The 1,097,912-nt window shown below is 39.7% G+C and overlaps 3 protein-coding genes and 3 pseudogenes across 6 annotated transcripts; 4 read left to right on the top strand and 2 right to left on the bottom strand.

The window, feature by feature from the left end:
- Positions 1 to 13,955: 13,955 nt before the first annotated feature.
- Positions 13,956 to 137,863, top strand: MTR (5-methyltetrahydrofolate-homocysteine methyltransferase). Of its 4 annotated transcripts, none has more exons than XR_005016783.1 (34): positions 13,956 to 14,089; positions 20,909 to 21,123; positions 29,598 to 29,687; positions 32,343 to 32,412; positions 34,179 to 34,271; positions 36,016 to 36,122; positions 37,565 to 37,624; positions 38,389 to 38,483; positions 41,653 to 41,753; positions 42,866 to 42,927; positions 44,041 to 44,108; positions 46,879 to 46,958; positions 49,993 to 50,105; positions 52,931 to 53,071; positions 54,225 to 54,410; positions 69,044 to 69,223; positions 71,776 to 71,892; positions 72,206 to 72,346; positions 79,440 to 79,529; positions 81,043 to 81,195; positions 84,419 to 84,526; positions 85,826 to 85,926; positions 94,327 to 94,394; positions 94,996 to 95,116; positions 102,847 to 102,928; positions 115,892 to 115,990; positions 117,256 to 117,331; positions 119,886 to 120,041; positions 121,542 to 121,738; positions 124,521 to 124,721; positions 125,432 to 125,624; positions 127,173 to 127,285; positions 127,740 to 128,437; positions 137,210 to 137,863. XR_005016783.1 is itself a non-coding variant. In XM_036828220.1 (33 exons), the coding sequence occupies exons 1-33, from the start codon at positions 14,056 to 14,058 to the stop codon at positions 127,824 to 127,826; spliced, it is 3,795 nt and encodes a 1,264-aa protein (XP_036684115.1). In that variant the 5' UTR covers positions 14,012 to 14,055; the 3' UTR covers positions 127,827 to 132,076. The 4 variants fall into 4 exon arrangements, 2 of the variants coding, with proteins under 2 accessions (XP_036684115.1, XP_036684116.1); XR_005016782.1 differs by having other exon boundaries at positions 127,740 to 129,507; XM_036828220.1 differs by lacking the exon at positions 137,210 to 137,863 and having other exon boundaries at positions 14,012 to 14,089; positions 20,912 to 21,123; positions 127,740 to 132,076.
- LOC118882488 lies at positions 131,594 to 132,076 on the top strand (annotated as a pseudogene).
- Positions 137,864 to 249,375: 111,512 nt separating the features above from the next.
- Positions 249,376 to 990,017, top strand: RYR2 (ryanodine receptor 2). The gene is given in 109 exon segments (XM_036828245.1): positions 249,376 to 249,747; positions 458,737 to 458,856; positions 513,620 to 513,728; positions 549,579 to 549,595; positions 557,309 to 557,323; positions 564,152 to 564,226; positions 567,303 to 567,381; positions 570,845 to 570,957; positions 578,518 to 578,617; positions 579,326 to 579,422; positions 600,858 to 600,932; positions 606,023 to 606,179; positions 618,938 to 619,102; positions 623,902 to 624,023; positions 633,037 to 633,220; positions 635,552 to 635,687; positions 646,903 to 646,998; positions 664,887 to 665,005; positions 665,353 to 665,486; positions 666,979 to 667,220; positions 671,150 to 671,342; positions 672,401 to 672,617; positions 676,176 to 676,280; positions 680,366 to 680,469; positions 687,854 to 687,937; positions 703,759 to 703,918; positions 707,471 to 707,618; positions 728,158 to 728,366; positions 736,353 to 736,527; positions 750,504 to 750,712; positions 751,341 to 751,693; positions 753,654 to 753,768; positions 755,306 to 755,466; positions 757,515 to 757,674; positions 758,054 to 758,140; positions 761,610 to 761,836; positions 767,407 to 768,217; positions 771,251 to 771,451; positions 776,593 to 776,698; positions 778,030 to 778,173; positions 779,878 to 780,151; positions 784,650 to 784,764; positions 786,451 to 786,583; positions 786,794 to 786,897; positions 789,999 to 790,134; positions 790,681 to 790,867; positions 792,633 to 792,738; positions 795,442 to 795,562; positions 800,885 to 801,054; positions 802,574 to 802,794; positions 804,134 to 804,224; positions 806,269 to 806,409; positions 808,027 to 808,190; positions 810,401 to 810,479; positions 812,312 to 812,401; positions 813,190 to 813,327; positions 821,573 to 821,650; positions 822,811 to 822,886; positions 833,654 to 833,777; positions 834,334 to 834,449; positions 837,749 to 837,813; positions 840,188 to 840,309; positions 846,918 to 846,967; positions 858,321 to 858,359; positions 858,362 to 858,383; positions 859,630 to 859,779; positions 859,781 to 859,829; positions 859,832 to 859,868; positions 861,364 to 861,445; positions 865,559 to 865,689; positions 868,549 to 868,869; positions 870,463 to 870,703; positions 871,108 to 871,195; positions 872,368 to 872,460; positions 878,595 to 878,765; positions 879,883 to 879,942; positions 882,541 to 882,675; positions 885,435 to 885,470; positions 886,222 to 886,334; positions 889,453 to 889,549; positions 891,186 to 891,289; positions 892,866 to 892,917; positions 901,806 to 901,859; positions 903,120 to 903,143; positions 911,669 to 911,768; positions 913,042 to 913,121; positions 917,342 to 917,418; positions 918,220 to 918,293; positions 928,445 to 928,525; positions 929,710 to 929,798; positions 931,197 to 931,325; positions 937,708 to 937,812; positions 940,291 to 940,372; positions 942,657 to 943,948; positions 944,766 to 944,833; positions 947,131 to 947,278; positions 950,234 to 950,320; positions 951,092 to 951,310; positions 952,814 to 952,944; positions 954,254 to 954,296; positions 956,962 to 957,095; positions 960,558 to 960,618; positions 962,222 to 962,368; positions 964,635 to 964,769; positions 974,187 to 974,343; positions 975,780 to 975,844; positions 977,936 to 978,036; positions 978,985 to 979,036; positions 988,558 to 990,017. Coding segments are annotated over 109 exon segments (14,925 nt in total). The 5' UTR covers positions 249,376 to 249,699; the 3' UTR covers positions 988,654 to 990,017.
- On the bottom strand, positions 421,063 to 427,751 carry LOC118882854 (annotated as a pseudogene).
- Positions 468,283 to 469,185, top strand: LOC118882497 (annotated as a pseudogene).
- A 66,224-nt stretch (positions 990,018 to 1,056,241) lies between the features above and the next one.
- ZP4 (zona pellucida glycoprotein 4) lies at positions 1,056,242 to 1,063,940 on the bottom strand. The gene is made up of 12 exons (XM_036829412.1): positions 1,063,763 to 1,063,940; positions 1,063,360 to 1,063,481; positions 1,063,178 to 1,063,280; positions 1,061,679 to 1,061,831; positions 1,060,726 to 1,060,913; positions 1,060,089 to 1,060,186; positions 1,058,648 to 1,058,778; positions 1,058,276 to 1,058,465; positions 1,058,052 to 1,058,199; positions 1,057,666 to 1,057,741; positions 1,056,573 to 1,056,677; positions 1,056,242 to 1,056,345 (listed from the first exon to the last, which is right to left on the bottom strand). Exons 1-12 carry the CDS (start codon positions 1,063,938 to 1,063,940, stop codon positions 1,056,242 to 1,056,244), a joined length of 1,596 nt encoding a protein of 531 aa, XP_036685307.1.
- Positions 1,063,941 to 1,097,912: the final 33,972 nt, after the last annotated feature.

Below are 1,097,912 nucleotides of genomic sequence, written 5' to 3'. Positions count from 1 at the left end.
ACATACAGATGGCCACCAGGCACATGAAAAGATGCTCAGCATTGCTAATTATTAGAGAAATGTGAATCAAAACTACAATGACGGGGCTTTCCTGGTGGCGCAGTGGTTAAGAATCCGCCTGCCAATGTAGGGGACACGGGTTCGAGCCCTGGTCGGGGAAGATCCCACATGCTGTGGAGCAACTAAGCCCGTGTGCCACAACTACTGAGCCTGCACTCTAGAGCCCGCGAGCCACAACTGCTGAGCTTAGAAGATTTTATTTGGATTTCCCCAGGCCCTGAGCACACACATTCCTTTCACGGTGAGTATCAGAGTGTTTTAAATGCCTGGCCATCAATAGGCACATGAAAAGATGCTCAACACTGTTAATTATTAGAGAAATGGAAATCAAAACTACAATGAGGTACCACCTCACACTGGTCAGAATGGCTATCGTTAAAAAGTCTACAATTAACAAATGCTAGAGAGGGTGTGGAGAAATGGGAACCCTCTGGAACCCTCCTACACTGTTGGTGGGAATGTAAATTGGTACAGCCACTATGGAGAACAGTATGGAGGTTCCTCAGAAAACTAAAAATAAGAGTTGCCACATGATCCTGCAATCCCACTCCTGGGCATATATCCAGAGAAAACTATAATTTGGAAAGATACACGCACTCCAATTGTTCATTGCAGCACTATTCACAATAGTCAAGACGTGGAAACAACCTAAATGTCCCTCGACAGATGAATGGATAAAGAAGATGTGGTACATATATACAATGGAATATTACTCAGCCATAAAAAAGAATGAAATAATGCCATTTGCAGCAACATGGATGGACCTAGAGATTATCATACTAAATGAAGTGAGTCAGAAAGAGAAAGACAAATGCCATATCATATCACTTATATGTGGAATCTAAAATAGGACACAAATGAATTTATCTACGAAACAGAAATAGACTCCCAGACACAGAGAACAGATTTGTGGTTGCCAAGGGTGGGGGAGGGGAGGGAAGGATTGGGAATTTGGGATTAGTAGGTGCAAACTAGTACGTACAGGATGGATAAGCAACAAGGTCCTACTGTACAAGGGAACTATATTCAATATCCTGTGATAAACCATAATGGAAAATATGAAAAAGAATGTATATATGTATAACTGAGTCACTTTGCTGTACAGTAGAAATTAACACAGCATTGTGAATCAACTATACTTCAATAAAATAAATTAAACAAAAAAAGAATAATCCTTAGAATGAGTTAGCCAATCAGAAAAGCACCACTGAATAAAGAAGGCAGCACAGGCCGGTAATAGGAATGCTTTCTGAGACAACCACAGTTTTCAAATTTCACTAGATAAAACCTGTGGTAATTGTTTACATGATTTCTTTTAGATTTGATGTGTATTATACAAAAAGGCACTTAAAACACAGTCATCCAAGCCTACAACATTTTCCTGTGACAATCTTGAACTTACTTCATCTTATAAAATATTCAGTATGTACTATTTCATGTTAGCCAAAAAATAAAATTCATGCTAGATACCAGAGTAATTAATTTTTGGCAGTTTATACTTTACTCTTTCATTAAATACTTTGAGTTTGATCGGAATGTCTAAGGAAATTAATGGAATTATTTCCTAATTTTATACGTGATTTTTATTTAATTATTCCCAAACACGACTTCAGTACACATAAACATAAGCACACACACTTATCAAAGGAGTGCCACTCCTTTTAGCATCTCCCTTGCTTCACGAATAACTTAAAAGTGTAGGTACGTATTACACTGCATAAATAAATGAGAAAAATTTACATAATGAAAATTTTAATTCTATTAGCACATGGCATTTTAACTGCCTTTACAAGGTTTGTTGCAATATTTATTTCTCTGGTTTTTATACTATTCCTCAAAATGTGTTAAGAGTTTATTTGAATTGAAAATGAAGTCAGATGATGATGATGATGATGATGATGATGATGATGATGATTATTATTATTATTATTTAACAACAGAAAGTAAGGCTGATTTAGTTAATCATTTAGCCTGACTTGGGTAATTAGGCTACATGGGGGACGTTTTCCATTTTTTCAATTATCTATTGTAAATCTGTGGCTCCAGTATTTTGATGAAAATATAATTAAAGCACATGATAATATAAAAACATTTTACTTAAAAAGGGAATTGTCAAAGGTGTGTTCAAATTAATTTCCCCTAACTCTTCCTGAGTATATTGGACTAAATAAGGAGTCTTTAAGGGAAAAATAGTAGGCATCATTCATAGTTGGTAAGTCGAAGGGATGGCACAGCTACAGCTTAGAAGAAATCTGGGTTCCTGTTTGACAGATGGCCCCAGTGACATGGGCTGCTCTCCTCAAAACTGCCATGTGGAGAAAGAAACTTGCGTACGTTTTAAGCTATTATATTTAGAATCTCTGTTACAACAGCTTAGCTTTACCCTAAATAATATGGTATTAACCTTGACAGCTTCCTGACCTGGTTGTATAGCTACATTTAGGATATTTTAGATTGTACTAAACATTTTCACTTACATTTATTTTTTAATCTCTCAACGTATTTTTTTTTTAAATTTTTATTTATTTACTTATTTATGGCTGTGTTGGGTCTTCATTTCTGTGCAAGGGCTTTCTCTAGTTGTGGCAAGCGGGGGCCACTCTTCATCGCGGTGCGCGGGCCTCTCACTATCGCGGCGCCTCTTGTTGCGGAGCACAGGCTCCAGACGCACAGGCTCAGTAGTTGTGGCTCATGGGCCCAGCTGCTTCACGGCATGTGGGATCTTCCCAGACCAGGGCTCGAACCCGTGTCCCCTGCATTGGCAGGCAGATTCTCAACCACTGTGCCACCAGGGAAGCCCCTCTCAATGTATCTTTGTATGAGTTTTGATAATGAGAGATAATGACATTTTGTACCAAATTCAACACAGTCATTCATTCATTCGTTTTACAACCACTGCATTTCTTTTCAGTGGGGAGCTGTGTGGACACCAAGCTGTTGCTATGGAATTATATGCTTATTGCCTCTTCTTCCAGCATCTGGCAGGCCCCAAATGGTTATCATAAACTAACTCTTCATTGCCCCACTTACTCTTGATAACTATGGAAGGCTCTGGGGTGGAGTCTTGGCAGGCAGCTGGGGTTTGTGAGGTCAAGCAAATCCGACACCAGACCTCAGGAGTGTAGCCTGGGCAGTGCTGGCCCTTGTCAACTCTTCCTTGTCTGTCCTATCTATCAAGAGAAGGAATGTTCTTTCACATACCTAAAATTCTCTTGTTAACCACGTTTTGGGACATATCAATTTAAAGATAGAAGATTTCAGGGGAATTCCCTGGCCATCCAGTGGTTAGGACTTGGCGCTTTCACTGCCAGGGGCCCAGGTTCGATCCCTGGTCGGGGAACTAAGATCTCACAAGCTGTGGTGCAGCCAAAAAAGAGAATTTCAGTAAATAAGAGGGACATCCAATGATAGTTAATATCAACTTTCAAAAGGAGTCTGTGTCAATCTAGTTCACGTTCAGGCACAGAAGATAAAACTAGGCAGGGACACTAAACTGAGTGGTTTCAACTTAGGGTCAGAAGACCCATCTGACGTGTCTCTGTTCTTCTGCCTCTGCCTTAGGCCAGGCCCTTATCTCCTATTTGGACTATTACAACAGCCTCCTCGAAATCATGTTTTCGCATTCTTCCGTGGATCTTGCAATGATTGTTATTGCCATGCATGAAAGAATATTCTGTCGTAAAACCGCCTCAGCTCTCTATGGGGGTGGAAGGTGGGTGTTGGTCTTTGACTCTCTCCCGGTCACTCCACCTGCACACCGCTCACTGTCAGACCAGTCCTCCTATCAAACATTTTCATCAAGCACCTCCTTCATGTACCAACCAGCCCTCCTCTTATCTGGCCGAGATCAACCTTGAGAAAGCTGGCAGCAAGCTCAGGAGTATCCATCATGTCTATTCTGCCAGTGAGCTGCCCTGCAGACAGCCCTCACCCAGGGACCACGGTCCCTGGGAAATTTCTGGGGACCTAAGCCCTAGGGTAGAAAGAGACAGACAAGCTTTGGCCAGTGGTGGGCACTAGAGTGAAGCAGGTGCAAGCACTGACTGAGGCCATATGTCCCTTGACAAAAAAAAAAAAAAAAAAAAGCTTAGGAGTTGAGACATTATCATTTATTCAACAAAGATTTACTGAGCTCCTGCTGTATGCAGGCACTGTGATAAAGAGTGGGGATCCAAGGATAAATAAGGCATGGTCCCTGTCTTTAAAGAACTTGAAGTCTGGGCTTCCCTGGTGGTGCAGTGGTTAAGAATCTGCCTGCCAATGCAGAGGACACGGGTTAGATCCCTGGGCCAGGAAGATCCCACATGCTGTGGAGCAACTAAGCCCGTGCGCCACAACTACTGAGCCAGTGCTCTAGAGCCCACGAGCCACAGCTACTTAGCCCACGTGCCACAACTACTGAAGCCCGCGTGCCTAGAGCCCGTGCTCTGCAACAAAAGAAGCCACCGCAAGGAGAAGCCTGTGAACCACAACGAAGAGTAGCCCCTGCTTGCCGCAGCTAGAGAAAGCCCGCACGCAGCAACAAAGACCCAACGCAGCCAAAAATAAATAAATTAAATAAATTAAAAAAAAAAAAGAACTTGCAGTCTACTGGGGATAAAGAACTTCAATTCCATAATCTCACTGGACACTGGACTTTTAAGGAAAGACTTCCCAGCAAGGAGGGGATTTAAAGAAACAGGATCTATTTTTCCCCTTGTGGGAGCCAGACATTTAAGGAAATCTTTGTAAGGTCAAAGACTGACCGCAGAGACAATGGAAGAGAAACTTCAGTGATCATACCTAATAAGGAATACAAACTTTGCAAAATTAGTTTGGAAAATTCACATGGCTGTAGACCTCAACAAGCAAAAACTAGCAATCCCTGTGGAGTTGGAGAATTAGATTTCCAGAATTACCAAAACATTATACTCAGAATGTTCAGTTCTCAACAAAAAAATTACAAAACATACTAAGAAACAGGAAAGTATGATCCATTCATTGGAAGTAAAGAATTGGACAGAAATCATCCCTGAGTAATTCATATATTAGAATTATTCATCAAAGACATTTAATCAACTATCTTAAATATGTTCAATGAGATAAAGGAAACCATGGACAGAGGAACTAAAGGAAATCAGGAAAATGGTGTATGAATAAAAGGAGGGTATCAGTAAAGATATAGAAATGATCAAAGAGAACCACACTGAAATTCTAGTGTTGAAAAGCACAATAAGTGAATTGAAAAACTCACTAGAGGGATTTAATAGAAGATTTGAGCCGACAGAGGAAAGGATCAGCAAACTTGAAGATAAGACATTTGAAATTACCCAGAAAAAGAATATGATAATATGCAACACCTTTGCATGATAAAAACATTCAATAAACTAGGAATAGAAGGAAACTTCCTTAATATGATAAAGGCCATATGAAATGAAAAACACATAGCTAATATCATACTCAACAATAAAGGACTGAAAGCTTTTCCTCTAAGATCAAGAACAAGACAAGGATGCCTTCTTTCACCACTTCTATTAAACAAAGAATTGGAAGTTGTAGCCACAACAATTAGTCAAGAAAAAGAAATAAAAGACATTCAAATTGGAAAGAAAGTGAAATTATCTCTGTTCTACAGATGATATGATTTTGGATGTAGAAAATCCTAATGAATCCACAAAAACATTGTTAGAGCAAATAAATGAATTCAGCAAGGTTGCAGATACAACTGATTTTGAGGTGTTGATGTTGTATTTCTACACACTTGCAATTAACAATCTGAAATGGAACTTATGAAGTAATTCCATTTACAACTTCATTAAAAAGAATAAAATACTTAGGAATAGATTTAACCAAGGAGGTGAAAGACTTGCACACTGAAAACTACAAAACATTGCTAAAAGAAATTAAGGAAGACCAAATAAATCTCATGTTCATGACCTGGAATATTGTGTGATGTCAATATTACCCAAGGCAATCTATAGATTCAATGCAATCCATATCAAAATTCGAATGGCTTTTTTTTTTTTTACAGAAACAGAAAGAGTCACCCTAAAATTCATATGAACTCTCAAAGAACCCCAAATAGCCAAAACTATCTTAAAAGAGAAAAAAAAGCACAAAGTTGAAGGACACACACTTCCTGATTTCAAAACTTACTACAAAGCTAAACAGTGTGGTACTGGCACAAGAACAGACATATAGGCCAATGGAATAGAGAAGTGAGGAATAATTCAATGTGGAAAGGACAGTCCTTTCAACAAATAGTGCTGGGAAAATTTGGATTCCACATGCAAAAGAATAAATTTGGACTTTTATGTTACACCCTGCACAAAAATTAACTAAAAATGGATCAAAGACCTAAACTTAATAGCTAAAACTCTAAAAATCTTAGAAGAAAACACAGGGGAAAACTTTCATCGCACTGGATTTAGCAATGACTTAGCTATGACACCAAAAGCACAAGTAATAAAAAAAATAAACTGGACTTCAACAAAATTAAAAGCTTTTATGCATTAAAGGACACTATCAAGACAGTGAGAAGACAACCCACAGAATGGGAGAAAATATTCACAAATCATGTATCTGATAAGGGATTAATATCCAGAATACACAAATAATTTCCACAATACAACAACAAAAAATAAACAACCCAATTCAAAAATGGGCAAAGAATTTAAGTAGATATTTTTCCAAAGAAGATATACAAATGGCCAATAAACACATGAAAAGTTGTTTAACATCACTAATCATTAGGGAAATGCAAATCAAAACCACTATGAGATACCATTTTACTCCTATTAGGATGGCTATTAACAATAAAATGAAAAATAACAAGTGTTGGCAAGGATACAGAGAAATTAGAACCCTTGTATGTTGCTGGTAGAAACGTAAAATGCTGCAGCCACTATGGAAAACAGTTTGAAGTTCCTCCAAAAGCTATACCAATACCACCAAAATCCACTTAATTATATGCCTTAAATAGGTGAACTGCATGATATGTGAATTCTATTTCAATAAAGCTGTTAAAAAAAAAAAGACAACGCAGCAATCAGCTTTGAGGGGAAAAGGTTGTGTATCAAGAATTTCATAGGCAGCCAGTTGTGCATGTAAATGAACAGTAGAAAGACATTTTACATATGGCAGAGTTTAGAACGTCTATTATCTATGTGCCCTTCTTCAAAAAATTACTTGCAGCCAAGTAATACCCTTTTCCTTCCTACCCATTTGTCTTAGTCCGTTTGGGCTGCTCTAACAAAATACCATGGGCTAGGTAGCTTATTAACAACAGATATTTCTTCTCACAGTTCTGGAGGCTGAGAAGTTCAAGATCATGGTGTCAGCATGGTCAGGTGAGAACCCTGTTCTTGGTTGCAGACTTCCCTTTATATCCTCACATGGCAGAAGGGACAAGGGAGCCCTGCTGGGCCTCTCCTATAAGACCCCAAATTCCATTCCTGAGGGTTCCATCCTCATGACCTAGCCACTTCCCAAAGCCCCATCTCCTAATACCATCACATTGGGCATTAGGATTTCAACATATGAATCTGACCACAAACATTCAGCCCATAGCACCATTTTTTGTAGTCCAAACTCACCTCCTTCCATGAATCTTTCTCAGTTCTTCATATTTTGAATGAACTTTACTTCCTTTTCCCTAGTCAGTAGCTTTTCACTTGTATTTCCGTTATTCCATTTATTATGATCTGCTTTGTCTTATTCATTCATAATTTGTCTTGAAGGGTCTTTGGGGAAGGAATCTTATTTTGAACATCTTTATATTCCCCAAAGCACCTGACATGGTGCTTATACACTTCAGGCATTTAATTGGCACTTGTTTTATTGGATTTTCTAAAGTTCTGCTGTCAATATTAATTATATATTTTGATAATCTGAACAAGGCTATAGGCTTCAGTTTCTTTGAAATTTATTTAATTCCTAATAACAAAAATTCCAAGATTGAACACACTGCAGAACTAATCCTGCAATGTATCTTAGTAATGTTTGACAAATAGAATAATTGGTGGTTAAATATTTACTTGAAGAAAAATACATTATTTAATTTTAACGTTTTCAGGCTATAGTTCATTTCTGTGCAACATCCAAATTGCTGGTTTTATAATAAGAACCCTTATATTAAGGTTCTTAATACCAACTGGCTAGCCAAGTGTAAAAGCTACCTCACATAGTTTTAGAAGTACATGATACTTACACGTGGCTATTCTTAATCATACACCAAGTATAGTATTTTTCCACTTTAAATGTGAAGAGCAATACCAACATGGTTGTCTGTCACCAGAGAAAGACTAGCTTTCTATAAAGACCCAGGCAATAGTTGAATGCCTTTGAAGACTAGTGCTATCAAACCAGGACAACCTGAGGTATGCAATCTCCATTATAGATACCAGCTGCACTTTCATCTCAGGAACAGGGTTAAAGATCCCAGCAACCAGGTGAACATTCCCGAGTTCCCTAGTCTATGCCTCCAATCCTAACCAGTACTCGGCCCCAAACCCCACATTTGCTGACAGACAGGTGTTTCTTCACCAGGATTAATGCCTTTAACCAAATTACACTTGGCCTGGGGATTATTTTGCTTTATTTAATGTTAACCTTAGTGAGATTTATCTTACCATTGGCTAATTAGGGAATCATATTTCCAATCTTAGAGAATGATTATAGCTTTCAAATTACATCCTGGTGAAGACAAAATAAAACAAAAATCTCTCTTTCTGCCAGTAAAGCATCTGCTATGAAAGCTGAGCTAGTGGTGATGTCCAGAGAACGATGACTGCAGTATTTCTCCAGTAATTTATTCTTGCAAACATTATTTCCTCACATGCCACCGTGTGCCAGGTATTAAATGTCGCTGTAGCTATGGCTAGGACCAAGCCAGAAAAAGTCTGTACTAAAATAAGACTTTAAAGACTTAAGTAAGCCAGGCAAAAGAGCAGGCAAGGCACCTGGCCTACCAGAGCTCAGGAAGGTCTTGTACTAACACTCTGGGGATGACGTTTGGTGACCTTTAAACATGAACCCTTTAAACATTAAAGGTTTATCTGTTCTCAAAAGCCAAGTAGGAATATCTCCCATTGAAAATGTAGTATACTTAAAATTCCATGGTTTCATGAAGATAGCAGTTGTTTAATTCTAATGACGTGGTAACATTTTATAAACTCGTGTTATTCTGTAAATTAAGGCCAGGGAATCTGAGTAACAACTGAAATTGCAGGCAATTCCGTGTGTCCATTTTTCTGCCGAGAGGGCTCTTTCATCAGCTATTCAAGGGGAAGTACTGGCTTACAGATAAAGAGGAGGAATGCTGAAACCAGTTTTCCCAGGATTGAGGCCCAGCTGTACCACCTCTTAGAAATGTGACCTTGGGCAAGTTGTTTAACTTCTCTCTTTCCTTTTTTTTCCCTTTTTCTTCTTGGTTAGTTAAGCGAAGCAGTGGAGGTGGAGAACGAACAAACAAATCTATACCTGTCTGTGATCAATGAATTGTAAACACTGTTGCACTCTTGCACTCTGACCAGCCAACCTCTCTTTGGTTTTGTCATCAGTAAACAAGGATGATAACAGAAACTAGCTTATAAAGAGCCTCCTCCGTGGCACTGATCTTGTTTTATAATGATATATTTGATTATCATTTGTCATACCCTCTAGGCTGCAGGACCTGGATCTGTTTTGTCTCATTATTTTAGCTTCAATGCCCGGCACATAACAGTGTCAATAAATATTTGTGAAATAAATAAATGCCCCAACAATTCATAGGATTTCAACAATTAGGTCTTTAAAAGCCAGTATAACAAGAACTCTTATCTTTTAATGAGTTTGATTATGTCCCCCAAACCATAGAATTTCTAGGTTTCAACTTGATTATCTTTTTTTTTTCTTTTTTTTTGCCACGCCACGCAACTTGCAGAACCTTAGTTCCCTGGTCAGGGACTGAACCCCAGCCAAGGCAGTGAAAGCACCAAGTCTTAACCACTGGACCGCCAGGGAATTCCCCAAAACTTGATTATCTTAATTGCACTTCACCTTCCAGTCTGAGCCAGAAAACAATACTGGCTAATTCACTTAATTCTTTTAAATCACTTGTATGTTGAAATTTTAAAAGAAAACCAAAGCAAAATACTAACTGGTTTAGGTTGCTGAACTTTAGATTAGTTTAGATCGCATTGAACTTTAACCAGTTTCCTTTTTGGTTATGAGAAAAGAATTCGTTCTTCATGTACTCTTTTCAATCTAAAAATTATTTATGGGACTTCCCTGGTGGTGCAGTGGTTAAGAATCCGTCTGCCAATGCAGGGGACACGGGTTCGAGCCCTGGTCTGGGAAGATCCCACATGCTGTGGAGCAACTAAACCTGGGCACCACAACTACTGAGCCCACACGCCACAATTACTGAAGCCCGCACTCCTAGAGCCCGTGCTCTGCAACAGGAGACGCCACCGCAGTGAGAAGCCTGTGCACCGCAATGAAGAGTACCCCCCCTCACCACAGCTAGAGAGAGCCCAAACACAGGAATGAAGACCAAATGCAGCAAAAATAAATAAATATTAAAAAAAAAAAATAGCACCCATATTAAATGAAGTGTAGGTTTAAAAAAATAAATAAATAAAATAAAATAAAAATGATTTCTGATTTCCCTCCATGTTTAGGACACAAATTTCCAGGATTCAAAGACAGAACTTTAAAAAGTGTTTGTCAGAGCACTTTTCCCCTCCTTATACCTCATTTATAAGTACGATAGATTAGCAATTATCAAGTTTAGCTCTCAATTCAACATCTTAAGTACCAGATTCCTGTCTATTAAAAATATTTGACTACTCATAGGCAAAACCAAAAGAAAAAAAAAATAGAAAAAAACCAAAACAAATTCAAAACAAAACCAACCCCCCCAAACAATAACAACTAACCCCCCCCCAGAAACCAAAAAATCCAAATCAAAGAAGAAAAAAACAAAAACCAAACTACAAAACCCTCCACACATTGCATTTTATGAGAAAGTTTTAAAATAATTCTTACAATTACCTACAGGGGAGAATCCTTCCTTGTCTCTTCCAGCTTCTGATGTTTGCCGGCAATCCTTGGCATTCCTTGGTTTTCTAGACAAAAAATTAATTAGTCGATCTAAGAAAGAAACAGAAAATTTTATTTGAGCCAAATTTGAGGATTATAACCGGGGAAAAGCATCTCAGAAAGCTCTGAGAACTGTTCCGCCGGTTAGAAAGGCACTGTTACCTATGTTTTTTGGGACAGAGTGCTGTACATCAAATGACCTATTATTGACAGTTTACATAATCCGGATCTGCAAGTACAAGGTGGTGGGTCATGTGACCCCTTACAAGCTCAAGAAGGAATGTTATCTTTTTTTTTTTTTTATACCTTATATTCTGAGATGATATTCTTCCTTTTTTTTAGTCCAGAACATTTCTTTATTATTTATTTATTTATTTATTTTTGGCTGTGTCGGGTCTTCGCTTCTGTGCGAGGGCTTTCTCCAGTTGCGGCAAGCGGGGGCCACTCTTCATCGCGGTGCGCGGGCCTCTCACTATCGCGGCCTCTCCCGTTGCGGAGCACAGGCTCCAGACGCGCAGGCTCAGTAGCTGTGGCTCACGGGCCCAGTTGTTCCGTGGCATGTGGGATCTTCCCAGATCAGGGCTCGAACCCGTGTCCCCTGCATTGGCAGGCAGACTCTCAACCACTGCGCCACCAGGGAAGCCCCGGAATGTTATCTTTTAAGGAGTTGTCTTGGTGCTGGGACAATGTTGCTCTTTATGGTGGAGCATCCTGCTGATGCAGAAGGTTTGGTCCATGCATAATGTAGATACACAACGCACAGTGGCGGGAGAGAGGAGGCCAAAGGGCAGAGAAGAATTTTTTGTGTTTACATTTTTCTTGTCTGGCCATAAACTATGAATTTTACTTCACAGTTTGTAGCTGCATCACACCAATCTCTGCCTTCACTGTCACATGACTGTTTTCTTCTTGTGCATCTCTCTCCTTTTCCTATAAGGAGGCCACTCTGCTCCTGTATGATTTCATGTTAATTACATCAACCACCACCCCATATCCAAATTTGTTCACATTCTCAAGTACGGGAGTCTAGGACTAACCTCAACATATCTTCCTGGGGGGGACACAATTCAACCCACACGAGTATTCTTGGAACTTTTAAGTTGTGTGAGTTTTTGTAGTAGGAATTCACTGCCGCTTTAGGCATTATGTATCCCTTAAATCTTGTTCCCCTTTTACAACTAAGAAAATGGTGAATTTGGTCAGTTTTATCTGAGAAAGTAAACTTCTGACGACTTGCTAACAACAGAGACTGATATACAATACCTGGAATTGTTACTAGGATAGGGGATAGTAAATGACTAGATGCCTTTAAGATCACTTTTCAAGAGAGACATCAACAAACTTGGAGAGATAGGTGAAAAATTTAAAACTAGCCCTTACAATCTTAACAAGACCTTCGCTATTCAGGGATATCCCCTCCCTCTCACACTCTTGTTTCATTCTCTCCCCACTCACTCCATTTTCCCCCCTCCAGGTATGACCGTCTGTGGTAAGGATGCTATACACATTACTATAATTTTGTAGATTTAAACAATTGAGGTACAATTACATACAGCAAAATGAGAAGGGCAAGCAAATTTGTGCTCTTTTTGAAAGTTAGTAGGCTTCATAATTTTGTCTCTTTTATTTTTTCTAGATTCATTTGCTTTTCCTCCTAGCATGCTTAGCCTTACACAGCTGTCTTTTATTTTCAAATTCTTTCAAGTGCTGTGTTCTAGCTGGGAGTTTCTCCCAACTGGAATGGTCTTAGCTGGCACACACCTTTCCTTCAGAACTCAGCGTCTTCTTCGAAACCTTCCCCCAACACCCTTGGGTTTCTGAGTTCCTTTGGCACACTGTATGTCATTCTTTTTATTTTATTTTTTCCCTGTTCAATTACTAGTCTTAACCAGACTGTGAGTTCTTCCTCTTAAGACAAAGGTGTGTGTGTGTGGGGGGGTGATGTACCTTGTCTGTCTTTGCATTCCAAGTGTGTACCCCAAAGCCTGACACATAGTGCGCGCTCAATAAACGTTTATTGTCAGTAAGTGACAATTAACACGCATATATGTACTTCATAGTTTTCCCAGCGCGTTCACACGATCTTATTTAATCCCTACTACAACCTTACAAAATAGTAATTATCACCACCCTATCATTTCCTATTTTATAAAGTGTAGAGTGGAGACGAAGAGGTTAAGTATCTTGCCCCGCGCCAGTCAAGAGTAAAGAGTGACTCGTACCTGGTCTTCCAAGACTCCCAAGTACCGGGCTCTTGACATCATACAACATGTTGAGGTCAGCGCCAACTTCACACCAGGATTTAAACTTGGGGAGACCCCCTGCGGCCGCACTTTCGGGCGCTGGGCTGAGATGCGCAAAGCCTCAGAGGGGCACCTGGGACCCTGGACTACATCTCCCAGAAACCCCTGGGGCAAAGCCTCAGGTGAGTGGTTGAGATCTAGCAGCCCATAGAGCCGCGACGAGCTCCTACAGACCAATCACGGGCCTGAAGGGCGGGACCTCCCACGCTAAGGCTGGAGTGCGCGCACAAACTAACAGTATTCTGAGTTGCCCCAAACCCCTAGGGGGCTGTGAGTCTCGGCCCGCGCCTCGGCCGCCACGTCGTCCTCCTCTTCGGGTCTATCCCGCGCCCTCCCGGCGACCCAGCCTCCGGTCGCGCGGGTCTAGCCGCCAGGCCCTTGCCAAGGACAGGCCAGGTGGCCGAGAAGAAAGCACGTGCTTGAGCAGTGGTCTGGGCCAGGGGTCCGCCTGTCGTCGCCGCGCCGCGCCCGGGTCCTGAGGGGAGGCCCCTCCCTCAGTGTCCCCCGGACTCCTGCCTTCTGTGAACCACTGGCCCCGCGCTGGCTGGCGTGGCTCTGGGCCGTCACGTGTGGAGGGAGGGTGCGTCTTCCCCGCCGCGTCCCCGGCCCGAGGAGGAGAGGACTCCGCAGCATGTCCCCCGCGCTCCACGACCTGACGCCATCCGGTAACGCTGCGACCCGCTCTCCGCGCTTCGGTGGTTTATTGCCTCCTAATCCCTGGGGTGATTCACTCACCACCCGGAGACACGTGGTTAGGTTTCCCCGTGGGCGGGCGGCGCCTTTGAACTTGCGGAGGAGCCGTGAGGTCCCACGTTTTCTTGCTGCGTTCCTTCTCTCCACCCACTTACCTCTTCCTCCCCAGGCAAACAAACCATCAAATCCGTAGAGCACACCCCCTCCCCGCAGTGCCCCGAAACACATTCTGAACGTCAAGTTAACTACACTTTGCACTTTGACGTAGCATATTCCTGCAGGGCCCTATGGAAGTTTTGCATGATTGAACGTTCTCATTCAGCATGTTTACTGAGCACCCGAACCAAAGAAGGTTCAGGCGCTGAGAGATAAAGAAGCCCAGAGAACTATTTAAAACTGCGTTGAAGTTTTATTTTCCACTTCGGGGTTAGAGCACTAGTTCTGCAAACTCCAGTGTGCATAGAATCACTATGTTAAGATAGATTAGCAGGTACACAGTAGGTCGGGATGTGGAGTAATAATCCTGAGTGATTTTGATGTTGGTGGCTCTGGCATCAACAATGAAGGGGAAAAAAAAAAACTAGCACAAGAACAGAATATATTTTCAGCTGTAAAATGAGCTCTGGGCCTTGAACGCCATCCCTGATTGTAATTTGTGGGCAGATACACCCATAAAAACATGTGAGGTATGAAGTAGAAAATGAAGAAACAAGAGAGTCGGTAATAAGGATGGAACAGTAGCAGTGCTATGACAGATGACGATGTTCAGCTCAGGGAGGAGCGTGAAGACTGAATTCATAACTCAGGGAAATTTTTCAGCGGTGAGCTAGTGACCCTGTAGATTGTAAGGTCCCGATAAATGGGACCGTTAGAATTGTTCATGAAACAAGTGGAACTGTGACTGAGAAACATTTGATCACTGTTGCTATAAAGTAAGACCTATATCTCTCACAGGGGTGTCATTTATTTATTTGACAAAATAAATTTATCTCTTACTGATGACTTCTGGCCTTCCCCTCCCCATTTAATTAAAAAAGGAGGTATGTGATTTCCCTTATCCAGCAGCAAAATGCCTCTAAAGATTTAGAATAGTTGGAATACTGAGTGATCTTTGTACAGCAGATGAAAGGAAAATTGTAGAGTATTTGAATCTAGCTCAGCTCCCTGACCCCAAGGCTCACTTCTACAGCTTCTCTCTGTGTGGGCAGCCTGTATGTTGGGGTGAGAATCAGGTTTTAACTTCCTAAAAACCCTTACTTAGTTACTTATTGGTGTCCAGTCTTAGTGAAGCTCTTTAATGAAGAACTGGGAATTCTTAATCTCGATGTCAGGCCTTAAACCTAAATGTCCATGACCTCAGACCATGGTTGTACCCCCTTAGGAAAGAGGCTGGTGAGCTAGCAAATACTTCTTGTGAGAAAAGTTTACAGCTTCTAAACATTGCTTAGTTTCATCCTTGCTATGTATGTTATCTGGAACTCAGTTTTTAAATGATTAATGAAAGAATGACTAAATGAGCCAGTGAATTGATATCAGCCAGTTACCTGACTCTCATTCTTCCCTGTCTTATTAAAATCAAAGCGGAAATAGTATATTTCAGAAATGGAACATTGCACAAGCAAAGAGATGTCTACAAAGTGTAGCAAGTTGGTGCAACCTAGAAGTTAGAGATTCAAAAATGAAGTATCTTGCAAGGGACTTACAGGGCAGCAGTAAGATAGTCTTTGATATAGTAAAGTTAGGAAACTGCTGAGAATGTGTTGGGATCATTTGTTTACAATGCAGAAAATGAAAACTTCTTTTCCTTGCTCTATGTGTTCCCCAGTTAGTGCCGTGGATATGGGAGTCCTAAATAAATCAGCTACATGGGATCATTCTGTCCCCAGAGGAAATGTGTTCCTGACACTAATTTATTACCGAAAATCCTGTGTATTAGGGGTTTATTGGTTTATGCCTTCATCTTGTCATTCTTCAGGATGGTTCTTAAAGGGGATACTATCTGACTTACCCACCTCAACATCTAATTGGTCTTTTAACCAGTTAACCCATGTTTGTTTATTCTTTGGAACACTTATTATGAATCACAGTATTATTACTGGGAAATAAAATGTTAATGGTAGAAAAAAAATCACCCAAATAAACAAAATACATTGGCTAGGTCCTCTCAAACTGGGAAAAACACTGTGATCTCTTAGGCTCGCTAGACAAGGACTCTCTCTTCTGGACTGCGTATCTATATAATACATACATATGTTAAACTTAAAAATATTTCTGAGACAGTGTTGTAACTAGTCAGTTAAATGAAGGACCTGCAAAACTTCTACTGTGAAAGATGTTAGGGAGAATCTGCTCTGTTTAGAACCTGACTAAAATGTACAGAATGTTCTAGACCTAATGAACTGAATACAGATAAATACCAGAGGTTTGTTTTGTTGTTTTTGTTGTTTATGGAAGAGCAGCATTTCAACAAATGCTCACCCTGCCAAGGGAAAGGAGAATTGTTAAAGCGACTTACTCTTATGAGAAGGTTCTGGAGGAGCAATGGTGATTAGAAGCCAGTGAAAGATAATCCCCTACTGGAAAGTCTTGGGGAACACATAAAGATTAGAACAGTGAACACTTATGCTAACAAATATGGGAGGAGGATCTTTTAGTTTCTCGTACCGTAAATCTTACGTTATCCCCCAAAGGATAAATAATCATGTGGAAAATGTAGATGCATTGGATTTTTAAGGACCTCAGTTGCAGAGGAGTTTTGTATTCAATCCTTACAATTCCCACTCATATTTGTTGTATTATGTGTTCCCTTTTGCCTCTATTTTCTGTTCACAATTCTCTTGCTCCTGTTTCACATATTTCCACGTATTTGTACATTTCCTTGTAGACTCTAGTCTGTGTATGTTTTTAATTCATATAAATATAAACCTGGTAGTTAGTCATTTCTAACTTTCTCCCTCAATATTCTGTCCGTACAGTAGAGCAACACAGAGGTAGATCCGGCTGCCACCCAGTAGTGTTCTGCATGAGCATGTTGCACATTTGACTTTGCCATTTTCCAAGGTTGTCTGCAGCTTGCCACTTCTATAAACATCCTCTGATATGTTCTCTATGGATCGATGGAGACTTTGTTTGGGAAGTACCAGGAGTGAGATTGTTGGGATTTCCTCATGCTTAATTTTACTGACTCCTGCTAGGCTGCTCTCCACAATGGCTGTATCTGTCTGTGTTCCAAAAAGCAAGAGTTCAGATTTTCTTTGGCATTATCCAGTCTTCTAATTATTGCCCATCCATTGTGTATATATTGGTTTTGTCTTGTTTTAATTCCTGTCTCTTTGATATCTAATGAGTTGGAGCATCTCTTCATATACTTGTTGATTATTCAGTTTTTCCTTCGCTTGGTTTGCTTATTCGCATCTTTTGCCCATTTTTCTATTTGATTTCTTATTGATTTGTAGGAGCTCCTGGTACATTATAGATGTTAGTCCCGTTCACTTACACTTTTTTTTTTTTTTTTTCTTTGGCCGTTCGGTGCTGCTTGTGGAATCTTAGTTCCCTGAGCAGGAATCGAACCTGGGCCCCCAGCAGTGGAAGTGCGGAGTCCTAACCACTGGACTGCCAGGGAATTCCCAGTCCCTTTCAGTTATACACCTTGCAGAATCTTCCTTCAATTCATAATCTGTTTATTTTGTCTGTGGTGACTTTCATGTAACAGAAATTCTTAGTTTTTATGTAATCAAATTCACCTTTTTTTTTTTAACATTATAGGTTGAGCTTTTTGAGTCTTTGGAAGTCTTTCCCTATGCTAAGTAATAAAGATATTCTATATTTTACTTTCTTTGTTTTATGATATTGTTTTGTAGTGTATCATAATATTTGGTACGCCAAATAATCTCTTCCTAATTTTTAAAAGTTAACTTAGCTCTTTCTGGACTTTTAGTCTTCCACATAAATTACAGAGTAAGTTTATCAAGTTTCTCATAAAAAATCACATGTTTTGTTTAGAGTTTACAAAAAACCTTTGATCTCTTACATATGTGATGCCTCTTAACAAGATATCACAATTTGTATGTGTGGGGATGGGATTGTTTTATGGTAAATAGTGAACTATCTTTTTTTTTTTTTCTGGCTTTGCCACGCGGCATGCAGGATCTTAGTTCCCTGACCAGGGATCGAATCTGTGTCCCCTGCAGTGGAAGCCCAGAGTCCTAACCACTGGACAGCCAGGGAAGTCCCTATAGTGAACTGTCTTACAGATTGAAAACAATCTATATTTCTGATTTGAGAAGTGAATACAGTAGAGGCCTTGTGGAAAAATGCTTAGACTTCTTATGAAAATGGGAGAAGTGGGGTGCACTCCATTGTCAGATTTGCAGTGAGTAGAGAAAAGCCAAACCAACACTGATGAGCGAGACCAGGGTGGGAGGAGATGGGGCATTTCTTATGTCGTTATGTTAATTTCTCCTTTCTTCTTGCTGTCCCCTTAAGCATGTGTGCACGTGGTCAGTGGAGGAGACAGAAGGACAAAGACATGTAAATAATATGATATTGATTGACCATTTTGCTGATGCCAAAGGCATATTTCATTGTGGAAAAGACTGGGGTTTTTTTCCTAGAAGGTTTGAATACTCTTTAAATTTCAGATGCATCACTTACTTCCCCCCCCACCCCGCCCGCCCCCCGCCACCATGTCCACACCCTGTGCGCCCACAGTCGGGTGATTCAGTCACACCTACTTAAGCTCACATGCTCTCATTTCAGGGTGGATTGCAGCTGCATTCTTTTAAGAAAAAAGGAACTCAGTTGAGCATATAGGTTAAAGTTTTTAACCTTCTCTCTTCTTATTCCCCATCTGAAAGGATCTCCATTTAAAAGTTTTCACTGAGTATTGTTTTCCCTCTGCCACATTCATGTTCATTTCCAAACCTGTAAACATGCCATCCCTGCTTCCTGCCCCAAGATGAACAGAGCTGAGAGCTTCAGGCTTATGTGATGCTTTTTCATGGTCCTCTGGACACTGTAGTATATAGAAAGCAACCTTTAGAGTTTGAAGCCCAGCTCCACTTTTTATCAGCTATGCAATAATAATGACATAGCAAGAGTCGTTAACATTTACGGGCTGTTTATGTGAAGGATATATGTCTCATTTCATGACTTGTGTGATTTGAGAGTCCCAGCTGTTAACATCTGAAATTTGCTTTCAAGCACATTGTTTCATTCTATTATCACACTTTCTGTGATAAAGGCAGGGAAGATATTTCCCCGTTTTTCAGAAACACAGTCTTGTCCAAAACCCCGTAGCTACTTATGAGAGCTAGGACTGAAACCCCGATTTCTTGGCTTTTTTTGTCGTCGCCATTAACTTAATCATGTCAAATTCTGGGTGCTTATTAGCTGATAGGACAACCACATCATGGTCAATCAATCTCAGGGAAGTCCGTGAATGGCACTTTGGATGCCAGATCTATAGGGCTTGAGATCTGAGTAGATGCTGGTTATCAGGGCGAGTAAGGAGTCAGATAACACTGAGGTTGTCAGGTCAGGCTTCTGGGAAAGGTGGTGCCATTCACAGAAACAGGGAGATCAGACAGGAAATTTGGCAGGTTTGGATTTGGATGATAGATTGAGGGGCAGGTGGGTATTCTAGGGGGCCATCACAGGTGGACATCTTGAAATCTGGGTCTAAGATTGGAGCCCAGTGTTTGAGAATTCGAAGGTCATGGGTGCCTTTGGAGAGTAATTGCGGTAGAGAGGCTAGGAGGAAGCCACAGCGAGAAGAGAGGTTGAGCTAGAGCTGCCCGGGGTCGGGGGTGGGGGTGGGGGCTGGAGGGAGGAGCAGTGGGAGGTGTGGGTAGAGCTGGTCATGTGCTCTTCCTTAGGTGCAGAGGGAGCCGAGCTGCAAGAGGATTTTGAGGTGGAGGGGGGTGAATTTGAGGAGCTCCCCAAAGAAGACTCTTTTGTACAGGATTAGGTGAAATCATCTGTGAGTGAAAAGGATGAGAAGGATTTGGTGCCAAAAGCAAGCAGAGGTTTGGGACAGCAGGTGTGGGAAGTGTAGAGAGAGCCGAGAAAAGGTGAACCAAACCAGAGGCTCGATGTTAGGAATTTTCAGTGACTCCGAACAGCATGGTTTTGTGGCTTTCCAGTAGTTCTTGGAGACCATAAAGTAGGATTGGAAGGAGTAGGCCTTGGGGCTTTTGAGGACTGGGAATTAGGAGAAGTCAAGGGCACGGGGAGAGTTGAGAAGCTCCAGGGTGTTAGGCAGTCATTGGTCCAGAGATGGAGCAGGGGTGAGGAAGACCCTGTGTGTAGGCTATGTGAGTTCTGGCAGTAGGTGGGAGAGACGGTCAAAGTTAACAGTCTAAATGGCAGTTTGGAATTATTGATGGCTTTCAATTATCAAGCTAAATCTCCTTATTGAGGGGACGCAAGCACAGAACCAACAGAGAGCCCTAAAGATGTTCTCCGGCAGGTGGCCTGGCCTTGTAACACTTGGCTCTTTGCTGCCTGTTTTGCTCATCTTTGAAACAGGAACAACTAGAGCCTACTTTAACCTTGGTATGGTGCTTTACCAGTGATTCTGTGCTGTGTACAGTGTCCTGTTTCATTAAGCATTGTTATTTAATGTAAACATTTTGGGGCAGCATTTTTCAAATGCCGCAAGGTTACAAGCACGTGTTTTATGAGCCCCATTTACTCCCTGTTGTGAATTAGTATAATTTAGTCTACACTCCCTCTCCACACACGTTTTCCCCCTTTCATTTTGTAAAGTCAGATTTTCACTTTCTTTAAAGCAGGAATGAAGAAGACCCTGCAGGATGAGATTGACGCCATCCTGCGGGAGAGGATTATGGTGCTTGACGGAGGGATGGGGACCATGATCCAGCGGCACAAGCTGAGTGAAGACGACTTCCGAGGACAAGAATTTAAAGATCACGCCAGGCCCCTGAAAGGCAACAATGACATTTTAAGTATAACTCAGCCCAATGTCATTTACCAAATCCATAAGGTAAAGCATCCCCAGGTTCTTATATTTTCATCCTGTCATTCCGAAAGGCCTTTGGTGTCCTGAGGGCAGACCACTGGGCCAAGTGCTCTGGGGGAGACAGAAGAAAGGGGTGATTTGTTCAGATAGAGGTGGCTTATTCAGAAAGCAGGTTTTGGGCACCATGTAAAAGTCGTGCACGGTATTGAGCATTCAAGATAAGGAAATGAGGAGGGCAGGTTTTCTGCCTTTTGAGGCATTTCAACGACAGTGAAAAACCGTAAAATTCTGGATGAATTAGGGTTTTTACCTACACTAACTTATTTAAGTCACCACAACAGCCCTGATGAAGTAAATCTGAAAGGTAGTTGTTATTCTCATTTTGTAGATTTGGAAACTGAGCACCTCAGAGTTTAAATAACTTGCCTGACGTTACAGAGGTTTACTGACTTGAAGTCCCGTGTTCTTTCATGCCGTTTTCCTGTCTTTAATAAAAATGACTAGCCTTGGTCAGGGAACTAAGATCCTGCAATCTGTGTGGCATGACCAAAAAACAAATTAAAAATATGGCTAGCCAACATAAAGAAATCAGAAGTAAGTAACTGGGTATTGCTAGACTTTTAAAATTTAAGAATAAGTGTAGGACTAAACTGTTTCATAGCTTATCATGGGAATTTCATAGGATTATGACTAGAAGAGATAATAAGGTGATTTAATCTGTTTTTCTGGTCTGGATTCAATTTGAAGGACAAACATATTTACCAGGGAAGTAAGAAAGTTTTATCTTTTGGAGAAGGACATTGTTATAGGTGTTTCAGACTTTTTTTAAAAAATTGAGGCATAATTGACAAAGAACATAACATTGGTTTCAGGTGTACAACGTCATGATTTGAAATTTGTATATATTGTGAAATGGTCACCATAGTAAGTCTAGCTAACATCTGTTACCCTACACAGTTGCAAATTTTTTTTCCTTGTGATGAGGATTTTTTTTTTTTTTTTTTTGCCTTTATTATGTTGAGGTAGGTTCCCTCTATGCCCACTTTCTGGAGAGTTTTTATCATAAATGGGTGTTGAATTTTGTCAAAAGCCTTTTCTGCATCTATTGAGATGATCATATGGTTTTTATTCTTCAATTTGTTAATATGGTGTATCACATTGATTGATTTGCGTATATTGAAGAATCCTTGCATCCCTGGGATAAATCCCACTTGATCGTGGTGTATGATCCTTTTAATGTGTTGTTGGATTCTGTTTGCTAGTATTTTGTTGAGGATTTTTGCATCTATATTCATCAGTGATATTGGTCTGTAATTTTCTTTTTTTGTAGTGTCTTTGTCTGGTTTTGGTATCAGGGTGATGGTGGCCTCATAGAATGAGTTTGGGAGTGTTCCTTCCTCTGCAATTTTTTGGAAGAGTTTGAGAAGGATGGGGATTAGCTCTTCTCTAAATGCTTGATAGAATTCACCTGTGAAGCCATCTGGTCCTGGACTTTTGTTTGTTGGAAGATTTTTAATCACAGTTTCAATTTCATTACTTGTGATTGGTCTGTTCATATTTTCTGTTTCTTCCTGGTTCAGTCTTGGAAGGTTATACCTTTCTAAGAATTTGTCCATTTCTTCCAGGTTGTCCATTTTATTGGCATAAAGTTGCTTGTAGTAGTCTCTTAGGATGCTTTGTATTTCTGCGGTGTCTGTTGTAACTTCTCCTTTTTCATTTCTGATTTTATTGATTTGAGTCCTCTCCCTCTTTTTCTTGATGAGTCTGGCTAATGGCTTATCAATTTTGTTTATCTTCTCAAAGAACCAACTTTTAGTTTTATTGATCTTTGCTATTGTTTTCTTTGTTTCTATTTCATTTATTTCTGCTCTGATCTTTATGATTTCTTTCCTTCTGCTAACTTTGGGTTTTGTTTGTTCTTCTTTCTCTAGTTTCTTTAGGTGTAAGGTTAGATTGTTTACTTGAGATTTTTCTTGTTTCTTGATGTAGGCTTGTATAGCTATAAACTTCCCTCTTAGAACTGCTTTTGCTGCATCCCATAGGTTTTGGGTCGTCGTGTTTTCATTGTCATTTGTCTCTAGGTATTTTTTTATTTCCTCTTTGATTTCTTCAGTGATCTCTTGGTTATTTAGTAACGTATTGTTTAACCTCCATGTGTTTGTCTTTTTTACGTTTGTTTCCCTGTAATTCATTTCTAATCTCATAGCGTTGTGGTCAGAAAAGATGCTTGATATGATTTCAATTTTCTTAAATTTACTGAGGCTTGATTTGTGACCCAAGATGTGATCTATCCTGGAGAATGTTCCGTGCGCACTTGAGAAGAACGTGTAATCTGCTGTTTTTGGATGGAATGTCCTATATATATCAATTAAATCTATCTGGTCTATTGTGTCATTTAAAGCTTCTGTTTCCTTATTTATTTTCACTTTGGATGATCTGTTCATTGGTGTAAGTGAGGTGTTAAAGTCCCCCACTATTATTGTGTTACTGTCGATTTCCTCTTTTATAGCCGTTAGCAGTTGCCTTATGTATTGAGGTGCTCCTATGTTGGGTGCATGTATATTTATAATTGTTATATCTTCTTCTTGGATTGATCCCTGGATCATTATGTATTGTCCTTCCTTGTCTCTTGTAACATTCTTTATTTTAAAGTCTATTTTATCTGATATGAGTATAGCTACTCCAGCTTTCTTTTGATTTCCATTTGCATGGAATATCTTTTTCCATCCCCTCACTTTCAGTCTGTATGTGTCCCTAGTTCTAAAGTGGGTCTCTTGTAGACAGCATATATATGGGTCTTGTTTTTGTATCCATTCAGCTAGTCTGTGTCTTTTGGTTGGGGCATTTAATCCATTCACGTTTAAGGTAATTATCGATATGTATGTTCCTATGACCATTTTCTTAATTGTTTTGGGTTTGTTTTTGTAGGTCCTTTTCTTCTCTTGTGTTTCCCACTTAGAGAAGTTCCTTTAGCATTTGTTGTAGAGCTGGTTTGGTGGTGCTGAATTCTCTTAGCTTTTGCTTGTCTGCAAAGCTTTTGATTTCTCCATCAAATCTAAATGAGATCCTTGCCGGGTAGAGTAATCTTGGTTGTAGGTTCTTCCCTTTCATCACTTTAAGTATATCATGCCACTCCCTTCTGGCTTGCAGAGTTTCTGCTGAGAAATCTGCTGTTAACCTTATGGGAGTTCCCTTGTATGTTATTTGTCGTTTTTCCCTTGCTGCTTTCAATAATTTTTCTTTGTCTTTAATTTTTGCCACTTTGATTACTATGTGTCTCGGCGTGTTTCTCCTTGGGTTTATTCTGTATGGGACTCTCTGCGCTTCCTGGACTTGGGTGGCTATTTCCTTTCCCATGTTAGGGAAGTTTTCGACTATAATCTCTTCAAATATTTTCTCTGGTCCTTTCTCTCTCTCTTCTCCTTCTGGGACCCCTATAATGCAAATGTTGTTGCGTTTAATGTTGTCCCAGAGGTCTCTTAGGCTGTCTTCATTTCTTTTCATTCTTTTTTCTTTAGTCTGTTCCGCAGCAGTGAATTCCACCATTCTGTCTTCCAGGTCACTTATCCGTTCTTCTGCCTCAGTTATTCTGCTATTGATTCCTTCTAGTGTAGTTTTCATTTCAGTTATTGTATTGGTCATCTCTGTTTGTTTGTTCTTTAATTCTTCTAGGTCTTTGTAAATCATTTCTTGCATCTTCTCAATCTTTGCCTCCATTCTTATTCCGAGGTCGTGGATCATCTTCACTATCATTATTCTGAATTCTTTTTCTGGAAGGTTGCCTATCTCCACTTCATTTAGTTGTTTTTCTGGGGTTTTTTCTTGTTCCTTCATCTGGTACATAGCCCTCTGCCTTTTCATCTTCTCTATCTTTCTGTAACTGTGGTTTTTGGTCAACAGGCTGCAGGATTGTAGTTTTTCTTGCTTCTGCTGTCTGCCCTCTGGTGGTTGAGGCTATCTCTGTGATGAGGATTTTTAAGATCTACTTTCTTAGCAACTTTCAAATATACAATGCAGTAGTATTAAACAATAGTCACCATGCTGTACATTACATCCCCATGACTTACTTATTTTATAACTGGAAGTTTGTACGTTTTGACCCTTTCATCCATTTCCCCTTCCCTCCACCCTCCACCTCTGGCAACCACCTTCCTTCTTTTTTATAGCTCAGTTATATTCCATTGCATATGCATATAACATTTCCTTTATTCAGCCATCAGTGGACACTTAGATTGTCTCCATATGTTGGCAGTAAATAATGCTGCAGTGAACATGGGGGTGCATCTGTCTTTTTGAGTTAGTGTTTTTGTTTTCTTTGGGTATTACCCAGAAATAGAATTGCTGGATCATATAGTAGTTCTATTTTTAATTTTTTGAGGAACCTGCATTCTGTTTTCCATAGTGGTTGCACAAATTTACATTCCTGCCAACCGTGCGAGAGGATTCCCTTTTCTCCACCTCCTCACCAACACTTGTTATTTCTTATCTTTTTGATAATAGGCATTCTGATAGGTGAGAGGTGATATCTTGTCATTTTAATTTGCATTTTCCCTGATGATTAGTGATGTTGAGCATCTTTTCATGTACCTGTTGGCCATCTGTATGTCTTCTTTGGAAAAATGTCTATTCAGATCTTCTGCCCATTTTTTTTTTTGGCCGTGCTGCGAGGCATGTAGGATCTTAGTTCCTCGAGCAGGGATCAAACCTGCACACCCCCTGCAGTGGAAGTGTGGTGTCTTAACCACTGGACTGCCAGGGAAGTCCTGTCTTCTGCCCATTTTTGAATTAGATTGTTTGGATTTTTTTTTGCTACTGTGTTGTATGAGTTCTTTGTCTATTTTGGATATCCTTATCAGACACATGATTTGCAAATATTTTCTCCCATTCAGTAGGTTGCCTTTTCATTTTGTTGATGGTTTCCTTTGCTGTGCAGATACTTTTTAGTTTGATATAGTCTCACTTGTTTATTTTTTGCTTTTGTTGCCTTTCAGACTCTTCTTAAAGAAAAAAAACTCAAACAAATCAGTGATTAAATGATTTATTGAGGGTGGAAGGGATCCTTCTCTTGGGTGATCAAGACTTTGTTCTAGATCAGATGCAGAATGGTTTTCATTTGAAGAAGAGCTAGGAATGCCTTTCCTTTGGTCATAATGGAAGTTGTAGTTACTGGAAGATTTTAAATTGGTCCTTGAAGAGTTTTGGTTCTACGAGTTTTTCTGTGAGGCCTGAGAGTACGTAGTCAAATAGCATTATAAAATTCCAGTATGTTGTGGATTGGGAATGCCATCATGGGTATGAATTGCTTGGCGTGGTTACAAACATCAGTTCTTATTATGCAGTTGGTGAAATCACCACCCTCCCCCAACCCCCGACACCCAGCCCAGCCCAGCCCATGACTTGTGGTTTTGTCCTTATTCAAGTGGATTATCACTAGAGTATGAGCTTCCTGAGGGCAGGAATTTGGGCCTGCTTTTCACTGCTGAATCCCTACTGCCTAAAACAGTATCTTGCACATAGTAAGTCAGTAAATTTTTTTTTTTAATAAATTTTATTTATGTATTTATTTTTAGCTGTGTTGAGTCTTTGTTGCTGTGCGTGGGCTTTCTCTAGTTGCGGCAAGCAGGAGCTACTCTTCGTTGCGGTGTGCAGGCTTCTCATTGCAGTGGCTTCTCTTGTTGTGGAGCATGGGCTCTAGGCGTGCGGGCTTCAATAGTTGCAGCATGCGGGCTCAGTAGTTGTGGCTCGCAGGCTCTAGAGCGCAGGCTCCGTAGCTGTGGCACACGGGCTTAGTTGCTCCGCGGCATGTGGGATCTTCCTGGACCAGGGCTCAAACCTTTGTCCCCTTCATTGGCAGGCGGATTCTTAACCACTGCGCCACCAGGGAAGTCCCAGTAAATGTTTTTTGAGGGAACGAATCTTTGTCCTGTGAGTTAGGTAGGCATGTAGATAGAACAGCAAGTTTCCCAAGATAGGGACGTGAAGCAAAAATGACTTTAAATACCATAAGGTGTAACCTAGCTGTCCCATCCGTGGGGGAATATTGACTAGCTGGAGTTCTCTGGATGTAGAGACCGTGTCGTGTTCATGGGTGAGGAAGGGAAAAAGACTGGGTTATTTGCACACTTAGTTATTTCTAGTGGAGTTACTGACCATAGAGCTGATCCCCTGATACTTAATTTTAATGGAATGGCCAGGTTCTATTTGAAGTGCAAGTGTCTGACACTAAGCTTTTTTGATTGTAATGTAAGCGCCTGACATTAAGCTTTTGGTTGCTGAGGCATTGTTTAAGAGGCATCTATGTCAATAAACACCCTGCCAGCTGTGTGACACATCTGCTAGCTAAACATCACAGTCATTCCTGCCGAACCCACGCCTTCCCCCAGCTACCTCACTGTATGGCCCGGGCATGCCTGTACTCTCCAGGACCCATGGGCAGTAAACCTTGTTTGTTTTCAGAAGTTCCCTGATGGTTGTTGCTGAGGTGAGTCTTGCAATCATAATAAGAACCAATAGCGCCAGTGTAGCTGTGGCATTGGCTTGGTCCTGGCTCAGCACAGGCGGTAAGGGCCCATGTGAGTGCATCAGGCATTCCTAGCTTATCACTGTTGATAGGCTGAGACCAACAGGAACCAATATTTAAAACACCTGTTGGTAGCCTGTGGCCTTGCTGTCATTAATGGCCTCCTTTAATCTTGACAGCTTTCTATTGATACATGCGAAAACTGAGGGGTAGAGAAATTAAGTAGCTTGCCCATATCACACATGTTTTCAATTGGTGAGAATAGGCTTGTAATCTCAGGGGTGTCATATCCGGAGCCCATGAGTGGGATATTGTTCCGGGAAAGAAGGTGGAGAGAAAGGGTGAAGAGCTAGAAGGAACACCTTTTAAACTTTATATTATTTAAAATTTTAAATCTACATACAATTGGAGAAAATAATAACTAGGAATTTAGAAATATTTTTTCCCTAATTATAAAGACAATATGTGTTCATTGTTACAAACATAAAATGTCTAGCTAGATGCTGTAGAAAGCATAAAGGAGAAAATTAAAACCACCTGTAATATCGATACCAAGACATAATTGCCATTCACATATTTTAATTTATATTTCAGTCTAGTTTTCTGTGTTTGGATTTTTAAAATTAAATTTGGATTATTATTACTTCATACTATTTTATAATTTGCATTTTTTACTTAATACCATGAGCATTAAATATCCTGAGACATGGTTTTAATAACTTCATAATAATCTATTCTACATATATGTCATCATTTACTTAACTAACCTTATTCTTGGACATTAAGGTTGTTTTCAGTTTTTCTTGCTCTTTGTTGAAAAACTAAATTTTAATTTGTTCTTATAAAACAGAACCCATAGATAAGAATAAATTCCCTTTTAACCACTATTCCAAATTTCTGTTTTTTCCCCAGAGATAACCACTTATACTAGTTGGTGTATGTCTTTCCAGATCATTTGTTATGCATTTATGTATATGTATATATTACGTATGTATGTGTATACATATAGATATCTGTAGAAAACTCAGTACTATTTGTGTGTATGTATGTTTTAAACTTAATGGTGTCATGGTTTACGTATCAGTCAATTTTGTTTTTCTACTCAATACTTTTGGAGATTTTCTGTGTTACTATATGTAGATATATGTGCACACTGTTTTTTAGCTGCCACATAGCATGTAATAAGATGGACATATTACAGTTTATTTAGCCATTTCCCTAGTGATAGATAGTTGGGATGTTTGTGACTTATTATAAATGTGTGAACCTTGGTTTTCATTTCCCAGCTCTTCTGCAAACAGTGTCCATCTGCTTAGGTGGGGTTGGGCTTACTCACTTTTGGAAGATCAAGAGATTCCAGAATTTTCATCGGATTGAGGTTGAGATGGTGTCCAAAGAGTGAAACAAGACAGAAAGGTTTCAAACAGGGAGAACCGGAGGCACCGAGGTCCTCAGGGTTTCGTAAGGGTGCAGGTGTGGCTCAGAGGGACCAGGAGCTGTGGACTGAAGCGACTGTGGTCAGAATCAAGATTGCAGAGATAGTGCCCTTCTCAGCGGGGCTCTGACCGCGCTGAAGCAGAGAGCTGGCAAAGGGACAGAAGGAATGTTTGTTGAGGGCCATCGTGTGCTAGAAGCTTGGCGTGTGGTCTGTACCATCATCTGGCCACCCGGTGAAGTAGGGTTAAACTACTTTCACATGAGGAAACTGAAACTCACAGAGTTTAAGGAACTTGACTCAATTCACTCCGCAAGTGAACTTTGTCTGAATTCAAGTTCTGTGTTTATTTATTCATACCACAGGCCTTTCTATGAAATCCGTAGGTCTTTTTGCATCCCCAGCCTCTATCTAGTACAGTGCCTTGCACTTAGTAAGTGGTCAAAAGATGTTTGGTGGCCTTGGTGAGGAAAAGACTAGTTTATTGTTGGGGGACAGGGATTCTAAAACTCATAGCATTGACATTGCTTTCTCTCGTGGCAGGATTACTTGCTGGCTGGGGCAGATATCATTGAAACAAATACTTTTAGCAGCACTGCTATTGCCCAAGCGGACTATGGCCTCGAACACTTGGTAAGGATTTCATTTTTCCTTGTATCTAAGATACTCATGAGCGTTTGCCGCATTGGTAATTGCTAGTGAGAAAACCAGCCAAAGCTGCAGAGTCAAGCTAATGCCTAGTTATGTATTATTTGTGGTCAGATGGGGAAAATGGTTAGAATCGCTTCTGCTTATAAACACAACAGCCCATTCATTTTCCAGCTGGTTTCTTTATGGGCAAGTAATAATCAAATAAAAACGATACTTATTATGCAGTGACTGTGAATGAAAGCATAATGATTGGCCATGTGCACAGTGCTGTGAAGCCTTTTTAAGTCGGGTGACAGATTTGGTTTCCTTTTTTAAAAAAATGGTGGAAAAATACAGGTAACATAAAATTTACCATTTTAACCAATTTTAAGTGTACAGTTCAGTGACATTAAGTACATTCACATTGTTGTGCTACCGTTACCACCATCTGTCCGTGGAACTCTTTTCACCTTGTAGAACTTAAACTCTGTACCCATTAAACAATAATTCCCAATTTTCCCTTCCACCTCAGCCGTTAGAAACCACCATTCTACTTTCTGTTTCTGTGAATTTAACTCCCCTAGCTACCTTATGTGAGTGGATCATACAGTTTTTGTCCTTTTGTGACTTATCTTGTTTCACTTAGTTTAATGTCCCCAAGGTTCACTGATGTTGTAGCATGTATCAGAATATCGTACTCTTTCGAGGTTGAATAATATTCCACCGTATGGATATGCCACATTTTGTTTATTCATTCATCTGTTGAGGGACATGGGCTGATTCCACCTTTTGGCTACTGTGAACAATGGTGCTATGAGCACGGTGTACAGGTAATCTGTTCTTCATCCCTGCTTTCATTTCCTTTGAGCATATATACATAACCAGAAGTAGAGTTGCCGAACTATACACTAATTCAATGTTTAATTTTTTGCGAAACCACCATACTGTTTTCCACAGTGGCTGCATCATTTTGTATAACCGCCAATAGTGTACAATGTTTCCAGCTTTTACACATCTTTGCCAGCATTTGTTCTGTTTCTCTTTTTGTTTTTTCCTGATAGTAGGCATCCTAGTGGGTGTGGGGTAAAGGATTTCATTTCTTTTTAGTCAACAAGATGCTTCCATATTCAAATTTTGTAAACTGATAATGATGAAAATATATGGTAGATGCTGAGGTCCCCATTTCTGGGTGGGATTTTTCCAGAACGTGCCTCTGTGTTCATGCACGTAGTCCTGAGTGCTCTGACACTGTTTTCCCTCCTGGTGATGGGGCTTTGTGAAATCACTTGCCTTGTGGGTTATCAGGGGAATTATTTGAGGGCAGGAGTTGGCAAACATTTTCCGTTAAGGGCCAGACAGTAAATATTTAAAGCTTTGTTGGCTACGTACAGTCTCTTTTGCAACTACTCAACGCTGGCATTATAGTGCAAAAGCAGCAACCAGGACATGGAAGCAACCTAAGTGTCCATCATCAGATGAATGGATAAAGAAGATGTGGCACATATATACAATGGAGTATTACTCAGCCATAAAAAGAAATGAAATGGAGGTATTTGTAGTGAGGTGGATGGAGTTAGAGTCTGTCATACAGAGTGAAGTAAGTCAGAAAGAGAAAAACAAATACAGTATGCTAACACATATATATGGAATCTAAGGGAAAATAAAGGTCATGAAGAACCTAGTGGCAAGATGGGAATAAAGACACAGACCTACTAGAGAATGGACTTGAGGATATGGGGAGGGGGAGGGGTAAGATGTGACAGGGTGAGAGAGTGGCATAGACATATATACACTACCAAATGTAAAACAGATAGCTAGTGGGAAGCAGCCGCATAGCACAGGGAGATCAGCTCGGTGCTTTGTGACCACCTAGAGGGGTGGGATAGGGAGGGTGGGAGGGAGGGAGATGCAAGAGGGAAGAGATATGGGAACATATGCATATGTATAACTGATTCACTTTGTTATAAAGCAGAAACTAACACACCATTGTAAAGCAATTATACTTCAATAAAGATGTTTAAAAAACAAAAAAAAGCAGCAACAGACAATACGTAAATGAATGGGCTTGAGTGTATCTCGGTAAAACCCGCAGGCGCTACTTTGTACGGTTCTGCATGCTTGCTTTATTTCCTAGTGAGAGGGTTCATGGCCCTTCTCCAAATTCTCAAGAGTTTCATAATCTACAAAAACTTAAGACCCACTGATGCCAACCATTGTACGGTGTAGGAAGCCAGGACCTGGAGGAGTTCCTAAGGGAACCACCCGGGCAGGTAGTGACAGAGCTGGTTTTAGAACCCAGGTCTCCTGTCTCTGAAGCCCCTGCTTTTTCCATTACTATGCTATTTTCTAACTCTCAGAATATTTCACTACATCAGCTTATTCTGACATGCCAGACGTCCAGAGATTGCCCTTTTTGCCAGATGGCTCATGGTTCTGTGGAAGACCGTAAAAGCAGTTCCCAAAGGCTCTTGCCTTTCCTGTCGCCCTCAAGGCTGGGGCCGCTGGTAGGCCTTTTTGACTAAGATTTCATTCAGACCTCAAACTAATTCACTCCACCTTTCCTTACTGAATAAAACTGTGTTTTAGAAGGTCATGAATTCCTTATTTATTTTATGGAGGGAAAGAAGGACAAACTAACATTTGCAGTTGGTGTGTTAGGCCTATAGGATGAACAAGTGCTCTGCGGGAGTGGCCAGAAAAGCAGCTGAGGAGATCACTCTCCAGACAGGTAAGGAACAGTTTTCTCTCTTTTTTTTTACAAAGATGTTTCCTTTGACATCCTCAGCTATAACATACTGTCCTTACTGCCCCTTTTCCTTTCGCGACAGTTGGCCTACAGCAGCACTGCAGACACCATCACGTACTTGTTTGTAGGTTACTTCTCTGCAGTTTCATAGTCAAGCATTCAGTGTCCCTCTGAATTGACTCTGTTTCCTTGGGCCTTGGGCTCAGGGTTTACGCTGTGTTTACTCTGCTGGGTGTTTTATCCTAACCTTGTAGCTAGAACCGTGACTTCCTTGTACATTTACAGCTAAAATGATTTGTCTCCCTTTGGAAGTATGTCTTTTGGTTATTGAGGCACAGCTGTTTTGGTTACATTGGTGATCATTAAGATATTTGATCTTCTCGCTTGAAAGCTACCCTCATCCCTGTGATTTTGCCTTATTTAGGTAAAGAGAGATCATCTTTTGAGCGTGTTCTACTTCATACCACTAGTGTCTTTGAAGGCGCTGTGTAGCACACAAAGAGGGTGGCATGAGAGTCAGTCTTGCTGGGATTTGAAAAGTGCCTCCCCGAAATAACTAGCCTCCTGGCTGGCTGCCATAAGAACACTTGGGCACCAGCTGGAGGGGAGGCTTTGAGGGCGGGAAAGGAATAGAAGAAATACATGGAGCCCCTGAAGATTTGGAAACGTGAAATTGTTGCCAACAGGGAAGACGTAAAGCAAAATTGTTGGGAAGTTAGACACAGCATACTAATGAAGACTGAAGCAATTTATAGGAGCTCCGTTTCTGAGAGATAATGTTGAAATCGGAAGGGCATAGACTGTTGCCCCAACAAAGTCACAGGTCAGAGGCTATCAAACCAGCTGAAGCAGGGAAAGACAAGGACGTTTTTCTTACACCCACGTTATTGTTCAGCTTTGGGGAAGATAAAGAATATCGGGGCTTGTAAGCTGTTCAAAGGCTGGGCTATCAGCTAGTGGGTAGTTGGCTCCAGTTAGATGGTAAAGAATAACCACCTGGTTAAAACCACCAAAGGTGATGAGCACTATGGCCCTGCCCTGTGTTCCGATATGTAAGGAACACAACATCTCCAGCTCCTTTAGAAGCACCTAGACTCTAGCCTAGAGGAAAGCTTATTAAAACATTCTTGAAAGAGTTTTAATGTGAGATTTGATCTGCTTCGTACTTGAATTTCAGGCTTTATAATTGTTCATCGTGATTTAATATTTTCCCCCAGCAAAGGCCCTGCAGTACAGCAGTGGAGAGCATTTCAAGATCAATGCTACTGTGAGGAACTTTTGCAAAACCTATGTTCACGACCTTCAGGGTTTCTTAACAGTAGGGAGAGAGAGCATTTGTCCAAGCATAGCTATGGTGATAGAAAAGGATTACTAACTGAAATTCTTTGAAGCCACATGTGTGAGAATTCAGAGTTTTTTGGGTTGGCTTGGCGGTAACATGTGCACATACTTTATATTTCATAATTTCCTCAGTGGGATCCAAGACAGCCTCAAAATCAAACATCTATTTGCAGTAAAATCTATGAATCGTCCACTAAGTGAGGTAAAGACTATAAATAGCCTCTTGTAGTTTAGGAGAGGTCAAGTTTTGTTGTCAAATGAATTAAGGAAAAAAGTGGGGCTTTTGCGCTTTTTGGATTTCAGAGTTACGGACAAAGGATTATATACCTGTGTTCTAGGGGAAATCTGATAGCGTATTAACTTATGAGCTGTTTAGAGATTTCACACTTGTTTTTCTTTTCCTAAAGGAATTAAGAGATATGTGGCAGGAGCTCTGGGTCCAACTAACAAGACACTCTCTGTGTCCCCATCTGTGGAAAGACCAGATTACAGGAACATCAGTGAGTATGAGATATAATCATTGACCTTGGGCAAGTACCTCTGTGTTTCAGTAATCTATAAATCTGTAAAATGGGGCCAATACCAACATCTACTTAAGGATTATTGTGACTTAAGGGCTTACAGCAGTCCCTGGAATGTAGTAAACATTAAAATAAAAAGTGAGCTGGGCTTCCCTGGTGGCGCAGTGGTTGAGAATCTGCCTGCTAATGCAGGGGACACGGGTTCGAGCCCTGGTCTGGGAAGATCCCACGTGCCACGGAGCAGCTGGGCCCGTGAGCCACAACTACTGAGCCTGCGCGTCTGGAGCCTGTGCCCCGCAACGGGAGGGGCCGCGATAGTGAGAGGCCCGCGCACCGTGATGAAGAGTGGCCCCCGCTTGCCGCAACTAGAGAAAGCCCTCGCACGAACCGAAGACCCAACACGGCCAAAAATAAATAATAAATAAATAAATAAAGTAGCTATAAAATTAAAAAAAAAAAAGAACTATGGTCTCTTGCAGCAAAATTTGGATTTAAAAAAAAAAAGTGAGCTATTATTAGTCATAGTATTGGTATTATGCATTTTGAGCCTGCTTTCAAAGGTGCATGTTGTTGTGTTTGGGCTTCTTTATCAGCTGCAGAAATGAAACCAATCAAAATAAAACTTTAGACTGAGAAGTTGAGCAAATATAGACACCAGGCCTTGGTCAGTTATAGAATAACCCACTAGACTCCCACTTTATTTATCAGAAAGCAGTCCAAGCTATATATGCATACTAGCATTGTAAACGGTGTAAACCACCATCTATAAGCATACTTGCATTGAGAGTGTATGAAAAGTCTAGAAATCTAGGTCAATTTCTTAAGCATCAGACTACAAAAAAACAAAAAGTATTAAATGATCAGAGCAGAATAGTAATGATACTACGTGTGGTAATGAATTCTGTGTAGAAGACAAGTTCAGGCAAGTGTGGATTGTAGGTTTTGGTGACATACCACACTTTTCCACTGGGGGTTGCTCATTCTGGGCTGACGTGTGGCCAGTCCTCCCTCTGGTCTAGGTGTGGCAGTGAGGAGCTAATGTTTCCTGTCTCTTGTGCTGAATAGGATGAAGTAGGCTTCTCTATTGAATATATGAGCATCTTTTCTTTCTTGGGTGAGAGATCAAATGGGGAGAGGGGTGACCTCTCAGATGGAAGTAGACAAGACATTTCTAACAAAAATTTTATCTAGGAGTGATTAGACTCTTTTGTGTTTGAGACTGAAATTGCCCCCCAGGCAGGTTTCTTCTCTGACAGAGTTGGTGTCAGAGGGCAGGAGCAAAATCTACAGCACTGCAGACTTTTACCCCAGAGGGTGTGAGAGAATGTGATGCAACCGGTGTTGTATCCAGATGAGTGTGACACGTTTCTCTAGTTGTTCCTCACACTCACCCCTGAATTGATTAACACCATCCCCAGAAAGATCTGTTTTAAAGATCTTAAAAGTAAGAGCCAGGGCTCAAGAAATCATACACCTTTCCACCCAGCCACTCATTCTCGGCTCACACATGGGAAGTGAGCCCGTGTGCTAAGTGTTTAGGAGCATCTGTGTTCAGTTTGCTGGTTTAACTTCCATCACTGCCATGTTTCTTTTGTTGCCCTGAAATTATGCATTAGAGACCAGCAGTGGTCAGTTCACCTGGCACCAGGCCTGAGCTCAGTGTGTCCTGGGCTTTCAGAGGATGTCCGTGACTAATGTCCTGGGTGTGGTTTGGTTTTTGCAGCATTTGATGAACTCGTTGAAGCATACAAAGAGCAGGCCAAAGGGCTTCTGGATGGTGGGGTTGATATCTTACTCATTGAAACTATTTTTGATACCGCCAATGCCAAGGTGAGTTAAAGGAGAAAAAAGCGGCTAGGCTGGGCTGGGGGCTGGGGTGCATCCCCTAGTGTAGTGAGGAGACTGTAATAGCCATTATTAAAGTTAAATCAAATTCCTTGATTCCATTTTATTCTTGAATATTTTTAACTGAGTCCAGTAGAATGAGGGAAACTTCAAAAGGTTATGTTTCTAACTTTTAAAAAATGTTTTTTTAATTATGAAAGTAAATATTTTCATATATAGCTACTATATGTACATAGATGCATAGGTAATAAATATATACGCATGGTTCTAAAATTCAGAAGACACATAAATGGGAATTCCTTGGCCGTCCAGTGGTTAGGACTTGGCGCTTTCACTGCCAAGGGCCTGGGTCCCATCCCTGGTTGGGGAACTAAGATCCCGCAAGCCGTGCTGCTCGGCCAGAAAAGAAAGAAAAAGACATATAAATGTATGGAGTAAAAAGTAAATATCCTCCTGTCTCCTATTCCCTGGGTATTCAGCCGTCTTCCCCAGGGACAACTGCTATTACTGGTGTGAGGGTCCTGACAGAGATTCCATGCAGATAAAAGCATGCGTGATGCGTGTGCGTATGTGTATGTGGTTATATTCTTTGTATATGTACAAAGGTACATAAGTGTGTGGAATAAAAAGTAGATATCCTCATACATACGTTTTTGCACAGTGTCTCTGAAGATAAATTTCTACAAGTGAAATTGCAAGATTTAAAGGGTCTGGGCACTGTTAATTTTGATTTTTAGTGTCAAATTCCCTCTAAGATTGTACTCATTTATCCTCCAATCAGCAAGCAGTGCACAGTAGTGCTGCTTTCACCACACCCTCTCTGTTGAACTTTTTGATCTTTTACAATCTGATAGCTGAAAAATACTACCTCACTATAGTTTTAATTTGTGCCGTCGGCCCTCCGTGTCAGTGGGTTCCGATGTGGAATGACCTTGAGCATTGGAGGACCTTGATGTCTGGTCCCGGAACTTAATAAAACATGGACGGTACAGATTAACATGGGATTTGTGCCTTTACAGCCCATTCTAGCTCATACTCTTTTTTGCAATGACATACACTGTTGGTTCATATACCTACCATGTATATATGAGGCTGTGGAAAGCAGAGGCTTCTTATTTATCTATTTTTAATTTTGACTGAGCGAAAGCAGAAAGAGGAGCTCTTCAGCCCTTCCTCAGAGGAAGTATTAGTTCGTGGAGGGACTTTCAGTCAGCATTTGTTTTGTTGTAACATGTACAGTGTTACCCCTGAGAAAGGGGCCCTGGGGTTGTGCGTTATCAGGAGGACGTGTTTCTCCTCCTCCTCCCCAGGGAAGGTGATTTGTATCTTATCTGAAGAGGTCTGGGTAAGGGAGCATTCTCATCAGCCAGTTAGGCTGCCCTGTGTCGCAGTCTCTCAGAAACAAAGGTGTCCTTTTTCTCCGACAGGCAGCCTTGTTTGCAGTCCACAGACTTTTTGAAGAGGAATATGCTCCCCGGCCTGTCCTTGTAAGTTCTCAAATATTGGCATGATGAATTTTGGTTTTTATTAATATTGTCATTTTGAGGGTGGGGTTTTTGTTTTCCTGCCATGGAACTGTTGACAGTATCTTTTAGGAACGAGCTACTTGCTTGGTTCACCTCCCTTCTTCCACCACCTCTAGACCCCTAGCAGTCTTATCCGTGGAAATGTACAGAAAATGAATGTAGCGGTGGTTTGTGGAAGGCGGGCTATTCCAAAGAAGCCTGGCTGAACCGGTCCCCCGAAGCCAAAGGCTCACTCTCGTTAGGGCCCGAGGGCGGACGGACTGGCGTGCTGACCGTGAAGCGTCCAGCACCAGAGACAGCGTGCTGCCGGTTCAGTAATGCAACAGGCAGGCCCCCATTGCTTGGTGAGAATAGAATAGAGTCAAACAAGGGGTGTCAGATGGATCAGATGTGGAACAGCAGGAGACCAGGATAACCTGAGGTATCTGTGGGGAAGTCTTCTCCAGTGGGACTGGAGGTGTGAATCCTAAAGCTTTTTTGGACACTGCTTTTGTCTCCGTGACTTTCCCTTTTCTCTGTTTCTGTGGCTTTCCAACCCCTCCCCTGGGCACTGTGCATTCATCTGTTCTGACCGTTAAAGAAAACAGTGCTGCCTTGGAGTTTGAGTGCCACAGTTCTCTTGTAAAAAAACAAAGAAAGTCAGCTTGCTCATTTTATTTTGTTTCTGTGACTGTATTCTTAACTCAGGTCTATGCTGTTGACGGAGTTTACTTTGTTCAATTCAGATTTCAGGGACAATTGTTGATAAAAGTGGGCGGACTCTCTCTGGTCAGACCGGGGAGGCGTTTGTCATCAGCGTGTCTCATGCAGACCCACTCTGGTGAGTGATCATTCTTTTCTGACTCCATTCCTTTTGCGGGGGTCTCTTCTAATTTTAGTACGTGTGCTGCCGAAGCGAGCACAACGGGGATCTCTTCTGAAGACTACAGGCTGTGACCCGGGAGGGGACTGCTTCTCTGTATGTCTGTGGTACCACTTGCATGAGATGTTGTCTTTCCTTGAAGTACATTCTGACTGCCCTGAGGACGTCAGAAGACGCTGCCTAAATGGGTCGATTTGAGGGAGGGGGAGAGTTCTCATACCCCCTGGGCCCACCAGAGAGTTGCCTTTTTGTCTGTAAGTGTCCCCCTTATAGTTTAAGACTGGCTTGGCCCACTAACAACACTTTAAATCTATTATCAGCACTTAAAAACTTTGCAAGGTTTTTTCACTCCCTGCATGCGGAGCAACCAGAAGTAGCGTAGTTTGAAATAAGGTGGGAATTCTAAAGCTCAGATTTTTATCTTTAAAATTAACATGGCTTTTACATTCTAGTTTGAAACATCTCTCTATTTTTCTGATGAAAATGGTTTAAATTCTGTACCGTGAGTGAGATGGAAGCTCCAAGAGTCTATACAGTTTCCTCCTGTGCCTTTTCCGTGCACGTTCTACTCCTGCCTGGAGGCCGTGCCTGTCCTGCAGGGTCACCCCGCCACATGAGCCTTTCAGACCCATCTCTAGGGTGCTCTCTGGGGACCCGTCCCTCTCTTACCAGCCCAGGTCGATGTTCTTCTCAGAGCACTCTATTCACTGTTATTATAGCCTTGGCCGTAAAAATAAGAGTCATAGACATTTACTGAGAGTTTGCTGTGTGCCAGGCTCGGTTCTAAGTGCTTTATGAGAGTTCTCTCTTTTAATTTTGGCAACAACACCTTGAGGTAGCTGCTCCTCTTCAGATCTTTTGCTTATTGTTTTAGTTGGGTGGTTTTCTTATTGTTGAGTTTTAAAAATTAAAGAAAATATTTTGGATACCATGTATGTGTTTTGCAAATATTTGGTCCTAGTCCGTGGCTTGTCTTCTCATGCTCCTAACCATATCTTTTGCGGGGCAGAAGTTTGTAATTTTAGTGAAGTCCAGCTTATCATTTTTTTTTTTTCTTTCTTTCATGGATCCTACTTCTGGTGTTGTATCTAAAAACTCATCTCCAAACCCATGGACACCTAGATTTTTCTCCTGTGTAATCGTTATATATATATTTATATCTTTAATAGTTTTGCAATTTGCAATTAGATCTGTGATCCATTTTGCATTAATTTTTATGAAAGATGTAAGATCTTTATCTAGATTAATGTATTCAGATGTGAATGTCCAGTTGTTCCAGTACTGTTTGTTGAAAATGCAATCCTTTCTCCATTGGCTTGCCTTTGCTCGTTTGTCAAAGATTAGTTGACTGTATTTGTGTGATTCTGTTCCTGGACTCTATTCAGCACCATTGATCTGTTTGTCTGTGCTCTCTCATCAATACCAGAGATTCCTTTAGCTTTTCAGTGAGTCTTGAAGTCGAGCAGTACCAGTCCTTTGACTTTGTTCTTCTCCTTCAAGAATTGTATTAGCTATTCTGGGTTGTTTGCTTCATCATGTAAAGTTTAGAATCAGTTTGTTGATATCCACAAAATAACTTGCTGGAATTTTGACTGGCGTTGTGTAAATGTATATAAAATTGGGAAGAACTGACATCTTAACTATATTAAGTCTTCCTGTTGATGAACATGGTATAGATCTCCATTTATTTAGATCTGCCTTGATTTCTTTCATCAGAGTTTTGTAGTTATACACAAGTATTTCATTTGTTTTGGTGCCATTGTAAATAATGTGTTTCGTATTTCAAATTTCAATTGCTCATTGCTGGTGTATAGGTAAACAGTTGACTTTTGTGCATGAAGCTTGTGCTTTACAACCTTGGTTCTAAGAATTTTTTAGATGATTCTTTGGAATAGATAGTCTTATCTGTGAACAAAGACAAATTTTTTTCTTCCTTTCCAAACTTTATACCTTTTATTTTCCATCTTCTCTTATTGCCTCACCTAGGACTCCCAGCATGATGTTTAGCAGGAGGTGAAAGCGGGCATCCTTGTCTTGTTCCCGATCTTGCGGGGAAAGCATCTAGTTCTGTATCATTAAGTATGATGTTAGCTATAGGTTTTTTATAGACGTTCTTTATCAAGTGGAGGAAGTTCCCCTCTATTCCTAGTTTACTAAGAGTTTTTATCAGGAATGGGAGTTGGGTATTTGTTTGTTAAATAAACTTTTTATTTTGGAATAATTTCAGATTTACAGAAAAGTCGCAAAGATAGTACAGAGAATTCCCATATGCTCTTCATCTAGTTTTTTCTAATGAGACATCTTGCATTAACTGTGGTACTTTTGTCAAAACTAAAAGTATATTACTATTAACTAAACTCCTGACTTTATTCTGGTTTCAGGTTTTTCCACTAATGTCCTTTTTCTGTTCCAGGATCTAATCTAGTATATCACATTGCACTTAGAAACCACAGTAAAAGAAAAAAAGTAAAATGTGAAAAAATAAAAGATGACATAGTCCTGTCACTTCATAGTTAATTCTTGAATCCCTGAAGACTTCGGCAGCTCGCACTGAGTGTGATTTTGGAGGGGTTTAGCAGCTCTGCTTTGATTTGTTTTATTTTAGTCTGCAGTAAGTTTCATTTGCAAAACAGAGAGCCCCTTGGTTACAAATTAATTTATAAGAGGACAAATTCTAAGTCCAAGGTCACGTTGCAATTCAGTTGGAGCAAGGACTGAGTCTTGGTCTTTAAGGCCCCTGAAGTGGCTTCCATGTGCCATTAATGTTCCTTCTATCTCCAAGATTTTCCTTTTTCTTTCTCTTAAGTATTGCTTTCCAGTGTTTATTAGCAGTGGTAGTTTGCAGACATTTCTGTTTCATGCTATACCATTAACTAAACGGTGAACTTATTTAAGGCGTCACATCCGTAGGCAGGAGCTAATGTTGGAGACATGGGCAGAAATATTTAGTGTTGCAGGGAACTTCAGTGAGGTGGCTTTGACTGGAGCTGAATAAACGTGATTTGAATCAGGAGACTTACTATCTGCTTGGTTTTAAATATACTCCTTTCTTTATCATAACTTTTTATATGTATAAATACTTAGAATAAAAGAGGGTACTTCTAATACCTTCTTTTTGTTTTTCCAGCATTGGATTAAATTGTGCTCTGGGTGCAGCTGAAATGAGACCTTTTATTGAAACAATTGGAAAATGTACAACAGCCTATGTCCTCTGTTATCCCAACGCAGGTGTGTGTTTCAAGGGAGTCACACATAGGAAAATGCAAATACACAAGACATGGGTAGATAGGGTAACAGATCTGGATTAAAAGAGTTTGTTTTGCAGGTCTTAGTATATAGTTGACTTTCAATAGGAATTTTCTGAATGAAGAGTATTTGGGTCTAGACCACTGTTTCCCTCTAGACTTGAAGGAACAGTTTGGCTCAGCCTGAAAGGGTCAGAAGTGGACAGAACTTGGGGGCATGAAGCCTAGTCATGACTTAACTGACCAGAGCCTTGGAATTGGTGACAGTGCTCGCCATGTGGGCGTGGCCAAAGAGACGAGTGCAAAGAACGTGAGAGAGAGAGCCCTCTTCTTTGTTCCACTGTATCGACAAAAGAGCCTGTTACTTTTCTCCTTTTTAAAAGTTAGGACTTAACGGTATATAAAAATTCCTAAGATAAATGTAGATGATTTTCAGACTATCCATTTAATATTGGTAATCCATTCTGGGTTAACCAGATTTCCTGGTGAATGTTTTTGAGCACCACTTAACTACTTGGGGCTAAAAATCATTTTCCAGCCTTCTTTCTCCAAATAAATACATTTTAATGCACAGTAAATTTTATTTCCCACCAGGAGTAAGATAACTGGAAGGGGATAATAAGTAAAACAGGAAATTGGATAATTAGATGCTAAAGTCTTACTTGGGAAAACTTACTTGAAAGGAGATGGGTTGTGTTTTGCTTGTTTTTAATTACATGTCCGGTGCTCATTAGTTCAAGCATGTGTGGTACTCCTCCAACCCCTACCCCTAGGTGTCTAGGAGACAAGAATGAATTTCCTTTACAGAAAAGGGAGGGATAGGGGTGGGGGAATTCTGTCTCATGTAGTAGTGATGCTTTTCTTTCAAATAGAAAAGAAATAATGGATGTTTATTTTCCTCTGTGATTTTATTGTTTTTGTCTGGTATGGCGTCTCTGTACTTATTATGTTTAATGTTAAGAATTCTTACCTGCTTTTGCAAGTAATCACGATTTAATTATAAATATTTTTCTCACCTTTTAACCTAAAGCCTTTATAAATACTATGTCATTTGTTAAAGTAGTTTCCAGTAATGGCTGAAATATACTTTCTTAGGTCTTCCCAATACCTTCGGTGAATATGATGAAACTCCGCACATGATGGCCATGCACTTAAAGGTCAAGAATCCTCTTTCACTTGGTTTTTAAGAGATAGAGAAATGGAATTTTTGATTTAGAATATCTAGAAGTAGACTTTTCCCCTAAAGAAATCCCAGTGTGTATATAAAAAATAAAAGCTTAAGATGAATTAAAATGATGGAGGCAGAGGGAGGGGGCTCGCTCTCAGCATCCTTCTCCACGGTGGGTACTAGTGGCTACTGGGAAATTCTCAGAGAGGTCCAGCCCAAACTAACTGAAACTCAGCTCTCCTCTGCAGCCCTCCCAAGTGGTCCCCTCCACCCCGCAGACTGCTGGGTGGAGTCTATGTCTCCTTGCTCCCCATTGTCACCTCCCCCATTCTCCTTCTCTCCCATACACCTCCCATCTTTGAATCCCAGGTCACGAAAGCATGCTACCCACCACCCCTCCTTAGGGTGTCCCTAAGACCTCTGGGTCTCTTTTCCCTCATTCCTTGAATTTTTAGCTTCTGGCTCACCGACATTCTCTCCTAAACTATTTCTCACTTAATTCTTATGTTTTCAGTACCTTATGTAGATGCTCTTTTCAATACTCTGACTTCTCACTTCCTTGACTTCCTCTCTCTAGGTTATCTTGTCCTTCTTTCAAACCAGCTGTGGTTAAACTCCAGCTTTCAAACCAACTGTGGTTAAACTCCAGACCTGCACTGTGCAATATGTGTACACATGTGTAGCCTCTACCACATGTGGTCATTGGAACACTTGAAATGTGGCTGTTGTGACTGAGGGACTGAATTTTTAATTCTTTAAACATTTGAATTTAAATTTAAAAACTGAATACGTATTATTGGAAAATGCATTACTTAGCTCACATTCATTCTGCTCAGCATATGGGTTAAAAAAAAACTTTATTGTGATCAGATAGGCAAATATCTCATTGCATTTCATAGCATTTCATAATATCTGAACTGGTCTCTGCTTTTAACCTTATGTCTAAGGCTTATGAAAGCTTGATATCTAGATTTAAGTATGTTTAGCTCTCTTTTAAATGGAAAATTAGTTATTCAGGAAATGCAGATTTTCTGCTGAATTGGTAGTGGTGAGCTTAGAATTCAGATGAACTCTCTGAAACTTTTTCTTTTCCTAAATACAGGATTTTGCTATGGACGGCTTGGTCAATATAGTTGGCGGGTGCTGTGGTACGACACCAGATCATATCAGGTGATAATCCCTTCTAAGTATTTTACCTTTTGTTATGGGATGAATTGTGTCCCCAGAATTCATAGGGTGAAGCCCTAATCCCCAATTCCTCTGAATGTGCCTGTATTTAGAGGTAGGGCCTTTAAGGAGGTAATTAAGGTAAAATGAGGTCATATGAATGGATCCTGATCCAATGTGACTGGTGAGGACACAGACACACACAGGAAGGGGCCATGTGAAGACCCAGGGAGAAGATAACCAGCTACAAACCAAAGAGAGGCCTAAGAGGAAACCGGTCCTACTGACACCTTGACCTGAGACTTCTAACCTCCAGAACTTGAAGAAATAAATTTTGCTGTTTAAACTACCTAGTCTGTGGTATTTCGTTATGGCAGCCCTAGCAAACTAAGATACTTTATATTATGAAAAATTCCAAAAATTAAAGTAGAAAAATAATAAAATGAACCCCCATGCACCTATCGCATAGTTTCCATAATTTTCAGCATTTTGCTATTCTTACTTTATTCTCCAACTTTTTTTCCCTTAGAGTATTGTAAAGCAAATCCTACATATCTTTTTTCTTTTTTTTTTTTTTAATTAATTTTTATTGGAGTGTAGTTGCTTTACAATGTTGTGTTAGTTTCTGCTGTACAGCAAAGTAAATCAGCTATATGTATATATATATCCCCTCTTTTTTGGATTTCTTTCCCATTTAGGTCACCACTGAGCATTGAGTAGAGTTCCTTGTGCTATATAATACGTTCACATCAGTTATCTATTTTACACATAGTATCAGTAGTGCATATATATGTCAATCCCAATCTCCCAATTCATCCCACCTCCCCTTCCCCCTTGGTATCCGTACATTTGTTCTCTATGTTTGTGTCTGTTTTTCTGCTTTGCAAATAAGATCATCTGTACCATTTTTCTAAATTCCACGTTTATGCATTAATATACGATATTTGTTTTTCTCTTTCTGACTTTCTTCACTCTGTATGACGGTCCCTAGGTCCATCCGTGTCTCTGCAAATGACCCAATTTCGTTCCTTTTTATGGCTGAGTAATATTCCATTGTATATATGTACCACATCTTCTTTATCCATTCTTCTGTTGTTGGACATTTAGGTTGCTTCCATGTCCTGACTATTGTAAATAGAGCTGCAATGAACATTGTGGTACATGACTCTTTTCGAATTATGGTTTTCTCAGGGTATATGCCCAGTAGTGGGATTGCTGGATCGTATGGTAATTCCATTTTTAGTTTTTTAAGGAGCTTCCATACTGTTTTCCATAGTGGCTGTATCAATTTACATTCCCACCAACAGTGTAAGAGGGTCCCCTTTTCTCCACACCCTCTCCAGCATTTGTTGTTTGTAGATTTTTTGGTGATGGCCATTCTGACTGGTGTGAGGTGATACCTCATTGTAGTTTTGAAGCAAATCCTCGATATCTTAACATTCTACCCTTAAATACCTGAATAATATTCCAGTGCTCAAGGAGGGACAGCTGATATTTTTTTGTGGGCGAATACCTGCCTCCACTAGATTCTCTCATGAAAGGAAAAGACAATAAGCAACAAGTACCTTGAGGTCAAGAGGAGCGTCTTCACCTCGCCTGACACAGTCACTGCTTAACCCACGTTGTAGAGTGAGGGCATGAAGGAAGGGGGTGGGAGACAAGGGCATGGCGAAGGGTGTGTTTAAGTCCCTGCAGTTTCATGGTTTATAAGAAGATTGGAGTTGAGTGGAATAAAACACAGTTGAGGACTGTTTGTATTTGTTTTTTTTCCCTAGAGTGACTGATGATCATATTTGGAGCCAGTCATCTTACTGTTCTTCGTCTGCTTGCATGCCTATAATATGTTCACTGTACTGAACTGCCTAATGTTGCACTGATTTTGTTGACTTCCATGATAGACTCTATGAAGAGTCTCTATAATTTTTTAAACATCTTTTAAATAATACCTGAAAGTGATCAGTAGTTGAGGATAGCTTATCTTTGGATCTCTTTTTGTTTTTAAGATTATCTCCTCCTTTATAGAGACAGTTGTTTTAAAAAGACCTGTGTCTGTGGGTTTGTGTGTGTATGTCTATCTCTGCATATATATTTGCTGCTTTTACTTTGCCATTCACATACTCATTTGGGGGGCAGTAGAGTGAGCAGTTCATACTGGTCCTGATAAATTTAGTAGAGCAGCTGGATTTTTCTAGGCTGATTAGAAGACATATTTCATCGAAGCTGATAAAGGTTCAAAAGAGTATGAATAATTAAAACAAATGTTTAGGAGTAATTATTTTGGAGTTTCAGTGATGTATTACTCTTTACCCTCTCCACCATATATGTGTGCTTGAAAAAAAACAGGCCTTAAGGGTTTAATTTCCTTCACTCCTGGCACCTCCTCTCCTATTTGCTCTTCCTTCTCAACAATGAAACCTGTTTTTCTTTTAAATTACCATGTGGATTTGATGGAGTTAAGGATATCTTCAGGTTTGGGAAGGAGTGGAGGAGATTTGCTGTTAGCATTTGTGCAAACCATCACGTCTGTAGGTTCACATCTGTGAGCACAGAACCTGGTACAATCAGTGCACAGCAACGGGGCAGATACAGAAATGTTAAAGATTGTAGATTCATTTTCTGCATTACTGAGAAAACTGAAAAGCACAGTTGCTGCTTCACATTTGGAACTAGGTATATAATTATATTAAACAGACTTAATTTCATAGGTGGAAATTAGTTTAATTGAATTTTGTTTGGATTTAATGGATATCGTGTTTTCTCTTTTTTAACTCAGAGAAATTGCTGAAGCTGTGAAAAACTATAAGCCTAGAGTTCCACCTGCCACTGTTTTTGAAGGGCATATGCTACTGTCTGGTAAGTCGTAAAGACATGATTTTTTATGATTTCAGAAATCGTTTGTAGATTGTTAGTATGTTTAGTCTACGTCGTAGTGATGTTTCTGCCAGATAACTTGTTTATTAGGTCAAAGAAGTGTACATATTTTTCTTGGTACTTAAATGAATTCTAGTAAAGGACGCTTTGGTTTTTTTTAGGGGTGAGAGTGGGAAGATACTGACTTCAGGGAAATGTGAATGAAAGCACAGGTAGTGGCCTTGGTCAGACTTATTGTGCACTGCTTTGAAAACGTACATAGGCCACAGCCTAACAATTTTAATCATCAGATTTGCTGCTAGTACGTAAAAAATCTAGCCCAGGCTCAAGGTTTTTTAATGATGGTAGCCTCTTCCTAGAAAATTTTGTTTGCTTCTATAACATTATTGTCATGCTCTTATGTTGGCTGTGTGGTTTAGGCTTTACAGAGAGTTGTGATATTTATTATTCTGTTTTGTGCTCAACAGCCCTGTGGAGTAGGGAGCTTCCCTTTTTCAGAATGAGTTCTGATATTCACAAAAGGAACATTAGTAAAATAGATTATCATGCCAACTATTAGAAAAATAACTTTACATTTTATATTTTTCCCATAATACTTTAACGATGTATTCTTAGGTAGTATCTTTAAGCAAAAAAAAAAAAAAAGTGTATACAGATTTTGAGAGAACCTGCAAATAGCACACATGAGGAATTATGCACCCTAATAATGGAGAATTTAACATTTCTCTAAATTGATGTATTTTTGTTCCATGTGTTCTCCTAAGAAAAATGAAATAAAATGACAGTGAAATAAAATAAAAGTGACAGCAAAAGTAATTCCCACTTTTCTCACTCAGAACATATTGTATAGAATTACTCCCAGTGAGTGAAAATAAAGTTGGGTTAGACATATGCCTCTTCAGGCTACCCTTTTTTTCCATTTGTACTCCAGAAGACGGGATGAGATTAGAGGAAGAGGGATTTGTGACTTATGACACACTCCCTACCCTGAAAAAGTGGCTTTTGTCAGAGAAAGGTGTGGTAGGATAGTTTCTTTCAACCTTAGATCTTAAAGCTATTAATTGACTCCAGCCAAGGACTAAGTTGAAATTGTTAGCCTTGGCCAAAATCGAAACATGAAAGAACTGCTTAGTTATGATTTTTAAAGAGTTTATGTGTAAGAATGAAAGAATTCTTTCTTCTGATTTGAATTTCATGTGCTATTTCTAAATTGTTTTAAAAATCACTTTTAATCAGATTTTAAAAGAATGACACCAAATACACTCTTTTTAATTGTTCTTTTATAAATTGCAGACTTGAGAACAATGTGATTTTTTTAAACTTATTTATTTATTTTAAAATTTTTGGCTGCACTGGGTCTTTGTTGCTGTGCGCAGGCTTTCTCTAGTTGCAGAGAGCGGGGACTACTCTTCGTTGCAGTGCAGTGGCTTATCTTGCTGTGGAGCACGGGCTCTAGGTGCACGGGCTTCAGTAGTCGCAGCACGTGGGCTCAGTAAGTTGTGGCTCGCGGGCTCCAGAGCGCAGGCTCAGTAGTTGTGGCGCACGGGCTTAATTGCTCCGCGGCATGTGGGACCTTCTCGGACCAGGGCTCGAACCCGTGCCCCCTGCATTGGCAGGCGGATTCTTAACCACTGCGCCACCAGGGAAGTCTGAGAACAATGCAGTTTTTATGTCAGATACTTCACATTCATAATAGATCAGAAGTGCTTTGTGTGAAATGCTTTTAGGGCAACACCACAGGGTCTCTTTGGCATTTAAATGCTGGCAGCCCTGCTTGTCTGCCCTGGGAACCCCAGGGTCTGACTAAGGGTCGACATGGAGGGGAGGGGCTGTGAGGATGTTACCAATGGGAAAGGAAATCAGCCCAAACTGAGAAGTGATAGTCTTCCCAGTCGGGGAACAGAAGACCTGGAATAGTTTTGTAATTACCTATCTTCATTATTTTCCTCTCCCTCGTGTCTGTTTCTTCCTCAACCAGTGCTTTGGGAAAGGACTCAAAAGCCATTTCCTTTTATTAACAAGAACAGCTGTGATTGCTGGTGCTAATTTTATAAGCTTGATAATGCTTATCAATGTTATCTGGTTTCATTTTTACAGTAACATTGTGAGGCAGATACTTCTGCTGTCTCTATTTTATAAGCCCAGAGACTCTGAGAGAAGTCCCCCAGAGTGTTCACTGAGTCGGCTGTGCAGGGCTCATACCCTAAGGCTGGCTTCCCGAGAGCCTGCTTGTCACCATCTAGCAAGATTCCTGCTCCTAATACTGTAAATAGAATGAGTAGAACAAAACCAGTTAAAGGCCTTTTCCTGTAGTGGTACTTTATGCTGCATGTTGCTTTTTACCTCAGTGTAATGTGTCCACGTTAGTTATCTGATAGTTGCCCCTAAATCAGCCTGTAACAGTGGAGATGATATTGTCCCTTTGCAAATAAGGAAGGAGGAGCAGAAAGCCCAAGTGGCTTGCCCAGAGTCAGCCATCTCCCAGGGCTCAGCCCAGGTCCTTCCTCGTGACCCTGTTAGGCCTTGCTGGTTACTGGTTCTTGGCCTCTGGATCAAAGAGACGAGATAAAGCTCTAAACACACTGTTGGTGGGATTAAGAACGCTTGCTCCATCAGGCTTCAAGCCGATGTCTGAATGGACGGCTGTGGAGCAGTACTTTAGATTCTAACTTCATGATTTTTGCCCCAGACTCTTGGTTACATAAGAGTATGATGATAATTTTTCCTTGTTTCTCAGAGCTGATATGATTCAGCTCTTGAGAGAAATTTGCAATTTAAAACCCTGAAATATTTCTTCTTTTGAGAGTTCTGGTTATAAACGTAGAGCCTTTTGTTGTGTTTAAGTATCTCTAGGGGGGTTGGCCATGACCCTTTTTCCACATTGGGTCTCCTTAGCTAGTCAGATGGGCTGTGGCACAGAAACTTCTTTCCTTTCTCATGAAAACATTTACTTTCTGTCTGTCTCATGTCGTTACATGCACTTTCAGAAAATTTTCAAAATGCTTCTCCTTTTAAGGTCTAGAGCCCTTCAGGATCGGCCCGTACACCAACTTTGTTAACATTGGAGAGCGCTGTAACGTTGCAGGATCCAGGAAGTTTGCTAAACTCATCATGACAGGAAATTATGAAGTGAGTATCTTAATAAGACCCTCGAGGCATCTGCCAGGTTTTTGGCTAAGACAGCACGCAAGTGAAACAGCTCTGCCTTTGATAATCATTAGCAGAGCTGCTGGGAAGTGTGAGAAGAACGGAAAAGTGTGTTTGTAGCTGGCAGCGCTGGTGGGAGGATGAGGCTTCGGAAAGTCATAGCTGCCCTTGTCAGTGTTTCTCAAAGAAATGGCATTGAGGGTATGAGGTGGGATGAGATGGGAGGGACCCAGGTTCTAGCTATTTCTGTTAATTGTGAAATACATTTAAAAATTTGAGGATACTCTTCATTTTGGCTTCTCAGAAATCTTTCCAAGAAAAGGGAAAGCCAGGACAATTCCTATTCATTTCCTCATGACCACATCAGACACTGACTAATGTGGTATTATTGATTCTGTTCACTGTAAAATAAGCTAAACAAACACAAAGCTTGCAAGGTAGTTTCACCATAGGATTTTTAAACTCGGTCACTCTAAGGATGAGCAAAATTTAATCCAAGAAGAGCCCACTCTAAAAACCTGGACAAATTTTTTTTTCTTACGCAAATACAAAGTTAAAAATGGAGGAACCTGATCTGGGCTTTAATGATAGCCTTTGCAGCCTTTAGGAAATAGATCTTCCAGCAACCGGTATGGAAGCAGACTTAGTTGTAATCACAAAGAAAGGGCTCATTTATCGTCCTTTATAGACTTGTTAATGACTGCTCCGCGACATCCCTCAGTGATCTCCTCTGCAGGTACGTCAGTAGGGCCTGCTTACCTGGTTCCTGACAGTTCCCGTTGGTCCTGTTCTCTTCGTTCCCGCTGCTGCCTAGCCAGCACGTGCTGAGCGCTATACAGCATTGCTCGTGTCATCTTTACAGACCTGTGAGATAGGTGCTGCTATTATCCCCATTTTACAGATGTGCAGCTGGAGGCTTGGGGGAGGTTAAACCACTCGCCTACTGTTTGACAGCAAGTGAATGATAGACCCTAAGTCCTCCAAGCCCATACCCTTCACCGCTCTGCTGTCTTGGCTTGGAGGACACGGGAAGGAGGCTGGGAAGTAGGAGGGGGTTGGGGAGGAATGGCTCCTCACTGGATTCCAGTTCCCCATAGTTAGTGACCCCTCAAGGCTCTGTGGTCAAGGGAATGACCTGAGAGAAGGTCCAGTCCTGTCTTTGTGCCCAACTTGTTCACCTTTAAACAAATCACTTCATCTCTCGGAGCCTGTTTGGGAAGGTTGGAGCGCCGAGCTGTGATTCTGTGGCTCTTCTGATGTAGAAAGGTCAGGCATTGGCATCTGTGTTGTGTGTCTTTTGACCTCTGGTCTGACCAGGTCGCTTGCCGTCTCCCCTGTCCTCCCTCCAGTCCATTTCCCAGGGGCAGCTGAAGCTGCTCCCTCTCAGGTAGCTTCCTCCACTTCAGTCCTCAGAGGTCTTGCCCTTCCTGGTGTTTAGGCAGGACATTTGACTCGTACGTTGTATGGCAGTGCCCGTAGCTTTTCATATGACTGCATCATATGCCCCCAACTAGGTGAAAGCCCTTCAAGAACAGGGACTGTGACTTGTACTTCCTTTTATTCTTTATGGTGTTAATATTTAACATACTGCTGATACCGAAACCATTTTTTGCTGAATTTTATTGCGATCCTTTTTCTCTGTGTAACCTTGTGTCATTACGAGTGGTCTTTCCTTGCGGCCTGTGCCAAAGGGTCTCATGCCTATTCTTTTGCAGTGATTGCTAAAAATTTCTATTTGGTTTCTTCGGCTAAGAAAAAATTAGGACAACATCAGAATCTACCGTTGATTTTATCCCTGCTTATTTTATGACACTATGAAGTGTGCAACAAAGACTTAAAGTCTCTGCTGTACCAGTCAGTTAGAAAGCCTTATTGAACACGTCTGTTTTGCCCAGTATTGTTCAAATGAGAGTGGGAGATACCTAAGACCTTTCTAGATTTCCAAACGCTTAAAATCTATTTCAGAGAATAAGCTAATACTCGTGAAATCGTAAGGAAATGATAATGTAATACACCATGTGATAATGTTTACAATAGTTACAGATGTTTAGAGGCAGCCGGTCATTGCGGAATAAGCAGTGTTTCCCAAAGTATGTTCTCTGGAACACTGATCCTACAAGATATTCCTTAAATGACCGTAAGTGGGAAATGCTGTGTATTGTATCTTGCCCTTGGAGATTTACGGTGTATAATAGTGTATCAAAGGATTTGAAAATCCTTTTAGCACAGAAGAAGTTTATTTAAACGCATATTTCACGTAACTTCTACCAACAGCCTACAATGACTGCTTTGCATGTTTCGGCAAACACTGAAGAGTTAGATAAGTTTCGGACTTTCTCTAAGGACTTTTCTTGGAGGAGATGGGACTTGAGGTGGATCTTAAACAGTACAGGAAGGAAGGGGATTGTGTTGGAAGCAGAGGGAACATCATGATGTGTGACACAGAGGTGGAAACAGATTTGGCTGGGTGGAGGGTGCCGGGAGTGGGCGATGGGGGAGAAGTTCAGTTGCATAAGAAGATGGGGCAGGTCCCAGAGGGCCCGGAACACCAGCCTGAGGGCTTGAGGCTCTTTACAGGAAGAGTGGAGCTTCGCTGGGTTCTGAGGAGTGACCCGCTGTGATGGAAGCGATGTGTAAGAAAGCTTCATCCGGGATGGTTGAGAGCAGGCTCAGGGTCGGGGGTGCTGCCCAGGCAGTCTAGTGGAATCTAAAAGGACTGCCTGCTGGGGGTGGTGAAGGACTACTTTTGTCAGCCTTCTCTTAGTCACCCTCTCCCAATGCTCGTTCCTCTTGAATTCCGTCCCCAGGAAGCTCTGAGCGTTGCCAAAATGCAGGTGGAAATGGGAGCGCAGGTGTTGGATATCAACATGGATGATGGCATGCTGGATGGACCAAGTGCAATGACCAAATTCTGCAACTTCATCGCTTCCGAGCCTGACATTGCCAAGGTCGTACAAAACCTTGATTCATCAAGGGAGTTTACATGTGCTGCTCTGTCTCTCATTTAACTTTGTCACTTTTCCCTTCATCTGTCATGTCATACACTGGTTTTCTGTTGTCCTGTGTTGAAAGCCCAGTGGTTTCTGATTGTCAGTTTTCTCACTTAATGGCAACCTTTCGATAGAAACCAGACTTTGGAGAGAGATGTGACTTCAGTGTGGCTGTTTCCAAGGCTTCTGGAGTTGGTCACAAGGATTGACTGAGTTTGCTCTGATGTCTGGCTAGGCTAGGAACCAACTTTTCATGTCTCTGAAGGATATACTTACCTGTTCCTACCGAATCATTAGTTCTCTTCCTATCGCAGACAGGGGAACTCAGTTAATCCTTCCTATTGCAGGAAGAAGAGACCTTTTTAGGTTTATCAGAGTGAGACAGACTTATAAAACAAGATTAAATCAAGGTATTAATGTCAGCTTTTACATTTCTTTAAAAGATGAAAGTTAATTTTTGTGTCCATCTTTTCAAAAATTTTAGATTGATTCTAAAAACTTTAAAAGTCTCACTTCACTTCTCTACCATTGAATTTGTGATGAGGAGTGATTTTTGAAGTTGGTTTTATTGTTGGTGTTGTTGTTTGAAAGACACCTCCTATAGTGCTTTAAAGAGATAGGGCTGTCGTTTTTTTTGTTAGGCTTCAGCAAGTGTGTAAGTTAGAAGTCTTGTGGTAAGCAGTGAATTACATTAACCTGTCCTTCATTTGAATTCAACTCCTCATTTAAAAGCCTCCACAGTCCTCTGGGAGTAAATATTTTGCGAATTTAAGGTGCAGAGAAGCTAAATGACTTGTTCAAAGTCTGAATCAGACGGGGAGCCCATGAAATGACTTCAGTGCTTTCATTCTGATGTTTAGCTGTGATCTTTTGAGTTATCAATTTCTGGCCCATGCATGGGGTCTCTTGTGAGACTGGAATTACTCCAACCAAGTCTTTTGGGCTTTAGGGACAAGGGCTTAAAATCAGATTAAAATTGTATCTCTATCACACTACTGTTATTTGTTTCTTGTTTCCCTAAGGAAGAAAGAGGGAATATCTGGGGGTCCTTGGAAGGGGATTTGTGGTGACTTACAGTCTTTCTGTGATCACCTTACCCTTCTGACCTCAGGTGCCCTTGTGCATCGACTCTTCCAATTTCGCTGTGATTGAAGCTGGGTTAAAGTGCTGCCAGGGGAAGTGCATTGTTAACAGCATCAGCCTGAAGGAGGGAGAGGATGACTTCTTGGAGAAGGCCAGAAAGATTAAAAAGTTTGGAGCTGCTGTGGTGGTTATGGCTTTTGATGAAGAAGGACAGGTGAGTGATTTATTTTGCTCTCGCTCCATTGTGTTACACAGGTTTAGAGCAGTGGAAGAGAACTGAGTCCAGAACAAATGTGTTTACCATATATACCATATGTGTGTGTACACACACACAGAGACATACCTCAGAGATACCACGGATTCCATTCCAGGCCACTGTAATAAAGCAGATATCACAGTAAAGTGAGTCGCATGAATTTTTTGGTTTTCCAGTGCATGTAAAAATTATGTTTACACTATACTGTAGTCCATTAAGTGTGCAATAGCATTATATCTAGGAAAACAATGTAGATACCTTAATTAAAAATACTTTATTGCTAAAAAATGCTGACCATCATCTGAGCCTTCAGGGAATTGTAGTAGTAACATCAAAGATCACTGACCACAGGTAACCATAACAAGTAGAACAATAATGAAAAGCTTGAAATATTGCGAGAATTACTAAAACGTGACAGAGACGTGAAGTGAGCAATGCTGTTGGAAAAATGGTGTCGATAGATTGCTTGAGGCAGGGTTGCCTCAAAGCTTCAATTTGTAAAAATGCAGTATCTGTGAAGTGCAATAAAGTAAAGGCCAGTAAAACGAGGTATGCCTGTAGATACACGTGTGTGTATGTGTGTATACACAAGTACATACACACATGTGCATACATATATATATATGTATACATATATATATGTATGTGTGTGTGTGTATATATATATATATATATGAAAATTACATAAGACACAATAAGGTTTTTACATCAGTTGAGAAAGGAATTATTCAGTAAATGCTGTTGGAATAACTTGACTATGCATTTGGAAGAAAAAGTTAGAGCCCCATTTCCCACCATATACCAATATAAAATATACATCAATTAAAGATCTAAATGTAAAAAAAATCTAAAGAATATATGAGAAAATATTCACTGAAACTTGGGAAGGCAGAAAGAAAACTGATAGAGTTATTTACCTAAAAATGTAAAACTTTGTATGACAAAAGATATGGTATTATTTGCAGCATGACTAATAGCAGTGGGTTAATATCCCTACTATGCAAAGAGTTTCTATAAATCAGAAAGTAAAATGCCCTAATCGAGTCAGTAGAAGAATGAACAAAGGAAAAGAACAAGCGATTTTTAGAAAAAGAAACACAAATAGCCAATAAACCTATGAGAAGTTATATACTTATTAATAATTATTGTATTTCTATAAATAAAAAATGAAACAATAATGAGATATTAGTTTCCTTTATCAAATAGAGAAAAAAAGGGGAAAAATTGAGAAATGGCAACTCCAATGTTGTCTGTGCCACAGAATCAGGGAGGGGCAATGGGAGGCTTCAAACACAATGATTGTTTAACCTGGGTGATGGGTGTGTGGTGATTACTGTATTGTTGTTTTATAATGTTATAAATACTTTCATATCTATTCCATATTTAATTTGATTAAATATTAATTTTAAAAAATCCATACCTTATAATTCAGCCTTCTTCTGGGAATCTTTATTAGGTTGAGTATGTGTTCATATTCATTGTAGCATTGTAGTAGCAAAAAATTGAGAAGGCTCTAAATGTCCATTAATAGGGGAATACTTAAATCTGCCTACATGTCATATAGAATACTGTGTAGCAGTTAGAAAGAATGAGGTGATGGAACCATGTCTAAAATATATATATGTATATATATATATATGTGTGTGTGTGTGTATATATATATATATATATATTTTGGCCACGCCATGTGGCATGCAGGATCTTAGTTCGCCAACCAGGGATCAAACCTGTGCCCCCTGCAGGGGAAGCACAGTGTCTTAACTACTGGACCACCAGGGAAGTCCCTAAAATATATTGAAAAGTAAAAAAAAAAAACAAAAACAAAAACACCAAGTGGCACGATCCTGGTTTTATTTAATAAAAAAGGATTTATATGAATATATGTGTGTCTGTAAACAGAGAAAAAAATATGGTTGTTGTTAACTGGAGGGTAGGGATGAATTGACTTCTTATTTATATAATTGATAAGTGGTGGGGTTATATGTTATTTTTCTTTCTTTTCTTTGTTTTCTCGTGTTTTTGAAGTAAAACTGTTTGTAACAGAAGTGTCTTGTTTTTGTGCAAAAGATATATTTTCTTCATGAAAAAAATTCACATTGGGGCTTCCCTGGTGGCACAGTGGTTGAGAGTCTGCCTGCTAATGCAGGGGACACGGGTTCGAGCCCTGGTCTGGGGGGATCGCACATGCCGCGGAGCAACTAAGCCGGTGAGCCATAACTGCTGAGCCTGCGCGTCTGGAGCCTGTGCTCCGCAACAAGAGAGGCCACGATAGTGAGAGGCCCGCGCACCGCGATGAAGAGGGGCCCCCACTTGCCGCAACTAGAGAAAGCCCTCGCACAGAAACGAAGATCCAACACAGCCAAAAATAAATAAATAAATAAATAAATAAAAGTACATACTTAAAAAAAAAAAAATTTCACATAGTCCAGAAGAGGACAAGAGAGAGTTAATTTTGATAACAAACATGTGTTGAACCTTTACTTGCACCAAGCAAGCACACGCACATGTTAAATCAGTTTTTCTTCCCAACATATAAATGTTGGGTATATATTATTATTTTTGTATTTCATGTGAGTAAACCAAAGCACAAAGACTTTACCTGACTGTCTGTTGTCACACAGGTAGCGAGCAGCCGTGCTCGGATTCAAACCCAGGAGATCTGGGTCTGTGCTAAATGGTTGGGTGAAAGAATCCAGGGTGAGGCTGTCAGGGAAGAGTTGGCTATTTTAGGGAAGGTGGTCTTGAAAAGCCCCTCTGAGGGGGAAATGTTTGAAAACCTGAATAAAATGAGAAAGCCACGTGGCCATTTAGGGGAAGAGAAGAGGTTCTAGAAAATTGAAGATTCTGTATGAACTACTGTTCTTTAACTCTTGCCCTGACTCAACAAAATGTTGACGTCTTCCCATCTTAGTAAATATGGATTATGACTCCATCTTTTATGGTTGCATTATATTCCAGTATGTATGTTTTACTTAGTCTATTATTGCATAAACTTGCGATTGTTTCTAAAATTTTAGTAGGATGAACAGTGGCCAGTGAATATACTAATTCGTGCAGCCGTTTTCCTCTCGTAGAGTGATTTTCTTAGTTCATAGAAGTGGTCAAAGGCTGGGTCAAAGGGTGTGCACATTTGACATTTTAATACACATCGTTAAATTGTCCTTCTGAAAAGTTGTATCTAGTCATCTTCCGCTACTAGTTCAGTGTGGTAAGACCATTTGACATAATTTTTATTTTTACCAATGGTATATATGCAGATAGTGAAAGAGACAAATAGTTCTTTTTATGAAAAACAGAAACCCTAAGCCTCCAGGTCCCCAGAGGCAACCACTTACAAGTTAGCTGATTCTTGTATCATTTACCTCCTTAACTTCAAATTACAGTTTTAGTTATTATTTGTTGCCTTTCTATAGTGGCTAAGGATTTGACTTTTTCTCCATCTTCTACTCCCCACTCCACACATCTTTACTTTTAATCCCCCCATCCTTCCAATATAGTTAATTTCAGTTGTAACTATTTTTGGCACTTATATTAAGCTGTGTAAAAGCTGAGCCATGTCGTATACCATGATTCCTTTTCCTTTCCTGCACCCTCTTTCTTTTCTATGAAGTTAATACCTATCTTTGCGTTTGCTTTGCTTCTTATGTATTTTCAAACTGTTCCCTAGTTGTGTAAATGTCCAATATCCAGTGTATCCAAAGACACTAAGTAGACTGTTGTTTTAATTTCTTGAAGAATTATCTCTCCAAGTCTTCTGACATAATCTGGAAAGGTTGCTCAGTAGCCCAACTGCACAGCTGTCACTGCAAGATGTCCCTCCCCATCATGTGGACGGTTCTTCTCACCTCTCTCTTAGGTGTTTAGATCTCATAATTTCCTCATTCTTGGTTTAATCTCTCATTTAGTGAACTGTGTCCTCTGGTTAGCTTCTTATGAAAGAAGACATGGCAGTAAATATTTTTGAAACCTTTCATGTCTGAAAACGGCTTTATTCTACTTTTATACTTAATTAACAATTGTGTGGGTATAGGAGTACAAGCTTGAAATTATTTTCTCTATGTTTTGAACTCATTGATCCATTGTCTTCTAGTTTCCATTGGTATTGGTGAGAAGTCCAGTGCTATTCTAACCCTTGATTCTTTTTGTGAAACCTATTTATTGTCTCATTTTCTGGATACTTCTTGGATCTTCTGTGTCCATGGTATTCTGAAATCTAGTGATTATGAGCCATTCCTTGTGCCGGGCACTCAGTAGGCGCTGTCAGTCAGGAAACTTATAGCCACAGTTGCAGGAAGTTTCCTTGAATTGTTTATCCTCTCTTGGCCTGTGTATTATTCAGAAACTGGATGTTTTAGAAAGATCGCCTAATTTTCTTATCTTTTCCCTCCTGTTTTTCAGTGCTGACATTTTGCTCTGCTCTGTGTGAGATTTCTACATCTGTATTTATGTCTTCTTTTTCCAGGAGCTCTTTTTTGTTACCTAAATGTTCTTTTTCAAATTTATATAGCAACCTGTTATTGTTTAATGGAGGCAGATATCTTCTCAAATTCCTTGAAATATATCTTGAGCACCTGGTATGTGCCAGGCCCTGAGGAGATAGCAGGGAACAAACCTAGTCCCTGCCCTTGTGCAGTTTATGTTCTTAGGGGGCAAGGGGAATAAGAAATGAAAAAACATAAAGATACACACACACACACACACACACACACACACACACACACACACACACACACACACACACACACACACACACACACCCCTGGATGGTACTGAATACAGTGAAGGGATATGGAAGGGATAAGGGTGGTAGGAGTACCAGGATGAGGGTGGAGGATGCTCTTTTATATAGGATGGTTTGGGACGGAACAGAGGGGAGAAGAGGAGATCGAGAGGTTCTGAGGTTAGAAAGGCAGCTGCGGGCTTCCCTGGTGGCGCAGTGGAAAAGAATCCGCCTGCCAATGCAGGGGACACGGGTTCGATCCCTGGTCCAGGAAGATCCCACATGCCGCGGAGCAACTTAGCCCGTGTACCACAACTACTGAGCCCGTGCTCTGGAGCCCGCGAGCCACAACTACTGAGCCCACATGCCACAACTACTGAAGCCCGTGCGCCTAGAGCCCGTGCTCTGCAACAAGAGAAGCCACCGCAGTGAGAAGCCCGCGCACCGCAACGAAGAGTAGCCCCTGCTCATCGCACCTAGAGAAAGCCCACGCGCAGCAACAAAGACCCAACGCAGCCAAAAAAAAACAAGGCAGCCACCAAATCGTGTAGGGCCTTGGAGACCACTGTTAACACTTTGGCTCTCCCTGTGAGTGATCTGGGAAGCCACTGAAGGGTTTTGAGCAGAGGAGCGAACATGGTCTGATTTATGTTTCAAAACCACTCGGATTCTTCGGGGAGAATGGTCTGCGGGGACCAAGCGGAGCCACTGGAGGTTGTTGCTGTAGCGCAGATGAGGGATGATGGTGGCTGGGACCAAGGCGGGAGCAACAGAAGGCGTGAGGAGTCATCCATTTCTAGATGTGTCTTTAAGGTAGAACCAGTAGGATTTGCCTTCGCATTGGTTGTGAGCCGTGAAAGAAGGAGGAGCCACAGGTAATATTCAGCTTTTTGGCCTGGGCAGTTGAGGTAGGAGGACGGCGAGCAGCCGATTTGGGCCGGGCTGAGGAGAGGTTCGGTCTGGCCGTATGTTTTCAGTGGTGTGCTCAGGATGTGGTTGTGTAGATGAGTCCGGGCTCCATGGGCAAAGTCTGGCTTGAAGATAGGATTGCCTTACTTGGGAATTATTTACTCCTAGATGATATTTAAAGCAGTGAGACTGACTTCACCAAAGGAATGACAGTAGAGAAGAGGCCCTAGGACTAAGCGAGTCTTGGAGCCGCAGTGCTTCGTGGTCAGGGAGAAGAGGAGACGCCATCAGAAGAACCTGGGAAGGAGCGGCCTGTTGGGTAGGAGAGGAACCAGAGGGGAGAGTTCACCTGGAAGCCAAGTGAAAAGGAAGCTTCTGGAAGGATGTGACAAGCTATTTTAAAGAGCTGTGGGTAGATCAGGGAGGAGGAGATCAAGAATTTACCCTTGGATTTAGAAATGGGGTAGTTTATGATCTTGCTGTGCTGTTTCCAAGGAGATGAAAGCTTAATCACAGTGGGTTCAAGAGAGAAGAGGAGAATTGGGGGCAGCAGGTATAAACCATTTTGGGGGGAGTTTTGCCATAAAGGGGAACAGAAATAGGGTGGAAACCAGAGATGGATATGAGGTTAAGAAAAGGTGTGTGTGTGTGTGTGAAGACAGGTGATGTGACAGTATGTGTTTGTAAGCTGGTGGGAGTGACCTGGTAGAGAGAAGGGGAGGAATTGGTGCGCAGGAGAAAGGGGGCACTTGCTCAGTCCATGACCTCGTGGGTGGAGGGGCTGTCAGCCAGTGTGCAGGGGGCGGGGCAGCGTGCTCACAGCGCAGCAGCAACAGGCAGAGCTGGGAGTGCTGGGGGGAGTTTGACTGCTTCTATTTTCTCAGTGAAGCAGGAGGCAAGGTCAGCCCTGAGAATGAGAATGGAATGTTGTTTGCTTTGTGTCCTGGGGCTTTACCAGAAGTGTGAAGCAGAAGCACTCCCATGAAGAAGGGTAGTCACTGCTTGTGCTGTTAAAACACATACACACCCCTGGGCTCCGCCCCCTGAGTTTCTGACTCATTTGGTCTGGGGTGAGACCTGGCTTCAGTAATTTTAAAGCCTTAGACGTGATTCTCCTGTATACTCTGTCTGAAAACCACCAGCAGAGTTCATCTCATTTAGTCCTCGTAGTAACCATGTGGGGTAGCTGTCGCCCCATTTTACAGTGAGCCAAGGTCAAATGGCTAGGATGTGTTGGAGCCCTGGTCTGCCTAGTTTGAAGACTGATGCATGCTTCCAAATCCTGTGTTATCTCCCTTGCAGAGTGCTTGATCTTGGCTGAGAACAAGCTTTCCCAATTTAGATTTGAATGAGTCCACAAATAAAAAGCCAATGTAGGGGAAATTTTTTAACTTGCTAGTTATGAGAGAAACACACATTAGAGCAATATTAAAGTGACGTTTTGTCCTTATTAAGTTAGCAAAAGTAAATTTTAAAATGATCAAGATCTGTGCTGGTACAGCAGTGGTAAACAGAAGGCCTCATTCATTGTCAAGTGTAGTAAAAACTGATACAGTTCTTTTGAAAGACCCCATAATGCCTATCGAGAGACATGAAAATGTTCATACCCTTTGAGGTAATTATCTCATTTCTGGGAAAGTATCCCAATAAAAGCATTCAGCAGCATAAGAATTCTATATATGCCAAGGTTTTTCACCAGCTTTTTTTTTTTTTTTAATTTTATTTATTTACTTATTTATTTTTGGCTGTGTTGGGTCTTCGTTGCTGCGCGCGGGCTTTCTCTACTTGCAACGAGCGGGGGCTATTCTTCGTTGCGGTGCGCGGGCTTCTCATTGCGGTGGCTTCTCTTGTTGCGGAGCACGGGCTCTAGGCGCGAGGGCTTCAGCGGTTCAGGCACGTGGGCTCAGTAGTTGTGGCTCGCGGGCTCTAGAGTGCAGGCTCACTAGTTGTGGCGCACAGTCTTAGTTGCTCCGTGGCATGTGGGATCTTCCTGGACCAGGGCTCGAACCCCTGTCCCCTGCATTGGCAGGCGGATTCCTAACCACTGCGCCACCAGGGAAGTCCCTTCACCAGCTTTTTATTGAAGATAAAACAACCTAAACGCCCAACTGGAGAGAAAGTGATAACTTAGGTTATCATTCTGTTGTAATATTATCCAGAGTATTTCAATATTAATTATGAAGATTATGGAGCAGCATGACAGTGCTTACAAGATATAAATAAAAACATTAAAAACCAATAGCTATATAGACACTGTATATGCAACTACATAAAAACCACATTTGATAAAGATTGGAGGAAAATGCTGTTAAGGAGAATAGCTATTAGAGTAAAGGTGGTGGGATTAAAGGTCCCTTTTCAAAAACTGCTTTTCCTGATTAAAAGTAATTTTTCTATATAATTATAGACGTACATATGCTCGTTGAAGGATTGTGATATTGAAAATTATAAAGAACAAAGTAAAAAACTCATATACTTGAATAGTTCAGAAATCAACAATACAGATATTTTGATGCAAAGGCATTTCTTCTATTAACTGAGTTCGCAACACCTTTGAGTGTAACAATCAGGTAAGAACCAAGATTTGCTTTGCTTGGATGACACCACTGGTTATAAGGAGAAAACAGCTCTCTTAAATGGAAGACCACTGTTGCAACTAAACAAAGCAGAGGAACATACAACGTGCTTATGTTCCAGAACATGGCGACTGTCTTTGCTTTATGTTTGTGATCCATAGTGCAATGAAAACTGCAAGGTCAAGGCCAGATATGACAGGGAGGACTGGCCCTGAGACTTCTGGATTAGAAGGCAAATAAGGAAGTACTTCTGTGTTTTTTGTTGATGTTAGTTGTTTTGATCGGCTGTTACTTTTAACTCTAAATAACAACAACAACAAAATACATATATAATATCTGTAATAATATATAAAATATGAAGAACACTTTCATTATTGAAATTTCTATGGGAAAAATTATTACTACTCACCTCTAGATTTAATTCTCCTTTTCTAATTGAAGTGATTATTTTTATGACAATTTTTGATAATGTAAGTTTTCTTAGAAATACAGTTATCACATAGTAGAATAGACTATATTATTCTTGTTTGCACTTGTGTAAACTATGTAAAAGAATAATCCATATCATCCTATAAAAGATCCATTATATTCAGCACATTTTCCTATATTAAAATGATTTGAACATAATTTTCTAATTTATGGAGAAATAAAACTCCATTAGGATATTGATTAAAATGTAATAAATCCTAACCTAGAAAATAATGAGGAATTGGTATCTGGGAGACATTCAGGAACATGATATATCTTTCTGGTTACTATTCAATCAAGTTTTATAGTTTTTCTTAAATAGGAAACCTCAAGAACATTCCTAGGTATTTGTGTTGTTTTGTTGTTGTGATTTTGGCTTATTTTTCCTTTCTTAAATATTTTTCCTTTGGTAGTAATATTTTAGATTTTTATTTCATAACAACTTCTTTTTAAAACTTAGATAAATTGACACTGTTTTCGAGTTGAATATCTTATATTTTCCAGTAGGTTATGCACCATAGTATGATAAACACATATTTGTAGGAAACCAAAATCAATAGTTGTTAGTTTGCCCTTTATTGTTTTCCTTGGTGAAGGTAGTTGACCCAAGCCTAGGAGTTGATTCTCAGAGTTTCTGCTCTGACGCTCTCCCAGCTTTGTTAAAATCCGACATATATTTCTGCATTTCAGGGGCCTCCTTTTTAGTGGCTATAGAGAGGTCACCCCTCTCCGGTTAAGATGCCATGATTGAGTATTTATCTCCTTGGACCTTTCCTTATAAGGTAGTTATATTTTAAATTCTCTGTTTGTAAGAAGGAGACTTGTCCAGATTGCCTTCAGAGGTAGGAGTTTGTGGTAGGGATATGAGGAACATAGGCCTCTGAGCCACGCCTGGTCTCAAGACCTCCATGCCTGAGGTGTTCAGTTGTCCTACAGGAATAACAGCACAGCATACAGTAGGCATACCTCCTACGCTGAGGGTCCCAGCTCCCCGGCATGTGCCTGGCACCCCTCGCTGTGAGAGAGAAGATTTGAGTGGGTTCATTTGCCCCTGCTGGGACGTAGCGTTGCTTCATCCAGGCCTTAGTATTTGGCTTTGCAGAGTAGGATTTTCCAGCAAACAGCCTCTCTCTGCAGGTTCTAGAGAAAAGGCACGAGCGCCCGTTGGCTCATGATCATGACCTTGCAGATGAGTCTGGTTTCTGGTCTCCTCACCTGCTATATCCCCTGTGGTTCCTCTAAACCAGTAGTTCTCAAGTGGGGGGGGGGGGTGATTTTGCCACTCCAGGGGACATTTGGCGATGTGTAGACAGATTTTTTACTGTCATGACTGGGTTGTTGGGAGGGGATGTGCTCCGTCACCTAGCGGGAGCAGGCAGCGACGCTGCTGAAAGCCCTCCAACGCGTAGGGCGGCCCCCGCAGCAAAGAGTGCTCTGGTCCAGGTTGTCAGCAGTGTCAAGGTGGAGTAGCCCAATTCTTAACCCAGGGCAGCTTCTTTTCTGCTCCCTGTTTTTCTCTCTGATGTTGTCTGGCTGATGGGGAAAGGACAAATACGGTTTTCGTATTTTAATCCTCTGTGCCAAGCCTTGGGCTCTGGGCACTGAGGATAAATAAGGGTAAGCAGAAGGCCCAGCTCCTTGCAAGATTCAGTGCCTTTCAGAGGTTTCGGTGAAAGTGGAAGAAAGACCTGATGAAGCAGTGAAAATCTAGCATGTTGGGATTCCAGAAGGATCTGAAGGGCAGGGAAAGAGTTCATATTTAAAGCTCGATTGTTAAAAGGAAGGCAAAACTAGATAGGTTATGGGTCTTATCTAAATATTTTTGGGTATTGGTTTTAAATACATCTCTGGATAGTAGGTCAGTCTTTTTCTTTGCTCTTCCTATGAGCTGTCTCTTTCTACTGTATCCCCTTCCTAGCTCTCCCTTTGAATGTACTAAAGCCGACCCATCCTCCACTCTATCCAGGGATCGATAAACATATTAAGAATTTCCTTCTCTTTCCTCCCTTTCACCCCGCACAGGATTTGCATCCTCTCCTAGAAGGTGACATTTAAAACAACTTGACTTCTTTAAAGAGTTCAGAGTTTTCAGTGTGGTGGCACCTGCAGTTTCTAGATTGCAACTGACACCACTTTTTCCTCACCAGATCACCTCTCGGTGTCGATTCCATGTCTGAAATCCTATCCATTTCCTCTATAATCCTGAGTTCCTGGCATCCACATTCTGCCTTAAGTGTGAGTTCTGCCAGGGGCACAGCCTCCGTTCTTTCAGGAGGAGAGTGAGCCAGGAGGCGTTCCAAGGTGACCTTGCGTCTCCTGCGACCCCAGCTCAGTGCTCTGCCCTGTCCTTCATCCCACGCCTCCACTTCTGCCCGCAGGCCTGCTGCTTCTGCCGGCCTCTGGGTGTCCTGACCTTCAGCTGCTTACGCCCATACATTTACCCCAGTAGGGAAGTCACTCCAAGGATTTCTGAACCGATCCCTTGCCCTGAGTGATTTTAGGCCAACGGGTGCCTTGTCCTGTATTTTCCCTTGGAAACTTCCCTTCTTCAGCTTTTTCCTTTCTGACTTGTCAGTGCCTTTCTGATGGTGGCACACACGTCCCTTTCCATCACTTCCGTTTTGAACTCTGCTGTGTTCCATGGCCCACGTTAAGCTGGTTCAGTCAAGTTTGAAACCTTTAACTTGCCTCTGAAGTTGGTCCCGTTCCTTCTCTGCTCCTTGTCAGGGTGCATTTTCACAGAACCTAGGTGTCTTTGATCCTTTTTCTTTCTTTCTCATAGTATCAGCATCGATGACTAAATCAAAAATTGTTTTACTCTTATCTCATTTTTCCCTAAGTGTCTGATAATCTAGCAAAGCCTGAGCAGTGGATTTCTTAACCGAAGCCTCCTACCTACTGATGGCTGCCTAGCTTTACTACAGCTTAAGAATAAACCTGATAAATCATAAAATCATAAAATATTTATTCCTCCTTCTTGGTCCTTAGATTTGCAGTATTGTCCCTGAGGTTTCTTCTAGCTCAGCCTGAGAAGGTGCCTCTCACTCTTCAGTGGTTCTCACCTGGGCTGTTATGTTAGTATCGCTAAGGGGCTCTTTAAAAATACTGTTGCTTAGGTCGTCTCAGGATTCTGATTGAACTGGTCTCGAGTGAGGTTCAGGTATTAGGATTAGAAAACGAAAATCCCTCTGGGTTATTAAAATGTGCCACCAGAGTTGAGAGCTTCTGGATCTTTGAAATCCTCAAGCCTTGAAGCTTATTCGTATGTTTATCTCACAACCCTGGCTGAGGAACAGGACAAAGAGAACCTTGGAGAATCTAACATGATATGCTCCTGGCAAAGGCCTGTCCATCGAAACTCTGTGCATTCTGAGATTTGCTTGTTTATTCAGCAGACAGTAGCTGTTTGTCTGTTAATGTGGCAGGTAGTGTACTAGGTGCTGGGAGAACAATTTGACAGGGGCCTCATCCTTGCAGAGCTGATAGTTGATGATTCAGTTCTGACCTAGAAATGAATTCCTGTCCTGTGAGATGTCATTCATGGCTCAGAGAAAGAAATGACCAGGACCTACCAACCAAACTAGGTGATGAAGAAATACTAACAGCACTGGTAGCCCCAAACCCCTGTGCCTTTTCTCTTAGTGAGCTTAGCTGGGCCATGAACCTAGAGCCTAGAACTCTGTTTGGCTCTCTGTGAAGGGGGAAATAAAAGTCCAAGACTAAAGGTGACCCTGGGTGACCTGCTCTTGGCCACTTTCTTCTGGGCCCACATCTTGATCTTAACCTTAACTTTATCACTAACTGAGGGAAGAAGTAAGAAGTTTGTTGAAGACATTCAGTTAAGGAAGATGAGAGCCTGCCACCTTCCCTGAAGCCTGGAGCAGTGGGGCTGCAGAGCCCACTCCTTGTGGTCCTTTCCCTGGGCCCCTTGGTCTGCTAAGTCGTGGGAGCACATCCCAGCAGGAGGTAAACTCTAACCCCAGCAGCTGCAGGAAGCAGGGATAGATTAGACATCACGGAGAACAGTTGAAAAAGAACACCAAAGTAGGCGAGCAATCAGAAACCTAGATCTGAGGGAGTTCTTTTTATAATTCCCCCGCCACGCCTTTCTCTGGAGGCTGGGGCCTCACTAAATGTCCTTGAACTACAGCAGAGTGTCCGCACCCCTCATCCCTGTGGTCGCCTGAGAGCTCCCTCTAGAGGTCAGGATGTGTGTGATCAGCAGCTTATTTACCATACTTCATGTTCACATCTGGTCAAGGGTATCCTCCCTCCAAGGGGTCAGCCTGGAAGACTCAACACTTAATTCAGTGGTGTTGGACACTTTTCAAGAACGTTTTGCACATTTATTCAGAACTGTATGTGACTTATTTTTTTGGAACCACTGTAGTGATTGCAAGTATTCATTTTTTCTTCAGAGCAGATTTGTTGTTTTTCTACAAACAGAAATCATTCAGCATGAAATTCGTTGAATAAGCCTCGCGTTGAGGTTGTAAATTTGACCTGAAGACAGTTTCCATGACCAAGTTCAGAAACGCCTTGAGTCGGGGCTTCCCTGGGGGCGCAGTGGATAAGAATCCATCTGCCGGTGCAGGGGACACGGGTTCCAACCCTGGTCCGGGAAGATCCCACATGCCACGGAGCAACTAAGCCCGTGTGCCACAACTACTGAGCCTGTGCTCTAGAGCCCACGAGCCACAACTACTGAGCCTGCATGCCACAACTACTGAAGCCCGCACACCGCAAGGAAGAGTAACCCCTACCCGCCACAACTAGAGAAAGCCTGTGCACAGCAACGAAGACCCAACGCAGCCATAAAGGAAGGAAGGGAGGGAGGGAGGGAGGGAAATGCCCTGAGTCAAAGCCTCATTCATTCATTCATTCAACAGTAATATTGAGCACATCCTCTGGCAGGCACTGCCCTAGGCTCTGGGGATACAGCAAGACTGATTCTAGCTCACGATGACAAATTAATAATAAATAAAACAAAAAAGAATAAACAAGTTGCCAAATAAATATATTTTCTGGAAGGAGAGATACCATGAAAAAGAGTGGAGGATGCAAGAGGGGCGGCAAGGGGCTGGTTTAGAGATGGTGATTAAGGAAGGCTTCTCTGAAAAGGGGACATTTGGGTGGAGACCTGAGTGATGCAAAGCACAAAGCCCTGTCACAGTGTGTTCCGGGCAGTGGCAGTAATGAATAGAAAGGTTCTGAGGGAGGACAAGCTTGGTGGGTTTCAGGAACATCAAGGGAGCAGTGTGGGGAGAGTGGAGTAGATGAGGGGGCAATGGTAGGAAACAGAATTGGAGGCATGGGACCTGATTCTGAGGATGATGGGAAGCAACAGGAGAACTGGGATTTGCTGGAGTCCGTGCTTGGCTTTCTAGGGTCACTGTTTTGAAAAGTAATATTTATATTTATGACTTAAGGCACAAGTTAGTTAGCTAATGTTATGGTGGGTGGGGTTGGAGGTGGGGAATAAATACACATCTATGAATCTGTGTAGACTGTTACTGCAGGAAGGTCCGAGAAAGCCTGGGTGATGGGTTAGGACACTGCAGGCAGGTCCAGAGAGAAAGGGCACGTATTTTTAAATTTATTCTTTAGTAGTAGTTGAATTTTTATCATATGTGTGTACTTTTAAGAAGCCTGTTTATTAATATACCATACGTGTGTGTAAGATTTGATCTTTACAGAGGTAGTGTAGCTGTTTGTGTTGATGAAAACACAAAGGGGCTTTAAACCAATTCCTCCTTGGAGATAATTTGATAAACATTTAGAGGTTGCTTGGCATTTGGATTTCTATGAAATCCAAGCACTGATACTTAGGCGCTTTCAACAAGTCAATTGTCCTTCTGTTTTCATAGATAACACCTCATTTTTCTATTTCAAATTACATCTTTTACTCCTTTGCCCAGGCAACAGAAACAGACACCAAAATCAGAGTGTGCACCCGGGCCTACCATCTCCTTTTGAAAAAACTGGGCTTCAATCCAAATGACATCATCTTTGACCCTAATATCCTCACCATTGGTACTGGGATGGAAGAACACAACTTGTATGCTGTTAATTTTATCAATGCAACAAAAGTCATTAAAGTGAGTATGAGTATTTTTCTCCTTTCTACCCAAGACATTGCTTAGATTTATCACATGGCTCCAGTGAATAGTTTGAGCTAACATATATATTTATTGGCAAGGAATATTGACATTCTTATTCTTAGGTAGTAAATTGGTTTTCTGAAATTTAGGGGCCTTTATTGTTTTTCTTTTATATGTTATTTTATACTGTGAAGTAAAGCACACATACCGGGAAATATAGAAAAAATAATAGAGTATGATAAATAATTAATTATGAAGCATGTAATAGCTTTCACTTGCACTTGCGTCCTGAAATGGAACATGGGTAGTGCCCCCATGGCTCTCCCTTTCTCATTACACCCTCATTCTGAATTTTATGCATGTTTCAACAGGCTGAGTTTTATGATTCTACTTTGTCGCTTTTCTTTAAAATTTTATCACTTCTGTATACACAGTCAATCTGAATTATCCATAGATTTTGTATCTGCAAATTCACCTACTCACTAAAATTTATTTGTGACCCCAAAATCAATACTGACGGTGCTTCTGCATCATTCACAGGCATATGCATGTGCAGAGTGGTGAGAGAGCTGAGTGCCTGACCCACGTGTTCCAGATGAGTCAACAGGGTTGAACCTCTTGGTTCAGCCCTCATTCCGTAAACAAGGGCCCTTTTCATGGTCCGTTTAGTGCCATGTTTTTCACATTTTTGAGCTTTTTCTTGGTGATTGATTTCTCTATTTAAATGGCCCCCATGCATCGTGCTGAAGTGTTGTCTAGTGTTCCTATGTGCAAGAAGGCTGTTATATGCCTTATGGAGAAAATATGTGTGTTAGATGAACTTTGTTTAGACACGAGTTGTGGTGCTGTTGGCTGTGAGCTCAGTGGTAGGCAATCAACAATATATACTAAACAATATGTCTTTAAATGGAAACACATATAAAACAGGGTTATGTGTTGATCAGTGATGATAATTTTGGGACCAGAGGTTCACGAACCTAACCCTGCATTTCCCATGGGAGCAGTGTTTTTTTTCCCCAATTTGCAGTGTTTGCAGTGACTTCATAGAACATAACTATCACAAATAATGAGAATTAACTGTATAAACAGTATAGTTTTGCCTATTTTTGAGCTTTAAGATTCTAATGCCTTTTTTCCTCACCCAGTCTCATTTTAACGATTCACCTGTGTTGTTGTAGCTGTACTTTGTTCATTTTAATTAATGTATAATATTCCATCATATACCTGTTTCATAATTAACTGTTCTGCTGTTGATAGACATTTGGTTTTTTGTGGGTTTTTGTTTTTTTTTTAAATGTTTTATTTTTGGCTGCGTTGGGTCTTCGTTGCTGCCTGCGGGTTTTTCTCTAGTTGCGGAGAGCAGGGGCTACTCTTCCTTGCAGTGTGCGGGCTTCTCATTGCGGTGGCTTCTCTTGTTGCGGAGCACGGGATCTAGGCACGCAGGCTTCAGTAGTTGCAGCGCATGGGCTCAGTAGTTGTGGCTCACGGGCTCTAGAGCGCAGGCTCAGTAGTTGTCGCGCACGGGCTTAGTTGCTCCGCGGCACGCGGGATCTTCCCGGACCAGGACTTGAACCCTTGCCCCCTGCATTGGCAGGTGGGTTCTTAACCACTTCCCCATCAGGGAAGTCCCTAGACATTTGGTTTGTTTACAATTTGGGTATGTTATGAGCAAGGCTGCCATGAGCGTTCTTGTATATATCTCTTGTATATATCTCTTGCATGAGCTTCCCTATAAAATATACCCAGAAGTGGAAGGGTTGGGTCACAGTAGCAGACAGTGACCAGCTGTCTCCCAAAATGCTTGAGCAAGTTTGTACTTTAACCAACAGTAAGTAAGAGTTCCTGTTGTTCCACATGCATACTAATGCTTGATATGTCATAAGGTGTGGTGGGAACCTCAATTTCCTTTTGCCCTTTTAAAATTAGTCAAGTTTATAGTGAACCTGGGAGTTTGTTCATTTAGGCAATGGAAGCCTTCTAGTAGCTTGTGCCTTCCGTGAATGACCAACTACTCTCTGTCTCTCTGTTTGTTCTCTCTGTCTGTCTCTCTCTCTCTGTTATCTGTCTCTGTTTCTTTCTTTTTCTGTTATTCAGCAAAGTTTTTTTTCTTTTTAGCTGCGCGGTGCGGCATGTGGGATCTTAGTTCCCTGACCAGGGATCGAACCCATGCCCCCTGCAGTGGAAGCGCAGAGTCTTAACCACTGGACCACCAGGGAAGTCCCTCTCCAGCAAATATTTTATGGCATACTCACCATGTATTGTGGCCCTATCATGGTCCCTGCAGAAGTATACAGAGATAAAGCAGAATTTTTTATTTTCCCTTAGGGAGATTAGAGTCTAGTAGGAAAAACTATGAAGCACTGCCTTTGTGATGTCCTGATATGCAAGTTGTGGTCTACGTCTAGCTAAAAGAAGCTCTGAAATACTTTGAACTCTATATGTTTGGTTTTTTTTTTTTACTTTCCACTGTTATAAATAAAGCTTAAGGGATGTGATTGCTGCTTTTGGCAAAGTAGGGAAATCTTTTCACATTTTAAAATTTTTTTCAGGAAACGTTACCTGGAGCCAAAGTAAGTGGAGGTCTTTCCAACTTGTCCTTTTCATTCCGAGGAATGGAAGCCATTCGAGAAGCAATGCATGGGGTTTTCCTTTACCATGCAATCAAGGTATAGTGGAACACCTGTTTACCCTTTGACACCAGCTTTTACTTAGGGCAGGGGTTTGCAGACTTCGGCCCACAAACTAACTCTGCTCTGCTTTATTCAGAGAGTTCTGTGAATACAGTTTTATTAGAACAGAGTCACACACTCTCACTCGTATCCTGTCTATGGATGCTTTTATGCTACAGCAGCAGAGCTGAGTGGTTGCGACAGAAGCTGTGGCCTACAGTATTTTCTATCTGGTTCTTCACAGAAAGAGTCGCTGACTCCGATTTAGAGTATCCCTAGAAATCCTCATTTTTCTTTTTATTGCCCTTAGTTTGGTATGGACATGGGGATAGTGAATGCTGGAAGCCTTCCTGTGTATGATGACATCCACAAGGAACTTCTCCAGCTCTGTGAGGACCTCATCTGGAACAGAGACCCTGAGGCCACTGAGAAGCTCTTACACTACGCCCAGGTAGGGAGAGGTGTTCCGATGGATGGCTTTTCCTATCTTTGAATCTTTCATTCACTTAGTGTTATTAGACCTTCATTGTAGAATAGAAGCAAGGATCCAGCCGTGTCTTTGAATCATTGAAGGTTTCTACAGAGAGTTCTAGAGAAGGTGTTTTCATTAGGGCAAGGAAGGAGAAGCAGGCCTTACCCATCTGCTTCAGTATTCTTAATTTATATTTCTTTAAGTTTATTTTAAAATGTAAAATTAATTTTTCTCATACCAAAGTAACACATATTAACTCTAGAAAATGTACAAAATACAGGTAAGCAAAAGAAGAAAATAAAAATTACTCATAATCCTACTACCCATTTTTAACCTCTGTTGAGATTTTGTTACAACCTTCTAGTCATGGTTTTGGTTTTTTTCAATACGAATATGTGCTAATAGGCGTGTCCACACACACACACACACACACACACACACACACACATTTTTTATAAAAATGTTAACTATATTCTCAATGCTTTTTTGATAACCTGTTTGTTTAGCAGTATACTGGGAACATCTTTCCATTTTATTGGATATTTTTCTACCTCATAATGTAAATTGGCTACTTTGGACATTTTGTTATAGCTTTATATTTGTATTTATACCTGTTTATATTAGGATCTAGTCCAGTTGTGGCACAGTTCTACAGTTCAGGGCTTGAGGTCTGTACACACTTGATCTATAGACATGAGAATAATTTTAGTTAATCCAAAAATCAGTTCCTTGTTTCCATTTATTATGTGTTCGGCAGTCCTAGGTGTATTAAGTATCTATTATGGGTGCTGCTTCCTAGAACTCAGTTTAAGGAAAGATGAGATCTTTACCTCAAGAAAACTTACTTTTTAATTTATTTCAGAAAGTGATAGCAAGGGAAGACATTTTTCTCACAAAGCACGTTGGGAAAGTGGTAGAATGCTTTTGTGTGTGTTGCCACCTGTGTTAATGTTTTCCATGTTAAAATCTGAATTCATCTCTGGCAGAACTCCTAACTTTTCCTCTTCCTTCAAAGAGTACTGAAATGTTCTAGAAGAAGGACAATTTAGGATTAACTGCATCCTTGATTTATTAGCCTCACGGGAGACAAGATTTAGATTTCTGAAACCGCTCATGTTAGCCTTAGGTTCATTCAGCAAAGCTGAGTGGAGTTCAGACTCAGTGCCAGTGAGCACATGACCCTCCTCTCAGTTCCTTGGGACATTTCTGATTTCTCATGTGGACCCAGGACGGAATGTCTTGACTGTTGCAAATATAATCAAGTTCTGCATCACAGCTCATTACATAAGAAACAGTGCCTAGCTTTCCTTCACTATTTCCATGATTGTTTCTACTCAGGTAGACAAAGTGCTTAGCCCAAGACGTGAGTGTGAAACACTATTCAGTTTTTGTCTTAGCCTGCCTTCCACTTAGCGGGGGATCCTGCATGAATCACTGACTAAAACAGGGTTCTGCTGAAGGCCAGAAGGGCATCATAGCTTCTATATCAGGAAGTTATACTAGAGCGTTCTTAATTAACCCATAAAGTGATGTGCTGTTTCATCTTCTTCACTGTTCAGATGAGACAGCTCTTGCTTAGGAAAGGTAGGGCTCCATAAGCCTATTCTCATGTACGGTTTTGCTGGTTTTGTATTTTATATCAGTCATTCTTTTCGGTCTTTGTTCACTTTCAGTATTTGCTTACAAGTTTTTGTTTCTCTATATCTTGCTGAGCTACCAAGAGGTTTTGCCCCTGGGGCACAGCTGAAGATTAAGGGGGAAATCTTCATCACAATTGCAAGGGTTCAGGCTTCCGTGGTGGCGCAGTGGTTAAGAATCCGCCTGCCAAGTCAGGGGACACGGGTTTGAGCCCTGGTCCGGGAAGATCCCACATGTCGCGGAGCAACTAAGCCTGTGTGCCACAGCTACTGAGCCTGCGCTCTAGAGCCTGCGAGCCACAACTACTGAGCCTGCTCACCTAGAGCCCATGCTCCACAACGAGAGAAGCCACTGCAATGAGAAGCCCATGCACCGCAACGAAGAGAGCCCCCGCCTGCCGTAACTAGAGAAAGCCCGCACGCAGCAACGAAGACCCAATGCAGCCAAAAATAAATTAATTAAGAAAAAAAAAATTGCAAGGGTTCAACAATCCATCGTATAAACAAGTGCCTCCCTCTTCATGTAAGCACAAGGACTTATCACAAGCCATTGACCCCTCTGTCAAGTAGGCTGTCTACATTCAAGGTGACTTCTGTTACCAGTAAGGAATTAATAACCAAAACAGGTATGCTTTCATCACTGCCAGGAGTCGTCAGCTCTGTAGCCATTCCTCAGGATACACCGAGTGCAAAGGGAGCGTGAAAAGCAGGAATATTATGAGACAAATAAGGGTTGAGGAATTATTTTCTATATAAGAGAATGATTATTTCTTTTTCTTATGAAACGATGAACTCCGCACCCAAGTTTCATCTGATAGATTATTCAATATTATTATTAAAAAGGGTGGAAAGAGTCCTGTCTCTGATCTTCCTAAACTCTCTAATGGGCTTTATTGAAAAATAATTCCCCTGATTTGGTGCAGGCTGACCTGTGGCGAGTAAGTTCCATGTGTCATGAGACCATGCAATTCCCGTGGAGTTTGTTTATTAGGCAGTACTCTTTGGGCATGAACGGGGAGGATCTCTGCTCTGGGTGAGATGGCTCTTGAATGGCCATCCATTGTGAGAATACACAGGTCCCCAACTTACGATGGTGCGAAAGCAGTAAGCACTCAGTAGAAACCATACTTTGAATTTTTGAATTTTGGTCTTTTCCCAGGCGAGCGATATGCAGTACCATCCTCTCTCCTGATGCTGGGCAGCGGCGGCAAATCACAGCTCCCCGTCAGCCCACCATCACGAGGGGAACAACCACTACACTTACAACCACTCTGGACCGACACAGCCGTTCTGTTTTTCACTTCCAGGACAGTATTCAATAAATTACATGAGCTATTCAACACTTTATTATAAAATAAGCTTTGTGTTAGATGATTTTGCCCATCTATAGTTTAATGTGAGTGTTCCTGAGCATGTTTAGGGTGGGCTAGGCTAAGCTATGATGTTCAAGGTTAGGTATGTAATTGTGTTTTCGACTTACTGTATTTTCAATTTATGATGGGTTTATCGGACGAAGTATTCTTGATACTTTTCTGGAAAAAGGGCCATCTGTTCCTTGATCCGGACTTGGTGCTTCTGAGTGCCAGTGGGCACTCACGCTCCCCTTTGGTTTCTTCTTGAGGAGTTTCCTCCTTTGATGCTGATCCAGTTTAATATCAAAACCAAAACACATGTCCCCACGAGGACCCTGTGAAGCGGGAGCTGCTCTCGAGCAGTAGATGCAGTTGAAGGAGTAGCCAATGGACCTGGCAGTTGAGTGGCCACTCTGCTTGGAAGCTTTCTGTTTTGATGAGCTTCCTCGGTGTGTCTGGTGCCTGGCTGACTTAGTGTGTGAAACTGCAGCAACTTGTGTTTAGATCATGGAGAGTGTCCTACCGAGTAACTAGTTGGAAAGCAGATGGGCACAGCCTGCCAGGTCGTACTTCTGAAATAGCTGCTCTTAAATGGTACCATTTAAAATATTGATTTTCTGAAGCATGTTTATCATTTATGAGGTGGGGTAGTGAAATCCCTGACACTGTAGTGAAATCCTCACTGGCCTTCACTGCATCCTCGTTTCCCGCTGTTCATAATCACACACGTATCGACCCTTCCCCGCCCCTTCTGTGCAGAGCACTGGTGTTTTTCTGTGAACACACCACGTCTTTTTTCCAAGAGTGTTTGGAACACTCTGCCCTGTTTTTACTTATCAGACTCCATCCCGCAGGCAGGAATTGCCTGATTGTGTGGCTAATAGAACAAATGGTGTTTACATGTATCAGGTGATGTGAATGTGAGCTTTAGAAGGACTCTTTCTTGTTTTTTCCTTTTCTTTTCTTTTCTTTTTTTTTTTTTTTTTTGTGGTGTCACACAGCTCTAGTTTCATATTTTCTCTTAAATAAAGGTCAGAGTACATAGTCCATGAATTTTGGAATTTTTAGTCTTTTTAATTGAGGTATAATTAACCTGTAACATTAGTTTCAGGTGTGCAGCGTAATGATTTGATATCAGCATCTACTGTGAAATGATCATCACAGTAAGTTTAGTTAACATTCATCACCACATTTTTTTTTTTTTTAGATTCCAAATATAAGTGAGATCATACAGTATTTGTCTTTCTCTGTCTGACTTATTTCACTTAGCATGATGCCCTCAAGGTCCATCCATGCTGTTTCAAATGGCAGGATTTCCTCTTTTTTATGTCCAAATAATATTCCATTGTATATATATACACCACACTTTCTATATCCACTCATTCACTGATGAACACTTAGGTGGTTTTCACATCTTGGCTATTGTAAATAATGCTGATACATATATATATATATTTTTTTCTTTTTCTTTTTTTTTTTTTTTAATGGCCATCTTTAAGGTTTTTCAGCATGCAAGAGAGGCATTGGTCTCTCGACATGTGACAAAGCCCTGCGTCATTCAGTTACCCCAGACCTCAACCCTGGAGCTCCCTCCAGGCCCTTCCTTCTTTCCTACCACACTGTCCATTACTTGATGCCTTTATGTTTGTCCTTTCCTCCTCTTCCTGTTCCTTCTGCTGTAGTTCAGGCCTTCATCATGGACTGTTAAAATATTCTCCCCCTTCTAGGTTTCTCTTAAAAATACTACTTTGATGGGAATTCCCTGGCGGTCCAGTTGTTAGGACTCGGTGCTTTCACTGCCAAGGGCCCAGGTTCAATCCCTGGGTGGGGAACTAAGATCCACAAGCCATGTGGCCAAAAGAAGAAAAATTACTACTTTGAATGTTACTCTGCAGCTTCAGAACTTTGTATTGTATCATTCCCCCACCTCCACCCCTACCACCACTGCCTGGAAGGTTAAGTCCAAACTCCAGAGCATGGATTTCTGGCACTCTGTGACTTGGCCTCTACTATCCTGCCCAAACATTGCTCTGGAAAATCCGTTCTTGTTCAGGATTAAATCATTCAGCTAATATTTACCCAACTCTTGTTTTGTGCTTTGTGCTTTCTGTACTTAGAGGATCTAAGCAGTAAGAGAGACGTGCCCCTACAGAGCCTGCAGCTCAGTGAGACATGCAGAAGTGTGTAGAGGCAGTTGTCATCGAGTGTGGTGGGTAGGTGCTGTGCCAGGGCACGTATAGGATGCTCTAGACTGCTTGGGAAGGACACTGAACCCAAAGGTAGAGGTGGTCAGGGAAAGCCTCCCAGAAATGCTGGGTCAGGTGAGACCTGAAAGCTCAATAGGAGTTAGCCAGGCTAAGGTTTGGGGTTGGACTGTACTGGTATTCCCTGCCAGAGGAGGAGTATTTGCATCTAGCTGGGGCCTGGCATCTGGTAGGTGCTGTATAAATGTCAGATGAACGGAAGTGAAGGCCGGGGGGCGGTGAAAGAGATGATGGAGAGTGTAAGGAATTGAAACGTCCAAGACAGCTGAGCTCCTCAGGAGTGGCAGAAGGTGAAGCTGGGAGGAAGTGAGGTCAGGGCATTGTATGGCGTGGAGAGGAGTCGGTACCGTATCTGGAGAGAAATAGGGAGCTTACAGTGAGTTTTTTCCCATGGGCGCAGTTTGATCAGGTTTGCATTTTGGAAAGGCCCCTCTGGCTACAGGGTGGAAGATGCATTGGAGACCAGGGTGATCCTGGCCTGTGGAGACCAGTTAGCTGCTTGCAGTATGAAAGTGGAAGCGGGGTAGAGAAAAATTGAGACGACGTAATCATTAGGACTAGGCGATTGATTGAATGTGAGGAATGGATGGAGAGTCAAGAGTGATACTTAGGTCTATGGTTTGGGCAACTAGTGCCATCAGTCGAGATGGAGGAAACAGCATGCCATTCACCTTCCATACCATGATCATTGTGCTTTTGTCCCTTTGCTGAATCTGTCAGCTTCTTCGAGGTCTCTCTTCACCACTCCAGTTTGCGATGATCCGCAAAATTTCTAGCCTCGTCTGTGTCATCTCCTCATTCAGCCCTTGGCACGTGCTTTCTCTTTAGCTTACCTCTCTTTGTGTATTTCCACCTCCCTTATGATACGGCACAGTCCCCGAGAGCACAGTCTGTGTCTTGTGTGCCCACCTCCGGGATGATTTCTGGCTTAGCTTCATTACAGCCTCTCTGCACATATCTGTGGGTAGTGATGGTCCTTGTTGAGAACTTTAAAAGCTCATCAGATATGAGGTTTAGCTAGCTTCTCTTACTGTCCTGGAAATCTTTGGTTCTAAGATGCTATCTTTTAGGAAAAAAGGAAAGAAAAAAAATGGAGCCTCTGTCTCTCTACTAAGCATTCAAATCCTAGTGGTGATCATTTTGTGATTATAGGAATATTGAAACACTATGCTGTGCGCCAGGAACTAACATAGTGTTGTAGGTCGATTATGCTTTAAAAACAAACAAACGCGTAGAAAAAGAGATCAGATTTGTGATTACTAGAGGCAGGGATGGTGGGAGGGAGAATAGGATAAAAGCAGTCAAAAGATACAGACTTCCTTGTAAGATAAGTAAGTACTAGGGGTGTAATGTACAACACGATAAATATAATTAATGCTGCTGTATACTATATATGAAAGTTGTTAAGAGAATAACTCCTGAGAGTTCTCATCACAAGAAAAAATGTCTTTTTCTTTTTCTTTTATTTTGTATCTATATGAGATGATGGATGGTCACTAAACTTACTGTGGTAAACATTTCATGATGTATGTAAGTCAACTCATTATGCTGTATACCTTAAACTTGCACAATGCTGTATGTCAATTCTATTTTAATAAAACTGGAAGGAAAACATTTTTTTAAAAATAAAAGTTCAAATCCTAAAAGACTTCTCTCTTTCCGTCTCTCCTTACCTCAAACATTTACCGAGATCTTAATTCACGCTGGATACTCTACTAGGGCCTTGAAATGTAAAAGAAGAATAAGGCATAGTTTTTTTCTGCCAATTAGCTGAGTAAGTGACCTGTTGTATCATCTCTCTGTCCAAATTTCAATCCAGACTCAGGGCAAGGGAGGGAAGAAAGTCATCCAGACCGATGAGTGGAGGAATGGCCCCATCGAAGAACGCCTTGCATACGCTCTTGTGAAGGTGAGTGTGGGCTGGAGGCTGGGGCTCGTCCTGGGGGCTGATGATGTGGCTGGAGGGGAGGTGCTGCAGCAGCTGACAAGGAAGTTTCCCTGGACCACCCTGGGTGGTTTTGCCCTCCACGCCCCGCCCCACCACCTCCAGCACCTTTGGTAGTATCTAGACATACTTTTGGTTGTCCCAACTGGGGGTGGAAGCTTTTACTGGCATCCAGTGGCCAGGGATGCTGCTGAACTGACCATCCTACAATGCACAGGATAGGCCTGCACCACAGAGAATTATTCAGTCCAAACTGTCAGAAATGCCGAGGTTGAGAAATGCTGTCCGAGACCAAGTTGCTGTCGTTTGGTCAACAAGCGAATCCTGGCTCTTCTGCTATAATTGGAATTTTAGGCCAGATAAATAATCTCTTGGCTTCAGTTTTCTCATTTCTGAGTCTGGAAAATTTCAGAGTTTTTTTTTTTTTTTAATTTATTTATTTGTTTTGGCTGTGTTGGGTCCTTTGTTGCTGCGTGCGGGCTTTCTGTAGTTGCGGCGAGCGGGGGCTACTCTTGGTTGCGGTGCGCGGGCTTCTCATTGCGGTGGCTTCTCGTTGCGTAGCACGGGCTCTAGGCGCGCGGGCTTCAGTAGTTGTGACACGCGGGCTTCAGTAGTTGTGGCATGCGGGCTTCAGTAGTGTGGCACGTGGGCTCAGTAGTTGTGGCTCACGGGCTCTAGAGCGCGGGCTCAGTAGTTACGGCGCATGGGCTTAGTTGCTTTGCGGCATGTGGGATCTTCCCGGACCAGGGCTTGAACCCATGTCCCCTGCATTGGCAGGCGGATTCTTAACCACTGCGCCACCAGGGAAGCCCCAGAGTTCTTTTTTTGCCTCTAGGATTTAACTTTTAATTTCTTGGACCTTTTGAGATTCACCTACTTCAGGTTGTGGAACTAGTCAGCCACCTCTAAGGATCCTTGAACTGGGGATGCTGGAGGATTAGGGCCTGAGCAGTGAAGGCAGGACAAGTCAGTAGAAGCTTCATGGACTGAACTTCGTCTAAGTGTCCTGCCCATTGTCATTCCTCCCCCCACCCAGCCCTGTAACATTACAGTGAGAAAACATACTGTTTTCACAGGAGATATTTGTTAATATATAACCTGTTAAACCACTAGGAAAAAAAGTGTATTTTATTATGAATTTGAAGTTCACTTATTAGTACTCCTTCTGTCACTAATTTTTCACTTTTACTCAATATTTACTTTATATCAATAAAGACAGCTAAGCACTTTACACTGGTTATCTCGTTTAATCCTCAGAATAACCACATGAGGTTGGTACTGTGTGATATATTAATCAAGGAAACTGAGGCTTAATGAATTATCTAAAGCAGTGATAGGAGCCAGGGTTTGAACCCATGCAGTCTGATTCCAAAACCCATAATCTTAAGTATTTCCATGATTTATTCTTTGTTGGCTATTTGAACTTAAGCCAATTTTTTCTGTGATATTTTTCCTATTTTTTTTTGTGTGTGTGTAGGGCATTGAAAAATACATTATTGAGGATACTGAGGAAGCCAGATTAAACCAGGAAAAATATCCCCGACCTCTGAATATCATTGAAGGGCCACTGATGAATGGCATGAAAATTGTTGGTGATCTTTTTGGAGCTGGAAAAATGTTTCTACCTCAGGTTGGCAAATGGCGGTGGGGGGGGGGGAAATTTTCCCAATTGAAAGAAAAAGCCTTTATCTTTTAATGCGTAGTAAGTTTGGGTATATTTCTCAGGTTTTAATTTTGACAAGAGCTCAGGGGCATTGAGATGTGATTCTGGTCATTCTTTCTCTAAATTCATTTTTAGGAGTAGTCTGGAAAAGTCCATCTAGGCTGGTGTGGAGGTTAGAGGTCATCTGGATATTCCCAGCATTCTAGTCTTCATGTTCTGGGCTTCTGTATCACTTCTTACCCTAACACCTGTCTCTCCTCCACCCCCAAATTAAAATAAAACCCAAGTTATACAGAGTGCATTAAGTCAGATAGAGAAAAACAAATACCGTATATTAATGCATGTATGTGGAACCTAGAAAAATGGTACAGATGAACCGGTTTGCAAGGCAGAAATAGAGATACAGATGTAGAGAACAAACGTGTGGACACCAAGGGGGGAAAGTGGCGGGTTGGTGGTGGTGGTGGTGTGATGAGTTGGGAGATTGGGATTGACATGTATACACTAATATGTATAAAATGGATAAGTAATGAGAACCTGCTGTATAAAAATTAATTAAATTAAAAAAAAAACCCCAAGATGAATGTAAAATTATCATATTAAGGTTTGATTTGACCAGCCAGTGCTCATCCTTAAGGATGAATATTTTGAAAAGGTCATTACCATTTTAAATAGTGATATACATTAATGATATATTTCAAGTAAACCCAGTACTCTTACTCTTATTTTGACTTACAGCAGCTACTGACCACATCAGTTAACAAGTCTTGTTGAACCTTCTGGGTTCAGGTCTGTGAGGCATACAAAAAATGAAAAGTCCCTGTTCTTTTTTTTTTTTTTTCTTACTTAACTTTTTAAAAAATTTAAAGTATAGTTGATTTTTTAAAAACTCATTCTACATTTAATTATTCATTGCCCATTTCCCCTGTCTCCTTCATAGCATTCAATAGCTTTATTGTTTTATAATTAATATACAATAAACTGCACGTATTTAAAGGATGCAGTTTGATAAGCTTTAACATGTCTGCACCTGTGAAACCATAACCACACTCAAAATAAGGAGCATTCAGTTGTCCTGTCTTAGTCTCCCCCCGTCTGGGGCAGTTCCGCAGTCTTTATTTTTCATGATGTTGACTTATTATTTCAACTTTTTATTTTCAAGTTAACTTTAGACTTACAGACAAGTTGCAGATGTAGTTTAAAGTGTCCATGTATCCCTCACTCAACTTCTTCCCCTAATGTTAACATTTTCACTTGATCATAGTACAGCTATCAGAACCAGGAAATTAACATTGGTATAGTACTGTTAACGAAAGACCTTATTCAAATTTCACCAGTGTTTCCGCTGCTGTTCTCTTTGTGTTCCACAACCCCACATTGCTTTTATCCTGCCTTTTCTAACAGTTCCTGAGTCTTTCCTTGTGACCTTGACTTTTGAAGAGTATAGTACAGTTTGATAATGGTAGCCTGTCCCTCAGTTTGAATTTGTCTGATGTTTTCTCATTTTTGGCAAGAATAACACAGTATAATGCTGTGCCCTTCTCGGTGGATCATATCAGGAGGCCCATCATGTTGCTGTGTCTCATTACTGGTGAGGTTAACTTTGATCATTTGGTTAATGGTGCCTGCTATGTTTCTCCACTGTAAATTGACTTGTGGGGAGAAACTTTGAGACTATGCAAATATCCTGTTTCTCATCCTACTTCTACTGATGAATTTTAGCATACGTTGATGAATTTTATAAAAGGCCCTGTTCTTTTTTGTCTATTTAATAAATTTGACATGTTTTGTAAATTTAAAGTACACAGTGATACATTTATATATTGTAATATAATTGCCATTGAAGTAATTTTTATCACACTGTATCATTATAGTACAATATTATTGTCTATATTCATTATACTGTGTTAGATCTCTATGACTTATTTACTTGTTACAAGTTTGTACCCTTAAATACCATCAGTCTTATCTTCCCATCCCCTATCCTTTGGTAACCACCATTTTACTCTCTGTTTTGTTTTGTGTTTTCTTTCCTGTTTGCCTTTTTCAGGTTCCACATGTAAGTGATATCATACAGTACTTATCTATCTCTATCTGATTTATCTTGCTTAGTATAATGTACTCGAGGTCCATCTATGTTTTTTGCACATGGCAGGATATCCTCTTTTATCATGGCTGAATAATATTCCATTGTATATATGTACCACATCTTTTTTATCCATTCATCTGTTGATGGGTGTTTGGGTTGTTTCCATATCTTGGCTACTATAAATCATGCTGTGATAAACATGGATGTGCAAATATCTTATCGAAATCCTGATTTCATATCCTTTGGGTTTACACCCAAAAGTGGAATTGCTGGATCGTGTGGTAGATCTATTTTTAATTTTTTAAAGAACCTCCATATTGTTTTCCATATAGTTGGACTAATTTACATTCCCACCAGCAGTGCATAAGAGTTCCCTTTTCACCACACCCTCACCAGCACCTGTTGTTTCTTATCTTGGTGATGGCCATTCTAACAGGTGTGAGGGGATAGCTCAGTGTGGTTTTGATTAGCATTTCCCTGATGATTAGTGGTGTTGAGCATCTTTTCATGTGCCTACTGGCCATTTTGATATCTTCTTTGGAAAAATGTCTTTTTAGTTCTTCTGCCCACTTTTTAATCGGAGTATTTGGTTTTTTGTTATGAAGTTGTGTTAGTTCTTTATATATTTTGGATATTAATCGCTTATCCAATATATGTTTGCAAAATTCTTCTCCAATTCTGTAAGCTTTAAAAGGTCCTTTTTTGCATAAGCCTTAATTGTAAGTGAATTGGAACACTGGGGATTGAGAAGAGAAGGCTGACAAGGGGCTCTGGGAGGAGAAGCTTGACACCTGAAGGATGTATAGAACATGGAGATGTGATGGAGGGCCTTCCAGGCAGAGAAAAAATAATGTGCAGAAGTTCAGAGGACAGAAACTGCAACATTTGGTTTCCAGCCTTGTTTTCCTTCTGCTCTACCTCATTCATTGACTTTCCTCACGGGGATCTCCTTCCTTACCCCACCCACTGTCATAAGTGGACTCCAGGGTGGCTGACCTGAGGACAAAGCATGCATAGTAATTTGTGCTAAAATTTCCCAAGTGGCCAGTAGCAATCATCCAGGTGTTCTGGTAAATATGCCTGACTGTGTATTTACCCCAGGTTATAAAGTCAGCTCGGGTCATGAAGAAGGCCGTGGGTCACCTTATTCCCTTCATGGAAAAAGAGAGAGAAGAAACCAAAGTGCTTACTGGCACGATAGAAGACAAGGTGAGTCATTTTGTCCGAGCCTGTGGGCCCTGTGGGGATCGGCTCTGCACACTCTTACTGGGGTGTGGGTAGGGACCTAAGCCATCAGGCTTGGCTGTGTTTGTCATTGAAGATGAAAGGGAGAAATGATCCAGCTCTTTTACCAAATACCAGAATACCCTGGGATTTTTCCCATAAATGTGGCTTCATGAAATTTTTAATAGGAACATAATTTTTCAAACAAAGCCCATGATTTCAAGACAAAAGCAGTTTGTTCATTCATCTACTGACTATTTACAAAGCTCCTACTACGTGCCTGGTACTGTGCTCGACACTGTAGCTAAAAAAGATTGGTCCCTACCCTTGAGATGCTGTTTAGTTTTGGAAAACCTCTTAACCTCTTAACTGAATATTTCCTGTGTGCTGGTCATGTTCTTGTCACCACTTCTGGATTCAGTTCCATTCTTGCTGGCTCTACCACCACAGTAAATCATTAAGCCTTTGACCTTGTTTAGCCCCGTGTGAAGCTCAGGCAGCTTTGGCCCCTAGGATTCTGAATTCTAAAATCGATCTGAGTTTGTGAATGGCTCTTGCATAGTGTTTATAAAAATCCTATTTGCCTTGTGTGCCTTTGTCTTTTCTTTTTCTCTTTTCTTCTTTTCTTCTTGTCTCCCTTCCTTCCTTCCTTCCTTCCTCCCTCCCTCCCTCCCTCCCTTCCTTTTTCTGAGGGAAGGAATGCTGACAGTATAGAGCAACAGTGTTGAAACCCCCCTGCACTGGGCTGTTGTGGTCCTTCCCATTCTGACAGGGCGGGTGCAATTCACCAGCTCCTTCCTCTCCCTTTACTGCTAACAGCAAACGTTTATCAGACAGGTTTTGGGGGTTAAGGATATGATCTTCAGCAATGGGACTGTTTTGTATTTGAACTTAAACTGTCCTTTGAGGTGATGGAATGCATGATCTTGGTTGAAGCCCCCTGAGCTAACCAGCTGGGCGGGCCTCCTCCGAGCTGCTGAGGCTTACAGCCTTCTTCTCACACAGCACGGGACTTGGCTTCTGGGTCCATCTTTTTTTTTTTGGCCATGCCACGCAGCATGTGGGATCCTAGTTCCCCGACCAGGGATCAAACCCACACCCACTGCATTGGAAGCCTGGAGTCCTAACCACTGGACCACCAGGGAAGTCCCCCGGGTCCATCTTTGAGGTTGCCTTGGTTGTATTGAATTGCTTTCTGTGCCGACACCTGTCTGGCTTTAGAGAACTGGGTGATCTGCTCTGAAGTGACCACAGCGATGCTTAGCTGCTTGGCTTCCTCTCCAGGACCCTTACCAAGGTACCATTGTGCTGGCTACCGTTAAAGGCGACGTGCACGACATTGGCAAGAACATAGTTGGAGTAGTCCTTGGCTGCAATAATTTCAGGTGAGTTAAGACCCGTCATTTTCACCCCCTTTCTTATTTAAAATAAAAGCATTAACAGGGTAATTCTTTACTGGGTGCGAAGGGCGTGGTAGGGCAGTAGATGTTAGAGGTTATTTTTAATTTCTTTTTCTTCACTGTGTTTTCAAATTTTCTACATTGAACATATCTTTTCAAATGAAGGAAGTTAGTAATTATTTAATGTTGTATGTTCAGTAAGGACAAAAAGAATGGAAAAAACTATTCAAGCAGGGTCAAAACAACAAGAGGCTTCTGGGGATTTGACCTCCAGCCAGAGGCTGGAACATCGGGTCCCACCCCATGGCCCATGACATTGAGCATATTTCCCTTTTCCTCTCAATGAACTGCCAGATTTTTAGAGCCAAGATCTTGTTAAGACCTTGGCTAAATGGAGTTTTATAAGAAGGCTTTGACTGTACCGTTCTTTTTGCTTTGCTTGGAACAGAACCAGGCATGCCTCCTGGTGTTGATGAAGCTAGTTTTTGAATGTTGTATACAAGTGAAATCCCTTTCTTATATCTTTCATTATAGTTGAATGGTTAGTCAGCGCAAATTTATTTCTATGTGAGAGCTCATGACCCACAGTAAGAGCATGTTTTGCTCAGATTTCAACATATTCTTTGTAATGAAAAGCCTAATATAACTAATGTCTTCTCTGGTCCATGTCCAACCAACAGTCTCTTTGAGTCATGGACTTCTTTCCAATGTGCGTTTTTCTCTATAGAGAAGAGAGACTTGACTGCAGCTACAGCCAGGCCCCCTTGGAGTTGTCTTTGCCCACTGTCAGATAATAATTACCCTCTAAGCCCCCTGCCTACTCTCAAAATGTTTATCCATGTCTGCGTTCATTCAAGGCTAATTAAATGCAGCTAAGGACCACTCAGAAAGGCTGGAGATGGAGGAGCAGTGTCAGGGCGGCACCTTCTTCCCTCTGACTGTCTTCACAGGCACTTCCCGTTTGGCTGCCTGTTCACTGTCAAAGACTTAGCATTCTCTCCTGGTCCTGGAAATGAGCAATATTGTTCTTGGAATATATTAATTTTTTTTAAGATAAAAATACTGGAGATACAGTGGAGGTTCTTATAATGAGATTTTACCTATAGGATAAGTATTTGGACGAGGAATAAGTATTTGGATGAGGTATTTGCTTCCTAAAATCTCTGACATTTCTTCTGTTGTCTCATCTTTTCAAACCCTATGTTGTTGGTTTCTATTTGCATTCATCATAATTAGTTCAAATTCAGTTACGCTGATAAATGTTTATAGATCTACTACATACCATGCATTGTATCAGAGACACCAAAGTGATTTAGTTGACTTTTCTCCATTCAAGAACTTTACTGTTTATCAGGCTAAAAAGCCAGGAACATATTCAGTGGTGATAGTGGGACAAGAACTATTGAAAAGGCAATTTGTAGGCAAACTCTCTACAGCAATTCTTGAGATATCATTGTCATGTGTTTATCATTTTTTATTACGAAAAATGGACAAGTAGCTGAGAGAATCATACCAGGAATGTTTTTTCCTCCCGTTAAAACATTTTAAGGGACTTCCCTGGTGGCGCAGTGGTTAAGAATCTGCCTGCCAATGCAGGGGACACGGGTTTGATCCCTGCTCCGGGAAGATCCCACATGCCGCGGAGCAACTAAGACCGTGCGCCACAACTACTGAACCTGTGCTCTAGAGCTGGCGAGCCACAACTGCTGAAACCCACACGCCTAGAGCCCGTGCTCCGCAACAAGAGAAGCCACCGCAATGAGAACCCTGCTCACCGCAACAAAGAGTAGCCCCCCGCTCACCGCACCTAGAGAAAGCCCGCGTGCAGCAACCAAGACCCAAAGGAGTCAAAAAAAAAAAGGCCAGGGAAAACTGTGGCATTTCTCCAGGGTGTTACTGGAGCCCATTGTCAACAGTGAAGGCGGCTTATTAAACCTGAGGCTTTCCTGCAGCATACCCAGTTCCTCTGGCTTGTGCACTGGGGGCCACTTATCTGGAGTAACTGGAGAAACATCTTCTGATGAAATTTTATTCTTTTTGCAAAAAAAAAAATAAGTTAATGTGCAAACTTTTTCTATCAGGTCAAACACCCCTTTGGGTCTTATGTCTTATAACACATAGACTCTTGGCACTGATGGGTTTAATGTTATGATGTCAGCTAGTAGACAGGTGCCCCTGATAGCTGCTTTATGTAGTTAAATGTATGCTTTTGCTCGGTATCCATGTTCCAGCTGATGCCTGGGTGAATCACCCAGCTAGTGAGTGAGTCTAGCAAACCATCCAGTACCAGATATTAATGCAACTTTCTCATTCCTGGTACTTTGTCGTTGATGCAGTAAATCTCATGAAAAGACGTGTTCTTTGTGGGGGAAAAAAGAAGTAAAGAGGACTGAAAGTGACAGTTCTGTCTAGACAGAAAACACATTTTTTATGGGGATGATGCAATAGAAATTGCACATTTGAGAATTTAAATAGATCTGGGGATGTGTCCACCAAGAGTTTACTAATACCTAACATTTGTTTTCTGCTTCACAATTTATATAGTGCTTTTATGTAACTGATTTTTCTTTTTCTTTTTTTTTTGGTATTCTTTTCCTGATTCCTTCCTTCCTTCCTCCCTCCCTCCCTCCTTCTCCTTCTTTCTTTTTGTTCATTCTTTCTTTTTATGGTTTTGATCCTGCTTTGCCTGCCTCAATTATTGTATTTCTCATTTTACACAGCTAGCAAGTGGCAGGCTGTACTCAGGGCTTCTGAATCCAAAAGTCGGGATTCTGTGTTATGTCAGTTTAGCTTCCAGTATTTATTCCAGTTATAAACAACTTTAACTGTAATGTATAATATTAATATTGTAGTTAAATTCCTCTGAAGAAATAATTTAGAATATTTAAAAACAATTTTGATCAGATATTTGATTACATGAAAGTTGATTTTAGATATACTCTTTAATAATAATTATATAAAAAGACAAATGTGGACTTTTCCCATTTAACAGATAATGCACACTGTTTAACTGGGTAAGAAAAAGTAGGATATAGTAACAGAAATGTTAAAATTAGATATACATCTAGCACTTTAAAAAATATGTATCTGATGAAACAGATAATGAGGCATATTTTCATTTTAACCAGTGGTTCTTAATATAATTGTCTAGTATGGGTAAATAATACGCAATATATGGCTAAGAAGGGGACACTTTGAAACTGTATAATGTTAGAGCTTTCAGCTGAGTGAGGAAAACGACTGTATCTAAGTCAAGGGCGCACTAGAGACTTCTCCTAGCACCTCAACATGCTCTCTTTATAATTATTTGGAGGCTTTCAACTGTGTGTGTGTGTGTCTGTCTGTGTCTGTCTGTCGTTTTCCAGCTTAATTGAGATATAATTGACATATAACATTGTTTAAGGTGTAAAACGTGTTGATTTGATACACTTATATATTGCAGTATGATCACCACCATAGTGTTAACTAACACCTCCATCACATCACATAATTAACATTTCTTGTTTGTGGTGAGCACATTAAGATCTATTTTCTAAACACTCTCAAGTATATCATACAGTATTGTTAACTCCATTCACAGTTCTGTGCATTATATCCCTAGAACTTATTCATCATCCAACTGGAAGTTTGTACCCTTGACCAGCATCTCCCCATTTCCCCACCCCTCAGCCCCTGGTAACACTGGTCCTACTCTCTGTTTCTATGAGTTCAGCTTTTATAGATTCCCCCTGTAAGCATATCATACAGTATTTGTCTCTCTCTGACTTATTTCACTTAGCATAATGCCCTCATGGTCCATCCATGTCATAATGGCAGGATTTCCTTCTTTCTTATGGCTTCTTATGGTTCCATCATATGCATGTATCACTCCTGCTTTATCCATTTATCTGTTCTTAACCACAGCTTGGAAACCTTAGTTGGGGCTGCAGACTGGTACGGTACTCCCATCTAGTGGCGGTACATGTGAATTGCAGGATCAGAAGAAGCTGCCACCTTTAACTTCATTTCACATGACAGCAAATATGAGGCACCCTAAGTGGATGCAGATGCAAAGCTAGCTTTATATTCCATTTTAATTCCTTCTGGAGATTAAAAGGGGCTTTATATATTACAATATTTATTTTCTAAATTGTATGAATTCTTAAATAGTATTGGATGCCTTTGCTAAGGCATTTAGTGCAGCTTACATTTTTTTCTGTATTAGAAACCCAGATTAAATGCTTGCATTTACAGCTCTGTTATAAGCACTTTAGAAAGATGATTATAAAATACAAAACTTTCCATAACATCATTTTTATTTTCTTTAATCTCTCATGTGGCAAAATATAAGAATGTGTATAAGAGGCCTACAGACACGGGGTATAGCTCAGAGTGCAGAAGGGAAACCAAGGGAAAGCCAAGGGAGGTGGAGAGCTATTTGGGGGACGCAGGGAGTTGTAGTAAAGGGGAGAGAAAATGGGAGGAGATGGTGGGAAGAATGGCAGCCGCCACGGAAGGCAGGGATGGGATTGACCCAGGCTTCAGATCCTTTCCTTCAGCCAGGGTTCCCCAGGGCCAGTTGTTTGTGATTCTGGACCTTCATAGTACTAGTTTCTGCCTGGGTGGCCCTCTGTTTTCCTTCATCCAGCTAATACCTACATATTTTTTCAAAATGCAGCTGGAATCACCCTCCTGGGGTGCTTCTAGTTGTTACCGAGATTAGATGGTCTCCCACAGCACACTGTAAATGCCTCCTCAGTGGCACTTGTCACACCATATTCTAATTCAGAATATGAATTAGAATTCATATTCTAATGAACTCACATGTGCTCAGAAACTGATTTCTCAACTCACACATGCTCAGAAACTGATCCCCTTCTTCTGGGGTGGGGCTGGGGACAACCCCAGGCCTAGATTAGCTGTCCCTGGTGGTGAGCAGCCTCCTTCCTGTATCCCAGTGCCATAAATACTACTTTCTATGCGTGGAAAACGTTGGGAAGTGCTCCTCTAAACAGTGATGTATTTGACTGTCTCCCAGCAAGACCTCTTAAGGCAGCCTAATATGTTGGAAGTTGAACTTGTACCCCAGACCCCTGGCTCACTGTTTCCAGACCTCTTATTAGCCGCCTGACTGCCGGTTGTCACTCTCTTGCTGATTTCTCCTTCTCTGTGCAACCCTTGAACAGGGGAGTGCTCTGAGGCTCAGCCCTGGGACCTCTTCTCTGTCTGTCCTCACTACCTAGGTTAGTGCTTCTCGGACTGTAATGTGCCTTCTGACCACCTGGGATCTTGATAAAAGTCAGATCGGGTTAAAGTGGGTCTGGTCAGAGAGTCTTAGATCATCTCATTCAGTCTCATGACTTTTTTTTTCTTGCTCCTCTCCCCTTTCATCTCCCCTCCCCTTCCCCTCCTCTCTCTCCGCCTTCCCTCCCCCCTTTCTCCCCACCCTCCACCCGCTTTTGGCAATTTATTTTTCTACATCTTTTACACACAGTCTGAGGACTTTTTAACACCATCTAGTATGCTGTCAAGTCCCAAGTTTTATCCCCAGCATGGATCTGTCACCTGGACTTCAGGCTTACCTATCCAGACGACTACCTAAGGGCTCCATTTGGATAGCTAAAGAAACAATATTTTGAAAATCGAACTAATCGCTGCCACTAAGATGCCCTCTACGGGGCTTCCCTGGTGGTGCAGTGGTTAAGAATCCGCCTGCCAGTGCAGGGGACACAGGTCCAGGAAGATCCCACATTCCGCGGAGCAACTAAGCCTGCGCTCTAGAGCCCGCGAACCACAACTACTGAGCCCGCTTGCCACAACTACTGAAGCCCGTGCGCCTAGAGCCCGTGCTCTGCAACAAGAGAAGCCACTGCAATGAGAAGCCCACGCACCACAACAAAGAGTAGCCCCCGCTCGCCGCACCTAGAGAAAGCCCAGACTCAACAACGAAGACCCAACGCGGCCAAAAATAAAAAATAAATAAATAATAAAAATTAAAAAGAGAAAAAAAGATGCCCTCTTCTCCCTCTCTGACCTTACTCCCTACAGCGTTCTCCTTCCTCCATTTCTTTCCGGCCACGAGGTCTCCTTACTTTTCCTCAAACAAAAGCAAGCATCACACGATGTTCCTGAACGATACAGTGCCTAAAACAAGAAAAAGAATTGAGAGGAAGATGATTCTTGCCATCATACTGATGATTTTTAATTGAATTTTTAAAATATATGCAATGCTGAAAGCAGTCAGCTTTGAAATACATGCCTCTTTGTCTTGATATAAAAGCAATATGCTATTTTACTTAGTTTTATAGGCTGTATTTAGTCACAGTTTAACAAATACAGTTGCCAGACTGAGTGCAATGTACTAAAAAAAAAAACAAAAAACGGTTCCACCTCACCCCTGTTATAACCTGCAGTGCCCCATCATCAACACCTACAGCATTTGTTCTCTACCGGCTTAGTGCTAACAGACCTGAATAGAGTTAGCATTGATTTGAAATTGTGTACTTACTGAGGATTCCATATGTGCTAGTTTATTATTTTTTTTAATTTAAGTAATATGGCAACAAGCTAAAAAATCTAACAGTATGAAAAGCTATATAGTGAGAAGCAGGGCTCCTTCCTGCCCCTGGTGTCCAACTACACCCACCTGTTAGCAGCTGACATGATGTCAGGTAGTAGTTCTTAAGCATTGATTTTTTTTTTTAATTTAAAATTATTTTGCCTATTTAGTTATAAGAATTGTTGACATTAGGAAGCAAGTGAAAACGCATACTGTAATTTTTTAAACATCTCTAAAACAAATACTTATGATCAAATTAAATTGTCAAAATGACTGACATTCTGTGTACTCTCTAAATCTAGAATAGAAGAGTAGTTTATAGAACATCTTCCAGGGCAGAAGTCCCATTTTCTCCGAGTTCCAGAAAGCGGTCTCCTCCCTCAGTTACAATTCCTTGGTGTTACTCTGTCCTCTGAGCGTAACAGGCTCCAGGCTTCCTCTGCCCAGTTGCGTCCCCCTTCTCGTGTGCCGGCCCAGGGTCAGCTCTTCCTTTGAGTCTCACTCCATCTCTCGTGGTTACCTGCTCTCTGATTCAGTCTCCCTCTCCCTCGACTTAAGTCACCAGATTCCTTCTCGTCATCTTTACATGTGCAGGAACTGACCTCTTCTTGCTTATCCTCCTTGTTGGCTTCCATGTAGGGTATACTGTTCAGTGGATATTTATTGAGTGAACTTACCCAGCATCTTTATTGGCCTACATGGCTAAGAAGATGGATTTTGGTGTCAGATCCTGGTTCAAACCTCAGCTCTGCTACTGACTAGTTGTTTGGACAAGATGCTTAACTTCTGGGCCCACACTTCTCTGGGCCCTTCTTCATTAAAATGTAAAAATCATGTTTTCAAGAATTTTAAAAAAAGAGAGAGAGTATTAATTGGTAAAACCTGCCTCAAAATCGAGTTTAAAATATGAATCAAGCAAGTATCGTAAAAATATTTATATTCTTTAACGCAATAATGCCATTTGTAATAATCCATCCAGTGTATATATTTGGATAAATGCATGAAGTAAAATATGAAACAAACCACAGAAAATGGGCCTTATGGTAGTGCTTCCATGTAGAGTTCCTGTGAGGGTTAAACAGGATTGTTTATACAGAAGGCTTAGCATAGTGGAAACAACCCAGGTGTCCGTTGACAGATGGATGAATAAACACCATGTGGCACATTCATACAATGGAATATTATTCAGCCTTAAAAAGGAATGAAGTTCTGACACAGGCTACAACGTGGAGCAACCTTGAAGTCATTATGCTAAGTGATATAAGCCAGACACAAAAGGACAAATAATGTATGATTCCACTTGTATAAATATCCAGACTAGGCAAATTCATAGAGACAGAAAGTAGAGTAGAGGTTACCAGGGGTTGGGGCGGGCCGGTCGGGGATTGTTGCTGAGGGATTACAGAGTTTCTTTTGGGGCGATGAAAGAGTTTTGAAAATAAATGCTGGTGATGATTGCTTAACATTGCGACTGACTGATTAGTGATGCTGAATTGTACTTAGGTTAAAATGGCAAATTATGTGTTATATATATTTTACCAGCGCTTAGGAAATAATAGTGTCCTCTACCAAAAATTATTGAATTGTCTACTTTAAATAGGTGGATTAGATGCTCTGTGGATTAAGTCGGCAAAGGTGTTTAAAAAAGCTCAGCATAGTCCCTGACCCATGGTCAGTTCCTAATAAATGGCAGTCGTCGTTGAGTTGGTGGTTGATATTTAGTGAGCTTTTCAGTGTGATTCCAGTTTACGTTAGAGCAGTATTTAATGGCTAAATAAAAATGTTCGTTTAGCTTTTTCGCCAGTGGGTTCTCATTAATTTTCTCACATCTCATTTCTGTGCCCTAGAGTTATTGACTTAGGAGTCATGACTCCATGTGACAAGATACTGAAAGCTGCTCTCGACCACAAAGCAGGTACTGTGCAGCCGTGTTCCTGGGCATTTCAGTAAATATCATTTCCTCCCAATGTCTGTCTATCGGTGAATAGTCATGTCCCAGCCCATGTGGGATGGTGGGACATTCAGACATTCAAGTGCCAGCTCTGCCTGGGGTGCTGTCATTGCCGTTTATAATGGAGGTCGAGGGGGTGACTAGGTAACCGTGAAACTCCTTTCTAGCTATGAGGAAGGGGAATGGGGACAGGCTTCTTAAAAGAGAACAGTTTTATTAGATTTTTTTCCTCTGTGTGTAGTTGCTTTTATGTTTCTTCTGACACTGTGACATGTTGAGTCTGGGAAATCATGAACTAACAATTGCGTGGCTTCCCGAAACTGTGGCAAGCATATTATCGCAACTTGAAGTTGCAAATCATATTTACTCCTGAAAGCAAACAATACATTGAAAACCCCCAGTCAGAAAAGAAGCCTCAGAATTAGAAATTAGGAATTTATCTTCTGTCTTGTGGTCTTTATTACAAAGTTTTGAAAATGAGTCTTCATACTTTTCCTCTCATCCTCCTTCTCACTGTCCTTTTTTCTTTTCTTTTTTTTTTTTTCTTTCTTTTTTTAAATAATAGATATAATTGGCCTGTCAGGACTAATCACTCCTTCCCTGGATGAAATGATTTTCGTTGCTAAGGAAATGGAGAGATTAGCTATAAAGATTCCATTGTTGATTGGAGGAGCTACCACTTCGAGGTAAGTCATGCTAATGAGCTTTGTGCTTCCCTTAAATTCTCTTAAATGCCAGTGTTTATAAACAGTGATAAAACCTGACTTTTTTTCTTATGCATAGTGCATTGGCTTCTTATCATATAAATACACGAACTTTCCAGCCTTCACACCACGAGAGCCAGAATCATTTGGGGGCCTGCTGCAGGAAACTCCTCTGTCATCTACCCGCCTCTCCCTGTTTTTGGATTCCTTTGGCCTGCAGTCCTCTTTTCCTTCATCTTCTCACCTCCCAGTCAGTTCCTGAGACTTCTAACGAACACTTACCCTCTTGAAATCAAACTGAGTGGAGAAGCTGTGTTTTTTGGCACAAAAACACTGCTTGAACTTTAGCCCACTCTCTGTCTTGAAGCAGGTGTCTGACTGAATAATTACAGGTTCTCTTGAGGAAACTCCGACCTTGTAATAGTTGAGATAGAAAGCTGACCTAGAGAGAATGAATCAGAGGATCACTTTGGGAAGTTGTTTCTGAAAGAGAGACCTTTGGGTCAAATAATTTAAAGAAGAGAAAGTTCAAATTTGGTCACATGATTATTATTCAGTTTGTCGGATTTCTCCTGGGGTCACGATCATAATGATATTTGGTAAGAGGTATGTTAATTATGGGTATTAGACTTTTTAAAAAATTTTTATTTTATATTGGAGTGTAGTTGATTAACAATATTGTGTTAGTTTCAGGTGTACAGCAGAGTGATTTAGTTGTACATACACGTAGATCCATTCTTTTTCAAATTATTTTCCCATTTAGGTTGTTACATAATGTTGAGCAGAGTTCCATGGATATTAGACTTCTTATGACATTCCTTATGCCCCATGTAGTTCACTTTGGCAGGGAGCAGTGCCCAGGAGGAGCACTGACCTTGATGGTCGCACAAGCATGCAGTTTACCTTTCTGATACAAAATACAGTAGATGCGGGACAAAGCTATTCCAGAGTTCCTTTCACTCTGGAAACAACTGTATGTTAAGCCATTTGTATTAGGGATCTCCACAGAAACAGGATCAGTAAGGGGTGTGTGTGTGCGTGCGTGTGTGTGTGTTTGTGTGTGTGTGTGTGTCCATACAGGGGGTGTGGGGGGAGGGAGGGAGAGTGATTGATTTTAAGGAACTGGCTTATGCGATATGGGGGCAGGTACGTCTGAAATCTGCAGGGAACGTGGGCAGACTGGAGGCCAGGCAAGAGTTGCTATTGCATCTTGAGTCCAAAGGCGGTCTGGAGTCAGAAGGCCTTCTTCCTCTGGGGACTGCAGTCTTTTCTCTTAAGGTCTTTAATTGATTGGATGAGGCTCACCCACACGGAGGACAATCTGCTTTACTCAGAGCCTACTGATTTAAATGTTAATCATATCTAAAAAATACCTTCACAGAAATATCTAGATTGTTGTTTGACCAAAAACTGGGTACCATGGCCTACCCAAATTGGCACATAAAATTGACCATCCTTCCATTTATAACCTGAATGGACCATGTTCATGAGTAGTCAGGGTTCTATGTCATGTATCCACTAATTGCTTTTCATACTTGAAGGACTCAGTAGTGTGGCTATTGTTGCTCACATTAGAAAACTAGGTTTGCTTCTCCACGAAGGACTTACCCACTAGGATACTGACAGATCGTTCTCCAGGGATTTGACCAACCATCGATAACTGAGGTTTCAGTGAGCGTGGTTGTGGGTAATTGATGATTATAGTGTGAATGTTCATTAGCTTAGCAAAGAGAATGGTAAGGGAATCTACAGATTATTGTCAAAATGAAAGACCTTTTAAAATCATGGTTGTAAAAGAGGGTAAATAAATATTTAAATGAAAAGATGTAATGAAATGCATTATGAGTTATGTAAATGTGATGCTGGTTTCCAAATAAGAACCACTTTATGTGGACACTGCACTCGGGAGTTCAATACCAGGAAACCACATATTGCTACTTGTGCAAGTTGGAATGTTACCAATAGTTAATTCTACTATATCTCTTACCAAGTAAGAGCCACCAGATTAAAGAGGTTTCTTAAAAAATAACCGGAAGTAACATGACTAGCATCTCGGGATACATCATTGGCAAACTTAGCCATAAAGGACTCTTATGGCTATGACTCTATACCAGTTATAACCTGGTATATCAAGTTAAAATTAATCAGATCAGAAATCACCCACAGTCTTAGTGCTATTGTAGAATATCTGTTCTCATCGTCTGGGAAACTGAATGTGTTCCTCCAAGGAGACAGAAATCTGGATCCCATGACCTCCCAAGGTGTCTTTAACTCTCTGATGTTTTGTTTCCCGTTGAGCTTTTCTGGTTCTATTCTCTTCCATGCCTGTTGCAGTTTCTGAAAAATTATTTAGAAAATAAAAGCCAGTAGTGGTGCTTCCAGGTAACCATCCCCTTCTCCATTGTAGTGCAAGAGCAGCCTTTGAAAAACAGATTCTCGTGCAGCCTCCAGGAATGTCAGTGTAAAATTCCCCCTTCTGCCTTCATTTTAAAGTGGTGACAGTGGGTGAGGTCTCAGACCTGGAGGCTTGCTTCGTCAAGCCCTCTTATTTAAGTAAGCACTTTTGCTAAGTATAGCGCTCACGTAGAAAAGTACACAAGTCACAGGTAAACAACTTGATGAATTTTTACAAAAATGAAACCACCCATGTAATAACCCCCAGATCAAGAAATAGAACATTAATGACACTCTGGGAACTTCACTGGATCCGCCGACCTAGTCATACTATCTTCTATCACCACAGTTTGGTTTTGTCTGCATTTCAACTTTGTGTAAGTGGAATCCTACTGTATATATTCATTCTTCTGTGTCCCTCTCAACATTATGTCTTTAAGGCCTAAACTCATTATTACAGTAGTGTTTTTGTTTTTGTTTTTTTTCCCATTGTGGTATAATATTGCATTGTATTGTGCCCTCTGGCTTATTTATCCATGCTAGTGTTGGTGGACATTTGGGTTTTTCCAGTTTGGGGCTATTACACGGAATGCTGCTATGTGTGTATTTCTGCCCTGAAGCAGACTTGCTGGGTCACAGAATATGCATATGGTCATTGGCATTAGATATTTATTCCAAAGTGATTGTATTAATTTATACTCCCACCGGCAATTATGAGATTTCCAGTTATTCCAGTTATTCCACACCCTTTTCAGTTTTATCCATTTTAGTGTGTGTGTAACAGTATCTTGCTAAGGTCTTCATTTGTATTTCTCTACTGACTAATGATGTTGAGTACCTTTTCATGTGTATATTGACCACTTGGATATGCTTTTTAAATTTTTTTTTTAATTAGGTATTCTGCCTTTTTTTTTCTTTTACTGATTTGTATGCATTCTTTATTTATATTAGAGACAAGACTCTTTGTCAGAAATATATATTGCAAATAGAGTCTTCCAATATGGCTTACCTATTGCTGTCTTAGTGGTATTTTGGGTAACAAAAGTTCTTCATTTTCATGAAGTCGGATTTATCGATCTCTTTATGGTTAGTGCTTTTCGCATCTGTATAAGAAGCCTTCTACCCTGGGAGAATCAGCTTTGCTAGAAAGCATTCGGGAGTTTGAATGTCTCAGAAGTCATCTGAGAATGCGTATCGTCACCTCCTACAGACCTATGGAGGGCTCAGCAGAGACCCAGTTCTTTCCTTTGCTGTTTTTGAGCAAATGGAGGCTCAGGACTTCCAAATTCTCATGAAAGCAGATCTGTGAGGGGAATAGCAGCATGGCTTTTCCAAACCTCAGGGGCCTGCGGTAGGTAGCATGAGAGAATTAGAACTGTACCCCCAAGACACGAAATGAGGCTTGAGGATGGATCCTTGGAGAGGCTGAAAGGGTTATACAGATTTGGGGTCATATGTGGATAGAAATCTGCTTGGAATGGCCCTTTTTAACCTGTAGCTATAAGAGACTAGAAAACTGAATATTCTCCTGTCTGTAATGCAGATGGTTCTGTATCACAAACGAGAAATGACTTTAATGGAAATCTGGCCCTTTTAGCTACAGAACTTCTCAAGGGCACAAGTCTGGCAGTTAGCTCTCAATTTTTAAGTGGTTTAAAGCCAGTAACTGCAAAATGTCTTTTTCAATTATGTTTTGTGTAGTTTAACTTGGAGAATTCAACAGGAAGTCACATTGCTCAAAGGTGGAGGTAATTTTCTGAGTTTTCTGTTTTTTTTTTTTAAACTGCTATGAAGTAAGGTGCTGAATTACATAACTGATAATATTTTCCTTTGTATAGGATTTCAAGGAATGAATTTTACATGCTAATCTCACTCCTGATTCCATCTTTCTTTTTTTTTTAATACATTTTTAAATTTAATTTATTATTTTTGGCTGCGTTGGGTCTTCGTTGCTGCGTGCGGGCTTTCTCTAGTTGCAGCGAGCGGGGGCTACTCTTCGTTGCGGTGCGTGGGCTTCTCATTGCAGTGGCTTCTCTTGTTGTGGAGCACAGGCTCTAGGCGTGTGGGCTTCAGTAGTTATGGCTCGCAGGCTTCAGTAGTTGTGGCTCGCGGGCTCTAGAGTGCAGGCTCAGTAGTTGTGGCACACGGGCTTAGTTGCTCTGTGGCATGTGGGATCTTCCCAGACCAGGACTCGAACCCGTGTCCCCTGCATTGGCAGGCGGATTCTTAACCACAGCGCCACCAGGGAAACCCTCCTGATTCCATCTTAATTTTCCCATCCTTATTTCCCATTTTCTCTCATTTTTTCTCATCAAATTTTAAGTTTTGGTTTTGCTGCATTTATGTAAAACACTAGTTCTGAGATAGGGTATGACATGAAATAAGTGCTTGGAGTGCTTGTTCTTTTTCAGAGTGTTAAAAAAGATCTTCTAAGGCTAACATGATCATGCCTATTTGGCAAGTGTGGGAGGTGACTAATTAAATCCTAAATGTTGACTAGTGACTTAGCAGAGATGGATTTGGGATTCAGCCTCAGCATTTAGCCCTTTGCCCTAGGTACATAGGAAGGGGAGGAGAGATTCCACTGTTTTGCATCTTTTCAGACTTCAGAAAGAAATCTTTCAGCTGGAGAAGTTCATGTAAATGGAAGCTTAGAAAAAAGTGGAATCAATGTCAAACTGGAAGCACTCTTTTTTTTTTTAAGTAATGATGAGGTATTTTGTTTGTTTATTTTGGCTGCACTGCGCAGCATGGGGGATCTTAGTTCCCCGACCAGGGATGGAACCCTCACCCTCTGCAGTGGAAGCGTGGAGTCTTAACCACTGGACTGCCAGGGAAGTCCCCGGAAGCACTCTTTGATAGTTGGGCAAGCTCAAATTTCATGCCTGTGCTCATCCAGCTTGGACAGTGTTTGCGTTGGAAAGGAGCACGTTGATTTGTTTTGTTTTGTCTTTTTCAATCATGAAATCCATCCATTTCTTCTCAGTTCCCTTTTCCAGAGGTTCATCGAAGAGAGAATGGCCAGAATTACACTGAGAACCCTTGGATACTTAATAAATACCAATTATATTGATTTAAACATTTTAAATTTTACTGGCTGTCTTTAAAAGAAATGTCACTGAAGTTACATCAGGCTTAAAACATTGTTTCCTGGGGGAACTTCATGCAGAAGAAAGACTGAGGTATATTTGTGTGTCTCAAGTTGCTAAGGAAGCATCTGAGGAAGAGGACGCATACAGAGTCTAACTTGTGTTTTGAAACTGGAAGCAACTTCTTCTTTATAACTTTTCCTACTGTTTGAAAATCTTCACCCCCTCATAGACTACCCAAGGTATCTTCAGAATCTTTGGTCCCCAAGCACACAGTAGGCACAAAACGGGTCCTGAGGAGGCAGTGGTGTCCGTTAGGCGGCTCCAGGGCCGAGATGCAGCTCCCCCTGCTGGTGGGCCTCCCAGTCCAGAAGGCATCTCCTGTGCTAACTGGCCTAGGCCTCAACTTCCATCTCACAGCCCAGTTCTGGTGGATTATGGCTTTAGTCCTTTGCTTCCTGTTTATGCAAAGAAATATGCTTAGAAAGGGGACAGGTGAAATGTTAGAGGTCTTGTCTGTCTCATTATGAATAAGTCTTTACAGCCTTCCCTTAGAGGCCTCTTATAAACACACTCACACAAATAATGCACCTTTAATATTCTCTTGGTTTTTAAAAATTACCTCAGTAATACACACTTATTAGAACATGTCAAACAATTCAGAGGAATGGAAAGTAAAATTTAGTCTCTCCCTTCCCACTTTCAGTCCCAGTTCTAACCTCCGTATAACCAGTGCTGACTCTTTGATGTCTGTCTCTCCGTGTTTTCTAAATATACAGACACTTATATGCAAGTTGGTTGGTTGGGGCAGGTTGAGGGTGGTAGTGTTTTGTTTTGTTTTTTATTTTTGGCTGCATTGGGTCTTCGTTGCTGCGTGCAGACTTACCCTACTTGTGGCGAGCGGGGGCTACTCTTCGTTGTGGTGCGCAGGCTTCTCACTGTGGTGGCTTCTCTTGTTGCGGAGCACAGGCTCTTGGTGTGCGGGCTTCAGTAGTTGTGGCACGTGGGCTCAGGTTTTGTGGCGCATGGGCTTGGTTGCTCCACAACATTTGGGATCTTCCCGGACCAGGGCTCGAATCCGTGTCCCCTGCATTGGCAGGCAGATTCTTAACCACTGTGCCACCAGGGAAGCCCTGTTTTGTTTCTTTTTTAAATAAAATTGTATTAAACATACTGTTTTGCTACTTTGGTTTTTCCTCATAAAGTAGCATATTCTGGACATCTTTCCAAATGAAAATACATTTTAGTTGAGGGGAAAGAATATGAAAGGATCTGACTTGGGGAAAGCTGCTGCTACTTTAAGGGGGAAGGAAAGAAGAGAAAAGACTGGAAACACTGCCCATACTGTGGAAACTACTGTTGTCACGCTTTTATGTGGAATTGTGGCAAAGTCCACACTTCTGTCCCAGCTTCAGGGTACTGGTTTAACTACAGTAGGGGAGGGTGTATACATTTTCAGTTCTCACTTTAATATGTTATGTTCCGTAATGAAATAGCAGATGTGTAGCCTATGCTATTGCTATAAACATTCAGCAGTCAGAGGGCAATTTTGCGGTAAAATTAGGTAATTTTAAGGATTAAAGGGTGTTTCTTCCTCAGAACTGACATTTTCAAGTTTGGCAAAAGGGATTTTGGGCTGAGCCAGTGTTAGGATAAGATATTGTTGCTTTGGCCTCTCTGTGTTACTTTGTGTTGAATTTATTTACGGTTCGAGGTTCCTTCCTACAAGTACCAGGTGGGCTTGGGGTGGAGAAGTGTTGGTGTCTTCCGGGGGCAGGGAGCAGCAGCTGGGGAGTGGCGCCCCGTGGCCCCTGTCAGTGTCTGGCACTTCAGGGGTCCTGGCTGGTGGCCCAGCTCCTCTGCAGGAAGAAACTCCCCTTGACCTTTATGACAACAAAGTGCTGTTGCCCGGGCCGGTTGGCTCCCTTAGTTCAGAAAGGCTGCTAGTACAGAGAGCTGAGGACACCATCCTTCTCATTTTCTCCTAGGCTTCTTTGTAGTCTGGGCCAAAAATCCATGCCTTTTCCCCTTGGCTTGCCCCTCTTAGGGTGGGGAGAAAGTCATTCTCATTTTCCAAGGGAAATTTGGAGTTCAATATTTATAAGTACCTTAAAATCTTTCTCTGAAAAGCACAGTAAGAGCACATTATCTCTAATGGTTCTGCACAAGACTTGTGGAGGAACTGTCAGGCCTGACGGATGTGTTTTTCTCCCTGACGCCTCTTTTCAGAACCCACACAGCAGTTAAAATAGCCCCAAGATACAGCGCGCCTGTGATCCACGTCCTGGACGCGTCTAAGAGCGTGGTGGTGGTAAGTGTGGGCCTCGCGTTGTTTCAGAGCTGCTGTGAAGGGGCAACAGAGAGCGCTGAGAGAGCTGCTGCGAAGGGGAAACAGAGAGCTCTGGGAGTTAGAGCTGCGTTGAAGGGGCAACAGAGAGCGCTGAGAGTTAGAGCTGCTGCGAAGGGGCAACACAGAGCGCAGAGAGCTAGACCTTCTGTGAAGGGGAAGCAGAGCAGTGAGAGAGCTGCTTCGAAGGGGCAACAGAGAGCGCTGAGAGTTAGAGCTGTTGCGAAAGGGCAACAGAGAGTGCTGAGAGTTAGAGCTGCTTTGAAGGGGCAACAGAGAGCTCTGAGAGTTAGAGCTACTGTGACGGGGCAACAGACAGCGCTGAGAGTTAGAGCTACTGTGACGGGGCAACAGAGAGCACTGAGAGTTAGTCCGAGTGCTGTGAAGGGGCAACATAAAGCGCAGGGTGTTAGAGCTGCTGTGAAGGAGCAACGCAAAGCGCTGAGAGTTAGAGCTTCTCTGGTCGGGCAACAGAGAGCGCTGAGAGTTAGGCAGAGCTGCTGTGATTGGGCAACTGAGAGCGCTGAGCGTTAGAGCTTCTGTTAAAGGGCAACAGGGAGCGCTGAGAGTTACAGCTGCAGTGAAGGGGCAACAGAGAGCGCTGAGAGTTTGTCGAAAATGCTGTGAAGGGGCAACAGAGAGCGCTGAGAGTTAGAGGTGCGTTGAAGGGGCAACAGAGAGCAGTGAGAGTTACTCACAGCTGCTTTGAAGGGGTAACAGAAAGCGCTGAGAGTTGATCGAAGGTACTGTGAAGTGGAAACAGAGCTCTTAGAGGTAGAGCTTCTGTGAAGGGGCAACAGAGGTCGCTGAGCGTTAGTCACAGCTGCTGTGAAGGGGCAACAGAGAGCGCTGAGTGTTAGAGCTACTGTGATTGGGCAACTGAGAGCGGTGAGCGTTAGAGATGTGGTGAAGGGGCAGCAGGGAGCGCTGAGAGTTAGAGCTGCTGTGGAGGGGCCACTGAAAGTGCGGAAAGTTAGAGCTGCGTTGAAGGGGCAACAGAGAGCTCTGGGAGTTAGTCAGAGCTGCTGTAAAGAGGCAACAGAGAGTGCTGAGAGCTACAGCTGCTGTGAACGGGCAACAGAGAGCACTGAGAGAGCTGCTGGGAAAGGGCAACAGAGAGCGCTGGGAGTTAGTCAGAGCTGCTGCGAAAGGGCAACAGAGACCGCAGAGAGCTAGAGCTGCTTTGAAGGGGCAACAGAGAGCGCTGAGAGTTAGAGCTGTTGCGAAGGGGCAACAGAGAGTGCTGAGAGTTAGTCACAGCTGCTGTGAAGGGGCAACAGAGAGCGCTGAGAGTTACAGCTGCTGTGAAGAGGCAACAGAGAGCGCTGAGAGTTAGAGCTGCTGTGATTGGGCAACTGAGAGTGCTGAGCGTTAGAGCTGTGGTGAAGGGGCAGCCGGGAGCGCTGAGAGTTAGAGCTGCGTTGAAGGGGCAACAGAGAGCGCTGGGATTTAGTCAGAGCTGCTGTGAAGGGGCAACAGCTAGCGCTGAGAGTTAATCAAAGATGCTCTGAAGGGGAAACAGAGAGCGCTTAGACTTAGAGCTGCTGGGAACGGGCAGCAAAGAGCGCTGAGAGTTAATCGAAGGTGCTTTGAAGGGGCAACAGAGCGCTGAGAGTTAGAGCTGCTGTGACGGGTCAACAAAGAGCGCTGACAGCTACAGCTCCTGTGAAGGGGCAACAGAGAGCGGTGAGAGTTAGTCAGAGCTGCTGTGAAGGGGCAACAGCTAGCGCTGAGTGTTAGTTGAAGATGCTCTGAAGGGGCAACAGAGAGTGCTTAGACTTAGAGCTGCTGGGAACGGGTAGCAAAGAGCGCTGAGAGTTAATCGAAGGTGCTATGAAGGGGTAACAGAGAGCGCTGAGAGTTAGAGCTTCCTTGAAGGGGCAACAGAGAGCGCTGAGAGCTAGAGCTGCTGCGAAGGGGAAACAGAGAGCAATGGGAGTTAATCGAAGGTGCTATGAAGGGGCAACAGAGATCGCTGAGAGTAATAGCTGCTGGGAAGGGGCAACAGAGAGTGCTGAGAGCTAGTGCTGCTGTGAAGGGGCAACACAGAGCGCTGAGAGTTACAGCTGTGTTGAAGCGGCAACAGAGAGCGCTGAGAGTTAGAGCTGCGTTGAAGGGGAAACAGAGAGCGCTGAGAGTTAGAGCTGCGTTGAAGGAGCAACAGAGGGCGCTTAGAGTTCATCGAAGATGCTGTGAAGGGGAAATAGAGAACGCTGAGAGTCAGAGCTGCTGTGAAGGGGCAACAGAGCGCTGAGAGTTAGAGCTGCGTTGAAGGGGCAACAGAGAGCGCTGAGAGAGCTGCTGTGAAGGGGAACAGAGAGCGCTGAGAGTTATATCTGCTGTGAAGGGGCAACAGAGAGTGCTGAGAGCTAGTGCTGCTGTGAAGGGGCAACAGAGAGCGCTGAGAGCTAGAGCTGCTTTGAAGGGGCAACAGAGAGCGCTGAGAGTAAGAGCTGCTGTGAAGAGGCAACAGAGAGCGCTGAGAGTTAGAGCTTCTGTGATTGGGCAACTGAGAGTGCTGAGCGTTAGAGCTGCTTTGAAGGGGCAACAGAGAGCGCTGAGAGTAAGAGCTGCTGTGAAGAGGCAACAGAGAGCGCTGAGAGTTAGAGCTGTTGCGAAGGGGCAACAGAGAGCGCTGAGAGTTAGTCGAAGATGCTGTGAAGGGGCCAAAGAGAGCTCTGAGAGTTAGAGCTGCGTTGAAGGGGCAACAAAGAGCGCTGAGAGTTAATCAGAGCCGCTGTTAAGGGGCAACAGAGAGCACTGAGTGTTAGAGCTGCTGTTAAGGGTCAACAGAGAGCGCTGAGAGTTAGAGCTGCGTTGAAGGGCAACAGAGAGCGCTGAGAGTTAGTCGAAGATGCTGTGAAGGGGCAACAGAGAGCGCAGAGAGCTAGAGCTGCTTTGAAGGGGCAACAGAGAGCGCTGAGAGTTAGAGCTGTTGCGAAGGGGCAACAGAGAGTGCTGAGAGTTAGAGCTGCTTTGAAGGGGCAACAGAGAGCGCTGAGAGTTAGCTGCTTTGAAGGGGCAACAGAGCGCTGAGAGCTAGAGCTGCTTTGAAGGGGCAACAGAGAGCGCTGAGAGTAAGAGCTGCTGTGAAGAGGCAACAGATAGCGCTGAGAGTTAGAGCTTCTCTGATCGGGAAACAGAGCGCTGAAAGTTAAGAGCTGCTGTGATTGGGCAACTGAGAGCACTGAGAGTTAGTCAGAGCTGCTGTGAAAGGGCAACAGCTAGCGCTGACAGTCGAAGATGCTCTGAAGGGGCAACAGAGAGCGCTAAGACTTAGAGCTGCTGGGAACGGGCAGCAAAGAGCGCTGAGAGTTAATCGAAGGGGCAACGGAGAGCGCTGAGAGTTATAGCTGCTGTGAAGGGGCAACAGAGTGCTGAGAGCTAGCGCTGCTGTGAAGGGGCAACAGAGAGCGTTGAGAGTTACAGCTGCGTTGAAGGGGAACAGAGAGCGCTGAGAGTTAGAGCTGCTGCGAAGGGGAAACAGAGAGCTCTGGGAGTTAGAGCTGCTGTGAAGGGGCAACAGAGAGCGCTGAGAGTTAGAGCTGCATTGAAGGGGCAACAGAGAGCGCTGAGAGAGCTGCTGTGAAGGGGAACAGAGAGCGCTGAGAGTTATATCTGCTGTGAAGTGGCAACAGAGAGTGCTGAGAGCTAGTGCTGCTGTGAAGGGGCAACAGAGAGCGCTGAGAGCTAGAGCTGCTGTGAAGGGGCAACAGAGAGCGCTGAGAGTTAGAGCTGCTGCGAAGGGGCAACAGAGAGCGAAGAGAGCTAGAGCTTCTGTGAAGGGGAAGCAGAGCGGTGAGAGAGCTGCTTCGAAGGGGCAACAGAGAGCGCTGAGAGTTAGAGCTGTTGCAAAGGGGCAACAGAGAGCGCTGAGAGTTAGTCGAAGATGCTGTGAAGGGGCCAAAGAGAGCTCTGAGAGTTAGAGCTGCTGTGCCGGGGCAACAGAGATCGCTGAGAGTTAGAGCTACTGTGACGGGGCAACAGAGATCACTGAGAGTTAGAGCTACTGTGAACTGGCAACAGAGCGCTGAGACTTAGTCAGAGCTGCTGTGAATGGGCAACATAAAGCGCTGGGTGTTAGAGCTGCTGTGAAGGAGCAACACAAAGCGCTGAGAGTTAGAGCTTCTCTAATCGGACAACAGAGAACGCAGAAAGTTAATCAGAGCTGCTGTGATTGGACAACTGAGAGCGCTGAGTGTTAGAGCTGCTGTGAAGGGGCAACAGAGAGAGCTGAGTGTTAGAGCTGCTGTGAAGGGGCAACAGAGAGCGCTGAGAGTTAGCTGCTGTGAAGGGGCAACAGAGAGTGCTGAGAGTTCATCGAAGGTGCTGTGAAGGGGCAAGAGAGAGCGCTGAGAGTTAGAGCTGCTGTGAAGGGGCAACACGGAGCGCTGAGAGTTAGAGCTGCAGTGAAGGGGCAAAGAGAGCGCTGAGAATTTGTCGAAAATGCTGTGAAGGGACAACAGAGAGCGCTGAGAGATACTCAGAGCTTCTGTGAAGGGGCAACAGAGAGCGCTGAGAGATAGACCTGGTGTGAAGGGGCAACAGAGAGCGCTGGGAGTTAGAACTGCTGCGAAACCTGGTGTGAAAGGGCAACAGAGAGCGCAGAGAGCTAGAGCTGCTTTGAAGGGGCAACAGAGAGCTCTGAGAGAGCTGTTGCGAAGGGGCAACAGAGAGTGCTGAGGGTTAGAGCTGCGTTCAAGGGGCAACACAGAGCGCTGAGAGTTAGTCGAAGATGCTGTGAAGGGGAAATAGAGAACGCTGAGAGTCAGAGCTGCTGTGAAGGGGCAACAGAGAGCGCTGAGAGTTAGAGCTGCTGCGAAGGGGCAACAGAGAGCGCAGAGAGCTAGAGCTTCTGTGAAGGGGAAGCAGAGCGGTGAGAGAGCTGCTTCGAAGGGGCAACAGGGAGCGCTGAGAGTTAGTCGAAGATGCTGTGAAGGGGCCAAAGAGAGCTGTGAGAGTTAGAGCTGCGTTGAAGGGGCAACAGAGAGCGCTGAGAGTTAGAGCTTCTCTGATCGGGAAACAGCGCTGAAAGTTAGAGCTGCTGTGGTTGGGCAACTGAGGGCGCTGAGCGTTAGAGGTCCTCTTAAGGGGCAACAGAGAGCGCTGAGAGTTAGTCAGCTGCTGTGAAAGGGCAACAGCTAGCGCTGACAGTTAGTCGAAGATGCTCTGAAGGGGCAACAGAGAGCGCTGAGACGTAGAGCTGCTGGGAACGGGCAGCAAAGAGCGCTGAGAGTTAATCAAAGGTGCTATGAAGGGGCAACAGAGAGCGCTGAGAGTTATAGCTGCTGTGAAGGGGCAACAGAGAGTGCTGAGAGCTAGCGCTGCTGTGAAGGGGCAACAGAGAGCGTTGAGAGTTAGAGCTGCTGCGAAGGGGAAACAGAGAGCTCTGGGAGTTAGAGCTGCTGTGAAGGGGCAAAAGAGAGCGCTGAGAGTTAGAGCTGCGTTGAAGGGGCAACAGAGCGCTGAGAGTTAGAGCTGCTGTGAAGGGGAACAGAGAGCGCTGAGAGTTACAGCTGTGTTGAAGGGGCAACACAGAGCGCTGAGAGTCAGAGCTGCTGTTAAGGGTCAACAGAGAGCGCTGAGAGTTAGTCGAAGATGCTGTGAAGGGGCAACAGAGAGCGCTGAGAGTTAGAGCTGCTGGGAACTGGCAGCAAAGAGTGCTGAGAGTTAATCGAAGGTGCTATGAAGGGGCAATAGAGAGCACTGAGAGTTAGAGCTGCAGTGAAGGGGCAACAGAGAGCGCTGAGAGTTAGATGTGCGTTGAAGGGGCAACAGAGCGCTGAGAGATAGTCAGAGGTGCTGTGAAGGGGCAACAGAGAGCGCTGAGAGTTAATCGAAGGTGCTGTGAAGTGGAAACAGAGAGCTCTTAGAGGTAGAGCTTCTGTGAAGGGGCAACAGAGAGAGCTGAGCGTTAGTCACAGCTGCTGTGAAGGGGCAACAGAGAGCGCTGAGAGTAAGAGCTGCTGTGAAGAGGCAATAGAGAGTGCTGAGAGATACACCTGGTGTGAAGGGGCAACAGAGCGCTGACAGTCAGAGGTGCTGTGAAGGGGCAACAGAGAGCGGTGAGCGTTAGAGCTGCTGTGATTGGGCAACTGAGAGCGCTGAGCGTTAGAGGTCCTCTTAAGGGGCAACAGAGAGCGCTGAGAGTTAGTCACAGCTGCTGTGAAAGGGCAACAGCTACCGCTGACAGTTAGTCGAAGATGCTCTGAAGGGGCAACAGAGAGCGCTAAGACTTAGAGCTGCTGGGAACGGGCAGCAAAGAGCGCTGAGAGTTAATCGAAGGTGCTATGAAGGAGCAACAGAGAGCGCTGAGAGTTACAGCTGCGTTGAAGGGGCAACAGACAGCGCTGAGAGTTAGAGCTGCTGCGAAGGGGAAACAGAGAGCTCTGGGAGTTAGAGCTGCTGTGAAGGGGCAACAGAGAGCGCTGAGAGTTAGAGCTGCCTTGAAGGGGCAACAGAGAGCGCTGAGAGTTAGAGCTGCTGTGAAGGGGAACAGAGAGCGCTGAGTTATAGCTGCTGTGAAGGGGCAACAGAGAGTGCTGAGAGCTAGTGCTGCTGTGAAGGGGCAACAGAGAGTGCTGAGAGTTACAGCTGCGTTGAAGGGGCAACACAGAGCGCTGAGAGTTAGAGCTGCTGCGAAGGGGCAACACAGAGCGCTGAGAGTTAGAGCTGCTATGAAGGGGCAACAGAGTGCTGAGAGTCAGAGCTGCTGTTAAGGGGCAACAGAGAGCGCTGAGAGTTAGAGCTGCTGTGAAGGGGCAACAGAGAGCACTGAGAGTTAGAGCTGCTGCGAAGGGGCAACACAGAGCGCAGAGAGCTAGACCTTCTGTGAAGGGGAAGCAGAGCGGTGAGAGAGCTGCTTCGAAGGGGCAACAGAGAGCGCTGAGAGTTAGTCAGAGTGCTGTGAAGGGGCAACATAAAGCGCAGGGTGTTAGAGCTGCTGTGAAGGAGCAACAAAAAGCGCTGAGAGTTAGAGCTTCTCTGATCGGGCAACAGAGAATGCAGAAAGTTAGTCAGAGCTGCTGTGAAGGGGCAGCTGAGAGCACTGAGTGTTAGAGCTGCTGTGAAGGGGCAACAGAGAGCGGTGAGAGTTAGTCACCTGCTGTGAAGGGGCAACAGAGAGCGCTGAGAATTAATCGAAGGTGCTGTGAAGGGGCAACAGAGAGCGGTGATAGTTAGAGCTGCTCTGATGGGGCAACAGAGAGCGCTGAGAGTTAGAGCTGCAGTGAAGGGGCAAAGAGAGGGCTGAGAATTTGTCGAAAATGCTGTGAAGAGGCAACAGAGCGCTGAGAGTTAGAGCTGCAGTGAAGGGGCAAAGAGAGCGCTGAGAATTTGTCGAAAATGCTGTGAAGGGGCAACAAAAAGCGCTGTGAGTTAGAGCTTCTCTGATCGGGCAACAGAGAATGCAGAAAGTTAGTCAGAGCTGCTGTGATTGGGCAACTGAGAGCGCTGAGTGTTAGAGCTGCTGTGAAGGGGCAACAGAGAGCGCTGAGAGTTAGTCACCTGCTGTGAAGGGGCAACAGAGCGCTGAGAGTTAATCGAAGGTGCTGTGAAGGGGCAACAGAGAGCTCTTAGAGGTAGAGCTTCTGTGAAGGGGCAACAGAGAGCGCTGAGCGTTAGTCACAGCTGCTGTGAAGGGGCAACAGAGAGCGCTGATAGTTAGAGCTACTGTGATGGGGCAACAGAGAACGCTGAGAGTTAGAGCTGCTGTGATTGGGCAACTGAGAGTGCTGAGCGTTAGAGCTGTGGTGAAGGGGCAGCCGGGAGCGCTGAGAGTTAGAGCTGCGTTGAAGGGGCAACAGAGAGCGCCTGGAGTTAGTCAGAGCTGCTGTGAATGGGCAACAGCTAGCGCTGAGTGTTAGTCGAAGATGCTCTGAAGGGGCAACAGAGAGCGCTTAGACTTAGAGCTGCTGGGAACGGGCAGCAAAGAGCGCTGAGAGTTAATCGAAGGTGCTATGAAGGGGCAACAGAGAGTGCTGAGAGTTACAGCTGCGTTGAAGGGGCAACAGAGAGCGCTGAGAGTTAGTCAGAGCTGCTGTGAAGGGGCAACACAGCGCTGAGAGTTAGAGCTGCTGCGAAGGGGCAACAGAGAGCGCTGAGAGTTAGAGTTGCTGTGAAAGGGCAACAGAGTGCTGAGAGTCAGAGCTGCTGTTAAGGGGCAACAGAGAGCGCTGAGAGTTAGAGCTGCTGTTAAGGGTCAACAGAGAGCGCTGAGAGTTATAGATGCTGTGAAGGGGCAACAGAGAGCGCTGTGAGTTAGAGCTGCTGTGAAGTGGCAAAAGAGAGCACTGAGATTTAGAGCTGATTTGAAGGGGAAACGGAGAGCGCTGAGCGTTAGAGCTGCTGTGAAGGGGCCACTGAGAGCGCGGAGAGTTAGTCGAAGATGCTCTGAAGGGGCAGCTGAGAGCGCTGAGAGTTATAGCTGCTGTGAAGGAGTAACAGAGAGCAGTGAGAGTCAGAGTTGCTGTGAAGGTGAAACACAGAGCGCTGAGAGTTGAGGGTATCGCCCAAGACTTTCTATTGGTTTTTGTTAAATTCTGCTTTTAAAATGTGGAAGAATATCCTAGGGCTCTTGTCGTGGTCACTGGGGGTGTCTGCATTGCTTGAAGGAGGACGGGTGAGTGTGTCCTCTGCCTTCCGGCACCCCTCCCCGAGCCAGCTGCAGCAGTGCTGGCCTGAGTAATAGGAATGGTCCCAGGACACTTGGACCTTGACACCAACCCAAAGAGAGATTTCAGCCATTTACAAATATTTACAAACATGAATGGGCACCTTCTTAACTCTGTGCCAGAGCTGAAAGGAATGCAGAATTTTTTAATCAATATATTTTTTAATTGAAGTATAGTTGATTTAGAAGGTTGTGTTAATTTCTGCTGTACAGCAAAGTGATTCAGTTATGCATATATATGCATTCTTTTTTTAATCTTTTGCATTATTGAATATAGGATATTGAATACAGTTCTCTGTGCTATACAGTAGGACTCTGTTGTCTATCCATTCTCTATATAAAAGCTTACATCTTCTAACCCCCTCCCCCTTGGCAACCACCAGTCTGTTCTGTATGTCCATGATTCTGTTTTTGTTTCATAGATATGTTCATTTGTTTCCTATTTTAGATTCCACATATAGGTGATATCATATGGTATTTGTCTTTCTCTTTCTGATTTACTTCGCTCAGTATGAAAATCTCTAGGTCCATCCATATTGCTGCAAATGGCATTATTTTGTTCTTTTTTATGGCTGAGTAGTAAGGAATGTAGAATTTTTTTAAATGACCCATTTCCAGGTAGAAAAACGTTTAATCTGGAATGGGCCAGTTGACCCTACCCAAGGGCAGAAAAGCATTCACAGGTATATGTTGAAAACACAGAATTCGGTAAATATAATAAACAACTTACCTAAGTGGTTTTTCCTGCTTTTCTCCATCAGTGAAGCCTAACATCATCTCTTGTTATGTGTTTCATTATTTTCATTGAATAATGGGATATAATAGGTTGTGGGAATCTGAGTGACCATGTGGTCCAGTGGTTTCCAAGTTTGTTTTAGCCACAGAAACCTTGTTTGCAAGTGATGTCTCCCCTGCACACTCAGTAGAATACAAATAAGAGCGGCCCCTTCCACCCCTCATCCCACTCCTGGTTCTCATTGAAAGAGCGCAATTTAAACACCACTAATCTAGTCCAACCTTCACATTTGCAGGCGAGGGGCCTGGTGACTTGTGACACTACCAGGCACTGTCACGCAGCCTGGACCAGGATGACACATTTCCTGAGCCATTTTCCAAAGGACTTCTTTCAGATCTGTGAATTTACTTATATGAAAATTATACAATAATCGCTAACATTATTAAATATTTATAGTGTACCCAGCACTGTGCTAAGTGCTTCACATGGATTTTTTATTTAATCCTCATGAGGTAGATACTTTCATTATCCCCATTTTAGAGGTGAGGAAACAGGAACGAAGAGATTAGTAACTCTTGAGGCCACACATCCCTGAAGCAGCAGGTGTGGATTTGAATGCAGATGCTCGTACTCTGTGCGGCGTTAGTTAAACTTGTTTCCATTAATATTTAATGAGTCTCCTTTATTAAGAAGGATAAAATTAAATCGGGCTGGAGTCATAAAATTGCAGTTATTTAAATTGCCATTGAGATAGACTAACGTGCAAATAAACTACATTTCTACAACTCAATTTAAAAACAATTTTTTGGATCTTATATTTGGATAGTGTTTCATAAAGAGGTTGTGTCAGGTCCACGGTTGAGTAACCAGTGAGCCTCTCTTTAAGGCTTATTCCTTAAAGCCTTGTTGAAAAGCATTGTTTTCAAATGCTAATGAATGACTGTGAACATTTCCCATTTGGAGACCAGGCCATTGGGCCCGTTTGCGTGCACAGTGGTAATACTGCCCCCACAGGTCGGGGAAGACTTTAGCTGGGAAGGACTTGGTCCCTTGATTCTCTTCCGAGGACACTCCTCCGCTGTCTGGAAGAGCTAAAGCACCGTGGGCCCAGCTGGAAGCCAGCAGAGGATGAGGCGTGGGTGTCTGTGCCTTTTACCGTTTGGTCCAGGCAGGCAGCTGGCAGTAGTTGGCTGGTCTCATATACAAAGAAACAGCCGCCTTTTGAAATTACTCAGACATAAGTCTGATGGTAAATCATTTGGGTAATTGCCAGTGACACATTTCGGGAGTCACTGGTACAGTTTGTTTAGGTTGATTGCTGGTTTAGAGTCTTGATCTCACTGCAGTGATCATGACGCAGGCTCACACTCTGGCTACTGTCTCATGTATTTATTTGAAAGGTTCCAAAACGTGGCAACTACATAGTAGTTGGAGATTTAGACCAGACAATGGATGCCCCCTTACTTTCTTCCCTTTTTTTTTTTTTTAAATAAAAAACAAGGTGCGAATATTCAGTCCTCTTTAAATTAGAAAATAAATTTTCACCATATTCCCGATGTAAATTGTGCTGCAATTTGCCGTGAGAAAGAAAAAAAGGAAAAGAAAAGCCCTACTATGTTTGATGGTTGTCAAGAAAACACAGGATGGACTCTGGTTTTGTGATGGAAGGACCACATAGGTTAGCCCATATAATTGGCCATGAACTTGTTTCCATTGAGCAAGTCAGCCTGGGCAGGGAGGGGCCTGTCACCGCAGCTCTGGCAGCAGGAGCTCCACGGGAGTTGTGGAAGGGAGCAGCCAACTGTAGCAACCCCTTCCATTTTCCAGGTAGTTCCTGTGTCGGATGCTGTCAAGTTCTGGAAATCGGGGGGTTACTTTCTCAGAGTTTAAATTCTAGCAGAATGCAACAGTGTCTTAAAACATTGATTGCATGTACTTTGGGGGAGCTCAGGAGTAGACCTCCCTTCTTGTTTTCATGAGCTCTGCTGGATTTCCTAAATGAGGACTCCATTGAGGTGAGGTTCACGTAAGACTGGGAATCACTCTGGTATGCATACCATTTGGGAGCCTGTTTTTAGGCTTATCACGATGGCCTTTACTGATTATATTTCTTAATAAAGTGATTTGGTTTTATACTAACTCACAGGTGATTGGATTGTTATTAGAGATACTTAGACAATTCACACAGAATTATAGACATTTAAAGCTGATGGGCACCTCAGCCATCATCCAGCCGAACTTCCTCCATTTCAGATAACGGTGTTGAACTTCCCTGCCTTTTTGTGTGTTAGAAAACCCCACTGGAGGGCAGGGTTGGGGCAGTGCTGTGGTTTCGGAGCTGAGGTCACCAGCAGCAGCCATTTCCTCTTCCTCTGTGATTTTATTTTGAGCTTTGGTGGCAGCTATTCTACCTATTTGATAATCATAGTCATAAATAGTACTTAGCTGATTCTAGTTTTACAGTTTACTGAGTAGCCTCACTTTTCTCAGATGATCAGTTTCCTTTCTTATTTTAGCACAAGCTCATGGTTGACTGTGAAGATCAGCCTCATTCCATCAGCAAACATTTTGTGAGGATGCACCTTCTATGTGCCAGGCCCCACGTTAGAAGCCAGGGGCACGAAGGTGGTTAAGGTGCAATCCTACCCTCACAGGGCCTGTCCTCTAGTCAGGGAGGTAGGTGCCTAGGCAGATGCTGGAAGCCTGTGGTAAATGCAGTGATGGAGAGATGAACAGAGTATCTCTGAAACCCTGAAGAGGGGGTACCTAACCAGTGTGTTTTGGGGCCCCAAGACCACCCCCAGTTTCAGTGATTTGCTAGGACTCACAGAACTCAGAAACACTGTTATACTCACAATCACGGTTTATAACCATGAAAGGATACAGATTAAAATTGAGTGGAATCTAGAAAAGGCCAGGCACCAGCATCCAGGTGTCTCTCCCCTCGGAGTCATACGGACAGAGCTTAATTCTTCCACTAATGATGTGTGACAGCATGTACGGAGTGTTGCCAACCAGGGACGCTCGCCTGAGCCCTAGTGTCTTGGGCTTTTATTGGAAGCCAGTCACATAGGCAGGGCATGCTCACCTGTCTGACCTGTCTGAGTACCTTATGGGGTACTCAGGCTTCAACCCCTCCAGAGGTTAGATAGCACATAAGCCAAGTTCCCCCATAATTCACATTGTAAGCATAAACTTTCTGGGATGGCCCGAGGCCCCAGGTAGACAAAGACATTCTTTATCAGGCAGGATATTCTGAGGGCTTAGAGTTTATCTCCCAGGAGCAGTCAAAGTCCAGTCTCTTCTTTGTAATGTACAACATTGGAGCATCCCAGGCCTGCTGAGTTAACCCTTTACAGTAAAGCCAGGCAGGCATTAGCACAACTGGTGAAGGGAGAGGAAATGATGTTAGTATGGGAAGGCTTCCTGAAGGAGGTGACCCTAGGACTGACCAGTATTACTCATGTTTTATCTTCTTTCGCTGCTCTATGGTTATTGAACTCTGATCTTGCATTTTCAGTGTTCTCAACTGTTAGATGAGAATCTAAAAGATGAGTACTTTGAGGAGATCATGGAAGAATATGAAGATATTAGACAAGACCATTATGAGTCTCTCAAGGTAAGTGACAAAAACAGGTCCCCGCTTGTTTGGGTAATAAAACGATCCTACAGTTTTTTGTTTTTTGGCTTTTTTGGCTGCGTCAGGTCTTAGTTGCGGCATGCAGGATCTTCGTTGCGGCACGCGGGCTCTCTAGTTGTGGCGCACAGGCTTAGTTGCCCCACAGCATGTGGGATCTTAGTTTCCTGACCAGGGATTGAACCCACATCCCCTGCATTGGAAGGCAGATTCTTAACCACTGGGCCACCAGGGAAGTCCGATCCTACAGTTTTTAATGTGACTTCGCTGTTTGGAGGAGGGGAAGGTTTGGGATCATTTTAGGGGAGTCCTACTTTCTAGTTCACATCAGCGTTCTTCAGTGTTCCCAGTAATTTTGGGTTATATTAAGGTTAATTTTATTTATTCCTCCAAACATGTACTGAGTAAGCAGTAGGTATTGGGTGCTGTGCTGGCTACCACTTATGAGAATGAATAAAACATGAGCTCATAGGCAGCAGGGAGACGGGGACTGAGTGTACTGAGGTGACTCCCACAGATCCTTATGCATGAGGAAATAATGGAAGAGAATGAAGACATTAGACAGGACCATTGTAAGTCTCTGCCTGATCGCCCGAAGCTCTCTGTGCAGAATAATGTTTCAAGAACTGTCCCTCTGTAGATTAGCTTCAGGAGATCCATGGAGACTAGGCATGATTACTCTTTAGAGGTCGTTGGGATATTTCTTCCTGGTTACCTGCTTGCTGGGCCTTGTGTATGGGGCGGCGGGGGGTGTATTTTAGGGGTGGCCAGGTAAGTGAAACAGGATAACAGACAGCGAGACGGGAACAAGTTTCTGAGGTGTCAGCTGGACCAGGGCACTGTGGTTGGCCTTTCCCTTCCTTAGTTTGCCCACTTTCGGCTGTTTCTTGGTCCTGCCTTCCGGGCCTCAGGGCGGTCAGTGGCCAGCAGTTAATCCCAGCCTCAGGTGAAGTACAGGCAGGAGGTCACCCCATCGCACGCTTACCTCTCGGTGAAGGCTGCAGATCCGCCTTGCATTTACGTATCCATGTGTAACGCATGCTCATTGCATCTTTACTCTCTATTGTTCTGGTGCTGATGTGAAGCCATATTAGGTGGAAAAGGAAGAGCTCTCTAGGATATGAATTTTCGTGAATAAAAGCATATGTTTTCTTGCAAAACTTATTTACTAGCTTCCTTGGGTATGCTTTCATAGTAGCAGCTGAAACGCTGAGTCTCTGACTGAATAACTTTTCCTTTTTTCATAGGAAAGAAGATACTTAACCTTAAGGCAAGCTAGAGAAAGCGGTTTCCATATCGACTGGCTGTCAGAGCCTCCCCCAGGTCTGTTTGGCTATTGGTTAGAGAAAAGTGCGTGTGATAACTTTGCGCTGAAGAGATGTTTGCATTTACTGAGCAGCAGAATCAAACAGGCAGCTAAAAACTATTAATTATGTTCAGTAGTGATGACGAAGGACAGTGATGATCAAAAATAAAAGTCAATAGGTGCCATTTATGGAGAACCAAACATTGTCCTGAGGTTGACCTGCAGCGGCTCTGAGTCCTTGGCACAGAGAGTGCTATTATCCCCACTTTTACTTGAAGAAAGTGAGTTTCGGGTAATAACTTGGGAGGTTACTAGCATTCTATCTCTGATCCAGTCTTCTAAACCCATACTCTTGCCTCTGTGCTTTGCTTGAGTGGGCCTCCTTCAGGTTGAAGCCAGTTCTAGAGACCTGCCTGGGTGGTGCTGTCACTGCCTTGGCCTGGGTCCCAGGCGGGCCCAAGTGCAGACGTGGAATGTCTGAAATTGAAAAGGCCTGCGCGTTGAACAGACCTTAAAACATTGCAGCGAAGCAGGCTCTCCTATTTTTGTTCACTCTCATTCTCTCTTGGATGCTTCCCTCTTTTGATTTCTTTCATTTGGTTTCTTCCGCTTCTGATTTCTAGCCACTTTTCTTGCCTTGCATAGGTGTTCACGAAGGAATATAATGTGTAAGACGTTTTGACAGGTTCAAAGAGGCATGTGATACGAATGCAAAATCGAGACAGGGTGAACAGGGGTTATATTAATTGAATCTGTATTTCCCAGGTAACATCTCAAATCCACTTTCATTGCTCATGACCCCCGTGTTCTGCACACGCTCAGCAGAGTGGATTAAATTGGAAACATAGGTGAGCTGGGTTCTAGATTCAGTCCTGCTGAGTTCAGTGCGGTTTAGTGAGAAGAAGGCAGATGGGGAGTTGGGAGGCTTGGGTTCTGATCCCAAGTGACCTTGAGCATATTGCTTCCATGTTTGACAGTTTCTAATATGTAAAAAAGGAGTTACTTTATGGAAATGTGAGGATAAGATAAGACATGTAAACCTTAGAAAAATATAAATCACTATATTGTCCAAACTACTATTTTCTCTTTTCCTTTCAGTATGAAATTGGAAAAATATCACAAGGGGGAGTCCATTTTAGCCAAGCCAAACGTCCAAAATACATCTCAGTGGCAATAGTCCACTGAAGGCTTGCAGCACCAGGTGGCAGTGGTGACACTTTTCAAGTGGCTGTTTAACCCCCTTGTAGGGCCCCTAAGGACAACCCAGCCTTAGCGTAGTTGCAAGAAGTCGATAAAGAGAGAAGGAAAGGTTCTTCTCTCTAGGTCTTTGGCGGTAAAGCCTCAAACACATCTCCAACTCTGGCCGACAAGCTCATTCAAGAATAACACCCTTGAGTGACCCGGAAGCAGAGCGTTTCCCTGACTTTCCAGGCAGGGGCACACTTCAGTCAGGAGAATAGCTGTAATTTCTTTTTAATTACCAAACAAACCAGCATAATAGAATATTTACAAAGAAAGGATTGTCCTGTATAATAAAAAGATGACCAGGAACACATGGGAAAAAGCTACCATGAACTATGTCAAAAGGTAGAGATTTCCAGGCAAAATTAAGAAGCTGCGCATACTTTTCTTTTTCCTATACTTTCACCTCTCACTGTTACTGTCTAACGAGGGAAAAACACTCTTGAGACTTCCGTGTTATCCCTGAGCACCTGAGCGTGGTGCTTTAGTTTAAGTTCTCTGATCCTTATTTGCAGATCAGGAAACTGAGGGCGTGAGGGCTGGGAAGCGGACAGCGGAGCGGTCACCTTGGACCCCAGCCTAACCAACAGGGGCTTGGTGGCGTGGGGCGGTACTGGTGCCCCAGGAAGCCCAGTGGCACCGTCTGCCTCTGAAGTCTTCACCAGTATTTCACTTAGGATCTTTTTTAGATTCACAAGGAGGTGTAAAGAAGACTGTATTGAACATTCGTGTACCTCCACCAGGCACTTACGGAATAAGCTACTGCCCACTTAAAAAAGACAAAACCATGCATGTGGGAATTCCTGTGAGCCCCTCCCTCCCCTGCAGGATCCTGAATTTGGTGCCTCATTGCCGTGCATTTCCTCAGACTTTGATTACGTGCATATGTTCAGTAGGCAATACATTGATCGATTATTGATTCATGTTTTTAAACTTTATGGAAGTGGCCTGTTACACGTGTCTTTCTCCAGCGCTCTTTCTTTTAGTATCATTTCGTCTTCATTTGTACAAGTGAGATCAACCCCAGTCTGTCTTATTTCTTGGGCAGGGGTGTTGGTGGGGAGGGTTGAGGGAAGAGTTTCCAAGGGCGGTGCAGTCAGTCAGCTGCAGGGGAAGAAGAGTTTTTTTTAAGATGTGCTGACGAATTACTCCTTCTCCACAGTAATTTCAAGTTCCCCCTCTTTGTAAAACAACTCCTCCGGGTGACAGGAGGGAGGCGGAGCGTGGGAGCCAACAGAGCGGGACGGCCTCCCGCAGGCGGCACCAGGCATGAGCGGCACTGAGCCCCAGGCCAGCGCCAGGGTTCACGCCTCTCACTCTGTCCTGTAGTGAAGCCCACGTTCCTTGGGACTCGGGTCTTTGAAGACTACGACCTGCAGAAGCTGGTGGACTACATTGACTGGAAGCCTTTCTTCGATGTCTGGCAGCTCCGGGGCAAATACCCGAACCGAGGCTTTCCCAAGATATTTGACGACAAAGCTGTAGGTTAGTTCAATAAGTCCTTCCATCCTGCTCTGGTATCCGAGACATGGTCTTGGGACTTTGAGGACAAGAATAGGTGGTGAGCAGCGGGGTGGATTATGCAGGATAGAGTTTATTGTTATGACATGATGTAGGATACTGTTTCATCCGCTCAGCTCTTTGACAGTTTTTAAACTGCTGGGTTGGTCCTTGTTTACGGACTACATTTCACATTTCATTTATCCATTCTTTACTAAATGTTTATTGACATCAGTTACATGCTAGGCACTGGGGATAAACAAAAGTAGACGTATCATCGCTGCCATCTGGTACCCGGCTGGCTGGTGCAGCACTGGAGGGTGATTCCCATACAGCAGGCCGAGCTCCTGCTGCGGGACCAAGGCCCGGCTTCTGTGGACACAGGGAAATGAGACAGACCTCAGAGTGGGACATCAGGAGAGGCTTCCTGGAGGAGGTGGTGTTTGAACTGCTTTTTGAAGATTAGTGGGAGCTACTGGGCCTGGGACTGGGAACGTGAGGTGGTGATGAAGAAAAGGACACTCCAGGCCGAGGAGACCCGAGTGGGAAGGCGCAGACACGTGGGCTGATTTGGGGACCGGCAAGGAGGCTTTTGTGCCTGCTGGGGCGGGGCTGGGGGTGACAAGCTAGTCGATAGATAAACTGCTAGCCCCGCGTCTCGCTGCCAGCCCTGCCCCCAGAGACATGGGACCGAAACACTAAGCCCTTCAAAGGGTCCGGTAGCAGCCAGCTCAGAGCGAGGTGGGGTTGGACTGGTGGACGTGGGGGGTTAGGGCTGAGGGGAGCCTGGGAGAGTGGCCCCTGCCCGCTTCCTGGGGGGACCCTGGGGCGTGTGCTAGGTGCTGTGACTCAGCGGCTCTCGGGCTAGCTGGGGTGCAGCAGTGGGCAAGGGGCTCTCATTCTGATCTGCTCCCGAGTGATCACAGATGAGCAGTTGAGTGGCTGAAGCAGGGCTGGCCAGGCCCGGACGGAAAGCCTAACCCTAACCCCGCCGGCTCCCGCCGTAGCCAGGTGAGGGCCTGACGGGCCCTGGGCTGGGCCGTGCAGGAGCAGCACCGAAGCCACACTCCACTCCTCAGGCTGTCCTGCACCCCCAGGGGTCACGGCGAGGTCAGGGGAGCTGTCTGTGCACGAGGAATGTGGTGGTGGAAGGGTCTGGCCTGCTTTGTCTCGCTCTCTGTCTGACACATTGCTGCGGGGAGCCGAGAGCTGGCTCTCTGCCTTTTGCTGAACGGAAAAATAAGTGGCTTGAGCTGGCGAAGCAGACTGTGTACGGGAGCTGCACGTAGCAGAACTGCCGAACCCTTAGCTCCTGCACCTGGGGTTGTGCTGATGGCAAACACTGGTTTTTAAAGTATTTGAGGGGAAAAGAGAGGGGTGAAGAGAGAAGATGACTGAGGAGAGGTAGTAGTTTTAAAAAGAAGCATTCTTTGCTGGTTATTATTGGCATCTCTAAGTGAATTCTTAACGATATTTTCCTAACAGGTGAAGAGGCCAAAAAAGTCTATGATGATGCCCAAAATATGCTGCAGGCACTGATTCGTCAGAAGCAGCTCCACGCCAGGGGCGTGGTTGGGTTCTGGCCAGCGCAGAGCAGCCAGGACGACATCCACCTGTATGCGGAGGGCGCGGCACCCCAGGCCGTGGAGCCCATCGCCACCTTCTACGGACTCAGGCAGCAGGTGCGGAGGCCGTGCGGCCGGCGGACACATCGCCCTACTCTTTGGTTTAAGCACTCAAAAAACATAAATAAGAATGGTGTAAGTTTCAACTTTGTGTAAGCGTAGCTCTGCCACACCTCACCCCAAATGACCAGTCACAGCCCCGAGCCCAAGGCATTTGTGGTGGAGAGAAGGGGCCAGTGTGGATTTAGAAGCTGGGCCTCTCGGGCACCAGCAGGAGGGAGGTGTTTCCTCTCGGGGTTGGATGGGTGAGGAGAAACACTGCTGCTGCCTCGGGGGGTCACGCGCAGGTGGACATTCACTTGCCCAAGAACATTGGTTTGCGTCCGGGCCTGCCATTAAAATAGGCTGGCGGCTCCTTTCTCAAGGCGAAGACAGCGGGGAGCAGACATTCGCTGGGTGTCTACCAGGGGCCAGCTGCTTAGCAGGGCACTTAATGGACCATCTTGTTTCATTTCCACACAACCTGTTGTCGGGCAGTTTATATGTTTCGGTTTTGCAGAGGTGAAAACGAAAGCTGATGGGGAGTGCGCTGAGCCGCGCAGCTTGGCGGGCAGAGCCCAGCCTGCCCACACCCCAGTGGCTGTTCTCTCATGCCACTGGCTTCTCCCGGCTCATAGAACACGCTCTCCTCCACACGGCTCCCTCTCCTCTGACCCCACCTTTAAACGTGCAAATCTGTAAGCATATCCCTTTAGCTGCTATAAAAAATGAGCTGCCCTGATCAGGAATCGGAGCCAGAATTCACCAGTCATTAACAAAGGACAGTAGCAAGTGATTCTCGCGTGGTCTTATTACCATTTTCAGTCATTCAGGAGTGGCAGTATTGCTTTTAATCATAATCACAATGTAATTCATGATGTCAGATATTTTAACTATAACAACGTCTGAGGGAATCCTTAAATTTGGGACATTAAACAGTATCATAACAAGTTAAACGGGGGCAGCTACACCATTACTGTGTGCACCCAGGCCCAGTCCGTCCTCACTCTCTGCACCCAGGCCTGGTGCATCCTCACTCCGTGCACTCAGGCTCAGACACCTCAGAACACAAGAGGATTCTCATGTTAAGTTCTAGCCCCTCCTCACTAGGGAACTGGTGACTTTTCTTTTAAAGAAGTAATTAAGGTCAGAAACCTCCACCCTGGCCTGAATTTCCATCCTTCAAGTCCTGTGTCCTCTGATCTCTTTTTACATCCAACACCATTCATGTCCAGGCAGTCTGTGAGGGACTGTATTAGGGCATTTAATATAATGACTTTTCAATGTACATGTATTACCTACCCAGATAGCTATTTCTAAGGATGTGCTTTTTTCTAGTACGCTGGAAAATTCTGGCTGCAGCGACTTACTGCTCCGGGAGTCTTCTGTTCTGAGTGGCTCTGATCGCTGTCTATTTTAAAGAGCTGTGTGGCTCTGTGACCTGTCTCTCCTTGTGGTGCTGGGAAACTTTGTATCTCCTTCTGGCTTTTGTTAGCAAAGAACAGTTGATGGGCAGAGTACAAGTGGAAGGCAGCTCCTCCCTGCATAGCTGGCCCTGGCTCTGTGACATTTCCAGAGTACAAGTGGAAGGCAGCTCCTCCCTGCATAGCTGGCCCTGGCTCTGTGACATTTCCAGAGTACAAGTGGAAGGCAGCTCCTCCCTGCATAGCTGGCCCTGGCTCTGTGACATTTCCACGTGCCTTTATCAAATACCTTCTCGTCTGCAGCCACTTAACTGTTTTCTGCCCAGTGTCCATTAGACTGTACTTGTTTCCAGAGCTGGCAAGCAAATAGCTGTGAAGCTTCTGGGTTGACTGCTCATTAATTGATCCGTCCTAAGCAGTGTTGTATAGCGGTCAAGAGCATTGGCTGTGGATCAGACCCATGGGCCTGCCACTGTCTGACCTTGAACTAGTTCTTCAAGCTCTCGCTGCCTCGGATTTCTTGTATAAAATGGAGCTGGTGGTATCACTTACTTCACAAGGTTGTTGAGAGTATTGGATTAGTTAATTCGTATAAAGCACCAAGGCCAGTGCCTGACACACAGTCAGCACTCAGTAAATATTAGTCATTTGTTATTTACCTTCTCAGCAAACATGTGTTGATTGTGAAGTATGTGTGAGACCTTATTTGTCAGCTCAGTAGCAGGGATAAGTCAGTCATCAGCTGAAGATGGAAAGCAGGCGAGGATGGCCACCTGGCCTGAGGAGAGAACCCCAGAAGCAGATTCTGCTCAATTTTTTGATTGGTTTCAGGCCAGCCCAGCAGTGTCCTTAGCCATCCCCTGACCCACCGCCCGTGGTGGACAGCACGTGGCCCTGTGTTGCTGACCTTAGCCGTTTGTTGAACTGCTTCTGTCGATGCAAAGTAGAGGCTTACACACTTAGTGGACCCCTTTTGAACATAACTTTAGGATTTAATGTGGGTCTTGAATTGAAAACACTTTTGGAGGAAAAGAAAACCTTTTTATATGAATATTTAGGGTTCCAGTTCCTGTAGGCATTCAGTAAATGTTTGGTCAGTGTGTGAATGAGCAAGTTAACTGGCTTCTCGACTGTGTATGTCATTTCATGTCATATCTTTCTAAAACTCTCGTTCCATTTATTTATTCAACACATGTTTATTGAACACTCACTACATATCAGGCACTCTTCTAAGTGCTGGGGATGTAACAGTGAACAAAACAGACAGGCAGCCCCATTTGAAGCTGTATTCACTGGAAGGCGCTCGATTGCTCTTCTCTGCGTGTTGGTGCCAATTCCATGCTAATGGCCACTCTGCCCACTCCTTGCGTTTCAAGGCCGAGAAGGACTCTGCCAGCGCGGACCCTTACCTCTGCCTCTCGGACTTCATCGCCCCTCTGCACTCGGGCGTCCCCGACTACCTGGGTCTGTTCGCCGTCGCCTGCTTCGGGGTGGAGGAGCTGAGCAAGGCCTACGAGGAAGAGTGTGACGACTACAGCAGCATCATGGTCAAGGCGCTGGGCGACCGGCTGGCCGAGGTAGAGCCGCGGTGCCCTGAGGCCAGAGTGCGTGCGCACGTGTGCGTGTGTGTGTGTGTGTGTGTGTGTGTGTTTGGCTCTAACAGCACACATACTCTTAAATCCTGTATTTTCGAGTCACTCTCACGCCTCATCTTTGGGCACAGAGTAGGCTTCAGCGACGCTGTAGTTGGAGTGGCCCGTGGAGCCTTGACTTCATTGTCTTGGTTCTGGTGTCGCCCTGTGCTTGTGATTTGATGTTTTCCAGAGGAGCCTGCAAAAAGCCAAACAGGTTCTGTTTCAGAGCTTCTCGTTCTGATGTTGGGCTCCCCTGTAGATCCCTCATCTTCCTCTGTGGGGTGGGGCAGCCTAAGCTGTGGGAGCCGCTCCCCTCTTCCCGAGGCTCACAGCAGAGCCGCTGGCTGCTGTCATGGTCCCCGCTCCTCCTTCTGGCCACCATAAGCTGTAGCCTGAGCGTCAGGGAAAGGGCTGAAGGGCCTTGGATCCTCGGGTCATTGAATATGATCCTTGAGAGCCCGGGCTGAGGCCAGAACCGAGCCGCAGAGCAGCTGATGACAGTACACATGAGTTGAGCCCCCGGCCCATCCCTCTCGCCGGTTCCCCCGCCTGCTGTCCGGTCAGGGAGGTGCTTTTGCGGGCGGGACGGAGGGCAGGAGGGGGGGGGGGGGAGAAGGGCTCCCGCCTCCATCTGACCGCGTGTTCCGCCCCAGGCCTTTGCCGAGGAGCTGCACGCACGGGTCCGCAGGGAGCTGTGGGGCTACTGCGGCGACGAGCAGCTGGCCGTGGCCGACCTGCGGAGGCTGCGCTACGAGGGCATCCGGCCAGCGCCCGGCTACCCCAGCCAGCCCGACCACACCGAGAAGCTGACCATGTGGAGGCTGGCGGACGTGGAGCGGCACACAGGTCAGCGCCGGGCAGGCGCGCATCCTGCCTCGTGTTACACGCACGGTAGCGAAGGGGAGGCGCGTGGGGGGAGCAGGTGGAAGCCGCGGAGAGGCTTACAGTGAGACCCCTGACCCCACCCTTCCTCACCTCCAGCAGTGTGCTCTAGTCCTTCACCTCCATGTTGTTATTATTTTCTTTTTCTTTTTTTTTTTTTTTAATTAATTTATTTATTTATGGCTGTGTTGGGTCCTCGCCTCTGCGCGAGGGCCCTCTCCAGCTGCGGCAAGGGGGGGGCCACTCCTCATCACGGTGCGCGGGCCTCCCACCACCGCGGCCTCTCTTGTTGCGGAGCACAGGCTCCAGACGCGCAGGCTCAGTTAATTGTGGCTCACGGGCCCAGTTGCTCCGCGGCACGTGGGATCCTCCCAGACCAGGGCTCGAACCCGTGTCCCCTGCATTGGCAGGCAGACTCTCAACCACTGCGCCACCAGGGAAGCCCCAATATTATTATTATTTTAACAGGAGGAAAAGAAACTCATTTTAGTTCGTGCACGTGGAGGCCCCGTAGCATTATTATTGAGTAGTGGTCTTTCATCACCATTTTCAGGTTTATCAGTTTTCATTATTTTCTCTTCACCTACAATAGATGGGAGCTTAGCTGACTCACACCAGCCGGTACATCCCCTGCCCCATTTTCCTGTTACACGTGTGTTACTGTTTTCAGTCTCTCCACTAGTGAGTGACCTTTGTAACCTTTAGTAACGTATTTCACGTGGCTCTCTCCTTCCACCACTTCTAGGAGTGTCTCTGGACCCTCGTCTCACAGAATTCCCACCCTTCCCTTCCGCTCCCTCTCTCTTTACTTCTACACCACTGCGAACACAGTGCACTGTTTCCAGTGGAGTTCGTCAAAAGCGTGCCATCCACGCCGAAGACGTTAAAGGAATGTAGATGGACATGAATTGCTGTGAGGCTCTTTGAATCTGGGCTGGCAGGGATGGCACCGGCTCCAGGAGACACGAGACGGGGCCTTGGGACCCGTTTCTGTTGTAAGCCTGCTGGGCGATCTTTGGCAAAGCACCGAGCCTTTACGTCGCTCCGTTGCCTTGTCCAGAAAGTGAATGGCGTAGACTAGATAGCCTCGGTGTGGGCTCATCCTCAATGGGGCCTGGCTGGCTGTCATTCCCCTAGTGGCCTTGACCTCACAGGTGCGCTTGGAGGTCCAGGTGGTGTCCCCATCTGCACGGTTGGAGTCCTTGTCGAGAAGGCCCTGGCGTAGCCTCCGTGGCTGATCTTGGAGGGCAGGGATAAGAATGTAGAGAGTCTTTTCCAGGCCTCTCCCCCCAGGTTAGAGGAGAGCTGCACATCCTGAATTTGTTCATCCCCTCGGCAGGAATTTGCTAGACGAGTCTGCTCACATCTTTCACTCTGTGTCATGTGTCCACCTGGAAGGCACACGCTCACTCTCATTCACTTGCAAACAAGAATTTACTGGGAGCCTACCACTTGGCAGGCCTGTCTCAGCACTGAATAAACGAGCGTTTCTCCCCATGCTGCTCTCCCCAGGCATTAGGTTAACGGAATCGCTGGCCATGGCACCTGCTTCAGCAGTATCCGGCCTTTACTTCTCCAATTTGAGGTCCAGATATTTTGCCGTGGGGAAAATTTCCAAGGATCAGGTAGGTTAGCTGTTTCATTGTGTGTGGCATCCCTAGATGCCTGTCTTGTTTCGAATGGAGCTGTTAAACCTGTTTTATTTTACATGTGAGTGAGAGTAAAATGAGAGGGAAAGGATGAAGAAATGTACTCCAGTTTATGTCTTGATTTGATTTCAGCCCGCTGCCCCATTTCTCGCCCTGCCGTTTACACAGAGACCAACCCTCCCACACCCCTGCCACACACACACCCCAGCCAGGCTCTCAGCCTGAGGTAGTTACGACATGTTGTTTTTCTGCCCAGAAAATAAGGCACCTCGATGAATAGATAAAATATCTGTCTCCATTTAACTCAGTGGATTACTATTAAGGCAAAAGACATAAAACGTACTTAATGTATCTTGGCAAATGCTGCGGAAACTTGAGTTCAAAAAGTCTTATCATTTTGGTTTAATAAACTGCTTTTAATCTTTTGCAGATTGAGGATTATGCTTTGAGGAAGAACATGTCTGTGCCCGAGGTTGAGAAATGGCTGGGACCCATTCTGGGATATGATACAGACTAACTTTTTTTTTTTTTTAAACCTTGTCTATACTGGTTTCCTCAAGGAAACACAGTCAAAAGTGCCTTAATAATAACAGCGCAGCGGCCGCGAGCCCATCTGCCTCTGGTTGACCTTTGTGCCGCTCCAGGTTGTGGACGTTTGGTGGGACCTTGTGGACGAACAGCGTGTTCCTACAGTTCTTGGAAAACAAGCGGCTGTTTTCCAGGGGACTTTGAATGAAGAGCAGTGAGCAAGACTCCGGGGGTGTCCCCGGTCCCTCGGGGACTAGGACAAGCCGGAGGTGGAGGTCTTTTGCAAGTCAACTTGCTTTTTTCATTTTTACCGCAGACCTAGGAGGCCATTTCTTTCTTTTTTTTTCTTTCTTTCTTTCTTATTTCTCAGAGAAAAGCCTGAAAGTCAGTTGAATAGGGGGATGTGACCCTGTGGCAGAGTGACGCTGTGAGCAACGGGGCATTTTAATCTGAGTGGTGAGAGCAGTTACTCCGACAGGGGAGAAGCTCTGCTCTCCCGAGACCTCTCTCTCCCGAGACCTCCTTTTCTGAAGCCTCGATTAGACGCCTGCAGAAGTCCCTGCGGCCGGAGGCACGCTCTCCCCCTCCGGCTTATCAGAGGTACTTAGGCTGCTGCCGGCCCTGGCAGGTCGGATACAGTCACGTTCTCCAAGCATTTTGTCCTCTCGTGATCTCATATTCCCGCACCCTGAGGGGGGAGAAAGGAGGTGGGCAGAGAGAGTGGCCGCTGAGGGTGGTTAACAGCCTCGGGTTGTTTTGCAGAACTGAGCAGGCCGTCGGCTCAGCCGCGGGTCCCTGCAGCGTGGATAGGTGAGCAGCACCACTCCACTCAGCGCTTCCTTTTCTGCGCTGCCCCAGCTCCAGGCTCGCACGATGTGGGAACAGCGCGTGGACTTGTTTGTGGTCATCGCGGGGAGATGGTTTAGAACCAGGGCTTTGAAGTCAGACACACCCAGATTCGCGTTTCGGGTTTGCCGCGTCCTTGCCGTGCGACTGAAGTATCAGCACGATTTTCTCATCTGTGAAATGGAGACAGCGAGACTAGCTCCTCTCTCACAGGCCTGAGGTGTGGGTTAAAGGAGACGATGCACGTAGGCAGGGACATGGGCTGCGGCACACAGTGAGAGCTTGATAGACGGCAGCTTCTGTAAAGCTCTCTAGGGGGTCCCCGAGCTCAGCACAGGGTAGGTGCTCATGGAAAGGGAATAAGAGATTAATGGAGGTGAAAAGATACTGGGGAAATGCATATGGGAACGACCGCGTTGAATATACTAGGTACCGTTTCTGGGATTAGAGCCCCATTGAACACAGTGACTGGAGAGAGAAGCTACTATCTATGTCATTGGCACCATCAGCCCTCATTTTCTGTGAGACAGTGCCCCCTCCCCTCGTGATGTAAGCTGGCCTTGCCCCAAAGTAGTTATATCAAATATGCACTCAGGTACATTCAGGTGAAAGAGGAAAAAAACCTTAGCAAACGATAATCCTGCATAACTGTAGCATATACATGTTTACCTGCAGAGTAACATGCCTTCTTAGGCATCACTTGCCCTTAAAGTGAAGAGAATTATATGCTTTCTTTAGGTCCATTTAATCTGTGCTAGATTGAGACTGGGACTCATTTTCCCCGAGATGCTCAGGTGGAGGACTTATTTTCTCTTCCATAGCAGGTATGTTATTCTAGGTGTTGGCACATCCTTCTTTAAGAAAGAATAACCCCCTCCAAATATTTTAATGTATTTTATCCGAATTACAGTTGCTAAGAGTCTCCCAGTTTCATTAAGTATGTACCATATCTTTTCTCAACTAGTTATGTGACGGAATGGCTTCCTTAAATGTATTGTTGATCTAATCCCATGATGGATGCCTTTTATCTAAAGAGAAAAACAATTTGTGCACGTGCGAGTGCCTATATGTTCATTAAAGAATATAGAATATAGCTTGAAAACCCCTACCTTAGTTTATGTCAGGTGACCTCAAAGGCAGGAAGGTGACCATTCTGCAGCCGGGGTCTTTTCTGTGTCTCTGCCGGTACGTCCAGAACCTCTCCTTGTCATCGACGTCCGTGGCTCTCACATCCACTCACTCACTCTCATCATTTCCATTAGGGATCCCATATTTATTTTTTCCCTCTAAAGAAGCACTTTAGAGGGACCTTCCGCACTCTGCTGCCCACTCTGCTGTCTGTACCTTGGAGGCTGGTGTATGGGATGGTGGTTGAGGTCAGATCCTACAGCGCCCTGTTTCTCATCTGAGATATTCTGCCATCAGCCTCCCTCTATTCACAGCTGAGCTCATTTAGAGAAGAGTCTGCCCTCTTTCCATTTCTCTCAGGCTTGTCCTCGACAAATATCCGAGTGTCTACTCTGTGCCAACCACCTTCTCCTCCCATTCTCTCTTTAACTCAGTGAAGTTAGTTTTTTTTGTTGTTGTTGTTTGTTTGTTTTACCCATCTCTTCTGTCATTAATGACCTCTTAATTGTTAGATACCGTGGCCTTTCCAGTGATCTTTCTTCTCTGGGTTTGGGCAATACTGACCACTTCTCCAAAAATCTCCTTTCCCTGGTTCCCCCTTGACTTCACTCTTCTGATTTACCTTCCATGTTTCTTGTAATTTCTTAGCTACTTTCATAGTTTTCTCTTCCTCTGCCCATTTAAAGCCTGGTCCTCATGAGCCTGTCACTAGTTACCTTCTTAGTCATACAGTTTCAGTGGGCAATCTATCCAGACTCCTCTGTGCTGAAGCGCACATAGCACACCAAAGACTCAATGTGTCTCAAACCAATATCATCTTACTCTTCTCGAATTCTCAGTGTACTCAGCGAGAAACCTCAAACCCACCCCATCTTTTTCTTGGACTCTTGCAGCTATCTAAAAACCTTGCACATGAAAGACACGCTTGTCCTCCTTTTAGTTGAGAAGGTAAAAGACATGTTTGAGGCAGGCAGTGTTTAGGTTAAGTCTTGATTGAGGATTTGAAGGATAAAGGTGAAGAAGTAAGGTAGAAACAAATGAAGAACTACAGTATCTTTGTTCATGAAGGTTGTAAGGGTATCAAACCTCCCAAAAATCATCTACAGATTCAATGCCATTTCCAGCAGAAATTCCAACAGAGGTTTTGTTGGACGTGACAGGCAGATATCTAAACGTCTGTGGAATAGCAAAGGACTAAGACGGCTGGATGCTTCTGACTATAATGAGGAGGTTGAGGGGACCTTTTACAAGACAGTAAGTTTTATTACAGAGTTTGTGTTGTATGTGGTGCAGAGGTAGGCGCTCTGAGCAGTGCAACGAGCTCAGGAGCCTGAGAAATAGCCCAGGCGTATGTGCTGCCCTTTGAGGTGTGATGAGGTGGCATGGCAGGTCAGTGGGGGCAGGAAGGGTGGCTCCATAAGTAGTGCTAGAACAACGGTTATCCTTGTGGAAAACCATGAAATGGATTTCTGCCTCACACCTCACCGAGCAGTCAATTCCAAATGCATTAAGGTCTTGATGACGAAAAGCAAGTACTTAAATGTTTGCATGGAAAAAAACCTTAGGGCCGCTCTTGAGACATATGCTAATCATAAAAGAAAAGATGATTCAATCAAATATATTAAAACTAGCACTTAAGTTAAGCTAACAAACAATTTAGTGTAGTGGAAAGACAAAGCAAGACTTGACATTTACGATACAGTTAACTGGCAAAGGAGTAGTAAGCAGAATATATAGAGAATTCCTATTTTTTAAAAAAACAGAAAAATAGCCTTCCTCTTCCAGGGACGGTATCTAGAGGCATTCAGGATGGTCCAGCGTTTGACATACCATCGTAGGCTGTCCTACAATAAGCCTCTAACAAAACCAGCCTGTCCCGAACCCCTGGTAATAGAATTATTTACCTTTATACCAAGAAGGTTAGGAAGGCACCAAAATCCGCCTGTGGCATGTGCTCAGGCTGACTTCTAGGAGTTCGCACTGTGAGACTTTAAGTTCTTGTGAGGTCGTCTAAAACAAAAAAACATGTCAGCCGGGCCTATGGTGGTTCCATGTGTGTTAAATGTGTCCGTGACAGGATCGAACACACTTTCCTTATTGAGGAGCAGAAAATTGTTGTGAAAGTGTTGAAAGTACAAGCACAGAGTCAGAAAGCTTTATTTAGCTTTTGTATTTAAAAGTGAACCCTTTTTGAGTAATAAGAAAAAATCAGACAGCACAAAAAAAAAAAGAAAAGAAAAATAGAAGAAACTTGAAAAGACATTTCACAAGAAGAGGAAATACATAGGGCTTATAAATGAGTAGAAACCTTGGAGATATGAATTAAGACCACAATGAGCTTGCAATTTATATAGATAAGATTTGTAAAATTAAGGAGTCTGACAGCACCAGGTGCTAAATGTGAGCTCATCATTGTGTGGATGTGTAGACAGGCACCTCTGCTTTAGGAAACAACTACACCTCACAGAGTTGAACATTTGCATACTTTAGGGTCTAGCTTATGACTCCACCTCCCAGTTGTGTATCCAGTAAACTCTTGCATTTGTGTACCAGCAGGTGTGTACAAAAATGTTTATAGTAACATCTTCATAATAGTTAATAACTGGAAAAACTGAAATGCCATTCTGTCTACAAGAGAATGTTTAAGTAAATTAGGTATATTCACACTAAGGGATATTATTCTGTAGTGACAAGAGGTGAACTACAGCTGTACCTGACAATAAGAATGAATCTCAGAAAATATTAAGGAAAAAAAGCAAGTCCCAGGGTATGGTTGAGACTATTTTTATTGAGCTCAAAACCAAGCAAAACCAAAGAGTACATTGTCTAAGCATAGATAAATGGAAAAACTATACTGTAAGAAACAAAACAAAACAATGATAAGCCAAAATTTAGCCTACTGCTTACCTCTGAGAGGGAAACAGAGGGAGCGGATAACAGAGGGACACATGGGTAGTTGCTAGTTATTAGTAATGTTCTCTCGTTCTTGGGTTGTATGGTAGGTTTATGGTTTATTATATTATGCTTTATAACTCATGTATATCGTAGAATTCTGTATGTATTAAATATGTTGTACGTAATGTATTAAACATAAAAATAATAAAGGAAAAAGGGAATAATAAGCCAAAATCTGGGATGGTGACTTTGTAGATAATGTTCTGTGTGTGTCAAATGTAGTTTTTAAAGAAAGGAAGGACAGAGTGCACAGCAATGCAGAGGTGGGGACTGAGAGTGGAGCATCTGTGCCGTGTCCAGCCAGAGCTAAGCGTGGCTCCAGATACCGGGCTTTGGAGGATGATGGCTGCTGGCACCGTTGGCGCAGGCAGGGAATGTAGGCGGGGAGGAGAAAGGAGCTCTGGACAAGTTTCCTGTGGCTGAATACCGGCAGTTGGACGCCTGCCTTTGGGATTTTGGAAGAATGGCGTTAGCACTGGGAGACTTCCACGTGGAGGTGGAGGTGCAGACGGGATCGCATCTGGAGAATCTGAAGAAAGGATGGAACTTGATTCTAGGACCAGGGACCGGGGAGGTGGGGAAGCCAAGGAAGGAGCTGCCGTGTGGGGTAAAGGAGACCGGTAGAGGGGGCCACGTCAGGCAAAGCAAAGGAAGAGAGAGTTGAAGGCCTGGCCATGGAGCCTGGTGCTGCCGAGAGCTCTGGGAACGGGACCCCTCTCACAGGTGACCCTCACTAGAGCAGTTTCAGGGGCGTTTTGGGGACTAGCTGTGCTGGGTTGAAGACAGGAGGAGGAGAGGCAGGTTACTTGGTTATCTTAAGAGGGTGGATGGGAAGGTAGAATTGAGTGGTTATTTATTTAGTTTTTATAAGTATTTATTTATTTATTTTTGGCTGCATTGGATCTTCGTTGCTTGGAGTGGGCTTTCCCTAGTTGCGGCGAACGGGCTACTCATTGCGGTGGCTTCTCCTGTTGCGGAGCATGGGTTCTAGGTGCACGGGCTTCAGTAATTGTGGCACGCGGGCTCAGTAGTTGTGGCTCGTGGACTCTAGAGCGCAGGCTCGGTAGTTGTGGCGCACGGGCTTAGTTGCTCCGCAGCATGTGGGATCTTCCCAGACCAGGGCTTGAACCCGTGTCCCCTGAACTGGCAGGTGGATTCTTAACCACTGCACCACCAGGGAAGTCCCAGTGTTTATTTTAAGATAAGAAAAAGGCTTTTATGCTGAGGGGTGAGTACCAGGTAAAATTTTTTTTTAATATCTTTTAATCTGACTTCCAGACAGACTAGACTTCCGTCAACCAATTACCAACATTTTAAACCTGGGAGTTGTCCCGAAACCTGACCTCTTTTTTTCTTAATAAATTTATTTTATTTTATTTATTTATTTTTGGCTGTGTTGAGTTTTCATTGCTCTGCATGGGCTTTCTCTAGTTGCGGCGAGCGGGGGCTACTCTTCGTTGCGGTGTGTGGGCTTCTCATTGCTGTGGCTTCTCTTGTTGCAGAGCACGGGCTCTAGGCGCGCGGGCTTCAGTAGTTGTGGCTCGTGGGCTCTAGAGCACAGGCTCAGTAGTTGTGGCACACAGGCTTAGTTGCTCCATGGCATGTGAGATCTTCCTGGACCAGGGCTCGAACCCATGTCCCCTGCATTGGCAAGCAGATTCTTAACCACTGCACCACCAGGGAAGTCCCTTTTTAAAAATTTATTTATTATATTTTATTTTTGGTTGTGTTGGGTCTTCGTTGCTGCACACAGGCTTTCACTAGTTGCAGCGAGCATGGGCTACTCTTGGTTGCGGTGCGCGGGCTTCTCATTGCGGTGGCTTCTCTTGTTGTGGAGCACGGGCTCTAGGCGCGCGGGCTTCAGTAGTTGTGGCTCACGGGCTCTAGAACACAGGCTCAGTAGTTGTGGCGCACGGGCTTTGTTGCTCTGCAGCATGTGGGATCTTCCTGGACCAGGGCTCGAACCCGTGTCCCCTGCATTGGCAGGCGGATTCTTAACCACAGCGCCACCAGGGAAGTCCCAGAAACCCACCCATTGTTTTCAAACTTCATATCCAATTTGTTCTCACACCCAGATAGTTTTACCCACTAAATACCCCTGCCTGGCTTAGGGTCTCATCATTTCTCCTCTGCCACAGTCTCTGGGTTAGTTTCCCAGCCTCCTACAGCTGTAAGAGTGAGCTCTCTGATCCTTTAAGCCCACTCCAATCCTTCTACCTAAACAGGCCCCCCGTCCCCCCATTGCCTCGCATATACCCGAAGTCCTCAGACGTGTGCAAAGCTCTCCACGTTCTGACCCTGCTCCACACGCTCCAGCAGCCCTAAAATGCTGCAGTTTCCCCACATGTCCTGACGGAGGTGTCTGCTTGCATTGTCCCCTCCACCTGAAATTACCTCACCCCAACTCCACCCTCGGGCTTCAGGAAAGATTCCCAATCCTCCCCTCCCCTCCCCTACCCCCCCTCAGGGCTAAGTGAAGTGACACCTCATCCTACCTCCTTAATAGCATCATGCATATTTCACAGTGCTCTGTGGTAGCAATAATCTATCTCCCCATTAGACTGTGATCCTGAAGGGTAGGTTTGGAACCTTGTTCATCTTTGTCGTGTCTAAAATAGCACTTGGTTCATGATAGGTGCTCAGTAAAGGTTGGCTTGAATGAGTTGATGAGCAGATGCTTTCCTGGGAACAGTGGTTTGTAAGGAGAGCAGACTGAGAGCTCCATGAGGGCAAGGGCCATGCCTCTCTGACTGGGCTCAGAGTCCCCAGAGCCCAACTCAGCCCCTGCCATGTAGTTCGGTACATGGGTTTTTAAGTGAGCAGAGGGGAAGCCATGATGTTTTTCTCTTGCTCAGAGAAAGAGACCGGGGCATCAAAGCCCTAGCACCCTCCACACCCATCTTCACAATTTTTTTTTTCCTGCCCATGAAGACAACGCACTGGCAGCCCTGCAGAAAAACCACCTCACTACAATAGCTTATCAATGGCTTACTTGGTATTGATCAGCTCTATGTATTGTCAGATTACAGAAGAGAGAGTATATCATGATTCTATGTGTGTGTGTGTGTGTGTGTGTGTTAAGGAAATACATGCAGTGAAAATGTCTACAAAGATACACAAAATATCTTTTTTTTTAAATTTAATTAATTAATTAATTAATTAATTAATTTTTGGCTGCGTTGGGTCTACTTTACGTTGCTGTGTGCTGGCTTTCTCTAGTTGCAGCGAGCAGGGGCTACTCTTCGTTGTGGTGCGCGGGTTTCTCATTGTGGTGGCCTCTCTTGTTGCAGAGCACGGGCTCTAGGCTTCAGTAGTTGTGGCACGTGGGCTCAGTAGCTGTGGCTCGTGGGCTCTAGAGCGCAGGCTCAGTAGTTGTGGCGCATGGGCTTAGTTGCTTCTTGGCATGTGGGATCTTCCCAGACCAGGGCTCGAACCAGTGTCCCCTGCATTGGCAGGCGGATTCTTAACCACTGCACCACCAGGGAAGCCCCACAAAATGTCTTAAGTGGTTCCCTCTGGGCAATAGGACTGGGGGACCAGGGGTGAGGGCCTCATGGTTTGGATATTTCTCACTCTTTCTGCACTGTTTTGAATTTTTACAACAAAGATATAAATATTACTGTACTTTAAAAAAGGTTAGCTTGGCAACAAATCCAACTTGAAATAGATGCTGTTTTGAATAATCTGAGTGAAAAGTTAGCACTTAAGTGAACTAACTCCTAAACTCGGTCATATTTCTCAACACTTGGAATAGCTAATTCCATTTACGTTCTCCCTTCTTCAAATATAATTTTCAAAGATATCTTTTGCCTCCTCCCTTGCTTTTAAGTATTATTATAGCCTTTTGGAGACTCATAAAACAAGCAATCTCTGGAATTGTTGTCTAGGAAAGGATCTTGGATTAAATGATTTTTGAGAACCTTGAGAGCAGATATGCCATGAAATGGAAGAAACAAAAACCAGACAGACTCATGAATGATGTTTATCACAGTCTTTGCCTTCCATAACGCAAATACATATGGCAACCTATAGAGTATGAAGCTTGCAGAAGCTGAGAAAAGAACTTTGAACTTTTCACAGTTCTGTTTGTTCTTTCACCCAGAGAGAAACCAGAATAGAGAAAAGTGACATTTCATTCCAGATTATCTGAAAGAATTTCAGTGGTTACCTGTCTTTAATCATGAGGCATAATCCTCTTTGAGGAAAGAAGAGGCATTTATTTTGTGCGTGTTTTCAGTGCAAATATATGAAATCCAGTTGTCTTGGTGAATAGTGTTAAATATCATTAATTAAAAATACTTTAGGTCTCGGGAGATACAGGGACCAAGTGGCAGCGACAAAGACATCTGAACTGCCCCTGCCGAAAATGGGCGCACGAGACAGATAATAAGTGTTTCCAAGGCTTTTGGCTACATTTGCATCTTCTTATCTCAGTTTATGCAGAATTTATGGATGATGGTGTTTGAGATGAAAGACTGAGGAAAATTCAGAAGAGACTGATGTTAACGAAGGTGAACTCTCCTCAGAGATTAAATATAAGACACCTCAACCTAGAGGAGAAGTATGTTTTACACAAACATTTGATGGTGGAAGATTGGCTGGGTGGATCTTAGCAAAAGCAAAGGAAGATGATACATATGCGAAGATTTCTCTATATGACAGCTTCTCCTGGAGTATGATGAAAGGTTTTCTTCCTCCCTCTAGTGTAAAGCTAGCCTCCTCAATTGTTATAACCAAGATCAGCTTCTTCTCAAGGAAGATGGCAAACAGAAGAATTGAAAGAAATCTAAGTACCTGGCAACAGAGGACCAGTATTGAAATCTAGACCAAAGCACTGTCTGCTGTATTTGCAAAACTCTTTATTTTCACTGATAAACCTTTAATAGTTCAGTAAGATACTTTTTCTGAAATTTGTATTAGTTTCATATAATTTGGCTTATTAATATAGGTTGTATTTGAATAATGAGTATAAAATCCAGATTTTCAGTTTCACTTACTTGAATGCACAATGCATGAATACACATAAACACCCTGAGGTTCTGAGTGAAAAGCAGGTTAATTTAAAAATCTTATAATACATACTGTAATATATAAAATTCAGCCACCATAAAATATATAGTACACACTAAAGTCATCATCTTTAACTGTTTCTTAGAATTACTTGCTATTAAGATACTAAACTCAGTATATTTAGAATGAAATTGTAGATATTGCTGTTAAACCAGTGATAAGATTCAAAAGCAGCAAATGTATTTTAAAAAGGAAATGCATATGTAGATCAGTGTCTTTCAAGCCTGGACCCCTTTAAAAGAGTACATGTTCTCACAGACAATCCCCCCTCCCCTGCAGCGTGACTTAAAACTAGTTTTATTATGACATTGCTTGCATGTGTACTGTCATAAAATCAGGGATAAATTCCTCAAGCTTATTTTACCTATACTGATATAAAACCAGAATAGAGTTATACAAATACAGTTACAAAACCAATACAATTTAAATTCAGTGATCAGTGATATTCATAACGATGAGCCGAAAGTATTCTAGTATTCCCACAAGAGGCTTCATCATCCAAGACCCATGAAAATTCGGTATAGCTTCAGTATTAGGTACATTTTACCGTGCGAATTACTGTATTTGAAGGCTGGCCACCTAAGGATGATAAGGGTGATTCCTTTCCTTTAACCAGAAAATAGATGAAGAGAAATTCTTCCCCGTTGTCAGATAACAGTGTCTTCTGCTCTCATCCGTGGCAAAAGAGCCAAGCCTCACATGGTTTAAACGAGGGGGGGGGGTGGTGCTGAAGTGAAGGAGGTTCACTGGGGTGAATGAAAAGATGTAGAAGAAATGTGATCACAAAATGAGGAAGTGTGTCATGACGGGGTGTCAGCACAGACCCTGGAAGCTGAAGGGGCTGGTGCCTGGCAGGGCTGAGTCACTTAGCACCCTTGGCATTGAGGGGGAAGGAAAATGCTAATTTTAGATGGTTTGTATCGGATTAGCAGGAGGATCTGACTTCAGAAAGCACAGTAATTATTGGGTTTTATTAAGTGAAAAGTGAGATTTGGCTTTGGATGCCACCTTTAAATTTTGACTCACAAAGTGTGTGGTGGGGAGGTTGAGATTTCTGGATGGTGGAGAGCAAAAACAAATTTTACAAAGGGTTTGGTAGTATAAGTAGCCAACATTTGTGGGCACATTTGAGGGTGGGGAGCAGGGGGGAAAATAGGAAAGAGTAACGGAGTCACGACTGCCTTAAAAATGGGGAGAGTGGAAAGGATTCTAGTGGGACCAAGCCTTCCTTCTGTAGGGAAAAGATGTGGGTGCTTACTCTAGTGGGATGGATGTGTTGCCATTCACTTTGATTTTATGAATACAGGCCACTTCGCTGACTCCTGAAAGGTAAAAATCTGAAAAACCTTGATTATTTTGTACTGCTAAAATTTGCTATAATAGGGGAAAAACCATTTACATCTACCTTTTAAACTTTTTTTTCCCATGAGCTCAAACAATGCTGATGATATTAGAGAGAGAAAATGCTGATTGCGCAAATGACCCCTCCTTTTGCTTTGGCTGAGATCCCCAAGAGGGGAAGAATTTGCTGTCATGTGGCATTTGTGCCTTCATTCATATTCATTCAATCCATTCATTTATATGTTCATTTATCAAACATTTATTGGGCCAGGTCCTGTTCTAAGGGCTGGGTATACAATGAGTCACATTCCCTGGCCTCATGGAGAGTAGTAGTGAACTGACTCCCTCCAGGACTTTGTATCATTCACGTCTTGAACATCCTTCACTGCAGATTGAAAAGCAGAGGAGGTGGGGCTTCGCTGGTGGCACAGTGGTTGGGAATCCACCTGCCAATGCAGGGGACACGGGTTCGAGCCCTGGTCCTGGAAGATCCCACATGCCGCAAAGCAGCTAAGCCCGTGCGCCACAACTACTGAGCCTGAACTCTAGAGCCTTCCAGTGCAGGGGGTGCGGGTTCGATCCCTGGTCCAGGAGCTAAGATCCCACATGCCTAAAGGCCAAAAAACCAAAACATAAAAACAAAAAAAAAAAAAAAGAAAGAAAAAAAGAAACAGAAGCAGTATTGTAACAAATTCAATAAAGGCTATAAAAAATAAAATAAACTTAAAAAATAAAAGGGCAAGAGCCATCTCTTCTGCTTTCTTTGCATGTTTTGAAACTTTGAAGAGATTGAAGAGAGCAGATGTTAGGTGTTTGTTAATTAACCGTCTGGCCTGAGATGAATGGTTTTGTCTTTCAGTGGACAAGTGTGTGATTAGTTGTAGCATAAGTTCTGTACTCTTCACCAATGCCTTCCCCCCACATCTCCAACAATTACTAGCTGGGTGACATTGGGCAACCTACATGGCCTCTGTAAGCTGCGGCTTCTCCCTCTCTAAGATGACAGTGATGCTGGCACTCACCTGGCAGGATAGAGCAGGAGCTGGGATGAAGTCCTCCACAGAAGGCATCCAGCATGTGCCTGGCTTAACATAAAAAATCTTCATTAACCGAAGAATGATAATGAAGACCCTTGGGAGATGTTTGATTTTCTCCATGCTTTACGGAAAAATGAATGCAACACCACATCAGACATACCACATTTATAGACAGTGTGTGTGACTCTAATTATGAATACCAGAGGCACAAGGGGAGTTCAGGGGCAAGCAACGTAATAGTGGTGATATGGGGAATTTTCCAGAGGGAGCTATAAATATCACGGATGAGCCAACTGGGTGCAAATCAAGGCCATTGCTAATTAAGAGAAGGTGATTTGGGTTTTGTCAAGTATCTTATCAAATGTAGCATCACATTTTTGTACATTAACCTTCTCTATAGAAATTTTATTTTAATTTTGACTGGATTCAGTCCTGAATAGACATAAGTGGGAAACTTGTTTTGGTTCTACAATTATAGACAATATTCCTGTTACAGGATTGACGTTTTACAAATGGATTATTCCAGTCATGAGAATTATCAGACATGATGAGTAGTTTAGTGAAATCCACAGCACACGTGGAAAAGCACCCCAAATACACTATGTTATATTTGCATTATTTTAAAAGTTCATATAACAATAGGTAGCATTTTTCATTATAAAACTTGTTCATTGCAAAAAGCTTGTAAACTCTATAAAAGTATGCAGAGGAGAACAATTCATGGTTCTATAATCCCCGTTTAGCTAGTATTAATGTTTTATTATATTTCTTTCCATAGTCTTTACTTCTTTCTTTCCTTCTGTCCATCCATGTGTGGGTAAGCTGAGTAGTGGCCCCCAAAGATATCCACATCCTAGTCCCCAGAACCTGTGAATATTACCTTATATGACAAAAGATGTGATTAAGAATCTTGAAATGGGGAGATTATTCTGGCTAATCCGGTGAGGCCTAAATGCAGTCACACCTGTCCTTAGAAGAGGGAAGCAGGGGGAGATTTGACACAGAAGAGGAAGGCAAAGTCACCACTGAAGCAAGACACTGTGCCACTGGCTTTGGAGATGGAGGAAAGCGCCATGAACCAAGGAAGTGAGGCAGCTCCCAGAAGCTGCAAAAGCAAGGAAATGGATTCTCTCCAGAGCCTCTGGAAAGAGGACAGTCCTGCTGACGCCTTGATTCTGGCCAGTGATACTGATTTCTGACCCACAGAACTGTAAGAGAATAAATGTATGTTGTCTAAGCCACCAAGTTCATGGTTATTTGTTATAGCAGTGACAGGAAATGAATATACCATGAATGTATCAATTTTTATACCTATCAACCTACTTAACCACATACCTTTTATAATATGACTTATATGTTACTGTATATATAAAGCTATACATACATATTATATATATTACACATACATATTATATATATAATATACATACACATATTGTATATATCCATGTACCAGTGTTATTTTTTATTTGGTTAAAATATACATAAAATTTACCATCTAAATCATTTTAAGTGTACAGTTCTGTGGCACTAAGTACCTTAACATTGTTATGCAACCATCACCACCATCCATCTTCAGAACTTTTTCATCTTCCCCAACTAACACTGTATATATATTAAACAGTCACTCCCCATTTCCTCTCCCCCTACTCCCAACCCTTGGCAACCACCATTCTACTCTCTGTTTCTATGAATTTGGCTCCTCTAGGTACCTCATATATTTGGAATCATACAGTATTTGTCCTTTTGTGACTATCTTGTTTCACTTAAGAATAATGTCTAAAATGTTCATCCATGTTGTAGCATATGTCAGAATTTCCTTCCCTTTTAAGGCTGAATTATATTGCATTGTATGAATACACCACATTTTGTATACCCATTCATTAATTGATAGAGACTTGGGTTGCTTCCAGCTTTTGGCTATTTTGAATAACGCTACTATGAACATTGGTGTACAAATATCTGATTGTGTCCCTGCTCTCATTTCCTTTAGGTATATAGCCAGAAGTGGAATTGCTGAATCATTTGGTAATTCTATGTTTAATTTTTTGAGGAACTGCCATACTGTTTTCCACAGCAGCTGTACCATTTTACATTATCACCTGTAGTGCACAAGGGCTCCCGTTTCTCGCCAACATTTGTTATTTTATTTTATTTTATTTTTGATAATAGCCATCCTAATGGGTGTAAAGTGGTGTCTCATTATGGTTTATACATATCTATTTTTTTTTTTTTTTTTTTTTTTTTTTGGCTACCATTTTTGGTTTTTATTGAGGTATAAATGACATACAACGCTATATTCGTTTCAGGTGTACAACATAATGATTCAATATTTGTGTGTATTGTAAATTATCACCACAATAAGTCTAGTTAACATCTGTCACTGTACATCCTTACAGACTTTATATACATATCTATTTTTATATTACTTTTTTTCCACCTTGTTTTAAATCAAATTCTTCAAAGATTTTTTTAAGCCTATGTAACAATCTATTCTAAATACATGCTATAACTTATATAACCATTCCTCCTTGTGGAACGTTTGGCTCTTTCTAACTTTTTATCATTGTAGGTTACAAAAGTGTGAGCATAAATGAACACTACACCTTTGTCCACATCTCTGAGAACGTCCTAAGAATGAATTACTCAAAGGAGCATTACATTGAAAACTGTTGGTGTGTTTAACCAAATTGCTTTCCAAAAGGCTGTTTCAATCTGCAGACTGTGAGAGTGCTTAGTAGCACATTTTTACACATATTTTTTTTTTTTCAGGTGCAGGGTATCTTTACAATACAGATGAGAATACCTGTGAACTTGAACATCCATAGAAGCAGAATCCACTTGCTTATTTGGGTACAAAAGGCTAATTTTTTTGTCAATGTTGGGTTGGATTGTTGGTTTTAAAGACAGTTAGATTTGATTTACCTTTAGATTCTCAAGAGACAAAACTTCCACATAAAAAAAAAGGCAGTTTTTTTTTTAATTTTTGAATTTTATTTTATTTTTTTTATACAGCAGGTCCTTATTAGTCATCAGTTTTATACACATCAGTGTATACATGTCAATCCCAATTGCCCAATTCATCACACCACCAACACCACCCTCTTGCCGCTTTCCCCGCTTGGTGTCCATACGTTTGTTTTCTACATCTGTGTCTCAATTTCTGCCCTGCAAACCGGTTCATCTCTACCATTTTTCTAGGTTCCACATATATGCGTTAATATACGATATTTGTTTTTCTCTTTCTGACTTACTTCACTCTGTATGACAGTCTCTAGATCCATCCACGTCTCTACAAATGACCCAATTTCGTTCCTTTTTATGGCTGAGTAATATTCCATTGTATATATGTACCACATCTTTATCGATTCGTCTGTTGATGGGCATTTAGGTTGCTTCCATGACCTGGCTATTGTAAATAGTGCTGCAATGAACATTGGGGTGCATGTGTCTCTTTGAATTATGGTTTTCTCTGGGTATATGCCCAGTAGTGGGATTGTGGGATCATATGGTAATTCTATCTTTAGTTTTTAAGGAACCTCCATACTGTTCTCCATAGTGGCTGTATCAATTTACATTCCCACCAACAGTGCAAGAGGGTTCCCTTTTCTCCACACCCTCTCCAGCATTTGTTGTTTGTAGATTTTCTGATGATGCCCATTCTAACTGGTGTAAGATGATACCTCATTGTAGTTTTGATTTGCATTTCTCTAATAATTAGTGATGTTGAGCAGCTTTTCATGTGCTTCTTGACCATCTGTATGTCTTCTTTGGAGAAATGTGTATTTAGGTTTTCTAACCATTTTTGGATTGGGTTGTTTGTTTTTTTAATATTGAGCTGCATGAGCTGTTTATATATTTTGGAGATTAATCCTTTGTCAGTTGCTTCATTTGCAAATATTTTCTCCCATTCTGAGGGTTGTGTTTTCGTCTTGTTTATGGTTTCCTTTGCTGTGCAAAAGCTTTGAAGTTTCATTAGGTCCCATTTGTTTATTTCTGTTTTTATTTCCATTACTCTAAGAGGTGGATCAAAAAAGATCTAGCTGTGATTTATGTAAAAGAGTGTTCTTCCTATGTTTTCCTCTAAGAGTTTTATAGTGTCCGGTCTTACATGTAGGGCTCTAATCCATTTTGAGTTTATTTTTGTGTATGGTGTTAGGGAGTGTTCTAATTTCATTCTTTTTTTTTTTTTAACATCTTTATTGAAGTATAATTGCTTCACAATGGTGTGTTAGTTTCTGCTTTATAACAAAGTGAATCAGCTACAGATATACACACGTTCCCATATCTCCTCCCTCCCGCATCTCCCTCCCTCCCACCCTCCCCATCCCACCCCCCCAGGCGGTCACAAAGCACCGTGCTGATCTCCCTGTGCCATGCGGCTGCTTCCCACTAGCTATCTATTTTACATTTGGTAGTGTATATATGTCCATGACACTCTCTCATCCTGTCACATCTCACCCCTCCCGCTCCCCATATCCTCAAGTCCATTCTTTAGTAGGTCTGTGTCTTTATTCCCATCTTGCCACTAGGTTCTTCATGGCCTTTTATTTTTTTTTCCTTAGATTCCATATATATGTGTTAGCATACTGTATTTGTTTTTCTCTTTCTGACTTACTTCACTCTGTATGACAGACTCTAACTCCATCCACCTCATTACAAATACCTCCATTTCATTTCTTTTTATGGCTGAGTAATATTCCATTGTATATATGTGCCACATCTTCTTTATCCATTCATCCGATGATGGACACTTAGGTTGCTTCCATGTCCTGGCTATTGTAAATAGAGCTGCAATGAACATTTTGGTACATGACTCTTTTTGAATTATGGTTTTCTCAGGGTATATGCCCAGTAGTGGGATGGCTGGGTCGTATGGTAGTTCTATTTTTAGTTTTTTAAGGAACCTCCATACTGTTCTCCATAGTGGCTGTATCAATTTACATTCCCACCAACAGTGCAAGAGGGTTCCCTTTTCTCCACACCCTCTCCAGCATTTATTGTTTGTAGATTTTTTGATGATGGCCATTCTGACCGGTGTGAGATGATACCTCATTGTAGTTTTGATTTGCATTTCTCTAATGATTAATGATGTTGAGCATTCTTTCATGTGTCTGTTGGCCATCTGTATATCTTCTTTGGAGAAATGTCTATTTAGGTCTTCTGCCCATTTTTGGATTGGGTTGTTTGTTTTTTTGTTATTGAGCTGCATGAGCTGCTTGTAAATCTTGGAGATTAATCCTTTGTCAGTTGCTTCATTTGCAAATATTTTCTCCCATTCTGAGGGTTGTCTTTTGGTCTTGTTTATGGTTTCCTTTGCTGTGCAAAAGCTTTTAAGTTTCATTAGGTCCCATTTGTTTATTTGTGTTCTTATTTCCATTTCTCTAGGAGCTGGGTCAAAAAGGATCTTGCTGTGATTTATGTCATAGAGTGTTCTGCCTATGTTTTCCTCTAAGAGTTTGATAGTGTCTGGCCTTACACTTAGGTCTTTAACCCATTTTGAGTTTATTTTTGTGTATGGTGTCAGGGAGTGTTCTAATTTCATTCTTTTCCATGTAGCTGTCCAGTTTTCCCAGCACCACTTATTGAAGAGACTGTCTTTTCTCAATTGTATATCCTTGCCTCCTTTGTCATAGATTAGTTGACCATAGGTGCATGGGTTTATCTCTGGGCTTTCTATCTTGTTCCGTTGATCTGTATTTCTGTTTTTGTGCTAGTACCATATTGTCTTGATTACTGTAGCTTTGTAGTATAGTCTGAAGTCAGGGAGTCTGATTCCTCCAGCTCTGTTTTTTTTCCCTCAAGACTGCTTTGGCTATTCGGGGTCTTTTGTGTCTCCACACAAATTTTAAGATTTTTTGTTCTAATTCTGTAAAAAATGCCATTGGTAGTTTGATAGGGATTGCATTGAATCTGTAGATTGCTTTGGGTAGTATAGTCATTTTCACAATATTGGTTCTTCCAATCCAATCCAAGAACATGGTATATCTCTCCATCTGTTGGTATCATCTTTAATTTCTTTCGTCAGTGTCTTATAGTTTTCTGCATACAGGTCTTTTGTCTCCCTAGGTAGGTTTATTCCTAGGTATTTTATTCTTTTTGTTGCAATGGTAAATGGGAGTGTTTCTTTAATTTCTCTTTCAGATTTTTCATCATTAGTGTATAGGAATGCAAGAGATTTCTGTGCATTAATTTTGTATCCTGCAACTTTGCCAAATTCATTGATTAGCTCTAGTAGTTTTCTGGTGGCATCTTTAGGATTCTCTATGTATAGTATCATGTCATCTGCAAACAGTGACAGTTTTACTTCTTCTTTTCCATTTTGGATTCCTTTTATTTCTTTTTCTTCTCTGATTGCCGTGGCTAGGACTTCCAAAACTATGTTGAATAATAGTGGTGAGAGTGGACATCCTTGTCTTAGAGGAAATGCTTCCAGTTTTTCACCATTGAGAATGATGTTTGCTGTGGTTTGTCATATATGGCCTTTATTATGTTGAGGTAGGTTCCCTCTATGCCCACTTTCTGGAGAGTTTTTATCATAAATGCATGCTGAATTTTGTCAGAAACTTTTTCTGCATCTATTGAGATGATAATATGGTTTTTATTCTTCAGTTTGTTAATATGGTTTATCACATTGATTGATTTACGTATACTTAAGAATCCTTGCATCCCTGGGATAAATCCCACTTGATCATGGTGTATGATCCTTTTAATGTGTTGTTGGATTCTGTTTGCTAGTATTTTGTTGAGGGGTTTTGCATCTATATTCATGAGTGATATTGGTCTGTAATTTTCTTTTTTTGTAGTATCTTTGTCTGGTTTTGGTATCAGGGTGATGATAGCCTCATAGAATGAGTATGGGAGTGTTCCTTGCTCTGCAATTTTTTGGAAGAGTTTGAGAAGGATGGGTGTTAGCTCTTCTCTAAATGTTTGATAGAATTCACTTGTGAAGCCATCTGGTCCTGGACTTTTGTTTGTTGGAAGATTTTTAATCACAGTTTCAATTTCATTACTTGTGATTGGTCTGTTCATATTTTCTATATCTTCCTGGTTCAGTCTTGGAAGGTTATACCTCTCTAAGAATTTGTCCATTTCTTCCAAGTTGTCCATTTTATTGGCATAGAGTTGGTTGTAGTAGTCTCTTAGGATGCTTTGTATTTCTGCGGTGTTTGTTGTAACTTCTCCTTTTTTATTTCTAATTTTATTGATTTGAGTCCTCTCCCTCTTTTTCTTGATGAGTCTGGCCAATGGTTTATCAATTTTGTTTATCTTCTCAAAGAACCAGCTTTTAGTTTTGTTGATCTTTGCTATTGTTTTCTTTGTTTCTATTTCATTTATTTCTGCTCTGATCTTTATGATTTCTTTCCTTCTGGTAACTTTGGGTTTTGTTCTTCTTTCTCTAGTTCCTTTAGGTGGAACGTTAGATTGTTTATTTGAGATTTTTCTTGTTTCTTGAGGTAGGCTTGTATTGCTATAAACTTCCCTCTTAGGTAGAACTACTTTTGCTGCATCCCATAGGTTTTGGATCGTTGTGTTTTCTTTTTTTTAGAATTTTTTTTAAAATTCGTTTATTTATTTATTTATTTTTGGCTGTGTTGGGTCTTCGTTTCTGTGCGAGGGCTTTCTCTAGTTGCGGAAAGCAGGGGCCACTCTTTCATCACGGTGCGCGGGCCTCTCACTATCGCGGCCTCTCTTGTTGCGGAGCACAGGCTCCAGACGCGCAGACTCAGTAGTTGCGGCTCACGGGCCTAGTTGCTCTGCGGCATGTGGGATCTTCCCAGACCAGGGCTCAAACCCATGTCCCCTGCATTAGCAGGCAGATTCTCAAGCACTGTGCCACCAGGGAAGCCTCCGTCATGTTTACATTGTCGTTTGTCTCTAGGTATTTTTTGATTTCTTCAGTGATCTCTTGGTTATTTAGTAACGTATTGTTTAGCCTCCATGTGTTTGTGTTTTTTACGTTTTTTTCCCTGTAACTCATTTCTAATCTCATAGGGTTGTTGTCAGAAAAGATGCTTGATAAGATTTCAGTTTTCTTAAATTTACTGAGGCTTGATTTGTGACCCAAGATGTGATCTATCCTGGAGAATGTTCCTTGCACACTTGAGAAGAAAGTGTAATCTGCTGTTTTTGGATGGACTGTCCTATAAATATCAATTAAATCTATCTGGTCTATTGTGTCATTTAAGGCTTCTGTTTCTTTATTTATTTTCATTTTGGATGATCTGTCCATTGGTGTAAGTGAGGTGTTAAAGTCCCACAGTATTATTGTGTTACTGTCGATTTCCTCTTTTATAGCTGTTAGCAGTTGCCTTATATATTGAGGTGCTCCTCTTTGGGTGGGTATATATTTATAATTGTTATATATTCTTGGATTGATCCCTTGATCATTATGTAATGTCCTTCCTTGTCTCTTGTAACATTCTTTATTTTAAAGTCTATTTTATCTGATATGAGTATAGCTACTCCAGCTTTCTTTTGATTTCCATTTGCATGGAATGTCTTTTTCCATCCCCTCATTTTCAGTCTGTATGTGTCCCTAGGTCTGACGTGGGTCTCTTGTAGACAGCATCTAGATGGGTCTTGTTTTTGTATCCATTCAGCAAGCCTGTGTCTTTTGGTTGGAGCATTTAATCCATTCACGTTTAAGGTAATTATCGATATGTATGTACTTATGGCCATTTTCTTAATTGTTTTGGGTTTGTTTTTGTAGGTCCTTTTCTTCTCTTGTGTTTCCCACTTAGAGAAGTTCCTTTAGCATTTGTTGTAGAGCTGGTTTGGTGGTGCTGAATTCTCTTAGCTTTTGCTATAACAAAATTGGTATAGAGGACACATATCTCAACATAAGAAAAGCCATTTATGACAAAGCCACAGCCAACATCATACTCAATGGTAAAAAACTGAAAGCTTTTCCTCTAAAACCAGGAACAAGCCAAGGATGACCACTCTTGCCGTTTCTATTTAACGTAGTAATGGAAGTCCTAGCCATAGCAATCAAACAAGAAAAAGAAAGAAAATGCATCCAAATAGGAAGAGAAGTAAAACCATCACTATTTGCAGATACTATATACAGAAAACCCTGAAGTTTCTACCAAAAAAACTATTAGAAATAATGAATTCAGTAAAGTTGCAGGATACAAGATCAGTGTACAGAAATCTGCTGCTTTTCTATACACTAATAATGAACTTATCAGAAAGAGAAAACAATCCCATTTATAACTGCATCAAAAAATAATAAAATACCTAGGAATAAAGTTAACCAAGGAAGTGAAAGACCAATATTCTGAAAACTATAAGATGCTGATGAAGGAAATTGAAGACAGTACAAATAAATGGAAAGATATCCCATGTTCACGGATTAGAGGAATTAATATTATTAAAATGTCCATACTTCCCAATGCAATCTACAGATTTAATGCAATTAGTATCAAAGTGCCCATGACATTTTTCACAGAACTTGAACAAATAATCCTAAAATTTGTACAGAACCACAGAAGACTTGAAATAGCCAGAGCAATCTTGAGAAAAAGGAAGAAAGCTGGAAGTATCATAATTCCTGATTTCAAACTATACTACAAAACTACAGTTACCAAAACAATATGGTACTGGCACAAAAACAAACACATAGATTAATGGAACCAAATTAATTAAAGAGCACCCAGAAATAAATTCATGTACATATGGTCATTTAATCTACAACAAAGGAGACAAAAATATACAATGGGGAAATGACAGTTTTTTCAATAAATGGTGTTGGGAGAGCTGGACAGCCACATGTAAAAGAACAAAATTTGAACATTTTCTCACATTATATACAAAAATAAATTCAAAATGGGCTAAAGACCAAATTGTAAACCAGAAAGCCTAAGACTCCTAGAAATAGACATAGGCAGTACAGTCTTTTACATAAGTTTTAGCAATTTTCTTTTGGCTCTGTCTCCTCAGGCAAGGGAAATGGAACCTGAAACTTAAAAGCTTTTGCACAGTGTAGGAAACCATCAATAAAATGAAAGACAGCATACTAAATGGGAGAAGATATTTGCAAATGATATGTCTGATAAGGGATTAATAATATCCAAAATATATAAACAGCTCAAACAACTCAATATCAAAAAACCAAATAAACCGATTAAAAAATAGGCAGAAGACCTGAATAGACATTTTCCAAAGAAGACATACAGATGGACAACAGGCACATAAAAAGGTGCTTAACATCATGAATCATCAGGGAAATGCAAATCAAAACCACAGTGAGATATCACTTCTACCTGTCAGAATGGCTATCATCAAAAAGACAATAAATGTTGGCAGGGATGTGGTGAAAAGGGAACCCTAGTAAACTACTGGAGGGAATGTAAATTGGTACAGCCACTGTGGAAAACAGTATGGAGGTTCCTCAAAAAGTGAAAAATAGATCTAATATATGATCCAACAATCTCATTTCTGGGTATTTAGCCAAAGGAAATAAAATCATTATCTTGAAGAAATATCTGTACCTCCAAGTCCTTATAGTCAATGTAGCATTATTTGCAATAGCTAAGGTATGGAAACAACATAAGTGTCTGTTGACAGAAGAATGAATAAAGAAAGTATGAGATACACACACACACACACACACACACACACACACGCACACACACACTGGAATTTTATTCAGTCATAAAAAAGGAAATCCTGACATTTGCAGCAACATAGGCAAAACTTGAGGGCTAAGTTAAATAAGCCAGACAGAAATAGACAAATACTGCATGGTATCACTTATTAGTGGAATCTTTAAAAAAAAGATCAAACTCATAGAAACAGAGAGTGGAATGCTGGTTGCCAAGGGCTCAGAAGTGGGTAAATGGGAATAAAGGGTACAAACTTTCAGTTATAAGATGAATAATGTGTGAGGATCTAATGTATCAAATGGTGACTATTGTTATAATACTATAGTGTACAATTGAAATTTGCTAAGAGAGTAGAACTTAAGTGTTCTCACACGCACACAAAAAGATAACTGTATGAGGTGATGGATGTGTTAGTTAACTTGATTGTGGGCATCGTTTCACAATGTATTGGTTTGGCCAAAAAGTTCGTTCGGGTTTTTCGGAACAAACTTTTTGGCCAACCTAGTATATGTACATCAAATTGTCACATGTACACTTTTCATATATTACAATTTTATATGTCAATTATACTGCAATAAAGCTGAAACAAGCACTACTTTTGTTAGTAAAACATGTTTTTCATTGTTGGAGAAAACAGTTACAGATATGGAAAGGAGACATGACTATTGCCAAAGCTGGCACTCTCTGGTATCTCTTTTTAATCTGAATTTTAAAAAATATCCAGGAATTTAGAAACATTTTGGATAAATAGGAATTTATTGTAAAATAAATCAGAATTTTGATAGTGACATCTTTTGACATATGTTGATTCTTGCTTAGGATTATTCTAAGACCATATCCCAGGTATTTAATAGATTTTGCTTTGCTTTGGAGTTTTCAAAGAAAATACACCTTAAAAATTCTTTCTTACAAAAAGGAAAAGTGATTTGCAAAATATATGCATGAAACAAGAGGAATTTTCTGTCAGAAATAAGTAGGCATAGCCCTCGGTGAAGGCTGAATTGTCTGGTGTTTCCACTTTAAGCCTCTTAGCTACATTTCTGTTTCTGTAGAGCAAGAGAAGATCCCAGAAAAATAATTTTTCTTCCTTTGTAGAAACTTCTTTAACTGGCAGAAAATGGTAACTCATCAAACCTGCAGCAGAAGGCAACTTTTCAACTCAGTCAATATGATCAACATTAAGCATCCATCAAATGAAGGATTGGGAGTGATAACCTTAAAAAATCCTGCTAGGCAACTAGTTATTGATTCTCTGTTCAGCCTGATGCATGAAGGTGCAAAGGCAACAAGTGATTGGAGAAAACACAAACCTGCCTGCCTGCCTGCCTGCCTTCATCGGGCTGGGTCAGGCAGGACTTCCGGCCAGAAAGCATCATTTTTGGTTTTACCCAACACATAGTTCTTTCATCCCAATCCATCAGAATTCGATTCTAGCAAGAGGTCTGCTCTTCCTTGCCTTTCCTTGGGATTCTCAGAAAAGCCCAAAGAACAATTTACAATAAAATTTAATTACTTTCAGCCTGGCCGTTCATATGCTTGGGACTATTTGGAGGCTGAAGTTTGTGACTTATACCAAGAAAAAAAATTGGCGTGTTTAATAGTATGAAGGAGCTTGTAGAAAGGGCTTAAATTATTTTGGAGATTAAATTCTTTTCAGGGGCTTTAGAAGCACTGATTCATATTAAAATAATAAATGTGCTAATTACATTTTAATCGTTTCACCTCATTAAGCCAATACCACAAGACCTCTCATTAGCCACACCACCTTCACAGGTGAGAATGATTATAGGTCTTGTGCAGAGACTCCTGGAGTCCATCAGCTGGCAACAGGCTGAGCTACCCTTGACCAGAATCAGAAAGGAAGAGATCTTTCTGGCAGCATCCTTCTCCCACCGCTACAGGTGTTCAGTGCCCTTAGGTTTTCTGCATTAACATTTCTGAAAGCTTTCCTTGCCCAGTTACCTTAAAAAGGGTCAAGTAAATAAGTGGTGCTTTATTATAGCCCTTGTAACTTCCTGTTACAATGACTTACTCATGTTTCTCTCCCTACTAGACTGTCACTTCTAGTCAATAAATTCTCATTGAATAAATTAGTGTGTGATTGATGAAAGTTATAAATGACCAATACTGCTTTGTCCATTTCAGAGTAATTAAAATGTAATGAACTAGACTATAAGCCCCTGGTGGACCAAGAATAGGTCTTACTGAAGTTGCATCCTGGAAGATAACACAATGGCTAGCACAAAATGTTTGCTCAATAAATAATAATGAAAAGATCGTGACAATCTCTTAACCTCAAAGGAGCAAGCTCTAATTGGAGAATTCTGACCTTGGACGAGAACAGACTTGGATGGGCGTCTTTCCAATTGCTCCTTGGAGTTACATGTCCCCACTGGGATCCCCAAAGGGGGAAATAACCTGTGTGAATAACTGCTTTTGACTCCAACCCAGCTGAACTACAGCAAACAGCTACTCGACAGTCGTGAATTGGCTCTCACTGGACGTGTCCAGGGAGAGTCAGGATGCGTTGAAGTCATTGGACCAGAGTCCCTCCATCCAGAGGATCACATGAGCACCGAGGCTCCGTGGGTCATGTTCTAATTTGCTCCATTATTCACAGAGTGACAACAGAGGACTGTCATCATCCAACGAGGGCTCAACATTACCAAAGAAGCAATGAGAATGTCTTCCACTGCAGAGCTTGAAATGGCTTGTCGCAGCTGGGTGGGATGCCCAAGCACATAAATCAATTCCTGTCTTAATTAGTCAGGGTCTGCTGAACACCTTGAAATTGGAAAGAGACATGTAACAAAAGTTACATAACAGACCTCCAGCTGCAGCCAGTCCCCTGCCAGCCCCTGAAAATCCTTTTAGTAACTTTGTTCTGATGAGCCACCTTTTCTGTCTCAGATGAAGGTAAACAATTCACAAGAAAACATCTCAAAACCTCTCCTCCTGCTAGCGGATGTGATTTGGCTGAGTGTTGTGTATTTACTTGAGTTGATTGAAAGAAGGGAAAAAACGCTCATCTGGTAGCAGGCAAATCTGCGAAGTGTTGAGAGGGTGTGATCATTTTACAAAACAGTCCAGCCGGTTTACACTCTTGGTTTAGAAAAAAAATATTCTTTCCTCTTCATTCCAAAGTTAAAGGTTTGTTTTGGAAATGGAAGGAAACTTCATGACTCACTCTTGTTCCTGTCGAATACTGACATAGAGATGAAGGAATAAAGAGAGAAACGAACGGGTGATGAAGGAAAATCAAAAGACTGGTGTCTTGTGGGTGGGGGAGGGAGTTAGTCCTCCCGTCTTCCCACCTTTGTAAACTTCATGCTTTGACAGTGGGCACCAAGTCTTCCTCAAAGCCTCGAGGCTTAGAAACTTGTCTGGAAGGTTTGGGGGAGGGGCTTGTGCCCAGGGAAGAGCAGTGTTCACATCAAGGACGTTTCAAGCTCGACCATTTGTATTTCACCAGAGAGAGGAAATTTGCTTTAAGCACCTGTGAAGACACCACAGAAAGCACCCTGCGGGGTGGGGTGGGGACACAGGTGTGTCCCTGGGGGAACTTGTGCCACAGAGAGATGGAGAAACGCGTGCGGGGGGCAAGAGAGCGAGGACAGCAAGAGCTAGTGAAGACCGATGAAGGATGAAGGAAGAGGAATTGGTGCAGAATGGGGAGAAGAGACGGGAGAGACACGGATATAATCCTCTCTCTCTGTCTCTCTCTCTGCCCTTGGATGCTCAGTGACCTTCGTTGGAGACACCACGGCCCCCCAGCCCATCCCCGCGTCAGCCAGGTACCCCTCCACGCTCAGGCCCCCAACCCTTGCCCTTCTCTTTCTCTCACACCCACACCCAATCCATCAGTATGTGCAGTTGCCTCTCTCAGCAAATGTACCCCGTCGAGAAGCCCAGCTCCTTCTCATGCCCCTCTGCCTCCCTGGACCCGTCTCCTGAGTCACGGCCACGGTCTCCTAATGGCACTTGTGCGCCCACTCTTGCCCCTGCATCCTGCGCTCTGCTTGGCGTTCACTACAAGCCTTGTGACTCAAAACCCTTCCATGACTTCTCTCTTCCAGAATCAGGTCTAAACCCTGTGGGACCCGGCCCCTGGGTCTGTCCTCATCTCCCAGCGTGCTCTCAGCCCCAGCCTCCCTGGTCCTGCTCTCTCCTGCTGGAATGTTCTCCGCACAGAGGGTCTCGTGGCTCACTTCCCAGAGAGATTCAGGTCCCTGCTCAAATATCACCCTTTGGAGAGATGTTACCGGCTGCCTCATAAAAGGGCAGCTCCTCTCTCCTCCACCCCATCACGGTCTAGCCTGCTGATTGGCTTGCTTCTAACACACATCGCTACTGGATATTCTAATCCATGTCTGCGACTGTCTGTCTCCTATATTAGAGCATCAGCTCCGCGAGGGTAAGGATGGTGCTTTGTCTGCTGCTGTACCTTCCATACCTCGATCGTGTCCAGCACACGACCAGTGTCCAGTCAATGCATGTCGAATGGACATAAGAATGAACCACTGCACCGTGCGCTTCTCTTTTCCTCGGGTTTTGGGTCTGAACATCTGCGTGTCACTCTCTTCCCTCCTGTGCCCCCGCACACTGCCTCCCTCTTGGGGAGACCCAAATGCCTGGAAGAAAAGCAACTGTTGTCTTGTGTGCTCCTTCTGCGTGCCAGCCACTGAGAGCTGCCTTTTGGCCTGTTAGTAGTTACTAGGTAACTACCTGGGCAATGACCATGTCTACTGGCTGCCTTTATTAATATGAAGTGGGACTGGGTGATGGGGGCCTGTTTAGGGCAAGGTCTCTGTTAAGAGCTGGGATTCCCAGGGCTCTTGAAGACAGGGACCCATCTGTCAGTCATGCTGTTCACTTTGGTGTCATATCTAAAAAACCGTTCTGTTTCTTTACAATGAACATTTCATCATCAAAGACTCAACTCCTCTACCTGAAAACGCCTTGGACTAGTGCACTTCCCTCTTGGGAGGGATTTCTTCATCCCAAGTAGGAAGTGCACCAGGGCTCCCGGGTATGCCCAGATGAAAAGGGCAGCCTCCACGTCCTGCACATCCCCAGTTCACGCTTCACTAGCCCTTCACAGCTCTGCCCACTTCAATTTCAGCCCTGACAGCTTTTCACTTACAGTTCAGTCTGCCACCTGAGCGTCCAATGTGGCTGACAGACCAGGGCGTGCCTTTGTTTATTGGGGGTGTGGTGGCAGGTTCACAGAGCTGATATTGACTTTAATTAGCACCCCTGCAGGCTGTGAAACTCCACGACTTGAAGCTAGTGACACCAAAACAGTTTGAGAATCTTCGGAATCCATCCAGCCCATTCTTGAAACCACAAGAGGAGCCACTATGACCATCCCCCGGAGGGGGTTTCTAAAGTTGTTTTGTTGAAATAGTGACCTTGGTGTTAAATGGTCCCACTTTACTTCTCCCACTGCCCCCAAGTCCTCTGATCATGAAGCATTTTGTGTATATGCTGTAGGATTTAAACTCAGAATACAACTTGGTAGGGTGGGACAAAAATAATTAAATGTCCATCCCAGCTTGAAGTTTAGTCTGATCTGATGATTTGGTTTTGCCCAGCGCCTCTTGACTAAAAATGCTCCGTCTCTCAGATGTGTTTTCTGTAAGATGGTATATGGAGCGGGTGAGGCTTAACGTGCATCTCGTGTGGCGGGGGGATCGGGGTGCTTAGCGGTGCTCTGGTCTTTGGGGGTGATGTTTCTTGTCCATCTGGGAGCCGCTCACTTTGCTAGCATTTGCAGCTGAAACCTACAGCTGCATAACTTGTGAATTGGTCTCTCTCTGCCTGGTGAGGGTCCAGCCAGGACGTAGCCCTTCTGAAGTGTATATATGAAAATATAGGCAGAACACTCTATGACATAAATCTCAGCAAGATCCTTTTTGACCCACCTCAAGTGAGAGAGTGGTAAATGGGAGTGTTTCTGTAATTTCTGTTTCAGATTTTTCATCATCACTATATAGGAATGCAAGAGATTTCTGTGCCTTAATTTTGTATCCTTCTCCTTTACCAAATTCATTGATTAGCTCTAGTAGTTTTCTGGTAGCAACTTTAGGATTCTCTATGTATAGTATCATGTCATCTGCAAACAGTGACAGTTTTACTTCTTCTTTTCCATTTTGGATTCCTTTTATTTCTTTTTCTTCTCTGATTGCTGTGGCTAAAACTTCCAAAACTATGTTGAATAATAGTGGTGAGAGTGGGCAACCTTGTCTTGTTCCTGATCTTAGTGGAAATGGTTTCAGTTTTTTACCATTGAGGACGATGTTGGCTGTGGGTTTGTCATATATGGCCTTTATTATGTTGAGGTGAGTTCCCTCTATGCCTACTTTCTGGAGAGTTTTTATCATAAATGGGTGTTGAATTTTGTCAAAAGCTTTTTCTGCATCTATTGAGATGATCATATAGTTTTTATCCTTTGATTTGTTAATATGGTGTATCACATTGATTGATTTGCATACATTGAAGAATCCTTGCATTCCTGGGATAAACCCCACTTGATCATGGTGTATGATCCTTTTAATGTGCTGTTGGATTCTGTTTGCTAGTATTTTGTTGAGGATTTTTGCATCTATGTTCATCAGTGATATTGGCCTGTAGTTTTCTTTCTTTGTGACATCTTTGTCTGGTTTTGGTATCAGGCTGATGGTGGCCTTGTAGAATGAGTTTGGGAGTGGTCCTCCCTCTGCTGTATTTGGAAGAGTTTGAGAAGGATAGGTGTTTGCTCTCCTCTAAATATTTGATAGAATTCACCTGTGAAGCCATCTGGTCCTGGACTTTTGTTTGTTGGAAGATTTTTAATCACAGTTTCAATTTCAGTGCTTGTGATTGGTCTGTTTATATTTTCTATTTCTTCCTGGTTCAGTCTCAGAAGGTTGTGTTTTTCTAAGAATTTGTCCATTTCTTCCAGGTTGTCCATTTTATTGGCATATAGTTGCTAGTAGTAAATTCTCATGATCCTTTGTATTTCTGCAGTGTCAGTGGTTACTTCTCCTTTTTCATTTCTAATTCTTTGATTTGAGTCTTCTCCCTTTTTCTCTTGATGAGTCTGGCTAATGGTTTATCAATTTTGTTTATCTTCTTAAAGAACCAGCTTTTAGTTTTATTGATCTTTGCTATTGTTTCCTTCATTTCTTTTTCATTTATTTCTGATCTGATCTTTATGATTTCTTTCCTTCTGCTAACTTTGGGGTTTTTTATCCTTCTTTCACTAATTGCTTTAAGTGTAAGGTTAGGTTGTTTATTTCAGATTTTTCTTGTTTCTTGAGGTAGGATTATATTGCTATAAACGTCCCTCTTAGGACTGCTTTTGGTGCATCCCATAGGTTTTGGGCCATCGTGTTTTCATTGTCATTTGTTTCTAGGTATTTTTTGATTTCCTCTTTGATTTCTTCAGTGATCTCTTGGTTACTTAATAGCATATTGTTTAGTCTCCATGTGTTTGTATTTTTTACAGTTTTTTTTTCCTGTAATTGAGATCTAGTCTCATAGCGTTGTAGTCAGAAAAGATACTTGATATGATTTCAATTTTCTTCAATTTACCAAGGCTTGATTTGTGACCCAAGATATGATCTATCTTGGAGAATGTTCCATGAGCACTTGAGAAGAAAGTGTTGTTTTTGGATGGAATGTCCTATAAATATCAATTAAGTCCATCTTGTCTAATGTGTCATTTAAAGCTTGTGTTTCCTTATTTATTTTCATTTTGGATGATCTGTCCATTGGTGAAAGTGCAGTGTTAAAGTCCCCCACTATTACTGTGTTACTGTCGATTTCCCTTTTTATGGATGTTAGCATTTACCTTATGTATTGAGGTGCTCCTATGCTGGGTGCATAAATATTTACAATTGTTATATCTTCTTCTTGGATTGATCCCTTGATCATTATGCAGTGCCTTCTTTGTCTCTTGTAATATAGTCTTTATTTTAAAGTCTATTTTGTCCGATATGAGAATTGCTACTCCAGCTTTCTTTTGATTTCCATTTGCATGGAATATCTTTTTCCATCCCCTCACTTTCAGTCTGTATGTGTCTGTAGGTCTGAAATGGGTCTCTTGTAGACAACATATATATGGGTCTTGTTTTTGTATCCATTCAGCCAGTCTGTGTCTTTTGGTTGGAGCATTTAATCCATTTATATTTAAGGTAATTATCGATATGCATGTTCCTATTTCCATTTTCTTAATTGTTTTGGGTTTGTTATTGTAGGTCTTTTCCTTCTTTTGTGTTTCCTGCCTAGAGAAGTTCCTTTAGCATTTGTTGTAAAGCTGGTTTGGTGGTGCTGAATTCTCTTAACTTTTGCTTGTCTGTAAAGGTTTAAATTTCTCCATCGAATTTGAATGAGATCCTCGCTGGGTAGACTAATCTTGGTTGTAGGTTTTTCTCTTTCATCACTTTAAATATGTCCTGCCACTCCCTTCTGGCTTGCAAAGTTTCTGCTGAAAGATCAGCTGTTAACCTTATGGGGATTCCCTTGTATGTTATTTGTTGTTTTTTCCTTGCTGCTTTTAATATTTTTTCTTTGTATTTAATTTTTGATAGTTTGATTAATATGTGTTTTGGCATGTTTCTCCTTGGATTTATCCTGTATGGGACTCTCTGTGCTTCCTGGACTTGACTGACTCTTTCCTTTCCCGTATTAGGGAGGTTTTCAACTATAATCTCTTCAAATACTTTCTCGGTCCCTTTTTTTTTCTCTTCTTCTTCTGGGACCCCTATAATTCGAACGTTGGTGTATTTAATGTTGTCCCAGAGGTCTCTGAGACTGTCCTAAATTCTTTTCATTCTTTTTTCTTTATCTGCTCTGCAGTAGTTATTTCCACTATTTTATCTTCCAGGTTATTTATCCATTCTTCTGCCTCAGTTATTCTGCTATTGATCCCTTCTAGAGAATTTTTAATTTTATTTACTGTGTTGTTCATCATTGTTTGTTTGCTCTTTAGTTCTTCTAGGTCCTTGTTAAACGTTTCTTGTATTGTCTCCGTTCTATTTCCAATATTTTGGATCATCTTTACTATCATTACTCTGAATTCTTTTTCAGGTAGACTGTCTATTTCCTGTTCATTTGTTTGGTCTGGTGGGTTTTTACCTTGCTCCTTCATCTGCTGCGTATTTCTCTGTCTTCTCATTTTGCTTAACTTACTGTGTTTGGGATCTCCTTTTCGCAGGCACTGTCTTTGGTGTCTGCCCCCAGTGGGTAAGGTTGGTTCAGTGGGTCATGTAGGCTTCCTGGTGGAGGGGACTGGCGCCTGTGTTCTGGTGGATGAGGCTGGATCTTGTCTTTCTGGTGGGCAGGGCCGCTTCCCGTGGTGTGTTTTGTGGTGTCTGTGAACTTATGATTTTAGTCAGCCTCTCTGCTAATGGATGGGGTTGTGTTCCTGTCTTGCTAGTTGTTTGGCATAGGGTGTCCAGCACTGTAGCTTGCTGGTCGTTGAGTGGAGCTGGGTCTTAGTGTTGAGACGGAGATCTCTGGGAGAGCCGTCACCAATTGATATTTCGTGGGGTCGGGACGTGTCTGGTGGTCCAATGTCCTGAACTCAGCTCTCTCACCTCAGAGGTTCAGGCCTGACACATGGCTGGAGCACCAAGACCCTGTCAGCCACGTGGGCAGGTATGTGGGGATTTTCTTGCCTTTTGGGAAGTCTGAGGTCTTCTACCAGCATTCAGTAGGTGTTCTGTAGGAATTCTTCTACATGTAGATGTATTTGTGATGTATTTGTGGAAGAAGGTGATCTCCACGTCTTACTCCTCCGCCATCTTGAAGGTCCTCCAGGATGTTTGTATTTACAAGGGAAATCTCCATTCGTAAGGTTGTACCAGGAAGAGGAGAATGACTCAATCATTGGAAACGCTTATCAATGGAGAAAACAGCAAGTTAAACCTGCATAACAACCACGCGCTTGTTTTCTGTGCTTTGCTTGATAACCTCCCATAACTGACCCCTCCCCAACCCCCCTACCAACATCTCCTTTTGTCTTTAGGTGGAGATGGTATTTAAGATGGTGGCTTGGGCCATTTCAGGGAGCTATTCAGTTACATGTTACTAAGCTTCTGTTTTTCTTCTGCTAATCTGTCTTTTATTATGGGGGCATCTCAGCCTAGAACCTAGAAGGTTAGAGGGAAAATTATTTTTCCTCCCCTACAATATACTTCACTTGAACTGAGGAAAGCCCAGCCAACATGTGCCCAAGGCCTGCTCACCTGACCATCCTGTGTGGCAGGTTTGCTTTGCTGTGGTGGCATCGAGGTTGGTCCAGGGAAGCCTCCTACTGGGCCTTCTTCCAGAGCCCCAAATGAGGAGAGGGGAAGAGCATCCTTTTGTTCTTCTTCCCATTGCCCCTCAGAGTGGAAAGCAGGGATTTTCTTTTTCTCTTCCTTTGCACACTGTATTAGTTTGCTAGGTGTGCTGTAATAAAGTACCACAAACCGAGTAGCCTAAAAACAGAATATTTATTGTCTCCCAGTTCTGGAGGCCAGAAGTCTGAGATCAAGTTGTTGGCAGAAGTGGTTCCTTCTGAGGGCTGTGAGGGAAGGGTCTGTCTCCAGCCTCTCTCTTGGCTTATAGATAACCATCTTCATGTTCATATGGCAGTCTCCCTGTATAGCTGTCTGTGTGCAAATTTCTCCCTATAAAAGGACACCAGTAGTGTTAGATTAGGGTCTACCCTATTAACTCATTTTAATTTGATTACTTCTGCAGTGTGTCAGTTTATGACATGTTCTGAGTCATAAACTGGGGTTTAAGGACTTTAAAATATACATTTGGAAGGGGGACACAGTTCAACTTCTAACTATTCGGCTTCTACCATAGAGGAACACAAGTTGTAGGGTTATCCCCACCCTCTAGTTGTTACAGACAAATAGATTTGCCTTTTCTTCATTCGATGGATGACTCCATGACCCGAGTCATCCAGGCTTGATGGTTAATATTCCAGTGGAGGAGAGAAAGATATCTTAAAAATCCTCTATTAAAGCTGTAGCCTGGTTGCAACACTATAGCCTTAGTAGTTAATCCTACTTTACATGTGAAAAGCTGAATATTAAACTAAGTCTTTCTCTCTGCACTTTTTCTGTGACATTTTTAATCTTCCCCCAAACATCCCCTTCTTCCAATTTGTGCCTGGATGCTCTGGACTGGCTGGGAGAAGGTCATGCAATTAGGAAGGTAAGAAATCAAGTATTACCAGGTTTTAAAATATTATCTCTATGGCAGTAAACTGTTGGGTGAAGGCAGTAGTCTTTGAAAAGAAGACAATCTTCTTGCTCTTTCATTTGCGAGGCTGATTTTTAACCAAGTAGTTATTAAAACCCATAGATCTTGGTTTACAATGATATTAATTGAAGAGAGAATCTGATATTCAGGTTGGAGAGAGATATGAAATCAGAAAAAAAATGTAATTTGGGGGAGGAATTGATTGAGGAAGTTAAAGAAATAAGTTCAGCTTAAGACAAAACTTTAAAAGCAAATAGAGACCAAAGATGAGGTGGTTGGACATCTTGACTTGCATTTTCTCCTCTGCCTCCCCTCCTTCCTCAGTTCTCTCTTCTTTCCCCACCCCTTCTCTCTCTTTAATTTTCCTTCTGCAGAGCCTGTCTTTAGGCCCTAGAACTGAGGATGGAAATGATTAGTACTTAGATGAACTACCTGTGAGTTAAAAGGGTTATTATGCATTGATGCAGAGAGCTAACTAAAATTTGCATTGCTTTTTGTTTCCATTTTTATTTAAAAAATACGGCACCATCAAAAGAAAACTTTTTTTTTTCTATTTTCTGTTTTGTTTTTTTTGGCCTAGAGGCATGTGGGAATCTTAGCTCCCCGACTAGGGATCGAACCTGCACCCCCTGCATTGGAAGGTAAAGTCTTAACCACTGGACCACCAGGGAAGTCCCCAAAGAAAACTTTTGCTCATATTCTTACTACTTTAAAACAACTAATTTCATTTTTCTGTGACACCCTCTTGGCAAGTCCATATACAGAAATATTGCTGTGAAATTGTGCGCTTGGGCCACATACCAGCTATATCTTCTGATTATTTCACTGAACATTATATCACAAATATTTCCCATGTGATATCATAATAATCACAATTGACATCCCATAACATCATAACAAATCATAATCATTTAAACTATTTACATGTCACAACACGCCGATTTCTTTTTTCCAAATTTTGAATTTTATTTTATTTATTTTTATACAGCAGATTCTTATTAGTTCTCTATTTTATGCATATTAGTGTATACATGTCAATCCCAATCTCCCAATTCATCCCACCACCACCACCACCCCCACCACCCCCCACGCTGATTTATCTTAACCATTTTTCTCTGTGGCAAATTCGACAGTATCTAGTTCTGCAGTTTAACAATAGGAACAATCATTGAGCATCTTGGCTCTTTTTTCCCATTGACTTGGTGGCCTTAGGGCACATTCCTTGCAGTGGAGTTTCAGGGTCAATGATTATAAACACTTCCTTGGCTTTTGATATGTATTTATAGCATGTATTTAATTGTAAGATGAATGCTGAATTTTCCAAACAAACTGCCACACAAATAAAATTGTATCACATTGCTGGTTTTCAAATATAAACTGGCTGTTTTGTATTACATTCATAATATGGAAATGTATACTTCTGTGTACAGATATGCCAAATTTATCAGTCTTCTTATGAAGAGTGTATTCTCAGCGTTGGGGAGCTATAACGTTAGGCATGAGGGCAGGATTTCTGTTCCCCCTCTGTCCCCTTGCAGCCTGCTGAGAACACTAGTAACTGCATCTAGCTGGGTTCTGGCTGCATGACATGGAGCAGGGGAGGAGAGGTGATGTCTCAAGTGCACTAATGTCTTTTTTCAGAATATTCCTGTAGGCGGAAGGAGTAGGAAGTGTTGTCAAGGCCTGAGAAACAGGACCCAGCTGCTTCTCAGAGCTCTGTAAGGAGTGGGGAGGTTGCCTTGTGGGCTGCTGTCTTTCCTCTTTCAGGTGAAGCCACAGTTTAAATATCTCGCTAATGGAGTTCTCTGGAGGAGCAGAGATTTGATTTCCTCACTGTAGTCCTCTGCCAACTCTCAAATACTTTTAACAGCTGGCAGGGCTGCCACCGAATATGTCCAGAGATGGATTTAAAGGAGAAGGAAAATGGAAATGGCTCTTCCTTGCCTGCCTTCTTTCCTTTCTTTTTTATCTTTCTCTTTCCTTTTTGAAGCATTAAAAAATTCAGAACATTTTCCTTTCAAGGAAAAGTCAACTTTAAGCAGCATGCTTCAGAACAAGACGTGTAGCTTTACAAGGAGCAACGGGAAAGGTCCAGGTTCCAGGCCCCTCCCCAGAGCTGCATGCTGGCAGCTACCCCCCATCCCCGTCCCCTAGCCTTTACCAGCTAAGATTCACTAACCTGGAAGCCGGCACAGGAGCCAGTGAGCCGTGGAGAGAGGGGCTTGGACTCACAAGACGACACCTGCTTTCTAACCAGCTGTGGAAGGAAAATACTATTGTTCATCTTGAAGTGGTAGGTGATGAGGCTGGGCTTGGCTCTGTTAAAGAAGTGACCATGTCTTTTTTTTTTTTTTTTCCATTATGGTTTATCACAGGATATTGAATATAATTCCCTATGCTCTACAGTAGGACATTGTTGTTTATCCATTCAATATATACTAGTTTGCATCTGCTAATCCCAAACTCCCAATCCATCCTTCCTTTTTCCCCGCTCCATCTTGGCAACCACAAATCTGTTCTCTATGTCTGTGGGTCTGTTTCTGTTTCATAGGTAAGTTCATTTGTGTCCTAATTTAGATTCCACATATAAGTGATAGCGTACGGTATTTGTCTTTCTCTTTCTGACTTACTTCACTTAGTATGATAATCTCTAGGTTCACCCATGTTGCTGTAAATGGCATTGTTTCATTCTTTTTTATGGCTGAGTAATATTCCATTGTGTATATATACCACATCTTCTTTATTCGTTCATCTGTCGATGGACATTTAAGTTGTTCCCATGTCTTGGCTATTGTAAATAGTGCAGCTATGAACATAGTGGTGCATGTATCTTTTTGAATTATAGTTTTATCCAGATATATGCCCAGAGGTGGCATTGCTAGATCATATGGCAACTCTATTTTTAGTTTTTTAAGGAACCTCTATACTGTTTTCCATAGTGGCTGCACCAACTTACATTACCACCAACAGTGTAGGAGGGTTCCCTTTTCTCCACATGCCCTCCAGCATTTGTTATTTGTAGACTTTTTAATGATGGCTATTCTGACCGGGGTGAGGTGGTACCTGATTGTAGTTTTGATTTGCATTTCTCTAATAATTAGTGATGATGAGCATCTTTTCATGTGCCTATTGGCCATCTGTATGTCTTCCTTGGAGAAATGGAAATGACCATGTCTTCCTCCAGAAATGGCTCCAGATTAGATGGGCATAGCTCTATCCCCCATGCAGACTATAAACCACGTTGAATGAGGCTTAGAACAGTGCACATAGGAAGCCCTGGATAAAAATGTAGCACAGCGGAATCCTATTCAACAGTATAAATAAAGAACTACTGATACATGCTTACATGGATAAACCTCCAAAACATTATGCTAAGAGGAAAAAAAGCCAGACACAAAAAACCATGTGTTATATGATACCATTTATATAAAATTTCCAAAAAAGGAAAAAAAAATACAGAGATAAGAAGTAGATCAGTGATTCCCTCAGGCTGGAGGCAATTGAAGATTGAACACAAACGCTATGGCAGAACTTGTTCAAGTGATGGGAAAGTTCTAGAACTCGACAGCAGTGATGTTGTACAACTCTGCACACTTATTAAAAATAACTGTATTGTGCACTTATAATGAATGTCTTTTTATGGAATGTAAACTATACTTCAGTAAAGCTATTACAAATGATACCTAAAAACAAATAAAATTCTCAAAGAAATAAAGGGAAGGTGTCACATCCCTAAAGCTGGTGATTATGAAATAAGAACATGTAGCTTTCAAAAAAAGACTATTTGGACATCTTGAAAACAGAAAATACAATTTTGCAAAAGCAACAGATTCTTCATTGGCAACGCTGGAAGTCAGGACATGAGGGAGGAATATCTTTAAGGTGTCATGGGAAAAAGTGTAAACTGTACTTCTATATCTAGCCAAATAATCATTCAAAAGTGGGAGCAAAATAAAGGCATTTTAAGTTACATGAAGTGTTTAAGGAGTTACCACCCATAGATTCCCCCGAAAAACTACAAGAGCTTGTGTTCCCGTTAGAAGATGCTAGAATGCAGTGGCAAGAAGGGTCATACAAGAGGTAACAATGAGAAAAAGTAAGTAAAATGTATCCTTGCTTCAAAAACAGCCATTTATTAGAAATATGGACCTAAATTTGCAGATAATATTGAGGCAGAAGACAGATGAGCCCCCAGGGCAAACGGTTTGAGATCGTTCCTTGTGGACCAATACTCCGAGACGAGAATAACAGGACAATTGAGAGAGGAGGCTGGGCCCTGCCCAGATAGAAGATAAGAGACCACATATTCCTCATTCTTGAAGTCAGGAGACCTCCCTGACCACGCATGCGCAGAAAGGCTCCTTGGAGGTCAAAAGGGGAGTGACGCTAAGTGGCTAAGTCTACCCATAGGCCTCTTCGGTAGAATCCACCTTGGCTAAGAGACGCGCGTGCACACATGGGAAAATCCTGAGATACACCAAATATGGACTCTGAATCAGACAAATCAAAATGATTGGTCAAAGGAAACATGGAAGAAATGCCCCATATAAGTGATTTAAACTGCCACGAGGGTGCGACCGTCTCTCTGAGCCCGCATGTGTGTCTATCCACACGTACTGTACTCTTTTTTTCTCCTAATAAATACTTTACTTGCTTCACTACTTTCCGTCTTTGTGGGATTTCTTTTTCTGCAATAGGGCCAGGGCCTTCTCACTGACCACTGGTCTAGTGGCCGGGATTCGGTGCTCTCACCGCCGCGACCCGACCTCGATCACTGGCCAGGAACCGAAACCCTGCTTCAAGCCACTGCAGGCCGAGGCCACCCGAGATCGGTATCAGTGTAAGATGTCGAGATGAAGGAAGTGGGGCTTGGAAGTCCCACTTTCAAGGGAGATAAAAAGTGTCTTATGAATCCTGGTGTATGCTGGGGGAACCTGTCGGACCACATGAAATTATATTTTTGTAAATAAAAAATGTCCCAATATTGGCAGTTTCACTTGGTTCAACTGAATCTATACTGCTTTACTCTATAGATGAGAAGAATAGAAATAGAATGGATGACTTTCAAATCAATAGAGGGCGAAATGGGGTATTTCACAGAGAAGGAAACAAAGATGTTTAAGTTGCTTTGGAAGGAGCCCTGGCCCAGCTGACTTCCAGGATTCACACTCTCGCTGGGACTCAGGCCTTTGGTGCCAAGAACCACCGCTCCCTGCCCCCATCACAGTGGTCCACACGGACGCTGCAAGCCCCTCCCTTGGCGACCAGACATGTATGAGTGGTACAGACTGAGAAGCTGGTCACACACCCTAACCCCTGGGGGACCTCCAGGTTCCCTCCCCTCTGCTCTCCATGGGGCAGAAGCTCAGGGAATTCCCTGGTGGTCCAGTGGTTAGGACTCTGTGCTTTCACTGCCGAGGGCCCGGCTTCCATCCCTGGTCTGGGAACTAAGATCCCACAGGCCACAGCGGCCAAGAAATAAAATAAAATAAAAATTAAAAAAAGGGGGGCAGAAGCTCAAATCTGCGAGAGGGGTAAAATGGAATCTTTGGTTACAAAGCACCCCCGCTCCCTTCCCCCCCCCCATGCAAAGGGGTGGAGCTTCTTGTGGCAGGAGCTGAGGGATGGTCAGCCTCGTCCTGTGCTCTCAGGTGCTCTGAACAGGCAGGGACAGGCTCTGGTTTGGAAGGAGGTGGTCCTCCAGCCCCCTACCTCTCACAGGGCAAATGGAGGTCAGGGTGTGGGCCCTGAGAGGAGGGGCCTGGGTGCGGGGTGCCGAGAAGGTTTCTGCTGGAGACCTAAAGGTGCCCAAGGGAGCCCGCCCCACGTGCATCAGCCAGGGTTCTGCAGAGGAACAGAACTGGTAGGACGGAGAGAGAGCTGACTTTAAGGAACCGGCCCACAAGATTATGGAGGCTGTCAAGTCTGAAATCTTCAGGGTGGGCTGGGAGGCTGTACCAAAGGAAAAGATAACGTATGGAATTGTTAACTCAGGTGATGCAAATACCGATCTTTGGGGTTGAATTAAATTTCTTTGGATATTTTCTTTCTAATGGTCTATCCCTCTTTCCATGGAAAATGTGTAACTCTGGAATGTGTATACTGGACAGCAGAAAGACTTAGAATGGAGATTCCCATTCTAAGTCTGGGAGAGCTTTGCCTGTAACCGGCAGTGTGGCCTCAGCTAAGCCCTTTCACCTTTTGGGGACATCTGTAAAGAGAGGGGCTTGGGCCATGGTCTTTAACTTCTTCTCCAGCTGTACTATCCCATGATTCTACATACAGGTGTTTGTGTACTAAGATATACAACAAAGCATGCCATTTGATAGTTGGCATCAAGCTGTATTTAGGTGAGAGCTACAGTGCAATGTAACTCAGCAATGGCACTGCACAGTCTGCAGCTGGAACATTAATCATTCCTGAGAGCAGATGCCTGGTTTTTAATGAATTTTGCCTCTTAGTGCTTTTTTGGGTGTATTGTTGTCCCCCTTCTCTCCCTACCTACTTTTAGTCTGTACATAAGCAGAGTCTAAATTCTATTGACATAAAATATGTATTTTGAATTCTCCAGAAATTTCAGCTTATTTGGAAGTTCTGAATTCTACAACTTTTTTTAAATTTAATTTAATTTTATTTGTTTATTATTTTTGGCTGCATTGTGTCTCGTTGCTGCGCGCGGGCTTTCTCTAGTTGCGGTGAGCGGGGGCTACTCTTCGTTACGGGGCATGGGCTTCTCATTTCAGTGGCTTCTTTTGTTGTGGAGCACGGGCTCTAGGCGCATGAACTTCAGTAGTTGTGGCGCACGGGCTTAGTTGCTCCGTGGCGTGTGGGATCTTCCCGGACCAGGGCTTGAACCTGTGTTCCCTGCATTGGCAGGCGGATTCTTAACCACTGTGCCACCAGGGAAGTCCCATCTACAACTTTTTTTGAATATTGCAGAATAATCCCCCTTCCCATCCACCAAGAATTTCTTTCAGTGTTTCCATTTCAAATTTGAAATCATAAATTCAATACTATAAAAAGAGGCTATTCCCCCAGGGGGCATACCATGCACCTAATCTTATTTTGTAAGAGTTTAAAATTCATGGGAATTTGTTTGAGATGTCTCTGCTTCTAAAGTAGCCCAGGACTCAGCCTCGCCATCCTGTGGTCCGGGCAGGCTCCATCTGGCAATTCCAGGTTGGGACAGATGGTCTGAGAGAAGGATGTGCCCATGGTTTGAAGGAGCAACTCCTCCCCTAGGTCATTGCTGCTCACATGCTGTTTTTCAGAGACACAGTCTCCAGGCCACAGAATGAGGAGCATGAGCAGTTAAATCCATGGGTAAATGGGCCATGGACTCACAACTGGATCTTTTTCTTCTCTTCCAAACTCTAGTCTCTCCAAAAAAAAAAAAAAAAAGAAAAAAGAAAACACTGAACTAGTTTCCAGAACATCTGACCTCCTCCAGTTTATACCCTGCTTCTAACTAACTCTCTGGCCTTGAGTATGTCACCCAGCTTCTCTGGACATTAGTTTTCTCATGTGTAAATGAGAGCAATGGACTAAATCGGGAAAGGTAAATACACTACATGCACATTACTAACTGCCCAACCTGCGCAAGGAGCAGACATCATTAATCTATTGTAGCACTGCCAGCACTCAAGAAAGCCATTATTAATTGATTGGAGTCAGCACATAAAAGGGCATCTATTTGTTATCCTTACATGAAATAATCTCTAAGGTCTCCTTTAGTTCATTTAAAGTAAAAGAAAGTGGAATAGGTTGCCAATGGGCCAGATTCTCATCTACCCAGAATTAGGAAAGTCCTACCTGAAGCAGGGGAATAGGTAAAATGACCTTAAAATTTCCCAGCATATCTATAATCATGTAGCAATCAAACTCAACTAAGCCAACATGTACTATGGTCAAAGCTCATTATTAGCTGACCCACTAGAATGCAAAGATAAATGACAGTCCCCACACCATTGTAAAGCAATTATACTCCAATAAAGATGTTAAAAAAATAAAGTAAAATAATTACTCTTTTCTCAGCCTCACAAAAAAAAAATTAAAAATGACAGTCCCTGGCCTCAAGAAACTAAAAATCAACTAGAGGAAGCAGATACAAAAGGAAGGCAGAATGATCTGAGGGTAAATAGCAATAAAAACAATGTTTGGGAGCCAAGATTCTAGAAATAATTTCTTACCCAGTTTTCAATGCTTTAAGAAAAAAATCTCATTTGTATTCATTTGTACTCACTGTGACATAGTCCTCTCAACATCTATGTGAGGAAGTATTTTTTATTATTGCAATTTTTCAGGATGAGGAAACTGAGACTCAGTGAGATTTTTAAAATTTCCCAGAGTCACACACCTAGTTAGTAGCAAATTAGGACTAAAACCCAGGTACTCAGGCTCCAGGAGGGAATTTCAAGGGGATTAGGGTCAATGTCACGGAGAGTAGACACCTGACTTGGAAGATGAGAATGATTTTAATAGGCAAGAAAGAGAACAGAGGGAACAGAGCCAGCATTGGACAGAGTCACAGGAGGGCACAGGGGCTGTGGGACCAGGACAGATCACAGGCTCACATCCCATTGCCAGCGTGCCCTACCAGGTGCAGAGTCCCTGGCTTTAGCAGAGGCTCAATAAATGTTGGTTCCCAACACGGTTGGTGGGATGAATTTTAAGGTGATAAGGTTGGGGGGTAAATCTGGAGACAGATTTTGCAGGACTCAGGATGCGACGCTACTGAGTGTTGACCAGGGAACCAGTCCTGTGGGATTCGGAGGCCTGTCACATGGCTGACCTTATTTCTGGGTGATGCTTCAGCATTAATATGATGAAGGCAGATAGGGCAGGAGACTGCTAGAGTTGTCTGGGGCCAGAGGAAAGGAGGAGACCCCAAAAAGGACACCTGGGGGACTGAGGGAAGGATGCAGGCTGTGTGTGTGTGTGTGCAGGCAAACTGAAGACAACCCCAGTTTGTAGTCTGGGTGACAGGGAAGATGGGGTGGGCAGGACACACACACATGCACACACACACACACACACACACACACACACACTCACTGGTCTGGCACTATTCTCAAAACCGTTTAATAGCCAAATGGAATACATTTTAAGGCAATGAGATCTGATTCCACAATATAGTGGCTTATCAGATTTACAAACTAGAAAGTAGATCTAGCTAAACATAACCCTCCAGAGTTTGAGTTATTGAAGCAGATACCATGTAACGGTGGGTAGGTCCAAGCACAGCCAGAGCCAGGGGATAATGACAACTGGACATTCCCTTCTAGAAGATGCAGACCATTGCCTCTGACTCAATGATCTCAAGCAGCACATTTCCAAAGGGGTCAGGGAAGTCTGCCTGAACACACAGCCAAGGCCAGGAAGCAGTGACACGGTGCAGAGAGAACGGTAATGTAATAAGCTGTCAGAATCCACGTCAGGAGCAGAGAAAACCTATGAGCTCAGCAGCTCCAGGCCCAGTTACCATGACTAGGTCTAAACGCTTGTCCTGGGAGAGCTACAACAGGGGCTTAGGAATGGGGCCTTCCTGGCACTGATTCCCTCTGAACCCGCATCCCGTTGAGATGCTCAGACAGGTGTGACTTGGGCCTCAAGTCCTGGCTCCCGCAGTAACTAGCTGTGTGAGTTTGACAAGTCCTTCAAGCTCTCAGAGCCTCGATTTCTTCATTCATAAAACAGGGATGTTAAGGAACATTCCTACCAGGTTGTTGTGAGGATAATGCGATTGTATAGTTGGCACGGTACCTGATACCCAGTTAGCGTTCAAAACACATGAGCCGTGGTCAGATTACGAGACTCAGTCATTCACAGTTCACATGTGTCTACATTGACTACATGCTTTAGATCTCAGACAATTTTCAGGGAGATTTTTATCAATCAGATTTTGGCTTACTTATAATAGATTCTGACAGGAATCTTAGAGATCATGTAGTTCAGCCTTCAGAAAAAATTCAGAATATAAGACACGTGTTTCCATTTGTATTTCTTATGCAAAGCCAAGCTGCTGCCTGAGGAGTGGATATATGACACATGTGGACGTGAAATGGTTAAATAGCAAGTCCCAATGAGGGTAAGAGGGTAAGACAGTTTTCAAGTCAGCTGCTAGAGCCATGGCCGGTGGTTGTGGGGAGCACAGGATACTCTGTGAACACAGGCCTTGTGAGTCAGGAGATTTTCCAGTAGCCTTCAGGCTGCTTTCATTACCAACAAGATCTGGGGCAGGGAGAGAAAGGGAGGTGGAGATAAAGAGGGAGAGAGAGGGGGAGAGAGAGAGGGGGAGAGAGAGAGAGAGATTGATTTTACTCCCCTAGGGAGAGAATTTTGCAGTACAAATGTTGAAGATGACCATACTTTCTTAAATTCTAGGATTTTGACCAACATTTGCAGCAAATAAGAGCAGATGCAGCCAAAGCTATGGAGATGCTGTTGATAGAAATTCGAGATTTAGCATAAAGACCTTCACCTGTTGGCTGGGCTCTATCACTGGGCTTTCCCTGCATGTTTCCACTGTTAACAGGTTTGGGTCCTTCCGCACTGGCCGCCAGAGGGAGCTAGTTAACTTGGGATGTTAGGTCCTCGCCCGGCAGATCCAAAGGGGCCCACGAGACCCTCCCTTCTCCCTTCCTGAGTTTCCAGCTACCAGTTTTCTTCCATTTCCCAGCTGGGAGGGAGTCGGGCCCCTAAACCCAACCCGGTTGTCCTGAACTCCTCGGGCAGTTTTGGGCGGCTCCTACTCCACAGGGTCTGCGCCCTCCTCCCAGGTGTCCTGCAGCAGTTTTGGTCCGAACTTCCTGGCTTCTGACCTTGGCCCTCCTGTGACGCTGAGAACCCCTGCGGCTGCCGGCCAGGTCTGTTCCCAGACCCTACTCGGGTCAGGTCTCGGTGTTGACCGTGGCCTTCAGTGTGATTCCAGATTAGCTACCGCGTTGGATGCAGCGATGGCGACTACGGGCCCTGCTTGACTAGGAGGCATCTGTGTTCAGGTTAGTGCCCCTCCCCGCCACCCCACCCCCCCGAGAAATCCCCATCTGCGCTTCTGAATTACAGACCCAGAACCTGAGAATTCTCTGCAATTTACATATTAGCTCTGACACAGAAAAGTGATGAGGCCTCTCTCAGAACCAGGGATGTAATTTGTGAGTCCCAGTGCAAAAGGAAAGGATGGAGTCTCTTGTTCAAAAATTATAAAACATTTCAAATGGAGAGAATAGGGCATTAAACCAAGCACGGGGCCTTGGGAGCCAGTCCTGGCCTTACTGAAGGGGAAAGACACAGCCACATACAGCGGCTGATTCAGACCTGGATCCAAAACCACCCTGTGGTCACCTGGTCTTTAGCGTTGCATGTTGTGTGTGTGACTCTACACTTACGATAACTTTATTAAACGGTATACTAAAGGACCCTGCCTTTAGTCGCTAGCTCTGTTGCTGTCACTAGAAGCCCCGTACTGAAGAACCTCTTCAGGTATTGTTACAGTGAAGGGCCTACGATGGGTGGCTCTGAACGCAGCTGTGGCTGAGTTTCTGTTGCAGACGGGCCGGCTTAGCAGCCACGCTAATTCTTGACTAACACAGAAGGAGACTGGCCAGCTGGGAGGCCAGGTCACTGATGATCTTCAGGCTGTCGTTTGAAGGATGTTTGGAATAAGTCCTTGAATGTGGTTTGGATTAATCCAGACCTCACTTTGGCAAGAAATAAAGCAGGGTCATATTGACTCAATCAGCAGATATTCTGCTCATCTGGGGAAGGCTCTATATCAGGTGTTAACAAGGACTAAAAAGAGTGTTACTGAATCGAACTTGGGTCCGCAGTAAAGACAATCTACTGACACCTGGTGGTGGTGAAGGGAAGTGCAGCGTTTATTGCAGGGCCGAGCAAGGAGTCCAGGTAATCTAGTGATCAAAAGGCCCCAGCTCCCTGATGGGTTTCAGGGAAGGGTTTTTAAAGGCAAGGTGAGGGAGAGGGTCTCAGGGTGTGTGACCAAGTCGTGCACAGTTCTCTGATTGGCTGATGGTGAGGTAGCAGGGCAGTGTCACAGGGGTTCACATCATCATCAATCCTCAGGCTCCAGGAGGCCTGGGGGCTACGTGCCCATGGTCATCATGTAGTTAACTTCTTCCATCTTATGGGGGTGTTAGTATCTGTAAAACAACTCAGGAATGTGCATCAGACACTTCTCTATGTCCTTCAGGGAGGAACGAAAGACCCTGTGACTCTACTATACGGCTGATCTATTGTTTTACTTGTTACCAGTTCCCCTGGCCCAATGCCATCTTTTGATACTACACATTCACATTCTTCCAATCATTAAGGCTTCTGTGGTTCAGGGGAGGCCTGGGAGACAAAAGCCTTTCTACAAACAAGAGGTGGGTGGAGGACATGGCGGGGGTGGGGGGGTGGGGGGGTGCGGTTCTGGCCCCAGAAGGACCCATAGGGTCCTGCTTGGTTACAGGAGGACTAAGACACAGCCCCGGCCCAGAGGGGGGCGCAGTTACGGCCAGTAGGCTGCGATGTAAACCTGACGGGTTGGAGGGTAGTTTGGCCCTTTGTTCCCGGGAAAGGGCAGATCACACAGGCCGGCGCAGGCTGCAGAGTGGGGAGCCATGGGGTTGGTCGCAGCAAACTTGGGAAGACAAAGACGTTTGTCTTCGGTGGGACTCGATGGTATTAGGTTTGAGTCCAGGCTCCGGGGGTGACGCTTTCCCTCCCTCTTCCTTCCAGCCCAGGACATCAGCCTCCCATGTGCTCAACTCCCTTACAATTCCTTGCGAATCTTCTCCAGACCTTCCCTTCTTGGGAAGAACCTATTTCCCATTTCTACTCCAAACCTTAATGAGTTAGCAAAGAGCAGAGGATTAAGGATTTTAAAAACAATGTATTATATATATATATATATATTTTAAAATTAATTAATTAATTAATTTATTTTTGGCTGTGTTGGGTCTTCGTTTCTGTGCGAGGGCTTTCTCTAGTTGCGGCAAGCGGGGGCCACTCTTCATCGCGGTGCACGGGCCTCTCACCATCGTGGCCTCTCTCGTTGTGGAGCACAGGCTCCAGATGCGCAGGCTCAGCAGTTGTGGCTCATGGGCTTAGCTGCTCCGCGGCACGCGGGATCTTCCCAGACCAGGGCTCGAACCCGTGTCCCCTGCATTGGCAGGTGGATTCTCAACCACTGCACCAGCAGGGAAGCCCAAAACAATGTATTATATTGAAGTATAGTTGATTTACAATGTTGTGTTAATTTCTGCTGTACAGCAAAGTGCTTCAGTTATACATATGTATATCCTTTTTCATATTCTTTTCCATTATGGTTTATCACGGGATATTGAATATAGTTCCCTGTGCTATACATCTACAGTAGGACCTTGTTGTTTATCCATCATGCATATAATAGTTTGCATCTGCTAACCCCAAACTCCCACTCCATCCCTCCCCTACCCCCTCTCCCCCTTGGCAACCACAAGTCTGTTCTCTATGCCTGTGAGTCTGTTTCTGTGGATAAACTAATTTACATTAAGGACTGTATTCGTTTGCTAGGGCTGCCGTAATAACATACGACAGACAGAGTGACTTAAACAACAGAAATTTGTTTTCTCATAGCTCTGGGGGCGGGAAGTCCAAGATCAAGGTGCTGACAGGGTAGGTTTCCTCTGAGGCCTCTCTCCTTGGCCTGCGGATGGCCGCCCACTTGCTGCTTCTTCACACGGTCTTTCCTCTGTGCACGCACATCCCTGGCATCTCTCTGTATGTCCAAATGTCCTCTTCTTATGAGGACACCAGTCAGAATGGATTAGGGCCCACCCACATGACCTCATTTAACCTTCATTACCTCTCTGAAAGCCCATTCTCGAAATAACCAGCACATTCTCAGATTCTGGGAGTTAGAGCTTCAATATAAGAATTTGGGGGTGGGAGGGGGACACAGTTCAGTCCAGTCCGTAACAGAGTTAATGATAAAGGATCATCTCCTTCCAAAATGCCTTGCATTTGTAAAGAGGATGCAGGAGGAGGGAACACTGTAAAGGAAGGGATTACTGGGTGAAGGATGGTAGATTTTAGCGTCTCAGGACCAGTTGGGTGCAGGGGGGTGGGGATTGTTGGCTGGGCATCTTCTTGGCATCCTTCACAGACCAACACATACGCAGCCACCTGTTTCTGCCCGCGAACACGGCTGGTGCTGGGTAGACAGACTGCGTTTCATTTTCTTCCTGGATCCCAAAGAAATCAGCCAGTCTCACCTCTCTGCCTCTAAGGAACACCAGTATTTTTTAAATAGTTCCTTGAGCGGCAGCTGTTTCAGTTCTGCCTGGAGAATTGAGCCATCGGTCTCGCCAACTGTTGAGTCCTACAGGGAGAGGCACGATGTGGCCCCGAGAAGATAAGGAGTCCAGGGTGTTCGCCAGAGCAGGGCACAGCCTGTAACAGGGGCCACTCCTCACAGCCAGAAGCCCATCCCTGCTCCAGCTGCGGCGAGTGTAGAGATAAATTGCTACTGCGTCTGTGTGGGCAAGAGAGACAGAAAAGGGCTTTTGAACTTTCTGTAAAAAGAGCGGGGTTCCTGCCGTGGGGCATTCAGAGACTCAGCGCTGGGATATGGAATATAGAACTGTTGGCAGAAAACAGAAAGCCGAGCCCAGTGGGGATCAGTTCCCTTCAAGGGAGGGTGTCAGGAGCTCCACCTGTCCCCTGAGGAGACTGGACTTCTTCAAACGATATCTGTGACTCATCCTTCTGTGCCTGGAAAGGACAGAAACCTCTCATTATCCCCTTGTTTGTGGAAAATAGGTTTGTGTGTGTACGCACCACGCAGATATTTTAGCAACTGTAAACATGTGAATTCAGAGACCCCGCTGGAACTTTTAAAAGCAAAATACTTGATAAATGCAATATAATCTTCTCTTGCAAACCAGAGGGGATTTCCTTGGCCCTTGCTGATCTGAGAGGAATGCCCTTTCAAGTCTAGATACACCTACCGGCAGCTAATTGGGGACGTTAAGAAAAAGAGATGAAACCTTTTGCTTCAGCCTCTGTCCTTGTTCACGGAACCTGATGCTCGTCACACAACCAGCCCATCATAAGAAGGATAGCTTTCTTCTTAGTTTTCATACAGCTCTCAAGCTATCACCCAGAGCCTGTGGTTTGTTTGTTTACATTTGCCACATGCCGACGGCCTGCTAGGTGGTGTCCCAGAGTCCGTAACTGACTGCAGCCTTCGCCAGTAGGATTCACCGGCTGACTTCCCCAGGGAGATGAAACCTGGAGAAGCTTCTCTCCATCTGCTGGCTGTGGCAATCAGAACTGTGCTGTGGAATGGTTCAAGTTCAGGGAAGGCTGGGCTTCAGACAGTCAGAGAGATGAGGGAGGTAGATTTTTCCCCGGGACATGATTTTTAGTCATTTGCGTAAGAAGCTTCCACTGCTGCGTAGAGCTGCAGCTGTCTGTAACAAAGGAAGTAGATAAAAGGTGCATTTGTGGGAATGAAAGCGATCTCCACCTTCAGCAAAGAGGAATAGGAAATAAGAATAGACATAGAAAAGATCCTAAGGGGAAAGCAAGATTCTGTGGTCCAAATTAAAGAAAGAAAAGGTCTCCTGGTGGCTTGGATTGAACGAGGAGGGAAATGGTGAGAACGGGATGGAAAAGGCAAGTAAAAGGGACCTGTGTCTGGATAGGCTGCGTTGTACTGTGGTAACAACCCCAATGTTTCAGTGGCTTCAAACAACACAGGTTCGTTTCTTACGTGCACTAATTGTCCCTCTCAGATCGACAGGAAGCGCTGCCTCTGTGATCATCAGGAACCTGGGCTGATGGAGGCTCCACCTTGACATTGAGGCAGGGAGACAATAACATACCTTAAACTGATATTGAGAACTGGCTCTTAAAGCTTCTATACAAAATGGACACATGCGGCTGTCATACGTCATTGCCAAGGCAAGGCACCTGCTCATACCTAACTTCCAGGGGATGGGGAAGTGCAATCCCACCGTGCTTAGAAAGAGAGCCAGAAATTCTGGTGAAGAGCACTAAGGACTCCCATAGCAAACACCACAGATTGAGAGAAGGATGGGAGGGACACAAGGGTGGGAGTGATGACCAGGGTAGAGTTGGGATAGGGCGCTAAAATCTTGAGGTCAGTCTAGCCTTGCTCCTGTAGGCTGTTGCATGGCCATAAGAATTCTCTCTCTCTCTCCCCCTCCTCCCATCCCTCACTCTCCCGTGCACACGCATATGCGCACACACACACACACAGTCATGGAGTCTCATCAGCTAAGTAATACCTCCTTAATTAATATCTCCTACTTTTGCCGCATTCCCTGTCTCTTTCCCATCTGGGACACCTGCTCAACTATGTTAGAACTTTTCACAATGTCCTGTTTGTTTTTTATTTTATGTATTCTCCATCTTTTTTGTCTCTTTCATTCTAGATGTATATTTTTCTGGCCTAGCTTTTACTTTATAAACTCTCTCTTTTGCTATGTCAAATCCAACATTAAACCCATATGGTCTTAATTTCAGTCATAGTAGTTTTCCATATTAGAATTTCCATTCGGTTCATCTTTTATGGTTTTGAACCATGATTTCCAGTTACTCATCAAAATTCTTAATCCTGTCTTTTATATTCTTAAACATATTTATCATGGTTATTTTAAAATTTGTGTCTGCTTTATTATCTGGACCTGTTGTGGGTCTGTTTCTATTGTCTATTTTTTCCTTTATTTTTGGTTATGCTTTATCTGCCTACATGCTTAATTATATATATGTATGTATGTAATTGAGGTAGCTTTGGTTTATAACATTATATAAGTTTCACATGCACAACATTATATTTCTACTTCTGTATGCACTATACAGTATGCTCACCACCAAAAATTTAGTTTCCATCCATCACCATACAGTCTAATTATGTTTTAATAAGTGCCAGATATTATACATGAAAATCTATAGTGTTAATTTGAGGCTTTTAATGCTGTTACAGTCTTCCAGAGAGGATGCATTTCTGCTTCTGGCAGCCATCTAAATTACAAACACTCATAATTCCAGATTGCATTAATTCAATCAAGTATTTAAATTATTTGAAGCTGAGCTTCAGACCCTGTGAAGGCTGGTCTCTTGGTTCACACTTATTCCCAAGGTAACTGATAGCTTTCCTGAACCCCTCCTCCTCAGCAGTCTCTGAAGCCGGTAGTTTTTCTTTCCTTAAAAAAAAAAACAAACTATTCATAAAGTAATAATGTATGTTCTTAAGGAAGAAGCATAAAAAGACTGATTTGTTGGTACATCCTGCTCATCACTGTGGATTGTTAGAAATTATTTTTTATTAAAAATTTTTTCTATTAAAATGTTTTATTTATTATTTTTTAGTTGAATGAAAGAAGCCCATAGTTTATTTTATTTTATTATTATTTTTTAATTTTTTAATTTTTTTTAACTTCAGGTTTATTTATTTATTTATTTATTTATTTATTTATTTATTTATGGCTGTGTTGGGTCTTCGTTTCTGTGCGAGGGCTTTCTCTAGTTGTGGCAAGTGGGGGCCACTCTTCATTGCGGTGCGTGGGCCTCTCATTATCGCGGCCTCTCTTGTTGCGGAGCACAGGCTCCAGACGCGCAGGCTCAGTAATTGTGGCTCACGGGCCTAGTTGCTCCACGGCATGTGGGATCTTCCCAAACGAGGGCTCGAACCCATGTCCCCTGCATTGGCAGGCAGATTCTCAACCACTGCGCCACCAGGGAAGCCCCTTTTTTAAATTTTTTAATTGACGTATAGTTGATTTACAATGTTGTGTTAGTTTCAGGTGTACAGCAAAGTGATTCAGTTATACATACATTTTATATATATATATGTGTATATATATATATTCTTTTTCAGATTCTTTTTCCTTATAGGTTATTACAAAATATTGAGTATAGTTCCCTGGGCTATAGAGTAGGTCCTTGTTGGTTATCTATTTTATATATAGTAGTCTGTATATGCTAATCCCAAACTCCCAATTTATCCCTCCTCCCCCTTTCCCCTTTGGTAACCATAAGTTTGTTTTCTGTCTGTGGGTCTACTTCTGTTTTGTAAATAAGTTCATTTGTATCATTTTTTTAGATTCCACATACAAGTGGTATCATATGATGTTTCTCTTTGTCTGGCTTACTTCACTTAGTGTGATAATCTCTAGGTGCATCCATGTTGCTGCAAATGGCATTATTTCATTCTTTTTTATGGCTGAGTAGTATTCCATTGTACATATATACCACATCTTCTTTATCCATTCATCTGTCGATGGACATTTAGGTTGCTTTCATGTCTTGGCTATTCAAATGGTGCTGCAGTGAACATTGGGGTGCATGTAGAAGAATACAGTCTTAAATGATCATTAGTTTCTCGATGTGTGGAGACCTCTGCTCAGCTCGTCAGGCTCTCAGCTTCCACCTTCAGAAATCGCCTGTGCCTCCGAGGAACAGTGGTCCCAGGTGCTAGGCTCATCTCTAGCCTGCTTTCCCTCTTAGACCTGCAGTTCTCACTGCCTTGGTAGCTGTCTGCTGCCTCCACAGAGATGCAGTTCTATCTTTACCAGTCTTCCCAGCTGCTCTCAGAGGAAGAACCATTTCCAGAAATGGGAATTCAGGAAGGGACATTGGGACTGAGACCCGAGTGGGGAAATTATCAAAATCTGGGGAAGAATGTCCACGGCAGGGGAAATAAAGTGTCTTGTGGTGAGTGAACATGTGGTGATGTTCAAGGAGCAGCCCGCCGTGGTGGGTGGAGATAAGTGGGCAAGGAGGAGAACGGTGGGACCAGAGGGCAGCAAGGGCTCAGGGCCAGACCTGGGAGCTACTGGAGGCTGTGGAAGGGAACGTGGATCTTGTCTTAAAGAAGATTCACAGGAAAGTAGACACAGTGCTCCATACGCATTTGTTGGACTGGTCCCTGCCTTCCTGGAGCTCTCATTGTAGAGTGGCTCATGGATTGTGTTCAGGTCATAGGAACTTAAATGATCCAAAGGATCATTTTCAGATCCTGCTTGTAGATCTGAAAATGAACCAAGAGTCCTAAGTTTTTGGTGTATCCATAAGCCAGGCAGCTTAGCTGCATCAGGGCCTATTGATATTGCAGAGCAGCTTCAGCAAATGGGAACAAACTCAGAAATGTCGTTCATCTGCACACGGCCGCTGCCGAGGCGCTAGGAAGATGGCCATTGATTGGGTGCTGCCCCGCTCTCCTCTTGTCTCCTACTCCTTCCTCCTTCGTCCTCTCCACTGCCTGTTGCTTTCATGCCATCCAGTGTGCCATCCAAACTCCCCACCATATCCAGGCCTTCCAGGAAGCCCAAGCCAAGCCTCCCAGTCCCTGAGCACTATGACCCGCATTTACCTATGGATCTCTGCCTTGGAAGGTGATAAATACACATTGAATAAATGAATGACTGAACGTCTATGCAAAGCAATTCACAAAAAGTCTACTAGACTCTACTCTCTGGAGAGAATGGTCTTGCCCCGATGAATTTATCATCCCTAGATGATATATGGGAGCTAATTTTGAGCAGGATTTTCAATCGTTTATCTTTTTCTCAAGAAGCCTTTCAGGGCATAGAAAGCCTGTTCTCAGCACAAAATCCCGAAGTTATTTTAACTGCCCCCTCACCTTTTGGAAGTGGCTCAATGGCTCCCAAAGCTCAGGAGACAGAGGTTACTGCTTCTGGGGAGAGGCTTCCATGTGGGAAGGTAGGAACTAAACATTCAGAATTGGAAATCATGTCTCCATGAACACAAGGGACTCACACATTGTATTCAGTTCATAGGAACTTGAAATCAGCAATCCAGAAGTCCTACTTGTAGAGTGAAGACCTTATTCATGATTCCTGAGTTTTTGGCTTATCCACAAACAAGGCAGCTTAAGTACATCTGAACATACTGATATTCAGAGCAGCAGAAGGCACACGTGTTAGGCCCGACATCAAAGAAAGAACCTGCTTGTAATCTTAAAGTTCCTGCTGATATTTATCAGGTGATGCTTAGCAGGGCTGATCTTCTTTTACATACTTGAGGATCTTCATTTCCTACAGTCAGAGCGATGGGTCTAAATACAGGAACAAATAGGTGCAGGATTATGCCACCAAGAGATGCCTCTGAAAGAAAGATAAAAAAATAAGGAAAAAATATTTTTATTAACATTTTCTCAAATGGACTTTTCTAACACTGGGTCCATTAGGCAAATCCCACCCATAGTGAAGATTTTCTGCGCTTGCAAATCCATTTTCTGCAGGAAATGTAACCCATCCATCTAAGGGGTCCAGCATGCCTTGTCACGCCAGCTGGGGGTTTCTCGCCTCTCCTTTCATGATGATGTGCCCTCGATATGACCATGTGTGCAATCCACTGTCCTTCCTCGAAGTACTAACTAGTTCTTGCCCCAGAGCCCTTCATCGAAGACACGCCCACCTATTTTGTTGTTTCCTATGATGTGTTTGATGAGCCATGCAGCATCCTGACCATGTCATTCCAAATTTACCAGGAACGTGTCTCAATACTGAGCTCTTTGACAAGGGAATTCAGCGGCAGAAATTTTCAAGGACAAACAGCTCTGGGCTCTAGAAATGGTGCCGTTTTCCTTCCCCGCAGCTCCAACTCAGGCAGTTAAGATCCCAGATGGCAGCAGAACACAGGGCCCTCCTGGGAGCATTCGTAAATCTAATTCTAGGTTCTAGAATAAATACAGTCATTGCACAAGAAGCGCCTGCAAACAAACGTCTTGTGTCCATGAGGCTGAGGCTCTGTTGACTGCCTGCCCTGCTCCATGAGCATGTAATCCATCCACCTGAGGATAGGTAGGTAAGAGACATCTCATGGGAAGCAAGTGGATGATGAGAGAGGTAAAGATGAGTGACTTACTCAAGATCACTTTACAAGTCAGTCCCAAATTTTTCTGGAAGAGCCTAACTTCCTATTCCCCAAGGTCAGGATACGGAAGCCTGCCGTCAGCCAGCACGAGGGGGCTGATTCATCGATTAATTCAACAATTTTTGTGTGCGGGGGGAGGGGAATTTCTCATGCCAGGCACTGAGCATACAGCTGTGAACAAGCTGATGTGGCGCCTGCTTTCACAGAACTTTCATTCTAGAGGGAGAGGCGGCCAATAAATAAGAAAATGAACATGCAGCATAGGGAACAATGCTATGAAGGCACCACGGAAGATCAGGTGCTGGAGCATTTTGGAGAGTGGTCAGAGGGGCGTCCCCGGGGAAGGGACATCCAGGACGCCAAGATGGAAGGAAGAATAGAGCCAGCAAAGCACAGGCTGGGCAGGAGTGCGGGAGTGAGAAGGGGAAGAACACTTGGCGTATTCTAGAAACGATCACAGTATCAGAGGCCTGGAGTGTGGTGAGCAACGGGCAGAGTGGCAAATATGAACTGGAGGCGACGGGGGCAGCCAGACAGGGCAGGACTCTGGAAAACAGGTTAGGGACTTTGCCCTTAGCACCGAGGGAAGGTGGTGAAGCTTTAGAAGCAGAGGTGGCCACAATTTGAGTTGCACTTTTTTTTTTTTTCCTAAAGTCACCTACTTTATTTATTTATTTATTTATTTTTGGCTGTGTTGGGTCTTCGGAGTTGCACTTTTATTTATTTATTTATTATTTTTTTAATTTTTAAAATAAATTTTAAATTTGTTTCTTTATTGAAGTATAGTTGATTTATAATGTGTTAATTTCTGCTGTACAGCGAAGTGATTCAGTTATACATATATATATATATATATATATATATATATATATATATATATATACACACACACACACATTATATTTTATATTCTTTTCCATTACGGTTTAACTCAGGATATTGAATATAATTCCCTGTGCTATACAGTAGGACCTTGGTGTTTATCCATTCTATATGTAATTGTATCTACTAACCCCAAACTCCCATTCCATCCCTCCTCCAACCCCCTCCCCCTTGGCAACCACAGGTCTGTTCTCTATGCCTGTGAGTCTGTTGCCGTTTCCTAGATAAGTTCATTTGTGTCCTATTTTAGATTCCACATATGAGTGATATTCTATGGTATTTATCTTTCTCTTTGTGACTTACTTCACTTATTATGATCATCTCTAGGTCCATCCATGTTGCTGCAAATGGCATTATTTCATTCTTTTTTATGGCTGAGTAGTATTCCATTGTATATATGTACCACATCTTCTTTATCCATTCATCTGTCGATGGACATTTAGGTTGTTTCCATGTCTCAGCTATTGTGAATAGTGCGAGTTGTACTCTTAAAAGATCATTTTGGATCTTATGTGGAAAACCTAGACTTTGAGGGATAGAGTGGTGACAGGAGCTATTGCATCATTGAGAGATGATGGAAGCATGGGCAAGAGTGGGCAGAACCTCATTATATTTTGGGTGTAGAATTGGCAGGACCTACAAATGGTAGGATACTGGGGTGGGCAGGATGAAAGCAGGGAGGAATCAAGGATGTAACTTGTAAGGTTCTTGGCTTTATCAACTAAGCTGAGAGAGGTATCTTGCTGAGATGGGGAAGGCAAGGGGAGGAACATGAAAAGATGCTGAACATCACTAATCATCAGGGAAATGCAAATCAAAACCACAATGGGATAGCACCTCTCACCTATTAGAATGGCTATCATTAAGGAGACAAGAGATGAGTGTTGGTGAGGATGTAGAGAAAAGGGAACCCCTGTGCACTCTTAGTGGGATTGTAAATGGGTGCATCCACTATGAAAAGCAGTATAGAAGTTCCTCAAAAAATTAAAAACAGAACTGTCATATGATCCAGCAAGCCCAGTTCTGGTGTATATCCAAAGGAAATGAAACCACAATGTCAAAGAATTATCTTCACTGCCATGTTTATTGTAGCATTACTCACAATAGCCAAGATACAGAAACAACCTAAGTGTCCATCAGTGGATGAATGGATAAAGAAAACACACACACACACACACACACACAATGGAATATTATTCAACCATTAGAAAGAAGGAAATCCCACTGTTCATGACAACATGGATGGGCCCTGAGGGCATTATGTTAAATGAAATAAACCAGACAAAGAAAGGCAAATACTGCATGGTAACATATAAGTGGAATCTAAAAAAAAAAAAAAAAAAAAATTGAGCTCATGGTGATCTTGATAAACAGCAATTCCAGTGGAGTAGTGGTGACGGAGCCAGATGAGAGTGAGCTGAAGAGTGAATGTAGACCCTTCTGGTCAAGTTGGTGGGATTTCACATGTTAAACCCCTCTCCTCTGCTCCAGCTCGCAGGCGTGATAGGTGGAAGTGGTAGGCAGATTCCCTCTCTTATTGCTGGGAGGCAGCTGCCCAGCCAGACTGCACTTCCCAGGCCCCTTGCTTCTAGATGGAGCCGTGTGGTTAGTTCTTGCCATTGGACTTGAGTAGGAGAGTCCATGTGCTGTAAATAGAGGAGACACAAGATGGAAGGAGCTTATATCTTCCCCAAATTACCACTAGGAGATAATTATCATTCAGGTGAGAAACGCATTTCCATTGTGTTTAAGCCTTTACATACTTATGCATTTGTTTGTTAATAAAGTTAACTAAGACACAAAACATAAAAACAATGTTAAAATGGTATAAGTGCAGCCCCAAGTTGGACAAATAAAAAATATCTTTGTGGTCTTTACACACAGACGTAGTGGGTCTAATGCTGCAGGCTCAGGGATCCAGGCTCTGAACCCATCACTTGGCCAAGGCAGCCTCAAGTTCAATTCTTTACAGAACCAGGAGCTGTGACTTCTCCAGAGTGACTTTTCCTGTGTCAAGCTGTGTTCTGGGGACAGCAGAGGGACTTGAGACAACCAGGAGTGAGCTCCTGGGCCAAGCCTCCTGCTATTGGATCAGCAGTATCACCAAAAAAAAGAGTATAGCTACCCATCTAAGCCTTGCTTTGAACTGGAGAGCCTGTTGGATTCGGTGGATGCAGTTAAAAATAACCAGGCAAGGGCTTCCCTGGTGGCACAGTGGTTAAGAACCCACCTGCCAATGCAGGGGACACGGGTTCAAGCCCTGGTCTGGGAAGATCCCACATGCCGTGGAGCAACTAAGCCCATGCGCCACAACTACTGAGCCCCTGTGCCACAACTACTGAAGCCCGCGCTCCTAGAGCCCGTGCTCTGCAACAAGAGAAGCCACGACAATGAGAAGCACGCACACCACAACGAAGAGTAGCCCCCGCTCGCCGCAACTAGAGAAAGCCTGCATACGGCAATGAAGACCCAGCACAGCCAAAACATAAATTAATTAAATAAATAAAAAAAATTTTTAAACCCTCATATTTAAAAAAAAAACAAAAACAGGCATGAGCACTCTATCATTCTATCTTTATCATCTCTATCTCTGTCTCTATCATCTCTCTCTTTATCTTTATCTCTATCTCCCTCTCTCTCTGTAGCTCTCTTTTTTTTCTGTAACTCTTTTTTGTTCTGGCTCTGTCTCTCTCACCCCTCCTACTGAAGATGAGTCTGTATATTAAAATTCCAGAGCACAGAAGTGAATAACATAATGAAAAAATAACAAACTGAACAAATAGGAAAATTAATTCCCGAAGCACTTCAAACAGTAAAGTAACTTAAGTATATTTGTTTCCCCAAAGAGATAAAGGAAAGAATAACACCCATAAAGCCAGCATAAGAAATTATGAATGCAAAACCAAGAGTTTAGAAGCCATCTCAGAATTCTGAGTGCTCTGCCTGACCTGAGAGCTCTCCAGGCCTGGCCCACTTGTCCCTGATTTCTTGCTTCCCTTGGCCTGTGCTTCTCCACCAGTGGAAGTGAGGAGAGAAACCCAGAGTTGTGTGCTCCTGGCAAGACCCCCATCTCTCCCTCCCAGCGTACCCCTCTAACACTCCTGTCTTTTTTAGCATTACTGAGGCTCATTATGCCTTGGAACCCTGTTGACCTCAATCCCATAATAATCCTGGGTTTCTCTTTCCCTTGATGAGTAAGGCAAACCCCTCACTCCCTAGCCCACTCCCCTGATTTATTTTTTCTTCATAGCACTTACCACCAACAGGTACAATCTATGTTTTACTTTGTTTTATTTACATATTTTACTCATTTACTCATTTTACTTCAGAGACACGTAAGCCTGTGTATTTTATTACTGCCGAGTCTCCAGAGCTCAGAATGGTGCTGGGCACACTGTAGATGCTTAAATAAATGTTCTTCAATGAATGAATTGAAAGCAGATGGAGATTTTAAAAACTAATTCAAAAGAAGCAATTATGAATTAAGGGAAGAAAAAATTGAGTCACTGAAATAATAATTAAAATGTAGAGTGGGTAAATGCAAGACTAGATCCAACAGAAGAGAGAATTTATGAGTTGGAAGATACTGTGAAGAAAGTGACCCAGAACATAGCTTAAAAATACAAAGATGTTGACATTATGAAAATAGATTGATAGGCCGAGACATGCCCAATAGGAGTCAGAGAAGTAGAGAATGGAAGAGACTCAGTATTCAGAGAGAATTTCCCTGATTTGCAGAAAGACATGAATCCTTAAATCTTCAGATTGAAAATGCACAGTAGATCTCTAGCAAGATAAATACAAATAAACCCATCCGTAGACACATTATAGTAGAATTGCAGAGTATCAAGGATAAAGGGAAAAATCTAAAAGGCTACCAGGGGGAAAAGAATGGCAGGCTGACAGCAGACTTCTGTGAGTAATAAAAGGTGCCAGGAATCAGGGCTGAGGTGAACTAACTCATCAAAGTGCTCAGGAAAAAGAACTGCAATCTAGCAATCTATTCACAATTAAACTTTCAAGAAAGGGAACTGTAACTAAGACATCTTCAGACATACACAGGCTAAGAGTTTATCACCCACAGAACTTTGCTGAAAGAATTGCTACTGAATCTACTTTAGTGAGACGAAAAGTGAACCCAGATTAAGAGTGGAGCATAACAAGAAGGGTAAGCACCAATGTCAGTAAAATGTGCTGGTAAATTAACTGTTGACCATTTCTAACAAGAATACCTAGTATTGGGGCTTCCCTGGTGGCGCAGTGGTTGAGAATCTGCCTGCCAGTGCAGGGGACACGGGTTCGAGCCCTGGTCTGGGAAGATCCCACATGCTGCGGAACAGCTGGGCCCGTGAGCCACAGCTACTGAGCCTGCGCGTCTGGAGCCGGTGCTCCGCAACAAGAGAGGCCGCGATAGTGAGAGGGCCGCGCACCGCGATGAAGAGTGGCCCCCACTTGCCACAACTAGAGAAAGCCCTCGCACAGAAACGAAGACCCAACACAGCCATAAATAAATAAATAAATAAATAAATAAATAAAAGTTAAAGGTGCTAATAATTTTTTAAAAATGTGAAAGAATACCTAGTATTTTGTGCGAAAACAGGAGTGAAGTGAGGAAGTGATGACAGCATGTCAAGATAATTCTTTGACGAATTCATGTTGCGAAGAACACCAGAAATGGGGTCACAGTAGGACTAGATGTGGGTCATTATCACATATTTATGCATTTCACATCCCCCATTCTTTTAGAATAATTTTGATTAGATTAATATTCAGTAGAACAATATTCTGAATGTGTATACTATTTAGAGCTGAAACATGTAGGAAATGTGACTGTTTTTCCTTTTCTACAAAACCTTTCCCTGCAGGTAATCATTCTGAGTGCTTTTTGTTCATTTGCTTATTTTTCTAAGTATTTTTAGTGATCCAACCTCACAGTCCATGAACAATTTTCTAAATCTCCTCTTAAAACATTTACCCACATCAAATAGTCTATCAATTTCTCCTCCTTGAAAAAGTCCCTCCTGTAGACTTCTTTCAATTTGGGTGGGCTGCGTAGCTGTCATGCTGGGATCTCCATTTACCATCATTCTGAGGATCCCTGTTGGCTTTCCTCGCCTTGGGTCTCCTGGTTCCTGTATCCCACGTTTGGTTTTCTCCATCCTCTTTCTTGGGCCATGCTCCTGTTTTCCTCTGTATTTCTTTGCTTTGTTTATTGCCTTGTTTTGATTGAAACTATCCTCTAAGAGTATCTGCCTGAGAAAAGCTGAATGGGAGTTTATGACATTATATTTTAAATCACTGTAGTGGTATAATGTCTGGATATCTTATAGGGCGAGTCTACCACCCCAGCCCAAATTTCCTCTTCCTCAAAGATACCATGGCCATTCCTGGCACTTCATTTTCCCATAAGTTTCCATTCTTTCATTTATTAGTCAACAAATATTTATGCAACAGCTGTTCTTCAGGGACTTTTCTAGGCTCTGGACACAGCAAAGAAGACAGACACATTTCCTTCTTTAATGGAGCTTAAGTCACATGGAGAAGACAGACAATGAACAAACAACAATATATAAAAATATACCATAATGTCGTTAAAAAATGAAGCAGAATTGAAGGATTCAGAGTGATAGGGATTGGAGGGGTGTTATTTACCTAGGGCAGGCCTTTCTGTGGGGGTGATGTTTGAACAGAAACCCAAAGGAAGCAATGAGACCAGCCATGTGAAGATTGTGAGTATACCAGGTGGAAGGAACCTACATGACAAGGACTCTGAGATTTGAGAAACAGTAAGAAGGCCAGTGAATGGAGGGAGTTAGTAAGAAGGAGAGAATTAGGAGATAAGATCAAAAAGAGAGGTAGGTCAGGTCATAGAGGACCATGTAAGTATGGTAAGGACTTTGGATTTTATTCAGGGTGCACTGTGCATCCAACTGGGGATCTTCCTGCAGCTCCAGGATGTCAAGGTTTCAGAAAAAGAAAAGTTCCTCATCACAAACCATCAGGATTTTCATAATTGTAAAACTATGTTATTTTACCCTGCAGTTTTTCTCTCCGGGCTCAATGCCTCCCTAGGATTCTGGACACCCTTCCTTCTTTCTTTCCTCCCTCCCTTCTCCTCTCCCCTCCCATCCTATCTTTCTCCCTCCCTCCTTCCCTTCCCCTTTCCCTTCCTTCCTTCCTGGGATTCACATGCTCAGTGATGGATTCTCTCTGCCATCTGCTGTTGTGGGTGAGAAGGTGGGAGGGCCCCACAAGTCACTTGCCAGACCAGCTGCCTCACCTCGCTGGCAAAGCGAGGTCCGTCTGTGGCGCCCTGGTGAGGAGTGTTCACGGTGATGATAGGAGAAATTTCACTTTCTAGTGTCACTCCACATCTCACAGCTCACATCAATTGAGTTCTTTGCTTTCCTGGCTTTTGTCAGTCACAAACTCTGAGGGTTCTCTTCTCCCTCGTTGTGGTAGAAGAGGGGTAGGCATCCAAAGCTGGGAGAAGGGAACTCTGTATTCCACAAATATAAAAACATAAAAAATGCCCCTCATCAAGATGAAGTGATGAGAAAATATGCAAAACCTGGGGGCAGAATCCCTTTTCGGGGAGGAAACATTGTTTAGCAAAACCGCCTGATAAACCATTTGACCTGTGAAATGATAGATCACAGAGTATGGCTTGAATAGTCTAAGAGAGAGATAAAGACACTTTGAAAGTCTCTGAATAACATACACACACTACTATATATAAAATAGATAAATGACAAGGACCTACTGTACAGCACAGGGAACTCTACTCAGTCTTTTGTAATAACCTATATGGGAAAAGAATCTGAAAAAGAATATCATATGTATATGGAACTGAATCACTCTGCTATATACCTGAAACTAACACAACATTGTAAATCAACTATACCCCAATAGGAAAAAAAGAGAAGTTAAAAAAAAGAAAAAAAAAAAAAGAATTTCAGAGAGCTAGTGGGAGGTATTTAAGAAGGAGATAGAGGAGGTCTGAAGAGAAAGAGGGGGCCCAGAAACATGGCAGAATGCTGGAGCCTGGGTAGAAGAGGTCACTAATGGGAAGAGCTGAAGAGCTCTGAAGAAAGGGGTCTAAAAATTCTACTCTAAATCATTTGCTAAACTGGATTACAGTGTAAACCCCTGTCCTAGCCCGCTGAATCCTCAACAAGATCTACTGTGCACCATTATCATGTATAAATGGTATTTGTTGCCAATCAAGAAAAGGAGCTGCTTTTGCTCTCTGCTTCCTTTGCAAAGGTCTCCACGTGCAAACTTCCTGGTCACGAGGAAGAGAGGGAACGGGAAGGGGCACATTGGTTTGTATCAAGCCCCATCTTCCCATCCCCATATTAATTTTTTCCATATTCATTTTAAGAGCTTTGCATTTAGAAGGAAAATCATATCAGCTCCAGCTGCCATTGTTTATACCATTGGGTGAGGAAGGAGTGAAAGCTCTATCACTCAGTATAAATTGGTAAACTTTCTGATCCCCTAGTAGGATCTAGCAAAAAGCTCCAAAGAGGAAGAAGGGCTTAGACTTTAATGATGATTTTCCCATCAGGAAAAAGCCAGTTAGATATGAGAAATGAGGGGGCAGTCACTGGGTGCAAGGAATGAAAATGAGAAATGGATTTTGAGCTGAGTTTTATGAGGCTGCTAGCTTAGGTCTAAGCTAACTTGGCATTTTAAGAAAAATATCTGGGAAGAGAATCAGCAGCAGAGTAGATGTAGGTGGTACTAAATTCAATGGAGCTCCCATCACCGGAGAGATCAAAGACAGACTACAAAAGATTAGGATGTTTGGTGGTCATTGGGCAGGAAATAACGAGAGAGGAGGAAACCATAAAAACTAATCTAATTATAAATTTTGTGCGGAATACATTAGTGCTTAAAAGATCTCGGGGTCGGGTTGTGGGCGGGATGGTGATAAATTAGTAAACAAGGAAGGTTTTGTGCAGACTTCGCATCATAGCACAAACACCTAAACTCCTGGATCTCTCCCTCGACCATATTGGATTGGAGAGGGAAGTGTTAGTGAGATTAATTTCTTGGAGAATTTAGAACCAAGATGAGATGAAGATACCTTCCTGACATGTACGCCTCCAGTGGCTCCATAGAAAAGCCTTACCCTTTGTGGGGAGGAGGAGCTATTCTTGACTTCCTGAGACATGGGGTCCCCTGGGAATGGGGTATGCTACCTTAAGGTTCCAGGGAAGGGACGGTTGCTTCTACTTCCATTCTCCCTGGAATTTCCTGCAGCCATAGAGGCAGGGACAATGACAGGAGGGGAGGAGAAGCCTAGTGACAGCAACTTGTTTGTAGTACCCCAAGATGCAGCAGGAAAGGATTTATTCCACAATAATTAGGTACAAGAAAAGGCACTTAGATTTACTTTTTTAAAAATTACATTTAGGTTTAGCTCCAACTCCTATTTATCAGGATTTTGAGTAATTCAATCTCAATCATGTATTTTGGGGACAGGGGAGGCTGGGGGAGGCTACCACTTCCTAAAGTCATTCAGGAGTTCTTGAGGGTTAAGGCATATGCTTCCCAGGACATTGGAAGGAAGGCTGTATCAGTTTCCTGTAGCTACTGTAACAAATTAACACAAACTTGGTGGCTTAAGGCAAAAGAACAGCTTTTCTCACAGCTCTTGTAGCCAGAAGTCCTAAAGCAAAGTTGTTAGCAGGGCCATGTTTCCTCTGAAGGCTGTAAGGGAGGATCCTTTCTCGCCTCTTCCAGCTTCTGGTGGCTGTTGACATTCCTTGACATTTGTTGGCTTGTAGCTACATCACTCCAGTATCTTCCTCCATCTTTCCATCACCTTCTCCTCTGTGTCTTCTCTTTTCTGTCTTCTCCCCTCTTTCTCTTATAAGCCTACCTGTGATGGCATTTAGGGCTCACCAAGATAATCTAGGGTCTCAAGATCCTTAACCACATCTACAAAGATCCTTTTTCCAATTAAGGTAACATTCACAGGCTCCAGGGACTTGACATGGATATCTTTTGGGGAGCCATTTTTAAGCCTACCACAAGGACCTTCTCGTTTTCAGTCTGCTTTTGCACTATTGAGATGCAACACTGTCCCAGAGCACATGGTCCTTTTCAAAGCTAGCACACAGAGATCTCCCAAGCCTTTGTGTTAATATCCTGTCATCCCAGGTCCCTGCTATTCAAGAAAACTCCACTCCCTCTCCCCTGTTCAGTCTCAGAGATCTTTCTCCAGGGCCTTGACGTCTCATTGCAAGCCCTGTCTCCATTCTCCACTGTTTACTCCTCCAAAAGAACTAAACTCCCAAGCAGACTGACCCTTGCTGGCTGCAGAGCACAACCTAGAGGGCTTGTGTGGGTTATTGGGGTCAGCCAAGAAAGATGTGAGCTGAGAAGTGATAGAAAAAGACTGAGCAATAGAAAGACTAAAAGACACAGCAGTAATGTGCTAGCCTATTTATCCTTGAAGGTGCTGGAAAACAAGCCAACATGGATGGCAGTTACTTAGGATGGAAGAATAGGAACAAAGACAGGAAGATGATAATAATAATAGTGATAATAATAATATAGTAATAATAACAGCATCTACCAGATATTGACCATTAATTATTACTATACACTATGTTAAATACTTCTGTAGGCATGACCTTAGTTCATCATCAGAACTTCCCATTTTACAGAAGAGAAAACTAAGACTCACAAAGATTGAGTAATTTAGTCAAGGTCGCCCAGTTAATAAGGCAGAACCAGGACTGATACTAAGATTTGTGTCTTTCCATAGACTGTACTTCTTGGCTAATTATGAAGACTACTGCTTTCCTATGAAAGCCATTGTTTTGTTTAGCACATGTAGCTAACCGATCCAGATATTTTCCTCACTGTCTTGTTGGGTTCCAGGAACGTAGGAAGCCCTTTAATAATGTGATATGGGTACAACTCATCCAATATTCCCATTGAAGCTCTGAACTTACTGCTTTTGCATCCTGAGAGTTTAAGCTCCTCTAGTCAAACAATGAAATTCCACAAATCACTGAGAAAAGTAGAAGCCCACATCTACAGAGCTTCTAGAAAACACTATTGGCTCTGCAAGCGTCATTTTTCCTTATCAGTAAGGGAGTATAAAATTCTTCATATGTAAGAATAAAATGATGTTGCTAAGACTAATACTAATAAAGAAATACATTTATTGGGAAATTACTCACCGGCATCCTATGGTTGAGGTTCTGGAATGTAACTTTGTGGTTTTGTTTCTAGCTCTGCCTCTGACCCGCTCATGCAAAAGGCCATATGACAGAGCTGAGCATTGGGCTCCTATTAGCTTTGGTTGTTAGAAAAGGCTTCTATTATGGAGTAAAGAGAGGAGATGAAGAACCCAAGTGACCTCAAGCCTAATTGCTGTGAGACTGGAGAAGTTAGGCTGTTAGGCTTTTACAGCTTCTCAGAATATTGTTTTTTAAAAAATCCTTCCTTTATTTCTCATTTTAAAGATAAGTGCTTTTTATGTGAGTTTGTGATTTAGAGAGAAATGGGAGAGGCCAAATTTGGGTCTGTTTTAAAACATGACTCTCGTGTCTGAAAATCACATAGTGGAAGAATCTGACCACCAAAGGCACTTTTGAGAGCCCTGGTCCAGTTCTCCCATCCGATGATTGAATGCCCTGCCTCCCTTTCAAGACTAAAGTGGAGAATAATGTTAATCTGTTAGATCAGTTTCATATTTTAGAGAGATCAGTGAGAGTGAAATAATCTCCTAATTCATATTTGTTTTAAAAATTGTAAGAATACTTTTGGGTAGGAGACAAGTTGAAGCAAAACTGCAAGGGATCGATGACAAAATAAAGATGATGTTGGGAATTTCCTGATGGTCCAGTGTTTAGGACTCCATGCTTCCACTGCCGGGGGCATGGGTTCAGTCCCTGGTCAGGGAACTAGGATCCCGAAAGCTGCGTGGCGTGGCCAAAAAAAAAAAAAAAAAAAAGAATCTAAATAAAGATGATGTCCCCTTGCTAAAAAGAAAAAAATTACAAAGGAGTATGATCCTGATATCATTTTTTTTTTAGATTATTTATTTATTTATTTATTTATTTATTTTTGGCTGTGTTGGGTCTTTGTTTCTGTGCGAGGGCCCTCCCTAATTGTGGCAAGCGGGGGCCACTCCTCATCGCAGTGCGCGGGCCTCTCACCATCGCGGCCCCTCTTGTTGCAGAGCACAGGCTCCAAACGCGCAGGCTCAGTAGTTGTGGCTCACGGGCCCAGCCGCTCCGCGGCATGTGGGATCCTCCCAGACCAGAGCCCGAACCCGCGTCCCCTGCTTTAGCAGGCAGACTCTCAACCACTGCGCCACCAGGGAAGCCCCTCATTTTTTTTTAATGTGGTCATATATGTGAGTACATATTTGCAAAGCCTGGAGGAACCTACATTGAATGTCATTATGGCTTTACACTTGCTCAGTGGTGGGAAGATGGTTGTTTTTATTTTTCTTCTTTCTTCTTTCTCTATTTTCCAAATTTTCTTAAACATAGGCACTTCTAAACGCTTCTGACATGGACATTGACAACAAGAAATACAGAAAATAAGTAAGTTGCTGTCTCCTCTGGGGTGCTTCCTGTTCCCGCTCAGATGCTCGGACCCCCTCTGGGACCTATAAAGGTGGAGTTGGTTTGGGGAAACCCACTTCCTGGCTTTAGGTGTTGACTGTTTAAGTTCCAGAGACCCCAGGGGTGACCCTGTCAGTTGTAAATGAATTTTCATCTCTCAAACCTTACATCCAACCCATTTGCAAATCCTGTGTCCTCTACATTGAAAAATATCCCCAGTCCTGTCTCTTCTCACCTCTCTCTACCTATAGCAATTCAGGCATCGCTTCCCTGGACTACACAACAGCCTCCTAACCAGTCTGCCTGCTCCTGCTTTTGCCCCCTCACTTCATTGACCACATGTGTAAAGGCAGGCAAAGTGAGCCTTTAAAGATGGAAATCAGATCACTTCACTCTCTTGCTCAGAACCCTCCAGGGGTCCTCGCCAAGCCCGACAAGACCCCAGCGTTCACTCCCTCTCCTCCTCATGCCTTCCCACAACTTCCACTTCCGGCCTCCTTGTTTTCTTCAGAGCCCCAGGGATGCTCCTATCTTTGTGCTTGTCTTTTTCTACCTCGAAATATTTTCCTCCAAATACCCACCTCTTTTATCCTTTAGGTCTACATGTGCTCCAATGTCACTTCTAAGAGAAGCAGTCCCTGACCACCCCATACCAAACAGGACCTCCATCCCTGTCTCCCTTTTTTTGCTCTATTTTCCTTCAGAACACGTCTTTCTTCTGTGCCCATCACAGTGCCTGGCACACAGCACTCAATACATCTTGTTGATTAAATAAATGAATGAATGAATAATTAATATATATTCACAATTAATGCTAAAATGGATCGAAGTTGTGCTTTTCGTTTCCTTCAGAGGAAAACTAGTATGTACTTATCTTCTATCATAGAAAACAGTGAAATGAAGTAATTACTGAGTCTTTCACTCCCAGGGACAACTTTTACCTAAATGACCTAGAAAATTGAGATCAAACTATATTTTGACCCAAATATAACAAGAACTGCTTCAATTTCCTTCCTCATTTTGTCCATGACAGCCACGTCCTAGTTTGCTAAGATAAATTAGATTTCAGTCATGAAATACAGTCATGGATCACCGGCCTAACTAATGATAAGTAAATGAAGTTTCCATTTTATCTCTTTTTTTTTTTTTAAAGTATTTGTTCATTTATTTATTTATGGCTGTGTTGGGTCTTCGTTTCTGTGCGAGGGCTTTCTCCAGTTGTGGCAAGCGGGGGCCACTCTTCATCGCGGTGCGCGGGCCTCTCACTATCGCGGCCTCTCTTGTTGCAGAGCACAGGCTCCAGACGCGCAGGCTCAGTAGTTGTGGTTCACGGGCCCAGTTGCTCCGCGGCATGTGGGATCTTCCCAGACCAGGGCTCGAACCCGGGTCCCCTACATTGGTAGGCAGATTCTCAACCACTGTGCCACCAGGGAAGCCCCTCCATTTTATCTCTTTTTAAAACGAAACCTTAGATTTATACTCATAGCTGTTTGTGTACTTGAGACAAATGTTTATACGCACCAAATTATTTAAACAGAGAGCTTTTAAGTCTTAAGTAATCCTATTTATATAGTAAATGCTTTGTCTAATTATCCAAAGAGCTCCTGGTTCTTTGTTTATTCATTGTGTACGTGACCGAGGTCTGCCTCTTCCCTACTTTGAGCGTATTTTTCTCAATTGTGCTTAAAAACATGGAATTTGTCTCATGTCCTCACCTGAGTCACACCCTTAGTGGCTATTGCTTTTCACCTCATGCTCTATTCCTTCAGTTCAAGACAAAAATAAAAAATAAAATATTAAATAATTAACTGGAGAGAAATTTCATGTTCATGAATCAGAAGAATCGATATTGTGAAGACCTCAGTTCTTCCACCTTGATCTATGGATTCCACTCAATCCTAATCTAGATCCCAGCCAGTTATTTTGTGGATATTGACAAATTGATTCTAAAGTTTACATTAAAAGGCAAAAGAACAGAATAACCAACACAATCCTGAAGAAGAAGGCAAGTTGAAAGGCTGACACTATTCAAGACTTACTATAAAGCTACAGTAATTAAGACAGTGTGGTACTGGTGAAAGAATAGACAACTAGATCAATGGAACAGGATGGAGAGCCCAGAAACAGACCCACACAAATATAGTCAACTGATCTTTGATATAGGAGCAAAGGCAATACAACAGAGAAGATTTTTTTTTCAACAAATGGTGTTGGAATAACGGCGTGTCCGTATGCAAATAACAACAACAACAACAGACCAACCTAGACACAGACCATACAACTATCACACAAATTAACTCAAAATACATCTTAAACCTATGTATAAAATGCAAAACTGAGTAAGTTCAAGAAGAAAACAGGAGAAAAGTCTAGTGACCTTGAATTTGGCATTGAGGTTTTTTTTGTTGTTTTTTTTTAACCACTGGACTCTGATCATTTATTGATCATCCAACTAATAATTAGTTGTACCAGGCCTGTATGGGAAGAATTGAGGACTCAGTGGAGATCCAGAGAGCCAAAGTCCCTGCCCTGGTGGATCTACAGTGCAGAGGACCATGTATTCTGGTGGATTTCTTCTTTAGAAGGTGCTTGTTAGGATTTTTAACCCCAAATCTCAAAGCTGGAAGAAACCTGAAGAACTCAAGATTAAATGACCCTCTATCTCATTTTCATCCCATTTAATGGGGGAATTCTCTCTGCAGCATCCCCTCCTCTTCCCTGGGGCCTTACAGCCTCTGTGTGGCATTGAGTTTTTAGATGCACAAAAGAAAAAACTTGATAAGTTGGACTTTATTAAAATTGAAAACTTCTGCTCTGTAAGAGATACTGCCAAGGGAATGAAAAGACAAACCACAGAGTGGGAGAAAATATTTGCAAAACTCATATCTGATAATGACTTGTACCCCAAATATGCAAAGAATTCTTAAAACTCATCAATAAGACAAAGGACCCATCTTTAAAAAATAGGCAAAATATCTGAATAGATGCCTCATCAAAGAAGATATACAGATGGCAAATAAGTATATGAAGTGATGCTCAACATTGTCATTAGGGAATTGCAAATTAAAACAATGATGAGATACTTATTAAAATGGCCAAAATCCAAAAAAGTGACGGTAAAAAAGTCTTTTTGTTTAATCAACAAGATGAAAGACTGTTGAAGTCTTTCTTAACGTGCACTTAGAATATAGTGCATGTATCATATATCCTTGTGAAAGCTGAGAAAGAGGATATTTGCACCACAAAAATAAGATTACTCAAGAATGATAAAGAATTTCTACATATCAACAGGAAAAAGAAAAATAACCCAATATAGAAAAATGAGCAAAAAGTATAAAAGTGTATTTCACCTAGTACAAACACAAATACATAAAAAGAGGTTAAGTGTTGGGAGATTGTATAGCATGTAAACAATTAGACACTATTTTATACCAATGTGATTATAAAAATTAAGAAGTCTGACAATGCCAAGTATTAGAGACAAAAATGTTCATTGGAATCTCCTGTATATTGCCACTGGGAAGTTAAAATAGCACAACAACTTGGAAAATAATTTGGCATTATCCTGTCCATTTGAACGTTTGCATATTTGCAATTCCATGTATAGGTAAATACCCAGGAGAATCCAGCACTCGTGCATCAAGACACATACACAAGACTGTTCATAGAATTCCTGTTATAGATAGTTAAAAAAAGAAAAGAAGAAAACAACCCAATGTCTTTTGACAGGGGAATAGATAAATAAATTGTGGCATAGCCACACAATGGAACATCATACCACAGAGAAAATAGCTGAACTCCAACCAAATGCCACAACTTGGGTGAATCTTAGATATGCAACGTTAAATAACCAACAAAATTAAACAATCTATTGGTTAGACATACATATATATGGGATAAAACAAAGTGAAAAAAGAAAAATGGGTAGGGGCTTCCCTGGCGGCACAGTGGTTAAGAATCCGCCTGCCAGTGCAGGGGACACGGGTTCGAGCCCTGGTCGGGGAAGATCCCACATGCCGTGGAGCAACTAAGCCCATGTACCACAACTACTGCGCCTGCACTCTACAGCCCGCAAGCCACAACTACCGAAGCCTGCGTGCCTAGAGCATGTGCTCCGCAACAAGAGAAGCCACCACAATGAGAAGCCCACGCACTGCAGCGAAGAGTAGCCCCCGCTCGCCGCAACTAGAGAAAGCCCACGCACAGCAACGAAGACCCAACACAGCCAAAAAAAAAAAAGAAAGAAAGAAAAAAAAAGAAAAAAGGATATGAATGATAAACACAAATTCACGGTATTAACTTCCTGTAGGAGGAAGCAGGGAAATGGGATAGTGGGTGAGCACACAGATAGGTATGTATCACTGGTAAATTTTTAACTCTTGGGTGAGATTAGCTTTGCAATGTTTGCTGTGTAATAAAAATAAATAATGCAAGTAAAGAGGGCTATGTAAGGACCAATGGTGATTACATGTTGCGAGCCAAGGAGTATACTTGGTACAGTTCCCTGCACTTAAGGTGCAACATTAAACAAAACAAAAGGTTACATTGAATTTTTTTATGATAATGGAGACAAGATATCTAGACTAGTCATGGGAATAAGGGTTGCATTTGGGGAAAGCACTGAGGCATTCGCCCAGCCAGAGGTGTGGGCGACAGCATTCCAGGTGGAAGCCTTTCTCTTCCTCAGAGTTGCTCCTCAAGCCCCAGGCTCCCCTTAACTCACCCCCCACACCCAGTGCTTTGCCCAGGCACCCAGTGCCTGTGGGGAAGACCTCCCGGCCCATTGCTTGTCCTCAGTGCCCATGGTTCATTCATTTCTCATATCACCATGTTATTTCCCTGTAGCCACTTACTTCTAAGTTCATATATGATTTTGGTGTTGCCTTAGAGCTTTATTAACTATTGTAATTTTCTGAGTGACCCACAATAAAGCAAAGTGGGTGAAGGCAAGAAGCCCAGGAAGCAAACTTGCTGGCCAAAATTCGCTCACCCTGACCATGTTTCTCACCATTGTGCCTTTCGGTAAGAGAATATCTGATTTTTTTTTTCAACAAATGGCACATAACAGGGAATCTGGAGGCTGGCATTTCCAGAGGTGGTGAATGCACTGGTTCAACCAAGTCAGGACCCTGGATCAGCCCCTCTGTGCTGCTCTTGGCTTTCCCTTTCGGGTGCCAGAAGGTGGCTGCAGTGCCCAGCACCAGGTCCTTGCTTGGCAACACCGGAGCAGGAAGAAGGAGGAGGGTTTTTCCTCCTAAGGCTCTCTCCTTACATCAGGGAGGAATATTCCATCAGAGAGGACGGCCACCATTCATGGCAGTGCTTCCCTTCAGGTGTCATAAGTGTGAATCAGTTCACATGCTTTTCTCAAAGCAGCAAAGAAGGGACAGGATTTCCACAACTCCTTTAGATCAGTCGTGATCACTCCTGGGTACCAGCCCAAGTCACCTGCTCCCTGAATACAACTGGGATTCAGTGAGCAAGGAAGGAGCAGGGCACGGTTGTGGGGAGGGCAAACAACAGCCTCTGACTCCCAAGGGCTCTCTTGTGTAGTTCAAGGTCGGCATCATAGTGGTAATAACAGTGCTGTGTATCTCATAGCAATTCACAGTTTGCAAAGCGTTCACATACATGGTTTCACGCGATTCTGGCCCAACCAGGAGAGATGCAAGATTGTCTCTGAAAGCGATGTGACAGAAAGGGAGGCTGAGGATGGTAGGTGGTGAGTGATTCAACCGTGGTCTTGCAGCCTCTCAGAGCTGGAAATAGAACAAGCGTTTCTCACACGAATGTCCACTCTCTTTCCCACTATTTCTTCCAATGGGCCCGTTGCAGAATAACTGGCCACTCATAGATGGAGCCGGACTGTAAGTTCTCTATGAATTTCCTCTACAAGCCGCTGCCCTGTGTGCTCCCAGCAAATGTAAGTGATGGGTGGTTTGACTGAGCATAGGCACAGCTGCAGGGAAGGAGAGGGTGGCGAAGCAAAATTTTTACACAGACACGTCTTGTGCACAGTAAGCGGTGCCCGCACAGAGGACGATATCCCGTAACAGCGGAGCAGATGGAGGTTGCAGGTGTGTGAAGGCTGAGTTCAGCCCACGTGGAATCCAAGAGCTCCAAAAGGCGTCTGGGCAGTCCAACTATCTGTCAGATTCGTCTTCTCGATGGGATCCAGCTTCTAACTTACTCTTTATGATTTAAACCAAATAAGATAGAGGTGATGGCTTGAAGGAAGCACTTGGGAACCCACAGAGAACAAGGTAAGTGTTTGATGACTTTTTAAAACAGAGGACTGAAGGCCACGAGAGCTCCCAGGATTTATAACCAGCAAATCTCTTGTCATCACTTCCCATCTGGTCCTCAGGTCTGGTCCTCACCCCTAGGGATCAGCTGGAAAACTATCTGATAACGCACCCAGGCACTGCTAGTGGCAGTCTACGCTGGAAAATTCTTTTTCATATCAAGAAGCATAAAAATGTTAAAGCCACTTCAACCATGGACCCCACTCTTGAGACTTCACATGAAGAAAATAACTAAAGTGGAAAGAAAAAGCTACAGGTCTGGTGATGGCTGGTGTTTTATTATTCATGTGGGAGTGAAGAGCTGGATGCCACCTGAACATTCGACAGCAGGAAGTAACCACGGGATCTGCTCAATGAGATCTAAGCAACTGTTAAAAAAGTATAATCGTAAAGATGATGATTCATTCAAAAAATATTTATTGAATGCCTACAATATGCCAAGCACAATTTTAGACACTGAAACAGTGAACAAAAAGACCCTGCTTTCTCTCAGTTTATTCTCTAGTGTGTATGCCAAAGGGGAGCTGATGCAACAAGAAAAAAAGTGATGATTCAGAAGGAAGTGAAAAATGCAGAAGAGAAAAATGGTATGTATAATATCATTCTTCCTACTGTATAGCACAGGGAACACTACTCAATACTCTGTAACGACCTATATGGGAAAAGAATCTAAAAAAGAGTGGATATATGTATACATATAACTGATTCACTTTGCTGTACACCTGAAACTAACACAACACTGTAAATCAACTATGCTCCAATTAAAAAAAAAATGATTCTAGCTATGCCATGCATTCAATTCTATGAACAACGATGGAAGGAAGGAATGAAAAATACTGATGGGATGATGCAATTATGAAGCATTTCTTTCCTTTATTGTTGTTCCAAGTGCAATTTTTAAAAAAAAAATCAAAGTGGGGACAAAAATCATCTGATTTTTTTTTAGCATTCACTCCTCTATTTCAAGAGGTGTGTCTAACTCTGTAGAAGTCAAAGAAAAAATATAACGAAAACATGCTTGAGGAAGGAAGAAAGGAAGGAAAAAGGGAGGGAACTGGAGGGAGGGAGAGGAGAAAGAGAGGGAGAGAAAAGAACAGATGCAGGTTTTATGCTTCTTTCTGACTTTCATCAGACCCCCTTTGGTTCACCCTGTCTCTCGAGGCTCCAGGTGAAAGAAGTCAAAGATCTAAAATGTCATTCTGACTTAAATTCTGATTTGTTTGGGTTAATACGAACCTTTATATTGTCACTACCATAGTGGACTAGTGCAATCCAGTAAAAGCAAGTTTTCCAAACAACCGCAAACTTAGCTAGCACTTGGTTATGACCTGCAACCAAATTCAGTCACAACCTTTATTTATTTTTAAAATTTCATTTATTTATTTATTTATTTTTGGCTGTGTTGGGTCTTCGTTGCTGTGCGCCGGCTTTCTCTAGTTGCGGCGAGTGGGGCTACTCTTCATTGTGGTGGCTTCTCTTGTTGCAGAGCACGGGCTCTAGGCACGCAGGCTTCAGTAGTTGTGGCACGCGGGCTCAGTAGTTGTGGCTCGCAGTCTCTAGAGCACAGGCTCTGTAGTTGTGGCGCATGGGCTTAGTTGCTCCGCGGCATGTGGGATCTTCCCGGACCAGGACTCGAACCCATGTCCCCTGCATTGGCATGTGGATTCTTAACCACTTCACCACCAGGGAAACTCAGTCACAACCTTTAAATTGCAAGTTTAACCGTAACTGTGGAAGCCGTGTTTGTTTTCACGAATGCCCATTGTCCAAGTCTCAACCCCCCAGCCACCTCGACACAGATGACCCTACGTAGATTTGACTGTTGGTGTTGGATGGCTGTGATGTGTGTTTCTTTAAAATATCTCTTTTTTAACTTTAAAATTTTTAAAATTTTTATTGAAATATAGTTGATTTACAATGTTGTGTTAGTTTCAGATGTACAGCCAAGTGATTATGTATATTCATATATATAATATTCTTTCTTATTTTCCATTATAGGTTATTACAAGATGTTGAGTATAGTTCCCTGTGCTATACAGTAGGTCCTTGTTGGTTATCTATTTTATATATAGAAGTGTATATATTTTAAGAATTTGGGATTCAAATATCTTTCTGCTTGTTTTCTATATCCAGCAGTCATCTGTTCCAGGTTTTAGGCATTTCAGGTCATGAAGGAATCCAGAGCTTTTTGGGTAAAGAGTTAAGACTCTGAAGCCCTTTTCCCACTGCTCATCTTCTGTCATCTGCTCCTTGTATTCCGGCTACTTAGAATTCCTCCTGCTGCTTCACCTGCTAGGTCATGTGTCTTCAGGTCCTGCCCGAGCTCCCCTGTGGCATCGCCCTGCTCTGCTGAACAGCTGCTGTTTCCGAGCTGGCTGCATTTCTGTGAGCTACAAGATGGTCCTTGCAGGTGGCTGGTGCAGGAATTTTCAGCTTGCCAAATGCTTTGAGATAGGAAGCTAAAAATACATGTGTGCGTGTGTGTGTATATGATTATTCTCTGTGATTATGAGCAGCAAGTAAAAAGTGACAAAGGAAATGTATGCTGTTGAGGGTTGCTGCATCATTATCATCGTCAAATAATATTTATTAAGCTGCTTCTCTGTGGCTGATGTTGAGGGCTTGCAGGTTCCCATGAGATGAAGGCTGGGCTTCCGTTTTCTTCCTCTCCTTGCATCCAGCCTCCCACAGTGCTTCCCCTTCCACCAGCTCTTAGCTTAGGCGTTTTGTCTTGGTTTCTGTCCTGGGACTTGAACAACCAATGTTTTGAAGGAGAAAAGGAGGGCTATGGTCAGAGAGGGGTGGCTTCCCATGCAAAAGCACCCATCCTCATGAAACTGCACTCCTCCTCGGATAGGACTCGAACCCAGCCGCACCTCAGTTTGGGACTTGAGCCTATGACCCCTGACTTAGGAGGGGACTCACACCCACTGTCTTTTAATTAAAACTGCTCACCTGGTCGCAGGACTTGCTGAAGCTCTGGTTCTTTGTCTCAATGCAGAAAGAATTCAGCAAGAGGCAAAGTGATAGGCAAAGAGTGAGTTTATTAGCATAGGACGCTTGGGAGAGATACAAGTGGGCAAGCACGGGCGCATCACCCTGAGAACAACGAGGGCTACATTTTTATAATCCAAGGAAAAGTGGGGAGGGGAGAAGACCACCTGCTTCCTCATTCTTCAGTAGACATCAAGGTTTACATCACTAGTTCCTCCTTTAACCCTATATGGTCTAACCGGAATTGTCACGGTGCTATTAAAATCATATGTATATTAGCAAAAGGGTGGTAACACATACTAACATATGGTAATTCATCTCAGGTTTCAGTATACTGTCCCCTTTCACCTCGTTTCTTTCCCTTTTCATCTATATTCCTGTCTTGGCTACATGCAGAAATGCTGTTCTTCAAGGGCTATTAACTCTCTGACTTCATGTAACAAGATTCAGACTCCATGTCTATTGTCTTGTGTTTTAACTATCAGGCCTTGTGGCTTGAGGGTGCCTGGCACTTGCTTTTACCTGGTCTTCCTGCAAGGTAGAATAGATTGTTGCTAGGTTACTGGATTCTTCTCTTATGGGATCATTAGATTACAGTAGTCTTCCAAACTCCCTTAAAATTCCCTTCTTTAATCTCCTAGTGGGCTTTTTAAAAATAAATTTATTTATATTATTTTATTTTTGGCTGCATTGGGTCTTCGTTGCTGCACGTGGGCTTTCTCTAGTCGCAGCGAGCGGGGGCTACTCTTCGTTGCGGTGCATGGGCTTCTCATTGCAGTGGCTTCTCTTGTTGTGGAGCACGGGCTCTAGGCACGCGGGCTTCAGTAGTTGCAGCATGTGGGCTCAGTAGTTGTGGCGCACAGGCTTAGTTGCTCCGCAGCATGTGGTATCTTCCCGGACCAGGGATCGAAGCCACATCCCCTGCATTGGCAGGTAGATTCTTAACCACTGTGCCACCAGGGAAGTCCTCCTAGTGGGCTTTTTAAACTAACTATTTAATTATCCTACTCTATCCCTATCACTCATGCCTTTTCAAAGAGCAGGAGAAGGTAGGTGCTGAGCCTAAAGAGGCCCTGAAATGAATATTGTCCTTTCCTATGGGGAGGAGATTAAATACAAGAGAGGGTTTCTGCTTCACGATCCTGGAAACTCCTTCCAATGAAACATTGTGATGGAGCGGGAGATGCACCACCAGAACCCCAGTTGAGGAAGGATTTTGGTTGTAGCCACTAGGAGTGTGTGGGCAGACAACCTGAGCTGGAAGAGAACTGCCTTGGCCAGGGTCACACCCTTCCTGTGTGGCCTACCTCCAGTGATTTGTCACAGTACAAATACAAAAGTGTGGCCAGTTTGGATCAACATGGGAAAAAGACCGTGTCCCAAAGAGGCTGCAAGATCTCCCCAGCATGTCCCGGCAGGAGCTTACTGAGTACACGTGGCACTGTGTTCTGAAAGTGTTTGATCAAGGAGACCTGAGCATATGATTGGATAAGGCAGGCTTTGGTGACTACTTTAAGTAGACTGTTAGAGACTGTTAAGTAGAGAGTTATGGAGGTGGTTACTGGAACATGGGACTTCAGAGGAAAAAGAGATGGGCAATCAACAAGGATACCACTCAGTTTATACCATCAGAAGAAAACATCCCAGTAAAAAATCACACTCCTTGCCAATTCCCAGACCTGACCAGATCTTGGATCTGAAACCCACTGGCTGAAAGAGAATCTTGTCTTCAAGAGGAAGGACCCTGTAACAGCATGACAAGTATATAGGGAAGGATCAAGGAAAGAATACCAAATATTTCAATAAATGACTATTGGACACAGATCCCCTACTTGACATTTGTTATGGATTAAATGTTTGTGCCCCTCTCCCCAGTCTGTATTTTGAAATCCTAACCCCAAATGTGATGGTATTTGGAGCCTTTGGGAGGTAATTCAGGTTATATGAGGTCATGAGGGAGGGGCCCTTGTGATGGGATTAGTGCCCTTATAAGAAGAGACACAGAGTGCTTGTCCTCTCTCTGCCATGTGAAGACATAGCCAGAAGATGGCTGTCTACAAGACAGGAAGGGAGCTCTCACCAGAACCCAACCATGCTGGCACCTTGATCTTGGACTTCCAGCCTCCAGAACTGAGAAAAAAATTTTCCATTGGTTAAGCCACCCAGTTTGTTACTTTGTGATGGCAGCCCAAGGAGACTAAGACAACACTGATATTCAAAAACCTAAGACATCATCATGGGCCCCCTATTAGTGTGGGCATATGGGAGTTAGGTAATAATATTACCTTGATTTGTAAGAACTCTGTCTTTTATTATAGATATCAACCCTCAGATTATTATATATAACAGAGGGATTTTCCTAGTTTGTTGTTTGTCTCCATTTTTAAAAATTTTATTTACTTGCTTTGCCAGTTAGTATTGTTTAATTTTTATATTGTCAAATTATGATTATTTTCCCCTTTCCGTATTTTCCCCTTGCTTTTTATACCAAGATTACCGAGGTTTTCCTACTTGGATGTGATAAAAATATTTATCCATAATTTTCTTTAATAGTTTACTTTTAGAGCTTGTTTGATGTTTTATAGGGTTTTCAATTTGGAGCATTTTTTAAAATTTATTTTTTATTATTATTTCAGCTTAGAGTTTTATTTTTTTCCACAATAGATAGCCTGTTGTCAAAGCATGTATATGAGAGAAAAAAAAAAACCCATACCTTTAAAAACAGTTTCTCCAGCTGCTTTGGAAAAAGTCTGGCAGTTCCTCAAATGATTAAACATAGAGTTACCTTATGACCCAGCAATTCCACTCCTAGGCATATACCCCAGAGAAATTAAAACATGTTCACAGAAAAACTTGTGCATAAATGTTCATAGCATCATTATTCATAATAACCAAAAGGTGTAAACAACCCAAATGTCCATTAGCAGACAGATGGATAAACAAAATGTGGCATAGCCATACAATGGAATATTATTTGGCCCTGGAATAGAAGTGAAGTCCCGATACATGCTACAACAGGGATGATCTTTGAAAAATAATGCTAAGTGAAATAAGCCAGCCACAGTCCACATGTTATATGATTCTATTCATATGAAAGTCCAGAATAGGGAAATCTATAGGGATGGAAAGTAGATTAACGGTTGCTCAGGACTAGGGTGGAGTACAGTAAGAGGGAAAGGAGAATGACAGCTAAAACGTACAGGGTTTAATTTTGAGGTGATTGTTGTACAACTCTGTGAATGTACTAAAAACCATTGAATTGTATTGATACACTTAACATGGATGAATTGTATGGTATGTGAATTCTATCTCAATAAAGATATTTTAAAAAATAAGGGCAAGAAAACCTAGGTACAGAGACCCTACAGAACTAAAAAAGAAAAAGACTTCTGCTAAAATTGAGACATAGATCTGATCTTCGGTGAAATAAGCAGATATAGGACAGTGAGACTTACTCCTCCTGGTGTTTAGGGCTATATAAAGATGATCTGACTGTATTGTTGGGTGAATGCTGTCATTCATTGGCATCCCAGGTGACACATTGCAGTAAGACTCATTGTGAGAGAGAAAGGGAATCTTCTACTAGATTCACCAAATCAATGACAAAAGAAAAAGTATATGCTTTCACAACTGGAAGACGTCTACAAAACAGGCTGAGCAAATTTCCAACAGACCAGCCTAAGAAGCAGATTTTTCCAGGCATTATGTGTCTCTACTGCTTTCCCTCTCACTTCTTAAAGGGCATTGGAGGTTATTTTACAGAAGTGAGTGTTACTTTTTTGGGAGACACAGTGATAGAGAAGGCAGAGATCCTTAGTTACAGAATTGGCTCTGCCACCAAAAGGCTGCAGATTCTTGGGAAAATTAACCACATGTGAAAAATTTAGGTTTTCCTCACCTAAAAATGGAGAGGGTTGGACCATGTGGTATGCTAGCCCCTTTTAACAATGATATTCTGTTCTGTTTTGCCAGAGAATATTTTGGTCTGATACTGGCTCTCAGGCTGAAATACTCGTGCATGGTGTCCTACCCTATAGTCAACCGTCATATTGTAAGACTATGTTGAGCATTATCTGCCAAAAGGGTTCTTCTGGCTTTGTTCTTATGGGAAGTCAAGAGCAGTGAGTTGTCATATTCTGTAGTCCCAGCACTTAGACTTTCATCTCAGGACTCTGGATCCCACTCCAACTTTTCCTAAAGAACTGTTCCTTCAGAATTACTGAAGCTCTCATAATTTTCAATAGCATTTTAGTAGTTACTATTGTCTCTTCAGCAACATTTTATGCTGTTACACTCCAGTTTTTCCATGAAGCTCTTCCTTTAAGGCCTTATGATGCTTTTTACCTCCTATGATCTTACTTATTCTGGGCCACTTCATGGGTCCCTCTGTGTTTTCCTCTCCACAAAAGTAGACATTCCTCAAACTTCTGCCCTTGGCCTATTTCCCTCCTTTCTCCATTGACTTCTTAAAGAGATGATTTACTCTTACTCTTAGTTTTGTGTATCTCTCTCCCAGAACCCATCTCTACCTCTGACCACTTTCTGGAATTCTAAATTTCTAGCTGCTTGCTAAACATCTTCACCTAATTGTCCTACCAATACATTGAATTCAACATATTCAAAATGGACTTCATCAGTGTCCCCCAAAGCAGTTCTGTTTTCTAATAAGTATCCTCCAGGTACTAAGTTTCAAAACTTTGAAGGCATCCATCAATTACCCTTGATAACTCCCTTCCCTTCAGGCCCCACATCCAATTTGGCCTCTACAGTGTCTTGGCAAACCTCTCAACTTCTGGACGTTCTTCAGACCCACTCAGGTGTATACCTGTAGCTCTCATCCTTTTTTTTCTCATGCTCATGGATAGGAAGCTTTATTCTTGCTGTGACTAGTTTCTCTAATGCTGCTCTAGATTCTGTCCCATCAGCCTCTTCAGGGACCCTTTTTCATCACTTCCTCCATCTGGGTCCTTCTTTCTTCCATCTTCCAACTTTGCCTTTCTATCAGTATTGTAACATTCTTCAAACCTATGGAGAAAGAGTTGCCTATGTTACCTTTATCAACATCTTCCACCCATTAATTAATTAATTTTTAAATAGATCTTTATTGGAATATAATTGCTTCACAATACTGTGTTAGTTTCTCTTGTACACCAAAGTGAATCAGCCATATGCATACATATGTCGGCATATCCCCTTCCTCTTGAGCCTCCCTCCCATCCTCCCTATCCCACCCCTCTAGGTCATCGAAAGGCACCGAGCTGATCTCCCTGTGCTATGCTGCTGCTTCCCACTAGCTAACTATTTTACATTTGGTAGTGTATATATGTCGATGCTACTCTCACTTCACCCCAGCTTCCCCCTCCCACCCCATGTGCTCAAGTCCATTCTCTATGTCTATATCTTTATTCCTTCCCTGCAACTAGGTTCATCAGTACCATTTTTTTTTCTTAGATTCCATATATACACGTTAGCATATGGTATTTGTTTTTCTCTTTCTGACTTACTTCACTCTGTATGACAGACTCTAGGTCCATCCACCTCACTACAAATAACTCAATTACGTTTCTTTTTATGGCTGAGTAATATTCCATTGTATATATGTGCCACATCTTCTTTATCCATTCATCTGTCGATGGACATTTAGGTTGGTTCCATGTCCTGGCTATTGTAAATAGTGCTGCAATGAACATTGTGGTATATGTCTATTGTTGACTTATGGTTTTCTCAGGGTATATGCCCAGTAGTGGGATTGCTGGGTCATATGGTAGTTCTATTTTTAGTTTTTTAAGGAACCTCAATACTGTTTTCCATAGTGGTTGTATCAATTTACATTCCCACCAACAGTGCAGAAGGGTTCCCTTTTCACCACACCCTTTCCAGCATTTATTGTTTCTAGGTTTTTTGATAATAGCCATTCTGACCAGCATGAGGTGATACCTCATTGTACTTTTGATTTGCATTTCTGTAATAATTAGTGATGTTGAGCATCTTTTCATGTGCCTCTTGGCCGTCTGTATGTCTTCCTTGGTGAAATGTCTACTTAGGTCTTCCACCCATTTCTTAATTGGATTGTTTGTTTTTTTGATATTGAGCTCCATGAGCTGTTTGTATATTTTGGAGATTAATCCTTTGTCTGTTGCTTCATTTGCAAATATTTTCTCCCATTCTGAGGGTTGTCTTTTCGTCTTGTTTATGGTTTCCTTTGCTGTACAAAAGCTTTGAAGTTTCATTAGGTCCAATTTGTTTATTTTTGTTTTTATTTCCATTTCTCTAGGAGCTAGGTCAAACAGGATCTTGCTGTAATTTATGTCAAAGAGTGTTCTTCCTAGGTTTTCCTCTAAGAGTTTTGTAGTGTCCGGTCTTACATTTAGGACTCTAATCCATTTTGAGTTTATTTTTGTGTATGGTGTTAGGGAGTGTTCTAATTTCATTCTTTTACATGTAGCTGTCCAGTTTTCCCAGCACCACTTATTGAAGAGGCTGTCTTTTCTCCATTGTATATTCTTGCCTCCTTTATCAAAGATAAGGTGACCATTTGTGCGTGGGTTTATCTCTGGGCTTTCTATCCTGTTCCATTGACCTATATTTCTGTTTTTGTGCCAGTACCATACTGTCTTTATGACTGTAGCTTTGTAGTATAGTCTGAAGTCAGGGAGCCTGATTCCTCCAGCTCCGTTGTTCTTTTTCAAGATTGCTTTGGCTATTCGGGGTCTTTTGTGTTTCCATACAAATTGTGAAATTTTTTGTTCTAGTTCTGTGAAAAATGCAAGTGGTAGTTTGATAGGAATTGCATTGAATCTGTAGATTGCTTTGGGTAGTAGAGTCATTTTCACAATGTTGATTCTTCCAGTCCAAGAACATGGTATATCTCTCCATCTATTTGTATCATCTTTAATTTCTTTCATCAGTGTCTTTTAATTTTCTGCATACAGGTCTTTTGTCTCCTTAGGTAGGTTTATTCCTAGATATTTTATTCTTTTTGTTGCAATGGTAAATGCGAGTGTTTTCTTAATTTCACTTTCAGATTTTTCATCATTAGTGTATAGGAATGAAAGAGATCTCTGTGCATTAATTTTGTAACCTGCTCCTTTGCCGAATTCATTGATTAGCTCTAGTAGTTTTCTGGTAGCATCTTTAGGATTCTCTATGTATAGTATCATGTCATCTGCAAACAGTGACAGCTTTACTTCTTTTCCGATTTGGATTCCTTTTATTTGTTTTTCTTCTCTGATTGCTGTGGCTAAAACTTCCAAAACTATGTTGAATAATAGTGGTGAGAGTGGGCAACCTTGTCTTGTTCCTGATCTTAGTGGAAATGCTTTCAGTTTTTCACCGTTGAGGGCGATGTTGGCTGTGGGTTTGTCATATATGGCCTTTATTATGTTGAGGAAAGTTCCCTCTATGCCTACTTTCTGGATGGTTTTTATCGGTGTTGAATTTTGTTGAAAGCTTTCTCTGCATCTATTGAGATGATCATATAGTTTTTATCCTTTGATTTGTTAATATGGTGTATCACATTGATTGATTTGCAAATATTGAAGAATCCTTGCATTCCTGGGATAAACACCACTAGATCATGGTGTATGATCCTTTAATGTGTTGTTGGATTCTGTTTGCTAGTATTTTGTTGAAGATTTTTGCATCTATGTTCATCAGTGATATTGGCCTGTAGTTTTCTTTCTTTGTGACATCTTTGTCTGGTTTTGGTATCAGGGTGATGGTGGCCTCGTAGAATGAGTTTGGGAGTGTTCCTTCCTCTGCTATATTTTGGAAGAGTTTGAGAAGGATAGGTGTTAGCTCTTCTCTAAATGTTTGATAGCATTCTCCTGTGAAGCCATCTGGTCCTGGGCTTCTGTTTGTTGGAAGACTTTTAATTACAGTTTCAATTTCAGTGCTTGTGATTGGTCTGTTCATATTTTCTGTTTCTTCCTGGTTCAGTCTCAGAAGGTTGTGTATTTCTAAGAATTTGTCCATTTCTTCCAGGTTGTCCATTTTATTGGCATATAGTTTGTTGTAGTAATCTCTCATGATCCTTTGTATTTCTGCAGTGTCAGTTGTTACCCCTCCTTTTTCATTTCTAATTCTATTGATTTGTGTCTTCTCCCTTTTTTTCTTGATGAGTCTGGCTAATGTTTTATCAATTTTGTTTATCTTGTCAAAGAACCAGCTTTTAGTTTTATTGATCTTTGCTATCAGTTCCTTCATTTCTTTTTCATTTATTTCTGATCTGATCTTTATGATTTCTTTCCTTCTGCTAACTTTGGGGGTTTTTTGTTCTTTTTTCTCTAATTGCTTTAGGTGTAAGTTTAGGTTGTTTATTTGAGATGTTTCTTGTTTCTTGAGGTAGGCTTGTATTGCTATAAACTTCCCTCTTAGGACTGCTTTTGCTGCATTCCATAGGTTTTGGGTCATCGTGTTTTGTCATTTGTTTCTAGGTATTTTTTGATTTCCTCTTTGATTTCTTCAGTGAGCTCTTGGTTATTAAGTAGTGTATTGTTTAGCCTCCATGTGTTTGTATTTTTTACAGATTTTTCCCTGTAATTGATATCTAGTCTCATACTGTTGTGGTCAGAAAAGATACTTGATACGATTTCAATTTTCTTAAATTTACCAAGGCTTGATTTGTGACCCAAGATATGGTCTATCATGGAGAATGTCCCATGAGCACTTGCAAAGAAAGTGTATTCTGTTGTTTTTGGATGGAATGTCCTATAAATATCAATTAAGTCCATCTTGTTTAATGTATCATTTAAAGCTCGTGTTTCCTTATTTATTTTCATTTTGGATGATCTGTCCATTGGTGAAAGTGAGGTGTTAAAGTCCTCTACTATGATTGTGTTACTGTCAATTTCCCCTTTTATGGCTGTTAGTATTTGCCTTATGTATTGAGGTATTCCTATATTGGGTGCATAAATATTTACAATTGTTGTATCTTCTTCTTGGATTGATCCCTTCATCATTATGTAGTGTCCTTCATTGTCTCTTGTAATAGTCTTTGTTTTAAAGTCTATTTTGTGTGACATGAGAATTGCTACTCCAGCTTCCTTTGGTTTCCATTTGCATGGAAAATCTTTTTCCTTCCCCTCACTTTCAGTCTGTATGTGTCCCTAGGTCTGAAGTGGGTCTCTTGTAGACAGCATATATACGAGTCTTGTTTTTGTATCCATTCAGCCGATCTATGTCTTTAGGTTGGAGCATTTAATCCATTTACATTTAAGGTAATAATCGATATGTATGTTCCTATTACCATTTTCTTAATTGTTTTGTGTTTGTTATTGTAGGTCTTTTCCTTCTCTTGTGTTTCCTGCCTAGAGAAGTTCCTTTAGCATTTGTTATAAAGCTGGTTTGGTTGTGCTGAATTCTCTTAGCTTTTGCTTGTCTGTAAAGGTTTTAATTTCTCCATCAAATCTGAATGAGATCCTTGCTGGATAGACTAATCTTGGTTGTAGGTTTTTCTCCTTCATCACTTTAAATATGTCCTGCTACTCCCTTCTGGCTTGCAGAGTTTCTGCTGTAAGATCAGCTGTTAACCTTATGGGGATTCCCTTGTGTGTTAGTTGTTGTTTTCCCTTGCTGCTTTTAATAGTTTTTCTTTGTATTTAATTTTTGATAGTTTGATTAATATGTGTCTTGGCATGCTTCTCCTTGGCTTTATCCTGTATGGGACTCTCTGTACTTCCTGGACTTGATTAACTATTTCCTTTCCCACATTAGGGAAGTTTTAAACTATAATCTATTGAAATATTTTCTCAGTCCCTCTCTTTTTCTCCTCTTCTTCTGGGACCCCTATAATTCGAATGTTGGTGCATTTAATGTTGTCCCAGACGTCTCTGAGACTGTCCTCAATTCTTTTCATTCTTTTTTCTTTATTCTGCTCTGCAGTAGTTATTTCCACTATTTTATCTTCCAGGTCACTTATCTGTTCTTCTGCCTCAGTTATTCTGCTATTGATCCCTTCTAGAGAATTTTTAATTTCATTTATTGTGTTGTTCATGATTGTTTGTTTGTTCTTTAGTTCTTCTAGGTCCTTGTTAAACGTTTCTTGTATTGTCTCCATTCTATTTCCAAGATTTTGGATCATCTTTACTATCATTATTCTGAATTGTTTTTCTGGTAGACTGCCTATTTCCTCTTCATTTGTTAGGTCTGGTGGGTTTTTACCTTGCTCCTTCATCTGCTGTGTGTTTCTCTGTCTTCTCATTTTGCTTAACTTACTGTGTTTGGGGTCTCCTTTTCGCAGGCTGCAGGTTCGTAGTTCCCATTGTTTTTGGTGTCTGTCCCCAGTGGCTAAGGTTGATTCATTGGGTTGTGTAGGCTTCCTGGTGGAGGGGACTAGTGCCTGTGTTCTGGTGGATGAGGCTGGATCTTGTCTTTCTGGTGGGCAGGTCCACGTCTGGTGGTGTGTTTTGGGGTGTCTGTGGCCTTATTATGATTTTAGGCAGCCTCTCTGCTAATGGATGGGGTTGTGTTCCTGTCTTGTTAGTTGTTTGGCATAGGGTGTCCAGCACTGTAGCTTGCTGGTCATTGAGTGGAGTTGGGTCTTGGCGTTGAGATGGAGATCTCTGGGAGATTTTCGCCATTTGATATTATGTGGCGCTTGGAGGTCTCTGGTGGACCAGTGTCCTGAACTTGGCTCTCCCACCTCAGAGGCACAGCCCTGACGCCTGGCTGGAGCACCAAGCGCCTGTCATCCACATGGCTCAGAATAAAAGGGAGAAAAAAAAGAAAGAAAGAAGAAGATAAAATAAAATAAAATAAAGTTAAATAAAATAAAATAAAGTTATTAAAATAAAAAATAATTAATAAAAAAAATTTTTAAGTAATAAAAAGAGAAAGAAGAGAGCAACCAAACCAAAAAAGAAATCCACCAATGATAACGAGTGCTAAAAACTATACGAAAAATACAAACAAACAGACAAAAGAATGGACAGACAGAACCCTAGGACAAATGGTAAAAGCAAAGCTATACAGACAAAATCACACACAGAAGCATACACATACACACTCACAAAAAGAGAAAAAGGGGAATATATATATATATATCATTGCTCCCAAAGTCCACCTCCTCAATTTGGCATGATTCGTTGTGTATTCAGGTATTCCACAGATGCAGGGCACATGAGGTTGATTGTGGAGATTTAATCCGCTGCTCCTCAGGCTGCTGGGAGAGATTTCCCTTCCCTTCTCTTCTTTGTTCGCACAGCTCCCGGGGTTCAGCTTTGGATCTGGCCCCGCCTCTGCGTGTAGGTCGCCTGAGGGCGTCTGTTCCCCGCCCAGACAGAACGGGGTTAAAGGAGCAGCTGCTTCGGGGGCTCTGGCTCACTCAGGCCGCGGGGAGGGAGGGGTACGGATGCGGGGCGAGCCTGCGGCAGCAGAGGCCAGTGTGACGTTGCAGCAGCCTGAGGCATGCCGTGCATTCTCCCGGGGAAGTTGTCCCTGGATCACGGGACCCTGGCAGTGGCAGGCTGCACAGGCTCCCGGGAGGGGTGGTGTGGAGAGTGACCTGTGCTCGCACACAGGCTTCTTGGTGGCGGCAGCAGCAGCCTTAGCGTCTCCTGCCTGTCTCTGGGGTCCGTGCTGATAACCGCAGCTCGCGCCCGCCTCTGGGGTCCACGCTGATAGCCGCGGCTCGCGCCCATCTCTGGAGCTCATTTAGGCGGCGCTCTGAATCCCCTCTCCTCGCGCACCAGGAAACAAAGAGGCAAGAAAAAGTCTCTTGCCTCTTCGGCAGGTCCAGACTTTTTCCCGGACTCCCTCCCGGCTAGCTGTGGTGCGCTAACCCCTTCAGGCTGTGTTCATGCCGCCAACCCCAGTCCTCTCCCTGTGATCCGACCGAAGCCTGAGCCTCAGCTCCCAGGCCCCGCCCGTCCCAGCGGGTGAGCAGACAAGCCTCTCGGGCTGGTGAGTGCTGGTCGGCACTGATCCTCTGTGTGGGAATCTCTCCGCTCTGCCCTCCGCACCCCTGTGGCTGCGCTCTCCTCCATGGCTCCGAAGCTCCCCCCTCCGCCACCCGCAGTCTCCGCCCGTGAAGGGGCTTCCTAGTGTGTGGAAACCTTTCCTCCTTCACGGCTCCCTCCCACTGGTGCAGGTCCCATCTCTATTCTTTGTCTCTGTTTTTTCTTTTTTCTTTTGCCCTACCCAGGTACGTGGGGGAGTTTCTTGCCTTTTCGGAAGTCTGAGGTCTTCTGCCAGCGTTCAGTAGGTGTTCTGTAGGAGTTGTTCCACATGTAGATGTATTTCTGATGTATTTGTGGGGAGGAAGGTGATCTCCGTGTCATACTCTTCCGCCATCTTGAAGCTCCTCTCTCTTCTACTTTCAAATATCTGGAATTGGGTTCAAAAATGCATCCTTTACTGTTTACAGTGGGTCCAGCTGACAGCAGAAAAATCTAGGCTGAGATCAAAGGGACACTGGTATTTTATGACCTTTACAAAGTTATGTTTATTTTTCATTAAGAAAGAAAAAACAATTTCTGTCACTTTAAGCACTTAAGTATCAAATAGGGAATGGAAAAAAAGACTCCTCTTTTTCTGCCTTCTCCTCTGCATCCTAAGCCCTTATACAAACAGAACATTCTAGGATGCTAAGGCCATGCCGTCCCATTCTCTCTGTTGAGAATGTCCTGCCCTAGCACTCTCTTTTACCTTTACTTTTGTTGTTATTTCATCAGATTATTTTACAACATAGTTTAAAAGCAAGTATTTTAAAAGGCTTGTTACTAGAGGCAGAGGTCCCCTGTTCCTTCTTTCTCAGAGGACGACACTTTCAACTCTTTTAGATGATTCTTTGGGTATACGCCTTCATATCTCTAAATAACATTTTTTAGACAGCGACTTCTTGATTTTTCAGTTTTAGATAATATCAGTTTATAGCCCACTGTGGAAGATAAGGACGTGTTTCCTCCACTGCAATCATCTGCCTATTTGGTCCCTCTACCCACACTTCCAAAAATATTTACTTATAACTTTGGTAAGGGTTTACCTTAACGTGACCTTTTAAATGCTATTCCAAGCTGAGCCATGGAGTAAACTGTAATTATTTAAACTTTCTTCCAAAGTATTTTGCTTTCCTTAGATTAAATAATTGTCTTGTTTGCTTAGTTTCTATCTCTAATCCAACACTAATCACTAATTCAACCAGAAACTCTGTGTCAAATTTCTCAAGTCTTTCCCAACACATTTATATTTTTATTTTATATAATTTTAATTTTATTTTTTATTTTGTTTTCTTTTCATGGCTTTATAGGTCATTTTCTTTTTTTAAAAAATTTTTATTGGAGTATAGTTGATTTACAGTGTTGTGTTAGTTTCAGGTATACCGCAAAGTGAATCATTTATACATATACATATATCCACTCTTTTTTAGATTCTTTTCCCATATAGGCCATTACAGAGTACTGAGTAGAGTTCCCTGTGCTACACAGTAGGTCCTTATTAGTTATCTATTTTATATGTAGTAGTGTGTATATGTCAATCCCAATCTCCCAATTTATCCCTCCCCCAACCCCCTTACCCCCTGGTAACCATGAGTTTGTTTTCTACATCTGTTACTCTGTTTCTGTTTACTCAACACATTTAGATGCAACAGGTATTCTATCAATTTCATCTTCTTTCTGAAGGTAACCAGTGACACTAGCTCCTGAGTCTTTGAAGATGCTCTGATGTAAACTGGACTGATTTTTTTACTTTCTCCAAAACTGGTTTAAGATTCAGCTTTCTCAGGTCTTCTGGGTAGTTATCACCCTTCCAACAGCTTTCCAGTTACCTCTTTTCTCTCACCTTCTTTTTTCATGGGAGTTTTTGTCTTCAACATTTTTTCCCCCTTTATTATCATTATAGATGGCAGCAAAAGTAAATGTATAGGTTCAAAGTGCCATCCTGATTTTTTAAACTGTTGTAGAGTTGATTTACAACATTGTGTTAGTATCTGCTGTACAGCAAAGTGATTCATATGTTATACATATGTATACATTCATTTTTATATTGTTTTCCATTATGGTTTATCTCAGGGTATTGAATATAGTTCCCTGTGCTATACAGTAGGACCTTGTTGTTTATCCATTCTATATATACTAGTTTGCATCTGCTAACCCCAAACTCCCAGTCCATCCCTCCCCGACTCACCTCCCCCTTGGCAACCACAAGTCTGTTCTCTATGTCTGTGAATCCATTTCTGTTTCACAGATAAGTTTATTTGTGTTCTGTTTTAGATTCCACATATAAGTAATATCATATGGCATTTGTCCTTCTCTGACTACTTTGCTTAGTATGATAATCTCTAGTTGCATCTATGTTGCTGCAAATGGCATTATTTCATTCTTTTTCGTGGCTGAGTAATATTCCATTGTTTATATGTATCACATCTTCTTTATCCATTCATCTGTCGATGGACACTTAGATTGTTTCCATGTCTTGGCTATTGTAAATAGTGCTGCTAGGAACATAGGGGTGCATGTATCTTTTTGAATTATAGTTTTCTCCAGATATGTGCCCAGGAGTGGGATTGCTGGATCATATGGCAACTCTAGTTTTAGTTTTTTGAGGAGCCTCCATCCTGTTTTCCATAGTGGCTGCACCAACTTACATTCCCACCAACAGTGTAGGAGGGTCCCTTTCCTCCACACCCTCTCCAGCCTTTGTTATCTGTAGATTTTTGAATCAAACTGCCATCTTGACAGAGTCTCCAGCCACCTGTCTTTACTGGGGTGCCTTCCACCAGCTCGTCCCTCGAGCCTCCTCTGATTCTTCTCCAGAACCCTTTTCTGCCATTCTGGGTTATGTGCTTCCATACGTCCTCCTGTGACGTCACTGTGAACTCTGAGGTGGGCGGGGCTGAGGGGCCTGGTGGGATAGTCCCGACAGCCTTTTTACGGGAAGGTGAGGCACATGTCCAGGCTGGAGCCCAGGGTGTTTGGCCATCATGGTGTCTCTGGTCTTGGTTCTCTCTTGCAGGATGAGCAAGGTCCCCAGAGCAGACACACAGGTGTTCTGGGGTCACCCGTCTCCTCTGGAGCTGCACCAGCTTCCTCAAGGTGCTCTGAGGAGAGAGTGTGCTGAAGGCACAGGACACGGGGGGTCACCATCACTCATTACGATTGGCAATGAGGGCTTTGCTAGGCAGAGGTTTGAGGGTAGAATATTATGAAAAGCCCAGCGGTGAGAAAGCCTCTGTGACCCACGGATGTCCTTCTGTCCTCGTGATTGTCTTTCTGGCTCATTCAGTCACGCCAGTTGGGTGACCCCATGCCCAGCTTCCCTGAATGGAAATGCAGAGCTGTCAGTGTCAGGAGCGCCCCGCCCCTCTCGTGGTTGTCACCTGCTCTACGTCCTTTGTCACCCTCCCCGCTGCTGACAGGAGTGTGCTCACGAGCTTTGGCAAAGCTAACGCGGAGAGAAGAGCTTCCTGTCACTCGGCCACCTCTGTGCGGTGGCCTCTGTCTCCTCCTTGGCTTCGGCCCTTATGATATGTCAGTGTCCTCATTTCTCCCGCGAACCTGAGGGTGACGGGTGTTCCGTGTCGCTCGGTGACCTCACACGGCGCCAGGAGGGGAACGGGGTCCGTCGTGCTGTGTTCTCTCTGACTTCGGGGCTGTCCTTTTGCCACCAGAACACTTTGGGGAAGAAAGTAGTTTTCCCCCAAACTCACAGTTAGGGAAGAAAACACTGCCAGTTCAATAAAAAGCCTCAAAAAACACCATCAATAGAGCACCAAGAGTGAACCCTAACGTAAGTAAACTCTGGACTCTGGGTGACGGTGACGTGTCAGTGCAGGTCCATCCGCTGAACAAATGTCCCACCTGGGGGTGGTTGTTGACAGTGGGGCGGGGACTGTGCACGGGCAGGGGCAGGGCGCGTATGGGAACCCTCTGTATCCTCCTCTCGATTTTGTTGTGAACCTAAAACTCTTCTAAAAAGTAAAATCTGAAGGAATTTTTAAAAGCACTGTCAATTCCCAAAACAGGATTTAAAAAAAAAACGGTTTAAATTATAGGACTAAATAAGGCTACCTGACTCCGTGCCTGGAAAACACAACTGGCTCAGAGGAGCTCTGTCATTATTACCTAATTTGTGAGCGAATTAGCCCAGACAGGCCGCGATGTGCCCTGCCGCCCGGAACGCTCACCGGGCTTAGGGCAGGCCCGGGGCGCCCTGGCTGTGCCTCGCAGGCTCTCCCGGCCACCGCCCCTGAGCAGGGTTCCAGGTCTGTTGTTTCTGTTTACTCCCGAGGTGCAGAGGACACCAGTGTGCCCAGGAGTCCAGGCAGGGTCAAGGCAGTGGTGAGCCTGGATTAGCTTCTTTTCTCTCTATTCCCACTTGGGGGTTTTCTTCGAGGGAAAAGGAGCTGAGGTTTCTCGGCCACCTGTCACCCCCTTGACCTGCCTCCCCATGGCTCTGTGAGGCCGGCGGGCTTCCTGATCCTGACGCTGTGTGGTCAGAGCCCATCCAGAGGGGTGGGTCTGAACCGAGAGTCTGCCGCTCACTCTGCGGTGCTGGAGGCTACGTCACCGAAACTCTGAGCATCCGTTTCCCTCTCTGCCCAATTGGGGGACCTTGAGGGGCCTTCCAGCTCCAAATATTCTGTAGTTCTAATGGCCCTCTGACCGTCCAGGGATGATGCACACTTCTATCCTGCCCTTTATTGGCAGGAGCGGAGACTTTTATTGATTTGGTTTGGTCTGAGGAGAAAGGAAGCCCAGGCACTCAGATTCTCCTCATTAATGTTTCATGTTCCTCAGGCAGCCGTCCCTCCCATGACGGGAGAGGCCGGGCAACTGACTCTCTGATGCTTTTGAGCGTCAGATATCAGCAGAGCTCCCCTACCTACTGGTCGCTGGGTCCCAGGGGGCATCTGGGGTGGGGACACAGTGGTCCCTCTGTCTTCCCAGAGACAGCGTGGCTGAGAGGAATTGGGGAGGGAGACGGGGTGTCGGGGGCTGGCGAGATGGGGAGAGAGAATGGCTGGAATAATTGAATTGCCATTGTCCTCCCTGAGGTGAAGCCCCACCTACCTCCCTAGGCCCAGAGCTTGATGATCCTTTCCCAGCAGAGAATTTCTGAAGCCCAAGGTGGCCCAAGGCTTCCTCCAGGTAACAAATGGCCCCTTTGCCACTTGGATTCCTATTGGTTCCCTTCACTGGGTGGAACTGCCTTCTGCCACGGGGGTAAGTTTTGACCTTTCCAAATCATCACTAGAGATAGGGACGTGCGTCACTGTTTGCTATAAGCGGACTGTTTTCCCTTATCAAGAAGTCCTGTGGGCCTTGTTCCCCGGGGCTGGGGTGCGAAGGGACACACTCGCAATGGTGACTGCAGCACCCTCTTCAGGCTTTGTCAAAGCACCTATCACCCTGTTGTGAAAGTGCTGGTGTTAAATTCCCTGCACTGGACTGTGAATGCTCTAAAGAGAGAAATCTGCCCCATTTGTTTGGTTCCCAGGATCATCCTCCAGAGCCTGGCACACAGGGAGTGCCCGTTAAATAGTTGTCCAAAGGGTGGGAAATGAAGGGAAATAAATGTGAGCTTTGCTGGTATCTTCCCTGGGGGTCCTGAGCTCCGGCATGTAGACTGAATTGTTACAGGTCATAGACATTGATCCTGTAGGACTGTGGCATCTGAGCACAGGGTAAAGGGGGGCAGGACGTCAGCCAAATGGTGGTCTTTCCATGTAGGAACTGCCCTGTGCTTCATTTCTGGCCTTTTGGATGTAGCTGGGAAAGGCCACAGTGAATTTCAAAATGATCTCCTTAGAGATCAGCTAGTACAGTTCCCTCATTTTCTCAAACAAGGAGGCCCAGAAAAATTATTTGTCAAGTTCCCCACTGGTAAGTGCCCCCAATAACTGCTTATGAGAAATCGTGCTTTGCAGTCCTATTCTCCTTTCACCATGTTACCCTGACTCCCTGTTTACTTGCTTCTTTTGAGAATAGAAATGGCATAGAATTTAAAGACTAGACATTGAAAAACAAGTACAGTGAGTGGGTAGTCAGGAGAATGTCTAAGGGACTTGCTTCAGAATGCGGGTACTCATCTTTGCCCCATCCACTGGCTATTCAGGTGATACCTACAGCTGAAATTTTTCTGGGTAGGACAAAGGAGACATAGGTCTATATTCCAGTATCTCCTCATTTCTTTCTCTTATGCTTCTGATTTCCTGGTGAGCTTTTGTTTGTTTGCTTTGTTAAGTTTGCTATGTCCATTTTTTTCCAGTTTTTTAAAATTTATTTTTTATTGAAGTATAGTTGACTTACAATGTTGTGTTAATCTCTGCTGTACAGCAAAGTGGCTCAGTTATACACATATATACATTCCTTTTCACATTCATCTCCATTATGGTTTATCACAGGATATTGAATCTAGTTCCCTGTGCTATACAGTAGGACCTTGTTGTTTATCCATTCTATATATACTAATTTGCGACTGCTAACCCCAAACTCCCGATCCTTTCCTCTCCCACCCCCCTCCCCCTTGGCAACCACAAATCTGTTCTCTAATGTTAGGTCCATTTTGAAACAAAGTAAACTAATCCTCTCTCTCTCTCTTCTCCATTCTTCCCCAGGCGGGGTCTCTGCTCCCAGGGGAAGTCTGGCCCTTGAGCTGCATCCTTCCCTTCTTCCTCTGATTGCCACTGAGGCCACTGAGGAAGGGGAGGAGAGGGAAGATGAGGAGGAGGAAAAGGAGGAGAAAGAGAAACAAACCAAGCACCATCCACAGTCACAAATGAGCGGGCCAGGCTGCCATGCTGCGCAGCTCCTGGGAGCGCCATTGTCATTGTGGTGAACATGGATGGAGCCCCCTGGAGGTGTGCAGTGACAGCCACGTGCTCTGGGCAGCCGTGAGGTTAATAACATTGGAACAAAGGGCATTCTTTCCTGGTAAAGGGCCACCTTCCACAGACACCCACCAAATTGCCTTGCTTTTCCTCCTTCCACGAAGACTAGTGGGGGCTTCATCATGGACCTACATCTGAAGACAGCATCCTCAGAAGCGACAGAGTTCCTTCCTGTTCAGACATTTAGGGTCTATGAGAACTTGAGAGATAAGCTCTCAAGGGAGTTTGGGGATCTGACTGCCTGATACTCAGGCCCCAGGAAGGGGCCGAGGCTCCTTGTGCTTCGTATAACAATTGCCTTGTGTGGCTCTCAGCCTACAGGCAGCAATGCTGTCAGCTGGGAATGCCTGAGGGACTCGCCTGGGACTGTGCGACCCACACTGAGCCCACAGGCATTTCCAGAGCCAAGGCTGTGGCTGGACTGGCCCTTGTGGTTCTTAGCATAATTGCACGACGTACCTCAGCAACCATCAGGGAACTTCGAGGATCAAGATCTATTATTCACAGGTCTTGGAAGGTACACAGCACACCCAGGACCAGTGAGGTCACGGGTAGAGAGAAAGAGTGTGGACCTGGGGCTCTGCCTTTGTTAGGATCCCAGGGTGGGGTGTGCAGGGTTAAAGGACTTCACTCTTTATTGGCTAACGTGAGGCCTAAGAGTGCAAATTAGGATGCAGGCAGGGAGCAGTGGTCCCTCTAATAGTTATCTGGGTAAAAACGTACCAGGGTCTGAGAGGTGGGGGAACTGGGGAGATGCTGGTCAAAGGGTACAAACTTTCAGTTATAAGGTAAGATGAATAAGCTCCAAGGATCTAATATTCAGCTTAGTGACTGCAGTTAATGATACTGTATTGTGTACTTGTGAAGCCATCTGATCTTAGACTTTTCTTTGTTGGGAGGTCTTTGGTTACTGATTAAATCCCTTCCTTGTTACTGGTCTGTCAAGACTTTCTATTTCTTCATGATTCAGATTTGGTAGGTTATATGTTTCTAGATATTTATCCATTTCTTCTAGGTTATCCAATTCGTTGGCATATAATTTTTCACGGTAGTCTCATAATCCTTTGTATTTCTATGGTTTCAGTTTTCATTTCTCCTCTTTCATTTATAATGGGGGGCTAGTTACAGGCGAGCCCAGTGGTGCAGGCCAATGACAGGAGGTGGGGTCGAATCCTGGCCCACACTTGCTTTCAATCGTCCTTAATGCAAGTTCTGGACTGTAGCTTCCTCTGCTTCATTTTTTTCTGTTCAAATATTCCACACATTTTCCACATTCCAGAATTCGTCAACAATACTGCTTCGCCGATAGCTAACTTTTCCCATTTGTTGTACTAGTTTGGGTTTGTTCCATTTGTGTCTCTTTCTTTGCTCTCACGTGAGTGGGATTCGGGGAGGGAAGGGCAGTATTCATTCCATTCCATTTATTCTCCATCTTGAACCTAAAGCCAGGAATTCACTTTTGAATGTTGTCTTGGTTTAACTCAAGGTCCAGCAATATTAGAGCTTTTTTTTTTCTGGGTTTTGATTAACCATTCAGCATTATTCAGGTACCCACCAAGGAGAGGTTGAAAAGGTTCGTTGAAGCAGAAAACAATTAGGAACATAGATTATAATTATTGTATTATTAAGCTCTTGCTGCAAATAGGAAGGAAATAAATATTTTAACAGAATCCATATGTCTATGTACACATATACCTTTGAGCCTATGTATAAATAATTAGGTGACTTGTACATTTGCATATGTATTATCGTCTAGCATATAAATAATATGAAGGCAGGGATTTTTGTCTGTTTTGTTCATTATTCTATCCCCAGTGCCTGTTATAAACTAGGTGGTCAATCAACATTAATTAAGTGAACGAATGAGTAAATTTTACACACACACACACACACATACACACACACACTCTCTCTCTCTCTCGCTCTCGCTCTCTTTCCATCTCTGCTCTGCTTCTGGCTTATTGCTAAAAAGTGTTCTATGCAGAGAAACTCAAACCCGTTAGGACATGTAGCTTTGGATAGGCTTTTCTTCTAGCCAAACCATAATTGTATTTGTTGTAAAAGGCATTTTCTCTCATTCTTTGGAAGGTTGTCTTCATTTTTAACAGTTTTATAGTCCAAGTTAATTCTCCCTTTCCATACCGCGTGTAGGTTTTCAATTTTATAAGCAGGTTGAAAGATGATTTTTAAGGATGTTAATAACTCTGTTTTGAGTAAATAAAGGAGGAAAGCACTAGAAATTTTCCTTGTACATTTCTTAATGCTTTAGAATCCTCCTGGCAATTTAACAACTGTTATTTAAGTAGGTATGAAAAGTTACGTAGATTTTTTTGGATGTATTTAAGACATATGTATCGCAATAATTACTGGTGTTAGTAACACCAGTTTGTACGCAGCACCCAGTATTTGTCAAGCATGATATAACATTTTGTTAGTTCACTTTAGGTCATTCCTCTCAGGAATACATGTGACCATGTATTGTTGATCCTCATAACATTCTTGGGCACGAAATATTGTAGCTTGAAGGTAATAAACGTCTCAGAGAGTAAATGATTTGCCATAAAAGAGAAGGACTACAAATTCAGGAAAATGGAAGATTACAGTGCAAATATTATGAATTGCTATGACAATCTTTGAATTTCCACCCCATGCATTTTGTCAAGTAACTATGCAGTATCTTTTCTACGATTTTAGCTCTTCTTTCAAGATGAGGTTGAACTGGATTTTTTTTACCCCTCAAGCAGTGACTCTCAGCCTCTTTAAGACCAGGGCACCCAAACTAGGTTTTAAACTCCACAGAGGTCTGGGGCTTCCTGAATGCCAAGAGAACAGAGGGAAGGGTGAAAGTGAGTTTAGTTTTTGAATTCCTGCTTGAACTCCACATCACCAGAGGGGTCAGAGAAATTGCCTTCTAAGGGCTTAAGCAACTGAGCAAAAGATAAAACTTAACTGGAAATGATATGGGGAGAGAGCAAAAGTGGGATGAGCAGGAAGGCGTTAGGGGGGTGCCACTGATCTCTTTGGTTTCCCTAAAACCTCTTTGCATGTTACCTTTCCATCTTCTCATTCCCTCTCTCCATCACCTCGCTCTTTCCAGGCTCCGTGTCAGTAACAGGAAAGGAAAGTTGGGGCGGGAGAGCTGCTGAAGGTTGAGATACCAAACTAGAGGCAGGAGGGGAAGGCTTGGTTCTTATTCAATCTATTCAGTACCGTCTCTCTTTCTCTGCTCTCTTTACTCGGCTTTTTTTTTCCCCCCGCATTGCCAGCCTTTGCAAGTACAACCACAGAGGCTCTTTAATATAACGTTAAAAATCCAATTACTGGAAGTCAGTTTGTCTACACAAAATAATTACTCGAGGTAAACAGGACATTCAGTCTCTAACCATCTGAGGACTATAGGCAGGGAAGGCAGAAATGCTACAGGGCTGCATTGACAACCAGCGTCCATCATGTGGCTGTCCTTGTCCCACAGGTAAGCAGTAGGCTTAGACTAAGCAACTTGACCTAGCTAATCGGGGCTAGAGAAGCCCTTGTTGAGATTAGGAACCCCCAAGGCAAAGTAATAAAGCTACGAATAGAAAGGGCTTCACACACAGTGACTGTGGCCACAGCTCAGAGGAGAGTCTCAGCACGTAAGCAGTAGGGCTATGGCTGAAGTGTCGGCATATATTGTTCATGTTCCTGAAAAGGATGTCATCTGGAGTCAGAAAACAACTATGTATGTCTGAAATGAATAATAGAGAAACGAAGTCACAACTAAAAGGACAGCAGTCCACTAATCAGCATACTAAGTAAAACGTTGTCTGATTCTATGTCAGATGTGTTTTTTTTTTAACATCTTTATTGGAGTATAATTGCTTTACAATGGTGTGTTAGTTTCTGCTGTATAACAAAGTGAATCAACTATACGTATACATATATCCCCATATCTCCTCCCTCTTGCGTCTCCCTCCCACCCTCCCTATGCCACCCCTCTAGGTGGTCACAAAGCACCGAGCTGATCTCCCTGTGCTATGAGGCTGCTTCCCACTAGCTATCTATTTTACATTTGGTAGTGTATATATGGCAATGCTACTCTCTCACTTTGTCCCAGCTTCCCCTTCCCCCCCACCCCGTGTCCTCAAGTCCATTCTCTACATCTGTGTCTTTATTCCTGTCCTGCCTCTAGGTTCATCAGAACCTTTTTTTTTTTTTTAAGATTCCATATATATGTGTTAGCATGTAGTATTTGTTTTTCTCTTTCTGACTTACTTCACTCTGTATGACAGACTCTCGGTCCATCCACCTCACTACAAAGGACTCAATTTCGTTTCTTTTTATGGCTGAGTAATATTCCATTGTATATATGTGCCACATCTTCTTTATCCATTCATGTCAGATGCGTTTTAAAAAATGTTTTAAACAATTTCTCACATCATCTCACAACACTCCTATAAAGTAGGAGGGAAATTATTCCCACCCTCATTTGTCCAGTGGATCCACTAAGGGCCCTGCCCAGGTCACCTGGCAACTGCCTCCATCTTTGGGACTAAGGACCACCTGCTCACCCAGGTTGGGAACCTGCTCATTCCTGAGTCATTTAAATGCTGTGCCTCCCATTTCTCCGAATCGTCTATCAACATGGAACCTCACCGCAAACTGTCTTACTGGGCACCCGTGGACCTTTGGTTTTAATTTTGTGACACCAACTAGATGCTAAATCACCTGAAGGAAAGGACCAACCTTCTCTTCTCCCAGACCCCTTATTTACTCGGAACTGTGCTCTGGTGAACGCTGAACACATTTTAAGTGACTTGTCCAGAGCAGGAGACTAGAATGCAGGTCTCCAATCCTCTCACCACAAAGCCACTGTTCTAGAAGTGACAGCACTTATGTCCTCATTCGACGATATTTTCTATGTTTAGCCAGACAACATGACAATTCTATTAGTCAAGGAAAGTCAGAATTATGTCTTCTCACTGGAAACTCAAGGAAACCAGTTTGACTTAGTTGTTCTTATAACCAATTTGACCACATTTGGAGAAAGGGATTATTTGTATTCAAAGTCACTTCTTATACTTACAAGGTATTTGAGGCTTTTTTTTAAAAAAAGAGATTGACAGGGACTTCCCTGGCAGTCCAGTGGTTACGACTTCGCCTTTCAATGCAGGGGGTGCGGGTTCAATCCCTGGTCAGGGAGCTAAGATCCCACATGCCTCCGGCCCCAAAACCCAAAACATAAAACAGAAGCAATATTGTAACCAATTCAATAAAGACTTTAAAAATGGTCCACATCAAAAAATCTTAAAAAAAAAAAAGAGATTGACAAATGGAAACATTTTTCTCTGGTTCTGACTGTGATTAAAAGCCATCTAAATGTTAATATTGTCTACTTTCTAGATACGATCATCTGAAAATTGATGTAACCTGGTCTGGCTTCATTTATCATTTATGTTTTCATTTTAATCTATGTGGAATAATTTTGAGTACTCGTGGAGTCACAGAGTTCCATACTTAGCTGTTTGGTATATAAATAGAACACTATCTTAAAAATAATTCGAACTGGGTGACTAACCCAACAGAGAGGTGAAACAACTTCTCATTAGCCCAAGTGGATTCTGCTGTGTTACTGAGATGGTGACAAGCTTCCTCACCTCATTGCTGGTCACCCCACTTTTCTTTTGCCCAGCTTCCTGCAGCTGGGCCCTGGACCATTCTCCTGAAGGCCCAACACAGCTTCTGTTTCTCAGCTAAGCCACACCCGAGGCAGGAAGGTGTGACTAGTTCTCCGCCTCTTCTAGCAGGCTTCAGAATGAAGACAGTGAGGTGGGGTCCTGAGTGACAGCAGGGTCCCCAGGGGAAACCAACCAGCTTCCTTGGGTAGTGACTCCTCCTTGGACTCACCAGTTTTCCTTGCAATGTTGGAAAATTCTCTGGAGTAGGTTTTGGCTAACCCTACCCAGGCCCGTTCTCTGCCCTCTGGATGAGGTATTTGGTACAGTACTTGGAACCTAGTAAATCCCAGATTAAGTGATTGGAGCCAGGCATCCCATCGAATGGTTTCCAACTGATGACTGAATGTTTCGGCTGTTCCTGCCCTTGATGCCAAGACCACTGTGCCTCCTCTGTCCCTAGGCTCCAGTGTCCCTTGGATGCTATACCTTGCCAGGAGGGCTGGACCTTAGAAGTCACCTTCCATAGCCCCTCCATGATCCTGGCTCCTGGTTATCCCTGCCAGCTCCATATTGCTGGAAGCAATTCACCATGCCTAGTGCCCATATACCAGTCATGACAAGGGTAAGACTGAATGTGTGAATGATAACAGCGGTGACAATTACCATTTATTGAGGACCAGTGGTATGCCAGACATTGTATTAGTGCTTGTCATACATCTTCTCACTTAATTCTCACAACAAACTCATGAGGTAAGAATTTCCCCTCCTTTTTACAATTGCAAAATCCAAGTCAGTAAGTATAGGTACCTGGCAAGGATCTATAACAAGTAAATAAAAGTTGGACTTCAAATCCAGGGCCACAGGGAGCCAAGCCAATACCCTTAACTATTAAGATGTGTTGACTTCCAACAGGATTTTTGGACTTTCTTTCCTTCCCACAACTACCTTTTTTTTTTTTTTTTAAGACTTAGGAGTTAAAATGTGTGGGTCACATAAGCATGAGTTTATTTGTCTCATTTGCTTATATCTTTGACAAGGGTAGGGTAGGTCTTTTTTTTTTTTTTTTTTTTTAAATATTTCCAAAGTCCTTGGTTCAGTGCTGTGCACAGTTGGTCCACAGTAGAGGCTGACTAAATAATGATGGAGCCATGTTTCATAAACATAGAGGTAGCAGAGATAGTAGGACCCAGCTCAGACTCTGCCCCAGAATCTGGTCCCACTGGCAAAATCAAGTCCTTGACAGCACATCAGTCTCTGTGGATGTGGCCCTGCCTGCACCTATTGTCTACAAATAGTGGTTCAACCAACAACTGCCCTTCCTAGGCTGACATCTAGCCCTATATAAACATTTCTTTTTTAGAACCAGTTCTTAATTCCTACACCCTCTTGGTTTATTGCTAGTTTCTTGAGAAAATAATCTGTCGACATTCTCCAGTCAAGGGATGATGACTCAGGCTAGGGATCTGGGCCGTTTTCTGGGCAGTAGCTGGACTTCTGGCCCTGTCCTGTTAGAGCCCAAGCCAGCATGCCACAGAGAGGTGCTCCTTCTACCTCCCCACCACTGATGCCAGCCCTTCTTCTCCTTTCCTCCTGCCCACTCTTGCCTCTGCGGTTGCCAGAGAAACCATAAAAATATTACTCCACAAGCTTTAGGAACAAAATGTCAGTGCACTGTACTATTGTTTTAATTTAAAAACTTAAGTGTTTAATATAACCCCAGCCTGGAAGAAATCCCCTTACTGGCAGACAACTCCCTTGAAAAAGGAGAGCTACAGAATCAGGAAGAACTCAGGAGTAGCAGTGAGACTTAGGCTTACTAAGAGCGCCTAAACTCCCATGTCTAGCAGTGAAATTGTCTCACTTCTCCCTTGATTTTTTTTTTTTTTTTTTTTTAGGAGTAAAAAAAATCTCAAGTTTATTTTGACCTGCAACTCTTTGAGGAACTACAAGGATGGTCATTTCATGGGTTCTCCTATTGTATGTAAAAGAAAATTCCAATTTTGGCTTAAGGCAAGTCTACATAGTTATAACTTAAAAGAATAAGGTGTTAGAATTTACCAGGTTTTGTTAAATATTTTAATAATTTAAAAAATTCCATAAGTTTAAGTGATAAGTTACACTATGCTAAAGTTTTCTCTTATCCTTCTCAGAATTCAAAGATATATTTATAGTTTTAATCAGTGTACCCATTGCTGTGTTCTTTGATCCCTTGATTATTGTATTGGTTTTTCTTTCTCTCTCTCTTTTTTTTTTTTTTTTTTTTTTTAGCTCTACCTCCATTTTATTAGTGTTACTTTTTGTGGTTGCTCTAGGATTGAAAAGATACATCTTTAACGTATCACAGTTCAAATCTTCAGAAAGAATCCTAGCATTTCATACTTGGAATAAGACCCTTGTAATGGTAACTTCCAACCCGCCTCCCCGCCATTCATAGTCTATTGTTGTCAAACATTTTATATAACATCGTAACAGGTTATAAACTCCACAATACCGTATTCTTAGTTTTGCTTTAAACAGTCAGCTAACACTTAAAGAAATTTAAAAATGAGAAAAATAAGAAAAAATGTTTCTTATTACTCAAAAAAATCAGATCACGACACTTCCTTGCTTGAAACCTTTCAACACATTCCTGTTGCCCTTGGAATTTAATCCAAATTCAACATGCCCCGCAACTGAAATCTAATCGGGGAGGGAACACGTTTCAGTATCTAGTTCCATGCCCATTTCATGCAAAGTTCTCAGGAAATGGTACCTAGTTTCATCATTAACTTAATCTTTCTCTGTGTAATTTACAAACCCTAAAGAGGAGTAATTAACCTAAATTGAGTGCCGCAAAAAACAAACAAAATCCCTTCCTTCCTTCTTTCCTTTTTTTCCTTTTCTGCTCCCCTCCCCCCACCTCTTTGCTGTAGTCTTCCAGAAAACAAAACAAAACACTCTGCCACATACTCGTGTAGGATTCTTGTTAGAGAATATGACCTTTTGGACTTGTGATGTACCTCATTTGTCTTGTTTTTAATAAGGTGTTTGGGAAAAGGTAGAGATTTTCTGCAAGTCGTTTTCTCTCTTTTTTTCAAGGCTGCTGTCTTCACTGTCAGGGCTCTGTTTTCTGGTGGGAGGGATTGGTTTGTTCCCTTCCTCAGAACACTGAATTTAATTGTCCTGTGATAGCTGTTGGGCAGAACTACTCAGCACCCGTTTCTCTTACCAGTTCAGTGAACAACCCAGTATCTTTCCTTTCCTTGTGGGCTCTGAAATGACTGCTTCTTATCCCAAACCTCATCTACCTCCGCCAATCCATGTGTGGGCTGTTGAAGTTCTCCCTCCCTCCGTACTCACTGACCTAGTTTGACGTTTCCCCGGGGCTGCTAGCTTTCCCTGCTCAGTCTGGAGACTGTGCTCCTGGGAGTGGCATTACCCCTTATGGTGCTCTGTCTCTGTCCCTGTCCTTGTTTCTCTGTCCAGCCTTTCCAACTATCCACTGAATTGTAAGAGCACAAATATCCTCAACCTTCATGACCTGATCTTCCTTCCAAACAGTCCCCCGTACTACCCATTCCAGGAGAGTTATTCATTTCCTTAGTTACTCATTCATTCTTTCATTCAATCAACGCCCATTGACTCCCTCCTACGTGTACCCAAAACTGGGATGCTTTGGGTACAAAGAAGTAGATCCCTCCCAACAACCTGTTGGCCTTTCAGGGGTTATCGTTGACATTCTAACTTGGTTCTGCCTGTTCTAATTATGAGAAGTGGATAAGAAAGTTTTGGCTAGGTCCTCTCCTCTCCCTGTATTGATGATACCACATGGTAAGGATGCCACTGCTCAATGGTTTTGCAACTCTCATATCAATCTGTAGACTGGTCCTGCTTGGTCTCCTTGGACCCCTGGTTTTCCCCAATACTCTCTGTCCCCTGGGACCTATGCTGCTTAATCAGCACATTTTATTAAACAGCAGACACTTCCTTCTCGCAGAAGCTCAACTAGAGTCTGAACACAGAGTGGAGCAAACATTCCTCATTACATCTCAGACTTTCTACTTAGAGGCTTCAACTCTGTATTATTGTTTGATAATTTGCCCCCTTTATCTTCTCTGTTCTCCCCTTTTAATCAATATTTTTTATTGAGGTATACAATGTTGTGTTTATTGAGGTTTACAATGTTGTGTTAATTTCCGCTGTACAGCAAAGTGATTCAGTTATACATATATATGTATATATATATATTCACTTTAATATTCTTTTCCATTATGGTTTATCATAGGCTATTGAATATAGTTCTCTGTGCTATATAGTAGGACCTTGTTGTTTATCTCTCTTTCTTGCCTAATCTCTTGGATTGAGCCCCCAGGTAGTTCATCTTTCTCTCCTATTTTCCATCTCTTTTTGTTCTACTTCTAGGAAATCTCTTCAATTTTTCACTTACAACATTTCTATTGAAATTTTTATTTTGGTTAACATTTTGAATTTCTAAGAACTCTTACTTGTTTTCTTGTTATTCCTTTTGCAGAGGTACCTGTTTTTGTTTTAGGGGTGCAACATCTTATCATTCATTGTTGCTGTTGTTGTCATTATTTAGCTTAATTCTGCACCCTGTATTTTCTCTCTTTCTTGAAGTCCTTTTTTTTTTTCCTGTTTATTCTGGTTTCTCTTTTTCATGGTCGTGGCTTTCCTAAAAATATCCGCTTATCCCTAGCTTTGAATTCTTATTTAGGAATAAGGTTAGGGTAATTTAGGGACCAAGCTCAAACTTCTGTGACACAGAGGCCCCCAAACTTCAACTGCCTGAATAAAATAGAAGTTGATTTATCTCTCTCCTAGGCAGACTGGAGGTGAACGGTTCCAGCTCTTCTCTGCAAGGGCATTAGATTCCAGCCACAGTTGATTGCGGCAATCAGTCAGTGTGAAGGGTTGGGGGCGGCTCAGTGGAGAGAGGAGATAGAGAATGGAGAGAGCCAACACACAACAAGAAGTTGCAACAGAGGAGAGAGGAGAAAATGAGTAGGATTGGTGGCAACTGGAAGCATAGGTAGGGAGACAGTCAGCCACACCCAGCCAACTGGAGGCTCGGGGCAGACCTCCAGTGTTGGGGTGGAGCCTGACAAAGGGGAGGTACAATATCAGTCTAGAAAGAGACAAAGGGTCAGAACAGGACTCAGGTGCAGAGCCCAAGGTGCCGAGCCCAGAATGACCTAGAACCTTAGTGACTGGAGGTTTGCTCTGTGAGGCCATAGCTGCTGAGTGCTTCTTGTCTCAGACTCTGTGATGGACTGAACGTTTTCCTCTCAAAGTTCATTTGCTGAAATCCTAACCACCAGTGTGATGGTATTAGGAGGAGGGTCCTTTGGGAGGTGATTAGGTCATGAGGGTGGAGCCCTCTTGGATGGGATTAGTGCCCTTTAATGAGACCCACCCAGAGAGCTCCCTCATTCTGTCTACCATGTGAGGACACAGTGAGAAGGCAGCTGTCTGCAAATGAGGAAGAGGGCACTCAGAGATATGGGATCTGTTGGTACCTTGGTCTTGGACTTCCAGCATCCAGAACTGTGAGAAGCAAATGTTTGTTGTTTAAGTCCTCCAGTCTATGGTATTTTTGTGATAGCAGCCTGAACGGACTAAGACAGGCTCAGATTGATTTAGGGAAGCAGGGAAGGGACCCAGCATCTGTGAGGTGTTTAAATGACTCCTACTATGGGGCTGTGGTTCCCTAAATAATAAGCTGTTGTTGTTGTTGTTGTTGCTGATTGTTGGAAACAAGGAGGGCTTTTTTTTTCTATCTAAAGGTATTTTATACTGAATAGATTAAGATTGATGAGCAAATAATTAAAATGCATTTTAAGGATATGCAAATTGGATTAGTATAAACTGAAAAAGGAATAAAAGATGGAGCTAGAGCAAGAAGACTGGACATTTTTACATATGCTTTATTAAGAACAAGAGGGTAATTTCCATACATGGAAATAGAAGAATGTAAAATGAAAAACTAATTGACTAAGCAAAACACTTTCTAGGACATGGAATGTAAATGAGAATCTTGCAGGAATGAAAGTGGGGCAATTTACCAGGAGAAACATGCAGAATGCTGAAAGTTAGTAGGTAAAATGAGAAAACTAAAGCAAAGTTCCTAAAGGAAAATTGAAAGACTAAATATCTTAGTAGTGACATATATAAAGGAAAGTATTTTTATGTATTAGGTAAATTTTAAATGATGCCTATGGGACGGAGACATTAAGAAACCAATCTAGTTATCTATCCATTCATCTATGTTCTGTATTGGAACAGAGCTATGTGGTTTTACTTTGTAGGTATAAATTGAATCTAAAATAAGGAAAAAAAAATCTGAGTCATATGTATCCACAATTTTGGTTATTTACAGTTTAAAGTACTGAGCAAGCATTGGTTCCATTTTAGAGAATCTGTGGAGGAGAAGTTTGGACATTACCAAAAATAATGTCACATATTTATGAAAAGAATAATCTAGATGTTTTTGGACTGATAAACACAACCTCCATATCTGGAAAGAGGCTGGCAGAAAATAATTGTGAAACTATTTTATAAATATTTTAATAAGAGCAGTAGTAAACAGCATGGCTTTGTAAAGAACAAATCTTGTCAGACTAAAATAATCTCCTCCTATGACAGAATGACAAGTCTGCTGGATTGAGGGGGAGGGAATAGATATTAACTATCATGACTTCAGCAAGGATTTTGATTTCTGTTTGGGAAGCAAATACATAAGATAATTTCAGGTAGTGATAACCAGTTACGAAGGAAATAAAGCAGAAGAATGAGGAGAGAAGTGATGGGTGAAGGCTAGTGCCTTAGAAGTGGTCATCAGGGAGGATCCTTGGAGAAGAAGCTTGAGCTGAGATCCAAATAGTGATAAGTAGCCAATCATGTATCAATCCAGGGGAGAGTGCCCCATGGATGGAGCAGCTAGTGGGTGACCTTGGCCTGTCTGATGGGTGGAGAGAAGGCCAGTGGAGTTGAAATGCAGTGAAAAAAGAGGGGGGTAAACATGACGAGAGAATGAGGGACCTTGAGGGTATGTGACAAAGGGTATGGATCTTCTTCAAGGTCAATGGGAAGAAGGCTGAGGGTTTTGGGCAGGGGAATGACGTGGTCCAATTTACGTTGTAAAAGGTTCCACGGCTGTGGTGCAGGGTGGCGTAGATTGAGCAAGAGGGGAAGCAGAGAGAGGATGTTGACGTGGTGGAGGCCTGGCCGAGGATGCTGCCAGTGGGCATTGTTAGGAGTGCTGGATCTGGAATATCTTTAGAGGTAGGACTTGGCATTGGATTAGATGTGGGGAATAAGGAAAGAGAGTTGATCCAAGGATGATGCCTGGGTCTTTGGTCTGATCAACTGTGCATCGTACACTGAGATGGGAGAAGACTCAAGAAGGAGGGGTTTGGGGAAGAAATTTGGGAGTCGCCATCTCTGTGTGAGATATGTAGAATTTGACTGCCTGCTCTCCATCTGTATGGAGGGATTGAGTAGGTAGTTGGATATAATTCCAGAGTTTAGGCGGAGAGATTGGCATTGGCGAGAAACCATTTAGAAGTCTCAGCATAGAGAAGATATTGAGACGACCTCATTGGGATCCTCACAATTTCTCTGTGAAGTAGTTATAAATATAACAATAGATGAGTGGTGGGTATGATGTGGTCCAGGTGTGACAGGCATGTGTGTAGAACCCAGCATCCAGGATGGGCAAGAGCAACAAGGAGAACAGGCTACATCAATAAGAGGGATCGGGCTTCCCTGGTGGTGCAGTGGTTGAGAATCTGCCTGCCAATGCAGGGGACACGGGTTCGAGCCCTGGTCTGGGAAGATCCCACATGCCGTGGAGCGACTGGGCCCGTGAGCCACAACTACTGAGCCTGCGCATCTGGAGCCTGTGCTCCGCAACGAGAGGCCGCGATAGTGAGAGGCCTGCGCACCGCGATGAAGAGTGGCCCCCGCTTGCCGCAACTAGAGAAAGCCCTTGCACAGAAACGAAGACACAACACAGCCAAAAATAAATTAAAAAAAAAAAAAAAGAGGTTTCTTTAAAAATTAAAAAAAATAAAATAAAATAAAAATGAAATAAAAAATAAAAAAAATAAGAGGGATCCCAGGGCCAATCTCTATCCCATGAGCATAGCCTTACCAGATTTAGCACATAAAAATATTGCATGGGACATAACTTATACTAAAAAAATTTTTTCATTGTTTATCTAAAATTCACATTTAACCAGAGGGCCTGTATTTTGTCTGACAACCCTACTCCAACATCTACAAAATATTGAAACCTTCCATATATCTTCCTTTTTTCTCCATTCCATATGCCCCACGATCGTAGCTCTAATTTTTAGCATGTTGGGTCATAATTGCTTTAAACCTCTTTTTCCTGTTGGACTTTGTGCGCTTCCTGAAGGCAAGGCTGTGAGTCATGCATCTTTGTGCAGCTGTTATGTTGAAAGGCCAGAGCTGGAAAGCAGCTTTATTCTTTTCTCTCACTATCTCTTTAAAACCATGTGAAGGCTTGCTTTGGGCCCAGTTCCCTGAATGGAATCTCAGATCCATAAGTTAGAAGACACTTCTGTCCCTTTCAGTTGCAGGATAGTCTTGGGTTAATACTAGAATGTTTAGTCCAGGGTGACAGTCATGACTTTCAACTTCATTAAAAAGTTTCCTCTCTCCTGGAGCTTGGGGGCATCCAGCTGAGAAGCCTAAGGGTGGCGGGCCATGAGCTTAGCTTCACACTTTCCTACTTGGTTCCTCTCCTCCTCCATCCTCCCCACAGGCAGCCTCTCCCCCTCCAGGTTGGAGGGGGTCGCTGAGAGTGAGGAAGAACAGAAGGAAGGATGGGGCTGAGTTACTCGCACTTGGCAAGTAACTTAATGGATGTCTCTCCTCCCCTGCCTGCTCTTCCCCCATCCCCAGCCTCTTTGTGCTGGGCAGGAAGCCCCTGTTGGGCAGGCTCCTTTATTTTATTTTATTTCACTTTTAATTTTTATTTGAAGTATAGTTAATTTACAATGTCATGTTAGTTTCAGGTGTATAGCACAGTGATTCAGTAACCTATATTATAATCTATTCTTTGTTCAGATTCTTTTCCCTTACAGGTTATTACAAAATACTGAGTATAGTTCCCTGTGCTACACAGTAGGTCCTTGTTGCTTATCTATTTTATATATACTAGTGTGTATATGTTAATCCCAAACTCCTAATTTATCCCTTTCCCTTTGGTAACCATAAGTTTGTTTTCTGTCTGTGAGTCTGTTTCTGTTTTGTAAATAAGTTCATTTGTACATTTTTTTTTTTTAGATTCCACATATAAGCGATATCATATGATAGCTTTCTCTGCCAGGCTTACTTCGTTTTGTGTGATAATCTCTAGGTCCATCCATGTTGCTGCATAATAGCATTATTTCATTCTTTTTTATGGCTGAGTAATATTCCACTGTATATATGTGTGTGTGTGTGTGTGTGTGTGTGTTTGTATATATATATATATATATACACACACCACATCTTCTTTATCCATTCCTCTGTTGATGGACATTTAGGTTGCTTCCATGTCTTGTCTATTGGAAATAGTGCTGCAATGAACATTTGGGTGCATGTATCTTTTCGAATTATAGTTTCCTCCAGATATATGCCCAGGAATGGGATTGCAGGATCATACGGTAGTTCTATTTTTATTTTTTTAAGGAACCTGCATACTGTTCTCCACAGTGGCTACACCAACTTACATTCCCACCAACAGCATAGAAGGGTTCCTTTTTCTCCACACCTTCTCCAACATTTATTATTTGTAGTCTTTTTGATGATGGCCATTCTGACCAGGGTGGGGTGATACTACCTCATTGTAGTGTTGATTTGCATTTCTCCAGGCTCCTTTTGTAAAGGATGCTAAGTTGCAGGAAAATAGACCTGTGGTCTGTGGACATGCAGTTAGCTCCTGGTGTGACTGTGTCTTCCCCGGGGAAAACCTCTCACTATTTGCCTTTCTCAGGCAGGAATCAGACAGGAATCTCCAGGGAACCTATTTCACACTTTCTGAGCAGTGTCCTCCAGCCACTCTCACTGACTTGAGGTGAGGGGGACACCCTTGTCTTTCCTCCCTGCCTCTCCTCCCCCAAGACTGTGTGGATTTCTGGTGGTTCAGAAATATGACAGTCCTCCAGTTTTCTCCAAAGAAATTGTCTCTCTCAGCCCCTTCAACCTCTACCCTTTTATATCCTCAAGGACTAAGGGCTTCAAAATCAGTTTCCAGGGGCTTCCCTGGCGCTCGAGTGGTTAAGACTTCGCCTTCCAATGCAGGGGGTGTGAGTTCCATCCCTGGTTGGGGAGCTAAGATCCCACATGCCTGGCAGCCAAAAAACCAAAACATAAAACAGAAGCAATATTGTAACAAATTCAATAAAGACTTTAAAATTGGTCTACATCGAAAACAAAATCTTAAAAAAAAATAAGTTTCCAGCACCTTCCTCTGCAATTCCTACGTAGGTGTTCTAGAATTTCTCTTCAGAGTATGGGAGTCTTTGTCACTTCTTTTGTTGATTTTGGCTTTGGTGCCTTAGCAGAAGCTGAGGCAAAAGAGTACCATCTTACCATCTTTTGTTATATTTGCATTTTTAGCACCTAGCTCAGTGCCTGGTGTATGGTAGACACTTGATAACTGTTTTTTGAGCAACTTAATTATTAACAAGAACATACAGTAAGGTCTTTCCTATGCCCCTTAATCACGAGGGTCACTGTTCTTCCTATGCTCACCCCGCCTACAAATCTGGATGACACCTCTTTATTATTCAGCTTACAAGTCTTTTCTTTTTTTTTTTTTAGGTTTATTTTAAGGTTTTTTATTTTTTTAACATCTTTATTGCAGTATAATTGCTTTACAATGGTGTGTTAGTTTCTGCTTTATAACAAAGTGAATCAGTTATACATATACATATATTCTCATATCTCTTCCCTCTCGCATCTCCCTCCCTCCCACCCTCCCTATCCCACCCCTCTAGGTGATCACAAAGCACCGAGCTGATATCCCTGTACTATGTGGTTGCTTCCCACTAGCTATCTATTTTACATTTGGTAGTGTATATATGTCCATGCCACTCTCTCACTCTGTCACAGCTTACCCTTCCCCCTCCCCATATCCTCAAGTCCATTCTCTAGTAGGTCTGTGTCTGTTTGCATCATAGCGCCATATTCAGTTTGTGTCCAGTTAAGTGCTGTAGAAGTCAGTGTTAAATTTCTCCTGAATTTTATACTCTTCCAAAAGTATTACAACGTTGGATGTGTGTGTAACCCACTCTTTTCTCCCCAGAACCTCTACCCCAGACAAGCGGATCTCTTATAGTCAAATCAGATTGAAGCTAGAGTGTGGTATGAACTTGTGGTACAAAAAACAAATCCAATACATTATACGTAAAAGAAGTTCAGTATGTGCAACAGGAAAATCTGAATAAACTGAAGATGAAAATAGGGAAAAGGCTATTTTAGTAAATTACATAACTTTTTAAAAGGCTTTTGAGAAACACTTAAAGTAATGTCTATTTGGGGATTTAAGCAAATGATGTCCTGATTTGATGACATAAAATATATTTCTTTTCTTAAGGGATTGTAGACATTCTTGAGACCACCCTCTTAACCAAAGAATTGTAAAATTATGTACATATATCATATTAAAAGGCAATTGTATGGAGGTTGAGGCCAAATCTGCTGGTTGCCTACCCAATGTTCACCTTCATTCTGTTTTTTTCCTTACCAAGGAGCCCTGATTTTCTTGAGGGCTGCAGTGTAACCAGCTCAAACCCGTGTTTCATAGCCTCTCATATAAAGAGAGGTGACTAAATTCTGGCTAATGAAATAGAAGTGAAAATTTTTGGTGGGGAATCCCAGGAAAGCTTCTTAAATGGTGGATTAACTCATATGGCTTTTGTCCTACTCTACACCCTCATTCCCATCTGGAACTTGGACCTGATGGCTGGTACTGAGCAGCCATTTTGCAACAATGAGACTTGATTTCATGAACTAAGGATAATGGAGCTGAAAGATAGAAGGAAGATGGCACATTAATAACATCATGGAGCCACTGTGCCAGTTTTGGACTGCCTAATTTTAGACAGTGTTACACAAGAGAAATGATCCCCTATGTTGTCTAAGCCCTTGCTTTTTAGGTCTTTATTACTTGTAACCAAAATAATTCTAAAAGATATTGGGATATTTGGGGGAAAGTTAGTGCATTTGTGTTCTAGATGAGAACTTCCCAAAGAAACTCTTCATATTAATAACCATCATGGGGTTGGGGCTTCCCTGGTGGCGCAGTGGTTAAGAATCTGCCTGCCAATGCAGGGCACACGGGTTCGAGTCCTGGTCTGGGAAGATCCCACATGCCGCGGAGCAACTAAGCCCGTGAGCCACAACTACTGAGCCTGCGCATCTGGAGCCTGTGCTCCACAACGGGAGAGGCTGCGACAGTGAGAGGCCTGCGCACCGCGATGAAGAGTGGCCCCCACTCGCCGCAACTGGAGAAAGCCCTCGCACAGAAACGAAGACCCAACACAGCCAAAAATTAAAAAAAAAAAAAAAAAAATAACCATCATGGAAAAATTAGAAAAACCCTTACCTCTGAAGTTTCTGCACTGAACATACCATCTGACTGATTTTATTTTAGAGAATATAAATAATTTCAGTTTTATTTATTTATTTTTAATTAACTAATTAATTAATTTTTGGCTGCATTGGGTCTTCGTTGCTGCATGTGGGCTTTCTCTAGTTGCAGCGAATGGGAGCTACTCTTCGTTGCAGCGCGCAGGCTTCTCATTGTGGTGGCTTCTCTTGTTGCAGAGCATGGGCTCTAGGCACGCAGGCTTCAGTAGTTGGGGCACACGGGCTTCAGTAGTTGTGGCTTGTGCGCTCTAGAGTGCAGGCTCAGTAGTTGTGGCTCACGGACTTAGTTGCTCCGCGGCATGTGGGATCTTCCCAGATCAGGGCTCAAACCCGTGTCCCCTGCATTGGCAGGCGGATTCTTAACCACTGTGCCACCAGGGAAATCCCTAATTTCAGTTTTAAATTTAGCAGTTTTAAATGTAAATTACATACACACATACTCACAGTTTAACAAGTGTGTCCATATTCCAGGCATTGTGCTCTGTAAGTTATATTCATTATCTCATTTAATGTTCATAGCAATCTTGTGAGGTATTGTTATTACCCTCATCTTATACATGGAGAAACAGAGGTTTAGACAATCAGGTAACTTCATAGTAAATGACAAAGAAGGGATTAGAAATGAGTTTGTTTAGCTCCAAAGCCCACATTTATGATGACTACCTTGTCCTGTTTCCTGGCAGAGGACCAGATAAGCATGGGTCTGTTTGCTTTAGCCATTGACCAAGGGTGGTATAACAAGAAATAAATATAATCCATCCAGTTGGACTTCCTAGAAAAACTCAACAGATAAAGAGAATTGATACTCATATGGAAGACTCCCAATAGCCAGGAATTTGAAATGTACAGAGCAGGGAGATTCAGGTTAGATGTTAAAATGGGTAGCCACCTGGCCTCGTTCAAACCAGATGAGTACACTAGATCCTTTTCCTGAAAAAAGTGATGGCTGTTCCCACTTGGAATGGGGCAGGATATGTACCGTGTTTACTGGCCCCCTGACCTCATTGCCCACCATCCTCTCACTCCCTTGCTCTGCTCATTACGCTGCCCCTTCAAACATGCCATTGACTTCACAGATCTTGCACATACCAGTCTCTCTGCGTGAAATGCTCTTCCTCTAGATCCTATGAGGTTCATTACCTCACTTGATTAAAGTCACTGTTGCCATGGGGCTTCATCAGAGATGCCTTCCTTCACCATTTTATCTACAAAACAGTCTCTTCTATTACTCTCAGTTCCCTTATCCTGCTTTATATTTCTTCATAGGACTGAATGCACCTGATGTATATATTTATCTGTATGTATCTACCTCCTGCCCTAGAATAAGCCCCATGGACATGGGGCCTGTGCTTTATTCACTAGGACAAGGTCTGGTACATAGTAGATGCTCAATAAATATTTGCTGAATGAATGAATGAATGAAGAGTGAGTTCAAAGAACCTGCTCATGTCCTATGTTATTGCATGAAAACCTGGAAGACACTAGATGGATTGGTTCTATTCTGGGACAGACTCTATATTCACAAAGTTTTTTGGGGTTACTTCTGCATTGTGAGCAACTAATGAATGATCTCCATGCAGGGGAAGTGACAGACAGAAGAAGAGTGTTTTAACATGGAATCTTCTTAAAAGGAAAATGAAACTGGAGAGTCATGTGCCAAGTGGTAGCAGTGACTAGCGGCCACTTTGCACCTAAGAAGAAATTGATTCTTAATTATTACCTGATTCTTAATTATTACCTATGAAGAATGAGCATGATAAAGGAGATACACTGTCTCTGACTCTTGGTGGATGTTAGTGCGTTTGTGGGGATACTATCCTTAGACACATAACTATAATCCTGGGCGATATAGGATGAAGAGTTGTGATTCCCAGGAGAGAGTTAGAATCTCTGGCGAGAGTAATCCAAATCCCAGAAGTAGGTTTTGAATTACTCCTTGGAGGATGGAACAGATTTTGACAGGATATTCTGGCCCTAGGTGGCAGAAGAAACAGCATAAGAAAAGGCATGGTCGATTAATGCATACATATTATCTGGGAAACAGTAATTTGGTTTGGAGCCAAAACAAGGGAGTCCTTGGAAATAAATGTTGAAAAGGTTTGCAGAAGGCTCTATCTCAGTGGGCCTCTAATGCCAGGCTGAGGGGTTTGAATGTAATATGGTAAGTGTCTGGGAACCATTCTTCAATGGCTCCAGTTCTTACTCAGCAGGGAAGTGACAAGATGGAAACATTGTTATATGAGGTTATTCTGGTGGGAGTCTGGAAGATGACTCACAGTGGTAAAGAACAAAACCCAGGAAGATTGGTTGCAAAGTTAGTGAAATAATTTGGGATGTAAAGAGAAGAATCAGGAAGGCATCTTATTACCCATAAAAAGACATATAAAAAGACATCACCCAAAAAGATGTTGGGGATGAAGGTAAGGGAATACCTTAGTCTGCTCGAGCTGCCTTAATAAAAATCCCATAGACTGGATAAACAATAGAAAATTATTTCTTGCAGTTCTGGAGACTGGGAAGTCCAGGATCAAGGTGCTTGAAAAGTAGTTTTCATTCTGAGTATACTCTTCTTTTGGCTTGTAGGCGGCTGCCATCTTACTGTGTAATTGCATGACCTTTTCTTTTTTCCCCTCTACCTTTTCTTTTTTCTTTTTTTAAAAAATAAATTTATTTATTTATTTTTGGCTGCGTTGGGTCTTCTTTGCTGTGCAAGGGCTTTCTCTAGTTGCAGCGAGCGAGGGCTACTCTTCGTTGTGGTGTGCAGGCCTCTCACCAAGGTGGCTTCTCTTGTTGCGGAGCACGGGCTCTAAGTGCGCGGCCTTCAGTAGTTGTGGCATGCGGGCTCAGTGTTCGTGGCTCGAGGGCTCTACAGTGCAGTCTCAGTAGTTGTGGCCCACGAGCTTAGTTGCTCCGCGGCATGTGGGATCTTCCCGGACCAGGGCTTGAACCCATGTCCCCTGCGTTGGCAGGTGGATTCTTAACCACTGCGCCACCAGGGAAGCCCGTCTTCCTTTTCTTATAAGAGCACTAATCTCATCATGGGGGCCCCACTGTCATGATCCATCTAAACTTAATTACTTCCCAAAGGCCCTACCTCCAGATATCATCATTTGGGGGTTAGGTGTCAATGTATGAATTTTGGGGACACACAAACATTCAGCCCATACTAGGGGGGAATCACAGAGGATGATTAGGTTTTGGATCTGAGCTGTGGTACAATATGAATAGTCACACCAGGAGGAAGATCTGCCTTAGGGGGTATGTGATAGTCACAGTGACCTACTTGTGAAGGCAGCGAGGTGATTTGGGTTAGGAATGTCTTTGGGGAGCCCACACCTCCTCAGTAACACTTCTTTCAGTAGAGAAGGTGATTAATTAGCAAACTTTTTGTTATGTAGGGTCAACCCTCTCTGTGAAGTCAAGGGCGCTGTTGACCCCAAAAGATAGATCACCTTCACTTTTGTCATCTATATTCACTTCAGTCCTGACCCTGGATATCAGAAGACTAATTATAGTTTGGGGCTTCATAATTTTTAGATTGTAATTTTAAGATCAATCTAGGGAATTGATGAGATAGTGATGAATAACTTTCAAGTCTGCAAAAATGGATTTCCCCTAAGAATCCAAACTATGGAGGAGGGCATGAGTTGGATTTTAATTTTTTAAAATTTTTAAAGTTTTTCAATTTTTTGGCCATGCCAGGCAACGTGTGGGAATCTTAGTTCGCCAACCAGGGATCAAACCCGTGCCCCCTGCATTGGAAGCGCACAGCCTTAACCACTGGCCTGCCAGGGAAGTCCCATGAGTTAGATTTTATTTCTGAGCTATAGTAATCCTTGTTTCCTTCTCCAGAACTCACTTGGCACTCCAAGAGCTAGCAGGACTCCTAAGGTTTGGCTTGAAACCAGCAATAAATCTCCTGGGGCTGCCAGAGCCTTGTTTTTAGTTCCTGCTAGTCTAGACTCTTCTTGTGTTTTTCATGCTGGGGTCTGGGAGGAGTAATAGCACAAAACAGTGATAAAAAGCTCAGGAGTCTTCAGACCCCTGCCTCACCACTCAGCAGCTGTGTAATCTTGCGTAAATCTTGGTCTCTTTATTTCTAAAATCGCATTTGCGGTGGAGATGAAAAGAAATAATAAAAATAAAGTGCCTGGAGCGCAATAAATAGTCAATGAGGCTTTATCATTATCATCATGACCCTTGATATTATTTCCAGCCCTGTTGTCCTGGGGGCCAGCTTGCGGTGAGTACCTGGGATCTACCGGTGTTTATTTTTAGTTCAGGTGCGCATCGTAACTACAGTATTTTAGGATTCATGCAATAAAAGATGTAAACAAAACGGCAATTTTCTGCAATTTTGGTCTGTTAAGTTCTGAAATGCGATAAGAAGAAATGCTATGAAACCTTCCGTGGAAATACTGAAACTGGAAATCTGAGTTAACGCGGAAAGGGCTTAATCTCTAGATGCGAGGGCTTCTCCAATAGTAATTTTATAATGACCCACTGACAATCCCAGAGGCTCTCACTTCCGCATTAAGGTCTTTAACTTATGTGATCTTAACGGAAAGAAGCTGAATTAAAGTAACACTGAGTATTTTAGCTGACTTTTATAGAAACCTTGAAGAAGAAGTTAATTTTCTAATGCTTGTGTACATCACCGGTGAACTTAGTTAAATTGGAAGGCAAAATGAAAAATTTTACATTTGTCTCAATTTTTTTCCATTAAGGATGTCTAAAGTTCTGCCAAGTGAACAGTGGGCTCTGCTGGCCCATTCTTGATTAGGTGACTGTAGAAAAAATATCTTAATTAAAAAAATAAAAAGAAATATGATTTTTTCCCCTCTCTTGCATGACATAAAATGGATCATAAAGAAAAACACTCCACAAACTTGGACTAAAAATGTGGAAATATCATCCTCTAAACTGTTTTATATTATGATTAATAAAGTCCTGAAATGGAGTGTTATGGGAAACACATCTATTCCAATAAAGCAATATTAAGATGATAAATTTCAGTAACAAAAAGCAAAATAGACTATTATATATAATATGCATTTAGAAAAAAGAAATATTTTGTGAAAATTACAAACCTCATAGATATCAAGTATTGGACGCTTATGAAAGTTCTAGATAAACAAAATATTTTTTCTATTTTATGAACTGGAGTTCTGTGTCTGTGAAAATGTGTACTTGCTAATCCCTTATAATTTAAGACTATAATAAGAATTAAAGACTTGGAACAGAAACTTTAAGCTGTATCCAAATTATATTTGTTTCTCTCAATTAAAATTATATTTAAAATTGAGATTAGTTCTCATTCTATCATTCTATGATCTTTTCAGTCAAAACCAATTTTTCTTGCTACAGTTGTTCATCAGAAGAAGAGACTAGGAAATCATACATAAATGACACCAGCCAGAACAAATCTTAAAAAATACTGTGAGTAAAAAATTTCCATAGTTTTTAAAAGCTTTAGTAGTTTCCTCATAAAAATTATTTCAGTTTTTATAATCATTAAATATATGAAAAAATCAGAGTACCCCCAATAATATTACACCCATATACTCACCACCAGTGTTAAACCACTTGCTATATTTGCTTTAGTTCTCCTTTTAAAAATAAATATGTATCATTCTCAAACATGTTTTTATATATTTAGTACAGATTGGAGGTCCATAAACCTCACAGTATTCTATTTTTGTGTTTTAAAGTCCATAAAAATGGTATGTTTTGTAACCATCCTCTTCTCTATTTGCTGTTGAAGACTCTATGTGGTGAATAATAATCATTGGGTACTTAGGCCATTTAGCATTATATATCACTTCTGTTAAGAGAATTAATAAAATACTAAATATAGCTCTTGTTAGAAAAGTTTACAGCCTAGTTAATATGCCAAAACGAAAACCTGGTGAGTTAGAGTTTTTATAATAGTTTACTTAACATATGTGTAGAAGGGAGTAATTGCACATACAGTATAGATGTTTGTTTTAATTAAGAATAAAATACTTGGAAAGGGGACAATTTGATATGTCATAAATTTGGAAGATCAAATTATTTAACATAAAATGAAGAATCAATTTCAGAATAAAGCCCTTCCTCATGGGGGACTTTATGAGATCCCTGATTGCTCATTTAGTGGTTCCTAGGAGTAAAAATTCACGTAAATTATGCCTTAAGAGTTGGTTAGTCATTATGGATCAATATACGAGAATGTGTCAAGTACTTTGGTAAGATGATTACTGTCATAAGATAGAGCAGAACATTACTAGTCTCACCAGGAGGGACAGTATTTATAGGCATATTCTTTATGTTATTCATTTTGCTGGAAATATGCAAAACTAGCTCGGTAAGTATAAAGTTCATGAAAGTTGAAAATAAGACGTAAGGTGCATAGAACTTACAGGCAGATTTTAATAACTAATTATATGCTGCAAAATGTGCAGTGTAGGTAAATTGATGAAAAACCTTCACTTCACAGTTGTCTGCATCTTCGGAGGATTGACATTTGCAACTTTTGTTTTGCATATCCTTATTTTTAAGTATCTTAAATGAACGAGTCGTGCACTAGGAGCAAGAGATAAGTGCTTTCTTATCCAAATTGTCTCAGACCCTGCATTTTCTTAGTCACAGCCGTTTGTTACGCGGAAATTTGGAGGGTAATTGCACGGAGGATTGCGGGAACTAGATATTGATACCTGTTGTGAAACGCTCGAGTTTCTTCAGAAATAAACGGCTTTATAGTGAGGACAGCAGGTGCCATAGTCCGAGTTTAGACCGCCTCAATGATTCATACTGATAGATATCATCCCATCCTTTATCGCAAGTCCTTGTTAAGGTTTGCATTTCTAATCTAGAGTATAAACTCCGGTCTGTTTATACTGCAGTGTCTGGTATAGGCATTCACCAAGTATTTGTTGCATGAATTTGTTAAAGTTCTGCGTACCATGCATTTTGCGTGGTTGATCTGTGAGAAGCATGGTGCAACGGCACTAGGTACTGAAGAATTCTCATGCTGCTCGGGAATAGAGGTAATCCAAGTTTAAAATACCATGTGTTGTGTCACCTTTATTTGGAGGTGACCCACTCCGGGCATCCGAGTGAAAGATGATTCTTGCCTGCGATCCGAAGTGCTGTGGAAGTTACCGCGGTAGCCCTTTCCAGGAGAAAGGAATGCCGAGCCCAGGTTTCGAAGGTCAGAAGGGGCAGGTGCAGGAGCCCAGGGGAACAGTAGGGCGCAGGTGGAAGGCTGCCCGCTCGTCGGGCGCGCTTCGGCCGCGATACCCGGCACGGCCAGTAAGCGGCGCTGGGCCTCGAGTTTGGCGGCCCCGAGGAGCGGGCTGCGGATTACCTGCAGCAGAGGGGAGCCGGCGAGCTCCTCCCCGCCCGCCCGCCCGCCCGCCCCCAGTCCCCGCCCCCACCGCGGCACTCAGCGCCGCTCCGCGGGCTCCACGCACTCGCTCGGAGGAGCCGGGGCGGAGCAGTCGGCCTGCCGCAGGCCGGACGCGCGAAGCAGGCGCGGCGGGGTTGCGGGGCCGCCTGCCCTCGTCCTCCGGGCCGGGTCGCCCTCCTCCCGCACAGTGCGGTGCAGGGAGGCTCCCGCCTCGGCCGCCCCCGCCCGCGCCTCCTCCTCCGCTCTGCAGGCGGGGACCGCCTGGCGCTCGGCGCCCAGCAGCCGCGGCTCCCTCCCGCCCCCGGCTCCGGGCGGCAGCAGCAGCAGAGACAGCGCGAGGGGCCGCCGCCGCCAGCGCCGCCGAGCTCCGCGGGGCTCGGGACCCTGCCCCGGCCAGAAGGCGCGGAGCCATGGCCGATGGGGGCGAGGGCGAGGATGAGATCCAGTTCCTGCGAACTGTAAGTGCCGCGCGGCTCGGCTTCCCCGGGGAGCAGGGGGAGCCGGGGCATCCACCGACCGGGTCCGGGCAGTGGGACACGCGGGCGGGCCGGCGGCTGCCCCCGGGGATGCGGGAGGAGCCGGGCATCCCCCGGGGGGCGCAGGTGTGCGTGCCGGGGCGAGGGAAGGGAGGGTGCGTGTCCGTGCGCGCGTGTGTAAAGCCCGGGGACCGAGCGCGTCCGGAGCGCGGCGAGCGGGCGGGCGGCGCACGGGCTGGGTCGCGGGGCGCCTCGGAGCTGCGGGAGTCGGGGGACCCGGGGGCGGCCGGTCGGGCCTGTCCGGTCGGTGGGGCTGGGATCTTCCGGGCAGCCGGGGGCAGGGTGCAGACCCGGTGGCGCGTGGGGCGCGGGGGCCGGCGGGGACGCGGGCAGTCGCCCGGAATTCCGCCGCGGCGCGTTTTCTCGGGCTTTCGGGCTGGACCCACGCGCCATCACGCAACCCAGGGATTTGCCTACTTGCCGTGGCCGGGGCCGGGGAGGCGGGGCAGAATGTGCCCCCAAGTCGAGGTGCTGCGCAGGGGAGGGAGAGTCGCCTCCGTGGACAGCGCGGTGCCTGGGGTTGGGGCCATTGGTGGTGCTGTGACTGCTCGCAGAACGTGGAAGGGATGGGAAGCGAGTGTGTGTGTGCGTGCACGCGCGCACGGGGGTGGCGGGGGACAACGCGAACGTGTCGTTCTGTAAATGTTGGCTTATTGAACGCTGAGTGCAGCAAAGTGTGCGTGCGTGTGTGTGTGTGTGTGTGTGTAAGGGCAGGGTGGCTGCCCGGAATTTCCACACTGGGTGGCAGCAGGGGAAGGTTGGCTGCACTCTCATACAATTTTTTCTCCTTAAGCACCTCCTGGCACTGCTCCTTCGTGTCGCTGATTTGTTCGAACGCTGCAGATACTTCTCAGGCTGAGGCTTTGCTCACCTCGAAGCGGGGACTGGAGAGCCCCTTGGCAAAAGAAAATGCCGTAACTTCTTGTCAAGAAGCACCTAGTGAGCGTTTGCAGCGTTTTGGTCTTTCCTTTCCCTGCACTTGTATCCTCGTCTCTGAAGGATATTCCCTTACAGGGTTCCCCGTCATCGTCCCCCCCACCCCCAGGACTGCAGCTTCTCCTGGCTCTTCTTTCCCCAGCGGCGAAAAAGCTGCCACTGCCCAGTTACAGTTACCTCCGCAATCACAGAAAATAAGAGAGAGATTTGCGTTTTGAGATATTAACCAGATAGCAACTTTTAGGTGTGAAAGTAGCCTAGATGACGCATTTGGGGGCTGAACAAGTGAAAACAGTACATTTGTCCAAGAACATTTTAAGTGGCCAGTTCTTCTATTTTGCTCTTCTAATTTTTTTTTTTTTGGCACTCAGTTTTGCTTTGCGGGGGTGGGGCGGGCAGCCTTTCGAAAGGATAAAAATCCAGGGTACACATCAGATGGCGACTGATTTGACCTAATAGCTGCACATCGTGCACCATTACATGTGCTGTTGGTGGTACTACTTACTGGTCCACCACCCAACTCTGAAGAGCCAGTTCACCAAAACCTTGCTCATGGGGAATATTGTAAGCCTACTAGGAATACAGTTTACTTTTGTTTTTTTAGTGGACAACTGTCTATATGGTTTTTAAATAACTAATAAAAAACCATATGAAAAGATGTTTCTCAGTACCATGACATTTTTTGTTTGGGTGGATAAAATATTTAGTTGCTGTGTAATTCTTAAATTCATTTTTTTTCAAATGCCATAGGGTTAAAATTAGCTAGAAAATTTTGGAAGGCTCTGTGCACTCAAGGGCTTCCTGCAGGCTTAAATGTTAAGCCGAGCACATGGAGGTGGTGTTATCAGAATACTTAACGGGGGCGGAGCTAATGTGCTTGCTGATGGGGTTCTGTACATATAAAGTAATGTTAAGTCTGTGCCCCTGGACAGCTGCCTGTCAGCCCCAGTGACACCTTTGATAAGTGGCTCCTGGGTAGAGATCTGGCAGTCCTGGGCTGGGATTTTTCTTTTAATAAAACATCCGTAGGTTGTTGTGCTGATGATAAATGACCTTGAAGGAAGTAGCATGGTGGAGCAGGGGAGTTTTTTTTTGGTGTGGCATGAACATCTAAAAGGAAAACATGCCTTCCCCTCTATATTTTACCGTTTCAGGACAGAAATTCTCAAACCCTTTACTATTCCTCTGTCTGCCTTTGCTCCTTTCCATTTTATTCTCTTAACTGTTCTCTTCTGTTGTTGGTTCAGAAATGTTAATGGAGTCAGGAATGGAGAGGATGTAGATTTTAGCGGTAAATTCATCTGGTTTTTTTTTTTCCTGGAGCATTTTTTTTTCTCTGTTGCGTGCAGTCTTGTCAATATGAGGTTCTTCTTCTTCTTCTTTTTTTTTTTTTTTTTTAAGCAGCCCAGGGAGTATTAACAACCTGTACATCTACATAAAACGGTTACAGATTATGGATAAAGCTGTTGTGCTTAAAAAAAGTGTTAGTCGTTAAGAGGCCATAATGGTGAATTTGACTGGACATTTCATATATTCTGAGTAGAGCACCTTAAGTAGTCTCTTGGATTTTTATTCAAGCATGGCAGCTCACTGAAGAATCTTTGGAATCTTTCTGTCCACAGAAAGTTTTCTTCTTCCTTCTTCTTCTGGAAGAGGTTTGTAATCACTGTCAAGGGAAGCAAAGGTGAAATCTTTAATGGACTGTGTCCGTGAGTTATGTCTGCTGCTGTGATTTGATTCTTCATTTGTGAATGAGGGTGTTTTCACTGTATTTAGCCGCTGCTGGTCCCTCTCCCAGCTCTTTTCAATTATGTAATTGTGAGTTTGCTAACATTCCTTTCAAATGGTTACATAGATGAAAGATCATCTTCCATTCAGTGGCTTTCCCACCAGCTAGAAGCAGGCCCACTCCGATGTGTTTATCTTTTTTTTTTTAAATCTATCTATCTATTTATTTATTTATTTTTGGCTGCGTTGGGTCTTCGTTGCTGCGCGCTGGCTTTCTTTAGTTGCGGTGAGCAGGGGCTACTCTTCGTTGCGGTGCGCAGGCTTCTCATTGCGGTGGCTTCTCGTTGTGGAGCACGGGCTCTAGGCGTGTGGGCTTCAGTAGTTGTGGCTCTTGGGCTCTAGAGCACAGACTCAGTAGTTGTGGTGCACGGGCTTAGTTGCTCCATGGCATGTGGGATCTTCCCGGACCAGGGCTCGAACCCATGTCCCCTGAATTGGCAGGTGGATTCTTAACCACTGCCCCACCAGGGAAGTCCCTGATGTGTTTGTCTTTGAGAGAAATTAAGAATACATATGTTTAAACTCTGGACGTGCTGGGACACTTAGAAGAATCCTATCATAAAATATGCCCTCAGCCCATGATGGATTTATTCACCGTCATTTCCAAACATATCCATGATTTGGAATGTGTTGTTTATTTTATTTTAAAAATGTCCTTAACTTACCAATATAGCAATGAACTGGAATTCCTTGACTTTAAGAAAACCATGATGTAAAATAACCTTTGTCTGGAGTTGATTTTTCTAAGTACTTTGCCTTTCTTTCATTTGTGTAAGCACAGTGAAGTTACTCTGGGGATATACTGTGTCATGTAGTTTTGCATTTGTGCATAGGTTGAGACTTCAAACTTAGTCCTGGCTGCAAAAATTATTCTGATAGGAATGCTTTGAGCTTTCCTCTGGCCTTCCTTTGCAGAATGAACTATTTCACCGTAGATTTCTTCCCACTGCTTCCACATCTTGCTTGCTATTGATAGGAAGCATCTTAGAAAGGATTTAGCAGTTAATGGTAATAATCATAAAGTATAAATGCCACTGCACAACACGGTGAAATAGATCAGGCTGGAATGTGTAGCCCCAGTTTGTAGAGGTCCAGGAAGGTTAATTGTATAAAGTCAGTTGCTCAGCAGTGCAGAACCAAGACTAAAACTCAGATCTTAGGCTGATGTCCTTTCCAGGAGAGAAAGGCTGCTTTATCAGCTGCTGAAGCATGTTTTTGGTTCACAGGAGACCAACAGGAGACACAGTCAGTTTTCTTAGCTGTAGGAATGTCACAGAGTACAAACGAAAAGATTCTGGGTGAGCCCTTTTTGCTCCCCTGATACTGAAGGCATGAGGATCTTTTGATAGATAGGCACTGTGGTATTTTTTCAAGGAACTGATGGAAAGCCCACCCAGGCTTATTTTTTCATGTATTTTTCTTAATCCAGAAATTAGTGTGTACACATTGGCAGGAAGGGCAGGATCTGAAACACTTAGGGCGCTAATTTATTTGACATTCCATCTTGTTTGTCCTTTGGCTTTAGATAAGTGTTTTTATCAAGGCTGAATTACCAGAGAAAGGATTACAACTTCTGGGTGACAGTGATTCTGTAAATAGCCCTTGGGGAAGAGGAAGATGTGATGAGGCACACATTTGCCTCCTGAAACTCTGACATTATGGAGATTTTTTGTTAATTTAGAAAAACATTTGTCAAACACTTTCTGTGTGCATGGCGTGATAGTAGGTGTTAGGGAAGCATTCGAAATAAGGAAAAAAGTGGTCTGCAATTATAATTGCAAAGAAAAGATTTAGAGCCTGGCGTGGAACAACTAGAAGGAGAAAGCACATGTAGAAACTATAGGATATTTGGATAGGAAGAGACCTTTGGAAAATGTTATCTTGTCTATCCCTGCGTCTCCCTCCCCTGTCATCTTGCAGATAAGGAAGAGCTCAGAGAGGTGAAATGATTTGGCCCAGTGTCACACTCCAGATTAGTGGCTGTCTTGGTTTGGGCCGCTATAACAGAATACCACTGACTGGGTAGCTTAAACAACAAACGTTTATTTCTCATGGTTCTGGAGGCTGGGGAGACCAAGATCAAGGTGTCAGCAGATCCAGTGTGTGATGAGGGCTCCTTCCTGGTTTGCAGATGGCTGTCTTCTTGTTGTATCCTCATATGGCCAACAGAGAAATCATCTCTCTTGTGTTTCTTCTTATAAGGGCACTAATCCCTTTCATGGGGGTCCCACCCTCATGACCTAATTACCTCCCCCACTTCCTGATACCACCCCTTGGGAGTTAGGATTTTAATATAGGAAACATGGGGGGACGCAAACATTCAGCCCATAATAGCAGCAGTAGAGTAATGCAAAGTGTGTGAAAAATCTCTGAAGAATTGCCAAAAAGCTAGTTCATCAGCACACCATTCTTCTTTGTAGAGTAGATCTAAACCCACCTGCCCCATTTTATGCTTATCGTCACCTTCACAGGGTTCACTGTCTAAATCTGCCCTCTTGTCCTTCTAGCTGCTGACAAGGATGTTTCGTTCCTCCTTTCTAAAGCTGCAATCCCTAGTGTGTCCTAGATCTCAGCACAGTACTTGCTCGCTGGTCCAGGACTGGAATCTTGCATGAATTCCATCCTTTCTCTGCCTCCTTCTCCACTTGTTCCTTCTGGTTGATCTTGAAGCATGCTAATTTCTCCCATCTTAAAATTTCTTTGTTTGACTCCGAGAGAGCCTTATTTAGCTGCTCAACTCCTCCAGATGTAGTCTCCACCCACTGCTTGTCTCCACCCCGCCTGGTAATTGTTACCTAGCTTCTCTTGTTAAAATCACTTTAGTAGGTGATATTACCAGTAATCGCCTCTGTGCCAAATCTAAACATTCCTCTCTACCCCTATTCCTTTAGCCCTCACAAACTCTACTAATCTTGCTCTCCTTTTTGAAGCTCCTCTGTTTGGCTTTGGAGCTAGGATACATTGAGTTATTTTTATACATTTACGATCATGCTTTTTTGGGGTTCTTTTCACTCCCTTTACTCTTAGTCTTTGGTTGTCCCAAAAGATACTGTCCTATTTCTAGTTCTCGCTCTTCTGCCTTCGTGAGCTTATCTGTGCCACAAAGTCTGGGATCCTTGGAATAACAGAGTTTGAAAAGCCTTAACAATCGCTTCATGCAGCTCTGGGAGCCAGAGGAATGCCAGGAACTTTCCCAAAGCCGTTCCTTCCTGTAGAAGAAAGCCACCCAGATCTGACAGCCTTTGGACCCTCATTTCCAGCTGCCCACAGCCTCTGTTTTAACTCCCCTCCTACTTCGGGACACACTGTCCTGAGCACACGTGTATTCTGTCCCCTGAGTGGCTCTTCCTCCCAGTGGCTCTGCGTTGGCCAGTGGCACTGGCTTAGAAACACCAGTGTGATCCAAACCTCCAGAAGACCTGGGTCTGAGGCCTGAATCCACCAGGACCTAGCTTATGGACTTGAGAAAATGTTAAAAAATTTCCTTAAAACCTGAAGATAATATTAGGCATCTCAGAGGGATTGTTTAAGCTCATATGATAGAATTTATGTGCAAAAACCTGTTACAGTGCCGGGCTCATGGTACGTGCTCAGCGCATTCGTTTAGTTCTTTCTGATCCCTTCGTATCTAATTTGTTATCATCTCCTATCGTGATTTCCCTGGCAACCTAGCTCAGGTTTAGATTTCTTTCGTACCCCAGTACTTGTTCTAGCCTTCATCCTTCCCCCTTCCTCCAGCCACTGAAGCCCCCCTTGAATTCTCCTGCCATTTGCATCCCCCTAATACCCTTGTGTTCTCGCCACCACTCCTTGGTTCCAGGTTCCTGTCACACCCAGTCTGACTTCTCTCCCAGGTTCAGGACCTTCTATAATCTGATTCTTGACACCTTACTTGGGTTCCTCATCCTGCAAAATCTCAGCCTTGTGAGGAGATACTGAGAGGAAGGTGACTGAGACAAGTGACTAAGGCGAGAAAGAGAATAAAGGAAGGATGAAGTGAGTCTGAGTGAGTCTGGGAGAGACCTGGGTTCCTGTCAGAATCTGTACTCTTCACGTGAGAAGCTTCTAGATGGTGAGGTGACTTCCAGGGCATCACAGGGGCATCCAGTGCAGCGGTTTTATCCCCTTACTTTCATCTTTATTTTTTAATTTAATTTAATTTTATTATTACTTTTTAAAAATTTTCATCTTTATTAATCATGGGAAGAACATTGGAACGGGAACTCTACCAGTCAGTGGTTGTGTGACCTCGGATTGGCAGGGTCCCATAAGAATCCTTTCACGAACCGTAAAATGGGGACTTAGTTACCTCTGAGGGGCTCTCTGCCATGTTAAGACTCCTGGGGTCAGCCAGACTCAAACTGTTTAGAAGAATGAGTGTAATAAAAACCTTGCCCTTGAACTGGACATGCGTACGTTGTGTGTTTTTTTTTTTTTTTTTTTACAGTATCATCCATTGTCATTTATTTATAATGAGCAATCAAACATGCAATTAGATTCAGAATCTAGAAGCTGAAGGTCAATTTATTTTACATATTATCTTTTTTCCCTTATTCTTTCAACAAATATATACTTTGTACCTATGATGTGCTGTGTGTAACAAGAGCCTAAGCTATTACTGTGGATTATAAAAATTACATGTAAGTAATTGGCTGCTTAGAAGTTCACAGACAAATAAATGGCCCTTAACACAAGTGTAGAACATCATGTAATACATTTTGTGAGCAAACATTGGACATGCACACTTTGAATGATGCTGGCGTCTCTGGATATTCTCGTCCTGGTGGATCACAGCATCAACAACTAACCTTGTGGTGACCGTTTTCCTCTCCATGGTCTCAGCTTTGAAGTGCTTCCCTGGCTTCCCGTTGTTACTTGGGCTGGTGAAGAATTGACCCATATTTCTGGGGTTTCCTAAAACGTAATAGATAGTTGGCCCAGATAAAAGGTGTTCTTCCTGCTTCCTGTGGCCCAGTAAAAGTCCTATAGTGATGTTTCTGCAGTGAAGCGGAAACCTGAAGCTTTCCCTGTTGCTGACCTGGAGCGTTCAGAGGAGCGGCACGTGGTTACCTCCACGCCCATTATCCAAACAGAGTTCTGTCCAGAGAGCGGGAGCCGCTGACACGTGTGCCCAGGTGAGACCTCCACTAGGTGGCTATGCCCAGGCACCTACTGTCACCAAGCGATCATCAGTATTTGCCAGTTTCCTGAAGAAAACCTCAAATCTCGCTGGGGAGCTAAGGCAGTTGCAGGGCAAGGTGAGTGGAACAGCAGAAAGTGCTGTAGGAGCTCAGAGGATGACGGAGCCTTGCTGGGTCTGGGGAGGGTGGAGGCAGGAGTTCCCTGAGCAGTGCTGTGAGCAACCCTTGTCCACGGGGATAAACACTTCTTAGTGTGATTGTTGAGCCAGGGATGTAGGCCCACCATCGCCATCAGCCTGGGAGGAAGGACAAGTCTATGTGGTCAATTTATTTTTTTCTACTACGGTAAGCACTTTTTTTTTTTTTTCCTTAAAGAAGTTTGTTATTTTAAAAGCTTTTTGGCACGCTGGTTCCACTTCTAATGAAATTTTTAATTGTCTTATTTCCCTCTGAATTTAGAACCAGACTCATAAAGTTCACATGAATCTGAATTTCACTCATATTTAATACATAACCAAAGACATAAAGTAAAAGATATATTTTGAGAGCACAAAGAAAAAGAGATAAGAAAAAAGAAAAATTCCAGGAAGTAAGTCAAATTCTTAGTGTTGAGTAAATTGGGCCCCTGTTAAAATAGGTACTGAATGTCACACTGAGCTTCTAGCTGTTAAAAGCTGTGCTCACTTATTTTCCACAGTGGCTTTATGGTGATCAAAATATGACTTCTTTTAAATTTCACTAGAGTCTGTATTTATTTCACACTCAAAGAAATTTTGGACGCACACAAAAACACACACACAAAAGAAAGATAGTAAGATAATACTCCATATTTCTCTTTACCAAATTTTGACTGTAAAGTACTTCAGGGGCACATACAATTTTGAACCCATTGGGTAGAGCCCAGTTTTTTCCCCTGCCTTTCAGAGAACAACAGCATATTGAAGGATGATTGGGGTACTTGAAACATTTAGCAGAGACACACGGTCGCCCACACTCACTGGATTGAATCCTTGGTGCTCTTTTACCTCTGGACACATCTGACATGATTTGTCTTTGAGAACCGTGCCCACGGTTGGGAGTTACGATCAGCTTACAAGTTCTGGCTTATAGGTTCAGTGACACATGAGGAGAACATTTCCTCTTGAGTTACAGACAAATGAAAAGCTGGGATGAATTGTTTCTGATTGATGGCTGTCAAAGAAATTTAAAGCATCCAGTTCCATTGCTGTCCTCTTTGTGACAGTAAGGGGGGCCATCATTTTCCTGAAGACGGGGTATTATTATTGAGTTTAAAGGTCTTGCTGCTGCTACAGAGAACAGCATCACTCAGAAAAGCCTGCAAAATCAGCCCAGCTTGAGTCCTACTCATGCAAAAGAGGACGCATGAACTAGGAAAGAAGAAGAGAGAATTGTGGTCTCACCCCTTCCTGCTTCAGCGCCCTGTCTTTTCTTTCTTTTTTCCCCATGGGACTGCTTTAGTACCTCTCTCTCTCTCTCTCTCTCTCTATCTGATTGAGGTACAATTCATATACACAGTTATGTTAGTTTCAGGTGTACAACATAATGATATATTTGTGTGTATTGCAAAATGATCACCACAATGTCTAGTTAACATTCATTACCACATGTAAAGATTTTTTTTCCTGTGATGCGACCTTTTAAGATCGTCTCTTTTAGCAACTTACAAATACACAATACAGTAGTATTAACTATAGTCACCATGCTGTAAGTTACGTCCCCAGGACTTAATTTAGTTTATAACTAGAGGTTCGTACCTTTTGACCCCCTTCACCCATTTCACCACACCCCCCCATCGCCCCTAGTAACCACCAGTCTTTTCTTTGTGAGTCTGGTTGTTTTGTTTTTGTTTTTAGATTCTCTATATAAGTGAGATCATACAGTATTTGTCTGACTTATTTCACTTAGCATAATACCCTCAAGGTCTGTCTATGTTGTTGCAAATGACAAGATTTGACTCTTTTTATGGCAGAGTAATATTCCATTGTGTGTGTGTGTGTGTATACATATGTATATATGTGTATATATATAATACCACATCTTCTTTATCCATTCATTCATCGGTGGACACTTAGGTTGTTTCCGTGTCTTGGGTATTGTAGATAATGCTACACTGAACATGGGGATGCATATAACTTTTTGAGTTAGTGCTGTTGTTCCATTCAGATAAATACCCAGAAGTGGGGTTTTTGGATCATATGGTATTTCTATTTTCATTTTTTGAGGAACCTCCATACGGTTTTCCATAGTGGCTGCATCAGTTTACATTCACACCAACAGTGCACAAATGTTTTCTTTTCTCTGCATCCTCACCAACACTTGTTATTTCTTGTCTTTTTTGATAATTGCCATTCTAACAGGTGTGACATGATATCTCAGTGTAGTTTTTGTGTGTGTGTGTGTAGTAATCTTGCTTTTATTTATTTTTTTTAAATGAATGGTTAATTTTATCTTTTCAAGTTTTATTGAAATATAGTTGACTTACAGTACTATGTAAGTTCAAAGTGTACAGCATAATGATTTCACTTACGTACATCATGAAATCATTATCACAATAAGTTTAGTGAATATCCATCATCTTATATGATAAAAAATCAAAGAAATAGAAACAAATTTTTTTGCCTTGGGATGAAAACTCAGGATTTACTCTTAACAACTTTCACATATAACATTACATCGCTGTAGTTTTGATCCATCGTTTCTTTGGGTTCATTTAGAAATATTTGTTGACTGCCTACTATGTGCCAAGCACCAGGCTGGGTGCTGGGACCCAAGTGTATCTGAGCTTGTTCCTGAGTTTCTTATGTCTCTGGTGGGTGGGATGGGGAATGTGGAGAGAGTGAACATGAGGTGGAGAACTGGTGTGGGAGAGGATGCTGAAGAGGGAGGGATCCATGCCTGGTAATTAGGATGGTCCAAGGCTTCGTGGAAGAGGGCAGCACTTACAGGCGCAGAATTTTCAGACTGTAAAGGGACTTCTGGTCTACCTCCATGATTTGTGGTGACGGAAAATGAAAGGGCCTCAAGTATGCTGGCTATCATTTATTTGGCTCAGGATAGCCACCATGCATCTGATTCTGGGAGCAATTCGTTTAGTCCATAAAGCAGTTGATTGCTGTTGTACAGACCAAGAAACTGAGCTACAGACAGTGAAATTACTTACTCAAGGGCAGTTCGTGAGTAAGTGATGTTGGCGGTGAGCTCAAGGTCTTTCTGACGCCAAAACCCTTTTCTTCCCTTCCCTCCTTCCCTCCTTCCTTGTTTCCTTCCAGTCGTCAGGGAAAATTATGAAAGACTGAATTTGGCCAGTAGAAAAAAAGAATTGAAGGTGCCCCGTCTACCTCACTCGTTCATTTGAGTTATCTCTGCCTTTCGTTTATCTTTGAGCCATTTTACAACTCTGTTGTAAGTTGTAGAAAACTGATGGTAATGGTTCCTGGATGTTGGATTCTTGATCAGAGAAAATGCAGATTGTATCTGGTGGAATGCAGGTGGGGATATTGAGCAGTTTTGCACTTAGCAAGCAAATTCGTTTCAGTTTTCCTGATGGGTGCATGTATTTGTATGTTCTTTGGATTTTCCTTTGAACGTGTGGTACCATCATACTGGTTCTTGCATTTAATGATGAATTCAGTAAAATCTTAGACACGTGTTCATTTTACATTCGTTATAGTGTTGCTTTTACCTGTAAAAAAAAATCTTTAATGCCACTCATATGCCCTTTAAAGATGGATAGGATTTTGATGAATTGGGCTGAGGAGGTGGGCAGACAGGATCCCAGGGGAGAAGGGGTGTGAGTAGAGGCATTGGGTTGGTACTCTCTGTGTTCTCATCCTTGATGCTTGTTTTCACTTGTCTCTGCCCTGCTCTGTGTCCAGCAGGCTCCTGTTTCCGCTGGGCGCTGGAAGATGTCCCCTCCCCTTGTCCCCTCAGATAGAGGGCTGGCACCAGCTTCCCACTGCGGCTGGTCACTAGGTGTCTCTCCGCCTCTGTTGGGCCCTGTCACCCTCCACGCCCACCCCTTGGTCCCTGCCTTAAATGCCTTTCAAAGAGGCCCTTTGAGATTTCTGTTTCTTTTCTTGGCAAGACTCTGATGGAAACATCCAGAAACACACGGAGCCATGTTTGGGAAAGAGACTCTGAGAGTGTGCGCTGGGGTAATCCCGGCAGGGTGGGAACCTTGAGACCACCAGGGACAGGGATTTATGCTTAATTCACAAGGTAGGAAGGGCCCTTGAAGTGATTTTTTTTTTTCCTCCTCTCTAGGGAGGGAAATGGGTCAGAGCTGTCTGTTAGGAAGATTGATGTGGCAGCAATTTATAAGATAAATTGAGATATAGAGAGATCAGAGAGAGACCGGAGCTGAGATGCCTGTTAGGGACAGTCACCGTGGAGTTGGCGCAAGATCATTCAGTCTGAGTTTGCATGGTGTTCGTGGGAATGAAAAGGAGGGGGAGGCTTAGAGATGCCGTGGAGGAAGGATGTACAGGACTGACTGGTATCTGATTCCATGTGAGGAGAAGAAAAAGACAAGCATGAGCTTAGGAGACTCGAAGAAACGTGGCCCAAGTGCAGGTTTTAAGGGAAGGCAGTGGGATTCGTTTGGGACATCCTGATTTTGAGGTACATTATGGACAGACGTGCATCCCTCTCCAAATGATACAGTAGGAGTCTTAACCCTCAGGACCTCAGAATGTGGTCTCCTGTGGAGACAGGGTCTTTACAGAGATAGTGAAGTTAAAATAAGGGCATACTGCACGTCTGGAGCCTGTGCTCCGCAACAAGAGGGGCCGCGACAGTGAGAGGCCCGCGCACCGCGATGAAGAGTGGCCCCCTCTCGATGCAACTGGAGAAAGCCCTCGCACAGAAACGAAGACCCAACACAGCCAAAAATAAATAAATAAATTAAAAACAAAATAAAATAAAATAACAAATGTTCAAGTACAATAGGTGCTTAAAAAAAAAAAAAATGAAGGCGTAAGGGTGGGCCCTGGGCATAAGGGTGGGCCCTAATCCAAGATGACCTGGTGTCTTTATAAAAAAGGGGAAAGTTGGACTCAGACACGTGCAGAGGGAAGCTAATGTGAAGACACACAGGGAGCAGGCCACGTGAAGACAGATGCATTGGAGCCGTGCATCTCCGAGCCAGGGGATGCCGACGGCCTCCAGAAGCCAGGAGGGAGGCCTGGAACAGATTCTCCCTCGCAGCTTCAGAAGGAACCAGCCCTGCTGACACCCCGATCTCAGACCTCTGGCCTCCAGAGCTGGGAGGCAATACATTTCTGTTAAGCTGTCCAGTTGTGGTGCTTTGTTAGAGCAGCCCTAGGAAACAATACAAAGGGCAAAGCTGCAAATGTAGATTTCGTGTTTGTAAGAGAGGATGGGCCTAGAGAGACCTAGGCCCATCCTCTTAGGTCGCCGTCGGTGTGATAGCAAAGCCACGAAAATGGATAGGATCTCAGACAAGGAGCACGTAGAAACAGAGGTGGATGATGCAGGAGACCTCTTTCCCCACCCATTGGTGAGGAGGAAGAAGAGCAGAGGTGGTAGCTTGAGGGGGGGAGCAAGGTTGACGGAAAGTTACTGATTATTTCCCTTTCTAAAAAAATTTTTTTAAAAAAATCTTTTTTTTTTTTTTATTGGAATACAGTTGCTTTACAATGTTGTGTTAGTTTCTGCTGTACAGCAAAGTGAATCAGTTATAGGTGTACATATATCCACTTTTTTGTTTCGCATGGGAGAGACCACAGTCTAGGTTATGGTGGAAAAGGTACAATTGTTGAAGCCAGAGCCTAGGTATAAGGCCAGGCTAGAGACCGCCCCGTCCTCCACCTGCCACCATAATTGGGCGCACAAATAAACAGATGCATCCCCTCTTTTAGCGGATAATTACTTACTGCTTTACCTAATCTGAGACCACACGCTATTTTTGTTTGGTTTTCAGTTAGCTTTGCAAAATTTCATTTTCTGCTGGGGACCTTGCAGTAAGCAATTAGTTAGAGCTTCGCTGGTTCGAAGCTGGGCTTGTTTTGTTTGGATGTTGCACGGTGTTGGTGATGAAATAATCCAGCTAGCATATCTCATTAGGACGAGTGGGAGAAGTTCATCTTGCTAGTGGTTTTATTTTTTTCCCGTAGCTACTGATTCAGAAAGATTGCGGGGTTTGTATACGTATTTACAAATAACTTTTAGCAAATGGAATATATTAGAACAATTTTCTGACAGCTCTGTCAGGGGAACATGTCAAAATATCTTAGGAAACAAAATGATTCTGCTGATAGCAGCTGCCCTTGGCTGTCCTGCTGTGATACATAGTTTAGCTGGCGAAGAAAATTTCTGTAATTTTTCAGAAAATTAAGCAATTTGCATTTTTCTGAGATATTTTAATTCCCATAAAACTTACATTTTAATGTAATCGGCAGTATACCACATATACAATTTATAGCTTGCAAAGCTCTGTTTTTTAAAAAACTTTGAACAGTAAAGGTACATAGCGTTTAAATGTGCAAATCCCAGTTGGTTTCATACTTAACACCAGTGATAGAAAAGTAAAAGCTTTCAACAGATATCTGTGCTTAACGACAAAGAATTATCTTAATCTCTTCGGTACCTCAGTCATTGCCCACTACACTTTCTTAAAAGGAAACTCCTTTTAAGATGATGGTTATGATAGGATCTTCTCAGCTAGCCAAACCACATGCTGACCATGCATCCGACAGAATTAAAAGTATGTCACCTTTTGCCCTGGTCAAATTAGATACATTTTACTTTCCCAAATGTATATAGATATGTAATGTATATATGTATATGACAAATGTCAATTAAATTTCTATAATCTGTAGCTTTTTAAGACCTTTCTTCAATCAGTAATGTACTAGGTGAAGTGTTCAGTCATGTTATTGGCTTCTCAGTCTTGCCCAACTGTGCCCAGGGCTGCCAGGATTTGCTGGGCATGAGAGGTCCTCATAGTTTGAAGGTCAAGGAGTCTACCTTTCTACTATTCCACGTGCCAGAATTAAATTTTAGAATGGGCCCTCACTCAGACTTACCCAGTCACACATATTCAGTTCTCGCCCCTTTCTTAGAGAACGAAATCACTCTTGTGCAAATGTAAAAGAGGATTTGGGAAACTAAGGAAGGGAAAAGAGGGGTCGGACCGAATAATCTGGAGGTTTCTTCCTCTCTAACCCCTGGGACTCTACCATCTTTCTGCCTGGTTATACTGCTTATGGATACTGGTCCAGAGAAGGGGAGATGAGGCAGTAACACTCAAGCACAAATTAGATGATGGGGAAATAGCTTCCCAACATTTTCATTATAGAAAGAAATGGCCCTATCTACTGTCGGTGGAACATCTTCTAGTTTTGGTCCTGCCAAGGACATTTTCTACAGAACAGAATTTTGAGAATTTCATATGATTGGCAGAACAAGAAATGGGGCATAAGTTCTAACAAACAGAGTTATTGCTCTGGAAAGGCCCCAAGCAAGGCCATGTATGTCAGTAGAAAATGGTGCCAGTGATTCCGTAATGATACCAGTTTCCTGCAGTCACGCAGTAGGGATGGAGCAGAGAGATCACTTCTCCATTCCTCTCTACATGTGGGCAGACTGAAGCCCAGAGTTTTGTAAGAGGGGGTGCTATGTATATAGATAACCCAGATGACTGAGGATAGACTAAAGATACAGAAATGGATTTTAAGATCTCAGCACTAGAGATGGTTTATGGTGTTGCCCTCTAATATGAATAATGGAGCAAACTAAAATCTGACCAAAAGAGCCTGTTAAATAAATCAAGGAGAAGGACTTGCATGTCTTTGCGGAAGGGAGAAAATGAGTAATGGCACTTTCTTCCGCTTGTTCAGACCATCAGGAGTCAAGAACTCTGCTTAATATAGCGGGACAGCTTCCAAGCAGGGGCCCAATACTGTGGATACATGGAGTCTTTTTTTTTTTTGACATGGTAAGTTTGTTTGTTTATTTATTTATTTATGGCTGCATTGGGTCTTCCTTGCTGCGTGCAGGGTTTCTCTAGATGCGGTGAGCGGGGGCTACTCTTCGTTGGAGTGCGTGGGCTTCTCGTTGCGGTGGCTTCTCTTGTTGTGGAGCATGGGCTCTAGGCACACGGGCTTCAGTAGTTGCAGCACGTGGGCTCAGTAGTTGTGGCTCGCGGGCTCTAGAGTGCAGTCTCAGTAGTTGTGGCGCACGGGCTTAGTTGCTCCGTGGCATGTGGGATCCTCCCAGACCAGGGCTCGAACCCATGTCCCCTGCATTGGCAGGTGAATTCTTAACCACTGCGCCACCAGGGAAACCCAGTGGAGTCTATTTTTAAGGTTAGATAAATTCAGCCAGTTTTTATGGGCAGGGGAAAATTATTGCTCAAGTGTTTTTGATAAGATTCTACTATGCCATGAACTGAAATACTGAGAGCAGAACAGTTTTTCATATGAGTGAGAAAGAGAGGAGAAAAACTACTATAAATTATAGGAGACGGAGGCTATATTTTTTGGGGTAGGTGATGAATTAATAAGTTTTCAGGCTTTCATTTTTATTCACCTCCACAGTTGGCTTGTGGTTTCTCCGGTTCATCATAAAGGCTATAAATATTGGATTGACCGTATGTTAGGCTGATGTTTTCATTGAATGGTGATATTATGAAGGTACTGGATGGGACCATGATTATCTATGTATGCATATTCCTGCATTCAACAAAGATGTATTCACTACCTCCTGTGTGTCAGGTGCTTGTGGGGTGCTGTGAGCTTGTCTTAGAAGTTTCTTCTTTTGTATTTTAAAATAATTTCCATAGAGTCACTAACAAGTCTGCTAGACTGGAAAGAGCTGAGGCTAGAACCCAAGGGCTAACCTAAGATTTCCATCTTAGTCTCTGTCAAATAAGTTCTATGTTGTCTGTAATCAGCCAGCCCACATTTTTCCATTTTATCCAAGGGGAAACTAATGAGGATGATCAAATGCTGGCTGAAAGCTCTCGTATTTGCATCTGTAGAAATAGAATTTGTATGTAAATTTATGTATTATTATTACCATGATGATGTTCTTAGCATTTCTAAATACATATTATATGTAAGGCGTTCTACTTGACTCCATGGAAATAATGAGATATATAAGACGTAGTCTTTGCCTGCAAGCAACTCTTCCTAAGATTCATTTATTTGCCTTTCGTAGGCTCTTCTCCTATTAATTTTTTAAGTAATTAAAAAAAAAACTTTTAAAATAAAAAATGTAGTATATAACATTCACATACAGTAAGGTACATGAATCTTAAGTATACAGCTTGGTGAACTTTTGCAACATGAACACACGTGTGTAACCATCACTCAGATCAGACCTAGAAGCCTCCCTCAGACCCACCCCCAGTAGTCACCTGTCTCTCCAGAGGTAGCTGGTATTCTGACTTCTAGCAAAATAGATTGGTTCTGTCTGTTTCTGCACTTTACGTAAATGGAATAGTGTGATATGTGCTCTTTTGTGGTTTCTTCTGCTTGATGTTGTATCTGTGAGATGCATCTGATGGTGCTCATTATTGCTCAGTGCCACACTTTGTGGATAGACGTTGAGTTGTTTCCAGTTTTCACGATTATGAATAAAGCTGGTATTGATATTCTCAAATATTAAATATTTAAGCGAATGCCTGAAATTCAGGTATGTGTACATTCTATTGGATATGTACCCGTGAGTGGAATTGCTGACTGGAGTGTACATAATGCTCAGTTTTTTTTTTTTTTAACCATTTTCTTAAGTTGAAGTATAGTTAATTTACAATGTTGTGTTAGTTTCAGGTGTACAGCAAGGTGATTCAGTTATATATATATATATATATATTCTTTTTCAGATTCTTTTCCATTATAGGTTATTACAAGATATTGAATATAGTTCCCTGTGCTATACAGTAGGTCCTTGTTGTTTATCTATTTTATGTATAGTAGAATGTATATGTTAATCCCAAATTGCTAATTTATCTCCCCTTCTCACACTATCCCCTTTGGTTACCATAAGTTTATTTTCTGTGTCTGTGAGTCTATTTCTATTTTGTAAATAAGTTCATTTGTATCATTTTTTAAGATTCTACATATAAGTGATATCATGTGATATTTGTCTTTCTCTCTCTGACTTATATCACTTAGTATGATAATCTCTATGTCCGTCCATATTGCTTCAAATGGCATTATTTCATTCTGTTTTATGGCTGAGTAATATTCCCTTGTATATATGTACCACATCTTCCTTATCCATTCATCTGTCAATGGACACCTAGGTTGCTTCCATGTCTTGGCTATTGTAAATAGTGCTGTTATGAACGTTGGGGTGCATGTACCTTTTCGAATTATAGTTTTCTCTGGATGTATGCCCAGGAATGGGATTGCAGGATCATATGGTAGGTCTATTTTTATTTTTTTAAGAAACCTCCATACTGTTCTCCATAGTGGCTGTATCAATTTACATTCCCACCAACAGTGTAGGAGGGTTCCTTTTTCTCCACACACTCCCCAGCGTTTATTATTTGTAGACTTTTTAATGACAGCTCAGCTTTCTAAACAGTTTTTTTTCCTACAAAGTGGTTGTACCAATTAATGCTCCCACCAGCAGTACTTAGTAAATGTTAGTTTCCAGAAAAATTAATCATTATGGTATATTTCATTGTGGTCTTAATTTGCATTTCATGATGACTCATGATATTGAAAACGTTTTCATCTCTGTCATGGACATTTGGATGTACTCTTGTGAAGCACGCGTTCAAGTGAGAGCCTATTTTAAAAATAAAGTTGTCTTTTATTAATTTCTTGAGAGCTTTTATATATTCTACATATGAGCCTCTGGTTATGTATGTCTCTTCAGATATCTTGTCTGATACTGTTGCTTTTTCACTCTTTTTAGTGTTGTTGAGCTTTTATTTTAGTGAATTTCAGTTTATCAATTTTTTGTTCATGGTTTGTGCTTTTTGTATCCTGTTTAAGAAACCTTGGCTTACCTACCCAAAGGCCATGAGGATGTTCTCCCATGTTATCTTCTAGAGCTTTTTATTATTTCAACTTTGACATTTAGGTCTATGACCCATATAGAATTGACATTTTTGTTTGTGATTTGCAGTAGAGATCCCCTCGGATGTCCAACTGATCCAGCACCAGTTACTAACAAAGACCACTGGCTTACCCACTGCATTGCAGTAGTATGTTTGTAGTAAATTAGGCAGGACTGTCTATTTCTGCACTATATTCTGCTTCACTGGTCTCTTTGGCTTTTCTTGCTCCAGTGTTATAAACTTTAAAGTGTTCCGGTTTTATATTGTCTTGTTATATGTTGGTGTTAGTCCTCTAACGTTAATCCTTCAAAATTTTCTTTGATCTTCTTGGGTCTTTCATTTCTGTTTAAATATTGGAATTATGTAGCTTGTACATTTCCACAAAATAAACTGCTGGAATTTTTAATGAGATAGCATTGAATCTATATATTGTTTTGGGAAGAATTGACATCTTCCCAATGTTATTTATGATTCACAGTCTATGAATATGAGTTAACCTTCTATTTATATTTATATAGTAAATTTCTCTCAGTAATTACACTTAGTTTTCTAGGAGAATTTTATACAGTTTTGGGATAAGTTTATTCCTAGGTGCATGATGTTTATTGATGGTAATGTAAATGGTATCATTTAATAATTGTTACCTAGAATGTAAAAATATAGTCGACTTTATGTATTGACCTTGTATCCAGCAACTTTGCTAAGTTTATTTATTAATTCTTATAGTTTATCTGTGGATTCTTTTAGATTTTCTGTGTATCCAATCATGTCATCTGTGCATAATGACCATTTTATTCTTTGCTTCCCAATTTTCATTTTTTATTCTTGACTCATTGCACCGACCAGGACCTTAATAAATTTGAACTAGAAGATATGACAGATCTTTGATCCTTTCCCTCAGATTAAGGGAAAGCTTAGAGAATTTCATCAAGTGTGATGTTTGCTGTGGTTTTCTAAGAGGTTTTGTTTTGCTGCTTTAAGCATCTGAACTCTGCTTGGTTTGGGAGTCTTACCCTGTGCACATACAGCTTAAAAATAATGTGGGTTTAAATCTGTCGTCGATTACTTTTGTTCCATTAGTTTTTTGTAGTTCTTTATTTTTTCATTTTTGAGTTCTTTTAGATTAATCATTTATTAATAAGCCTCTGTTAGCTTGTGAGTTATACATTCTTTTATTATTCTTTTAGTGTTTATACTAGAGATTATAACATATATCTTTTTTTTTTTTTGGCTCTGTTGGGTCTTCGTTGCTGTGCACAGGCTTTCTCCAGTTGCGGCGAGCGGGGGCCACTCTTTGTTGCGGTGCGCAGGCTTCCCGCTGCGGTGGCCTCTCTTGTTGCAGAGCACGGGCTCTCGGCAGGCGGGCTTCAGCAGTTGTGGCTCGCGGGCTCTAGAGCGCAGGCTCAGTAGTTGTGGCTCGCGGGCTCTAGAGCGCAGGTTCAGTAGTTGCGGTGCACGGGCTTAGTTGCTCCTCGGCGTGTGGGATCTTCCCGGATTAGGGCTCGAACCCCTGTCCTCTTCATTGGCAGGTGGACTCCCAACCACTGTGCCACCAGGGAAGCCCAATAACATGTATCCTTAATTCATTAGCATCCACTTTAAATGAGTACTTTTATAGTTTTCTGGACAATGCAAGGACCTCAAAGCAGTTTAATTTCATTTACCCACCTCCTGCTTTTTGTGACGTTGTGTTGGTGTATTTTATTTTAATTCTCTCTATATCTTTAAACTCCACAAGACATTATTATTGTTTTTAAAACAGTCAGTATTCATTTAGATTTACCAGTATGTTATACTGGCTTGTACCTTTCATTCCTTCCTGCATTACCATGCTTACATGTGAGATCATTTTTCTCCTGTCTGAAGAACTCCGTTAGGATTTCTTTTATCCTGGGTCTACTAACAATATATCTGCTCAGTTTTTGTTTGAAAACATCTCTATTTCTTCTCATCTGAGTATAGAATTGGCAGTTGCTGGTGGTTTTTCTTTCAGCCCTTCTGGCTTTCATTGTTTGTATTTGAAAGGTCAGCTGTAAGTCTTACTGTTTTTTTAATTTTTAAGGAGATATTTTCATTCTTTTTATTCTGTTTGGGATTTGTATTTGTGGCTTGATATTCTTCATCCATTTTGGAAAATTCTTGGCCAGTATTTCTTCAGACATTCCTTCTGTCTCATTCTCTCTCTCGTCCCTCTTTTTGGGACTCCAATTATACGTATTTTGCTCCTTTTCCCCATGTCTTTTTTTGCATTCTCATCTGTATTTTCACTCCTTTTTCTCTTTGTACTTCAGTCTGGATATTTCCTTCTCACCTTTCCACCAGTTCACAAATCTCTTCTGCTTTGTCCAGTCAGCTGGTGAACCGATCTACTGAATTCTTAAATTTTCAGTTATTTTATTTTTTAGTCATAAAATTTGCATTTGATTCATTTTCTAGATTTAAATTCTCTTGTGATATTCTTCCTGTTTTCACCTGTCTTTAAAGATATTTATTATAGCATTTTTGTAATACATAATTCCAATGTTTCTATCACATGTAGATTTGGTTCTATTGTCCTTTGTTTTTCCTCTTGGTTTTCAGACATTTGGTGTCATTTTCTGGAAGGCATGGTTTTTTTTTTTTATTGAAAGCTGGATATTATATAAGAAAACTTGTAGAATTCTGGAGGATATCTTCTCCCTCATGTATTATTCCACAGAATATTCCATATTCTTCCACAGATATATTAATATCTGGCAGGTAGGTAGAGTAGGGGCACATCAGATTGATCTAATTGAGGCTTTTTTGTTTCTGGATGCCCTTAACTTGTAGGTATAGCTCTTCCAGTCTCATCTGAATGCCTGGAGTTTTAGCAGGACTCCTTTGCCTGTGGATGCTGAAATCTCAATCTAGCTTTATTTATATTGCCCACATTTCTATATTCTACTTAGGGAAATTGTATGCAGTCTCCTCACAGCCCATGATTTGGTTGCTCTCTAATGCCTTCAAATAATTGTGTATTTCATCCACTTTTTATAGTTGTACTCAAGGGAAAGGTTAGTTTGATACCAGCTTCTCCATGATAACCAGAAACTGAAGTCTTCCACCGGAAACTGTCTTTCAGTAGTAAATAAAATCATACCATGTGTTTTTTATTTACCTTGTTTTTAAGAAACTTTTTAGGTTGAAGTAATTATATAAGTTGCAAAGGCAGTGCAGAGAAACCTTATATACACTCACCCAGTTTCCACATTGGTTACATCTTACTTAAGTATCATGTAATATCAAAAGCAGAAAATTGGCCTTGGTATAAAGCCTGTGTATAGTTTTATGTTATTTTATCACATGTAGATATATATGATCATGATCAAGACACAGAACTCTTCCATCCCCACAAAGATCTCCCTTGTGCTAACCCTGAGCATTCACACCTGTCATCCTCACTCCTACCATTCTTAACCCCTAGCAACCACTAATCTATTCTTTGTTTCTATAATTTTGTCACTGTGAGAATATTATGCAAATGCATGATATGGCAAGTGATCTTTGAGACTGGCATTTTTTCACTCAGCATAATGCCCTTTCCATGCTAGGAAGGTACCACTTTTTACTTAATCATTCACCTTATGGCAGGACATTTTGATTGTTTTCAGGTTTGTCTATTACAATTAAAGCTGCTATGAGTAATCTTATAGGTATTTATGTAGAAATAAGCTTTTATTTCTCTGTGATAAATACCCAAAACTGTGATTGGTGGGTTATGTGGTAAGTCTATGTTTAGTTTTTAAAGAAACTGCCAAACTATTTTTCAGAGTGGCTGCACTGTACCATTTTATATTTGCCACCAGTAGTATATGAGAGATCCAGTTTCTCCACATCCTCACCAACTTTTGATACTGTCACTGCTTTTTAATTTTAGCTAGGTGGTTGAATTTTGAGGGTTCTTTATAAATTTTGGATATGAGTCCTTTATCAGATATGTGGTTTGCAAATGTTTTCACCAGTCTGTAGCTCATTTCTTCTTCCTCTTAATGGAATCTCTTGAAAAACAAAAGATTTTAATTTCGATGAAGTGCAGCTTATCAGTATTTCCCTTTTGTGGATTGTAATTTAGTCTCATGTCTAAGAACTCTTCACCAAGCCCTTGGTCATGAATATTTTCTTTTATGATTTCTTCTAAAAGTTTTATAGTTTTATGTTTTACATTTAAATCTATGATCTATTTTGAGTCAATTTTGAATGAGGTGTGAGACTTAGGTAGAGTTTATTTTTTGCGTATTGATACCCAAGTACTCCAGCACCATTTGTTTAAAAGACTACCATTCTTTTTTTTTTAGAAGGATTTTTTTTATTGAAACATAGTTGATTTACAATATTATATTAGTTTCAGGTACACATAGTGATTTACAGCATTTACAGCATAGTGATTTAGTATTTTTATATATTCCATTTAAGGGTATTACAAAATAATGGTTATAATTCCCTGTGCTATGCAATATATCCTTGTTGCTTATCTGTTTTATACATAATAGTTTGTATCTCTTAATCCCATACCCCTATCTTGCCTCTCTCCTCTTCCCTATCCACATTGGTATCCCCTAGGTTGTTTTCTACATTGGTGAGTCTGTTTTACTAGATATATTTATTTGTTTTATTTTTTATATTCCACATATAAGTGATATAGCACAGTATTTGTCTTTTTCTGTCTGACTAATTTCACTAGCATAATATGCTCTAGGTCCATACACATCGTTGTAAATGGCAGAATTTAAAAGACTACCGTTCTTTTTTTTAAAAAATTTATTTATTTATTTATTTATTTATTTATTTATGGCTGTGTTGGGTCTTCGTTTATGCGCGAGGGCCTTCTCCAGTTGGGGCGAGCGGGGGCCACTCTTCATCCCCGTGCGCGGGCCTCTCACCATCGCGGCTTCTCCCGCTGCGGAGCACAGGCTCCAGACGCGCAGGCTCAGTAGTTGTGGCTCACGGGCCTAGTTGCTCCGTGGCATGTGGGATCCTCCCAGACCAGGGCCCGAACCCGTGTCCCTTGCATTGGCAGGCAGACTCTCAACCACTGCGCCACCAGGGAAGCCCAAGACTACTGTTCTTATACTGAATTGCTTTTGCGCTTTTGCAAAAAATTAGTTGGCCATACTTGCGTGGGACTGTTTCTGGGTTCTGTATTCTGCTCCATTCATCTATGTGTCTGTGTGTCCATCAGTACCACACAGTCTTGAATCCTGTAGCCACCTAGTAAGTATTGAAATCAGGTAAAATGTTTCCTTCCACTTTATTCCTGTTTTCCAACATTGCTTTACCATTGTAGTTCCTTTGCCGATCCATGTACATTTTAGAATAGTCTTGTCTATATCTACCAAAATATCTCACTGGGATTTTGATAAGAATTGCATTAAACCTGTATATGAATTTGGGGTGAATAGGCATCTTGACTATATTGGGTCTTCCAATCTGTGACCACTATACCAGGTGGTTTTTTAAAAAAAATTAATTAATTAATTTATTTTTGGCTGTGTTGGGTCTTTGCTGCTGCCTGCGGGCTTTCTCTAGTTGCGGTGAGTTGGGGCGGGGCTTCTCTTGTTGCGGAGCACAGACTCTGGGTGCGCGGGCTTCAGTGGTTGTGGCACGTGGGCTCAGCAGTTGTGGCTCAAGGGCTCTAGAGCACAGGCTCAGTAGTTGTAGAGCACGGGCTTAGTTCCTCCGCGGCATGTGGGACCTTGCCGGACCAGGGCTCGAACCCGTGTCTTCTGCATTGGCAGGAGGATTCTTAACCACTGTGCCACCAGGGAAGTCCAATACCAGGTGGTTTTGATTTGGCTTACTGTGCCATTTTGGAAGGTTCTTCCTGCCTGACTCTCTTCTGTTAACATTCCATGCTTTATTCAGTGCATTATATTTCTTTATTTCTTTTAGCTGAGGTTTTTTTTTTTTAATGTGCAAACATGTTAATTTCACATTCTTTCTCCTTGATGATGACAGTGGACCTCCATTGCCTTGTTCTACGTAGAGTTTGTGGTGTAATCAGTCACACCATACAACTAAGTCACTAACAAATTCAACATTCCATGCCTTAATTTATCCAAAACTTTGAATTTTTTGGTTAGGAATTATATATATATTTTAAAGACCTCTTCACAGCAATCTCAGTCAGTGGCACTAGTACTTGGCTTTCTTTCTGGGGCCATTTTCCTCAGAGGAGACAAAGTTTTCTCTTTTCTTTTTTTAATGTTTCTTGAAAATAAGCATATACTATACAGTATGGTGATTACAGCAAAGCCACACTGACACACAGAGGCTGGGTGACTCGCTGGGTCTCACTTATCAATCAGCAAAATTTGTGCCTTGGCAAAAATACTAGTTTTATAGGTCATGAACTGTTGACATGGCTTAAGAACAGTTGAAGTTGCTATTGTTCCATATGTGCTATTGAAACTTTTATTATGACAGATAAGATTTTGTTGGCTGTCTATTTGTCCCCTGCCAATGTGGATGTCTGTGTAAGTAGATTCTCTGTTTCAGTTTGCACTTCCATGTTTTTGCTGGTGGTTGGATGTCCTCTATTCTTAGGGATTAAAAAAAAGACTTCCCATTTGTTAGTTTTGTGTCATCTACCTTGTTTGCCTATCATGGTTACAATTGCCCTGACTTTTGCAAAAGTGGGTTTGGGTATGGGAATTTCTGTAGGAAAGTTCTTCCTCCGCCATTATGATTGAAGCCAGTATTTAAATGAATTCTTACTCACCAAAATCCATTTTTACTTTGAGCATAAGTGGTTTCCCTGACTGTTCTCTGCCTTTTGTTGTATAAAATGAACTTTCTGTTACTGTTATTAGAATCTCCTTGTACTGTGACCTTTAACTGACATTTTTCTTCTAACCTGCTCCTAGGTGAGCCAGTTGAGAAAAAATACATACAATGGAGACAAAATCTCTTGTGCCTCTTAAAGTTTAGCATTCCAGGAGAACTATCTTTTTCTGAGAAGAGCTTATTAAAGTAAGAAAAGTTTAATGATGGATGGGGAAAAATGGCTCCTTAGGACGTTATGATCTTGAGCTGCGATTTTTTTTTTTTAACGGAGTGTTGGTGAATGTATGCTAGGTCCTAGAAAAATCCATGTAATATATTGCAGCCTATCCCAGTTACGCATCTTTTCCTGATAATCTGGCTGTATTTTGTGATGATAAAGAGAAAGCGGGTGAAGAATAAAGAGAACCACTCAAATGTTTAGCCATAGAATTTAAAGGGCGTGATTTTATTAACAGGGCAATTTAAAAAATGTGTACTGATATATAAATTTACTTCTTTAGGAATTTAATAATTTAAGAAATTATTTGCATCTATATATGTAATACATTTCAAAATAGGCACAACAACTTGGACATTTATAGCTCGTACGATGGGTACAGAGTGCACTTTTGTACTGGACTTAATTATTATTAATGTCTGTCATCCAAATGGCTAAAAATAGTCCAAAAAAATCAGAAATGTTTATATAATACTTAAGAGTGAAATATTTCTCAAGGAAAATCCTTGATGATGCTTTTTATCAGTCAATACTTTTGCCTTTCACATTTTTTAAAAACCTAAGTGAAGTACTGATTTATCAGGACTGAATAATTTCATTTCCTTCAATGTTTTGGCAAAGCCCATTGTTTTCTTCTAACTATTGTCAGGCAAGATTTTAGACAATTTTTATGATGCTTTATTTTCAAAATTATTTATTTCAGTTTATTTTATTAGGCCATTGCTCCAGGAATATGTTTTACTTTATGATTTTTCACTTTAATACTGGTTTCCCCTAACTTTTATTAGGGGAAGTTTTGCTTTTATTAGGAAGTTTTCCTTAAAAACTTACATTCAACATTGAAACGAACATAGAGTATGACGTGATGTTAATAAACATTTTCCTTTGTTCGCCTCACCCTAAATTTTTAACTGTTTTCCATTGCTCATCATATTATTATAAACTTGTCACCCACAAATAAGAAAAACGTGTTTGCCCAATGAAGTCATTGGGGGAAGATTTTACATACTCAAGTTTGTGTTTAACTTTTCCATTTTTTTATGTTTTTCTCCTGCGTGCTGGGTGACCTGAAGCAGAATTGGCTGCACATTCTGTTCACCCATCAGTCAGCAGGAAATCACTCCAGGGAATTAGAATCTGTAGGAGATAGAGTCCCTGCTCTTAAGGATTCTCTGTTATAGGAGCAGCGAGAAAGCTGGCCACCTAACCATGTTAAGTGGGTATAATTTATGCCAGGAGAATTATACCACTTTTAAGGTCAGGTGCAGTTTAGGAAATTCTACTTCCCACCAGTCAGGGTGGTCTTCCCGGCATCTGAGATGGGAGAGAGGGAGCGGGAGAGACAGGTGAAGGGAGTCCTGATGGAGTAGAGATAAGCAGGCATGTGGTGTGACCAGATGGCACCGGGCAGCCAGAGCTTTTTGGGAGTATTTTCATCAGTGTGCCGACCAGCAAGAGGGGAGCAAAAGCCAATGGGAGTGGTTGGAGGTTTTCTGCAGCATCAGCTTTAAAGCTGCTTGCTGTATGCTCAGAATGTATTTGGAGACTTGTATTTAATCTTAACAGCTGATAGGGGTCCAGCCTTCCCGTTCAGGATGCATCAGAGCATTTTAACACAAAAGTATTTGAAAATCCTCGCCAGGTAGTATAATTGGTGCTCCAGAAGACACAGCCTGTTCACTTTCTACCTTCACTGGAATTTTGGAAATGGGTGGAGGGTTTACAAAGAGGAAGGAGGGAGAGTTAAAGGCTCAACCTGAATGGCATTTTAAGGAACGTGGGTTTCATCCTGGTGCATTTAATTGATCGACTATTTAACAAACATTTATTGAACGTCTAGTTTGTGGTAGGTTTTTTTTTTTTTTTTTATGAATTTATTTATTCATTGATTGATTTTTTTGGGTGTGTTGGGTCTTCGTTTCTGTGCGAGGGCTTTCTCCAGCTGCGGCGAGCGGGGGCCACTCTTCATCGCAGTGCACGGGCCTCTCACTATCACGGCCTCTTTTGTTGCGGAGCACAAGCTCCAGACGCGCAGGCTCAGTAGTTGTCGTGCACGGGCCCAGTTGCTCCGCGGCATGTGGGATCCTCCCAGACCAGGGCTCAAACCCGCATCTCCTGAATTGGCAGGCATACTCCCAACCACTGCGCCACCAGGGAAGCCCTGGTTTTTTTTTTTTTAATTTTTAAATTTTATTTTATTTTTGGCTGCGTTGGGTCTTCACTGCTGCGCACGGGCTTTCTCTAGTTGCGGCGAGCGGGGGCTACTCTTCATTGTGGTGCACGGGCTTCTCATTGCGGTGGCTTCTCTTGTTGCGGAGCACAGGCTATAGGCACGCGGGCTTCAGTAGTTGTGGCACGCAGGCTCAGTTCTTGTGGCTTGCGGGCTCTAGAGCACAGGCTCAGTAGTTGTGGTGTATGGGCTTAGTTGCTCCGCGGCATGTGGGATCTTCCCGGACCAGTGCTTGAACCCGTGTCCCCTGCATTAGCAGGCGGATTCTTGACCACTGTGCCACCAGGGAAGTCCCTGTGGTAGATGTTGACAATACAGATATGGCCCCTACTTTGGGCAAGCAAATCAGATTGTTTTGGGTAGATTAGTCCAGCTTCACTGTGGAACATGGGTGGGGAGAGAGGGCAAGGGCCAGAGGAGAACCTCAGAGACAGAAGGGGCAAATGTAGCAAGTTACTGCTGGGGCTGTATTTGAAGTAATCATTATTTAGAGGGATTTGTGTGGTAGCCACTTGCCACACCTGGCTCTTTGAACACCTGAAACACGGCTAGTGGGAAATGAGATGTGCTCTGAGTATAAAATACACAGCAGATCTCAAAGACTTTGTGTGGCCAAAAGAATGTAAACTATCTCATTAGTAGTTGTTTGATATTGATCACATGTTGAAATGATACTACTTTGGACATATTAGATGATGTCAAATATATGGTTAAAATTAATTTCCCCATTTTCCTTCTACCTTAAAAAATTTTTTTAAATTGAAATATAGTTGATTTACAATGTTGTGTTAGTTTCAGGCATACAGCAAAGTGATTCAGTTAGACATATATATATATATATTCTTTTTTAGATTCTTTTCCGTTATAGGTTATTTCGAGGTAATGAGTAGAGTTCCCTGTGCCATACAGTAGGTCCTTGTTGGTTATCTGTTTTATATATAGTAGTGTGTATATGTCAGTCCAAATTTCCCAATTGATCCTTCCCCCCCCCTCCCCTTTGGTAACGCGGGTACCAGAAGACTTAAAATTATACGTGTGGCTCGTGTTATATTTTATCAGATGGTGCTGCCCTAAACTCTGTGACGGCTGTGGGAACGGGAAGAACAGGGTGGGTCCTTGGGGAGGAAGATGTGGCCTTAGTGGGAGATGGGCAGAGGCTCCTGTAAACTATAGAGACCTCAGGCAGGATTCACCATGACGGCATTTGCATTCATCCAAAGTCACCTGCTTCTGTCTTTTTACATAACCAACCTGTTTACGTGGTCTGTCCTGGCCACAATCTCTTCCTGCTCAGACAGATTTACGGTGTTAGTTACGACTGGTTTTATGAAATAGCCATGAGTCCAGTGCATGTTCTAGTGCCATCTCAGCCATGACCATTGTTAACCCAAGGCAGCTGCCTTCTTTGCCCTTGTAGAGTCTGGTCCGTTCCTGCTCACTTGAGGGTCAGGGGAAAACAGTCCATCAGAGATGACTCAAGAGGTTTCACATTTGTGTGGCTGGAACTATGGTTGTATTATGTAACAGAGGGACGTCAGTAGGAGGAGGTGATTTGCAGGTCAGGATGATGTCGTTGATTTTGAGGCTGGTGTATGAGTAAGTAGAGATACTGAACATGCACCTGCAATTGCATGGCAGGCCCTAGACACGGGGTCAGGCCAGATGCTGCGCTGGGGAGCCGTGCTCGTAGAGTGGCATGTGGGAGTCTGCCCTCCCCCCTCCCCCGGCCCTGTCATCATGAGCCTAGAGACCTAGGAATCAAGCCTGCTCTGATTGAGATTTCATGCTTGGATGTCAGTGCTGTGATTTTAAAATCTGAGGCTCTAAGCAAAATTTTGGAAAGTTTGTTTTATAATTTTGCTTATTCAGGGTTTTCCACCCTTTCTGCCCCTGTATTTTTTTCTACCTTCAGAAGAGGGTCAAGTGTGGGAAGCGAGTCCGTGGGAAAGAATGTCAGCAGAGGCTCTGAGCCATAGACGTGATGTATCTACCTTTGCTTCAGTCCAGGATGCCCCACGTTTGTTGCTCCTCAGTTCCCTCGTGTGGACACCCAAGGCCCACACTTCAGGGAGGGACTGCAGATTACATGTAGACCTGTGAGAGATCCCTCCCTTTATATATATGCATATGCATATACATGTATACACACCTCCCCTACACATACATATATACACACACACAAATGCTTCAAGTTGGTTACTAAATAAAATTCCTCATGACAGTTTAAACATTTCGGAATTAATTTATGTGCAAGATGTCTGTTACACCCGTGTTGTGCACGTATTATGTATACGTCACACACATCTTGCATTATGGGACCCTGCCCCAATGACCCATCCAAACTGAAAGACGTTTTTACTGGCTCTTATCAGGAATCTTGTACTTCCCAGAGGCTTCTCTTATTTATGTTGCAGGAGATAGCTATCTAAGGGCTAAAGACATAAAACCTTTACTCCTGAAAACTTGTCAGCTTCTTTTCACAGAGCAGCTATTCCTCCCCTGGCTGCCATCACTGAGCTCTTCTTTCTTTTAAAGGTAAACGCCACCAGGCACTACTTAGACATAATCCCTGGAAGGCAGGCGTTATCAGGACCTTTGGCGGAGGGGGGGCGGGGGGAGGGAATTAACAGCTCTGAGATCACTGTGAATTTTTGATGAGGAGAGAGAAATGGGGGCAAAGACTTCTTTAGAGGTGAAACTTTCAGTCCTGGTCTGTGAAGTCACCACCTGGGATCTTGGTTTGCTATGATCAAGGTGCCGATAAGCATTAATTGATTAAAATAGTAGGTGACAATATTGAGCACTTTGTAGGGGTCAGGTGGTATTGTAAAGCAGTGTTTGAGTTCCGAGTCCAAGCTCGGACCGCTTGCCACACGACAGGCCAATAAATCGAGAGGTGTTGGGACAAGGAATAGCGACTCTATTCAGAAAGCCAGCAGACTGAGAAGAAGGGGGACTAGTGTCCCCAAGAACCGTCTTCCCTGAGTTAGGGTTCAGGCTTCTTTTATACCGAAAGGGGAGGGGGTGTGGTTGGTTGCTGCAAACTTGTTGGTGTCAGAATCCTTTGTTCTTGCAGCTGTTCCCGTAGGTCAGGTCACCATGTTCCCGTAAACCTCCAACCACACAAAGGTTATTCTCTCTTCTGCAACTTTTTAAAAAAAAATTTTATTTTATATTGGAGCATAGTTGATGAACAACGTTGTGATAGTTTCAGGTGTACAGCAAAGTGATTCAGTTATACATATACATATACATGTATCTATTCTTTTTCAAATTCTTTTCCCATTTAGGTTATTACAGAATATTGAGCAGCATTCCCTGTGCTCTACAGTAGGTCCTTGTTGGTTATCCATTTTATGTATAGCAGCGTGTCAATCCCAAGCTCTCAGTCTATGCCTGCAATGTTTAATCTCTATAAGAATGGAAAAATGTTATATCTTTAAAGGTCAGAGCCTTCAGAAATGGGCTTTCGTGTATCTTTCAGGCCATAGGCAACATTCTTAACTTGTAGGAAAAGCAATAGAATGCAAAGATTAAAGTAAAAGAAACAGATCTAATGTGGAGTCAGATTTGTTCTTCCCTATTACATGTGTGCATTAACTCATCTTCTCTTCACAGGACATGTGAAGTCTATGCTATTTTTATCTGCATTTTAACTGAGGCACTGGGAAGTTAAACCGCACAGCTCTTCTTTTGGATCCAGGACTCCAACCTGTGCCAGAGCCTGTCTGTTAACAGCTGCACTACTCTGCTTTAAAACAAAGGTCTTTGGTAGGAGCCATCAATGAACTATGATGCTGAATATTTCTTGTGGCCTGGAAATGAAATATTAACATTGTTATTGTCAGTGTACCTCTGTTTCAATTTGTTGGTGCTGCTTTCATGCACTGCCCCGTTATCTTGTGGAATTAAAACCCTGGTATTAAGTTCCTTCAATTAGGGGAAAAAATTGCACAGGTATAATACCAAAGAGAGAATTGCCACTTACAGCTGCCTCTCATGCAGGCTCGTAGAGTTTCCAAGTTCTTAGTACCATAAGGTCACCACCAAGTGCTTGGGTAAGCAGATGTGTGTCAACCGCGTGCTTGTTGGTTTCTCTGTAAATTTCTTCTATATGGAAAGAGTGTCAAATTGGACCCTGCTGTTTGTTTGTTTATTTATTTCTGCGTTGGGTCTTCGTTGCTGTGCGTGGGCTTTCTCTAGTTGCGGTGAGCCGGGACTACTTTTCGTTGCTGTGCATGGGCTTCTCATTGCAGTGGTTTCTCTTGTTGCAGAGCACGGGCTCTAGGCGTGTGGGCTTCAATAGTTGTGGCTTGCGGGCTCTAGAGCACAGGCTCAGTAGTTGTGGCGCACGGGCTTAGTCGCTCTGTGGCACGTGGGATCCTCCCGGACCAGGGCTCCAACCCGTGTCCCCTACCTTGGCAGGCGGATTCTTAACCACTGCACCACCAGGAAAGTCACCCCTGCTATTGTTATACTTCAGTATTTGAGGAATTTAATAGGTCAAGTTTGTGACACAATATGCATGTGAAATAAATGTTTCCATCCACACCTGCAGTGTCAGGTGACCTTAATTCTTACATCTCCTTGCAGCAGGAGAGAAGTCACAAAAGCTTGAATAACATCTAGTTGTTTATGAAACGAAGACTGGATGTTTCAACAATTTGCCAGAGGACTTACTTTCTGTAACTACTTGCATTTTTTTTTTTTGGCCGCATGGCACGTGGGATCTTAACCCGTGCCCGCCTGCAGTGGAAGCTCAGAGTCTTAACCACTGGACCGCCAGGGAAGTCCCCGCATCTTTTCTTTTTTTGTGAGTGTTTACAGTGACTTGTAGCCCATCCAGAATTATAGCCTGATGCTAGATCAAGCGTGCCGGCAGGGCCTCTTTTTTCCATTAGTCTCCATTCAGAAGTTACAGATAGCTATCAACAGTTACACTTTGCAAAGTTAATTTATTTAGGGGCTGGGGAATAAGAGGAAAAAGCAGCCTGAAGGCTCTGTGGCATTTAGGTACATGCTTGAAGTTAGGTAGTAATAAAATTTCTCACAACCGTGGAGAAATTTCTTGATGAATGTATGTGCAATTGTCGACTGAAAAAAAATGTACAACCTAAAAGTTGAGAGTTCAGCGGACAAAACTGAGGACTTAAGCCCGGGACACAGCATCTCAGATAACTCTGAGACGCTGCCCTGAAGAGGTGAGGGGGGAACCAGGATATAGAGGAGTTTTTGCAACAAAGACTAGGTAGTCAGAACATCAAATGATTACTGTTAATTAAAGAAAACCAGAAATCTCAGGTTAAGGTATTGAGAGCTTTTCTATGTATGAGAAGATGCAAGAGTCTGGGCTCACTGAAATCATTCCTTCGATCTGCACCTCAGCTTTCTGGGGCCAGCATCCTGTGCTTTCCCATCCTGAGTCTCCTCTGGGTGCACTGTTAGGGGTGGCTGTAGTATCTGATGGTTTTATGGGGGACATCCTGTTTCCATCCTGAGCTCCCGCAGGGCTCACGGTCAGGGTGGCTTTAATGTGACGGCTTGATGGCTGCAACGTCTTTTGTTTTCTGATGTGGCAGGCAGGATTTTTTATCCACACAGGCAGTGGCAGCTGCAAAGCCAACAGCCAGGTGACATGGCCTTGGAACACCAGGATTCAGAATGTGCTCAGTGGTGCCGCCCCATGCTGTCCTCAGGCCCAGCAGCTAACCCTCTGTCGGCCCTTTCAGCCTTGTTCGTGATCTCATCCAGGATTTAAAACAAAAACCCAAACACGGAAGGCCTGAGCTCCTTTCTAGATAAATCACAGCGTTCCTCCCCATCCCCCTCCCTTCCCCATCTCTGCTTGTACTGGTGTGTGTGCTCTTCCCAGATGGTTCCGTGGGGATGAGAATGTGAATTCGGGAGGCCGCGTGTCCCCGTGTTGCTGGAATAAAAAGGGGCTAGCACGCTGTTTACAGACGTTCACAAGTCTCCTCTTTCAGAATCAACAAAACAAAACGTCCCTTCATTCTACTGTGTCTCTGCTCAAAATGTGTAGACACAGCGATGGTTTACTTACTGTCATCCGGCTCACCGCTCTCCAACAGGGCTGTTGAGAGATCGCCAGTGGGCCGTCCGATACCTTCCCATGGCGTAAGTTCTCTGAACTTCCCTAGGAGACATGGGACTTTTGTCCATTTAGGCCTCAAAATCCAGTGTGTGTTTTACTTCTTTTATTAAAAAAATTAATTTTATTGAAGTATAGTTGATTTACAATGTTGTGTTAGTTTCTACTGTACAGCAAAGTGATTCTGTTATACATATATATATATATATACATTCTTTGTCATACTCTTTTCCATTGTGGTTTATCACAGGACATTGAATCTAGTTCCCTGTGCTCTACAGTAGGACCTTGCTGTTTATCCATCCTATATATACTAGTTTGCATCTGCTAGCCCCAAACTCCTAATGCATCCTTCCCCCACCCCCTCTCCTCCTTGGCGACCAGAAGTCTGTCCTCCATGTCTGTGAGTCTGCTTCTGTTGCATAGGTAAGTTCATCTGTGTCAAGTGTGTGTTTTATACTTCAAGCACATCTCAGTGTGGACGGGCCTCAAGCGCCCAGGAGGCACACAGAACGGGCCATATTGGATAGCAGGCACTAAGTGGTGGTTATTTCACCACGCTCCCTGGTTTCCCTCTGCTTCCCACGGTTCTCCCACTGCCTGTATGTGGGTGCCTGAGAGTCTGGTCCTTCATCCTCCTCATCTGCCCACACGTCCTCCCCTCTGAAGATCTCGTTCACAGCCAGCCACCAGCACACTGGGCTGAGGGCTCTACCCAGCGTCTCTTCACTGTTTTCACTAGATGCCCCGTTATTACCTCAGCCTCAGCTTGTCCCAAATCAGACTCATCTGCATGAAGCTGGCTTCTCTGCTTTCGTCTGTGCTCTTTTAGTTTCCCGGCTGCTGATGTTCCCATTAATCTTATAAATCAGTAACGGAACGATCGTGCTGTGTCAGCCGAAAGCTGTGACTACTAAGAACCCAAGAGCCGAGGGTGTGGTGGGAACTGAATGGCAGTCCCAGAGGAATGGCCAGCAGCTTTAATGATGTGCATAACTGTTCCAGGCAGCAAGGTGGCTGGGCCTATAGAGCTATTCATGAACGTGAAGGTGGTCGTTGCTTTTTATTCACGGCCAAGCCTTTCTGAGAGCAAAAGGAGAAGGGGGAGGGGGTCCTTCAAGGCCCCCATTCCTCTCCCTGAGGCCAGGAGGGGTGGTGCTCTGCGTTTATCACCTCTTGGGCCAGTTTTCTTCCCGGGAGCTGGTCTTGCAGTTTTGGGGGCCTTCCCTGTGCTCAGTTTTACTGCTTGGGGACTTCGCTTATAGTCAGGCATTCCCTGAAGGTACTCAGCCCTTTTCAGTTCTCAGGAAAGAAAATTAAATTAAGCTGATTTGGGCTTATTATCAGGGGAAGTTAACTGCTGATTTCACCTGCGGCAGCCAGGCAGGGAGCATGAAAAGCGCGTGCCTGGAGGGGCCGGGCTGGCTGCCTCGTGACACGTGGCCTCTGTGAGCTCGGAGCAGCCTTGTCCCCAGGGCCGTGCCCGCCAGATGCTGAAAAATGGTAGGAAAGCACAGAACTCACGTTGCCTTTTTATAGTCATTAAGCTGGATTTTAAAAGTAGGTATTTCGGGCTTCCCTGGTGGCGCAGTGGTTGAGAATCCGCCTGCCAATGCAGGGGACACGGGTTTGAGCCCTGGTCCGGGAAGATCCCCCATGCCGCGGAGCAACTAAGCCCACGCGCCACAACTACTGAGCCTGCGCTCTAGAGCCCGCGAGCCACAACTACTGAGCCCGTGTGCCACAACTACTGAAGCCCGCCTGCCTAGAGCCCATGCTTCGTAACAAGTGAAGCCACCGCAGTGAGAAGCCTGCACACCGCGATGAAGAGTAGCCCCCACTCGCCGCAACTAGAGAAAGCCCTCGCACACAGCAACAAAGACCCAACGCTGCCAAAAATAAATAAGTTAAAAAAGTTAAAAAAAAAAAAAAAGTAGGTATTTCATTGGTTTATCTTGCCGTAAAAACTGTTCAAGGTTGTTAATTGTCATTTATGTTCATCATGATTTGTGAAATTTCAAGAGAGATTTTAGTTGTTTCACAGGCTTCGATAGTAAGCAGCATCTAATTAATACCAATTTAAGATTAAATCTCTAGGGATATTAGGAGAGTGTTTACAGTGGCTTTTTTTCCCCAATAGAACTATTTTATAAAACATTTGGCCATCTTGGCTGCAGGAAAGAAACTGCCTTCGTGGGAAAAATAAGGGGTTTTTCTTTTTTCTTTTCTTTTGCCTAGCCACGTGGCATGTGGGATCTTAGTTCCCTGACCAGAGATCGAACTGGTGCTGCCTGTGTTAGGAGCACGGAGTCTTAACCACTGGACCACCAGGGAAGTCCCAAGGGCTTTTGATTCAGAAATACCTGGGTTCAGTTTCTGGTTCTACTCTTGGGAAAGTTACTTTAGCCTCTCTGAGTCCCTTCCCTTCTGCATAAAATAAAATCTACCCAGTAAGATAAAACTCTTAATGTCAGTAAATGTTAAATTTCTTCTCTGCTGTTCCTGGAAGCTGGAAGGGGGAGAAGGGAAGCAAAGGGAAAGAACAGTAGACTGAAGCCATAGGATATACAATAGCTGTATTCTTGGAGTAGTGTAATTGTGTGTGTGCATTTTTAATCAGATTGTGTTCCTAGTATCAGGAGCCAAGAGCATTTGCAGTGAAATGCTCCGTTACTTAATTTCAGTGACAGGTCAGTATGAGGATCCTGAGCTCCTGGGGGCTTGAGGAGAGAGATCCCCAGGGGGAAGACCGCTGTGTGGAAATGGATAGGAGGTGGCAACTTCTGACGTTTTACTCTTAAGGATGCTCTGTTCCTTCCTTTATTAGTTTGCTAGGGCTGCCATAACAGAATACCACAGGCTGGGTGTCTTAAGCAACAGAGGTTTACTTTCTCACAGTTCTGGAGGTTGGAAGTCCAAGATCAAGGTGTTGGGAAGTTTGGTTTCCCCAGAGGCCTCTCTCCTTGGCTCGTAGACGGCTGTCTACTCACTGCCTCTTGACATGGTCTTTCCTCTGTGTGTGTCTACGTCCTACTTTTCTCTTCTTGTAAGGACACAAGTCAGATTGGATTAAGGGCCCACCCTAATGACCTAATTTAATCTTAATTACTTCTTTAAAGGTCCTGTTTCCAAATAAGGTCACATTTTGAAGTACTGGGGGGTTAAGGCTTCGACATATGAGTTTTGGGGAGACAGTTCAGTCCATAACACTATCCCATCTCAGCGACCAAGCATTTTTAACTCGTTCATTCTGGATTCATCCTTTCCTCCATCCCCATCTGTTACCTTTATCTTACTAAGGTATCTTGGTGGGAAAGAAAGGAGGGGTGCTGACCTCAAGAGGGAGCTTAAGCATGTTGGTTAACTAATCCAAGCTAGGGCTTGCTTAGGGGAATTTTATCTCCTGCAAATCATTGGTACCCTGTGCAGGGCAGTGATGATTGTGGGGTGGCAAGAGGTACCAGGTAGGACCACATTGCTTCATCTTGTGATGCTGGGAGTGTTGGAGCTTTGGGAGGAGAGGTCTCGGGCAGTGTTATGGTTTGAGGGTGTAAAGATACAGGGCCTTCATTCTGCAGCTGCAGTGGAACCAGGTTGGCTGAAAGCAGTAAAAATTCTGCCGTTTTAATTAAGATAGGGTTGATAACAATGGACAAGTTAATTCTAAAGCTAGGAGAGTATGAATTGCCTGTATTTGTGTGTAAATATACCTAGAACACTCAAATTATAGTGTCTGTGGCTTGTTGTGGCATGTGAGTCCTTTTCTTACCAGGCTGCAGAGTGTATTTTCATGGCCACCGGCAATGAAAACACTTCTCACCTTGCACTTAAGAAAGATAGGAGGCCTGCTTTCACATTAAAGCTTGGATTCCCTGCAAGAGGAATGGCTTTAGGGAAAACTTTTTGCCAGATTTCTCTTCTTCCCTGACATGTTACTGTGGCTTCCCAAACAGCACCTGAACCAGCTGGGATAAGAGACTAATGCACTAACCAGTCTTCATTCTTTGGGCTTGATTTTTATTCAGTGTATTTATATAGTAGCATCTCTGTCACCTGCTATTCTGTTTGCAGGTTCAATCCCAGGTTTAAGATCTACTGCTCATTTGGCTTTCCTTTGCTGAGGCTGCTTCTTTGTGAACCTGGTTACCTACCTGTGGTGAATCATCTGATTTTATAGTCTAGCAATATCAGGATAAAAAATGTAAATGTTTTTGTTTAAATGAAGATGCACGATGTGAGACGTGTAATGAGTGATGATTCACTCTTCAAGTACCATTTGTGGATGTAGATTTATTCCTAATACCAGATGCACGAGGATGCATTTGTTCTTTTCAGCCCATGAAGATGTCAGTAAAGCAGAAAATGGCGTTCACGCATTTTGTCAGAAACCCAGCGCACAGAAGGGAAACTTACTGCATTTCCCACATTTCTCAGGTTTGAGATGTTGACAGGATTGATGCCCCTCTCTGCCTCTGGGTGGCCGTCTTGGGTTTCTTTTCTCACATTCCTCTTAACACAGTGGGCTTGGATGTGCTTTTAAAATGAGCCTCAGTGAAAATCTGAGGTTCCCATGTAGCTTTAGGGGGCTTTCATCTCAGAAATTCTTCTTCTTATTTTTTTTAAAATACATTTTATTTATTTATTTATTTATTTATTTATTTATTTATGGCTGTGTTGGGTCTTTGTTGATGTGCACGGGCTTTCTCTAGTTGTGGCAAGTGGGGGCCACTCTTCCTCGCGGTGCGCGGGCCTCTCACTGTCGCGGCCTCTCTTGTTGCGGAGCACAGGCTCCAGACGCGCAAGCTCAGTAGTTGTGGCTCACGGGCATAGTTGCTCCGCGGCATGTGGGATCTTCCTGGACCAGGGCTCGAACCCGTGTCCCCTGCATTGGCAGGCGGATTCTTAACCACTGCGCCACCAGGGAAGCCCCAGAAATTCTTCTTATTATTTAGAATAGAGAAAGCATTCTAGACCACTTAATTTTTTTTTTTAATTTTTATTGGAGTATAGTTGATTTACAATGCTGTGTTAGTTTCTGCTGTACAGCAAAGTGAATCAGTTATACGTATACATATATCCACTCTTTTTAAGGTTCTTTTCCCATATAGGTCGTAACAGAGTATTGAGTAGAGTTCCCTGTGCTATATAGTAGATCCTTATTAGTTATCTATTTTATATATAGTAGTATGTGTATGTTAGTCCCAGTCTCCTAACTTATCCCTCCCGCCCTTTCCCCCTTGGTAGCCATCAGTTTGTTTTCTACATCTATGACTCTATTTCTGTTTTGTAAATAAGTTCATTTGTACCATTTTTTTAGATTCCACATATAAGCGATATTATACGATATTTGTCCGTCTCTGTCTGACTTACTTCACTCAGTATGACAATTTTTAGGTCCATCCATGTTTAGACCACTTTAAGAAGAGTGTTCACCGCCGTTATTTCTCTGTGAATGCTGGCTGAAGTCATCTGTATATGTCCCACCCATTTGGTATCTGTTGGCACCAGCTGAGAAGTGTGCCCCTTCAAATTTAGAAATGGGACGATGGCTGCACTTGTTATTTCAGTCTTCCAGAGAGTGCTGGAAATTGATATACAGAGATGGGAGACATGCTTCTCACTGAATTTACTCCTCACAACCCCAAGGTGCTTGGGAGTGGCCACATCCAAAGCCATGCCTGGCATGTGTGCCTGGCGTGTACGCATTCATGAAATGGTGGCCTTTTATATTTGGGCAAAATGCACATGGTTAGTGAGGTCCTCCTGGCCATCGCCTCACCCTTTGTGACCATCGCTTCTAAGTCTCAGTGCCTGATCAGGAGAGATGGGGAGCAGGTACTTGTCCTGTCCCTTCCTTCTTGAACTTCCCTTGCAAGAGTGGACCCTATTCATAGGCTCCTTCAACAGATGTGTCAATGAGTATTGGATGGCTGCTGGAATAAATGCTTTTCACAACTTGTCACCCCAAGCTCCTGTGCCATAGGAGACAAAACCAAGCCAAAACCCAAACCAGGGGCATTGGTTGACTTTTCTGAGGTTGCTAATCAATGATTTCACATTCTTTCATGTTTTTGGGTTCCATTACTTGGCAAAAGATGACACTACGGCCTCACGAATTAGCCTGCATTGGTTTTATGTTGCTGTAGAAAATATTCAAGGGGTAAAGTAAGTTTCCTATCCTTCAAGTTAATTGTCTCCAGCCTTGATTGTGTGGTAGGTAGTACTTTTCCCATGGTACTTAGATGTGTTTAGATTAAGCTGTCATGTGATGGAAACAAGATACGGCTCGTAAAATCTTGCCTTTGAAAGAGGTAACAGGACAGTATTCTGAGAGACAGCTTTTCATTGAATTTCATATAAGTGTTTGTATTAGTTATAAAGCCAAAATAACCCTTTCTTGACTGAATTTATACTATAACAGGAAAAGCCTTTTTTGCTCCCACCTAGCAAACCAAACCTGTGTGGATCCCACGAAGCTGAACCACTCATCCTTCGGTTAACAATAGCCCCAAACGCATGGGGAGGCACCCTCTAGTTTTTTTGCCCTTTTCACCTGCTGAGTCTTCCTTATAAGTACTTAAGACCTCTCAGGAGATCGCTGCTTATTCTGTTCATTTCATCTGCCTCCAGCTTAACCTGTTCCTAATGGGGGAGCTCTATTCCATAAAGGATCTCAGACTAACTTTTCTTAGATATAAATGAAGAAAACTAACATCTTGGTAGGCGTGTTTGAGAATAAGCACAGCCTTTTCTTCCCATCCCTTTAATTGTCAGATTTTTAGATCCTTTTCCAAATAAGATAGCAGTGTGAAAAAGAATAACCATTTCTTTCCATATATGGTTTCATTCCCTTTGAATATATTTAAATTGGAAATAATTTATTTTTGTACAGTCTAATACTAGTTCAAATTTGTCACTAAGACAAGGATGTCCACTCTCACCGCTATTCTTCAACATAGTTTTGGAAGTCCTAGCCACGGCAATCAGAGAAGAAAAAGAAATAAAAGGAATACAAATTGGAAAAGAAGAAGTAAAACTGTCACTGTTTGCAGATGACATGATACTATACATAGAGAATCCTAAAGATGCCACCAAAAAACTGCTAGAGCTAATCAATAAATTTGGTAAAGTTGCAGGATACAAAATTAATGCACAGAAGTCTCTTGCATTCCTATACACTAATGATGGAAAATCTGAAATAGAAGTTAAGGAAACACTCCCATTTACCATTGCAACAAAAAGAATAAAATACCTAGGAATAAACCTACCTAAGGAGACAAAAGACCTGTATGCAGAAAACTATAAGACACTGATGAAAGAAATTAAAGATGATACCAACAGATGGAGAGATATACCATGTTCTTGGATTGGAAGAATCAATATTGTGAAAATGACTCCACTACCCAAAGCAATCTACAGATTCAATGCAATCTCTATCTAATTACCAATGGCATTTTTTACGGAACTAGAACAAAAAATCTTAAAATTTGTATGGAGACACAAAAGACCCCGAATAGCCAAAGCAGTCTTGAGGGAAAAAAACGCAGCTGGAGGAATCAGACTCCCTGACTTCAGACTATACTACAAAGCTACAGTCATCAAGACAATATGGTACTGGCACAAAAACAGAAACATAGCTCAATGGAACAAGATAGAAAGCCCAGAGATAAACCCACGCACCTATGGTCAGCTAATCTATGACAAAGGAGGCAAAGATATACAGTGGAGAAAAGACAGTCTCTTCAATAAGTGGTGCTGGGAAAACTGGACAGCTACATGTAAAAGAATGAAATTAGAACACTCCCTAACACCATACACAAAAATAAACTCAAAATGGATTAGAGACCTAAATGTAAGACCAGACACTATAAAACTCTTAGAGGAAAACATAGGAAGAACACTCTTTGACATAAATCACAGCAAGATCTTTTTTGATCCACCTCTTCGAGTAATGGAAATAAAAACAAAAATAAACAAATGGGACCTAATGAAACTTCAAAGCTTTTGCACAGCAAAGGAAACCATAAGCAAGACAAAGAGCCAGCCCTCAGAATGGGAGAAAATATTTGCAAACGAATCAATAGACAAAGGATTAATCTCCAAAATATATAAACAGCTCATGCAGCTCAATATTAAAAAACAAACTCAATCCAAAAATGGGCAGAAGACCTAAATAGACATTTCTCCAAAGAAGACATACAGATGGCCGAGAAGCACATGAAAAGCTGCTCAACATCACTAATTATTAGAGAAATGCAAATCAAAACTACAATGAGGTATCACCTCACACTAGTTAGAATGGGCATCATCAGAAAATCTACAAACAACAAATGCTGGAGAGGGTGTGGAGAAAAGGGAACCCTCTTGCAGTGTTGGTGGGAATGTAAATTGATACAGTCACTATGGAGAACAGTATGGAGGTTCCTTAAAAAACTAAAAATTAGGGCTTCCCTAGTGGCGCAGTGGTTGAGAGTCTGCCTGCCAGTGCAGGGGACACGGGTTCGAGCCCTGGTCTGGGAAGATCCCACATGCCACGGAGCAGCTGGGCCTGTGAGCCACAATTGCTGAGCCTGCGCGTCTGGAGCCTGAGGCCGCGATAGTGAGAGGCCCGCACAGCGCGATGAAGAGTGGCCCCTGCTTGCCACAACTAGAGAAAGCCCTCGCACAGAAATGAAGACCTAACACAGCCATAAATAAATAAATAAATAAATAAATAAATAAATAATAAAAAAAAAAAACCTAAAAATTGAACTACCATATGATCCAGCAATCCCAACACTGGGCATATACCCAGAGAAAACCGTAATTCAAAAAGACACATGCACCCCAATGTTCATTGCAGCACTATTTACAATAGCCAGGTCATGGAAGCAACCTAAATGCCCATCAACAGACGAATGGATAAAGAAGATGTGGTACATGTATACAATGGAATATTACTCAGCCATAAAAAGGAACGAAATTGGGTCATTTGTAGAGACGTGGATGGATCTAGAGACTGTCATGCAGAGTGAAGTAAGTCAGAAAGAGAATAACAAATATCGTATATTAGCGCATATATGTGGAACCTAGAAAAATGGTACACATGAACCGGTTTGCAGGGCAGAAATTGAGACACAGATGTAGAGAACAAACATATGGACACCAAGAGGGGAAAGCGGTGGGGGTTGGGGGTAGTTGTGGGATGAATTGGGAGATTGGGATTGACATGGATACACTGATGTGTATAAAATTGATGACTAATAAGGACCTGCTGTATAAAAAAATAAATAAAATTCAAAAATTCAAAAAAAAAAGATCCACATTGATCTCTAGCAGATGTGTGGTTATAAGTCCAGTGTGAAAAATAAAGATACCTTGAAAATGATGAATTAAATTAAAAAGTTATTTCATAAAAAAAAAGTTTGTCACTAAGACGTAGTGAATCAGTAAAAAGTAACAAAAAACCACATGATTTTAAAGGAATAAGCTACTGAGATTGAATTAAAATATCTCATGTCAAGTTTATATATGACCTCACTTTTTTATCACCAAAGTCCCTCAGGGGATACAGTGAAATCCACACTAGTTCTTGCAGATGATAATTGCATATTGTCTTATTAAGAAATATAAAAAGGTGACTAGTCAATAGTTTAGAAAAATAATTCACATTCCTTAACTATTCCCAGTGAATCCTACCTGATATTCAAGTACATAATGCAAATATAGGACTTCCCTGGTGGTCCAGTGGTTAAGACCCTGCACTTCCAATGCTGGGTGTGCGGGTTCAATCCCTGGTCAGGGAACTAAGATCCCACATGTTGTGTGGCACGGCCAAAAAAAAAAAAAACCAAATGCAAATATAAAACTTCAGTTGGTGAGACTATATATAATGAATTTTTAATTAATCCATGGTACTTTAGAAGGTCGCTTTTAATTAGGTAGCGTGTAGAAATGAGTTTATAAGGTTGGTATGTTAGACAGAATAATACTCTCCCCCCACATATCTATGTCCTAGTCTATGGAACCTGTGAATATTACCTTATCGGCCAAAGAGATTTTGCAGATGTGATTAAGTTAAGGATTTTACGATGGGAAGTTTATCCTGGATTATTTGGATGAGTTCAGTGTAATCACAAGATTCCTCATAAGAGGGAGGCAGGAGGGTCAGAGTTAGAGAAGAAGATGTGATGAGGTAGGCAGAAGTCGGAGAGAGAGATTTGAAGATGCCACACCGCTGGCTTTGGAGATGGAGGAACCAAAATCTGTTAGACCATGAGCCAACAGATTTTCCCTTGGAGTCTCGAGAAGGAATGCCGCCCTGCCAACCCATTTCAGACTTCCCACCTCCAGAATTGTAAGATAATAAATTTGCATTGTTTTAAGTGACGACGTTTGTGGTGATGTTACAGTGGCAATAGGAACCTACAGTTGGGTATAGAAGTAGGATACTGTGACAGGCACAGTCAGTACAACCTGCTTGAATGGCTGAGACTCTGTGTACCTTTGGTTACACTGTCCCCTCTGATCTCCAAGCGAAGTGCAGTCCGTGATTTGCTTTTTAAGTGTGAGACATTTTTAGTTGCAGAAAGCTTACTGAGAGAGCGTGTCACTTGGCTTAGTGTTCCTAGGGGAAAGTTCAGTTTTAAGAAGGGATTGGTGGAATTGCTAGGTCAAATGGTAGTTCTATTTTTAGTTTTTTGAGAAACCTCCACAACATACTGATTTGAAAAGATACATGCACCCCAGTGTTCATAGTAGGATTATTTACGATTGCCAAGACATGGAAGCAACCTAAATGTCCATCGACAAATGAATGGATAAAGACAATATTGTGTGTGTGTATATATATATATATGTACACACCATATATATATATAAATATATATATATATGTAATGTATATACAGTGGAATATTACTCAGCCACAACAACAAGAATGAAATTTTGCCATTTGCAGCAACCTGGATGGACTTGGAGGGCATTATGCTAAGTGAAATAAGTCAGACAGAGAAAGACAAATACTGCATGATATCACTTATATGTGGAATCTAAAAAATACAGCAATCTAGTAAATATAACAAAAAAGAAGCAGACTCACAGATACAAAGAACAACTAGTGGTGACCAATGGGGAGAGGGAAGAGGGAGGGGCAGTATAGGGGTAGGGGATTAAGAGGTACAAATTATTAGGTATAAAATAAGCTATTGATACAAGGATATATTGTACAACACGGGGAATATAGCCAATATTATATAATAACTATAAATGGAGTATAACCTTTAAAAATTGTGAATCACTATATTGTACACCTGTAACTTATATAATATTGTTTATCAACTATACTTCAATAAAATATAAGTAAAGCAGGGGTTGGTGATAAAACCTAAAGGGTCTAGAGCTGCGGTGTCACAGTGACAGCTGATTTGACTTGAGAGCACATGCTGAGTTACTAATTGAATGAAGGTTATGAACTCATGTTTGATTTCATACGTTTATTCTTAGAAAAATCTTCACATAATATTTTTTATAGAGAAAGAGTTTTGGTTGGTGAAGGAGTATTGTTCTGGAGGGAGATATTAATAGATACATATTGTATTAAATGGTTACCTTTGAGAATGTGGCATGGCAAACAGAATGGAAAGAAGTCTGGGATAAACCATCCCTGTTAACTGTTGGGGGCTCTGTGGACGTCTAGACGCACAATTGGCAGCTGCTGCAGTGTGAGCTTTGTCATCAGGCAGGTTGTTTTTGGGGGCTGATTGGAGGATAGAAATGTGCTTTTGTACTCTGTAGGGTGAGCTTGGGCTCCTGTAGGAAACAGCTCACCCTAAGAAGGGCACCCTTCCCAAATCCTCGGTGATATGGACTTGAAAATGTAGACACACCAAGGAGTGTTCTTCTAAGATCTGTTCTTCAAATCCTAAACCATGGCCAAACCTGAGTTCCTACTTTTCCTACCTCTGAGCCCCACCCTAGCCCTTTAAATTCCAGACTGTGCTGCCAGATATGTTAGCTGTGAGCCAGAGTGTTGCTAAATCAGACACCCTGCAAGCAGAAAGCATTGCTTTTGATGCCACGGTTCTTGGCTAAGAGGATGGGGATATAGAGAGAGGAGCAGAGTCAACAGGGGATGGGTTAAAAATGTAGGTGTGTTTTTGATATCCATATGTTCTTTTTTCCTTTTATTTTTGTCCTGTTCTTTCTCTCGCCCTCTGTGGTCTTGATTTGGCATATGAATACATCTAGAATGACAGCTGCATGATTAAAATGCACTGGAGCACCTTTATAATACTGATATCAGGGGAAGGGAGTCTTTATAGAAAAGATGGACCATCAGGACTTGTTGTGTGATATGGGGTCTGGTCTGTCCATGTCTGGGTTGGTAATGGGTTAGTGTTTCCTGGTAGCACCATAGAGTGTTGTTAAGGTCAAATTAAGGAATATAAAAGCAGGTTGAAATATCTGTAGACAGAATCTAATTGGCTTTTTTGAAACCTTAACAGCCCCTCAAATTAAAGAATGTTTGTTTTCTTGAGAGAGAAGGTCTGCTGACTTCTCAGGCTTTGCATTTTCTCTTGTGTGTCTTTGCATATGCGATTGTGCCATAGAAAATGTTACCCCATTTGAAATCATGTTTTTAAAAAATATATGTAAAAAATCCTTGTATATGCAAGTTACTATACAGATACAAGATAGTGTCATCATGATTTCAAAACCTAGTTCAAAACTCCCTTCATGACATTTTTTGGATAAATCCCACTGTAGCCAAATTGGACCCTGCCCTCCACGTGACTATGGCCAGAGCAGTGGTATATGGGTGTATTCCAGTGCTCTGTGACTCTGTGATGATGGGCATGTCCTTTATCTGCACCATCCAGTACTATAGCCACGAGCCTTCTATGGTATTAAGTCCTTGACATGTGGCAAATGCCACTGAGGAACTGAATTTTTAAATTTTATTTAATTTGAATCAGTTTAAATTTAAATAGCCGCATGAGGCTAGTGGCTACCATATTGGACTGTACCAGCTCTCTAAGATCATTTGAATAGAAAGAACAGCCAACAGCTGAGACTGGAGGCTCCTTAAGGAACATGTAGTGACTTTGGATTGCATGTTAGCGTTACTGAATGCAACTGCGTGTGCCCGACGCACAGTGAGGCCAAACAATACTGAAATGTCAAAGTTTGGAGCAGAGGAAGGTTTACTGCAGGGTCATACAAGGAGTATGGGTGGCTCATGCCCCCCCAAACTACCCAGAGGGTTTCAGCAGAGCAAAAAAGTCAACTTCTAAAGACAACATGAGGGAGAGGCGTGGTTGGTTGTTCAAACTTCTTGGTGGGGGAATCCTTTGTTCTTGCAGCTGTCCACATAGGTCAGGTCGTGATGTTCCTGTAAACCTCCAACAAGACGAATGTTATTCTCTGTTCTGCACCTTTTAATCTCTATAGAATGGAAAAGTGTTATATCTGTAAAGGTCAGAGCCTTGAGAATGGGCTATCCTGTATATTTCAGGCCATAGGCAACATTCTTAACTGGAAGCAAAAGCAATGGAATACAAAGGTTAGGGACTTCCCTGCTGGCGCAGTGATTAAGAATCCACCTGCCAGTGCGGGGGACACAGTTTCAAGCCCTGGTCCAGGAAGATCCCATATGCCGTGGAGCAACTAAGCCCGTGTGCCACAACTACTGAGCCTGCGCTCTAGAGCCCGCGAGCCACAACTACTGAAGCCCGCGTGCCTAGAGCCCGTGCTCCACAACAAGAGAAGCCACTGCAATGAGAAGCCCATGCACCGCAACGCAGGGTAGCCCCCGCTTGCTGCAACTAGAGAAAGCCTGCACACAGCAACGAAGACCCAACGCAGCCAAAAATAAATAATAAATAAATAAATAAATTGGGAAAAAAAAAGGTTAAAGTAAAAGAAACAGATCCAGTATGGAGTCACATTTGTTTTTCCCTATTACAGTTGGAGCCCATGATGATGGTGCCTTGGGGAGAGAGCTAAGAAGAAACTGAGACTTTTAGAAAGACTTCAGAACATAAAAAGAGGGCATATGATTCATTCATGACATGGAGCTGCCTGGGCAGTCAATCAGGAAAGAGATGAAGAATATGGGAGATCAAAAGCAGCTCAGAGAGAAGTGATGGAGTGGCGACCCCAGGGAGCTTCTGTAGGGAGTCTGGGCTGACACCTAGCTGGGCTCCGATGATCGGAGAGAGCAGTGTCAGCCCTGAGGACAGGGGCCATACAGAAACATCACCTTGCTTCACCAGGACCATGGGCTCTAGGGGAGGTGCTCAGTCTTGGACTGAGGGTGGAGGTGGAAATTAGTGTTGGGATTTGGGGCTTCAAGAGCAGCCAGAGTCTTGGCAGGCAGGGAATCCCAGTGGCCAAAGAGATGCTTCAGTTCTTTTTGTTGAGCAAAATTGATGGTGATGACTTCTCCGTAAGTGAGATAATTTGTGTGTGGCTTGTGTTTCCTGAGATTCTCCTCACACCACAGCAGAATAGTTCAGCTTAAACAGGTGACAAAGTGTGTTGTACCGAGTGGGGGCAGGGCAGGGTGTGGACATAGAAGCAGTGGGGGAAGCAGGAGTCCTGGATATTTGGAGGATGAATCTGTGAACTCCAGGCAGTGACAGTGGAAGAGTTTTGGTCAGTAGCAGGGAGGGCAGCTAGGGAGCCTGTGTCTGGAGGGGGTCGGTGGGGCAGGGGAGCTGGGCGACCCCCTTCTGTGATTCCTCTGCTTCCACCTCTGTGCCTTTGCAGGGATGTGGATACATCCAGCTTTACGGAGAGGGTGTTCCTGAAAGGGTGAATTGAATGAAAAAACAAAATCAACATACAGCTTAAATGCACTAAGGGGGAAGCTTGCGACATACAGGAACCCTGTGGAAAGTTCTTTTGTTATTGCAAGTAATCACCACCTAATATTGGTTCTGTGGGTGTTCAGTTGTACAGTATTTGTGCTTTAACTTCCTCTCTACGTATGACCTCTAAATGCTCTTGTGCACTTTTTAAAGTGTATTCTGTGTATCACTGACCTACTAGGTAATGGATTCCTTATGAGCAAGGAATATAGGTAAACTTTCCTTTTTTGAGGGCAGGTCAGGGGGTACTGTTTCTTGATACAATCCTTGAATGTAAAAGTCTGTCCATTCTGGCTACTATAACAGAATACCACTGACTGGGTGGATTATAAACAACAGAAATTTGTTTCTCACAGTTTTGGAGGCTGGGGAGTCCACGATCAAGGCTCCTGCAGATTTGGTGTCTGGTGTAGGACCTGCTTTCTAGTTCATAGATAGCACCTACTTGCTGTGTTGTCACAGGGGCGAGGGAGCTTCTGGGGTCTCTTTTATAAGGGCACTAATCCCATTCATAAGGGCTCCACCCTCATGACCTGATCACCTTCCAAAGGCTCCACCTCCTAATACCATCACTTTTGGGGGTTAGGATTTCAGCATATGAATTGAAGGGAACACAAACATCAGACCATAGCAGTGAAGGTGCCCAATAAATATTGATTAACAGAGTGATTTAATTTTTATCAAATGTTTTACAAATGCGTCATTTGTTTTGTCTTTCCAAACAACGGTAGCACATAATCTCAGCTACCATGTATTGAGGGCTTCCTGGGTGCCTTGCACTGTGCTAAGCACGTTGCAGGGTTTATGTCGCATAAACCTGGGACAACCTCATCAGGTTAAGTGTTATCCTAGTTTTAGAGGTGGGACTTCTGCTTGGGTTAAGTACCTTCTTCAGGCTCTAGTTGCAAATGAAAGTGTTGGAGATACTGCCAACATTTCTCCCTTTGCTAAATACTCCCCACCCCACATTCTAGAGAAAGGATGGGACAGGTGGAGAGTTGTAGGTTGTAAATTTCCCTTTAGGCTTGTCTCACTCCACAGCCCTTGTTTTTCCTCCCCACCTTGTGGATTCAGGGACTGGACAGGTGGTTTTAGTGGGCTGGCAGTGGAGAAAGGAAACAGGGTGATGGTCCAGCTCTCCTTAGGTTGGAGAGCAGCAGTGCAGAGTGGGTTAGGGGCTCACCTGATGGGGGCCATCCGAGGGCATTAGATAAAGGAGGATGTGGGGGAGTAGGAGAGACCCCACCATGAGGCTGGGGCTCAGAGAAGAAACAGAGAGGACCAGAAAGAGAACTATGTACACCAAGTCAAGATGGCGAGTTAGCTGGCGTTGCCACTAGACCATGCCTCTAGGACATTACAGTGTTAAAAATAACACCATACAGGTAGTGAGCTTTTTCTGCCAGTATTTTTTCCTTAATATTTTAGAGACAGTAAAGGGGGCAAGGGGGTATCAAGAGTATCTAAGATCAAGTTTATATAGTTAATCATTTTGTCTTGTTAAGGGAAGCCTTGGCTTCAACTACGAAACTCGGAATTATGTAAGCCAGAGTTGGACACTGCCTATTTCTCTAAGTATGTACCACATGCTTCCTTGGCAGCCTCCGTAGAGCCATGCAGCACTCTTCCAACAGAGATACCCTGGAAGTTATGGGTCGATCTTTCTCCCATACATGTAGGAAAAGTGTGACATTTTCCTGGGACCATGCTTGAAATCACTCTGTAGCCAAAAAGTGCTATCCAAAATAAAAGGGTTATTTATCATATTATATCTTTAGCCGACAGCAGGACCACTGAAATCTCTTTCTCACTAAAAGGAAATGCCCACTAGGCAAACTGTAGTGCATCCTGCTGGCCTGGTACCTGGAGATCAAGGAGCTAGCCTTTTGTGTTCCATCTGCGGACCGCAGTGTTAAGTGTTCCCAGCTGGGGAGAAGTTGCACATCAAGGAGACCAATCAGAAACAAGATGGGCATGTAATAGGCATGAAATAAGCTACTCATCGCATGGCTCAGCCTGGCTTAGGCAACAACTCAGGCAAAGAGGGACCAGCCACAAGAGATAAAGGTGTCAGCTAGATAGATACAGGGGAGCAGACCTGGGGCTGACCTTGAACCCTGAGCATTGCAGGCAGGAAGGACGGCGTGTGCCCTGAGAAAACTAGGTTTCACTTGAATTGTTCTACTAGAATAGTTTTCGTTTTTCATGTAGAGGTCTGAGTCTTCAAATAAATTATTGTGGAGAATGGGACTTATAAACTGTCACAGGAAAATGGTGAAGGTCATGGCTCCTGGGATCTTGAAAATTATTTTGTGTTTTCATAGACTTTCACAGTCCTGGATTTATGGGATGGAGGAATAAAGACCAGATTGACAGTCTCTTCCTTCAACAGAAGGGACATGCCTTTTGGTTTATGACATTAAGCAATGCCATGTTTAAATACTTTCCATTGAAGAAAGGGTGTTGTCCAATTGCCAGTCTGGGAAATCTCTTCCTGGACTTGTTTTGTTTGGGATTAAATCACATGGAACTCTTTTCTCCAGCTCTTGTCATTATACTTGAGATACTCCTGCTTCTTCCCTGTCATTTCTAAACTGTGAACCCTTTCTTCTGTTTTTTTTTTTTAAAAAAAAAAAAAAACAGAAACGACCACTTCAAGTTTATGGTTTCTATGGGAATGGATTTTTTTAAAAAATTTAATTAATTAATTAATTTATGGCTGTGTTGGGTCTTCGTTTCTGTGCGAGGGCTTTCTCTAGTTGCGGCAGGCGGGGGCCACTCTTCATTGCGGTGCGCGGGCCTCTCACTATCGCGGCCTCTCTTGTTGCGGAGCACAGGCTCCAGACGCGCAGGCTCAGTAATTGTGGCTCACGGGCCCAGTTGCTCCGCGGCATGTGGGATCTTCCCAGACCAGGGCTCGAACCCGTGTCCCCTGCATTGGCAGGCAGATTCTCAACCACTGCGCCACCAGGGAAACCCGGGAATGGATTTTTTACAACCCCTAAAACTGAAGTATTTGGGACTACATTGTTTTCAATTCTAATTTCCCTGAGCAGCTTTGCCTTTGGCAAGGGAAGGTAGATTGGCGTCTTATTTTTCTAACCCCAGTGATGGTGTCTGGGAGTAGTTTGACTTTTGTGCTAGTCGTTCTACCGTCTGTAACCTTCTTCAGAAAAAAAATCGAAGATACTCAACTGTAGAATAAAGGCTCTTCAAGAGTTCACCACTTGGACAGGAGATAGTAGTTCCAGAAGAGCACAAAATGAGCTCTCCTGCCTGTTTGGAACTTGTCTTCTGTGACCTAGCCGCTAGAGGGCAGTGTGTCATGCCCCCTTTAAATCTGTGGGGTGTGTTCCAGAAAGCTTTTCTCTTAAACTGTATTGAACCAGAAGTCTTCCACCCCGAAGGAGTTGGGATTGAAGTTCTGTCCTGCAGTCTGCTGTGGGGATAGAGTCCCAAGTGAAAGCTCTTCACTCGCCCTGTAATTTTATTCTATTTTAGTCCAGCCTGTTTGTTCAAAACTTTCCTAAAATTGGGGTTGACTAATGGCCTTCTTAAAACTGGATCAATTTTAGCTTGAATATATATTTTCTTTTCTTTCTCAACTTGTGGATGGCTCGTATTCCAGCTCGTATGATTCAAGTATTCCAGTGCATAAAGGATCCAAACTATGTCCCTTAGGTAGATAAATAAAGTGGAATTCTTTAGAGCTGCCAGACTGCCCTTTTCATCAGCGCTAAACTCTGAAAAATGGTACACGCCTTGAGTTAAATGGGGGAAGAGGCTGAGCTTTTTGAGTTAAGGAATCTGGCAGAATCTATCCTGTTTGGTTCTTCATTCTTGTGTATTAATTGTTAATAAGGAAATGAACCCCAGATGACAGAACTAATGTTCTCTGATTGGGTGACTGTTGAAATCTATTCCATTATTTAAATCAGGTTAAGTAAGAAGGAATTACGTTTTGGCCTCTGGATCTCTGGTATACTTACATAGATTTCTACTTAATACTTATTTCTGTTTCTCAGGGATCCTCATGACACTCTAGTATACAAGATCGCAAAGGATAAGACAAAAGGAAAATGTCTTTTATAATACAATTAAAGCAACTTTAATTTCTTTTGGCAGGGAGCATATGGGCTTAAGTAAAAGATTTCAGTTTACTCCTTCTGGGAATTGATTTTTTTATACCAAGTGTGATAATATTCCATGTACGTTTATGACCAGTAATGTTAGTAATCATTAGTTGGGCTGCAGACCTGGAGAGGGAGAAACCAAGATTTACATTCTGTGATCTCTTGGCTAGCAGATGCCCCAGTCCTGTTGGCCTTTATGTTGCATTGCTTTTGTTGATGCACATTTGTGTGTTAGAGAAATATCTTGGATCATGATTTGAATTTCCAATTGACTTTCCTTTACCATTTTCTTTATTCAAATGTATGCATTAAAATTTTTGTACTTGAAGATAAAAATCAAGATTGAGTTAAGGAATCCAGGAGAATTGATGGTCTCTTTTACTCCCAACTCATTTCCCATGCAATGGGAAACATTCAACTATTCGTGTACGAAAGGAGTATTTAAGACCTTCAAAATGTAGAAAATTTGGAAGGGAAAGTCACTTGTGCCATCAAATTCCTGAACACAGAAGAAGGGCCAGTGACTCAGTCTTGACTGAAAGGGAAGTTCATGAGGCTTAGAGCTGCAGACCCTGATAAATACTCAACTAGGACCCAAGGCAGTCTCTCCCTGAGGCAGTCTCTCCCCAAGACACATCTCAGCTATCTCAGCTCCCAAATATCAATAACGTGTGCCCCGTTACATCCTATGCAGAAGGAATCCAAAAACCACCTGAGTTCTTTGTCTGTGCAGACTCTGAGTCTCATAACCCCCCTGATAAATGAATGGTTCTTAACTATCATCTTTTAACAATGGGAAAATAGTGTGACCATGAAGGAAAAAGGCCCAGAAAATGCGATATGAATGTAAGTATAATATAAAACCAGAAAATGCAATATCAGTAAATGTACTATTTAGGTTCATTCAGCTGAGCTGGTCAGCAGAGGTGGTGGTTCTCTTCGTGTTTCAGGAACACAGGTGGCCAGCCAGCCTCAGTAATTAGTTATAAGATGAATCCAAGGACAGGGCACAGATATATAAGGATGAATTATAAACGAAAAATCCTACTCTGTACTAGGAAATTGTTTAGTACCACGTGCCCTAGGGTGGATCAATAGGACCTTCTTTTGAAAAACACTTAGGTATTTATTTGGGAGAAAAGAACAAGGAAGGAAGAGGTGGGTATTTAGTGCCAGTCCCTGTTCTAAGTACTTATTTAATTTTCCCCCGAATATTATAAAGTAAGCACTCTTGTTTTTTTCCATTTTACAAATATGGAAACTGAGGCAGAGAGGAATTTTGAAACCTCCCCAGGCTAAGCAGCCCATTACAAGAGGACCCGGGATGTGAACCCAGGCCCCCTGGCCTCAGAGCCATGCTCAGCTCTGGGGTGCACCCGCCCCAGTTCTGCCTGCTGTTGGCCCCATGTCTGGGGTGAAGGTCACTGTCACCTCCATACCTTCCTTCCTGGGCCCTTCTGCCTGCTCTTGCTCACGATTTAGGTTAAAAATGGGTTTGTTTCCATTCTTCTTGGGTCCCCATTGGGACTGGTTGGAGCTTTCAAAAGAATGCTTGCCAAAAAATAAGGGGTGGGAAGATAACATGAAAGTAGAAAAAAGAAAGTGGAAAAGCAGAGAAGGAAATAGATGAGGTAAAAGAGCATGAATTTCTTTCCTTCATCCTTGCATTATTCATTGAGCCTCTCCTGGCGTGTCTGGGCCTTTGAGGAGTTCCTGATCCAGAATTGAAATGGACAGTTGCTGAGTGAGCAGAAGCCGGGGCAAGAACGGCTCACGTACCTGGAATTCTTGGGGTTTTTGAGTCAGCCACTGATTCTTTTTTTTTTTTTTTTTGTATGGGATCCTTGGGGTCCCTCTGAGGTTATCCTGGCCCCTGAATACAGAGATGCACCCTCCTGCGGCCCCATCCCACCTCTTCCTTCCCTGCTGCGTGGCCCACTCAGTCCCCCCTTGCGTCCCATCTGTCCAGCCCCCAGAGTCCCCCCTCAGCCCGGTGTGATTCTGTCTGCCCTGCTTGGTCTGTCCAGAGGTGATCGTTCAGATGGCTTCTTGGCCCCCTCGCTTCCTAAGCTGACATTGGGGTCTCACAAGGGCTGCGTCACAGCCCTTCCTTTCAAGGTCCGGAAGCTTCCCTTTCGGTACCTGCCTATCTCCTAATGGCCCTGTTGCCTGCCTGAGGGACAGCCTTCCCTTTTAGCTGATTGGCAGAGCTGGCATGACTTGTAAGTCCCAGGCTTAATGAGTAAGCATGTTTAGACACTTGGCTCTGGCCATTTTTTAATTAATTAATTAATTATTTATTTTTAATTGGAGTATAATTGCTTTACAGTGGTGTGTTAGTTTCTGCTTTTAGTTTCTGCTTTATAACAAAGTGAATCAGCTATACATATACATATACCCCCATATCTCTTCCCTCTTGCGTCTCCCTCCCTCCCACCCTCCCTGTCCCACCCCTCTAGGTGGTCACAGAGCACCGAGCTGATCTCCCTGTGCTATGCGGCTGCTTCCCACTAGTTATCAGTTTTACGTTTGGTAGTGTATATATGTCCATGCCACTCTCTCACTTTGTCCCAGCTTACCCTTCCCCCTCCCTGTGTCCTGAAGTCCATTCGCTAGTAGGTCTGCGTCTTTATTCCCGCCCTGCCCCTAGGTTCTTCATGACCACTTTTTTTTTTAGATTCCATATATATGTGTTAGCATATGGTATTTGTTTTTTTCTTTCTGACTTACTTCACTCTGTATGACAGACTCTAGGTCCATCCAGCTCTGGCCACTTTTGTTCTCTTAGACTCATCCCTTTGTTGCCTCCAAGGAAATTACCTGTCAGAGTCCAGCCATTACCTTTTTTTTTTTTTTTTTAAAGAACTAACCATTTATTTATATATATTTTTTGGCCGCACTGCGCAGCATGCAGGATCTTCCCTGACCAGGGATAGAACCCGTGCCACCTGCAGTGGAAGTGGAGTTTTAACCACTGGACCGCCAGGGAAGTCCCCAGCCACTACTTTTTATAAGTTAAAAAAAAATTCACAAAATCTTTTTTTTTTGGTACAGATTCAGTAATATGTGGTCTAACCATTAGTAAGGGACGCTATCTCCTTAGAGCAGTGATAGATTTTTAAAAAATTATACAGGAAGCAAACTTCATCTGTATTTTATTTTTTAATCCTTTTAGTTAGTCAGATAATTTTTATTTTTATTATTTTTTAAAATTTATTTTATTGAAGTATAGTTGATTTACAATGTTGGGTTAATTTCTGCTGTACAGCAAAGTGATTCAGTAATACTTATATACACATTCTTTTGCATATTTTTTTCCATTATTGTTTATCACAGGATATTTTCCCTGTGCTGTACAGTAGGACCTTGTTGTTTATCCATTTTCATATAATAGTTTGCATCTGCTAACCCCAAACTCCCAATCCATCCCTCCCCGACTATCAGTCAAATAACATTGAGCTATAGAGGTCAAAAGCAAGCTCCCCTCCCACCCCCATACACAGAGTGAGAGTGAGAATTCCTACTCGTATAATGTTTTCAATCTTGTTTAAAATAAATATACACGGAAGTATATTAATTAGTATATTAATACTAATTAATAGTATAAGGCAATATCAGGTAAGTGCCAAATGGGTCTCCAGACAGGTTTGTAAATACCACAAACCTTTATTTGTACAAAAGGAAAAGCAGCGGGTACCTCATTGTTAATTGAGGAATTATTGCCCCTCTACCCAGGAAGCTCTTAAACAATTTATCAAAATGCGCTTTTCATCTGTGTTTCACTTTTTTCTGTGTTTCACTTTTGTAGTTTATCAGCCACTTAACATTTATTTGAATATGTCTTCTAAGCTAAGGGGGAGGAAGGCAAGAAAGATAATTTCTGCATTTATGATTTCAATCTTGTTTAAAGTCTGTGTATTCATCAAAGGTGAGTTACTGAAATAAGGTGGTATCAGATGAGTGCTTCCTGGGCCTCTCGACTGTGAGCGTTGCAGGATTTTCGAGGTCAGAGAGCTCTGGTCCTCGGCAGTGGGAGGGGCTGGGTAGACTGGGGCTCAGATGAGCCCATAGAGATGGACAGGATGTAGCAGGGCAGATGGGGGACAGGACAAACAGGTGGGAAAAATGCCCAGAAGGAACAAGGAATGGGAGATGGAGTAGATCAGTCTACCTGAGTCAAGGCTTTGGTTTAGGGGAGAGTGCTAGGTACTGTTTAGCCTGGAGAAGCACCTGGGAAGGTCGAAACCAGATTTCTGTCCTCACCTTCCACCTTGCACATATGCACACACACATGTACACACACCAGCAGTCCGGCCATGGTTAATGCCTCTTCTTTCCTTTTTTTTTGATTTATTTTTTTGAAGTATAGTTGATTTACAATGTTTTGGTAATTTCTGCTGTACAGCAAAGTGATTCAGTTATACATATATACATCCTTTTTCATATTCTTTTCCATTATATTATGGTTTATCACAGGATACTGAATATAGTTCCCTGTGCTATACAGTAGGACCTCGTTGTTTATCCATTCTTATATACTAGTTTGCATCTGCTAATCCCAAACTCCCAATCCATCCCTCCCCCAAGGTCGAGAGGCCCAGGAAGCACTCATCTGATACCACCTTATACCTCCCCCTTGGCAATCACAAGTTTGCTCTCTGTGTCTGCGAGTCTGTTTCTGTTTCATAGATATGTTCATTTGTGTCCTATTTTAGATTCCACATATAAGTGATATCATAAGGTATTTGTCTTTCTCTCTCTGACTTATTTCACTTAGTACGATAATCTCTAGGTCCATCCATGTTGCTGCGAATGACAGTATTTCTTTCTTTCGTATGGCTGAGTAATATTCCATTGTGTGTGTGGGGTGTGTATAACATCTTTTTTAAAAAAATATTTATTTATTTATTTATCTGGCTGCATTGGGTCTTAGTTGCGGCACACGGGATCTTTGTTGAGGCATGCGGTATCTTTCATTACGGCATGCAGGCTTCTCTCTAGTTGTGGCACATGGGCTTCTCTCTAGTTGTGGAGTGCGGGTTTTCTCTTGTCTAGTTGTGGCACTCAGGCTCCAGGGCGCGTGGGCTCTGTAGTTGTGGGGCGTGGGCTCCAGAGTGCATGGGTTCTGTAGTTTGCAGTGCGCACGTTCTCTAGTTGAGGCACGCGAGCTAAGTAGTTGTGGAGTGCGGGCTTACTTGGCCCGTGGCATGTGGGATCCTAGTTCCCCGACCAGGGATCGAACCTGTGTCCCCTGCATTAGAAGGCAGATTCTTTACCACTGGACCACCCTGTATATCACATCTTTATCCATTCACCTGCTGATGGACATTTAGGTTGTTTCCATGTGTGGCTATCGTTAATAGTAATGTGTCTTCTTTCTAAATGCAGATACATCCAGGAAGTTTACACTTACTGCTCATATAGGAAAGTAGTTAAATAACAGTGAGAGGCTGACTGCCCAGCCTCTCGCTGTTTTCAGACTGTGCTTGAGTACAACCAGTTAGACTCTGGCCAGGGGGTGGGTCAGAGCTAACTCAGGTATTGGTGCTGTGGTGTCCTAACTGCTCCTGTGTGGGCCTTGGCCACGGGCCTTGCTCTGGCTGCCAGCTTCTTTTGATTCCCGTCCACTTTTCAAGACAAATTCTCCCGTCTGCCTGTCGTTTCTGTGAGCGCCCATCAGCGTTCCAACTCAGTGGTTTTCCGTTATTTGCAAGCACGAACTTTGGCTCCCTTTGGTCTGGCTGTCCCTCTGTGGTCACCCAGGCGTTTCTTGGTTCCATCATTCTGGGCTGAAGTTCCTTGAGGGGCTCTTCATCTCCTGTGGTGTAACTGCAAACGCCTGAGGTCGGCCCCTCGGCCTGCCTCCCCTGGACTAGGAAGGGGGTCTCCTCTCTCCAGTCCATCTCCCACCCTTTTTGATTGTAGTACGACCTGGAGGGAACAGCCCATTATCCGTCATCCCTGGAAGGTGCCTGCTTGTGGCTCGGACCTGGGGGGGTCCGGCTGAGTCCTTGCATCGCGCTCGGTTATCAGACACAGCCTCCGCAGTCACCAGCTGTGCCGGCTCTCCTCGAGCTTTGCGCCACACTCCGGGCCGTTTTCTCCTCTTTCGGCAAACTGGACCTTTTCTCACTTCCCAGAGCCTTTTCATCAAGGCGTCTGGCAGTGAGGCCTCTTCCCTCCAGCACCTCTGCTACCTGCCCCAAGGGCTGTCTTCCTGGAAATCTGCCCTGTTCTCACTCCCTGCCGCCTCTCCCCACCTGTAAGACAAAACACCATCCCAGTGTGCCCCTTTCCCCCTCCGCCTCATCGTCTGCTCTTTGCCTGTGATATTCCAGCCCAGTGAGTTGTGCTGTGCCTTTTACAGTTTTGTGGCTTTGCAGGCGCTGTTCCCTCGTCCTCTCTTCTTTGCCAGGCCGTCTCTCCTCTCGGATTCTTCAGGGTGCCGTGCACACCTTCCCTGCAGCTTTGAGAACACGGCTGTCTGTGTACACACTTCTCTCCCTGCCGAGACCCCTGCGTCCTTGATGGTGGGGATGGGGCCTCCCTCTAACTTAGCCCTGAGTTTCTAAGCACAGCGCTTGGGCGTGGCAGGCCCCCTCTATATGTTTACTGTTGGGGGATGGCTATTTGAGTGGACTGATTCGTGCCCAGATGCTAATGGCTGTGAAGGTCTTACCATGTTCTCTCCTCCCTCGAGGCCCTCTCCTGAGGTCTGGGGATGATGCTGGGAATTTCAGGCACCCTGGCTGACTGTCTGGGGAGGCATTTCGGTGCAGAAGCTCCTTCTGGAACCTTTTAAATAAGATTTCAAATAAGGGTGGCTGCCGTCTGCTTACAAGTCATCCCTCCTCCCGACAGAAATCCTCTGTTCTGGCAAACACGGTTCAGGGGGGTGGAGCAGGATGCTAAGCTAGCCCAGCTGCCTTGTTCACTGTGTTCATTCATTCATTCATTCATTCATTCCCCCCCCCCCCCCCCCGAAAACAAAAAGACACATAAGACTGCATGGGAAAAATAAGGTTGGAGGATTGAAGTCAGGAGTGAACCAATGAGGTCTCATAAATGCTACCATGTTTGTTTGTTTTTTTTATAAAGTACATGCACAGACTCTAGACAATGCTATACTTCTTTTTTTTAAATTTTTTTAAATTTATTTATTTTTATTTTTGGCTGTGTTGGGTCTTCGTTTCTGTGCGAGGGCTTTCTCTAGTTGCGGTGAGCGGGGGCCACTCTTCATCGCGGTGCACGGGCCTCTCACTATCGCGGCCTCTCTTGTTGCGGAGCACAGGCTCCAGACGCGCAGGCTCAGTAGTTGTGGCTCACGGGCTTAGTTGCTCCACGGCATGTGGGATCTTCCCAGACCAGGGCTCAAACCCGTGTCCCCTGCATTGGCAGGCAGATTCTCAACCACTGCGCCACCAGGGAAGCCCAAAACGCTACCATGTTTACGAGACTAAAACAGACCAGCACCTCACATGATGACATCCAAATGTCAATGACAGTATATGCTTTCTGCTTCTTAACTTACAGGTCACGGGTGCTGTACTATGAATTCCAATTATGGTTCCTTGCTTATTAGGAAACGTTATAGGATCTCATGTCCCTGCAATTTGAGTTGTTCTGAGATGCTCATCAACATACGTTGCCCTGTCATGGGTAACAGATGCCAAGCCCTTCTGATGGCTGGGTCAGAGCAGGTGACTTCATCTCTGACGCCCGTAAGTATGCTCAGGCTCCGGTGTGGTCGCAGAGGTGGAGAGAAGTGGGGTACTTGCGGGGGAAGACAGTGTGGGCAGCACCCTTCCCCATGCACAGTGCCAAGCAGCCTTGGTTCTGCAGAGAAGCACTTCCCACAAAGCAGGGGAGGCCGCCCCTCCCTCACAGTGTCAGCCCCCTCCTTCCCCGCAGCCATTCCCCCCCCCACCCCCCCCCCACCCCCACCCCCGCCGTCCCTACTCTCAAGGCTTTGCTTTCCCTAATCTTCCCTTATTTTTCTGGAGGCATCGTTGGGAAGCCTCTACTCCTTTGCCGGGCTGCTTAACCTTCCGATAAAATGTTCCAGTCTCGAGTTCATGGTCTCTGTAATTTTCCCCCATGAGTGTGATTAGAGCGAAACTTCTAGACAGTGCTGCAAACCTCTGCAGAAACTGGCCCCCATATAGCTCAATTTCGCATAACAGGGAACTCAATTCTAGAAGTTCTTTCAGACAGTAGTATTTCCTTCCTTTTCCAGATAGCGAGCGTCTCCTGGGCTCCTCCTAGAAGCACCAGACTCTGATTTAGCCTTAAGGAGCCAGCACCCCCGGGCGTGGGCGGGGCTGGAATCTGCATCATTAAATACACCTGGGGCAGGTGCCCGAGGTGAGGGTCCCGGTGGATCCTAGTCCTCGTTCCCGCCCAGGTTCTGAGCAAACGGAGAAGAAAAGCAGTGACTAGGACAAAAAGGAGCTCGGAATGTCACTTATTCCCTAACAGAGGCTGGGCTGGAGGCTGTCAGGTCAGCCGGCCTGGGAGGCCTGCTCTGCATTCCTGGATGGCGGCTGATCTGCCCGAGTCCTGAGCAGGTCCCTCCCTCCGGGCCGAGTTCCCCAGGCGGCACCAGAGCCTGCAGCCTGCAGAGATGCTCACTTTCCAGAGTGAGAAGGGGGCTCAGCTGAGCCCAGCGGGGACCCCGTGATTCTCCCAGGTATGTCAGTCCGAGAAGCTGCTTCTCCCCCCAGAAGCAGAGGGAAGGGGGCAACTGGGGGAGGCCACCTCCTCCTGGTGAGCATTTTCCCTTCAGTGCTCCAGGTGATTTGCATGATCAGGAAGATCTGGGAAGCAGGTCTTAGGAGTCCTGCAGTGTTCTCTCTTGCCTTCTGGGTTTTTTCACTGGGAGGCCCCACTTCTACACTTTGAGCGCCTCTGAGCTAAGTCAGCTTCTGTGTTTTGGGGTGCTGGCTCCGGAGGGCGGCTGGAGTGTGTGCCTCGGTGGTGGTGACAAGGACCTGCTCACTAGTTTATCCCTGTGGTGGCCACACTGACGATGCCACTCTTCTACACAGGCCTGAGCAAGTGGGTTTAATTCTGAAAAATGACCCAAAATTTTAGCTCGTGATCTCTTGCCTTTGAGGCTGATCTGCCACAGGGTCCTGAGCTGAGCCCTCCCTCGGGGTCTGTGGCGTGTGTGTGTGTGTGTGTGTGTGTGTGTAACAAAATAACCAGGGGGAAAACCTAACTAGCTGTATTATTTTGGAATAATTATAGATTCTCAGATGTTGCAAAGAAATGTACAGGGGAGTGTCATGTGCACCTCTATATTTTTTAAAATTAAAAGCTATCTTTTTTTTTTTAAGCTGGCAAATTACATGCAGTTAAATTCAGGCATAGATTTGCTCGGAGAGAAAATTGCCTCGAAACGGGAGATTTTTTTGCATTGATTTTTGCCTGTGACGGTAGCTGTATGTTTTGGAAAATTGAAAAGCAGTATCTGATTATCTATGCTTTGAGACCCTAAAGCCAGCAACACGCCGAGACCATGGATCGCGCAGAAAGGCCTCTGTGTGGGCCTGTTGGTGGGAGCACTTGCAGCCCGCGGTGAGGCGGCATCTCTGCTCTGCAGCAGGCCTGCCGTTCGATTGATTTTGGAAATTTAAAAAATATGTGCTAAGGCAGGTGGGGCAAATAGAGTTAGATGATTGCTGATATTTTCCAGGGAAGATTACCTCTGTGGAGGCTTTTTGCTTTAAAAAGCAAGAAGCGTGTTCTCTATGCTGTGCAGTGATGTTTATTGAGCCCGTGACCCAGCTCTGAGCTCCGAGAGCATTGCGCCCTATAACAGGTTCCAGAGTTTGGTCACAAGACACACACAAGGCCGACTGCACCCCCTTGTGCTAAGCTTGGAAAGTCTAATCCCCTGGCTGTGCTTTCCAAGGGTAGAAATGTTGGAATGTGCTAGGTCTTATATTAATTTTCCTTCTAGAACTACAGAACCATAGAACTAAATGTTGTGTGCGCTTGGCTTTCTTTGCTAGTGGTTCTCAAATGTAAGCCTGCCTCAGAATCCCCTGGAAGGCTTGGGAAAACCCAGATTGCTGACCCCCTCCCCGCCAGCGTTTCTGATCAGGTGGGTCTGGGGCGGGGCCTGAGGGTTCCCTACAAGTTCCCAGGTGATGCTGATGGTACAGGTTGAAAACCGCTGCTCTCGGCAAAGCTGGCAGATTCAGTTCGTCTCAGGTTCACACCTCCACCTTCCCAGGTAAGCTCTGCTCCTTCGTCACTCCGTGTCATCACAACTTCGTTCCTCCTTCTGGGGGCCAGTGCTCTGGAACCTCCTCTCGGGGACTCCAACTTTGGGCTTCATCAGTTGGAACAAGGATGCTGAGTCAGCGTCCACTAACGCTTGCCTACTTTCTGCTGAGCCGTTGGCTCTGCTGCAGGGTGCTTCTGTTTGTTACCTGCTTTTCACCGTCCCCTGAGCTAACTTGTGTAGCCTCCCTTCATGGAGAGTAGGGAGTTAAATGACTGTATCAAGGTCCAACGTGATGACGGGTCTCAAACTCTCAGCCTCGGGTGCTGGGCCCACTGTTTTCCCCTTTGGCTGTGAAGTCCTTTGCAGGAGCACCTGCATCCTGGATGAGGACGCTTGGAGGGTGGAGTGTGAGATGAAATAGATGAATGTCTGCTTGGTGAGATTTCTGACACTGGTCAGGCTGCTAAGAGAGGGGAAAAATCTAGTTAGAAGGACGTTTGCAGCACTATCCTTGTTGAATCCGTTATAGGATGGCCCATTCCGACGGTTGTATTTTGCTTTCCTTTTTTGCTCTCGCAAGTCGCAGAGGATGGAGGAGAGGTCATTCTCTTTGTTTCTGCGAGGAAATGATGATAGTTCTCTCTTTTCCTCTCCCGACTTCCCATGGAGCCTTCCACGTGTGACAGAGGATTTGGCGTCCTAGGCAGTAGCCCTTGCTTTGAGGATGTGGCCTGCGGGGTGGGTCTTGAGGCAACGTGAAGGTTTGCAGTCCTGGGTGTGAAGTGTGCTTTAGGGTGGGAAATGGGGACACGTGGGAAGTGTCACATGAAGGACACTGCTGTCCTTGGGGTGCTCTTAAGTTTTTGCTCATTTTTGCCTGTCATGATTTTGAGGCCGGATAAACCTGCCTGTCTGCGTCCTGATTCCGCTCTATATGAGCTCTAGCATTGGCTCTTGGGGGAGCTGGAGTGTTGGGTGTCTCAGAGCCTGTAAAACTGAGATGACAAAATGTAACTCACTCCACAGTGAGCTCCATGAAAGCAGGCACTGTGTCAGGAACGCTTGTGGCACCCCCGTGTCCCACCCAGCCACTGTCAGACAGACACACAGTTGGTGATGCAGTTGGGGGTGGGGCTGACTCCCAGTGGATGCCCAGGAAGTGATACACAGGTGGAAGGCAGTAAGGGCCTCCCGTGGGTCAGTTCTTTCCAACCTTACCACCACCCTTATTTTTTTTTTTTTACACTTTAATGATTCTTTTTTAAATTTATTTACCTTTTTCCATTAATTTTTTTTTTTTTTTTTGCCCGGCCTGTGCCTTAGCCAGGGAGAACTCCAACCCACCTCTTCTTTTTTAAACTACAACATAAAAAAAAAAAACAAATTAGCTTGTGGCTCACCCCTTCCAGTCCAATTTAGAGGATTAAGTGACGTAACGTTTTCTTCCTTTGATGCCAAGGCTCACCTTTCCAACCTACATAGAGTAACAATTAGACTTTCACGTTTCTGGGGATCCACGTTCATTTGATTTATCTCCCTAGGAGAACGTAAGCCTCTTAGGAATGGGGGCCGTGATTCTTTCATGACGTGCAGCTGACCTTTAAAATAACAGCCGAGTTTCTGGCTCCTATTTCGTTTATGCTTCGTTGTGTAATTTGCTGTCATTCTTGTGTCTAGCTGGTTTTTCCTTAATTGCATGTCTTGATTGTTTGCTTTTTTACCCCTAAGTGCCCAACCTCGCAGAGCCTGGGTGTTATATCAATATTTATTAAATAAGCTTTGCAGAATCTTACTAAGGGCTCTATTCACATATCCCAGCAGTATGTGCTACCCCTTTCCTGGGTCCGAGACACAGTGCTCTACAGGAATCAAGAATAAACCCCCCGCTCTTTAGGTACTAACCATTTCTGAGGTTTGGTGTTCATAAGCTTGGAAGAGGACCGTTCCCCTCCCTCCTGACCGCAGGGCATTGCTGCCTGCTGCCCCCCCCCGGCGTATAGGACTCCGTCCCATGGTCATTTAAGGCTGTGCCCATCCCTGCAGGTCAGGAGTCATGCTGAACGAATGCATCACCCAGCACCTCACACGGTTCCTGGTTCAGAGGGCGCTCCTTAAATGTTTGTGGAACGAATTGAAACTGCCGTGAACTAGGGTAGAGGAGCCGTGTAGCACGCTTGTGAGAAAAACAGAAGAACCAGAATTTTTCGGGCAAAGGAATAGAGAGAGCTGGAAAGTGGAATTCAGTCGGCCAACGAACATCTCTGTTGGGTGGTAGAGATGAATTTCCATCAGTCGGTTTCAACGTCTTTGAGGGCATTATTTTTAAAGATCACGTGAGAGTTAATACTTCTTAAAGCTATAACGTTGATACGCTGGTTAAGTCTCCTTTATTCCAGTGAAGTCAAAACTCAGTGTGGGCCCTAAGCTCAGCCAGAACAGGTGGCCTGGGCATGATGCCCACTCGGGGTCTTTATTGATCCACGTATGCACACAGCTGGCATCTTCCTCTCTCAGCTATTTGCCCAACTTACACATGGTCAACCAGGCATTTCTTTAAAAGGGATTATTTTATTGTTCTAAATTGAAGTATAGTTGATTTACAATGTTATGTTAGTTTCTGATATACAGCAAAGTGATTCATTTATATATATATATATATATATATATATATATATAAAATATTCTTTCCCATTATGGATTCTTTTTTAACATCTTTATTGGAGTATAATTGCTTTACAATGGTGTATTAGTTTCTGCTTTATAACAAAGTGAATCAGCTATACACATAACCCCATATCTCCTGTTTATTACAAGATATTGAATATAGTTCCCTGTGCTATACAGTAGGTCCTTGTTGATTATCTATATGTGTAGTAGTGTGTATCTGCTAAGCCCATACTTCTTTTCCGCACCCCCCCCCGCCCCCTTTGGTAATCATAAGATTGTTTTCTATGTCTGTAAGTCTGTTTCTGTTTTGTAAATAAGTTCATTTGTATCATTTTTTAGATTCCACATATGAGTGATAGACAAGAGTGTAAGACACTTCAGCTCTGTCAGAAGTTTGTAAATATTTAGAGTTAAAAGGTGCTACTGTTCCATCTACATCACTCTGGAAAATCCTTTCAGAAATCATATCCTTGAGGGAAGAAGACCTAGGATGGATAGAACGTTACTCCACTGAGAAATGTTAATTTAGGAAAATATAACAATAGGGGCGAGGGTCAGTCTAGCCTAGAGGGTGAAAACCCAAGTCCTGAAGCCAGACTGCCTGGCTTCCCACCCAGCCCACCGCCTTCTAACCAGCACCATGACCTTGGGTGAGTTGCACAACCTCTCTGAGCCTTGGTAGCTTCTCACTCTGTAAAATGGGAATAGTAATAGTATTGGCTTTCCAGCGTTGTTGGGAGGATTACTTGCATTAATATAGGCAAAGGTGCTCGGTAAGGAGGATGTATCTGCAGCTTACTGTGGGCTCTGTTGTCCTAGAGGATCCAGGAAACTAAAAGAGTAAGGTCGTCACCACCAAGTGATGGGACGTGGAGATCCAAGTTCATAGCGGGGAGAGAGACAAGGGAGGGCCAGGCAGCGGTCAGGAGGGAAGTGAAATGAAGACTTTGTTCCCCTCTCCTCCTCAGGATGGGCACCAAGGCTGCCTGCTGAGGGGCTACAGCTGGCCCCGGGCAGGGTGGTGGGCCTCTGCTTCATTGCTGGCACCGTCCATTCTTCTTTTTTTTTTTTTTTTAATTTGTTTTATTGATGTATAGTTGATTTACAATGTTAATTTCTACTATACAAGCAAAGTGACTCAGTTATACGTATATATGTGTTCTCTTTCATATTCTTTTCCAGTATGGTTTATCACAGGATATTGAATATAGTTCCCTGTGCTGTACAGTAGGACCTTGTTGTTTATCCATTCTCTATATAATAGTTTGCATCTGCTAATCCCAGACTCCCAATCCATCCCTCCCCCACTCCCCTCCCATTTGGCAACCACAGGTCTGTTCTCTATGTCTGTGAGTCTGTTTCGTAGATAAGTCCATTTGTGTCCTATTTTAGATTCCACATATAAGTGATATCATATAGTATTTGTCTTTCTCTGTCTGACTTACTTCACTTAGTATGATAATCTCTAGGTCCCTCCATGTTGCTGCAAATGGCATTATTTCATTCTTTTTTATGCCTGAGTAGTAGTCTGTTGTGTGTGTGTATGTACACACACAGCACATCTTCTTTATCCATTCATCTGTTGATGGACATTTGGTTGTTTCCATGTCTTGGCTGTTGTGAATAGGCTGGCACTCTCTGTTCTGCGGGAGGCATGGTTCTTTGACAGACTTGGAGGAGAACCCCTCTTCCCTCCCCAGATGCCCAGGGAACAGCAGAGAGCAGCCCTTGCACCACAAGGCTATTTCTGGAAACCCTTAAGAGCCCCCAGCTCAGCTTGACTTCAACACAAAGAAGTACCCAACGTGGTTAAAAAAAAAAAAAAGTGTTGTGTTAATAAGCCCTTTTTATTTTTTCAAATTTTTTTTAAAGAAAGTGTGACAGAACTTTCTTGTGAGGAAGAAAGTGTTTTCCTTCTTGGAAATGAAATCAATTTTGTGGTAAATACCACCAAAAACAAATGTGCATTTTTAAAAAATTTGAAGTATAGTTGATTTACAATGTTGTGTTAGTCTGTGTAGCACAGTGATTCAGTTTTATATGTATATATGTATATAAATAAATCTGAAGAGTATATATATATATATATATATATATTCTTTTCAGATTTTTTTCCATTATGATTTTTTACAGGATATTGAATATAGTTCCCTGTACTATATACAGTAGGAGTTTGTTGGTTATCTATTTTATATACAGCAGTTTGTATCTGCTAATCCCAAACTCCTAATTTACCCCTCTCCTCCCCCTTTCCCCTTTGGTAGCCATGCATTTGTCATCTGTGTCTGTGTTCTCCCTTTGATAGCTCAGCTGGTAAAGTGGAGGACTGTAGTACATCCCTGTTTCAATCCATTTTCAACCTTAGTGGTTTTGCAACAAACACACAAATACCTTCTCACTTTTCAAAAGAACTTAGAGGAATATGCACGTATGTAGGTACATTTTAAATGGGAATTGATTTAAATTTATTTACTTTTTTTTTTGAGAATTAGATTTTCCCAGGTGCATCTGAAGCTAGGGCTGGGAATGACTGCCTCCCTCCCTCTCTCCCCCCCTCCCCCTCCCCCCTTCCCCCCTTCCGCCTTCCCCCCTTCCCCCCTTCCCCCCTTCCCCCCTTCCCCCCTCCCCCCTTCCCCCTTCCCCCTTCCCCTTCCCCCCTTCCCCCCTTCCCCCCTCCCCCCTCCCCCCTTCCCCCCTTCCCCCCTTTCCCCCTTCCCCCCTTCCCTCCTTCCTTCCTCCCTCCCTCCCTCCCTTCTTCCCTTCTTTTCTTTCCTTTCCGGCCACGAGGCATGCGGGATCTTAGTTCCCCGACCAGGGATCAAACCTGAACCCCCTGCAGTGGAAGTGCGGAGCTCCTAGTCAAAAATTCTTACTCCATAGTCAAATTTGTAGAGGCGGAAAGTAGAATGGTCATTGCCTGGGGGCTTGGGAAAGAGAGATTGGGGAGTTGTTGTTTAATGGGTAGAGTTTCAGTGTTGCAAGATGAAGAGTTCTTAGAGGTTGGTTGTGTAACAATGTGAATGTCCTTCACATGCTGAACTGTAAGCTTGGAAATGGTTAAGATGGCAGATTTTATATTATGTGGATTTTATCACGGTTAAAAAAAATACTTTGTGTGTGTGTCTATGTGTGCATGTAACTTAATTATTTTCAGAGTATGTTTTGAATACACTGTAAATACTTCAGAAGGCCTCACTATCTTTACCTTATAGATGAGGAAACTGAGGCTCAGAGACTTGGGATGCCAAGCGAAGAACACACAGCTTTTTCTCAAAGGAGGAAAGATTAAGATTTTTTTTCTCTTTATCAAAAAAATTTTTTAATGCTAATGCAAGCAATAAATATTTCCTAACCCTCCTTGAGATAAATTTGGCGTGTATCCCTATGCCTATGTATGAATATTCTTTATTTTAACAATTGACATCATTTTGAACATATGTTTGGGTTCATAACCCACATTTTTACTTAGTATTATGTAGTGAATGTTTTCTAAGACATAAACATTCCTCTACTGCATGATTTTTAATGGCTGTATAAGATGCCATAACATAATTTATTTAATCAGTTCTTTAAATGTGGGGCATTTAGGATGTTTCTCCATTTGCTAATATAAAGCATGATATGATGAACTTCCTTTTATATAAACATTCAGAGTAAATCTGTGTATATGAAAGTTGGGTCAAAGGGATTACATGTTTTTAAGGATTTTTCCTTTCTTCTTATTTTTTAAAAGTATTAATTCTCTGTTGGAGTCACTTCCACCAGATCTAAAGAGTTGCTGTATCTCTGTCACGCATCTCCATTAAGAGCTCTGTGCTGAAAAGGACATGATGCTTTTACTGAACTTTCTTACCCTAGCACATGCTTCAGTCGTTCAAGGAACTTGAAAGAATACTTTTCTCTTCTTCCTTTCCCTTACTCCACCCCATCTTTATTCCCCACACTTACTGTAAAATGTTAGTAAAATGAGAATTAAAAGTCACATAAATCCCACCAACAAAAAAAACAAAACAAAAAAGTATTTTATCGAAGTATATTTGATATACAATGTTGTGTTAATTACTGCTGTACAGCAAAGTGATGCAGATATACATATATATATTTTTTCATATTCTTTTTCATTATAGGTTATTAAAATATATTTAAAATAGTTCCTTGTGCTATACAGTAGGACCTTGTTGTTCATCCATCCTATATATAATAGTTTGTATCTGCTGACCTCAAACTCCCAATCCATCCCTTCCCCCCTCCCCCTTGGCAACCACAAGTCTGTTCTCTGTGTCTGTTTCTGTTTCATAGATAACTTCATTAGTGTCATATTTTAGATTCCACATATAAGTGATATGACATTTGTCTTTGTCTGGCTTTCTTCACTTAGTATGATAATCTCTAGGTCCATCCATGTTGCTGCAAGTGGCATTATTTCATTTTCTACTTATTAACAATATTATTCAATTGGTTACGGTTAAGTATTTAAAGGAGCCTAAGTTTACTGCATTTTTTGGACCTAATTCACGTGAAAAAGAAAAAAAAATTGTAAAAATGGATTTAGAATGAAATTGTTCTGACACGTTGAAAAGAAGTCTGTTTATAATGTGAGCGTTACAGGCTGAATTGTGTCCCCCCAAATTCCTATGTTGCAGTGCTAACCCCCAACACCTCAGAAAGGGACGTGTTTGGGGACTGGGTCTCTAAAAGAGGCAGTTAAGTTAAAATGAGGTCATTAGCGTTGGCTCTGCTCCAGCCTGGCTGGTGTCCATGTAAGAAGAGGCGACTAACATACAGACAGAGAGAAGACCGTGTGAAGACGCAGGGCGAAGGGGGCCGTTGACAAGCCAAGGAGAGAGGCCTCAGAAGCCTGTGACTCCTTCTAGCCTCCAGAACTTAAATAATTGCCGTTGTGTAAGCCAGCCAGTCTGTAGTCCTCTGTTCCGGCCACCCTGGCAAACCAAGATGGTGGGTACTTGTTAAAACCACGTGTGGGCCTGCACCCTCATCTTGAGTCTCATCCCGATGCCCCCCGTGGGCATCTGGACGCTGGTGCTGGTCGGGACAGACTGGATCCAGGTGTCCAGAGACAGACCTCCAGGTGCAGCGTCAGATGGGGGCCATCCCGGCTCCCGTGGGCCCCTCTCTCTCAGGGTGGTCGGTTTGGGTGACTCGCACACGTCTGATGAATGGAAGGGAAGGCTGGGTCGGCCTCTCTGGGCCTGGCGCTGTTCTGCTGTTTGTGTTTTATGGGTTGAAGTCAGGGCTGGAAAGAGAATGTTCCTGAAGTGAAGCACTGCCTTCCTCCGTCTGGTCACTGGGTCCCTAAGGTCTGTTTCTTGGAGCCACGTCTCCTCACTGGATCTCATCTGTGATCACTTTCATTCATATTTTGGGCTTAGTTGACACCACATATGCTAGCAGGTGATAAGCTACTTATTTATCATAACATGTTTTATTAAAGGACAGAGCATCACCTTCTGTCCGAGAGCACAAGTGGATGTGTTAGGCCAAACAACCAGGTACTTGTTCTTAAAAGCAGAGGCCGTGCAGTGTAGTGTTTATTTTTATGGTCTCTGAGTCCTGTCTCCCCAGTTTGCTTTATAGCCTTCAGCAAATGTATTAGCTTCTCTGACTCTCAAGTTTCCTCACCTATAAAATGGTTTAATAGTAGTTTTTTCATCACAGGGGCATTGGGAGGATTCATGAAGTAATTTCTTTATGGCCCTTGTCACATTGCCTGACACGTAGTAAGTCCTTTTATTATGTTATTTAAACATCGCATCCAAAAGTACCTGAGGAATTATGGTGGTTGGGAAATGCACTTTAAATTCCAACAACCCTGGACTATTTAGCGCCACTTAAGTTTGTGTCAGAAATAGCAGCTGACTCATCTTTGAAATGCAGAGTTGTTACGAGTCGGACAAGAGGCAATGCATGTGAAGAGTTTAACACGTGCATGGAATCTTGTAAGTGCTCCTGAATGGTGGCTCTAAATGTACAACGTCAAGGCGGGTCTGAGCTTGGTTTGGGTCCGGCTCCTCAAACTGAGTGGCTCTGTGACCTTAGGCGAGTCTCTGAAGCTCTTTAAGCCCCAGTTTCTTCATTGGTAAAAGGTAAACAATAGTAGAACTTACTTAGGTTTGTTGTGAAGCTAAGTGTGCTCATGGAGCTTTGTATTATTACTGTTGCCGTTGCTGTAGTTGTTGCTTTTCCCTGATTGGCTCTCTAAAATATATGGTGGCTAATGAGGGATGAGGGCTTTTCAGAATGGAGTTCTGAGTGGCTGTGAGAACGATCCTTGTGGTACATCTGTGGCCCCGCTGGTTGCCAGGCGACCTGGAGCTCTGTGTGGCTTTCTCTCCCCTCGCGCTATGCACATCCCTCCTGACGCTGTGGGCTACAGCCAAGCAGGTGACCTTCCTAGATAGAAGGCCAGTTCGGCAGGCAAAGAAAAAGGAGGAGCTTCCTTCTTCCGTTAGAACCTACAACTACAGATTTAAATTGTATGTGTGTGTGTGCACGCACGCGTGTGTGCGCGTGCATGTTTAGTTAGTAAGACCCCTGTAACATGTATAGGTGGTGTGTAGAAGACATGGTACTGACTTGTAAGGGTGGCAACAGAAAGGATGAGTAACCCAGAGAGGTGTGAGGCTCATGCAGTTTGCAAAACGCAGACAGAGCAACAAACAGCATCTTTTGGGGGGTGTATTTAGGTCAAGGAGAAAAATGAAAAGGGATTTTTCAGCTCCTGGTGAAATAGGAAAAGGAAGAAAGCAAATGTTTTTGAGTACCAGCTTAGAGCCAAGCACTGTGGCTGGCATTTTACAAAAATTCTCTCATTCAGAAATAACACCATTTGCAGCCCCATGGATGGACCTGGAGATTATCATGCTACGTGAAGTAAGTCAGGCAGAGAAAGACAAATACCATATGATATCACTTATACGTGGAATCTAAAAAAAAAAAATGATACAATTGAACTTATTTACACAACAGAAACAGACTCACAGACTTAGAGAACAACTTATGGTTACAGGGGAGAAGGCTGAGGGGGAAGGATAGGTTGGGAGTTTGGGATTGACATGTACACACTGTTGTATTTAAAATGGATAACCAACAAGGACCTACTGTATAGCACAGGGAACTCTGCTCAATAATCTGTAATAACCTAGATGGGAAAAGAATCTGAAAAAGAATAGATAAATGTGTATGATAACCGAATCACTTTGCTGTACACCTGAAACGAACCCGACGTTATAAATCAACTATACTCCACTATAAAATAAAAATTAAAAAAATTCTCTCATTCAGTTTAAGAGTCACTGAAGGTGGAAAGAGAAAACACTCCTGTTTTGCTCGTGTTTTCTCTTGGTCAGGAGAAGGCTGTAAAACTTACTTGTAAGAGAGTTGAAGCCCAGGAAAAGTAAGGAGAAAGTAAACTTTCCTGATGTGGACAAATTAATTCCTAAGATATTTTCAGAATTTGTAGTGGAGATTGCCAAACCATTGTCCTTAGTCATTGAGGAGCTACAGCAAAAGGAGAGGTAGCAGGGGACAGAGAACTGAATCCCACAAACTTTAGATTGGGGTTTTTGGTTTTAGTCTCAGATGAAATTCTGGATTTGATAATCAGATGTTTGTTCTGTGAGTAGGGGGAACAGTAATCACCAGAGTCCATCATGGGTTCACTGAAACAAGTGTGGCAGGAGACCTTGTTGGTTTTGTAAGCAACATCATTACACTGGGAAACAGCAGGATGTTGTAGCAATGGGATAGATGGATTCAGACGTGGTGTACTTGATAAAGTCTCTTGGTTTCCTTGTGGGAAAAAAGGAGCGAGGTATCGGAGAAAGTATAATGGATGATGGTTCATTAATGTGGAGACAGAACGAGTTCAGTGGCTGTTTCCTCAAAGCACTGGTTGGTGGGTCACCCTCCAGGGGGAAGCCTGCCTTAGCCCATTTGGTGGGGGGGGGGTCAGCATTTTCATCAGAGCCCTGAATGAGGCACTGAAAAGCTGATGAGATTTGTGGAGCATTTAGGGTTCATTCATGTTAGATGCCAGAAACGTGGGGTTGCAGTTGACCGTCAGGGATGCTGATGGCGATGATCTAGTCGGGAGGGAAGAAGGTGAGAGGTGAAGGTCACTTTAGCAGTGAAGTCCCTTCATGTAAACTCTTTGCTGATTTGCAGTGAACATTGGGTTTCTAAATAAGGAAGGAACAGGATTATGATCTTTCCTTCTCAAAAGATGAAAGCTAAAAGGGAACATGCACAAAAATGATGGCATATGTAGGATGAATAAAGACTTATTCAGCAAATTCTATGATCCTAATTAAACGATAGGAGAAGCAGTTAGCTAAGTTTCTTTTAGGGCTGCTGCCTGATTTTTGTTAGGGATTACAGAAGTACTGATTTCTGTGATTGCAAACAGGTTTAAGCTATTTGTAAATGTGCCATCACCTTCTCAAATAATTTTTATTGAAAGTTAACAGGTTTTCTCTTTAAATATTTTTTAAAGTGAAAATCTTATGTATATAAGGGCTAAACTAAAATTTCTAGACTCTGAGATGAAAAGACATTTGTATCTTCCTTGAAGTTTCTTAATGAACAAGTGTCAGTGTTATAGTAGTTGTATATAACACAGTTTGTGTGTGTGCCTTTTGTACTAAACAGTGTGCTTCTATCCGCTGTAGTTCAGTGACTTTCAAACTTTTGGGGCTGTGACCCAAAGTGAGAATGACATTTTGCATGGTGATTCAGTGCGCGAGTACACACACACACACACACACACACACTTCACACAGAACTGAAGCAAAAACTCGTGAAACAATTCTCATATTTTCTGCTGTATTTGATTCTATTCTGTTATTATTTATAAATACTGATGGAAGAAGGACCTCCTCTATTGATTTTTATCACTATTTTTAAAGCCCTGCTCTAGCAGAGCTTCAAAACATGTTTTAATGCTCTAGTTGTTCCTTTCTTCCAAGGAGAAACTGTTTTATGTTACCATCTCGTGCTGCATCATTATAAATCATGTCAAGTGAAATACTTCTAGAGAGCGAGGATTTTACAGATGGAGAGCAGTTACAGCGAGTGGTGATGCATGGCCGGGAAACAAGCTGGAGTCTGGCCAACTGGCTTATGGTCCATTTGTGATGACTTGCCCCAAACCTGTCAGGCACCTTATGTCCAGAAATTAGGAGAAAATATTTACTTACGGAGTGTTCGAGTTGGAAGGAGTTGTAGAGGTCACCTGTTACAACTTCTCTTTCAGTGCAGGGTTCACTTTTGTGGTATCCTCACAATTGACCAGTCAGCTTCTGCTTGATTACCTTCAAAAACAGGGAGCTCACTGCCTTAGGTTTCTATTGCTGCTACAATGGTTGACCACAAATTGAGTGGCTTAAAACAACACAGAGTTGTTACCTTACAGGTCTGTAATTCTGTAGTTTGAAATGTGTCTCACTGGGCTAAAATCAAGGTGATGGCAGGGCTGCATTCCTGAAGGCTCTAGGAGAGAATCTGTTTTCAAGCCTTGTCCAGCTTGTATAGGCTGCCTGTATTCCTTCGCCCTGGTCCATCTTCAAAGCCAGCAATGGCCGGTTGAGTCTTTTTCACATCCCGTTACTCTGACTCTTAAATCTTCAGCTTGCCTCTTCCTCTTCAGAAGGACCTTTGTGATTATATTTGGGTGCACTTAGATAATCCAGGATAATTTCTTTATTTTCAGGTCAGCTGATTAGCAACCTTAATTCCACCTGGAACCTTAATTCCCCCTTGCCAGGGAAAGTCACACATTCACAGCTTCTGAGGATCAGAACGTGGGCATTTTGGGGGCCATTGCTATGCCTACCACACTCACTATCTCCTGAGTCTAGTCCCTTCTGTTGTCTGACAGCTCTAATTTTGGGTAACACATGTCACTCAATGACTTCTATTCATGCAGCAGGTGAGTTTTAAAAAGTTGCATAAGGAAACCTGGAGATTTTTTAACTTTGCGAAAACCAGCAGTGTTGAATGCTGAGACTGAGAGAAAACTATGGTAGAAACTAATTCATAGGAAGTAAGGTCTCTCTCTACTGGCTGTGACTTTAACATTTGTAGACAGAAGTATTTGCCGGGAAGAGGAGAAGCTACGAATCTTGAATAAAGGGTCCAGAGAATCTGTAAGACATTGGGCTGGTTAACGTCCTGGTTGCGCTGTTTGACCTGGTTGATGTTGGGAAGGTATTTTAAAGGGGGCTGCCACCAGGCCCAGAGGTTTGGTTGGTTATGAGTACTTCGAGATTCTTGGACCGTTCTGGTTATATTAGAGATTCTGCTGCTAAGCCCTGTGAGCTCAGTCTGCTGTCTGTGACTCTCAGCCACAGAGGAGAAAAGTGATGACTTAATAAAGGCTGTTTAAAAAAACAGAAGACGTTGCAGGTTTTGGGATTTAACAGCTTTTCACTCTGTTAACATTGAAATTACAACAGCTGAGTAACCCTTTGAGATCATCTACTAGTATGGGAATGCCTTCATTTTGGAGAGATGAAAATTTAATTATAGACTGGAAACAGAGTGATATAAAAGTATTAGCAATACTGTCCCTATGCTAAATTCCTTAAGCAAATTTAGAAAAATTATCAAACTGAGTGAAAAGTCAGTTTAGACACAGGCTTTCAAATTAAGGTTTTTCACATTTGTGAAAAGGAAAATACACATATGAAAGGAATTTTACTTTTTGCTTTGCTGTCTATTTTGGTTTTAATTTAGCATGGGCAAGAAGAAACCTTTGTTACTTAATGAAAATAGTCCTTTTAAAAATGTCACTTTCTCTAATGTACAAAATAAAGTACATATTGCAAAAAACAAAAAAAAACAAACAAAAAAAACCCAAAAAACGTGGCAACCATGGAGGTGCCCCTCAGCTCTGCCTTCTGGAGAACCTGCTATGAGAGAGTAGTTGGTGAAAACTTCAGCTGTTGCACCTTCAGGTACACTGTAGGGTTCATGCCAGCCCACCTTGCCCTGGGCTGCTCCCATCCAGTGACTGTCTGGTGGAGGGATTGGAGCTGGGCTGTTCTAGCCCGTGCAGGACTCCTCTGATTGACAGCCTTTGCTTTCCCTTCCCCTCCCCCCATCGGCCTTGCCAAGACTTGCTCTGAGGCTCCTCCTCCCTGCATCCTCCTTCCTTCCCTCCCTCTTTCACAGGTGTCAGACCTGCATTTGGGTCTGCATGTTCTCCCTGCCTACTCCTGCTTCGTTTCCCCTTCATCCTTCATGGGTGTTTCCCCAGAAAACTGCTTGCATGTCTATTTCTGTCTTGGTGTCAGTTCCTTGGAGGACCTGAACTGGTATAGGTGTAAAGAATGATGGAATGAATTTTCACATCCCTCAGGAAGTTGTTCCATTTTCCCTTGTGCTATGGTTGACCAACTTACCTAGGTGTGCCTGAGACCTTCCAGGTTTTAGCACTGAATGTTCCATGTCCCAACACACTCAGTCCTGGGCAAACCAGGACAGTTGTCCACCCTAGTTGTGGTACGTCTATATGTATCTAGTAGTTGACATTTCCAATCTTTCTCCCAAAGAATTTGGAGTAGATCTCAACTGGGGACTAACATAAGTTAATGTCAATAAAATTGAATCAGAGTCAAGCAAAGGAGGAAGCAAATATGCTAACCATAAGCACTGATCTATTTGGGGGAAACACTGTTTTTCTTGGCTTTAAATTCTTAAAGGAATTTCTCATGGGACTTTGTATAAGGACGGTGAGTAATGTAAACAGTGTCCTTGGGAAGAGTTCTTCAGTTAATGCAAAAATGTTTTTCATGTGGCCCTTTCTTTTAGAGATCTTTGATAAAAACCAAGGGTATGATATTTAGGTGTGCCTTGGCGTTGTTGATTTTATGAGGTTCTCAGCGAATGAAATACAAATATATAGTGTTCTGCTCATCAAGAGTTACCCAAGGAAAATGCTTTGAGCATCAGGAGGAGTGGATGCATATATAGTCTTATCCCTTAGAAAAGTAGATCTCAGAGAAGAAGAAATAGGCTCAAAATTTGCTCCAATTAAAGCTATCTAATTACTTCATGCCCTTGCAATTTTCTATAAGCGACAAATGTAATAGCAGAATGGTGGAAAACATACAAATATCTGTTTATAGGTGTAAATTTTTTTGTTTTGTTTCTATCAAACCCCAAACTTTGAGAGGATGATTTATGGAATGCAAGAGAAAAGATATGGAAGTTTAAAGACCGCAGCATTCATTTATTCAACAAATACTGATTTGTTGGATTCTGGTCAGGGTGCTGGAGATAGAACAATGAATAAAATTTCTTCTCATATGGACCCTGTATCCTGGTGGGAGGAGCTAGGCATGAATAAATAAGTTAACTAGTAAAACAGATGTCTGATGGCAAAAAGTGCTGTGGAGAAAAATAAGGCGAGGAGGGAAATGTTTGATAGGATCCTTGGGGAAAGGCCTCCCTGAGAACGTACCTTGAACAGGTGAGGGAGTAGGCCAGGTGACCATATGGGAGAAAGGCTTTCCAGGTGGAGGAATTAACTAGAGTGAGGTTCTTGAGGCAGGTGCTGGCCTGGCATGTTGGAGTGATAACACAGAGGACAGTGAAGCTGGAACAGAGTGAATATAAGGGGATGGGGAGTAGGAGCTGAGATCAAAGAGGGGCAGCAGGGCAGACTACGTAGGACCTCCTAGGCCGTTATATGTGAATTTGAACTATTACTCTGAGTGAGATCGGAACCATCAGAAGTCTTGAGCAGAGGAGTGATTGATCTGACTTACATTTTAGCAAGATCACTGTGGCTGCCAGAAGGGACTGGATGAGAGGGGTTGAGGGTCAGAATGGGAAGGGCCCACGTAGAACCACAGAGAACAGTTGAGAGGCTATTGCAATAATCCAGGTGAGAATTGGTAGCGGCTTGCATCTGGGTGGTAGCAGAGGCAGTGGGAGAAGAGGTTGGATTTGGCATGTATCTTGAGTATAGCGATAACAGGACTGGATGTTAGGTACAAGTAAAAAGGTATTAAATATGACTTCAAGGTTCTTGGCCTAAGCAGTTTGAAGGATGGAGTTACCATTTTCTGGAGTGGAGAAGACTAAAGGAATAGTAGCTTTCAGTGGGAAAAGAAAGATTGCATTTGGACTTGTTAAGTTTGAAATACTGTTTAGACATCCAAGTGCAGATGTAGAACAGGTCATTGGATATCTGACTACTTCTCACCTCCATTGCAACCCTCTTGGTACAAGGCTCTGTCTTCTCTCATCTGAATTACTTTGGTAGCATCCTAGCTGGTCTTCTTGCTTTTGTCCTTTCCCTGCTTTTATCTTCCACGCAGAAGCCAGAGTTATTCCATTAAAACTTAAGTTAGAAAACTTTTGCTTCAGGTATTGGTAGACAAGGTAATTTGGGCCCTCTCTTCTGCTGACAACAACCAAGGAAATTGGATGAAGTATTTAGAAAACATACTTGAAGGCATGAAATAGCTAATAAGGTGGCAAAGAAGTACTGGCCATGATTTGGGAAATCTAGAGAGATGAGCCCGACATTTGGAGCTGTATCTTCTGGGGTTGTTCACTTAGTCTAGAAAATATTGCTGAGATACTAAGAAGCAGTTTTAAGTGATTTAACAGAGTATGAGAGAAAAGTTGGAATCCATAGCTTGCTAAAAGGATATCAGCTGTGCTTGAGGTTGGTTCCCTAGAGGACTAAACAGGGAAAAGAATGAACTGGAAATAGACCAAATAGACTGGCTGCCATAAGGTCTTAAGGGCTCACTAAAAATCACCTCTGTACCTGATATTAGATTAAGATGATCCTGGATTATGATCAAGTATCTGCAGAAGCAGATGTTAGTCTTCTCTGGAAAAAGATAACATCATAAGCCTCAAATTTTTTATGCAAATAAATTTTTGGATACAATTTTCCTGTCAGACAGAAATCTAAAATAGCCCAGCTTATCATTGGTAGATGGGGAAGGAAGTATTGAGAAAGCCCCACCCCTGAGACACATACTCAGGGAAAAGACTGAGGCTGGAGTAGAGAAATGAATAAGTCTCCTGTTTCCACTTTGAGCTTCTACCAAGTGAAAAGCCAGAGTATCATATCACTTGGGGAGAAGCAGAAGAATGGAGAAACGTGGCCTCTGGCACAGCCACAAGTGAAGGTGGAGAGGTAAAACTGAGAAAAGACACTCCAGGCCTCACACTAAGCACAAGGTACTAACAGCTCTCCACTGGAGGAATTTGAAGTCTGTGGAGCATTGAAGGTAACTACAGGAACAACAAAAGCCAAACCCAGTTTAACTATAGACTAGATTGACTCCCTACACTAACGGCCCTGATAGAAGAAAAGGTGTGTGCATTTCTGATGTAAATAGTATTCAGTTTGGTTCTTTTAAGCAGAGTGTTTGGCACTCAATAAAAAAAATTACAAGAGAAACAAAAGAGGCTGGGGGAGGGGAGAGGAGAAGACCCATTGTCAAGAAGTAAAACAGTCAATAGAAGCAGATAAAGAGATGGCCCAACTATAGGAACTATTGGACAGGGACTTTAAAAATAACTATGATTAATATGTTAAAGGATCTAAGTGGAAAAGGTAAATTATAGTGATGGGGAATTTCTTGAGAGAGATAGAAACCCTGAGAATGAATCAACTAGAAACGCTGAAAATGCAAACATAGTATCAGAAATGAAGAATTTTTTTTCACAGGATGGTAGGCAGCCTCCAAGGTGACCCCTAATCCCTGTTTCCTAGTGTTCATACCTTTGTGTATTGTCTTCACATACTGACCAGGGATAATCTGTTACCAATGGGATGTTGCAGAAATAAAAGTGTGTAACTTTTGAGGCGACATCAGAAAATATATTGTGGCTTCTGCCTTGCTCTCCGCTTGGTTCCATGTTCTGGGGGAAGCCATCCCACCTTGTGATGAAGACCTATTAAAGCAATCTGTAGAGGGGCCCATGTAAAGAGGAACTCTGGTCTTCTCCCAACAACTGGTACTATGTGAGTGAGTCATCTTGGAAGCATATCTTCCAGCTCTAGCCAATCCTTCAGATGATGACAGCCCTGGATGACATATTGATAGCAACCTCATGAGAGCTCTTGAGCCAGAACCATCAGCTGTGGTGTTTTTTGAATTCCTGATCCACAGAAACTGTGCATTAAGGCATTGAATTTTGGGTTGATTTATTATACAGCAATGGATAACTAATGCAGATGGGCTTATCAACAGACTGGACACTCCAGAGGGCAGAATCAGTGAACTTGAAGGTAGGTTTGATAAAAGTCAAACCAGAGCACAAAGAATGAAAAGTATGGAAAAACGAAACAAAAGAGAACAGCACATCTGAGACAGGTGGGACAGATATCAAACATATACAGTTGAACTCATAGAGGGAAAAGAGAGATAAAGGTGCAAAAAATATGTTTAAAAACCATGGGTAAGACCTTTCCAAAATTAATGAAAGACAGTAACCTACAGATCCAAGAAGTTTGGAGAACCCCAAGCAAGATAAATACATAAGAAAATACACCTAGGCCATAATAGTCAAACTGTTGGGAATCAAAGATGAAGAGAAAATCTTGAGAGCATACAGAAAAAAAAGAAAAACTATGACAAACAGAGGAATAAAGGTAATAACATCTGCCTTCTCATAAACTGTCCACACCAGAAGACAGTGGAGTGATAACTTTAAAGTAATGAAAGAAAAAAACCCTGTCAAGCCAGATGCTTTACCTAGATAAAATGTCTTTCAAAAATGAAGATGAAATGAAGACATTTTCAGGCAAACAAAAGCTGAGGAAACTCATTACTAACAGACCAGGAGTATAAGAAATTTTAAATGAAGCTCAACAGGCAGATGGAAAATGATTAACAGATGGAAGTTTGGATTTACACAGCAGAATGAAGAGTGCTGGAAATGGTAACAATGTGGGCAAATAAAAACAGACATTTCCCTCTAATTTTTGATCTCCTTGAAAAATAATTGGTTGTCTAAAGAAAAATAACAGTCTATTGTGGGGTTTATAGCATATGCAGAAGTAAAGTATGTGACAGCAATAGCACAAAGGGCATGAGGTTGCAAAGGGAAGTGTACTGTACCTTATGTGAAGCAGAATAATATCATCAGCATCCTCCTTTTCTAATCCATAATACGTTTTATCCATTTTGTTCACTGTCTGTCTCCCTAATTTATCCAATAACTCCATGAAGGCAGTTGTTTTTTTTTTTTTTTTTTTTTTTACTATTCTCTGCTGTCCCTTCAGTGCCTGTGCCTGGCCTAAAATACCCGCTTAAAAATATTATTGAATGAAAATATAGATTAATGAATCTGGAGATCAGAGGAGCAGTCTGAGCCAGAGGTGTATGGTAGGGCATTAGACTTGATGGAGAGCACTGAGGAAAAAATGATGATAGGATGAAGGGTGGAATCCTGGAGATGAAGAGGACCCAGCAGAGGACTGGAGGAAAAGCAGGAGATTGTGGTGATCTGAAAACCTACTGAAGAAAATCCTTCAAGGAAGATGTGACTGAAATTAGTCACATAGTTCCAGCCAGTTTTCCTAAGCCCTTTACATATAATAACTAATATCATCCTGACAACAATTTCTATGAGATAGTATTATTATCACCCTCATTTTACAGATGAGAGATTAACAGCTTCACCCAGGGTCACCCAAGATGTAAGTGGAAGAGCCAAGATTTGAACTCAGGTAGTGTGGCTCCAGAGTCTATACTCCTAACCACTTTGCCGTGCTACCTCACATCTAGGTTACGTGCTGCTGCTGAAGTAACATGGTGATTGAGAATTGGGTTTATCACCATGGAGCTTATTGGTGACCTTGACATAGGGTGATGGGGTGAACTTCTGATTACAGTGGTACAAAAGCAAATGGAAGGAGAAGAATTGAGTATGGACAGCTCTTAAAAAATTTGGCTTTAAAGGAAAGGAGAAACATGGGATGGTAACTGGATTGGGAAGCAGGGTCAAGAGAATTTTAAGATGGGAGGAATCCAAGCATACAGGTATGCTAATGTGAAGGTTCTAATTGATAGAGAACATTTGATGATGCAGGAGAGAGAGGGGAGTAATGTCCTTGAATAGGACAAAGAAGGCATAGCTGTTTCTAGCTGAGGGTTGGCCATAGCCAGGAGTGAGGACAGTCATCCATATAAAGGTAAGGCAGAGAATATGGGCACAGATGCAGTTAGGTGAGTGAGTGTGGTGAGAGCTTGTGCAATTTTTCTGATTGCTTCTATTTTCTTAATGAAATAGTAGGCCGTGTCTTCCATTGAGAGTAAGGATTGGGAAGATGTTGGAGTTCTAAGGAGAGAGGAAAAATGAAATAGCTTAGGATGGTGTGAGATTGAACAGGGAAAAATCCAAGGATTCCCTCTGGTCCCACTTAGTGTTCAGGTCCATTTGGACTGTTAGCAGGGATGGTTTTGTCAGGCAGGTAGAGGGAAGGTAGGGAGGACAGGGAACTGAGGGTATATACCAGGTCAGGATGTGATCATGGCTTATGGACTGAAGCCGGGGGATGAGGGGAGTGAGCATTTTGGAGGAGTGGGGATGGGCTTGGGACACAGTGGGCTGGTGGCAGGATCAGGGATTGTAGATTTCAGGGGTCAGACAAGTCCTGCAGACAAAGTACTAGCAGAGATGCCAGTGGGATGCTTGGAAGTGAGGTTCTGGAGGAGTTACACTTAGTAAGGTCTGAGGAGTGACCCTAGGTATGAGGGATGGAGATCTGGTGGAGAACAAGATCACTGGAAGAGAAGAAATCAAGAAAGTGATGGGCCATTTTCTCAGACGTGATAGTCTGTGATTTAGACCATTGGTTTAGAATGTGTTTTGCAGACCACTTTTCTTACTTGAGATTTGATAGGAGGTGGTAAATGATTCGTCTAATCTGATAAAGACTGGAGTATTTTGCTCACGACCAGTTGAAACAGGAGGTAGGTTGAACTCTCTTATGGAATGTGAGAAGTCTTCTATTCCCACCCGGAATGCCTTTATTTTAATTTAGGCGCAAGAAGAAAATGTGTAGAGCAGTGTGTATTTGAGCCTTTTAATACTGCCTGTTCAGGGTTGGATTACCTCCCACAGGGCAAGTAGGCATTCCCCCAGTTGTTTGTGGAATGAGTGGGGGGAGCACCTGTGTGGGTGGTGGTCATCCTTTAGTTAGGAAAGGTAAGAAAGCACATGCCCCATTGGTTGCCCACGTTTCTGTTTGCAGCTATTAAACATGTTTTCTTGGATTTGAAGCACCGAGCTCACTAGGATGACATCTGTGTGATTTTTTAACTGGTTTGTCTGAGGTTCTCTTTAATTATCGTATGTGTAAAGATGAGCAGGATAAAATAGAATTTAATACTTCCTTTCAAAGTAAGTGGTCAAAGGAACTCTCAAAAATTTTTTTAAAATAAATTTATTTATTTATTATTTTTGGCTGTGTTGGGTCTTCATTGCTGCACGGGGGCTACTCTTAGTTGTGGTGTGCGGGCTTCTCATTGCGGTGGCTTCTCTTGTTGCGGAGCACGGGCTCTAGGTGCATGTGCTCAGTAGTTGTGGCACGTGGGCTCAGTAGCTGTGGCATGCGGGCCCAGTAGTTGTGGTGCACGGGCTTAGTTGCTCCGTGGCGTGTGGGATCTTCCCGGACCAGGGCTCGAACCCGTGTCCCCTGCATTGGCAGGCAGATTCTTAACCACTGCACCACCAGGGAAGCCCAGAACTATCAAAGTTTTTGGTTCTATGATAATGATATGCTAATAAATAGCTGTAGAAAGTGCCAGGGACTGTCGTAAGTACTCCACATGCATTAACGTCGTCAGTCCTCAGGACACTTTGTGATGCTTTTATCATCCCTGTTCTACAGATGGGGAAACTGAGTCATAGGGCTGGAAAGAGGCAGGTCTGGGATTCAAACCCAGGTAGTTTGGCTCCAAACGCTTTGCCCTGCTCACTGTGCTACACTGTCTCACTGTGGCAGGAAAAATGGAAATAGTGGAGCAGAGCCTGGAAAAGTGGAGGCGGAGTCTGGAAAACAAACCTTAGCTCACTTTTCGTTGACAAGTAAGCTGTTTGCAGCATAGTTGGCGTGCACGCTCCCCGCGGTGGATGACTCATGAGCTCATTGCCTTATGTAAGGTTACTGAGTTACATGTAGTTTATTTTCAGGTATCTTCAAGAAATCTTAGCAACAGCAACCAAGGATGGCATAGCATCACTTCTCAATTATCTTTGTGATATAATACCACGAGGCAGCTAAGAAAAAAGTTCCTGTAATAGAATTTCATGGGGAACTGGGGTTTCCTGTTGTTCTTCTGGCTGACACATTCCAAAGTCACACTCTTGGCCTCTCCCAGGTTCATGTTGCTGCTTGTGTTTTACATCGAGTTTGGATTTATGGCTTATGGAGGGTCCTTAATTTTGATGGATCTGTTTTTTGTACAGCTTTTGTTTTCATACCCTAGACCTGTGTGGCTACGTCTAGAAGATCTTTCCTAAGCTGAATGCGCTCTTGCATTCAGTGTTGACAACATGAAGCAGACAGAGAGCAGAGCCTCTGCCCTGGAGGTGGGACCTGCAGGCGTATTGGCTTGTTACCGCCCCTCTGCTTGGTCATCGGGTCCTGTGGGAGCCAGGGAAGCTGCCCGGGCCGGAGGGTGGGCAGCAGAAGCCCCACTCAGTTCACGCCGCTGTGCTCCTCCTGGTTCTTAGGAAGGAGAGATGCCAACAAGTAACTTACTAACATAACTGGAGTGGCCATGACAGACCACCGTTCTACCCCGACCCAAACCACCAGCTTTGCCAAATGAATTTAATTAACGCTATTTGATGCAGTAATAAAGTAGAAGCAATACTCTGCTACATGCCTAGAGTGCAGTTGCCGTGTAAAAAAGTGATGTGGAGTGTGGTATCGCTATAACACCGAGAGGTTCTTGGAAAAATACCTAGTGCTGGGCAGAGTTGTGTAAGGTGCTCAATAACCTTGGATTATTCCTGCTGTCACCTGTTTCCTGCAGTTACGTGGGCTGTGTGACAAGGGACATGCTGGTCAGGTGGGCCTCTGTGAGCTCCAGGTGATAAAGGGCCAGATGAAACCTTTCCCTCTTTCCCCCTCTCTTGCCTTTCCCTACCATATGGCTTGTCAGACTCCCAAGTAGCTTATAACGAGCACACCCCGCTTCCTCCGGCAGGTCCCGGGCGGGCTTGGCATCTTGCAGAGTGATGGTTATTTAGGATGTGTGCTCAATGCATTGGATCTTTCTAGAGCAGACTGTATGTGGGTGGGAGAAGTCCTGTGGGGGGAGACAGAGGGTTTGCCTCTTCAAATATACTGCAATGTGAAAGCAAAGTTATGGTTCTCAGTGCATCAAAGGTTATAGATGGGTGGTTAAAAAAGGATGCTGAGTAGAATATTCTAGAACTCTCTAGAATATTTTAGATCCTGGTAGCAGCCAGTGGTCATAACCTTAATGCTTATGGTCTATACTAGGGACCTTGCAAATTTTTACTTTGCTTCGTGAATCACCAAGTAACATAATTTTGTGTGTGTGTGTGTGTGTGTGTGTGTGGTCTCTGTTGTAACCAGTAATTTCACTTTCCTTAAAGCACAATTCTTTGCCCATAAGAGGTAGTAGGCGTCTTGAGTCAGCGAGGCTGGGGAGGATTCTTTCTGCCTGCCGTTGTGTTTATTAGCACTTTGTTGCCTGTGTTTGTTTTGCTAGGCTGACCTTTAGTTAGGTTCCGACTCTAAAGTAATTGACTAGAGAACAGGCTCTGGGCTGCTAAGCAGTGTAAATAGTAAAGCTTTTAGTGGCTAATGTGAGATATCCTTTATGCTGCTGCTGATTTCTCGGTGAGGAGAAAGAACAGGTGTGACCCTGGGGTTGTGCTCAGTTTAGAGTTGACAAGGATGTCAAGGAATTTATGATCTTGCAATTCATGAAATTTTCAGTAAATTGGCAACAAATGATACCTACCAAAGGGGGGGGTTACTTGGAAAAACGGGTTATGTTCGAAAGCAATGATCTGTTTGTAAAGAATAAATTAAGATGTACAGTGTGGCCTCCATTCAAATAAGTATGAAGGATCAAAGGAAGATAGTTTTATGTCTTTAATTGTCAACTTTGAATGGATTTTAAGCGATTTCTAAAGCAAAATCTCTTACTTAATTACTGGTAAGTTTGCATGGGTAAAAATGTATTTTTAACTTTTTTTTATTGTGAAGTATAAAGTCTGTAAAACATCTGTAAACAGTTAAATAAATAAGTGATAAAAAATAATAAATAGTTAAGAACTGAACGCTTGTTTAATCACTACCCAAAATAGGACATTGTCAGCACCACAGAAACTCGTGTGTGATGCCCTTCCTGGATAAGCTCTATCCTGACGTTTGTGATAATCATTTATTTGCTTTACTTTCTAGTTTTACCACTTTTGTGCTGGGCATATTGTACAATGTACATATCCCTAAGGTGTTTTTTAATTAATTTTGTTGTTCTTATTCATCTAATTCTGCTAGAAAGGGTAGGTAGTCTGGGAGACAAGATACTATTATTATTATTATTTCTCCACCCCAATCTAGTTTTGTCATTTAGAGTCTCTGGGCTTCTTTTTCTTATATGTGGAAATAAACGATGAGAGTTTTGATTAGGTTAGTGTTTTCAAATTTTTTTAAAGTTAAAATGAAGTTGTTTATGAAACACATACAAAAAATAAATTAGTATTTATTTTGTAAGTTCAGATTTATAAAATTTACTTATTATAAAATCAAGAAATGAGAACACATTAGCACATTGGCAGTATTCGGTATGTTAAAATTCATAATCTGGAGGTTCCCTATTTTGAATGTAGTCTTATTTTAAAGGTGTATAAAAATGGAATGTGAAGTAGCCAGTGAGCAGATGAAAAGATACTCAACATCCTTAATTATTAAGGAAATGCACATCAAAGCCACAGTGAGATACTACTTCATACCCACTAGGATGACTGGAATAAAAAAGACACATGTTGGCAAGGATGGGAAGAAACTGGCACCCTTGTACACACTGGTGACAATGTAAGGTGATGAAGCTGCTTTGGAAACAGCCTGGCAGTTCCTAAAAGGTTAAACATAGACTTAACATATGACCCAGCAATTCCACTCCCAGTTATATACCCAAGGGAAATGAAAACATGTATCCACACACAAACTTGTACATAGATGTTCAGAGCAGCATTATTCATAATAGCCAAAAAGTAGAAGCAGCCCAAGTATTCATCAATTAATGGATAAACAAAATGTGGTATATCCACACAATGGAGTATTATTTGGTTGTAAAAAGGAATGAAGTACTGATCCATGCTACAGTGTGGACGAACCTTGAAAACACAGTACTCAGTGAAAGAAGCCAGACACACAAGACCCCGTATTGTATGATTTCATTTATATGAAATGTCTAGAATAGGCACATCTGTTGAGAGAGAAAAAGTAGATTGTGGCTGCCAGGGGCTGAGGGTGATGGGAAGATTGAAGGGTGGCAGCTAAGAGGTACAATATTTATTTTGGGGGTGGGAAAAATATTCCGAAATGGGAGAAAGGTGGTGGTTGCACAACTCTGTGAATGTGCTAAAAGCCAGTCACTTGTACGCTTTAAATGTGAATTGTATGGCATATGCCTGTTGCCTGATGACCTCCTCTGTCGCACGTATCACTAGCTGTTGTGTTTTCAAAATGTTTCTATGTATATTCATTTTTTATAAATGAGAGCAAAAGGCACTAACAGTTTCAAATAATTTCACAAATACTATCATACTTCGGTTGTAAGTAAGGAGGCCTTGACAAATGGACTTGCTGGCTGGCAGGGGGGTGCTTGGTGATATGATAGCTCAAAATGTATGTACAGAGATTAGCTCAAAATGTATGTACAGAGATGCACATGAGTTCAGACTCGGGGAGAAGAAGGTGACATTTGTGTTTTGTTAGGTTTGTTTGAAAGCTGGACATAAAAACGTTGATGACTGCTTGAGTACAACATATATTTGAATGTGTATGTTTCTTTAATAAGAGTTTAATAAGTTTGAAATTTACTGGAAAAAGAAAGCAGAACCAAATGTTCATGGAAGCCTGAAGCACTATTGTAGAATGTAATTTGTAAACACTAGATTAGATCATGTTTTTCATCTTTCATCTTTTATTATTTAGGTTAAAGCTACACACGAGTATGTATTTCTTTACCTCCATCCAGAAGACTTGATGGATTGATTTTTGTGCCAACTAAGTAGAGTAGCCATTTGTGCTTGATTATTTGCATGGGACAGTCTAAATTTATCTTTAGAGGTATTGCATAGCACAGACTTTTAAAATAAGCATGTGCAAATTTATTATTAAGCCAATTATCACAGATTAGGTTGTGATTAATTTTTCTCCACAGTGCTCTGTGAACCTGAATTTCCTCTCAAAAAATGTACAACACTGGTATTCCATCTGAGGGTGTCTGAAACACCCCACCACAGAATCCAGTCACACACAGGTTTAATTATATTCTTCTTGAGGAGACAGAGGAGGCTGCTAGAGATGGTCTTGTTCGAATTTCTTATTTCCAAATAAACAGTTTGAAATTAGGCCCTCGTAGTTGGAATTTCTTGGTGAAGTCTGTAGGATGATTTTATGGATTTGGATTTAAGGTATATATATATTATGCTTTATATATTTAATTTAAATAGAAAGGCTCTGGAAACCCATAGAATTTCTGAGTCTAGGCCATATTTGTTCCTATGGAAGTGGGTTAATTATTATAAGGTGGCTCTGGACCGTTAGAGCCGAGCTGGCTTACTTTGGCCCATAGAAGATCATCTCTATAAAATCATTTTTAATACCAGGACTTCACCTTTCCCAGCCTCTCAGTGTCCCCTGGATATGCAGAGCTAGGCTGAGTCTGTCTCTTCTTTAGATTAGCAGCTGCATGTTGAGTGCCTGTGCTACGTTCCACTCCCTTGTAGACATAGATTGCAAGTTTTAAATATCCTCCCGTTGATGGACGTTTAGATTGTTGCCTTTGAAAAAACTTCCCCTTACAAAACAGTTCTGCAGTGCCCACAGTCTTGTTCATGTCTCCTTGTGCACAGAGTGGGAACATCTTCCAGACAACGCTTAGGAATGGCTGAGTAATAAAGCTTGCACATATTTTATTTCTTGTTATTGTCTGACGGTACCTTCTAGAATTTCTAGTACCGTGGTGAATGAAACAGTGTTGCTGAGTACCATTATCTTATTTTTGACTTTAAAGGGTGGCAGTTTCTGATGTTTCACCATTAATTAAGATGTTTGTTGTTGGTTTTGGTAGAATTTTTTGCTCAGGTAAAGGAAATTCTCTTATTCCTTGTTTGGTAAGAATTTTTTAAAACTATGAATGGTGCTTGAATCTTGTCAAATGCTTTTTTAGCCAATTTTGTTTGTTTTAATCCAGTCCTCCGAGATGTTTAAAATGGAGGTATCCCCCCGAGTCCCTACCGCCTCATAGTTATGGGATAGCCTGGTGGCCTTCCAGTGACTTTATATCTTGGGGAGGAGTCATGTAACTTTTGGTTAACCACAGTCCCCCTGAGCACTTGTGGGATTTGCCATCAGGTCCCTCCTTAAAGGAGGCCGATCGGATATATTCTTACCTAAGAAGCTCCTCACTGGAGACACCTTCTGACCGCCCCGCCCCCGGCATCACACTCACTGATCCTCTGAGTCTTGTCCTTCGTCTCTGGGCATGCAGGATGACTCCAGCACCCTACAGGGGAGGTGTGCACACCTGAGGGCTCCAAACTCCCTGCTCTCTTCTGTTTCTTACACTCCTGTGTAGTCAGACAGTTATTCTGGCACTTGTATGAAACCCAAGTGTTGGACACTTATTCATGGACACAAAGTGGAATGCTGTATTTTTTGCACTGTTTCATGTCTCAGTGTCCTATTTGCTCCAAAAGAGAGCACACAAGGCGAAACAATGAATTAAGAAAATGGCCTCATGCTTCAGGTATCTCAGGTGAATTTAAATAGTGTTTCTGGGAGTGAACCCAGGGAAGGAACCGATGTGGTAGGATAAGAGAAATACTCAGTAACCTGGGGTATACCACAGAGGCATGGAGGAAAGGGGACCTTATCAGCCACACTGGTTAGGGTCCCTGCTGCCCTGTGATGAAGGTGGGTCAGCTGGGAGAAGCACGCTGATCTTTGGAGTAAAGAGGTTCCCCACGCTGGGGTCTTTGATCTCACCTGCTCTGTTGTTACAGAGTCCAGGCTTGTACTGCTTGCCACACGACAGGCCAGTAAATCGAGAGATGAGGGGTTGGGGTAAGGAACAGCGACTTGATTCAGAAAGCCGGTGGACAGAGAAGGTGGGGCACTCGTGTGCCAAAGAACCATCTTGCCTGAGTTAGCATTCAAGCCTCTTTTATAGTAAAAGGGGAGGGAGTAAAGTCAAACTAATTTCCTGGTTCTGATCAGCCTCTGGAGGGGAGGTGTTAATTTCTTCATTCCCTCAGTCATTCCCAGGTGGGCCTGGTCAGGATGTTTCCTGTGAGCTAAACAAAGGTATTTTAGCTTTACGCTCATTACCTGGGAGGCAGGGTTCCCAGAGATGGGCCATTATGTATAATTTAAGCTTATAGGCAATATCCCTTTAGTGATTAACTTGTAATAGAATACAAAGGCTCTTCCCTAATATACAACTGAGCTCAAGGTCAGACACACAGAACGGGCTCTGATCCCCAGAGCTCCTTACTGACAGTTTATTTTATTTTATGCTCTCCCTGTTTCACTGGAAGCTGTGAATGGGGAGAGGATGTCTCAGGCATTCTGCCTCTCAGTTATCTGCCACACAGATGAGGACCAGTGGTACCTTTGATTTCTGTCTGCCTCTCCCTCTCACCGGCTCCCTGCAGGTGAAGACACCTGCCAGCTCCAAGTAGATGGAGACTGTCTTCCGGATTCTTTCTTCCTTGAAGAGGGAAGGTTCTGTAGCTCCTTGGTGTGCTTAAATTGAACATTCATGGTCTGTCTTTGGTGAGTAACTCCTAGTTCTGTGACAAGACATTTGTAAATTTGCTGAGGCACAAAAGTACCCACATTTCCCTATCATTTTGTTGTTTTGATTTGATGGTTCAGAAATGGAAATCATTATGTAAAACATAAATCAACTCATTCCTTTCAGGGTTTCCAGTGGCTTCTCATTGCATTTAGGATAAAACCCAAGCTCCGTCACACGAGCTACCATAACCTGCCTGTGTCTGTGACCTCATTCGGTTGTGCCTCAGCTCACTACCTTTCTCTAAAGCTTACCCGTCCTCAGCTTTGGGGGGCTTTTGCTTCCCAGTGTGGACGCCTGCAGCTCTTCTTTGGAAGAGATTCCTTTAGCTACCATAGCTGCTTTGCCTACACAGCCAGTGCCTGCAAGTTTAGGTCCCTGTCTGCTGCCCACAACCCCGGTAACCTGTCCAGTATGTGGGCGTGAAAGACAGCGCCCTTCTGAGGCAGAACTTACTCTCCAGAGTTCCCCTGTGGAATCAGGGACGTTGACTGCCATGCCCCTTTGTTTGGCTTCCTCCACCCCACCCCCCATCCCTGTTTTGTTATCCACCACCTTACCTGCTTCCTGGGAGCATTTCCTTACTAATCCTCTTGCACGACGACTTCTCCTCCTAGGATCTGCTCCAGATTGGGTCTGCTCCAATCCGACCTAAGACCCAACTTCAATAGCCCCTTTCCAACCACTATCGGGGAAATAGAGCGAACTCAAATCTTCTTTCAACGCAGAAACCCTCCGCACAAAGGGAGTAGAGAAAACAGTTCTATTATTGAATAAGCATGAAACCAGAATGTGATGAGCTTCACAGGCAATCTGCTAAGAGATTGCAAAGACAAAGAAATCTCACCCTTTTATGTAGACAGGCAGACGCAGCCCATTGCAGACATGTGCTCAAGGCAGACAGTGACGCGTCCTCAGGTAAGAAGATTTGAGGGCACCATTTATTACACGTAGTTCATCCTAAGTTCACCTGGTTGTTGGGGGTGACCATCACTGTTAGTTAATTGGTTCATACACAGGAAAAATGAACTTTTTTCTGTCTTTATGGTAGGAGATAGTTTTGCAACTAGGAGCCCGGTGCACCCCGGCAAAGTGTGGCTCTTACCCTCCACAGAAACTGGGAGATGTTTCCATTACAAAGAGATGGTTCTTAGGTCCTTGAGAAAGACACTCCTGGGTCTTTGAAGCTGGCAGAAACCTTAGTTAGCTTTAAAATTATTTACGTATGTTTCGAAAGAGGCAAGAGAGAACCTACAATTTCAAATTTTCCAAAGTAAATACTCGAAGAAAAGGGAAAGAGGACATCACTTCCCTTATTTTTAACAGTGAGAATTAAACTTCTTATTCTTAATTTTTATTTGCCCTTAAACCACAGTTCAGTCCTAGCTGCCCTAGAGACGCCATCTTATCCCTTGTGTTATTTCCTTCATAGCTTTTTGAATGTAATATTTGATACATACACAGTAATGTATGTAACACATACCTAAGTTATAAAGTCTAGTAATAAAGTAAATACTTGTGAACCTAGAGTCCAGCTTGATAACTAAACCTTGGGTTTCCTCTGTTAAACCCCCTGACTCCACCCCAGAGGAATTTTCCCTTTCACCTGAATTTTCTATGTATTACTTCCTTGCATGTACCACATATGCATGTTTTCTTAATGAATAGTTCTAAACTAAACCAATAGTTTAGCTCTGCTTAGTTTTGGACTTAAAAAAAAAAAAAAAAAAAAAAAAAAAGAGGTGCACTCCAGTCCTTTGGGACTAGCCTTTTCCAATTAGCATTAATTTTCTTTTTTTTTTAATTTACATCATCATTTGTTTTGAATTTTTATTGAAGTATGGTTCATTTACAATGTTGTGTTAGTTTCAAGTATACAGCAAAGTGAATCAGTTATATATATATGTATATGTTTGTGTATATATATATATTCATTATTTTTCAGATTCTTTTTCCATGTAGGTTATTACAGAATATTGCATTCCCTGTGCTATACAGTAGGTCCTTGTTAGTTATCTATTTTATATATAGTAGTGTGTATATGTCAATCCCAATCTCCTGTTTTATCACTTGCCCTCACGTTTCCCCTTTGGTAACCATAAGTTTGATTTCAAGATCTGTGAGTCTGTTTCTGTTTTGTAAATAAGTTCATTTGTATCCTTTTTTTTTATTAGAGTGTTACATTTCTAAGACTAGCCTATTGTTGCCTGCAGCTGTACACATTGATTTTTGCCAGTAGCTAATACTCTGTTACCTGTACCTAGAAGCACGTATTTATCTACGCTCCTGCCTGTGGATATCCTGCTTTGTGATAATCTATGAATATTCTGGTTCTGTCTCCTGGCGCCAAATGCAGGCATCTCTCCAGTGTGTACCAGGAGTGGAATTGCTGGGCACCATGTTTTGAGATTTTCCTTATAGCACTTAAGTGTCTGACAATACCTTGTTCCTCTGTTTGTTGCCTTGCTGATTGTCGGCCTCCTACCCTCCTGCACAAGTGTGAGCTCTGCAAGCTCCGGCCCTTGGCTTCACCCCCTCTGTGTACACACTGGGTCTAGACCTGCTCCACATGTGACCATCAGTGACCCAGATCTTGATGACTGGTTTTTCTAAATAGACCAGAGAACACCAGCTTTCCATTCTAGGGAAGGGGGGGAGGGGAAGAAGAAGAACACTAGGAACTGATGGTTGCTAGGCTGAAAATAGAAGTTTTAAGGGAGAAATTCTATGCCTCGGCTGTAATTTTAAATGTAGAGGGTTTGACTGTTAAGATCTGTTATTAAAGTGGAAGGGGTTTTCTCTTCCAGCTGCCACTGTGTTTGGGTAAAAAAGATCCTGTTTAAGGCTTTGACGTCTCAGTGAACAGGGCATGTCAGCATGGATAAGAACGTGAGAGTGAAATTTGCCCAGATCGGTATGCTGATAATAGATCACGACTGAAGAGGGATCAAAGATTAGCATCCATTTGGATAACAAATTTGATATGTGGTGCTGTCTTTGGTCCAATGAAAATGCAATCAATTGTTGACTTTTTCTGAAAAAGCCATCTTTTTAGAAGGAGTGGAAAAGTATGTCAGGTGACAGGGTTTGGAAATTTTAGGGAGATGTCCAAGTATGATTTAAACTCTGACTTCATGGATTCCACTGTTTTTAATCTCATGTGTTGATTTGGTGTGTGGTATGTAGGCTATCAGTAATCTGTCTAAAGAACACACCAATATTGACTGGAAAGGGGTGCTGCTGTGATTTGTGTCCTCAAGAAGGTTGTTCAGTTGACCTGGAGAGGAATGCGTGGGAAAGTTCCAAGAATCACTGACATGGTTCTCCTGGGAACCCACTTCAAATATGTAGATAACGTAGCATTTGGCATTCCTGGAGCGAACAATTCCCACTGTTTATAAGATACGTTTCTTCTTACAGCAGTTTGCCGTATCGCCAGCTGTTTTCCTTGACTAGCTCAGTTGAGACAGTTTAAATCCTTTTAAAATGCATTTTTTACCCATTTCTGTCCACCAGTAAAAACACTTCTGAGTCCCGCTGGAGTTGGGCTTGTTTGAATTATCCCTGTGCCAATTTTTTCTTTCACTTGGAGAATATGTTAATCTATTTCCAGAATGCATCTTAAGTAGTACCTTCATCTATTCCAGTAGTTTAATTTCTGAGTTTTAAACGACAGATATATGATCTTGTTAAATCTTTGAAAAAAGAGACCATAGTTTGGAGACATACCTTCTTTTGGAGTTTTTTTCCCTCTTCAAATCTAGAATAATCACCCATATACAATTTGTTTAGCATCAAACCTAATACCTTTTAAAATCTAAATTTGCCCTTCATTTTTATACCAGCTTTAAATGGGGGGCTGTAAATGCCCTTTGTTCTAAGGTGGGGATGATTAATGCCTAAACAAAACTCATAGTAAGAAGTCTTTGGGGTCAACCAGATAACTTGAAAATATACATTTGCTGTTCAGGAAACGCTATTTACGTAAAAATATTATGTGCCAGAAAAGATCAAGGATGCCATACAGAATTATATATTTACATAAGGGGCCTGAGAAATGTTTCTTTTTGATAGATAAAAAGACTTCTAGAGCATTTTAAATTTAGTGTAATATTTGAACAAACAAGTGAGCACCTTGTTGGTCTTGCTAATTTTGATAAATTTCTCTGTTCCTGTTACTTTAAGCGGAAAAGGGTCTGCAGCTATTCTGGTAACATTAACAATAACCAACGAAATACAGCATTAATTACCAGGGCATGGGGGCAGGGGTGGGACAGACACACAAATCATCTGTTGTTCACGGTGTTCTTTCATCCATCTTTTCATTTAAATTTTAGCTCCTCATGAATCCATCTTCCTTCTGCTCAAAGGATGACCATCTTACACCTTCAACAACTTGGATTTGTCTGGGGGCAGTCATGCAATTTTGAGATTTCATTGGGGAATCACATTCTTACATTTCAGTGTGACTTTTCACTAAGAGGTTGTTGCCTCTCACATGATACATAGTGTAAAATAACTCCTAGATTAGAGGAGCCACTTTTTAATTACTTGGACATTGTTCTCAAGGCATATCTGGCATATAGTCCTTGTGTCCTGAATATTTGAACGTTTGGAATCCTGGAACCCTGTGGCTATCAGAGAATCAGTTTTAACTGAGTAGAGCAAAGACATGTAGGTAGCTCTTGCAAAGGCTTCTTCTGTTAGGATAATAACCAAGCAAGTGATGCTGGCCAATTTTAACGATGTTTTCTTAAAAACACTTCTACTCCTCACCTTGGCTTGACCTTGGCCTTCTTATGGCACCTCTATCTGGCTTTATTCAGGACAGACTTAATTATAGTGCGCAAGCCCTGTGGTTGGGTCATCTGAAAATTTGATGTAACAGGACGGTTCTCTTCTGAACTATGCTCTACCATGTGTTGGGTCACGCGTAGATTATAGTGGAGATGATGTGGGTGTGTACGTGTGATTTGACTGAAGTGTCTAGAGTCTAATAATAATCAGGCAGTGGGATAAGTAGATAGTTAATAAAAAAAAATGCTTCTCCTTTCTAATTTCCCTTTTTTTGGGAGATTGGTTTTCATCGAAATATGTATACGTGGATGACTGGTATGCTTATTGCAAATGGGATTTTATTGGAAAATGGATGGTCCATTTCTATCATGGAAGAGTGGAAAGAATATGGGTTTTGAAGCCAACTGGGCTTGTGTTTGAAACCTGGTTCTGGCTTTGTGATCTTCGACAAGTCATTCCGAATCTCCATTTCCTCATACAAACATGATCATTATACCTACTTTGTAGGATTGTTACAAAGATGGAAATGATGAATATAAACAACCCAGTACACAGTAAGTATTAAATGATAGAAGTTATTTTTATTGTTACTGGAATTGCCTTACTTTTTAAGATCTAGATAAGGTTGTCTTGGACTGCCGTTTTTCAGAATTTGGAGGAATCCAGTACCCTACCCAAAATGTTATAAATTCTTCGAGTTCTTCCATGTTTGTGTACAGTTCTGGCTCCAAGCTTTAGCTTCTTCTGGATTGGCTTTTCCTTTAGAGTGAGCAAATCAAGTAGGAAGCAGTGTTCAAAGCGTTGATGGGGTGTTCAGAGGGTCAAACCTACGGGGAGATAGAACCTCAAAAATTAAGACAATAATTGATACCAGATGTGGTAGAGGATACATTTTTAGATCTGGATAGTTTGTTTGAAACATGCCAATTACATTATTTTCTATGCCTGTCTGTGTTCTTGAAATACTTGAAAATTAAAAGCAAATTTTAAAGGAGCTAGAATAGGGGATGTGAGAAGTACTTGATACAGATAGTTTATGAGGATATTTTGGTGAGATTTAGCAGTTAGGTCCCCCAAACATACTTGCCAATGAAGTACCATAAACAAAATAATTAACGATTCACTTAAGATTAACCCTAGGCAGCTTTCTGACTGTGAGGGGAAGAGTACAAGACAGTAGCAGAATAATATTGTTAGATCTCATTACAAGGGAGATGAGGGACTTTTTGTTCTCCTGTGAAATGGAATGAAGGTTTTCCCCACCTCTGTTGTAGACCACCATCATATATTGAATTGGTTTAACTTTTACTTTGGCTTCTGCAGGAACTTAATTGGAAATTCAAGCTACTTCATAGCTGGCCTTTGGTTATCGTATTACCTTGTTTTCATGTAAAAGGAAGCCTGGGCTACCTCAATGGTATCTTGAAATGGTGCCCTTCAGGGAATTTTTAGGTGAGGAAGCCAGACACCGATATTTCCAGTACAAGAGATATTTGCCATTTTGATTCACACGTTGGCCTATTTTCCACCCAAGAAAGCTCATTCGTGGGACTTTGTGTTACGTAAAAATTTTGAAGGCTTGGTTTACAACAAGAACTACTACTGTTATTCTACTACCACATTCAGAAGTAACATCTACTGAGAACTTGCGAATGCTGGGTGTGGCTGGCCCCTCAAATTAGCAATGCTTTTGATGGAGCGAGGTCATAGGCTGGAAGGTTCTTGGAAAGTCAGCTTCTGCAAGGGGCTGGGACCAAGCCTTTCATTTTTGTATCCTCAGTACTTACCACAATATCAGCATGTGGAAAGCCCCTGAGTATAGGTAAGGCAGGTACTTTTCTTGGATTAACAGTTGGAAAGTTTTTTTGTTCTTTTTTTTAAACAGCATAGTTTACACAACCATCTCCTTTATTCTATGGAAGAAAAACATTACCGGTAGAAAATGGAAATATTGAACCTATTATACATTTTACATATTTTCAATAATAGATTTGGGCAATTTAAGAATGCAGGGATGAAACTCTTGAGTCTTTCAACTGGAGGATTCTGGAAATTCTCCTGGATTTCATGTCTGAAGGAATTAATACAAAATCCCATAGATCTTGGCTTCAAAGTCTTTAATTTTGCTTTTGATTGTCAGGGGTTTACTTAACTCCATATGCTGCTGGAAGAAGAGAATTCTAATTTGCTAACATGAGGGGCAAGGGTTTAGCTCAGTGGTTTTAGTATTACTTGATCACCTCTCTTCTTTTAGAGCCGAGGGTCATGGTTTTGAAGGTGAGGTTTAAAGAAATAAACAGGAATCCCAGGAGAAAATAGACTGGGTTGGTTAATTTTCATCTTGATTTTTATTTCTGATTAATTTTAGATCTAGGAATAATGTGCTGTCAGAAAAATAGTTTTCACGGCTATTGAAGTTTGCATTGGGATTGTACTCTGCCTGATTTTTAATTTTAAGCTTAGTATCAAGACATTAGTATTCACATGCAATGCTGCAGTTGCCAGAACTGTCCAGAGACCAAAGCGTGCTTCTTCTGAAAGACATTATTACTTACTTAAAAACTGGGCATATGACTGCTCCAATAATGGATATGACAGAGTGGAATAATTATCCTGAAAGAGACAGCCACCCAGACTTTGGTGTTTTGACTCTAATGAAAATGACTTTCAGTAATGCATAAGACACCTCTCAAAATCAGCTCTTTGATTATTTCTACATGTTATTTAGAAATAATAAATTAAATGGTTTTACTGTTATAACCAAGCTTTAAGCAGGATAACGATAGGATTTTAGAGTTCAGTTAGAAAGACCTAAATTCTAATTTCGTTACTTAGAGTCTCTCTGTCTTTCCTCATAAACCGCTGCTTTTCTCATCTGCTAAGTAAAGATACATCAATAAATACTTTAAAAAAATTTCAAGGTGTGTGATATTTTGTGCAACGTGTGTGATCACTATTACTATGGCTGTTGCTATTTTTGCGTGTAATAATGAGAATGACAAGGTGACTGGTGATGGAGCAGGGCAGTGCCCTTATAATCGATGCCCTTTAGGAAATGGAGGTGGGCAGGGGAGGAGGCAAAGGTTTGTAAGAAATAGGACATGACATGGCCATTGGCCCAGCAGATATTTACTAAGGACCTTTATAATGGTCATTGTGGTAGGTGCTGGATCACGTTTGCATTTCCAAAAGGTGATTTAGGGTGAATGTAGAGAGACTGGAAATAGGATGAACAATTAGGATGCTCTTGTAGGAGATGAAGGTCTGGACAAAGAGTAGACAGATGTGAGAGACTATTTGGAGCAAGAGTGGACAGAAGTTGGATGGTGAAGAATTGGATTGAAGAAATGTTGGGGGAGGGAAAAATGAATTATGAATGAGATAAAGGTTTCTAGCATTGGCAGTTGGGTAAATAATGACTTCGTAAGTGGAGACAGGACATATAGGAGGAAAGGAACAAGTTGGTAGGGGATAGGAAAAGGGGCAGTGTTTTTCCTAGGAATTCTTGAATTGGAAACTACATTGTTCTGTGTGTTTTTGTTTTTTATTTTTAAATAGCTATGGGCCTTTATTGCCCATCCTTATTCTAGTAGTTCAAATTAGGTGATAATATGTACGTGAAATAATTCTAGTGCGCCGATGCAATACATTTGAATAATGAATTAATGTTGAGTCAGCTGCCATGGAACCGTTATAGATGGTATGAGGGAGGGGTGTATGCAGAACCTTTTTTTATTTTTTTGATGGTGGTGGTTCTGGAAGGTTATAAACCACAACCTAATAAATATCTTTTAGTTTTTCCAATAAGTTTGCAGACAACCTGCAAAACCATTTTTTAGGCTGTGGGTAGAAAATGAGCATCATAAATTTAGATGATGCTTCTATGAGTTGTTACATATTTTTCATTTAATCAGCCCAAGGCTATGTTTGTACTGGAAATAAAGAAGTAGTCTTCTACTATAGAAATACTGTTTCACCACTGGGCAAAGAGTGTTTTTCTGAAAAAACAGATTAAAATAATGATGTCTTTAAAATTTTCTTGTTTGGTACTTATTGCTTTCAAAAATTTCCATTCTGCAGGACAGTGGATTTAATGCGCAGATGACTTTGGGGAGATAAACACCATTTAAAAAGAGGAGGAGTATAAAAACTGCAGCCTGAGAGAGGGTCTTTAGGCTGCCTTGCTGCTCCAAGAGAACATTGCTAACCTCCAATTATAGCCCTGAAAGGAAGCAGTCACAGGAATTGTAGATTGTGAATTCTGCAGTTTTGTATGCAAATAAGATTCTGACCTTCTCCTCAATTTAGCTTTGTATTTCTGAACACTCCTAGCTGGTTTGTTGCTTCATTGTTACTTTACAGTGATACAAATAAGAGAGCTCACCCTGTGGTAAGTGAGTGATTCATTGCTTTTGTGAAGATCCATGAGCAAAGTGTTGCTGGTGGGGCAGCCTGAGATCTACTGAGACCTGCAGTGATTCGATGATGAAGTTATCCAGCTATTCCAGGATGGATGACGTTATCCCCTGTGTGAGGTTGAAGATCTGTGGGCTAAGGAAAGTTAGTTGCAGCTTATTTTCCCTTTTTTTCCCTAGAGAAAAATAGGTAAGTTTCATTTTTGCAGAAGTTTTTAGAGTGTTTAATATGCACAGCATGAATCTACAACTGGGAAATATAGTGTATGACTTTCTGTGAAGTTATTTGACTTTTTATTCTTTTTTTGGATTTAGGATTTTATTTTAATTTTTTTGTTGAGGTATAATTGACATACATTATATTAGTTTCAGGTGTACAATATACATTATATAGTTTCAGGTGTCCAACATATGTAATTCAGTATTTATATATATTGCAAAATAATCACTACAAGTCTTGGTAGCATCCATCACCGCACATAGTTACAGGATTTTTTCCCCTATGCTGAGAACTTTTAAGATCTACTCTCTCAGCAACTTTCAGTTAGCAATACAGTGTTATTAACTATACTCACCATGCTGTACATTATAGCCTCCTGCCTCTGTTCTCTGTGTCTATGAGCTTATTTTTATTAAAAAATTTTTTTTATTAAACTTTTTTTAGATTCTACATTTATTTTCAGTTTTTGATTGGCCAGTGAAACACTCCAAAACTGCTTACCCAGTTTTCTGAAAACAATATAGAGTTCAGATGAAAGAATTTAGGAATGACCTGTGTGGATTTGGACCTTCTTTCTCTGTCAAGAGGTTTTATAGACTTCAGTGTACATAATGCACGTGGTTTAAAGTATATTATGCTTGTATACGTTTTCCCATACTTTCTTCCTGTTGGTTTTAAGAATGAATTTGGAGTTTTTCAACATTTTTGTAAGTCCCTTAATAGTAAGCTACCATTCTTGGCAGTCATAAAGATGAAGAATGCTCTGTTACCGAGAAGGAAAGAATACTTCATCACTGTTCAGACTTTTCCACTGCTTTTACGAAGTCTCAGGTGTCCTGGCGGGTTGGGGAGGCAGTTGCATTTCAAGTCTCAGGGTCTTTACATCTTTTGGGATTTACTTTGGCGACACTTGTCTCATTCTCTCAAATTAAGTTCCCCAAATAAAACAGGGGAAGTGAAAGAAATGAACACGTTAAAGAAACTAACAACCATTATTAGATGGTGGTATATTAAACTACAAAAAGGGACATTCGGTTTGATTTCAGAATTTTGTTTAAGGGAAAGAGTAAATGGCTTGATCTGAAACTGAAAGTAGATATTTCTAGTTTTGTATTGGAAGAAAGTTTATTAAATTTTTACTTATAATGTAAATGTTCACCTAAATGTTCCTGTAGTTCATTTCTAAATGCTTTGGTGATATATGCATGGCCAACTATTTAATGATCTTTCATGCAGTTATAGATCTGATTGGGATGAATGCAAATAGTTGGTACTGGGGCCTACTCCTTCCCCCTGAAAACAGACGTTGAATTCTGAGCCTCCAGAAGTTATAAAAGTTTACCATCACTGCAGCCTTGAGGAAAGTAACAGAGGCATAAAGTTGTCTTCTTCTTGGCCGATCTCCTTGTCTCCTTGACATTTAACCAGCCATTTGCTTATATGATGCTCCTCTTGTCTCTGAGGGCCCATGAGTAATTTTCATAGGCCTGAGGATGCAGTATCTCTTTCAAACTGGACCTTTACCCTGCTGCTCACGTCTGTCATTTCTGGCTCACTCTTGGCCTGCAGGTGTCTGGTTAGACATTTAGGCCTTTCTGTGTTGGAAAGACCTGCCCTTGGGTTCTGTGTTCTCACAGCATCCTGTGTATCCCCTGCCATAGCCCTGATACCATGTCACACAGTTCTTAAAAGGTATTCTTTGGGACCCCACACTGGTAGTAGTATTCTCCACAAAACCTATGGTCAGAAAGTTCTGGAATGGATAGTGGTGATGGTTGTACATTGTGAATGTACTTAAGGCCACTGAATTGTCCACTGACAAATGGTTAAAACAGTAAATTTTATGCTAAGTATATTTTAACTACAATAAAAAAACAAAAAAGAAGTCTGGGAAATACTCATATTCACCTCCTGGAGATTTTACATTAAAGAATCTGAGAAGTCTTAAAGACCTGTTTGACTTTATTGACTCAGAGTTCCCCATGCTGAGGCTTTAAAAAAAACACAATTTCCTATTAATGTTCAGCTAACTAATATTCTCTGGGATGTTAAATTGCAATTGCCTACTTACTTCCACACTAAATGGTGATCTTGAAGGCATGGAAAGGACCCCTCTGTAGTCCTAGAATAGAGGTCAGAGTAAGTCTTCAGTAAATATGCGTTGAGTGAAATACTTAAATCAATATATAATATAGTGATACAAGTATATAATATAATACTTAAATCAGTATAATAACATGGATGGCACAACGGAGTATTGTGAGAGGGACGTGGAGCCGTAGAGACCACAAAGGCTGACCTTTGATTTCTTCATGTATGAAATGGAAATAGAAAACACCCTGTGAGAATGAAAAGGGTTAATGCTTTTAAAGTATCTGTCATAGAAGGTCACAAATATATAAATGATAGTTCCTTTCTCTTCCCCTAAAAAATTCAATTATCATAAAATATTTATAAATGAAGTGATTTGGGTGTTTAGGATGAGATTACTTCCAGCCGTGGGGATCAGGGAAGGATTTGAAGTCATATGAGTTAAAAGATTGACAGGATTTGGACATGTGGGGATAAAAGAAAGGACATTAACGAGAGAGAAAGAGATGCATAAACATCTGGAGTCGAGAGAGTATTGTATACATACTCTTAAGAAAAATATCGTGTTCACTTCTACAGTTTATCCTTTCCACATACTCATTTCCCCTGACTTTGGAGGAGGAAATTGGCTCTGATTTTTTCTCTGTAGACCTCTGTCTATTAGGATCAGAGAATTTTGCCTTATTTTCCCCTCCCGTTTTCTTATCCTCCTATAAATACCTCAAATTTAGCTTTCTCACTTTCAGCTTGTAGCATTTTGATATGCTGTATCTTTTGTCCAAAACATTCTTATCCTCTTTTTTTTTTCTTAACATTTTTATTGGAGTATAATTGCTTTACAGTGGTGTGTTAGTTTCTGTTTTATAACAAAGTGAATCAGTTATACATATACATATATCCTCATATCTCTTCCCTCTTGCGTCTCCCTCCCTCCCACCCTCCCTATCCCACCCTTCTAGCTAGTCACAAAGCACCGAGCTTATCTCCCTGTGCTATGCAACTGCTTCCCACTAGCTGTCTATTTTACATTTAGTAGTATATATATATATATCCATATATATACTACCACTCTCTCACTTTGTCCCAGCTTACCCTTCCCCCTCCCTGTGTCCTCAAGTCCATTCTCTAGTAGGTCTGCATCTTTATTCCCGTCTTGCCCCTAGGTTCTTCATGACCATATGTGTTAACATACAGTATTTGTTTTTCTCTGTCTGACTTACTTCACTCTGTATGACAGTCTCTAGGTCCATCCACCTCACTACAAATAACTCAGTTTCGTTTCTTTTTATGGCTGAGTAACATTCCATTGTATATATGTGCCACATCTTCTTTATCCATTCATCTGTTGATGGACACATAGGTTGCTTTCATGTCGTGGCTATTGTAAATAGAGCTGCAATGAATATTTTGGTACATGACTCTTTTTGAATTATGGTTTTCTCAGGGTATATGCCCAGTAGTGGGATTGCTGGGTCATATGGTAGTTCTGTTTTTAGTTTTTTTAAGGAACCTCCATACTGTTCTCCATAGTGGCTGTATCAATTTACATTCCCACCAACAGTGTATGAGGGTTCCCTTTTCTCCACACCCTTTCCAGCATTTATTGTTTGTAAATTTTTTGATGATGGCCATTCTGGCTGGTGTGAGGTGATACCTCATTGTAGTTTTGATTTGCATTTCTCTAATGATTAATGATGTTGAGCATTCTTTCATGTGTTTGTTGGCAACCTGTATATCTTCTTTGGAGAAATGTCTGTTTAGGTCTTCTGCCCATTTTGGATTGGGTTGTTTGTTTTTTTGGTATTGAGCTGCATGAGCTGCTTGTACATTTTGGAGATTAATCCTTTGTCAGTTGCTTCATTTGCAAATATTTTCTCCCATTCTGCAGGTTGTCTTTTCGTCTTGCTTATGGTTTCCTTTGCTGTGCAAAAGCTTTGAAGTTTCATTAGGTCCCGTTTGTTTATTTTTGTTTTTATTTCCATTTCTCTAGGAGGTGGGTCAAAAAGGATCTTGCTGTGATTTATGTCATAGGGTGTTCTGCCTATGTTTTCCTCTAAGAGTTTGATAGTGTCTGGCCTTACACTTAGGTCTTTAATCCATTTTGAGTTTATTTTTGTGTATGGTTTTAGGGAGTGTTCTAATTTCATTCTTTCACATGTAGCTGTCCAGTTTTCCCAGCACCACTTATTGAAGAGGCTGTCTTTTCTCCACTGCATATTCTTGCCTCCTTTATCAAAGATAAGGTGACCGTATGTGCGTGGGTTTATCTCTGGGCTTTCTATCCTGTTCCATTGATCTCTATTTCTGTTTTTGTGCCAGTACCATACTGTCTTGATGACTGTAGCTTTGTAGTATAGTCTGAAGTCAGGGAGCCTGATTCCTCCAGCTGTTTTTCTTTCTCAAGATTGCTTTGGCTATTCGGGGTCTTTTGTGTTTCCATACAAATTGTGAACTTTTTTGTTCTAGTTCTGTGAAAAATGCCAGTGGTAGTTTGATAGGGATTGCATTGAATCCGTAGATTGCTTTGGGTAGTATAGTCATTTTCACGATGTTGATTCTTCCAGTCCAAGAACATGGTATATCTCTCCATCTAATTGTATCATCTTTAAGTTCTTTCAATAGTGTCTTATAATTTTCTGCATACAGGTCTTTTGTCTCCTTAGGTAGGTTTATTCCTAGGTATTTTATCCTTTTTGTTGCAGTGGTCAATGGGAGTGTTTTCTTAACTTCACTTTCAGATTTTTCATCATTAGTGCATAGGAATGCAAGAGATATCTGTGCATTAATTTTTTAACCTGCTCCTTTACCACATTCATTGATTAGCTCTAGTAGTTTTCTGGTAGCATCTTTAGGATTCTCTATGTATAGTATCATGTCATCTGCAAACAGTGACAGCTTTACTTCTTCTTTTCTGATTTGGATTCCTTTTATTTCTTTTTCTTCTCTGATTGCTGTGGCTAGCACTTGCAAAACTATGTTGAATAATAGTGGTGAGAGTGGGCAACCTTGTCTTGTTCCTGATCTTAGTGGAAATGGTTTCAGTTTTTCACCACTGAGGACAATGTTGGCTGTGGGTTTGTCATATATGGCCTTTATTATGTTGAGGAAAATTCCCTCTATGCTTACTTTCTGGAGGGTTTTTATGGTGTTGAATTTTGTCGAAAGCTTTTTCTGCATCGATTGAGATGATCATATGGTTTTTCTCCTTCAATTTGTTAATATGGTGTATCACATTGATTGATTTGCATATATTGAAGAATCCTTGCATTCCTGGGATAAACCTCACTTGATCATGGTGTATAATCCTTTTAATGTGCTGTTGGATTCTGTTTGCTAGTATTTTGTTGAGGATTTTTGCATCTATGTTCATCAGTGATATTGGTCTGTAGTTTTCTTTTTTTGTGACATGTTTGTCTGGTTTTGGTATCAGAGTGATGGTGGCCTCGTAGAATGAGTTTGGGAGTGTTCCTCTCTCTGCTATATTTTGGAAGAGTTTGAGAAGGATAGGTGTTAGCTCTTCTCTAAATGTTTGATAGCATTCGCCTGTGAAGCCATCTGGTCCTGGGCTTTTGTTTTTTGAAAGATTTTTAATCACAGTTTCAATTTCAGTGCTTGTGATTGGTCTGTTCATATTTTCTATTTCTTCCTGGTTCAGTCTCGTTAGGTTGTGCATTTCTAAGAATTTGTCCATTTCTTCCAGGTTGTCCATTTTATTGGCATATAGTTGCTTGTAGTAATCTCTCATGATCCTTTGTATTTCTGCAGTGTTCGTTGTTACTTCTCCTTATTCATTTCTAATTCTATTGATGTGAGTCTTTCCTTTTTTTTCTTGATGAGTCTGGCTAATGGTTTATCAATTTTGTTTATCTTGTCAAAGAACCAGCTTTTAGTGTTATTGATCTTTGCTATCATTTCCTTCATTTCTGATCTGATCTTTATGACTTCTTTCCTTCTGCTAACTTTGGGGTTTTTTTGTTCTTCTTTCTCTAATTGCTTTAGGTGTAAGTTTAGGTTGTTTATTTGAGATGTTTCTTGTTTCTTGAGGTAGGCTTGTATTACTATAAACTTCCCTCTTAGAACTGCTTTTGCTGCATCCCATAGGTTTTGGGTCGTCATGTTTTCATTGTCATTTGTTTCTAGGTATTTTTTGATTTCCTCTTTGATTTCTTCAGTGATCTCTTGGTTATTAAGTAGTATATTGCTTAGCCTCCATGTGTTTGTATTTTTTACAGATTTTTTCCTGTAATTGATATCTAGTCTCATAGCGTTGTGGTCAGAAAAGATACTTGATACGATTTCAATTTTCTTAATTTTACCAAGGCTTGATTTGTGACCCAAGATATGATCTATCCTGGAGAATGTTCCATGAGCACTTGAGAAGAAAGTGTATTCTGTTGTTTTTGGATGGAATGTCCTATAAATATTAGTTAAGTCCATCTTGTTTAATGTATCATTTAAAGCTTGTGTTTCCTTATTTATTTTCATTTTGGATGATCTGTCCATTGGTGAAAGTGGGGTGTTAAAGTCCCCTACTATGATTGTGTTACTGTCGATTTCCCCTTTTATGGCTGTTAGTATTTGCCTTATGTATTGAGGTATTCCTATATTGGGTGCATAAATATTTACAATTGTTATATCTTCTTCTTGGATTGATCCCTTGATCATTATGTAGTGTCCTTCATTGTCTCTTGTAATAGTCTTTGTTTTAAAGTCTATTTTGTTTGATATGAGAATTGCTACTCCAGCTTTCTTTTAATTTCCATTTGCATGGAATATCTTTTTCCATCCCCTCACTTTCAGTCTGTATGTGTCCCTAGGTCTGAAGTGGGTCTCTTGTAGGCAACATATATATGGGTCTTGTTTTTGTATCCATTCAGCCAGTCTGTGTCTTTTGGTTGGACCATTTAATCCATTTACATTTAAGGTAATTATCAATATGTATGTTCCTATTACCATTTTCTTAATTGTTTTGGGTATTTTATTGTAGGTCTTTTCCTTCTCTTGTTTTTCCTGCCTAGAGAAGTTCCTTTAGCATTTGTTGTAAAGCTGGTTTGGTTGTGCTGAATTCTCTTAACTTTTGCTTGTCTGTAAAGGTTTTAATTTCTCTGTCAAATCTGAATGAGATCCTTGCAGTGTAGAGTAATCTTGGTTGTAGGTTTTTCCCTTTCATCACTTTAAATATGTCCTGCCACTCCCTTCTGGCTTGCAGAGTCTCTGCTGAAAGATCAGCTGTTAACCTTATGGGGATTCCCTTGTATGTTATTTGTTGTTTTTCCTTTGCTGCTTTTAATATTTTTTTTGTGTATTTAATTTTTGATAGTTTGATTAGTATGTGTCTTGGTGTGTTTCTCCTTGGATTTATCCTATATGGGACTCTCTGCGTTTCCTGGACTTGATTAACTATTTCCTTTCCCACATTAGGGAAGTTTTCAACTATCATCTCTTCAAATATTTTCTCAGTCCCTTTCTTTTTCTCTTCTTCTTCTGAGACCCCTATAATTCGAATGTTGGTGCGTTTAATGTTGTCCCAGAGGTCTCTGAGACTGTCCTCAATTCTTTTCATTCTTTTTTCTTTATTCTGCTCTGCTGTAGTTATTTCCACTATTTTATCTTCCAGGTCACTTATCCGTTCTTCTGCTTCAGTTATTCTGCTATTGATCCCTTCTAGAGAATTTTTAATTGCATTTATTGTGTTGTTCATGATTGTTTGTGTGCTATTTAATTCTCCTAGGTCCTTGTTAAACGTTTCTTGTGTTTTCTCCATTCTATTTCCAAGATTTTGGATCATCTTTACTATCATTATTCTGAATTGTTTTTCAGGTAGACTGCCTATTTCCTCTTCATTTGTTAGGTCTGGTGGGTTTTTACCTTGCTCCTTCATCTGCTGTGTGTTTCTTTGTTTTCTCATTTTGCTTAATTTACTGTGTTTGGCGTCTGCCTTTCAGAGGCTGCAAGTTCATAGTTCCCGTTGTTTTTGGTGTCTGCCCCCAGTGGCTAAGGTTTGTTCAGTGGGTTGTGTAAGCTTCCTGGTGGAGGGGACTATTGCCTGTGTTCTGGTGGATGAGGCTGGATCTTGTCTTTCTGGTGGGCAGGTCCACGTCCACTGGTATGTTTTGGGGTGTCTGTGACCTTATTATTATTTTAGGCAGCCTCTGTGCTAATGGGTGCGGTTTTGTTCCTTTCTTGCTAGTTGTTTGATATAGGGTGTCCAGCACTGTAGCTTGCTGCTCATTGAGTGGAGCTGGGTCTTAGCATTGAGATGGAGATCTCTGGAAGATTTTCACCATTTGATATTACGTGGAGCTTGGAGGTGTGTGGTGGACCAATGTCCTGAACTTGGCTCTCCTACGTCAGAGGCACAGCCCTGATGCCTGGCTGGAGCACCAAGAGCCTGTCATCCACATGGCTCAGAATAAAAGGGAGAAAGAAAGAAAGAAAGAAAAAGGTAAACTAAACTAAAGTAAACTAATCTAAAATTAAAAAGTTATTAAAATAAAAAACAAAAAATAATTATTAAAAATTTTTTTAAAGTAATTAAAAAAAAAAAGAATGAAAGAAGAGAACAACCAAACCAAAAATCAAATCCACCAATGATAACAAGCGCTGAAAACTATACTTAAAAAAAAACAAAAACCAAAAAACGGACAGACAGAACACTAGGACAAATGGTAAAAGCAAAGCTATATAGACAAAATCACATAGAAGCATACATATACACACTCACTAAAAGAGAAAAAGGGTAAAAAATATATATGTATATCGTTGCTCCCAAGTCCACCTCCTCAATTTGGGATAATTCGTTGTCTATTCACGTATTCCAAAGATGCAGGGTACGTCAATTTGATTGTGGAGATTTAATCCGCTGCTCCTGAGGCTGCAGGGAGGGATTTCCCTTTCTCTTCTTTGTTCACACAGCTCCCGGGGTTCAGCTGTGGATTTGGACCCACCTTTGCGTGTAGGTCGCCTGAGGACGTCTGTTCCCGCTCAGACAGGACGGGGTTAAAGGAGCAGCTGCTTCGGGGGCTCTGGCTCACTTAGGCCGGGGGGAGGGAGGGGTACGGAGGAGGCGGGGCGAGCCTGCGTGGCAGAGGCCGGCGTGACGTTGCACCAGCCTGAGGTGCGCCGTGCGTTCTCCCGGGGAAGTTGTCCCTGGATCACGGGACCCTGGCAGTGGCGGGCTGCACAGGCTCCCGGGAGGGGAGGTGTGGATAGTGACCTGTGCTCGCACACAGGCTTCTTGGTGGCGGCAGCAGCAGCCTTAGCGTCTCTTGCCCGTCTCTGGGGTCCGCGCTGATAGCAGTGGCTCGTGCCCGTCTCTGGAGCTCCTTTAAGCGGCGCTCTTAATCCCCCCTCCTAGCGCACCAGGAAACAAAGAGGCAAGAAAAAGTCTCTCGCCTCTTCGGCAGCTGCAGACTTTTTCCCGGCCTCCCTCCCAGCTAGCTGTGGTGCACTAGCCCCTTCAGGCTGTGTTCACGCCGCCAACCCCAGTCCTCTCCCTGCGATCCGACCTCCGAAGCCCGACCCTCAGCTCCCAGCCCCGCCCGCCCCGGCGGGTGAGCAGACAAGCCTCTTGGGCTGGTGAGTGCTGCTCGGCGCCGATCCTCTGTGCGGGAATCTCTCCGCTGTGCCCCCCGCACCCCTGTGGCTGCGCTCTCCTCCGTGGCTCCGAAGCTTCCCCCTCCGCCACCCGCAGTCTCTGCCCGCGAAGGGACTTCCTAGTGCGTGGAAACCTTTCCTGCTTCACAACTCCCTCCCACTGGTGCAGGTCCCGTCCCTATTCTTTTGTCTCTGTTTTTTCTTTTTGCCCTACCCAGGTACGTGGGGAGTTTCTTGCCTTTTGGGAGGTCTGAGGTCTTCTGCCAGCGTTCAGTAGGTGTTCTGTAGGAGTTGTTCCGCATGTTGATGTATTTCTGATGTATTTGTGGGGAGGAAGGTGATCTCCACGTCTTACTCTTGCGCCATCTTGAAGCTCCTCTTGTTATCCTCTTTTGATGGACACTTGAACTAATAGGCCATGAGCCCTTGTGGGGCAAGAATCACATTCAGTTTTGTCCACTCAGTACTTAACATCGTGCTCAGCACAGGGGAGTGATGGACTAAGTGATTGCCAGCTGAATGAGGGAATAGATGGATGGATGAATGAATGAATAAAATAATAGATCTAGTCCTGTGTGTCTATGATTGAGGCCAAGGAGCTCTAATGAGTTTATGTGAAGTGCCAGGTGGTAGCCAATGTTAGGATACAAGTGCTTTCCCTCAGGCGTGGTATGATCTGGCGGAGAGTGGCATTCTCACTGTACATATGGTAATCCAGGTTATCCACTGGTGCTAGAAAGGGCTGAGAAAAAGCCAGGAAGAGAAGTGGGAAGTAAGTCGTAGATCATGTTTGGTCCAGGACAAAGTGTGGTCTGAGGGCAGTGTACCTAGGGAGAAAAAGGGGAGCCAGTGGTCAGGAGAGTTCTGTTAAATGTGTGAAGATAGAGGTTCCATATCATTGCTTTTTTGGGACGAGCAGTTATATTTTCATAGCAGTTGTGATTCAGTTCATTAAATACTTAATTTGATTCTGTACTCAGCAAGGGCAGGGAATTAGAGGGGTGCAAAGAGCTTATAGTGTCAACAGATTGATCCTTTGGGAAATTTTCAATCTTATAGAGAAATAAAACATAGAAATTCGAGCTATGTTTTAAGGCCCATATCAATCACTGTCTCCTCCATGAAATCCTCCCCAATGAAGACAGAATCCTATGAAATTATTTTTGTGCAGTTGGAAACTTAGTTTTGTTTCATCTTATAGTATTTACTGATTGCTTGCTACATGGGTATGAGTTTTATTTACCCCTCCAGATTAAATATTTGAGGTCAGGGACCATGCCTTACTTAATGGAATGATAAATATGCCGGGTTACTAGAATAATGTTACATGATTCCTGAAGTCTCTAAAAATCGGTATCTGACAAACACATATGATATAAACAGTGGAATCTTTGGATTACTTGTCCTAACACTGAAGAAGTATACCTTAATACTGGTTTAAAGCAGTCCAATTTATAAAACAAGTTTATATATATTATTCATATTAATTTCATGAGGATCTGGAGTGTACACATTAATAATATATTTTAGAAATAAAAGACTGTCCATTTTTAGAGAAATGTTTTTCAAAGGTGTCAGTCTATCTCAACAAGTTTTTTGTGGTCTTTAGTTATGTTTCCTCCTTATGTCTTTAATATTGTTTCTAAATTCTTAAGTTCTACTTGTCAATAATACCAAGTGATTCTCTCTTCTACTAGGTTATCCAGATTTTGCCATCCTGGAAGACATTGAAATTTAATTTCTTTTCTGTTGTCTGAGTGCTTGTTTTGGACTTGGAAGAAATGTCTGTGGATTTTTTTTTTTTTTTAAGCAGAAGGGATGTTTTGAGAGTGTAGTCCTGAGTATCTGGATATACATTCATTCTGCTGTTAATTGAGTTGCTGTTCTGCTAATGTCTACTGACAGCCTCTCACTGATATTTACATTTCTCATATAGGAAGATGAGATGTTACAAGCTTAAGGTGATGGGCTTAAACTTGGATTTCCTGCCCTCCTCCCCCCATAGATGGTAAAGAAAGCAAAACAAGAAACTAAGAGTTGATCCTGAAAATTGATAAAAGAAAGAATTATTCTTTGTAATTTAATTCTAAACCATTATATTATATTAAAGCATATTGTTTATACTTTATTATTAATTATTTGTACATGTAGAAACATGAGGTTCTGTAAGGGCTTATCACCTTCCTGGATGTTAGACCCATGGTGGGATTTTGTTTAGTTAGAGTTTTATTGCCCACAGCAGTTGTTTTCTTTATAGCCATTTAAGAAATCATATAATTTAAACTTGCTTACTAGGTGACTAAGTTATACATTGAATGGAGTGCTATATTAGGAGATTGTAATATTTATAGATTAGGAATCATTGTTTGAACTGTAAGCTATGCATGCAAATATTGTGGATAAAAAGAATCATTTAAGCATTTGAAAAATCAGGTGTGACCAGATGAAGTTGTGGTTATAAAGTGTATTTGACTAGGACTTGACTTTTCGTTAAAAACAAAATGAATTTGAAGCACATTTTTCTAACGATAATCCCAAATGATTTCACTTCCTTTTTAGATTTTTGTACCTTTCACAATGTGTAAGACATACCTGTCTTCACTGTTAGTCAGCAAATTTTTGAGGAAAAAAAATTAAAAGAAACATTGTATACAAAGTTGATAACTAGTTTAAATATAACTAAAGGAAGTACTTTATATCAGCTGGGAGTTTATTGATCAATGCAGTATTTTTAATTAAAAAAATCATGACCCCAGTAATGTTGTCTACTTGAATTGAATTTGAAGCAAAATGTATAATTTGTTAGATATCTTTTCCATGTAAATATCCACCGGAATATTTTAAATTGAGAAACTGCAAATAGATCTCTCTCTTTGCATACTAGAGAAGTAGTTGTTTTGGATGACACGAATACTCTTTGCATATGTTTATCCCTTCACTCATTCACAGATACATGTAAATACCCTTGTTAAAGAGATTCTTTTTTTTGGGGGGGGGCGGCTGTGCCAGGCAGCTTGTGGGATCTTAGTTCCCCAACCAGGGATCGAACCCAGGCCCTGGGCAGTGAGAGCACCGAGTCCTAACCACTGGACGCCAGGGAATTCCAGAGAGAGATTCTTTTTCTAATGTAAACATTGACACTAGGTGCTCTGATACAGTGATACCAAGTTTCAAATGAGAGTCTTTTGGTTCCAAAACCCACATCCTTTCACTGTAACAAGGATGGCAGATAGGTTTGTTCACTTGTGGAGCAAGTGAATACAAGACCTATTATGTACCAAGATCTGTTTTTCTGTAGTGTCCATAGGGTAATCCCCAGTATAATACTGAGTTTGGATTGTATTCTGAACTGGTACATAGCTTCCTCTGGGGAGAGGAGGTTTGGAAGCAGGTTACCAGCTTACTCTTTTGGTGGATCATGTGTGAGTCAGGCATTTGTAAGTTTATACAGTATGTTAATATAGAATAATCATGCCATCATGTAATCACATAATTCACCCATGAAATCTTTATTGGACTTTTGTGTGTCAGGTTAACCCTCCTTCCCCACCGCCCCTGCCCAATGATCTTAACCTCTATCATCAAGGAGCTTAAAAAGGCTAAATAGAGATAATTAGGGATGTGATGACCAAAAGCCACTTTAAAGTTAACAAACATAAATAGTTTATTTATTTATTTTTATACATCTTAATTGGAGTATAATTGCTTCACAATGTTGTTAGTTTCTGCCATACAATAAAGTGAATCAGCTGTATGCACACACATATCCCCATATCCCCTCCCTCTTTTTTTTCTTTAAATTTATTTTATTCTGTTTTTTTGGCTGTGTTGGGTCTTCGTTACCGTGCAGGGGCTTTCTCTAGTTGCAGCAAGTAGGAGCTACTCTTCGTCGCGGTGCAGAGTCTTCTCATTATGGTGGCTTCTCTCGTCGCGGAGCACAGGCTCTAGGCGCGCAGGCTTCAGTAGTTGTGGCACACATGGGCTCAGTAGTTGTGGCTCGTGGTCTCTAGAGCGCAGGCTCAGTAGTTGTGGCGCACAGGCTTAGTTGCTCCATGGCATGTGGGATCTTCCCAGACCAGGGCTTGAACCTGTGTCCCCTGCATTGGCAGGCAGATTCTTAACCACTGTGCCACCAGGGAAGTCCCTCCCCTCCCTCTTGAGCCTCCTTCCCACCCTCCCTATCCCACCCCTCTAGGTGGTCACAAAGCACCAAGCTGATCTCACAATGCTATGCAACAGCTTCCCACCAACCATCTATTTTACATTTCGTAGTGTATGTATGTTAATGCTACTCTCTCACTACGTCCCAGCCTCCCCTTACCCCCTGTGTCCTCCAGTCTGTTCTCAGCATCTGCGTCTTTATTCCTGCCCTACCACTAGGTTCTTCAGTACCATTTTTCTAGATTCCATATGTATGCATTAGCATACATATTTGTTTTTCTCCTTCTGACTTACTTCACTCTGTATGACAGATTCTAGGTCCATCCACCTCACTACAAATAACTCAATTTTGTTCCTTTTTATGGCTGAGTAATATCCCATTGTATATATGTGCCACATCTTCTTTATCCATTCGTCTGTCGATGGACACTTAGGTTGCTTCCATGTCCTGGCTATTGTAAATAGTGCTGCAGTGAACATTGTGGTACATGACTCTTTTTGAATTATGGTTTTCTCAGGGTCTATGCCCAGTAGTGAGATTGCTGGGTCATATGCTAGGTCTATTTTTAGTTTTTTAAGGAACTTCCATACTGTTCTCCATAGTGGCTGTATCAATTTACATTCCCACCAACAGTGCAGGAGGGTTCCCTTTTCTGCACACCCTCTCCAACATTTATTGTTTCTGGAGTTTTTGATGATGGCCATTCTGAAGCTTAACAAATATCTGATGACCAAAAGCATGTTTAAACTTAACAAACATTAGCCAGCAGTTTCTGATTATAAGTGGCTATTGTTTTCTTTTAGTGTTTGGATTGTATGAAAAAAACAATTTTGTGGAGTGGTAGAATTTTGATAGGAAATGAAATCACAGGTTGTAAGAACATGGCAAAATAACCATTCCCATACCCCACAGCCCTCCTCACAAATTTTGCCTGTAAAAACTCTTCCCTGAAAACCATCGGGGAGTTTGGGCTTTTTGAGCATGAGCTACCCATTCTTCTTGCTTGGCCCTTGCAATAAACATTTCTGTGCTCCAAACTCCTGTGTTTTGGTTTGTTTGGCCTCAATGTGTGTTGGACACATGAACTTGAGTGTGACCACAGGGGTTGGCAAATTGGTCTTTCCTTTTGAAAACTAGAGACAAAAGGCGGAAGCTGGAAGACACCTCTTTTTATTACCTCCAGGGTGTGTTAGCTTGCCACAAAGATTTGACTCGCCTCTGAGAGGTCTAGAATTTGGCATATGCTTCAGCCACTGGATGTAAAACACAGACAAAACGGAGGAGGGGAGCTAACGGGCAGAGGGACGGTCTCAGCCAATGTCCTGCCCGCCCATGTTGCTGATGGAGGGAGCCGGAGATGAAGTTGGCCTCTGTTTCTGCAGGACCTGAAAAGTAATTTCATTCATGTCCTGGAGTGAATCAGATTCCCTGCCTTGAATTCAGAAAGCTCACAAAACCAAGGAGTAACACCAGAGTGCTGATTTGTTAACTGACGCTGAAAAATGCTGGGTCAGCTGGGCTGGATTTTTGCAGTTGCCTGGCTGTAGTCTTGGTGAGCCACGTTACTTACTTGTTCATCAAGCAGTATTTCTAGGCTCTTGGGGTACAGTGTGAACAGGACAGGTGTTCTCGGGTGTTCTGAGAGGGAGGCAGGGTGAGGGAGTAGAGGCAGGCAGAAATAGAGAACGGGAAAACTATCAGATAACGGATGAGCGATGATGTACCGAAGGTGACAGTGGGAAGCTGTGACAGCGAGTGGCCGGCTTGCTGGCTTACATGGCCTGGCATCCCGAAACCTTGCTGACTGTTCAGCCAAAGGGCGCTTGATGAGCTTGGAATCAAGGACCCACCCCATGACTCCCTGCCTTTTTGACAGACATAAGCTTTTTGTAGTTATGCTTGTAAATGAGATCTAGTTCAGGCCAGAGCTCTCCAAGTTGATTTTGCTTATCTTTGTTTACAATTTTGTTTCTGCTACTTTCTTATTTATTTATTTTTGTTATTTTATTTTTTAATTAAAGTGTAGTTGATTTACAATATCATGTTTCAGGTGTATAGCACAGCGACTCAGTTATACGTATATATATATTTTATATCTCTGTATATCTCTGTATATCTATTCTTCTTCAGATTCTCTTCCCTTTTAGGTTATTACAAAACATTGAGTAGAGTTCCCTGTGCTATACAGTAAGTTCTTGTTGGTTATCTATTTTATATATAATAGTGTGTATATGTTATGCTAACTCTCAAAAGGCAATCCCTTTCCTTTTTTTCCAGAATCACTGGGGCTCTCTCTAGCTCCTGTCCATACCCCATGTGCCTGCTATGATGTATTTAAAATCATGAAATAAGCCGGCCCCATGTGGGAATATATTTCAGAGAAATATTTGCAATGTTCGTGCTTTTAGGCCTCATGTTATTTATTATTCATTTTGTTTTTTATGCCTGGAATGAGAGTGCTGATGGAGAAGTCAGAAGAGGCAGGTGAAGTGGTGGATGGTTGAAAAATCAGTAACAGGAAAGAAATGAAACTGATTTTCAGGAGAAAAGCTTAAGTATTTTTGACAAATTCATGTGCAAATTTCTGCTGAACTCATAAGGGATGAAATTTCTTAAAAAGGATCATAATCTCCTTGCTTTATCTGAAAGCACTAGAGAAACAGATGGGTGAATTACAAATTTTTGAGGCTGTCAAAAATTGGGCCCTGGCTTTCGTAAGGTTGGGGTAAATTATGAACTGCCTATCCCCAGATTACATAATGTTCTTGAATTTATTTTAAATAATATTTTTTCATCTATTATTAAAAGTTCAAAATAAATAGCGTGAGGATGATCTTAGTGCTGCACCCACCACGGTGCCATGGGCATTTGGCCAAATTGAACCTGGGAATGTTGCTTTTTTTAAAAAATAAATCTATTTTATTTATTTATTTATTTTATTTTTGGCTGTATTGGGTCTTCGTTGCTGCGTGCGGGCTTTCTCTAGTTCCCGTGAGCGGGGGCTACTCTTCGTTGCGGGGCGCGGGCTTCTCATTGCGGTGGCTTCTCTTGTTGCGGAGCACGGGCTCTAGGGCACGTGGGCTTCAGTAGTTGTGGCGCACAGGCTTAGCTGCTCTGCAGCATGTGAGATCTTCACGGACCAGGGCTCGAACCCGTGTCCCCTGCCTTGGCAGGCGTGTTCTCTACATCTGTGTCTCAATTTCTGTCCTGCAAACCGGTTCATCTGTACCATTTTTCTAACTTCTACATATATGTGTTAATATAGGATATTTGTTTTTCTCTTTCTGACTTACTTCACTCTGTATGACAGTCTCTAGATCCATCCATGTCTCTACAAATGACCCAATTTTGTTCCTTTATATGGCTGAGTAATATTCCATTGTATATATGTACCACAACTTCCTTATCCATTCTTCTGTCAATGGGCATTTAGGTTGCTTCCAGCCTGCCCCAGTAGTAGGGGCAGTAGTCCTGGGGGTTGGGGCAGGCGCCACCAGGGAAGTCCTGGAATTTTGCTTCTTAAGGATACTTTCCCATCATCTGACATAGAACACCTGGGGTTTTGCCAGCTTCCCCGCTTCTCTGATACTATTTGTGAGCAGTCTTCTGAACGTAATATTAGGCAACACCAGCAATAAAACAGATGCTTTCTGCATGAATGTTTTTGGAGGCAGAAAGATGAGCCAATTAAACATTTTGTTTCCTGCTGCATATGTAACATTTGTACACATGGGTGATCTTTTTGAAATTTGTGATTTGCTACTGTTGACAGTGATATTTAGACTGAAGTCTCTTGGGGCTGGAGCCCAGATTTTTAAATTATTTGGAAAAAGTTTTTTAGTAAGTGAAATTAGCCCTATATTTTAAAATGAATGAACGTAACAGTTCACTGTTGAAAAGCAGGTAAAATCTACTGCATATTTTATTTATTCTTTAGACATGTTACATGATTGAGTCATGTCATGAGTATTTAAGAAAACAAAATAATTCTCTGACACACCTAAATTTCATGTTGGCAATTGGACACCATAGAGCATTTGCAATTCTAGTTACAAATTGTACTGCCGTCCGGAAGGTCTCATTGAGCTCAGGGCATTTGCTGCCTCCTATACCAGTTTTGAGGAAATAAAAACATCTGGGTATACTTGTTAGGTTCTAGGGTTTCAGGTTCAACCTCTGTACAGCACGACCTAACAAGAAAATCAGTAGTCACCGGAGAGTATGCGTGGCATAAATTACATGAGATAAATGTTTTTGTTTGGGTTTGAACAAAAACTAAAGCAACAGATACACTAACCAACAGAACCCACGTCTTCACTGCGGATTGGCTGTTATCACTTAACATTCTAAGATCGTCTCCCACATGCTATCACCAAAGCTTCTTTATTTGATTTCCAAAGCTGTGCTGTGTTGAATATCTGATGAAACAGACTGCAGATGTCTGCAGTGGCGTTTTTGGTGAATCCCTGCTCACAGCTGAGAAGTCTCTCCTCTTGGAGATTTCCAGGGGTTGGTTCTCAATCTGGAGAACAGAGGAGAGAAGCATGATTATTCCTATCAGTGGGTAGGCACGAGAATGATACGTGAACGCTCAGAATTTCCTACCTTCCAATAAAAAATCCACATACACTTAGAGTAGTGGTCCTCACATCAAATGGTAGTGGTCCAGCTTTTCTTAGAGGAACAAAGACTGTTCAACAGTTTGTCTCCAGGGAGGGCAATTTTGCTGAGTAATTATCTGTGGCCATGATGGTGAGGACATTCTTTTGTTTGCTATAACTTTTTGCCTTGATGAATATGATAGTGTGAGCATTCCTGCTTATAAGGCAGAGAGTAAGCAATGCAGTCTGTCATTAGTAGTTTTCTCTAAATTAGGGAATCAGTGTGGTTCTCTGATGTCTGGTTGCATGTTAGGAGCCCATAGGTGAAAGCTGTGATTCTAAGTCTAGGCTGACTTTCTTTTTCTTAAAACAAAAAACCAAACAACAGTAACAACCCCTTCTTTTCCTGGATACCCACCCAGCCAAAGGGAAACGGATTTATTGGGGTACTGATGTCAGGAGACCAGTAGTCCTGGGGGTTGGGGCAGGCTGGAACCTACAGCTGTCATAGTGTGTCTTAGAAATGGCCTGGATCTCACTCCATTCGCCTATAAATGTTCTATGTAGATCCTACGTGGGCTTGGTAGGCTTGGCCAGCTTCCAGTAAAGAGACTGTTAGCCCCATTCTGTGCCAGTAATGGCCTTCTCTTCTTGTGCGTTACTTGTTAGAAGTTTTGTTAGGGACGAAGCTTTAAGAATAATGCGTTTGGGCTTCCCTGGTGGCACAGTGGTTAAGCATCCGCCTGCCAATGCAGGGGACACGGGTTTGAGCCCTGGTCCGGGAAGATCCCACATGCTGCGGAGCAACTAAGCCCGTGCGCCACAACTACTGAGCCTGCACTCTAGAGCCCGCGAGCCACAACTACTGAGCCCAGGCACCTAGAGCCTGTGCTCCGCAACAAAGAGAAACTGCTGCAACGAGAAGCCCGTGCACCGCAAGGAAGAGTAGCCCCCACTCGCCGCAACTAGAGAAAGCCTGCAGGCAGCAATGAAGACCCAACGCAGCCAAAGATAAATAAATAACATAAATTTATAAAAAGAAAGGAAAAGAATAATGGGTTTGCTCTGTGTGCAGAGGAGAGACTGGCTTAGGAACTTCATAGCTGCATTTTTGACATCCTGTTTTTCCTGGAGGTCAGTTATTTGAGGGTTAGGGACTTTGGTGTCATCTGTCTTCTGGAACCCCCCTGCCTGTTAAAGGTAGAGTCTGTTATTTCTTAAGAGACTGATGATCAAGTTGATAGATTGCCAAGCCTTCTGCTTATCTTTGCCATGTCTTCTCCAGCCCTCTGAGTGGATCGTCCGTGCCTTTGGAGAATGGAGGTGAAAAAATGTGTACCGCATGATACTTGAATTATAGTTTGGGGGGAAATTTAAGGATGGGGGTAATTAAAATGTTTTAGATTTCAACGATCTCTTTCTGCTAGTGTTTTATGCCACCGCGAAGAACAGAACTGTCTGCCATCAGATGTGCCCTACTTTCAGATGTTAAATGCTCTATACCAGCTATAGATTTAATTTAGTGGTCAGAAGCAGTTTTGGCTTTTGATCTTTTAGGATGTTGATCTAAATGTGCTAGGAATATTTAAGTCTATACTCTTAATTTCATCCGCATGGGGTGTATGGCATCGGAAACAATTTGGTTATTGATTTTCCTGTTTTTGTTTTATTCTTTGTAGCCAACCAAAAAGAACAGAATTAAATGTTTCATTTGAGATATCTTATCCTATGACTTTTTTCCTTCATCTTTGGGTTTTCCATAATAATAGGAAACCTGAGTACCTTTGATATGCCATGGTGATTTATTTTTTTCTTTTGATAGTGACCGAATGAGATGTGTGTGATTCCATCCAACATTAAATTGTTACTAAATTGTAGTTAGTGTGAACATACATTCATCATTTCTAAATGTCATCTAATTATTTAGAAATTACTTTCCCCCCTAAACACCAAAATATCATTTTGTTTTTGTCTTGGCTTATGGTATGAATGGGCTGCTGTGTGTAAACCTTTTTGCTACGTGAAATATGCTTCTAATTTCTTGCCCTGTTTTAAAAATAAATATGACTGGAATTTTACCTTCACATTTGTAAGTGTATAACATAATTGGAATATTTTAAGCAAAACATGATAAAGCAAGCAGATTTGCTTAGAGCCCTAGAAATAATTGTACCATTTGTACCTAAGTAGGTTTTTGTTGTATGGATAATTCATATACTGTAGGCATATGTTGTTCAGTGAAAATCCTAAGAATGAGAAACACTTAAAATCCTACCTTTTATGAACTGTTAGACAGCACATAAAAGTTCGTATCTAAAAATTCCTCTAAAATTAACTGTTTAATATTGATTTAGCTATAGTTTGGACATCTTCCCCCCCCCCCCACACCTTCATTTCATTTCTTGAGTGCTTATTGTGTAAAGTCATTATTCTAGGTGCTGGGGATTCAGTGGTGAACAAAATAAACATCCTCCTCTCGTGAAATGTGCCTTGGAAGGTGGAGAGATTCTGACAATAAGCAAAATAAGCGAGGTGATGGCAGACAGGGATATTGTTCTGAAGAAGAAAACAACCACACAGCAATGGGAAAGAGAGCAATATGGGGATTGAGAGTAAGAGGGAGGGCATTTTAGGCAGGTTCGGTCTGATTATTCTTCTGTGGATGTGCTGCTTGGGTCGAGTCATGAATGATGAAGAGGAGCCAGCTCTGGAAAGAGCTAGAGGAAGAGCTGTCCATGCAGAGAAGCAGCCAGTGCCAGGCTCTTAGGCAAGGGAAGCTGGGCAGGTTGGAGGGCATCGTGGCAGGAGTACAGCCAGCACGTAGAGCGGAGGGAGGTGCGAGACGCAGGGTTCAGATGAGGACTGGAACTCTCGTAACACCTGGAGCAGTGACTCTCTCCCGTCTCAGCCCGGTGGTCCAAGGGTGCCAGTGGCTCACAGAAGCTGGCGGACTAATTATAAAATGAGACTAAAGAGAAACAAGATGGTAGTTATTTGAAGTAAAGGTTTCCTTTCATTTCACGCTCATCACAGGCCTGTGTTTTAAATGTTTACAATAAATGTTTGTTAAAGTGCTTTGTAAGGATACAAGGAGTAATTAGCAAATAAAAGAGGTTGTTATCCTACAAGTATAGAAAATCTTTCAAAAAAGCATTGAGGAAGGTACCTGTGACTTATGGTCAGATGTTGAACTACTGTGTTATAGAGCTGGATGAAGATGCAGCTGATGCAAAACACAGAACCTGCCTTAAAAGTCATTCTAGGAACCAGAATAGGTGTAGGTATTACGTGTATGTGTAGGTGTAGCAGTAGGTGCAGGTGTACATGTAGAAGTAGGTTTAGGTATATTTATAGATACAGGAGCAGGTGTAGGTGTAGGAGGGTTAGGTGTAGGTGTAGGAGCAGTACAGGTGTACACGTAGAAGTAGGTATAGGTATATTTATAGATACACGATTAGGTGTAGGTGTAGGAGTATGTATAAGTGTAGGAGGAGCAGATGTAGGAGCAGGAGTAGGAACTGCTGTAGGAGGAGGTGCAGGTGTACAAGTAAAAGTAGGTATAGGTATATTTATAGCTACAGAAGCAGGTGTAGGTGTAGGCGTATGTGTAGGTATAGGAGGAGCAGATGTAGGAGCAGTACAGGTGTACACATAGAAGTAGGTATAGGTATATGTATAGGTACAGAAGCAGGTGTAGGTGTAGGCGTACGTATAGGTATAGGTGTAAGAGGATGGGTGTAGGAGCAGTACAGGTGTACATAGAAGTAGGTATAGGTATATTTATAGGTACAGGAGTAGGTGTAGGTGTACGTGTAGGTATAGGAGGAGCAGGTGTAGGAGCAGTACAGGTGTACACATAGAAGTAGGTATAGGTATATTTATAGGTACAGAAGCAGGTGTAGGTGTAGGCGTACGTGTAGGTATAGGAGGAGCAGGTGTAGGAGCAGTACAGGTGTACACGTAGAAGTAGGTATAGGTATACTTATAGGTACAGAAGCAGGTGTAGGTGTAGGCATACGTATAGGTAGAGGTGTAAGAGGATGGGTGTAGGAGCAGGAGTGGGATCTGGTGGAGGAGGAGGAGAAGTATGTGTATGCAAGACACCTGTGGTTGTAATCTGTGTTCTAAGTAGTTCTAGGATTTCTTAGAGGTTTCTGAAGGGTATTGGTTATGGTAAAGAGAGAGAGGCCAAATGGGTGGACTTTTCTTGAAAATAGGTCCTCCCATTAAAAACGTTTTAAAATATAGTGCTTTAAAATGTCAATTACAATGTATAATTGTATATATGGAATGAATATGTGGAATGAAGCACTTGCCAAACGAGTGAAACCCATCATCAAGTCTATGGGGGTAGAGGACTTTCTGGTTTTAACCCTTCTGGCCACACAGTTACAACCCCCTGAGTCTGCCCCGTTGGTGACTACCTGCAGAGAAAATACAGCAGTGATATTAATATCTGGATCAGAATGCCTGTGATTTATATTATCTCACTTCCATATACTCATTTTCTTACTAGGTTTTAGAAACCTTTGCAGCTCATTGCATTAGGTAATCTGCCTATTGATATATTGGCTATTAACTATTGCACTATCAAGATATTATCAGTAATTCTCAAGGGACAAGCAAAACTCTCCGAGACGCCTCTGGAAGTTGTTATTCAAAAACCTGGTTTCATCAGAGTTTCTCTAATTATGCAGAGCAGTGATTTAGAAAAAGGCTGCAATAGATTCATCTGCACTTGCCTCGTTGCTTCAGATTTCTGTGTTCACAATGAGTAATGTACTTATGCTTCCCAAACAGGTGGACAATCAGAGAGCTCTATGCAAACACAACTAGATTGTTAGCTGGAATATCAACGCTTTGACTCAGGAGTTTCTCTGCTTTGCACCCAAAAGGTTAAAAGCACTTTTCATTCTTGTCCCCATCGTGTTTCCTGAACCAGGCTCTCTTTGCCTTGACATCAGTGTCTGCTAAGCAGCAACTTGGCTTGGCTGTGCCCTTGAACGTGTGCAGACCTTTGAGAAGAGAGTAGCAAGTTCATCAGTCTGGCTTAAATGGTCTCCATTCTCACCACTGCTATTTGGGCATAATTAAATCACTATTTCATTCTTCCCATCACAGAGCTCTTATTACTCTTTAACCAAGTTCTTAATGTATGGTCATAAAAGATAAATTTCATCAGTAGGTCGTCTCCCTAGACTTTGAATTTTGTTTGCTCTTGGGTGGGTGAAGCTCCTTACGCTTCCCAGGTATGGATTCAGACAGACTAACTTTTTATGCATGATTTTTCATTTCCTGTGTAGGCATTAGAAAATTGGCCAGACGCATTAAAAGAGTTTGACCTTCCATGGTAAAAGATTAGTGTACTTAATTTTATTTAATTTAAAGGAGGTAATTCCAAGGGTACTTGATTGTGGTATATTCATCATCAGGAGAATTAAAAATGTTTCATTTTTCTTCATTCACTCTAGTTTAATATTTAAACAAAGTATTAAATGAGTTTAGAGAGCAGTGCATTTATAATAAATTCTGAGTGTGGCTCAGAGCTTTCCTGAAGGATTATGAGTTTTAATCTGTTCTCAGATTAGTGGCAATGTTTAAAAAAAAAAATTGTAAACAACCAGTGGGTTCTCGTTACTGTCCGCTTGGCCTCCCTTTTGTGATCTGGTTTCTTGCCCAGCTCCAAGGCACCATCTTTAGTTACTGTCTCCTAGTTTCCAGCAAGGGAACAATGTGCCAACTAGTTACTGCCTGTGAGGAGCATTATTAAGAGGTTAGAGGTGAGATCCGGAAAATTAACGTCACCTAGTTCATCGACCAGTGTGCAGAGGAAAAAAAAGAGATGATAATTTAAAAGATGTTCTTTCATCTTCAATACCTATTTTGTTTAAAGAGGAAAGCCGGTGCTCTAATGAGTACCACATCCTCATAAAGCCAGTAACAAAATAGAATACCTTCATTAGGAGATGTAAAAAGAGATGTGAAAGGCAAGAAAATATTTTGAGAAGTTTACCAGATTTTCTTTTGCCCTGGAATGCTTCTGGCAAAACCAGGTTTATTGCCTTATTTTCTTTAAGTTCACTGTGCGTACAGCGTTGGGATAGGAGGAGCTGCCGGCATCATCTGGGTATGGATGTGACTGGGGAGCCCCAAGGAGGTTCCTGAGGACCCCAGACTTTCCCCTTTCGGGGACAATGGTTTACCTATGCCATGCCATATCCACGGAATGATGGGTGTTAGATCCTCGGTAAGGTTGTTTGCTGTGTTTAAGTACTTGGGATATCAAATGCCAGAGGCTGCTAGTATGAGCTCTTGGCTGGTGTGCACCTGGGTAATCATATCGCCCGTTTCAGCTTCACAGTAACATGTTAAGGTTATTATTATTACTATTAAGGTATTATTTACCTGACTTTTCGGATGAGGAAAAAGAGATGCAGAAAGATTGGAAACTAGGTGCCTTGATGTAGCTGCTATAGATGCAACGAATGACCCTTTCACTTAGCTTCTCAGTGCACCCAGATAGCGTTAGAGGCAGCTCTGAGAATAAAAAAAAGGAAGCACCCACGTAATTTATGTGTGCATCTTGCTTTGTAGCTAACTGCTTCTACTGGACTTTGGGACTGAAGACAATTGGTTTGAGGCCTGGCACTGTTGCTTATTAGCTGTGTGCCTTGGGCACATTACTTAATCTGTCCAAACCGGAATCTCCTCATTTGTAAAACAGAGACAGTCATAAAATAGAACCCATCTCACTGGGTTGTGGGAGAGTTACAAGAGATATGTTAGTATCATACCTGTCAGTTCTCCGTGACTGTTAGCTAGTGATACTCTGATGGTTACTTCTTTGTAAAAAAATTTATTTTATTGAAGTACAGCTCATTTACAATGTTGTGTCAATTTCTGCTGTACAGCACAGTGATTCAGTCATTTATATATATATATATACACATACACATACACACACACATATATATATATATATATATATATATATACATTTTCATATTCTTTTCCATTATGGTTTATCACAGGATACTGAATATAGTTCCCTGTGCTATACAGTAGGACCTTGTTGTTTACACATTCTATATATAATAGTTTGCATCTGCTAATTGTGATGGTTACTTCTTTGAGAAGACGCACTGACCACCAGCTCAGAAGAGCTGCAGGAGAGAGTAGTGAGGTCACATGACAGTCTTTCACCTCAGGAGTGATTGGCCTCTTTTTCTGCATCTTAAATTTTCCACATAGATGGGCTGGGAAATCTACACACAGTCAATACCTGTCTGTATCCTGTGCAAAGGCAGTTTTTATGCATGATTTTTCATTTCCTGTGTAGGCATTAGAAAATTGGCCAAGACGCATTAAAAGAGTTTGACCTTCCATGGTAAAAGATTAGTGTACTTAATTTTATTTAATTTATAAGAGGTAATTCCAAGGGTACTTGATTATGGTTTTCAACAGTAAGAGAATTAAAAATGTTTCATTTTTCTTCATTCACTCTAGTTTAATATTTAAACAAGGTAGTAAATGAGTTTAGAGAGTGGCACATTTATAATAAATTCTGAGTGTGGCTCAGAGTTTTCCTCAAGGATTTTGAGTTTTAATCTGTCCTCAGATTAGTGGCAATGTTAAAAAAAAATTGTAAACAACCAGTGTGTTCTCGTTACTATCCGCTTGGCCTCCCTTTTGTGATCTGGTTTCTTGCCCAGCTCCAAGGCACCATCTTTAGTCACTGTCTCCTAAACTGGGCTCCCTTAGAACTGAACTTTGACTTCAGATACTCCTACTCTCTCTAGATGATCTTTCCCATTTATGAACCTTCCCTCCTCCAGTGCCCACCTGCTGCCCCCTACCCTTCACCTCAGCCTTCACTGACCCCAGTGTCCTGTTGGAGGTCCACCATCCTCCCCTGCGCTATGGCCCCTTCCTGTGGGTAGTGCCCAAGACAGTGACTTGCAGTTGTGTATTTAGTTCTTTATTTGCCCCTTCGACCTTATCTTAAAATTTCCCATCTCGTGTTCTTTCTAGCATACCTGTTGCCTTTTCAAATAACAGCGAAGTTGGGGGGGATACGTTTAAATCGTGCTAGGTATTTAGGAATAATTTCATAATGGGACTCTTTTGGACTCTGCTGTTATAAATACTCGAACAGTGACCCAGGATCAGGAGTCAGTCATATTTGTAAAGGATTTCAATTACTAGTGAGGGCAAGGTGATCGATGTCACAGACTCCACGTTTTAAAAAAACCAAGTCCCTGAGTTATGTAAATTGATCAACGAAGGTTAAAAAACACTCTGTGAATAAGGTTTTCTATTTGCAGCATTTCTTAACAAACATTTGTCTCCAGATTTTAAGTGTTACCATGAGTCAGCCTTTATGATTGCAAAGCCTTGGTCTTGTTAATAATGTATAACTTCCAAATGAGTCATGAGCTTATGCATAGCTTTTGAGTATGCAAATTTTATAATACTCATACTCTGAAGGCTTATATTTTTCTGTTTATTTAAAAGTGTTAGATCTCATTTGCATTGCATTTTACAGCTATATTATGTCTTATTTATTTATTTATGGCTGTGTTGGGTCTTCATTGCTGCGCGCGGGCTTTCTCTAGTTGTGGCGAGCGGGGGCTACTCTTCGTTGCGGAGCGCGGGCAGTAGGCGCGTGGGCTTCAGTAGTTGTGGCATGCGGGCTCAGTAGTTGTGGCTCACAGGCTCTAGAGCGCAGGCTCAGTAGTTGTGGCGCACGGGCTTAGTTTCTCCACAGCATGTGGGATCTTCCCGGACCAGGGCTCGAACCAGGGTCCCCTGAATTGGCAGGTGGATTCTTAACCACTGTGCCACTAGGGAAGCCCCTTATGTCCTATATAATCTCTACATGTCACATTCAATCTAGATAGTGTCCCCTGAGGGCTTTAATTATATGCTGTAGTTCTTGAATTCTTTTATGTACTTTTCAGAAATAATCTTTTTATTTTTATTATGGTGGATCTTAAAAATGGTTGCTCTGTAACCTGCTGTTATAGATGTCAGTCTTCTGGAAGAGTTTTCAGATTTATTTTCTTTTATGGCCTTTAGGACATTTTGTATTACTTTAGAGTCATGCCCATAACCCCGTGTGTGATTTTTTTTCTTTCAGTGTGTGTCTCTCTATATATACCTACATACTTATATACCCATGCTTTCATGTGCATGTGTGCATTTGTAATATATTTGAAAATCAGTTGTGTTGCGCTTGTTTTAGTAGAGATCATTGAACCATTGATGTGGTTTATATATACCATTCTTTTGGTATATAAAGCACCATTTTTTAATGCCTGTGGCCTATCTTGTATATAATTTTGAATGACTTTGAAACTACAAATATCTCTGATTGCAATCAGAGTGCCCTAAGACAGTCCCAGCTAGCACAGCCTCTGTTGGGTCCCAGGTTCATCCTGCATTCCTCATTTACAGAAGAAGGACCTGTAAGAAGGTCCTTCCCTATATTGACAGCCGTAATTTGGAAAACCCATAGCAGGCCTTCTGCTTTCCTACCCAGTAGCATTGGCACTGTCAGTGTTGGGCACATTGTAGATGTGATGGGTTAGAAAGTTAATTTTAAAACTATAATAATTTCCTATTAGCTCAGACAAATGGCCAGTGTTCTATTACTCACATTCACATTGTAAAATTTTCTCAGGTAATTTTTTCTAATTATAATTGACAATGATTCCTTCTTTACTTTAAAATACACTACCAAATATAAACATCCATGGTTATGAAATCACAAAAAATGGTCGAAAGATGATTTTATTGGGTTCTGACACTTAGTTGTATTGAGTATTGTTTGAAATAAGTACATCCTTGGTCTTGACTTGGAAATCTTGCTGATTAAAAAAAAACCCAAATGTTAGTATCACTGGTTTTGTTAGTACTACATGAGCTTTATTATTTTTATTGGCTTTCCTGAATTTGTGATCAATTTTTCAGTACTTTCTGTACCTTGGGAACTATGTGTTCTTAAAAAAATAAAAAATCTTTAACACGGCAGGTGTTAACATTTTGCTTGGGATCACAATGAAAATATTGACACTTTATTTGATAGAGTTGATAGAAAATCCTTCATTTGCATTTTACTACTGTGTGTCTGGTGAAGATGTTCTTTAACTTTGTATGAAAGCTTATTAGAAAGTTCAGGAATACACAGTATTTCCAGAAAACTGTGTAACTGAAACAAGTTAATATGGGGAACAGGTACATGTGTCAGATGTTTAATTAGGGGGGAGGAAATGGTATCTTGATAGTTACTGAGATTACCAGTGCTTTTGCAGATAGAATAACTAGATCTTTTTGTAAATAAAAAGATAGTCTTTAGTGTATGCTAGGTTGTCCTTCAAAATAGTACCTCCTTATCAATCTCACAAAGCATGGAGATTGGCTTTGGCTTTGACTGTATTTCTCTGCTCTCTTGCTGGCAGTATCTTTGCCCAGCTCCTTCTGAATTGGTTACTCCATGATAAAGTCAGCTGGCTGCTTTGGAATTGCTCTGTGATTTTAGGACATGATGCAGCATACATAGCAAATTTGATCTTAAAGTTCTTTTCAAAGTTATTAAACTTTAGATATTTAAAATCACGTTACAGTTATGTAAATTATGAAAGCTAGGAATAAACTGAAAATGTGTGAGTACACACCCCCCAGTGGAAGGAGCATTTTCAACTTCACTAGATCCCTGTGAGCGTTTTCTTGATTGGAATTCCTAGTGTTACTGAGTGAGTCCAGGGTTGTAGTGCCGCCACATGACAGGCCAATAAATTGAGAGACAGGTTGTTGGGACAAGGAACAGTGACTTTATTTGGAAAGCTAGAAGACCGAGAAGATGGTGGACTAGTGTCCCAAAGAACCATCTTCCCCGAGTTAGAATTCAGGCTTCTTTTATATGAAAAGGGGGAGGAGATATGGTTGGTTGTTGCACACTTCCTGGTGTCAGAATCCTTTGTTCTTGCATCTGTCCACGTAGGTCACGTCGTGATGTTCCTGTAAACCTCCAACAAGACAAATGTTATTCTCTGTTCTGCAACTTTTAATCTCTGTATGAACGGAAAAGTGTTATATCTGTAAAGGTCAGAGCCTTGAGAATAGGCTATCCTGTTTATTTCAGGCTATAGGCAACATTATTAACTTGTAGCAAAAGTAATAGAATACAAAGGTTAAAGTAAAAGAAACAGATCTAATATGGAGTCAGATTTGTTCTCCTTTATTACATTAGTTCACAGTCAGTAATCTCTATCTTGACTTTTGTTCTCGTTCTCTTGCTTTCCTGTTTTTAAAAGCCACATATGACTTACTTGCTTGTTTCTGAAATTTAAAAATGATTTCATATGCTATAAGTGTAATCTATTGCAACTTGCTGTTTTCACTTAACATTATGTTTCTGATTGATCCACATTGATGCTCGTAGCTACAGATCAGTTATTTTCACAAGTGTATAGTATTCCATTTTGTAAATATATATATATATATATATATATATATATATATATGTATCACGATTTATTTATACACACTACTTGCTGATGGTGATTGGATTGCTTCTTTTTTTTTTTATCTATAGCTGCTACAAACCATCCTGTATGTCTTCTGATGTACAGGTGCAAGAAGTTTTTAGGATTTACACCTAGAAGGGAAATTACTGGGTTGTAGGGTATGGGCATGTTTAAGTTAACAGTATAATGCCAAATTGTTTTCCAGAGTTTTCAAAGAAATATATATAATGTTTATACGTGGGAAAAATATGTTTTCCCGGGTAACAAATGTACATTATATTATATGACGGAGCCAGATTGTTTTCCAGAGTTTTACGACATGTAGTCGCACCAGAGAAATGTAAGAATTCTGCATGTTCAACATCCTTGCCGTACTTGATATTGTCAGACATTAATTTTTGCCAGTTAGGGTTATAAAATAAAATCTCATTGTGGTTTTAATTAGTATTTCTCTGATTCCTGATATGCTCATATATCTTTTCATATGGTTATTGGCTATTTATCTTTCTTCTTCTGGAAATACTTTGTCTATTCAGTTGTCATTTTTCTTATTTTCTTTGTATTTTCAAGATGCTGCTTCTTTGCCCGTGATGTGCTGCGAACATCTGTCTTCCTTCAATTATCGGCTTGTCTTTTCCACACTCTCTATAGAGCTCTATGGTGAACAGGCATTCTTAGTTCTTATAGTAGGAGAATTTGTGTATTATTTTTCTTTATAGTTAGGACTTCTTTGTGTTTGGTTTCAGAAATCCTTCTCTCCTCCAAGGTTATAGAGATTCCAAAAAAAATTTTCTTCTCAGAATTTCAAAGTTTTACTTTCAACCTTTAGGTCCTTAATAACCATCAGTTTTATTAGTGTGTACTCTATGGTGTGAGGTAGATATCTAATATTATTTTTCCATATGTATTATGCTATTGCCCTAGTGCTATTTATTGAATTAGACCATCTTTGCTCATTGCCACCTTTGTCCCCTGTGTGTTTCTGACCTCTCTGTTCTGTTAAGGTTTTCTTTCCCTGTGCTAACACTATCCTGCCTGAATTATAATAGCTATTGTGGTGTGTGATATCTTTTAGGGCAACCCTTGCTCTTCTTCAAGAGTGTCCTGATGAGCAAGTGTTATCTCTGCCATATGGCAGGTCACAGAGGAACAGAAATAGTACTGGGATTTCTGCATTGCTTTCACCCATCCTCTGAAGTATTTCAGGTAGTTAAGAGACATACTTTGGAGAGCTTGTTGGACAAAGATTCACTAAAACAGCTATCCGCTGATGAGGTTAATCACATTGCATTTAACCCAGTCTTTCTCATTGTATTTTTTATAGGCAAGTTGGAAGATTTAGCAATAAATTTAGATGCTGGTGTTAGAGTCTATTTGTAATCTTCCAGTAAATTCTCTAAATTTAGGAGGCTAGGAATGCCTTCAGAAGCCCTTGCAGTGGTCCTGCAGAAGAGGGGAGGAAGAAGAAGCAGAGAGGAAGAGCCAATATTTATCAGAACTTACAGATTCTAACTATTAAACCCTTTGTCGTGTGATTTCAGTTAACTTCTAACATCTCGGCGATAGGATTATTCCTCTTGTCCTCCAGCTGAGGAAACTGACTCGAGGGGGAGGTAACTCAGCGGAGGTCACATGGCTCCCAGGTGTCTGATCAGGGCTCCACGCCCATCTATGTCCAGAGCCCCCATGCTTCCCACTCACACCAGCTGCCCCAGCCACTGTGCCCTGCCAGCTGGGCTCTGGGGCTGGGCATAGAGGGAGGCACGCAGAGGTAGGGCAGCCCTTCCCATTCAGTCTGGGTCTCGTGCTTCCCATTATCCTCGCAGAGCTCCATCCTGGGACTGAGTTCTGCTTGACTGACGAAGAGGAAGCGAAGAGAGTCAAGAGGATGAGAGTGCCATTTGTGAGCAGGAGGGTAGGGCAAGGTGCCAGAGTGGCCCTGGCTTTCTGACCAGATTTCAGGTCTGTGACACTGTTAAGCGATAAAACTTTGATTCCAGCTGGTCTGTTGATTGGGGACCTAGCTTACTGAACTGCATCTTTGTCATCCACGATGGGCCACCGTGAGATGCTAAGGGCAGTTCAAGATCCCCAGTGGTGGAGGCTGGTTGGGAGATAGAGCCTTGGATGATGGCCTGATAAGTGAACGCTGCATTTCAGTCCCCTGGTCTGGAAAGCAAGACTCTTAGGGGGCTGAGAGGAGCGGGCAAGGGCGTGAGAACAGGACTGGTGATGACTGACGGTGGAGGATTCCAGGCTGCCCACCCCAAGTTCTTATAACCCTCGTCTGTTCTCCCTCCCTGAGCTGCTCTGTGTGGCCTGCGTTTCGCATTTTTCTCTCTTTTGGGCCTTGGTTTCTCTGTTGATTGCTCTCTGGTAACTGACCTTGTGGCCCCTTTGTTTCTAATACACAGCTCGACTTTATGTCTTCTGAGACTTACTTTCCCAACTTTTGGTCTTTTAGCATAACTCCTCTTTTTCTGCTTTGTCTTTCTGGTCAGCTCAGATCATCATCAGCATCTGTCATCTGTCATCTCAGATGATGATGATAATAATAAATACAACAACAACAGCAATAATAATAATTATTATTATTATTGCTGACCCTCACTGAGTAGACTGAGCCCCTGCTCTAGGTGCTTTCATGAATTATCTCATCTAACGCTCACAGTAGCGCAAGAGAGAGGGTCCAATGATTATTCCCATGTTAAGTCCTTTACTGAAGGTCAAGCTTGTTGGTGGGCGGTGGAGCCAAGCTTTGAACTCAGGCGGGGAGCTCCAGAGGACTCTTTCACATCCAAGCATCCCTCACCAGGGATGTCCGAGCTGCGCAGGATGTGTCAATGATTTGGTTTAGATGATGTGGCAGAGCTGGGCCTGCTGGGACTTGTGTTTGCATAGTTGGCTCTGGTATACCTCAACTAGAAACAATGTGGTACAAAGGGTATCAAACCAGCCAGCCCACCAGCCTCAGTGGCCTAGAAAAACCACCACTGCACGATGGCTGCTTAAGGTAATTCAGGTCTTGTATACATGCTGAATGGTTGCAAACTACCTTCTGTATGCAAAGGGTTAAGAAAGTGGATGATACGGTTTTCAAAAAGAGAAGGATTAGTGGTGACATAATTTTATTCAAATCTGTAATTCCTGTAACAGCTGACTTGTTACGTAGTGGTTGATTCAGAAGGACCAGAGTCAGGATCTTGCCGGCAAAGAGCAGTGGCTTGTTGTCACCAGACCTGGTTCATGGTAAATTGTAGTTCGGTTGCAGGCGGCTGTGGCGTGGAACTGCAAACTTGGTCTTCAATTTCTTTTTGAATTATGAAACATTTGGTACACGCAGAAGAATGCATGCTATATATATGCAGGTCATGTGGCTTAAACATAAAATGAAGCTCCCTGTTCTTCCTGATCCCATTCCAGGGCTCACCTCCCTTCCCTGGAAACTGCCACTAGCCTGGTCTTATTTTTTCATTCTCTTGCTTTCCTTTATTTTTACTGGAAGAATCACAAATATACTTCTAAACAATATATTTTTCACTTTTGAACTTTATAAAAATAATATCACCTACTATAATATGTATATATATATATAATTTGGTGATTTGATTATATTGTTAAGTGGTGTGAACATACAGAATTATAAAAAATCTATTTTTTTTGTTTTCAGAGTTTGGATTCAGGGCAGTATATTTGAGGGACCCACAAAGAAGGCCAGGAAGATTTTAAAAGTAGGAAGGAGCCGAACATTTAGGCATTCCAGAGCAGCATGTGGAGGGTAGATTTTATTCCAAATCCAGTAGTACTTCATCAAGGGATTCTAAATGGGGACCTGATACGGTGGAATTTATAAGGAATTACCTCATCTTTATCTTTTACAATACCCTGCTTATCTGAGGAAGCAACCATGAAAGCTGATAACTCTGGTATAGCATGATAAGTGAAAACATTAGTGGGTCAACCAGACTGCAGTTCAATTTAGTGTGCACTGATTCAGGCAATGGCAAGTGGCTGTTCTTTGATGGAAAAATCCTGACTTTGGTCCTGAAGCAATCAGCACATAACAAGTTGGCTATTACAGGAATTACAGATTTGAACAAGTTATAAATCACAAAAGCCTTCTCTTTTTCAAAAATATATCATCCCAGTTTCTTAACCCTTTGCATGCAGAATCTACTTTGCGTACATCTGCTCTATTTTATTTGTTAGTGAAATCCTAGACAAGCCGTAGTTAAAAGTTCGGTGGAGGAAGAGAACCTGTGAAAAAGGTCTGGAAAAGGTAAGTTAGAAGAAAAGCACTAGAACCAGGAAAGAAGAATTTAGAGGAAGGCATGTTTACACTCGGTTTATTGAAAAGGTGGCGACCAGCAGGTGCAAATGAAGCCTGCTGGGCTGAGAACTACAAATAGCCCTTTGGATTTGCCAGTTGGGAGGCCATTGATGACCTTTTGATGGCAGTTTTAGGAAAGACCGGGGGCGGGGGCGGGGGCAGGGGTGGGGGCGGGGGCGGGGGCAGGGGTGGGGGCGGGGCGGGGGCGGTGTGTGGAAACCACCCAGTACCTAATGAAGGAACACGTATTTAAATGTTAATATGACATATTCAGATGAGGAGAAAGAATTTCCAGAGAGTGCAGGTAAGGACTATGCATAGAAACGAGCTGAGGAGACACTGTTCAGGTAACCTTAGAAAGAACGTAAAATGTTACCGTTGAGATTAGGGCTGATGGACAGACGGGGGACGGATTGGGTGACCTTTCAGTGCCCTTCCCGAACTCAGATCCAGTATTATGTCTCATGCTTTGTTCCCTTTGCTAAAATACCAGTGACATGGGACAGGGGTGGGGGAGAAGGGGCGGCTTTTCTCTGTAAAAGAGGGCAGCTGGTACTGCGATTCCTTGGAGTTTATCTGACAACTGAAGGCAAAGCTTCACGCGGCACGTCAGTTTTCTGGGTGAGTCCGCGACTAGAACTGCGCAACCCCAGGTACTTAAGGGAAGGAGGTTCTAAACACTGTAAGACTGTGCCGTTAAATGGATCGGGGCTTACGACACAATTCTTTCCACGTAATTTGTTGCTTTAGGAAGCTGCCTGGGTCACTTTCCCTTTCTGGGAGTGCCTGTCCTAGTGACGATGTGGAACCTTGAAGGGGGTGTGCTGGGTGGGGCGTGGCGGGCCTTCAGGGAGGCGGCAGCAACCTGGCCTGGCACAGTGCGTGGGGCCTCTGGGGGCATCCTGCCTCCCCCGGAAAGCCTGTGTTCCAAGACTCCATGGCTGTAAAGAAGGGTATTGGGTGCAAAGGAGCAGGCGAGGCTGGAGTGAGGAGGCGACTGAAGGCTAATTCATCTTGCTGCAGTCTTGGGAGGGCATGAGGCTCCTGTTCTTTCTCTCAGTTATGAGATGGGAAGATGCCGACTCAGCTTTATCTACTCGAGATGATGCAAGTTTTCTCAAATTATGGAATACAATTTACAAGAAAAGAACAACTTTCCAGGAACCATTAATTTCATCAAGGATGTATTTTTTTTTTTTCCGGAGGCTTACATAATTTATTTTCTGTTAAATTATAGGCGTAATTGCAGAATAGTCTTTGACGAAAATACTTATGTCGTCCACTTTTATTTAAAAATTAGATAATGATTGACTTCAGCTATTACTGAAGTGCCATTGGGGTACGATGGTTGTCTATAAATGATCTCTGATGTTCACAGTCTTGTTTTTGTGCATTATTATTGTTTATCATATGGTACTGCTTCTATTTTTCCAGAATCATACATTTCTTTGTAGCTTTTTATTTTTTAAATTTTTTGATTAAAAGTATACAGAACCTACTGTATTCCCATCTGAAAAAGTCTTCATACAAAAAAGTCCTGACCATCACTATTTTACAGGTATAGTTGGCATAACATATTTCGATTTCAGTGTGTTTCTCCAAATTTACTTTAGTTAGGTTTTGTGCCCTGTTATGGACTGAATGTGTCCTCCTCAAAATTCACATGTTGAAACCTTATCCCTAAGGTGATGGTGTTAGGAGGTGATTAGGTCATGAGGGTGGAGCCCTCATGAATGGGATTAGTGCTCTTATAAAAGAGGCTCCAGGGAGCTCCCTCTACTGTCTGCCATGTGAGGGTACAGTGAGAAGTCAGCTGTCTGTGACCTGAAGAGGGTTCTCATCAGAACCCAACTATGCTGTCACCTGACCTTGGACTTGCAGCCTTTAGAACCATGAGAAATAAATGTCTGTTGTTTACAAGCCACTCAGTCTATGGTATTTAGTTATAGTGGCCTGAATGGACGAGGACATGCTCCTTCTATCTAAAGCAGAGCTTGTTATCTTTCCTTGGAGCACTCCTTTACTCCACAGATCCCCTATCACCAGCTCCTTCACCTGTAGTTCGTCTTTAGATTGGCACCCCTTGGATTCAAAAGAAGTGTCTCAGACTCTCTCTCAGTCCAGTAACAAACAAATAGCACACCCCTGAGTACTTACTGTGTGCATTGGGGATGCAGCCACGCAGAAGACACAGTTACCTGCCTCCATAACTCACGGTCCATTTGGGAAGGTGAATGATGGTCCGTGGCTGTGTATACTTAGGATGAAGTGAGTGGACATTCTCCGGCAGTGGTCACAAGCTTCGTCTTTCTGGAACAGTTAGACTTCTGTAGATAACACGTGACACCAAGGAGACTAAGGAAGCATCAGCATCTGGCTCTTCTTTTGCTGCTCTGTGCATCACAGTCAGTTGCAGCAGAGCTTCTGGCAGCTGTGTCATGCAGCCTTCAGTTCACCTGAAGTTGGAACAGCTTGGAAAACGACAGTGCCTGCTCCTTAGGTGCCTGGCCAAAAGGTTTCATTGCCAGGATTGTCCTGACACGAAAGGTTTCATTGCCAGGATTGTGCTGACACGAATCTATTTCTGGGTCTCCGGCCCTTGATTTCTTAGGTTTCAGGGGGTCTGAGGGCTGTTCTCCAGAACCTCACAGGTCTGTAACCTGGGAGCTGCTTTCCCCCTGGTAATCCAAAGCCCTCTTGTGGGTAAATGATGCATCCCGTGTCATGAGAGATGAGCTCTTGTCTTACAGGACTTTATCGTTGTGAATTAGAAAGATATTTTTCTGTCTATTACATTTCTCTGTATGTAGTTTCCAGACATAATTACGACCTGTGGCAAAGTCTCCCTATTAGCTCGGCTAGCACGTTTAGAACTATTTTAGTGCAAGCATTATGGTTATGGTTACGATTACGTATGTAAAAACAAATACGTGGTCCTGTGAGATCCTTAGTATATATATGAGGGGAAATCTGGATTCCACTGTCAGACTGTTGCAGTGGTATTGATTTCAGTTGAACTGGATCACATGAGGCACATGACTCTGAATATTGACGTTGTTTTGATTTTTTGACTTGTTAAGGTGTCAGTGATCCCCAGTGTTTGGTTAGATAGTTTGATTTACAGTTGTCTGATTTCAACTTTGATTACCAAATTGAAGGCTAAATTCTGGATGATTATTCCGGGCGTTCCCTCCAGTGGAACAACAGAAACAGAATAAGATCCACTTGCATCATAGACCTGCGGTCACTGTGTCCTTTCCCATATGTCCCCAGAAATCGCATCGTCTTGATTTGCTGTTGAAAACAGAGAGAAAAGCCTTTAAAAAAAAGTTAACTATTCACTTTTTCCTGTGGTTGTGAGTGTCACCGAAACCCGCAGTAAGTTTTCAGCCTCTGGACGTATTTGTGTCAAATGACTGCAGAGCTCATAGGCTGCAGAGGACGCAGCCAGCATCTCGAGGCCCCCAGAGAGCCCGGCTCTGATAGCTGCGTCTGTGCTACTGCAGCATTTTGGGTATCTCTGGGGCCTGCACCGACCAGTGAGGGTAAGCCGGGGAAAGGAGATCAGCTTTCCACCACCTCCAAAAGCCAGAGCCAGAGCTCACTGCAGCCTTGCGGAAGCCTGGCTCTGTGCTACGTTCACAAAGTCAATCGATGGGACCCTTCAGAGCCCCACCCCCAAATTCAGATTAGAGTTGTAATAGAAATGCAGTGATAAGAATGTCATAGAGACTTTCATTATGAAATTGCTCCCTTGGCACAAGGCAGACGGCAAAATTGCACAATCTCCTAGGACTGACAGATTTGGGGGATTATTTTAAGAACACAAGGTCCTCCCCAAACCATATCTGTGAAGGCTTGGATTTCTTAAATTTGAGTTTTCAGTTGCGATTTGCTTTTTAGTGGTTCTGTCCATGAAAAATCTTAAAGCTCTTTGCTGTCTGTCACGTTATGCATACTTCTAAAGGATCTTTTCTTTTCATACTTGGATTTAACTTCTTCTTCTCTTTGCCCAGATCGCTAAAGCCATGTGGCTGAGCCAGCAGCACCAGCCAGGTCTCAGGGTCCCCAGTCCTTAAGCAGCTAGTTTGAGTTGAGAGAGCTGAAATTGATCTGGGCCCACTGACTGCTGTTCTGGTGAAGGAATGTCATGATATATACCTGCTGTGATGTGTCTGTGCAAGGTTGCTGAATGAGTATGCTTCTGCTGTAAATATTTTTCCACAGAGGTGGTTTTCTGTCATTTACTTACAAGTTTAGGTCAACAATGATACAAATGAACTTATTTGCAAAACAGAAACAGGCTCAGACTTAGAGAAGGAACGGAGGTGGGAGGGGGAGGAAGGGTGGGAGAGAGGAATAGGTTGGGAGTTTGGGAGTGACATGTACACACTGCTGTATTTAAAGTAGATAACCAACAAAGACCTACTGTATAGCACAGGGAACTCTGCTCAATATTCTGTAATAACTTAAATGGGAAAAGAATTCGAAAAAGAATAGATACATGTATATAACTGAATCACTTTGCTGTACACCTGAAACTAACACAACATTGTTAATCAGCTATACTCCAGTATAAAATAAACATTTTAAAAAGAGAAGAAAAAGGAAGGATAAGAGTGAGGGACTCCTCATCTGGGTTAGGTATTGTAAGCTCTCTCTATAATAAAAATGGGAAATCCACAGGGGGCACCATGCTTCAGTTTTCTAAAGCTCAGCATTGCTTTTTTGTCTGTTCATTTCTGTTTAATTAGGAAAAAATGGCATCCTTCGTGGGTTTTATTCTCTGGTCTAGGTGAGTGTTCAGAGAAGGTATTAAGTCATGTGACATACAGCACAGCACTCAGCAGGACAGGCTGGGAGTCACGCGGCTCTTATCAGAATGTGACCTCTCTAAGCCTCAGTATTTTGTATGAAATGGAGACAGTAATTCTCATCTAACACTGTTGGGATTATTATATCAGAAAATACATGTAAAGCTCCTAGCCCGGCACCTGGTATATATGCTCACTAAGTGTTAGCACTTACCATTATGCCATTTAAAATTTATTCTTAGGTGACTTTATCTGTGGAGTCTAGTGTTGCCGTGTTATTTTGTAGTCTCAATATCAACTGCCTCAGATTTTTTAACAGAGTTTTTGTTTTGCATCTTGGTTTTTTTTTTCATTTTTTAATTATGGCAATAAACATATAACATTAAAATTCCATCTTCATCATTTTTAAGTATACAGTTCATTAGCGTTCAGTGTTATTACATTGTCATAACAAATCTCCAGGACTTTTTCATCTTGCAGAACTGAAACGCTATACCCATTAAAAATGAATTCCTTCACCTCCACCCTGCCTTGGCAACCACCTTTCAGCTTTCTATTTTTATGATTTTGATGACATTAGGTATATGATGGAATCACATAGTATTTGCCCTCTTGTGACTGGCTTATTTTGCTTAGCATAATGTCTTCCAGGCTTACCTATGTTGTATCATGTGACAGGATTTGCTTTTTTAAGGCTGCGTAATATTCCACTGTATGTATACGTCACATTTTCTTTATCTGTTCATCTTTTGGTGGACATTTGGGTTGCTGCCACCTCTTGTAGTGTGAATAGTGCTGCAATGAACGTAGGTGTGCAAGTATCTCTTCAAGATCCTGCTTTGAATTCTTTTGGATAAATGCCTAGAAGGGGGATTGCTAGATCATATAGTAATTCTATTTTTAAATGTCTGAGGAACTCACATATGGTTTTTTCCATAGTGGCTGCACCATTTCACATTCCCACCAACAGTGCACAAAGGTTCCAATTTCTCCGCATCCTCGCCAACATTTGTTATTTTATCTTCTTTTGTTAATGGCCATCCTAAGCAGTGTGATGTGGTATCTCGTCGTGGTTTTGATTTGTATTTATTTTGCAATTAGTGATGCCGAGCATCTTCTTATATGCCTGCTGACCATTTGTATATCTTCTTTGGAGAATTGTGTATTCAAGTCCTTTGCCTATTATAAATTTTTTTTCTGTTGTTGAGTTACATATTCTGGATATTACCCCCTTAACCAATATATTATTTACAAATATTTTATCCCATCATATAGGTTGCCTTTCCACTCTGTTGATTGTTTCCTTTGATGTACAGAAGCTTTTAAGTTTGATATAGTCCAATTTATTGTTATTTTTTCTCTCGTTGCCTGTGCTTTTGATGACATATCCAAGAACTCATTGCCAGATCCAGTGTGCTGAAACTTTCATCCTGTGTTTTCCTCTAGGATTTTTTTAGTTTTAGGTCTTAGGTCTTTAATCCATTTTAATTTATGTATTTATTAAAAAATTTTTTAATTGAAGTATATTTGATTTACAATATTGCACTAGTTTCAGGTGTATAGCATAGTGATTCAGTTTTTATTTTTGGCAAATTATATTCCATTATATGTTATTAAAAGATGTTGGATATAATTCCCTGTGGTATACAGTAAATCCTTGTTGCTTATCTTTTTTATGTAGAGTAGTTGTATCTCTTACTCCCATACTCCTAATTTGTCCCTCCCCCCTTCCTTTTCCCCTTTGGTAACCAGAAGATTGTTTTCTATGTCTGTGAGTCTGTTTCTGTCTTGTATGTAAATTCATTTGTATTATTTTTTAGCTATTTGTAGTTAATTTTGTATATGGTGTAAGGTAGAGGTCCAGCTTTGTTCTTCTGCATGTGAATATCCAGTTTTTCCAACACGATTTGTTGAAGAGACTGTCTTTTTCCCATTGTGTACTCTTTTTTTTTTTTTTTTATTAATTAATTTAATTTTTTTTGGCTGTGTTGGGTCTTCGTTTCTGTGCGAGGGCTTTCTCCAGCCGTGGCAAGTGGGGGCCACTCTTCATCGTGGTGCGCGGGCCTCTCACTATCGCGGCCTCTCTTGTTGCAGAGCACAGGCTCCAGACGCGCAGGCTCAGCAGTTGTGGCTCACGGGCCCAGCCGCTCCGCAGCACGTGGGATCCTCCCAGACCAGGGCTCGAACCCGTGTCCCCTGCATTGGCAGGCAGACTCCCAACCACTGCGCCACCAGGGAAGCCCCCATTGTGTACTCTTAACACTCTTGTTCAAAATCATTTGACCATATACCCAAAGGTTTTTTTCTGGACTCTGTTCTGTTTAATCAATCTGTGTATTTGTCTTTATGCCAGTATCACACAGTCTTTATGACTTTTGCATTGTAGTATGTTTTGAAATAAGGAAATGTAAGGCCTCCAACTTTGTTCTTCTTTTTCAGAATTGTTTTGGCTATTCAAGGTCCCTTGAGATTCTGTATGAATTTTAGGATTATTTTCTCTCTTTCTACAAAGGATACCATTGGGATTTTGATAGGGCTTGCATTGAATCTTGACTGCTTTAGATTTTATCAGACAAAACTGTTTGCCATTTTCAACAAGAAAAGTGAGCTGTTGGCTATAAAACAACATTTGTTTTGCTGCAGTGTCGCTCTTGTTGCCAAGTTTGTGTTCTGATCGAGGCCAGATAAAAGAGCAGCACAATCAAACCACGCAGTGCAGTCGGTAGGCAGGTAATCTCCAGCCCTATATGATGAAAAGACGATTTTAACCACTTTTGATCTGATTTAATGATAGAAACAGGGAGCATTTATTATTCTTGCTGACAAATATCAGTGTTATGTGAAAAACTCTCAAATGACTATTTAAAATATCAAATGACTGATAGAAATTTTTTCCAGAGGAAGAAGTGGGTGATAGGAGTTTTCTGTTGTTGCTGCCCTTGTGGTGATTACTTGCTGAGTAATATCTGCTCCATTTTTGGATCAGGTGCCTTCAGTGAGACTAAGTGGATTTGGCGTATGCAAGTCCCTGATTACCCATGACCATACCTTTTCGAATTTCTTCCAGGGCCTCATCCCAAAACCGCAGTGGCACAGTTGGGGTAGGAGTTTCTGTAGAATGTCCAGTTCCAGGAGACTAAACTCGCAGGGATGGGGTGACCTGTCCCAGGCCTGGCGGCTCTGGGGGACAGAGCCAAGACTCGGCTGAACAAAATCATTTCAGATGGCGTTTAATACATTGATAAGTCATTCTAAATTCTGTGAACTCAACTTATGTAACAGAAGCTGCACATTCAACTGCTCAGCCAATTAATTAGCCTTTGGACGGTGCTTTACACAGGAGTCAAAAGATCATGGGAGACACTAAGCATCTGAAAATTCAAGAAAGGGAAGAAGGCGGAGGGCAGTTATTTTCAGCTAGAACAGAGCAATGTAAAGTAAGTTAAGTATAACTTACTAAAAGCCAATTTTCTTGATTTTTTATTTTGCTCTACTTAAGTGTACTTTTTCAAGTTAAGAATAACTGTACAAAACAGAAGCAGACTCACAGATTTTGAAAACAAACTTATGGTTATCAAAGGGGAGGGATGGGGAGGAGGGATAAATTACGACGTTGGGATTAACATATACACACTACTGTATATAAAATAGATAATCAACAAGGACCTACTGTATAGCACAGGGAGCTCTATGCAGTACTCTGCAATAACCTTTATGGGAAAAGAATCTGAAAAAGAATAGATATATGTATATGTATAACTGAATCACTTTGCTGTGCACTTAAAACTAACACAACATTGAAAATCAACTATACTCCAATATAAAATGAAGAATAAAAAAGAAGAATAACTGAACAAATTGTCATCAAAAATACATAAGCTGTAATAGTAGTATAGATATTATATGTACAATACTTAAGTTATTTGGTGTTATTTAGAACCCAAACCTAATGACATAGATGAAGCAGACATTGTTCAGTATTCTCCCAAATCCAAAAATCTGTGGGTAAGATCATACCTGTTTGGAGTTTCTCTGATAATTTACCTTCCTCTGCCTTTGAAAAAGATCTTGCACATTTTTTTTTAAAATAAGTTTTATTTATTTATTTATTTATTTTTTGGGCTGTGTTGGGTCTTCGTTTCTGTGCGAGGGCTTTCTGTAGTTGCGGCGAGCGGGGACCACTCTTCATCGCGGTGCGCGGGCCTCTCACTATCGCAGCCTCTCTTGTTGCGGAGCACAGGCTCCAGACGCGCAGGCTCAGTAGTTGTGGCTCACGGGCCCAGTTGCTCCGCGGCATGTGGGATCCTCCCAGACCAGGACCCGAACCCATGTCCCCTGCATCGGCAGGCAGATTCTCAACCACTGCGCCGCCAGGGAAGCCCCTTGCACATTTTTGAATGACTTCTTGTAATTGGCACAGTGATGACGTCAATCGATTACAATGATTAATCCTGGGGGAATTCATCGCCCTCCACAGATCAGCAGCCTCACTTCCTTCAGCGCTAGATACTGAATATTGCTCTTCAGGGGCGAAGCTGTTGGAAATTGCTGATGTATTTGGTACTTATTTTTACGTAATTCAGATTTCTTATTTTCCAGAAACTCTGAAAACTTTGAGGAAATGAAATGCATGTTTTCTACTAATGTCAAAAGTGACAAGTACTTTTAAAAAGGCACAAATATAAAACACTGTAAAACAAAATCATAGACATTAAGACTTTGACCACATTCAAGAAGAATGTATTTATTACCTCTTGTCACTTTTTTTCCCCCACTGCATCTCTAGTAGTTTAATAAAAAAACTCTAACGAAGAGAAGACTGTCTTTCTCTTGAGCCAAACATTGTTTCATAGCTGTCGTTCCATCTTTAACTTCTCTTTTTTTCTCCAAAACTTTGAGCAAGCAGAATCCTTTTAATGTCTCTGAGCACTTGCCATGGATCGGAGCACTTGAAAAGAAATTTTGCCTGGAAGTGTCTTTCTTCTGCATTCTCAGATGTATCCTTTGCATAAGTGCATTTAGTTTCTTCTTCTCTTGTCCTTGATGGAGTTGCTGGCAGCGTACAGATATGACTTCATGGTTTCTTGCATCTGCTAATTTCCCTTTCTTATCCTGGACGCTGACAGGGCGGGCTGAGAGGGACCTGAAATAGAAATCTAGAGAAGAAGAAAGGTTTGGTGGCAATGACGGTTGTCAGGCACAAAGTCAAGATCGTTAATGAATTAATGATTCCTAAGCCCTTTGAACCTCACTATGTACTATACGTGAATGAGACATAGCCCTCAAGGTGCCAGTGGGCCAGTCCCTGAGATTACTGTGCAGGAGAGAGAAGTCTGGAAGCATCCAGAGCTGATGGCAAGTCCTGGAGAAGAAGGGATGGTTGGCTGAAACAGCAGGGTACCAGCGGGGCCCATGACATTGGGCAGACAGGTGCCGAGGTTGGAGAGTTAAGGAAATGAATACTGACCATTCATGTAGACTCTGACCCTGGCCCAGAGGCTGCCCACACTCATCTTGTATACAGAATTAGGGAGAGTGAGCAGGGCCCACAGAACTACGTTGTTGGAGAGAATGATGAGAGAGCATCTCTGCTGCTCCTTGAGCCTGAGTAGGAGAGCCAGGAGTTTGAAGCTGCTGGTTTCTAATCATCATGTTGTCCCCATTTGAAGCTTTCCTTGTTGTAATTGGAGGCAGCCGAGGAGCACAGGGCTGGAATCCTACTTCCTCTGAGAATCCTCTGAACCCCAGTTTCTTCATAGGTCCAGGTGTTTGCAAAGGTAGGTGCCTCACGCAGAGCCTGACACCTATCACGTTATCCCACACGTGTGAATTGAATCTGATCTGTGAATAGATATTTTAAAATTTCTCCAAACTCTTTGAACTCTTTTAACTTATTACTCAAGCTGTTAAGTTCATGCATATAAACATATTTTCTTGTTATTTTTCCGATACATTTACTATAAAAGTTGAACATGCTCCATTGTATAAATTTTGGAAAATACAGAAAACTAAATTTAAAACTTCAATGATTAAAATTAACTTAAAATAAAAATTAGATCACTCGACATTCTGATACTTAGAAAGAACCAGTATTAGAATTTGATGTCTCCTTCAATCTTGACATTAAGTGGGGAGTGCACTCTATTCTGCCTTTTTTACATTTGTATTTATATACTGAGGCACTGTGGAATAGTGGTTAAAAATACCAGATTTGGTTCCGGACGGACCTGTATTCTGGTTCCAAATTTACTATTAGTAATGATATAATCTTCAGTTAGCTATTTGACCTCTTTATGCCTGTTTCCTCACCTGTGAAAGGACATAATATTTCCCACTTCATTGTGTGGATGTGAGGAATATATGAGCTAATGCATGTGAAGGGCTTCGCATAATACCCCAAAAGTTGTGAACAGTCATCACATGTTAACTCTGCTTCTTATTATTGAATTGTGAATATTAATGAAGAAACGAAAACAATTCTTTGGGGAAAGTTCTTTATAATTTCAGTCTTCAAATAGCTAATTATCTACTAGTGCCTCTTGTCTGGCAGGTTGTTTAAAGCATGGGGTACCTAAAGGAATGTGTTCATTTCTTTTCCAATCCCAAGGCTAACTTTTCAAGGACATCAGAGCAGCGCTTTCCTTTCTCATAATGCAAAGGTCAGGATAAGCTAAGAAATCATCAATTACAAGTGTTAAATAAATGGCAGCTTAAGCAACAACTGAATATGTTATGATCTAAGAATACTTAGTGAAACGTACTTTTGGTAGGCTTTTAATGTTCTAATAACAAATTATTTTTGCTTGCATTTTAACTGTATTAAATATATTGATTGAGACAAGGAAAAATGAAAACAAATTTTTTTTTTTTTTAGTTGGATAACCTGGGTAGAATAGTAGCGCATGGAAACATACTTATCTGGCTTTATGATAGTAATAATATTGTCTCCTTATATTTTTAATGATATGCCTTATGCCTTTTAAAATGTTGTCATATACATTTTCTTATTAGATTTTCTACAAAATTCTACTAGCTAGGTAGTTTAGAACCAAAGTCTTCTCTTTCTAATCCAATAGTCTTTTAGTGAAACCATGATATGTGGTCATGCAGGATAGAATGTTTGTGATTTGGTGACTGGAACTTGTCTACATGGAGAAAAATCTTTCTCCTTGGCTTTAAAAATAAAGAAATTAGTATTTTTTGATTATTAAGTTAATAAAATTTAATAAATGTAAACCTACCAAGTTTAATTTATTAAAATTACTAATTTAAAATTTAATTTATTAAAATATTTCTAGACTTTAAAATAAACTCTTGGTTACTTTAAAAAATTATTCCAAAAAATTATTCATTGTTTTTATTATTTTAAAATATTTCACCCGTATTTAGCTTAGGCTCCATCTTTAGGAACATAGGTTGGAGCTGGGTTGAAAATATTTGGACCATGTTCTATACAATTCCTTAAACACAGGTTGTAACTTCTTTCCTTTTTTAAAAAAAACTTTATTGAGGTGTAATTTATATACAATTAAATGCATCCATTGTAAAGTACACACCTATGTCTTCTATCTTCAGATTTCTGCATCTTTTAAAAGATGAAATGTTTTAGGCATGTAAAAAAGAGTGAAGAATATTACAACAAGCACTCAAGTGCTCACTACCCAGATTAAGAAAAAAATGTACAGATGTTATTGAAACTTCCCATGTGCTCCTCCAGTGCCCCACTCCCTCCCTGCTTCCCAGAGAGAATCATTCTGTTAAATTTGATGTTTATCATTTTCATGCATGTTTCCCTTCCATCCATACATCCATACATAAGCAATATATGGCATTCTTTTATATGTTTTAAAACATGATAAAGTGATACTTTTTTGTATTCTTTATTTCTTCAGCATTGTTTTGAGATTTCTCTAGATTGATCACTGATTCACTGATATGTGTCACTGTATAACATTCCATTGTAAGCATATTGCATATACCACAGTTTATTAATTTGTTCTTGTCTTTAGGTATTTATATTGTTTTCAGGTGTTGTTTGTTTGTTTCCTATTTGAGACTGCTCTGGTGAACATTCTTGTTCATGTCTCGTTGAGTGCATGTACAGGATTCTCTAGCGCATGAACCTAGTGCAGGAATTGCTAAATCTGAGGGCTTGTGCTTTTTCAGCTTTTCCAACTATTGACAAATTGCAATTCTGAATGATTGTGCCATTTATTCTTCCATCTATAGTGAATGAGTTCCTGACTCTCCACAGTTGGGATTATCAGACTTTTAGTTAAAAAAAACTTGCGACTTCCCTGGTGGTCCAGTGGTTAAGACTCTGCGCTTGCTTCTGCTGCAGGGGGCGCGGGTTCCATCCCTGGTCGGGGAACTAAGATCCTACATGCTGTGCGGACAAACAAAACATTTTTTTTTTTTGCCAATCTGAAGGATGTAACAAAGTTTAAAAACTGCATTTTCCTGATGATTAGCAAGGTTGAACATCTTTTTATACATTTATTGGGCATTTGGGTTTCCTCTTCTGTGAATTACCTATTTAAATTCTCTGTCCATTTTATCACTGAGCTGTTTTCCTTGGTTCATTTTATACTATAGATATAAGTATTATTTTTCTGTATGGTAAATATTTTCTCCCAGTCTTGGTTTACCTTTTACCATTATGATGCCTTTTGATACACAGAATTTTAAGATTTTAATAAAGTCAGAATTTTCAGCCTTTTCTTTTTATGGATGGTGTTCTTTTTCTCTTATTTAAGAATTTTTTTTATCTTTAAGTCATAAAATTTTTCTCCTGCATCATCTTTTAAGAGTTTCTAGGTTTTGCTTTTCACAATTACTTACTGAGTTCACCTGGAATTTCTCTTGGAATTTTATATTTTCCAAATTAATACTGATTTATCATTGTTCATCTTTACCCCAATTATTTATATGTCAGCTCTGACATATTTCAAATTTCTAATATACTTGTGGGTCTCATTTGGTCCTTCCAAGTCTGTTCAAATTCTGTATCATTATCACATTGTCTTAACTATGGCTTTATAGTAAGTTTTGATAATAAGTCCTCTACCTTGGTCTTTATTTTAACATGTTCTTAGCTGTTTTAGGCACTTTGGATTTTGATGTAGATTTAAGAGTTAGCTCATCAAGGTATATGAAGTACACTGTTGGTATTTTAATTAGAATGATATTGAATTTATGAATCATTTTGGGGACAGTTGATATCTTTAAAATATTGAGCCCTCCCATCTATGAATATGGTATCTCTTTCCATCTATTTTCCTCCACATTAATGTATATATTTGAAGTTTTATAATTCTCTTCAGAAAAATGTAGGTCTCTTTTGTTACACTTATTGCTAGGTACTTCTTTTTTTTTTTTTCTTGTTGTAGTAAATGGAATCTTTTCAAAAATTACATGTTCTGTTTGTTCTTGGTGTATATGAAGTAAATTAATTTTTTGTATACTGATCTTATATTAGCCACTTTGCTGAACTCATTCACATAATTTGCCTGAAGATTCTATAGCCAATCATATTGTCTGTGAGTAATGTCTTTTGTAATCTTCGTGTCTTTTATTTCTTTTTCTTGTCCCATTGCAGAAGCTCAGATTTTTAGCATAAGGTTCAATAGAAGTGTTATAACTGGGCATTAACTATGATGTTTGATATACTTTCTCAAACTGAGGAAATTCTCATTCATCCTGATTTTGCTAAGAGTTGTTTTTTTTTTTAATTGGTCTTGAATTTTATTACTCTTCTGCTTTTATTGCTCAACCATAGTTTTCTGTCTCTGAATCTCTTTGTATATTCCTTAATTATATAACCACCTAACAGTATTGAGGCAAAGACTTTTTCAGTAAGGACTTGACTATTTTTATCCCAGTGAGGAAGATGAGCGAACATAATAAATCAAGCAAATTTCTGAAAGATACATTTGTGTAAACGTGGAAATGTGGGCGTATTGTGGAGTTGATGAGGAGATGGGAGGTAATGTCATCTTGTGGAAATGGCAATAGTTAAGGATTGAATAGAAGACTGGAAGAAGTGGTGAATTTCTAGAATTGTAGCTGGGGGAATAGGAAGAGAAATGAATAGTGATAGCGCTCAGCTAGGATTAAAATTAGATTTCTAGTGGTACTACATAGCTGAGTCTTGTGACTTTTATGTAGTAATGCTCTATAACTTGAGTTTGGGGGTAGAGTACAAGAATTCAAGTAGATGGATTGATCTAAGGATGTGAGTATGCAAGGTGGTTGTAGCATAAGGGTTAGGGAAGTGCAGAATTACTGGGGTAGTTGGTTTTAAGATGTAATTGTCTTGATCAGTCGTGGATGAGTGCGATTGCTGCTTACAGGAGGAAAAGAAGTCAGGAACAGGTCTGATACACCTGGACAAATTTTTGGTGAAGAGGCAATGGGAAAGAGAAGGAAGAAGGTTGTGATCCAATGCAGAAAGTAGAGTATACGATTTCAAAAGAGAATTGTCTTGAGGTAATGACAAAATCTAGGTTATGGCCATAAATTTCAGAGTTTTTGATAGAATGGTTTCCAGAAAGTACTGTAGATGAGTCATTTCTCGTCAAATTGCCTGCAAATGAAATGACCCAATTGTTCCCATCTGTAATGAATATGATTTTATTCTTACAGGACTATCTAGTTGATGTGTTGAGTCTACAAAAATGTTAATCTTTTTTCTGTCATTTTACAGATGTATTACCATCTGAAGTGCTGCATTTTCATGAAATGTGGTGTGTTTAATCCTTGCATTTTAAGCGAATTAGATTTTTTTAATACCTTTTTTTTTCTTTGGCCGCGCAATGAGGCGTGCGGGATCTTAGTTCCCTGACCAGGAATCGCGTTAATGTATATATTAATGCCCCCTGAAATGGAAGTGCGGAGTTCTATCCACTGGACCGCCAGGGAATTCCTGGGAATTAGATTTTTAATGGTATTTATTAAATATGTTTGAATATAGCGTTGACATTTTTTTTGAGGGTGGGATCTTTTTCTTAGTATTCTTTGTTCTGTGTTAGTTTCTGTCTCTTTAGCATTTATAAATAAGGAGCAGATCTGTTTTCTTAAATAGGCTTCCCTCTGAGAAGTATTGAAAAATGTGGAAAGAGTAGGTTTTCAACTTGGAGGATTGATTTGTTTGTTCCTGGTGTTTTGGAATGGACCAGTGTTCACAGTATATTTTGTAATCCACAATTTTTAGGACCTTGGAAAACTCGAAAAAGATTCAGAAAATCACTAGAAGAAATGATTTTTGGAAATATATTTGCTTTTTTCTTTCTTTCTGGAGAAATGGTAGTCCATGTATGACCTAAGAAAGTTTTCAACAACTTGAAGGATTATAGTATAACCAAATTGGCCAAGTTTTCTGTATTTACACTAAGAATTTAATAAACTTAATTAAATTCCACGTCCTTGCCATAAAAATTGTCAGATTAATCTAGTTAACTTCACGAGTGCAAACTTCATGTCTAGTAGTTTGCAGGGTCCTGCCGAGTATATAAAATGAAAATCTGATGTGGTCTTTGTCTTCAAGGAAATTTTACTTGCGTGATAGAGGCAAGACATTCTTGGACTGAGAAATAACAATACAGAACAGCATAGGGTTGCAACGATTCTGCGGATTCTCTCAACTCTGTAGATCATGAAAAATAATTTCATGTCTGCAGATATCTCCGATGCATGGGGAAAATGCAATATAAAATAGTTTTCTAACAAAAATTCAATGATATATCAATATCTACATTTATAATTAAATTTAAAATTATGCTAATTTGAATTTACTCCAGAAACTTTTGTTAATGAGCTGATTTTTGTTGACTGTAATAAATATTTCTATAGCACTTGCTCTATTTCTATATTAAGTATTTTGCAACTGATAACTCCTTTAACTGGTCTTAGGAACCCTATGAAATAGGCCTGTTATTATCACCTCTCTTTTAAAGATAAGGAAAACAGAGAGGTTAATTAATTTGCCCAAAGTCAAACAGCTCTTGAGTGGTTGAGGTAGGATTGAATCCTGGCAGTCCAGCTCCACTCTGCCTCTTTATTTTTGGTTTATTCTGTTTTATTCATTTTCACCTATTCTCAGTGTTCCTTTATGAATGAAGTAGAAATAGATTTTCATCAGAAAATAAGTGAAAACTTTGCACATTTTTAGGGTATTACTTTTGCCGCCGGTATTTACTTTGGGGCGTATTTTAAATATTTGTCAGTATGTTGATACTTTGGGTTTATAACTGCTCCCCCCGCCGCCCGCTTCTCTCCAAATGAAACCAGAAATAAACCATAGAAAACAGCAAGTCCATTTTGTTACATGTTAATATAGTTTTGAGTCCTTATTTCTCTGAATTTGGTTCAAAGGAACCTCAGTTTTCCCATCAACTGCTAAAGTTCTATGACTACCTCTTTTAATTTTGACTTCCTGAACTAATTGCAGTTTGGAATGTGGTGATGGGGCTGGGATATCAATCATTCAGGAATCTGGCTCTATTAGTGTGTCAATCATAAAAGAATAATCAATGTAGGGTTTCCAACTCTGATTCATTTTGTGCCTTTTGTCAGGCCTTCCCATGTAGATTTTAATGATACAGGATACCATTTATGGAAAGATGGTAATTTTAATGATAAGAAATATCAGAGTAGCATTTTCTTGAGTTGTGTTTTTAAAATAAGCCTCTTATAGCCAAGAATTGAAAACGACTGGACCAAGACATGTTTGACCTGTGTCTGTCATTGTCTTTGTCGCCAGGAACCAAATGAAAGAAATCAGCCTGACTGGATGCCTGTTTACTTTTGTAGTCTATTAGTGTCTCTTTGAGGTCCTGACACCGCCCTTGCTATTATTCAAGGTCTTGTTTTACTGGCAGAACTTGGTCTGGACAGCTGTTTTTTTCCCTAATAGCTCTGGACAGATACGTTGATTTGTAGCTTCAGATGAGGTGCACACTTGTCAGTTTGGACAAAAATAGCTTTGTGATTCTTGCTGTGAAAACTCATTTGTGTTTTTCTGGCTACTAGAGGGAAATTGCAAACAGACATAGGTAGGATGTCCTTTTCCTAGAAGCTGATGCACTATAAATGAAATGATTATTAGTCCATAGGTTCAATTTTTATAATAATTTAGGCAAGTCCCTTTCCACACACAGGTATTATCAATATCCTCCTGGTCCCTCCCTCCCCATCGTCATCCTCACTCCCCATCGTCATCCTCACTGAGGTTTACAGGAAGGTCAAACTTTCTTTCCACGTGGAATTCTCATTGAATGACAGGCTCCGGAGGCTCTGATGTCTAAATCCTCCCTTGGCTGCATGATGACTCTGGCATTGGACTGTGGGAAAGGTTTATGACAGGCCTGTTATGTGCTAACGTTCATTATCTGTCAGGTGCTGGACAGGAAGATAGATTATATTCAGAATTAGTGTGATAAACACCACTGGGTCTTCTGAGTTATTTCATCATTATCTATTGATTTGTTGCATGAACTGCCAGATGACTAAAAGATAGGTTATCACAGTTTGGCTGGATTTTCTCAAAGAAGGCAGCTCTGGATGAGCTTGAGTGCAAGATACACTGATAATAGAGAGGTTGGAGAGAGAAGGTTGGGGCAGACAAAAAACCTTAGTGTAAGACCTAGAAGATACTGCTGGCTATTGTGAATTTCATCTATGTAAGAAAAGATTTTGTCCTAACATCATCATCATCTTATATTTACTTATTAATTTTGAGCTAAAGTTTTTCTCAAGGTAGACCTGTGTGATCTGATGGATCTACTTTTTGTGTCTGATGATAGTGTGCTCTCGTATCTTTGTCACTCATTTCTATTTGCAAAACTTTCTGCCACCTGGTTTTGCTTATTGAAGACTTCAATATTGGGAACAGATTTGAGGATCTCTTTGTATAATCTAAATTTTCCCCTAGTCCATTTCCTTTACAAAATATACACAGAGTTTCCTTTAAAAATCTGTGTTCTTTAAAAAATAACTTGGTAACTGAAAACTTGTTCTGAACAGTACTCATTCAGAAATATTGAAGATGGCTTTCTACATCTTTTGAATGTCATTCCGACTGAAAGGTTTTCTCTCTGCTCTGATCTCTTAGCTCCTGTGATGGGGAAACATAGAGAAGGGAGCAGGCAGGTCGGATGGCAGGTGGGCGAGGAGGGCAATGTTGTGAGTGCGAAACTCTTCTAAATGAAATAGTTACTATGGGAACAACTTTATAAAGCAACATAATGAATATTTTCTTAAAAGATAAAGTTTTTCACAATCCTTTCACCCTAATAGATCAACTACATTTTGCATGTGTGTTTAATTATAACCCATGTAGATATAATAATAATACAGACGCTTGCATATGTTGACTTTACAGTTAACATTGTGTCATATTACATTTGTCCCATAATTTAAATCCTAAATAACACTGTGTCAAGTAAGGTACCTTATTTTATGAAATTATGCCCCTATTGTGAGTTATTTAGGTGGTGTCCATTCTTTTTCTGTTAGAAATAAGGCACATTAGTTTATTTAGAAAACCTTTGAGCACCCATCAAACCACTGTTGGATGCTTTCCTGGATATTGTGTTTTCATGGATGAAGTCAAACATTTGAAGGACCAGTGGTGATGAATTCTATGGGAATAGCTTTTATGGGAAAAGTAGTTTTTATAAAGTATTTTATGTTATTTTACCCCACTGCATGACTGTCTTTTCAAAATTTTTCTAGGATGAGCTATAGAAAAAAAAAAAATCCATTTATCCACTGGTAGGATCCCAGCACTCTAAAAGATTCCCATCCTTTTCAGCTTTGTACATAATTTCAAATCTATTGTAGCATATTAATTTTTTTCTTATTTTTCACCTTAGGGTCCTTGAAAATAGTTGAGGAGTATTAGGTTTTAGAAAGATACAAGGATTCCGATTTGCTCTGAGACCCATGTGGCCTTCGCCAACTGTACTGCCCAGGATGAACTGATGTTAGGTTGACTAGTGAACGTCATGGGCAGGAGCTCACACATTAGGGCACATATGCATTAGTGCAAGCAGCGCTAGTGCACAAAAATCATTGCATCTTTGCAATGATTTTTGTCTTGCTGTATTGCAGTATGTGTGAAGTAGCTAATGGTTTCAAAGTTTTCACTGGTAACCATTGAGCCAGTGACAAAAACAGGTGTCATCGTTATGGAGTTTGCTGACTCCACTGTTTGCTTACAATAGTGACAATTTTGAATGTCCAAGACTATGGTAACACGAGGAGCTGTGTGATTTCCTTCTGTATGGGTGTTTGTGTGTTTTGTTCAGTTGAAGCACACTCTATATTCTATTACATAAAATAAGTTGTGTTGAGATGCATACGTAATGTGATTTCTTTTGAAAAATGTTTGAATAATACAGTGGTTGGACTAGAAGTGCTGAGTAGTACTTGCTTTTTGAGGTGCTACACACACACACACACACACACAGAGACACACACACACAACATTTTGTTGGACATGATTTTGGAAATGCCATCATCTTAGATTTTTATATGACCAATGATCAAGTCTTTACAATTACATATACTATATGTATATATGTTTACATATATTAAAGCTTTGTTCTAATGCTTTAATTTTGCTACTTATATATTTTTTCCTTTGGGAAATATGAGTCCAAGTGAATTAAAAATGCCAGAGGGGGGAGTGTGATACACCTGAAATGTCCTTGGATTTTAGAAAGATTGTACTTCTCTTTTTCTTAATTTATAACATTTTTTATTAGAAATGTAATATATAGAAAACTTGTAGGAAAATATAAAGAAATAAAGAAATGTAAGGAAATAAAAACTACTTGTAATCCTGCTACCCAGAGCTAAGCTGCTGTTAATATTTAATATATTTTATTTTATTTTTTTCTATATATTTATGTGTATATTCTTCTTTCATGTTTAAAACTAAGTTTGGAATCATTCATATCATGCATGTCCTGTTTTTCTTCACTTTTTATATCATTAGCATTTCTGTGCCAATAAACTCTTTGTAAAAATGATTTTATAATACCATGACTGCCCCATATTCCAGTTATAGTATGTTTTCCTTCTGAAATGTTGGGGATTCTCTGTTGCATGTCACAGAGTCTTAGGTACTGTTTTTCCCTGTGTGCCCATCCTTGAATTAAAAGAGCCCATCTTTTACCAATATCCTCTTTGTTCTTAATTGCTCCTAAAACCTCCCCTCAGATCTGAAGGTCAAATTGACATGTGTAGGCCTGGCTGGTTTCTGACGTCCAGCATGAGTGGCTCTAGCAGGGGGTGTGGGAATTGGTGGGTGTTGACCTCGGGTGAGTCAGCATTTTCCCCTGCTCCTCTGGTGAAGGTCTTCTCCCTGGTTTTTTTCCTGTCTCTACCATACTGTGTCCTAAGGCACATCGACTCCCTCAGTCTCAGTTCCCCCTGACAGTTGGCATTCCTGGGTGCGATGGTCTTGTGAGAGTCTGTGCGGAGAGGTTCTGATGCCTGCCTGGGGCTGTCGGATGGAGGAAGCTTCTCCCACCATCTCCAAAAGCAGGCTCTGGGGTCAGCAGTCCAGCCTGAGTGAGGCAGGACTAGGACCACCTGGGCCAAAGTCTGGGATAATTCCTCAGAGACTGAAAACTACGTAATTGATTTTCTTAATTTCTGGTGCTGTTATTGTTGCAGCCTTCATGTGTTGTCATGGATATTTCTGTTGGAAAATTGTGGGAGAGCAAATGGAGTTGATTGAGTTGGTTTTCATCACACAGAGAAATCTACACGCTACTGAGGGAGTGGGTCTCATGCAGTGCCATGTTCGAGTTCAGCCTTGGCCTTGGATATTGCTGAGGTTATCGAATGGCATTCCTGGATGCGTTTGTGCAGTTCTTCCCTGTGGAAATAGGGCACAGAAACTTTAAACTTTATCTGGTGCAGAGATCACTGAGTTCTAGGCTCACCATGGCCCATTTCAAGTGCCGTGCGATCCCATGGCACGGACTCAGGGAGCTGGGGCCATGCTGGCACTCATATTTGACTGTATGTGTACAGCTACTTAGTTTACTCTGCAGTGACGCTAGAGAGGCTAGGAATTGGTTATGCTCTTTGAGGCAACCTTTTTAGCCTGATAATTTTGCATTCGTACCGTGAATAACCCTCTGACATTTTTTCAGAGTTAATTTTCAGGTAAGGAAATGAAACCTTTAGCTTAAACTTGCTAGAGTTTTCATAGCTAGTAAGTGGTACAGCTAGGATGAAAATCTGGTTTTCCCTCTACCAAGTCTAGGACTTTTTCTACCATTGTATCAGTTCTTAAGCCAAACTAACGAATCATTTATTTTCCAGGAGGCAATTTTATTGCAGTGGATTTATTTTTTGGTTTATTTATCCATTTGACAGGTCTCTGAACCATGATTTCCCCACTTTTAAGAAATATCAACAATGCCATGCTTGATTTACCTGAATGCCAAAGTGCTTTCCGTGTGTACTGAATAATTGCGGTGTGTGTTTAAGGACTATTCTTAGTGACTCACCCCACTTAATTTCACTCCAACTAGCATGATTTATTACTCCTGAGGATGGTTGATAAGTAGGGTATCCACTTGAGGAAAGTGTCACCTTTTATGTGGGACATACGAGAAAATTGATGATGGAAACAAATGAAGTTAATTAGATGAGGGAAATTAAATAGATAAATAAGATATTTGAAGTCAGATTTGCACAGAGCAACAAAGATACTTGGCAGTTTTATGACATTGCCATCTTAAATCTGTTTGGCAGATGACTAAGCATTAAAAAAAATTGCAGACATCTGTCCTGTTTTTGACTGTTTCTTGCAGTGTTTTTTGTTTGGTTTACAAAGGATGTTCTTTGGGGAAAAGTTCAGGAAATACTAATAACAATGCAGAAAAAAATTAAGTTCACTCTTAATCCTATAATCTAGAGATGAGTACCCCCATACTTCTTTTCTTATACTATAGATTTATAAAATGCTTTTTTAATACTATAGATGTATAAAAAAGCAAGCTTTCAACCTGGATGTAACAGGTTCATCACCTTCCTAAGGGGAGCGGGTGGGAGGTGTTGGGAGATGGCCAGGCTACCAAGACCTTGGGGCTGGAAAGAGGAAACATAAAGTGAGTCCTAAAATCTTTTAGTACTTTTACTCTGGGCCAAACAAAGCTGCCTTTGGTGTTTTTAATGTCCCCTTAAGTTCCATTCTGCTGATAAATATGATTTGTCAATGAACTTAAAAATTTATTAATGAACATCTAAGAGGTCCCGATTTTTCAACATAATGAAAAATGTTTTCTACAGGGAAAATCCTTTTACATGCACCTTTGTGAACATAATAAATTCTTTTCTTAAGAAACATCCCTAGAAACAGCATTGCTGGATCAAAGACATGCATCTTTTAAAGTCTTTTGAAACATGTATACCAAGGAGTTTGACATTAGAAATTTTACAAGGATTTGCAGTTCTTGAGCAGGAGAAAGAAAATGGTCCAAGCAGCATGTTCCACACATCAGATGCAGTCAACTCAGAGAAGGTGAGGGTATATATGGTTGAAGTTCATTCTGTTCTATAAACAAGACTGGCATCTTAGTTCTGGCACCCGTTATACTTTCATTGGGCCCAGGAATTGAGCCAGCAATCCCAGGGTAAAGCAACCTTGAAAAGAATTTTTTTTTTCTTCCCAGAATCATTTGAAAAACTTTCCAGGAGGAAAATCTGTAGCACTGGCAAGATTTGAGTGAAATACTGCTTTCTCCTTGTAAAGCACAGTGTCTCTTGTTCATCAACCTTCAGTGTCTGAAATCTGATTGGTTTCCTAGGCACCTATAACTCAGTGGTTAAAAAAGAACATCACTCTTAAAGTATGACATACTAACTAACTAAAATTAAACTAACGTCTCTAGTATGTTACCATCTTGCCAGCTCTTCCCACCGGCACTTTCTTTAACCTCATTTTAGGTCCTAGTGATTGTAAGTCATTATTAATACTATACTTATAAACACTTAACTGTTTTTCAGTTGCCCTCTCTGAGCGTATTTAACATTTTCAGTTTTAAAATATCCTCCAGGCTTTTTTTCATTTATTTTGTAAAAATTTAACTAGAAGTCAAGATTAGATGAAAAGATAGCGTTTCCCACTGACATTCTTTTTCCTTTAGGATTTCCATATTGTTGCCTTTTTAAATCCTTTTCGTGTGAAAATCAAAGGCTGATAGAGAAAATATACTAGATTTTAAATTCAGAAAATGAAATATCCAGGGCTTATCTCACCTCCAAACCCACAATCATTTTTGATAATTCATGAGCCTGCAAGTCAGAAGCATATTTTGTATGGAAAACCAGTATATGTTTTAGAATATTGCAGAATGCTGTATTTGTGAGTTCTAAGCCCCTTAAATATTGATTAGCACTGGTATGACTCTCTAGATAGTTGTCTCTGGTTTTCAGGGGCATATATTTATTATTCATCAGTCTTCTTTTCTAAAACAAATTAAGATGCTCTAAATGAGGATTCCTGTTCACTGGTACTCCTGAAATCATATGGAGTAGTTTTTATGTATTTATGTTGCCATATTTCCCTTCTGTATTGGCGGGTTCTGCATCTGCAGATTCAACCAACTCGGGGTGGATCTGTGGTTGTTTGGATCTGCGGATGCAGAACCTGCGGATACGGAGTGTGGGCTGTAAGGGACTTGAGCATCTGCAGATTTTGGTACCTGGGAGGGGGAGGGTTCTGGAACCAATCTCTCTCTGATACCAAGGGCCGACTGTATTTGCCTCCTAAGTGGGCGTTTTTGATCTATAGTAATCACTGTAAACAATACTACAATACTTTTTATTATATTCATACACAAATGAAGAGGGTGTTTTCCCTCTAGGTTTTGAAGACCAGAAGATACGGGTTTCCTAGTTTTGGAACCCTGGGAAATTACTATATCCTCATCTTTAAAATGGGGGTTATACAGGATATATATGAAAACTGTTTAGCTCAGTTCTTGGGATACTGCAGGTGCATTCCATGATAATTAAAGAGCTTCTCTGTTAATTCATAACAACAAATAGTTTGAGGGGTTAATACTGTTTACTTGCAGTCTCATGTTGCCAAAGTTTCATATTTTAATGGAGTAACATTTTATTTTATTTTTTAAAATTGAGGTATAGTTAATTTACAGTGTCGTGTTAGTTTCAAGTTACAGCAAAGTACACATTCAGTTACACATATATATTCTTTTTCAAATTCTTTTCCATTATAGGTTATTATAAGATATTGAGTATAGTTCCCTGTGCTACGCAGTAGGTCCTTGTTGTTTACCTATTTTATATATAGTAACATGTATATGTTAATCCCAACCTCCTAATTTATCCCCTCCCCTCTGTGCCCCCCCCCACTATCTCCTTTGGTAACCATAAATTTGTTTTCTATGTCTGTGGGTCTATTTCTGTTTTGTAAATAAGTTCATTTGTATCATTTTTAATATTCCACATATAAATGATATATGATATTTGTCTTTGACTTACTTCCCTTAGTATGATAATCTCTAACTGAGCTAAATAGTTTACATATACATCCTGTATAAGCCCCATTTTAAAGATGTGGATATAGCAATTTCCCAGGGTTACAAAACTAGGGAACCCATATTTGCTGGTCTTCAAAACCTAGTCTGTTTTCCATGTTGCTGCAAATGGCATTACTTCATTCTTTTTTTATGGCTGAGTAATATTCCATTGTATATATATACCACATCCTCTTTATCCATCCATCTGTCAGTGGACATTTAGGTTACTTCCATGTCTTGGCTATTGTAAATAGTGCTGCTATGAATATTGGGGTGCATGTATCTTTTTGAGTTAAAGTTTTGTCTGGATATATGCCCAGGAGTTGGATTGCAGGATCATATGGGAATTCTATTTTTAGTTTTTTAAGGAATCTCCAAATATGTTCCATTATATTCTAGCAATTATATTATGAAGATTGTGTTAGGTCACAAAATTTAGGGAATTAAAAATATGGAACTGTCAAAATGTTATCTCATGCCATAATAAGCCAATATTTCAAGTTTAGAAAGTATAAATTAAAAATATTTAAGGAAAGAACATGTTATATCATTCTCAATGTAAATCCTGTAACAACATATGGGATGAAAAATATTAGTCCAGTAAGATCATGTATATATGAGGACCTCTTTCAACTTAAATTCACTTTTGATTTTTGAAGACTTTTCTGGTTCATAGATGAAATTTAGGTTCCGTACAACATCTGAATCACTATGAATTTAGTCTTTTCCACCTATATACCTGTTTCAATAGGTATTGATACATAATAATGCAACACTTAGCCTTGAATATTGGGCTTTAAAGCAAAAATTTCTTTGCTTTTTTCAAAAAGTCAAAATGATAAAATATGTTGGGAACCTACGATAAAACCTAGAAAAATGACGATTCTAAGCCTTATGTTGGGGTTAAATTGATTGTATGTTTTAAAAGCTGTACTATATTCAATACATTATTTAAATATTGCAGTTAGAAGCATTTGCTATAGGGCCTGGTGTAGCCCATGCTCATTGAATGGTAGCACAGTGCCTTGTGCACAGTGGGTATTTAATTAATGTTTGTCAAAGTGGAAGACTGCACCCCACACCTCTCCTGCCCCTCCAGGGTACCTGAAATTCTAACTACTAAACGGTGTAGTATTTAGTCTCTAATAGGAAGTAGGGTTCTTACACGATGGGTGCAGGGCTGGTGGGATAAAGCCTTTTGGACCTCTGCCCAAGGAGACTGCCCACTCTGGGGGAGGCCTCCCCAATGGGCACCTTGACTGGCAGGTCACTGAGCATCCTGGGTGGAGAAGTGACCTTCAAAAGGGAAGTGATGTTGCCTCATCTTCAGTCACAGCTCTGACATGTCTTCTTTACTTGATTTTAGTTGGTTTTCCTTTCAAAGAAATCTTTTGTGATCTTTTGTTCTCTTTCTCTGCTCTGTGTGTTGCTAGTTCCTGGTGACATAATATTGATAATAAAACCTTTTTGATGCAAACTATAATATATAGGATGGATAAACAACAAGGTCCTACTGTATAGCATAGGAAACTATATTCAATATCCTGTGACAAACTATAATGGAAAAGAATATAAAAAAGAATGTATATGTATGTATAACTGAATCACTTTGCTCTGAAGCAGAAATTAACATAACATTGTAAATCACCTATACTTCAGTAAAAACAAAAACCCAAAAAATACCTTTTCCTTCTTGGCGACTCAGGCTTCAGGTGACTTGTTGAGCTACTTGTCTTCTTAATGTTGGAGTCTAAAAGATATATTTTTTAAGACAGTGGATGGAAAGTGAGATGTACCTAAAGTGACCATGGGAGTATTTGGGAAGGTTTAGTTTGGGATACCAACTAGTTCTTACCAAGGGCTTTAGGCAGTGGTTAAAAGAAGAGGCTTTGGTGACAGTTGGCCTGGCTTTGAATCCTGTCTGCACACTACATACTAACCACGCAACCCTGGGCTTGTTACTTCTCTGTGCCTCTGTCTTCTCCTCTGTCAAATGGGGATAATAATAGCACCTAGTTGAGAGGATTGCAAAGTACTTAAGCAATGTCTAGTGCATAGTAAAAACTAGCTCAGGAAATGTTAGTTGTGGTGATGAGAAAGTGCAAATTCCAAGGTACAGGCACGGGAGGATGGAATTGGGAGCTGTGATGATATGGGAACAGTGACTGCTGACTCCTGTTCCCCTCTGCCCACCAGAGGGGACCTCTGTTCTCTCCGAGGCACCTTGAGTACCCACTGAGAGAGAGCAGGGATTTGTACCTCGAGATTGTGGTCTGCATACAGAGGCTTTGCTCTGTTGGTTTGGCTCAGATTTATTACTGTGGCATTCAGAATGCGAAATAATAGTTAATGGGGACAAGGGAATTTATGGCAAAATTTAAAATCACTTAGTGACTAATAACTTAGTGGTCTATGAAATCTGTATCTTGATATGCAGGGTGGCTATGCTATTAACATTTCTGAGCTATTTAGAAGCTGGTTGGATGCTTTTTGTTACACATTCATTTTTCATCTTTGCTTTTCCATTGAGGAAACATCAGTAGGATTTAATAATTGCCTGTCATCTCTGGAAAGATAAGTAAGATTATAGATTATTAAGGGCTATTTTTCATTTTGATGGTGGATAAACATTAAGAGGAATCCTTGCTGAATGCAAACTGTGATTTATTGATTATGATTACAGGATTAATATGAAACCACTCAAATGTTTCCCTGCTCATAGATTCTTTTCCAGTGCTACTGTAGATAGATTCAGAAGGACTATTAGCTATGAGTATTTATTAAGTATTGGATACCTGCTGTCTCACAGGAGCTTCTCCGAGTAGGTGTTTTGTAATTGAGGAAATGCAGGCTAGGGGAGGTTGAACAACTACCCAAGATGTTACAGGTTTCACCTCCTAAGCACATTTTCTTTCTGCCATACTTTGCAAATCAAGGCTTTTGATACAACTGATTGCTTCTTAAGAAAAAATTTTTTTTCAGCTTTAGTAAAATCCAGCCTTCTTCAGGAGGCAGTTCACTATGGTGAATTTGGCATTTGAGTCCTAGGGTCAAAGGCTGGGTTATGGGGAAGAAATTACATAATGTATATGGAGTATCTAGAAGGGACCTGTCACACAGTCAGTGCTTTCTCTTCACGTGGTCTCTGGCTTTGGGTGGGGTGCCCACCATCCAGTGAAATGCAACAATCAAGAGAACAAGCCAGGGGACTTCCCCGGCAGTCCAGTGGTTAAGATTTTTCCTTCCAGTGCAGGGGGCACGGGTTCGATCCCTGGTCGGGGAACTAGGGTCACGTGTGCCATGGTGTGTGGCAAAAAAAAAAGAAAGAACAAGCTAGGGCATCAGATACATCTGAGTCTGAATAGGGCACTCTCTGACTTTGGGCAGGAGACCACTTGGGGTGCTTTTGGCTGCAAATAAGAGACTCTTATTTTCAAGTGCCTTATACCAAAGGGAATTGCTCAGTGAAGTCTAGAGGTCGAGCCCATTGAGAGTTGGCTGATGCAGGTGATCCATCCCTCTTCTCTGTTACACTTGATGTTAGTCTGTCTGTTAACTCACAGCAAGTTGGCTATGGGACTACCGGGCATCACATCTGGACGTGACCATGACTAGAGGAAGAAAAAAGACCATTTCTTCTCATGGTCCTTTCCTACTAGAAAGGAACATTTTCCCAGAATCCTTTTCCCCAAGAGACTTCTCTCCGGTCTCATTAACCAGAGAATGGTCAAATGCCCATTCCTGAAATAATTACTAACAAAGTGAGAATAACCTCTGCAGCTCAGAGTGGGGTGGCCCCTTGAGGCACACGGATACCTGCACAAAACTGAGGTCCTGTAGAGAGTCCAAAGGAGGGAAGGGATGTTACTCTCCTCTCTCAGCCTTTATTTCCTCAGGTATAAATGGGGGAGCACAGCACTTACCTCACATGACTGTCAAATGAGACAGGCACTAAAGGCCAGCAGCAGAACAAGGGCTCACGGTGAATTTGAAGGAGCATGAGACCAGGGCCACGAGTTCCGGCTTCTACTCCTGCTTAGTTATTTAAAGCTGTGCAATTTTAAACAATCTCGGAATCTCCTTTTTCCACTTACTCAACAGATATCTTTTGAGACCTGCCATGTGGCAGGCGTTGTGCTGAGCTGCAGATGCAGGACATACCTGCCCCATATGTATGTCTGTGCTAATAACTATGATCATAATGTTGCATAGCATGTATGATTGATTCTGTACTCACTATTGAACACCTATTGTGTCCCACAGTGTAGGGTTCACTCCATTTGCATTATCTTGGATGCTCACAATTGCTTCTTTGAGCAGGTATTTTGTAGTTGAGGAAATACATACAGGAATGTCAGGTGAATATTATCAAGAAGTAGTGGCTGGGGAAACCACCTCAGAGAACAGAACTCTCCTCAGCATTTGGAAGAAGCCCAGCAAGGCAAAGTCTGCTTGTCTCTTTCATTCATTAACATTGGAGATATGCCTCCTGGCCTTGGAAGTTGCTAGCTAAAGTATCTTACACATTTATATTCTTTAAATCCATTACTTTTCTGGAAAAATGTTCATTTATTATTATTTTGATTAGTGAAAGACTTGAATGAAAGTATTGATTTGACAAAACACCGAAACAGAAGCTCACTTCTGCTTATTTAGGACATTAAATTTAGTTGATGAAATGTGCAAGAGGAAGCATGATTTTTCTGAGTAAAATAGTCAGTAGTAGAAATAATAATTTGATTAACTTTGTTTTGGTCACAACCATGACCTTTTTGTGGTTTTTTTTGGTATATAGCTGTTTTTATTTAAAACTTATTTAATTTCTCTCATTATTATAATTTTTAGCATATAGATCTTGTATATATTTTATTAAATTTTCCTTAATGATTTCATATGATTGATATTTTTTTAAAGCATTTTATTTTAAATATAGGAGTGTGTACATGTCAATACTTTATAGGTATTACAGTGATAGGGAAAGATGTGATTTATTTATTTTTTTTAAATTTGTAATTTAATTTTTATTTTTGAGATAATTGTAGATTCACATGTAATGTTAAGAAATAATAGAGCTCTTCTGTACTGGAAAGATGTGATTCAAAAAGAGAAGGGCATGGAAATCCTGGAAAATTTCAGGCCATCTCAGACATTTTGTTGGTAACACCTATAGTGACTTAGACATGTATACTATCAATTGTTTAAAAAGAAAAATCTTTTAGTGTTTTAGTACTTAAATATTCTCAAGTAGAATTAGTAGCTGGTTTCTTACCTATTTCTTGATCTAAATGCATATAGAGCAACTGTGTGATTTAACAAGGAAGGAGATGCTTTTATGTCTTTTTCAAGTGGCTCATTGAAGTGACCTTTTCCGGGTGGTGGTCAAAGTCAGCGCAGACATGGCTAATCTTTTCCATGTCAGCAGGTCAGTGCCAGCCCTTTCAGCCTGGACCCTGGGGGAATGATGTGTTCCATTTTGTAAATGACATCGCAGTCTTTCAACTGAACAATTAGTCACCCTGCTCGTGTTTTGTTTTATTATGTTTTGTTTTTTGGTAAGACAAATATTTGAAATGTAAGCAACGGCTTGTTCCAGGGCAGACGGTGTGAGAGGTTTGGGAGTGACCGTTGGCAGGGACTATGGAAAGGAGAGGCTAGCGGTTACAGGAGGACCTGTGTGCCTGTTTTATCCTGGGACTGTTGCATTAGTGTAACATTTTGTATCATCTTTCGGAATGTATCAGAATGGGAGTTTAGGGCTTCCCTGGTGGCGTAGTGGTTGAGAATCTGCCTGCCAATGCAGGGGACACGGGTTCGAGCCCTGGTCTGGGAAGATCCCACATGCCGCGGGGCAACTGGGCCCGTGAGCCACAACTACTGAGCCTGCGCGTCTGGAGCCTGTGCTCTGCAACAAGAGAGGCTGCGATAGTGAGAGGCCCGCGCACCGCGATGAAGAGTGGCCCCCGCTCGCCGCAACTAGAGAAGGCCCTCGCACAGAAACGAAGACCCAACGCAGCCAAAAATAAATAAATTAAAAAAAAACAAATGGAAGTTTAGGGCCAGTGGATATGTTGGTTCAAAAATAAGCCAGAGAGAATCTCTGAATGTTACAGCTCTTCAAAGATACTCAAACCTCTTATTTTTGTTCACCCCGGAGTCCTGTCTTTTGCTGCGTCTGTCATCTTTTTCCTGAGATTTTTGGTAGTACTCTGGAAAGAAATGTCTTTCTTCTTCCTTGAGGTTTTCAGTCTACATTTAAGGTCTTGATGATACCTGTGAGGTAGATAGAGACGCACTCTGCTTTTAGCCTTGGGGAGATTTTTCCTAATAGTCCAGTAGTAACAGCATTTTCCAACCCCAAACTTAAGTTTCTTCCTCAAATTATTGTTTTCAGGATAAATATGAGGGAGGTTTGTCCTGCGTTACTTGGGGTCAGCATTTTACTTAAGATCTTCTTCCTTTTTAACATATACAAGTCGGTTTAAAATGATGCAAGTTTGGTGAGAACTAAGAAATCTATAGCCTGTAGTTGAATAATAGAAAAAAAGTTAAGACAATGAAAAGATCTACAGCATCCAGCGTTTTGCTTAATTCCCTGTTTATAGCACCTATTTCTCTAGGTTAGAAGATGAGAATTCTAGAACCTGTGGCACGTGCCTTGTCCCACCAAGACAGAGTGGACTTACTTTTCCAACAGTAACTTAAGGTACCCTGTGCTTTTCTAAAAACGAGGCATCTCTGTGCTGCCCGTCTGCAAGCTTCCATCTGCGCTGTGGTCCTGCGTGCTTGCTGTCAGAGCAAGTTGACCCCTTAAGAAAAGACGTGTCCTAAAGAGTAGTGCTGGTGATTCATCTGAGCCTGTTAACGGGACTCTGTATGTCTCTGTGATAGGCAAAGAGGCATGTGTGTTCCTGAACAATGCTAAGTTAAGGCATAAAGTCAATTTTGGTTCCTAATAAGAGGAAAGGTCTCTGATAACCTAACTTTATTCCCAGAGTTGGTATTTTAGCTGTAGGCATATTTGGTCAGTTAATATATACTCTGGTGAGTCAAATAACAGAACTTTCTTTTCTCCTCCTATTTTTTTAAGGTATGTAATACAGGGAGAGAAGTAACTCATCCTGGGTCATAGAAACCCTGAGCAAAGGACGCATGACTTTTCTTCTGTCATCCAGAAAAATATTTGTCCACACCACAGGTTTGCCCTGATCAGTCTATCATCAGGCAGATTCACACACATCACATATTTGGGGAGCAGCTGAAGAGCAATTATTGACATGAAAAACACGAGCTGAAACAAAAGAAAACAGAAACAGAAACACAAAGAATTTTTGTGTGTGTGCCGAATGGTGTACCCTTATATTTCCTCTTCTGTTGTAAGGTAAAACTGTCTTTTCAGGTGACATCACCCATAGTGGACCAATTTGATTCATTTACCTATAACTTTTCCATTATAGTTCATTTTTCTTGGAGTCCTACTATAGACATGAACTTATAAAATGTAATCTAACCTATCATGGACGAGTATTTCTTTTCAAGTCTTGTGATGCAAAATAGTAATAGTAATAACGATAAGAAAAAGAAATAAGAAAAATGGTAATATTAGTAATAGCTAACGTTTACTTAGCTTATTATGTCTAGGCATTGTTCTATATGTTTACATATATTAATAATCATAAGTTACTATTATTATCCCCATTTGACAGGTGAGGAAACAGAGGCTCAGAGAAATTAAGAAATTTGCCCCCAGTTTTTTTTTTTTTTAATTAATTAATTAATTTATTTATTTATTTTTGGCTGTGTTGGGTCTTCCTTTCTGTGCGAGGGTTTTCTCCAGTTGCGGCGAGCGGGGGCCACTCTTCATCGCGGTGCGCGGGCCTCTCACTATCGCGGGCTCTCTTGTTGCGGAGCACAAGCTCCAGATGCACTGGCTCAGTAGTTGTGGCTCACAGGCCTCGTTGCTCCGCGGCATGTGGGATCTTCCCAGACCAGGGCTCGAACCCGTGTCCCCTGCATTGGCAGGCAGATTCTCAACCACTGCGCCACCAGGGAAGCCCATGCCCCCAGTTTTATAGTTGGCAGAGAGGGGTTCAAATATTGCATTCCAGCTGTAGATATTTCACCATTAACCACTTTGCTGTGTTTCCAGAGGTCCTAATTATTTCAGAACATTTGTTTGTTCTCTGTTGCATCATCAGTGAGAGCTTTGGTTTTGTTTGCATCTTCTCAGGTGGTCTTGGTGTTTTGGTCTTTGAGTAGACCCAGTCAACAGCATCTAGTTTCTTGCCTGGGTTCTGAAGAATGTGGGAAGTATCAGTACAAGAGTAAAGCAGATGAAAGATTAGAACATCACGTTTATTACTGATAGGGGACCTATCCTTGTGTGCAGCATGTTCCCAAGAGGAGGAAAGGGCAGAGCTGAGCCAGGCGTGCCTACTTTTCCCCAAGTTTCCCAGTCAGCTGGTTCAGGTTGGCTCCTGGGGGTGGCGAGAGTGATGGGGCAGAGGGAGGCAGTGGGTGGTCAGGGAGAATCCTTCCCGACAGAAGCCAGGAATGGTGAGAAAGGGCCGTTCTTTAACGTTAGTGATGGGAGTTGATCAAGTCTGGGATCTAGCGAAAAGTTAACATTACTGTTAGAATTAGGAAATGGGACAGGTGGCTATGATGTTCGGGAATAGTTTTGTGGTTTGGTGGGAAAATTGCGTGTTGGTATAAATATAGTTGGAATCCTCAGTTTGTATTAAATTGCTGCATGTCTCACCTCTCACTGATTTCTAGGATTTAAAAGCGTATCCCTCTGGACCTAGGTCCTGTTGTTTCCTTTCTGTGTCTTTGAAGTGTTTTGTCTTTTCCCTTATGTTTTCAGTGGTGTTACGTATTTTGTTTATTACTGACAGTGTGACCTATTGTTGTGCTTTAGAAGTCATTGTTGTCTTAGACAATGTTATATGATACGAGTAGTTATTCTGTTTATTTAGAAAAACACCTCAGATCTCAAAGCAATTTAGAGAACTCAGAACACAGCCTCTGTATAGGCATTTTTGAGACAGAGCTTAGTAGATTTAGACTCCAACTTGTTCCCTATTGTAATCACCATTTAAGAGTGTTTGAAACAGGATTGCTACTTTTGGGGGATAGACGAGAAGTGATTATTGGTGAAATGCATGGTACTTAAAAGTGACAAGACAGTGTAGGAGGCCAGGTTTTAATTTCTAGAGGTGTCATCTAGAATAGAGTGTGGAGGGCATTTGTGTCGCATAGTGGTTGAGTAACAATTACGTGTAAACGGTGAGGACTCGTACTGTCTAAAGCTTCCGTAAAATGTTATCTAAAACATGTTGCCAAATTCTCTTCCTTTTTCATGGTTTTGGAATGCTATTTGGTGTATAGCTTGAACGAGAAGCCTTTGGTGACAAGAAGGCAATAGAAGAAAAATAGTGATAGCTAACGTCTATTTGCACTCAACAGTGTGCCCAGAACTGTGCCAACCACTCTAATTCTTGCTTCTTTCAGTTCTGTGAAGTATTCTGCAGATATGGAATCACAGGCTTTCAGGGGTGAAGTTACTTCCCCAGGGTCACGCAGCTCATTGGTGATAAAAAGCTATAAACCCAGCTCTGCTGACATGTTATAACATGTGTCCCTGAAAGGGAGAGGTGATGGGTGGTGCTTTATCTACCTGATTTTAATTTGGTTGAGAAAAAGAAAGCTGGCAAATCCTTAAATATCTGTATGTTAACTGAAAAATAATCTAATACTAGAAATGTAGTACTTTATGGACTTTTGTGCATGTTGGAGGTGGATGGTTTTTTGGTTTTTTTTTTTTACCCAAAGTGTGTTTATTGGAATGGTTTCCCATTCATCTTGATTCAGGGTGCGTTTAGTGCTGCTTCCATCTGAAGGAGCATTCTCTGTAAGCCTTGCTTTTCCTCCTGTAGGCTGGCAGAGGACAGTAGAGCAGCCAACACCCAAAACTACTGTTTGTGCATGGCTAAAGACGGTGGTGATCTTAGAGCATGCTGGGCATTTCACATCCACGCGATAGGAATTAGGGCTCTGCACCAGGCACTTCTTGTGTTTCCTCTTCTCTTCTGGAGAGGGATGAAGGAGATCCTTTGCGAGAGGCACGTTCTCCTGGGGAGGTCATCACCGCCGGAAAGGGACGTGGATGGTGTGATGTTAATGCTTTTGTTCCTTTTGAATTTCACTGTGTTTGCTGTAGTAAGATTTGTCTTTTAATATGTCCTGAATGATGGACTTTGGTTGAAGGCCTGTGTTCAAGGGCTCAGTGGGCAGAGGCATCCTAGATCTCTGTCAGGGAGTTGAAGTAGCTCCTATCCTGGTGGTCCAGCCGACTGGGTGGAAAGAAGCTGGGTTGGGGCCCGGAGGTGGCATTTAATGTCAGTTAGTGCAGAATTCTTAGGATTCATGTGCTGAGAGGTTCTTATTCTGTCTTGATCCACAAAACACAGTGAAATAAAAACCAGAGGGCTTTGGATTGAAGCTTTTTTTTTTCCCTCTCTCTATATATTGGTTTGGCCAAAAAGTTCGTTTGGGTTTTTCCATAAGATGTTACAAAAAACCCGAACGAACTTTATGGCCAAACCTATCTTTTTACTGAAGTATTGTTGATTTACAATGTTGGGTTCATTTCAGGTCTACAGCACAGTGATTCAGTTATATATTCTTTTTCAGATTCTTTTCCTTTTTTAGGTTATTATAAAATATTGAGTAGAGTTCCCTGTGCTATATGTAGGTCCTTGTTGGTTATCTGTTTTATATATAGTAGTGTGTATCTGTTAATCCCAAACCCCTAATTTATTCCGCCCCTTCCCCGCTTTCCCTTTTGGTAACCATAAGTTTGTTTTCTATGTCTGTGGGTCTATTTCTGTCTTGCAAATAAGTTCATTTTGTATCTTTTTTTAAAAGATTCCACATGTGAATGATACCATATGATATTTGTCTTTCTCTGTCTGGCTTCGTTCACTTAATATGATAATCTCTAGGTCCACCCATGTTGCTGCAAATATTTCATTCTTTTTTATGGCTGAAGCTTATCACGTAAACTGAAGTGCCTCAGTGAACCTCCATGGGCTTCAAATCTAATCACCATCCCTGCGTCCCACACACTGGGCAGGTGATGAACTTGCTGGGTGTCACAGAGCTTTTTCCCCAGCACCGTCCCTGTTTGCTCATGTATAAGAATTGTAGCCTAGCAAAATACCCTTCGTTTTTTTTAGAGCTCTGCCCTCTGCCTGGACAATGCAATCTAGATGCTTTCTTAGTGTCATAATATATGTTGTTAATTTTAAAGGTAAATAAAATGTTGAAATATTACATTGCTCTAAGAAAAATAACTGAAACTAATCATGAAAAGAGACTATCTTTTATTTCTGCTGGTTGACAAACTGAATTGGAAAACACCAAACTTAAATTGTGGCTAGCATAAACAGAGAGAGGGAAAATGTAACCTTAGTGATGGGTTCAAAACCTTTTAAAATAAATATTTCCAATATTATCCCTCATACAACTTGATTTATTTAAGAGGGAGTGTTGAATTTAACTTCTCCTCTACATATCACAATTATAGTAGTTTTAGACTTGTTATCCAATCATATAATGGCAAATAGCTTTAGAAAAATAACAGTAAACACCAAGGGGGGAAAGCGGGGGTTGGGAGGGGTGGTGGTGGGATGAATTGGGAGATTGGGATTAACATATATACATTAATATGTATAAAATAGCTAACTAATAAGAACCTGCTGTATAAAAAATAAACTGAAAGTCAAATAAAAAAAAGAAAAAATACAGTAAAAGCAACACCCAGCAATCACTTGAAGTGAATAAGTAAGCCTCTTAAAATTATACTTTTTCTTCCAAATGGAGATACTTTCAAGGACTTGTCTTTGAAAGTAGAGACATACTCAGTTTTTAAAAAACAAGCTTATCTCTTTACCAAATGTAGATTTAGTCCTACCCATGATAGTTGGCTTAATAGAAGTCAGTTGCATACTGGGGTGTTTTTATTTTTTAAATGATACTCTAAAAATTTGACTGCTTATAATTTGGAACATACTTGCTTTTCATTGCATACAAGTTAAATCTGTGGTAATTTTAAGATGAACGTGATTTTAGTGTGATGATTGGGGATTATGAGATTTGTTTATGTAGCTGATTGAATTGTTTTGCCTCTAAGCAGCTTTATACAAAAAAAATCAAAGAGCTGTATATTTTGGTCATTTTAAAAATCTGCTTTTCCCTGTTTATTTTTTAAGCCAGTTAAATGCCTTTCTGAACAAGAGTGGGTAAAGCAAGTGAATAAGTGCTTTTCAAAACTTCCTGAATAAATTTAATTCATGTTGATGAGATGTATGTGAATCCATGATGGAGAGCCCATCATTAGCTTTAGGGGGCGGGCATGGTTAATTAATTAATATCATACCTTTTTTGTTTTACCCACATAAATTCCCCCTGAAGCCAGAAGTTTGTTAATCTCCACAGAATGCAGTATATGGCGATAAATACAGAAAGTGCATTTCCATGTTACCCAGTGAAGGGGGATTTATGTGGCATTAGAAGAATCCACAGCCAGGCCGTATGGCCCAGAATGTCCTGTATGAGGCTTGTGTCCATAACATCGTAGTCATGGCCTAAGTAAGTAGTTACGTGTTGTCAAGGCTTTCTCCCTCCCCACGCCCTCCTACCAGTCTTGTTCCACTTGGCTTTTTCAAAGGAGACACCATGAATAGCTATTTCCTTTGCCATGGGTCAGGGTGGTGGTGGACCAATCTCTTAGCATCTCTGGGACTCCTGTGGGCTAATGCTGTGAGGTGATAGGAGGCCTGTTAACTCCAGGAGGTGTGAAACAAGAGGAGGTCTCTTCACTGCTGACCCAGGGTTCTGTAGCTTGTTTCTAACTAATTAATTTTAGGTAGCAACTTCTGTATTCCATCTGATGTCTTAGTCGTTTGGGCTGCCATAATGAAATAGCGCACATTGGGTAGCTTTGTAAGCATAGAAATTTATTTCTCACAGTTTTGGAGGCTGGAAGTCTGAGATCAGGGTGCCAGCATAGTTGGGTGAGGGCCCTCTTCTGGGTCACAGCTTCTCATTGTGTCCTCATATGGAAGGAGGAGCTGGCTCTGAGTTCCATGGGACCTTTTTTATAAGGGTGCTAATTCCATTCATGAGGGCTCCACCCTCATGACCTAATCACCTCCCAAAGGCCCCACCTCCTAACACCATCACATTGGGCATTAGGGTTCTAACATGTGAATTTGAGGGGGGGACAAACATTCAGACCATAGCATATGAAAAATTGTGAACAGAGGAGAGAAAGTTTTACATGCTAGAATGATACAAATTATGCTTGAATGTATTTCAGCACTGAAGGCATTTTTGTTTACTGCATCATCCATTGGGTGTTTGGGATAAGCCGTGCATCACTGTTATTTTTATTAGCTTTCACAGTAGGATAGGATATTGAAGGAGAAAGCAGGAAATCTACGGGAGAAGAGTGTGAAGAGTGAAGAAACACCATCTTGCAGTAGGGCAGGTGTATGTGTTAAGAAGAAATAGCCTGAGATAATTCCTATATTTCCATGAATACTGTAAATTACTGTTTGATGAGTGTCTGTGCTCCAATTCATTTTAATACCCAAAATGTATTTAACTATATTGTAAGAACACATTGCTAGATTGGAACTTAGACTTTTTTAGAGGTTCATAGATGACTTTATCCTTCTTGAAATTCCCCCTTGTGCGAGCATAACTCCATCGGTTGAACATAACTTTTTGTTATTTTGGGGAGAGAAGTTTATGACATAAATGATCATTTTAGGTATGTAAGTAGCTTTTACTTTTTCTCGTGATCTTATTCAGTAATTTTGTATTAGTTATTGATGGGTTCTTATTAGGTGACTTTCTATATACCCTCCTTCCATTGGGTGAATTTCTGATGAATGTTTACTGGATTTTTATTCATATTACATGGCTAGAACTTAGCATGTGTGTCGTGCATCAGTCAAGTGTGATGGCTTTTAGTCTCGCTATTCTTAGCTTGGTAGTCTTATACTTCTTTTTAAAAAAATTTCTATAGTAAAGATATATGTATATATTTTTATTGAGGTATAGTTAATTTACAATGTGTTAGTTTCAAGTGCACAGCAAAGTGATTCAGTTATATATATATTGTTTTTCAGATTCTTTTCCATTATAGGTTATTACAAGATACGGAGTATAGTTCTCTGTGCTATACAGTACGTCCTTGTTGTTTGCCTGTTTTATGTATAATAGTGCATATCTGTTAATCCCAAACTCCTAATTTATCCCCCATCCCACCCCGTCCGCTTTAGTAATCATAAGTTTGTTTTCTGTGTCTGTGAATCTATTTCTGTTTTGTAAATAAGTTCATTTGTATCATTTTTAAAATTCCACAAATAACTGATATTATATATTTGTCTTTTTTGTCTGACTTCACTTAGTATGATAATCTCTAGGTCTCTCCATGTTGCTGCAAATGGCATTACTTCATTCTTTTTTGTGGCAGAGTAGTAGTCCATTCTCCCTCTGTATACCACATCTTCTTATTTATATATATATTTTTTTGGAGTGTCCCTTGGAATGATATGCCCTTTTAGATATAACTTGTTTAGAAATTCTGCAAATCCAAACTTTAATTTAAATGTAACTCTCTCAACCATTAACAATACCAACTGTAGGTAGGTAGGTCGATAAGCACATGAACTGCCAATCAAACAAAGTTGGATTTTCAGCTCTGTCAGAGGTAACAGTATTACCCTAAAGGTTCAGTAGTCCCTTGCTTTAACCCCCTACCTGGAAACCTGGATCCTACATCCTACTTGACAGTTCTGTGTGATGTTTTGCCACTTAGATAATTACCAGCAAAGTACCAAAAAATGAGAAACATTTTGAAGTTCTAGGTAAGCTGTCTGAAATTTGCAGGGATAATAGCTTTCTGTTCCTACCCTCAAGATCCCCAGAGTCTTCCAGCTTCTAGGAGGAAGGTGCTCTCATATAGAGCCCACTGAATTTTGCAGTTCCTTCTTTTAACAAGAAAATCTACCTCCCACCCTTGATGGAAGGTGATTTTATAATCTCCTACATCTTCGCTTTCTTCAAGACAGTAAATAACCCAAGCCCTACCAGCTAGAGAAAAGAAAACACATAATTTAAATGGAAGAAAAAATGGTACCCAGTTTTTCTTGACTGATTGCGATGGATTCCACTTCAAGTCTGTGTCTTTGCCTCATTTTGTTTTTGTTCTTTTTTTTTTTTGTATGCGAAAGATTTGGTGTGAATTCTGCATTTAAATTATTTTATAAAGCATTTCATTTGCTGAGAATGACAGTGTCTTGAATTTAGTCAGTAAACGTTTATTGAGGACACATAATGGGCCTACTGGTCAGTGCTGGGCATAGGTACATGAAGTCCTAAGTAGCTGACCTTCAGGGACTCATGGGGAACGCACTGAGTATGCATTTTCCTTGATTATTAGAGCTGCCAACATTTAGTTTCTAGAATATTCTGAAGTAACCTTATCCTTAGAGAAAAACCTTTATTTTTCAGCAAAAGCAAGTCTCCTTTCTGCGTCTGTGACTCCCCTGACAGACACAGATTCTCAGATAGTAAAGTCATGGAATCATAAGAGCCAGATGGAACTTTCAAAATGGATCTTTGAATTTTCTTCTGTCACTCACCACACCTCCTTCATCAACCCTTTGACTCTATCTAGACAGAATTCACAGTACTTGCCAGAAAGCGGCTTTGGCTATTAGTAAATTATGGTATTTAATTCCTTCATGGATTCCTTTCCATGCAGAGCCTATGAAATACTCCAACATTTATATCTGAAATATCTGTTCAGTGGGAATTGGCTTGTCATTGAATCTTAGGTGTCAAAATAATTTTTTATGTACTCTCTATTGGCATGATCTCAAAGTTCTTAACTGAGAAAATGAATTGAAATATGTAAATTGAAATGTTAATGTAAACATACTCATAATTGTAAATTACTTTTCTTTTTGCTGTGAAAATTAAACAGGTGCTGGATTCAAGGGTAATATTCTAGAGACTGGAAAACATTTCTAGGTAGTCTGTAAATGCTGAAATTAAGAACACTTTTTATTCAATTACTTTTTCATTCAGTAACATTTAGTGATGGCTTCTCATCTCTAGACACTGCGGTGAATGTAGGGGAATCAAAGTTGATGTATGTGGCCACTGTCATGAAGAAGCTCACAGTTTTGTGATTTTTTTTTTTTTTTTTTTTTTGCTGCGCCATGTAGCTTGCGGGATCTTAGTTCCCCAGCCAGGGATCGAACACATGTTCTTGGCAGTCATAACCACTGGACCGCCAGGGAATTCCCTTGTGTTGTGTTTTTTAATGCCCAAGAGTCTAGTTAATTTTTAAAGTAGCTTATGGATGCTGTAAAAATGTATCCTGTCTACTCTAAATGATACAGGTGGTTGAAAGCTCTAACTTACCCTTTCTTGAGATTTGGGGTCCACTTGGTATCTTCTTTGAGGGGTCTTGATGCAGAAGCCCATGCATCCTCTCCACAATTCTGACTGGTTGGTAAAGGATTAGGTTTTACTGTTAGGTCTCTTTCTCTCCACCCCAGTCCATATGCATTGACTTTTCCTCTTTGTATGGTGTTTGCAAAAAAGCAGAATAAACAATTCTAGAGAGTTGTCATTTAAATAAGAGGAGCTTTCCTACTTTTAGCCAAAGGCCCTGCCCAGTGTACAGAGGTCACTGTCTAGGCCTTCCTGATTCACCTTCTCCTGGTCATTGATGCACAGTTGTTTTTGATCTGACATCCAACCTCCTGAGAGCAGCCCCCAAAAAGAAATTGCGGGGTAGTCTGATAAGATCATATGGGGGGGGGGTCCATGCAATTTCTGATCTTGGCGTTAGCAGTCAGATTCTTTGTCTTGCTTGGTTTTATGGTTTTATCCACTGTAGGGTTGCTTCTCAAAGTGGTTCCTGGATATTAACCCTGAATAATCTGAATTGGGGCACAGTTCCTTCCAAGTAGAGATTGCGGAGTGAACTACTTATTGTCTGGTTTTTCAAACAGTTGGAAAAGTTTGGGTTTGGCTACTGCAGTTGGAGCATTGATGCTCTCTAAGCAGATGTGAAGATAACAAAGTTATGATTATTGATATCATCGAAGTAACAGGGGGTCTAAGAGAATGATAGAGCATTGAGCTACTTCCCCATCATCCTTTAAGGCTGAGCACCAGGTTCATTAAAATAGTTTTTAGGGCAAAAGGTAAGGTATAGATGTGCCATCATTTAAACAGGCAAACGCTAACTTTTAGTGTGTCATGTGTATGTGTATTTGAGGTGGGAATGTGAAATAAGCCTTGATGTTCAACACATACTTACCTTTATCCCAGTGTTCTTCTGTATTCTATGACTAGAATTTTCTCAACCCTCCATTCATTCCAGCATATTCTGAGGGACTATGATGAGGCCATGTGCAAAAAGTTCTTCCTTCTTCACAGCATCCTATCCTACAACCATTTTCAAAAACAACAACAATAAAACACCTAAAACTTCATTTACGAAATGGACAGATTTTATTTCTAAAGACAAAGGGATGACTATTATTACCCCTGATACAAGCAGGAAAAGAAAGGATATACCTGCTGTGTTTCAGACACCTGCTAGTTGCTGTATTAGCTCACCTTACGTTTGCCAGCCGTGGTTACTGTGACAGAGTGGATCAGTGAATAGCATTGAAGTTTCCTCGTTTTGGTCTCTTTTTGCTTTATTATTATTTTTTTTCTTGGGACATGGCAAGAAAGGGCTAGGAGTTTAGGAAAAATGCAGATGGGGCATGTATTTAAGAGGTAGAACAGAGTCTAAGGAACAATAAGCAATCTAGAGTTACAAAATGAACTTCAACTTAGGAAAAGCCTTAGGAATCCACAGGTTTGTCCTTATATTTTATTTTGTAGAGGAGGAAATTTAGATGTAGGAAAATTCAGTGATTTATCCAAGGTTGCATGCGGAGTGATTGGTAGAGAAAGGAAGTCTGAGGTTCTTTTCAGTATAAAAGTAACAAACAATAATGAAGATGGCAGGCAGCAGATTCTTTATCCTTTGAGCAGTCAACAAGAGAGAAAGAACTTAGCTTGAGTTTAAGTAACTTAAGATAGTTTTGGTGGTAGAAACTCTTAATAATGGAATGGGATGCTTTGAGGTATTATCTTGAGGAGATCTGCAATCTAAGATGTTTTTGGTTTGGTCCTTTCCTGAAAAGTGGGAGGGGAGTGGTTGGAGGCCCTGTGAGTATCCTTTATTGACTACGGTGTTCTGTGATGGTCCCAGTTCAGAGAAGGGTAATATTGGTAATCAGATATTGATGATTTTAATCTCTCTCTTGACCCCCTGGTCTTTGACCTTCTCCAGTATGAGGAGCCATGATGAGGACTGTGGAACCACCAGCCAGATAGGTTGTACTGGAATTGTGTTCTTTTGATCTGTACGTGCCCAGGATGTGCAGGTTGATAACAGACCTGCGATTCACGTATTACTATAATTGTTAAAGACCTAATAAAGTCAGCAGTTTTGTGTTTCTTATTTATTGATGAAAACTTCTAATATAGAAATATTATAGGATCTGTAATAGATTTGCAGTTGACCTTTGTAGTTAATGTTCCACTTTGTTTTGAATTGGATAATGAGATATATTCTCTAGCATATTTACTAGCATCTGTAAGTCGACTTGGAAAAACAACAATGAAGGGATCTAAACCAATCAGGAAGTGGGGGGGGGATCCAGGAGAATGATCATTCTATGTGGGTCAACATCAGCCTAATAACACTTTTCCCAGTCAGACTTCTTCGTGCCTCCTCTTTCAAGTAGACATATATAAGTGCAAAAAAATTATGATGCAAAAGATGGGGGAACTCTTGCCCATATATGGAAATATGGATATGTTTGTTATTGTTATTCCTTTGAAAAATGTTTCTGAACATACCCAGTTGGGGGTGCCCAGCCTCCAGTGATCATGCAGCAGTGCACTTGAACAAGGCTCTTAATTTTTCTTTCTGAGCCGTTACTCCACGATGTAGTATATATACCAAGAGAACATCTCACTTTTTCATCAGCAGTATACTCTGCATGAGTGCAAGGACTCTGAAGAATAGTTAAGATTTCAGTATTCCCAGCAGGGAGGGAGGGAGTTTGGATAAAAGAATATCTTTCTGTTTCTCTCAAGATTTTATCATTAGAGAAGATCATTTGGCTTTCTCATTAAAGCTGCCGTTAGTGCTTAAGCACAGAAGGTCGCAAGTTTTTTGCCTCATAGAGTCTGTTGTTTTCACCTGATGTTTAATTCCCTGGTATCATAAAATGAATTTGAATCCTAGATTGTTTCAGAAGTTTAGGAGTTCTCCTGCTAGTGTGAGGGTCACCATTTGTCCTGTTACTATGAAGTAAGGGATTGAGAAGATAAATACCATGAATTCTTGCAGATGAGCAGTAACCTCTTGGAAATCACTTTAGCGCAAGGTCCCCGTGGAAATTTCCTACAGAAAATGACTTCCTTTCATTGAAAAGGCATTAGGTTTGAGGTTCTGTGAATTTCAAGTTCTAATGTTGCCAATGCTCTATTGATTTACTTAGGGTACTGGTAGAAATCTTTTGGATGTATGTGCAGAAATCCAACTCCAGCTGGTTCAAGCCAAAATAAAGGAGGGAGGTGTTGTTGTCTCATGTAATTGAAAGGTCCAGGGTAGGTTTAAATTCAATCATGGCTCTTTCCAAGGATCCAAATGATGCCATTTAGACTGATCCCATTGTTTCTTGGCTCTGTTTTCTTCTTGGTTGCCTACATATGCAGATAGGTTTTTTTCTGTGAGGTAACAAGATGGTCACCAGCAGCTCCAGGCCCACATTCTAATAGCTTTGAGACTGGCAGAAAGAGATTTCTCCTTCCTAAGAGTTCCACTGCTGGGATTGAGTCTCATTGCGCCAACGGGGGTCATGTCACTAGGAAGATGGAAGGTCCTGGTCATATGTGTGACCCCTGCCCCTGAGAGGGGAGGAAGGGCGGAATCACCTCTACCCAAATCACCTGGACTGAGAGACTGGGAGGAGAAAGTCCCTCCAAAGAGGAATATCAAGATGTCTCACCAGAAGGGGCAGTGATGATTGGGCTGTCCAAACAACAGATTGCCACCCCCTTCAGCTTAAATGTTACTATCCATTTACGTTCATGCACAAGGTGGTATTTAGAAATTTAGAAAAAATCATCTTTCCACATTTAGTGCTTCCAGTCTGATCCCACGAGTTCCAATGGAGACTCCCTTTTTCAAAGACTTTTATAGCAAAGGCTTTAAAGTATGTTTCTCTCATAAAAACCAATGGATTCATGGTTTTATTTAAAAGTTTTAAAATTTTATTTATTATTTTTATTATTTTATTTATTATTTTTATTTAAAAAGAAGTGATTTTTAATCATTTATTTTTAAAAAATTTATTGAAGTATAGTTGATTTACAGTGTGCCTATTTCTGTTGTACAGCTCAGTGATTCAGTTATACATATATATATATTCTTTTCCTATTATGGTTTATCACAGGATATTGAATATAGTTCCCTGTGCTGTACAGTAGGACCTTGTTGTTTATCCATTCTATATATATAGTAGTTTGTGTCTGCTAATCCCAAACTCCCAATCTTTCCCTTCCCCATGCCCCTCCTCCCAACCATAAGTCTGTTCTCTGTATCTGTGAATCTGTTGTGTAGATATGTTCATTTTTGTCGTATTTTAGATTCCACAGGTAAGTGATGTCGTATGGTGTTTGTCTTTCTTTTTCTGACTTCGCTTAGTATGATAATCTCTAGGTCCTTCCATGTTGCTGCAAACGGCATTATTTCATTCTTTTTAATGGCCGAGTAATATTCCATTGTATATGTGTACCACATCTACTTTATCCATTTATCTGTCGATGGTCATTTAGGTTGTTTCCATGTCTTGGCTATTGTAAATAGTGCTGCTGTGAACATTGGGGTGCGTGTATCTTTGGAGTATATGTATTGGGGTGCGAATTATAGTTTTGTCTGGGTATATGCCCAGGAGTGGGATTGCTGGATCATATAATCATTCATTGTTTCATGTTTTATCAGTTCTTGTGAAAGGTAACTTGTTTGTATTATAATTGGCCTCTTTAGAGGCCCCTCTGGTTCTGTTGGAATGCCGCTCTTTGGACTTTGGAGCTTTGTCAGGGCAGAGCTCACCACGCACTGAGCAGCTGCATGAGACAATTTCTACATAAGCTTCTACAGGCAAACATGTACCTGTTAATGTGGAAATAAAATTCAGCTCTATTTCCCTATTTGTCAGGGTCCTGGAGCAGTAAGGATGTAGGGTTAGCACGTGTACGGAAAAGTTCATTTCCATTCAAGCATAAAAATAGATGGAGATCACAGAGCTGTCAAAAACAAGGCTTCTACAAATTTAGACTCAAGTTTGATGTCAGTTGAGTTTTAAATAATATATCAAATTGGGAAGAGAAACTCAACAGAGATAATGTTGTGAAAGGGCAGCAGTGATCAGAGAAAATCTGTACATGAATTTTAATTTGGGAAATCTGTCTCTTCATAGACTCTAAACAGGTTTATCAATCAACAATTGTTGAACATTTCCTTTGACTGCAGAAGTGGCTTTAATCTGAAGTCACCCTGTGCCATGAGTGCTTTAATCTGTTTTCTTTCTTTGTCCTACTGCTTTTTCACTCTAGTGGACCCCCTCTATGCCAGCAGCATTATAGAATTGCCAGTCCTATTCATTTTTAGGCAAGCATATTTGCTTTTTGGACAACAGCATTGTTTCTGAAATATTTGAATCCTCAAGTAACATTGATAACTTCTTACTCATTTTGAAGGTAATTGAAACTTCAATTACTTTCATATTTTTTTGACTTAGTGGTTTGCAGCCTTTGTCTTCTTATTCTGTTTGATTTGGTTTTTGCTCAGAAATAGGAGTACACATGATGATTTTTTACTTTTTAAATACTGTTTGTTTTTAACAGTTTGATGGTGATTCAGTGACCGTTAGCTTAATTTATAAATTCAGCCAAGCAATGGGTAATTTAAAACATTTGGTTGTCAATTTTAATGGGAGGTGAATAAAAATTTTTGTCCTTGTTATTACCCTATTTCTTGCGGGCCTATATATTATTGTGCAAGTGACTATTGGTACTAATTGAAAGATATCTTTTCAAATTTTGTCTAGTACTGGCACTCGTTTAATTGTTGCTCTTACCTCTTTTTTATTTCAATTTGGACGAAAAGATCTTTCAATGATTCATAATTTATTATAAACAGTTCTACAACCATTGTCTCTCCTGATTTTTTCTGAGATTGTTTCAGAAGAAGGGAGGACAGAAAGCCCTCAAAATGATTAAATAGCCCAGGAAGAGTAAGTATCTGAGCTCCTGAAAAAAATAATTGTTTCTGTAAAATCATCTTTTGAGCTACAGCTCCACTTTTCTTGTCATTTCCTTTGGCTGTGGAGTTTGAAATTACACAGACTTCCATGTTCAGAGCGCCGCCCTCCCTCTCTGGCCCATTCATTGCGGAAGGGCTCCTGTCAGGGGTAATTTTTAATAAAGACATACTTATGGTAACTACAGGGTGAAGGAAACATTAGGAAAGGAGCCCACTCAGATGCCATGGAACCTTGGAGGTGCTTCTGGTAGCTTGGAAGTTTCTTTATGTTCAAGGGCACAAGATACTTCCTCTTTCTGGGGTTGATTCGAAAAGGAGCTCTGATCACAACTTAATAAGCTGGCTCTTGCTGGCCATTGTAGATGAGTCTGAAGTGCTCTGCACCCTGGGGGAAACACACAAAAGAGAGACATTCTACAGAACAATGACCCCTCCACAGGGTATTGCCATAACTGGACAAAGGTGGGTGGAACCTATGGCAGTTGTGGGGTGGGGGGAATGATTGTTTTAAAAGGGGAACCTACTGCTGGTTATGCTAAAAGCAAAGATAGAAAATAGAAAACCTCCAGGGTATCTTAGCTGAGTTTTAAAGTTGAAAAGTTACACTGTAAACTGACCTATGGAAAGGCTGAGCAAAGAATTCGGAGGTTTCCGTAATGTTCCCCAAATCTTGACTATAAATCATGATGCTTAATGGGTGTTTGCAGAATCTGATTAGAATCACATAAAGGTGATAAATAATTTGGGAAAGTCCATTTATTTTGAAAGAGAAATAACTGTTTGGGGTTGTGTTTCAGTCAGTATTTCACTAAATCATCTTTTGCCAAGATATCTTTAGTATGAACTGGGGTGATATTTTCTTGGTTTTTACTTCCCCTCATCAGTATTCATCCAGAGAATCCCAGGTAGGAAATTCCTTCTTTCTTTGTTCATAAGAAATCTAGGTTTTGCTCGTAATACAGTCTTTTTTTTTTTAACATCTTTATTGGAGTATAATTGCTTTACAATGGTGTGTCAGTTTCTGCTTTATAACAAAGTGAATCAGTTATACATATACACATGTCCCCATATCTCTTCCCTCTTGCATCTCCCTCCCTCCCACCCCTCTAGGTGGTCACAAAGCACCGCGCTGATCTCCCTGTGCTATGCGACTGCTTCCCACTAGCTATCTATTTTATGTTTGGTAGTGTATATATGTCCATGCCACTCTCTCTCACTTTGCCCCAGCGTACCCTTCCCCCTCCCCATATCCTCAAGTCCATTCTCTAGTAGGTCTGCATCTTTATTCCTGTCTTGCACGTAGGTTCTTCTGACCATTTTTATTCTTTGCTTTTTTTTTTTTTTTTACATTCCATATATATGTGTTAGCATATGGTATTTGTTTTTCTCTTTCTGACTTACTTCACTCTGTATGACAGACTCTAGGTCCATCCACCTCACTACAAATAACTCAGTTTTGTTCCTTTTTATGGCAGAGTAATATTCCATTGTATATATCTGCCACATCTTCTTTATCCATTCATCTGTTGATGGACACTTAGGTTGCTTCCATGTCCTGGCTATTGTAAATAGAGCTGCAGTGAACGTTTTGGTACATGACTCTTTTTGAATTATGGTTTTCTCAGGATATATGCCCAGTAGTGGGATTGCTGGGTCATATGGTAGTTCTATTTTTAGTTTTTTAAGGCACCTCCATACTGTTCTCCATAGTGACTGTATCAATTTACATTCCCACCAACAGTGCAAGAGGGTTCCCTTTTCTCCACATCTTCTCCAGCATTTATTGTTTGTAGATTTTTTGATGATCACCATTCTGACAGGTGTGAGGTGATACCTCATTGTACTTCTGATTTGCATTTCTCTAACGATTAGAGATGTTGAGCATCCTTTCATGTGTTTGTTGGCAATCTGTATATCTTCTTTGGAGAAATGTCTATTTAGGTCTTCTGCCCATTTTTGGATTGGGTTGTTTGTTTTTTTGATATTGAGCTGCATGAGTTGCTTGTATGTTTTGGAGATTAATCCTTTGTCAGTTGCTTCATTTGCAAATATTTTCTCCCATTCTGAGGGCTGTCTTTTTGTCTTGTTTGTGGTTTCCTTTGCTGTGCAAAAGCTTTGAAGTTTCATTAGGTCCCATTTGTTTGTTTTTATTTCCATTTCTCTAGGAGGTGGGTCAGAAAGGATCTTGCTGTGATTTATGTCGAAGAGTGTTCTTCCTATGTTTTCCTCTAAGAGTTTGATAGTGTCTGGCCTTACATTTAGGTCTTTAATCCATTTTGAGTTTATTTTTGTGTATGGTGTTAGGGAGTGTTCTAATTTCATACTTTTACATGTACCGGTCCAATTTTCCCAGCACCACTTATTGAAGAGGCTGTCTTTTCTCCACAGTATATTCTTGCCTCCTTTATCAAAGATAACGTGACCATATGTGCATGGGTTTATCTCTGGGCTTTCTATCCTGTTCCATTGATCTATATTTCTGTTTTTGTGCCAGTACCATACTGTCTTGATGACTGTAGCTTTGTAGTATAGTCTGAAGTCAGGGAGCCTGATTCCTCCAGCTCCGTTGTTGTTTCTCAAGATTGCTTTGACTATTCGGGTTCTCTTGTGTTTCCATACAAATTGTGAAATTTTTTGTTCTAGTTCTGTGAAAAATGCCATTGGTAGTTTGATAGGGATTGCATTGAATCTGTAGATTGCTTTGGGTAGTATAGTCATTTTCACATTGTGATTCTTCCAATCCAAGAACATGGTATATCTCTCCATCTATTTGTATCATCTTTAATTGCTTTCATCAGTGTCTTATAATTTTCTGCATACAGGTCTTTTGTCTCCTTAGGTAGGTTTATTCCTAGATATTTTATTCTTTTTGTTGCAGTGGTAAATGAGAGTGTTTCCTTAATTTCACTTTCATATTTTTTATCATTAGTGTATAAGAATGCAAGAGATTTCTGTGCATTAATTTTGTATCCTGCTACTTTACCAAATTCATTGATGAGCTCTAGTAGTTTTCTGGTAGCATCTTTAGGATTCTCTATGTATAGTATCATGTCATCTGCAAACAGTGACAGCTTTACTTCTTCTTTTCCAATTTGGATTCCTTTTATTTCTTTTTTCTTCTTTGATTGCTGTGGCTAAAACTTCCAAAACTATGTTGAATAATAGTGGTGAGAGTGGGCAAACTTGTCTTGTTCCTGATCTTAGTGGAAATGGTTTCAGTTTTTCACCATTGAGGATGATGTTGGCAGTGGGTTTGTCATATATGGCCTTTATTATGTTGAGGAAAGTTCCCTCTATGCCTACTTTCTGGAGGGTTTTTATCATAAATGGGTGTTGAATTTTGTCGAAAGCTTTCTCTGCATCTATTGAGATGATCATATGGTTTTTCTCTTTCAATTTGTTATTATGGTGTATCACGTTGCTTAATTTGCATATATTGAAGAATCCTTGCATTCCTGGAATAAACCCCACTTGACCATGGTATATGATCCTTTTAATGTGCTGTTGGATTCTGTTTGCTAGTATTTTGTTGAGGATTTTTGTATCTATGTTCATCAGTGATATTGGCTTGTAGTTTTCTTTCTTTGTGACATCTTTGTCTGGTTTTGGTATCAGGGTGATGGTGGCCTCGTAGAATGAGTTTGGGAGTGTTCCTCCCTCTGCTATATTTTGGAAGAGTTTGAGAAGGATTGGTGTTAGCTCTTCTCTAAATGTTTGATAGAATTCTCCTGTGAAGCCATCTGGTCCTGGGCTTTTGTTTGTTGGAAGATTTTTAAACACAGTTTCAATTTCAGTGCTTGTGATTGGTCTGTTCCTATTTTCTATTTCTTCCTGGTTCAGTCTCGGAAGGTTGTGCATTTCTGAGAATTTGTCCATTTTTTCCCGGTTGTCCATTTTATTGGCATAGAGTTGCTTGTAGTAATCTCTCATGATCCTTTGTATTTCTGCAGTGTCAGTTGTTACCCCTCCTGTTTCACTTCTAATTCTATTGATTTGAGTCTTCTCCCTTTTTTCTTGATGAGTCTGGCTAATGGTTTATCAATTTTGTTTATCTTCTCAAAGAACCAACTTTTAGTGTTATTGATCTTTGCTGTCGTTTCCTTCATTTCTTTCTGATCTGATCTTTATGATTTCTTTCCTTCTGCTAACTTTGGGTTTTTTTTGTTCTTCTTTCTGTAATTGCTTTAGGTGTAAGGTTAGGTTGTTTATTTGAGATATTTCTTGTTTCTTAAGGTAGGATTGTATTGCTATAATCTTCCCTCTTAGAACTGCTTTTGCTGCATCCCATAGGTTTTGGGTCGTTGTGTTTTCATTGTCATTTGTTTCTAGGTATTTTTTGATTTCCTCTTTGATTTCTTCAGTGATTTCTTGGTTATTAAGTAGTGTGTTGTTTAGCCTCCATGTGTTTGTATTTCTTACAGATTTTTTCCTGTAATTGAAATCTAGTCTCATAGTGTTGTGTTCAGAAAAGATACTTGATACGATTTCAATTTTCTTAAATTTACCAAGGCTTGACTTGTGACCCAAGATATGATCTGTCCTGGAAAATGTTCCATGAGCACTTGAGAAGAAAGTGTATTCTGTTGTTTTTGGATGGAATGTCCTACAAATATCAATTAAATACATCTTGTTTAATGTATCATTTAAAGCTTGTGTTTCCTTATTTATTTTCATTTTGGATGATCTGTCCATTGGTGAAAGTGGGATGTTAAAGTCCCCTACTATGATTGTGTTACTATTGATTTCCCCTTTTATGGCTGTTAGTATTTGCCTTATGTATTGAGGTGCTCCTATGTTGGATGCATAAATATTTACAATTGTTGTATCTTCTTCTTGGATTGATCCCTTGATCATTATATAGTGTCCTTCTTTGTCTCTTGTAATAGTCTTTGTTTTAAAGTCTATTTTGTCTGATATGAGAATTGCTACTCCAGCTTTCTTTTGATTTCCATTTGCATGGAATATCTTTTTCCATCCCCTCACTTTCAGTCTGTATGTATCCCTAGGTCTGAAGTGGGTCTCTTGTAGACAGCATATATACGGGTCTTGTTTTTATATCCATTCACCCAGTCTGTGTCTTTTGGTTGGAGCGTTTAATCCATTTACATTTAAGGTAATTATTGATATGTATGTTCCTATTACCATTTTTTAAATTGTTTTGGGTTTGTTATTGTAGGTGTTTTCCTTCTCTTGTGTTTCCTGCCTAGAGAAGTTCCTTCAGCATTTGTTGTAAAGCTGGTTTGGTGGTGCTGAATTCTGTTAGCTTTTGCTTGTCTGTAAAGCTTTTAATTTCTCTGTTAAATCTGAATGAGATCCTTGCTGGGTAGAGTAATCTTGGTTGTAGGCTTTTCTCCTTCATCACTTTAAATATGTCCTGCCACTCTCTTCTGGCTTGCAGAGTTTCTGCTGATAGATCAGCTGTTAACCTTATGGGGATTCCCTTATGTGTTATTTGTTGATTTTCCCTTGCTGCTTTTAATATTTGTTCTTTGTATTTAATTTTTGATAGTTTGATTAATATGTGTCTTGGCGTGTTTCTCCTTGGATTTATCCTGTATGGGACTCTCTGTGCTTCCTGGACTTAACTATTTCCTTTCCCATATTAGGGAAGTTTTCAACTATAATCTCTTCAAATATTTTCTCAGTCCCTTTCTTTTTCTCTTCTTCTTCTGGGACCACTATAATTCGAATGTTGGTGTGTTTAATGTTGTCTCAGAGGTCTCTGAGACTGTCCTCAATTCTTTTCATTGTTTTTTCTTTATTGTGCTCTGCAGTAGTTATTTCCACTATTTTATCTTCCAGGTCACTTATCCGTTCTTCTGCCTCAGTTATTCTGCTATTGATCCCTTCTAGAGAGTTTTTACTTTTATTTATTGTGTGTTTCATCATTTTTTGTTTGCTCTTTGGTTCTTCTAGGTCCTTGTTAAACGGTTCTTGTATTTTCTCCATTCTATTTCCAAGATTTTGGATCATCTTTACTATTATTATTCTGAATTCTGTTTCAGGTAGACTGCGTATTTCCTCTTCATTTGTTTGGTCTGGTGGGTTTTCACCTTGCTCCTTCATCTGCTGCGTATTTCTCTGGCTTCTCATTTTGCTTATCTTATTGTGTTTGGGGTCTCCTTTTCACAGGCTGCAGGTTCGTAGTTCCCGTTGTTTTTGGTGTCTGTCCCCAGTGGCTGAGGTTGGTTCAGTGGGTTGTGTAGGCTTCCTGGTGGAGGGCACTAGTGCCTGTGTTCTGGTGGATGAGGCTGGATCTTGTCTTTCTGGTGGGCAGGTCCACGTCTGGTGGTGTGTTTTGGGGTGTCTGTGACCTTATAATGATTTTAGGCAGCCTCTCTGCTAATGGATGGGGTTGTGTTCCTGTCTTGCTAGTTGTTTGGCATGGGGTGTCCAGCACTGTAGCTTGCTGGTTGTTGAGTGGAGCTGGGTCTTGGCATTGAGATGGAGCTCTCTGGGAGCTTTTCGCCGTTTGATATTACGTAAATCTGGGAGGTCTCTGGTGGACCAGTGTCCTGAAGTTGGCTCTCCCACCTCAGTGGCACAGCCCTGACGCCTGGCTGGAGCACCAAGAGCTTGTCCTCCAGACGTCTCAGAATAAAAGGGAGAAAAAAAGAAAGAAGAAGATAAAATAAAGTAAAAGAAAATAAAATAATTAAAATAAAAAATAATTGTTAAGAAAAAAATTAAAAACAAAAAAACAAAAAAACGGACAGACATAACCCTAGGACAAATGGTAAAAGCAAAGCTATACAGACAAAATCACACACAGAAGCATACACATACACACTCACAAAAAGAGAAACAGGGAAAAAAAAATGATTGCTCCGAAATCCACCTCCTCAATTTGGGGTGATTCGTTGTCTATTCAGGTATTCCACAGATGCAGGGCACATCAAGTTGATGGTGGAGCTTTAATCTGCTGCTTCTGAGGCTGCTGGGAGAAATTTCCCTTTCTCTTCGTTGTTCGCACAGCTCCTGGGGTTCAGCTTTGGAGTTGGACCCGCCTCTGCATGTAGGTCACCTGAGGGTGTCTGTTCTTCTCTCAGGACGGGGTTAAAGGAGCAGCTGCTTCGGGGGCTCTGGCTCACTCAGGCCGGGGGGAGTGAAGGGTACGGATGCGGGGCGAGCCTTCAGCGGCCTGCGTGACGTTGCAGCAGCCTGAGGCGCGCCGTGCGTTCTCCCGGGGAAGTTGTCCCCGGATCACGGGACCCTGGCGGTGGCGGGCTGCACAGGCTCCCGGGAGGGGCGGTGTGGAGAGTGACCTGTGCTCGCACACAGGCTTCTTGGTGGCGGCAGCAGCAGCCTTAGCGTCTCATGCCCGTCTCTGGGGTCCGCGCTGATAGCCGCGGCTCGCGCCCGCCTCTGGGGTCCACGCTGATAGCCGCGGCTCGCGCCCGTCTCTGGAGCTCCTTTAAGCGGCGCTCTGAATCCCCTCTCCTCGTGCACCAGGAAACAAAGAGGCAAGAAAAAGTCTCTTGCCTGTTCGGCAGCTGCAGACCTTTTCCCGGACTCCCTCCCGGCTAGCTGTGGTGTGCTAACCCCTTCAGGCTGTGTTCACGCCGCCAACCCCAGTCCTCTCCCTGCGATCCGACCAAAGCCTGAGCCTCAGCTCCCAGCCCCGCCTGCCCCGGCGGGTGAGCAGACAAGCCTCTCGGGCTGGTGAGCGCTGCTCGGCGCCGATTCTCCGTGCGGGAATCTCTCCGCTTTGCCCTCCGCACCCCTGTGGCTGCGCTCTCCTCTGTGGCTCTGAAGTTTCCCCCCTCTGCCACCCACAGTCTCCGCCCGCGAAGGGGCTTCCTAGTGTGTGGAAACCTTTCCTCCTTCACAGCTCCCTCCCACTGGTGCAGGTTCCTTCCCTATTCTTTGTCTCTGTTTTTTCTTTTTTCTTTTGCCCTACCCAGGTACGTGGGGAGATTCTTGCCTTTTGGGAGGTCTGAGGTCTTCTGCCAGCATTCAGTAGGTGTTCTGTAGGAGTTGTTTCACATGTTGATGTATTTCTGATATATTTGTGGGGAGGAAGGTGATCTTCACATCTTACTCTTTCGCCATCTTGAAGCTCCTTCTACTGTAATATAGTCTTTTTACCGTTTGATTGCTAAGAAAGGATAGAAAAGGATGTTTTTATGTGACTGTATATTTGCCCTGAGAGGCATGTAAAGCAATAAAGGAATGAATCCAATTTTCATGATAATAAGACTTAATAAGATTGAGTTGTGATACTATTTCAACATTGAGAGATTTCTAAAAAATCCCTTTTGGATTTTTAAAAGACATACAGAGATGGCTTGACATTGAATGTCCTCTTAGATACTTTTTTTTTAATGTGAAGATCTAAAACGTTTTTGAATTAAACATCCTTCATAGGATATCAGAAACCCGTGGAATTTAAAGTGCCAGTTTGTAGACAAAATTTTTGCTGAGTACGTTTGGAAGGTTAATACTTTCTTTGTCCAAATCAGATGTGGTTTATGTATTTCTCATAGTGAATACCTTTTTACAATTTGTTTTAGCCTTTGTGTTGCTTAATACCAGTGTCTGTCTTTTCTGGATAACATTGACCAGTGCAAAGTTCTTAATGGGCGATTAGGTCTTTAATTGGTTCTCCATGCTGCTGAAACTGGGTATGACCTTGTTCATGACCTCTGTTCCTAGTCCAAGTTACCAGTTACGTGGATGTTAGTAATAGCCAACTATTATATGGTACTTCACAGTTTGCAAAGGACTAGATTTATTTTATTTAATTAGTCTTTATAATAATTGTGTGATGTAGGTAAGGGTAATTTTTTGATGAATAAGATCATTGAGTCTTGTTGAAGTGGATTATTCCAAGGTTAACCAGCAAAAAGTGGGAAAATTGCTCTTTTAACTCATGTTGGCTGGAGTTTTGTTGTTCTTGTTGTTTTTAAATTTGTACCTTCTAATTCATCCATTCATCTATCAAACATTTATGGAGCATCTCTTATATTCTGGGTATGATGGCTGTCACAAGTGCAGCAAGAATGAGACATGGTCCTTGTCTTTGAAGATTGTAGTCTAGGAAAAGAAAGGTGTAAGCAGGAAGTGTGATGAATTTGTGAATCGTGGTCCCGATGAGGAATTCCATCCATCTACTTCAAGATTTGCAGAGTAATTTATACTTTGACCCTGTGGCAGTACATTTTTTTTAGGCCACTGTAACAGCCTTTCCTAATATGCCTCAAGTTGTACTGGGATGAATTGAACTGGATAGCAGACAGGGAACAGCTCTAGAGAAGTCTGTTACATTAAAAGGTAAATTTGACAGATATACACTATAATATATAAAATAGATAAACAACAAGAACCTACTGTATAGCACAGGGAACTATGTTCAGTATGTTGTGATAACCTATAATGGAAAAGAAATCTGAAAAAGAACATGTATCTATGTCTCTCTCTCTATATATATATAACTGAATCACTTTGCTGTACACCTGAAACATTGTAAATAACTATATTTCAATTAAAAATTTTTTTTTTAAAATAGAGAGACAAAGGCACAGCAGGAGGCCATGACAATACTCCCAGTGTGACTCATCCAGCCTTGTCTCTGCTCCTTTAGCATCCTGAGCTTTTTTCGGTCATGGTGCTGTAGTACACATTTACTCTAGGACAATCAGTTATCTACTTGTTCTCTCTTCCCGGTGGACTCTAAGTGCTTTGAGCGTACTTGTCCAAGCATTTTCATAATACTTGACTTGCAATGTCCAACCTGTGTCCATACTTGTAGTGTACTTTATCCTCTCTACTCAGCCATTATCTTTCTTCTCCCATTTTTTAAAAAAATAGTATCACATGATTCCATAGTATTTTAGAGTTTGTAGACATTCTCTCATTTAAATGTGTATCATCTAATGTTTAGGGCTCTAACCTCAAGTGGATCCTGGCAGTCCTCCTCTGTTTCCCCAGGCAGCTTTACTGTCCTGCATTCCTCAAACCCTGTCTTCCTTTCTCGCTCCCAGCTGCTACCTTACTTCTTATTCCACTGAGAAAACAGAAGCCCTTGGAAGAGAACTTCTGCCTCCTCCCACCACTGAATCAGTCACCTTCCAGGAACCCCACCCTTGCTCCTACCTGAGGCCACTGCCTCCACCTGTGCTCTCAACCCCCAGGCGGAGGTGCACTGACCCCATCTCTCCCTGAATTACAAGCCTTTTTTCTTTATTGGGTTTTTTTTCAGGATTATTCCTATCCGTATATAAACATATGATAATATATTTCCCAAGCACATCAAGAACATCTTCCTTAGATATCTTCATGGCTTGCTCTCTCACTTCATTCAGACAAATGGCATTTTGTCAGAGAGGTCTTCCCTGTATAGCCATTTAAAATATCAACTCCCATCCTTTCTTTGCCCTAGCCTGCTTTATTTTATTTATATAATTTCCCCAACCTATCTCTCTCTCTCTCTCTCTCTCTTTCTCTATCTCTATTTGTTTATTGTCTGTTTCGCCTATTATACTTCCCCAGGAGAGCAGGAGTTTTGTCTGTTTTGATCACCTCTCCCCATAGTGCCCAGAAGAATACCTGAAATATTACAGAAGCCCCCAGATATTTCCTTCCTTAACTCTATATCCCCCTCCAGCTACTGTACCATTTCTCTGCTCCTCTTTTTAGCAGAATTCAAGGGTTGTCTATTCCTGCTGGTCTACATCCTCTCCTCTCATTCTCTCCTAAATCCCCTCTGTTCTGGATCTGATCCCCATTACTCCACTGAAATGACCTTTGGCAAGACCCCCAATGAACACCACGTTGCCAGCCGTGATGGTAATTCTAAGCCTTCATCTCACTCAGCTTCTGCATAGCGCTCTGCTCAGAAAGCAGCTAGGACTGTTTTTTCCTTTGTAGCTCGTTTATCTGACTTGGCTCCTGGTTTTCCTTCTCCCTTACAGCCCGTTCACTATAATTCTCCTTTATTGAATTCTCTCATCTGAACCCTCTGATGTCGGTGTGCACTAGGTTTAGGGTTCACTTTTAGATTCTCTAGTTGTTGTTTACCCATTGATTCCCCTCGACTAGTATCCTGGTCTTTAAATACATTTTCATACTGTTGACTCCTAAGTATTTATCTTCAGCCATGGCATTTTCCCTCAATTCCAGAGTTATATCTCCAGCTGCCTACTTGAGACCTCATTTGGATGAAAGTCATCACAGACCTAATATGTCCAAACTTGCCTTCACAAGCCCCTCCCCTGCTGCAAACTGTTTTCCTCCAATGCTCCCCATTTCAGGACATGGTACCAGCATTTAACCAGGTGTTCAAGCCTGAAACCTTAACATATTCTTTTTCTTCTCTATCTCCATCCCGTATACTGTCAGCTCTACTTTTAAATTATACTCAAATTCTGACCACTTCCCAACACTTCCACAGGCAACACTCTAATACAAACCACCATCATCTTTTGCTTCGGCTACAGTGAGAACCTTTCAAATAGTATTTGTGTTCTCAACATGGCAGACAGTGTGATTCTTTTAACATGGAAATTAGTTACATCTCTCCTCTGCTCACAGCCCTCTATGGTTTTCATCTTTCTTACTTATTTACTTATTATTGAACTGTAGTTGATTTATAATATTGTATTAGTTTCATGTGTACAGCACAGTGATTCAGTTTTTGCTTATTCCATATTGGTTATTACAAGATATTGGGTATAATTTCCTGTTCTATACAGTAAATCCTTGTTGCTTATCTATTTTGTGTATAGTAGTTGGTATCTGTTAATCCCATACTCCTAATTTGTGCCTCCCCCACTCTCTGTCCCCTTTGGTAACCATAAGTTTGTTTTCTATGTCTGTGAGTCTGTTTCTGTATATAGATTTATTTGTATTATTTTTTAGATTCCACATATAAGTGATGTCATATAGTATTTGTCTTTCTCTGTCTGACTTATTTCACAAAGCATAATATTCTCTTGGTCCATCCATGTTGCTGCAAATGGCAATATTTCATTCTTTTTTAAAAAATTTATTTATTTATTTTTGGCTGCATTGGGTCTTCGTTGCTGTGCGTGGGCTTTCTCTATTTGCGGTGAGCGGGGGCTACTCTTTGTTGTGGTGTTCAGGCTTCTCATTGCGGTGGCTTCTCTCGTTGCGGAGCACGGCTCTAGGCACATGGGCTTCAGTAGTTGTGGGACACGGGCTCAGTAGTTGGGGCTCGCGGACTCTAGAGTGCAGGCTCAGTAGTTGTGGCGCACAGGCTTAGTTGGTCTGTGGCATGTGGGATCTTCCCGGACCAGGGCTCAAACCCATGTCCCTTGCATTGTCAGGCGGATGCTTAACCATTGCGCCACCAGGGAAGTCCTTCATTCTTTTTTATGGCTAATATTTCTGTGTGTGTGTGTGTGTGTGTGTGTGTATGTGTATATATATACATATTATATGTATACATATGTATATATGTGTATATATGCGTGTGTATATATACATACACATACAACACCTTCTTAAGCCAGTTGTCTGTTGATGGGCACTTGGGTTGTTTCCATGTCTTGGCTATTGTAAATACTGCTGCTGTGAACATTGGGGTGCAGATATCTTTTTGAATTAGAGTTTTCATTTCTTTCTTTATAGGTACCCAGGAGTGGAATTGCTGGATCATATAGTAGTTCTATTTTTAGTTTTTTAAGGAACCTCCACACTGTTCTCCATAGTGCCAGTATCAAGTTACATTCTCACGAACAGTGCAAGAGGGTTCCCTTTCCTCCACATCCTCTCCAGCATTTTATTTTTTGTAGACTTTTCGATGATAGCCATTCTGACTGGTGTGTGATGCTACCTCATTGTAGTTTTTATTTGCATTATTTTCTCTAATAATTAGTGATGTTGAGCACCTTTTCATATGCGTGTTAGCTATCTGTATGTCTTCTTTGGAAAAGTGTCTATTTAGGTCTTCTGCCCATTTATGATGGAATTGTTTGTTTCTTTGATATTGAGTTGTATAAGCTGTTTGTATATTTTGGGTAGTAACCCCTTGTAGGTCTCATCATTTGCAAATATTTTCTCCCATTCTGTAGATTGTCTTTTCATTTTGTTGATGGTTTCCTTTACTGTGGAAAAGCATTTAAGTTTGATTAGGTCCCATTTTTTATTTTTGCTTTTATTTCTTCAGATAGAGATCTAAGAAAATACTACTACGATCTATATCAAAGAATTTTTCACTTATGTTCTCTTCTAGGAGTTTTATGATGTCTTGTCTTACATTTAGATCATTAGGGGCTTCCCTGGTGGCGCAGTGGTTGAGAATCTGCCTGCTAATGCAGGGGACACGGGTTCGAGCCTTGGTCTGGGAAGATCCCACATGCCGCGGAGCAACTAGGCCCGTGAGCCACAACTACTGAGCCTGCGCGTCTGGAGCCTGTGCCCCGCAACAAGAGAGGCCGCAACAGTGAAAAGCCCGCGCACCGCGATGAAGAGTGGCCCCCGCTTGCCACAACTAGAGAAAGCCCTCGCATAGAAACGAAGACCCAACACAGACAAATAAATAAATAAATAAATAAATAAAATAAAAATCCAGCCATTCATATAAAAAAAAAAAAAAAAAAAAAAAAATAGATCATTAAACCATTTTGAGTTTATTTTTTATTTTTTATTTTTTTTAAATAATTATTTATTTATTTATTTATTTTTGCTGTGTTGGGTCTTCGTTGCTGTGCGAGGGCTTTCTCTAGTTGCGGCAAGTGGGGGCCACTCTTAATCGCGGTGCGCGGGCCTCTCACCATCGCGGCCTCTCTGGCTGCGGAGCACAGGCTCCAGATGCGCAGGCTCAGCAGTTGTGGCTCACGGGCCTAGCCGCTCCGCGGCATGTGGGATCTTCCCAGACCAGGGCTCGAACCCATGTCCCCTGCATTGGCAGGCAGATTCTCAACCACTGCGCCACCTGGGAAGCCCTGAGTTTATTTTTGTATATGGTGTTAGAGAATCTTCTAATTTCATCCTTTTACATGTAGTTGTTCAGCTTTTCCAGCACCACTTGTTGAAGACTGTATTTTCTCCATTGTATATTCTTGCCTCCTTTGTCTTTGAGGTTAATTGACCATAGGTGTGTGGATTTATTTCTGAGCTCTCTATTCTGTTCCATTGATCTGTTTGTCTGTTTTTGTGCCAGTACACGCTGTTTTGATTACTATAGCTTTGTATTGTAGTCTGAAGTCTGCAAGGGTTATACCTCCAGCTTTGTTTTTTTTCCCCCAGGATTGCTTTGGTAATTCTCAGTGTTTTGTGGTTCCACATAAATTCTAGGATTATTTGTTCTAGTTCGGTGAAAAATGTCATGGGTATTTTGATAGGGATTGCATTAAAGCTGTAGATTGCTAGTATCATACTTGGACCAAACTCCAGAGTCCTTCCCATGACCTACAATCCCCTCTGGATCCAGCCCTGCTAAGTTTCTGCCATTGTTTCTTCTACTCATCCCCCCAGCCCCTCGCTCACCAGACCCTTTCCTAGTGCAGGGTTGCTGTGTTTGCTGCCCTTCCCTGCCTGGAATATTCCACGTGCTCACTCCCAAGTTTATTCTGATCTTTGTTCATAGTCTTCTCATCAGAGAAACTGATTCTGACCAGCCTCTAATATAATAATCCCCTTCATTACTCTTGATATCTTTGACTTGTCCTTTTGTATTCTTGGCTCTTATCACTATCTGATGTTAAATTTTATAAACTATTCATTTACTTATTATTTATCTCTTCCTTGAGTATAAGCTCCATGGGTGCAAGAACTTGTTCTGCTATGTTGGTGGTCATGTCTTGAATAAGTGAATTTACTTCTTACAAAAATAGGAATGATGAAATAACAATTATTAATCATCTTTTATATTCTGGGCACCCTTTCCCGTGCACTTTGTAAATATTAGATTCTTGATTAATTTAATCCCTTGCATGCAACAACCGTGTAAGGTAGGTGTTCTCTCATTTCATAGATGAAACTACTGACAATCACAGTGACTAGAAAAAGGAGAGCTGGAGAGCTGGGATTTAAACTCTGAGTCTGGTCATATTATTTAGTATTACATATTATTAATTCATATTATTTAGTATTAATTCATATTATTTAGTATTACAAATGATTAAATAATAGTTATGTATAGTGGGCCAGTTATTATTATATAACTTACTATATTAATTCTTACTATGTAACTTATTATACTGTTATAAAACTTGTTATTACATAACATTATTATATAACTTCCACCTAATAGATAAAGACACTGAGTTTCTAATTGGGCTCTAGGGGGCTCTTTTTGCACACACACAAGATTTCTGTAACAGATACTTTGTGTGTCTCACTTTATCTGGGTAACTTTTGTATTTTCCATCCATTATATTTGACCCCTTGTAAACTGGCACTTGTGAGTTCAGCACCAAGCTTTTCAAAAGCTGGTCCTAATATTTGTATCATGATTTTGCTTCAAGTACAAAGTAACCTTTTGCTGATGTTTATAATACTTGGGTTAAGCTGAGTGAAAACAACAGAAAGGCTGAAAATTGCTATTTTGCTTGTACTCACTTTCTAGAGTGCATATGTACAACCTGGCTCTTATCAGAAATAGCTTAATGCTCAGGTATAGTTTGGTGGTTCGTGATTTGTTCCCAAGTCAGAGAAAACCCTTCAGCTGAAATATTCACGGATTGCAAGAAAAGTGAGGAAATTTATTGAAAGCCTATAAAAATATGGAGGTTTTGGTGCACTGCATGGCAATCTCCATTTTAATTAAAGAATTACATTTATAATTAGCAAGAACAGAATTAAATATTTATAATTAGCAAGAACAGAATTTAATAAGTTTGCCAATTACAGAAGTAAATTGGAGGCCGAAATTGCAGACTCATATTTCCCTGTTTTTCAAAAGCAAGCCTATGAATCCATAGATAAATGTTATGTCCCTACACTTTGAGCTATGAAAGCCTTGCATAAAAATGCAGGTGGGGAGGTACATATCAAAACATATCCCAGAAACAAGAGTAAAATAGTTCCTATGAATAATATTATTTCATGCTCCGTGTTTTTGCTAAAAACCCTTTGGTGTTTATTCTCCAGTGGGTGGTATAATATGTATATGTCCAGATGGCTGTTATTTATTTATTTTTTTGATCAGTCTTAAAAATTTGTCCTTGTGTTCTGCGGTAACAAGAGAATTGCACTTACTGGAGGTCATAGACTTGTATATATGAGAGAGAGAGAGGGAGAGAGTCTGTGTATATGTAATACAAGAAAGCATAGTGTCCTCAGGAGTCAGAAATTGCCTGTCTTGAAATAAAGAGTTATTGATATATAGATTCAGATCTTGAAAATTGCCTCTAAAATTATTTCTCCATCTTTTTTTGTCTTTTCAGCATTCTTCCTTTACATAAAATCTTTTCGTTATCCTTCCTTAAAATGTTGCAATAATTTGTACACAGTTGTCTGCTCTTCAGGACTTTAATGTGGTTTATGCATTCAAGTCTGGTGTGGATCTTTGAGAAGCTCTACAGCTTTCTCCCCGGGTCTCTGCCATTCTGCAGAGAGGAGGAGCAGAACTTTGAATATTCTAAAATATGCATGCAAAATCTCAAGCAATATATTATGTATAACATACACATATTTTTATAGTTAAATATGGGTCTCATCTGTTCTGCATAGCTACTAAGTATTTCAGAGTCATATGAATAAATACACTTAATTTTTCATAGAAGCATCATATCTAAGTGATACTTTGTACAATAGGTACACTCTCTGGTGTAGTTGCAGAATGACTCCTAAGGGGCCAGCCCATCCGGCACTCTCTTTGGTCTCTTAATACTTTATGCTTGAGCATCAACCAGGTGACAGGGAGACATTATTGAGTGCTCAGTTACTCTGCTTGTCTCCATGTGTGATGTCAATGCTTTATGTGCAAGTAAGAGCACTGATTTTCTTTACTAGCTGTTTCTGTGGGTGTATTCCATGTATAGATGTGAGAAAGTCAGGATAACAGTCTCATACTCAGCACACATATTAAGATGAATTTCATCTTTACATGTGAGGCAATCTTCAATGCCAAGTAGGAAATTCAGATCATTTCAGAGCTAGGAACACAGATTTTATGCATGCTATTTTCCAAGTGGAAAAGGGGAAAAGGTACATTTCTGTTGATGTTATTGTTGGTGACTGTATCTGTCAACTTTAATCTCTATCTCACATGAAACAGATACTGAGTTAGAATGTCTGAAATATGTTCAGTCTTTCTAGATCTGATTTTTCACTTGCATGTCAATTCTCTTATGACAAAGGTCAAATTAAATGCTTAATTTTTGTAACTGCTTCTATTTTTATGATTATGACCTCATATGTTATCCAAGCTATTATAGGCTCTTCATTTTCCTGTATCTTTTAAAATTCTAATTTAAAAATTATTTAAAATATTTCAGAAATGTACTTATTTTCAAGGATTTAAAACCTAAGAGCAGGGACTTCCCTGGTGGTCCAATGGTTAAGACTTCGCCTTCCAGTGTAGGGGGGGTGCGGGTTCATTCCCTGATAGGGGAGCTAAGATCCCACATGTCTCGAAGCCAGAAAAACCAAAACATAAAACAGAAGCAATATTGTAACAAGTTCAATAAAGACTTTAAAAATAGTCCACATCAAAAAAATCTTTAAAAGAGAAACTAAAAAATAAAACCTAAGAACAAAGAAATTTCCTTTACCTAGTGGTCTCTGGGAAACTTTTTTACTTCTTCCTTACTTTCTACTAAGAAATATAGTTTGCCATCACTGTCTTGGGTGATATTCATGAGGGCAGTTTCAAAGTGTTTTCACACATTTTGAAATAAAATTTCACAGGAGAGTAGATGGGATACAACATGTCGTGATGCTGAAATGGTTTCCTCATGTGGTCTTAGGGGTACATCAGTCCTGATCTACGTCCGTTCTTCTGTAGTTGGGATCAGATTACAGGATTGTACCTTCATCTATAAATTATTTGTGCTGTTTAATATACCAGTTGCTGTATGTGTGCGTGTGTGTGTGCGCGCGCGTGCGCGTAGCTTTCTGCTGGTGCTTTAGCAGCTCGGACATGTGGTCCACAGGAAGAGGCAGCAGGCAGCCAGGTGGGTAGAACTGTATTCTCTGACAGAGTTTAGAATTGCCTGTACATGGTGATACTAAAAATCAGGCCAGCTTTTTGTGGGCTTCATTTCAGTTTGGAAGCTCCCTGCAGAGTGCCACCTCCTTTGCCTGCCCTGGGGACATCCTCTGCCATCTTGGTTCACCACCGCTCCTGTTTCCTAGGTTTTAGGGTAATAAGAAAAGTGGAAAAGCAGTTAATTGAAGAGGAAGATGCTCTGCTGAGTTCAGAGCCAACAACTTAATTTTATCAAGTATTTTAAAGAGTTCTGAAGGATATGGCAGATGTTAATACGTTCATTCTTTCTACAGTAGCCCAGAAAAATAGGTATTTTTCCATCTCTGAAATGGAAGTTAAAAAGATCCCTTCCTCCTCTTCTGTCTGTATTGATCTCTGTCTTCTGCTTTGCCTTTCTCTCTCCTTTCCTAAAAATCCATTAAGTAGCACTACTTTGGACAGCCGTTTCTCAGTCGAAAATTTAACCATTGACTAAATTTTAATTACCTACTAATGATACTACTAATGATACAGACAACCTTCTTTTTCTCACCTCACCATTGCCTGCTACTCCTCCATTCAAAGAAATTTTCTTGTTATGTAAGTTTGTTTTTCATGTGATTTTGTTTTTCATTTGGTTTTGTTTTTAACACAGTTAAATCTGCATATAGTAACTTTATTCACTTTACCTATAGCCACATCGCTAAAACATTTTTGATGAATGGAAACCAGGGGCTTATACTAGGGTTAGTTTCTGGGTAGATTCCTAGCCAGACTGTTAGTGCAGTGATTTTATATCATAGGAGGTAGTACAGCACAGAGGTTAGGAGTCTAGGTTATAGAGTCAGGTGGACTCAGGTTTGAATCCTGTTCAACCACTTTGCTGGATAACGGGGATTTACTCTCACAATGCCTCTTCTTCTCATCTGTTAATACTCAAAAGCATAACAATCGTACTTAACTCTTCATTTATTTATGGCACAGACTCCCTGTTCCTCAGTAAAAGCCAAAGGCTTTTGGCTTTTAGGCTGGGGTCAGGGCCTGTCTTGATCTGGCTCTGCTGTCTCCGACCTCATCTCCCACCATCCTCTTCCCCCTGGCTTAATCCACTCCAGCTTCATTGACATCCTCCCTGTTTCTTGAACATGCCAGATACTCTTCTGCCTGAGAGGCTTTCACTGGCCTTGCTTCTGCCTGGACTGCCCATTCTGCAGATACTCACATAGCTAACGCCCCTTCCCTGCTTCAAGTCTTTGTCTCAATGAAACCCATTAATTTTATTCATAATTTCAATCTTCCCCACCACCGCAGCACTATGAGCCCCTTACCCTGTTCCAATTTTATTTTTTTAACATAGACTTTTCACCTTTAACATAATTTACGAACTTACTGTCTTTTTGTTTATTGTCTGTATTCCCTGCTAGAATGTAAGCCTAATAAGTTCAGGGATCTTTGATTTATTTCGTAAATCATCTCAAGGGCTTAGAACATTTCCTAGCACATATTATGTCCTCAGAAAATATTTCAGTGATAAATGAATGTTTGAAAGGAGCTGTTGGTGGTGTTATTTGATAATTATTTTCCATCTTGTACTGTTACAGCAGACGTGGAAGCATTTGTTAGAGAAATCATGTCTTATTTACTCCTCACAAAATTGCCTGGAATGCAGTATTGTAGTGCTGGCTTTCCCCCCATAAATAATTGATCTCTGTGCTGAAGAGCTGTAAGGTCATAGGAAAAATACAGGAGCGTTTAATAAAAGGAATTCAATCCAACGTATATTTATGGAGCAGTGGTCTAAATTGAACAGTGGTATGATTCCCTTGGGTTTTAAGTAAAACGTTTATTTTTATTGGACACCCGGTTTCCATGGAGTTTAATCTGACCTGCTTGGCAGATAGCATTGGATACAATACAGATGGTGAACTTTTTGAGTTGGAGCTAACTGGGGGAAAATTATCAGGATGGAACTGAGGGAGAGGGCTACTTACAGAAAGTCTAAACCTGGATAAACATTTTGAAAGACAAGCCTAGTAAGAGTCTAAGGGAGGTACCTGGTGTGATATGAGGCACTTTTTAATGACCAGAGATATTAAGAGCATTTTTTGACTTTTCAAGAGTACAATATGCTTGATAGCTTAGATTGTATATGGAAAGAGTTGTAATCCAAGTTTTATGATGTTTATGTGGAAATAAGGGGGAAATGAAGGACTAGATTGCTTTTTCCCCAGGGATCCAATGGATACTTATGATACATTAAAATTTTTCATGGATGTGATAGGATTGGTGATTTTCCCCCAGTACTGCCCTATTTCCTGGTGCATGTAACCATGAAATCACTTAATGAGATCATACAATACTCACTTTAATTGGAAATTAAATAGGATCTTACCTTGGCAATTCTAAAAAGCAACTCCGTTTGTCAACGTGGCAGCACATGTTTATGAGTAATCATAAAGTAGATTACGAAAAATAATCATTTGTGTATATTTGCCAGGCACTGTGTTAGATACTGTATACTCTCATAACTACATAAATGGATGGATAGTGACAATTGAGGAAACTGAAGGAAGGAAAATAGTGACACAAAACAAAGGAACTGCCTTAGCCTGGTGGTAGGGAAGGCTACCGTCTGGAAAGGATGCTTGAATTGAGATTTGAAAGATGATAATATCTTAGCTAGAGGATGGAGAACAGGTTTAATGACATGTGCAAAAGTCCTATAGCAGCATAGGAATGAAGGAAGATTGGTAGGAGGAAATGTTGGGCTGGCACAGACCATGCAATGCAGGGTCTTGTAGGCTAGAGGATGTTTTCGGTCTTTTTACTTACAGCAGTGGGAAGCCACTTTTTACAAAGTTTTAAGCCAGGAAGCAGTATAGTCAGGGTGATGGTGTGACCTCAAGGTGAAGCACTGTTGGAAGGGGGTTTTCAGTATGGAAAACTATTCCACGGGTTTTGAAGATGTCCAAACAAGAGATGATGGTAGTTAGGGTGGTGAGAAATTGATGGAGTTGAAAGATATTGATGGAGTAGACGTCATAGGACTTGATGACTGTAAGCTGGGTATCACTTTTAGTTAAGCACTGCCATTTATCTAATTGTTCATGAAGTTTCTTCTAAAAGATTAAAAAAATTTTTTTTTCAGAATTTTATAAAGAAAGATTAGTAATTTTGTTTCTTTGTTTTATACAATAGGATTGGTGTAGGTTCAGGCATTTCCAGAAACAGCAAGATATTATCTCATCATGCTAGTCATTCATGGTTAACTAATTAACAGACTTTGAAATTTTAAATGAACTAAAAACATAAACACAATTTATTTTTGTAGAATTTTGTTTATGGAATGTGATTTCTTGTGAGTTGAAAAATTTGTTGCCCTAGGTACTAGGTATATGACATGGGAACTCAAAAAACAAAGTATACCAAAAGGTGGTGAATATTGAAGGGTGATTTTAGTTTTTATGGATTAAGGTACACCAATGGCACATACAACCAAAATATGAACGCAAGAAATGAGAGTTAAGTTAGGAGTCTGGACTTCGGGGCCTGGGTAGCAAAGACTAATTCAGAAGATGCCTTATTACCCCAGAAGTCATATTTTAATGTATCCTTATTGTTCTGTTACCTGAGCAGTGTTAACTCTTTGGATCCCATCAGTATTAGGCAGTGTTTAGTCTTTCTTTTTGGAATAGAAAATAGATTTCGTGTGTGTGAATGTGTATACTGATATCTTATGCCCACATGTATATGTTGACAATAACCAGATTTATTGCACATGGGTTATAATAATTAAAAATAAAGCTCTTTATCAGAGCTTTTAAAATGCATAGTCAGTAGGCTCTCCAACCACAGTGGTTCTGGAGGAAAAATTGTGCTTTGAGATGAATGATGGGTTAATTAATAGGCGGGTGTTTGCGAATTGGTGTTTGGTTCATCAGTGCTCAGTATATTTCACTTTCAGTCAAAAAGGAACTCTTCATTTACTGGAATGTAAAATAGAAACAGCTCCCAGATAAACTGGAAAAAGTCTTATAAGTGTGTCAGGCTAGGATCCATCAAAGTTGGATCATAGTTGAAAGCTGTAGTCACGGCTCTCTTGTTAGTGGCGTGGCAGAGCTCCCTGAACTCGGTGTTGCTTGGTGGCCAAGCGCTTCATCACACAGTGTCGAGGCACTAAATTGTAAGGAAACTGCACAAGTGAGTTGGTTTTATTAATTTAATAGAGTACATTTCAGTACATTGTTGGTTCCTTTCCCTTATATAGTTGGTTTGTATCACATATTAATGAGCATCTCGAGAAATGTGCTCTCATTTCTGGTTCTGTCCAAAGTCCACAGACTTATTTTAATATTCAGCTGTTACTGACTGCCTCCAAACTCTTATAAAAGACTTCTCACATCTTTTCTGGGATCCATATCCTTTCTGGGACCCATTCTGAATCCCCCTCATACTTGAGCACTTGTTAGAAATGCAGAATCTACCCAAGACCTTGTATTTTAGCAAGACCTACAGGTGAAAGGATGCATGTTAAAGACTGAGAAGTACTTCTGTAGATAACAAGTGTCTTAAAAAATCAACTGAGCCTCTGGAAGCAGTGTGGGGTTGAGGACTTTTACATTCAGATAAATTAGGTTTAATGACCAGTTCTTGGAAATAAGTATGATCAGCCTTCTGTGAGTAACAAGTTACTTTGAGCCTCATTTTCCTGATCTGTGTATCTGTGGATAATCTGTATATTACTGGGATATTGTGAGGATTAAATAAATTAATGCCAGGTCTGGCATACACTATATTTTTGGTAAATATGGTACACCTTCTCTTCTTTCAGGCTTACTGGGTAGCACTCTTATTCTCACCTGCCTTATACCTTGCTGTATCTTCTCATTCTCATTCCTAAAACGTCTTTAATTAGTACATTACAGTAATTATTTACTAACTGTGTTTAGATAGCCTCCAGTATCCAAATGAGCCTATCTTACCCAAGAGTGTAGTTTACTCGCTAGAGTTAGTTCCAGAGGGTGAGACAAGATAGCAAAAGACTGTGGCGGTTTGGGAAGGCATTGAGCACATCAGCACAATTCAGTTCTTTGTTACTATACCACCTATTTGGAAAACATGATGTATCTTTGATCTTGCAGATTATATAAACAACAAAGATATTTCATTATTTTTTATTATAGCCATGCTGAACATGAGTTAATATTCAGATGTACTCATTATATGAAAATAGTGCTGTTTTTTTTTAGCAGTTGACTTGTAAAATGTAACAATTGAATGCTCACTGGAAATCAGTGAGCTCTGTGGGGATAGTTGGGAGCTAATTATTAAGAGATTGGACTTGGCTGTGACCGGTGCTATGAGCCAGCTATTAGGTATTGCTGCTACCACACAGGAAATAAAGCAAATATATAGCATGATAAGCGTTTGTATTAAATTACAGCTGTACTTTTCCAGTTGATAAAGCATATTCTTCACGTTAACCAAAAAGACTTGTTTTCTGCTTTTGAATATTCGCCATATCTTATCACCTCCACTCTACCATTCTACCATGGTGAGCATCTTCTAGCATGTACTCATATTCCTTTTTCGCTTTGATTCTAATTAAAAGGGTCGATGAGTATATTTGTTGTTTTTTTCCTCTGTTAAGTATCCTGTTTCTTTGAGGTTGAAATGTCAAAATATAAATGGCTAGACTTTTTAGGCACTTGCCACTTAGAACCTGTTAAAAAATGATAATGATATCTTGCATTTCTTGTTGATTTAGGGCCTTTTGTATGTCAGTCACTGTGTAAGTTACTAGATCTCACTTCCCTCCTCATTTTGTAGACGGCAGAACTGGGGTAAGAACCCAGCTATTGCTAATTCTAAAGCCCGCGCATCTTGTCGTGCTCGTGCTGCCTGTACTGAGTCATCCCGTGGATCCTCTTTCCCTTGTACAGTTTTTCCTGTAACCCTGCTTAGTTAATTGATTGGAAACCAAGTGTTGGATTGCAGAGGACTGAACTAACAAATCACCTCTCTGTACATTTTTAAGCAATCCAGGATCATTTCAAAGATGATCAAGTCGCCAACGTGTGGTTGAACTAAGATGACTTTTCAGGTTGATTTGAACCCAGAAGCTCTGTTATTGACCTGTTTTCCTGTGCCAGTTTTGGAACGATGTGTGTGTGCCTGCTAGTAGAATCTGTTCCATTCTTGATAATACTTGATGTCCCAGGAATATGTCAGGCCATTTTTTGATAGTTTTGATGATTTAAAGCAGTGTGTAGGAGCGCTAACATGGAAATCCTGTATTTTGCTTTTCTCCATGCAGGTTGCCTTTGGGGATCAGTAATGGCAGTAAAAAAAAAAAAAAAAGCTGTTGATTGCCTGGAATAGCAATAACTTCTCCCGCCTCCCCCTACCCAGTTATCTTTTTTTGCAAATCAAAATACACTAGGAATTGATCCTCTGGCTTTTTCGGGGACAGTTGTTCTTATATTTATTTTTCTCTGATTTTATTTTTTTTAATTTTTCACAAATTTATTTATTTATTTTTGGCTGCATTGGGGTCTTCGTTGCTGCGTGCAGGCTTTCTCTAGTTGCGGCGAGCGGGGGCTACCCTTCCTTGCGGTGCGTGGGCTTCTCATTGTGGTGGCTTCTCTTGTTGTGGAGCACGGCCTCTAGGCGTGCTGGGTTTGGTAGTTGCGGCACGTGAGCTCAGTAGTTGTGGCTCACGGACTCTAGAGTGCAGGCTCAGTAGTTGTGGCTCACCGGCTTAGTTGCTTCATGGCATGTGGGATCTTCCTGGACCAGGGATCGAACCCGTGTCCCCTGCATTGGCAGGTGGATTCTTAACCACGGAGCCACCAGGGAAGTCCCTATTTTTTTCTGATTTTAAAAAGCATTAAATAATAACCTTGCGGATCTGATTTAGACTAAGTAATGCCAGATCTCACTTTTTTCTCTTCTCCTCCCTTCTGCAGGATGATGAAGTGGTTCTGCAGTGTACTGCAACCATCCACAAAGAGCAGCAGAAGCTGTGTTTGGCCGCAGAAGGGTTTGGCAACAGACTTTGCTTCTTGGAGTCCACTTCGAATTCCAAGGTGGGGTAAAGCCTTTTCAGGCTACTCAAACATTCGGGTTTTAATAGGGGCATTGAAGTTATTTATGGGCACTCTGCTATTTTCTATGGAACAGAAACTAAAGGAAATTGAACAATCTTTTCCCTATTCATTAAGCAGAGTTTCAGTTGAGCCCCTACTCTTTGCAAATAACTCAGATGCGATTGTTAACAGGAATAGCCAAAGTCCTTGCCCCGTGCTGTTTATATATAGTAGGGGAAAAGTAAACAATGTAAGTAAGTGATATAATTTCAGAACCCATAAGGGCTGTGAAGAAAAGCAGAGTAGTAACAGGGTGGAGAGCGATAAGGCAAGGACTCACCCTTTCACAAAGGGTGTTTAGGGAAGGCCTTTCTGAGGCAGTGATATTTGAGCAGAATGAAGTGAGGGAGGGAGAAGTACTAAGTTCTTGACCATTCTGGAAAGAACGAGGCAATGCAAGGGCCCCTCATTAGGAATGTGCTTGCAGAGTGTTTAAGGAAAAACAGGTAAGCCACTGCAGCTCTAGTACCATGAATGGGGCCACCGGTGAGGAGAGGTGAAGGGCCTGTCAGCCGTTGGTTAGCAATTGAGGTTCCTTCCTAGTATAAAGGGAGGCCATTGGATCAGGTGAGCAATGCAATTTGATTTAATATTTAAGTAAATATTTGATTTGGCTCTTCTGTGGATTAGAGGCTTTTGTGGTTTTTTGTTGTTGTTTTTTTTTTGGCTTAAACAACAGAAATTTATTTCTCACAGTTTTGGAAGATAGAAGTCCAAGATTAAGTTGCCAGCATGGTTGGATTCTGGTGAGAGATTAGAAGCTTTTGAAAGAGTAAGATTAGAAGCAGCGAGAGCAGGTGCAAGGTGCCTGCAGAAGTCTGCAGGGCAGCTGCTGGGTCTTCAGATGAGAAGCAACGGTGGTGGGAAACTTGGGGGGGGGGTGAGAATAGACTTGTAGGATTTAGAGGATGTGCTGATAGATGACTGTGTAGAATAAAGGAAAGAGAGGAAATGAAGATGTTTCTGGGGGTAGAAAATCAACCAGAGAACAGTCAATTTAATAATCTTTTGTGTAGCACTTTTTAGTGTACAGAGTCCTTTTACCTGCATGATTTCATGTAGTTGTCACAATAGGAGAATGTGTGCGTGGTTATTGCTGTCATAGTCACTGTACGCATGAGGACACGGGGGCTGGTAGAGGGCAGGTACTAGACCAGAGGCTTCCTGGGACTCAAAGCAAGTGTCGACAATAGCTTTTCACACTTAACACCTCGGTCTTTTGGCTTCGAGTCCCTGATTCTTCCCTTTATATCACAGTACCCCTTTCATTACTCTGTGGAATAACACTGAGCAATGTATACATATGATTTATTTATTATAGTAATTTAATGCCAAGTCACATTATTAATATTGTAATGGTGGGTGACAAAACATTATGCATTTTAGAGCCCTGCCTAGACTTATTTTTAATTTGACAAGTGTTTATTGAATATTCGCTATGCGAAAATTACCACAGTAGGTATCAGTTGTGAAAAATATTCTTCTTAAAAAGAACTTATTAAGAATTTTAACATTTAGTATTTTCCCTGTGGTTTCTGGTATTTTGTCGTGGCTAGAACCAGGCAGGCCAGTTAGTTAGCTGGGTTTTTATTTTTCACTGTACTGGCTATGGTTCTCTTGGTCCTTTAATGTAAGAGCTGGTTTCCAGTACTAAAAATGAACTCTCCTGATGCTCTAGTAGGTATGTCATGTAGCAGTCAAGGTACTGAAATAGGCTAGGCATTCATTTAAGCTGGTTAATCTTGAAATAGATCAAGATGGAGGAGTTAGGAGGAGGTGGAGCTCACCTCTCCCCACAAACACATCAAAAATACATCTACATGTGGGACACTTCTCACTGAAAACTAACTGGAGACTGGCACAAAGACTCCTGTACAGCCAAGGCTATAAGAAAGATCCTCATGGAATCGGGTAGGAAAGGAGGAGAAGTGATCAGGTTGGGACCTGTGCCTTTGGGAGGGGACTCAGAGGAAAAGAGAGATTACACGGATGGAGATTTGCTCTGGGGAGTCAGCAGTTCCTGTCACATATTGGATGCCCCAGCCCTGGGGTCTGACACAGGGTAAATGAGCCCCTTTGGCTGGTGGGAGGGCTGGTGGGACTCAAAGGAGGGCTATGGGAAGCCTGAACTTTGCCTGTGAGCAGTGTGCTTGTGCTGGCTTGCTCCTGAAGCAGGGTGGAGAGGGCAGATTGAAAACTGCTGAGATGGCTGCCTGGTTGCCTGTGACTGCCCCAGTGCACGCCACAGCCTGAGCCCAGCAAACACTCCAACCCCACTTACTATATACTAACAGTGAACTCTCCTAAAGAGAAAACAAAAACAATCCTGTTTAAAATTGCATCAAAAAGAATAAAATACCCAGGAATAAACTTAACTAAGGCAGTGAAAGACCTATACTATGAAAACTATAAAACACTGTTGAAGGAAATTGAAGATGGTACAAAGAAATGGAAAGATATTCCATTCATGGATTGGAAGATATAGTATTGGTAAAATGTCTGCTACCCAAAGCAATCTACAGATTTAATTCAATCCCTATCAAAATACCCATAAAATTTTCACAGAGCTAGAGCAAATAATCCTAAAATGTATATGGAACTCAAAAAGACCTGAATTGCCAAAGCAATTTTGAGAAAAAAGAACAAAGCTGGAGGTGTCATGCTCTTTGACCTCAGACTATACTACAAAGCTACAGTAATCAGAACAGCATGGTACTGACATAAAAAGAGACACATAGATGAATGGAACGGCATAGAGAGCCCAGAAATAAATAAACCCAGGCACCTACAGTCAATTAATCTTTGACAAATGAGGCAAGAATATACAGTGGAGAAAAAACAGTCTCTTCAGTAAGTGGTGCTGGGAATACTGGACAGCTACCTATAAAAGAATGAGATTAGAACATTTCTTCACACTGTATACAACATAAACTCAAAATGGATTAAAGACCTAAATGTCAGACCTGAAACCATAAAATCCTAGAAGTGAGCATACGTGGAACACTCTAGTATACTCCATGTTAGTATACCTGAAACTAATATAATATTGTAAATCAACTATACTTCAGTAAAGGTTACACAGTGATGCATGTCAATTATATCTGAAAAAAACAAAAAATTTTTTGGAAAAAAATAAACTGGTTATTCTTCGCAGGGATACTTGGCTATCTAGTTGTGACTGTTGACATAGTGAACTGACCATTTCAACCATTTTTGTTGTTGTGCTCTGTTATTCTCTTTCGGTTTATCTGATAATTTGTATTTAAGATGAGATAATGAAATTGTTTATCAAGCACAGAATAAAATAGTAACTGAAGTCCAGTAAGCCAATCTGAACTTTTTTTTAAAGTTCTTACAACATAAATACTCTTTTCTTTCCCCTACTCAGATTACTTGATGATTCCCTACTGTGTGAGGTTTTTTTCATATCTCCGTTTTACTTTGTTCTCCCTGACTTGTATATCCTTCCTTTATGTCTCCTGCTGGTGAAATACTGCTTGTCCTTCAAAGCCTATCTCAAATAGTCCCTCCTCTGGGCTGTTTTTCTCTCTGTTTTTCTTAAGTGATTTATTTATATTTCTATTATATTGTCAGTTGGGCTTAATTCTGTGTAATATCCACAACATCTTCTCTCCCTTAATATGTAAGTATATATACTCCCAGGTACATACACCAGCTTCTAAATTCCCTGAGGACCTGGGTATAGCTCATTTATTTTCTTGTTTTTTAGTATGAAGCACTAGTGTGTGATTCATAACATTTAATGGATTATTAAATTTGAAAGGTAACCACTAGTCTTAGGGCAATTTATTTTATAAAATAGACTTTTAATTTTCTATAATAGCAAAGAGTCAAAACTGTGGATTTCAGTTGATGTTTAAACTATCTAAGCCTGGGTGCAGATGTGTTTCATGCAGATATATCTGGATTTGACGTTCATTGGTAGAAAATGAGAGATGGCCTTTTTTTTTTTACCCCTCAAATTGGTGTCTCCTGCATTTATTATAAAGGTTGGGAGAACAGAATTATTGTTGGCATTGAGTAGTCAGTCACTGTAAATTATATACATATTCCTAGAAATGATCCCAGAAAAACCTTAAGCTACAGAATCTTCTAATCAAATGCAAGACTTACTTTTTCAGAAGACTGTTTCATTTTCCTAGGATATTTATTCAGGCTGATCTGTGCCTGAAAGAGAATGTTTCATAATTCCAGCATAGATTTTTCTTGCAGAACATGTAAACATTAAATCTGATGATATGTTTAATTAGTTATTCATAATTCATAATTATGGATATTTACTGCACACTACTTATATGAATGACATTTTTGTTTCTATATTTTAGAATTGAAAAGTTGGGCTTTTGTTCTTTGGAACTAGTCATTTTCAGAGATACCCACCTTGTTATTATTAAAAAGTTTATGGAGAAATGAGAAGTTATTAGAGAGGCATAGTTTTTAATCTCCTTGAATCTCCACATAAAGACAGACCTATGACGATGGCAAAACCTGAAACCCACAGACAATATAATGTCTGAAACAAACTAGGTGACAAGTTATCCCCAGCTCTGGTATCAGTAAGTGTAGGGGAGGAAGTGTAGGGGAGATAACATGATTTCTGCTGTCTCTGAAAACCGATAACAGGTACTCACTAGAAAGCATGGTGGGCCAATGTGAAACTAGCAGCTAAAACTAGGAAGGAGCAAAGGAACTATGATAAGGATGGATGTTTCTAGAGCAGTCTTGGCTTATGGACTTGTGAAACTAACCAAATAAGGCTCTTTTCTTGACAAAGCCCTGCTCCGAGGGGAAATTGTTGGGAATCCAGTTCAGATTGAGCAGGGTGGATAGGGGCAAAGGATAGAGAAGGACCAGGTGAAAGTGGGGCAGGGAAACAGCCAATAGATCTCATAATCAAAAAGCCTTGTTTTGAACACTAGATGAAAACAGCAGAACAAGTTGCTGTAGGACCCTGAAGCTACAAAAGCCATGCTGACCCACCCTCCTTTCCCAAGCGTACAAGGAAGCTCATCTCAATTTTTATCTGTTTATCTGGTGTGCTTTTGTTGCCTGTAGACATAATTCTCCTCCTTATTTGTCTCTCTTTTATATAACTATATATATATAACTATATCATTATATATATAACTATATAGTTATATATATATAGTTATTTAGTTATATGTATATATAATTATATATAATCATATAATTTATAAATAATCATGTATAATTTATAAATAATCACGTATAATTTATACTGTATAAGTGGAGTAATCTAATTTACATTTATTTATATAATTATTTACACTTTTCCATTATGTATGTAAATGTAATTTTATATGTCACAGAGAATAAGGAGCAGAATAATATCTATAGGTAATCCAGGCCCACAGACTTTCAACTGTAAACCAGGAATTTAAAACAACCATGATTAATATGCTAAAGGTTCCAATGGATAAGGTAGACTGCCTGTAAGAACAGATGGGCAATGTAAGCAGAGAGGTGGAAATTCTAGGAAAGAAGGAAAAAGAAATGCTGGAGATCAAAGATACTGTAACAGAAATTAAGAATGCCTTTGATGGGCTTATAAGTAAATGGGACATCGCTGAGCAAACAGTTTCTGAGCTTGAGAGTATCTCAAAAGAAGCCTGCAAAACTGAAAAGCAAAGAGAAAAATGACTGAAAGAAAAACCATAACAGAATTGAGTATCTAAGAGCTGTAGGACAACTACAGAAGTTCTCGAGAATCATGATGAAAGGAATAGAAGAAATATTCGAAACAATAAAGACTGATAATTTCTGCAAATTAACATCAGACACTTAACCACCGATCCAGGAAGTTCAGAGAACACCAAGCAGAATAAATGCAAAAAACCCCTACACATAGGCGTATCATTTTCATGGTACAGAAAATTAAAGAAAAAGTCCAGAGAGAAGCCAGAGGGAAAAAACTTACCAATGGAGGAGCAAAGATAAGAAGTACATCCAACTTCCCAAAACACCACTAGAAACGAGAAGAAACTGGAGTGAAATATTTAGTGTTGAGAGAAAAAAAAATCTCTATACCAACCCAGAATTCAATATCCTGCAAAATTACCCTTCAGAAGTGAAGAAGAAAGACTTTCTCAGACAAATGAACATTCAGGAAATTTTTTGCCAGTAGACCTGCTTTGCAAGAAATGTTAAAAGAAGTTCTGCAGTAATAAGGAAAATATATAGGTCAGGAACTCTAATCTTTAGCAAGGAAGGAAGAGCATCAGAGAATGAGTAGTTAAAATAAAATAAAAACTTTTATTTTTCTTATTCTTAATTGACCTAACAGACTGTTGAAAATAGTAATAGCAATACTGTATTTAAATATATACATACGTATTCATTTAATAACTTTCTAAACAGAAGGCACCAGGCCCAATGGATTATTCACTTATTAATCTTTTTTTCTTCCTTCCTTCATTCCTTCCTTCCTTTTTTTCTTTTTCTTTTTCTTTCATTTATGGCTGCGTTGGGTCTTCGTTGCTGTGTGTGGGCTTTCTCTAGTTGCCACGAACAGGGGCTACTCTTCGTTGCGGTGCGCGGGCTTCTCATTGCGGTGGCTTCTCTTGTTGCGGAGCATGGGCTCTAGGTGCGTGGGCTTCAGTAGTTGTGGCATGCAGGCTCAGTAGTTGTGGCTCACGGGTTCTAGAGCGCAGGCTCAGTTGTGGCACGTGGGCTTAGTTGCTCCATGGCATGTGGGATCTTCCTGGACCAGGGCTCGAACCCGTGTCCCCTGCATTGGCAGGTGGATTCTTAACCACTGCGCCACTGGGGAATTCCCTCACTTACTATTCTTAAAGAAGACACTATACCAATTCTTTATAATCTTTTTCAGGTGATTGATGCAGAAGGAATACTTTTTTACTCATTTATGAAACCAACATTACCCTTATATCAAAATAAGATAATGACATTACAAGAAAAAAAAACTACAGACAATATCTCTTTATATGTAGATATAAAAATCCTCAAGAAAATATTAGTAAATAGAATCCAATAATGTATAAGAAGAATTATACACCTTGACCACATAGGATTTATTCTAGGTATACAAGTCTAGTTCAACATTCAGAAATCAATTAATGTATCCATCACATCAATAGAAAAAGAAAAATCACACGATCATATTAACAGATGCAGAAATTCTGTTGGAAAAAACAACATGCATTCATTAAAAAAAAAAAAAAACAAAAAAACTCTTAGTTCCCATATAGTCTTAGTTTACTTTCTCAACTTGATAAAGATTATCTACAGAAAACCTACAGCTAATATACTTAATGGTGAGAAGCTTGAAGCTTTCCTGCAAAGATCAGGAACAAGCCAAGAACATCCCTTCTCACCATTTCTTTTCAACATTGTACTGGAAGTCCTAGCTAATGCATTGAGACAAGAAAAGGAAATAAAAGGCCTACAGATGGGAAAGGGAGAAATAAAACCGTCTTTTTTTTTTTAACATCTTTATTGGAGTATAATTGCTTTACAATGGTGTGTTAGTTTCTGCTTTATAACAAAGTGAATCAGTTATACATATACATATGTTCCCATATCTCTTCCCTCTTGTAAAACTGTCTGTTCATAGATGACGTTATAAATCTATGTAGAAAATCTGAAAGAATCAACCAAAAACTCCTAAAATTAATAAGCAATTATTGCAAGATACAAATTTAGTATACAAAAGTCAATTGCTTCCCACTCTACTGACAATAAACAAGTGGAATTTGAAATTAAAAACACAATACCATTTATATTAACATGCCAAAATGGAATACTTAGGTATAAATCTAGTAAAATATTATAATATATATGAGAAAAACTACAAAACTTTGAAAGATATCAAAGAAAAATTAAATAGATATATTTTGTGTTCATGGATAGGAAGACTCAATACTGTCAAAATATCAGTTCTTCCTGACTTGATCTACAGATTCAGTGCAATCCCTGTAAAAATCCCAGCAAGTTATTTTGTGAATATTGACAAGCTTATTCTAAAGTTTAGTTGGAGAGGGAAAAATACCCAGAATGGCCAACAGTGTTGACGGAGAAGAACAAAGTTGGAGAACTGACACTATCCAACTTAAAGTCTTGCTGTAAATCTACAGTAATCAAGACAATGTGATAATGGTGAAAGATTGGACCAGTAGATCAATGGAACAGAATAGAGAGCCCAGAAATAGACCCACAGATAAAGTCAGGTGTTCTTTGACAAAGGAGCAAAGTCAGTCCAATGGAGCCAAGGTAGTCTTTTTAACAAAAGGTGCTGGAACAACTGGATATCCACATGCAAACAAATGAATCTAGACACAGACCTTACACCCTTGACAAAAATTATTTCAAAATGCATCACAGACTTAAATGAAAAATGCAAAACTATAAAATCCCAGAAGATAACATAGTTAGAAAAACCTAGATGATCTAGGGTGTGTTGATGAGTTTTTAATTAAAACAGCAAAGGCACGATCCGTGAAAGAATGGATAAGCTGGACTTCATTAAAATTAAAAACTTCTGCTCTGAGAAAGACAGTGTCAAAAGAATGAGAAGATAAGTCTCAGACTGAGAGAAAATACTTGGAAAAGACCCATCTGATAAAGGACTGTTTCCAAAATATAGAAAGAACTCTTAAAACTCAGAAGTAAGGAAACAACCCGATTGAAAAAATGGGCCAGAGGCCTTAAGACACCTCATTTAAGGAGATAACAGGTTTCCCCTGCCATCTGAAAGTAGAGCATTCCTATGAAACTTTTCATAAGGCAAAATGGCTTAAAGAAAACAAGCAGTTACCTCAGGACACATCTTGCTAACAGATGCACAAATTAAACTGAGGTAAAGCACAGATGCTCACAGACACAGTCAAAGCTGGGGCTGCTTGATGCTGATTTGCTGAGCGTAGCTTCTGAGGAAGGACTGCGCGAAGACAGTTTGGAGGCTTCTTACAAAACTAAGCATACTCTGACCTTATGACCCAGCCATCATGCTCCTTGGTGCCGCTCTTGCTGCGGTGCCACTCTTGTTGCTCAGGGTATGGGCTGGATCTGTAATGGCTTGCTGCAAGACAAAAGCTGAATGCTGTTTCTGCTTTTTGCCTTTTTTCGTAAAAGCAAACATCCTCTTCCGATTTCTTCTGATTAGCAAACAGGTACTAATGTAGATCTTCCCTAAAAGCCAACTGGCATAAAAATAGACTTTTGAAAAGCAGGGGATACCTGTATATAGATCACAAATAAGCACATGAAAAGTGGTTCTACATCTTACGTCATTAGAGAAGTGCAAATTAAAACAATGAGATAGGCCCTCTGCCCCGCCGCTCGCTCGGTTCCTCACGCTGCAGCCCCCGCCGTAGCCGCCGCAGAGCCCACTGCCACCGCTTCTGAGCGGAAGATGCCTGTGCCTCCCACGTATGCTGATCTTGGCAAATCTGCCAGGGATGTCTTCACCGAGGGCTATGGATTTGGTTTAATAAAACTTGATTTGCAAACAAAATCTGAGAATGGACTGGAATTTACAAGCTCAAGTTCAGCCAACACCGAGACCACCAAAGGGACGGGCAGTCTGGAAACCAAGTACAGATGGACCGAATATGGTCTGACGTTTACGGAGAAATGGAGCGCTGACAACACACAAGGCACGGAGATGACTGTGGAAGATCAGCTGGCACGTGGCCTGAAGCTGACGTTCGATTCATCCTTCTCACCAAACACTGGGGGAAAAAATGCTAAAATCAAGACAGGGTACAAGCGGGAACATTATCAACCTGGGCTGTGACGTGGATTTCGACGTTGCCGGGCCTTCCACCCGGGTGCTCTCGTGCTGGGTTATGAGGGCGGGCTGGCTGGCTGGCTACCAGATGAATTTTGAGACCACAAAGTCTCGAGTGACCTAGAGCAACTTTGCGGTTGGCTACAAGACCGATGAATTCCAGCTTCACACTAATGAAAATGATGGGACAGAGTTTGGCGGCTCCATTTATCAGAAGGTGAACAAGATAGTTGGAGACTGCTGTTAATCTGGCCTGGACAGCGGGAAACAGTAACACTCGCTTCGGAATAGCAGCCAAGTACCAGATCGACCCTGACGCCTGCTTCTCGGCTAAAGTGAACAACTCCAGCCTGATAGGGTTAGAATATACTCAGACCCTAAAGCCAGGTATCAAACTGACACTGTCAGCTCTGCTGGATGGCAAGATTGTCAGTGCTGGTGGCCACAAGCTTGGTCTAGGACTGGAGTTTCAAGCGTAAATGAATACTGTACAGTCGTTTCATTTTAAACTATTTTGCAGCATAGCTACCTTCAGAATTTAGTGTACCTTTTAATGTTGTATGTCTGGGATGCAAGTATCGCTAAATATCATGTTAGGCTTCCAGGTTAAAGGTGATTCAGCTTTAGGGTGTTACCCTTTCAGAGGTACAGAAGAAACCCAATTTCAAAAAAGGTCCTTTCAACTGTAGACTTGAGGGGGAGGTTGCTGGCCCCTCTAGAGATGCCAGGTTTCTTTTTTACCTAGAAATGGCTGCAAGTGGAAGTTGGTAATTTGCAGGCACTTTGAATTTGTAAATTCGTATTAAGTAAATGAATGAAATTGTGACTTCCTGAGACTTGAACCTTGGTCTCCTACCCTGATTGAGGAGAGGCTCTTTGATGGTGTATACAAACTCATCTGAAAGGGACTTTTTTAGGCAGGGACTTTTTCCACCCCAATCCATCACCTCTTTTACACCAAAAGTCGTCTGCAGGGAGTGGTAGCTGTTTCTTCTGTGCCATTTTGGGGTGGAGAAGGTGGATGTGATGAAGCCAATAATTCAGGACTTAATTGTGTTTTTTCTCATGTTGTGTTTTTTTGCCCTTGCACCAGAGTATGAAATAGCTTCTAAGAGCTCCAGCTGCAAGCTGGGAAGAGTCTCTGTGACTGTAATCACATGGTGACAACACTCAGAATCTAAATTGAACTTCTGTTGTATTTTCGCCACTCAGTTTATTTTTTAGCAGTTTAATGGGTACATTTTAGAGTCTTCCATTTTGTGTGGAATCAGTTCCTCCCCTTCAAATGCTGTAATTAACATCACTTAAAATAAAACTTGAATAAAATATTGAAACCTTAAAAAACAACAACAACAACAACAAAACAATGAGATTCCACTGTGCCTATTAGTGACCAAAATCCAGAACATTGACAATACCAGATGCTGAAAAGGTTGTGAAGCAACAGAAGTTCTTATTCGTCATTGGTGGGAATGCGTAATAGTTCAGCCACTTTGGAAGACAGTTTGGAGGCTTCTTACAAAACTAAACATACTCTGACCATATGATCCAGCCATCATGCTCCTTGGTATTTACCCAAAGGAGTTGAAAGTTTAAATGTTCACACAAAAACTTGCATGTGGTTGTTTATAGCAGCTTTATTCATAATTGTCAAAACTTGGAAGCAACCAGCATGTCCTTCAGTAGGTGAATGGATAAATAAACGGTGTTACATATAGATAGTGGAATATTACTCAGTACTCAAAAGAAATAAGCTATCAACCCATGAAAAGACATGGAAGAGACTTAAATGCATATTATTGAGTAAAAGAAGCCAATCCGAAAAGGCTGCATACTGTAGGATTCCACCTATATGACATTCTGGAAAAGTCAAAACTATGAAGACAGTAAAAAGATCAGTGGTTGCCAGGCGTCAGGGAGGAGGGATGAATAAGAGGATTTTTAGGGCAGAGAAACTATTCTGTATGATATTCTAATGATGGATACATGCCATTATACATTGGTTAAAATCCATAGAATGTACAGAACCAAGAGTGAAAACTGTAGACTTTGGGTGATTAGATATGTCAGTGAAGGTTCATTTCTTATAACAGATGTACCAGCTGGTGAGGGGTGTTAATAATGGCAGAGGCTTAGCATGTCTGTGGGCAGAGAGTAATCGGAAAATCTTTGTGTTTTCCATTCAGATTTGCTGTGAACCTAAATATGGTATAAAATAATGCATTTAAATAAAAAGGACAACAGAAAATGTTAGGTATAAGAGAATGCACTTATAATAAATGACCCTGGGAAGAAAACCAAAGCTCAAGAACACTTGCCTGAAACCACACACTGAAAATGCATAGTGCCTGCATAGAAAATCACCTTCTTAGTTGGCCCAGACAGATAATCATAGTAAAGCTATTGGAGTTTAAAGGTAAAGAAAAAAAATCTTTTGAACCCAGGCAAAAAGACCAAGTCACTTTTAAAGGAAGGAAAGTCAGATTGTCATGATACTTATTTTTAAGACCAACGCTTTATGCCAAATGAAAATGGAGTAACATATTAAGAAACTTAGGGAAAGAAAATATGTGTCAAAGATTTAGCCAACCTGACTTTGTATACAAAGGCCATAAACTATTAAGAAACTATTTCTATCTGAAATTTACAAAGCACACTATTAAGTAAATGTTAGGTCAAAGGAGAAATATCAAATAAAATGGAAGAATTTCTTGAACATAATGAAAATGAATACATGATGTTTTAGAATATGTGGGCATATCTAAGGAAGTTATCAGGAGAAAATTTTTAGCATTAAATGCATGTATTAATAAAAATTAAAAAGAAAATAAATGGATTAAACAAGCAGATAAAAAACTAGAAGAATAACGAAGTAAACAAAAGAAAGCAACAGGATAGAATTAATAAAGATAAAAAGGAAATTGATGAGTTAATTGAAAAATTGGTTCTTTGAAAAAATTCAACAAACTAAGAAAAAGGGAGAAAGTACAAATATTCTTATGTATTAGAAGTTACATAAGGGTACAAAAGGGAAAACAGTCACAGCACAGTAAATTAAATCCTAAGGGACCATTTGCTTAATTATATGCAGGTAGATTTGGAAATCTTCATGAAATGAATCATTCTGTAGAAAAATTAAGTATACTCCAGAAAGTCTAAACAGACTAATTGTCATAAAATAAAGTAATAAAAGAATTTCCTGACAAGAATTGTACCAGGGTCAAATAAACCTCTACTTAACTATGCAGCTTAAATTATTACAAATATAGGAAAAGAAGGAAAACTTCCAAATTTATTTCATTGAGTTAGTATAATATGGATTCCAAAATCTTAAAAAACTATTTTGGAAAATTATAGAACAATTTTACTTGGGAATATTGATACACAATTCCAAAATAAAATATGTTTTAACAGAAAACAATGTTGCATTAAAATATACCTCATGACCAAGTGGGGTTTATTCCAGGAATCCAAGAGGGGCTCAATACCAAAATATCCATTAGTATAATTCTTCATATTAGTAGAGCTAAGGAGAAAAATTCTTTAGACGTCCCTGAAGGTAGAGAAAAGTCTCTTGACAAAATTTAAAATCTATCAGTGTTTCAAAAAATAATAAAATAGGAATTGATCGATACCTCCTTAAAATTTATTTTACAAACGCACGTGCACACACACACACACACACACACACACACACACACTTGCACACTTCAGTTCAAAAGTCAGCACCTTATTTACCGGGGGTGGGACTCTAGTGGTTTGTTTATTTTTGCATATTGTATGGTTTTTATTTATATGAAATATCCAGAATAGGCAAATCCGTAGAGACATAAAGTGGATTAGCAGTTGCCAGGGGTTTAATGGAGGGTGATTGCTTAATGGGTCCATGATTTCCTTTTGGGATGATGAAAATATTTTGTAGCTAGTTAGTGGTGATGGTCGCACCACATTGTGAATGTGCTAAATGTCACTGAATTACACACTTTAAAATAGTTAACATGGTGAATTTTATATATCTATTTGGAGTAGACACTAATTCCTTTTACGTTTTAATTGAAGTATAGATGATTTACGATGTTTCAGGTGTACAGCAAAATGATTCAGTTATACCTCCTATATATATGTACATATATATGTGTATGAATATGTATATACATATTCTTTTTCAGATTCTTTTCCATTACAGGTTATTATAAGATATTGAATGTAGTTCCCTATGCTATATAGTAGGCTCTTGTTGTTTATCAATTTAAAATATAGTAGTATGTATCTGTATCTGTTTTGGTTTTTTTTAAATAAATTATTCATTTTATTTATTTATTTTTGGCTGCGTTGGGTCTTCGTTGCGGTGCGCGGGCTTCTAGTTGCGGTGGCTTGTCTTGTGGAGCACGGGCTCTAGGTGTGTGGGCTTCAGTAGTTGTGGCTCACGGACTCTAGAGCACAGGCTCAGTAGTTGCGGCGCACGGGCTTAGTCACTTAAGGCGGATTCTTAACCACTGCGCCACCAGGGAAGCCCCAGTATGTATCTGTTAATTCCAAATTCCTAATTTATCCCTTCCCCACCCTTTCCCCTTTGGTAACCGTAAGTTTGTTTTCTGTGTCTGTGAGTCTGTTTCTGTTTTGCAGATAAGTTTATTTGTATAATTGTTTTATTCCGCATATAAGTGATATCATATGATATTTGTCTTTCTCTGTCTGACATACTTCATTTAGTATGATCATCTCTAGGTCCATCTGTGTGTTTTATTGGAGTATAATTGCTTTACAGTGTTGTGTTGGTTTCTGCTGTACAACAACGTGAATCAGCTATATGTATACCTATATCCCCATCCACTAGTTGCTTGAATTGGACATAAGTTAAAGATGGATGTTCAGTATCTCTGCTGTGCATGTGTGTTGGAGGGACAAGCCAGTGTTATTAGACATAGAGACTTAAGTTTGGATGTGAAGAGGTAAAGCATCTCTAGTTGCAGATGATCTGATTATATGTCTTAAGACTACCAAATGAGTCAGTGGAAAAACTACCAAAAATGGACTTATGAGAGACATCTATGGAACAGTGAGTTATAAAATCAGTGCACCAACAGCCTTCATATATGCAGACCAGTTAGAACGTACACTGAAAGATACACATATATGGAATGATGCTTGTGCACACATACATACCTACACACATACAAACTCAAGTTTACATTCAGTTCGAAAGGGGACCAATGATTGTCTTAGGCCAATCATTTATCAATAGTAATGGAGTGGTCCCTCAAAAAAGAAAATTCATTAAAAAAGTAGGATTCTTGTTTAATGATCTTATTGCTACACATATAATTTTCTGGTACTACTCTTTTTGTGGACTCAGGACAGATATAGTAAGAGGATTTTTAAGATTTGTTTCAGCCCAACACTCCAATGATTCTATATTTCTAAGACTGGTCCATACTTACCGTACCTATAAAACAACACTGTTGATTTTTATTAGGCCTCCAAAAAGGAAGCTGAGCCTTTTAGGTAGAACAATATCAAGAACTCTTTCTTTTTCTTCCAATTTCTTGGCATCACTTTAATTAAAAGTATATCTTCCCATAATGGAACATGATAGAGCAATATTTTATCTTCAGTGACTTCTCATTTCAGGATATTATTCACCATCATAAATAATGCATTAGTATATTAATGATGCATAATAGTTGCGATATTCCAGATGAACTGCTCTTCTTATTCAAGTGAGAATTTTTGAATAATAAAAATGTCAGTATAAGATAAATGCTGGATGATGTAAGAAAGATTCACTTTAAAAATCAAGTTTATAAAACGTTTTAAATATCAGATGCTTTCTCAGTGTTTTTCATAAAAATTAATTGAAGTAATAAAACAATTATAGAAGATAAATATTAACATTATTGCCGTTTTGTTCTATTTATTCATTGTGACTTTCACAGTATTTTGGGCAAAAGGGAGGTAAAAGAAAGACCAATGTGTTTGGGAAAGAACATAAATTATTAGTAACATTATTTGTTTCTCAGAATCCTTGTGTTTTAGTTATATAATTATTCTTTCCCCAATACATTAAGAGGAAAACAAAGTACATGGTAGGTGTGGCAGAAAGGAAGTACCCTAATAATGTATGACTGTCTAGTCTATAAAGAATAAATGATTGCTTACTTAAAGTTCTGATAAAACAGAAAAGTTAAAGGAAAATGTCTAACAATTTTTGGCAGATCATTCTATTGGCCAGAATGGAACTGCTTGTTAAATTATAATTTATAAGTTGTGTGGAAATAATTCTTCAGTGTTTTAAACACATATTGATGCTGCTTACCCAGTTAGGAAAGGGTGGTGACTTGAAAGGATAAAGATAACATAATTGAAATCCCCAAAGGAGGAAGCATTTTATGGAATACTTGAATAATACAGCATCAATAAATTGTCTTAGGAGCTAAAGACTCGTTCTTGGAATATTGTAAAGATTTTAAAGAAATTCTCATTGTAGTCAAAGATGAGCTTCTGGTCAGTGTGTCTCAAAATGAAATGAAAGCTTAAGAAAACACTGAAATCTTAGACTGAAAAACAATTGAATCTAAAATCTGGGAGAGATATCCACTAATTATAAGGTACATGGAACCAGTTGGAGAAAAGCCTACCTGGAGTTCACCTCTGATACACACAGGTTTACCTCAAACACTAAGGAAAGATTGGCAGGCGCTTCAGTCCATCGAACCTCTCTGCCTCTGACCCACGGGCTGTGCTAACAAGCATAGTGTGAACAAGCAGTTCTTTGTACCCTCCACCACTCTGTCCCATCAACTCAGATTCCCACCAAATGGCATGGGCCTTGGTAGGCAGGAAGCTGGCGATGACCCAGTGCATTTTGGAAGTGTTAGTCCTCTCAAAGTAGTAAAGGCATATGCGGAGATAGGAACAGGATTGTGGAAGTATAGGCTCGGGAAGGAGAAGCTGCTAAGTTAGAAGATCAGAGCTGAACTGAGTGAATGCCTGTTTTTTTTTTTAAAAAAAAAAAAAGGTCTTGCACACCATCTTTTTTTCTAGATCTGAGAGTATGATTTAACCATCACTGGAGTGAACACACTGCAGCAAATGGTTACCTAATACAGGGGTTGGCACACTTTTTCTATAAATACTTTCTGCTTTGTGAATCAAATGTTTTTTTTTTCTTTTTGTTAGAACTACTCAGTTCTTGAAACATCATGGCATGAAAACAGCCATAGGCAGTATGTAAACAAATGAGCATGGCTGTGTCACAAAAAACACCTGTATTTATGGACACTGAAATTTGAATTTCTTATGATTTTTATGTTTATAAAATATTACTTCTTGTGATTTTTTTTAACCATTAAAAAAGGTTAAAGGCACTCTTAGTTCATGGGCTGTACAGAAACAGACAGTGGACCAGATTTGGCCCATGGACTATAGTGTGTCTCTCCCTCATAAAACATGTGGAAAATATTATATTCCTAAAGGAGAAGCTAGAACAAATACCATAGGAGCAATAATCAAAGATACTATAGAAGAAAAATGTTCTGCCTGCAGGTTAGATGTACTCACCCTGTTCTCTAGTTGGGAAAGAATACTCTGGGTGGAGCTAATAGTGAAGTTTTAGGAATGTAGAAGCGTGGCATTTGAGTGGGACTCCTTGACAGATGGTGATTAATAAGTTAATGAATGTGTTTGACATATGAATGAATGAAAGAATAAATGAGTATAATATAAATGTAGATAAATAGAGTGTGATGTGGAAGGATGCATATCAGAAGGAGGACAAGGACAAAGGACGGAGAAGAAGAAGCATTTGTCAGTGCCTGGGAATTCCCAAGTGTTCTTTTGGACTTGCGGCAGGGCTTCAAATGCCATGCAACCAGCACAACTATATTTGAAAGATAAGGAGAGCTACTGAATGCTTTAGAATGGTGGATTGCGTTATTTCATCCTCTATTACTACTAAAGATGAGCAAAGCCAGACACTAGTTAAAATGGTCAGGACAGATGGTAATCAGTAATGTACTATTGCAGTAGAGAAGAGAGCCCAGCATGAGCTGAACTCAATGTCAATTCGTACAGACTTTACTGGGTATTTTAAGAGGAGAATGAGGGAATAGGGAGGGGGGCACATGGGGACTCAGTAGGGTCAGGGAAGGGAAAAATTGCAAAGGGTTGGTCGATATAAATATCGATTAGGCCAGCTGTGTCTGCTAGCTGGCAAGTATTGAAGTTAGGATTCTGTTCTCCCGGGGAGACTGGCAGACAGGGGTGCCATCCTTCCTGATGATTACATTTCAAAGGAATAGCTTTCAGGTACTTGAGAAAGACACTCTTGAGTTGTAGGAGATATTAGTATATAGGAAAGGGACAGAGGAAGGATTCACAGTTGTATGGCCTTTTAGTAAATGCTCTAAGAGAAGTTGGTGGGGCCTGTTGTCAGGTGTTGGCTAGAACAAAGTACCTTTGGTGGCCTTGAGCTTTCTCATGGAGGCCCTTTCAGCAGGGGCTAGAGTCATACTAGAGTTGTGGTCTTGAGCCATTAGAAACTATGTTCGTGCTTATGTCTCTTAATGTGAGTTTGGCGGGGGACAGGAATGGACAAAATCATCTTTGTTGAGAGTCTTTGGTTTCTATAGGCCAAGGTTGAGACTTAGTTGAAAAGAGGATTTAGAGGCGCCTGGAGAGAGTTTGGTCAAAGAGCGAATCTTTGTCATTTCGTACTGATTTGTATATGTAGACACACATAAACTTCCCTGGAGGTGTAATCAGTCCAGCCCGATTGAGTTTGCTAGAAGACAGCTTGCCTTTGAATGTGCTCTGTTCTCTTTTTCCCTGGAACATCCTTGAGTAATTCTTCACCTAAAGGAAGCCTGTTCATCCTTTAGGCAGCTGTCAAATTTGCCTTTCTTTGTGAAGCTCTCCTGCATTTATTTGCGTCCCCTCCTCCCTGAAAAGATACCTCTCTCTTTTTTTCTCCCTTCCTTTCTCTTTCCTTCCCTCCCTCCCCCTTTCTCTTCCTATCCACCTCTCCTCTCCCCTCGCCTCCCTCCCTCTCTCTCTCATTCAGGCATAGTGAATTCCTTCTTCTACTGTACCTCTTGCTGCAAAATCACATGACCCTTTACATTTACTTTTTGAAACTATTATGAAATAATTACCAGGAAAACACCTGCAGGCAGAGGCAACATATCATTCACCTTATATCTCAAGTGCATAGTACGTTTTTGAAGGAAGCAGATGATTAATAAGTATTGGCTGATTTTAACTGACTTTCCTTCTTTGGACCGATGACTTGATTAATATTGATGTATCTATTTTGACAGTGCACCAATTCATTTGGCTTTTTTTTTTTATCCTACTGTATCTTCCAAAGAATGCACAGACATAGTCTTCCTGCTTCAAGGAAGTTAATTTAATGTTTTTCATGTTACCAGAGTAAATATTCATATTTGTGACCATAATGATGCTTAACCTTAACACCGATTGACAATGGAATTGGTACCGTGCACTTTCATTAGTAATTTACTATTTTCTGTAAAGGATAAAGCTAATCTGAAAGGGCTACCTACTGTAGGATTCCAACTATATGACAGGCTGGAAAAGGCAAAACTATGGAGACAGTAAAAAGATCAGCGTTTGCCAGGCGTTATGGGAAGGGTGGGATGAATAGGTGCAGCACAGAGGGTTTTTAGGGCAGGGAAACTGTTGCAGGAAGGGGGACATCTTCCAGGGCCCGAGAGTGGGCTCTTGTCTAACACTCAGAAATGCGTCTGAGGAGACACACATGCTGACAAAGCAAAAGACTTTATTGGAAAGGGGCGCCTGGGCAGAGAGCAGGAGGGTAAAGGAATCCAGGAGAACTGCTCTGCCACGTGGCTCACAGTCTCAGGTTTTCTGGTAATAGGGTGAGTTTCCGGGTTTTCTGGCCAGTCCTCTTACTTGGCCCATATTTGGTCTGACTCAGGGTCTTTCCTGGTGATGTGCGCATATCTCAGCCAACGTGGATTCCAGAGCAAAGGATTCTAGGAGGTTGGCAGGACTTATTATGGGCTGGCGTCTCCTCCCTCCTTTTGGCCCCTCCTGAATTCTTCCACTTAGATTTCGGTGGCAGCACCATATTTCTCATTGGGACCTGCAGTTGTGAGACAACTCATGTAAGTGGGTATCGTTGTGCCTGGCCGAGGCGGGCAGTTTTGGCCAACAGTTCCCTAACAGAACTATTCTGTGTGATACTATAATGGTGGATACAAATCATTGTACATTTGTCAAAACCCATAGACTGTACAGCATCAAGAGTCAACTCTAATGTGCTAACTATGGGCTTTGGGTGATAATCTAATGTTTCAGTGTAGGTTCCCTGATTGTAACAAGTGTACTGCTCTGGTCAGGGACGGCTGTGTGTGTTGGGGGGTAATATGGAAACTCTGTGCCTTCTCCATTTTGCTCTGAACCTAAAACGGTTCTAAAAAATAAACTCCACCTAAATAACAAAACAAAACAAAAAACTCTCGATTTTGTCAGTAGGGAAATTGATACTTAAACTGTATCAATTTCAAACAAGGTAGCTATACTGCATACAGTGAAACTATAACCATACTTATCAACAAGAATAAATCCCAGGAATATAATGTTGGACAAACATAAAAAATTACAGATGGACATATACAGTATGATACCATTTATATCATGTTACAATATGAAAAACAATTCTGGAATTAGTATTAGAATATAGGCATAGGTAGTAAAATTCTGAAAAAATGCCCTTGAATGATAAATATTAAATTCAGCAGAATGGTTATAACTCCTTCAGGGGAACGAACAGAATAAAATCAGGGCTGGGTACCTGGTTCACTTCACCTGTGTATGTAATAAATTATTTTTTAGCTGGCTGTTGAAACATGGGTGTTTATTATAATCCTTTCATACCATTTTGTATTTCTGAAGTTCTTCATTAGAAAACAGCTTATGGAAAATGATGCTTGATTCGTAGCCAGAACATTTTGAAAATGATCAGTAAACACTCAAGTAATGAATCTGGGATTTGATGTCGTGAATGATAATATTTTGTCTTGTTAGATTTACATTCTCAAGGTTATGCCTTAAAAGCCTGCAGCAGAAATTGCTTGACTGGAAATGATCGTAATTCAGGGTTTAGTGTAGGGGTAAGATAGTCAACTTGGTGAACAGGAATATAGGAATGGAGATAAGCTAAGGGTGTTTGTACTAGAGAAATATACTGCAGCTATGAGAAGTAACCAGCTGCGGTTTGGACTTACTTTTCAAGCCACTAGTAACTGAAGTTTACCACCAGTCTTTTAGTTCATAAGCCTCAATTTGCATAAAACATATGACCTAAGTCGGGGTTCAGGATTTACCCAGTCTCCCACACTTATGGAGCTATTGACTGTGCATGGCATTCCTTTCTAATTTTCCCAAAGTTTCTCAATATTTTTTTCAATTCCCAGAAGCTACTACCAATCAGTCTGCACCTGAAATGAAACTGATTTGCCATCCTGGGTTAGTCAGGATAAGCTAAGTTATGCTTTTGTAAGAAAAAAATATGAACCCCGAAGTCTCAGTGATTTAATTTGTGTACATGTCACATGTCCATCACTGGTTAGGGGGTCCTACTCCAGGTGGTCACTCAGGAGCCCCAGGTAACTAACATTCCATGTCTAGAATGACTTTAAGTACCATGGCAGGGGAAGAAAAGAGTATGGAGAACAAACTTCCTTTTCTGGGTGCTTTGTTCCCAAGGAGACACGTCATCTCTGCTTACAGCTAATTGCTCAGAGCTAATGGTCTGATCTAACCGTAGGGGAGCTGGGAAATTTGAGGGCTCGCATGTCTGTTGAGTAAGTAGTATGTGCTTTTGCCACTTGGGCTGAAACTCTAGATTAGGCTTACTGCCGTTTAGAGGATCACAGTCAAAAGGAACTGGGTTGGGTACAGGGTGGGACAGAATATAACATGGTATTCTAAGTGTATATAGTGTAATATAATTTAGGAAATTTAGAATTTTGAAGGTTTTTGTTTAAAGATCTCTTGGCTCAATCATTTAATTTTATAAATGAACAAAGTGAATCCTAGTGACTCGCTCCAAGTTATAGAGATAGTTCATGGCAGTATTGGGGCTCGGCTGAGAAAGAAACCGAACTGTCAATATATAGAGAGAATAATATGTCTGTCTACAGGGGAAATCTAAGAGAATCTGCAGATTAATTATTAGGAGTAATAAGATCATTCAGCAAAGTTTTTGGATATAAGATTGATATACACTAATATCACTATATTCTTGCAAAACCAACTAGAAAATTTAATAGAAGAAAGTTATTCACAATAGTATCAGAAATAATAAGACACGTGGAACCAAATGTAAAATGGACGCATGAAACCTCTGGTGAAAACGTCAGTCTTATTGACAAGACATGAGGGAAGAACAGAATAAAAAGATTGTATTCTTTGGCCAAACACATACATAATAATAGAAATTGTAACAAAACTGGTTAATACATAAACATGTACAAAGATGTTGTAGATTTGTAGAGAGTGACAGCCTCATCACTGAATATGTATTGTCAGTGTTTGGCTAATATTTTGAAAAGGGAAACAACACTTTAGGATGTGTTAAGTAACCTGAATATAATATTTTAGAACTGTGTAATTTTTATATGTACTCTCCATTTGCTAGCATTGTATCTGTCAAAAAATACCAGAGGATATTAAAGTGATAGAAAGAGTAGAAAATAGATTTTATAAATAGTTACCATAAAAAACAGATTAAAGGTTTGTGTTTGCCTTGTTTGGCAAAGAGAATCAATCTGATAGCATCAAAAAATACCAAAATGGTATTTATACCCATGTGACATTTACTCGGTATGTGCCCATGGACTATTATTAGCATAATGCCTGTTTCTCAGTATCTTTAGCTGTGGAATGTGTGAGATAATTGTACTTACCTTATGCTGTCATTATAATGATAGTATGAGATAAATAAAAAGTTCTTTGAACAGCGTCCATGGTAAATGCACAGTAAATGTAACCAGTGGTTTTTACTGTTTACTATTATTATTTCTGTTATTACTAATTAGCATGCCATTTAGTTATTTTCCATCACTACAGAAAATTCAGTGTGAATAGATTCTAAAAATGAGTTTGGATAGGTTTACAGAAGAGTTTCTTTCCTAAAATTAATTGAGTCAGCATAACCTATAAACAGTGTTGTAGATTTGATATTTTCAGAAGTAACAGAGTTTGACTCATTTTTGGATATTTACTAGTTTTCAGTTAGAAAGAAGGACCACCCCCCTCTTTCATTATGTGTTCTGTGAGTTTTTGATCAGTTTGTTAATCAATTCAACAAATATTAATTGAGCATTTAGTAAGTTTTAGGCTCTTGGGATCAAGTGGTAAATAATACATGATCCCTGCTGCTGTTGAGCTTTCATGCCTGCTGTGGAGACAGGAAGTCAATGTTTATTTACATGTCATAAGCACTATTTAAGGTCCAGTACAAGATGCTGATGGAACCTACGGGAAGGTTACCTTGCTCAATCTTAGGGTTTTGGGTAAAGTGATCCCTAAGTCAGACCCTGAAGGATAAGTGTAGTTATTTGGGGGAAGAACTTAGAGATTAGTAGACCATGGCTATACAGAAAGCATATTTATTAGAGCTACATAGAGGATAGTTCACCCCTCAGAATGAAATAATACTTACATGTGTTTGAGTTATCTTTGGGTTTGCTCTTCGGACAAACACAGAACTGTTCTAATAGACTCATTTCTCATAAATACCCAGCTTATTTACAGTGTGAGATACATTTTTAAGGTTTAAGTCAGTTTTCTAAGGATAATTGAACACATTTGGAATGGTTTTTGAATGGAATCAACTTCTGAGATACGGCTTTTAAAATATTGACCTCTTATATCCATTGAATATATTACCTTTCATTATTATTTACTCAAGGAGTTCACTGCATTGACTCTCTCATTTTTATTTCTGTTGAATAAACTGAAATAGGTAATATTGGTAAGCGATAAGTTAAATTAGTTTAAAATCAAGAAGTTAAGGTAGTAAACTTACTAGTACGGTATGATGATGGGTCTCCTTATATATCTAAACATAAGAAATGATCCCTGTGTGCTAAAGTTTCGTTTCAGTTCATGTTTAAAAATTGTTTTGTTCATTTTTGTTTAAGAGGTACTCCAGTAATTTTCCATCAGTGCTAATGAGTGTAGTGTTAGCAACTTTCAGACCCATGAGAGTAAAGTAATAGAGGCTTTTAGGAATAACTTTAATACTTTTTTCTTACTTGCTTAATATTTGATGAGTAAACAGTGACTTGAATTAAAATATACCTATTATTTACCTTAGTTGGTTGCAATTGATGGCATATTAATGTTTCAGGTGTGAAGGGGCTGATCATCAGAAAAGCTTACTTTATTAAGGAGACTTCTAAGGCAGCGTGTGTTGGTCTTGCTTTGGTGTAGCAGGCACACGGGTTGTCAGCAGAGTGTTTGTACTGAGTTTAATTAATGAAATAGACTGTAATAGAACTTAAACTATGGAGCCCCCTTTAAAGTTCAAAAACCTTTCAGGACTTCAACATCATAGTAGTTGTATGTTTGGTGTCTGTTGCGAAAATGGAACATGACTAAAAATACTACTGTGAGTTCAGAAACACTATTGAATATTTAAATAAAATGTTGTCTTTGATTAATCAAATTTTAAAATAGTATATGCAATTCATATACACACACACACATATAAGCATTCACTTTCAAGATGAGTAATTATTCAGTATCAGACATGCTTTAGGAACGTGGGGTGGTTTCACTTTTTTTTTTTATCATCCCTAATTGCAGGCCCACAGATTGGCAATCAGTGAATTATGTGTTGGAGATTTCAAGAAGCGTTGATTAACCTAGGGCATAACGTCTTTGTGAGAAGAGTTAGTGAAATAGTATTAAAGCGTATGGGTTTGGTTGTTTTTTTTTTGAGGGGGACATGGAAATTACCTAAATAAAATGTTCCTTTAAAACTTGTACTTATAGTGTTTGGGATAAAAATGGAGGCAGAAAAGCCAGAAGGAGGGCAGGAGTGTTACTTCTTACAGTCATCTTAAGTATCATGTAATGAAAAATCTAATCTGTATTGGTTCAAGAGGGATGGGGTCCAGAAAATTTGGGAAAAAACCATAGCAGATCTTGGTGGTATATTTCACACTGCCAGCAAAATTCACATAAAGTTGAGATTCAATTCCTTAAACATAAAATGTGATGTTTTAGATAACGTGAAGAGACATTGAAGTATGGGTTATTTGCATTTTAATTAATTATTGAAAATGCAATAGTTTCTCATGTATAATTACCACCATGTAGGTTTTGGAGGTACTATAATTTCTGGAGTATTCTAAACATTGTAATGTAATATTTTAACATTCTTTATTGCCTAACATTTCCATGAAAATTGTCTAAAATGAATGTTTACTTGATCTTTTAGTAAATGTGGTAACTTTCTGTAAAAAGGGGAAAAAAATCAATGCCGTGAAATTCATAGAGTTTTGTTGTGTTTAAAATTAATTCTTTAACTTAATTCATTTAATAAACACTTTATTGAGTGCCTACTATGTGCTAAGCAATGTCCAAAATCATGGTGATAGACACTGATTGAGATGGAGTTCATCATCTTGTGATCTTTCATTCTAGTGAATGAAGGTAGAAGATAAATAATTCGGTTAACAATTAGTGATGCATACTGTGGAGCATAAGGTGGTGGTAAACGGTAGGGTGACCCCATTCGATTGCTTTGGTCATAGAAGGCCTCTCTGCCGAATAACCAGAAGGAACCAGCTGTTGGACGTGTAGAGGAAGGAGCATTGTAGGCAGATAGAAGAGATGGTGTGAGGACTTGAAGGTGGGAATGAGCATGGATTGTTCTGAGGACAGAAAGAGGCTAGCATGGTTGGAATCTAACAGGTAAAGTGGGTAAGTGACATGAGATGAGGTCAGAGAGATAGGCAAGGGCCAGATCATCAAGGGCTTTGCAAGCTAGGGAATGAGATTTGGGTTTTAAGTTCAATAGAAAGCTACTGGATGGTTGTAAGCAAGTGTGTTCCATGACTTATGTTTCTAATTTTTGTACTGGTTGCACGTGGAGAAAGGATTAGAGAAAACAAATGACAGAAGCTTAAACTGGGGTGGTAAAGGCAATAGGAGTAATTGGATTCAGAATCTTTATTGCATTGGGTTTGAGAGGTAAGGGAAAGAGGAATCACAGATTTTGGGATTTGAGTATATTGTTGAGATGAGGAAGATGGGTGGAAGGCATAGAGAAAGGGAGACATTAATATTGAGTCCTATTTTGACTGTGCTGGGTTTATGACATCAAGTAGAGACATCAAATAAGCAGCTTAATATCAGCCTGGAGTCCTAAGGAGAGGTCAGGTCTAACGACGTAGATTTGAGAGTCATTGGGTTATATTATGGTACAGTAAGTGCAACAAAGTTAGCCTATATAGTACTGTACTGTAATAGGTCTATAATACTTTTCACACAGATAATACATAATAGACAAACAAACACAAAAAATAAGGAAAACAATTTTTAAAAAATTTTATTTATTTATTTATTTATTTATTTATTTATTTATTTATTTTTGGCTGTGTTGGGTCTTTGTTTCTGTGCGAGGGCTTTCTCTAGTTGTGGCGAGCGGGGACCACTCTTCATCGCGGTGCACGGGCTTCTCACTATCATGGCCTCTCTTGTTGCGGAGCACAGGCTCCATACGGCGCAGGCTCAGTAGTTGTGGCTCACGGGCTTAGTTGCTCCGTGGCATGTGGGATCTTCCCAGACCAGGGCTCGAACCCGTGTCCTCTGCATTGGCAGGCAGATTCTCAACCACTGTGCCACCAGGGAAGCCCCGGAAAACATTTTTAATCTTACAGTATAATACTTTGAAAAGTACAGTAGTATAGTACAACAGCTGGCATACAGGGGTTGGCATCGAGTGAACAGGCAAGAAATAAAGATACTGTTCTACTGTACTCTATTCAGTACTGTACAGTAAAGTACACAAAAGCACAACCACTTACAGAGGATGCACGCACGTGACAATGTACACCAGACATGTGAACTAACTTGCCTGATTGGACCTGCGAACACAGGTTTGCATCTTTGAAAGTTCACAACTTGAAGGTTCATATGCAGGGGATATACTGTATTCAAAACCATGGGTTTGGGTGAGAATCCTCTGGGGGAAATTTGTGAATACAGAAGAGCAGGGGGCTCAGGGCAAGTACTTCCAACATTAAGAATAGATCTGAAAAGAATGGCTCAGCAAAGGAGACAGTTTTTTTGTCTTCTAAGAATATAAAAATCTTTCTTGGAATCTTTATTGTCTAAATAAACTAGAAGAATGGTCCGTGAGTTGAATAATGCACAAAGTCATAGGGGACTAAAATGTAAATGCCGTATACAGTTGACTTTTAGTGGTAGGTCTGTTTTGTTGCTGCAGAAGTTGAAAAGTGCATGATGAACACAAAAATAAAATCACACCTTTGGAAATTAAAAATAAAAAAAAGAGAGTCATATTTGGAAAAAGTAAGGAATATAAAAGGAACAAAGCAGTTGTCAAAAAAAAATGATAAAAGATATAATTATAGTCCTATTTCCTATGTGGGAGAAGAAAGAGAAAAGAAACTAATAGAAAACTCCATCCCAGAAATAGAAATACTTGAGAGGGGGAAGAAGATTGATGTGTAAAGAAAAGGAGGGAAACGAATAAAAGAAGACAAAGCCGTGAGGCTGGTCTGTAGATTTAAATAGTTGAAGGGGGGCTGGAGGTAATCTTTGTGCTCTGCCGTAACAAACTGCAGGAACAGGTAAGGCATAAAGTCTTTGGTGTGTTTTAATGCTGAGTAATGACTTCCATAGAAGTTAAAATCACCATCCACCATTTTTGTAATAGCCTCCCCACAGAAAAGTATGATAAAGATGGGTGTTAGGCTTAAAGACTTGGAGGCACTTCTAAAACCTAGGAAGAATAAGTATTTCAAACAATTTTAAAGAATTTTTAGAAGAATCACATCAACTGGGCGTATATAGCAATGGCTTGATTCAGAATAAGTTTGAAGGACTGTAGCCACCCTGAATACCTTCAATTTTGAAGTTTCTTAGTTTTAATAAAGGTATTCTGGAACTCGTGTTGAGAATTTCACTGAGAAAGAGTATTCATCATGTATTGGAAGCACTCAAATATAAGTTTAGTATTTGGATTCCTTTAAAAGGCCAGGTTTTTTCTTTATGTGTGTGCATGTGTGTATATATGTATACACACACACATATATACATATATATGCACAAATACATATATGTACATATACTTATATATATATAAACAGTGATGCTTCTGATGCATTTGAATCATTTATTCCTTCAGAAGCAAGTGCTTCATTCCTTTAACCAGTCAAATTATTCTTTGTGGTCACTTGACTACGGACACACATTCTCATTCGTCAACTCTGCTGCCTGATGGACGCAGGCGCAATGCTGAGTGCTGGTATAGAAAGATGAAAGTGAGGTTCCTGAATTCAGGAATATATGGTTTCTAACAAGGATTCTAATCATCCAGGGCTGACCTATGAGGACTCACAGTCTTTGGAAGTTGTAGCCACAATTATGAATATATCCATTTTTCAACAGGTTAACAGGTCTATGACCAGGAAGAAAAAAAAAAAAAAAGAACCATTGGCCTAAGCTTTGCAGATGTAATATGTGACTGGATGACACAGTGTTATTTTTAGTTTTGTTTTCAGATTCTCCTAATCTTAGGGAATCAGAATTCTTAATCTGGGCTTGATTGGCTTCATTCTGTTTTCGTTGGGACTTCCATCAGCCCCAAGAGACCAGTGCCACTGCAGCAACATAACAGGGTGAATGAGGATAATTTCACATATATGTGGAAGGAAAAAATATTTTTGTAAGAGTCGCTTTTATCTTGTTTTTGTGTCTTATATGTGTGTCTCTGATAAACTATTCAACATTTGTATGAATGTGCTGAGATACTTCTGTTGCTGAAAATCGTGAACACTTAAAGTACAGTTCTTAGAGTTTTGATTTTTATTGCATAGATCTACATAGATTTTGCTCCAAACTCAGAGTTAGTCTTAACTTAAATTCTTAAAATGCTATTGACTTTTGTATTTCCTTCTCTTTATTCTGCTGGTGGAATTGTTATCATTGATCGGAATGTTTTTACTCCAGTGTGGCTTTCAGAAGGTGACCTTTTGCTGGAGGAAAGGAGCTGGGGATGAAACTTACCCGATTTGAGTGTAGAAGAAGAAAAGTGTAAGATTTGAGTCAGGAAAGGTTAATAATAAAGAGAAAGAATGATACGAAATAACATTATTAGGTTAGGGTGGGTCTTTGAACATGCAACTTCTTTCAGAACTCTGCAATAGAAAATTCTCAGCGCTGTAATGACACTTGGTGTAGTGGCCTTCTGAGCCAGGAAAGGTTTTCTGAGGCACCCCAGATACTTTTCCCACCACTAATAGTTCAAAGTCATAAGATAGTACTGGCTGAACCTAAGTATAGTATTCCTGAGTGGTGAGTTACAACGTATGCTAATAAAAAGTTTTATACTTTGACATGTTCTGCTAAGTTTTTATTGAGGGTTGTGAATATTTAATGTCCTCCTAGGAGCTTTTAGGTGAATATGTTTTCACAGCACACGTGGTGAACCAATCTAATTATTATACTGTGAACCAAACTAATGGGTTTTAATTATGCTAAGGGCTGTGGAGCTGCGGACAAATTCATAATGTGTTCTAAATTGCTAGAATGGAAAGCACAAACCAAAGGTCTAACCTGGAAAAATGTTTGGAAAATAATTTCCTTTGCTGAGATGCCAGCTCTCGCTTTTATTTCTCAAGTTGAAGAATACAGTTGACTCGTGGCATTCACATCTGCAAGGTGGAGGAGAGGAAGTGTTGCGCTTGACTTTGGGAGACCCAGATTTTAGGTGAGGGTTTTCACTTCCTCTCTCTTTGGATTTGAACAAGTCACCTGACAAGAAGCACTTCCTCTGCCTTGGCTGTAATATAGGGAAGCGCTATCACATAGGGGAGGCTTACTGAAGATTGCTGAGAGATTGTAACAAAATGATATATGGACAGTGGATATTTAAGAGGTTTCTTCCCTGTTGTTTCGGTTAAGGGAAGTTTGAGTCATCACTAACAGAGCCATTAGAATTTCTCTGCCTGACTGGCAATCTGGTTACTTTAGTTAGTGTTTTTCCCCTTTGATTATTATTGTACTCCTTTAATTTTCTGCAATCTCTTAGTCTATTAAACACGGCTGTTTGGGAAAGGGGGTCAGCTATACTTCCTTTTGTATCCCAGTTGACATGTAGGTATATGTTAATTTTAGTATTTGTCTGATCTCTTATTTCTAAAAATGGATGAGGCTTAAATGATACCCTTGTTGGTAACATATTGAGTGTAACCCTGTTGCACTGTAAACTTCTCAGTGATCCTGTATGTTCACTGACTGTTATGAGTTATTGGCAATTCACAAAAGAAAATGAGATCTTCAGTGCTGTGTTAGACAAAGTGCTTCTCTTCTAATTTTTCAGATAATGCCCTTAACAGTTAGTCATCAGCTAGTAGTTATAGGGATGGTAGAGAATTAATTGATGACGACAGGGATACATGTGACTTTTCCACATTTTTGATAAAATAAACACTTACGAGCTTATTGGAGAGTTTCAGCTTTATTCTCTCAATGCTGAGGACATCATGGCACCAGTGAAGTCTGTTGAGTTTTCTGCCAATCAGTCCAAGTTGTAACCAAGTCTTTAAAACTGTCTTATAATAATAGAAGTAAATTTAATGGAAAACTAGAGTTCCTGGCACATAGTAATTACTCACTAAATGTTTGTGGAATTGAATTGGTAAGAACTTCTGTTCCCCCAAGGGAACAAGTAATGAACCTATAAATGTTACAGGGAATGAGAATGTAGCTTGTGATACATGGCTTTGATTTAAATATAAACTAACTTTGTAGTGACCAGTGAATTGTCATACAGTCTTTAAACACCGATAAATTGAATTGAATAATTAATAGTGTTTTTAAATTATAATGTCATAATTAAAATTCTACTTGGAGACTGAAAAAGTACCAATGCTATTCTCTACCTTATACTCACCTGAGATCTTCCTTAACTAAATACACACCTCTTATCCCTGTAAAACTCAAGGTTGCAAATATTAGAATATTTAGTTTCTTGTATTTTCATGAGAATTAGAAATATTGTTTGTAGCATACTGTTTTTTAAAGAATTGAAGACAAAGAAGTTGTGTGGAGCATATTGCAGGAACTCCATTAATAAAGCTGTACATCTGAAACTAACACAATGTTGTAAATCAACTATATGCCAATAAAATTAAAAATAAAATAAACAGGTAAATAAAGATGGTAGAAAGGGCATTAATTCAGTGCTTGAAAGAATTTGTAATCCAGATAATTCCAGAGCTGTCCAAGTTAAGATGTTTTAAAAAGCTAAGTAGCCGTCTTTACTAAAATCAGAGCCTCCAGTTACAAGTAGAAAATTTCTCATTTACATTTTTTTCCTGGTATTATTAAATAGCACCAATTTCTTAGTAATGAAGTTGATAAAACATAGACTAGTCTGATGACTTTTGTGTCTTTCCAAGGGCAAAAGACAAAAGCAATCTAGCTATTACCCTAGATAGTTTGTCCAGAGATAAAATGCTTGTGATAAAACCAGTGGGCTCACCTATTAAGGCCCATCAATCTAATATCTTAAGCTAGAGTGTATTTCTCTGGTTGTCAGTAATGTCGTCATTCCATCCTTTGAAGCTGCTCTCTGAACAACAAATTGAGGCTCATACCATTCTAACCCAGGCATAGTTTAACGGAAATACAAATGTATTATTGCTATAATATAAATATATTATTGCTATATGTGTTTTTACTTAATTCATGAAATTGTCAGTGTTAAGATAATTGATAATATGTCTTTAAAAATATCAGGCCTCAAGCTTCTGCTCAAAAGCTTTTATTTTACTGATTGATAAGTTTATCTGTTGTCAAACTAGTAAGCACTGAATTAAAAATCAGAAACTTTGATACATTTGATAGATTTGATATATTTCCTTTATCACCAGCTTAATAGCTTAATGCAACTTTTTAATATGATAGAGAATGTATCAGTGTGGCTTGCAGTTATGGTAAGAAATACAAAAAGGGTGTAGCCCTTAACTAAGAGCTCCAGGAATTTGGATCAAGGTGCATTTATTACACTAACAGATTCTAAGAGAGGATTAGAATACAAGTCTCACTGTATTCATGATGGTTAATCGTGTTGGGTAACAAGGGTCCCCTGGTTATGCAGCTTGTTCCCCTGCTACAGGGTGGCAGCTAGTTTCCTTCAGAATGTATGTATCTGCATTGTGTGTTGGTTGCTACAGGGTTAGGACGTAACAGGAAGACTGTTAAGCTTAGATTCAATTCTCTTAGCCTATCGGGCACAGACACTGAAGGAAGACGGGCCTTCACTTAAAATTCCAGCTCTATCATTTATGTGTTGTTTTCAGTTATTTTTTCTGTTATAAACATCACTGCAGTGAGCATCTGCATCATACAACTATCTCTGGGCAGTGTTCAATTATTTTCTTAGAACACATTCCTAGAAGTGGAATTCCTAAGCTAAAGGCATATACTTTTTAGGGCTTTTGATATTTACTGCCATATGACCCTTCAGGATAGTTTACAATCCTATGAGCTTTGTTTCTGAGCATTCATTTTCCTATTCTCATCCACTCCAGGTATTTTTACTTAAAATAAGAAGTCTGCTAATCTGAAAGACAGAAGTTCTCTGTTTTGGAAAAATTGTACTTTTTTGATTACTGATCAGGTCGACCATTTCTAATGTTTGCTGTGTTTATGTGAATTCCCTCTTTCTATTCTTGGCCCTTCTATTAGAGTATTTGTCTTCTTTGGTATACAGCTAACATCTATATACACACATACACAAACACACACTATCATATGTATATTAAAATTTCCAGTTTTCTTGTTAACATATTGCTTTGGTTATAGTGTTTTTGTTAAACTGAAGTTTTAAAAGTGTGTTTAGTGAACTATTCTTTATATTTCTGCCTTTAGGAAGTCTTTCCTACCACATAATGATAAAAATATCTATCAATGTTTTCTTATGTTCTTAATCTTTATGGAGTGAATTTTGATATAAGACACAGGGGTTTGAACTGTATATACTTTTTGAGTAATTGATATATTTACTTGGGACAAAATCCAAAAGATACAATGAGAGTCTTCCTCCTACCCTTGACTAATGTGAATATCACTATAATAAAGTTCCAAAGAGTTTAATTCATTAATAACTAAACATTTTCTTATACGTAGTCATATGAAAGTGGCCATGGTTGTCCTTTTAAATTTCATTTTTGAAGGAAGAGCTGTGTTTACATAACCTGAAAACTTTATGCATTTGTGATATTAAATATACGTATATACCTGTTCCTTACTTTTTCTTGCCCATCATATAAATTATGAGAGTCTTTGCAACCATATCGAGGAGAGATTTTCTCCAGTTTGGCAACTGAAAAAAATTAAAAACTTAAAAGTTGAGAATTATGTTTTATTCAGCAGACTTGCTGAGGACTTAAGCCCAGGAGGCAGAGCCTCTCAGAGAGCTCTGAGGGACTGTTCCAAAGAGGTGAGGGAGGAGCCAGGATATAGAGGAGTTTTTGCAACAAAAACCAGGTAGTTGGAACGTCAAAAGATTACTGTTAATTAAAGAAAAACCAGACATCTCATGTTAATGAATTTAGCACTTTGTCTGGGAAGATGTAAGAGTCTGGGCTCATTGAAATCATTCCTTCGATACGCACCTTAACTATTTAAAGCTGGCATCCTGCTTTTCTCCATCCTGAATCCCTTCAGGGTGCACATCTGGGGGTGACTGCGGTGGCTCATGGCTTGATGGTCGAAACGTCGTTTGTTTACTGATATGGTAGGCGACATTCTTTGTCTACAAGTTTTAAAAATGGTTTTGGCAGCGATTCAAATACATTTGGAGTGTGCTCTACTTTATATGGTTATCATTGCTTGGGAACATAGACTCACGGGGCCAAATCTAAGTATCTTTTATCTAAGTAGATGTCCCTGGTTTTCAGATGATTCAGTAATTCTGACCACCATAGCTGTGTTTTACTTTTTTGTGTAAGTCTTCTGTGAGGGGCAAGAGATCTGTGTTTAGGGAAAATCTTGACTTAGTAGAAAATGAGTGGTGTGGGAGGGATACAGATGACTGTTCTCTAATTCTCTCTCTGCACCTGTCACGGCCCTCGCTCTACAACAGAGTTCTTTCTGAGGACAGTATAATCCTTTTATAAGCAGTAGGTACAAGCTGACTGCACCGATGAGTCACACTTTAAAAAAAAAAGCCATCTCTTTAGCTTTGACAGTGTTCATTCCTTACCTTGGAAAGTAGAACGGTGAGGGATGCATCCTGGACCTAGAGGGCAGGAGGCCTGGACTTGCCTCCAAGCTTTTCCCATTTTAGGCAAATCCCTTCACCTCCTTTATTATTTTTTTTTTAAGTTCTGAAGTGGCAATAATAATTTCTTTACCTCATCCGTTATAATTGTTTTGAACATCATATGAAGTATGTAAAGTACACTGAAAATACCTAACATGCTACACAAATGTAAGCTGCTGTTAAGAAAAGAGAAAACTCTCCACTCTGACTGTTCTGAATCTCTGTGCATAAGCTCAGTGTCCAGAAGATGCATAAGTGCTGCTTGTTTCAGAGGCTACTTATTACTAGATGTTTCTATGCACCCTTAAATTTACATGGCTATTACCTTATGTCATCTTGCATTTATAGGTGTGGGGAACTTGGGACCAAGTTTCAAAATAAAAGGGATGAAGGTTTTCTCTTGGTATTTATTTATATGTATATTATTCATATATAAAGATATAACTGAAAAGGGGAATAATATCAACCATTAAAGAGCCATGTATTTTATGAAAATGTATTTTAACAACAAAGTAAAAAGTATAGACCCTCAAAGGAAAACCTAGTTTTATTATTTGGTTTGTTGCATACCAAAACATAAAATTTGAGACCTACAAGTATCCAGAATACATAGATTACTCCTATCTATGTGAATGATGACCAGAGAAAAAAAGAGATACAAGTGAACAGGCATTTCACAGAAAAGGAAATACAAATGGACCATTATAATATGAAAACATTATCAACCCTCATTATTAATTGGGGAAATACAAATTAAAAGCACAATGAAGCATCATTTCACAGATTGGGAGTATTATTGTTGGTGAGAATGTGGAGCAATAGGAATTTCCACCCAACTCTGGTAGGAATGTATACTGGAAAACTGTGGCTATTTAATAAAATTGAAGGTGTGTGTACAATAATTTAAGATATTCACTCCTAGGCACATATCCTAGTGAGATTTTTACATATGTGCACAAGGAAGCTAAATACTTAGATCATGAGGTTTGAGTTTCATGACTTGCAATGTCCCTGAAAAATATCTAGCAGCTTCTTATTGTGTCTTCTTTAAAAGTGGAAGACAAAAAGTCACATTCTGGGGGGAAAAACACTTATTATCTTAAAACTGGCCGAAATATCAGTAATACTAGGAAACCATGTCACACACAAAGATGTATTTTTGTGCTAGGAAATATTGCTGGAAGACATATGGAAAACATTGCTGAATAAAAAGTGAAAGAAGTATTAGGACTATTATGCAGCATGGGAGACGGGCCATAGAATTGCATTGATTTTGTTTCAATAATGAAAATGCTTAAGAGCTACTTTTAAAAACATTTTGAAATATTACAGAGAAGATTGTGTTCTCAACAGTGAAAAAGTCTCTTGCAAAAGCAGGGATTTGGGTTGGATGAGGATGGTGTTCATGAAGGAAAATGGGCAGATATAACCACTAATGGAGTGGCTGCTTGGCCAGAAATAAAATGAGAATCTTGGGTAAGTTCACAGAATTAGCTCCTTACATGGAATTCACACTTTCTTTCTTAAGCAAGCTATTGAAGCAAAGAAGTTGGAGCCAGAATATAAAATCTTAATGGTACTTTATTTATTTATTTATTTTTGAATTTTATTTATTTTTTATATAGCAGGTTCTTTAATAGTACTTTAAAATGAGATGTGCAGTGGCTACACCAGGGACAGTCTTCTTGTAATTTTGTGTCCAAGTACTTAATTTGAAGGTTTAATTTTACAAAAATTTAACTGTTCCAGACTTGCAGTGATTGATGATTGGGAGCTTTTCATAGCATATTCCCTTGGAGGTATTTCCAGGGTGAAGGTGACATTTTTTACAATGAAAAAGCACCTGTTTTCCAAGTAATCTTACCATGGAGAGAACATTTTGAAAATGGATGTTTGAGTATGTTTTTTAATTACATCAGTATATTGCTGAAAATGATCTAAATGTGTCACGTATATAATCTCTGACATAAGCAGACTTTAAAAAACGTGAATGCCAAAGTTTCTAATTGTTTAAATAATGAGGTAAAGTGAAATTTGAATCCATTTGTTAAAAATATAAAAATAAAACATTGTGTGATTAGTTTAAGAACCGACTGACAACAGGCAAAATGGAGAGTTAGTAGCTGAATTTCAACAAAATCCTTTTATAATTGGTGGATTAGAATGAAGAATAAGAATCCTTTTCCATTTGGATCTGTGCATGTTTGTGACATTTCTTTTGCAGTTTCAAAAGCCATTAAAACAAATTATTGAGATAAACTGAACTTGAAACCAGCCTTCCTATTATTGTATCACAAAGTTTAAATCTTAAGGTTTTAAAAATAATGAAGCATATTTAGTCACATTATATTCATAACCCAAGCAAAAAATGATTTATTATATTACAATTATAATAAAGTTTATAGAAAATATTGTTTATCATATTAATTTTCATTTTTAATCTTTTGTAATATATGTAAGTACTGGAGTACAGATCTGTGATGAACACAGATCACTTTAATATGCTCTTTTTTGCAAATAAATGTTCAAAATATTTGCTTATAGAGTATATGGTAGGCTGAATTGCTGCCACCAATATTCACTTCCTAGTCCCTGCAAGCTGTGAATGCGTTATATGGGAAAAGAGACTTTTCAGATGCAAGTTAAGGATCTTGGAGATAGGAGATTTTCCTGGATTATATTAATTAATTAATTTATTTATTTTTGGCTGTCTGGGTCTTTGTTTCTGTGCGAGGGCTTTCTCCAGTTGCGGCGAGCGGGGGCCACTCTTCATCGCGGTGCGCGGGCCTCTTACTGTCGCGGCCTCTTCCGTTGCGGAGCACAGGCTCCAAACGCGCAGGCTCAGTAGTTGTGGTTCACGGGCCCAGGTGCTCCGCGGCATGTGGGATCCTCCCAGACCAGGGCTCAAACCTGTGTCCCCTGCATTGGCAGGCAGATTCTTAACCACTGCGCCACCAGGGAAGCCCCTGGATTATATTGGTAAATTCTAACTGTATTCACAAGTGTCCTCATAAGAGGGAGGCTCAGAGAGATTTGACTAAAAAAGAGGAGAAGGGGATGTGGAAACTGAAGCGGATATTAGAGTCATGTGCTTTGGAGATGGAGGAAGGGGCCACAAGCCGAGGAACATAGGTGGCCGCTAGAAGCTGGAAAAGGCAGGGTACCAGATTCTCCCTTCAGAGCCTCCAGGAAGAACCAGCCTTGCTCACGTCTTGACTTTAGCGCAGTGGTTTCAGATTTCTGACCTCTAGGGCTCTAAGAGAATAAATTTGTATTGCCTTAAGTGTGTGGTAATTTGTTACAGCGGCATTAGGAAAGTAATATACAGTGTACAAGGAAAGGTTTGGAGACTACTGATATCTACTCCAGTTTCTAACTTAATGAAATTCTCCTGCTCGAGGTCCCTGAAATTAACCTTAGATGTTTCACAGCATCGTGTTTTATTTCATTTTTTTTCTTTCAGTGGCTATCTACCATCATATTGCTGATTTCCTGATGAGTTTCTGAACCAGATCCCAACATTCCACTTTGAATAAAATTTTCAAAAATTCTTTTGAAAGCTTGTATAAATAAGTTAGTGGGAAAATCAAATTTAGAAGTCAAATTCAGAAAAGCAAAAAGTATTTCATATTTCAACATGAATTTTCAAAGGCCAAAATACATTTACATATCCCAATTAGGCATCTTTGAAGATAAAGCTTTACTTAAGAAGTTGAGTTTTTATATTGTCCTTTAAAAATGTGTTTCTAGCTAAAGGTTTAAAGTTACATAGGTAAAACGTGGTAGTAGCCTTACAGGTACTCAGACTGCTAATCTGAATTTGAGCATACTATGACAACTAAATTGCTAGTTTTATTGAGCATATATCAATTCACTGTGAGCTGTTTAAGTTGGTTAGTGTTACAGGTGTAACTTGTAAAAATTTGAGCAACTTAATGCTTAATGATGGGAATGTTTCGTTGAACAGAGATGGAGGTTTTCCTGAAGTCCCTGGTACTTTATGTTGCTTGCTTTTCACTTGCCATTCTGGCCTGGTGCTCTGTCATAAAGGAAATGAAATTGGTTTCCGCAGGAAATGAGATCAGTCTAACAAAGATGCATTTCAGCAGACACCAAAACTTAACTAGGTCATTCATTCTTCAACCACTTATGGGTACAAACATAAACTGTGGTTAATGTGGATGAAATTAATATAAACTGGGATTAGCTTGTAGAAAATAGATGGATGGTTACTTTAATGGGTGATTTTATCATTAAATCTCTTACTAGGATTAAACCTGGCATCAAACATTCAAGTCTATTGTGGTACTTGCCAAATAAAAGATTTAGAAGTGTGTAATTTTTATCACCAAAGAATTTATTCCTGTAAAGATGCAATGAATCTTTCAGGTTAGTAACCTACATGTGAGTGGATTGGGTGTGTATGAATCTTATTTCATTTCCTACAGTAGAGGGTGCTGAAATAATGCAATTAAATTCTGTGTAGATGATTTTGATTGCTTAATGTTCGACCCTATGAAGATATTTTTTCCAATCAGCGTAAATTAGAATTTTTAGACCATCATCAAAATATTACAGTTAGTGTTTGCATTATTTTAACATATGTTTTTCTTTGACAAATCATAGCTACATTATTGAAAACTCATCAGTTAATATTTAAAAAATAATTTAAAAGTATTTCTAGGGCTTATTTACAAATATTTTTTCAGTGGTCTATTTGCAATGAGACAGTACAGGTGTCATGTCACAAAAATGGTTTCTCTTTAATGGACTTTTCTATGAGGCACAGGCAGCACTATTAAGAATATTCAACAAAGTACATAAGAAGTAAGGCATTATTTATGGAGGGTAACACTGTCTCATTAGCTTACAAAGGAGTATGAAAGATACATTGTGTACAAATTGGTGTAATACGTGGCAGTTTGGGTCATCAGGAGATGCTTCATGGATGTGGTTGTATTTGAGCTTGGAGTTGAAGGATGAGTAGAAATTGGACAAAGGCCAAAGTTGGGAAAATGAAATGTATTTGTGAAAAGTAGAGAATTATCTAATTTAGTCTATTGTTGTAAGCATTTAATGTAGGCTGGAAAATTAGGTTGGATCCAGAATATGAATACCAGATAGGGAAACTTGGTCTTAATTTATTAGGCAATGGGATTTTCCCCCCAGCTTTATTGAGGTTGTGATTGACAAACCAACATTGTATATGTTTTAAGGTGTAAACTGTGGTGTTTTGATATATGTATACATTGTGAAATGATTATCACAATCAAGCCAATTAACATATCCCTCACTTCACATGTTACGATCGTTTTTTATGTGGTGAGAGCACTTAAGATCAACTCTCTTAGCAAATTTCAAGTATGCAGTACAGTATTATGAACTATCGTTACCATGCTGTGCATTAGATCTGCAGAATTACTCATTTTGCATAATTGAAACTTACTACTCCTTGATTAACATCTATTTCCCCCAACCCTCAACCCCTAGCAACAACCATTTTCTCTGCTTCGATGAGTTTGACCATTTTTGATTCCACATATAAGTGAGATCATGAAGTATTTGTCTTTCTGGGTCCAACTTATTTCCTTCCACGTTTGTCAGTGTTGTTGCAAATGTCAGAATTTCCTTCTACTTTAAAGGCTAAATAATATTCCGTTCTATATATTTATCACATTTTCTTTTTAAAATAAGCAGGAAATGGTTGGATTTACATTTGCCATTTGTTTATTTTTTATATTCCTCCTTTGTTGTTGGTATTGTTCCTCTGTTTCTCTGTTATTTCCTTATTTTGTGTAAATGGTTAGTGTGCCATGTTGAAACCTTTTTTTTTCCTATATATCTTTTCAGTTACGTTCTTAATAGTTACTCTAGGGATTATAATATGCATTATTTTATTTTGTTTTAACTCATCAATGTAACTTCACAGTCTACTTTGGATTAATACTAATTAATTCCAGCAAAATATAGAAACTTTACTCCACATAGCTTCATTCTCTTTGTACTATTCTTATCATATATATGTATATTATATAGGTATATATGATATACATATCATATATATGGTGTGTGTATATGTGTATGTATATATGTGGTGTATATATATTATATATACATATATAGTGCATTACATCATGTAATTACCATTCTTTTTTAATAGTGAGAACATTTAAGATCTACTCTCTTAGCAACTTTGAACTATATAATACAGTATTATTAACTGTAATTGCTGTGCTGTAGACTGATCCTCAAAATTTACTCATCCTAAACTGGAAGTTTGTACTCTTTGACCAATATCTCCCCTTTTCCCCACCTCTCAGTCCCTGGTAACCACCATTGTAGTCTCTGTTTCTGAGTTTGGCTTTTCAAAATTCCTTATCATATAACATTTGTCTTTCTCTGTCTGATGTCTCATTTAGCATAAGACCCTCAAGCGCCATCTTTGTTGTTGCGAACGGCAGTATTTCCTTCTTTCTCAGGGCTGAATAATTCTCCATGGTTTGTGTGTGTATAAATATATACGTATATATTTATATATATATTTCACATCTTCTTTTTCCACTTACCATTTATTCATTGATGGACAATTAGATTGTTCCCTTATCTTGGCTGTTTTGAAAAATGCTGCAGTGAACCTGGGAGTGCAGATATCTCCTTGAGATCCTTTGGATCTATATCCAGAAGTGGAGTTACTGGATCATATGGTAGATTTTTCAAAAATTTTTCTTTATACTGTTTTCCATAGTGTCTGCACCAATTTAAGTTCCTACCAGCAGTGTTAAAGGGTTCCCTTTTCTCCATATCCTTGCGAGTATTTATTTCTTGTCTTTTTGATAATAGCCATTCTAACATGTGTGAGGTGATATCTCATTGTGGTTTTGATTTGCATTTTCCTGATGATTAGTGATGTAGAACACTTTTTCTTCTACCTGTTGCCCATTTTTATGTTTTCTTTGGGAAAATGTCTATTCACTTCCTTTGCCCATTTTTAAATTATATTGTTTGCAATTGAGTTATATACGTTCTTTATACACTTCGGATATTAATCCCTTGTCAGAGATATGATTTACCTTTTCATTTTGTTGATGGTCTTATTTACTGCGTAGAAGCTTTTTACTTTGATGTAATCCCACTTGTTTATTTTAACTTTTGTTGCCTTTGGTTTGGTGTCAAATTCAAAAAATTATTCCCAAGACTAATGTCAAGAAGCTTACCCCCTATGTTTTCTTCTAGGAGTATTAATGATTTCAGGTCTTACCTTCAAGTCTTAAAACCATCTCAATTTGATTATTTTTGTGTGTGGTGTGTAAGATAGTGGTTCAGTTTCATTCTTTTACATGTGGCCATCCTGTTTTCCCAGCACCATTTATTGAAGAGATTATCCTTTCCCTATTAAATATTCTTGGTTTCATTGCTGTAGATGAATTGACTATGTATGCATGGATTTATTTCTGGGTTTCTATAATGTTCAATTAGTCTATGTGTCTTTTTATGCCAATACCATACTGTTTTGATTACTATAGCTTTGTAATGTACTTTGAAATCAGGGATCGTGCTGCCTCCAGCTTTCTTCTTTCTCAAGATAGCTTTGGCTATTTGGGGTCTTTTGTAGTTCCATATGAGTTTTAGGATTGTTTGCTCTATTTGTATGAAAAATGGAATTGGAATTTTGATAGTGATTGCATTGAATCTATAGATCACTTTAGGTAGTGTAGATATTTCTACAGTATCCTTCTTCCAATCTTTGAGCACAGAATGTCTTTCCATTTATTTGTGTTTTCTTCAGTTTCCTTTAATAATGTTCTATAGTTTTCACTGTACAGATCTTTCACCTTCTTGGTTAAATTTATTCCTTAGTATTTTATTTTATTTTTGCTGCAGTTGTAAACTGGGATTTTAAAAAAAATTTTCTCTCTAATAGTTTGTTGTTACTGTGTAGAAACACAACTGATTTTTATGTATTGAAATTGTATCCTGAAAGTTTATTTATTTATTAGTTCTAACGAATTTTTGGTGCAGTCTTTAAGATTTTTGATATATAATATTAGTCATCTGCAAATAGAGAGAATTTTACTTCTTCCTTTCCGATTTGGATGCCTTTTTTTTCTTTTTCTGGACTAATTGCTGTGGTTACGACTTCCAGTCCTATGATGAATAAAAGTTGTTGAGAGTGGGCATTCTTGTAAGGCAACTGTGGTAGCAATAAATTCTCCATCCTTATTTATGTTGGAATGTATTTATTTTACATGTTTGAAAAAAAGTTTAGCTCGATATTGAATTTTTGGTTGACAGTTTTTTTCTTTCAGCTCTTTGAATAAGTCATCAGCTGCCTTCTGTTCTCTCTTGATTCAGATGAGAAGTCAGCAATTAATCATATTGTGATGAGTAAATTTTTGTCTTGCTGCTTTAAATATTTTCTTTTTTTTGTCTTTGACTCTCAGTAGTTTGAGTTTGATGTGTCTAGGTGTGAATCTCTTTGTGTTTATCCTACTTCGGTATTTTTATGCTTCTTGGATGTTTAAACTAATGTTTTTCTTTAAATTTTGGAAGTTTTGGACCATTATTTCTTCAAATATATTTTCTGTTGTTTCTCTCCTGTTGTTCTGGGACTCCCATTACATGTATATTATTCCATAGGTTTTTTTAAAAATTAATTAATTAATTTATATTTGGCTGTGTTGGGTCTTCGTTTCTGTGTGAGGGCTTTCTCTAGTTGCGGCAAGTGGGGGCCACTCTTCATCGTGGTGCGCGGGCCTCTCACTAACGGCCTCTCTTGTTGGGAGCACAGGCTCCACACGCGCAGGCTCAGTAGTTGCGGCTCACGGGCCTAGTTGCTCCGCGGCATGTGGGATCTTCCCAGACCAGGGCTCGAACCCGTGTCCCCTGCATTGGCAGGCAGATTCTCAACCACTGCACCACCAGGGAAGCCCCTATTACATAGGTTTTTGAGGCTCATTTAATTTTTTTCCTGTTTTTATTTTGTCTGTGTATTTCTGATTGAATAATTTCTATTAAATGATCTTTGAGTTCACTGATTCTTTGTCCTTTCATTTTAAATCTGCTCTTGGACCCCTCTAGCATATTTATTATTTTAGTTATTATACTCAAATCCATTTGGTTCTCTTTGTGTAATTCCTGTATCTTTATTGAGCATTTCTATTCATTGACTAATTATTATCATACTTCTCTTTATTTCTCTAAACATTTTTCCTGTAGTTCTTTAAATATATTTGTACTTTTTTTTTAACTTTATTTTATTTTATTTATTTTTGGCTGCGTTGCGTCTTCGTTGCTGTGCATGGGCTTTCTTTAGTTGCGGTGAGTGGGGTCTACTCTTCGTTGCGGTGCACGGGCTTCTCATTGTGGTGGCTTGTCTTGTTGCAGAACATGGGCTCTAGACGCGCAGGCTCAGTAGTTGTGGCACTCGGGCTTAGTTGCTCCGTGGCATGTGGGATCTTCCCGGACCAGGAATCAAACCCATGTCCCCTGCATTGGCAGGTGGATCCTTAACCACTGCACCACCAAGGAAGTCCCTATTTGTATGTCTAAAGTTTTCTTTGAAGCCTTTATCTGCTAATTTCAACATCTGGGGATACTCACTGACAGTTTCTCTTGACTGTTTTTTCTCTCAGTATAGGTTACACTTTACTGTTTTTTTGTTTCTTTGCCTGTGCCACTTTTTTTTTTGTTAAAACTGGACTCTTTAGATATTATATTGTAGGAACTCTAAATTCTGGTATTTCTCCACTGAAGGTTGTTGTTCCAGTTTTTGTTTGTTTGTTTGTTGTTTAGTAACTTGCCTGGGCTAAGAAGGTGGTGGTTGCTGTTTTTGTTGGTTTGTTTATTGTTTAGTAACTTTCCTGTGAGATGTCTCCCCTATGATGTGTTGTCATTGATGTCACTGCTCCATTTTTTTTTTTTCATTCTTTTATTTTAGCCTGCTTCTTAAAGGTTACCCTGTTTCTGCATAGCTTAGAGTTAAGGCAGTGATTGTACAGAGGTTGCACTCAGGTACTTCAAACAGTAAGAGTTCTGTTCTCTGCATATGGACCTGTGTATGGGTAGAGAAGCACATGAGAAGTTCAGGTTATCTAATATCTGTTCCAGATTTGCTTTCTGCGAGTTCTTTGTGTCTTTCTTATGTACATGCTACTTCAGAGTTAGCCAGGAGTGTGTGAATAGTTTGGAACTACTCTGCATGCTTCAACTTTAGTCAGGAATATACTGAGTGAGGCTAGAAGAGCTGTTGAGTTTCCCTGGAAAGTGTCACTTTCACATACAATGCATTGTGCATGGCATCTGCTCCAAATCAAGTGAGCCCCCTTTCATAAGGTGGCACAGCTTCTGGTCCTCCCAGCCTACCCCACACCACATTCCTGCAGGAGCTGCACATCAGCTGAGCTGTGGGGAGATGGGAGCAGCCTTCAGAAATAGCACCACAGACTCTTACTGTTCTTACCTGAAGTTCAGCAGTTTTCAAGCATAAAAGTTTGTCATATTTTTTTATGCCTCTGGTTAAGTCCCACAGCTCTGAAAGGTTATTCTTGTCAATTTTAGCCAGCTTGCTTTCTAGGGAGAGGATTTGCCAACCTCCTCACTCAGTCATAAGGGGAAGTCCCTATAATTTCTTTAAAAAATGTAGCTCATTAAGTCTTTTTATCTTTCCTGAATTGATCCTTGAACATAAATAGTGTCACACTGTGGCTTTCATACATCATGTACACAGCTGCTAGAGTTATCTTCGTTAAAATATCCTTTGTGTTATTTCTTTGTGTTACTGATAGCTCCCTTCTGAACTAAATTATGTGTTAGGTGAGATGGAATTTTTGGTCACCCAAACTGTATTTGTATTCTGTTACCTTAAGCTATATGTTTATAGATTATGTGGTTTAATAGGACTCTGGAGTATGTCCAGATCACCTAAGATTATTTCAGGGTTAAGTCTCACAGATACAGTTTTAGTTTCAGTTCTATATAACATACCTGAAGTATCTCTCCTGACTTAGTTTTCTAATTCTACTATATACCTCTCTCGTCAAGATTCTTCAACCAGAAAATATCATATCTTCCTTTGACATGATGACTCATGTCTTCAGACAACAAGGGAAAGATCCCTATATCCAGATATACCCACAAGGCATCATCTAGGAAGGATCACTATTTTAATGCCTTATTACACTTTTGCTTTTGCTAATACATTGCCAGAGGGGCTCATACCAGGTTATGAACTTATGAGATGTCTCTCAAGCGAAAGTCATGGAGTTTGTGGTATTCATGGCTCTGATTCTATGTGTGAGTTCTTTTAGAGCATGTACACTGTCGCATTGAAGTTTAATTTATCAATAATAAAACTATTACCACAAATGTACAGGAAAACAAAAAGAAAAAAAGAACAGCTAATAATCAGGCTAATATTACCTTGAGGGGGACAAGGTGATATATGGGTTTTAGGCTAAGCAGATATGCCTCTTAATAGTTTCTGGTTTAGATCGAGTCATTTAATTTTGTCACTCACCATTTACTCATTTCTAAAGTGAAGATAATAATAATACTTCTCTTATAGAGTTGTGGTGAGAATTAAGACCTAGCACACAGAGGATGATTTAAAAGTCATGTAGCCATTATTATTTACATAATTGTGTCTACACAGTTATTTCTTAATTCTTGAAACTGTGTAGAAATTCCATGCGAGCAAAATCCTAGTAAGAATTCCAAGGTGTTGACTGTCTCCATCTGAGTCTGCTTGGAGTTTCAGTTTTGAGGTTCCAAGTGGTATTACTGAGTTGATTCCAGCTTAATTTGTTCAGACTGATACTGAGTAATTAATTTAGCTCTTGCCATTTTAAATTAATTTAGATGAAATTATCCAGCACACTTTCATGGAATGAGATACCCACAAAGAGCGAGATGGTTGTATGTTTATGCCTGGATAAATCGGCACTGTGTTACATCGTTAATTAAATTTGAAGACATCATCTTTGCCTGCATAACTTGATGTGGAAGCCATAATTCTCGTTTTCACTTTTTTCTCCTCCTTTTGACTTTTCGTAGTGCTCTAGGTGAGTCAGAACCTGTTGATTGCCCGTATCCACAAGTTTGTGTGAATTGTTCCCTTTCTTTAAGCAGATTATGAGACAAGGCAGTATGGATGTCGTGACAGAGGTCATATGTCAGATGATTAGGTTGACCTGGTTATGGTAAAAATTATTTTTTTCTCAAATACTTTTAGGCAACGAACTTATGAATTGATTCTACCTAAATCTCCTTTTCACAGAACTCCCCGAAGACAACTCTATGGATCACTGGAAATTTTCACTGGGGGATCCACCAAGTTGGATCACTGTCTGTGGTTCACTGGGATCTTGCAGGGAGGCAAGGCTGAGATGTCACAGATTCTGATATCTGACAAATACTTGGGCCATACATTATTTTTGCCAAAACTATTTTTGTGTACTCGATATCATGACACTGCCAATTGCTTACAACATATGTAATGAATATGTAGATATTTTACTAATTCTTCTTTAAAAAAAATTTTATTTATTTGGCTGCGCCGGGTCTTAGCTGCAGCACACGGGGTCTTAGCTGTGGCATGCGGGATCTTTGTTGCCTGCGTGTGGGGATCTTTTAGTTGCGGCATGCAGGCTCTTAGTTGTAGCATGTGGGATCTAGTTCCCAGACCAGGGATCAAACCTGGGCCCCCTGCATAGGGAGCGCAGAGTCTTAACCACTGGACCACCAGGGAAGTCCCTATTTTGCTAATACTTAAAAAAAGACTCGAGTAGAGTGAAACTTTGCTCCAAAGTAATTTGTGGGTAGTTGAACTATAGCAGTGGTTCCACTATTTCCACTGATTTATTTCTTCTTGTGGTTTGTTTATTCATCTGTTTATTCAGATGTTTACTCAGCTCTGAACTCTGAATTTAGTGGTGAAGCGCCATAGCTTTTTTAACAGCAGATTTCTCAATTTGAGCCCAACTTCCTGGAACATCATTGTGATATATGACTAGAAATTATGTGCTTTACATGCAAATTAGGCAAGTGGCCCATCACCTAGAGTGTGGAGAGTTGGTTTGTTAAGCTTTTATTGAGATTGTGACAGATAGATGGGTTTGACTTAGCAATGTTCAAAAGCAGGAGGCTACATCCAATGAATCATTAGTAGCACATTTGATTTGTAACATACCTGCATATCATCTTGAGGCTCAATTCATAGCAGAAGCCTTTCCTTTGGTTTCCTTTTGAGTGTCTTGCTTTCAAAATACCAAATATGTGTGTTCTCACCAACAGTGGCTCCCAGTTAAGATATGTGTGAACAGAGTTGACCTAATACAATATTCCTGTTATGATATTAGAAGGAGAGAGGTCATGCAGGGTGGAATGTCAAACTAGTATACCTCCAGATTTGCATTGGCACATTTGAGTCGGCTGAATATTAAAATAATTAGAAAAATAAGGTAGACTGGCATATCTACTTAATATGATGTTTAAAGAAGATTGTATTACAGAAGATGTATGCCAAGGAGAAACATGAACACTGAGCAAATCATATGAAACCCTATTAATTCACTAGGGATTTTCATAATTAACTGCTAAGTTGGCAGAGCTGTGGCTCTTTGTAGTGGTGATGTACTGCTAATTACCACTTGTTTAACGTGCTAACAAATCCTTCCTGACTTGGACCTATGTTGTTAAGAATGGCACATGGAATGACTTGAGCTTTTCTGAAGAGATTCAAAGGCTTGAGACGTGGGGAAACCCAGGCATATCCGTTTCATCTGCTACGATCACATTTTACTTGTCTTTCAAAAAGCTGATCTCTGAATGAAGAAAGAATTTATCCTGTGATTGACGCAGGATACATATTTCCTTCTCTAAGACAATGTTCTGTTACTCTTTGGTGCAAAGTGGGATGAAGAGAAAAAGAATATGACAAGAAAAACTACCCGGAACTATGAACTCTCACAGAAAGTGTGAAAGTCTGGCAATAACCACATTTCCAGGCTGGGGAAATGTTATGATTGGAATTTTGAAGACGTATAAAGAGGAAAAAGTGAACTAAGATTTTCCTTATATCCAACTTGATATTTCTTTTCTAAAGTAGTTCATATAAGTCAGTGAGATACAGCATCATAATTATATTGGAATTGTAGGACATACAAACATTTTAAAGGATACTGTGCCCTGTATGGTAGGTGTGATTTTGCCTGTTTCATGTCTTCAGTTGGCAACTTCAACAACAACAACAACTTTATTTTTTGGAGAAGTTTGATATCTCCATAGCTCGTGGACATGTTGACCCTCAGTGGATATGGTGTCTTGCCAAAGGCCACTCAGCAGATGAGTGGCTGAGAAAAAACAAACCTGCATCAACTTCAGACCATCTGTTCCGCTCCAAAGAATCCTGTCTTCACATTTCTTGGTAGAAGACAAGCTTTTCTCTTAATTTATATCTCTGTGATTCTGGCTTTCAGTGTGAGATAGATTTTTTTTAATTAGGCAGAGAAAATTATATTTTGTTGGGATTTTCTAGTTTGTAATGCTTTGCTTTTCTTATTTGGACTTCAGAACTCTTCTTTGAAGTGTGATAAGTATATTGCCGATTAATGGATGGGGAAGCTCAGACTGATTTACCTGGGATCCCTTGGCTGGTTATGCATTGACTCGGAATCCCATGTCCTTTGGTACAGTGACCTGCCCATTTGCTTATGCTGTCAAACTATCAAGATTTAATACCTCATTAATTTTCAAAATACATTTTGAGATATCTCTGTGTTACTCTGAAGGTTATTTGGTGCACAACTGAAACGCAGTGTAAAAAGGTAAATTAACTTGTCTTCATATTAGAAACTTAAGATTATGAAAACAAAAACCAAAGTAAAGATCCACCATTAGGGCTGTTACTACTGTGTCCCTATAGTCTCATTTGTTTAATTTTCCAGAAATAGGTGAAATCGTAGTTTGAGGTCAACTCTTCAAACATTGAGCACTTTCTTTTGCAAGTCATCGTTTTAGACTGGTCATGGTGGGATGGGAGAGTGAGGGTCCAAGTTTGAATAACAATGTTTCGTAGTATTAATGTTGAACCAATCTTCAGGAGGCATATGGCTTGTCTAGATCCTTTAGCTGTCATGAAGAATGAAGTAGATAGAGATCTATTAACAGAAAATGATCTTCAATACATATTAATAAATTAAAATATGTAATTTACACAAAGTGAGCCCGTTAATGGGAAAAGCCAATCTATATACTTCTATGTGAGCATACATATGTATGCAAATGCATAAAAAAAGGCCTGGAAAGATGTACATGTGAAAGCTCATCCAGCTCCCATGTGGTTATGCCTGGGAGGGAGAGTATGTATAATTAAATTTGGAAAGAGAGGATTTTAAAAAGTTTTCAGTATTGTTTGAATTTTCACCAAGGAAAATGTTTTTATATGTGATTTTATTTATGTGTGATTTAAAAATATGAAATAGTTTTCCACTGGTGGAGACCTGGAGATGGATATGTCACGCTGAGGGGGAGAAAAGTATGAGCAAAGGCATCAAGACCTTAAAATGGAGTGGTATGTTAGTATGCAATTTCTACACAGTGATAACAAGAGAGGTGGTCTGCTGTAGCTTATATAGCCCCAAATTATTGTTTGCAGTTCAGTTAAGTCAATGACATGTTTCAATAGGTTTGTAAGTGAGTTAGGCAGATACATCTGTGTATGCCAAATGGTTCGCTGGATACGGCGGTTGGAAACCTAATTAATTTCACACACACTCTCCAGTGCCAACAAAGCCAGATGCTACGTTGTGGTTATTCTTGAGAATTTTTTTACCTGTAAGATTAGGTAATGTTTGTCAGGCAGGGAAGAACGGGGACCAGTTTGTATTTTAAAAAGAAGAGAAGACACACAGCCATGCTGCTTGCTTAAGGTTTGTTACCTTTGCCAAAGCACACCTAGCCTCACCAAATTGGTCTTGTCTCCATATGAAAAGCATTATGAACCTCCTGCCTGCCTGCTTTGGGCTCTGGGCAGCCTAGATACACATTTAGACAGACCGAAGTGTATACTTTCTCTGGTTAAATTTTGTATGAAAAATAAGTGTAATGTTTAAGAGGCAGGTAGGTGTACAGGCTGAGCAGTAGTTCTTTGTTTCATGTTCTGATGTGGTCTATTTTGAAGCACCTGTAAGGTAAAACATATATTACATAAGGGTTTATTTCATGGTTTGGGAGCACACTCATTGTAAGGGCACGTAAAGTTCTTTCAAGTTGAAGTTCTAAAAATTAAAATTCTCAGTAATAGTACTTGAGTAAAGAAAAAGACTAAGGAAAAGATGGTAACATGCAAAAGCTTGCGAATTGAAGTTCCCACTACAGCTGTATATAGACTGTTATACTTTATCTCTTGTGCCTGGTGTTAGGGGCCATTTAGTTGGTCTTTAATGAATGAGACCCTTTGTTTTCCACTGACAACTTTATTTTGGGGAAATGGGAACAAAGCCTTAACATAAATGCTGCAGTGTGGTTTAACTCTAAAAATGTCAGGGTTATTTGAAGAAATATACATCTAAATTAAGAAATACTTTTAGTAGTTTACTTTAAAAAGTGACAAGTAGTTACTTTTAAAAAGTAACAAGTTTTGGTAATGATTCTGTTGCCTAGAACAACCTGACGTTTTTCTTTGCAGTAAAAGAAACTAACAGTGCAAAGCTCTGATTTGTATTGTTTCAAGTTTTACTGACAGGGGTAAAACTTTTTTCTTTTTTTAACTGCTCAGCTTTTCTGTTACATTTATGTGTGTTTTGATGGGGGAGGGGGCAAAGAGAGAGCAATAAAGATGGGTCCAAAAAAAGATGGGTAGAGTCTCTGAGAGAGAATTGTCTTTGCTGATTGTCTGTTCATTTATTCCTGTTAAACCCCACTATCTGTAACAAGTATGTCGCTCTGTGAAAAAAGGAAATTTGTTTGGCAGGATTAATTCATTTCAGAGCCATGTGGTTTTCAAAGATCTTTAAAATAAATGTAAGATATTCCAGTGATTCATACTTTAACACTTTGATTAAAGTGAAGTAGGAAACAATTTAAATATACCCAGTATGTAAACTTTTCAATATTACCAGAAAGTGCCTTTTCTTGAAAATAACTAGAACATTTTAGATGTTATGAACAGGTGCATAGTTAATGCTTTGACTTTTCAAACAAGACTTCTCTAAAACAGAATCCATTTAAGAACCAATTTTAAGAAATGAGTGGTGCTTCATAAATGCCACAAATGGAGAGAAATGACAATATGCAAAACTAACTAATGACAATGGCTCGCTTATTTTGAGTTCTTGTTATGGTCTTGACACTGTGATAAGCTCTTTACTTAGATTATCTCATTTATTTTTTCACAGCAACCCTATGAGGATGGCATAATTATTATCCCATTTTTCAGGGAAGGAAACTAAAGATTAGAAAAGTTAATAGCTCGTACGTAGTGAGGCCAGGATTCTTGCTTAGGTGATCTGTTTATAGAATCCAATCTCTTAACTATTATAATACACTGATTCTAAAGCAATTCATGAATATTGGTCTGAAATCAGTTCAGTGGTGTGTTGGCAATGGCTCTTAGAGTTTCCTGAGAGCTAATTGTTACATATTTAGCAGTTTTGTGAGCTGATTTGTAAACTTTTATACTTTGAAACCAGCCATCATTGGAGTATTTACACTACAGAAATGGGCAAGTCAGTGCTTTTTATTTTTAGGAATTGGTTCACCAGCACACCGTTTCTTAACATAGTTCTCTACCAGTGCTATTTGTCAAAGTGTAGCTTCCAAACTCTCACAGTTTAAATGGATATGAATGGAATAAACACTTACCTCAATCAATTTTTTCCCAGTAGCATTTGTCTTAGTGTGATGAATTGTTATTAATATAGTTGGAACTGAGAATATTAAATTTAAAAGAGCTTATCCTGAACTTCACAGTAGAAGAGAGTCCCTTTCCAAGCTTCCAATCTTTTATCTGAGGATTTTGGAAAGAAAGCCCTTGTCTGCTGACTGCTGTCAATGGAAACAATCAATAAACATTCTATAATCGGAATAGAAAAGAGATTTATTTGAGCCAGACTGAGGACTGTAGCCCAGGAGACAGATTCAAGAAACACTTGAAATGTGTTCTTCTAGACTACAAAATGGGGGGAGGCTTATATAGGCAAAATCCACAAAGTTACATAAGTGGTTTGCCAATTATAATTGGAGCTGGCAAGAAGTAAGGGCGCTTGTTAAGCCAGGATCGGTTGAGGTGTGAAATGGTTGAATAGCTACAAGGGGAGACCTTGAGACTATAGGGGTGCCGCTGGCAGCTGCACAGATCTTATCTTGTTTTGAGAACAGATCTTGTTCTGAGAATGGCTGGTGAGGTCCCTGGGTCTGATACAGTTGAGAAAATTCAGGTTCTCAGTAATACAGGAATTTGTCTGAAACCACATCCACAGTGGTTATCTGGCTCCATTTTGAATGCCTGAACCACAGTTTTATATCTTGTGAGAACAAAGGACAAATGTTAAACAGGGGTGCATCCCTTCAAGGTTTCAAAAGAGAAAGATCAGCGCATACACAGCAACTCAGCATGACCTTGCTGTCTGGGAAGGGGACCTCATCTCTGAAGGAGTACTAGCATTGGCATTGTAGGGATAGAATGCCCCCATTTCCTATCTTCAAAGTGGACATTCTAAACAATCTGGTAAATGCATTTTAAAAAAATGGTCAAAGCAGATGTACAATGCATGTTTGACAGACCAATGCATGCCATTGCTAACTATTCCAGTTAGCATGACGTTCAAGCCAAATCATGCATACGCCAGAATGACTTCCCCATACCTCGACGTGTGAAATTTTCTTGCATTACCGCAGAGTATAAAAGTAGTAGCTGCACCCAGATTTGAGAGATTCCTTTGACTACTAGCTGAGATAGTTTGAGGAGTAATGGAAAGAAATTGGGCTGGGGGCCACAGAAGCCCATGATAAGAGGATAGAGGAATTCAGAAAACAAAAGTTCATTAAAAAATAAAACAAAGCAAAACAAAACATGGGTGCCAGGAAGGTTTGTGGGGTATGAGTAACTAGTGATTATATGCTTCTTTTATCCATAAAATAATCTTTAACTTTAATTTTAGAACCCTGGTACCTAATCTTTCCTAGAAACCATAAAGCATCATTCTCTGCTGATGAGGATCTTTTTATTGATAGTGGCTCAATTTAGTAAATACTTAAACACTGTACATTGTAATTCTGATGCATTGCATCAGGTTATCAATTTATCCTCCTAATGTTCTTTTTAAGAAGACATATTCTCGCTTGTGTTTTGTGTTTAATGTATTTGTAATGTTCTTCTGTTGTGAAAAGGCTCCTTTGAACATCTTCCCATACCCAGCTGGATTGCCTCCTGGGTCCTGCTTATCTAAAGTAAAAGCATGCATGCACAATAATGCATTTGTTCCTAATTGGGATAGTTCTTTCTAACTTGACAGTCGGCTCTTATCCTGTTTCCTTCACCCCCTTAGTAGTTACTTGTTGGGATTTTCAGAATTTATGGGGTTATTACTGGATTGGAATGGAAGTTGATGGAAGGAAATAGAAAGGAAAAGGAATGAGTGAGAAAATAAAGCAATACATAGACACCGAATAGAAGTCAAATTATTGCATCCGAAGTTAGAGGCCAGATATGATACCCAACTTGAGTAAGACAAGCTAATCGTTGTCTTTGTGGATAAGGGCAAGCCTGTGTAAATCAATATTTTATACCAATCAATTTTATGTTTGCTTAACTTCACTGTTAATTTGAGTAAAGTATTTTTCTGTCCTTTTAATTTTTTTATCAGCGAAGTACTTGATAGACTAGAAATGAATGCTCTAGAGTCAGAGAAGTCTGGCTTTTTAGTCCCGGCTTGAAAAATTTAGTAATTGTGACTTTGGAAAAGTAACCTAACTTCTCTATATTCTTGTCCACACAATAATAGTAATAATCCTTACCGTGGATGACCACAGGAGTTATTGATAAAGCTCCGAGTGCAGTGCCTAATCAGAGTAGGCACTCAATAAATGATGGTAGCTTATAGTTATCCATAAATTAAAATGTGGATTAAGTGTGAGCGGTATAGACAATGTATTTGGATGATTTGGGAGCTCGTATTAGAGAATTGACAAGTACTCTTTCTTCTTTCTGTGAAAGAAACTGAAGTATAATAAGGTAAATTGGGTCTGGATGATTGATGATGATGGTGGTGGTGGTGGTGGTGGTGGTGATGTTGACGACGATGATGATGATGGCGGCTTTCCTTCTTTCTGCACAGAATGTCCCCCCAGACCTCTCCATCTGCACCTTTGTGCTGGAACAGTCCCTCTCTGTCCGGGCCCTGCAGGAGATGCTGGCTAACACTGTGGAGAAGTCACAAGGGGCAAGTACTTAATTTATGTTGTCTTGCAGTATTTTAATGAACTCAGCTACTATATGAATGATTTCTTTCACAGGTTTTGGAGATTTTCTTTTGACTAAAATATGTAAATGCCTTTTAGTTGTGATTTTCTTAAGTTTGCCTTTCTGCTTCATCCAGCAGATCTGTCGATGTCCTAAAGAACTTAAAAAAATCCTTCCTCAGGGAGATCTGTGTCCTTGAACCTCATGCTTATGTCAGTGGTTACAATAGAATCTTCTACTTGAGCGTTTGTGTTTCTAACGTTTTTGGAGCTGTTATTTTGACTCTTTCAATTAATTGCTTTTTGCATGGCTGTCATTTTATCTTTATTTCATTCTCAAATGCCTCTAACCATGTGACTGTGTCCTAAGCTTCTTTATGGCAAGTAAAATTTCATGGCACTCTTATATATTTGAAGTAATGAAATTATAGTGTTACAGCTTTATTCAGTTGTAATTTTGCAAATAGCTAATCATTTTCTTCTGAAAATTGAAATTTTTATTCTGTCCCCTAATGCAAACATTTTTCTTTGAACGCTTATTTGGTAATTTAAATTATGTTCCATTCTATGCTGTGAGTGATTTCTGGGCTGCTACCCATTCTTAGCCAATTCATTAAATTTTAGAATTGAGCAGGAGCATGAATGGTCAAATTTTTGTTTCCTGTTTATTTGTTTGCTTGTTGCTATAATTACTGCAGCGTATGGTTTAATAAGCTATACTATTTCCAGGAATAAAACTGAACATTTTTATTTGCCATTATTGGTCCATGTGTGCTGCTTTGTTGTTAATCATTGCTCCGGTTTGGATAAGTAAAGAGATTAAAAAATGATAATATATGGTTTAACAGAAAATGAGTGATCAATTCTGATGTAATGTATTTTCATTAGCCTTGTAGTTTTTTAAATTTTAGTGTCATGCAGCTTAGGACTTTAATTGGTTGGTACATTAATTTTAAATTAATTTAAAATTTTAATACTATATGACATATATGTATGTATGTATGGAGGAGAAAAGTACGTTTGTAAGTATGGAGGAGAAACTTTAGTGATCTTTATTTGATATTAGACTAACAGCTTATTTTTAAAAAGATCCAAATATGTTATGCGTATTTTAATTTTTCAAGTTCATTTTTGGTTACAGCAGTTTGAAATTAAGGTATTAAACTATATAAGGTTAAAAAAATGTTTTTTCTGTTTTTTAATGCAGTGCTTTTGGATTATGCTTGAATCAAAGAGGAATAAAACATTTCTCAGTTTAACTAGTTTTCTTTCTACCTGGAATAACCCCTCCTGATTTTTAAACATCACATATCAACTTTGAAATTCAAATCTGTCTTTACAAAGGAAAATCCGTTTTCTTTTGCATGAGCATCTAGAAAAGTGTGTATTGTCATTTCACTTATCTTTGTAGATACCAACTTATGATTAAATTCCCATAAATTTAATTTTGATATTGCTAAGCTGCTTTTTCTAAATTTAAACTTTTGAGAAGATGTCTTAACCTCCCTAGAATCATGGCGTTGGATTAGGCAAGCTCTCAATTTTCTGTGTGTATAGGAAGTGTTGAAAATACTATTTTTGGACTTAATGTTTTGAAGATACTTATTAGAATTTCTGCCCCCCCCCCCGTATATTTATTTAGCTGAATTTTATTTTGAGTTGTACTCCGTCTAGAAAGTTTCTATCAGAGATAAAGTGGTAATTTATATGATATGTGGAATACCATTTATAAAGACCAGCGTAGCTACCATAAGACATTAATTAGAAAAGAAAACTTGAGAAAAACCTGCTACTGGAAAGGAACATATTTCATTGAGCCAAATCTCACTTTCAAGCTAGTAACTTTTAGGAAGAAACCACCGTCAAATAGCTCCAGAGGAAACTGTATCTGGGGGAAAGAAGGATTCTTAGACTGCAAAGGAGTTTTGATTATACCCGGCAGTGGTGTTCAAAATACTTCATAACTAGTTTGACACAGGCATCGATTACTCAGAGCAGACCTCAGTCAAAATGCTTGAGTCAAGGTCCTGCGGAGATGTGGGGGGTGGTCTGAGCAGTTTGGGGGTATCGTGGAGGAGTTGTGGGCTGATCAGAGTTGGGGCTGAGGTTATTTACCAGGAGAGCTAGTTTTCCACTGTAACAACCATCTTCATCACAATAGTGCAAACCGGCCTTAGAGCACGTCTGATTACATGGGATCAGTGAATGCTGTTGGCACTTGTAGGAGTCAGTCCTTGGACTCCATAGGTATCCACATCCTCTTTACGAGCGCTTCATTTGTCTCCTTTGAATTCATTATGGGAATCTGTGGCAAATGTCAATATTTGGTCAAGCAAATTGTCATCTCTAACAATAAATTATATGCAGTAGATTTGCTTAAAGAAAGATCCACTTTGACTGGGATGAAGTGTGTCAGGAAGGTGATGCTAATTTTCTTGAAATCATTTCTTTCCCTACCAATTAACAGCGTATCAAAAAGAACCTGTGTATTACCTGATTCTCCCACTCTCTTGTGATCAACTTTCTCTAAGAAGCCTTGTTCTTTTTTTAAAAAAATAATTCTTCTTAAATTCTTTGTGTAATTCAATACACTTAATACTGATACTATTTAATGTCCAAAATGCTGTCATAGGCGTGGTAGCAATACAAACACACTTGATGATGATAAGGGAAAAAAATTTCTCATCTAGAACCATGACTTTTCTTCTTGTGGTTAAGTACCATTTTGCTTGTATTCTTGGGTCCCACAGGATAAATGCATGGTTTTATTAAAGCTGCAGGAAATCTAGCAGGAAATTCCCGACATCATTTGTGCCAAAACAAATCATGAAGTTTACCGATAACAAAAGGAGATGCATAAAATGAAACAGAAAAAATATGACCTAATTTATGAAGTTTTGATTCCACAGAGTTGCTTACTGTGGCTATTAGTAAAATAACTAACATATAAGTGGCACAAGAAGCATTCTGAAAGGTTTTATCAGGAGGGATTTTTAAAAATATCACCCTTTTTTTTTATTAAACAGGTAAGACAGATCTAGATCTGATATATATAATTCCACTAAACATCGTTTAGCTTTTATTCTTAATCAAAGCGTATCAGTCATAAATAGGCCAAGACCTGTTTAGCTTTATCTCAATGGCTGCTAACAGAGCCTTTAAAATCTTGCGGGTGGAGACAATGCACATAAAACAAGGAAGAAATGACTGCGGGAGCATTGCCCATCCCTTTGGCCGAATTTTGCCTGAGCTTCTGTACATGCACATCCTTGCTTGTGTTAATTTTTCTCTTCTCCCTCTGGGTTTTATGTGGTTCTGGATAACTTGTCTGCTTCTGAATCCAGTTCTATCTCCTCTCATTCTTCAGATTTTTTTTTTTTTTTTGCCGTACCCGGTGATATAGCATAGGCCTAAGCAGGGTTTTGTAGGATTTGTGAACAGTTTTAAGAATACGAGCTGTGCCACATGTTCACTGTGTGGCTTTGGAGAAGGTCAGTCTTTATCATCATGTTTAGTGATTATTAAATGATGAGGTATGTGGAATATTCAGCATACATTTAACAGTGGCTATTTTTATTGTTTTCTTTATTCTTTTTCTCATACCTGTAAGAAATGGTTGGACCGCTACGATCCCTGACTTCCTTTTCCCTGGCCTTGCAGTTTCCTTCTCTGTGACCTTGCCTGGTCCAGAGTCCCCCTTCTCCCTCCTCCAATATCCCAGCCAATTGGTTCTGAGACGTAGTCATGCCAGTTCAGTGATGGCACAATTAGGTTAAAATATAGTCAGTGATAGTATTTGCTTATTTCTGTGTGTGTTCTAGTTAATAAAGTTTAATCATTTAGGTGATCCTATGCTTTTGCGTATTTGTTTCATTATACCTTAATTCAGAAACATTTTTTTTTAAATTTATTTTTAAAATTTATTTATTTTTTAACATCTTTATTGGAGTATAATTGCTTTACAATGGTGTGTTAGTTTCTGCTTTATAACAAAGTGAATCAGTTATACATATACATATGTCCCCATATCTCTTCCCTCTTGCGTCTCCCTCTCTCCCACCCTCCCTATCCCACCCCTCTAGGTGGTCACAAAGCACCAAGCTGATCTCCCTGTGCTATGCGGCTGCTTCCCATGGGAATAAAGACACAGACCTACTAGAGAATGGACTTGAGGATACGGGGAGGGGGAAGGGTAAGCTGTGACAAAGTGAGAGAGTGGCATAAACATATATACACTACCAAACGTAAAATAGAAACATTTTTGATGAACACTTTCTCCATTAAATTTTATTTTTGTGATGCCTAGTTTAATTTAAGGATTCCATTTCATAGAAGCACAGATATGAAGTGAAAAGTGACACAGTATAGTGGAAGGAGCTTTGGTTTTACAGTCTGTGAAATTTATTGATAATTCTTACTTTTTCAAATACTATTTTTAATAGTTATCATTTGTTGACAGGCATTGCTCTTGTTTAACACCGTGAGTATATTAAGTGGCTTATTATTCATATTACTATTTAGGAGAGTATATACAAAGATAACCTTGACTGTCCTTTCTGTCTTTTGGTTTAGCTGTTTCTGGGAGAATTGTAGAACCCTGTCCCTTTTGACTTTGGCTTGTAACCACTTGACTATCGGTGCCTTGTTGTTAGACAATTAGCAGCTTGAACCAAGAAACAAAAAGTAAAATTAAACCAATATTTGCCCCTTATATCCTGCTTTTTGGAGGAAATTTGTAATTTTGGTAATTCTGATTGGTATCATTCATTCACTTTACGTCATATATTTTCCTCATTATTATAGGTAATTGGTAGTTTTCTGTAATTTCAATTACAACTGATGCTTTAAATATCTATAAAATTTACAATGTAATATTATAAATATTACTTATTATGAACGTCAGTCAGTTGTAATCATTTATTTAATGCAAACTTTGAACATTTATAAGATATACTTTATACGGCTCTGTGGATAGAAAGATGAATAATAGGTGATTTTTGTCATCAATGGATTCACAGTCTAATGCAAGAATAGAAGGAAAGTTATAGTGCAGTATGATGTGTGTTATCATGGAAGTGTAGATATAGTGTTAGCACAAGGAAGGGACTGAGTTTGTGAAACTTGGCATTCTTTTCAGTGTTCTTTGGACTTGCTACATCATTTCTAAGACAAGTAGAAATAATATTAAAACTATTAATATAAAAATCACTTAAAATTTTTCTCCAAGGAACAACTTGGTCTCATTAGACTATTCTTTAGAATTCTATTAGAAACTAGTACTTGCCAGGAGGACTATGCATAATATGTCCAGAGATATTCCTAATATCTTTATGTTTCAGTTTACTGAAATGGTTTATTATTTTATATGAACTCCTAAGAGTGTTTCATATTTCTAAATTATATACTGTCTTGTAATTACAAAATACCACTGTGAATTATTAATAGAGAGGTACATCAGACTCAGACATGTTCAGTTTTTATGAAAAATGAAGTTATAGAATATGGAGTATTATTATACAGTTGTACCATTCTTCTAATAAAACCTCTGCTTTTTTAAAGCATGTACTCTGAGAGTATTCAAAAGTGCATCAAGAAGTAACCAGCTAAATTTACTGGTAAATGAGGTGTTTTTTGTTTTTAATACATTTTTTAAACATTGAAGCACCATAGATGAGTTTTTTAAAAATACATTTATCAAACATTGAAGTATCAATTTCAGGCAAGTAATTGCATTTAAGATCATTTTATATAAATGCAAGCGTAGAAGTTGAAGTTCAAGAAGTTGTGTGCTATATTCCATGGGGGTTAAGCATACAGATTCTAGAGCAAACTCCTTGAGTTAAATTCTTGGTAATCTTAGGAAAGCTGCTTAATGTTTCTGTACCTCAGTTTTCTCATCTATAAAGTGGGGGAAAAAATAGTGTCCCCTTCATAGTGCTGTTGTGAGAATCTAATAAGTCCATATAACTAATGTGTATAGAACATTCATGGCACACAGGAAGCACTATAGCTATGCTGTTATCTTATTATCGTGTTTGCTTTGGGAATGCAAATGTTTGCTCCAGACCAAATATTTGGTCCAAATATTAAAATCATATTTGGCCCAAGTATTAAAAAACATATTTGGTGCAAATACTAAAAGCAAAACAAACAAACAGCAATAAAACCCCCAGTTACCTCAAGGCTCCAGAGAGTTGACCAAAAGCAGACGTATTCCGGAGAGGGGTCAGACTTGGAAAATGGAATTGGTGCCAGTGACTTTTACATTTTTTAACGCTTTTAGCCTGGAGGCTGACAGAAGTCAGTGCTGTGTGGTAGTGAAAACTCTAAAAGAACATGCACAGTCTCTCGGAAGACAGAAAGTCAAGGAGTGATCCTGGAAAAGAGAAATCCAGAGAGAGGGAGCCCCAAATTCTGTGCATACACTCTGCTCAAGTCTCTGGCTGATGCTTAGCCACGTGTATGGGGGGCAGGTGTGAATTCAGTTACCACTGCTAAGGGCAACACTGCACTGAGGTTTGCACTGCCACCAAGCATTTTGCAGTTTGTGATTTGAGTCCCACCAAGTTGATTGCTTGTTAAAGCGAATATAATCAACGTTCTTCAGAGGTATATAGCAGAATCCAGAATCTCAACAATATAAAAGGACAGGATACAATTCACAATTGTTTAAAATGTATAGAAACATGCAAATGTGACCCAATCTCAAGAGAGACGACTACCAAGAACAACCTGGAGATGATCTTACCAGACAAGGATTTAAAGCAGCTATTATGGCTGTGTTCAATGAAATCAAGGAAAATATGTTTACTGTGAACAAAAAGATTAAAAAAACTCAACGTATAAAAATTATTCAAAGAAACAAAATGGAATTTCTAGACCTGAAAATTACAGTATCTGAAAAGTTCACATAGCTAGTAAGTGGTAGAACTAGGGTATGAATTTATCTCCATTGGACTCTGAAGTCTATGCTTTTAAGCTCTTTACTATGGAGTATCCATGTAATAAGAGGAGAGCAGTGGGAGAGCCTAAGGGGATGTCACTACTAAAGCAGTGGGAAGAAGAGGAGGAGGACCCCATGGAAGGCTCTGGGAAGATACAATCTGTGAGATAAGAGGAAAATTAGGAGAAAATAGTTACAGAAGCCATGTGTATTAGTTTCTATGGCTGCTGTAACAAATGACTCCAAGCCTGATGGCTTAAAACACCATGAACTTATTATCTTAAAGTTCTTGAGGTAAGAATTCTAAAACTTAGTTTCAATGGGCTAAAATCAAAGTTTTGGCAGGACTGCATTAATTCTGGTGGCTCTAGGGAGGAATCTATTTCCTTGCCTTTTCTAGCTTATATTTTTGGCTGGTGGCCCATGCTCCATCTTCAAAGCCAGCAACATACTATCATGTTACATATTCACAGGCTCTGTGGAATAGGATGTGGATGGTTTTGGGGTGCCACTATTTGGCCTACTACATCATGGAAGTGTAGAGTTTTCAGTAAGATGTTGTTGACAACATCAGTTGAAAATCAGAGAAATCTAGTTGAATAAGGACTGAAAAGTGTACTTTGGTTTGACAGGAGCCTGGTTTTCCTGCAAACCAATCAATATTATTTTCAGCCTATCTTATATATACATACTAATCCATAGATTCACGCATATTTTACATTGAAAAGACTTTATTATCTAAGGAATTTTCGGTATTTATTGGTTACTCCAAAAGTGGTGCTCAATATTTCTTTTATACTTATATTTAAATATATTTAATATTCTTTTATATTCTTATTCTTCTGGTATTTTGGTTCATGTTCACTACATCTAAAAGACTTATTTGTTCATGCTCTTGGGCGGATAGGCCAAGGATCAAAAATTAAGAGTTAATGTTGCATCCACCCTGGTTGAGTTTTATTTTCATCCTGATTTTTTTCCATTTGCTTTCTCTTCATTAAAGTGAATTGGGGTAGTGTGGAGGAAAAAGGAAGGGTTGGCAAACCTTGCTGTGGATCATATAATATAGATTGTATTCTGTACATTATTAAAAATAGGTTTCTCAGATGGCTGGGCTAATGATTCACTGGGGAAAAAATTGAACTTTACTTAAACACTTGATATTGTTCATCCATTTTCAAATATGTTACTGCTCTACACAGTCTAAGTCTCCATTGAAATACAGAATCAAACAATTAGGATATAAAATTGTGATTACACTTTTCAGTACTCTCGGGGCAGTAGATATCTGCCTCTGAAGAGACCAGAGCTAAAGACTGAATGGGGCTACTTTTTAATAAAGAAAAATAATACCACACTCACAGTTTTTGTTTTTGTGTCAGCAAGATGCCTGCCTAGACTGTAGTAAGGAATCAATAAATTTTATATATTGATAATGTTAAAAGTCATTAGAGACACATAAAGCACAAGCAACAAAATAAAAACAGGTGGGACTACAACAAACTAAAAAGCTTCTGCACAGCAATAGAAACAACAAAGTGAAAAGACAACCTATGGGATGGGAAAAATATTTGCAAACCATATTATGTGATAAGGAGTTAATATCCAAAATATATTAAGAGCTCATGCCACTCAGTAGCAAAAACCAAATAATCAAATTAAAAATGGACAAAAGACCTGAATAGACATTTGTCCAAAGAAGATGTATGAAAGGCCAACAGGTACATGAAAAGATGCTCAGCATCACTAGTCATTAGGGAAATGCAAGTCAAAACCACAGTGAAATATCACCTCATACCTGTAATGACCATCACCAAAAAGACAAAAGATAACAAATACTGGCGAGGTTGTGGAGGAAAGGGAATCCTTGTGCACTGTTGGTGGGATTGTAAACTGGTACAGCTACTACGGGAAACAGTATGGGGGATCCTCAAAAATTAAATACAGAACTACCGCATGATCCAGCAATTTCACTTCTGGGGGTATATCCAAAGGAAATGAAAACACTAACTTGAAAAGATATCTGCACCTCCCATGTTCATAGCAGAATTATGATAGCCAAGACACGAAAACTGCCTAAGTGTCCATTGATGGATGAATGGATAAAGAAATTGTGGAATATCTGTATAGTGGAATATTATTCAGCCATTAAAAATGAGGAAATCCTGACATTTGTGACAACATGGATGGACCTTGAGCATATAATGTTAGGTGAAATAAGACAGAGAAAGACAAATACCGTATGATCTTATTTGTAGAATCTAAAGCAACAACAACAAGAACAAAAACAAACTCATAGAAAAAGAGATCAGATTTGTGGTTACCAGAGGTAGAGGGAGGAGGAATTGGAGGAAAGCAGTCAGAAGGTACAGACTTCCAGTTGTAAGATAAATAAGTACTACGGATATAATGTACAGTATGATGACTATAGTTAGCACTGCTGTATGATATACAGGAAAGTTGTAAAGAGAGTAGATCCTAAGAGTTCTCATCACAAAGAAAAAATGTTTTTTTCCCCTTTTTAAAAATTAATTAATTTATTTGTTTTTATTTTTGGCTGTGTTGGGTCTTCGTTGCTGTGCGTGGGCTTCCTCTAGTTGCGGCGAGCGGGGGCTACTCTTCGTTGCAGTGCGCGGACTTCTCATTGTCATGGCTTCTCTTGTTGCGGAGCACGGGCTCTAGGCGTGCAGGCTCAGTAGTTGTGGCTCATGGGCTTAGTTGCTCCACAGCATGTGGAATCTTGCCGGTCCAGGGCTTGAACCTGTGTCCCCTGCATTGGCAGGCAGATCCTTAACCATTGCGCCACTAGGGAAGCCCTTTTTCCCCTTTTTTGCTTTCTCTTTTTATTTTATCTATGTGAGAGGACGGATTCTAACTAAAGTTATTGCGGTAATCATTTCACAATATATGTAAGTCAAATCATTATGCCGTACACCCTAAACTTACACCATGATATATGTCAATTATATCTCAATGAAACTGGGAAAAAGTAATTAGGGCCTATCATGCATGCAATATAAAAATACACTTAAATTTCCCTTGAAGTTTAAATTCCAGAACCATATCAATCTTCTATTTTCATAACAGTAATAGAGTATAAAATGAAAGTACCTTCTTCATAATCCTTTTTTTCCCCTGAAGATAACCACAGCTAAGATTGGCTTATATCCATCTAGAACATCATGTATAAAAAATATTTTTCCATAAACAGAATCATATTACAGACTATTGTATCATCTTCTACAACTTAATCATATATGGTTAAAAAAAATAAGGACACAAAAAGTCCAAAGGAAGAGAATCCAGGTTTAATTGAGCAGGGCTCTGGCTCAGATTTTCTATAATTCTCTTGACTCTGTTCTCTCTGTTTGTTTGGTTCTTAGGCTAGTTTCCCTCATGATTACAACAGGGCTGTATCATCATATCAGTGATGATATCCAAATTCAGCATCATCTCTGGGCACACAAAGCAGCTGACTTTCTTTGCTTTTGTTTATAAGAGTAAGGAGATTTTCCCAGAAACCTCCTGGTAGACTTCCCCTATGCCCACTGTCACATACTCATTGCCCAGATTATTAACCAGCAAGGGGAAATGTGGCCAACACAACTGGCTCAGAGCATGGGGAGGGAGGGAAGAAAGGATACCTCTACAAAACTGGATTGTTTTGGGAGAAAGAGGAGGGTTATACATGTAAATGAACGTTGGACGATTCCTAACGTTCTTTGCTGCGATACATAGCAGACGTGGAGTTGGTACCCTTAAGCCTTATTTGGAAGTATTTATTTAGATTTGAGATCCTCCAGGTTCTTAAGCCAAACTAGATCTAGCAAGTTAAATCCTTACCTAGGAATAGAAATCAAAGTCTATGCTCAGTGGTCTCTGAAGCTGGGAAATGGAAAACCCATGTCTCTTCTCCACCCAACTGATTCATGCAGTATTCATTCCACGAAAGTGTGTTGAGTTGCTATTGTGAATTCTGGGCTGGTGATACAGGGATAAATAAGAAGGCATCCTTGCTCTTGAGGAATTTAGTGATCTAATAGTGAAAAGAAAAGGTAGATACACCATTGAATGTGGGTGAAGTGTGCTTTTGATAGTAAACAGTCCAGTGAGAGTACAGAGGAGGGAGCTCTTAAGTACTTTCCCATCACTACCTCCCCTATATGAAGGCACACATCCTATCATAAATGGCTGAGGTCCTCTACAGGTAAAAACAGTGAAAAGTTTAATGGATTAGTCTGTTTATATTGTAGGCAAGATGATGTTACTAGCTATTTATGTTGAAACTGAAATTCCCAATTAACTACTAATAACTTAACATTTTAGTTGAAGAGGCTGGGTTCTATTTGCCTTGCTGTTCACGAACATCCCTAGTAAAGCATAAATACTGCTTTTTGGGAACGGGGCTCTAAAGCTAATAAATTAACACATTTACTGACTGAGTGTGTTCGTTAGCCAGCATCTTGTCTAAAGCCTGTGTACATAATCATGTACCTGTCTTTCATCTGTGAAACTGGTGCAGTGATTTAGAAGGTGAATGGGATTATTATCTCCTAAAGGGCATATAGCTAAAAATATTCACTGAGCAACAACTATTTATCTACCACTTATGTGAATGTGGACATTTGTCTATGGTTGAGATATGCATCTTCTATTTGTAGACGTTTTCTGTTTTACTGTCTTTCTGTCCAGAAAGACTACTTCCTACTCTGAAGCTAAGTATACTACATACTGCTGTGTATTTGAATGATGTGGCTTCCAGAGACACCAGCACCAAACTCAATAAGGAGGTCAATTTAATCAACATGTAATTTAATCACCGTGCCAGCATTATGCACTGTTTTAGATTATGACTCTTGAATGTATAGATTATTCTATTCTATTAGTATCATTCAATTTGAACATCTTCCTCAGATTTTTTGATATTTAAAATAAAAAATATTTTTCACGTGTAAATATTTGATAACAAGTGAATCAGATAGTAAATTTATGTGCTAGATTGTTCCTGAATTTACCAGTGATTTAAAGATATTCGTAACCTATTGAGCCAAACAGCCTCTAATTTTTATTCTCTTAAAGTAAACTGTATTTTCTTAAAACAGTCTAGTCTAATTTGACAGAATACATCCTCTTTCACTACTTTTTATCAAATACCACTTCCCCTTACTTCCTCGACCCCCTCACTAGCACTGTGTTTTTTTTTTTTAATCACAAGGGGATTTTTCTCTGATATTTACTGTGGACCCTCGTTGAGTTCCTGGTGATAAATCTCACAGTATTGTGAGAGGCCCCATGATTGGATGCCCCTTGAGTTTTTTGTTTTGTTTTTTTTAATTTATGGCTGTGTTGGGTCTTTGTTTCTGTGCGGGGGCTTTCTCTAGTTGCGACAAGCGGGGGCCACTCTTCATCGCGGTGCGCGGGCCTCTCACTGTCGCGGCCTCTCTTGTTGCGGAGCACAGGCTCCAGACGCGCAGGCTCAGTAATTGTGGCTCACGGGCTTAGCTGCTCCACGGCATGTGGGATCTTCCCAGACCAGGGCTCGAACCCGTGTCCCCTGCATTGGCAGGCAGATTCTCAACCACTGCGCCACCAGGGAAGCCCACTAGCACTGTTTCTTACCTTGCTTGAGTTGTCTCCAAAGCATTTCTTTCCTTCTGACATACTATATATTTCTGTTTTTATTTTTATTTTTAAATAAGCTGTCTATCCCCATTAGAGTGTAAATCCCATGAGTGCAAAGTTTTTGATCTGTTGTGTTCACTGGCTTTACCAGTAACACCTAGGACAAAGCATGAGATGAACTAGATAATGAGGAAATATTTGCTGACTTGAGGGATTGCAAAATAGAATATATAAACCAAAAATTAAGGGGCTGAAAAGTGCCCCAAATTCTGTGTCTACTACTATGGTGACAGTTTTGAACCTAAGTAGAACATTGACTGTTCAGTGCAGCTATTTTTCACCTTTCCCTTCTCTATTGCGAGAGAAAAGAAACATATTCAGAAGGGAAAATGAGAAAATAACCTTTTGGGGTTAGATAACCATGCATCCTTGTTTGTCTGGCACAGTTCAGGTTAACACCTGTCACAGCTTAATTCCTATTATCCCCCTTTCACTGTCCGTAGTGCCCCAGTCTGGGTGAGAAACTAAATGGCCATCCTCAGTCATGGTACCTTGGCGAATCATATAAAAGTTTCAGACGTGTTCCCCAGAAAAAATACAGGTAATTTCTACACATACAAAATCTTTCATATACTTTGAGATTTGAGGACTTAAAAGGAATCCAAGCCACTCTTTTGACTTGTAGCCACACACTCTCAGAATCTATACTTCTTTGCAACTAATCTCAGAGCTGTGAGAGAAAGACAGCGTCCGGTGGGATCTGTATAACTTCGAGACCAGATGGAACATTCTGACAGCGTGAGGTCAGTACTGGAGGTATGACCAGATGTGACTTCTCTGACTTCTGAGATAATGCTGATGCCGTTAGCTCTAAGACCCCAACAGAGCTGTGGTCGAGTTCTTTACTGGAACAGGAAACCTTAGAACTGTCCTTAGACCATCGACAGAGTAGTACAGAGAGCAGCACACCCAGGGCACACAGAATGGGCTCCATATTGTAGCGCACTGATTTCCATAGTTCTGGAGACAGTGAGCCTGGTGTGAGATAAGAAGAACCTATTGAAACGGTTGCGTGATCTGACATGAGAGAAAAGTGTCCCAATGAGAGTAGACAGTGCAGACAGAGAGAGAGAGAAGTGATAGATAAATCACAGCAGAGACAACAAACGAAGCAACGTTAGGCCAGCAAAATTTAATACTTCATAAGCTGGAGTTACTTGCATTTGTTCACTCTACAGATGTACCATGAGTAACTTATGTTCCAAGCTCTGTGTAGAAGAAATGGTGAGGGAGAACCTGAGGAGATAGGGGTGTTTCTTCCAGGACAGGACTTAAGTGGAATCTGTGCATTATAATATAAACTATAAATTTGGGGGGGAAGTGAAGGATTAAAAACGAGATTCCAGGGGCAAAGATAAAAACTGAGATTATCTTTACACACCCATAACCTGGAGATTTTGTTTTGTTTTCTTTCTAATGGTATTAGTGTGTATAACAGTTATGAGTAGGAAAATGGATTATATCACGTATTTAATCATGAGATATAGTCTCTGTACTTCCAAAATGGATTTGAGGTGAATGCTACATAGTTATTTAAATTCAGTAAATTTGTAGTTAGTTTCACCATAAGGAGTTTTTGGTTCCTTTGAAAACTATTCAAGAATTGCTTAAGACGAAATCTGTGCACCAGGGGATTCAGCCAATAATTAGATCACCCACCCTCATGGTGTTTTTCTCAAGGACTGGTTTGATTATGGCTTCTTTCTAGGTTGAACTGTTGAACAACTGTTCCCTGAGCAGATTGTTCCTAATTTAATTGTTGCTAAGTGAACAGTCAGTTTTCATGAAGGAACTTAAGCTTTAGTTTTCCTTTATGTCTAGCTTTAGTTAGCTTTTCATTCTGTCCATTCTCTATCCAAATTGGACTCACTCCCTGAACATGCTCTATTTTCCCCAGGTACATTACTCATATTCTTACCACACTAATTCCTCAACTTAGAATTCTGAGCCATTCAAAAGTTTACCCTATCCTTCTATGCTTATGTCCAAGAAGGTGTCTTCCTTGAATTTTTTCATAATCCTTTCCACCAGAAGTAATATTTCTACTCATGGATCCATATCACTGGGTTTTTAAGTTTTTCTACATTTCTCTCATTTTATAATAATTATTTGGTATGTATTATATATAATTTATTTACATTAGAATATGTTTTTTTAGAGCAGTTTGAGATTTACAGAAAACTGTCGGAAAAAGTCCCATAACCTTTCCCCTCCCCTACATCCTTTATTATTATAATACCTTGCATTAGTGTGATATATTTGTTATAATTGACAAACATTATCACTCAGAGCTCATAGTTTACATTAGGGCAGATACTGACAAATCATTATCATTCAGATTTCATAGTTTACGTTAGGGTTCACTCTTTGTGCTGTACATTCTAAAAGTTTTGACAAATACATCCATTACTGGTGTTGTACAGAATAGTTTCACTGCCCTAAAAGTCCTGTGTGCTTCACCTCTTCATGCCTCCCTCCCTTCTAACCACTGATCTTTTTACTGTCTCTCCATAGTTTTGCATTTTCCATAATGTCATATACTTAGAATCATACAGTATGCAGCCTTATTATTCTGGCTTTTTTCACATAGTGATATGCATTTAAGCTTTCTCTATGTCTTTTCCTAGCTTGATAGCTTGTTTCTTCTTATTACTGAGTAATATGCCATTGCCTGGTTGTACAGCAGTTTGTTTATCCATTTACCTATTGAAGAATATCTTGGTTACTTCTAAGCTTTGGCAATTATGAATAAAGCTGCTATAAACTCACGTGCAGGTTTTCATGTAGACATAAGCTCCCAGCTCCTTTGGGTAAATACTAAGGAAAGAGATTGCTTAGTCATATGTTAAGAGTATGATTACTTTTGTAAGAGACTGCCAAACTGACTTTCAAAGTGTCTGTAGCATGTGGCATTCCCTGAATGAATGAGAGTTCCAGTTGCTCCACATCCTCATCAGCATTTGGTGGTGTCAATTTTTGGATTTTAGCCATTCTCACAGTTGTGTAAATGGTAACTTATTGTTATTTTAATTTGCAAGCTCCTGATGACATATGATGTAGACCATCTTTTCATATGCTTATTTGCCATAATGTCTTTTTTTGTGAGGTGTCTATTGAGATCTTTTGCCAAATTTTAAATTGGGCTGTTTATTTTCATATTGTTAAGTTTTTAAAATTGAAGTATAGCTGATATACAGTGTATTAATTTCTGCTGTACAGCAAAGTGATTCAGTTACATACATACATATATATATATATATATTCTTTTTCATATTCTTTTCCGTTATGGTTTATCACAGGATATTGAATATAGTTTCCTGTGCTATACAGTGGCACATTGTTATTTATCCATTCTCTATATAATAGTTTGCATCTGCTCATCCCAAACTCCCAGTTTATCCCTCCTCCATCCTCCCTCCCCCTTGGCAACCACAAGTCTGTTCTCTATGTCCGTGAGTCTGTTTAGTAGATAAGTTCATTAGTGTCATGTTTTAGGTTCCACACATAAGTGATATCATATGGTATCTGTCTTTCACTTTCTGACTTGACTTTACTTAGTATGATATTCTCTAGGTCCATCTATGTTGTTGCAAATGGCATTAGGTCATTCTTTTTTGTAAGTGAGTAGTACTCCATTGTATATCATATTGTTGAGTTTTAAGAGTTCTTTGTATATTCTGACTACCAGTCTTATCATATCTATGTTTTGCAAAGATTTTCTCCCAGTTGTGGGTTGACTTTTAATTCAGCTAACAGTGTTTTTCACAGAGCAGAAGACTTAATTTTCATGAAGTTCAACTTAACAATTTTCCTTTTATGGATCATGCTTTTGGTGTTGTACCTAAAAAGTCATTGCTAAACCCAAGGTCACCCAGATTTTCTCCTATGTTATCTTCTAGGAGTTTTACAGTTTTGTGTGTTATATTTAGGTCTGTGATACATTTTGAACTCATTTTTGTGGCAGGTTTAAGATCTGTCTAGATTCTTTTTTTTTTTTTAACATCTTTACTGGAGTATAATTGCTTTACAATGTTGTGTTAGTTTCTGCTCTGTAACAAAGTGAATCAGCTATGTGTATACACATATCCCCATATCTCCTCCCTCTTGCCTCTCCCTCGCACCCTCCCTATCCCATCCCTCTAGGTGGTCACAAAGCACCAAGCTGACCTCCCTGTGCTATGTAGCTGCTTCCCACTAGCTATCTGTTTTACATTTGGTAGTGTATATATGTCAATGCTACTCTCTCACTTCATCCCAACTTACCCTTCCCCCTCCCCATGTCCTTAAGTCCATTCTGTACGTCTGTGTCTTTATTCCTGTCCCATCCCTAAGTTCATTAGAACCATTTTTTTTTTGATTCCATATATATGTGTTAGCGTATGGTATTTGTTTTTCTCTTTCTGACTTACTTCACCCTGTACAACAGACTCTATGTCCATCCACCTCACTACAAATAACTCAGTTTCGTTTGTTTTTATGGCCGAGTAATACTCCATTGTATGTATGTGCCACATCTTCTTTATCCATTCATCTGTCAGTGGACACCTAGGTTGCTTCCATGTCCAGGCTATTGCAAATAGTGCTGCAGTGAACATTGTGGTACATGACTCTTTTTGAATTATGGTTTTCTCAGGGTATATGCCCAGTAGTAGGATTGCTGGGTCATATGGTAGTTCTGTTTTTAGTTTTTTAAGGAACCTCCATACTGTTCTCCACAGTGGCTGTATCAATTTACATTCCCACCTACAGTGCAAGAAGGTTCCCTTTTCTCTACACCCTCTCCAGCATTTATTGTTTCTAGATTTTTTTGATGATGGCCATTCTGACCGGTAAATGGTGATACCTCATTGTACTTTTTTTTTTTTTTTTTTTCAATAAAGACTGCTGTATTGCTGCACGACAGTCATGAAACTCAGCTGCACAGGGACCTTACCACACCGCGCAGAGGCTGGTTCACGGGACCTTGTGATCCTCTTAATGGGCCTCTCTGTTGTAATTAACACAGGCCGCAGGGACCAAAAGTTCCCCTCGGCCCTTCTGAAAATGTTCGGGAATGGTAGTGCAGGAAGGTAATACACACTTTCTGCATTTCTGCCCTGCAGTGCAGCAGTTGTTGCTGTTGGGAGTCACTGTGCTAATTCTCTTAGGTCATTTTTCCCTTCAGTTGTTCTGACTACCTCCAAGCGCTCCATGGCTGCACGCTTGTCTCACTGGAAAATGCACAGCCCCCATTCTGTGCAGGGACGACGCAAAGCAGAGTGTGATGCATCTCTCTGGAGCATCAAGTTTATTAACTAGAATTGGAAGAACCCAGGAGTTCTTGGAACAAGAACTATCCCCCTCCCCCACCAACACGGAAGACAGAAGAGTGGGGGAGGGGAGACGTGCCCCAGGAGTGACAGTCCAGTCTCTCAGGTTTCACCCAGGTGGGGGTTGAGGGGCAGACCTGCAGCCACGGTGGCCTCGCTTTCGGTCGCCTGGGCTGCTCCGGACCATCCTCTGAGCTGGCCAGGGTCTTGGATACGATGCTTCTGAAGGCCACGCAGAGAACACACTCCTCTTCCCCTGCACCGGGCCCCAGGGAGCCCGGCGGCCTGACCTTCCTGCCTCGGTCATCCATGGGGTTCACATGGGCTCACTTTATTATGACGCCTCATGCTGGGCAGCTTGCAACAAAGATGTTTCAAAACAAAGTTCCAGATTCTCCTAGCCACCCCTCGCTTTTTCTGGCTCTGGTCAGAGAGAGTGGATGAGGACACACTCTCAGGCTGCCCAGCGTGGGAGGACCCTCCAGTGTTGGACACACCCGGGGCGCAGCTGCTTCCCTCTGGGGCTCCAATCCTGCTGCTGCTGGAGGTGGATGTCCCAGTGCCACACTGGGGGGCTGGGCTGGGGGTGGCAGTCCTCACCTCCAGGCTGGGTGGGGGACAGGGAGACTCACCGGTCTTCTGCCCTGCCTGCTGGTCTTCCTGCAGCTGCACATTTTTTCTTTGGTAGAGCCACCTGGTTTGCAGGGAGGACACCACAGGGCTTGGAGAAGGCTCAAGTTCACTGCCACAGAGGTCCCCGCAAGAGAAGGCCTTCAGAGTTATGATGGAGACCTCCACCTTGGGTTTCTTGGAGCTCACACTGCCTGTCCCAGCGTCCTGGATCTGGTCGCAAGTCAAGCCCAGAGTCCTCATCATTGTCACCTCCAGGTCCTCTCCACGGGGTGGCGGGAGTGGCTCCTTCTGGCCCATGTTGACCCATGGATGCCTTATGAGGTCAGGTAAGGTTCCTCTGTCACTGGGGTTGAGGGCAATCATTTTTTGTAACAGATCCCTTATCTCCAAAGACAGATAAGGTGGGATGGGGTATTGCCCTTGTAGGATTTGCTTCCGCAGCTCCTGGAAGTCTTTTCCCGCAAAGGGCCGGAACCCAGTTACCATGGTGTAGAGCACTCCTCCCAAGCTCCACACGTCCACCGCAGGGCTGCTGGAGCTCTGCCCCAGGAGGAGTTCCGGGGCAGCATAAGGGTGTGTGTCGCAGATCGTGTCCAGTTGGACAGTGTCATCACACTTGTTGCTGAGGCCAAAGTCTGTAAGTTTGATATTCATGTTGGAATCAAAGAGGAGGCTCACTGGCTTCAGGTCCCGGTGCACGATGCCCCTCTGGTGGCAGTGCTGCAGGGCGGAGACCAGCTGCTGGAATGGGCCTCGGGCCTCCGCCTCTGTCATACGGCCATGGATCTTCAAATAGCGGTACATGTTCCCCCCACTGAGGTACTCCATCACCATGAAAAATGTCTTCTCTGTGTCAGTCACCCCCAGCAGTTTTACAATATTGGGGTGATTCAGAGCCCTCAGACTGCACACTTCCCGGCAAAGTGCCTGGACACCTGAGAAGCTCTGACGCCTTTTCTTTATGACTTTCACAGCCACCTGTGTCCCGGTCAGAATGTGCCGGGCCAACTTCACTTTACCGAAGGTGCCTTCACCAATGGTGTGGAGGATCTCGAAGTCATCAATATGAGCCTCCTTGCCAGCAGATTTGGCTGTGAGGCCCTGCATCCTGGTGATCTGCTAACTACACTGACTGACAGCACTACCTAGCAACGCTAACTACGCTAACTAACAATGCTAACTGTACTAACAGGGCTAAGTATGCTGTCTCTACTAACAACGCTAACTACGCTAACTGTACCAACAGCGCTAACTAGTACTAACTACACTAACTATGCTAATCAAGTATTAACTATACCAACAATACTCACTATGCTAACTGTAGAAGGAACAATGACACAAATAAAAAAGAGTAGAGAAAAGAGAAACGAAAATCAACAAAATGGCAGAAACAAGGAAAACACAAGCTAACTGTAGGTCCAAGGCCGTCAGGTCACCAAAAGCAGCTTCCTGGGCTCTAAGGACCAAAAACCTGGGCCCACCTTTCTCTTTCATAGGGCTTTGTGAAGTACATCACAATGGTGCACTCTGAGGTCAGAGCAAGAAATGGACCCATCACCGCTGGGGATACACCACAGTGGTTTTCTCACTTTTTGAGTTCAAGGCCCCTTTACACTTAGGAAAAAGGATCCCAAAGAAATTTTTCTTTACGTGTGTTATTAGATATTGGTATTCACTTTGTTATAAATAAAAATCTGCAGGATACTTCAGTGGCCTTTTTATTTCTAGTTTGAAAATGTGTAATAATTTTAGAGACCTCGTAATGTCTACACTTGAAATGTTCAATTCCTTTTCCTTAAATTCTGGTCTCAAAATAACGTTCCAACTTAACTGACTTCACGATACTATACAAAATGTTCTGTTGCATAAGACATGATACGGTACATTATGAAAGTCTGTGAAGCTGAGAGAAGGTTTGCCAGGAAGGTCATTGAGCAGATTTCTCATCAGGAGCCTCGGAGGCCAGATGGCATGACTCAATGTACTTGAAGTGTTGAAGGAAAGAAACCGTCAACCAAGAATCCTATATCTAGCAAAACTTTCCTTCGAAAATGAGGGAGAAATCAAGACATTCCCAGTTAATCAAGAGTTGAGAGAGTTCTTAACCACCAGACCTGCCTGCCACAGGGAGTTCTTCAGGTTGGAGTCAAGGACCCTGGACAGTAGCTCAAAGCCTTATGAAGAAATAAAGACCTCTGGTAAAAGTAGACAGACGGGCGACGAGAAAAGCTAGTACTGTTGTAACTTTGGTTTGTAGCTCCACTTTTTGTCTTCTGTTTGATTTAAGAGACTAATATATAATAAAACACACACATACAAATCAAAAAAAAAAAAAAAAGATCACCTCTTCACTTAGAAAAGTTACTTCACCCCTACTTTAGCCTAACTTTGGGAATTCCCATCAACAACATTCTTCTTTCCACTGTAGGAAGCAACGCTGCCAGAAGCTATGGCAAGCAGAGCCTCTTCTAAAATGCCTTTGATGACTGCAGCAACATGGATGCAACTAGAGATTATTAAGTGAAGTAAGTCAGAAAGAGAAAGACAAATACCATGTGATACCACTTACATGTGGAATCTAAAGTATGGCACAAATGAACCTTATCTATGAAACAGCAACAGACTCACAGACATAGAGAACAGACTTGTGGTTGCCAAGGAGGAGGGGGGTGGGAGAGGGAAGGGCTGGGAGTGTGGCATTAGCAGATGTAAACTATTATATATAGGAGGGATAAACAACAAGGTCCTACTCTACAGCACAGGGAACTAGAGTCAATATCCTGTGATAAACTGTAATGGATTTGCATTTCTCTAATGATTAGTTATGTTCAGCATCCTTTCATATGTTTGTGGGCAATCTGTATATCTTCTTTGGAGAAATGTCTATTTAGGTCTTCTGCCCATTATTTGATTGGGTTGTTTGTCTTTTTGTTATTGAGCTGCATGAGCTGCTTGTAAATTTTGGAGATTAATCCTTTGTCAGTTGCTTCATTTGCAAATATTTTCTCCCATTCTGAGGGTTGTCTTTTCATCTTGTTTATGGTTTCCTTTGCTGTGCAAAAGCTTTTAAGTTTCATTAGGTCCCATTTGTTTATTTTTGTTTTTATTTCCATTACTCTAGGAGGTTGGTCAAAAAAGATCTTGCTGTGATTTATGTCGAAGAGTGTTCTTCCTATGTTTTCCTCTAAGAGTTTGATAGTGTCTGGCCTTACATTTAGGTCTTTAATCCATTTTGAGTTTATTTTTGTGTATGGTGTTAGGAAGTTTTCTAATTTCATTCTTTTACATGTAGCTGTCCAGTTTTCCCAGCACCACTTATTGAAGAGGCTGTCTTTTCTGCACTGTATATTCTTGCCCTCTTTATCAAAGATAAGATGACCATATGTGTGTGGGTTTATCTCTGGGCTTTATATTCTGTTCCATTGATCTGTATTTCTGTTTTTGTGCCAGTACCATACTGTCTTGATTACTGTATCTTCGTAATATAATCTGAAGTCAGGGAGCCTGAGTCCTCCAGCTCCGTTTTTCTTTCTCAAGGTTGCTTTGGTTATTCGGGGCCTTTTATGTTTCCATACAAATGTGAAATTTTTTGTTATAGTTCTGTGAAAACTGCCATTGGTAGTTTGATAGGGATTGCATTGAATCTGTAGATTGCTTTGGGTAGTATAGTCATTTTCACAGTGTTGATTCTTCCAATCCAAGAACATGGTATATCTCTCCATCTGTTGGTATCATCTTTAATTTCTTTCATCAGTGTCTTATAGTTTCCCGCGTACAGGTCTTTTGTCTCCTTAGGAAGGTTTATTCCTAGGTATTTTATTCTTTTTGTTGCAGTGGTAAATGGGAGTGTTCCTTAATTTCTCTTTCGTATTTTTCATCATCAGAATGCAAGAGATCTGTGCATTAATTTTGTATCCTGCTACTTTACCAAATTCATTGATTAGCTCTAGTAGTTTTCTGGTAGCATCTTTAGGATTCTCTATGTATAGTATCATGTCATCTGCAAGCAGTGACAGCTTTACTTCTTCTTTTCCAGTTTGGATTCCTTTTATTTCTTTTTCTTCTCTGATTGCTGTGGCTAAAACTTCCAAAACTATGTTGAATAATAGTGGTGAGAGTGGGCACCCTTGTCTTGTTCCTGATTTTAGAGGAAATGGTTTCAGTTTTTCACCATTGAGAATGATGTTGGCTGTGGGTTTGTCATATATGGCCTTTATTATGTTGAGGTAAGTTCCCTCTATGCCTACTTTCTGGAGAGGTTTTAATCATAAATGGGGGTTGAATTTTGTCAGAAGCTTTTTCTGCATCTATTGAGATGATCATATGGTTTTTTTCCTTCAGTTTGTTAATATGGTGTATCACATTGATTTGCATATATTGAAGAATCCTTGCATTCCTGGGATAAACCTCACTTGATCATGGTGTATGATCCTTTTAATGTGCTGTTTGATTCTGTGTGCTAGTATTTTGTTGAGGATTTTTGCGTCTGTGTTCATCAGTGATATTGGTCTGTAGTTTTCTTTTTTTGTGACATCTTTGTCCGGTTTTGGTATCAGGGTGATGGTGGCCTCATAGAATGAGTTTGGGAGTGTTCCTCCCTCTGCTGTATTTTGAAAGAGTTTGAGAAGGATAGGTGTTAGCTGTTTTCTAAATATTTGATAGAGTTCTCCTGTGAAGCCATCTGGTTCTGAGCTTGTTTGTTTGTTGGAAGATTTTTAATCACAGTTTCAATTTCAGTGCTTGTGATTGGTCTGTTTATATTTTCTGTTTCTTTCTGGTTCAGTCTCGGAAGGTTGTGCTTTTCTAAGAATTTGTCCATTTCTTCCAGGTTGTCCATTTTATTGGCATATATTTACTTGTAGTAATCTCTCATGATTCTTTGTGTCTCTGCAGGGTCAGTTGTTACGTCTCCTTTTTCATTTCTAATTCTGTTTATTTGAGTTTCCTCCCTATTTTTCTTGATGAGTCTGGCTAGTGGTTTATCAATTTTGTTTATCTTCTCAAAGAACCAGCATTTAGTTTTATTGATCTTTGCTATTATTTCCTTCATTTCTTTTTCATTTATTTCTGATCTGATCTTTATGATTTCTTTCCTTCTGCTAACTTTGGGGGTTTTTGTTCTTCTTTCTCTGAGCACTTTGGTGTAAGGATAGGTTGTTTATTTGAGATGTTTCTTTTTTTTGAGGTAGGATTGTATTGCCATAAACTTCCCTCTTAGAACTGCTTTTGCTGCATCCCATAGGTTTTGGGTCATCATGTTTTCATTGTCATTAGTTTCTAAGTGTTTTTTGATTTCCTCTTTGATTTCTTCAGTGATCTCTTGGTTATTTAGTAGCATATTGTTTTAAAAATTTTTTAAATTTTAAAAATTTACCAAGGCTTGATATGTGACCCAAGATATGGTCTATCCTGGACATGTTCCATGAGCACTTGAGAAGAAAGTGTATTCTTTTGTTTTTGGATGGAATATTCTATAAATATCAATTAAGTCCATCTTGTCTAATGTGTCATTTAAAGCTTGTGTTTCCTTATTGATTTTCATTTTGGATGATCTGTCCATTGGTGATAGTGGGGTATTAAAGTTTCCTACTATTATTGTTTTACTGTCGATGTCCCCTTTTATGTCTGTTAGTATTTGCCTTATGTATTGAGGTGCTCCTATTTTGGGTGCATAAGTATTTACAATTGTTATATCTTCTTCTTGGATAGATCCCTTGATCATTAGGTAGTGTCCTTCTTTGTGTCTTGTAATAGTCTTTATTTTAAAGTCTATTTTGTCTGAGATGAGAATTGCTACTCCAGCTTTCTTTTGGTTTCCATTTGCATGGAATATCTTTTTCCATCCCCTCACTTTCAGTCTGTATGTGTCCCTAGGTCTGAAGTGGGTCTCTTGTAGACAGCATGTATACGGGTCTTGTTTTTGTATCCATTCAGCCAGTCTGTGTCTTTTGGTTGGAGCGTTTAATCCATTTACATTTAAGGTAATTATGGATATATATGTTCCTATGACCATTTTCTTAATTGTTTTGGGTTTGTTATGTAGGTCTTTTCCTTCTCTTGTGTTTCCTGCCTAGAGAAGTTCCTTTAGCATTTGTTGTGAAGCTGGTTTGGTGGAGCTCAGTTCTCTTAACCTTTGCTTGTCTGTAAAGGTTTTAATTTCTCCATCGATTCTGAATGAGATCCTTGCTAGGTAGAGTAATCTTGGTTGTAGGTTTTTCTCTTTCATCACTTTAAATATGTCCTGCCATTCACTTCTGGCTTGCAGAGTTTCTGCTGAAAGATCAGCTGTTAACCTTATGGGGATTCCCTTGTATGTTAATTGTTGCTTTTCCCTTGTAGGTTTTAATATTTTTTCTTTGTATTTAATTTTTGTAGTTTGATTAATATTTGTCTTGGCGTGTTTCTCCTTGGATTTATCCTGTATGGGATTCTTTGTGCTTCCTGGACTTAAGATTGAATATTTCCTTTCCCATTTTAGGGAAGTTTTCCACTATAATCTCTTCACATATTTTCTCAAACCCTTGTTTTTCCTCTTCTTCTTGGACCCCTATACTTTGAATGTTGGTGCGTTTAATGTACTAGAGGTCTCTGAGACTGTCCTCAATTCTTTTCATTCTTTTTTCTTTATTCTGCTCTGCGGTAGTTATTTCCACTATTGTTCTTCCAGGTCACTCATCCGTTCTCCTGCCTCAGTTATTCTGCTATCTATTCCTTCTAGAAAAATTGGGATTTCATTTATTGTGTTGTTCATCATTGTTTGTTTGTTCTTTAGTTCTTCTAGGTCCTTGTTAAATGTTTCTTTATTTTCTCCATTCTATTTCCAAGATTTTGGATCTTCTTTAGTATCATTACTGTGAATTGTTTTTCAGGTAGACTGCCTATTTCCTGTTCATTTGTTTGTGGTAGTGGGTTTTTGCCTTGCTCCTTCATCTGCTGCATATTTCTCTATCTTCCCATTTTGCTTAACTTACTGTGTTTGGGGTCTCCTTTTTGCAGTCTGCAGGTTCATAGTTCCTATTGTTTTTGGTGTCTGGCCCCAGTGGGTAAGGTTGGTTCCCGTGGGTCATGTAGGCTTCCTGGTGGAGGGGACTGGTGCCTGTGTTCTGGTGAGTGGGGCTGGATCTTGTCTTTCTGGTGGGCAGGGCTGCGTCTGGTGGTGTGTTTTGGGGTGTCTGTGAACTCAGTATGATTTTAGGCAGCCTCTCTGCTAATCTGTCGGGTTGTGTCACTGTCTTGCTAGTTGTTTGGCATGGTGCATTCAGCCCTGGAGCTGGCTGGCCGTTGTGTGTAGCTGGGTCTTAGCATTGAGATGGAGATCTCTGGGAGAGTTCTCACCGATTGATATTAATGTGGGGCCGGGAGGTCTCTGGTGGTCCAATGTCCTGAACTCGGCTCTCCCACCTCAGAGTCTCAGGCCTGACACCAGCCTGGAGCACCAAGAGCCTGTCAGCCACATGGTTTAGATTAAAGAGTTTTCAACACAGGTCTTTCCAACTCTAGATCCCAGATCTTGGCATCGGTGGAGGCACTGCGTGGCACATCCTGTGGGCAGTGGCGGGCAGGTAGGCAGGCGCAAGATGAGGAAATTGTGGTTCCGCAGGCAGGGCTTCAACCAACTGTGCGAGAAGCTCAGAGGAGAGCTCTTCGCCTTCCAGCTCTTTTTTTTTTTTTAGCATGTGGATGTCCAGTTGTTCCAGCGTCATTTGGTGAAAAGACTCTCATTTTTCCACTGAATCACCTTGCACCTTAGTCAAAGATCAATTGATTTTATTTGTGTGAGTCCATTTCTGTGCTATCTGTTCTTTTCTATAGATCTATCTGGCTGTTCTTTCACTAGTACCACACTGTCTTGACTACTGTAGCTTTATAGTAAGTCTTGGCATTGGGTACTGTTGGTCCTCTTTATTCTTCTCCTTCAGTGTTGTGTTGGCTTTTCTGGGTCTTTTGCTTCCCATATAAACTTTAGAATTAGTTTTTCAGTATCTACAAAATAACTTGCTGGTATTTTGATTGGGATTGCACTGAATTTTTAAAATCATTGTATCCCTCATTGCACCCATTACTTTTCTATAGTAAATGGACGTGGAATTTATTTGAGTTTATTATTATATGGAGTTTATTATTATTCATAGTAGATCCATCCAAAGTTTAAGATGTGTGTTTAACTTGATTTCTTTTCCCCAATGGCTAAGAAAAACTCCCATCATTATTCATAACCGATGATTCCCTTCCTTATTTATTGTGATGTCTTTTTTTTTGTCATACAATAAGTTTGTACATTCCCAGATGGGTTATTCTAAGCTAAATATTCTGTCTATACACATGTCTGTCTTTTACTGTGCGAAACAGCACTGATTTAATCACTGTATTTTAGGAATGTTTTAAATTTTAATTGGGCTAGTTCTACCTTATTTCTGTTCTTTTTTCCCTCACTGATTGTTCATACTCTTCTTAAATACTTATTTTCCCTAATGAATTTACTTGTGGTATTTAATTGAACTTAGTAATTCTGGCAAGAGCCTACGTGAAGAGCATACTATATTATTTGCTTAGCACCCATCCACTTGCATTTGTTAGCATTAAACTTTATGTGCAAGCCATTTTAATATTATTATGTGCTTGAAAATGGAAGTATTGGTAGTTTTGAAAGTGTGTGTATGTTCCGAAGGATTTGGACAAATTCAGAAAGCAATTTAAATAGTACTGCAGGAGCTTTTCCTATTCTAAAAGAGGAATGATTTAGGAAGCAGTAGATCTTAGTCCTCTATTACCCTGTTTAAATTTTAAAAGAAAAAATTGAAACTTCCAAGTGAAAATTCTAAATATTTTCCTTAAGTTGAATGTAATAGTGTGGGAGATTGCCAAGTTTCCTGTATTGTGTAAATCTGCATCATTGTTTGACATTATTTGACAAATTCAAAAAAATATTCTGTCTGATCAATACAGAAATCAGAATAAAGACAGGAAATTGGGCTAAAGTATAATTCAGTGAATTATTGAACTTACTTGGTGACTTCATTTGCTTAATTAAATTTATGGTGAGTTTTTTTCCCAAACTGATGGCAGAAAGGACTTTGTGGTCTCATGTCGTTTAAGAACAAGATGGCATCAGTGATGAATTCTACCAAACATTTAAAGGGGAATTAATACCAATTATTCTCAAACTCTTCCAAAAAACAGAAGAGGAGGGACACTCCTAAACATATTCACCAAGGCCAGCATTACTCTGAAACCAAAACCAGACAAGAATACGACAAGAAAAGAAAATTATAGGCCAATATCCCTAATGAATATAGATCAGAAAATTCTCAACAAAATACTAGGAAGCTGAATTCAGCAATACATTAAAAGGATCAATACTGTGATCAATAGGGATTTATTCCAGGGATGCAAGGATGGTTTATCATCCACAAATCAGTCAATGTGATGCACCCTGTTAACAAAACGAAGGGTAAAAATCATGACCATCTCAACAGATGCAGATCAACAGATGCAGAAAGAGCATTTGACAGAATTCAACATCCATTTATGATTGAAAAACTCTCCACAAAGTGGGTGTAGAGGGAGCATACCTCAACTTAATAAAGGCCATATGTGACAGACCCACAGTTAACATTATACTCAACAGTACAAAGCTGAAAGCTTTTCCTCTAAGATCAGGAACAAGACAGGATGCCCATTCTTTCCACATCTATTTAACATAGTATTGGAAGTGGTAACCAGAGCAATTAGCCAAGAAAAAGCAATAAAAGGTATCAAATTGGGAAGAAAGAAGTAAAACTGTTACTCCTTGCAGGTAATGTGATGTAATATATAGAAAACCACCAAAAAAAACCACCAAGAATCAAAAAACTGTTGGAACTAATAAACAAATTCAGTAACTGTGCAGGATAAGAATATCAATATACAAAAATTTGTTGCATTTCTCTATGCTAATAGCACACTAGCAGAAAGAGAAATTAAAGAAACAATGCCATTTACAATTGCATCAAAAATAATAAAATACCAAGGAATAAATTTAACCAAGGCTCTGAAAGACGTTTACACTGAGAACTATAAGACATTGGTGAAAGAAATTGAATGAGACACAAATGAATGGAAAGATATTTTGTGCTCATAAGATAGTAATCAAAACAGTATGGTGTCTGCATAAAAAAGACATATAGATCAGTGGAACAGAACAGAGAGCCCAGAAATAAACCCATGCATAGATGGTCAATTGATTTATGACAGAGGTGCCAGCGTATACAATGGGAAAGGACAGTCTCTTCAAAATATGGTGCTGAGAAAACTGGACAGCGACTTGTAAAAGAATGAAAATGGACCACTGTCTTATACTATACACAAAAATCAACTCAAAATGGATTAAAGACTTGAACATATGACCTGAAACCATAAAACTTCTGGAAGAAAACATCGGAGGTAAGCTCCTTGACATCAGTCTTGGCGAAGATTTTTTGGATTTGACACCAAAAGCAAAGGCAACAGAAGCATAAATCAACAAGTGGGACTACATCAAACTAAAAAGCTTTTACACAGCAAAGGAAATCATCAGCAAAATGGAAAGACCACCTATGGAATGGGAGAAAATTACATCTCTGATAAGGGGTTAATATCCAAAATATATAAAGAACCCATACAGCTCACTAAAAAAACAATCTGATTAAAACATGGGCAGAGAATCTGAGTAGATATTTTCCTAAAGACTTACAGAGACCAAAATGTGCATAAAATGGTGCTCAGGATCTCTAATCATCAGGGAAATGCAAATCAAAACCTCAGTGAAATATAATTGTACACCTTTTGTATGACTATAATCAAAAATCCAAGAGATAACAAGTGTTGGCAAGGACGTGGAGAGAAGAGAATCCTTGTGCTCTGTTGATGGGGATGTAAATTCATGCAGCCACTACAGAAAGCAGTATGGAGGGTCCGCAAAAAACTAAAATTGAACTATCATATGATCCAGAAATTCCACTTCCAGCTATTTATCCAAAGGACATGAAAACACTAACTTGGAAAGATATATGCCCCCCCATATTTATCGCAGCATTATTTTCAATAGCCAAGATGTGGAAGCAACCTAAGTGTATATCAGTGGATGAATGGGTAAAAATAAATGTGGCATATACATGCAACGGAATATTATACAGCCATAAAAATGAATAAATCTTACCATTTTTGACAACATGGATGGACCTTGAAAGGATTATGCTAAGTGAGACAAGTGAAACAGAGGAAGACAAATACTATATAATTTCACTTTTATGTGGAATCTGAAAAACAAACAAACAAACAAACAAACTGAACCCATAGTTACAGAGAACAGATTGGTGGTTGCAGAGGCAGGGTGTAGGAGAGGCAAAATGGGTGAAGGTGGTCAAAAGATACAATCTTCCAGTTAAGAAATTAATAAGCCCTGGGGATATAATATACAGCATGATTATTGTAGTTAATAACACTGTATTGTATATTTGAAAGTTGCTAAGATAGTAGATCCTAAAAGTTCTCATCACAAAAATAATTGAAAGTGCGTGTGGTTATGGATGTTAACTTGACTTATTGTAATGATCATTTCACAATATATGGAAATATCAAATCACTCATCTAATATAAAGTTATATGTCAATTATATCTCAGTTTTAAAATATTTTAAAAAATTAAGTACTGACTATTAGAAAAAGAAGCATTACCACAAAGAAGTACAGGCCCAGATGGCTTCTCTGGTCAATTCCAGCAAACATTTGAGAAAGCAGTAATACCAATCTTAACCTCTTGCAGAATCCTTCTCAACTAATTTTATGATGTCAACATAACCATGGTCCTAAACCATGAGAAAGGCCTTGCCAGAAAAAATGTTGTACACTAATATTCGTCAAGGTCATAGATGCAGAAATTCTCTACAAAATACTAGCAAACCAAATTTATGGATGTACGAAATCAATAGCATATTATAACTAAGGTGGGATTCAACAGAAGCTAATGTGTTCATGAAAGTGATTAATGTCTTTCTCCATATTAAAAGACATAAAGGGAAAGATTACATACTTTAATTGATACTTTTAAAACATTTAAAAAATAAATCATTTATTGTAAATTTGTAATGTAGGGAACTCTTTAATCTGATAGACGCTATCTGTAAAATGGAAAACCAGTGAAATATTGAATTATTTTAGTGTAATGTTAAAGGGGCGAAGGTGGGCACTATTAGAATTAAAAAGTGAATTTAGTAAAGTTAGAACTCAGTATAAATTGTCAGTTACATTTCTATATATTAGCAAAAAACAAACATAAAATAAAAATTTCTAAGTGAGTCTACTTATATTGGTATAATACAACATCATGTACCTAGGAATAATTCTAATGAAAGATATATAAACCTTTCCATAGAAAATTGAAAAGGATTTTGAAGGAAATTAAAGGTTGACCTAAAAAGAAGAGGGATATACAGTGTTGGAAGGCTGAGTATTATAAAGATGGCAGCTCTCTCCAAATTGATCTGTTGATCAATGCAATCTCAATCAAAATCGCATCAGGTTTTCTTTTTGTGTGCATGAAAATTTATGTCTATTCTGATTATAGGAAATAGAGAGGGTCAATATTAACAAATATAATATTGAAGAAAAGAACAAAGTTGGGGCCTTTGGCTACCAGATATCAAAACTTATTCTGATGGAACAGTGGTTAGGATAGTGTGGTATTAGCACAGGCATAGAAAAATAGGCCAAAATAGAAGAGAGTTCATAGATAACTCCACATGTTAGTAACTTGATTTATGGCAGAGGTGGCAATGCAGTACAGTGGAGGCAAGAATTATCTTTTTGTAAATGGTTCAAGGTCAACTGAACAGCTAAATGAGGGGGAAAATGAATCTGAATTCCCTCCCTATCACCATATACCCAGAAAACCAATACCAAACAGACTGAGGTCTCAGGTAAGAGTTAAGATAATAAATTTTCTCAAAAATAATGTAGAAGGATCTTTTCAGGACAAAAAGCACCAGCAATGAAGGAAAAGATGGAGAAATTGTACCAAAACTAAGAATGTCTGTCATCAGAGTTACCATTAAGAGATGGAAAAGACAGGACACAGACTGGGAGAGAATACTTGAAAAATATAAACAATTCTGGGAAATCAGTACGAACAAAAATAGACAACCTAATAGTAAAAAATGGGTAAAAGACTTGAACAAATACTTCTTAACAGCAGATATATTCAAAATATCCAAAGCATACGGAAAAATGCTTCATCATAGTAGGCTTCAGAGAAATGCAGATGAAAACTGTGATGAGGTATTACTACACACCCACCAGAAGATCTAAAATTTAAAAGACTAGAAGTATTGGCAAGATGTGAATCAAGTGAAACTCATACACTCCTGATGACAGTTAAATGTATACCACTGCTTTAGAAATCTCTTTGGCAGTATCTACTATAGCTAAATATTTATAAATCCATGACCAAGGAATTCCACTCCTGGTATATACCCAATAGATATATATTCCTATATTCACCAAAAGATATATACAAGAATATTCACTGTAGAATTACTTGTAATAGCCCTAAGCAGGAAACAACGCAAATGTTCAACTGTTGAATGGATAAATAAATTGTGACATATTCATACCATGGAATATGATAAGCAGGGAAAATGAATTAATTACTGCTACATGCGACAATGTGAGGAATCTTACAAACCTAATGTCAGCTAAAGGAAGTAGATAAAAAGAGAACATAGTCTGTATTTCCAAATTAGAAAAGTAATTAATGGTGATAGAATAATAGTTAAGTTTGGAGAGAGCATGAAGGCAGCTTCTAGGTTGTAGGTTCTGTCCTGTTTTTAGATCTGGGTGATGATTACATGGGTTTGTTTATTTGCTAGTACAATTTTGTGAAGCTATATACTCATGATTTATATATTTTTCTGAATTTGTATTTATTAAAAATGTGGGCCCTCCAAATCATAGTTTTACTTTTAGAAAATTGAAACGACTTCATTATATTTTGAATCCTGGAACACAGTGTGCAGATTTTTCAAGTTTTACCCCCTAATCTTAATAATAAACAACATGTGTGGTGGAGAATTACTTAGAGGGTAGAGTAGATTTTGTTTTTCACTTTTCTCTAATTTATTATTTTAAAAACCTTAGCAGGGTAATGTATGTATTAAATATTTCAGTTACTTTTCTTATGCTATGCCTTGATATTAAAAACTTTATGCTGGATGTTTTATTGTTGTGTTGTAGTCATCTAGAAATTTATCTATGTGAAAAACCAGACATGCAGTTTGAATAACTGAAACTAAATAACATGTTCGATATCATAAGAATCTCTAGGTTCATTTTACATTCTCTTATCTTGACATTAACACATTGTATTAGGTGGCACTTACCATAAGAAATAGGCTGGTGAATAATTCCAAATTAAATAGAGACTAAAAATCTGAAACAAAAGAAAAAAGATGATGTATCTTGGTTTTGGCATACATAGTAGAGCTTACGAGACTGGGGATTTGAAGTTAAAGACCCAATTTCAAGATCAAGCTCCATCCTTTTTTTCCAACAACTTTGTTGTTGTTGAGGAAAGTGTGTAACACATTTATATGTCATTTGTTTCCTCATGTATAAAATGCAGTCAATAAGATTACATGTAAAGTGTTCAGCTCCAAGCCTGGCACATAGTAACTTCTTACTTATATGACTTATAGATTTAATAATAATAACATTCTTTACCTTAAACAGTAAAATAAGCAACTTGAAAGAAGCAACCAAACTCATTTTTATAGGTATGGAATAGTTCATGTTTTGTGCCCTAATTTATAACTTCTATATTAATTAAATATGTTTAAAATTATTAAAATATACTAATTAAATGTACATATTGATTAAAATATGAATACAAAAATGGAGATGTCATGTGAATGTTCCACCTTTCATATGATATAATTTATAATTAATTACTTTTGTATTATGTTCTTAACTTCTGTCCTCTCTGCTTAGTCAAGTTGCTATTTAAATGACTGTTTTATTTTCCTTAATGGAAATTGTGTTTTTATTTGAAAATAAGGTTGCTCATTTGTTGGTCTTAAATTTTTAATGCAGTTTCCTACAGATGGTAAAATATTTATTTTCTCTCAATTAATGGAATCAGTATGTTTTTTAAAAATCCCACATACTTGGATAAAAAATTATTGGAATAAGTACTCATTTGTCTTATATGCTTTATGGATTTGGTAACTGTTTAAATTATAAAATTGGTCAAGTTCATTGTGAGCTTTGTATTGCCCTTCCTTGATTAGCTTCATGTAAATCATTCTCCACTGTTTGCAGGCATTTAATTAAATAATTCTTGTTAACATTCATAAGAGACGTGTCATGAAATTGCTCTACATCGCTTATGCATAATTACAACTTTATTGTACTTTATCAGTCTTTTAACTCTGTTGACCATTTGTCTTGTCTTCTATGTTTAGCTGAAAATTCACCCCCAGCACATGCTGTTGCTAAGCCTTTCTTTGGGTATTTGGATACTGAGTCTGTTATATTATTGCTAATTCTTGCTGCTTAAAAAAGTTTCACTTTTGTAATATAGATCATTAAAGAGCTTCTGTTACTAATTCTAGGAACTATGACTCTTGATTACAATTTCTCTTTCTTCTAGGAAAATCCCACAACACTTTATCTTTGCACTGATGCACATGTGTGTGTGTGTGTGTGTATGTTTAACATTTTGATGTGAAAATAATGATGGGATAATAGAATGTCTTTGTTAATCATTGAAAAAGCATGGCATATCCTGGTTTCCTGATAAACATGAAAGGGAAATCATTTCACATTTCCTTAAGTTATTTTTCATGGAAGAGAATAAATATAAGAATTTGTCCTTTTAAAGGTAGAAAAGTGAATGATAATTATATTATACTGGACTTGACTAAATTGTTTCTCTGCCCCAGGATCTAAAGAAATAGATTCATCACTTTAATAGGTTCATGCTTAAAATGAGGACTTGAGCTTTGGATAACAGCTAAATATCTTGAAAACTTACAGTGAAAACCAGGGCTTTCCATTCAGTAAAGTGTTCTTTCTTAAGTAACAATGTGTTTGTAAATTCAGAGGTTGGGGGTAGGCTTAGAAGAGATTTTTCTGAAGACTAAATTATTGATGAAGCCAAAATGCTCTGTTGTAAGTAATCTGTTGAATCTATTGAATCTCCCTGGGCCTTCAAAACAATCCCACCTGTATATTTAGGTTGATATTTTTATATCACTTTATAGCATTTAAAAAGTAATCACAATGTATATGCATCTTATGCACATTTCCTTCTTGAAGCTTGTTTACTAAGGAGTGGAGATTCTTAGTTATGGCGAAGTAGCATGAGCTTTGGACCTGATTAATGAATTTTCTAAAGAAAAAAAAATTGCAAGTAAACGTAAATGCGTGAAGAGTCTGAAGCAAACCTCAAGTTTCACTGATCCCCAATCATATGTGCTAAAGAAGGGAGGTTGGTTATGGAAACTTACCTTAGAGAGAGAGTATATCCCTCAGTGTTGAGATTTTTAAATTCTGATTGATTTGCTAGGAATCTTAGGGCCTTGTAGAGGCAGTCGTTGTTGACATATGGCTTTTTATTTGTTCTGTTTTACGCTTTGGATATAATTATATTCACTTAATTTTTAAAGAGTCATATAATGGTTATGAGACTAACATGCATTCATTAATAACTACATTTTAAACAATACTTGGATTCTGATGCAGCTTCAGAATTATTTGGCAAAGCATGCCTTTTGTTATACTGTGAATATTTATATAATGCTAGAAAGATTGGGCTAAGAGAAATTTTACTTCTATTTCATCAGAGATTTATAGTTAGATGCTGTATTTCTAAACTGATCTTTTTCGTTAAATACATTTTTATAGTTAGAGGAGAATAGTGGTTCCTAAATCAAAGGCCTGTAGGTTTGAAAATTAGGTAAATGTTCACGTTTGCTTTTGAATATATTAGATTATTGTTATTTCATGTACCTGGTACATATTCAGCCTAATGCCTTTTGAAGTTCTGATTACTAAATTAATTGAAAACGTTTGTTTGTTTGAGGAGATTAAATGTTATTAATTAAAAGTTTGGATACTGTTTCGTATCCTTCAGAATTGGAAGTAGGTTTTGGTGCAGGGACCACATTTCAATTTATTTAAATGACAGTAATTAAAACCTTGGTAGCTACTTATTTGTTTGCCTGTTACTATTTTGGCTTTTTCTTTCCACAGAAAGTTGATGTGAAAAAATGGGTATGTGTTTCCACGTATTTACAAAGAGATTGTGATATAAACGGGTGCATGTTTGCTGTTGCCTCTAATCTTTGTTTTGCTTCCTAGTGTGGCTGGTCCTGAGTATTCAAAATAACTGCTCTGTTGTAATCAACACATATTTTACCAGTCTCCAGTTAGAACCTTTATAAGTTTCTAGTTTTCTTCTCCTGAAATGGAATCTTAAAATATTCTCTATCCCTGGAACATTATAGTCTCTATGTAATCGGCTTTATCGTTAGGATAGGCTTCTGGTCAATGAGAAGGCTTTTATTATTAATATTGTGTATCTTTTACTGAAAAATCTTGACTGTTTGATCTTAGAATCCTACTGCTTAGCTCTCACATTTTTCCATGTGCTATAGAAAAAGGCTTTATACATATTCATACAATCTTAAAAAGAAGGTGAATGAGAAAATATCATGAAGAAAGTTAACAGTTGCAGGATTCTGGAGGCTAATTTGGAGACCAACAGTGTGACAAAGTGTGTGATGTGGCCAAATTAAGTTACTATTCTTGGTCTCAGTTTCTTCAACTATTGAGAGAGAGGGAGGGAGGGAGGGAGCGGGACAGAGGGAAAGGGAAAAAGATCCTTCCAATTCTGAACTCCTTGTAATTCTGAATGGAAATTAGAGTTTCACCAGCATTGATGTCCCCGATCCACTTTTTTCCCCAAGTGTGCAAAACAGTGAGGCCCTTCACTGTTGTGTTGTTTTGTTCTTATTTGCCCTGTGACTTAATATGATGAATCAGCAAATACTGGATTACCTGATGGCTTCATTTTACTTCCATTATTTTCCCTGATTCTGGGATGCAGTTCCCCTGAGGCAACATCTTGAGACTTTTACTGTCTTTTCAGTAGCCTTTCACTTGTGTTTCCCAAACACTTGCCCTGTTTCCCAAACTTCTTTCAGCCCTTTATACTTAAGGAACGTTTTGTTTATTAAATTTACCATTTCCATGATGATGACACCCATGTATGGATTTTTGAGAGCTACTACTTCTATGTTATAACTCTGGAAATAATTTTAATTCATCATCTGTTTCTTCATAACTAAGCTATTATTAATTTTGTTCAACTCTTTCTTTTTGAAATTTCCTCTCTTCTCTGCCTCTAGTTAAAATTCTGATCCGAATTCTTGTCTTGGGAATGGAAACCTGTTTCTAAGAACGTGTGTTTCACCATTTTGTGCTCCTTCCCCAAGATTAGCCATCCTCAAAGAAGTCCCTGTCTCATCTTTTTATCCCTTCACTTCCATTCCAGTATTCCTGTGCTGTATCCAAATCAGTAGTTCTTGAGCCAACCACTCAAGCCACTTTAATTCCTTTGGAAATAGAATATTTAAAGGAATAAACCCCCTTTCTACCACTGTCTAGAAGTATCCCCATTCTTTCCTCTGCATTTGGTTGCTTTTTTGAAGTGCCTTGCTATGTGGATTTTCTCCCTCTCATTTTCATAGGGATTTCTCATCTCAAAATTTATTCTTAGTACATTTATTTGCAAAGCTTTACCTTAGAGATTGCTTTCTAGTTCTGCGAAAGTATTGGAGGTAACATTGAGCTGACAGTAATGCAGTTTAGCTCTGTGACTCACTTCATAAGCTATGTCAGCTATTTGTGGGCATTCATCTCCGTGTTTATAGGATTAGAATCTGGGCTAGCCCTTTCTGGTTCTAAAATATTACTGTTATGTTAATGATAAGACATATCAATGCTGAAATGTACCTTCATTGAGATATCATGTAGTGAAAATATCCAGCTGGATTTGCTCTAGGTAACTGATAATCACTATATGTATAGGTCTCAGTAAATTTTAGATTTGAGCTATTTCTCTCTTTGAAGACCCGTGTAGGTCAAATCTTATGCACTTGCCGTAAGGAGTTTGAAAGTCTACTGTCACAGGTAGAATTTGTTACCTTTTTCTGTTACTTGAAGGGTAACAGAAAACCGTTTAATCCCCTGCCTACCTACCTGCTCTGGGGGCTCATTCTCCTGTGTGCCCTGGGTTAAATTAGGACGGGTTCTATGTTTTCTCATAGACAATGAAACACCCCCCGCCCCCAGCCATTTCAAGTCACACAAGTCTCATTTCAGTAATTAAAATACCCAGTCCTGTGTAGTGGAGCACGCTTGATGTTCATTCTAGTTAAGGGTCTGGGACAGCTTAGGCCTCTCCCGGCAGGAGCCTGGAGGGGGCGGGGGGTAGGGAGGAATCTGCATCTCACTGCCCTCTGCCAGTTTCCACACACACACACACACACACACACACACACACACACGCCTGCGCATTCACACACACACACACGCCTGCGCATTCACACACACACACACACACACACACGCCTGCGCATTCACACACACACACGCCTGCGCATTCACACACACACACACACACACACACACACACACACACACACACACACACACACACACACACACACACACACACACACACACACACACACACACACACACACACACCCTGCGCATTGCCTGCGGCTTCTGACCCTCTCCGGATGTCCTGGCAAGGAGAAGAGGAAAGTTGGCAGGCAAGTCTTCTTTGATGAACCTGTCATTCATCGGGCTGGTCAGGTGTTTTCAGCTTTCTCTCTGGGTGGTTGGGCGGTGACTGGTGGAGATTCCGTCACTGGAAACCTCTGAGCTGGGGTTCTCTTGCTGAATCCACATGCCCCATCCTGTAGCTGATCAGTGGTGATTACTTCCTCATCCCTGGTCTCTTGGTGGCATTGGAGACAGTCCCAGGCTGGCTCCGTCTAGTGTGGCCCCCATTTGCTCTTGGCAGTGTGGTCACTTCCCAGTTGTCACGTTACTCTGCTGGGACACAGGTATCCCTGAAGCCACCCTCTCTAGGCTTGAGCTGAGGGCAAGCTCTGGGGAAACAGAACTCCAAGCCAACCAACACCTCTCTCTAAGAAACCACCTCTTTGCTCTCCAGCCTCTCCTGATAGACTGGAGCTGGGGGCCAGCTTAGGGCAGCAGTTGGATTTTCAGCCACCTGCTTTGGTGTCCCTGTCTGGGTGGTATCACAGTGTGGTTCGGAATATGAGAGTATTTGCCATTACTTTGTTCTGAAACAGGTGTCCCATTTTAACACCCCGTTATATTTGCTTGTCTACAGAACACAGGTGACAACCCTAGATTGAGACTTTTAGAAGCCTTATAAAACCTAAATATATTGAAAATTAGATTTGCTTCTTTATAAATTTTCTCATAGCATCATTCTGGAAACTTCATCACACGTCAGTCAATCTCTCTCTCTCTCCCCCCTCCTCCTCCCTTCCTTCCACTCTCTAGCTGTTTTCCAGTGTCTCTTTGAGCACCTTTGGGCATTTGTGTTTAATCAAGAGCTCACTGAGTAATCAAATGCTGCTCTTCGTACTTCAAGAGAGAATAACATTTGTGAGTTCTGGATTAAAACGTGATGAATTGTTATTTCCATCTACTCCACCCTCAGCCCTTTAGCCCCCTAACCTCTAGCATTGGTTTCTAACACGGAGGCCTGGGATTGCAGTCATGGATGGAGCTGGGGACAATAAAGGGATGGAAAACATTGTCATATTGTTGTATATGAAGCATTGTCTGTAGACCAAATGATGTCTCATACATATTAAAAAATATGTTGATGCTGTTGGAATTATTAAAATACAAAATCCTTTCAAATGTTTCTAACTAAGAGTAGTTTTAATAATGCATTTTTTTGTGCAGCTACTATGATGTGAGGGTCTATGAAGTGCTCTCATGTTATCAAGATTCAATCATGTTTGAAATGGTTTTGAAAAAAATATACAGAATCTTCTATATCCTGATAAAGACAATTTTTTCTAGGTAGGTGGTGCTCTGAGTATAGGGCAGGCTTTATAGGTCCTCAGGTCATTATGATCCACATACCCTCCGTCGAGATCAATTTGTTGGTTTTTGATTGAGAGAAAGGTGGGAAAGGAAGAAAGCCCTCAATAGCTTTTCTACTTCATGTTTTAGGCATTCATGCAGCTCAGTGATTTATAAATGTGTCACAGAGATAAAAGATGAGGATTTATAGCAGCTTATCAGAATTGTTTATTTTCCTTTACCCTTCTAAAGAAGAACTGGATAATTATATATACATGTATATGTCAGACCCTTACACATGAGAGAAAAGACAGTCCATTTAGACACTATCTGTACAGAGTTGTTGATAGGTTGAAAAAGACAACAGTTGCTCCCAATCTGCCCACAAATTATACTGAATTCTTAAAAAAAAAATACCAGCATGTGCGTATAACTAGCTGCCAGTGATGGTCATTAATATGAGTAATGCAAGAGCATTGCCATGGGCTGTATCATTATACGTATAATTGCTTTTTCATGAGCTAAAGGCGGAACCCTCTTTTAGATGCTTTCTGGGCCTACCCTCAACATGTCTGTCAATCAGTGCAGTCTTGAGTATTTTCAGTGGGGAAGTCTTAGAAAGTTAAGCATTTACATAGGATATCTTCATCATAAGAGAAACTGTTGAGGTTTTTCACAGAGATATACCCACATATGGTATTAGATAGTATATATTGATATATGTTTGGAACTTGGAATTGTTAATCTTAAATTTCTTTTGCCCTCTAAAATTCTGGGGGAGCATGGTTAATTTTAAAAAAGCCACCAACAAACCCAAGTCTTTAGTGGTGAAATATTTTTTCCTTTTCTCAACATAATGAAATTTACCACACGTATCCTCACTCACAAAGGAGAGAAGACCAGCTGGAGGATTATGGGGAATCCTAACATCTTGATACAAGGAGAAAAAAGATGACAAAAGAGGCTTAAATCTGTGGATATTTGGTGTGCAGAGTAGGACATTTCACTGCCTCAGTGGAAACTTCATGTTAGGACTCCAGAGGCAAAATTTTGCCCTAGTCTGTCAGATTGTCCTATTTGATAATTCTTTTTTAGTAGCCCCAAAATGTTTATTTTGTTGCTTTGTTACTATTTCCTTATCTATATAATTTTTAAGAAGATATTTCAGCAAAGGTTCTTTTAAAACTTCTTAGAAAGGTCCATTTATAGAGGAATTAATTTTTGTAATCAGTTGTCATTTCACAAACCTGAAATAACAGTGAAAAAAAATCCGAGTTTGAACTGAAAGGCAAAATTATGGTAGAGGAAGTTTGTACATCACCTTAGTTTCTGTTTCTTTCTTTGTACCAGTAACAGATGGAATATAATTATACAGTCTCTTGATGTCTGATGTTTGATTACAATTTTCAGACTAAAGTATTGGGATTTGATTTGTTTTTCTACTCATAATTATTTGCATATGCTAAGAAAATCCCTTAGGGCTTTCACATCTACTAGATAAAGTGACATATGCTTATAGACCAAAGACTTCTGCTTCTTTTTACCATCCATTAGATTCCCAGGGCCATCTTTGTTTGAGTTAGAACATAAGGATTGCTGTTTCTCTTCCTGGTTTTCGTGTTAGTCTAGCATAATGGGGGGGGGGGTGCTTACGTCCCCAGCTCTTGCTCACATTTGAAGCTTCGTCTGAGTTGTCCATTCTGAAGTAATTCACCTAAACCTGGGACACTGAATTACTGCCACTTGCAGTTTTGCCCTAAAGAACTAACATTTCCCACTTTTGTGTTTCTGTGTCGATTATCATCCCCAAATTTCTTCTAAGACAGAAAGCACCATGCCTGGACTCTGTCTTTATTATTATCCATCTCTGTATCTTGTGTAATGAAATTTTAGCTCTTAAATAATTGATTTCCTTTATTAAACTTATTGTAAGCATAAAATGATCATGCTTTACACCTAAATTGAGGCTGTTTCAATGTTTATCTTCATGCATGAGTTTCTTTTCTCTTTCTATCACATCATCAGCTTGTAAAGGATTTTAATTTTCGTTCTCTTTCTGTTGCTCTTTATCATACTTAAGCAGTGTTTACGTTGAGATTAAAATAATATATTTTTCCTTTATATATTAATGTATTTTGACTTCTTCTTTGCCCTTGAATGATCCCTTTTGAATATCTTCTAATGTAATAAGCCAAATAGATGGACCAATAGGTGATTTGTACAAAAAGTTAATGTCAGTAATGCCACAAATGATCTTTCATGTTCCTGATTGTCTTTTGAAAATAATGTGTGTCTGTCACGTCTGCTCTTCTTTCTCATTCTATAGATGGCCATCTTAGTTTTTGCTAATTTACAGTATTCATTTTATTTTATCCTGTATGCAGATTACTCTTCTCTGTGACTTGCTCATCCTGTATTCACACACAACTAAAAATTATGAAGAGCAGACCTCAGTAGCTAAATGACGTTTTTTTTCTGTTTTCTACAATTCTAAAGTAGTTCAACCTAGGTAACTGACAAAATCAGGCTGAAGACATTTCTGAAAGAAAAATCTCTAAAACCTAAATCAGTTAAAAACCCAAAAATCTCATGAAGAAAGTATCTATTATAAACCATTTTCTGTAGCAAAATTTTGGATTTTTGTTTTTCTTTGAATTAAGGCTTAAATGATTTTCCCTAATGCCTCAGTGATATCTGCTTCACTAGTGATCACAGGTAGGCGTGTGATGGGTCAGTGTCAACATGGAGTAAAGTTCCTTGATACCATTTACCACGGATATTAGCTACAAAAATGTAACTACACAGCCTGTATTTTCTAAGCTGAGAATGAAACGGTTCTTTACAGTTTTTCCTTAACATTATAATATTGAAAATGAAAAAAATCAATCATAATAGAATTGCCAGTTAGTAATATACATATATTACTATGTATGTATGTTTCAGGGAAACAAGTGTGGTATTTAACATCTATGTTAGAAAACTTTCCCTTGCTGTTTTCTTTAAAACTAATGTGGATGTGTGTATTTTTTCTTCTGTAGGACTTACATGTACCTGATAACTAAATTTAGCCCTAAGTTTGGAAACATAATATCATTTTTCCTTCTTTGCTCTTTTTCATCTGTTTACCTCTCCCAGGAGTAAGAAGTCAAAGAAACTTTATGGGTCTAAAGAATAAGGAAGGAATATATCGATATGTACATATTATGTTTGATATGTGCATATTATGTTTTGTAGGAGAAAAAAAGAGCTGTTATAATGTAAATCATGAGAAGTGGCTGAGTCAAGAGAAAAAGAGAAAAGTTTTGTGGTTTTTCTTTGAAATTCACATATCACAATATGTAGTATCTAAGGAATTGCTTTTGTCATTTTTGCATGAAATACGGGCAGCTCATCACAGCATATTAATGGATGGTCTACCGTACCTGTTTCTAATCCACTATTTTTACTTAAGTTAGTTGGGTTGCTGTTTATATTACTGCATTTTTATGCAACAGATGAGATGAAAAAATTTTTAAAGCATTGTCAGAGTATAATTTTAAGATTATACCTGTTTTTGGGTGCTTAAATATGCTGTAAATTGAATCACGCATTAAAGTCAAGTAGCATGTTTTCACAGAAAAGAAAGAGCTAATGTAAAAGCATTCTAAAAAAGAGTTTTGCTTGCTACACCTTTTCTCTAGCATGTAGTTGATATTAAGTTTTGTTATGACAACAGGGTGAATGTTTTTTTGTTTATTGTTCATGTAACTCCATTTAGAACGGTGGAGTCTAAAAATAAGATCTTTTAAAATGTCTTTGAAATAATGTATATTTAATATTTTCTCTCTTTTCCTTATGCCCCTACAGAAATTCATGATGAAGGTAAGGCATTGGATCATCTGCTGTATATGTAATACTTTGTATGTTTTTTGTTTGGTTACTCATGTTTAATTTTTGAATTCATGGCACTTTTCTTCACATTTTAAAGTTTTTAAAAATTAAATCAAAACTTTTAAATTTCTGTAAATACATCCCATGTTTACATTTATTGACATTTGACATCTTTGGATCCTATTGTGACATACTAAGTCTTCCTTAGCCAACATTAGGAATTTCTCCCATTGAAACAGATTTTTTTCTGTCGTTCTCCATCTAGAGTTTTCACTGTGGGGATTATATTGGCTGTTTTGTGTTTATGCACTGTTGCACGAATACAATAGGAAATTCATATACTGGAAAATTAGAAGAGGCACCAAGAAGCTCCTAGTGAACTACTTACTCCAGGAGATGTGAAAATAATTCGACTTCTTTTTATTCCTCAATCAAATTAGAAAAACAAAAAGGTTTTAAGAGAGACAAACTAAAAGAGAAGAGTAAACTCCATCTTCATGTCATTGAAGGACACATGTAGGGAAAGGAGAGGAACAGCAGAATGTCATTATTTGAGACAAAAAGTAGAAATGTTTTGTTTCATTTTTATATACCTGCTACATTTCTCATGTAACATTCATGAAATTTAATTTTTATCTTAAAAACTGAGGAAAATTGTGTAGAGAAATTGATTGTGTTCAGGTAATGAAGGCTTAATATATTTAAAAATTTCAAAAGAATATCATTTCAAAAGATATAAACTCTGAAAAGTGTGAAATCAAAATTCTGGATATAGATTTAAAAGGTTGCTTAGAAGAAAAGGAAGCAAAGGATTCATTTTCTGTGGAGTTACATTCATATTTGACAAAACTCTGAACCAGGAGCGTTGCACCGACACATGGACCTATTCGTTAACATTAAGAATTTGACAGTTTGGATAGGGTGACAGAGCAGAACACTTATTTGAAGTCCCTATCAACAAGGACCCAAAACATTTTCCAAAATTTCAAATGATTCCAGCCATTATTTTTCAGTGGAAACTATTGTTATTACCTTGGGAAGCGAGGACATGAACTGCTCAATGAGGCAGATCACGAAACAAGGGATTTGGTTGGGAAAATGTTATCAACCGCAGAAAACACGAGTATGTTCTCTCTTTGCAAATATTAATAAATAATGAAGGGGACTTCCCTGGCGGTCCAGTAGTTAAGACTCTGCAGGGGGGCACAGGGGGCACAGGTTCGATCCCTGGTAGGGGAACTAAGATACTACATGCCGCGCGGCGAGGCTAAATAAATAAATAATGAAATTGGGTTTGATTTTTTAAAAATTAGCAGTTTTGCTTACTAAATCTGCATTTACTGTACTCATTTTATCATCTCACTCCTATTCAAATCCTTTGTCTATGCCATTTCTATGGTTCCTTGGAGAACGGTAAGTGGCTTAGTTCCTGAAGCATGTACCTCAAGCTCTTTCATGAGAGCAGATTTATATAAAAATTAATGCAAATAGAAAAATGATGTCCATTTGGTTTAAACCAGGTGGTGTACCTGAAGTAATTTAATTAAGCTCTGACTTCTTTTAACCGCAAGGCCAGAAACCCAATGACTTATTTTCATACCTGCATTGGATCATCTGGAAAGGTTAGAATTTGACTAAGCGAGGGCCTATGCATTAAACTATCGTAATTTAAACCAATTACAAGGAAAAGGATGCTAAATTTTCTTCAGCTTTTTCACTTTTCAGTCGTGACTTGCTTTGGTTTTCAGACCTGGACACACATCGTTAGAACCTCCTAGAACCAGCCAGATGCTTCCTTGTCGCAGGTGGTCATTTCTGCTGGTGGCACTGAGCAGTGATCAGTTAGTCCTGTCCTAGGCCTGGTCTGTTCCCTCTGGAGACCTTTGGTTAAAGACACCCTCACAAGTTAGCCATCTAATGCCAAGTGGCTGTCTCGACAGTGGTCAGCTGGATTTGTCAAATGTATTTATTTTGCGCTGAAGCCAGATTTCTCATTAATTATTATACTCATCCTTTGAACCTGTTATATGATTCACTGTTGAAGATGGCAGGGCTGTTTGCATGGCTTCTGCTGCCGGGGACCCCAGGTGGGCCAGATGCCAGGCCCAGCAATTCTGTGCTCCTCCTCCATCTTGTGCTGTTTACATTTGCGTTGGAAAGTCACTTTCAGATGATGTGAAGGCTTACGCATAGAGATTTTTTTGGTTGTTTTTCCCCCTGAAACAACTCATTACCCAAGTATCACTATATGTATTTGAAGGTAAACTTAAAAGCTTCTCTGCTTAAATATCTGAGCACTATGAAAGAAGGTCTCTAAGGCAAATTCCTTTCTGTTGTTGTCTATCATTTTAAATTTTGGTTGTGTAGCTTAGTATTACCTAAGCAGTAAACTCTTTTTAAGATTTCATTGTTTTTCTTCTGAAATGGTGTGTTATAATGATCAAGGGATATAGAGACGTTCTCCTGTAGAGTCTGATTTATTTTTTAAAAAAAACCTCCTGAATAATAAGGGCCTGGAATTATGAGAAATGTCCTATATTGATTAGCATAGCACTTTTGTACAGAAAAAATTGATTAGTAAAACAAAACCTTATAATATTTAGATGTTATACGGTTAGTAAATTAAATGGTTTTAAATAGCAATGACACTAAAGATGCATTAATAAGCAAATATGTGGTACAAACATATTTCATTAAACACAGAGGAGGAAAAAAACCCCAAACAACAGAAACACATAGCCAGTAATGTTTATGCATGTTTAAACCTCTTGAGTTGATCTTAGTCATTACTATTCTGGTTTTATGTACTATGCTTTTCTGCTGTTGTATTTTAAGCTTGTAACAGTGATATCTCAAAGGTAGCTACAATGGTCCAATTTTCCCCTCCCCGCAGAGAAGGATAACAGATTAATAAATGATACCTTATGACTACATATTATTCTAAGTAAATGTAAATGTAGAAGTATTTCCACCAGAGCTTCTGCTTACGATATGGGTACCCTGACTGCACATTTTGGGCCAAGATCCTGGAAAGCTCAAGGCATAGGAATACCTAATAATACCAAATTGGTATTAAAATAATCTGTGGAAAAATTGAACTGTGGTTTGTTTAGAATACATACAGCTTTGTTGCTTAGATTTTGTTTGAACGTACTCTGAACTTTTTTTTTCACTTACAGTTCACCAGTTCAACTTTTTTACACTGCCGTTTAATATTAGCCCTGTCAGTCATCTCAGGGGTCGTGGGACCACACCTACACACAGAACTGAAAAAACTTTTTTAACTGATATTTTCAGAAAGTCCAATTTTACCTTTTATTAAATTATTCTTGGCTCTCTGACACCAGAATATTTAGAGGGAGGAGTTTGGAAATGGTAGTTGTTACTTTGGGTTGGTGTTGTTTTTCCCTGAAAGAACAATAGTCCCTTAGTGTAAACCCCCTTCACCTATGGGAGACTACAGTAGTCTTGCAGAAGCCAACTTCAGGATCTGCACAGGGGCCATAGAGGGCTGTTGACAGCTCACCAACCATACCACAGGCTCAGGCAATCACAGCAGAGAGCTGGGGTGTGATGGACAGACCGTTGCATTTTCAGAAACAGGTAGGGCCCAAGTCACACTTGGAAATGTATGTCAAGGACACGTAAGTTGCAGGTAATACTTTTACTAAAAAGACCTGATAATCCGACATGTAGTTGGAGGTGGTAAGAAATGCAGAGAGAATTAGTTCTTAAACTTCTGTTTTCTTTGCTGTTAGTGTGCAAGTCTTTGGAAGGGAAACGCATGGGATTCAGTTTATAATTGTTGAATGAATGAATAATTCGAGAAAACTCTCATTTTGAAGGCAGAGGAAAACAAGCTGTGAGCTTATTATGCATAATACCCTTGACATCAGATAGTGTACCTCTCAGATACAGTATTTGAAGATACCCGATAAATATCTTTTGAATGAATAGAAAAAAGTGTTTCTTTTGTGTAATGTTTACTGGAGAATCAGTAGGACTAAAGTATAGATGACATGAATGTGAACACAAGGTTTATTTGTTACATAAAATTTAACTTTCTACTTTTTCTCTTAACTGGTGCAATGGAAAGCACTGCTTACTTTGCCTGTGTTTTAGAGTCCAAGGAACAGTGAACATGTTAACTTCAGAAAACACCAAGGTATTTTTCCAAACTGCGATCTTGAGGGGTGGGCTAGCCTTGAGCTTGTTGGTCCATTAGCTTGATTGGTTCTATCTAGTTGGTCCTGGCTGGATTCCCAAAGGTTATGATGGCTATAGCACTGTGAGCTTGTAAGGTTCTGGTTTGGGTGGCCGGAGGAGAAATGGACCCCTTGTTCCAGAGTACTGAATTACTACTGCTTGTGATGTTATTACCCAGCAGTGATGAACTTTTTCTCATTGAAGTTGCCCTGGGGGATTACTCAGTCCACCTTAAGGCAGCGTGCTGTAGAGTCTTGAAGGAGTAACCCTGGAAGTGGCTAAGCCAGTGTTTGGTGTAACCATTCTCTTAAAGTACCGGTAGTTCCCTACCTCAGAGGAAGTCCATAAATATTTGTTCACTTAAATTAAAGCAAGGACCAGGCCAAATTTAACAAGAAAATTGATATGATTGATTGACCAAATCAGAAAGCACAAATAAAGAGCCAAGGTACGTCTTTGGATGCATCCCACAAACACAATTCTTTTGATAAATGTTTGTTGAATAAGTTATCCAACCTGCCCAAGAGTGGAAATTATACATTTTATTTGTCCTGAATCAGAGCCAATCACAATAGTATTATTTAAAATGACAAGTTAGAGGAAAAGGACTGCAGACCATGTGACAGAAATATTCACTTGTGTTAACAGTGCTCTCTTAAGTAACAAAGTTAATTTAGTGTGGATTATTTGCATACTTTTACAGGAATTGTATTAAAACTAAATTTGTGACACAAATTAGCATTTGAGTAGTGAGGAAATCTGTAGTGTTAAATCCATAATAGACAACTGTGTAAAATCTCTCTATATAAAATCTTTGAAAGAAAATTCAGATACTAAAATATCTCCTCTTAACCAATTTGAACATTTATGTATATATGTGCATATGAACACATGAAATGCACAGGCAAAGCTTTACAGAAAAAACAGCACTCTGGTTAAATCTAAAGCTTGTTCTTCATTTAAAAACATCTTGTTTTGGTTGGTATGACTGTCTAGTGTCATTAAAGTTCAGCTGGATCTTGTACCTTTGGAACTTATATCTGATAGGGAAAGGTAAGCTCCTACCAAACTAGTACAAATCAGACAAGGTAAATAAATTGTTCTTGGTCACAATAAATCAAATATATTATAGAAAATAAAAGTACTCTCTAAACAGGGCCTCATTCTTAGGAGGAATATAATTTTGCAGAGTAGATTTTTCCCTTTTTCACTCTGGAGATGAAAAAGTAACTTTCCTTTTTTGTAAGGTAGTTTTTTCTCATAATTTTAGTACCTTTTAATACCTATTTTTAAATGGTTTGGAAGTCTTTTAAGCATAACATGTAAATAAAGTTATTTTAAGAGATTGGAACAATTGGAAGGGGATGTATTTTTAGTAAAAAAGGCATAATAATAATGAATATTAAAGTACTTTCTCCTGTACTTCTTAGAGTATGTATAAGTCAATAACATCACAGTCATCCTTAAAGACCTCTTTTTCCTACAGAAAAAAGGGCAGCCTCCTTGGCATAATGTTCTGTACCTCCCATGATGTTACCCTGATCTAATTTTATGGCTCCTGTTTAGTTTCTCTGCTACCCAGCAGTGCAATCCCGTGGTCCCTTCCTCTTTCTTAATACCCTGGAGTTGTTTCCTATGACACCTTTACTCACCTGGATCGGGGAACCATCTGGCTTCTCAATTTAGCTCAGGTTGTAGCTTCATAGAAGAGGGAGCCCTTAACCTGAGTTTAAAACAGTCGAGGAGGCAGAAAAGACTACAGAGGGAAGGAGTATTGTGTTCTAAGACAGAGCAGTAAGAAAGCTCAGGGCAGGGAAAGTGTGTCTGTTTGGAGCACAAGGGATTTGGGGGCGAGGCTAGAAAGGGCTGAGACTAAAGTCCTCTATGTGTGTACTAAAGTCCTCTATGTGTCCCCGAAACAACAGCACCTGTGTCATCTGGAAAATTTTTGAAATGAAACATCTCTGTATTTACCCCAGACCTACTGGATCAGAATCTTGGGGGTAGGCCCAGGGTTCTGTGTTTTAACAAGCTCTCCAGGTGATTTGTAAGCATGCTAGAATTTGAGAAGCATTCCTCTATCTCATATAAAGGAATTTGGACTCTTTTTCTATAAACAATTGGAAGATAAGAAAGGTTTTTAAGCCTGAAGATGATTTGATGAATTTTGTGTTTTAAGAATACTCATTCACTGAAGAAGTATTTATTTAGTCCTTACTATGTGCCGGGCATTTTGCAAGGAATCTGGTATACCACGGTGCCCAAAGTACCGTAGCCCCTGCTCGACGCGGACCACAGTGTAATGGGAAATACAGACAACAAATAACTGGGAATCAAAAGTTACAAATTACGGTATTTACTGAACTCGAGTTCATTCTTTAAGAACTAGATCAACTGCTAGCCCCGCGCCCCCTCCCCCCACCACAGGAGAAGGTTTTCTTGGTAGCTTTGTCCCAACTTAAGCATTCTTTCCACAGCACTTTGCTCATCTGCAGTAGCTCTTATTTTTTCCCATTAAACTTTTCCATGAGAACAAGAGAGCATTTTATGGACTCAGTTAAATTTACTCTTTTTTCTTTTTTTCCTTGTCGACCCTTTCTCTGCTCTATGCAGACCGCTCAAGGGGGTGGCCGCCGAACGCTCCTCTACGGACATGCCGTATTACTGCGCCATTCCTACAGCGGCATGGTGAGTACACGTGTAGACTGCAGCTCCCCTGTGGTCATGCTGATCCGTTTGTGCATATGTGGTCAGGAAATATTTGGTAATCCCATTTCACTGATGGCTTTAACAAGCTTGGTTGTATGTATTTTTTTAATATCTTTATATCCTGCTTAGTTTTCTCACTTATAAGATGACAGTTAGCTTAGAGGACCTTTAAGGTCCTTCAGTTCTATCATTATGTAACTTCTATTTTTCGTATCTTACTTTTGAAAGACTAGGTTTAGGAGGAGAGAGATGTTAAGAGTCAAGTAAGAAATAGTTCTCATTTCTGATTTTATTTCAAACAGTTTATTTGTTAGAGAATTAAAGCATCCTTACTGAAAAATAGTATAAAAAACTGCCTGCGAGTCCCACCTTCAACTCTCCACTAACTTCTTTTCCTTCTTAACTAGTTGTTCTCTTTGTTTTTCCATATCAGCTCCTCTTACACCCAGTTATCCATTTATCCACTGGGTTCCTCTCAGGCACAATTTACTCATTCTCATTTATGTATATGTGTGTGTGTGTGTGTGTGTGTGTATGTATATATAAAATATGTATAAAATAAAATATGTAAGTATTCCATTCTTTTAAAAGCTTTATTAAGTTATAAAAACACTACATATTCATTCTGTAAGATTTGGAAATTACAGAAGAAAAAAATCTTCATGATCACACCAATGAGAGAAAACTGTTGGGGACTTTTTAAAAATTTTCAATCTTTGCTATTGTTAAAATTTTTTTAATATAATTGAGATCTTGTTATATAACCAAATTTATATCCAGATTTTTTTTACATATTATCACAGTATAAGTATTATCCATGTTATTTAAATTTTTCATCAAGTTTATTTTAGTGACTACTTGATAGTCCAATACCTGCAAGTATAAAATAATCATTTCTTTTAAGAAGGAGATAATTCCCAAAATGTGTAAACTGTTCCTGAGCAAAAACTTAAGTATAGCCTCAATATCATCATGAATATTGATGTGAAAAATCTGGTTAATGGAATTGAAAATTATAGGAAGAGAAGTAGAGGAAAAGTATAGATGTGATTTTCATAATGACTTAATATCATTTATGTTAATGTGCTACATCACATTAGTAGGTCAAACGAGAAAAACTGTGATCATCTTAACAGGTGCTGAAACAGGTTTTTAATAAAAATACCAATTCCTAATAAAAACTTAGCATTGATGATTATTTTCTCAATGATAAAGAAAATATTTATGTCAAATCAGTGACCTCATACTTAATTGTCAAACACTGAATCCATTCTTGACAAAACTAAAAGAAAAGAAACTCCCAAGAATACGCTGTCTGACATTGTTCTGGAAATCTTGGCTGACTTAGTAAGATACGAAATAAAGGAGAACATTTTAAGTGGCTGGATAGAAGACAAATACATAAAAACAACCTTTTTGCATATAGCACTCACACATTAGAACTTCATGGAAGGAATTCCACTTTCAATAGCAATCAAAACACATAAAATAGTAAATATGAGAGTCAGTTTTCAGAAAAGTACCCTCGATACATGGTAGATGGGTAAGAGGCTGAACTTGGTTGGTAGATCTGGGTTCAGGCTCACTTTCCTGCATGCTGTACGGCCTTGGATACCTTGCCGAACTTCTTTAAGCCTGTAATCGCATCTGAGAATTTTATCCATTCAGTCAGTAAATATTATTTAGCACCTCCTGTGTGCTAGATACTTTTCTGGGTGCTAGATATAGTAGTAAATAAGACCAAGTCTTTACCCTTACAGAATTTAATTAACATTTAGTGAAATAATTACAGTGTGTGCCTCACAGTTGCTGTGAACGTTAGAAGAGGAGAGAATGTACGCTAACAGTTGCAGTGCCTGGTACTGTAATATTATTGAGAAATATTACAGAAGACTTTAATAGAGATCACTAAGTTTTTACCTGGGAAATCAGTATAATAACACTATTACTTTTTCTCAAATAAAGGCAGATATTTAGTATGCTTAGATCTAAGGTCTGTAACCCTCAGGGACCACCATGGGCTGCGTGTCTTGAGGTCAGACTCATACTCCTGACTAGCTAGGAGAATGTTTGGGGACCCTTGAAGCCTTGTTTCTATAACTTTGGAAGTCACTGGTTTGCAGTCAAGAGACAGAGGCTCCAGGTCAGTTGCTTTTTACATCCTCATGGCGCTGAATTCCATCTAACGTGCCAGCACATCTGTCCCCAATCCGGTGATGACCTGCCTCCTTATGCTCACAGACATCCCCTGAGCTGGGTGAACCCTATTCCATCATAGGGGTTTTCTAGGCTTCTCATTACTTGTTCCATGATTCTGGGACGTCTGTGCTTGCTCAGTCCCCAGCATTGTCCCTGAGTCCTGTTTGCAGGGCTCCTGTTCTTTCTGGCACTGCACTTGGTTGGTGTAGATGGCAGTGTATCTTGAGCTCATATCACATTCATCTTTGTGTTCTCATTCTTGGCAACACTTAATGAGGATTTTGAGGTTGGGGTGGGGATAGAGGAGTTGCCCTGAAAAATTATCCTAAACTTTATGTCCAAGAATATATAGTTAGGAAAACTTAAGAGGGCGAGAAAGAAAATCAGGAGATGGTGGTGTTGGGAGAGTTCCATTCCTCCTAGGGAAACACACATTGGTATACACGTGACAACCCCTCACTGCAGTGAAGCGACAGGCTGCACACACACCCTGTTTGAAATTCAATTCTGGATAAATTTCAGAGAGTTAAAATTTTTTAAATGAAAACAAAACTAGAAGATAAAAGTGAATAGTGTTCAAATTTCTGCTTGGGAGAAAGATTTCCAACTGACAGATGAGGTTGTCCTTTTGCTTATTATCGTGAATATCAGATGAAGTGAGAGATGTACAGACGTATCCCCAATTACTTGTCTTCTTTTACCGACAGGACATATTTCTTTAGTCTTTTTGTGAGGGGGGAAAAAACCACATTTCCTCTACAGCATTGTTCCTCATTTAGGCTGTGTACGTGCTCAGAACTGTACTTGGAATGGACAATAAATGTTGAGTGACAGCTACTGATTCTGTGTCTTTTAGTATCTGTGCTGCCTCTCCACCTCTCGGTCTTCAACTGATAAATTGGCCTTTGATGTTGGCTTGCAAGAGGACACAACAGGTGAGCACCTTGGTCCGTGATGAAGCCGCACTCAGATCGTGGCAGGGCTTGGATTGCGAGACGTATTGAGACACGATGGAAGATACGCTGGTTGAATATTCTTAGGGACGGATTCAGGAAGAAAACAAATGACTGACTAGGAAAGGTTTTAATAGAAGGAGGAAATGTACATTGTTTCTACTGGTGGGTCATCCCCACATAATTAGCTTGATGTGCAAACTAGACTTCAAACCTTATTCTTTTGTTGGAGTTGGGTAGGAAAACAGTACTTCTGACATGCTCTGCTGATTGTTAACTGTATTACTGTGCTCTGATTAGTTTGTAAAGTAGTATTAATGCATTATCTTTTCTACCTTTCAGCTTTCATCTTAAAATATTTTTAAGTGTACACGTTACATTGTCAATGTCAACATTCAAACAAAAAAGTAGAAAATGAAAGCCTCCTTCATTTCCCTGTCCACAGGTCATCATACTCCATATCTATGTATTTCCAGATTTTTGAAACAAAAAACATATATTAACACATTTATACTTTTGGAGACTCCAGATAGGAAAGTATAGGCTTTATTTGTGTTTCTATTCTCAATGCTTTGAGAACTTTACTCTTTATACACCTCTGTACAATTTGATGGCTTTATCTTTTACAATGAGCATGCCCAATTTTGGAATTAAAAATAAATAAAAGACCAACTAGAAAAAAGAATGGAAGGAAATAGAAATTAAAAATAAGTAAAAGACCAACTAGAAAAAAGAATGGAAGGAAATAGAAATTAAAAATAAGTAAAAGACCAACTAGAAAAAAGAATGGAAGGAAATAGAAATTAAAAATAAGTAAAAGACCAACTAGAAAAAAGAATGGAAGGAAATAGAAATTAAAACTAAACAAAAGACCAACTAGAAAAAAGAATGGAAGGAAATAGACCGACTCATTAAGTTGTTGCTTTTATGGGTGGGATCAAGCTCACACATGCCCTCCTTTTTAAAATACTTTCCCATACTCTAAAAGTTTCACTGATAACAAATGGATAAAAATAAAGTTCTGTTTACCAACCTAATTAACTTTTTAATGGACCAACGCATCACCTTGTACAAGAAATTCCAAGAATCCCAGACACCAAAAAGATAAATGTATTCTTCTCATGTTTATTTCATTTTCTATAGGCTCCATCATTCCTCTGTATTTTGGCTAGTTTTTTTAGTTTTCTCATTGTAATTAATTTACTTCAGCACATAGTTACATGAAAAATAATCTTCAATTCTCTCTCTCAAAAGAAGTAAAAGACATGCACGGTCTATAACTTGTTTTCATACGTTGAGATGATTATATAATAGTGAAACCCACCAAACAAGGCAGTCTTTCACCCTACACCCTTATGCTACTCTCTTTTCCCCATAGGTCTCTACTTCTTCTGAATTACTGAACTATTTGCTATATTTATCATTTGTTGTGTGCCTGCCTTGATCAGAATGAAACTCACACGGCAGATAATTTTTTCTTCCTTATTTGTTGAGGTATCCCCAGCTACTAAAGCAGTGATTGACAAATAGTGTGTGCTTTATCAATGTTTGAGTGAATGAATGAAAAACTCCCTACAACTCTAAAAATGTGAGTTGAGTGGATGAAGATAAGGAATTCTGCAACATGACATTCAAGTAAGAATATGGTTTGTGTAAGAAAAGCAGCTCAGGGCATAGATTACATATTGCCTGTTAAGTATGCTTAAGAAGTGTTATTTGCTGATTCATTTACTCATTTATGCAAAATGAATTGTTATTGAATGCCTACAAAATGCTAGTAGGAGCTGGGGAAACCCCAGTAAACAAAACATACAAATGCTCTGCTATCATGGAGTTTACATTTTGGCATTGGGCAGTTAGTAAAGAAGCAAAAAAATAAGTTTTATGGAGAAATAATAAAGCTGGGCACAGAGAATGATAATTATTAGATAACAGATACCACTAAAACTATTCCCATTTTGCGGTAGAACTCAAAGGTTGCAAAAGGAACTGTGAACAGATTGAAGAATTGTGTGCTTATGTTTATATCCTAGGTGATGAGACTGAAGTATGAAGTGTGGTTATATGGTTCATGAGGCTTATGCTTGACTTGTTCTAGAAGAAATTATTTGATTTTATGTATACCCAGATATTTTTATAATGTATCCCAGAAAATTCTGTAGGATTCTCTACTGTTTTACTCCTAGATTAATAGAAACTACCACATTTTAAAATAACAACATATTGTAAAATAAGGCACAGTGTGGGAAGCATGCAGTCTTAGCCGGAGGTAACTCCTGGAGGAGACAGTATGTCTCTCAGAAAAAGCAAAGCCCTTACCTTGGAATACACTCTTTTTCCCAGGCCTGAGGAATGTAAAAGAGATTAGCAAAGCTATCTCAAGCCAGGAGACCTCAGGGAATTGAGAGTCCTGGTTGCTCCCTATGGCTGGGGGCTGTGTGTGAGCCTGGTTAAGGGAAGATAATGTTCAAGGATAGTTGTAAACTTGTTGACTTCCGTGGTAGTGACTGAACTGAGACGATAAGCAATTCTATGGGATTATTGTCTAATAATGAGTTCCTTTTCTGTCTATATAAGATTCAGTAGATTCTAAATAAAGTGCCTAGCAACCATCAGTTGTCTTGGTCCTTCTGACCCCATACTCGCGGTGCTATTCAATCCCTTACCCCTCTCCGCCGGGACCTGGAAGACCCCCTGCGGTGGCTGGACCATCACAGCACAGGATAGTAAAACTTAGGGGACAATATTTGTACGTATTTTGCATCAGCACCCCCCAAAAAAGTAGAGGTTTTTTAAATTGTTAAAATGCAACCGTCGTGTCACAAAAACCCAAATCCTTTTGCAAATCAAGTGGCAAAACAACTAGATGTTAACAGGAGAGAGCAATGTGAGGAGTGTAACAACATGTGATTGTGGAAGGAGCGAAGTTGGATCAGCGTGGCTGGTGAAATTGGCCTTGTCTTAGCGTAAACAAACGTCCTTTCAAAGCAATTCCTAGTGGGGGAAAGAGACACCAAACTTCCCCTAATGTCACAGCCAGTTTCTGTGAGAAGAGTCTTTGCATGTCAGTATGTCTTCCTCCCTCCCCCTCTCCCTCTTTCTTTCTTCCCCTTTCTTTCCTTTCTTTCGAATTTTTATTGGGGTGTAGTTGATTCACAATGTTCTGTTAGTTTCTGCTGTACAGCGAAGTGAATCAGTTATACCTATACCCTCTTGTTTTAGACTCTAAGCTAATTTGGCCTAATTCTTTTGATTTTCATGGTCTAAGAGATGCATTTACATTCTATTTCAAATTTCTGACGTTTGTGTGAATAGGACAGTTTCATTTTAAGAAGACTGATTTTGAGGACTTCATTTCCCTCTTGTATTTTGGAGTCACTGGCAAAGAACATCGAGTTTGAAACTGAGGCATTTCTTTGTGTTTCACATTTCAATCATTGTGCAGGTGAAGCTTGTTGGTGGACCATCCATCCTGCCTCCAAGCAGCGCTCAGAAGGGGAAAAAGTACGGGTTGGAGATGACCTCATCTTAGTTAGTGTGTCCTCCGAAAGGTACTTGGTAAGTGTGCAAAGTCGGATCATGTAGTTGGTGATACGATAAGTGACAGGTCAGTAGAATGATCTTTTTAAAGCCGAAATTGCAAATTATCTAGGAAAATTGCTTAGAAACAAGCCCGTAGCTCTATTTGATGAATTATACATAGCTCCCTAAGTAGAAGAATGATGTGACATGTGCGGAAGTGTGGCTTACCAGCATTATTTAGACAGGCTTCCCTCGTGCCCTTGATATGTATGTTTGTGACATCGATAGTGCCTGTTCTTGGATTATTTTATTAACAGCATGTAAATGCAGTCCAATCAGGAATTTGAAATTCCATGGACTTTATTTTGCGCCCAATGAGAAGGCTATATTGATGAGGCTGTGATTACCTATTTTGATATTTATGAAAGCAGATTATTATGTGAGAAACACTTGTCATGCTAAGAAAGGAGAAATAAACAAAATAAAAAAACAGTTTAATTCCCTCACTGACATTGCATTGTTTCAAAGGGAAAGGGCTGGAAAAGGGAGATTGAAGAAAGAAGTTTATGCTTAATCATTGAAGGTATTTTTTACTTTTGTGGTGAGGCCAATATCTATTTAACTTCTGTAGTAAATTATATTTTTGCTAAAGAATAATCATATGCAGAATTTCACAGAATATTGAAATCAGTGGAAGTGTGAAGGGTGTCAGTGAAAATATTCTTTTTATTTTAAGGTTGAGAAAGCAAACAAATATAAAATATGGTATTATAAACTTTACATGAATATCCACATTAAAAAAAATCCCAGACATCATAGTGGATGATAATTGAAACAAAAATCAGAAATAGAACATCATTGCAGTTAAGCTTCATGCTAGTTTATAGAAAGTGTATTCCTACTGCATTAAATCAACATATTATTTGTGTGTAATTGATTTAGAATTAAGTAAGTAGTTGGTACCCTTGGGCTCTGTGAACGTGGAAATAAGGTGGGTCTGGGGGTGCTTCAAGTCAGTTTTTGCTTACCAACACAATTAGTTCCAATTCTGAAACATTTCTAGGAAGAAGGGTGTGGTTTTACTTGCTTTGAGGGAAGAGGTAATGATGAAGACAGGGAAGTGGTGAAACGGCCTTGTGTAACTGACAGGAACTATTAAATTAAATGGAGCATCTAATGGTGCACAGCTATAGGGAGGCCTGGAGCATCTCTGTCCTCTTGTCTCTTAAGCAGTGTAGGTGGAAACAGGCACCACGCACATTTCTAGGACAATGCGAGGTGTCAGCTCGTCAAATAAGCATTTATTGAGCCCTTGCTGTGTGCCTGTACTGTATATGTGAAGGTGATGTATTTTGATCAGGAGATAGACATTTCGAGTTGTAGTTTTACTTGGAAACCAATAGCAGTAATAAAAATTCATGCATGCTTCTTAGTATATAAATTCTACACATATCTTATTTTGATTTGGACATAACTTGCATGTTTTTGCTGTATCACTTGTTCTTTCCACTACACAGCAGAGTTTATTTGACAGGATGGTATCATTATACACAGAAGGAGGAGAAAATTCAGAATCTCACTGAGGCCAGGGCTTATAGCATCAATTCTACCAGCAAATTCCTGAGTCACTTAATTCCCTGAATTCTGGCTTCCGCACTTGCAAAATGGTGATGATTCTCCCTAGCCACCACTGTTACTGTGATGAAGCAATGAGATGATGGATTTTGAAGATGCTTTGAATTAAAGAACACTATACAAACAATGGCAGTAATTGTAATGCCTGAGGTTCCCCTTCTGTTACTTCGGGAAATAAGTAAACCTCATGATTAATTACATTCACAGATAATTTTCAAGCTATGTTTTAGCCAACTTATTTAAGTTCCTTTTCTGATAACCTTTTATATAGAGCTCCAGATAGTTGGCCAACCAGATTGTTAAAATTTCACTTTGATTTGATGACGAAGTCAGTGAGTTTAGTGATCATCTGTATAGACCTACCATATAGTAGAAACCACAGGAATGACCAAGGACAGATTACACATGGTTTCCACCCTCAAAAAAAATAGTGGAAAAAACAAACCAAACCCATGGAACTGTAGGAGAGTATCGTAAGACAGTAACTAAGTGTTAGGGTTTAGGTTAGAGATGCTGAAGGATGTTTCTATGGGTGTAGGGATAGTTAATTATTACCTCACATTTCCACTGTGAGTAATTAGTAATGAGAATATAGAGTATTATGTTCACGGATTCAAGGACCTACATGGTACTTAGTGAGAAGGATCTGGAGGAAGTGAAAGGGCAAAAAGCGAGGCAGTAAAAGACATTGGACTAAACAGCAGCAGCTGGAATAATCCTCGTACTGAAGCTGAATAACTGAAAATTGGTTACACACACACACACACACACACACACACACACACACACACACACACACACACACACACACACTTGTTTATTGGTACGGAGCCTGCTAAGCATGAGCCTGGGCCAATCATATAACCTCTTCAAACCCTCAGTTTGTTCATCTGCAGTATGGGGGTAATAGCCTAGTTCACAGGAGTATTAAGAGGATTGAATGCTCAATCCAGACAAGACTCTTAGCTCTATGAATGGCACATATAAAAATTGCTTAGTGAGTTGTTATCACTATTTACCCGGGAGATTTGTGCCTATTAAGAACTGTAGATATTTAACCAGAAGAGGAGAAAGTTGGGAAGTGAGAAGTGAAGAGACAGTTACAGTTTATTTTAAATAAAGGGCTATCATGTGAAAGCCAGATTCATATTCTGAGAAGATGCTGATATGGTTAAAATAAATAAGAAATATGACTGAAAACACATCCCTTAAAACTAACTACTAAAAATAAACATGTCCTGTCATTGACTTTGTAACTTTTCATTTGTTAGTGTCTATTGGCCTTTGATCTAATTTTTCTTCACGAACAGTGCTGGTTAAGCTACGGTTGAACTATCTAATTGTGCGTTTGCTGCTCTAATCAAGCTGACAGCTATTGGGATGCTAAATTGATTAAAACGGATTGAAGGATTGATTTTCACTCTGTCCTCTGCGGAGGTGTCCTGTGGACGGTACTGGGCTCTGGAAGCCCAGGCTCCACCTAGGATGCTCGGCTCTTTTCTGCTTTATGTGATGAACCTTGTACATGATTTCTCAGCAATAAAGGGTTTTATCTCCAGAAAAGGTTGTAAGCCACTCATCCAAATGATGTCTTTTCTAATCTTGCTGTTTCATATTCTAATATGAAATGATATTCTCATCCTCTTTTCAGGAATATCTAAGGGGAAGAAAAATTCCTTTGACCCATTGGAACGACTCATTTTTTTCTTTTAAAGGAGGCTTTATCAAAGCAGCTTAAATATAAGAGAAAGATACAATTTAAAAGAGAGGAAATATGGTCAAATAGGTATTACTGTGAATCTCTTTCAAACTAAACAAAATAAGGTAAAGCACGCAAAATAATTTTTACTTGTGTTAGAAAGATATAAAAATCACCATGGTATGCGCAAGAGTTTTCAACACATGGATTGGATTGCTCTCATTTGAAACATTGATTTTTGAATAATTTTCTCTGTCACCTATAGAAACGGACAGATTTTTAAAAAATTTTTATTGGAGTATAGTTAATTTACAATGTTGTGTTAGTTTCAGGTGTATAGCATAGTGAATCAGTTATACATATACATATATCCACTCTTTTTTAGATTCTTTTCCCATATAGGTTATTACAGAGTATTGAGTAGAGTTCCCTGTGCCATACGGTAGCAGATTTTTAAAATCCATGGAAACATTACCAAACAACTGTCTAAAAGTAAATTAGGAAAAGCAGAACCCCAGAATCTAAAAAGTGATGAAAAATGCTTAAAAGAAAGCTATTCTAGGGCTCATAAAAATTTCCTTGTCTCATACCCACCTCTGAATTTCCAATAAATGCTAGGTGTTCTGATTGCATAGTAAGTTACTGAACTCCCTCAAGTTGCTTAAAAATATTGATAGCTAAAAAGACAGTGATCATAAATATTTTCAAGCTCTTCATCATATCAACCAATTTATTTTTTATTTATTTACCTTGAACCTTTTTTTTTTTCTCTCCGTGGCTCAGGTGATGGAATCATAGACTGTTGCATTTGGAAAGAGCATCTATTCTGTCTCCCTCGTTTTTTTCTCAGAATAAAAAAGTGAAGTCTGAGGGGTGATATATCTTGTTTACTTGTGTTCCCTGTCACTGGAGGATCATTTTTCTAGTGTGTTGCATCACCAGGGCCAAGTGCCTGACACTTAATAAGAGAGAAATAAATGAGTGAATAAATGCATCAGATAAGGGTTGAATTCGGATATTCTTAGGAATTCTTGTGCCTTGGACCTTTCGGACAGTCGGAGAAAGCTTACTGACTCTTTGTTTCATTATCTTTTAAAATGCATAAAATATATACACTGGATTACAAAGGGAACTAAAAGTATCAAAGTGGAGTCCAGGTTGAGATCTCCTGGGAGGTGATTTATAATATCTTTTCTATTCCTGAGATTTCGTGCTTCTATCATATAAAGCCTTGTTACTCAAAATATGCTTCTTGAACCAGTGGCCTTGGTTGGTCCCCCTTCACACCTCCTGAATTCAAATTTGCCTTTTTTGGACAAGATCCTCAGATGATTTGTGTGTCCATGAGAACTTGAGAGTCACTCACATGAGAATCAAGGTGATAGGAGAGAGCATATCACTCCCCAAAGCACCTGCAGTGCTCCTGGGGGGTGTGTAAATTTTAGAGCAGTTACATATTTCAGCCTAAGGCCAACTTTGCTTTCAACCTCTGACAACATCTGTTTTGGCTTTAAGGGTAACCCATCTTAGTTAGGGTCAGTAACTGAAATTGTTACTGCATTCTGAATATTTAATATCACAAGCCTGTGTGGTTCTTACTCAGATTTCCCTTTGTTGCTTAAGTGGCAAAATTAAATAGAAGCATCCAAAATAGTTATGCCTAGAGAATATTTTCTTGAGAAGAGTGGACATGATTTAGGTAACTTTAAATGGTGTAATATGATCTTAAAGACATATTTTTTTACTTTCTCCAACAGACTGAAATTTTCCTTTTTTAATGGTTATATTTATTGTGTACCTTTAGGCTTAGATATGATTTGAAGATTACATTTTCGTCCTCCCACCCCCCCCATTGTTTTTTCACTGCAGTAGCTCCTTATTGCCCATAAGGTCCTTGATCTGACACCTGCTTTGTCTGCAGGCCTATCTCTCACTCTCTTTCTAAGTATATGCTGTAAGCCCCAAAGATGAAACTCTCTGCTGTGCTGTATGTTCCCGTATCTCTTCCCCTTTGGGTACCATTTCCCTTATTAGAGCCTACAGCACCAAAAAAGCCCAGGCCACTTCCAATTACGAGGTTTCTGGTGTATTAAGAATGAAAATCTCCAAACTAGTTTATAAAAGTTTTGGTATTTTAAAAAATATTTACACTTAGTGCATTAACATTATTAATACACTTACCCAAATTCAGTGTATGTACAGACTTTTGGAGACAGCATCTCTAAGTATATAAATGTGAGGCTCAGGCCAGATGATCCTACTGGCTCTTCAAATGCCTCATCCCACATGGAACCCTGTCTCTGCTGTGGAAATACCACCTGTCCTCAAGGCCCAGGACAATGAACTCTGTTCCAGTTAGGCTGGTCCAAGTGTTCTTTTCTGTCAATTCCGGTAGCACTTTGATTACAATTCAGCTAACATTTTCAAAACACTGACTCACAGCATTTTGTGGGTATATTTTACTTTCCTTTCTAGCTTACGAGCACCCTCATGGTGGAGAATGTGTTCTATTAATGTTTAGCACAATGCTTTACACATAGTATATTCAATGGACAAGGATGAATGAACAAATCTATTTATCGTAATATGGCATGAGCTTTCACTTGAATTCAAAAGTAAAAATATAAGCATTGGTATTTTGAATCGTCTTCTGATGGTTTGATAAAATCCATATGGTTTTACAGGTTTCTTTTTTTTTTTTTTGGTGTGTATGTGCTGTTATTTTGGCTCAGGTCATTGAAATAGGAACATTTATGGAATAACTTAAAATATTTTTTTCAAGTTTACGCTACTTTGATTTTAAAGGTTTGGTTCGCTTCTGCACATACTTCTTTATTGAGTAACCCTGCTAGATGCTAGGGATACAGTTGTGAGCCTGTGTCAGATAGCTTACAAGAGGAAGAATGAAAAATACACTAAATGATCACATTGTGAGGAGGGCCGTGAAGGAAAATATATTTTTCTTGTTTGTGGAAGCAGATGGCATATGAGTTATTTGTAAATAGTTAAAGAATTTTAATATATTAGGGAAGAAATTAATTCAATAAAGACATCTTAGCTGGATTTTTGCATAAGAATGACAGGTCCAGGTAGAAAGGAGATTGTAAAAAGGCAGACAGCTGGTTGAGATGGGAGAGGGGTAAGAGCAGGTTATTGCTAAATCTGATGCCTCCACTTTTAATCTTATTGATTGGAAAATTGCTGATAAGATAATTACATATATGTCAAATGTCACAAATTTCTTGGGTTTTGTTTTTAAGAGAAAGAAAACGAAATGCCTACCTTTGCTGGTGACTTGAGATTAGTATACTTAGGCAGAAGAGACCTTTGGATGTTGAAAGGCTTGTGGCACATACCAGAGTGACTCTGTATGCTGTTGACTGCTGTTTGTCTAACTAGGAAGGTCAGATATCTGGGAAAGTTCTAGTACAATTGAAGTCTTTAAGAGCTTAGGCTGTCATCAGCATTGGAAAGTGTTGCAGGAACATTATAGGAATATTGGTGATGTTTACTCAGAAGACTCCAAGAAAAAAGGTGGTTGTTCTTTGCATGTTTGAAATTCTAGCAGCAGCCAGGTAATGGTTAGTGAAATAAGCAAGTCATTTGTCTATACTCATAATTCTGTTTTTCTTTACTTATCATTTCAGAACTCATCAATTATGGCTCTCAAAGATGTGAAATATGATGTTCTTTTAATACATTTGACTTAAGAAGGAACATCTGAAATTTGTAATGTCTGAATTTTGAAGGACATGTATTGTCTTGGTTTTTGATGCCTATTAGGAAATATTGCCATCTAATGGCTATTACATCAGATTGTAGATAAAAGTTCCTAAAGGACCCCATGAAACTAACACATTAGTCCAGTAGGTTTAACCTACGTCACTTTCAACACACTGTCACAGTGTGATATGTAAAAACTAATTATAATTTTAATGGTAAGGGCCTACTATCTGTACAAATTTGCCCATCAATAAGCCTTTAAAACAAATCGTCTGTTTTCACAAATTTATTTTATTTGTGTTTTCGGATTAGTGGCTTAAGTAGTAACTCTTAGAAGGAAGCTGAAAAATACCTAAAGTCAAATATAAACTCTAATTTTTTTCCTACTAGTCTCTTCATTTTTTGAGTGACGGGATAGCAACAGAGGCTCTCTGTGGACAGTCCCATGTTGGCAGCGTTCAATTTGAGTTGCCAGAAGCACTTCCATGGTGAGACTTATCCAGAGCCTGTAGTGATGCCTTCTTTTGCTTCTAATGCAGCACTTGTCTTATGGCAACGGCAGCTTGCACGTGGATGCCGCTTTCCAGCAGACCCTCTGGAGCGTGGCCCCAATCAGCTCAGGAAGTGAAGCAGCCCAAGGTAAGAACTCCACTTCCATTAGGGGGCTGGTCCCTGATGCAGAGTTGACAGTCATCTTTGGGTTTGTGATAACGAGTAAATTAATTAGAGCTGTTTGTGTCAAAATATTCTGTAATGCAGATACATGACATTTAAGAAACTCATTTGAATTGCTATTTAAAAGTGAAGTTTGTGTTAAGGTTTATCTCCTCTTATTTTTATGCTATCGTCAGCTTTAGCTTATTTTTGTGTGTGTTTTACATGCTAGCTTTCTAGAGGTTATTTTCTCCAGTGTTTTGGCCTCAGGGTATTGCTTAGTTAGGCTACTGTCAAGATTTCTCATCTTCCAGGGTGCGTGACTTAGAACTGGATCACAGCAGTGCTTGTACATCAGGGTTTTCCCAGGAAATATCTGTGTGTTCTGGTTGTTCTCACTTATGTAAGTTCAAATCTGAGCCTATCCAGGCTTGCATGTTCAGTGGAGGGTTTTATGAGGCTGAGGTCATGTATAATAGTGGGAACGTCACTAACTGTGGGACTTGGGAACCCAGGGCTCAGAGGTGGCAGGCAGGTGACACCATCCATCTCTGTGATTTTGGCCAGGTACTTAAGCCTTGCTGGACTTCTGTGTCTCTGTCTATGAAAATAGGAGATTGGAGCCGATGATCTGTTCAGCTGTCAACATCTGATGATGACAGTTCACATGTGACTGCATTTCAATCCTTCTAGGGTATCTGATTGGTGGTGACGTCCTCAGGTTGCTTCACGGACACATGGATGAATGCCTCACGGTCCCTTCGGGAGAACACGGTGAAGAGCAGCGAAGGTTGGTACCTGAGCCCAGCGCCTTGAGCCTTGCATTTTCTTGTTTTGATATAAGTTTTGTAAATTAAGGATTTGTCTGTTCAGGCCATTAACATAAGAGAAAGTGGGCCACTGTCATTCATCTGTCTACTGAAGTGATCCATTGCTGGCCTCCTCTGAAGTTTTTTTCTCACACACGGTTTTGACTACCTATGAATAGAGTTGCAGAAAATTCTTGCATAATTAAAACATGGTGAGAAGCAGTGAATACAATAACCTGAGTGGGAGGAATGAACACATTCACCTACTTAAAACTTCGTGAAATGTTCATTCACTTTGATGAATCCCCTTTCTGGAATGTTTAGTCTCCAGTTCAGTTTCAGACTTCTCAAATTGCCCAAAGGTTTAGGACCTTTTTCTGTTACCTCCCATTTACTGAGATAGATAATAAAATTGAGCATTTTCCCTAATATTTTATGTGATTTTAATACCTCTCTTGTGTTAATATTATTTGGCATTGGGCCAAGATGGCAGTAGCCTGGATCATGGGGGAAAATGCACAAATAATACAAAACCATAAAAATATTGAGGGTGATTTGAGTGTTCCATTTTGCCTCACAAATTAATGGATGAATATGGTAAGTGGAATGCATAAATAAGCGATTATTGTGAGAGAAGGCATGATCTGGGTGATTTATTACGTGGCTTTAAGTCTTTTAATGGAGGTTTCTCGTAATATTAGCATATCACTTAGGTAACTATTATTGATAAATATTTATTTTTGTAATTTAAAGAAAGATACAGAGGACATTTAGAAAGCTAATACTTCTTTAATTAGCTGCTTAACCTTGGGAAAAGTCACTCTGAGACCTGGGTACTAGTCTTACCTCTCCCAGGTAGACCTAGCTTATGGTGAAGCATGAAATGCAGAGCCTAGAAAAATTCCCTAAACGAAAAGTGCTGCTTTTAGTAGGTTAGGAAGAAGATGTTAATGGTGTGTTGATAGGGTTTATACAAAAGATGAGAGGGAATTCAAAAGACGGTTTATTTGAGGAATTAATTCCAAACAGAAGACTCAGAGGGATGCAGTGTATACTGGGAATTGCAGTTATTCCAGAGTGATGAGGGGCAGGATGGAAGAAGCATGGAAACTAGACAGGAGGGAATAGTTTGGTCAGCTTTTGAAGGCTCCTTAGTGCCATTCGCACGGGTTGGCTTTTACCCTGAGATAGTTGGGAAGGGGTGTGTGGGGAGGGGGGTGACGTGGTCAGATCTCTTTGAAAAGAGTATCTCTGATGAACAAGAAGAACTTAGATCGGAGGTGGAGAGATTCTGGAGCAGGAAAACCAACTTGGAGAAGGCTGATGAAGTCATTCATGTGAGAGAAAAGGAGAAGCTTATCCTGGAGAGTGGCCATGAGAATAGGACAGCCTGGCCCAGAAACACTTCAGGTCAGATTGACTCGTTTAAGGATGAACTCTATGTGGTCGGTGAGAGAATGTATCAGATTTAAGGTCGAGAAACTCCCTAGAGTTTCTGACTCTAGGGAAGAGAGATGGTGTTAAAGGTTGTAGGAGATGTACAGATTTGATACAAAGGACTGAGTGAGATTTTGGACACTGGTGAGTGCAGAGGGTCTATGAGAAATAAAATAAAGGGTTTATGGGAAATTGGAATTTTTGAGTCTTTAACGTAGACAAAGCTTGGGTTGGATATAAATCACAGGTGCACAGGGGGTAGTTGAAAGAATGGGAGCCCTAGGTAGAGAGGGAGGAACAGTGAGTAGAGTGTTATGTTTAGCAACTTGAGCATTGCTTTAAAAGGCTGCAAAGCCTTGGAATAGACTAACTAGAGAGGAGGCTGAGGATGGAATCCTAGATAAGGCTGATATTTAGGACACTGACAGGTGAAGAAAAGGCACAAGAGAGGCAGAATGGTAGTTAAATGGAGAGCCAGGGAAGTTAGTTATGGAACCCAAAGGAGGCTTGGGGTATAGATGTGTTCAATGATATAATATCATCATAGAGACTTAGGAGCAAAAAGAGGCTGTGCCATAGTCTTTTGGATCTTTAGTCTTTAGACTTGTTAAACGAAACACTTGAAATGAAGTGATTCTTTGAGCCCGTCTGCTCTTTCTACAGACACTGTAGAGATTTGTAATTAAGAGAATGGGCTGTAGACCTGGGTTTGGGCCTCGCCTCCGCCACTAATAGTTGTGTGACTTGTGTGACTTAATTTCTTTAAACATGATTTTTCTCCTCTGTGAAATGCGGCTTAAATGTTAGCTGTTACTTCATGGGATTGTTGTGAAGGTTCAGTAGGAAAATGCATGTAAAACCTTGATGCATATTAAGAGATCAACAAATGTATTATTGTTGTTGTTATTTTATCACTACTGTTTAGACAGAAGAGCAGCATTTAGTCAGATATGGAAACATTTGAGGGACCCTGGGCATGCGGGTTAAAGTATGGTAAAGCATAGATTTTAGGGGAAGAGACGCTAAACTATATCAGAGAAAACCCTCTTCTGTTTTGAAATGAATGTGGTAGGTGAGTGGTGGGGAAGGACTCCTCTTTCTTGCTAAGCTTTAGAAGCCAGGAATGGATGAGCATAGTTTTTGTTTTAACAGTTGGGTGTTTTCATTTTCAAATGAGAATATTCAGCGTCAGATAGATCCCAGATTTCTTGGACTAAGCTCGCGGGCAATGACTGCAGTTTTCCACCTCTCCTGCACATTAGAGAGTCTGTATGTTAAGGAGGGGTTTTATTAAACGTGATACTTATAGAGCAGATTTCCTGCTAATTGGTTTTTTTTGGGGGGATGCCTTTTATTTGTTTTTTTAATTTTTATTTTATATTGGAGTATAGTTGATTTACAATGTTGTGTTAGTTTCAGGTGTACAGCAAAGTGAATCAGTTATACTTATACATATATCTATTCTTTTTCAGTTTCTTTTCCCATATAGGTTATTACAGAATATTGAGTAGAGTTCCCTGTGCTCTACAGTAGGTCTTTGTTGGTTATCTATGTTATATATAGTAGTGTGTATATGTTAAGCTCAACCTCCTAATTTATCCCTCCCTGCCATCTTTCCCCTTTGGTAACCATAAGTTTGTTTCCTAAGTCTGTGAGCCTCTTTCTGTTTTGTAAGTAAGTTCATTTGTGTCATTTTTGTAGATTCCACATGTAAGTGATATCATACAGTATTTGTCTTTCTCTGACTTACTTCGCTTAGTATGATCATCTCTCCTGCTGGTTATTATTACATTGCTGTAATTCTTTACGTTGCTGGTTATTACAGAGAAAACTAGGGGAAATGTCAAAGACAGTTTGGTATTGTTCTGGGTCCGCTTTCCCATTGCATGCATATTGAAGGCCACCCCCCTCCAGTATTATTCTGGATTTAATGTTATTCATTTCTGTGTCAAATTAATCTCAATATGTATTCAGATGAACATATTGCAGCTCTTTCTAGGTAGTGATGTCAGTAAGAACACATCCTTAGTGCCCCTTGTACGGCATGTTTACACGGGTGAAATTAGATTAAAATGGGTGTCAGACTTGACATGCCTCATGACATCCCTTTCTCCCTCATGACTTGAGGGAGAAAATGAGTCAGAAATAGGCAGCAGGAGCCTGAGGGATGTTGCTTAAGACTGAAAGTTATCTATGTCTTGATTACACAGTGAGATTGAACAATTATTTGCATGCAACGATAAAAGTAATTCCTTAAATTTTACATTTATAGAGCCCTATCTTCTTTCAGGTCTTGTTAATATCAGTGTGTAGAAATTTCTTTATCTTCCCCTGTCCTCACGCTAAGTCACTTCAATGTCTTACAGAATGAGGGGAAGGCAAAGGACTGTACAGCCAGGAGGCAGCCTTTCTTTAATTGATGTGAATCTGTATTGGGGGGAAAACACATAGTGATAACCTTAAAAATGTATTTTGATTCATTTTTTAAAAAGAAAGAAAAATAATTTGACTTTCTGAGAGCTGGAGAAGTTCCAGGGAAATATATGAAGATTTCTTTTAACTCATAATTCTTCACTGTAATTATGATCTGGCTACACTCAATTATATTCTGTTATTAAAGTTAAATAACTAAAGTCAAATTAGGTTTGTTGTAAGAAGTAGTGGAATTGATTAAGGAGATGGCCAGAAGTGACAGTCGCTTCTGAGTAATTTAGGACCATTTTGGTCTTAAATGCTGGGTTAGTAAGTGGATTTGTCAATCTGCTCGTGCCTCCTTCCCAAGACAAGTTTTGAATGTACATAATAGAACTATAATTGTAGCAGTTGAAAACACAGTTCAACGATGGGTACTGTAATTCTAGATACCGATGCAGTGATCTTTTATTATTATTATTTTATAATCTATTTTATGGAAGTATAGTTGATTTGCAATGTTGTGTTCATTTCTGCTGTACAGCACAGTGATTCCGTTATACATATATACACATTCTTTTTCATACTCTTTTCCATTATGGTTTATTGCAGGATATTGAATATAGTTCCCTGTGCTCTACAGTAGGACCTTGTTGTTTATCCATCCTATATGTAATAGTTTGCATCTGCTAACCCCAAACTCCCACTCCATCCCTCCCCACCATCCCCACCCACCCTTGGCAACCACAAGTCTGTTCTCTCTGATGGAGTGATCTTTAACTTCCTCTTCACACTTAGATTTGTATATGTTTGTGGTTTCCTGTGCATTCTCATGGGAGTGTTAACCAGACCCCCCAGAATGAAGAGCATATATTGTCCCATTCAATTAAGTGGAATTGAATTGGAGAATGAAGCCTACCAAAGTTAAATTAAACATATATTTTCCCCACACTTCCCGCTCATGTTGCTTTTACGGATTGAATTCTGACATGTTCGTGAAGTAAAGCATCACTATGGTTTTATTTTAAATTTCTTGAGATTTTTCTAGAAAGATGTGTGGCTCTAAAATTACCAGTATACAACTGGTCTAAACAACAATAAAAGTTGTAAAATCATCATCTCTAGACGTTGTGAGCAGGCGGGGGAAAGGGAGAAATGCACGGAACGTTAACTGTAGAATTGTAATTTCTTTGTTCTTTCTCAAACTTTTCAAATAGTGAGATGGGATAAATTAAGGAGAAACAAGTTCTGCTACTTGGCAAGAGATCTGTCGGATGCCACACAGCTTTTAAATTATTGCTTTAAAAAAAGATTTCATTCTGGAGCCTTGAAACTTGATTATCAGTTTTCATTTCAAGCATGAAGTCTTTTATATGGGGAATGTTTTCTGTTCTAGATTCTGTCTCTGGATTGCACCGTATTACTTCCATCCATTTTTATGTGAATACAATAAAATGTCAACAAAGGCATTTACTTTATGTGCACACACGCTTACTAATGGATTAAATATGCACTACCTGAATTAAGTATGTCATACTTTTAAATTAATAAGTTTTAAGAAAGATTAATTAGGGGAGTGTTATTCAGAATTATTATGTGAGATCTCTGATGTGGAAACCGGTATTAGGGGAACGTTTTTTGAAAAGCATTATTTGTATGTTAAAACAGTTTTTACCACATAGCTCATAGGTAATTTTATTCATTTAATAAAAATTTGTGGAATGACCACCATGTTCTGGGTGCTGGGGTTGTTAGTATCTAAAAAGATACAAAGTCTCTTTTCTCAAGGAGTTTACATTCTAGTGGGGATATGTAACAATAAAAACTTAAGTTTGCTTGTTTATAAATGCACACACATACCCATGCATGCATAGATAAAATACACCTGATGGTGTGTGTGTATGTGTGTGTGTGTGTATGTGTATGAGAGAGAGAGAGAACGCAAGCAGGCTTGAGTGTGGATAGAGAAGTTGTCCTGTTTCCATCTTACCAGGCATGACTCTTGGCATATACTTGCTTTGTCTTGTTTCTTTCAAACTCAGGAGCATTGAGTCATTGTTTCTGACAGTGTCTGGAAATAAATGCTACATTTGCTCTCCAGAATGTGACTCAGCAGGCAAAAGCCATGCCGTATATATGCATGACAATATTTTTGCCTTCATGCCCCTTTTAATATTATGATTCAGTGAGCTTTACTTGTGAATAATTGATAAGGCATGAGATGGGTTTGATCTAATGAATTAAGTGTCTCTCAATCTGGCTTAGAAGGAGAGGCGTGGTTTATGTCTACATACACAATTGGATGACTAATACCCCGCAGGGTTTGTACGCCCTCAGTCACTACCTCAGCGCAAGCTTCTGAAGCTGCGCTGTTTTGCTCCAAAACGGTCAAGTTATCATATAAGAACTTTTCTTCCTTCTCTTCATGTCCTGTGTATACCTCTTTAGCCTGCATCTGGGGATAGGACAGATTTCCCAAATAGTTTCGCTAGAAGAGTAAGCACATGAAGGAGAGCTATTTTTTTCTTCTTTGCCTCTTCTCCCTGTAGAGAGATGCAGTCTTCCCCCTAAACTTAACCTCCCTGCTGATTGCAGAGAGCACCCTGGCCTTGCTTCGGCCTGTCATCATTTAGCAGCCTGACTTGGTCTAGAGCCACGCTCTCCAGAAACGACTGGGCTAGAAGGCACTGTTTTCCAAAATACAGGCTTTGAAGGCAAAGGATTAAAAATATTCACAGAAATTGGAGCCACTGGATAACAGTAAAAATGAAAAAAAACCAATTGAGGTGTTGGATGCACTGAGAGTGAGTGACTGGCAAGAGACAATAGATTAAAAATCAACATTGAGAAAGAGAGAGAAATCTCCCAGTTATTTTCTCAGTGAAAATTTAAGACCGCTTTTCCTGGTCCACGTTTAGTTTCTTAACTTAATCTAGGTGTAAGCAATATCTCACAGGAAGAAAAGAAAAGCGTCCTCTTTTTTTTAACTTCCAGATTCCTTTGTGGTTGTGTTATATTCCGTACGGAGTGAAAAGTAAAAGTAGCAAATGTTTGTTGTTGTTTTTCTGCTCCGGTCCTATTTATAAGATTCTTTAATATGGATTCGGAGTGTAAGGACGTTATTGTTTTTAATCCACGATGATTCATTCACATTTTATGCAGACGTGACATCTCAGAACATACTGATCTCGGGTGGCCTCGGCCTGCAGCAGCTTGAAGCAGGATTTGAGTTCCCGGCCAGAGACCGAGGTTGGGCAGGAGCAGTGAGAGCCCTGAATCCTAATCACTAGACCACCAGGGACCAGTGGCCGGTGACAAGGCCCTGGCCCATCAGCTGCGTAGAAATGAATTTCCACATAGAGGTGGAAAGCAGTGAAGCAAGTGAAGTGTTTATTAGGAGGGAAAAGAGTACAGTACGTGTGGATAGACACACAGGTGGGCTCAGAGAGAGAGAGTGGCACCCTTGTGGTAGTTTGAATCGCTGTTATGGGACATTTCTTCCGGATTTCCTTTGACCAGTCATCTTGCTTTGCCTGGTTCTGAGTCTGTGTTTGGTCTCCCTCAGGGCCCTCGTCTGTGTGCGTGCACGTCTCTTAGCCAAGATGGATTCTAGCGAAGAGGCCTATGGGTAGTTGGCACCACTTACTGTGGGGTGGCGCCGCCTCCCTTTTTGACCTCCAAGGAGCCTTTCTGCACGTATGTCGTCAGGAAGGTCTCCTTGACTTCGAGGATGAGGATTATGGGGTCTTTTATCTCTTACCTGGGCAGGGCCCAGCCTCCTCCATCATCCTGCTTTTATGGAGTTTCTGCTATTACGGAGTTTCTGTCCACAGGGGAGAAACTGCTCAGCCTGAGGCCCGTCCATGTCCTGTCTCAATACCTGTTTCCCCTTGTGCAGCAGCTTGAATAGAAATATCACAGACTCAGTCCTGAGTAAATACGTGATGCTTCTCTAAGTGTTGTATAGGCATATACTTTTGATTTCTCTGTTACTATGAAGAGGTTCCTGGGAGCTTGCCTGGGGCTTAGCTGCTCAGCCAAACACTCTCTTAGGCCCTTACGTAGTAGACTGGTGTGCAAGCAGAAATTCTACTGAGAAAATGTGTAAACTGAAACACTTAGAATTTCTCTCTGCAATAATCTTTTAATCCTGGGTCTATTTTTCAATTCCTTTAATGCTTATTGAGGGCTTGTATGTTCTAGGCATTTTGATGTGTGCTGGCTATAAAAAAATGAGATCGTAGAGAACGTATCTTACTATTCTACCCGTTGAGGAGGATTAGACAAGGAGGAATCTGTGCTGGCCTTGGGTTTTGAGGTGATACTTTTGCCAGCCTGTAAGTTAGTAGAACAAGCTTCTCTTCCCCATAATTGTTTTGAACCTGCCATTCAATATCAACTCTCAATGGAAACTGTGTGTGAGTAATTTTTCTGTTTTTCAAAGGATTCATAGGTGAATTCTCAACATCCAGGGTCTGGTAATACATCACCACACGGAACTTAATTTGGTTGAGGACGTGTTGGTAGTAGAATTGTCTGTGTCTTTAACTGCCCCAGGTAAATGGCATATATCACATACTGCCATTTATTATCTTTATTGGTATGTGTGTGTTCATCTATTCTGTTTAGTTTTCAGCCAGGATTGTATCATTCATTTTTGTACCCCTTTCACAGAGTGACAAATATATGGGAATCTGCACACACATGCTGATTGTTTTGTGTTTGTGAAAGAAATTAATGGAGAAAAAAAAGTCATGCACTTCCTTGTAGGTTGTTTAAGGAGAGCAGTGTGATGCCCGCCTCGAGAACCGCTCTGGTTAATTCGGAGGAGTTTGAGGTCCCCGTTTGTAGGATTTCCGTGACTCCTAGAAGATTATTGTCTGCTTGCAATTCCAGGAGGGGAAGAAACCAGCCTACCAACCTGAATGAACAGAACACTATCTTGAGGCCTCTGAGTCCCCACATCCTTGGCTAAGAGCCTTCTCTATTGGAAGCATCTTGACTTCACGTCACTCCACAGGGAAGAATCCCTATTCCTACAGCGGGAATCTGAGCCTTGAAGACAGTGATTTAAACAAATGGGTGGGGTGGTTTGTGGATATTTTGACAGTATGATGTATGTTATAGATTTTTTTCAAAGAGAACTCACATACTTGCAACATGCAAAACTTTTGCCTGCGAGGTAATTTTTGTGATGTTAACATATGTTTTCTCCCAGTATTTTTCCTATTATTTTTCCCCACTTAAGCAGCTAGAAGTCCCAGTGCACTTTTCTCCTCAGGGGAGGTTTGAGAGTTGGCAGAAAGGTTAACTTTTCTAGAAGGCACTTCCCTTCCTGACTTTTATTCCCTAAAGACTAAATCCAAGGAGGTTGTTATGCTTAGTGTCTTGCACACAGGGAGAGAGAGATTCCCTCTGACAGAAAGAGAAGAGAAGAAAGGATTTTTCCAGAGACTTAAAAGACACTCACATGGAGCAAATGGACACCCATAAAAAAAATATGAACCACAGCCCAAACCTCACACTTGATATGAAATCTAATTCAAATGGATCATGGGCTTAAATGTAAAACATTTAGGAAAAAATCTTTGAGATCATAGAGTTTATAACTTGACATCAAAAACATGTCCATGAAAGGAAAACATTAATAAATTGATCTCATCAAAATGAGAAAATTTTATTATGTAAAAGTCTCTGTGAAGAGGATGAAAAGATAAGTTATAGACTGGCCAAAGATATTTGCAAATCATATGTCCAACAAAGGACAAATATCTGAAAATACAGAAAGAACTCTCAAAGCTCAACAGTAACAAACAACCTAATTAGAAAATGGGTACAAAACATGGACGGTGGTTTCACTGAAAGGACATACAGATTGCAAGTAAGCACAGGGAAAGATGTTCAGCGTCATTAGCGATTATGGAAATACAAGGCCACCAGGTGCTATCACTACACACTTATCAGAATGGCTAAAACAAAACAAAATACTGATAACCAAATGTTGGCGAGGATGCAGAGAAACTGGATCGCTCATAAATTGCTTGTAAATGGTATAGCCACTCTGGGAAACGTTTTGACAGTTGCTTAAAAAACTAAACATGCAGTGCCGTACGACCTACCAATTGCATTTCTGGGTGTTTATCTCAAAGAAACAAAAACTGTGTTCACAAAAATACTTCTTCACAAATACTTAGTGTAAAGCTGTCAACTGGAATCAGCCCAGATGTCCTTCATCAAGGGAATGGTTATCCAGTCTGCAGTACAACCATAGCATGGAATGCTGCTCGGCAATAAAAAGGAATGGCCTATTGATACATAACAATTGGGAGGGATCTCCCGGCGGTTATGCTGCGTGAAAATTGTCAGTCCCAGAAGATCACATACTGTGTGAGTCCATGTTTATAACATTTTTGAAATGAATCTTAGAACTGGAGGACAGATTAGTGGTTATCCAGGGTTAGGGAAGCAAGAGAGGGGAGCGAGAGGGAGGTAGGTTTAGTTAGAAGAGGGCAATGTGAGGCATCCTTGTGGTGTAGGACCTTTACAATGATGGGGTTCCAGGAAGTTACACAGTTAATAAAATGGTATAGAATTTAATACACACACACAGACACATACTCAAATGAATATAAGCAGAACTGGAGAAATTTAATAAGATCAGGGGATTGTATCAAAGTCAATATCTTCACTGAAAAACCATTATAGTATATATATATATATTCAATTACATATATATGTAACTTGAATATATGTGTAGTTACATATATGTGTAACTATTATACTATAGTTTTAAAATATAGTTACATATATAATAGTACATATATAGGTAACAGTTACATATATATATGTAATACATAGTTAAACGTATATGTAATAGTTACATTACATATGTAACTATTAGTTACATATATATTACATATATAATAGTTACACATATGTAACTATTAAGGTTATGTATATATGTAGCTATTATATTATAGTTGAAAAATATTACTGTTAAGGGAAACCAGACAGATGTTCAAGGGATTTTTCTGTATTCTCACAACAGCATGCGAATCTATGGTTATCTTAAAAAAATTTTTTTTAAAGCATTCATAGAGACTGGGGAGGGAGCAGAGTTTTCTGAGTTCCACTTTCAGGCTGACCAGTACTCTGCTCCCTGACAACTTGCTACTCCCCATTTCATCCTGACTTATCAGGAGATGGCAAGACTCAGAGGGCAATGGCTGTGGGGTTTTTCACTTGAGCAAAATGTCCTGAGCCTCTCAAGTGAATGGAAAGCGTCTAGCCCTCAGACTGGACAGGAGCATGTAAGTAGAGACCTTGCGCTTAGAAGACCTAACAAATGAACTGGGCTTACTCCCCAGGGTCCGAGATTACTGTACCACTCCAGCAACAATAATAAGTGCTTGAATTCCGCACTAGCTTGATGGACTCAAAGTTGAAAATAATTGTATTTTAAAGAGAATTTTTTGAAGTGATGGTGATAACAATAGTAGGTGAGGTTATTCCAAGCCATGTTTCCCTCTGAGAAAAACCAAAAATCTGTTCAAAGATAATTGCGAGCTAAAAAAGCAGTGAAAATGTGTGGAGCCAGGTTCCCAAAATAGGAGACGGAGGAGTGAGTTCGGCATCTGAGGAAGCCTCTTCTCTCCAGGGGATTGCAGTGGCTGAGTGGCTCAGAAGTGGGGCAGAGCTGCTGGAAGCATCAGAGTGCAAGTGGATCAAAAGTGGTAGTACAAGACCCACCAAAGAAGAGGCACTTTAGGAGGGAACTCAAAGAACTATGCCCTTGAAGCAGTGATGAACTGGAAATAGAGCAGCCCTTGCAAGTATTGAAACTCAGCCTCAAATAATATTAATTACCATTTGGATTAAGATGATGTGGGATTGCTGGTGCCCCTAGATTACTTTACCTGCGAGAAGCAAAAGTACACCTTTGGGGGGTGGGGGACTAACACAAAGAACTCAAGTGATTTCTGTATTTTACATATACCGTATCTAATAATCAAAATTAAACACGCTATTTTGTTTCAACCCTGACTGATGTACTGCAGTAGAGTTCTGGCACCAACTCCCCAGAATTAATAGATCATACAAATTACGGGCTTTGTTTCCTACAAAACTGCTCTTATCTCAGACACCAGCCACAAGGAGAGGGCTGGTCCTCAGACCATCTGTACTACTGTACAACTGGCTACAAATTTGGGGGTTCCCCTTTAGATTTAAGAACTCAGGAAAGTGCTATACTTATGATTACAGTTTTATTATAAAGGATTACAAATCGGGCCAGATGTAGCTATGTATAAGGCGAGGTCTGGGAGGGTTTCAAATGTAGAGTTTCTGTTCCCTGTACCTGTGGATCAAGATATCTTACCCTCCTGGCACATCATCATGTCCATCATCCAGGAAGCTCCGTCAAGCTTTTGTCCTAGAGTGTTTTTCTTGGTGTTTTGTTATGTAGGAATGTTTGAGTTCAATCATGTACTCAATTATTTAATCAGTCTCCACCACACTTTCACTCCTCAGAGGTCAGGCTGGATCAAACTTCCAACCCTCTGGTCATCTTATTTGTCTTTCCAGCATGGCCAACCCTCTTACTGAAGCTATCTAGGGGCCCACCACGAGTGGCCCCATTATCATAAATGAAGGTGTGATCTAAGAGGCTCATGAAAAACATAGTCACTTATATCACTTGGGAAATTCCAAGGGTTTAGAATCTCCCTTCTAGGAACCAGGGGCATGGGTCAGCCAGATTCTTTGTTATACAGCACAGGCATATAAGATAGGACCCACCTGAAAAGCAGAGGCAAACACACACTATAGAAAAAGGCGTACAGGTCATGGATACACAGATAATAGTGTTATCACAAGTAGAATTTTAAATATTTATGATTATTATGATCTAAGAATTAAAAGACCAGGTGAATAAATTTGGTGGAGAACTGGTAACTATAAGAAGGGGTCATATAGACATTCTAAAACTGAACATTAAAATAACTGATATTAGAACAGATAGATTTAATATCAGCTGAGACATAGCTGAAAAGAGAATTATTGAACTGGAAATAAGGTCAGAAGAAATATTCTGACCTAATACTGAAACACTGATAGTCAAAAGATTGGGAAATATGAAAAAGAGCATACGAAATACGTGATAAATGATGAATGGTCTACCATACATGTATTGGAGTTCCAAAATAAAAGGATAGAGAAGGGAGGGAGGCAGCAGGAGAAGGAAAGCAGGAGGGAGACAGAGAACAAGAAAAAGAGTGCTTGCAAGTACACAAGGCACAGGCAATGTTTAATACAGTTGCTTAAGAATTCTCCACAACTAAGTATATTAAGCCACAGATTCAAGAACCATGAACCCTAAGTAAGGCAAATGAAAAGAAACCGCACTTACATCAGACTAAAAGTACTGAAAAGTAAACACAAAGTGAAACACTTAAAAACTGATAGAAAAAAGATGTGATATCTTTAAGGGGACAACAGTAAGATTTACAGCTCACTTCAAGTAAGAGACAATTGGAGACATTGGATGTAAGTTTAAAAGTGCTTAAAATAACTGCCAACGTAAAAGTTTTAAATCTAGTAAAATGTGATATTTTTCAAAACAAAAGAAAAGTGTAAAAGTGGCTAAATTTTATAATCATCCTCTTCATTTTCTTCCTAGTATAGTCCTAGTATATTTTCTCCTAATATATAAATATTTTTTAAAAACATTAAATAGGGGGCTTCCCTGGTGGCGCAGTGGTTGAGAATCCACCTGCCAATGCAGGGGACACGGGTTCGTGCCCCGGTCCGGGAAGATCCCACATGCTGCGGAGCGGCTAGGCCCGTGAACCACACCTACTGAGCCTGCGCGTCTGGAGCCTGTGCTCCGCAACGGGAGAGGCCGCGACGGTGAGAGGCCCGCGCACCGCGATGAAGAGTGGCCCCCGAGCGGGGGCTCGCCACAACTGGAGAAAGCCCTCGCACAGAAACGAAGACCCAACACAACCAAAAATAAATAAATAAATAAATAAATAAAATTCAAAAAAAAAAACATTAAATAAGTGATTTTTAAAAATTAAGACTTTTGAAATTGAAGTATAGTTGATTTATAATATTGTGTTAGTTTCAGGTGTACAACATAGTGATTCAGTTATTTTTTTATTATGTTCCATTATAGGTTATTACGAGATATTGAATGTAATTCCCTGTATTATACAGTAAATCCTTGTTGCTTATCTATTTTATGTATAATAGTTTGTATCTGTTAAATGCCATATCCCTAATTTGTCCCTCCCCACCTTTCCCTTTTGATAACCATAAGTTTGTTTTCTGTGTCTGTGAGTCTGTTTCTGTTTTGTATATAGATGTATTTGCATTAGTTTTTAGATTCCCCATAAAAGTGATAACATATAGTATTTGTCTTTCTCTGTCTGACTTATTTCACTAATCATAATATTCTTTGGCCCATACATGTTGCTGCAAATGGCAATATTTCATTCTTTTTATGGCTGAGTAGTATTCCATTGTATACATATACCACACCTTCTTAAGCCAGTCATCTGTTGATGGGCACTTGGTTGTTTCCATGTTTTGGCTCTTGTAAATAGTGTTGCTGTGAACATTGAGGTGCATGTATCTTTTCGAATTAGAGTTTTTATTTTCTCAGGATATATACCCAGGAGTCGGATTGCTGCATCATATGTTAGCTTTATTTTTAGTTTTTTAAGGAACCTTTATACTGTTTTCCATGTTGGCTGCATCAATTTAGATTCCCACCAACAGTGTACAAGGGTTCCCTTTTCTCCACACCCTCTCCAGCATTTATTATTTGTAGACTTTTTGATGATAGACATTCTGACACATGTGAGTTGATATCTCATTGTGGTTTTGATTTGCATTTTTCTAATAATTACCGATGTTGAGTGTATTTTTATGTGCCTTTTGACCATCTATAACTCTTCTTTGGAAAAATGTCTCTTTAGGTCTTCTGCCCATTTTTTGATTGGGTTGTTTGTTTTTTCCATATTGAGTTGTATGAGCCCTTTGTGTATTTTGGACATTAACCCCTTGTTGGTCACATCTTTTGCAAATATTTTCTCCCGTTCCGTATGTTGTCTTTTTGTTTTGTTGATGATTTCCTTTGCTGTGCAAAAGCTTTTAAGTTTGATTAGGTCCCATTTGTTTATTTTTGTTTTTATTTCTTTTGCCTTGGGAAACTGCTGTAAGAAGACATTGGTACGATTTATGTCAGAGAATGTTTTTCCTGTGTTCTCTTCTAGGAGTTTTTTGGTGTCATGTCGTATATTTAGATCTTTAAACCATTTTGAGCTTATTTTTGTATATGGTGTGAGGGAGTGTTCTAATTTCTTTGATTTACATGTAGCTGTCCAGCTTTCACAGTACCACTTGTTGAAGAGATTGTCTTTTCTCCGTTGTATATTCCTGCCTCCTTTGTCATAGATTAATTGACCAGAGATGCATTGGTGTATTTCTGGGCTCCCTATTCTCTTCCATTGATCTATATATCTGTTTTTGTGCTAATAACATGCTATTTTGATTACTGTGGCTTTAATAGGCATTATTTTTTAGAGGAGTTTCAGATTTACAAAGAAATTGAGCAGAAAGTACAGATACTTCCCACATATCCCTTCCAGACCTTCCTCTGCAGTTTTCCTATTATTAAAATGTTGCTTTAGTGTGGTACTTCCTTTACAACTGATGAGTCAATATGGACACATTAGTATTAATTAAAGTCCGTTATTTACATTAGGATTCACTTTTAGTTTTGTATATTTTCTGGGTTTTGACAAATGTATAATGACATATATCCACCCTTGTAATGCATACAGAATAGTTTCAGTGCCTTAAAAATCTCCTGTACTTTACCTATTTAAGACTATCCTTTTTTCATTGAAAGGAATGGAGCACCTTTGTGCCTTTGTCAAAGGTCAGTTGACTATATTTGTATGAGCCTATTTTAGGGCTCTCTGTTTTGTTCCATTTATCTATTTGTCTGCTCTTTCACCAGGACCACACCATCTTGATTACTGTAGCTTTATAGTAAGTCTTGAAGTTTGGTAGTGTCATTCTTCCAACTTTGTTCTCCTTTAATATTGTGTTGGGTATTCTGGGTCTTTGGCCTTTCTGTATAAACTTTAGAATTGCTTTGAAGATAACTGATTAGTTTCCTAGGGTTATTGATTGGGTTTGAGTTGAATCTATGGATCAGGTTGAGAAGAACTGGTATCTTCACAGTATTGAGTCTTCCTGTTTGTATATGTGGAATATTTCTCCAATTATTTACTCTTTGATTTCTTTCATCAGACTTCTGTAGTTTTTCTCATGTAGATCTTGTACATATTTTATAGGAAATATACCTTTCTTTTCCTTTTGGTAGTAATATAAATAGTATTGTGTTTTAATTTCAAATTGCTGTTGTTCATCACTGGTATATAAGAAAGTTGAGTTTGTCCATTAATCTTTCCATTAATCTTGTATCCTGTAACCTTCCTATAATTGCTTCTTAGTTTCAGGAGTTTTATTTTTGTTGTTGATTCTTTGAGATTTTCTACATAGACCGTCATGTCATCTGCAAAAGAAAACAGTTTTTTTTTTTTTTCTCTCTTCTCAGTTCACATACCTTTTTTTCCTTTTCTTGTTTTATTGCATTAGCTAATACTTCTAGTACAATGTTGAAAAGGATTGGTGAGAGGGGAAATTCTTGCCTTGTTCTGTATCTTAGGGGGAAATTATTTAGTTTCTCACTATTAAGAATGATGTTGATTGTAGATGATCTTCATGAAGTTGAGGACGTTCCCTCCTGTTCTTAGTTTTCTAAGAGTTTTCATTGTGAATGGATGTGGGATTCTGTCAAATGCTTTTTGCATTTATTGATATGATAACATAGTTTTTATTCTTTAGCCTGTGCATGTGATGGATTTTATGAATGTTCAGTGATACTTTAAATTAATAAACTTATGTGTACAAAAGGAGAAAAGTAATCATTTTTGCTACATGTGTTAAAGCAGCACATTTCTTTTGAGGTAAAAAGTAGTGATAGTTCCTATGGATACCAATTATGATTTTTAAAATCTATTTCGTTAGGATTTAAAAAAAAATTTTTCAAAATAGAATTTAGTTCTGTGGTCTGTCATTCATTTATTGAACATCAAGTTTGGAAAAATGAAGAATTCTGATATTATTTTACTGCCCTGCATTGCGGTAACTAAAATACAGTGATATGACTTTTTTTTGTCCCTACTGAATTCTACATAAACATGTCATAAGCATTTGAATTGGCACGGCAATCTTTAGAAGCCAGTAAACTACTCTTCTTTATTTTTATTTTTAACATTTTTTTTTTTACAATTTATAGTAATCTTTTATTTATTTATTTATTTATTTATTTATTTTTGGCTGTGTTGGGTCTTCGTTTCTGTGCAAGGGCTTTCTCTAGTTGCGGCAAGCGGGGGCCACTCTTCATCGCGGTGCGCGGGCCTCTTCACTATCGCGGCCTCTCGTTGTGGAGCACGGGCTCCAGACGCGCAGGCTCAGTAGTTGTGGCTCACGGGCCTAGTTGCTCCGCGGCATGTGGGATCTTCCCAGACCAGGGCTCGAACCCGTGTCACCTGCATTGGCAGACAGGTTCTCAACCACTGCACCACCAGGGAAGCCCCTCTTCTTTATTTTTAACTTGTGTAGTTGATTCATCATCAAAATTGGATGTGACTGATTAAATTTCCTTGTATTATTTTTGTTCCCTCTTTTTGTTGTTCAGCGTTTGTTACACATTCTAGCCTCTCTCTGGACAAAAAAGAAACCAGTATGTGTTAAAAAAGTAGAACACTAATGACAACGTCCCTTATCCCCATTGCTTTAAGGTCATATGGTAAATGTTAAAAAAAATAGTTCACTTGGAGGGAAAAAAAAAGGCGGTGTCTGTGGTACTGCAGTAATAATTGACTATGAGCTGTCCAGTGTTAAAATAATATACTAAATTTAAGGCTTCCCTATGTTGAAGAAACAAAAGTAAATTGAAAATGACCTAATTGTTATTTTTGTAATTCATGTATAAGACAATTCTTTTGCTCATGCTTCACTGATAAAACTAACGTTTTTGGGATGATCCAAGTGTTCTGAAACACTCTGAATTTATCTGTAGTTATCTTGGGGAGGACAAAAAAGGAATCACTCACAATGTAGATATTAATTCCAGATTTAGAAATATAGATAGATAAGTTGGACTTTCTCTCAGTTATTATGATGTTTAATTTTATGTGTCAACTTGACTGGGCCACACAGTATTCAGATATTTGATCAAACTATTTGATCAAATTATTCTGGGTGTTTCTGTGAGGGTGTTTTTAGATGAGTTTACCACTTAAATCTATAGACTGAGTAAAGCAGATTGCTCTGCCTGGTGTGGGTGGGCCTCATATAATCAGTTAAAGGCCTGAATAGAACAGAAAGGCTGACTCTTCATGAATCAGAGGGACCTCTTTCTGCCTAACTGCCTTTGAGCTGAGACATCAATTATTTCTTACCTTTGAACTGAAACTGAAACATCAGTTCTTCTTGGATCTTGAACCTGTCAGTCTTTGGAATGGGACTATACCATTGGCTCTCCTGGTTTTCAGGCATTTGGGCTTGGACCGGAACTTACATCATCAGCTCTCCTGGGTCTCCCACAGATCTTGGGACTTGTCAGCCTCCATGATTGCATGAGCAGACTCCTTATAGTAAATTCTTTCTATAAAATTATATATATATATACACACACACACACATTCACACATGTATATGAATGTATTTTTATATAACATATATTGTATATATTAAGATTTATATATATATATGTCTCCACAACTTGGGTCACAGCTTGGATGTACTACTGTTGGTATGTAGTGGGTAGAGGCCAGGGATGTGGGAAATATCCTACAGTGCACAGGACAGCCCCCCACAGCAAAGAATTACCTGGACCAAAGTGCCAGTAGTGCTACTGTTTAGAGTCTGGTATAGACCATAGTTTCCTAACTTTGGCTCCCCCTTACGACCAGCTGGGGAGCTTTTAAAACACCTGACTCCAAATTTGGTTTAATTGGCCGGTGGTGAGGGCAAGGTTTCAGGATTTTAAAAGCTATCCACATGATTAAATTCACAACCACCATTAAAAGCCCCTACTGAGGACCCTGGTCATTGATGTACCTAAAATTCTTAGGTTATAATGGATGGATCAGGGTGATCCTGAATCAATTTTAATGTAAAAAGATAAACAAGTAGTCATTATTACCTCCTGATGTGATGTAATAGGAAGGCAAACACCAATTTCTGAAATGTTCTTGCCAAAGAATCACAAACTTGAACCTGAGCAAGTTTCTAGATTTCTAGATCTACCACTTAGAGGCAGATGTTAAAAAACACTGTGAGGATGTCATCAGCAAAATTCAGAATGTAGAAAATACTCCAGGACAAATGATACAGTTTTTTGTTAACAAATAAATGTCAAGAAGGAAAAAAAAAAGAGGAAGGGAGAACTGTTCTAGAATAAAATAAAGACACCAAACAAATTTATGCATCTCATTTGGATCTTGATTTGAAAAAGCGACAGAAAGAAAAAGACATTTTTTTCCTTGAAGAACAATTTATTCAGATTTTTCCCATCCTGTGACATGATGGATAAAAGTAGATTCATTATTAAAAAAGAATAAAATTTGAAAGCAAGTTAACCTGAGAATGATTACCTCATGCTTCTCGGTAGGATGCCTGATCATTCTGTTTTCTATGGCTTTTGCTACATTTAAAAAAATTTTTATTTTATATTGGAGTATAGTTGATTAACAATGTTGTGTTAGTTTCAGGTGTAGAGCAAAGTGATTCAGTTATACATATACATGTATCTATTCTTTTTCAAATTCTTTTCCCATTTAGGTTATTACAGAGTAATGAGCAGAGTTCCCTGTGCTATACAGTAGGTCCTTGTTAGTTATCTATTTTAAATACAGTAGTGTGTATATGTCAATCCCAAACTCCCTAACTATCCCTACCCCCAACCCTTCCCTCCTGGTAACCATAAGTTCCTTCTCCAAGTCTCTGAGTCTGTTTGTGTTGCGTAAATAAGTTCATTTGTATCTTTTTTTTTAGATTCTGCATATAAGCAATATCATGATTTTTATCTTTGTCTGTCTGACTTACTTCACCTAGTATGATAATCTCCAGGTCCATCCTTGTTGCTGCAAATGGCATTACTTCAGTGTGAAAAAGACATTTTTGAGACAACTGGGAAAATTTGAACAGTGAATGGGTATTTCATAAAAACAAATTTTATATATATGTATATCAAGTATAGAAAAATACTTTTGTATTGTTTTATGTGGAGGTTGCATGTCAAAGGATAACTTGTGGTTATAGGTAAAACAAGACTGGCCCTATATTGATCACTGTTGAAGCTACGTGCTGGGTGTATTGGGGTTTATTATAATATTCTCTCCACTTTTGTGTGTCTTTGAAAAGTTCCACAATAAAAATAGAATGAGAAAAAATATCTGAGTAGGTAAGAGGAACGCAGGCGAGAATGGTGTTAGGAAAACTGTCAAAGCAGTAGCGTTTTCCAACATGTTTAAAAAAAATAAGTCCACTGGATTTGGGAACATGAAGGTCGTTTGATGACCTCAGCTAAATCTGTCTCGGTGGAGAAGTGGGTCTGCAGACAAGACTGAGTGCACTGAGGATTAAGAGGAGGTGGTAATGAGGCAGAAAAAGCAAGGGAAGCAGGGGAGGAAAATATGGTCACACGTTATTATGTTTGTGACTGGACAGGGTTATGTGTGTTTGGATGATGAAGAGACCCAGTGGAGAGGGAGACGGTGAGCACTTGGGAAAGAAACAGGAAACAAGTTTTGGTTTCCTTAAACCAATCTCAAGGGGATGGTATAGAGACCAATTTGGATAATGTGTATACATTACTTAGCATCACGTCTGGCATATTAACAAATTGTTATTACGAGAGCTTTGGAATTTTGGTATGTGTGATGTACCTCCAAAGAAATTTCTGTGTGTGTGTGTGTGTGTGACTTTTTTGTTGATATTTACATTTTATTGATGTTTACATTTTCCTATCTCTTATCACTAACAGATTGTCATGAAAACATTAAAATTAATGTGTTTTCACATTTCTTTAAAATGTTTTTAAATGTCTAGAAAGAATTAGAATTGCCAAATAATTATATGCATGTGTTGAAATATATTAAACTACACCTAAATTCGTAGTGGAGTACATTTATGGACTTAAGTTTAATGGTGAAAGTATTCACTGGGATAAAGAGAGAAAAATGGCCAGGGTGAGGGAGAGGGGATGAAGGGGATGAGAGGGAGTAAAAGACAAAGGAATGTGTTTAAATCAAATGTTTATTCAGGTCACTGTTGTTATTTTTATTTCCAGCTATATTGTCTCCTACCAAAAGTACTTTTACTGTTTCTCCAAAGCCTTCCCATTTACTTTTCTCTTGAATTGGCTTGAAAAATTGAGTCCAAGAATGCACCGTTAAAATTGGGCTTTTTATTTCTTTTAACAGAACTGTTCATTACGAAGGCGGTGCTGTATCTGTTCACGCACGTTCCCTGTGGAGACTAGAGACGCTAAGAGTTGCGTAAGTAGAACTTCTAAATACAGCCTGACGCTCCGGGTACAAAGTACATCGAGTGCTCTTGTGCTTTTATGTGAGATGGTCATGCTAACAACCAGCAAGCAAATGAAACCCTGAGAAAGTGGAGAGTCTCTCCTCTTTTACCTTCCGCCTGCCTTTATTTATCTTTCACTAGCCTACATTCACCAGGTAGTAAGCAACAATTTTATACCATCTGCTTTTGCGTTTAGCCTCATTTGTTTTGTTTTGTTTTGTTTTTTAACATCTTTATTGGAGTATAATTTCTTTACAATGGTGTGTTAGTTTCTGCTTTATAACCAAGTGAATCAGTTATACATATACATATGTTCCCATATGTTTTTATAATATCGTCTTGTCCCAGTCTGTGCATCTCCTGGCAGGAAGGGCTCCCAGAGCAGAGTGATGTAAGGTTTGGAGACAGGACAAATTGTTTGCAACCCTGTCGCACATTTCAGGTCTGGGTTTAACCTTGTAAAGTCACATGTAAAACAGTGGAAACTTGAACCTGAGTGAGATGTCACAGTCATAACTGGCAGTCACTATCTTTACTTACAAATAGCTTGATAGCTGAGTGAGAAATGTGGATTGCAAGCAAGTCACTGTGTATTCATTATAGAAACAATGACCTTTTTTTTTCTGGTGACTTCAAAAAGCTGTCCAGAGATTGACTTTTAGTTCCTTTATGTAAATGCAATACTGATGGTAAAGGTGTCAATTTGAACTATTTTAAATAGAATTTAAATATCAATTAAATTTTAAAAAAAAGATTGGAAGTTTCAGTCCTTTACCTAAAAATCAGTAAGTTTTCAATGTATTTGTTCCCTATTATATGACACTTTAAAAAATTATTAATTTAGGGTAACAGACTTCATGGATGGCTGTAGGGAACTATCTTATTATGGAATAGCTGTCTTTGTCAACCTGATATTTTGAGATTAATGCTTATCTATTGATGATTAAAGTGGTTCAGTGGTCTTCAGTTTTTTGTCTTTTTGTTTTTTTTGCTTACATAGCCCATACAATGATTTCGAAAAACTTCATATTTCTTTGATCGTTGTTAGGCTTGACAGAGAAATTTTTTCATTATCAGTTTAAATAAATACATAGAATACAACTTACGGTGTATTATAAGTAGTGACATTTTAAGATAAAATGGTTACACCACTCTTATAAAAGTATCCCATTGTCTCTAAGTACTGCTGTGATTTAATACCCATCTTTGTTTATTTAAAAATACTTGAACACGGTCTCTTTAACAGTGGAAAAAATATGTTATTCATCTTTCTCATTGAAATCATATTTCCTTTACTCTCCCATGACAGAATAGTACCCCAATTGGATTTTTTTTTATGATTGAAAGACTTTTCTGCTCACTGTGTCATACACCTATTCAACAAAAAAAATGCATGTAAATTAAATTTATTTTTTATATTTTCTCTGATTGTAAGTCTGTGACTTTAAAAAAATGCTTCTATATTAACCCCATTAATTCTTAATTAATTGCTGATATTAAATTTCTTCTGTATAAATTCATAGTTGGTCAAATGTACTGAAATATTAAAACTTTTGATAAACATTGAACTTAAAAGTAAAATTTTTTTTTAACATCTTTATTGGAGTATAATTGCTTTACAATGCTGTGTTAGTTTCTACTTTATAACAAAGTGAATCATAAAAGTAAAATTTTATGGGAAGTGCACCTCTTAATGTGATGGAAAAAGAAGAGATGACTTATAAAGGAAAGGGAAGAAAACTCATCTCTTTTGTGTGCTTCATAAATTATTCAGAGAATTTAGGGAAAAGAATTTCAAATATATACATGTATTTTTGTAATTTGCCTAGTGTATTATAAAAATGACAGCTTAATTAGAGAAATGAAATAGTCCAAAAAAGTGAAATTTAGAGAAGTTTTGTTGCCTTTAAAAAACGGACTCCAGATGTGTTTTCACATTTATAGATCTACCTACCCTTCACAATTGTGTGGTTAAAGAAATGATTTTTTTTTTTTTTTGAGGAAACCAGGACCTAAATCTCTCTCAATTTATAGGCTTAAAAAAAAAAAAAAGGATGAGAGCTCCTGAAAGCCCAACAAGAGTTCCTTTTTATTGTCAACAATGTTGTTGATGAACTGCAATTACATAAACCCCATTATTCAGCACGTGTTTCTATCCCGTGGTCTTAATTCTGTTTCTCTGCTGTTGCCTAATGTTTGAAGTTTGAAAGGGAAAGTTTGGAGTTTGTTTTCACTTTGAATTTGGTTGACTGATATATAGAAAGGGCCTGGGCCTTCTTCAAATAATGGAGATGAAAGGGGGTACTTTATCACCATGTGTTTGTAGCTATGCATCTCAGAATCCAGATGACAGCAAGGGGGCTTGACAGCCCAGGCGGATCAGGGACTTTTTCAACCATTTTTTCAACCATTTAAAAAATTAAAGAGAGGTGTTTTGATTCTACTCTATGACCCTTGATGTATATCTACAGTAGGAAAGCAGGAGGTTCATATGTAACAAATGTAATTATTTAAAAAAAATTTTTTTTTAGATTTTGTTGCATCTTTGACCTACTTTGGCCTCACTGTACATTTACAAATTAGATTGCATTTAATTCGCATGTCTTATTATATGCAATGGCCACATAATTAATTTTTATTTTTACTTAGGAAGTTATAGTCAAAGATCCTGCTTATGTTTATGACAGAACTTTATTTCCAAAGGTCAATGTTTGTATTACAATCTTTGGGATACCATTTGTTTTTTTTTCCTCCACTGAGGCCCCAAACTTTGTATTTGTTATAATTTATGTAGTCCAGTAATTATATATTTTATATTGCTTACTTACATAACATTAATGTTGTCAAAAGTTTTTCAGTATTATGAACATTTTAATAAGGTAAGTTTTAATTTTGGGAGTCAAATGTAATAGAAAACACATTCCTGTATTGTACCCCAGGACAAAGTTGTAAGAACACTGTAAGTAGGATATATGTTAGTTTCTGTAATGGGCATGATCACTGCAATTATAAATACGCATTTTGTATTTTAAGTAAAATTCCACTTTCTTGTGTGTTACAAATCTTTAAAAAATTAACATATCATGACAGGTGACCAAATACTCCTCATTTCTTTGAGATAATTACAAGTAAATATAGATAATACATATGGAACAGTTTTCAATAATATAGGAAGCTGCTTTATATAACTTCTTTACTGTAACTATTTTCAGTTTTTACTGAAATATTATTTTCTTGCCCCTTGATTCTCCTGCGCTTTTCCTCTTTTCTTTTGGACCTGTGAGCTAAAGAAAATGTGTTTAGACTTTACAAAGTTTGGCTGATGATTGGTCAGATTCATTCCATTTCTAACAGTGGCTTGAGAGGAGTGCTTATGTATATGAGCCCTATTAAATAGATTTGAACATGGTATCCAGAATACCGTATAGAAGTTCTGGTAAAAAGTATACACTATTACCAGACTAGAAATGCTTTAACATGCTGTTGTTGGTAAATGAACTTTAATTTCATTTTTAAGACAATAGTGTGTTATTATCAGGGTTTATTGGTACATGATTATTAATTTAGTAGGAGGACTTGTCCAAAGTAATTGTCTTTATAAACGAATCCATGTAAAAATGGACTTATTACAATATCATTCTACTGTTAATTTTCCAGGCTAATAGTTCAGGTCAAAAATCCAGGTTGGGAAAACAGCATAAAATTGACATATAGTTCACTAAGATTGGTGAATTCTTTTTAAAGTGTTCTTAATTTGTAGAATATAAAAGTTTATAATGCTTCTGTATTAAAACTGGTTTATTAATTAATAAAATCATATTGAAATCCTCCATACCTTTACTTTTTATTTATTTGATTCCTTACCTAGTGATAAAGCTTCCACTATAATTGTCTTTTAAAAAATTATCCTTGTGTTTCTTTTGTTTCATTTTCTGTTTGCCATTGACATGTGAAGCTTCATAACATAGTACATTCTTTTTAGAGTATATCTTTCTCATTATAAAATACCCGACAGTGTCCCCTTTATACTTTTTTGCCTTGAATTCTAATTTCTCTACTATCAACTTTACCATCACTGTTTTCTTTTGATTTTGTATGCATGGTAAATCCTTTTTATTTGTATTTTTTTAATTTGATTTTACATCATTGGTAAGAGGCTGTCCTCGTTTTGCACACTAGCATGATAACTGAAAGTCACCATTATCAGAACCTTGTTTCCACTCTGTACCGTAGTAAGGGCAAGGCTCTGATAATGACGGCTTTCAGTTAACACAGTACTGTGCAAAGCAAGGATGGTCTGTATCTTAATTTTTCTTTTCTACCCTATCTGAAAGTCATTATTTTTAAAAGCAGACTTTAATGATCACAACTTTGCTTTTTATCTTTTTTCTGCAATCTTAGTTTATATTTTCTCTGTGTTGCATTCAATTTTGCTTTCCCGTTTTTCCTCTTGACTCTATTAGAATTTATAGTCTTGTTTGTCTTTCTTGTTCATTGGTTTTTAATGACATAATTGTTCCACATTATTAAAATTTAAAGCATAGGAAGAGATTTCTTTTTTCAGATAAATACATACTTCAGTTTATATATATGAGTTCCAGTTAATCATAATTAGGCATTGACTCTAATATCACTAGTTTTCAAGTCTGTGCAAATCCAAAAATAGCTAGTAAATGCTAAGGTATCATTTAAACTCATAATGTCTATATCTGTGACTAGCAATTAGAGGTTAACCTGGAACACAGCTTCTTGGTCATCTTTGCATGGAGTAGTGTTTGGTGTGGATGGTATTACATTTAATGTCAGAAGACCTTGAGTTAAATTTCGCTTCTACTTACTGTTAGCCCTATGACATGGAATATTACCTAATCATTCTGCATAACCATTTTGTTATTTGTGATACGAAATTAATAACACCAACATCATAAGGTTTGGGGGATCATTAAAGAAGACAGTGTATGCAAAGCACCTCTGTTCATTGTCTGACACATACATTTTAATTGCTGTTTCTCCTGTCATTGTATTTGCTATTGGATCAAGTCTTAACTGTTTTTGTTAGGTGGAGTGGAAGCCATATAAGATGGGGCCAGCCTTTCCGACTACGCCATGTCACCACAGGAAAATACTTGAGCCTCATGGAAGACAAAAGCCTTCTACTCATGGACAAAGAAAAAGCTGATGTCAAATCAACAGCATTTACCTTCCGATCTTCCAAGGTAAGACAGAAATGTATAATTTTCGATTTCCTTTAACTACATCCCTACTGCATTTCCTTTGATGTTAGAAATGCAAAAAGAAATGATGTATGTTTTACATGTATCTCCAAATTCCCATTTTCTCTTCGATGCCTTCCTCTTCAGTAAAGCCTATTTCCTAAACCACTAACACCTTCCCAGGTGTTGCACCTGGCTTATAGTTCTTTGATTATTTACGTGTAGCACATCCATCCAGCCCCTTTTAGTTTTCTTAGGTGTTGACAGTGCAGTAAGCACAGACTTTGTGCTCTTGTTGTATAGCAATGTGATGGGCACACCAGAAAGTTCACACAGATGCTCTTATATACAGACCTTTCTTAAGTCCTTGAATCATTTGTAAGAACAGAACCTCTAAGAGAATCCTTAGTATCTTTCATGAGAATCCCTCTGAACTAGATGATGAGTAGAATAGAAAAAAAAATAAATGCACATCAAAGTCAAGTTGGAATGCTGGTGCTTTAGCACAGCTAGGCCCACGCAGTACCTCATGAAAGATTCGTAACTCACCAGCCCCGCAGTGCAGTGGATTGCTAACCATGCCTCAGGAAAACAGTAGATGTCCTGAATAGTGAAGTATCTCAGGAATAGTTGAAAATCACTTGTTCATTTGACACATGCCAAGCATCGATTATATGCATTTTTGTGATAATTGTGTATTTCTGTCCTTAATTAAATGAAGATTGTGAAACTTGGGCATCATGATAGGAAAGGTATTAATTACTGGTTAGCTTTTGTCTCAGAGATGCAAAACTTTACACCCCTGTTACAGATAAAGGTAAGTTTGAGCAAGACCGGAAGTAACTCTAAAAAGACAGTAGCCTCAGTTTACATCCCTAGTGCCACGCTCTCAGTTTTCTTGCTTTGGAGGACACAGAATGGTAGAAGATGCTTCTGATTTGATGAATTCTCCCGAGAGCTCCCAGAAAGACAGCCAGTGTAAGTTCCCATCTTTTATGGTGAAAATAGACAAAGCTGGTCAACTCCAGTGGATAATCTGAGACAAGATTGGCATCTATAATTTGTTGTAGGGACCCATAGAGGGGCTCTGGAGAGGGTACCTGGGTGGACCTCAGGTGGGCAGTTAGTTGCTCCTTGTGTCTGTAGTTGGAAAGCACAGTTGATCGCAATGTGAACAGACTTGGCGCTGATGGGCTTCTTCCTCAAGACTTTAACCAGGGTGGTGGGAATTTGCTAGTTTGTCCACTGATAACACCTCAGTCCAGAAAGAAAAAAAAAATTCAACCCACCAAAGACGCATCAGTTATCTGATGGTGGAAGCCCTTTTCAAGTAAAAAAGATAGCGTAAAATGACATACAGCTTAATGGTAGGAAATCGGAAAAGTGAAAAGAAATGCACGACATCCCAGCAAAATATAATCTACCAAAATAAAATCCCAAAGAAGTAGAAAAAGCTGAACAGCCATATCACAATGAAAGATGTTAGAAAAAAGTTCAATATATGGCATTTAAAAAGGAAAAATACATCTAACAAAAATTGGAGGAGAAAGAGGAAAAATGAAAGGTGCTCTGATTGCTTCCAGTGAAGCAGTGAAAAGTCAAATAATATTTTCTTAAAACTCCAAAATCAAGTAACAAATAAGATATTTATCAGTAAAAACACTAAACAATATTTTTATTGTAGTAAAATTTACTAAAGTAAGGTGGTGGAAGAGCGGGGAGGTTCGTGAAAGAAGGGAAGTGGACATTTATTCACCGAGGAATATTTAAGGGCTGACTTGACCTTGTCTGGGAGCTGGGAACATGCTGACAGTGTGTGCCCTCCTACAGCTTGTTGACGGCACTGGGAAGCGGGACCGTTTCTTCCCTAATTTCTTGGCCTTTTAAAGATAATAATTGCTACCATTCTCTGTTTCTTGTAAGTCTGCCAGTTGATCTCAATATTCTCCTTAACTGATCTCTCTGAGAATCAGGATCCCCATTTTGCAGATGGAAAAACTAAGGGCAGGAGGGATGAGCCACTTGTCCATGTCACTCGGCTGAGCACATAAGAAGATCCAGTGAACATGAAGTTACCTCTGCTCCAAACCACTAGCCAGGGTGGGTTTCAATAACCAGGCCTGACTTCCAGGCCTGGAACCCTGGACTGGCTAGTCATTCATTCACCCCCAGGCTGTCAGGGCTGCCCCTGGGGCCTGGAGGTACACCAGGGCCTCATGTAGGGCCTCCCGGGCAGGTGGCTGACACTGTTGTCTAACTGTGGTCTCCCTAGTTCCTGCTATTGCTGGAGAAATCTGAATACTGCGTTCATCTTTCTCTTTTCATTATTTCTGTAACAGTCATATTCCCATGGTCTCCAAAAATCCTATTTTGCTATAGAAAGATGAATACCTACACGATCTTTCTCTTTTCACTCTGTGACAATCCTAATTCTCCAGGAGCTAAATGGATGCCTCTAGCAAAATGGGCTAGATTATCCCAATGGAAATGTAAGTGCAAAAGAGACAAGTATATTAACATATTTCAAAGATTTCTTTCTTGCATACGTGCAGCCGCTGAGCTAGCAGTCTTCTATATAAATGTATTTTTAATGAGAGGAGTTTTCTTACAGAAATAAAATAAAACTGTGCACATTATCATTCTTTGTCATGGCAAAAAAATTGGTAGACTCAAATGTTTAACGAATAGACTTGATAGCTAAGTGGTATTAGCTATCAGAATATATTGATCTGGAAAGATACCCATCATAATATTGTTGAGTGAAGAAAAAAAACAAATTGTAATGCAATTTAAAAATCTAATTTTTTTTTACTTAAGAAAAAGATCCGTGTGTGTGTGTTTATATATGATTATATATTAGATGTGGAAGAATCTACACTAATCTTTTAACTTTGGCTGCTTTAGAAAGGTGAAAATGGGGGAAGGGGGTGGGAGAGGGAAGGATTGGGAGTTTGGGGTTAGCAGATGCAAACTATTATATAGAGAATGGATAAACAACAAGGTCCTACTGTACAGCACAGGGAACTATATTCAATATCCTGTGATAAACCATAATGGAAAAGAACATGAAAAAGAATGTATGTGTGTGTGTGTGTGTATGTGTATATATATGTATAACTGAATCATTTTGCTATATAGCAGAAATTAACAATATTGTAAATCAAGTATACTTCAATAAAATACAAAAAAATAAAATAAAACTAATAAAAAGAAAGATCAAAATGGAAGGTGTATGAGAGTATGAGTGCAAGGGGAAAGCATTTTCTTTAACTTTTAAAAAATAAATCTCTGGATTATTTTGCCTATTATGATAGCCATTTTTCCTTTGTAACAAAAAAAATCAGTTAAAAAATTTATCCATTGTACTGATATACTTGGACATAAGTTTTGTGCACAGTTTAAATTTATTTCTTTAGGGCTAGACCTAGAAACAGAAATACTGACTCAAAAGCTATGAATATTTTCAAAATCTCTTGATAACGGTTCTTGCCCAAAGCAATAGCTTTTGAAACATTCCCCCCCAAATATCTCTGCTTATGTTCTGTCAGCGTTAGAGTATAGTTTGCATTTGAAGAATTTTTACTGACCAGCTCCTTCTGTGGTCTCTGCTCAGAGGTTCTGTTTCTGGCTTTTGGTGATTGTGTAATGTCATAGGTTACACTGAAAGTACAGAGACCTAGGATTCCAACATTGCCTTTTTTTAAAAAATAAATTTATTTATTTTTGACTTCGTTGGGTCTTCGTTGCTGCATGAAGTCTTTCTCTAGCTGCATCGAGCCGGGGCTACTCTTCGTTGCGGTGCGCGGGCTTCTCATTGCAGTGGCTTCTCTTGTTGTGGAGCACGGGCTCTAGGCACGGGGGCTTCAGTAGTTGTGGGGCGCAGGCTCAGTAGTTGTGGCTCATGTGCTCTGGAGCGCAGTCTCAGTAGTTATGGTGCACGGGCTTAGTTGCTCCGCGGCATGTGGGATCTTCCCGGACCAGGGCTCGAACCCGTGTTCCCTGCATTGGTAGGAGGGTTCTTAACCACTGCACCACCAGGGAAGCCCTCCAACATTGCCTTTTAATGAACTGTTTGGTTTCTCTAAAACTAGTCTCCTACATGGAACTCATGTTTATGGAACCACTGTAATACACAGGTTGTTAATAACCCACTGTCAGTTACCACTATGATAATTGTATATAACATGGTTGAGAGTCATGAAGGTGGAAGAGAAATCCAGGAAAACATTTTATTTTTATTTTTTATTTTCTTTAATTTATTTTATTGAAGTATAGTTGATTTACAATGTTGTATTAATTTCTGCTGTATAGCACAGTGATTCAGTTATACATATATATACATTCTTTTTCATATTCTTTTCCATTATGGTTTATCACTGGATACTGAATATAGTTCCATGTGCTAGACAGTAGGACCTTGTTGTTTATACATCCTATATATAATAGTTTGCATCTGCTAATCCCAAAGTCCCAATCCATCCCTTCCCCATCCCCTCCCCCTTGGCAACCACAAGTCTGTTCTCTATGTCTGCAGGTCTCTTTCTGTTTCGTAAATAAGTTCATTTGTGTCAGATTTTAGATTCCGTATATAAGTGATATCATATGGCATTTGTCTTTCTCTTTCTGACTTACTTCACTTAGTATGATAATCTCTATGTCCATCCATGTTGCTGCAAATGGCATGTATTCTTTTTTATGGCTGAGTAGTATTCCATTGTATATATGTACCACATCCTCTTTATCCATTCATCTGTTGATGGACATTTAGGTTGTTTCAATGTCTTGACTATTGTGAATAGTACTACTATGAACATAGGGGTGCATATATTTTTTTGAATTAGAGTTTTTTCTGGATATTTGCCCAGGAGTGAGAGTGCTGGATCATGACAAGTATATTTTTAGTTTTTTGAGGACATCTTATTTTTAAAATCAAAGAATTTTCGTTTTAAAATCACTGACAGATTAGGTAATAAAGTGTTTTCTATGAAGTCAAGATAGTAACTCTTTTATTTCTTTCTAAAATTACTTTTTCATTATATGTAATGTATAGTCATTATAGAGGATTTTAAAAGGGAATACTGCAAAAATGAGGTAAGGGGAAAATTAAAATCATGTACTATCCATCACTCAGAAACAACTGTATTGTGTGTGTATTTCAGTTTTTAACAAATATATACATATTTTGATACTAATAGGGCTAATTATTAAAATTAAAAATTATTCATGATGAAAAGAATAATTACATAATAAAAAAGCATTGAACTTAGAACTAACTAAACTAGAATAAAAGTACAGTCCTTAATTATAGATGAAATTGTATGTTTTAAAAATAAAATAGTTTTTATACTGCCAACATTTTAGAGAAGATGATATAGCTAAACAGTTTCTTTCATCCTTTTGTTAATCATCACATTTGGTCATGGCCCCTGGTCTTTAAAATAAATAATCAGATTTACGTAAAGGTGTATTTGATTCTTTTTTTTTTTCCCTTAGTGCCACTGACAAGTTGAAAATGCTTGCCATATCTTTATGTATCTTTGCTATACTGTTTCCAGTGAAAATAATGAGTACTTATATTTCTGGAAGGTAAAGACTTGTGTGTGTAAGATATTTCTTCAATTTTGGTATATTTTGAGTATACAATTAATAAATGACTATTGATTGACATAATTACTGTGTTGCAAATCAAGCAAATCAAGTTTTCATTACTGATGAAAAATTAAACTTTTAAAATTGGGATTGACATATTAGTGTATAATATGTATAAAATGGATAACTAATAAGAACCTGCTGTATAAAAAAATAAAATAAAATTCAAAAATTCAAAAAAAAAAAGTCAAACTCAAAAAAAAAATAGAACCCTTACATTTACAGTAGCATTCCCTTACCTATGATTGTATGAAACTGTTTTGAAAGTATATTCTTGAAACATACTATTTTTTTTTTTTTTTTTTACAAATCATTAAGATCATTCTCACTTAAAATTATGAGAATGGCTTTAAAAACCTGTTCTACTAGTTAATATAAGGAGCAATTGTTTTGATTGTCATTGGGATATCTTTGCACTAACGTGAACACTCACTAGCCAATCTCAAATTCAGGATTTGCAGAATAATAAACAATTGTTGATGACTATATATATTCAGAATAAACAGAATAAAGTGGAAGACAGTTTATAAAATCACTGATGTTGGTCCTCTTTTTTCCCCTAGCTTTATTGTGATATAACTGACATTTAATAATGTATGAAATTAAGGTGTACTATGTGATGATTTGATGCACATATATATTGCAAAATACTTATGCTGGTCTTTTCTTAAAGATAACATTTTATATCATGAAGAATTCAATTTGATTCATGCACGTTTTCTTAGACCTATTCTTCACTTTCTCTACTCCTAGAATTTTTAACCATTGCATTAGTGTGTTGAAATGTCAGTTTTCATCATAAGGTAGGTCTTGCCAATCACCCACGTATTATACTACCCCCAGGATGTCATTTTTTTTAGCTTAAAATGCCCTAAAAATATTCCTCTGTGGGTGATTTCCTCCAGTTTTTTCTCTCTCACGCCCTATGAATAGAAACCTTTTGCTGCTGAAATGATGGAATACCAACCTCAAATAAGACTGCCAATGAGATTACAAGGATTATGGAGCAAATGGCAAAAATACAAAGAACAAAATATTTTTAGGACATAGTTTTAGTATGTTGTTTTTATTTGAGATTTTTATTCTTGGCTCAAAAAATGTTTAAGATACAAGTTAGGAAGACTAAGAGGTAAAAACTTACAGTTACAAATAAATAAGTCAGGAGATGAAATGTGCAGCATGGGGAATATAGTTAATAATATTATAGTATCTTTGGTGACAGATGGTAGCTAGACATCACGGTGACGATTTTGTAATGTATAGCAACATTGAATCACTGTTTTGTACACCTGGAGCTAACATAGTGTTGTAGGCCAATTATACTTCAATTTTTTAGAAAATGTAGGTACTGGGAGGAAATGCATCAAGATGCTAATGATGGTTATCTCTAGGAGGGATGGGGTATGGGTGATCATTAATTTTTACTTTATACTTCTAGGTATCTTTAGTTGTCTGCAGTGAACATGTATTGCTTGTAAAATTAGAAAGCAATGAATGTCCTTAAAAATGAAAAAAAAAGAAACAAAAAAACAAAATGAAAAAAAGATGAGGTGTATGGGTCAGAGTTTAACGAGAGGTAGAGCCAGCATGAGATACGTATACATGAAAGGATGTGTTACATGGACTCGCTTTCTGAGATTGTGAGGCTGACTAAGCCTGGAGTCCATAGTGCAAGTGGCCTGGAAAGGAAGATTGTAAGCAGAATGGAACCCATGGGACGCACTGTTTGTAGTCGCTGAGCTCAGGGAAAGCCTAAACCCTCCTTAGAGACCTCGCCTGATTAAGTATGACTCACCCAGGAGAACCTCCCATTTTATTTGCTCAAAGTCAATTGAATAGGGACCTTAATTACATCTCCAAGATCGTCTCACCTTTGCCATATAACATAACCTCATTGCAGGAGAGATGTCCCAACGTATTCATTGGCTCCACCCACACTCCAGAGGAGGGAAATATAGTACAAGATATGAGAGAGCTTCTCCTAAGGCTCTGTGACCTTGTTTCACTGCCCCATGGAAGCCCCTCAAAGACCCTCTGTTACTGAATCAGGTCTCGCTGCTTACTGCTTACAAAATCGATACTCACACATGTTGATAGAAAGGAAAGTTGCCTTTAATCAGAATGCTGACAGTCTGGGGAGATGGTGGACTCAGTGTCCCCCAGAAACTACCTCTGAAGATTCTGCTCAACCATGAAAGCCTTTAAAGGGGAACAGGGAAGTCATCTCAGTGAACCATTGAGATAGGGGGTCCGAGTCCTCGCCATACCCCACTGCGTGCAGGCGTGTGTGCAGGCTTGTTGATTCCTCGTGATCTTTCTTTAGATGCTGTCTTGTTCACACAGTTTGTTGGCGAGATTAATGACGCAGAAGCTAGGGAAGAGATCTGGTCATCTGTTAATTACTTATTCTTCATTTCTACTTCTTTGATCTATGGAAAGAACCAATGGATTAGGCAAGGTATTGTGTGGTCAAAAGATTTGAAAGGTGAGCTAGGGCCAGAGATGAGTTGAGCATGGGGGGCACCTGGTGTAAGGTTAGTGACAAGACAGAGGGGTCCCCTGTAGAGAGCTCTTTCCTGCAAAGAGCTTTTTTCCTGCCAAGAGCTGCTTACACCTCCCAATACAAGAAAAGTTTTAAAGCCCTTCTGTCCACAAACTCACCCACCAGAGTGTCTCCTCGTGAAGTTTCTGAACACCAGGGCTAAAGCAAGCTGTCTATTTTTTTTTGCAACTCTGCCCTGGATGGGCTAAGCTTGGCCTGGTCTGTCAGTCCCAGCAATTTCTCTGACCCTGTAGCATTTTTAGACTCATATTTCACAGTGACCAACTATTCTGTGCCAAAATGTGGCCCCATAAAGAAGCAAATAAATAAAATTTTTTGGACCTTTTAACTCTCCTGACTTTAGCCGTTATTTGTCTTAAGGAGAACTGGCTATTACCAAAACAAACACTCCATCATCTAAGGATAAAGGCCTTTGTTTTCTTCCTATCAGCCACTTGACAGAATACTTTGGAGACATTTAAGGAAGATTTCAATTAATGCTAGAAGACTCTCTTTGAACCACTTTGTCCGTATAATAAAAACATAATCCTGTGGGACTAGTTTAAATTTCTTAATGAGTCTACTTTATCCAGTGAGTATATCCAATGCGTATGTATCATTTAATGAGGACAGTTGCTCAGAAATAGTTTTGACTTAGTCATGAGCCAGTTTGGTATACCCAATGCCAAAATATCACTTATTATTTTTTAGGCTGATCTTTTTTACTTCTGGAAGCATTTTGATACTCAGTTGAAAATTAGATTTGCCAAGCATTCATGAGTAGGATTGTTTGAATGCAAGGATTGGGAGTAGTTTTTTGTTTTTTTGTTTTCTCTGAAGAGTGACGGTGGTTTTGGCAGGCAGTGAACCTTGCTCGAGTGAAACTCTGGTTTCTTTCTCTCTTTGGCAGTGGGCTGTTGCTTGTATTATTTATTTGTGCTCAGTTATTTCGGTTTCTAGCTGCTGCCATTAACTGGGCCTCCCCTGAGCATGCATAGTATAGTGGTCAGCAAGAATTGCAGCAAATTTTTTATTTTTATTTTATTTATTTTTGGCTGCATTGGATCTTCGTTGCTGTACGCGGGCTTTCTCTAGTTGCGGTGAGCGGGGGCTACTCTTCCTTGCAGTGCACTGGCTTCTCGTTGCAGAGGCTTCTTGTTGTGGAGCACGAGCTCTAGGCGCTCGGGCTTCAGTAGTTGCAGCACGTGAGCTCTAGAGTGCACGCCCAGTAGTTGCGGCGCACGGGCTTAGTTACTTCTAGGCATGCGGAGTCTTCCCGTACCAGGGCTCGAACCCGTGTCCTGTGCATTGGCAGGCGGATTCTTAACCACTGCGCCACCAGGGAAGTCCCTGGGGCAAATTTTATAAACAGATTTTGTGGCTACTTTTCTCATCCAGGATTTAGCTTATCTAATATTATGTCTGCTTGTGAGCCCCAAACTGTGTCCTCTGATACCTCAAGTATCAATACAGCAGAAGCTTTCTTCTGCCTGAGCTCCAGGCAGATTGGGCGGGCCATGCCCCAAGGCAAAGGCTGCTTTTTACAAATCACTTGGGTACTCTGTCTTTGGAGAGAAGTCTGCTGTTCACTTTCTCTCTGCTTTTGGTCCCTCTTAAGTGCCTTCCAATAGATTCTGAAAAATATTTTTTCCAAATTTTCTGTTATCTGTGGGAGGATTAGCCCAGCTAAACCACACCGTCATTTCCCAAAGCCAGAATAACTCAAAAGAAAAATAAATCTAGATGATTTACAAAATAAATCAAAGCGATGCTGAAACTAAAGGCCACTAATTTAGATATAGGGTAGCCAATATAGGGTTTTAGGAAGATTACTACTCGCCTAAGCTGGACACTTTATTTCTAGTAATACAGACTAATTATCTGTTAGAAGCTTCTACCAGCTGTCACGTTTTCTTGACTTGGTGGTTGGTCACAGCATCTAGATGATTTTCACCTGAATTTCTCCTAAGCCTGAGCTACAGAAAATGATAGGAAATAAAAGAAGGAAAGAGCACGACTTCCCTTTATTCGTGTTTCTTCAGCAAATAATCACACTTCTTTTTTTCTTCTGTAATGTCATTTTAGCAGCTCTTACCTGAGTTGAGGATCAGAGTAATTATGAAAACCTGGTCATCATGAAGTTTCACGATTAAAATTTCTAATCCAGAGAGAGATGTGAACTACTTCAGTAAAAAGCAAACACAGCATACCTTTGCACTTAGTAACTGAGGCTTCTCAAAGCACAATGCACAAGCCTGTAAATAGACTACATACTAATTTCCTGGGATAAAAGACAAAAAGAATGTTACAGGCTCCTTGTTTTATTTTGAGGAGATAATTGCATTGTTATATATTTTCCCTAGAATTTAATTTTCCTATTTATAGGGTTGGTATAAGTAGATTAGTAGTTTATATGGTTTGATCGAATGAAATTGGAATGGTTTAGTATCTGTTTTATTGCAGATTCTTAGAATAGTGTTTCAAGTTATTTGCTTAATGGTTAAATCAACTTAACTCATAATTGCATTCACTTTCTTATATGACCTTGACCCTTTTTGCATTAAGAATTGCAACTCGGGCTTCCCTGGAGGCGCAGTGGTTGAGAATCTGCCTGCTAATGCAGGGGACACGGGTTTGAACCCTGGTCTGGGAAGATCCCACATGCCGCGGAGCAACTAGGCCCATGAGCCACAACTACTGAGCCTGCGCGTCTGGAGCCTGTGCTCCGCAATGAGAGAGGCCGTGATAATGAGAGGCTCGCGCACCACGATGAAGAGTGACCCCCGCTTGCCGCAACTAGAGAAAGCCCTTGCACAGAAACGAAGACCCAACACAGCCATAAATAAATAAATAAAAACAAATACTTTAAAAAAAAAAAAATAACAGATGGCAATCCAAGGCCCCGTGTTTGTTACTTTAAAAAAAAAAAAAAAAAGAATTGCAACTCATTTAAATTTTAATTTTCAATTGTTGGCAGAGTGTCCGTAATTATTTTGGAGTTGCTAACTATTAGTATGGTCCAATAATACCATGAGAAATAAAAAATCTGTTTTACTTGAATTGTTCCTTTTTATGTAAGAAATATAAAATTTATTCCAACCTAATCTTCAAAAACATTTGTGTAACTGGCACTAACTTCACACGACAGTCAAATAGCCAAAGAAATAGATGAAACTTAGTAAATTTAACAAGGAAAGTTAGACCAAGGAGAAGAATAAGAAATCACAAAAGGAGGTATTGTAACCAAAAGAACATTAGGTTTTTGTGGGTTTTTTTGCTGTTATTTTAAGAACTCTACAGAACTTCAAGACATAATGAGTTCTTGAAGATCAGAATGAAGCATGGGAGGGAAAATTGAAGGAAGAAGCATTGAAATAAATAGGGATTTAGGGGCTTCCCTGGTGGCGCAATGGTTAAGAATCTGCCTGCCAATGCAGGGTACACGGGTTTGAGCCCTGGTCTGTGAAGATCACACAAGCCTCAGAGCAGCTAAGCCCGTGCGCCACAACTACTGAGCCTGCACTCTAGAGCCTGCAAGCCACAACTACTGAGCCCACGTGCCACAACTGCTGAGGCTCGTGCGCCTAGAGCCCGTGCTCTGCAACAAGAGAAGCCAGTGCGATGAGAAACCCGTGCACCGCAAGAAAGAGTAGCCCCCGCTCTCCACAACTAGAGAAAGCCCACACACAGCAACGAAGACCCAACGCAACCAAAAATAAATAAATAAATAATTTTATAAAAAATAAATAGGGATTTAAAAGAAATATTTAGTTGCTATCAGAGGACTGATTGCTTCTTCATAGCATAGGGAGCTTAGCATGGCAGCCCTTTAGGAGTGAATACCTCTGTGGTCCGAGTTAGAAACTGCAAGTAGTTGAAACTGAATTATAGCCTTGATTAGTTTGAAAGAAATCATCATTATGTCTAACATCCTTATTAAGAAGGAAATCATCATCACCATTATCAATACCATTTTCATGGTCAAAATCATTAGAATTTATTGAAGTGTTTATTTTATCTCAGGCAGTGTGCTGAGAACTTTGCATTCATTATCTCATGTTTTCTGATACTCTGGGGGAGAGTCTCTTGTTAGCTGTATTTACAGATGAGAAAACGGAGGCTTAAAACGTTTAATTAACTTATCCTAAGGTCACAGACGTAGTAAGTGGCAGAGATTGGACTCAAAATTGGCTTTTCTGTCCCTCAAACCTATGCTCTTAGTCATCAATCACAAAAATAATAATCTGGAAAGAATATGAAGCCTAAATTACTGATTTTAAGATCTCTGGTTTGGAGTTTGCCATGAAGCAATATAAAATTTTGTGTTATGGCCAAAATAATTTTCTGCCAGTATGAATAATTCAGGAATATGTTATTTATCTCTGCAATCTCCTACTTCAGGTTTCAGTCGAGGTTGAACTGCTGGCATGGAACATTTGACCATTATTATTTCAGAGGATGGCAGAGAGTTGCATTTTTCAAGGAACATTATTTACAACAAGGCAAAGTGTTTTCGATATAAACTACTATTTTTAAAACCTTTTCTTATCTTTTTTTTTCTCTCTCTTAGGAAAAATTGGATGTAGGGGTGAGAAAAGAAGTTGATGGCATGGGAACCTCTGAAATAAAATATGGAGACTCAGTGTGTTATATACAGCATATCAGTACGGGCTTGTGGCTAACTTACCAGTCTGTGGATGTGAAATCTGTGAGAATGGGATCCATACAACGTAAGGTAAGAGTATTTCAAAACAGTATTTATGGCCGTCGTTATTAATGAACGAAAAACACAAACGCACGACAAAAAGAAGTAGCTAACCCTTTCAGCCACCTGCTAATGTTTGCAATTTACATGCTAGAGGTCCAGTCCCACCCTAATAAACTCTCTGGTTTTTGTAAGTGAACAGCGCTGGATGTTGCATCACTGATTTAAATACTAAGTGAAGAAATACTCTACTCTTTTCTGGACACTAGCTTGGTCTGCCTAATTCACTGTGTCCTCTGTGATGCTGCTGGGATTGTGTGTACAGTATCTTTTTTACAATGCTCAATAATGCTCATGCGTAGAAATGTTTAGTGTTTGTGAGTTTCGTTTCTGTTATTCCCCAAACTCATCTGCAGGCGTGCTCGTACACTCACCTCTGAGTCCTTCACTGACACCCCATCGCTTACAAGACAACAGTTACACCTTTTGATAGTATGTGACGCCCTTCCTGACCTGCCTCCCGTCTGTCTCTGCCCCATTCTCCTATCCTTTGTCCAGTCTCTAGGTGTCTTCAGGTTCCCCAGCACACCAGCCACTTACAGCACATTCCTTCCAGTGCCTCAAAGAAACGTGGCTTTTCCACATCTGTGCCTTTGCACATACCGTTTCCTCTGTTTGGAATGCCCTTTTAAATTTCTTTTTCTCCTCCATTCACTTCCTATCCATCCCCCAGGGCTTAAGTTTAAAGATGATCTTAGACGTTCTTCCTATCTAAGTTCATCTAGTACACCCTCCTTTGTGTTCTCATAATATTTGTGTATGATTAAATTTTATATACACTCTCTGTGCTCTCTTATTTACTAGGCTACACCTCCCTCTCTCTAATTTGTGAGCTTCTTTATGGCAAGTACATAGCATTGATACTAGATCGTTCACATTTCATGTTTTTACACCGCCATGTACCAGTACACAGAATCAGATAACGGGATAACTATTATTTCTATAATAGACCTTGGAAGGGAAGTAGTGGGGAAGAAATTTTTATTTTCAGTAGATTTCCTAATCGTAACATATACACATTCCAGTATGGATTGTTCAAGGTTATTGCTATCTTTTTAGAGTGACCAGTGCTGATATTAGTGGAGTGGGAAGCTAATCCAGCTTTGATGGAGTCGGGCTGAAGTGCGTCCCTGTACCACCTTCCTCAGAGCTTCGGATGGAGAGCCTGGGACAACTCGCCCGCAGACCCGTATAATCGTTATAATACGGTCGCTTGTCTTTGGGGTCTTTGACCTAGGCTCATAAATTTAAATGTGTTTGTATTCAGTATTTGTATAGCATTCATTCTGTCCCGAGACGGAGCCTCGCTGTTTTTAACTTTTTATTATGGAAATTCAAATATATGCAAAGAAAACAAAATGGTCCAATGGACCCTGTGTATCCATCCATCAGTCAACTTCAACATTTTCAATGCCCTCCACTCATTTCATTTAGCCCTCACCCTGTTGTCATTATTATTACTCCACTCTCTTATTCCTTAACCATGGATTAAAGTCAGAGTGGGACTTACATTCTACATCATAGGCTAACAAGGAGCTTGCTTTATAGAAGAATTTGACAGGGGTGTTGAGAAGCTAACCAGTCTTATTTACATTAATAAAGTAACATGTGAAACAGACTTTATAGGCCATAGAAGAGATAATCTAATACAATCTCTACTGTAAATGTATTACTACTTCTAGAACCATCTATTATATTAAATCTTTATCGAGAGACTTCAGTGTGCTCATGACAGGTGAGGACTTCTCAGTCTAGATCTCCTAATTTTTATACATTTCCCAGTTAGCTAGTATCTTCAAATCATTTTATTTTTCGAGAAAAGCATGTTGGTGGTATATTCGCCAAATCTTTACATATTTGAAACTGACCTTCTGTTGTTCCATATGAATAAAACCTTGGTTAGCTAAAAAAATGTCTGAATCACTTTTCATAGGTTTTATGTATCCCACTTAGTGTGGATATTCATGTTTTGCTGCAGAAATATAAATTTATTGATTATGCAGTGATGCACCTGCCATACTGGGTGTTCCACATATACAGTTAATACATTGTATTACATTTTTAAAAAACCCTGAAAACTCTGAATTATGAAATGCATCTATCACCAAGGATTTTCTAAAATTTATTTTATTGAAGTATAGTTGATTTACAATTTTGTGTTAGTTTCTGGTGTACAGCAAAGTGATTCAGTTATACATATACATACATTTTTCATTAAGGTTTATCACAGGATATTGAATATAGTTCTCTGCGCTATACAGTAGGACCTTGTTGTTTATCCATTCTCTATATAATAGTTTGCATCTGCTAACCCCAGACTCCCAATCCTCTCACGCCCCTCCTCAGCGACCACAGGTCTGTTCTCTCTGTCTGTGTCACGAAGGATTTTTAATCAGCACACGTAGGTCTTTTAAAACTGAGAGGAGAATTGTGCAGCGTATCTTTGGCCTCCTTTTCTTACAGTTGTAATTTCTTTCTCAGGAGCACAGCTAGTTTCTCTCCTCTAGGTCAGCCGTCTTCCCCTTTGGCATTCCTGTCGTTCTTACCCAGTCTCTGCATTTTGCTTCTCAAATGTGTCCCCCAAATCACTCACTTTCTTTTCTTTGATGCAGTTCTGTTCCTTAATGTCTCTCCATGCCTTTGAAATTTTAGTTTTCTTGTCTTTTTCATTATCTCACCCAGGTCACTTTTTATCTCAGCGTGCTGTCTTTTCATCTATTCTGGTTGTTCATCCCAGTATGACTTCTTATTGCGAATTTTCACTCCTCTTTCACAGAAGTTATGCCTCCTTGCATCCTGTGGACAGTTGAAATAGTTTATATATTTAAATAATATCCTGCTATTTCTATTTTATCTGACTTTTTAAAAAATTAGCAATGATTGCTAAATTTTATCGTTTGAAGAGAGAAAAAAATCATGTTTTAGTGTCTTTTACTTTGTTGATAAATAGGTTAATAGACATCATGATATTGAAGAATCCTTACATTCATAGACTAAACCCAGTTTGGCCTAGTTTATTATTCTTTTGAAATCTTATTAGATTCTATTTATGTTTTATTTAGAATTTATCTAGAATTAGCATATACATTTTATATATGAAATTTATATATGAATTTTTCTTTGTTTATGGGTACTGAAATTTGAATTTCATACAATTTTCAGGTTTCATGAAATATTCTTTTCTTGGTGTTTTTTCAGCCATTAAAATTGTAGACCATTCATAGCTCACAGGCTATATAAAAATAGGCAGCGGTCGTAGTTCACTGACTAGTCTACCATTAAGAGTATCATTTCTTTGAAGGTTCATTAGAGCTCACTTGTAAAACTGTCTAGTCCTATAATCTTTTAAAAATTGGATCTTAAATTTCCTTTCCAATCTCTGTTTAATAAATTGGTATCCTCAAATATTCTACTTTGTTGGGCAGATTCCTTTTGATGATTTTTAACTTGCTGGGAAGCCATCCTTGTCCTCTTGAGTAGTCAGTTATGTTCTTAAAAAAAATTTTTTTTTGGCCATTAAGTTCCATATAGCATTGTCTTATTATCATTTTATAATTTTAATGTCTTTTGTATCTTATATTCTTTTCTCTGTGTTTTTTTCTTTCTTTCCGTTTTATCCTTAGCCTGGTTTGTGAGAGGTTTAACTATTTATCTTCTCAAAAAATTAACATTTCGGGTTTATTCAACCTTTTCTCGTATTTTATTTGATTTCTAGTTCATTAAATTCTCTTTTTATCTTCATTAATTCCCCTTTTCTATTTAATTTGTTTTCCTTTTTTAGAGTGTTAAAGTGAGTAATACGTTCCTTCACTTTAGTCATTTGTTTCTTTGTCAATGAAGGCATTTAAGGCTACAAAATTGACTTTGAATACAGATGTATCTGTCTCATTGATTTTGGTATTAGGAGTTCCTCTTTACATTGCTTTCTAGATAGTTTATGATTTTAGTTCTGGTTGCTAATTTTAGTTCAGTATACCTGATTAAATGTTCTAGAAACATCTTGCTGTTAGTGTTGAGTGAAGGAAGTTAGACACAAATGGTTCCATTTACATATAGCACACAAGTGACCTTTGCTGTTGAAAGTCGTGAAGATGGGGAACATTGTGGTGGATGGGGCAGGAAGGGAACTCCAGGGCAGGTTTTAAGGTGCCATATTGTTCTCTTTCTTGATCTGGGTGTTGGTTACGTGGTTTGTTCACTTTGTGAAATTCATTCAACTGTTCACTTAATATTTTGCACTTATCTCTTCATGTTGTTCTGTCATAGAATGTTCAAAAACATAAAGCTAACAAAAGAACTAATAAAATAAAAACACATTTTTTTTAAAGAACTGATGTGCCTTAGAAGCATTGCTCAGTACTTATTAATGAACCCAGCTATGTTCAGAACTACTGAATAACTGGTATCCTATGTAATGTTTTCCTTTGCTTCTTTGTTCAGAGTTTGCTTAGACTGTGGATGAATCATTGAACATAGATATGTGAAAACATTCTAGTGATTGGTTTTCAAATCAATATATTTATTGATTGGTTCTTTAGAACAACAACTGATTCATCTTTAAAACAATAGCTGAATAAATATATTGAATGACTAATTTGTACAGGGACCTGTGCATGTTATTTAACCTGAACCTGACAGCTTACAGTTCCCTTCAGCTGTGTTTTGACTCTGCTTACTGTCATGGCTCACCTTTTTGAGTTGCCTACTTCTTAACACCCATTTGAAAAAGAGATATTGGGAGTCATGGCGTTATTTCTGCTTTCGTGCAGGCTATTATGCATCATGAAGGTCACATGGATGATGGCCTAAATTTATCCAGATCTCAGCATGAAGAATCACGGACAGCACGTGTCATCCGGAGCACGGTCTTCCTTTTCAATAGGTTTATTAGGTACATTGTCCTTTGTTGTGGTGGTTGTTTAATATTTTATTTTAATTATCTTATCAGATTTACAAGTAAACAATTCTAAAATATACTATGGTGGTAAATCTCATACAATTTGGCAGTTCTGCAGAACCCATTAGAAAATGCTAGTTAGATGATTTTATGTCTTTCTTTGAAATGAATTTTTAAAAAAAGACTGTGGTTTTAAAAATTGTATGTGTAACTTATAATTGATAGCTGTATGTCAGAATTATTCTATAACATATCCCTGTGCTAGCCCTTTCACACTGGAGGTAGCACAGCCTACACTTTGTGAGTTTTGAACTCAAAAGAACGATTCTTGCAATAAGTAACCTTTCCCACCTTAATAATTGAAACAATTGCATATCTACAAAACTAAACCAAACTTGTGTCCAATGTGTTTTCTGGGAACATTATACCAATATATACTCTGGTTGGTGATGGATATTATGTATCTCTTTAAGCTTACCAATTTGATGGGAAAAAGTGATATATATGTGTATATGTATATATTTATAGTAGGTACATATTTATTTATAATTATTTTAAAAATTTGCATTTATGTGAGAATTGTGAAAATGGGTGTGACCAATTTTCTTCGTTTATTTTTTTCTTTGTGATTTACCCTATTATTTGATAATATTTCTATTAGGCTGTTATGAGCTTTTGTTATGTTAGAGATACTAATTACCTATAATCGTATATAAATTGCAAATATTTTCCCAACTTACTGGTTTGGAAAAGATTTTAAAGTGTTTTTTCATCATAGTTTACTCTATAAATCAGCATATGAAAGACCTTTGCCACCCAAGATTATATAAATAGTCACTTAATTACTCTCTGCTTCTTTTATAAACCATCCCACTGTGTGTGTGTGTGCATTTGTGTGCATACTTTCATGAAATCAAACAATGTGCACAGCGTTGAGCTTCATCATATCCTTAGTATTTATCTCACCTCTCTGCCTCATCTAAACCCTAACCCTTTTTAGATGGAGTCAGGCTTAGAGATGGGGTAGGCATCAGATTCTTACCATTTTTTATGGTACTTATTTCTTGTAATAAATAAATTTTTGACTTTGAAATTATAACTTATTTTAGGATCAGTTCAACTTAGATTTTTTTCCATCTTGTTCTTTCCATGGTTCTTTTTGACTACAGCCTTATCAGTTCTATAAGGATTGAGGAAAATAATCATAAATCTTTAAAATAGTCTGTTTTCTATGTAATTATATACATCAGTACTGACTTCTTCAACTACAAAAAGACAAATTTTTATTACATTGTGACTTGTGTGGTATTTTCAGAGGCACTATGGAGATTCCATTTGGCAAGCAAGAGCTAAATTAATACCAGAGAAAAAACTGATTATTTGTTTTAAAACATATTTTGTCAGAAAGATACTATATCCGTGTTTAGACTTAATGTAGTAATGGTATGTCTTAAATGGCATTTTGTATGTTGATCGAGATACGATAATTCATCATGGATGTGATTTGCTTTTGCACATTTGCTCTTTGCTCAAGACCAATCATATTTTTTTTTAAAAAGTTGTGTCTGTGATTTGGAAGCTTAATTTTAGAATCTAACACTTGCTAAATTGATTAGATAGAGAACCAAACACGGGAAATTTGGATTCTGTGGCAAAAGTACTTACTGAATTATATATTTGCTGCTTCATATTGAAATTCAGTTTTTGTTTGGGTTATTTGAATGAAATTCATTTATTATACTTATCTTGATAAAATAGGTTAGTTATATAACCTATATTTAACTATAGTTAGCTCTCTGTATCCAAGGATTTTGCATCTGTTTATTCAACCAACCATGGATCAAAAATATTAGGAAAGAAATTCCAAAATGTTTCAAAAAGCAAAACTTGAATTTGAAGCATGATGACAACTATTTACATAGCATTTACAACTATTTACATAGTATTTACATTGTATTATGTAGGTTAGCTAGAGATGATTTAAAGTATACAGGAGAGTATGTGTAGGATATATGTAAATACTACACCATTTTATATAAGGGTCTTGAGCATCCACAGATTTTGATATCTGAGAGAGGTCCTGGAACCAACCCCCCCAGTAGATACTGAGGGAGGGATGATCATTTAAAAAGATTATCTGATTCCCATTCTGATCTTTAATCTTTTTTTCTGTTTGCCTTGGGTTTAATTTACTCTTCTTTTTTTGGTTTCAGAGGATGAAGGCTGACATCATTGATTTGAGACCTTTCTTATGTCATTTAGTGCTAAAATATCTGTCCTTAGTGGCATCTCTCACTCTTTGCCGTACTGTGTTTCAGTTTCCCTTTTAATTGCTTCTTTGACCAATAGGTTGTTCAGTTTCCAAATATTTGGGGTTTTCCAAAGATCTTTCTGTTACTGATTTCTAATTTAATATCACTGTGGTCAGAGAATATGCTTTGTAAAACTGAATGCTTTTAAATTTATTGAGACACGTTTTATGGCCCGGGAAGATCCAAAAAGCAAAACCTGAATTTGCTGCATGCTGGGAACTGTTTATATACATAGCATTTACATTGTATTTACCACTATTTACATAGTATTTACATTGTATTGTGTCCTATAAGTAATCTAGAGATGCACAGGAGGTGCACAGGAGGATATATGTAGGTTGCATGGAGAGACAGGCATGGCTACTCCGAGGCAGCCTGAACAAATTACAACCCTTACTCTGTCGCTGAACCAGGAACAGTGTTATAACTCAGTCTAAGCACCGGTCCCTTTTCTGTTACCTTCATAGCCAAGGTCATACTAATCAACTCAATTACAAGTCCTCTCAGACATTTTCATAATGTTTTCTGTTAGTTGCTCTACCAGAATATGTTCTATCTTGGTAAATGTTCTGTGTGCACTGTAAAATAAATGTTCCATGTGCCCATTCTCCTTTTATTGGGTGGAGTGCTAAAGAATGTCAATTTGATCTAGTTGGGTGATAGTGTTGTTTAGATCTTCTGCTTCCTTACTGATTTTCAGTCCATATGTTCTATTCATTATTGAGAGAAGGGTATTGAAATCTGACTATAATTGGATTTTTCTGTTTCTCCTTGGCAGTTCTGTCATTTTTTTTCTTCATGTATTTTGAAGCTCTGTTATTAGGTTCATCAAAAAATTTAGGATATAATAAACTGACCCCTTTATTATGAAATCACCTTTTTAAAATCCCTAGTGATATTTGCTATGACATCAACTTTGTATGATGTTAATATAGCACTTCCGCTCTCTTGTTTTCCTTGGTGTTAGCATTGTATATTTAAAAAAAAAAATTCTTTTAGTTTTAACTTACTATTGTCTTTAGAGTCAAAGTACATTTCTTTTAGGCAGTATGTAGTTGGGTTTTGATTTTTTATCCAATTTGGCAGTCACTGCCTTTTAATTGTGAAGTTTAGTCCATTTATATTCATACGATTATTGATATATAAGTTTGCCTGCCATCTTGTTATTTGTTTAGTATTTGTCCCTTCTGGTCTTTGTCCCTTTTCCTTCTTTTTCTACCTTCTTTTGGGTTGAGAATTTTCTGCAATTCCATCTTATCTCCTTTTTTTGTTGGCTTATTAGCTATAATTCCTTTTTTGTTATTTTAGTGGTTGCTTAAGATGTTTTTTAGCCTACAACTTTAACTTATCACAGCCTACTTTCAGGTCATTTTACCTTTGTGAGTAATATAAGAACATTTCAACAGTATACTTCTCTCCCAGTCTTTGTGATGTTTTTGTCATACGTTTTGCTTTTATAGCTGTTATAAACCCCACACTACATTTTTATCATTTTTATTTAAGGTCAATTAGATTTCAAAGAGATTTAAATAATAACAAATGCACCTAATATTTTGTGCATATAGTTGCCATTTCAGGTGTTTTAATCTTTATTATTTTTTTGAGGATTTGCATTTCCTGTGGGTAGTTTATCTTTACTCCCAAAGTGCTTCTTTTAACATTTCTTATGGTGCAGGTCTCCTGGAGATGGAAACTTTGGCTACTGTATGTCTGAAAATGTCCTAATTTACCTTCATTTTAAGTGATTTTTTTTCTGGGTATAACATTGTAGGCTGACTTTTTTTTTCTTTTGGTTCATTGATTTTTCTTCTTATTGATGATTATATTTTATTCTTCTTTACCTATCTGGTCATTTTTGTTTAGTTGTCAGACATTGTAAATTTGTTGGGTACTGGATATTTTTGTCTTCCTGTCAATATTTTTGAGTTTTTCTGGGAGGCAGTTAAGTTACTTGGTTATGTTTGATTCTTCTGGAATTTGCTTTTAGGATTTTTGGGGTGGGAGCAGATCCGTGTTAAATCTAGGGCTAATTATTCCCCACTCTTGAGGCAAGACCATCTGTATACTCAACCTGATGCCCCATGAATTATGAGGGTTCCCAATCTGACTGATGGGAGGAGGCACCATTTCACATCCCGTGTGAGTATCGGTTACTGTTTTCGCTAATTATTTCAGAAGGCTTTGTTCCCTGCCCTGGTAGTTTTCTCACGTGTACGTGTTCATCAGCCCTCTGCTGAATACTTGAGGGGGACCCTCTGTATTTCTCTAGAGTCCACTCCTGTGTAGCGGTCTCCTCTCTGGTACTGTGTCCTGCAAACTCTAGCAACCTTGGTCTCCCAGACTCTCAGCAATGTCTGCTCAACTCAGGGAGTCTTCTTTGCCTCACCTGGGTTCCCATACCTGTATCGTGGCCTAGAAATTCTTCTAAAGCAAAGTGGAGCCATTGTAGGACTCACCTTGGTTGTTATCATATCTATCCTTTATTTCTTGATGTCCAGTGTCTTGAAATGTGTTCTTCTCCAAATATTTTGTCTTGTGTTTTTTTTGGAGGGGGAGGAGGGTTGTTTCACTTTATCTTGGCTGAAAGCAACTCAGACATAGTTGACACATGAAATTCGTATTTCGAGATGAGATTCCATGTTTCCCCTGGCAAATGTAGTCTAATCTTTGCTAGTTCTATATTGATATTTTTTTCTCCTTCAGATTTCTAATCACAAGCCCATCATCAAACTACCATCTTTTCCTAGTTATCCAGCATCTCCTTTTAAAAGTGTGTCTCTTTCCTGTGATCATGTAACAGATGCTATGGATGAAGATAATGAGTCTGTTTCTCTTTTTTACACTTAACTGACCTTAATTATGTATTAGTTTTTCAAAAATTAAATTTTAATTTAGCTTTATTGTTTTCTCTTCTTTTCTTTCTAGAATACTCACCTGCTGATTATATTATTTAATTCATCATGTTTATATATATTTCTATATATATGGATTTTACTTATGTGCTTGTTAATATTACTGAACTATTTGAATTCCTGAATTTATATAACTTTAATATAGCTTAATGTAATTTAATATAGCTTCTTTAATATAGCTTAGAAACTTTGAAAAGTTTTACATAATTACAGAACATTGTAAAGGGTATGTTATTTTAAATAACATAGTTTGATCCTTCTATCACATTCATGAAAGCACTAAAAGTATTTAAAACCTCAATATCTTTATAATATTTTACAATATCCATATATTTTTCAAAGTAAAATTTTTTAGGTATTCATTTTATTAATGTAGATTTATATACTATTAAGAGACTCATTTAAAAAATGTAGACTCAGACCTTTCTTTTTTACTTCTTAGAGTGGAAGTTGAGATCTATTTTGTTTTTGTTCATTTGTAATTTTCTTATGCAGTTTATTTTCTGTGACCCTTCTGGTCTCTCTCCCCAAGGTTAGGGTAGTGGTGGTGGTGAGGTGTGTGTGAGGGTGTGTGTGTGTTTGCATTTGTTTTCATGTATAGGGGAAAGGGTTCTATTTTTCTGCACTGTTAAAAAAAAAGGGGTATAGCTTTTTTTCCTCTAGGTATATTAATAAATGTATTCTTTTAAAAAAAATTTTTTTTTAATTTTTGAATTTATTTTTTATACAGCAGGTTCTTATTATCCATTTTATACATATTAGTGAATGAATGTATTCTTGAAGTAAATGGGATAAGGGAGGAATGTATGTTTGTAATATGATTTAATCTTCAAATTATAAAATGTAGAGCTGGAATTCATGGCTTTAATTTTCGTTGTGACATAGCATGCTTCTACCACCTTTGATTTCCCCCAATTATTTTTTTTTTCATTTTTTTTGTCCTTGATAAATTAAGATGAAAAATGTCTCTTTATTGGATAGTCCTAAAACTTAGAATCGTTAACATTTTTTTTTAACTTTTTATTTTATATTCGAGTATAGCCAATTAACAATGTTGTGATAGTTTCAGGTGCACCGCAAAGTGACTCAACCATACATATACATGTATCAATTCTCCCTCAATCTCCCCTCCCATCCAGGCTGCCACGTAACATTGAGCGGAGTTCCTTGTGCTATACAGTAGGTCCTTGTTGGTTATCCATTTTAAATATAGCAGTGTATACATGTCAATCCCAAACTCCCTAACTATCCCTTCCCCTCTGGTAACCATAAGTTCGTTCTCTAAGTCTGTGAATCTGTTTCTGTTTTGTAAATAAGTTCATCTGTATCATTTCTTTTTAGATTCCGCATATAAGGGATATCATATGATATTTCTCTTTCTCTGTCTTATTTCACTCAGTATGACAATCTCTAGATCTATCCATGTTGCTGTAAATGGCATTATTTCATTCTTTTCAACGGCTGAGTAATATTCCATTGCATATATGTACCACATCTTCTTTATCCATTCCTCTGTCGATGGACATTTAGGTTGCTTCCATGTCTTGACTATTGTAAACAGTGCTGCAATGAACACTGGGGTGCATGTATCCTTTCGGACCATGTTTTTCTCTGGGTATATGCCCAGGAATGGGATTGCAGGGTCATCTGGTAGCTCTACTTTTATATTTGTAAGGAACCTCCATACTGTTCTCCATAGTGGCTGTACCAATTTACATTCCCACCAACAGTGTAGGAGGGTTCCCTTCTCTCCACACCCTCTCCAGCATTCATTGTTTGGGGATTTTTTGATGATAGCTATTTTGGCTGGTGTGAGGTGATATCTCATTGTAGTTTTGACTTGCATTTCTCTAATAATTAGCAATATTGAACATCTTTTCAGTATGCCTCTTGGCCATCTGTATGTCTTCTTTGGAGAAATATCTATTTAGGTCTTCTGCCCATTTTTTGATTGGGTTGTTTGTTTTGACAATATTAAGCCTCATGAGCCGTTGGTAAATTTTGGAGACTAATCCCTTGTCGGTCATATCATTTACAAATATTTTCTCCCAGTCTGTGGGTTGTCTTTTCATTTTGTTTATGATTTCCTTAGCTGTGCAAAAGGTTTTGAGTTTAATTAGGTCCCATTTGTTTATTTTTTAAAATATCCATTATGCTGGGAGATGGAATGAAAAAGATGTTGCTGAAATATCATTAACAGTTTTAAGAGCCTTGGATAGCATTTGTCTGACAAGAGGCTTCTCCTGGAAAGCAATTGAATGGTTACATTTCTGATAGCAGATATATTCAACCTAATAACCTAAAAACTGACATTCGCTATTATTTCTCTTTAGGTTTGAAAAATGTAGATATTATATTTGAATTACTTTTGAATTTTATTTACTTTTGCATGATGGGATTTGAATTTGACTTTGTTGTATTTATCATTCAACTAGAATTAATGGGTTAAAATGTTTAGAACAGCAATGTTACATTGCATATGAGTATTCATTTTAAAAAGGGAGAAATAATTTTCTTCTGACAAGTCATTTCTGTTGCTTTTTGGGCATAGAAGACCTTGCATAGATGACAAGACAAGGTAATAGATGAATTTCATTGATATACTTGATTTGGAATTACAGGTAGAAACTTTAAGATAGTCACACAGTTTTACTATTTGAACTGTTTATAAAGCTGAAGTATAATATTCCAAAATTATTAGTAATATTTATGTAAATGATGATATATTTTAAATAATAGCATCATAAAGTTCAAAGGTAAGCTAATTTTTCATTTATAAGGTTTTTATTGTTTTTTAAAATATAAATTGTAATACAGTCAGATAACTAGAAAGAAATATTTCCTTGGAATAAAATATTGCCATATAATTTTGCCGATGCAGAGGGCAGAAAAGGCAGTATAATATTTTATGTATCAAATTTTGTCATGACTAATATGAGTGTTACTATATCAACTGTAGTATAGGCATTTTCCCATTCTTTTATGGTATCTGTTGGGTATTTTTTTACTGAGCTTTTTATTTTGGAATAATTTTGATTTACAAACATTATGCTTTAAAGTATTTCTTTCCAGATACATACAAAGCTATGAGTTTTAAAATTCAGAGTCTCAGAAGACCAACAAATTAACACATTTACATGCCAGTCATATGCTTTTCTTCAAAGGCTGGAAAATGCAACTCGATGCTGTTTCTTAATCTCCTTCTTAAATACATCTCTTTCAGACAATGGAAAAGCATGTTAATGTATTGTTTTCTGATTAATAAGTGAATTTTCTAAATTATTATCATTGGGATATATCTTTAAATTGGCAGGAATTAGGCAGGATGGCAGTGGGTGTCAGTGATAGCATAGCAGTTAACAGTGTTTATGCCAAAAACAAAACAAAACAGAACAAGTAAATGTCAGAATTATGAGCCTGGGAAATTGCATCTCAAATGGTGACGTATATAGTGTTTTAAAATGAAAATCAGTTGGTTTATAAATATTTAGACCATTGGTTTTGTAGGCATTGGTTCTCCAGATCCTTTAGATTTTCTTCTAGATGAGTTTCTCTTGATACTGGTGTTTTAAATATAGCATTGTATATATTTGACGGAATATAACATTTCTCATTTGAATATATTCATTATTTTTGTTTGAGGAAAATTAGGGCCTTTCTTATGTGTTCCTTTTACAGGCATATAGGGAGAGAGAGTAAAGCTTTCAATCATCTATAGACTAAAAAATAATAAAATAAAATTGTGACTCACTGATGTGGAGAAACATTTGTTATTTATTTTAGGGGCCTTGATGCTCTCAGCAAAAAAGCGAAGGCTTCCACTGTAGACTTACCGATAGAGTCTGTAAGTCTAAGTCTGCAGGACCTGATTGGCTACTTCCACCCACCAGATGAGCACTTAGAGCATGAAGATAAGCAGAACAGATTACGAGCTCTAAAAAATCGGCAGAATCTCTTCCAGGAAGAGGTGAGTTTCTACCAATGATCATTTCTTTTCTGTCATTGTCTTGGGGAAACAACTTCTTGGTGGGGAAGATTCTCTATCTATTTGACATCTGCATTTTGAGATATACATGAGCAGCTGTACTGCTATACAAGGGAACAAGGGAACCAGGCCTTGGGGGAATCCTGCAACGGTTTTTATTTCTCTCTCAGTAAGTATTAATTTTAAAAGATGACACTCTTCGCTTCTCTGGCAAAAGACGTTTTATTTTACTGTCTGCTCAGCTTTCACTCTGATCATTGTTGCACAGTAGTTTGCTTTATGCTCGTTATATAAAAACAGACTCTCAAAGCGTCTAAATGGATACAGGCTTTGGAAAGCACAAGGGTTTTCGAAGTGTTCAGCAGGTTCCTTGGGGCTCCTTGGAAATGCTTCAGGATCCACTGGAGCTTTGTGTTGGGGATGGAAGTTGCCTGGGAGAGGGCCACCTGGGAGGCAGACTGCAGACTCCCTGCTTGGGCAGAGCACCCCCATTTTTTCTTTCTGCATATCTTAAGATTCTGTGATTTTATTTTCTGAAAGTTCCCCTGCTAAAAAGAGCTCAAGTGCATATTTTATAGGCAGAATAACAGAAGGACCAAGTGATACATCTAATGGTCCTGATGCTAGTGTCTGAAATAGTACCATGTATTCAAGAATTTCAGTGGGAGGATGTCAGAGTTGAGCTGGCAAATCAGGCCAGATCAGCAAGTGTTCCCATTCTTCTCAGTGTTCCCCGTATGTGGATTAATGCATTTTTCTGAGTGAAAGTATCTTTGTAAAAAGTATTTAAGAAAAAAGGTTAGTGGACATGGTTGAGTTCCCATAGCTCCTAAACCTATGTTCTTCTAGTTTTAAAACTGTTTCCTAATTTTCCATCAAAAGCCGTGGAAACTTACATTAATTTTTGAGGATTTTTTTCACTGTGTACAAAAGAAATGACCTATCTAGAGCTCATAATGGCATGAAAGCACAGGAAATGTCAACATAAACCTATAATAGCAACATGGAATAGTTTATTGGGATCATTTCTTTTTGTACATGCCAAACTGTTAGGTATACTACACTTATTTAATATCTAGAAAAATAAAATGAAATATTGGGCTGTGAAAATTTAAAATATTGACTTGGATTAGTGTTTTTTTCAATTTCTCATATAAGACAATCTGAATGGGAACCTAGAAATGTTCTTAGGGTCATAATGTCTCTTACATTCTTTGTGTGAAGTAAGTTAATTTAATTTGTCAACTCTTTCTAGCTCTTCCTTTCATGGGCTTTGCCTCGTTTTGACAACCTTGATCTAGAAATAATAGTAAAAGCATAATTTGAAAAGTAGACAGCTTCTTACAGAGTTCTGTAATGAATTTTTGATTTGCCTTAAAGATATGTTTTCATGAGCTTTTCTTTATTAATTTAGTATATCTTCAGTTTACTATTAAAAAGGAATGATGGTGATGATGATGATGGTATCCTCCCTAAAAGTAAGGATCTGCTCTTATGCTTATGCAGGGTAGGGGGAAAAATCATTTTCCTCTACTCAGGTTCATTGGTTGGGGCCCTGCAGTTTAGACCGACAAAAGACAGATGTACAAGAGAACAACGAATAGATTATTAATGTGTGCACCATGTGTATACATGGGAGTACTCAGTGATGGGTAACTCCAAGGAGTGGTTAGAACTCAGGTTTACATAGCATCTTAACACAAAGAATAATAAATTTGTAGGGAAGTGATAAGACGAAAGGAATTTTGAGCTTGGGGGGGTGTCAACAAATTATGGGAAGGAAATATATGGGAGAAACTAGTGGGCAGTTAAGGGCTGGTTTGATGTGTAGATCAAACATTGTCTCAAGCATCCTCCTGCCCTTCCTGGTGGAACGGAGAAGGGTAGCGAATTTTCCGTGTCCACTTTTTCTCACTTGCCTTCAGCCCAAAATAATCCTTACGCCAAAGTGGCATATTTTGGGGTGGTGCACTCTGAACCCTTTCACTTACGGTAGAATACTGTTATTGACGGATTCATCATTCTACCATTAAGCCTTGCAAATGTAAGTATGAAATACGTATTTTTATATTGTTCTGCTTCTATTTGAGAACAGCACTCAGGATTTAAAAACCACTCGAATCATTTCAGGAACATTTTATTTCACATGCAAGCGTGTTTCTTCCTGTCCTTTGAGTAAATGAGGTCAGTGTTCTTTATGATGAACGGACTTACTTTACACCAGGCTTTTTAAAAAAAAAAAACCGACTGAGCATTTTTTTTTGCCCGTGAGCCGAATCGCAGTTTCTGATGGGGATTTTTCTACCCTTCCAGGGAATGATCAACCTTGTACTCGAGTGTATAGACAGGCTGCACGTGTACAGCAGCGCTGCACACTTTGCGGATGTCGCTGGGAGAGAAGCAGGGGAATCTTGGAAATCGATTCTGAATTCTCTGTATGAGTTGCTGGGTAAGAAGTATGATTGGGCTTTCAAGGCACCCGACTTATGTCTATTTAACATGATCGTGTAACAGTTACAGCAGCTTTATAACATGCTTCTTACTTGAGGCTTTCAAGTTTTCCTTTAGTTGCGCTAAAGTCAATGATGTTTAGTATTTAAATCCATCTCTGAGCGTGACAGGGGGCCAGAGCAGTAGTTTTGCCTTTGGTTAAAGGGGGCGAGTCGTCTAGGGTGTAGTTTTGTAGGCGAGGGACCTCTGTAGGGATGTGCATTAAATGTTCCCTTTTTGATTCTGAAGTTAGTCATACAAGAGCCCATCTTACTCCTCACAACCCCATCTTGCCAGGGATCTCCTCCAGTCTCCTTCTCAAAGCTTGTGGAGATCTGTATCTGCAACTTCTAGGTAACTTGGCATATGCTCAGCAAAAATTGCAGTGGTTTATGATGCATTCCTGTTTGCGCTTTGCAGACATTCATAAGGTTGTTGGATGACTTCAATGTGATGATGTATGTCAGAGGCTTAACATTAGCATATTATTGTTCTTCTTATCATATATGCCCACTTCTTTTGGATACTTTCGTTGTCATCTTCTCCCTCGTTAACATAGTCATGCTTTCTTCCTCCACTTCTGTTTTTGTTCTTGTTGTTTCTGCCTTTTAAATATGTCTTAGAAAAGGAACTTTAGTTGGAACTGTTGGATATAGCAAGGAAAGTTCTGGATTAGCTGATAGAAGGCTGTAGCATCATGATGATTGCAGACACACCCTCCTCTTGGTTTCCTCATCAGAAAATGGAGGAACAAAGTTTTTTTCGTAGTTGCCTCCGGGCTGAAATGCTACATTCTATTACTTCACCCATTCTTTGAACCCAGCATCACACACTTCATACATTGGTAGCCTGCATCTCTGGTGCATAGACGGTGCTCAGCAGATGTTTGAGATGTAAACACCTGAGACCGTGTTGCTAGCTGGCTATTGTGAGATTTCTGGTTAATCTCTGTGCTTCCACTTCTTCTCTCCACCAATCTTTTTTTTTTTTAATTACTTTTTTTTTTTAATTACTTAATTATTTTATTTATTTATTTATGGCTGTGTTGGGTCTGCGTTTCTGTGCGAGGGCTTTCTCTAGTTGCGGCGAGCGGGGGCCACTCTTCATCGCGGTGCGCGGGCCTCTCACCGTCGCGGCCTCTCTTGTTGCGGAGCACAGGCTCCAGACGCGCAGGCTCAGTAGTTGTGGCTCACGGGCCCAGTTGCTCCGCGGCACGTGGGATCTTCCCAGACCAGGGCTCGAACCCGTGTCCCCTGCATTGGCAGGCAGATTCTCAACCACTGCGCCACCAGGGCAGCCCAGCAATCTTGGTTTTAATCCCTTGGCTAGTCCCTATCTTTTGCAGGCGCCACTCCCCTTCACCTGCTGGTGGACGCTTTGGCCAGGTAGACCGGCAGCAGCCACGGGTAGACGGCGGGCTCGGCCCCCACGGGCGACTCCAGCCTCAGCTTCTCCCCCATGTCTTCGCGCGCGGCCCCCGCACCAGGCTAGTCTGGCGGTTGGGGGAGGGGCGGGGCGCCGCCGGCGGGGGCGGGGCAGGCGGGCGGGCGGGAGGCTGAGGGGAGGGGGCCTGGCCTGGGCCTCAGCCGCCGCCGCCACCGCCGCCGCCGCCCCGCTCCCGTCCGGCCCCCGGCTCCCTCTTTGTGGTCACAGGCCCGGGGCCTCCAGCGCTGCTGCCAACTGGGGCCGGCGTGAGGCGAGCACAAGGAGCCGGGGCCGCGCTGAACCACTCACTCGCGGCGAGCGCCGCCCGCCCCGTCTCTCCACCAATCTTTATTTTAGACTCTGGGAAGCCCTCACACGCTTCCTCATGCACTTTCATTGACTCTCTGATACTTGGTGTATAACTTCTTGTTCTAGTCTTTGGAATACTCAAGGCCCATGGCTGGTCTGTCCCTTCCTTTTCACCTGTGACTTCAGCCAGTTTATCTCTAGTCACTCGGCATTATGTCCTGCCTGTCCTTACCTCCAATCCAGTACTATCCCTCCAGACTGTCTAGAATTATTTTATATCAGAGACTTGATATACAGGAAATATATATTTCTATTTAAAATATATATTCTATATTAAGTATGTATGTATATATACAGCATATATTTCGTAAGTATATGCATTTATTTCCTTAATTCTTTATATCCCATTTGATTAAGGAAGGATTTAAGGGAGCTATTACTTAAAATTGACATAATTAGGACCCCCGAGAACTCACATCATAATGGAAGATAGCATAATAACCATATATGTCACTAAGAGAGCACACAGTGATTTCAGGCAATGCATGCTTTGTGGCTTTTAAACTAATTTTTTCATGCAACGAGAGACATAAATTCTGAATGTACTTTCCACATGTACACACACACACACACACACACACACACTCTCTCTCTCTCTTAACTTTAACTTTTATAGTTTCACACGGCTCTTCCTCAGAGGGTTTTTGCTAATCCCCTACCCCCGTGTATGTGTGTGTGCATGCAAGTATGTATGTGTGTGTGTATATATATATTATATATATATGAGGCAAAACACTTGAGATATATATATATACATACATATATATATATCTTCAGAAAAGCTTCCTTTTCTCTTTTATCTGTTTTCTCAAATATCTTTCCTCTTAATTGCTTGTATAGTCTCCTGAAGGGGCATCCTTGGTAACAGAGACTGCTTGGAGTCCAATGGACCTGGGAAGCTTCATCCATTCATCAAAGATTAATTGAGTGTCTGCTAGGGGATATGCCGTAATCTGGGCAATGAGGTGCAGTTGTTAGCAGGATATAGTCCCTGCTCTCATCAAGCTTATGGTTGAGTAAGAGAGACAGGCTTTGTAAATAGCAAAGCCAGCCACAGTGCTGTACAGTTACTGCCTCAACCATCTCAGTACACATTACTGTTAAATCATGTTAGTAAGTGATTAGTAAAAGACTGATAAATTTGACTACATGAAAATTAAACTTTTAGGATAAATAATATCATTACAAAATAAAAAACAGATGGGAATTTTGTAAAATATTCAATCTATATGAAAGACAAAGGCCTAGTTTCTGTAATATACAGTGTTTTCATAAACGTATAAGAAAAGGGAATATTGTCTAATAGAAAAACAGACAACAGATGGTAACAGGTAGTTCACAGAACAATGAATAAAATAATAAAAGCTTCTCAACATGGCAAATAAAGAAATGGAAATTAAACTAATAAGTAGAGATCATATTTCACTTATTAGATTGGCACAGACCAAAAAAATGGTAATACCCATCATTGGTGAAAATGTTGCATAGTATCTTCTTGGTGGGAGTATAAATTGATGAAATTTAAAAAAACCAAACAAACCTCGGTCAACAATACACGTAAAACTTTAAATGTATATATCCTTTTACTCTCAGAATTTCTACTTTAAGAAGTGTATTCTAGAGATATATTTGTGCAACTGTGGAAAGGATGTCCACTGAAAAATTGTTTATAAGTAGCATAAAATTGAAAACAATTTTTCTATCAACAGGGGATTGGTTACATAAGTAATAGTATACCTATAGAGTGTAAAACTGTGTTATTGAAAATTGAGATAAGTATACCATTTGGAAAACTGTATGAAACAGGCTAGGTTTCTGGTCTTCTTAGTATGGCAATCTAGGATATGGGATTAAGGGGGGAAAAAAGCAAGATGCTTACTGTATGCATAGTTAGATTCCAACTGCATAAAATTAAAAGTTTGTAGAGACATATACATTCTTGTATATATATTGGACATTTCTGAAAGGTTGCACAGAAAGCTGTTAGGTGGCTGCTTCTTGGGGGAGAGATCTTTTATTTTTCTGTGTGTTCTAATGAACATGTATTCTTAACCTATTTACATGTATTACTTTTTTTTTTTAAATTTATTTATTTATTTTTGGCTGTGTTGGGCCTTTGTTTCTGTGCGAGGGCTTTCTCCAGTTGCGGCAAGCGGGGGCCACTCCTCATCGTGGTGCGTGGGCCTCTCACTATCGCAGCCTCTCGTTGCAGAGCGCAGGCTCAGTAGTTGTGGCTCATGGGCCTAGTTGCTCTACGGCATGTGGGATCCTCCCAGACCAGGGCTCGAACCCGTGTCCCCTGCATTGGCAGGCAGATTCTCAACCACTGCGCCACCAGGGAAGCCCCATGTATTACTTTTATAATTAAAAAAATAGGTAACAGAAATGTGTAATGCTAGATAATTGATAATGAAAGGAAAAGTTAATATATTCATCCCAGTTGAGTTAAAAAATAGAATATGTCAGTGCATGTAAAGAGAATCTTTTTCAATATATACATGGTAGTTTTAATAATGGTTGTTTCAGGTGAATAGAACTATGAGAGATTTTGTGGCTTAAATGTTCCTTTGACCACTCTTGATAATCTGTTTTTATTGTAGTGAGTACTGATTTCATGAACAGGAAAAATATAATGAATAAAAATCTTATGTTGACTGAAGAACCAACTGACGCCAGTAGTTTTTATTGAAGTCGGTGTAATCATAAGATAGGTAGACGTATACGTAAGTGTATATTTCACCTTGGCTGGAGAAGTGTCAGATGGGCAGCAGTACTTGGAGTTCAGTGTGATATTTATATCTCATTGTCCCTCTTTACCCAGCTATCAGAAAGTTTGCTCCAAGTATCATTAACTTCAAATTTATTAAGCCTCCTCCCCATTCTTGCAAAAAGGTAGACAGTAGGTTCTCTCATGAGGTTATGTGTGAAATCTTCTTCTTTTACTTCAGCAGGTTTATTTAGCATGGAGAGAAAAGGGAGAAGGTGGGAATGATAATCTGTAACAGTTTAAAAATTTGACATGGATATATTTAATATGTGTTTAAGTGGAGAATGACAAAAGCAGATTTATGAGCCTGCCATCTGGAAGACCTAAGGATCTATTATAGACACCGATATTCATAGTTTGAAACGCATCGCTGTGGCATGCTTTCATACATCTTTTCTGACATCCACACAATTAATCTACAGGAGGCTTGCAAGCCAGGATGATTTTCTGAAGATGTCCTGAGAAATGCTCTTTGGAAAATTCTCCCTATGATTACTCATGTTATGAAAATTCGAAGTATGAAACAAACAAGATAGACAGCTAATCTTTTAGGATGGGAGAAGTTACCAGTTTCTGACTCCTTAATAAAATTGGCACGAGACAGATTAACAGGAGAAAAAGAAGATTTTAATTCATGCCCATGGAGGTCATAGAAATGAGACCTAAGAAGTGGCCAAAGCAGGCAGCTTTTATACTCTTTAGACAAAGAAATAATAAATTTGTGAGGAATTGACAGGACAAAGAAACTTGGGTTTTGAGTGCCCAATTAATGAAGAATCTAAGCAGAGTTTGGGCTTTGGGTTGTCAATTATAGAAGTAACAGGGTGTGTTTACAAAGGCTTCTTGGCCCAGACTCCCTGTTTCTGGTGGTAAGCTTATCCTTATACCTCCAGATGCAGGAAATATGAATGAATCTTTCATGTGAGAGATTTATTTCCTGCTCTCAGGGAGACAGAAAGGAGGGTCAGAGTGTCCCTCTTGCTTTGGCCATTTCTTAAGTAACTTTAATTCAAAACACTCAATATGCCATAGAGGCACATTCTGGGGCAACCTACCTGGGAACCCACAGACTACACTCTTAAATTCTTCAACAACATTCTGAGGGTTTTTTTGTTTTGTTTGTTTTTGTTTTTTATGGTTTTCAAGATTTAGGAGTGTTCACTTATGAATCTGAACATTATAAATATCTTTCTGGATTCTAGTTCTGTTGCCTCCTCATTTGTCTGTGCTGTTTAAGGCCTATTCACTTAGTATTTCTAGGCTTTGAAAGTAAACTCCAAGAGGAAACATAGTTTTATTTCCTGTGTGTCTCCAACACCTAGAACAGTGCCTGATACGAAGCAGGTAATCAGTATTTAAAATTTATTTTAAAAGTGAGAGTTAATCTTGGAAGTCCCTATATCTCAGTCCATCTGTAATTTTCTGATTCTGTTAGTATTTTGAGAAATTTTGAGTCAGAGTTTAAAACACAGAAGCATGAAGACATGGGGATGTTATGATACTAGTAAGAAATACAGAATAGAGTATTTTTAACAGTAATGATTTTTCAATTAAGTGCCAATATTACTTGCATTTCGTATTCTGATTGATAAAAGTTTAAGGATTTAATGAGTTACTCAGCACCAGAAGAAGTTTGGTTCACTGAACTAGCACTTCCATCATATGCACTTAGTTCAAAATGTGTTTATAGTATTTAAATTGGGACTTCCCTGGTGGTGCAGTGGTTAAGAATCCGCCTGCCAACGCAGGAGACACGGGTTCGAGCCCTGGTCCGGGAAGATCCCACATGCTGCAGAGCAACTAAGCCTGTGCGCCACAACTACTGAGCCTGTGCTCTAGAGCCCGCGAGCCACAACTACTGAGCCGATGCACCACAACTACTGAAGCCCATGTGCCTAGAGCCTGTGCTCCACAACAAGAGAAGCCACCGCAATGAGAAGCCCGTGCACCGCATTGAAGAGTAGCCCCTGACACGGCAACTAAAGAAAGCCCCGCGTGCAGCAGTGAAGACCCAATGTGGCCATAAATAAATAAATACATTTATTTAAAGAAATATATAAATAAAGTTTGCACTTAACCACCGATGTTATTCCATAAGAGACTGGATACTATTTATTCCTTAAGAAATAACATACCTTCTAAGTTTCAGGTAATGTGCAGAAGTGTAGTAAGACAGAGCGTCAGCTCTAAAGGAGCTTCGAATATGCTAGAAGAAGACCTGCAAACCATTGTATTATATTCACACTTTTTTCAAGCTTGTGTTTTCAGGGCCAACCATAGTGGCTGATGCATTAACGTTAATATTTCTTAAATAACTGAGGAAAAATAGTATGGCGGGTGAAAGGTCTTAACTTTCTTCCAGGCCAATTAGGCAGCAATAACAGAGTATTTTAAGGTATAGCATGCATGAAGCTACATTTGTCTTGAGTTTGTTTCTGTACATTGAGGTACAAATGTAAAGCTGCCATTGTTCTTTGGCCATGAGAGTGGCGCTCCGAGCCATCTGATAGCTAATGCCACTATCAGTATTAATGGCACTGTTTTCCTTTCTCTTTTTAAAAAGAAAGTAACCTTATTGTGTTCTTTAACTTAAAAATGAATACATCTTCATGATAAAAAACTTAGATAATTGACCAAAAAAAGAAGGTAGAAACAACTTTTAAATGTAACCACCCATTTTGGTGTATAAGCTTTAAAAAATATTTCTTTGACTCTAAATATAACATTAAGTACACGTAAAACATTTCACACACCCACGTGCATACATAAACAATAGCAAATCCCTGCTAGTGGACATTAGTTGTGGCCTGATCCCCCTGAAGGTTTAGTTGACTTGGTCCACGTTCCAGTTTGATGGACTGGGGCGGACTTAAGATTTCCCTTTGATATCTGTACACTTAGGGGCATTATTTGGTTACACTGTCTCCCACTTGCATGCTTCTTCCTTATTATCTGATGTTTATCTGTGGTTACGTAATATCTTGCAGCAGATCATCACCTCCTCACTGGTTCATACAAACTTCCATTCTTATCCAGGCTTTGTGAGTTATTTGTTTGCTTGTTTATTTATTTTACAGAATTTATTGTGGCTTCAGAGGGTCCCTGTGCAGAATCGTGTCACAGAGGGTGACCCTTTTTCCTCCCAGCTCCATTCATTCCTTCCCCCCACCCCCCATTTTAGAATAAGAAAATTTCTCCTTTTGACCCGGGGAGAGCTCTCCCACCCTTATCAATGTTCCTCAAGGTCTGTTTCTATCCCAGGAACTTATCATGATCTATTTCTCAAAAAGTCAGCTCATTCTCTAAGAAATATTCTAAAAAACGCAATTTCTCCATTCTGTGCACACGCATATCGAGTATATACATTTACTTCACCAAAATGGGATCGCAGTCTCAATATTCTTTTATAGCATTTGTTTCCACTGACTTCTGTATTGTGGACATCTTTCCTCGGCAGTGACTATAAACCTTCATCAGGCTTTAGTGGATGTATTCTACCCTACTGAAGGGATGTGTCATCATTTATTTAGCCCACACTCAAGCTGTTTCCAGTGCTTTGCTATTATAAATAGTGTTAGGATGAGCTTTCTTGTATTTCTCTGTATATTTTTCCATTACTTCAGAAACTCAGCTGATTTTTTCATGGGTAACTTGCTGAATTATAATAAGTCACACACTCTGTTTATTTGGGAAACATACTCTGCACGTGCACACACATGCACACACACATTCATAATGTTCAGGAGGCATTCTGTTTGAGTTTAATTTTCTTTTGATTAGAAGTACATACAGAGTCTATTGAGATCATCATCTGTTTCATGTGACTTATTAACAGATTTCCTAATACATTTCTGTCTCACTGGAGTAATGAAGCCCCACTTGAGTTAATGCTGCTAATGCACTGCTGAATATGGTTTGTAAATACCATCCTTGTATAAGACTTTGGGATCTGCTTTCATAGGTAAGAGTTCCCTCTAGTTTTCCTTTTGTTAAAAAAATTTTATTGGAGTCTAGTTGATTTAAAATATTGTGTTAGTTTCTGCTGTACAGCAAAGTGAATCAGTTATACATATACATATATCCCCTCTTTTTTAGATTCTTTTCCCATTCCCTCTAGTTTTTCTTACATGGATACTCTCTTTGGTAGGCACTGATATCAAAGTTATACTGTCTTTGTAAAAAAGTAGGGAGGTTTTCTCACTTTCTTTACTTTGGAACAGTTTATTATAGAAATGACTTAATTCTTGAATGTAAAAAAAAGTTTTTGGTCTTTGACATACTTCTCAATATTACTCATGGTTTGGTACTCTATTTAGATTTTCTTCTTTGGTCAATTCTGGTGAAAAAAAATATATTTGGAGGCCATCCTCTTTCCTAAATGTTCAAAAATTCCAGTACAGAGATATATAAAGTGGCTGTGTTTATAATTCCTTTTTCTTCTTAACTTTGTTCTTTTTCTCTTTTTTTCTTGATTAATGTTATTGGTATTTAGCTTATATTTAAAAAGAATCCTTGACTATATCGATCAATCATATTTCAATTTATTACATAGATCACTTCTACTATTTCTAACATATTAATTTCTGCTTTTATTGCTCTCTATTTTTCCTATTCTAATATTTTTGATATTCTTTTTGTATATTTTGAAAGGAGTGTTTAGTTAACATTTTTCACCCTGTTACTTAGCAATTAAAGTGTTTAGTCTATTTTTCCTTAAGTAAAGTTTTGACCATCGACCATTGATTTTATAAGTTAGCATTGCTATTTTTGATGTTTCCTAGATATTCTAAAATTGTGGTATTGATTCCCTCATTGACTAAAAAATTATTTAGGAGAGAGTTTAAATTTTTATGTAGGTTTTATTTTTGTTTCTGCTTTTCTTACTAATTTCAAATTACATTGTTGTCAGAGAACATAGTCTGTACACCATTTCTGTTTGTAGTAAGTTTAACGAAGTTTTCTTTGTGGCTTACTGTATGATTTTCTTAAACGTTCCATGGTTTATTAAAAGGGTTTATTTGTGTGTTATTAGTTTCTTCAAGAATTACCTTATCTCTAACATTTGACCTCTAGAAAATAGTTAATATCTTTAATTTTAAAAGCCAGAAGTCAAAATTAAAGGAGTGGGTTAAATTTTAAACAAATGAAACTCTATAAAGATTCAAAAACTTCACCGTATACTTTCCCCCAGTTGCTGCTGTTCTAAGTCAGGAACAGATGTTCCTACAGGTTAAGATTAGAAGTCCCACTGAGCATATAGGACTCCTCATTCCTCTCCTACACCTCATCCTTGACACACTTGTCCCTCTGTGTGTGTGTGTGTGTAGCTGGTTCTTGTTGGTCCCAGAGCCGGAAGAGAGCCTAAGTAATTGAATACATCACCTTGTAATATTTTGTACAAATGTTATGGGGGCTCCATTCACAAAAGAGCTTTTCTCATGCAGTTGCAAGAACTGAAGCCTTCCTGTCTTTTCTGTCATTATTTCTTTTCTTACTTTCAGGCCAACTTTTTGGGGGAGGAAAGAGGAAATGTGAAGGAAGTCTTTAAGTTTAATTGAACTCTGTTGCTACAGGGTCTTCTTTGTTTTGCTGTTAACAAGGAGATGAACAGGTGGTATTCTCAAACTTCAGTTCTTCAGACTGTTTCCTAGCACTACCAGATTTTAAATACTGATTTTTCTTATAACAACATCTTTTTCACATTACACATATTTTTTTATATAAAAACCTCATCAGCCCTTTATAAACAGTTATAGAGTTTCTGAACAATCTTATGGGTGTAAGAGTAGAATTTACATAAACTATTTACCACATTTGCTTTGAAAGAAGTGAATGCTTTAGAAACAATAAAAGTTTTAATTTGAGTATATCAGTTGGGTTGAAAGAGATCCTAAGGGTCACATAGGAATTTCATGTAAGATGGGTTCTTTGGTCAAAGAAGTGTAGAAAACACTAGGTTAAGCAAAGTTAGAATAGATGACTTTATTGCAAGGGTTAGTTCTTAGAGTCTTTAATGTGCCTTGTGAATCTCTAAATGGAAAGAAGAAATACAGGGGGAAAAATGGTTTTCAAACTTACTAGCCATCTGCACTCCCACCCTCTTTTTCCTGTAACATTTAATGATATCTCTTTGCGTGTCTGTTACAACTTAGTTACCAGTTCTATCTCCTAGTATTTTGTGCCACATTTTCTGGTAAACTGATGTTATCTTAACTTCTTCATTATATAGGTGAGAAAATTGAGCTCTAGGGGAATTAAATAATTTAGTCTCACAGCTCATTAAAAGAAAGGAGTATTAGAATCCAAGTGAGGAAACTCCCAGGACACTGGTTTTTCCATTACCCTTCATTATGACTTTCCAATATGAAATGTTACTTTCTCAAAATATAGTCCTTCTAATAAGCAGTAGTTTTTTCAGTCTCCATTAATAAATATCAGTTCTTTTTTTAATGTCTCAATTTTTGTGTATGTATATATGTGTGTATTTGTATGCGTTTTAGGTATAAAATAAAGGTATTTTGTTTTTGATCCAACATTTTATGGCTACTATTAGCTTACTTTGGTTTTGAACTAGAAAATCACGTAACTGTGAAATCTGCTTTTTGTTTTGCAGCGGCTCTAATTAGAGGAAATCGTAAAAACTGTGCTCAATTTTCTGGCTCCCTCGACTGGTTAATCAGCCGATTGGAAAGACTGGAAGCTTCTTCTGGTATGTTTTCCACTATCTCCTTTTTGTGATATATTATTCCTGTTTGTTTTTTTTTCTATTTTACGTCCCTTAAGACATTAAAAACTGAGATTCAGTGCAATATAAACGTTTTCCTTTTACTAGGTTAGAAAGTTTACTGATTGCTAAAATCATTGGTATTTTCATTAGTTATTTCTGAAAAGCAGTCTGACCGTATCTTCATTTACATTTATAAAAGAACGAAGTTCGGAAAGCCACTGAAGAGCCAGAATTCCCATTACTTTTCAAATCAATTATTCCTAACGTACTAATACATTAGTACATTACAATACCATACATATAAAAGGATTGGTTTGGGTGAATTGTTTTTGTTCTTTAGTTTAAGTGAATTGAATTTGAAAAAAAAGGATTGGTTTGGAATTCACATTTTTAACTTGTCTTCAAATGATTATGTGGACAGATATGGAAAAAAAATTAGTTTTCCAAATCATGTAGCACAATAGTTTATTTTAAAGGGATTTAATAAATACCAATAAACAGTCTGCATTATTGTAAAATAGTTAAAGGCAATAAATCTGATACATCTGTCTCTAACAAGTATGTTACTTTTACATTGTTGTGGAGATGTACCTGTGCTTACCAGGCCTGCCTGAACTCTGGCACCGCAGATTGCCTCAGGGACACCCCAAACTGAATCTGTTGCTCCTCCATCTGGTTGCATAGTGTTCCATTAGCTGCCCTTCTATAGCACTACTGCCCATTTCTGTTATTTATTTTAACTCTCCATCTCCTACATTAATAGTGAGCTCCTTGAAGGTAGGGCCTTGGTTTTATTGATCTTTGTATTCTCTGGACCTGCCATACCATCTGGCACTTAGTAGGGGCTTAATAGTATTTGTTGATTGAATGAATGACAGTTTGAATTCACTAAATAATATACCTGTCAATACAGAAATAATTCCATGATTTTTCATGATAAAGACCCACTCAGGGACAGGTTTGTTGGAACTGAATGGATAGAGAGGTAGAAGAACAGATAGCTATGATCAAAGGAGGTTACTTTTAAGTCACAGAGTGAAATTTCAAAGTTCAAGATTCAGGAACTTAAATCTAAGTTAAGAGAAATTTGAGTAACAATGAGTTCTGAGGCATTCCTGGGTTGTTGGGTGGCAAAAATAGGAAACGAGATTGTTGGGGTAAAAAAGGTGCAAGAATTATGAGACAAGCGTTTTCAGGGTATCACAGCATGAATGAGATGACTATGAATCAATATGGAGTATATTCAATAAGGAAAAACTGATTCGCTACTAGGAGGAAGTGATCAAATAGTAGTAAGATGATGGCAGGGATTGCAAAATGGATAAATTCTTGGTTCAAAGCATCTAGAATTGTTGGCAAGCTCCAGTAGATACAAGAAGTATGCTGGTCTCTTTCCCTGGCCCAGGGAGTATCTGGAAAGAGAAAGGAACAGAGCAACCTTCAGGATGCAGTATGAATTCTGGACAAATCAGCTGCTTCACTTTTAAAAAAAATGCACAGCAAAAAAAGCTCAAAGGAAAAGAGGAGAGAGAGAGAAGGAAACAACAGAGCAGAGCATCCTTTAAGCTTGTTACAGGACCAAACTTGGGTTCGTTCACTGGCATGCAGTAAAGCCAGTCTACCGACACTGGGTTGTGGTGAAGGAAAGTGCAGCGTTTATTGCAGGACACCAAGCCAGGAGAACAGGCAGCTCACACTCAAAAGACTCGAGCTTCCCAATGGCTTTCAGGGAAGGCATTGTGAGGGAGGGGGCTGCAGGGTGTGTGATCAGCTCATGCACGGGTCTCGGATTGGTTGGCATCAAGGTGAAGTTTCAAGCATCATCAACCTTCTGGTTTCAAACACTGTTGAGTTTATGCACTTGCGGTCAGCAATTTTCATCTGGTTGGGGTCTGCTTCCTATAAAAACAATCTAGGAATGTGTGTCGGGCCTTTATCTGTATATTTCAGGGAACTGGGAGTTTGGTGATTCTGCTATGTGGCAGATGTATAGTCTAAATTGTTACTAGTTTCCCGGCCCAAGGCTGTTCTTTGTTTTTGCATCTTCACACTTCCTAATCTTTAACTCTTGAGCCAGCCTTTTGAGACTTAAGGGAGGCCTGAGAGACTAAAGCAAAAGCCTTTTACTTCAAAGGACAGGGACACAGAGGCTTGCATATGGTTTCAAGCTCAGCCACACAGAGTCCAATGTTTACAGTCTTCAGTTTAGTCAGTTACAGGCACAGTTCCATTGGCTACAAATCGCTACTTGCTATGATCATTTCCCAATCCAGGTGTTGGTCGCAGGCATTTCTACTTAAAATAGAAGGCCTGTGCCCTGAGAGAGCAGGGTGAAAGTCAACAGTAGGAAGGACCCTTAGAGAATGCTTCACCTAACATTCTCACTTTGGAGGAAGAAAATTGAGGCATAGAACCTTGAAACGACTGCTTTGAGATGCTAGAATTAATTTTTATAGCCAAGATGAAAACTAGCTCCCTCACATCAGGCTTGAAATATGTTCACTCTACCTTGTAGCCTCCTAGTTTTTAAGTATCTAAAATTTTTTTCACTGAACAGGTTTCTCTGCTGTAGTTACATTTATTCTTTTAGTGAACTGCGTTTTTTCCCCTGGAGGAAGTAGAATGTTGCTTAGTTTTTAAAAGAGACAGTAACAATAAGGACATGCATATATATGTATATGCACACACAGAAGTAATATAAATGTATTTCAATCATGCTGTATTGTTTACTGAGTGCTTCCATATGCATCATCTTAGTTTCTCTCTATCTGGGATTGCTGAATACACACTCTCCTCTGCTTGTCAATCTCCCAGCTGTACGAGTAGCTTCTGTGTCTGTATATGAGCAGCAGAGCAGAGCTGGGGGTCTACGAGCTCTCAGTTGCCTTCAGAAAAGGGCAATGGACAAAACTCAAAATAAACTGGTTTAAACTTAAGTAGAAATCTGATGAAGACATGAAAAGAGTCAGCAAAAGGGTGTGTTAGTGAAAAAGCTTACCTTAGTTTGGGTTCCACCAGAAGTAGACCTTGAGACAAGGGTCGAAGGGCAAGCTTATTTGGGGCATGAGTGGACATGAGCCAAGGTAGAGAAGGGGCCAGAGAGGGTGTGTTGATAAGCAGGTTACTGCCGTGGGAATCTGGAGCTACTTGGGGTTGGGGTGATTCTGCGGACCCATGCCTCAGAGTTATCCCACCTGAGGGGCGAGGGGGGTTGGAGTGTTAATAACCAGCTTATCTTCTGTCATTGGTTGGTGCCGCTTCCTGGAGACGTTAGTTCTGGGGCTCCTCCGGCTACCACTGTGGTCACAACAAATCTCGAAGCAAAGAAGTGCAGACGCTGGCAGTTGGAAATCAGGCAGTGTTCACTGAATGGAGAGGATGAGAGTCTGACCAGGGCCCTGGCAGCATCTGCTACCCAGCCAACTGCTATTTCACTATATGATATAAAGAGGCCACTGAGTTTTTTGTTCACATTCTGCATTATCTAAAGTTAACCAGTATCGCTACTGCATAAAGCCTTCTTAGAATATCTGATCAGTTTTTAAGAACAACCACTATGAATTTCTTGCGGGGGAGGGGAGATAAATCGGACATTGGCCCAGACTTCATGTGTGACTATGTCTCTGGGTCAAATTTAATTGAAAAGACAAAAGACTTGTATGAGCAAGTACACTGATTGAGTTGATGTATTTCTGAAGGCTGGGTGTTTCTTTAGGATGGTCTTAACCCTTGAAATACTTTTTGAGCATTTCAAGAGATGGCTAAGAACAGTCCACTGGTCAGGAGGCTGCATATTTTTTCTAAGTCTTATTTTTCACACAGTCTATTCCCCCAGATAGTTTTGCAGGGATCAAAATGGCCTTCTTAGGGATTCCTGCCAATTCCTCCCACTCTTAGCAAGTGCCATGAATGAAGTTCCCTCTGGGGTTAAGCAGGAATAAGGGGCTTTGAGTGGTCGTGAATTGCCAAAGATTTGCACTCATGTCCGATCCAGCTTTTGCTAACTGGAAACATGATAGTTTAAAGCTTCCAAAGATGGCACAACTATTTCTTGCAAAGCATAAGCTCATCATTTGTCAAAGGGAAAAATTTGTAACCAGTGGAATAATCTGTCCCAGAATCTTGTGTGTAGGAAACTCTTCCACCTTAGTATCTACTTAGGTATGAGCAATTGAGTTAGGAAGAATATGAGTTCACAGGATATTATATGAGATCCACTGTTAGGGATGCAGAAATCATAGCTAACCTTTTTAAGTGATACCAACAATTCAAACAGCACTAATGCTAACAGAGAAAGGGACAGTGTTCTAGGAGCTAGCCATGGAGAAGACAACTTTAGCTCTTGATTGAAAGCTTTTGATTTTGCAGAAAGTCAGCTGTGTTAAACCCAGGAGTTTATGTACCTGAACCTTATAAGCACTAAATCAGAATCATGATGATATTGGAGACCTTTTAAAGAAAATCTTTTATGATAGCTGTCGGGATGAATATGTGTTTGACTCTGTAACCCACACCATAATCATCCATTTGCATCCAGAGATTCACCTAGAGCACATTACAATGACTGGTGTTTTTAATAATGATCTTGGGTCATCAGGATATGTAAATTATATTTAATTCTGATGGGTCACTTAAGACAGGGAAGCAGAGAATACGTTTTTCAAAAATATCCCCTCTAAATGTTTGAAATCATGTATTAGAAATTAAAGGTTACTAATTTAATAGTTAGCTAAGGGGCTTCCCTGGTGGCATAGTGGTTAAGAATCCACCTGCCAATGTAGGGGACACGGGTTCGAGCCCTGGTCCGGGAAGATCCCACGTGCCGCAGAGCAACTAAGCCCGTGCACCACAACTACTGAGCCTGCGCTCTAGAGCCCGCGAGCCACAACTACTGAGCCCGCGTGCCACAACTACTGAAGCCCGCACACCTAGAGCCCGTGCTCCGCAACAAGAGAAGCTACCGCAAGGAGAAGCCTGCGCACCGCAACGAAGAGTAGCCCCCACTCGCGGCAACTAGAGAAAGCCCACGCGCGGTGACGAAGACCCAGTGCAGCCCAAAAAAAAAAAAAAAAAAAGAATAAAGTAAATAAATTAAAAAAAATAATAGTTAGCTAAGACCCTTGTCAAAATTACTCACTTTTGAATGATGCTAGAAAACTTAGTATACAGCCATACTTCTTCCTTTCTCAGTAAAGCGTTAAGTTGTAGCTGGAGAGAAAAAAGAGGGGACAGAGATCCGGATTTGGAGGGCCTCCTGTATTTTGAAATATCTCACCAGCAATGTGAAAAATGAAGAAAGAATTCCCCCAAAGTAAAGTCCAAATGAATGAGAACATTCTTTTCTGAATGCAAACATGATCCAAGTCGCTAGGTTATCCAAAATCTGTGTCCTTTCCAGAATGCTTTTCTAAAAATCCATATGTGGGATTGATGGCAAATTACATTTCTAGAAAATGGTTCTTGAAAAATATCTTCAACTATCTCATATTTGAGAAAAAAAATTTAGTGCTTTGCAACATAGAATTGATTTTATAATCATTTTCCGTAGTTACCATTTAGCCACATCACTAATTTCTGGCAGTAGGCATTAAAGTGTGAAGGATACCAGAAGTATCCAGGCTGAGAGCATCCCTGGCTTTTATAGAGAGATGGCTTTTGTAGGCCAGGACTTTAAACCCCAGAAAGGAGCATAATATACAGAGGTGGTCTCCCTAGGCTTTAATTAACCAGTCACCTGAATATTTAGATGAGAGACATGCGAAAGGTTGATTGCCCAAGGGCAGGGGTCAGTTGGCACCTGTTTTGGTCACTTCCCTGACCTTGGAGGGCTGTAGTGCTCTCCTGACATTACTCCACACTGGCCCCAGTGGCCTGGGCTGCTGCTGCCCATTTTGCAGCCAAGGGCAAGCCGTTGTTTTATGGCAGCCTTACACTTGTCTTGCCTGTCCTGGGTGCCTGGTCTCCATCCACGCTGCAGCTGCCACCTCCCACCAATTCACGAGAGCCTTTGTCTCCCAGGGGTTTTCTTGGGCGGTTCCTGGAATTCATGTTTCCATCCTGCTTCCTTAGATTCTCCACGGTTGGTTTGCAGATGGGAGTGTTCCCCACTTTTACTTATTGTATTTTTCTCTGCACGCAGCCCTTTAGGGTGGCATTCTACAAAATCCTGGTTAGCGAGAGGAATAAAAGAGGGAGTCTTGTCTCAGAGAAACTATATTATCCAGGGAGGGTTCACTTGAGAAAAGCTGCTTATTAAAAACAAAACCACAGTGATCTCTGCATTTCACCTGGTCGGTTTCTAGTCCTCTTCAGGTACTAAACTTCTGTCTCATTGTCATAGACAGAACTGACGTTTCAGCGCTTTTTCGTTTTTTTCAAAAATTTTATCGAAGTATAATTGATTTACATCAGCTCTTCTGCTTTGCTGCTGGTAGATGACTGTTTAATGCCAGTGTCTCTCGTCTGTTTGAGTTTTGCTCATGCCATTCCGGTTATTAAATATTCTTTAGCGTCATCTTTGGTGAAGTAATTACACTGTGTCACTTGCAGTGTGGCTCTATTTCATGCTCTTCCCCTTCATGATAGACGCCCCTCTGGTGGGGGGAGGCAAATGATTATGTGCAATTGTATTCTTCTAATACTATGAGGGAGAATAATAACCCTTTCGTATAAATAGACCAGCTCAGTTGACAGAGATTTGTAGAATTTCTGAGGTGGAAGTGATTTTGGGGGGTATCCTCACCCGGCTAGCCTTCTTGCGCATCACCGCACTGTGTCCCCTCTTTCATTTGCTCTCTTGAATCACATTACACAATGCAGTTTAGAAGTGAATGATCTAAAATACTACTCTCCACCACGTGACTAAGTATTTTGAAGTTCTCTGCCAGTACTTTCTGATATTCTCTGGTCTGGAGCAGTTGCTTACCCTCCTAAAACTATATCCACTTTTAAATGCATTTTTAAGCTGTTCTCTTCTCCGTGCATATTGATATATCTCAGGACTGCATACCATTCTGCACTTAACACCCTATCTGAAATTGTGTTTTTTCATTAAATGATGTATCGTGTAACTTTTCTCCTTCCCCTTTTTTCACACTTGCCAAGTATCAGAATTAGTTTATTCTATCCCTTTGTATTTGTTTCTTTTGTGCTTATCGGAAAGAATGCCCCTGACTTGTCCTCATGCTGCAAGAGAACTTTCAAAATTGACATAAAGCTCAGGCAGATGCTATGATCATTTTACATTTCTGCCCAAAATAATTTTCTCAATAAATATTTGCTGCTTTGAGGCACGTATCTTTTTGAAGAGTTGATTAATCTGTATTTCTCTTGTCCTGGAGAAATCCATCTTGAAGATGCCGAAATGTGTAGATCTTCTAAATATTTATTTAAAAGGCATTAGAGCAGTTAATTACATCTGCCAGAATTTCTATAGATACTAATATTTCACAGAGAGACACAGTTGTTGGATTTGTATACATTTTAATGACTGCATTGTGTGGCCAGGGAAATCTTAATTTAGGGCACTGTGCTGAGACTGTCATATGTATTATTTCACTGGATTCCCCCAATAACCCTGTAAGGTATGTTCCATTATAATTTCCATTTTATAAATGAAGAATCTGAGGATAAGAAGCTCAGAGGTAATTTTTTTAAGATCGAAGAAAGTAATGGAGTTAGAATTGAACTTGCATGGTCTGTAAACTTGACAAGAGCAGGGCTTGTATCAATTTTTGCTCTGCACTTTACTCATACCCAGGACCTAACACTGAGAATGGCCCATTTTATGTACTCAGTGATAAATGAACAAATAAATGAAAAATAAATAAATAGCAAGATAAGACTGTCTTAAAGTATCGATGGTGTCTTGTCTGGCACTCAGCACTTCATAGGCCTTAAGACATGACAATTTATACAAACATATATTTATATAGTGTAAAATTTCTAACATTATTATTTAACTCTGTTGTATCATAAACTGCCTTTAATTGACATTTTCTTTTCTTCTTTTAGCTGTCCTTTAACTTCTGTAGTTTGTCTATCTTTTATAAATCATTGCTCCCTAAACTGAAGGCAGCAAACCATCAGAGGCCTAACTAAGGCAGGATGGTACATTATAATTACATTACTCTTTTTATGTGTTTTATTTCAGCTAATTTACCATGGGAAACTTTTGACTCATGGTCATCTTGTCTTCCAAGAAAATGCCCTAGGTCCAACTTTTTTGATTTTCTTGCTAAGGCATTCCTAATATTCTGCCTTTCTGTATATGAATAACGGTGTAACAATACCTTTACCTTGACTAACTTCCATTTTTATTAATTTTCCTCTCATTTTCCTATTTTTGTCAAGTTCTGTTATATTTTAATCTCATTCCTGTCACTTTTCTCTCCCTCTCAGCTTTATGTTAGCTCAGGATTTAATGAGACCATTTTCTTCTCTAGCCTCAAAACCATTATTATAAATTATAAGTATATGCCATTATGTGTTTTCCTAATTTGGCTTGTGACCATATCTCTTAAGATCATTATTTTTAAGCCTTTATATATTTTAATATTGATGTCAATTTAATTCATTTTTCTTTCTCTATTTGAGTGAGATACAGAAACCCTATTTAGGGTGACTCCTATTTATTTCACAAGTTAGCCCTCTGTTATGGAAAGAAAGCAAAATTTGTATTACTTCTTTTTTCTTTTCTCCCTCTCTATTTGTTTTAAAAAGTGAAAGAAATAAATTTAGCAGTTCATCTCATACTGAAACAAATGGTTCCTTGAATTCAAATTTATACCCATACAACGGTATAATAACAAATTATTCCTGTCTCAGCGCTTCAATCTGTAACCTGCAAAATTCACTGTAAATGTTAAAAAAGATGTGTTGTAATTATGCTACATACTGGTTCATTATTCAACTCCTGCTATTTGTTCTGGGTGAGGGCCAACTGAGCTCCCAACCAGTTCAAACTAGACGTTTCTGCCATTTCTAGTTCCATGTTCGTGCCCACCCATGAAAGAAGGATGGCTTGGATGGGATATGTGAGTTGTGACTTATTGGCAGTTTAGTTTAAAGTAGTGGAACAAAACAGCAGATGTGTGTCTCTATGGAACCCTCTCAAATGCACAGGCCCAGGTACAAATGCAGCCCTTTACACCTGTCAGATTCTTTCTTTCATGGCTTCACATTTGGTGTGTACCCCAAAAACTCCCAGACTCCTCGGACGTTTAGGCAACATGGCGCTAGCTGGACTTGTCTTCTGCTCTCTCTAACCAGTGATTATTTGCATATTTTTCTTTTCTCATAATGGTAATAATATCATGAGAAGGGATTCCTGTCCACCAGGAGTGCTTTATGCCTTATTTTAGCATTCTAAGGTGGTAAGGCTACTTGGTTAATCTTTCACTGTATTTTTGGCCCAACAGTCCTGCTGTCTCAAGAAAGAAAAATTTTCTACAGTTGAGTCTACTTGCCCTTCTTGCTCTCTTACCGCAGTCCGGATATACTACCTTAACTAATTTTATTTTAATAACTAACCTTTATTTCATTTCTTCCTGCTGATCGATAAATATTTTCCCTGAATTTTTCTTCTAATCAGTGTTGTCCATTCGGCATTTTCCTACCTTTCCCTGTTTTTTAATTTTTAGCCTCTGTTTAAAAAGAAGTATATTTATAATGTTTCCCTGTTGATCCTTTTTATTTCACTTTATTTGTCTTTTATGTTATTTTGTTACAACCATAAAATAATAGCAGGTGATCATATAGCACTGCTCGGATCCAGGCCCTGTTCTAAATGCTTTCCACATATTCTCACAACAGACCCCCAGGGTGGGCACCATTATTGTCCCCATTTTAGAGACGGGGACACTGGAGCATAGAGAGGTTAAGTAATGTGCCTAAAATCTGCCAGGACTAAAATCTGGGCACGTTGCCTTTAGACTGTGTTTATAAACAGTACATAAAACAGCAGAATAATAACAGTATCTCATTATTATATTTCCTCATTAAGCCTTGTAAATATTGAGTAGACCAGTCCCTCTGTTAAAAGCATGACAGTCTACTGCATATCTTGTTAATGCATCCGGAAACTATCTCCCGTAACCTCTATGGATAGCTTTGGTCTGCTTGTTTCACGTTTGTGCGTTTTCATGTTTTCTTTTCTGTCATTTCCCAGTGTCTTTCCCCCAGTCTTTTTACTTGTTGTGTCACTTTGTTTAAATTTCATTACCCAGGGCGAAAATAGAAATTTCCTTATTTCCTTTTGCCTTCAGTGAGCCCTGGGGACACTAATAATAAGGTCTGACCAAAACGTTGCAAAAAATCTTAACTCCTAGAAAGAGAGAAGAGAAAAAAGCAGCCTGTGGTTGGAATAATTTGGAATTCATGGTTTCTCTAATTATAACTGTCACTGATCCTGCAGTGGATACCACCCTTCTGTGTGTCTCTCATGTGCCCTGTCCCCAGTGTTTCCGTAACTAGGGAGCAGTGTGATTCACACCAGTCAGCGCCCAGGTTGAAGCCTTCCTATTTGCTCACCACTAGCTTAGCCCAAGGGGTTTCCATGTTGAAATCTTCATCTGAGGCCATGGACTCCTTCTGGAGTTGCTTGCAGTAGAGATGTAAGTGATAATTCCTTTCTCTCAAATCTGAATCACACCCATGTTACCCCTAATGCATTGGGAACTAGGTTCCATCTAAACCTACATCTACCTCAGTGTTCTGGGATTATTTTAATTTTGTTTTATTTTGCAAAACTCTTGTGACCATAGGTGAGAAAATAATGTCCTGGGGGGATTGACATTGTGCTTTCCAGGTCAGTTGGTTCTCCTTGTTGTCCTGTGACGACACTGGGAGCCCAAGTACCATGGCTTGCCCTAGCTCCTCATTGGCCTTCTACGCTGGAGTGGCTCCAAGTCTGATTCTATTCACTCCTTCTCTCAAGTGGACGAGGTTCACCAGGGAGCTTGTGCCTACTTGGTCTGAGGTGAAATCCCCAGACTAGATTCCTCCTGGTAGGTAAAGTCAGACCAAATACAGCACTTCTGCTCTGTGGCTTGTTTCCAGTTTTTCCATACAGACCCTCGACAAATTTTGTCCAACCGCGGACAGCCCTGGGCATGACCCGTGAATAGAAAATAGCACAGTCAACTTTGATCCCAGATGGAGAGCTTCCCCAGTTTTGGAAGCCAGGAAACAAACGTGTAAGTCTATCGATAAAAAGCAAACTGGGCCATTGTACTTTGATTACACAAAACAAGGTGAGGAATATTCTCTACCATCCCAGCACTTGGATGCTCCCATTACCGTTAAGTTTTTTCCAGCCATTTTGTTATATCCTCAGAGATTTTTCTTGCTCATGAGAATATAAATAATTCAGAAAGTTACAGCCATTCAAGTTTTCAGGCAAATAGCTGAATGTTGCTTGTATTATACGTATAATGCCTTGCCCCTCAGTTTTGCATTAGGCACAGTTAAGCCAGTCCCTGCCCTTAAGGGCTCACTGTCTCACTGTCTCATGAGATTGAAATGAAAGTAAATAATTTTAATAAAATGTGATCAATACTGCAAAGAAGGAATAATTCATCTCCAGACGTTAGTAAAGACTCACCAAATAAGGTGACTTTTTGCCTTAGCAAGATGGTTCAGATTTTGCAGTCTCAGAAAAGGAAAGTGTGTTTAAATCTGAGATTAATATGTGCGAAGGGTTGAAGGTGAGAAAGATCCTACAAGCTCCACCAGGGCTTTGCAGGCCTTGTTTACTGCTCATCTCCATTGCTTGGAACAGTGCCTGGTAGGTACTTAATAAATATTTATGATTAATATTTAAGTAAAAGTATGTATTAATCATTCTTCGTAGGAGGAAGTGGTGGGAATTGAGGCAATAAAGGAAGGTTAAACCATCTAGAAGAGGGACTGACATGCTTTTAATGTATTGTTGAATTTGTTTTGGTTATATTTTGTTGAGGATTTTTACATCTGTGTTCATCAGGGATATTGACCTGCAATTTTCTTTTCTTGTGGTGTCCTTGTCTGTTTTTGGTATCACAGTAATGCTGGCCTTATAAAATGAGTTCCGAAGTGTTCCCTTCTCTTCTGTTTTTTGGAAGAGATTGAGAAGGATTATATTAATTCTTCTTTAAATGTTAGGTAGAATTCATCAGTGAAGCCAACTGGTCCTGGACTTGTGTTTGTTGGGAGGTTTTTGGTTACTAATTCAATCTTCTTACTATTAATCAGTCTACTCACAATTTCTGTTTCTTCATAATTCAGTTTTGGTGCATTTTATGTTTCTAAGAATTCATTTTTTTTAAACACATTTCCCAATTTGTTTCTGTGGTATCAGTTGTAACATCTCCTCTTTCATTTCTGATTTTATTTATTTGAGTCCCTTCTCTTTTTCTCTTGGTGAGTCTAGCTAAAGGTTTGTCTGTTTTGTTCATCTTTTCCAAAAGCCAGCTTTTAGTTAAATTGACCTTCTCTGTTGTCTTTTAGTCTCTATTTCATTGATTTCCACTTTGATCTTTGTTATTTTCTACCTTGTACTAACTTGGGCTTTGTTTCTTCTTTTTCTAGTTTGTTGAAGTGTAAAGTTAAGTGGTTTATTTGAGATTTTTCTCATTATAGGCATTTATCACTGTGAATTTCCCTCTTAGAACTGCCTTTGCTGCATCCCATAAGTTTTGGTATGTTGTATTTCCATTTTCATTTGCTGCTCTCTTTTTTGCTTTTTCTTTTGATTTCCTCTTTCACCCACTGGTTGTTGAGTAGCCTGTTGTTTGATCTCCACATATTTGTGAATATTCCAGTTTTCTTCTTGTAACTAATTTCTAGTTTCATACCATTGTGGTCAGAAATGATGCTTGATATGATTTTAATCTTCTTAAATTTATTAAGACTTGTTTTGTGGCCCAGCATATTATCTATCCTGGAGAATGCTCCACGAGTGCTTGAGAAGAATGTGTATTCTGTTTCTTTTTGTTGGAATGTTCTGTATATGTTAGTTCAGTTCATCTGGTCTGGTGTGTCGTTTAAGGGCAATTTTCCTTACTGCTTTTCTGTCTAGATGATCTCTCCATTGATGAAATTGGGCCATTAAAGTCTCCTACTATTATTGTACTACTATCTGTTTCTCCCTTTAGGTCTGTTTATATTTGCTTTATATGTTCAGTTGCTCCTATGTTGGGTGCATAAATATGTATGAACATTATATCCTCTTGTTGGATTGACCCCTTTATCATTATATAATGACCTTCTTTGTCTCTTATTACAGTCTTTGTCTTAAAGTGTATTTTGTCTGATATATGTATAGATATCCCAGCTTTCTTTGGTCTCCATTTGTCTGAAATCTCTTTTTCCATCTGTTCTCTTTGAGTCTGTGTGTGTCCTTACATCTGAAGTGAGTCTCTTGTAGGCAGCATATAGATGGGTTGGTTTCTTTATTTTTAGAGAGTATGCCAAGACCTGTCAGCATCTCAAAGAGGAGGATCTCAGAACCTAGATTCAGGCTGATTGAAAGCCAGACCCTCAGGCAGCAGCCTTTAAAATATGCAAATATACCTCATTCAGGGGAAGACTGGGAGATGGGCGTTTCTGTCTGCTCTCTCAGTGTCAAATCCTGGGGTGATAGCTAGGTAAGAACTGCTTCTTTCTTTGCTACTGTCCCATTGAAGCCTTGAACATAAGCCCCACTGGCACCAGAGCCAAGCTGTCAAGGGATGTGTCCTTTGGTTCACAGCCATAAGAGCTGGTGCGTCAGACATGTACGCAAGCTCCTTTCTCAGAGACACCGATGATCTGGGGTCTCGAGATGTGTGCCAGGCCAGAAACCTTCCCCTCCAGCCAAAGCTCCAAGACAGCAAATAGACCTTTTTACAGAAAATTGGGGGTGGGTTTCAGTTGGCTCTGTCTATTTGGCACCCTGGGCAGGGTGTTATGCTTTCATGGAACACACGAGCACAGGCCCTGCTGGCCATCACAGCCAGGTGATGAAGGGGCGTCCCTGTGCATCAGGGCACTAGATGTAAAACTGGGGCATCAGTCATGCACAGAAACTCCCTCTAGGAGATACCCACGAGCTGAAGCAAGTCAGTTGGGGAGCACAAAGGTGGTGCCCGCTGACCTCCATCTCTGGAGAGAATTTCAGTTGGTCCCCAGATTTGTGTTAAATTAGATGCCTGCCCCTCAGGCCAAAGCTTTAAGGTAAGCACATAAGCCTTTTACAGAAAGACTGGGTACTTTTGGCTGCCTTTGTGCTGGGTCCTGGGGTAGGTGAGTTCCTGCTGCCCCTTTAGGGACTTTTTCTCAATTTGCTATAGCCTCATGGGTCTTGTAGATGCAAGCCCCATTGGCTCTCAAAGCTAGATGTTTTGTGGGCTTGCTCTCAGGTGCAGGTCTTAAAGCAGGGGTGCCAGATATGGGGTTCCAAACCCTTTTTTACTCAGGGAGAAGCTCGGGGTTGTGAGTTACTTGCCGATTGTGGGTTGCTGCTTGGGAGTGGGGTTTATAGCAAGATTGTGTCTCAGCCTCTCCTACCTGATTCAGTGTGGGGTTTTTTGTTGTGTTTGCCTGATGTACAGGATTCACTCAGTTAAGTTTTGAGTTTCTTGCAGAGGAAATTGTTCCATATATACATGTAGATATGGTGTATTCTTGGGAGGAGTTGAGTTTAGAATCGTCCAATGTCACTACCTTGAACCAGGACCTAGAAATGTTTCTTACTTTAAGAGTTACATGTGCTCATATCATAGAGTGTATGTAGTATTGGAATAGAAGTACAGTTGACCCTTGAACAACACAGGGTTTGGGGGTGCCGACTCTCTGGGCTGTTGAAAATCCATGTATGTCTTTACAGTTGGCTCTGTATCCACAGTTCCACATTCACGGATTGAACAACTGTGGATCACGTAGCACTCTGGTATGTATTTAGTGAAAAAAAAAATCCATGTGTAAGTGGACTTGTGCAGTTCAAACCCATGTTGTTCAAGGGTCTCCCTCATAGTCAAGCAATAACTAGCACTGACATCCTGATGTAATAACTTCTGGTGTTTTTATTAGGACTTCAACTCTGTAAATAAGTATACATAGTTGCAGTCCTAATATATATCCAGTTTTGTATTTACTCTTAAAAGTTTACATTATACATTATGCATTTCTGTGTTATTACTAAAATTTCATGAATCATTTCCATAAATTTATTAAACTTATCAAAATGTTTTGTCTTACTAGTTTGGGTGGGCTTTTATTTTTTGTTTTACACTTTGTAGCATGTTCATAATTCTTTCATTCCGGTAATCCTGTTATGATCTACCAAGCTTTACAATTTTTCTTTGAGAATCTGACCATAAGTGTTATGTACTGTTGCCATTCCTGGGTCTTACTCAGTGAATTTGAATTTTAAATGTCAAATCATCTTTAGTCAACTATTGCCATTTAATATTAAGCACTGTTTCTCTGTCTCATTTTTTTTACCTAAGTGTTTGAGGCATATATCAGTATAATTTAAATATACACATGAAGCAGTTTAGCTAGTTTTTATTTTTGAAAATGTCTCTTTTGGTGTTTCCAATTGTTTTCCTTTAGGAATTTCTTGCTATAAAAAGTAAAAGCAGTTTATTTGCAGCTTATTCCAACAGTTAAAATTAAAAATAGTTTTCTCTGACTTTTTATTGTCAGCATTAGAGGCAGTAGTTCTTTTCATCTAGGTGTTTATTTGTTGGCTCTGACCTGGCCCCACTGAAAAAAAAATTTAATGTTAAACCCAAAACTCTGAAACCCTTCCATTAGAATAGGCTGAATATGAGAAAAATCAGAGATTTATTTTCACATTGCCATTCTTGCATTTTGTGATACGTGCTGTTCTTTCCAAAAATCTAGTCTTTAATCTTTTCTGATATATTTAGGTTTATGAATGAAAGCTGTGGGCTTTCGTGAATGTTTATTTACATGAAGGATTTATTTTTCTTGATCTTCTACTTGTTTTTTTCTTAATGATTATGTTTTATAGCAGAGATTGGCAAACTCTTTCTGTAAAAGACCAGATAGTAAATATTTTAGGTTCTGGGACTATAGGACTTTGTTGTTGCAGCCGCTCAGCTCTGCCTTTTTAATGCAAGAGCACCATTTGTATTATTTTGTATATTTCTCTTGTTTTGGAAACTAAGAAACATTTTCTACTATAAACCTCCAGGAAAGTGAAATGAGCTCCATTAGTTAGGATGCACTGCTGCAGGGTCATACTTTTAGTTCCAAGAAGATACGTGAACAAACGTGCGTGTAAACACAGTACAACTTTATTTATAAACATAGGCAGCCACGTGTTCTATAGTAATAAGTAATAGGGAGAAAACAAAAAACCAAAAACATCAGGGTAACATATGACTAATCTATTAAAAATGCTTTTCCCGGGACTTCCCTGGCAGTCCAGTGGTTAAGACTCTGCGCTTCCACTGCAGGGAGCGTGGGTTCCACCCCTGGTCAGGGAACTAAGGTCCCACATGCCGCACGGTACAGCCAAAAAAAAAAAATGCTGTTCCCTTTCTGTTATTTTAGTTTCTTTTAGCTTGGAATGATGGAGTTTATTTTGTTGCTTACCTTTTTAATAATAGCAGAAATAGTTTCCATACCCTTATATAAAAATCTAATTTATCCATCAGCCTGTTGTATTATTATTTTCTGCTCTCTTTGATTTTCAACAGGCACCGATTGTTGGAATACAGCAACAGATTTTGAACCACACCAAAAATTAACTTACCTTTTTGGGTATTTTTTCATTGAATGTGTATTTATATTTCAAAAAATTAAGTCATTGGTGAAGAAATTTGTATTAACAGCCCTTGTCTTGGTTTGGATCAAGTGTCAATTGTGACAGTAATAGTGAATTACTTCTTTACTCTACCATTTGTAAACCTGAGCACTTTACATTTCTTTTCCAAGAAAGTGACCTCCATTTGAAATGAATAAATCTTTCTACAAGGTTCCTCTGGGACCCTTCTCAATACTCTCAGAGATGTCAGACAGTAGCTCTCAGACAGAGATCACACTTTCTAAGTGTTATGTCTAATTGCTACAAATGAACTACATTCTCACTGTTGACAAGGCAGGCTTCCTCTGAAAAAAATAAATATACATGTACCCATTTAGCTTTTCAAGTTCACACTAAAAATTCTGATAATGAGACTTATTTTCTAATTTCTGTTTTAGACTTTAAGAGAAGATGTATTCCATTTTATATTCTCTGATAGCTAATACCTAAAAATATTACCCTTCTTTTCCAGGTTTTGTATATTGTATATTTCTATTTATTTTCGTGTTAACTTGTATATTTCTCTTGTTCTGCAAACCAAGAAACATTTTCTGCTATAAACCTCCAGGAGAATGTAATGATCTCCATGGGTTAGGATGCATTATTGCAGGGTTATGCTTTCAGTGTCCAGAAGCTTCGTAAGCTGGCCCTAACCTACGTGTCCCATCCCCTAGTGGCTTTCTACCCCAGGCGCATGAGGTATGCCCCCCATTCAAGACTTCACTCAGCACTTTACCGCCATCTTTTCCTGTCTGGAAAATGGCCATGAATGAGTTCTCTGTGGCCCCACTTAAATGTTGCTTTCTTTCATTTCTCTGCAGGCAGAATTACCTGCTTACTCAGCTGAACACTGTATCTTTGCCTTGTCCTCACTCGACATCATCTTTGGTTATCAGCCCTGCGTTCCAAACACCACCTGTCCCCTATCACAGGTGCCCTGTGACAAATGCATTGAGCACATAAGAATTATGTTATGTTCAGTCAACACCTGAATAAACACATAGAGAAGAGGAAAGCCACTGATCATTGTAGCTTGGTTAATCATATTTTTCCCCTTTCTTTGTTTTCTCTTCAGGTATTCTTGAAGTTTTACACTGTGTGTTAGTAGAAAGTCCAGAAGCTCTCAATATTATTAAAGAAGGCCATATTAAATCCATTATCTCACTTTTAGACAAGCATGGAAGAAATCACAAGGTAAGTGAACCATTTTATTGCCAGAAATAAATTCTGGAATAATTTTAAAACTATTTTTTTTAAAAAAAGAAAATGTTTAAAAAGGTGTGTCAAATTTGTCGTGAGTGTTTTTCACCTTTTAGTTCCAATCAGGTAGTATTGCTTAGTGCTTATGCATAACCTCAATGGGAGGATGGAGCAGTTCTCAGTTTGTGTATGAAGGAAGGTTGGAAAATAAGTGGACACGTGGCTGTAATGTTTAAAGTGACTGGGTCAGAGGTAACTGGAGGGAATGTGTTTGTGGAAACTGCTGCTGACACTTGAACCTGAGAAGGGAATGAGAGTCTGAAGGTGGCTTCGCTTTTCAGGTTCTGGACGTCTTATGCTCCCTCTGTGTTTGCCATGGGGTAGCAGTCCGTTCTAACCAGCATCTCATCTGTGACAATCTTCTGCCAGGAAGAGACCTATTACTGCAGACACGCCTTGTGAACCACGTCAGCAGGTAGGTTCAGAGAGCCCGTGTCGCCAGATTGGTAGCATAACAAAAAAGGCACGTTCTAGGCTAAAACATCGTGTTGTCTATTTGTTTGATTAGAATCTTTTACATATTTCCCCAGGGAATAGGGTAGGAGTTTTTTCTACCCATCAGATGAGATAACAACAATAGATGACCCAAGCAAAATACACATTTATTACAAAAAAATGTATAAGAGCTCTCAGTCACGTTCATAGGTAGCTGAATTGCCGTTGTCATCCTCAGGAGCAGTCTGACAATGATACAAGGATATAATTATATATAATTATGTTTTACATCTTCTTAGAACATAACTAAAAACACTATATCCTTCAATACCAATGGTGAAGTGCCTACGATGTATAATAAAGACATTGAATTCAAATGCCCAAACTATAATAAATTCTACAAGTAAGCAATAAAACTACATTTTCAGTTAGATCTACCTTCCAAGGTATCAGACATTCATTGGGTACTTTGTACCAGCCACAATGCCAGATGCTTTACAAGTATCCTACGCTGCTTGTGTTTGCACAAAGTGTTATTGTTATCTACATTTTATAGATTAAAATGTTGGAACTGGAAATGGAACTCAGGTCTAACTCCAGAGACTGAGCTCTTCACCACCATGTCATAGTGCCTTCCATATACAAAATAAAAATAATAATTACAACAACAGTAATAAATACAGCTTATAATTAAGGAAATGTTATATGTGATAGTGATAACTTTAATACACTGTGTTTAGCAACTGTCCAGGAAATACTTGCTACTTCACACTGGTTCAAACAAAAATGTAGGGTTTAGTGTATATTTCTACGTTGTGATTTTTTAAAAAAGATTGATCTAAGACTTTCTTTGTGGTACTTTATGTAATAGACCTGTCGTTAATGAGCAGTGTTTTCTGAGATGTTCACTAATCCCTAGTATTAACTTAGGGTAAAAGTTCTTCAGTAAAATGCAATTAAATACAACTAGCTAGAAATTATTCTTTTCACAGCAAAGCATAGAGAACAACAAAGATGATTAATCACCTTGTTTCCTTCACTAAGACTATGACTTGCTTCAGCCTCAAACTCTGTATGACACAAGCTTAGCTTAGGAAAATGTCTCTATGTCCTGGGTTAATAGTAACTCCATTAGGTCCGAGGGCCTGCTGTGCTATCCTGAGTGCCTCCCCTTAAATATGATTAATGATATAAAATACGCTGAAGAGCAATTAAGAAAAAATAATAGACCTTTGAGTGACATTGCCAAGTTATCCCAGAAGCAAACATCAGTCTCTGAATGTTAACTGTAAGGTTGGCTGTCACTGCAGACTTCAGTGATTGCTTCAGTAATTTGTTGTACTTAAGGAAACATATTTAATATGTAATATACGTCTTTGAGAAGCAGGAGTAATTCAAAATAGCACGATGTAAGTTAAGACAATGAAAGTTTTATTCAGATTTTCTCACATGCTATTCCCATCTCTTTAAAGCATGAGACCCAATATTTTTCTGGGTGTCAGCGAAGGGTCTGCGCAGTATAGGAAATGGTACTATGAGTTGATGGTGGACCACACCGAGCCATTCGTGACTGCCGAAGCCACTCACCTGCGAGTGGGCTGGGCTTCAACGGAGGGGTACTCGCCCTACCCTGGAGGGGGCGAGGAGTGGGGTGGAAATGGTGTCGGAGATGACCTCTTCTCCTATGGATTTGATGGCCTTCACCTCTGGTCAGGTACGTAGTATCCATTTTCTTTCACAGTGTTTTTGAAGGAAATCTTTTGCCCTCACTGGACATTTCTAGAAGCTATTGGTATTGGTGCTGTTCATATCAGGTACATTTATTTCAGAAACGTAACACTGAAATGTTGAGAGTGTTAAGTAAAAAGCAGAATTTCACTAGGGGAAAAAGAAAACTCCTACAATTGTAGTACCTCTCCAAAAGACTTTTTTGCCTTTGAATGGTATACTTCAGAAGTGGCATTCTGATTCAAGAATCAAGTGCAAAAACTTAAATGTTTCCTACTTGTTTTAATTGGTATGTGTGAAGCATTAGCTTCCAATATAAAAAAGAACCAAAACCAAATCCTGGAAAATAATTGGAATAAATAGACTAAGTTCCATCTTCTGGTGGGTAATGTCATGTCAGGAGTTGGTAATTTGTCAAGTGTATTGTGAGGAGTCAGCCCATAATAAAATGATGCTTCGTTTCAGAAGTGTGGAAAAGTTTAAAAATGAATGTATAGTTCATTTCACTAGCTACCACCGCTAAGCTTTGATGGTTGAAAGTATATTAAAAATGAGTAATATATAAAAATAAAAATAGTACTCTTTTTTTCAGATTTATTAAAACATGTATTTTGATTGGCTCTATTTAAAAGTTTACCTTTTGATTAGGTAGATATTGGAATTCATTTGGATTCTGCAGACATATGCTTGTATTCAGAAAGCTGCATTTAGAATGAACCTGATATATTTTATAGCACATTTAACAGAGAAAATAGAGAGAGGTTCCTTACATTACAGAAAGCTGAACTTTGCCTCTCATGGGCAAATCAAGTGGTATTCATTTATTAATGCTTTATAGGCCTCATAAATTATGAAAAGAACATTTTTAATTAAATTTAATTAAACCTAAGAGTTTATGGTAAGGAATTTATAAAGAAAAGCACTCCATGTAGTTGTATCAAACAATAATACTTACTAAATTTTTCCTTTCTTTGGTGCCAATAGCTCAGTAGCCTGGAGGAGATGAAACTGTATGTTGGATATTTCATCTAACCTGTGGGGCACTGGTTGGGACCCAGGCCGTAGTGTGGTGTGTCTTATACACAGGTGTACTGTGCTGGTCAGAAGAGAGACACAATGCTTGTTCCAGAATTTTTCTACCCACCAAACAAAGGCAAAGAGCCCTACCTTCAGAAGACCTGACAAAGATGAAATAGGGTTAATGTCTGTTTGATAATACATTTATAATATATAATATATAATAACTATTATCTTCAGATATTATCCCCTCTCTCTACCTTCAAGTATCACTCCACACAAAATGGGTCCTCAGGTGAATGAATGAAGCATGTTCACTTGTTTTCCCATTACACAGAGATTAGGGGAAAAACGAAAGGAAACATTGCACTGGTAAAAAAAAATAAAATACTGAATTGCATCTCATTATTTTAGCCATATAACGCCACTTCACCATTTTCATGTTTGCATTTAGTTTGAAGCTTTTTCTGTCAACACAGAGGAAGAACCCAGAGCTTCTGGAGTTGAAAGTGTTTGCAATATGCCTTTCGTGGCAAAGTATCTTTTAAACAGAGTGATAAGAGCAACAAAAATATTCAGTGAATCTATGCAGGGATCACAGAAAAGAGGATACATTGTGGAATTTCAGGAGAAATTCATCTTGAAACTTTGTATCAGGAGAAAATATTTGACTGTTTTTTCAAATGGCAAGAAAATGTGCAGTCTACCATGTCTGTAGTTGAAAGCTATGTTCTCTCAAGCCCTGGGATCTATTGCTAATTTTAGATTCAGGATCAACAAAGATAAATCTAAACTAATTGGCTTCTGACTGAGTTTCCATGGTTAAATCCACTGTAATTCACATAATCTTCTTGGGTTCACTCTCCTATTCCTTTTCTTTTTAATAGTTGAAGTAGAATTTCAAGTATCAACTATCTGTGATTTCTGAGAGAGAACACTTAACTTTTTGTGATTGGAGGGTGGAGATATTCCTTGTAACCAGAATTTGGCTTATCAGCACAAGTTTTGATCTCTGTCTTCATTTCTTCCCAGCTTAAACTTTGCATAGCATTACTATGTTCCCCTTGTGTGAATGAGAATTGGATTGGGGCGGCGGTCCCCAACCTTCTTGGCACTAGGGACCGGTTTCGTTTAATACAGTTTTTCCACAGACAGGGCGGGCGGGTGGGAGATGGTTCAGGCGGTAATGCGAGTGATGGGGAACGGCAGATGAAGCTTTGCCGGCCGCTCACCTGCTGTGCGGCCCGATGCCACCCTGGGGGTTGGGGACCCCTGGCTTGGGGCATCTACATCCTGTGTTTGTAAGGACCAAAAGTGTGAAAAACCTTGGTGCTTTTAGAGCATTTAAGTATAAAAGTGTGGAGGAATGTCATAGAACAGTATGGGAAAGATGGGTAAGGATTCTCTCACAGGACCTATAAATCAGACCACTGCTGTCTTCCTTTCTGGCTAATGCAGCGAACAGGAATATAGTTCTCATATGGATTTGATCTGAGTTTATGTAAATGCAACCTTAGAATGCTTCCTAGTGGATTCAGCAGTGTAAGTGCCATTGAAACTGTGGACTTAGGCTGGTCACTAGTGACCTTATCTCTCTTACCTGTTTCTTTCAGGTATTGCAAAACAGTTAACCATGGTCCTTCGTATTAGCATTATAATATCCCTCAGATTGAGCAGTATATTTGGATTATAGTAAATATCTGTTTAATAACATTATCAGCTACAGATCTTGATACAAACAGGGATATAGACCTTAATCCGTGAGTTCTGTTGCTTTTGTATGATTTTTTTTTTTAACAAGCTGGCTTTATTATATCCAGGGAATTCTAGAGGGACCACCTCATAACGAATGTATTGCTTGCAGATTTGAATATTGGTAAAATTTTTAAAAAGTACACATTTTAAAATGTAGATATGCTCTACTACTGGCATTTCAGATATGCTGTTGGTAGAAATCTTGGCATGCTAGAAATTTTAAAAAGGTGTTATAAAAAATGCAAAGCTTGCATCATCAAATCTATTTTTGTCTTTGCTCAACTTGAGAAATTTTGTATGTTGCATTTGTGAGCATGTGTGTTTGGGAGGATCTTACCTTCTTGTTTTCCATTGTGCCCATGAGACTGATCGGCCAAGGAGTTATGACACAGTCAAGAATGGGCATAGGTCATAGGCTGGCTAGGGCAAGTAATGACATTTATCAAATATCATTTTCATGCCTCCACTTGTATCCTGCTGTATCCTACTTAAGAAGCCAACCAAGGCCTTGTATGAAATAAATTACAGAACAACAACAAACCAGTTGACATGTATTGTCTCTCAATAAACAATGCACAAATGAGCACGTGTTCTGCTTTCATTATCCCTTTATATTTTTATTTTATAAAACAAAATGTATTTAATCTTTGAGAAGGGGACTGAAATAAATGCCTGCTGTGTCTGAGACTGTTCTTATAAACCATTAATTTAATCATCATAACAACTCTACAAGGTGATGGCATCTGGTTTACAAGAAATCAAGGTTTATAGAGCTTAAGTAATGTGCTGATGGTCATACAAGTAGTAGGTGATAAAGTAGCAATTTGACTTCAAGCCTTTCCCTAGAGATTTTCCCCTGACATCATTATATTATCAGCTGTAAGATGATATCAGCATCAAATACCATCCATCCGCATGCAAAAATTTCTGCATTTTACAATAAAGATAGCAGCATGGCTCCTGAAAAAAGCAACAATTTTTTTGGTAAAGGAGTTGACATATAACATTAATATGCATTCAAGATTTAGTCTAGTCCAGTACCGTTCGGTGATGGTCACTGCCTATTCAGATCTTTCACTCGGGTTCTGAAGATGATTCTCTGAGATAAAGATGCATTACCCTCCTTAATGTGTTTCCCCATAGGTTGTATTGCCCGTACTGTCAGCTCACCAAACCAGCATCTGTTGAGAACTGATGATGTCATTAGTTGCTGTTTAGATCTAAGTGCCCCAAGCATCTCCTTCCGAATTAACGGACAACCTGTTCAAGGCATGTTTGAGAATTTCAACATTGATGGTCTCTTCTTTCCAGTTGTCAGCTTCTCTGCAGGAATCAAGTTAGTGTCTCTATGTTTTTTGGTCTGTTTGCCTTCGCACTTCTCATTCTTTCATGGAAGACTGCCCTGCCATCACACTTGCTTTGCTAACCTTCTCTCTCTCACTCCTGGGCGTCTGTCCACAGGGCATTTTGCCCCTTCCTTGAAGGGTGAAGATAAGATTCACCTAAGAGGGGAATCTCGGGAGGCTGAATCCTTTGTTCATGTATCCAACCATTTTAGATATGCAATCTGCTGACTATCCCTCTCTCCTGTGTTCCTGAAATATTTCAAGTCCATTTAAGTTCACTTTTGTATTTAATAAGGGTAAATAAACAACGTTGCATTAAAAATACCATTTCTCATATTTATTTTCATTAATTTTTTTTTTTCATTATATTCTGCCACCCTACTCCAAACCCCCTCATTTCTACAGAAAGCACATGTGTTTTGGTTGATCAGGTCAAGATGACTCCTTTCCATGTCACCCTCTACCTGCTATACTTGTAAATTATCTGCCTATGGTCAGCTGGGTCAAGGTGGTTTCCTCTAACCCTTTCCTGTTTTGCTACTACCAGATGGAAGAGAAATTAAAGTGATAATTTAGTATACAGAAGTATCATTTGAGTCCCCTTTAAGGAATTTCACAGGGAAATTGGGCTGTGACTGTTTCTTCTTTTTATCAGATCTCATCCAGCCCTGCAAGTTTAAGTACACAGATATTTAGATCGAGTCTGTTCTTTCTCTGTTGATTATTTGGGCACCTTTGAGACATTAAATGACCAAATACTATGAACAGGTATTTCATTCACATAGGAATATGGTGCATATGCTTTTATTATTTCTCCAGAGAGTGATAAATTTTTGCTGAGCCATTAACATAATTTAATCAGGTTTTACTTTTATGATTAGAGGCTCTTAATCTCTAAGGTACTGACATTATGGTGGTACTTAGGAAAAAAAATGTGGCTTCTGACAAAGCTAATTTTGTACTCATAATTTATTCCTTGTATTCTGTTGATTAGGAAAATTTTCTGTATGCCAGAGATTTAACCGACCCCAACATGCATCCTTTTCAGGGTACGCTTTCTGCTTGGGGGGAGACATGGAGAATTTAAGTTCCTTCCTCCGCCCGGGTATGCTCCTTGTTATGAAGCTGTTCTGCCAAAAGAAAAGTTGAAAGTGGAACACAGCCGAGAGTACAAGCAAGAAAGGACTTATACACGGGACCTCCTGGGTCCCACAGTTTCCCTGACACAAGCCGCCTTCACACCGATCCCCGTGGATACCAGCCAGGTACCCAGATCGTCAGCTCTGATGGCAACGTTTGAATTGCAGTCATTCCCATATGCAGTGGCTTTCAAACTTTTGACTGCAACCCATATGAATGCATTTTACAGTAATACAATTTATATGTATAATTGGTTTCATAAACTAGTGCTTACGCTTACCATGTCCACTTATAGCCATTTGCCTAGTCTGTTCTATTTTGTTTTTTTAAGGGCGGTTTCAAGCCAGTAAATTGACTTTATAATGTACTAATGGGCCACAACCTGAGGTAATGCATACTAATTTTAGAGTGTTGTTTTTTTACCTAGTGTAGTGGTGGAGTTTTCGATTTCTTCTCCCATCTAGATACATTTGGTATTTTGAAGTGATTTAACTGACTTTTATCTTGGGTAGAGATTGAGATCATGAGCTCTAGGGTTATGATCAAAATGCCTGGGATCGAATGTGTGCTCTGGGACTCGAGAAAATTACTCGTCACATTCATTGGGATGTTCAGAGTACGTTTGACATAGTTAATAAATAACACATTGGCACAATACTTTGCAAATAAGCACCCAAGCAGTGTTAGCAGTTACTCTTGCTTTTCTCTTTCATAGACTTGAAAGTATCCTGACATTGACAATGAATTAAGTATTGCTCTATTTTAATGGTGAAGTAACTTCAGTCCGGTTGGTTAGGTATTCACAGTTTGTGCATTAGCTTTTGAAGATCAGAGAAATGTCTGAAGTCTGAAATAGAATTAATAGCAGACCTCAGAAGCTTCCGTTGTTTGGTTCCTTGAACCATATTTCTTGTCTCTCCCTGCTGGCTTTGTATATGATGCAGTAACGTAAACAAACAAGCTTTGTTCATGGCTAAAATTCAGTTTGTGTTGCCGTCGCTGGAACGCGGCAGGGTGTGTGTGGTGCCACCAGAGTTGAGCGGGAAGCACGATTGGAGGATGGAGATGGGCTGGAGTGGACGGCGGGAGATGGGCGGGAGTGGGCGGCGGGAGATGGGCGGGAGTGGACGGCGGGAGATGGGCGGGAGTGGACGGCGGGAGATGGGCGGGAGTGGACAACGGGAGATGGGCGGGAGTGGACGGCGGGAGATGGGCGGGAGTGGACGGCGGGAGATGGGCGGGAGTGGACGGCGGGAGATGGGCGGGAGATGGGCGGGAGTGGACGGCGGGAGATGGGCGGGAGTGGACGGCGGGAGATGGGCGGGAGTGGACGGCGGGAGATGGGCGGGAGTGGACGGCGGGAGATGGGCTGGAGTGGACAACGGGAGATGGGCGGGAGTGGACGGCGGGAGATGGGCGGGAGTGGACGGCGGGAGATGGGCGGGAGTGGACGGCGGGAGATGGGCGGGAGATGGGCGGGAGTGGACGGCGGGAGATGGGCGGGAGTGGACGGCGGGAGATGGGCGGGAGTGGACGGCGGGAGATGGGCGGGAGTGGACGCCGGGAGATGGGCTGGAGTGGACGGCGGGAGAGGGGCTGGAGTGGACGGCGGGAGATGGGCGGGAGTGGACGGCGGGAGATGGGCGGGAGTGGACGGCGGGAGATGGGCTGGAGTGGACGGCGGGAGATGGGCTGGAGTGGACGGCGGGAGAGGGGCGGGAGTGGACGGCGGGAGAGGGGCTGGAGTGGACAACGGGAGAGGGGCGGGAGTGGACGGCGGGAGATGGGCGGGAGTGGACGGCGGGAGATGGGCGGGAGTGGACGGCGGGAGATGGGCTGGAGTGGACGGCGGGAGATGGGCTGGAGTGGACGGCGGGAGAGGGGCGGGAGTGGACGGCGGGAGAGGGGCTGGAGTGGACAACGGGAGAGGGGCGGGAGTGGACGGCGGGAGATGGGCGGGAGTGGACGGCGGGAGATGGGCGGGAGTGGACGGCGGGAGATGGGCGGGAGTGGACGGCGGGAGATGGGCTGGAGTGGACGGCGGGAGAGGGGCGGGAGTGGACGGCGGGAGATGGGCGGGAGTGGACGGCGGGAGATGGGCGGGAGTGGACGGCGGGAGATGGGCTGGAGTGGACGGCGGGAGAGGGGCGGGAGTGGACGGCGGGAGAGGGGCTGGAGTGGACAACGGGAGAGGGGCGGGAGTGGACGGCGGGAGATGGGCTGGAGTGGACGGCGGGAGATGGGCTGGAGTGGACGGCGGGAGATGGGCTGGAGTGGACGGCGGGAGAGGGGCGGGAGTGGACGGCGGGAGAGGGGCTGGAGTGGACAACGGGAGAGGGGCGGGAGTGGACGGCGGGAGATGGGCGGGAGTGGACGGCGGGAGATGGGCGGGAGTGGACGGCGGGAGATGGGCTGGAGTGGACGGCGGGAGATGGGCGGGAGTGGACGGCGGGAGAGGGGCGGGAGTGGACGGCGGGAGAGGGGCTGGAGTGGACAACGGGAGAGGGGCGGGAGTGGACGGCGGGAGATGGGCGGGAGTGGACGGCGGGAGATGGGCGGGAGTGGACGGCGGGAGATGGGCGGGAGTGGACGGCGGGAGATGGGCTGGAGTGGACGGCGGGAGATGGGCGGGAGTGGACGGCGGGAGATGGGCTGGAGTGGACGGCGGGAGATGGGCGGGAGTGGACGGCGGGAGATGGGCGGGAGTGGACGGCGGGAGAGGGGCGGGAGTGGACGGCGGGAGATGGGCGGGAGTGGACGGCGGGAGAGGGGCGGGAGTGGACGGCGGGAGATGGGCGGGAGTGGACGGCGGGAGATGGGCGGGAGTGGACGGCGGGAGATGGGCTGGAGTGGACGGCGGGAGATGGGCGGGAGTGGACGGCGGGAGATGGGCTGGAGTGGACAGTGGGACTCTGTGGTGTCGCTAGCACGTTTAGGATGTCCTGAGCCCTGGATAACCTCTACTGTTTGGAGGGAAGGAGACAGGGGTGGCCCGCCCCCTGTGGAAACTCTGCCGCATCCACGGGCATGGTGGGCAGTTGCCTGCTCTCTGTGTTGAGGGACTGCTTGTGGGGCACATGCCAGTGCATCGCCAGGTGTGCACAGCCAACCCGTCACCTGGAAAACCATTTTGTGTTATGAAGAGGCCGTTGAACTTCCCCTTTTTAATGGGAACAGGTTCAGATTTTTTCCCCTGAGGCTTATATTTGGAAACCACTAAAAGTAACAGAGTTAAGGGAACACATAAATCACTGCCATCAGATATTTCTAGACGCAGAGAGCCCGCGGATTATCTTTTGGACGCTGAATTGCCTTCATTCTGGCCGGTGGGTGCTGGCCAGGTTGGTCTAAGAACTCTGGGATGATTTCTGTTTGTAAATAATGCATATTCTGGTGGTTGTACCAAATCCATGAGGACTTTTTTCTTAATGATGGCTGTCCTCAGCAATACTCTGTTTTCTTTCTTTCTAACTTTCATTCATAATTTCCCCAAATTTACCTATTAATTGCTTAGGTACCTAGTTTTACAAATTTAGAATAGATGGTTTGGAACCTTGTTATATGATTATATTTTAAAGGTTGATGAGACTTTTATTTGGTTCCACTCACAGTGAGGATGATCAACGCTGCATTTTCTTGCATTTCTTTCTGATGTGTTTTCCTTTTCTTTTTTTCAATTGTAGATTGTGTTGCCTCCCCACCTGGAGAGGATAAGAGAAAAACTGGCAGAGAATATCCATGAACTCTGGGTTATGAATAAAATCGAACTTGGCTGGCAGTATGGTCCGGTACATAATTTTGTGATTCATTTTTAGATTCTGTTAATACATCTTTCTGAAAACATAACTTCTCACTCATCCTGCTACGTGGTGACATGAGTCGATCCGATTGATTTTTTTCCCCCTACACTTTAGTTTTTGGGCATTTTTTCTTTACGAGAGGGAATGACGTTAGTGGCGGGTTCTTTGAAGGATGGCTTAGTTGCCTAGACAATTGAAAAGTTATCAATCTTCAGGCTGAAAGTTACATTTTTAAATCAAGGTTAACATATACAGACAATAGGCATTGATTTCTAAGGAACTCAGGAAAAAAACTGAAATCGAAAGTGAAAACTGAAAATGGAAAGAAGTCAATTTTCTCTCCTCCTCCGATGTTTCACTTCTTTTAGTCCCAATTGTACGTAGCAGTGTAAGTCCTCTTGGCAAAGATTCAAGTCGGTTTCATAAGTGGAAGAGAGGCTGAGAAATAATGACTGCATGCGTTTCCAAATGATTATTTTTCAGAGAACTTTACCTCTAGATTTTACCTGTAGAGTTTACCGTTTATCAATAAAATTTAGATGAAATAAAACCAAAACAACTTCCTGTGTAATCCCAGTGTAGCATATATCATTTTTTAGCAGGACTGTGGCAACATTTTCATTTTTATGATATTAATAGCCTAAGTATCCGAAAGGTTGTAACACTTTCTTATATTTGACTGAATATAGAAATGAGTGTATTCAGCCAGTCATAGTTTATTACATTGAGCTTTGAATAATGACATTTATTATTAGTATTAGTGATAATAGCATATGATACTTTATACTAATTAGTATGTTTGTTTATTTAGAGCTTTGCCTTTGTACATATACTCCCGATTACAAGTATTAGGTTAATTTTCCTAACAGCACACTGGGCTGTGTGTTATTGTTTCAGTTTGACCAGTGATGTCACAGCTGGGGATTCTCATAGAGCTGTCAAATGCCCTGACAGCTAGTTAGTAGCTGTGCTAAGACTAGGATGTATGTTCTCTAGCTTCTAGTGCAGAATTGTTTTTCACTATTAAGACTTACTGATGCATGATCAGAAAATGGGATCCTTTCATTAATTGAGTAATGGATAGACAGTTGTCAAATCAGCAAGCACTTACAAAGTTACCTTGTTAAGTATATAGTTTTGTGCTGTATTCATTGACTTTTAAAAATAGAGGAAATGAATAAATGCTAGATAAGATATTTTCCGTCAGTTAAAGTCAGTAAGAGGAGAGAGATCATAAAGGTGTACCTAGTCAACTGCCAGAGGAGTTACTGACAGAATTTACCATAAGATTCCAAGATGAGGCAGAGATTTGAGTTATGGACAAAATTTGGAGAAAGATAATTACAGGCTAGGATTTGAAAACATCTCATAACAACTCCCCTCCAAAAAAAAAAAAAAAACCCGTACAGTAACAGGAACTGTTTAACAGGCTTATGCTCAAGAAAGATGATTTCTATTGCAAGCTTCTAAAGGTTGCCTAAATGATTACGTTCTACAGTGAACTTACTTATGTTTCTTCTTTTAAAAAAAGAGGAAATATAAGGTCTCATTATTATCTATTTTTTCAGTTAAATCCAGTTCATTTCAATACCATACCTTCTATTGCTGCTAGTCTGTAGATGCTGAAAGAGAATACGGTGCCTCAGAGCCGTCCTGGTTGCTGCCAGTTATCCTTTACCTGGTCCTGGCTGGTTAAAGCAACGTTGGACTTTATGTTTATTGGGCCTCCAGGGTGGAGATTAAGCACTCAGTCTGTTGCTGTAGTGCTGGCACCTGGCACCTTTCCTGGGACAAGGAACATACTCAAATACTTGCTGCTAGAACGAAACGGTTGTTTTCTTAGGGCTCATTCTGGGCAAGCACAGCTCCAGGTATCATATCAGAGGGTCAGCAATTTGGGAGAGTCTCAAACTGACACGTGAGGAGATTTCACATTGTTCTACCATGTAATAATTGACCTTGTGTCCTGCTTCTTTTACAAGGGCTTTCTTCCTAAAACTCCTTTCAGATAAGTGGCCACCATCCCTGACTTTATGATCTCTGTTAGTCTAGACTTAGGTACATCCCTGTTATTGAGACTAATTCCATAAATTCTTTGACATTTTAAATGAAGTGTTCAACTGTGTTTTACTTTAGAGCAGTTTGAACTGTTGAATAAGTTGGGGTTTTTTGTTTGTTTTTACTTTTTGGAAAGAACTTAGTTTCTTTAAATGTCTTTGTGATGTGTTTCACGGGAGCATCATGTAAGAGCTCTATTTTATGGAATAACATCAGGCCTGTCCATTCAGGCATTCGTGTGTCCCTTTTGCTTAGTATTCGCCTGATGTGCTTGGTACTGGGGTCACCAAATAGAAAAGACCTTGTTTTAGTCAGTTTGCCTTTTTTAAATGCTTCTGGTTTAGCTGAGTGATAGATACACAAACAGTTACAAGCTAAGTACTGTAGTGGAGATGGTAACTGTGAGGGAGGAATATTTACAGCTTTTCTGGTGAAATCAGGGAGGGCTTCCAGGAGGTGGTAAATATTTGCTCTGCTGTTTTTATGGAAGAGCAGTGAGCCTGGAGGCAGGAAAAGGGGTCAGGGAGAGGACTCAGGTGGCCCAGGTGAGAGGTTGTGAGTTTCCCAACTGTGTGCCGGCAGTGGGGCTGGAGAGACATGACTGCAGATGTTTTGAAGTTCCACTATGGGATGTGGATAAGAGAGGGAAGGAAATCTGGGTAGACTTCTGGATTTAGCTTGGACACCCGAGAGGATGATGGGGTCAGTTACTCTCTGGAGTAGAGAATAGAGGGGAAGTGGAAATTACATGAACGCAGATTAAATTATCTCCGGAATTGGACATGTTCATTTTTACCTTTATGTTTAGAATTTATTGTTACATTTTGTAACTCTAGATTTCATTTCCAAAGTTACACACTTGAATAAGTAAACTATATGCTTTTGTGTAAGTTCTGTTCATTTGCAACGATCACTGGAAAGAAAGGAATAACTATCTTGTTTTTAACTTGGCGACTCCTGAAAACTTAAAAAAAAATTCTTACTAGTGTTTACCTACTTTTTATGTGGCATTTATAAAGCCTGGTAATTATTACCATGAAGTAATTTGTTCCCTGACAACATATGGCTGTGATCGTGGTGTCACCACGGCAGTAATGCCTGTGTAATTTAGGTCTCTAAGAAGATAAAAACCTAATTACTAATGCAAGGGTACAGAACATCTTTCTCATTAATTCATCCCTAAAATCTTGAATTTAGTTTATTCTGATTGCTAATCCACTTTTTCAAGGATTAATCTGAAAAATGGCTGTGGGATGTTAACTGACTTTGGTAAAGCGCTGGAGTGATTTGTGAGAGCAGTAGTAGCTTACATGGGGTGAAATGAACAACTGGAACCACCTCCAAGAGTTTGTATCAATCAGTCATGATGTTAATTGATGTCTCTAATCTGTTTGGCTCTAAACATGTAAAACTTCCTGCACATCAAAACTAAGTGATTACTACACCTTCTTACCTAGAATTCATTTCAGTTTACAAAATATTTGTTCCGTGCCTGCCATGTACCTGGCATGTTCTAGGTGTTGGGAACACATTGTCAAAAAGCAAAAGAGATCAAATTCCTGTTCCTCTGGTCATACATTCTAGTTGCAGGGAGATAGACAGTAATGCAATAAATAAAGACCTAGTCTGTTAGCAGGTGGTAACTGTTACGGGAAAAAAAAGAGTAGGGTGAGTGGGCAGATTGGCATATTAGGAAGGTGGGCAGGATGAGCCTCATTGAGAAAGTAAGATTGAAGCAAATGCTGGAAGTTGCTGGGAGAGTGGGCATGGGGGATGGACACTGGGGCCAGGAACGGTGCCAAATGGAAGACATCAGGAAGCCCAGACAATGCCAGGCTTGACCGCTGACCTCGAATATTAGCCATGCCTGGGAGATGACGGAGGCAGCTTAGCTGGGGTGATGGTCTGGGTTCCCCTTCTTGCTTCCCCCTTCGCTTTCCTCCATGCAATTAGATCACCATCGCTAGTATCTGACCTTAGAAACTATTATATGTCGATATCCTGTTCTGTTTCAGGTTAGAGATGACAATAAGAGACAGCACCCGTGTCTGGTGGAGTTCTCCAAGCTGCCTGAACAGGAACGCAATTACAATTTACAGATGTCGCTTGAGACCCTGAAGTGAGCGTCTTAAATTTCCTATTTTCCTATCTGTATTACACAAAAGAAACCAAGTGTTGATATTATGCTTTAATTCATTTTAATTCTGGTTAGAAATTTCCATAATGCATTGGTAAATTGAATCAATATTTGTTTGGAACAGACTTTGAGCATATTACTCTATGTCTTGGTGCTCTATGTAAGTATTTCTCGAAGAGTATTCTACAGATGTTTATGGATATTTCAGAATACAAGGACTTTGGCATTGGATGCAGTGCCCCTCAGAGAGTCAGTCATAAATTGTTACCAGTGTGTGACTAGGTAAATAAAAGTTTGAACAAGTGTTTAGAAATTTTTATACCAATTTAAGGTATTGCATTGAGCTTTGAATAATGGCATTTATTATTAGTGTTAGTGGTAATACCATAGGATACTTTATACTAATTAGTATGTTTATTTATTTAGAACTTTGCCTTTTCACATACACTCTCACTTAACAGGTATTGGGTTAATCTTCCTAGCAGCACACTGGACTGAGTGTTATTATTTCAGATTTACCAGTGATGTCACAGCCGGGGATGCTCATAGAGCTGTCAAATGCCCTGACAGCTAGTTAGTAGCTGTGCTAGGACTGGGGTCCAGCTTCTCTAGCTTCTCGTCTAGAACAGTTTTTCACTGTAAGACTTGGTGATGCATGATCAGAAAATGGGGTCCTTTCCTTAACTCAGTAATGGTTAGACAACTGTCACATCAGCAAGTACTTAGGAAGTACCTTATTAAGTATATAGTTTTGCGCTTTTCCATCCTTGATGGCCTCAAAGAACTGGATTTGTTCCAATAGGTCACTTATCTCAAAACCTGCTTATATTAGGAATAAACCAATACTTTTGTCCTTTTTCTGTTTTGTTTCAGTTTTGTTAAGTGCAAAGAGCTAGTTCTGTTGAAGTTATTTTACCAAAGACCCAGAACATAAAACTTAGACACTGTTTCAAATTCTAGGATTTGGGTCCAGGTATATATCTTCAAAGATCCGGTAGTGATTTTCCTTATGAAAATTAACAAATTGGGCCTAGAATGAGTTTAGGTTCTACTAGTAACTTAAAAGGAAAAGGAGTATATACAAATCGAGTGAATTGAGAAACCACTACAGGTAAAAAATGACAAAGCTTGCCTGTAACAAGGAATGCAGAACACATCACTGCGACCTCTCAGGGTCTCCTGTCTTCCTTTGTGGTCTTGATGTGAAGCTTGTACATTTAGCTTGCTAATTCACGGCAGCCCATTATTTGCCCATCTTTTACAACAAAATGTTTTTATTGAAAGTTCATGGCCTAAGATGTTTTAGTTAAATTTGTAGTACATTCCCTATAATTTCAGCAATTGACAGCTAAGCCAGCTAGGCAAATCCTGGGAAGCCTGGAATGTAGAAATCTCCATACCAATCTCCTTGGTATGTTGAGCCTTTGACTGCTACACATAACCTAATCTCATTCCTAACAGCTACTGGTGGCTGGTTTGATTATTCATCAGACCACACATACCATGGTGCTGTTGCCTATGACGAATGCTAATAACCCTTTTCGTATTTGTTAATATTTATATGGTTTTATGATGAACTAATTTCACTTGTTTCTTTCAAATTTAAATTAGGGGGAAAAGAGCTCCTATTTCTCCAAAATTCACACTATGCCCAATTCCAGTAGTTAAAGAAAGTACAGTACTTGGTGCATTTCCTTTATTCACTTGGTTAGTTGATAGGCATTAGAGCAGAGTGGGTAAGAACATAGAGTCTAGATGGTTGGATGGTCTAGATTTAAGGACTTGCTCCTACAAAGGGAATCCTGGATTCTCTGAACCTTAGAGTTTTTAACATCAGTTTAAAATGGAGATCATAGTGTATCTACTTTATGGAATTGTAGTGGGGACTAAATGATACAATATTGATAAAGCCTCTAGCACCATAATGTCTAACAGAAGAAGCACTCTATAAAGTTCAGTTTAAAAAAAAAAATAATATACTGTGGGTGGGATTAGCAACTTTACTCATTTAAATCCTGAGGAGTGCCAAGTGACAAATAAACAAACGATTATTTCAGAATATTCCTTATTTTGGATGTTGGGTGATTTCGTGTGAATATGAATTTTTGTTGCTCTTTCTGTGATTTTTTTTTATCACGTAAATTGTTGAAAAAGACAGTTACTTCCGATTTGAATGATCATCTGTGTACCGTACAGCACTGCAGAAATTCTGACACCCTCTTCCAGAACAGCACTGTACCACCCTAGCCTAAGCTACCATTTTTTTAAGTTGAAGTATAGTTGATTTACAATGTTGTGTTAGTTTCAGGTGTACAGCGCAGTGATTCAGTTATACATATATATATATATATGTATATGTATGTATATTCTTTTTCAGATTCTTTCCCATTATAGTTTATTACAAGATATTGAATATAGTTCTCTGTGCTATACAGTAGGTCCTTGTTGGTTATCTATTTTATATATAGTAATATATATAAATCCCAACCTCCTAATTTATCCCTCCCTCCCCCTTTCCCCTTTGATAACCATAAGTTTGTTTTGTATGTCTGTGGGTCTGTTTCTTTTCTATAAATAAGTTCATTTGTGTCTTTCTTTCTTTCTTTCTTTGAGATTTCACATATAAGTCAAATGATATGATATTTGTCTTCCTCTGTCTGGCTTACTTCACTTAGTATGATAATCTCTGGGTCCATCCATGTTGCTGCAAATGGCATTATTTCATTCTTTTTTATGGCTGAGTAATATTCCATTGTGTATATGGACCACCTCGTCTTTATCCATTCCTCTGTTGAGGGACATTTAGGTTGCTTCCATGTCTTTAGCCTAAGCTACCATTATTCCCCACCTGAAACTATAAAACTGTCCCGACAGATCCAGTTGAAATATTAACCTAGCTCTTCTCTTACCCATTCTGTACTCTGATCTTTTTCAAATATTTAGTGTCATTTCTCCCTATTTGAATTCCTTTAAAGGCTTCCCATCGCTGTTAAGATAAAGGCAGTACCTTAATTTGCCCAGTGGTCCTGCAAGGTCTTGCTTCCCTTCTCACCAGCGTCATCATGTAGGAGGCTGCTCTTCTTTTTCCTTGCTTGCCATGACACTGGTCTTTGTTTTGCACACCTGTTTGCATGTTCCTTTCCCCTTCTTTACATCCACTTCCTGGAATGCTCCCCTCCATGCCCTGTTCTCATACTTTACATCTCAGGTCACTTCTTCGGGAAACATTTGCTGAGCTCCTTGACTCAATAAAGCCCCCTTTCATAGGCACTCAGCCTGTTTGTACTCAGCATAGAAACTGTCCAGCTATGTATAATCACAGGATGGCCTCTCTACTCCACGAGACCTAAGTTTCTTGAGGGCAGACATCTGATTTTGATTTTATTCATCATCTTTTGAACTTTACACAGAGCTCAGTAAATATTTGTCGAATGAATGAAGCAACGAATAAGCAATAAAGCTCAGTCTCTAGCCAGGCTTTTATATACCAAATGGATATCATGGACATGGTGCCTCCAGTTCTCTCTGTGGCTTTGTGCCAGTCTGTTTCCTCTTCTTGTCGGTGGCCATATACTTGAAGTGCTAAATTGCAACACGAACCAATTATTGCCACTTAATCTTGTAGCAAATATGTGCTGAATGCATATGCAGGTTACTGTGGGAAGCACAGGAATCAGACGGAGAGCCCACCTCCAGCTCGTCCTTTTCCACTTCCCGTACTCTGTTCCTCTCTGCTAACCTCTGCACAAGCTCCGCAGCTCACGCTGCTCTCTCCCCACCCTCTGCAGACTTTAAAACCATTTTAAATGGCTGAGTTGAATGGTGCTAAGTCAAGTAAAATGGTTTTAATAAAGATAATATAAAGACCAAAGAGTTCTTATTCAAAGAACTTGGTGTGGTTGATAGCATTAGACTTTTTAAATGATCTGTTGTTCTCATTTAAAAGTCTCTTTGGGTTAGACATAGAGTTCTTAGATATGATACCAAAAATGCGATCCGTAAAAGAAAACAAAATCAATTCACTGGATCTCATTGAAAGTAAAACCTTTTGTGATACAAAAGAAACCACACAGGAGATGGAGACTCAGGCCACAGGTTGGGAGAAAATATTTATAAATCATGTAAGTTTACATTTATAGGGTTTGTAGTAAATCATACAAGTCCTGATAAAGAACTTGTATACAGAATATATAGGTGACTCTTACAACTCTGTAATAAGAATACATATGGCCCAATTAAAAAACAGGCAAAACGCTTGAGTGTGTATTTTAATAAAGAAGATATGTGAATGGCTAATAAGCACATGAAAAGATGCTCAACATCATCGGTCATTAGGAAAATGCAAACTAAATCACAGTGAGATACTACCGCACACATGCTGGAATAGCCACCATCAGAATGACAGGTACACTCAGTATTGGTGCAGATATAGGAAAACTGAAATCTACATGTATTACTGATGGGAATGTAAAATGGCCCTGCCGCTTGGTGGCTTCTTAAAATGTTAAACATAAATTTAGGATACAACTTAGCAATTCTACTCCTACATACCTACCCAAGACAAATGAAAGGCTGTGTTGACACAAAGACATGTTCATAGAAGCATTAGACATAACATTCCCCAAACTGGAAAAACTGCAAACATCCGTCAGCTGACGAATGGATAAACAAAATGTAATAGAGCCATACAATGCAATACTGTCTAGCAATAAAAGGAAATAAACTACTAATGTGCATTACAGCACGGAGCAACCTAGAGAACATGGTAAGTCAAAGAAGCCTGACATGAAAGAATCAATACTGTATGATGCTATTTAGATGAAGTGTCCAGAAAAGGCAGTTCTTCAGAGACAGAAAGCACATTTCTGATTGCTTGGGGGTGGGGATAATTAGTGACTGCAGACAGGCATGGAGAATCTGATGGGGTGATGGAAATATTCTAAAACTGGATTGCAACGATGGTCATACTGTGCTAGCCATTATCGTCACTTAATGCATTAGGCAGGGTTCTCCATATGTTATAATCAGATTTCTTGGTAGGCATGCACTCAGAAGTTTGACTACCTGGATTTAAGATAAACCCCAATGTTATCGTCACCCTTGAGTTCCCTTAGAGCTGGGTTTGGGCTCCTGCTTGAGCCTTTCATAGCCCTGTACCTATGTCACTGCATACAAGACACTGTGTTAGAGTTAATTTTTGTCTTAGTCCTCACCGGCCTGTAAGCTTATCCCCAGAACTTAGCACAGGACCTGGCATTCAGAAGATACTTACTGAATAGATAAATGAATGGAGGGTGATGGCAGGAAACTGCCTGTTCCTTGGACAGTGTTTGAATAAGCATAGCCTGTGTTTGTTCTGTGAGTCAATTTTTGATTCTTCTGTTGCCAGTCAATCTCATGTGAAGTGGCACGTTCTTTAGATAATTTCATAGCTTCGGTTAGCTCTTGCTCTATCCATATTTTTGCAGTTTAACACTCCAAAGGTAATTTCACGGGCTCATCTCAATTTTGCCATATATAACCTAAAATTTAACTTGCTAACAGTGTGTGTAAGTGTGTGGGTTTGTGTGTGTGTGTGTGTGTGTATCTATATCTCCATATTGTCATTTTTTAAGTGTTATGGAGGGTAAGTATAGATGGATATTAGATACTTGCTGCCTTCCTTTTGCAACTGACCACACCTTAGAAATTCTGTCATCCAAAAAGTTTATGCTGTTGCATCTTATTCTATTGAGGTAGGTGGAACCACTCATTGTCATGAATAGTAAAGGATGTTGTTCTACCTAAGTCTGGGGACTTTTAAGGTTGAGTTCTAAATGTGAATGGTGAGGATCTTTCTTGGGAAAATCAACAAAAGCTTATTCATTAAAGGGAGTAAAAAAAATACAGTGTATCTAAGCACTGGATAAACTGTTTCTGGCCAATTGGAACCCTGATGTGTCTGAAAGGGAGATTTTTCTAGAGTAGAAAGTCCAGAAAAGGATTTAAAAACATATGGGGACTTCAGTATATCATAAAAGTAGCATTTCAAGTAAGTGGTAGAAATGGATTATTCAGTAAATATTTTGTGGAGAACTGGGTATCCATCTGGGAAGTAAAGTTAAATCTCTACCTTAAGACATATAGCCTCCCCTGCCCCACCCCTTCCCCGTCAAAAAAGCAAGGACGTTTCCTTCAAGTGATTTAACAGTTGGGAAATCTCTAAGTATCACATAAAACTCAGAAACCATTTTTAAAAGATAGAAAAATTCAGTTATATAAAAACAAATTTAAAACTCTACATAGAAAGAACACCATAAAGGAAGTAAAAAGACAAATAACAAACTGGAGAAAATATTTGTAACTCATATCATATATTTGAAGAGCTTCTGAACTGCAACAGCAAAACCCAAATCTAACAGAAAAGTGAACAAGGAATGTTTTCACAGAAAAAAGGAAGTACAGATATCGCCAAAGCATACGAAAAAGGTGCTCAAATGCACTTATATTAAGAAAAATGCCAATTAAAACTGTAAATGAGACATCTCATTAGCATATTAATTGATAACTCTGTGTTGGACCAGGTATGGGAAATAGGCCGTGTCATACCTTGCTGGTGGAAATATAAATGATTACCAGCTCTACAGACATTTGGCAATATTTGTCAAACTCTGAAATGTACCACCCCTGTGACCCAGTAATTGCATGTCTAGGAATTGATCCTACAGATGAAGGATATAGTACATGTATTAAATGTATAAGGTTATTCATTGCAGCATTGTTTGTAGTAATAAAAGATTGTGAACAGAGAATTGGGTAAGACATTATGACACACTCAGTGAATGGAACACTTCAGAGCTATTGAAAAATAAACCAGCTTTATATGAAGGACAGTAAGTCAAAGTCATATATCAAAGTTATATTGTAAAGTCAAGATAGCAGATTGTGGAGAACTCTTACATATAACCAATGCGTAAAAGGAAAGCAGAAACAACAACCACATACACACACACACACACACACACACACACACACCTGCTTCAGAATATGCATAGATTGATTGTAGCAGGACATTCGGGAATTAGTAGCAATCAGCGCCTTTAGGGAAAGAAACAGGAATAGAAGGAAGGGATTGTAGAGAGACTTACTTTTCAATATGTTCCCTTTTGTGTTTGAATTGAAACATTTAATTTTCAAATGTCCTACTCATTTCTCAACAGTAAATAATTTACAACTAAGTAAGCTTTCCTTTTGCTTTAAAACAAAATACTTCTTCTCTCTGCATTCGAGGTGGACTGTTATACCTCATACCCAGCTGCTATTATGTTGGGTTGTTCTGGACATAGGAAAGGAATTGTTGCAGCTTATGTCTGGTTTTCTTTTCCAGGACCTTGTTGGCATTAGGATGTCATGTGGGTATATCAGATGAACACACCGAAGAAAAGGTGAAAAAAATGAAGCTGCCGAAGAAGTAAGTTGAATGTCTAAGCAATATTAAATAGTCTGTGCCTTACTTTAGTGTTACCGCACCCACAAAACTCTTGATGGAATCCTAGATGCCTTGCTTACACGTAAGCTATAAAATTCAGACTGAACATTTAAGCTTGCCGTATTACACTAGGGGCTGCATCAAGGCCATGGTGGGGTGAGAATCCATCACAGTGCCCAGAGGGGAAACAAGCTCACAAAATATTTGGTAGTGTGTTATGAGTGTGTTATTTTTGTTTTGTGTATGTATGTGTGAACACGCGTGCCCACATCCTAACTGATTGGATATGGTTTCCCACTTTCCACCAGAAGATGTATAATTTCTTTTATTTTTACAAAGAAAATCTATTTCAGGATTAGTTATGCAGTCAGTGTTATCACTTCCACTTTAAGATGAGAAAACGGAGGCACTGGGTGCTCTCGGAGTTATTTTGCCTGCTGTGCTACAACCTCTGTGACCTTGTTTAACTGCTTAAAACTTCAGCTTTCTCAGCTGCGAACAGGTATTAATACGGGAAGTTTTACGGACTAAATGAGTATAAGTGCTTAATAAATGATAACTGTTACATATTGTTACTTTTTCTTTATTTAGTTTAGTTTAAGTATTCAAGCCACTCTTCCGAGGCCTGCATGTTGTAAATAGCAGGCCTGGAAATGTGCTAAGTAATATCATGGAGATAGAAACAAAGCAGCCACTCCGTAATTTCTATCAGTCACCCCAGATAAACATAAAATTAAAGTAGAAACCGTGTGCTTGCTATGCAAGTGCAAATTCTAGCAGGTCCTTTAGGCCAACGAACCTTTTTACTCAGGTCTTCCATTAAAAAATATGTATAACAACATATCCTACAAGGTTATATAAAGTATAGGACTAGTTTTGAGGCTCAAAACCATATGTGCATAAAACATATGTACATATTTTTAGGGATATATGCTTATTTGATAAGACTATTTTTCTAAAGCAGTGGAATCATAATTCTCGATAGTAACTACATTTGTTGGAGTATAGGCAAGGGTGTTGAAAGGGGAGGAGCACACAGATAAATACAAGGGTGTTGGTAATGTTCTAATTTTTAACATGGTGGTGGGTTAATGGAGTTCATTTCATTATAATGCTTTAAAGTATATTCTCTTGTATGTATCCAAAAATAGTTATTTTTAAAAATAAAAATATGACAGGTATACATCCAAATACATCATTAATCTCAATAAATGGAAATCAGTGAAGTTCTCCAGGTAAGATACAGTGATTGTCAGATTAGATTCAGAAAGATAACTCATGTTGTATACACCTCACAAAAATAAAACCCAGCTAAAGGAGACACATCGAGAAATTCAGAACGTGAAAAGTTGAAAAAAAATGAGAACATGATGTTCCAAGTAATATTATTCAAAAGGAAACTGCAATTTCCTTTTTGTCAGTTGCCTTATATAAGACAAAATAGCTCTGAAAGCAAAATTAAGGAAAGAAGCACACTGTATAAGGATCCAAAAAATAAGCATTATGCTAATACTACTCATGTATGCACCAAGTAAAATGGCTTCAAAAAATCAAGAAAGCAAAATATTAATAGATTTTCCAAAATAAATAGACAAATGTAAAATCATAGTGATAATTCCTAACACAACTCCCAGAAACTAATATGTGTAACAGATAAATATTAATGAAGAATAATAAAAATTTAACCCCTTATAAATTAAAAGCTTGACATATATAGAACACTGAACACATGGAACATTTATAAAACTCAACATCCTTTACAACATGAGGACATTGATATTGTAAATATCATATTTATTGAATCACAGGAAATAACAGTAACAATCAAAAAATCATGTAAAGTCATGACATATTTAAAAATTTTAAAACATAGTTCTAAATAGCTTATAGATCAAACATATCATTGTGAAAATTTAAAATACAAGAATGGCAAAGGCAAAGACTTCATATCAGAACATAAGAGTTGCATATTTAAAGCAATACTTGGAGAAAGCATGTTTTAGAAACCTAATAAGCAGGAAGAAAAATCTCTGAAAAGATTGATAAAAGAAAAAAGAAATATTTCTTTTGGCAATTATCGGGATATTTTAAGAGGGACCGCAAACTGTAACAAATTTATTAATTAACAAATTAGTTTCTAAGTTAAATAATACTGACAATTGTATATAATATTATCAAAACTGACCCATGAAGAAAGAAAATGTTAATAGAGCTACAGCTATTAAAGGAATTGAATTAATAGTTTAAAATACACACACACATCCCAAACCACTTTTCTATTGATTTCCAGCAAATATTTAAGAATGGGTAATCTCAAATGAAAAAGAAGCAGCACTTTACAGCTTATTATCTGACAATAAAATAAATAAAATAAAGCCCAGATGAGGGTAGTGTGAGGAAGGGAAATTGTAATCCAGCTTCACTTACGGGCATAGATACAAAAAAATGCTAAGTAAAATATTAGCAAACTTAACTCAGCAGTATATTATGGCCCAGCTAAATTTATTCCAGTAATAAAAAGATGGGTTAACATTAGAAAATACATTTATTCACACTAGAGTGAAGGAGAAAATTCATATGATCATACCAATATATTTAGTAATAAATATTTCATAAAATGTTTTACTTATAAGCATATGAACTCTTAGCAAGCAATAGTCTGAGAGAACCTTCTTAACCTGACAAAAGGCCAATAGCAACCAGTAATCTATAAGGTAAAACCCCAAAGTTTTTCCTTTAGGATTCAGGAATAAGACATAAACTACTATTACCTGATGTATTCAATATAGCCAATGCAGTGAGACAAGAAAAAAATTATGAGTTTTGGAAAGGAAGAAAACATACTGTTGTCAATAGCAGGTAATGTTATTGCATTGAAAACTCAGGAGGATCTACAGTATTATTTGTTGACAATAAGTACAGCAATATTGCTAGATCAGTACCTTTAAAATATCATTTAGAAGTGCAAAAAAAAACCAAAAGAAAGAAAAAAAAGAAATCCCTAAGGTAGATGAGAAATCTAACCAAAGAGGTGCGAGACCTCTGTAGACTAAATGTTTAAATTGGATTTAAAGTCTTTAAAGACTATCTAAATAAATAGAGATAGACGATGATCATGGATGGTACAACAAATATATCAGTTCTCCTCCAATTAATCTTAGAATCAATACTATTCCAGTCATTCCACCAACAGAGGTTTTTAAGCAGCTTGATAAGCTATTCTAAAATATATGTGGAATTTCAAAGGCTCAAGAATATCTAGAAGTCTTTTACAAAAGAAGATAAACTTGCTCTGCTAGATATCAAGACTTATGATGAAACTATGGTAATGAAGGAAGTGTTACAATGGTACTGGGTTAGACAAATTGAGACAGAGTTCCCAAATATATACATGCATATATACAAATCTGACATATGCCAAAGGTCTTGTTATAGATAAGTGGGGAAATGAAAACTGATCCATCAATGGTATTCATATAATTGACTAGCAAAATAGAAAAAAGTTAGGTCTCTACCTTATGCTGTACACAAACACTTGCAGGTTAATTCAAGACCCAATTGCACAAAACAAAAATACTTTATGAAGACGAGTGGAATATCTTCATGACCATGAGGTGGAGAAGGACTTTTTAAATCAGAAAAAAACACAAAACACAAAAGAACGCTCCCTTCATTTAAGTCTTTGCTTAAATATAAACTCCTCTGAGAGGTCTTCCTTAAGCATTCTATTTATAATGCTCTGATCATTTTCTTTAACCTGCTTTATTTTTTCACTTGCACTTCTACAGCTGACATTATTTATTCGTTTAGTTTTTGGGTCGCCTAAACTGAAATATGCACTCAATAAGAGACCGGGCTCTGTTTACTACAAGGCCCCCAGTTTCTAAAATACCTAGTACAGGAGTGATGTCTGTAACATGACAGCATAAGATGTTCCTCCTTTTCATCCCCCTTTTATAAATCAGTGAATTAGATATCCGTGCATGAATAAGAGTCCCTTTGTGGGGTTTCTGTAATTTGCACCTAGCTCTCAGGGACCCAAGAGGAATCTTGCTCACCAGTGCATCCGGTAGGAGATAGAGAAACCTCCCTACAAGCTGCAGAACTAATGAAGCCAGTAAGGCTGCCTGGGCCCCTTTCCTGGCTGTGGGACCAGAATCTGGTGAGTGAGAATCAGGCAGGTATGCACCCATGACAGACAGCTTGCAGAAGTCCAGCCCTCCCAAAGGGAGATGCCAACACACCATTGGAGAAAAAAAGAACAAAGAAAACAAACAAAAAGAGAAACAGGAGTTTGGTCACAGCGGAGGCAGTAGGAGAAACTTTTCCCAGCACCACCCCACCCCCAAGAAGGTGGTGATTGGGCTGAACTATGTGGCAGAGACGTGTCTTCCTTGGAGAAGGAGGAGGAGCATGAGAGCGCCCTACTGCCTTGGCTGGGTGGGACTTGACTGGAGAAACCCATTTCTCTCCACTGGCACCTGGAGTACTAAGGTGGGAGCTTGCAGCTGGGGGCTGGGAGGACTTTGAAATAGAAGTAGATAAGAATTTCAGATGGCCTTAAAGGGGCTGCACTCAGCAGAAAGTCTACCCACATGCCTTTGGGAGTGCCACTCCCGGGATCTCCCTACCAGGACTGTGGGCACCCCTAACCCACTCTGCTGCCAGCTCCCTGTGCACACTTCTGGTCAAGGAGAGTGAGCGCCAGTAGACAGACCATGTGGATGGGCAAGGGAGAAACCACAAGCTTGAGCTATAGCGCCGCCTTCTGGAAAACAAAAGAGAGGTTTCCGATAGCCAGCCTGGTGAGTTATAAGAACCAGAAAAGACATGAAAGCTCAGTTTAAGGTGCTTTCTGCTACTTCAAATGCAAAAAGCAGAAACACATGACTACAACCCATATGGAAAAGTCAAGGGAATATGGCATCACAAAAAGAGGATGGTAGTTCTCCAGCAGCTGAGCTCAATCAATGGCATGGAATATTGTGATCTAACTGATAAAGAATTCAAAATAGTATTAAGAATTTCAGCGAGCCACAGGAAAACTCAGAAAGGCAATTCAGTGAAATCAGAAATAAAATTAATGAATGGAAGGAGTACTCTAACAAAGAGAATGAAATTATAAAAAGAGCCAAACAGAAATACTGGAACTAAAGTATTCAGTGAATGAGATGAAGAATGTAACACAGAACACGTGTAGCAGAGCAGACCATGTAGAAGAAAGAGTAAATGACTTGGAGGATAGGAATATAGAAATAATACAATTAGAAGAGGAGGTGAAACTAAGATTTAAAAGAGTGATGAAAGCCTATAAGAGCTGTCAGATTCTATCAGAAAAACAAATATCTGAATAATTGGGCTCCAGAAGGAGAGGAGAGGGAGGAGGGGGCAGGGACTTTGTTTAAAGAAATAATAGTTGAGAACTTCCCAGGCCTGGGGACAGACTTAGACATACAAGTCCATAAAGCTAAAAGAACACCCTATTATCTCAATGTAAAAAGACTTTCTCCAAGACACATTGCAATGAAACTGTCAAAAATCAGTGATAGGACTTCCCTGGTGGCGCAGTGGTTGGGAACCCGCCTGCCAATGCAGGGGACACGGGTTCGAGCCCTGGTCCAGGAGGATCCCACACGCCGCAGAGCAACTAAGCCCGTGTGCTACAATTACTGAGCCTGCGTGCCACAGCTGCTGAGCCTGCGCTCTGGGGCCCGTGAGCCACAACTGCTGGGCCTGCGTACCTAGAGCCCAGGCTCTGCAACAGGAGAAGCCACCGCAGTCAGAAGCCCGCACACCGCAACGAAGAGCAGCCCCCGCTCGACGCAACTAAAGAATGCTCGTGTGCAGCATCGAAGACCCAATGCAGCCCTAAATAAATAAATACATAAATAAATTAATTTTAAAAAATCAGTGGTAAAGAAATTATCTTAAAGCACATCAGGGGAAAAAAGAAAGTAAGGTACAGAGGAACCCCATTAGGCTATCAGCTGATTTCTCAGCAGAAACTCTACAGGCCAAGAGAGGGTAGAATGACATATTCAAAGTGTTGAAAGATTAAAATTGCCAGCCAAGAATAGTGTATGCAACAAAGTTACCTTTCAGATAAGAAGGAGAAATAAAGGCTTTCCCAGACAAAAGCTGAGGGAGTTCACCGCCAGTAGACCTGCCTTACAGGAAATGCTGAAAGGAGTTCTTCAAGCTGGAATGAAAAGATGCTATCAGCCACAGGACAACATATGAAAGTAGACAATACACTGGTGATGGAGAAACAGAGGCAGTTTGGCCCAGAGAATTGTAACTCCATATTGGGGGGGGGGTGTTGCCCACTCAACTATCGTATAAAAGTTAAAGGCAAAGAGTAGTAAAAAGAACTATAGCTACTATAAATCATTAATGAATATACAACATAAAAAGAGGTAAGTTGTAACACCAGTAATATCAGTTATATAAGAAGGAGGAGTAAAAGATGGAGCCTTCATAGGCTTTCACAGGTGAGTTGCGACAGCTGATAAGCCTAAAATGGATCGTTTTATCTATACGATTTTTCATGTAATTTACAAGGTTACCACAAGACAAAAGTCTATATAGAATGGATTCACAAAGACAAAGAAAGGGGGAAAACAGAAGCACACCAACATGGAAAATAATCAATTTACGGAAGTAGACATAGAAGGAGAAAGAAACAGTGGAAATACAAAGCAACCGGAGAGCCATTAGTAAGATGGCATTAGTGTGCGCTTACATATCAATAATTACTCTAAATGTAAATGGATTGAATTTGCCATTCGAAAGGTATGGGGTGGTTAGGTGGATAAAAACACAAGACCCAACTATATGTTGCCTACAAGAGACCCATTTCAGATTTAGGGATACACATAGACTCACAGTGTAATTAGAATGATGTGCTACATTCCCTATTGGAAAATAGGCAATCTGAGTGTTAGGTGTTTTTTTTTTTTCTGATAATACAGACCATTTCACTTAAAATCCTTAAAGACTTTTAAAAAATATGTGATTGATTGTAGCTTAGTTCTCACTTTCTCCCTCTTCCTCCTCTCTAAACAAACCTGCAGACAGCTGAATGGTACAGCACATAACTGTCTGTTCTTAAATTCATAAACCTTCCCACATTTGTTGTAAAATTAAGCTCTTGACCCACTGCAGAATTTGATGAGCAGAGTCCAGTTGCTATAGGAATAAAGAAAAATGCAACTAAAAAGGAATCCAGTCCCAGAGCTTGTGGTTCCCAGTATCTCATATCCCTGAGTAGCTGAGATTTTTTTTAAATGTAAAGGTTTAAATGAAAATAAAATTCTTGTCTGAATACTAATGCCTTTTATTCAGACTTTTTGTTAGCACTTCTCTGCTGTTAAATCAAACCAAAACATAGGTCAGGAACTGGTTGCTTGTAGGTATCACTGGGAAGTAAGAGGTAGTGTTGAATTGTGAAAGAACATATTCGAATCCTTTGAGAGGTATTTAAGACTAGTGCTAAATTCCCTCGCTCCTGCACCACGTCCTTCCCCCTCATGCTGTGTAGCCACTGTAGTGATGGGAAGTGGTATCTCTCAGGCATATTGGGGCAGATAGAAGGTAAAAATGATATTCTCAATGCTTATACGTATATGTAAATTTAAAATGGCTTTCGGAAATGAATGCTTAGAGGGATACCAAATGTGCAGACCCATATTTATACTGTGCATATAGACACAAACACATGCACAAAAGTCAGTGTATATAAATATTTACCTAAATGAAAAATAGTGTTACAAATGCAGCTGGATTTTTTTTCTGTGAGGATGAGGCCCTATGATTGTGAAGAAAAAAAATTTTATATACCCTTTTTATGTGTAGCAAGTAAATTTCACAGACCACAAATTTTAAAATGTGCTCATATGTAATGTTCTTCATTTGCTCTCGTCGGACTTAATTTCATATTTAAACCCAATGGTCCTTGCAGGCAGAATGCAGCTTGATAGTGGAAACCTAATCCTTGTCTGTTCAGTACAAACTGCATTAAAATCACTGTTTTCTGTGTTTATTCTCACCTTTAAGTTTTGATTCAAAGGTCATCTTCTCCAAGCTGTCTTTCTCTACCTCTTTAAAATTGCACCCTATTTTAAATTGTACGTCCTCTCATGCTCCCTTTTCTACTTGATTTTTCCTCACGGCACATCCTCTGACATACTGTTATTTTATGTTTATTTTGTTTATTGCCTGATTCCTCATCTAAACGTAATTTCTATAAAGATACAGATTGTTTGTCCATGTTATTCAGTGATATTAGTTCCTAGAACAGGGCCTGCAATATTCGACTACAGAATGAATATTTGTTAAGTTTGAATTCAAGGTTTACCCCCGTCTTACTCCCAGGGCTATACGTCTGTTTTGGACACTCACCTGATGGGGAGGGGACATTGGATCCTTGGGCATTCTCTTTTGAGTTTGCTGTCAGGGGCTGAATTATATCAAAGAAAACTAGAGCCAGACAGAAGTTAAAGCCATAAAGGCAAATTTTATTCCAGAACTATTGCAATAGGGGAAGAGAGATCTCAGTAGTCACATAACAGCAAGAACAAGCGGGGATTTGTAGCTCAGGACCAGAGTGGGGGACAGTGGATGGAAAATTACTAAGAGGAAACATTAAGGAAAAGGGGGATTCTGGTAAAACCAACTTGATAGGGTCCTTGCTGAAGGCAGACCAGAGTGATAGGATATGAAAGGCGGGGGATGAGGGGTGGGATCGGAGGTCACAGGTGGGGGGTTTCCACTAACTTGACCTAGCAGGATTCTTGATAAAACTGGACTGAACGAAACAAGGACAGAGCCCAAGGTCAGAGGCCAGGCCAGAAAGAGGACTCAGAGGAGCCGGACTCAAGTTTGGCCAAAGGGAGGTCTTTGTTAATCGTCTTCATTCGTCTCTGCCGGCATCTTACTGATCTCGGGTGGCCTCGGCCTGCATCGGCTTGAAGCAGGATTTCGGCTCCTGGCCGGGGACTGAAGTCGGGCTGTGGCAGTGAGAGCCCTGAATCCCAACCACTAGACCAGTGCTCAGTGACAAGGCCCCTGGCCCATCAGCTTTGTAGAAACGAATTCCCTCAAAGAGATGGAAAGTAGTGAAACAGGTGAAGTGTTTATTAGGAGGAAAAAGGGTACGTGTGAATAGACCCACACGGGCAGATGCAGAGAAAGAGTCGTGCCCTCGTGGTAGTTTGAATCACTTATATGTGGCATTTCTTCCGGGTTTCCTCTGGCCAGTCATCTTGCTTTGCCTGGTTCCGAGTCTGTATTTGGTTCATCTCAGGGCCCTCCCCTGTGTGTGCGCGTGCGTCTCTTAGCCAACGTGGATTCTAGCGAAGAGGCCTATGGGTAGGTTGACATCACCTCCCATGGGGTGGCGCCCCCTCCCTTTTTGACCTCCGAGGAGCCTTTCCGTGCATGTGTAGTTGAGAAGTCCTCCTTGGCTTCGAGAATGAGGAAATGTGGTCTGTCTCCGTTTTTATCTGGGCAGGGCTCAGCCCCTCTTATTACCCTCCGGCTCTTGTCTTCATCTTGGAGTACCTGTTCATCTGGGGCCCGTCTGTCTCCTGCCTCATGATGGGATGCGTGTTCTCCTGACTGACCTTTGGACCACACGCTGGGACTCTCCTCCTCATCTCTTTTGTGTCCTCCAGGTCCTTGCCCCGCTTTTAGCTTCACTGATGCCTTTTTAAGAGGAGGCTGGAAACCTAGGAATGCTCTCTCTGGCAACTTGGGGACTGCAGTCTCTTGGTGGAGGGAGGAGGGAAGGTTGCCTGGCAGCCCAGACTCGGTTTGTTGCCAAATCTGTTCTCCTGAAACTGTGCTGCGCAAGGGTTGGGGTGTGGGAGATTCTGGAACCTGGCCGTTCTCCTGGGTCCAATCTGGTAAGCAAGACAGAAGTTCCCCTCAGCTCTGGATCTGTCTGGTCTCCATCTGGGCAAGGGGCTGGAGAGCCCTGGCTTCCCTCCAGGTCTCCTCTCCTCCAGGCTCTGGAACATTCAGCCTGTCTGGGGCTGGACAGACTGGACTCTTTATCTGGTCTCCTTTTATGTTCCGACACATCAGGGTCTTGCGCTTTTGGTATTCATAAGTAGAGCTTTCAATATCAGAAGGCCTTTCTCTAAAGAGTGTTGTCTCTGCAGTGAATTTTCAAAGCCTATTTTAAAAATCCAAAACCCAAGAATGGCTTTTTTTTGGTCTCTCTTGAAATGATCCTCTCTTGGTTTTGTTTCAAACAGGCTGTGAGGTACAGGGAGGCCTTGGGTTAAAAAAGGAATTAGTGGTGGGGGACACACAGGGCATATCATCATATTACACGTTTATTTAAAAACAAAACGAAGAAGTGTAGTAGTAGAAGAAATAGATCCCTGTCCTTTTCCCTTCTAATTTCTACACTGAAATTATTCTCCTGTATTTGTTTTCTGGAGAAGGGTTTTTGAATATTCTCTATCTCCTTTCTGTGAGAATGTCAGCCCAGTATTCATTTTTGATAGATGTGCTTCCAGCAAAACTTGTTGTTAATATCTCTGGCGTGCAGTCATCTGAGATTTTTCCCATTTGTTCCAAGGTACTTGAAGCGCTGATTTGGTTTTGAAATTTACAGCTAACATCCACTGAACTTGGACATAATCTTTTCATGTTTACCGTGCATCTTTCACAACATAATGACTTCCAAGCTTCATTTAACCCGACTCATACTAAACAAGTAAGCTTGAGAGGTGGGAGAGGCTGGAAAAAAAGAAAAGGCTTGTTCTTTAGTGTTTTTGGTATTCTGCCACATTTTTCTTGCACCACTTTAATTGGCCCTTAAGTGATATTCTACTGAACACTTTTTTCAAAGGCTCATTTAGAATTCCTGCTTAGAAAATAATGTGGGTCAGGTGGGAATGAAGCACAAAACTGAATTGCTGCTTCACATGGCAGTTCATCAGTAGGGCTAAGTATTATCAATTTTTTTGTTTACATCTTTGGTAATTTGATGCAAATGAAACTGGCAGTTTGCCAGTAGGTTTTTCTTTTTTTCAGGCAAAGACGTATTTAAAAAGAAATTTTACTGTAAGAAAACTGACGCCCAGAGAGTTTATGTAATTTGTTAATCTCACTTTTAAAATATTATTGCATTATATACTACATCAAAATAAAACTAAGCTAATAACTACAAAAGAACTTTGATGCTTTGGAAATGAACATATTGAATGTATTTGTTTAATACCATATATATTCCTCATAACCTAAATTTACAAAATGATTGTTAGCACTGCAACTTTGCATATTAAACTAAAGGAAGTTAACACCTACTAGACAAATAGATGGCAGAAGAAAGAGATCTATTAACTGATTCTGGCAGAATTTTCCCAGAAAGCTTGAGAAGGTAGACTGTAATACATAGATGTCTTTAATATGAGCTATATTTATTTTGTATTAATATAATTACTAATGACATGCCTTTTCCCTATGATTTGGCTTACAAAATTCTACTTCCCAAGAATTGTTGTAGCAGTCTTTCCTTTATTTCTTTTAAATCTCTGGAAATCAATCTGAAGCTTTACTTGGAACCATTTAGCTTCGAAGATTCACATCAGTCACATTTTATTCAAAAGCTTTGTTCTTTATTCGTTTTCAATCACAAAAAGAAAATAGTTTATATTAGTAGTTAGTTGATCTTTATGTACCTAATTAACTTGTATTAATAAGATGAAATGGACATTATTTGCTGAAGTACATTTATGCACTTTTTAAAAATCTCATTTTGGTATAATGATTTGATTCTTACTTTGTCATGTCTTACATAAAGAAAAATGGTCTTGTAAATCCTCATTGATGCCACTGGTTAGAGTATTCATGATGTCATCATTTTTATCAACCTACTGAGGTTGAAGTCTATTAATTTCAAAGATATTTGTATTTTTACTGTAGAAGATGAAGTAAAACTGTGGAAATAAGGTTCAGGTGAAAAGGGAATTAGTAACTTTAATTTGGATGGACTATTGGCCATTTAAAAGAACCAGTTTAAATTCTTTCTTGCACAGGGCTATGAAGAAAAGCAAGTAAAATGAATCGTAGTCTACATCTGAAAATGAGTGTGAACTAAGCATTGTGTTATTTCAAATCAACAGATGCAAATGCATCTCCGTAGGTTTTCCTTGTAATCACAAATTAAAGCAACAGTAGTAGATATTCTATATAGGAAGAGGAAAATTTAGAAAATAAAGAGAAATGCTTATGCCAATATTATATATACATATACTATATATATATACTATAGACATATAGTAGAATGTGTAGTTCTACTATAGATTAGTAAAACTTATCTATAATTTTTTATAGAAAATACCCCTCAAAAATTCCTCCCCATGCCATGTAAGACATGGCTGGCAAGTCTACCATTAGAATTGGTTGCAGGGGAAGGATCTTTCCTCTTTTAGAGGGCATATATCCCTCACTGAGGTAGCATAGGCTCTAGTCAACTATTCATAGATTAGCTTCAAAACTTGACCATATGTGTATCCTCTGTGACAGGTAGGAGGGGTCAGGACCACTGGAAAATGAGAGAAAAAAGAGAATTGTGTACTGTTATGCTACCATGTGCTGGGTGATTGTGGGGAAAGTCAAGAGGAGGGTGAGAAATAGAGGTGGGAAGATGGGAGAGTACAAAAGACCAAGTCTTTTTTTTTTTTTTCCAATTGAAGTATAGTTGATTTACAATGTCCTGCCAATCTCTGCTGTACAGCAAAGTGACTCAGTTATACAGATATATACATTCTTTTTTTGTATTTTTTTCCATTATGGTTTATCATAGGATATTGAGTATAGTTCTCTGTGCTGTACAGTAGGACCTTGTTTATCTATTCTGTATATAATCATTTACATCTATTAACCACAAACTCCCAACCCATCCCTCTCCCTACCCCCCTCCCCCTTGGCAACCACAGTCTGTTCTCTGTGTCCACGATTCTGTTTCTGTTTTCGTAGATAGGTTCATTTGTGCCATATTTTAGATTCCACATATAAGTGATATCATATGGTATTTGTCTTTCTCTTTCTGACTTACTGCACTTAGTATGATAATCTCTAGTTCCATCCGTGTTGCTGCTAGTGGCATTATTTCATTTCTTTTTTATGGCTGAGTAGTATTCCATTGTATATATGTACCACATCTTTTTTATCCATTCATCTGTTGAGGGACATTTAGGTTGTCTCCATGTTTTTGGTTATTGTGAACAGTGCTGCTATGAACATAGGGGTGCATGTATCTTTTTAATTACAGTTTTGTCCAGGTACATGCCCGGAGTGGGATTGCTGGATCATATGGTAATTCTATTTTTAGTTTTCTGAGGAACCCCCATACTGTTTTCCATAGTGAGTGTACCAATTTATATTCCCACCAACAGTATATAGGAGGGCTCCCTTTTCTCCACATTCTCTCCAACATTTGTTATTTGTAGACTTTTAAATGATGGCCATTCTGACCGGTATGAGGTGGCACCTCATTGTAGTTTTGATTTGCATTTCTCTAGTACTTAGTGATGTTGAGCATCTTTTCATTTGCTTACTGGCCAGCTGTATGCAAAAGACCAAATTCTTTATCATTACCCCCAACCCTGCTTCCAGCAAATAATGTTAAACTTAGAAATTAGGTGATGCTGGCTTGGTCACCTCTTGCTGCATTTGAAATGCATTGAGAGCTCTTTCTTGAAGAAATTATCTTCCGAGTGAGAACTTATATATAGGCTGTGCTTGCAGTCGACAGATTTGTCCAGTTAAACATCAAAATTCTATAAAATACAGTGATTTGTGTGAGTGATTAAAAAAATCCCATGTGGCTTCTTTATAGAAAAACAAAGAAAAAATATTGCTAATTACCCAAACATACAGAGTTCTGATTTAAAACAGAACAAAACTTCATGTCAATAAATTTAGCTCTTGGATGTAAATGAAGTGACATAAGGTGGTAGTTAGCCATAATTTCTGCAGTTGCCAGGCCAATCTGATCTCTTTAAACCGAACAAAATATTCTCTAAAACTTTTGCCTATAGACAAATCATTTATAAAATAGAAGATGCCTTATGATGAAGTAGGAGTATTTAAGGTAAAGTCAACTTTATTCAACCTTACATTACTTATTGCTGTCATACATGGATTCATTTAACAAATTTTTATTGAATATCTACCACGTATCAGGCACTATTCTAGTTCCTGGGGATAGCTATGAGCAAAGCAGTTCTCAACTCCCTGCTGTTAAGGAGCTTACCTTGTAATCAGGCTAGCCGTAGCCCAGAATAATTAGAAGAAGAAAGATTATGTATAGTTTTATCTTAAAGACCATTTTCTCATGCTCTGATAATTTCTTAAACTTAGCTTAATTATCTGGTGAATTTTCTTTACTTTGTTTGCACCAAAGGAGAATCTTTGAGATGAAGATAGATATCTCTTTATATTCATTCTGTAAATAAAGTTAATTCTTTGAAAAACTATAGACTGAAAGGCTGCTCTCTGCCGGGCACTCTTTTAAGTATAATGACAATTAGAAAAATGGATCAGGGGGCTTCCCTGGTGGCGCAGTGGTTGAGAATCTGCCTGCCAATGCAGGGGACACGGGTTTGAGCCCTGGTCTGGGAAGATCCCACATGCCGCGGAGCAACTGGGCCCGTGAGCCACAATTACTGAGCCTGCGTGTCTGGAGCCTGTGCTCTGCAACAAGAGAGGCCGCGACAGTGAGAGGCCCGCGCACCGCGATGAAGAGTGGCCCCCGCTCACCGCAACTAGAGAAAGCCCTCGCACAGAAACGAAGACCCAACACAGCCAAAAATAATAAATAAATAAATAAAAATTAAAAAAAAAAAAAAAAGAAAAATGGATCAGGAGCAGATCCTGACCTCAAAGCATGGTTGATTGTAGGCGACACGACAATGACAGAGAATGAAAGAGAAGCAACTGTACAATAGACTTTGTGCCAATCTCTCTCGTTAAATAGATGAGACAGCTCTGTGTGTGTGTGTGTGTGTGTGTGTGTGTGTGTTTGTAGCAGAGCATTCCTATTGCCCTAATATATGTCTGTTGAAAAGTTTTTATTTTCAATTTTATATTTCTCCCAAAAGGTTAAAACTTATACTTGTTTTAATACTTTTCCTCTCCGGCTCAGAGTGTGGAAATAGTCTCTGGTATGAGTTCCCTAAAATCCAGGCCTTAATCATATTTTAGATGATTATATGCCTGGTATTTCCTAGTGTCTTATCTTATCTTGAGGCTTCCTAAATTATGTAACTAGGAATAGCAGTAGGGAAATAATGTATAAGTGCATTAAAACTCCCCTGTAGAATAATGAATAGCTAGTATCTGAAAGCATATGCTGATTTATGAAATAAATATTACTTTAATATAACATGTAAATGTTGAAGAAAAATGAGGACTTAACAGGAAGAGAAATGTATCAGATGTCTTAATTACCGATACTTTGATTTATCCTGTAAAAAAGCATCAACTGTTTGGAACACAAACAAAGATAAATCCTTCTCAACTTTGAGAGACAGGTGTTGCCTCATTTCTGTTTTATTGGTGTGAAAATGAAAACATAAAGATCGTGTGGCCTTTGCACCGGATGAGTTTTTAGCTTAAGTGAAAGGGGCTCAGGCTTGCTGGACACATTACCACTGGTCACCACTGTGGTTTATGGAACAATAAGAATGAGGAACAATTGGAATTAACAGACTGTTGTAGGGATTTTTCAACCTTGACTTTTTTTGGACAGGCCCATTATATATTTCTTTGGCTTTGCTTTTTAGTTACCAGCTGACAAGTGGATACAAGCCTGCCCCGATGGACCTGAGCTTTATCAAGCTCACCCCGTCTCAGGAGGCGATGGTGGACAAGTTGGCGGAAAATGCTCATAACGTGTGGGCCCGGGATCGAATCCGGCAGGGCTGGACCTATGGCATCCAACAGGTACGTGGGGATTTAGCTCTACAGCACGTACTCTGAGATTGACTTAAGTAGGAATTAGTATAACTTGTAACAGGAGAGATTAAGTAATGACCATCATAAAACTCACATCATATAGATATCTTTAATGTACATATGCACAGAAACGCCTGATTCAAGAAGTCAGACCACCTCAAGTCTGGTTGTTATCGTGAGGGGCGCAGTGAATATTACTAGACCAGTGATTTATAACGTGGTTTTGTGGCATTTCTCTCTCTGAGATTGTATTTTAGGAGAAGCTTTTGAAATACGAGAAGTTCGAGATAAACTAATAATAGAAGAGGTCCACAATTCCTTATTTATTTTTTAATTAATTAATTAATTAATTTATTTTTGGCTGCATTGGGTCTTCATTGCTGCATGTGGGCTTTCTCTAGTTGCGGCGAGCAGGGGCTACTCTCTGTTGTGGTGCGCAGGCTTCTCATTCCAGTGGCTTCTCTTGTTGCGGAGCACGGGCTCTAGGCACGCGGGCTTCAGTAGTTGTGGCACGCGGGCTCAGTAGTTGTGTCTCGCAAGCTCTAGAGCGCAGGCTCAGTAGTTGTGGTGTACGGGCTTAGTTGCTCCGCAGCATGTGAGATCTTCCCGGACCAGGGCTCGAACCCGTGTCCCCTGCATTGGCAGGCGGATTCTTAACCACTGCGCCACCGGGGAAGTCCCACAATTCCTTATTTAACACCCCTGGGACCAGATGAATTTCAGAATCCAGATATTTCTTGGTTTTCAGAATGGTGATACATTGATCATGTTACCTAGTGCCCTCAGCAGGGCAGCAGACTATATATAAATTATTCTTTGTTCAGCAGTGTAGGCTGATGATACCAAGAGGGATAAGTAAAGATTATCCACAGCCTTGCATCAATTCAGATCATTTTCGCCACCAACTGAGTTTTTGTTAAACTTAGTAAAAAAACCGACTTTTCTGAGTTTTCTGGATTTCAGAATCATGGATTTCTATTAATGGTTGCACTCACAGGAATAACTAACAGTCATTGGGTCTGTATTGAGATAGCAAAGCAGAGCAAATTTAGCTTTGCCTCTTAGTGACTGTGTGACCTTGGGAAAGCTACTTAAATTAATTTTCTCTGTGCCACTGTTTTCCTCCTCACTGAATTAGTAAACTTCATTATATTACTTATGTATAAGAAAGGCTACAGCAGTGCATTTCACCTAACAAATAATATAGAATAGTTTGCTACTATTATAAGATGCCAGTCACTATGCATAGAGTTTTACATCTATTTTCTTCTTTAACTCTTGCAACAGTTCCAAGAAGGATGAACAATTTTTATTGCCAATTCACATATGATGTACAGGGAGCTTGAGAACAGTTTGTCCAGCACTACCCAGGTGGCAGAACCAGGTTGGAATCAAGCCTTTTGACTCCAGAGCCCAAATTCTTCTCTTCCTTATCACAGTGATTCTTGACAGCTCATGGTGGGCAGTGCCTTTATTTAAAGATTTTTAGGAATAAACTGGATTATTACTTATAAGCTTAGGCCATGGTTCAGGATAAAGGCTACATGTTGGTTTGAAAAATGTGTTTCCAAAATTGTTCTTAACCAGTGACTCTTGTCATTTGCAAGGCTAAAGAAAACTCAGAGAGCCTTGATTTACTTCCTAAAATAAGCTATTTTTATATTGAATTAAACTGGTTGTAACTGATGAGATTGTCAGTACTCAATCCACTTGAGCTGAGTGTGTGTGTGTGTATGTGTGTGTGAGTGTGTATGTGTGTGTGAGTGTGTTTGTGTGTGTGTGCATGTGTGTGTGTGTGTGTGTGTGAACCTGAACCATATACCACAGGGGGATAAGGGGTCACATTTGCTCTCTGCCAAAGGAGCGCTCACTTGCCTTGCAGACCGCATGACTCTGTGGGACAATCCAGAACCCCCCTGGTGTCTGCCTCTTCCTTGTGCATGAGGGTCCTCCTCATAAAAACACAGGGCTCTGTCTGAGCTGGCCAGAGCTCTCCTTGGAACCGTTTCTCCATCCCCTCTCCCAGCTCCCACTCCATCCCTCCACCCCATTCCCCACTGACAGAGCACACGTTTGCTGGGTTATCTGAATGAGCGTTGTCTTTAATTTTTCATCGCCCTCTCCTTAACATAAATAATCTGGTTCACAGCTAGGTTGTAAACTCCTTGAGAGCAGGCATTTGCTTGAGGTCCGTCTTCTCTGCCTCTCTAGCACACTTGATTTCAAGCACTTGCGTACGTGGAAACCCCAGGGCAGCTCCTTTTCACAATCAGATCCCCAGGACACCATTTCCAGAGAGTGTGATTCATCGGAGGCCTCTTAATTTCTCTACACGAAAAGTTGGGGGGCAACAACGAGTGTTGAAAGGGAGGGGTGCTGGGTAATGTGTCTTGAAGTTGCACTGGCAGTGCAGGCACTCTGTTTACGCTGCTTGTGTATTTGGGGGTGGCTTCGGAGTGGGGTTCCCCATCAGGCGACCCAGATGATTTGGACTCCAGGTGTCAGGAGATGGTCACATAGTCCGGATGAGGTATTTACTACAGATTTGCTAGGGAGGGGGAAGAAGAAATTAGGAAACCGTTTTCTTTGCTCTTCCCCAGCCAGAACAAACCCTGCCCACCACATACCATTTTTTTTTTTGTTTTTTGGAGAAGGTTTGGGAATATCCACAGCCTCTTAGTTCTTCTTCATGCTAAGGTAAATTGAGAATCGAGTATGCCTCCTGAAATATGGAAAGTTTGACAAAACCGGCAGCAGTGAGTGAGTGGAAAGAAGTAATTTCTTAAAGGTTAGAGCCCTAAAGACTCGCAGCCCTGGGGCATCTCCACCTCCCATGAGATTAAGTTTTGTACTTACGCATAAATTAGGTATCCTTTTCCAAGGTCGTAAGATAGCCTGTCTTCTTGCTTGGTCAACACCATTTTAATCACGTTTTAAACTTGGGGCCTCTTTTGTAAAAGACAAATTGTGAGGTTTGTAGCTATTTCAGTGTTCCTGGTATTACCTAGTTTCACCAGTTGATGGAATCAACTTAATGCATATTTTCCAAGCTATTTGAGGTCATGGGATGGCCGCCCACACACTGAGTTTTCTCTGAAGAAGGGACAGCAGCCTGGTGTCGTCCTTTGACTCAAAAATCAGATGTCGGGTATTAATTAGGCTCTTCTTATAACAAAGACTTGTCAGTCAACTTGGCAAGGAAATGGTAGGTTCTCTTAAGTTAGCCCGTTGCCTTGTGACCAGGGCAGATGGAAGATGATTACTGAGATCCTTAAAGTCGGCTTTTGTTACCGCTGTTATTTTTACATTTTCTTCTCATGGAGAGGGCCTGATTTAAATTGATGCAGTTACCCACTTGATTAAATCTTTCAGACTGATAGTATTTCAGTAACTCCTGCAGCCTGGGAAGACAAAGGGAAGGTAGAAGGCACAGTATCTACCTTCATATGCTTTATATTTGGGTGTATTTTGTGGCTGTCTCATTTCCAAATGCTGTTGGTCACTCTTTGATGATCATGTGCCTTTTTTGCCTTCCTGTAGGATGTAAAGAACAGAAGAAACCCTCGCCTGGTTCCCTATGCCCTTCTAGATGACCGAACTAAGAAATCCAACAAGGACAGCCTCCGTGAGGCCGTGCGCACGCTGCTGGGGTACGGCTACAACCTGGAGGCGCCCGATCAAGATCATGGTATTTTCATTTCGCTTTCTTCTCCTCTTGTTGCACAATCACATAGTAAGTTCTTTAAAGCCAAATGCGTGAATAAAAGGGGGAGTGTGCAAGATAGACTCCTTCAGTCGAAGTATGTAATTGAGGCCAGGAGTTTAGAGGATTTTTTGTCCTGGAGGACACTTGGAGGATTAGCTCATCTTGCAGCAGAGTGGCTCAGGACCGCAGTGATTCTGCAAGGGGAAGAAATGGGTTTACCTTCCCGAAGAGTCTGAGGGAGCAGTTAACTCCGTGATTCTGTTTTTGCCCCTCACTCCCACCTACCCCAGCAGTTCTGCTTCAGAAGAGCTAGTTTTAGTGGTTTATGGGAGTAAACCTATAGTGGGAGCCAGTGTTTTCTAAACCTTCATTGTTTAGACTCTTACATATAGGCCATAGTAATTAATTAGTGCAATATTTTGCTTTAAGGAAAACACTCTAGAATAGGCACTCAATAAATATGTGTTGAATAAATGGATTTTTAAAGGGTCTATGAAGAACAATATTTCCTTTGAATAATACCTTTTTTTTTTTTTTTTTTAAGAAATTTTTTTTTTAAGGCATTGTTTACTTTGTTTATTTATTTATTTTTGGCTGTGTTGGGTCTTCGTTTCTCTGCGAGGGCCCTCTCCAGCTGTGGCAAGCGGGGGCCACTCCTCATCGCGGTGCGCGGGCCTCTCACCATCGCGGCCCCTCCCGCTGCGGGGCACAGGCTCCAGACGCGCAGGCTCAGTAACTGTGGCTCACGGGCCCAGTTGCTCCGCGGCACGCGGGATCCCCCCAGATCAGGGCTCGAACCCGTGTCCCCTGCATTGGCAGGCAGACTCCCAACCACTGCGCCACCAGGGAAGCCCTGAATAATACCTTTTAAGAATATGGTTTAAGACGGTTGACGCCTTAATCCTTTGCTCCTATAGTTTGAGTTGATGTTAATATCCATATTTTAAGGTTGCCAAAAATGACATGAGCTCTGCGTGTTTCATTGTAGTGCCTGTATTTTTTGATAGAAAGTTTTTAAAATCTATGTCAGATATTCTCTAATGACTAATATTTTCAGTGTAGTATCTGTGTATAGGAATTCAGTCTTAAATAGTAACGACAGGTAATATTTATATAGTGCTTATCATGTGTAACAAGTGTTCAGAAGACTTCTGCAATTATTGTTTAATCCTCACAGTAACTCTCTGAGGATGGTCTGTGTACTATGCTCATTTTACAGATGAGGAAACAGATTCAGACACTTCTGTGTCTTCCCATTTACTAAATGGTAGAGGCAGGATCCCAACCCCAGATTTCAGTCCTTTGAGTTGAGTCAGTATGTAGTTAACATCTGGACAGTTCATTGTAGTTACTGAATCCTTATATTTGCTACAAATAAAATTAGATACCTGTTTAATAACAATAATGTTCATAATCATAATGTAACTTCTTACAATGTAATGTATCTTGAAGTCAGCTTTATAGCAACAAATACTTGGTAGATCTTATTATGAAGCAGATACTACTAGATATGCAAGATACAGAAAATATCCCTGTCTAAAAGGGTGTGCAGTCCACACGGCCCCTGGGATGGATAAACAGTAAAACCCTGCCAAGTCAAGACACAACAATTGGGAAGAGTTCTACAGCTGTCTGGTACAGAATAAGCCCTCAATGCTAATTGTTCTTTTTAAAATATTTTTAAAATGAGGTATAATTTTTATATAATAGAATGCACAGATCTTCAGTGTTCAATTTGGTAAATTTTGACAGTTTGTATACACGAGAGAAACCACCACCCAAACGAACATGGGGACCATTTTCTTCATCACAGAAAGTTCCCTCTGCCCCCGAAAAGTAACCACTTTCTAAATTCTATCATCAGAGATTAATTTTGCCTCTTCTTATACTCTGCATAAATGTAATCACTATATATTTTTAAAAAATCTTTATTGGAGTATAATTGCTTTAGAATGTTGTGTTAGTTTCTCCTGTACAACAGAGTGAATCAGCTATACATATACGTATACACATATCCACTCCTTCTAGAGCCTCCCTCCCACCCTCCCCATCCCACCCCTCTAGGTGGTCACAAAGCACCGAGCTGCTCTCCCTGTGCTATGCGGCTGCTTCCCACTAGCTATCTATTTTACATTTGGTAGTGTATATATGTCAATGCCACTCTCTCACTTCGTCTCAGCTTCCCCTTCCCCTCCCCACCCACCGTGTCCACAAGTCTGTTCTCTACGTCTGAGTCTTTATTCCTGCCCTGCCACTTGGTTCATCAGTACCATTTTTCTAGATTCCGTATATATGCATTAATATACGGTATTTGTTTTTCTCTTTCTGACCGACTTCACTCTGTGTGACAGACTCTAGGTTCACCCACATCACTACCAGTGACTCAATTTCATTCCTTTTTATGGCTGAGTAATATTCCATTGTATATATATGTACCACATCTTCTTTAGCCATTCATCTGTCGATGGACATTTAGGTTGCTTCTGTGTCCTGGCTGTTGTAAATAGTGCTGCAATGAACATTGGGGTACATGTATCTTTTTGAATTATGGTTTTCTCAGGGTATATGCCCAGTAGTGGGATTGCTGGGTCATATGGTAGTTCTATTGTTAGTTTTTTAAGGAACCTCCATACTGTTCTCCATAGTGGCTGTATCAGTTTACATTCCCATCAAATAGTAATCACTATATTTTTTATGTAACTTCTTTTGCTCAACATACTGTTTTTGTTTGTTATTTTATTTTATGTATTTATTTATTTATTTTGGCTGTGTCGGTCTTAGTTGCAGCACGTGCGATCTTTCATTGCAGCGTGAGCTGTTCATTGCGGCGCGCAGGCTTCTCCCTGGTTGCGGTGCGCAGGCATCTCTCTAGTTGTGGCGTGTGGGTTTTTCTCTCTAGTTGTGGTGGGTGGGCTCCAGAGCACATGGGCTCTGTAGTTTGCAGCACGCAGGCTCTCTAGTTGAGGCGCGTGGGCTCAGTAGTTGTGGAGCATGGGCTTAGTTGCCCCGAGGCATGTGGGATCTTAGTTCCCCAACCAGGGATCAAACCTGCGTCCCCTGCATTGGAAGGTGGATTCTTTATGACTGGACCACCAGGGAAGTCCCTCAATATACTGTTTTTGTGATCACCCATGTTTTCACAAGTATCACAAAATTAATTGCTGAGTAGCATTCCGTTTGACTAATAAACCACAATTTTTTTAATCCATTCTCCTGTTGATATAGATTTGGGTTGTTTCCAGTTTTTGACTGTTATGAATAAGACTGCTATGAACATTTGTAGACAAGTCTTTGTGCAGATTCGTACTTTCATTTCTTTTAGGGTAAATAGAAGTGAAATTGCTGGGTCATCGGACAAACGTACATTTCACTTTACAAGAAACTTCCAAACAGTTCTGCAAATATGCTCCCATGACCAATATGTGAGGGTATAGTTGCTCCCACATCCTGGCCAAGAATTGGTAGTGAATCTTTCCGATTTTAGCCCTTACAGTAGGTGTGAAATGGTATCTTATTGTAGTTTTAATTTGCATTTTCCTTGAGAATAATAATGTTGGCATCTTTTCTTATACTCGTTAGCCATCGGTATATCTTTTTTTATGAAGTGTTTGTTCACATCTTTTATCCATTAAAAAACCTGGGTTGTTTTGTCTTCTTTTTATTAAACTGTGAAAATATATGTATTTATATATATAAACATATATGTATGTTTTTCTGGGTATAAGAACTATGTCAGATATTGGAAATATTTCCTCCCAGTTTGTGGATTGCTTTTTCATTATTTAAATGAGATCTTCCATGGAGCAGACGTTGTTAATTTTGAAGACTTGTAAATCTTTTAAAGAGTTGGTTGATCTTATTTTTTTTTTAGTTAAACTTTCAGACATTTGTTTATCTTCCCGCATCATCAATTGTGGATTATTATTAGTAAACTATCATAATTATGAGTGGCTGTGTCTAATATCTCCTTAGTGATTGTGGCATTCTATGGAGAACTTCAATCATTAGTCATAGTGACTCCTAGTTTCACAAAGCCACAATCTCTTTTTGTAATTACCTATTAAATGTACTCTTTAATGAACAATTGGATATATCAGGCATACAAATGTTTATTACTAATACCTTAGGGTAGTATAGCATTTTCCAGTGTTTTTGCATACTTTTATTTTTTTTTATTTTTTATTAATTTATTTGTTTTTATTTTTGTCTGTGTTGGGTCTTCATTGCTGCATGAGGGCTTTCTCTGGTTGCAGCGAGTGGGGGCTACTCTTCGTTGTGGTGCATGGGCTTCTCATTGTCGTGGTTTCTCTTGTTGCGGAGCACAGGCTCTAGGTGTGCGGGCTTCAGTAGTTGTGGCACGTGGGCTCAGTAGTTGTGGCTCACGGGCTCTAGAGTGCAGCCTCAGTAGTTGTGGCGCACTGGCTTAGTGGCTTTGCAGCATGTGGGATCTTCCCTGGCCAGAGATTGAACCAGTGTCCCCTGCATTGGCAGGCAGATTCTTAAGCACTGCGCCACCAGGGAAGCCCTGCATACTTTTAAAATATTTGATTCAACTACTCTATTAGGTATATACCTAATATAAGTACAATAAATACCTAACAAGGGTACAGTAGTCATAGAAGTTTTTGAGCTTATTTCTAACTTTGTGTCTCCCTAGAGAGTATTAGACAAGAGAGGTGACAGTCTATATCTTTTCTGTTGGAAGATGTTATAATGATAATAATAAAGGTTTGGGGAAAAATCAACCATGGTTTTAGAGTCTGACATATCAACCATTTGATATCCCCCAATTTTATTTTCATTCCTTCCCACATGAATATTTATATTTTGGGTGTCTAGAGTCTTACTTACATTTATAGGTCTTTCCTCCACCATTGCTTTTCTTATACTTGCTGAAAATTACATAGAAAAAGTGCTGCCCAAGTCAGGCTGACTCAGTTCTAAAGTTATAGATGACAGCCAGTGAATTAAGGAGAAAACAGGAAAGAAAGAAGCCCAACTGTATAGCTCAGAGAAATGATTAATCATGGCTCTAACAATAACCTTAAATCTTTAAGGAAATAGTTAATTGTGGTCAATATTCAAGGAGGAGAATACATTTAGCCCTGTACAAAGAAATAAGCAGTGTATGCCAGAGAAAAATAATGATGATTATATTTAAAAACATTATCAACTATGGGCATAAACTGTGTCAGATCTGATATATTCACTTTTAGTGAGAACTGCATTCAGGAGGATACTGGATAAGATGTTATTCTGATGACATACAGTGTTTTATATTATTTACAACCATAATAAAATTTCATCTTCTTAACACCTCTGTGAGGCAATGTATTACTACCTTATGGTTACCTGCTTTCTTGTGACTTATATGAATTTCAAGAAGGAAGAAAAGGAGCTTATATTTACTAAATCCATCTTTGGGTTTCATGTTGCTTCCATATTTCAAATCATCCTCATTTTCATTTGATTTTAATACATAGTTATTGAACATCTCCCGTGCTTAGTTCTGGGGATTCAACAATGAATAAGACAGTTTTGCCCACAGGTTGCTTTCAGGATAGGCAGGGAAGGTAGACTAAATTGTCAATGCTTTTATACAGTGTAAACATTAATGCCCAAGTGTCACAGCAGAGAGGATTTAACTGAGCTTGGTGGTGTCAGAGAAATCTTCATAAAGGAGGTGTATTAGTTATCTACTGCTGTGTAACAAATACCCCCCCTCCCTAAAATTTAATGGCTTAAACCAACAAATGTTTGTTATCTGAAAGTTTCTGTGGTTAGGGATTTGAGTGGATTAGTCTGGTCGTTCTGAATCATGGCCTCTCTTGAGGTTGCTATCAAGTCAGCCAGGGCTGCAGTCATCTGAAGACTTCAGTGGGGCTGGAGGATTTGCTTCTAAGACAGTTCACTTGCATAGTTGTTGGTTAAAGGACTCAGTTTGTCTCTGGATATTGGCAAGAGACCTAAGTTCCTTGTCACGTAGACCTCCTCAGAGAGATGCTTCAGTGCCTTCACATGGCAGCTGGCTTCCCCCAGAGTTAGTAATCTAAGAGATAGTGCGAGGAGGAAGCCTCAATGCCTGTTACAATTGCTTCTGCCATATTCTGTTTGTTGGAAGTGAGTCACTAAATGCATTGCACTCTTAAGCCCACACTTTTTGAAGGGAAGTGTGACAAAATATTTGGAGACATGTTTTAAAACCATCAAAGCTAGGGTGAAATTTAGAGGAATGAGTAGGAATCAGTGAGGTTCATGTGTTCCAGACAGAGAGGATGGTTTGTGTAAAGGCTTGAAGTGACAAGGGAGGTTTGCACGTGGGAATCAGATAGCTTTACATGGCCGAATATAGAGTGAAGTTTGAGAAGCAGGAGGAGATGAAGGAGAGAAGACAGAGACTGAAACGAGCGTTTTCTGTTTAAAAGAATTACTCCAGTTGCTCTTTGGAGAATGGGCTGAAAGTGAACAAAATTAGAGGTGAGGACAGCAGTTTGGTGGCTATTAAAGAAGTATAGATGAGGAGTGTTGAAGGCCTGATCTTAGCCAATACTGTGAATAGAGAGAATTCACAGAATTCACAGGACAGAATTGTTTGGCATTTAGAAATAGAATCAGTGGAAGGACGAAGGAGTGTCTGGGATGTGTCTGGGATGGCTTCTGGGTTAGTAGCTGGTGAGTACCTTCACATTCACTGGGAGCACAGGAATTGGAGCAGATAGAGATGGGAAATTGGGGAGGTTCTGAGTTTGATTTTAAATATGTTGAGTTTGAGATGCATGTGAGACAACTAGACAGAGCAACCAAGGCTCAATACATATGTATATATGTATACACACACACACACACACACACACACACACACACACACATATATGAAGCTGCGACTATTGCTAGAGAGAAAAAGAGGGTTAAAATTTTCATTTTTTTAAATAGGAGAAATTTGGACATTTTTAAATGCTAAGGAAAACAATCAGAGGAAAGGAGAGTTGAAAGGAAAGGAGAGGAACTTGATGAAGTATGATCTGAGGATGGTTGGGGGTGGGGGAATGAAATTCACAACATGGGTAAAGGGTTTGGCCTTGTATAAAAGGGAGACCTAACATTTTTGTCTAATAAGTCCAATATCTGGGCTTCCTCAGTGACAATTTCTACTGAATTTTTTCCCCCTGTATATAAGATGTACTTTCTTGTCTCTTTGCATGTCTCACTATTTTTGTTGAAAACTGGACATTTTAAATAGTATAATATGGCAACTCTGGATTCTCCCTTCACGGTTTGTTATTGTGCTTGTTGTAATTGTCGTTACTTATTTGTTTAATGAATTTTCTTAACTAGTTTGGTAGAGGATGTTTTATTTGTCATGTGTGGCTGCTGAAATCTCTTATTTCATCAGCTTAGTGGTCAGCTTGTGATTAGACAGAGACTTCCATAAATGGGACCTATAAATCTCCCAGCTTTTGTCAAGGGAGGGACTCTGTGTACATGTTGGGAGATGCCTTGGACACACAGCCAGCCAGTCTCCACCTCAGCCTTCACTTACGGCTTTTGCAGAACCTCAGGGTCTTCCAGATGTGAGAACTTAAGGCCTTCTCAGGTCTTTTCCTGAACCCAGAACCCTGGGCGAGAGCATGGCTTACTAGATCACCCGGATTATGTTGAAACTTTTCACAGCCTATTGTGGATATCCCATTCCCCAGCTTTTCTTTTCAAATATTTTGGACAGCTTGTTGTTTGCCTCAGCTGTTATCGCCACCTCAAGCAGCTGCAGTGTTAAAAAATGACCTCTGATTTTCAACAAATGACCCTGGGGAAAAGATTGTTTGCATGGGCGAACTCTAAATCAGGTCAAATAAAGATAAGTATTGCCAGTGGAATTTTCCAAGGAACTACCAGAAAGGTGAAATAATGACAGTTATCTGTGAATGGGGCTTGGAGGAGCTCCACTCTGCTCTGTCCCCTCCAGAGGCTTCTAGCTTGCTGATTTTCACTTTAATTGAAGGCCTATTGGTTTGCATTGTACTGTGCATCTAGGAAGAAAGGAATAGCACTAAGTCAAGTTAAAGCACCACTAAGCTTGCTGTCCTTACAGCATATTGAGCCATTTTTTATTGAATAAACACTCCCCAGATTGCTGCCAGCCTTTGATTAATTTTTAGAGCTCTGAAAAAGTTGATTTTGACCATTTTTTCCATTGTTCTCATTGCTTTTACGGAGAAGAGTAGTTTTGGAGGTCCATACTCGGCTATTCCTTCTGATGTCACTCAGCAGTAAAGATTAGAGAGAGATGTTTGTGGGATGGGACAGAGAGCAAGTTTCAGAGAGATAAAAAGCAGAGAAACATTAATGGTTCAATTGAGGTTAGAGACTTTGAGTTAGTAATGGTGCCAGTTTGTTGTGTGCGTGTGTTTTCCAGCAAGCTCAGCAGAGCAAGTATAGATGGTGAGAATGAGATAGTAAAATTAGACAAAGATTGGGGTTAACAGAGCAAGTGAGGAGAAGAGTAATAGAGCAGGAAGGTACTGAAAGCTGTATAGATAAGGAACGGAAGCCGCAGAGGAAATTAATGAGTTTGAAGAGTGAATGTGTTTGAATAAGGAAATGAGAAAACTGGGAGGAAAAATGGTGATCAGAGGATGGCATGGTTTCTGCATTTTAAGAATTTAAAGATAGAACCATTGATAGCTGATTGACAAGGTTCAGTCTTACTGAAGTTATGTGATTAACGAATGGAGAGGCTCGTGTGAAATATTCCACAATGGAGGCTGAGATCCTGTATTTTTTTCTTTCTTTTTTTTGGCTGTGCTGCGTGGCTTGTGGGACCTTAGTTTCCAGACCAGGGACTGAACCTGGGGCCATGGCAATGAAAGCAACAAGTCCTAACCACTGGACTGCCAGGGAATTCCCTGAGATCCTGTTTTTCGTTCACCAGTGTGTCCTGGAATCCAAGAGCCCGCCTACCTCTTAGTAGGGATTAAATTGATGTATATGGAAAATACGTAAGAAAGATTCATTTTCCAATTGGAGGAATCAGTAAGGGGAAAAAATGGCATCTGAGTTAGCTGCTGAAGAGGTGAAAATAGCAGCAAGAAGAGGTTGGTGGGAGAAAGGACATTCCTGACAGAGGGAAAGTATATCTGATGTCATAAAATTTAGAAAGAGTTAAGGGGAAATTGATTGTCTAGTTAGGCTAAATTATAGGGTCTAAGTGAGGACAGAACAGTAATAAATGGAGGTAGAAGGATTAGGCTAAAATATGGAATATTTTGAAAACCCAGTTGAGAAATACGGTAAAGTTGTACAAGGAGTTCTAGCGCAAGGAAGTTTTAAAGCAAAAACTTGATTTGTGATCAGAGTTTAGAACAACAAAATAACTATGACAGCAGTGGGAAGGAACAGATTGGAGGGGGAGAGTGCTTGGACAGAGAGACCAGTTGGGAGGCTTTGGGAATATTGTGATCTTCAGGACAAGGATGGTGAAAAATGGAAATTAATAGATAGATGTGAGATTTTATGGAATAAAGCAAAATGGTGATCACTAAGATAAGACTTAAAACATTAATTTGTAATTGACTGTACTGCTTTTGCTGACATTAAAAAAGTTAAGGACATAAAATTTTTGATAAAACTGAATCTAACCTTATGTAATTGGTCAGGGCTATCATTTATTTTCTGTTAGTCAGCAGAATGATGATTTGTGTATTCCAGAATGAATATGAACTCAATGTTTGAATTATACTATTTTTGGAGAATTGTTCTAAATAATATTTTAAAACATTTGAAAAAGTCATTTATTTTTATTCATTACTAAGTTTTACTGCGATTTGAATTGCTTACTTAGAAATTATACCAGGTTAAAAGGATAACTGGTTAATATCAATGATTTTTTAAGATTCTTATACAGATACACCTGAAGGATTCAAGATAACGTATACAATTTTCAAGAGACTAGCCTGCCTTCCTTCGTAGCTTGTTATAAAAAACTTGTAATTTTAATACATGCTTAGATCTTGACTGCCCTCTAGTGGTAATTGTCTTTTAAATGTATGGTTTGGAATGCAGCGTGTATAGATATTTTACATCCTATTTGAACGGTCATTGGTGTTTGCCCTTTCAGTGCTAGGATCTGTGAGGTACTAGGAACACAGTATATTATCAGACCTTGCCCTTAAAGCGGTTTGTTAAAGGCATAAATCCCGAATTTCTTCTTTGAGTAGCTTTGATAAGTGAACAATTTAAAAATCATTTATGTAACATACTTACACGAGCTAGAATTGTATGAGTGTAGAGTGTTTAAAATCAAACAAAGGGGGACTTCCCTGGTGATGCAGTGGTTAAGAATCCGCCTGCCAATGCAGGGGACACAGGTTTGATCCCTGGTCCGGGAAAATCCCCCATGCCACGGAACAACTAAGCCTGTGAGCCACAACTACTGAGCCCAAGTGCCACAACTACTGAAGCCCATGTGCCTAGAGCCCATGCTCTGCGACAAGAGAAGCCACCGCAATGAGAAGCCCGCAACAAACAGTAGGCCCCTCTCGATGCAGCTAGAGAAAGCCCGCACACAGTAGTGAAGACCCAACTCAACCAGAAATAAGTAAATAAATAAAAATAAAAAATTAAATAAAATTTAAAATAAATCACGCAAAGGATGAGAATTGCATGTTTGCGGGGGAGAGTTCTATACCTTTGACAGTGGTGCCGCTGATTAGCTATTTGCCTGAGCTCCTGTGTCCAGGAATCAGGAGACTCTTTGTTCCTAGACTCAATTTAGCAGGTATTTATAGGGCACCTACTTTGTGTTCAACCACTTGAAGATACAAGGTATGCAACAAAAATTTGTTTCAGATTGCCTGCGTAATCTGTTTTTAAACGTGTGTGGATCCAGATTTCCATTTAGTTATTAGTATTTTATCCAGAAACAGAATGCTGAACTGTTGCTTCTTTAAACTATGGTTGCAAGCTACCCTAAACTAATGTAAGAAATATAGAATATAAACTATGAGCCACATGGACATTTGGAGGAAGATCCATGGAGCTTACAAGTCCTTGGCATGATGATATCTATGAATAGCATGTTAATTTCAAGTTCAGTTGAATGCCATCAATGAGTGTAAGAATAGTGTAGCAGTTATGACCCAGCAATTCCACCCCTGGGTGTATATCTGAAAGAAACAAAAACACTAATTTGAAAAGATACAAGTACCCGAATGTTCATAATGGCATTATTTACAATAGCCAAGATATGGAAGCAACCTAAGTGTCCATCAACAAATGAATGGATATAGAAGATGTGTATATATACACAATGGAGAACTACTCAGCCATAATAAAGAAGGAAATTTTGTTATTTGCACAAACATGGATGGACTTGGAGGGTATTATGCTAAGTGAAATAAGTCAGACAGAGAAAGACAAATACTGTATGATATCACTAATATGTGGAATCTAAAAATACAGCAAACTAGTGAATATAACAAATAAAAAAGAAACACTCATAGATACAGAGAACAAATAAGAGGTTAACAGTGTGGGGAGAAGGAAGGGGGAGGGGTAATATACGGATAGGGAATTAAGAGGTACAAACTATTATGTATAAAATAAGCTACAAGGATATATTGTATAACACAAGGAATATAGCCAATATTCTATAATGACTAAAAATGAAGTATAACCTTTAAAAATTGTGAATCACTGTATTGTACACATATAACATATAATATTTTACATCAACTACACACTTCAATTAAAACAGTAGAATAGTGCAACAGCTTAAGGTCAGGGAAAAAATGCCAGGACTAAGAAATTCTTCATCATTACCTCTTATTCACCCACATTTTCTATATACTACCCCTGTTTTTATTACCTCTATTAGGAGAAAAGATTAGTGGTAAATATTAATACCAAGAAAAATTTGTAGTGAGCTTTTTTTTTTAACATCTTTATTGGAGTATAATTGCTTTACATTGTTGCGTTAGTTGCTGCTGTATAACAAAGTGAATCAGCTATATGTATACATATATCCCCATATCCCCTCCCTCTTGCATCTCTCTCCCACCCTCCCTACCCCACCCCTCTAGGTGGTCACAAAGCACCGAGCTGATCTCCCTGTGCTATGCGGCTGCTTCCCACTAGCTATCTATTTTACATTTGGTGGTGTATATATGTCAGTGCCACTCTCTCACTTTGTCCCAGCTTACCCTTCCCCCTCCCCATGTCCTCACGTCCATTCTCTACATCTGCATCTTTATTCCTGTCCTGCCCCTAGGTTCTTCAGAACCAAATATATATTTTTAGAGTCCATATATATGTGTTAGCATACAGTATTTGTTTTTCTCTTTCTGATTGACTTCACTCTGTATGACAGTCTCTTGATCCATCCAGCTCACTACAAACAACTCAATTTTGTTTCTTTTTATGGCTGAGTAATATTCCATTGTATATATGTGCCACATCTTCTTTATCCATTCATCTGTCGATGGACACTTAGGTTGCTTCTGTGTCCTGGCTATTGTAAATAGTGCTGCAATGAACATTGTGGTACATGACTATTTTTGAATTATGGTATTCTCAGGGTATATGCCCAGTAGTGGGATTGCTGGGTCATATGGTAGTTCTATTTTCAGTTCTTTAAGGAACCTCCATACTGTTCTCCATAGTGGCTGTATCAATTTACATTCCCACCAACAGTGCAAGAGGGTTCCCTTTTCTCCACACCCTCTCCAGCATTTATTGTTTGTAGATATTTCGATGATGGCCATTCTGACTGGTATGTGGTGATACCTCATTGTAGTTTTGATTTACATTGGTCTAAAGATTAGTGATGCTGAGCATCTTTTCATGTGTTTGTTGGCAATCTGTATATCTTCTTTGGAGAAATATCTATTTAGGTCTTCTGCCCATTTTTGGATTGGGTTGTTTGTTTTCTTGATATTGAGCTGCATGAGCTGCTTGTGTATTTTGGAGATTAATCCTTTGTCTGCTGATTCATTTGCAAATATTTTCTCCCATTCTGAGGATTGTCTTTTCATCTTGTTTATGGTTTCCTTTGCTGGGCAAAAGCTTTTAAGTTTCATTAGGTCTCATTTGTTTATTTTTGTTTTTATTTCCATTTCTCTAGGAGGTGGGTCAAAAAGGATCTTGCTGTGATTTATGTCATAGCGTTCTGCCTGTGTTTTCCTCTAAGAGTTTTATAGTGTCTGGCCTTACGTTTAGGTCTTTAATCCACTTTGAGTTTATTTTTGTGTATGGTGTTAGGGAGTGTTCTAATTTCATTCTTTTACATGTAGCTGTCCAGTTTTCGCAGCACCACTTATTGAAGAGGCTGCCTTTTTTCCATTGTATATTCTTGCCTCCTTTATCAAAGATGACGTGACCATATCATGCGTAGGTTTATCTCTGGGCTTTCTATCCTGTTCCATTGATCTATATTTGTGTTTTTGTGCCAGTACCATACTGTCTTGATTACTGTAGCATTGTAGTGTAGTCTGAAGTCTGGGAGCCTGATTGCTCCAGCTGTTTTTCTTTCTCAAGATTGCTTTGGCTATTCGGGGTCTTTTGTGTTTCCATACATATTGTGAAATTTGTTGTTCTAGTTCTGTGAAAAATGCCAGTGGTAGTTTGATAGGGATTGCATTGCATCTGCAGATTGCTTTGGGTAGTATAGTCATTTTCACAATGTTGATTCTTCCAATCCAAGAAAATGGTGTATCTCTCCATCTGTTTGTATCATCTTATTTGCTTTCATCAGTGTTTTATAGTTTTCTGCATACAGGTCTTTTGTCTTCTTAGGTAGGTTTATTCCTAGGTATTTTATTCTTTTTGTTGCAATGGTAAATGTGAGTGTTTTCTTAATTTCACTTTCAGATTTTTCATCGTTAGTGTATAGGAATGCAAGAGATTTCTGTGTATTAATTTTGTATCCTGCTACTTTACCAGATTCATTGATTAGCTCTAGTAGTTTTCTGGTAGCATCTTTAGGATTCTCTATGTATAGTATCACGTCATCTGCAAACAGTGACAGTTTTACTTCTTTTCCAATTTGGATTCCTTTTATTTCTTTTTCTTCTCTGATTGATGTGGCTGAAACTTCTGATTGATGTGGCTTTTATTCACTATTATTGTTGAATAATAGTGCTGAGAGTGGGCAACCTTCTTTTGTTCCTGATCTTAGTGGAAATGATTTCAGATTTTCACCGTTGAGAATGATGTTGGCTGTGGGTTTGTCATATATGGCCTTTATTATGTTGAAGGAAGTTCCCTCTATGTCTGCTTTCTGGAGGGTTTTTACCATAAATGGGTGTTGAATTTTGTCAAAAGCTTTTTGTGCATCTATGGAGATGATCATATGGTTTTTTTCCTTTAGTTTGTTAATATGGTTTATCACATTGATTGATTTGCATATATTGAAGAATCCTTGCATTCCTGGGATAAACCCCACTTGATCATGGTGTATGATCCTTTTAATGTGCTGTTGGATTCTGTTTGCTAGTATTTTGTTGAGGATTTTTGCATCTATATTCATCAGTGATACTGGCCTGTAGTTTTCTTTCTTTGTGACATCTTTGTCAGGTTTTGGTATCAGGGTGATGGTGGCCTTGTAGAATGAGTTTGGGAGTGTTCCTCCCTCTGCTATATTTTGGAAGAGTTTGAGAAGGATAGGTGTTAGCTCTTCTCTAAATGTTAGATAGAATTCTCCTGTGAATCCATCTGGTCCTGGGCTTTTGTTTGTTGGAAGATTTTTAATCACGGTTTCAATTTCAGTGCTTGTGATTGGTCTGTTTATATTTTCTATTTCTTCCTGGTTCACTCTCGGAAGGCTGTGCTTTTCTAAGAATTTGTCCATTTCTTCCAGGTTGTCCATTTTATTGGCATATAGTTGCTTGTAGTAATCTCTCATGATCCTTTGTATTTCTACAGTGTCAGTTATTACTTGTCCTTTTTGATTTCTAATTCTGTTGATTTGAGTCTTCTCCCCTTTTTTCTTGATGAGTCTGGAAAATGGTTTATCAATTTTGTTTATCTTCTCAAAGAACCAGCCTTTAGTTCTATTGATCTTTGCTATTGTTTCTTTCATTTCTTTCTCATTTATTTCTGATCTATCTTCATGATTCCTTTTCTTCTGCTAACTTTGGGGTTTTTTTTTTTTTCTTCTTCTTTCTCTAATTGCTTTAGGTGTAAGTTTAGGTTGTTTATTTGAGGTTTTTCCTGTTTCTTGATGTAGGCTTGTATTGCTATAAACTTCCCTCTTAGAACTGCTTTTGCTGCATCCCATAGGTTTTGGGTCACTATGTTTTCCTTGTAATGTGTTTCTAGGTATTTTTTGATTTCCTCTTTGATTTCTTCAGTGATCTCTTGGTTATTAAGTAGTGTATTGTTTAGCCTCCATGTGTTTGTATTTTTTACAGTTTTTTTCCTGTAATTGATATCTAGTCTCATAGCGTTGTGGTCAGGGAAAGATACTTGATACGATTTCAATTTTCTTAAATTTGCCAAGGCTTGATTTGTGACCCAAGATATGATCTATTCTGGAGAATGTTCCATGTGCACTTGAGAAGAAAGTGTATTCTGTTGTTTTTGTATGGAATGTCCTATAAATATCAATTAAGTCTATCTTGTTTAATGTGTCACTTAAAGCTTGTGTTTCCTTATTTATTTTCATTTTGGATGATCTGTCCATTGGTGAAAGTGTGGTGTTAAAGTCCCCTACTATGATTGTGTTACTGTCGATTTCCCCTTTTATGGCTGTTAGCATTTGCCTTATGTATTGAGGTGCTCCGATGTTGGGTGCATAAATATTTACAATTGTTATATCTCTTCTTGGATTGATCCCTTGATTATTATGTAACGTCCTTCTTTGTCTCTTTTAATATTCTTTATTTTAAAATCTGTTTTGTCCGATAATGAGAATTGCTACGCTAGCTTTCTTTTGATTTCCATTTTCATGGAATATCTTTTTCCATCCCCTCCCTTTCAGTCTGTTTGTGTTCCTAGGTTTGAAGTGGTTCTCTTGTAGACACCAAATATATGGGTCTTGTTTTTGTATCCATTCAGCCAGTCTATGTCTTTTGGTCGGAACATTTAATCCATTTACATTTAAGGTAATTATGGAAATGTATGTTCCTGTTACCATTTTCTTTATTGTTTGGGGTTTGTTATTGTAGGTCTTTTCCTTCTCTTGTGTTTCCTGCCTGGAGAAGTTCCTTTAGCATTTGTTGTAAAGCTGGTTTGGTGGTGCTGAATTCTCTTAGCTTTTTCTTGTCTGTAAAGTTTTAAATTTCTCTGTTGAATCTGAATGAGGTCATTGCTGGGTAGAGTAATCTTGGTTGTAGGTTTTTCCCTTTCATCACTTTAAATATGTCTTGCCACTCCCTTCTGGCTTGTAGAGTTTCTGCTGAAAGATCAGCTGTTAACCTTATGGGGATTCCCTTGTATGTTATTTGTTGCTTTTCCCTTGCTGCTTTTAATAATTTTTCTTTGTATTTAATTTTTGATAGTTTGATTAATTTGTGTCTTGGCCTGTTTCTCCTTGAATTTATCCCGCATGGGACTCTCTGTGCTTCCTGGACCTGATTGACTATTTCCTTTCCCATATTAGGGAAGTTTTCAACTATGATCTATTCATATATTTTCTCAGTCCCTTTCTTTTTTCTCTTCTTCTTCTGGGACCCCTATAATTTGAATGTTGGTGCATTTAATGTTGTCCCAGAGGTCTCTGAGACTGTCCTCAATTCTTTTCATTCTTTTTTCTTTATTCTGCTCTGCAGTAGTTATTTCCACTATTTTATCTTCCAGGTCACTTATCCGTTCTTCTGCCTCAGTTATTCTGCTATCGATTTCTTCTAGAGAATTTTAAATTTCATTTTTATGTTGTTCATCATTGTTTCTGTGCTTAGTTCTTCTTGGTCCTTGTGAAATGTTTCTTGTATATTCTCCATTCTATTTCCAAGATTTTGGATCTTTTTTACTATTATAACTCTGAATTCTTTTTCAGGTAGACTGCCTATTTCCTCTTCATTTGTTTGGTCTGGTGGGGTTTTACCTTGCTCCTTCATCTGCTGCGTATTTCTCTGTCTTCTCATTTTGCTTAACTTACTGTGTTTGGGGTCTCCTTTTCACAGACTGCAGGTTCGTAGTTCCCATTAATTTTGGTGTCTGCCCCCAGTGAGTGAAGTTGGTTCAGTGTCTTGTGTAGGCTTCCTGGTTGACGGGACTGGTGCCTGAGTTCTGGTGGGTGGGGCTGGATCTTGTCTTTCTAGTGGGCAGGGCCATGTTCAGTGGTGTGTTTTGGGGTGTCTGTGAACTTAGTATGATTTTAGGCAGCCTCTCTGCTAATGGGTGGGGTCGTGTTCCTGTCTTGCTGTTGTTTGGCATGGGACGTCCAGCAGTGGAGCTTGCTGGCCGTTGGATGGAGCTGGATTGTTGCATTGAGACAGAGATCTCTGGGCGATCTGTCGCTGATTGATATTACATGAAGCCAGGAGGTCTCTGGTGGTCCAGTGTCCTGAACTCGGCTCTCCCGCCTCAGAGGCTCAGGCCTGATACCCAGCTGGAGCACCAAGACCCTGTCAGCCACATGACTCAGAAGTAAAGGGAGAAAAATAAGAAAAAAAGAAAGAAAAAAAGAAAAAAGTTATTAAAATAAAATTTTAAAAATATTATTAAAATAAAACAAGTAATAATAAAAATAAGAAGAGGGCAACCAAACCAATACCAATTTATGTTTGAAACACTCAGTATCTGAGTCACATTTATGCAAACAATTGCTTGTAGGAATGCTCAAAGAAAATGTAATTTTGGAGATAACTTATACTTCACTCCAAATTCACAGCAGTTTCATGGTATCTCTCCAGAGGCAACATTTTCTCTTGGGAAAATGACTCTCTTGGTAACTTTGTGTCTTTTCTAATTTATGGCATTTTTCCACTGTGGAAAATCAGAACTCTTACTATTTTTATACCTTTAGATTGTTCTTTTCTAAAAACATGCTGCTTAGAAGTTAACCCTTAGGCTTTAAGTAGAACTTCCAAATCTGGACAGGTGCCTGGGGGAGTTGCTCTCTCCTCTGTCATCACTTTATCTTCCTGCTCCAATTTGGAGATCAGACTGGTCAGATTATCAGTTTGATTTCCTGGTCACATAGAAAACCACAGATCAGCGAGGACAGGTAGAACTTGAGGCTATTTGCAAAACAAACTTGAGCTCCAGTGATGCTTTTCTTGTCAAGTCCTGCCTGCCATGCGGGCTTTTGCCAGGACACCCCGATGAGAGCGGACCAGCTGCTCTGGGCGAGACTCCAGGCTCTGTAGTGAGCTTTTAAAGAAATTAAATAGTGGTTATATTTTTATACCACATTTTCCAATGTATTTGATTTAAGCTAATATTAACATTTATTTGCATTTCTTGAGCACACTGTGCATTTCAAGGAGTCCGATGTCCTGGGAACATAAAACAGGAAAAAGGACATGTGAGTTTTTCAGCAGTTTAGTTTTCTAAAAAGCTGAGTGTTTCATACTCAGGAAATTGGGATTGAATTTGTTAGTGCATACTAGAATATAAGTATGGTTGTATTTGCACATGTCGACATCACTAAAAATAAGGATAATATGTGAGAGCGTTTTATTTTCCTGAAAAGGAATCTCCCAATGTTTGTGTAGTTCATAGCTCGTTTCCTGTACCTCTTAGATTAGTTTAGGGAAGATTATAACCATGATTTAAAGAAGCAGTGGATCGGTGTGCTGTTTCTTGAGAAAACACTGACTCTGGAAATGTGGCTTTTCTTATTTTTTTTTAGTATTATGGCATTTAGAACTATCTTCCTAATAGTTAATTTTCTTGTCCTCAGAAAAGTAGTTTACTATTCTACCTTTCAAAAATCATTCAGTTATTAAGTAACAGATGTGAGACTATTTTACCCTTCACCATGGAGATGTTTCTCTCATTCAAGCCCCTTTCCACTCCCAACTTGAATGTATCAAAAGCAAACTTTCTTTCTTCAGAGAATTTTGTACATGCTCTCTGCTCCATAGAGTAGTATAAATGTCTCATTTTTAAACTGTATTAATGCATTCATTTTTTCTGTAAGGTGTTTGAATGTATTGCATGATATGAATGTGTGACATTTCAGGTTGTCCCTGCTGGACACAGGAGATTTGCTTGGAGCAGACTAGGTTGTTAGGTGTGAGCATGTGTGTGTATGTGGGGAAAGGTGAAAAAACAAAATGTTGCTTATTCAGAAATTTAACCCAGTTTTTGAAAGGTTTATCAGCAGATGCAGTTCATCTACATGCCCTATAATCACCATAAAGTCATCAAAAAGTAATAATTGATCATTTCATTAAATCAGCTCCTATTATGTGCTGGGACCTCTTAGTCCAATTTCTTTTCTTTAATCTTAAATTGTTAAAGATGATCTGTGTGTTTATCGGCAACCTTTAGAGCTTATTGTGACTATTTTTATTTATTTGGCCACATCAGTAGTTTAGCTTTTAATACACTTTTATTATTTATCAGGTCTTCCCTAACTCCTGAGAACAGATGAGCACTAATATTTAACTGGTACCTACTAATTCTGTGTGAGCTCCTGAAGGTAGAGTGGAGAGAACACAGGCTGTAGCGTTTGGCAGCTCCCTAATTCTGCTATTTGTTAGTTGTGTGACTTCAGTCAAGTCACTTAAATTTGCTTCTCTGTATCTAACCCTGAACTTCATGGAGCTGACCATATCCTTTGATATCAGTTCAGTGGACCCTTGTCCCCATGTGCTGTGATTTCCTAGGAGGTGACGTTCTCCAAGTCATCCTAGCTCCAGGTCCCCTGGTCTGAGGTTTTGTACCACTGGCATACTCCATCTCTGGTGCACCTCACGTCCTACAGATATTTTTTCCCCATCTCACCACACGGATCCTAATGTTGGACTTGACCCTTTTATTTTTTCCTCAAGTCACTTAAACACAGCATTTGTGTGTATAGCACATTACAGTGAAGAGGTGGGGGAGCAGAAGACTTATGCCCCTAGCCATTCTGTCTGGGAAACTTATCAATGGTTCCGTTCTCTGCTAATGTATAGCTCTCTCTTGTTGTTTTCTTTCTCTCCTCCTCACTTCCTGGGTGCTTCTTCTCTCTTCTCTCCTTCCCATAAATGTCTATTTATTTCCTATGCAGAACAGTTTAAACCTCTTTTATTGTCTTCTTCCCATTCTTGCCCTCAAGTTCATCTCATCTTCCACTACGAAACCACCAAGAGGCTGTTAGGCTTTTTTCTACGGGAAAAAAAAAAATTTTTTTTTTTTTTACATCATCTGCCCTACAGCATTAGTGAAGTTTAACAACCAGCATCTCCCAAGGAAGGCCATGTACTTTCCACTTCACCCAGCTGGTTCCATCTGATATGAAAACACTTTGTAACATATGAACCAAGATAAGAATAGAAGGTATCATTAGAATTATCCCTGTAGGTTATGTGGTATCTGCCCTCCTCTTTCAATTCCCCATGCAACAATCACCAGAATCCCTTTCCATTCACAGCTGCCAGAGCTGAAGTGTGCAGCGGCACAGGAGAAAGGTTCCGAATCTTCCGCGCTGAGAAAACTTATGCTGTGAAGGCAGGAAGGTGGTATTTTGAATTTGAGGCCGTCACTGCTGGAGACATGAGAGTTGGCTGGAGCAGGCCAGGCTGTCAACCCGATCAGGAGCTTGGCTCGGATGAACGTGCCTTTGCTTTCGATGGCTTCAAGGTGAGTGTGCTTTGCCGGACACCGGACACTGGAGTTTGTAGACTCCTGGTTTTGTAGGCTGCTGTGCACCAGGCATCCACACGCTGTGGGCTCCCACGCTGCCTGGCTTGATTTCCCCTGGTATTCCTTTTGGTTTTACAGTAATATTAGTACCTTCCTGAGCTCAACCTTGAGAAAATAGTTCCTGGGAAAACTTTTGTTCTTGTAGTCTTAAAACGTTTTCCCTCACCCTGTGAATAGTCAAGATTATTCAAAATTCAAGAAGTAAAATATTGATTCTCTATCATATCAAAAAGACGAATCATCCTTGTCTATCAAAAATATTAAAAATCCATATGCTAATTTAAAATATATTCACTTTGACAGAGGAATTCCATAAAAGGAATTTATCCTCAAGCAATAATTAATGATAGGTATAAACATTTAATAGCCATAAGAATGCTGTTTGTTGTTTGCAATCGCCAAGAGTTTTCATTTTCAACATTATTGGTAATTTCTCTTTTTAAATTTGGTGGAAGCTGGTCAGTTGCTTTTTTTTTTTTTTTTTTTTTTTTTTTTTAATTTGGCCAGGCCTCGTGGCTTGTGGGATCCTAGTTCCCTGACCAGGGCTTGAACTGGGCCCACAGCAGTGAAAGTGCAGAGTCCAAACCACGGGACCACCAGGGAATTCCCCTCAATTGCTTCTTTTATTGTTTATTTATACATTATATAAGTGTTTAATGATAATTTTAGCTGCATAATATATTTTAAAATTAAAAATACAAAATATGGAGAGATTGATTCAAGATGGCAAAGTAGAAGGATATGCGCTCACTCACTCTTGTGAGAGCACTGGAATCACAGCTAACTGCTGAACGGTCATTGACAGGAAGACAGTGGAACTCACCAAAAAATATACCGCACATCCAAAGACAAAGGAGAAGCCACAATGAGACGGTAGGAGGGGCACAATCACAATAAAATCAAATCCCATAACTACTGGGTGGGTGACTCACAAACTGGAGAACACTTATACCACAGAAGTCCACCCACTGGAGTGAAGGTTCTGAGCCCCATATCAGGCTTCCCAACCTGGGGATCCGGAAACGGGAGGAAGAATTCCTAGAGAATGAGACTTTGAAGGCTAGCAGCATTGGATTGCAGGACTTCGACAGGACTGGGGGAAACAGAGACTCCACTCTTGGAGGGCACACACAAAGTAGTGTTGGGACCCAGGGGAAGGAGCAGTAATGCCATAGGAGACTGAAGCAGACCTACCTGCTAGTGTTGGAGGGTCTCCTGCAGAGGCGGGGGGGGGGGGGGGCTGTGGCTCACCGTGAGGACAAGGACACTGGCAGCAGAAGATCTGGGAAGTACTCCTTGGCGTGAGCCCTCTCAGAGTCCGCCATGAGCCCCACCAAAGAGCCAGGGAGGCTCCAGTGTTGGGTCGTCTCAGGCCAAACAACCAACAAGGAGGGAACCCAGCCACACCCATCAGCAGACAAGCAGGTTAAAGTTTTACTGAGCTCTGCCCACCAGAGCAACACCCAGCTCTACCCCCCACCAGTCCCTCCCATCAGAAAACTTGCGCAAACCTCTTAGATAGCCTCATCCACCAGAGGGCAGACAGCAGAAGCAAGAAGAACTACAGTCCTGCAGCCTGTGGAACAAAAACCACATTCACAGAAAGAGAGACAAGATGAAAAGGCAGTGGGCTATGTACTAGATGAAGGAACAAGATGAAACCCCAGAAAAACAACTAAATGAAGTGGAGATAGGCAACCTTCCAGAAAAAGAATTCAGAATAATGATAGTGAAGATGATCCAGGACCTCGGAAAAAGAATGGAGGCAAAGATCGAGAAGATGCAAGAAATGTTTAACAACAACCTAGAAGAATTAAAGAACAAACACCTAGAAGAATTAAAGAACAAACAGAGATGAACAATACAATAACTGAAATGAAAAATACCCTAGAAGGAATCGATAGCAGAATAACTGAGGCAGAAGAACGGATAAGTGACCTGGAAGACAGAATGGTGGAATTCACTGCTGCAGAACAGAATAAAGAAAAAAGAATGAAAAGAAATGAAGACAGCCTAAGAGACCTTTGGGACAACATGAAACGCAACAACATTTGCATTATAGGGGTCCCAGAAGGAGAAGAGACAAAGAAAGGACCTGAGAAAATATTTGAAGAGATTATAGTTGAAAACTTCCGTAACATGGGAAAGCAAATAGCCACCCAAGTCCAGGAAGCACAGAGAGTCCCATACAGGATAAACCCAAGGAGAAACACGCCAAGACACATAGTAATCAAATTGACAAAAATTAAAGACAAAGAAAAATTATTGAAAGCAACAAGGGAAAAACGACAAATAACGTACAAGGGAACTCCCATAAGGTTAACAGCTGATTCCTTAGCAGAAAGTCTACAAGCCAGAAGGGAGTAGCATGATATATTTAAAGTGATGGAAGGGAAGAACCTACAACCAAGATTACTCTACCCAGCAAGGATCTCATTCAGCTTCGACAGAGAAATCAAAAGCTTTACAGACAAGTAAAAGCTAAGAGAATTCAGCACCACCAAACAAGCTCTACAACAAATGCTAAAGGAACTTCTGTAAGTGGGAAACACAAGAGAAGAAAAGGACATACAAAAACAAACCCGTAACAATTAAGAAGATGGTAATAGAAACATACATATTGATAATTACCTTAAACATGAATGGATTAAATGCTCTAACCAAAAGATACAGTGTCACTGAATGGATACAAAAACAGGACCCATATATTTGCTGTCTACAAGAGACCCACTTCAAACCTAGGGACACATACAGACTGAAAGTGAGGGGATAGAAAAAGATATTCCATGCAAATGGAAATCAAAAGAAAGTTGGAGTAGCTATACTCATATCAGATAAAATAGACTTTAAAATAAAGAATGTTACAAGAGACAAGGAAGGACACTACATAATGATCAAGGGATCAATCCAAGAAGAAGATGTAACTATTATAAATATATATGCACCCAACATAGGAACACCTCAATACATAAGGCAACTGCTAACAGCTATAAAAGAGGAAATCGACAGTAACACAATAATATTGGGGGACTTTAACACCCCACTTACACCAATGGACAGATCATCAAAACAGAAAATTAATAAGGAAACAGAAGCTTTAAATGACACAATAGACCAGATAGATTTAATTGATATTTCTAGGACATTCCATTCAAAAACAGCATGTTACACTTTCTTCTCAAGTGCACATGGAACGTTCCCTAGGATAGATCACATGTTGGGTCACAAATCAAGCCTCAGTAAATTTAAGAAAATTGAAATCATATTAAGCAGCTTTTCTGACCACAATGCTATGAGATTAGAAATGAATTACAGGGAAAAAAAACATATAAAACACAAAATACATGGAGGCTAAATAATATGTTACTAAATATCCAAGAGATCACTGAAGAAATTAAAGAGGAAATCAAAAAATACCTAGAGACAAATTACAATGAAAACACGATGATCTAAAACCTATGGGATGCAGCAAAAGCAGTTCTAAGAGGGAAGTTTATAGCAATACAAGCCTACCTCAAGAAACAAGAAAAATTTCAAATAAACAATCTAACCTTACACCTAAAGGAACTAGAGAAAGAAGGACAAACAAAACGTAAAGGTAGTAGAAGGAAAGAAATCATAAAGATCAGAGCAGAAATAATTGAAATAGAAACAAAGAAAACAGTAGGAAAGATCAATAAAACTAAAAGCTGGTTCTTTGAGAAGATAAAATTGATAAACCATTATCCAGACTCAGCAAGAAAAAGAGGGAGATGACTCAAATCAATAAAATTAGAAATGAAAAAGGAGAAGTTACAACCTATACCACAGAAATACAGAGCATCCTAAGAGACTACTACAAGCAACTGTTTGCCAATAAAATGGACAACCTGGAAGAAATGGACAAATTCTTAGAAATGTATAACCTTCCAAGACTGAACCAGGAAGAAATAGAAAATATGAAGAGATCACAGGTACTAAAGTGGAAACTGTGATTAAAAATCTTCCAACAAACAAACAAGCTCAGAACCAGATGACTTCACAGGCGAATTCTATCAGACATTTAGAGAAGAGCTAACACACGTCCTTCTCAAACTCTTCCAAAAAATTGCAGAGGAAGGAACACTCCCAAACTCATTCTATGAGGCCACCATCACCCTGATACCAAAACCAGAGAAAGATACTACAGAAAAAGAAATTACAGACCAATATCACTGATGAATATAGATGCAAAAATCCTCAACAAAATGCTAGCAAACAGAATCCAACAGCACACTAAAAGGATCATACACCATGATCAAATGGGATTTATCCCAGGGATGCAAAGATTCTTCAATATACGCAAATCAATTAATGTCTTACACCATATTAACAAACTGAAGAATAAAACCCATATGATCATCTCAAGAGTTGCAGAAAAAGCTTTTGATGAAATTCAACACCAATTTGTGATAAAAACTCTCCAGAAAGTGGGCACAGAGGGAACCTACCTCAACATAATAAAGGCCATATATGACAAACCCACAGCAAACATCATTCTTAATGGTGAAAAACTGAAAGCATTTCCACTAAGATCAGGAACAAGACAAGGATGTCCACTCTGGCCACTATTATTCAACATAGTTTTGGAAGTCCTAGCCATGGCAATCAGAGAAGAAAAAGAAATAAAAGGAATACAAATTGGAAAAGAAGAAGTAAAGCTGTCACTGTTTGCAGATGACATGATACTCTACGTAGAGAATCCTAAAGATTCCACCAGAAAACTACTAAAGCTAATCAATGAATTTGGTAAAGTTGCAGGATACAAAATTAATGCACAGAAATCTCTTGCATTCCTATACACTAATGATGAAACATCTGAAAGAGAAATTAAGGAAACATTCCCATTTACCACTGCAACAAAAAGAATAAAATATCTAGGAATAAACCTACCTAAGGAGACAAAAGACCTGTATGCAGAAAACTATAAGACACTGATGAAAGCAATTAAAGATGATACAAACAGATGGAGAGATATACCATGTTCTTGGATTGGAAGAATCAATATTGTGAAAATGACTATAGTACGCAAAGCAATCTACAGTTTCAGTGCAATCCCTATCAAATTATCAATGGCATTTCTTATAGAGCTAGAACAAAAAATCTTAAAATTTGTATGGAGACACAAAAGACCCCAAATAGCCAAAGCAGTCTTGAGGGGAAAAAGTGGAGCTGGAGGAATCAGAGTCTCTGGCTTCAGACTATACTACAAAGCTACAGTAATCAAGACAATATGGTACTGGCACAAAAACAGAAATATAGATCAATGGAACAGGATAGAAAGCCCAGAGATTAACCCTTGTACCTATGGTCCACTAATCTATGACAAAGGAGGCAAGGATATACAATGGAGAAAAGACAGTCTCTTCAATAAGTGGTGCTGGGAAAACTGGACAGCTACATATAAAAGAATGAAATTAGAACACTTCCTAACACCATACACAAAAATAAACTCAGAATGGATTAGAGACCTAAATGTAAGACCGGACACTATAAAACTCTTAGAGGAAAGCATAGAAGAAAACTCTTTGACATAAATCACAGCAAGATCTTTTTTGATCCACCTCCTAGAGTAATGGAAATAAAAACAACGATAAACAAATGGGACCTAATGAAACGTCAAAGCTTTTGCACAGCAAAGGAAACCATAAACAAGACCAAAAGACAACCCTCAGAATGGGAGAAAATATTTGCAAACGAAGCAACCGACAAAGGATTAATTTCCAAAATATATAAACAGCTCATGCAGCTCAATATTAAAAAAACAACCCAATCCAAAAATAGGCAGAAGACCTAAATAGACATTTCTCCAAAGAAGACATACAGATGGCTAAGAAGCACATGAAAAGCTGCTCAACATCACTAATTATTAGAGAAATGCAAATCAAAACTAGAATGAGGTGTCACCTCACACCAGTTAGAATGGGCATCATCAGAAAATCTACAAACAACAAATGCTGGAGAGGGTGTGGAGAAAAGGGAGCCCTCTTGCACTGTTGGTGGGAATGTAAATTGATACAGCCACTATGGAGAACAGTATGGAGGTTCCTTTAAAAACTAAGAATTACCATATGACCCAGCAATCCCACTACTGGGCATATACCCTGAGAAAACCATCATTCAAAAAGACACATGCACCCTAATGTTCATTGCGGCACTATTTACAATAGCCAAGTCATGGAAGCAACCTAAATGCCCATCGACAGACGAATGGATAAAGAAGATGTGGCACATATATACAATGGAATATTACTCAGCCATAGAAAGGAAGGAAATTGGGTCATTTGTAGAGACGTGGATGGATCTAGAGACTGTCATACAGAGTGAAGTAAGTCAGAAAGAGAAAAACAAATATCGTATATTAACGTATATATGTGGAACCTAGAAAAATGTTACAGATGAACCCGTTTTCAGGGCAGAAATAGAGACACAGATGTAGGGAACAAACGTATGGACACCAAGCGGGTAACGTGGCGGGAGGTGGTGGTGGTGTGTTGAATTGGGAGATTGGGATTGACATATATACACTAATAAGTATAAAATGGATGACTAATAAGAACCTGTATATAAAAATAAATAAAATAGAATTCAAGAATTATAAAAAAGAAACACATTATTAGGAATATGAAGACAAAAACTTAAAAAATAATAAAAAAATAAAAATTAAAAATATGTATATATGAACACAGCCATAATAGAATAATAATAGTCTTTATGGGGGGATGAAATTATTGACATTTTATTTTTTTATCCCATTTTTATTTCCTCATTTTTTTCAGTGAATTTGTATTCCTTTTGAAGGAAAAAAGTATTTTCTAATTAAAAAAAAGAAAATTAGAATAAATAAGCAATCATGAAGAGATTTGACGCCTGGGTACCCAGGTGTGTGTGGGGGAAAGCATTTCTAGGCTATAAATTAATGTTGTGTCTTCTAGGACAACTGACCCACTGTGTTCTGAAATATTACATTTCCTGAATCTTGTTTTTTATTTCAGATGGAAAAATTTAACACCTTTTGATACCTAATTTAGTTAAAATTTTTAAAAAGTACAATGTGTTATGCTTTAGAAGAATCAAATCATTGTTTTGCATTGGTGACTAAATCCCGTTATATGTCAGTTCACAATGAAGGTGATACTTCAGGGAAAAATTTAAGATTTACCTGACAAAATGTTTAATATAACTAATTTTGTATTTATAAGTCAGTGGAGCATACTTATAGATTAAAAAGTGACATTTATCCTATATTTCAAAGGTATTTATGAGATTTCATGTGTGTTATATAAGGTAATGTTGACATATATATTCAATTTTTGGCTTACTATTTCAGTAAATATCTTGAGAATATATTTAAATTTGATTTGAACCTTTTTTGATTTTAGTATGTACTGAAATGCTTCTAGATTTCTATTTTGCTGAAGTGCGAGTGCCTTTGCTTCCAAGGAGTGGGATTTTATTTTGAAATAGATGAAAACTAGAATGTCATTTTCTCTGATCAGTTCCCAGTTGAGTCTCTGCTCATACTTTTCTGTATTTGGGGGATTAGACAAAAACAACCCATATCCTGGGAGGCATTCATTGTAGTGAGAATAATAAATTTCTAAAGAGACAGTTTTTCTTTTAATAGAAAAGATGTGGGGTTAGATTTTTTAAATATTAGACTCTGAAAATCATGAAATAGCATTTGGGTTTTTCTCAAGATTTAGTAACATACAATGTTAATATCAGGGGTTCAGCATCCCCGGGCACCTCCACATTGCTTTGTGCATTTCTGTAGACAGATGTGCTGACTATACTCCTTCCTCCCGCTCGTTAATAAAAAGGCTACTGTGAGTCATGCCGATTAGGGGTGGGTGGGTGCTGTTCTGCTGGCTTTCTCTGTGACAATGACTCTTCTGTCCCTAGGCCCAGCGGTGGCACCAGGGCAACGAGCACTATGGGCGCTCTTGGCAAGCAGGCGATGTTGTGGGGTGTATGGTTGACATGACAGAACGTACCATGATGTTCACACTGAACGGCGAAATCCTTCTTGATGATTCGGGTTCAGAATTGGCTTTCAAGGACTTTGATGTTGGTGATGGTAAGTGTACTGCATCTCGTGTCGTTTTCAGGTTTGGGGCACAGTAAAGCTCTTTGTTCTGATGCCTCTTGACCAGCCATCTTGGTTTGAGGGTGAGCCAGCAGGTGAGTTGCACCTGTAGATCACAAGGTTGCCATGTGGCTTATTTGGTTCAACACCCTTGAAATTACTTTAGCAGAAACTCTTTCTCTGCTACTTAGCTAGGATTCCCATAAGGCAGAAATGGCTTTTATGAGTGTGAATAAGAAAATAAATGGCAGGCAAAAGGACAGTTTTCCACAAATATTAAATGTTCGTTTAGAACTTCCCTGTTTAATCAACTGCTTATGGCTTCTATCTGTTCATTCATTTCAAAAAAAAAAAAATGTAATGAGAACCTACGAAGTATCAGGCCCTCTGCTGGATGCTGAGATGACAAAGCTGTCCTATCTTTATGCAGATGACAGTACACCAGGGGAAGTTCTCACTTGTATAATTTCTATTCAGTGAATAAGTTCTAAAATAAAGAAATGCAGAAAGTTCTATGGAAGCACAATGCAGGGAAAAAATACCTCTGCCTGTGGGGCTCTGAGATGACCTTGAACAGGGTTGTAAGAAAAGGACAAAAGCCCTTTATGAAGCAAATGAGAAGGTAGGTGTTCTTTAGAGCTGTACTTCCAGTAGGCTGGCCACATGGGGTTATTTGAATTTACATTAATTTAAGTGGAATAGATTAAAAAATTGAGTTTCTTAGTGGCACTTGCTACATTCCAAGTGCTCAGTAGGGTCCTATGGCTAATGGTGCCCTATTGGACAGCAGAGGTAGAGCAGATTTACATCATCACTGAAAGTTCTACTGGATAGTGTTAACCTAGAGCATATAAAGAAGATAATATCTAACAAAGTATTTTATAAATATCTCATTTCAAAATGAGCTAACAGTTTTTTTTCAAAATGGCTTTGAATATATCCTATTACTTGAATATATATCTATATATAGTCTTGGATTTTAAGATATACCCCAATAAATACTTTTAATATTCTGTAAACTTGTTGCCAATCCTCAAAAAGTTAGCCAGCTCATTATTTGCATTAAGTTCTATAGTTACTTTTGAGCAGGTATGACCATCATTTCTCAAACACAGGTTTGTGAAAATAATAGGAATTTTGCATTTTTATAACTTAATTTCTACTTTGCACACCTGTATCGTGGGGTGGCGGGTGAAACTGATGCCGGGAATGCAGCCTGTGTGCACCGGCGCCAAATCACATCTCAGAGCAGAGTTTCGGGTGAGGTAGAAAAGAATAGCTTTAGTGCTTTGCCAGGCAAAGGGGGACACAGTGGGCTCCTGCCCTCGAAAACTGTGTGCCCCAACCTGGGAGGATTTGGTGAGGAGTTTTATAGCATTGGTTCAAGGCCGGGGTTGCTGATAAGATTAGGGTGTGTGCAGGGCCTGCAGTCCTTTAATCTGGTCTCAGGGAATCTAATGAGTTTCTGTGGTTCCTTTAATCTGGCCTCAGGTGGTCTTCTTGAAGAGCTTCTCTGGTTCCTTTAATCTGGAATGAAGAATGCTGATATCTTCCATTTGTTGGGGGTTTAGTTCTGTAAAGAGCTTAAAGGTATTGTTATATGTATCCCTTGAGGCAGAGCCAGGACCCTGCCTCAGGGCTGCACTATTGTTTCTTGGCTGTTGCTCCCTTGTTTCTGCATCCCCTCCCTTCCCTGATTAGCAACTGTTCAAATCTGCCCTTTGGAACTCAAGGAAGGTCATGGAGGCTGGGGTCTGTTCCCTACAAACAAGAAACAGGAGACACAGAAAGTCTTTCGGCCCCAGGAGCCCCAAGGGTCCTGCTCGGTTTCAAAACTGGCCCTCTAACCTTCCATCACTTATCTCCCCTCCTGTAGTATTGCTTTTAGCAGTGTCAGCATATCACAGGGAAGGTGGGAGAAGGACTTTTTTCTATGTTATCTGTCTATACTGTCCACTACTATGGATATGACCTGAGATTTTGGGTTTTTTTTTAATTGGTTGTTATTTTAAAATGCTTGCATGTTATGCTTTTCTTCTCATGAAGTTAAATTCTTGAAATGCCTATGTGAGTTTTACTGGTTTGATTTATATGATGTAGATTCACAGAATGATGTTAGAATTATAAACAATGCAGAATTCCCGTTCATACTATTTAAGCACATAATGTTCATGCTACAGCTGTGTCACAGAGACCAATTGTAGTGATGAGCTAGGCTCTGAGGTGAGTCTGAGTGGCACAGTCATATAAACAACTTTGTTTTTTGACTTTACACTTCACGTAATTTTGAAAATTTTAAAAATGACTTGAAACTTACCCTGATAACTCAATTATTGAGTTAATACAGCATTCTGATGAACTGTCTGAAAATTTTATGGTCCATCAGTTGGATTATTGTTGGATGTGTTGGGATGTATCCTTTTGGTCTCTAAGGCAGATGATAAATTTTATTTAGCCATGACCATTAACTATTAATTTTTTAGGGGTTAATCATAATTCCACATTTTCTGCCGTAAGAAGGACTACAGAGTTTATCCATGCCTGTGACTTCCAAATGCTTTTTGGGAGTGGAATTTTTCCTATTCCTCCCTATTAACTTTACATAGCTTCTTAAAAAATACAGTGGAACTGCTCTGGGTGAAACTACAATGTGAGGCCCTGAGTTGAGCTCTGTAACTCACCCACCACCCCTGAAAGTGAGCCCTGGGGATATCTATGACTCAAAGAAGCATGTTCGAGAAACCATTAATTTAGGAATATACTGTTGTTGCTGAAGTACTAAAGAGGTTTCATAAGTGCTCTATTTTCAAATTGTTCTTATACCTAGCTTGTCTTTATATCTGTGCCATGCTTGATTTGGTATTTTTTAACATCTTCAGAATTTCTTTTTGTTGCTGCAGAGATAGCTCAGTCATATGTAAAGCAATCAAAAGAACTGTGTGCTAAGACGGATAGAAAATTTTCTATATATAAAATATATACATATACATGCACGCACACTCTGCAGATACTATCTGATCAGCTTGGTACACAACATGGCTAAACATATTTTGATGTCTCTGCCTTTTGTACATTTTACACAACTGAAATGATGTCTTGACCAGTATAAGTTGTTTCTAGATAACGTCAACAGGAAAATCACAAAAATCTTTGAAAGACTGATGGGGTCATCCAGTTAAATCCAGGTGGAGATACAGCCATACAGGTAGTTCCAGTGAGGATCTGGTTATTCCATAAAGATGCAGGCAGGGCTCTTCTAAAAAGCTACAGATCTCTTTCCCATATAGGGACTGCACTTGCCCTCAGTGACCACAGACTTGACCTTAAAGCTCATATGTGAACTGGACAAAGAGCAAATTGCTGAGATACACTGATCTCTGGTAGAAGAACAAGATCTGTTAGCCTCTCATCTCCCCTCAAAGGACCAGAACTTACATGGTTGAGATCAAGAGCATTGTGTAGTGCTGGAGTGGAGTTTTCAGACTTTAAAAGCTATTTCATCTATGTGGCAGGTCCTCTTTTAGGATTCTCCCTTCTATTTGATTTTTTTAAAAATATCTCTTCAGAATACCTCCAAGTAAAACAACCAGATTAATTGAATCTTCATTTTTCAAAGAGTCCTCTGGCTGTAATGTCAACAGAGGGATAGTGCTGACAAGTGCAGATGCCGTCCCTGGTAAGGTTTTCTGTGAATTTTTCCTCATCTCTTCCTACCATTGTACTGACAGACATTCAGGATCGAGAATGGGGAGAGTCCAGGAAAAGAGCTGGCAGTACCCTCTGTTGTAGGCAGAATTTTAAGACTGCAACCTCTAGGAGGCCTGATCCCTGGTGGACATGCCATGTATAACCCTCTCTTCTTGAGTGTGGGCAGAATCTGAATATGATGGGGTATAGGTCTCATGATTAGGTTACTAACCAGTTGACTTTGAGTTAATCCAGCAGAGATTAGCCATATGGGCCTGACCTAATCAGGTGAGCTCTTCAAAGAGACTGGTTCCTTCTTGAAGTCAGAGAGATCCAAAGTGTGAGATAAAATCTTCTCCTGGACCGCAAGGAACAAACTGTTGTGGTGTGAGAGGGCCACATGGTGGAAATCTGAGAACAGCCCCTGGTTGATAGCTGGCAAGAAAAAGGAGACCTCGGTCCTACAGCCACAAAGAACTGAATTCATTTAACAACCAGGGAGCTTGAAAGAGGATTCCGAGCCTCAGATGAGAACACAGTCCAGCCAGTACCTTGATTTCAGCCTCGTGACGCTAAGCAGAGAACCCCAGTCATGCCATACCTGGACTTCTGACCTATAGAACTAGGAGGTAATAAATGGGCATTATTTTAAACTGATAAGTTTGTGGTAGTTTGTTCAACAGCAATGGAAAACAAATACATTGACCAATACATTTTTAGTTTCAACTGAACCTTCAGACTCGGAAAGCTATCAAAGGGCATCCTTAGTGCCTGTCTACTCAGAAAGGTAGAGAACAGGAATTAATTCTTGTGAGCTGGTCTACCTCAAGCATTTCTCTTCATCAGGAATCTTTAGATGTATTCCCCCAGTCCATACACAGTTGACTAATCAGGAGTTAATTTTATCACAAATCAAGTTGCCCGTAACATAGAAGACATTCTGACTTATACCCACAGAGGTCTGGTAGCCAATCGAGATATGATGCCCCATAGCAAGAACCTGAAAGGGGTTCTTCTGATTCATCCAGAGTCTAGTTCATCTTATCAAAGCCAGAGATTGGAGCGTGCCTTGATATACTTCCTCAGGAGCCCAGTGGAGATGATTCTTACCATGTTAGGTGGGGGGCAAGAACAGGGCTAGTAGAGAATAAATATATTTTTGTATATCTTATCACATTGTTCTTTTGATTGCTTTACTAGCCAATATATTTATGTCTGAGCTGACATTCTCTATAGCAATAAGAAGAAATGATGAAGATGGTAAAAATCCCAAAGCAAGCATGGCACAGATATAAAGACAGGTAGATGTGAGAGGAATTTAAATATAGAGCATTTATAAACTCTTTTAGTACTTCAGTTTATTCTTGTGCTAAAAAGGCTCTTGTCCTAAATTGGTTTTCAAACTTGTAAAGAAAAAGAAATTGGAAATGTTAAGAATTGGAATAAGAGGAACAGCAGTCTATAATTATCTGCAGATAATTTAATCATTTGCAAAGAAAACCCTAAAGAATCTACAGACATTACTAGGAATAACTGGAGCATTTAGCAAGGTAGCATTTCTATACTAACAGGAAACCTGGAAAACTAAATTAAATAGCAGATACCATTTACAGTAACATCAGGTGTTTTCAGTAATCACTAGTTATCACTCTAACAGAAGGTGTACAATACTTTTACAGAGAAAATCACTGAACTTTATTGAGAGGTAAACTCTACTATGAAATTTATCATATATGGTCAACTGATCTTTGACAAGCATAACAAAAATGCGTAGTGAGGATAGTGTCATCTCTTTCATAACTGGCATTGGGATAATAGGATATTCATATGCAAAGCATGAAATTGGACCCTTATCTAATTTTGAACCACACAGAAAATGTTTTTGTGACTGAGCACAACATGATTTTGGACTGTACGCAAAAATCAACTCAAAATGGATTAAAAACTTAAACATTAGACTTGAAACTGTAAAACCCGAAGAAGAAAATATAGGGGAGAAGCTATTTGACAATGGCCTTGGCAATGATTTTTTCAACCACAAGAAAAGTCAACAAAAGGAAAAATGGACAAGTGGAATTAAACTAAAACCTTTCTGCACAACAAAGGAAACCATGAACACAACGAAAAGGCAACCTATGGAATGGGAGAAAATATTTGCAAATCATATATTTCATAAAGTGTAATCCAAAATATATAAGGAACTCCTGCAACTCTGTAGCACAAACCAAAACCAAAACCAAACAAACAAAAAACAAATAACCCATTTTAAAAATGGGCAAAGAAACTGAACAGATCTATAAAGTGCTCTCCATCACTAATCACCAGGGAAGGGCAAGTCAAAAACACGAGATATCATCTCACACCTGTAAGAACATTTATAGTCAAAAAAAACTAAAGGTAACAAATGTTGGTGAGGGTGTGGAGAAAAGGGAACCCTGGTGCACTGTTGGTGGGAATGTAAATTGGTGCAGCCACTGTGGAAAACAGTATGGAGGTTCCTCAAAAAATTAAAACTATAACTACCATATGCTGCAGCAAAACCACTTCTGGATATAGATCTGAAGGAATAGAAATTAGGATCTCAAGGAGATCTCTGCACTCCCATGTTCATTGCAGGATTACTCACAATAGCCAAGATATGGAAACAACCTAAGTGTCTGTGGATAGATGAATGAATAAAGAAAATGTCTGTGGTATTTTGCTATGGCAATCCTAGGAAATTAATACCCGACCCCTCTGCGCTTACATCCCATAGTCATTTAGAACCATTTTCAATTTACTCTTAAGTGTGCAAGAGCTTCATGTTGCCAGTAATTTGAAGAGCTAATCATATCCTTAATTTAAAGCAAGGCAGAGAGTCATTTAACATCTTGCCAGATGGTGAAAGAATAGTTATTTTGTCTGGAGATTACCTGCGTTTTACAAAGTAGGCTCTGGGACATATCTTGCGTTGTGTAAATGTCTCATTACACCCGAGCATTTTCAAGCTTGTCAGCTCTTCTGTAAGTAAAGATTATCTCAGGGCCCTCGGGTTGTACACCTGTAATGATGATAATCAAATCCAGAAAGGATGCTTTTAATTCTGTATCTGCCACTTGAAAGGTCAGTAAGCAAAACTGAATTCCTGGTGCTGAGACTGCATGGAATTCCTTTCCTTGGCAGAAAACCAGAAGAATATTTTTGTAATTAAAATAGCTGCATAGCTTTAGGCAGAAAAGACCTGTAAGGAAAAAGAGAGGGATAACTTTCCATTATTGATTTTATTTTGCTGCCTTTAAAAAAAGAAAGAAAGAAAGAAAAAACCAGAATATAGAACCGTCAGTCTATACTTATAATACAATATTCTTTTTACCCTCAGTTGAAATATGCAGTATTTGGCAGATGTGTAGGGCTCATCCAGAAGAGTAGCTGTCAACACGGTGTGAGATAAGGTTGGGTCTGTACTGTCCCAAATACCTACCTTCCTGGCTCCATCATAACATCTGTCCATTCTGTCACTAGTGACACTCTGTGCAACTTGCTGTTGGTACAGACCTGGGACCTAGGTTTGTATCAGACCCGGGAAAGTAACGTTATTGGGAATCGCCCTAATTAAAAATAAACTATTGTTAAAGGAAGGAAGAAGTTAGGAGTATGACTCACTGCAGTGGAGCAATTCAAACAGTCAGGGAATTGGGTTGGGACACTACATATTTTGAGTGAAGATAAAGACCGTTATAAAGTGGTAGACAAATTCTAAAGAGTATGAAGATGATGGAAACCAGCATAATCAGTCTCATAGTTTTCCCTGGAATCAGAAAGGGAAGCTATCCTAGAAACACTCTGGATATTTCCAGGAATGAAACTCTTAAATACATGGAATACTTCAAGCAGTGAGGAGATTTTTAATATTTAGTGTTAAATTTCAGATTATTATTTAATATATATCTTTTGAGCTTATGTGTATGTAATCTAAACAACATGTTGTTTGCGGAAATTCATTGTGAAATGATTGGGGAATTCAGTGAAAATCAAACTGCTTAGCCTAAACTGATCAGTTAATTGACAGTTAAATTTTATATATTGATGAACAGAGGAAATTTCTACCTTACAGACCATTTTGAGAATGAATAAAGTTGATAGGTGGTTAATGAGGTAATTTGTGTATATACTAGCCTATCTGCAAATTGGCAGTTTTGCATATAGTGAATGTATGTTTGAGGTACTAGAAGGAGTAATACAGATGTACAACACCAATGGCTTATTTACAACACCAATGGCTTATTATCTATGAATGCTATAGAGCCAAACAGCAAGATTTAATGTTTAAATAATACTGAAAAGATCAAGGAATCAGAATAAAGGATGTCAGAACCCTGTGTATATTAAACGTTCTTTTTTTCTGGATTTGAACTGATGGAGAGAATGTGATGGCTTTAAAATGATATTCAAGGTCAAAAATAAAAATTCTACTGCTTTGATTATCTGAAATAAACCAAGAGCCAGGAAGAAAGTATGGGAATGTCCCTATTGTTCCAGCATTGATGTTACAGAGTCCATGCACTAAAGATGCATTTGCATCATGGAAAATTCCCTAAGACCTCACTTAGCATAATTCCTTAATTCATTTTTGAAGCCAACATGAAATAGAAGCAACAAATATCATGTCTGAAGCCCTGGGTTCTAGACCCTATTCTGAAAACCATTCTTCCTATATGATCTTGGGCAAATGGCCAGCCCCTCTGTTTTCATATCCTTAAAATAAAAAACACTAATAGGAAATGGTCTTTTCATGCCTCTTGCAAGTCTAAAGAGCCCAGAAATCTAAGGCAAGTGTTTTTTGTTTCTGTTTTTCCCTCCTTCTCTGCATTCTTGATTCAACTTTTAGCATCCCATTTAACTAGCTGTAGGACCTTAGACAAGATGATTTAACATCTTAGTTGTTTCCTCATCTTGAAAGATGGGGTTAATATTTAATAATAAATGGGAGGTCTTCTCTGGCAGTCCAGTGGTCAAGACTCCGTGCTTCCACTGCAAGGGGCCTGGGTTCAATCCCTGGTGGGGGAACTAAGATCCTGCATGCCGCACAACGTGGCCAAATTTTTTTTTAAAAAGCATAATAATAATAATAATGAATGGAAAAGTGCTTATATATTATCTGGCACATAGTAGGCCACCAATAAATGTTACCCTTCCTTCTGATCAAATAACTCAAATTTACATGTTAGTGTAATAGCGGCCATTTTTATCTGCTTTTGGCCATTTGGTTTGGCTTGTAAATGTTGATTCCTACCTGTATTTTAGAAAATTTGAAATCTGAAATCGTATATTCTTAGGAAAAGCTGGTATGCTTGTGATCTGCTTTATCTTCTTTTCACGCCGGCCTCTCAGTGCCACATCCTGTGACTGCCACTTCTTTTGCTGGACTTGCATGCTCCCAACACACCCCTCTGCTCAGGAGCAAAGAGGCTTCTCAACGGAGAAAGTTAAAATTTGCTGTAGCCATCTGTCTTTTGTTGGAGGAAGCAGTTTAGCCATAAGCTGTAGCTACTGTTTTAACAGATTTACAAATAGCTAGGGCGGGTCTGGCACAGGCCCAAGTAACCAATTGGACTCATGTGTACTAATTTAAGACCCACTGCCAGTAAGAAAACTTCCCTTGGATACATCAGACTTTGTTATTTGCAGGGTGTCAGTTAAGGTAACTGGAATAGAAGATGGAGAACACAAAGGACAGGAAGGTAGGACCAACATTTCACCTGTGCCGGGGGATGTGTGTGAATTTGTGGAAGTCTGTTTCATTGGGTTGGAATATTTTTGCGTTCAGCATACCTCAAGCTAATAAAGAATTGAACCTCCGTTATCATGTTTTGCTGTGGGAAATGATTAAGAGTGAGGTCATTTATCAACTCGTCTTGTGTAATTCATGGCAAAACATTCCATCAGTCCTGATAGCATTTATGACTTCCTGACATTGTGTTATGTATATTGGTAACTATTTATTTATTCATTATCTGCCTTCTCTACATAAAGATAAGCTCCGGAAAGGTAGGGACTCCTTTTTGTTCTGTTCACAGCTGTATTTCCAGTGCCTAGAATAGTGGTTGGTACCTGGTCGGTGTTCTTTAGATATTTTCTAAATGGAGGGACCTGCTGATACACAATGTTTGAATATTGAAAACTTAGAGTAGGAGTTGGCAAACTAAGGTCTGAGGGCCAGCCTGCCACCAGTTTTTGTGAGTAAAGTTTTATTGGAACACAGCAATGCTCCTTTGTTTACATGTTATCTGTGGCTGCTTTTGCGCTGTAACACAGGCTTGAGTAGTTTTCACAGAGACCATATGGTCCAGGAAACCTAAAATCTCTACTCTCTGGTGATTTACAGGCCTGAGTTAAAGCACGGAGCTTGAGATCTGGCAGACCTGGGTTTCTTTTCTGGCCACTTAGCTGTGATTTAAGCCGAGATTGGACTTAAATCACTGGAAAAAGACAATAATGATTCCTGTCTCAATGAATGGTCGTTAACGGTCACTGAGATGAACACTCAGGGAATTAGCTGCTGTTAGGGAGCCTTGTGTGGTAAGCATTTCATCTGTTGTCAGCACATTTATTTGCAGGGCATTGGCCAAATGGAAGTGACTGAGGCCTGGCCCTTTCCCATGTGGCGACTGAAAAGTGCCTGGAGTTTTTCCTCCACTCTCTATCTGCTTTGATACCATTGCCATGTAGTTGTTCCTGCTGTGATATGCTAATTTTAAAAATGTAGTTTTTAGAAATATCTGTTGTTTTATTATCATAACAGCTATTAAAACTGCATCTTCTGAAGTCAGAATACAATTTAATTTTTATTAAGTTCTACTTTATTTAAATTACAAAGAGAAAAAAGCGTAATTTCTACTTATGCATGTATTTTCACAGATAAATTCCTTTAAAGGAGACCAAAACGCTAAAGCAGTGAAAAAACCACCTACTGCTATAAGCTAATGAAAAAGTGTATCTATTTATCTTTCATAAAATTAATATATTCTTTTTGAGCATTTGGAAAATACAAAGGAGTATAAGAAAATGGTTAAAAATTATATTCCCACTACCCAGAGAGAAATTTGACTTTTAATGTGTTTTTCTCCCATTTAAAGGTTTGAGATGTAAAAATAATTTTTTGCCACCTTTTTTAAACTTAATATTATATATAATATGTTGTCCTAAGGCATAAAAGTATTTTAAGCATAATTTGTTGTATTTTTACCAATATCATATTTTGAGAAATGTCAGCCTTTTAAAAAGTGCAAGAATAGTGCAATGTACACCTGTGTACGCTTCACCTGGAATCACCAGTTTTTAAATGTTGCCACGTTAGTTTTACCTCCCTGTATAGTTTTATTTTGGTGAGCCCTGAACATGATTTTTAATGGCTACACCTATTTAATCTTGTGTATGTATCATAATTAACCATTCTCTTATTACGCCTATTTAGTTTCTTTTACCTTTTTTTTTCCATTTAAAATTGAGTTTAGTGAGCATATATATTAAGCACTATATATACAGGATCTTGTTTTTAAAACCATAACCCTAGTGGGTAGATATTACAGAAGAAAGGATTAAAGCTTAGGGAACTTAAGTAACTTGCCAAGAAGTGGTGGAGCTGAAACTTGAATCCAGGTCTCTTGGATTCCAAAGTCCCTGTTCTTAGTCATTTCCCAGGACTGCCTGTCTGCCCTCTACTTAGATGGTGACTCTTCTGCAAAATCTTCCTGACTTCATCTCTCTACTCTTCCTCGGCTCTTAGCACTCCCTCTTTTTAGATGGGCCAGTAGGTTATTTTATTACTTCTTCACTTGTCTCCCCACCGTATTAGACTATGAGAACATTTAGCTGGGTCTGTGTTAGCGACCTAGTATTCCCTGTTTCTGGCACACAGTAGCTGCTCAATAAACATCTGTTGGATAAAGAAATGAATAGGTGAAAGTGTCTTAATGCATATTGCTATATCACTTTTCATCACTCTTGTACTAGTGTAATTTTATTAGCAAGATTTCTGGTACCAAGCTCACTGCACACTCAGTAGCAATGAGAACTTGAACTTCAGCAACTTGAAGAACATGTTGTTTGGACCATTTTATATCCACATCATTCTTCCACCTTTCTATACGAGAAAGATATAGGTATATCCCATATTCTTAAATGAATATTTTATTTTTACGAAGGCTGTCGTTTGTTGTCATCATTAAATACATATTCATTGAAAAAAATTGTTAAATTGAGAGACATAAAAAGAGGGAAAAGCATTAAAAATTCCACCATTCTGAAACTGTTTTGATTAAAAAAAACCCTTCTGGTGTTTTTGTATCTTTAAAAATAAGCCATATGTTCCATCTTTCTTTCTCGAAATAATACATACTGTGAATATTTTCCTATATATTAATGAACCTTTGAAAACCAGATTTTCAAAAGCTAAGTAGTATACCATCTCCAGGAAAAGAAAAACACATATTTATTGTCCAAACAATATTCTATGATTGTATACATAGCCATAGTGAACAGTTTAGGACACAAATCTTTGCGCACAACACTAAATACTTGATTTTTTAGATGAAAATATATCAGACATACAGAAAAGTTCAGATATTAATATAACGAACACCCAAAGATCTACTATGCAGATATTTTAAGATATCCAATAACTTCACTTTTAGAGTAGGAACTCCAACTACATATAAAGTGGTTAGAAAGAAAAATGTTTAGCATCAGCAGAGATGTTTCTGTCTTGGTATCCCCTAGTTTATGTCAAATGGATGGTAGGTTTTCCCGTTTGTGTAAATGTAGTTCAAGCTGTCTCAGATCTATTGCATTTATCCAATCCTTTTCTTTGATTCCTTTGGGGACACTTATTTAAGACAACTTCCTTGACTACTGCATCAAGAGCTGGCACAGCTGCAGACACAGCTGTGGATTTTTTAGTTTTAGCTAGAAACTCATCACTCACACTTCCTTGAACCCAGCTGGATGTGTTCTTGCTTCCCAGTTGGTAATGCTATGATTCAACCGTTTATTTAAATATATATTGATGATACAAACTGGGTGAAATCATTATGAATTATCAGATGTAATTTCTATTGTCTTGTGCTGTCTTGAGAGTTATACATTGCTTTCACTGCCACTAATTTCAACAAGGGAAGAAATGGACATCATAATGGTAGAAATCTGTCAGCTTATTCTGAGGATCCCCTGCTTTTTTGATCTGCAAGTTAGATCCTCTAATTTGTAGTCTGCATCCCAATACTGACCTTGTTTATTGTGCTGACTACTTGAACTTTCATGTAAAATATTACAGAAAGATATGAAGAGTACGTAAATGCCCCCTCCACTGAAAAGTATCATCTCATCCCCTTGCCAGACAGTTGATTCCAAAGAACTCAAACAATTAACATAATTAATGTAGTTTCCCCTTTTTATTTAATAGTGGAAAGATTAACTATCCCTGCCACACATTGAAATATTTTGTTTTTTTCTTCATTGCTCATTGCTGTTGCTTTTGATTTAGTTTCTTGTTAACTTTTAACTTACTTTTTGATTTCTTATCTTAGCTATTTATGCTAATTTTGCATTACCCTGCTTAATCTATACCGACAGTGACATTGAAGGGAAAGGGACAGATGGAGGAGTTTCAGTAGGATTTTAGCAGCTACTTCCGAATTCTTATTTATATGTATATTTTCCACGCTTAGATCTAGGGTACTAGAGGAAAAAGAAGAGGCAAAATTCTCTTCAAAGATCAAAAGCAGCTATAAGTGAATGAACACCTTTAAAAATGTGGCCTTCAATCCTTTTTTTTTTCTTCGTTGAGTTACATGTAAAGCTCAGCTGTGTTTGATGTTTGTACATTTCAGGCTCTTTGCTAATGCGCTTTGGCACTTACTTCTTTCTCATTTTCCCTCTGCAAGAGAGTCACCTGCACTTCGGAGCTGGGAGGCTGTAGGGAGGGGGTTGTGGTCCCCAGGATTTCTGGAGGACTCGGGGCTGCTTAGTAGTTGCCTCATTTTACAGAAGTCCAGGGTGGAAGAAGGGACTTACCTCAGGCCCACATTTAACGAATTATGATGCCAAGAGCAAATACTGGTCTTCTGATCCTCACATTTAATACTTAGTGTCCGTGGTCTCTTTACCCCACTATTGTTTTTGCCTCAGGGCAACGGTTCTCACAAAGGTAAGAGTTTTAGAGCAATACTTTTGGTGATTCCATGCTGAAAGGATCTTATACGAATGATACTGAAGATTTTGATGTATTTTTTTTTTCTTCCCAGGATTCATACCTGTATGTAGCCTTGGAGTGGCTCAAGTGGGCAGGATGAACTTTGGAAAGGACGTCAGCACCTTGAAATATTTCACCATCTGTGGCTTACAAGAGAGCTATGAACCATTTGCCGTTAACACGAACAGGGATATTACCATGTGGCTAAGCAAGAGACTTCCTCAGTTTCTCCAAGTTCCACCAAACCATGAGCATATTGAGGTTTGCTTTTCCTTTAGAAATCAGACCATTGCCAAAAACCAGGAGCGGGTGTTCCTACTTGGACAGTTGCTGTCACTTCCTCAAAATGATGGCTCTGATGTGTTCCACTGTAGGGGAATCTAAGGACAGGATTACCCTCTGATTTTAGGTACTTATGAGAGGCTGATTAGACTGATTACCTACAGTTAATGCTCAAACAACTTAGGGATTAATCTGCATATACTTTATAGTCGGCCCTCTGTACCCACGGATTCAGCCAGCCGCGGATTATGTAGTGTGCTATAGTATTTACTATTGAAAAATATCCACGTATAAGTGGATCCAAGCAGTTCAAACCTGCGGTGTTCAAGGGTCAACTGTATATAATTCTTCTTTTATGTAGGCAATGTCAGGCTCAATCTGAATATATACAGTTTTAACATGAATTTCCCAAATCATCTTCTGAGTTAGAAACAGAACTGTGAGTATGTCTGTAACACAGCAATCCCTCTATTTAATGATCTCATTTATGAAATTATGCCATGGGCGGGCCATGTTTTGGGTTGTAAAGGTGTGATGCACGTTAGGGTTTTAGAATCAGGAAACTAACAATGATGAGCGTTTGAACAATCACGTCTTCATTTGTTAGGTGACCAGAATAGACGGCACCATCGACAGTTCCCCGTGTTTAAAGGTCACTCAGAGGTCCTTTGGCTCTCAGAACAGCAGCACGGATATCATGTTTTATCGTCTGAGCATGCCCATCGAGTGCGCGGAGGTCTTCTCCAAGACTGCGGCTGGAGGCATCCCTGGCGCCAGTCTCTTTGGGCCCAAGAATGATTTGGAGGATTATGATGTGGATTCGGACTTTGAGGTTCTCATGAAGACAGCTCATGGCCATCTGGTGCCAGATCGAGTGGACAAAGACAAAGAAGCTACAAAACCAGAGTTTAACAACCACAAAGATTATGCTCAGGAAAAGCCCTCTCGTCTGAAACAAAGGTCATTGATATATGCAAAATGATTTAAAAATTTTTTTTTTAATTTTAATTTTTTTAATGATTTAAAATATGTATTTATTATGTTAGGGGATCACAGGAGAGGGTAATAGCGGGTAAGGGATTTCCAAGGTCAATTTGTTCTTCCTCTTCCTCCTTCTTTATGTACCAAGGATTCTACAGAAGAAAAAGCAGTCCGTTGACCATCTAATTTGTTACCACTAACAATCTATCTCAAGAGTTACTTTTTCTATGAATTTTTTTTATTGTGGTAAAAATAAAATTTACCGTCTTAAACATTTTTAAGTGTACAGTTCAGTAGTGCTAAGTATATTCACATTGTTGTGAAACAGATCTCGGAACTTTTTTAGTTTGCAAAACTCTGAAACTCTACACCCATGAAGTAACTTGCCTTTTCCAAGCTCCCCCAGCCCCTGGTCATCACCATTTTACTTTTTGTTTCTATGAATTTGACTGCTTTAGATACCTCATATAAATGAAATCATACAGTATTTGTCTTTTTATGACTGACTTATCTCATGTAGCTTAATGTCCTCAAAGTTCATATGTGTTGTAACATATGTCAGAATTCCCTTCCTTTTTAAGGCTGAATGATATTCCAGTGTGTGTATATACACCACATTTTGTTTATCCATTCATCCACTGATGGACATTTAGGGTGATTCCACCTCTTGGCTATTGTGAATCATGCTGTTAAGAACTTGGGTGTGCAAATATCTTTTCACAACCCTACTTTCAGTTCTTTTGGATATATACCCAGAAGTGGGATGCCTGGTACTTCTGTAATTAACTTTTTAAAAAAAATAAATTTATTTATTTTATTTATTTATTTTTTTGGCTGCATTGGGTCTTCGTTGCTGCATGTGGGCTTTTCTCTAGTTGCGGCGAGCGGGGGCTACTCTTTGGTTCGGTGCGCAGGCTTCTCATTGCGGTGGCTTCTCTTGTTGCAGAGCACGGGCTCTAGGCACACAGGCTTCAGTAGTTGTGACTCGCGGGCTCTAGAGCGCAGACTCAGTAGTTGTGGCGCATGGGCTTAGTTGCTCCATGGCATGTGGGATCTTCCCGGACTAGGGCTCCAACCCATGTCCCCTGCATTGGCAGGTGGGTTCTTAACCACTGTGCCACCAGGGAAGCCCTATATTTAAATTATTGAGGAAAAAAATTTATACTGTATTCCATAGCAGTTGTACCATTTTACAATCCCATCAGCACTGCATGAGGGTTCCAGTTTCTCCAAGTGCTTGTCAACCCTTGTTACTTTCTGATTATTTGATAGTAGCCATCCTAATAGGTGTGAAGTGATATCACATTGTGGTTTTGATTTCCATTTCCCTGATGATTAGTGATGTTGAGCATCTTTTCATATGCTTATTGGTCATTTGTATAACATGTTTGGAGAAATGTCTATTCAAGTTCTTGGCCCATTTGTTGATTGGGTCATTTCCATTTTTGTTGCTGAGTTGTAGGAATTCTTTGTATATTCTAGATATTAACCTTATCAGATATATGATTTGTATTTTCTCCCAAGAGTTAGTTTTTAAGACATTTATATTTACATTACTGGTTGAACCTTAGAGTATTCTCTCTAAATAGTATTTTTTAATGGATAAGAAGGTAGATTGTTTTAGCATCCTTTCTTACACTAAATATGAAATTCTCAACCTCAACACTATTGCCACTCTGGGTTAGATAATTATTTATTTTAAGAGTCTGCCTTGTGCATTGAAGGACGGTTAGCAGGATCCTTCCACCACTAGATGCTAGTGGCACCCCTCCCCCACCAAGTTGTGACAACCAAAAATATCTCCAGATATTGCCAGATGTCCTCTTGGGAGCTAATCATCCTGGCTGGCAACCACTCTACTAAGTTAATTATATGTTTATGTTTGAGATAGGCAGAACATTTTAATGTTGCTTATTCCTAGTCCTCTACTATATTTCAGATTTTTGCTTAGAAAGACAAAGCCAGATTACAGCACCAGCCATTCTGCAAGACTCACAGAAGACGTCCTCGCAGATGAGAGGGACGACTATGATTACTTGATGCAAACGTCCACGGTATGAGGTTGCAGCTTCTGTCATTTATTTCTATTTGTCAGTGATCATGCTTTGCATTTCAGATAGTTAACGTTGATTCGTACTATTTAGCAAGCTTATTTTTAAAATAATTATTCACTTATATCTTGGGGACTGAAAAGTTGAAAGACGTATGTATATTCTAATGGATATTATGCAATAAGAGAGCTATTTTAGGAAACATAATCCTTAATGGCACCCTCAATCCCGATTTTGTTATCCTCTTTCTTGACAGCATTTTATTTGCCACTTAAGTTTTCCAAGTACATTTTGCAGTTTCTTTTGTCTCAGTGATGTCTGCAAGATCATTTATCGTACTTTGTTAGAGGTCAAGGTGTCTGCCATTTTGAATTTTTAAAACACTTCTCATAAAACGCCAAATGGAAAAAAAATATGTAGCTGTGTCCCTTTAGAGTTTCCCCCATATTTGAACGTGACTTTCACATATCAGATCTGAACTATTTCAAAGTGATTTTAAGGGCTCAAAATATTATGTTAGTGATAGTATATTCAAGGTATAAAACAGGTATAAAACCTGTAGCATAGATTATTGTTCTGGTGTAAGCTTGAAGAATTCAAAGCTTACCTGCATAATGGATTGATGGTTTTATCACATAAACATACTATATATGTACTCCCCCATCCATACATACTTGGAAGTATAAAAAGCTTCAGATCATCTTTTGCTCAGATAGTCTTTTCTCTTTTTCCCATTATTTCTGAAATAATTCAGGATCTCTGTTTTAAGACTTTTCCTTTGCCACATCAGTCCTTTGTGCCTATAACATTTTACTTAGGCTAAAGGTTTTTTTTTTTTTTTTTGCTGCTTTAAACTTTGGGTTTTGTTGTTGTTGTTATAGCATAATTGAATATACTTAGTATTGAATATACTATTATTTTCTTTTTTATTGAAGTATTGTTGATTAACAATGTTGTGTTAGTTTCAGGTGTACAGCAAAGTGATTCAGTTATACATTTGTGTATATTGGGTTGGCCAAAAAGTTTGTTTGGGTCTTTCCGTAACATGTTACGGAAAAACCCAAATGAACTTTTTGGCCAACCCAATATTCTCTTCAGATTCTTTTCCATTATATCCATTACAAGATATTGAAGATAGTTCCCTATACTGTGCCATACAGTAGGACCTTCTTGTTTATCCTTTCTACATATACCAGTTTGTATCTGCTAATTCCAAACTCCCAATCCATCCCTCTCCCACCCCCCTCCCCTTGGCAATCCCCAGTCTGTTCTCTATGTCCATGATTCTGTTTCCGTTTCATAGACAGGTTCATTTGTGTCCTATTTTAGATCCCACATATAAGTGATATCATATGGTGTTTGTCTTTCTCTTTCGGACTTACTGCATTTAGTGTGATAATCTCTAGTTGCATCCATGTTGCTGCAAATATGCCAAACGATTTTAAACAAAGACATATCTTCTTAGGCAACTTAAAGACATTGCAAGTCAAAGTTTTGTTTCTTTTTGCTTTGCCAATACTTGGTGTTGCTGTCTTGACAGTACTATTACTCAGTGAGAATCTTTCCTGGACAAGAACCTGCCAGCGTCTGGGTGGGCTGGATCACGTCCGATTTCCATCAATATGATACAGGCTTTGACTTGGACAGAGTTCGTACGGTGACCGTGACTCTAGGAGATGAAAAAGGGAAGGTGCATGAAAGGTAGGTTTTCCTCGATTTCTTACATGAATGACATTTGATAAAAATGTTGATAAACCTAGGCATTTTTTTTTTCTCTTGGATTTTATGTCCAAGATAATATTCTGTTGATAGGAACAGTGTAATCAAACCGTTAACGTCCATGTCCTTTTTGTTACTCATACAAGCCGGTAAGGAATCTGAATATATTAAAAGTGCAAAATCTTATAAAGTAAGAGCAGTGCATCTCTTTGGGGTAATAATAATATATTCCTTCAGGTGACATCGCACACGACTAATGACTTGGTTTACCATTACTTAGCCATTGTGTGAGGATTAGAGACAGGTGAATGTGAGGCATTTAGCCTGTGGTCTGATCTGCACCTTGGGAACTGGTTAGGAGGCGGGGAGAGAAAGGTGAAGACAGTGTGGGCTAGTGGTTTAGACCAGGTGGACGCATTTGAACTCAGACTGAGGAGCCGTGGGTTCTTTCCTCAGCTTGGCCATTGACTCGCTGTGTGGCTTTGGGTAAGTCAGTTACAGTTTCTGTGCCATCCTTTTTCATTTATAAAACAAACCAAACTCAAACCAAACCTTCAAAAAAGTGAAGAAGGCTATCTTCCTTGCAGAATAAGACAAGAGAAGATCTGGCCATTTGCATCTACCTTTTGTGCCCGTGCATCCTCTCTGACCTGCTGTGATGGGTCTCATAGAAAGAGCCCCCCCATAATGTTGCTTTTCTTTTATACCTGCACCATCATTTTTGGTGACCAGAAGCTCCCTCTCCTGCCTTCAGGTTGTAACACTTGAACCACAATGAACTTAGCACTTGAGACAGTGAGCCTAGCAAAAATTCTCCAATGAACAGTGCTTTATGTCGGGGGGGGGGGCAAATCACCTGTTTCCAGGAATATTCTGAGGGATATATTTGATTTTCAGAGATGGGGACAATGAAAGGAGATAATATAGGGATATGGTATCTGATTGATGTTTTTGGTGTAGGAAATACAGGCTAGGGAAGGTTGTTGAATCTTACATAAATAGAGCATAGAAACACAGCCAACTTTTGATTATTCAGAAACTGACTTTATCTCCGCCTTCTTGCTCTTTTCCTCCTACTTGCCTGTGTTTGCCCTTTTTGCCAGCCTCATTCATACATGCACTGCACAGTAGTAGAGAAAGGGAAGGAGGTGAACCTCAAATCACTTAAGTTTGCTACTCTCTCTGGTAAAGGTGTTGTGGAGGGTGAAACTCAGGTGGGGTTTGTTGTTAATATCACAGATCTTGTGCTCATCCCAGCTGAGTCTGTCTCTCATAACAGATCACCAGGAATTGTCCAGAAAGGGGCTTAATTTTAGCCAAATTTTATATCTATCGAATCACTGACAGCTCACGTAGAATTGGCCTAAAGACTTTGATAGTGTTCAGAAACAGGTGCTTCTCATCTCAGAACAAGTGCTTTAAAAAAAAAAAAAAAAAACCCTTGAGATTTGTGACCACCTAGAGGGGTGGGATAGGGAGAGTGGGAGGGAGACGTAAGAGGGAGGAGATATGGGGTTGTATGTAAACGTATAGCTGATTCACTTTGTTATAAAGCAGAAACTAATACACCATTGTAAAGCAATTATACTCCAATAAAGATGTTAAAAAAAAAACCCATGAGAATGAAAATTACCAATTTGGATGATTATTACATAGTTAAACTTTGTGTGTGTGTGTGTGTGTTAGTTTCTGCTTTATCATAGTTAAACTTTTTTGAACCTCAGAAAAAGGTCCAGTTTGGTTTGAGTTTTTGGAGGGAAGGTGCAGGTCAGTTCTTATCCTTGGTTCCAACTCGTTGACCTGTCTTCATTAGGTGTGAAATTGAGAGATTGGAAGACCTGACTCAGAATGTCCACTGAAGTCAATGGAGTTTTGCTCAGAATCACAGAATCGGGCCCACTGTACACCTGTCCCATTTCAGCATGAGCTTGTTGCTTGCACAGCATAACTTAGGTTTAGTTTGCCAGACGTCCATGCTTTCCATGCTACCTGTGCGTGTTCAAAGATAAACATGTTTTTTTGCAATTCAGCATCAAACGCAGCAACTGCTATATGGTGTGTGCGGGTGAGAGCCTGAGCCCCGGGCAAGGACGCAACAACAACGGCCTGGAGATTGGCTGCGTGGTGGACACCGCCAGTGGGCTGCTCACCTTCACGGCCAACGGCAAGGAGCTGAGCACATACTATCAGGTATGTGGTCAGGGGTGGCCTTGTGCTTCCAGGGAGGAAACCTTTATCCCCGTTAGAGAGGAGAACACATTTTGTAAGATCAAAAAGTAAATTATAAGCTAGAAGAAAATGAAAACACAGATGAGTCAATTCTGTATTTTTACTTCTGTTTGAGTAATAACAGTGCCATAAGCCCTTCAGAGTAAACAGTACATTCCTCCAAAAATGTTCACATAGTCCTGAAATGAAATATTCCAAATAATTATTGAAAGAGAATATCTGCATGAGAGGAAGAAAAAGTCTTTTTCTGTAAAGTGTTTCTTAGGTGTTAGGAAGAAAATATATTTTTGTGTGTGTTCCTTCCTTTACTAATATTATTAAATTCATTTGATTATTTAAGGTGGAACCAAGTACAAAATTATTTCCTGCAGTTTTTGCGCAAGCTACAAGTCCCAACGTTTTTCAGTTTGAGTTGGGAAGAATAAAGGTAAGAAAGACTCATTCCTGGTATTATTATATTTGGGTTGTTTTTTGTTAGGAAATAGCATTTACTTCTTCTTCAATTAATTCCATACGTGATTAGTACTGATATTAATCACATAAATCATTCTTTAAAAGTTTCCATATTTGAAAATTCTGTAATCTCGTTAAGGTCACTAGAGTAACATAAGTAATTAGAAAGGGTTTTCTTTGGTTATCATAAGTATATTATTCAATAAAACTAGCCTTGTACAGAACACAGATGCCAGATTACATACAGCTCAGTAATCACTGAACTCACGGGTAAGCTAGTGAACGGGCTTGAAGAGCTGAAAGTATGCTACACTGTGGTAAATGCGAGAGTGACAGGTATTGAGTACTCTGGGAACATAAATGAAAGGACAACTAAGTAGGATGGGGTGGATCAGATAAAGCTGAAAGAGGAGATTACATTTAGGTTGATTCTTAACTGTTGAATTACAGATCTCAGGGTACGTTTGCTAGGAGAGGGCATTCTAGACAGAGGGTGAGAGAAGGTGAAAATACATAGGCATGAAAGTGCTGAAGGTTAAGGAATTCAGTGTGACTGTAACAAAGGATGCTTCTGGGATGTGGCTAGAGATGAATATGGATGGAAGGTAGTCCAAGTTGAAAAGGCCTTAAATGCCATATTAAGAAGTGTACACCTGTTCCCTAGGCAGTGGTGCTTTAGTGGAAATTTGAAGCAGGGGATTGAGTATAATCAAACCTGTTTTGGGAAAATATGTTGGTAGTAATGTGGAGAAATATCTGCCCTCAAATGAATGAGAGCAGGCAGTAATAATTATCTATCAACAATTTGGTATTGTCCACATGGGAGAAGATGATGAGATTCACGAAAGTCATCATAGAGAGAGAGTGAGACGTAAGAAGATGTTTTAGGGGAGAGATTAACAGAATTTGTCAATGAATTGGTTTAATAGGATTTGTTGAAATTGGATTTGGTGCTCAAGGAGAATGAAGGATCAAGGATTATTTTTTTTTTCTTTTTTTTTTACTTTTTTTGGGGGTGGACTTTTTTTTTTAATTAAAGTATAGTTGATTTACAATGTCGTGTTAGTTTCAGGTGTACAGCATGGTGATTCAGTTGTGTGTGTGTGTGTGTGTGTGTGTGTGTGTACTCCTTCAGATTCTCTTCCTTTATAGGATATTACAAAATATTGGGTATAGTTCACTGTGCTATACAGTAGGTCATTGTTGGTTATCTATTTTATGTATAGTAGCATGTATATGTTAATCCGAAAAGGATTAATTTAAATAATTTTAGTCTGGCCAGCCAAGGGGTACTAATACAACAACAAGCAGAAGAGCCTGCTGAAATTCAGGAAAAGGAATTGAGTTGAAATTCGCGATTGTAAACAATGAGATGCTGGGCACCCCTCAGGGTGAATGTAGTAGACAGTTTTACCATGCTGGCTCAGTGACCTTGGACATATTTCTTAAACCATATGAGCTCAGTTTCTGCCTTTGTAAAATGAGATTCCAGCTGCCGCAGAAGAGCCAATACGATATGGACTAAAGGAATCTGTGATTTTTGTTAAGTAGGAGGGCTTTAGTGACCTTGCCAGAAAAATTTCAGTAAAATGATGGAAGAAGCCGTAGTATTTTTTTCAAGATCATTCAATTCATATTATTATTTGAGATTGAACGTGAGGGAAAGGAGGCAGCAAGTTTGGATGACTGAAAAAAAGTTAAAATTTGACAGAAAAGTGGTAGTTTCTCAGAACCCAGACTCTGATATTGGTCTATTTGACATTTATGTTTCGTGTTTCATAGATATTGCAAATTGGATATGTCCAAAACTGGACCGCTGACCATCACTCCCCCCTCCTCCTGACTTGCCTGATCGAGTCTTCCTGTCTGTCAGTTAATAACTCAGACCCCAAACCTTGGAGCCATCCTTGGCTTCCCTCCTTTACATTCTGCATCCCAGTTCCTCCCCCCAGCAAATCCTCCACCTCTGACCTCTCCCACCACCCCTCCTGCTGATCTGCCCTCCATCACCATCGTTCCCATCTGTATTTCGCCACTAGCCTCTAATTCATCCTCACCCCTCTGTTTATCATAGAACAATCTGAGTGACTGTCGTTATTTTAAAATAAAAATCAGACCGTGTCACTCACTTCACTGCTCGAAACCCTAGAAACCCTGTTTCCCTGAGAGTAAAAATCCGAGATCTGATGATGGTTCTCAAGTTCTAAACCACCTGACCTCCTCTAACCCCTCTGACTTCATCTCCTCCTGCTGTCCCCTCCTTCACTCCACTGCAGCCACCCTGGCCCCCAGCTCTTCCTCAGACGTGCCACGCAAACTCCCTCCTTGGGTTCTTTGCATTCACAGTTCCCTCTGCATGGAAATTTCTTCCCCTGCATATCCACATGGTTCTTCTCTTTGGATCTTTCTGTAAGTGTCATCTTCTCAGTGACACCATTCTGACCACCCTGTTTATTATTACTGTCCTGCATTCTGATTCCCCCATTCTGTTTTTTTTTTCCCTCTCCATGACCTCTTTTCTAATAACTAGTTAATTACTGATTTTGTTTATTTTATGTCTAATGAAAAAGAAATGGAAGCTGTATGAGGGTAGGGATTTTGTCTGTTTTGTTTCATTGATACATTCTCAGTGCCTGATACAAGTGCCTGGGTTTTTTGTCCCCATTAGCAGAAGAGAATAGGAAAGTAGCTTGAGGATGAGCAAGTCTAAATAATGCAGTAGAGAAGGTTCTAGAGGAGAGGGAGAAACCGAAGGTAACGCGGAAAGATGAGATAATTGTTTTATTGGCCCAGAAGAAGCAGGCAGGGGTGGTATCACGATCATAAATGAATGAATAAGCTTTGGCAAAGTAGAGACTTTTCTTTCCCTGAGGCCAGCCTGTAGGAATTGGAATGGTTGAGGATACATATTAGAGGTGGAGGAGAAAGAAATTGTGTTTCTTGTTTAATAGTCAGGTTTATCTGTTGAGCTGTGTCTGGTGTATTGCTGGTTACTCAAACCTGAGAAACCTGACGGTGAGTGAGGGTGTGAGTAGTTTAAGGATGGATGAAGTGGGTGACAAAGGACAGACAATAAGAGAGGGAGAAAGCCAAGTGGATGTGACCAATCTTTCAGGATGTTTGGATGAAAGCAGCTAAAGACATGCCAAGCGTCCCTGAGGACCCAGCTTGGTAAAGAAATAGGAAAGATACCTGGCTATACTCTCTTGCTCTTGCATTCTCAGTGTGCCATTGAGTATATGGGAAGGAGACATCCCCAAATTTCCTCCACTTGTCCTTTCAGAAGCAGCTCAACCCAATTTCTATTAGTTTTTGTATTGACTCTGCTCAACACGTAGCGTATCTGTCATTATCTCTTTCCTGTGCAGAACTCTAGTCATCACTTTATGGACCCCCCCAGGAGCGTCATCCATTCATTCTTTTTCTGCTTCCCCATCTCCTAGAATGTGATGCCTCTCTCAGCGGGATTATTCAAGAGCGAGCACAAAAACCCCGTGCCGCAGTGTCCCCCTCGTCTCCACGTGCAGTTCCTCTCACACGTCCTCTGGAGCAGAATGCCCAACCAGTTCTTGAAGGTAGACGTGTCTCGAATAAGTGAACGCCAAGGCTGGCTGGTGCAGTGTGTGGAACCTCTGCAGTTCATGTCTCTCCATATCCCAGAGGAGAACAGGTCAGGCCTGAGCGTCCTTTACTGTCTGATGGGGACCCATCAAATTAGATGCCTACCCCAGGGTTCAAGGGTGGTGCTGGGGAAACAAAACGGGGTTTAAAAAATACTGATTTCTTGGGGCCATGCAGACGTTATTTTGTACATCCTAAGTTTAAGTCTGTGTCTCAACTCCTTGGTTACTGAAACAGAATTATTACAGGTGAAGAGGTGATTTGATAGTGTATGATCTCTTTCCTCATTCTTGTTTTGCTTATGAGAATAACAGTAAGTAAAAATTCAGACACATACAGCTGCCATCTGACTTAAGGCAGCCGAGTAAGAGAGTATCACAGAACTGTAAGATAGTAAAGAGGGAATCAGAAAAATCACTTAGTTCAGTCCTTTGTTTGACAGATGGGAAAAACTGAGACCAAGAGATGTCGATGAAAGAGCATTGTGAAAATACCTTGAGGGCTTTGGAAACAAGTTTATACGCATTCTAGACAGTCATAGTAATAATATAAAGTATACTTAATGTTCAGAGGTGGCTTTGTTTATGATTTTCAGTTTTTCCATGTGAGAGCCAATTAAATTGCAGAGATTTCATTTTAGTAGCCTCATTATCAGTAAGTTTGGGACCAAGATTTCCCTCCCAAAATATCATTAAAAAGTTAAGTCACAGGGCTTCCCTGGTGGCGCAGTGGTTGAGAATCTGCCTGCCAATGCAGGGGACACGGGTTCGAGCCCTGGTCTGGGAAGATCCCGCATGCCACGGAGCAGCTGGGCCCGTGAGCCACAACTACTGAGCCTGCGCGTCTGGAGCCTGTGCCCCGCAACGGGAGGGGCCGCGATAGTGAAAGGCCCGCGCACCGCGATGAAGAGCGGTCCCCGCACCGCGATGAAGAGTGGCCCCCACTTGCCGTAACTAGAGAAAGCCCTCGCACGAACTGAAGACCCAGCACAGCCAAAAATAAATAAATAAATAAATAAAGCAGCTATAAAAAAACGAATCCTTTGCATAGATAATTCAATTTGAAGAAGAATTTAAAAAAAAAAAAAAAAAAAAAAAAAAAAGTTAAGTCACAAACTGAGTGAAAACGTTTCATGAAAACAATGCAAAGACACACATATTTGTTATTTTGCTTATATTTTAAAACTCTACTCTTAAAAAGCTGTAGAAGCTATGTTCATTTTTATATATTTAGACATGCTTGGCACTTTTATTTTCTTTTAATACCTTTAAAATTTAACCTGTGTTTTAGAAAACAATTGGTCCGTTCCTCAACAAGTTAAATACAGAGTTACCATAAGAGCCTTCAATTCCACTCCTAGGTATATACCCAGGGGAAATGAAAACATGTCCACACAAAAACTTGTACACGAATTTCAGAGCAGCATTATTCACAGTAGCCAAAAAGTGGGAACAACCCAAATGCCCACCAACTGATTCGCGGATAAATAAAGTGTGGTGAATCCATACTGTAAATCTATTTGGCAATACAAAGGAATGAAGTACTTAAATGTGCTACAAAATGGATGAAGCTTTAAAACATTATACTAAGTTTTTAACTAGTTACACTACTACCACACGTTATAGGATTCCATTTACAGGAAAAGTCCGTAATAGGCAAATCTTTAGGGAGAGAAGGTAGAATAATGTTTACTTAGGGGAGGCAAGGGCAGTGGACCTGAGGAGTGACTGCCACTGGGTACTACTGGGTTTCTTGTGGGGTGAGGAAAACGTTCTAAGCTTAGATTATGGTCATGGTTGCCCAGTTCCATTAATCTACTAAAGCCATTGAATTATTTATTTTAAATAGGTAAATTGTATAGTATGTAAATGATATCTCAATAAAGCTGTTTCCAAACAGAAGAAATCCAAAGAAAAATTAATCTGGCCAGGTGAATTTTTTTTAATCCATTAAGTATTTATTTGTATATTTTTAGGTGAAATAATTAGAGAGATATAACATTCATAATGTACTCTTTAGAGGATTCAATTTAATTTCATACTTTTTATTTTATGTGAGAAAAGTTATATTGGAATTTTGCATCTAATGTTTTAAAAAAGTTACTCTGCAACCAAAAGAAACATCACATTTGGGAACGAATTTTTCTTTTTTTTTTTTTAATTAAATGAATAACTAATTTTTTATTTATTATTTATTTATGGCTGTGTTGGGTCTTCGTTTCTGTGCGAGGGCTTTCTCTAGTTGTGGCGAGCGGGGGCCACTCTTCATCGCGGTGCGCGGGCCTCTCACTATCGCAGCCTCTCTTGTTGCGGAGCACAGCTTCCAGACGCGCAGGCTCAGTAATTGTGGCTCACGGGCCCAGCCGCTCCGCGGCATGTGGGATCTTCCCAGACCAGGGCCCGAACCCGTGTCCCCCGCATTGGCAGGCAGATCCTCAACCACTGCGCCACCAGGGAAGCCCAGGGAATGAATTTTTCTTTATAAGGAAAAATATTCTCTCTCTATTAAGCAGAGAGTTTTAAGGTTGTGATTTAATATGTTGGCATGTCATAGAAACCCAACATACACTCCTGCCATAGTAATGTATCATTTATGTTAATTACCTGTGATAAGTTATATGCGCATGAATGGATAATTTAAATTCTTACTATAGGCCGTAAAGAATTTGAGTCAATTTCCCAAAATATATGAAATGCAAATTTGTAAAAAAAAAAAAAAAAAAGTGTCATTGGAATCAGGTTGCAGAGAAGGTAAGGATAGGAAAATAACAAAGCCAGGACTGGTCCACAGTCATTCACATCACACCATCATATGGTTGCACATTGGTTTCACACTTCATAGAAGCCAAAGAAAAATCGGATGTGTTTCAAAATTCAGATTCCAAAATGGAAATGCCGACTAGTATTCAAGTAGAATCTGTTCATCATACCCCAATAATATGACAATTAACTAATATTTTAAAAATTGGATGGTAGTAGATGTATGTCAGTCCTCTGTTTCTTTCAGGAGATATCTCACTCATAGTTCATAATTTAATTTACTTATTTTTTGGGTTGTTTCCCTCTGTAACTAGGCAGTAAGCTCCCTTAGGGCAGGAATCTTGTCTGTATTGTTCACCATCATTTCACCAGTGCGCAGTGATCAGTACATAATAGGTACTCTGTAATATTTGAGGAATAAAAGAATGATATTGAGTCATGAAGGAAATTTCTCCCCTGGAGACTTTAAAGACTATAATGAGTTGTATTAGTCAGATTTTACTGTAATGGCAACCTCCAAAATTTCGGTGGCTTGCAAAGAAACCTGTATTTCTTGCTCGTGTTACATGAGGTCGTGGGTCCACTGCTGCTCTGCTCCAGGCTGGGGAGATGGTCTGCAGATGTGGTTCACGTGCCTTCTTGCCCAGCTGATGGGGCAGCCCTGATCTGGGACGTATAGCTTCCATGGTCAAGGGTAGATATGAAGGAGGGCTAACAGTCCTCTAAGAGTTTTCTTTTCCCTTGTGGCAGATGTTCTATCCAGTTACATTTTATTGACCAAAGCAAGTCAGGTAGTCAAGCCCAAAGTAAGTAGGGTCGACAAGATGACTCCATCTACAGGGAAGAAAGGAGAAGGAGGATATTTACTGACAACAATACAATTTACAGCACGCGCTAAAGATGTGCTAGATGATATATTTGGCGTTGTGCTTATAACAGATAAAACAGTGAGTTATTTCTTTTGCTCTCCTCCAGTTAAAGCCGTTGTTCATTAATGTATGAATATTGCTACAGTGGGTTGGTGTGGAAAGACAGACTGAATTAGTTGAGGTACATCCTTTGGTTTGCCTTGACCTAAGTCAGGTTATGAGAAGTAGACTGCAAGTCCTTCCGATTTCTCCCATTCATTCATTCATTCCACAAACATGTATTAGTGCCCACTGTGTTCCTGGCACTGGATAGAAAAGAGTGAGCAAAACAGACATGACCCTTACCTTAAAAGACTGGTCTGGTAGGGAGGAGGGGTGCTTTATAGGAAAGAACATGGCATCATGAAGTGAATCATGGGGGTGAATTGGGAGCGGCAGCAGCAATGTAGATTGTAGAGTCCTTATATGTTGTTTCTAGAAACTGACATTTTGAGATTGATCAGACAGTAGACTGAATTGCGTTCTTCAGTAAGGACCTGGAGTACAGATATTCTGTGTTGCTACAATAAATGGATTTATATATTTTGGCCATCTGCCAGGCTGAGGGGTGGGTAACAGTCTTCTTGGGAGATTGAAGAGCCCAGTTAAGATATGGGAATCCTCCACTACACCTTGAGGTGGCGGGGGCTTACTCAATTATACCTCTCCAAGAACTAGGTGCTAGCCACTGGGCCCAGCAGATGTGTGGTTTCCTGGAAGTCTAGGTGGTACACAGTGTGGGTAGTTATTTGCTAGGCATTTTATAATGCATGAATCTTCTGACTCTGAGAGTCAGAAGGTGGAGTCTGGAATACGTCTGCACCATCAAGCCACAGTGGGTTTTAGCAGAATGCCTGTGACCTGAAAAGCACAGGTACAATGGGTAGGTGGTGTGGGCAGGATGACAGGGTATCTAAGGATAGTGACAAAGCTTAACAATAAATAATCACAAATAATTATTCAGTACCCATTGTGTGCTAGGCTCGGTGCTGGATGAATGCTAATAACTACAGTATATAATAGCCCCTGTCCTGATGAGCTTATATTACAGTCTCACCAAGGATACATTGCAAGATGAATGAGTGGTTCCCTTGATTATCAATATATCAAGTTTCTACCTTTAGTACTATAGTGTTGCCCATGAACAATCTATGTAATTTAAAGAGTTTAGAAAAATTAGCGCATCTAAAGGAATTATGTGCTCTTAAAATAGATTTTCTTTTAAAAGGAATGACTTGACTTTAGGTACATTCTGGACATATGCTTAAGGTTTACTTGCGTTGAAAGGTCATGATGTGTGGTAGAAGCAAAATGATCTGATATAAACTCAGATTCCCAACAGAAACTTCCCTGAGTGAAAATGTCCCTAATAGTGTTTGTTTCATGAGTGGCACATACCTGGTGGAAACAGGGTGGCATTGGCATATGTTTGGGTCTGTGAGGGACGTGTAAGTAGGTAAATTATGTCAAAGGAATTATCCCTCTGTTTACCTACTGACTGGTTACACTCAGAGCTGATCCTAAAGTCAGAGACAGAGCAACATAGCCTAAGGCTAAGTTTTCTGGCTTCTTGAAGCAGGTTAGCCAAATTGGAAAAGGAGATTCAGGATTTTTCAAAGAGTGCTCAAATTCTGAAAGGGGAGGAGTCCCCAGGGTCAGCTTGAGACCCAAATATCTAAAAGAGATGTTCAGAGTCCTGAGGTGATGAAGAATGAAGAAAGCTCCAAGCACTAGTGACTGGAAATTTCCAACATCAAATTCTATCTGGAAGAAAACTTAAAAACATCTAGAACTGATATTTTTAAATCTGTGCTATCATCAAACACGTCATAGAAAACTAATTTAAAAAATAGTTTCTGTTTCCATAACTTGTGACATCAACGACATATGTAGATTTCTCCTCTGATGGAGGATCGTTTTCAATGTCCATGTTTCACTTCTCCTGTCTCCAGATCCGTGGACATCCTGGAACTGACCGAGCAGGAAGAACTGCTGAAATTCCACTACCATACTCTCCGGCTCTACTCGGCCGTCTGCGCGCTTGGGAATCACCGGGTGGCCCACGCCTTGTGCAGCCACGTGGACGAACCGCAGCTGCTCTACACCATCGAGAACAAGTACATGCCCGGCTTGCTGCGCGCCGGCTACTACGACCTGCTCATTGACATCCACCTCAGCTCCTACGCCACCGCCAGGCTCATGATGAACAGTGAGTTCATCGTCCCCATGACGGAGGAGACGAAGAGCATCACCCTCTTCCCCGACGAGAACAAAAAGCACGGCCTCCCGGGCATCGGCCTCAGCACCTCCCTCCGGCCGCGGATGCGGTTTTCCTCCCCGAGTTTTGTCAGCATTAATAACGAGGGTTACCAGCACAGCCCCGAGTTCCCGCTGGACATCCTGAAGGCCAAGACCATACAGATGCTGACAGAGGCCGTGAAAGAGGGCAGCCTTCACGCCCGGGACCCCGTCGGGGGGACCACTGAGTTCCTGTTCGTCCCTCTCATCAAGCTGTTCTACACCCTGCTCATCATGGGCATCTTCCACAACGAGGACTTGAAGCACATCTTGCAGTTGATTGAGCCCAGCGTGTTCAAGGAAGCTGCCGGTCCCGAGGAGGAGGGCGAGTCGCCAGAGAAGGAGCCCTGCGCCTGCGCAGAAGACTCCAAGCTGGAAGGCGCCGCTGAGGAAGAAAACAAAGGGGGTAAGAGGTCCAAGGAAGGCCTGCTCCAAATGAAACTGCCCGAGCCAGTTAAATTGCAGGTAATCAGAGAAAAAGATCGCAGTGAATTTCACGACCTATTAACACTGACCTTTGTCTCTTTTTCTGTGTGTGTGTGTGTGTGTATTTGTATTCCTGGGTAAAGATAGTTCTTCATAAAATTAACCAACTTCCTGTTATGCCTGGGGACATGCCTGTCTAATTTTCTTGCGTTTGGAATGAAGTTCATGTATTTTCCAATTGAGTCAGTTGACAGATTTTTTTGGGTTTTTGTCAAGGTGGTTTCCTTGGTCAAGTACGTGTCCGCCCGTCATACACGTGTGTGTGTGGCATGTCGCTATTTCTGTGTGTGTCTGTGTGCGTGTGCCTATTTGTGCGTCTGCGTGTGTGTATGTCTGTCTGAAAGGAGCATAGGTGTCCGCCCGTCATACACGTGTGTGTGGCATGTCGCTATTTCTCTGTGTGTCTGTGTGCGTGTGCATATTTGTGCGTCTGCGTGTGTGTATGTCTGTCTGAAAGCATAGGTGTCCGCCCGTCATACATGTGTGTGTGTGGTATGTCGCTATTTCTCTGTGTGTATGCGTGTGTGTGCATATTTGTGCGTGTGCGTGTGTGTATGTCTGTCTGAAAGGAGCATAGGTGTCCGCCCGTCATACACGTGTGTGTGTGGCATGTCGCTATTTCTCTGTGTGTCTGTGTGCGTGTGCATATTTGTGCGTGTGCGTGTCTGTATGTCTGTCTGAAAGGAGCCTAGGAGGTGGGTTTTTGTCCTGCCGGTGTTACCGAGACCAAGCTCATATTGCTCGCTGCACTGTCCAGTAAATCGAGAGACGAGGTGCTGGGGCAAGGAATAGTGACTTTATTCAGAAAGCCAGCAGACCAAGAAGATGGGGGACTGATGTCCCAGAGAACCATCTTGCCTGGATTGGGATGCTGGTTTCTTTTATAGAGCAAAGAGGGAGAGGTGTGGAAGTAAAGTTAAAAAAAAAAAAAAAGGGCAAGAAGTTATTGCAGATATTTCCTGGTTCTGGCCAGATTCAGGAGGGGAGGTGTTAATTTCTTCTTCCTGCAGCCATTCACAGGGGGGGCCTGGTCAGGATGTTTCCTGTGAGCTTAAACAAAGGTATTTTAGCTTAACGTTCAGGCTTGGGAGGCAGGGTCCCTGGAGACGGACCATTATGTATACTTTAAGCAACGTCCCTTTAGTGATCAACTTGTAGCAAAAGCAATAGAATATAAAGTTTAAAGTAAAAGAAACGAATCCAATATGGAGTCACATTTGTTCTTCCCTATTACACGCCTCCTTCTTATTCATTAGCAGTTTCCTTGCGTCTCCTTGTTTCCGTGGATGCATTTCACCGACATTCTGTTGGAATGCCTGAAATGCAAGGCTTTCAGTGCCTGTTTCCAACCGCACCTCTACCCTTCCAACCTTAGGACGCTTGCTCACCAGTAGGTGCGTCCATTCTCACACGCAAGATTTTCCTTCCTGCCTGTGTTTCTAAAGAATCAAAGACCTTGCCTGTCTTTGTGCTCATCCAGATGCCCCCAGGACCCTTTCCTAACGCCTCTTTGGTTCATTAGCATCAGTTAGTTGCTTGCATCCTTGACACCCTTTTTTTGCTCTTCCTTCCTCAGTCAGCCCTGATCGAGGTCTTTCCTCTGAGCCAGGCCCTGGGTGCTGGGTGAAGGAAGCTCACTGTCTCTGGAGGAAATATACACTTATTTATATGTATTTCTGTTAGAATATCTTATTGTTCATTGCATTAAATGCTCAGAAGGAAAAGAATGGATTTCTAGAAGAGAGAAAATTTCAACTGGAATACTGTGAGTAAGGTGAGGGAAGGCCTTTCTGAAAGGGTGACTTTTTAGCTGAGGTCAGATATTGAGGAGCGGGAGCTCAGTACTTGTGAAGAAGGAGAGAAAGAGTGTTCTAGAAGCTTTTCACCTGGAGCACGGAGCATGACAAAGGCTCTGACTCGGGAAGAGATCAGACCAGCGTCTGCAGGGAAGGAGGGTGAGATAATAGGCAGAAGGCAGTTCATACAGAGTTTTAGTTTGCTAAAACCAGCCATACCGTGGACTTGAATTTTATTCTAATTTCAATTAAAACCTCTGAAGAATTTTAGCAGGATGATTTTATTCTGAAAATCTCAGTAGAGCTCCCTGTGAGGGGAGTAAGAGAGGGTGGTCATCCAGAGCCCACCTAGTAGGACGCGGTCGTGCTGGTTCAGACCCGAGGGGGACAGTGCTTACGCTGGGGTGGGACAAAGCCAAAGCGGATGGAGAGAGGGACATAGACGCTAGGGCTGTCTCAGAACTGGCATTGACAGAAATGGCCATGCTGTGGATGGTGATAGACAGGGTTTTAAAGTCCTCTTTAACACTGCTGTGTATTTATATCACAACTGGTATAAAGTGTATTTAAATGTTTCCCTAAACTTGGGCAGAACATTCTCTGGAAGGCATGTTTCTACTGATGTGCCGTTATCAGTTAAAAATCCTTTGGGCTTCTGGTAAAAGAATACCCAGCTGACCATTTAATGAATAAGCAATAAAACCACTTAGTTAACTTAAAGTCTGGAGGTAGGCAGTCCTAGAATGAATGTCGTAGCTCAGTGGTGTCGTCAGGAACCCAGACCTTACTATCGTCCTGCAATCCTCAGTTTATGGTTTTTATCCTAAAGTGTGTCACCTCCTTCTTCCTCCAGTGATCATGTCATTAGCCAGTTTTTTTGAAAAGAGGATATTCTAGCCTGTTATTAATGGTGAAAAATCTTTCCCAGAAGACCCCTTGCAAACTTCTCTTCATTATCTCATTTGCCTCTAGCTGCAGAGGAGGCTGGGACAGTAAGTGTTCATCAGAGGGACATCAGAGGGTATTTGCCATTTGGGCTTAGACGAATTATGTTTCATCCCCTGGGACCGAGCACATTGCTATCTACATAAAATCAGGATTCTGTTAATAAAGGAGAAGAGTTGACAATTAAGCGTGTCTGCCACAAATTTTGATTTGATATACATTAACTAAGTTGCAGAAATTAAATTTGGTGTCTTTTTAATCGTCTCTTTAGATGTGTCTGCTACTTCAGTACCTCTGTGACTGCCAGGTCCGGCACCGGATAGAAGCCATTGTGGCCTTTTCAGATGACTTTGTAGCCAAGCTCCAAGACAATCAACGATTCCGCTATAACGAAGTTATGCAAGCCTTAAACATGTCGGCTGCACTCACAGCCAGGAAGACAAAGGAATTCAGATCACCGCCTCAAGAGCAGGTATGAGAATGAACTGAAAGGTCTTCCTTTTACTTTGGGTTTTAGTTCATTCAGGTTCCACACGTTGCAAAATGATACCAGAAGTTGCGAGTGTATTTTTCTCCTGTTCTCTTTAAACTGGCTACGTTCGTTTAGTCAGTATTCATAGGTCTCACCAAAATTACCTACTTATTTGGTCTCACCAAAATTACCTACTTATTTGGTCTCACCAAAATTATCTAATTATCTGTTAGTTTAAACAGATGAGAGACTTATTAAAAGGTATCAGGTGTATTATGGACTCTGTGGAAACCACTGTGCCAGATTCTGAAGTTCTTCAAATAGGAATAATATCCAAGCACAGGTGGGTCTTTGTTGGCTGGCACAGCACCGCCCCAGCTAATAGGCACCCTTGACTCCTAGGACTTAATACTTTTCATTTTGTGTCTCCTAGAAGAACCCAGTGTCACTGCCACCAGTCTTGCAGGAATAGTGATCACCTCTTTGTGGTTCTTCCTCTGGTTGCTCACCTCCAAACCCAGGTCTCCCTTGGGTGCAGCAAAACCAAGAGCCTATGCCTAAACCCAAGAATGAGCTAGTCTAGGATTGTGCATTTTTCTGGCATCCACCTCAGGATGGGTCTCGTAGCGTGAGATATTACCAAAATGTAGCTATGGTGGTCACAAGGTATAACTGACAGATCGCGTCTTCAATATCTTACCTTGCTGTTTCCCTCTATGTCCAAGATACCTCTGAATGAAAATGTTTAGGGACTAATTGCAGAATTTATCTTTTTCTCACCAGAATGTAATTTCTTTGAGGGAAGGGACATGGAATCTTGTTTATTGCTGTAAACAACATTTACTGAGGCAGGGAACAAGTCCAACCTCTCCCAGAGTAATTCCGTTTGTTAAACTACTATTGGGAGACTTGTGCTTCTGGAAAGATGGAGTACATGTGCCTTTCCCTATTCTTCCTTCTAAGTACAACTGTAACCCTGGACATTACATAAAAGACAACATAAGAAGACTCTGAAAGATAGAAGAAAGAGTGGCTACGGAAGTTGGGAGCTGAGGAATGACGTGGTGGTGAGTTCCCTGGGTTTTCTTTTTGCCTCACCTATCCCAGACTTGGAGCTAAAGAAGCCGGCAACCCAGAAACGCCAGCGGGCATAGACAAGAAAAGCCCCAACAAGTGCCTTCTCTGTCTAGCCAAAGGACCAGAAAAACTGTCTGTTTTTTCTAGCAAGACAGAAAACTTTTAGGTAATGACCATGCTACTCCAGCCAAACACCACAGTAAACCCTGTGCCCCGCCCCCTACCCAAACCAGCAGACACTGAGTGGAGAGCTTAGACTTCCACCCTCACCAGGCTGTACACAGGTGCTCCAGCTGGGACTGTGGGGAGCTGGGACTTTATCCCCGCTGAGTGGTAATGACACCTACCCCTTCCTGAGTGTCAGTAGAGGCCAGGGAGGGAGATATACCAAGGCACTCTTGCCCTTTCCAGCCAGGGTTGTGTGACTTCAGGTCCACTGGGGACTTGGATCTCCCAGCCTCACACAGCAGAAACAAGGTCCCCTCTCTCCTTCACGGAGGTCAAGTGGAGAAATGAACTTTCCACTCCACCTGGCAGTAATGAGGCACCCCAGCCCTTCTCCTGCTGGATAGTGTCAGAAGAAGCCAGAAGTTTAAATAAGAACCAAAGTCTCATTAACATAATACCAGAAGTGTCCAGGTTTCAATTAAAAATCACTCATCACACCAAGAACCAGCAAAAACTTGAATGAAAAATGGCAATCAATAGATACAAACTCCGAGATGACAAAACTAAAAAAAGAAGGTTGCAGCAAAAAAAAAAATAGAAGATGCAAAGAAGAGCCAAATGGAAATTTTAGAGGTGAAAAATACAGTATCTGAATTTTTATAAACCTTCAATGGATGGACTTAACAGCAGAATGGAGGAAAAAGAGAAAAGAATCATTGAACTGAAGGGAGAACAATAGAAATTACCTAGCCTGAAAAACCAGAAAATAGAGTGAAAAAAAAAAGAGAGCTTCAGGGACGAGTGCAAATATAGCAAAAGGTCTCACATTTGTGGCATTAGATTTCCAGAGGGATAAGAGAAAGAGAGTGAACTGAAAAAAATACTTGAAAAATTAATGGTTGAAAACTTTTCAAATTTGGCAAAAGGTACAAAGATAAGAGATTCAAGAAACTGAGTAAATCCCAAACGAGATACCCACCAAATCTAAACCAAGACATATCATTGTCTTTAGTTTTCAGAAGTTTGACTAAGAAAAATCTTGAAAGCCCTGAGAAACAAATGACACTCATAGGGGAAAGACAATTCAAATGACAACAGATTTCTCATCAGAAAATATGGAGGACAGAAGAAAGTGGCACAGCATTTTTCAAGTGCTGAAAGCAAAGATCTGTCAACCAGAATTCTATATGCAGTGAAAATATCCTTCAGGAATGAAGGGGAAATCAAGACTTTCTCAAATGAAGGAGAACTACCAGAATTTGATTACTCTGAAAGAATGCCTTCTTTAAACAGAAGGGAAATGATGAAAGAAGAAAATGTGAAAAATCAGGTAGGAAGACAAAACAACACAAGGTGTTAAGGATAAATACAATTTCCTTCTCCTCCTGAGTCTTCTAAATTGTTTGATGGACAAAGCAAAAATGGTAACTGTCTGATGTGTTCTAAGTGTATGCATAAGAGATATCTAAGGCAATTATATTTTCAGTGGAGAGAATAAGGGACATAAAGGAAGATAAGGTTTCTATACTTCATTTAAACTGGTAAAGTATTGATACCAGTAGACTGAGATAAATTATGTATATATTAATATAATATCTAGTGCAACCACTAAAAATGCTATGCCAAGAGATACACTAAAAAATACCACGGATAATTCAAAATGGGATCCTAAAAATAGTTCAAGGAACTCAAAGCATGTTGGGAAAAATAAATCAGAGAGAACAAACAGAAACATATCAGTAAATTCATGAATATAAATAATCTAAATACACCAAGTAAAAGACAGAGATTGACAGAGTGAATTTTAAAAACTTGGCCTAACTACATGCTGTCTACAAGAAACTCACTTAAAATATAATTAATATAGATATGTTTAAAGTAAAAGGATGGAAAAAGGTATGTCATGAAAAATTAATCAAAAGAAGGTAAGAGCAAAGAAAATTATCATAGACTGACAGGAACATTACAAAAGGATAAAAGATCAATCCACCAGGAAGACAAATGTGTATGCACTAAACAAAAGAACTGCAAAATATGTGAAGTCAACACAGATAGAACTGAAAGGAGAAATAGACAAATACACAATTTTAGTTGGAGACTTCAACACCCCTCACTCAATATTTGAAGGAAAAGCTAGATGGAAAATCAGCAAGAATGTAGGAGAATACAACAGTGTCATCAACTAGCAGGATTTTTGGAAATTTGTAGAACACTCCACCCAATAACAGAACACACATTTTTTTTTCAAGTGCCCATGAAACATTTACAAAGATGGACTGTATCCTGAGCCATGAAACAACCTCAACAAATGTAAAAGAATTGAATTTTTTTATACAGAATGTTTTTTTGACCACAGTGGAGTCAAATTAGAAATCAGTAACAGAAAGGTAACAGGCAAATCTCTAAACACTTGGAAACTAAACAACACACTTCTAAATAATCCATAGTTTGAGAATCAAGTCTCAAGAGAAATTAAAAACTACATTGAACTGAAAGAAAATGAAAATATCACATATCAAAATTTGTGGAAACAACCAAAACTGAAATTTATTGCATTAAATACTTAACATTTAAAAAGAGAAAAACACTCAAAGCAATAATCTAAATTGCCATCACAAGAATTTAGAAGAAGAGCAACATAAACCCAAAACAAGTAATACAGAACAGATGAGAAATGGATGCAAACTGAAAACAGGACAGTTACAAAAATGAGTGAATCCAAAAGCTGGTTATTTAAAAATATTTGTAAAGTCAATAAAACTCTAGAGAGACTGACAAAGGAAGAAAGAGAAGATACAAATTATCAAATCAGGAATGAAACAAGATATTACTACAGACCCTACGGTTGTCAAAAGGATCATGTGGGAATACGTATATGCATACTGTATGATTCTATTTATATAATGTTCTTGAAATGCCAATAGTATAGAAACGGAGAACAGATTAGTGGTTGACAGGAATTAGGGATGAAGAGCAAGCAAGATGGAAGTGGGTGTGGTTATAAAAGGGTAACAGGAGGGATCCTGAAATGATGGAATTGTTCCCTCTTTTGACTCTATCAGTGTAAGTGTCCTGGTTGTGATTCTGTACTACTGTTTTGAAAGATGTCACCATAGGGGGTAACAGGGTAAAGGGTACACAGGATCTCTTTGTATTATTTCTTACAATAGCATGTGAATCTACAATTTTCTCAAAATAATAGTTTAACAAAAAATTCAAATACAAAGCTCTAAAAAGAAAACTTACAGTTGTTTCCTAAAGGAAAATTATGAAACAGACTTTTCTTCATTTATGAATTTAATACTATTCTTCATTTATGAATTTGATGCTATTGTATCTAAAACTAAAACAAATGGAAGAAAGTTTCTTGCAGTTTGTTTAATTGAACCATTAATGTTAGAAAAAAGCATAGTTATAAAGCATATATATAAAGCATATATATAAAAAAGTTATAGTTATTATATTACTCTTCAATTATGTTTGGTTTTCCTCCTTTACTGTATCCTTCTAAAAAGAGTTCTTGAAAATATTCAATAAAGCATGGAAATTAACTGGAAAAAAAAGAAAATTTAGGAGAAGCATAATAAAAAATTTTAAAACCAACATTTAGATCTTGATTGAAGAACGCCAAGTATACAAAGGGCTAACATTGTGGAATTGAGAAAGAGAAAGCAAAAGACATAACTATTTTTCAGCATGCTAAGATTTGAATGATTTATTTGTGGTGTTTGTTGGATTGAGTGATAATGATTTTTTGTCTGTTGGGCAACTATCTATGAATACTGAAAAACAGATTTTGAACATCTTTGGTTTTTATGATCTTCTTTGCTGTGCCATTCCTGAATTCACTTTTCTTTTACTCTAGTTCTTCCTCTTCTGTTTTTCCAAACTTTCAGATCAATATGCTTCTCAATTTTAAGGATGACAAAAGCGAATGTCCCTGTCCCGAAGAAATCCAAGACAAACTCTTGGATTTTCATGAAGATTTGATGACACATTGTGGTAAGGTCTTCTTGACCTACAACTCTTATTAAATGTATATTTTAGTACACATATACTGGTACAAAAGTAAGTATGTATGTAAATACGTTCAAAAATGTACACGATGCCTGTTCGGAGTTCATATAAGAATATTTGTTATGGCAAAATGGTTAACTAACCCCCATGTGGGAAGTCATGAGGGGTACAGAGATCAGAAAGGCATTAAGACCAAGCAGGCCATGACCAAAATTCTTTCTCTATTTTCCCTCCTTCCCTCAGTGGCCTGGGGAATGGGGACATGTAACCAGGTGCTTTTGGCAGAGAGGGGAGTGTTAAGTTAATTTAGTCTCAAGAAATTTGATCACAAACAGTTGTATTTAAACTGGTTGAGGGGCCACTTTTTAGGACTGGCCTAGGAAATCTGGCACATATCTTTTGAAACTAATTAAGACCTAAGGAACTCCTGCATTAAATTATATGTCAGTAGCCCAGATCTATTAAGGGGATTCTCCCTTATTTTTATTCTAAGAACTTTTAAAATGGAATTGATTGGATGTTCTGAATGTGTGGTTCTTTCTCCCTTTATGCGGTGGTGTGGATAAGTCTGCGTCTGCGTCTCAGTGAAAGAAAACGAATTAGCCATTTCTTAAGTGGTATATATATAGCGCCAGTGATATTATTTTCATTTTATCTTAATGAAGAGAGTAAAAGTATATTAATTCAGCTTATGCATGAAGAACCACTGAATGACTGCCAGAAGGTTATACTATAAATACACACACACACATTTATATATATACTGTAAATAAAGGAGTGCTCTAAAATGGTAGATTTATTGCTTCAGACATAAAGTATTCCTTAGTTTAGGATATCTAATGATATCTGCTCCCTCTGTCTCTCAACTTATTAAAATATCACTGATATTTTTGGAAGCAGGTAAGGAAGATAAAAGACTAGGGAGGTTTTTAGGCAGGGCAGAACCATAGGTCTAAATGGTGCCCAAGGTCAAGAGATGCCTTAGGGTTAGCCCAAGTAGCACAATTGATTTTGACTCCTAAGGGAGTCTTTTCCCTCTCTGCTTGGTTTTATATTTTGTACTGGCTGCTGATAGCTCTGATATCACAAGAACAGGGGAAAAAGAGAAAGAAGGAAGAGAGAGCAATGAGTGACTCTTACCTATGAGTGCTAGTGGGCAAGATCGCTTAACTCAGTGTCATCAGCTGTTTCAGACACGGCAGCATTGCTTTAAGCTATGAATGGAAAAACTTGTAAAACCTGAGAATTATTTATCCTGAATGTTTTTTTAATATTATTTTTTCTTTTCTTCTTTCTCTTTGTGTTCTTCCTACTAGGAATTGAGCTGGATGAAGATGGGTCTCTGGATGGAAACAGTGATTTAACAATTAGAGGACGCCTGCTGTCCTTGGTAGAAAAGGTGACATACCTAAAGAAGAAGCAAGCTGAAAAGCCCATTGAGAGTGACTCCAAGAAGTCATGTAAGTTATGAAAGGGCACTGCCAAAATGACTCAACTACGGCATTTACTCATCACTTAAATATTATACTAGATGAACCAGTGAGAAAATTGAGTTTGCAGCTTCCAAGAATCAGATTCTTAAGTAGATGCCTGTAGCCACCAGAAGTAGACAGCAGCATCAGGCCATACTTGTAGGAACAGATTGAGAGATGGCAGCTTTGAAAGGGTGGATGGGCTCCCTAGAGAAGTAAACATTTAGGGATTGGATCAGTCTTATCAAGAGAAAGTATAAAGCAGGTAATTTAGCCTTCATATCTAAATATTATGCTGTTGACTTTCAAATATTCTTGCATCAAGTTAAACCTTTGCTTAAAGGTTAAATAGATATTGTCTGTAACTATATTTTGGTTCTGAAATATTTCCTAAAATCTTATGCATTTCTGATTCATCCATATGATATTGAACTGAAAAGTCACAGCTGATACTCTGTGAAACCAAATAAGCACGCTGAGGCAATCGGTCTTTGAGACACTGCACGCTCATCCAAAAGGGTTTCATGAAGTAGGTCTGTGAGATCCGCTGACTTACTGTCTCACTGCTGAGACTCCATTCATTTAAGATGCAGTGTTGGTTTATTCATGGCTTTTATGGAAAGAAAAAAAAAAAAACTCATGAAAATTTTGTGTTTTTTTCACACTAACTTACAAGGGAAATCTTTTATCCATACAATTACTTCTAAATTTATTCTTCAGTATCACAACCAAATTTGAGCCAGATCTTCAAAATCAGAGTTCAAAGTTTCTTGCGAATCACTTTTTATTATTATCAATTTTGACCTATTAAAACTGACAACATGGTTTTGAGATACGTGGAAGTATACTGGCATTTTATCTAAATTTTGTATTTGGTTAAAATTGGTAGTTTTTTTTTTTTTTTTTTTAGTGTATAGATTAAAACAAGTTAAATAGCTTCTTTTGGAAATCAGACAGTATATTGATGATAGGAACTAAGTACCTATGTATGAATTAGTCACATCAACCCTACTTAGCTTTGATAATTTTAGTATATATTTTAAGAGGTTTGGAAGTTCTATTGCTTTTAAGTGTGCTTTATTGCTTGTCACATTGCAAGTAATCTTCTATGTATGGGGTAACTTTTCAACTTAATACAGTTTCACAATCAAATCCTTTTGAAGGCATTTTAAGTGACAATTAGGGATACAAATTGAAGTAGAAATATCATTTCATGAGGTTGCTACTACAAAGGACTCAAATGAGGAGACAGTTGGATAAAAAGAAAGCTCCTTGAATGCCCATGGTTGACCTTTATAAGGACATATGATGTCAGATCTTCTGGGAGGCAAAGAATAGAACAAAGAAAATAAAAGTAATAGGACCACTCATTGGTTGCCCTATGGATTGCCAATAGCAGTTTTGAAAAAGGGGCTACAATTTTGAAACAGCTTAAATGCCTTAGTTTTAAGAATAGTTTTTAAAGAAAATATTGTGTATTTTTATCCTTGCATTTCTGTAACTCATCGATATTGACATATTGACGTTGAAAAATATTTAAATGAAGTTTATTTTTTTCAAAAAATATATCTTTGAAATTCTGGCACAAATATTGATACCAGTTTGGCCTATCTGAGATATGCATTTGAAATGCCCATCTAATGTGTCTTACTATTCTCCTTTTTTTAAGAAGTATCCATAATTACTTTGCAGCCACTCTTCAGCAGCTGATTTCTGAGACCATGGTCCGATGGGCTCAAGAGTCTGTAATTGAAGACCCTGAGTTGGTGAGGGCCATGTTCGTGTTGCTCCATCGACAGTATGATGGCATTGGGGGTCTGGTCCGGGCTCTGCCAAAGACCTACACTATAAATGGTATTTCCGTGGAGGATACCATCAACCTGCTGGCATCTCTTGGTCAGATTCGTTCTCTGCTGAGTGTGAGAATGGGCAAAGAAGAAGAGAAACTTATGATTCGTGGATTAGGGTAAGTTATTTAACTATTACGACCTTTGTCTTATAAATGTCTTCTTTCTAGTTGTTTATCCCAATAGTAGTACAGTAGGTGCATTAGTATAAATACACTGTCTAGATTTTATGATCATTAAATTAGATTGTCATTTTGCTAGAGATTATGTTTTAAAGCTAAATAGGAAAATTGCTCAATAACAAAACATGACTAATTTTACAACTAGATGCTAAGGTGGCTATGATATACAACAAATATCTTAGATTTTATTTTTATTAATTTCTCAGTAATGTACAATCACATATAAAAAATACAGATTAATAAAAACACAATAAAATCCACAGGGGGACAGACAATCACGAGCAGGAAATAACAAGGAGGTTTGCCTATGTCTACTGGGCCTTGAGCAAAGAATGGGGGATAAAACAACTGTTCTTAGAATTCAACATCATAGGTTGTACTTTATGTGGATTTCAGGGTTAACATTTTTTTATTGAGTTATAGTTGATTTGCAATGTTGTGTTAGTTTTTGGTGTACAGCAAAGTGATTCAATTTTATATATATATATATATATACACATATATATATATATATATATATATATACACACACATATATATATATATACACACACATATATATATATATATATATATATATACACATATATATATATTCTTTTTCGTATTCTTTTCCATTGTGGTTTATTACAGGATATTGAATATAGTTCCCCGTGACATACAATAGAACCTTGTTGTTTATCCATTCTATATATAATAGTTTGTATACAGTAGTCTTAAATAGGGTTAACATTTATACCTCATATGTAGTCTAAGGATCCCCAAGCTGAGAAATTAACATATAATTTGGCCTGGAGGTGAGCTTTCTCAACTCAATTCACTGTGAATTCTTGCAGGAAAAACCTACATACTACTAAAGATTAGCCCACAATCAAAACTTGCAAAACACCCAAGGAAACAATCCACCATAGGCAGGGGTCTGCAGATACAATAAAGAGTGGAGTTAGAACACCTCCCCCAAGAATTTCAGATCATAGAATGCCAGAAAGAGAATGTAAAGTTACTGTATTTAAAATGTTTAAAAATAAGAAAGAATAAATAAAATCTCCAAAAATAAGACATACAAAAGGTCCATGAAAATTTGAAAAATATCCAAATAGAATTTCTAGAAATGAAAAATATAGTAATTGAAAATTAAGAGTAGTGATTAATAAATATATAGATAAATAAAGCTGAAGAGAATAAATTGAATCATAGATCTGAGGAAATTAGTAATGCAACACTGAAAGATAGAGAAGTTAAGAGACATAGGGGATAGTATAAGAAGGTCCAGCATATGCTGAATAGAAGTTACAGAAAAGACAGAATAGATGAGCTATATATAGAATGGGAACTTTGAAGAGCTATTGGCTTGAGTTTTTCAGAATTGATGAAAAATATGAATTCACAGATTCCTAGAGTTCAAATCGTTCCACATCCACAGCTGGATAGACTATAGTGAAACAGCATAAAACCAGTGATAAATAGAATATTTTGAAAGCAAATAGAAAAAGCCAGGACACTTGAAAAGAAACAATATTTAGAATTCTCAGTTGTAAAACTAGAGATCATAACTCAACGAAATATCACAAAGTTCCAACAGAAAATAGCCATCAGTTTACAATGTGTTACTCAACTAAGATTTCATCATCGTGAGCTTGTGCTTCATGTGGATTTGGATATTGGAGTTTATATTCCATATTCAAGGGTGAGGGCAAAACAAAGATATTTCAGAATGTTTACTTAAAGTCCCTCATTGAAAGGCCTTCTAAAGGCTGTATATTCTGGAAAAGAAAATGGAATTCAGAAGAATGGGAGGTAATCAATTTCAGAGAGTATATTACTGGTGCATATATGCATATATCTAAGCAATCATTAACAAGCTTGCATGATTTGGGGATAAGAAGATATGAGAGAATTAAAATACCAGAGAAAAGTAAAAGCTTAAATTAAGCTGTATGATATTCATAAGAAAAAATACCTAAATGTAAGGATATAAAAATCTGGAATGTAGAATGTTGAAAAGTGATGTAAAAGACAAATATTTAGCACCCCCAACCAAGAAAAAGCTAATCTGGTTCTATAAATAACAGATAAAAGAGGAGATAATGATAACTAGTGACATAGGTAAAATAAAACACAAATAATAAAAAGGATTAAAAAAACTCAGCGTTGGCTCTTTGAAAAACAACTAAGGAAGTAGAATAACCGATGTTTTCTTTGGCTAGAAAAATAATTCTGAGGGGAAACGAAAGTGTGGAAAGACTCAGATTATGTGATATTTATGTACATTTTAAATTCAGAACACAATACTATATATTTCCTGTGGGACTATTAAGTATTTGAAATCATAAAACTGGGAGGTTATATTCCAAAAATCATTATAATGATTGCACACTAAAAATCAGTGTACTAATGGGACAAAGAGGGAAAACAGAAAAACCTAAACACAAACTAATGTTATGTTCTTTATTTATAATTGTCTGTGCATGAGCCTTTTTTTTTGGACTATTAGTACTTAAATCTAACCTGAGGGGGCCTCTCCTGAGAAGTGATCTTAATTAAATGAGAAAGAAAGCCTTCCAGGAAATGGAGAGCACTTTCTTTCTTAAATGACCATGTAACAAGTAAGATGTACTATTAACATATAAATCACTCAATAGTGATAAAACTCAAAATGATTATGAAACAAGATAAAATGTTACTTTTTTGTGGTATTAGAAAGATCCTAAAATGACACATTTAATAAGTGACAACCTGCCTACTGGTGGTAGAATTAAAAATCCATTTAAACCTGGAAGTAAAGGCAAACGAGATTTTTCAATTAGATACCTTCCAAAGTTAGGTCACGCAAAAGGATTTGAATTAACAGGAGAACAGATCTCATGATTACATCTGTGGTTTGAGAGTTGAAGGTTCTCTTTTTTTTTTTTTTTTTTAATCTGATTAAGTTCTAAGAGCAGAAATTTTAGAGCTACATTCATTCATTCATTCATTCATTCATTTATTTTTGGCTGTGTTGTGTCTTCGTTTCTGTGCGAGGGCTTTCTCCAGTTGCGGCAAGCGGGGGCCACTCTTCATCGCGGTGCGCGGGCCTCTCACTATCGCGGCCTCTCTTGTTGCGGAGCACAGACTCCAGCCACGCAGGCTCAGTAATTGTGGCTCACGGGCCTAGTTGCTCCGCGGCATGTGGGATCCTCCCAGACCAGGGCTCGAACCCGTGTCCCCTGCATTGGCAGGCAGACCCTCAACCACTGCACCACCAGGGAAGCCCTGAAGGTTCTCTTGATAAATGTGCTGCTATCTGATGTGAAGGAAAGGATGTCTTTCTTTACCTTATTCGTTCTTGCATTAAATAGATCAGACCTGTATGAGCCCTGGGCCCCCAAGTCATTTTTCTGAGTTGTGCTACCTAAAAACTGTCTTCATTAGCACAAACCTAAACAAAGCTAAATTAAAAGTGAAGAACTAAAACAAAAAAAAGAAAGAAAGAAAAGAATCACAGTATTCCACTTTCTTGATGTAGCAAGAATAACTAAAAGTTAGCATATGACTAAATGAATAGATGAGTGACTCAATTAAGGTAACCCGATTCAAAGGGAAAGTTTCAGGTTTCTCGTTGATTGTACATTATTTTCTTGCTCTGGCTCCAACAAGAAAGTGTTTTATAGAAAAGACTGTTGCATGATTTGCTATATGTTAAAATAAAAATCAACAGAGCTATTTATTTGCAAGGACTGCTAAACATTAAGATCTTTAAAAGTACCTTTACATAAGTATTGTAATAATGTGTAATGCAATAATAATAATACAAAACATTCTAGGTATCGTCTGCTGCCGTTTCTTTAAATTAAATGTCCCTTTTAATGAGTTGGATTACTCGTACCTGGACTTCATGTGTATTCAGTGTCTCTGGGAGAATATGTATCCTTTAAAAGCATTTTGCCAGAATGATAACATAAATGTGGCAGGAAATAACACTACTGTTATTAAACATACAAATAGTGAATATAGTACTAAAAAAGCATATATGAAAAGCAGAGATACTTATACAACAATTATTTATATAGAAATTTTCATAAGAACATGGTATAATACTGCTTCATATTTCTATACAAAATAAGGTTGAACAAAATAAGATTGAATTTAGATATTCATAAAACTAGGAATAAGTGTCGCAAAGTCTGTTTCATATAAATGAATGTTTACCTATTTAGTACATTTCTTATAATTGATAGGAGTAGAAGACTTGTATGCTATTTTTGGTAGGCTGTCAGTATTTCTGAGGAAAACCCAATTGCGCTTATTAACTTTTATGGCTTAACGATGATTGCTCTTACTTTTCCATACGTTCCAGTAATTATTTCCAGAAGATTTATCATGATCTCAGATACGTTTTTATTTAAATTTTGCTCTGACTTCTGTGTTTCCCTTGTACCTATGTTGTCCTTTCTAGGGATATCATGAATAATAAAGTGTTTTACCAGCACCCTAATCTCATGAGGGCACTTGGGATGCACGAGACAGTGATGGAGGTCATGGTGAATGTCCTTGGAGGTGGGGAGTCCAAGGTAAAGGAAACCCTTTGATTCTTGGGATGCCATTTATTGTAACCTCCTAGAATATGTACATGGCATATTCTTAATGAGAACTTTTGTAAATTCTATTAGGACTGTTTTTTAAAGAACAGTTTTTGAAAAAAATGAACAAAACTGTACAGACTGAGAGTTGGATATGCTTCTACAGTCATCCTCCAGTATCCACAAGGGATTGGTTGCAGGACCTTCCTGCAGATACCAAAATCCACAGATGTTCCGAGTCCCTTAGATAAAATGGTGTAGTATTCGTGTATAACTTAATGCACATCCTGTCATATACTTTAAATCATTTCTAGATCATTTATAATACCTAATACAGTGTAAATGCTATGTAAATAGTTGCGGTCATGTAGCAAATCCGAGTTTTGCCTTTTAGAACTTTCGGCATTTTTTGCGTTTTGGTTGAATCTGCAGATGTGGAACCTGCAAATATAGAGGTCTGACTGTAGTTTCTTCTTTGATATTGATAACAATTTTTCTTATGCCATGTAATTTGCTATCTCCTAGATTATCCTCACTTAGGGGGTATTTAGAAACCTTAAAAGTTAATACTATGCTAATTTTGTAAGATTTTGAATTATAAATCCATCTCCATCACATTAGAAGTCCATAACACAAGCATGCTGTTCAGACCCACCCGTTCCCTTGATTCAGACAACAGTTGGTTCCACTAAATTCCTGATCCAGACCAAGATTTGAAGATGATGCTCTATAGCGTTTGTTGTAAGACACTAAGGTGCATTTTTAAATGATTAAAATTTAAAATAAAAAAATTTAAAACCAAACAAATAGAATAATATAATATATAACTCCATATAAAGCAGTACAATTTCATGACCTCTGATTTGCAAAATGTTTCAGTATTTTTTTTTGAAATTTTAAAATGTAATTTTCAAAATATAGACGTGAGTCCATATTTCTCATGTTCCGACTACCAGTTAGACAGACTTATAAAGATATTTATAAAATACTCTGTTTGAGAAGGACTTGGAGTCTTTAGGGATTATCTGTAGTATACTAGAATAAGAGCTAGGTCTCAGGAGAGATGTGTTTGCTGGGGCCCAGCAGGCAGACCTTCCAGGAAGGGTGTTCATCATAGGAGATGAGTCATGTGCCAGTCAGGGAAGATGTGAGTTCCCGGAATCTTAATAATAATACAACAGTGACACTGATGATAAGAACATCCTATTATGTGGTTCCAAATATTAAACTGGGTATTTTTCACAATATGTCTCATTGAACTCTCCCTCCTTTGCCTCAAGTAAATATTATCATCCATCTTATTACAATTTTACAGAAGAGAATCAGTAAGATTGCATAATTCCCCAAGGAAGCGCAGCTTGAATAATGTGAGTCAGGAATCACAGCTGAGCCTGCCTGATTCCTAAACCAGGCCCATGCCACCTTTAGTTTTAGGGCTGTAGATTAATTCCAGATCAACCCATTGATGGCAGTGAGGCTTCAAATTAGTGCCAGGCTTGATTTTTGGTGGCTCTAGGACTAGATGAGTCCAAGTCTGGACATTCAAAGGTCTTCTGTACCTGAGGCTTGGCAGACATGGGCACACATGGATGGGCAATCTGATTGAGACCTCAACTTCAGAACTCAGTTTTATAAAGATCCTTTGATTTCCCAGCTAACTAAATGCTCTTTATGTAGGAAATCACTTTTCCCAAGATGGTGGCCAACTGTTGCCGTTTTCTCTGTTACTTCTGTCGTATAAGTAGGCAGAATCAGAAAGCAATGTTCGATCATCTCAGTTATTTACTGGAAAACAGCAGTGTTGGTCTTGGTAAGTAAATGTATGACTTTCATTTAATCTTTAAGATAAAAGGGATTTACATATTGGATTTTAAAATTAAACTTTAATGTAAATTAAGTTGGATTAGTGCAATACGTATTGCATTTAGAAATTCAGTTCTAAGTGAAAGTTTTTTTTTTACATGGAATTCATAGTTGCAGCGCAATTCAGGTTTTGTTTCATCTTTGTTTCAATGAACAGCCTCACCAGCTATGAGAGGTTCAACGCCACTGGACGTGGCAGCAGCCTCGGTGATGGATAATAATGAACTAGCCTTAGCTTTGCGGGAGCCAGATCTGGAAAAGGTAAACAGCATCCCTGCCCCGTGTGTTTGTGTGAATTACACTTGTTCATAGTGGTTCCTCAAGATATTTAAGTGTAATTATACTATAGTTATAATTATTATAATTATAATATACTATGTATTATAAATATGTTACACTTATATGTAATATTATAAGTTATAAAGAACAAGAAATTTGAGAGAAGGTATTTTCTCTGATCACATGCAGTTTTCTTTGGAAAGAGAATCCACTTACTCTATATTCTTTTGCGTTTTTGTCCTTTCCTGGTAATCTGCTGTCACTTTTGCTTTAATCATACAGTTTAGATTTCTTAAAAGAAATTGTTTTAACATCTTATATATACAATTTATATCACAGAAGTTTGCATATTACAGTGCAAGCTATCATTGATACACTGAAAGCCATGCACTGTAAGCATATTAGGCCACATATATGTTTACCAAAATATGGATAAATTTCCCCCATGTTTTAATTGCAGTTGCATTCTAAGTGGTCTTCCTGATCGCTCCCTTGCAGCCAGAGTGAGTCTCTTGAAAGGATCATATTAATCCTCTGCCCAGAACTCTCGAAAGACTTCCTATCTCACTTTGAGCATACACTTAGAGGCATTGCAATAGCTCCATCCAATCAGTCTTAGTTCATTTCCTGCAATTCTCCAGGTCTCTCTTTTTGCTCCAGCCATGCTGGACCCCTTGCTGTCACTGGAACTTGCTAAGTGTGCTCGTGCCCTAGGGCCTTTGCCCTTGCTGTTCCCTCCGTCTGCAATATTCTTCTGCCAGACGTCCTCATGGCTCTTTTCCAGACATCCCTGCCAGTCATTGCTCCAAAGTCACCTTCTTTTCAGTTCTTCCATGTCCGTGCTATAGTTTAAATATTTATGGTTTAAAATTACATTTTAATATAAATATATTTTACTAAAATCTGTATATTTATGTATTTTTCAAAATCTACTCCTTACCATAATGTAAGGCCAGTGAGTACAGGGCATTTTTCCCTTTGCTACTCATTGCTTTTTCCCAGTCTTAGCATTGGCACTGGGTAGGTGCTCAATGCATAGCTGTTGAAAGCATGAAAAAGTGAACTCTTCCCCAAATCCTTCTGACATGCCAGTCAAGCGTCATGAAGCTTTGCATCTCTAAATAACCTCTGGAGAATTTTCTCCCATATATAATTTGAAATGTTTTTATCTACACACTGATAAAATAGCTAGTATTTTTAAAAAGTAGACAACGCTGAACACTGAGTAGGCTTTGGAGCAACTGGAACGCTCATCTACTGCTGTTGGGATGAAAAATGGTTAAGTCAGTTGCAAAGCAGTTTGGCATTATTTTTAATAAGTTAAACATACCTAACATAAATATGCACCTAGCCTTTCCACTCCTAAGTAGTTACTCAATAGTAATACAAATATATGTCCACACAGAGATGTGTACATGGATGTTGATAATGGCTTTTTTCATCTGAGCCCAAAACTGGAGACAGCTCACCAGACAACTGGTGAATGGATAAACAACACTGGGGTATTTCCATAAGTAGCGAGATGCCATGATTAGGCTATAAAAAGGAATGAGGGACTGACATGTACTCCAGCATGAATGAATCTCAAAGTCGTTATTCTGAGTGAAATAATCCAGGCTCAGAAATACCCATGATGGATGACTGCATGTATCAGTGTCCTAGATCATGTAAGCTAGTTTGTAGTGGCAGAAAGCAGGTTGTCAGGACCAAGGCTTGTAGGGACGGATGGTCTGCAAAAGACACGGGGACCTGAGGAGCAATGGAAAATGCTCTACATCTTGATTGTGGGTTCTTACAGATGGATAAATCTCTCAAAGATCATTGAATTTATACTTTAAATAGATGAATTTATTGTACATAAATTATACCTCAATAAGGATGATGTAAAATATTTTTAGCTGTATTATTTATTTATTTTTAAGCCTGGCTTGGCTTGTGACTGAGCTGGGTGTAGCTTATTTTGTTTGATAAGTTGCTCCTCCAACCATCTGCTACCATTGATAGTGACTTCTTTAGGGATTCCTTTTTTTTTTCTTTTTAGGGATTTCTTTTAAAACTGGTTCTGTTATGAAATCTTATATAGAGAACCAACATTCACATAAGACAGAATATTTTAAAAGGCCAAGCTAAGCAGAAATTTTAATGTGTTAAGTTTAACAAAACAGAAAGGTTGGTAGTATTATCCCAAACTTAATAGACAGTGAAACCGTGGTTCAAGATGATACACTAAGTTCTAATGCAGGTCAGATTTCAACCCAACGATATTTGACTCTGAGCTTAGTTTTCTCCACTTCTCTAGGTGTCCTCTCACACACACCCCTTCCCCCATTAAACTGATATTTTATTTTGGAAATAAATTCAGTTTTTTTGGTTTTTTTTTTAATTAATTAATTTATTTATTTATTTTTGGCTGTGTTGGGTCTTCGTTTCTGTGTGAGGGCTTCCTCTAGTTGTGGCAAGTGGGGGCCACTCTTCATCGCGGTGCGCGGACCTCTCACTATCGTGGCCTCTCTTGTTGCGGAGCACAGGCTCCAGACGCGCAGGCTCAGTAGTTGTGGCTCACGGGCCTAGTTGCTCCGTGGCATGTGGGATCTTCCCAGACCAGGGCTCGAACCCGTGTCCCCTGCATTAGTAGGCAGATTCTCAACCACCGCGCCACCAGGGAAGCCCCCACTTTTTTAAAATATCATTGTATCTCAGATGGATCTTTCACTATCTCAGATGGATTCAGGTTTTACACCAGGCCAGAGGCCATTAGGCATTTTTGAAGTTTATCAAATATTATGACTCTTGTAGGTAAAAGTCTCAAATGATATGAAATTTAGGAATATTTTTCTTTCATAGAGTTCATTCATAAACATTTTTACTGTGATAGCACTTTGTTACAGTTTGTCAGTATTTCTTAGTTCTAAGGTTTTACTAAAGGGGGTTCATATAGACGGTCATGAGATTAAAAAGAACTTTCAAAAATGCATTCGTTTTAAACCATCCCTTGATAATAACATTTACCATGTCTAGTGCAAGCTTCTAATGAGTATCTCACCCAAGGGGTAACGTTTTTGCTTATCATCTTGTTCTTGCAGGTAGTGCGATATTTGGCTGGTTGTGGACTGCAAAGTTGTCAGATGCTGGTGTCAAAGGGTTATCCAGACATTGGGTGGAATCCAGTTGAAGGAGAGAGATATCTTGACTTTCTCAGATTTGCTGTCTTCTGTAATGGTAGGATGAATCTCTTAGGGTCTTCTATGGTCATTATTAAAACTGCAAAAAAAATAGATGTATAAAATAATGAGGCATCCCAGCATTTTCATGAAGGAAGTAGATAGTAGTAAAGAAATTGAATATTTTATAATCAGTAGGCTTTTTCACAGTAATAATTTATTTTGTAATATTTATTTTGATCGTGATGCTGGGCTTTCATTATTAAATAAAAATTTTTAGGCACTTACATTCTTGCTGTTTTTATAATTAGACTCTAATAATAGCTAGGATCATGATTTCACTTCCTATAACAAATTAACAAAAATGAATAGTTTATACCTCCATCATGCTTTTCTTTACTTGGAAAATTTTAAGTGCAAGAAAAGAAATTTACTGAGTCTTATGGACAGAACACTAGTAATTTGGATTCAACTTTGGCTCTACTACTACCTTATTAGGTTTTAGTTATTTTTCTCTAAATATAAGCAGATTAGTATAACATTGTTTGCTCAGAACTTCCATGTAGTCAATGTTTGCTTACTCCTGTTCCCCGTTTGATCTTAGGGGAAAGCGTGGAGGAGAATGCAAATGTCGTGGTGAGATTGCTCATCCGGAGGCCTGAGTGTTTTGGTCCTGCCTTGAGGGGGGAAGGTGGGAATGGTCTGCTCGCAACCATGGAAGAAGCCATAAAAATAGCTGAGGATCCTTCTCGAGATGGTCCCTCACCAACTAGTGGATCCAGCAAAACCCCGTAGGTCGAATATACACACTCCTAAGATTAAATGATACTACTTGACTTTTAATTTTACAAAATATAATTTGCGTTCTCTTAATTGCAGTATAATTCTCTGGTACTCCGGCTTTCTTCCCTTGAAAATGAAATGTGTTTTGAGAAAAGGGATGGAATTTGCTGCTGGAATAGGGTGAACTAACAAAGAGGGACCTCAGGAAGATTGTATGGATTTAGTCGAAAAAAACTTAGGTTGTAGGAGGAGATGTATTTTGTGAATTTTCTCAGGGCTCTAGGGAGTAGTGAGTTCTTACAAATGATGGCAGGTGAGCCTTTGAAATTAGAATAGAGTTTACTGGGAGGTTAGCTGGAACTAATTTTCATGATAATAGTAAGAGAGAAAGAGACCTTTAGCAAGAGGATGGGGACTTAACTAAAGTGGTGTGTTGGCAGAGAAAAGGGGATGTTGTCACTTTGAGGAGTAAAATGCTTTATTAAGGTCTTGGTGACCGGGGAGGCAGCGACTACCTTACATTTCTCCATAGTCTTTGTTGTTAATACTTGATTCCAGCAATAAATTCATCCAGGCGTGTTGCTTCCTTTTTTTTTTTTTTTTTTTGGCCGCATCACGCGGCATGCAGGATCTAGTTCCCCGACCAGGGATCGAACGCATGTCCCCTGCAGTGGAAGCATGGAGTCTTAACCACTGGACCTCCAGGGAAGCCCCAGCTTCCTATGTTTTTAATCTGTGGAGCTGAGTGTCCTGCTAGGGGGCCATGTAACCACACTGCTAGCACCACTGGTAAAGATATAACATAGGGCTTATTGGAGGCAATTTTCTAAGCAAAGAGGTAGTCCTGCAAACCCTGGTTCTCCCACTTAGAGAGCTGGCGTAAATGTTCCATCGACAGCAAGGCCAGGGTTCCAGGCTGGGAGCACTCAAAAAGCAAGTTACATATTTATCAGTTAGCTGTTGCGGAACTAGGAATCCCTTAGTTTTTCCAACAAGTAGAAAATATACCAAGAGATTGCTGGTCGAGTACCACCTGAGCGGGTGTGCACCTGAGGACCTTGGGAACAGCATTGCTTGCAAGGAACAATATTGTCAACAGGCCTTGCTGTTACTCTGCAGACTGCTGAGTCCAGCTGAGGCAGCTTTCGGCCAGGCCACTAAACGAGGAATGACATGATCTTCCAGGGCCATCCAAATTTGTCTCTCATCAACGAGATGATGAAGTATTTATGTTTTTCATGTTGTATTACTTGGGAGTGAGTGGGTGGGGCAGAGTAAAGAGAGAGGTGAGTAAATGAAATCACGTTTATGAAGTACTCTGGGCAAATCACCGTACTGGGTGCCTTGTATATGTCATCTTATAGGACAGATCTTTGTCACCCTTTCTCTAAATGTATGCTGTTGACAAAAGTAAACTTACCAAGTTCTTCAGTCAATTATTTTCTGTCAATATCTTGCCTGCCAGTAGAAATGAGCAGAATCCATCAAATTAATAATTCCTCTTTTTTTTTCCATTTTGAAGGAATCTTAATATTAAAGTTCCCACAGATGCATTCTTGGTGATAGAATCTCAAATCTTGTCTTTAACCCATTTTTATTTTCCTTTTTGAAATGTCAAGCTGTATATTAAACACATATGTGAAAAGTGTCAGAAGAGGCAGAATTAATTACCATACTGGTCCCTTTCCTCTGAGAAGTATGTAATAAATCTGAAACGTCATTTTATTATCTCTTTTGCTTTTCTTTCTGTTTCTTTTGAAAAATCCACGAAAGTGATACAGAAGAGGAGGAAGATGATACCATCCACATGGGGAATGCCATCATGACATTTTATGCAGCTTTGATTGACCTCTTAGGACGCTGTGCTCCTGAAATGCATGTAAGTGCCGTGGGGTCCAAGAACAAAAATCCTGGCTTATTCCTCTTTGTTAAGACATCCATCACTGGCAAAAACCACAAAAGTATCCAAAACCAGCAATCTTCACGCTCCATTAAAAATAATCGCTGCAGCCTCATTGCTGAACAAGTGTTTGTTTAGTTGGAAATATCTTCTTGGTTACAGAAATTAGTGATGAGATTTCGTTACAAGTCATTAATACAATAGTCAGTTACTAATATATCTCTAAAACTCATATAAGCCTCCCCACACTTTAAGAAGGAAAGAACTTATTTTTCCTATACAGTGTCCTTTCCGGTTTTAGTGCATGCAGAAAGCACCACTCCTATCAAGGGTTGTTTCCTTGCTATATAACATTTAGTCCTTTTGAAGGAGCTGCTACGTGCTGGCCACTGGTTTAAGGGAAAGTGGGGCTGGGAGCAGGTCAGGGGAAAGGAAAGAGCTATGTAGACCCTATTGATTAGTGTTTTCATAAACTTTTTGACCAAAAGGTAATTGAAGTTTGTGGAATGATACTTACTTTTACTTTGTAATGCATTCTCCTATTTTCTACTTTATTCTAATCTATTCTGTTTTCTTCCATTATATTAATTAAAAAATGCTAGCCGGGGCCCATAAAATTAGCTTCATGATCTGTTGATGGGAAACAGCCAGAGTCTGAAGCACATTGACCAGTCCTGGGGAAGAAAGCAAATACACTTCCAACTGCTCTGAGCATGAAGCCAAAGTGACTGTTATAACACATCACCTTTCTCCCTACCCTTCGAATCTATGTCTTTTTTCCGGGGGGGGGGGGTGGTGTGGGGAGCGGGGTTTGATTGTTTGTTTTTGTCTCTTTCTCTCACACCCATAGGTTAAAACTTTCTTGCTTTCTGGATGTAATCTTTTGTTGTGAACAGAGAGGAATTGCAGGATGTAGAAATATTAGAATGTTAGAAAACCTGGAGTTTGATTTTTTGTAACGACTTAACGTGTTGTCAATGAGATTTTCATTATAGTAAATGGGAATAGACTATCAAAAATTTGTGTGCTGGAAGGCCATTGCAGAGAAAAAACTTTATGCTCACAATATTCATTCTTTTCCTGTTAAAGTGGAAGATCAAAGGAAACATGAGAGAAATTATGCTAATAAATAGAAGATTTTTGTTCTATTATATTAAAGGGAAAAACAACCAAGTGACTTAATAAGGGACTAACCTTGGCACTTCGGAAATTTATTCACTTTCAACAACCATTAATTGAGGACTTCCTGGGTGTCAGAAATTGTGGTTGTGTTTCACACTCTGTGGTGAAGGAACAGATGCGTTCCCTGGCATTGGAAGCTTCCAGTCTGTTGCAGAGACGGGCTGAGATCCTTGACTATGTCAGGTCCATGATCTTCATAGATACTTCATTAGCCAGTGAAGGTCTAAAACACCTGTTAGGATCCATGTTCACCATTTTCCCCAACATTATAAACCCATCCTTGGGAGAAATCAGGGTAGAATGTAGGTGGATATACAATTACATTTTTATCACAAAACAAAAAAGGCTAAACCAGCCTAAATATTAGTATATGTTCAGAACCTAAAGATAATAATTTTTCCCTTAGTATTATTGCTCATGTTATGGATAGATATTTATATGTAATTTTGGGAGGTAAGCATTCACAGACTTATCAGTCTTAAAATACTTTAATACCCCAGAGAGGATAAAAACTATTATTCTAATGGATATACCTGTTGGCCTAGACTGCAGTATGTGACTCAGTGTGTGCTGAAGTCAATGAAAATTGTGTGGCAAGTAAATATCTGTCTGTAAGCCTGAAACAGCACTTTCTGAGAGAGTTTCAACTTTATTATTTATTTTTAATTAAATAAATTTTTAATTAAAGTATAGTTGATTTACAATATTATATTAGTTTCAGGTGTACAACATAGTAATTCAGTATTGTTGTAGGTTATACTCTGTTTAAAGTTATAAAATATTGGCTGAATTCCCTGTGCTATACAATATAACCTTGTATCTTATTTATTTATACATAATAGTTTATATCTCTTCATTCCCTACCCCTGTCTTGCCCCTCCCCCCTTCCCTCTCCCCATTGGTATCCACTAGTTTGTTTTCTGTAACTGTGGGTCTGTTTCTGTTTTGTTATATTTGTTCATTTGTTTTATCTTTTAGATTCCACATATAAGTGATCATGTACAGTATTTGTATTTCTCTGTCTGACTTATTTCACTAAGGATAATACCCTCCAGGTCTACCCATTTTGTTGCAAATGGCAAAATTTCATTCTTTTTTATGGCTGAGTAGTATTCTGTTGTGTGTGTGTGTCTATCTATCTATATCTATATTTATATAGATATAGATAGATATAGATATAGATAGACACACACACCACATCTTTATCCATTCTTCTGTTGATGGACACTTAGGGTGCTATATCTAGGCAATTCTGCTATGAACATTTGGGTACATATATGTTTTCGAATTAGTGTTTCTGTTTTCTTTGGATATATACCCAAGAGTGGAATTGCTGAATCATAGAGTGGTTCTGTTATTAAAGAGGTCTAACTTTATATGTATATATAATTAACAGAAAATTATTTTAGACTTGGATTCCCATTCTTCCAATTTTCTAGATAGAATTAGAACATTGATTTCACAAAGTTATTCTTTGTTCCTTTATTTTTCTGCCTGTAGTTGATTCATGCTGCTAAGGGAGAAGCCATCAGAATCAGGTCTATTTTGAGATCCCTGATTCCACTGGGAGATTTGGTGGGAGTAATCAGCATTGCTTTTCAGATGCCAACGATAGCCAAAGGTAAGGTGAATTTCCATTCTTTGTAATTCAGTAGGACATGGATGGTGTGATGTTTTCAATAAGATCATCAGTACCCACGGTTTCTTTCCCTGCAGCATAGTTACACTACATAAGTTTCTTTTAAAAAATGAACTACATCTGTATCATTCTTCTAGATTCCGCATATATGTGTTAATATACAATATTTGTTTTTCTCTTTCCGACTTCACTCTGTATGACAGACTCTAGATCCATCCACATCTCTACAAATGACCCAATTTCATTCCTTTTTATGGCTGAGTAATATTCCACTGTATATATGTTAACGCATATATGTGAAATCTAGAAAAATGATACAGATGAACCAATTTGCAGGGCAGGAATAGAGATGCAGATGTAGAAAACGGATGTGTGGACATAGAGGGATGAATTGGGAGATTAGGATTGACATATATACACTACCATGTGTAAAAAAGATAGCTAGTGGGAGCCTGCTGTATAGCACAGGGAGCTCAGCTTGGTGCTCTGTGGTGACCTAGAGCGGTGGGATGGAGGGGTGGTGCGAGGGAGGTCCAAGAGGGAGGGGATATATGTATACGTATAGGTGATGCACTTCATCATACAGCAGAAACTAACATAACATTGTAAAGCAACGATACCCCAATTAAAAATATATATTTTTTATAAAATACTTTCTACATGCATTGTTTTTAAACAGCTGTTTCCAAAGAGATTTTGATTCTTTTTCAGGTGACATTTCAGTTTCCAGAAAAGGGAAATAAGCATCTCAACTGTTTTATCTAATGTCTCTCCTAGAGTTCTTTGGTCCCCTATTCTTCTCTTTCTTGACAGCAACACCTTAATTCACTCTTTTTGATAGTTTTCGTGGTCACTTGCTTATAATGCTTTTTTTTAAAAACAATGGTCATAGGTTTTGACTTAGCAATTTAAAAATTGCCAGTGTGTTGAAAGAAGTGCTCTTTTCAAGACTGAGGAGAACATTTTGGAAAGATTTGTTTCTCCCCGTTTTAACTCAACGTTTATTGTTCTTTTACAACATGCCATTTTTGGTTTAGAACTGCTTGTGATTAGTTTTCCAATGTTAACTCAAAAGCATGTAAAATAAAGTCAACAGACTCTCCATGTAAACGCCCAGAAGCTGTGATTCCTTACAGCCCTGCTCGCGTTGGGTTGGGAGGAGATGGGAGGGCCCAGCTCAGGAAGGATGGAGTGAGGAGCCGATGCTTTACTGTGGAGGTGGTGATAGGACCCCGGTTCTCCCCCACGCTGAGCCCCTGCACTAGCCCAGACTACAACAGAAATGGCACATGGCCTGGGCCCAAGGCCCAATTCCCTGTTGGTAATTCACTCTCTGCCTCCCGTAAAAAAATTTAAGCAGTTACTGAAGGCACCTAAAAGATATGTTAGGTCCCAAATTATACTTAATTCTCCCTTTTTCCAATGGCAGTTTTGCTCTGTTTTCCAGACTTTATTGGATATTGTTACATATATCATTTTTATACAAGCTTCTGATTTTAGAACGAAAACATAATTAGATAGGAAGGACACGTGATGACCCTTTTCTTTCATGAATTATGCCCAGAGAAGATTAGCTGTCAGTACCTCAAGTCTAGAATGAGGGGACCACTGTGTAATGGCAAGCGGTCTACCCTACTTGCCGGCCGTATTGTTAGGAAGTAAAGTTTTGTGTTTGCTAACCTTACATACCCACATCTTCAGGTGACACAAACAGCCATGATAACTGAATACTCATTCTAAATTTAGGGAAAGCTGGACTTTAAAAATTGTCCCCTAGCTTTTTGTCTTCCCCATTTTAGGCAGTTTCTTTTTCTTGTGTATAAACAGACTCTCCTCATTTACCTTCTTTTCACCTTACTTCTAACTCGTGTTCATTTACTTAGCTAAAATATCTTGTCTTTCCCCTACATTCTGAGCCACAAAATTGACACTCTCAGGAAAAAAGATAAGAATAATACCAGTGACACACAGATTAGGGAATAAAGAAATGCTAGCCTTTACAGTTAAAATCAGGAATAACAAAGAACCAAAAACAAGGACTGTAAGAGTGTCCAGATGTCCCTTTCAGAATTGCCCCAAAAGTCTCAGTGTACCTCCTTTGCCTCCAGTTATCTGTCTTTACTAGCCTTTAAGATTTTCCAAGTTAGTTTCTTTCCTGTCCTATTTAGTTGGGTTATAGTAACGTTATGACTTTTTTGTCATAAATATGCAGTATATTGTCTACCTTAGGATTTAAAGGATTTTTTGTGAACTATCACAGTCACACTGAAAGCTAATTTTTAAAACACTATCTACTGGTCATTGTTAAATTGATGCTTTTTTTTTTTTTAACTTCTTTCTTTTTATGGAGAATGCAGACAGAAACTTGTATGTTTTTATTTTTCTGTGGTATGCATTAAATCAACTTTAAAAACTCAAACCATCAATATTTCTTCTTAGGTTTCAATGACAAGTCAGTTGGTTCTTTAAGCATCACCAGCTATTGTTGATAATTCCTATTATATGTTCTGTATTTAGTATGTGAAGTTGGTCTCTAAACATTAGTACCCTGCCCCTCAGTATTAGCTAAGGCCTTTCTCATACATTTTTTTCCTAGGCCATGAGTTTTATTTTTAATTTTTATTTTATATTGGAGTATAGTTGATTTATAATGTTGTGTTAGTTTCAGATGTACAGCAAAGTGAATCAGTTATACATATACATATATCTATTCTTTTTGAGATTCTTTTTCCAATTAGGTTATTAAAGAGTATTGAGTAGAGTTCCCTGTGCTATACAGTAGGTCCTTGTTGATTATCTATTTTATATATAGTAGTATGTGTATGTCAATCCCAACCTCCTAATTTATCCCTCCCCCCACCACCTTTCCCCTTTGGTAACCATAAGTTTGTTTTCTAAGTCTGTGAGTCTGTTTTCTGTTTTGTAAATAAGTTCATTTGTATCATTTTTTAGATTCCACATATACGTGATATCATATGACATTTGTCTCTCTCTGTCTGACTTACTTCACTTAGTATGATCATCTCTAGGTCCATCCATGTTGCTGCAAATGGTATTATTTCATTCTTTTTTATGGCTGACTAATATTCCATTGTACATATGTACCACATCTTTATCCATTCCTCTGTCGGTGGACATTTAGGTTGCTTCCATGTCTTGGCTGTTGTAAATAGTGCTGCAATGAACACAGGGGTGCATGTATCTTTTCGAATTATGGTTTTCTCTGGATATATGCCCAGGAGGGGGATTGCTGGATCATATGGTAGCTCTATTTTTAGTTTTTTAAGGAACCTCTATACTGTTCTCCATAGTGGCTGCACCAATTTACATTCCCACCAACAGTGTAGCAGGGTTCCCTTTTCTCCACACCTCTCCAGCATTTGTTGTTTCTAGACTTTTTGATGAGGGCCATTCTGATGGGTCTCATACATTTTTATTATACTTATCCTAGACCTAGAGGGTAGCCCCAAATGATAATGAAAGAAAGAGGAGTTTAGAAAAATTAAGGGGCAAGTATCTAATCTCAAAAGTAGATATTCTTTTCCTGCAGCTCTTGGTTCAGACCGGTTTGGGCAGATTGTCTGAGGTAGTAATTTTAGGTGGATGAATGACGCAGGCAGCACCGGGTAAAGCCAGTGCAGCTGGCCCTCCTTGTGCCAATTCATTCTCCAGGAGTCTGAGCGGAGGCAGTTCATCAGCTCTATTGTCCCCAGTGTGTCTGAGGAGATGGAGAACATAAAGCAGCAGCCAGTCCATGAGTCTTCATTCCCAGGCAGCTGGAGCTGTAGCATTCCTTAAAATGAATGTCCACCTGAATGAGTGTTTAAAAAACAGATCTTATTTCAAGATCAATGAGTTGCTTATCATTTCGTTAGGCACAGCTTTCTGTTAGAAGAATAGAATCCTATAACTATAAATTACCTATAATGTGATTTTTTTTTAGGAGAATGGAACTGGAATTTCATGTAGATTTTTAATCAAAAATTAGAGCATGCTGATTTAACCTAAGGATTAAATTACCTCGGGTTGGATTTTAAATCCAGTTTTACTTAGTTTAAATCTAACTTTGCCAATGACTTAGATGTGCAATTTTGGACAAGTTATTTAACTTCCCTAAAAGTCGGTTTTTATCTTGTGTTAAAGGAAGATAATAGTACCACCTTCATAGTGCACATGTGAAAATTGTATGAAAGTGTGTCTGGAACATTCCTAACATAATACCTGACAACAGCACAAATGACAAGCATTGTTATTCTTATTATTGTAATTACAGGAAGGAAGGTATTAGGTGTATTAGTTATTATTAATTATAAGGAATGGAAGTGATTTGGTACTAGTCTTCAGTCTAATTTCCTTTAAAGCATTGTTATTTGTTCATTTTCATGATTCAAATATCAAATTCATTCATTGACTGTGAATGAAAACAAAAACGTTGTGACTGTGTTCTTTCAGGATGGGTATGGTCATGAATCATGTTTCCCTGGGTCCTTCTTTCTCCAACATTGCATCAGTAATAAAGATTCTGTGATAGTATTTGCAGAGTCTTATAGTGTGTGGTCAGCAGCAATGTGGCATAATTATCACATGGTCAAACAGAAAACAAGTTTGTTCTCCGGTATTTTCAGTGGGCACGTAATTCCCTAATTCTTCATATCAGTGATCCCCTCTATGAATCTACAGAGTTATACTAAGGAATTCGCTCCTCTATATAGGCATCAAGCACTGACTGTTGATAGAGAAAATAATATGGCTCTCAAATATGTTTTAAATGTTATTAAATGCTATTATGATTAATGAAACACCTTTCATTTGAAAGTCAGACTGGTTCCTGGAGTTTTGTTCATTATTCTGTAATTGTCTAAGCCATAAATATGTAAATGATATAAATGTACCATGATTATCACATAGGGTACATGAACTTTATTAATGTTTTATTAAGTTTTCAAGAGGTTCTTGTATTGAAAAGAATGCAAACCTTGCTTTACATTTTAGCTTTATGATATTTACTCTCAGTTTTACAGTTTGGATTTTGGGTGCCATTTTGTTTCCTTCTCGGTATCTGGCATAATGCTATGTCCTGATCATACACATAGTTAACAAGTGGATGCCCAAATAACATTTAAATGACCATGGATTTACATTGCACTGCCATATTGCCTCAGCTAAGTCCCAGCCCTTGCTTGAGGGTAGTAGAGGAACAGGAAACCATTCACCGGATAACTTTGTTTAAAACACCAGCAGGCTGGAAAGTAGCCATTTGTAATCTATTTCATTAACAACAATGTGTCACCTTCTCTTTTTTAGATGGGAGTGTGGTGGAGCCTGACATGTCTGCGGGGTTTTGCCCAGATCACAAGGCAGCCATGGTTTTGTTCCTTGACAGGGTCTATGGAATTGAGGTTCAAGATTTCCTCCTCCATCTTCTCGAGGTTGGCTTTCTGCCGGATCTGCGGGTTGCTGCTTCTTTAGATACGGTAATGATCTGAGCAAATGACTTCTGCAACTTTTAACTCTTCAGTCTCTGCCGTATGATATTCTTTCATAGATATGTTCATTCATTCATTGTCACCAAATGGTTATTGAGTGCCTATTATATTTTTAGGCAAGCATAGGGTAAACAGAAAACAAAATAGACGATATCCTCAAGGAATTCACTAAATAGTGGAGAAAATGGACAACCTGAAGAGTAAGATAAGAGTTCTGATCAGATGCAATGGAAGACAATAGAAAGTTTATATAACCCTGATTTGGGAGGTCACAGTGGCTCCTGTTCACTTCGAAGTCAACATAAATAATTATGCATCTCAACAAAAGCAGTTAAAGTATTGAGAAGGTTTAGTGGACATTGCTGAGTCGTGCCAATTACAGTATCATCCTGGTGTCTTCATTTATTAATGTACATATAGGTTCAAATCTGTCCTGTGAATCCAGTGGCCAGTATTGAGAATCTGCCATTATCAGTGTAAGTGTTCTACTATTTGAAACATTGTAAAATAAGCTGAAACTCTAAATGTTATTCTAGTAGCTATAATAAAACCTCCTATTATTCTCAATTAAATGAGTCTTTTTGATATCAGAGGAAATCAGATCTTGAGTTGGCAATAGTGAAAGCTGTGAGAGGAGAATCACAAAAATGAAACTGAATTTTTTTGTTCTGTTTTGGTTGTGTTCATGTGAAATTCTGAACCTAAGTAGTATAGTTGATAACATGGTAGGACAATCAGCCTTTGGTTATTGATGCTGGTGGACATGAACAGAAATATAATTAATACTCATATATAGAATTCAGAAAGAATTTATGTATTTGAGATCTACTATGAGAATAAACTTTCTCTTACCTCTCCTAGTAAAGGGAAGCAGTCACATTCTTTGATATCATTAGTGTCTTTATCTTTCATCCATCCTACCCTTGATATTTTATTTTAAAAAAATTTTTTTAATTTATTTTATTTATTTATTTATTTTTGGCTGCGTTGGGTCTTTGTTGCTGTGCGCGGGCTTTCTCTAGTTGTGGCTAGCGGGTGTGACTCTTCATTGTGGTGTGCGGGCTTCTCATTGTGTTGTCTTCTCTTGTTGCAGAGCAGGGGCTTCACTAGTTGTGGTGCACAGGCTTAGTTGCTCCGCGGAATGTGGGATCTTCCCGGACCAGGGCTCAAACCCGTTTTCCCCTGCATTGGCAGGTGGATTCTTAACCACTGCGCCACCAGGGAAGCCCCCAATATTTTATTTTAGAACATGAGCCTCTGGGGCCTTTTGAAGCGATAGATACTACTTCATTCATTTTTATCTATTTATGAGCAATTGAAAATTGATTGTTTTTAGTGATAAAAAAGCATATGAACCACAGGTAAATCTATAACAGAGGAATCCATTTCTGTATTACGTACTTTTGTCGTTTTCTAGGTAATGAAAGTACACGTCAACTTGTGGATCCCTTTGAAAGTTGTCTCCTGCCCAACACAAATGACTGTCTCCTCTCCAATTCCTTTCTAGGCTGCTTTGAGCGCTACAGACATGGCCCTGGCCCTCAATCGGTACCTTTGCACGGCCGTGTTGCCTTTGTTAACAAGATGTGCTCCTCTTTTTGCTGGCACTGAGCACCATGCTTCCCTCATTGACTCATTACTTCACACCGTGTACAGACTTTCTAAGGGCTGCTCACTTACCAAAGCTCAACGAGATTCCATAGAAGTGTGTTTACTCTCTATTTGTGGGTAAGTGGGCAATGAAGTCTATACCAAGTTTCTTCTTCTTTAAGAAAGAGAATTTAGTCTCTGGCCCTTGACAGATTGTTTTGAATATTGTCAACAATTTCTGGACCATAAAATTAATTCATTTTATGTGCTGGGGTATGAGTCTTACCAGAGTGCCCTTGCTCCTGATCAAGTTCAGGAGTGTGTCTCCAAGACTTTCTCAGTATCTAGCCATTGGATACGGTGTTGGACCAATGATGCTATTCTGGATGTTGGCGTGTGAGGTGTCGCCGGCCACGTTAGTGTAATATTAATAGATTCTCCCCTTTTCACTGTGTGATGGTTTTAACTCCTCTTCCAGAAGAGAAGAGAAAACAGAGACTTATTAAAGATAAAAAATATATGTAGTATAATATTAAAGTATGACCTATTGTGACAGTGATGAAGACAGACCATTTCCTCCAGCCTGGAAAGCCGCTTCCTATAGATAGAAGTGTTTGAAGGTCTTACTCTGAAAACCAGAAGCATATCTTCTCCTTTTGAGGTTCTGACAGTCAAAGTGACAATTTCTCAGGCCTCTAGCTAGGGTAATGGTTTCTTTCTGATGGACGGGAGCTCTTGGAGGTGAAAGCTTGCAGCCTGCCCAGTACATTGGTAAAGGAAAGGTTTTCACTCATAGTGGAACGAGTGTATGGGTGTATGTAGGAGCCAGATGGGACTGAGGGAGGTTAAAAAAAAGAAAAAAAAAAAAAAAAAAAAGGAGATTAGTTCATAATCTAATTTTAGTTCCCTGACCCCAAAATTCTGTGAAATGGAATCAAAATATCTATCTCACTGAGTTTTTCTAAATATTAAATGAGATGAAGCACTCAGGATGGCTGACACAGTAAATGGTCACTGTGTGTTAGTTTTCTTTCCCTTTCTCCTCTGGCAGAATTTCGGTCTCAGTCTTTTTCTCTTCCTCTTGCTCCTACACTCCCTCCTCTTTCTGCTTCCGATCTAGTCACTGAAGACCCTTCCCACTCACTGGAGTGAGGGAAGAAGCATTTACTAAATTAGTAGCAACAGTGGGGTCTGCAGTTGTGAGTGGTAGGAAGGGAAGGAGCAGAAGAGGAACGTCTCCTGTAGCAAATAAGGGTTGGTCTTCAGATCAAGGAGCTAGAGATGAGTTGGAAATGGAACTTTTTACAAAAGTATGTAACTATTGGTTAATCTTTGGATTAGGAACACCTAAAATTAACATCATCTGAAGAGAGGTGTAGGCACAGTTTCTTGGCATGTATAATCTAGCCTAGTGAATTATCTACTTAGTTTAGAAATTATTAAATGTTCATTATTAAAATTAGCTTTGTTCCACCAGCCAACTGAGACCTTCTATGATGCAGCACTTACTCAGAAGATTAGTATTTGATGTCCCATTATTAAATGAACATGCAAAGATGCCTCTTAAGGTAAGTACAGGAAGTGTTTGTAGTTATTTGATTACTGGGTCCTCTGGGTTTGTTTCCTATTGGCAATATGTATATCTCTCAGATACATCATGTTTGATCTTTGATGCTGGAAAATTTCTTCCAGTTATTGAAATGGGCATGTAAGTTATAGATATGTGTACCTCAACCTAAAATAAACAAGTAATAAAAGACCAGAGAAATCCTAAGATTGGTTTACTGTAAATCAAGAGAAATAGAAATCAATGGAAAGAAAATGGGCCACAAGAAAAAAGATGAGCCAGGATATTCTTAGGCTGGAAAACATGGTAATAGGCCTGGCCTAAAGTATTAGCAACCTCAAGGCATAAAGAATAGGTTTTAAAAACAACATTTTCTAAGCTGGTAATCAAATGACAGTTTCCAAATATCATTTCATAAGGATCAAATATAATCTTTATGTATATGCAGTTACAGTTTGTCACAGTAAAGTCCCTGACATTTTTGCTTCCCAGCTTTATTATTCTGTTCATGAATGATCAAGTCTCATTCTGTCTTATTGACTTGGGAATATTTTCCCGTCATGTAATGTACCAATCCTGGCTCACGATTAAGGTATTAGGTGTGTACCAATGTGTGATCTAGTGGCATGGTCTGTGCATGGAGGTCACTGTCCTGTAGTGGACTTTTTATAGGTGACCACTCTGCTCTGCCACCTGGTAAACATCATTTCTTCCTCATGGCCACCCAGTAATTGCGCTGTGAAAAGAGGTTTAAGATAAAAATAAGCTGCTATTTTTTTCAGCTGCTCTTACACTAAACACACCTAGATATTTAACAAAAACAATCTTTCTCTACAAAAAGTGATTTTGGTTTAATAAATCTAGAGAAATTGATGAATTATGTAAAGTAAATTATATCCTTGCTGAAAATCCTTTTTTTTTACAGTTTTTATCATTTGCTTGTCATGCAAAATTTTCTTGATACAAATGAGCTGGAAAATACCTGAAAAAAGATACAGTATCACTTTATGTGATAAAACTCTTTTGCATTATAGATATTTGCCTGTTACTCTAAGCAAATTAGATCTCAATATTTCATCATTTGAGATTCCTAAATTGTGTGTGTGTGTGTGTGTGTATGTGTGTGTGTGATTCTTAACTGTGAGGGAGACTAAACGAGAAGAAATATTTATACAGTAAGAGACCTAGTTAGCTTTAATAAGAGTAACGCTCAATTTATTTTCCTCCTTAGCTATAGGAAAGAGGGTCCAAAAATTTACAGTTTATTCAAAAAATAATTTTATTTTAATTATTATTAATAATAATTTTATTAATTTGGCAAAGAGTTGTGAATATTTTTCGGTTTATATATCCAGAATAAATGATCCAAAGAGCTACCGAATAATTGAAAAATTCCATCCATGTCTTTGAACTTCTAGTTTAGTCCCACAAAATATTTGTAGGTTAAAAACTTAAGAAGCAACATAGACCCTCAGTAAGAAAATAAATTACATCCAAAACCACCAAAGAACTACAGATAAAGAAATTACGGAAGTAGGGCAGTTTGGGGAGTTTACTTAGAGATGTCGGTTCTGAAGCAAATCGTAGTGTAATGATTCAGGGTAGTTAGAGAGGAAGCACAAATATTCAGAGGTATTGTCCCTTGAGAATGCACATTTTAGGTGCTGTATCCTCTGGGTCACTGTGACATCAATCCCTCTGTTACATGCATGGATTCCAGGAGATAACAAGTCATAAAATTGTAAGTAAATGATAGCAACTAAAGTAGAACTCAGAGGTACACAGATAACCAAACAACCTCCTAAATAATTCTGTTCAAGATAATTTGTGAAATTGGTCATTTGGTCTTCATCCTGTGCTCAGTGTTAAATTTAAGGAGACATCCTATATAAGATCATAGTGTTCTCCAAAAGAATTCACATGGGATTGAGCAGTTCCATATCAGTTGGCCTTATTACATGGCATTAGAATGCCATTTGGGAGGAAATGGAAAATATATACCATGTGTATTTTAGCTCAGTGCTTAGAATTGTTTTCCCACCTAGCTGCTGACAAATCATTATGAAAGATGCTGGAAATACTACTGCCTGCCTGGAGGGTGGGGAAACTTTGGAGCTGCCTCAGAAGAAGAACTTCATTTATCAAGAAAGTTGTTCTGGGGCATTTTTGATGCCCTGTCTCAAAAGGTAATTGCGGTTTTATTTGTATGATAAAACAACTGAAAAGCCATAGGATCTTGGTAAGATAGTATTCTTAGTGGAATAGTGGAATGCTGTCTTTGCTCATCAAGACTTGGCATAGTTTTATTTTTTCTCTTCATTTATAACAAATGTTGAGAATGCAATTTATATTAACTTTTCATAATCATGATGGTAACATGTTTCTTGTGATCATAACATTTTCTGACTTTAAAATGGCCAAGCATTTTAGGAAATTATGCACATGGGTTGATCAGTTTCTGGTACATTTGGACTTCTTTGGACTCAAACCCTCCCTAGTCAGTCACCTCCCCAATCTTATAAAGCCTGAAGAAATCCTGTCAAATATAAAAATATAAAATATTAAATCTCATAAAATTATAATATTCCAGTGGCCTTACTGACTTTTCCCACTTTGCTGCTATGGAGGTTTAAGTACTCAGTGCTTTATGTATGTGACATTCCCTTATAGTTGCCATATTTGTAATGAATAGTTAATATACTTTCAGAAGACTGGAGTGTGTTATTTAGAGAAAATCAGAACAACATGCTTCGTATGCTTATGCTTAAATTATTAATCAAAATCAGTTTGAATTCCCAAAGAGACATTATCAGATGACTGGAATAGTATAACCAGGAGTTTACTGTATAATAAGGGAAGTTTATCTGTGATTACATTTGGTAGCTACAACTCAATGGTTTTTCTTGCTGAATTGCCTTGGGTAAACCCGGAGCCCTTTTGAAATAATATGTAGAAGGTATTTTGAGAAGAATTTACAACTTTAATTTAAAATTGAACATTTAAAGTGAGATAACTTTTAAAATGAATAAACAACAATGTCCTACTGTATAGCCCAGGGAACTGTATTCAGTCTCCTGGGATAAAGCAAAATGGAAAAGAATATTTTTTTAAAAAAAGAATGTCTAGATGTGTATAACTGAGTCACTTTGCTGTACAGCAGAGATTAACACAACATTATAAATCAACTACACTTCAATTTAAAAATTTTTTAATAATAAATAAAGGAATTACTATTTTTGATTTTTAAAAAATCTACAAATACAAATTTAACTAATTATGTAATTAATATACAAATACCTCTCCCCAGAAATTTTGATTATGCATATCTCCTATAGAATTTCTTTCTCAATTCAGAATTTTATTTTTCATACCTTTGTGATGCAGTACAGACCAGTTAAAATTTCTTACTCTCTGGAATCTTATACTTTGGGTATTTCTCATGTCTAGTCTTTATAATGTGGTGCAGCAGTAGTCCTCATTGACTGAAATTATGTTTATGTTGTAAAGACATGTTATACATATAGCATATTCAGGTTCACTTCATTTCCGATATTGGAGAATAAACGTTTAGAGAAGCACAGATTTTATTCCTTTTATGCAGTACAAAGCTTCAGTCATCTCATCTTATGGGATGTCAGGCTATAGTTTCCATTTTCTAGAGAACGAATCCTTTGGGGAGTTGAGCCAGCCCGAGGTAATTCAGATTTTCTCTTACAGCATCATGTCAGCCGCAGTGATAATGTTGACAGCTTTTGCTCAATAGTAATGGGGTATTTATTTTTTGGTCCTCCATCTCTTCCCAGAAATATGAACAAGAACTTTTCAAACTGGCACTGCCTTGCCTGAGTGCAGTTGCGGGAGCTTTGCCTCCAGACTACATGGAGTCAAATTATGTCAGTATGATGGAAAAACAGTCATCAATGGATTCTGAAGGGAACTTTAACCCACAACCTGTTGATACCTCAAAGTATGGACTCTTTCTATTGCAGCAGATTTTTATTGTAAATGATGTGTGAAGTCTGAAATTGAATAAGGTACTAAAGTGAACTTTCTCTCATCCATGCCCCCTTTGAATTGGTATCCTTTTACTAGGGGTCCCTGTACTTGATGAAATGATAGTAGTAATAATAATGGTTATACAAATATCAGAAGTAGATAAGATACACCTTCTAAGAGATATACTCTTAATATCATCAGGATTCTCTGTACATAACCACATGGCAATATCTATGATAATGAGAATCAAGAAAGTATATCAGTTATATTTTTTAGTTGAAATTCTACCCTAAATGTTTATTAATAATTGAAGCCAACTTCTGTGCAGAGTCTTTGATTCAGGGTGCTCCCAGCATGCAGTGCAAAGCTCTTTCCGTGAGCTACGGGGGATCACTTCATCATCACTACATCTCAGCCAGGCCTAGGGTTAGCAGCTTATGTTCAGCCTCATAAAGCACAGCGTGAGAGTGAAGGGAATATCAAATGAGAATATTTCTGGAAAATTTAGCATGGATTGAGAATGCGGTGTGACAACCTTCACCACAGATAAAATATTACTTATCGTTAGGAAAGCTCTTCCATGTACCTACTTGCGTAAATTGCCCTACAGATAGGATGTTTGGGTACGTCAGGTGTTCGGAGTCTCAGCGTTTTTGTTGTTGTTACTGTCTTTAAGTAGGACCATGGTTTTCCATTTGCAAGGAGGCTGCTCTTCCTGCCACATTATCTTACCCATTCCGTGGGACTCAGCAAGATCAGTATTAGCAAGGTAGTCACTCGGTTGTTACCATCCGCAGCATCTGAATTTGCTTGGGAGTTCAACTTTCACGTCTCTGGCTGGCCCCTCAGCTGGTTTAGCTCCCATAACCAGATCCACATTTCAAGCCAGGTGGTATGCCATTAGTTTGATAATGCCTTAAATTTGCATGTTTGGTATTTGATAACAGTCCTGTGAGAAAAGACTCTACCCCCTCCCCCCCCGCCCAGTATTTGGCTTATGTGATTGATCCTTTGTATCTCTTCTAAAGTAAGTAAACCGAAATATCACATGTTCACATTCCTACTTGGGTAAGTTTGTGGTTTGTTAACATACAATGTAATCTAGGATTTTAAAATAACATTAGAACAGTGTTGTGGCTTTGGTGTTGATTAATTAAATCCAATGAATGAATAAGTGTTGGGCATGTATATTAATTTACCTCGGCTAGCCCCCTTGGGGACCTCTTAACAGACTAGGGTTGCAGAGTGATAGCAATAATTTCTACATCCTTGTGATTTTTTTTACATATTGTTTTTTAAGTATGTGTATGTCATAAAGTTCAATTACTAACTGATAACATTGCTAGAAAAGAACAGTAAACCATCTCATTATACTAGGTTTTACTTATAATTCTATTCTCAAAGTTAGTTGCGTTAGTAAGTTATTTTTTCCATTCATAGATATATTTGATAGTCCCAAGTCTTACATTTACCATCAGACTAGGTCTTCAATTGCATGGACTCCACGTCTGTTCGAGGGATTAAATATTTATTTAAGCGTGAAAGAAATCAAGAAGAAATGTTATCAAAATCGTAAAGCATGAATTGGTTAATTACTTTTCCCTATAGTTCATATTAGTAACATCTAGAATTTATATATAGACCATTAACATTTAAAATTATTAACATATCACTAGTTGTATGCAATTAACTTAAAATTAATTTTAGTACATTTAAAAATGGAACATGTCAGATTTCAGCAGTCTTTTACCCATTTATAGTTGTTGCCTAAGAGACTTAAGTCAAAAGGAGGAATAACTTCAAAGAACAAATGTGGGAGAAAAGTATGTCTTTAAGCTTGTTGAATTTAACTATATCTTCATTCAGGTTTAAAGAAAAAATTGGTGTTATCTGTTGTCCTCTTCTTTGAATACATTTTAATTATTTTTATTTATACTATGTATAAAACTTACATTAAGACATAAAGTGTGACTCATTATAAGATGAGTGGATAGAACCTTATCTGCTTGACTTTTCTTATATTGTTCCTATCATATGGAAAAGTAATACCTTGTTAAACCGATTTTTTAACAGTTATGCATCGAATGGGGTATAAGCAGTCATAAGCTGTGAGTAAATTATTAATATGATTCCCTGTAAGTGCTGTGAAAATCAAGCCTTTTTTCTTTATTTTTCTCATAGTATTACAATTCCTGAGAAGTTGGAATACTTCATTAACAAATATGCAGAACATTCCCATGACAAGTGGTCAATGGACAAGGTAAAAGTCAGAATATCACATTCTAATTCAGTACTGAACGTACCTAATGAATGATCATGGCTCAGATATTTCTGACCATGACAGTTTTCTACTTTCAAGTGAGAACTTTAGATTAGGAAAGAACATTTAATTATGATTTGCTGACATAATATTTAGTCTAATAAAATAGTTAGTTCTGCCACTGATGTACATATAATGCACGTAAGAATAAGAATATTTGTGTTCATAAAAAGCAGTGTTAAAAATTCAAAAAAAATCTATTAATTAAATCAAATATAGTTTCTAAACATACATTTTTGTGAGAGTAAAAAGTAGTAACAAGATGCAAAATATTATATGTAGGATAGATAAACAACAAGGTGCTACTGTATAGCCCAGGGAACTATATTCAATATAGTTGAAAACTAGTTTGAATAGTTTATCCTGTGATAAACTATAATGGAACTATAATGGAAAAGAATCTGAAAAAGAATAGATATATATGTATAACTGAATCACTCTGCTGTACAGCAGAAATTAACACAACTATACTTCAAAAATTTTTTTCAAAAACTATCATTAGGGTTTTCAGTAAGAAATAGTGACTCTAGGTCCAGACATCTTTTAAGGGAACTTTAGCTTTATGTATAATTTTATATTAGATAAAATCTTGAAAATTATTAATTAGAATTAGTGATTATTTACATCTTCTACTCTTCTGTTGTATTTCTTATCTCTAAGTAGATCTGCAGTTCACTTACGAGGCAAGATGGCATGTTTTATTTGCATTGTCAAGAAAAGATAACTTGAATGAGATAACTAAAGCAGTCGCAATCCGTGACATAAGTCCTACATACATATTATGAGATTTTTCTGGAGGAAAAATGTGGTCACATTTAAGTTAAGCCTAGTTAAACTTGAGAAAAGATGGTTAAAATAGATTTGTCAGAGAAATTAAGCTGAGATGAAGCAGGAATCTAAAATAAGCATGTACTGATTTGGCGAAGTGAAAATCAAAGAGCGAAGGTTCCAAGGGTTGCTTGTGTTATGTGGCAACTCAGTATCACCCTATTAAACTTGATATTAAGTTTCAATCCTTGCCTCTGCCAACCAGCCCCTCCTTCCAAGAAACCCTCCTTTTGTTTTGTTAAGCGTATGGCTCTTTCTTTGTTCAGTAACTTAATCGATTTACTGGGTAAGTCAGTAAGAGTGAAGTGTCTGTCCTCTATAAAGACTCTAGTAGGTGGTGGGGTGGTGATGGAGAGGAAATTTACAGGAAGGCAGTCCTGAGCTATTTCAGCCTAGTTACCCGGATCCCATAGACATACATGAAATGATATAGGGAAACAGTGAATGCACCAAATTATATGGGCAAAATCACGTGGAACAAATGTGTTGAGAGGTCATTGGACAAAGGAGTGGGCAAAACAAGTAGCATTATTCAGGGAGGCTTCCAAATAAGCCAGCTGCTCCAGTTTTCCTGTTTAAAATGAGTGTTTCACGCTTATTCGTCACACAGGTTGGGGTCCCAAGATGGGCCAAAATGAATATCATAGGGGTGGTGCAGCCTTTAGCCTCCTCCTAGGGGAGGGCTATTGACATAACCACAGACCTGTCTAAGGAAGACTGGATGCTTTTAATCTCTGGATAAAAAGATTTGTTTCCAAGTGGTTACTCAAAATAATATTGACTACGATGAAAGTCTTTATATTGACTTATGCTAGATAAAGTTCAAACCTTAATCCTTATCTTGCTTCATTTTAGCTTTATTTTATCAAGTACACACTTAAACACATGCACACCTACACTCTCTAAAATTAAAGCATGTAAAACATTTTTGATATTTTTTTTAGTTGGCAAATGGATGGATTTATGGAGAAATATATTCAGACTCGTCTAAAGTTCAACCATTAATGAAGCCATATAAACTATTATCTGAAAAGGTGACGTGTTTATTTTTTAAGTTTATATGGTTTTAATTTGGGGCGGAAGGTTTTTTCTTTGTTATGTAAATTTCTTATTAACACGTCTATTTTATATATACTATTTTTACCTTTTCTCAAAGGTCCCATTTTTTACCTATTGTTTTTTTCTCTGTAGTACCATTTTCTGTCAGTATTTAATTGGTTATTCTCTTCTCTACTTAGTATTTTTCTGTTTCTTTTTAATTTTTATTCCTCTCCTGTATTTTTAAGAACTATAGAAAATATCCTTTTCATTCTTAAGAGTTTTTTGATAAGGGGTAATGAAGTAATATATTGTAATATGCTTATTATTTATGTTTTCATATATTTTACTTCTTTGAGGGGAAAGCAGTATCTTGAAAAATGAAATGAAAAGGATTTTCTAGCTTGGTGCTTACAGAGGAAGTTACTTCTCTGTTTATTCAGATGGTAGAAACGGCTTCAAGCACACGTCATATAATCTGGCACTTCTTCCTAACTGTGTTTCTCCTTTCTGGTTTCTGTCTGAAGTATCAGAATCTGGGGAACTAAAGGAAATTAGCCTCATGCTGTATAATAAGACAGGATCCCTCTTAGCAGCATTAGTCAAACGAGGTCTCTGCTCACACTCTGCTCTTCAGAATTTTTACTTTCCTTTTTTATTTTTAAATAAACAATGCCGATCAAAAATTTGTAGGTGAAGACAGAGTATTTCAGAACAAAGCATTAAATATTTTAAATTTTTGTTTAGGTTCATAATACCCCACCCTTTTCTGCTGTTTTTCTAGGAAAAAGAAATTTATCGCTGGCCAATCAAAGAATCTTTAAAAACTATGCTGGCCTGGGGGTGGAGAATTGAAAGAACACGGGAGGGAGACAGCATGGCCCTTTATAACCGGACTCGTCGTATTTCCCAGACAAGCCAGGTAAGAATCACAGTGATGAATCCACTGTTTATGTTATTTTAAAAGAATTTGAATATTTCATTTAATTATTGTGTTTTCCAAAACAACTAACTTGAAAATTCTGAAGACTAACATAAAGTTCAGAAGGGGGAAAACTCTGTTCCTTTTAATTTAAGTGAGTTTAGGTCTTGGTTAAAGTACTGGAGTTTATAGATCAGGTTGTACTTCTCCTGACAGTATATAAAGGAGTACTCGATGATAAAGTCTTAAAGTTACGCTAATGAAGGATGTAAAATGTGTTCCTTTATCCACAAAAAGGTTGTCTACAGAGCTTTTGTCTCCTTACCAGTAAGAACTGAAGGTTGGTTCTTAGGAGCTGGAGGGGTGGTCAGATAGTAGCGATCCAGATCTAAAACCCCCATGGGTGCTCCATACAGGTGGGCTTGAGCACCTGCCCACTTGCGAAGGGAAGATGTGAACCAGACAGGCAGCGCAGGAATCGAAGAGCACACCGCTAGTGGATCAGGTCAGGGAAGTCCAGTCAGCTTAACAGGGCGTGGCTGTGGGGCTTCTGTGTTCAAGATGGCAGAATAAGGGCAGCCTTGACCTTGAGAACCTAGGGTTCAAGGTGGGGACCAAATACCAACTGGCCCTTTCATTTCTCCTGGGAGCTAAACCTGTCGTCATCCCTTTCCAGACTGCTTGGGCCACTGCCTTTGGTTTAACCAAACTGTTGTGTTTATTATTGCCATTTATGCAGATGACATTTTTGAAAAAAAGAAAATGAAGGTACTCAAAGCGTGCACTTCACATGCTTCATATTTGAAATACAGTACTGTTAAATAGATTAAGTTCTGATTTGGGCATATTTTACATCATATTCTCTTAAGTATCCTGGAGATAGAAGCTGTAAAAGCATATTTTACCTTGTTATCATGTATGCACACATTTCTAACTAAATCACATTTTGTTTTAATCTGTTTGAACAAATATTGAGCACAAACTGAGCACTAGGTGATAGGAATACGAAGATAATAAGATCCAATTCTACTCCTAAAGACTCACAACTTGGTGTTAGAGACAGTCTAGTTAAACCTACCACAACAGTAAGATTTAGGCTGGTGGTATGTACAAAACGCTCAGAGTGCAGAGAATGGAATGATGTCTTTTTTTTTTTTTCCTGTAAGTTGTATAGGAAATAAGGAAATTATTACATAATGGAAGTGACTTTAAGCTCTGCCAGGAAAAATGAAATAGATTCTCCCACTGCCCTTCATAGCAAAAATTATGTGCTCTAATCTAAAATTGTATATGTTGAATGAGAACATGCCCTTTGAAACAATAACGGTGCCGATTCTGTGGGCCAGCAATAAAGGGTAGAAATGGTAGGAGGCAGACAAGAAAAAAAGACCTGTCTATTAGCCAGAAAACCTGGGCCTATATAACATGCTGGAGCACAGCCCAGAGAGGGCAAGGGAAGGGCTGCAACAGAAGGGAGGGGCACTCGTTCTCTTGTTGCTGCCTTTGCCATACCTTTTCCTGCCACTGCTGTCAGAGCAAGTAGGGCAGACTGCTGAGTAGGCTTCTGCCTGTCTTATCTCTAGAATTTTTCAAAAATACCAGAAAAGGGAGAGAAGCAAAGGTTCCTACCGCAGTTTTAGCCACGCTCACCTGAAGACTAAAATAACTTACAGATTTCATACTTTTGCGAGCATCTCTGAAAAAAAAAAAAAACAGTAACCGATGATGAAACATAACAAAGTCCAAAATGGTACTGGATCATGTCAGATAGAAAATGTTACGTGAAACTTAAGAAACTGATTCTAAAACATCGGAAGTGATTACAGACTGTAAATTATAATGCACAAGCTATAACCAATCCTTCTTCAGAAAAGGATTACCTTGTTTTAACCCCAGGAAAATCATAATTATGTTTTTCTGAATTTCAATAAACTTTTCTCAAGATGGCTAAAAAAAAAAAAAAAAAATTGTGTATGTTGTGTATATTTCTGCTCTTCTTACACCCCGCTTAGCTCCTGGTGCAGTTTTCAGTTCCCATTAAGCCTTCAATTAGATACTATTAATTGATACCCATATAATCATCTCTTAAGTCTTAATGATTTTCAGAGTGACATGTGTGACATACGACATATATTGTTAAATCTCCTACGTCATTTCAAAATATTAGGAGGTGCTTATGCCAGATGTACGGATTAAGAGGGACAGCTCTGGAGGTAGACCACTGGGGCTTCAATCCTGGGACCACCACTTTCTAGAGATAAACTGCTGGGCTCGTTACTCAATCTGTTTACCTCAGGAAATGGTAACTCTTATTATTACCATTATTATTTATATATTTTTAATGCCAGAGAGCATTTCTTCAAAGGTAAATAAAAGAGGGTGTTTGAGCTTGTAGTACTTTGACCTTTCAGTCGTTTAAAAAAAAAAAGAAAGAATATTTCTATATTTCTATCAGTATCAGAAACAGAGAGCAACAAATGCCACAAATATATTTATAATCCTTGCCATTATTTTCACACATTCTTTAAGCATAATCCAACATTATTTGAAATGTTAAAATAGCTTGTCATTTCTTAATTACTAACCTAACAGTATTACCATCTTTTTCAGTTATCATCTTGCCAAACTTCTTAATGTCTTTTCTTCTCTCCATTACTGATTTCCCATGTGACTATAAAGATGTTTTCTATTATGTAATAGATACACTCTTGAATAAATTAAGGAACGCTTTTGGTGGCATCACTGTATAGTAAGGACTGCAATTGGGTGAATTGAGATCACTTGTTGACATGATTCTGGAGCTGATATTCTTAGCTTCCTTCCACTGGGGCTCAGCACTCCGTCTGTGAGGTAGAAGTGGCCTGTGTTTAACTCAGCAAGATCTGGCACAGCCTGTCTGGGTTGAAATCCTGGCCTCACCATGGAGTAGATAGCTTTTTTGTGAGCTCAGGCAAACTGCTTAACCTCTCTCTGCTGCAGTTTTCTCCTAGTAAGAAAAAGAGTATGAAAAAGAATATATATATATATGTATATAACTGAATCACTTTGCTGTACAGCAGAAATTAACACAACATTGTAAATCAACTGTACTTCAATAAAATAAAGAATAGAGTGTATAGATGCTGATATAATTATCAGTGAGGAGATGCTGAGTAGAGCAGCTAAATTGGTGGATTTTGACTTCTTGGTCGTCACTCAAGTCAGCAGAAAAGGAGGACATTTCTGGCAATTTCAGTCATATTCCACAGGTTCTCAGTAATTACTTATTTACCTCCCAATTTTAATTTCTTATATCTGGTTTTTATGACACATGTAGGGTATAAATTATGTAAACAAAGTTAAAAAATAAGCTTATAACCTGAGAAGGAGAGGAAGATGGGAATGAAATTCGGAAAGTGTTACCTATCTTTAACTAAAATACAGGCTAGGATAGAGTAATGATTCATTCATTCTTTTAACAGTTATTTACTGAGCACCTGCTATATTCCATGTACTATCCTAAGCTTTTCAAATAGGTCCATGAACAAAATAGACAAAAACCTCTGCTCTCATGGAGCTTACACGTTAACAGGGAAAGTAAATAATAGATATAAGTAAATTACATACTACATCAAAATGTGATAAATATTATGGAAAGAGAAAACGTAGCATGGAAAGGCAGATTCCGAGTGCAGAGCAGGGGAGTTGGTTAGCCTTTGGGGATGAGTTGCAGTATGATAATAGGGTTATCAGAGCAGATTTCATGGAGAAGATAAATTGAATAGAAGGGAAGGGAGTTGGACCTATTTGGGGGAAGGATGTTGCAAGTCGTGCACATGCTCTGAGATGGGAGTGTGGCCTGGCGTGTGTAAGGGAAAACAAGGAATCCAGTGAGATTGGAGCTCATGAGTAACAAGGAGATGGGAAGAGAGGTCTCAGGGGCCAAATCAGGTGGAACATTGGGGGCCGTCTTAAGAAAGTTGACAAGTGCTTTGGAGTCAGACAGAATTACTTTAAAAACTTGATTCTGTTGTTTACAATTTACATGATATAATGACTTAAAATTATTTAATTCTTTTGATCCTCTTCTCATTTTAAAATGACAAAAAGCAGTACCTCCTTTTCAGAATTGTTCTAAAGAAATGAGATAATCTATGTGCCTTGCACATAACCATTCACACGGTGGTTGTTATTTGTTGTTATTATTATTGCTAAGAAGACTAGAGTTAATTGAATTCAGAGATGGTATGTATCCCAAGTAACTTGAAATTATAGAAGACCTAGCCAGTCTTGTGATTTCTGTGAATGTAAAGGAGAGAAACAGGTTATGAAAAACATAAAAAGAATCTATCTCTGAATAAACAAATATCTACTTGCATTCTTTAAACCAGCCTCAATAACTTACTCTAAAGCTGAAGGGATATAAATTTCAGTTATATACGGAACATGGTCTAAGAGGATATTAAATACTGAGAATTTTATTTTAGGAACAAATAAAGTTATTGATATCAACTCTATTTGATTCATTTATTCAACAAAATTTGCAGAGTCTAATGCTTTTTTTAAAATTAGTTTTAAGATGCATGCTTGCCATATTTCAATATCTGTGAGATTGGGAATCATTTTATAATCCTGAAGTTGATGAAACATGGCTTGTGCCAGACTCTGGGAATACTGTGGTGAGTAAGGCTCAGCCTAGGCCTGCAGATTTTTACTGTTCGGTGGAAAGGCTTATAACTCAGGGAATAACAAAATCAATACTTTGGAAATGTAATTCTCACAACAGAGTAGAGAAGGAATCAGAGAAGGGGGAGATTGAAGGCAGAAAGACAGACTCCTTAGGAGGATATTGAATACGTCGCATGAAGCAAAACAAAAACATTAAATATCTGAATTAGAGCAAAGACAGTGGCCATGGAGGGAAGCGGATGTATCGCAGAGATGTTTTGTAGTAGAAGAGACAGAATTTTGTGACTGATTCATAATAGCAGATGAGGAGGACTAATCAGAGGGGTTTGCCATGGGTCTGTACTGGCCTACCAGGTGGGTAGCGTATGTGAGATGAGGTTAGTACTGGGGGGTGGGTGGCAAGGAGAGAATATGCGTTTGATTTTAGATGTCGTGTTAGGCAGAATTCTGGCTCCAAAGATGATCCCCAATCACTGTTGTCTGTAGAAAGGCTGATTTCCTGGGGCTTTGCCAATGCAATTACGTTTGCCCATGTGATCAAGGTTAATGATCTTGAGATGGGGGAGATTCTGCTGAATTATTGGTGTGTCCAGCGTAATCACAAGGATCCTTAAAAGTGGATACCCTTTCCTGGCTTTGGACAAAGGAGACGTGACTAAAGAAGGAAGGTCAGAGAGATGCAGTATAGCTGACTTGAAGACGGAGGAAGGGGCCATGAGTCAAAAATGCGGGTGGCCTTTAGAAGCTGGGAAAGACAGGGAAAAGCTGCTTTGATAAAACCTCTAGAAAGGAACACAGCCCTGTGGACACCTTGAATTTAGCTAATTGAGACCTGTTTCAGATTTCTCATAACTTTGTGATGTTTTAAGCCACTACATTTCTGGCAGTCGCTTATTATAGCAGCAGTAGAAAATGAATACATGTATAGAATCCCAAATGGAGATGGTAATGAATAGTTGAAAATGTAAGTCTAGAGCAGAGGAGCAATGCTAGGCTGGATCAATTCATTTTTGGTTTAATAAAACATGGTTGATAAATGAAATATTTAAAGTAGATGTGGATAGGGACACCTAAAGAAAGCATTTAGAATAAAGAAAGAAACAATTGAAGAGGGAACCCAGAAAGCCACAAATATTTCAAGGTCATTTATGGAAGAGGAGCCAGAGAAGGAGGCAGAGAGATCGGAGAGGGGAGTGGAGAGCCAGGTGGGTGGTTTCGTGAAACGAGGGGGCTGGTTGAGTGGTGGTTAGTCATGTCCAGCGTAGAAGGACCAGTTTGATGGTAGCTGCAAAGAGGACTTTGAATTTGGCAACTTGGAAACTGATTACATTAGAGAGGGCAGGTGTAGTAGAGTGCTGGGGAAAGAAATATATTGCGATATGTTGAAGGAAAGAGGTGATAGTGAGAGAGAAGTGGGCCTGGAGTCAGACAGCCTGAGTTGGAATCCTGCCTGCTCAGAATTTTAGCTCTGTGACCTTGGGTGAGTCACTTAAGTTCTCTAAGTCTCAATTTCCTTTCGTGGGTATTTAAGGGAGAAAAAACTGTGATTTTTATTTCACATTCTATTATGGATGGTTCCCAGCAGTGGCTCAGTACTGACACAGAAGCCAAGATTCCGTCAGAACTGACCAGTGAGTTCAGTGTAGCCCATGAGAACATGGTTAATGGTAGCATATGACAGCCTCCCTTTGGTTCACGGGCACAGATCTGAGCTGTATTGTACCTTTTATTTAGCTTTTTGTTTATCCATGTCTGACAAGAGAATATACACAGTTATGAAATATATCAAATATAATTTCAGATTTATAAGCATGAACCAGAGTTCGTTTCTGTGGCATACTTTCCCATAATATGCCATTGGGTGGAATGAGGTAAGAGCTCCTGACAGTAAGTGAAACCCTCTTGCAGTTGATGGGAAGATAGGTTTCATTCTTGTCTTTTTAATTGAAGTATAGTTGATTTATGTTGTGTTAATTTCTGCTGTACAGCAAAGTGATTCAGTTATACATATATATACATTCCTTTTATATGCTTTTCCTTTATGGTTTATCACAGGATATAGTTCCCTGTGCTATACAGTAGGACCTTGTTGTTTATCCATTCTGTATATGATAGTTTGCATCTGCTAATCCCAAACTCCCACTCCATCCAACCCCCTCCCACTTGGCAACCACAAGTCTGTTCTCTATGTCTGTGAGTGTGTTTCTGTTTCGTAGATAGGTTCATTTGTGTCATATTTTAGATTCCACGTATGAGTGATATCATATGGTATTTGTCTTTCTCTTTCTGAATTACTTTACTTAGTATGATCATCTCTAAGTCCATCCATGTTGCTGCAAATGGCATTTATTCTTTTTCATGGCTGAGTAGTGTTCCATTGTATATATGTACCACATCTTCTTTATCCATTCGTCTGTCGATGGATACTTAGATTGTTTCCATGTCTTGGCTATTGTGAATAGTGCTGCAGTGAACATAAGGGTGCATGTGTCTTTTTGAATCATAGTTTTGTTTGGGTATATGCCCAGGAGTGGGATTGCTGGATCATATGGCAACTCTATTTTTAGTTTTTTGAGTAATCTCCATCCTGTTTTCCATAGGGGCTGCACCAACTTACATTCCCACCAACAGTGTCAGAGGGTTCCCTTTTCTCCAGACTCTCTCCAGTATTTGTTATTTGTAGACTTTTTAATGATGGCCATTCTGACCAGTGAGAGGTGGTACCTCATTGTAGTTTTGATTTGCATTCCTCTAATAATTAGCGATGTTGAGCATCTTTTCATGTGCCAGTTGGCCATCTGTATGTCTTCTTTGGAGAAATGTCTATTTAGGTCTTCTGCCCATTATTTGATTGGGGTGTTGTTGTTTTTTTTTTTTTGATACTGAGCTGTATTGTATATTTTGGAAATTGATACTGAGCCGTTTGTATATTTTGGAAATTAATCCCTTGTCAGTCGCATCATTTGCAAATATTTTCTCCCATTCTGTAGGTTGTCTTTTTGTTTTGTAGATTTCATCCTTAAAATGTCAAAATTGAGATATTAAGGAAGCCCTCTGGTGATTGAGGATGTCGTTACAAATCACTGAGTACTACTATATGATGCACTTTTAAAATTAAAACGTTGGCTTTATTTTATCTTACTATTTGGCCCATAAAGACATTTATAAATACTGACCTCTTTGATTAACTACCGTTTGTGTGAGGAAAAGAAAATTTCATTGCAGCCAATTAGAATTTGTAAGAAACTCAAGAATTCAATTATCCTTTGATTCCGGTAATATTTCAGAATCTTGGACTCACTATGTAATTTGTTGAATCCTGATCGTTAGCTTTACAGATTGGCAATCCCTAAGATATTGGGATGTATTATTCAATCATAAGTACTTGTCAGACACCCAAATATAATTTAATCTGCTAGATATGTTTGCAAAATTAATTTGTGTAGCTACTTGCCAGTTTTATCTGAGGAAACGTTACACTTGGAATTTTGTTTGCCTTATACTTCCAAAGTGTCTCTTAAATCTCTCTCTACTGGGTTTTTTAATGAGATGCTATATTTTTTTGCAAATTATCTAGGTTTCTGTAGATGCCGCCCATGGTTATAGCCCCCGAGCCATTGACATGAGCAATGTTACACTATCCAGAGATCTGCATGTAAGTACTTTTAAAAATATTCTGCAAATTCCATTTTTAAAAAGCATACTGTAACATTTCCTGCATGTATTTTACAGCATGAATTATTTGAATGTAGTGATCATATAGAAGGTCCATGGAATTTATAGATTATGTACCCTAAGCTTTTAATGCTGTAAAAGTTGATAGAACTTTTTCTAGGATAATATATTTTCTTTAAAGATCATATCTATGTAAAAGTCCTAATATAATTAAATAACTGCATGTGAGAAGAGACTAAATCAGTAGTTTATAATGCTCTGCTCAAGGATCACTTTAATTACTCATGAAAGAATATATATTATAAGTTGTTTATCCAGGGAAACGGATGGCATTTTGCTTTCTCCAGCCATACTTCTATCTGTCTCCTTTGTCACTAAGGAATCTACTTTGAATTGCCTGATTTGAGTGAAAAGATAAAGTTTGTTGCCATGGAACATAAGTTAACAGGTCAATATAATGATCAGACAATGATATTGGCATTGTTAGTATTATTCCAAGAGATATAAGTGTATAAAGATAAAAATCTATGGATTGTTAAATTGTTTGGCTTGCCCTTTGTCATTGCTCTGGTACGAATGTATTAACATGACATAGTAAACTTGAAAATCAAAAATGAAAGGAATCTTGGAGGTAATCTTGTCAAAACTCAAAGGCCACAGAGGCTAAGGCTCGTCCAAGACCTCAGACTGACCTAAATTGGGACAGACATGGATCTAGACTGCTTGTCTGATTCTCTTTGCATTCAGTGTTCATTCAGTAAGGTTTACATCATCTTTTAAAACTTTAGAAATTAAAATAAGAACTTGTAAATAAACATATTTTTAAAGTCCATAGCTAGTTTGAAGTTTCATTATTAAATTAACAAAACATATATCTTTAAACATTATAAAGAACAATGACCATTCCCATCACATCACCTCTGATGGTTTGTAAATTCACAGATCATTAGAATCCTCTGAAATTCAGATTCTAAATAAGAAAGCTGTGCTTAATTATCTTTTAGATGTGTTTTAGCACTAGCACACTACGATCTATTAACTTAAAGTATGTTTTGATATTACATATTGGAAGGCAAAGTTATCTTTTTCTACTATCCTTTTAGAGTATAACTTAGTTGCTAAACATTTTGTTCGTTTAAGGCTATGGCGGAAATGATGGCTGAAAACTACCATAATATATGGGCAAAGAAAAAGAAACTGGAACTGGAGTCCAAAGGTAGTATTTTCTAAAAATCCTTATAAAAAAACAATCAGAGTTTGAGTACATGAATGTATGGTAAGGATAAAATAGTCTTTTCAGCATAAGAGCTCATTACAGGTTAATTTTATTAGAATGGTTCAAATATGGCTGTAATACTTTCAAGGTGGAAATGCTATTTCCTGATTTCCTTATTGCTAGTGTATATTTCCTCATGTCTCAGAATTTTGATGGCTCTCTTTTGCCCATTTTAGCATGTAGGTAACTATATTTCTCATCCTAATATCCGAGGTGTTCTATTAATTACGTAGACCTCCCTCACTGACTTCTATCCCCAACTTAAATATTTCTCTTATTTCATTCTATCTCCCATCCTCAGCCCCTTTGTTTTGTTCAGTCCAGTTATGTTATTCTCTCTTACATTCTGTTTTTCTAACATCTTTATTGGCGTATAATTGCTTTACATTGTTGTGTTAGTTTCTGCTGTATAACAAAGGGAATCAGCTATATGTATACGTACATCCCCATATCCCCTCCCTCTTGCATCTCCCTCCCACCCTCCTTATCCTACCCCTCTAGGTGGTCACAAAGCACTGAGCTGATCTCCCTGTGCCATGCAGCTGCTTCCCACTAGCTATCTGTTTTACATTTGGTAGTGTATATATGTCAGTGCTACTCTCTCACTTTGTCCCAGCTTACCCTTCCCCCTCCCTGTGTCCTCAAGTCCATTCTCTACATCTGTGTCTTTATTCCTGTCCTGCCCCTAGGTTCTTCAGAAACATTTTTTTTAGATTCCATATATATGTGTTAGCATATGGTATTTGTTTTTCTCTTTCTGTCTTTTCATCTTGTTTATGGTTTCCTTTGTTGTGCAAAAGCTTTTAAGTTTCATTAGGTCCCATTTGTTTATTTTTGTTTTTATTTCCATTTCTGTAGGAGGTGGGTCAAAAAGGATCTTGCTGTGATTTATGTCATAGAGTGTTCTGCTATGTTTTCCTCTAAGAGTTTTATACTGTCTGGCCTTACATTTAGGTCTTTAATCCATTTTGAGTTTATTTTTGTGTATGGTGTTAGGGAATGTTCTAATTTCATTCTTTTACATGTAGCTGTCCAGTTTTCCCAGCACCACTTATTGAAGAGGCGATCTTTTCTCCATTGTATGCTCTTGCCTCCTTTATCAAAGATAAGGTGACCGTATGTGCATGGGTTTATCTCTGGGCTTTCTATCCTGTTCCATTGATCTATATTTCTGTTTTTGTGCCAGTACCATACTGTCTTGATGACTGTAGCTTTGTAGTATAGTCTGAAGTCAGGGAGCCTGATTCCTCCAGCTCCGTTTTTCTTTCTCAAGACTGCTTTGGCTGTTTGGGGTCTTTTGTGTTTCCATACAAATTGTGAAATTTTTTTTCTAGTTCTGTGAAAAACGCCATTGGTAGTTTGATAGGGATTGTATTGAATCTGTAGATTGCTTTGGGTAGTATAGTCATTTTCACAATGTTGATTCTTCCAGTCCAGGAACATAGTATATCTCTCCATCTGTTTGTACAGTCTTTAATTTCTTTCATCAGTGTCTTATAGTTTTCTGCATACAGGTCTTTTGTCTCTTAAGGTAGGATTATTCCTAGGTATTTTATTCTTTTTGTTGCAGTGGTAAATGGGAGTGTTCCCTTAATTTCTCTTTCAAATTTTTCATCATTAGTGTATAGGAATGCAAGAGATTTCTGTGCATTAATTTTGTATCCTGCTACTCTACAAATTCATTGATTAGCTCTAGTAGCTTTCTGGTAGCATCTTTAGAAGTCTCTATGTATAGTACCATGTCATCTGCAAACAGTGACAGTTTTACTTCTTCTTTTCCGATTTGGACTCCTTTTATTTCTTTTTCTTCCCTGATTGCTGTGGCTAAAACTTCCAAAACTATGTTGAATGAGAGTGGTGAGAGTGGGCAACCTTTTCTTGTTCTGATCTTGGAGGAAATGGTTTCAGTTTTTCACCATTGAGAATGATGTTGGCTGTGGGTTTGTCATATATGGCCTTTATTATGTTGAGGTAGCTTCCCTCTGTGCCTACTTCCTGGAGAGTTTTTATCATAAATGGGTGTTGAATTTTGTCAAAAGCTTTGTGTGCATCTATTGAGATTATTATATGGTTTTTCTCCTTCAGTTTGTTAATACAGTGTATCACATTGATTGATTTGTGTATATTGAAGAATCCTTGCATTCCTGGGATAAACCCCACTGGATCATGGTGTATGATCCTTTTAATGTGCTGTTGGATTCTGTTTGCTAGTATTTTGTTGAGGATTTTTGCATCTATGTTCATCAGAGATATTGGCCTGTAGTTTTCTTATTTTGTGACATCTTTGTCTGGTTTTGGTATCAGGGTGATGGTGGCCTCGTAGAATGAGTTTGGGAGTGTTCCTCCCTCTGCCATATTTTACAAGAGTTTGAGAAGGATAGGTGTTAGCTCTTCTCTAAATGTTTGTTAGAATTCGCCTGTGAAGCCATCTTGCCCTGGATTTTTGTTTGTTGGAAGATTTTTAATCACAGTTTCAATTTCAGTGCTTGTGATTGGTCTGTTTATATTTTCTATTTCTTCCTGGTTCAGTCTCAGAAGGTTGTACTTTTCTAAGAATTTGTCCGTTTCTTCCAGGTTGTCCATTTTACTGGCATAGAGTTGCTTGTAGTAGTCTCTTAGGTTGCCTTGTATTTCTGTGGTGTCTGTTGTAACTTCTCCTTTTTCATTTCTAATTCTTTTTTTTTTTTTTAATGTATTTTTGCCTGTGCTGGGTCTTCGTTTCGTGCGAGGGCTTTCTCTAGTTGCGGCAAGCGAGGGCCACTCTTCATCGCAGTGCGGAGGCCACTCTTCATCTCAATGCGCGGTCCTTTCACTATCGCAGCCTCTCTTGTTGCGGGGCACAGGCTCCAGACGCGCAGGCTCAGTAGTTGTGGCTCACGAACCTAGTTGCTCTGCGGCATGTGGGATCCTCCCAGAGCAGGGCTCGAACCCATGTCCCCTGCATTGGCAGGCAGACTCTCAACCACTGCACCACCAGGGAAGCCCCATTTGTAATTCTTTTGATTTGAGTCTTCTCCCTTATTTTCTTGGTGGGTCTGACTAATGGTTTATCAATTTTGTTTATCTTCTCATAGAACCAGCTTTCAGTTTTATTGATCTTTGCTATTGTTTCCTTCATTTCTTTTTCATTTATTTCTGATCTGATCTTTATGACTTCTTTCCTTCTGCTAACTGTGGGGGTTTTTGTTCTTCTTTCTCTAATTGCTTTAGGTGTAAGGTTAGGTTGTTTAGTTGAGACTTTTCTTGTATCTTGAGGTAGGATTGTATTGCTATAAACTTCCCTCTTAGAGCTGCTTTTGCCGCATCCCATAGGTTTTGGGTCATCTTGTTTTCATTGTCATTTGTTTCTAGGTATTTTTTGATTTCCTCTTTGATTTCTTCAGTGATCTCTTGGTTATTTAGTAGTATATTGTTTAGCCTCCATGTGTTTGTATTTTTACAGTTTTTTTCCTGTAATTGATATCTAGTCTCATAGCGTTGTGTTCAGAAAGGATACTTGATACAATTTCAATTTTCTTAAATTTACCAAGGCTTGATTTGCGACCCAAGATGTTACCTATCCCATAGAATGTTCCATGAGCCCTTGAGAAGAAAGTGTATTCTGTTGTTTTTGGATGGAATGTCCTATAAATATCAGTTAAGTCCATCTTGTTTAATGTCATTTAAAGCTTGTGTTTCCTTATTTATTTTCATTTTGGATGATCTGTCCATTGGTGAAAGTGGGGTGTTAAAGTCCCCCACTATGATTGTGTTACTGTCAATTTCCCCTTTTATGGCTGTTAGCATTTGCCTTATGTATTGAGGTGCTCCTATGTTGGGTGCATAAATATTTACAATTGTTATATCTTTTTCTTTTATTGATCCCTTGATCATTATGTAGTGTCCTTTTTTGTCTCTTGTAATAGTCTTTATTTTAAAGTCTATTTTGTCTGATATGAGAATTGCTACTCCAGCTTTCTTTTGATTTCCATTTGCATGGAATATCTTTTTCTATTCCCTCCCTTTCAGTCTGTATGTGTCCCTAGGTCTGAAATGGGTCTCTTTTAGACAGCATATGTACAGGTCTTGTTTTTTTATCCATTCAGCCGGTCTATGTCTTTTGGTTGGAGCATTTATCCATTTACATTTAAGGTAATTATTGATACGTATGTTCCTATTACCATTTTCTTAATTGTTTTGGGTTTGTTATTGTAGGTCTTTTCCTTCTCTTGTGTTTCCTGCCTAGAGAAGTTCCTTTAGCATTTGTTGTAAAGCTGGTTTGGTGGTGCTGAATTCTCTTAACTTTTGCTTATCTGTAAAGGTTTTAATTTCTCTGTCGAATCTGAATGAGATCCTTGCTGGGTAGAGTAATCTTGGTTGTAGGTTTTTCCCTTTCCTCACTTTAAATATGTCCTGCCACTCCCTTCTGGCTTGCAGAGTTGCTGCTGAAAGATCAGCCGTTAACCTTATGGGGATTCCTTTGTATGTTATTTGTTGCTTTTCCCTTGCTGCTTTTAATATTTTTTCTTTGTATTTAATTTTTGATAGTTTGATTAATATGTGTCTCGGCATGTTTCTTTTTGGGTTTATCCTGTATGGGACTCTCTGTGCTTCCTGGACTTGATTGACTATTTCCTTTCCCATGTTAGGGAAGTTTTTGACTATAATCTCTTCAAATATTTTCTCAGACCATTTCTTTTTCTCTTCTTCTTCTGGGACCCCTATAAATCATATGTTGGTGTCTTTAATGTTGTCCCAGAAGTCTCTGAGACTGTCTTCAATTCTTTTCATTCTTTTTCTTTATTCTGCTCCCTGGCAGTTATTTCCACCATTTTATCTTCCAGCTCACTTATCCGTTCTGCCTCGGTTATTCTGTTATTGATTCCTTCTAGAGTATTTTTAATTTCAGTAATTGTGTTGTTCATCACCGTTTGTTTGCTCTTTAGTTCTTCTAGATCCTTGTTAAATGTTTCTTGTATTTTCTCCATTCTATTTCCGAGTTTTTGGATCATCTTTACTATCATTACTCTGAATTCTTTTTCAGGTAGGTTGCCTATTTTGTCATCATTTATTTGGTCTTGTAGGTTTTTACCTTGCTCCTTTGTCTGTAACATTTTTTCTTTTCGTTTTCTTTCTTTATTTATTTATTTTTGATGGGTGGTGCTGTATTCCTGTCTTACTGGTTGTTTGGCCTGAGACATCCAGCACTGGAGATTGCAGGCAGTTAGATGGAGCCGGGTCTTGGTGCTGAGATGAGGACCTCCAGGAGGCCTCACTCTGATTGATATTCCCTGGGGTCTGAGGTTCTCTGTTAGTCCAGTGGTTTGGACTCAGAGCTCCCACCACTGGAGCTTGGGCCCGACCTCTGGCCTGGGAACCAAGATCCCGCAAGCTTTGTGGTGCGGTAAAAAAAAAAAAAAAAAAAAAACAGAAAAGGAAGAAAGAAAGAAAAAAAGGAGCAGTACAATATGAAAGAATAAAAAACAAAATAAAATTAGGAAGATAAAAAGTGTATTAGGAAAAATAAAACTATAATTGAAACAACTGCAGCAAGGTAAAATAAAACCACAACAGAAAAAAAACAGCTGTGGGGGGGTGGCAACACACCAAAAGGAGAGATCACTAACAAAGTATAAAGAATAAAACAAAATTAGAAAAATAAAAGATTTATTAGGAAAAATAAAAATATAAAAGAATCAACAACTGTGAATCAACCAAGTAAAGCAGAACCCCAATCTGAAAGAGGAAAAAAACAAAAAAGCCTTGGCTATAGGGACGGGGTTTAGGTGGTGGGTGGAACTTAGGCAGGGGCGGGGTTTTGGGTGGAGCGGGGCCTCTGCTTAGGACCTGCGCAGAAGGGGAGAGGCAGCACGTGGAAAGGACGGCTTCCGGAGTGTGGAGTTCCGGGGTTTGGAGGCAGGGCCCTGGGTGAGGGCGTGTGGGTGGGGTTTAGGCCCAGCGCGTTGGAGGGGGTCTCAGAGGGGGTCTCCGAGTGCAGAGGTGGGGCCCCGGGTGGGGGTGTAGGGGCGGGGCTTGGGCTCTGCGCAGCAGAAGGGAGGCTCCGAGGGCATAGGATTAGGCCCTGGAGCCCAGCAGGCTCCCCTGGTGCCTGAGTGGACAGGGAAAGCGCTGGCCCCGTTCCCCTCCGTTCCTTCATGCCCCTCCCCCACCATCTCCCCCAGGGCCTCCCCCGTAGCCACTGGACCCCTAACCGTGGGTGGGTCCCGCTTCGTGTAGGAACTCCTTCCCTCCCTCAGCCGCCCCTCAGGGGTGCCAGTCCCAGAGGTCCAGCCTTTACTTTTGCTCCCCCTTCCCCCCCTCCCTCTCCCTCAGGACCTGCACGGCTGGAGGGGGCCTCACTGGGCAGAGGATCAGGCCCAGGATCTCAGCAGGCTCCCCGGGGCCCAAGTGGGCAGGGGAAACCTGGCCACGCTCCCTTTTGATCCTCTGTCCTCCCAGTGGTTCCCCAATTTCCCCCTTCGGGCCTGGGATCCCTTCCCCTCAGGGGCGCCAGTCCCGTCCCGCCGCCACTTCTCCTCCTTCACTCCCCCCACGCCCCGTGTCCTACCCGGTCACTGGGGGTTCCTTCCGTCCCCTCAGGTGTCCGTGGTCCCCCACCGGTGCCTGATAGGTGCCCTAGCTGTGCAGAGACGCGAATTCCGCATCCTCCTCGTATGCCATCTTGACTCCACCCCTCTTACATTCTTTTGCTTGCTCTTTCCTGCTGTTTTTGTTAAATACTAAAACAACCTAGTATTCTCTTAGTCATTTCTCAAATCTTTTCTTAGTTTATTGAGAAAATTATATTTCTTAATATAAATATATGCTATTTGCATAAATATTTTCTTCAGTTTAATGCATCTGATGATCTCTTTCATTGTCATTTATTCAGCATTAGCTGAATAAATCAGCAGCATTAGCTTTAGATTATACACATATTGTTTATAATGTGTGTGTGTGTGTGTGTGTGTGTGTGTTTTCTTTAATTACTTCCTATGTGGGTCTCTTTCCCCCAATGAGAATATATATAGTTCAGGTTCAGGGTCACAATTTTGATTACTTTTGTCATCCTTATTGTACAGCTCTGGACACCAGGAAACTCTCTATTTCTTATTTATTGATACAGGTAAGAATAGAGAAGGAGATCATTTTGAGAGGTGAAGATATTTCATAATTAAAGGAATAGCTGTGATATTGGAGGGTGGTACCAGGCACCAAGCAGTAGGAAACCGAGTAAAACGAATTAGAACTGGGCATAGATACGAACAAAAAGGATTCCATATACCAAAATTGCCTATTCAAGAATTTGGCTCAGGGCTAGACCTGTTTTTGTAGAAACATTCCATACGTGTTTGTAAAATGAATGATCAGTTGTTTGATTGGCTGACGGATGGATGGAAGGATGGATGGATAACTGAGTTACAGAGTCATAGAATTTTCACTTAGTGAGGTTCTTGAAGGAGCATTGTCCACATAACTAGATAACAAAATTACTATTTGTTCCATGAGCAGATTACATGAAAAAAATTCAGTTTTGTTTTCTAAGTATGTTTCAATCACTATGGTTTGGTTACAACTGAAAGTAATAAGCAGCTATCTTAGTACTCACTTCTAATAAGTATGCTAGAAAATCATCATCCTTTAATTTCTGGCCCAGCCAGTAGGTGTCCTACAGTCAGTGTTTTCTTTGAAGCACACCACTCATAAATGAGCCATCTGTACCTCTGCATCCAGCTTGTATTGGTCCAAATTCATACTGTGTAGGGTAGAGACAAGCATAGTTGCAGCAAAGGCTAAAAGGGGAGGTGGTGAAATTAGTATTCTTACCCCATGAAGGCTACCCTTTCAAAGGAGAAAGTGAGTTTTTTGGCACTAAAACAGCAGGCCAATAGGAAAGGTATTGAAATATATAGCACTGGATCTTGGCTTTTAAGTTATTGGGGCTAAAGGAAGGAGAAATGATTCTTGGAACCAGAGAGGCTTGAGACTGTGGACAGTTTTAGGACAGAAACTACAGGTGTCTTTTCTCCAATGTGTTCCCTCTCCTGGAGACTTTGACAGCCAACTTGTGTCCTGACAACTCTGCTTCTGCTTCCAAGAAGATCTGGGTGGGAGCGTGGGAGAGGCCTGTCACCTACTGCATGTCTTGGTACCTATGGAGTGTGTGTGTGTGTGTGTATGTGTGTGTGTGTGTGTGTGTGTGTATGTGTTTGAGAGAGAGAGACATTGAAAAACAATAGGAAAGAGACAGAGAAACAGCAGGAGAGAAGAGAGAAGCCAGGAAGTCAGGAATAAGGAAATGACTTGAAATAGTCATTTAGTCATTTAGACACTTGGACAGCTAAGAGAGTCAGTGCCAAACCTGCCCACTTTTGTTTCAGCCCATCCAGGGCTCAGGGCTCTTTTATCATCCGTACACCTATGTGCAGAAGTTGAATCTGCTTTAGAAAAACCGGGAGAAAATTTCCTCTTTTGCTCACCCAGGTTGTCTGTTCCTCAGTGCCCTCCCAATCTGCTTAAAGAAGCTAGCAGAGTTTGGGGGAAATCAGGCAGTTTAAGGAGTATGTCATGAATAGAAAAAAGGAGTGAGAGTCCAAGAAATATTATCCATGCTCCCCAATTAGTGAAAAATGTAAAGAACTAGCATTTCTTTTTATCCTTCTGTCCCCACTACCACATATTTTGGGCTGCAATGATCTGCCACTAAGCCAAGGACAGTGCTGTTATCAAACAGTTTTGACCCTTTAGCATGAATGAGTACACAAGGCAGACAGTATGTTTGAGGCAGAGTCCTAGGAATTCCTGCGTATTTATTCACCTCTCAGGTTTAGCTAGTTTCTTTACCTCCCTTCCACATAATATCTATACTCATGTTATAAGTAGGCAAGATCAAGGTAGTCACACTGCCATTAGCTAAGTGGCACAGCAAAGGACATAATTTCCAGTCTGTTGGCTGACTTCAAAGAACCCACCCTATCTAGTTCTGAAGGGTTTTAGAGTCAGAGCGTACTTTGTGTTCTGAGGATTTTTAAAGTTTAGGCTTTATTCATTCTCTCTCTCTCTTTCTCTCTTTCCCTCTTTCCCTCTTTTCCTCTTCCCCACCGCCCTTGCCCCTCACCCTTCCCAAAGTAACCTATTCGTGTCTGACCTCCCCCCACAGATCATTGTGGATTACAAATTAAGTTGCCAATTTCTCTAGGAATAAAAGACTACATGCAATAGTGGAATTTCTAAATAGGTTATGATCGCAGCATGATGAAATTAAATGGTTGCTTTATAAATTTTTGCATAAAATATGCTGTTAACTTCTATCTGGGATTATGATAGAAGTCAGATTTGTTCTCAGTGGGCTTAGTAGTTGATTCTGTATCCTTGCTGGCCACAAAATGTTTCTTAGTATCACATGAGAATTGTATTCTACTGACAAGTGTATTATATTACATTAATAATTGTATCATACCGTAAAATTACTGATGGCTTCTTAATATGCTTCGTGTTAACGTGGTAGTTCCTGACTCTCCCTTTGCATTTGTGGTGTATAGTGTCACCTAATGGTCAGAAGGTTCAGTGCGTGATTGCATTTCTGTAGATGGCGCTCAGTCAAAGCAAGCTCTAGGAAAGCATGGCATTTTCTCCTTTGTCTTTTTGTCTGCTTATTTCTTGTGTGGGACCGATTCAACATTTATGATTGTTTGGGGAGCTCCTGGCTTAACCCCATTGGACAGGGATTTAATAGTCTCTATGTTGTCATCATAATTCAAACAAAATAGTTATTTTTTTCTGGTGTTCCCTTAGCAGTTGTATTTCAAGGAATTTCAGCATCCCGCATAAAATATATTCCTATATGTGTTTCGTAAACTTTAAATTTGGGACATACTATGCTATTCATTTTGCTGCTGCTTTAATAGCATTCCCTGTATCAGATCTTAATATCTGGAATTACCAGTGCATTTTTTGAAATTTTTATAATTGTTACAAAAATTTTTATAAAATTTATAATTTTATAAATTGTTTTCTTTTTATCAGTTTTTTAAAGTTTAAATGCTTACCAGAACTTTCAAATCTAAAAGAATGCTTTTAGTATTTCTTACCAGAAGAGGTATACCAGAAACCTAGGTTTTTGCCAAAATTCTTAATCAAGTACATATGTTACTTTTATTAGATATTTAAGAGCAATCAACTTGTACCTGCAGTCTAAGTATGGTTTTGTATATTTAGAAAGATGTGACCATAAAGTACTCTCTGATCTGGGAGGCACAGTAAAAATTCCATATTTAAGACATTTTTTTCTCTTCTCTCTGTGAGGTGGCAAATGAAGCATATTGCTTGAAACATGCCTTGTAATTTTACTGGATCCAGCTGTGCATGTTTTGGTGCATAAATACACTCTGCATTTGGAGTTCCAGTGGAGAGGAGAACACAGCTTCTTTTCCTTTCTTGTGTGATTGCAGATGTCATTGGCATTTGAAATTACAAATGCCTGTATGTTCATGTTTTAATTGCCTCTTAGAAGGCATATGCACAGTCTTTCTTGAACAGGTTTCCTAAATTAATTGGAGCATTAAAGGCACTAGAGAGGGAAGAGTCTTATATGAGTCCTATATATCCTGTGTATAAGTGGAGGACACCAGAAGTTCTGTAGTACAGTCCTATTATACATGCAACCATATCTCATTTCACATTATTTTCTAATTACTATGCTGTGTTCTTGTCTTGACGTCCTCTTAGGAGGTGGAAACCATCCCCTGCTGGTACCCTATGATACACTGACGGCCAAAGAGAAAGCCAAGGATAGGGAAAAAGCACAGGACATCCTCAAGTTCCTGCAGATCAATGGCTATGCTGTATCCAGGTAAAAGCACACCTTCTCCAGTTACACATTCTCGTTGTAAGACTGAATATTTAAATATCCCTATCAGATTTAAGGCTGAAAATGAACTCAGTGATCTCTTTAAATCTTAGAGCTACTGTTTAGTATGTTCAAAATGTACGTGTCAGAAACATTAATGCCCTTAGCTGTTGTGCCACATGATTGAGTTCCTTACACTTCTTATGTTAAGTCCCCATCCATCATTTAGGCAAAATCCCTAGGCAAAAATGACACTCTATTTTTCTAAACGCAACATTTTATTACATAGTAATAGTTATTTAGTACAGTTTTATATCAGGTGCAAAGTATTTTTTATAAATTAAATCTTTTTTTGTTTTTAGCTACAAGAATATTAGCTAACCTTGCAAATTTATCTATATCTGTGTGTGTGTATATACACATCTGTATATTGCTGTATGTAAAATGTTAAATATACTTCTCTCTATATAGGTATTTAACAAAATATATTTCGTTTTTACCTTACCTTCTAACAGTCTTTGTAGATGTTGGTTTCCATTTTTCCTCTTTGCTGTTCTAGAGGATTCAAGGACCTGGAATTGGACACACCTTCTATTGAGAAACGATTTGCCTATAGTTTCCTTCAGCAACTCATTCGCTATGTGGACGAAGCCCACCAGTATATCCTGGAGTTTGGTAGGTACCATAGTCCTATTACTAACGGCCCAGTTTTTGTTCTTCTTAACATTTACAGCATCAGGAGATAGAACAGCATAGACCACTGGGATGCTTGTGGTCTGCTCCCGGATGGTATAAACACTTTCTATCCATCCTAATACTAATTTGAGTCTAAAAGTCAATAGGCAAACTCATTTTTAAGGATGGGTAAATTTTGAGAACTTAAAAAAAATCTAACATGTAATACTTTTCTCCTTAAAATGTTTATTGGCATTGATTTTTCATTTTGAAAGATACCTTGGATGGACATCAGATTTTAAGGTACACTTAAATCTTTCCTTATGAAATTAATTTCTCTGCTCTTAAAAAAAACTAAACTAAAACCCTACGGATTCTCCAAATTTCTAGACAATGTAAAGGCCTTGAGTTTAGCCTTTGCAGGGTTACACATTTATATTAGAGTATCTGCAATACAGAATACTTGATTATTCTCTTAGAGTAAAAGGAAAGACCTCTTCCCCATCTGGCTCAGTGCCATTTAAGTACAAAAAGAACTCCTTATTTTAAATCTAAGATTCAGAACAGATCATCAAGACAGCCTCCTCTCACTTCTCTTATTTTGTGTTTGTCCTCAGCATTGTTGAATTAAAATTCACATTGTCAATTACTCACCTTTGTGTCAGATCCCCTTCCAGCCACTGGTTGGTATTAGGATATAAAGAAGTAGAGTTTGGTCCTTTTTGAAAGGCAGTGTGCTCTGCTGGTGGTGATCCTCTTATTTTCTTTTCCAGTTTTAAGGTTCTCTTTCTGTTTTATTTTGGTTTTTTAACCCTCATTCTTTCTGTTTTCAGCCCCTTTCCTTGGGGCCCATAGTCCTAGATCCCTTAATGATACATCAGCAACAAACCCCTCCTAACCAAGGGCTCTTTTTGCTGCTGTTTTCTTAGGATTTATATTAGTTTTCAGTACAGCATCAGATTAAAGTTTATAGAAATTTGAGCTCTGGTATTTTCTTGTTCCTGGCCCCTGGATCCCAAATGTGATTCGAGATTTTCTACTTGAGCATCATTCTCTTAAAGAACCTCCCTCTTTTTCCATCTGCCTCTTTAGCTACAGTACAAATGCTATATTTTTGCTCTCTTATCCATCTTTTTCATGAAGGCCAGTTATACAAACTAATCTATAATATGCAGTCTCTTTGTAACTCATCCAACAATATATTTTTAAAATATGATAGTCATCTTGACTAGTAGCCAAATTAGTCTGAATGAAATTTGACCAAAGAACAAGCATGAGGCCATGGTGAACTTTTGAAGCTTTTATGCACAAAGTTAAGTGTTGACATTTCTAATCCACATTTAAAAGTATCTGTATGAGTAGCAGCTCTGGGATCCAGCCTTCATTTTTGACAAGAGAGAGGAGAAGAGGGAATAAAGAGTGATCATTTGGAAAGGGAATAAGAAAAGTTTTTGCTTATGTATGGGTAGCAGAAACAGAACTTTGAAGGGTAAAATGTGTTTAGGCTTTGCTTTACTCACATTATATTCAAGTTTCTGAATAAACCTCCTAGGACAGCGTTTGTGTATAAGGAGTGGTGAGAAGCTAACTAAAGCTGACTACAGGGCAGATTCACCCACTTCACACATTTCTTTCTTTCTATAGGATAGAGAAGGTCTTATGAACAGAATTCTGGGGAGAAATAAGGTTAGATTAATATAGAGCCCACCAAAATTAGTTTTTTTTTTTTTACAATTGCTGCTGTTACCTGTTCCTTTTTCAGGTGGCTTTGTCAAGGCAAATTATGTACAAGAACTCTGTCAAGAGGAGAAGCACAGTTGAGATTGTCTACACAATCATTTGTTTTCATTTTCATTATTACTAAAAACCAAAATTTCTGTAATACCTTGTTCTTTTATCTTTCACTTTATTGCCTTTGCAGCACATCTCTAATATATTCTTTCTTAAACATAGACTTATGGCGATGGTAAGAATATGCCTATGCCTTTTTTGAATTTTTGTATTACATCACAGATCATATTCTCTCCAAATCTTTTCACATTTTCTACAGAGGCATTTTTGTTAAAATATATAGTGAAAGGAAAGATATTTCTTGTTTAGTTCTTTGAAATATTAGCAGATTTAGATAGGTACAAGCTTCTGTCTTAATAACATTTATATGAGAAGGTCCCTTAGGTGAATCCAGCCATTCTGCATAATATGCTTGAGAGAGATTTAGTACAAAAGTGATTTAAAAGAAATTGAAATTCGCAAGTATTGAAAAGCCATTATTTTCTTTTACTTATTCATGGGAAGAGCACTGTCTGATTTTACAAAGTATTACCTAAGTTCTCTAAAAATTATCCTGAATTTATGCTTAAGATTTAATAAAGCGTATTTCAAATTGTTTTTATTTCTATGTGCAAAAGAACTTTTTCAAGCAAAAGTCAGTTTGATTCTTATAAAATATGGAAGCTCTGCTTACAGATTTTACTGAAACCTTATATCCAGTTCTGAAATTCTTAGCTCTCCAATCTGTTCTGCATTGCATCGTGGTTATTATAGTTTATTACTACCTCTTCTATATGCATGAAACCTCCTTGGTATGCATGAGGGAGGTAGGAAAGGCCACCTTCTAAGCTAAACGCATTCGGTCAATCAGTTCTTAACCTTGAACTCATTTTCTACACCATGGGGAAAATTCGGTGCTTTTTGCTTCGCTTATGGAAATTATCTTTTGACACCGGTGAACTTTTTTATTCTTTAGCAGAATGTTAATTTTCCAACCTAGTATTACAGCTGTGGTCCTCCCCCTCAGTACAGGCACTGGCTTCCTGAAATTTTTCCATTGGTACATTAATATTAAAGGCTGTAACTTGTAGTCACACCAAGAAGTCACTATCTTTATTTAGAGGTCCGTGTTAAAATCTAACAAATTATGTTTACTTATTTTCCACTCACTTTTCTCACCCCAGGGAGCTTCTTTCTTACTGAGAGAGAATGTGGGATTTTACTGCTAAAAATGTGGGATTTTTACTTTATTCCAGTTTCCTCCCTACATGTCAATCAGATCTCAAAGCTACACCAGTATGTTTGTGCTCGTAACCACGTGTATGGGCTGTCTCAAGAGCTTTTTTATTTTGATTTGGGTATGTCTTTAATCTTTTTTTAAATTACATGGCTGAAGTTAGCCTTTATATTTGTGTATTCAGCTTAGTGGGGTAACGCATTTAGCAATGTGTTCTAAACTTAGCATTTGGGGTGAATATCTTGCAGTGTTTGAAGTGCAACGTGTACCTAAAAACTCTTCATGTCTACAGATGGTGGCAGCAGAAGCAAAGGAGAACATTTCCCTTATGAACAAGAAATCAAGTTCTTTGCTAAAGTACAGTATACAATCCGTCCTGTTTTTCCTTCAATATGTTTGTTTACCAAATATACTCTTTAGATCGTTGCCTCTTTGTGGAATGCACTTGTCTACAAATGTGAATTCTACTCTAAGTAGATATTCTGTGGCATGAAAATAACTGCATGAATCATGTGGGATAAATGTGCTCCCAGCACCTTTGGTCATGCTTTAACTCGCTGTGCTCTCCGTACCGTATTTCTCAAATGACTTTGTTCTCTGTGAAGTCTGACTCAAAGTTCTCTTTTTTGGCTTTATCATATGACATAAAGGAGAAACATCTATTTCCTAACATTTGAATATTGTTCTGATTTAAAATTTTTAGATGAATATTTCTTTGTTAAAGAGGAAAAGCAAGAGTTAATTTATCAGTGGGTGCGTTATAAGAACCTATACTATAGAATCCTTATTGTGGGACCTGAATCCTACTCAGAAGAGGAAAACTGAGGCTCAGAGAGGATCAGTTGTTCATATTTAGAGTATATCCCATGATTTTTATTTATTCCTTTTAATACGAATTCATCAGGAATTTGCTGTGTGCACATTCCAGCCAGTACGGGAAGGAGATGAAGAGTTGCAGAGTGTCCACATTGGGTCCCTTCACGTACTCAGTGTTTACTCTGAGCCTAGTCTGTGCCATGCATTGAATTATGTCCTGGAGGTTCACTATCACAAAGACAGAATGCCCTTGGGATGCTTTCCTATTTACAATATGTTTTAGTTAACCTGAAGACCTAATGATTTCCGTCCGTTTCCTCTCAAAGTACTTGCATTTGGTGGTTATAGGTCATTTACAAAATGACATGTTATTTTGATTGATTAATATTTGGTTTCTATTATATGTTTTCAGAATTGTACCCTTTACTGTAAGGGAGATTTCTCTTGTCTTTGCTTTCCACTCAGTATTGCACCCAAAATCTGTATCAGTCCTCTGAAGTCTGTCTTGGGCTGCACATTGCTGGTTATCTGTTCTGCTGGGGTGTAATCGCCCTTGAGAACCAGTGATCAGAAGTGCTGTATTCATGGCCTCTAATCACACGTTTAAAATACATTCTTGTATTTCATTGCCTGTGCACTCAGCGCCCCTAGTGATTTTGTTTGCAGATGCATGCGTAATGTGGCTTAATTTCTACTAAGTCTGTGATTCATTCATTCACATATTTATTGAGTACCTATTATATGTCAATCACTAAGTTCAGGCAGTGTCACCACTTCCTAGGAAGATCACTAAAAGCTTTTGTATTCCTATTATTAAAAAATATACCTAACTTGTAGGGGAAAAAATGTATTTAGACAGGCTTGAGTCTAAATACTGGTAATGCCAGTTATTATTACTTTTTTCATTTATTCATTCAACAAATGTTTATCTAGTGCTTGCTGCAGGCTTGCAACAAGGTCCTAAGCGCTGGTGCGTCAGTGGTAAATGAAACAGAACAAGCAGTAGTCATAGAGGCCAGGAGAGGGCTTTAATGGGAAACAAACCCAGAAATGTTTCGTTCTCTTGTGTGCCCTATCGACTCTTAGGGAGAGAGACTAACCCAAAAATCATACATATAAAATATAAAATTGCAAATGATGTTCAAAGACCAGAGGATACAGGGAGTTTATCTAGTTGACAGGCCTGCGAAGGCTTATCTGATGAAGTGCCACCGCACTGAGGCCTGCAGGAGGAGTGAAATGAGTAGGTTACGGGGTGTGGGGAGAGCATTTCAGACAGAGGGAATGGCAGGTACAAAGCCTGTGGACGGGGGAGGGGGAGGAATTGGCCAACAGCCAGCAGGGCTGGAGGGCAGAATTGGGAGGTGGGCTTTGACAGAGGCCAGGTAAGAGCTTTGTGCAGGTAGGTAAGTGGCAATGTGACTTCGAGTAAATCCTTCACTTTCTACGTCTCAATTTAATACCTAGAAATCAGGGGTGATGGCACCTACCATACAGAGCGGTTACTGGGATACATGAAATGATAGCATATCAGTTACAATCCTCAGATGCAGTAGAGACTCAGTAGAAGGTCATCACTGATTGTTTTTGAACCTTTCAGGCACGGAACCACATGGTGTGAAAATGTTAAGACTGTTTCATTTTGAGAAAATATTAAGACTAATTTCAAACCACTGAAAATTTGATGTTTTTTTTATGATTACACACATGCACACACACACACACACATAGGGACTGGAGACAGTAGAGTGAAACTTATGAGAGGCATACTTTGAAATGGTGCTGACTGGCATGGCTGTGGATACTGGGAACTTATTGCATGTGGACAGAACTCTGGCTGCTCTAAAAACTCAGCACTCATTCATCCCCCGGAAGAGTCCACTGTGTAGATCTGTTTTCTTTTCCTTTCTTTCAGGTTGTTCTTCCTTTAATTGATCAGTATTTCAAAAACCATCGTTTATACTTCTTATCTGCAGCAAGCAGACCTCTCTGTTCTGGAGGACATGCATCAAACAAAGAGAAAGAAATGGTGACTAGGTAAACAGCTATAAAAAAATAAAGACTATTGTTTAAGTGTATTTCCTTTTGAGAAAGAGCATCTCAGGTTCTTGAAGTAGGATCATGCAAAGAGTTCCCACCCATGTTCCCCGGCCCCTGGCCCCTTGGAATCAAACATTATGAGAAGGATGGTTTGGGCAAGTTAATACATGTGTTCTAGGTGTTGAGTTTTCTTATATTTTACTGCTAAATGTAATGCTGAGTAGAAGGAACAAAATACCCAATACAGAGTCCACAAGTAGAGGCTGGAGATGCATCAGTGTATTAGTATTTTTTGTTAAATGATGCTTTTTAACATTGGATTCCCTAAAATTTATTCAATCTAATGTTTTTGGCAGCCTGTATTTTTCAGGAGGGCAGAATCTCATTTTCAGAAATTATAACTTTAAATTTTAAAAAGGTATGAGCAATCTTGGGATAAAATGAAGTAAACATACATACTTTTTAAAGTTCTCTGCTCACACCAGTCAAGCCAGCATCCTAGCAATGCTTTCTTATTTCTCTTTAAACCCAAGTATTCTTCGGAGATTTATTTGTGATTCTGCTGGGGATTTCAAGTTTGAGTCCTCAAAATTCTGTCAGAACTTAGTATACATGAGAATCAATTACTGAGAAAATCTTCTTCTGTATTACATTGCACAGGAGTCCAAACCAAGCTTTTAGATTGTATTTGAAAAAAATTTCTGTAAAAATGAGTACCCTGTATAAAGTAGAATACAGGCTTTCCTTGGTCTTGACTCTTTTTAGTTATCTATTGCTGTTTAGCAGTATTATCACAAGTTTAACATCTTAAAAGAATATGCATTTATCATTTCACAGTATCTATGGATCTGTCATCAGCGGCTTGCCTGGGAAACAAACCTCTTTTTTTTTCTTAAGACTTTTTTTTAGAGCAGTTTTAGATTCATAGCATAGACTTGACTTTAATGATATGTTGAATGGCAGTGCAGTATCAGCCTGTTGGACAGGATGAGATGACATTGAATATAGACTGTCCTCAGAGGGTAAAGAGGAAGTAAGATTCCTGTGGTGCATAGCACTGGGGGTGGGATCTTAAGCTCCTCTCTTTACTCAAATTTATTGTCTAGTTGGTTGTCTACCAACCGATAGGTAGCCAATCATGTGATGTAGGATTGCAGCAGCATTAAAAATGTTTCCGAACTTCTTCAAATAATAAGCTTCCTGTGAAGTTGATAAAATGGTTGATAGTTAAAATAACAGAGAATCCATTCCAGTGACTTACTTTGTTTCCACCAACTGTGTTACCAGAAGGAAAGGGAAAGAAGAGCTACTTTCCAAGATGCAAATAATCCCCTCCCCTTCCCCACTATGGCATGGCCTCCTTTCCGCCTTCCCTAGGAGTGAGAGAGACCCATCTCTCCTCATTTCACACGTGCGCTCATCTACACCACTGGCCCCGTGTTCCCCTGTGGGTGGTGAGTGGACACAGTAGCTGGAAAACACCAGGACACCAAGTTATCGTTAAACACGATGGAACCAAGGCTACTGCAAAGTCTCATAGTCTTTCCTGGCCGGTTAACCTTTTGTAACAGAAACTTTGTTCCTAGAGGGTGTTGTTAATTTAATCACACTCATTAACATAAATCAAAATACAGTTGGAGAATATAGGGAAAAAAATGAAAACAAATTACGCAAGTTCTGCTCTTTCCCCTCCCCTTTTATTGTGTCTGGTTTTCGCCATTCATTTTTCAGTTTAAGAACTGTTCACTAACTACAGAAGTAACTAATTCTCCTTTACCAACTATATCCCTCATAGAAGAAATCAGAAGAACATCACGATTCTGTGCTAGCCTCCGTTGACGTAGTTTTGGGGCCTTTAATAACACTGCCCCAGTTTTTAATGATTTCATCTTCAGTTTTTTTCTTCACTTCTTGGAAAGAGGGTTGGTAAGTTTTACTTCTCCCAATAGCACTTCCAAAAAAGGGAATGTATGCCATTAAAATTCCCACACACAGGAATGAGAGACATAACAACAGAAGTAACTGATTTCTTCACAGTACTTTAATGCCAAACATAGGTAGAATGTATCCTCAGAGAGAAAAAAATCAGAGTTGAAAAATGAATAAGGTGATGATCAATAAATTATGGTACATGTTGTCCAGTCATTAAAATGATGATGGATACAAATACATGATAACTTAGGAAAATTATCATTTAAAAAATAAAACATTTGTTCAAATAGTATTGATTCGGATTTTTTAAAAGAACCTAAATTTTTATGTATAGTAAAGTACTGGTAAGGGATAAATTTAATGTTAATGGTTGTTTTCTTTAAGTAGTGCATTGTAGATTTTATATTACTATTTTTATGTGTTTTCCAAGTTTTTAAAATGAAAAAAATCTTACTTTAATAATCATAAAGATATGTTTTAAAACAACCAACATCACTATCACATTAACAAAAACAAATTAAATAATTTGTTTGGCATGTTGAAATGGAATCACTGAAATTTGTAAATCTCTGATTTCTTACTACTTCAGTTAAATATGACTTCAATGAGGAAAATACATAAAAAATACAATAAAACGGGTTTAAAAAAAAACGGCCCTGCTACTGTGAATAAACAAGCATACCTGCATACACATGATAAGCATTGCCATGATCGTTTTAATTTATGTTTAACAGTTGGGTGTAGCAGTAGTTATGTGGGTCTAAATTAATTTCTCCACAATTAAAACCAGGTTGTTCTCATTAGTTTAGATACCTCCTGGTACTAGATATTAGGTATCGAGCGTTTCCTGTCTAAAGTCAGTATTCTCCTGTCCACAAAGATGAGTTAGATGGGGTATCTGCACTCCAGGAGTATACATGGCAGTGGCTAAGTATATGGGAATAAATATTGTTCCAATGGCAGAAAGCTGAGTGGTGCTATAGGATTCAAAGTAAAGTAAGAACCCCTTAGATGGGTATGGATGGGCTGGAGATTTATGGAAGTCATGACATTCAAAGTTGATCTTAAAAAATATGTAGGTCAGAGATTAAGAAAAAGGTATATTTTTTAGATAACGTACAGCATAGAAGCTGGTCATTTAGGAGAAATATAGGTTATGTAGATTCATGATGGAACACTGTAATTGAGAGTAACTGTCAAAATATCTTTTTTCTTTTTACTTAATTCATTAGCACTAAGAAGCCATTGATGCTTTTTAAATAGAAGAATGAGGACAGTCTGGGAGCATAAGGGATTGATAAGAGTAGCATGGCTGGGAAGCCATGGCAGGCGTTAGGAGCTATGGCAGGGGTGCAAGCTGTTGTAACAGAAGTGCTACTTCCAGTAGGTGGTGCTACCCGTGGGTTTGTTCAGCAAGTATTCTGAATGCCCCGCGGGTACCAGGTGCTGTCCTAGGTCTGAGGATAAACACGCAGATACACCAGCACAGTTCCCAACTTTAATGGACTTAGAAGTATAGCTGAGGAGACACTTACATATAGAGCTAACCATGAACTATGTTGTGATGTGTGTAAATGAGCCATATATAAAGTGCTGGGAGTGCACAGGAGATGTAAATGCAGAGAGGGGCTGCGTCTGAGAAACACAGACGAGGGAAAAATAAGCATGCCTCGGTAATGAGTCCTATCTCAAGTAGAAAGGAGGAGGCCAACCTGGGGCTGAAGTTTCAGTGCTTAGTGGTTGGAACAATAGTGGTCTCACTAGCGAAAACAAGAAACTTCAGAAGAACTAGTTTTGAGAAGAAGAGTTTAAATTTGGTTAAAGAGGTACGTATGGAAGGATAAAGTACTAACAGGTCATTGAGCTGGAGATCTCCAGCAGAAAGTGGGAGGTAGGTGTTTGGTGTTGGAGAGATCAGGGCAAGAAATGACATATTTGGGGATTGTCTATACCCATCTCCTGCTGGAAGCTCTGAAAGCAGATGAAACTAAGGGAGAATCGGAGAGAAGCTGAAAGGTCTGAACCAAAACTTGGAGAATTATTACATTTCCAGGGCTTTCAGAAGTGGATCTTTGAAGAATAGAGAGAACAATTAATTAGAGAGGAAGTGGGAAGTAATACTGTAAAACAGAAACCAGAGTTTCACAGATTTAAGTAGTTAATGATGCCAAGTACCATGGAGAGCTCTCCAGGATGGAGACTGAAAAGGAGGTTATTAGATTTGCTACTTAGAGGGTATTGAGAACTTCAAGAGAGTGTTTTCAGGAGAGCGATGAGGTGGAAAGCAACCTCACAAGACAATGAGTCAGGGGGGAAACTGCAGAATGAATTCTTAAGAATGTTAATAATGAAGGGATATAGAGAAAGGGGATAACGGGATTATGGAAATTGTCTTTAGAAAAGCTATAGGCCAAAGTTTATAATAATCAAACCTTAGCGTCTGCACAGAAGCTACACCCTGAAAGAGGATGGCACAGGAAGGGAGAGAGATACGATTTGTCTTTTCTGAGGACCTAGCTTTCTATATATCTGTATTTCTCTCTGGTGGCACATCTGTTACTAATTAGGAACACCTAGAGTTAGGAAGCAGCTGATATCATAAGAAGTCATTTTTTTCAGAGAGATTCTCCAACATAAATGTGCTCAGGATACAGAGCAATTCTGTTTCCTATCACCGCAAAACACCCCGGGTCTAGATTAAAACATAATTCTAGTATTATAAATTCGTAATTCAAATTCATAGGTTAAAAACGTAATCCTAGTATTATAAATTCAACATCATTGCAGAATGTTTCACTCTGGATACTAGAGAGTGTCAACGAGTAAGAGGTAAAAGATGTCGCTTAAAATAGACTAGATTCCAAGAATCCAAAATGTGTACAATTCTAAGATGTAATCACTCTCTTTACATGGAGACAGATCCTTGTTAACACACAGAAAGCTCAGTGAATGAGGGCACCTGGAGAAAGTTGCTTTTGTTTTATTGTCTTTGTTCATTTCAGTTATAGCCTAAAGATAAATAATGCCGCTGGGGGGGTGAGGGGGGTGGCTAATGTCTAATCTTATGTCTAACATCTACTTGAATAGATCATTGTTTGAAAAAAATTTAGCACTGATAAGAGATTTCCCAAGACCTCGAAGTCACTTAAGCACTTGCGGATGAATGTTTTCTTGAAAAAGCTACCCCATGCCCTATATAATTAATTTTCACCAATACGTTATTTCACATTGTTACTGAAGTGAGAGATGATGGCCAAAACCTACTGTAATAAAAGTGGTCCACATCACAAAGGTGATCCTGACTCCTTTCTCCCATTCTGCCACGAGCAGTTGCCATTATTGTATTCCATGGCATAGAGCCTGTCTCCCCAGTCCTGACGAGTGTACATCTGCACACTGCTGGTGATGGGAAAGCTTTGCAAGAGAGGATGGGGCAGTGAGGACATAGCTGTCATCATGATTGGGAAAATCAAGCTGAGTGTGGGGGGTGCTGTACAAGTGGATTTTCAAGGTTAGAGCTTTGGTAAGTGCTGGCTGTGGACCACCGGTGCTCTCTGAGGGTTCAGAAGAGTGTTGGATAGAAGTGAAAATAGTGTCAGTTGTAATATGGGAGGTTAAGTGTCCTGGTAGATATTTGCAGATGGCCCCTGGCTGGGAGGGGACTTCTTTGAGCTTGGGTTGGGAGTGGTGAAGGAACACCCGGTGTTAGAAAAGGCTTCTTGGAGTAAACATGTCTGAGCTGAATCCTGAGGGATGTTTAGAAGGGATTGTAGCATGGAACTGAGTGAAAGATGTTCCTAAAAACAGGGCCCAGCAAGAAAGCCACCAGACTGCCTGGTGACAGACGTGACAGGACAAGAACGGGTATTGCCCAGGCTCTGGGGTGTGATCCGAGCATTAGTGCGTACCAATGCCATCCTGTTGAGTGCTGGGCCCCCTTATTTGGAATCTCCTATTGGTGACCACCAGGAAGGACATGAAGACCCAGGAACTTAGTCTAGAGGAAATATACGTTCAATTCTTGAATTAGCATTAGAAGCCCTTTAAGTTATCACATCTGTAACGTTTTTCTCTGAGGGATTATCAGTTGTTTAAATTCTCTCTCTAGTTCATTGTGTTCAGATTCACTGGATGCTTTGGTATATGTGTAAGGGGTGTGGTCAAGGTCAGGGGGAAGGAAAGGTCAAATGATAAAACATACAAAAGTAAACATTTATGCCCAAAGCACCATACTTCATTGTTAAATAATGTCCATAACAACAACAACAAATTTCTAGAACTTCAGTAGTACTTTGGGGCAGATAAATTAAATTTTTCTCCTTGTGGTTTTCTAGTAGTTATATTCTTACGGGGTTCATATAGATTGCTTTTATATTAATTAGCTTTGCTTTCAATTTTTTTTTGATTCCTTATAATATGTGCTTTTTTAACCATGTTAAAGATACGCACTCAGAGACTCTTTCTTTAATATCTTTACTCCACACTCTGCTCAGAGAATTGATTCTTTCTGCGTGACATCATGTTGCTTTTTTCCGGCTCATGTATCAGCTGTTTATTTTTCTTTTTTTTCTTCTTCTTTTTTTTTTGTTTTATTTTAATTTAATTTCTCCCTGTCTTTTCTACCTTCCCTTCCCCCTTTTCCCTTTTCTCTTTTGTTTTTCTTTTGTCTTCAGCCTATTCTGCAAACTTGGAGTTCTTGTCAGGCATAGGATTTCACTATTTGGTAAGGAGACCCTTGAACAAATACTAGCATGGCCATCACTTGGTTTTCTTTGCCATTTTTGCACTGTGTTGTGTGCTGCTATGTTGCATGAATGCATGTTTGAATGGCTGCATGCATGGTCGTCATAGGCCAAGGTAAGGTCCTCAAGGTTGTTTATAAGTAGCATTACCTATGGTGAAATTGAAGACTGTAACTTTATATACTAGTCCAAAGCACACTTGAAAATCAAGAGGTTATATTATTAAAGGTCAAATGAATGAAAATGGCAGCTTCTGCCATATTTTATTTCAGAGGGGTGAAGCAAAACTGGGCCTCTGAATTTGTGTTTGGTTATCTCTTATAGATAAAGTAATGAGTTGTTATGCACCAACAATTTTTAACTGCACTTACTTTTTTAATGCTCTTGACTACAGATTTGCATGTCGACCGTATTCCAGACATTGGAGCTTCATAGTAGAGACAGTGAGGCCTGGATTTGGCAAAAGCGACTTTTCTAGCACCCCTCACCCCATAGTAGTCAGTTTTTGTTCATTTCTGAGAATTCACGTAGCTGAAATTCATGTTCCCAAACACCTGCTTTCAAAGAGCCTTGCAGGGCGGTCACTCACTTTCCACAGACTCTCCTTGCCGTGGGGCTTTAAGACTTTATAGCAGTCGGCAGAATTTATGTTTTACGCTTTCCTGCATCTGGCTTCGTAACTGCCAAGGCAAATTTTAGCTCAATGCTCTATAGGTTTTGAGACGGCGTCGGGGTGACTTCAGTAAGAAAACATTGAGTGTACTGATAGAGATGTTATAAGTCCCATTCCATTTACAGGAAAACCTAAGGATTAAGTCATTTCTATAAAAGCCACAGTGGATAAGCTGAGAAATAGGTACATGTACGTGTGTGTATGTGTATATATATATGCAAATAACTTTTACGTTCTTTACATCTTTTGAGAAATGATAGTTTCTGGATATGACTACTTAATGCTGTATTTGGTTTCTAATATTATTATATCTAGTATTTGGGTGTTTTAAAGATATATTTCTCATAAATTGCCTGAGTTTTTGCATTAATGGTTCAGTTATCCAAAATTAACGGGGAAATTGTCTTCAGAAAGCTCTCCAGTTGACTGGCTTTTGTTTGACTTCTCTTCATCATAGAAAAATTTCTATGAAAATTGTTCAGACGGAGCTTTTGTGTACTCTTTACCTTCTCATGATAGGGGAAGGCTCTGATGGGGACCCCATAATAATACTTTCTGTTGTGCTCTCTCTAGCTTCTTACATATTTTAACTTCTTGGTTTCCCATGTTATGTTTTGCTATAATTTTATTTTTTTAATTTTTTGAGGCATTCCATATATACGGCAGAGTACACAAATCTTGAGAACAGCTTGATGACATAGCTTGATGAAATTTTACATGTATCTGCCCATTTTCTCAGGTCAAGACATAGAACATTTTCAGCATCCCAGAAGCCTGCCTTGTGCCATTTTGCAATTTATAATCCTCTGCAAAGGAACTATATGTAAACTAATCTACTGGTCTACTAATGTAGACTTCCATTACCATGTATTAATTTTACCTGTTGTTTAATCTCTCTTTTCCCTTCGAATATATTAAGGGTTCAGTAGTTGAAGATAAATGCATAATATAACTTGTCATACCAGTCAGAGGAGAAGAACTGGATTTTAACATTCATTCCGTCTCTCTGTGATTCTTGTATTTCATTTAGGCATTGTACGTTAAATCCCTTTGCCTTTAAATACTATTATTTTTATTTTAACAGGAATTTATTGGAGAGCTACTATGTATCTTTATCTTAAAAGCATATTTTAATGCAGTCTTTATATTATTCTAGTGTCTTATTATTGGCTCAAATTTGCTTAGGCATTTGCCTGTAAAACAATACAGACTTCAAGAAGCTTTTATTAATCAAACATACTCTAATACAGACTTGTCAAAGAGTTAGCATGTTAAGTCTTAGACATGTAAACTTTACATGTTACAGTTACAGCGTGATTTTAGATGTTAACATGATGTCCTGGAGAGAATAATGGGCTTTGAATCAGAAAACCTGTATGTAAGTCCTCTATTTGCAACTAAACCAGCTGAATGATTTGGACAAGGGACCTAACTTCTCTGAACCTTTGTTTTTTGGTTTTTGGTTTGTTTGGTTTTTTTCATTTTTAAACTAGATTAAAATAACTACTAACTTTAGAGATGTATTGCATGTATAAAATCTCATATGACATGATGAATGTTGAAGTGCTATGTAAACTGTAACAGTACAGCTTTCAAATCTAAGGTATTCTTAGTCTTATTTGTACAGCTTTTATTTAGATAAATCAAATTACATACACACTAAACTAGGGAACTTGGTTATTTAAAATACATGCACTATGAAGCCTTTATAATCTAGCCATTTCCAGATCGAAGCAGAAGTTGTATAATCCAAGTATTTACTTTTTGATATATCAATTATACCGTTGTGGATTTTCCTGAAGAGAGAGAGAGAGAGAGACAGAGAGACCCAACAGCATATATACAGTGGTCTTTTGTAAATATATAGACATATTAATCTCTTATTTTTTCTTTCACCCTATCTTTACATTATATATTTTTTTCTGTATTCTGGCAGACATTAACTGATGATCAAAATGTTTTCCTGTGCTTAGTTCAAAAAATTGTTTCATGACCTAGCCTAAGAATAAAGTAAGACAGAAGTGAAAGTTGAGGTTAACAAAGAAATACTTGGGTTTCGTGTCAAGGAGCAAAAATACAGAAGGAGATACATTAACCTGAAACATGTCAGCAAGGTGGGATTGGAGACAAGAGGGAAGCATTAAAATAAACCAGAAGTCAAAACTCTTGTCTTGGTGGTGGTCATTGTGGGGGCTGAGTATGATCCGTAATGGAATATTTATTCCAAGGTGTCTGCCGGATTGTAGCTGTTCAGAAATTTTTCTGATATGTAAAGTGAGGATTCCCCAAACTTGAACTTCTATATTTATGTATATCTTTTATCTACTTTAAAATATTTTCTATACGTTGAAGCACACTAAGGATTAAAGAGAGATGAGTCATGTTTTTATGCCTCATATATTCTTTTGAAGGTGTGTAAACCATTTCCTTTTATCTTAGAGAAAGGTAGGGTTTTAAAAAAGGAGAACAATCCATATTCCCTACAGAACAGTCGTTCTGGGGTATCTATTAAAATACTTTATAGAAAAAATTAGTAAGGAAAATAACATCTATTTTATATTAGGCTTCCCTTTTGACTTCTGAAATGCTTGTGATTGCAAGGTGGTGCACGCTTGTATTTTGGAAAATCAGTTAGGATGGGGTAAGACGCAGGCAGGTTGACAAGGAATAAGGATCCCATTTGCCGTTTTCACGGACACATTGTTGACTAACGAAATACTGCTTTTAATTCTACCATTTCCGCCCACTTATGCTAAGTGAAAATTCTGTCTCTCTAACTGCCTAATTTTAAAGCATTTAGAGGATACTTAAGTCTTACTATTACAGCCTATTTTTAGACTTTCAGTCATTTGTAGGGGAAAGAGAATCTGGTAACCAGAACTCCAGCAGGGATAGTGATGGTGGCACAGGTGTGTGTGTATCAAGACTTCTTAACGGCTTTCTTTTTACATGTGAAAATGAATCGAATGCCTTAATGACATTCATTTTGTGCATTCTTTCAGTAACCAGTTTTGTGTCTGCTGTGTGTGAGCATTCTCTTAGCCTGTGAGGATAGAAAAGCACAGATTTCTTTCCCTCTCTGCTGCTACCACCCCACGCCAATCTACAGGTGTCTCTTACCTGTATGCCTCCACAAACGTACTAACCCTTCTCTTAGAATTCCCTCTTGCCCTTCTAAACTGTGCTCCAAAGCAATCATATCTCTCCCCCTCCCCAACCAAAAACCAAAACAGAACAACAAGATGGTCTCATCACTGAATACACTCCTGTGTAGCCAGTGGCTTCCCATTTCTCTGTAATAAAGATCAGAATTCTCCATCTGGCCACATAGTGTTTGATAGTCTGTCCCCTGTGTACCCCTGCATCCTCATTTCCCAGCATGCTCTGGCTTCCTCATGATGCCTCAACTTAAGCGGCCTTCTCTCTGCTTCTTGAAAATGTATTCCTTTCTGCCCAGGCCCTTTGCACATGCTGTAATTACTGACGGAGATGGGATCCCATACACCACATGCCCCTCTCCAGTCCCTCACACCCACAATGGGGTTAACTACTCATCCTTCAGATTTCAACCCAAATAGTATTCTCTCAGGAAGACCATACCCAACCTCCCTGATTATACTCTCTCCTTCTACTATTACAACATTCTCATAGCTCTGCATACTTTTCCTTCATCTCACTGATGATGTTACTAGATTAACTTCTTTCTCTGGCCCAAAACTCAGCCCTTTGAGGGCTTATTTTTGTGTCCTCAGAGCCCAGCAGGAAGTCTGGTGCATAGTGGCTATTTTATAAATATCCGATGACTGAATTAATCAACCAACCAGGTCCTACCTTTAAGAAGTCTACAGTCTTAACAGAGAAGATAGATAAGTCAGCAGATGCTTACTGCAATGAGATGAGTGCTATCAATTTGGAATCTTCTTACATTCATGAATAACCAGGCTTTACATTTTTTCCTTGAGAATATTTGGAAAAATATCCACTTATCTCATAATTTATGAGAATTTTTTTAAAAAAATTCCTTAAGTGGTCCATGAAAACACTTAGGGCACTTACATTGAAAAGGAAGTAACACATGATTAATGACTTTTCAAACAATCATTAAACTCTACCAACAATGATCCTTTCAGTTCGAGGAACTATTTGAGAAGGCTGGCACAAAATAGTTATCATTTAGAGGCCTTTTCCACTTTCCTGTTTTCTGGTGAGTTGTTTTTTTTTTTTAATTTTTTTAATTTTTATTTTTTTATTTTATTTTTTTTAACATCTTTATTGGAGTGTAATTGCTTTACAATGGTGTGTTTCTGCTTTATAACAAAGTGAGTCAGTTATACATATACATATGTCCCCATATCTCTTCCCTCTTGCATCTCCCTCCCTCCCACCCTCCCTATCCCACCCCTTTAGGTGGTCACAAAGCACCGAGCTGATCTCCCTGTGCTATGCGGCTGCTTCCCACTAGCTATCTATTTTACATTTGGTAGAGTATATATGTCCATGCCACTCTCTCACTTTGTCCCAGCTTACCCTTCCCCCTCCCCATATCCTCAAGTCCATTCTCTAGTAGGTCTGCTCTTTATTCCCATCTTGCCCCTAGGTTCTTCATGACCTTTTTTTTTTTTTAGATTCCATATATCTGTGTTAGCATATGGTATTTGTTTTTCTCTTTCTGACTTACTTCACTCTGTATGACAGCCTCTAGGTCCATCCACCTCACTACAAATAACTCAGTTCCGTTCCTTTTTATGGCTGAGTAATATTCCATTGTATATATGTGCCACATCTTCTTTATCCATTCATCTGTTGATGGACACTTAGGTTGCTTCCATGTCCTGGCTATTGTAAATAGAGCTGCAATGAACCATTTTGGTAGAGGCCTTTTCTACTTTCCTGTTTTCTGGTGAGTTTTTAACATATTAGCAAGACAGTTAATTGTCCAGAGACACCCCAGATTTACTGGAGAATTTCCAAATTTGATGGACAGACAGATTCCTAGGAATGCCTGGAATAAAGCAAGGATTTTGCAACATTATGAGCCTCATACTCCACGTTCCTTCTGGTTGACCTCAGTGACCCTAGAACATCATTAATACAGCTCCAAGATTAAGCTTCAGGAATACTGGACAAGTATTATCATGTGCTTAAATGAAACAATAGGTCTTGTTAAAAGTATTTGTTTTTTCCTCTAGGCGAGTATGAATGATAAACTGGTACCTAAATCTTAATGTTAATTTTATAAAAGAGTTTTAATAGTAAATAAAGTAATATAGTGAATTCATCAATTGGTATCTCTCCCTGATTAAGAATTAGTGGAATAAGTTTACGTTGATCCTTCTGTTATCCCCGACCCAAACCCCCTTCATGTGTTTAAATGAGAGGCTATCTTGTATCAGGAGATATTAGAAAATTGTACAGTCATCCCTCCTTATCCGCAGGCCCTGCATCCATGATTCAAACCAATCGGGGGATCAAAACATATTTTTTAAAAAAATTCCAAGAAGTTCCAAAAAAACAACAACTTGAAATCGCCATCCCTCAAAAATATGTGCATAGCATTTCCTTTGTATTATGGTATTTTAAGTAATCTAGAGATGATTTAAAGTAATAAAGGAGGATGTGTGTACGTTATATTGCAAAATACTATGCCATTTTATACAAGGGACTTGAGCATCCTTGGATTCTTGGTGTTGGAGGAGGGTCTTGGAATCAATCCCCTGTGGATACTGAGGAATGACTGTATGTGTTTGTATTATCCCTAAAAAGGTTCAGATTGTGCTTGTGCTTGTTTAATAGGACACATATAATGAAAGGAAAGTCATTTAAAGCACTAAGAATCTCTGAGGATAGTGCATATGTGAGAACTGAATGTGTCACTATTTTGAGAATGTCATGGTTTAAATTTAAAAAGTAGCACAATCTGTTAGAAAATTATATATAACTTTATGTCAGTAAACCTGAAGGTTAAATAAAATGGATGATAGTCAAGGAAAATAGGAAAAAAAAGTAGCACAATCTGCTACTTAAAAAATTTTTTATTCTATATTGGAGTATAGTTGATTAACAATGTTGTGTTAGGTTCAGGTGCACAGCAAAGTGATTCAGTTATACATATACATGTATCTATTCTTTTTCAAATTCTTTTCTCATTTAGGTTATTACAGAATATTGAGCAGAGTTCCCTGTGCTATACAGTATGTCCTTGTTGGTTATCTATTTTGAGTATGGTATTCATCACTAGAGGATCCTTAAGGTCTTATCTAACTTAAAGATTCTGTAGTAGTTTATGACAGTGTGTATGATAAAGGCAAGAGTTTCCTGGATTAGAGTTGCTATATAAAAAAATAACCTAATTCTTATAGAGGTTAAATATCAGACTCAGACACCTATAATGAAAATAGTATCAGAAGATTGTATTAGAGAGATAGATACTTATTTTCATTTCAACATATACTCTGAGAGAATTTCCTGACTTTGAGACAAATGAATAGAATGTGTAATATATATTCTAAGTTTAACTGAAACTTCTCACCAAGTTAGGGACTCTAATTTTATTCTTTTCAATATCACTGACTTCAGAAGTAATAAAATCTTTGACATGCTTCAATTTCTGTCTCTTCATAATTTTGAGAGAAATTTGTATCTTCTAGCATAATTTATTTCATGTTATTAATAAGGATTTTTCCAAGATTAATCATTTCTTCAAAGAAGAGAATATAATGAGATATTGTGTCAACAGCCATGCTAGAAAAGTAAGAAGAAGAATAAAATTAGAATGACTGTACTGTTTTCTCAGAAGAGAGAAAGTCAACATTCTGAGACTTCTCAATAAATCAGATTATAAACAAGTGGTACGTGATATATACAAATTTTGGATGACCTTGAAAACTCCTGAATTATAGAAATCTTATGTTAAAAACCACAGAACAGTTTGGGATTAGATACAAAAAGGATATTTTGACTCTCAACAGCATTAGCTTTGTTATTTTTTATTATTTAGAGACTTGTATTTTGTGAGAATTGGCAACAATGTTTTTAAAAACCCAGTGCTTGCTGTATGTTGTTATTAGATTCAGGTATGAGCTGTGATTTTAATTTGTACCTTTTACGCGTATACACACAACACACACACACACACACACACTGATGCAAACATACAATCTTAAAGATAAATAGGCAATCCATAAGTGTTTCCCTAAGTGTTTCAGAGGTGATGAGAGTTATATTTGAAGACAAGAAAGTAGCTTGAACCTTGAAAAAAAACTGAGTTGGAAGGTATCAAACTTTTGGTTTTTATACTGCTCAAGGCAGTTGAGAAATTACTACAGTTAAGTACATGAAAAAATACAGTCATCACCTAAAATTTTGCCATCTTACTACGCTTTGTCTAGCCCTTCCTGTTCTTACCAATAGCAATGACTGACATTCCTGATTATGGTGATCTGGAAAGCCTTTAGAAGGACGATATCCAGGTTGCTATTTTTATTTAAAAGCCTTACTACGTACTTTATCTCTTCAAGACTAACCATTAGTTTAGGCATTTATACATGCCAATAAAATTGATACTTTTGCTGGGCCATACATTCAAATGCTGAAGGTTCAGTTAATACTGCATTCCTTAGGGTCCTTTCTCCACCATTTTTACAATGAGATGTTTCTATTTAAAGTTGTACTATATCTGCTCTGGAGTGTACCAAAGTGTGTCAACTGATATAGCTTACAGTTTTGTGACTAACAATCACAGGAATCTCATATTCACCACACACATTTCCATTTGACCCACAGAACTTGTCTAGCCACTGGTGCCCTTTCCTACTCTTTTTACTCACATTCCAGTCATTCCACAAATATTTAATTGAGCTCCTGCTCTAAATCAGGCACTATTCTATGTGTGGAGCTGCATCAGGGAACAAAGCAAACAAAGATCACACCTCATGAGCTTATGCAAAAGGAAGTTTAAAGTACCCCAGACCTCCTTTTGGAAAAAGGCATGGATAAGCTCAGTACAAAGTACAAACACTGATCATCTGTATGAAGAGACAGCATAACTGTGAGTTTTAGGAAGAGAGTGAGGGACCAGCCTCTCTGATTTGGTGCTGAATTTGGTTGCATGAGATTCATAGGCATCACTTTGTATCCCCTCTTCCTCCTGGGCCTTCCCTCTGTCATTTTCTGTGCTGCACCCTTCTTATCTTTTTTTTACCTCCGAACATTGGAGGCTCTGGGACCTTATGCTTCTGTATTTATGTTCACGCTGGCTAATTTCTTTCAGGCGCATGATTTAAAAATTATCCATATGCTTATGAGGCCCAAGTTTACAGCTCTAACTCAGATCTCATCTCTGCACTCCAGGTTTTTGTATCAGTTGCCTACATCTCTGCCTGAGATGAATTGGCCCATCACACTTGACCTGTCGGAAGCAGAACGCCCAACCCTCCCCCTTCCCCTCCCCACACATTTTGCTCCTGCCTTGGGCTCTCCCCACGTGATTGAATCCTACCACTATTCACCCAACTGCTCACACAGTTGCTCACCCAAATGATCGTGGAGTCATCCTTGTCTCCTTTCCCCGTCACCAACATGCAACCCATAAGCAAAACCTTAACATACATTCTTTCTTCTTTTTTAAATAAATGAATTTATTTATTTAATTTATTTTTGGCTGCGTTGGGTCTTCGTTGCTGCGCGCAGGCTTTCTCTAGTTGCGGCGAGCGGGGGCCACTCTTCGTTGCGGTGCACGGGCTTCTCATTGCGGTGGCTTCTCTTGTTGCGGAGCACGGGCTCTAGCCGCCCGGGCTTCAGTAGTTGTGGCTCGCGGGCTCTAGAGCGCAGGCTCAGTAGTTGTGGCTCACGGGCTTAGTTGCTCCATGGCAAGTGAGATCCTCCTGGACCAGGGCTCGAACCCATGTCCCCTGTCTTGGCAGGTGGATTCTTAACCACTTAAGCACAGTCCAAAGTGCTTGCTCTGGTTGCAAGGCTCTAGAACCTGGTTCCCTTCTCTCCACCTTATATTCTCCTTCTTTCCCCTGAATTTGCCCACATCAGTCATCTTGACTTCCTTGCCTGGACCGCCAGGTTCATTTTCTGCCCCGGAAACATGCTGTTTCCACCGCCTGGGCCCTTCTCCCAGTATATGCATGGTTTGTTCCTTCACTTCACTTCACTCAAATCTCTCTCAGATGCCACTTTCTTGGGGAGGCTCTGGTGACCACTCAACGCTATTACTCTATCCTGTTGCTCTAATCCCTATTCCCTGCTTTATATATTTTTTACTGTGGCCTGATATTATGTTACATACTGATTTATTTTTTTGCTTAATAGTTCATTGTCTGTGTCCCCCCATTAAAATGCAAGTAACCATGAGAACTCTATTTTGCTTATTATTGGAAGTTTAAGAGTGCCTGGTATTTAACATGTATTTATTGAGTGAATGAATAATTAGATGAGTAATACTTCTAAGGGCTATAGTATTGTAGAAGCCCTAGCACTGCCACCAGTCAGTAGACAGGAGCATGACAAATTCTGCCCTTCTGCTGATTTTGTCTTCATTATTACCTGGAAGTTCTGAGATTCAAAGCACGAGATTAATGGAACATTTTCTGAAAGAATTCAAGAGTCTTAGCAATGAATACCTTATTTATTTTTTTCTTATTTGCGTCATATCACTAAACTGGTATGCCCACATTCTAAGGCAGTTATTTCCATGTATATTTCATTTGTTCCTTTTAGGGTCCTTTTGTGTACAAAGAATATAACATGCTCAAATGTTTTAAAAACTCACATTCAATTAGGAGTTTTTACCCTAAGGACCAGGGAATGACTGTATATATTACAAATAGGAAAGTATGGAATGAGGAAGTGATGAGTGTCAGACTGTATTGTGAGTGGTCAAATCATTTTGTTACTTTGGATTCATATTTTCTTTTTTGTATCCTTATCACAAAGTAAAATATGTGTACTAATTATGTGATTCATATTTCTGTACTTTGTGATGAAATATGCCAATCAGAATGGCTGAGTTTCATTTTATTTTCAAGAAGGGTCACCCCCGTTTCAAATATCTCATGAGTAATGTTTAACTTATTCAGCCTCTGATGCTTTTTTGCATGATAGTTTGGTACTACGTTTTCACCAAAGACGAACAACATTCAGGCAAATTAGTTCATGTCAATGCAATTGAATTCAGGCAAATTAATCCATCTCAATGCAGTTGAAATGCAATAAGAAGCAGATGTACTTGGGGTAATTAAAAGGGAATTAAATTTATTAGACTTTTAGCCCACCTCATTTCACAAAGGATATCAGCTGACTTAAAAGTTGGCATACAATATGATTTAAAAATAAGGTGAGCTAGTATGGGAAAGGAGGATATATTTGAAGAATCCAGTTAAAATTCTTTAGCCTGAGCAGTGCTTTGAATGCTTCTTGAGTATGTCAGCTATTTGATGAGACATGCTTTATTGCTTTTCTACTTACATTCGCATAACCACTTTTAAAGCAGAAAAACTGCATGATTTTAAACTTGATTATCAAAAAATCTTTTGAATTGAGTTATCCTTACTGAGCTGTGCCCTTGACTAATTTTTGAAACACAATATTAATAGAAAAGAAGAACATTGAGAAATTCTCAGGGCAATTTAGGCAGCTTTTTGTTTCCTCTTTAGGAAATGAATTGCAACACTCAATTGTCAACTGTCTTCATATTTTGGTCAGACTTTGGATGCAAGGTAAATGGATACATTTTTATTTAAATCTATGAGTGGTAATAATGATATACAGGAATAATAAGAAGAACCTAGTGTCTTTATTCTTTGGAATTGCAATAAAGACTTTAATGTAGGTGAAAAGAATATCTTTTGTAAATTAGTAATACAACGGCCTTTTATTATTTTTATGATCATATATATATTGTTATTTAAATTTTAAGTAATTTTCTGTGGGAGCTAGGTATGTAATTGAGGGTTGAATTGGGACTGTATTATGTGAGGTAAAAATGATGAACTACAACTCTAGAGGTTTTATTAGCCTCAAGGCGTGGTGGTTGTTCTCCTATTTCTAGTAACATTTAGCTTTATAGGAATATGAAGGTTTTATTCTCATTTTATAAGATGAGTAAGGTGAAGCTTAAGATTGCATAGTAAGTGTGGAAATATACCAGTTTCCAAGTCTGTGCACTTTCTACTCTGCACTACTATTAAAATGACCAGAAATCCAAATACAAAACCAATTTGGTTAGCATGATTGATTCAGCCTTTAAGCCATACATTTAATTTACTTATTATCCAGGATACATCTAAATAAAAGTTCCTAAAAGTCTTCTACAGGGAATATGTGGTGATACTCTTGAATTATCCATTTTTGTGTTTAAAAGTTTATTTGAGGTGTTTTGTATAATAAATGAAGAAGGAGATGCTACCATTACACCTTCATTTTCTACAAGAAATGGCGGCTTTAGAATGTCACTTCTCCTACAAAGTCCAGCCTTCAGAGCTTATTTAGAAAAGATTGATTGTTACCCTTAAGGTAAAAAAAAAAAAAAAAAAATCCGTATCATTCGGTAACGTGGTTTAGCCGGCATTAAATGTTTCTTTCACACCCAGAGCCTCAGAAAACATTCTAGTTTTGTTGGATTTGGGATGAACTAAACTGACTCAGGAGCTGGGTTTCTTAGTTATCAAGTAAATATTCTCAATATTTGAGACCACAGGTGGAAAACGTAAGCATTAGAACTGCCGTTTGCTCCGAGGTCCTAATTAAGTTGACTACAAAGGCATTTAGGAAACGTTATGCATTTACGGAGTGCTATTGCTGTAACTTCAAGTATATAGGAAAGAATTATTTGAAAGTGGATTAAAAAATTGAGTTGACTGAGTGAATGTCGTCATGGACAAAAATAAACACGATGTAGAAGCATGTTTTATTTGGATTTCACGTCTTCCTCTCACAAGATATAAGTCTCTTCTTTACTCCTAGGACTGTGATGAAGACTGGCCTGGAAAGTGTTAAAAGTGCGCTCAGAGCTTTCCTGGACAATGCCGCAGAGGATCTGGAGAAGACGATGGAAAATCTTAAGCAGGGCCAGTTCACCCACACCCGAAACCACCCAAAGGTGTTACTCAGATTATCATTATACCACGGTGGCACTGTTGCCAATGCTGTCATCATTATTTGAGCCTATTTGGCCAGCCATCAGTTCGGAGAAGATCTAATATGTATGTAAATCTATTACTTAGAGTTTCATTATCTACATAGTACAATCAGAATCAGCCACATCATCGAGGTTATTCAAACACTGCCTTATACATTAAAATGTTTTTTTGTTTTTTTTTTTTAAGAACACTTTAGGTTGACATTTGAGTTACAAACCAAAACCATTCTTAATAGAGATAGATCTCTGAATCACATAGCTTCACAGAAGGGACCAGTAAGGTACTGGTTATGGACAGTCAACGCCCACATTGTTGACATCCAAGTTCCAAATTTTACACTTTCTGTGGTGTCTCTTTCCATGGAAATTTTCTAATGCAGTTTCACCAAAGGACATGCAGCATTAAATGTTTTCAGATTATTTCTGAGTCGATGCAGATTGTTTCTGCAAGCTATCTTACCGATAAATTTGAAGACTGCTGAGACAAATTCTGTGTCTAAATAACTGACCTACTAGGGTGGCTCAAATATCTTTTATTTATAGGTTTCAGTCTCTTTTCATAGGGGATTTCATCAGCCGTTTCTGGCTGGAATTCTGTAGTTATTAAAAATATCCTCAGAATGCCCAAGGTTGCGTGGAAAAGGAACCACATGACCTAAGTTCCTGTTCTCCTGCCTGTATGAACATGAAAGATGATATGAGCCCTTGTCTGCCAGTCAAGTAGGTCTTGCTTGCAGACCCACCCACTCAGACTCTCAGTGTTGTACGTCTCCCCGGTGAAGTACAGCTCTGTGTAAAAACCACCTGTGTTCATCAGTGAATGACATAACCACTAGTTTCAAAACATTGACATTGACACTACTTGAACCAATGGGAGCATTACTTACAGCCCCGTGTGGACACAGAAACAAATATGGGGGATGAGGATGATTTCTCCATTCATGTCATGGTGTGTCCTCCGGGAAATGGTAGCAGAGTTGGCATTAGAAATCCAAGGTTCTTAGTTTTCTTTGCCTGTTGAGCATGTTATTGGATCAGAGATCATCTAAGAGGTTTTACTTGATTTTCTAGCTTAAAAACTACAGAGTGACTTACTTATGCCTTGAATTTCAGGTCATTTCAGAAATAAATGATATACCCCGTTCTCTAGCATTCTTATTCTTGTTCATTTGAGAGTTAAAATAAAAGGTACAGTCTTTATATACCTTTGAAACAGGAGTCAAAATGGACCTGTCCTCCCAGATATCCTTGTGCTTAGTTTTATTCTTGAAGAAATCCTTTATTCTTACACCTAAAGAAATTGTTCCTGATAATATTCTGTCTGTATAATCAGAGCACAATTCTTTAGAATGCTTTCAGCACCTTCAAGAAAAGAATTTTGTTTGAGAAAAGGGTCTTCAATTTCATTTTATGTGTGTGTGTTCTTGTATTGCTTTTTTTCAAATATTAAAATGTTAGTATGCCTTTAATATGGAATTTTGTTGTTAGCCTAAACTTTCTCAGGACAATGTATTGATAACAAGTGTTTTTTTTTAAAGTGAGATTCTCTTTTTCCTTAGTGGAAGATGTACAGGTATCATGTTATAGAATTCTGACTAGCTTGTATGCATTGGGAACCAGCAAGAGTATTTATGTGGAAAGGTAAGATTTTAAAAGTTTAAGTCTGTATTAATAGTTTTTTCAAGTGTTATGATTATTTATTTCAAGGGTCTTCACTTTATAACTTTTTCCTTAGTTATAAACTAAACAATCAGATTGACATATTGAATTCCTTGGGAGTAATTAGACAATCTTTAAGCTAAATTTGAATTGATACAATAAAAGACAATGGCGAATTATGAACAAAAACTGTAAAGCCATAGTGGTAACGCCTATATTTAATATAAAGTTTAAACTTAGAGTGTTAATGAGTCTTACGAAGGAATCTGCTAGTACAGTTTCTAATTCTATATTGGAAATACAAAATAAGAATGAATATAGGCAGTTATTAATTTTTTATTAATTATTAGTTATTAGTTATAGTTATTAATTTTTTCATGTTCTCAAGTTCAAGAGGAGAAGATTAGCAGAGTCAGATGTTGTGGACAGGTCAAGTAAGATAAGGTGTCCCCACTGAACTGAACAAGAGAGATCACATGGGCAACTTCTGTAAGATTTCTGTGGAAGAGAGAAGAGAAAGAGGGCTTTTTTAAACGTTAGAAGAAATAAAAAGACATTCTAATAGAAGACCAATAAATGAAATAAATAAGTCAAAGGATATTCTGAGACAAGAATATTGAATAGATGTAAATTCTCCCCAAATTAATCTTAATTATAAAGAATTTCAAGTAGAAATTTGTTTTTTGTTGAACTTGAAAAAAAATTTAAAAGTTCATTTGAAAGAATCAATGCATGAGACTAGCCAATAAAATTTTGAAAGAGAAAATTAGAGTAATAAGGGCATTCACGTGGCCTACCAAACATTAAAACTTAAGCAACAATAATTAAAATAAGGTGACAATTACAGAGATAGGAAAGTAGATCAATGGAAAAAGATAATTGAGTTTACTCTGAATATTTTTAAAGTTTTACCTGCATTTTAAGTTAAACTATCAATAGTTTCATATGATTTTTATGGCTATAAAATATTTTATCCTAAGGAAGTATTATAATTTATTGAAATGTTCCTTTATTTTTGACATGTAGGCTCTTTTCTCTTTTTCACTTACATAAATAATGCTAGATCTATGTTCATAGTTTTCTGTGTATATTTATTTTATTTCCTTTATCAGAATTTGGAGATCTAGGTTAAAGAGTATGCATGTATTAAGGGTTTGTGATACACATTTTACTATCTTTAAAAAAAATAATTCAATTCGTACTTTAAAGTTTTACAAGAGAATTCTCATTTCCTCACATTTCTCATTTCTGATTATTATCCTTTTTTACTATTTATAAATTTATTAGTTGAAAATGAGATCCTATTTTTATTTTCAAATGCATTTTCCTCATTACCAGTTACTAGCTATTTGTGTGTGTGTGTTTACCTTACCATTTGTACTTATTTTATAAATTGCCTTTTCTTATTTTTTGTCCATTTTTCTATTAATGTATTATCTTACTGATGAGTAATAACCATTGTATTTATTAACTATTAACGTCTTGCCTGTTATTTCTCCTGCTTTTATGACTTTTAGCATGTTTTTACCTTTATAGTGCTTATATACAAATCATTATGTGCAGATAGTTTTTTATGACATGAGAATTTTGGATTTTTATATAATCAGATCTAGCAATTATACTATATGTGTTTCAGCCCCTTAGTTTTATGATTTTAAGAAGTTTATACTATACCCTTAATAGCTAGAAATTCAAATATTTATTCTCCTAGGTTTTTCATGCTTTCAGTTGTTTAGATTTACTTTGTAATCCTTTTGTTCATTCAGTAAATATTGATCACATGTCAGGTTCTGGGATACAACAGTGAACAAATAGAGCCTGCTCTCAGAGAGCTTATATCAAGGGAGAGAAACAAAACCAGGAAACTGATGAACGTAATAGGGGCAAGTTATTGTGTGTGAGTTGGCACACACTGCAGAGAATGACACGGGGTAATCAGGAATGCATCTTTGAGAACACGGCTTTTTAGACTGAGAACTTTCTCTGCGTAACAGGAAACAGGCAGAAGATAAGTCAGGTGTAAATGGGTCTGTGTGTAATAGCCTTTATTGTCTCAGTGACGTCTGACTTGAGCCTTCAGCCAGATGACAGTTGAAGAAACAAGTGTGAGAAGCTTGAGGGAGGCATAGAATGTCTGAAATGATTGTCTCTGGAGTATGAAGGGATTTACTGGAAATGAGCCTGTTTCCTGTTTCTCTTTGGTGTTATGTAGAATTCAAATTCAATTTTTTAAATCGTTCACCATGTCTCTAATATAATGATTTATTAAATATTTCTCTTATTTACTGATTTAAAACAAACTCTTCATCGTATACTAAGTATATTTGCTAGGTTATATTTCTAGAATTTCTATTCTGTTCTAAATTATTTGATTTTTAAATGATTAGAGCAATACCATCTAGCCTGAATTGTTAGTATTTTCTAATACATTTTAATATCTGGTAGTCCAAATTCTCTCATACCTCAGCAGTTACTGTTACAGTTGTTACTACTCTTGCCTGGGTATTTTTCTTGATAGAATTTGGGATCTTTCTGTTAGATTCTTTAAAAAGATATATATTTTTTCAGTTAACTTTGCAATTATAAAGTGAGTTTGGGAGAATATAAAAATAAAAATTTGAAGGTGAGTAAAAGGTATTTTGAAAGAAATGACACCATACTAAAAAGAAAAGTAGTTATTTTAATACAACTCATCTAAAAGAAAAATTGCTGTTTCCAGAATAGCAACAGAAATGATCAGAGTTGATCTGAGAGTTACTAACTGAATTTATATCTTAAAGTGAACTATTAAATAATTCAGATGAATTATTAATGAAATAAAAGGACTAGCCCAGTCAGATGTCTGGAAATAGATTACCTACTTTGTTTGGGGTCATACATGAAACATTTTAGGCTAGTAAATTCTTAAATAAAGTATTTCTCATTCTTTTAAAACATTTATTGAACCCATATTGTGTGCCAGAAATTTTGCAATTCTGTGTCCCTGTTTTTAGGTAAGGAAAGAAAAACTTGAAAAGAGTAAGTAATTTTCCTATGGTGAGTGACACACTGTTAGGACTAAGATCTGGACTTGGGTCTGTCTGAATCAAAGCCTGTGCTCTTTGTAATTTCTTGATGTCCTAAATTATCTTTAGTAATGAAATGTGATGAAATGTTTGAATTGAACTTTATCTTATTCAGTGCCGTTCTATGAAGGGATATTTTCTCCTAGCTGAATATATATCTAGTCATTTTTAATTAAAATATTAGATAATCAGACAGTGTTAATTTTAAGTATGATTTTTTTAGTGAGAAATTTATAACTGTCTAAGAGAATTATGTAATCTTAATTTGATCCATTTTATTGACTTTTAAATAAAATACATATTCAAAGTTATTTAAGGAGTTCATACTTTGCTGAAATAATTCTCACATTATTCTATATTTAATAAACACTTAACATGCCAGTAAAGCCTTGGATGAAGTAGGTAACTGAGGGAGAGAGAATTTATATCAGTGGCAAGGGAAGCCTTGAATAAATTGATCAGTCTGATTCCCTTCCTTCCCTTGAAAATGATAAATTAATTTTAAGTGTTATCAGTAGTTTTTAGCATCTAATATGTCCTTATATTTCATAGCTACCCTGAGATTACTTACACATGGTAAATTTTCAGAAAGTTTTATTTGTGTATTGTATTAGTACTTGATTTTTTAAATTTTTATCAAAATCCATTTATTCACGTGGCAAGAATTGTTCCTTAGGTCATCATGTTAAAAGAAAGAAAAAAGAAAGAAAGAAAGTGAAATGTCCAAACTTATGAGGGAATTTACAGGGCTTGGGGTTTTTTTTTTCTTGTTGTTGTTATTTTTGTCTGTACTGTTTTTAACTTCTTTTTAGCTGACAGATAATTTAGGTGTGTTTTTTTTTAATGGCAGGGAATTTGCTGTTGAAAGCACATGATGTTTTGCAATATAGAAATCGGATTTGAGGGTTAGTTTTTATCAGTAGCAGTAGCACTATGATTGTCCTTTTAGGTTGACCTTTCCAATTTTAATATAATTTCTTCAGTTTTTCACTTAGAAGACTTAAAAAATATAAGCGTTTTCCACTTATAGGCAACGTTCTGCATTAGGAGAGTGTCTGGCTGCCTTTGCTGGTGCCTTTCCTGTAGCATTTTTGGAAACTCATCTCGACAAACACAATATTTACTCCATCTACAATACTAAGTCTTCTCGAGAGAGAGCAGGTAACACAGAAGCATGTGCACTACTTGATATTTGAAGCTAAAACTTAATGACATTTGTTGTGTTTTCTGACCATGATTTTTTAATGGGCTATTTTAATTTATTAGCGCCATGTTATTTGTTCTTAGGTGTTATTATTTGGAATTTTTTGGAATGCTGTATACTATTTCCATAGTGTTTCTGAAAGAAAATTAGTTTAATTTCTTCTAAGTCAATGAGCCACAGACAAATTAACCCTCTTAATAATAAGACAGAATAATCAGCAGATATGGAAAAATAGGTCAATCTGATTTCTGATTCAATTATCTCTTATAGGTAGTCAGTAAGTGTATGGAATTCTTATTTGTTACAGTTATAGATTTGTACCTTTCATTTCTCTTGGTTCACCAGGTATGTCTATCTTATTGGAACAGTTTTATTCCATGTGATGTTTTTCTAATAGTTTGGTCCTCTAAGTCTGATAAAGTATATTTTATTTTAATCATTTTCCAAAAGCCCTCAAGAGTTTCCCCAACTTGAACAAGAATTATTAGCTGTTCACAAATGCATACCTCTCTGTTGATGAGATCATTTCTCTGTGTAATTCATGTCTATATGGGAGCTACTGGTTACACTGATTTTATAGTGAATTTTTCAAGTAAAGAACCTTTTAAAAGCTTGAATAATCATTATTTAATTTGCCTAATTTATGATTCTAATTTCATATCACAGAATAAGTTAAAGAAAAATATGTTGAATGTAACTTAGCAATATTTTTCTATATAAGTTGTACAATATATTTGTAAACAGTAAAACACAGTTGAGTTTGGATTGTTAATTATCTGTATAAGCATGTCTTATTAAGTTGTCTTATTAAGGATTTTTGATTCATTAATATTTTGTAATGAATCAAGAATGAAGCAGATTGTTATTTTGTTACAGATAAGGAAATACACAGAGCAGATAATTTCCCCGCTTATTTTCTATAACACGTCATTTGCATAACAAAGGAAAGGAACTGCATTTAATGATTCTCCTTCATTCATTTTTTTAGTCAAGTCATTCAACAAATGATCATTGGTAGATGGAGAAGATGGTATATACAAAGACAAATAAGATTTGATTTTCTTCTTCAGAGAGTTTTTAGTTGCAGTAGAGGGAGAGAGACTGGTGAATATATGTGATAGAAATTCAGAATAAAGAACACTGGGGACACAGAAAAGCAGTTTGAGCTGAGAGCACCTGGGAAGACTTAGCAGAGTTTGTACAGATGAGCCTTGAAATTAGGAACACTGAAACTCTGGTACGTTAGGGGAAACTTCAAGTACTTTGAGGTGGCAGTAGCTTTCAGGGAAGAAAGAGAAAAGATGAGGCAAGAATGGAAAGCCAAGAAGAGGCGAGGTAGGCTTCCTGTGTCAGATAAGGAGTGGGGACCGTACCAGTGCAAAAAGGATCCTTTTATTGGCTTTGAAAAGGGGAGTAACATGAGTAGCTTTGCATTTTAGAACTCCATCATGGCAGAAATAAGGAAGACGGATGAGTGTGTGTCACCAGTTAGAAAATGATTGTGGTAATGCAGAAGAAATCTAATTGGGCAAGACCCCTTGGATGGAGTCTATAGTGAAAAGGTTATGAGAAATCCTAGAGGTAGAATCATCTCTTGTAGGAGATGAAGGAGCATCAGAGCCTAGAATTTCTCCCAGGTTTCTAGCCTGGGTGACTCATTAGATAATGTTGTCCTCACGAGATAGTGGTGTAGGCTCAAGAGGTAGATTGGAGAGGAAAGGTCAAGTTTAAATTTAGACCCATTGTATTTTAGTTGCTTTTGATACATTCCTTATGAGACACACAAAAAAAAAACTTTAGGGAATATGGCTTTGAGAGTTATTCTCTTATAGCAGAAGCCCATAGGAATGGCCAGAATTGCCTAGGCAAACATATAAGCTGAAAAAGAGAAGTGAGTTCAAGATAAATCCCTAAAGAAAACCCATACTTAAAAGTTCAGCAAGGGGAAAAGAGTTAGCAAAAGGAGACTGACAAAATTCAGAAGAGAGTCAAGAAAGACTGAATGCATTGAAGTTAAGGAAAAGGGGGATTTTAGGAAAAGGAACTTTGGTCAGTGATGTGAAACGCCCTTGAAACACTTAGTAAGATAAGGATTGTAAAAGAATAAAGTCGTTCAGTGGTGAAAAGCAGAATCCTTCATTTCTGTGACTAGGAGAGTACTTGGAAAGGTAAACAGTCTAGGAGAGAGCTGAGCATGTGTATAGGTTTGCTGGGGAAGAGGCAGTAGAGAAGGAGCTGAAAATACAGTCCTGAGCAAGGCGGCTGCTGGAGGGTAGACAACATCAGAACACAGGCGAACCATCAGTAGGGACCTCAGAACTCCTGCTGAAAAGGGGAACAGACGTGAATGTGACACCAGACACAGAAATCCTGTCCAGATGAGAGCAGGCAGTTGGAAGAAGAGACAGCTGATATTCCTGTTTGTTCTGAAGTAGAAGGATCGGTCATTTGCTGATCTTCAGGTGGTTGGGTAGGGACTCGGGGAAAAAGAAAGTTTGAAATAGCTGCCATGGGAAAAGGGAGAGGCACAGGGAACTTTTATTCAATATCCTGTGATAAACCATAATGGAAAAGAATATAAAAAATGAATGTCTATATGTGTATAACTGAGTCACTTTGCTGTACAGCAGAGAGTGGCACAACATTGTAAATCAACTACATTTCAGTTCTTAAAAAAAAAAAAAAAAGAAAGGAATCCAGCTGAAGGCATGCCAGGTCTGGCTGAGTTTTGAAGCCCAGTGTGAAATGGTTGCTTGTGTCTGTTTCGGGTCACTTCTTTCACTGAATACATGTCATTTGTACCTGTGCTTCTCTAGCTCTTAATTTGCCAACTAATGTCGAAGATGTTTGTCCAAATATACCATCTTTGGAGAAACTCATGGAAGAAATTGTGGACTTAGCTGAGTCCGGTATTCGCTACACACAAATGCCACATGTGATGGAAGTTATCCTGCCCATGCTGTGTAGCTACATGTCTCGTTGGTGGGAGCACGGACCCGAGAATAATCCAGGAAGGGCTGAGATGTGCTGCACGGCTCTGAACTCAGAGCACATGAACACGCTGCTGGGAAATATCCTGAAAATCATATATAATAACTTGGGAATTGATGAGGGAGCCTGGATGAAAAGGTTAGCAGGTAAGATTGGGAAGGAATGTGCCACTTCCATTTGTTTTATTTCCAAAAAGATTTGAAATACAGAAGACTAAAATTTTTCTGTCTCAATCTTTGTGAATATTTGCTCTGTGCTCAAAAAATATTCTTGATTATTTCTGTCATGCTGTTCTAAAAAAAATACCGTAGATTTAATCAGACATTGGGTAACTTTCCATATAGTTACTACTTTTAAGTGAGTAAACATTTTCTAGATTTGACTAATCTCGCAAAGATTAATCAGTGAACACAGCAGTAAAAATTAATGATTCTGCAGACAGACAAAAATAAAACTGGATTTTGAAGCCACCCAGGTTCAGTCATCTCTCTTAGCAGGAATGGGGGAGGATAATCAAAAGATACAAATATTTACACTTAAGCTTCTCTATCATTGCACTATTTATATTGAGTAATTTGAAGCAATTTGAGTGCCCAGCCACTAGAGTATGGTTAAATAGGTTGTGCACATCCATATACCAGAATATTATGCTTTATTCCAAATATTAAGATTTCAACAATATTTTATGATGTGAAAAATATTCAGAATATCATGGAGGGTTAAAAGAAGAACTTTAAAAATTTGAATTCAGAAGTTTACATATGATATAACTTATTGGTAAAATTTCCAGAAAAAATACACCAATGTCTTACTAATTTGGGTAGGGTAATTATGGTTGATTTCTAACGTTTCCCTTTTATACACTTCCCCAGTGTATGTATGTTACTCTTAGGGAGAAAAAAATTCCTTTTAAAATGGCCTAAAAAACAAACTTATGGTTACCAAAGGGGAAAGGTGAGGGGGAGGGATTAATGTATATACACTACTATATATAAAATAGGTAATCAACAAGGACCTACTCTATAGCACAGGGAACTCTGCTCAATATTTTGTAATAACCTATATGGGAAAAGAATCTGAGAAAGAACGGATATATGTTTATATATAACTGAATCACTTTGCAGTCTACCTGAAACTAACACAGCATTGTAAATCAACTATACTCTGATATAAAGTAAAAATTAGATTTAAAAAATGGCCTAATCAAGTTTAGAACTGTTGCTAACAGCTACAACTATTATTAAATAAAAGAACAGTATTATATGTAATCTAACTCTTCCACTGGGACAAGGATGGGGACGGTTATAATGAGATGGTGTAGTAGTAGTTAAGTAGGTAGTGGTCTCATATAAGTATTCAGTGGTGTGTATCTCTTCTAAAAAAAGGGCCAGGGGACCTTTTCCATTTGGGGACTTTTCTTCTTTGTGTGAAAATAATTGATTTCCAAAGTGGATGAATGTCTTTTTTAAAGTTCTAAATTAGCTGCCAATTTCTTTCTTTCTTTCTTTTTTGACAACAAGGAAGCACATCAGTTTCAATTCAGTAATCATTTTTGAACAGCAGCTATGTAATTAGGTTTGGGACTAGAAAAAGGACTGAGGCATGGGCTGAATTCTAAAGGAAGTCATGTGCTGGAGGAGAGCGAGGCTTAATCATGCTATACGATTGTAATGACCGTCTCATCCTCATTTTAATGAATGTTTATGCAGAGCGGAATACTAATGTCTGTCTTCAAACAGTATTTTCCCAGCCTATTATAAATAAAGTGAAACCTCAGCTCTTGAAAACTCATTTCTTGCCATTAATGGAGAAACTCAAGAAAAAGGCAGCGATGGTGGTATCAGAGGAAGACCATCTGAAATCCGAGGTCAGGGGGGATATGTCCGAGGCTGAACTTCTCATTCTAGACGAGTTCACCACGCTGGCCAGAGATCTCTATGCCTTCTACCCGCTCTTGATTAGATTTGTGGATTATAACAGGTAGAATGTTCAAAAGTGATTTAATTTCTCTAATTCCCTCGTAACCTTACTGCGTTCGTATGTCCCAGTGGAATTGCTTCATTCACTACTTAGCAATGAGTGTGTTCACAATGATGACGTTATCAGATGTGAATTTCACCAAACATCTTAAAATTACAATTGGAGATCCCATTGTGGAGCAGTCTGCCCTGTGGGTGTAAAAGCTAGCACTTTGACAGTTAACAGTGTTTAAATTATTTTAAATGTTACGGCTGTACACTGAAGCCATTTATGAGCTCTGTGGGCAAGCATGCTCGCCCTCAGTTTACTCGGTTTCACATTTAACTTTAGGAGGGTGATTTTTTTTTTTTTTAATTAACTTCGAGGAGTAACTGAGACACCACTTTATTTATTATGTGATCTAGGGCAAAGTGGCTAAAAGAGCCTAACCCAGAAGCAGAAGATCTTTTCCGCATGGTTGCCGAGGTGTTTATCTACTGGTCAAAATCCCACGTAAGTAGGAAAATACTGGCAGTGCTTACTCTCTGGAATATGTTAAGGACTTTCAAATTTTAATCAATTTTCCGATCCCCTTAGTAAACACCTATCAGAGTGTTTCTCAAGGTCATCTCCTTAGTATCACTTAACTGGTCAGGAGAGAGACTAGGTTTCCCTGGGGAGTTTGATGCAATCTAAGCCTTCTTTTGAGTTTTATAATTTATCTTCAAACCATCACAGAGATTTTTAATTGTGCTGAGTATTTATCATAATCAGTAGGTTTTTAGATGAATGCCTAGTGTTAGTTTCAAGAATAAGAAAAAGAATCTGAATATGTGCTTTTGAATCTCATGGATATACTTAAAACACAAATCTGTTAATATATGTTATATACGTTCTAACCCAAATTTTTGAAGGTGAAGCTATGTGAGCAGTTATAATATTATTAATAGTAAAATTAAAATGTTAATATGAGCTGAATGAAAATTGAGTCCTAGTCTATTTACTGTCCTTCATACAAAATCTTTTATTACTCATCAATTATTAACATATTTAGATGCTTACTATGAAATTATTTTGTTTGGGTTATGCTCCTTTAAAAAAGAAACACGTATAATTAGATTGTTAACCTCTCTTTTGAAACTCTGTGATTATTTCTGCTTTTATTCTGTATTTGCTTTCACTACTACCACTGCATAAACACTTGACTTTGCCAGTGTTTTTATGTTCCTAAATTAAAAGTGAATAAAATAATTTTAGGGTATATGAAAAAGTAGATAAAATATCTGACAGAATGGAAAGTTGTGTTATAGTTGTGCATGCCCTTAGGAAATCTGTGTTTATCCCAAAAGACAGTATATGCTTTCCACCAGGTAAGCATGTACCTGGTGCTTGGTGTTTGAGTATTCGTTCTACCCCTTGGTAGGTGTGTGACTTGGTTACTTAAATTTTCTGAACCTTAGTATTCCCATCTTTGAAACATACATATTTCTATCTAGTTCCCAGAATTGTTGCCCCCAGCCAAGCACCCTCATTGGATATTCAACAACTATTTGTTTCCTTTCTTTATAAATCTTATATATCAAATTACTGCTTATCTTTGTAGAAACTTTGGGTTCCTTTGTAACCTCTATTACATGAACTACTTATCTGTGGTTTTAATTGAATCTTCCTTTGGGACTTCTCAGAATTTCAAAAGAGAAGAGCAGAACTTCGTGGTACAGAATGAAATCAACAATATGTCTTTTCTTATTACGGACACCAAGTCAAAGATGTCCAAGGTATTACTATAATCTGTTTTACTTTCTAGAAAATGTCTGAATATAACGTTCATTAGTTGAATTGGTTGATATTTTTTAGATCTTTTGAAGGTTTGTAACTGGAATTTGATGGATTTGATAATATGTTTACTGATTAAACACACATACACACACAGTTTTAAGGGTACCTGGGACTTAGTGTAATCAGGTGTGGCAAGACATGTAGACATGGAAATGACTGTCATGGAGGAAGAAGATTTTACTCACAGTTCCCTGGAAACAGAAGGCACAGCGTATAGTGAGGACACATGGGGAAGCACCAGGGTCAGCCATGAGGCGGAGGGAGCAAGGAGAAGATGTGGACAAGAGCCTTTATTATGGTTTCTGTGGAAAGGAGCAGGTGAGGTAGGGTAAGCAGGTTTAGCATTGGCTAGCTTGAATCATTTCAGTGGACTCTGGGGTATAGGGACTGTCCCTAGTTGTCTGGTACCTGGCCCTGGGTGATGAGGGCAGGTGGATTGAGATTCAGGTAAAGGAGATGATTGGAGGACAAGGACTCTGAATTGATTGGTTTGTATATGAAAGGCGTGCTTGCAGGCAAGTAATTTTCTGTCTCTAGGAATTGACTAACCCTGGGAGGGGCACTCAAAGATCAGCAGGGCCCACGATGTCAAAGCATCAGAATAAAAAGACATGCTTAATATACACACATACTCAAAACATTGCCAATCAGTATAATATACATATAATTAGTCAGTAATATGTATTCATCAGAGGAAATGTATGTACATTTATGTGTGTCAAATAAATACACCGCAAAATAATTAGCTGCATTGTTTAAGAACCACATGGATGAATTCTAAGTTCTCACATATGAAATGGAAATTTTTGTTTTCTCCATCACTCATGTTGGGGACTGGAGGACCTTTCAAACCACTGAAAAATATGTGCCTTTATCTTTTGAATTACCACTAAGTAAGAAAATGAATGTATTAGATGGGGTAACACACAAAATATGCTACCAAGTGGCCAAAGATGCAAAACAGTGTGGCACTGTGGCCACGGAAATCAGTCTCGACCAACTCAATAAATTATGGGAAGAGAGATGAACCCCAAGAGTCCATCTGACTGGTTTCATTGGCGACCACCAGGATAATAAAATAGCATCACCCTTTACTCTAGTCTTATTCAGAGTTGTAAATGCCATGTATTTGATACTATTACACAGGAACTCAAAGCTAATGCTGGCTGAAGCTTTGCATGACTAGAACAGTTGTCCGACTACCACAGGCTATTACTCTGTGCGTCTGTGCTCTTGAAACACTCATAAAAGATGATAAATTTTCTTTCCTCTGGGCACACAGTAAGCCTAAAGAGTGAGGAACTGCTCCTTCAGAAGATGCTATACTAAGAGTATATATTTCACAGGGATGTTCTGAACTGAAAACTGTTAGTGAATTACCCTGCTTTGTCAGTGTGTTGTCAATTTAGGCCAGTGTGAACAAAGGCATAGAGAGAGGACATAAGAGGTCAGTGTTTTCTTTTGGAGGATGACAATGACTCCAGTGTATTATCAAACTCAAGATAAATTAAAGGTCTTCAGAGCAGAGGTCTGCACACATCTATACAGACATCCTCTTCCCTGTTTTCCATCATTCTAGTCCAATGATTCTCCAAGCATACACTCAAAGCATTGTACATCCTGTAACCTACACTGAGGCATCTACAACCATTGACATTTCCTCCTATTTTCAGGAAAAAATCAAAAGTAATGGATAGGAGCATCTCAAATTTAATGTCCCCCCCCCAAATTTTGTTAACCCTTTTAGTCTTTTTTTTTTTTTTTTTTTATACATTTTAAAGTAATAACTAGGATTATTACTTATAACATTATACCAGAACATATAAGATTTTTAGAAATTTCATGCAATGTCTGAAACATTTATATTAACATATTTCCATACATATTTCCATACAAATAACCCTTTTAGTCTTTTACCTATGACTGCTAACACTCCGAGATGAGATGGATGGCAAATAACAGTAATATTGATGAAAAATTTAGAAATCAGCGACTATGCCTTGCTTGTTTGCTTTAGAAATTTTTTTTTGCCTGCATATGTACTTGACATTTTATATTGTGTAAGTACTATAAACCTTTTTTCCTAGAAAAAATGTTTCTAGTTCAAACAATGGAGTCAAATATACTAACATGTTACATATATTGTTTTACTAAAGTAATCATGATGTGCATGTGTCAACATTTGGACAGATTTGAGAGTCACTGGTTGGTCATAGCAGTGTCATAACTGCAGTTTTTACCAGTATCACTGAGGTTCTCAGCTGACCACGGATGGCAAGAAGGATTCAGAAGTGGGAGGTAATCAGGGGATGAGTAAGTTCTCTCCCAAAAAGCTGTATCATTTGGGTCTGGTGTCAAGAATGGATACCAGTAGGGTGGCCAGAGGTCTTACATCTGAAACTGAAATGAACAGAGAGGTGTTCCCTCCTGAAACGCTGAGAGCAGAGAGATGCAGAAAGCTTCAGGGATTTCTGTGACGAGACCTTAAACCATCTGTCTAAGGCGTCAACGGCAGCCGATAGAGCCACCCTCCCAGAGTCCTGCGGGAAAAACGAACTCCTTTTGGCCAGAGATTGAGACCAAATGCAAACACCAACCAAAGGACAACATTGTCACACATCAGTCTTCAGCCAGTCGCTCGAGCAGGGATAATCACTATTTGTATGGCGTGCCATTTCCCGAATTAGAAGAGTATAAAAGTTGGCCAGCAGACCGATTTGGAATAGGAAATCTGGGATAGAGAAGCTCATTTTGACTTAAAGCAAAATATATGTAGCCCGGAGAGAGGCCAGTGCATGTATAATTGGCCATGATACTCTGGGAGTTCTATTTTTCTTATTTTTTGAGGAACCTCCATGAAGTTCCACAGTGGTTGAACCAGTTGGCATTCCCACCAGCAGTGCACAAGGGTTCCCTTTCCTCCACATTCTCACCAAAACTTGTAATCTCTTGTCTTTTTGATGAATAGGCTCACTTTTATCCTTCATATATCTAAATTTTCATAAATCATTTATGATTTTATGTCCATTTTTTGGGAGGGGGGTTGTGGGCCATTTTCTTACAGGAATATTAGAAAATTCTTCCCTTTTTCTTGGTCCTCTATTAAATTTTAGGTTATTTTAGGTGAAATTGTTGGAGCTGTATTTGTGGTGCGTGCATGTGTCTGTGTGTGTGTGAGAGAGACAGACAGACACACACACACACACATACAGACACACACACACACACATACAGAAGAGAGAGGTCATTTATCCGACTCTCCTCCTTAAATATGCTGTTGACAGAAATAATAAACCATCTGTAATAGGAATAGAAAAGAGTTTTATTTGAGCCAAACTGAGGACTATAAGCCGGGAGACACAGATTCAAGAAGCAGTTGAATTATGTTCCGCCGTACTACCAAATGGGGGAGACTTACAAAGGCAAACACTGCAAAGTTACGTAAGTTATTTGTCAAAAATTATGACTGGACCTGGCAAGAAGTAAGTGTGCTTGTTAAGTAAGGATTGGTCGAGGTCCGAAATAGTTGCGTAGTTACCAAGGAGATCTTGAGACTACAACGCTACAGCTGGCAGCTGCTAGCAGATGTTGTTTTGAGAATGGCTGGTGGTGTCCTTGAGACTGGTACAGTTCAGAAAATTCAAGTTCTCTGTGATGCAGGATCGTGTCTCAGACCACATTCACAGTGGCCGCTGAGCTCCATTTTGGATGTCTGAGCCACAGTTACTCTATTTTAATTTTTTAAATGCATTTGTTTCTTCAGTGGTTAAAGCAGATGCACACTGCATGTTTGATGGGTCACGAAACAGGCTGTTCTAATTAGCGTAAAATTTAAGTTAAATCATGTGTAAGCCAGAATGACTTTCCCAGACCTCAATATGTGAAAATTTCTTCCTTCAGTGCCTACATATTGACCATGTTGTTGTGTATTCATATCTGATTCAAACGTTAGGATTGAAAATGAACTATGCAAATTCAGTAGTTTTAGCGGTTCTGTTCAAATTATTGAACAGCTCCTATGAGTAAGGCACAGTGCTTGGTTCTGCATATACAAAAAGGAACAAAATAGGTTTGGCCACTTCCCTAATGGAGCTCCATAGTCTGGGGAGGAAATCGGCACTGAACAAGGAAAAACCAGCCCTTATAGATGTACATGAAGATATTTGATTGCTCGTATATTTAATTTCTTCATACCAACAGTGGACTATGTCACACATAAAAGTTCAAAGATTTATTGACTGTTCTTTTCAGTTTACAGATTTCCTATGGTATAGAAAGCAAGATGATATTTTGAGCAAAAGTAGGAATTAATTTATCTAGTACTTCTCAAAACTGAGCAGTGTAGAGTTGCCTTCAGTGTTGATTTAAATTATTTTTATTATAAGGTTGCTTAAATATTTATAACTATCAAGCCAGGTATAAGCTCCTTCTACTTTTACAACAGTAAAACCAAAAGACCTTTACAAGTTAAAATCAAAGAAAACTTCAGCACCAGTAAAATTTAGACTTTAATGTATTGAGTAATATTGTTTTGCAAAAACTAAATTACCAGTATTGGGTAGAAATATGTTTGCATAATTTATATCAATTTCCTTAATTTTTAGGATGGTGGTTCCTCATTTGGGTAATTATTTTTATCAGTGTGGTTAGGTTTCCTTTTAGCAAAGAGCTCATGTAAAACCACTGATTCATTATTTTTATGGGTTAATCAATTTAATAGTACAAATAATTATTCACTGTGCTTTTTCTACTAAACTTACTGAGAGTACTCTCTTACAAATTGGTACAGATAAAAGCGGGATCCACACAATAAGTACATCTCTTTGGAAAGTGAATATGATTCTTATTACTGTGGTTCAGATATTATAGGTTCGATATATCAATATATACTATATATGTAATAATATAATACATTATATAATATATATTATATTATTAACATATCAGCTACCATTGCCATATGATTTCAGATGTTTCAGTACTTTCACTTTGCAAAAAACTTCTTTCATTATCATGTTGTGATATATTTTGCCTTCTTTTGGGGAAGGCAAATCATTTGTATATTAAATGATCTTCTGAATTTCTCAGCCCAAAACTGTTACAATATATCATTATCATAAAACTATCTTCAATGTTTGATTTATTACTACAAAGAAATTTAACATGCATGAAGAAGTGGATATGGGACAGCTATTTTCATTTTAACATTAGAACATGTCCTCTTAATAGAAAGAAGAACACTCACTACCCAGTGAAAATTAGACTCTGTCATTGGAGGTGACCCTGGCACAAGCATAGTTTTCAACAAAATCACTAGAGAACCCTGAAGTATCATGGCTGTTCTCAGTTGTAAACAGGTTATCCAGAGATAATCCTGAATATTTATGTAACACTGATTAGTATATTATGTCTAGATTAAGGCCCTGGGGAGACGAGTGTTCAGCCTGTATAAAAGGCAAATATATGAGAGTTTTATATATGCCGTGTGTGTGTGTGTGTGTGTGTGTTGCAAAGCAAGCATTTGTCAAAGCAAAAACCATTTATTCTTAATCTTTTTTTTCCTGTTAACCACCAAAAATCATAAAACATACAATATCTGAAATTACCATGGATTTTTCATGCATCCATATGCCTCTCTAAAATTACAACGTGCATTTTCCTTCTAAAATTATATAGAGGGAATTCCCTGGCAGTCCAGAGGTTAGGACTCGGCGCTTCCACTGCCGGGGGCCCGGGTTCAATCCCTGGTCAGGAAACATGATGTGGCCAGATAAACAACAACAACAAAAAGAAACAGAAAAATAAATAAACCTTTTCTCTTAAAAAAAAAAAAAAAAAGATTATATAGAAATGCCCACCAGTAAATTCTAGTGATTTGGGAATCTGAGAGTAGGACTTAAAATCAGCAAGAGATGCCGAGAAGGAAAGAGAAAGGGCATCCTCAATAGGATTCCTAAACAGTAGGGACCAGCGGGAAACGAGGAAGGTGAAACTACAGGCAGGTTAGAAAAGGCTCATAGTCCTATGAGACAAGAAGTCATTGCAGATTCCAACACTTACCTTTGTTCTGTAGGCAGCTGTTTCTGATCAGGAACGGAAGAAAATGAAGCGCAAAGGAGACCGGTATTCCATGCAGACCTCTCTTATCGTGGCAGCTCTGAAGCGATTACTGCCCATTGGCTTGAACATCTGTGCCCCTGGGGACCAGGAGCTCATTGCTCTGGCCAAAAATCGATTTAGTCTGGTAAGGCTCCTGTTCCTACCAGCGGGAATGATCATGCAACCTCCAGATGCTCATGTGTTTGGATTCCTTCGTCTCACTGCTCTATGTCAATATTTCATTTGCATTGAATGCTTTATTAAGCAATTATTCTGCACAGGCCCTAGGACTCAGACATGAAGACTGCCTAATATTTTTTTTGGAGGCTGTTTTTATTTCTAAATTACGTTAATCACCCCCAGGGCATATTCAGAAACCAAATAGAAAAGATGGCAACAAGTCACTGGTAGTGGAAAAAAATGGATTTCATATGAACTCCTATATCAAATTTGTGATGAGAGGTATCTGCAGATTTATGAAGGGTGATTTTGAATGTTAGATGCATAATGTATTGTGCTGATCGTCGCTAGATACGAATTTGACTTTTGAATCAGCAGCTTTTCTCCTTTGTGAGCATCAAGATTGAAGTTCTCAAGATTTCTTGATGGTCTCTGGTTTTCCTCTTCATGGTTACACAGAGAGGATGCAAGTTTTCAAAAATATACATTGGGGTTGCTGTCTTTTATTCATGTAAATTGGAGGACATGTTCTCCCTCCCATGTTCCCACAATGAAGCACCTCTCTACATATCCAGAGTTTGAGACCCTACCATGAGCAAATTGAAGGGAGACTGTAGGAAAGGGAGCTGCAGAGATGCAGGCCCATTGGCTTTTGTCTAATATTTGCTTCTCAGGATATGCCCCTCATTATTACTGGATCCTTGGGGATGTTATTGGGTGCTAAAATGACTTCATGGAGATTTCAGAGAATGCTGGAGACATACTCCTGTTTGAACCCAAGGGAACATGCTTCTGCCCTACTTCTTGTGAATTGGAAGTTCAGTTGTCTTGAGTCTAGGGCACTTTCACTGGAGTTAAATTAGGTGGTTGTCTTGTTTCAAGTCACAGCAATATCAAAAAATTATCTGAGCGATAAGCCCCAGATATTAATTATCTGAGCGATTTAATACATTTGTTGCATGTATTAAATCCTATAAAGACGTTTGTTCAAACATATACTATTTCAAGAGGTTTATTTCTAATGACTTGTGACAGTCGATGCATTATAAGACTTCATTTAGGTAACATTTATTTCTTGACAGAAAGACACTGAGGATGAAGTTCGAGATATAATCCGCAGTAATATTCACTTACAAGGCAAGGTAAGCCAATGTTATTAGAAAGCACACTTAGCACCTATAAACTAGTTAATCTCTCTTTAGAAGGGTACTACAAATAATGTTACTTTAACAAGTAAGGTAGTGAAAATATATCATCTTAATCAGTCATTATCCTGCTTGCAAATCCTTTTGTATTAATGACTCTCAAGATAACAAATGATGTATTTTTAAAGTAGATCGTTGGAGATTGTCAAACTTTGAAAAAAGATGTCGCCAGTTGAAATAAAGGTTGGGAATTTCCTTCATATAGCTGAGTTGGAGGACCTTTGGGACATGGAGACGGGTGTCTATGAAAATTTGATACTTTACACCTAGTACTCAGAAATTAAATAAGTGTATTTGAGTCATTAGTACATACGAGGTAGCAAGAATTAATGTAACAGCAAAGCCAGTGTACATTTAGAAGAGAAACATGAATGGAAACCAAGATAACACATACTTTCTAATGGTGGGTAAAAAATTTGCTCGAAGTAGTTTTTGTAGTCCAAGTATTTACCATTATTTGGAAATGCTTTCATAGTAGTGGATAAACTATTAATTTGTTTATAGGACCTGTTATGTAATATGAGAAGTCTAGCAATTTATTATTTTGACTCAACTCTTTGCTTCTATTCAGATGTCCCTTCTGAGGATTTTTTTTTTAATTGTGAAAATGTCCAAATGTCAAAAACTAGTGGCTATAGTATAATGTATCCCTTCCTGGGTATTAAAATATTTCTTTCCAAAGATCCAAACCATATTCATTTTCTTTTAACACTTCGGAATATAATATGATAAAGGTGCGACATGCTTTTACAGTACTCACAGTGCACAAATATTACTTAGAGCCAATTTCATGTGTACTTTGTTGTGTACTCAATTATCCATTGAATTTTAACTTTAACAGAGTAGGAGATTAATTCCTATAAGAGCATGATCTCTTTGCAGATAGCAAAAAGATTTTGAACATTATTCAAAATGTTCATAAAGGCTCCAGCTGAACCTCAATTTTATACTACATGCATGGGCATTTGAGGCAATCACGTGCCCCTGAAAAGATCTCGGGAGCCCCAGGGAATTCGAGACCACACTTTGAGAACCATGGTCCCACATAGAGACAGAAAGTATTCACTACCTCTTAAGAAGGGGTTTATACCACTCTCAGGAAACAGTCAAATAAAAGTTATGTCTTGGATAAGCAGGAGGAAATTCTTCCATTATATTCTAGAGGTTACTTGTAGAGATACTTTGGACAATGTATGCTGTGTATTGAGGAGTCAGGAGGAACAAGAAGAGCTGAAAAGGATGCATATTTATAATCAATATTTCACCTCCAAACGAATGAAACCTGAAAATAAAGGCATAATGAATACTTATTCTTTGTGACATTTCATTCTATATTTTTTACGCCAGGCGTAAAAATAGGCCCCAAGGCCCCCATGTATATAAAAATAGGCCCCAAGGCCCTCGTGTATCTACAGACTTGCAAGCAATGAGTTCTTTTGTTCCCAGCTCCTTCTTGAATACATTGTCTTGAAATTGTAAGACTGGTAATCCTGAGGACAAGAGGGGGTGATTGTATATTAGAAAGAATAATATCTAGAGGTACCAGAGTCCTCAGATGAAAAAAGTATATGGAGGAAAGCATTTTGTTTTATCAGAAGACAAATGGTGTTGACAAGTCGTTCAGTGCACAAAGCTCTATCTCTGTTTGCCTCTAAGATGAAAGTTATTTTTAACATTTCAAACTACACTTTCTCAGGCTAGGAGTTGTGAAGTTTTAGATGTTGTTCATTTACTTCTGCTTCATTGCACTCCGTCTCCCATTTTTAAAGGAAATATTTAGTGGGAGGAGAAACATACGAGTATTGCTCTGCCCGTTTTTAATGACATAGTTAATCTAAATTATTTCTTTGAAATGCTGTATCCCTGGAAAGATGCTTGTATTTGTCAGTTTCTATGGTTTAAAATAATATTTCTTAAAAACATTCAGAATCCCGTTGTATCTTTCACTCAGGAAATTTGACAGTATTAAAAAGTAGAGTCTGTAGATTGTTTTATTGTAAGAATGTGATTTTGTAGGCCTTCGTTGCTTTATATTAATTGATATCTTTGTTTCAGTGAGACTGAGCTCTGTTGTAGAATCCTTGTATTTATAGATAAATGTGATCCTATATCATTGCCTCTAAAGTAAATATGTGAATCTCTCAGTGTCTGACTGTGAAAGGAAAAGAGAAAGATAAAAGATTGCTTTGCCTATTTCCTTTCCCTGACCATCTCCAGCTCATCCTTAAATCCTAGTTGAAACTTCACTTGTTTAGGGAAATCTTCCCAACCACCAACAGATTAGGTTAAATCTCCAGGTACCTTATATTTCTTTCTAGTAGCCCTTGTCACAACTGTCAATGTTTGTTTGATGTCTGCCTTCCTCACCAGACGATAAATTTCATGAGTACAAGGTACTTAACTTCTCTGTCTTGATCTCTGCGTCATGTTTTCACCCTGTGCTATGCTCAATAAATAGCTATAGATTGACTCTTCAGAAGTGGGTCTTCCCCTCTTTACACTGTATTTTTTGAACATTTTTCTTTTTTTCTGCAGGTGGAGGATCCTGCTATTAGATGGCAGATGACTCTTTACAAAGATTTACCCAACAGGACAGAAGACACTTCCGATCCTGAGAAGACAGTGGAAAGGGTCTTGGATATAGCAAATGTGCTTTTTCATCTTGAACAGGTTAGATTTTGTGTTGATTCAATCACATTTGCCTTAACCATAAAAAATATTTTTTTAAAGGATGTGTGTTAACTTGTTAACTGTGGGCCAGAAAACATATATGTCCAGCATGTTCATTACCAAGAAATCTATGACTTGGGAGTCCTTAGTATCTAATCAGCAGCATTTCCAAGCTTGTAATTTCTGTAACCATCGATAAATAATGTATTTGGGGAGATCAAGGCCTCTGTTTTATAGTCTTTTTCAAAATATTTCTAAAATTAAACAGATAATTTAAATTATATAATTAATTTTAAGCCATTCTAACAAAAATTTCAGGAGTTACACCTGATTTCAAATGTTTTATAACTGTAGTATTTTTCTATTGCTGCTCATAAAAACATGTTTGAGATACTATCTTTCCCTGGTCTGATATTTGAATTTTGAATTTAAGGTCACTTGTTTAACCTTTCCTTTTAATATTTTTGAGCTAATTTTTCTCAAGTTCAGCAATATGTTACATTTAGAGAAGAGCAGTGCATTGGTATTAAAGCCATGTGAGAATAATGTTTTTATATCATTTTTCAGTTGTATTCTATTTTAAGCTACAAAGCTTCCTGTGTATTTGATTTTCTTATTTATTACCTTTGCTCAAGAATTCCCAGACCAATAATATCTGAAATGTCATCAGTCAGTAGATTGTATTTTTGTATAAGGGATCTTCTGGCTTAGGTAAAATATCTGCAACACAGAGACAGTCTCTGTTTCTCACGAGGTCCATTCAGCAAAATAACACCAGACTGAGTGTGCTCAGTGTAAACCCAAGAGTGTGCTCTGTCCCTGGGTCTCCATGACAAGACCTACCTGACATGGAGAGCCAGTTATTTTACACTGAACATAAAATAATGAAATGCCCCATGTCACCTCAGGATGTTGTCATCTGAATGTTTTGCAGAACTTACTAGCATAGCAATAATAAGTGTGTTTCTTTGATTCCTATTTTATATTAGCTGATGACCTCCTGTCACTGCCCTGGCCAGTTAAATAACCAAGGGGTATATCTAATGTAGCATCCTCTTAATTTCATTCTTGCTTACTCAGATGCCCCCCAAATGCTAATAACTTCTCCAATGCCATGCAATTTATCGCTACACCTGATGAGATTAAGCTAGGATACTCTTATACCATATGGCTATCGATACGTATTTACATTATGTAACACCATAATATTCATAATATAATATGATAATAAAGTATTATTTAGGCAACTTAATGGTCCCCTAAATATTTTCATGAAATATTAAATAAATATAAATGATCATCCATCAGCAGATGACAAGATTTGAGGTAATGAAATGTTAAGTGACATATAAAGTCATAGAGTTGTGTCTCCAGAAGTATATACATATTTAGGAAGATTACTCAATGATAATTAAATGGCTCCTAGAGGACCATTTCTGACAGCATTACTCTACCATGAGTTTTTAATTCTTCCTGGTTTTCATGCACATATCTGGATTTGCTTGAATGACTTTTAGATACATTAAATGAAGTTTATTGAACCCTGTTTTATTATAATCATATGTTATATACTCATAAATACATGTGATCATAATGAATGATGTTATTTGTAAAGTGGTGAGATTCATTTTACTGAGCAGCTGTTTATCCCGTGAACATTTATTGCATGCACTACCGTATGGCAGCATTGTACTCTGCTGGGGACTGAATTCTGTCCCTCTACTCAAGTGGCTTGTGCTCTAGTAGAGTATATGGCCACATAGATAAATATGTAGTGATTTAGATGTGCCAGGATACAAAGTGTACTGAAGAGAGAGTAAGAGGAACCCAGACTTACTCTAGCCATGATGAGGGTGATCCCTGTGTAAACCTTAAAGAAGTAGGAATTATCTAGGAAAAGGTAAGAGGGTCAGATTTTCATGGCCAAGTATTCTTCAAAATGTTAAGAATATGAGTAAAAAGAACTCATCAGTTATCAAAGAATAGAAAAGAGTGGAAGATATCTGTGTGCAGAATTCATGCCTTTAATACCTCTATTCTAATATTTATTTGTGAGTCATAGAATAGTTTGCAAAGAATATTTTCATTTGCCACACTCGGTGCAAAAATAGTGGGTGCAGAGGACCCACTTCACTTCATTTGGCTCAAGGGTCAGCGACCTTTGCAATTGAACATTTTGTACCGTACATCTGGTCATTTTTCTTAGGACAGTAAGCTGTCTCCTTGGAATTTTCTAATACTCAAACTCCAGACAGGCTAACACAGCAGCAAACCCAGGTGTTCAAACAGTTACAAGACACATCTTGATGTTCACCTTTGGATCACAGATCTTAACAACATCTAGTTACTTGATTTATAGGAAAATTCACTATTTAAGGTCTTTCCTTGTTAATTATGTTTGTTGACTGTCACCCATGTTGATCAGAATGCCATATGCTAGGTGAATAATACTACCCTTGATTCTGTTTTCACCTGCAGTGTCTCAACAATGTTTTGTTTTGCTTAATATAACCAAGAAGAAAATTGAACTGGATAATTATAATAAAGTGTTTATTGATCCTATAGAAGGAAGAAGATCACAGAAATAAGTGCTTTCAAATTATACAAATTGCTTTGTTAAAATTTCCAAACCACTGTAATCCAAACATTCTTAATGTTTTCTTCAGGCATTATTACATTCATATGTTGACCTTTTACTGCAAAGGATAATAAATTTAGTTTTACTTTTTTAGCTAACGTAACATTTTTATTTCTTCCAGAAATCTACATGTATGCGCCGGAGATATTACAGTCCGGGAAGTACAGTGTTCAATTGCCTAGAAATTACTAATTAATGTAGAATTCTATGCTGGGATTTTTTTTCTCTCTAATACTTACAATTAATCTCTTTTTCTTCTTGAAATTCCAAACACCATTAGCTAAACACATACCTTGCTTGCATCATTTACTGCAACTTTTGAATTCTCATTTGTCCCTATCTAACAAAGTAATTATATATTTTAACATTTTTGCAAAATTAAATTCTTTTACTCACTCCTACTAATGTGTTCACAAAGACTTGTCATCTCTCCATCCTGTGTTATGTTAAGGAACAGTGGACTTTTCATTAGAATTTTCTTTAACTGCCTCTATTTATGTTTACTGTTGTAGCTCTTATGATAAAATTAGTGGAAATGGGTAAATAAATAAGAATAGGTTGTTTTGCATAGGCAAAAACTATGTTTTGGCACCATAACCGAATTCTAAAAAGGATACAAAATTGTTTTATATAGGATAGTTTTCTATTTCTTTGATTTTTAAAGATGACATAGCTTCTAAAGTACACAGTGTTGGGAAAATATTGTGTTTTTACTAAGGAAAATATTTAACATTTGAAACTATTTCACATTTAGCATTGGGTAACTTGGAGGACATGGGTTTTCCCATAATAATTGTAAGGTACTTTTGGAATTGAAATCCTAAAAGTTCTTAGTTAAAAGATGCAGCTGTATTTTTGGGGGCCTTTGGGGGGTTAAATACGTGTGTCTTTGTGTCATTCTACCTCAGGTCGAACATCCTCAGAGATCGAAAAAGGCCGTGTGGCACAAACTGCTCTCTAAGCAGAGGAAACGGGCAGTGGTTGCCTGCTTTCGGATGGCTCCTTTATATAATCTGCCAAGGTCAGAATTTCTTTAATGTTTATAATGGATTAAAGTTATTCTTCCCCTAACAAGTGATAGGAGGCATCTACCTTAACGCGAGTACAGTAGTCCAAGAGAAGGATGGACAAGATTTATTGGCCCTTCTGTGTAATACTTGACTTTGTTTTCCTTTGTTGGGTATTCTCATTGGTCTGTAAGAGATCATTATTAAATGACGTTTATTTTTTATTGAAGTATAGTTGTGTTAGTTTCAGGTGTTTCAAGTGATTCAGTTATACGTATATAAAAATCTATTCTTTTTCAGATTCTTTTATAGGTTATTACAAAATATTGAATAGAGTTAGTTCCCTGTGCTATACAGTAGGTCTTGTTGTTTATTTTATATATAGTAGTGTGTGTATGTTAATCCCACACTCCTAATTTATCCCTCCCCACCCTTTACCCTTTGGTAACCATAAGTTTGTTTTCTATTACTTTTAAATATTCAGGAGGATCTGCTCACATATGTGAGGCAGGATAGAGTAACTAGGAACTCAGTCTCGGGGGTCAGACTGCCTTGATTTGAATCCTGACCTCACAGCTTACGGATGCATGACCTTGGTCAAGGTTCTTACCTGACTTTGTTATAGTTTTCTCAGCTGTACGGTAAAATTTGCCTCATAGAGTTGTTCAGGTTATTTAATGGGTCGAAGTATACACAGTGCTTAGAACTGAACGTAACACGAGCAGTGTTAATTGTTGTTTATTATTTTTGTGATTATTTAACCTTTGGGGAAAAGAGCTGATATGGAACTAACTTATGGGAATAATATAAACACGTTTGACAGACCCATCAACCTTCTCCTAGAGATACAGCAGATATACTTGTTAAGAGAAAAGTAACCCGTGGCATTGAAGTCTAGCCCAGGGTACCATTTCAACCTTCTTGTGATTCTCCTGAGAAACTGTGCTGTTTCCCACTCTGAGCTTTATACAAGTGGCATCATCCGCATGTCTGTTAAACAAGGCTCAGCTCAGCTGCATCTCTTTTTTGGACCATCTCTGACTAAGCCACGCCCTTCTACTTTTTCCAAGTTGAAAATGCTTCCTCCTATTTGTTTCTAGGGCACTTTTAAATACCTCTCGTTGTGGGCACTTTCCTATAGTATTGGGGCTGTTTGTCTCTCTGATTCAGACTTTGAGATCCTTTAGAGCTATGTTCAATTTCATATCTTCAGCACCTAGAGCACTGACTTTCAGTAAGTGTTTGAATGAATGAATAACGTAAGTTGGGGAGTAAAAAAAAAAAAACAAGACAAAAACGTAACTCCTCCCTGCCTCCCGCCACTAACAAAGCAAAACAAACAAAACTTTTCCTTTTCACTAAGGCCGGTAAATTCCTTGCCATCTCGTCAGTCACTAATTTCAGTTCCTTCTCAAACCACGTGCTGCTTCTAAATTCTCTGACTCAATTATGGTGTCACAGTTTAGTCAAATAGAACATTGACCTTGAATTCATATTCTTATTTCTTTTCTGGTTCCTCCTATACAGACATTTTCCAAGTTTCATCAAGTTTTTCTTTTCTTTTCTTTTTTTTTTTACAACTCTATTGGATTATAATTGCTTTACAATGTTGTGTTAGTTTCTGCTGTGCAACAAAGTGAATCAGCTATATGTATACATATATCCCCATATCCCCGCCCTCTTGAGCCTCCCTCCCACCCTCCCTATCCCACCCCTCTAGGTGGACACAAAGCACCGAGCTGATCTCCCTGTGCTATGCAGCTGCTTCCCACTAGCTATCTATTTTATATTTGGTAGTGTATATATGTCAGTGCTACTCTCTCACTTCGTCCCAGCTTGTCCTTCCTCCTCCCCATGTCCTCAAGTCCATTCTCTACGTCTGCGTCTTTATTCCTGCCCTGACACTAGGTTCATCAGTACCGTTTTTTTAGATTCTATGTATATGTGTTAGCATACGGTATTCAACTTTTCCTTTGAACCGTTTCGCATCACCATCCGTCCCTTCAAGGCCACCTCTTCAACTCCCTTTATTGACTCACATCATGTTGATGACAGCAGATTCCAGGCTAGTTTCTACGATGTCACGGAGTCTGCCGTTCCACTCTCTCGGATGTAACATATTCAAAATTGTATCCCTTATTCCAGTGGTTCTCAGACCTGGTGCTTTTAGGAAACACACTCAGATTCGCTTGAGAAATATCCAAGCCTCAACCTGTTGAATCAGAATATCTGAGGGCTTAGCATGTGTACTGTTTAAAAGCTCCGCAGGGGATTCTGATGTGCCAGTAAGGTTGAGCCTCTCTCGTACAAGAATTTATGGTGAGTTCTGGCCGTTCCAGCTGTGTTGACAGTTCTTCTCCCTGTATTTCAAGGCCCTTCATAAACCTGTCTACCTTTATGTCTCATGATTCCTTAGCCCGCCTTTGATACTGTTAGGCTCAGCATTCCATCCTACAATGGCACCAGCTCATTTTAACACGTCTGGTATTCTCTTATGATGTTCCCTTATTGACGTGATTTTCTTAGAGTGGAACCTTAGCCATAAATCTCATCAATTTCATGATGAGTTTACTTATGGTTTTAGTCTTCACTGGTCTTCTTTAATTCATAGGCAACCACTTATCATCAGTATTCTAGGATTTAATCTTTGGATATATACTCCCATAAAGTTCCCTTCATACATTTAGTTTTGTAATCCTCAGGGTCTGTATCTAATGTTAACAGGAACACTGGATAATTCCAGAACATCGTTTATCCAGAGCCACTTTATGTCATAAGAGCTACCACGTAATGAGCATCTATCCAATGTGCTTTACATTCTTTATCTCAGTTAGAGTTTCACTAAACTGACACATAGATGGGGTTATCCTAGTTTTATAAATGAGAGAAGTGAAAGTCGACAAAGTTGGATAACTTGACCAATATTACAAAACTTAGAAATAACTAAATCCATGTCAGTGTGTGATCTGAGAAACCTTTCTCTATACTCTGTGATGTCTTGCTCTTCAGTTTAGAGTGGGAAGTTTATTTTTATGTTATTCTTTTAGTGCACAGATAATCCAGTGATAAAGTGCTACTGAATACTTTTTCACTTTAATTAAAAATAACTTTGAAATTGTGCTTACCTTTTAGGCATCGGGCTGTCAATCTCTTTCTTCAGGGATATGAAAAATCTTGGATTGAGACAGAAGAACATTACTTTGAAGATAAACTGATAGAAGATTTAGCGGTACATTTTTAATGGGGTTAGAAGATGAAAGAAAGTCTGGGCTTGGTGGAATAACATTGGTGTGAGCCATTTATCTTATAACATTGAAGAGAAAACATCATTGCAGTGTATGGGCCTTAGGAAACTTTATTCTCGATTGTTATTGCATGCAGTGTTTAGGGAAAAATTCACTCTTCTTATTTCAAAGAGATCTCATCAGCATCCAGCAATTCAGAATTTAACTAAACTTTGACTCTATTATTCTTTTAAATTCTTCCTCAAAGCAACTTCAGACACCTCAGAACCAGGATATTACTATAAAAGCTGAACCATAAAGAATTATTCACCAAAACTAAGTTAAAGGTTGACAAAAGCCAATGAAAAGTAGCTGGTTGTTAAACATATACAGGGCAGAGAATGATAGATTGGGTACAGGAAGAGCAGGAAGTCATGGTAAATATAGTATAAATGGCAAGTAGAATTTTTCAGTCCAACCATGCTGATAAGGAGGCTTTGTTACTGAGAGTGCTTCACTCAGGGGAGCCATTGTCTTAATTTTTTATGAGCTGTGGACCTATTTAAAAATCTGACCAAGAACCATCTTAGGAAAATTTATAAGCATACAGTCCTGCAGAATTTTGCACACTAGTTAGAGGCTTTATGATTCCCAAGTTAAAGACCTCTTGTCTAAAAGTTTTGTTTCGTTTTGTATAACTCACAAATTATCAGGGAACATAAAGGATAAACTAATCCAGTTCATAAAACCTTAACCCTGATTACCCCCTTATATTTTAAATGAATTTCATTTGTCTTTAAAATCAAAACCTGTAGAATATTAGAATATTCAACCTTGTAGAAATTTACACAGTACCTGCAACATTAAGCCTTCAATCCAAGAAAGAACATCATTTATGTAGAGAGAATATCAGTCTGAATAGGTAATTCTTATAGAGATATAAAATTCATTAAATCATTCAACAAATGGGATTAATTAATTCTACAGTCAGTAAAAATGCTTCATAATTTTCCTCATGGTACATGTTCTATCCAATAGAATGAAATTAATTTTTTTAAGTTTTAAAAGTAACTGAAAATGAGAAAAAATAATGTGTAAGTGGTTCAGACATTAACTCATTCAGCATTCTTTGCCTTTCTCTGTCTATGTAGGCAACAAAAATGTTTCATTTGATAATCAGTTTGCCTTGCTACATGAACTCCATTTTTATACTTGGAGTGATGTAGCATCATTTTATTGCAATTCTTTGTAAATTGAGCCCTCCCTAAAGCTGAAATCCATGTAGCAGATACACTTTTCAGTTAGTTATGAATCTGCTTATAAGAATAGCATTCAGAATTTTTAAATGATGTAAGTCATCCTTGCCCATAGTGCTTTTTGGTCCCATTATTAAATAGCTTTTTTGTTTTTTTAAAGCTGCATACTTTTGCGTCGGTAATATGACACACACACACACACACACACACACACACGTGCATACACGTGCAGGTACAATGCATATAACACAGGCACACTCACGCACCACAATAGGAAGAGAAAGACTTTTCTTTTTATTTGTTGTTCCGAGCCTTCATAGTGCTCCTGGGGCTGGGTGAACATTTCACCTAAATGTGAAATTTTATCAATTTGACTTTTGTATAGAAACCTGGAGCAGAACCTCCGGAAGAAGATGAAGGCACTAAGCGGGTTGATCCTCTCCACCAGCTGATCCTTCTGTTTAGTCGAACGGCTTTAACGGAGAAATGGTATGGTTGGGAGGGTTCACACGAGACATAGGAAGAACAGATAGAAACCCATGTCCGAGTGTTCTGTCCGTCACGTGTTCATGTCTCAATTTCATCTTGCTCTTGGGAGGAGAGAGAAGTGTTCAAAGATAGGACCAGTCTGGCATACACCACGAACCAACGCTCACACAACTTCAGGCTTTAATAGCTACCTGTCAAATATTTACTTAGCTCTCATTTTTCTTAACAACATTGTAATTAGCTGGTTGACTTGATTCTGAATCTTCTTATAAAATGCTTTTTCTGTTGATCACAAACAGGCTTTGGAAAATAAAAGAGCCCAAAGCAAATTTCAGTACCAAAAATGTTTGGAGACCCCTGGTGACCCCAAATTTCCTGGATAGATTCTGTCTCCATTCAGCAGTAAGTCTTAGGAAACTTGAGGAGGTGGGTGAGCCATCCGGTCAGTGGAAGGTTTCTTTGAGATCTATTTTATGGGCATTCTCCATTTTTCTTGGTTCCTACAGTCTTGGTCATATGAATTCACTGAAACCACAAAGGGCAAACCTCTATGGAGTTAAATAAGAAATGCACTCATAAGCCCAGTAATCAAAATGTGCTCAGTATCTGCTCATTACAGGGGCACCGCATAGGCTGATTCTGTAGATGAGCCATGGTGGAGGTTCTAAAACCTTTACCTGCTTCCCTGCCATGGGAGAGAAAGCCTACTTTGTCCCAGGCCTCCCTCATCCTCTGCAGAGAATTTAATTATCAGTCCATATCCACATGAGTCTTAAAGAGTTCATCTGACCTCTCTGCATGTCGTAATAATGTACATTTCTCCCTCTTAGCTAACGTGATCCATCCTTCTCTCACGATTTCTCTCTCTTTCTCTTATTATTTCCTAACTAACAAAATCATCTCATCCCTAAGCATAGGGCAGCTCCCTGTCTGGCATTGTCAGGTAATGAGGTATTTCTCATAAGTGGATTTTTCTGATGGCTATAAGTTTAAAACTGCTAAAATAACTTTGCAAAACGTCAGGTATTTTTTTTTTTTTTTTCGTCAGGTATTTTTTGATGGAAGCCTTTCTTCAATGAATTAGTGGTTTCCATAATTTTTCAAAAGAGGATAGTAAACAGATTTTAACCTATCTTAATTTTTAAGATTCATTATGACCATCATATTTTTAAACTACGTAGTAGCATAATCATTGGGTGAGTCTTTCCAACAAATGTCAAATATCACTTCTGCTGTCAAAAGCCCTGACATCATGTAAATTTGCTTGGTTCAACTTTTGTAGTTTTAAGAGAATATTAATGTTATTACATTTGTGTGTAAATCAATAGATCATTTATTTTGTGAGACTTGAAGGTCTCTTCCGTAAGGTAAGATGGAGCCACTGTTTAGGAAGTCTAAGATCTTTGCTCTCTGATTCTACAATATTTCTGAATAATTGCTTTGCCTAAGTTTTGTGTTTGTTTCTTTTTAAAAAGACATACTTGTTGAAAAATAAAAGTTATTTTATACAGTGATGGTGATTTTGCATGTAACTAACCTTCTACTTAAAAACTGATTTTTTTCTTGTTTTTCATAGCAAACTGGAGGAAGATTTTTTATATATGGCTTATGCAGATATTATGGCAAAGGTAAATAAATGTCTTGATGTTAATGGCAAAATATAAGAATCTGTGTGTTTCTAGATTAAAATAAAATATCATTAAATTTTAGAAAACTACAGGGCATTAATCGCAACTTTCCACTTGTTGCCTGAATATCTGTTCTAACGTTGTTGACAGGTAATCATTGTTTCTTCCTTTAACATTTTATTTATGGAGAGCTCACTAATTTTCCAAACATTCATTCATTCAACAAATATTCACTCGACATCATATTGGAGATAATGTGGTGAATCAGAAAGTAACACACACACCCTGCCTTCTTGGAGTTTATCATCTGATGGAGGAGACAAAATTTGAACAAATGATTACAAAAAAACTCTGACAAGTTTAATGGTAGAGAAACAATTAGGAGTAGTGGGAGTAGTTTATATAGCATTAGTCTGAGTTTCAAGGAAGTCCTTGACTGTTGAATGATGAACTGACCATGCAAAAATAGTAATAGCTAGTATTTACTGGGTGCTTATTTCGTTTAATCTCATAACCTGAGAATGAATGAGGGGAAGAGGAGTCAGGTTTCTCTGAGGCTTCTGACTTGGGCAGCTGGGTAGATGGCAGAACCATATTCTAAGGTGGGGAGCACCAGAATCATTGCAGGCCTAGAGTGAAGAGGAAAGATGGCAAATTAAATTTTGGACATGTTAGTTAAAAATACCTGTGAGACAGCTAAGTGGAGATGTCCAACATGCAATAAGATAGCCACGTCTGACATTCCATATCTCACAGAAGGCTTAAATTTACAGCTTTGGGGGGATTTCCCTGGTGGCACAGTGGCTAAGAATCCGCCTGCCAGTGCAGGGGACATGGGTTCGATCCCTGGTCCAGGAAGATCCCACATGCCGTGGAGCAACTAAGCCCGTGCACCACCACTACTGAGCCTGCACTCTAGCCCTGCGAGCCACAACTACTGAGCCCGCGTGCCACAACTACTGAAGCCCGCCTGCCTAGAGCCCGAGCTCCACAGAAAGAGAAGCCACCACAATGAGAAGCCCGCACACCGCAACGAAGAGTAGCCCCCGCTCGCCGCAAGTAGAGAAAGCCTGCACACAGCAACAAAGACCCAACGCGGCCAAAAATAAAATAAATAAAATAAATAAATTTATTTAAAAAATTTTTAAAATAAAATAAAATTACAGTTTTGGGAATTGTCAGCATTAGAAGGTAAGTGAAGCCATAGTAGTAGATGATCTTGCCCAGGCAGAGAAGGAAGCATGAGAAGAACAGGAGGCTAGGACCAAGCCTCTAAAGACACGGATGCTTAAGAGATGGTTAGAAAAAAAGGAGCTCCCCCGCCCCCCAAAAAAAAAAAAATAGGAGAGAATCTTAAGTGTGAGCATATATAGTAACTGTTGGAGTGTGTGGTCAACAAAATCTTATTCTGCTGAGGGATTGAACAAGGTAAGGATTGAAAATTCTCCAGGATTTATTACATGGACATCATGTGACCATGGAGAGAACAGTTGCAGAGAATTGTGAGATGGAGCGCTGGTGGTCCAAGTGTGTATTGTGGGGAAGTGAGTAGAGATTCATGTGTGAGTAGATGCGGCATAGACATCTCTTTACAGAGAAGGCGGAGAAGGAGGAGAAAGGTAGAGGGTGATAAATATCTATATAGAATTGTGAGGTTGAAGGGGGATTATTTTTACCTGTTTGCCTCTTTTTTTTTTTTTTTTTTACTTTTTCAAAATAGATTTGGACATGCTTCTGTTCTGGTGGGAAGGACCCAAAAGAATAGACAAGGGAATAATTTGTGGAGTGAGGCTTTGAGTAGGTGGGAGCAGGGCAGCAGGACAGGTTACAGAGCATAAGAGAAAAGTCGTGGCTTTCCAGCTTTCTTTTAAACCGTAACCCACGGTCAGAAATACATTTACCAAGTGTATTTATAGAAATAAAAACAGATACCTTGAAAGAAAATCATCATGAAATTATACTTGTACTATGAGCAGTGCAGTCTGATATTTTCTATTCTATTTAAATAAAAAAGTTGTTTGAGATCATGATTCACTAAATAGATTTCATGTCCAGTTAATGGGTTGAAATCCACAGTTTAAAAAACATGAAAACAACCTAAATGTCCATCGACAGATAAATGGTTAAAGAATATGAATTCTATATATATGCAATGGAAAACTCCTCAGCCATAAAAAAGAATGAAATAAGGCCATTTGTAGCAACATGGATGGACCTAGAAATTATCATACTAAGTGAAGTAAGTCAGAAAGAGAGAAATACCAACTTATCTACAAAACAAACATAGACAACAGACTTGTGGTTGCCAAGGGGGTGGGAGGGGATGGATTTGGAGGTTGGGATTAGAAGATGCAAACTATTATATGTATGTATACCTGATTCACTTTGCTGTACACCAGAAAGTAACACAACATTGTAAATCAACTATACTTCAATAAAATAAATATTAAAAAAATACTAGGTTAAAAGATTAAAGAGGAAGGATATTTCCTTCTGAGAAAATTGGGACTGAGTATTGACTGGAAACTAAAATAGAATTCCCAGGCAGTGTGGAAAGCCTGATTGATGTCGTTTTTTATGAATTTGGACAGTACCAGTCTTCTGGTTGTGTGGCTTTCCTCTAGCAGTTCCCAGAACCACATGCAGATTCAGAGAAGGCAGGAGGTTAGATTTGTCAAGGGTAAGGATTTTTGCCAGACTGTTGTCGAAGGACAGGGGATCACAGGGGTTTTGTATATCGCTATGACAGTGGCTGAGGCATTGGATCTTGGATTCTAACTAGGATAAATAAGGAAGTGAGGAAAGAAGGAGCTGATAAGTAAGGAGATTGTAAAGGAGTCCGTGGACTGTTGTCCTCGCAGTTGAAGAAGCAGTGAGCAAGTGGGCTCAAAAGGGAGAAGCTCCTGTTTTGAGAGTAGGAGATTCCTTATGGTTCAAGTTCTTCCTTGTGACTGGAGCAGAATCAGCCTCTGCATTTGTCCTGGTTGTATCCTGAAGTTTAATCTCTTTTGATAAGTGATCACATATTTGATGATGCTTTTTCTCACGATTTTCCCTTCATAATTAAATAACCTTGTTCCTTTTATTGTTTAATGTATGCCAGGAATGCTAAGCTTTCATTACTCAGTTCATTCTTCTCTCAATCATTTATCAAGATGAGCCCCCCCAGAAATTACTTGAACACAGTGTGCTGGCTGTGAGTTCAGCTGTGTAGTGCACGTTGGGACTTTATCCTCGCTTATTCTGCCTTGGAATTCTATATATTTACAATAAATTGTAAGAATTCACTGGTTTTTTGGCAGCCAGGTTACATTTTTGTCACATGTAGAGCTTGCACATTCACCTAAATTCCATGTCATTTATGAATTTCTTTTGAGGTTTACCTCACATACCTGTATTTTGGCAGTTGATATACTCTTTAGTTAAGTGTAAGTCATCATTTCTCTAATTAGAGTTAGACTATTATCCAAGGCCAAAAATTTTTTTTTAATAAATAAATTAATTAATTTATTTAATTTTTTTTTGGCTTTGTTGGGTCTTCGTTGCTGTGCACAGGCTTTCTCTCTAGTTGTGGCGAGTGGGGGCTACTCTTCGTTGCGGTACGCGGGCTTCTCATTGTGGTGGCTTCTCTTGTTGTGGAGCTCGTGCTCTAGGCGCGTGGGCTTCAGTAATTGTGGCACACGGCCTCGTTTGTTGTGGCTCCCGGGCTCTAGAGCGCGGGCTCAGTAGTTGTGGCGCATGGGCTTAGTTGCTCCACGGCATGTGGGATCTTCCCGGACCAGGGATCAAACCCATGTCCCCTGAACTGGCAGGTGGATCCTTAACCACTGCGCCACCAGGGAAGTCCCAAGGCCAAAATACTTTTAAAGTTCATTTCTCTCATCCAGTGTTAAATATTTCTTTCCATTTATGTTAACCACAAACCCGTAAGTGTGCTTTCCCTGTGTTTATCTAAGTTGCTAGTTTTGATGATTGATACCAAACTTTTTAGTAAGTAGTTTTTGGAGGCTGCCTTTCTTCACTTTGACAGTCAGCATCCCAGGAGTCTAAAACTTTCTCTTGGCCTTCATGGTTTCTCAGAGTTTACCAGTGGTCATTTTACATTCACATATGATTATTTTTGCCTTGAATCTTGACACTTGAACTCTGTTCAAGAGACTTATGTCTTCCTTCTCCATTTGCAGGACTTTTTGAAGGCAACATTTACATATTAGTTGGTTTTTGTTTTCAGTTTTCATTGTTTTTTTAACCATAGGAGCCCAGAATTGGGTTAATCAGAACTCTGGATTCATGATACACCCTCATGATTGGTCCATTACATTATTGGCTCCTTTTATTCAAAGTAGTTACTTAGTAGTTTCTAATAATGTAGTAACTGCTCATAAACTCACCACTCACAAGAAAAGCTAAGATCTTGATAATAACCCTACCTGTAATCATACAGTCCTCTCCATTAACCCATACCCTGCCTCCCCACACAAGGAAATCATCCTCCTGTAGCCCATGTTCAGGATAACCTTGCTTTCCTTTTATATAGTGTTCATTAGTTATATGAATTTATTAATACATATTTTACATATATACATGTGTGTTACATATATAATTACATATTTTTGAGATTTTAGTTGTTTTAACTTTTAAAAGGGCAGTATGCTATATGTAATCTTCTGGTACTTACTTGTTTTACTTATTATTGTTTTCTAAGATTCATCTATACTTTTGTGTGTGCTGGAGATCATTTGATTTGATTATTATATTCCATTGTGCAACTACACCATAGCTTATCCATTTACTATTTTGTTGGTAGCCTTTTGTGTTGAATCTATGTTTTTGCTGATGTGAAAAAAGGGCTTGAAATGCCTATTCTTAGTCATGTCCAGAAGTCAAGGGTCATAGGATATATGAATGTTCAACTTAAGGAGAAGATGCCAAACTGTTTTCCAAAGTCATTGCATTAAATTACATTCCTCCCTGCAATGTTTAAGAGAGATTCTGATGATCCACATCTTCTCCAGTATTTGATATTTTATGTTTTATTAACTTTTGTCAACCAGGTGGGTGTAATATAGCATTTCATTGGGGTCTTAATGTTCATTTCTCTTGCCTAGGTAACTTTCATATTTAAAAATCACTTCTCTTTGGCGGTTAAGTCTGAAGCAAACGGCTGATGAGTAGTGCTGCCTTTTCTCTCTATTATTATTATTACAGTTTCTGCTGTAAATCATGTACTTTCTGTTCCTTGTTCTCCTTGCTTTGTGTTTGGCTGTATGTTAAAAAATCATTTTACATCTTCGTATTTTTCGAGCCACATTTTATTTTAAACCTTAGGTTCATTTTTTTCCTGCTATCTTTCCAACCCCTTCCTTACATCATATATATCTCCTCTTTTGAACATCTTAGAGAATTTCCAGTGCATCCACGTTGGTTTGCTGTTGCCCCTTCCTTTTGTCCTCATCGTGGTCACTCATGCTTGATTCTCAGAATATCTCTGTATTACTCATCATCCCTTCTGGACTGTCTGAAGCTGTTCTGTTCTAAGGGAATGGTTTTACCAATTTAAATAAGATAACCATATGGAAGTATCTAGAATGATACTGTCATAAATTAAACACTCAATAATGTTTTCACTCTTTTGAGTTTCTGGCTAAGGAAAACGTTTCCTCTTCTTTCTCCTATAACTTATTGAAAGGTACACATTAAGTTATACCTAGTGTTTCGTTCTTTGCTGGTTAAAATTATAAAATGCCAGGATCACTTTCTTATGAGATTTCTCTTTTCTGTCTCACCCAAAACTTAGTTTTAAATCCATCCTGAAAGTTTCTTTTTGCTTCCTCTGTCTTCTGAGGAGTGATGCAGTCAGAAAGGCAACTGAAGAATGTATGCCATACACTTGTTTTGCAGAATGAAATTTCCAGTGGATAGTGGCGAGGTGAAGTGCCTCATTTACTGCTTTATGAATTCTCATTGCCAGTTTTGAGTTTTGATCCAGATATCTGAATGTCTGAAGTATCCTCTGTTTTGGTCTTCTCTAATTTCTTTCTTCTAAATTCTCTATTTCATGCTTTTGCCCCTTTATGAATGGGGTTTATTCACTTTTTTCCTTCCTGGAGTACGATATCACTCTTCCTTGCCTAGAATTGATCATTTTGATCCAGAAAGTTAAGTCCTGTGTTGCAGGACCATCTAATAGAACCTACTGTTTACTTAGCATGATCATACATATTGCGTGGATGCAGTTTGCTATTGAAAAACGTTGTGTCCTATGCCTGTAAATCCCTCTGTTTCTGTTCAGTACATTAAAAAGTGCTACACTACCAAACGTAAAATAGATAGCTAGTGGGAAGCAGCCGCATAGCACAGGGAGATCAGCTCGGTGGTTTGTGACCACCTAGAGGGGTGGGATAGGGAGGGTGGGAGGGAGGGAGACGCAAGAGGGAAGAGATATGGGAACATATGTATATGTATAACTGATTCACTTTGTTATAAAGCAGAAACTAATACACCATTGTAAAGCAATTATACTCCAATAAAGATGTTAAAAAAAAAAAAGTGCTAGACATCCGCTTATAGTTTTCTTGTGGTCCCAGCATGCCCCATGGCAATCAGGACAAGTTTAAAGTGGTTTATGGGTTTATTGAATTTTGTCAGATAGGTCTCCAAATAGATTCAGGTTTAATAGGTTTTTTTAAAATCAAAATTTTAACTTTATTAGAAGAGAATCTCACTAAATTTTCTTAGGAAATTTTTTAAAAACAGTTTAAGGTATTTTGTTTCAAAATAATTATTTGTAAAAAATATCTGTCAGAGACTTCCCTGGCAGTCCAGTGGTTAAGACTCTGCACTTCCACTGCAGGGGGCACGGGTTTGATCCGTGGTCAGGGAACTAAGATTCCACATGCCACGCGGCCAAAAAAATGTGTGTATATATATATATCTATATCTGTCAGCTAGAGCTCTAAATTCCTTTACATAAAAGCAAACATCATATGAATTTTATAGCTTAAAAGCATATCATTATAACTCAAAATACCAACTTTTCTAAATGTATTCTTCAACTCAAACCTTGTTCCTCCCCAGTATTTCTGAAGGTAATGAAATTTATATAGGAGATGATGTGTTTCAGAAAATGTGTAACTTTATATTCTTAAGAGACATTTTGTATTAGTATTCTAATTTGATTAGATAGTGATCATGCTTGTTACTTGATAAAATCCCTATGTTTCACTCCTCATTTATAATGCATGTGAAGGAAGCATTATGTAGGTAAAGGAGCAGCTCAGCCAAAATTCCTCTGCATTCAACATTATACGTACAATATTTATGGAGGGTTACAGATTTGCCTTCCAGATATGTTTTGCTAAACTTCTCATGCGTATTTATTTTCAAAATCCTGATTAACTGTTGACACGGGAGTCAAGGTGACATTAGCATATAGGCAAAAAGTTCCTGCACTCTGAATGAATAATTAACATCTTGGATTTTGTGGTGAAACATACTATTCAGCAACTTTTCCATGTAGTGAAATTGTCACAGGTCTGTGTCCCCTTATTTTCTCCTTTGCAAACCATGTCCACATTCTCATGAAATGGAAAGGGCGATGCTCATTACATGTTTGTTGAATGAATGAAAGAATGTAACAAACCTTTTAGCATTTATCATTGAGTCTGGTGGAAGGATCACATTTTGTACCCTGGCTCCCATTTCTCCTTCACGTCTGTACTCAAAGTATTGTGAATCATTGAGTTAAAAGTATTTTTCTGATTTGTAAGTTATATTTAACCACTTCTTCCATGAGCTTCATGGATACACTGAGTGTTTACCAACCATAAAAAAATCCTTAGAAGGGTTGCAGTAATCTAACTTGGAAGAGCTTTAGGTTCTTCCTAGCACAGGTATTGGCTGACGACCTGCTTCCTTTGGTCAACACGATACTCCTAGTACCAAACCATGATAATAATAGCAATTGAGATTTATTGAAAGCTTATTGTTTTTCAGGTACTTGTTCCTAAGTGGCAAACAATTTCCATATATTAATTCATGTGATCCTCTCAGGAACCTGGTTACTTTTTTTATTATTTCCATTTTAAATATGAGGAAGCGGAGACCCAGAGAGGTAAAGGAACTTGCCCTAGACTAAACAGCTCATAAATGGCAGCATCAGGATTTGAACCAGGCACTCTGTATCCTCAGGCCATGTTCCTAACCACCAAACAGCTCTGCTTCCTTAGCAAGCAAAATTTTCAGCTGTGGGAATTAGATAAGAATACATGCACAGCTCCTTTACCATTTCTGGGAAAATAACTCAAAATAATGAAATTGTCTGTTTTATCATTTTTCTGTGAAAGAATAATCTTGGTAGCAGTTGGAATTTTACTTTCCTCCTTTAGACCAAATACAGTAAAAAATGAACTTAACAACAACAAAAAAAAGATGACAAGATTCATTTTAAGTAATGGACGCTGCTTTCTTTTAATTTTGAATTCATAGTTGTTAAATGTATCTGTATTAACACATTGTAATGGAAGCATAAAAAAGGAGAAAACAATGATCCTTGTGTTTAAGGCTTGTAACTTGATTTGAACAAGGAAAATGCATGAATTAAGTAGTATGTGTAGTATGATACAGACCTCATAAATATCTCCATGATATATATAAAATTGGTAATTTAGTATTTTAATTTTGTATATGCACAGTATAGTTTTCTTTTAGGCCACAGATGCATTGATCATGTCATCTAAGCTTATTATATATAATGTATATATTTAAACAATATTGATGATAAACTAACACAAATGATTCAGTGTTCTGTGCTAAATTCTTTTATGTTTTCTGCCTCAACATATTCTTATCCTGTTGACCTTTTCAAAATTTTTTTTTACATATATCAGAGTTGTCATGACGAGGAAGACGATGATGGGGAAGAGGAAGTGAAGAGTTTTGAAGTAAGATGAATCTTTCTATAGTTGTTTTTTGTCTACGTTGAAACATTGTTTCATAGCTTCTAACTGACATTTATGTTTCTTGCTTCATGGCTTATTGCAGCTTATTGTGTCGAGGAACTGCATGTCAGAAGCTGGATGGACAAATCTGAGTCCTAACATTTGCTGAAGTTAAGACCAAGGAACATAGACTAGTTAAAGAATCCAATAAAACCCATATGTTCAGAATGAGTGTTCCTGAGAGCCCTCAGAGATGAGGTTGCTTTAAATTGTTCTCATCTCAGTCAATGATGTGATCTGAAATTTCCAACAGACGTGGCAGAAAAATATTTATGGAAGAGCAACATGACATCAAGTTTCTAATTAAACCCTTGGTTTGATGTTTGTTTTCTGAATCGAAGAAGTCTTAAAGATTTAGCCTTTTTTGACTTCTGCCCAATTAGGTCACTCATTCCCTGTACATATGTAGATGGTGGCACACAATGCAGTTTGCTTGCATGAGGCAGGATTGCATATATTCCTAGGGCTGTGTTCTATTTTATGATTATTTCCTCAAACCTCAGATTTTACATTTCCGTATAATTCGAAATACTGCTCAATATTCATTAGCCAAAGGGAAAGTAAATATTATTTTCCCCCTTTGCTTAGGCTGTACTTTTGCTTCTTATAAGAAAGACCAGCTGTTGCTAACTACCCTCTCCTTATTTATTGGTTCTTTTTTTTTTTTTTTTTTTGCAATTTTCCAAAAGAAATTAAATGGAAGGAAATGGATTAGACCTTTTTTTTTTTTTTTGCTGCTATGAATTGACATGTCTGCTTTGAGCTAGAAGTCTGGAAATATATTAGTAGCCAGCTGTAAGTCTTTAATTAAAGTGGACGCACAAAAAAAGTGTAGGTGAGGAGTAGATACTGAGTAAGTGCCCCTTTCAGGAACAATGGGATGTGAGCATCTCTGCAGCATTGCATTGAAGTCATTGTGTAAAAAAAATCCCCAAACTTAATTTGAGAATGACCCATGACTATTGCTGGCTGAGAGAAATGCCTTAAGATTAATTTCCTGGATGACACTATAATCTTTTCTAATGTATGTGTATTTCTAGTCTCAAATCCATCTTCATTGATAAGAAACCGAGCTAAAGTAGAATGAGCTGTGAGCAGCAGATAATACTATTTTTCTGAAGTGCACACCGTTTATGGTCTGTCGGTTGTCTTCCGAGCAATTGTTTATTGCTATTTTGCTTCTTGTCCTCGTCCTTCCTTAAGGTCACAGGATCCCAGCGCAGCAAGGTAAAACTATATATATGTGTGTATTTGTCTGGGTCTGAGTTTCAGTTTCTTGTGACATTTACCTTTGTTAGACCCAACATCTTGGATTCTTTTGTAAAAAAAAAAAAAAAGTCTTGCAATCTTTCTACCAAGTTTGTAGCTCCAATGCAGTCTGTCTCTTCAGTAGCCCTTCCTTGACACAGGTTTTATTCTTCTTGCAATTTAAATGCCTCATAATTTGAAATTTTATCCTCTGTGTTGACTTTGAGCTGTGGACTCTGCTGAGATGAAAGAGTCCACCCTTTCGGTGATGAAATTCTAGCTGGTGACTTTTCAGTGCAATATTTCATGCCTCATCCCTCTTGAGGGTTTTTATACCAGTCTTATTACTAGAAAAGAGATGTGATATATGGCATTGCTGGTGGGATTGGAAATAATCTTCTTTTCCATTGTGCTAGTAATACCTTCAGCTGGTAATTGGAGAGGATATTCCATGATTTCAGTGTAAATTTAGCATTTCCTTATAGGGAAGAACTAGATGACTCTTTCTGTCTCTGAATCTTCTGAAGAGCTAAGTACCTGAAAAATTTGCTAAGAGAAAACATTTTGGTCTAAAATCACAAAAATTCTCCTTTCATATGAACCCTGTTAAGCTTACATTTTATTTTCATGAGACTATTTAGTCGGAAAATCGATCATAAACATCCCAGGAAAAAAATACCTATAATGACTTTAGTTAAAGAAAAGAGAGAAAACTTTTCTGTTTGTAAGTGTAAAGTGTTCTTTTTTGCCTTCTATTTTAAAAAGTGAAATATTTTCTGTTAAGATGAATTTAGAATGTCATAAAGAATCTACTTAGAAGGAACAAATTATATGTTTTTAACTCACTATTTGGAGGACTATATTGTTCTCATATTTTAAACTTTGAGTTCATGCAGATGTTATCAGGTTTAGCTCTAATCAGATGGATATAATTTAATGGCATATAATAGGCATAACACTTAATTATAGATTATGGGTTTAAATCAGTAGGTATAATGGACGTGATCCTAATTTGCTGGATTTTTATAGTTTTATCACTAATGATCTCAGATAGAATTCCTGTGACTTGTTGAGGGTTGAAAACATAAAGGGACTTCTAACATCCACCAAGATTTGTTTCACGATAGCACTGAAATTCATGCCCAAGAGTATTGATTTAGATGGAATGGGGGCAGGTAAGGAAGGCCAGGATGAGAAAGTATTGCTTGTTAAGAAAACCATTTTACTTTGAAAGAGGAGTGCAGTTTCAGGGAGATCTAAAAGCAAATAAAATTTGGTAAATAGGATCACATTTGGTGACATTACAAAGGTTCCCTATTCAGAAAAGAAGTCCGGGAGTAACTAATAGTGGAATCTTAGCCTGTACAGTGTAGGTTTCAGGTCATACTGAGAACAAGAAATCAGGAGACGTATGGCGCCCCGCCTGGGAGAATGGGCTACGTGCCTTGGATTTAGGATGGTGGGAGAGAAGTTCACATAATGGTGAAGCCTGGTAATTAATCCCCCAAAAAAGGAGGTAGAGACCACCAGGTGTGACTGTCCCAGAATGAGACAGGATTTTAGAGTTGCCAGCGGTGCCACATACTCACACGCATAACACAGTAGGTGAGATTTGGGACTTTCACTTCTTAACCAATGTTTGACTGATACTCCGTGTGATTTCTATACTATGACTCATCATTTATGCCTAATCTGTGGAACAGTCTATTTGCAAAATACACACTCTGTGAGTAAACAATATGAACTCTTCCCAAGCTGAAGAACGAGGCCGTGTTTTTAGAGCTGACAGAGAACCAATCACCTGCAAAGAGGGTTTTGTCTGAGGTTGGCCCTGTGATGACAGCAACACCACTGAAAAATTTGACTAGACAACTGGATTATTGCTTTCTCTTTATAAATTTAGTAATGGACCAGACTTTTTACATTGAGATGTCTGGTTGTTTAACATTATTTAGTATAGTCTAAATAGCGGAATTTTTCATCTAAGTTATAATGAATTTGAAAGGTTGCTTGGCAGTTTCAATAATTCTTAAAACAAATTATGTTAAATAAATTTGGGAATAACATAGTGTGCTAATTGAATTTTATCCCTATAACTGGCTGATTATTAATATTTGCTGTACTTTCCACTTAAATTATCTATAAGAATATTGAGAAGAAGAAAGAAGTAGATATAAAAAGGTAGCATTATAAAGAAAATTTCCATGAGGAGTAACATAAATAAAGCTCAAAAAACACGGAAAACAGGGAGTGGAGGCTAAAATGCCTAGTATTTACCAGCTCTTTTCTTCTTCCATCACATGTATGTTTTACTGATATGATCCTGTTAAAACTTGCCTGACTTAAGTTGATAATTTAATTCCCAGATTCATCTATTTATATGTATATTTACCTTCAACTACTTATTTGAAAATTTAATTGCATATTTAGTTAGTAATTATGTATAATCCTTTTTAGACTTGAGACTACTTCAATGTTAAAACTATGAAAAAGGACAGTTAAATATTATAAAGAGGCCAATATTAATTGAAAGGGAAGAAACGTTTTAGCAATTACCCAAAATGTTAATTACTACAGTGGATTGCTTTATTCGGCTTTGAACTTTTCATAAGCCAAAACAAATAATAATAATAACAAAGAGTAATATTTCAAGTCGAATGACTTCTCTGAGCACGATGGGTTTTTCTCACGTAGAACAAGAACGAACTTCGGTACCACAGTAGACCACATTTTAAAATGATGATTTTGCAAAACATACAGCAACATGCTTCTGATGGTTGCTTCTCCTACTGCCATTCTTTCAAATCTGAGGGTGCAACGTTCGATGATAATATTCCACACAAATGCTTTCATTGAATTAAGTACTTTAATGTAGATTTATTACTTATGGAAAAACCTAAATTAATGACAGTGAAGCTTAAGTAAATCTAGAGGAATGGACCATTAACTCGCCTTCTAGACCATCTTTCTCAAGTATTAAGCAAGTTGCATCATCCTTTGGCAAATGCCCAGTTTCTAATTCACAGATGAGTTCTCTGGTGAGCCCCTGAGGTGCTATCATTCTGTCCTATTGATTAAAGAGAACTTCTTGTGTCTTAAATGCCAAATATGCCTGTGACAGAGTTGATATTCTGTCATAAAAACTTAGGAGACTAACCTATATTGTCTCCCAGATGGGCCTCAGGCATAACTAAAATGACATCATACTCACTAAGTACTCAGGCTAATACCCAGCTCATATTCCAAAGTATGTACCATTAGGTGTGAAAGAATCCACTTAGGTCTAAAATGTCTTAAGGATTGATGTTATATAGCTCTACACAGTGATAAAATCACTTTTGTCTGGCCCCTCCAATGATCTAAATTTGAATAGAATTCAATTTTTTGGTAATTCTACAAGAATGAATTGGCTATATAAGATGTTCCCTCTCCAGTAGCTATATAATTTGATCTTTGAATGGGCTTATTTACTTGTGTTCATAGGAACACAGCAATTTAGATTAGCAGGGCTTCCTGAATCTTACCAAAGAGAACCATTAAATATTAAAAAATTGAAGATAAAGCTATGGATATAAGACATTGAAACAATTCTCTCTTTTATCAAGAAAATTTACACTTCTTTAGTTTCTACTGTGGAAGCTCTATGGTGTCAAAATATGGACCCTAGAGTGTTGAGTTGCTTGTCATACTGTTGAATCACAGAGGGGAGGGGGGGAAGGAATTTTCATGGTCAGTGTTCTCCAATACTCATGCTTATTGCTGCAATCTGCCAACTGCATTTTTATGTACTGAAATTGTTGATCTGCAGTAATACCCTCCTGTCTTAGAGCATGTTCCCTAGAAAACAGAGCAAAGAGGTTATTTGCTAACACTTTACTGGGGTTGGAGGTGTTACAATCTCAGGGGAGTAAGAGTGAGGGAAAACGAGAACTGATACAGGGAAGCAGAGAGAACACAGTAATGCATTCTTGAGCTGACCAGCTAACCACAACTAACCAGCCATACAGCTAGTTGCTAGATTGTGTCGGATGCCCCTGGAGAGGCTATAGGAACAAGGAGCACTTTATCTGCTGGTTTCGTCCCACCTCCTATCTTATTGGTCACAGGGTGTTAATTTCTTCATACTTCCTGCAGGGGTGACCGCTGGGGAAGCCAGAGCCAGCTTGGGTCCAGCCTGCCGAGTGTCCAGGCACTGCAGTCTCTCCATCTCCATCAGCATGTGGTTTCCTTAGACAATGGTAGTGGTGATAAGAGCCAGCTTTCATAAGCACAGTAATGGTGCAAGCCACTTCTAGGGCCACTGTACTTCAGAAGCAAGGCAAGTCGCTAAGACTTGGAGAGATGGGGGTTCAGTGTGGCCTGGAGTACTGGTCCTGATACAAGGAAAGTTCCCAAAAAGCACAGTCCTCTATATTGTGTATGGTAATTTATGCATATGAATGTGCAGACCTAAATAGAATGTGAGTATGTAGACAACACATATTTAAACATATAATTGTGCATTTTTGACATGCACAATAATTTGACTTCATGTGCTATTGTTTTTAAAAATAATCCCAGTTGAGATTGACATATACACACTGCTATATTTAAAATAGATAACCAACAAGGACGTACTGTATAGCACAGGGAGCTCTGCTCAATAATCTGTAATAACCTAAATGGGAAAAGAATTTGTAAAAGAATAGATACATGTATGTGTATAACTGAATCACTTTGCTGTACACCTGAAACTAACACAACATTGTTAATCAACTATACTCCAATATAAAATAAAAATTAAAAAAAATAATCCCAGTTGAAGCTTATGCTTGGCCACATTATTTACAGGAAATGGGATACAGCAGAATCATTAAGAGCAGAGACACTCGAATAGACCACCTGTGTTTGAATCCCAGCTCCACCATATGGCTGTATGATCTTAAGCCTCAATTATCCTATCTATAAAATGGGACTAATTAAGGTCTCTATTGCATAGGATTGTGATGAGGATTAAACTAGTTAATGTATATAATCCACTCAGAACATTGCCTATCACGTAACAAACTCTATAAGTATTTGCTATTATCATTACATTTAATCAATTTCACTTCCTTACTAAAATCAAGTCAGAGAAGCCCAATGAGAGGAAATCTTTTAGCATAATGAGCACAGAACCTCCCAAGGCAGGAGACCTGAGTTCCCATCTGGGTGCTAACCAGGTGACCTTCAGCAGGTCGCATTTAATTACCCTGTACCTCAGCCTTTTCATCTTTGGACTGAAAGCTTTGAACTGGATGTTCTCAGGGGTAATATCCACCTTTAAAACTGTCTGATTTGCTGTTTTCGAGTAAGTTCATTTTTCAGGGCAATTTCATAACTCTTCTAAGTGCATAAATACTGATCAGAAGCTTGCAAATTTTCGTTACTTTTCTTCTGATCTTTTGTGAAGGGGTGAAAAAGAAAATAAACTGCATGCTTTTTTAGTATAGGAATGTCACAATGAAAATGATTTATAGAAAATAATGTCTAGCTTCTGTACATGTATATGTGTCTCTACCTTTTCCTCATTTGGTATTTAAAATATCACACAATCATACATAATACAGTTAGATGAAGAAAAAAAGTGTTGAGGGATGAAAAGCATTTAGGGACACAAAGTAGAGCCTTCCAAGAATGTGATTAATCCAGAAACCCATGCCACAGAGTCTTGCTAATTTGCTGCAGGTTGTCAGGACTAGTGATTCCAAGGTTTCCAGGAGTCTACATAAAATCATATAAATGTAGAAGTTTGCTATATCAATAAAATACTGAGACAATCTTCTTGTTTGGGAGAAACAACAATTCCTGAAGCATTTTTCCCTTTGTAACCTTGGAATAATTTAAAGACTAAACTACAGGTTGAAGGTATAGTGTTATATTTAAGACCCTTCAGCAATTAAGCGGAATTTGGAGTGCGGCGGGACGAGGAACCCTACTTTTAAAAAGGTCCTTTAAAAAGTACTTTCTAGGTGCTATTTCCCTGAATAAGATACTTTTAAAAGATCTATCTCCAATTTGCTTAGAAAAGCTAATCTGCAGTAAATTTGAAATGAAAGAATTTTTTTCTTTCCACATAATCCATAATTTTATTGCCTGAAAACTTCCTAGTTTCACTTTTAAAGTTTTACTTTTTTATGTCGTGATAAAATTTCCAATGAAAGATTAAATTATATACCCAGAAGCAGTTTTCAAAGGGGACAACAAAGTACAAAAAGAAATAACATTAAAGATGTTCTTCAAGAGAGAGCTTCCAACAAAGAAATTCAAGAGTGGTCGACCTGATCCCTCTTTATGAAATATGATTTTCCTGCTTCTAGATCAGAGTGTGTTTTTTTGCTCGATATTTTTTCTTCAACTGTTTCTTATCATCTCCCCCGAAATATTATTCTTGAAATTTAGATGTTATATAAGGAAAATTAGCATGATCTTTGCTCAGGGAGTTTACTTTGTAAAGAAGGCAATTTGATATCCTGTGTTTCTTGGTCCTCCTGAGGTCTATCCATCATGAGTGATTTCAGTTACTGAAGAGGATGCTGGGACCTTAGAATCTATCGTGCAGGTTGTTCTGGCAGATCTTTGAGCTGGTCTCCCTACTTCTGGAGCACAAATGGCGAAGGGTTTCTGTATTTGTTTTTCCTCAAGAATATATGGCATGCTGCCATCTTCCATCTTCTTTGGATTTCCTGATGACTATCTTTATATGTTGTATTGAGTCAACAGAAGAATCATTCTTTCTAACTCCCTTGCCTCTTTAGTTGATGAAAATAATAGTGCAGTTCCTTAAGACAGTAATTTCTTATCAGTTTTACTGGAAAGCTCTTTCACGAAGGGAGTTGGTTAAGCTAGGAAGTAAAAGTTCCAGAAATAGCTCTGGCAACGGGAGGAAAGTCAAAGATTGTTGGGTCTAAAAGGAAGAATCAAATGTTGCTCACTAATTTGAAATAGCACCTGAAGAGCAGACGAAAGGGTCTTCTTTCAGTTTTTCTGAAACTCTGTTGTAATGACAATATAGTTTTGTGTGTCTGCGTGGTTTTGTTTTCGTTTTGTTTTTGACTTCACAGGAAGAGGTTTAAACATGAAGGCAAACCTTTTAGATGTTAGCATGTGCTACATATAAAGCAAAGCTGCCTTTTCTTTTTCTTTTTTTTTCTTTTTTCTGCTTCCATTTAGGCCTATCGCATAATTTAAGAAAAAAATAAAAATTTAACCACAGGAGCTCTAACTGTAGTGTGAAAAAAAACCCTGATCAATTTTGTTTTCGCAGCACGATATTATCAAAGATTTAAGAGACAAATTTGCCAGCCTCGGCGAGAACTCTCTGGTAACAGCATAAATGTCTGTGTTGGTTGCTTTTGATTTAAAGGTTTCTTTTTTCATTTGTTTGAGCCCATTTCTTTTACCCCCTCCTTTTAGTTTATGTTCTTTTTCATATTCTGTAACTAGCAAGCCTTCATTTTTTAAACCTCTTCCATCTTCCAGTGTCTATTTTCCGTACTTTGGATGGAAAGTTTACGGCAGCAAAGCTGTCACTCTGGCTTCCTCTGCTGCAGCTCTTCCTGCTCTTAGGTCATATATGTTTTGGCCGTTGTGTTTATGGACATGATACTAATTGACTGTTTCATGTCCCATTGACTAAGCTTCTCTACCACGCCATTTGATGGACGCGCTGTCATAGGGCTCTATGCAACTTTCATTCTGCAACTTATACTGCTTGGTTCCGTCTCAATTCTCCAGCGAACTGGATAGCTCAAGTGAATGATCCTACCAGTCTTGAACTTGCTGTGCCTTTATATTTTATTTTGATTTCCTTCTGTATGTTTTCAGTGGTAGTTTAAGTGGAAAAGAACAAACTCTAGCCATTGCTCTAGCAGTACCATGCAGTATCGTTTGTTACCACCAGAGAATACAAAATATAAAGGCACATTGCTTCTTTTATTCTTTGGGAGGGGACTGGGGAGATCTGTTATCATATGTCCACTACTTAGTTGAAGCCTACCTTTTTATCCATATCAGCTTTCGATTTTGCTTAAACTCTAACACGTCCTCAGTTAATGTTTTTCTGTCATTCAGTGATAACTTACAACTCGAGCCATTTGCTGAGCAGTATCAAGTTATGACCATGACTTGGGAGATGATTAAACACGTGACAAACTGATGCACGAATGTATCATTCAGAAAGTGCAAGTTTCAATGATGAAGTACAGTACTTCAAAAGTATGATACAGGCTTTGGACTAATCCAATCATTACAATTGAGAAAATTCATCCTGATAAATCAGTACCAAAAGTCTATCACAAGAAATATAAAGGGAAAAAACCAAGAGTTGACTATGTTAACATCTGTTGAATAACATTGTTGGTGTTGAAATGGTCCATAATGTTGTCATAGAGCCCATACATGAAGAGATGACTGAAAATGTGGTTTATAGAAAGCTGCTCTGCTTAGTGATAGCTGCAACATAAATGGTTGGGATTTGTGTTCAGGAAAAAGAAATGGAAAAGCAAAAGCTTCTGTACCAACAAGCCAGGCTCCACGACCGCGGTGCGGCTGAGATGGTGCTGCAGACCATCAGTGCCAGCAAAGGTAAGGCTCTTGGCTCTGCCTTGGATAGGGCCGATTCTATAGATTTCCCCTTTACTCCTAGGAGCGCCCTTACTTAAATTCTACCGATTTATTTAGTCCCTGAATTTCTTGTTCATGACTAGGTCAGGTGACTTCACAAATGCCACCTCTCTTACCAAGTTCAATGTTGATTTTTTTTTTTTAATCAAAATCTTACTAAGAGATTGTTTATTTCTGTTCATTAAGTTTTGGAAATTATATTGGGACACAACTCTAACAAACTGATTATGTAAATCAGAGGTGGGCAAATGTTTTCTGATAGAGGCCAGATAGTAAATATTTTCGGCTTTGTGAGCCATTGGGGCCTCTGTGGCATCTCTTCAACTCCGCCAGAGTGGCATGAAAGTAGCTAGAGACAATACGTAAATAAATGGTGTGGCCATGTTCCAATAAAACTTTATTTACAAAAACAGGTGCCAAGCTGGACTCGGCCCTTGGGGCCCTTGATATAAATGTTTAGATTTTTTAAGCGAGTCGTTTTTAGTAATTCGAGTACTGTTGCATTTTTCAGTAGCCAGCCAGTACAATCTGATTTTTCTTACATTGGTAATACCTTCTTTGTGAAAACTATTTACTGTAATTTTAATGGAATGGAAAAGTAATGGTGGTTATTAAGCACCCCTCTCCAAATATAGGAATTATTTCATTTCTAAGATAAGTGGAGGTGACTAATGTAAAAATAAAACATAATATACTAAATTGTAGACAACTGGTTGGATTTAAAATTTTGTTATTATTATTCAAATAACTTAAAATTGTGACTAGTCATCCTAATAAAGCAAGGCTATAAACATATTAAGATAAAAGTGATGAAATGGAAATTATAAGAGTTGTTCAAACATACTATTCTTGAGAGAGGAGGGAGAATATTTTAAGTAGCTCATATTCATTTCAATATTATTTTAATACACATGATTTGTTTTGAATTTTAATAATTTTAGGTGTCGGTATTTCAAAATCAATTGTTTCTTCCTGTTCATTTTTTCTGTGTTCTCATGTAGTTTCAATCATGGACATATTACACAGAATTTAGTAAAAACATTGGTGGCAAAATATGCATTATGACTCTTTTAATTTTTTGTTGTTGTTGTTATCTGAGTCAGTTTGTCCCTCTCCACCATGACATAGGTTTGTAGGAGGTGAATAATGACTTTAAAAGTGCACATTTTGAGATAGAATTGGTTAATGTAGCAGGTGAAGTGATATAAGGAGCACAATATTTTGTATTTTTAAGGTGAAACTGGACCCATGGTGGCCGCTACTTTGAAACTTGGAATTGCTATCTTAAATGGCGGGAACTCTACAGTACAGCAGGTATGTCATTGAGCCTTTCACATCAGGTGCTTTTCAAAGAGATGGACCGTATAGTCGTCCTGTTGAACTATTGTAGTCATCCTAAAAGAACTATTAGTTGTACATTAGTTGTACTTTTTTTTTTCATTTTCTATGTAAAGTATGCCTTTATTTTATGGTCATCTTGTCCCAGTATCCAAATATATCCCAGGTAGCACAATAAACACCCCTTCTAGGTAGCACAAAAAATAATAACTCTGTTTAGAAGTCTGAAGTCATGTCATATGGTGTCGTCATTTGCAATGCTGCATTTCATGTGAATAAGTTGGCGTAAAGCAGCTGGTTTGTTTTAATAGTGAAAAATAAATACCCTTATCTAGGGAGCCTAGTTTGGTAACGTGTTTTATAGTGTTATATCTCCTAAAAATTGACTCTTAAGATTTTGTTGTATATTTGGTACAAAGCTGCCTCCTAGGTTAACATGTAAACAGAATGCACCGTTAAGAATTTTTCTAGTTGTAATTCTTTCTATTCTCCTAAGATATGAGAAAATCACTTCCCAACCAAGTTTTGTAACGATGTTCTGTTTAAAAGTTAGACATTATCTGGACTGGGATTTTGATAACTTCAACCAGTTATGACAAAGGATGCAATCTCCATATCCAACTGAAGGCCAAGGTCTGTTGAGTTTGTTAGAATAAGAGTATTTGAGTGACTTACTACAAATAACAAATGCTGGAGAGGGTGTGGAGAAAAGGGAACCCTCCTACAGTGTTGGTGGGAATGTAAGTTGGCATAACCACTATGGAGAACAGAATGGAGGTTCCTCAGAAAACTAAAAATAGAACTACCATATGACCCAGCAATCCCACTCCAGGGGCGTATACCCAGACAAAACTATAATTCAAAAAGATACATGCATCCCTGTGTTCATAGCACCACTATTCACAATAGCCAACACATGGAAGCAACCTAAATGTCTGTCAACAGATGAATGGATAACGAAGATGTGGCACATATATATAATGGAATATTACTCAGCCATAAAAAAGAATGAAATAATGCCATTTGCAGCAACATGGATGGACTTAGAGATTATCATACTAAGCGAAGTAAGTCAGAAAGAGAAAGACAAATGCCATATGATATCACTTATATGTGGAATCTAAAATACAACACAAATGAACCTATCTACGAAACAGAAACAGACTCACAGACATAGAGAACAGACTTGTGGTTGCCAAGGGGGAAGGGGTGGGTGGGGAAGGGAAGGACTGGGAGTTTGGGATTAGCAGATGCAAACAGTTATCTATAGGATGGATAAACAACAAGGTCCTACTGTATAGCACAGGGAACTATATTCAGTATCCTGGGGTAATGGAAAAGAATATGAAGAAAGAATATATATATATATACACACTTATATATATATATATATACTGAGTCTATCTGCTGTATAGCAGAAATTAACACAACATTGTAAAGCAACTATACTTCACTAAAGAAAAAAAGAGTATTTGAGTGACTTAAAAAAAGACTGTCACAGGTGTGTACTGCATACCTCTGGGGACAACATTCACATGGCCAACAGTGTGGCTCTGAGCTCAGGAAGAAATCTTACGCTCATTGAAGAACAACAAAGCACAACATAATATAAGCGTCAGATTGTGTTATTCTAAAACTATAATGTCTCTCTTATTTTTGTATCTTGGCTTCTGTATGAGAAAGAATGGTTGAACAGGGAACTAATAACTGTTTCTTTCTTGGGTAAGTTTTAGTCAGGCAGGTAAAAAGCTACCCTCATTGAAGGAAAGGAAGGCAAATGAGAACTTTAGAATGTTTGACTTCAAGTTGCTGTGAACCTCGGCATCACTACAGTGGCACAAAGCTAGGAATAGGCTCCTAGAAACCTTTGAGTCTAAGAAAAGAAAAGCAGAGAAAATTTGAAGGTTTCTTTTGGGTTAGTCAGGTTTTGGACTAGGTGAATAAAATTCATCTTTACGTTGTTCTCAAATTGTATATTTTTTTGTGTAAATATAATCATTACATGTTAGTACTGGAAGAGAACGTAGACATAACCTAAGCGAGGGTTCTTAGCTTTTTATTGCCTCTGACAGTTCGTTGAAATCTCTGGCCTCCTCTCGGTGTAACGTTTATAAGTGCACAAATTAAAATTACACAGATTGACAAAGGAAACCAAGTATATTGAAATGTGGTTATCAAAATATTATAAAATAGGTTTTCGATAAAGTAATATGTTTCTTTATGAACTCATTAAATAAAAGATCTAGTACTTGGTCTAATAATTATTGAGAAGAAAAGACGTGTCTAAATATTTTTAAATAGCTACAACAGCTGTAATGTGACATGAAAATACCTGAAATCTTTATTGGTGACAAAATCGTAGCTACTACTAATCCTAGTGTTTATTGCTTAGATTACTGGTTGAAAGGAATGCTAAATTTCAGTTAGAAGTTGGTAAAAATAAAGGTGAATTTTCTCCCATCCAATTTACAGATTTTCTTTTTTGATTTCCATAGTAAATGACTACATGACTTTTTTTAAAAAAGGAAAAATAAAGAAAACCAACCTAATCTCGCCACAATACTTATAAATAAATAATTCCCCTTGACTTATGTATTGCTTCAAAAGACCTTAATTGTGTAGTATATATATTCAGAAATCCTTGGAGCCAAAAGGAACCTTGAGAGACCATGTAATAAATGTACTCATCGTCTGTACAGATCTTTTCTTTTTTCCTTAAACCTTCAGATATATATTCCACCACTCCCCTTTGACCCTGTAACCCATATTCGTTTTGTTTTAAAAGGCCAATGATTAATAAGTGCTTCATGTTTTATTAGACCAATAAGTTATCACACACACACCCCAAAATGGCTCTGCGTTTTTGTGTGTCTGTATTTGTGTGTATCTGTGCATGTGTAGGTGTATGCGTATATGTGTGTATATATATACACACACACACAAATACATATACACTGTGTATGTGTATACAGCCTTCACATACTTAGTTTTATATTACCTTTAACTCTCTGATTTCTGGAAAAAGAGTACTACCAATATCTTGACTGCTTAGCTGAGCCCTATCTAGATAGCTCTGATAATAGGAATTAATCCCTTCTATTCAAGATTCAGAGAAGAGCAGTATCTTTATTTTCTTAAAACCTTTGGTGTGCCTCTGTCATCTTATCATCTTGTATGTACTTTTTTTTTTTTTAATTGGGGTATAGTTGCTTTACAACGTTGTGTTACTTTCTGCTGAACAATGAAATGAATCAGCTATATGTATACATATATCCCCTCCCTCTTGGACCTCCCCGCCCCCCATCCCACCCCCTAGGTCACCACAGAGCACCGAGCTGAGCCCCCGGCGCTATACAGCAGGTTCCCACCAGCTATCCATTTTACACATGGCAGTGATCGTACATCAATCCCAATCTCCCAGTTCTTCCCCCTGCCCCGCCCCGTGTCCACATGTCCGTTCTCTACGTCTTCCTCTCTATTCCTGCCCTGCAAATAGTACTTCTTATCTGAAACCTCCAGCACATTGTATCTACATTCAAAGTAGCTGTTTCATCGTGGCATGTAACAACACACTAACAAGTGGGAGCCATGCATTGCTTTAGCATTTTTTACATTTATGTTTCACCAAAATGTTGACCACAGAATCTGGACATCATTCTGAGAAAAGAGGAGAAAAATTACTAGTCACATGATTCCCAGCAGTCCTTGGGTTTAGAGACCATGGTAATGGAAACTGACTTTCTGTCTGTAACATTAGCATATGGTAACCAGAGCTCTCGGATTGGAACGCTGTTTAAGGAACTCACTTTTGTAATGAAATCTGTGAATAGCATCCAGGTGGGCCCTCTTCCCGGTAAACTTGAACTAAGTATCTGAATCTCCAGATACTTACAGAGTGACATGAAGAGAATTAAGAGTATTATTTCCCCCTGATATTTATGCTGCTCATGGTGTTTTGTAAAGCAACTCCCTTGTTCCAAGCCATGTGTACGTCCTGCTGCACTTAGAAATATGTGCAAGTGTCTTGCTGTGACATGCTTATCACTATTTCGTGGTCAAGGTGACGTTCGTCATGTTTGTACGCACTGGATATTTTTTATCTTTATTTCAGAATCAAAGGCTGTTTTTATTGTTTCTTACTTAACAAAGAACGAGATTTGTGATAAGTGACCATGTGGTTTATCTATCTACTGTAGAAAATGCTTGACTACCTCAAGGAGAAAAAGGATGTGGGCTTCTTTCAGAGCCTTGCTGGCCTGATGCAGTCATGCAGGTAAGCACGTGCTTGTCTTGCTTTGGTTCCACGCAATGGTTGTACCTTTTAGAGTACTTGTTTTACATTACCGAAAGCACTTACACATAGAAGAATTTTTAATGATTAAACACACTTTTAAGTGGGACAAAAGTGTGGAAGTGTCTTATGTTCTATCTTGCTGTTAGGTGTTAGTAATGTCTTAATTACTAATTGTTCCACGTTAATAACGTCTTAAAATAGTCTACCCTGTGCTGAAATAGGAACCTTGGAGAATTAATGTGTGTTCTGCATACTTGGAAATGAGTAGTGTATGATTTTTCAAAGACAAAAGACAAAATTCTTCTTCATTTTATCTGGGAGCCATTAGACCACTTCTCATCTGCCCTAAATGAATGAGCCTTAGCCATGATCATCATGATCACATTCATCATTTCCTGTTTTTTACAGTATTTGAAATCATTCTGACAGCATTTGACTAAGGAACCCGCCACACACTTAATGTTATTATGCCAACTGGAAAAACATGATCATTCTAATTATATTTCAGTATGTCTGCTAGCTTTGTAACGTTCTCCCAAAGTTGAAGCCCATCAGTGCCATATGCTTGACTTTCACATGGATCGTGTCAGTGTGGGCCCTGGAGAGAAACTAGTCTGCTACTAGGAAAATATGGTTGGTAGGCATGGAGTCAGTGTATGTTTTCAGTATCTGATAACATTTGGTTCACGTTTCACGATACACAGTTTTTAGACATTTGCTCTCCTGAAGAAAGAAAACGTTCTGTTAGGCCTCTAAATGTTCTCCTCCCTGTTATTGCAGTGTCCTTGACCTAAACGCATTTGAGCGACAAAACAAAGCTGAAGGACTTGGGATGGTGACCGAGGAAGGATCAGGTATTGATCACTTAAATTAAAAGCATCACGTGTCCCCACTTCTTCCCTGAAATTACCTTTGCAATACAGAGAGATACAAGGTTATCTTTAAAGGGACACAGTGCTTATGTGACTCATTTAAAAGTTCATAGTTAGTGTCATAGAATGACACTCATTCAGGTCACACCCAAAACCCAATCTTCCATGTTGGTCATTGACTCCTTTTTATTCCAGACCTACTGTCCGTGGCCTTTCCCCTAGTTGGGTAGTAAATAAATATCCCTTATTAGAGAATTATCTATCAAATTCTAAAGCCCATGGATGAGCCTCATTAGAAAATGTTTGACTTTCTTTGGCCACTTTAGCAAACTGTTAGGCTTTCAAATTCTTCTGTCTCCTTAGGATAGTGATGCTTTCAGATCCTTCAATCCACCACTAGTGGATCCTTCAATCCACCACTAGTCTTACTGTCTCCTCCCTTTTAGCCCAGTTATCCTTCTATCTCATATATCCATGTCTTTGCAAGTCCAAATTGTTTAATGAAATAAAGAGTAATTTTTGTGTTTAAATAACTCTGATCACTTAATTTACATGTGCATGACAATAATGACTCACCTAATCTTAGAACTTTTCTCTCTATAAATAGATGTATGAACTAGAAAATTTAGCACACAGTGCATTTAAAGCAGAAATAACTATAGTTGCACATTCGTTTTGGTATTTATTAAGAAGAAAGTATCTTCACTATTTTTGGTTTTGATTTGTTTTTATTCTTTTGTGTTTGATTTCTAAATTAATTTAGTTTGAGTAAGGCCCTGTGTGTTTATCTGTTTTTGTTTGTTTGGTCTGGTTTGGAGTTGTCATCTTATCAATGTATTAGTTTTGGAACATTGGGTCTTCTATAAAACTAATCTTATCGCAAAAAATATATTTTCTCCCCTCTGCCATTTGTAGTCTGCTTGCCTTTCTGAAATATTTTAGAACTAACTAATCTCTCTAATTATCTCTGTATATTTTTGTTCTCACAATAGGAAAAAAAGTTAGCTGCATTTTTCTTCCGGTATTTTAAAGATTATCATTTATACATATGCTAACGCTGCTGCTTCTGTATATTTCACCTGTGTAATTTTATTTTCTGCTTGGCATTTGAATGTATAGGTTCAGTAATCAAGTATTCATCCCACGGTTATTTAATTGGGTTAGCTACCTTCAAGAAAAATCACCAGCAGAATTCTGAACTTACTTAAGTTTTTTGAAAATGGACATCAAGCCAAATGTCTTCATTGCTAACCTTTGTGTCGACAGTTAACAATACCTGGCCTTGAGGGGCCCATCTGGAGAACTCAGAGCCATGACAAATCCCAGGTCCCATTAACTGCATGCCTCTAATTTCTCACAGAAGTCCTGGGCATTTTCCAGCTGGAAAGTGCCTAAAAATGAGTCAGTTCTCTATCCAAAGTCTGACTTCCCTGTCATGGAATTAGAAATCAATTTCATTTTCCCCTGCAGTTTTTACCTAATGTACCAGAGGCTCTGAACACAATTCCATTAATCATTCTGAATCACTCTTTACATCAGCTCCGCACAAAGAAATAGCGACCACACAGGTTTATTTTACTGGGCCTCCTAGCCTTTGTCAACCAGATACAGATGAGAATAACATTTGTGAGTCCCAAATCAGAAATCACTTGATGAGCGTGACCCTCCTAATGTGAGAATTAGTTCTGTCTCTCAATACGAGATTGGTTTGATTAGTTTATTCTTTTTAAAGACGCACACAAAAATAATTGCCCAAATTGATTAACACGTTTTCCATTTTATTTCCTTACAAGCAGCAAAGCAAAAACAAACTCTCAACTTCTTTCTTTTTCCCCATTTCCTTTTCTTTCGACTACCGTCAATGTACTATTCTCCCTTCCTCAGTCAGCACTCATGAGCGTGGTGATTATTAAAAATGAACTGCCTTTTCTTCATTTGCTCCTTTATTTGTTGTTAGCTTTGTGTACAGTCTTGATAGTGACAGTTTTTATGCATTTTTTCCTTTTATAGACCCTTTTAACAAGTAGATTGTTTACTTTCCATCATCATGCATCCTTTTCCTTCTAAAACTTACGTATCAAGCTTTCCTTTTTTTTTTTTTTTTTTTTTTTTCCTCATCCTACGAGGATGTGCAGTTATTAACATATTAGACCTGAAGGGGCAACAAGCATTTAAATGATGGTTTTAGATTTGTTTGGTTCTGTTCTCTCATTTAAAAAAAGTTCTGGTGGACCCAGTGTTTGCAGCTGTTGTGTAAATGAATGAATGTGTGCAAGAGACTCCCTGTGGCATTTCTGTCTTGGACATACTGTGGCTTTTTGGCTGCACCAAGTGGTGCACGGGAAAATCAGTGCCAAGCCAGTGTGTGCTATGAATGGCTGAATCTCATCTTAGCCATTGGGCTCTGCCACTTCCCTTCCAAGTATTGAGAGATCTATACAGTTTTTCTCTATTCCTTTGAAAATATCACACATTAAAAACCCTCTACCATAAAAACAAATTTTCATTCTTGAGACCGCATTTAAAGAACAGTAGTAGAAACAGTAGCAAACGTTTACTCTTCAAGCTAGGATAATAACAAAGATGGCATTGGTATTGCAAAGTCGTCTCTAAAAGACATGACATACAATGGTAATAAAGAAGGGATGAGATTTTTTGAATAGTACCTAGTATGTCAACAGGGCTTCAGAGATTAAGTTGTGCTTTCTGAATACACACTGTTGCCTTCATCGAAATACCTCTTAGGAGGACATGCAGTGACAACTCATTCGCTGGAATGAATGGTACACTATTTCCCAGATTGAGAACACCTATACTGACTCTATCTTTTGGCATATTTTTAAAATTTCTGTTACGTGACCATTCTTTTAAGCTTCTGCAACTGTTAAGAAAAGTTTGTACTCTCGAAGGAGAAAGAACATTGGTCATCCCTCTTGGAAAACATAGAAAAGGCTGAAAAATCTAAATCTGTTAGTGATATCCTTGCTTCAAAGCTTGAGGCTTGTGCAGTATAGGCTCAGGACTGGGAAAATAATCTGATAGATCTAAATCTCCATCCTAACCAATTATCGTTATTAAGCTAAATCTCTTCCCGATGATGATAAAATGACCATAAATTATATTGCCATGGAAACTGTATAACTTGAATACATGAACTTTTTCATACCCACAACTTTCCCATGAGGTATCTTCCCTATTTTATAAATAAGGAGAGTGAGGGAGAGAAAGATAACATGGCCTGTGCAGGGTCACACAGCGAAGTGGCAGGGTCAAGGCTCAAATGCAGGCCTTCTTCCCGTCTTTAATTTGCCCATGCCACATGCCTACTCTCTTACCCCCCATCCTTCAGTAGTCTTTCGGGGGTTTATTTTGTGTCCAGCATGTTGGCTTAGGTAGAATTGTTGGTCCCTTAATGTCATCTCTCCCTTCAAAGACACCCATCTATTGCCGATTTTTGCATCCACTATTGAAGTTTTAATATCACTTTTAAGCTTTTTATGGTTACACATGACATTCCTCATCTGGTGTTGAGATACCGTTAGGGAATATGTGCTTCTTTAAGGTTTGTATACAGCTGTCCCTCTATATCCATGAGGGGTTGGTTCCAGGACCCCCCTTCTTAACCCCCCCCCAGCAGATATCAAAATCCACAGATGCTCAAGTCCCTGTTATAAAGTGGCATAGCACGGTCACACCGCTGTATCTGCAGATACAGAAGGACAACTGTATCTGGATCTCAGACTAATTGTTTATATTCCTTTCTCTACACTGTTGCTGTCCTGTAGCCCTATCCCACCTTCCTAAATTTCCCCCATTTCTACAGAAGCCTGGACCTCCCCCTTGTTTTTTTTTTTTTTTTTTAAAAAAGGTTCTTAAGCAAATGTGTTTAGATTTGTCACGTGTTCAGTGTTGTCCTCTCTGTGTAGTTTTTAGTCCTATGTGTTTTCTTTTAACATAGAGTGAAGTTCAAAACCAAAAACCTACATCAATCTTTGAAATTTCATTCCATCCTTGGAGTTTTAATTTGTTTTTCCTCAGTACCATTTAACCTCATTAGTAATTCATGATGAGCTTGAAAGTGCAATTTTCCTTCTTTCAAACGTCTTCCTGGAATGTAGTCGAAGATACTGCATTTTATTTTTGATCATTTTGCAGGGATCCTTGACTTTGTAAGCAAGATGAAATTGCGAAGCTGATCTGATTCCTCAGAAATTGTTTGATTTTCTAAAATGTTGTATAAAACATTAATACAAGTTAAGCTTCTCAAATTTCCACCTGTAACTGATAATGTGTTGCATTGAGGTTCTTGCCGATATATTTATAGTGACCTCATGAAGTTTACGTGAAGTTGAAGAAAAAAGGATTCCTTTTAATTAATTAATGAAAGGGATAATTAAAGCAATCTTTAAATATTGGCTACCCTAATTTTTCGTTAGTGTTTTTAGTGCTTAATTATTTATTGGCTTTCTCCCGCCCCAGATTTTCAAAGTACTTTCCCAGGTGTAATCCAGTGCTAACATCTGGGTTCTGACTATATTACTCTGCAGTTCCTGTGGGTAAACTTTCTCTTCAAGAAAAAGCCTGTAGTTCATGGCACTAAATAGATTTTTTTTTTAACATCCTTGCAGTTTTTAAACTTTGAAGCAGTCATTTAAATTTGAGTGGCTATTACGTGCTAGACACTGTCCTAGGCACTGGTGGTCTACAGGAGTCCAGTACTGTGTAGACAGACTTGTAAGCAAGCAACTTCAGAACAGTGCCCTCTGTGTAAGAGAGAACTGAGTTGATACTTAGCTGCCAGGGATGGGGAAGTATCACCATAGACATAACACGTAGCCTGAAGTAGAAGTTTATCTGGTAGATAAGGAAGGCAAAGAAGGGCATTCCCGTGGAAGGGATCAACATCAGCCTATGCAAAGTTTAAGGTACAAAACATATCAGAGGACGGTAACCAACCTGGTGTGGTTGAAGAGAAATGAACCCCCTAGAAGATGGAAAGATAGTTTGTGAGAGGCGCCGAAGGACCTTCTTTGCTCTTCCCAGGAATTTGTACTTTCTTTCTGAGACCCTGGAGAGCCATTAAATAAGTAACACTTAAGTGATACATTATGTTTTGTGTGATGATCCACCTGGAATTAAATTCCTACATTCGCTGTTCGAAATGCTTCCAGTAGAACCTACTAACACTAAAAGGCACAGATCTCTCCTTTCTCAGTAATGCTAGTGTATTAAATAGACATGGGGTTCTCCAAAGAGAGTGGTCACCACCATTTCCTTCACGGCAGCTGGGGAACTCTGCTTAACGATAGATTGCAGGGAATTCTTCAGAGTATGCTTTCCATAATTACTGTTACTGCAGTCAGTCTGTTTATCAGGGAGAGTGTTATAACTGGATTGCCTGTAGCTGTTGTTGTCAGCAACAGGGTGTAAGATGGGTGTCCCATGTGAAGGCACAGAGATCAGTTAGGATGCTGGTGGATGGAATGGGTGTTGGACATTAAGGATTTCAGTTAGAGTAATGACAGCTGAAAGGCACTAACAGAGGGCTACAAGAAGATGCAAACTACTGAATATTAGATATGGGATGGATAAACAACAAGGTCCTACTGTACAGCACAGGGAACTATATTCAATACCCTGTGATAAACCATAATAGAAAAGAATGTATATGTATATATATAACTGAGTCTCTTTGCTGTACAACAGAAATTAATACAACATTGTAAATCACCTATACTTCAGTAAAAAAAAGAAAAAAAAGAGATGGCTATAAGAGAAACAATCTGCAAATCGTGTTTGAAAGCAAAAGATTTCTTCCCCCACAGCTAACCTATAACTTTAATTCTGTTTTCCATCGGTCACACCTAACTTTTTTCACACACAGTGGTCATTGGTATTATCTAGGAATGCATTTTATACACTGGTGTCAGGTTGTTACCTTAGATTAAATACATGTACTTAATGGAATTATGAATGATTTATCATATCCACAATCCACCGGTATTCTATATTTTAGAAATCTAAAGGGTTTTTTTTAATGACTTCATGCCATTAAAACTTCACATTTATTCCTACTGTGCTTTGCATATTTCAAAGCGGTTGTACTTGTTTGGACCAATTTGATTCTCCCAACAGCCCTATGAATTCAGGAAGTCAGGAGACTGTTAATTTCCATATCAAAATGTTGAAACAAAGACTCAGAAAGGTGTGAATTGACTTTTCTAAAGCCACGTGTCTAGAATATGGTTTTCCTTGGGTTCTAAAATTCATAAAAACAAGTTAGGAGTTCACAATTTAAATCATGTACAGTAAGTGTAATGATTGTTAGTCAGAGATTGATTACTGATGTGAGCTCTATGAAGTGTAGAAACTATGGCACACTGGATGGATTCGGAAGGACCATACGGTATCGAAATTACCTGTTTATTGCCTGACTGTGACCTTCCTGAGGTTAGGGATTGTGTCCATTGGTCTTTTTTGTCCCTAGCACCTCACAAGGTGCCCAGCATATAGGAGACTGTGAATGTTTGCTGAAGTTTACTGAATTCAAGTCCTTTACCTGTTAATAGCTGTAGGACAGTAGTCAAGTTACCTAATTCCTCAGTTGTTTACCAAACCACAAGATGGGATCGTATCACCTCATTTGCAAGATTTTTGTAAACCTGAAATGAAATGATGAGAAAATATATCTAGCACAATGCCTAGCACACCGTCGTCACTAACTAAATGTTAATCGTAAATCCATATCAAATTTTTTATTCTTCGTTAGTTGAGTCGTAATATTATTCAAGCAGCCATATTTAGACCATTTAAGCAATGATATGAAAACTACCCACATGGAATCAAATACCTGACTTTTCACTATTGAAAAATATTTTTAACCTTTATCCTTCAGTGTTTTCATATACAAAATAAATATTTAAGTCCTCTAAAGATTAGTAAGTCATCAGAATTATTTCCTCCATGGCAATGGGGGGCTCTTGAGAGCTGTTTAACAATAGATGACAGGGAGTTATTTGATGCAGCCAGTGCCATGTTTCATGCTACTCACCGTTTTATCTCTGCATCATTAGACGTGCTGACCCTACAACGATGGGGAGCTTAGTCTTCTGGAGTCTACTGATGCTAATTCAATTGTTTATATATATAGTAGTCTTTTTATTTATTTCCTTAATTGTAGAACAGTTATTGATAATTAATTATTAACAGTTAAATCAAGCTTTGTCTGGAGATAAGTCTGCAGACTTTGAGCTATATCCATGGATATTCTAAGTAAAAATTCTAAGTAAAAACAGCTGTGTTTATTGAACTGAAACACTTGTGTACTTTTCTGTTAGTTGGATAAACCGATTGTGAGTAGAAAAGCCTTTAAAAGTGTGTTAACTTTATTAGATCTCTAAATGAGGAATTACTTTTTATTGGTAGCTTGAACAAAGAAGGTCTACCTAATATTATTTCCAGGTGAAAACGTATATTTTTGAAAATATTTGGTCCATTAAAATTAAGGTGGCTTTTTGAAAATATAAACACATTTAATACCTGTGTTCACCTAACTATATTTATCACGTAGGCATGTTGTTCCCATCTTTATTTAGTGTCATTACCACTGCTACTAATAATATTAACCTCTCCACAATTGATAAAAAACGGTCATATAGATTGTGCAGAGCCAGTGAGGTAGACAGTGTACGCTTTCCATTCATTTTATAGGTGAGGAAACTGAGGCACAGAGAACAAATTCGTCATCACAACAGTACTGAAATAACTCTCCCTTTATTACAGTGTTAGAAATTATAAGCCCCTTATCATTAAAAATAAAACCAAAGGAATGCCCTTCACACTATCTACATTTGGCCATCATGCAGCTATTGCAAATAATATTTTTAAAATATAAGCGCACTTTCAACTACATTTTAGTCCATTTTGTTATTTATTATTAACCTTAGTTTCCATCTTACAATGGAATTTCTTTTGCATACATCACAAAATAGACTGTTGCTCGTGTACCTTCTGCAGACATAAAGCCATCATCCATCTCTGTTCCTGCACTGCCTACATGCAGCATGGGCAATGGCAGCATTTTAATCAGATACTAACGTGTTCATTAAGCAATAGCACCTTAGTCGATATGATTAACCTGGTGTCAATTGATGGTAAATGAAGGCTTGACCTGCCCCTCCCCGCCCCCCCCCCCCCGCCTTTCCCTCTTGTTCTGCTGTGTGCAGCGTGTCCTATGTAAGTGAAGTTACTCGTATGTGTTTCGGTATACAGTCCGGAAAATACTGTGCATGCCAACAAAAAAAAAGACCCTTATGTTATAAATCAATGTGCATCGTACAGAGCATTTTCAGGCACACTGGTAGACTACATGTTAATTTATTTCTGTGTTAACTTTTCTGAATCCTTTCTACCAAGGGTTACTTACTCCACATTGAATATGTGAACATTGAAAGTATGTCCGTGGTTTTATTGATTCAATTTTCTGAAAAACGAAAAAACCAAAACAAAACATCTTAGATGGGTTCACAAGGAAAGAGTCAATAAGTCTGTGTAACTAACTCATAATAGTTTGATTTAAATAGCATTTTAAAGTATCTTCATGAAATGATACTAAGTGTAATCAATGAAGAGTTTAGTTTATTAGCCTAGACTGTTCCCTTTTTTCCTATCCTGTCATGAATGTGAACATGGAGGAATGGGCTTATCAGCCATGTATTGAGATTCAAAACAATGTGCATTTAACACATTAAACTTGCCACATCGCATTTGTAGACGTGGTGATCTTAATTTGGTCACCAAATATAATATCTTGCAGGCTAAGAGGGAAACCAGTACAGTGATTTTATGTACTTTTTTTAATGTTTATATTAGTTTTCAAAATGGTTTTGCTTCCTAACCCTCCCATTATATGAAGCCTCTCACTTTGAAAGTCCCAGACTGCAGACTGGTAAGTCCATCAACTCTCTGTCATTATGATCATTCATAATTTTAGTTCCAGTACACACATGATCATTGCATAGTTTTCTTTCTTAGCCCAAAGTATTTCCAGTCTGAAAAGTTATTATTTTTTTAAATACATGAGTATATTCATTCACTTGCCAAACAACATTTCTTTTTTTTTTTTTGGTCATTTTGCTTTCTAAACAAATTGAGATTCCAGAGCATACACTCATAATGTTGACAGTGTTTTTTTCACGGACACTCTATGCTTTTAAAATCAGCTTTCATTTGTGTGGTGCCTGCTTTTTGTTCGTTTCCTTCTTTGTGTTTTTGCTTTCAAAGTAACTTGTGATCAAGATACATTTAAATTGAAGTGTAGGTGAAAGATCGGAACCCTTTTCTGAGGCTTCATCCTTGCCCCACATGTATAGTTAGTGTTGAAATGATGCAGAGCACCTCCTATGGCACTGAGATGTCCTCCTTCTCACATTTCTTTGTTAGATTTAGCTCTCCTAGCAGGAGCCAGCAAAGTTTATCTTTTGGTTTAGTATTTAGAATTACTTCTGCTTGTCAGTTCTTCCTCCTCTGGAAGGAATGCTCCAACCAACGAGCCCTCTATTTAGACAAGCTCATGAGAGAGTTAAGTGAAATGAGTTAAAAAACATTTTCCAGTCATCCAGAGTTTTCACAAAAATCCTTTAATTAATATTTGAATAAAAGAAACTCTTGGTCCTGTTTTATATATGTACTGAATACTTCTGCATTGAATCATTTGGTCAGACTCTGGGAACAAAGCAGATTTAACTTACACATTTGTAAGAGATGCAGAGATCATTCCTACACAAGTCTTACCAAAAAGAAAAAAAAGAAAGATAGAAAGAAAGAAAAAAAAAAGTTTGTCTCTGATCTCTTCAGGTTGTTTCTAAAATGTTGCCAAACCCATGCTGCTACTTTTAACAGAGAGATATCTGAGTTTTTAAGATTCAAGTGTTCTTTTCTTACCAAGAAAACGTGCATCTATCTGTCAAGCGCATGATCTTACGAGCTTCAGATAGAAAAGTTGCTATGATTTGTGACTGTTTTGGGTTCAGAACGATGCTAGATCAACATGCAAGTTTGATGGAGGTGGGGATAGAAAGGGAGGGCGAGGCTAAGGTGGTTGATAACATTGGGTCCCTCTGGACTTCCTGCAGGAGAAAAGGTTCTGCAGGATGACGAATTCACCTGTGACCTCTTCCGCTTCTTGCAACTGCTTTGTGAGGGACACAGCTCAGGTTTGTGAGACCCCAGACCATCGATGGTACCCAGGAATAAGCATTTTGAAGCAATAATAGGAGTCTGTTAGTTCCAATTATGCTGCTTCCCTTGGGTCAAGAAACAGTTCTTGAACATTACCTGCTACGTAGGCGCTGGGAAATTTTCTATATTGCATTGCCTCTTTCAAAGTCCTTTGCTAGCCCTTTCACTTAATTCTTTTTTTTTTAAAATTAATTAATTAATTTATTTATTTATTTTTGGCTGCATTGGGTCTTCGTTGCTGCTCACGGGCTTTCTCTGGTTGCTGCGAGGGCTTTCTCTAGTTGCGGCGAGCGGGGGCTACTCTTTATTGCGGTGCACAGGCATCTCATTGTGGTGGCTTCTCTTGTTGCAGAACATGGGCTCTAGGGTGCACGGGCTTCAGTAGTTGTGGCTCGCGGGCTCTAGCGCACAGGCTCAGTAGTTCTGGCGCACGGACTTAGTTGCTCCGTGGCACGTGGGGTCTTCCTGGACCAGGGCTCGAACCCATGTCCCCTGCACTGGCAGGCGGATTCTTAACCATTGAGCCACCAGGGAAGTCCCTCACTTAATTCTTATTAGTTGTTCTCATGCTAGAGAAGACAGCTGATAGGTGAAGAAAGATGTAGATTAGATAGATAGCTATAGAGACATGCATAGCTCTGTTTGTTTTTTTACAATTTATCTTACTGGGGGAATCTACTTCACTGTGTAACTTTGCATGATGTATTTACATTCATTGTTTATATGTCTGGTTCTCCATCAAGCTTGTGTATCCGTGAAGGCAGGAACTTGATCTTGATTTTTGCTTCCCCAGCACTTAACACAGTACTAAGGAATAAGGGATTATGGAATAAGTCATTTAATTACTCTGTCCTACAGGATGGAAGTCATTTTCAGTCATTCACATGCCCAGAGCCCTAGAGCTAGGAATCAAGAAACAGGTGTTAGCAACCTCTTAGGCGAAATTTGAATATTGATATTCTGTAAAGCACCTAGATTTGTTTTTGAGGTACTCACTTTTTATGGAAAATATAAATTATTCAATATTAAAACTATCAGATATAACAGTATATGTAGCCATGGTGATTTTGCTGGAGACATCATTTGCTTTTGGAGTTATTCAAAGAACTCATTTTAAATTTTTGGATGCGCTTTAATAACATCTTTTGATCTTACGTAGATTTTCAAAATTATCTGAGAACTCAGACTGGCAATAATACGACTGTCAACATAATCATCTCTACTGTAGACTACCTACTGAGAGTTCAGGTACGTTGCTTTACGTTAGTAACAATTTAAGGGCTTGGTTAGTTGGCAAGATATGGTGGAGTTGTGAAACTGACATGTTGAAATGTGTTTTGATTTATGAGGTCAGAATTTGTAGAGATATTTTGTCTTTGATCACAGTCTTTCCCCAAGTCTTAGGTTGAAACTGCCACTATCGTCTTTGCCTCTGATCCTGCCTCTTACTTTGCTTATTTTCGTTCTATAAGTGGGAATATTTTTTTCCTACAGTTTTTAGCTTGATGGCATTTTAAATTCCTTTTCAATTTGTAAAGCATGAACATGCTCTGTTCCTTCTTCTACGGTTGATAGATAAATAGGAGACTAATATTTGAAACATTACTAAAAATGGGAAAGAAAGGCTTTCAAACTACCTACCATACACTTAAATTTAATAGCCTGAGGTTAGTTCTTTTCAGCTCTCGAAATATTTGCATTAATTTAAAAATTCAGCTTAACACTTCATCACTTAAAAGTATCTTTGATAGTGTAGTAATGTTTTACACGTTACTAGAACCGAATCTGAAGGTGTAGGCCTCTTCAGTAATAAGATTTTATATAACTTTTATTTCCCTCACTTTATTTATAAGGAAGTCAGGTATAGTACTTTTAAAAACTGCAGATTCAAACTCCCTTAATCTTTGCATATGTAAAAGCACAACACTCTTACTTAAAGCTTAATGAGAAAAAAGTCCATTTTTGAAGCAAATATATCAAGAAGCATTGCTGAAAATATATTTGTGATTTTCAAAATCATGTCTCAAAACCTAAATGGTAGCCCAAATTGTATTATTCATTTAGGCAACTAAAGTTCCTTCAAAATATAAGTTATTGTTGAAAATATCCTGTTTGGAAAGATTGATCTTAGTTAGATGTTTGTTTACAGTTGTCAGTATTTATAAGGAGCCCAACTAGTTTCTTCAGGGGCAGTTACACAAGCCAGGAACATCCTGGAATTCTCATCAAAGAAACGTTATTGGCTTTGTTGGAGAGAAAGGAGACCAAATGTCTGGAACCCCAAAATATTGTTCTGTGATTTGTCTAACTTCTGTGCTCACATAGTAAACATCTAACTGCTCTATGGATAAATATGCATTAATGTTATGAATCCTTATGTTTGTGAAGTTCAAGGTCATCAGAGACAAAGTCATTTTAAAAGCTAAGTTTTCTACTTCCAATCTTCTCTCCAGTTGTTATTTATATCTAGGGAGGATGTCGCCATATTTTATGTTTAGGAAAATCATTGAGAATAGTATTTACCTCGCAGATATTTTTGTTTGCTTCCAATCTGTTATTTAAAATGATTTCCTATTACTGAGTCCAGAACTGGACAGGTCTTTGGTAGCTTCAGATTGTGCCTTAATCCTATCATCTCTCTTCCAGGAATCAATCAGTGACTTCTATTGGTATTACTCTGGGAAAGATGTCATTGATGAACAAGGACAAAGGAATTTCTCCAAAGCGATTCAAGTAGCAAAACAAGTCTTTAACACGCTTACAGAGTATATTCAGGTAAACCTTTAAACATTTCTGTTATTTGAAGAAGGAAAGAAAGAGAGAAAAGAGAGTCAACTGGTTAGCATTGAATTCCTTGGAAAAATGCAATATGCCTAAAGTATTTTCCTGCTCTCATCCACGTTCTTACTGACCCCTTCCATAGAGTCTTAGCCAATTGGCCATTTAAAATGCTCACTTGAGATGTGAATTTATATGGAATGAACCTGCTTTACCACTTGGCAGGTTGGGATATCATGAGCTCCTTCAAGGCATGAACCATGATGTTGACTGTGTCATACTTCCAGGGTCTGGTGTATATATTAAGCACTCAATAAATATTAAGGAAGGAGGGGAGAGAAGAAGTGAAGGAGAGAGGGCAGAGTTGTAAACCACTTTTTATAGTATTCCAGTGAAAATAAGGAAGAAGTTTCATAGAAACTTTATGAAAAAGAAAAGAGCACTTAAAAACTTCATTTTAATACATGTATGTGTGTATTGTTGACTTAAAAAAAAAAAAAAGCCCAACCTAGGAGTTGAGAATTATGTTTTACTTAGAGGACTTACTGAGGACTTAAGCCCGGGATGCAGCCTCTCAGATAGCTTTGAGGGACTGCTCTGAAGAGGTAAGGGAGGCTATATAGGATATATAGGGTTTTTTGGCAAAAACAAGAAAACAAACAACAACAAAAAAAACCAGGGTGTCTGAACGTCAAAAGATTACTGTTAATTAAAGAAAATCAAACATCTGAAGTTAATGAATTTAGTGCTTTTCTGTGTATGGGAAGATGCAAGAATCTGGGCTCATTGAAATCATTCCTTTGATGTGAACCTTAACTACCTAGGGCCAGTATCCTGCTTTTCTCCATCCTGAATCCCCTCAGGGTGCACAGTCAGGGGGCAGCTGCAGTAGCTGATGTCTTGGTGGCGGCAACATCCTTTGTTTACTGAAACGGCAGGCAACATTCTTTGTCCACAGTATACATACACACATATATGTGTGTGTGTATATATAAAATTATATAACATGATAATGTATAATATAGGTAAAATTCCAAATTCCATGAATAATATACCATTTTTTTTCCTTGATTTGCTTTATATTCTTCTTGGGGTAGACTTCTAGTCTTAACCTGCAGATTCTTAAAAGATTTTATAAATTTCTGCCTTTTTCGGAAAGCAAGACATTGCCATTTTCTAGAAGACTAGTCAGTCATCTTTCCTTCCTATCTTCTGTCTCCATGGCCAATATTACTCTGACTCAGTCACTGTGATTGAAGTGTCATGTGCAAGGATAAAATAGGAGGAAGAATCGTACAGTTTGCTTTGTTAGACTAAACATAATCTTGTGGGGGAAAGAGTTAAGTAAAAATAACAGATTGTATCCCCAGAACCTAGCATACTTACAGGTGTTTGTAGAATGACTGAGTGAGTGAACTGTTCATGGCCAAGTGAAGCCGCCAAAGCAGAGTGGTGCAGAGGAAAGATGGCAGAATGGCCATTCCTCACCTCCTCCAGGCTCACTCTCTCCTCTGTATTCGTACCTTGGAAGGATCTCACTTTCTCTCTTGTCTCCATGGGCAGGGCAGAGGATCCTTATTTCAGTATTTAAAAATGGAAAAGCCACACTTGATAATGCTAATAACTTTTCTTTAATTCAAATACAAGCAAAGTTTTAAATCCAGTTCAGTCCACTCATGTTCCTTTTTCCTCATCTTCCTTGGCTTCCATTATTACCTTAATATACTCATCGGTGTCTAGAAAGAGAGCAATACAACGTTTGGTGTGAACTGTCCTGATTAAGTAATAAGATTGATTGATGAAACTAGCAAGCCAGTGAATTTTATAGAAACAGGAAAATGGCTTCTATATAACATAAAACGTAAATTCCTTTCAGCCAAGAGTAGACATTTCTTGGTTCCTAAAGTAAGTGAGAGTCCTAAATTTATATAAAACTAGAAGCGTCCATTGACCTTTCACTGTGTGCAAAATCATTTATTCTAACTTGTTTATATAACACAGAACATTCTAAATGAACAGTCAAGGAATAATAGGTAAAGTAGCAAGGCTCATTATGACCTGTTCATTTTTTAACTTCTCAATACTCCTTGTTTATTTGACATTTTTATATAATTTAATCAACTCTCAAATAAATATATATATACACACACACACACACACACACACACACTTTTTTTTTTTTGGCCACACTGCACAGCTTGTGGGATCTTGGTTCCCAGACCAGGGATCGAACCACGGCCCTCAGCAGTGAAAGTGCCGAGTCCTAACCACTGGACCACCGGGGAATTCCCTAAAAATATATTTTAATAAAAATTTATTTTGGAATAATTTTAGATATACAGAAAAATTGCAAAGACAGTACAGAGAGTTTCCATATATGATTCACCCAGCTTTCCCAGCTTTTGGCATTTTAAGTAACCATGATACATTTGTCAAAACTAAGAAATTAACATCAGCACCATTCTATAACCTAAATTACAGACTTTATTCTGATTTTACCAGTTTTTTCATTAATGTCCTTGTTCTGTTCCAGGAGCCAACCCAGGGCACCCCATTGCCTTTAGTGAAACGTATTTTGAAGACATTTGCCTTAGCATCATGTTTATTGATTATTGTTGATACTATGAATAAAAGCTTATCATTCACTTCATGCTTACTTTGGGCTGGCTTTTAGTTGACAGGACTGCATGTTGCTTTTGGACTCCAATTTTTGCTAACTGTAGAAAATTATGCAAGGGGGGAAATCCAAAACCATCAAAATAAACATAATCTTCTGTAAGATTTCAACTCCAGTTTTCATAAGGGGGGAAGAAGAACCGCCTGAGAAGGAGGACATTATATTGTCCAAGTGCCTGGAGTTAAGACCACAGGGTGAGTCGTGAGAAGAGAGAAAGCTGTATTTGTCGTTCCACGAGAAGGTCAACCTGAAAGTAACTGCCTTCTGGCAGTTAGCCAGGGTGTCTGTCTGTTTTTTAATTTATTTTATGGAAGTATAATTGACGTACAATGTTGTGTTAATTTCTGCTGTACAACACAGTGATTCAGTTATACGTGTATACACATTCTTTTTCAGATTCTTTTCCATTATGGTTTATCACAGGTTATTGAATATAGGTCCCTGTGCTAGACAGTAGGACCTTGGTGTCTATCCATTCTCTGTGTAATAGTAGCAAGGGTTTTATATGTTACAGGCACTGAATAGATCAGGAGAAATAGGCCTGCGAGGTAGCAGGTAAGACAGATGCTCCATTCAGGTAGTGAACGGTTCTCAGAAGTCGATGGTCTGAGGCTGAGCAAGTCCTGGAAAATACCTTCTGTGTGTTTCAGGTTTACAAGGAAAAGTAGGAACTTGGGCCTCTGGTTTGCAGCTCTGTCACCTAAGGTTTGCAAAACAACTCTTGGTCACCTAGGGGTTTCAGAAGATCTTAGTCCTTTCTAATATAATATTTTAACATTGGGTTAAAACCTTAAATACCACATGAAGAAAATGTTTGTTTCTTCAGGAAAAATCAAGTTTATTTTCTTCGAAATGGCCTTCTAGTGTCCACCTAATGCCCTCCTGCACTTTTCCACCCTCCCCAGTGTTAGCACACGGGGCACATTGCCGAGGCTGGACCACAGTGGAGTCCTGAAGATCTGTTGCTTTGACCCAGAGTTATTTTAACAGCCAGACAGGACTAAGGTACACTGTAAAATCAGTTTGGCCTGGTACGTTGAATGGGCTCCGTGTACTAACCTCGAAGTTAAAAGAGCTGACCCCTCCCCACTGCCTCTTCAGCCTTGCTTTGTGGCCCGCTTCTTCGTCCCTCTTTGAATGGATCTTGTGCACTGGCCACTCTCAGATAAATAAAATTCCTTCAGTCACTTTGTCACCAGGATTGTCTCACTGCAGTCATCGTGTGGTGGCACCATCACTTAGCTCTTATCCAATTTAAAAATCCCCCTCACCCTTGGGCCTGATTTTGCGCCGGAAAGGCCTTGGGGTAGAGGGCAAGACGTAGGATCTGGGCTTCTCCACCGTCTCTCCACAGGGTCGTCCGCTCTTCCTCCTTCCCCTCCTGCCGGTCTCAGGCTTCCTCCGGGTTGGAATTGTGCGCAGGAGGAAGGATTAGGGAGGGGAGGTCTCCCTCCGGCACGTGGAGTTCAGGGCTGCACGGTGGAGCCTGCCCTCTGGGGTGGCGTGTTGTATTCTTTCTCTAATGAGGGGGCTTGGCCCTCTTACTGCTTCCAGTGCCTGGAAATAACCTCTTTTCCCACCCAGCTTCGAATTGTTCCACAGACTCTGTGCATCTGGGGGTCCCCGTCCACCTTGGAATCACATTAGCCTTTCGGACAGTTTTGTCGGCAAGATTTCCAAGTCCTGCTGGACAAGACAGCTCCCTCCCGAGTACCCAACTTAAGGAATCTTTTGTTGTCACTTTCCGTCCTCACAGTCCCTACTGCGGGACTGTGTGCTACCCAAGCTCAGGATGCAGGAGCCCAGCGCTCCTGAAGGCTCTCTTGACCCCTGCTCTCCCCATGGTGTAAAGGGAAGCGGGCAGCCCTCTCCTCTCCTGCGGCAGCAGGGGTGGAGGCTGGGAGGCCCGGCACCTGCAGAGCTCTTTGCAAAGTCTTTCCCTTTTCGGCTCCAGCGCCTTTATACCTTTGAGGTAGAAAGATCTACTTAGTTTCCTTTCGCAGGTACTGAATCTAGCACCTTGCTTTTGGAATACTGAGATACTTGGCACTTACTTTGTTACTGAACTAAACTTAGGTCTGCCCACCCTCGCGCGGTAAAGTCAATCTACTGACACCCGGTGGTGGTGAAGGGAAGTGCAGTGTTTATTGCAGGGCGCCAAGCAAGGAGTCCAGGGAGCCTAGTGCTTAAAAGGCCCGAACTCCCTGAAGGCTTTCGGGGGAAGGTTTATAAAGACAGGGGGAGGGACAGGGCTTGTGGGGTGTGTGATCAGCTCGTGGACATTCTTCTGACTGGTTGGTGGTGAGGTAATTGGAAGTCAGCATCATCGACCTTCTGATTCCAACAGGTCTGGGGTCTAGGTGCTTGTGAGCAGCATACAGTTAACTTCTTCCATGGGCGAGGGGGTGCAGGGGGGCGGGTTCAGTATCTGCCAAACAGCTCAAAGGATGTGGCTCAGAATATTATCTATAGACCTTGAGAAGAAACTAAAGGTCCGTGACTTGGTTTAATGGCTAAAGTATTATTTTGTCTTGCCTGACTGTTTTCCTTTCTTTCTGCATTTGTTCACTGCTTTGATTAAATGTATTCTTTGACTAAAGGTTTTCTACAGACAAAAGGAAGGCAGAGGACATGGGTGGGCGTCTATTCTGGGAAGGCCTCATAGGGTCCCACTCGGTTACATCTTTTATCCTCAGCTGTAGGGCCTCAAGTGTAGCTTGATAAAGGACAGAGTTCCATGTCGACATCTTTTCAATATCTTCAATGCAGTCCTCTCTTCTAGTCACTTGTCTCCAGACTAAAATCTGAAACATTTTAATGTGCTCTCCAACTTAAACTTATTCTGAGCCATTTGTCTAATGAGTGAATGAGTTGGAAGTTAAGAACTGTGTTGTATATATTTTTTTCTTTTGAAATATAATCCCTATTATTTCTTTTCCTGGTTGATGTGGGTGTGTTTTCAAAACTTAGCGATTGTAGAATTTCTCCTTGGGAAGTAAGAATAGAAGTTGTCTCCATCCAAACAGTCTCTGCTACAACACTCACTCCAGTGTCACATAAAGATCACTTCTGAAGTGAAAGCTAAGAGAGCAAAGTTAGGTTCTAATTGTCTTGGATTCTGGGTTCATAAAGTTAATGACTAAGTATTAATCTTTAAAAATCTCAATGGTTGTATGATTGGTAACCAGGATACGGTTGTACAATGAAGCGCTGAAGAGGATATTTTGTCCTCTCTATGAGTGCTTTATCCAGGTTACTATTTAACAATAAGAAGTAAGTACCTCTCATATAAAGCATAATCTCAAATTCTTTCCATACAGGTAGTCACTTCTGATGATCTGACTTAGCTAAAATAACTTAGCTAAGATCTCCTCTAAATAGAAGAAGCCAAAGTCAGACAAAAATGAAATAATTCACCATTTTTTCCCCAGTGTTTTAGTATTCATACAGAAACAGAACATGAAAATCCTTGAGAAACTGTTTTGGGGATTTAAACATTTCAGGGAAGAATATGTTTATCTCCTAAGAGTGCTATACCATTACCATCACTGTATATCTTTTGTTTTGGGTTCCTGTCTTTTCAGATAACATGCTGGTGATAAGATATGTCAACACTAAGTTAACTTTGTCCCTATTATTGTGAAGTTTGTGTTGGCAATTAAATTATCAGGAATGATTGTTGTTTGTCTGTTTCTGCCCCAGGGTCCTTGCACTGGCAACCAGCAGAGTTTGGCTCACAGCAGGCTCTGGGATGCGGTGGTGGGTTTTCTTCATGTATTTGCCCACATGCAGATGAAGCTGTCTCAGGTAAAGTCACTGTCTTGCACCATCCTAAATGACACACTGGAGACCGTGATCCCTGGCAAATTAAACATGCTCTCCTTTGTCTGAATATTATCTTCCTTAGATGACTTCTTTATACATCTTTTACTCTACATTCAAAAAAAACAAACCTTTTTTTTTAAATAAAAGAATTTTATGCAAGCTGAGAATAGGTGGAAGCCATTATTCAATTTTGAAAACAAAAGGTATTGAGGAATTGACTATAATGGAGAAATAAAAGATAGTCTCCAAACACTGTACATTTTACAGTCCTTTGTAGACCTACTTCTCTCGATGATTACTCACTGGATTTTTCCTCTGCCCTACAGATAATTGGAAGAGGATTTGTAATCTGTTCCAAATCCCTCGTTAAGGGGAGACAGTTTTCTTATAGGGTCATAAACAAGCAGCTGTTCTCAGAAAATGACACTCACCCATTAACAGGACATTTTACTTTGTGAAAGTCAAAGAGAAAAAAAAAATAGCTATGCAGATAGGCAAATAAAGAAGAAACAGATTTTCCACCATGCTTTAATGTTCATTCGGGAGCATATCTTGAAAACATCAGAATACTGTTTTCTCACTCGTGTATTGCATTTGGAGCTCAGAGTTACATGAGCAGAAAAACTGTTAATATAAATCTTGAGTAAATATGTCCCTGTGATGCAGTGAATTTTGATGGGCTCTCCTGACTTGTCTGTCAGGGTGTGGGTATCTGCCAGGTGTCAGGTAGAGGAGAGAATGCTAGATTCAAAGTCAAACGACTCCAGTCCAACTCCCACGATTTCAGTCACATGTCCCATCTCTCTTCCTTGAGTCTCCTTTCCTCCAGCAAAGTGAGGATACTCACATCTGCCCTCTGGCCTACAAGCAGGAAGATATCTTGGTCAGAGATAAAGCCAGGCACTGGTTAAAGTGGCAAGGACAGATTTAGTCAGTGATAACTGTTACTGTAGGGAAAAGAACCTAGTGTGAGCTGAACTCAACTTGGACTTGTACAGAGGTGATAAGAGTTTTAAAGGGAGGAGGAGGGGGGTTAGCAGGGTTCAGTAGAGTTAGGGAAGAGGAAAATTACAAAGGGTTGTTCATTGTAAATGGGATTGGGCCAGCTGAATATTAAAGTCAGGATTCTACCCTCCCACAGAGCCAGGGAGACAGGTTCTACTATCGTCAGGTGTTGGCTGGAACAAACAGACAATTTTTCTGGCAGTCTCGAGTTTTCTCAGGCGGGCACTCTAGGGGGGGGCTGGGGTCATCCTAGGGATACAGCCTTGAGCTGTTAGAAACTATGGTGGTGTTTTGTTCAAGTCTTTATAGACCAAGATTAAAGCCTAGTTGGGAAGAGGGCCCAGAGGAGCTGGCTAGTTTGGTCAAGGAGAGAATCTTTGTCAGTATCTCGTTACTGGTAATCAACCAAGTAAGGAAATGTCATGATGCTTTCAACTAATTGCTAATGACATTTTAGCAAGTAAAGGAAATCAACATGAACCAAATTCATACGTTCACAGGAGAGTTCCAATTCGGATGTATTGCCATCATTTTATGACCATCTGATGGTGCTACCTAGCAGTTGTTCAGTTTGTAGACCTAGTCAAGGTAACAACTATTTAGGAAGAAAAAGTCTCATCCTTCGAGCAGTGTTGAAATTTGGCTTCCTATGTAGCAATATTCATATGAATAAAATGATACCTTGTATTTTTTTTTAAAAAAAGAAAGAGGGGTATAGTTTTAAATAAGAAAATCTGATGATTCATGAGGTTGTAATGTAAATATAAGTACATTCCATATTTCTAGGCACTGAATCTAAGCATAGTGATGTTTGGACACAACGTATCTATGTAAAATAATTTTTTTTCATGGTGAAAAATGAAAAACAAAAAAAAACCCAGAAAATTTTAACGAGAGAAATATCTGAGAGCTTGATAAAATTGGTAAATAAGATATTTTGTGCATTATTAATACAGGTAATACTTGTGTACATTTTTGTCTAGATTTATGTAGGATAAGTTTATCTCTTATCACTGTTATGCCTGTGTTTTCCAGAATATGTTAATTTTTACAAAATCTATAGCATCTTGGTGTAGTAAGTTAGAAAGAAGAAAAGACAAGTCCGGTCTTTACTCAAGTAAAAGAAAGATACCGAATGTTCAGAAACACCTGAGTCTTGCCTACCTGGCCCCAGGGGTTCCACCACTGCTTTAGTTCTGTACTCTTGTTAGATTTATTCATTATCCTTACAGATACTTTAATAAACATGAGTTGGAATCAACAGTAAATACTCTTTAATTCTTAAGTGTGTATTTTTAATAAGCTGAAGACTTATATTTGGCCTCCCTTTAGCTCTGTATTGCTGTAAAGCGTCTACTATCGGTAGATCCGTACTCTTTTTGTGAGAATAAGTATGACATTCTTGCTGCGTAGGTTTCCCATGTTATCTCAAACGCAGTATGTTAATTCTTTCAGGATTCCAGTCAAATTGAGCTGCTAAAAGAATTGATGGATCTTCAGAAAGACATGGTGGTCATGTTGCTGTCCATGTTGGAAGGTAGTTTTGATTTATATCTTCAAGTCCCCTTTAATCTTTTATTTTAAGGATTCCATACGTGGAATCCTTTGGGAGTCAGCATGCCGCAAAGGATAAAATATCAACGCTGAGATGGGACAGATACCTCAGATTTATTGCTGGCTTGATTACTCTTTTTCCAAGTTTGTTTTTAAAAAAAGAGAAATCCTGCCCGTCTCAGTTTGCAAAACTATGGAATGAAATCACTCGTACTTCATTTGTAGTGATATTTTTCATTTCATAGTGATACCCCAGACAGTATGCTCTTCCGACAGAATACCTAAAGAAGGTTTTATTTGTTTATCATTTTGTTTGTTTGTAACCAGTGGGGATTACAGACATTTGGATACACTCCAACTGTGTAAATCGCTGCTTTGAGCTGCCTGCCTTGTGACTCCGATGGGTTCTTCAAATTCTGCAGCAGGAGAAGGCTTGGGAGAGGCCCCAGCCTGCCAAGTCTAGCGGCAGCCTAATCCCCCCCGCCACATGCCTCTCTCTCGGGTTTTCACTCTCTCTCTTTTCTCTTTTCAACTTACTTTCCTTTGCTACTGCATTTCTTTTCTGTCTCAGACAGTAAATGTAGTAGGTAAGAGCTTGGGTTCTGAGATCCGCCACCAGCGCCCGCATCCCACTTTCCCACGCAGGCAGCGTGACCCTGACACAAGTTACGTCTCCATTTTTCACTTTCCTCCTCTGTGAAATGGGGCTCATGATAGGCTGATGCAAGCGTTCAGTGCAATCATGTGAATACGACCAAAGCAAATTAAAAATGTTTGCTGTTATGTTCCCTATCCTTTTTTTTCTTAAATCCTTCCTAATTCCTCTCTCTGTTTCTTAGTCCGCCCTGCACTGCACAACTATACTTTGACTAATTAAGGCAGTAGGCACACCTTGTGCTAGGACTTCAGCGATGCAGCGTTTGCTTGAAACCCTTAGTTGGCACTTTATACCCTTTGGCACTTTATACCCTTTGAGCACAGGATCCTTCTCCCATGACCTCAATTCAAGTTTTAGTCTAAATAATAATAACACCACAACCATAATAACTGCAACAGGAACTGCAGGAATGACAACTTAAAATGAACCTCGTTTAATATGCCAGCTGCTGGTTTAAGTACTTTTTCATCCTAATATCAGGTTTATGAATTGCATAGTAATATTATCACTGTTTTGCAAATGAGGAAACTGAGTGCAGAGAGGCGAAGAAGTCTGCCCAGGTAGCTCAGCTAACAGATGGTGGGACCTGGATTCAAATCCCCATAGCATGGCTCCTGAGCCTATGCTTTTAACCCCGGTGTTTAATGCTTCACAAATGCACTCAGCAGACCCTTCACCATGCATCTTTTTCCTGATGCATGTCTTCGTGTTACATATCAAGCTCTGTTCATGGAATAAAAGCATTCGATGACTATACCTTAGGATAACATCTCATTTCCTCAAGCTTATCCATAATCTGCCATTTTCTAATTATAAACATTCTGGACCATGAAGAAATGCAGGGAGATCTTTTACATTTTAAATCAGACAGAGCATCTAATTTGCTCTCAGCAGATCTGTTTAAAATCCAGGCCTTAGCCCTCAATAATCATGTCACGGCCGGCACATTAATTTAACCTTGCCAAACCTCAGTTTTCTCAAGAGTAAAATCAGAATTAATAAAAAGTACCTGCCTCACAGACATATGAACGTGAAATCGGGTAACGTTTACGAGCAGTGACATTTCAACCCAAAAGGTCTGTGCAAACACTCATTTTTATTATTAATACGAGACTGTATTTCAGTTTCTGGCTTTAGGATAATATAAATGTTTGCCCCATTTTTTTTTTTAATCCTAAAACATGTTGCGTTTTTTTAATCCTAAAACACAATTAGAGGGAAAAAAGTCAGCTTTTCTTCACTTATTGTTTTACGTGCGTTAGTCTAATTACTTTGTAAATATGCTTTTGCTTGTGTTCATGTAATCATTCTTTGAAACTAGAGTTTACAAGTAATTACTCATCTTTTCCTTCGTACCTTGGAAGATAAACAAGGAGCTGTCTTTGATTCAGATGTCATATAAGATTTATATTGTTATTTTCTCTAGAGACACTGGTTATTTTTAGACATTTTAAGATATTTATTATTTACCTGCACAAATTAGCGACAACTTATACAACTGGACCAGTTTACAATTAATTCACAGTAACGTACACTAGCTTCTATCCGGCTTAGACACCGGTTTTATCGGGAATGTTCATTTTGAGCCAATGCATTTCTTTACCCCCAGGCAATGTGGTTAATGGCACCATCGGCAAACAGATGGTTGATATGCTCGTGGAATCTTCCAACAACGTGGAGATGATTCTCAAATTTTTTGACATGTTCTTAAAACTCAAGGACTTGACGTCCTCTGATACCTTTAAAGAGTATGACCCCGACGGTAAGGGAGTCATCTCCAAGAGGGACTTCCACAAAGCGATGGAGAGCCATAAGCACTACACCCAATCCGAGACTGAATTTCTCCTGTCCTGCGCAGAGACCGATGAAAACGAAACCCTAGACTACGAGGAATTTGTCAAACGGTTCCACGAGCCCGCCAAGGACATCGGCTTCAACGTGGCGGTGCTTCTGACAAACCTTTCTGAACACATGCCCAACGACACCCGGCTGCAGACCTTCCTGGAATTGGCCGAGAGCGTCCTGAATTACTTCCAGCCCTTTCTGGGCCGCATCGAGATCATGGGCAGCGCCAAGCGCATCGAGAGGGTTTACTTTGAAATCAGCGAGTCCAGCCGAACCCAGTGGGAGAAGCCCCAGGTCAAGGAGTCCAAAAGGCAATTTATATTTGATGTGGTCAACGAAGGGGGAGAAAAGGAGAAGATGGAGCTCTTCGTGAACTTCTGTGAGGACACCATATTTGAGATGCAGCTGGCCGCTCAGATCTCAGAGTCGGATTTGAACGAGAGGTCGGCGAATAAAGAGGAGAGTGAGAAGCCAGAGGAGCAGGGGCCGAGGGTGGGTTTCTTTTCCATCACGACGGTCAAGTCGGCCCTGTTTGCCCTCAGGTATAATATCTTGACCCTTATGCGGATGCTCAGCTTAAAGAGCCTGAAGAAGCAGATGAAGAAGGTGAAGAAGATGACGGTGAAGGACATGGTCACGGCCTTCCTCACGTCCTACTGGGGGGTCTTCATGAGCCTCCTGCACTTCGTGGCGAGCGTTTTCAGAGGCTTCTCCCGCATCGTTGGGAGCCTCCTGCTGGGAGGAAGCCTGGTGGAAGGGGCGAAGAAGATCAAGGTGGCGGAGCTCTTGGCCAACATGCCAGACCCCACGCAGGACGAGGTTCGAGGAGACGGGGAGGACGGGGAGAGGAAAGCCGTGGAAGGCGCCCTGCCCAACGAAGATCTGACGGACCTAAAGGAACTGACGGAGGAGAGTGACCTGCTTTCCGACATCTTTGGCCTGGACCTGAAGCGAGAAGGCGGGCAGTACAAACTGATTCCTCATAATCCCAACGCTGGCCTGAGCGACCTCATGAGCAACCCCGTCCCTATCCCCGAGGTGCAAGAAAAGTTCCAGGTAACTTTCCTCCAATCACAGCAGCTCTCTGGACCTCAGGTGGGCACGATAAGTGAACTTGACATCAGCTGTCTCGCTAGTGCCAGAGTGGTTTTCGGTACGTGACTTGACTTGCCAAAGAGGAATGGCTTTTTAGTTAGGCGGAGCTAGCCTTTTGTGAAGGTTCCTTATAAATTAGTAAGTTAAACTATGAAAGTACGAGCTGAAGTATTCACACTCCTGACATTAGGCAATTGAACGATCATCATTCCATCCACAAGTATCTTATGAGGATTGGCCAGGTGTCTGACACCACTGGGTATCATAGCAAATTAAAAGAAATGTAAGATGGGCTCACTGCTTTCAAGTTGCCTTAAAGAGTTTATTAGAAAGATAAAAGACTCATGAAAAAATTAGGGAATTATTAAGTGGTAAGTAGCATAGGCAGCAGCCAGTAGAGGTTACCTGTGTTGAGAAAATGGAAACCTCAGTATGGCTTGGAGTAGTTAGATGAGACTTAAGCAGTGGGACTTAAGTTGGTGTTGGAGGCTGAGTAGGATTAGAGTAGGTGACTGAGGGAAAGAAGGTAGTTGTGAAATAAGAAAAGTGGGAAGGAGCTCAGAAAGTTGGTACCTACTGCTGGCCTGGTAGGTAAGTGCGGGGAAGGGGGAAATGCATGGACCAGTAGAAGAAAGGACACACGTGGCAGTTTTATCTCCACAGAGACAGGAGGGTATCATTTATAGGTTACAGTTTGACACAGGGTCACGGGGCTCCCTAAACTCATTCAAAAGTGATGTGTAATCCTGCTTCTCTTTTCCCCATTGACTCATCCAAGGAACAGAAGGCCAAAGAAGAAGAAAAGGAAGAAAAAGAAGAAAGCAAATCCGAACCTGAGAAAGCCGAGTAGGTGTAGTTTCTGTATCCTCTCCTTTGTTTTCGTGTCTTTCACTCGTCCTCTCTCTTCAGGGCATGCAGTGGAGACTCTCAGGCTGCAGGATGACATCTGTCATCTCAGTGGAGAGCCTCAGCCCATGGGCAGGGATAAGCGTAGACCACCCCCCCCCCCGCCCTGGGGGCCACTCCCGCCTCTTTCCTGTGCCGTGAGGATTCTGTTTGTGTGTTCCTCTCTCAGCAGAACAGACTTCAGTGATTCCATGCCATGCTCTCCGCAAGATGACTGACTGCTGTAGTTCTCTGCTTAAAATCAAGCATCTGTTCTGTCCTTGTAAAGAAGGGAGGGGACAAACGCTCTCTGAATGCCGTGGCACAGGATTCTTGGGGCATGGTGGTCCTCAACGCACAGTCCTAGGGCCACCTGCGTAAAAACCACCTGGAGAGTCTGTTAAAGACACAGATTCAAAAAAAAAAAAAAAAAAAGACACAGATTCCTGGGCCCCAGCACAGATTTTGAATCAGCAGGTCTGGGACCCAGGAAACTTCATTTTCAGCAATATTCCTGGTGCTATGGAACACAGTTCTAAATGCAACAATGAGAAATAAAGAGCTGGCTGTGAAGCAATGAACATGTATAATTTCCTCATAACACTGGCTTTCTGTTAGTAATTGAAACCTACGTCTTTCCCCAAGTTTACATAGTTTTATATGCACATTTTTAACAATTGGGGAAATCAAATTTTTAAGTGCCTGTAGTGCACCTGTAGCGTTCTCATGTAGCATTTTATTTTTCTCCTCTATTCTGTTACTTCCTTTGGCCTGTTTTCATTGTCTGTTCTGTTTTTCCTTCTTTTTTTTTAGAATAGCAAATGTTTATTTAGGATTGTGTTAATTTAGTTATAGCTACAAAATTAAAATAACATTAAATGATATAACTCAGAAATAGTTCTTATTTCTAATGTTGTATTTCATGGAAAACAGTTTTATTCAACTTTTTCACATGCCTACTTGCCATCACTTGAGTCACCTTTTGAATAACTTAACACTTTTTTCAGGGAAAATCATTTTTATTTCCAAGTTATTTGAGATAGAAAATTTTAAAGAGTTTTGTTATTAGAAATTTTCAAACACACACGAAAGAGAGAATGTTATAATGCACCCCGTATACCCATCACCAAGTTTTAATAATTATTAACATTTTGCTAATTTTGTTTCATCTAGGTTTTCTCCTGCCTACCCTCCCTACCATATACACACACACATATTTTGGGGCCTCCTGTACGACAAGTTGTTTTAAAGAAAATACTAGACACCATGTCATTTCACCCATAAATACCTTGTATACATTTCTAATTGCTAAGGACTTTAAAAAAACCGTAATTATCATGCCATTATTTATACTGAACAAAATTTGCAATTATTCTTTTGTACTGTCTAATACCCGCTAAATATTTAAGCTTCTTTAGTTGTCTGAAAAATGTATATTTACAGTTGGTTTGTTTGAATTAGGCTTCAAACAGGGGCCACTGTTGTCTGTTTTGTACAGTCAGCACTATTCATTGTCATAGACTTTGAACTGTTGAGTCAGTTGTAAAAATGGCCACATAAGTGACTATTATAGTGAAATGCAGACAGATGTAACAGGGCATGACAGTCCTTTCAATGGCAACTCTTTAACGTTAAAATAATGTTTGACCTCATATGAGTTAAGTATGGGTTATGTTATGTGGGTTACATATATGTGACTACACATATACATAAATATACTTCCATGAAGGCTTGGTATTTTGCACCCAGAGGGGTTTAGGTGTCAAATTTCAGTGCTTCTAATTTCATTATTGTCTGCAAAATTAATGTCTTGACATCCTTTATATATGTGAACAACCAAATGCATACGCCTCTGACTTTAAATCCTAGTAGCTTGAACATTGAAATAAGAATTTAAAAATAAGGTATGTTGAAAAGTCACAGCCAAAAAAAGTCTCCATTGTTATTCTTTCATTTAAATATTTTACTCTACACTTGGAAAGGAATATGCTAGGTATAGATACAAAGATACTTGAAGCCTGTAAAATGTCCTATAGATTTGAACTTCACAGAAATTATCCATCTATAGGGGGCTATGATAAGCAAGAAATCCTACCCCTAATCCTAAAGTTCTGAATATCATAATTCATTGGAAGAGATATCAGTTATTAAAACTGATACTATGATTTAAATATTTGTTCATTTGTATATTTTGGCACAAAACCTGTTCAGTTCTTTAGTTTATGGATGGCTTATTTTTCATTCATTTGTGTTCGTAGGGGAGAAGATGGAGAAAAAGAAGAAAAAGCCAAAGAAGATAAGGGTAAACAAAAACTGAGGCAGCTCCACACACACAGATATGGAGAGCCAGAAGTTCCTGAGTCAGCATTCTGGAAGAAAATCATAGCCTATCAACAGAAACTTCTAGTAAGATGTTTTAAAGTGAATGTTGTTACTGATATACTGTGAGATCATAATCATCCGGGTGCAGTAAATATGCATTGACCTTCACTTGGGTCAGCCCTGCACGTATGTTGTATTTGCCCATCTTAGTGTTTATATGTTAAAATGAATGCCTTGGTCCACGGATCCCTGTCGTCAAACACATAACCTCTGCACACATTCACATGAGGGTCCACTTGATTTAGTGACTGCCAGTGTCTTCACACAAGGACTTTAGGGCAAGTCAATAAACATAACCCCGGGGCTCCCTCTTTGCAGAACACTATGTAAGGCTCTGCCATACATTATAGCAAAGAATACCTTCTAGGGGACAAGTAATTGATATTGATGTTCCAGAGTGGCGTTAGTCAGTCGTTCTAGAACATCGCCCTTTTATTAAAATTCCAGTTATAAAAATATTAATGCAGTGAGCCAACTCTCCACTGATAATAAGAAGGTCTAGTCCAAATTTTTCTTTAAGTGGAAATAAGTAAATAAATGAAAGAATGAAGAGGGAGAAGACAGTTCTTTATGTAGTGTCCTAAACATTTTGTGGAAATGCTCTCCCAATTAATAAAATATATACTTGTATGTGGAAAACAAAGAAAGGAGATGTAGTTCTCTATTCCTATTCCTACAGGATGGAATTGTTAAAAATTTTGTTTGAAAGGCCTCTTACATGTGTATGTATGTATATGTGCATAAATATTATATATAATTTTTTCAAGCAGGAAAAGATTGGGAGATGAATGTCTAGAATAAACCTGTAAGAGGTACTGACCAATAATGTCAGACCTAGAAATTAAGAGCAATGCTCCATAATACGGCCATTTGAAAGGCAAAATCATACTTAGTCTTTGAGAAAAAAATAGACAAGAAACTCACGTAGTGGAGAACTTCACCTGTAAGGGAAATGGATTGTTCTCAGTGGTGATATGTTCTAACTGCTTATGCATAAATGTATATATGACACATTTTTTTAAATGTATACAAATATATATTTTAATTAATAGTTTGACCTATATTTTCTTAAACTACCTTGTATGTTACTGTATTGTTTAATACAGAGTACACAGAACACAGATGTTTCTGAGGCAACTCTGGATAACCCCTAGTTTGATGTGTTGTCACAGTGGGCGTGGTATAGGGTGTGAGGTTGCCCAGGCACTGTTATAAGCTGCAGCGGTCCCCGTGGGTTCCTGAAGAGCACGTGTAACTGCAGTTGAGTAAAGCACATGATTGAGATTTCCTTCCATCCTTCTGTCTCAGAGGTCACAGTTCCTACTTTCCTGCTTCTCTTGCAATATGACTTTCTCTGTTCACCTGTTTGCGTGCACCAGCCTAATCATGACCACACCGGGTACCACAGGCCCCTCGTGACCCGAGTCTTTGTGACCTCCCAGCTCAGATAACCAGAGTAACTAACTCTGACCTATGACCCAGTCCCACCTTCCACGGAGAACCAAGGTGACTGACCCGGTTTGGATGTGGTGGCCAACTTTCGTCCTATAAACGGTGGCAGAAAAGTCAGGGTCATGTGTGGGGAGATGACACCATCAAAATGGGGTGTGTCGACAGAGAGGGATAACTAACGAGATGTCATTTTGCTATGGCCTTATGATGCTAAAGCCCCTGGCATATCCGGGTAGATACTTTATAGTCATCTCCCACTTAAATATTAAAACAAATTCTTGGTATGCCCCATAACCTTTTTCCTCAAACCCACTTCTCCTCTGAGTGTTTTGTATTTTTTTCCCTCATAGCTCAAAAAATAGAACCAACCATTTACTTGGTTGCTCAGACCCCCAAATCCAGAATTATCATCTCTGAGTCCTCTCTTTCTTTCCTACCTCAGATACAACCCAGCAATAACTCTTCTCGGCTCTCTCCTCCGAATATACCCAGAGTCTGCCCAGTTCTTACCACCTCCACAGCCACCGCCTGGTCCAAGCCACCACCACCACCATCATCTCTCCCTGCATCCTGCAGTAACTTCCTAACTCGTCTCCTGCCTTCCATGCTTGCCTCCAATCTATTGTATACTCAGTAGCTGGAATCACCTTTCAAATCATCTGATTGCATCAACCCTCTTCAGCTCCTCCAAGAGCTTGCCATCCCATTTAGAATAAAATAATAATTCCAATTATATTAACAAGATTAATGACTAACTTCCCCTGTAGTAACTTACCTAATCCTCATAGCAAACTTATGAGACAGGTTTTGTTGTTATCCCCATTTTACAGGTGAGAAAAGTAAGGCTCCAAGAGTGATTAAGTCTCTTGTCCACATCCCACAGTGAGTCAGTGGTGAGGTCAGGCTTTATACCCAGGCAGTGTGGTCCCAGCGATCAGACACTGAACCACTGCACTATAAGGGGCAACAGACTTTTTATCAGAGGGCTACAGAACCCTGTCCCCTGCTCACCTCTCTGACCTCATTCCCTCCCACTCTCCCCTCCTCTCACTGCGCTACCTCCTCACTATCCGTCAAACACATCAGCATCGCCTGGAACTCAGGACCTTTGCCCTCCAAGCTCTTTCTCTGACATTCCCATCCCCAGCTGTTCAGTTGATTGCTGTCCAATGGCATCCAGGCCTCAGCTCAAATGTCACCTCCTAAGATAAACCTTCCCTGACCACCTGTCTGAATAGCACCCCTGTTCCCTAAGTCCTTAACCTGATGGATTTTTCTTCATAACATTTAACATTCCCTGAAATTACGCTTTTTATCTGTGAATGTGCTTCTTTATTATGTCTCCCCTGTGGTGGTTTACATCATAAAGCTTCGTGCTTTACATCAATAGCACCAAGCATGGGACTTGAAACCCAGTGGGCCCTCAACAAATAGTTTTGGGGAAATGCATGAATGCTTTATTTCAGTTGTCTGCAAATTTCAAGTCTCTCGATTCAATGACCTTTTAATAATTTTTTTCACCTGCAGAACTATTTTGCTCGCAACTTTTACAACATGAGAATGTTAGCCTTATTTGTCGCCTTTGCAATCAATTTCATCTTGCTCTTTTATAAGGTATGTACATCTTAGTCTTTTAATAACCAATATGAAAGACTGAATTGAATGTAAAGATTTCACAGATCCACTAGTGAGCACATCAAAACCGATGCTGAAATGTATTTGATGAAAATGAAAACCTGAATCTCAGGCACATTGCTGACTGTCTAGTACAGCAGGGATAGATTTGCTCCTTCACACTAAGTGAGAAATGCCCCCACTGAAGAATGTTGGATTTGCAGAGGATTTACCCACAGTACTCAGAGTCTAATTTGGCTGAACATCTCACTTGTTACTCTATCTGGGTGTGGCATATCTGTATTGTATTAAATTCTTTTGATCACTGAGAAGGCAGCTTAGCCGTCTAATTATTTCCTGCATGCACTGGAATCCTCATGTCTGGGTAAATTAGTGGGAATTTTTAAAATGTGTTCATTATTTGTCATTATTTTTTTCTATTGAAGTATAGTTGATTTATATAATATTGTGTTAGTTTCAGTCATACAACGAAGTGACTCAGTTTTATATATATATGTATTTCAGTTATATTTATATATATTTTTTCTCTCTCTATATATATATGTATTATATGTTCTTTTTCAGATTCTTTTCCATTATAGGTTATTACAAGATACTGAAAAAGCTATCTTTTTTAGCCTTTGCTTTTAGTCTTTTCATCGTGCAGTGGTTTCACGTCCAGCTATTTGCTAAGACTGGGTTTCCATTGTTTCTTGTTTACCCTGATGTCAGAGGAAGTGAACTGACGGTACTTTAAATGATTTGAATCAGGTCTCCACTGCTTCTGTGGTTGAAGGAAAGGAGCTCCCCACTCGCAGTTCAAGTGCAAACGCCAGAGTCAGCAGCCTGGAGAGCAGCTCGCCTAGAGTCCTCGCAGTTCACTACGTGCTGGAGGAGAGCAGCGGCTACATGGAGCCCACGCTGCGTATCTTAGCCATTCTGCACACGGTTATCTCTTTCTTCTGCATCATTGGGTACTACTGCTTGAAAGTAAGATAGTAGGGCACCAGGGAACCTGTGTGTGTCCGCGTGTGTGTGTGTGTGTCTGTTGCACGTTGGACTTCTGGGGAAGCAGATTCTGAGATGGAAATTACATACACATAGTTTATTAGGGAATGTTCCATAAACACCTGCGGGGCAAGGGGAGGAAGCAGCATGGAGAAAAGGGAAAAGTGGGGCTACGGTACAGACCCAACAGGGCACATCACAGGTCTCTGTTCTGAAGTTGAGATGCCCCCTTCAGGGTAGCCCTGGGCTGGGGCATCGGAGCTGGGCCTTTAGAGCTCCCTGGTGACGGAGTCACTGGATGCAGGCTGCCCTGGGAAGGGGATGTGGCTGTCACATTGTAGTTTTCTCGCACATGTCAGTAGTTATTCACATATAGCCAATTTCACCTACAATTTGACCCCACAGAAGTGACCACCCACTGTCTCCTAGCAGTGCTCAGTGTAGTAGAAATTCTAGAAATACATCATATTGGACCTCTGAGAGTCATTCTGATTGTTTTGTTATTAGGTGTGTATCTCTCGCTATCCTTGGCAGAAATGCTTCACTGTTTGTCACATCACCCGGAAAATAATGGAGCTCCATCCCTAGAGCCTTACCAAGGGAACAGTATAGTTTGGTGAATAGAACTCAAGATAGTCTCTCTGAGTGCTCAGGGCTGCCCATCACCTTTGCAAACCTCTTTATCTTTTCCTAGCATGACACCTTTTTACTGCAGGGCTTTTATTTTCACTGTGCCCTGCTTCTGATTGGGAAGCTTCTAGAAGACTTTTGAAAAACCAGGGTCCAGGGTAAAAGACTAGAATGTAAAGTTTTTTTCAGAAACTCCTCTACCTCCCTTTGCTTCCCTTGTTTTATTGGGGGGGAGAGGGGATATTCTTGGATACTTCCAGAATGTCTGCATCTTTTTTGCATCTGTGCCTTGTGTAAAATCTGTCCATATGAAAAGGGAATCAGTAAATTCTGGAGACTTTCTGGCAAACTGACAAAGATTTTTGCTGATGTTGAAATGAAAATTTATTTCAAAATAGCATATGGGCATGCTGAGCATGGAATTATTAAAGAGGTTTCTCAAATAAAACTCTAAAAATTTTTAGAAGTATGCATTTTGGAACATTAGTGCTATGTTTTATTGAATCCATATATATTATATATATATGTATATGTAATATGCAAAAGAAAAGCAATTTTGTATAATTTTTTTCTCTTTAATATTTAACATTGATTTCATTAGTGCAATTATTTATGAACCTCTATGTGTTTAAAAACATATGCATATATATAATATCTATACTGTCTTTTGTTTTTCAAAAATCTCTAGATGCCTCCTTCTGCCTAAATATAGCTGATTGATTTTCACTCAATTTTTACCTTCCTGGAAGTAACATGGGAAATATTTCTTTCCAAAAGCTGTTTTGTAAAGATAGTGACCACAAGAGATGCCAGTAAATCTAAACTAATTTTAACATGTTTATTTTTCAAATGTAGGTCCCACTGGTTATTTTTAAGCGAGAAAAGGAAGTAGCTCGAAAATTGGAATTTGATGGGCTTTATATTACAGAACAGCCTTCAGAAGATGATATTAAAGGCCAGTGGGATAGACTCGTAATCAACACACAGTGAGTAAAGAATGAGATGAGACATTTCTGTGCTCAAAAATTTCAAGACATAAAATACTTTGCCGGAGTTCTTGCAGATTTATCAAAAGTTTAGCAGAGGTGAATAACAGTTATATATTCAGCCAAGAAAATCAAAAGACTAAGCTCCATCAGTCTCTTAATGGATGCCATCAATTTTTGCCCTCTGTGTTCTGAATTCCTCCATCAAAAATGGCTTTGAGTCCATTTCCACAGCACTGATGGAACATAACATCCATTACTCAGTGTTCAGGGAAGTGTGTAGCTGGAGGTACATAACCTGCAGTGTGGGGTTATCTCATCTAAAAGCAAAGAGGAAGGCAAAATTATTCATTAAGGAAGGAGTTGTAGCATTAAAGGCAAAAATATTGAATTTCACACTTTTAATCTAAGTTGGAAATTTTCAGTTGGTATCATCCAGAGGCGTAGCATATAACTAGCTAAACATTATGACATGCAAAATGTAAGACAGAAGAACAAATACTTTTCTGTATACTAATTATTTCGCCTTGTGAGGTCTAGATCCAAACTACTAGCTGCTGCTGCAGATAAAAATCCATCACAAAAGTCTAATTTTACACTATTAGAGGTATTAGTGATACAATATTTTTCAGTAGTTTGTACTACTCAAGAGTGAAATAGCTTCTTTTTATTGTGATTAGTTTTGCTTATTCTTAAAAAGTTATGATTTCTAATAAGTTCTGGGTTTCCAAAAGGGGATGATTTGTTTGTGTGTTATAAATGTTTACTCTAAATGCTCAATATTTTGTTTAGCAACTCTAAATCGAATCAAGTCTGTCCCCTTAGGTGAACTCTATATTAGTTAAGATGCCGGAGTCATGTGATGGTATTATGGTCAGTTTCCTTAAGGATAACTAGTGGTAATGAGATTTTTTTTACTTCCTAGGAAAAACAATGACAGTTTTAGATACTTTAAGTTTTAAAGACAATTGACAAAGAAATGTATACATTAACACATTATACATAAAGCAAAAATATAACAAGACTGCTTATTAATAAATATGCTCATATTCGTCTCCATTACAATATTAGCCCATAGTCTCTTTTGTGATTTACATGTATATATTAACATTTAAAATAATATTTAATATACTTATGATAGAAAAATTATGGGATAAGATGGGGAAAATTCATTGTAATTTTTGTGAATGGAAGAATATATGTTTACGTATTATTTTAAGTATTTTGTTTATTCCAAAAATTATATTGTTATTTATCTTTTTTTTTTTTAAATGATACTATTTTATTTCTATGCTTTTATATCTTTTAGGTCATTTCCCAACAACTACTGGGACAAATTTGTTAAAAGAAAGGTAATACTACTTAGAGGGCTTAAATTTTCTATTTTTTTCCTAAAGTGCAATTCAGATTTGAATTTGCTGTGGCTCATATGTAGGCTGAGATGTTGAGGCGTGCTTTGTCTGTTAATGTCATTTCAAAATGGAAACAGGATTCAATATGAATTTCAAAAATTTCATAAGAGATCCATACTGTGTAGCTAAAAAATAAATAAGCATCGCTCACCCACCTGTCATCTGACTCAGGTGACTAAACAGTGCTCAGTCTGTACATTAACAAGAATCGGTAAGAATTTTCTCTGAGATTGTTCGGGTAACTGAAATTGACTGAAGGCTCTTTTTCTGATAAGACAGCTAAGTCACCAGGGCTGGGATCCTCCCTTACAATAAAAAAGTAAAGTTGTTGTATAACAACATAGGACTGAATTTTATTTACTTTTATATAAACTTCAAAGACCTTTTTATTTTGATAAAGTTTTATTCTTCTGATGCACACTGCATCAGAGCGTGATAGAAAGAACACAAATAGGAGTTCAGCTACGGACTCTGGCACCTATGTCGGCTCTGGTTTCGAGAGACAAGGATTATCTCTGCTCTTCCTACCACACAGGATTTAATGTAGATCACTTTAAAATATATATATATAATAATGCATGTACCAGTACTTGTACATTGTAAAATACAGTAATCATTATTTTGTAGCTCCTTCTTATTCCTGAACCCTCCAGTTGCCAAACTGAATCACTTCATGCCACGTACCATAATGAGTTGTAGCTCCAGTGTATACGGTCTAGGGTGAATGGCCACAAATATCTGCCGAATGAAGTGGTATTTTTCCCTTTGATTCCGCCAAGTTGAGAACTACTCATAGGGTGGCTGGTGATTAGCAACTGCAAATTTTTTGTTACCAATCTGAGGGGAGATAGAGAGTTTGCCAAGAATTTAAATCAAGTACATTATTTAAAATGAAGCACATTTTAAAAAACAGAAACAAAACAAAACAAAAATCCCCCCAAGACTTCCTAGTTGGAAGAAGCAGTGTGTTTGTTGATTTTCATTTTGGTGCAAGTTTTTGTCCCCTTGTGACCACAGAGTAGTAGCATTGCACGAATGCAGATGAGTGCATCCAAATTAGGCCAGAGCTCTGAAAGAATAATTTTTAAGTAATGTAAAATAGATAATTTGAATATTTTATTCTTATCAATTATTTAACAGTATAAAGAAGCAGCTTCTAAGTTATTAAAGCAAGAGTTTCTCTGAAGGACACGAAATATCTAGAGTCAAATAAATAGACAGATTGTAATTGCAGCTGAGACAAACCATAGCGTTCTTGCTCTGAGGTCCAGATTGTTCTCCTGGGCGAGAATACAACCCCTAAAGAACTCCCAGTCAGATCAGCCCAGCCCATTTTCAGTGCTGTGAGAATAATGGAAAACAAATTGTTTTAATGAACCTAAATAGTGTACGTTCATAGGCTTTTTAACTACCGTTGCTCTTTTATGTTTTAATTTACCTGATTGTATATATTCAGAAAAAGCTCATTTTTATTTCTGCTAATCCTTTCTTTCTTTCTATTTATGTATTTTTCCTTCATCCACTCTAATCTTTTACTTTAACGTTCCCCCTCCTCTTTCGCTGGTTCTCAGTTCCTTTGTTTCTCCTATATTCCTGTTCCTTGCTTTCTTTTTCCTCTCTTGCTGCCAGCTCTCTCTCCTCCTGTGTTTCTTTCATTACTTTTCCTGTTGCCTCCATTTTCAATGATGTGCGGGATCCTCATGGTATATAAACTGTAGGCCAAGAGTCGCTATATCAGAGACAGAGGTACTGAGCTCACAGGTGATCTGTTAGCCCACGTCTAAGCCCCGATCTAAAAACCCAACATCTGGGCAAAGCCCAGACAAATGTGACAGAAGAGAGAGGGGCAAGGAAGCCAAGGGGGGTTGCAAAGAAGTGATTCTAATGATGGACAAGGAGTCCATTCTAGGTAGGATTTAAACTGAGGACCTGTGGATGGTGACCAGGATCCAGGTTCAGGTGTTATTGAAGAATGGCTGGAGTCAGGATACTATGGGGGGAGTTGAATGTTTGCCGTGGAGACCGCAGAGGGGATACCCGCATGTCATGGGCAGCCCAGTGGCATGCCGTGCTCTATGCGGAAGATCTTTGCTGGGAGTCAGCCTTGCCTGGCCGCCTCCTCACCCCATCTCTTGCCGAGCTGAGACTGGGCATGTTACATTCTCCAAGACCAATTTCTTTATCTGCAGAGTAGGGTGCTAACGACGGGAAACTTACATATTGTGACAGTCCCACGAGGGAAGAGCAAGTTAGACCTCTTAGCATAATTCCTGGCACGGAGTATGAATTTGGCAGCAGTTACTTTAGTCCATTTTCTCCCACCTCTTTACCCATTTACTTGAGCCCATCCTCTCTTTTGCCTGCCTTTCTCTCTTGCATAAGAAATCTTGTTCTTCACCTAGGCATTATTTAACACGCTACAAGTTCACTAAGACCTTAAGCAGTGTGATCACAGAACATGAGCCGTTAAGTTAGATGTTTAAGCGAAATTGAAAGTAAGACAGATATATACTATGTATAAAAATAATTAGATGTTTGTATGTGCCTATATAGATGAGATTACGTAATGGTGGAGGCCAGTAAAATGGTTTTTTTCTTGCCCCAGGTTATGGATAAATATGGAGAGTTCTATGGCCGAGACAGAATCAGCGAGTTACTTGGCATGGACAAAGCTGCCCTGGACTTCAGCGACGCCCGGGAAAAGAAGAAGCCAAAGAAAGACAGCTCCCTGTCGGCCGTGTGAGTGTTAATTCTGCTCTATCCGAGGTCTAGGTGGAAAGGAGGAAAAAGTAATACGCTTCTGAACTTGCTAGTGCATTGATTTCCTTTCCTTCAGTGTCAGAGGAGTTGAGATGAGAGAAACAGAGAATATATAAAGTCTGCTTTTGTACTTCTGCGTATTTTTGCACTATGGAATCAGTAGATTTAATCTATTAATTTTTGAAGGTGACTTTGTCATTATATACATAAAGCAAGAAAAAAAGGTTTATAGATTTGCCTTTTTATCCCTAAATGCCACTTAAGTTGAAGTCAAAGATGCAAAAGCATAATATTTGACTTGTTAATACTTCCTGTTTGAAAAGAAGTTAGCTCCCTTTTCCAAAATAAGAAAGCTATGTAGACGCTTTATTAGAAATGTTCAAAGTTCATATTCTTTTATTATAAGTGTTGTGTTTTATTTAAATAGCGAAGACTTGGTATGCTGAAGTACTGTGCTGTCATACTATTACTTGGAAAGTTTATTTTAAAATGAGGCACTCCTATACAGTGCTTGCATGGAATAATATGATATCATTAGAAGGATGTAAACCAGTTGAACTGAATTCACCTGAGACTGAATTTCACATGCACGTATAGTGTTAGTATACATATATATATGTATATATATACATCTGTATCTGTCTTGCAAATTTAATCAACTATAATTCTAGAATTACAGTTGTAAAGCCTACATGCTTTTTAAAATGTAATTTCTTATTGTAGCCACTTAACGATTTTAGAAAAAAACGTACTCGTTACCTTCCCTTATCTGTGTATTTAAGGTATCAGTCAATTAGGTATGTGATGATTTCTCTGAAAACATAAATATTTAAGGTTCTGTAGAGCAATGTTAGTTTGTCTTAGGTAACTATTTTAGTTAGCATTAAAAAAAAACATTTCGGCTGATCTCTTTGGTCATATACTTTTTATCTCTCTGAAACCTTGTTAGAGCTAGTTGGGTCTTTAAAAATAATGTGAACCCAGTTCAAAAGCAGTTAGATAAGCAAATATATAGCAAGTTATGAATTTAAATTTAAAATATTACCTGGGCACTTTAAGAAAACAAATGTGGGTCTTAAAGAAATGTGGTCACTATACGTAAGACGAAACACAGCTGGCAGCCCTTAGGCATTAAGGCCTTATGTTAGAATATCGTGTAAGGACTATGGTGAGAGGGGGCTGCTGAGTTTCTTACTAGCATTTTCAGACCCCTGATAACCAATGTAGAATTAAATAGTTTTACTGAATTATGCATTTTCCATGGTCACATTTGTGACTCTAGAAAATGTCTGAAAAAATAGAAGGAAAGTTTAGACTCTTTTTTTTACTATGAACAAACAGTTTTAAATTAGTGGAATTTTCCACTGTTTTACATAGTAAATGTTTGCAGGTTTGACCCCTAGCAAAGTACCAAGAAATTAATGTGGCTTTTATTAATACCTTTAAATATGGATAATAAAATTAGAAGAATAAAGATCTAATACATAACACACATTACTAGGAAAAAATTTACAGGTAGTGTTCCTTTATTAAAGCGTTTAGAAGGATGGAGTTTTAAAAGATTATCTGTTTTCTATATGAATAGTATCTTAATGTGACCATTTGCATACAAGGATGATTCATGTATCTGTGTATGCATGTATTTATTTATCAATCAGTTATATAGGGCTTGGTATGTGCACATTTAAACAAGTGGCCAGCTCACCTCCTGGGGATAGAATGGCTGCCAGCAGCCAGAAAGCCTGCATGCTTCCTCATGTGTGTCTTTATGGAGTGAGAGGAGAGGTTATAATCTCAAAACCAAACCGTCTAGCAAAACTCCTCAGCTTCTGGCTTCTAGTTTACCCCTGAACCAAGCCCTGTGGCCAGGTTAACGCCATGCCCTGACTGACCTAGATCAGCTGTGCTCCATCCCTGGGGGTGGAGTCAGCTCTGCCCAAACAGCATCACTGCCACTACTGGTGAGAAAAGAGTATTGTGTACTACAAAATACTCTTAATGCTGTTGGTAGGAAACTTGCTACCCTAATGCATGACAGGGATGGAAAACAACTAATCATAAGAACAAACTTTTAAATAAAGTAAGAAACGACCATGGGAAGTTCAGACATCCTGATATAAACGCTTATTTTGTTTTGGATTGCTTTCATGGGAAATAATCATGCTCTCATGCAAATTATCCCATGGGTTTATTTTTTTTTCATCTCTTTTTTTAAGAAAAAGTATTCTTATATTGAAACCCATTGTAAATATTCATGAAATTTTAAAAAATATTATTTAATAATAAAATTAATTATAACTCAAAGACTGCTTTATTTCCTTAAAAAATTAAACCTTAACTCTAAGGGGAAAAGTCTCCTAAGAAGTCAGCTTAGCTTAGATTATCAACTATTTATCATTGCACTTGTAATTTAAGATTGGCCTAATTAAAAGAAATGATTAAAGAAGTAGTTAAAGACTAAAACAGTAAGTCTAGAGAAGCCTTTTTGAAAATAACACTAAAATTATATTATATTATTATCATATCAATTCCCTGGAATGTTGCAAAGGCTAACAAAATTATAATTTCTAGCCCCATAAACCAGTGACAAATTCTGGAAAAAAGTGAAAATTAAAAAGTATATTTTAATACATGTATATTTTAATCTGCAAAGATCATGAATATTTATGTTAAGATTCACTCATTCAACATTATTGAGAGACATTCAATGTATGATATAACGTGCTTGGTGCTGGGGATTTCACAGACTAGTGAGGAAGGCATCAGTACACATACATACATACACACCTATGCCTGAGAAACAACATGGGAAACGATTATAAAGGGAGGTGTCTACAAAGCGCTATGGGAACCAAGGGGAAGGGTTAAATTCCTTCTTGGATAGAGAAGGAAGTAGAGAAGGGGCATTTCTGAAAACGATAGGAAACAAAAACAAAATGAATAAGCCCTTTCATTGGCAAAATCAGTACAGTTGTAAAACAAGTGTGGACATTTATGCAAGTTTTTATTAGTTGAACTAAAAATTATTCTGTTGGGATGCAATTATGAATGTATAATGAAAGGGAGGAAACTTTCGATATACCTATGTTAGTTAATTTAGTAGTTTCCAGGAATAATTGTCACATATAAACTGTTATTTTATATTTACTGTAGGAAAAGAAAAGGTCAAAAAGAAAAGACTATTTTTAAGTAATAGAGATATAGTGATGCTTTGTTGTATTTTCCAAGATTCCTCTTAAAAAAAAAAAAAAAAATCACAAAACTCTGGAGTACATTTTCCAGCAGAGCTCCCAGCTCTTCCTGGGCTCCAGAACTAGAACTAATCTCCTGCGATGGTTGCCAGCCCTGCCGCATGGAGAGTGAATGACGGTAGTCTTTTGCAAGCCTGTGAGTCTCTGCTTCATGTCCATATCTACAGATTCTTCTTTCTTGTCTTTCCAGACTGAACTCTATTGATGTGAAGTATCAGATGTGGAAACTAGGAGTCGTTTTCACTGACAATGTAAGCCAACTTCATTACCACAAAGTAAAACGCACTCTGATTAGATGAGTTTGTTGGGCTTCAGTGGCTGGAAAGATGGCTGTTTAAGAAAGCTACTTAAATATCAGTTCGTTTAATACTGACCACATCTGAGAAAGACCCACAGAAATATATGATTAATCAGCCCATATCTCATTCCATTTCTTTCTGTAGCTGAAAGGTTAAAATGAAAATATATTTACACGAGAAAATGAAATGGAGATGCAAATTCGTGTGTATTTTCATTCAGATTTTAGTTGAGCAATCGCATTCTTCAAAATTTTTATAGATGTTAGAAAGTTCTAAATAAATTTTTAAAAGTTTTTTTTAACATTAATTGCGATCCATTTGTTTCTGCCAAATAAAGTACATTAAATTACTGTGCTCTTTTTCTTGATGGATCCTTCTTTTATCAAAGAGCATAAGAGCCTCTGAGTTAGGCATAGGACCCACGTATATATCCAAATATTATGAAAAAAAATCACCCGTGACTAAAAGCCACCAGTTGTCAAGGCAGAGAGTCACATTATACTACCTCGTTGGCTCAACAGCATGACATTTTTGATTCTTAGAAATTCCAGTTTAAATAACTGTTACTGTCAATTGTTTTTGTGCTACCATTTGCTGGCTATGGGAAGTTGCTAGAGAGAATCATGGAACATGGCTGAATAGATGGACTACAGTTTTTGCTGTTAGATCTCAGCCCATCCCCTCATTACTGCCTCTTAATTCTTTCACCGTCTTCTCACAGCCCCTACAGAAAGGATCGTAAGAACCTCCCCTAAGGCCTTCTGCTGTTCTTGCTGCCGTGCTTTCTTCCTTGGACATCTCATTTAGTCTCAAAATCTCACTCTAATTTTAGCACTTTTATAGTGAACCTTAGTTCCATTCTCCTAAAGACCTGTGACAGCCCTCCCCCAAATACTCCTGCCTCTATCCCCACCCTGCCTCAACCAGCCGTGGGCCCAGAACTCTGGGTATCTTAGAGAACCCTGTGGAGAGCTCAAAATCAAGTCTTGAAGTATCTTTTAGGACTGTCAACTGTTAGTAAGGTGTCTTGCAGCTAACTTCTCGTCTAGCAATAGAAGCAACTCCCCTGAGTAAAAAGGAGGCCACCCCAACTCAGCCACATGTGGCAACATCTGGAGACACTCTTGGTTGTCGTGACTGGAGCGGGGGAGCGCTACTACCAGCAGCTAGTGAGTAGAGACCAGGATGCTGCTAGCTAACCATCCTACTATGCGCCCGATAGCATCCACCACCAAGGGTCATCTGGCCCAAACTGTCAATAGTTGACATTAGTCAGTTGCTGTTGAGTAGTAAGTCAATACATTTTTCTCTGTGGGAGGATAAGTAAAAAGAGCCACTCCGATATAAAGGAGAGAATGGCACTGAACCTTGCAGAACAGCTAAAGCAAAATAAAATACACAAACAAACTGATATAACTGATTGGAATTATATAAATCTTCAATCTAAGAAGATAAAGTCAGTGGAGTGGTTATCATAGAATGAGAGCAGAGTAGTTTTTGACAAGAGTATGTATTCTATTTTCTGAGATTATTTTCTCTCATTTTGTCTTAATAGTCCTTCCTCTACCTTGCCTGGTATATGGCCATGTCCGTTCTCGGGCACTATAACAACTTTTTTTTTGCTGCTCATCTTCTTGACATTGCTATGGGATTCAAGACGTTAAGAACCATCTTGTCATCAGTCACACACAATGGCAAACAGGTAAAAGTTTATGTTTTCCTCCCCCTGCAAAAACTGAAAAAGCAACAAATATTCTAACAGAAGTTAACACCAAACCTCAAATGACAGTGTACAGTTTTAAAGACTTTTGTGAAGAGAGGATCTGTACTTTTTCTCCTATAGACCATGCAGATTTGTAGTTTGAGAGCCCCTAGACCTACATTCAAGTCTTGGCTTGATGGATAAGCTGTGTGACCTTGGATAAATTATTTAGTGATCTTTTAAATCTCAACTCCCTCATTTTGTAAAATGAGTACAATAAAAGTACCTACCTTATAGGGGTTTTGTGAAAATTAAATAAAAACAGAAATGTGGAGGTCTTAGCACAGGCTCCAGCACATTAAGCACTCAGGAAGATAGTTATTATTTTGTTCCTAATATGATATCTGCTGTATCTGATACTGTGGCTAAACCAAAATATGTTGCAACATCCTAACACACTAGTTATATTAGTAATAAAACCTGAGATGCTACATTCTTAATTTAATATCGTATTTTAAAACTGGATATTCATGGGCTCTTTTCTCCACTTTTAAATTGCGCAAAAGGAATAATAATGTTTCACACTTGACAAGGTCATGCTTACTTGGAGAAAAGCTGGCTTAATTCCAGATAATCAGCTTATGTTCTAATACAACCCATTTGTAATGTTAAAACTTTCATTATTAATAAACTTATCAATTCAGTCTCTATTTATCAAGTGTCCAGTGGGAGGTAACACACTCTATGTTAGTTATTTAGAATAACAGAGTCCTTCTTTTCCAGAATTTTATAATCCAGTGTATTTAAAAATCAGTGCCCTTCCCAAAACCTTGAACTGTGTCCATGGTTAAATTCACATTATCATGACCTTCAGTTTTCTAAATTTCAGCACAATGTTCTTATATATGTCACTCTAGTTTCTGAATATGAGTATGATATGCATGGCACGTCATGAGTCCGGTGACAAAAAGTGTACTATGCATATTCATCGGTCAATTAAGTAAATTGGTTTTGAGCTCCCAGTATGTTCGAAGAACTGGAGATGCGAAATCTGTGGAGTATTTTCACACAAAAAGTCTGGCACTACTCTCAATTTCTAAACTTTTGTTTATTTCTAAACTTTATTCCTTCTCTTTTTGAGGTATCAAACTTTCATTTGCAAAGATATATAGAGCTTAAATAGCCCTTATAGGTAAAACACGCAGAAATTTACAGTGGCCTTATACTTAATTTATAGAAGTGAATTAAGCCCTCTATTAAGAAAACATGTTTTTTCCAGATAATTATGAAGTGATTTTTAAAAGACTTAATATATGCTGCCACAGTTAAGAACACCAGGGGTATGTTGTAATCAGAGGAAGTAGACATAAAAAATAATGCATTTTAGTGTGTTTAGAACTTCTGTGATAGAACCAGAAATATATTTTTACCACCTTGGTGAAAGTCATATTTAAAAAATATACATATTCATATGCAAATTCTATGTATATTCATATATATACATATTCTATAAAATATATGTTTATATATACATACATATATATGCATATATATACATGTATGTAAAGTATAGTTTGGAATTAAAGAAAGATTACATAGAGCTGAAGAAAAACCTTTCAAACTCTTTTATTTATACGTTGAGAAAATTAGCCTTCAAAATAGTGTTATTTATTAGCTATTAAAGTGTCTTTCCCTTTGATCATTGGTTTATGTTAACAAAGCCAGACTTCTTAGTTTTATTATTTTTTTTAATATTTATGATTCACATTATTAACAGTCGTGCATTTCCAGATGTTAGAAACAATTCCTATTTAGTTTTAGGATGTGACTGAAAGAAAACGTGATTTACAACCCCTCTTACTATCATAACAAAAATGAGAGAGTTTTTGTTAGGAATGTAAATTATTTAAAGGGAATAGAACTTATAAAAAGAGAGAATGTATTTAATGTAGTATCTACTACCAAATATTTAGATGATAGAAAAATGAACATATTAAGCTGCTTATTATTATTAATATCAATTTGGATATGAAACTAAATCAGAGTTTTATTCATATTCTAGTTATAGTATGCATTTATTAGCCAATTAAGTAGTCAAGTTTTACATAAAATAAACTGGCAACTTGATAAAATATAGAAACTATGAAAATAGATTTCCCCACTGGGGAGATAAGAAAGGTATGAGGTGTGGATTCCATTAGCTTTTAGTCAGTAAATCCATTGACTTATATTTCTAATATATGTTCAATGTCACATTGCTTTCCAGCTTGTATTAACCGTTGGCTTATTAGCTGTTGTCGTATACCTATATACTGTCGTGGCATTCAATTTTTTCCGAAAATTCTACAATAAAAGTGAAGATGGCGATACACCGGACATGAAATGTGATGACATGCTAACGGTAAGTTCATACACTTTGATCTCCTATGAATGAAAAAAATTCTCCTGCTTCTTCAACCCAAGGAATTGTGTAGTTATTCTTTAACAGTGAAAAACAGAAAATAGTGTACACAGGAAAAAGTTGTGTGGCTTTTTAAAGAATTGATGATTTTCATTTTTTGTGGAACATGAAGGACTGTTTCTGCCAATTTTGCACATCTACTGCATCAGCCTGATAATTAGTAGAATCTTGAGTAAAGTCCTTAGAACTGGAAGGATTAATGTAAACACTTTAGCCTGTTGTTCATATATTCTAGGACAGCAGGTAAAATTGTTTCCTTGTAGAAGGTTTAGGTATTTGTTCACCTTAATGACTTGAACTGAAATTACTGAAGTCCAAAAATATCTCTTTTATATTGAGTATCCTGGGTTAAATTACCCTTTTAGTCTTGGTTTTAAAATCAACAGATGTTAAAGATTTCATATTGCTTTATCACTCTTCTATAACCTGCATCTCTAATATGACAAATCAGAAATTACCATATATGAGACGCTAGACTGGGAAGGGGAAAATTAGACAAAATATTTAACCTCTAGCTGGAAAGAGATGAATCCTTCAGTGAGCTCCAAATTGAGATACCTACACAGTTGGGGGCTGGTGTAAAAAGAGATGGACATCATGATGCTAAAATTGCTCTAGAAAAAATAAACATCTCAAAGGAGTAGTGACAAAGACCTACTAATATTATAAAGACTAGTAATTAAGACAGTTTTTGTCCTAGAGAATGACAGATCAATGGAATACAGTCTAGAAAGAGATTCAGATACACATGGAAATTAAAAGTATGATAAAAGTGGCCTTAGAAATTATGAAATGAAAAATAATTCAATAAATGGTATTGGTACCATGAACATGCTGTTAGGAGGAAACTGCTAAAAGTGGATGCCAACCAAGTTCTTTACATCAAAATAAATTCCAAATGAAATAAATCTTCCAGTGAAAAAAGAAAGAGAAAAATGAAAGTTAGGATTTGACTTGTGAAATAATAACAATTTTTTTTTATAGATTTATTTATTTATTTATTTATTGCTTGCTTGCTGTGTTGGGTCTTCGTTGCTGCGCACAGGCTTTCTTTAGTTGCAGTGAGAGGGGGCTGCTCTTCGTTGCAATGTGTGGGCTTCTCATTGCGGTGGCCTCTCGTTGCGGAGCACGGGCTCTAGGCGCGTGGGCTTCAGTAGTTGTGGTGCGTGGGCTCTAGAGCGCAGGCTAAGTAGTTGTGGCACATGGGCTTAGTTGCTCTGCAGCGTGTGGGATCTTCCTGAACCAGGGCTCGAACCCGTGTCCCCTCCATTGGCAGGCAGATTCTTAACCACTGCACCACCAGGGAAGCCCCATAACAACAATTTTTTAATGGGGAAAGGTCTTTCTGAACATGACATAAAACCTAGGGTCCATGTAAGCATAAAAGATTACTTTAAAAAGGAATAACTATAAGGAAAATCTTAAATGCAGATGACAAGCTAGCAAAAATATACTGAACACTATAACAAAGGGCCAGTTTCTTTAATTTACAAAGTCTTTGTCACAACTGAGAGAAGAAATAACAAGCCAAGAAAAATAAGCAAATTATATGACTAGACAATTCACTATAAAATAAGTTGAATCAGCTTATAAATATGGAAAGATGCTCAGCCTCTATCATATTGATACTTTAAAAAGTGCAAATCAAAACAATCAGTTGCCACCTTTACCTATCAGGTTTGCAAAATATTAAAGTTTGTTAATACCCAGAGTTACTGAATTGATTGAAAAACTGGCACCTTCATGAACACTGTTGGGAATTTAAAATAACACAACAATTTGAGAGAAATTTAATAATATCTATTGAATTTTTAAGTGTACTTACCCTTTGACTTGTCAGTTCTATTGCTAGTAATTGACCTGTTTATTCACAAATATGCCTCGCTATATTCAAGGATATTAGCTGCTATAACAAATTGAAAATAATATAAATTATCATCTATAGAGTCTTGATTAAATAAATTATGGTAAATCCATATAATGGAAAATATGTAGCTTTTTAAAATAGTAGAGAAATCTGTACATGCTGATATGGAAAGATGTACAAATTATACTTAAGTGGGAAAAAAAAGATCAAAAGGATCCTAACTGTACAAGATGATACACACACATATGCTAGAATGTATATAATAGGTATGCTAGAATACACATACTGTTTTTCTGGAAGAATACATAAGAAACTGTTAACAGGAGTTTGTACAGGAAGTAGGACCACAAGTCAAGGAGAGAGAAAACTTGTGCGCTGGGAGACTGACGGGTCACTAGTAGTAACCTCCACCAGAGTCGCTAACGGGGGACACTTTGCCACCCCCTCGCTGCTTCCCCACATCCCTACCGTACCATTCCAGGCCCAGTGAGGAAGGTACTTTAGAGATCCTTCATCTCCTCTTCTGTGTGCTGCCTTTAATACCACCTTGTCTCTCTGTCCCATGGCCCTGAAGACTTGGGGGAGCGGCTGGCCAGATGCAGGGAGGAGAGCAGAGGGCTGGAGGAGGCAACAAGGCACAGAGGAGGGTCAGTGAGGACTAACGGTAGGCACTTGTGCCTGCACTGACTCTGGGGGGATGCATTTATATTCCAGGAGAATCACCCCAATGGGTCTAAATCTCAAAATTCACCAGCCTCAGGTCAGAAAGTTGTCCTGCAGTCGTTCATTCCCAGAGGGTGTGATGTTCAGTGAACCGCTCACGATTGGTGGAAAGTAGGGAGGGTTTTAGATGGGGATGTGCAGTGGCCTGGGTTACACGGTGGGAACAACGTGTGACTTGCATTCGCCTCTCCTACCACAGTAGGACCCCCAAAATATCCTGGTCTCTCACTCTCACATCATGAGTTGTATCTGACCCTGTTCAAGTTGCCCTAATAGTATTCTTACATGACTACATTTTGCATCTTGCTCTCAGGATGTTTCCACTGCTTTTGTTAATTTTGTCAATGGATTTATTATGAGAAGAATCCGTGCGTTATTTGAACAAGAGGTGGGTTAGGAAGACCACTGCCTTTACCTGGTTGATTTTACCCAATGACAGGGAAATGTATAAAGAAGATAGAGAAGCTTGCCTCACTTTAGGATGACGAAATTGGCTTCTTGATGTTTTCATCTGTGGGCTTGGGACTGAGCTACAGCCAGGATTTTGTTCAGTTTCAGGAATTTCTGTCTGTATGGGTGAGACTGCCTCTGACCAGCTCTGTTGTAGGTATTTCTGTCTCTACAAATAACAATGAACAGATCTTGCCTTTGGCTGAGCTGAGGTTGGAGGCATCGTAAGTTTGCATCTTAGGTGTTTCTTTCTTGAAAAAGAAAACTCAGTTCCAGGATACAAACTACACCTCGGCTCCTACCTCTTTCATGATTAGGCACCGCTGTCAATCAGTCGAACCAGACAGGAGTCTGCGTACTTTTGCACAGTCCATTTCCAGCTGATCTTAACAACTATTGTGTCAGAGGCCACATTACCTAGGTTAACCTTTCAATTTTAGATCTAAAAACCCCTTTTAATTTGCCTCTTACTAATGCTTGTGCAGGGAGGTTTTGAAGAAGCCATAGCCACTTAAAATGTAAGTAATCACTGACAGTAATGTTCATTAAAAGTGGAGGCTTAGTAAAACCAAACAGCTAGCAAGACAGAATTATGGAGAAGCAGGTGGTCAGATTTCATTGTTTTAATTCCCCAAAGAGAATCTTTTCTTTATGCCAGTCTCCTTAGCATTTCTTTTTCAAAGAGTGAGGTCTAGTATTCTCATCTGAGATAGGTTTTCCTCACTCACGTCGTATTTTATTGCTGTCATCCTGAGTTCCCATCGCATTTGTTGTTTCAGGTTGTTTCTTCGGGTCTCAGAGAACATTGTAGGTTTTACAGGGGACGTAATTCACCCGCCAGGGTTTCATAACTTACAGCAGGTGGCACTGTAGCTGCAGTTTTGCAGAGTCAGTGATGATTCGCACTTAAATTTCTTTTCTTCTTTCTTTACTTACTTATTTATTTGGAATCACAGTGTTTCGAGCCAGAGAATCTAATTAAACCAGCCATAACCTGATAGGATTTGAACCTCTTCACCAAGAATGTAGGAGAAGAAATTGAAAAGTAATCTAAAGTTCTCAAGTCCAGGGCAAAAAGCTGATTGCAGCTAGAGAGCCAGGGAGACTGATGTGGCATATATAAGAGCATTCATCTCAAAAGGAGTGGTTTTCAGCCTCAAATGCCCAGAGGAATCACCAGGAAAACTCTCTGTAAATCTACAGATCTTCAAGACCAACCCCAGATCCCTTGAGTCAGAAACTGTAGGAAAGGTATCAAGACCTGTGTATTTTGGAAAAAGCTTTCCAGGTGGTTGAGCTAAAAAGTATACTCCTAGGGAAGTAACCTGCTTACGTAGTTGTTCTAAAGTACTTATTTTACCCTATCTTCTCAACGAATAATCTGTTTTCTCTCTTTCTCTTTTTCTCTCCCTGTGTCTGTTTCTCTCCCCACACCCGCCTTTTTTTTGGCCAAGGTAAAGATCTTATAAGGATCTTCACCAGCCCACTAGAAACTGTTACTCTTCAGTGTCCCCTAAAGGCAACAAAAACAATGATTAACCCCAGAATGTATCAGTTTAGGAGGTGGATGGGGGGAAAGTCACAGAATATTAAATCTTGAGAATTAGCAACTGCCTTGTCCCCATTTCTGTAGCACCAGGCACCTTCCTCCCTCATTACTCAGGTCCTCTGAAGAAAGCAGTGTAACTTTTTGCTGCCCAGCATTGCTCCTCCAGCTCTTATTATCAGGTTGAATCTGATTCTCTGAAAAGGAAGGTAGATGAAAGGACTTCCCTTTTCAGGCGCAGAATGGTAATCTGACAGCCTGCCGCCTCCTGTGACTGGCTGGTCACATTTCCTCCTACTCCACCACAGCAGCCATGGCCCTGCTATTTCTGGTGAGAATTTCTGATAATGAAGGAGAAGGTTGGGAAAATCAATATCAAAATCCCACTGGTGAACTGTGCATTTTATTCTTTTTCACTTTGGTATCTTATTAAGCCTAACTAAGCACATCCACAAAACTCTACCTCTCTTTTCACAGTATGACCATATTTCATTTTAATGAAATATGGTGGAACCCCCTCCTCAAAATTCTTAGTGCTATCATAGAATGAAGGCGAGCAGTGAGATGCACATATTGCCAAGAGAGGCCAAGTGGCTGACGAGAGATCTAAAAAGAAGGAGACATTTACTTTGGTAATTTAGCCTCATTCCATGGTCTTGTTTTCAACTTTAATGTCTAGAAAGTAAAAGTGAATCATTTGCCTGAGGACAGACTCACATTAACCAGACTCCTAAGAGTCAGACGTATCAGTCAGAATACCAACATTCCACTCATTAAAAGTTCAAGCAACAAGTTGATAGTCTCTTCTCTATAGAAAAACTCTATGGGGGGAGCCAAATTATAATCCAAAAGTCTTGGTCCGCAGGAATTAGCAAGAGGAATTAGCTAGACCATCTTAGTCACATACATGTCAAATAAGCGGGCTTGGAGAGCTAGGGCATTCCAGGACCTGCACAGGGAACTGCAGTGATCCACTGTTGGCCCACTATGGCCATTAGTGTGGGGAGTCAAAGGGCCAGAATTTGACATGGAGAAATGCCAGACCACAGCCAGGTAGATTGTCCAAATTAAGTCGCCAGCCGAAGGGGGCAGGGGGAGGATTATAAACAAAGCTAAGAATGGGAAAGCCAGGAAAGGATGGCCTATGTTAGTTCAGTAAGTAAAGAGTAGGCAGCTGCAATAATAGTTCTATTTCCTGTAGCCACAGTTAATCACATGTGTGGGCAGATTTGGAGAAAACATATAACCCCCAATTTTTCTTAATAAAAATAAGAAATGCATGTGGTAAAAACTAATTCCAACAGTATGCAAGAATATACAGGGAAAATAAAACTTTCTCTACCCACAGATCCACCATTAACAGTTTCAAGCCCTGTTTTAGACAAACAGTGCTAAGAAATTAATGCCATGTCCTGAGGGCTTTTTTTAAATGTCTTCAAATTTTTATTTCTAAAGATTGATTCAGTAGGTGGTACCAGGAATCCAGAATGTTTAAGCCTCGAGGAAATGTGAATGCAGGATTAAGTTTAGGCACCAATGGTCTCATCAGGCTGTCTGTAAAACAGGACTCTCCTGGCCTCTCTGTAAGAGAGACCCCCTTCCCTGGGCTCCAGAACAGTTCTGGGGTGATGCTCTTTGCTTATTGCATCCCAGACTGACCAACCTCTTTTCTGAGTGACCCAATCTTTTTTTTTTTTTTAATTTTATTGAAGTATAGTTGATTCACAATGTTGCATTAATTTTTGCTGTACAGCAAAGTGATTCCGGTTATACATATGTATATATTCTTTTTGTATTCTTTTCCATTACGGTTTATCACAGGATATTGAATATAGTTCCCTGTGCTGTACAGTAGGACCTTGTTGTTTATCCATCCTATATATAATTATTTGCATCTGCTAATCCCAAACTAATCCATCCCTCCTCCAACTCCCCCAGCCTTGGCAACCACAAGTCTGTTCTCTGTGTCTGTGAGTGTGTTTCTGTTTTGTAGATATGTTCATTAGTGTCATATTTTAGATTCCACATATAATTTATATCATATGGTATTTGTCTTTCTCTTTCTGACTTACTTAGCTTAGTATGACAATCTCTAGTTGCATCCATATTGCTGCAAATGGCATTATTTCATTCTTTTTATGGCTGAGTAATATTCCATTGTGTGTGTGTGTGTGTGTGTGTGTGTGTGTGTGTGTGTGTGCGTGTACCACATCTTCTTTATCCATCCGTCAATGGACTTTTAGGTTATTTCCATGTCTTGGCTATTGTAAATAGTGCTGCAGTGAACATGGGGATGCATGTATCTGTACGAATTACAGTTTTGTCTGGGTATATGCTCAGGAGTGGAATTGCTGGATCATATGGCAACTCTAATTTTAGTTTTTTTAAGGAACCTCCATACTGTTCTCCATAATGGTTGTACAAATTTACATTCCCACCAACAGTGTAGGAGGGTTCCCTTTTCTCCACACCCTCTCCAGCATTTGTTATTTGTATTGATAGATTTTTTTAATGATGGCTATTCTGACCGGTGTGAGGTGGTACCCTATTGTAGTTTTGGTATGCATTTCTCTAATAATTAGTGATGATGAGCATCTTTTCATGTGCCTTTTGGCCAGCTGTCTGTTGTCTTTGGAGAAATGTCTATTTAGGTCTTCTGCCCATTTTTCGATAGGGTGGTTTGTTTTTTCCTTATTGAATTGTATGAGCTGTTTGTATATTTTGGAAATTAAGCCCTTATCAGTCACATGATTTGCAAATATTTTCTGCCAGTCCATAGGCTGTCTTTTTGTTTTGCTTATGGTTTCCTTTGCTGCACAAAAGCTTATAAGCTTGATTAGATGCCATTCGTTTATTTTTGCTTTCACTTCTATTGCCTAAGTGACCCAACCTTTATTTAATTCTGTTCATTAAATTCCAGGCGTCTGACTTAGATGCAGAATACAAAAAGTTTCCTATCAGTAATTAGCTGTTGAACTATGAGCATTTTGGTGTCATCTTGCTGCCTATTCTTTGCCTGAACTTTATGCTCTTTAAAATGACCTGAGAATCTGAGGTCTGTTTGAGCCGTTCTCCATGAGAACAGCTGACCAGTCATAACTTTTCACTCCTCAGTCATCCCACAAGTGATTTTAGAGTACCTATCATGTGCTGGACATTGTTTAGGCACTGATGATAGAGTAGTAACCCAAGTAATTCTTCTTATAATGGGACTAATTCTAGTGGAGTGAGAGAGATCATAAAACATCAAATGAAAAATAAGTTGGAGATACAAGTCTGGAATTCAGGAAAGAGACCCAAGGTGTAAACAGAAATTTTTTGAAGTAATTAGCACAGATGATATTTAAGCATGAAACTGGAAAAGTTCCCCAAGGGAGTGTCCTAAAAGAAACGAAAAGTCAGAGAACCCAATCCTGGGCATTAGTTCATGAAGAGATAGGGAGATGAGGAAGAACCAGCCAAGGGAGCTGAGAAGGAATGACCAGAAATGTAGGAGAAAACCAGAGGAGTGTGGTGTCTCAGTGAGTGAAGATGCTGTTTTGAGGTCTTTGCCCCGTTCGTTAGGGTTACGGCAGACAGTGTTTTCTGTTTTGCATTGATGGGTGACATCAGCTGGGTAAATGGGAGTGTCTCGAACAGTCTGAGGAGGCCTCATGGAAGAAGGATTATTCACTGAGGCGCTGAAGGATGAGTAGGTTCTAATGGGATACAAATGGGAAAGAATATTGCAAGGTAAGGAGAATATGCAGGCAAAGATCTAGAATCAGGAATATTGTATTTGGAGGAGGCATGGGTAGAGGAGAGGGCAGTGCTTGGGAGCAGTAAAAGATCAACTTAGAGAGGGGAAGTATGGCTAAATCAGAGGGCCTGGAATGGAGAGTGTGGACTTATCCTAAATAAAGATAAAACCCTAGATGCTTAATCCAGTGGTCCTGATGTTGCCACCCCAGAGGACGCTTGGCAATGTCTGCAGACATTTTTGATTGTCTGTGGGGTGGGGCGCTACTGGCATCTAGTGAGTAGAGGCCAGAGATCCTTCTAACAAACATATGCTACAGTGCATAAGACAGACCTCACAACAAAGAATTATCTGGCCTAAAATGTTAATGGATTTGAGGCTGAGAAACCCTACCCCAAAGTGCTTTACTGCACCCCTCTTTTTTGGCAATGGACACTTGCAGCTGTACATGTTGTTGGTTGCTTTAAAGTTTCAGAGTTTAAACAATGAGCTGCTATTTCTTCCCTGCCTCTCTCATTTTTCTTTACTCTAGACATTAAAGTTAAAAAATTTCCACATTATATTCCAATGTGATAGATGAGAGGATGGTAAGTGTTAAGTTTGGTTTTTTCCTCACTTAATTTCTAACATTCCATCCAGTTATACAATGGACTTTTACTTCCCCATTCCTTTGTCTGTTATGCTCACAAAAAACTGAACAGTGCAATTAAATATAGTTTTGCGGCCCTGACTGTGATCTTAATAGGATAACCTTATGCCTGATGCTAGTGAGGTATTTTTCATTTCCTGCAAAGTATGACAGCAGGTGCTAAGCAGGCAGCACAGAGTTTTGTTTAAAAGACAGCAGAATGTAAGAGCCAAGTGTTTGCATCACAATTACAGATACTGAAACAAAAAGAGGTGATGTTGAAGGCAAAGATGCTCATCATTTCCACAGTGAAGATTAGGAACAAGAGAGATAATCTTAGGTGTGTTGAGTATAAGAATGGGCAGTGGTCCTCCAGGAAGTGAAGCCATTCCTCTCTTTTCCAGTGCTATATGTTCCACATGTATGTCGGGGTACGTGCCGGAGGGGGTATCGGTGATGAAATCGAAGACCCAGCCGGCGATGAATATGAGATCTATCGAATCATCTTTGACATCACCTTCTTCTTCTTTGTAATCGTCATTCTCTTGGCCATAATACAAGGTAAGCATCATCCTCAAGAAGACCTAGAATTTGACCTACATATTGTTGACGCTAACATTAAAACACAGGGTAAGAATGTCAGGTGTTTCCTAGAAAAGCCAAATGGAACTCTCCCGTTCAGTGTTTCTTCATTGGAAATCTGTAGAGGGAAAAACAAAGAAGCAAGGGACCCTGCTCTAGCGGGGAGACGGATACAGGTTTCTCTGGCCTCCTTTCAAATAACAGAACGGGAAGAGCACTTTCCTGGGTCTGATTTCCCGCCCTGCCGCTGCTGACCTTTACAACTAGTGGTGGGTGAGCCATTGAGCCTCTTTGGGTCTATCACATGGAAATTATATAAAGCTCTAAGCCATGGGTTATTGAAAAGATTTCTTTAAAAATGATGTCTGTTCCGTGTGCCCTGGGAGCAGAATGTTGTGCTTCACATTTGAAGGAACTGAGCCATAGTAAGTCTAAGTAACTTGGCTGACGTGTACAGCTGAAAAGTGTCAGGGTTGGAATCCAAACGCACAGGGTCTGGACCCAGAGCCGTCACGTGCAACCACCGTGCCATGTTGACCCATTCCGTCTTCCTTTTACTCCAAGGGAACTTGGAGCGGGTGGTTTTTTCCTCTCCTTTTATTCCAAGGTAACTTTTTTTTCCCTCAGAAAAATCACTCATGTTGTCTTCTTCTGCTTACACATTTATCCTAGCTTGAATTAAATGTCTATAAATGGGACATTATCCTCTAAATTCCACAGGCAAAAAAATGATACCCTTTTTTCAGTGAAGTACAGGAACGCGTTTAAAGGATTCATAACCCTTCCTTTATGTCTTTATTGAGTGTAACAATAATGTGTTTAGAAGAGGGCAAAGTCATATAAAACACTTGGAAGAAAACGTACAGCCCGGCAAGTCACAGGAGAAAAGGGAACTAAGCAGCAGGAAGCCGTTAGTTGCTGATTGCTACAGTTAATAACGTTATGGAAAGTTTATTGATGACGAACTTGTGAAAAAAATGATTCGAGGCGAATTCCTTACAGTTAACATGGGCATGTTTGATTTGCAAATTAGCACTTGAAAATCTCATTAGTGGCATTTTCTGTACTTTATGACCATAAATCTCCATTGCTCCTTCTTGGCGCGAAGCAGGTAGTAACATACCATTTGCTGATGCCAAGGTAACCCAAGGTTTTTCCTGCTGTCCCTTCATTTTTAAACCTCTTTTCAGGCAGTATGTGTGTGCCCTGGGAACTGCATGTCTGTCTGCCCCCCAAAGAAAGAGAGAACACTGCTGCCCTCGTAGGAGTATCCAGTGCGCGCTCACATCTTCTGCCAAGCTCCGAGCATCTCCCAGTGTCACGGTCCCGTTCCTTGGGAGGCTTAGCCAGGGGGCTGTGAATTTCATTATCCTTCTCTGGTTGATAGATTAAATCCCGTCTTTACTGAACACTAGGTTTAATTATCGATGCTTTTGGGGAACTAAGAGACCAACAAGAACAGGTCAAAGAAGACATGGAGGTGAGTCTCTCTGTTTCTGACTCTGCGTTTCTGTTGTTGTGGACACTGCCTGTCCCCACTGTCTTTTATCAAAGAATGACGGCTATGGGAGAAGGGGGAGGGACGTGAACAATGCATGGCTTCACTGGCCTGTTTTCGATTCAGGCAGTACCCAGAGTTGAGCACTGTTGCTAGGCCGTGTGGTGGGCGCCAGGTACATACAAACAGTAGTGTGGCGCCATCTGCCCCTCCAGGAGGGGGAGACCATTCATTCAAAGTGGTGGATCCGCTGACAAATAAGTAGACAGGACATCATGAGCAGTGTGGTGAGCCCTTTATAGGAGGAAACCCTGAGTGCCGGGGTCTCTGGGGCTGGTGTCTAATTTCCTCTTATATGATCAGGGGCGTACTTAAAAGAAGGGATGCCCAAGCTGAGGCCTGAAGATTGCAGAGGTGTGGATTTGAGAGAGAGCGAGCGCACAGGCCAGTTCAGGCCACCTCCCCACCCCGACGTGCCCCACCATGCCCATCACCAGGGGTGCCATTCACATTGGATTCTGTGAAAACGTCACCGCCTGACGTTCTATATACCAAGACTCTGATTTTAGGGAATTTGATATGCAGATTTTTTTTCTTGGAAGCATAACTGGTTCAGGATGAAGCATTACTTTCTAGTAATGGGGCTGGAGAAGAAGGCCAGCTAATTAAGAGCCTAATCATGCATTTGAGAAATTTACAGTGTAACTTACAGGCTGGGAAACAAGAAAAGGGTTTTCAAGAAAAGGGTTTTAAGCAGGGCAGTGAGGTGATCAGATTTTACATTTTAAAAAGATAACCATGGATTAAAATGGGGGAGTGAGCTCGACACTGGCACACCCAGGGACAGGGAAGCAGCTGTCAGCATTTTCTAGGTAGGAGATGATGCCGGAGCCAAATGGATTCAAGCAGTACTTCTTCGGCATGAAAAGAACTTGGTGACCGGCCAGATGCAGAGGATGAAGAGTTTGGAGCAAGCGGGGATGTTACTGAGGTTCCGTCCAGCATGAGCCTCTAGGAAGAAGCATGGTGGCTCAGTTACACACACAGTGACCGAGAGAGGTAACAAAGAGGAAGGGCAGTTTCCTGGGGAAAGCCGTTAAGTGGGAACCTGTTTAGTAAAGAGACACTGAATGGTGTACAAGACTGGATGCTGAATGCAGCCTTTCTGCTGTCGGCAGCTGTTGATCAGTAAGGCAGGGAGAATTATAAATTACCTTAATCATCTTGATTCTAGGCTCTCGCATCTAGGGCATCATAAACATGCCTCTGACGGTATGAAACAGCTTCTAATTTGCAGGGAAGATGAGCATCTGGAGCCACATGAGGACAATAATTATTGAATTCATTTGAGTTGATACATAGGAGATGCTAATGATAAAATGGAAGGCCTGCTTCTCCCTGGGTTTTGGGTATCAGGCCTGCAGATGGCAGACCTAGCGGGTGAAGAGAGAGATGGATGGGATGGGAGGGAAGCGGAGAGAGCAGGTGTCCTGTTTCTAGAGTGGACTGTCATCCCAGTACATGTCTACTGGTTGTGTGCCTAGCATGATGCCTGGCATGTGGCGGACCTTCTCTGAATTGTTGATTCAACACCTCACAGCTTGGTATTTGGTCTGGTCCTCCCCAGATGGAAGGAATTTGTGCCTCCCCCCTCCACCAGCTTGGTCATCAGACTTGGCTAGGATAGATACCAAGTTTGTGGTTTCAGTTGAGGACACATTCAGTCCTACCTAGATAATTTGAGCCAGTGTAATGAACAAGCGTGATCACCAAGCGTGGGCGTGCTCACTTAGGCTAGAGAAAAGAAGACATTGCTTTTCGGTCATCATCATCTTGTTCTCTTCCTTCTGCCTCTGTTACTTCTTGCTGTTGGTTCCTATGTCATTTAAACCCCACCGCAAGATGTAGTGGTGGCAACAGTTAAATTGATACTCAGGTGCTTGGCACAGTCTTATGGGATGATCTTTTATGTAGACCGAATAATCCAAGTAGCTGCCCCTGAGTGGTGAGTTGTGTTTTCCTTTTGTTTTGCTTTCTGAACTCTGACCTTTGAATACTGCCTTTGTCTTCCAGACCAAGTGCTTCATCTGTGGGATAGGCAATGATTACTTCGACACTGTGCCCCATGGCTTTGAAACCCACACTTTACAGGAACACAACTTGGCCAATTATCTGTGAGTGTGCCTGACTCGGACTCCCTTGCCTCTCCTGATACCCAGGCATCCCCCACCTTAGCAAGCCGGGGAAACAGGACAGAGAGCCCCTCTCTTTACCATTGGCTTCAGGCTTCTTATACCTCTTGGAGGGAAAGACCCACAGCTAGTGGTTCTTTTTCCTCGAGTAGGTTGACTTGACTTAGGAAAGGAAGTTGCAGCCCTCCACGTGAACAATACCTTCTAGAACATGAAATGAAAAGGTGGAAAGGATGAGCAGAATATGTACCAAGCCTCTCAGAGAGCTTTGGCCATGTTTGCCATTTCAAACAGGAACGTTCCAGCTGCTCCCTAGAGATATGTGAATCTTCATTTTTCTTTTCTGAAGAACCACAGACCTCTTTAGGCACCCCTGGAAACAGTTAAATGTTGCATTTTTTTTAATACATAGAAATCTGGCTCTTACTTGAGACTAGCCAAAACTGTACTTCAGTACAATATTATTTCTTAATCCGTTTCTAACCTGATTTTAATATCTAACAGAAAAGATATAGAGTAGCATTGTAGCAATTTAAAAAAAAAGTGGGTTTTGGAATTCACAAGTGTGTGATATTAGACAAGTTATTGAACCTTTTTAATTCTCGGTTTTGCAAATGAGGATTGCAATTCCTTCTCCATGAGTGAATGTGGAAACAGTTGCAGGCAGGGTCTGGCACTGAGCCTGGTATAAAGCAGCTCCCAAGAGGTATAACAACTTGATCTGTGAACACATTATAGCTCCTTTGAAAAAAATATTTTAAAAGCTGATTAAGCTGTTGGTCCCCATGGCATTTTTTTTTTTTGGCCCTGCAGGTTTGACCCATTTATTTTCTCTGCCATGAAGAGTTAGTCCATAGCAGAACCAGAAGTATTTGTTTATGCTGATATTTCCATACAATCCATTTCTGATTACTCTCTCTGTATCTGTAGGTTTTTTCTGATGTATCTCATAAACAAAGATGAAACAGAGCACACAGGACAGGTAGGTAAACAGTGACCATACATCATCTAAAAGAAATGATAAAAGAATCTCTGCATTTTGGAATAAATGTGTACATTAAACATTAATATTGGAATTACTTTCAGATATTAGTCATGGTATCTTAGTATAAAATTCCTGTTATCCTGGATGAGTATGCAAAGATTGCTGTAGTAGAAAAAGTAAAATTAGAATTGCACATTTATTAGCTGAAAATGCTGAGTTTGGGTTTTGATAATTATAATATACTTGATTGCTTAATCAGATAGAAGATGATTTCAAATGAACTTCATTCAGTAGTATTACAGTCATTTAAAAATAATTGCATATCCTGGGACAAGATGGCAGAGTAGAAGGACCTTGATCTCACCTCCACTCAGGAGCACACCAAAATCAGAACTGAATGCTAAACAAACAAACATTGATAAAAAAGACTGGAACCTACTAAAGAAAGATATTCTACATCCAAAGACAAAGAAGAAACCACAACGAGACAGTATAAGGGGTGCACTTGCAATATAATTAAATCGTATACCTGCCCCATGTGGGTGATCCACACACTGGAGAATAATTAATTATATTGCAGAACTAACTTCTCCCACAGGAGTGAGAGTTCTGAGCCCCATATCAAGCTCCCCAGCCTTGGGGTCTGACATCAGGAGGAGGACCCCTCCACCCCAGAGCACTTGACTTTGAAGCCAGCAGGGCTTGAGTGCAGGAGCTCCAAAGAAAGAACTGTGCAAAACAGAGATGCCACTCTTGGAGGGCACACACAAGGTCTTTTTGCCCCGGGACCCAGGGCAAGAGCAGTGACTTCATAGGGGCCTGGGCCAGACTTACCTGCTGGTCTTGGAGGGGCTCCTGGGGAAGCAGGTGTGGCTCACTATGGGGACAAGGACACTGGTGGATTCACTGGCCTGAGCGCTCCCAGAGGCCACCATTTTGGCACCAAGACCTGGCTCCACCCAACACCCAAACCACCAACAGGGTGGGAATGCAGACCCACCCATCAGCAGACAGGCTGCCTAAAGAAAGACTTCCTGAGTCCGCAGCCACCTCTAGACACGCCCCTTACATGGCCAGCCACCAGAGGGCCAAGACCCAGCTCCACCCACCAGTGCGGAGGCACCAGTTCCTCCCACCAGGAAGCCTGCACAAGCCTCTAGACAAGCCTCACCCACCAGGGGGCAGACAGACACCAGAAGGAAGAAAACTACAATCGCCTCCACTCTGTGGAACTGAGTCTGCAAACACAGGTCAGAAACTACCCTGGGACCACCTGGTCCCTGGCCCTTGGTGATGAGAGGGGAGTGTACTGCTGGGACACATAGGACATCCCCTACAGAGGGCCACTTCTCCAAGGTCAAGAAACGTAACTGACCTTCCACAAACATAAAAATACAAATAGAAATTCAGGCAAATGAGATGGCCGAGGAATATGTTCCAGATGAAGGAACAAGATAAAACCCCAGAAGAAGAACTAAGGGACATGGAGATAGGCAATCTACCTGAGAAAGAGTTGAAAGCAATGATCATAAAGATCCAAGAACTCAGGAAAAGAATGGATACACAGAGTGAGAAGTAACAGGAAGTTTTTAACAAAGAGTTAGTTAGAAAATATAAATAACAACCAAACAATTGAACAATAAGTGAAATGAAAAATATAGTAGAAGGAATTGATAGCAGAATAAATGAGGCAGAAGAATGGATAAGTGAGCTGGAAGATAGAGTGGTGGAAATCACTGTTTCAAAACTGAATAAAGAATGAAAAGAAATGAGGACAGTTTAAGCAGCCTCTGGGGCAATGTCAAAGGCACCAACATTCACACTATAGGGGTCCCAGAAGGGAGAGAGAGAGAGAGAAAGGGTCTGAGAAGATATTTGAAGAGATAATAGCTGAAGGATTCCCTACCATGGGAAAGGAAACAGTCACCTAAGTCCAAGAAATACAGAGAGTCTCAGGCAGGATTAACCCAAGGGGGAATACACCAAGACACACAATAATAAAATTGACAAAAATTAAAGAAAAATATTAAAAGCAACAATGGGAAAGCAACAAATAACATACAAAGGATTCCCCATAATACTATCAGTTGATTTCTCAGCAGAAACTCTGCAGGCCAGAAGGGAGTGGCATAATATATTTAAAGTGATGAAAGGGAAAAACCTACAACCATGAATGCGCTACACAGCAAGGCTCTCATTCAGATTTGATGGAGAAATCTTTTACAGACAAGCAAAAGTTAAGAGAATTCAGCACCACCAAATCAGCTTTATAGCAAGTGCTAAAGGAACTTCTCTAGGCAGAAAGGAAAAGGTAACAACTAGAAAAAAAATTACAAAATGGGAAAGCTCACCTGTAAGGCAAACATACAGTAAAGGTAGGAAATAGTAATTGACAGTAACGCAATATTAATGGGTGATTTTAACACCCCACTTACATCAATGGACAGATCATCCAGACAGAAAATCAATAAGGAAACACAGGCCTTAAATGACACATGAGACCAGATGGACTTCATTGATATTTATAGAGCATTCCATCCGAAAGCAGCAGAATACACATTCTTTTCAAGTGCACATGTAACATTCTCTAGGATAGATCTCATGCTGGGCTAAAAAGCAAGTCTCAGTAAATGTAAGAAAACTGAAATCATATCAAGCATCCTTTGTGACCACAATGCTATGAGATTAGAAACCAATTATTATAGGAATAAAACTGTAAAACACAAAAACAAATGGAGGCTAAACAATATGTTACTAAACAACCAATGGATCACTGAAGAAATCAAAGAGGAAATAAAAAAAAAAAACCTAGAAACAAATGACAATGAAAACTTGACAACCCAAAAACTATGGGATGCAGCAAAAGCAGTTCTAAGAAGGAAGTATATAGCAATACAGTCTAACCTCAGGAAACAAGAAAAATCTCAAACATCCTAACCTTACACCTAAAGCAACCAGAGAAAGAAGAACAAACAAAACCCAAATTTAGTAGGACAGAAATCAAGATCAGAGCAGAAATAAATGAAATAGACACAAAGGAAACAATAGCAAAGATCAATGAAACTAAAAGCTGGTTCTTTGTGAAGATAAACAAAATTGATAAACCTTTACCCGGATTCATCAAGAAAAAAAGGGAGAGAACTCAATAAAATTAGAAATGAAAAAGGAGAAGTCAGAATGGACACCACAGAAATACAAAGGATCATAAGAGACTAGTACAAGCAGCTATATGCCAACAAAAGGGAGAACTGAGAAGAAATGGACAAATTCTTAGAAAAGTACAATATTCCAAGACTGTACCAGCAAGAAATAGAACATATGAACAGACCAGTCACAAGTAGTGATACTGAAACTATGCTACTACCAACCAATGGATCACTGAAGAAATCAAAGGGGAAATTAAAAAATACTGAGACAAATGACTATGAAAACACGAGGTTCCAAAACCTATGAAATGCAGCAAGAACAGTTCTAAGAGAGAAGTGTATAGCCATGTAAACTTCATAGTTACAGCCATATAGGCTCAAGAAACAAAAGAATAATCTCAAATAAACAACCCAATCTTACACCTAAATCAACTCAAGAAAGAACAAACCAACCTCAAAGTCAGTAGAAGGAAAACAATCAATCATAAAGATCAGAGCAGAAATAAATGAAATAGAGATAAAGGAAACAATAGAAAAGATCAATGAAACTAAAAGCTGGTTCCTTGAAAAGATAAACGAATAAACCTTTAGCCAGATTCATCAAGAAAAAAAGGGAGGGCACCCAAATCAATAAAACTAGAAATGAAAAGGGAGACGTTACGTAGGAAACCACAGGAACACAAAGGACCATAAGAGACTAATACAAGAACTATATGCTAATAAATGGACAACCTAGAAGAAATGGACAACTTCTTAGAAAGGTACAAGGAATAAACAGAAATAGGAACATACCAATTACAAGTACTAGAATTGAACCTGTGATTTAAAAACTCCCAAAAAACAAAAGTCCAGGACCAGATGGCTTCACAGCAGAATTCTACCAAACATTTAGAGAAGAGTTAACACCTATCCTGAAACTAATCCAAAAAACTGCAGAGGAAGAAACAGTTTCAAACTCATTCTATGAGGCCACCATCACCCTGATACCAAAACCAGACAAAGATACCACAAAAAAAATTACAGACCAATGTTACTGATGAACATAGACATGAAAATCCTCAACAAAACACTAGCAAACCAAATCCAACAATACATTAAAAGGATCATACACCATGATTGAGTGGGATTTATCCCAGTGATGCAAGGGTTTTTCAATATTCCCAAATCAATCAGTGTAATACACCATATTAACAAATTAAAGGATAGAGACCATATGATCATCTCAATAGATGCAGAAAAAGCTTTTGATAAAAGTCAACATCCACTTATGACAAAAACACTCCAGAAAGTAGGCATAGAGGGAACCTACCTCAACATAATAAAGCCTGCATATGACAAATCCACAGCTAACATCACACTCAACGGTGAAAACCTAAAAGCATTTACTCTAAGATCAGGAACAAGACAAGAAGGTCCACTCTCACCACTTTTACTCTGTGTTGTTTTGGAAGTCCTAGCCCCAGCAATCAGAGAAGAAAAAGCAATAAAAGGAATTCAAATTGGAAAAAAAGTAAAACTGTCACTGTTTGTAAATCATGTGATACTACACATAAAAAATCCTAAAGATGCTACCAGAAAACTACTAGAGCATCAAGGAATTCAGTAAAGTCACAGGATACAAAATTAACACACAGAAATCTGTTGCATTTCTACACACTAACAACAAATAATCAGAAAGAGAAATTAGGAAACAATCCCATTACCTAAATGTCCATCGACAAAGGAATGGTTAAAGAATATGTGGTACATACATACAGTGGAATATTACTCAGCCATAAAGAAGAATGGAATAATGCCATTTGCAGCAACATGCATGGACCTAGAGATTGTCATACTGAGTGAAGTAAGACAGAGAAAGACAAATATCATATGATATTACATATATATGTGGAATCTAAGAAAATGGGTCAAATGAACTTATTTACAAAACAGAAATAGAGTCACAGATGTAAAAAACAAATTTATGGTTACCGGGGGGGAAGGGGGGAGGGATAAATTGGGAGATTGGGATTGACATATACACACTACTATATGTAAAACAGATAATCAACAAGGACTTACTGTATAGCACAGGGACCTCTACTCAATACTCTGTAGTGACCTATATGGGAAAAGAATCTAAAAAAGAATGGATATATGTATATGTATAATTGATTCACTTGAGGAAACACAATATTGTAAATCAACTACACTCTAATAAAAAGTTAAAAGAATTTCATAAGGACAAAAACAAACAAAGGAAACAATCCCATTTACCATCACATCAAAAAGAATAAAATACCTAGGAATAAACCTACCTAAGGAGGCAAAGACCTGTACTTCGAAAACTATAAGATGCTGATGAAAGAAACAAAGATGACACAAAATGATGGAAAAATATACCATGTTCTTGGGTTGGAAGAATCAATATTGTCAGAATGAATAAACCGGGCTTCCCTAGTGGTGCAGTGGTTAGGAGTCCACCTGCCAGCACAGGGGACATGGGTTTGAGCCCTGGTCCAGGAAGATCCCACATGCCGCGGAGCAACTAGGCCCGTGAGCCACAACTACTGAGCCTGTGCTCTGGAGCCTGCGAGCCACAACTACTTAAGCCAGTGCACCTAGAGCCTGTGCTCTGCAACAGGAGAGGCCACCGCAATGAGAGGCCCACACACCACAATGAAGAGCAGCCCCTGGCTTGCCGCAACTAGAGAAAGCCTGTGTGAATCAACGAAGACCCAGCGCAGCCAAAAATAAATAAAATAAAATAAATTTTTAGAAAAATGAATAAACTACCCAAGGCAATCTAGAGATTCAGTGTAATCCCTATCAAATTACCAATGGCATTTCAAAGAACTAGAACAAAAATTTTTTAAATTTGTATGGAGACACAAAAGACCCCAAATAGTCAAAGCACTCTTGAGAAAGAAAGATGGAACTGGAGGAATCAGGCTCCCTGACTTCAGTCTACACTACAAAGCTACAGTAATCAAGACAGTATGGTACTGGCACAAAAACAGAAATATAGATCAGTGGAACAGAATAGAAAGCCCAGAGATAAACCCACACACCTATGGTCAACTAATCGATGATTAAGGAGGCAAGAATATGCAATGGAGAAAAGACAGCCTCTTCAACAAGTGGTACTGGGAAAACTGGACAGCTACATGTAAAAGAATGAAATTAGAACACTCCCTGACACCATACACAAAAATAAACTCAAAATATATTAAAGACCTAAATGTAAGACCGGATACTATGCAACTCCTAGAGGAAAACAGAGGCAGAACACTCTTTGACATAAATCGCAGCAAGCTCTTTTTTGATAACACCTCCTAGAGTAATGAAAATAAAAACAAAAATAAACAAATGGGACCTAATTAAATTTAAAAGCTTTTTCACAGCAAAGGAAACCATAAACAAAATGAAAAGACAACCCTCAGAATGGGAGAAAATATTTGCAAACGAAGCAACCGACAAGGGATTAATCTCCAAAATATACAAGGCGCACATGCAGCTCAATATCAACAAAACAAACAACCCAATCAAAAAATGGGCGGAAGACCTAAATAGACATTTCTCCAAAGAAGACATACAGATGGCCTAGAGGCACATGAAAAGGTGCTCAACATCACTAATTATTAGAGAAATGCAAATCAAAACTACAATGAGGTATCACCTCACAACGGTCACAATAGCCATCATCAAAAAACTCTATAAACAATAAGTGCTGGAGAGGATGTGGAGAAAAGGGGACCCTCCTACACTGTTGGTGCGAATGTTAATTGGTACAGCCACTATGGAGAATGGTATGGAGGTTCATCAAAAAACTAAAAATCGAACTACCATATGACCCAGCAAACCCACTCCTGGGCATATACCCTGAGAAAACCATAATTCAAAAAGACACATGCACCCCAATATTCATTGCAGCACTATTTACAATAGCCAGGACGTGTAAGCAACCTAAATGTCCATCAGCAGAGGAATGGATAAAGATGTGGAACATATATACAATGGAATATTACTCAGCCATAAAAAGGAATGAAATAGTGCCACTTGCAGAGACGTGGATAGACCTAGAGACTGTCATACAGAGTGAAATAAATCAGAAAAAGAAAAAATATCATGGAATATCACTTATACATGGAATCTAGAAAAATGGTACAGATGAACTTATTTGCAAAGCAGAAATAGAGACACAGATGTAGGGAACAAACTTTTATGGATATCAAGGGGGAAGGGGAAGTGGGATGAACTGAGAGATTAGGATTGACACATATACACTACTATGTATATAATAGATAACTAATGAGAACCTACTGTATAACACAGGGAACTCTACTCCATGCTCTATGGTGACCTAAATGGGAAGGAAATCTAAAAAAGAGGGGAGATATAGATATAGATATATAAATAAATAAATAAAATTCACTTTGCTGTACAGCAGAAACTAACACAACATTGTAAAGCAACTATATACTCCAATAACAATTTAAAAAAAAAGAAATCCCAGAAATAAACCAACGCACCTTTGGTCAATTAGTTTACAACAAAGGAGGTACAATATACAATGGAGAAAAGACAGTCTCTTCAATAAGTGGTGCTGGGAAAACTGGACAGCTACATGTAAAAGACTGAAATTAAAACACTCCCTAACACCACACACAAAAATAAATTCAAAATGGATTAAAGACCTAAATTTAAGCCTGGATACTGTGTAACTCCTAGAGGAAAACATAGGCAGAACACTCTTTGACATAAATCACAGCAATATCTTTTTGGATCTGTCTCCCAGTGTAATGGAAATAAAAACCAAAATAAACAAGTGGGACCTAACTAAACATCTTTTGCACAGCAGAGGAAGCCATAAACAAAATGAAAAGAAAACCTACGGACTGGGAATAAATATTTGCAAATGATGCAACTGACAAAGGATTCATCTCCAAAATATACAAACAGCTCCTACACCTCAATATCAAAAAAACCACCAACCAAATCAAAAATGGGCAGAAGACCTAAATAGGCGTTTCTCCAAAGAAGACATACAGATAGCCAAAAAGCACATGAAAAGATGCTCAGCATTGCCAATTATTAGAGAAATGCAAATCAGAACTACAATGAGGTATCACCTCACAACAGTCAGAATGGCTGTCATCAAAAAGTCTACAAATAATAAATGCTGAGAGGGTGTGGAGAAAAAGGAACCCTCCTACACTGTTGGTGGGATTGTAAATGGGTACAGCCACTATGGAGAACAGTATGGAGGATCCTTAAAAAACTAACAATAGAGCTACCATATGATCCTGCAATTCCACTCCTGGGTATATATCTGGAGAAAACCATTAATTTGAAAAGATACATGTACCCCAATGTTCATTACAGCACTATTTACAATAGCCAAGACATTGAAGCAACCTAAATGTCCACTGACAAATGAATGGACACAGAAGACGTCACACACACACACACACACACATATGCACAATGGAATATTACTTGGGCATAAAAAATTATGAAATAATGCTTTTTGCAGCAACATGAATGGACCTAGAGATTATGATACTAAGTAAGTCAGACAAAGACAAAAATCATATGATATCTTTTATATGTGGAACCAAAAATAAAATGGTACAAATAAATTTATATACAAAACAGAAATAGAGCCACAGACATAGAAAACATATCTATGGTTACCAAAGAGGAAAGGAGTGGAAGGGATAAATTAGGAGTTTGTGATTAACATATATACACTACTATATATAAAAAATAGATAGCAACAAATACCTACTGTATAGCACAGAGAACTAGTCTCAATATTTTGTAATAAGCTATAAGGGAAAATAATCTGAGAAAAAAATATATGTATGTGTATAACTGAATCACTTAGCTGTACACCTGAAACTAACTCAATACTGTAAATCAACTATACTTCAATTTAAAATATTAAAATAAATAAATAATTGCATATTAAATGTTTAAGGTTCTGCCCAAGCTATTTGAAATTCTCCCTCCACAAATATTCACCTCCCATTGTTAATAGTTTGAATTTGAATGGTACAATTAAACAAAAATAATAGTTTTAAGGAACCCTCAAAATCATATATCACAAATAGGTTTTTTATCATTATTATATTACAGTCAGGATGAAGATTGATTATTTATTAGTAGAAATAAATAAGACCTGGTATAGTTAGGAACTATCTAAATGAATTTGGGATTATAACTATGTGAAATACACCATTATACATATGTGATATATATATATATATATATATATATATATATATGTATATAAAATAACAAATTTGAGTTTCTTTCTATCTTATATTTTGTGGTAACACAGAGATCCTAGGGAAAGATGTTCTTAACACATTGCCTTTACTTTTACAGGAATCTTATGTTTGGAAGATGTATCAAGAAAGGTGCTGGGAATTTTTCCCGGCTGGGGATTGTTTCCGGAAACAGTACGAAGACCAGCTAAATTAATCTCAGTCCCAGATCACCTCCGAAAACAAAAACACACACACACACACACGCTCTCTCTGTCTTTGTCTCTGTTCTTCTGTTTCTAGACTCTGTCTCTCTCTCTCTGTTCCCTTGGAAACATCTGCTGATTTTCTGAATTGCCAGCGTTACATGCTTTCTCGGAGCAGTGAAGCTGTGTTTCTGAAGACTTGACTGTGCTTTTTCCCCCACCTAGTGTATTTTCTTTGAGAATAATGACTGAAGAATAATCTAAATTCATACAAGGACAAAATAGGAACTTTGGAAAGAAAACCATTCTGGAGACTCTCAATCATTACACACACAGATTTCCTTCTGAGACGCCTGGAAATCAGCTTGCACTGTGGGACCTTCACAGAGAAGCGTGGCAGCCACACTCATCCGGCCTCTTTATTTCACCATCCGGAAAGGAACTCTCTAATGGTCACAGAGCACTGTCGCACTTACCAGATTGCCGTGGACACCAGTTACGAAGGGAAATAGTGCCTTACTATATGTGGGTTGAGCTATGCAGAAGATATGTGCATGAAGAAACATCTTTATTTTCTTTATGTCGACTTTTTTTCTTAGTTAGATTGATTTTTGTGAGGGTTTTTTTTTTTTTTTCTTTCATGCTTTTCTTTGGTGGGGGAGGGTAAGAAAAGCAGTTTGCGTGCACCTTTTAAAGAAGACGGGTGGCCTGTCTCAGGATGCGAGGAGGTTCTTCTCATTCATCCAGATGCCCATTTCCCCTCCCCCTGTGCTCCTGCTCTTATTTTGCTAATGCTCTGATGCAATATTGCAACTTTATGAAATCTTTGTATGAAAACAAAAAGACTGCAAAAAATACACTTTCAAAAGAAATAATTCATTGCATGTTTATTATGCAAGTTTAAACGAACCAAGAAAACCTTCAGAAGCAAGTTGATCCACGTGAAAGAACTTTCATGATAATTATATTCATAGTAATAAAGTGTCGTGGGCTTAATTGTATATTTGGAGCCAGTGTCATCCACCAACAATGTGATACATTATGAACTTGACAGTAGTTTTGGGTTTTTCTCTTTCTTTCGGCCACCTGTGATCAGTTGTGGATTAAGGACTTCTTGTCAGGCCATTTTTTTAATATCAAAGCTGAAGCAATATCCATTCAGGGATTTCATCAGTTGCATCAAAAAAAACACGAATAATAATATATCAATCACTCCATTTTGAGTCCTTTTAAATGTAATGCGAATCTTTACAAATAAAAAAGAGATTCAGAATGGAAGCAAGGTCATTTTGCAAATATTGGAGCTCTTTTATTACAAGGTCTGCTTGTTAATTTTAGAATTGTAAAACTGCTCTGATTAAACTATTTAACTTTCTCACCCTCTTTCTCCATTTCACTTATAACTGGGATGCATCAAAAAGCCTTGAAAGCCTTGAGCTTTTAAGTTGTGTGTGTCTAGGGCAATCCAAACACTGCCTTAAGGCCTGTCATACGTCCCTGTGGCTAAGCAAGTTTTCTGCTTTTATGATTACGGAACCTCAGAGCCATGGAGCATTTTGAATCACCTAGCTCCACCCCTGTCATTTCCTTGTCTTGGGGTCATCCAGATTTCTTGGAAGCCACCAATAACAGAAAAATCACTGTCTCCCAAATCATTTTAATTTTTAATCAGCTTTCATTTTAGGAAGCTCTTCCTTATTCAGGGCAAATTCATTTCCATGCAACAGTAGGGATTCATTTTCTGTCTTAATCTGGAAGAGGACTGGCACACCAGTAAGTGATATATGAAACGTTCCAATGCTAATTGAACATCTACTGTGTACCAAGGGCGGTGCTGGGTATCTACTGTCATTTTTCAGCCCATTGGCACAACATCACAGCTGTGTACCACTTAGATTTTGCATTTGTCTTGAAAAACTTTGCCCTTCTTCCTTTCTAGGTTAAATGGACATAAGACAGGTTCACAGGAGAAAAACAATTTTTTATGTACGTGAGCCCCACAAAGACATGGGAGGTTCCCAACGGTGAGGCAACTGAGGCTTATGCGCCATCCTGAGCTCAGGAGAAGAGAGTGGGGTCTGGACCTTCAAAGGGAACGAAGACAATTCCACAGGACGGTGGCAAGAGCAAATATTTGGTAAACAAGTTTTTGCCGTGCCAGGTAGAACAAACAGGCCCTGCCGGGCTCCCCCCAGCTTCCCGCACCAGCCCACACTCTCTATAGTTACCCCTGGTGATGGTTCTCTTCCTGGACCAGGTCTTCTATCTGAATTCTTTTAGACACTTGAGGAGGTAAAAAGCTCTTCCTGAGTCTTATGAGGCTTGACTGACTTCAGCTCAAAGTGATCCACATGCCAAAGTGGCACATTCTGGGGAGGCTCATACTAAACCTCTCAGTAACATTTTTATTTGGGTGAAGGAGTCAATTTGTGCTGTGGGAATCCTCAATCCAGCTCAAGGAGGTGACCTCATGTTCTGAGGACTCTGGATAAAATAAATGAGGTCAGCTCCACAAAACATCCAAGACCACGTTCCCCTTTGCCACAAAACACTTCAGAGGAAGCACGCAGTGCAGAGGAATAAATGTTCTTCTGGGACATGAAGTCTGACAGATTCAGGCCTTCTGTTCATAATGCCAAAGTCAGAGTTGACATGAAACAACAGTACAGGTGAGAGGTGAGCAAACAAATTCCTAGTTGTCCCCTGGATTCTGCAGATTCTTGTAGACTCTCCTGATTGATTGCTCCTGGCTTTACAGCCCTGGTCAGTGACAGACAAGTGCTCAGGGAGAAGCAGAGAAAGGCTGAATTCAGGAAAGGAAGCTTCCTTCCACTTGGGGACTTTGGCCATCAGTGTTGGAAGGAGCAGAGCTGGTCACTTTAGAAACTGTCATTGGTGCTGTCAGTGGCCGACAGAGGAGGAGGGTACCTGTTTGTTTCCGTCTCAAGGCCTCAAAGGGGAAGGGGCAGATTTTCTGCGTTGGCATTATTATTAAATCTCCCAGGAAATGTTGCACGAATTGCAAACACACTGGGACTCTCTCCTTCTCTGATTAAGCTCAGGACTGCCTAACTCAAACTCAAGAAATGTAATCCCCTCAGAAATTTTCAAGTATTCAAACAATCACAAAGAGTATCATAATATCATATCTTCATGTCTCTGCTTCCACTCTCACAGCCATTTTTCTCCCTTTCTTATTTCATCTATTCCTACCCCACTTTTTTTCTTTGGAAACATCTCTTGATTCTACTCCATAAGATAAACAGCTAAAGCAGGCAGTTAGCTAGATAGGAGCAGAGCAAGGGGGGCAATGGCCAAGTGGCAGGAACCACACACCTAAGAGCAGGGGTCCTTGGGTAGACAAAGAAAAGTAGGAACTTCCAGACTGACAGGAAACCACACATTTTGGGGTGACGAGTGTCCTGAAGGCAGACAAAGAAAGGTGGGAAAAGGCGGGAATCTCTGGTGTCCATTGTAACCTTTTGGTCACTATGCCCTCATTACAATAAAATTAGCCTTGCATATAAGAAGTTCTCATCATGCACCGATGCCACGATACTTCCAACCAAGGCTAAATAAGGACAAAAATCCTTCCTCCCTTCAGGAAGGTGGGGCTGATGAAAATCAGGGAAAACAACCCCCAAACCTCCCCCTCCCAAATGAATATTCCACCTCTTCATTTCTACATCCACATAACAAGTTTCCCAAAGAAACTCAGGGCAGCTACTCACCCGAGCCCGGCTGCTCTCCCCTAGGGAGCGTACAGTCGCTTAAATAAACCCTTGCTTTACTTTCCTGACCTCCCGCCTTGTCCCTGAATTCCTTCTGCGACGAGACAAGAAATCAGCCGCCAGTATCATCTTTGGCGAGGCAGCCAGGGGAGTTCGGTAAGCCTCAGCCGCTCGCCTCCCTTGCGCTTGAGAGGCGCTGCCTTGCTTCCTGCCATTCGTTTCTCCCCCCTCCATTCCCTCCCTCTCTCCCTCTCTTATTGTCTGTCCCATTTTCGGACCTGTTGTTGCAAAGATGTGGGCACGAGTCGAGCATCTAAAAGCCACTAGGGCACTCGCCACTGGAAGACTCTCGTCGGGACGACTGGGTAGTGGAGTGGACGAGAAAGACGATAGGTCTGTCCGCCCACCTCAAGGCAATTTCCGGGCAACGTTTTTAGGCACACAGTTAACAGCATAACACCACCCACTCCCTGCAGCTACCTTTATAGGCTCATTATTGGTCCACCTATGCCTGACTATCCTTGTCTCTCTCTGTGTCCTATCTTTTACTTTCCATTCTTATTTCATGCCTTACTCTGCTGGAAATGGGGAAAGAGAATCTGCCAGGCATTCTTCAACCTTACCGTTAGGTCTTATACCTCTCATTACTCGCAAGGCATGTCAGGAAAAGTTTCCAAGCATTCTCACAGGCAGCTAGGGACCCAAACCATAGGAGCTTTGCCCTCTGGGTTTGCCTTATCCACCAGCTTAATTAGCTGTCACCGGGTTCAATTGTGTGGAAGTATAAAATGCAGCCTTACCCAGACTGTAAGGGAGTTCACACCGTGCCCATGGCTGTTACGGTCCCTTCGGGAGCTCCCTTGTGCCGGGTGGTCTGTGTACATAACCCGTGGTGTTGGGAAGGGGGACAGTCCTGCCCCGTGCGGTTGGAACCAGCGGCGGTGGGACTGCATCTGGGCTGGCAGCCTTCTCCACTCGCCTCTGCACGGCGCCCTGCATTCGGCCAGCCCCCTCCACGGTCCGCCACACAAGCGGGATCCATCCCCGCCCGCAGCTCACACTGTAGGCGCGGGGCAGTTCATGCTGGGGGCGGGACGCGCGCATGGCCACGCCCCAGGGACACATGACCCCCGTTTGCCATGCTTGCCTCCCCGGGTTGCGTGATTGGGAGTGTTCTTGCAGGGCTGTCGGGCCCTCCATCCCACTAAGTTCAGACACAGTGCCTCCACCTTGGGACACCATATCCCCCCACCCCCGCCTGGTGGCGCTGCCCGCTGCATGGAGCATTTGCGGGGGGGGGGGGCAGGGTAGCACCAAGGCCCGGGGGTGCTGCCCACAAAAGGGAAGGGAAAAGAAAGGCTTTTTCACAAACCACCTCCCTTAATGGTCAGTGCCTGTTTCCAGAAATATACCACCCTCTTAGGAAAAAAACGCTGTAACCGAAATAGGTCCTAGAACAATGAGGATGTCTGTTCTAGAAGTACATACCCCAGAACACAGAGATAATCGCTGGCCACAGAATCTACAGAGAAGCCTGCAGGACGGTCACTCATCCTGGGCACCGCAGACACCAGGATAGGACACAGGCGCCAGGATGCTGGGGCCAGCAGGACCGCCGTATGGGGCAGTAGCTAGCCCCCACTGTGGCTAGTGTCGAAGGGACGAGGTGGACAGGGACACCTGGAACTCATCCTGCCTCAGGGAATCCGCACGGGACCTCCTAACGCTAGCGCTCCTCTCTGTCACGGGAGCACCATCTCCCTGAAGGAAGGATAGGAAACACCCCTTCCATCCCCAGGGACTGACCCCTCAGGTGCATTCTGAGTCCCTAGGACAAGTTTCCTCTAGACTGTTTAAAGTGAAAAAAACTTGCTTTCTTTTGTAACACAGCCTGGCCCCAATATACACTTGAGGACGATGAGGCCTGACCAGAAAATAGAAGCCTCAACTATAATATGTACCATCCTGCAGTTAGACATCTAAATGAACAGAAGTTCCTTATGTTCAGGCTTTTATGGAACTAAGAGAGAACCTGGAGCTACGCAAGTCCTATGTTAGGGAACCTTGCTGGCTGGGACCCATTCAGGCTACACAAAAGCCCTCTCTAGTGGCATCTGTGGAGGAACACAAGCCCCAGACAGAAGACCCAAGCCCCACACTCTTTCACCACCTTCAGCTCCTCCCCTGCCCTATAAGCCTCTTCACCCTTCCATACCAGCAGCGCAGGCAGAGCTTCCCAGCCCCCTTCAGGAAGTAGTAAGTGGGCCTCAGGGAATTACCGGAGTCCACACCCCTTTTTCTTTGTCCAACCCAGTGCTGCACTCGCTTAGGCTGATTCTCGGAGGACCCCAGCTGGCTCACTGAAGAATTCCAGGGACTAACTCTATCCTTTGACCTTACCTGGAAGGACCTAAATATTGTTCTTTCCCACTGCTGCACCACTGAGGAAAGACCCATATTTGGGCACAGGCTCAAACATATGCTGCTGGATTACATGTCACCCAACCTCACCAATGCCCTGTGGACATGACAGCAGTGCCTCTAATGGATCCCAGTTGGGACTATTGGCCAGGCCAGCCCGGTATCACTAGAAGGGATCACATGATCCTCTGCCTTGCTGAAGGGATGAAACAATGCATAATTAACCCTGTTAACTATGATATGGTTAAAGAGATCACCCAAGGCCAAGATGAAAATCCAATCCTACTTCAAGCCCGATTGGTATCAATAGATTTCCTCAGAAAGTATACGAATGTAGACGCAGACACTTTTGAGGGACACATTGTATTTGCAACCCACTTCACTAGCCAATCAGCCCCTGACACCCATAGGAAGCTTCAAAAGTTTGCCATGGGGCCCCAAACGCTTCTCAACCTTTTTATTGATACGGCCTTCAGGGTCTTTAGCAATAGAGACCAGGCTGTGGAGGAAAGGAAGGAACAGTGTGACTTAAGAAAGGAATGACTGCAGGCTAGGCTTTTGGCAGCCATCACAACAAGACCTAACCCAGCACCTGGTCACCCCAAAAGTACTCCCAGAAGACCCCCTCCAGGAAAGGGAACCTTTTTTAGCTGTGGGAGCCCCAAACACTGGAGGAAGGAATGCCCAGGAAACAGGTCCCAGCTACACCCAGGATGCCATGCCCACACTGTAAGAAGGTGCACCACTGGAGGACGGGATGCCCCCAGCTCCGAAGCAAGTGAGGAAAGTCCCCCAAGCTAGTCATGGCCGTGTTTGATTGATAGGACCCAGGACCTCCCAGGGCTCCTGAGAAGACAGTCATCATCACACAGGAAGAGAACTGCGGGAGACCACTGACGTGGCAGGTAAACTTGTCCAGTTTCTAGTGGACACAGGAGCCACTTAGTTTGTCCTGACTTCTCACACTGGGCCCCTTGCCCCCGAAACCTGCTCTATTATTGGAGTAGAAGGAAGACCAAAGCGAAAACATTTCACCACCCCTCTACCTTGCACCTGGGGGAAGATACTTATAACTCACAAGTTTCTTATCATGCCTGAATGCCCTAGCCCATTACTTGGAAGGGACTTCCTCTCAGCCTTGGGGGTGACTCTTACTCTCCCTGAAAGCCAAAAGCAAGGAATGTTTTTGGCTGGACTATGTATTATACAAGACATGGACAGTCCAGCCCAAAATATTCCCCCAGAAAAACTTATAGATCTACAGGTCTGGGATCAGGGAATCCCAGGAAAGGCAAAGTTTGTCACTCTTATAAAAATCACCTTAAAAGAAACTAACAACTTCCTTTCCAGGCAGCAACACCCCATAAAACCAGAGACTCCAACCCCTAATCTCAAAATTTATCAAATATAGGCTTTTGGTGCCATGTCAGTCTCCCTGTAAAACTCTAATCCTACCCGTCCTCAAACCTAGTAGGGAATATAGAATGGTCCAAGATCTCTGAATCTTACATGAAGCTGTTAATTCCTCTTCATCCAGTTGTTCCCAACCCATACACAATCCTTACTTGGTCCCAAAGGATACACCTGGTTTATAGTCCCTGATCTTAAAATGCCTTCTTCTGTATACCTGTTCGCCCTGATTCTCAATACATTTTTGCTTTTGAATGGACTGACCCAGACACTCATGAGACCCAGTAATATACCTGGACTGTCCTTCCTCAGGGATTCCAGGACAGCCCACACCTGTTTGGCAAGGCCTTGGAACTAAGGAAACTAAAGTTAGATATGAGGGCATTATTACAATATGCAGATGACTCCTTATCTGCAGCCCTTCAAAGGAAGCTTCAGACCAAAACACTGTACAGATCCTCAGTTTCCTGGGCTCCAGGGGGTATAAAGTATCCCCCCAGAAAGCCCAAATTTCCTCCCAGAGGGTCACCTACCTGGGACATGTTCTAAGGCAAGAGAAGCGCACCTTTACGACCCAGCATAAGGAAGCAATCCTCCATTTACAATGACCACATACAAAGAAACGGCTCAGAACCTTCTTAGGAAGGGCTGGGTTTTACAGGATTTGGATCCCCAGGGTTGGTCTCATGGCAAAACCATTGTATGAGGCCTTGAAGGGACTGGACACAGAACCTCTATATTGGACAGGGAATTTACAAAGAGCATTTGATTAGATAAAGACAGCCCTGACTAGTGCCTGAGCCCTATAGGGATCCCAGATCTTAACAAGCCCTTTACTCTATTTACCTCAGAGAAAAGGAATAGCCCTGGGAGTTCTCACCCAAAAAGTAGGGCCAGTTCCACGGCTAGTGGTATATCTCTCCAAGCAATTGGACCCAGTGGCCTCAGGATGGCCAGGCTGTCTGAGAGCCATAGCAGCCACAGCCCTGCTAGTTGAAGAGGCCACAAAACTCACCATGGATCAACCCCTGGAAGTATTAACCCCACAGCAGGTACAGGGAGTATTAGAAAATTAAAGGACAACAATGGCTGACTAGAGGCCGCCTCACAAAATATCAGGCCATCCTTCTTGACTCTCCTGAAGTGACCCTTAAAGTATGTCAGGCCTTAAATCCAGCTACCCGTATGCCAAGAGAAAGCCCAGGGGAGTTGTCTCATTCTTGTACTGAGACCATCAAACAGGTGTATTCCAGCAGACCTGACCTTAGGGACCAGCCCCTCGAGGACCCTGATGCTGACTGGTTTACTGATGGAAGTAGCTACATACATGATGGCATCCAGAAAGCAGGGTATGCCATAGTAGATTTACATGAGCTCATAGAGGCTGATGCCCTGCCACCCCAAACCTTGGCACCAGAAGCCAAGCTTATAGCCCTAGCTCGAGCTCTAAGGCTAGGAAAAGATAAGAGGATCAATATCTATAGGGATTCTAAGTATGCATTTTTGGTGTTACATGCACATGCTGCCTTCTTGAAACACAGGGGACTCCTGACTGCATGGGGCTCCCCAATCCAGCACTGCCCGGAGATCTTGGAACTCCTAGAGGCAGTACAAGACCCTAAGGAAATGGCACTTATCCACTCTAAGAAACACCAGAGGGGAAATTCACACTAGTAAAAGCAAATAACCTGGCTGACAAGACAGCAAAGAGTGCAGCTCTTAAAACCTCTTCAACTCAGGTTACCTTACTCCCTCCATGTACCAAACCCCAGCCTGCTTTTGCCACCCCAGTATATAAATAAGGAAATAAAGTAGGCTAGAACTAGGGGATATCAAAAGGGCCCCAATGGATGGTGGATTAAGGAACATACAATAATGCTGCCCAGAGCATTACAATGGAAAATTTTAAAGGCACTCCATGATTCCTCTCATCTGGGGAGGGATGCTTTGACTAGCCTGGTGGAAAAAGCTTTTTCTGGCATAGGCCTTTCTCAGACTATCTTAGAAATCACAAAGGCCTGTAACATATGCTACCGTAACAGCCCAGAGAGAAAAGAGGCCCCCACCCCTCCTCCAGCCCATCCAAAGAAGAGGAACTTATCTGGGAGAAGACTATACCCAGATGCCATCCTCCCAGGGAGATAAATACCTCCTAATTATTATTGACACTTTCACTGGGCGGCAGGATGCCTTTCCAACAAGGACCAAGAGAGCTTAGGAAAGTAACAAAGGCATTATGAAAGAAAATAATTCCTTGGTCCAGACTTCAACAGTCTTTACAAAGTGATAATGGCCCCTCTTTTGTGGCTAAGGTTACACAACAAATCTCTACTGCCCTAGGCATTTGCTACCACCTCCATGCTGGCTGGAGGCCTCAATCATCAGGGAAAATAGAAAGGGCAATCAACTTTAAAAAAGAATCCTGCCTATGTTTTCCTCTAGGAGTTTTATAATATCTGGTCTTAAATTTAGGTCTTTAATCCATTTTGAGTTTATTTTTGTGTGTGGTATTAGAGAATGTTCTAATTTCATTCTTTTCATGTAGCTGTCCAGTTTTCCCAGCACCATTTATTGATGATACTTCTTTTCTCCATTGTATATTCTTGTCTCCTTTGTCATAGATTAATTGACCATAGGTGTGTGGGTTTATTTCTGGGCTTTCTATCCTGTTCCATTGATCTATATGTCTGTTTTTTGTGCCAGTGCCATACTGTTTTGATTACTGTAGTTCTGTAGTATAGTCTGAAATCAGGGAGCCTGATTCCTCCAGGTCCGTTTCTCTTTCTCAAGATTGCTTTGGCTATCTTTTGTGTTTCCATACAAATTTAAAAATTTTTTGTTCTAGTTCTGTGAAAAAAGCCATTGGTAATTTGAAAGGAATTGCACTGAACCTGTAGATTGTGTTGGGTAGTGTAGTCATTTTGACAATATTGATTCTTCCAATCCAAGAACACAGTATATCTTTCCAACTTTTTCTGTCATCTTCAATTTCTTTCCAAAAATAAACAAATGGGACCTAATTAAACTTAAAAGCTTTTGCACAGTGAAAGAAACCATAAATAAAACTAAAACACAACGTACGTACACAATGGAAGAAAATATTTGAAAATGATGTGACCTACAAGGGCTTAATTTCCAAAATACACAAACAGCTCATTCAGCTCAATATCAAAATAAAGCAAACAATTTAAAGACCCAAATAGACATTTCTCCAAAGAAGATATACAAATGGCAAAAGACACATGAAAAGATGCTCAACATCACTAATTATTAGAGAAATTAAAATCAAAACTACAATGAGGAATCACCTCACACCGGTCAGAACAGCCATCATTAAAAAGGCTACAAATAATAAATTCTGGAGAGAATGTAGAGAAAAAGGAAACCTCCTATACTCTTGGTGGGAATGCAAGTTGGTACAGCCACTATGGAGAACAGTATGGACGTTCCGTAAAAAACCAAAATATAGCTACCAGATGATCCTGCAATCCCACTCCTGGGCATATATCTGGAGAAAATCCTAATTCCAAAAGATACATGCACCCCAATGTTCACTGAACCATGACTGACAATAGCCAAGACATGGAAGTAACCTAAATGTCTATCAACAGATGAATGGATAAGGAAGATGTGGTACAAATATACAATGGAATATTATTCAGCCGTCAAAAGAATGAAATAATACCATTTGCAGCAACCTGGATGGACCTAGATTACCATAATAACTGAAGTAAGCCAGAGAGAAAAAGACAAATATGATATATCGCTTATATGTGGAATCTTAAAAGAATTATACAAATGAACTTTTATACAAAACAGAAATAGACCCCCAGACATAGAAAACACACTTATGGTTATCAAAGGGGAAAGCGGGGGCGGCAGGGGAGGAGGGATAAATAGTAGTTTGGGACTAACAAAAAAACACTACTATATATAAAATAGACAACAACAAATACCTACTATATAGTACAGGGAACTCTACTCAATATTTTGTAATAACCTATAAGGGAAAAGAATCTGAAAAAAATACATATATATGTATGTATAACTGAATCACTTTGCTGTACACCTGAAACTAACACAACATTGTAAATCAACTACATTTCAATAAAAAAGAAAAAGAAAAAAGAATCCTGGCTAAGCTTTGTCAAGAGACATGAGAACCTTGGACAAAGCTTTTACCCATAGCCCTCCAGAGAACCAGGGACACACCTAAAACAGGGCTAAGGCTCAGCCCCTTTGAAATGACTTATGATAGGCCCCTTTTATCCTCTGATATTTTGGTAGACACCAAAACCAGTGAATTCATTAGGTACCTAATTAATCTGCAGCAAGTCCAAATGACAATTTCAGAATATGGAAATCAGGTTTTGCCAGCCCCCAGCCAGGAAACAGGCTCCTTGCAGGTTCAGCCAGGAGATTCTGTCTTCCTAAAAACATGGAGAGAAGGGTCCCCCTCTCATCAATTACTGCTCGAGTGGAAAGGGCCTTACTATGTCCTTCTCAGCACTCCTACTGTAGTAAAACTACAGGGGTCACTAGTTGGGTGCACCTTCCTAGAATTAAACCTATCCCTCCCCCTGAGTCTTCACAGGACATGGAGGACCTTGGACAGCCAAAAGAGTCCAGGTGGATGCGAGAGCCTCTTCAGGACCTGAAGCTCTTACTCAGGAAGGACAAAGAAACGTCACAGATCCAAGGCTGATTGCCCAGAGCCACTATTTTCTTTTTTGCCTTCTGATGCCCCAGTCTACCCACAAAATAACCAAAATACTCTGGAGGATTTGCATACTTGTCCTCCTTGCTCTTGGAATCTTTTATGAGTATTGCTTTAGCTCTGCACCTATACCCGAGAGGGAACTCCTCTGTCCAGGCTGGGTTTGATAAGACCTGCCCAAAACCCAAAGACGGCCTGCAGCCTTTTTTTCTCCTTCTGAAAGATGCTAGGGACCCTATCCCCGCTCTTACTTGTTCTCCTCTTACCTATCCAATCTCTTTGGTCCCAAGACTTAACATGGAAAGATAACAGAATAGTCAATAACTCCTGGGTTATTGCTAAAGGGTAAAATCTCAATCTCTGTTGGGTTTGCCATCCCGAACCCACCAACCCAGGAGACATTAGTTCCAGCCTCAAGGCCTACACAGTCAACAGCCATACTGTATTCTCAGCTTTTAACCAATCTTCTTTTAATTACCCTAGGCAAGATTTTTCCTTAATCGTTACGTGGGAAAGGCCACCTCCGCTCTGTTACTGCATTGCACCTCCCTATTCAAGGGCTATAAATATCACCATAACCTCCCTAATCTGCAATCAAACCTTAGGATGCACCCCTGGTCACAGCAATACTCACAGGGGACACACAGACCCCTCTTCAGTCCCTAAGCCTCTAACACAAGCCTAAGCCTGTCGCTGCATAACTTTAAGCCTATAAATTGGAGCGATATAGTGCGCCAGCCTCTTTACATTTCATCTGCACCCCTAACAAAACACATGTATGTATGACAGCTCACTAACTAATGCCAACAGAACTGCTTGTGCTAGCTATTATATCAGACACTCCCTTACCATGACTATCCCTGAATACAGACCTCACCCTGGACACTCCAAACCAGGGACCAAATCCAAAAATGCAGATGGGACCTCTCCAAAACTGTCTCCCGCCTCCCAGAACTTTTCTCCAGCTGTATAAGCAAACCAATGACGCTGCTTTACCAGCACCGCCTGGATTATTATGCCTTTGTGGGACCTCACAATAACCAAAGCCACTGCTCTCTCACATCTAGACACCACACTTCATTATGCGGACTGCACCTTGGGAACTATGGTTCCAGCCCAAAAAACCATCCTCAGTGTGACCCATGTGAGACAAAAAAGGGCCTTTGGTTTGGTGCTAGCAGAAAATATGGGGACCCGAGGTGAAGCTGCCCTTTGGGGAAAGTTTACCTACAATGAGGCAACCCTGAGGTATCTAGCCTCCTCCCTGGACAGCACACTAAAGAGAACTGGAGACTCTCTCACACTCTTACAAAAATCCCTAGATTCCCTGGCAGAGGTGGCCTTCAACAACCATCGAGCCCTAGACTATCTCCTAGCAAGCCAAGGAGGGGTTTGTGCTGTCATAGATAAAACATGCTGCATATATATTAATGTCACAGGAGAAGTAAAAGTAAATGTTCAAGAAACCTATGAACAGGCTTCCTGGATCCACAGGTATAATCAAGGGAAGCAAGAATGGACTGAGACCCTAAAGGGATGGTTTCCAGGATATACGTGGCTTCTCCCATTTCTAGGCCCATCTATATTTCTCATCTTTCTCCTTGGTCCTTGTATTTTTAACCACCTAGCTAAATGTCTATCCTCTAGGATACAACAACTCCAACTTCAAATGATGCTATGCCAGGGATTTCAACCCATCCCACCTGAAGATAGGGACCATCAACACCCACTGGGCAAGGCTGCTGCCTCCTTCTACTCCCCACTCTCCATCTCTGCCACTCTAAACAACCCAAGACCCCTATCTCTGACAGAGAAGCAAGGAGATCTAGACCCACAGGTAGGGACAGCACCCAGGCTCAGCTTGAAGCAGTTACAAAAGACAGACCATCGACCCGTGCCCCTTAAAAGATTTTAAGGGTCCAGACTCCTTGAGGGGGGAATGTTAGAGCAGGCAGTTAGCTAGATATGAGCAGAGAAAGGGGGGCACAGGCCAGATGGCAGGAAACCACACATCTTGCAAACAACAGGGGTCCTTGAGCAGGCAAAGAAAAGCAGTGACTTCCAGACTGACAGGAAAGCACACATTGTAGGGTGATAAGTGTGAGGTGAGGATCTCTGACACCCAAAAGTAACCTTTGGCTCATATGGCCTCATTACAATAAAATTAGCCTTGCAGATAGGAAGTTCCTTTTCTTAAGTGCCTGGCGCGAAAGCACATGTGGCCGCAGCTCCTTGCTCGGGATGAGAAAATTATGGCTCAGAAAGGCACAACTTGTCTGAATTAACACAGCTAGGCGGACAGATTGGCTTGGACTTGGTTTTTGTCGTCGAAGTCAGTGCTCCTTAAGTGTATATAGAATTTTAAGTCATATGGTAATAATTGATTATAAAAGCTGACATGATATCCTCAAGATGGCAGAGGAGTAGGAGGACGTGAAATTCATCTCTCCCCACAAACGCATCAAGAATACAGCTACGAATGGAACTATTCTCACAGAGCACCTGCTGAACACTAGCAGAGGATCTTGGACACCTAAAAGGACAAGAAAGATCCTCATGTGACCGGGGAGGACAGAAGAAAGAAGAAGGGGAAAGGAAGAGGAGAGGAAGCAGGATGGAACCTGTGCCCCTGGAAGAGAGCTGAAGGTGAGGAGAGGTGCCCACACCTGGGGAAGCCCCCTCACCTGGGGGGACATCAACTGGGACAGAAGGGGAGCTTCAGGGGCTTGGAGGAGAGAGCAGCAACCGGTCTGTGGCAGGCAGGACAGAGTGAGACCTATAAAGGTGGTCCGTGCCACAGCCCTGCGCGGCCCAGCCTGAGACAGGCGTCTGCTAGTGCACATGGGGGCTGGGGGCTGAAACATAGGGTTTAGAGAGCAGACCCGGGGAGGGGACTGCTGTTGGCCGTGAGGAGACAGACTGAGGGGATGCGAGTGAGGAAGCCTGGACTGACAAAGAAGCAAAGCGCCACTGTTGAGTGATGTGCAAAGGGTGGGGCCGCCATTGCAGCCTCTCTCCTCGGGCACCAGCCCGTCTCCATGGGCACTAGGGAGGGCTCCTGCTGAAGCCGGCTCACATGCCCCCGTCACTGCCTCCTCAGCCCCTCGTTCCCACCTGGGTGACCTGCTCCCCCGATCACTGCCTCAGCTCCCTCCCAGCTGAGCAGCCCGCTTGCCCTGATCACTGCTTTAGCCCCCTCCCACCTGACAGCAACGTATAGAGCAGACTCTGGTGGGAGGAACACACACAGAGGTGGGGCTGAAACCACAGCTGAGCCCCAGGGGCCATGTGACTAAGGAAGAAGAGCTGAAATCTCTCCTGTGGCTGCACGAACCACAGAGTTACACCTCTGCTGACAGCCTCCTAAATTCAGCACCTGTGGAACATATGAACAGACAACAAGTGCTCCTGCAGCTGAGATGAGTCTGGCTTTAGCAGATGTGGGCTTTTTGGGCACCTACACAGGGAGGTTGGGCCAGGCCAGAGTCTGAGCTGCCCCCATAGCTCCCACAATGGGTCCAGGTGCATGACTACTGCAGTCCTGGGAACTGACCTCGGTGAATCTATGTTGGTGGCCTGGGAAAAAAAAACGCCTGAGAGTTACCAGGGCCAACTGCCAGCATACCCACAGTTAAGGTGGGATCGAGAGCAGTGCCAACAACAGTGTACTTTGTGAGCCTGCACGATGGACGAAAGGGGACACAACAAAGCATGTTCACAGGTGAACAGCTCCAGAGGAGGAACCCTCAGTGGCTTCTCTCATTCAGTGGAAGTGATTCAATCCTGCCTACCTAGCACCAGAGATCAGAAATACAGCTAAGAAATAGAACTGGGGGCCTTTACTCCAACAACTAGGTAGCAGACCCTGCCCCTGACACGTCAGTGACAATGACAGAGCAAAGTGGAGGCCCCACTCAATATCCAGGGCAAGCTCTGGTCATCACAACACCAGTCAACTCCCCACCCCCACCCCAGCAACAAGGGGATAACGGCACAAGCCCCTGGACCAACCTCACCCACCAGGGAGCAGACACCAGAAGCAAGAGGAACTACAATCCTGCAGCCTGTGGAAAAGAGGCCACAAACACAGTAAGTCAGACAAAATGAGATGAAAGGGAAACATGTTGCAGATGAAGGCGCAGGATAAAAACCTACAAGAACAACAAAATGAGACAACAGAGAAATACGCTGCAGAAGAAGGAGCAAGATAAAACCTACAAGAACAAGTAAATGAAGAGGAGATAGGCAATCTACCTGCAAAAGTATTCAGAGTAATGATAGTAAGATGATCCAAGATTTCGAAAAAAGAATGGAGGCCCTGATTGAGAAGATAAAAGAAATGTTTAACAAAGACCTAGAAGAACTAAAGAACAAACAAACACAGATGAACAATAAAATGACTAAAATGAAAAATACACCAGAAGGAATCAATAGGAGAATAACTGAGGAGGAAGAACGGATAAGTGAGCTGGAAGACAAAATGGTGGAAATCACTGCTGCAGAACAGAATAAAGAAAAAAGAATGAAAAGAAATGAGGACAGTCTCAGAGACCTCTGGGGCAACATTAAACATACCAACATTCGAATTATAGGAGGCCCAGAAGAAGAAGAGAAAGAGCCTGAGAAAATATTTGAACAGATTATAGTTGAAAACTTCCCTAACATGGTAAAGTAAATAGTCACCCAAGTACAGGAACCACAGAGAGTCCCATACAGGATAAATCCAATAAGGAACACACTGAGACACACACTAATCAAACTAACAAAAATTAAATACAAAGAAAAATATTAAAAGCAACAAGGGAAATGCAACAAATAACATACAAAGGAATGCCCCCTCAGGTTATCAGCTGATTTTTCAGCAGAAACTCTGCAGGCAGAAGGGAGTGGCATGATACATTCAAAGTGATGAAAGGGAAAAATCTACAACCAAAAATACTCTACCCAGCAAAGATCTCATTCAGATTCAATGGAGAAATCAAAAGCTTTACGGAAAAGGAAAAGCTAAGAGAATTCAGCACCACCAAACCAGCTTTACAAGAAATGCTAAAGGAAATTCTCTAGGCAGGGGAAACAAAAAAAGAGGCCACAAGTAGAAATAACACAATAACAAATGGGAAAGTTCATTGGCAAAGGCAAACATGCAGTAAAATCAGGAAATCATCCACACACAAATATGATATCGAAATTAGCAACCGTAAGAAGAGGCAAGTACAAATGCAGGAAATGGGAATTGCATTTGAAGTTAAGAGACCAGCAACTTAAAACAAGACCAGCAACTTAAAACCAGCAGCTTAAAGACTTTAAGACCAGCAACTTAAAACTTTAAGACCAGCAAATTAAAACAACCACGTATATATATAGGTTTCCCCAAACCTCATGGGAAATGCAAACCAAAAAACTAAAAGAGATACACACACCAAAGAAAAAGCAACCCAAACACAACACTAAAGATGATCAATAAACTACAAGAAAGGGAAGAAAAAAGAACTACATAAACAAACCCAAAACAATGAAGAAAATGGCAATAGGAACATATATATCGATAATTACCTTAAATGTAAATGGATTAAATGCTCCAACCAAAAGAAACAGACTGGCTGGATGTATAAAAAAACAAGACAGGTATACATGCTGTCTACAAGAGACATACTTCAAGACCTAGGGACACATACAGACTGAAAGTAAGGGGATGGAAAAAGATATTCCATGCAAATGGAAATCAAAAGAAAGCTGGAGTAGCAATTCTCCTATAAGACAAAATAGACTTTAAAATATACACTGTTACAAGTGACAAGGAAGGACACAACATAACGATCATGCGATCAATCCAAGAAGAAGATATAACAATTGTAAATATATATGCAGCCAACATAGGAGCACCTCAATATATAATGCAAAGGCTAATAACAGCCATAAAAGGGGAGACAGACAGTAACACAATAATAGTGGGTGATTTTAACACCCCACTTACACCATGGACAGATCATCCAGACAGAAAATCAATAAGGAAACAAAAGCCATAAATGACACATTAGACCAGTTAGACTTAAGTGATACTTATAGGATACTCCATCCGAAAGAAGCAGAATAAACGTTCTTTTCAAGTGCACATGAAACATTCTCAAGGATACATCACATCTTGGGTCACAAATCAAGCCTCAGTAAATTTAAGAAAACTGAAATCATATCAAGCATCTTTTCCAACCACAACTCTATGATATTAGAAATCAATTACAGGAAAACAAGGCAAAAAACACAAACCCATGACGCCTAAACAATATGTCACTAAACAACCAATGGATCACTGAACAAATCAAGAGGAAATCAAAAAATACCTAGAGAAATATGACAAGGAAAACATGACAATCCAAAACCTACGTGATGCAGCGAACGCAGTTCTAAGAGGGAAGTTTATAGCAATAAAATCTTACCTCAAGAAACAAGAAAACTCTCAAATAAACAACCTAACAGTTCACCTAAAGCAACTAGAGAAAGAACAAATAAATCCCAAAGTTAGTAGAAGGAAAGAAATCATGAAGATGGGAGCAGAAATAAATGAAATAGAGACCAAGAAAACAATAATGAAGATCAATGAAACTAAAAGCCGGTTCTTTGAGAAGATAAACAGAATTGATAAACCTTTAGCCAGGCTCATCAAGAAAAAAAGGGAGAGAACTCATATCAATAAAATTAGAAATGAAAAGGAGAAGTTACAAAGGACACCATAGAAATACAAAGGATCATAAGAGACTACTACAAGCAATTATATGCCAATAAAATGGATGACCTAGAACAAATTCTTAGAAAGGTACAACCTTCCAAGACTAAACCAGGAAGAAACAGAAAATATGAACAGACCAATCACAAGGACTGAATTTGATTAAAAAATCACTGAACTGTGATTAAAAAATCTTCTAACAAACAAAAGTCCAGGACTAGATGGCTTCACAGGTGAATTCTATCAAACCTTTAGAGAAGAGTTAACACCTACCCTTCTCAAACTATTCCAAAAAATTTCAGAGGAAGGAACACTCCCAAGCTCATTCTACGAGGCCACCAACAACCTGATACCAAAACCAGACAAAGATATCACATAAAAAGAAAATTACAGGGCAATATCACTGATGAACACAGATGAAAAAATCTGAAACAAATTACTAGCAAACGGAATCCAACAATACATTAAAAGGTTCATACACCTTGATCAACTGTGATTCATCCCAGGGATGCAAGGATTCTTCAATATATGCAAATCAATCAATGTGATACACCATATTAACAAATTAAAGGATAAAAACCATATGATCATCTCAATAGATGCAGAAAAAGCTTTTGACAAAATTCAACACCCATTTATGATAAAAACTCTCCAGAAAGTCAGCATAGAGGGAACCTACCACAACATAATAAAGGCCATATATGACAATCCCACAGCAAACATCATTCTCAGTGGTGAAGAACTGAAAGAATCTACTCAAAGATTAGGAAAAATTCAAGAATGTCAACTTTCGCCACTTTTAATCAACACAGTTTTCAAAGATTTAACCACAGAAATCAGAGAAGAAAAGGAAATAAAAGGAATCCAAATTGGAAAAGAAGTAGTAAAACTGTCAGTGTTTGCAGATGACATGATACTATACTTAGAAAATTCTAAAGATGCTACCAGAAAACTACTAGAGCTCATCAATGAATTTGGCAAAGGTGCAGGATACAAAATTAATACACAGAAATTTCTTGCATTCCTATACACTAACAACAAAAGATTAGAAAAAGAAAGTAAGGAAATAATTGCATTTACCATCACATCGAAGACAATAAAAAACCTAGGAATAAACCTACCTAAGGAGGAAAAAGACCAGTACTCAGAAAACTGTAAGATACTGATGAAAGAAATCAAAGATGACACAAACAGATGGAAAGATATACCATCTTCGTGGATTGGAAGAATCAATACTGTAAAAATGACATTACTACCCAAAGCAATCTACAGATTCAGTGTAATCCTTATCAAATTATCAATGACATTTCTTACAGAATTAGAACAAAAAAATTTTACAATTTGTATAGAAACACAAAATACCCTGAATAGCCAAAGCAATCCTGAGAAAGAAAAACAGAGCTGGAGAAATCAGGCTCTATGACTTTAGACTATACTACAAAGCTACAGTTATCACATTATGGTACTAGCACAAAAAGAGAAATATAGATGAATGGAACAGGATAGAAAGCCCAGAGATAAAACCATGCACTTATGATCACCTAACCTATGACAAAAGAGGCAAGCATATACAATGGAGAAAAGACAGTGTCTTCAATAAGTGGTGCTGGGAAAACTGGACAGCTATTTGTAAACGAATGAAGTCAGAACATTCCTAAACACCATACACACACAAAAAAAGAACTCAAAATGGATTAAAGACAAACATAAGACTGGATACTATACAACTCTTAGAGGAAAACATAGATAGAACACTGACATAAATCGCAGCAATAGCTTTTTTGGATCCATCTCCTAGAGTAATGAAAATAAAAAACAAAATAAACAAATAGTACCTAATTAAACTTAAAAGCTTTTGCACAGCAAAGGAAACCATAAAATGCAAATCAAACCTAAAATGAGCACAAGCAACGGAGGCTGAGCAGCAGGTGAGGCAAGGCCCCCACTGGCCTTCGGAGCAGGTGCAATCTGTGCTCTCCAGCTGGGAACCAAAAGGAAGTTAATGCAAGTGGAAGTTAGAGGAGACACAAGGGGAGGAGGCGGGCCAGGGTGGACAAGTCTTGGTGATCCAGCCGGGTGTCAGGACTGAGCCTCTGACGTGGGAGAGCCAAGTTCAGGACACTGGACCACCAGAGACCTCCCGGCCCCATGTAATATCAATTGGCGAGAGCTCTCCCAGAGATCTCCATCTCAACGCTAAGACCCAGCTCCACTCAACGACCAGCAAGCTACAGTGCAGGACACCCCATGCCAAACAACTAGCAAGACAGGAAAACTATCCCACCCATTAGCAGAGAGGCTGCCTAAAATCATAATAAGTTCACAGACACCCTAAAACACACCACCTGACATGGTCCTGCCCACAAGAAAGACAAAATCCAGCCTCATCCACCAGAACACAGGCACCAGTCCCCTCCACCAGGAAGCCTACACAACCCACTGAACCAAGCTTACCCACTGGGGGCAGACACCAAAAACAATGGGAACTACGAACCTGCAGCCTGTGAAAAGGAGATCCCAAACACAGTAAGTTAAGCAAAATGAGAAGACAGAGAAATACACAGCAGATGAAGGAGGAAAGTAAAAACCCACCATACCAAACAAATGAAGAGGAAATAGGCAGTCTGCCTGAAAAAGAATTCAGAGTAATGATAGTAAAGATGATCCAACATCTTGGAAATAGAAAGGAGAAAATACAAGAAAAGCTTAACAAGGACTTAAAGAACTAAAGAGCAAACAAACAATGATAGAACAACACAATAAATGAAATTAAAAATTCTCTAGAAGGAATCAATAGCAGAATAACTGAGGCAGAAGAACGGATAAGTGATCTGGAAGATAAAATAGTGGAAATAACTACCACAGAGCAGAATAAAGAAAAATGAATGAAAAGAATTGAGGACAGTCTCACAGATTGCTGGGACAACATTAAACATTAAACACCAACATTCAAATTATAGGGGTCCTAGAAGAAGAAGAGAAAAAGAAAGGGACTGGGAAAATATTTGAATAGATTATAGATGAAAACTTCCCTAATATGTAAAAATAAATAGTCAATCAAGTCCAGGAAGCACAGAGAGTCCCATACAGGATAAATCCAAGGAGAAACACGCCAAGACACATAGTAACCAAATTATCAAAAATTAAATACAAAGAAAAATATTAAAAGCAGCAAGGGGAAAGCAACAAACAACATACAAGGGAATCACCATAAAGTTAACAGCTGATCTTTCAGCAGAAACTCTGCAAGTCAGAAGGGAGTGGCAGGACATATTTAAAGTGATGAAAGGGAAAAACCTACAACCAAGATTACTCTACCCAGCAAGGATCTCATTCAGACTCGACAGAGAAATTAAAACCTTTACAGACAAGCAAAAGCTAAGAGAATTCAGCACCACCAAACCAACTCTACAATAAATGCTAAAGGAACTTCTCTAAGTGGGAAACACAAGAGAAGAAAAGGACCTACAAAAACAAACCCAAAACAATTAAGAAAATGGTAATAGGAACATACATATCGATAATTACCTTAAACGTGAATGGATTAAATGCTCCAACCAAAAGACAAAGACTCCCTGAAAGGATACAAAAACAAGACGCATATATATGCTGTCTACAAGAGACCCACTTCAGACCTAGGGACACATACAGACTTAAAGTGAGGGGAGGAAAAAAGATATTCCATGCAAATGGAAATCAAAAGAAAGCTGCAGTAGCAATACTCATATCAGATGAGACAAGGAAGGACACTACATAATGATCAAGGGATCAATCCAAGAAGAAGATATAACAATTATAAATATATATGCACGCAACACAGGAGCACCTCAATACATAAGGCAACTGCTAACAGCTATAAAAGAGGAAATCGACAGTAACACAACAATAGTGGGGGGCTTTAACTTCTCACTTAAACCAATGGACAGATCATCCAAACAGAAAATTAATAAGGAAACACAAGCTTTAAATGACACAATAGCTCAGATAGATTTAATTGATACTTATAGGACATTCCATCCAAATACAGCAGATTACACTTTCTTCTCAAGTGCGCATGCAACAGTCTCCAGGATAGATCACATCTTGGGTCACAAATCAAGCCTTGATAAATTTAAGAAAACTTAAATTGTATCAAGTATCTTTTCCGACCACAATGCTATGAGACTAGATATTAATTACAGGAAAAAAAACTGTAAAAAAAAAATACAAACACATGGAGGCTAAACAATACACTACTAAATAACAAAGAGATCACTGAAAAAATCAAAGAGGAATCAAAAAATACCTAGAAACAGATGACAATGAATACACGATGACCCAAAACCTATGGGATGCACCAAAAGCAGTTCTAAGAGGGAAGTTTATAGCAATACAATTCTACCTCAAGAAACAGGAAACATCTCACATAAACAACCTAACCTTACACCTAAAGCAATTAGAGAAAGAAGAACAAAAAAAACCCAAAGTTAGCAGAAGGAAAGAAATCATGAAGATGAGATCGGAAATAAATGAAAAAGAAATGAAGGAAACGATAGCAAAGATCAATAAAACTAAAAGCTGGTTCTTTGAGAAGATAAACAAAATTGATAAACCATTAGCCAGACTCATCAAGAAAAAAAGGGAGAAGACTCAAATCAACAGAATTAGAAATGAAAAAGGAGAAGAAACAACTGACACTGCAGAAATACAAAGGATCATGAGAGATTATTGCAAGCAAATATATGCCAATAAAATGGACAACCTGGAAGAAATGGACAAATTCTTAGAAAAGCACAACCTTCCGAGACTGAATCAGGAAGAAATAGAAAATATAAACAGACCAATCACAAGCACTGAAATTGAAACTATGATTAAAAATCTTCCAACAAACAAAAGTCCAGGACCAGATGGCTTCACAGGCGAATTCTATCAAACATTTAGAGAAGAGCTAACACGTATCCTTCTCAAACTCTTACAAAATATAGCAGAGGGAGGAACACTCCAAAATTCATTCTGCAATGCCACCATCACTCTGATACCAAAACCAGACAAAGATGTCACAAAGAAAGAAAACTACAGGCCAATATCACTGATGAACACAGATGAAAAAATCCTCAACAAAATATTAGCAAACAGAATTGAACAGCACATTAAAAGGATCATACACCATCATCAGGTGGGGTTTATCCCAGGAATGCAAGGATTCTTCAATATAGGCAAATCAATCAATGTGATACACCATATTAACAAATTGAAGGAGAAAAACCATATGATCATCTCAATAGATGCAGAAAAGGCTTCTGACAAAATTCAACACCAATTTATGATTAAAACCCTCTAGAAAGTAGGCATAGAGGGAACTTACCTCAACATAATAAAGGCCATATATGACAAACCCACAGTCAACATTGTTCTCAATGGTGAAAAACTGAAACCATTTCCACTAAGATCAGGAACAAGACAAGGTTGTCCACTCTCACCACTATTATTCAACATTGTTTTGGAAGTTTTAGCCACAGCAATCAGAGAAGAAAAAGAAGTAAAAGGAATCCAAACTGGAAAAGAAGAAGTAAAGCTGTCACTCTTTGCAGATAACATGATACTATACATAGAGAATCCTAAAGATGCTACCAGAAAACTACTAGAGCGGGCTTCCCTGGTGGTGCAGTGGTTGAGAATCTGCCTGCTAATGCAGGGGACATGGGTTCGAGCCCTGGTCTGGGAAGATCCCACATGCCACGGAGCAACTAGGCCCGTGAGCCACAACTACTGAGCCTGCGCGTCTGGAGCCTGTGCTCCGCAACAAGAGAGGCCACGATAGTGAGAGGCCCGCGCACCGCGATGAAGAGTGGCCCCCGCTTGCCGCAACTAGAGAGGGCCCTCGCGCAGAAACTAAGACCCAACACAGCCAAAAATAAATAAATAAATAAATTAATTAAAAAAAAAAAAACTACTAGAGCTAGTCAATGAACTTGGTAAAGTAGCAGCATACAAAATTATTGCACAGAAATCTCTTGCATTCCTATACACTAATGATGAACAATCTGACAGAGAAGTTAAGGAAACACTCCCATTTACCATTGCAACAAAAAGAATAAAATACCTAGGATTAAACCTACCTAAGGAGACAAAAGACCTGTATGCAGAAAACTATAAGACACTGATGAAAGAAATTAAAGATAATACAAACAGAAGGAGAGATATACCATGTTCTTGGATTGGAAGAATCAACATTGTGAAAATGACTATACTACCCAAAGCAATCTACAGATTCAATGCAACCCCTATCAAACTACCAATGGCATCTTTCACAGAACTAGAACAAAAAATTTCACAATTTGTATGGAAACACAAAAGACCCCAAATAGCCAAAGCAATCTTGAGAAAGAAAAACGGAGCTGGAGGAATCAGGCTCTCTGACTTCAGACTATACTACAAAGCTACAGTAATCAAGACAATATGGTACTGACACAAAAACAGAAATATAGATGAATGGAACAGGATAGAAAGCCCAGAGATAAACCCACGCACATGTGGTCACCTTATCTTTGATAAAGGAGGCAAGAATATACAGTGGAGAAAAGACAGCCTCTTCAGTAAGTGGTGCTGGGAAAACTGGACAGCTACATGTAAAAGAATGAAATTAGAACACTCCCTAACACCATACACAAAAATAAACTCAAAATGGATTAAAGACCTAAATGTAAGGCCAGACACTATAAAACTCTTAGAGGAAAACATAGGCAGAACACTCTATGACATAAATCACAGCAAGATCCTTTTTGACCCACCTCCTAGAGAAATGGAAATAAAAACAAAAATAAACAAATGGGACCTAATGAAACTTAAAAGCTTTTGCACAGCAAAGGTAACCATAAACAAAATGAAAAGACAACCCTCAGAATGGGAGAAAATATTTGCAAACAAAGCAACGGACAGACGATTTATCTCCAAAATATACAAGCAGCTCATGCAGCTCAATATCAAATAAACAAACAACCCAATCCAAAAATGGGCAGTAGAACTAAATAGACATTTCTCTAAAGAAGATGTACAATTGCCAACAAACACATGAAAGGATGCTCAACATCACTAATCATTAGAGAAATACAAATCAAAACTACAATGAGGTATCACCTCACACCAGTCAGAATGGCCATCATCAAAAAATCTACAAAGAAGAAATGCTGCAGAGGGTGTGAAGAAAAGGGAACCCTCTTGCATTGTTGGTGGGAATATAAATTGATATAGCCATTATGGAGAACAGTATGGAGGTTCCTTAAAAAACTAAAAATAGAAGTACCGTACGACCCAGCAATCCCATTACTGGGCATATACCCTGAGAAAAACATAATTCAAAAAGTGTCATGTACCACAATGTTCACTGCAGCACTATTTACAATAGCCAGGACATGGAACCAACCTAAGTGTCCATCAACAGATGAATGGATAAAGAAGATGCAGCACATGTATACAATGGAATATTACTCAGCCATAAAAAGAAATGAAATTGAGTTATTTGTAGTGAGGTGGATGGATCTAGAGACTGTCATACAGAGTGAAGTAAATCAGAAAGAGAAAAACAATTACCGTATGCTAACACATATATATGGAATCTAAAAAAACAAAAAAATGGTTTTGAAGAACCTAGGGACAGGACAGGAATAAAGATGCAGATGTAGAGAATGGACTTGAGGACATGGGGAGGGGGAAGGGTAAGCTGGGACGAAGTGAGAGAGTGGCATGGACATATATACACTACCAAATGTAAAATAGATAGCTAGTGGGAAGCAGCCGCATAGCACAGGGAGATCAGCTCTGTGCTTTGTGACCACCTAGAAGGATGGGATTGGGAGGGTGTGAGGGAGACGCAGAGGGAGGGGATATGGGGATATTATGTATACGTATAGCTGATTCACTTTGTTATAAAGCAGAAACTAATACACCATTGTAAAGCAGTTATACTCCAATAAAGATGTTAAAAAATAAATAAATAAAAATAAAAATTGAAAAAAAAAATACTGCAATGAGGTATCACCTCACACCAGTCTAAATGGCCATGATCAAAGTCTACAAATGATAAACGCTGAAGAGGGTGTAAAGAAAAGGGAACCCTCCTACACTGTTGGTGGGAATGTAAATTGGCACAGCCATTATGGAGAACAGTATGGAGGTTCGTTAGAAAACTAAAAATAGAGCTACCATATGATCCTGCAATCCCACTCCTAGGCATATATCTGGAGAAAACCATACTTCGAAAAGATACATGCACCCCAATGTTCACTGCAACAGTATTTACAATAGCCAGGACATGGAAGCTACCTAAATGTCCATCAACAGAGGAACTGATAAAGATGTAGTACATATATACAATGGAATATTACTCAGCCATAAAAGAGAACAAAACAATGCCATTTGCAGCAACATGGATGGACCTAGAGATTGTCATACTGAGTGAGGTAAGTCAGACAGAGAAAGACAAATATCATATGGTATTGCTTACATGTGGAATCTAAAGAAAGGGTACAAATGAACTCATCTATGAAACAGAAACAGAGTTACAGATGTAGAAAACAAACTTAGGGTTACCAGGGGTCGGGGGGAGGGATAAATTGGGAGATGGGATTGACATATACACACTAGTGCATATAAAACAGATAACTAATAAGGACCTACTGTATAGCACAGGGAACTCTACTCAATACTCTGAAATGGCCTATATGGGAAAAGACTCTATAAAAGAGTGGGTATATGTATATGTATAACTGATTCACTTTCCTGTAGAGCAGAAACTAATAAAACACTGTAAATCAACTATACTCCAATAAAAATTTTTTTAGAAAACTGACATGAAAAGTTATAAAAAAGAAAAGAAAAACCAAAAAAAAAAAAAATCAAAGAATTTCCCATCATGCACCAAAGCCATGACACTTCCAATCAAGATTAAATAAGGACAAAAATCCCTGCTCCCCACAGGAAGGTGTAGCTGGGAGGGAATACAATCCCCAAACCCCTCCCTTCCCAATGAATATCCACCCCTTCATTTCTACGCCTCCACATAACCAGCTTGCCAAAGAAGCTCAGGGCAGCTATTCATCTGAGTCTGTCTGCTATCACCTTGAGAGCATACTATCACTTAATTAAATCCTTGCTTTACTTTCTTGACCTGCCTGTCTCGCCTCTGAATTTTTTCTGTGACAAGACAACAACCTAGCCACCGGTATCAGTAGCTGAATTTGAATTTTTCCAAATGCACTAAATGGTACTTACTCCTTAGACTGATGGTCATTATTTTTTTTTTAAACTTTTGGGTTTTATTTATTTATTTATCTATCTATCTATCTATCTATCTATCTATCTATCTATCTATCTATCTATCTATCTATTTATGGCTGTGTTGGGTCTTCGTTTCTGTGCGAGGGCTTTCTCTAGTTGTGGCAAGTGGGGGCCACTCTTCATCACGGTGCGCGGGCCTCTCACCATCGCAGCCTCTCTTGCTGCAGAGCACAGGCTCCAGATGCGCAAACTCAGTAATTGTGGCTCACGGACCCAGCCCCTCCGCGGCATGTGGGATGCTCCCAGACCAGGGCTCAAACCCGCGTCCCCTGCATTGGCAGGCAGATTCTCAACCACTGTGCCACCAGGGAAGCCCCCTGGTCATTATTTTTTATGCACAGGAGACAGTTCTTAGCCTCACAGAAACTCAGTTAAAAGTCATACTGTAATGAAAATACTTGTTTCCTGATTGGAAAAGCATACCTATGAAAATCGTACATTTTTTTCACTATCTTGCTTTTCTAGGGAAATGTTCCTATTTCTTAAGCTCCAGTTTTCTGGGTGACTATATCAATATGCACCTCCTTTCCCTCATTGATGGAAAGGTGTTTGGGTGGCCAGCCATTAGTTGTGGTCACTGCCTCATTTTCTCTGGACACAGTAAAAGAGAACTTTTAAGTATGTATTATATTTATTAGATTTACTGAAGCATGGAATTCATGTAAAACTGACATGGAAATGGTGTGGACAGTTAGACATTCCCCATATTATTTCATAAATATCTATTATGTTGTGAAGAGGATGACCTCCCTGTCACCTTACTGATAACACCTCGGCCCATCACTCTGAAATTCCTGACAGAAGCTGGGGAAGGAGCATCTTGATCTTGATACAAGTTCATGGATGGCCTAGGTTTTTTAATAGCCATAAATATTAATAGCACCCATTTCTTAATAGGACAAGGTCAGAACCTATCACATTATCTAGAATTATGTCATAATATGTAATTGTGTGGCTAATGTATTAAACAAGCAGCTTAATACATCCTTACAGTTTCATGTTCCCAAATCAGAATATATATAATGTCACAATTCAGTACAGAAACAATCAGCAGTGGTAACAGTTTCCTCTTAGAGATAACATTTCAGGCCTTCTAGAACATTAGAGCTGGAAGGGATTTAAACAACTGTGTTTCAGATGATGCAATCTAGGCAGGTTAAATGGCTTGGCAGAAATCAAAATGCTGGTTAATGGGAGAGCTGGAGCTTATTCTAAGAAGTCACGTTTCTTTTTAATCTTTTTCCTACTATGGCCAGACTGGGTTGAAAAATAATAATTCCTTATGACATAGCAAAAATGAAACAGGAAAGCACATAGCTACAAACGTTTTGATGAAATACCTGTGATGACCAAATTCTACTTCTGTAATAAGGGGAGCTCTGGAAATGATTATCAAATGAATAACTGGCTTCAAAAATGCACCACTGAACACTGCTATTTCAGAATAAAGGAACCAACTGGCAACTTTAGTCCAAGACAGTAGGAAAAGTTTCATCTTGCTATTTTGTTTCAGTGTCTACCTTATTTCTTTATGGAGTTCTATAGACTGTTTCATTGGTTTTAATAACTGTCCATAAGTTACTTTCTTGTGGCTAAGAGATCCAGTTCCAGTTGTAACATTCATCATGATTAAAATCATTTGAGTTCACAAAATGATTTAAAGACTTAAATATACAACATGACACCATAAAATTCCTAAAAGAGAGCACAGGCAAAACATTCTCTACCATAAATCATACAAATGTTTTCTTAGGTCAGTCTACCAAGGCAATAGAAATAAAAACAAAAATAAACAAATGGGACCTAATCCAACTTAAAAGCTTTTGCACAGCAAAGGAAACCATAAACAAAACAAAAAGACAACCTCTGGACTGGGAGAAAATATTTGCAAATGATTCAATCAACAGGGGCTTAATTTCCAAAATATACAAACAGCTCATACAACTCAATAACATAAAAACAACTCAATCAAAACATGGGCAGAAGACCTAAACAGACATTTCTCCAAAGAAACATACACGTGGCCAGTAGGCACATGAAAAGATGCTCAACACCACTAATTATTAGAGAAATGCAAATCAATACTACAATGAGGTATCACCTCACACCAGTCAGAATGGCCATCATTAAAAAAATCTATAAGTAACAAATGCTGGAGAGGGTATGGAGAAAAGGGAACCCTCCTTCACTGTTGGTGGGAATGTAAATTGGTGCAGCCATTATGGAGAACAGTATGAAGGTTCCTCAAAAACCTAAAAATAGAGTTGCATATGATCCTACAATCCCACTCCTGGGTATATATCCAGACAAACTATAATTTGAAAAAATACATGCACCCCTATGTTCACAGAAGAATTATTTAAAATAGCCAAGACATGGAAACAATCTAAATGTGCACTGACATGCAAATGGCTAAAGAAGGTTTGGTATGTGTGTGTGTGTATATATATATATATATGATGGATTATTCCTAGAGATCATCAATAATAAGCAAAGTAAGTTAGAAAGAGAAAGATAAATACCATAAGATATCTCCTATATGTGGAATCTAAAATATGACACAAATGAACTTATCTACAAAACAGAAACAGACTCACAGACATAAAGAACAGACTTGTGGTTGCTGGGGGGGTGGGGTGGAGGGGAGGGAGGGATGGATTGGGAGTTTGGGGTTAGAAGATACAAACTATTATATATAGAACAGATAAACAACAAGGTCCAATTGTACAGCACAGGGAACTATATTCAATATCCTGTAATAAACCATAATGGAAAAGAATATGAAAAAGAAAAAAATAATAATTTGAGTTTATATTTTCTTCTTACAGATTTCAGGTACCATCAGTTGAGGAAAAGTTTTAGGGGATCAAAGAATACTACACATCATTGTGCCAGAGGTGTTTCAATGGCAAAGGAGCATCGAATTTGCCTTTTTTGCTCACCAACCCTCACACATCCAGGATGGGTTCTAACTCCTTCCATACAGCATATAATTTATATTTGTGTTTCTTCTAAGAAATCTATGACCTCGATATACACATACTCCATTTGCATTAAGCATTGCTCTATGGGCCTTAGGATTTTTGTTTTTGTAAAAAGAATTTACTTTTTATAGACCTAGTAATACAACTAAGTATTACAAAGTGTAATGCTTCTAACAGGAACAATAGTATATTAACATAAGCAAGAACTGTAGAGTGAATATTTTTTTTAAAAGACCACCAATTCTGAAAGTTATTGCACATTGTAATTTGAATTACCTGCAGTTTCGTACCTAATATTCAAAAATGTATTAGAATTAGGAAGACCTAGTGTTTCATATGTAAATTCAGAAATACATAGATAGATGTAATGTTAAGAATAAAAGTAACAGGTGGGCATAAGAAGATTACACTCTTTATTGGCAGAAAGAGAAACTGGAGATATGTATTGATATTTAAGCTTTTAACAGTAAGGCGAAGCTAAGGGCCTTCCTCCTACATAAAATAAAGATGAATGGAGAGGCTCCAATCAAGATGGCGGAATAGAAGGACGTGCAGCTCACCTCCTCCCACAGATAAATCAAAACACATTTACATGTGGAACAATCTTCACAGAATACCTACTGAACGCTGGCAGCAGATCTCAGAAACTAAAAATGCAAGAAATATCCATGTAACTGGGTAGGATGAAACCAAAAAAAGGAAGTGGGACAGGACCTGTGACACTGGGAGGAAACTGTGAAAAAGGAAAGGTTCTCTCACTCTGGCAAGCCCCTTCTCCGGAGGGGTGATCAGCTGGGACAGAAAGGGAGCTTCAGAGGCTTGGAGGAAAGCAGAGCAGCTGGCCTGTGGCAGACAGAACAGAGAGAAACCTGCACAGATGGTCCGTGTCACTGCCCTGCACTCCCAGCCTAAGATGAGCATCTGCTGGTATGGGCAGAGACCTGGTGCTGAAACTCGGGCATTAGAGGACAGACCTGGGGAGAGGACTGGGGTTGGCTGTGCAGACAGCCTGAAAGGGCTGGAGTGTGGGAGAGCAGCAGCTGGGGGGTTTATGCAGAAGAAGCCCAAGCCCGCACAGAAGTGAAGCACTGTTGTTAAGAGGAATGGGAAGGGAGCCTCTTTCTCTGCGCTCTCTGCTGCCTCAGCACCACGTCTATGAGCTCTGGGAGTGCGCCAGCGCCAGTGGGTTACCCACAAGAGGAGATGGGGCTAAAATCAAAGCTGATCCCCAGGGGCCACGTGACTTAGAAAGCAGGGCAGAAACCTGAGCTCTCTTTCCACATCTGTGTGATTTGTGGATTTACGCCACTGCAGGCTTTGTAAACTCAATGCCTGGAGGACATCAGAGTGGACAATGGGTGCTCCCGTGGCTGGAATGGTCTGGCCTTAGCAGCTGTGGGTCTGTGGGTGCATGTACACAGAGGCTGGGCCACGTCTGGGCTGCTTCCATAGCTCCCACAGTGGGTCCTGGTCCCTCACTTCAGCAGATCTGTGCCGGTGGCTTGGTTAAAAGCACCTGAGGGACACCAGAGCCTATTGCCTGCACTCCCACAGTTGAGGCAAGGCCAAGGGCAGTGCCAACAACATTGGACTTTGTGAGCATGCACAAGATGTTTCAGGTGACACCACAGAGCACACTCCCCAGTGGACAGCTCCAGCAGAGGGATATTCAGTGGCTCCTCTCCCAGAGGGAGCACTTCTATCCCTCCTACCTCACACCACAGCTCAGAAACAGAACTGGGAGCTTCTGCACCAACAACTAGGGAGCAGACTCTGCCCCTGACAGCACTGTGACAACCACAGAGCCAAGTTGAAGCCCTGCTCAACATCCAGGGCTCTGTTCACCACATGAATCACACCTCCTATCAAGGGGATAACAGCCAGCACACACTGAGGAAAGAGGCGGCAGGCATCCATACAAAACACAGCCCTAACAGCAAAAATATTAAACCCACACAGGGAAGCTCCCACATAAAAATATCCTTCTAAGACCACAGTAGATCATTGTTTCTCCTAAACACATAGAGTAAGAGAAATATAAGTAAAATGAAGAAGCAGAGGAACCACCCCCAATTAAAAGATCAAGAGAATTCCCTGAAAGAACAAACAACGAAACAGACCTCTTCAGTCTAATAGACACAGACTTCAAAAAGGAGATAATAAAAATACTGAAGGAATTAAGAAAGGCTATCAATAGAAATGCAGATTACTGTAAAAATGAACTAGAAACTCTAAAGAGGAGCCAAGAAAAATTAGAAAACTCATTTGTCAAGATGAAAGTTGATCTTAAGGCGATAAATACCAGATTGAGTAATGCAGAAGAATGAATAAGTGATCTGGAAGATAGAATAATGGAAATCACCAAATCAGAACAGTAGATAGCCAAATGGAAAAAAAAAATGAAATCAACATAACAGACCTATGGGATAGTATAAGGCATGCCAATCTATGCATAATAGGGATCCCAGAAGGAGAAAAAAGAGAAAGGGATCAAAAATGTATTTGAAGGAATTATGGCTGAAAACTTCCCTAACCTAAAGAAGGAAACAGATATCCAGGTACAGGAAGCACAATGGGTCCCAAACAAGATGAACCCAAGAAGACCTACACTGAGACATATTAAAATTAAAATGGCAAAGATTAAGAGAGTATTCAAAAGGCAGCAAGAAAAAAACAAAGAGTTAATTACAAGGGAACCACCACAAGGCTATCAGCTGATTTCTCTACAGAAACGTTGCAGGCCAGAAGGGAGTGGCAGGATACATTCAAAATCCTGAAAGGGAAAAGTTTGCAACCTAGAATACTCCACCCAGCAAGTTTATCGTTTACAGTAGAAGGAGAGATACAGAATTTCTCTGACATGCAAAAACTAAAAGAATACAGCAATACTAAACCTATCCTTAAAGAAATATTGAAAGTTCTTCTCCAAATAGAAAATAAGCAAGAACGTATAGGAAAGAGAAAATCATAATGGGAAAGTAAATCACTTAAATAAGCTCTGTACAGAGTAAAAAATTAAAATTTTTTTAAAATTGTGAAAGTGATGATAACCAGAATGAACAGCAAAAGGATGAGCATGAAGATGTAAAGAAAGACATCAAAAGCATAAAATGTGGGGGAGGAGAGTAAGAAAATGTAGATATTTTGTAGAATTTGTTTGAGCCTATATGACTATCAGCCTAAAGCAAGTAGATATAGTCATGGGTTAACATACTTGAAAAACAGGGTAACCACAAATCAACAACATACAACAGATTCACAAAAACCAAAAAGAAGAGAACAGAAGCATAATATAAAAGAAAATCATCAAACCACAAAAGGAAAAACAAAAAGAAAGGAACAAAGAAGAAATACAAAATCAATGGGAAAACAAGGTTTTCAAGATGGCAATAAATACATATCTATCAATAATTACCTTAAATGTCAATGGACTAAATGCTCCAATTAAAAGACACAAAGTGGCAGATTGGATTAAAAAAAAAAAAAGAGCCTACAATATGCTACCCACAAGAGACCCACTTAGGGCAAAGGACACATATAAATTGAAGGTGAGCAGATGAAAGAAGATATTTCATGTAAACGGAAATGACAGGAAAGTGGGGGTCACAATACTCATATCAGACAAAATAAACTTTAAAACCCAGGCCATAAAAAAAACATAATAGAGGACACTATATAATGTTAAAAGGATCAATACAAGAAGAGGATATTACACTCATCAACATATGTGTACCCAATATAGGAGCACCCAAATACATAAAACAAATACTGACATAAAGGGAGAAACTGACAGGAATACAATAACAGTAGGAGATTTTAACACCCCACTCACATCAATGGACAGATCTTCTAGAGAGCAAATCAGTAAGGCAACAGAGATCCTAAATGATACAACAGAACAGTTAGACTTAATTAGTATTTTCAGGGCATTACATCTAAAACAAAACAAAACAAAAGAAACAAAACCTAGAATACACATCCTTTTCAAGTGCACCATGGAACATTCTCTAGAACTGACCACATATTAGGGCACAAAACAAGCCTCAACAAATTTAAGACTATAGAAATTATTGCAAGCATCTTTTCTGACCACAATGGCATGAAACTAGATATCAACCACAGAAAAAGAAATGAGGAAAAAATGACTACATAGAGACTAAACAACATGCTACAAAAAAACCAATGGGTCAACAATAAAATCAAAGAGGAAATTTAAAAATACCTTGAGAGATGTGACAATGAAATCACAACCATACAAAATCTATGGGATGCAGCAAAAGCAGTTCTTAGAAGGAAGTTCATAGCAATACAGGCCTTCTTCAAGAAACAAAAAAAAAAATCTCAAACAACTAACATACCACCTAAAAGAATTAGAAAAAGAAGAACAAAAGTCAGAAGGAAGGAAATAATAAAGATCAGAGAGTAAATAAATAAAATACAGATTAAAAAACAATAGAAAAAAATTGATAAAACTAAGAGCTGGTTCTATGAAATGGTAAACAAAATTGACAAACCTCTGGCCAGACTCACCGAGAAGAGAGAGGACCCAAATAAACAACATAAGAAATGAAAATGGAAACATAATGACCGATATTGCAGAAATACATAAAACCATAAAAGAATACTATAAACAATTATATGCCAACAAATTGGACAAGCTAGAAAAAGTGGACATGTTTCTAGAAACATACAGCCCACCAAAACTGAATCAAGAAGAAAGAGATGATTTGAACAGACCAATCACTAGCAGTGAAATAGAATCTTTAATTAAAAAAAAAACAAAAAATAAAAAACTCCCTACAAACAAAAGTCCAGGACCAGATGGCTTCACAGGCTAATTCTACCATACACACAGTAAGAAATTATACCCATCCTTCTCAAACTCTACCAAAAGACTAAAGAGGAAGGAACACTCCAAAGACATTCTATGAAGCTACCATCACCCTGATAAAAAAAACCAGACAAAGACACTACCAAAAAAGAAGATTACAGGCAAATATCTTTGGTGAATATAGACGCAAAAATTCTCAACAAAATATTAGCAAATCGAATCCAACAACACACAAAAACGGTCATACACCACAACCAAGTTGGATTCATTCCAGAGTCACAAAGATGGTTCAACATATGCAAATCAATCAACGTGATACACCACATCAATGAAAGGACAAAAACCACATCATCATCTCCACAGATGCAGAAAAAGCATTTGATAAAATTCAACATCCATTCATGATAAAAACCCTTACAAAAATGGGTATAGAGGGAACATACCTCAACATAATAAAAGCTAATTATGACAAACTCACAGCAAATAATATACTCAATGGTGAAAAACTGAAAGCCTTCCCACTAAAATCTGGAACAAGACAGGAATGCCCACTCTCACCACTTCTCTTCAACATAGTATTGGAAATCCTAGCCACAGCAATCAGACAAGAAAAAGAAAACGTATTTAAATGGGTAGGGAAGAGGTAAAATTGTCATTATATGCAGATGACATAATAATATATATAGAAAACCCTGAAGACTCCACAAAAAAATTACTAGAACTGATAAAGTAATTCAGCAAGGCAGCAGGATACAAGATTAACATACAGAAATCGGTTGCATTTCTTTACACTGAAAATAAAATATCAGAAAGGGAATATGAACAATCCCTTTTATAAATTTATTTATTTATTTATTTATTTATTTATTTATTTACTTACTTACTTACTTACTTACTTACTTATTTATTTATTTATTTATTTATGGCTGCGTTGGGTCTTTGTTGCTGTGTGCAGGCTTTCTCTAGTTGCCGCGAGCAGAGGCTACGCTTTGTTGCGGTGCACGGGCTTCTCATTGCGGTGGCTTCTCTTGTTGTGGAGCACGGGCTCTAGGCGCGTGAGCTTCAGTAGTTGTGGCTCGCAGACCCTAGAGCGCAGGCTCATTAGTTGTGGCGCACAGGCTTAGTTGCTCTGCGGCATGTGGGATCTTCCCGGACCAGGGTTCAAACCCGTGTCCCATGCATTGGCAGGCGGATTCTTAACCACTGCGCCACCAGGGAAGTCCCAACAATCCCTTTTAAAATCACAGCAAAAAAATACTTAGGATAAAACCTCACCAAGGCGGTGAAAGATTTATATGCTGAGAACTATAAAACATTAATAAAGGAAATTAAAGATGATTCAAATAAATGGAAAGATAGCTCATGCTCTTAGATTGGAAGAATTAATATTGTTAAAATGGCAATACTACCCAAAGCAATCTATAGATTTATGCAATCCCTATCAAATTACCCATGACATTTTTCAAAGAACTAGAAAAAATAATCCTAAAATTTATACGGAACCATTAAAGACCCAGAATTGACAAAGCAATCCTGAGGGAAAAAAAAACAAAGCAGGAGGCATAACCCTCCCAGACTTCAGACAATACTACAAAGCTACAGTAATCAAAACTGTGTGGTACTGGCACAAAAACAGACATATAGATCTATGTAACAGAATAGAGAGCCCAGAAAAAAACCCATACACCTATGGTCAATTAATCTTTGACAAAGGTGGCAAGAATATAAAATGAGAAAAAGTCTCTTCAGCAAGTGGTGTTTGGAAAGTTGGACAGCTGCATGTAAATCAATGAAGTTAGAGCACACCCTCACACCATGCACAAAAATAAACTCAAAATGGCTTGAAGACTTAAACATAAGATATGACATCATAAAACTCTTAGAAGACATCATAGGCAAAACATTCTCTGACATAAATCATACCAATGTTTTCTGAGGTCAGTCTACAAAGGCAACAGAAATAAATGCAAAAATAAACAAATGGGACCCAATCAAATGTACAAGCTTTTGCACAGCAAAGGAAACCACAAACAAAACAAAAAAGACAACCTACAAAATGGGAGAAAATATTGGCAAACGATGCAACCAACAAAGACTTAATTTCCGAAGTAAACAAACAGCTCATACAACTCAACAACAAAAAAACAAACAACCCAATTGAAAACTGGGCAGAAGACTGAAATAGACATTTCTCCAAAGAAGACATATAGATGGCCAACAGGCATATGAAAACATGCTCAACATTGCTAATTATTAGAGAAATGAAAATCAAAACTAAAATGAGGTACTACCTCACACTGGTCAAAATGGCCATCATAGAAAAGTCTACAAATAACAAATGCTGGAGCTGGTGTGGAGAAAAGGGAACCCTCCTACACTGTTGGTGGGAATGTAAATTGGTGCAGTCATTATGGAGAACAGTATGGAGGTTCCTTAAAAAACTAAATATAGCATTGCCATATGATCTAGCAATCCCACTCCTAGGCATATATCCAGAGAACACCATAATTCACAAAGATACATGCACCTCAATGTTCATTGCAGGACGATTTACAATAGCCAAGACATGGAAGCAACCTAAACGTCCATTGACAGATGAATGGATAAAAAAGATGTGGTACATATATACAATGGAATACTACTCAGCCATAAAAAGAATAAAATAACGCCATTTGCAGCAACATGGATGGACCTAGAGATTATTATGTTAACTGAAGTAAGTCAGAAGGAGAAAGACAAATGTCATATATCACTTATATGTGGAATCTAAAATATGGCACAAATGAACTTACCTGTGAAACAGAAACAGACTCACAGACATCGAGAACAGACTTGTGGTTGGGGGAGGATGGGTGGGAGAGGGATGGATTGGGAGTTGGGGATTAGCAGGTGCAAACTATTATATATTGAATTGATAAAGTCCTACTGTATAGCACTGGGGACTATATTCCATATCCTGTGATAAACCATAATGGATAAGAATATGAAAAAGAATGTATATATAACTGAATCACTTGCTGTACAGTAGAAATTAATACATTGTAAATCAACTATATTTCAATAAAATTTAAAAAATGAATGGAGCAGAAGGCTTGGCAAGGTATTATATTATAAAGTAACAAAAATTTATAGCCAGCTGATTGTCAGTTTATTCATCTTTTATTACATACAGAAGAAATACAATTATTCAAGCAGTTTTCTCACCAGTGAGGTAAATGGTAGAAACACTTATCATTTTGTTTAAAAAGTATAAATAATGAAATGACTGCCTACATGTGAAAATATCATGAAAGCTCAGTTTAGAATGAGCAGAGGCAAAATGCTATGCACACAAAAATAAATAATTTATCATTCATACAAAGCATAATAGCAAGAAAGGAACTATTCCCTGTTTATCTTGGCTAGTGCCTACATGGTATTATCTTACACTTGGTGCTCCAGAATGTAGCCTGAGACAAGGATAGAAGTGATTATGCTTTATTGGGGCAGCCAAGCAGTAAGGGTGAGTCAAGGAAGGCTGTGCAGCAATGCAAACTAACCCACACATGCACTGGCTCCACTCCGCCATGAATCAGGAAGAGCAAGAGAGCTGCTGGGCAGGTGTGTGCAGTTAGCCCACCAGGACTTCACAAGACATTCTGTAAAGCACACTGTGCCTTGGAATAGTCCACGAGAGAAGATAGGACAGGCAGTGAATCTGTCAATTCTCTTCCATCTCCAGTCCCCCTTGGGCAGAGTTCACCCTGAGGCATAACAAGTCCCCCCCCTCCACCTCCTCCACTGAATCACTTGGGTTCCTCTAGAAGCCCACTCTGGATACCAGATCCATATCCTGAGTGGGCGGGTGGATCCAAGTCTGGAAGTAGGAAAAGGAGCCAACATTCCCTGGGGGTTGCCAGTCAGATTGGCTGCACAAGGCGGGGCGCCACAGGAAGGGCCCAACGTGCCAAGGGTAAGAGACTGGTCAGCCCCAGGCAGCAGAAGCACGAGGGTATGAACAAAGCTGTCTGGTGTGGGAGGCTGAGGAAGAGCCAGGAAGTACGTGGCATGGAGGAAATCTAACGAAGCAAATGAGGTTTGGGTCTGATACAAGCGTCCATTCTATAATTTCTTTGAATTTTATACATTTGAAATATTTAATCATCAAAAATGAATTATGAGGAAAAAAGTAGCTTCAAATCTTAGGGAAATTTGGCATAATGCTAACAGGTCACAGAAAGAGAACAAAATTTTTCTTAATATTTAATTTACTTCCATTTTCTTCAACAAGGAGAATGGTATGATCGATTACCTGAATGAAAACATAGAGGGTCTACTTATTGAATTTGAAAAATACAAGTTCCGGGGAAAAAAAAAGAAAAATATATCCCGTTTTGTTTCAACTTAGAACCAACTGTTAAAAGTAATAAAAAGAAGGACTTTGTTCAACTTTCCAATGGCCTTTTAATGCTTCTGTCCAACAGTGGGCTAGTCTAGTTTGAGAAATAAAGTGTTTCCTGTGAGATGTATTTAAGTAGAGACTAATTTTTCAGTATTTCTAGAAAAGATACACTCAATATAGCTGCATAACAATCATCTGAGAATTTATAAGTTATTCAGATTCCTCAGCCATGCCCCAAAATATTCTGATTTGGAAGGTCTGATAAGGCCAGGGAATCTGCATTTTAAATCAGCACCCATTCTCTGCCAATGCACAGTGTTTTGATACAAGTGGTTCACAGACTACAATTTAAGGAAATATTACATGAATGATCTTGAAACCCCTAAGAGCCTATGACTATGTGATGATGGCAGGATGCACTGGTCTTCAAGTAGGATTTGAAGAACACTAGCTTTAAGAGTCAGGTGACCTAGATTCCAGCCCCAGCTCTAGTACTTGCCAGCGTTACACATTCAGTACATTTATTTAACCTGCATTGATGAACTCATTTAAACTGGCTAAGACTAGATTACTTTATCTGATACTTAATGACAGAATTCTGAGACTCAGAGTTAATGCAAATGTTAAGAACTGAAAAACACAATTCAAAGCAAGGAACTTTATAGTATAAACTTTCCCGAAGTAACAAAATGAGATTTTGCAGGAGATAATCAGCACTCCTAAAACTAGAGATTTTCTGAGACCAAGGAGAAATTTTTAATCAGTTCAGTGTATTCATAAATGTAAAATTCAGTGCCTTAACTTCTGAATAATTAAGTAAATCTAAAATGGTGTATTTTTTCTGTAATTCTGATAGGCTAATTTGTTTCTACTTTATTCTCTGTGGTTGTAAAAGAGAATATTTAGATTTTATGTTTACTATTTCATGTAAATTTCATGCTTGGTTTTTGTAGGGTTCTTATTGCTCCTCTAAGAGAGAACCAGAAAGGGTAAGGGGTATTAGCTTCCAAGGTCGACTGAGGCCATCCAGGTTCAAGGTTCAGAAGGAAATCAATCAGTGACCACTTGCTTTGAATGTCAGCTTTGGCTGTAATACTGAATAAAGGGAACATTGTGGAAAAGGAATCAGCAAGATCCTGGTCTAAGTTCGGAGGAAGGTAAGGAGACGGGATTGATGACCTCCTTTCTTTCCAACCCTAAAATAAAAATCAAAGGCCAAAAGCCAGTTAGGAACTAGAGACCCGGGACCACAATTGTAAGGACTTTGCCACCTTCTCTTATTTGTTTTTAGCCCTGCCCCCATTTTTAGTCCTGCCCCTTTTTTTAACAGCTGAAATTAAAACTCTTAAAAGGAGGGCTTCCCTGGTGGCACAGTGGTTAAGAATCTGCCTGCCAATGCAGGGGACACGGGTTCGAGCCCTGGTCCGGGAAGATCCCACATGCCGTGGAGCAACTAAGCCCGTGCGCTGCAACTACTGAGCCTGTTCTCTAGAGCCTGCAAGCCACAACTACTGAGCCCGCGAGCTACAACTACTGAAGCCCGTGCGCCTAGAGCCTGTGCTCTGCAACAAGAGAAGCCACCTCAATGAGAAGCCCGCGCACCGCAACGAAGAGTAGCCCCCACTCGCTGCAACTAGAGAAAGCCCACACACAGCAACGAAGACCCAATGCAGCCAAAATTAAATAAATAAAATAAATAAAATTTTTTAAAAAGTCTTAAAAGGAAAAAAATTAGAAAATATTTCAAAAAGGATGATAATTAAAGTTGAACATATCAAAATTTACAGGATGTAGCGAAATGTATAGCTTAAAATGCTTTTATTAGTAAAAAGGAAAGGTTTAAAATCAATTTTGTAGGTTTCTATATTTGGAAGAGAGAATTTAAAAAGAGAATTAAGCCCAAAGTAAGTAAAATGAAATAAGATAGATGTGAGCTAAAATCAATAAAATGAAAACAAACAGAAAACATAAAAGACTGATGAAGCCAAATCTGGTTCTTGGAAGGAATAAAAAAGTTGATAAATCCATGGCAGTACTATTTGAGCATGAAAAAAAGAAAGCACAACTTACTAATTTCAGGAATAAAAGAGAAGATACCATTACAGATACTACAGATATTAAAAGTATAATAAATATTATGAACTATATGGCAATAAATTTGAAAATTTAGACTTTTTCTAAAATGAAATGGACAGATTCCTGAAAAACACCGTACCACATTGACAAGATGAATTAAAAATGTAAGTCCTTAATCTACTGAAGTAATTGAATTTGTTATCAAAAACATTCCTTCAAAGGTGATTTCACTAGTGAATTCTAACAAACTTTGTTTCTTCCCTACTATATCAAGTGTCCTTTTGTTCTGATTCCAATTATCCTTGCATTGAAAGAGCTTTTTTATATAGTTCAAAGAGAGTCATCAACGAAGTAATCGTATCATTGGCCTTGTGACTGTTACAGGGGTAGGTAGTTGACTTAAGATGATTCATCAGAAGTAAGCTTGGGACTTTTTGTTTTGATGGTTATGGTACATGATGTGATATATCCCCTTGGATATGAATCTATCTATCCTATTGGATCTGCATGACAAGCATTAAGCTTTAGCAAGTCAGACATTCATTTTGCTATCACAGAGAGATAGTCTGAGGATAATGCTGACAGACAGAGAAAGGCAGAAGGGAGGCCCATAGGGAAACAGAGCTGTCATCCTGATGTCATCATGAACTTCTAAATTAAACCATCACAGGAAGCCTGCCATACATCTTTTCATTTATATAAAACAATGACATTTTCATTACTGTTTAAGCTAATTTGAACTAGCTTTCTGTTACTGGCAATAAGACGCATTTGAACAAATCCTACATTAGGACCATATTTTAATTACTAAAACTTTAAAATGTGTTTTAATATATAACAAAGTAATCCCTCCATCATCATTTATTATGCCTCCCCAAACTCTCTACATTTCTAATGCTTTAATTCTTTTCAGATAACGCTTTAAATCGTTTTCTCAAGTTCCAAAAAATTCCCATTGGGGTTTTGGTTATAATTTCATTAAATTATTTATTAATTTACAGAAAATGGACATCTGTATAGTTTGTTGATTTAGAAACACGTTGAATGCCTAATTTATTCATATTATTTTCTCTTACAAAGTACCACAAACTGAGGGCTTAAACAGAAATTTATTGTCTCAGTTCCAGAGGACAGAAGTATGAAATCTCACCTCTCCTTGAAGCTGTAAAGGAAGATCTGTCCCATGCCTTTCTCCTAGCATCTGGTGGTTTGCCGGCAACCTTTGGAGATCCTTCACTGTGGCAGTGTAACTCTAACCTGTACGTGGCATTCTCCCTGGGTGTGTGTCTTTGGCCATATTTTCCCTTTTTATAAGGGAATCAGTCATATTGGCTTAGGGCCCACCCCGATGGCCTCGGTTTAACTTGATTACCACTGTAAAGACCCTCTCCAGCTAAGACCACATTCTGAGGTACTAGGGGCTAGGGCACCAACATATCTTTTGTGGGAGAGACACAACTCAATCCATAACAGTCCTGAAGTAATGATTTTGAATTTCTCCCTAGAGATCAGCATTTCTCAAACTGGTGTTCAAGGATATGATCTTTGGTGTCAGTGAATTATCTATAAGAATTTAAGGTTTTAGACGAGAGACAAGATGGCAGAGGAGAAGGACTTGAGCTCACCTCCTCTCATGAAAACACCAAAATCACAACTAACTGATGAACGACCATTGACATGAAGAATTGTACCTACCAAAAAAGATATTCTACACCCAAAGACAAAGAAGTAGCCACACAAGACAGCAGGAGGGGCGCTTTCGTGATATAATCAAATCCCATACCTGATGGGTGGGTGACCCACAAACTGGAAAATACTTATATCGCATAGGTTCTCCCACAGGAGTGAGAGCTCTGAGCCCCATGTCAGCCTCCCCAACCTGGAGGTCTGGCATCAGGAGGAGGAGCCTCCAGAGCATTTGACTTTGAAGGCCAGGGGGCTTGAGTGCAGGAGCTCCACAAAACTGAGGGAAACAGAGACTCCACACTTGGAGGGCGCACACAAGGTTTCACGTGCACTGGGACCCAGGGCAAAGCAGTGACTCCATACGAGCCTGGATCAGACCTACCTGCTGGTCTTGGAGGGTCTCCTGGGGAGGCAGGGGTCGGCTGTGGCTTGATATCAAAAAGAACAAATGACCCAATCAAAAAATGGGCATAAGGGACTTCCCTGGTGGTCCAGTGGTAAAGAATCCGCCTTCCAATGCAGGGGACGTGGGTTCGATCCCTGGTCGGGGAACTAAGAGCCCACATGCCACGGGGCAACTAAGCCCACGTGCTGCAACTACTAAGCCCGTGCATCTCAACTAGAGAGCCCGTGTGCTGCAAATTACAGAACCCGTGTGCTCTGGAGCCTGTGTGCCATAACTAGAGAGCCCACACACTGCAACTAGAGAGAAGCCCACGCGCCGCAACGAAGATCCTGTGAGCCACACCTAAGGCCCAACACAGTCAAAAAATAAACAAGTAAATAAATTAATTAAATTAAATTATTTTTTTAAATGGGCATAAGACCTAAATAGACATTTCTCCAAAGGAGACATACAGATGGCCAAAATGTACATGAACAGATGCTCAACATCACTCATTAATAGAGAAATGCAAATCAAAACTACCATGAGGTATCACCTCACACCAGTCTGAATGCCCATCATCAAAAAGTCTATAAATAATAAATGCTGGAGAGGGTGTAGAGATAAAGGAACCCTCCTACACTACTGGTGAGAATGTAAATACGTACAGCCACTATGGAGAACAGTATGGATGTTCTTTAAAAAACTAAAAATATAGCTACCATATGATCCTGCAATCCCACTTCTGGGCATATATCCAGAGAATATCGTAAGTCAGAGAACATCATAAGTCAAAAAGATACATGCACTCCAATGTTCATTGCACAACGATTTACAATAGCCAAGACATGGAAGCAACCTAAATGTCCATCGACAGATGAATGGATAAAGATGATGTGGTACATATATATAATGGAATATTATTCAGCCATAAAAAGAATGAAATAATGCCATTTGCAGCAACATGGATGGACCTAGAGATTACCATAATAACTGAAGTAAGCCAGATAGAGAAAGACAAATATCATATGATATCATTTATATGTGGAATCTTAAAAAAATTATACAAATGAACTTTCATACAAAACAGAAATAGACCCACAGACATAGAAAACAAACTTACGGTTACCAAAGGGGAAAGTGGCAGGGGGAAGGGATAAATAGTAGTTTGGGATTAACATAAACACACTACTATATATAAAATAGATAACAACAAATATCTACTGTATAGTAGAGGGAACTATACTCAATATTTTGTAATAACCTATAAGGGAAAAGAATCTGAAAAAAAATACATACATATGTATGTATAACTGAATCACTTTGCTGGACACCTGAAACTAACATAGCGTTGTAAATCAAATATACTTCAAGTAAAAAATAAAGTGAAACAAGACACCCACCACCCCCGAAAAAAAAATCACATCTACAATGTCTACCTAGTTTTACCTTGGATGTCTGAACCACAGCTACTCCATTTTGACTTTCAAATGCATTGCCTCCCTCAGTGGACAAAGCACATGTACAGTGCATGTCTAAAAGTACACCAAACACGTTGCTCTGGTCAGTGAAATTTAAGGTAAAGAATGTATAAGCCTTCTGAGTTCCCCATACCTCAACATGTGCAGATTTTCCCATCATTTCCCTTTTTGATTCCAAACATTTAATAGAAAGCACTGATGATCAAAATATTTGTCCCTGGAAGCTGGGGTAGTTCAGTTGCCTGCCCTGGGTGTAGATCACGTCCCTTGGTGCTAGGCCTCCTTTATATTCACCTCGTTATCCAAAATGGGGGAAAACCAATCAGATACGGTGAGCAGGCTCAGAGGTATGTAAATGGGGAAACACTTTACAGGCCGCACATGTTATCACTTGTAGCCAATGGTCACACAAGCATTGTACATGTGCTTTTAGCAGCAGACTAAAAGCAAGCTGTGTCACAGATCATGAGTAGTCACACTCTGTGACAACTATACTAGATAATTTTTTTCCCTCCTGATCATCAGGGCAGAAGTATGGCCAATGTGGTAACTTCCATAAATACAGACCTCAATTAGCAGAACTAGAATTTAATATCCACTGAAACATAATATTTTTCTAAAATTACGCTCTTCTCCACCAAACACAGCCAAATTAAGGCTAATTTGTTTGTAAAACAAGTCTGATCAATTGACCACATAGGCTCCTCCAAACTGGCTGTGGAGGAACTCCTCAGGAATCTCAGACTGAATTCCCAAAAGGCCTCTCAAGGCCAGGAAAGCCATGCCAAAGGCCTGCCATCATGCCCCACCTTGGTGGATTTTTCCTTCTAGAGGTCCCCAAAATATTGAGATTCCTGCACGTGTCAGGAGACAGTCTTTCCCGTTCACCTGCTAAGGCTACTCAGAACTCAAGAGTCTCCAATTTCTGGAGCGACCAGGCAGAGAGAAAAGAAAAATGTTTCAATTCTACCCACAGGTGTAGTTTACCAAATTGCTGTTAAGTCATAACTAACTTGAGGGGAAGGGCTTTCTTATATAGGAAAACACAGATCAAAACCAGTAACATTTCAGACTAAAACCATAAAAATTATAACCATATTCACCAGTTCACTCAGTAACCAATCCTTCTGTTAACATTTTATGAAGCCATCAGATTTTCCATTAGGATTTTTTAATTTTTTACCCAGTTCAGAGGTATAATCTGAAATTTATCAGAGACCTGTACTTGTGAAAGGTCCTTCCTATCAATCCTCTTGAACATGAAGCACTTTTGCAAAAGCATCAGAGTTAAATACCTGATTACAATGTAATCAATGAAGAAACTTGGTTACAATAACTAGAATTATGACTGATAATAATCGTAACCCTTAAAAACCTTAATCTCTGGCAAAAACCAAGAAGCAAATAATTGTGGACTGTCATACTAGCATTTCCTGATTAGAAAACTTACGCTTTAGTCTTCCTCTCCTAAAAAGGTAAGGTAGGTAAACTAAGACCCGCACAGCAATTAATGTTCCAATATTTTATGCTATTTGAAACGACCCAGATAGTCAATGAATTCTCTTCATTTTACTTAGTTTCATTTCAAGATACCAAAATCTGGAGAGATTATTTTTGATAGACATTCCCCCAAATATAATCATTCCTATAAAGTTTACCTAAAAGCTCTTTTTCTCCCTTCACTCTTAGAGATCACACTTGATTAAAGTTTCTGAGAGCCCAGGTCGATCATTTATGCCTCAAAGGCACAAGAATAGAAATACCAATTCCTTCTAGAAAGCTAGGCTCACCAATGACAAAGGCTCACTTTGACACAACAGCAGAGCCATCAGGGGACCACTGTTCTTTAATCTCTTGGCAGCCCCCCGTTATCGAGGACAGCCACCACAGGGCCCCCCATACTAGTGGACAGCTACCCCAGGATTACCCCTGCACCTTTGGGGATCACCCCTGGAACTCTGAAGCTCCACGTTAGTGGACGGCCACGCTGGGATTACGCCTGCAACTTTGGCGCCCCAGATGTTAGTGGACAGACACCCCGGAATCACCCCTGCAACTTTTCATTCCCCATCCTTATTTCCCGACATCTTGGCGGCGCTCACGGGAGTTTCCTCAGTCTCCTGGCTGCTCCACCAATTGTTGGGCTGCACCCCGCAGGCCCACAAGGCCGGTGCCTGCCCAACTTGAAGACCAAAGAGCGAGCCCCGAGTCAGCGACAGAGACATCAGTGGTTTAATGGTTGCGGGAAACTTACCCGTCTGAAGCACGGTCCTGGAGGAACACCTCACTGCGTGGCATACGGTAGGCAGGACGCCGCAGCAGTCTTCACTCGCGGAGGGAAGGGGAGATTCCTAGTTACAGGGGGAATTGATGTCAGGTTGGCTCATCAGTTACCAGGGAAACTAACAGAGTAGCATGCCTTTCACTGCCCCTCCGCCCCTTTGATAAGAACAATCACCAGCTGGGGCAAGTATGTAGGCATTTACTAATTAGGAAGGTCAGTCATGTGAGTAGGTGTCGGTGAAGCGGGCCCTGGTCAGGCAGGGGATGTACAGAGGGCAAGAGAATAGCCACCCTGAGTGGCTTGACCATACAGTAGGAAAGTGTCCTTCAACAATTCAGTAAACAAATGAATTCTATACTGATGTACCATATTTATGTGATGAAATACCATACACCAATGAAAATGAATGAACTATTACATGTGCAACAATATGGATGAATCTCACAGTTGAGTGAAAGAAGTCAGATCCCAAACCAATAAACATGGCGTGATAACAAACTGGCAAAAGTAAACTATGGCTTTAAAGTCAACTTGAGGGAAGAGGAGGGGGTTTGTGGCTGAGAAAGGGCATAAGCTGGCTTTTGAAATGCACCTAGGGTTACATTTGGAGATCTGGGTGGTTGCTATGTTTCTTTGTGCTAATTCAACTATGTAGTTACTGGCACGTTTTCCTCTATGCATGTTGTACTTTAATAAAAATGTTTATTTAAACCAAAGTTGGTTTTTATATCTCACTTAGTATTTTTATCTGTTTTCCAGTGGGGAAGATGATCAGGATAGCCAGACTACAAGAAACAAAGTCCCTCCTCACTGTACTTTGTATGGATTTTTAAATATCGTTTTACTGAAACATTTTTTAAAAAGCAAATCTCTTTTGTTTGTTTTATTAGATGGTGAACTCTTGAAGGGCAGCATCGCTGCCTTATTCTGCTCTCATTCAGCAGCGCCTAGAATAACTTTCCGTAAGTTAGAGTTATTCAGTAAATGTTTGTTACATGAATGAACACATGACTTTTGGCACTTGATTTGGTGCTGTGAGTGGAATTTGAGGCTCCACCTTTATAAAAATACTTTTTGATTGACTTTGGTCTTTTGACTTTCTTGCATTAGCACTCAAATGAATCAGCCTAGGTTTAATCTCACGGAGGCTTTGGATTTGGGACAATCCAAATCCAAAAGACAACTTTTCATACTGAGTCAAGATTCTGGTGGAACTCTTCATCATGTGGAAATAGTTTCAGCCGTGGCAGTGCAACTTTGCAAACTAATTAACACCACTGGAGAAGGGAAGGCATAATCAGAGCCAGGAAAAGGCAATTGAACCGAGCTAAAGATGCAGTTTCTATATGAGCACCGAGTTTTGGGCTGGAGGTCTCCAGGGGATTATTAACAGAGGAAACAAGTGAGGAGCAGAGGTAAAGCACTCTTGCAAGGCGTGTTTGATGCCGCCGCTAGTTTGCACCAGCACAGTGTGTTCTGCTGCTAATATAATTATTGTACAATCATGTTGCACCAAGTTGAGACAACTTGACTACTTAATTGAAGGAGATTCATAAACGAATGTGGGACAGGGTTTCTCCTTGCTGTGGTGAATATGGCACAGATCACCTATGTTGTACAATTTTGATTTTATTCTTTCTCAGTTCATATTTTGAAACTTCTCTGAAGGGGCGCCACTTTTGTCTCCTGTAAACATTTCTTTCTTCCTTTCTTTCTTTCTTCCTTTCCTTTCTCTCTCTCTCTTTCTTGGCTTTTAAAAAAACACTGGGATCTCTACCTGATGGTTGAATACTTCGGAGTTTATTTGTAAGGATTAGCCTTTTTTTTTTTTTTTTTTGCAGCTACTTCACTTCTTTGTTAACGTATTTTTTTTTTGAAATCATTTTTTTTACCCTATCTTGAATTTAGGGATAAATTTTTGGTTTGGAAAATGAGGGAAGGACTAAATTACAACTTTTGTCTACACTCTCCACAGGTATTTAGATTGTTTTGGTAGATATCCCATCAGATTAGCCATCAAAGTACCTAAGAAAGGATGTGACTTGTCTTGGTGGCTGCAGAAGGTTGTTAATATTATAAAACTCTCATTTCAAAGTGCATTTCACAGTCCTATCAGCAATAAGCGACAGAGCAGAGTCCTTAAAGATTTGGCATTAGGCAGTCTAGGATGTGAGTCTAGGTATCACCACTTCATTTTTTTTTTTTAATTTATTTATTGTTGATTGATTGATTGCTACGTTGGGTCTTCGTTTCCGTGCGAGGGCTTTCTCCAGTTGCGGCAAGCGGGGGCCGCTCTTCATCGCGGTGCGCGGGCCTCTCACTATCGTGGCCTCTCTTGTTGCGGAGCACAGGCTCCAGATGCGCAGGCTCAGCAGTTGTGGCTCAGGGGCCTAGTTGCTCTGCGGCATGTGGGATCTTCCCAGACCAGGGCTCGAACCCATGTCCCCTGCATTAGCAGGCGGACTCTCAACCACTGCGCCACCAGGGAAGCCCACCTCTTCATTTTTTCATTCATTTACTCATCGTTAATTCAGTAGATAGTTACTAAAGGCCTTTCTTTGCCAGCCACTAGGCTAGGAGGTACTATGAATACAGGGGTGAAAAAAACCAAGTATGGCATATTTTCTAACCCTTTTAAATCTCAGTTTTTTCCTTTGTAGAATGAAGATAACAGTATCATACCTCATTGCATTGTCAGGAGAATTAAATGAGATAAAGCACCCAACATTCCTATGTGTCTGAACAATGCCCGGTAAATATTAGTCTTTGCCACATTTGTTAATATTCTGTATCCATGCTTCAAGGATGTGGTAAAACAAAGGTATTGAATTCCCCTTAGTGTTTTTAGTTATTTCAGTAGTTGAAAACACTGCAGAATTTAATTGTGGCAAGAATTTCTGATTGCATTATAGCAATCTTCACAATGGGATTGTAATAAATTGGGTAAGCCTCAAGATGACACTTTCCTTTGGCATTTAAGAGAAAGTTTATGGTCTTTTCTGTTCATTTATCATTTTATTTGCTTACTGGAAGCTTATCACCTTTAAGAGTTTCTCTTGTGTTCTTTAACTGGAATTTGTCTTTTAACAGATTTGCATTTGCCTTCTGCCTAATTTTCCCAAGTCAATTATAAAGCATTTTATATACAGAAAACATTTTTAATCCCCTTGATGAGAATTTAGAGAAGGAAGTTGATCACACTTATAAACATGTTGGCAGGCTGCTTTCATGTGGATGCCTTCCAAAGCATTGCTCTCTCTCTCTCTCCCTCTCTCTCTTTCCCCAATCTCTTCGTGTTATTGTCAAGCTCAGCCTGAACTTTTGCTGTGTCTTCAATTCCAGAACTACAAAGGTTAAACTTTTCAGACATTATTGGAGCAGAAGAGTCAAATCATGGCTTTCTTTTCTTATGCTTAATCATTTTTATTGAGTTGCAGCCAAATATACCCGTAGCTTGTAGATAAATCCCTCACTCATACCAACGTGCCTTTAGCATAACCTTCTCAATATATTGCTTGCAGCCTCTAAAATCAACTTCATAAACTGCCTTTGTTTCTTAATGCCTTGACCTTGTCTGTCCCTCTCGCAATATGTTGTCTTCTGCCTTTGCTTCCCACACAGTCTAAAAATGACTGGTCTCACAAGCGGTCCTTTCTAGCTTCTGTCCTGGCTCCGACATTGTCTTTAACCTACACCCACCTTCTTCACTGGAAGATCCTCTCAGTGATACCCCTTCTGCCTTTCTTTCTCATGCCTCTACTGATACTCCAGAGTCGTATCTGGGATATCGACTTTCCCCAAATTCCCATTGTTTTGGATAAGAAATAGCATAGACAAATACCATAAGGCCTATTCTCCAGAAATTATAACACACTTGATTTTTTTTTTTTTTTAAGGCTTTAGACCCACTCTTCAGGCAAATATCCTGCCATGTTGTGCTAATGTCATGCTTTCTTCCTGAAAACATCCTCAGAAGGAGAAATCACAGTTGAAAACTACAGCCATGTGTCTACGGTTTATACAGCAAATAGCTCACCTTCCTACGGGCTAGGGGACTGGTGTTTGTTTCTCCTCAGGTCACTGCACAGTGTTCTTTCCTTAACTTAGATGGTGAAGGTCATGGTTTCTCTACAGATCTGAATAGAAACCTCCTCCTGTCAGTTACCATGGGTGTGATTTTGAATCAGAGTCAAGTAATTGATTTCTGAAGACCCCCTGGCCTTTACATCCTTGTCTGTCTTAACATAATGCCCCCTGCCCTTCAAATACACGATTAGTCACAATGTGATATGTATGTAAATCAATTCCCTGACCTCCAGGACTTTGCACATTTAAATTTAGACTCTACTTCTGTTACACTGGAAAGATATAAAAATGCTCCATTTGCATCACATTCGAGCCACTTCCAGGTCAGACAATGGTTTCCTCTATTATCAGAGGAAGTTATTTCCCCAAATACATCCTGTACTGTAAGATGGCATTTATTCCCTCCGCCGCCTCCACTGCTGAGGACTTGAAGTCACCCAGCTCCATGGTTCAGTGTCAAGATGGGTGTCATGCTTTCAGCTCTCTTAACACTTTATGAGCAGGGCCATCTCATCACTGCTTGACTTAACGATATGCATCCCTCCCCACCTCAGTATTCCTCTGAAATATGTTCTATGGTATTTTAATACACAGATTCAAATTATTCTGGAGAGTTTTACAGTGTGCTTTGAAATAATTGACAGCACCCAGAGTGTCATTAAACAGTGCTGGGAATCACTTTTAATTTGCCTTCTAATCTTCAGCTGGAAATGAGCAGCATCACATATAAGACTTGAGAATGGGCTGTGCCATTTGTGAAATGAGATTGGAAGGAGAAAATTAAAAGCAACTGATGGTATGAAGACCAATTTTACCTCTAGTGCACTATTCCGATCCTTGTCCTTCCACGCAGCCGTTTGGCTGGCTCTGGACCGCTGCCCCCAAAAGCGCTGTGCACCCCTTGCCTCCTGCCTGGGCTTCTCTGGTGCTGCAGCGCGACATGCCCAAGGTTTCCCATCACCTATGAGGTTACTCATGCACCTGCTGCCCAAAAGTGCAACTCGAGGAGTTTCGCCCTATGAGGCACCCCCCCTTGACTAATAGGGGATCAGAGCCAATGAATAAATGCTGTCGCCTACATCCCCCTGGGAGGACAGCTCGGAGTCACATGTCAGAAAGCTCCCCAGAAAACACCAGGGGATGGAGCCCCTGTCTGTCAGAAAAGTCACTACCATGGCAACACCCTCCTGCATCGCCTCTTGCTCCTTCCCTGTTTCTCTACTCTTGGTCCCTTGCTCCTCTTCCTGATTTATATGCCCTGCCAACAAGCAAACTACCTGCCCAGAAGACGTTGTCTCAGTCTTTGCTTTCAGGAGAACCCAGGCCATGACACCAATGGCGTATCCAGTTCAAAAATTGCTCATTTAGACCAGCTATAGTTGCAACCCCTCCTACTACTTGCTTGCTCAAGGGCGCTCTCTCCAAACATCCATTCTCATGGGGGCCTGCCGATCCCTGAGAACCAGCATGACGGTGGAGAGTAGTTGAGGGGGCAAGCCTCGAGTGCACCCAGGTGCTTCCTAAGAAGGAACAGAGCATGCTCTGAGCCACAGATTGGCAAACCCTGGTGCTTCCCTGCATCTCCCATGAACTCACGGGCTTTTCAGGTATAGCCAACATTACTGCATCGCACGCAGACCTCAAATTTCTGATAAGACTGGTTGACATTGGGCCCAACCCATGAAGGCTGGGAAGAGGCAGCAGGCATTTGCAATTCTCTCCTTTGGAGGGAAAGAGGAAGAAGAACACAACCGGTGTGCAGGCACAGAATTCCCAGGGTCCCCCAGCTACATGGACACATTAGCAAAACAAAAGATTTGCAAATGAATCATACTCTAATGAAGGAAAGCAGATCAGTAATTAGGATAAAATCTCTAGGGAAGGTCGGGGGAGAAGGGAAATGACTTTAGCAAATGCATATTTAATGACTTAGCAAGATCAGATAATTAGGCATCCTCTACTGAACTGTGGGTGGGAGGGAGGGTGGAGAAACTGTCACAACTGAGGGATCAAAGCTCATTTATAAAGTAATTAAATTTCAAGTACTATTATGGCTCAAAGGAATTTTTTTTTTAAATTTTCATCTTTGACTCAACTCTTGAGAATTAGTTATGTCTAAGCCTTAAGGCAAGTCTCCTGTGAATGAGGCAGAGGTGTACTTGGAAATCCAGTTGGACTGGGGAGTGGGTTCTTAGCAGCAAGAGCTGTGTTTGCATCCTCAGGACCTTCCTGCCCTGGCGAATCAGGTGGACAAGTAAAATAAAGGGAACTTGCGGTGGGCTCTCTGCTCGATGCTCCTCCTTTAACTCCACAACAACCCTTAGAAGTAGGTATCCCTTACAAAACTAAAAATAGAGCTACCATATGATCCTGCAGTCCCACTCCTGGGCATATATCCAGTGAAAACTATAATTTGAAAAGATACATGCACCCCAATGTTCATAGCAGCACTATTTACAATAGCCAAGATATGGAAGCAACCTAAATGTTCATTGACAGAGGAGTGGATAAAGAATATGTGGTACATATATACAACGGAATATTACTCAGCCATAAAAAAGAATGAACTAATGCCATTTGCAGCAACATGGATGGACCCAGAGATTGTCATACTGAGTGAAGTAAGTCAGACAGAGAAACAAGTATGATATTGCTTATATGGGGACTTAAAAAAAAGATACAAATGAACTTATTTACAAAACAGAATAGACACACAGACATAGAAAACAAATTTAAAGTTACCAAAGGGAAAAGCAGGGGGAGGGATAAACTAGGAGGTTGGGATTAACATATACACACAACTATATATAAAATATAACCAACAAGGACCTATAGCATAGGGAACTGTACTCAATATAATAACCTACAAGGGAAAAGACTCTGAAAATATATATATATATAACTGAATCACTGTGCTGAACACCTAAAACTAACATGACATTGTAATTTAACTATACTTCAATTAAAAAAATCAAAATTAAAAAATTAAAAAAAAAAAGTAGGTATCCCTAACCCCATTTCACAAACAAAAGAAGAGGGGCAGTTGGATTTTTTGAACTCAGATATGTTGCACTTTGAGACTTGGTCTCCCAGGTTGCCCAGAACACACTGACTACAACTCAACTTTAACTGCTCTTTGCTGAAAGGGGAGGAGGACATAAACGGAGTGCTGATGTTGTCTACACCCCTTGTACAAATGGCACAGGTTGTATATAAATTTGGAGAAATGTCTTTAAACTCACAGACCAAGGTATGATAATGATATCGAGTTTTCCTATAGGGAGAAAATAAATGCACTTGTTGGGGTTCTCCAACCATCCTCTTTTCATTGGCAACTGCAGATTTCATGAAAAATGAAAGTTACCATTCTAGTTTACTCACCAGAGCCTTTTAAGTTTGTTGCGTTTGAGTTTGTCAATTCCTGAAAGATGAATCGAGTCAGTAGAACTAGAAATGAAGTTTCTGGGTCTACAAAGTTTGTGGACCTGAAAGAGGCAAATGCCTCCCATTCTCTCAACTCTTCCAGGCCTCATCAGCTGGCCCTCCCCTATCATGCCCTCATCACAGAAGCAGCTTAACCTAGAGGCTCAAGTCTCAGTAAAATAGCTGAGCAATAGTATGAAAAAAAAAAACCAAACAAATAATAGATGTTGAGTCTGACACAGTTATTATTATTTTAAATTATAAGTCATGTTCAGTCATATATCAACCAATGGGATGAGGAAATTATTTACTAAGTGGCATTTACTAAGTGGCTCATTGCTGTGGATATAGTTATGAGTGTTATAATAAAAAAGAATAATAGCTAAAATTTATATAGTGTATACTGTGTGCCAGGTACTATTCTAAATATACATTCTAAAAATATATATGATATATATTATATATATGTAATGTATTTAATTCTCACAATTTTTATTTTACAGACAAGGAAACTGAGGCAAAGAAAGATTAAGTAATTCAGTAGAGAGTAAGACATCCTGAAAGAGTTCACTTGGTAAGGAATAAAGAGACAAAGAAACTACTCAATAATGTGATAATAGAAGCTATTATAGAAGCACTTAAGAAATGTGGTAGGTAGAGAGAATGCTGTGATTTATACTGTCCTGGGGAGTTGGGAAATCTTCATCAGGCAGGTGACATCTGAGTGGCTCTTGAAATGAAAAGCAGCTTTCAAAATAGGACAGGCAGCCATAACAGAAAGTGGTCATTATAATCTATAGCAACTTTATTCATAACTGGAAGCAACTAGGATGTCCTTCAGTAGGTGAATGAATAGACAAACTGTGGTTCATCCAGACAATGGAATATTATTCAGTGATTAAAAAAAGAGCTGTCAAGCCATGAGAAGACACAGGGGAAACTTTAAGGCATCTTACTAAGTGAAAGAAGCCAATGTGAAAACTCTGTATATTGCATGATTTCAACCATATGACATTCTGGAAAAGGCAAAACTATGGAGATAGTAAAAAAGACCGGTGGTTACCAGGGGCTGGGGAAGAGAGGGATGACTAATTGGAGCACAGGGGATTTTTAGGGCAGGGAAACTACTTTGTGTGATACTATAATGGTGTATACACAGCATTATGCATTTGTCAAAATCCAGAACATTAAGAGTGAACCATAATGTCAACTATGGACTTTGGTTAATAATAATGTATCAGTATTAGCTCACCAATTGTAATAAATGTACCACACTAATGCAAGATGTTAATAATGGGGGGAATAGTTGGGGAGGGAGGAAGGGAGTATAGGGGTACTCTCTATACTTTCTGCTCAATTTTTGTATAAACCTAAAACTCCTCTAAAAAATTAACTCTGTTAATAAAAAAGAGAGTGAGTATGAGGAAAAGGGAAAAAAAAAAAAGCAGATAATACAGAGTTCTACGGAAAGAGGGCATCAACTCTTCAGCGTCCTTTCAAATTGACCTTTTTAGTGAGTAGATGAAACACTGAGCCATGAGTAACTTACAACTTAGGATAAATTACATTATCAGCTAATTTTCTTCCCTGTCCTTACAGTGTTTGGCTTCAGGATGTGGAGAAAATGAAGATTCTTTTGGCTGTAAGTGAACTAAACTAACTTAGACTCCTTCCAGCAAACGGAAGTTTATTCACTGTTTACAAGGCTGGCACTTCCTGCACAAGTGAATCCAGAAGTACAAACAAAGTCACTTTAAAGCTTCGCCCTTCTCACCTCTTCCTTCTCTCCTGCTCCTCTTCTTCCGCCTCCTTCCTCCCATCACCCTTCCTCTCTCTCCCTCTCTCCCCCTTGCTCTCCTAGCCTGGGATTTGATGCAGTTCTCTGTCAGGTTCTCTCCACGTGGCTGTAGCGATGGCCTCTAGCAGGTCTAGGCTAAGAAGATTCTCAGTGCTTCTGCTCTCTGAAGGCAAAATACCTCCTCTCTGTGTGTAACTATGTCAGTCACGGAAGAGTGACCCTCCTGGAGTCAAATGATGACCCTAAACCCATCCATGTCCAGGAGACTGAGATCATTTCTCTTAGCTTAGGCTGCACGCCCAGCCTAATGGTGGTGGGGAGGCAGGCTTTGTGCATCAGAAATGTGGCTATTGTAAATGAGGAACTGGATTTTTAATTTTATTTCAATTAATTTTAATTTAAATTCTCCATGTAGCTGGTGGCTTACACAACAGCCCAGGCTTACACGATCTCATGTTAACCCATGCTAGTGGAATCTGCCTACCTACAGTTAAGTGGCCTTGGTTTGTATCACATGAGCTTACTTATGCAACAGCTGATTGGACCAGGCATGGTTGCGTGCCCCAGGGACAACCAATCATAGGCTGCTAGTGACCCATGATTTGTGAAGCCTGACTTCAAAGAAGAGCTGCTTCAATTATACTTTCTCTCTGGAGTCTGGAACTGGGATATAGAAAGGGGATGGGCTATGGGAACAGAGCATAAAATTCGGGAAGGTGACCCAGGGTCCAGGTGGCCATTATAAGCCATGAGGAAACTGGAATCCTGGTGTGGGTTAGCAAGGAAAGCAGGCTGTGGGAAGGAGGGGAAAATGGGTCAGACAGGCTCAGAAGAGCATAGCCATGAGGAGTAGTCATGGCCCATGAAAGAGAGAGAGACAGAGATGGGGAACAGCATTACCTCCTGCCTTCCAGGGGAAACTCCAGACAGCTGTGGAACAGAAATAAGCCATCTCTGCCGTTCTGCCATGCTCTTGTCTGAACTCCTGACCTACAATGGTATACAGAGTGGGAAGTGAAATTCCTCATCATTTCTGCAATGATTAGAAATACTGCCTTCTTTGGATATTAAATTCATTGATATAAATGATTTTGTTTCAACTCTCTGCCTTGTTCTATTGATGTGTTTATCCATTCCAGACAATTTTCACAGTGTTTACAGATTGATAGCTTTACCATATTCTTTGGCATTTTCTGGACACATCAGGCTGTTTGTCATCTCTCTGGCTTTGTTCACACTTCTTCTTCTGCTTGGAATGTTCTCCTTTCTCTCTCTCCAAGCCCTGAAACTCTCTCTGCCCTTCCCATCCCAACCATTCATCAATCTAATCCCCAACTTCCTAAGCCCTCACTTCACACTCAGGTCCCTGTGTGTGGCCATAGACAATACCCTTTCTTGTCTCTATCTTTCTACCACAATTACCTGAATAAGTTTTTATTCTCTAGACTGAGTTCTGATCCTCAGTACCTCCCTCACACAGTGCCCAGCATAGAAGGAGTGTTTAAGAAAACATCGTTGAGCAAAGAATTTTACTTCTGCTTTCACAAGTGAGTGTGTCCCTCATTCTGGCCAAGGGAAGCACCAGATGCATGGGAAACCAAAACAGTCTTTGTCAACCTCTCATGATAAATTCAAAAGAGACCTTTGGGTAGATAAGTAAGAGTTTTTCTCTTCTGTAGGATGTAGCATACTATAAACAGTAATTTTTGCTATTTTTGTCCCTGTGTCTATATATTTAACAACTGTGATACCACAAATGACATTAATATGTAGAAGAGAGTTATGAGAATTAAATACGGTATATTTAATGAGCTCAGCACAGTGCACATAAAATGCACACAAAATGGTAGAGATTCTCAACATTAACATTATCACTATTATTACCACAGTCATCACCATTTACTAAACATATACTTATTTGGCATCGTGTGCATTAAGTAAAATAATCCATGGAAATCGCTTACATAGTGTCTGGCATGTTATATATGCTAAAAAATGGTAATTATTATTTTATGCTCCCTAAACACCTATTTCAAAGGTTAAAATACACAAATTAATCTTTTCCTCTCAACACCATTTGTTTCATAGAATAACCTTTCATTTAGATAAGTTCAACAGGGTAGACTCATGATTAATTCTGCATCTCATTTTGTTTTTAATTTTACCCAGTGCATCATTAACATGAAATAAATATTTATTACAATCATAATATTTAAATACCACTGCTTTTGTGCTCTGTATACTTTTCCATTAATATATTCTGCTAAACTTTTTCACCAGACCTCAGCTGGGGAAGTACTTTCATCGTGCTACCCTATTTCAATGGTTAAAGTTTCCATGTTTTATCCAAAAGAAGGTGGTTCTTGAGATACCAGAGGGTTAAGAAAGGCTAAAATAACAGTGTAGGGAATCTTATAATGTAGACAGTGGGGTGAAATGAGGGAAAGTTCATTCCCAGGAAACACAAAGTATTAAGTTGACTGATCCCAAACCAAGGGCATCGAGTCATCCCGGAGGTGTCTAAGGGTTTCTGTGTCATCTTACAGAGGCCACTCCAATAGACTGTATTAAGCTTTTCTGTGTGCTAATTGCAAAAAGGGTTGACTCACTGAATTTAAATGTGACTTTGACAGAAGGCTTCTTCCCCGGCCGTCATTATGAATGGCCTTATTTATGAATGCTCTCCCATCAACTGTCCCTGTAGCTTCCTGGGCAACAGCAAATGCCAGAAACAGCATGCTTGCAGGTAGAATTCCTTTGAAGGAGACAAGGAAGACAGCATGCAAAGCATTATCAAGAGCGTGGAGCTTGATCTAATGGCCTAGTGCAGAGTATGATGCAGGCACATAAAAGCACCGTTGACCCTGGGCTCAGCCTTCCCCACCGCGCGGGCTTTACTTTGGGAAACTCAGCAAAAAAGCCGACACACACACTAGGGTCTTCTTCCAGTCCGGTCAAATAAAAAGCCATCTTGTAAAACTGGTTTTTCCTGTATACAGAATACTTTGCTAAGCCCATGGGAAGACACAAAGGCAAAAGGTACCCTCCAGGACTCCTGATGGGTATCTGGTCATCCTGATACCGATGCATCCTTATTCTTTGGAGGCTACTGGACTTCTGGACAAGAGACAGATGACATACACATAGAAAAAAATAAGTGATACTATATACTGGTATATACTGTATGCCAAATTGATACCAAATGACAGGTATACCATATACACATGAGGCTTGCTTTTTCTGGCCTGACATACTCTTGAGGACAGTTACTTTCAGGAAGAGTGACTGGGAGTGGGGAATGGTAGTTCTTTATATTTGTGCTTTTCTATATGATTTGAATTTTTTTCTAATTTGGTCATACACATTAGTATTTTTATTGGTAGGATTATGGGTCTTCTTATTGCCTTTATGCTTTTTCATGTTTAAAAATCATTTACAGGTTCATCCACATCACTACAAATGACCCAATTTCGTTCCTTTTTTTGGCTGAGTAATATTCCATTGTATATATGTATCACATTTTCTTTATCCATTCATCTGTCGATATACATTTAGGTTGCTCAACAGATGAACGGATAAAGAAGATGTGGTACATATATACAATGGAATATTACTCAGCCATAAAAAGGAATGAAATCAGGTCATTTGTAGTGATGTGGATGAACCTAGAGTCTGTCATAGAGTGAAGTAAGTCAGAAAGAGAAAAACAAATATTGTATATCAACACATATATGGAATCTAGAAAAATGGTACTGATGAACCTATTTGCAGGGCAGGAAGAGAGACGCAGACATAGAGAACAGACTTGTGGACACAGGCGGGGAGGGGTGGGTGGGACGAATTGAGAGAGTAGCGTTGACATATATACACTACCACGTGTAAAATAGATAGCTAGTGGGAAGCTGCTGTATAGCACAGAGAGCTCAGCTCAGTGCTCTGTGGTGACCTAGGGGGTGGGATCGGGGTTGGAGGGTGCGAAGGGAGGCTTAAGAGGGAGGGGATATATGTATAAACTAACACAACGCTGTAAATCAATTATACTCCATTAAAAAAAGAATCATTTATAAACGTTACTTTGCAGTATGAGATAATAAATGTTGGTGAGGATGTGGAGAAATTGGGACCCTCATATATTGTTGGTGGGAATGTAAAATGGTGGAACCACTTTGGAAAACAGTTAAGTTTCTCAAAATGTTAAACACAGAGTTACCAGATGACCCAGAGATTCTATTCCTAGGTATATAACCTAGAGAAAAATATGTCCATAAAAGAACTTGTACGAAATTCATGGCAGCATTATTCTTAATAGCCAAAGGTGGAAACAACCCAAATGCCCATCAACTGATAAATGGATACACAAAATGTAACAATGGAATATTATCCAGTCCTAAAAAGGACTGAAGTACAGACACATGATATGGCATAAATGAACCTTGAAAACATTATGCAATGAAAGAAGCCAGTCACAAAAGGCCACATATTATATGATTTCATTTATGTGAGCTGCTCCAGATCAGACAAATCTATAGAGACAGACAGTAGATTCGTGAATGTTGGGGGTTGGGGAGTGGTGGGAATCAGGAGTGGCTTCTAATGGGGTTTCTTTGAGGATGATGAAAATGTTCTAAAGTTGAGTGTAGTGATGGTTGCACAACTCTGAATATACTAAACCACCAATGAATTGTACAAATTAAATGGATAATTGTACGGAATGTGAGTTATATGTCAATAAGGATGTTAAACTATGAGAACCAAAGGCTAGGCTTCTGAAGAGAAAAGCACACTATAGTTGCTACTGGATTTGTGATTTTTCTTTGTGGCAGTTTTATTCCTTGCTTAAGTACTTTTCCTCAAGGGGAGAAACAAGTTGTAGGTGTTTTAATGGGAAATTTGAAATCTGTGGCTTTCCTAATTGTCAAAAGATAAAGATGTATGTTTGTGCAAAGGGACCGTCCATATTTATCATGAAGTTTTTGTCATTCCTGTGAACCACAAGGGGTTGCTAACAGAGGCAGACAGTGTGTATGCCCTAAAAGCCCTGCCTGGTCAGGAGTTCCTATACTAGGGGATGAGTGGTTGGTTCTGGTTAAAATCCGGCCATCCATTCTCTGGGAATTTTCTAGGCTCCTTTACATCTGGTTAAATTATGTCATAGTTTGGTGTGATTCACTCAGCAAATGTTCCCTGAGCTCCTGGTCTGTGCCAGGCTCTTTGTCCTGGACAAGGACGAGGGAATTTTTAGGATGGAAGTCTGACTTTGATGAGATCTGGGTAGCACGACCAGCCATGAAGGCCACTGGCAACAGGAACCTGACCTCCAAACAACCGCCCCCTCGGTCTCAGGGCTGCTTCTCTGGTGTGCCTCTGCCATGCTGAGGAATCACTCTGTCTGGTGGACATGTGGGTCTCTCTCCCGAGGCTGGCACTCTTCCCCTCTCCATGATCTCCACCCACTCCCCGGCCCCCAGTCCGTAACATTTACCCCACAGAGGACAACAAGACTCTCGGGGTAAGAAAGCAGATGCCTTATTTAAAAACTGACCTCGTAGGTATTTTTGACACATGTAAAACAAATTCAACCTTTTGAGACAGCAGTGCTTCTACGCCGATGAGGGGACAATTAACTGACCAGGCACATAATAAGAACACCTGGTAAACTTGAAGTAGCTATTACAATCCAACTCTTTATTCCAATAATGAGATAAGACAAAATTCTGTTGGTATAACAAATTTTATCCGATTTCACTGAAACCTATTCTTTATCTTACAACCATAAATCTTTGTGTAGTCAGCCCTTTCTTCTCTGCTCCTTCCACTCCCAGCCACTTTGCTTGAAATGAGAGCCTTCATTTGATTTGGCCATTTCTCATCACCTGACTGGGCTACTTGGGAGTGTTGGGAAGGTGATTTATTTCTCTGTGGCAACGTCCTCAGTCTCATATCAAAGCAATACTTCTTGGGAAAAGTGAGAAGTGGGTAAGTGGCAGAACTACCTAATTTCTGCTACCTCTGTCCTATGGCTATTGTAGTAAGGCTTGCTCAGACTTTTATTAACTAAAAGCTAGGCTTTAGCTTTCAGACAGCAGAAGTATGCTGTGGTGTAAGACACAAAAGCACATCACCAGCTCACAGCATGATAATGCTGAGCAAGGAATCAGGGAAGTACCATTTCCAAGGGAGAGCTAGGAAGCAGGGCAAATGGAAAATGACGGAAGAAGATTAAATTTTTGGTTCTTAGATTATTCTTAAAGACAGAAAGAAATAATTTAGTCCTTACTTCAGGAGTGAGAAGGTTGAGTCTGTAGAGATTAAATGTCTGGCCAACAGTCATGTCATATCCTGGTCTGAATATTCTGGGTAGCAGGAGGTTGATATTCTCTATTAAAAATCACAGGATTCCACGTGAATGGCTACTGTGATATCAGGTTCAACTTCTGGTTTCCTATTGTTTCTCCTGTTCCCAGACCACATAAGTTTCTTGTTGGTTGTTGAAATAGAGTCCTCTACTGTCAATCCCCAGTATGAAAGAGTTTATTTCATTGAACATGAAGATCGAATAAAATAATGTTTCAATATATGGGGCTGATATCAAGATGCTGTTTGCAGTCTTCTGCCAGCTGCTTTGGGTTTTCTTAGATTTGCCCTAAGATAAAATTGTTTCCCTGGAAAAATGAAGGAAACTTAATACTTCTTAGGTCCCTGCGTGGTTGGTGACCAGCAGATCTTTATTCTCATTGACTCTGAAGATGTGAATTTTGTCTCAGTCTTACAATTTTTGTGAATTCTAGTATATTTCATTGGCTTAAAGTTCCCTTGTTTGTCGGCTGATTAGACATGGGCAGCAACCACGCCCCAGCTTGCTAACACTGAGGAGGAGGAAACAGTCCTAACAAAATTTGCAGTTATGAACTTGCAGTGTCAGAAACTAGAGCCATGATACAGATGGTTAAAAAGCACACGAAAGGATGCTCAACATCACTAATTATTAGAGAAATGCAAATCAAGACTACAATGAGGTATCACCTCACACTGGTCAGAATGGCCCTCATCAAAAAATCTACAAACAATAAATGCTGGAGAGGGTGAGGAGAAAAGGGAACCCTGCTACGCTGATGGTGGGAATGTAAACTGGTAGAGCCACTATGGAGAACAGTATAGAGGTTCCTTAAAAAAACTAAAAATATAGCTACCACATAATCCTGCAATTCCACTCCTGGGCATACATCTGGAGAGAATTATAAATCTAAGAGATACACGCACCCCAATGTTCATTGTAGCACTATTTACAATAGGCAGGACCTGGAAGCAACCTAAATGTCCATCAACAGATGAATGGATAAAGATGTGGTACATATATACAAGGGAACATTACTCAGCCACGAAAAAGGACAAAATAATGCCATTTGCAGCAACACGGATGAAACTAAAGATTATCATACTAAATGAAGTCAGGCAGAGAAAGACAAATATCATATGATATCACTTATGGGGAATCTAAAAAAGGCTACAAATGAACTTAACTACAAAATAGAAGTAGAGTTACAGATAAAGAAAATAAGGGACTTCCCTGGCAGTCCAGTGGTTATTAGGACTTCACCTTCAATATAGGGGTTGTGGGTTCAATCCCTGGTTGGGGAGCTAAGATCCCACATGCCTCGCGGCCAAAACACCAAAATATAAAACAGAAGCAATATTGTAACAAATTCAATAAAGACTTTAAAAATGGTCCATCAAAAAAATCTTGAACAAAAAGGGAACTTATGGTTATGGGGTGGTTAACAGTGGGAGAGAGATAAATTGGAAGATCAGGATTGACACACATCACATATACACTACTGTATATAAAATAGATAACTAATAAGGGCCTACTGTAGAGCACAGGGAACTCTACTCAATACTCTGTAACAGCTTATATGGGGAAAGAATCTAAAAAAGTGGATATATGTATAACAGATTCATTTTGCTGTACAATACAACATTGTAAAACTATACCAATAAAAATTATATAAAAAAGAGTGATGACAGAGGGGAGAGGAGACAGCTGTGGGCCCCCACAGGCTGGACTAGGCATAAGCTAAGGAGGAGGAGCCAACACTAGACTATAGCACAAACTGTAGACTGTTTACCTCCCCAAAACAGATGCCTATCCTTACGGGATTTAGAGCAACTAAAACTCTTTACAAAGCTAGTATGAGTGTTAAGTGTTTCTAATATCTTTGGAAAATGTTTTAACTTCATAAGCAACTGCCAAACCATACACTTTGTGCAGTTCTACTCCTTGATATCCAAGATAAGATATCTTCACAAAGAAGTTTAAGGACTGTTTGGCTTAGTTATCTATTGTGCCTTAAATAAAAAAGTCACCCCAAACTGTGGTGGCTTAAAACAATCATTTCTCACAGTTGTGGTGGAGCAGGTATTTGGAAGTGGCTCAACTGGGTGGTTCTGGTGCAGTCTTTCATGAGGTTTTGGTTAGACGTGGACTAGGGCTGGAGGATCAGCTTCCAAGGAGGCTCATTCACATGGCTCTCGGCTGGGGGGCCTCAGTCCTTCTCCACAGGGCTGCTTCAGCATCCTTACTGCGGCATAACAGCTAGCTTCTCCAGAGCAAATGATCCAAGGCAGAAGCTGTGCTGTCTTTTATAACCTAGTGCCAGTAACACCATCATGTTCACCATGTTCTATTGTCACACAGCCATTTTGATTCCAAGTAGGAGATCGCACAAGGTTGTTGTATACAGGAAGGAGCTTTTTTACTAATCACCCCAAGCTAGAAACAACTTTACACCTCAAAGTGACCTGGAAGTTGCTCCATGAAGATGAATGGTCTTAATCTTATTTAACCAGGCATACTTTCATAGTTTCCCCCCTGGGGAGAGAGGAGATCCACAGAGGTTGGCTAACAGTGTTAGTTACCAGAGTTCTTTGAGTAGGACATTCACCTTGAGAAGTCAGGATAATTCATTCTTCTCCTGTTTTTTCTACTAATCTTAAGAGCTACTACAGTATGAAGTTACTTGATGGTTCTGGGGCAAAACAAAGCCTCTTCTGATCAAGCTACTCCCAGTTGGTCAATTCATGATCAGATACTTTTTTAGGCATTAGTTTTCCAAGTGTAATGCTTGGAAGAGAAAGATCAGGATCACCTGAGGCATGGTGATAAATGCAAGTTCATAAGCCTCAGACCAGACTTACTTAATCAAAGTCGGGGGGTGGGGGCAGTAACTGTTTCCATCAGCCCTCCTTTGATCCTGATGCACACGAAAGTTGGAGAACCAATGGTCTAGAACAGCAGTCCCCAACCTTTTTGGCACCAGGGACTGGTTTTGTGGAAGACAATTTTTCCACGGACGGGGGTGGTGGAGGGGTGGTTCAGACGGTAACGCCAGCGATAGGGAGCGATGGGGAGCGGCAGATGAAGCTTCGCTCGCTTGCCCACTGCTCACCTCCTGCTGTGAGGCCCGGTTCCTAACAGGCCGAGGACTGGTACGGGTCCATGGCCCAGGGGTTGCGGACCCCTGAGCTAGAAGATTCGTGACTAGCTCTAGACTAGTTCTACCTAAGTTTGATCGACTTTGTGGAAGAGTTTTGTTCTACACCCTCATAAACTTGTAAAAGGTCTGCTAAGCCTGAGATACTAAGTTCTTGTAGATTCTGTTCGAGTTGTCAACCAACTATGAAATTCTACTGAAATGTTCTCTTCAGAAGATAGGAGGGCTGCAGAAGAAAAAATTACCCCAAGCTGGAAAGAGGTGACGCTAACAGTAGATGAGCTACTGTAAAGAAATTACTTTTTACCTTTCAAATGAGAAGCTGAGCACAGGCTAGCAGTGCAATCTGGTTTTATTAACACATTTGGTCTGAGTAACTCATCTCCGTTTCCTGATGGCCAGGTAGGACACTAACAAGGCTCCAATGATTAAGGTTCCAGAAAGGCCAGCCACCCACAGAGCTTGGGAGTCTACAGGAGACCCTGGAGGATGGAAAGGTAGATTAATGCATGCTGAAAATCAAGAGATTCTACATCCTAATAAAGACTGCCAGTCTTGAGCTACAGGAAAAAAAGCTAGACAATTCCTTTTGAGGTTCACATTGGCCAAATCAGTAAGGGAAGCAGGGGTGAGCAAGTAGCTTTGGTTTGACCAATGGTTCAGATACGGGACCTCCTGGAGGTCTCCTTCCACTCACTTGAGTATTTACGGAGCTTTTCTGAAGAGTCCGGAGTGGCTTGGAGTAAAATCATGGGGCCCTGGCTAGAAATGCTAGCAGTGCTGTTCTGAAAATGGATGTCAGAGCTTCTTCTTCCTGTTGGAGAGATGAGTTAGGGATTTGTTAGTACATGTGGTGTGAGCGGTTAAGGAGTCTAAAATAGTGCCAGGTCCCTTAGTATGGATAGCTCTGTTCCATGGGCCTCAAGAAAAACCTCAATGTGTTCGATACAAAGTCTCAGACTTGTTCATTTGTATTAACACTTTCGGAGAAATGATGACTTTGGACTATCCCCAAACTGTCATTCTTCTTACGTAGAGATGCTTAAACAGTTGTATCTTAGTACTGAGACCCTATGATATAAAGGTACCTGGTAAGACACTAATAGCAGAGCTCTGTTTGAATCCTATTTCTACTGCCAGTTGTAGATCTTTGAACTTTCAAAGTTTTAGTTTTTATAGACATATATGTATACAAGTGTATGTGCCATTGCAGTTGGATGTTCAATATTTAATCTATTAGATGATAGTTATGAAAAATACTATGAGGTGTTTTTTTTGCCATGAGGGACTTAAAGCTTCAGGGGTCATGAATCCCCATTAATTCAGGAGCCAGGTAAGATCTGGGGGATCAGGTGGAGTACACAGCTGTATGAGCATTGGGCCTGATCATTCGAGCACATAACTCTAAGTCTGCAATCCTATTCCTCCTGTAAGCCTTCAGGCCTTGTTGCCAGACCTGCCTTCAAGCAAGTATAGAGGTCTACATTTATATCTGGATAGACCAGAAATGTCTTATTAGATTATAGGCTGTGAACCCATTTGACTCCTGGCTAAGTCAAAATTTATATGGAGAAAAGCTAAAGCTGAGAGTTTTCAGGATTTACAGCTTATATTTAGAAGGCCTGGAATTCTAGGAAACTAGTTGTATTTCTGTTCTACTGCATCATGAAAGTATTTAAGGAAGCCTCGTTAATAAGATGAATCTTCGGTTTGACTCATTTGCCACAGGCTAAAGAAGGTTTGCTCTGGGACGCCAAATACACTGAAATCTGTCCTCTGGTGTAGACAGCTTGGAAACTTACGTCTGGCAGGACAGGTTGTCACACAGGATGGTGTCCCAGCAGGCTGGCAGACCGATGCACTGCAGTGCAGATACACCTGGGAGCCAACAGAATTGGGATCACGGTATAACACATCATGATAAGTCTTCAAACCTGCTTTATCTCCCCCAGGAAGAAATCAAGAAGTTTCAGAAAATCCTGAAAAACCAAGCTGACATCACAGAATCACTAAAATACTCGATTCTAGTTGATATGTCACACATGCCATTGGCATCCCTTGATTGCTCCAAAGCAGTACCAACAACCAATGTTTAAGGGCCACTTCGGCTGAAGAGGGGTACAGTGTGAGAACACTTGAGCTGGGGGGTTTAGAGCCCTGCTGAAGACCACAGAAGGTGGCATCGTACCGGTCCCTTGAGTGCCTGCTTTGCCGCTGAGTCCACGAAACTGAAGGTGGAAATGCTGAAGCGCTGGTGGTGAGAAGGAAACGCCAGGTCCAAGGCTCTCCGGACGGGGATCAGTTTGGTCTGATAGTTGTCTCCAGTGTAGGGGCATCTAAGCAAGGATATCCAGCAGTCAAGATGGGCTTCGTGGAGGGTGTTTAACAGAGGTGCAGGAAAAAGCCACTTACCCATTTACCAGCATGGGCCACTGGGGCTGGAGCAGGGCGTTTGTGCTGGGGGTGGCCCAACACTGGTGTAGGCGCAGCTCTAGACTGGGGTCTGTTCTGTGTTGGATGGAGACTTCCACGTAGATGGGATCCCGAAGCAATTTCACCACTGGGTAGTCACTAGCAGTGTAGTAGGAGCTATAGTGTTTGTCTGCAAGAGGCCAAAACAAGTTGAAGCAGTAAAGAGCTTGGAACCTCTAGGTGGCTTGAGATAGACCATCACCCACATAAACACCTCTGGTAAGTATCTTGTTACCAACGTAGGGTCTTGATGCCCAGAGAAGTGACAAGACTTGGACTAGAGGCCAGATACTCCACAAAAGAGGGTCTTACCTTTGGCAATCTGAAGTTCCAGAGTGAGGTGTCCAGGCTGGGTCTCAGGAAGGGGTGGTGGGAGAGTAAAAACCTGGACATTAACCGGAAGAGCACTGCTGCTTGCAGAGTAGCTACAACTGATTTGAAGCCTGCAGAAAAATAAGATTTTAGCTACTATCTTGGGGGGGTGGACCATGCCACCTCTTTAAGGTTTGAGGAACTATTAAGTGCTAGGTGTTGGAACAAGTTTATAAATGTGTTGTGTGATTCTGGCCTTGTGAGAGCTATCATTGGGGAGACTGATATGTAAACAAGATCAGTGTTTGAGAGTTTGATATAAAAACCATACAAGAAATAGATATGGTCAACAGATGAATGGATAAACATGTGGTAGATACAATGGAACACTACTCAGCCATAAAAAAGAATGAAATGATGCCATTTGCAGCAACATGGATGGACCCACAGATGGTCATACTAAGTGAAATCAAACACAAAGACAAATATCATATGATATCACTTACATGTGGAATCTAAAATAGGACACAAATGAACTTATCTATGAAACAGAAACAGACTCACAGACTTGTGGTTGCCAAGGGGAAGGGGAAGGGGAAGGGGAAGGGAAAGTGGGGGAGGGATGGATTGGGAGTTTGGGATTAGCAGATGCTAACTATTACATAGACTGGATAAATAAGGTCCTACTGTACAGCACACGGAACTATATTCAATATCCTGTAACAAACCATAATGGAAAATATGAAAAATATATATAACCGAATCACTTTGCTGTACAGCAGAAATTAAAACATTGTAAATCAACTATACTTCAATTAAGAAACAGATATGGTACTATGAGAAAAACGTACCTTCTGAGGAGGGGGTAGTCAGGGAAGATGTTGCAGGGGATTTAATAAAAGTAACTGAGAGATAGATGAGAGAAAAGTACGGAGGCAAGAAGTTTGAGGGCCACTGAATACTCCAGAAGCACAATCTGGGGTTAGGGAATAGTGAGGGAAGGATTGAGAAAGATTAGGCTGGAGAAGTAGTAGCAGTTTCATGCAGGGCCCTGCAAGTTATGCTCACGATGTTAAGCTTAAGCTCTAGGAAGACAAAGAGAAAGCTTTAAGTATGCTAGCTAAGGTTTTAAAGGGATTCATTTTGCTACAGTTTAAACAGTGGAGGTAGAAGGAAGAGACCAGAGTGAGAAACAAAAGACCCGGTGAAATGAATTCGAAGTCAGGTAAGTTTAAGGCTTAGGATCAAGTTGGTGGCAGTAATGCAGGGCTATTGGATCAAATAATGGTGAGTGAGTTTGGACAACCAAGGCAGTTGAGATTCTCCTGTCATGAGGAGATGGTCATTTCTGGATTCATGTTTACTCTAAAACTCTTGCTTTATGCGAGAAGGGAAGTCAGGCATTCTGGTCAAGCAAGCTCAGGTTAACTAAGACCCTAACCTGAAGATACTGTCTCGGGTGATAGAACCACGGCTCCAAGTTCTCACATCCCGAGTTGCAACCAGCTCGTTTTCATATACTGCCTGGTTTCCAGTGATCTGCAAGGGCAGGTAAAGAAGTCTTGTCACTCCTGCAAGCCAGATGCTGCTTCACTCATCATTTGCTTTGGTTCAGTGCTCAGCAAGGCTGCCCTATTACAGGCTGCATTTTTCACAACATGAGTGGGGGCAAGAGCAGGTGGCACTGACTGGCTGGCAAGTTATCACTTCACCTTACTTTCAGGACAAAAGGCAGGAAGAGGCTTAGGAGTACTCAGATGAGGCAGCCAGAAATACCACCCATCTCAGCTGACCTCCCTGCTCGTTTCCCAGGGCAGTGCAGTGGGAAGAACCTGTTATTTGTTCTTCTACAGTGTGGTAAGCGGTGCTAGCCCCTCGCTGGAGTGCAGGTGGGATGACTTAGCCGAGTGCCCTGGGGAGGCTTCGGCTTTCTCAGTGATGAAGCCCTCTCTGTCCTAGAGACCATCCTACGCACCAAGCAGTAGTCACGGCTAAGCTATTCCAGTTCTCCCCCCATCACTAGGGCATTCCTACCCAACTTTAAGTCAGGAACAGAGCCCAAGGTCAGCTCTTCTCACCCATTTTGTAGTACCACAGGCAGTAAACGGAAACCGGAACAGGACAAAGGTGTGTGTTGCCGTCGCAGGTTTACATTCACTGTCATTCCTGAAGGCCAAGTGCACAGAATTCAGCAGCAGTGGGGGTGAGGTCACATTCCGAGACACAGCGATGAAGAAGTGGCCGTCCTGGGTACAGCGTGCGGTCACTGAAACACCAGAGCAACTGTGCTGAAAGGTAGGTCATCTCGCTTGTTACTGAGCCAGCCAGACAAGAGTCTATTTATTTAGTTTAGTTCTTTTAAATTCCCCGCCCTCCTCTCCCCCCACTCCTAGAAAAGCTGCATTCCCAGCTAGTGACCTTGATGCAGGTTCAGCCATCCAGAGCTTCATCAAGGCTCTGCATGGTCACTTGGGTTTGAATCTTGCCTCCACCACTTACTGTGTGGCCTCAAGGAGAGTATTTAACCTCCTTGCATCAACCTCATCTGTAGAATGGGGACAGCCGTACCTGCTTTGTTTTACTGATCAGCTAGAATTCAGAGCATATAACTGAGTGTGGCATCTAGGTGTTTAATGAGGGTCTTTTTTTCATGGGAAAAACTTGGAGCACGGTTTGGGACAAATAATCATCTTTTGAAATAAAGCTCTCTGGACAATCAGCCACCAGTGGCTATTTCTTGGGAATTGGTTAAGTTTCTGTCAATTAGCATCTTGCACACAGACTTAGCTTCTTGAGTTCATTGAGCGTTACTTGCTTTACATTGGATTCTAGGAGAATAGACAATGGAAGACTGTAGAAAGCTCTGTCACTTAGTCAAGTGTTCTAGGAGGTGTTGCTTATACATCAACCTTTGGTCATCTTTAGTATTTGCCTTCTGGATGGGGGTGGGGGAGATAACCCTCCTCTGGGTTTAGTTAATGGTAATTGCAGGCACTTTTCTTCAGCTGATTTCAAAGACACAGCGACTCACCTGTGTTTCCGTAGTAACAGGAATTGACCTCTTCAGAATCATAGCAGCAGCCTAGCTGCTTGCAGTCTCCTTGAGTGATGGGTGAAGGAGCACATGGCAGTCTGTCCCACACTGGGACAGAGTCGCAGAGGCCACCATTTGGGATGTCTAGGGCTAGATTTTGCAGAGAAGAGCAACATTAAGTAACAAAGTTTGGTCTTTAAGAAGAGACCATTTCATTACAAAGCATTAACATTCAATTCCCATAGATATCTACATGATTGAAAGGGATATATACATACTAGAGATTATATCTGAGTTAGAAAGTTAACTATTAGATCACCTTATAGGAGTCCCCTGAAAGGAGTCCTCTTTGGAAGAAATACCAGTAAGATTGGAAGAAGCAGTGAGACTCAACTTTTTTATTCAAGTAAAGAATTCTTATGGTTCTGATGAACCTAGGGGCAGGACAAGAATAAAGATGTAGACGTAGACAATGGACTTGAGGACATGGAGGGGGAAGGGTAAGCTGGGATGAAGTGAGAGAGTGGCATGGACATATATACACTACCAAATGTAAAATAGATAGCTAGTGGGAAGCAGCCGCATAGCACAGGGAGATCAGCTCGGTGCTCTGTGACCACCTAAAGGGGTGGGATAGGGAGGGTGGGAGGAAGACGCGAGAGGGAGGAGATATGGGAATATATGTATACGTATAGCTGATTCACTTTGTTATACAGCAGAAACTAACACACCATTGTAAAGCAATTATACTCCAATAAAGACGTTAAAAATAAAGAATTCTTAATTCTGTTCTTTAAAAGGCACTTCTCAATCTTAGTGTACTCTAAATTACCGTCATTTTGAAATGCAGTTCTGATTCAGTAGGTGGGGAGTGAGGCCTATGATCCTATATTTTATCAGTATTACCCCAGTGGCTATAGCCTAACAAGGCAGGTGTGAAGAATTACAAATTCGACTCTTATGACTGAGGTAGGGCTCACAGGTGGCAAGGCAAGATTTGCTGGAGTTGAGTTGGTGTCATACTTCCTATTAATTACCCAGTTAAGTAATCGAGTAGCGCCCCTAGCTGAAGGGGCTGAGCCCTACTCTCAGCGCAGTCTGCTTCTTGAAGGCATTTGCCGAGTCTCCTTGATAACTTCAGCTTCCTTCCCTACCCTTCAAGGCGGGGGGAGCTCTGGTCCTGGGACTCTTGGTTGAATCCCAGCTCTACCACCTACCAGTGAGGGGCACTTGGTAAGCTCCCGGCTGGGGGCCAGCAATAGGGCTCACAGCGCTGGGCTGGGATTATAGGTGACACATGCAGCACTACCCACAGTGCCTGGGCCCCAAGTCATCGCTCAGGTGGTGGTTATCCTAAGGTCTCCCGAGGAGGGGAGAGTTAGAAGATAGTCCTCCATGGGTGCCTGGGGTCACTGCACACAGCAGGTAGAAGATGCCTGAGGGCATCTTCCAGGCAGCTCCATACCACCCAGAACCTGGAAGTTTCCAGCCCTTACCTGGGAGATCCATGGGACACTTGAACAGCTTTGTCTCTGTAACCGTCCTGCGTCCACCTGCATCTGCTCCTTCAACTCCAACCGGCATGATGTAGTGGGAGTCCTGGAGAGACAGGCCCCGGGAGTCAGCCCGGATGGTGGCACAGGTGTCTCAGCGTTCCTGAGGACTGGGTCGTACTCACCCACTCAGTGACATAGCAGCCGCTGTAGGACACGTCCACCAGCAGGGAGCTGCCAGGGCCCTCGCTCACCCAGGTGCCACACTCAGAGTCATTCTGCAGCCTGTGCGGCAGCCCGCGATCATCTGGGGGCGGGGAAGGGGGGAAAGCACAGATGGTCGGTCACCACCGTCACCAGTGCTGGGAAAGGACTGCCAGCTTTGCCTTAGACCCCAGGGACAGCTGCCAAGAAAAGAGGAACAAAAGGGGAATCAGATTCAGAAGCAAAGCTACATTTTAAAAGATTCGCTCTATAGAGAGAAGCGGCAGAGTTTAGCACAGGGGGGAAGCATTAGGACAGGAAGCAGAGGGCAGTTGTAGGCAGTAGAGGAGACACGCCATTGCCTGGCTCAGCCTTCAAACCTACCCCAAGCGACCAGTGCAGGAGGGGTTGCTGTCTCCTGGCTGAGAAGGTTAATGGTGAACTGAAAGCTCCTTAGCCCGCAGCGGAGTCCACCGGGATGACCTGGTGCCTCGGGCTCACGCTGGCCACTCAGGGCAACAGACAGTGGAAACCAGAGCCAGAGGGATCGCAGCAGCCACATAGCAGCGTCGCCGGGAGCCTGACTGACCGCGCTTCCGGTCCTGCACTTCCTCTCCCGAGAGCCCGCGCTCCCCATGCCCTTTATATACAGAGAGAAAGCTGGTTTCAGGTGCACGTCTATGTAGCACGCAGGTGGGACCCCTTTGGAAAGGGTGATTCCTCCAGCTTCATTCACTTTAGGCCACAGTCTGCAGCTGCAGCACTTTAAACATCGAAATCAGGTGGTCTTCAGAGACCAGGAACAATGTGGTGCCTTTTAGCTAAGAGAGGCTTTCTCCCGGTTGCTCAGTGTAGCACTTATTTTACTAGCTTACTGACCTTCCTTTAGAAGCTTGCATATTTGGGTGTAAATCCTAGCTCTGCCACTTATGAGCTGTATGAACTGGGTAAGTTACTACCTCTCAGAATCTCAGTATTCTCATCTGTAAATTGGGAATATCTCCTGGCAGGTGTGTTCTTTTGATTGTATTTAGCCTAATATTTATGATAGGAACAATTTTCCCAAGTTGACTAAGAATCTTTGTCAGAGCACTGGGAACGTGTAACCAGATATCCATAATTCTCTTCAACTGATAAAAGCGAACAAATAAGCCTGTGTCTTCCCCGGGGAAATTGCACAACTCATTTAACCTTGTGGTGACAAACAACACTGAGGAAATGCTGGACTCTGCCCTCAGGGATGGGATGTGGTGTGGCTTTCCAACATCTCTGTCTGGTTTGGGTTTGGCCACTAGCCCATCACATCCCATTTACTTGCTCACAGGACTTTCCACATTGGATTTTAATGGCCTCTTATTTACTCAGTGTCCCTACTAGAAGCACTTGAGGGCAGGGACCGATGTTTTATTTTTCATTGCATCCTGAAAGCCTTAGACAGTGTGTACTCAGTGTTTACTGGGGAAAGAATGAATCAATGAATTCGCTTTCATTAGTGGCCATGTCCTAAGGCTAACCCCCTTGCAAATGTGGTTTCCCAGCCTCACTGGCACAGATTCATTTCCTTTGTGATGAGCTCAAACTCACAATATTTAGGTGTTTTTTCTTCAAGTCATTATACATGTGAGTAAGTATAAGAATGAAGAGGAATACAACAAACTAGTGAATAAAACAAAAAAGCAGCAGACTCACAGATATAGAGAACAAAGTAGTGGTTACCAGTGGGGAGGGGGAAGGAGGAAGGGGCAATATAGGGGTAGGGGGAAAAAAGTTATTATGAGATTATATGAAATCATCTGTGTGAAACTTCTGAAAACTGTAAAGCAGTATAGAATTTCAAGAATCTTTCATTCAATAAAAAAAAAAAAGAAAAGGATGAGGGTTGGACTTGTGAGCGATGCCTCAGGAGCTGAACGGCCAGTCTCCCCACTGGACTTATGAATGCTGCTCCCTAAAGTAGTGAAAAATCTAGGAAAGTTTACCTATTTTGCTAAAACTTGCAGGCAGTATAGAATAGTGGTTATATGGATTTTGGCAATGGGTGAATCTGGGTATAAATTCTGAGTCATTACTTACTAGCTCAGTGACCTCTGTCCATGAGTTACAATTTTTACATCTGTAAAACGGGGATAATAACACCTACCTCACAGGGGAGGTATTATTATAACGAACAGGTTTTTGTTCCATTAAATTATGTATGGATAGTGCTTATTACAAACCTTGCTGCATAATCGTGACTTGTTAAATTGTCACTAACATTAACAAGACAAGTCTATGTGCTTGGGAAATAAAGGTGAGATGGGAGGTGAAAAGAAAGCAAGTGCCAAGCAATGGACTCCTTGGCTCGGTGGCGAGTCTGAAGAGCAGCCTGTACTTCTGGGGTTGCATTCCCTTGTGAGGGTATGTGTTTACACAGCTGGGAAACAAACATAAAAGTCTGGAACTATGTTGTGATATCTGGAAGTCCCGCCAGGCTCACACCAGTCACGCGGATGTACAGGGTCAAGGGTGAATCCCAAGAGACACCAGCAGGGCTGAGATGAGGTGAGTCCACGCTCACTTCTGCACTAAATCCTCTGAGGACATCTTTATTCAACGACACGACTCGGTTTCGGGAGAGAAAATGCACTGAAAATGTGTGGCCCACCTCAAGGAGCCCCGATTATCTCAAAAGTAACTCTCTGCCCTTTGAATCTGGAAGGGCAAATGCTGCTCTTAGCATTCTCTTATATTAAAATCATCCGCTCGTTTAAAAACAATTCTAGTGGGGGACTTCCCTGGTGGTCCAGTGGTTAAGAATCGGTCTTGCAATGCAGGGGAAGCCCGTTCGATTCCTGGTCGGGGGACTAAGATGCCGCATGCCGCAGGGCAACTAAGCCCGTGTGCCACAACTACTGAGCCCTCGCGCCACAACTACGGAGCTCACGTGCTCTGGAGCGTGCATGCCACAACTAGAGAGAAGCCCGTGCACCACAACGAAGAGCCTGTGTGCCACAACGAAAGATCCCGGGTGCCGCAACTAAGAACCAACGCAGCCAAAAATAAATAAATAAATATTAAAGAAAAAATAAAAAAGTAAAAAATCATAATTTTAGTGGGATTACAGGTAGAATACAAATCACATAAATTGTAGAGACTTATCAAAAGCCCTGTCATCACTGCAGTGTTCATTTGACTCACGTTTTATAGGCATATTTAAGGATCCACTTTGTGTCACCTACCAAAGGACTGTATTATACCCCTGGCTTTCCAGGGTCCCCAGCTTGTAGACAGCAGATCGTGGGACTTCTCAGCCTCCATAAACATGTGAGCAAATTCCTCATAATAAATATATATCTATACCTCTCTATCCCCTACTTGTTCCGTTTCTCTGGAGAACCCTGACTCACACGCTGCTCATTCCTCATTCACTGGACTGGCCCCCGAGGGTCCCCGAGACACGGGAGGGCAAGGACAGCCTGTGCTACTGGGGAAAGGCAAAGTTTGATTTCTGAAAACCTTGCTCACTCTGGGCATACCTTCTTTGAGTTACATTTGAATGTTTCGATTTAAACTAAAGAACAAGGGTATAGCTATGCCAGGTTTACTAATGCTCCCTTTATTGGAAATGGGCACACATGGCGATTTCTTTAGAGACTGGCTGCGTTTTGATAGATACCAAGGTTGTTACTGCTTTCTGGCCATTGGACACATGTTCCTTGAGACCTGGCATCGACAGCGGCTCCCTTGCTGTGACTGGAGTGTGCCCTCCTGACTGGAAGGTGGGGTATCACATAAACAAAGCCCCAGGAAACTCTCATCAAGTGTGAAAAAGCAATAATCAAAATTACCCCTCAAATATGGAGGACCAATTAGACCATTGTGTGTGCTAATCAGTAATTAGGGGGCACCCAGCTGTTCTCGGCAAGTGGTGGAAATAGGATACTTCTCTTCTGAAGGAAGACGTCCGACAATGTACTGCAAGTACTTACATGGTTTTCCTTCTCAGCAAGCAAGAACAAAGTGCGAGCCTGAGTCAGTTGTGAGGTGATGAGTCCTAGCCCCAGGTCTTCTTTCGACTTCCTCCTTCCCGCCTGTGCCAGGCAACCCCCTGCCCTGGCGGCCCAGCCCCGACTCTGCTCTGATTTTGTCTGGCCTCTCCTGCTCCACCCCTTCCTGTCACCATGACCACCGCCAGTAGGGGAAACTATCCTTCCTTCTTCCTCAGGCAGGGGGGGCCCCAGCTGAATAGGCTTTTGGGCTTTGAGAGGAACGGCAATGTAGTGGCTAGCTCTCTCTTGAGGTGGAAGAGTAGTTAAGTAAGTAGTTAGGTGATGAAGAAAGAGGTAGTAAACTGCTAAAGAAAGAAAAAGAACTAAAATTAAGGACCTTGGGGTGGGGATTTACAGGAACACTTGGTGTGAGATTTCTGGCCTGTACAGCGTCTACTGAAATGCATGCCCCCCTCTTGAATTAGGCTCAAAGGGACAACAGTCGTATTGGATAAGAGTCCACACTAACTACCCCATTTTAACTTGATTACCTCCATAAACACCCCATTTCCAAATAAGGTCACATTCTTGTGTGATAGCAGATAGGTTAGGGGGTTCCCAGAGAAAGAGAACCAGGAATGGCTTTCTTGAAATGAGAAGCCATTTTGGCTAAGCCATTTTGTGTTCTAAGCCTGGCCACAATGCCTGCCCTTGAACAGGTCTCAGTAATCAATGATCTTAAGGAACAAAGGAATGCAGGAACAGAGAAAAGGCAGTCAAACAAGAGTGCAATGATTAAAGCAGAGGCCTAGTTCCTCCTCAAGGGATATACGTAACAATCTGACACTTGTCTTTGAGTTCTGCAGGAACTAAGGCCCCCAACCAGGTGGAGGACAGAATGGTGATGTCGACCCTTCTGACTTCAATCAACTAAAGTTTGGACTCTGTCAACCTCTGCCTCAATTTTATGCTGAGTTCTCTTCTGCTCAATCCCCTTCATGAATATGCATGTGCCCTTAGCTTAAAACTTCCCCAATTTGGCTGTTCAGGGAGACACTGCTTTGGCAAAGATGCCTGGTGCTCTCTTCCTTGCTGCAAGTAATAATAAATCCTTCCTTCTCCCAATCTCTGGCTTGGCTATGTCTTTTGGTTCAACACCCACCAAGAGGTGAACCCGGTCACATTCACTGGGCTAGGACTTCAATGTATCTTTAGGCACAATTCAACTCAAAACACCTTGCAAACCATGTAAAACTGCATCAGCCAAATTAATCTTTCTTTGGGACTTTTTTCTTTTCTTTTTTTTTTTTAATGACATGAGAACTCAATGTATGCGAAAGCCTCTGTTTCTTTACTTTTATAATTTTTCTTTCCTTGTTAAAAGTCCTTTTAAACATTCCAATCTTGCCTTGGCTAAACTAAAGGGATTTTTAAAATTCCTTTTTGTTTAGATGAAAAGGATTGGTAAATGCATACAATGGCTGAGTTGACTGGTACTAATGGCTGTTTCAGTTCAGAGCAGGGCAAACCAGGTGAGCTAGGACAGTTGAAGAATAGGCTTGGCCATTGCCTTATGCTTGATAGCTATTCTAGCACAATTGCTCTCAGCTGACTGGAGTTGATTGGGTAATTAACTTACCAAGTTTGTTGTGCCTGATGGTATCTTATATACTCATAAGTCTTAAATTCTACCCCAACTTGACCGTAATCAGGATATAGCCTTGCTTTTCTAGCCATGTGCCTTTACATACACGGTTTCCTCCTCATGGGATGCCCACAGCCTCACCTCTATTTGAACAGTCCCTCACTGTCACGCAGGGCAAAGATTCTCCAAAGCCTTGTCCCTGAACGAGCAGCACCAGCGTCACCTGGGGACTTAGGAGAGCTGTCTGCCAATTTGGGGGCCTCACTCCTGATCTAGGGAATCAGAAACTCTGGGTGGGGGACCCATCAGGGTTAAGCCTTCCAGGTGATTCTGACACACACTCAGGCTTGAGAACCACCACCTTAAGGTAGAACCTCCAAGTCCTCTTCTCCATGAAGCATTTCCTGATTGTCCAGCCGGAAGGAACTCCTTCTTAGTTCAGAAAACCAACACTCTTTATGTGTATTCCTCTTGTGACAACAGCAATTCAGGACTCTACCTTCCCTTTCTGGATTGAATGTCCTTGAAGCATGTGTCTTACTCATCTTTGTAGTCTCCATATTACTTACCCAAGTGCTCAAACCATATTTTTGAGATGAATGAACTCTGATCTCATAAGTGGTCTGCATCCATGCTTTAGAAGGAGCCAGTTTTGCAAGACCTGCTTCTTATTTGCCACCAGCCTGTGTTTCTGTGCTAACTCAGCATGTGAGGGAAACTTCCTGTTATCTCCAGGAGAAGACCCAGTCTCCGTAGCATGGCCCCCCCCAAGCCCTCCCTGATCTTGTCTCTGCCCATGTGTCCCAGTGGCCCCCTTCTTCCCAGTGGCTGGTCATATAAAGCTCCTCTGAAGTTTCCCAAACCTGCTCTGACTCCACACACCGCTCCTCCCACCACCCCACCCCGGGCTGTGGTCTGTGCTCTTTTCTATTCTGGGATGCCCTGTGGATCCTGCCGTATCAGTCAACAAAGGACGTTGTGACCATCAAGCCGTCAGCCACTGCAGTTGCCCCTGACTGTGAACCCTGAGGGGATTCAGGGTGGAGAAAACAGGACACTGGCCCCAGATAGTTAAGCTGCACATGGAAGGAATGATTTCAGTGAGCCCAGACTCGCATCTTCCCCATACACAGAAAAGCACTTAATTCATTAACTTGAGATGTCTGGTTTTCTTTCATTAACAGTAATCTTTTGATATTCTGCCTGCTTTTTGGTTTGTTTGTTTGCAAAAGCTCCCATACATCCTGGTTCCTCCTTACCTCTTCCGAGAAGTCCTTCAGAACTATGACAGACTGCCTCCCCGGCTTAAATCCTAAGGAAGGCTGCTGAATAAAACATAATTCTTAACTTTTCAGCTGTGCTTTTTTTTCCCCCAGTCGACAACCGTCTCCTGCTTTGTCTGCTTGTTTCCGGCTTGGCTTACTTTTACTTATTTCATTGCATCCTATTCTTTAAAAAATCTGGCTGAGGGATCACCTCCTCTGGAAATCCTCCTCTGGCCCCTGGCCACCTGGCCCGGTTGCGGCTGTGCCCTGAGCACTTTAGTACCTTCTGCTCTCACAGCCCTTCCCAGGGCATCGCATCCTCTGTCTGGGTTCTTTTCAGCCACAGGGTGTTTGAGCGCAGGGTCCGTCCCCTCTAGTTTAATGCCTTCAATGCAGCAAAGCCTCAATAAATATTTATGCAATGGACGGATCGTGCTCTGGGAATTCAGCTTAGACCAAATTTTAAAATCCCAATGAAGGTCCCACCTTCCCCCTTGCATCTTTCTACCCTGCATTTCACACAGGACTAGCAGTTCTCCTTTGTATTCAGTTAGAGTTTTCTTTATCTTCTTTACAACCTTCCCTAGAAGAGGTCTAGTTAAATGATTTTGCCAAAGCATATTCGTGCATATACAAAAACATATCATGAAGCAGAGTAGTTGCCTACTGCCTCTAAGCAAATATCAATAGAAACATAGAATGTTTCTGTTAAGATCTTTTTATCCAGCCTGAACACGAATAACTCGAGTCACACAGTGTAGTCAATGCTTCGGGAATAAATCATGTTAATTCCACTATATTTATAAATAATAGCCAACTTCACTGAGCCTCTACTCTGGACCAGATATTTTCCTAGATCCTGGGGATGAAACTCACCTTTCTCCTGCTCTCATTTTCTGGTTCTCTTTCTCTTTGCATCCCAATCTCTCTCTCATGGGACATACTTTCTGTCACATACTATGCCAGTCTCAGAGATCTATCAGTTAAAAAAAAAAAGAGAGACTTGGTCTCATGGAACTTACAGATGAGATACTTATTATTTACTGAACAATATTAGTCACACATGTATCCCCTAGGCTTAGCCCAATGTCTGGCCATGAATGCTCGTTAATGAGTGAATGAATGGACGAAAGTATAAAACCATGAGTAAACTAATTTCAAATATTTCTATACATTTCACTTCAGAGCAACCAGCAGCTCTGAAGTGTTTTATCGATGCATGTGATTCAGGGGCTGTCCTTTCTGACTGGGTGCTGAGTGTTCTAGAGAATCCCTCTAATATTCTCATTTATTTTCCACTATCCTCCTTTTCCTTTTTTCCTTAGTGTGGCAGATAAGTGATAGGTTAGACTCAGAACTAAAGAACCTAATCAAGGTTGCTTTTGTTTTGTTTTTTCTCAAACTTCAAAGCCCTAGTTTTACAGAGCCATCTGATATACTTGGTGCTGATAAAATTTGGCATAAGTTTCCCCCAAATTCAGCAGGACCCTGCCAACAGCTAGCTTTGAGGCTTCGTGCCTATGACTGGGGTAGTCACGGATTCAAAAGGCCAAGTGGGGCTGCCTCAGGAGTGTCCCCTGGAAGCTGACTGCAGACTCATCTGATTTCCTCCGATGGAGAACACAAATCCCTCCTCCTTCCCTTACCTCCACTCCCAGTGATACCTGCAAAGTTTTACTACATAAAATTCTCCAGAACTGATGGAAATGGTTGCAAGGACAAATTGAGGTAACAGCTGGAGAAAGACTGTTTATGAACTGGAGATGCAAACTGGCCACGGCATTGGGTAATGAATGACTCCAATCTGGGTAAGAGACTGGGGTCATGCTTATTACAGCCCCACACGCAGACACTGGTGAGAGTGAGACTTTGGCAGGGATTTATCATACAGTATATTAAAAATGTCATTAGTGAAAAATTAATATTACAAAACATTTTAGAGGGGCAGAAGCAATCATCTCAGTTTAATAACAGAGGACAGTTCTCATAAATACCCTTTATTTTTTCCTCAAGCAGAAAATGAGGAACAGGCCAGGATTATCAGATCTCACCCTCCTTCTTCCAAACTGCAAACTGAAACTGTTGATCGTTTCATTTCTTTCTTCTTAAATTGGGTCGCGTTGTCAGCTTGTGTGACAGGTCGTGCCTTTCCCTTTATTTAAAAAGATAGAAGAATCCTGGCCTTTGGAGGTAAAGGAATTGCTTCTCATTCATTGAAAATTATAAGCTTTGAAGATGGATTTTTAGGAAGGCTTTTGCTTCCAATAAACACTGAGTTGTGTTTCCACATCCTTTCCCATGCTTTGAAGGAGAAAAAAAAGACTTCTGATGCTCACAGCGTAATAGGAAAGGCCTTAGGAGTTGAGGAACACTTCCAAAGACACCTCAGTTTAACCCTTGGAATTCTTGCACTTCCACAGAGTAGCCAGGGAAATGATCTCACTGACTCTGTTTAAACTTCCTCCTTGATTAAGCATCTAGGATTGTGCTAGGAAGTGAAAGGAGTAATAATAATGATAACATGAAAGAACAAATCTGAAATATTAAACAGTAAATAAAATCTTAGACTTGCAGATTATTAGAGCTGAAATCAATTTTAAGGATCTTTTACTTTTTATATAAGAAAATGGAAGATCATTGGTTTTGCTCAGAGTCGTTGGGAGTAGAAACTTGGGACAAGAAACTAGGACTTTTCATTATTTAGAGAAGGGGTTGGAGACTCAGATGGGAGTCAAGGCAAACACAGGGAAGCCATTAATAAACAATGCAAAGAAATCTAAAACAATAATATGAGACATTATATAACCAAGTGAAAAAATATGTGATACAAGTAGAAAGAGCTGGGACTTCAGAGCAGGGTGAGAACTGATGACATTGAAACTGAGCCTCTGCAGAAGTGGAATCTGAGTTTCAGTTGAGGATGGTTAGGGTGGGATAAGACAGATGGTGAGGAAGGAGGCTAGTCTAGATTTGATGAATGAAGGATTAGTCAAAATCAAATGACCAAAGACACAAAAAAACACTTAGAATAGGAATCAACAGAATATAGGTGGGAGACAGTAAAGGGTCATGCCCAGTGGAGAAGGGGATCTCTGTTGGGAGACAAATTTGATAGATGATGTAGCTTTCACTCCTCTCTTGTGCCAGGCCCTGGGAGCGAAAGTACAGGGATGAGTATTTGAGTTCCTGAAACATTAACATTCAAATGTCAGACCTGGAACCAGAACCCAGCTCTCCTAAATCCTCGCTTAAGAACTTTTCCATAGAAGCAAATAGCTTCTTGTAACCGTCCCCTCTGGTGCTGTGTGCATGTGGATTTTCCACTGCATAGTTTAAAAACATAGATTCATGCTCGCCAACATAGATAAAGGATGTCTCAGTATGGGAAACCATCAATCAATTGTAAAAAAAAATATTAAAGAAAGGAAACAGCAAGATGACAGTGATAGTGGTGGTGGTCTGGATAGCCCAAGGGGAGAGATTAGAAGTAAATACAATTGAAATAAAAACTGAGAACATTTGGGAGGTGGAGGCGGTTCCTCAGGCCTCATATTTTATCTGCATGCCAATACCTTTCCCTAAAATCACAAGGAATTCACTTTGGTCAGAAATTCCACGTTTTTTTCCCAAGTGAGCAGGCTCATTGCCCCTGCTTCCCCTCTCCCATCTGTAGCTTTCTTCTCTGCTGCTAAATGATGTGGCAAATGGGCATCTCTGCAGTAGCACAGGAAAGGAAAAAACTTACTCGTTTTTGATTTATGCATTGCATCTTCATGCTCCGAGGCACAGATAATCTGGCAGTGGCTTGAAATGAAAAAGAAAGAATTTAAAGTCATGCAGGGATTTGATAAACCATTGGATTCAAAGTTGTATGTGTGACTTTGGAAATAATTAATTTCCCAAATCCTTATTTTCTAACAGAGGTCATTAGTCTAGTGGTGTATAAGTGACCCCTTGACGGTAAGTGAAGCTCTCAGGGTGTGGGACGTTGGGTGGGCAACCAGGCATTACATGACCTTCCGCTTCAATGTCCAAAGGGAGCAGAGGCCATTCTAAGAGCCTGCCTTCCAGGGAAGGAAAGAACTTTGTCCCGGGAGTGAGAAGCCCTCGGTCCTAATTCCAGTGCAGTCTTCCATGTACAACGATTCATCCTTGGACTTCCCACCCTGGGGCTGGCGTGTAAGATGTGTCAACTAATGTGTGACTGACGGGATAACAAGTGGAACTTTGTGCATGTGCCTCTCTGGGTCTCAGTTTTCTCTGCTGGAAAATGAAATCATCCTTGTTGGTTATCTTTACTGCACTAAAATCCTATGACTTAAGCTTTGTGAAATTTGAGCTTATTTTATTTAATTATCATTTTGACTCACTCTGATAAAAATGTTACTTGTGGCCTGTGATGTATAAATTGAAAAAGCTGTCTACTGGTTCGTTCATGATGAAAATTCTGATTAGAGCAACCTCTATTTTTAAAAAATCATATATATGAGATTATCATATTAACTGAAGTAAGTCAGAGAGAGAAAGACAAGTATCATATGGTATCACTTACTGGTGGAATGTAAAAAAATTATACAAATGAACCTTTTTACAAAAACAGAAATAGACTCACAGACATAGAAAACAAACTTGCGGTTACCAAAGGGGACAGTTTGGGGGCGCAGGCGTGGAGAGATAAATTAGGAGTTTGGGATTAACATATACACACTACTATATGCTAAATAGGTAAACAACAAGGACCTACTATATAGCACAGGGAACTATACTCAATATCTTGTAATAACCTATAAAGGAAAAGAATCTGAAAAAGAATATATATATGTATGTGTATATATGTATATATGTATATTCAGGTCCCCATGAATGGACCTTCCCAGGATTCTTTCTTTGACCTACTTCCCTTCCCATTCTAGCAGAGCTCATCCATTCCCATGGTTTTAACTGATTAATCACAAATCTGACATCTCCAATTCAGACATTCATCCAATAAATGTGTGAGGAACACCTAAGATGTGTAAGCAAACTGCTTGGGGATAAAATATTGAGCAAAATATACATGATTTGGGCCCTGATTTTGAAAAGAGTCTTTTGGAGAAGACAGGTAATCAAGTACTCGTAAAACAGTTAGATAAAAATTACAGTAAGAGCAATGAAGAAAAGATAGAGAAGGTTATGAGACTGGCCAAGAATAACTAAAAGAAGGATACTGTGGCGGAAGTGGGGAGAGAGAAGAGGAGGGTGCTGCGAAGACAGGTCTGGGCCAGATCACATGGAGCCTCGTAGAACAAATGCATCAAGTACTTTGTTATCAGGAGAGCAATGGAAGTCCATTACAAGGTTTTACTAGAGAATGAAATACACCGATATTCCTTTTGAAAAGCTTACTTTGGTTGTAGTGTGAAGAACAGATTAAAGGTCAATACTGGGCATGGGGAGGGTCAGTTAGAAAGCTTTAGCAGTAGCCCAAGTAAGATGAGATGGTAGTTTGGTCTAGGGTGATAGTGGTAGAGACAGAGAGAAGTGAAAGATATGGAAATTAGGTGAGAAGTAAGTGGCAAGACTGGTGATGTGTTAAATGGGCTGGTGAAGGGGGCAGGGGTGGTGGTGTCAGGATTGGCTCTTAGGTTTCTGGTGTCCACAGTTTGATGGTATGAGTGCCATTCACTAAGATATGGAAGACTAGAGGAAACCCAGGTTTGGGGGGTGGGAAGATCCTGAGTTTGGTTTGGGACATGCTCTATTTAATATGCCTTCAGAGCTTCATGTCTTGATGTTGAATAGGCAGTTGGATGTATTGGGATTGGAACTCAAAGAAAATGTCTGGGTTACTTATTCAAATTGGAACTCATTGACATCTGGATGGTGTCTGAAGCTACGAGCTGCCTAAACAAAGAGTATAGAGTGAAGCTAGAAGGGGGCACCAATGGTTAATTCTTGAGGAGCCCCTTTATTTAAAAGGGTAGGCTGAGAAGGATGAATTAACCAAGGAGATTGGAGAGTGGCCAGAGGAAACCAATGGTGTGCAGTGCATCAGAGCCGATAGAAGAGAACATTTAAGAAGGAAGGCCGACAGGGTCTCCTGAAAGATTAAAGTGAGATGAAGACTGAAAAATTCCCATTGGATTTCTTGTCATCACAGTCACTGACAACCTCTGTAGAGCTGATTTGAGAGAGAAAGTGATGAAAGCCAGACCGAAGAGAATTGAGTTTGGGGAGGGGAGGACATAAAGAGAGCGATTTGAGACAACACACAATTATTTTGCCATTTTTGTCTCAAGGAGAGGACAAGGGGCAGTAGCTGGGAGAATAAGTGGTAAAGGTAAGAGGATATTTATTTTAGGGTGAAGGAGACTTCAGACTGTCTAAAAACTGATGGAGTAATATCATTAACTAGAGAGAGAAGAAAAAATACAAGAAAAGAAGAGGTCATTGATAGTGTAAGTAAGAATCCTGCAAAGGCAGGAGGAAATGGGCTCATTACATAAGTTAAGGGACTGACCTTAAATAAAGGAAGGTTCATTTCCTCCATGGTAATAGGAAGAAACAGACATGTTTCTTCCTAATATCAAGCGTGTAGGATTGATATTGCAAAGTTGAGATCTGCTGAACTCTATTCTTGTGAAGTAGGTGGTGAGGCTATTTATCTACTGAGAGGAAGAGGGATTGGGCAGTACCGGTTCCTATGTGAATTGATCGGGCAGTGTTGGTTCCTAAGTGAATTCCACTAGTGTTTACCATGTGCATCCAATCAGAAGGGTAAATCAGAATCCCCTCTGAACTAGAGATCTTTTGTTGGGTGATTTGATGATTAGAACAGAGACAGTAGAAAATGCTTCTTTTGAAAAACTTTCTGATCCTAAAAGACACAATTAGTGTTTTATTGTTCCCAATATTTTTTAGCCTGTAATTATCGATTTCTGTAAGCAATTCATCTAATCAAAAAAAGCTAGAAATCCCTTCAAGTGTAATTAATTTTATCACTTCCTTCCTTCCTTCCTTCCTTCCTCCCTCCCTTCCTTCCTTCCTCAGTCACATTTCTTCTTCAGATTGATTAGCCTGTCCAATCCTTTGTTCAATTCATATCTTTCATCAGTGGTTAGTTAGCTTTACTTTGTTTTTTTTGAACTTTAGAGCTGCATTAAAAGTTTCCGACTCCAAGAGCTAAAACATTAGGTTTGAAAAGTTATTTCCACTATGTAACGTTATAAAAGTCTAAAAAATGCCTGCACAATGCTTCATTTTTATGCTTAAAGATGATTAGTACTTATTATCAACAATAAAAACTCTTTTCTGAAACCACTGAATTGGAATTAGCTTTACAATGGCATATGTGATATTAAGAATATGAATGATCAACGTTAATGAACAAAAGATAACCATTTTGAGTTTTTCCTTAAAACTATGTCTTTTAAAAGTACAAACAAAAGTAATTATAAATACTAATGTTTAAGGGAAAAGCAAAAGTTGAACTCTTCATTGAATAAGAATAAATTATCTCAGAAACATTAGTTTTTCTAGGACTATGAATTAAATAAAGCAGGAATTATATCAGAATGGCTTTTTCCTCCTCATTTAACAATTTGTCATTCATGCAGAATATGTATATATATATGTAAAGTTTAAAGGTACTATTTCCTATTTGTCTTAATGCAAATGCTCTGAAGTTAAACTGGTGACTTAAAAACTCTTTTGTTAACCTTGTCCAAACTCATGTCAATACAGAATTATTTTCTGGCCAATGAAACAATTCTATAAAGACTTTTTCTGCTAGTTTACTGAGATCTGGGAGCCAATTTTTTCCTTCAGCCTTCTGATGTCTCTCTCTCTCTCTCCCTCTTTTTTTTTTTTTTTTTTTTTTTTGAGGCTTCTATTAAGGGCTGTTGGTCATATGTGTAAGTGAACTTGTGTTAATCATGCCACTGGAGGCTCTTTTTACTGAGGAGGAACAAGTATGCCTCTTTGCAATTTGGACCACATCAAACAAGATGATGGTGTTAGAAAGATGCTGAAAATGAGTAACACTGTCATATATACTGAAGCATGCAGGACCCCGCTAGAATGTAGGAGTTTTAGCTGCATGTGGTCACTGAGATTCATCAAGTATTTATTGAGGACATACTAAATTCTGGTACTATACTGGGGGCTAGGGAGAAAAAGATGAACACATATTTTGTCCTTACAAAGCTAGAATAAACAATAGATGGCTTGTAAGAACAGACAGATCATCAAATCCTGATCATTTGTGAAGACACAGGGGAGAGTGATGTTAGCCCAGCGATCAGTTGACATCTAGTGTGAGGAACTTGGGAAGTTCAGTCCTCTGTCCCTTCACAGGGAGATATGGAAATTTTCTTCTGTTTCTCTATTGTCAAAAGTTGCCCAATCCTCTTCCTCATCTTTGGGGTCTCCCTGCATTCTTTTCTCTTCATGAGGTCTTCCCTGACTGGCTGGATGAGGTACCAGCTCCACATAGATCTTTCACACCAGCCCACATGCAACTTGAACCCTTCTTTCCTCCCTTCCTCCTTCCCCCCTTTTCCTTCCTTCCTTCCTTCCTTCCTTCCTTCCTCCCTCCCTTCCTCAGTCACATTTCTTCTTCAGATTGATTAGTTTGTCCAATCCTTTGTTCAATTCATGTCTTTCATCAGTGGTTAGTTAGCTTTACTTTGTTTTTTTTGAACTTTAGAGCTGCATTAAAAGTCTCTGACTCCAAGAAACCGGAGTGTGAAAGGTATGCCTGTCTGTGTTTGGTTTGTATGGCATCCAGCATGTTATTATATGAGACAGACAAATCATAGTTGATACTTAATATTGATACTATTATGCTCACATTCAGAATAAGGCTCAGAATAGTAATCAAGATCTACCACTTGCAACCATGTACTATTTTTTAGACCATGTGCTAAGCGATTTTTATATTTGATCTCATTTAATTATTCTGACAACCCTATGAGGGAATTATCTCCATTTTACAGATGATAACAAAGTATTTACTACAAAATACCTCACAGGGTTATTTCATTTTGCAGAGCAAAATGATTACATATATATATATGGACACACGCACACACATATACGGTTTTGAAAAAACAGATGTTAATTATTAATTCGTAGGGGAAAATCTGATGTCTCACGTTGTTAACTTTTTTGGGTTTAAGAGTTAAAAACTAACTTCCAAATGTAAATGTTAACTTGCCCTATACACTTGCTCAGTTAGCCTCTGCAGGGTTCTGTCAGAAGGCACCCGGCCCACTGAACATCAGTGGAGGCAGGTGTGGAGGAAAGAGGTTTTGGACCTTGAATGCAGGGATTGAGAGGGCACTGAGCACCCATCTGTGGCCTTCAGAGAAGTGGACCCGAGCACCTGCTTCACCACCCTGTCTTAGCTTAGCGCTGGAGGCACACAACCCTTACCCAAGTTCACAGTTTAAAAATCAATGGAGTAGCAGCTTTTTCTGCTTACCATGCTTCTGCTTCTTTCCACACTTTCCTGTTTATTTAATTTCATTGGCTTTTGGTCAGAAATTGACTGTGTAAAATATTTGGAATAGAAAGTAAAGTGGAACACTGAAAATGCAAGGGGACGGGATATAAACAGTGAACATAATATCCTTGGCCAGTGACTTCTTATTTCCTGTTTCCTTAGCAGTGACGCGGATTCTGAGCACACTCTCAGAGGCCTGAGCAAGCCCCGCTTGTGGTCTGTGAAACTTACAGAAGTCAGAGTCCTCCATTTGCAGCATCCTCGTTACCAGGGAAATGGAAATTGGGCCAAAAATAGAAATGATGCCCATTTGCAGAATTCTAAAGGAAACAGAGAAACTGGCAACAATGGACAAACCACTCTCATGGGCTCTTTTTTTCCAGATAAACATGCCTTAATTTAAGAATCATCCTTGTTATCATATTAATTGCTTCAATACAATTTTCAAACTTACATAAATATTACTTAAAAGTGATTAGGCAAGGCTTAGAAGAAACAATTTTTTTCCATTTAATTAAACAACAAAAATGCCAGAGTAATTATTAAACAAATTAATGGAAAGGTCAGGGGATTTACATTGCAAATTTAACACATTTGAATATCTCCCCTCTAAAAGCTCATTGTTGGGATGGTTTTGCACAAACATCCATTAAATGTTTTCCTTTACAGAAATGCTTTCCCTTCCTATCCGTGGAATCTGTTGTTTCAGGTCTGGTGGGAAGGTCCCAGGAAGCAAGAGTTACCGAGAGACTGCCCAGTTTCTTATTTTCCAGCTTGTTGGGGAATGTTGGCAAGTGATCTTCTTAACATAGGATAAGTCTAAGCCTTTGGTAGGCAAACAAGGAAGAAAAGTGGGGTTAAAAAGAGAAAAAATGAAAAAAGAAATGAGGCACTTCAGGTGCCCAGGTGAAGTGTTGTGTTTTTACTGTCAACACCTTACAATTCTCCCTCAGTGTTGGAAAGGAAATTTCCAATGACTACTTTGAAATGACCCAAAAAACGTTTATCACCACCAAGAAGCCTAATTTTTGTTATGTCAGTATCACAAGATGACTTAGCACAACACAACAACACACAATTAACTACTTCTTCGATTGTAGAGCACATACTTCAGCCTAAAATGCACACTGAATCCATGAAGCCACTTGAGAGTAGGGGGACTGCATGCCGGGTTAAACCATACCCCCTACAACAATGGTGAGTCAGTTCTTCGAAATGGAATTGATCTGATCATTATGCTGCTAGCAATTCTGTGGCGATGTCGAGGCTAGCAACAGAAAAGGAAACACACACACACACACACACACACACTAAGAAAACAAAACAGTGTTTTGTGTTAAATAAGTAATGGCTGTTTACATAAAAAGTAGCTGGCTGGAGCTGAGGAGTGTTGTGGGACTTCTTTTCAGACCTGCAGGACGGTTCAGGGAGCAGAGGGAGGGCATTTAGTGGGAACTGCTCACTATCCATCCTGATACAGGCACCAAATCCCGTTCCAGTGGCAGAACTGGTGGGAGATATGGTGAGATGCGCATGTGCCCGAGTCCTGTGGTGAGACAACTGGGATTGGGTCCTCTGACAAACTCTGTGACCTCGGACTGATTACTTAACCTGTCTGAATCTCAGTTTTCTCATCTTTAAAATGGAGGTAATAGTACACACTTAATAGGTTGTATGTATGAAATGATGTATGCTTAAAACATTCAGAACACTGATATTTATAGTGATAAAGATGACACTAATTGTTATAATAATTATTTTATCTTTTCATCTGATGATTGGCTAGAGACTCTTTCCATGTGAGTGCCAAGGAATAACAGTGGATAATATTAATATGGCAGCTCATTCCAGATAATAAGTGTGTGAGTATCAAATCATTGCAGTCTAGTATTTTTTGCCACAAGTTTCTGGACAAATATCATGAAGCATTATCCTAAAGCTGGTTGTAATTTCCCATAGGAATATTATTATAATTTAATTCCACAAATGTGAATTGAGCACCATTATGTCACAGGCATTGCGCCAGGGGCTGGCAAGGTACAAGGAGGAATAAGATGATGCTTTTCTACCCCAATTCCCACCCACGGCCACTAGATTCACAATCAAATGAGAAGAGCAGGGCCAGAAACTAGCAACCTTAATACAAGTAGGATTCTTGCCAGTGGGATCAAGAGCCCACGGCTGGTTCTAGAGTCAGTCTGCCTGGGTTTGAATCCCAGCTCTATTTCTTAAGACATGCATCTTCCACATTTCTGCATCTTGTTTTCCTGTGTAGAACTGGGATTAATAAAACCTTCATTATCAGGAATATTGGGAGGATTAAATGAGGGGATCAATTGTAGTGTTTAGCATTAGGGCTCGTCACATAGTAAACCCCCAACACATTAGATTTACCATTTCAATTCAGTTGGATCACAGAGGAAATACCAATACATTATGATGGAGGGAATAGGGAAGGTTCTTTAGATGTTGTTATTGTTGTTGTTTTTTAAGTTAGATATGGTAGGATTTTGATTAATGGAGAAAGAGAGACCAAAGGAGTGAGAGAAAGTGAGAGACAGACAGAGACAGAAAGAGACAGAAAAGAGAAGATAATGAGAGGGACTCCCAGGCAGAGGGACTGTCCCAGAATGGAGAGTATACTGCCTAGTGAGGGAACAGAAAATATCTGGGAAGCTGGACTGGCCAGGAGGGGCAGCAGGTAGTTTGGGTCAGAACAAAGAAACCTCCTTCAGTGTGCACACTAAGGTTGCTTTCCTGTCCAAAGACTCAGCTTTAATAAAGGAGAGCTTTGTGCTGGACAAAGAAAAGATAATACAACTATAAACCTATAATTATTTAAAATACCAAAATATACTGCCAAGTATATATTTACACCCATGTTATCTAAAACTATACCAATGATTAAATAAGAAGACATGGGGACTTCCCTGGTGGCGCAGTGGTTAAGAATCTGCCTGCCAATGCAGGGGACACAGGTTTGAACCCTGGTCCGGGAAGATCCTACATGCCACGGAGCAACAAAGCCCATGCGCCACAACTACTGAGCCTGTGCTCTAGAGCCCGCGAGCCACCACCACTGAGTCAGCGTGCCTAGAGCCTGTGCTTCACAACAAGAGAAGCCACCGCAATGAGAAGCCTGTGCATCACAACGAAGAGTAGCCCCCGCTTGCCGCAACTAGAGAAACCCGCGTGCAGCAATGAAGACCCAATGCAGCCAAAAATAAATTAATTAATTCAAAAAAAAAAAAAGGACATAGAATACTATGATATACTGAATAGGTAAAACAATACCAACAATGAATAGAACTAATCCTAGTGTTAATATTAAGAAGGATTTAATGAGAGTTTGCCTCTGTAGAATTTAAAAGGACTTTGCCAGGTATGACTTGCGCATTGTGTAAAAGTGGCCTGTGACATTTTAATGGCAGAATTCGTAATCATTCCTTTGATTTGAGACATATCCTCAAAGATGGGATCTCAAATCACTTGCTTCAAAGTTGCCAGTAAAGAGTGAAATTGCTGGGTCATAGGATCATTCTATGTTTCAAGTAATCGCCTATTTCCTAAAGCGGCTGCACCATTTTACAACCCCACTAGCAATGTATGAGGGGTCCCCTTTCCCTACATCCTCACCCACATTAGTAGTTGTCCATCTTTTTTTATTATAGCTATCCTTTAAAGTGGTATCTCATTATGGTTTTAATTTGTATATCCCTAATAGCCAATGATGTTGAGCATCTTTTCACATGCTCACTGGTCATTTGTATATCTTCTTTAGAGGAATGTCAATTCAAATTTGCCCATTTAAAAACTGGGCTATCTGTCTTTTTACGGTTGAGTTGTAAGGTTTTTGAAAGAATGCATTGTGGATATAAGTCCCTTATCTGCTATATGATTTGAAAACATTTTCTCCAATTCTGTGGATTCTTTTCATTTTCTTAATAGTGTAATTTAAAACAAAATTAAAAAAATTTTTTTGATGATGTTAATTTATCTATTTTGTTTGGTCACTTGTGCTTCTGATGTCATATCTAGAAAAATCACTGCCTAATACACAGTCAAGGAGATTTATGCTTATGCTTTTTTTCTAAGGGTTTTATAGTTCTAGATCTTACAGTTAAGTCTACACATTTTGAGTTAATTTTTGTACAGGATACAAAGCAGGAGTCCAACTTCTTTTGTAGGTGAATAGCCAGCTGTCCCAGCATCACTTGTTGAAAAATCTTTTCTTGGTACCCTTGTCAAAAGTCAATTGACCATAAAAGAATGGGAGGTTTTATTTCTGGTTTCTTTATTCTTTTTCATACACACACACACACACACCCTACTATGCCAGTACCATATGGTCTTTTTTTTTTCTTGGCTGCTTTGGGTCTTTGTTGCTGTGCACAGGCTTTTTCTAGTTGTGGCGAGCGGGGTCTACTCTTCGTTGTGGTGCGCAGGCATCTCACTGCAGCGGCTTCTCTTGTTGCGGAGCACGGGCTCCAGGCACGCGGGCCTCAGCAGTTGTAGCATGTGGGCTCAGCAGTTGTAGCTCACAGAATCTAGAGCGCAGGCTCAGTAGTTGTGGCACACGGGCCCAGCTGCTGCACGGCATGTGGGATCCTCCCAGACCAGGGCTTGAATCCGTGTCCCCTGCATTGGCAGACAGATTCTTAACCACTGCACCACCAGGGAAGCCCAAAGCAGCTAGCTTAATGCTAAATCGTTGTTCTTTAAAGGAGCAAAGAGGATTTTCTTAGAGAAACAGAGTAACCACACTTGGTATTCTTTAAATGTAAATATTCAGTGTTAACTCTACTTTGGAAATTAAGTTTATTCTTCATATTATGTCACCTAAATTTGTACTTTGTCATTATATATTTGTAATTCCATGTGCTTTCACATTGACTTGGGTATCTTGACAAACATCCAATAGAAGCATCATTTTAAAAAAGATTATGAGGGGCTTCCCTGGTGGCGCAGTGGTTGAGAGTCTGCCTGCCAATGCAGGGGACATGGGTTCAAGCCCTGGTCTGGGAAGATCCCACATGCCGTGGAGCAACTAGGCCCGTGAGCCACAATTACTGAGCCTGCGCATCTGAAGCCTGTGCTCCGCAACAAGAGAGGCCGCGATAGTGAGAGGCCCGCACACTGCGATGAAGAGTGGCCCTCACTTGCCGCAACTAGAGAGAGCCCTTGCACAGGAACGAAGACCCAACACAGCCATAAATAAATAAATAAATAAATAAACAAAAAATTAAAAAAAAAAAAGATTATGAACATTTTATTGTAAAAAATTTTCCTTTAGGTCTGCAAAGAAATAATACTGCCTCAGAAGACTTCTTTTTTTTAATTAATTAATTTTTTTATACAGCAGGTTCTTATTAGTCATCCATTTTATACATATTAGTGTATACATGTCAATCCCAATCTTCCAATTCATCACGCCACCACAAACCCGCCCCCCCCCCACTGCTTTCCCCCCTTGGTGTCCATACGTTTGTTCTCTACATCTGTGTCCCAATTACTGCCCTGCAAACTGGTTCATCCATACCATTTTTCTAGGTTCCACATATATGCATTAATCTATGATATTTGTTTTTCTCTTTCTCACTTACTTCACTCTGTATGACAGTCTCTAGATTCATCCACGTCTCTACAAATGACCCAATTTCATTCCTTTTTATGGCTGAGTAATATTCCACTGTATACATGTACCACATCTTCTTTATCCATTCGTCTGCCGATGGGCATTTTGGTTGCTTCCATGACCTGGCTATTGTAAATAGTGCTGCAATGCACATTGGGGTGCATGTGTCTTTCTGAATTATGGTTTTCGCTGGGTATATGCCCAGTAGTGGGATTGCTGGATCATATGGTAATTCTATTTTTAGTTCTTTAAGGAACCTCCATACTGTTCTCCATAGTGGCTGTATCAATTTACATTCCCACCAACAGTGCAAGAGGGTTCCCTTTTCTCCACACCCTCTCCAGTATTTGTTGTTTGTAGATTTTCTGATGATGCCCATTCTAACTGGTGTGACGTGATACCTCATTGTAGTGTTGGTTTGCATTTCTCTAATAATTGGTGATGTTGAGCAGCTTTTCATGTGCTTCTTGGCCATCTGTATGTCTTCTTTGGAGAAATGTCTATTTAGGTCTTCTGTCCATTTTTGGATTGGGTTGTTTGGTTTTTTAATATTGAGCTGCATGAGCTGCTTGTAAATTTTGGAGATTAATCCTTTGTCAGTTGCTTTGTTTGCAAATATTTTCTCCCATTCTGAGGGTTGTCTTTTCATCTTGTTTATGGTTTCCTTTGCTGTGCAAAAGCTTTTAAGTTTCATTAGGTCCTATTTGTTTATTCTTGTTTTTATTTCCATTACTCTAGGAGGTGGGTCAAAAAAGATCTTGCTGTGATTTATGTCAAAGAGTGTTCTTCCTATGTTTTCCTCTAAGAGTTTTACAGTGTCTGGCCTTACATTTAGGTCTTTAATCCATTCTCAGTTTATTTTTGTGTATGGTGTTAGGAAGTTTTCTAATTTCATTCTTTTACATGTAGCTGTCCAGTTTTCCCAGCACCACTTATTGAAGAGGCTGTCTTTTCTCCATTGTATATTCTTGCCATCTTTATCGAAGATAAGGTGACCATTTGTGCGTGGGTTTATCTCTGGGCTTTCTATTCTGTTCCATTGATCTATATTTCTGTTTTTGTGCCAGTACCATACTGTCTTGATTACTGTAGCTTTGTAATATAATCTGAAGTCAGGGAGCCTGATTCCTCCAGGTCCGTTTTCCTTTCTCAAGATTGCTTTGGTTATTTGGGGTCTTTTATGTTTCCATACAAATTGTGAAATTTTTTGTTCTAGTTCTGAGAAAAATGCCATTGGTAGTTTGATAGGGATTGCATTGAATCTGTAGATTGCTTTGGGTAGTATAGTCATTTTCACAATATTGATTCTTCCAATCCATGAACATGGTATATCTCTCCATGTGTTGGTATCATCTTTAATTTCTTTCATCAGTGTCTTATAGTTTTCTACATACAGGTCTTTTGTCTCCCTAGGTAGGTTTATTCCTAGGTATTTTATTCTTTTTGTTGCAATGGTAAATGGGAGTGTTTCCTTAATTTCTCTTTCAGATTTTTCATCATTAGTGTATAGGAATGCAAGAGATTTCTGTGCATTAATTTTGTATCCTGCTACTTTACCAAATTCATTGATTAGCTCTAGTAGTTTTCTGGTGGCATCTTTAGGATTCTCTATGTATAGTATCATGTCATCTGCAAACAGTGACAGTTTTTCTTCTTTTGCTATTTGGATTCCTTTTATTTCTTTTTCTTCTCTGATTGCTGTGGCTAAAACTTCCAAAACTATGTTGAATAATAGTGGTGAGAGTGGACATCCTAGTCTTGTTCCAGATCTTAGAGGAAATGCTTTCAGTTTTTCACCATTGAGAATGATGTTTGCTGTGGGTTTGTTGTATATGGCCTTTATTATGTTGAGGTAGCTTCCCTCTATGCCCACTTTCTGGAGAGTTTTTATCATAAATGGGTGTTGAATTTTGTCAAAAGCCTTTTCTGCATCTATTGAGATGATCATATGGTTTTTCTTCTTCAATTTGTTAATATGGTGTATCACATTGATTGATTTGCATATATTGAAGAATCCTTGCATCCCTGGGATAAATCCCACTTGATCATGGTGTATGATCCTTTTACTGTGTTGTTGGATTGTGTTTGCTAGTATTTTGTTGAGGATTTTTGCATCCATATTCATCAGTGATATTGGTCTGTAATTTTCTTTTTTTGTAGTATCTTTGTCTGGTTTTGGTATCAGGGTGATGGTGGACTCATAGAATGAGTTTGAGAGTGTTCCTTCCTGCAATTTTTGGAAGAGTTTGAGAACGATGGGTGTTAAGCTCTTCTCTAAATGTTTGATAGAATTCACCTGTGAAGCCATCTGGTCCTGGGCTTTTGTTTGTTGGAAGATTTTTAATCACAGTTTCAATTTCATTGCTTGTGATTGGTCTGTTCATATTTTCTATTTCTTCCTGGTTCAGTCTTGGAAGGTTACACCTTTCTAAGAATTTGTCCATTTCTTCTAGATTGTCCATTTTATTGGCATAGAGTTGCTTGTAGTAGTCTCTTAGGATGCTTTGTATTTCTGTGGTGTCTGTTGTACCTTCTCCTTTTTCGTTTCTAATTTTATTGATTTGAGTCCTCTCCCTCTTTTTCTTGATGAGTTTGGCTAATGGTTTATCAATTTTGTTTATCTTCTCAAACAACCAGCTTTTAGTTTTATTGATCTTTGCTATTGTTTTCTTTGTTTCTATTTCATTTATTTCTGCTCTGATCTTTATGATTTCTTTCCTTCTGCTAACTTTAGGTTTTGTTTGTTCTTCTTTCTCTAGTTCCTTTAGGTGTAAGGTTAGATTGTTTATTTGAGATTTTTCTTGTTTCTTGAGGTAGGCTTGTATTGCTATAAACTTCCCTCTTAGAATTGCTTTTGCTGCATCCCATACGTTTTGGCTCGTCGTATTTTCACTGTCATTTGTCTCTAGGTATTCTTTGATTTCCTCTTTGATTTCTTCAGTGATCTCTTGGTTATTTAATAACCACTTCTTTATGGCATCTGTTGTTGTCCTTTATGAGATGAATAAAGAAATAAACAGTACTTTATGGCCAAATCATCAGCATTGTTAAAGAATACCCAGTGAAACATAGGTAACAACTTTCTGAAAACCCTCACTAACCCCGACAGAACACAGGTTGATGAACTTATATGTATGTTGGTGCCAATTCCTAGACCTCATGTTATACTGGTGGGACCAGAAGTATTGGTTTCTAGAGGTTTACACTTTATGAAGTGTTATACAGCAGGTTGTTATACTGTTTACATGTGTTTGTGCAAACTGGGAAAGTGTAATTACGTGTCTTCCAAATTCTTACTACGTTTTCCCTACAGTTTCTTTATTTACTTTCCTGTAGGTGAAAGCAGATACCAAGCCAGGTGTGTTTCTGAGAGTTCCATTGAAGGTTGGTACCTGACACCTGATGGTGAACTATGTTGTTGACATCTGGAGAATCACTTCCTTACCTCATTACAGAACAGCAGCATGGCTCTGAGCACAGAGTCTGATGCCAGACAGCCAGGCCCAGTCCCAGCTGTGCTCCCTATGGGTCGTGTAATTGCAAGCAAATCATTTAACCTTTCTGCTCCTTGGTTTCCTCACTTGTAAATGGAGATGACAGTATTACCTACATCTGACACCTAGGAAATATTCAATAAAGAGTAATATTCAACTAACATCAGTACTTATTCTCAACACGTCAGTAGGACTTACTTTATGTTCCTGCTCCAGTTGACAGAAAATTTTGTTTCTCTAGGAGCACACAGTAAGGTGGGATCATGGCTGTGACTTACTCTATAAATATTTCTAAAGCCAATTCATTGAAATGCTTTTGCATTTACTTATTTAAAGGAAGTCATGAAAAATCCGATATTTAGAAAATTAGTTTCATTTTGTACATGATCCAGGAAAATATTTTCAGAACCAATGGTAAATTAAAAAAGACACTCAATATTGGGCTTTTTGAAAACCAAAACCATACCTTTGAAACACTTGGCAATTTTTCTCCATTCACTCAGGAAGAAATGTGCCAAGCTCAATTATTTCCAGGCAGGTAATTTAAGCTAAGGGAGTGTGATTCCTCCAAAGGAATTGTGGTCAGAACAAATAATCTGTACTTGTACAAAAAGTGCCAGAGGATCCATTTTGGATATTAATTCTCAGAAGCTGAGCGAAGTGAGTTTAGGAGAGTATGAAGTGTGGTTCTGAACTTTGTGGTCTAATATCAAACCTGCTAAGTGGCTGCATAAGCACAAACTAGGAAAGCATCATTATCCATTCAAGTGAATGTTTAACCATAGATGCATCTAAAGTAAACTTCTCTCTAGTTCCCCTTGCTCTGATTTGTCTAGTTGGTGTTTCCAAAAGCATCAGCTTAAAATCTCTATTCCACAGAAGTAGCTTATAGAGCCGCTGGCTTCAAGCGTAATGTCTGCTCTTCTTGCTTCAGGAGTCATTTTTGGATAAAGCATTACAATCGAGATTTATATGCATCAGAAGATTTAGGAAAGCACTTTGATGATTTTTGTAGCTATAAAAAATTCTGTGCTTCATGTGAGACTTTACTTTCTGCTTTGGCATGAGAAATACTGAAATAGTATGGGAACAGTCATTAAAAATATGGGGATAGACTAAAAATTTGGCTACCCCATATCACCCAGAAAAGGGTAACAACAGCTTTTTGTGCCTCGTAACATTTTGGGGAGAATAGAATAACATCTTAAATAAAGGTTAAGGTCATACAAAGTAAGACTCAGTAAACAGGCAATGAACACTTCTGGCCTGGGTTTATGTGAGTCTACAGTTCTTTAGAGCTGCTGGAGGGATTTCTGGAAAGTCCTCAGTTTCAGGAAGTGTTTCTCAGCACTTCACATCTGCTATGACGTTATAGACTATTCAACGTGGGTAGGTTTTGATGTAATGAACTGTTATTTTTGTTGTGACAAATTACCATATTGGAAATGGGAGAGCACATTCCACGAGCGGGGTAACCAGGCAACAGCTAAGTGATGGAGGATTCCCTAAGGGGAAAACAGTGGCGCCTTCCAATGCTCGCTGATTGAGTGGCAATTGAATCCCTGGCATTTCGTGTTTTCCTGTTACGACCAAACATGTACAGCTGGCTTCTCACACACATTGAAAATGCTGCTTCTGGATATGGGAGTCTTTCCTTTGGCAAATTTGGGAATATCAGCAGATGAACAGGGAAGCAAACTATTTCTGTTTCCAGAATGACTTCAACTTGGTTCTCCACTTTCTATAAACCGATCAATGAAAACAATTTTTTAACTTTGAAACAGATAAAATTTTAAATGTTTTATGATTCGTGTTGTGCTTAAAAAGTAAGCTGGCTGCCAAAAAGCTACAGGTTTTAAATCCACACCCCACTCACCTCACCTCCTTAGGGATAAGAGATGGGGAGGAGATTGTGCAAACATTTCAAGCCTCTGCAGCCAGGAGCCTGGCAGTGAAATATATTGAAATGAGAATTGGAATTAAGATGTTTCCTTGGTCACACATTGTAAAAAATGCATGATTATTCTGTCAGGAGCAGACATTTAAAATTCTTTTATGTATAATAAATGCTTGTCATGAAGTGTGAAGAACTAGAGGGAGTGTAAACAAGCCAGTGTTTCACAGGGATGATTATTAATGCTGGATACAATCCTTGTTTACATGTGTCGTCCAAATGTGAGATTCTTGACTTGCTATTAGCTTAGCTTATGTGGAAAGTGATTAGTGGTTCTCTCTCTCCATTTAAATAAATGGTCTTTGGCTTCATTTGGCTGTTGATGGAGGCATCCAAGGGCCACAGTGATAAAAGAGCATTATTTGGGGCTGATTTAGACTTTGTTGCATGCTGCTCCCTCTCTGTGTGGTAGCACATTCTTCCGCCTCAGAAAGATTTTGCAAATCTCCTGTATGTCAGGAGTCAAGGCAAATTTCTAATTTTCTTCTCTTCTTGGTCTGCTTGGCTGGAGCCAGGGAACGGGCACGGGGTGGGGGGGCAGCCACCTTGCAGACCTGGGACACGGAGGAGGGAGTGGGCTTTAGGTATCTAGACACCCACGTCACAGAACTAGTGCAAGTCTAGGTTACAAAGTGGGCTGGCAGGTTTATTTTCAAATTTGTTTTTCTTCTCTCTTAGTTTTTGGTACATTGAGGAGAAGAATGTTCCATTTGGCATCTGATTAAACATAAAGTGGCTATCTTCTTAGATGGCCTATTATCAAGGGTAGGTATTAAGCTAGCTGTTAAGTGCTATTCTACGCACTGTAGTTTTGTGAATATTCATGGTTCTTAGAATTAGAAGACATAAAGGGGCTCATTCTTGTGGAGACTGGAACAGAACTGAGATAAGGGAACTATTGGTTAGTCACAGACAAAATTTTTAAATGACCGTGTATATATATATCTGAAAAAATAACCTTTTAAATTAAAAATTAAATTTTTATAGTTAAATTATACATTCAAAATCATACTGAATATACAGGCATATCTCCTTTTACTGCACTTTGCTTTATTACGCTTTGCAGGTATTGCCTTTTACAAGTTGAAAGTTTGTTGACCTTGAAACCTGAAACTTTGTCAACCCTGCGCTGAGCAAGTCTATTGGTGTCATTTTTCCAACAGCATTCGCTCACTACATGTCTCTGTGTCACATTTTGGTAATTCTCGCAATACTTCACACTTTTTCATTATTATTATATTTGTTACAGTGATCTGTGGTCAGTGATCTTTGATGTTAGTACTACAACTCACTGAAGGCTCAGGTGATTAGCATTTTTTAGCAATAAAATATTTTTAAATTAAGGTATGTAATTTTTTTTGACATAATGCTATTGCACATTTAACAGACTACAGTACAGTGTAAGCATAACTTTTATATGCACTGAGAAACAAAACAATTCATGAGACTCACTTTATCACGATATTTGCTTTGCTGCTGTGGTCTGGAACTGAACCCTCAGTATCTGAGGGATGTGTGTATCAATTTCACCCTCAGCAGTTAGTTCCTGTTTCCTCATTTGGAGAGTTTTGGTCATAACATACACATTGTATGATTTTCTGCCAAACAGTATAAAACACATTTATGAAAACTGTTCCAAAGTACATGAGATGCACTGAGAAGGAAGGGTTTCTACAGCTTGTGAAGTTTGGGAAAGGCTGTGTTTTGTGCTCTCTCTTTGAAATTTACAAAGTACATTCTCAGAGAGGTCTTTTAATAAACAAAGATATTTAACTGGGATTTCCCAAGCATGAATCCTTTTCTAAATAGTATTTATTAACATCTCACAGAACTCTTTGGGAAGTGATGGTGGAAAATGTGGTAATTTGATCCATTGTGTTGGGGCATCATGTAGAGGTTAAACTGCCAGCCAAGCCATCTTGGTGTTGAGTCCATTCTGATGTTGGAATTCTAATGTTCCAGTAGCTAAACTGTTTTCTGTTTGTTGTTGTTTTCCAGTTTTTTACATCCTACAGACTAGGTCACTATTTGCTGCTCTGTAATAAAAGCCCTGACCAATACCATAAGTCCTCTTAGGAATGTGATTATTTCTCTGGAACCATTGTGCTCTTGGGACCAGGTCTCCAAGGGGGGCCACTTGGCATGCTAACAGATTGCTTGCCCATACACGCCTACTCATAAGTTGCTAGTTAGACCAGTAATAATAGCCTGGATTCTTTCTCTTTGCACCAAATCCTGGACATTGATGTTATTCATTTAACAAATGTTTGCTGACTCCCTACTCTATGCCAGACATTCTTCTAGATGCTGGGTACAACAGGGGACATATCAGATAACTTCTTTGCTCCAATGGAGCTGATATGGGGGGCAATAGGCAACAAACAAGCACATAAACAAACAAACAATGATGTCTGCTGTGAATAGAAATAAAGCAGGGCAAGAGGGTTGAAAGTCTAGAGTGACAGAACCCATGGTTATTTTAGATGGTGTGGGTTAACCAAATCTCCTGCTTCACGAGAACCTGGGCTTTAGTCCAACTGTCTAGTGCTGTTTCTCTGGTGATCTGATTTGGGTAAAAATGCCAACTATGTTATTAAGCAACCTTGCTTATGATAAAAATGATGCCATATTGGTAAACTGCATCTGAAATAGGAGGTACTGCAAACAACCTCTAAGTATCTGATGGAGGTCCAAGCTTTTTGGGCTTCTCTGAGTCCATGAGTCTTATAACGGGCATGTTGGTTTTGGGGATTCTGTAAGATATGCCCATAAATGGATTGCAAGAGTTACTGGCTCTTGTGGAGCAGGAGGCTTTTGAGCCTGGGCATTTCCTGATAAGGGTCTTTTCTCCTTGCCCTAGTGTGGATGTTGGCACCTGAGTTACTGCAAATTCACCCACTGCTGAAGAGGAACACCTGAGGCTATGGTTTAGGAGGCTCAATTTTGTTCTTGTCGAGAGCCATCTCAGGACACTGGTGTCACGTGTGGCCTGAGGTGGTCTTCTGAGACTACATGTTTCGTTCAACCTCAGAAGGTCTCTTGGTGGGCATAGCAGAAGGGATGGTGCTGATAAGCAGAAGGGAAATAAGGCAGTGAACCAGGGGAACAGTGTTTCAGGCAGGGGGAAAAACAAGTGCAGAGGCTCTGAAGCAGGAACCAGTGTAACATGATTGACGAAAAACAAGAAGGCTAGTGTCACCTTGGCAAAGGTTCTAGAGATTTTTTATATCCACGCTTTCATTTGTGTGACTACATTTCTGGAGAAGTTGGTTGTGGTCATGAGTGTGCCTTCTAAAGGCAGTGTTCTCAGAGTCACTTTTTCTGTTTCAAAAATATTCATTCATGATAAAAAAAATTGTATTTTTATATTATTTTGAAGTAGCCTGTGATTTATATTTTACAATATACACAGGTGCTTTCATGTGCTTTTCTGGTCAAGATCACATTCCCTATAGCTACACATTTTCCCCCAGTCTGGGATTTGGGGGAGAGACTGCTGCCCCTCTGTTACCCTCTCCTCCTGCAACGTTCCCCCTCCCCCGTATGTTTTATATAATTGACACAATGCCCAGGTAAGAGAAGTATTATTGTCTATAGTTTTCAGATGCAAAAGTTAAATGATACAACTGGAAGTGTAACTAGGTGGTAGGGCTGAGACATCAACTCAGATCTTTTAACAATTTTTTCTACTGCCCCCTGGTGGTTGGATCTTTTTTTTTTTTTTTTAATTTATTTATTTATTTATGGCTGTGTTAGGTCTTCATTTCTGTGCAAGGGCTTTCTCTAGTTGTGGCAAGCGGGGGCCACTCTTCATCGCGGTGCGCGGGCCTCTCACTATCGCGGCCTCTCTTGTTGCGGAGCACAGGCTCCAGACGCGCAGGCTCAGCAATTGCGGCTCACGGGCCCAGCTGCTCCGTGGCATGTGGGATCTTCCCAGACCAGGGCTCGAACCCGTGTCCCCTGCATTGACAGGCAGACTCTCAACCACTGCGCCACCAGGGAAGCCCTGGTGGTTGGATCTTTGCTTCATGAGATTTGCTCTTTTTCTATACAGGTGAATTTCTTGGCTTTGAACCTTCCCGTCAGTCCCCTCTGCCTTACAAAGAAACAGTTCCTGCTCTGAATCTCATGTTTGGACCCCTAATAGCCATCTGACTTGCTCTGGATGTTTCCAGTTGTGGTCTCACTACCACTACTGGAAACAGTACTACCACTGCCATTCTGTGAAGACCACTGATAAGCTATTATCAGCGTGGATCACCTACTCCTCATGCTTGATCAATCAGCCACTGGTGGACTACTCTGAGATGGCTGAACGCCCTGCAAAAGAAGGTGGACTCCAAGTCAAAGGGGGAAGAGCTTGACTGTCTTCTCACTTCCCCATTTCAAATCTGATCTCTTCCTATGTATCTCTGAAAGAACTTACAAGAAGCTAAGGGTGCTGGAGTTTGATGGGGTTTGGCTAGAAGAACTGAAATCCAGCTCAAACAGTTCACAGGTTTCCTGGCAACAACAGTGGGCAGCAGAGAGCTGTTGCAGAGGGAGGCTACCATGGACTGAGGGAAGATGGAACAGCTGTCCCATCACATGGAAGCCAGACACAAGGCTGCAGCCAAGAGCCAACAGCTTAAGAAGATGGAGGACCATCCAGCCTTGAAAACAGAACAGGAGGCCACACAGAAGCAAGGAAAACAGAAGAATCAAAGATGGAAGATGGAAGCCTTTAGGACAGTGCTGCTATCCAACAGAAATATAAATGCAAGCCACAAATATGAGCCACATGTTCGTTTGCATTTTCTAGTAGCCACATTACAAGAAAATAAAAGGAAACAGATGAAACTAATTTTAACTATATTTTCTCTAACTCGATTATATTCAAATATTATAACGTCAACATGTGATCAACATAAAAATTATTGAGGTACTTTACCTTCTCTTTTCATACCAGTCTTCAAAATCTAGAGAGTATTTGATTCTGATGGCACATTTCAGTTGGAACTATCTACAATTTCATGTGCTCAAAACCCACATGTAGATAGAACTACCATGTTAGACAGGGACGATCTAAGATAATGCCAGAACAGAGACAGGGAAGCAGAGATGGTTGGGGAAAGGTAAGTCAGAGAGGGAGGCATAGGTAGTCCAGAGTGGCAGTTGGCCTCTTGATAAGGTGACAGCTTTAAGCTTCATTTTTCAACTAAGATTTTACCTTTTCTAATTTACTACAATAAAATTTATAATAAAAATTCTATTTTATTTATTTAAAATTTTTATTCTAAAAATTTATCATTATAATAAAACTCTTTAAATGATGTAGGTAGGAAGTATAGGATATCAGAGTTGGAAAGTTTCTTGGAGACTATATGCTGAATTTCAAATTTGCAATTTATTTTCAACTCCTGAATGAACTGCAATCAGTTGATTGAAGCTGCCCAGAACACTGTGTTGAGCAGGATTCTGAGGTTATATATTGGTTCAGTAGGAAAGAACACTATGATTCCTTGCCAGGGATGTGGCACACATTTGCCATCCCTGATGTAGTAGAAGATCTCCAGGTTCTGGAGACCTAGGGGGATGCTTTGTGAATTGTTAAACGTTACTGAGCTCAGTTTCTTCAAATGTAGAATAGAGATAACTGTCCAGGCTATTCAGGATACCTTGGGACTCAAATGACATAACGCACATCAAGGGCCTGGCAGACAGTTATTCAATAAATGTTGGTTTCCTTCTTGTTTTCTGTTTTACTGTATAATCAATATTTGTTGAGGGACCAATTTGTACTCAGTATTTTCCTATATAATCTGATGATTATGATATGCAAAATACTCCTTACCCATAAGAAGCCAGGTTTAAAAAGCCACATATTAAATAGTGAATAGTCCAGTGTAATATACATTTATTTGCATGCTGCCTTATGGCTCAGAATATGTGTTATTACTGTTAAAGGAAAGACAAGGGAGTCAGGGAAGGATTTGCAAAGGTTGTAGATCTCAAGTTAAACAGATACATAAAATCATTCGTGCTATTCAAAAGAAATAGACCATTTCAAAGGATATAGACTTTTAGAACTCTCAAATTAGCTCTCAAAGTGAACTCTTCAGCCTATCAATTCAATCCCAATCGATGTCCACATCTTTTGAGCTGTGGCTTATGTTAATGAGTTAGTGGGATTAATATGATATCTTACCATCAGCTACGGATATCACTGCGTCTGGTTTCAAAAAGTCGTTAACTGTCAGAAGTCAAAACTGAAACTTCTTACCATGTCCTAAATTTACACATGCAGTGCAAGGGCTGAGTAATGGTTTCAATAAAAATTGTCTCCTCTGATAATCTCCTCCTGCTGAGATTCCTTCGAAGGTGGGAGATGAGCATGAAAGCAGTAGTTTAAGCCATTTCAACATTCCACCTGCTTCAGTTCCTTCGTCTTTAATTCTGAATCATTTTATTTCTTTCCTGCAGCCAAAACGAGTCTTTGAACTTGGCAGTCTTTAATCAGAAGATTCATTAATCTAGAAACATGCCTAGTTTTATGATAAAATAAGTCAGGCTGCACACATTTTATTTTTTCCTGTAAGGCTTAGAAGCAGGAGTAAGAAACTGTTAAAAGTTTGCTTCTTTTAACAAATAAGGAGGCCAGCTACTGTGAGCGCTGAAGCTGTCAGAAGAATTCCAGAATTAATGGATTTATGCATTAAACTTTCTTTTCTTTTCTTTTCTTTTGGTGCAGAAGGCTTTTAGGGGAACTTTGGAATTCTGCTGTTCTAAAGGCTTCTCTCTCTAGATTCACTGTTATTTCCAAGTTTTAAAATTTGTGTCCATATAGCAGAGGGAGGAACACTCCCAAATTCATTCTACGAGGCCACCATCACCCTGATACCAAAACCAGACAAAGATGTCACAAAGAAAGAAAACTACCGGCCAATATCACTGATGAACATAGATGCAAAAATCCTCAACAAAATACTAGCAAACAGAATCCAACAGCACATTAAAAGGATCATACACCATGACAAGTGGGGTTTATCCCAGGAATGCAAGGATTCTTCAATATAGGCAAATCAATCAATGTGATACACCATATTAACA

The sequence above is a fragment of the Balaenoptera musculus genome, chromosome 16, assembly GCF_009873245.2.
Source record: "Balaenoptera musculus isolate JJ_BM4_2016_0621 chromosome 16, mBalMus1.pri.v3, whole genome shotgun sequence".
In the NCBI taxonomy this organism is placed as follows: domain Eukaryota; kingdom Metazoa; phylum Chordata; class Mammalia; order Artiodactyla; family Balaenopteridae; genus Balaenoptera; species Balaenoptera musculus.
This window is presented reverse-complemented; position numbering and strand designations above follow the sequence as displayed.

What these genes read in the sequence shown, in the direction of transcription:
- MTR (XM_036828220.1), top strand. Translation starts at nt 14,056, where the DNA reads ATGTCCCCCGCGCTCCACGACCTGACGCCATCCG. An exon ending in TCTCATGCAGACCCACTCTG is followed by an intron (nt 38,484 to 41,652) that starts GTGAGTGATCAT and finishes TTGTTTTTCCAG; the next exon opens with CATTGGATTAAATTGTGCTC. An exon ending in TTGCATACGCTCTTGTGAAG is followed by an intron (nt 79,530 to 81,042) that starts GTGAGTGTGGGC and finishes GTGTGTGTGTAG; the next exon opens with GGCATTGAAAAATACATTAT.
- ZP4 (XM_036829412.1), bottom strand. Translation starts at nt 1,063,940, where the DNA reads ATGTGGCTGCTGCGATCCCTCTGGCTCTGGTTTCCACTGTCTGTTGCC. An exon ending in GCTGCTATGTCACTGAGTGG is followed by an intron (nt 1,063,281 to 1,063,359) that starts GTGAGTACGACC and finishes CTGTCTCTCCAG; the next exon opens with GACTCCCACTACATCATGCC. An exon ending in TGGCCCATGCTGGTAAATGG is followed by an intron (nt 1,058,200 to 1,058,275) that starts GTAAGTGGCTTT and finishes ATCCTTGCTTAG; the next exon opens with ATGCCCCTACACTGGAGACA.